Source organism: Limanda limanda, chromosome 10 (assembly GCF_963576545.1).
Source record: "Limanda limanda chromosome 10, fLimLim1.1, whole genome shotgun sequence".
Taxonomy (NCBI): Eukaryota; Metazoa; Chordata; class Actinopteri; order Pleuronectiformes; family Pleuronectidae; genus Limanda; species Limanda limanda.
In genome coordinates this window covers 7,271,752-8,401,848 of record NC_083645.1, presented here as the reverse complement: position 1 = coordinate 8,401,848, position 1,130,097 = coordinate 7,271,752, and the positions used below count along the sequence as shown (strand labels likewise).

The 1,130,097-nt window shown below is 41.5% G+C and overlaps 58 protein-coding genes, 2 long non-coding RNA genes, 1 other non-coding gene and 2 pseudogenes across 75 annotated transcripts; 33 read left to right on the top strand and 30 right to left on the bottom strand.

Annotated features, from left to right (window-relative positions):
* The first annotated feature begins 6 nt into the window (after positions 1–6).
* On the top strand, positions 7–4,230 carry LOC133011876 (charged multivesicular body protein 1b-like). The gene is made up of 6 exons (XM_061079797.1): positions 7–104; positions 1,342–1,410; positions 1,497–1,604; positions 1,723–1,766; positions 2,080–2,152; positions 3,504–4,230. Exons 1-6 carry the CDS (start codon positions 45–47, stop codon positions 3,549–3,551), a joined length of 402 nt encoding a protein of 133 aa, XP_060935780.1. The 5' UTR covers positions 7–44; the 3' UTR covers positions 3,552–4,230.
* Positions 4,231–13,501: 9,271 nt separating this feature from the next.
* tbx22 (T-box transcription factor 22) lies at positions 13,502–19,360 on the bottom strand. The gene is made up of 8 exons (XM_061080215.1): positions 19,246–19,360; positions 18,567–18,789; positions 17,190–17,291; positions 16,942–17,116; positions 15,206–15,370; positions 14,451–14,515; positions 14,136–14,221; positions 13,502–14,049 (listed from the first exon to the last, which is right to left on the bottom strand). Exons 1-8 carry the CDS (start codon positions 19,358–19,360, stop codon positions 13,502–13,504), a joined length of 1,479 nt encoding a protein of 492 aa, XP_060936198.1.
* Positions 19,361–22,622: 3,262 nt separating this feature from the next.
* Positions 22,623–25,767, bottom strand: LOC133012260 (cysteinyl leukotriene receptor 1-like; annotated as a pseudogene).
* Positions 25,768–33,836: 8,069 nt separating this feature from the next.
* LOC133012259 (cysteinyl leukotriene receptor 1-like) lies at positions 33,837–37,164 on the bottom strand. The gene is given in 2 exon segments (XM_061080236.1): positions 33,837–34,849; positions 37,161–37,164. Coding segments are annotated over 2 exon segments (1,017 nt in total).
* A 20,691-nt stretch (positions 37,165–57,855) lies between these two features.
* LOC133011559 (integral membrane protein 2A-like) lies at positions 57,856–65,099 on the top strand. Its single transcript, XM_061079312.1, has 6 exons — positions 57,856–58,054; positions 58,415–58,552; positions 60,874–61,059; positions 61,918–62,028; positions 63,504–63,648; positions 64,782–65,099. The coding sequence occupies exons 1-6, from the start codon at positions 57,983–57,985 to the stop codon at positions 64,874–64,876; spliced, it is 747 nt and encodes a 248-aa protein (XP_060935295.1). The 5' UTR covers positions 57,856–57,982; the 3' UTR covers positions 64,877–65,099.
* A 1,237-nt stretch (positions 65,100–66,336) lies between these two features.
* On the bottom strand, positions 66,337–71,259 carry gpr174 (G protein-coupled receptor 174). Its single transcript, XM_061079887.1, has 3 exons — positions 71,192–71,259; positions 68,684–69,139; positions 66,337–67,301 (listed from the first exon to the last, which is right to left on the bottom strand). The coding sequence occupies exons 2-3, from the start codon at positions 68,885–68,887 to the stop codon at positions 66,468–66,470; spliced, it is 1,038 nt and encodes a 345-aa protein (XP_060935870.1). The 5' UTR covers positions 68,888–69,139; positions 71,192–71,259; the 3' UTR covers positions 66,337–66,467.
* An 893-nt stretch (positions 71,260–72,152) lies between these two features.
* On the bottom strand, positions 72,153–76,272 carry p2ry10 (P2Y receptor family member 10). Of its 2 annotated transcripts, XM_061079884.1 has the most exons (4): positions 76,149–76,272; positions 74,265–74,468; positions 74,011–74,191; positions 72,153–73,390 (listed from the first exon to the last, which is right to left on the bottom strand). In XM_061079884.1, exons 2-4 carry the CDS (start codon positions 74,447–74,449, stop codon positions 72,461–72,463), a joined length of 1,296 nt encoding a protein of 431 aa, XP_060935867.1. In that variant the 5' UTR covers positions 74,450–74,468; positions 76,149–76,272; the 3' UTR covers positions 72,153–72,460. The 2 variants fall into 2 exon arrangements, with proteins under 2 accessions (XP_060935867.1, XP_060935869.1); XM_061079886.1 differs by lacking the exon at positions 76,149–76,272 and having other exon boundaries at positions 74,265–74,505.
* Positions 76,273–80,059: 3,787 nt separating this feature from the next.
* lpar4 (lysophosphatidic acid receptor 4) lies at positions 80,060–81,752 on the bottom strand. Its single transcript, XM_061080001.1, has 2 exons — positions 81,100–81,752; positions 80,060–80,996 (listed from the first exon to the last, which is right to left on the bottom strand). The coding sequence occupies exons 1-2, from the start codon at positions 81,673–81,675 to the stop codon at positions 80,508–80,510; spliced, it is 1,065 nt and encodes a 354-aa protein (XP_060935984.1). The 5' UTR covers positions 81,676–81,752; the 3' UTR covers positions 80,060–80,507.
* Positions 81,753–132,714: 50,962 nt separating this feature from the next.
* Positions 132,715–149,225, top strand: LOC133012258 (cysteinyl leukotriene receptor 1-like). Its single transcript, XM_061080235.1, has 2 exons — positions 132,715–133,721; positions 149,108–149,225. The coding sequence occupies exons 1-2, from the start codon at positions 132,739–132,741 to the stop codon at positions 149,223–149,225; spliced, it is 1,101 nt and encodes a 366-aa protein (XP_060936218.1). The 5' UTR covers positions 132,715–132,738.
* Positions 149,226–158,256: 9,031 nt separating this feature from the next.
* On the top strand, positions 158,257–171,241 carry LOC133011797 (endothelin receptor type B-like). 2 transcript variants are annotated; one of them, XM_061079699.1, is made up of 8 exons: positions 158,257–158,421; positions 163,142–163,708; positions 165,183–165,295; positions 165,391–165,595; positions 167,729–167,878; positions 167,993–168,126; positions 168,225–168,333; positions 168,767–171,241. In XM_061079699.1, exons 2-8 carry the CDS (start codon positions 163,322–163,324, stop codon positions 168,905–168,907), a joined length of 1,239 nt encoding a protein of 412 aa, XP_060935682.1. In that variant the 5' UTR covers positions 158,257–158,421; positions 163,142–163,321; the 3' UTR covers positions 168,908–171,241. The 2 variants fall into 2 exon arrangements, with proteins under 2 accessions (XP_060935682.1, XP_060935683.1); XM_061079700.1 differs by having other exon boundaries at positions 158,257–158,425.
* Positions 171,242–179,426: 8,185 nt separating this feature from the next.
* Positions 179,427–184,805, bottom strand: polr1d (RNA polymerase I and III subunit D). The gene is made up of 5 exons (XM_061079716.1): positions 184,723–184,805; positions 184,051–184,148; positions 183,584–183,660; positions 181,371–181,453; positions 179,427–179,802 (listed from the first exon to the last, which is right to left on the bottom strand). The coding sequence occupies exons 1-5, from the start codon at positions 184,759–184,761 to the stop codon at positions 179,755–179,757; spliced, it is 345 nt and encodes a 114-aa protein (XP_060935699.1). The 5' UTR covers positions 184,762–184,805; the 3' UTR covers positions 179,427–179,754.
* A 711-nt stretch (positions 184,806–185,516) lies between these two features.
* On the top strand, positions 185,517–189,721 carry sybl1 (synaptobrevin-like 1). Its single transcript, XM_061079340.1, has 8 exons — positions 185,517–185,658; positions 185,968–186,145; positions 186,775–186,832; positions 187,234–187,371; positions 187,519–187,609; positions 187,956–188,023; positions 188,106–188,198; positions 188,701–189,721. Exons 2-8 carry the CDS (start codon positions 186,000–186,002, stop codon positions 188,764–188,766), a joined length of 660 nt encoding a protein of 219 aa, XP_060935323.1. The 5' UTR covers positions 185,517–185,658; positions 185,968–185,999; the 3' UTR covers positions 188,767–189,721.
* A 2,834-nt stretch (positions 189,722–192,555) lies between these two features.
* mtus1a (microtubule associated tumor suppressor 1a) lies at positions 192,556–217,850 on the top strand. The gene is made up of 15 exons (XM_061079553.1): positions 192,556–192,886; positions 194,867–196,991; positions 197,150–197,336; positions 198,545–198,766; positions 200,142–200,234; positions 200,750–200,869; positions 205,823–206,040; positions 211,140–211,206; positions 213,653–213,867; positions 214,614–214,719; positions 214,908–214,981; positions 215,070–215,165; positions 215,820–215,936; positions 216,039–216,136; positions 216,605–217,850. The coding sequence occupies exons 2-15, from the start codon at positions 194,952–194,954 to the stop codon at positions 216,837–216,839; spliced, it is 3,888 nt and encodes a 1,295-aa protein (XP_060935536.1). The 5' UTR covers positions 192,556–192,886; positions 194,867–194,951; the 3' UTR covers positions 216,840–217,850.
* A 943-nt stretch (positions 217,851–218,793) lies between these two features.
* On the bottom strand, positions 218,794–223,590 carry pdgfrl (platelet-derived growth factor receptor-like). The gene is made up of 6 exons (XM_061079985.1): positions 223,409–223,590; positions 222,455–222,728; positions 222,219–222,370; positions 220,581–220,874; positions 219,893–220,029; positions 218,794–219,141 (listed from the first exon to the last, which is right to left on the bottom strand). Exons 1-6 carry the CDS (start codon positions 223,461–223,463, stop codon positions 218,953–218,955), a joined length of 1,101 nt encoding a protein of 366 aa, XP_060935968.1. The 5' UTR covers positions 223,464–223,590; the 3' UTR covers positions 218,794–218,952.
* Positions 223,591–225,552: 1,962 nt separating this feature from the next.
* On the bottom strand, positions 225,553–236,756 carry slc7a2 (solute carrier family 7 member 2). The gene is made up of 12 exons (XM_061080309.1): positions 236,500–236,756; positions 234,909–235,289; positions 234,673–234,828; positions 233,640–233,805; positions 233,304–233,440; positions 232,996–233,218; positions 230,959–231,095; positions 229,244–229,346; positions 227,958–228,157; positions 227,665–227,831; positions 227,453–227,561; positions 225,553–226,966 (listed from the first exon to the last, which is right to left on the bottom strand). The coding sequence occupies exons 2-12, from the start codon at positions 235,276–235,278 to the stop codon at positions 226,776–226,778; spliced, it is 1,959 nt and encodes a 652-aa protein (XP_060936292.1). The 5' UTR covers positions 235,279–235,289; positions 236,500–236,756; the 3' UTR covers positions 225,553–226,775.
* Positions 236,757–247,454: 10,698 nt separating this feature from the next.
* Positions 247,455–259,749, top strand: mtmr7a (myotubularin related protein 7a). The gene is made up of 14 exons (XM_061079314.1): positions 247,455–247,655; positions 247,956–248,078; positions 248,968–249,130; positions 249,431–249,588; positions 250,432–250,560; positions 251,940–252,074; positions 252,312–252,444; positions 254,031–254,140; positions 256,188–256,313; positions 256,687–256,736; positions 256,806–257,006; positions 257,208–257,342; positions 257,532–257,658; positions 257,774–259,749. Exons 1-14 carry the CDS (start codon positions 247,632–247,634, stop codon positions 258,113–258,115), a joined length of 1,956 nt encoding a protein of 651 aa, XP_060935297.1. The 5' UTR covers positions 247,455–247,631; the 3' UTR covers positions 258,116–259,749.
* Positions 259,750–260,908: 1,159 nt separating this feature from the next.
* Positions 260,909–266,993, top strand: cnot7 (CCR4-NOT transcription complex, subunit 7). 3 transcript variants are annotated; one of them, XM_061079478.1, is made up of 7 exons: positions 260,909–261,053; positions 262,339–262,462; positions 263,204–263,397; positions 263,677–263,838; positions 264,530–264,674; positions 264,794–264,904; positions 265,519–266,993. In XM_061079478.1, the coding sequence occupies exons 2-7, from the start codon at positions 262,346–262,348 to the stop codon at positions 265,648–265,650; spliced, it is 861 nt and encodes a 286-aa protein (XP_060935461.1). In that variant the 5' UTR covers positions 260,909–261,053; positions 262,339–262,345; the 3' UTR covers positions 265,651–266,993. The 3 variants fall into 3 exon arrangements, with proteins under 3 accessions (XP_060935461.1, XP_060935460.1, XP_060935462.1); XM_061079477.1 differs by lacking the exon at positions 260,909–261,053 and adding an exon at positions 262,035–262,196; XM_061079479.1 differs by lacking the exon at positions 260,909–261,053 and having other exon boundaries at positions 262,207–262,462.
* Positions 266,994–267,033: 40 nt separating this feature from the next.
* Positions 267,034–280,407, bottom strand: zdhhc2 (zinc finger DHHC-type palmitoyltransferase 2). The gene is made up of 13 exons (XM_061079741.1): positions 280,150–280,407; positions 276,427–276,453; positions 276,035–276,129; positions 274,782–274,902; positions 274,585–274,654; positions 274,466–274,498; positions 272,987–273,107; positions 272,519–272,651; positions 271,058–271,184; positions 269,609–269,701; positions 269,212–269,327; positions 269,038–269,112; positions 267,034–268,311 (listed from the first exon to the last, which is right to left on the bottom strand). Exons 1-12 carry the CDS (start codon positions 280,274–280,276, stop codon positions 269,072–269,074), a joined length of 1,104 nt encoding a protein of 367 aa, XP_060935724.1. The 5' UTR covers positions 280,277–280,407; the 3' UTR covers positions 267,034–268,311; positions 269,038–269,071.
* A 3,699-nt stretch (positions 280,408–284,106) lies between these two features.
* micu3b (mitochondrial calcium uptake family, member 3b) lies at positions 284,107–302,067 on the bottom strand. Its single transcript, XM_061079774.1, has 13 exons — positions 302,051–302,067; positions 299,810–299,957; positions 297,381–297,412; positions 297,061–297,139; positions 294,326–294,373; positions 294,159–294,241; positions 293,998–294,069; positions 290,227–290,312; positions 289,879–290,050; positions 288,378–288,486; positions 286,865–287,022; positions 286,206–286,274; positions 284,107–284,584 (listed from the first exon to the last, which is right to left on the bottom strand). Exons 2-12 carry the CDS (start codon positions 299,919–299,921, stop codon positions 286,206–286,208), a joined length of 1,020 nt encoding a protein of 339 aa, XP_060935757.1. The 5' UTR covers positions 299,922–299,957; positions 302,051–302,067; the 3' UTR covers positions 284,107–284,584.
* Positions 302,068–303,315: 1,248 nt separating this feature from the next.
* On the top strand, positions 303,316–304,387 carry fgf20b (fibroblast growth factor 20b). The gene is made up of 3 exons (XM_061080234.1): positions 303,316–303,616; positions 303,890–303,993; positions 304,142–304,387. Exons 1-3 carry the CDS (start codon positions 303,316–303,318, stop codon positions 304,385–304,387), a joined length of 651 nt encoding a protein of 216 aa, XP_060936217.1.
* Positions 304,388–327,497: 23,110 nt separating this feature from the next.
* her11 (hairy-related 11) lies at positions 327,498–329,403 on the bottom strand. The gene is made up of 4 exons (XM_061078979.1): positions 329,350–329,403; positions 328,434–328,529; positions 328,228–328,321; positions 327,498–328,111 (listed from the first exon to the last, which is right to left on the bottom strand). The coding sequence occupies exons 1-4, from the start codon at positions 329,401–329,403 to the stop codon at positions 327,498–327,500; spliced, it is 858 nt and encodes a 285-aa protein (XP_060934962.1).
* A 2,392-nt stretch (positions 329,404–331,795) lies between these two features.
* her5 (hairy-related 5) lies at positions 331,796–332,586 on the top strand. The gene is made up of 3 exons (XM_061080233.1): positions 331,796–331,846; positions 331,933–332,028; positions 332,134–332,586. The coding sequence occupies exons 1-3, from the start codon at positions 331,796–331,798 to the stop codon at positions 332,584–332,586; spliced, it is 600 nt and encodes a 199-aa protein (XP_060936216.1).
* Positions 332,587–337,098: 4,512 nt separating this feature from the next.
* On the bottom strand, positions 337,099–340,251 carry pfdn6 (prefoldin subunit 6). Its single transcript, XM_061079703.1, has 4 exons — positions 340,087–340,251; positions 339,803–339,873; positions 339,154–339,278; positions 337,099–337,365 (listed from the first exon to the last, which is right to left on the bottom strand). The coding sequence occupies exons 1-4, from the start codon at positions 340,148–340,150 to the stop codon at positions 337,245–337,247; spliced, it is 381 nt and encodes a 126-aa protein (XP_060935686.1). The 5' UTR covers positions 340,151–340,251; the 3' UTR covers positions 337,099–337,244.
* A 253-nt stretch (positions 340,252–340,504) lies between these two features.
* Positions 340,505–343,241, top strand: mmgt1 (membrane magnesium transporter 1). The gene is made up of 4 exons (XM_061079522.1): positions 340,505–340,604; positions 340,903–340,955; positions 341,059–341,162; positions 342,391–343,241. The coding sequence occupies exons 1-4, from the start codon at positions 340,526–340,528 to the stop codon at positions 342,545–342,547; spliced, it is 393 nt and encodes a 130-aa protein (XP_060935505.1). The 5' UTR covers positions 340,505–340,525; the 3' UTR covers positions 342,548–343,241.
* Positions 343,242–344,123: 882 nt separating this feature from the next.
* On the bottom strand, positions 344,124–360,100 carry ints6l (integrator complex subunit 6 like). The gene is made up of 18 exons (XM_061080243.1): positions 359,847–360,100; positions 359,650–359,727; positions 356,362–356,511; positions 355,280–355,369; positions 354,901–355,084; positions 354,654–354,776; positions 353,595–353,758; positions 352,795–352,947; positions 352,530–352,662; positions 351,389–351,483; positions 351,168–351,278; positions 350,138–350,353; positions 349,890–350,016; positions 349,521–349,663; positions 348,729–348,960; positions 348,124–348,639; positions 347,213–347,306; positions 344,124–346,903 (listed from the first exon to the last, which is right to left on the bottom strand). Exons 1-18 carry the CDS (start codon positions 359,955–359,957, stop codon positions 346,801–346,803), a joined length of 2,823 nt encoding a protein of 940 aa, XP_060936226.1. The 5' UTR covers positions 359,958–360,100; the 3' UTR covers positions 344,124–346,800.
* Positions 360,101–361,823: 1,723 nt separating this feature from the next.
* Positions 361,824–367,540, top strand: mospd1 (motile sperm domain containing 1). The gene is made up of 6 exons (XM_061079517.1): positions 361,824–361,915; positions 363,334–363,634; positions 363,748–363,823; positions 364,040–364,272; positions 366,087–366,248; positions 366,839–367,540. Exons 2-6 carry the CDS (start codon positions 363,481–363,483, stop codon positions 366,868–366,870), a joined length of 657 nt encoding a protein of 218 aa, XP_060935500.1. The 5' UTR covers positions 361,824–361,915; positions 363,334–363,480; the 3' UTR covers positions 366,871–367,540.
* A 547-nt stretch (positions 367,541–368,087) lies between these two features.
* Positions 368,088–374,613, bottom strand: pabir2 (PABIR family member 2). Of its 2 annotated transcripts, none has more exons than XM_061079930.1 (10): positions 373,588–374,613; positions 373,375–373,453; positions 373,222–373,275; positions 372,421–372,464; positions 372,239–372,293; positions 371,790–371,891; positions 371,309–371,394; positions 370,883–370,947; positions 370,613–370,712; positions 368,088–369,838 (listed from the first exon to the last, which is right to left on the bottom strand). In XM_061079930.1, the coding sequence occupies exons 1-10, from the start codon at positions 373,692–373,694 to the stop codon at positions 369,700–369,702; spliced, it is 831 nt and encodes a 276-aa protein (XP_060935913.1). In that variant the 5' UTR covers positions 373,695–374,613; the 3' UTR covers positions 368,088–369,699. The 2 variants fall into 2 exon arrangements, with proteins under 2 accessions (XP_060935913.1, XP_060935914.1); XM_061079931.1 differs by having other exon boundaries at positions 374,069–374,613.
* On the bottom strand, positions 371,981–372,136 carry LOC133012473 (small nucleolar RNA U109). Its single transcript, XR_009680930.1, has one exon. It is a non-coding gene; the product is annotated as a small nucleolar RNA U109 (small nucleolar RNA).
* A 1,630-nt stretch (positions 374,614–376,243) lies between the features above and the next one.
* hprt1 (hypoxanthine phosphoribosyltransferase 1) lies at positions 376,244–383,044 on the bottom strand. Its single transcript, XM_061079262.1, has 9 exons — positions 382,869–383,044; positions 380,179–380,285; positions 378,052–378,235; positions 377,479–377,544; positions 377,067–377,084; positions 376,906–376,988; positions 376,717–376,763; positions 376,522–376,598; positions 376,244–376,353 (listed from the first exon to the last, which is right to left on the bottom strand). Exons 1-9 carry the CDS (start codon positions 382,893–382,895, stop codon positions 376,306–376,308), a joined length of 657 nt encoding a protein of 218 aa, XP_060935245.1. The 5' UTR covers positions 382,896–383,044; the 3' UTR covers positions 376,244–376,305.
* Positions 383,045–386,788: 3,744 nt separating this feature from the next.
* phf6 (PHD finger protein 6) lies at positions 386,789–399,972 on the bottom strand. 5 transcript variants are annotated; one of them, XM_061079258.1, is made up of 11 exons: positions 399,776–399,972; positions 394,757–394,919; positions 393,188–393,289; positions 391,795–391,928; positions 391,645–391,691; positions 390,929–391,092; positions 390,690–390,833; positions 389,660–389,764; positions 389,447–389,580; positions 387,722–387,851; positions 386,789–387,617 (listed from the first exon to the last, which is right to left on the bottom strand). In XM_061079258.1, exons 2-10 carry the CDS (start codon positions 394,886–394,888, stop codon positions 387,722–387,724), a joined length of 1,092 nt encoding a protein of 363 aa, XP_060935241.1. In that variant the 5' UTR covers positions 394,889–394,919; positions 399,776–399,972; the 3' UTR covers positions 386,789–387,617. The 5 variants fall into 5 exon arrangements, with proteins under 5 accessions (XP_060935241.1, XP_060935242.1, XP_060935243.1 ...); XM_061079259.1 differs by lacking the exon at positions 399,776–399,972 and adding an exon at positions 398,191–398,296; XM_061079260.1 differs by lacking the exon at positions 399,776–399,972 and adding an exon at positions 398,196–398,296 and having other exon boundaries at positions 386,789–387,639.
* A 1,105-nt stretch (positions 399,973–401,077) lies between these two features.
* On the top strand, positions 401,078–408,259 carry cab39l1 (calcium binding protein 39, like 1). The gene is made up of 9 exons (XM_061079552.1): positions 401,078–401,391; positions 401,947–402,094; positions 402,195–402,359; positions 402,522–402,640; positions 403,516–403,684; positions 403,767–403,826; positions 403,911–403,976; positions 404,083–404,226; positions 404,598–408,259. The coding sequence occupies exons 2-9, from the start codon at positions 401,978–401,980 to the stop codon at positions 404,787–404,789; spliced, it is 1,032 nt and encodes a 343-aa protein (XP_060935535.1). The 5' UTR covers positions 401,078–401,391; positions 401,947–401,977; the 3' UTR covers positions 404,790–408,259.
* An 8,751-nt stretch (positions 408,260–417,010) lies between these two features.
* On the top strand, positions 417,011–533,550 carry gpc3 (glypican 3). Its single transcript, XM_061079871.1, has 8 exons — positions 417,011–417,167; positions 426,747–426,908; positions 486,188–486,873; positions 496,829–496,983; positions 497,969–498,094; positions 503,467–503,578; positions 519,285–519,471; positions 533,074–533,550. Exons 1-8 carry the CDS (start codon positions 417,011–417,013, stop codon positions 533,235–533,237), a joined length of 1,749 nt encoding a protein of 582 aa, XP_060935854.1. The 3' UTR covers positions 533,238–533,550.
* LOC133011904 (uncharacterized) lies at positions 480,406–481,077 on the bottom strand. The gene is made up of 3 exons (XR_009680779.1): positions 480,973–481,077; positions 480,760–480,853; positions 480,406–480,668 (listed from the first exon to the last, which is right to left on the bottom strand). It is a non-coding gene; the product is annotated as an uncharacterized LOC133011904 (long non-coding RNA).
* Positions 533,551–541,415: 7,865 nt separating the features above from the next.
* gpc4 (glypican 4) lies at positions 541,416–574,179 on the top strand. The gene is made up of 9 exons (XM_061080297.1): positions 541,416–542,217; positions 562,460–562,618; positions 568,296–568,693; positions 568,956–569,121; positions 570,149–570,279; positions 570,377–570,523; positions 570,618–570,742; positions 570,841–571,013; positions 571,103–574,179. The coding sequence occupies exons 1-9, from the start codon at positions 542,064–542,066 to the stop codon at positions 571,324–571,326; spliced, it is 1,677 nt and encodes a 558-aa protein (XP_060936280.1). The 5' UTR covers positions 541,416–542,063; the 3' UTR covers positions 571,327–574,179.
* A 1,465-nt stretch (positions 574,180–575,644) lies between these two features.
* LOC133012252 (DELTA-stichotoxin-Hmg2b-like) lies at positions 575,645–576,518 on the top strand. Its single transcript, XM_061080230.1, is given in 2 exon segments — positions 575,645–575,733; positions 576,092–576,518. Coding segments are annotated over 2 exon segments (516 nt in total).
* A 5,939-nt stretch (positions 576,519–582,457) lies between these two features.
* On the top strand, positions 582,458–583,129 carry LOC133011855 (uncharacterized). The gene is made up of 3 exons (XR_009680776.1): positions 582,458–582,575; positions 582,695–582,788; positions 582,880–583,129. It is a non-coding gene; the product is annotated as an uncharacterized LOC133011855 (long non-coding RNA).
* Positions 583,130–588,035: 4,906 nt separating this feature from the next.
* LOC133012119 (high-affinity choline transporter 1-like) lies at positions 588,036–593,848 on the top strand (annotated as a pseudogene).
* A 4,229-nt stretch (positions 593,849–598,077) lies between these two features.
* brd8b (bromodomain containing 8b) lies at positions 598,078–614,102 on the top strand. Its single transcript, XM_061080093.1, has 18 exons — positions 598,078–598,124; positions 598,989–599,085; positions 601,001–601,070; positions 601,214–601,263; positions 601,387–601,509; positions 601,591–601,671; positions 602,875–602,939; positions 603,517–603,683; positions 604,149–604,340; positions 604,678–604,771; positions 605,091–605,230; positions 605,429–605,867; positions 606,323–606,360; positions 606,445–606,638; positions 607,040–607,132; positions 608,031–608,099; positions 608,493–608,778; positions 612,493–614,102. Exons 1-18 carry the CDS (start codon positions 598,106–598,108, stop codon positions 612,550–612,552), a joined length of 2,277 nt encoding a protein of 758 aa, XP_060936076.1. The 5' UTR covers positions 598,078–598,105; the 3' UTR covers positions 612,553–614,102.
* Positions 614,103–614,191: 89 nt separating this feature from the next.
* Positions 614,192–616,117, bottom strand: si:ch211-39i2.2 (DNA damage-inducible transcript 4-like protein-like). The gene is made up of 2 exons (XM_061079560.1): positions 615,814–616,117; positions 614,192–614,970 (listed from the first exon to the last, which is right to left on the bottom strand). The coding sequence occupies exons 1-2, from the start codon at positions 616,007–616,009 to the stop codon at positions 614,525–614,527; spliced, it is 642 nt and encodes a 213-aa protein (XP_060935543.1). The 5' UTR covers positions 616,010–616,117; the 3' UTR covers positions 614,192–614,524.
* A 6,309-nt stretch (positions 616,118–622,426) lies between these two features.
* Positions 622,427–630,067, bottom strand: sting1 (stimulator of interferon response cGAMP interactor 1). Of its 2 annotated transcripts, XM_061079910.1 has the most exons (7): positions 629,991–630,067; positions 628,866–629,092; positions 628,270–628,462; positions 625,825–625,933; positions 624,668–624,912; positions 623,145–623,331; positions 622,427–622,816 (listed from the first exon to the last, which is right to left on the bottom strand). In XM_061079910.1, exons 2-7 carry the CDS (start codon positions 629,090–629,092, stop codon positions 622,536–622,538), a joined length of 1,242 nt encoding a protein of 413 aa, XP_060935893.1. In that variant the 5' UTR covers positions 629,991–630,067; the 3' UTR covers positions 622,427–622,535. The 2 variants fall into 2 exon arrangements, with proteins under 2 accessions (XP_060935893.1, XP_060935892.1); XM_061079909.1 differs by lacking the exon at positions 629,991–630,067 and having other exon boundaries at positions 628,866–629,110.
* A 5,262-nt stretch (positions 630,068–635,329) lies between these two features.
* On the bottom strand, positions 635,330–652,596 carry LOC133011936 (protein phosphatase 3 catalytic subunit alpha-like). 2 transcript variants are annotated; one of them, XM_061079876.1, is made up of 14 exons: positions 652,401–652,593; positions 649,484–649,608; positions 648,251–648,362; positions 644,870–645,015; positions 643,464–643,603; positions 642,163–642,240; positions 640,902–640,996; positions 640,659–640,784; positions 639,877–639,954; positions 639,656–639,740; positions 639,181–639,278; positions 637,723–637,754; positions 635,769–635,787; positions 635,330–635,508 (listed from the first exon to the last, which is right to left on the bottom strand). In XM_061079876.1, exons 1-14 carry the CDS (start codon positions 652,567–652,569, stop codon positions 635,330–635,332), a joined length of 1,482 nt encoding a protein of 493 aa, XP_060935859.1. In that variant the 5' UTR covers positions 652,570–652,593. The 2 variants fall into 2 exon arrangements, with proteins under 2 accessions (XP_060935859.1, XP_060935858.1); XM_061079875.1 differs by lacking the exon at positions 635,769–635,787 and having other exon boundaries at positions 637,707–637,754; positions 652,401–652,596.
* Positions 652,597–675,698: 23,102 nt separating this feature from the next.
* Positions 675,699–687,363, top strand: ube2d2 (ubiquitin-conjugating enzyme E2D 2 (UBC4/5 homolog, yeast)). The gene is made up of 7 exons (XM_061079301.1): positions 675,699–675,961; positions 677,646–677,709; positions 682,827–682,858; positions 683,594–683,671; positions 683,816–683,921; positions 684,310–684,403; positions 686,042–687,363. Exons 1-7 carry the CDS (start codon positions 675,938–675,940, stop codon positions 686,085–686,087), a joined length of 444 nt encoding a protein of 147 aa, XP_060935284.1. The 5' UTR covers positions 675,699–675,937; the 3' UTR covers positions 686,088–687,363.
* A 1,541-nt stretch (positions 687,364–688,904) lies between these two features.
* Positions 688,905–691,923, top strand: zgc:110843 (uncharacterized protein LOC541492 homolog). The gene is made up of 3 exons (XM_061079416.1): positions 688,905–689,083; positions 690,249–690,451; positions 690,974–691,923. Exons 1-3 carry the CDS (start codon positions 689,002–689,004, stop codon positions 691,061–691,063), a joined length of 375 nt encoding a protein of 124 aa, XP_060935399.1. The 5' UTR covers positions 688,905–689,001; the 3' UTR covers positions 691,064–691,923.
* Positions 691,924–694,379: 2,456 nt separating this feature from the next.
* LOC133011658 (CXXC-type zinc finger protein 5-like) lies at positions 694,380–697,016 on the top strand. The gene is made up of 2 exons (XM_061079471.1): positions 694,380–694,552; positions 695,403–697,016. Exon 2 carries the CDS (start codon positions 695,591–695,593, stop codon positions 696,482–696,484), a length of 894 nt encoding a protein of 297 aa, XP_060935454.1. The 5' UTR covers positions 694,380–694,552; positions 695,403–695,590; the 3' UTR covers positions 696,485–697,016.
* A 7,822-nt stretch (positions 697,017–704,838) lies between these two features.
* Positions 704,839–712,792, bottom strand: zgc:92242 (uncharacterized protein LOC436899 homolog). The gene is made up of 6 exons (XM_061079431.1): positions 712,639–712,792; positions 710,259–710,712; positions 707,136–707,253; positions 706,595–706,706; positions 706,265–706,496; positions 704,839–705,638 (listed from the first exon to the last, which is right to left on the bottom strand). The coding sequence occupies exons 2-6, from the start codon at positions 710,443–710,445 to the stop codon at positions 705,472–705,474; spliced, it is 816 nt and encodes a 271-aa protein (XP_060935414.1). The 5' UTR covers positions 710,446–710,712; positions 712,639–712,792; the 3' UTR covers positions 704,839–705,471.
* A 10,911-nt stretch (positions 712,793–723,703) lies between these two features.
* On the top strand, positions 723,704–762,780 carry psd2 (pleckstrin and Sec7 domain containing 2). Of its 2 annotated transcripts, XM_061079002.1 has the most exons (15): positions 723,704–723,954; positions 732,147–732,699; positions 733,534–734,286; positions 750,352–750,549; positions 750,939–751,019; positions 752,435–752,547; positions 753,269–753,327; positions 755,558–755,647; positions 755,758–755,801; positions 755,925–756,115; positions 756,244–756,314; positions 756,756–756,913; positions 757,796–757,940; positions 758,299–758,442; positions 759,731–762,780. In XM_061079002.1, the coding sequence occupies exons 2-15, from the start codon at positions 732,233–732,235 to the stop codon at positions 759,959–759,961; spliced, it is 2,745 nt and encodes a 914-aa protein (XP_060934985.1). In that variant the 5' UTR covers positions 723,704–723,954; positions 732,147–732,232; the 3' UTR covers positions 759,962–762,780. The 2 variants fall into 2 exon arrangements, with proteins under 2 accessions (XP_060934985.1, XP_060934986.1); XM_061079003.1 differs by lacking the exons at positions 755,558–755,647; positions 755,758–755,801; positions 755,925–756,115; ... (3 more) ...; positions 758,299–758,442; positions 759,731–762,780 and adding an exon at positions 753,570–753,799.
* A 2,921-nt stretch (positions 762,781–765,701) lies between these two features.
* Positions 765,702–772,215, bottom strand: purab (purine-rich element binding protein Ab). Its single transcript, XM_061079612.1, has one exon. The coding sequence runs from the start codon at positions 772,177–772,179 to the stop codon at positions 771,334–771,336; it is 846 nt and encodes a 281-aa protein (XP_060935595.1). The 5' UTR covers positions 772,180–772,215; the 3' UTR covers positions 765,702–771,333.
* A 4,564-nt stretch (positions 772,216–776,779) lies between these two features.
* On the top strand, positions 776,780–826,136 carry nrg2b (neuregulin 2b). The gene is made up of 12 exons (XM_061079610.1): positions 776,780–777,191; positions 800,637–800,799; positions 803,209–803,327; positions 804,522–804,645; positions 812,107–812,165; positions 814,993–815,016; positions 817,816–817,918; positions 819,259–819,388; positions 820,445–820,572; positions 822,276–822,491; positions 823,741–823,924; positions 825,657–826,136. The coding sequence occupies exons 1-12, from the start codon at positions 776,780–776,782 to the stop codon at positions 826,134–826,136; spliced, it is 2,142 nt and encodes a 713-aa protein (XP_060935593.1).
* A 5,000-nt stretch (positions 826,137–831,136) lies between these two features.
* On the top strand, positions 831,137–832,495 carry LOC133012251 (N-acetyllactosaminide beta-1,3-N-acetylglucosaminyltransferase 2-like). The gene has a single exon (XM_061080229.1). The coding sequence runs from the start codon at positions 831,137–831,139 to the stop codon at positions 832,493–832,495; it is 1,359 nt and encodes a 452-aa protein (XP_060936212.1).
* Positions 832,496–834,221: 1,726 nt separating this feature from the next.
* On the bottom strand, positions 834,222–846,297 carry ctsf (cathepsin F). Its single transcript, XM_061080095.1, is given in 21 exon segments — positions 834,222–835,958; positions 836,074–836,182; positions 836,685–836,793; positions 836,886–837,024; positions 837,251–837,286; positions 838,300–838,386; positions 838,388–838,435; positions 839,128–839,150; positions 839,499–839,557; positions 839,688–839,778; positions 840,237–840,301; positions 840,531–840,650; positions 841,236–841,316; positions 841,444–841,540; positions 841,645–841,793; positions 841,938–842,051; positions 843,465–843,537; positions 843,684–843,745; positions 844,486–844,567; positions 845,278–845,388; positions 846,013–846,297. Coding segments are annotated over 21 exon segments (2,112 nt in total). The 5' UTR covers positions 846,262–846,297; the 3' UTR covers positions 834,222–835,750.
* A 2,036-nt stretch (positions 846,298–848,333) lies between these two features.
* Positions 848,334–855,708, top strand: aup1 (AUP1 lipid droplet regulating VLDL assembly factor). The gene is made up of 12 exons (XM_061079300.1): positions 848,334–848,631; positions 849,608–849,745; positions 850,244–850,394; positions 851,014–851,201; positions 851,981–852,053; positions 852,531–852,604; positions 852,824–852,890; positions 853,044–853,146; positions 853,249–853,386; positions 853,490–853,629; positions 853,844–853,932; positions 855,341–855,708. Exons 1-12 carry the CDS (start codon positions 848,591–848,593, stop codon positions 855,384–855,386), a joined length of 1,248 nt encoding a protein of 415 aa, XP_060935283.1. The 5' UTR covers positions 848,334–848,590; the 3' UTR covers positions 855,387–855,708.
* A 1,983-nt stretch (positions 855,709–857,691) lies between these two features.
* fnta (farnesyltransferase, CAAX box, alpha) lies at positions 857,692–861,679 on the top strand. The gene is made up of 9 exons (XM_061079539.1): positions 857,692–857,850; positions 858,277–858,362; positions 858,837–858,951; positions 859,261–859,365; positions 859,521–859,647; positions 859,881–860,029; positions 860,248–860,310; positions 860,544–860,736; positions 860,929–861,679. The coding sequence occupies exons 1-9, from the start codon at positions 857,723–857,725 to the stop codon at positions 861,094–861,096; spliced, it is 1,134 nt and encodes a 377-aa protein (XP_060935522.1). The 5' UTR covers positions 857,692–857,722; the 3' UTR covers positions 861,097–861,679.
* A 6,242-nt stretch (positions 861,680–867,921) lies between these two features.
* LOC133011312 (transmembrane protein 271-like) lies at positions 867,922–868,716 on the top strand. Its single transcript, XM_061079015.1, has one exon. The coding sequence runs from the start codon at positions 867,922–867,924 to the stop codon at positions 868,714–868,716; it is 795 nt and encodes a 264-aa protein (XP_060934998.1).
* Positions 868,717–877,969: 9,253 nt separating this feature from the next.
* On the bottom strand, positions 877,970–942,923 carry pigg (phosphatidylinositol glycan anchor biosynthesis class G (EMM blood group)). The gene is made up of 13 exons (XM_061080041.1): positions 942,516–942,923; positions 940,774–940,979; positions 934,232–934,441; positions 933,244–933,432; positions 926,806–926,944; positions 922,860–923,072; positions 915,383–915,600; positions 914,514–914,798; positions 906,571–906,977; positions 903,942–904,133; positions 893,431–893,740; positions 887,987–888,150; positions 877,970–882,854 (listed from the first exon to the last, which is right to left on the bottom strand). Exons 1-13 carry the CDS (start codon positions 942,667–942,669, stop codon positions 882,632–882,634), a joined length of 2,910 nt encoding a protein of 969 aa, XP_060936024.1. The 5' UTR covers positions 942,670–942,923; the 3' UTR covers positions 877,970–882,631.
* A 2,997-nt stretch (positions 942,924–945,920) lies between these two features.
* guf1 (GTP binding elongation factor GUF1) lies at positions 945,921–954,673 on the bottom strand. Its single transcript, XM_061079739.1, has 17 exons — positions 954,319–954,673; positions 953,929–954,040; positions 953,196–953,344; positions 952,354–952,434; positions 952,190–952,267; positions 952,007–952,090; positions 951,855–951,919; positions 951,551–951,754; positions 950,671–950,810; positions 950,282–950,405; positions 949,905–950,037; positions 949,007–949,150; positions 948,330–948,463; positions 947,792–947,893; positions 946,816–946,935; positions 946,258–946,294; positions 945,921–946,164 (listed from the first exon to the last, which is right to left on the bottom strand). Exons 1-17 carry the CDS (start codon positions 954,490–954,492, stop codon positions 946,030–946,032), a joined length of 2,016 nt encoding a protein of 671 aa, XP_060935722.1. The 5' UTR covers positions 954,493–954,673; the 3' UTR covers positions 945,921–946,029.
* A 5,053-nt stretch (positions 954,674–959,726) lies between these two features.
* On the bottom strand, positions 959,727–990,765 carry LOC133011712 (gamma-aminobutyric acid receptor subunit alpha-2). The gene is made up of 9 exons (XM_061079549.1): positions 990,695–990,765; positions 987,510–987,625; positions 981,242–981,309; positions 978,135–978,355; positions 976,353–976,435; positions 975,362–975,505; positions 963,014–963,166; positions 961,820–962,022; positions 959,727–960,035 (listed from the first exon to the last, which is right to left on the bottom strand). The coding sequence occupies exons 1-9, from the start codon at positions 990,763–990,765 to the stop codon at positions 959,727–959,729; spliced, it is 1,368 nt and encodes a 455-aa protein (XP_060935532.1).
* A 17,079-nt stretch (positions 990,766–1,007,844) lies between these two features.
* gabra4 (gamma-aminobutyric acid type A receptor subunit alpha4) lies at positions 1,007,845–1,024,265 on the bottom strand. The gene is made up of 9 exons (XM_061079540.1): positions 1,024,174–1,024,265; positions 1,023,922–1,024,040; positions 1,022,659–1,022,726; positions 1,021,916–1,022,136; positions 1,021,209–1,021,291; positions 1,017,838–1,017,981; positions 1,016,801–1,016,953; positions 1,010,919–1,011,175; positions 1,007,845–1,008,381 (listed from the first exon to the last, which is right to left on the bottom strand). Exons 1-9 carry the CDS (start codon positions 1,024,263–1,024,265, stop codon positions 1,007,845–1,007,847), a joined length of 1,674 nt encoding a protein of 557 aa, XP_060935523.1.
* An 18,825-nt stretch (positions 1,024,266–1,043,090) lies between these two features.
* cfap100 (cilia and flagella associated protein 100) lies at positions 1,043,091–1,047,305 on the top strand. The gene is made up of 15 exons (XM_061078958.1): positions 1,043,091–1,043,107; positions 1,043,222–1,043,295; positions 1,043,392–1,043,492; positions 1,043,618–1,043,834; positions 1,043,957–1,044,021; positions 1,044,411–1,044,574; positions 1,044,691–1,044,771; positions 1,044,928–1,045,106; positions 1,045,344–1,045,428; positions 1,045,699–1,045,741; positions 1,045,840–1,045,994; positions 1,046,337–1,046,466; positions 1,046,635–1,046,837; positions 1,046,930–1,047,023; positions 1,047,186–1,047,305. Exons 1-15 carry the CDS (start codon positions 1,043,091–1,043,093, stop codon positions 1,047,303–1,047,305), a joined length of 1,728 nt encoding a protein of 575 aa, XP_060934941.1.
* Positions 1,047,306–1,048,827: 1,522 nt separating this feature from the next.
* ap1ar (adaptor related protein complex 1 associated regulatory protein) lies at positions 1,048,828–1,057,609 on the top strand. Of its 2 annotated transcripts, XM_061079249.1 has the most exons (10): positions 1,048,828–1,049,004; positions 1,051,054–1,051,102; positions 1,051,189–1,051,215; positions 1,051,655–1,051,686; positions 1,051,778–1,051,874; positions 1,052,057–1,052,155; positions 1,052,874–1,052,932; positions 1,053,525–1,053,598; positions 1,053,748–1,053,870; positions 1,054,827–1,057,609. In XM_061079249.1, the coding sequence occupies exons 1-10, from the start codon at positions 1,048,934–1,048,936 to the stop codon at positions 1,055,078–1,055,080; spliced, it is 885 nt and encodes a 294-aa protein (XP_060935232.1). In that variant the 5' UTR covers positions 1,048,828–1,048,933; the 3' UTR covers positions 1,055,081–1,057,609. The 2 variants fall into 2 exon arrangements, with proteins under 2 accessions (XP_060935232.1, XP_060935233.1); XM_061079250.1 differs by lacking the exon at positions 1,052,057–1,052,155.
* Positions 1,057,610–1,061,420: 3,811 nt separating this feature from the next.
* On the top strand, positions 1,061,421–1,072,196 carry smad5 (SMAD family member 5). 2 transcript variants are annotated; one of them, XM_061079712.1, is made up of 7 exons: positions 1,061,421–1,061,704; positions 1,065,161–1,066,090; positions 1,067,721–1,067,999; positions 1,069,105–1,069,212; positions 1,070,493–1,070,714; positions 1,071,373–1,071,629; positions 1,072,008–1,072,196. In XM_061079712.1, the coding sequence occupies exons 2-7, from the start codon at positions 1,065,688–1,065,690 to the stop codon at positions 1,072,149–1,072,151; spliced, it is 1,413 nt and encodes a 470-aa protein (XP_060935695.1). In that variant the 5' UTR covers positions 1,061,421–1,061,704; positions 1,065,161–1,065,687; the 3' UTR covers positions 1,072,152–1,072,196. The 2 variants fall into 2 exon arrangements, with proteins under 2 accessions (XP_060935695.1, XP_060935694.1); XM_061079711.1 differs by lacking the exon at positions 1,061,421–1,061,704 and adding an exon at positions 1,062,103–1,062,238.
* A 2,635-nt stretch (positions 1,072,197–1,074,831) lies between these two features.
* Positions 1,074,832–1,084,331, top strand: syvn1 (synovial apoptosis inhibitor 1, synoviolin). Its single transcript, XM_061078975.1, has 16 exons — positions 1,074,832–1,075,008; positions 1,076,386–1,076,537; positions 1,076,696–1,076,788; positions 1,076,915–1,077,067; positions 1,078,074–1,078,122; positions 1,078,495–1,078,598; positions 1,079,144–1,079,270; positions 1,079,385–1,079,484; positions 1,079,727–1,079,792; positions 1,080,292–1,080,408; positions 1,080,651–1,080,808; positions 1,081,311–1,081,457; positions 1,081,779–1,081,925; positions 1,082,820–1,083,003; positions 1,083,216–1,083,352; positions 1,083,435–1,084,331. The coding sequence occupies exons 2-16, from the start codon at positions 1,076,406–1,076,408 to the stop codon at positions 1,083,641–1,083,643; spliced, it is 1,923 nt and encodes a 640-aa protein (XP_060934958.1). The 5' UTR covers positions 1,074,832–1,075,008; positions 1,076,386–1,076,405; the 3' UTR covers positions 1,083,644–1,084,331.
* Positions 1,084,332–1,084,582: 251 nt separating this feature from the next.
* On the bottom strand, positions 1,084,583–1,090,269 carry gpr137 (G protein-coupled receptor 137). The gene is made up of 8 exons (XM_061078976.1): positions 1,090,204–1,090,269; positions 1,088,721–1,089,187; positions 1,088,528–1,088,577; positions 1,088,192–1,088,420; positions 1,087,256–1,087,405; positions 1,087,043–1,087,168; positions 1,086,840–1,086,958; positions 1,084,583–1,086,108 (listed from the first exon to the last, which is right to left on the bottom strand). Exons 2-8 carry the CDS (start codon positions 1,089,099–1,089,101, stop codon positions 1,086,012–1,086,014), a joined length of 1,152 nt encoding a protein of 383 aa, XP_060934959.1. The 5' UTR covers positions 1,089,102–1,089,187; positions 1,090,204–1,090,269; the 3' UTR covers positions 1,084,583–1,086,011.
* On the top strand, positions 1,090,100–1,100,661 carry pld7 (phospholipase D family, member 7). The gene is made up of 13 exons (XM_061080228.1): positions 1,090,100–1,090,173; positions 1,090,292–1,090,733; positions 1,091,207–1,091,299; positions 1,093,129–1,094,100; positions 1,094,774–1,094,958; positions 1,095,141–1,095,321; positions 1,095,415–1,095,529; positions 1,096,011–1,096,138; positions 1,096,841–1,097,044; positions 1,097,563–1,097,702; positions 1,098,151–1,098,316; positions 1,098,417–1,098,516; positions 1,099,061–1,100,661. The coding sequence occupies exons 1-13, from the start codon at positions 1,090,100–1,090,102 to the stop codon at positions 1,099,261–1,099,263; spliced, it is 3,003 nt and encodes a 1,000-aa protein (XP_060936211.1). The 3' UTR covers positions 1,099,264–1,100,661.
* Positions 1,100,662–1,130,097: the final 29,436 nt, after the last annotated feature.

The following is a 1,130,097-nucleotide window of genomic DNA, read 5'->3' as shown; positions in this document are numbered from 1 at the left end:
AGAACGCCATCCGTCAAAAGCATCAGTCCCTTAACTTCTTGAGGATGAGCGCCCGTGTGGATGCGGTGGCGTCCAGGGTCCAAACTGCTGTCACACTGAACCAGGTCAGGACTGATAGCCAATGAGTCACAGAGGCATTTTGGGGTGTAAACTAAATGGAAATCAAGGAAAACACACCAAACTTTCTCCCTCTCTATTTTTTCCAGATAATGATAACCCCACAATGTCTCATAACCCCACCATGTCTCATAATCCCACCATGTCTCATAATGTAAGGTTATTCCTAGCCTGGTTAACATTATAGCATTTTTATCATTTTGTTTTGAGGAATTCTCTATCTTGATGAGATTTTGATAAATTAGATGAATGGAAATGAGGATGAGACAGCTGGATTCAAAGCAGGGGCATTGCACTTCATTGTTGGTGTCCTACCATGTTATTTCAGCAAAACAACAGAGCCGGTAGTCATAAACTTTATCAACCCACCCACCTACTGCCTCCTTGGTGTGTATCTTAAGAGTAGCCCCCTGTATTTGCAGGTCAAACATGTAGGAAAGAAATGGCTTTAACTGATATGTGATACTACTGTCATAACTATGGGTATTTATATTTACCAGATAATGCCATTCAAATACCATGTACTTATCACAGTTACCTTTTGTAAGGTACATCTTAATTCAGAAGGTGTAGAGCTACACGATGTAACCACTTAACGGCAAAAAGTCCAAAGGAGATTTTCACTCTGAAAAAGCTCTTAAAAAAGAGACTGATCTGTAAACAAAACACCACCAATTACATTCAGTCATTAAATGTGCTTCAAGTGTTGTGCTATTAGCATCTCGCTCTCAGCAGAGTGTCAGCCTCTTGTAAAATGCTTTAATGCAAGTTCACTCTGAGACAGGGCTCCTTTCATAAAATAGAGATTAATAGTATATTTAGAAACTGAAGCACAGCATGAGATGGTATAGTGTAAAGAAACACTTCTTTGAACATCTGTATTTTGTTGAAATGCTGCTGCCTATCTTATAAAACGTGAATAATATAGCCCTTAAATATAATAAACTAAAATACATTTTTGATGTTTTGGATTTGCAAAGATTAATCCTCAACCAGGATCATCTTTGAAACGTTAGGGATGGTGTAAAGATGAGAGGTTGTCCTGAAAAAGTATCTGGTTAAAAAGCTAAAAGTGACACCTAGTGGAAGTATTAGGATACAGCACTTTAAGATAAGACTCGTCAACAACCATGCCACAGTTTGCCATCAAATACCCTGAGCCTGTTTTAAATCATTAAAAATCCACACAGAACACAGACTCTATTTCATGTGTTTTCTACACAGGTGTCTAAATCCATGTCTGGGGTGGTCAAGAGTATGGATGCTACACTGAAAAGCATGAACCTGGAGAAGGTAAAGTATGAACCCATACACAAGACCAAGTGAAATTTATATATGTTTTTTGAACCTTTGTTTTGTGCCTCTACCCTTTTCACCAGGTCTCTGCATTAATGGACAAGTTTGAAAAGCAATTTGAAACTCTTGATGTGCAGACAGCTCAGATGGAAGACACGATGGGCAACACCACGACTCTGACAACACCTCAGGTAACAAACCCTCTTTTGTCTTAACAATAGAACACTTCTGTGCTCCTGCTGCTGCGTATGAGGACACTCTTGTCCCAGAATTAATTCAAATATTTTTAAATCCCTGTTTGCTGCTTAGAATCAAGTGGATATGCTGTTGCATGAGATGGCTGATGAAGCAGGGTGAGTACGGCCCATATTTTTAGAACATAATAACAACGAGACAAGCAAAAGCATGAATGAAGCAGTAACATAAATGCAGTGAAATAAAAACATACTATACCTACTTATTAAATCTAGAAGGATACAACTTTTACAAGTCAGAATAAGCTGTTCTAAAAGCTTTATTTCAATTAATTTAATTGTAATGATAAATGCTACTGTTTCAAAGAAGCTGTGTTGTAAGGTCAGAGTGACTTAATGACTTCTGTGTTGTTGATTGTAGCCAAAGATAATTTATAGTAAAACTGCCCTTGTGTGTATCTCTTATTTTTAGTTTGGATCTTAACCTGGAGCTTCCATCAGGCCAGACTTCATCACTGACCTCAACTGTGGCCTCAACAGAGGAGGTGACACATCCACTCTTATCATTGTGAATTTCACTATCTGATGTGTTTTGTATCCCAGGACAGAATTTTCATGTTAAGTTTACTGTCTTTGGTCATATTGAATGGGACTCAGCTGGAACAAAGTTTACCCCTTTTACTTTAGCAGAATTTTGGCCTCAATTTTAGCCTAGTATCACAGATTGGGCTAGAGTTAGTGGTCAGTATTTTTATGGAACTTTTCTGGAAGCTGGTGAAAGGAGAACTCAGGCAGCAGCTGATGTCTTATGCAGTAGATTTTAGTGTAGACTTGATGCATCAAGGAGACCAGAAGGTGGAACAATATACAAACGCTGACAGAGTAACATGAGCAATTGTCACCCCCAGGTCTGAAGATGTCTTTGTCATGTTTTATAACAATTTATGTTTCTCATTCAGCGTGAGGGTATGATTATTTGGGTGCGATATGCAGGCCAATTTGAATAATTAAGGGGTGTTACAAATCATACCGTAGTTCTCATCGTTTCACATTAAGTAGTTTCACCAAGAGAAAGTGCCACTGAAAAACTCACCCACTCTACAAGTGAAAAGTGTTTAATAATTGTAGTTTTTAACAGGGGCTGTGGACAGTTTGAAACATATAGGAAACAATGTTTCCACAATGATCAAAACTAATAAATTACCACACGATTTTTTTCAATCACAGCTCAACACACGTCTCCACCATAGATATAAATATTCACCATAATCAACACTATAAGTGTTGCACCAAAATATCACAGGGTGCACAGCTTCTGCTGTAGCTTTTTTTAGCTTCATGCAGGACAACACCAGGACATAAAAACAATTCACATGTTACTTAGTGATCATACAGATGCGACAGTGGAGAAGTGGTGAATAAGACTAGGAGTGTTTGACTTGTTCCTAAAAGGTTTTTTTGGTAGTTCCTGTCGAGGGTTGAGGGTTTTGCACTTTGTTAAGCTTCATGAAGCAAATTGTATTCTGTGAAAATAGGCTATGAAAATAAAATTGATTGAAATAAAATAAGATTGATTGATAAAGATGGTTTGATACATTTTCCATCCTGACAACTCACCACTGGACTCCACTATTGCAGCCATCTCATCAAGGGTTAAGTACTCTCTCTAGTGGTGATTCAATGACATATTTTTTTCTGACCTGAGGAACTATTTAAACCAAGAAGGATTTTCCTATTTAATAACCACTAATATAAAAATAAGATAAATATTTTTTTAAACTGACTGATCGCATTAGGAAAATATCAACTCTTAAAAATGGTGGACTGCTTGTCTGTTGTTTTTTTGCTGTTTTCTGTTACTGATTCACCTGTGTTGTGTTTTTGTGTTGTCATCAGGACGAGCTCTCCCAGAGGCTGTCCAGGCTCCGAGACCAGGCGTCATAATGATGCAGAAAAGAGTTTGAGGAGTGAGAAGAGCAAGAGCAACGACAGAGAGACAGGGAGCAAAAAGTGGAAAAAGGACAAACGAAAAAGATGCTACATGCTTGCAGAGCTCTGTGCTCTAGTAAGGAATAATGAAGTTGCTTCATAGCAGGAGAGGATCGTTTTAAGAGAGATGTTATTCACAGTCCTGGTATTCATTACATCACTCTATGACAGCATTACTTTGCAGGTTCATATTTAAAATGTATTTATTAATATTTATTAACTCAGCAATATCACTATGCTATGTGTTAATTTGTTGTTGTTTTAATTGTGTATTGTTTAATAGCCAATTAGGCTATATATTTATGTATTTATTTATTTATGTATTTATTTATGTATGTATTTATGCATTTATTTATGTATTTATTTATTTACTGATGGAAAATTGCTAAGGGCATGTTTTGACTGCATGACTGAGGATCTTTCCTGGTGCAGCTCTGGGATTTGCTTCCAGTTTTGGTTGCAACTCATACTCTTTAAAAATAATATTTAATCCAAAAAGAGGTCTCATGATAATTATTTGCCTTGAAACAGTTGGAATATTTTAAATTTTCTTTACGCAGCCGTCACCACTGCAGTGGGTCAAAATGCACTTATATGCACAGACAGAATGTAATTAAAATAAGTTTCAACATGTTTTAGTTGTTGCTTGTTTTGTTATTTCATTGCTGTGAAGTTTGCGCCTCCACATGCCAACATGTCCCTCATTTTTCCATCTCACCCCTCCTCTTTCTCTTCTCCAACAGGGAACAGATGAGAGGTCAAAGGTGTCACCTGTAGAGGAAGCGGCCTTCTGCCACTCGCATGCCAGAGCCTCATTACACACACAGACACACACACGCGCAGTTTCACCATATATCCCACTGGGGCGGTGAGGCTCAGCTGGGAGCCATTACAGGTGCCGTCCAAGCACACACAAATATCTTTACAGGAACACACCCACAACCCTGTAGCTGATGGGAGTCCTCCCGAGTGGCACCCCACCACCTCTGACCCTTTTTGTGTCCATTCCAATCATCATCAGCACAGACTTAACTACATTCACAATCATCATCACTGGCCCTAAACTGACACAGTTCCTCTATTTTGCCTATTACCAGATACTTTGATGAGCGGGACGTCTGCAGTTTGTTTGAGCACACGCGCTTCGTTGGGAATTTCCCCGAAATACTCTGACCCCCACTGATCCTCCAGTTGTCAGTCAGTCCTGCCAGCAGTTAGATCACCTGAAATTAAAATTCCACGTCCCTCTGTTGAGTTAAGGTAAGTTTAGTTTTTAATCTTTATATAGCCCCAGCGGTTCCTGTCTTCTCTTTAAACATGATTAAAGCAGGGAGAGTCTGTCATGTCCTATTTTCTCTCTGCCGGGTGCATCCTAACACATGGTGCGGGGATGCTTCTTCCAGATGTGGTGGAGAATATTCCAGTACGTGAACCGCTCAGGGGGAAACCTGTGTTTGTGTGTGTCAGGTGTTGATACCTAGTGGCTCTCCCCTCCTGTGCCGTCGACACAACCTTGTCCTGATCGCGGGTCCTAGAGGAGTGTAAGTTGCTGAAAGGCAGGGATCCGGTGAGCTGGTGGTCCTCTCCCCGTGGTTGACCTGTCTGCTTCTGCAGAGTGGGGGGGAGAGCTGCTCAGAGCCACACACATGCTTGTTGGCTCAGTGGAAATGCTCTAATTGCAACGAAGGGGGCTGGTTGGATTTGTACATGAGTCACACACAGGATATGAAACAGGATGTCCAGCCAGGGATCAGCAGGAGAGAATACATGCAGCTAAATCCCAATATTTTATCTTGAGAATTAAATATCAGGAAACACTAATTTACGAGTGCCTAACCTCTCGGTAGGTTCATAATGATTTCTCAGAAGTTTCCCAGAAAGATTTATATAATATGGTTCTCATAAGAGAAAAAGCAGCGACGGGCACACGCATAGCTTTGAGTCATTCAGTCACTGCACAGCCTGACCTTTAAACAATATTGTCTGGAAACATGAGCACATAAAAATTAATAAATATGTTCGATAAACTTTCCACAGTGTACAAAAGTGAATTTATATTTTCTTACATTTAGTGTTGAAATGATAAATTGACACAATTTGTATGCAGTATTTGATTATTATTTTCAGTAAATGTTTAGCACAAAACTAGTATTGGGCACACTTTGAGCTCTATGGTGATATTAGATATAATGATTAATGGATTAATCAAAATAAGAATCTGCAGATGAATCCAATTTGAAAACAGATGTTAGTTGATACCACAGACTGTTTATAAAGGGTTGATCCCCTACCCGGTTTTGAAATAGCTATTTTGCAAATACTATCACATTTCATTTGAATACTAGCAAATTACGTTATGATTTTGTTGTTATAAATTGTATACATATTGTTTGTGGTATACCTCTTTAAGTTGTGTTGTAATTGAGATTGTATAGATTCGTCTTCAGCAGTGTTTTTTGTTGGAAGGCTACGTCCCTGTAAGGTGGCACATGCTCCTCTTTGCTCTCCTGAACTTCTTTTTCCCTCTCACTCTCCCGTTTGAGAGATTCAATTACTATGCGTGAAGGGTCAGGTCAAACACAGGAAGCCGAGCTGATTGGTTCTACTCAGATATCGATGGGCATGTGTGACCAATCGGTGCTGCCCAGGGCTTTCCTCAGTTTCCATCTGCTGCTGCTGCTGATGTGTGTGTGTATGTGTGTGTGCGTGTCTAATCGTTCCAGCCAAAGGTTTCCACTCACCTCTTGACCATTGCTTCCTGTCAGATGTGTTAACGCTGCTTTTAATCAGTTTTACTGCCTCATGGGCACACACACACACACACACACACACACACACACACACACACACACACACACACACACACACACACACACCACACACACACATGCCAATACAGCTGGCCCTATCCATCCCTGCCCTGCAGAGCACGCTTCGCTAAGATTCAGCCAATCCTCTGCTCACACCCTCACAACCTCTGTCATACCCACACACAAATACACACCTGATCCTACCACCCCTCTCCTCACCCTGTTAACCCCCTTCACTTGACCCACACCTCACCCCGTCACCCACCCTGATATCTCTTACAGCGAAACAACCCATGAACAAGGACATGAAGCCTTGTCTTTTACTCTTTATTGAGGCTGTCTGCCAGGCTACGTGTCTACACTGTATCACACTATACAGCCCTTTATCTTTATTGCATTATAGTTATTCACCTTACACAGGGAACTGTTGCCTCAGGCGATCGGATCACTCATTTAATGTGTGCTGCTAAAACTGTTTTGACACTTTTCTTCTTTTCCCTCTGTGTCTGAAGTGCGCCTTTTTAGCTTTAAGGAAGCAGCTCCACGAAAGAGAGTTGTTTTGACAACTATGGATTAGCGTGAAATTTGCTACAGATATTCATGTGCAAGTTTTCCTCAGGCTTTCATGTTCCCCAGGGCCACATTTACCCAATCCTCAAGTTTTTGACTAAAGTTGTATTTTGCGTTTAGTGTTAATTGGCAAATATTGATATGCAAACAGGCTCCACTAAAGATACTGAACATGTTAACATGGCATCGTTGTGTTTTCATGCTCAAGCCATAGATAGTTATTTAGCAAATTTTTGTTTGGATAATGGAACCTGCACGTTTTTGTATATTGTATTTGTTACTTAATAAGTATTTAATATAAAATGGATCTTGTTATCTCCTTAAACAAGCTTATGATTTCACCTGACTTTTGTTCGTTGGTTAACTTGTTAGCAGGATTACGCAAAACCTATTTTACAGATTTCCCCCAAACTATGGAGAAGGATGCAGGGGGTGCTGATGAAGGCTAAAGGGTGGATTCAATTCTCATATTTCATATTTTTATATGAAAAATTACTAATTTAGGTTATCAGATCTATTCCCCCTTTCTGGGTTAGGGTTAGATGTACATCTTCTGTATTTAAATAGAGCTTTTCTAGTCTTGATGATCACTCAAAGAGCTTCACAGTACAGTTTTGCCATTCACCCATTCACAAATACATTCATGTAGTTTATATATGTGAAACACTTTCTCCAACACACATCAATCATACACTGACAGCACAGCCACAGGGGAAATTTGGGGTTTAGTATCTTGCTCAAAGACGCTGAGGCAAACAGAATGGGTGAGACTGGTATCAACCTGCCAACCTCCTGGTTAGTGGAGGACCAACTCCATGTCCTGAGCCCCTGAGCCTGCCATAAGAACCGGACAATAATGTGTGTAGGTTTGTTAGGCCTTGAAAAAGGTATGTGTTATTCCGAGTGCAAAGTTTAAAGTTGTACACAGTAAAATAAAATGTATTTCAAATAACAACCAGTTACATCATATATAAACAAATATGTTTGTGTTTAACTACATGTTTATCTTCTGTAGTATAGGTTTAGCAGTAAATAAGCTGCAGCTATGTAGTTGGCAAGATGACTGTTTCCTCATAATGAGGGAAACAGGAAAAGAGGAGATCTATTAATAAGATTTATGGAATTACATTATTATTATACCATGGATGTAACAGATCTGGTTTGCGTGTGTGGGTGTGTGTGTGTATGTGTAAGAGAGAGAGAGAGAGAAAGAAAGAGAGCGAGAGAGAGTGTGTGTGATGCATATGGTAAAACACTCTGCAGGTCTGCTGTTAGTCACACTGCCGCGTCTCAAATTGAATTAGCGTTGACAGCGCACAGCGCCAGCCGCGTGTATGTGTGTGTGCACTGGGGGCACTCGCTGTTGGCAAGCTGTCTGTGCATGTGTGCAGGTGTGCGTTTGTGTGTGTTTGTGTGTGTGAAACAGAGGAGGAGAGAGGGCCTTCTCCCCTGAAATCAATTAAGCGAGTACAGTTCTGTAGTAGTGGGGGTGAGAGGGGCACATCCTGTAGAGGGCAGCCCAAGACAGACAGCACCATCTGGGGCAGCAGGCAGGTTGACCCGGGGCTGAGACATGAAAGAAGCAGGGCACGGATAAGAAGAGGAGAGAGTACAAGTCAGCTTTAAATCACTCCTGTCTCCCTAGCCCATTCCCTCACCCCATCCCCTCATTTGCCATCCGATACATCAGCCATGGAGCATCATTCTCCCTCAATCACTCTCCCTCTCTCCCCCCATCTCTCTTTATCTGTCCCAGGAGTGATAACCTGTCATACACAGGAAACAAAAAGAGGTAAGAACGATCTATCCCTTTGTCAGAGACAGGCGTATAGGGCCAAGGAGGAAAAGAATATCTCACATCTCTTGTTCCAAAAGGGTTGATTTATAGGTTTGTATTAAATAAAATCAGTGCCAGAGAGGGCCTCGCTGTAATGTAATTATTCTCTCTCCGTCTCTCTCTCTCTTTCTTACATGCACACAGACACACACACACATGCACCTGTAGAGCCCCCCCTTCAGTACATCAGATAGGGGAAGGAAATAGCTCTCTATCCCTCATTTTCTTGGGGGGAGGGATGACCCCGTGTGATGGACACCCAGGGTCAGAGTTTGTGTTGTGTTGGTCATAAGCTGAGTGTTGACAGCCCTCTCCCCACCACGCTGCAGTCGAACACACAGCTCCATTGATCACCAAACACTACAAGATAGATTGAGTAATTGAATTACATCAACCATGGACATGGTTAAACACTATCATCTGTGCAATGTTGACTTTTTTTGAAGTGATCCCGTTGTTTATTCAGTATCAACAGAGGCACATACATCACTACAATATTTTATAAGTATACTATTATGCCATTTGTAAAAGAAAGATTCAGATTTATTACCTCATAGCGGAAATGCGAATATTTAACAATACTAAATTGCAAATAAGATAATGTAATTACTACTACCAATACTTTAATTATACTATTTAATTTTCCTAATAACAGTGGTGGAGGAAGTATTTAGACCATTGATTAAAAATGGTGATAATAAGAAAGTTATACAACAATTGAAGAAATACTACACCAGAGATAAAAGTCCTGAACTCCCAATACAAGGTACTTGTCATATATTAAAATGTTAGGTAATTTTTAATTTTGAGGTAAAATTGTGTTTCTTCTTTTTAAAGAAAAAAAACCTTTAAAAACTCACTAGATTCGCTCAAAATACTGAACTGTGTTGTATGGTGTGTTTTTCTCCGGCCCCACAGAAAAGCTCATGTTCACATGACAGCAATGAAAAGTAAAAGTACGGATCATTCTAAAAGCCATTTTCTAAAATTATATAACATTATTTCAGTGATGGATTGACTTGTAAGCAATATTTCCATTGAATAGTTTGTAAGTGGATTTAATAAACATACTTAAGATTTGTTTGTTTAATTTAATATTTCATCATTATATGTTTTAAATCAGTCTCCTTAATTTGATTGTGAAATCTTAACCTAAAAATATATCTGTAGCTGGAGGGGAAATAATGGGGAAAAGTTCTATATCTACAATCTTTGATAAATGTAGAATAGAAGAAGCGTAGTGCTGAAAAACCTGGAGTGTTGCAGCACTTTCCATTTTACAGAAACATGCCTGTATTTAATGAACATACAACATTGCTGAGTGCGAGAGCTGTCTAGGTCATTAACACTTTCTCTGATGAATGACATGAGTGTGTGGCCCAGATGAAGCTCTTAGAGGAAACCCCAATACACACACACACACCAGGTGCCAGGCCATATGGTAAAGATATTTGTCGTACACTCATCTAACCCCTGCTCCTGTAAGACAGGGGTCTGTCAGGGAGCGCATGCCTGTGTAATGCCCCGTTGACCCCTGTCCACACACACGAGGACATGCAGCAAGGAGTATGAATACACACAAACACAGAAACATGCAAATACAGGAAGGCTCCTCCAAGGTCCTGTCAACACGCCTGTGATCTAATGCTCCTGATCACAACATGGCCATTGAGAGGAAAAGGCGAGGACCTTCACTTTTCATGAGGCAGTGTCCGGCTAGATAGGGCAGTAGTGGAGCGCTTAATAACTGTTAAACTGCCCTTGCTTTTCACATTACTCACTCAGTGTAATTCAATTTCAGCCACAGCTGGTTTCACTTTTAACTTTACAGCTGAGCTCAGACACGTCCCACAATCTGACCTGATAAATAACCAGCTTTTATTGAGTTTGCGGAGAAAACAGCGTCCAGTATAAACCCTCACAAGAGACGGAGCCGTACCCCGAGCAAGGCTGGAGGGCATGAGGCCGAACAGGAAAGGGTGTTTGTGTGTGTGCGCGTACAGGTTAGTAGTTGTGTATACATCCCAGTGCTACTGAGCAAGTGTTTGGCTGCTATTATTAAGAGATAACTGACTGTGTGTGTGTGTGGGTGCAGGTGCGGCGTGTATGTTAATCTAATGAAGGCTAGAGTATATTTACACGTTCCAACTCTCCGCTGAGCTTCTCTCCTGTTTCAGGATGCCATTTCACATGATTGGAAACAAATGACTTCGGGGTCCAATTTCTCTCCCTTTACTACCCGTCAATCACTCAGGAACGGCCCAGAAACTTTCCCTCCTTGTGTTATTACACAGTTGAATCCACACAGTTTCCATGTTGTTTCAGCCACCCTCTTCAAGAGGATTAGGTTGACCCCGCACCAAGCAACTCAACAAAACGAAGACACTAACAGGCTAATGATCGACAGGCTGATTACATGTTTACCCAGTGGTCGTTAAAAATGTGGGGGTCTAGAAAGTTCTAAAGCAAGAGTGAAGACACAGTCTGCTAGGACGAGAAAGACGAAAGGGAAAGGTGGAAATATACAAAAAAATACCTTATTTCTCGAGGTTTAAATAAGAAGAGTGATAACCACGTTCACAATGACAGCATCTCTAAAGCTCACTAAAAAACACCATGTCTTCAAAAACAAAAACCACAGTGAAACAATGACGGATGCTTCAGGTTCTCGTCATATTTCCAGCTGTCAGACAGTTGCATCTGTTTCCGTACGATAGGAGAATGTTATAATTTTTATGATAAATTTTCTGCAAGAATGTCAATTTGTGTTTTTCCACAAAATGCCAAAATGTTTCTTTCATTAAAAATAGGGTTTTAGATTGGAATTGTTACCAATCAGAGAATATTTGGCCTTCCTCAGGGTAAGTCAGCAAACAAATACCCCACAAAAAGAAAATCTTCATTTTGTTATTTACTACTGCAAAAAAGTATTTATACATATTCAAAGTGTGTGTGTGTGAGTGTGTGTGTGTGTGTGTGTGCGTGTGTGTGTGTGTGTGTGTGTGTGTCTGCATTACTACACTGAGAGTGGCAGGTGCAAAGTTCAGCTCTCCGGGTATTAAAGCAATTTGTCTAACTGGAAGATCAGGAATTAGCCGGGAGTTTCAAATGATTGTCCAACATTGGCAAACATGGAAATGACAGACAGTATCAAATAACCAGCACAGATTATGTCTGTCCGCAGACAAAGGCCGGGCTGTTGGACGGCGCACCTGACCGCTTGCTGAAACCCCGGACCATCCCCTGCCTGAGTTCCTCAATTAACTCCTTCCTGCTATTTCCACGTCCAGAGCGTATTAGTTCACTGCGACGCTCGGCCATGACAAGTAAATTGCTGTTTGGTTATGACCGTTTGTCGGGAAACAGGCCATTTCCCCCCGCTTTGCCTAAACCGCTGTTCCTAGCTCTGCTGAGGGAGAGAGTAAAGAGAGATGGAGGGAGGGATGGTGCTGGGGTTTGAGTCTGAGCTGAAGGCAGGAATTATCACATCAGCGGCTGAACGGGCGTGCCCCCTTTGCTAGGGACAAAAAAACACAGCATTATGTGGGCCCACAGTACTGAGGGGTTTTCATCCGGCACCGACTCCCTGTTCCTCATGCCACACTAGAATCTTCTGACAGCCGTTCACATGACTGCGAAAGTCAGCTCTTCACTCAGCAGTATTGATTTACTGTTGATCCTGGAACGAAGCTACAACAATGAGGACACGACTGCTTTTAGTCCATCTCAGACTGCAAGGAGCCTTGTCCCAGTCCTGTTAGAGACTGTGGCTAATAAAAGCCTCCACAGAATAACCATTTCACCTCCATGCGTCCCTGATTAGTCCTATTATTGGTAATAAAGTACAGGAATGGAAACTGGCTGCCTGAATCCTGGCAGCTGTTGTTCTTCCCCTAAAATCACAAAAAGACCTGATGAGCTCATGTTATTAGTCAGGGGTGGCCAAGTCTGACACTGGGATTCATCCGAGTTCGGAGCTCGAAAGAACTCAAAACACGCTTTTGTTCAGTTCCAGTGAATACCACTGGATTATTGCAACATAATGTCTTTCCCATCATAGGGGAGTATTCATCTTATCTTATTACAGAGCACTATCTGTCACTCAATAGCACTTCCGTGTATTTGTTTACTTTGCCATATACTATATATTCAGATCAGTAAAACAGAAAAACAAGTTTCCTCTTTCACCTTGTGTACACATATGGTATGTGAGAAAAGAACGTTTTAATTGCCGGTGTATGATCTGAACAAAAAATATGAAAAATATTTATTTTAATGGGCACTTATGGTCAGTTTAACAGTCATTCTCATTATATTACATACCTCAGGTAAGGTCCTATTACTGATGCTCTTTACGGCATATGAAGAGGTTAAGGCAGCAGAGGTTCTTCTGCTCCGTTAAGACACTCTGTTTTCTGTTGCAAATAAAAATCGACATCCTGCCTACATTTAGTCCACTTTTGGTGTTTTGGAGAAGAGCTGCTCACAATCTGCTTCAGGATCACTTTTCTGCTGTTGAATCCAACACTCTGTACAAATTAGTTTTTAAATGCAAAAACTCCCCCAGAGTTCTCTGTTGGTTGGTCCTTAGAGTCTTGCACAAAGAGACGGAGCCCTCTCCATTTTGTTGCAATAAGCTTTGGCTTCTCATTCTCGATGGGCCAGAGTCTGCAAGTGCGGTCCAGCTGTCAGAGGCAGTGGTTGGTGGTCGGGTGCCATGGAGACTGGCGCAGCAGACAGTCTGTGGTGTCCCCGGCGAGCTTGGCGTGCCGGGATATAGCTGCGAGTTGGGGGCTCAGGGGGAAGCTGTAGCGGTAAAGGCAGTAGGGGCCCGCAGTGTCAGAGAGATGCGGCAGGAGAGAAGGTCCCTGAGGGCTGAGGGGGCTGTGGAGGGGGATGAGGCAGGGGGAGCTCCCAGCAGATCCGTGAAGACTGTGGTCCCTGCAGTGGGGAAGTTTCTTTCCCTGCAGGGCCGAAAAGAGCGGGAGGTCTGCGAGCGGAGACGACAGGGGCAAGCCCCTCAGTCGGTCTGCTCCCAGGGAGGAGAAGGCTCGGCTGTGCAGTGGGGAGGTGCCGCCGGGCAAGGTGATGGAGGTCTTGCCATAGAGGGGGAGAGCAAGGGCGTGGAGAGCGGAGTCCTGGCAGGAGAGCGAAGAGATGGAGAACGGGTGAAGGGTCGGAGATGAGGGGTGAGGGAATAGGCTCTTCACACCGCTGGTCAGCGACCCTGAGCTTCCTGTAGAAGAATGAATCAGAAACATGAATCACAGATACAAACAAAAACAAAAAAACTGAGAATGTATAAGAGTAGCAGCACAGCACCTTGGAGCTGTATGGTAAAGGGTTTGAAGTCCAAGCTGAGAGGGCTTCTCCAGGGATATGACTCCAATAAGCCATCCAACACCCCTCTGTAAACACACACAAATACAGCATATACTGTAAAAACACTTGAAAATGTTATTCCAGGTTTTTAAATATTGGTTCTGAGAGGTGTGAAATCCTGCACGACGCACTTCAACTTCATTTGAAGGGTTTATGTGGCATCAGGTTTCAGTGGCTGAACCCTAAATCCCTCTTGGGACCTTTAGTGGAATTCTTTCTGCGCTAAAGTAAGTGTTAGGCTGAGGTTTTCTGTACCTGTTCCTTCCTGGATCTCTGAAGCCCTTGGCGAATGGGTTCCTGTCGATCTTCAGTTTTGTGATCTAGCCCGTGAGAGAAGGACAGACATGGAGTTATAAGAGTGGAGGTGTCAAACAGTGACATGTTAAGCTAACAATGAGCTAAGCTTTACTGCAGTGTAGAGGGTAGCAGAGCTCTCCCTCGGGGACTGCATCTCCCAGCAGCACCCAGCAGGGCCGTCAGCCACGTCAAACAGGGCTCTCGGAGAAGGGCGTTCGAGGGTTGTACAGTTTTATATGGTGCTTTAACAGGGTTTGGAATTCAGCGGTCGGCCCAGTCGCAGCTTGTTACTGAGTTTCTGTAATAATAAGTTCGCTGATCGTAAACTGGGCCCTGATGAAAAGAGCTGGCAGTCCCCGCGGATGGCTCTGTTACAGGAGGAATGGCGGCCAACACTGGGGTCAGCTCCCCTGCACGGGAACACACACGCCCTCACTGAACAACTGACCCCGCTGAAAATCAGGACCCTGCAATTTATGATCTGGCTGAGCCCACAGGGGAGTGGGCCTCCTCATCTTCACGATGTGGAAATTAAAACGTTTTTATGAGAGGTCAAAGGTCCCTGAGCTGTTGACTGGATCATCATGGTGACTACTAAGTCGATGATTGAGACCTAACATCTGCTTTTTGAATATATTCTTGCGAAATAAAGAATTAAGATTGTAAATTAGCTAAATCAAACACTCAGTATCAACTATTTTTATTTGCGTTACCTGTTGGTTCTGATAGGCCGTCACCGTGGTGAACTCAGTCTCCGGGAATGAGAAGCTGTGCACTCCTTCAGCAGGCAGCGACTGGATCTGAGACAAGTCCATCCGAGGGTCGTGCTGGATGATGTGCACCCGTGGCTTGTACTTATGCATCGACTGAAGAATAATCTGAATCGGGAGAGGAAAATGATATTGAATATGTTGTCTGTTGGGCCACTATTGTATCAACATCTGAAAGAAGAGATGCAGGGACTCCAGCTAACAGTTGTTTATATCATCAGTGAGTCTCAAGATTGTATTTTTCAATCAGTCATTTGATCTATAAAATGTGATTTCCTACAGGAAAACTCTGTGATGTCGTCAAATGGCTAAGCACGTACTAAGCACTTCACTGCATTAAACAAATAAAACTAAATCATTAGTTGAGATGCTGAACAAATTTGAATAATTGGCATTTTGCTTTAAAAATGTGATAATCATGTCTAACAATATTAATGTTTTGATCAACCAACAAAATGTTTGTTTGTCAATTTTGGAAAAAGGGTAAGTTTCAAATCATTTGAAAAGATATAAGGACAAACAATTTGGGGAAACGCCTGTTATTTCGTTTCTGTTGGTATTAAATCTGAAAATGATTAGGCCTAATGCAACATAGCATATTACAAATAGGACTACACAGTGTGATCTGTGAAAACTAAATAATATGCTGCTTAATAACATAACCTCAGCTATTTAGGGCAACTACAGCAAGAACTGAAATGTGCTATTAAACAATTAAATCAACAAAGGCCACCAAATGCCATTCACATAACATATTAATGAGAAACAACAATTTAATAGAAAATGACATGATTTGAGGTACACATTACTATACAGCATAAACTAAACAATCAGGTTTGCCTGCGGCGACCGATGAAAGCAAAAGAACATAATTAAAAATAAATAATATGTCAATGCGTATTTAAATAAATAAATACAAATAATGTAGTTCTGTAGTGTGTTATCATTATTCTTATTTGTTAAAATTAATAAATTTGTATAATTCATGTATTTATGTTAATTATAAACTGTAGCAATATGTGTCAGTTTCAAAAAGGTTTCAAAACTCTTATCTATAATTGTTTAAATCCAAAATGAGCCGACGAAGTCAGTTTCAATGATCTGAACTGACCACAACAACATGATGGATTATCAGGCTGTTTAGTGAAGCAGGTTTCAGCTCCACAGAACACACACTGTCTCTACATTCCTTCATCGTACACCAGAATAACGAATCCTCCACACACAGTATACGGTCTATATTCAGTGGTGGTTTTATAAACAGGAGGATCAAGTCAAAAGCCTCCCTCAGCCCCTCAGTCACCACATCTTTCACATCTGCCCATGAGTGAACTTTTACAGGAGGTTGTTGAGCAGAGAGGGATTTCAACTTCCTTTATCCCTGAAAGACATGGCAGACCTTCCTTCCTTAAGAATCATCCGATACAGTTTCACATCCGACAACAATCTGAGCAGGACTGTGTCAGACTCTGGTGCTCTACTATACCATTACGTGATTAATTATCTTCTTATGTGAACCCAATGCCACTCAGATCATCCGAAGTATACTTAACTTGTTGAATCAAAATTTCAAACAGTGTTTTTTAAACCATGTCTCACCTGTGGGCCTACTACAGCCCTTGTGTATTTTCTGCTGGACAGAAAGGAGTAAGCATCATGTGCTCAGATGTGTTACCTACATGTCCCTTATCGTCCATCTCATTGTTGGTGAGTTTGACCCGGTCGAAGCTGATGACCTGACGCATCCACGTCTCTCCTGCGCACGGAGAGTCCGGGTGCACGTAGAGCCGGGGAGAGATGCAGGAGTGGTCCGTGTTTCCAGCCACCATCCACTGCGAGCTGTGGTACACATACCTGCAGGGGAATATGCATTCATGTAAATGTACAGTTATATGCATACAGATATATGATAATTAAATATACACACCTGTAGCGTTTGGAGTCCACGGGCATGACGTCCATCGCGATGTAATACTGCTGGCACGGGTCCAGATTGCGCACTTTTACGCGCATTGAGGGAAACATCCTCCTAAAGGAATGAGAGGGAGAAGAGCTGGAGCTTAATTTAAATTTTGACGTGTTTCAATTAATTGTATTCTTTTCGTTTTAAAATTAGTAGAAGTGGGCTAAACACACCTTTCACATCACAAACCGAGTCAAAAACGGATGAAGTTAAAACCCGAGTGCAGAAACTTTGCTGCGCGCAGTGACCAAGTTCAAGAGAAAGTTCAGGGACATCGAGGCCATTAGGGCATCTTCGCTGCCGAGATTTATAGCGTGTGTTCGCGGTAATTGAATAAACGGAACCTAGATTTCAGCGAGTGGATATGTCCCAATAACTCTTTGCTCGAGAAAAAAACCACAGACGGGGACTCACATGGCTACCTATCAGACCACAAATGAATTCCTTCGAAACGGAAAGATAAAGCTAATGTAATCGAACTAGAATATCTCCCATGCATGTCACAAGTTTTCATTATGTCATTAATAGTCCGGGATGGGATGATATAGCTTCAATTTCTAATGGTCCCCGGTCACTGGAAAATAGAGTTTAATTAAATTTGACAAAATGTAATAACTTTACTTTTAACAAAGGACAGAAATTTGTCTCGGAACCCATCATGTGCTCTGTTCTTTCTGTAAGCCAGAGCGCACTTTTTTTTAAATGCCACACCCTCAAGACAAATAGGACACTAAACACATCTCAGGTCTCCACAGCCTGCATGTGTGTTTAATGTTCATGTGCTCAGTAAACCAAAAAGTTCAGCCGCTAGCTCACTGCGCTGTCTGCGCCTTCAGAGCCGCTTCACACAAGCACCTGTGTCCACATGTAGTAAATATCATATCACATCTCATGCCCACTCTGTCTACTGTTTCATATACGACACACACTAGAACACGTGTAATCATAACGCATGGCAAATAAATGACTTAAAGGTCACAGTGGTTTAAGCAGCGAGGCCCTCGAGTCTGGGGCCTGCTGTTTTATATTGACAAATAGTAGGTGAAGACATCATATGTAAAAAAATATTATTATTAAAAAATAGTATATATAATCTAATTAAAAAAATATAAGACAATGTCAGTGAAGTTTAAGACATTTTAGATAATTACTATAAGCCTGTATGAGTGGGCCAAGTAATTTTTTGGATACAAGGTTATTTCTACTCCCGCTCCCTGGATATGGGGTAAAGCTCTGAAGAAGAACAAGAAGAAGAAAAGGAAAGAAAACATAAAAGCTTAAGAGGTTTTCTTTAATCTGTGGACATCAGTTGAGTGTGAACCCAGTTTCTCTTGACCAGACCTTCCAGCTTTGGTGATGATCATCTCGGTGCCGATCTCGTAGAATCTCTTCCACAGCTCGGAGCCCTGCAGCTCGACCCGGACCTCTCTGTCCGCCGGGCAGCTGCTCTCCTTCGGCTTGTTCTCCGCTCTCTCCGGGTCAGCCTCCTCGGGCCCGGACCCGGCAGCCTGACTCTGCGGCTCACATGAGGTCTCCTCTGGCCCTCGCTTGAGCGTTGAACCTGCTTTCTTCGTCTGACTGACTGGACACCCATGCAGGCCTGAAGTGAAAGGATGTGGTTGAGTGAGATGAAGAGAAAATGAGAAGAAGTAATTCATGCATTTTGTTCTATAAAATCACTGATGATTTAATGCAGTTTATTTAACGTTTCTATCCTCATAAGTTGTAGATATTACCCAAATACTGTTTCTAAAAAGGGAAAAAATAAACGTTTCAGCAACTACATTTGTGAGCATTTACAAATCGTTCTATGATTTAATTATATAATTTTGTCTTTTACTTGGTAAATACAGAAGATTGGCTAATTCGAAAATTAATTGATTGCAAAATATAGGTCTGTGGTCATGCGTTTTATTGTTTCATCTTGTGCGTAAAATGGATGTAAACGCAGCAGGATGATCTCTAAAAATCCGGCACGAGTTTCCTTCTGTCTCACCGGTGAAGATGCTGGTGTCGTCGCCGGTGTCTGCAGCCGAACTTGACTCGTGTCCCTCCGACACTTTCCTCCTCTTGCAGGGCTTCCCCACCAGAGCCTCCACCGAGAACGCGTGAGCCCGGGAGCTCAGACCCTGCATCTTGGCGGAAGATCCCGTCGTTCTGCGAACCCTGTTATCCGTCTGAACTTTGATTTCGTCCCTCACTGAAAGCTCGGTGCCCCTGCAGCTCATTCAGAGCAGGACGGGACAGAGCAGGCAGCAGAAGCACCTAAGGGAGCCACTCTTCTCCGTGACGCTGCGTAATTGATCCGGTGCGTTCCCATGCGTTCTCCAAGACGCGCACCTTCATCCAAAATCCTTGATTACTGGCACGCCTCTTCCCTTCACCACAATATTTCCCTCTCTTCCCCTTTATCCGTTCCTGTGTCTCCCCTTTCCTCTCTGTTTGGTAGAAGGCTTGTTCCTCTGGTTCCCCTCTGCGCGTCACGGAGAGGGAGGGAAAAGCGCAGCATGCATTCCTCCACATGGGCCTGCGCTGCAAAAAAAGGAAAACTCCATCCTCCAAATTATCCATCTTTACCCCGACCTTAAAATCCGATCGTCTTGAAACAAATAAGAAAACTCACTACATGAGCTAGAATATACTCAGGCTGAAGTCATCAAGTTATTTTTCTTTAATCATGTCAGTGCCTAGACGCACCGCAAATGACTTATCAGTATCAACAGGTGACAGCGGATTAAACACAAGTGAATAGCGTTAATTTGAAAGAAAATAAAAAGTTAAATGATCGAATATATTATTCATTGAGATTTAATAAATATTCACTAAAAATATAATTGCGCTCGATCCCATGCAGTGGATTTTACGCGTGTAGGAGCATCTTTACGCACCGTGTGATGAGGTGACCTGCACAAAGGTTATCTTTATTTTAGGTTCGTTCCTCTTTGCAATATTATGCAACTCCAACCAATTCCTTGCCAAACGTGTGAAAGAAAATGAATGAATTCATATGAAATCAACGAACTGGCCGAATTTATGTATTTATAGCATGTTTTCTCTTAGGCCACTCTTTTGCAGAAACAATCTGCCTGATTGTTTCCCATGATGCTTCCCTCCATTTAGACAGCGCATAGATAAATACAATGAACATTTCAGAGCACCAGAGGGGGAATCGAGGCACAAATATTTAAGTCTGTTAATTCAGACCATCTGGAGAAAAGTAACATATCTCCACCAAACTCGCTGCGTTGCTGTTGAAGCTAACATTTCCTATATTAATTTGCAGGCTTTTCCTTAAAGCACACGCTTGTCTCTCGCTCCTCCGGCATAGAAGTGGGATCTTTTCTTTTTTCTTTCTCTCTTTCTTTTTTGCGGTGCCCACTGAGGGTGTGCGCCAGTCTGGATTTCATAAGTGCTGAGATCAGATGGAGTTTGGCGCACTTGAAGGGGGGAGCTGGGCAGTAATGACAGCTCGGGATTATTACATTACTGCTCGACATGAAATGGATCCGCTTTACACAAATACAAGTCATCGAAAGGCTCTATTTAAAATGTTTTTTAATCACATGATATAATTGCTGTGAGGAGAAAACAAATGAGGGCTGTGTTTACGGCACGGTTGGTTAGGTGGGTGATGGAAATCTCTGACAACAGCCTGGAAATTGAGAACTATGACCAACCGGAATCACATGTTCTCATGTCATCATAACCTGTTTCAGGTCCACGGCCTGGATTTGTGTTTATCCTTCTTTACTTGTCGTTTTCTTTCAATACTGTAGTAAAGTGCATCCTTTTAAAAGCGCGTCCTGGCGCAGTGGGAGGGAAACGCACCCGAAATAACGGCGCACTGTGCGTCTTCGTGCGCGCCACTCCATGGTGCTGTCTCCTGCTGAAATATAAGACAGAAGAAAGTGATAGAAATAGCCTGCGTATAGTTTCCTCTCCACACACGCTGGAGAGACTATTTTTCCACGTCGCCTTCAGCAGTGAGCTCATAAATCTTCGTCACGGGATTATGGGATGTCAGCCGAGTGATGATGGGCGCGCTCTGGCCTCGCCTTTGCACTGCTAAACACAACAGGAAGCTCAAAATGGTTGTTTTATCATTTTCAATCCGGTATCCCAAAAGAAATATGCGTTTGTTACATCCAAGAATGTTTGGCACACATGTTTCCTCTTATTACGCACAATACGCACGCTTGGCGGAAGCGAGACTCAAATCCAATTTAGCACGGGCCTCAGGTTTCCATTAAGCCGGAAGTTTAATGCCCAGCTGCAATTAGGGTTTCCGATCATTGGGCTCCTCCAGGCTCGTGCTTGCATGCTGCTGATTTGCCTATCCACGAGCTAATTAATAAGCAATTACAAATAATTGGTTTGTAATTGAAAGTTAGTGGTACAGGCCTTTAAATGCACATCACCATTAACATTAAACTGATCTAAGTCCAACACATTCAGAATCAGGATAAATGTAACTTCCTTCGGTTTAAAGGAAAATTCTGCTGTTTTTAAAACATGTTTTGTATGACTTAACTTGGTATTTACCTCTATTTGAATAAACATAATTACTGTTTACTGTTTATTCTCTGCATAATTTGTTTTTCACTGTATGACTTGATGACACTGTGGTGTGTGTGCGTGTGTGTGTGTAGCTGCTGCAAGCTGGTGCCCAAAGAGTAATCATGACCAGCCGTATAGATTCTTGGTTACTGTATGTGTGTGTGTGTGTGTGTGTGTGTGTGTGTGTGTGTGTTTATAAACAGGCCTGTCTGCCTGTAACTCAGTGCTGAGTGGATATGACGGGCCCACTGATGGTTTGTTTTATGTTGGATTCTGATGCTGGGCAGTTTGTGTGCGTGTCTCTGTGTGTGTGTGTTTGTGTGATGGTTATTCTGGGCATACAGGGCTGCCGGAGCGGATGCCCACTCACTGCCAAATGTCAAACTTCCACCACCCGTCCACTGTGACATATGTGAAGTGTTTGAATCAAGAACGCTGCACACACTTAGTGTGTTGTGGCACTAATGGGATGTGATTTCTCTATACTGCACTTGAATGAAGGCTCATCTGGAATGCACAGTTTACACTGAGACAGTGGTGTGGTAACTGTGTCTAAATTTGGATCCTGAAAACCTCATCTGTTGAAGGGATTTCAAGTAGCGTACGAGCTTTGTGTTATTTATTGATTTTGTTATTGACTGCTTCTACTGCAAACAGACAGTGGTGAAACATCCTGAGTGGATGTAGAAGAAAGTTATGTAAGAAGATTTGGGAGCAGAAAGAGAACAAAGAGAAGCGGTCGAAGCTTTTTACAACAACCAATTACAGAGTGACAAATTCCTTTGACCCTGATATGTCATCAGCTCCACAGTGTGTATGTGCGTGTGTGTGTGTATCCTGTCACATCTGCTCCTCATAACCTCCCGTCTCGTCCCTGTCCCGAGGCTGTGTGAGGTACACCACGCCTCTCAGACTTTCCAAACCACTGCAGGAATCCTCTGTGCAGGAACAATGTCCGTCCATGGCTTCTGCTTCTTTAACGCTTCTGGGATTCAGGGAGCAGCTTTGGGGAGAGTCAGTGAGACAATGATGATGATGATGATGACGATGACATCCCTCTCCACCTGTGGCTGTTAATCGACTGTGTCTGCCAACACTGTCACATCTTGACCTTTGATTTGCTGTTGAAATGCATCCAGATCCTCTCCTCCAATCAACTATCACTGAGAGAAATGTGAGCTTATAGGCTCATTTAGCTGCTGCCGTGATGTCTGGATACGAAAGAAGGAAATCTTTCCTGCCAAATGAAAAAAAGAGTTCAAGCTGAGCACTGTCTGCTACAACCAGTATCAAATCAGTGGCAAAGTATTTCACAGCAACTGTCATGGCTTCTGCAAATATGGCTAATCAACACGTATCTCTATTGATTAACTGAAATAAAAATCAAACCATGTAAGATTAAAACCTTAAAAAAAAATGCAAGGAGAGGTAGAGAAAATACAATGCAGGCAAAAGCAGTGTAGATTTTGGACTTTTCATGGACGTAGTTAACAGCGTCAAGAATAAAGAGTATCACCAGCTTTGTTCTCTCCTCTTTAAAGATCAACACTCTCGGATCCTGAGGTAGAATGTTTCGGTTTGGAGCATTATAAGTGAAAGGGAGCCTCAGCAAATGTTTTTCTCCTTCACTCCAGAGCAACTAAAAGGTGTGTGCCAATAGCCCTGAAGGGCCTCTCTGGTTCATCCATAACAAATAATACATATGCTGTGATCTTGACTATATTTCCAGGAAACATGATAATTTGGAGTAGAGTTAAGAGGGAATGAATATCTTATTTTGTCTGCCACACACTCGGTAACTTACTGCTGCAGTCGGCAGTACTTGCAATAGTCTCTCCAGGAAGTAGCTAATCTCAAAAAGTCATCAAATTGGGTTTTTTAAATAAAAAAAAAGGTATTCTGAAAAGTCAGTAAATGATTTGAAAATCATGCAACACTGTCTTTGTGAGAAAACCCCCAGATGACACAAAAAGAGCTGTTTTCCCCATAATTGTTTAATTTGAAAGCGCAACGGCGAAGCACTCCCCTCACCGCCCAATGATGAAACCTTAACTGACATCTGGCATTTTGTCGACCAATAAATTCAACTCTATCACGTTGTCAGTGGGTCATTCAATCGCAGGTTTTCAATGAAGTGTAAAAGACTAATAATAGACTATTTTCACAGGAAGTGTATAATCCAGATTTTTTTTGTACTCAACAAAGGACATAAACAACCCTGTATCCTTAAAGCTATGAGACTCTTCTGCTAAAAACAAACTCAGATTGTCATGGAAGTTTTCGGGAAGATGGTGAAAGGAGAACTCAGGCAGCAGCTGATATCTTATGCAAAACATTTTAATGTAGACTTGATGCATTAAGGAGACCAGAAGGTGAAACAATATACAAACGCTAACAGAGTAACATGAGCAATTGTCACCCCCAAGTCTGAGGATGTCTAACACAGCATCAAAGTATATCCTATTCTACTTGTGTCACCCATTTTAAAAGCGCATCCATGAAAGGCTAGAATTGCTGTCACTCTCTATGTTACATGTAGGTGTTCACATCCTATTGGATAGTTAGGCAACATACATAAAAAAAATTAAAGTCGGTGAGAGTTGAAGTTGGTGTCTCTCTGTCTGGATCAGCGTAGACACTACAATGTACTGTTGGTTAGCCCTTTATCTATAACCTGACCTTGGTTACTGCTTAGAGAGAGAAGGGAGTATCTGTGGAATTAGACAGTATTCTCCTGTTCAGATATAATGTGATATAAAATATACATAATATATAGTGGTATATACATTATTGTGTGAGGATGGTCAAAAATTATCTGTTTAATCTCTTTCTATCTTATGTTATCTTATGTTATCTTGTTCTTCTTGACTCTTTCCCCGACGACTAATGAGGCAACAGGTCATCCTGAACTCTTTCCTGTAACATATCCCGACATTGATGCCTGACGACTTCCTGTCTGTTGGGAATTAACTGACCTTCGGGTGGTTTCTCTCAGATTCTGGCGCTGTGACCGAGTAGCACCAGAGAAAAAGCGGCTGCGACAACCCTCTCCAGAGAAATAATACAGCAGTGGGTCGAAGCATGTGTTGGCAGCAGCCAGGCAGAGTGTCACCACGACAGACTTCTGCATTTTAATCTTCTCCTTGCAGTTGGGGTGAACCCGGGACAGGTAGACAGTGCGCAGCACGTGGTAAGGCATGTAGCTGATCGTGAATGTCAACAAGACGATGACAATCATTCGAATGGCTTTTGTGCCAGTGGCCCGCTGCTGTTGCTGAGCAGAAAGCGTGCGAGACAGTCGGGAGCGAGACACTAAGGTGTGGATAATGCCAGCATAGCAGAGCAGGATCACCAGTGATGGCAGGACAAAGCCTATCACCAGAGACAAATAGTTCAGGACTTTGAGTTTATTACCGATTACACCCGGCCGAGTATCGAAGCACTTGGTTGTATTTGTGGTAGTGTCTATATATTGACCTGACATGAGGAAGGGAGACGATAAAAGACAGATAAACACCCAGATGCCAGCACACACCAGGCGAGCACGGTTCACTGTCATCAGCTGCAGGTTCTTCACAGGATAGACAATGGCCAGGAAACGCGTGATCGACATGGCGACCATGAAGTAGATGCTGCAGTAGAGGTTTACATAGAGAGCATAGGAGCTGAAGGTACAGAGGAAAGTCCCCATGCTCCAGATGCCCCCTCTGACATAGTAGACAATTCGTAGTGGCAGCGTCATCACACACAGTAGATCAGCCACAACCAGGTTAATCATGTAGACGTGGAAGGGGGAATTCTGGCGGTTCGTCTTGATCAGCACCACCAGGGCTAAGCCGTTCCCAGTGAGGCTCAGCAAAGTGATGATGCTGTAGGATATGGAGTAAACCTGGTTGCGGAAGTCATCTATGGACGAGCAGTTGCTCTCCGTGCTGTTGAACAGATTTTGCTGCTCCATTTGTGGCTACACCTCCTCCTGCTGTGACAGAAATAAAAGAAATTATGCTGCAAAACACAGAAACTTGCAGAGTGTTGATATGTGGAAGGAAACTCATGTTGAGAAACACTTTAGATCTTATCTGGTTCCATGATAAAGATTCAGCTTTTCTAATGTTTTTTTCTACGCATTTAACAAGATGGATTCAGCTGGAGTTGCAACTGACAGTGACTGGGACTGATACAATTCTTTATTCAATCATCCAAATAAGAACATCACATGTCTGATTACAAAATAGATCCAGCTAAATTGGAATCGCCTGTACCTTATTGTGAACCTTTCTGTGTAACTGTGATGCCCTTTGTAGTATTGTGTAATGAAATTCATTCTTTCAATCATTCTCTTATGTATATTTTGTGGCACAAAATAAACACGCACCATCAAATAAAGTTCGTCCTCGCCAACCCGTCGATCCTGATCTACCGGTTGATCTCGCAGTCTTCACTGTCGATCCCCGAACTCTCTGAGCTCACTGTCTAGGGTTGCGTTGCAGATTAGCTGTGTGTCCGTTGTCTGTTGTTCACACAGCAGAGTTGTATTCAAAACAAGTCGGTTTATGTACTAAACTAAACAACAGGACACTTCGGTATGAAGACGCGCATCTTCCGGTCTGTCGATTAACAATCAAAGCTCTGTTAGACCAAATGAATGGATTCATAAAGTGAAACGCTGGAATGCTTTCACTTTGAATGTGTTGTAAATACGTTTGTGTCATAGACAATGTGGTGTTTCACGGAATAATAACAGAGAAAATGATCTTTTAACTGAGTTTTAACGTTTACCTGTTCAAATTATTACAAACATGCATTTTTTTAATGTTAAAACCACTTTCTGTATGCGTTTCAAAATAAAAGAACTCCAGCGTTTTTGTTGACAGAATCAATTTTTTTGTTTAAAAAGTGTTTTTAACTGTGAAATATTTGCAGGACCTTCATACTGTATAGTACTTGTATTTATTTGAGTACAAGGGACTACTTTCATACAAGGAAATTGTCATATTTATGGTCATAGTCAAGTCAAAGCCTATGTAAACACATTGTGCTGCAGTAGCAGCTCCTCCAACATACTGTTGAACTGAAGCTAAATATTGTGCACTGAACAGATGCTGCAAATATTAATTGATATTAATCTGATTATTGTGCATTGAATAGATAAAGTTATACTTATCTATTCTATTGTTTGTGTATATATTTAAGCTTGTACATTCAGCCTTTAACAGAAATTGCAAAAACTAATAAATGGGACCCTCCTTAGTGGGTTTTTTGGAAGATATCAGGGTGGTAGATCTCGGCTTACATTTGGAATTAAAAAGTGATTTTAGGCTTAAAAAGGTTGCTGACCGCTGATATAGCAATGAAAGTGTTTACACCGCTCAAACAGTGAATGGCTCCTGTAATGGAATATTTTCATACAAGGACAAGCAAAACAATTATAATTCTGGAGTTTAATTCCTACCCAGCTGCGGCTGGGGGCACTGCTATCATCACAGACAGATTTCAAGCAAATGCAATGAACAATGGAAACACACAACACTTATACAAGTTTGACCCCTCCTCTCACAGGAGAATAAAGTTTATCCAATCAGCTCTCTGAATGTCCTGACCGGGAAGGTCAGACAACTGGTCTCCCTCAATCTACAAATGATCTACCTTGAAGTTTTACAACACAATGGCATGTTGATTCTGCTCAGACTCAAGAGAGGCTCTTGCCTGTAAACCTGTTTTCCAAAGACCTCCGTCTCTGGTCTGTCACACCCCAGAGCCTCTGAAGCATCATCTCCTTCAGTGGCCCCTGTTGTGTGCTTAGCGACACCTCTAAGTTTATTAGCAACTCCCTTGACTTAAAGCCTTGAATCACAGAAATACATCTTTCAGTAACCTTCTTCTATATAAATGTAATTTGATTCGTTAAACATATCTAAATACAAAAATTCCCGTCACACTCCTCAAAACATTACAGTCACATTCTTTACTTTAACTTCTCTGTCTTCCCCTGAACAAAAGAAATTAAAGTGTTTCTTACCGATGAGGTCCTGTCTGCTGTCAGGTCAGTGGATCGTCTGTGCTGCCTCAGATCCAGTCTCCTCCTCCTGGTGGGAGGACACTGCAGCAGGTGGCTGCCTCTTCGCAACCATCAGCTGTTGTTTGGATGCTTATTCGGAGTAGGAACGCTCTTTCTATTTAGCACAACAACATCATCAGACATCACTGACAACAAGCCACACATTTATGGGAACAACTTTTAAGTTCTGCTTTTGTTACTGTCCTGCTCTCACTGATTCTTTTCCATTAATACATTTTCCTAAATGCATCCTATTCTCAATTTTTTAGGGACCAGAGACCTAATGGCTTGATTATCTCCTACTTTTATATTCTGTTGTATTTTCATTCCTGGTGTTCATATTTTCTTAAACATAAAATCAGATTATGTTTGATGAACTGGTGATACAAAACGTGTAATACAACTTGTAAAATACACCTAACTAAAACCAAGAGAAAGACAATGGCAACATCCCAAAATAGATCTCTATAAAGGTACATTTATTATTAAATAATCACAGCAGTTATCATAAAAAAGTGAGAGTGCTTTTGTCCATATATCCATATTAAGAGTAGAAAAAAATTGAAACCACACAAATGTTTTATAAAAAGTTAATGTAAAAAATGTCAGATGAAGGACAATAGGCTCTTTCTCTCTCTCACACACACACACACACACACCCGATACATAGTGTGATGAAATAAACTTGCATGACCCACCTTTCTGTTGAAAGACATCTGTCAGCAGTGTCTGTCCTCTGTTTGCTTTCTGTCTCTTTCCTTTATTTCTTTTCTTTTTTCACTCCCTCACTTTACATTGCTGTCCTGATTGAACACAACTTCTCGAGTAGTCAGCCAGGCACTTTGATTATGATAACAGAAGAAACGAGCAGCAAGGACTAAACCATTTGTTTGCAGGGGTAAGAAAGGTGACTTCAGGAAGCCTCCACTATATTTGGATACTCCACCCATTAATTTTCTATGCTGTTATTCTGGTAAAGTATTGTGCAGTAGAGATGCATGGTACTTTACAATCTTTATTAGTAACATCTTTATGAGCCCAACACGTGTATAATTTAAGTGTTAGTCCATTCTATTTAGCGACCATTGTTAATTACATGAAGGATCCTTTCTTGGCACTGATGCAAGTGTAAAAGGGATCTGCTGATCATTGTCATTTTAGAGGCAGTTCCAGATGTTTGCCCAGTGCAGGTTTCCCAGGTCTACGGATCTATTTGCCCCGGCCATTTACAGTTGATGAGAAAAATGGGAGTTGCCCAGTAAGTAGTGAAAAGTAAATATTGGACTGATAAGAATTCATATGAGAGTTGTTTTAGTCTCTTTTTCCACAGCAATACAGTTTTTTTCTGTTGCATAAACACTTAAATCAAAAGTACTACACAATTATCCAAACCTTACACTCAAGGAGCAAAACATTGTCCCAGATTTGCACCACTATAAGCATCTTCACACGTTTTGCAAAACAATATACACGGTATTTGCAAAAACACACTTGTATACATTAGACACAAAAGCATATCAAGATGTCACTCCCTTGCAATTCCAAAGCACTGACTGTCAAATGATGATGGTTTAACACGGCCATCAGGTGCGCAAACACATGATGCTTAATTGTAGACACAACAATCGGGTTTAAGCACTATACAAATGCAGCAGGTGAGTTCACCTGTCTTTAACCAAAATGTAAGGAGGAAGAAGAGGAAGAAGAGTGAGAGTGAGAGTGAGAGGGGGAATCCACGGAGGAGGAGAAGGAGGATGAGGAAGAGGAAGACCTGAAGCAGGAGGAGAATTTGCTCAAAGAAGAGGAGGACCAAAATTATCAAATGAAATTCGCGCAACACTAGTTGACCATGTCGTGAACCACGGATGGAGGTTGAGCGAGGCTGGACTAATAGTTCAAATCTAGTTCAAGTCATTGTAACCTATACTGGAAGCAGAATTTTCTGTTTGTCTGATATTTGCTGAGCTTACAGTGTTATGAACACTACTGTAGTAGCATGAAAACATTTGTTGTGATTCTCCATGTTGACTGATTTGGGTATATAGAGAGAAATACATTAGAATTTCCTCAGTCTGCAGCATTGGTCTTGTGTGGTGTTTGGTGAATTTATTGTATATTTGTACTTTCTCTGTGTACATCACTTACAGTACTCTTATCACTGAGAAGTAGAATTGCTAAAAGTGTTTTAGGTTAGCAACAGCAGTGTGTAACGGGGTCAAACTGAATTAAGTAATATGAAACTATTATACGAAAATACGGTTTTGATAAATGTTGGGAAAGGGTTTTTGTGGAACCAAAGGCCTCCTTTTCGGCCTACATATTAGTCAAAGCCTGAAAAAAAGCATGGTCCTTTTGTTCTGGAGAATCCTCCCGAACTCAGTCTCCCAGGGTGCAACAGGTTCCATTGTTCTGGAAAAAGCCAGAGCACAGGGAACCTACTCTCCCAGGATTCCTCAACTTCACACAGAGGTGTGAAAAGCCACAAGGGTCAACTCCTATTGGTCAGTCTAGCCCCATGAGCTGTGAGGTCACCGGGCCAATATAAGGGCACTTCTCCCTCTCTTCATTCTCTTTCCCACCAACCTACCAATGTGGCAGGTGGCCAGCCTTTTCTCCTGCTTTGCCTAGGAGAGATCCTGGCTGCTCCAGCTAAATCTTCTCTTCGCATCCAAATCCAACAAGAGCAGCGCAGAGGTGCAGCTTCCACAAGCTACTGAGCCTCACAGCTCGACAGAACCGTGAATGCAGAACCTTACCGGACGAACTAATAACTACACAGCAACCTCTTTTCCCTTTCCAAGGACTGGTAACAAATCTGGGCTTAATAATTATACAAGGTTAAGCAAGACTGTTTATTTGATTCTGTGTGACGTTTATAAGATTGATATGTGGTGATATTGTGGTTACAATTTGAATGAAAGTTAATGTTAGCTAGGCTCTTCACAGGCTTTCTTTCTCTGACTCTCTCATTCTCTGATTAACATTTACACAGACACACGCATATCTCTTCACCTAGTTATCTCCTCCCCCACTTCAGAAGAAAAGGGGGGGGGGGATGCTGTCTTTAGGGTGTCAGCGACCATTTTGAAAGCATGCTGAGGAAGGTGTGAACTTTGGCCAACCGCCATTTTGAGAGCACCCTGATTTACACACACTCACCTACACATCTTTGTTTAGTTAGTAATTTGTGTTTTTATTCTTTATTATGTTCATAATAAATGTTTTTCTTTCACAAATGTTCTTTCATTAATGTTGCATAATGCCGAGTTTACACCAGACGCGGAAGCAATGCCGAAGCGCTGCGCTAATCACTAGCGCGCCGGCGCTTGGTTGTTTACACCGGAAGCTGAAGCAATGGTGAAGCGCCGGGATGGGCTTATAATATCACCCGTTGACCCAGTAGTATAAAAGCGTCACTTGTTGCTCCAACATTAACTGCAACAACGTCCCAACATTTGTCCTTTTTAATGTTGTCTTTATACAACATGTGCCGAGGATCATACAGCTAACTGTACTTCTCCACTTCAATTATTAATTTAATGTTTTTCATCTTCAAGAACTTCTCCGCTGTTTGCTCCGTTCAATGTCGGGTGTCGAGGGTAAATTACTTATTTTCCACTCAAGCCTATGGGGAGAGTACGTAGACCCCCCCCCACCCCCTCTCTTTTTATCTTTATGACTGCTTGTGTGTCTGTATGGATGGGCAGAGGGGGACATTTAATAATGTGATCGGTAAAATTAAAACTCCAGGACAACAGAAGGGGAATACAAACTATGGGATGCATATTTTATCATTTAAATCATATAAATTATGTCATCAATATCGTTTAAAATCATTTTTCAGTGTGTATCCTGGCGCGATACACCCGCGTCAAGTGCAAAAAATAGACTCGATGCCGAAACGATCGCTGCACGCCGTGAGGTAGCCTTGGCGCAGCGCGGCGCTTAAGCCGCCGGTGGGACCCGCACAAAGGATTAACATGGGAGTGGATGGGAGCCAGCTGTTATTTAAGGCTTGGCGCTGCGCTAATGCGTCGCTTACGCGTAGCTTCAGCGTCCGGTGTTAACCCGGCGTAAGTGAATATTGCCAGCCTCTACACTGTCAAGAACGCCATAACCTTCACTGTTCATTATATAATCTTTAATAGTAAATATTGAGATTTCTAATTGAACTAGATCTAAATGAGACTGATCTTAATCAATAAATTTGTTTGTCTTTTCCCTTCCTTTGAAGGGTGGTGCCCCGAGGTAACTTTAACTAACTAAAGTTATGATTTAATATTAATATTTTAAATATTATTGCTTTATATTTTATTTTGATAACCACATTTATTGGATGCCGAAAGGTACACCATTTTATGGTATCACTTTTAACGCATTATTGGACAGCACCAGCTTTGTTCTCTACCCTTTGAAGATCAACACTCTCGGGTTCCTCAGGTAAAATGTTTCAGTTTGGAGCATAATAAGTGAAAGGGAGCCTCAGCAAATGTTTTTCTCCTTCACTCCAGAGCAACTAAAAGGTGTGTGCCAATAGCCCTGAAGGGCCTCTCTGGTTCATCCATTACAAAATCATGCAGGCACATTGCTGTCAGAATCTGTCATGCTTATAATATTTTATAAAAATGTTATGGCTTTAAAGGGTAACTACTGATTTTATACACGATGATCAGTGTAATTGTAATGGGAGAACAAGACCAGGTCTGTTTCTGTTGTCTCCCTTCAAGATGTAATAGTAACTGAAACACATCCTGTCAAGAAAATGAATTAACCAGCAGTCACTCCCAAAACATATCCAAGCTGCTGCTGCTCAGCAAGTCCTGACTAATAAACGCAGCAGCCTCTGTCAAACTCAATGCACACATATAAAGACAACATATGCTGTGACTATATTTCCAGGAAACATGATCATTTGGAATAGAGTTAACAGGGAATGAATATCTTATTTTGTCTGCCACACACTCTGTAACCTACTGCTGCATCTTATTGGTTTTTAATTTAAAAAATATGTTCTGAAAAGTCAGTAAATTATTTGAAAAACATGCAACACTGCATTTGTGAGAAAAACCCCAGATTACACAAAAAGAGTTGTTTTCCCTATAATTGTTCATTTTGAAAGAGCAACGGAGAAGCACTCCCCTCACCGTCCAATTATGAAACCTTAACTGACATGTCGCATTCTGTCAACCAATAAATTCACCTCTATCACGTTGTCAAGGGGTCATTCAGTCGTGGGTTTTCAAATGAAGTGTAAAAGACTAATAATAGACTGTTTTCACAGGAGGTGTATGCTAAAAACAAACTCATATTGTCATGGAAGTTTTCTGGAAGATGGTGAAAGGATAACTCAGGCAGCAGCTAATATCTTATGCAGAAAATTATAATGTAGACTTGATGCATCAAGAAGACAAGAAGGGGAAACAATATACAAACGCTAACAGAGTAACATGAGCATTCTAAAAGCGCATTCATGAAAGGCTTGAATTGCTGTCACCCTCTATGTTACAGGTGTTCGCATCTTATTGGATAGTTAGGCAACATACACAAAATAATTAAAGTCGGTGAGAGTTGAAGTTGGTGTCTCTCTGTCTGGATCAGCGTAGACACTACAATGTACTGGTGGTTGGCCCTTTATCTATAACCTGACCTTGGTTACTGCTTAGAGAGAGAAGGGAGTATCTGTGGAATTAGAAAGTATTCTCCTGTACAGATATAATGTGATATACATTTTACATAATATACAGTGGTATATACATTAATGTGTGAGGATGGTCAAAAATTACTCAACACAGTACCAGTCAAAAGTTTGGACACTCAGTAAAATCTGTTAAATGTCTTTCTATCTAATGTTATCCTACATCTGTTCCTCTTGTCTCTTTCCCTGACGACTAATGAGGCAACAGGTCATCCTGAACTCTTTCCTGTAACAAATCACGACATTGATGCCTGGCAACTTCCTGTCTGTTGGGAATTAACTGGCTTTCGGGTGGTTTCTCTCAGATTCTGGGGCTCTGACGAGTAGCACAGGAGAAAAAGCCGCTACGACAACCCTTTCCAGAGAAATAATACAGCAGTGGGTCGGAGCACGTGTTGGCAGCGGCCAGGCAGAGTGTCACCACGACAGACTTCTGCATTTCAATCCTCTCTTGGCAGTTGGAATGAACCCGGGACAGGTAGACGGTGCGCAGCACATGGTAAGGCATGTAGCTGATTGTGAATGTCAACAAGACGATGACAATCATTCGAATGGCTTTTGTGCCTGTGGCCCGCTGCTGTTGCTGAGCAGAAAGCGTGCAAGGCAGTCGGGATCGAGACACTAAGGTGTTGATAATGCCGGCATAGCAGAGCAGGATCACCATTAATGGCAGGACAAAGCCTATCACCAGAGACAAATAGTTCAGGACTTTGATTTTATCACCGAATTCAGCCAGTGGAGCATCGAAGCACTTGGTTGTATTTGTGGCTTTATCTATATATTGACCTGACATGAGGAAGGGAGACGATAAAAGACAGATAAACACCCAGATGCCAGCACACACCAGGCGAGCACGGTTCACTGTCATCAGCTGCATGTTCTTCACAGGATAGACAATGGCCAGGAATCGCGTGATCGACATGGCGACCATGAAGTAGATGCTGCAGTAGAGGTTTACATAAAGAGCATAGGAGCTGAAGGTACAGAGTAAATTCCCCATGCTCCAGATGCCCCCTCTGACATAGTAGACAATTCGTAGTGGTAGCGTCATCACACACAGCAGATCAGCCACAACCAGGTTAATCATATAGACGTGGAAGGGGGAATTCTGGCGGTTCGTCTTGATCAGCACCACCAGGGCTAAGCCGTTCCCAGTGAGGCTCAGCAAAGTGATGATGCTGTAGGATATGGAGTAAACCTGGTTGCGGAAGTCATCTATGGACGAGCAGTTGCTCTCCGTGCTGTTGATCAGATTTTGCTGCTCCATTTGTGGCTACACCTCCTCCTGCTGTGACAGAAATAAAATAAATGATGCTTCAAAACACAGAGACTTGCAGAGTGTTGATATGTGGCAGGAAACTGATGTTGAGAACACTTATCTTCAAAGTAATACAACGGTAATTTTTTGAACATTTTTATTGCTGTCATGATAACAAAATAGATCCAGCTACATTGGAATCTCCTGCACCTTATTGTGAACCTTTCTGTGTAACTGTGATGCCCTTTGTAATGAAGTATCGTGTAATACAATTCATTCTTTCAATCATTCTCTTATGTATATTTTGTGTGACAAAATAATCACATACCATCAAATAAGATCCGTCGTCGCCAACCTGTCGATCCCGATGAAACGTTGGAATGCTTTTACTTTGAAAATGTTGGAAATACGTCTGTGTCATAGACAATGTGGTGTTTTACAGAACAATAACAGAGAAAATGATCCTTTACCTGAGTTTTAACATTTACCTGTTGAAATTATGTCACAAACATGCATTTTCAAATGTTAAAACCACTTTCTGTATGCGTTTCAAAATAAAAGAACTCCAGCGTTTCTGTTGACAGAATCCATTTTTTTGTTTAAAAAGTGTTTTTAACTGTGAAATATTTTATAGGAGCTGAAGACGCACGCCCTCATACTGTATAGTACTTGTATGTTTTTGAGAACAAGGGACTACTTTCATACAAGGAAACTGCATATTTATGGTCATATTCAAGTCAAAGCCTATGTAAACACATTGTTCTGCAGCAGCAGCTCCTCTGCAGAACATACTGTTGAACTGAAGCTTAATATTATGCACTGAACAGATGCTGCATATATGAAATGATATTAATTTGAATATTGTGCATTGAATAGATAAAGTTGCAAAACCGCCTTTCTTTGTGTATATTTATGCTTGTACATTCAGCCTTTAACAGAAATTGTTATACTAATAAATCTGATCCTCCTAAGAGGCTTTTTTGGAAGATATCAGGGTGGTAGGTCTCAGCTTACATGTGGAATTAAAAAGTGATCTTGGGTTTGAAAAGGTTGCTGACCGCTGATATAGCAATGAAAGCGTTAACACCGCTCAAGCAGTAAATGGCTCCTCAAAACATTATAGTTACATGCTTTACTTTTACTTCTCTGTCTTCCCCTGAACAAGAAAAACAACAGTGTTTCTTACCGCTGAGGTCCTGTCTGCTGTCAGGTCAGTGGATCGTCTGTGCTGCCTCAGATCCAGTCTCCTCCGCCTCTCTGACTTCTCTGCCAGATGCTGTAGCAGTGGTGGGAGGACACTGCAGCAGGTGGCTGCCTCTTCACACCCCTCAGCTGTTGCTTGTATGCTTATTCGGAGTAGGAACGCTCTTTCTATTTACCATAACAACATCATCAGACATTACTGACAACAAAGCCACACAACTATGGGATCAACTTTTAAGTTCTGCTCTTGTTACTTTCCTTGAGATTCTTTTCCATTAATACATTTTCCTAAATGCATCCTAGTCCTCAAGTTTTTAGGCACCAACAGACTTACTGGCTTGATTTTCATAAACAAGTGAGAGTACTTTCTCCATATATCCACATTAGGTACACACACACACACACACAGACACACACACACACACACACACACACACACACACACACAGACACACAGACACACAGACACACACACACATACACACACAGAGACAGACACACACACACACACACACACACACACTTACACACACACACATCCGACACACCCAACACATCGGTCAGCCAGTGTGATGTAATAAACTTGCTTGACTCACCTTTCTATTGAAAGACATGTCAGCAGTGTCTGTCCTCTGTTTGCTTTCTTTCTCTTTCCTTCTTACTTTTCTTTTGTCCCTCCCTCACTTGACGTTGCTGTCCTGATTGAACACCACTTGTCGAGTAGTCAGCCAGGCAATTTGATTATGATTACAGAAGAAACGAGCAGCAAGGACTAAACCATTTGTTTGCAGGGGAGAGACAGGTGACTTCAGGAAGCCTCCACTATATTTGGATACAAATTTCAGTCAATCAATAGAGTTATTCAAACATTTAAATGAAGTACTGAATTAAACCAATACTATTAATTATTTACTTTACTCATTTGGGCTTTTTAAGCCTCCCCCCTCGATTAAATTTTCCCCTGAGGAGGACTCCACCCACTAATTTTCAATGCTGTTATTCTGGTTAGGTAATCTGCAGTAGAGATGCATGGTCCTTTACAATTTTTATTAGTAACATCTTTATGAGCCCAACACGTGTATTGTAGTGTTAGTCCATCGTATTTAGCGACCAATGTAAATTACATTACAGTTTTTTCCTATCGTTTTAGGCAATTTACCTAACCCATGTTCACATTCCCTAAACACTTCACACAGTGAGCATACCAGTAGACCATGTGAACCAAACTGTGGTTACTTGCCCCTATGCTAAGATACAAATGCTGGCAATGACGCCTTCTTCCAAATTTCATGGATACCTGCCCCAGTCAATGTTCACTACCGGCAAAACGCTGTGGAACTACAGCATATTTTACCAATGTTTAGATACTCTGTTCAAAACAGTGAACTTTCTGTTCAAAACCTAACTTATCAGTAATTTAGATCACTGTAGATGGAAAGATGCTGCATTTGGACAGACAAATGAAGTTACATGTTTGAATAAGAAAAAATATTTAGTTTATAGTTTATTTATTTTATTTTACAGTAATTTAGATTTTTTTTCCCCTGTGCACCATAGTTCTTGGTGAATTGGCATGGAATTACTTTTTTTACGTAAAAGCAACACTACATACAATGATCTGTACAAAACACAGAGGATAAGTTTTGCAATGCAAAACACCTGGTGGTCATTTCAGCTAATGACCTACTCAGCTAAAGACCTACTCAGGTGTTTTACATGTAATTTGTGCCTCGTTGAACAAGGGCCTTCTTTGGCATTTGCTTTGGACTTCTTTACGTAGTTGGTATAGGAAAATGGATGCAGCAAGAGCAAGAGCAAGAGGCAGAGGCAGAGGAAGAGGCAGAGGAAGAGGAAGAGGTAGAGGAAGAGGAAGAGGTGGAGGTGAAGGTGAAGGTGAAGGTGAAGGTGGAGGTGGAGGTGGAGGTGGAGGTGAAGGTGAAGGTGGAGTAGGAGGAAGAGGAAGAGGTAGAGGAAGAGGAAGAGGAAGAGGGCGAGGTAGAGGAAGAGGGAGAGGAGCAGCAGCAGCAAGGACAGTTGTATCTGATGAAATCAGAGCAACTGTCATCGACCATGTAATCAATCATGGTCTGTCCATGAGGGAAGCTGGTCTGAGGGTTCAGCCGAACTTGCCAAGATCAACGGTGGCATCAATCGTAAGGGTTTTCACACAAACTAACAGGTACTATACAGTATTTACAGCATTCTGACTGATGTGTTTGTAACAGTAGTAATGTGATGTGAGAAGTCTCCAAAACTCTCCTGACGTATCAGTGCATTTGTGTCTGACTCACTATTGTAGGACCCAACGGTTGCCCCACTCAGGTGGAAGGGGAAGAAAATTCACTTTGCCACAAGAAAATGCAATAGTGCAAATGGTTATTGCTAACAATAGTATAAGGCTAAGAGAAATTTGTGCAAACATCATCGCAGACATTGGTGTATTTGCCAACATTGAGAATGTTGGCACCACGACCATCGCCAGAGTGCTGAAAAAGCACCAAATTCGAATGAAGCAGCTTTACACTGTCCCCTTCGAGAGGAACTCTGAGCGGATAAAGGAACTCTGGTACCAATACGTCCAGGTAAGACTGAACACAGGACACACTGTCATGTTGATTGTGATTTTGCACAAAACTGTAAGCTATGCCATTTTTGTCTTATGGTATCTTGTGTATTCTCTAATTTCCTGAAGAGAGCCATGGAACTTGAAGCCTGTGAGAATGAACATGCGTTCATCTTTGTGGATGAGGCTGGCTTCAACCTGGCAAAAACACGTCGCCGTGGAAGGAACCTGATTGGGAAAAGGGCCACGATAGATGTTCCAGGCCAGAGGGGTGCGAACATCACCATGTGCGCAGCAATTTCGAACGATGGACTGCAGCTGCAGAAGGCCGGCATAGGCCCATACAACACCGAACGCCTAATTGCCTTCATAGATGAGCTTTACGAAAGGCTCACAGCAAGAGAGGTAGACAGGCAGAATCTACCAACGTATGTAATTGTATGGGACAATGTGGCCTTTCACCACTCCCGGCAAGTCACAGGGTGGTTTGCGGCGCATCCTAGGATGATGTCATTTTTCCTTCCGCCTTACTCTCCTTTCCTCAACCCCATCGAGGAATTCTTTTCGGCGTGGAGATGGAAGGTCTATGACCACCGCCCTCAGGACCAGATGTCCCTATTACAGGCAATGGCTGCTGGGTGTATGGACATAGCCCCAGAAGATATCCAGGCCTGGATAAGGCATTCCAAAAGATTTTATCCACGTTGTATGGCAAGAGAAACCATACGTTGCGACGTAGATGAAAATTTGTGGCCAAATGCGGAGGATAGGAGGGATTAGCCCAATTCTGCGCCACTGTTGGGCTACTGTAATATACAGTATGTGCAGGTTTTGTGCATTGCATTTTTTGTTAGAACACATTTTTTGACTTTGTAATGTATTTTCTGTTTTGTGTAACACTTGCACTGTGACAAAATCTCCAAAAAGTAAAGCACAGTGAAAAAAACTGTTGTGTTTGTGATTTGTTTCTGGATCATATATTACGTACTTACTGTATGTAATTTGCATTACAAAAACTGAAAATTGTTATTCTCAGTTTCTCATAAAACACTTACAGTATTTACTGTATTTACAATTACAGTACATTTACCACACTCAATTGTGACATCTTTTGTGGGAGGTAAACCGACATATGAACACTGTCAGCAGATACTTGGCTTGGATTGTCATACTGTAATATTACAAACTTTATTACTGTAGTCCAAAGAAGTGTTTGTCTGTGTTTTTTCTCTTTTTTTCAATGCAACACTACAGGAAATCTATGCCAAACTGGAGGACACAGCAACATTTTATATATGCAATTGGCAATGCTTCAAGATGTTAGTGTTTTTTAGGTCATAGTGTTCTGAGAGGAAACATGTGTTAAGTTATGGCAGCATTGTTTGTGGTGTGGTTGTTGTAGTGCATTTTGCACCAAAGGTTAACAGATATGCAGAGGTGTGTGTCTCTAAAGCCCACTGTGTTAAGTGATAGGGAAAAGTGACCATAGTATGGGTACATGACCGAAAACGATAGGAAAAAACTGTAAGGATCCTTTCTTGGCATTGATGCATTGTGATCTTAAAGGCAGTTCCAGATGGTTGCCCAGTGCAGGTTTCCCAAGTCGACGGATCTATTTACCGCGATCATTTACAGTTGATGAGAAAAATCGGAGTTGCCCAGTAAGTAGTGAACAGTAAATATTGGACTGATAAGAATTCATATGAGAGTTGTTTTAGTCTCTTTTTCCACAGCAATAATATTAATTATACCACTGGCCCATGAATATGTTTGGATAGCTTACAATTCTTTCCGATTGCATAAACACTCAAATCAAAAGTATTACACAATTATCAAAACCTAACACTCAAGGAGCAAAACATGGGCCCAGATCTGCACCACTATAAACACAATGTCAGCTTCACACTTTTTGCAAAACAATACATTCCTTGCAATTCCAAAGCACTGCCTGTCAAATTACCACCCCTATGGGCCAATTGGTTCAACACAGCCATCGGGTGTGCAAACACATTATTGCCTAATTGTAGACACACCACTCAGGTTTAAGCACTATACAAATACAGCAGGTGAGTTCACCTGATTTCAACCAAAATGGAAGGAGTCAGAAGAGGAAGACGAGTGAGGGTGAGAGGGGGAATCCACGGAGAAGGAGAAGGAGGAAGAGGAAGAGGCAGAGGCCGTGCCAGAGGTAGAGGCCGAGGTGGAGGTAGAGGAAGAAGAAGACCTGAATCAGGAGGAGAACGTTCTCAAAGAAGAAGAGAACCAAATTTATCAAAGTACAGTTTTTTCCGATTGCATAAACACTCAAATCAAAAGTATTACACAATTATCAAAATCTTACACTCAAGGAGCAAACATGGGCCCTGATCTGCACCACTATAAGCATAATGTCAGCTTCACACTTTTTGCAAAACAATACACACAGTGATCTGCAAAACACTAAACACACTTGTATACATTAGACACAGAAGTATGTCAAGATGTCACTTCCTTGCAATTCCTAAGCACTGACTGTCAAATGACCCCCCCTATGAGCCAAGTGGTTCAACACAGCCATCGGGTGTGCAAACACATGACTGCTTAATTGTAGACACACCAATCAGGTTTAATAAGGCTTCAACCTAAATGGAGCTCGTGCTCAAAAAAGAAGAAGAGTGAGGGTGGGAGGGGGAATCCACGGAGGAGGATAAGGCATTAGTATGTGGAGGTAAGTATTGTTCACTTTAGCACTGTGATGTTGCATACTGCACACGTAACCTTTATAATGTAAATGTACTGTATACCAGACCTATGCTGAACTACACAATCTTGTCTTTCACTGTATTTCAGAGAGTTTTACAGATGGATGCTGAGGAAATCCTGCATGAATTCATATCCATAGATGAGGCAGGGTTCAACCTGACAAAAGCAAGGAGACGCAGAAATATCATTGGCCACGGGGCTATTATCAATGTCCCAGGGCAACGTGGGGGTAACATCACCCTTTGTGCTGCCATTACACAGAATGGGGTCCTCCTCCGTCACGCCAGTATGGGCCCTTACAACACACCTCACATTCTTTCACTTTTGGACCGATTGCACAACATCGTCACAGCAGTAAACCACAGGCACTAGATGCAATACATTGTCATCTTGGACGATGTGTCATTCCACCGCTCTGCTCTGCTCCAGAACTGGTTTCAACACCATCCACAGTTAACATTACTATACCTTCCACCATACTCTCCGTTTCTAAACCCAATCAAAGAGTTTTTCTCGACATGGCGGTGGAGGGTTTACGATCTCCGGTACCCAGGTACCCCTCATTGAAACCTGTACTGGATACAGAATTTTCTGCTTGTCTGATATATGCTGAGCTTACAGTGTTATGCACACTCCTGTAGTACATGAAAACTGGGAGTCTGCAGCATTGGTCTTGTGTAGTGTTTGGTGAATTTATTGTCTATGTGCACTTTCTCTGTGTATTTCACTGTTGGGGGGTGAAGTCCTGAGATCTGACCTCCAGACAAAGAGCAATAAAAACTGCGGCCTGTAGGCCAAGCTGAAACCAGTTCAACCAGTTTTTACTCTTAATTCACACCTTCCTCAGACAACGTGGAGCATCTCGGGTGTCCTTCAAGAGAACCCCAACTGTGACCCTAAAACGCCCACTGAGGTTGAATCCCTGCCCACTAAGGTCGTAACCCTGACATCTCATTGGCTGAGAACCAACTGAAGCCCATGACCACTTCCTGAGGAGGCAGGAACTCCTCAGGTGGAACAAAACAGCTGAACTCACAGAAAACGTTGCCATTTTCCTATTACTGACGTTGCAACCAGACCGCCCCAGGCCTGACCAGAGGACCCAGTAGAGGCGATTACCACTTTTGTTTCAGTTTTTTTCCCTGCACTGATGACCTCTCCAGACCTCTCCAGGTCTATCCAGATGATTTAGTTGCTATAGGGAGCAACCACAGATGTTTGTTTCAATTCATTTTATTTTTCTTTCTTTTATCTCAGTCGAAGTTTTATTTTGATAGGACTTTTTGCTGTTTTTACTTGAAAGATCAACCAGGAAATTCGCTTGCGGGCGAGCTCAGACATTTTCCAAACGGACCTTTTATTCTTCCCACACGATCGACAGACAGCTTCCCCACAGCCGTTCCCTGCAGAAGCGCGACGTTCATTCCGCGGAGGAGTATGAGGAAATCCACTCCATTCCTGTAAAGCAGCACGATCTCCGCTGCCACAGAAGAAGACAAAGTTTCATTCCGTCCAGGGCAGCACGAGGAAATTCGCTCCCTTTCCGGTCTAGCGGCCGAGCTCCGGAGCCCCGCTTGAGAGACCACGTGATCCACTGGACCCCCGGCACATTCGCGCCAACGCGCACGCACACCGCAAGGGTTAACAGAAAGAGGCTTATATTGTCTGGGCAGAGACTAGTTTTAATACTTAGCGTATTGTCTTTATTTGAGTGTATTTGTTTGTGGGACCTCCATGTCTCCTATTTTTAGCCGTGACGAGCCGGCACTTCCGTTTCCGGGTTTACGGCTTTGTTACAGTGTATAACCGCCGCGACGAAGCGTCTCCGGCTGCACTGTGACCGTCTGACCAACTTTACAGAGACTTTACCGGTCAAACTTCAGCACACAACGCCGCTTGGGTGCTGAGTGGTAGAGTAATTGTAAAACTTGTCTCTGATGGTGTTTTTAAGAGCTTCTTTGATATTTCCTTGCATGCTCTCTCTCTCTCTCTCTCTCTCTCTCTCTCTCTCTCTCTCTCTCTCTCTCTCTCTCTCTTCTCCTAAACCTACCTATACACACGTCCGATCTTCATGTCACATAGATAAATCTATACTTAAAGAGGCTGAACTCATCTGGAAGCCATTCGGCCCCAAGGCCAAAGCAGAGACAAAGAATTCTCTTTGTCTGAAAATTCCTTTGTGTTAATTCATGTGGCGAACGCCATTTTGGGCTCCGGCCACATGGTGTCATTAACATAGGCTCCATTTTGAATAACGCGAGTTAGACCACCATTTTGAGAGTTTATTATTGCCACACCTCCTTTCTCTCTCTCTCTCTCTCCTCCCCTTTTGCCTCTTAATTCCAAAGCGGCTCCGCCATTTTGTTTGTAGTCACCACCATTTTGAGAGTTTTTCGGCCCTAATAATTCCTTGAATCATTATCGGCCGCCATCTTGGATGTGACCAGACCACGTCACCATGTGACTGCGTCATACGTCATTGCCACTCCCCTCTCTCTCTCTCTCTGTCACAAACACACACACACACAGAGACACATTGCCACAGACACAGACAGGCATACATAAACTATAGGTTTTACATGTGTGTTCTGAATTGTGATAAGTGCTGCTGCTGCTGCTGTTATCTTTGAAATATTGGAGTTTGTTAAAATGATGAATCATTAAATAAAGTTAACTTTATTTCCCCTTTTTAATAAATGCATTTGTAATTAAAGTATCTGTTGTCTCTGATTATTTGTGCATATGTGTGTGAATACAGCTGGATAATGATAGCCTGTGCTCGAACTTAAAACCCTTCATTGTTTATTATATAATCATTAATATTTACTATTGAGATTATTAATTTAACATTTATCAAATGAGACTGATATTTATAGATTGATTGTTGGTCCCTGTAACCAGGGTGGTGCCCCGCTACGATAAGTAATAATTACAGATTGTATCATTCTTAATTGATGATTTTATTTTTTTCATTAATTATTTAACCATTCTTAATGGATAACCTTATAATTTCTAATTAATTAATTTACTGGACTAAGTGATAGCCATATCATTTTTAATTATTTTTAATAAATAATTTTCATTATTTTAATAATCATATTTCATGATTATTAATAATTAGCCAACGTCAAGTCTACTCCTATTGCACAACACCCTAACCACTGAGAAGTTGAATTTCTAAAAGTGTTTTAGGTTAGCAACAGCAGTGTGTAACTGGTTCAAACTGAATTAAGTCATATGAAACGTGTGTTTCATATGGTTACAAAATATGGTTTTGATAAATTAGTGTATAGTTTTTACAAGAGTGTTTCATTTTGCAAAGGATATAAGGTGTTCTGCTGATTGGGTGTGTGGTTGTGCAAATTGTGTGTAGTGTTTTGAAACATCGGGCCCTGTTTTCAAAATCGTGCTTACAGTTTTTCTTGATTGCTTGAGCACGATTTTCAACAGTCTTGAAGTGTTCCCAGAGGGTCTGAGCACTTGTTGGCTGCTTTGTCTTCACTCTGCGGCTTAACTCATCCCAGACCATCTCATTTGGGTTCAGGTCGGGTGGTTGTGAAGGCCAGGTCATCTGATGCAGCCACCCATCACTCTGCGTCTTGGTCAAATAGCCCTTACTTAGCCTGGAGGTGTGTCTGGGGTCATTGTCCTGTTTAAATACAAATGCTGGTCCCACTAATCGCAAATCAGATGGGATGGCATGTCACTGCAGAATGCTGTGGTAGCCATGCTGTTTTAGTATGTCTTGAATTTTGAATAAATCAGTATCAGGAGCAAAGCACCCCTACACCATCACACCTCCTCCTCCATGGTTCACGGTGGGAACCACACATGTAGAGACCATCCGCTCAGCTTTTCTGCTTCTTACAAAGACACGGCGGTTGGTAACTAAAAATCTAAAATTTGGACTCATCAGACCAAAGTACAGCTTTCCACTGGTTTAATGTCCATTCCTTGTGTTTCTTGGCCCAAGCAGGTCTCTTCTTCCTGTTGTTCTTCCTCAGTTGTGGCTTCTTAGCAGGAATTCGACCGTGAAGGCCTGATTCACGCAGTGTCCCCTGGACAGCTGATGTTGAGATGTGTCTGCAACTTGAACTCTGCAAAGCATTTATGTTGCATCTAATCTGAGGTGCTGGTAATTTGTGGTTTCTGAGGCTGGTAACTCTAATGAACTTATCCTCGGCAGCAGAGGTAACTCTTGGTCTTCCTGTCCTGGGGCGATCCTCATGAGAGCCAGTTTCATCATAGCGTTTGTTGGTTTTCGGGACTGAACTTGAGAATACATTCAAAGTTCTTGAAAATTTAAGGCTGTGTCGTTTCTCTCTACTTAGTTGAGTGGCTCTTGCCATAATATGGATTAGAACTGTAGTCGAATAGGCCTATTCACTGTATAGAACTCTGCACCAACCCTGCCTCTGCACAACCCATCTGATGGTCTCAAACACATTAAGAAGGCAAGAAATTCCACAAATAAACTCTTGACAAGGCAAACCTGTTAATTTGAAACCATATAATAACAATATAAAACATATTCTGGTTTGTTTTACTACTTTTTTGTTTACCACATAATTGCATATGTGTTCCATCATTGTTTTGATGTCTTCAATATTTAAATCTGTAATGTAGAAAGAAAGAAAAATAAAGAAAAAACATTGGATGAGAAGGTTTGTCCAAACTTTTGACTGGTACTGTATGCCTCACAAGGATTTTATAATGACTCATAGTTTTATTTCTTCACAGGAGACCTCTGGCAGCCGTGGTCAGGGGCTGAGGAAGGAGTCATGAGTTGTTTCCATATTCAACAACCTTTACCGAATATTTATTATTGTTACCATGACGACAAAGATCTAGTACTCCTTATATACTGGCATGTTCCTTAATCTATAAGGTTGATTAGGATGGAGGGTTTAATGGAGGTAACTTTTTAAGCGTTTAACCAAGACTTGTTTACCCCAAATGCATGCAATGATCGCTTACCCATGCACGCAATTATTTGATTATAAAAATGTGTATTCAAATTTTATTGTGTGACTGGATGATTAAATAAAATAAAATACAATATCTTTTATATACTACCGAGATTTATCAGTCAAATATATATTTTCTTTTCATATTTTGGGACAAAATTTCATTTAAAAACACAATTAAGGCAACATTACAGTTCAACAAATATTTAAAATTTAAGACAGGATTTCAGTAGTGCTTTTATTTTATTTAGTCTGTAAATACCCCAACTTTATGGAAGTGGATTTGATGGAGCACCGCTTTAAAATGGGTGTTAATGAAGTGCCATGAGTGATCTTTTTCAGGTCATATTCAGCACTCAAATTTTTGGAATAATTGCAGCCAATTTACGAATTGATTGACTTTACATCAACAAAGCCAATGCTGTTTTGTACTTCCCCTCTATCCATCACCTTCCTGTCCCTCTATGCATAATCTCTGCACTCTGGGACTCGGGCCTGGCAGCGTTTGGAAAGCCTGGGCATGAGGCCTGGTGCTGCTGCCTTTCCTGTGCCCACAGTGTAGGAAGATTTAATGGCTCATGTGCCACGGCATCCAGCCTTCACTGGCTCCCTCTGCCTGGTCGGGCGGGTAACGAGGGATCGGAGGCAAGAGGAAAACAGAGGAGAGGAGAGACTTTTCTGCCAAGACGCACCCTCCTCCTCTCACCACAAGTGTGTTGTGAATTATCTTCTCCCTGCACCCCACAGCCTCTTTTTTCATTTTCTCCCCTTTTCTTATCCCTTGCTACTCACCCTCTTCCTATTAAACACATATAGATCTTCATCTGTCTACAGCACTTTCATGAGGCCTGCTGCAAATCTGGCTCCATGGCACATTTATCTCACTTGTTTGGATAGCTAATTCTTTTTGATGAAAATTGCCTTTTCTCTCTTCGCCTGTCTCTCTCTCTCTCTCTCTCTCTCTCTCTCTCTCTCTCTCTCCTCTCTCTCTCTCTCTTTCTCTCTCTCTCTCTCTCTCTCTCTCTCTCTCTCTCTCTCTCTCTCTCTCTCTCTCTCTCTCTCTCCGCCAGTAACTGTGTGGTTAATGGTTGCGGTGAAAAGAAACAAAAACAGCCGTAATTGATAATGAGAGTCAGACTCTGCACGTGAGGATCCCGGCCGAGCATCTCTGCTCTCCTCCTCGTCCCGTCAGCTCCTCGGAGTGACGGCCCAGATGGGCGGCTTTGCCAAGCGGCACTTTGATTGTACAGGCCACTGGGATCCATAGGGGCTTTGGGGAGTTAGGGTTTGGGAATACAGATCTATGGGAATGAGAATTGTTCTTCCCAGAAGGATGTCAAGGGGGTGGAAATGTAATCCGCAGGGTGTTAGGGTGTAATTTCCTAATACCATAATGTGTAACAAGGACATAATGTTTGGATAAAATAATGCATACAAGCGAACGATGCCAGTGCTCCAACATAAACACAATGTCAGATTGTTAGCCGACTTCAGTGAGAGTTTGAAATGTGTTGAGGGCGTCTTCTGGTGTTGTTAACACGCATGGTGAAGTGAGGTAGTAATTATTCAGGAGGAAGCTGTCGTTCTGTGAGGGCATGTGGTGGGAGGCTGTTGACGAACCCCACGGTCACACACGTCTTTGTCTGTTTCTGTCCCACTGAGGGCAATCAGTCTGAACACCAATATTTTTTATCAAAGCCTTGCCACATTGCAGGGGAATTATTTTTAGATTGCCCTGATAAATGAGGGGTTTCATATATCTGGATGTGGTCGGGGGGAGGAAGAGTGAAATTTTATGAGAAAATAGAGAAGGAGATGGGGGAGGAAAAGAAAAAAACCTGGCAGTGCCACAAAAGCTTTTAAAACAACACGTGAAAAATCAGCAGTTCTTTAACAGTTAGCTTGTCATTTTTATTTGCCTCTTTAGATGGTGGCAGCGGTTGTCTTTCAGGCCGTGCCAGCTGGGATCGGCTGCTGGCTGGAAGGCTCAGGCCTGGCCCCCGTTAGCACTCTTATTATCATCACCACACACTGTAATTCACATGTCAATCACAGCTCGGAGCAGTGCAGGGCCGAGGAGAGCTGGGCTGGTTAGAAGGGGCCGCGACTCGGGTGATGGGCCGGGCGGGGCGGGGGCTGCACACTGAATACTTCCAGCAGGCCCTGGTCAGACCTTTCATTCCCCCCGTCTCGGCAGAGCGGTCCTGGATCGGGGAGCCATTGGCTCGGGGGTGCTGGCGTGAGCTGAAGCAGGAGGCTGTGCCGGACTGGCTGCAGTAAGAATAGGGTTGACCTCTGAGGAGGGTTAAACTGTCAGAGTTTGGCTGGTGGGACCTGGCTCGATCTGTCTCTAGCTGCGGTGGAACCAAGTGAAGAATGAGAATAGTGGGAATCATTTTAATCCATCTTTTTGAGCCAATAGTTGTTTAGACTGAAGGACAGTGGCTCACACTGAATGAGCATTGTTTGGGCCCTGAATTAAAACACTGTGTATGCACTTTGGATGTGAACTGTTAATGAAGAGATGTCCCTTTATTCCGGTTTTGTCTCCATGGAAACTCCACTGGAATAGAGCAGGTTACACCAGAAAACTCAGTCACTAGGTCACAGTGGTTACTTTTTCATATCTATTGTTTCAGCCTCTGTAAACTCAATGTCAACCCAACAATGTTTAATTGCTGCATGGATGGAATTTGTGGCGGAAAGATATCATCTGAGCTGGAGTCGATCTCCGGACCCGATACTCACGACGACCACACAGTCATTTCACCCAGGAATGAGTCCTGATTGTACCCGTTCCCACTGAAGACAAAAGCCAGATGTTAGTGGGGGGGTTTTCAGCTTTGAATGCTGATATATGACTGGATTGGTGGCGTGTAAAAAATATCAAAAATATTTGAAAACGATCTACAAATTGAGACACTGGATAACATGCTTGAAGATTTCAAGGTTACATTTGATGATCCCTTAAAATGGCTGATATTTCTCATCAAATTCCACAAATGATTCCCAGGGAAATAAGTGAAATGAAAGAAATTGCCTCTCTCACAATGTTTAATAAAATGATGAAAAATTTAAAGAGATCCGCTCCAAAACTGAATGAGTTCTATCTTGACTCGTGTACTGTCGTGCCTCTAGTTTCATTGGAATTGTTCAGTAGTTTAAGTGTAATCCTGCTCACAAACAAACAAACGGACAGGGGTGAAAACACAACCACCCTGGCAGAAGTAAAAATATGCTCTCACAAAAGATTGGAAGTCAAGTTTAATGTAATCGTATTTGTAAGAAAAAAAGTGCAACAGACGAAATAATTTTGTTTAAATAGTGCATCACAGTTTGGTAAATTTGTGGTTTGAAACTAGCTACTAACAGTTACCTAATAAGAACTCGTTTGATGGATATAGTCAGAGAAACATGCAGCTTGTGAAAACCAACCTACAGCATGTCCCTTTGCTATTCCTTCAAATTCCATCACCAGTGATCAACAGTGACACAGCACCTGTGGACATGAAAATCCACAAACATGTTAGCAGTTTGTGCCACTGACCGAAACAAATCTTCAGAGGAGAATTCGTTTAACATCTATTTAATCAGATCTGGATTGTCCTCATGTGTAAAGAAAAGCATTTTCTCTCTCCTGACTTTACTCCCACCCCATGAGACTTTCTGCAGCCAAGCAGAGACACTATAATTTAAACGCTGCCGAAACGGGAACTCAAGACAACATGCTATTTCAATCAAAAGCCCAGTTCTTGCCCCATCATCCTGCCTGCCAAAGCATGGTGTAACTCACACACACATAAACACACACATGCAGAAAGCGCGCCTGCCAACGTGTGGTTTGCATTCACGGGGCCTTAATGCCTTGTGGTTATTGCTCTATCAGGGCCATGAGAAATGATTTATTAGTGGCTCCCGCCTGTATTTATAGATAATGAGTCTCCGTCAGTGTTAATAAAGAGATCCATTCTCAGCGTGGAAACACAGCACCTCTTTAAAGTATTACGGTCGCTGCTAAACAATAGCTCTACCTCCAAAGATAGCTGTGTAGTGTGTGTGTGTGTTCAGCTCTGCGTACGAGTGTGTTCATGTATGTTGCGGGAGGGGAGTCAAAATAGCGCCAGGGGAAACATACATCTCGCCTTCTCACCACAGACTCATTCATTAAACATACACATTTGTATTCACACAAAAGAACAATCCCATGGTTTTTGTATCCAGACTTTTCAGTCTTCTCCGCAGGCTCCATTTTTACAGACGCTGGGGTTGGCGTGAACCTTTCCTCATTTGCTGCGCCTCAGATGTTGGAGAGATCAAAACAGCGTGAATAAGTGTTTCCCTTGTAGGCCTTTTTTTTATCACTTGTATCTGTCTACATGTCAGTATCCTGTGTGTGTGTGTGTGTGTGTGTGTGTGTGTGTGTGTGTGTGTGTGTGTGTGTGTGTGTGTGTGTGTGTGTGTGGTGATGATGGGGATGGAAGAAAGACAGGCAGACATATGAGCACTCTGGCAGTAAAGTGTGTTTGTGTGACATCATTCTGTCTCCCTCTGGTTCCAATCAGCCCATCCTCCTCTTTTAATGACACCTGATAGATTAATGACTGATAAAGCGTGTGTGTGTGTCTGTGTGTGTGTGTGTGTCTGTCTGCATGTGCATGTGTTTGGTAGGGGCCCACAGAGAGCCCGCAATCAGACAGCTCTCAAATTAGCGCTCCATAACTACATCCTGACCAGGGCTTTAGACTTCTGAAGCGCAGGAAAGGCCTTCCAGACAATCACACACACACACACACACAGGCTATCACTTTCATCCTCCGTATATCACATCACATTCATCTTCTTTCTAGCATGGTGAACTTTGACATGTTAAGAAACACGGGTGGTGTTGGGGATGTCATCAATTTAAGCAGCTTACTCTTATATCCTCCAACCCCTCCCATCCACACACACACACACACACACACACAAACACACACACACACACACACACACACACACACACACACACACACACAGCAAGAGAGAGTGAGAGAAAGAGAATTACGATACCTTAACACAATGATGCTGTTAGTTATCATGGGTCATATGAAATCAAGCCTTACAAAAGACTACACATTCACAGTGGCCATACACTTCAAATCCATTTTCTACAGCTTTCTCTTCGACTGACTACAGATCTCTGTTGAGTTTATTCTCAAGTTGTAGCAGCAGTAGTAATATGAATGTTAAAATACATCTAATTCAACAAAGAAACACAACAGAAAAAGCATGAAAATAAGCCCTACACAAAGATTTAAATGAACATAAAGCAGAAAGAGAGAAAATAAGAAAAAATTGCAATAAAAAAAAAAGAAAGGAACATAAGAAACAACAATTAATATGAAATATAAAAGGAAATGAAAACATGAACAATTTAATGGAATCAATGATTGGAAAATAATAATAACAATATTGAAATAACACAAGATTTAACAAAAAACTTCAAAATATATAATCTTTTCATTCAGGATGAACTTATTAAGATTTGATAAAGTGTCTTTGAAATATCATATGTAAAGTATTTTTGTGTATTTCTTTAAGAATAGTAATCAGCATCCAATACTCAATACAGTACAATACAGTACAGTATTTGAAAGAAGGATTTTCTGACGACAGCCTTTTCCTCTGACCTCTGCAGAAAACTAACACCTCATCATGGCCATTTTAGAGTCCAGGGACGAGTGCAGCCATAAGAGCTTCAGTCTGTCAGTCCTGTGCTGCACCCACTGTACATCCAATACACTGTATATGATTTATAAAGCCTTGAAACAACCTCTGTGTCATGAAAAATACAGACCAGTCCATCATCCTCCAGTGGAAAGGTGCTCATTGTGTGTGTGTGTGTGTGTGTGTGTGTGTGTGTGTGTGTGTGTGTGTGTGTGTGTGCGCGTGTGTGTGTGTTTCTGCTCCTCCTGTGAACCTGACAGAGGTAACGTCAGTGAATCTGGAAGTGATTCGACCAGGCTATGATGCTATTGGCTACAATTCAGAAGAGGGTGTGTGTGTGTGTGTGTAAAGTCAACATGGCTGCAGTGCTGTGAAGCAGTCTCATGATGATGAGGTAATTTCCCTAGAGTTTAACCCTCAGGAACATAACAGACATCCGTCCATTTCCATCCCTCCGTCCTTCCCTGTACCCTTTCATCCTTTTTTCCTCCTATCTGATTCTTACCCTTTTTTCTTTCTACCTGTGCCAGTTGCTTACCTTGAGTCGTCCTTCATCACATACATGTGTGACCCACCTATCTCTTCCTCCCAGTCGTACCTTCTGTCCTCTCTTTCACTCCTGTGCTCCAAAAATCCTTTCATTCCACAGACTCAGTCTTTTCATCACCTCTTGCATCAGACAGAGAGATGTAATGGACAGATAGGCAGCAACGTTAGGTCATAAGCTCAGATAAAAACAAAAAAATTCCATATAAATACAGTCATACAAAAGGTATCGTTTAGTGTGTTACATCACATATTATTTTAGACTCTGCAAACAATTCAGTGGGTGCCACTGAGGGTGCTCAATTTCACTTTCTGTGTGTGACACATGAGAGAAGACATTTCAGAAAAATTGTTTTAATCAAGATTATCTTGTTATTGTAGTTTGTTCACAGATAGAATTTTATATTTGTATGTTTTAATTATTACTTTCGTACATCATTTAAGTCAAAACAAACTCTATATTGCTTATATCTCTAAAGAATTGATTATAAGTTGGCAATAATAAATAATAAAATAAAATAGTAAATATTTACATCATAGATTATAAAGATAGACGACGCCTCTCTATTTCCTCAGACTGTCCAGAAATTAAGTGATAATATCCAGTGGTGTATAAAGTACTTGAAAGCCATACTTGAGTAAAAGTACAGATATCTTACTTGAAAGTGACTCCAGTTAAAGTAAAAGTCACCTGTCAGAAAATGACTTGAGTAAAAGTAAAAGAGTCGCTCATATTAAATGTACTTAAGTATCAAAAGTAAAAGTACAAGTACCAAAATTAAAAATGCTAAGTGCTTTTCATAGTAGGCCTATGCAGACACAAAACAACCCAAAATTGTTCAGTTCAGGATTTATTTCAACTGACTGAAAAATTATAACAACACTTTATATTTAATGTATAATTTTACAAATTTTGAACCCGAGATGCTGAGGTTAAAAAAGTATTGGACAAGTGCATCTGAACTTATAGAGACAACAAAGAATCAATACAACAGAATAAACAAGTGCCTCTTGATTCTACCTAAGAACACTCATAGACCTGCCACTAATAGACCAAATGAACCTTTTGTGTCTATTAGCTGTATTTTGTAACTGCCTGGATGTTTACCTGCCTGTATACCTGCCCGCCAGCTTGTCCACGCATCTACATGTAAGCCTATTTATTTATCATTAGACTATCTTCACTGAATGGGCCTGCGTTTGTGTTTGCATTTGTTTCCAGCAGGGTGACAATACACCTATAGGGTATCTTGCCTGTAGGGACGACAAAGTGAAGACACGACCCTGCTTGAAGTTGTACACATTAGCCAGTTTGTACAATTGTACAAATTTGCGTTTGCTTAAATAATTGGTTGTGTTGTTTGTTTTTCCATCTCGACTTGTTTTAAATCTGTTTGTTTTGTTTACGTGGACGTGTAAGACTACCTAGACACGACCAACCAATGATAGTCTATTTGCCAACAGTTTTTGTTTAAACCAACTACTTCCAATATTTTCTCTAAGAAAAGTTAACCACTTGCTGCTTCGAGCTATGTATTTATGTGCAGATGTTGACACAAAGCAGGAAAGGGAAAACGAATGTGAATCGAAAAAGGAATACCTTCAAAAAATTATGTAAAGTCACCTAATAAAAGCCCTCAAAAAGCCAATTCATTTGCCTGAATAATAATCCTTACAATTTCAATAGGGCCTCACGTCTGTCAGTGCCTGTGAGTGCTCGGGCCCTAATAATAAAGACTGAACCGAGCTCCTGCAGGAGCGAGAGAGCGAGAGAGAGGTGCGCCGTGTGTAAAGGTGCACGTTGTGCCAACCTCCGCTGCTCAAGTAAGAGAATGTAAGAAGTAGAAAGTACAGATATTTGTGCTCAAATGTAGCGAGTAAAAGTTAAAAGTTGTCAGGAAAATAAATACTCAAGTAAAGTACAGATATGTGAAAAATCTACTTAAGTACAGTAACAAAGTATTTCTACTTTGTTACTTCCGACTACTGATAATATCTAAACGTTGCCATCTTGCACATTCGGCGCCAGAGTCTGCCCAGTATAAAGTGATTGGTGGGATGGAGCTCTAGTGTTAGGTCCTTAGTGACAGATTCGCTCGACCAGTCTGTCGGAGTACAAATAGCTCCACAGATGAGATTTGGTATGTACAGTGAGATGAGACTCTATGGTACGATCACATAGACTGTATATAACAATGACAAATATGTCTACACTTCCTCCCATTATCCCAAATTATCCCAAATATGAAATGTGGCACCTTTGGAGCCAGTCTGTGCAGTAATGATTGGGGGATGGAGCCTCGGAAGCAAGGTCCTGTCGATACACATGCTCAACCAATCGTGAGTCAGTCTCCGTTGTCAATCATGATGTTTCTCCCTATTTCTATAGCTTGGTTTTTAGCTGCAGCACAGGTCAAAAACACAGCCTCCTCCATGTAAATGGGTGGGACTTGGACCAAAGTAAATAGTCAGCACGTTGAATGATATTTTCTCAAAGATGGTTTCTGTCATTGCAGGTAGCTCTTATCACAATGGAAACAGGCTGTAATGTCATGATGATTGATGGCTGAGACTGACTTGCGATTCTAGCTTTTTTTCTGGACATGGGGAGGAAGTGGCGACGCAAAGTTCCTCTTTATTTACAGTCTATGGTTGCAACACACACAGGCTGGCTAGAAACTATCCAATTGGTAATGAAGACTTTCAGAAGGGCTTTTCTGCCCAAACTGGTGCAACTTCATCCTGTCCTTATTCTAACAGTACCCCACCACCCATCACTCCCTCCAACCTCCCCAGTCCCACCAGAGCTCAGCAAGAAATTATCACATTTCCCTGAGGGGAGCCAAGCCGAGAGGATGAGGAGCACAAGACAGGCAGACAGGCAGACAGGCAGACAGGCAGACAGGCAGTGCTATGGGAGACCGAAGGTAGCTTTAGAAGCTGATACTCGCAGGAAAGACTCATTTGTCACCCTTGTCTCAAAGCCATATGTGACTGCCAAGAGTGTGTGTGTGGGGCCGGGCGCGGATCCTGAGAGTGTGATGCACACTGATGTGGAAGGAGGCTTTGAAGCAGCATCACTCCTCTCCGCCACATGTCGACCCCCATGATCCGCTCTTTTGTTTCTCCATCTCCCGTTCTCCCGTTCTCTTTTTCACTCATTCTTTGACCACTAAGTGTTCTCCCACTCGAGGCACATGGTGATTATGGTGGGTCCACAAGACATGTCAGTGACGTTATGAGGCACTGAGCAGTGTCTAAATTTATGGTTCAGCGCAGCTCTGTGGCCAGCTATTACCATAGCAGTTCTGGGTTCTGTGTGTGTGTGTGTGTACTCTATGTATGGCTTTGGAGAAGCAAAAGGGACAAAGTCATTTGTCACTTGCGGCTTCACATGTCTGGTATTGAAATCGATGACAATTCTGTGAGGGGTGTGTGTGTGTGTGTCTTCATAGTTGTTGGCCAGCAAGTGGGTGATGTCATGCATCAGAGCTTCTTTTTCTCACACTTTACTAAGCCAACTGTGCCCCTGCAGACTTTCACAGTTTGCTGACATTGCGGGCCAGGAGTGTGTGTTTGTGTATTCATGTGCATGTGTGTAAGCCTATGTATTTTTAATGGCTTTTATTGGAACGTTTGCTGCAGACCACAGGGAAACATTGGCATCCAGAATCCTCATTGTACACGCCTGCCATCCACCATTATGACGCCTGCTACCTCTGCGTGCCTGTGCACAATAACACGGGTGTCCATTTGTGTGTGTTTTGCTGCATTCAGTCTTGAGAGGCACAGAAACTCGACCTCACAGGCGTGTTAGAAAGTTTGAGATGTAAACTGGATGGACGGCGAGTTTAATCCGCCGTTAATCAGCTCCTCGGAAAACTCACCCAAGCATCAGACACTGCAGATTGCTCTGCCTCTCCCTGTAACTCCCTCTCAGTGTTTTTTCCCAGTCATCATTTGACTCCCCCCCTGAATCACCCCATTTCACCCCCACCTGCCTCCACATTTCTTTCCCCAAACATCCCAAGTTTCCCTCAGACTGCGCCCCCCCCCCCCCTTCTCCTGTTGTGTGTGATGCTGAGAAGCCCTCAGGATTAAAATTTAAGTCTTTTGTTTATCATCTCAGCTATTACTGGTGATTCTGGTTCTCCCTTTCTCTTGCAGAATGTGTGTTTGTGTGTGTGTGTGTGTGTGTGTGTGTGTGTGTGTCTGTGTGTCTGTGTGTGTGTGTGTATGTGTGTGTCCACGCGTGCATGTGTGGGCAAGCTCTCAGATCAAACGCAGCGTAAGACGAGCCCATAAACAAGCCTTCAGGACCACTTAGGATTTTCAGGGAGAGCCAGTGTTTGGGGGGGCTGGTGGATGGGGAGTGAGCTGCAGAAATCAGCTGCTCTGTTTATGTACCTTTCAGTGGTGATTACCGGTCCAATCTGTCTGTTTAACAGAGGAAATATCATAGCCTGGCAGAGTTTGTGTGTGTGTGTTTGTCTGAGACTGCAGATGCAATATGGTACAGTTGCAGTGCAGAGGGCTGGAGGGATGCCCATGGAGTTGCGCGGAATTAGAGAGCCGGTGCTGCACTAAGTGTTTATTTACACTTATGTACAAGCCTGAGTCGGGAGAGTGAAAGCAGAGGAAGCAGAGGACCACCACAGACCAGAGAGAGAGAGAGAGGGAGAGGGAGAGAGATGGATGGAGGGAGGGAGGATATGTGTCAGACGGGCTGTATTGCCTTGGCATCGTCTTGTGTTTCCACACGGTGCTGTGTGTTTGTGTGTGTGTGTGTGTGTGTGTGTGTGTGTGTGTGTGTGCGTGCGTGCGTGCGTGCGTGCGTGCGTGCGTGCGTGCGTGTGTGTGTCAGTGTGAGTGGGCAGACACACTGGCAGTCTGTAGGAGGGAATGTATTTACAGAGTCTAGTGGAATATTCACTCAGATGAATTGACTACTATATATATAAACATACTCCAAGTATTTTCATGACACTACAGTTGAGTCAGTGCATGAGTGAATTTTTTCTCACGAGCTGTTCAGAATAGAACAGTGCAATAGGAAGTGTTTTCATCATGTGGGTAGTTGCCACCTGCCGCCACTAGATGCCGCCAAACAGACAGGACTCATCCCTGAGGAGATTGTTGGGGGAAAAGAGAATAAATTATTTTAACGTCCATAGTTAAAGCAACAGCGATAATCACATCAAATCAAATCAAATCATATCAAATTAAATTACTCAAACAAAAGCAGCACAGTATCTCTTGTGTAGTTTGAGTTCAAAGCACACTGTGCAGCTTCCGTCCTGGGCGACATCTTTAATCCCTCTGCGTGCACCGGAAGCGCTGGATAAAGCCGAGGCTGCAAAGTGCGTCACATCGCGGATCAGCCGAGAAGCACCGACATCACACCGCTGCACACTCCGCTTCTCCACCACCAGAAACCCACGTCCTCCAGCTCCAGCTCCAGCATGGTGAAGATCGCCTTCAACTCGGCCCTGGCGCAGAAGGCGCTGGGCAAAGAGGCGCCGGCCGCAGAGAAGGTGAGTTACCGGGCTTTCAGAGTCTGCAGCCCCGGTGTGTTAGCCAGGCCTGGCCCGGCCCGCACTGAGCACCTAGCTGCGACTTTACTCATGCATGTTCTCACAGGCTCTGTTTGTGGGATCATGCATGTTGCACATATGATATTTACATCGTCGCAGGGGTTTTGTTTTTCCTCTAAATGTTACACATGACGCAGCACCGCCCATCTCCTGCACAGCTGTTCTGCAGAGGCCCCAAATCAACTGGATTATTGTTGCTGAGGATCATATTCACTCTGAATAATAATTAGTGCATGCAATATTATATTCTGTCTGTGTTTATGTTTGTGTGTGTTTATGTGTGTGTCTGTGTGTGTGCAGGACCCTGAGCTGGCCTCTGCTCCTGTGGGCATCGAGGGCTCCACAGGTCGCTGTCTGCTCACCCTGCTGGGCATCGCCTTCATCCTCAGCGGGCTCATCGTGGGGGGGGCTTGCCTCTATCGATACTTTACTCCAAAGGTATGTATGTGTGTGTGTGTGTGTGTGTGTCTGTGTGCTCTTGTACAGCTATCTTTGTGAGGACCAGTTTGAGTGTACAACGGAGTGAGGACATTTTGGGAAAGTGAGGTCCTCACTTTGTGACCCCCCCTTTTAATAGACTGTTTGGGGGTAAGACTAGGTTTAAGGGTTAGATTTTGGTTATGTGTTTGTGTTGTGTGGTGTTGTGTTGTGTTATGGTTAGGTGGGTTTGTGTGTATTGTGGTTAGGTTAAGGGTAAGTATAAATTGGTTGTGTTTGAGTTTTTGGTTAGGCTGTCCATAATGAATGGGGTAATGGTTGATGGAAGTAAATGCAAATTCCTAGTTAGGATAGATGGGCAAAAATGTGTGTTTGTGCAAATGTTTTAATCTTATTGTTTCTAGTTGTATCATTTAAGTCATTAATAGGGGTTTCTTTGATATTTGATTGTTAAAGATGCCTCAGGAAAACGTTTAATAACTAGTTTTTGTTTTTATCTGTCCCAAATGAACTTTGGCAAACTGCCGCACCTCATTTGCTACAGTGAACGCATGTGATGCAAAATACTGATTACACAATCCAAAATGTTATATTGAAATTGCATAATGTTTTGCCTGTTTTAATCTGCACTTAAGCAAGGACTAGGAAATAAAAGAATACAATTATTATCACAATATTATTTATTATCAATAGCTATATAACAAAAGATCAGTCAATATGATTTGTCTTAAATTTAATTTCAGTGTCCGTTGAATTTGGGAGAAATGTTGTCAGTAGTTTGAAGAACAAAATCTACATTTTATTTTAACACATAGCTATACAAAGTAAAACCAAAGAAACTGATAATCTTGCTGTGGTCTCTTTTTTTCAAGAGCTATATATCCATACATTGCTTTGACACGGGGCAAACACAATGAGGAGGTATAATAACACCGAATAATTTTTAAGATCTACCTCAAATTAGTTGTTGTTTATCACGTCTGTAGAGGAAGAAGAATTCAACAACACATTCTTCATTCTGCAGCAAAAAGTCTTTACACTTAGAAATAGAGACATTTATCGATAATGACCGGTATGAAAATCTTCATCTTGTAAAAAGATCTTTGGCCATGACGTTCAGCCTTAAGTTCAGCCAGCATCACAATACATTGAGATGGACAATCACAGGACATACTTGACAGATTTTTGCATTTAAGTAAATAGAAAAGTTATTAAGCTACATGAAGTGTCTGGGGTTTTGCACCTCTCTCTCTCTCTATCGTCCTAATTATACACTGTTACTGTGTAATAAAGAGAAAATGCCAAAACCATTATCTTTAAAAGATTGTTGGTGCTTTGACTAGAGACAAGGGCAGGAGGAGTGTGGGGGGAGTGTTATTTGGGTTTGTGCAGAATTTTTGTGGCTGCTTGTGACTGCTGATGAGACACTGAGGCCTTGGTGGGAAACCAGAGTGCTGACTTTCGCCTGCTTCCGTCCTCATGAGAAAGTGCAGACTTCACCTATTTGAATTCTGCTGTGTTGTCAGTGGGGAGGGTTTTTCTCTGGGGATTTTCCTCTTATGCAAATGAAGCAAGTTCTAAACAGCTCATTAAACTATTCATTCAGTGTATAAATACCTTTTAGTTCCAATGGAATTCAACTTGTAGGTGTAGGAGATTAATCTTCTTTATTTATTCTGATATTTAACATTTAACAAGCTTCTTCCTTTTGTCTTCCTAAATTCTTAATCTTGTTGTTAAATTAAAGCAACAGTTTCCCAAAAGCAGCTGCTTGCCCTCATGTCAACTATAAAATTGTAAGAAGACATAGATTTTTAGTTATAAAATAATATTTACATGCATTCTTACAAAAATATACACAAAACACATAATTATAAATTAAAGAATATATTAAAGAACTTTGCAAAAAAATTCAGTATTGAGTCTATTATCCAACCTCTAGTCTGATAATAAGTCTGATAATCTGGTTCTCAGCTCTAAGCTTTATGAGACCAAGTCAAAAGAACTGTTGACTCCTGCCCTAACTCCACTTAACAGGCCCAAACCAAATTTAGCATGTGCTCTGGCGCCCCCTGGCAGCCAAAAGTTGCTACAGTATGTTATGTTTTTGAAGTTAGGCTGCTGTTGTTTGTTAAACTTGAGACACTGGCCCTACAAACAGGTAGACACTGCAGAGAACCCACTGGCTGTGTAAATCTGTGTGTGTGTGACGCTACATTGAGGAAAGTGCGACCATTAAAAGACATACATTTATAAAATGGATAACTAAATAACACTTTGATGGTGATTAGGCTTTGATTGGTTAATTTTTTCTCTGTTAGAGGTTATATCATGGCGCCATGCAGTTCAATGACATTTCCGGTGGAGCTAGAGGAGAGAACCAGCCGTACTACCTGCCCCGGGTCGAGGAGGAGGTGGAAATCTCTGACAACATGGCCGTCATCAGCGTCCCCCCTCCCCGCTTCAGATCTGGAGACCCTGCATACATCCTCCACGACTTCAACAGGGTGAGGACTAGGGACGGGAATCGGCAGGGACCTCCCGATACGATACTATCACGATACTTAGGTGGCGATACGATATGTATTGCGAATTTCTGTGGGTATTGCGATTCTGTAAGTATTGCGATTCGATATTACGATTTCCTGAGATTTCTTTTGGTTATTTTTTTTTTTAAATACTGGACCATGGAAAAATGTTGAATCATACCTTCAAATACAACACAGTCAAATTCAATCAGCTTTACCAGTTTTATTTCAAATATTAACATTAACTTAATGACTGCCGGGCAGCCAATAGAGAAAATAAATAAGATGTGCCCTATTATTGTATAACCCCTGTCAACTGCACACAAACTGACAGATTAAGAAATGTATGCCACTTAGGCTACTTTTAAACAATAAATAAAAGGTAAATTAAATAGAATGAATAACAGTTTACTTAAAATATAAACTTTGAAATAAACAAAGTAGGCTTTTGTTGTTTGCATGTAGGCAATGCTAGTGCTTGGGTATGTTTAGATTCTTGTGCAAAAACAAGAGCTGGTCAACATGCTCTGGGGTGATGTTGCTCCCCCCATATATCCCCCCGGTATAAACCAATAAATATGTTTTTAAAAAATAAAAAAAATAAAAAAAATTATTATTATTATTTTTTTTTTATTAAAAAATCGATTTGGGTGGCAGCATGGCGATTTTAAATCGTCATTCACAAGAATCGCGATTTGTACCAGAATCGATTTTTTTTCCCCCATCCCTAGTGAGGACGAGGATAAGACCCACAATGACAACCCCACACACAGTATTTCAGATGATTCAAACAGCTTGGTGAGATGGTTTAAATTCCCTCTGTGTGTGTGTGAGTAGAAGCTGACAGCCTATCTGGACCTGACTCTGCGGACCTGCTTTGTGATCCCTCTGAACACCTCGGTGGTGCTGCCCCCTCAGGATCTCATTGACCTCTTCTCACAGCTGATGGTGAGTACTAGTGATCACCTTGTGAACTGAGGACGCAGCTGCCAACGTAATGTTATAATAAAAACAACTTTATTCATATAGCACCTTTCAAAACAGCCAATAACACCAGATAGCGAAACACATTCAAGGAAAAGCCATTCAGTAAAATTACACTATGAGAGAGGTTATATAAGATCCATAGCTAACTTGGTTGATAGTAGAGCAACTGTAGTCAAATAGTTCTCTCAGTGAAACTTATGCATAGGCTCCAATATTAAGGACTAAATATGATCTGGGGATATCCAGGGATTTGCATAACTTCAACACGTCTGCAATTCCAGGACACACATCTTCGCCTATTCCAGGCATTCAGTTACTCATTGTGAATCAGACTAGTAATCACAACCAGTTATTGAGTCAGGCAAGTTTTTTATCCCCCTCTTTTCATTGTCTTTGGATATCTGACGTGAAAAACAGAAAAAGGCATCGAATGCACTTTTTTTGCATACGCCAAGTTTCCTTTGTTAGATCAAAGAGTAAAGCTGTGTCCCAACTTCAAACTACACGTTAATATACACTTATGATATTAAGCTATACACCACCACCCACAGATTGTATATTAAAATGTCCTAGGATAATGTGTGCACACAAAAATCAACTGTATTATTCATATGTCCCCAAACCATATGTAATTTTATCATGTTTCTATTGTGAACACACAACATACCTAAGACATGCTTTGATGTAGTGTGGCATTTACGTGCAAAGGAAACCAGCTCTGTGAGAGGCTTTATTTAAGCAAGAGAGCTTAAATTGCTAATATGCACTAAACACAGTGTAGCTGACGCAGATGTCATGTGTTTTTCATGCAAAGTATTAGGATGTGATCCACATTTTGATAATTAAATTAGTTATGTTACTAAAATTGTGGCAATCCATCCAATAGTTTTCATGATGTATTACTAAAACCAAAAACACTGGCATCCTTAGATCAGTGCTGATAGAAGAGCTATAAATGGTCAAATCTGTATCATAAATGGCTCTTTCCTGGTGTCAAAGTACTTTCCTCACATTAATAAGTTGTATTGAATTTAAATTTTACCAGTGAAAACAAAGTGCTGTGTAATCCCAGTTAAAGGTTTTTCCACATGCACTATCAGGTTCATATAGAAACAATCTTCAGCTTTAGATAGATGGAAAGTTGTCAGCAAGTTTTAAAGCAGTCATTTCAAATATGGTGTGACTTTTCACTGAGATTTCCACCATGTCATGTTTCAGAGCAGTTGGCTACTGGTGGGTGGTTGTGCAACTGGTGACTTTCATTATTTGATGTGTTTGAAAATGTAGAAGCTTGAGGATGATTCATTTATTACACAGAGTCCCTGCCACTGGTGGTTTTCACACTCTCTCCCGCTGCTGTTCTTCTTCCTTCTTCTATAAAAGTAGTTTAAAAAATGTTTTGTAATTCCTCCATGTTCCGTTTCTTTATGTCCCAGTCCGGCTCTTACCGCAGCTACCTGGTGCACGAGGACCTGGTGGTGACGGAGCGTATTGAGGACATCAAACCTCTGGGCTTCTACATCCGCCGGCTGTGTGACGGAAAGGAGACGTACAGGATGCAGCGTCGCTCCACCCTGCCAGGTACAGTGTAGTGCAAAGCCAGAACTGACAGACCCTGTCATCTTTGTTAACATCTGTTCTCATTAGAAAATAATCAGCATGTACTGCATATTTTTATATAGTTCTAAAGAGCATTTAACATTTTTTAGATATTTGAGGAAACAGGCTGACAGCCTCTGGGGAGCATTTGGAATGGCAGCAGTTGATTGACTGTGTGCCAACTTTGAAAACATCAAAATAAAATCCATTGTTTACAGAGCTGCAAACTGCCTGTGTCGTCTAGAGAGAGATCCATGAAAATAGATGACATGACTGGTCCCCTAAGTGAAGTCTAAGTGTACTGCGTGGGCTGGCTGCAGTATAGGTCACAAACCCTCCCTCCACCATGTTTGCGGATGGGATATAGGCCAAACTAAAAAGTACATGTTCAAAAAAATAGTTTCAGACATTTTAGATTGTTTTTATCACATAAGTTCGTTCATGTGTTAATTTCTCAGTTAGTTTGGTTTTAATTATTTATTTGATGCTATTAAAACTGGTGTGAAGCATCATTTATTGACAACTAAGACAACTGAATCATGACTTCAAATGTACAAGATGGCAGAGTTTAGGCCAGGTTATTTGACCCTCATTTCTTTGAAGTGGGAGTAAGTTGTGTCGTCCATCTTTGTATACAGACCCTTTTTTCGTCAAATTAACAAAGTGGACAACACTTATATTGGATGTGCAGTTATTGCAGAAACAGAAATTAAACTTTAATTAGTAATTTTCGGTAATAGCAGTTCTAATCAAAGTCAAAAACAAACATCAAGGCCAGGTAGCTGTTGTGGTTCTTAATAAAAATCATGAATTTCAGTCCATGTGATTTAAAGGGGCGTAATGATGCATTGGTCTGGAACAATATATTGATTAAATTAGCAACGATATAATTTATCAGAAAAAGTGAAATATTTCTAGGAGCACCATTACAGGGTTGTGCACACTTCTTTGACTTGACAAACCGATTTGGTGATATCGACAGAGAATCAGTATCGTTTCATGTTGTGATGAAACTGCAGATTTACACCCTTTGTGATTAATGTGTTAAAAACACATCAAACACACAGCGACTTGACTATTCGTCCCTAATATTTGTGTGTCTCTGCATTTGTCAGGTGGAGGTATCCAGAAGCGCTCTGCAGACGACTGCTTCACCATCCACCACTTTGAGAACAAGTTTGTGACGGAGACCCGGATCTGCAAGGTCTGATGGGAAAGCCTGAGCGTATACGTCGGAGAGAGAAAGCGAGAAAGAGAGTGATAGAGAAAGCCAGAGGGACAGAGAGAGAGAGAGATGATGGGAGTGGAAACAGGAGGGTACAACTTTGAGAAGTAGAAAGTTACTTTTGTATAAAAGATTAACTCCAATTTTTGCTTCCCCTGCTTTAACCACAGTGATAAGTGAATTTAAGTTAAAGCGTTAGAGCCTAACCCCCCCCCCCCCCCCCCCCAGCTTATCCTGCTCTTCCTCTGCTATTCTCCCCTGAACCTACATAGGTCATAATCCTTTTACTCAAGTGTTAACTAGTCTTGTACTGATAACCTGCGTCAGCCTGCTAACTAAGAATATAACTAAGTTTCATTTATGTTTTTATGTTTTTTGTTCTGTTGCCGTAGCTTTCTGCAGACTAATCTTATCGTTGTTACTGACGTGTTACAACATCTCGTCGCCTCCGGACGAGGGTCATTCTGCTAAATTATCTAGATATTAGGGGAAGCCATCCGTCTCAGCCGTGTCTGTGTGTCAGCCCACTCCTGTGGTTTGTAGAAATATACTACGTGTTTTAGTGTGATACAGCACAAGTCGCCCTGCGGAGGTACACTACAGTTCAGCACATGTCTTTGTCATTGTTTTGTTATGGATGGTACCAGAGGTGCACAAGCCCCGAGCTCTCAGTCTGCACTTTGTAGATATTTCTGAGAGTAACCTGCGGCTCCCAGAAGCCTCGGCTGTCCCTGGTGTGTCGTGATTTCATGTAACCCTGACGGTAAACAGTTAAACACCCTATATGACCAGTGTATGTGATTGTGTATAAACCTCATTTGTGACAGTAAACTTGAAGGACGGTTGATGAAAGTATAAGCTAATGGGAAATTTGACTCTAGTTTGAAATTTTTTATTTATAAGTTCTTATGGTCCAATATCATGGGATTGTCTTTACTGAGACAGTGAGAAATAGATTCTTGTAGGTTGAGCATCTCTTTTTTAACAATACTATATATTTAAAAATGTCACTGCAGTAACAATTATCTGCACAAATATGTTGGTTTGATGATGAAAGTCATAAAGAAAAAGCTTTGTATGAAGAATGAAAAAGTGGCTTTTTGACAAATAAAGTCTGTTTCCCACAAAATGTCTGCACAGAGAGACAATCAGACAGGAAATGTGCTCGTAAAACTGTTTATGTCTCCGCTTTTTAACTGAACACTAGAAGAATAGATAAAAAACCAATGTTGTGTACAGCTACTGAACTGAACTTCACTTTGTTGTTGAATAAAGTTGCATTTCTTTACCTACTGAACATTTTTGCAGTTTGCTTTTTTATAATAGCTCCAATGAAAGCAGTCAAATATTTATCATCCCATGCAAACTAGCACTGATGAAAATTGAAATTAGAAAGAGCAGACACATTTTATTGAAAAATAAATAGAAATACAAATTCACATTTTAAAGTTATTTCTCCCATAGTTTCTCTTACTGGTATGCCTTTAAGTTATATTTCCATAGTTTGCCGGAGTGCACAGGATTAATGTCAATGTTTTATGGTTGAGTTTTATTGATCTTTCGGTATGACTGCAGTCTAGTTGTCCTCTGTCTTCTCTCGTCCTGTGATGCAGGACAGATGCCTGCTGACAGTCCTGTCCTCCGGAATCTCTGGTTTGCTCAGTCGCCTCCTGAATTCATATGTGGTGAAATAGTACATGATCGGGTCCAGGCTGCAGTTCAGACTGGCCAGACAGAGCGTGATGGGGTGCAACAGCAGAATCTGGTTCCTGAGGGCACAGTTGCTGAGAGCGTTGGCTTTGGCCAAGAAATCCAGGGGCATGGTGACATGGTAAGGAGCGAAGCACACCAAGAAGACTGCAGCACAGCTCAGCACCATCCTCAACGCCCTCCGCTTCTCCCCTCGGTCAGGAGTGGCCCCATCTCTCAACTCTCGAAGGCTGCCCGCAGTCAGACAGGCGCAGGCTAACACCAGGATGAGGGGGATGATGAAGCCCACCATCTCTGCTAAGATCAGGAGACTCAAGGCTACTGGAGCACTGACGGGCCTCAGGGGCAGCTCTGAGAAACACACCGGAGTGGCGATGGAAGCAGCTGTAGTGAGGAGCTGATCACTTGAGTTGATGGACTGTGCAGCAACAGGGTTCCTCAGCAGAGGGAACGGCAGACAGCCCAGACAGACGAACAGCCAGCCAAAGCCACAGATACACATGTCCCCCTTCCGCCTGGATGAGCTGTACCTCAACGGATGCATGATGAGCTGGCAGCGACGCACGCTGACCCACACTAGGAAGTAGATTGAGGCGTACATGTTGACGTACTTGAGATAGAAGCAGATCATACAGAGGAAATTTCCAAAGGGCCAGGTGTTGTTCAAGTAGTAGTAAATCCGCAGAGGCAGAGAGAGCACCTGAGGAGAAAAGACAGTGCAAAGTTGTTGTAGAGGAAGAAAATGATTTTACTCTATAACCCCATCTGAGGTGGACTAACACCCGCACCTGTCCTACCTGACTGGGTTAGGTTAAGGCGAGGAGAGTGATGATTGGTCAAGGTTTAGGAAGAGGACAGAGAAACCTATGTCAGAGGCAGGTAAGGTCCCAAGTATTGCAGATCTCTAACTTCAAGAGTGGGACATTTCTAGGCATTTTGCCTCAATGATAAGCGCCTAGAGGGTTGGTTCATTCTGATTGGTCGGGACATTTCTAGGTATTTTGGTACTATGACAAGTGCCTAGAAGTGTCCCAAGTATTGCACTTCCGTAACCACTAGTGTGGGACATTTCTAGGCATTTTGCTTTAATGTAAAGTACCTCCAAGTGTCCCACGTATTGTACTTCCCTAAAACCAAGAGTGGGACATTTCTAGGCATTTTGTCTCAATGATAAGTGCCTAGAAGTGTCCGGCTCATTCTGATTGGTCGGGAAATTTCAAGGCATTTTTGCCATATTGTTAAGTGCCTACAAGTGTCCCATGTATTGTTCATCCCTAACTACCAGTGTGGGACAGTTCAAGGAATTTTGCTATAATGATAAGTTCCTACAAGTGTCCCAAGTATTGCAGATGCCTAACCACAAGAGTGGGGCATTTCTAGACATTTTGCCTCAATGATAAGTGCCTAGAAGTGTCCGGCTAATTCTGATTGGTCGGGACATTTCTAAGCATTTTGCTACTATGATAAGTGGCGTTGCTTTGCCCAACACAGGTGGGAAAAAACCTCAAAGACAAATTACTTAATGAATATAAATAACCAACAGTTTTCATAATCAATTAATTAATTAAAGTATTTATTCACATTGTTTAAAGTAATTTTATTGAGTGACTAATATTAGCTTAAAATGAACAAGATTTTAAATAAACCACCACCCCCATGTCAGCTGAACCCTCCTGCGGCTCATAAAGTTTGTTCTTTTCTCTTTGCTGTGACGTGTTGTTTTCTCGGCCTTGTCTCGCCTTCCACAGATAACTGCCATTTTAATTGAATGGAATTTTGAACAGTGGAAATTTCAAGCCGGAGGCACTTTAATATCTTTTTAACCCATGAAGCTTTTGCAATATTTTCAGTCAGCTGCTTCATTGGTTGATCGTTGTCGTGTGTTACCACAAGGTTTGAGGAATCTCTAATTACATAATAATGATTCTTTACCTGAATTACATGTCCATGAGTTATTTAAGTTCTGAGTGGATGACAAGTAGAAATGTGCCCAAACGTATACACATGTCACAAGTACTGTTTTTATTATGTTATTTAAGCTCATTGAATCAAATAAAAAGGAAAATATAATTTGCTCTTTACCTGCAGCAGGTCGGCCACAGCCAGATTCATCATGAACACCACAGCCTTTTTGGTTTCTCTGATGTAGACACCGAACACCCAGAGCGCCAGCATGTTACCCAGCAGGCCAGGTGCTAGGATCACGCTGTACACCACTGCATACATGGAGTGCTGGTACCTGCGCATATATTCAGTGGTGTTACAGCTTTGATCAATAAAGTCCATCTTAAGCCGAGGGCTGTTTTCTGTTGAGCTGCGTTGTGAACCCGCAGGGAGCTTGTTTCAGGAAAGCTGCTTGTAGTCTTGTGATGGGTTGGTTTGAATATCCATGCTGTCCACAGTGACGGGTAGGAGTCGCCACTATTTTCCTGTTGTCTGCAGCGTCCCAGAGAAATTGTATTTTTTTACCAAAGCTGAAATTGATTGTATGTCGTGCACTGATCAGCTGGTGGTCCAGCTCACTCAGACAATGGCATCCTGGTAGAGGAGAGCAAAGTCAAAGACCAGTCAAGAGAAGAGTTAAATAAAGGACATTTCCAGCAAAACAACAGTGTCAAAAAGCCACAAAGCAGAAGAGAACCGTCAGTCGGTGTCAGACTGAATGTTGACACCAGGACTGCGTCTGTTGCTGTGTCTTTGCCTCCAACAGTCCAAAAACAAGATGACACACATGTAATTTAGTGCTGAAGTTGAGGTCTACGATGCCTGTCCTATTTGACCACCTGCATGTTGGGATATGCAAAACAGCATATTGCACGCAATCAGCTACTAATGAAGAACCTTTTCAACACGACACATAATAACACTCTGAACAACACTCACTGACGCACAAACAAACGCAAGCACACATGCAAACCCACTCACATTTGGCAGTTATGTCCTTTGATGGCTGCACCACACGCGTACACGATGCAAATTATTGCTGTGGTATTGAGAGTAAATATGGAGACCCGCAGAGAAGTGGATGTCACAGTTTCGCCCGAGCAGTTCAGCATGAAACTAAATATAAAATTTGCAAAGTTTGCAAATCAGAATTAGAATATGGGTAACTTTGTAAGTTCCCTCTGTCTATTCAGTATCTAACCTGACTGTGTTAACTAATCATGGAGCAAAGTGAGTTGTTTTGTTTTCATTGTTTTGCTCTTTCATTCACACACTGGATTTCCTCAGATGAGACTTATTTGTATTTTACTTTCACTTTTTAAGGGGAGATTTCTTGAGTGGATGCTCCAAGATGAGGTGTCGTTCATGTGAATTTCCCCCTTTGGAAACTTATTCTGATACCACGTGAATGCAGTCACAATATAAAATAGTTAAAGTTACCTGATTGTGGTATACACAGTGTTTGCATGGTATGACTTGGAATAGATGTGTGATAAGGCAAAAGAAGTATAAACTTTTGTAAAGGTCAACTGTTCTTAAGTACAGAAGCATAAATATTCTTTCTACCAGTGTTTTCCAGATCAACAAGCAGAGGAAATTTGGATAAGTAAAGAGAGGATGTCGTTGAATGAAGAAATATCTCATAACTCCTCCACATCACTCTTAGCCTCATTCACCTTTGACCTTGGTGTGCTCTCTGGCGTGATTCTTCTCTCATACGCTCACTTTAGCACGTACTTTGTTTTTCTGTTGATCTCAAGGGACTAGTTTGCTCTTTGGGGCTTGTGGATGGACAGTGGGTCAGAGGTTCGTGAAGCGTTATGAAATGTGTATTTCAATGAGAGTCCCTGCTCTGCCTTAGGATCCAGCAGTGAAAGTCCTAAGTGTAAGATCTACTCGATGGAAAAATATTATTTTATCGGCTGTGACTCATCTCTCTGTGGGCTGTTGGTGCCTTGCAGCGTTTCCATCAGACACTACATCTGGCCTCATGTATCAGCTCTACATGTGCTGCTTCAACACCCACAACCTGCCCATGATGATCCTCCATCACAGATACAACATACTGTAACTTTATATTAACACACAGAGAGCATGACAGACAGACACACACACTCCCTCTTTCTACCTCTTTCTCACATGTGCATAATCTCTTTCTCGCTCTTTCTCTCTCTGTCACACACACACACAGACATACACTCTTTCTTTCTCTCTCTCTCTCTCTCTCTCTCTCTGTCTTTCTCATGTACACACATATACTCACACATTCACCCCTCTCTCTCTCTCTCACAGACACACACTCACACATACACTCTTTCTCGCTCCCTCTCTCTCTGTCGCAGACACACACATACACAGACACACACTCTCTCACACACACACATACACACACACACACACACACACACACACTCACTCACTCACACACACACTCTTTCTCTCTCTCTCTCACTCTTTCTCTCACACACACACAGACACACGCGCACACACACTCAACATTACAGACATTCCACACGTTGGAGAAACACATGAGATCCCCCATGAGGCATGACTCCACGCTGAAAGCATCCAGCCTCTCACACTCTAGCTCGCACTCACTCTCCTTTTCTGGTTCCAACAGAATTCATAAGATGGACAGAATCTCACCTCCGTCTTCCAACTTGAAGCCACATCTCGTCAGAAAGCAGCACGGTGAAGCATCAGGCAACACACGCCCTCCATCCCCTCCCTCTCCCCCCCTCTAACACATCATCTGTCGTTCTTCCTTAATCACAGCTTCTTCTGTCTGTTTCTCAAATGATATGATCTCCTAAGTATATACCACACTTGGTTTCTCTCAACGTCTCTATCTACCGCTCTCTCTATCTCTCTATCTCTCTATCTCTCTATCTCTCTCTCTCTCTCTCTCTCTCTCTCTCTCTATGTGACTCTGCTGAACTGGGGGTTTTAGCACACACAGGGCTTCCTGTGAGTATAGGGGTGTGGTTTACCAGAATGTTTGGTACTAGAACTTCTGCTATTATGCTCATCACCACTTGTTTTTTTGTGTGGACCACTTCTGATCTGCTCTTGTAATGTTCCTGTAATGATAAATCTAAATAAAAAGAAACGTTTCTTAGCTTTTTCTTCTTCTTTGTGCTTGGTTTCTTTCTTCCACATATTTCACAAAATTATATTTCCAGTGATTAAACACCAGACACAATTGTATGCAGTGCTGGAGTATGACGGCAAAAAGCTAGTGGGCACATTGTGGTGGGTGAATCAGACACCTGGCGCTTCTTTCCTACATGGGCTGCGTGGAGGTGGGGGTCGCCTCAAAGTTGGCTCACACTTGGTTCAGCAAACGCAACAGGAGGTGGGTGGACGGTGGCGGAGCTTTCAGTTTGAAAGCCGACCTCAGATCCTGGCAGTTACTGGTTTTTCAAAGCTGCGCAAAACTGCTGCCAACTGCCTTCATCACTTTGCATCACAAAAAGAAGAACAGCAGAAATGAGCTGGCACCTGGTTTCATTTGCTACCAGCCAGAGGAAACCTCATTCTCAGATACAATAACACATAACAGCACCGGATAAGAGAGAAAGCACAAATAGCGTTTTATTCAGCATCATTCACATGCATTCAAATACAGCTTTGACAGTTACAATCTAGCTTATCTAAAGTTGTTTTTAGCTGAGACTGGGGTTTGGGGGCAGGATATATGATGCAAGACAAACACAAGTTCCTACCTGGGGCAGCAGACATTAGATTCACTCTCATGAAACATAGACATACATTATTTCAGTTCAAAGTCTTTGATCCAAAGGACATGGAGGTCAATGCTCTTTAGCGTGAAATCATCTTGTGATGTCAAGTTTAACACAATGCATCATGGAGATGTTTGTGTTTCTCATGTTTAGCTCTTTCCTTTCTATTAATCTACTCCTTTTCTGAGCAGTAACTCTCCATGCTCAACACCCTTTGAGGTGCTGCGCGCTGTCTCGGGGAGTTAATCGGTGAGGAGAGCAACGAGGAGGAGAAGGAGGAGGTGCGTCGGGTGAGGTGCGACCTGAACTCGGCTGTCAGAAAATAATAGAGCAGCGGGTTGAGGCAGCAGCTCAGGCTCGCTATGCACAGAGACACCGGGTGGAACTGACCCACAGCCTGTCTGGTGCCGCAGTGGGTCACCAGGTCCTGTGACACCATCAGGTAGAGCAGGAAGTTAATGTGGTAGGGGGCGAAGCAAAACAGAAAAAGGGCCGAGCAGCCCAGCACCATCCGCAGGGCGCGTTGCTTCTCACCGTTGGTCAGCCTGTCGTGGACTTTATCAGTTGGACCGTTGGAGGTGACTGACTGAAGTCGGCTGCGTGCTGAGGAGTTCAGACTGGTTGAGCTTTGCTCATCTCGGGTCTGTCTTTGGTTGAGGGACTGGACAATGCGGATGGAGCTGTAAGTGATGCAGGTCAAAGGAATGAGGAAACCAAACAGCTCAGCTAGAGCTATCATGGTTATGGCCAGAGAAGGACGCAGACGGCGCATGGGCAAGTCTTTAAAACAACCTACTGAACTGGAATTAGAGACTGGCACTAGTCCACTGGGGCTTACACTCCAATATGGTTCCTGTGTGGTGTAACCTGAGGGATGTTGGGTAGAAGTGGCATCCAAAAAATCAGACATGTTATAGATTGTCTGTGTACTGACGCTGTCATTGGTGACACTACTACTGCTCCGCATCAGAATGAAAGGCGAGCAGGCCAGGCTGACCACAACCCACATGATGACGCTGATCAACAGGTCGTAGCGCCGTCTCCACTGACGAGCAGTGAATGGGTTGAGCAGGAAGACGCAACGCTGCACGCTGATGCACACCTGGGAACAAAGAGAACAATGACATGAAATCATCTGCCACTTTTTATAGACAGTACAACTGTTCACTGACAAGTGAGGAAAATGGAGTGAGATAATATCTCATTATTATGACTTAGTATCTCATTATTATGGGATACTATCTCATTATTATGACTAAGTATCTCATTATTATAGAATACTATCTCATTATTATGCCTTAGTATCTCATAATTATGACTTAGCATCTCATTATTATGACTTAAATGTGCAATCAATTTAGCACGCAAGAAACAACAGTCAGCGGTTTTGACAATGCAAACATGAGAGGCTGCTGGCTTGACCACAGTCTCACAACAATGGCTCCCCTGCTCTGCTAGGGTTAAAGTAATAGTCAGTATTAGCAGTCAGGTTCTAATAATAATGAGACACTAAGTCATAATTAGATACTATCAGTGTTTTAGCCCATGCAACAACTTCTTCAATCGTAGTAAAAAAAAGAAAAAACATAACATGCCTCCATATTGCTAGTGTAGTGTCATTGGCAAGCCCCAACATTCATATTCCACTAAATATGAGTGGACTGTGGGCTTGATAGTCGGCTAGTCTTCGACAAGTCTCGGAAACCACTACTGTCTGCTTACCAGAAACACTATGGCAGCGTACATGTTGAGGTATTTGAGGTAGAAGCAGAACAGGCAGAGGCCTCGTCCAAAAGGCCAGCTGTGTGTGAAGTAATAATAGATCCTGAAGGGCAGAGAGAGGATGTGGGCCAGGTCAGCTAGTGCCAGGTTGATCATGAATATCACTGCCTTGGTCTTCTTACTGCAGAGCAACACAAAGAGGAGTTAGTCATGTCCAGAAAATGTGTATCATTATATGAGTCTGCTATGTGCACCTTATGTGTCTGCAGAGGACCCAGAGAGCAATGGTGTTGAGCAGCAGGCCCGGGATGAAGAGCAGCAGGTAGAAGTAGGTGTACATCGTCTCCATGCGCTGTTCCCAGAGTTTCGTGGTGGTGTTGCATGATGAGGAAGAGTTGACCAGGGACTCCTCCAACGACCCGGACGTTTTCAGAGACATTCTCTCGCTCACACAGATTCTAGAAGAATAATTCAACAAAATTGACCTGCAGCCAATTCTTCTTATTTACACTCCTGTAACACTGCAATTATAAATAATGGTTGGCAGTATTGATAATATATCATAGTTTATGAAAAACACTGATCATTACTGAGGCACCGTTTTGAATGTGTCACATGGTTTAACTTGTGGCTTTACAATCAAATTAAGCCTTTTTCTGATGATCTATACATTAGCTATATGTCATTACTCATAAAAGCCTTTGATTCCCACGTCCTGAGCTGGTGTTTCCTCCAGAATTTCACTTCTTTCACTTTTAACACGCTCTTTCATTCATGAGGGAAAGAGGATCTAAACCTAAATCTATGTAAACATTTATGTCTCCACATCAGATGGATTTTATGAAGTGAGGAATTATCAAACTTTTTTAAATATAAAGCTTGGTCATAATGAACTACAGACAATACAAGTCAAGCTGGAGTACAGTGGCACAGAGTCGGTCTGACCTTTGAGACTAAAGGTATATCTACATAAGTGCTGTGTATTAAGGTACAGATTTGCTGTGCATATACTTCTGTTTTATACAACTTTAACTTCTACCCCAAAACATAAACAAAAATTAATGTTATACTTTATATTATTTCACATTGATTTATATTTATTATCTAAACGTGAAACACGTATGATTACCTTTTAAAATATGAGATTTTTTGGCTCCTCTTCAGCAACAAAATTAAAACGCTAATATAGTATATATTATATATGTTTAAATTACATATATACACTCACAGGGGACATTATGAGCACTTGTACTACTGCTTGTGGTGGTTTAAGTATATCCTGCTATTGATTATACACTTTTACATGATAATTATTTTCAATGCAGGGATTTTAGTAAAGGCAAATTATATCGGAGGATATATTTCATGAAGTATTTGCGAACTAGTTAATAAGAAACTCGTCATAAGTTTGTCTAAGATAAGAACCTTATTACTGGCCCAAGAAAACATTCGAGTGTCCCTGATTAAGTATGTTGATAGATGTGATAGAAAGTGTAGAGAATCAAAGAAGTCTTTGACTGTCTGAAGATTGCAACAGGAAACGAGATAGGAGAAAGAAATATGATTTACTCTTCTTCCTTCTACCATTAAGACAACACCACACCCTTCCTCCCTTGCCCTAGAGAGGGAACAGAGAAACACTCAATGTGTTTTGCGGCTTTTACTGTAGTTTTGACTCTTTAGCTATTGGCTGCTGAGGCAGCCTGCTCCACTCAGCCAATTGACTCTGTATTGTTATCTGTACAGTGAAGAAGTTGTGCAAGACTTTGTTCCAGTAAAATTGGCAACTTGCACTTTCTTAACGCTATTATGTAAGAAGCTTTCTTCAGTGTGATCTGTTTTCATATAATGGTTTTGCCTGCAAGACCCCTACAGAGACAAGCTATACAAAAACTTACTTTACATTTTAATCCTACTTTGACTTTAATAATATCTATAATAGGAAACTCTAATATATCTATATATATATATATAGATATATTGAGATATATAGATAAATATATGAGTTAAAGAGGATTTAATACATCTCCTGTCTTCCACAACATGTGAAGCATGACTTTGATCACAAATCATCAGACACAGCTCAGCAGTGACTGCTTACACACATTATCTCTCTAAACAAAAGACTGTGGTATTACCTTGTATTCTTGTCTCTGAGTGATCATGGATGGAAGGAAGAGGTCAGTCCCACCAGGTCAGCGACCACCAGTGACCACATGCTTCACGCTCTTCTGCAAACGACACACTGACGACAACACTCTACTCCTCCAGCTGCGTGCACGGATGTAAAAGGGGGTCAGCTGCAGATCTTGCTGGCGCACTTTGCAGCCTGAAGAAAAACCTGTCAGCGTCTGCATGTGAGCAAGTGGTGCAGTTTGTCTGTGATGTGGCATCAGGAGGGTGGTGGCCGGTTGGAGCTGTTCTCGACTGTCTCTCGGTTTCTTGTGTATGACAGGAAGAGGAAGTTCTGTCCTCTCCCATGTGAGTGTATTTTGCCGTTTGTGACATCATCAAGGCGCTGGCAGAGCTACTTAAAGTACTTATAACACAGATAGGTAGATATTTCCCTCGCTTACGTCTGAAATTTTGAAGAGGTCAGAAGCTGGTGACCTGCTCAGAAGGTACAGCCCAGTCTGAGGCCACCATGCAGTTTGTTTACATCTACCCTGCTGCACTGTATGGTCGTGCAAATGGCTCAATTTGAATACTGCAATGTTTGGGGTTATGACAAAATGAACAGTGTCCATTTGCTTCCCCAATCAGATGAAACACTTCCTTTTTTAAGAATGATGTTTATCAACAAGTTTGTATCGTAAGGTCGGTTTGTGTTTGGATATTTAAGTGTTGCGCTTTAAACTTAATTTAACTAGATTTGAGTAGCGACTGATCTTGAGAGGAGGTTATTCACACTTTTGCAGTTAAGTCATGGTTTCAGTTGTGTTTTCCATCCTGTTATACTTAGTGTACATAGGTTCACCACCAGGAGGGGAAAAAAGGCGAGGTGACGGGTTCCAGGGCTCCATGAGCCACCTATATTTGTGAGACTCTCTCACTTCCTGTGCTGCTACCGCTTGGTTTCACTTCAATACAGGTCAACATGAAACTAAGTCAGACAGAGAGACATGTCAGTGGCCTTCAGTTTGGTGTTTGTTCCAGCTTATGGCCACTAGAGGTCAGAACAGCCCAACTCTCACAGCCCCCGTATCCAGCTGTTTTCCTTCTGCACTCAGAGGAGCACATTGCTCTAAATGAGAGGTTTGTTAGGAATTTCAAACTTTTAACTATAGGTTGTGTCTGAAAGAACTCTTAATAATAAAGCTAGAGGTAGTTTTAGCTAGATATAATGCACATACAAATTAATTTAATAACCGTTGCTGCTGTTTAGTGCCAATAATGTATCTTTTAATTGTCCTCATAATTAACTTCTTGGATATTAAAGCATATTTTCATTAGCTGTATGCAACATCAGACAGAATTCAAGGAGCTGTCCTTTCTGGGGCAAAGTCAGTATGACATTGTTTAGTTTCGAGGATGCGAATGTTTACACATTCACAGTCAAGATTGTTTTGATGGAGCAGACACACACAATAATAGGTTCTCAAACCATAATGACACAGACTCTTTTCATAAAGGCGGAAGGGGAGGTAGGAGCAGTGGGTCAATAACATTACCTTATACAAATCATTATTTTCAACCTTTCGCTTAACATATTTAATATTTGGAATTTGCTAATAATGTTTGTACGTCACAAGGATGGCCAGTCTAACAGCTGTCCTGATAGGAGAGTCGAAGAGAGTTTTGTTATGGTTAAGTTGGTGCAGCCAAGATGGCTGGACCAAGACACTTTCTACTCAAGGCTGAATTACGAGACAACATCAGACTGTCAGAGTAGATAGAGTTGCCCTAGCAACCGGTAGAGTAGCGTAGGTGTATGACGGAGAGCTGCTCGCTGTCACTTCCTGGATTCGGTGACAAGAGGCGTGGGACTGCGGCTGGACCAATAAGGGAGATCCAAAGTGATTTGCGGTGACTCCCCTCCAAATATTCATAACCAATCACATCAAATCTACTGTTATAACTATACCAAACCCCTTCTGTTCGGGGCCATTTTCATCTTCCTACTGCTAACTTAATTAGCATAGGCTGTGATAATTGTCCATAGCTATGAATAACTTTTCAGTGTATCTTTAAATAAAACATTTGATTGAACCAAAATCTTGGATCGGCTTCTCTCATTATATAGGATAAAAAAACACGCCTTAACAGGTTTGATAGTTTAAATGTTAAAGTGTCTTCTGCTGCAACATTCTGTGACACATTCTTGACACAAACTACTCAATGGTTAAGGCAAACCATTCACTATGTCCTCCCTACAACTCCTCTTGTTTCCTGCTCTACTTCTAGCCTTGACCCCAGTGGCATCCATCTAGTGTTGTCTCTGTGTCTGTTGCTGGATGCACGTGGCCACATCACTCACACGACCAGATACATACCACAGGAGGTAAAGGCACCTTATGCATTCCCAAGTATGGCCATGAATCTCCAGCTCTATGAAATAATGGATAAACAACTTGTACACTTTGTATAATGGCCTAGACAGAAGTCAATTCATTCACCAGCAGGAGCTTTAGTGTGTATATAGAAACATAAAGACCAGTCCATATTGAAGCAGCTGTAACTGTAAACACCAGCTTAGTTTTATCATGTGCCCTATTAAGGAAAGTATTGCTAGAAGTTTTTTTTCCTACTTTCTCATTAATTAAGCTATTTTAAATGAAACCTTTCCAGACTGTCAAGTTCGAAAACAACATCTAGCTCCCTCTAGCTCCTCATCAGACTGCATACAAAGATTCATATCATAACTCCTGCATTTTCCATGTTATTGGATGGGACATGGACAAAACTAACAATTTGAAGTATACATCAAATCAATGATTTAAAAGTTATTATTTTTTTGTTAATTTCACGTTGAAATCTGATTTTAATTAGTTCTGTGATGCGATAAAAGCAGAGTGGAATATTATGATTGACAGTCGAGATCGTCTCGTGATTGGGTGAGCATGTGTATAGACAGGACCTCACTACTCCTGCTTCATCCCAAGTTCACTATTGCACAGACTGACCAAGAACCAACACAATGGCAGATTTTGTGTCTGAGATATTTTAGCTTGATTTCTTGATAATGGGAAGTAGTGGTGACGTATTGTCCATCTTAATAAACAGTGTAAGTATTTGTACCAGAGATTCTCATCTCACAACTGTCTACAATCCAAACCTCATCCATGGAGCTGTTTGTAGTCTGACAGTGGGTGAGATGTGGATGGTACAAAGCAAGCAAATAAGCTAAAATAGCCCCCCCTCGCTCTCAACTTTCAGAACTGTCAAGACAGACCAAGAGAGATTTGTCGTGAATACATGGTCAACTGGTGATTTAGTTCAGGTCCCGCATGATAAAGGTTGATTTATTGATTGTTAATTTGGAAAAAGGGTTTTACCGAACGACCAACAGATTCCTTTACACAATCCCAAACCGGTGGTTCTGCTGACTCATTATTATTCTGTGCTTCATGCAGCATAGCACTGTGATTGGGGACTTAGGTCAACACTGTTGTACTTTACAGTGTAACTATGTGTAAGCGACTTTGAGCAGATCTGCAGTCTACGGCCAGATTAAGACAGAGAGAGCTCATTCAGAGGCAAACAATGGACCATTGCTTTAGACATAATAAGCATTTAGGCTGTGACACAGCACACAGGCCATGGTGGTCCTCCACCAGATCAGAGCTGCCCTCTCCTCCGAGGACAAGCCCACATCGGCTTCTTCTTGGTGAAAATCAAGAGCCGGGATAGAACAACTCCTCGTTTGGTTCAAACAGTCACGCTGACAAAGGCCAGTTTGACTGGACCAACAGACACAGAAATAATAAATGTTGCCAGAGAAGCATTTCAAAAAAGACATTTAATGGCCTCAAACTTCAACATGACTCACCAAACTAGAAGTGTAATAACATTAATGTCTAACATCATATAATACACAGTGAAAGCTTGAGCTTTATAACAATAAGACCTACGGGCTCAGTGTGTTACAAAAGTATTTATCAGTGTATTTCAACAATGAGGACGGAATTTTCCATCTTATCCAGTGCATTTGTGAGTGTTTGTGCATGTTAAGCCTGAGTGGTGATGTATGGGAGTCTCTTTTAGAGGCTCTGCATGTCTCTGCACTTTCAAAATAGTCGTGATTTGTGTGGTTCTCTGGTCCCTGTGGCTTTCTCTCATAATAAACACAGATACATTCCTCTGTTCTCCTGTGGCGGATTAATCCCTAAAGCCCAGGCCATACCTCAGGACTTACCTCAGGACTTAACTAATCTGTTGAGCTATGTGTTTGTCACTTCCAGGACCAAACAGCTGATTGTTTATTTTTCCCCCAAATCAGGGCTCATGTCATTGAAAACCCACCATGTCCTTCTTTCTCTTCCATCTTCCCTGCTGAATCAGAACTGACTTTCAGACACATTTGCCTCTTTTCCATTGCTGGCTACAGTGTGTGTGTCTTTAGGGAGAGTGTTTGTTGTGTCCTGGGTCTCTGCATCACTGCGGGGGATGCTCTCAGGTCGAGAGCCTGACCCTTTTCCTCCCTGGGTCAAGCTTTTCTGGAAGCTCTCTGAGGTGAAGTAGTACACCACGGGGTCCAGGCAGCAGTTGAGGCTGGCCAGGCACAGCGTGATCGGGTAAAGAGTTCGAGCAAATCGCTCAATGGCGCAGTTAGCCAGGGCCTGGGTCCGCACCAGGGCATAAAGGAAGAGGATAGAGTTGTAAGGCACGAAGCATATGATGAAGATGCCCAGATGCACCACAATCATCCGTAAGACACGCCTCTTGCTGTCGCAGCCGTGACCAACAGTTGCAGGGCGACGCAGAGTCCTCAGTACCAGTGAGGAACATACCAAGTTGGCCAGCAGGGGGATGAGGAAGCCCACGATCTGGGACAGTAATGAAAAGAAACTTTACTATGTATCTAAATTACATGTTTACATAGTGTGCATGTAAAACTGTGTGACTTTGAGCCTGTTGCGGCTCACTCACCTCAATAAAGATGGTGATTTTGGACAGGTAGGTCCTCCAGGTGCTCTGAGAGAAGCCCTCAAAGCATTTGGTGGATTGGTTTTTGCTGTTGATGGTGGAGAAGAAGGTCACTGATATTCCTCCACCCAGGATTGTCAGCCACACGGCAGCACACACCAGCGCTGCATTCCTGCGTGTGCGTATAGAGCGTGAGCGGAAAGGGTAGACTATTGCCAGGAAGCGGTCTACACTGATGCAGGTGAGGAAGAGCATGCTGCCGTAGATGTTGGTGATGAAGGCCGTTCCCGAAATTTTACAAAGTCCATCTCCGAACAGCCAGTTGCGTCTAACATTGTAGAAGACCTTGAACGGCAGCGTGAAAACAAACACTAAATCAGATAAAGCTAAGTTAGTCATAAACATTGTGGTCTCATTGCTCATCTTCATCCGGAAGCAGAATACAAAGAGGGCAGCACAGTTGGTGATCAGGCCCAACACAAAGACCACGCTATAGACCACAGAGTACAAGTTGTACTTAAAGGAGTCGTCAATCCTGCAGTTCTCCATTCCGGTCTCATTGAGCCCCAGGCTAGCCATGGCGACGGCTTAAATAGGGAGGGAAGCTCCGCGGAACAAGGGAACTCCAAAGCCGGCGGGAGATGGGTCAAGTTGGGGCGGATGTCTGGGGATCGGAGGCGTCAGCGGGGGATCCACCAGTCAAGGCCCCTCTGAGCCATCTTGGACATTCAGACACTCAAATGGAGACAGAGACAGTCAGGATGTAGGGCTGCAAGGCTGCAAGGCTGCTCAATCCTCCTGTGGAGAGAAGAGGAAAAAACATACGGTCACTTCCTCACAATAAAAGTTACAGACACAGACACAAACAACTCCAGTTCTCCATAGGATGAAGCACCAGGTACACACCTTAAACATCACCCCATTCAACAAAGGATAATATTTTAAATTTCATTTTAAGAATATAGACAGTATGCATTACGTGACACCATTGTAAAAAAAATGTTTTGTATATCTGAAATGTACACTTTGGGGGAAATACTGTACCATTTAATAACAAATTGTGGAGGATATTTTCTACAAATAACGGAGGTTGTATTTGTTACAAGATAGAAACGCATATAGAAATAATTTTACAGGTAAATTATTGATTTAGCTTTTTCTTAATGTATTTTTCAACATTTATTATGAAACTGGAATAATCACATTTTCACAAGTTGCAGCACCATCAGCCTGATGACAACACAGCACTATCACTGCTTCTGGTTATGTTGGCCAATGAGCGTTTGTTTGCACTGCTGTTTGTTTGTCAGTCTGTGTCTCTCAGCAGACTCAAACCCTACTGAACGATGTCCATCAAATTCTGTGGCGGGGTGGGGCAAGACCAAAGGAAAAGCCCATTAAAAATTTGGAGCCAGGGTTTGTTTAATGACTTTCTTTCACACGGCAGGATAGGGAGTTAGCTTTGGTGGAGGTATGGAATCCCCAAGCACCTTCTAGTGTGTGATGGTCCAGTCTTCGCTCTGTGTTTCATTTAACCTTGCAGTATTCACACTTTGTTTTTTTCCAACTCAACTCTTGTTTTTCTGCATCCCGCCTGTTCTCTGACCTCTACTCTCAGTCCTGCCAGGATCATCTACTGCTCTCTGTAATCTGCCACGCTCAGCCTGCTCCTCAGCCACTCTCTCCCTCCGAAAACCACTCTGACCTGGACCCTTTGTCACCTGTCTTCTGTAAACATCCGGTACTTACTCTGTTTTGTACTGCATATTTTCATACTGTTCATAAAAGCTCCTTGTTTTACTTCCTCCATGGGGAATTTAACCCACTTACTTGTTTGACTGTGGATGCAAATTATCCACCTAAACTGTCAATATCTTGTGTTATGCAACAGAGAAAAACCGAAGTGAGGTGGTCGGCCTTTGGCATCACGTGTAATAAAATACAGTGTCTGTGGATGGGAGTGACTATCTGTCTTTCACTAAAAACAAAGGCAATGCTGTGAGTGTGAGCGGTCCATCAGCGCTGTCCTGTGCCAGCTGCAGTGTGACATCTTTACTGCTTTTTCACACGCCTACCCCAAAAAGCTGCCTAACAATGCCCCCACTGTACCCGCCTGCACCCAACGCACACTTACATATGCACAAGTCTCCCCAAGTGGATACACAAGCAGGCAAACACTTACATATGCCAGACACACACACACACATGCACAAACACACACTGTAGGGTTCTATGTACTGTGGCTCAGGCCCAGGACCCCCGACAGTGGCTGGAGTCATATTCTGCTGATGCGGTTTCTGCAGGGAGTCAAGCCCATACAACATTGAATTTGGCTGATATATGGTTTGTATTTGAAAAAAGAAAGAAACGCCTCTACTGCAGACGTGTTGCACAGACATATTTAAACATGCTGTGGATTACTAGAAGTCCTGCCGAGGGATTTCAGTCCTGCGAGCATGTGTGTGTGTGTGTGTATGTGCTTCATGTACAAGTCATGGACAGCTGCACAGTCACTGGGTTTCCCCCTGCAGCCTGCGGCGGCGGCGGCAGTGACAGAAACAGGCCTCTGGGACCCGCTGATCTGAGCGGATCGGGTTCAGGCTCAGCTCACATCCAGCTGTTCCTTTCTCTCACATGCTGGGAGAAAGAGGACAGGGGAAGGGTCGAAGGTGGAGGACGAGCAGTCAGCCAGTACAGCTTATAGGGATAGTAATATTTTAACAAGTAAGATCTTAGTTTCTTGTCTCTAAGGTACATCACACACAAAGTCCTCCCAATGTGAGGAATATGAAATGTATGATAAGTTGAACAGCTGAACAATTAACCAATAAATCAAATGATGGAAAAATAATCTGTTCGATTTTTGAGAATTGATTAGGTAATTTGTATTTCATGGTGTCAGCTTTAAAAACTTTAATATTTGCTTGTTATATGTGTTGTCTGATATGATGGTGTTTTGTATTTTAATGCACTTAAGGATTGTTGGTCAAACATAAAAAAAACAAACAGATGTCACTTTGAGATCTGATAAATCATAATATTATTTTTCCCTTTAAACCAAATGATGAATAAAACTATAAAACTATATCAATACCCAAGAAAGTTTTTCGTTCTTGAGCTTTGATTTTTGAAGGATTCATATCATATCTATTGATAAGAACAATGAAACAATGGTCATTAAACAAACCCTGGCTCTATTGAAAATAAAATGTCGGTGTTGATGGAACTTTTGGTGCCACACCATAATTTCTTGCATTGCAGTGAAGGGTGTTTTTATTGTTTTATGATCACAACCGCATTAGTTATAGTCCTTGTGAGATACATTAAATCTACAATACCACTCAAAATGTTAAATTCTCATGATAAAAACAAATGTCCCCTTGTTGTCTTGGCGTACATGTTGTGATTATGCTGTGATTCACTCAGCACACTATGAAAAGATCTTCTAATGTGTGCAGTAAGCTGCAATAGTCTATACTAGAGGCTGTTTGTGTTGTTGGACACAGAAAATAAGTTTGTAGATGCTGACTTTAAAGATTATAAACGTACATGTTATAGTGACCTCTAAATCATCCTTAACATCTAAAAGAAACGTTTTTTTATGCAGACCCAGAACACTGACACCTACACTATGTGCACAGGACAATTAAAAAACACAATCATGTTCATTTGATGTTTACCTAGTTATCCCCATTAAATTCGTCATCATCTCTGAAGCAACAAATCTGGTTCATTTAGAAACATTAAACACTAACAGTGAGTGGGGACAAATTGACCCCAAGGATAAAGGGGTTGACTGTGTGTCAGCTGTAACAGGTGACATCTGGTTTCACACGATGACATGTTGTGGAGTCTGAAGCTGTGGGTACAAAGCAGCATGTTTTCTTTCCCCTCGTGCGGCATGAGGCAACTCAAAAGTTACACACCGTGTTTTCGTCAGAGCAACACAATATAAAAATGTACATAGACAAACTTACACGAGTGGATGGTGACAGCTCAGCTCCTCCTGGATCCTGATGTTTGTCAGTCTCACAGCAGCGGTGGTCCCAGGACTCGGTGTCCTTCAAGCCGAACTTCTCATCTCTCCGCATCCAGGAGCCAACGGGGCAGTTTGAAGCTGGAGCTGCAGCGCGTCCTGCTGCGGGGCTGCGAGTCTCTTCCTTCCATTAATCCGCCAAACGCGCAGGGACCGCACCGCACCGCCTGCTCGCTCCCACACTCAGGAGCGTGCGTGTGAAATGTGCAGAGAGCTGGACAGGAAACAAGACAATAGCAGCCCAACTGGTGCGAGGGGAAGGAGGGGATGTGAGCCGAGGGCTGTGGTGAAGGAGGAACAGAGGAGGTGGAGGTGGAGGGGACTCACACTATATTCACTGAGATATAAGATACATCTCTGCTGTCACTGAATCCACTTTAAACTAATACAACAACTTATAATATAAACATCATTAGTCATAATTAATAGCTATAATTATGAGTAAAATATTTACATACTATATACCTTTTCCATTCATATTTCAGATACATTCAGAGACATTTTAGTCAGGCCATGTGTAAGGGACTGTATGAAAATGATTGGTTGGTGGTGTTCAGGGTGTTACATTTTACACTTAATTCAATAAACAAGACCCTCCCTATTTATATTTTCCTCGAAGGCCCTCCTTAAATTTGAGAAAAAGTACAACCTCTCCCCCGGATTTCTTTAATCGAGTATTGTTTCAGAGCAGGATAAAGACTGTGTGCAAAGATCAACACATCCAACTACTATTCAGAAATTAAGCCATAGGTTACCAGGATACGAAAGCTGCCATATTGCGCTTTTGAAGCTTGAGTCTGCACAGTAGTGATCGGTTAATGGTGGTACCCAGGTCCCTTCAATACTCTTGCTCAACCAATCACAAGTCAGCCTCAGCTGTCAATCATGACATTTCACATGTTTTTTTCAAATTTATCAAAACTTTGCACTTAAGCATACAGCAGTCTGATAAGAACTATTCCCCAAATTACAACCATCTTTGAGAGATATGTATTGGACGAATATGTTGACTTTTTATATTGGTCTATGTCCCATCCACCAACGAGGAGACTGGATTTATGACCTTCCTGTAGCCAGCTACCAGATGATAATCAACACCCTTTGGCTTTTCTCAAGGCCTCAGAGGATTTTTTCAAATTTTGTTCAAAGGTTCACTTGGACTGAATCGATTGTGAAGGTCAAAGGTCAAGGTTGCGGTGACCTCCCAAAACAAGTCTTTGGCCTAGTGAGAATTGCGGTGATGGCTTGAGGGAATTCCCTGAACTTCTGCACAACATCACCCTCAGAGATGAATTAGATTTGGTCAAAGGTCTAAGGTCAAGGTCATTCCAACTTCACAAAACATTGGTTGTTTTTTTGACACAACTCAATAATGAATGCTCTGGTTAATAACTATTTCCAGACATGTTCAGATATAATGATATTGACTTTTCATGTCTAAAGGATCAACATTTAACCAAAAACACAATAACTCCGGAACAGATGAGGAGATTTTTGATCATTTGTTCTGCAACTTGACTGGTTGACAAAGACAAACCACAACGAGGATGTAAGAGCTGCTAGGTGAACAGCTGGTACGGCTCCTGAACATGTGAAACAGGCACCTGCTTCCTACAGACATGAACTCTGTAATACTAAGATTCTATAGCTACCTGCTACTGATCTGTATGAGATCAGACTTGTGTCTTTTTCCATCAAATTACATCTTAGACATCAATTACATGATGCCTAAGTTGTGTGACACGGGGAGATGGAGATGTTTCTGTCGAATTGTGCACAATGCATATTTGTTTCTTTGTTCTTTTCTTTTCTCTTCCAGGCTTCAAGACTGTATAGACATCAAATAGCTGAAAAATGGAAGAGAGGGGAAAGGTAGAGCCAAGAAAGCCGAGACACTGTTCTAAAACGGCATCTTATGACACTTGATATTGTTTACAGATAACCTCAAGTGGGTCTAAAAACATACTCATGAACAAAAAAACTTACAGATCCTCAGAGACTATAAAGCCTGCATCTGATCAATTTAATCTGACATGAAGTGCTTATGTGTATCAAATAATAACTGAGCTTCCAACAGTGAGTAATTGACATACCACTGTGACTGGCCTCAGACCAACAGTTATCAGACTTTAAAATAAACCCAGCCGTGCAAAAAATAACCTCATATAAACAGAAGCTATAATTATAGTTCAAACTGGGACGTCATCTTCAGAGTCTGTGCCACAGACTCTTACAGCAGCCACACTGGGATTTTAACTGTGATGCTTGATACTTCAGAATAACATGGAGCTATTTCAGCTGATGAAAGTCCTGTCACACTATTGTTACCATACAACCTTCATGTCTGAGGCTACCAAGAGAGTTATTTTTAGCAGGGTGACAGGGCGGTGTGGGCCAGGTTTCCATTGTGTTCAGGCTGGCATTGGACTCATGGGTTTGCGTGTATGTATGTATGCATGTGAGTGTGTGTGTGTGTGTGTGTGCGTGTGAGCGACAGTGAGAGAGGCACTTGAAAGAAGGGAAGTGGTCTTTAGGGGTAGCGTCTGGCAGGCTGATCACTCGACAATAGCAGCAGGGTGGACAGGACATCCTGCCTACTCCACATGCCCAACTCAGGCACACACTGACACACACACAAACACACACACACACATTCAACATGCACACACTGCCAGATGTCTTTGACCACTTTATTGTTGGTGATGAAGAGCAATGAAATGTGTCACGCTCTGTGGTGAAAATATGTTTCCCTAATGGCGTTTTATACCATGATTCAAATGTTTTTGTTCATCTAGTTAAAAAATATTTTGAGATTTCATGTTATATCCTAAAATGAGAAAGTATTTTCAAATCATACCCATAGATGGACGATATCAAGACTTGAAAGCGCCCTGATTGCTGTTCGCCCTCTGGTGGCTGAATACAGTATAGTTGTTAAACCCGTGCCTCCCTAATGATAGTGGATGGGACATGGACCAAATTAAAATGTCAAATTACATGTCATATGCATTTAATCGTATAGATTGTTTTCTGTCATTTTAGGTATTGATTGCCACATTGATGTGCCTCCAAGTGCTAATTTTCCTGGAAAATTGATAATCAAATGTGAAATGTTATGATGGACAGCTGAGTCTGACTCATGACTGTATCTTGATATCTGTGCAAAATGGTAGCGTTTAGATCCAGGACGTTTTGTTTTCATTTCTGGATATAGTGGAAGGAAGTGGAGATGCATGATCTTTTGTCATATTCTATATTCAATCCTTATGACATGTTGATCGTTTTCCGCATTTCAGTATTTTGAGTTACTTCTTTTGATCTGCAATCGATAGTTCACCAAGTTTTTAAGTCTAAAGAAACGAAAGAACAAATTTCCAATTTGAATATATTATATTATACATATATATTATATATGTATTGAAACCCCAATATCTTCAAATTAAAACAATGTTTACTTCTCCTAACATTTTAAAATATGACTGTACTTTACAACTATGATGATAAACTTGGGTCAGGGCTGAAGGTTTTTGTTTCTTGTACATGCTCACAACTGTTAGACAAAACCAAATGTTTGACTAGAATGACTAGATGCACGTTTAATTGCTGCAGAAATCCCCCTGCAGTCCTCACAGACACACAAACACACACACACACACACACACACACACACACACACACACACACACACACACACACACACACACACACACACACACACACACACACACACACACAAACACACTTGTCCCTCCTTATTCTCTGTTTGGTAACGGTAACTAAGCTGCACTGCCCCAGCCGAGGCTTTGTGAGTCACACCAACCAGAACAAAGACCCCATTACTGCCCCCCCCGCCCATCCTCCTCCTCCCTCTACCTCTCCCTCTGCCCCTCCACTACCCTGTCCTGCTCTCTCTTTAATACGATGATGAGTGTATTTCCTTTGCTTTCCTCCCTCTGCCTCTGTCCATCCTCTCATTCACTGGCTCCAGGAGGGTTTAGGGGCAGCCCCGTCGTGCCTTACATACCTCTGCCCTGACAACAGATCTGCACAAAAGCAGCGAGGCCAGTACAACACAGGCGTCTCAGGCTTTACAGGCTTTATACACTGATATTAACATGACAGCAGTGGGGTTCTCCTAAGTGTGTGTGTTTATGTCTGGAGCTTAGGACCTTAGTCCTTGCGAGCCAGCCTTCTGTTCTGACCTGCCTGAGACTGAGGCTGCAGAGGGAGCCTGCAGACACTCTGCAGCCTGAGACCGAGCAGCGACTGTTAACCCCAGCGCACTGATGGGTGCAGCATGAGCAGCCATGTATGAGCTCTGCAGACAGGCTGACCCTGGCCTACATGTGCACACAGGGCTGGCTGTTTGACTCCATGATATAATGGGCTGATGGGACTTAGGGCCTCAGGGCACTCACAGTAAAAAGTCAACTCAAAGTCAGACACAGTTTTGATCAGTTCAAGTCCTAACATGGTCTTCTTGGGGGAAAGATTGGCATAACCTAATTATATAATTGAATTTACTTCTATTCAAATTGAAAAAGCAGAGAGAGGCTTTGTGTTGCCACAGCTGTAGCCAAGAGTCACCCAAACATCAACAGCACACAAAGGGGAAATTCTTAATTATTTAGTTGAACTATTTTCAGATTTTGCCTTGATCTTTCCTAAGGCAAACTTTATGGGAAATAACAGCCTCATGAAATGAGATGTTGCTGATTTTTTTTCCATCAAGGGCATCTACATGCATCTTTGTTGAGGAAACTGGAAAGGAAATTCCTGATAGTCAGTTAAAATGTGCAAATGTATACATTCCCCATGCATGATGGCTCATTGCTACACACTCAAGGCTTAAATGGACACATTTAACCACCTCTGAGTTTTTGCTAGATTGAGAATCAAAATATGTGCTGTGAAAAAAAAAGGCCTTCATCAGAACACAATGTTTGTAAATGTAGAACATCAGGATGTTGTTGTTCTGTGGCCATCATCTGGAAACAAGAAGTACTACATGTCCCAGGCAAATTGTGTATCTCACCACTGAACTAATATTCTAAACCTCACCCAGTCTAATGGGGGCGCTGTTGAACCATGGATGGAGGCAGGAGGACTTACTGTATGTTAAGGGTGAGTAAAATATTGGGCTGTATCATTATGCCATTGGGATTCAACATATATGCAATAATATATGCAATAATAGTTAGTTAGTTTTATCTTGCATATTAGTCATATTTTGCTCATTATTGACTTTTTGTAACTAATTATCACGATTCACCTTTTCACATTAAGGGCACACTTGAACCTTGACTTCTTAAAGAGAACAATCAGGGAGAGTTGTTATTTTTTGTTGTAATATAGTCTGACCTCCCTCTCAGTGCTACCTACCACTGCCAAACAGAGAGCATCATGGGAAAGAAGTGGCCACCAGTTTTCCTCAGTGTTCTTCTGCACCCTGTTGTTTCTTGGTTTCTGGCCTTCATTGATTAGTTCCCAGTAACACACACACACACACACACACACACACACACACACACACAAACACACTCACACACACACACACACACACACACACACACACACACACACACACACAGACACAGAGACACACACTCATGAGCCTGGTGTAGAAGCTGAGTTCCAACTTCTTCCTCAAAGGGCAGACAATCTGTATAGTTCTGTGCTTCTCTCTGCTCAACATACAACAGCAAAGTACTTAATTTTTATTTTACTCTAACCTAAAACCATACACAGAGTACACATTAATGGAACATTAGAGATGCTTATCCTTTCTATCTGTTTCCGAGCATTGACATTTCTGCAGCAGTGGCTGTGGTGATGAATGTGGTTATACAAAGCATAGGCAATCAGGTTCTGTACATCTTTGGTCATCTTTATCTTTATCTTTCAAATTTTCTGTTTACAGCAGTTGTCTTATGAGAACCATGTTGCACTTGTGTTGTGCAGAAAATGTTGTTACCTGCGTGTGTCTGTGTGCATGCTTGCGGGTGTTTGTGTGTGTGTGTGTGTGTGTGTGTGTGTGTGTGTGTGTGTGTGTGTGTTAGGGCATGTGTGCGTGTGTGTGTGTGTGTGGTAGCTTACAGGGTGGATGCCAGACATTAAAAACAAATTAAGCCAGAGCAGTTTCCATTTAACAGAGAAAAATGAATCATCCCTCTTGTTGTATTAAACTCCACATCAGTTTTGCTGTAAAAATGACTCACTGCTAAACAAGTAAACAGGGACATTTTCTAGCAATTGGTGGACAACATGACATACAAACCAATAAAATTAGAGATTTTAAGGATCAACATAACATAAAATTCTACTTAAGATGTTCATGCGAACATTTCGTTCATTAGTGTTTTACTCTAACAGCCGGGGTTGTGTTCCACATCAAGCACTCGAGAGAAAAGTGTTTATGATCCGAAATGTGAGATCAGCTTCTAAAGCATCTCAAATGCAAACAGAGGAAACTTTGAGCAAATCAAAGCACATCTAGGCCCTCTGTATTTATTATACTACATGTTTGTTGTAGCTTTTTATTGTGTGCATGTTTTAGGTTATATATTATCATATTGGGGCTACATTTCATGGAATGGCCTCTTCATTAAAGGGATAGTTCACCAAAAAACTACAATTCAGTTATTGTCTGCTAACCACTTTGTCGATGGAGGGCTGGGTGAAGTGTCAGAGTCCACAAAACCCTTTTGGAGTTTCAGGGGTAAACAATGTTAGAGCATAATCCAATACAATAGAAGTAACTGGGGACCACTTCTTCAGACATAATGAAACAACAGAAAAAAACATAGCATGCCTCCATACTGCTCGTGGCGTGTCATCAAAGTTTTCGGAAGCCCCGACATTCAAATCCGATTGAAATGGCTTCATATACACCGTGCAAATTTACAATTTCTAGTCATATGATCATTTTCAGGTCACTGTTGAATGTACCTTTTGGATGTTGCTTTTACGACCAGATCAGCAGATATCAGCCTTTCTACTCATATCATATAAATATATTTTATTTTTATATAAACTTTATTTGTCCCTCATATTAAACATTTTGTAGCTGTATAAAAAAGACGATAGACAATCAGCTTCGGAATACAAGTTTCCCTGACAGCCGAAGTTAGGTAAAATGAAGCTATGAGCATATCCTGGGTATGATGAAGTCGTCTTGTAGTGCAGGCCGCTAACCTAATCTAACCTTACCTAACCCTAATCCTAGCCCCCGGACTGACATACAACAAACAGAAGTAAAAGTTTATGTTCAGGATAAGGATACACATGCATTGTTATTCCAGACACTTACATAGGCCTGGTGGTGAAATCTCAATCGAGGGATAAGTGTCATGTTCTCCTGAGTTTCTTCTCCTTTGAACCCCCGCCTAAGCTTCGTTGTGTTTTGTTTTTTTCCCCTTTAGTGTTCACGTTTGTTTTGTTAAAAGAACTTCTTTAACTAAATTATCTTTTCTTTTAAAACTCTGCATCTGGGTCCATCTCCTTCTGCAAACCTTAACAATGAGGATTTCAGGGCCCTACGGAAAAGAGGTTATTTTGACTGTGACCATGATACTCAATCACAAACTTGAACAATATTTTTCAGACCATAATAGAGAATCGGGGAATATCATGAGATATAATCAAAACCATCAAGTCATCTTAGCCTACAAAAAGAATAAGAAATTTAAAGATTTCTTAGTTAATGCCAAACTTATACACATTTATCACTCAAAAACAAATATTTTATCTGTTGTTTTCTGTAACTCAAAATGCATATGTAATAAATCAACAAAAATATTTTCAAACTTTAACAAAAATTCATAACCCTGTTTATCTCATATTTCCTGTTAAATGTGGAAAAAAATATTAGTGAGACCAAAAATTCTATATCAACAGGAATGATCCAGCCCAGATGATCATACCCCTGCACTAACCCTAGCTTTGACCTTTAACCCTAACCTTAACCACTCCCATGCCTGCCCTAACCCACATCCCTTGACCTCTAACCCCTACCCTGATATTTTTAAATAGGAGAACAAACAGCTCCCTCAGCTCATTCTTGCTCGAACAATCGTACAGGAATGGCCATCTCTGATCAGACCTGCAGCCAAGACATGTTTTGCTTTTCTTAAATGTGCCTACGGGCCTGAAGAGGACCCACAACGTTGCCCAGAGGCACACAATATAGTGACACTATAACTTTATTTTCACAATATTTTTATTAAATATATTTTCATTTAAAACATTTCATTTCAATTATCATTAAAGTTTATTTGAAATATATGGAAAAACAAATTCATCTTTTACTGTATCAATAAATAGAGAGAAAAATAATACAACCCCCCCCCCTCCCCGTACACTTTCGTTGGAGACAGGCTCAGTTCCCATAACCCTAATTTAACCTAATTTACCCTAATCTAACCCAATTTAACTTAATTTAACCTAGCCCTGACCCTGACCCTGACCCTGACCCTGACCCTGACCCTGACCCTGACCCTAACCCTAACCCTGACCCTAACCCTTACCTAACTTAACCTAAACCTAATCGAGCCTAACTTAACCTTCTTGTGTCACTGTTACGTCATTTTTAAGCATGTTGTGAAACATGTGAATAGTTACTTCACAACAACGAAAGTGCATTAACAAACACTGTCACTTTGTGCGACGTTATAGCAACCTGTAAACACAGGAGATGTTTTTAAACTTACAGATTCAATTGCCTCCTTGTAAAGAGGCAAAAAAAACAAAAACAGAGCGAGCCCTTCTCCCAGTGCATAAATATCTTTCCCATGATATCCACTAAACATTAATTTTTATAAATGAAATGTATTAAAGTAGGAAATACCAGACAGTTGTTTTTTGTTTTAATGAAAGGAGCTCTTTCTCCTGTGTGGTTTACTACAGAAGAACGCATAATGTAACCATAGATTGATCAGCCATAACGTCCTCCTCAGCATAGTGGAGAAAGCAGGCAGGGAGGTCGGAGGCACGAAACCCACATATGCACTTTGAGAGTCTTGTGGTGTTGAGGAGTAAATGTGAAGGTTGAAGAACTGTAAAAACTCACAGGGTAGTGTCATCATGAGTTCTAGCAGCACAAGTACCCAGACCAGGCCGCAGCTGAGTTGAGCCCAGTGAGAAGTCCTGAGGTTCCGAGTCTGCTGTGGCCAGTGTGACACTAGTGTGGCCTCCAGCCCCAGCAGGCCCAGCAGGAGCAGAGAGGCCAGGTGGTGCGCGTCCAGCAGCTGCTGACAGAGCACACTCACAGCCTCCCTCCACCAAACCAATTCCTTCGTCTTCATGAGGCCCGTCTCACCTTGCCAAATCCAACAGGCCAGCGTTGCTCCGAGCCACAGGGCCCACTGCAGCAGGACCAGCCCGTCGCAGAGCGCCAGCTGGCCCAGGAACACGTTGGAGGGCTTGGTGGAGATGTGAGGGGAGCGTAGCAGCAGCAGGGCCCGCAGGCTCAACATGCATCCCAACAGCAGATAAACGCCTACTCCATGTGGGAACAGCAGCACCGTCACCAGCTTCAGCAGCAAGAACCGTCGCAGCCATCCTCTGGAGGCTGACAGCCCTCCTTGTGTCACCGACCCCGGCCAGCACCGAGAGCTGATTTCCCAGAGTGACCTTAAAAGTTGGTGTGATCTGCCGATAGGTACAGTTGGACGTTATGAAGAAGTCACACTCACAACTTATTATGGCAGCTTGAACAGTCGCTACATCACTGTGCTCCACCAGTTCAAACACATAAATGTTCTTTCTCACAGCTTTCTCTTTTGTATGACTTAGCTGATGTGTTAACTAAGTAGGCAGAGGCCCAGGCAAGCAAACAAGCAGCCAATAAATTCTTTAGTTTTACATCTACCATTTAAAATGACCGAGGCTGAACCTTATCCGAAACTCTCTTGTTTGAATTCCACTGAAAAAACATCGGTGTGACATTAATCGAATTTTTTTTCCAAAGGACTACGGAGCAACATATAGCATGACATATAGCATACTATGACACTTCCGTTACTAAGGAGATTAGTATTTAGGGCCATCTCCATATCCAAAGATTAAAAGGTAATTAATCAAATGTGTATTTAAACAGACTATTTATTGTTTGTATGGGACTCACCTGTAAATTGGCAGGAAGTTGAGATTGAAAGTCATTGTCCCGTTCCGCCTAAATGTGTCCCAATGACTTTTGTCCCCCCATACTGGCGTCTTGTCCTGACCTTACTGTAAGTGAAACTGTGGGTAGAGTGTCCTCCACCTCCTCTTTATCAACACCAGTTGCTTCTATTCAACGGGCTCAGTCTACAAATGTCATCATGTCTCGCCTGGCGATGATCCAAACTGCATCTGACTCACACTGGTGGGTAATCTTTGCCCGAGGCAGATTTTCCCTGCATCACCAACAATCTGTGTAAAGCTGTGAGTTTTTCCATTGAGCACAGAGACAAAAAAGGCAATCTGTTTGGAAGAGCTGGTGCCAGGAAGCTTCCCAGATGCCGGGCATGCATTCATCTGAATGTATTCACAAATTCTTGACCCTTAAGTACCAAGGAACTACTCTCCAAGATCTATTCACAGTGACTAATATTGAATCACAGCAAATCCCTGTTGCTACATTGCTGCATGTACTCCCCGGAAGTATGCAAGTTGTTTTGTCACAACTTGTTGTCAGTTATTCCATCGTTTATGTCCCTGAATAACTACTCACACATCCTGACAATGTCTTGGATGTTGTTTTTGGGGAAGGCAGGCTGAGACACAACCGTATCCATAGAAACTAGGGAGTGATCATAATCATAACCGGTCTTTGTAATGGCTGGCATTGATGTGACTCTCCCTTAAACTGACTAATCTCTCGTCTCGCCCTAGCATAAGGATTTGTGTTATGGTTAATTTTATTAGTTCCAGCATGTCTCTGTTAAAATATATTTTGTATATATATATATATGCAATATATGTATATATGTGATAATATTTCATATAATGTATTAATACAGTGTGTCATTGCATTATACTGTGTATGAATCTCTTCCATTAATGCTTACTGGTATATACTTGTACTTAAACCTTGGTAAGGTGGAAGAAAATGCATCTTTCCCAAACTTTCATGTACACTGTACTGTATTTCAAATGTATTCATAAAACTGTAATCATTTATTATGTCCTCTACAATATGCAAATGTTAGGCTACTCCTTTTTCTTGTAGAACCAGTAAATGGTTAACTGTTACCTGATTCATATATTGAAATACAAATCACAGGATGAATTGTAACGTGTTTGTCACTTCTCTGATGCTTGACTGGAAAAACAGGTGGTATCACTAGTAGCTCCGTGCAACACGTATTATGCTTTTTAACAAGCCAGGTGTCTGTGTAAGTGTCACTCAACATGTGACTATGAGTGTGAGCAAGCTGGATAAAGTTTGAGCGTCAGGCACCAGACAAGCAGTGGGAAGGATGGAGCAGCCAGCAGGTGTTTTTCTAATTAAAATTAAAAAAAAAGTATCCAGACTGGACACAAACACGAGAGAAGGATCAGTTTCATCCTCTGGAGACACTGAGGGTAACCCCTTCACAGTTCAGTACAGTTTCAAAGCTTTTCTGAGTTTAATCAACTTGTAGAATGAATTGTTGCCTACATTTAACATTTGCGAAATGTTAAGTTCCTAAAGAGCATATTTCTGTTTTAAAAATGACTAATGTTCCTCTATATGATCACGTCAACACTTTTCTCAATTCCTTGCAATTCCTTGCATTTCCTGTACTTCCAGTGTTCCAGTGATAGATATTCAATGTTGAGAGTATGGAGCAAACCAAACATTGCCTGAACTGCTCTGGCATATAGTTGCTCGAGCCTTCAAGGGCCAGTGTCCCTCCAACACAGCAGACTTCCATTCCAGGCTTTGTATGCTGCTTTAACAGCTCAGTCATCCCACTGTTGCTTCACATAGCACAGCTCAGGTTAAACAAAGAAAAGCTTGCGCCAGTATGTGAACAGGTTCTCAAGAAGACCTTCAGTGAATTGAACGTGAGATCTCAAGAATGGCCTGATTAACTTTTTTGGGTCAAGGTCACTTTGACCTCATAAAACCCTTTTTTACTTAGTGAATTTTTTGTTTTATCAAAAGCATCCTTTTAAATTCAGACAAATGTTCACTTAGAGTCCAAGATAAACTGTTTGTGTTGATGAAATGTCAAACTGTAAAAACACTGTCGGTAGTCATTGTTCCGACACAGTGTCAGACTGGAATTGAACCCTTAACCATATCAATTTAGTTTGAGACTATATCAAAATGAATTGAGATTGAATGTGGAGATGAACGATGGACCCCTGACTGTTTAAAATCATAATATTTAACCAAAAACAATAATATTTATGATTCCCACACATGATGAAGGGAAGGTCAAGAACACCTGAAGCTTTTCCTGTTCCCATTGGTTCCTCATGCTGTTTACACCCTCAGCTAGCTCGGTCAGCTTGGTGCTGATCGAGGATAGCCTCAACTCGTCGCAGATAAATCTTTATTTTGCCACTTCATCAAAATATTTAAGCAAAAAATAATATTTATGATTCCCACACATGATGCAGGGAAGGTCGAGAACATCCCATAGCCTCGTAGTGAAGCACTGACTTTACAAATGGTGTAGCTGATTATTTTTAAAGAATACAATCTGACAAATAATCTTAGGTATGTTGGTTTGGTTTAACTGCGGTAGAAGAATGTTCCCCTGAAGTAAAGTAAAAGCTGTAGTGTATTTAAGCAATTCACAGAGAAAGAGTACCTGTGATGGACAGGTTAACTCAGTCTGTTTACTCTATAGTTCTATTCATAACTATGACTATGCCAGTAGACCATGCCACGGGGCTCTCCCACACACAGCCAGAGACGGTTCTGTTGCTTTTTAGCATGTTTTATTGGAATATCACACACACGTGAACAAACATAAATAAACTATCTTAAAGTGACTAGCTATATAGCTCAGTCCTTGCTGGTCACTTTGTGAGTCTGCCAGTGTCCCCTGAGATGATTGATCCTGCGGTGTAGGTGAAGATTCTCTCCCAGCTTCCTCCACAATGATTTAGTAACAATTGTACTTAAGCTGTGTATTTATACTTAATTCTCCTCCATTACACTCATCTGGCAACAATAGCTGCTAGCTCGTCTCTTATAGAGACTTTAAATAAAAAACAGCTTCATTTCTTTTATATGATATCTCCGTGGTTGCAGTAAGTAGTGACGCTCTACTGCTTTCCTCCATGTACCAGCAGCATGTTGGGTCCTGCTGTCAACAGAACACTGTCTTCTTAGTTCATGCAGCGCCCTCCTGGAAAAACATAAGACGAAAAGGACAATATTTCAATGAGGCAACCAAAAGAGAGTGTATAAGCGGGGGGGCGCTAGGACCCAGGCCCAATTTGGCAAATCAAGGGAGAGCATCTCAGCAGTTAAAAGGCCGATTTAGCACAGGAGTGTGTCAGCATTCATTCCTGCTCTGGTGATCACGCCTGTGCAATTGTCCTTGGTAAGCCAAATAAACTTTTGTTTTAATCAGAAAAGTGTGATTGTTGGGGTAATGTAGGGGTGCAAATGTCGTAATGGTCCAGAACAAGTTGCAGTGTAGGTATGAAACTGCATTTTACATTGGAACTGTGTGATGGAAATCTGGAAATACAAGATGCTGGAACACCAAATTTATTTAGAGGTATTTTAGGGGGCTTTCTGCAGAAAGGACCAACACAGAGTGTCAGAGGGATCTCAGAGTGAAGATGGAGAACAGTCAAATGCAAGGATCATATAAAGGAGACAAAGGGTGTTTGTCAGAGCCACGGTCAGACTGGTTCTGTAGGCACAGTTTGAGACAGGAATCAAGATACAGAAAACTGATTTGCATACGTTTCCATTAGATTCTGGGACAGTCAACAAGTAATAGAAAGGTCATACAGGTATATAGAAAGATAACACAGGTTTCAGGTCATAACAGTTTCAGGTCATATAAGTCTTAGACAGGTGTGCAAAAAGTCACTCTTCACCTACAAAATAGGTTTTGTTGTGCAATAGGAGTAGACTTGACGTTGGCTAATTAATAATAATCATGAAATATGATTATTAAAATAATAAAAATTATCTATCAAAAATAATTAAATTATTAATTGAAGATGATCAGTAATCAAATAACAATAAAACCACTAATGAGAAAATAGGAATTATCAATTAGAAAGTACAAGCTATCAATTAACAATGATAAGGTTATCAACCAAGAATAATGAAAATAATTAGTCCAACACAATAAAATTATCAATTTAAGAATAATACTATCTATATTAATAATTGAGAAAGGGGGGCACCACCCTGGTTTCCCAGGGGCCAACGATGTCAAGCTATAATTATCAGTCTCATAATGATAAATGTCAAATTAATAATGTCAATATTTTAATATTAACGATTACTTAATAAACAGTGAAGGCTTCTAAGTTCGAGCACAGGCGATCATAATCCAGCTGCAATCACATACATATGCACAAATAATCACAGACTACAGATACTTTAATTACAAAAGTATTTATTAAAAAGGGGAAATAAAGTTATAATGTTATTCAATGATTTATCATTTTAACAAGCTCCAATATTTCAAAGGTAAACACAGCAGCAGCACTTATCACAATTCAGAAAATACATGGACAACCTGCGGTCTACCTATGTATGTCTGTCTCTATGTGTGTGTGTGTCTGTGTCAAAGTGTCTCTCTGTGTGTGTGTGTCTATGTGTGTGTGTGTGAAATAAAGTTAGTGTTATTTAATGATTCATCATCTTAACAAACTCCCATATTTCAAAGATAACAACAGCAGCTTATCACAATTTAGAACACGCATGTAACCTCTGGTCCATCTATGTGTCTCTGTGTGTGTGTGTCTGTCTGTGTCTATCAATGTGTGTGTGTGTGTGTGTGTGTGTGTGTGCGAGAGAGAGAGAAAAAGAAGGGGGGTGGCGATGACGCGTAGTGACATCACATCTAAGATGGAGGCCGATCATGATTCGTGGAATCAAGGCCTAAAAACTCTCAAAATGGCGGATTGACTACAAAACAAGATGGCGGAGCCGTTATGAATTTAGAGCCAGGATGGGAGGAGAGAGAGAGCGGAGGCGTGGCAATAATAGACTCAAAATGGTGGGTTAACTTGCGTTATTCAAGATGGAGTCTATGTTAATGACACCATGTGGCCGGAGCGCACACTGGTGGTCCTCACATGAATTACACAAAGGAAATTTTAGACAAAGAGAATTCTTATCTCTGCTTGGCTTTGGGGCCGAATGGTTTCCAGATGTGTTCAGCCTCTCTAAGCATAGATTTAACTATGTGACATGACCTGTATTATAAATACAGATCGGAAGTGTGTATAGGTCGGTTTAGAAGGAGAGAGAGAGAGAGAGAGAAAACATGTAAGGAGAGTTCAAAGAAGCTCTTAAAAAAATACGCCTGAGATGAGTTAACAGGGATTCACCCCTCAGCCCTCAAGCGAGCGTTGTGGGCCGAGGTTCTGATCGGTGATATCACTGCAGACTCACACAGACGTTAACAGTGCGGGCGGAGGCGCTTCTCGCGGCCCTATTTACTTGCAACACAAAACATTGCGATCAAACCGGAAACCGGAAGTAGCGGCTCGGAGTAGTGGCCGGCTAAAACAATGGAACACGGAAGTTCCATCAACAAAATACACTCAAGTATTAAATCAACTCGCTACATATTAAAACTAACATCTTCCCAGACAACATAAGTCTCTTACTGTACAACCCTCGCGATGTGCCTGCGACTCGGCGCGAATGTGTCGGGGGCCAGTGAATCACGTGGTCTCTCTCACGAGCGGAGCTCCTGGCTCGGCCGCTGGACCGGAAAAGGAAGCGAATTATTCCTGCTGTCTTGACGGAATGAAACTTCGCCTTTCTTCTGTAACAGCGGAGAACGTGCTGGTCTACAGAAACGGAGTGGATTGCCTCTTACTCCTCAGCGGGATGAACGTCGCGCTTCTGCAGGGGACGGCTGGTTTGAGGCCGTTTGTAGATCGTTGGAAAAACAAAAGTAAAGTCCGTGGGGAAAATGAAACAGTTTGAGATCGTCCAGCGAGCAATTTCCTGTTTGATCTTTCCAAGTTAAAACAGGAAAGGTCCTTTCCAAAATAAAAACGTCGACTAAGATAAATGAATGAAATGAATTGAAACAAACATCTTATTGCCTCCTTAAGCAACGGGAACCTCTGGTCAGACCTGAGGAGGCCTAACTGGAACGTCAGTGCTGGAGTGAAAAAGAGCAGTTAAGAGAAAAGTAGTTCCCTCCTTAAGTTGCTGGAACCTCTGGACAGACCCAAAAGGGCCTGATGGGAACGTCAGCATCGGAGGAAAGAGAGAAAGAAGTTAGTTGCCTCCTTAAGTTGCTGGGTTAACTGGTGAGACCCCGGGGGGGGGTCCCGTTGTCACATCAGCATCGGAGTGAAGAGAGAGATTTCTGGGACCTCAGCACTCTTATACCACCTGAGGACTTCCTGCTTCCTCAGGAAGTGGTCATAGGGTTCAGTTGGCTCTCATCCAATGAGAATGTCAGGGTCCCGTCCTTAGTGGGCGGGGATTCGACCTCAGTGGGCGTTTCAGAGTCTCATTTAGGTTTTTGCAGAGCGGCCTGCAACATCTCCCCACCAGAGCCTGCTGGAGGGGGGGGCACAGTGGGGGTTCAGGACATGCTTCCCCCACCAAGGCGAGGCTCCAGGCTGTCTAGAGAAGGTGTGAATTAAGACTGAAACTGGTTGAACTGGTTTCAGCTGGGCCTTGTAGGCCTCAAGTATTTACAACCTATTGTTTGATGGTCACTCAGGACCTCACCCCCAACAATCCCCCTTTGGTCTGAAAAGTGGGTCGTGACCCGGTTTCCAGGGCACACTAGGGTCGAGAGTCCAGTGATAATCCATGTGAGGTAATCCTTGAGTGGAATTGAAGCATTGAAAGTTAGTTCATCATGAGGCAGAGATGCATAAATGTCTTTGAGGCATGGGTCTAAACAGAGAGAGGTAATTGTCTGGGCAGACAGAGGCTAAAACAACATATATTCTAAAACACGGCGCACATTTTCAATTTCACATAATGCTTATCGGCAGTTATTGTTAACATACTGATGAATTTCGGTGAAGAGTGAAATGAAAGAAAAGTGGAAAAAGGAACAGAAGAAAATGTTTGAGTAGGTGCTGGTGTTTTGAGGTAAACATGTGTGTTATTCTGTCAAACCAAAACATTTAGAACGGCGAGTCACGTTCTGTTGTTCTCTAATCTGTGAATATATGGTAAATCCTATTTCTAGGTTTGCAAATCTACAGATATTGAAATTTTTCTGCCAAGACTGAATTGCCAACTGTACCCGTGAGGGCTGCACAACCGTAGTGGTAACGACTTCAAAATCCTCAACGAGGTCTAAGGAGTTCACTACCTGAACATACGTTATACAATTTACTGACAGAGGGTCTAAAGCATGCAGCTATTGATGGAGTGAGTGGTTTGAGCGGTCTTTGTTTTAAAATTGGGATTTCTTCCCCCCCCTTTCAGATGTGGAGGTGAGAGGGGGTTTCTGGCAGCGCCTCGGTCCTTCCCAGTCATTGAAGTCATCTTTAGGAGTGGAGAAGGAGGGCAACTGCTTCTAGTTTCGCCAACGGGGTTCAGTGTCTGGTCTCTTAGGGGAGCCTGGAGGAACACGTGGCACAATGTCTCTCATTGCTTCATCCACACATCTCCGTATTAATTCCTCTGTGCCAGGATGCATCCCATGTGTTGGATTTCGGTCACCATCACTATACTCCTGGTATTGATGAGGTTTCCTTTGGTTACAGCCCCTACTTCTCTGTGGAGAGGGATTCAGGTGCTGAGGTCGAAACTGTTTGTGGGGCTGGTTGAAATCCTCACCCCCTTGGTTTTGAGGGGCACCCTGTTGGAAGGGTCGTTGTTTCTGGTTCTCTTTGCTGGGGTTCATCTGGGCGTGGGGAAAGTTGTCATCTTCCAGCGCCGGGTCCACATGTGTTTGGACTTGAACTGCCAGAACCACGGTGTCGTCTTCGTTGAACCCTCGGTTGTCTGGGTCGAAGCGATAAATGTCTTTTTCAAGGGGCTCTTGCCGCCGGTTGCGGATTTCCTCTCTTTGAGGGGGTGCTGAGTCATCAGTGTCTTTTGACTCGAATGTGCCACGGTACTCATCTTCGTGGCCACCATCTCTTGCACCGGGGGTGGAGGACCATCCAGGACGCGACCGTGAGTCGTGGTGCGCCTCTGCCTGAGTGGCAGACTGGGAATCTCCTTCAGCCCTCCAGGACGGATTCCTTCCGTCGTCGTGATGTGGATCAGCATGGCTCCGCGCAGGATGTGTTTGTTCTGGCTGGAGTGGATGCTGTGTGTCCGCTGGACAGGCATTTGATGTTGCCTCATAGCGGTCCCAGGTCACTTAGCGTCTAGGGGTTGAGTCCTGCTCCCCCTTTGGTGTTGAGTGGGTCGGAGCGGTTGACTGCTGGGTGTGTCTGGCCCGCCAGAGCAAAGCTTCCTCTGCATGAGGGTTGCGTAGCTGTGCTCGCAGCTTTTCTCCCAGTGTCTCTGTTCCGCTGGCTCCACAGGGAATGACGTCAGCTCCTGGCCCTGTCATCAGGGATCTCAGCTGGAGGGGGGGGCAGCTCTGTTTGACTGTGCCCCCCTTTCTGCTGACCTTTGACCTGCGCATGCTCCTGCACCGCCTGGTCCTGTTCTTTGCGGGTCTCGATGATATGCCGCAGGTGGGAGTTTTTCTCCTGCTCCGCTCGACATGCTGCTTTGCATGGCTCTGAGCGCCTTCGCATGTTCTTGGGTCTGCAGCTCGGCTCTCTGCTGGTAGAGGAGTGTCAGTTGACCCAGAGCATGGGGTATTTTCGGATGCGGGCCAGTGGGGTTGATGAGTGCATGGACAGTTCTTGATCTTACGATCGCAGGTACTTATTTCATACTCACTCAACTCACTCACCGCATCATTAGAAAAAAATTACTCAGACTGGCTACAGTCTCTAATAGGACCTCTGGTCCTGAGGGAGCACTTGCCCCACGGTGTTACATGCTACTCATCTTCTGAGTGCGAAAAGGCACCTGGTGGACTGCTCACGCTTGCTTAGAAAAAGTGGGTAAAACACTTAATTAAAAAAACTACACAACAAGATGCACAGGTGAGCTTCACCCTGTGTCTATAAAGTGTCAATGAAGGATAGCTCGGTGGCTCAATCCTTAAGACCTAGTTGTTCAACAACTAGTCTTCTCAAAACTAGTCTCTCAAATCTAGTTTGTCTCCTTAAGATCAAAAAGCATGCAGAAAATCTCCAATAAAAATTACCAACTACTGAAACGCAGTCAGCAACCAACCAAAGTTACACAAAAGTCTGCTTAGCAAAGGGAATTTAAGAATAAAGAAACTTCAAAGAGAAATTAGTTTCGAACCTATGTCTCTCTTCAAAAATTTAATCATAATTATTGTGCATTGAGATGACACAACCACTTATATGCTAGAAGCAACCAACCACGGATACACAAGGCACTAGTATACCTGCTTGGGACAGGTGCAAAGGGATTACAATAAAAATTTTCAAAGAGAAATAAATTCCTAGAATTATTTTTCTCTTTTCTTAAATTATTTACGATTCTTGTGCCTCGAGAACACAACCACCGATTGCAATCTGCAGCCAATTACGGATACACCAGGCACTGGTAAACCGGTTTGGTAAAAGTTCAAATGAATTAAAAATAAAACTTTGCAAAGAAGAATACATTTCCAAAATTATTTTCTTCTTCAACAACGAATCATGATCAATACCAAATGAGAGAAAGGAAAAGTTTTGAAAAAAATCAAATTTCTGGAAAAAAAGAATCTGGATTATTGTACACAGTATTATGATACAGCTGGAGTTAGATCGCCTCACAGGGGGCACCATTTATGTTGTGCAATAGGAGTAGACTTGACGTTGGCTAATTAATAATAATCATGAAATATGATTATTAAATAATAAAAATTATCTATCAAAAATAATTAAATTATTAATTGAAGATGATCAGTAATCAAATAACAATAAAACCACTAATGAGAAAATAGGAATTATCAATTAGAAAGTACAAGCTATCAATTAACAATGATAAGGTTATCAACCAAGAATAATGAAAATAATTAGTCCAACACAATAAAATTATCAATTTAAGAATAATACTATCTATATTAATAATTGAGAAAGGGGGCACCACCCTGGTTTCCCAGGGGCCAACGATGTCAAGCTATAATTATCAGTCTCATAATGATAAATGTCAAATTAATAATGTCAATATTTTAATATTAACGATTACTTAATAAACAGTGAAGGCTTCTAAGTTCGAGCACAGGCGATCATAATCCAGCTGCAATCACATACATATGCACAAATAATCACAGACTACAGATACTTTAATTACAAAAGTATTTATTAAAAAGGGGAAATAAAGTTATAATGTTATTCAATGATTTATCATTTTAACAAGCTCCAATATTTCAAAGGTAAACACAGCAGCAGCACTTATCACAATTCAGAAAATACATGGACAACCTGCGGTCTACCTATGTATGTCTGTCTCTATGTGTGTGTGTGTCTGTGTCAAAGTGTCTCTCTGTGTGTGTGTGTCTATGTGTGTGTGTGTGAAATAAAGTTAGTGTTATTTAATGATTCATCATCTTAACAAACTCCCATATTTCAAAGATAACAACAGCAGCTTATCACAATTTAGAACACGCATGTAACCTCTGGTCCATCTATGTGTCTCTGTGTGTGTGTGTCTGTCTGTGTCTATCAATGTGTGTGTGTGTGTGTGTGTGTGTGTGTGTGTGCGAGAGAGAGAGAAAAAGAAGGGGGGTGGCGATGACGCGTAGTGACATCACATCTAAGATGGAGGCCGATCATGATTCGTGGAATCAAGGCCTAAAAACTCTCAAAATGGCGGATTGACTACAAAACAAGATGGCGGAGCCGTTATGAATTTAGAGCCAGGATGGGAGGAGAGAGAGAGCGGAGGCGTGGCAATAATAGACTCAAAATGGTGGGTTAACTTGCGTTATTCAAGATGGAGTCTATGTTAATGACACCATGTGGCCGGAGCGCACACTGGTGGTCCTCACATGAATTACACAAAGGAAATTTTAGACAAAGAGAATTCTTATCTCTGCTTGGCTTTGGGGCCGAATGGTTTCCAGATGTGTTCAGCCTCTCTAAGCATAGATTTAACTATGTGACATGACCTGTATTATAAATACAGATCGGAAGTGTGTATAGGTCGGTTTAGAAGGAGAGAGAGAGAGAGAGAGAGAAAACATGTAAGGAGAGTTCAAAGAAGCTCTTAAAAAAATACGCCTGAGATGAGTTAACAGGGATTCACCCCTCAGCCCTCAAGCGAGCGTTGTGGGCCGAGGTTCTGATCGGTGATATCACTGCAGACTCACACAGACGTTAACAGTGCGGGCGGAGGCGCTTCTCGCGGCCCTATTTACTTGCAACACAAAACATTGCGATCAAACCGGAAACCGGAAGTAGCGGCTCGGAGTAGTGGCCGGCTAAAACAATGGAACACGGAAGTTCCATCAACAAAATACACTCAAGTATTAAATCAACTCGCTACATATTAAAACTAACATCTTCCCAGACAACATAAGTCTCTTACTGTACAACCCTCGCGATGTGCCTGCGACTCGGCGCGAATGTGTCGGGGGCCAGTGAATCACGTGGTCTCTCTCACGAGCGGAGCTCCTGGCTCGGCCGCTGGACCGGAAAAGGAAGCGAATTATTCCTGCTGTCTTGACGGAATGAAACTTCGCCTTTCTTCTGTAACAGCGGAGAACGTGCTGGTCTACAGAAACGGAGTGGATTGCCTCTTACTCCTCAGCGGGATGAACGTCGCGCTTCTGCAGGGGACGGCTGGTTTGAGGCCGTTTGTAGATCGTTGGAAAAACAAAAGTAAAGTCCGTGGGGAAAATGAAACAGTTTGAGATCGTCCAGCGAGCAATTTCCTGTTTGATCTTTCCAAGTTAAAACAGGAAAGGTCCTTTCCAAAATAAAAACGTCGACTAAGATAAATGAATGAAATGAATTGAAACAAACATCTTATTGCCTCCTTAAGCAACGGAAACCTCTGGTCAGACCTGAGGAGGCCTAACTGGAACGTCAGTGCTGGAGTGAAAAAGAGCAGTTAAGAGAAAAGTAGTTCCCTCCTTAAGTTGCTGGAACCTCTGGACAGACCCAAAAGGGCCTGATGGGAACGTCAGCATCGGAGGAAAGAGAGAAAGAAGTTAGTTGCCTCCTTAAGTTGCTGGGTTAACTGGTGAGACCCCGGGGGGGGGTCCCGTTGTCACATCAGCATCGGAGTGAAGAGAGAGATTTCTGGGACCTCAGCACTCTTATACCACCTGAGGACTTCCTGCTTCCTCAGGAAGTGGTCATAGGGTTCAGTTGGCTCTCATCCAATGAGAATGTCAGGGTCCCGTCCTTAGTGGGCGGGGATTCGACCTCAGTGGGCGTTTCAGAGTCTCATTTAGGTTTTTGCAGAGCGGCCTGCAACATCTCCCCACCAGAGCCTGCTGGAGGGGGGGGCACAGTGGGGGTTCAGGACATGCTTCCCCCACCAAGGCGAGGCTCCAGGCTGTCTAGAGAAGGTGTGAATTAAGACTGAAACTGGTTGAACTGGTTTCAGCTGGGCCTTGTAGGCCTCAAGTATTTACAACCTATTGTTTGATGGTCACTCAGGACCTCACCCCCAACAATCCCCCTTTGGTCTGAAAAGTGGGTCGTGACCCGGTTTCCAGGGCACACTAGGGTCGAGAGTCCAGTGATAATCCATGTGAGGTAATCCTTGAGTGGAATTGAAGCATTGAAAGTTAGTTCATCATGAGGCAGAGATGCATAAATGTCTTTGAGGCATGGGTCTAAACAGAGAGAGGTAATTGTCTGGGCAGACAGAGGCTAAAACAACATATATTCTAAAACACGGCGCACATTTTCAATTTCACATAATGCTTATCGGCAGTTATTGTTAACATACTGATGAATTTCGGTGAAGAGTGAAATGAAAGAAAAGTGGAAAAAGGAACAGAAGAAAATGTTTGAGTAGGTGCTGGTGTTTTGAGGTAAACATGTGTGTTATTCTGTCAAACCAAAACATTTAGAACGGCGAGTCACGTTCTGTTGTTCTCTAATCTGTGAATATATGGTAAATCCTATTTCTAGGTTTGCAAATCTACAGATATTGAAATTTTTCTGCCAAGACTGAATTGCCAACTGTACCCGTGAGGGCTGCACAACCGTAGTGGTAACGACTTCAAAATCCTCAACGAGGTCTAAGGAGTTCACTACCTGAACATACGTTATACAATTTACTGACAGAGGGTCTAAAGCATGCAGCTATTGATGGAGTGAGTGGTTTGAGCGGTCTTTGTTTTAAAATTGGGATTTCTTCCCCCCCCTTTCAGATGTGGAGGTGAGAGGGGGTTTCTGGCAGCGCCTCGGTCCTTCCCAGTCATTGAAGTCATCTTTAGGAGTGGAGAAGGAGGGCAACTGCTTCTAGTTTCGCCAACGGGGTTCAGTGTCTGGTCTCTTAGGGGAGCCTGGAGGAACACGTGGCACAATGTCTCTCATTGCTTCATCCACACATCTCCGTATTAATTCCTCTGTGCCAGGATGCATCCCATGTGTTGGATTTCGGTCACCATCACTATACTCCTGGTATTGATGAGGTTTCCTTTGGTTACAGCCCCTACTTCTCTGTGGAGAGGGATTCAGGTGCTGAGGTCGAAACTGTTTGTGGGGCTGGTTGAAATCCTCACCCCCTTGGTTTTGAGGGGCACCCTGTTGGAAGGGTCGTTGTTTCTGGTTCTCTTTGCTGGGGTTCATCTGGGCGTGGGGAAAGTTGTCATCTTCCAGCGCCGGGTCCACATGTGTTTGGACTTGAACTGCCAGAACCACGGTGTCGTCTTCGTTGAACCCTCGGTTGTCTGGGTCGAAGCGATAAATGTCTTTTTCAAGGGGCTCTTGCCGCCGGTTGCGGATTTCCTCTCTTTGAGGGGGTGCTGAGTCATCAGTGTCTTTTGACTCGAATGTGCCACGGTACTCATCTTCGTGGCCACCATCTCTTGCACCGGGGGTGGAGGACCATCCAGGACGCGACCGTGAGTCGTGGTGCGCCTCTGCCTGAGTGGCAGACTGGGAATCTCCTTCAGCCCTCCAGGACGGATTCCTTCCGTCGTCGTGATGTGGATCAGCATGGCTCCGCGCAGGATGTGTTTGTTCTGGCTGGAGTGGATGCTGTGTGTCCGCTGGACAGGCATTTGATGTTGCCTCATAGCGGTCCCAGGTCACTTAGCGTCTAGGGGTTGAGTCCTGCTCCCCCTTTGGTGTTGAGTGGGTCGGAGCGGTTGACTGCTGGGTGTGTCTGGCCCGCCAGAGCAAAGCTTCCTCTGCATGAGGGTTGCGTAGCTGTGCTCGCAGCTTTTCTCCCAGTGTCTCTGTTCCGCTGGCTCCACAGGGAATGACGTCAGCTCCTGGCCCTGTCATCAGGGATCTCAGCTGGAGGGGGGGGCAGCTCTGTTTGACTGTGCCCCCCTTTCTGCTGACCTTTGACCTGCGCATGCTCCTGCACCGCCTGGTCCTGTTCTTTGCGGGTCTCGATGATATGCCGCAGGTGGGAGTTTTTCTCCTGCTCCGCTCGACATGCTGCTTTGCATGGCTCTGAGCGCCTTCGCATGTTCTTGGGTCTGCAGCTCGGCTCTCTGCTGGTAGAGGAGTGTCAGTTGACCCAGAGCATGGGGTATTTTCGGATGCGGGCCAGTGGGGTTGATGAGTGCATGGACAGTTCTTGATCTTACGATCGCAGGTACTTATTTCATACTCACTCAACTCACTCACCGCATCATTAGAAAAAAATTACTCAGACTGGCTACAGTCTCTAATAGGACCTCTGGTCCTGAGGGAGCACTTGCCCCACGGTGTTACATGCTACTCATCTTCTGAGTGCGAAAAGGCACCTGGTGGACTGCTCACGCTTGCTTAGAAAAAGTGGGTAAAACACTTAATTAAAAAAACTACACAACAAGATGCACAGGTGAGCTTCACCCTGTGTCTATAAAGTGTCAATGAAGGATAGCTCGGTGGCTCAATCCTTAAGACCTAGTTGTTCAACAACTAGTCTTCTCAAAACTAGTCTCTCAAATCTAGTTTGTCTCCTTAAGATCAAAAAGCATGCAGAAAATCTCCAATAAAAATTACCAACTACTGAAACGCAGTCAGCAACCAACCAAAGTTACACAAAAGTCTGCTTAGCAAAGGGAATTTAAGAATAAAGAAACTTCAAAGAGAAATTAGTTTCGAACCTATGTCTCTCTTCAAAAATTTAATCATAATTATTGTGCATTGAGATGACACAACCACTTATATGCTAGAAGCAACCAACCACGGATACACAAGGCACTAGTATACCTGCTTGGGACAGGTGCAAAGGGATTACAATAAAAATTTTCAAAGAGAAATAAATTCCTAGAATTATTTTTCTCTTTTCTTAAATTATTTACGATTCTTGTGCCTCGAGAACACAACCACCGATTGCAATCTGCAGCCAATTACGGATACACCAGGCACTGGTAAACCGGTTTGGTAAAAGTTCAAATGAATTAAAAATAAAACTTTGCAAAGAAGAATACATTTCCAAAATTATTTTCTTCTTCAACAACGAATCATGATCAATACCAAATGAGAGAAAGGAAAAGTTTTGAAAAAAATCAAATTTCTGGAAAAAAAGAATCTGGATTATTGTACACAGTATTATGATACAGCTGGAGTTAGATCGCCTCACAGGGGGCACCATTTATGTTGTGCAATAGGAGTAGACTTGACGTTGGCTAATTAATAATAATCATGAAATATGATTATTAAATAATAAAAATTATCTATCAAAAATAATTAAATTATTAATTGAAGATGATCAGTAATCAAATAACAATAAAACCACTAATGAGAAAATAGGAATTATCAATTAGAAAGTACAAGCTATCAATTAACAATGATAAGGTTATCAACCAAGAATAATGAAAATAATTAGTCCAACACAATAAAATTATCAATTTAAGAATAATACTATCTATATTAATAATTGAGAAAGGGGGCACCACCCTGGTTTCCCAGGGGCCAACGATGTCAAGCTATAATTATCAGTCTCATAATGATAAATGTCAAATTAATAATGTCAATATTTTAATATTAACGATTACTTAATAAACAGTGAAGGCTTCTAAGTTCGAGCACAGGCGATCATAATCCAGCTGCAATCACATACATATGCACAAATAATCACAGACTACAGATACTTTAATTACAAAAGTATTTATTAAAAAGGGGAAATAAAGTTATAATGTTATTCAATGATTTATCATTTTAACAAGCTCCAATATTTCAAAGGTAAACACAGCAGCAGCACTTATCACAATTCAGAAAATACATGGACAACCTGCGGTCTACCTATGTATGTCTGTCTCTATGTGTGTGTGTGTCTGTGTCAAAGTGTCTCTCTGTGTGTGTGTGTCTATGTGTGTGTGTGTGAAATAAAGTTAGTGTTATTTAATGATTCATCATCTTAACAAACTCCCATATTTCAAAGATAACAACAGCAGCTTATCACAATTTAGAACACGCATGTAACCTCTGGTCCATCTATGTGTCTCTGTGTGTGTGTGTCTGTCTGTGTCTATCAATGTGTGTGTGTGTGTGTGTGTGTGTGCGAGAGAGAGAGAAAAAGAAGGGGGGTGGCGATGACGCGTAGTGACATCACATCTAAGATGGAGGCCGATCATGATTCGTGGAATCAAGGCCTAAAAACTCTCAAAATGGCGGATTGACTACAAAACAAGATGGCGGAGCCGTTATGAATTTAGAGCCAGGATGGGAGGAGAGAGAGAGCGGAGGCGTGGCAATAATAGACTCAAAATGGTGGGTTAACTTGCGTTATTCAAGATGGAGTCTATGTTAATGACACCATGTGGCCGGAGCGCACACTGGTGGTCCTCACATGAATTACACAAAGGAAATTTTAGACAAAGAGAATTCTTATCTCTGCTTGGCTTTGGGGCCGAATGGTTTCCAGATGTGTTCAGCCTCTCTAAGCATAGATTTAACTATGTGACATGACCTGTATTATAAATACAGATCGGAAGTGTGTATAGGTCGGTTTAGAAGGAGAGAGAGAGAGAGAGAGAGAAAACATGTAAGGAGAGTTCAAAGAAGCTCTTAAAAAAATACGCCTGAGATGAGTTAACAGGGATTCACCCCTCAGCCCTCAAGCGAGCGTTGTGGGCCGAGGTTCTGATCGGTGATATCACTGCAGACTCACACAGACGTTAACAGTGCGGGCGGAGGCGCTTCTCGCGGCCCTATTTACTTGCAACACAAAACATTGCGATCAAACCGGAAACCGGAAGTAGCGGCTCGGAGTAGTGGCCGGCTAAAACAATGGAACACGGAAGTTCCATCAACAAAATACACTCAAGTATTAAATCAACTCGCTACATATTAAAACTAACATCTGCCCAGACAACATAAGTCTCTTACTGTACAACCCTCGCGATGTGCCTGCGACTCGGCGCGAATGTGTCGGGGGCCAGTGAATCACGTGGTCTCTCTCACGAGCGGAGCTCCTGGCTCGGCCGCTGGACCGGAAAAGGAAGCGAATTATTCCTGCTGTCTTGACGGAATGAAACTTCGCCTTTCTTCTGTAACAGCGGAGAACGTGCTGGTCTACAGAAACGGAGTGGATTGCCTCTTACTCCTCAGCGGGATGAACGTCGCGCTTCTGCAGGGGACGGCTGGTTTGAGGCCGTTTGTAGATCGTTGGAAAAACAAAAGTAAAGTCCGTGGGGAAAATGAAACAGTTTGAGATCGTCCAGCGAGCAATTTCCTGTTTGATCTTTCCAAGTTAAAACAGGAAAGGTCCTTTCCAAAATAAAAACGTCGACTAAGATAAATGAATGAAATGAATTGAAACAAACATCTTATTGCCTCCTTAAGCAACGGGAACCTCTGGTCAGACCTGAGGAGGCCTAACTGGAACGTCAGTGCTGGAGTGAAAAAGAGCAGTTAAGAGAAAAGTAGTTCCCTCCTTAAGTTGCTGGAACCTCTGGACAGACCCAAAAGGGCCTGATGGGAACGTCAGCATCGGAGGAAAGAGAGAAAGAAGTTAGTTGCCTCCTTAAGTTGCTGGGTTAACTGGTGAGACCCCGGGGGGGGGGTCCCGTTGTCACATCAGCATCGGAGTGAAGAGAGAGATTTCTGGGACCTCAGCACTCTTATACCACCTGAGGACTTCCTGCTTCCTCAGGAAGTGGTCATAGGGTTCAGTTGGCTCTCATCCAATGAGAATGTCAGGGTCCCGTCCTTAGTGGGCGGGGATTCGACCTCAGTGGGCGTTTCAGAGTCTCATTTAGGTTTTTGCAGAGCGGCCTGCAACATCTCCCCACCAGAGCCTGCTGGAGGGGGGGGCACAGTGGGGGTTCAGGACATGCTTCCCCCACCAAGGCGAGGCTCCAGGCTGTCTAGAGAAGGTGTGAATTAAGACTGAAACTGGTTGAACTGGTTTCAGCTGGGCCTTGTAGGCCTCAAGTATTTACAACCTATTGTTTGATGGTCACTCAGGACCTCACCCCCAACAATCCCCCTTTGGTCTGAAAAGTGGGTCGTGACCCGGTTTCCAGGGCACACTAGGGTCGAGAGTCCAGTGATAATCCATGTGAGGTAATCCTTGAGTGGAATTGAAGCATTGAAAGTTAGTTCATCATGAGGCAGAGATGCATAAATGTCTTTGAGGCATGGGTCTAAACAGAGAGAGGTAATTGTCTGGGCAGACAGAGGCTAAAACAACATATATTCTAAAACACGGCGCACATTTTCAATTTCACATAATGCTTATCGGCAGTTATTGTTAACATACTGATGAATTTCGGTGAAGAGTGAAATGAAAGAAAAGTGGAAAAAGGAACAGAAGAAAATGTTTGAGTAGGTGCTGGTGTTTTGAGGTAAACATGTGTGTTATTCTGTCAAACCAAAACATTTAGAACGGCGAGTCACGTTCTGTTGTTCTCTAATCTGTGAATATATGGTAAATCCTATTTCTAGGTTTGCAAATCTACAGATATTGAAATTTTTCTGCCAAGACTGAATTGCCAACTGTACCCGTGAGGGCTGCACAACCGTAGTGGTAACGACTTCAAAATCCTCAACGAGGTCTAAGGAGTTCACTACCTGAACATACGTTATACAATTTACTGACAGAGGGTCTAAAGCATGCAGCTATTGATGGAGTGAGTGGTTTGAGCGGTCTTTGTTTTAAAATTGGGATTTCTTCCCCCCCCTTTCAGATGTGGAGGTGAGAGGGGGTTTCTGGCAGCGCCTCGGTCCTTCCCAGTCATTGAAGTCATCTTTAGGAGTGGAGAAGGAGGGCAACTGCTTCTAGTTTCGCCAACGGGGTTCAGTGTCTGGTCTCTTAGGGGAGCCTGGAGGAACACGTGGCACAATGTCTCTCATTGCTTCATCCACACATCTCCGTATTAATTCCTCTGTGCCAGGATGCATCCCATGTGTTGGATTTCGGTCACCATCACTATACTCCTGGTATTGATGAGGTTTCCTTTGGTTACAGCCCCTACTTCTCTGTGGAGAGGGATTCAGGTGCTGAGGTCGAAACTGTTTGTGGGGCTGGTTGAAATCCTCACCCCCTTGGTTTTGAGGGGCACCCTGTTGGAAGGGTCGTTGTTTCTGGTTCTCTTTGCTGGGGTTCATCTGGGCGTGGGGAAAGTTGTCATCTTCCAGCGCCGGGTCCACATGTGTTTGGACTTGAACTGCCAGAACCACGGTGTCGTCTTCGTTGAACCCTCGGTTGTCTGGGTCGAAGCGATAAATGTCTTTTTCAAGGGGCTCTTGCCGCCGGTTGCGGATTTCCTCTCTTTGAGGGGGTGCTGAGTCATCAGTGTCTTTTGACTCGAATGTGCCACGGTACTCATCTTCGTGGCCACCATCTCTTGCACCGGGGGTGGAGGACCATCCAGGACGCGACCGTGAGTCGTGGTGCGCCTCTGCCTGAGTGGCAGACTGGGAATCTCCTTCAGCCCTCCAGGACGGATTCCTTCCGTCGTCGTGATGTGGATCAGCATGGCTCCGCGCAGGATGTGTTTGTTCTGGCTGGAGTGGATGCTGTGTGTCCGCTGGACAGGCATTTGATGTTGCCTCATAGCGGTCCCAGGTCACTTAGCGTCTAGGGGTTGAGTCCTGCTCCCCCTTTGGTGTTGAGTGGGTCGGAGCGGTTGACTGCTGGGTGTGTCTGGCCCGCCAGAGCAAAGCTTCCTCTGCATGAGGGTTGCGTAGCTGTGCTCGCAGCTTTTCTCCCAGTGTCTCTGTTCCGCTGGCTCCACAGGGAATGACGTCAGCTCCTGGCCCTGTCATCAGGGATCTCAGCTGGAGGGGGGGGCAGCTCTGTTTGACTGTGCCCCCCTTTCTGCTGACCTTTGACCTGCGCATGCTCCTGCACCGCCTGGTCCTGTTCTTTGCGGGTCTCGATGATATGCCGCAGGTGGGAGTTTTTCTCCTGCTCCGCTCGACATGCTGCTTTGCATGGCTCTGAGCGCCTTCGCATGTTCTTGGGTCTGCAGCTCGGCTCTCTGCTGGTAGAGGAGTGTCAGTTGACCCAGAGCATGGGGTATTTTCGGATGCGGGCCAGTGGGGTTGATGAGTGCATGGACAGTTCTTGATCTTACGATCGCAGGTACTTATTTCATACTCACTCAACTCACTCACCGCATCATTAGAAAAAAATTACTCAGACTGGCTACAGTCTCTAATAGGACCTCTGGTCCTGAGGGAGCACTTGCCCCACGGTGTTACATGCTACTCATCTTCTGAGTGCGAAAAGGCACCTGGTGGACTGCTCACGCTTGCTTAGAAAAAGTGGGTAAAACACTTAATTAAAAAAACTACACAACAAGATGCACAGGTGAGCTTCACCCTGTGTCTATAAAGTGTCAATGAAGGATAGCTCGGTGGCTCAATCCTTAAGACCTAGTTGTTCAACAACTAGTCTTCTCAAAACTAGTCTCTCAAATCTAGTTTGTCTCCTTAAGATCAAAAAGCATGCAGAAAATCTCCAATAAAAATTACCAACTACTGAAACGCAGTCAGCAACCAACCAAAGTTACACAAAAGTCTGCTTAGCAAAGGGAATTTAAGAATAAAGAAACTTCAAAGAGAAATTAGTTTCGAACCTATGTCTCTCTTCAAAAATTTAATCATAATTATTGTGCATTGAGATGACACAACCACTTATATGCTAGAAGCAACCAACCACGGATACACAAGGCACTAGTATACCTGCTTGGGACAGGTGCAAAGGGATTACAATAAAAATTTTCAAAGAGAAATAAATTCCTAGAATTATTTTTCTCTTTTCTTAAATTATTTACGATTCTTGTGCCTCGAGAACACAACCACCGATTGCAATCTGCAGCCAATTACGGATACACCAGGCACTGGTAAACCGGTTTGGTAAAAGTTCAAATGAATTAAAAATAAAACTTTGCAAAGAAGAATACATTTCCAAAATTATTTTCTTCTTCAACAACGAATCATGATCAATACCAAATGAGAGAAAGGAAAAGTTTTGAAAAAAATCAAATTTCTGGAAAAAAAGAATCTGGATTATTGTACACAGTATTATGATACAGCTGGAGTTAGATCGCCTCACAGGGGGCACCATTTATGTTGTGCAATAGGAGTAGACTTGACGTTGGCTAATTAATAATAATCATGAAATATGATTATTAAATAATAAAAATTATCTATCAAAAATAATTAAATTATTAATTGAAGATGATCAGTAATCAAATAACAATAAAACCACTAATGAGAAAATAGGAATTATCAATTAGAAAGTACAAGCTATCAATTAACAATGATAAGGTTATCAACCAAGAATAATGAAAATAATTAGTCCAACACAATAAAATTATCAATTTAAGAATAATACTATCTATATTAATAATTGAGAAAGGGGGCACCACCCTGGTTTCCCAGGGGCCAACGATGTCAAGCTATAATTATCAGTCTCATAATGATAAATGTCAAATTAATAATGTCAATATTTTAATATTAACGATTACTTAATAAACAGTGAAGGCTTCTAAGTTCGAGCACAGGCGATCATAATCCAGCTGCAATCACATACATATGCACAAATAATCACAGACTACAGATACTTTAATTACAAAAGTATTTATTAAAAAGGGGAAATAAAGTTATAATGTTATTCAATGATTTATCATTTTAACAAGCTCCAATATTTCAAAGGTAAACACAGCAGCAGCACTTATCACAATTCAGAAAATACATGGACAACCTGCGGTCTACCTATGTATGTCTGTCTCTATGTGTGTGTGTGTCTGTGTCAAAGTGTCTCTCTGTGTGTGTGTGTCTATGTGTGTGTGTGTGAAATAAAGTTAGTGTTATTTAATGATTCATCATCTTAACAAACTCCCATATTTCAAAGATAACAACAGCAGCTTATCACAATTTAGAACACGCATGTAACCTCTGGTCCATCTATGTGTCTCTGTGTGTGTGTGTCTGTCTGTGTCTATCAATGTGTGTGTGTGTGTGTGTGTGTGTGCGAGAGAGAGAGAAAAAGAAGGGGGGTGGCGATGACGCGTAGTGACATCACATCTAAGATGGAGGCCGATCATGATTCGTGGAATCAAGGCCTAAAAACTCTCAAAATGGCGGATTGACTACAAAACAAGATGGCGGAGCCGTTATGAATTTAGAGCCAGGATGGGAGGAGAGAGAGAGCGGAGGCGTGGCAATAATAGACTCAAAATGGTGGGTTAACTTGCGTTATTCAAGATGGAGTCTATGTTAATGACACCATGTGGCCGGAGCGCACACTGGTGGTCCTCACATGAATTACACAAAGGAAATTTTAGACAAAGAGAATTCTTATCTCTGCTTGGCTTTGGGGCCGAATGGTTTCCAGATGTGTTCAGCCTCTCTAAGCATAGATTTAACTATGTGACATGACCTGTATTATAAATACAGATCGGAAGTGTGTATAGGTCGGTTTAGAAGGAGAGAGAGAGAGAGAGAGAGAAAACATGTAAGGAGAGTTCAAAGAAGCTCTTAAAAAAATACGCCTGAGATGAGTTAACAGGGATTCACCCCTCAGCCCTCAAGCGAGCGTTGTGGGCCGAGGTTCTGATCGGTGATATCACTGCAGACTCACACAGACGTTAACAGTGCGGGCGGAGGCGCTTCTCGCGGCCCTATTTACTTGCAACACAAAACATTGCGATCAAACCGGAAACCGGAAGTAGCGGCTCGGAGTAGTGGCCGGCTAAAACAATGGAACACGGAAGTTCCATCAACAAAATACACTCAAGTATTAAATCAACTCGCTACATATTAAAACTAACATCTGCCCAGACAACATAAGTCTCTTACTGTACAACCCTCGCGATGTGCCTGCGACTCGGCGCGAATGTGTCGGGGGCCAGTGAATCACGTGGTCTCTCTCACGAGCGGAGCTCCTGGCTCGGCCGCTGGACCGGAAAAGGAAGCGAATTATTCCTGCTGTCTTGACGGAATGAAACTTCGCCTTTCTTCTGTAACAGCGGAGAACGTGCTGGTCTACAGAAACGGAGTGGATTGCCTCTTACTCCTCAGCGGGATGAACGTCGCGCTTCTGCAGGGGACGGCTGGTTTGAGGCCGTTTGTAGATCGTTGGAAAAACAAAAGTAAAGTCCGTGGGGAAAATGAAACAGTTTGAGATCGTCCAGCGAGCAATTTCCTGTTTGATCTTTCCAAGTTAAAACAGGAAAGGTCCTTTCCAAAATAAAAACGTCGACTAAGATAAATGAATGAAATGAATTGAAACAAACATCTTATTGCCTCCTTAAGCAACGGGAACCTCTGGTCAGACCTGAGGAGGCCTAACTGGAACGTCAGTGCTGGAGTGAAAAAGAGCAGTTAAGAGAAAAGTAGTTCCCTCCTTAAGTTGCTGGAACCTCTGGACAGACCCAAAAGGGCCTGATGGGAACGTCAGCATCGGAGGAAAGAGAGAAAGAAGTTAGTTGCCTCCTTAAGTTGCTGGGTTAACTGGTGAGACCCCGGGGGGGGGGTCCCGTTGTCACATCAGCATCGGAGTGAAGAGAGAGATTTCTGGGACCTCAGCACTCTTATACCACCTGAGGACTTCCTGCTTCCTCAGGAAGTGGTCATAGGGTTCAGTTGGCTCTCATCCAATGAGAATGTCAGGGTCCCGTCCTTAGTGGGCGGGGATTCGACCTCAGTGGGCGTTTCAGAGTCTCATTTAGGTTTTTGCAGAGCGGCCTGCAACATCTCCCCACCAGGGCCTGCTGGAGGGGGGGCACAGTGGGGGTTCAGGACATGCTTCCCCCACCAAGGCCAGGCTCCAGGCTGTCTAGAGAAGGTGTGAATTAAGACTGAAACTGGTTGAACTGGTTTCAGCTGGGCCTTGTAGGCCTCAAGTATTTACAACCTATTGTTTGATGGTCACTCAGGACCTCACCCCCAACAGTTTCAACCACACTTTTACGTGTGTTTTTGTTGGTGTGGTGCATTCACCCTCTTAATGTGTGAGATGTGGTCCCCACGGTCTCGTTCTCTGTTCAAAGTTGGTGGTTCCTCCCTCTCCTCCATCCCTGCCTCGGTTCCATCAGCCTTGTAAAGTAGCTGTTTCTTCTGACATTTTTTTTTTGCCCAATGTCCACTCTCTCCACAGAGAAACAAAATGTCCAGATCATCATTCCACATGCAATCTCCCCTTCCTCCTTGAAATCCTCCTCTATTGCGTCCGCGATGTACCTCTGAACAATGTCAGTGAGGCTTTATGCAGATCAGTCTCTCTTTTGTGCTTCTTCTTGTCTCCATATCTTCTCCACATGAGCTGCATGTGCTTTTATTAGACTTAAGGCCGGCGTATGCTTCTGCAACGGCGTCTGCGGCTTTTCACGCAGTTGTGACGCAGGACTCGTTGTCATTCATGGTTTTCCAAGCGTTGCGCGTGTTGCCATGCAATTCCCCGCCAGAACACTGGCGAAGTAATGTTTTTTGTCGAAGTCGGGTCTTCTTCGTGTGTGGCACGAAGAAGAGCGGCTTATTTACATCGCCACGGCGGCTCCCCAGAGCCTTTTTCTGGCGGACAAATCCGCCGGTCAGTGACGGGTTATACTAGTGGACATAGTTTCGGATCTCTTCTGCCAAGTGCTCTTCTATTTGGTCCATATTCGTTCTTTTAAATCTTCCGTGGTTTCCGCCGGTATTATCGGGCATGAACCGGAAATGCGACTCCGGAAATTATGTAGTTAGCAGACCAATCACAGCCCTTGCGGGCGGGTGACGCTTGCGGGGCTTTGCCTTCTAGTTAGAAAAATTGGCCGACGCACGTAAGCACGTAAGAAGGGCTACGTAAGCAAGTAAGGGGCCCGGAAGGGCCCTTGCGCTTCCGGGGCCGTGAAAACGCAGAAGCACGCGCCAGCCTTAAGTCTTCACACGTCCCCCTTGATGCCTGTATGTTCCTACAGTTCCCACATTTCGACCCCTGCCTGGTAGTTAAGGGTTCACCATTCCGTAGCTGGAGATTTGAAGGAGCTAGCTAGCTTCCAAACTCTCTTGAGCTCAACACCGCTAACCCTAACCCTAACCCTCTCTTGAGCTCAACACCGCTAACCCTAACCCTCTCTTGAGCTCAACACTGCTAACCCAAACCCTAACCCTAATTTTCTGAAAAATCTAGAAATGTGGGAACATAGGTCTGTGGGAACATAGAGCCTAATTTTCCAAATTGTCAGTGAAAAAAAAATCCTTAGAAATGTGGGAACATAGGGCTGTGGGAACATAGGGCTGACCCCCTCCTGCCTGTGGAACATCCGCTTGCGGTGGAGCTTGGTGTTGTTCAGGTTGTCGTCTTGTCGGCGGGGAAGAGTCTAGGTCGGCAACCTGCATTTTGAGACACTAAGACACTGGCAAGGAGTTATCTGTTCCAGTCAGTGTTTGTTTTCTGTCCCTCTTGATGCAATTCTTCTAACCATATTCCGAATACCTTTCTATCTGCCTGAAATGTAAGTTTTACTTTTCTGGCCTGACTTACTTTTTCTTTCTTCTGCTTCAGTCTCAGCTGTTTTAGCTGCCTTATCCTGAAACTTCCCCCCGTTGGAAACCCACATTCTTTCATTCACACTTGTATCAGACTTAGTTCTGTGTCACCATGGTTCCTCCACATGAATTCATGTTAGGACTACTCAGATCAGTTCCATTATCCTAATCTTCAAATCATTTCCTTTACTTTTACTTATTTAAAAACGTTGTTTTTTTTAAAATAATTGGTTACCTTAAAGGCTGGAGCATGCTTCTGCGTTTTCACTGGCCCGGAAGCGCAAGAGCCCTTCCGGGCCCCTTACTCTGAGGAGCCGCCGTGGCGATGTAAATAAATTGCTCTTCTTTGTGCCACACACGGAGAAGAGCCGACTTCGACAAAAAACATTACTCCGCCTAGTGTTCTGGCGGGGAATTGCATGGCAACACGCGCAACGGTTGGAAAACCATGAATGAGAATGAATCCTGCGTTACAACTGCGTGCTTGCGGGCCCCTGACAACGCAGAAGCATGCTCCGGCCTTAAGTCTTCAATCAATCTCAAACACTATTGTCAGGAGCAATAGGAAACTTAGTAATATAAACATCCTCAAAATATGTTATACCCCCTATATAATATAATCAATGGTAATTTCCTCTTGTAATTACTTGGTTAGAAGTCATTTCTCAATTGATCTCTCTCTTTTTTTAATACCCTTTCAAATATCCTGCCTGACCAACATGAATCCTACTGCCTTCAAGAAATTCTCTACCTTGCACGCTTTTGGAGTATTGCTTCACACAATCCAAATACTACACAGTATTATATCATTTCTGTGGTTGTGGTCTTAACACACTCCTTAAGGTACCTTGTCAGTCTACGTTCCAGGTTTCTTCTAAACCTTGGTTAAAAATCTACGGGGCTTTCACCCATCGCAGGATCCAATCCCCTTAGACCAACTTCTTCGTAACACTATGTATGCTGGTATAAAATAGACATGAACTTTCAGATTCTCACCAGATAGATCGCAGCGCTGAGACGATGCAGGCTCGGGTCTCCCCTGCATCTCACCCATCCTTTTAGGGAGGTTAAGGTTGGAAACTACTTTCCCCTCAACCGTAGACACCGAGTCCAGATGCTCCCAGTCTTGCGATCCTACTTCTGACACCAAATTGTGATGGAAATCTGGAAAAACAAGAGGCTGGAAAACCCAATTTATCTACGTGTATTTTAATAGGGGCTTTCTGCAGGAAGGATCAACACAGAGTCACAGGGATCGCAGAGTGAAGATGGAGAACAGTCAAATGCAAGGATCATATATGGGAGAACTAAGGCTGTTTGTCAGGGCCAGTTCAAACTGGTTCTGTAGGCACAGTTTGAGACCGGAATCAAGATACAGAAAGCTGATTTGCATACGTTTTCCATTAGGTTCTTGGACAGTCAACAAGTAATAGAAAGTTCATACAGGTATATAGAAAGGTCCTACAGGTTTCAGGTCATAAAAGTCTTAGACAGGTATGCAAAAAGTTACTCTTCAACTACAAAATAGGTTTCAACCACACTTATTTTCCCACTACAGCTGTTCGGCGATTAGACTGAAAATAACATGTGCTGTTTATTTTACAGGCAAAGTGCTGGTTGCCGTTTGTTTTATGTTTATTTTATATTTCCTGTATTTTAAGCATAGTGTCCATGCCTTTTTGTCTCTTTTAGTGCTATAGCTGTTGTTGGCCCCCAGTCACAGGAGTGGCTGGTGCAGTGGAAGTTCACTTGTTGATTTGTGGTTTGCTGTGGCACTGGTGTGTTTTCAGTTGGGTAAAAGGGGTTTAATGTGTATAGTTTTTTTGTTACTCACGATAGCCTACTTCCAGTTCACTTTCCTGCTTACTGGTGTGCCACACCACTATAGCAACTTTTAAATAACTTTTGAATAAACCAGCTTTACCCACTGACTGTTTTCTTTATCATTGGAGTTCACCTGTACTGACATTTAAGACTAAACAGGATTCACAAGAGATTTAAACATGTTGTTGAAGTATTGTTGAGGTATTCACCCTCTACTGTTCGATCCCCAGTCTGCGGAAGTGTCCTTGGGAAAGATGTTGAACCCATCATAGAACAAGAAAGTGCTGATAATAGATGCACTTTCTGAATGTGTGTCTGAATGGGTGACTGTAAGACTGTACTGTAAAGAGCTTTGAGTGGTCATCAAGACTTGAAAAGTGCTATATAAATACAAAACCATTTACCATTTACTCTCAGTAGACTTCTGTGTTCTTGCCTCATGACAAAATATTATTTCAACAGCAGCAGCAGTAATATTTACAAGTTTTTTCATCTTGTCGTGGTCAAATAACTTGTAAATCAGCTAAAATCTCTCCTCTGTTCCTTTTAATGTCTAGAGTGTCAGATCAATACAGCCCTCTGACAGCAGCAAACCCCTAAACAGCAAATTGTAGCTTTCAGTTATGTCGGCATATGAGTATTTTTTAATGTGCCCCTTTTGAAATTTGAGCACCTGCCCCTCTTAAGTTCTCTCCACGGCCCTGATGGATAAACACTTCTCTTCCTGTGCCATCCATGCACACTGATCACACATTAGGGTCCATGCCATCCACTGTAGACCACAGGATAAAATGTTATGTAAATCAAATTAAAGTTGTACATTACATTTCAATAACTTACAATAAGTGCATTCAACCATGAGGGTACAAACCCAGAACAACAAGAGTCAAGAAAGTACAATTTTCTTCAAGAAAGCCAAACTACAAAGTGCTATAAGTAAGTGGCATTTAAGTGCTACCAATTTTTTGGTCTATATTTTATTATTTTTGTATTCAAGGTATAGTCGGAGGAGATGTGTTTTAAGTCTGATGTGGAAGATGTGTAGACTGCTGTTCTGATGTCATTGGGGAGCTTGTTCCACCATTTAGGAGCCAGGACAGCAAGCAGTCATCATGTATCTGCATGAACAGGAAGTTCCTACCCAAACAATATACAGCGTAGAATCTATACAGAGAAAAAAATTATATTTATTTACCAAAGTCTAGGGTTGAGTTTTTGGGTTTTTTTTCAGGGTTGTTTATAGAGAGTTGGGTAGAGTTTGTGTGAAGAGAGGACATGGAAATACACATTGCAGCAGTTTTACTTTAAACCACTGATATATCATCTTAGAGGTACGAATTTATTTTTCTGTCCAGTCATGATACACGTGTGTACCGAATTTCGTGAAGATCGGTTAAACCAGACGGAATTGCGTTATTTTAGGGGGCGCTGTTGAGCCATTCTGCCACGTCCCATTTCCAACTAATCCAGAATAGATACGTTTTCACCAGGCCTGACACACCCGCAAAGTTTGCTGAGTTTCGAGTATGTTCCAAAGCATAGACATTTTTTTAGGAGCTTGTTTCCAACACACTGAGCGCATCATGTGGTGACGCCGGCAAGCTAGTTCTGGCGGGTAACTCGAGCTGCGCTATGCCAATCATTTTACATACATCACGTGACATACCTCACACTCCACAACCATCTATAGTACACATCCACTTTATCAGGTGGTCTATTTAACCAGAGAGACATGTCCCATCAACCCCTCTTGCTCGCACTGCTTCTGCAGTATTCCCCCCTGTTGCATCAGCCCCTCCACCACCCCAGCATCCACCTGTAGTCTCCAACGGGGGGGTTACAAGTATTTGCTCATCACTCTAATCATTCCTGTGCAATCATATGGTGATTAAGTTGGAGCCTAGAAGCCAAACACTAAATCTGTTGTAATGCTGCAATAAATGTTCGAACGTGAGTTGTCTGACTGAACTAACACTGTGCAACTCAATTGTTTTCTCAAATACATTTTAAGGGAAATGTTGTGTTTGCCCAAAGAATGTTCACTGGAAACAAAATACGTTATGGTATAAACTACTCAAGTTAACTGGAAATACAAAAAGAAATGAAGCAACAATCAGAGCTATACAAAATAATAATTATAGGATATATGAATCATTCAAATGAGAAACTACAAAGTATGTAACATAATGCATGGCACTGATGGGAACACATTTAGGTCAGACAAAAAACTTGAACAAGCAACTTCAAATGCATTTTCCATTCTTGTGTGTGTGTGTGTGTGTGCGTCTGCGTGTGCGCGTGCGCGGGTGTGTGTGTGTGTGTGTAAAAACAAACTATATGAACAAGAATTTACAGATGAAGAGAAACATTTCCATGTGTGGCTCATGAATCTATCAATGTCTTTTAATGAAATACGTCCATCATATCTTATAATATATATACTACTGCAAAACTCACAAAGTAGTTTAAATATTGCATTGTGAGTCGCAACCTAACAATGACTGCTTAACTTCTACTGAATTAACTGAATATTTTTCACAACCTAAAAGCTCTCAACAAATGGCATGCACTTTAATGCACAGTCTCAGATAAACAGTAACGGGAAGCATTCTCGAGATGTAATCTCACGGGAGGAAACTTCTCACGTTTCCTTTTTGCAGTGTGGTATGGGTTTATCTGTGTGTGCATGTTTGTTTGCACGCACTCTCGTGTTTAGGTTTCATACACGCTGGATAACTGAGGGAGTTTATTTGCACAAGCTCTGATGCCATTCGCTTTGGTGAAAGGAAATTTTAATGATGAACTGAAACCTAAGTACAAACTAGATTTATATATCATATCTTTCCATGTACAGAGAAGTTGTGCCATGGTTGAACTGCAACTTTAATAATTTATTACATTTTGTAGAAATCAAACAACGAAGTGCTTTTCCACTACCCATAACATTAACTGTGTACATATGCAGTACATGAAATACAGGTTCCTCTGACTCAAAGTGCACTTGTTTTTAAATATTATGATATCACAACAGATAATCTGTACACATGCTCCCTCAATGTCAGCAACCAGTAAACCACAAGAGTTCTCAGTAAGCTGTTTGTTGTTTCAGGGCCGCACGTGCTATGGCCCATGCGTGACCTCTATGTTAAGAAACTCTACTGACTTGTACATTTCAGAGCCAACCTGACCTACATACACATCCTAGTCTGCAGTGTGTCGCCTGCTCTGTCAGAGCAACAAGAAACGAACATCTGAATTACAGTAGATTTCAGTGTAAGCAGGTGTTTGACTATAGCCCGGCTTTAATCTCAGCTCCATATATTGTGATAAATTTAAAGCAAATCACCAAAAACTAAAGTGTATGTTGCAGTCCAGGGAGGTAAACAGGTATGGAGTTTACAAACTTTCTAAGGAATACCAATTATGAATAAGCACAGTGATATGTGTGTGTTGGCTCTGGATGAAGACACATGACACCTCTCACTTCCAAGGAAGGACTTGTGTTTTGGGAATTCATAGAGGCAACTGGGCCCAGGTCATAAAATCCAGGGCCAGTAAACAAAAGTGAACATGTTTTCATTGCCAAACAACAACATAGGTGATGTGATCTGTGATGTGTAGACAAATCTTGGAATGTGCACATAGATATTTGGCAGACAAGGCTAAATGTTCTACTCCAAGAGCTGGATGAAAAGACAGGTGATCAGTTACAACCTTTTTCTAAACAGTCTACGGTTACAACTCAGGTGGGGCACGCATTTGACCTTTGTTTTACACCACAATTTGACTTCAGGTTCTCAACACAACCTCCATTTGTTTTGTACCATGTGAATGGAGGTTGTCATGAGGGGAGAATGACGGGTCTCTCCAGAAATTAACCTAAAATATCCCTGATGCGAAAACTGCCATCTTGCGAATCTGAGCAGTAACAGTCAATCATCTCAGCTGTCAATCATGACTATTCGCCTGTTTTTTGGAGAATTAAATAGCTGTTTAAAATATAACTCGCATAAACATTTGACCTGCACTTTGACTTTTTAGTTTGGTCCATGTTCAATTAACTTACATAGAGTAGGCAGGGTTGATCACCTATATTGGCTTCAATTTTGAGGAGCTGTCGTCCATCTTTATATACAGACTATGGTAATTACCCATATTTGAATTGCATAGAAATATTTGTTTTAGTTACTGATTAACTTGATGAACTATTTAGTTTAGTGATTAACTAGTTAGTAAATGGCTTTGTATTTATATAGCGCTTTTCTAGTCTTGATAACCACTCAAAGCGCTTTACAGTAGTTTTACATTCACCTATTCACACACACATTCATACAGTGCATCTAATTGCAGCACTTTGTTATTCTATTGGGGGCAAGTCAGGGTTCAGCATCTTGCCCAAGGACACTCCGGCATGCAGATGGGTCAGACTGGGGATCGACCGCCGACCTTCAGGTTGGAGGGCGACCACTCTACCCCTCAGCCACAGCCGCCCTTAGACCACCGTCACTATACAATCAGTAAATCATTATGTCAAACAGAGAAACTAAGATGCTTAAACTCTGCTCTGGGGATTTTGAGGTGGGATTACTCAAATACAAACAAAATTACTATCAGCATCTGTCAATGGACTATTATTGCAGCTTTCTGCCCCATTGTCCCTGCAATCATTTTTCTCTGCATTTGGTGCTCTACCGAGCTGATAGTGTAATAAGTGCACACACAGAGTCTGTGGTGTTGACACACACTGAGAGCAACTTGAAAGTTGCCTTTACCAGAGCTTCTTATCACTAAATCATTCACAGATGAATTATCCTGCCCTCCCACCACACAGGGCTTTCATCGGCTAAAATGACTTTGCCATTTCCACTGAAATAACCACGTCATTGACAAACTGTAAACCACATTCATTAGCAGCACATGGAGGAAATGATGAGGGATCCTCTTTTAGAAGCGACTGCATCTTTATGTCCCTTTGTTTTATTGTCTCATGCCATCTGATCTTACACCGCTCGTCCTTCACTTTTACTGAGTGGATCAGCTACTGTCCCGGCAACAAGCCCCTGGAGATCGTGTGTGTCATGACATTCCCTCCCCCCATAAAAAAATGGGGGGAGGTGTGAATAATTCTTATTCACACGTTGTCTCATTGAGTTTCAAGAAGTTAGCCACTGGTCCCTGACAACCATCCTCCCCTGTTTGAAACAAATCGGCTCCCGCATTGCAGGCATCCACTGCAAGCTGAAATGCCAGACAGAAATCTGGAGCTCTAATCACTGGAGGACTAGACAACATGGCTTTGACCTGAGCAAGTGAAGATGAAGCCTTCGTCACCATCGAGGTCATCTACAGCTTTGTCAACCCAAATGGCTTGGCTAGACCAAACCTGTCAATAAAGTTTGGGCACTGACTCTTCTTATGGCCAAAATTGTGAGAACATTGGCACTGGATCTCCATCCCTCCCCCCCCCCCCCCCCCCCGAGATAGGCATGATTGGAAACGAGGGTTCATCTCTACAACTAGAGGGCGACATGCCCCATGATCACCTGGCCTCCTCTATGTGTGGTCTTCCCCCTGCTTCTCTTCAAGGGGCCTTCTCCTCCCAATCAGTCCCCCAGATTGGCCGTGGGCCACCTTGTAGCAATCAGCCTATTCTGCTGGTCGCATCAAGTTTATTTAGATAGTCCTCCATCTCCCTTGGGACACTGATTTTAAACAGTTCCAGTAGAGGTAAGTCTCTCAGTTTAACTTTGTCAAAAGCACTATAGGAATTAACCCACCGATCGAATGCAACCTCCCGTTTTCGTCACAAATCTAAATAAGATATACCCTGCTGCCTTCTTAAGTCACGGAATGAACAGTCTGAGCAGTCTAGATCTCGACCTGTCTCAATCACTTGATGATAATGACACCCCTCCCTTTTTCCAAAACCTCCCTGCCATGTATGACTAGGTAACCGATCCCCATAGCCTGACAGCCATGCAAACAGCCAATCATGAGTCTGTGTGACTGTGTGTGACAGTACTAAAACTCAACAGGTTACTCAACAAGGACAATAAGAAAATGGTGGGTGGCTGTAAAAGTTTTGTTTTAATGTCAGGGACATTATTGGTATGTTTTTGTGAACTTAGTTATTGTCAAGTACCAGGGTTATGACCTCTAGATAATGGGATGCGAAAGATCTCCTATTCACTCTAATTTCAGCTCTGGGATGTGTATTTTATTTTACTTTACAATTTATCCTCACGATGTGGACAAGTGGAACACCAACGGCCTGCCAAAGTCCCTACACACTTACTGATGAAGACGGATATACAGATTCCTGCATCTACATCACTTCAAAATTATGTGAGAGCATCTAGGCCTTTATCTGTCCCGTGTTCCCCGTATTTTTGTCACAGCATCAGCATCTTCCATTGAAGGAAACATTGTTTGGAGGATTGGGTTTATTCAAATTTTCTTCTCAAACAATCCAAACATCTTCTTGGGCCAGTGGTATAGTTTAAATTATTGCTGTGGAAAAAGAGACTAAATCAACTCTCATATGAATTCTTATCAGTCCAATATTTACTGTTCACTACTTACTGGGCAACTCCCATTTTTCTCAGCAACTGTAAATCACCGGGGCAAATAGATCCGTAGACCTGGGAAACCTGCACTGGGCAAACATCTGGAACTGCCTCTAAAATCACAATGATCAGCAGATCTCTTTTACACTTGCATCAGTGCCAAGAAAGGATCCTTAATGTAATTTACACTGGTCGCTGTAAAGTACCATGCATCTCTACTGCAGAATACCTAACCAGAATAACAGCATCGAAAATTAGTGGGTAGAGTCCTTCTCATGGGAAAAATTGAACCGAGGGTGGAGGATTAAAAAGCCCAAATGAGTAAAATAAATAATTAATAGTATTGGTTTAATTCAGTACTTAATTAAAATGGCTAAATAAATCTTCTGATTGACTAAAATTTGAATCCAAATATAGTGGAGGCTTCCTGAAGTCATTTGTCTCACCCCTGCAAATAAATGGTTTAGTCCTTGCTGCTTGTTTCTTCTGTTATCATAATCAAATTGCCTGGCTGACTACTCAACAAGTGGTGTTCAATCAGGACAGCAACGTAAAGTGAGGGAGTGAAAAAAGAAAAGTAATAAAGGAAAGAGAAAGAAAGCAAACAGAGGACAGACACTGCTGACAGATGTCTTTCCACAGAAAGGTGAGTCAAGCAAGTTTATTACATCACATGTCTGTGTTTCAGATTCCTCCGATGTGTGTGTGTGTTTGTGTGTGTGTGTGTGTGTGTGTGTATGCCGGGTGTGTGTGCGTGTGTGAGAGAGAGAGAGAGCCTATTGTCCTTCATCTGACATTTTTTACATTAACTTTTTATAAAAGATTTGTGAGGTTTCATTTTTTTCTATTCTTAATGTGAATATATGGACAAAAGCACTCTCACTTGTTTATGATAACTGCTGTGATAATGTTAAATTTACCTTTATAGAGATCTATTTTGGGATGTTGCCATTGTCTTTCTTTTGGTTTATTTTAGGTGTATTTTACAAGTTGTATTACACGTTTTGTATCACCAGTTCATCAAACATAATCGGACTTTATGTTTAAGAAAAAATGAACACCAGGGATGAAAATACAACAGAATATCAAAGTGTGAGAAAATCAAGCCAGTGGGTCTGTGGTCCCTAAGGAATTGAGGACTAGGATGCATTTAAAATGTTTTAATGGAAAATAATCAGTGAGAGCAGGAAAGTTACAAGAGCAGAACTTAAAAGTTGTTCCCGTAGTTGTGTGGCTTGTTGTCAGTAATGTCTGATGATGTTGTTGTGCTAAATAGAAAGAGCGTTCCTACTCCGAATAAGCATCCAAGCAACAGCTGAGGGGTGTGAAGAGGCAGCCACCTGCTGCAGTGTCCTCCCACCACTGCTGCAGCATCTGGCAGAGAAGTCAGAGAGGCGGAGGAGACTCGATCTGAGGCAGCAGAGACGATCCACTGACCTGACAGCAGACAGCACCTCAGCGGTAAGAAACACTTTTGTTTCTCTTGTTCAGGGGAAGACAGAGAAGTTAAAGTAAAGAATGTAACTATAATGTTTTGAGGAGCCATTTACTGTTTGAGCAGTGTTAACGCTTTCGTCGCTATATCAGTGGTCATCAACCTTTTCAAGCCCAAGATCACTTTTTAATTCCAAATGTAATAGGCATTTTGCAATTTCTGTTGAAGGCTAAATGTACAAGCATAAATATACACAAAGAAAGGCAGTTGTGCAACTTGATCTATTTAATGCCCAATATTCAGATTAATATCATGTAATATGTGCAGCATCTGTTCAGTGCACAATATTTAGCTTCAGTTCAGCAGAGGAGCTGCTACTGCAGCACAATGTGTTTACATAGGCTTGGACTTGAATACGACCATAAATATGACAATTTCCTCGTATGAAAGTAGTCCCTTGTTCTCAAATAAATACAAGTACTATACAGTATGAAGGCATGCGTCTTCAGCTCTTGCAAATATTTCACAGTTAAAAACACTTTTTAAACAAAATAATGTATTCTGTCAATAGAAACTGGAGCTGGAGTTCTTTTATTTTGAAACGCATACAGAAAGTGTATTTTACATTTAAAAATGCATGTTTGTGACATAATTTCAACAGGTTAACATAAAAAATCAGGTAAAGGATCATTTTCTCTGTTAGTGTTCCGTGAAACACCACATTGTCTATGACACAGACGTATTTCCAACACTTTCAAAGTGAAAGCATTCCAGTGTTTCACTTTATGAATCCATTAAATTGGTCTAACGTGGCTTTGATTGTTATCGACAGACCGGAAGATGCGCGTCTTCATACCGAAGTGTCCTGGTGTTTAGTTTAGTACATAAACCGACTTGTTTTGAATACAACTCTGCTGTGTGAACAACAGACAACGGACACACAGCTAATCTGCAATGCAACCCTAGACAGTGAGCTCAGAGAGTTTGGTGATCGACAGTGAAGACTGCGAGATTGACCGGTAGATCAGGATCGACGGGTTGGCGACGATGAACTTTATTTGATGGTGTGTAATTATTTTGTCGCACAAAATATACATAGGAGAATGATTGAAAGAATGAATTGCATTACACGATACTTCATTACAAAGGGCATCACAGTTACACACAAAGGTTCACAATAAGGTGCAGGAGATTCCAATTTAGCTGGATCTATTTTGTTAGCATGACAGCAATAAAAATGCTCTAAAAATTACAGTTGCATTTTCAATTGAGGCTACAGACATGTGATGTTCTTATTGAGATGATTGAATAAATAATTGGATCAGTCCCAGTCACTGTCAGTTGCAACTCCAGCTGAATCCATCTTGTTAAATGCATGGAAAAAAACATTAGAAAAGCTAAATCTTTATCATGGAACCAGATAAGATCTAAAGTGTTTCTCAACATGAGTTTCCTTCCACATATCAACACTCTGCAAGTTCCTGTGTTTTGCAGCATAATTTCTTTTATTTCTGTCACAGCAGGAGGAGGTGTAGCCACAAATGGAGCTGCAAAACAGCACGGAGAGCAACTCCACCAACTGCTCGTCCATAGATGACTTCCGCAACCAGGTTTACTCCATATCCTACAGCATCATCACTTTGCTGAGCCTCACTGGGAACGGCTTAGCCCTGGTGGTGCTGATCAAGACGAACCGCCAGAATTCCCCCTTCCACGTCTACATGATTAACCTGGTTGTGGCTGATCTGCTGTGTGTGATGACGCTGCCACTGCGAATCATCTACTATGTCAGAGGGGGCATCTGGAGCATGGGGACTTTCCTCTGTACCTTCAGCTCCTATGCTCTCTATGTAAACCTCTACTGCAGTATCTACTTCATGGTCGCCATGTCGATCACGCGTTTCCTGGCAATTGTCTATCCTGTGAAGAACCTGCAGCTGATGACAGTGAACCGTGCTCGCCTGGTGTGTGCTGGCATCTGGGTGTTTATCTGTCTTTTATCGTCTCCCTTCCTCATGTCAGGTCAATATATAGACACTACCACAAATACAACCAAGTGCTTCGATACTCGGCCGGGTGAAATCGATGATAAACTCAAAGTCCTGAACTATTTGTCTCTGGTGATAGGCTTCGTCCTGCCATCACTGGTGATCCTGCTCTGCTATGCCGGCATTATCAACACCTTAGTGTCTCGCTCCCGACTGTCTCGCACCCTATCTGCTCAGCAACAGCAGCGGGCCATGGGCGCAAAAGCCATTCGAATGATTGTCATCGTCTTGTTGACATTCACGATCAGCTACATGCCTTACCACGTGCTGCGCACTGTCTACCTGTCCCGGGTTCACCCCAACTGCCAGGAGAGGATTGAAATGCAGAAGTCTGTCGTGGTGACACTCTGCCTGGCTGCTGCCAACACGTGCTTCGACCCACTGCTGTATTATTTCTCTGGAGAGGGTTGTCGCAGCAGCTTTTTCTCCTGTGCTACTCGGTCACAGCCAAAGAATCTGAGAGAAACCACCCGAAGGTCAATTAATTCCCAACAGACAGGAAGTCGTCAGGCATCAATGTCGGGATATGTTACAGGAAAGAGTTCAGGATGACCTGTTGCCTCATTAGTCGTCAGGGAAAGAGTCAAGAGGAACAGATGTAAGATAACGTAAGATAGAAAGAGATTTAACAGATTTTACTTCGTCGGCTTATGAACAAAGTATTTATACATTTTAGTAACAAGTCTCAGGAGATTGAGAATAATATTATAAAGAGGAGAGATTGTTAGATAATTATTATAATAACTATTATTATTAGGATACTTGCCAGTATTGTTATGTCACTATTGTTAAATGACAATTGAATTAAACAGTTTATCAATGTACGTAATGTATGGTGGATTATGTTCTTATATTTCTTTTTATTTGGATTGCCTTTGCATTGAATGGGTGGTTAGAACCTTTTCCCTACTTTTTCTTACATCATCTTTATTTTTATGAATTGTATATGTGGCACTGTAACATTGTACCTACCACAGCTGTATTTGTTATCATCAGTGTTTGTTATTGTGTTATTGTCACTGTTTTTCGCTGCCTTAACCATCTATTTAACCATCCATCCATACCACTCCTTTGAGGGGGCGCAGGGAGGGGGGGGTGCACACTGGACAGGTAAATTCAGAGACTCCACTTAACTTAACGCCAACCTCTCTGTCTTTTGACTGTGGGAGGAAGCTGGGGGACCTGGTGAAAACCCACGTAAACATGGGGTGAACATGCAAACTCCGCGCAGAAGTGTTTTTTGAAACATGGCCCTGCTTGCTGCAATGCAAACCATGCTGCCCTTGCCTTGGCAAGTTATTTGTAATTTCCCTTTATTTTATGAGGGTTAATATAATTCCTCATGGTTGTTATGTTTACTTTTAACTGAATGGTATTGTTTTGTTTTGTGCTGCTGATTCTTGTTCACTCTGTATTATTAATATTATATAACAAACCTTTTATGTAAAGTAATAGGCTGGGGGGAAGTGTTGGGTGCATGTACTCTACAGGAGTAGTTCAGAAAAAAATAGTTAATATGCTTTCTTTGCCAGATTTAGATATGTAATTGATACATATCACTCAGTAATATGAATATGAAGCGGCAGCCAGCATGTTGTTCATCTCGCCCTATTCTGTATATAAAGTCAGGCAAACTGTTTTCACTTATTGTTCCATGTTCAGCTAATTGACTGTTGACAGCTTCATATTCATGTGAGTGGTAACGATCTTCTCATCTGACTGTATGTAAACAAGTTCTTTAACTGCTGTGTTCCTCTGAACTGTTATTTATAATAACTGCCTTAATATGTAATGAAATATATGTTAGTTCCTCATAATATGTCTGTATATTAAAAGCTGCAACTTCATTCAATATTTTTTTATAAATGCTGACAATTATGTTTTATAGAGCAAAACAACAACAAAATTGAAGCCATTGAAATATCTTCTCTTCTGAATCTGAAAAGTAGAATAGTTACCAGAGTTTGAAGTAAAAGTTGGAGGGCTTCATGTAAATTATCTTTGCTGTATGTTTTCTTATCAGACGCATATATGGCTTTAAAATCCCTTATCAAGATCAATAAAGTCTGTAGGCAGAAAGGCTTCTTGGCTTAACAGCTTAATTCTTCACACATTCAAGTCATTTGATAATGCTGCCATCTCCTGGTACATTGGATTGTCACAACACCATTAGAATACATTGACAAGGGTAAAGGTCCATCCCCAAACAAATCTCAAAAAGCTTAACAAGTTCATGGTAATTGAATAACTTTTTCACTGACCAATTTATCAAGTATAGGGTACCAAAATACCAATTATTTATTTTATTATGCTACAGACAATCACAACAATGTACATGAGGTAGCTTTACATGTGAATACGATACCTTTATGATTAAATTGCAATGTGAGCAAAAAAAAACTAAAACTTTTTACAGTGAAGCTGCAGAGTGGAAAAACACATCATTAATATAATCACCTTTCAGAAATGGAAATAACATTCCATATCGTGTATTCAATTGCCACCCTCTATTTATTCGCCTTATCTACTGTATGTTGATTATTTGCCTATCATGTTGTTGACTTTTCATCTGGTGGTGTATAAAGTGATGAGGACAAAAATGCAAATAAACTTTTGGGCTTCATCGTGCTTTTATAATTTTTGTTTCCTATGTAGCCTATGTTATGACTGTAGTGCTGTGTTTTATGTGTTTTTAATCATGTTACTAAATGTATTCATAAATTTACTAATTCGTTCATTCATGGTAATCCAGTCAGTTCAGTCTGACTGTATGATGAGTTTTACACTTTGTCCTGTGCTGGTGTCACACCAGCACAGATAAATAATATCAGCTTCCTCAAATGATTCAACACTGATCATTTTCTCAATTTCTGCTCGCTTCTCAATTTCTCAAGGAGCTGCTTATTTTATTCCTCGAAGTTGCTGTGGACATTCACCAACTAACTGAGTTTATGCTGAATGTATAAGATATAGAATAGTTTTCAAAGATAACTGAAGCTATAAAACATTTACAGGAAAAGACGACAACTTGCCCTCGCCTTTCTGCATGTCACAACATTCAGACCCACAGTTAGCTTCCAGGTTAATTAGAAATACAAAATAACAGTGGGAAGAGAAGATTGCTGAGGTCAACCCTGCCAGTCGGAACATAGAAGACCACTGTATTACCACTTCATAAACAGATAATATCAAGCACATGATCGTCTCCCTCCTCAGTTTGCACAAGAACATCTTTGTTTGGAGCTGCAAAGTAGGGCTATCTTAGAGATGGGAATTTGTGGTCCCAGTGTTAGTGTACCTCACGGCGGACATACTCTCCATAAAGGAAGTAAGGAAAGTCCCTGCTGAATTCCCACTCGTTCGTTTCTAGAAAGGTTATAGACAACAGTGCTTCCCATTGCATCAAAGGAAAACCACTGATATTGAAATACTTTAATTCCACTGTGCGCCGCAATCTCACTTCCTTCTGAGATTTGGCCTTAGCATTGGTCGGTTTTTAGGAAACGTCAAGGATAGATCTTTTTTGCCTTCTGGGTGAACAGGCCAACCATGTGTTAATGCCATGTGAGTTAAGAAATAGCAGGAAACATCTCAGAAAGATTTGCTTTCATTGAAGCCATTCAGCCTTTCTATCATCTTTTATTTCTACACTGTGGCCTGTATAAGTTGACAGCTGACTTTTTTTGTCTTCTTTAATTTTTAATCTTGTAGTTAGTTAGCCCTCACCCAGACTGCTAGACACTCGACAGTCAACTGTTCCTTATTACCAACAATACTGCAACAACACGTTCTTGTAGATTCATGCTGCACAACATCAGGAGAATACTTCCCCTTCTCACTCAGAAGGCAGTGCAGGTTCTGGTCTAGGCTCTGGTCATCTCACGCTGAGACTACTGCAGCTCTCTCCTGGCAGGTCGACCTGCTAGTGCCATCCGACCTCTGCAGCTCATCCAGAATGAAGCAGCTCGACTGGTCTTCAACCTTCCTAAGTTCTGTCACACTACTCCACTCCTCCGCTCCCTTCATTGATTACCAGTGGCTGCCCGCATCCGTTTCAAAACATTGGTAATTTCGTACCGTTCTACAAACTGATCGGGTCCAGTCTACATCCAGGACATGGTCAAACCTTACACTGCAGCCCGTTCACTCCACTTTGCATCTGCCAATCGGCTTGTTTCTCCCTCACTGCGAGATAAACACTCATCAAAATCACGACTGTTTGCTGTCCTGGCTTCTAAATGGTGGAATGAGCTCCCCATTTACATCAGAACAGCAGAAAGTCTTCACATCTTCCGGCCGCAAACTAAAAACACATCTCTTCCGACTATTCCTTGAATAAATGTTTAGACTAACAATTAAGTAGCACTTAGATGGCACTTACTTATAGCACTTTGTAGTTTGTTTTTCTTCAAGAAATAGTACTTTCTTGATTATTTTTATTCTGGGTTTTTACCCTCATGGTTGAATGCACATATTGTAAGTCGCTTTGGATAAAAGCGTCAGCTTAATGAAATGTAATGTGATTTAATGTAATGTAATGTAATGTAGTATGAGTCAAGCCTGTAAAACCTTTGATCCTGCATTACCATCAGGGCCACTTTACAGTCTCTTTCATTTCATTGATTAACAACTTTGTTTTTCTGCTAGCTAGCTGAATTGACTTACATTACAATTACATACACTTAGTCTTGAAAGTATCTTGAAAAGCCGAAGAGGACATCATACAAGAGCATGCTATGTTCTATTAATATTAAAACATTGACACTGACATTCAACATGAAAAATGTCCTTTTATGTGACTAATTACTGTCCATAGGTTTCACTGATTCCAGCCATTTTGGCCATGTGGTGTCCCCACAAGGAGCTGCTGACATTTTATCACCTAATGAAGTAGATTAAGAGCAGAGAATACAAAATAATATTCACTTTCTTGCTCTCCTTTGGTCTCCACCAAGTCCTGAGGGGAAAATGCAGTGCTTTACCTTGAATGCAACACTCTGTTCACTAGGTAGCTGTTTACTTTATCATTGCTCTCTAATGCCGTGCAGGTATACTGTTGGTTTAAAGTTTTTCCATACTGAAAACAGTTGTGTACAACTGCTGGAGATGACACTTATGAGAGAGGTTAAACAATAATTATAAACTTACAGACCTTAAAACCCAAACTGCATTAATGGCACCCAGTAGAATGCACAATACCAAAGCAATGATCTGATAACCTAAATTATTTATAACATTTTAAGAAAGTAATCTAAAATTGTAAATGCCCAGACCCCCTCCCTCCACTGAATTTTGTTGAATTCAGGTTAGAATTTTTGCATAATGCTGCCGACAAATAAACCAACAAACTAAAAACAAACATAACCTTCGTGGATGTCATAACCTGTGAATTGTTTAAACAGGTTCTGATGAAAATCCTCTATCAGTTACCTCATTATAAACCACAACTATTACTACTACTTCTACATTACTACAATACACTATATATTACTATATTCATATTGATTATAGCAGCTTTAAACATGGAAACTATTCAAGTCTCCAGTCTTCATGATTTAATTGAGTTGCCACTTCTGTCCCAATTGGAAACAAGAGCTACAGGAGGAAATAGCTGATAATTGTCTCAGTTAATGAGCGGCCTACGGTCAAGGTCCACAACAAATCTGATATTTGGTGGAGCCTGACTCTGTCTGGTGTATGAAACCGTGAAGTGCAACATTAGATCTTGTGTCTGTTTCATTTAGTGTCCCTAGGTAAAAAACTATGAGAGATTAGTTGTGTCAGTAACATAACAGCCTGCATGCCTGTGCACATCATGTGACACAATTTTTGAATATGGCCATTCGACCCACTTCAAAGACCCCATGCAGATTGCATTTTCTTTACTTGCAGAGTTCCAAGAGGAAAGCTGAAGCTGGGGGGTTATGGTTGTTGTTGATGTCAGGTTGGATGAAAGTGAGGCAGGCGAACAGCGCACAGATGAGTTAATACCAGTCAGGAATCTGGAGAGCCACTGAAGTCAAGCGATGTCAAGCTGTTTGTCGGACATTTGTCTATCAGTCTTCCGTTCCACATTGAAAACAAACAATAACTCTCCCGAACTGCCTACTCTTTCAAATTATGTGCTACCTAACATGCCAACTCCCTGCTGCTTTAACCTTGAACTTGCTCAACCTGCAGTTGAGGGATCACTCCTATAGAGCCCTAACACAGAGCTTGTGAACTGTGCAACAGGGTCCACTACGGTGATTGCATATTCTCCTGAAAGTATTTTGTCCAACGGTGTATTTTTGTCTCCGCTGTGACGCACACACAGAGAAAGGCTCTTCAGTTTGACAAACTTTTGAAATGTTATCGCCACATCACTTCTCCAAATTATATAAAGCCTTCTGGCATTTGCAAAAAAAAAAGAAGGCTGCTTCTTACAGGACATTTAAACAAGAGTGCTTTGATTCTAAATCATTGAACTCTTGAAAACGAGGATTAGGTTTTGTTCTTATAATAAAAAACGATGCTGCTGTTTCCAATCCTTACAGATAGAAATGTGTTTATGTGTATGTTTATGTTCTGGTGGTTGAAGAAAGAAACTGCCATCAACATACATATGTTATAGCTCATTTTTTTTTCTCTGCACAGAAACAATTATATCTGTCCCATCCTTCGCTGCTGTTACTCAGATATGTTTCATAAAACAATGTGGTATTTCAAATTCATTTAAAGCAGTTAATGTGCTGCCTCCTGTGGTAACAATGCAGCTGTTCATAACGGCAGCCATAAAATTGTCATTCCTCTCCTCCAACATCTTGCCAGGGGCATTACGTAAAAGAGATTTTCTTATTTTTAAACAAAACGAACAAGACTTCTTTAGCGAGTTTGTGTAAAAATAGCAAAGAAAGCTGTAAAGAATGTCAGCAGCACCACCATATACTCAGTCTGAATCTCGTGCAGCGTGTCAGAACACAAAGACCTGAAACCTGCTCAAAGACCTGAGAGAGTCTCTGAGGTGCACATGTTGTTCCTTCAATATTTATCCACCCATGCAAAGTAGTGTGATCTAAATGAGTTTCATCTGAGTCCACAGCTGGGGTTTCTATCTTTCCATGATACTAGATGCACAGTAGGAGAGGAGATAAACACCAATATGGCTTGGGAATAACTATCCAAAAAGTGACAACAAGACACAACACTCAGACAACAAAGGAAGAAAAACTTGTAAATCAATGACTTGAAAAAAAGTGGATTTTGAGGTTTATTGAAGCAGTGAGCGGGGGAAATTGAAGCAAGGGAAGCACTCATACTGGTGATAAAACTGGGTCTGTTGATAGACGCGTTAATTTATTATTTTTCTGTGTCTCTTATAAATTCTTCATTGCCTTCAGAATAGACCCCTGAGCGAAGAGGTTTGGCTTTAAACACCGGAAAACACAATCCACCTTCCTCTTCCAACATTTTTTTGTGATGACTTGTCTTGTATCTTATGGAAATAGTAATTTTGAGTTAACAGCTGATTTATCATTTAATGGAAATGTAGTATCAATGCCAATTAAAAGTGGGAAAAACATCATTTTTTTTAAGTCTCATGTCTATGCACTGATTGTACAGTTTATTGGGCTTTTAGGAGGTTTATAGTTGATGGCGTTCACCTAACTTTCTCCAACCAAAGAAATATGTCATGTTCACTGGAACAGCTTACAAAATGAGCAGCCATCAAGACTCGAAAATATAAATGGAGAAGATTAATAACAGCTAAACCAAAAGCGTTGTTCTTTCACTACCAATCTCTGATAAAGAAAGGGAAGTATTTAGATTTAGTGTGGCTGATTAAATTGGAAGGTAATAACAACAGTATAGTCAACGGATTGTATGTATATAGCGTTTTTTCAGCGACCACTCAAAGCACATTATTATTATTATTACATGTCATTTGGCAGATGCTTTATCAAAATCTATGAGAGGCCACCTAAGCCCAAGGACACTTCGGAATGCAGATGGGGAAGACTGAGGATCAGACCACCGACCTTCGGGTTGGAGGACGATCACTCTACCCCTCAGCCACAGCTGCCCCAGTACACTACAGTTTTGCCATTAACCTATTTACACACGCATTCATACAGTGTATCTATAGCGCTTTTTCTATCACACACCATTTACAGATACAATAATATTCAATACACGGTCAGCACAGCCGTCAGGGACAATTTGGGGTTCTTGTCCAAGGTCACTTGGGCAGACTGGAATAGCTAGCGGCCACACCCACTCCAACTCCTGAGCCACATCAGCTGATGGTTAAAAGTAATATATTGCTCCGTAATTACACAAGAGCAGGTTATTATAACTATCTGTTTATTGTGTATTGCTGAAGAAGCAATGAAGCCCAAGTTAAGAAGAATAGTGGTTTGGAGATGAATGTTATTATTAACAAGCATCATAATCAATTTATTACGCATCAATAATAACGAATCCTCACAACCATACTACACTTAATTTATTCAAGTCTCTTGGATGGCTGAAAAAGGTTGAAACATTTGGGGGCCAGAATAATAAATTTTGGCTGTAAAGTGGTGTATCAGGATGAATTAAATGGCTCTTTACGAGCCTGTAAAAACTGGCTCAAAGGGGAGTAGTAATTCAGAAATATATAAGGTAGCACATAAGTGCTTTATAGGTGATCAGTGAAGTATTAAATCCATTATGTACAATGTTCCCTATAGATAGAGGTTAAAGAAGTTTAGAAATAGGGTCTGCCCTCCATGTTGACTTTTTACCGAAAACTATTTTGACTTCAGTTCCTGAAACACATGATTTCAACTACCCATAGAACACACAATTTTTATTCCAACTGGATGTGCTTTATTAAGTAACCCTCTGCGTACATATGCATTCATACATTCAGTCTATATTTGACTCTTATGTGAAAATCTGTCAGCTTTCATCGTCAAAGGTGCAAGTAGGAGCTCTTGAAATGTGCCCTGGCATGAGAGAGTTTAAGGACAGTAGCGTCTGAGTCCAAATGGCTGCTCCCCAAGTTAAGAAAGCAAAGCTCACATTCACATTGTCTAGGTTTAAGTATCGTTTTTCTTCTGGCTCCGATTTTCCACATCGCTCATAAATTCAAGGATGGCTCTAAAATAACAGATGTGTTGGCCTCGACTGTAACAACAGTGTAGGACTGTCAGTGAGTGTCTTGTGTCTCCTCACGTCTGTGTTAAATAGCAATGCTACATATATACACTTACCCCCAAAACCCTTGAAAACAAATATTCTGTTCTTTGAGATGCTAATGAAAAAAGTAGGAATTGAAATTAAAATGGCTATTGTCTCCAAAAGGTTCATTACTAGCTCCACAGAGGAAACCTTGAATTATACAGTACCATTCATTTACATTAAGAAAAAACAATAAAGTGTACAGCAAAGCTAACAAATCCATAATGTGTCGTCATCATACTTCCAGACACTGTGGCCTTCAATAGACAGTAGCCAATAAAATAATCATCCCGACTATGTTTACAGCTGTCAGGATTCATGACATCTGGAGTAATGCCCAGATATTTTCTGCTTGTTGAATCAAAACTCTTTCCTGAAGATAATTTGACCCAGAATCCTGGAAGAGTCCTTTAATCATCTGGTTGGAACCTCTATTTCACCCATAACACAATTTGAAATGTTTTTTCAGAGATGTACGTCCACCGAATGTAAAAGGAAACAACATCCCCAAAGCTCTGTTTATTTGTCCCCGCAAAACTCTTAAAAAGATTTCAATGATGGTAATCCTGCTTTCTCGAGGGACAGGGTGGAGTCTCACATGCTCCATAGGATTCTGATATAGTGTAAACACTGCAGGCTTGAAGCAGTGGGTCGTTACATGAGGCAATAGAAAGATCATGTAGTGCTGTGTGACTGGCTGGTGGGTGAGGGGTCACTGCGGCGAACTGCGGAATACTGAGAATACCAACAGGGGTTAATGTTGTTTACTTTCTTCTTCAAGAGGCGATTGTGTTCGCTTCCACCCATCACATGACACCAGGTCACAGTCTCCTCATCAGGGCCGTCTTCGACCCTCCACTTCCACTAACACACACTCACTCAGATGCACACAAAGGGACGCTTGTTATCCCGAGTGTACAGGAAGCCTGTCCTCCGCATTTGAGTTGACCGAAGGGAACAAAAAACATGATGCTGGCATGGTCCTGCATGTGGCCCACACTGAGTCGGAATCTTCATCAATACAGGCCATTGATGCAGCACTCAGTTCCTTTGATTAGATGACAACAGCAGCTCTTATTCTGCGGCCATTATTGGTGCAGTTAACACTGAAACACAGAACATGGTCACGCTCATTCAGGCGTTTTCACTTTCTTTTTATGCCTTAAATGCTGTGCTATTGGTGGTTAATTTGTTGTCAGTGAGGGTTGGAGCTTGATAGTTATTTTCAGCACACTCTCATGCACATCCTGAATGACATGGCACAAAGGAGGATGCTAAAGACATATTTTCTACGGTCCACTGATGCTGCAGTTCTCCATAACCCACCATATCAAATCCCACACCATATACGCATATGCATGAATTATAAAACCATCATATGTTGCCAATGCCCAACCTTGCGGAGAATTTAGGCTTGTGGCCACTTGCAACCTTGCAGTGTAAAATACCCCTGAAAGATGAACCTGTAAAACTATCAGTACAGACAATTCCTGCTATTTTAAATGTGTACTTTTTTAAGCCAAATGATGGAAAGAGAAGATAGTGTTTCATTGAACCTCTTTTAATAGCTCAAGACCTTATGATACATCAATTAACTTAACCTAAGGCTCAGCACTAATTCTGAATGTAACATTTGGCTGCAGAGAACACTGAAGAATAGAGTAATTAATAACACCAATACAAATAATACTTCACTATATCACTGCACTGACTCATTTCCCCAGTAAGTAAATTCAGGCTCAACACGAATAAACCATCCATGGTTTCAAGCCCCAAGCAAGTCTTATTATACATCCATGTAATCCACTAGCATAGCATTCAGTAACATCCACAGTTTTCTCATTCTCATGTACATCCACAACCTTCTCATTGGCCAGAAGCATGGTGGAAGTAACACTACTAAACATATACAATGGGCAGCTTTCACTCTGAAGTAACATAAGGAAAGACTGAGAAAAATTTTGGCAACAGATTCCTATATGACTAAAAAGGCGTAGTCATATTAGAAATCAAGGAAAGGATGCTAAGGCCATATTTCTCTTTGGTTCACCCAGCATAGATTTCAATGTTGTTACCTTGGCGATACACACCCATAAATTCGTGGCCCAGAGGGAATGGTGGGTTTGTCTGTTGGGTTCAAATATCAACAGTCGTCCTCCAGAATCACTCACTGCTGCTTTACAGGCTTTAATTGATGTTCGGTAACAAAATGTTATTTGAAAACATAAAAAAAAAGTTCTACATGACTTCAAAAATTCCTGTGTGGCAAAGGAACCTATAACTCAAATACTTTTTCTGGCTAAGATTATGGTGATGAAGTTACACGCTGATTTCAGGGACCACGAGTCAGTGGAGAGCAGGTTAAGATAATGTTAATGAGATATCCAGCTGGGTCGTTAAGCCAAACCAAAACCCCATCACAGCATCTTTAACCCTTTGATACACAAGCTATGCAAACCCCCTCTAAGGCACAACATGGGTCAAAAATGACCCGTATTGACTTTCAATGTTATTTCATGCACGGCTGAGTGTTTCTTTGCTATATTTTTGGAAATCTAATTATTTCATCATTTAATATTCAAAGTATTCATTAAATATCTTGTTTTTGATTACCACAAATCATTATTTTCATTTTATCTTTCATAATTTATGAACTAAAATAGTTTTTGTATTTTTAAATCAAGTTTACACACAAAAATGATTTTTATTAAAAAAGTAAATAAGGACAAATAAAAATAAGAGTGTGTAATGATCAAAAACAAGTTAATTGAGGAATTCCTGGAATTCTGAATGATGAAATACATTTATTGCAAAGATATTTACAATTCAAACTCCATCGGGTCACTTTTGACCCATGTTGTGTATCAAAGGGTTAATGAGATGCAAGGGCGTAAAATCTGACAGGATCAACTGGAGGGCAAAGAGTTTAGTGATTTCAAAAACAACGCTGTTCCTTTTCGTCTGACTCTGTCGAACTAAATCCCCACAGGTTGCTTTGAGACCATCATGTGAAACATTAACATGCAAAAACCGGCTTTCGGAGGAGACATTTCACATCTTTTCCTGAATTGTGCATATATAGATGTTCAGATTAGAGTCTCACAATAACTTTTTTATAGTCTACTTTATTGTTTAAACCAGATTGCTTTTCTTTATCAGACCTTTCTTTACTCCTTTTCTTGCCCTTGACATCCTTGTTGGTATAAGCTTAATCACTGCAAAATTTCTGTGCCGAAAATGCACGGGTATACTTATCTGACTAAAAAACAACCGGCAGTTTTGTGTCTCCAATTACGCTGTCTGCCAGCCAGTAATGGGACACATGGGGGCTTCGTTAGGAGAATGACTGTGAGTACCTCTGTTGCATAAATGACCCCTGATTTGCATGTGAACACGGAAGCACTGCAAACACACTGGTAGCCACAGCAGACAAGCCACTTGTGGGCTTAACATTCCTGACTAGTGGACACACACACACACACACACACACACACACACACACACACACACACACACACACACACACACACACACACACACACACACACACACACACACACACAAACACAAACTCTGGTGTGGTCAGACTAACCATCATTCAAGTGGAGAGCTAATGACTTCAACACATCTTGTCTTAGAGCATCTGCCAAAAATGGCCTTGAGCATCGCATCTGTCCAATGTGCGCTATTCGATAGCTTCCTGTGGAGCATCAGGGCAAAAACTATTTTACACACCCAGACACATACAAGGTGCTATTGTAGGTTAAATATAATATATTAAGGTTTTCCAGACTTGTCAGTTCAATAGTTATATAAGTTAATATGGAAAAAAAAGTTGAAATCAAGTGGAAAAACAAATTCAATCAGAGATCATAAACTCTTTAATATGCAAGAAAACAACACAGAAATCCATCGCTTCACAGATGCGGCAGCTTAACGTGCATTGTGCCTGCAGTTGATGACCTAATCAAATTAAACTTTCCAAACAGATTTACCAATAAAGAAGTACTTGTACTTTTAGCCCAGAATCACCATAATATAATAATAATAAGCACAGACTTGCTTGGGAACATGGGCACCGGCTTATCTTGATGGTTGAAACAGGCCTGGTCACATTCTTGTCTGACTTAGGACTTCTTCTTTCCTATTGGGTATACATGACCCAGGGCTTTTTTTGTGCTGATTCACTCAGAATCTCTACAGGGCCATCCCAGTTGGACTGTAGGCTTGGTTGAATGCTGGTAGCTGGTTGGATCACTGGGTGACTGTGCCTGATGGGTGTCTGACCGGCCCTTTCTCCCTGGGGTTTGATATGTTGTAGAGGTGGCAAAGCTAATTTATTCATGACGATTCACCACCGTTGGGAAATACCATCTTTTACCATCTTGAGGATTACAATCAAGGATTCCTCACCAAGGACTCGTCCCCCATTTAATGTGGCCAGGATCCATCCCAAACATTCTGATACATGGTCGAGGCTGAGAGATTCAACTAATCCATGCGATACAAGATAGTAGAACCCCAACACTTTGTCCACATGATCATCTAAGACTGGGGGGGAGGATGATTGGTTTCTGTTGTGGTCATTTTGCTACACCCTCCTGACCAGTGGACAGCGTTTGGGATTAATTTCTCGAGTCGTTAGGGTCATTAGCATTTTAGTATTTCCAAATAGGCTGCCTCAGTGGGGGTGATTGTCAGGGGTTCATCTGTGCTTTGACAGATTTGTGTTTTGCTTATGAAAAAAATGCATCTTTTCTATTTCCTAAACACATGAGACTCCCAGAACCTGCCAAATCAGACTTTGACAGAATAAGATGGATGAACAGCAATGCCCCTGCTGGCACATGCTGCCTCCCACTCAGCCTGTGAAAGTGGGGTATACAGTACGCAGCATATTCCAGGGACCTCATAATACAGGTTTCTGTGTGTAAGGTTTCGTACTAGAACTGGGACCAAATAGCACAACTCGCAGACAGAGTTCCGTTTTCAAAGAGAAGTGGTCTTTGTTACCAGGCAGGATTGGGTACAGCTGCAAAATCATCAGGCAAAGGTATTCGAAACGTGAGGTCAAAACAAGGTCAAAAATCAAGGCACACGTGGTCGGTAAAACATGAGACGAGACGAGACAAGACTTGGTGAGAACGCTGGAACAATGCATGCAATACGAGCCGAACTGGCACCAGACAAGGGGAAGCACAGAGACGTATATTCACATGGAAGACAGGGGCAATTGAACACTGGTGGAACACATGAAGACTAGTGCAGACAATCACAAGGGCGGGAAACAGGACAAATAGAGGAAGTCAAGATGGAAAACACACAAGGAGCATAAACTACAAAATAAAACAGGAAACAGAACACAGAGAGAAAATATACATTTAAACACAGAATACAGAAAGAAACACAGCGGGGAATCATGAAACACAGGAACACGTCCAATACAAACATAAACACAGGGATAGACATGAAACACAAGGAGGTAATAATCAAACTTTAAATAGTTCAGAGTCATAACCATGACACTGTGGTCCCTAAGACTGGCAGCAAATAGTGCAATCAAAAGCCTTGAGGATGTTTCATGTTTTTTTTCATCAGTACAGCTGTGTATCAGCAAGAAATCTTCAGTCTGGGGAATACAGCACACACTGATGCTTACAGTTCCTGAAGTATGGCTATAACATGGAGTCCCACAGTCTATTTCTAATCCCTCTGTCTCTCCCTCTTCCTCTGACTCTCTCAATCTGTCTCACTTTTTCAGTTCCTTCACTCCCACTCTGTCAGTGACTATAGAGTTCTTACTTTTAAGTGCTAAAAATGGCGAGATTAACAGTCAGATAAGGAAATCTTCGTGTGACGTTCATTCTCTGAAGGAATAAACCACATGTAGGAAGAGTAACCATAAAAAAAAAAGCAAATGTGGCTCATAAACACCATTTAAAGATTAGATTCTACATTCCTTCTAAAGATAAGTACATGTCCAGCAATGGCAGAACACATTATCTTACATGTATGTGGGACCAAATTTTTGGGTATTATAGAATGTAATATTTTCTGAAAAACATCACACTTCCAGGCCCTTGAATCTATATTCCTTTATCTACTACTGCTATCTTTGTGCATCAGCAGTTTCCTGCATGTGGCCTTAGCGGAGAGGAAGTATCCACCTATCCTGACGCTGACACTAGCTGTATTTTACTCCATATGGTTAGTAAACAGGGAAATCGGGAAAAAAAACCTTTGCCCTGACGCTAACATTGTGCTCCTTGCAAACGTTGCTCAGCCAATAATAAACCGGAATACGTGCAAGACGTCTTCCATCTGTTGATGTCAACTGGAAGTCACTGTTCCTGTTCCCAGGGTCAGGGTGGGAACTGTTGCATATTGAAGGGGGGTTGTGAAGGGAGAGTATGACTGGTGTCCAAAGAGGTTGTGGATTATGACAGACCTGCTTAAAAGGGCCCATATTGTGTAAAATAAATTTTCTGGGCTTTTACTATCCTTAATTACTGGAAAGGGGGTCAGTAGGGACCCTCAAAGTAGGAAAACAGTCACTTTGCGGACTTTGACACTCAGTCCATTCTAGGAAATATGTTATCGAAACATCTGGTTCATACTTCCTCCCCAGTATGAAGTCATTTCTCATTTCATCTCTCAGCCCAACCCAGCCGGTGCCAGTCAAGGCTGCGAACCCACCACCCCCGCTCCCTGTCACCTCCATCACCATTGACCCTCCACACCGCACCCGACACCAAGAATACATGTTGCTGAGCTAGCAGCTAGTTAGCTACCACGGGCCAACCACAACAAACAACATTAAGAATGTTACTGTTCGAGACCAGCGGTCACGCTTTATTTCTTCTGACGTGCCCTGTTGTTGTGCTCAATACGGAGTCAGATAGATGTTACTCATTACTCGGGACTGAAACTCAGTTGTGAAACTCCGTTGTGAAACTCCGTAGGCTACTGTAACTCGGGACAATACTCCATTGGCCAACAGTCCTGCTAAAACTTGAACAAACATGAGGACGGTGTAACTTACCGTTCAGAAACATCCTGTTGTAACCGACTGTAAATATGTGGCTGGTCTTCTATAGCTGTATCCAAACATTACAACTCATTAGTCCCATTCACAACATCAGATGCTTAACGGAACATGTGCAAAGATTAATTCAAATTGTCAATTACCCAAACAATATACAGCGTAAAATCTATACAGAGAAAAGTGGTATATTTATCGACCAAAATCTAGGAAAGAACCTGTTGGGCCTTTTTTCAGGGTTGTTTATCGAGAGTTGGTTAGATTTTGTGTGAGCCAGCTTCTGGTTTAGAAGTTGAGTCAGCCCTACTGACGTATGGCATCCTCAAAGAGAGGCTCGTCACTCGTCCTAATTCACATGTCAACCCAGCCACTGTGATGCTTCTCTTTTGGGTTTTCAAGAACCGCAGAGGGAACCATGAACTTCATAATTTGGAGGATTAAAAAAATTACTTTTTTAAATCAACAAACTCAAAAAGTTGTTTAAAAGATTATTACATATAAGTAATTTAACTATGAATGTAGTATATATGCAGTCTAAAATAGAGCTGTGGCTCAAAAGAAGTCGAAAGGGCAGTGGTTTAAAGGGACTCTTACCTTTGTTGCATTTTTACACTTTTTTTGGATAAGGTTAAATTGGTATTAATAAGGTAATGACACTCTAAAATGCAAGACAGACCCACCAGGAGTAAAAACAAACAATTATTTCACTCTCATAATATTTAGTGAAAACTTCAACCAATAAAATTCTTCGGACCGAAGGACCTTATTGGCCGACAGACCTGTCTGTTTGCTGCATGGACATGCAGGTTTTCCGTCTGCTTCTTGTGGCGCATTCGGGCCCGCGTCATCAAGGCATGTGAATGTATATGTATATAACTTACCGAATCCATTGCTTTGGTAAACAAAAACTCACGTGCGTGCGCGGAGGCAGTAATTGTAAGTCTGCTTGTAAATAAAGTTTCTTCAAAAAAACACCGCGGATGGGAACGAGGGGGTGGGGCATTGGAGGAAGGCGGGATGATTTGAATGTGCTGTAATTCTCAAATGCAACAAAGGTAAGAGTCCCTTTAATCCTGACTCCAGTATATGACTCAAATACCTCCATTATAAAACTGATGACTGGACTGTGTGTGATTGAAGAATGTGAAAGATATGCGCTATATGAATGTAGTCTGTAGAATTAATCACATTTTACAGTTTCAAAACATGAAAATCAGCTTGCTCTAAGATGTAAAGCAGGATGTGTGAGCCCTTGCTGAAGATTGGAAGGTGTTGCTTGGAGGTGTGTTTTTTGTCCTGCTGCCGTTGGACCTGAGTGGATTGGCTTCTTGTGCAGCTCTCCAATTGAGAGGACCATTCAGGTCTGACAAATGTCCAACGTTGGATTAGCTCTTCATTCTGGGCAGCTGTTATCTTGCCAGCCTGTCAGCCTCTTTGTTTGTGTACCATCAAGTTTGGAGATTGTTAAATTTTGTGTGATGTTGGTTATTAAACAGCACCAGTAGACACAACCTGGGGACTAGCACAGATAGTAGTAAGATGAACTGATTCCACAAACTCATCCAGAGACAATGAACTAGAAGGCCTGTTCCGTAATTCTATGTTTTTGATTATTTGTTTTGCATCTTTTAATTCGGAAATAGCTAGGTCTTGTTTGCATTGTCCTCTTCGGTTTTACAGTCCATCCTTTTCCCCTCTCTAAATGAATTCACCTGTTTTTAACAACCAATTTAATTTGGTTAATTTTAACCAACATCTGGTTTTTATGTTGCTTCCCTCACCTCTCATTGGCTGTGTCATAACACTAACCTAATCTATGAGGTAGATCCAACATTCAGGTTAATTTGAACCAACATTTGTACGTGCACATTTTGTTTTGTTAGATTTACCCATCATGTGGTTGGTCCAATGCTTACCCAGCAGTGTACTTTAAAACAACCCATATTGGTTTGCAATTCTTAGGGTGAATGCAAAGGTTTCCTCTGCAATACCCACCAGGTTTCCGCCTGCTGCCAAATACAACAGCAGTCTCTCAAACAGTAGATGGGAAGCAGGGGAAAGAATCAGCATGTTAATGGTGCTTTCATAGGTGGGTCAGTTTGTATTCATCTCATGGTCTAATCCTGTTGGTTGTCTGCCTTTATCCTCTAGAGCTCAACTTCAAATCCAACAACACAATGGTCAGTCCATTCATCTCTTCCTTTATCCATCTGCTCCAGAAGTTTAGGGCTGGACCCGATCCCAAAATGGTCGTTGCATGCTGCAGCAATGTTGCCTCAGGAAATCGCCTAATAATGTTACCCCCTACCACAACATAGAAAACCACAACATTGTGTAAGCTGTGCTCTGACAGAGAGAGCCTAACTAATGTTGAGTCAACAGTAGATGGTAATTGCATCTGCTTGGCCACACTTTGTGTAGTTTTCAGGAGTATAAGGGAAATGGGTTGACCCTAAAACATGGCCTCTTCATCTCCTGTCAGAAATCCTGATAGTGAGATAGGTAAGTATGCTAGTAAAGTTTATTTAATATTGCAACATTCATAGAGCAAATTTAAATTCTTTATTTACTGTTAGCTCTTTAGCTTTGAGCAACACCCCACACATCATTGAACAGATTTTGAAAATGGTTCCTTGTTCAAGCACATTGTGTTCTAATAAAAGCTTAGAAAATAAAAACGTTTAACAAACTGTCATATTTATTTTTTGAATTGTCAGGAGGTGAAAAAGACTACTTCCAGGGTGCTTAAGGGGCCAGTCAAATTTCAGCTGGGGCTATGGCCCCCCTGGGTCTGCCCATGTATCTGCCCCTGTTGTGACTCCAAAAAAACATGCACGTTATCAAATGATTAGGAATCCAACCCCTCGGAAAAAGATGCAGGTCCAGTCAATGCCATGCACTGGCATATCCAGACCTTGCACACATCTAGGAGCTCAAGATGGAGACAGAGCACAACTAGCCTGTGGACATACAAACATCTCACACATTTTTTACAAAGATTACACAAGAAAGATATCTGGTTTAATAAATCAGATCCTTGTTCAGCAGCCCTCTGGCTTCACAAAGAAAACCATTTCTAACCAGAAAGTGTCACCAGAGCCAACACTCAACACCAGAACATCTGATAATCCCACATGTACCAACCTGTATCTCTCTGGCTTTAATCCTTGAGAGCTCACTCATTGCCGGGCACCGTGCCCATCATATCATCTCCCTGTCACAGGGCTTTCCAATATTTCTTTGCGCCGAACCGTGCAAGGAGCCGGTGAGTGTATGTGCACAATAGTGCTGTTGAGCCGCAGATGACAGGATACCTTGTATGAATCACTCAAGCAGAGAGGAGAACTGACACAGGAGCGGAAAGGATCATGTACAGTGCATGTGTGGACTTGACATGTCAGCACACATGCACTGGAATTTAGATCGTCCGGAGGGAACGGACTGACGTAGGCTTTCTACAGCCTTCACCATCAGTGATACTTGATTGCCGGCATGCTTCTTTATAAGTCACTGCGCTCCAGTTGTTTATTTCTCATCCGTGACTTGATGTCATGCTGCTTTAACTTCCAGTGGCCTGATGTGGCAAAGCTCCAGTGGAGAATAAACTCCGCCAGAGAGCAGATAATGGAGATCCCAAAAACATCTATGTGATGTTTATTGTATTTATAAGCTACTACATGTGGGTTACAAAAAAATATTCCAATGTCTGGGACATTGAGCTTATGTCATATGGCATACAAAACAGTCTCTGCACAAATCATCTATTTTGTGTGAATACATAATAAAAAGTTGTCATGTTCCTCTTTTGTTTCGGGAAGACAAAAAACATATACTGTGTTTGTAATGTCCACAGCTCCATGCCCAACTGTTTCCCTATGTTATGTTGATTCCGCTTGTTTTTCCTTTGACCTGTGACCGTGTACTTCTGAATATGTGGAAATGCGTATGTCCTAAATGAGAGGTCTACCGAGTTTCTCCTGCCTGCCCCTAAGTAGCACTCCAAAGGAATACACGTGTTTCAGGATCAAAAAGCGGAGCCCTACACCTAGCTGTCACTGATGATTTGCTGTAAAGAAAAAGATTTGTGATCTCCACAGAGGAATTTAACTATTTTTGTTGTGCCTCTGCCTGTTAAGCCAATGTCTGACTGGAGAATCTTCTGTTGCATTGTTCATGTGTGCAATTCTGCGGACATTCTCTGTAGATAATATCTACAAAGCACTTATATGACTCCCTAACTTGTGGTAACCTGCAATTGCTAGTAATTAGCAGACACAGGGACGCAGGGGTGCTGGAGAGGATCAGCAATCCCTTATCTTGAAGATAATAACCGAAAGTGACAAAAAAAGTTTTTAGAATGTGCTCATTGACAAAGGGCAGATGCTGCTCCTCATCACTGCCAATGTAAACTGCAAGAGAGTAGACTGAACACTGAAAAAGTCTGCACAGAACCTTAGTGAGAAAGAACAAGAGAACATTGTATTCAAGGCCACGTGGGCAATCACTCTAAATCCTTGTCTGGAGGAAAGAGTAAAAATAATGCTACACTGCACCTCGCAGCAGAGTGCATTGGAGGAAATCCTTGGAAGAAGACACACTGATGTGAGAAGAGTTGGCAGAGGAAGAGGAAGATGGCTGTGACTGATGCACTTCTGCCAGGGAGAATAGCAACTGAGCCTGAAACAGGAAGTGCAGGACAGAGTGCAGTCGCCAACTGAAACTGTCCTTGGCCAGACTGTTTTCATGGTTGTTAAAGAAAATGTTGAGGATCCTTTTCATTCAAGAAGTCTGTTTCCTTGAGGTTACATGAGTTCATCCAGATTTACTGAGGCAGATATTTTAGAGTTCGAATATATAAGAGTTGAGTTTACATCTACAGAGCCTCCTGTATGACCGACTTTACACACAGATATCTACAGCTTTGAGAATCAGACTCATACAATCTAAAATAAACATAAAACACATGATGGATTCGGTCCAAAGGGACATCCGCAGCACAGAGCAAACAGACAGCTGCAAGGTTGCAACACTGGATATATGTGTGTGTGTGTGTGTTTGTGTATGTGTGTGTGTATGTGTGTATGTGTGTATGTGTGTGTGTGCGTGTGTGCATGTGTGTAGAAGCAGAGCAGGATGGGTGGTGACGGTTCGAGGAGTCAAAATGTGTCTCTTCATATTTTATTTCTGCTTTTGCTTCACTATGTGGAGCATTTGAAAGTAGATGACTCACTTGAATTCTTCCTTTACACATGCACACCACTGGAGAGGTTGAATGTGAGAACACTAATGTCCGAATCAGTCGCCCGGGACATTTTCCAAAACTTTTCCTGCCAGCCTCCTAGTAAAATTTCGGAAAAAATGTCAGAGTGAGCCAATATGAGAATGAGGAAGGACATTTTCTGGTAGAATTCACAGTGAGGGAGTGGGCGTGTTGATGACTTCCCTAACACACACACAAAACTAAAATAATACAGATATCTCCGAATAAAATAGAGGTGTCATACACAAAAAAGATACGAAAAGATGGTAATTTGGAAGGAGACAACAAGACTCGAGAGCTTTTGGTGATAAGGTCCGACACCGGCATCGATGTGCTGTAAACAAAAACACTGTCCGTTCCAGACATTTTCCTGTTGTTATGTTGTTAAGTCTCACCAGGACAATTCCCTACTGCTATAATCATATGTGAAAGGTAAATGTCCAGACCCATTTTTCTGGACACTGTCCGTTCATGTCTGAAAACGACTATCAGAAAGAAAGAAAGAAAGAACGTAAGACGTGAAGAATTCTTCTAGAAAAGTTTGAGGTCAATCATGTTTTTTAATGGTCATACCTGTTTGACCTGATTAATGTGTCTTTTCTCATTTGTTACAACCATCCTCCATATCAAGCTTTTCATATTCAGGCAATACATGCAATACCATCGCAGCTTCTTAATATCAGAATGCTATTTTAAACATTCATTTTGCAGATCCTGTTGTTGACAGGCTGTAGATCAACACATATGTTAGAAATTTTGCCAAAAGAAACGCTTTTCTCACACTTTTGAGTCCCTGAGGGAAACATTCACAGCTGGTGCTGCTCAGCTTCAGCACATTGATGGTAAAAGTTAAATTTAACCCATACGTGTCTGGCAAGAGTCTGACGACTAATTATTCCTTAAATTTATCCCATAAACCAAATCATCAGCCCGACTGTGGCCTTAAAATACTTCATGATCCCTGTGCTGAGATCTGTTGCCATGAACTCATATATTTATTTTTTCAAAGATTCAAACGAAGAAAAACACTCTTGTTTTGGGCATCGATGCCTCTCTGCCTTTTACAGTCAAGTTTCAAAGGTTTTCTTAAGCCTCTTAAAAGTTCAGTGATTTTGTTTCAACGCATGGCTGACTGTGTAATCCTTTGTTCAAGGAAAACATGAAAATGGGCAAAATTGTGAGCTGCACATGACAGCAGTCAAACAGAATACAGAGACAAAGACAAAACTGTGATTGGATTTGAGGTCAAGGTAGTCCCAATTTCTCTGAATTGTAACGAAAGCTCTTATGACTTCCAAAACAGCTCTGAATCACCCAGAGAGTCATTAAAGGTGCAGGACAACATCTCCACGCCCCAGGGGGCCATGTGTTGTGGACAAAGGCATCTTATGCTAGCCCTGCTTTGTTAATCAGAGTTTAACTCAGTACAGAGTCATGAAGTGGGATAATATCTGCAGGCTCTTGTTGCCAGGGTTGTGTTCTCGGGTGAGAAATAAATAACGTTTTTCCCATCATGTCCCTTCTTTATCAGACACAACTGTACGTATTGTAACGCAATGTGAGCGCCTTTCCTGTGAGGGAGGATGGAGAGTACTTACATGTCATGATGTTCCAAATCTGCCAAGGCCATGTAGACTCTCCCCCATCTCCCTCTCACAAAAACACACACACACACAAACTCACACACAGTCGCGCGCACACACACACAGCTGCACACACACACAGGTGCTGAGAAACATGTGATTGAGTTGTGAAGAGATAATGTGTATAACTATGTGTATAATGGAGATAATGTCTGATTAACTGCTTAATAATAGGGGACTGTGTTAATGAGGATAATGATGCACCAGTAAATAGCTGCCTCCAAAAATAGAGCAGCAGAGGATGGGTGTCATTAAACAACACTCCACAGAGAAGCCCCTTTGTTTGGTGTGTGTGTGTGTTTGTGTGTGTGTGTGTGTGTGTGTGTGTGTGTGTGTGTGTGTGTGTGTGTGTGTGTGTGTGTGTGTGTGTGTGTGTGTGTGTGTGTGTGTGTGTGTGTGTGTGTGTGTGTGTGTGTGTGTGTGTGTGTGTGTGTGTGTGTGTGTGTGTGTAAACCCGCTGGGTTAATGGCAGTAGTGACGGTGATGCTAAGAGAGTGGGGTTGTTTAAGAGATTGTTCCTGTTTTTGGCTTGTTTGGTGCCTTTGTTTGCACATGTGCATGAGTTTGTCACAAGCACTGCGTAATTAAATGTCTTGAGTTGTTTTTTACTCTGGCAGTACTACTGAGTGAAGTGGAAATGATTCAAAGAAACATATTGAAGGATTGTTGTTTTCTGTAGTACGTCTCTTGTGCAGTCATGTTCCTGCTATATACGGTGATTGTGATGGACTGTCTGACAGATGATGTGCAGGAAAATGAATAGACTCAGACGTAAGCAAAAAAGCTGTCTGCAAGCAGACAGATAATCCTCTTGTTCTCTGTTTGGTTTATTGGCAGGTGGCAACCAACATCACGGCACATTAATGGCATTATATTGATAACCTTAATTATATAGCCCCTTTTAAAGCAAAAATACAAATCACTCTGCGATAACATCAAATTTAACACTTGCAACAACGTTGAAGACGAGAAAAAGTCGATGAGGAAGAAATTGACATAGTATAGATATAGTAGATGGTGATAATGCACCTTGACTAACAAGGAAGTAAGGAACGCTGATGACTAAACCCAAAGAATGTGACATTAACATTCATATTGTAGGAGCATTGATCACATAGGAAAAACTGAAGCCTATACAGTTTATTCAGTTACAGAGAAACTACAGACTCCATGTGTAGGAGAAGCCCTCTATCATAATGAGTTACAGAAACCTGATACAAATGATTTACTGCTGCAGGTGATCCAGTCTTCACATTTAGTTCAGACATCATTTGTGTGCCAGTCATATTTACAGGCTTTTCAATAAAATCCTTTTCAACAGCAAAAACTCAAAAACTAAAATGAAACTCATCGACAATGTCAAACCTTCCAAACAAGGTGTTTATACAGATATAAAGGTTTGTGTGTGTGTGTGTGTGTGTGTATGTGTGTGTGTGTGTGTGTGTGTGTGTGTGTGTGTGTGTGTGTGTGTGTGTGTGTGTGTGCGTGCGTGCGTGCGTGTGCGTGCGCGTGTGGTTCTTGCTCTTTTGATCTTAAATCCTGCAGGGTTATGAACCCTGGAGGCTGAACCGTTCCCATGACAGCATCAGCATCCCATGTGTATAGGCCTACGTCATCAGCAGATAACGAAAGAAGTAATTAATCCAAAGGAGTTTGATAACAGGAAACTGGAGCATCGTCGCACAGAAAGTGAAAAAAAAGAAAAGACCAAAGTCCATGTATGCATTAGAGTCGCGTCTCGACAGCGGAGAGGGAAGGATGCTGGTGTCTGGGACCTGATTGGCTGGTTTAGCAGCTTCCCGGCTTGTGCCTATAAAACCCGTGCGCTGTCCTTTCCGTGCGTCAGAGCCCAGGCAGCCGGGAGCGGGGAGGACACACACACACACACACACACACACACACACACACAGTGGACCCACCGTGATCTTAAACAGCTGGAGATCAAAAATACACTCATCCAATTGGTGGAACTGAGCTGGAATATTGGATCGGAGAACTTTGGCAGTGACCACAGAACGGCCCCGCAGGTGGGTGAGTCCAGAAAACGGATGCAGTCAATGACCTTAACCTATTCACACACCTATCTATCTATCTATTTATCTATCTATCTATCTATCTATCTATCTATCTATCTATCTATCTATCTATCTATCTATCTATCTATCTATCTATCTATCTATCTATCTATCTATCTATCTATCTATCTATCTATCTATCTATCTATCTATCTATCTATCTATCTATCTATCTATCTATCTATCTATCTATCTATCTATCTATCTATCTATCTATCTATCTATCTATCTATCTATCTATCTATCTATCTATCTATCTATCTATCTATCTATCTATCTATCTATCTATCTATCTATCTATCTATCTATCTATCTATCTATCTATCTATCTATCTATCTATCTATCTATCTATCTATCTATCTATCTATCTATCTATCTATCTATCTATCTATCTTTATATCTTGGTTTTTATTTGAAGAAAACAGTGTGTTGTTTTTGAAAGGGTAAATGAAAAAGGGTTTATGGTTTTCATCTTTACGCATGGAGCGTAAAGTTCACGTTTTCAGTTGACTATGAATCCAGAAACTTTGCGTGTGAATTTGTGTTGCTTTTACTATGGAAAGTGATGTCTGGTTGCCCACTTGTTGAATGTTTTATAATCCAGTTAGGGGCCCTGGTGTTGAACTGGAGGGGCTCAGCTTCTCTCACACGCGTGACAGTATCGTTTCTACGCGGTTACGCAGAGAGAAAGTCAGCTTCATGCTCATCACAGCCTGTCAGTGTTGATAAATGTCCTGCAGTCCACCGGTCACAGTTTGCAGTCCGTCCATTTCACGCCCTGCAGTCGTTGCCGAGCCGCCCCCCCCGCTGCGCATCAGAGGGGCTCCGCAAAAACTTGGCTCACGGTGGCCATACGTCGCTGTCCCTGACAATAACAGAATCACTCAAAACTTGATTCACTCCACTGGCTTTCTTTATTCCCGCGTAGACAGGGATTTATTTAATCCGTTCACAGCAGAGACCACTCAATTCAAGGGAACTGCCAGAGGAGCTGTATTTCACTAAGAATACAAACATGTTAAAATGCAGTAATACAATCAAACTGTCACATCAGGGCATTGAGATGTAGTGGAGCCGAGACTAAACTGCTTTTTTTCATTTAGATTTGATTTCTAAAAAACAAAACATCATTGTTGTGGCATGGGTGTTTGCATTTTTACTGGCATGCAGCAGTCCCCCCTTGTGAGTATGACGTGATCCAGTTAATCCACAACATGGACAGAATGAGAGGAAAAACTGCCAGATCAAGCTAAAACCACGGAGCTGAGGCAAAAACAATCAGTCAATTTAGATCCATGGCGCATTTGCGTCACAGTACACGTACGATGGTCTTGTGATTATGTGCAAGTAAAAAAAATGATCCTGTAATTTTGGATGAGCGCTCTCTATCAGCATTTTCCAACTCTCCATCTTATCATTGTTTTGCAGCCAGTCATGAGAGTGACCTGCAGGCAAGACCTCCAGGACGCTCTTATGACTCCAACCCTTTCAGTCATTGTGCCTCAGCTCTCACTCTTTCCCCTCTTCTGACTTTTCCTTTCCTGTGCTTTCGTTTTCCTCCCATTGTTCCTCTAAATGCTACCGTAGATTAAGCTGCCATTCATCCCAATCGTGGCCTCTTTTGTTGTCAATTTGTCCCTGTATTCTTTTGCAATTTTTTTCTGAACACACTTGTCATATGTCCCTTTTCCCTCCCTTTCCTCCCACACTTACAGTACATGCACATCTTATGACCACCTCTAGTAACCCCTTCACTTTTACTCCACTGCTTGCCAACTTTCCTTCTTCTTCTTTTCTTAGATTCGGAGCCAGCGGAGCTCAAGGTCGGAGATGGTTGCTAAAGTAGAACCTATTAGATTAGGAGGATCAGTCCAATTAAACTTCAGCTTTCCAAATACATCAGAGAATCCTGCTCTAACACAGCCTAATGAGCAGCCCTGTTATACAACACAAAGAGATTAATCAGATGACTGAGGGGATGATGGCCAAATTTTTCAAAACTGATTTCTTGTGATATGTGTGTGAGTTCATCCATGTGATTTTGTGTCTTTGTGTGTGGACAGAATGAGCCTCTGTGAGCCGAACACAGTCATGAATGCCAGCTTTGTTTGACAGCCTGTGTGCAAAAGCATAAATATATGTGTATGTATGTTTTATAAGAACATTCTTATATGACTATAAAACAAGTTAAAGAAATGTGTTCCTTTCCCCAAACCATGGTGTCAAGAGGTTTGCACATCTGCTCAGAGATGGGGTTGTGGGGTTGTGTGCGCATATTAAAGATGGTGTGATGACATTTTGGGAATGTGAGGACATTTTGGTCAGTTTGCACAACTTCAAAGTTTAAATTCTGTTTGAGGGCTAGAGCTTGGATTTAAGGTTCAGGTTAGGATTAGTTTCAGGCTTGGGTTAGGCTAGGGGTTAGAGCAAGTCATTTAGTTGCAATGGTTGAGCTTAGGGTTGGGGAATGCAATATGTCAACAAGTGTCCTCACAAAGACAGAAGAACAATGTGTGTGAGTGTGTGTGTGTGTGTGTGTGTGTGTGTGTGTGTGTGTGTGTGTGTGTGTTTGTGTTTTTGTGTGTGCGTGTGCGTGTGTGGGTGGGTGTGAGTGTTTGTATGTGTGTGCGTTTTCTTTGTCTCACACAAACCTAGCTTAGCTCTGAGCCTCTCGAGAATCATGGGTGCCCCCCAGAAAGCCTCCAGGCGTCATTCGGATAAATGGGCTGATTGACGATGGCAACAATATCTGTAGACACATGCTTCGGGAGCACAGTCACACATACAGACACTGACACACAAACACACACCCACACACACACACACACACACACACACACACATACACACACACACACAAACACACACACACACACACACAATGGACACAGAAGAGCTGTTCTTAAACACAGTTGTCACTCATCTATTGCTCTCCTCTCTCCTCTCTCCCTCTCTTTCTGCTCATTTCTCTCCCTCTCTTTTGCTTCACTGTTACACAGAACACGCTCTCAATATTGCAATTGTTATTTTATAGAAACACCTGAGAACATCTGACTCAAAATTATTTTAACACCTGTTGATTCAGGACCATGCTCACTCATGTATTGGGATCAAGTGTAATCTATTTGAATCACCTCTGTGGTGCAGACAATGAAACGGTGCGCCTGCTTTGATCATTTACATGTTAGCTCTCCACGTGTAGAATCATGCTGAGTAGTTTAACAACTTCAGCTCCGTCAGAAACATAATGACTGGAATAGATTAAGAGGCAACAACCTTTTGTTAGTTCTTTTAGTAAATGACTGATTGAATGAATCACATGTATTAGCAGCATACTCATCAGGTTAGTGGTTGGGGGACCAGACATCAGAGATATGTGGTTAAGGTTAGGCAACAAAAGCACTTTGGTTAGGATGAAGGAAAATTGGTTAAATGTAGATAAACTACAATCTTGCTCTAAACTTAGGGGTTAGGGTTATTACAAGTAGACTTTGTACTATAAGATCAGCAATGTTGGCAGAAAACCCATGTAATGTCTGTGATTGTTGATTCGTTCAGTATCAACATATTTGCAACTTGCCAAATATGAATACATTATGGTTAAAGTTACATTATGTTGTCTAGAAAATATATCTTTGCTGTTACAGTTTAGCTGCACGTGCCCTGGGGTTTAGATGCTTTTATTCTTAGATGAGACAGAACAACCTGGCTTGAAAGCAATAGTCTGCCCTGTGGAGGTTGGCTGCAGGGGTTTCATTGCAACATCAACCATCGGGTTGCTCAGAGATCTTGGGAATCTACGCACAAGCCCCACACCAGACCATAAAAAAATATCAAAGACTGTAAAACGATGCAGCCAATGGCTCTGGATCAGGAGGAAAGATCCCAACTGGGCCCCAAGGTGCTAGAGACATGCACCCTGGTCCGATCAAGCTTCAGTGGGCCTTAGAAGAGGGTGTCTTGTGATTAAAAGGCTGAAACACATTATGACGCTAAGGTACACAACTGAAGACATGTCCCTCACATCCACTGTTAGTCACTAACATTCAATGACATCAACTGGTGGTAGGCATTAACTAGGGCGGTAGTACATACAAGGGATATTCTCAATCTTGTCCTGTGTTCTAAAATTGGAAAGTGTTTAGTTCCAAAAGGATTGTGAGTTGAGGTTGTGATGTGTGATCTCCTGAGCTGGCCACATGGCTTCCATAGTACTGCTAAACAAGTCAGTAGCCATTTTTACCTCTGGTCTCTGCATACCCTCAGGTTTGGCCTGTTCAGTTGATTACGAGGCCAAAACACTTGGTGCACATTTGATGTTATGCTGGTTGCCGCTAACACCTTTGAGTGGAAGACCTTCAAACAAACAAACAGGGGATAGTCCCCATCTTGTCCTGTTCTAAAAAAAGAGTTAAAAAAGCTAACATTAATCTGATATTTGATATATTTTGTGTCAGTCTCTCCCCGTTTGTCAGTGACCCTGACAGCACCGATAAAAAAAAAAAAATAAAATAAAACTAAGAGTCATGGTTGCAGCTTTGTTCCACTGTTGTTTTAACCTAAATTCTAACTATTTTTTCTTTATAATCAATGGCAATCAGTCCAATACATTGTGAGATAAAAGTGCAACTGTTTGTGTGTAACGTGATGGTTTGTCTGCTTCCTCTGCAGGATAAAAAAACGCGGACTTGGTCACACGTTGTCAAGCCTGGAGCAAGATCCAGTGTCCGGATGGGATTGAGCACGTGAATATGTGTGTGTGTGAGTGCCTTTAAGTGTGTCATTTTCCGGTTGCCACGTGCCTTTGAGCAAGCGAAGATCTTGCTGTGTGAGTGTGAGGCTCCTCTGAAGATGAGGGCCCTCGCTCTGCTGTGTCTCCTGATGGTGGCGGTGGTCGGGGCCTCCAGGTTCGCCCGCGACTCCCAAGGCGGCCCTGAGGCTTCAGAAACCTCCAAGAGCAACACGTCTGTCCCGCTGCCTCCACCACAGCCAGGCCGACCGCGGGGCTCCTTCCCCCCCATGTGCATAAAGCCCACAGAGATCAAACACGCCTTCAAGTATGTGAACACCATTGTGTCGTGCCTGATCTTTGTGGTGGGGATGATCGGCAACTCAGCGCTGCTCAGGATCATATATAAGAACAAGTGTATGAGGAACGGACCAAACGTCCTGATTGGAAGCCTGGCACTGGGGGACCTGCTTTATATTATCATCGCCATCCCCATCAATGTGTTTAAGGTAGGTATGTGATTTCCTGTGCACAAATCAAGTTAACACTGATATGAACAGAAAACAGCTGTATGACGACATTCCTTTACCCCACATTGTGGATTGTACTCTTGATTCTCAGAATTCAGCCTGCAGACGTTAAAGACCTGCTGCTTATTGGAGCCAGTCCGTTTGATTGACAGCTTCGTGTTGTCATTTAAATATTTTTACCAGCCCTGGGCTCTGATTTAGTGTCAAAATATGCACGTAGCATAAACACAATTTTCACAGTGAGCCAACCAAGGACACGGAAAGATTGAATCTGCTCAATGTACCCTGCAGCTTCATATTTTGGGAGGATAAGGTTGCACCTTGTTTCACTTCCACTTGAGACCAGTATATCGTGACTTGAGACCTCCAGGCTCGTCAAAACACACAATAATGACAAACTCAAAAAACTCACAGTAGTCAAAATGCTTGAAAAAAGATTGAACTAGTCTGTGCATTGTTTCCTCTATTTGTATGTGATGATCTGTCTGAAGTCTTTTTGTCCTGCATCTACATTTGATAGCTACATCAACTCATCAGATTGAATACATGTCTCTGTTTGTTGAGTATAATATGATTGATCAGCTTTTGCTGATTAATATACAAATCTAAATTTACGCAATTAAAAAAAAAAAGAAGTAAAAAAAGAGGTTTAAATTATTTCAATTTCCCATATAATGGTCTGTAACTAGTTTAGTATTTCATCCAAAGCTATTCCTTCTGCACTGCACTATCAGAGTTATGGCTGAGTCATTTGCAATGCATTTCTTGGCATAAATTCTGGTTAGCTGTGGTCTATTCATGAGTTTATTGCTGCAATTTGTCTCAACTTTCCGCCAGTGTCATGTGGTTTCGTTTATTTACGTTGCACAATTCTGGTTGTGGCCGTTAAACAGATTGGGTTGATTAGTAAGATTACATAAATCTCATTCTTGCTTTTATTTGTTTGTTTTTATGTTTAAACCAAGCAATACCAGTGGATTGAACACTTTTTATTGGATTAAAACACAAAAATATTAAATATTTGAAATATAATAGTTTCTTGTACTTGGAATTTCTGACATTTTTGTCAACAGCCCAAACTGTTAAGTTCACGATTAAGAGAGTACATTTTCTATATCTAAAGCTGACTATAAAAAAAAAAAGGAAATAAGACAGTATAGACAAAAGTGTAGATTTTATATGAAGCCTTTCAAAAATTTGAATGTGTAACCTTTGTTGTTGAACACATTATCCAAATTTGAACTGACTCCATCCTCCTGGGAAGAAGGACGTTTACGGCAAGGAAGAACACATTCTTGTTGGTTTTGGCTTTAGTTGCTGCAACAATAATGGAGGACATGATGAACAGATTATCCTTCAATGATCCTCTAAGGGGATATAGGTGACACTTCTCAGATTTCTCTCACCACGAATGTCTTCCCTCTCTGTCTCCCTCAATTATCTCTCTCTGCAGCTGATAGCGGAGGACTGGCCATTTGGTGTTTACGTCTGTAAACTGGTGCCGTTCATACAGAAAGCGTCTGTGGGAATCACTGTCCTCAGCCTGTGCGCCCTCAGCATTGACCGGTATAGACCTCTGCCCTATACACAAAACACATAAATACTATTGTTGAATGCAGCTAATGCTTGTGTTTGTGTTTGTATGCTGTGTGTGCGAGCAGCTACCATGCAGTGACATCCTGGAGCAGGGTGAAGGGGATGGGGATCCCTCTGTGGAAAGCCGTGCAGGTGACTCTGATCTGGCTGGTGGCCGTGGCGCTGGCCGTCCCCGAGGCGCTGGCGTTCGACATGTTGGAGATACCATACAGAGGCAGTAAGCTGCGAGTCTGCCTCCTGCACCCGGAACAAACCAATAGCTTCATGAAGGTATAGGACACTTTTTTACCGACCTAAATAGTGTGACTGTTTCCATCCACCTGTCACCACAGTAGTGTCACAACCATACAAGATGCAGCATAAAACTTGGGGTGAAACTTGAAGATGGGTGTGGTCCGACAATGATTACTGAATATAGTAATATCTATTGAGTACTAATTTAATAATAATGGTATGTCTACTGAGTACTCATTTAATAATGTAATACCTTTTAGTGAGTACTCATAAAATATTAACTACTAAGGACCCAGTAATGATGCAGTAGGATCCACTTATTTGGTTGCACTGTTATGAGTAATTTCACAGAAATTAATTGATTTAGAAGGAAGTGAGAAAACTGGATGTGAATTGACATTTTTAAGATAAAAAATATCTTGATTTGATGAATTTAAAGGCTATTTGATTAAAAAAAGTTGATTAAAAAAATTAATCTGGAACACAATTACACTTTCAGGATAGTGGTGGTTGAATTGCCAAATTGATTTGATAAACTTGTCATAGTTTTGAGTGAAACCATTGCTCTGACAATCAGCTGGGCTGTGTCTCTTTGTACTGTGAATCATTCATCAGCCACCGGACCTGAAGGATTCACACCGGTCACAGCGAGCAATGTCTGTTACTTCCTCCTCCGCTGACAGCCAAAATCTCAGCTAGTCTAGCCTTCAACTCAGCTAGCATAGCCTTGGAGTGGAGGACAGAGGGCTCCAGTAGTTGGAGGAGGAGGAAGGCAAAGCGGAAAGTGACGGACAGCAGGATGAGCTGAGCAGGGAATGAGGGAGTGGAGCTGGCAGTGCGAGGCCGGGGCTGGAAGGAAGCTTAGCGCTCTCTGCCTCTTACAGTGTATAGTGGACAAAGACAAGATGTAAAGGGTTGATCTACTGCTTGACTTGTAAGTAGATGGATTGCAGGTGTGATGGCCGATTGCCAGTTGAGCGGCCGGGAGGGAGTGAGGAGCATCACGTGGACAGACACACACTGTACACACACTACACACACACACACACACACACACACAGCAAGACATGAGACTCAAGGGAAGCGGAAGAAGCACAAGGGAGGGCCCCGGGTCACAGCTGTGACCAAGACAGCCCACTGATTAGGATCTCTCCACTAACTAAAAAAAGGGTTATGTTGGTCACGCCTGCACCTGATGATGTGACAACCAAATACACATGGGAACAGCTCGGTTTGCTTCAAAGCGAAGCGCCAGAGGGCCAGCCAAATAATTGGTGTATTTCTTTAATCAGGATTTCCTTCTTTCCTCTTGAGCTCAACTAACACCTACAGTAATTAGTCAGTCTAATGAATGCAATGCAGTACATGTACGCTGCATGCAATTGATCTGAACAAACTGTTTGTGCTCATGAGGCGGGGCAGTGAGAAACTGTAAAGATGTGTCAAACGGGAAGAAACTTCCTTTACTTTATTTAAACAAGAAAGGTTAAGAGGAACTGCGGCACGCAGTCGAAATACAGCCTCCTTTCAGTGAATTGAAAAAAAGAGCAAGTCTTTAGTAAAAAACAGACAGCATTTATTTATCTATTTGAAATAGAGCAAACATTTCATTATGAACTTTGAAGAAAATATTTCTGTATTATTAAACGCTTTTTGTCCTCTAGTTTGCGCAAAAATATTGTATTTATGCAACTGGATAGAACTGAGGGACAAATAGGAAAGAAAGCATGTTCTTTCAGTGTAAAAAAAAAAATGAAAGACCAGTAACCAATAATTGAATACAAGCAAGATTTATGTAATAATTTGTTAATAAAAACAAACACATATTGATATTATGGATAAAATAAAGTCCCAGTAGGATGAAACTGATAATTTATACAATTTCTCTGTTTTTGACTTTTTTAGACTCTGTCCTGCACTTTGTACAACACTTACAAAACAGTGATCAGAGGGTTTATGGATAGAAAACATACATAGCTATTTTGTCCGCCCTCTCTGTACAGTGCACGTGTTGACAGGATGATTTATATGCATACGTTGCAAAGAAACCTCAGTAATAGTAATGTAATGCAAAACACATTCGGTACAGTGGAGACTTGAGGCCACATTAAATCTACATGTTTTCTTTACCAATGGACATTTAATGATGCGATCTTTGTTTTTCTCCAGTTCTACCAGGATGTGAAAGATTGGTGGCTGTTTGGCTTCTACTTCTGCTTCCCCCTGGCCTGCACAGGGATCTTCTACACCCTTATGTCCTGTGAGATGCTTGGTCGTAAAAAAGGCATGCGCATCGCACTCAATGACCACATGAAACAGGTATGTAAACAAAAATAGTCTGGCGAGCACGTTGTGAATCATGCAGCCGTGATCTATGGGACCTGAAGGCCCTCCGCGGCTTCAATATTTGTCTTTCTCTCTCTCTGTGAGTAGCGGAGGGAAGTGGCGAAGACGGTCTTCTGCCTGGTTTTGATTTTTGCTCTCTGCTGGCTGCCCCTTCATCTCAGCCGTATTTTGAAGAAAACAATCTACGACCAAAATGACCCCAACCGCTGTGAACTGCTCAGGTGACACAAATACACTGCGGACTTCATGAGAACCCATTGTTCTTTCCTCTGTGATTTCCTCTGATCTTTACTGTAAACTTTGCACTTTTCCCTGCCAGCTTCCTGTTAGTGATGGATTACATCGGCATCAACATGGCTTCCCTAAACTCCTGCATTAACCCGATTGCCCTCTACTTTGTCAGCCAGAAGTTTAAAAACTGCTTCCAGGTATGAAACAACTGATATAATCACCTCCACCAAGGAGGTTATGCTTTCACCCCTGTCTCTTTTGTCTGTTGGTTGGTTTGTCACATGGATCCAAGATATTTTTTTTCACTTTTCTTACATTTCACCGATTTCCCAGGAAACAATTAATGTATCAAATGAGTAAAAAAAATACTCTGTGAACTGAGTGTGTGCAATTTGGTGCAGATCCCCCCAAAAATCTGGATCTAGCAGAATTAAATGTGGTTTCATCTCCAGCGACGGAGATTACGATTTCATGATCCGTATTGTTTTGTTGGAGTTTAAGGCTGGATTGAATTTAAAAGGGCTGTTGGGTCTTGGCGGAGGCCTGCGCTCCACTCAGTGCCTTTTTAGTTATAAAATCCAGTCGACAAAAACACGTGAGTAACTGCATGTCTGTCTTCTCCTGTTGTAGTCTTGCCTGTGCTGCTGGTGCTACAGAATGTCTCCCCTGGACGAGCGAGGTTCGGGAGGACGCTGGAAGGGCTCCGGCCCCGGGAACGGTCTGGACCGCTCCAGCTCCCGCTCCAGTCAGAAATACACAAGCTCTTCATAAACACACACACATGCTCACACACAGGCAAACACACCTACACACACACACACATCACTGTACCTCTTCTCTCGAACCCGTGTTCCCATCAACTTCCATCACAGAGAAACAGCATTGCTGCCAACAGATTGACGAGGAGGGAAGATTGGAATGAGGTTCTACAGGATGCACATCAGACTGAAAGACTCTGAGGTAGAAGCATTGACCCAAGGACTGCTCCTGTTCAGGCTGCTGCACTATACTGCAGAAACTAGGATGAAACCAGGGCGGCATAGATCTATTCATACTCCAACACTGAGGCTTGTGCAGAGGGTTAAAAGTCTCTAAGTGGACCGTCACAGTAATTACAGTTATAAAGAATGTTAATTCAAGCCACATGTAAATGTATGTACATTATTTACCTGTAGACTGCACACGTAAAGTCATATCTATAGCCGTAGTGCTTCATGTATGATTAATAGCCGAAGAGTACTAACTGTTGAAGCTTTAATACCTCACGGGGAAAGATAGAGGGAAACTGTGACCCGAGAATCAGTAGCCAATTATCTGAAAATCATGTGCGTATTCTCACTGCGCCATGCCCATGTGCCTTGGTGACATCATACTCAAGCAAAATGGGCCCCACTGTGTATCCTTGGGAGTCAAACAGCAGAAATCCTTCATCTGGAAATCATCGCAGTGTGAGTCATCTGGAGGAAAGCTGTTGTCCTTGAACGCTGACAAACACCAGATGATTCCCATCGTGTCACAAAGAAGAGGTCAATATTAGTTCTATTGTTAATGCAGTACTCATGCTGTCGTAAGTGGTTTCCACTATGTATAAAGTCTTAACTTGTCTCTTTACAATGTAGCTTCTATTTTTCTAAGGAAATATCACAAAACAGGTGGAGCTCGTTTCATCAGTCCAACATGAAGTGTTCATTTACTATTTTCCAAATATCTGACCACTGTCAGTGAGTGGTCAGATTTCATGAGCTTTCATGGGGCCGGAAATATACTTCTAAGAGCTGCTATAGGAACACAATTCTTATATTGTACACGTTTTTAAAGCTTAAGGTAGGGAAAAAAAACATTTTTGTACAGCTGGATGTTTTTAAAAAGTGAATGTTTTTATCAGAGATTACATTATGGTCATAGCATTTATTTAGAAATATGTAGTTCTTTCCTTTCAGTGTAGGGTCCAATGAATTTAGGTATAATTCAGGGACAAATTGAATGTGAGCGATTGACATAATCTGTGAACGAGAGAGTTTCTCATAAAGAGATGTGAAGTATGTGGGGTCCAACACAGGAGGACTTTGGGACGCCTGAGATTGCTGAGCAACTCAGTCATCGCTTACCCGTGACAAATCTTGTGATACCAGCATCAAGAAAATACTTTTTACATAAGTTAGGGCTCTTTAAAAAGAAAAAAACTGCAGTTTGTGCCTTATTGTAAATCAGCAGTCCACCAGAGTATTATTATTCAGTAAAACCCACGTGGTACAAATTATTAAAAGGTGAACTTTAAACCTAAATGAATCACAGTTTTTCACATTGGTAGAAGTGACTAGGGCTGGACGATATGGCAGAATTTATATCAAGAAAAAAATATGCATATCAGCCAGAATCTGCTATTTTACAAAAATGTCATATTATTATTTCTTTTGAGATTAAAGAAGTAAAGGTTGTGGCTTGACAAACAGAGAATGAAAAACATTTTACAAATCTGAGGTTGATATTTCGTTTTCTCAACACAATATATAAAAACACATTGAGCCTTTGTTATATTGCTTTTGATGAAAATCATTTTGCGTTAATTATTGATATTGATTTTTTGCCCAACCCTATATAAGTGACAGCCTAAAGCCCTTCTGATTATATGCACATGATGAATCCCTTAAATCTGGTGCTGAGATTGAGCTTGTTTTTTTTAATTTTGCATATTTAGTTTATTTTTACCAAACTAGTGGGTGAATGTATCCTCTTTTAAAACCAAAGTTATGCTTAACAACCAGATAATGTGTCTTATTTTTATGTTGTTTTGAATATAGACAGTATTTTTGTGTGTAATATATGAATGTTCAAACATAATATTCCTTTTGCTACTGTAATAAGGGTTTGCAGCAGTGCTCAGATCAGCTGATACAGTAGCAGTACATTAACTAATTGTGTGTAATTATCGTGTGGAAGGTCTGAGCAGTTTTGTGAGCATCCTTACTGAGGGACCTCCAAGAAACATTTAACACGTAATTTGATGATGAAACGTGAATATTGGCCCTGGTGTTTTGGATTACATTTATACTGTAGCCCAATTGTTTCATGAGAGTATGCAGTAATAAAAACTATTTTATAGCATATATGTTGTTGAGAGTTATTTATTGAACACACAGAGGAGTGAATGGATTTGTGTTGATCTTTGGTCTCTGGTGATGTCACGTCTGGTCTGGACATTACATGACATGTTACAAAATGTATCTGTGGGTGCATAGTGTTCGGAAAAATTTTCGTTCTCACTGACTTTTCGTGTAAATACTTTATTGCCCTTTGAATACCGATCTGTTGTTTTATCAGTAGTGTCACTGTACTTCATTTGCAAACGCTCAAGACTCTGAGTATAGTGATCCCGGTGAGAAACAAGTGCACTCTTGACTCTTAACAGGAGTGAACATAAACAGTCATCTCTGTTATTAACAGCCTGTCAAAGGTCCTGTCATGCACGATTTCTTTTTTCCTTCCTTTTTCCTTTTCATGAGAAGTTACATTTGGTTTAAATCAGATTTCAAAGAAACATCATCGAGAGAAAACATGTCAGATGTGTTCAGGCCAGATACAAATTATGGATGGGGATCAAAGTTGTATATCGGGCCCCTGATCCACTTCCAGCGCCGCCTCCCACCCATCCTTATCTCAAATACCGACACGGTCACAGGTTTTATTTATTAATTAATACCATGCGGGGGCTCCACTACAAATGCTTTAATAGCCAAGTACCTGACAAATAAGTAACTCCTCATCCTCCACCCCCACATCTCTCTCTTCTTTTTCTACAGCTCTCCCTCCCCGACCCTCTCCTGCTGCACATCACTGATCGGACTGTTCAGCTTTCCCATGTGTGTTTACACAAGTATCTAGCTCTGTTTTATTTATTCTTCCGGTCCATACGGTCTTCATGCCTCAGTGCAAATTCTTTTGAGGCAGCAAATTATCCAGTGGCAATCAAAGAATCAAGATAAAAACTGTCCACTTTCACGATTAAGTCAGTTTTTACCAGCAACTTTGCCAACAATCCCTCTTCTGTGTTGGGAAAAGCATAACAACCCTCTTTTCCTGCACATGACCATGTATTGATTCAGACTGTGAACGTAGAGAAGAGGAAGAAGGGTCTGCTATCAGTGTGTGTGAGAGAGAGAATGCGAGATAGAGAGAGCTAGAGGCAAGAAAGGGCTGGAGGAATGATTCCGCTGTACTCTGCTCTACAATGAAATGAGAACATTTCTCCCAAATTCAACAGATGCAGCTTTAAGACAAATCTGGGTTTGTTTATATACATTTTTTATGTCATCATGTCTTGTTAGTGATATGAGTCAGCTCATACACTTTAGCATAACCTTCGCATGGGCTCGGTCACCCTACCACCAGAATAAAGATCTTATTTAGCAGTTATCTTGGTTATCTCTGTCCATCTGCTTCTTGGAACTGAGCTTTGGAGCCTCATGTCTGGCTGTCTGAAGTAATACCAGGAAACACCTCATAGAAAGTTGTTAACATGTCGCCTTGCTGTCGGTGTGGGTCAAAGGCTGGACATGACTCGGGGCCCAAGGCCCAGGTCGGCCCGGGGGGCCCTTTCCAAAGGTGCAAAGGTCTGTGGTTGACCCAACACTGGGATTACGTTAGACAATTTATGGACAGAATTATATCACAGCGCTGACAGTAAAGTTCACATATGTGTAGAAAGCACATCTAACTTAAGTTGTCACCCTGTTGTTCTGTGGAAACACTTGACTGGTCAAATGTGCCAACCACACATGTGCCATGAACTGACTGTCAAAATGTCACCAACTGGTTAAAGTTGAGCAGAGTTGCAATAAAAAATAGATGTAAATAAAACATCAGTCATGATGATGGTGAGGCTAGGATGCAGTGTTTGTTTTTTTTCCCTCATAATGATTTTTTTTTTCATTTCAGAGTCAAAAAGGTACGAACTTTTAAAAAATGGCTTTAAACTAGCAAACACGCGTGGTAAAGTTAATAAGTTAAGAATATTTTCTGGCTTCAGCCGAAGCTGCTGTGACAGCTGAAGCAGCAGGAGGGGGTCAGGGAGGGAGAACTGTAGATAATGAAGACAGAGACGAAGAAGAGGAGGAGGAGGAGGACAGCAGCCAACATGTTGCTGGGAGAGAGCCAGAGAGTCTGACAGAAAACAGAGATACAGAGCTGTATAGAGGGTTCCCTTAGTTATTTGTCACAATGACAGTGTCATATTTGCAGTGGAGCACCTTGCAAAAGTTGTTTTAATTATTTAAATGTCTGTGATGGTATAAGACTGAAGTGTGTGTGAATGAAAGGCATGACTTGGAATACTTTGCCCTCTGTTGATTCCTACTGGATGACCTGATTTCCGTTCATGTCACAAATTAGATGTTTGATTGAGTTCTGCTGTCTCCTGGAAAGTGAAGCCGTTTCTTGGAACAAGGATGGGAATGTTATTTATTAGCGGTTATTTTATTTCTCCATTTTACCCCAGAGTCATTTATAAAGGTTGGATTCTGAGGTTCAGTGTTCATGTTATACAGAAAACTAATAAGGGATAGTGCAGACAACAACTTTGTTGTGGTTTTTCTCATAACAGCTCACAAACTGCGCATAACGGACTGCAGGCATAGCTGAAGATCATTCGAATGGAAAATTATTAAATTAAATGAAATTATCGAAGCTGGTATTTGAAAAAAGAGAGAAAAAAGGAAAGTTCTTTTATGTAATTCAGGTCAGAAGAATTCCCATTCAGACTGGTAAACACTCTGAAGTGTCACCGACACCCCTTCCCTGAGGTACTAACTTCTGAGCGCCATGACACAGAGACATTTTGAACAAAACCACATCTAGCGCGTCGCAACCCATTTCGTTACAGCAGTGATCCAGTTTCCCGCTGCTGCCGTAATGCTTGATTTTCTGAACACATAATGATTTGAGTGTTCCTGCCATGTTTGATGTGTTTCTAGACTTTTGAAGAGTTCTAGGAATCTCTGTCCTGCTGCCAGCCTCTTCCAATTTCATGTGTCTTGGCAAAAGTTGATAAAAAACATTTTAAACACTTAAACTGGCTGTTTAAGTCTTGTCTTCATTGCTGATACCAGGATACCTGTTACATGTCGGTGACTTGAATGAAAACAACACACTCTTTGTCTTACAAGTAAAATTTGATTCTTAAAAATGTTGATCTTTATTCACTTCAGTAAACTCAGAGGTTTTGCTGCTCTCGTCACACTCTTTCTGATATTAGATGATCTAATATCACCAGAAGTGACAGTGGATGTACTTGGTGGACTCTTCCAAATCAAGTTTCATCTATTGAAATCTCTGAGTTTTCACTTAGGTTGAGACGTTTTCCTATTTACATTTATAACTAAAACCAGTACATTTTTCAATATTTAAGTAACATTTTGACATTTTAGGAAACTGCTTCACAATTTATTTTTTTTTCCTCTCCTACAAAGAGTTACGTTCTTGTATCTAATCAATGATAAATGTACAGTTTACTTTCTTTACAAACTAAGCTAAACTCTTTTGGTTACAAAGAAACCTTAAATCTCTTTACAATATAATTTAACAGTAACACAATGTCTTGATTGAACAGGACGATGAGCTGACTTTCACCGTGCACTCTCTAAAATGATCATAAGTAGATAAGCTTTCCTTCTCTTTAGATTAACTTACAATCACAGTTTAACAACTGGGTCCTCCCTTTTCACTTTCTCCACAAGCACCAACAAAGATGTATTGTGTTTGAAATAAAAAATGTTATTTGTCTGACACACCGGATATAGAGCAGGAAAGCAGAGTGGCACAGGGGAAACGTGCTCGGCCCATATCCCAGATGTAGATGGATCAAAACCATCCGCTCTGAAAGGAGAACAAGGAATTAGTGCCAACTTAATATTACATGCCTGAGTAGATATTACCTCCCATAGTGCCAACGGTTTGTCAGAGGAGATTTGTGGCGTATTTTCCTTCACACTGGTCCGTCCCCAAGACGCAGCGCTGCATGAATATGAGACTGACAGAGGGATATGATTAACCACCTCATTATGTACACTTCTCTCCCTTCATTTCCCCTCTCTGTCTTCTTGGCTCTGTGAGTCCCACGCACCACATTCCTCTGCTAATGGGGACATTCTAGCTTCCACTTCTTTCGTCATTCGTAACCCATGGTTTCAAAGGACAGATGAAAGCAATTTGGTGTTTGAGAAACTCCACACTTTAGGTTTGGACATCCCTCAAACAGAGCTACATGAGTCGTACAATAATAAGGCAAGTAGAAAATTATAGGCTATTGATCTAATTGAGAAAAGAGCTCCACAGAAAAGAACTGGATCGGCTACACACAGAATTTAGACAAAATAAATAATTCACACATTTCTTGACAATGAATCAAGGAATGTGAATGGAAATTGACAGGTGAAAGAGCAAATTAAAGGAAATTTACTCAGGTGACATGTTTAATAAAAAAACAATTAGGGACAGGGATAAATATCTTACTTGAAAGCAAAGAACACATTTTATAAAAGCAAGGATCCTACAACAAACAAGATATGTAACAATCAGTTATAACTGTACAAAAACAATCTGATGCATACCTATGCCAAGGCCCAACAGTCCCTTTAAATTCAATCCAGCCTTATCTAAACCAACAAAACAATGCAGGAGATGAAACCGTAATCTCCGTTGCAGGAAATTAAACCACATCGAAATCCCCTCGATCAAAAATTTTATTTGGACCCACATCAAATAGCTCAAACTCATCGACATCAGCCCACTGAATACGCCTGATTGTTTTCATCAACATCCATGAATAAGTTCCTGTGACACTGGTAAAAATGTCACAATGAAGGTCCTATCTCGCAATACAGAAGAGAGTGGAAAAGAAAATCCCCAAATCCACCCCTTTGTCCGCATCCGACCCAAAATGTAATTATTACACCAAGTTATGTTGAAATCCGTTCAATAGTTTTTACTTAATCATGCTGACAAACTAACCAACGAACAAAACAAGCTTTCATTTTTGGGAATCTAGGGCTGAAGAAATTAAAAACCAGACCACATGGTTTTTCCACATGGAGAACTGAAAAATTGAGTTGACAGATCTACTGAGCCACATAATGATGCTCTAGGATAAAAATAAACTCAAATGTGGAGGTTATTGGCATCAATTACTGAACTAAGATTATAAGATCCACATTCTGGCAAAAACATTTGAAATACTCCTCCCACGGACAATAAGTCTTGATCTGAAAGATACAAGATAACCTTTGCTGAGCATGGGTTGTATCACTGAGCCCAAATATAGAAATAAATGGAGCCACATCAAACTGATTTGGAACAAAACAGGAGTGTTAGATATATCCATTACTGCAGCAAAGTTTATCGAAGCTTTTAATGAGGACATCATTCAGAATAATGTTGCTGGTATAAAAATTCTCTTTCTAGACAGATGACACTTTAAAGAAATAGGATGTATAGGAATGAACATCCCAATAGATTTGAGACATTTATAAGAAATTAAGGATAATTCATCTTATATTAAGTTTACATTATGACATTGAGTCATTCAATTCATAATTTGTTAAGAGTATTCCGTTAGTTCCAGACTCTTCCAGTTGAAATAACTGGAAACAAATAATTAAAATATGGGATAATTTGCTATGTGGTACAAGGAAAGATCAAGTTTTCGCCCAGTTGAGGATAATGTTTTGTTAATGTCCAATTCTGATCAAGTGAGAAGGAAATTAAAGAGAACATGTCCAGGGCAGCTTCAACTCAGGCAAAGTTAAATGATCAAATCTAATGTAAACAAGTCACAACAGGATCAACTAATGGTTAAATGCCCTCACTGTGTTTAATAAATAAGTTGCTCTCATAACCTTGACTTTGGATGTGAGAGAGATGGGATAATCACAGCCTCTCCCCACACTATGTATTTTAAACAAGAAACACTGAGCAATTTCCAGATGTTGAAAAGCTTAACATTCTTTTAAGTTTTCCAAACAGTTCTATGTTTAGAGTCAAAAGGTGAAACAACATATTGAAAAGTTTTATTCGAGCTTGTATGACAGATTTATATATTTCATATTATTCCAGGACTATATGTGGGAATTCAGGAGTTTAAAATAACACCTACATAAAATCAAAATGGGAAAGGAGACAGTTGCATTCCAGAGGAAGTAGTAACAAAATATTGTGAATTGCAGCAGTTTATAAGGCTCCAGCTCATGGAGAGCACTAAACTTGAGTATATTTTACTTCACATGCTCACTATGTGGCTCTCAGGAAACCAAAGGCCACCACCTGTTTTGGTCCAAATCCACTTTAATGGAAAACAGGAAGGTGAAAGTGATATGTGTTATCTTTATCAATGTTTGTTTTAAGATCTGTGATGAGGGGTTTTCCACCGAGACCGTAGTCATGAAGTGAACATTTGGGGGGGGGGGGGACCCAACTCTCACATCTCATTATTAATACACAAGATGAATTTTCAGGTATTTTGTTATTTAAGTCATCTTTTCTCCTCCCCTCCACTCTTTTTCTCTTCTCCTCCTCCCCTCCTCTTCTCCTCTCTTCTCCCCTCCCTCATGCACGGACAAATCCACAAGCAACAACCTGTCAACAGCGATAGTTAAATGTACACAGTGTTTGTCTTTGTTTTGGATTGTTGCAAAAGACAAACATTTTGTATAAAGCAAGCATTTTTATCCACGCCCATGTTGATAAGAGTTTTAAAAACTTAAAGATAAAAAAATTGCGATTAAATATTTGAATCGATTGACAAATTGACAAATGTACTACCTTTCAAAAGTTTGGGGTCACCCAGACAACTTTGTGTTTTCCATGAAAACTCACTCTTTTATTTATCAAATGAGTTGCAAAATGAATAGAAAATATAGTCTCGACAAGGTTAGAAATAATGATTGAAATATTAATTTTGGTCTTCAAACTTTGCTTTTGTCAAAGAATGCTCCATTTGCAGCAATTTCAGCATTGCAGACCTTTAGCATTCTAGCTGTTCATTTGTTGAGGTAATCTGTAGAAATTTCACCCCATGCTTCCTGAAGCACCTCCCACAAGTTGGATTGGCTTGATGGGCACTTCTTGGGTACCATACGGTCCAGCTGCTCCCACAACAGCTCAATGGGGTTGAGATCTGGTGACTGCGCTGGCCACTCCATTACAGACAGCAGACCAGCTGCCTGCTTCTTCCCTAAATAGTTCTTGCATATTCTGGAGGTGTGCTTTGGGTCATTGTCCTGTTGTAGGAGGAAATTGGCTCCAATCAAGCGCTGTTTACAGGGTATGGCATGGCGCTGCATAAAGGAGTGATAGCATTCCTTATTTAAAATCCCTTTAACCTAGTACAAATCTCCCACTTTACCAGCACCAAAGCAGCCCCAGACCATCACATTACCTCCACCATGCTTGACAGATGGTGTCAGGCAGTCTTCCAGCTTCTTTTCAGCTATACTGCGTCTCACAAATGTTCTTCTGTGTGATCCAAACACCTCAAACTTTGATTCGTCTGTCCATGACACTTTTTTCCAATCTTCCTCTGTCCAATGTCTGTGTTCTTTTGCCTTGACTCATTTTCACTGTTCTCAAAAAACATCAGAATATCACCGGCACCCTTTCTCTTTGACATGACACTCACTTAAATCCTTGATAAAAACAACAATAATAATATTTTAACTTATTGGTTGGTTGGTACTTACTTACTTTCGACTCATCCCAGCTATACTGACCTGATCAGAAGTCTCAACGCTGGGGCTCATCCTGCTGCTGGAAGAACTGTGACTAGCATATTGTTTTGGTCTTCAATACATTTTGCCTTAAGATTGAAACAGAATTGGGTACGATAACCATTACAGAGATTTCTTTTAATCAGGATTAACATTTTATTTGAGCTTCTACATTCAACATCTAAATATGAACATAAATATATTAGGAATATTGGGTTTAGCTGGTGGAAAAACCATGTTATAATGGAGAAGGCTTATGGCAGAAACCTAATTTTTAAGGACCCTTTATTTGGCCCTTGCACAACCAATCATTTTATCTGGACTGAATGAAATGATTGGCTAGCGTTCCTGTTCAGGAGGGGGTGAGACGCATTGGCCATATATTTTCCAGGATTACAAACCCTAGCTTTGTATGAGAAACCACCCCCTGGATGAGTGTGGGAAGAAATCTTACTAAATATGATTGGGTTAACTGCTGAAATTCAACCCTAAATTATAAAAAAATTGTTTTAAGAAAATAAATATTATAGCATGGGTCAAATGGCTGAGTAATTTTATTGGTGTCGTAAAATTGTTCCATGAAATCCCACAAAGATTTTGCTGACTCAGTTTAATGTTTCTGTCACTAATAATTACAACAACTCATGTAAGATAAACACAAGAACACAAATTTATTATACATCAAAATCATTCGAGGTAATTAAAAAAGAATACTGTACAACTATTTGAATGAGTTCAATAGGTGGAAGAACGTGTCATACCATCCTGTAGCTGGTAAACAAAACATAAAAGGGGAAATATCAAAGTAAGTCATTTTTTTTTACAGTTCGGTAGAGCTCCACAGTCGCACATACGTGATCCTCTTCATTCCATGGGTGGCTCCTCCCTCTCTTTGAACTCATTAACTCTCCCCTGGAACAAAATAAAAGAACATGTCGTAAGAGTTGGAGCTGAAACAACACGGAGGATGTTACATAACCTCTTACAATCTCCTTTCACAAAGGGACCAGTTTATAAAAGCAGCCATATGAGCCAGGGTTTCTTACTGTATCCCACATGAAAATAATATTATTCCATATGTGAAAATTAAAGTTCACATCTTGCTCGTCTTCCACTGCAGGGAGGTCAGAGCCCGGGTCATATTCTGTATGGGGAGCCCTGTGATGGGCACAGAAAATGAGCCTTCAGCTGCTGACTAAAGTATTCCATATACTGTGAAACATCAATGGTCATCCAGTCAACGCACTGTATGATCTGTAAAGGGGTCAAAGCTGAGCAGCTGCAGCTTCTTAAATGAAAATTATACATCAAACTGATACATATATATATAATAATTGGTACTTAAGTTTTTCTTTTTGAACTGAAACTGGCCGACAAATCATTATAAATGCAGTACATGTGTGAACCGACCCAAATGCGTCCTTGGTGCATACTGAGGTCTGATCACTCAGACTGGAATGTATGCGACCATATTCTTTCGCTGTGTGAACACAAATGTGTCCTGGGCCTACTCAGCTGACATCCTCTTATCTCTACAAACAGATTCTACATGTGAATTTCCAGAATCTGTAAGCAAGGAATAACGTTTTCATGCTGTGAGTCGTCTGGTTTCTGATTCTAGCTGATTAGGTTTGAGCAGGCTTTGGTCACTCACAGCAGTTCACGTGGAGAGCAAAAGAGACAGAACACATGGACCGAAATGCATCGGCTATCTTTTTATTTTTATCATTCATATGCAGATAGCTGTTGATAGAGATGAGCCAAAATGTCATCTGGACCTAAAAAGCCTACAAAACATTTTGCCATTTGTGGGAAACTTCCAACTGGTGTGATAAAAGAAGCTTGGAAGCCCCAAAATATTGGCTTTTGCCTCCAGAGGCAAATTCATTGTCAAATGATAGCTGATGGGTTCCAAGATTGAAGTCCTCTGACCCACTACAGTTTTACAATAACTCAAAAGTATATTTACTAGGGCTGTCAAAATGAATGCGTTAACGCGGGATGATTCATTTGTGGAATTAACGCGTTAATGCATATGCGCAGAATTCCCACTGTGTGACTCATAGAGGTATGCATCTTCACTAGCCTCATGATTTGTGTTTTAAAAACTGTTACTGTTATTACAAGTGTGCTGTATTTACAAAATGCAGTTTTAAATTCAAAAGACAGACTACAACAGTCAGTCTAGACAGTGGTCAGTGCTCTCCACATTGATTTGACTTTCAATCAGTTTAGACTCGTGTGCTGCACCTTTAGGCTTTGCTGTATCAGGATGGCACAGGTGGCATATGTGATTAGTGGCATATTGAGCGGGGAACTGAGATCCGATCACAAGTTGTCATAGGAGACACATTCGGGATGAATTTCAATGGTGTAGCCTGACAAACTAAGAGCTGAACACTTGTGATTGGATCTCTCAGGATGGATGTTAATAGCAGGTCTGAACAGGGTCATTGTTCCACATGGACACACAAGCTTACCTGGAAGGTGTTGAGAACATGCTGACAAACGTCATTGAGCTCATTCAGACCTCTCCGCAGAGGCTCTGTGGCTGCAGTGCCCCCTGAAACACACAGCAGATTCCTCATAATAACACCACCACCATTAATTAAAGTACAAAATTAAGCAAGACATATTTTATCATCACTATGTCAACTAGTTATTTTATTTATTTGCAAAAATGAATGAAATGAATGAAGTTTAACGACTTCCAAGCGTGTGCCTGTTTTCACTGCGGTCATGGTGGGGAACGATAATTAGCAATCAGTGGAGCACAAACCTTCCCGAAGGCCAATTCTACACGTCTGTGTATAAAAGGAAAAAGGAAGAACAAGATAATCATCTGCACCAAATTGTACAAACTCACAAATCTCAACATCATAAATGTCTGATTATTTTAACATCAAGATCCATAAATTACTTTCTAGCAGTGTGGAGCAATTCTGTGTGCCATGAATCACATTTTGAGAGGATGTCCCAAAGCGCTGCAGGGAAAAGGTCCACACAGGCGGAGGAACAACTAGGTCCTCATAGATGATGCCTAATGGGCGGACCTGCAGAGGATCAAGGCCAACAAACACCAGGATCACAACTCAAAGCCGTCAGGAAACCATCTGACTTGGAGATGAAGGTGGATTTGAGGAGGAGACTTGCGATTCTCGAACACGTGGCAGTAAACTTATGTTGACCACACATGGTTCTTCTATACAGGTCCACAAAACCATCATACTAGTTGTCAAAGTGCCATAGGACTATCCACCTATTGAAGAAAGCCAAACAGACCCTTGTCGAAGGAGTAAATTCTACAATACTCCCCATTGAAACTGTTACACCTTTCCAACAACATCATTTGTGATATTTAAGTGTTGGAACACCAACAACTGAAGAAAGGCGAGATAGTCATGGAAGCTGAGATCAGCTCAAGAAGCCTTAGGAAACAAGAGACCACAGTTGGAATCCTTCTGCAAGTGAAGGTCAATTAAAGCTGCTTTCAGACATGCACCCAAGTTCTGACATTTTTCTGAAATTTTCCAGTGGGTGACTGTATGTGAGAATGCAAATATCTGATTCAGTTGCTCCAGATAGTTTCAGGAGCTCTTCCTGCCAGTCGCCCTAGTTGCATGTCAAAGCAAGGTCATGTGAGAAAACAGAAGGAGAATTTCTGGAAAAGTCACAGTTAGCAAATTGGTGAGTTTATGACATTTCTAACATGCAACAGACACAAAACTGGAGAAATAAAAATATGTCAGGATGAAAAAGAGGAGCCATAAATGTAGAAGACGCCAAAATGTATACATCATGTCCTGACTGCTGCATGCTCTACCCAGGCACCAACCCTCACAAAAAGGTCGAGACATTTTCCTGTTGTTGTGTCTGACCCAAACAATAACTTGACACCAGAAAATGTCCAGACATTTTCCAGATTTCATGTCTGAAAACAGCTTATGTCATGGAAGCCATGCAGGCGGAGGGGCGAAATGCTTGTGACCTTCTGGACATACGGAAAGGTCTCCAACAGAGTGAATGCTCTGCACAGCTACCAACATGGGACAGCCTCAAGCGGAGGACATGAAACAACATCCCTTACACCCAGCCCGGGCCCCACTGCCTGCGTGAGCGGCTCTTGACGCCTGTCTGCTGCATGCAGCGGTGGTCTGTTGTCCACAGCGTGAGGTTTCTGGTGTGATGAACAGACTCAGGTAATAGCACAACTTCCTTGGTGGAAGTAATTACAGCTGAAAATGTCAACGCACATTAGGAGCTTGGGTTTTTCCTTGTGCCTTAAAGGTAATTGTGTCTTGCTGTGATGAAACAGTTAGGAATGATCCTCCAGGCATGCTGGAACTTAGTTCAACAACAACAAACAAGTTGTCTTCTCCGTCCTGCAGACTCCTTTCATGTGATGCGGCTGCTGCTTTCTGTTGGCACTTTGTTGTTTTCTAACAAAGCAAGTGGTTATAGTCCTCAGTGGACGAGAGCAACAGGGTACATGTGCATGCGTGTCCCAAACAGGCCTTTTTCTGTGCCGCTCATTGAATAAAGTGAATGCACCAGACTCTAATTAACAAGTTTAAGTGTTTGCAAGACGGTCCAGAAATAATAATTCTCAAGCTGTCGGACACACACAAATTGCACGCATGAACAAGCCTGGTTTGTTGGATGAAGTGACGGCAGTGGGAATGGCTTCTCTCACCTCGGGTCTGAATCCGAAAGTTGATCTTGCTCTCAGAGGGGTGGGTGATGGTGTAGCCGCAAAAGTCCACATCCACACTAATGAAAAACAGGAAGGTGAAAGTGAGATTTGTTATCATTATCGATGTTTGGCTTAAAATGGGTGGAGGCATCATTTTTCCAGCATCAATTAATCTCAGGTGACCTCTCACTGACAGAACAAACACAGAGAGAGAGCGAGAGAGCGAGCGTGGAGGAATCACAAACACACTTATGAGTCCGTTTTTGATGTGATTATCTTGAAAGGTCGGAATCAGTTTCAAGGAGGGGAAACATTCCAGCAAATGGAAAAATCAGTCACAGTCTTTGGGCTTCAAATGTGATACATGCGACATAGGGAGGTGGTGCAAATGTTTTTGATGGAGAAAAAGAGATCGAATGTGATGACTGTGACAAGAAAAGCAACGGTTTGTTAAAACACTGACTAACCTTTTCATGATCATGTATCTTAGGGAGTTGCCGAGTGTATGGTCTTCCTCGTGCAGCACAAACGTCACACAGCCCTCATCAGCCCCATCAGCTTGGACCTAGAAACACAAAATAATATTGATTAAAACATCACACATCCAACTCTGAACAGGTGAAAACACAAACACACACCATCCTTAGGAATTAGGAGAATTAGTCACACTGAGAGGAAACTATTAGGCAATGACAATAAATTAAACACGTATCTGACAGATTCACAGTGACAAGAGTCAGTTTAGCAGATTGACTAAATGCTGACAAACAGAGGCAAGGCTTGAGCAGGACTGCCCCCTAGTGGTCAAACACGGAGTCTGCTATAGACTGAGAAGAAAGCAGATGTTTGGTAGATAGACTGATTCACTTAACAGATCAATTATAGCTCTACATAACACCACTCATCAGACGTGTTCATAGATCAGCTTGTATTTTGGATAAGAGGTTTCTTTTTGTTTAAACTTTAGTTCAGGCGGAATCCAAGTCTTCTCATGGTGTAGCTCCCCACGTGACGATTATGAACGTGGTCAATACGCTGCTTTAGCCTTACATTTTTTACAGACCGTGTTAAACAACAACAATACAATGTTAGCTGTAAACATTATTCGCATTAATACATAAAGGATTTTCGCGTGTTACCATCTCCAGCACCGGTTTCTTTTCGCCTTCTGCAGCCATGCTTTCACATCCCCACTCAGCCCGTCAACACTAAGCAGGCGAGTATTCACCCAGATCGCTGCCTGATAGGCAAGAGGAGGAGCAACGTGAGTTTGTACCTTTGCCAACAAAGGGTTTCTGTTCGTTAATATTGTTCTAAACGTGTTAGAGTTATGTCAGTAAACAAAAAATATTTATTAGAACATTAGCATGAGATGCACAGTAGTCATTGATAGAAGTCAATAGTTTTTAGATTTTAGATATGTGGAAAACCTGATGAAAGTCTATTCTGCGTCAGTTTTGTGTAAGAAAAAAAGTTAATCTCGATGAGGGTTTTGGCTGACTTGACAACAATTGCTTGTCTATTTATTGATCTGAGTGTAAAAGATGAAGATGATCCTGGCGTAAGCAACATTGACAGGTAGAGCAGCTATTTGATGCAAACATACAACAAACTATCCAACATATATTTTTATATAAAATAAAACATTTATTATACTAATTTCTTCCCCAGAGATGTGAATTGTGAAGTAATGTATAAACGCCTATTTATCAACTGTAAACTCAACAGTAGAGTGATGTTCGCCTGTCAGACAAAAGCCAGGGCTGAAGTACCTTCGTGTCGCCATACACGAACGTCAGTATGAAAACATGTGACGTCAACACTACCTAACAGGAAGTAGAATAACTTGTATTTCTGGAGGTGAAGCGAGCATAATAGAGTGAGACGGGTAAGGGAGGTGGTACGAACTACATTACCCAGCAGCAGAGTGATTAGCTTCCGGTGTGGACGTCTGAGCGATATTGCCAAGCAGAAGTCACTCGGAAGGCATTAGCTAGCTCGCTAGCAGCTGAACCGTCTTTAGATGTCGGAATTCGCGCTAAATGAGCGGCTTTGAACAGCGTTGACCCATCGAGGTATCGAATTTATTATTACACGTCACTACTAACTGCGTTAGCTTCCTGTACACCAACGTCACGTGTTGCTGTGTTAAACACTAATCTACCGTATTTATTTACATTGCTCAACAACATCATTAGCTAGCTAGCTATTTTTCCTGCCACCGTTAATCTATCTTTCGTTTTCGTTTCTCGTGACTGTTTGCTGGCTAAGGGACCATGTAGACAATATTGATTTTGTGGATACTAGTCACTGAGTTTTTCATAAATGTCTGTGTTTATCTGCTCCTTCCTGCTGGCTAACATTTAACATCTAACTCCTATCAGTGAGTATTGGAGCTGAAATCCCAGCTGTTGCCATGGCAATCCTGTTTGCTGTGGTGGCTCGTGGAACCACCATCCTGGCCAAGAATGCATGGTGTGGTGGGAACTTCCTGGAGGTGACTGAGCAGATCTTAGCCAAAATCCCCTCCGAGAATAACAAGCTGACTTACAGCCACGGCAGGTAAGACGAGTACACACAAGTCCATACGCACACATTACACAACAGTCATGTGACGAAGGACAATGCTGGTCTGATCCCATATGTGTACAGTTGCATAAAGTGCAGCACGTATACAGTCACATATTTACGAAACCCATTTTAAATTCAGATGACTGGAGAAGGTGATGAGTGGTTGGTTATACAGTGAACATAAACACATCGCTGATAACCTAACCAATCTGTCCATGGAACAGTAATGTCCAAAAGTTGCAAATATTTTCTACGTGGACTGTGGTATAATAACACAAGTGATGAGCCAAATCACTAAAAAAGAAATCACAGAAAGGTCAAAGAAGTTCAGCCATGGCATGTGATGCCACTTTACTGTTAACATAGTGAAGTGGCATCACATGCCTAAAGGATACAGTTCAGTGTGTCCTTATTCAAATAACTTGGCAGCATATAGAGTACAATACCCGTGCCATTTAGATTTGCAGCCTCTTTACTGCTGTTTACTCCTGGTTTATGATCCCGGAGACATTTTATAGTGCATATAAATTATGGTGCCTGTAAAACAGATTAAAATTCAACTGTTTGCTTTCAATCGAATATATGTCATGTTGACTTTTTTTTCCTTTTTCCTTTCGTAGCTATCTCTTTCATTACATCTGCCATGACAGAATCATATACCTGTGTATCACTGATGATGTAAGTATACAATTGGAAAAAAGGCCATTTGTAAATGATCAAGGTCCCTTGAAATGACAGAAATGGGCAGGATTTAATCAAGAAATTCTATTTATAATTTAGATGTGAATATATGCTCTAGCCACTTTGAGAAATAACAAGTATACAACTTTACAGCAATAAAATCAGTGTCACTGCTGTCAGGACCTGCAGATTATATGACAAGAGGCCAAATAGTTATTTTATTTCATCCTGAATAGGCTAATCTTATTTTTCTTGTATTCAAATATTTGGCCTTAAACAAAAGTTACTTCAGCAGTCCACTCAGATACATTGTCGACAAAAGTCAATGTTTATTTCACTAGATCGTTAGATAAGTGTGTGTTCCTGAAGTATTTATATTTCTTTCTTTTTTGTCAAAGGACTTTGAGAGATCACGTGCATTCAGCTTCCTCAGTGAAGTCAAGAAGCGTTTCCAGACCACATACGGGTCTCGGGCACAAACAGCGCTGCCGTACGCCATGAACAGCGAGTTCTCCTCAGCGATGGCAGCTCAGATGGTGAGTATGACGAGAGTCAGCATATGAAGCTCTGTGACTTCTGCTCTTCTGTAGTCTATAATTAATATAATACGTATACATTTTCATTAAGTACACTTTTCATTTTCTTATCTTCCTCAACTTCTCTCCGTTTTTATTTCTCTGTAGAAACACCACTCAGACCCACGCGGATCAGATCGTCTCACTGAGAGTCAGTTGCAAGTGGATGACCTGAAAGGCATTATGGTCCGCAACATAGGTCAGCACGGGTGTCTTCATACACAGATGCCAAATTTGAATTGAGTTATAAGATGATATCAGAATTACTTGTCTAATGTGATTATTTAACTGAATCAGAAAAAGGTTGTTATTTAGACTGAAACTCCACTGGATGCACGTGATGTGGAAGATTCATTGACCTCTTCATCATGGCCATCATGCTCAAAGCTAATGTTATGGTTATAATAAAAAAAAATATTACAATATTTTAATACACATTGTAGGACCACTGTCATTGTGGTGTCCACACCACACCTTGACACAAATTTAACTACGCTGGACCTTTTGTGCATCCCAAATGAAGCTGACTCTCTGTCTCTTTACAGACTTGGTAGCCCAGAGAGGAGAGAGGCTGGAGTTGCTGATTGACAAGACAGAAAATCTGGTTGATTCAGTGAGTTTAGATTCCACGGTTTAGTCCTATTTGATACATTTCATTTGGCACTAATGTTATTTTTCTCTCCGTCCTCTTTCAGTCGGTCACATTTAAGACGACGAGTCGCAACCTTGCACGAGCCATGTGTATGAAGAACCTCAAGCTGACTCTGCTCATTGTGCTGGTGAGCCTGGTGAGTACAAACAGTAATGATAATTGGTAAGAAGGTAATTTGCTAGAAGGCAGTGTAATTGTTTATCTAAGGGGGGTGGTTTATTGATTAAGCGCCTTCGTGTTGAGAAAATGCACAAAAGTGGAAACAGTGCTTATTTTTTTCATTACCTTAAAAAGTAAAACCAGATTAGCTGCTACTGTTTTCATTTTCAGATATGATGAACATAAGGCTCCTGTAAAACCCCTGGAATTTACTTCAGATAATTGTTTGACTGAAAACTCAGCATGAATTGTTCTCTCCTAAAGGCGAGTTCACAATACACGACTTTCAGAGACCTTTGAAGAGCGCACACAGTGATTAGCCACTGCCAATCGAGCACCGAGCAGTGGCTTTTGTCTGGGTTTTTCAAAATTTGACGATTAGCGACTGCCAATCTGGCAACTTGCAGTGTCAACAAGGCACTATGTGATCAATCAGACAGTTGTGCAGGAAGTGAACTTTGTCCTTGTGCTCTTTTCAGGTTGTCCTTTACGTTATTGTCTCTGCTGCCTGTGGAGGCCTCCGCTGGCAGACGTGTGTCAAATGAGAGGAGAGTAGGGACAAAAAAAAGAGGGAGATAGAGGAGAAAAAAAGGACGAGGAGGGGAAAGCGCCGGTTCAACTCTGCCTGCTAATGGACACAAAAGGAAACACAGCTTTCCTTGCTTTACCCCTTAAGCGTCATCATCCCTGGGAGACACATGCTGCTGCTCCTCCTCCTGCATCTTTCCTTCCCCCCCTTTGATAGTGTGCACATTGACTCACCTGCTGGAGAGGGAGTCCCACCTCTTACCCACACGCCTGGACAGCAGCCATGTGGCCTCAAACTGATGTGGAACAATAATCTTGTCTTATTCTAGTCTGGTATGCTCATCCTGTCTTATGCACTTAGTGGCCTCATGTATCAGTCTGTGATACTGTCCTGCACCGATCTATGTCCTTTAATCCATTGAGACTAATGCCAGAATCACAACAAACAACAAAGATAGCAGAGATTACTTGGTTATTTTTCTTCGTTTAATTTGATGACAATGAGAGATGTGGGAAGTGAAAGTAGCAAGTTACATTACTGTGTCTGGTCATATAACTGAAAACTATTTTTTGTTTGATTCACAAAACTGATGCAGTATACAGAGATCCTGATTAACATGTTTTAAGTACCAAGCACAGTATCTTCTAAATGGCTGTACAAAACCAGATATGATCATACAAATAAACATTGTACATTTGATTCACATTACTGATTCTAAGACCTGAGGGTTCAGTCAAGACCGAGTTACTGAGAAAGTTGGTTCCTTTTTCCCACCCATGGATTTGAGGCTTGATTTGCCTTTTTACGTTTTACTAGGATTCTCAGTGTGCCCATATGTTCTTTCTGTTAACACAATGCACTTTTTACATTGTACATAGATTTGCTTCCTGGCATCATATGGTTTATATAATCATGTAATTATTTAATTATTGTAAATTCAGATTTGAAATAATAAACTCTGATGATATCAACTTGTCGATCTGTACAGATAGAAGGCTAAATGTATGGCTTTTATTTCCACTTGAGCTAACAATCTTTTGTTATATATACATCCGCCAAGGAGGTTGTGTTTACATCTGCATTTGTTTTTGTTAATCATTGACACACTTTTCCATTATGTTACAAACTGACTCTTCAAAATCAATGTTGTAAATACCCTTATCTTTCTGTTCTCAGTTACACGCAGCATCTATTGCACATCTGTCTGTCCTGAGAGAGGGATCGCTCACATGTGGCTCTCTCCTGTTTTCTACGTTTTTCTTCACCTGTTACATTTTTTGGTAGTTTCTTCTTACTCTTGATGAGGGTTAAGAACAAAGCATGTAACACATTGTCAAGCCCTATGAGACAAATTGTGATCTGTGCATATGGGCTATACAAATATAATTTGATTGATTGATTGTTAGTGCCAGATCAGGGGATGCATTCAGGGAAAACAAGTTTGCATACGTTTTTCAAACTTTTAACGTCGCAATATAACTTTTTTTTAATTTGTAATTGTGTTTTTTTTTTTTACATTTTCGTTGATTCCCCCAAATATGAATCCATGGTTCTTGATGAAAACAGTTTAGGGGACTGATCTCTGAGTGGGTGCAACCATGTGCAGATCCACATCCAGTGATTTAAGATGTGGTGTTACCAGAGGCCTATTTGGTCTGGGCGGAGGTTTACTCTCACTCCAGTAGTGACTGAACCCGATGTGTGTGTGTACAGTGGGATCAGTGCGCTGTTTGATTGACAGCTGACCGCTGGGCTGAGGGTGCTGTGGGAGAAAAGGTGACACAGGTGAAGGTGTTTGCTCATCACCCCCCGAGCAGCGGCGCGCTCCCGCCAGTGCTGCGCGCTCCCGTCACAGGTAAACTTGATGGAGTTTTAATGGAGAACTGTGCTGAGTCACTAAAGTGTGTCTGGAAGCGACGTCCGGCGGTAAGACCATGTACACGTTCACCCCCCCACACCAGTTTCCTGTTTACTTGACGTCACAAATGAACCCCAACATAAGCTAATTGCTACATTTTGTCAACGGCTATTTGCTGTCCTCCATCTTTGTTGCTCGACCGTTGAAAGTCACACAGGTATGTTGGGAATGTTTGTGTTACCACTGTGTATGAAGCCATATTTAGGAATAACTGGGAGCTAACACAGGGAGGTTTTAACATAACACTAGCAAATCTATTGTGCTGTAAAGTTGTTGTGTGGTCTGCTTGCGTCTAAAACCATTTATGGGCTCATCTATGGAGGAGTATTTTCATAGCTATTTGTAGCTGTACACTACGTTTACTCCAGATCTAAGTATAGAGCAAACTGGACTGGAGGAGGCCTCACTGGGATTATCTATCACACTCCTGGACGTGTCAGTTGTTTACCAAGTGTCTGCATCACTGTTCCATGATCACACATGTGACCAGCTTGTTTTCCACTTGCCTTCAACATTTCTTCCTGGCCAGAGCGGACTGTGGCATATTCAGACATTGGAAAGACAGTTCTGTGTCCTTCTTGTAACCAGGCTCGTTGTGGTGGGTTTGCCCCCCCCCCCCCCCCCCCCATGCCTTACAGAGGACAGCCTTGTCCCTGTGGTATGCTGGCTGGAATCCCCAAGTTTGACCCGCTGCAGTGTGGGGCATCTTCATCATGGGCGGTCTTTTGATGGCCGCCCTCGATTACACATAACTGCTCACTGTGTGATACTGACACGTCCGGTCATCCATGCAAAGGCAAAGAGAGGCCATTCAAGTTTGTCTGCACACTGCCCGGGGGTCTTCACAAATGGTTCAGTTGCATTGTTCTGTTGGAGTCACTCTCGAGTTTTAAGTGTATAATTCAGTTTGAAGGTTGTAGCTGGAATCGGAATTTCCTAAAGGTAAACAGACGTAGTTTGTGAGACCCCATTAAGAACATTTTGAAAAGAACATTTTTTTGTTTGACAAGGCAGAATTGTTATGACTCCCTTTTCCACATAGTCAGGCGTTCTGCTTCTTGGACTGGAGAGATGAGAAGCAGATTTTTTAATATTTGCAGAAATAGGACATCACTTCTACGTTCTTATTTACAAATCTGTGCCTATTTGATAACTAGATGCTCTCAATAACAGATTGTACTTGGATTCAATTCTTGGAAGTGTGAGGAGACGGTGTGCACACTCTTTACTTTGATTTACACCATGTCTCCAGTCAAGATTAGACTGTAGTTGCCAGGGTCAGGGGCCTTGTATAGATTAAGCAGAAATAGCGCGGGTCTTAGGGGTCTTAGACTGTAGTAACACCACTACTGTTATGCCAGGATCACGTGTCAAGCTGGTCGTGTACAACATGAGGCTGTGTCACTAGAAAGTGACGTGTTCAGTGGAGAATTTCAGAGACCAGCTATACTGACATCGGAGTGTGTAATACGATCTTGGAATATGTGCTTTTCAATGCAAGCTGTGGTTGTTTACTACAATGTAAAACAGTCAGTGAAACTCTGTAGGCCTCTCGTTATTTTGTTCCCCATTTCACTTATCCCTTGCTTAAAAGCCACCTGATCCATTCCTTCATAAAAGAGGGACTTTGGCTGCTTAGCAACAGTGAATGCCAACTCAGCCTGGCAGCCTGTAGCCACTCCCCCTGCACTGGGCTCTGCATGGATAAAGTAACATGTTGCTTTCCTCCTCGCTCATTCTATAAACGTGGGAGGGGAACTCTATACTGATTCGGACCGTGACGTGCCTGCAGTGTGCAGGGAAGTCAGTGCTGGTGTGGACTTCGTACTTGAGATAGTGCTGATCAACTGCTGCAGTAGGCTTGCTTGACATGTTGCCTCAGGGAAGGCAGGAAGAAACACGCCGACCCAGAGGGCACCCTCATTCAGGCTGCGATGTTACTAATGCACGGCTGACTCTGAACACGAGGAGGACGGAGCAGCGAGATGGGGGCTGTTGGTGTCCTGAAGCCGACTCGCATACCACTACCTACTCAGTTGGCTGGATTTAGCGCTTTGGAAGGAGCCTAGTAATGAGATTGTCTCTGAGAGAGAAAATGAGCCGGTTGAACCTGCAAAAACTGAGTAATCTGAGTTGATACAGCAGACAACACTGCTGACTGCCAAGGCATTTCTACCTTCCTCACTGCCATCAATTAATGAAGAGGACAAGAGCAGAGGTAGTAAGTTACCTCATACTTATAGTCCTTTGTTTTTGTGTGTGAAACTTAAATGTTATAGACCTATATTGTGTTTTATTTTCCCTCCTGTTTGTCTCTGTATTTGTTGGCTCAGTGCCTTGTAGCTTCATATCTCCAGAAACATTGACATGGTTTTTTTCTAGGTGCAGATCTTTACATAATACAGCACATCCAGTCACGATTGAACCAGTGGCATCGCTGCTCTGCGTCAGTGTTTTACGGGTGATGAATGACTCTGCAGTGGTCTGGGAGTGACTGTTCTTTGCAAGGTTCAGTGTGCACCACAGTTTGACAAGGCTGTGTACACAGGGCTGATTTTACAGATTGTAATTTACGGTACGTTTTTTTTTTTTTTTTACATCACCCTAATATTCATTCAGATTTGGGCTGTTGGCCATGTTGATAAAAGAAGAGCTGCTTTGAGCTTAGCCACAGTAGTTGGAGTAAGGCAGGTTGATATATTAATGATATATTTAAGCGGGTTGATAAATAAACAGCTGCTAGCGCTTGTTGTATATTTATATATACAAAAATTGTCATTTCGAGCCAGATGTCATATAGAATAAACAAGCAGTCAGAGGATATTCTAGCTCAGGATTCCTTTGGTTGAAGTTTTTATAGGCACAGCTCCAACCATTGTTGAACATATTTATAATCAACATTTTGACGTCTGCATGCTTGGAAGTGGTGCCAAAAATGGACCACACATAACTGAGTTTCGAATGAATGAATATTGTTCATAAAAAAAAATCCTTCTACTACAGATTAAGTTTCAGTTGATGCTTGTGCTGAAGGTGTCATTTGTAGGTTCTGTTGAAAATTCTGATTGTGGTAAATTTGCTAGTAGAAGTAAGACTGTAAAGGTGGCCAGAAAGAGTCAATGACATAATTGTTTTGTGCATCTAAGGCTAGCTTCAGCTAGCTCTTGTATTGCCAGGTCTGTAGTGACCGTTGTATTTTCCTCTTTAACTATTCAGTCATAGTTTAGGTATAGCCTTGTTTGCCCCTCTATAAATAGCTGAAGAATTGTTTGATTTTTACTACCAGGTAGGGCTGGTCAATAAAACAATAGCAGTATTTTATTGCAACATAATTTCCATCAATGTAACAAAGGTTCTGTTGTGCAAGCACAGTTAGGAGATTTAACACAATCAACACATTTGAGTTGTGTTGTGGAACTTGGTATGTGTCCTGGGAAAGTCATAGCCTCTAATCCTGTTCAATGTCCATCCCTCTATCAGTATGCTCTCTGTCTCATTCATAATGTTTCTCCCATCACTCAAGATGTACAATGTTATTTCATTCAGTATAATGGTGATTACAACTAGGGCAGATGGAGCTGTGAAAATGTATGTGGCCTTTTTGCCATTGAATTTTGTTTAGATTATTTATTATTCAACATAAGAGTCCCTCAAATGTCAATGCTTTTTTCTCTTGTGGATTAGAATGTCTGTGTCTGCATAGTGGAACATTTTCAGGCTTTTTGTGACTTGATACCTTACACTCTGGTGGTTCGTATCACAATAGAGCTTTTGTTGTCGTTGGGGCTGGAAAGCTTATCAGTCCAGTCAGCTTAAGTTAACACAACAGTACACAACAAAGCAGCTAAGACTGCCATTTACTTCTCATGTGTAGCACAAGTTGTCTCTTTTCAAAGTAGAAACATGACAGCTGGTCTATCATTATATTTGAGCTTTAATGGAACCATCATTTAGTAGAGGCAGCAGTGACAATAGTGCAATGGTTATATTGTCTACTCATTCTTGGCTGCACTGTTGCGAACACTTCATAGTAAAGAAAAAAAGGAAGCATTCAGGGACTTGGGTAATACAGACTTAACAAAATATCTTGCAGCATATAGCTTGGAGATACTTTTATAGACTTGCACTTTTAAATGAATTAAATAAGATATTTACAAATGGTGTTTACATTTTTTTAACCCTTTTTTCCTCTTCACAGATGTTCATGCCTGATCTTCAAATTCAAGGGCTAATTACTGCTCCCTGAATGTGAGGTTATTTAGAACTTAAGTTGTAGCTCTCAAATGTCTAATAAGACATTCACCATGTCCACTGACCAAGTGGAGAACACAGTTCATGTGCCCCACAGAGGCATGCAGCTAGGCCTGTCCCCTAAGAGTCATTACAGTAACTCATCCATGTCCCCGTCACCTGACTCCGAAAGTAGTATTTCCATCATGAGTGACAGAGAAGCCGGCAGCTCCCCTGACATCAACATGCTAGAGTGCTGCCTGAGTGACGGATCCTTTGTGGATAACCTCGACAACAACACATTACAACAGGATGGTTTCTGTGATGTCAGCACAAACCTGAATCAAACGTTTATTGCCACACCTGTTAATGACAGCATGAATTTCTGGAATACAAACTCGAGTGTGATGAGCAGCCAAGAGACTGAGTTGGAGTTCCACACTTTTAGTGTGAACACAGAAGATGACATGAACACTGAAATGACGTCTCCAGACTCTGCTGCGAGGGAAAGCCACCTGAGTTCATGTGAAATCTCTCGTAGAGGCTCCACTGAGAATGATTGGCACTCTCTGAGTTCTTGCGAAATGGTGATGAGGAGCAACAGTTTTGTTCTGGAGGACCAATCACTCCTAGTGGTCTCATCCCTGGATGGGTCATCAATCTCTCCAGCTGCTGGCCATGCAGCATTTCCCACTGAATCTAACCTACTGTCAACCACTCTGCCAGACGTGTGTGAAAAATCTATAGAAGTAGTCATGGGGGAAAACGCTGGCCATCCGTGTCTTGGCGTGACTTTCACTGAGGCGGACAACTTGGAACTACCCTCTGAGGAAAATGATATAGCAACATGCAACGCTCTTGTAGCTCTGCCAAGTGAGGATGAAGGACGTCTTTGCATGACCTTTGTCTGTGAACCATCCTCTGCAGATAGTGGAAAAGAGGTTCATTTTAATAGTGATGAAGCAGAGCTGTTGGCCCATTTCCCTGGAGCAATTACACCAGAACATGGGAAGACCTTTGTGTCCACTATGTCAGCTGTGCAAGAAAATGACAAGGATATAAAAATGTCTACTCCAGTACAAAACATCGAGGACAAGACTCCCAGGCTCCCCTCTTTTTCAGAGTCTCCCTGCACTGAAAATGCAATCAGTCCAGGACTCCACCCTGTGAAGCAGCCGACAGTCTTTGTGACTCAGAAACAACGATTGGTTGCAGGACTGTTGCCTTCAGCCAGCAAAGTCAATAAACTGTTAATTAAGAAGTTTCCAAAGTCAGATTTTGGTTTCATCAAATCTAAAATTGTGACAAGAGCTGTACATCAGATGGTAGTGCCAGGACCTGCTTCACAACATAAACCATCACAGGTCAATGTGACCAATAAACGGACTGAATCACATACAGTAGCAAATGTCCGGATTAGTCCTGCCAAGATAAGGAGCAGCACTGCAGTGGTCTCTACCACCACGAAAACGGTGAGTGATACTCAGAAACGAGTAAATACAGGAGCTGCCAGTTTGGGTGTGAAAACGGTACAGTCATGTGGACATAATGCTGTAGATGGCCAGGACAAGAGTAGAGCGTCCCCACTTGACCACCCCACAGCTGGCAACAAACATGCTTCAGTAATCCAAAGCAGTAATGGCAGCTCTGAAACAGAACAGGCGACATCATGCCAAGGAGCATATGCCTCAACAAAGCATACTGGCAACGAGACCTTCTGCTTCTCACCCTTAGAAAAATCCCCTGATCAAAGTGAGGAAACTGTCCCCAAACCAGCTCCAAAAAAGGCTATGTCAAACAAAATTCTGGTCAGGTCGGGCTCAGCTTTAGGTCAGGGCAAGCCTCTTTTCCAAAAGACACGGCCTCGGTGCTCATCGGAGAGTTCATCGTCATCTACTAGGCCGCCCAAAGAGAAGAGAACAATTTTAAGGGTTTCTACCAGCTTTATCATTACTAAAGCTGATAAGCATCTGGGCCAGACCAAACCAGGGAACCTGACCTGCTCCTCCCAGAAAAAACGGGAAGTACAAGCTGAGGCCGTGAAGAGAGCTGCTGAAAACGCCACTAGATCGCTTAAGAAGATCAGCCTGGTGGTAAGTGTGGATGTACAATGAAAATGTTTACAAATACAGCTTTTTTTCTTTTTAGACACAGTACATCACAATTTGGTTTGAGTTAATAGGGATCTGTTTCTTGTGATATGAGCCTTCAAAGCAACAGAGCTGAGTGACCAAGTTTACTGTCTTTGCAGGCCGAGTCCAGTACATCAACATCAGCTGGAGTCTCATGGGATGAGAGTAAGGGCAGATTGCAAGTGCGACCATCTCCTAGACAAACGGGAGCAGCACCACCAGCCATCAGTCCCAGAGCAGCCACTCTGTCAACCAGGCAGAGGCATGCAGCCCTGACACCCCAGTCCAGGCAGAATGGCTTTGCAGGTGAGAATCAGCATTGCTGGACAGATTTGAATACACAGTGTGCAGAATAATATTCACACCTATGATGGATGTTCTTCCTTTGTCTCAAAGAGGGAAAATTTGACCTTAAAATGTCTCTAAAGAAACAATGACAGTAGGTCACAGTCTCATGGGTTCTGTGACCTGCCATTGACTCAGCAGGAAGCTAATGATTTCCTAACACTCTTGTGTAAACGGAGCAAATTGCGTAAGAAGTCTATCTAACCCTGTGTATAATGGAAACATACAAAGCATAGTAAAGGAGCAGTCATAGATGATTGTTACTGGAGGGCCGTCTATGATTAAAGGGAACACGAGGTACATGTTACAGCAGAAATACAGTGATGTCATTAGATAAGGCTTTACGTAATATTTTGATATACTTACTATCTTGTGTCCAGAATTTCAGAAATAATGAAAATGGCCTATTCAAAAATTACTTTATTTTTATAGCTGTGTTCCACCAAGCGAAGCTGTGAACTTGAGTTATTCAGGCTGTAGTAAAGTTGTCTCCCCATCAGGGGGTGACATTGAGCAGTGTTTCTCATAGCCCTCCTGATGAGCTCAGCATACATGTTCAGCAATGTTCCACAGGAACAGCGTTGGATACAGATGTCACCTCCGGTCTCTTGTTCTGAATTTGGGGAAAAACAGCCAACTCCCTCTACCCTACTGCTCTTCACAGTAAGAGGAGTCCTGGGAAAGGAGGGGGACTCTTCCTCTGATCGGAGGCAATCTGCACGAGTGGAAAAGGCAGGGGAAGGAAAGGGAGGTTATGAGCTCAGCAATAGTGATTAAGTCAGAGCACAGCATTTGAAAGAAGCACACTGAGCACAGCAAAAAGTTGTAATCTGCTCTGGCGACAGAGACAATCCGCTGGGATAACTTATTTTTGCTTAAATCGCGACTTTTTGGTTTGGTTGATCAAATTTGACATGTTTGATGTGAGTAGGATAGGTAAGTTTGATGAAAAGTCCTTCAGCTTTTAAACATAATTGCTATTACTTACAATTTCTGATATTGGATAAATGTCTCTAAAAGGGGGGTTTCATAGATTATAATTTTTATTATTATTGTTAAATGACCCATGCAAATCACTTTTACTACTTTATTAGGCTTGAAGTAATTTGAAGATTGTGAGGGAAGTGTGTGCTTGTACTTGATGATATATGTGTTCCATTGAATCCCAGGTAATCAGAGAGGAGACCCATCCCTTGGAACTGCCTCAGCACCAAGTTTTAAGTCCAAGCTAAATGGATCCCAACCTCCTCAGACTCCCACTCGTCTCTTTCATATGGGCCCTCCAACTACTTCTGCTTGTAGACTACCACGCAAGACACCAGGGCAATCCAGGAGTATCACTGAGGCCAATAACCGTGGTGATCTAGGCGAAGGTGCTGGCAGCACAAAGGGTGAGCGTAACAAGGATTTTGATTTAAAAAAAATGCAATGCTCTGTCCCAACAAGCTGCAACATAAAGATATAAAATGAGTTTGATGCAGACTGTTGTCAGTGGTTAGGCCACAGTTTTCATTGTGGTTTATATGGACACCTATGGACACATCTTTTCATGGAGGGGAGGGGCTGGTGTTGGACATGGCGACCCAGTTCAGAGCTGTCAATCTGCCCTGAGGCAAATCTTACTCCAATTTAATGCCTCCACATCTGCCAAGACGCAGCTTGGCATCTTTAAACATTTATCAAATTTCTTCAGTAAACGAGAACTTTTGAGATGTATCAAGAAAAATCTGAAGGAATAAGTTGAACTCCAAGACGCGCATGACACTGAGCTTTGAATGTTTCAAACTTTGTGATGTCAATTAATTTCCTGACCTATAAAAAGAAATGGCACTGTTTGACAGAGGACATATTTCTACCCACTCCCTTCAATAACTTGCAGGCTTGTGATTGGCTAAGAAGAACCTGTTTTCCAAACTGGGGGTTGTGTGGTTGTCAAGACAACGGGTTCTATTCCACTCTAGTTCACACACAGCATTGCCTGGAGGAGAGAGAGCAGACACACTACAACTGATGTTGTTTGAGGCGATAAAGGAGCAGTTTTCTTATTTTCTCTTACACATTGACCAGCAATGGCTGGTTACACTGGACTCCGAAGCTGCACTTGGACTGAATTTCCCACTCGTGTTTTTAACAACTCCTCTTTGATGGCATATGGCAGTGCAGCATCCAGCTGTGATCTTACCCTCATGACATGTCTGCTCATTGGATCCTATCGCTTTTGTATCATCCCTTTGTTAGCTGTATTTAATGGAAAAGATAGAAAGCTTTGGAGAAGTAAGTGAGACTGAAAGATAACTAGGGTTTCTGTGGTGATGCGTTGGATTTAATGAGCTTCTGGATGTCCTCATCCATTTTTTTCAAAATACACAAAAATTTGTTTGACATACTAGATGCTCATTTAGTTAGTGTTTTTAAATTTGATACTTCATTTGCAGCATCTTATTATGGTAAATTTTAAGGCAGCTTTATTTTTTTGAATTCATTATATTTTTCCTTAATGTCTATTTTTACTCACTTAATTACAAAAGCAAGGAATATTTATTCCTGACCCGTTGCTCTAATAGTATTGCTTGTTTAACAAATAATCAGTTAACATATTTTTTTAAGTAGACTTTTTTTTACAAATGACTTGTGTTGACTGACTGAGGTCAGTGGTGATAGCGGAAGTATTGAATGCAGAGTAGATGAGTTTAGGTGACAAATTTAAATACTTTTACAGTTTAATGTGCACTACTTAACCAGCTCTTCTCTACTTGACTCATACAGTTCCTGGAGGAGCTGCACATAAACAAACTCCATTCAAATCTGTGGTGCTGAGAGCAAGACTCTTCTCAACACCTGGAAAAAACCCTGGACTAAGTGAGATCCTAGCTCTACATGCACACACACGTCCACATTTTTTATAAATTCAGACTTGGTATTACCCTCATCATAAACAAAACTTGCTGGAATTCATTGAGCATAGATCTTTATCATATTCAAATGTCCTTTTTCAATTCCATTTGTAGAGTAACTGAGTAAGACCACATAGATTTTTGCGTCTTGTATCAATTCCTCGCACCATGATAAGGAAAAGGCTCTGTTTAGTCTCCTTTGGTTTGAAAGAGATTAAACCCTCCCAAAACCCTCTTCAAAAAAGAACTATTGTTATGTCTAGATTATAGTGGTAAACTCATTTAATTTAGCCTGTTTGATGTTGATTTCATTAAATTACTTCTATCTTTGTTGGCCCTTGTTTACTCAAACCTCTGTGAATTAGGTTCTGTCCTAAAAGCTCAGTTCAGCATTTTTGGTCATTTGACAGCGATCCTGCTACATTATAGGTCAGGTTAACACTGGCTTCTTTTCTCACCCGGAACTTCTGCTTGTAACAGCTTTGACCACAGCATGCAAACCTGCTGCTTCCACCAGCAAAGCAGCTTCAGCCCACACAGTCAGTCCTCTGAAAAGGACGGCTTCCGCAAGACATGTTCGTCTACCTTCAGGTGGAGCTGGTAAGAGTTTTCTCTTTGTTTTTTCCCCCATCACAGTTCTAATATATCTAATATATATTTGACTGGATTGCATGCCTTGGCTTAACAGGTGAGGAGTTCACAAATATTGTTTATGTAACTGTCTGTAATAGTAGTATAGAACAACAACAATTTAAAATGGTTATTCAACCGTGATTGTTAAAAGAAAATCCCCATTAAACAATCATCTAGTTTTCTTAATAGACCATATACATTGTGCCAGAAAATGTTAATATCCAAGGAGCACTGTCCTCTTCCTTATCATCTTTGACTGTTTTACTCTAACATATTTTTTAGAAAACTTAAAAATAAATAAATAAAAAATAAAGATAACACTTTAAACTTGTTGAAAATGTTTCAATGTATTTTCCACAGAAAATCCAAATAAAGTATTAATGTTATACTGTTGAGTATTGTACATAACTTATGGTGATCTAGTAAATCAGATGGGGTTTCACTAATTTAGAAAAGAACATCAATTTCTGGTTTCCTTGCTGTTTATTGTGCCCTCTCATTTTTTCATTTATTTGTAAACATAACCCCTCTAAAGGTACAGTATGTCATACAGGCATTTATCTGTTTGCAATGTTATCTTAACCTTAGTAACTCCCTTCTCCACACACACAAGGCTTTATTTATATTTTAGGCCCTTTAAATGTCTTTTTGTCTCTTACAGTGTCTTAAAACTCTGTTTGACTGAAATCAAATGAAAAATAGGCCGCGTTATATAACGCATAATTAACCTGAACATTGTTTTGCGCTCGAGGCTCACAGTCATAGATGAGGACACATTTTTTGAGAGAGCTGTGCAAGCTAAGCTGTTTAAAGCATCAGACAAAACCTTGCCTTGAGCACACCGTCCTCTCTTGCCATGGCACTGCTGGTGACACAGGGAGAGTAAGCGGGAGTAAGCGATGGGGGTGACATTAAATTCTCACTGGCTGCAGTGAATCTGTTAGCTCCTCCCATGCCCTTCTCTCACATCCCATCCCCCTCTGCTCCATTCCTAGCATCTTGTCTCTGCTACAGCACCGCCATCATCTAGCCTGGAGATGCTGTTTTGCTCTGCTGTGAGATTAATGTGTTTTGTGAATAGCTGAAGCCTTGATTTACCAAGAGGATTAAGGGATTTCTCTTTTTTTTTATTCCCCCTGCACCTATCATATCTATCGGGCTGATCCACAAACTGCTTGTCAGCCTTTCAACCTCTGTGTATTCCAGCCATCACAGCTTGGAATTTAAATTTGATTTGGAAGACTTGCCATGCCTTCACTTTTTTCAAGGACTTCTCAATGGGATTACTCTTAGTGCATTTTAGTGCATTTTATTGATTGATCTATTTTCTGCCTTTACTCGTCCGTGCTCCTGCCATGATGCATTCACTGAGGCGCACCATTGCAAGTGGTTCATAGTAGCATCAAGCTCCAGCGTTTGGGCACCGATAGCTGTGATCATTAGATTATTATTAGCTAAATTTGTGACTGTCTTTGTTGAGAGATGTTATGGTCTCCGAAGCTCTCCCTGTCAAACATGCACGTGCGTCTGACAGTGAAGGGTTTACTCCGAAACATTCATCTGCTGTCAGGATGCAAGAAGAACACTGTGGTTTTCCAAGCAGGTCTGTTTCTTAATTCTAATTATTCATTTTTGTGATTTTTGCTCAATATGATTTTCATGCCAATCAATTGTTGCTTCTTCTAATCTAGAACTGCGCTGTTAGCCGTTTCTGAAATCTATTTTGAGTGTTGCTATTTACTAGTTAGGAAAGCAGGAGGTTCATCTTTCATTTACCTACCTTGGTCACTATCACGTGTGACCCTAGCCAAAAGTATTTAAGGAAACAAATCCTCAATTCAAAAACAACTTTATTTAAACAAACATTGAGTTTCACCCGATTACACATTTTCACATTTGAGGCTGGTTTGCTTTATATTCGTGGCCACCTGTTTTTTTCTACCTCAAAATGGATGTTGTCCAGCTCTCTTGCTTACTGGAACACCAAGTACTCCTGTTTCACCCTGAGAACAGGAGTACCAAGGTTATTTTGGTTATTGGCATCTAGATTGAAACATGGGAACCATGTTGTGATTGTTAAACAGTATTGGTCTTGTGGCTCCCTAAATTATTTAAAGGATTTATCTCCATTTTTGAATGGTTATGACCAATTTAATTTTTTTGTTTTAAATTTAACATATGAACCAGAACAATCTCTTGCTTGTTTAAGATAACATTATGTAACATATTATTTATGTAATTTCAAAAAATATTCAAAACAGAGACTCCCAGTAAGATTTCCTTGTATTTCTGCCCCATACATCGGTTAAAATAAGACAAGCATCCAGTTAATACTACACTGTTGTTGTGTCAACCAAGCTCTGTAACAAATGAATGATTGTGTGAGGTCTCATCACCCATCATGCTTTGTGCTATGATGTGACATCTCCTTACAGCAGCAGAGCTCTGTGCTGTGCATGGTGTCACTTAATCACTCTGTATTTCATATCAAGTACCTTAGTTGAACTAGTGCAAAATGATTCTTCAGGCCTGAGAGGAAGAATGAAATAAACATCTGTCATGTAATCTGTTCACGTACTGCTGCAGGGCCAAGTTGCCAAGGAACAGCAGTCAAATCTAGAGATGGCCTGTTTGCTTAACGGAAGTCGGTTTCATTTAGAGGTGTAGAGCTCCGTGTTTAGGAGAAAGCAACCATATTACAGTTCAAAGTACGAGCCAATAATTTCAAACCATACTGTTTGTTTACTTAATTGTGAATATGTGTTTTCTGACTAGATTAGAATGAACAGGGCAGTCCTCAGAGAAAATTATTGAATTAAACAAATACAGGATCCTCAACGTCTTAGGTTTTCTCAGTGGTCAAGAAGGCAGAAACCTTTATTGACTATTTTGAATTATTAAAATAAGAGAGAGCATACATTTTTAAATCAGGCAGACATCTGTTCCTCTATATATAGCCTTCTATATGGACTTTAAAAGTGATATCAGCTTTTCTGTAAGTTTAAATGTAAGAAAACATTATGGTTAATGAAAAATCTAATTCCATTACATATTGTCACAGTTTGATATGCTGTTTTCTCGCAACTGCTTAATCTGACCATCATATGAAGTTTCACCATCACATGTGCAAATGTGACATTTTCACACCATGATGTGAACCCTCTGTCACTCTGAGGAGCTTGAGTTGGTCTGTGTGCAGGCATGTGTTTGGTACATTTTAGCTGTGATACTGCGAGAATACACTGGGGGGCCTCCTAATTTAGAGAAACCATCAAGGTCTGGTTCCCCTCCTTACTGCACTGTCATTAAAATGATGGGAACAAATATGAGGCTCTGTATCAGATAAAGAGCTTCTATCTTAACATATCATCAATATGTATATAATGTAGTAATTACAATGTTTGATCAAAGCATAATCATACAAAAATGACATTAAATGGCCCATTAGCCTCAATTTTATGTTAATTTTAGATCTGAGGCTACAGTCAGGAAATTGAGATAGTGATCTGTTTTAGTTTTTTTTGGTCTCAAGTCCATTTTTTCGTTTTATAATATACAAAAGTAATTCTATGTCCAATTTTGTGCTAATCCAAAGCTTGAGACTGCATAATATGATTTAAATGTTTCACGAATTTAAGATTTAAAATTCTAAACTTTTGAGAACTTTTCATTCAAAAGTACAGTAATTGTGTTCCTTGATTTGTCAGTTGTACTATCAATACATTTACAATGCAGTATTCATATTTTTGATTGCTTTTAAGGCGGTGCCTTTCTTACTGAACAGTTTACTTTGTCAAACAGATGGCACCAGATGAAACCTGTGTGGAGTTGAAGTTGACTTCCAGACATGGCGCTGTATAAACTCAAGATAGTTTAGCGAACAGGCAGCATGTAATTATTGAGAAGAGATGCTTTGTTATCCTGTTGTCTCGTAGAAAGTGCTAGTTTTACTACTAGACTCCAGATTTAGCTTTTTAATATGTTTCCCCTTACTGCTTCAGTTCATTTTGTCAGCCTTACCAGCCATGAGTGTTGATATATCCTCTTCAGTATTGTGTTGCCTCGCTCAGGACAGTGTGCAGGGAGCAGTTCTGGCAGGAGCTCCAAGATCAACTGTATAATACACAGGAGAGAAAATTCCTCTTCTTAGAAACAATACTCTTATTTTGAAAGGCATCTGAGTAGCTGAAGCATTGCTTAGCTCAGAGAGTTGTGTAGATCTCATAGTGACATACTGGTGTTATTCTGGGATGTTATGAGTGCCTCAGTTGATACCCTGCTCATTGCATCTAAATTTAACTAGATGATGTTTCAGGTTTGGCAGTTCATAAAATAAACTATTATAAACACCATGGGAATGTGTATGGAATGTGTGTACTTTTTATAGTAATAATTTTGACTTGCTGTAACAGCTGTCAGGTAAAGCACCAAACAGAGCTGAGTATCCCCACAGGCTGCTGCTGGTACTGTTTATTCAGGTCATTAAAGCTGGTAGTACTAATACTGTATTTATCAGGCTATCCTCACTGCTGTAACAGAACAATCACTAAACCTCATAGTCAAGCTTTTATCTCAGACAAAACTACAGCAGCATTGCTTTGCTCAAACACCTGTCCCCTCTACTCTGTATCTGCAGAACATTAGATTAAATTAGGATATGAAAAGCTAATTACTTCTTGAGGATCCATTTTTATGTCTTTGCTGCTGGAAGAGCAGCACTTGGAATCATCAGACTGACTGTTTGGACACAACAGCTTTGGAGCTGCAGTGTCCTGGTCTTTGACACCGGTTCAGCATCTGTGACACTGACATAATTGTATGGTTTGGGTGGTTCTGCGGTTGGACCAGCTGCACTGGTTATGTAGGGTGTTATGATGATGATCAACGTAATTACAGCAATCAACACATGTCCTTTCACAGTGGACAAGAGCAAACCCAAGGCCACCTCCCGCCAGCAACCCCCTCTGCAAAAACTATACCAACCGAGCCGGAGTCATGGGCCTCCGGATCTTGTGCCACTGAGTGTTGCCAAAGGTGAAAGAAAAGACCAGAGCACCCAGCAGCTCGGAGGACATCTCGCCGCCAGTAACTGCAGATTTGAGGCACTCACCATCGTCCTCCAACAAACTTTGACTGAGGTAAGAACATTTAACTGAAAAAATAATACTGCTAATAGATGCACTGTGTTTGTGTGTCTGAATGTTTGAATGGAAAACTGTTATGTAAAGTGCTTTGAGTGGTCATCAAGACTAGAAAAGCTCTATATAAATACAAACCATTTACTTGAATCATTTTTTTTAAACTTTTTTTGTCACATTTAACTGGCATCTTTTTATCTTTATTGATTTATTAAATAAAGATGATTTACCATACACTTTAACATTGCATGGGATCACATGCATAACATATTTCCCCCCATTATGCAGAACATTCAGGTTCTTCATTTTAAAGGAAACTACAACAGTGTAAGAAAATATTTAGTCTTTGCGTTCAGATACACATTACAAACAGCCATACACTGAAGGTTATTCTTGATCTCAAAGTCTGAATTTATCTTTGAATAACTTCTATGGATTATGTTGCAACATCAAATCCTGTGTGTTGATACAAGATAAACTAAATTACATTTCTATTCCCAGCAGTAGCATTGAGAGTGATAGTAAGGGTATACGTAGAGGCTACACAAAAATACATAATTAAACAAAACAGCTCTGTCGTAGCCTTCCACAGAAGTAATCAAGGAGAAATTTGCCTTCAAGAGTCTTTTAATTCTCTGATTTTGAGCACTTCAGTAAAAATGTGTAATGCATCATACAAAGATGTTTAAGGATCTTGTTAAGTCTTTAGTTTTGTCTAATTTCTACATTTATTTCACTTTTCATGATTATATACTATATTCAGATGGCCAATCCTTGCCGGGACAGTTTTTTCGATATGGTTATTTAAGATTTATGTTTGTTAGTGATTCTTTTGTTTTTTACAGCAGTGCCATGTGACTGGCTTCCAGGAACTATATGCCCCGAGGGATTATTTTTCCCACAGTAAATTACAAACAGGCTTATCCCATCAGCTATCCTCCACCTTACTCCACTGTTGTCAAAGCCAAATTATGATGGTTGTGCATGACCATTAAGTATCTGTGCATCAGCAGCCCTACTGTCTAAATATAAATGAATTATACAATTGGATTATGTTTACTTAATGTACTTATTAAACATTATATCTACAGTTTCATGTGAAGCTAGAGGGGAAAAAAATCTGAATCTCTGTTGCCCTGATTGAGTAAATCAAATGTGAAAAGCTATGTCAGTCCTTCCAGTAACCTTGGATATATTTTTTACACAATATGTGTTGTAAGTGGAACACGTGGCATGTGGCTCAATCAGTGTGTTCCAAGGTTCATTTAAAAAATTAGTGCACATGAGCTCCCTGCAGATTAGAACTATCTCAGCTGTGATACACAAAGTCACTCGTGCAATATTTCCTTTGGCCTAGATTGCAGCATCTCCCTTGGCTCTCAGCTTGCTCTGAGTTTGACACCAGACACATCTCTTGTGGAAATCTCCAGTTGCGTGAGAGTTCATATCAGTCCAATTTTAGTCTCAGTCTCTGTTGTCTGTATAATTTCTACTGCCATTTGCACTGCCCAAAAAAAGTGCTGTTCTCTGTTTATGTACTCAAGTGTGTAACTTATGTTGACATGTGCTCATCAGGTTTTCAGGAGCCAATTTAGGCACATTTTGCATGTTCTAACCAGTAGGAACTTGTTGTTTTTTGTTGTATTTTAGACGAGTATGGAGGGAATTGATAAATGGTTATGTACAGTCCTTCAAAACAATGCTGGACGAAAGAAGGTTTAAATGAAACAGATGCTGGCCCATGTGATGTGGTGGCTAGTGTTTGAGTTGCAGTGTGTGATCTCCAGTCCCTGATGTTTGACTGGCCTCCCTTTTTTGGCTTGCAGGGTTGTGAAACTGATTACATCAGCTAAAATTAAAAACACTGCATGTTTGTTCCTCTCTGACGACCTCCCTGACACACCTTTAAATACAGCATGTTTTACGTCGCTACACCTTCACTTGGAAACAATTATTCTATTGGACATAATTGGGCACACTTAATATTGGCTTCATTCAATCTCAGTAGATAATTTCAGAACGCAAAATGTCTAAATTTGTGTATCCGGTGTATTTTTGGTTAAGGGTTTGTATGTAGAGCACAGTGGTATCAGTGTCTGATAAGTGGCCACTTGTCAGGCCAAGAATAGGAAACAAGATGTGACCATCCCAGTATGAGAACGTCCCAGCTGTTGACCTGATATGGTTACGAACAGCAGTCAAACACATAGCCAGGACTACACTGAGTGTAGACAGAGACACTGGGCCTGGTTGGTTCTCTTAAACAGATAATGCTGTGAAACAAGTTGCACTAAGTATAGGAATGTAAGCACATTCTAAATGACCAGAAAAATGATTCACTCTCTACTGGCTTTCTAATATTCACAAGATCTCCAGGAAACTGGAACCGGATCTGATGCAATTGGTCTGACATGAAGTGCTCTTCTACAAGCAACATGATATTGTCGTTATTTAAACTAGGGATATGTTTAGACTTATCACCATTAAAGTGATTATTGATGCAGCCACAATGCACAGACAGGTGCTCATTTAAAACAAATACCTTCTGAATGATCAGTTTACCTGTGGATTGGGAGCAGTTGCCTTTCAGTAAGGTCCCTTGTAGAAATAAAACATGATCCCAGCCTTGATACACTATACTATACAGTTTAGCTTCAGTGAAAAAGATCATCAAAAAATAATCATAAATGTATCTGTGGATAATTGATGCCTATTTTTTTTAAATCTGGAATATTAGTTTGATATTGGTCGAAGAGTGTCACCTCATATTCCCCTGTTGTAGTGTCATAGTCTTACTGACACAGAAGCTGGGAATGTGATCTGTCACAGTATTGTATATTGTAATGGAGAGGTTACGTCATGCAGCCTTATGGTCTGACTGTACAGTGATGGTGCAGAGGGTATGGGGGTAATTTAATGTAGGAATGGATGAGGGGTGGGGGTTGCTGGTAATGAAACCTCTCCATGTATCCCCTGGGAAGGTCACTGCACAACATAAGTCCCACTCCACGAGCCTGATGTTTGACCGGTCTGTGCAATTTATCTGTTTGCTCCACTCGTATCCGCTGTCTTAAAGTGACATCACCTCGCTGGAGAGGAGGCTGTTCTTATGCGCACTGTAGCCTGCTCCTTTTGTTTTTTTAGGTGTATTACGGTAATGCACTCTGCAGTCACTACAGTCAGGGAAGCGGCTTTTTCAGTCCTGCCTTAGATGTTGTCAGAGCAGCCTAGAAGGAGGTGTGTGTATGTGTGGAGGTGAGGTGGTGTGTCCACCTGGACCACTGTCTGTCCTGGAGTACTGGGTCTCCATAGCTGGAGGGGGAGACTCCTGCACCCAAGCCTCAGTCTGAGGCTGGATCATGGGCTGTTCTGGCAGCAGAGCGTGCCTTAGTGCTCCCTGCGCTGCAGAGAGGGTAACTGGCTTCTACAGTGTTCTATTCTGCAGTGAGGTATATAGGTGCAGACCTTGTTAACATTAGGACAGCGTGGAATTTATTTTGTTAACTGATCAGCGAAGGGATGTTTGGCTATTTTTTTGTTCACAGGTTTATAATTAAGTAATGCAGGCTGTTTGATTCACTCTGTAGTGTACGGGGTTGTTGATGTGAATCAGCAGAGTAACAGGGAGGTAGTAGACTAAAAGTAAACAGTTTTTGGATGATCTATGCGTCAGTCTGAAGTCTATCAGGAGCACTGCAGCTGCAGTCTCCTCTTTATGGCTAAAGTGAGACAGTAAAGAGGTAAGGCTGACAGAAGGCATGTGGTTTGACTACAAACATGAGTTGAATAATAAGTTTTCTTTAAATCCCCCTACCCTTATCCTTGCTGATGGTTTTTCTTTGTTAGCTGCTGCTCTGCCTTAGATTATTTGCATGTGGCAGTTAAACACAGTATCCTAGTCAGAAAACTGGATTCATTTGTTAGGGTGTTGCCCTGACAGAAACTTCCCTTCTAATAGTTAATTAAATTTTAAAATTCATAATGCTGCAGCTGTACTGAATGTGACCACCTAAGGTGTGTTATGTTAAAACTAAGTTAAATCGTCAGCGTCTTGAGGATCTATAGATATGTGACAAGAAAAAACCTGGCTCGAGATTTACAGAACCACTTAGGCCCACATCTTTCACTCTGTGTAATGAACGACTTAAGTGTCTTTGCTCAGATCCATGTAATTTTCCCATCCTGCACCTTCATTGTTTAATGCACTCACACCCATCAGAGCAGCAGTGGGCGTGCAGGTGAGATCTTGAGGTGTGGTCAGTGCACTTTTTCTGCATTTAAATTTTGCGGCTGTGGCAGGTGATTTGCATGTTTGATCAACAAAACTCAACTCACTTTTTTTTAAGGATGCAATATGAAAATAGTTAATGTCTACAGCGGGTGCACTATGTACACACACTTATGTTAAGCACACGGATGCTCTACTTGAGTACAGATTTCCAAGTGTTCTCTCTTACTCCCTGGCAAATATGCGCTTACGATAGTAATCCACGAGGTGCAAGGTCACCGAGCTTTTTAAGGAAATGGAAAATTGGCCAAAACACACCCATCATAATTTTAGAGACTAAGGACAAACATTTTGAACATTTTATTGTGTTTTGGACTTATATTCAGCTGTTAAACTAGCGACAGTGGATTTAGACACAGCCCAATTAAAATAGAGCCCTTTTTATGTTGGGTTTTGGTTTCATCTCATTCACCACATAAGTAAAATTATTTAAAGAATAAAGGTTCTAAGGATATTTTATTATTATGTGCTGGTACTTGAGGCGGTTCTTGTTTAGAATGGATTTGAGGATTAGATGTTTTAAGTGGTCCGTGGGAAGGTTATTGGGGTCCTGTAGTTATATAGATAGTTTTATGAGGTTGTAGTATCAATAAGTAGCTTTCAGAGATCTCCAGATGATTAACAACATAAACGATTTTGCAGTGATGTGTTGGACAGTGTTCCTCACCCCCATCAACAAACTGTTCATCCCTCCAGTAGAGCTCAGTGTTCTGAAGGCTCCTGATGGAATGTTACTTTACCAACACCCTTTGGTTTCTTTTCATTCAATTCTTCCCCATCTGTATATGACTGTTTACATTTTTCTCTGCAGCGTGATGAAGCCACGAAGCAGTGCAGGGAGCTGGCGCAGGAGCTAGTCAACCTTCGAGGAGATCTAGGTAAGTAAGGTCACCTTGATCTCACACAAGCTGTGTTGTGCAGTGGTTATCAACGAAGTATAAATTCCTGCTACAGGGTTTGATTTAACTACATCTTTCGTGTTTTTGTCTATTTGCATTACTCAGTTTACATGACTAATTAAAGAAACATGTTGGATTAAGTTGCTAGAGACACTTAGTGAAATGCAGTTTTATTTGTTTTTCCAACTCAGCTGTTTGGTTTGTCACTGGTATGTGGTTGTTTACTTGGTGCACTTTAGTGGTGGCTGTGAGCTGATGCAGTTATTGATCTGAGTCATTGGTGCTTAAGGCATTATTCCACCCTAAATTTAATCAAAATTCCTCTGCACTGACAGTCATGCTCTTCAATTAGTTAGATGAGGAAATATAATCTTTATTTCATACAAATACTATAGTCATCAGTATTAAATAAAACGGTGCACTGCTTGACAGTGGTTTGTGCTGTTAGTGCTTTGCTTGTTTGATTTAGCTGGAGTCTCATTTCTGTTTTAGGTGAGGACTTACTCGTGTTTGCTTTTACCCACCTTATAGATTTTCTTGGGTCCTCCTCAACTTGTTACTTAATTTGTCCTCTACTGAAAATCGGATATCTATTTGACAAGGTGTGTGTGTCTGTGTGTGTTTTAATCGCTGCTGCGCGGTTTCAGCCTGTTCCCCAGGGAGTGGCAGACTGACCTCTGACCCCACACAGGAGGGGCTCCCATGGTGGAATTTCCCCCCACCTTAGGCTTTGTGATGGCCGGTAGACAGCAACACATGTTTTATGTCTTAGTGCTGTCACACAGAAGAGCACATGCAGACTAATGAAAACTCACACACGCACTCACACAGCAACTTTCATCTGTGTTACTTGAGTGCAGTAGTGTTGAGACTCCTCCCCTCCCTCACAGCCTCGGGACTTCCACATGACTGCTCTTATTTGCTGAGCTCTGTTATGTCGGAGCTTTAACACATTCTTCACCTCCGTAAGGCTGTAAGACTATACTGCCCTTAGATAGACGTTTTGGTATAATGTGTAGTAAAAGATGTATTGAAGTCCTGACGCATTCTCATAAGTCTTTTAGTTTATTTACCTTCACAGACTGCTTCCCTGCCTGCTCCCGGATTCATCTTACTACTCACACAGCAAATATGGTCGAGGCTTTGGCCACAGCCTGAAGTCTGATTCAACAACGCTCCTTCTGTCATTATTCCTCAAATGTAAAATTACAACTAAACAGGGTCGACCTGTTTTATTATCTGTGATGTTTCCAAAATTCCATCATCCTGCTGCCTGTGGGTTAAACCATATATTAACTGGATGTGGATTTAAACTAGAAAGTGGATTTAGACTAGGAAGGCTTATATGACCAGATCTCTGTTACACATGGTTGTGGAATGCCATGCTCCGTTTGAGCTGTACATGCCAACGCATGATAGATAGTCTCCACATTAGCTTGGCCTCTGTCCCTGGATCTACTGCAGTTATTCCAGTCTGGGTATATAGTGGATCTTAATGCTTATGCAATTATTCACTCACACTGTGGCCCCACATTTAACTATGCAGAAGCAGAGACTTATTACACATTATTACAATGTGAAACTATTTGTGTGTGAAAGTTTCTCAGCATTGTAGATAAATGTATTTCTCATTACATGGGGAGAAGTACCTTTATTTTGCCATGATAAGTTGTGAGGGCACTGAATGTGTAAATCTACCTACCCTACCATGTAGCCTAGCAGAGCATCCTCTGGATTCAGTATTTTGCACCTGCTATTGAAGTTATACGCAGTTCTTAATAGTTGTGGTTTATTGTTAAACCTCATATTTGAGACCAAATGAAGGAAAGTCACCTGCTCAACATGACAGTATTTTTTCTTGCGGCACAAATCAGACTGTGAGGCAACACAGTTGCCAGCTGCCTGGCATCAAGTGTTTGTTCGCAGCCACTTAAACTAGTGACATGTTATGGAGTTGGTCACAGAGCAGATATAAGCTCATGGTGATGGAAACAGTTGTGAAATGGTGAGAGCATTGTCCAGGACTAAAAACACAAAAGCTACCTTTTGCACAAACTTAAAAATGGAAAATTACCAGCTGTAGAAAGAAGATAAAGAGAGTATGATTTTAAGAAATATGTTACATATAACACCATAATTGTCACGATCTCTATACTTATCTATAAATAACTGTATTGTACTTATAGTTTAGTTCAAGAGGCACCTCGCTTTAGGTTTTTCATTCCTTTTGCAGATTATTTGTGTTTCACGTTTATCAATGACGACTTACAGCCACACAGAGGCTCTTCAGTTGACATTTAAGATTTTTTAACACAAGCAACGCCTAATACCTCTTTTCCTCAGATTTTTGTTTGTATATAATATTACAGTGTAGATGTGGTAATTATGTGACTAAGATCAAATGCTATCTCTTTTTTTTCTTCAGTTTGCTCCGTCCATTCCTCTGAGTGTTTGGAGAGGGAGAAGGAGGCGTTGCGTGTTTCTTTGGAGGATGCTGTGCAGAAACTGCAGGAGCAGCACCAGAGAGATGTGGATGAGCTGGAGCAGAAGCTGCAGGCCTTCTACCAGGCTGAGTGGGACAAGGTCCACATCACCTACCAGGAGGAGGCTGACAAGTGCAAGGCTCTCATGCAACAACAGGTTTGTTAACACTTTACAATAGGATTTTCTATGCGTCAATTATTTATGTTGCATTATTTTCTCTTGCCTCTGAGTCTATATCAATTGAATCAAATTAATATAAGAGGCAGATGAAATTGTGAGACCTGAACGTACACATCTCGTACACAAGGCTCCACAGCTGCTCTGTTATGTTGCAGTCCTCTGGATTGTCCACTCGAAATACCACTCCACCACGCCTCCTTTTGCCAGATACCAGTCTCCATAATGGGAGTTATATACATGGAATGTAATGTACTTAAACCAGACCAAAACTGTAAATACTTCACAAGGAATTCATAATCCATCCAGCAGTCATGTGAAAGGACTTGGGGGGATTTAGGTATGTATATATATGCATGTGTAAATGCTGTATATATGGATATGTGTTTCTGTGACTGGATCGGGGTTTGTTTCTTTGTGTAATGTGTATGTATACATATCTGTACTCCAGCTAGTTGTACTGTTGTATAGGGTCAACAAAACACATGTTATTGTCTAATTCTAATGTGTTCTTTTCTGTTAACTCAGAAAGGCCCCATTATGGATGGGCATTGGAGATAGACTGTTGCTTCAATTGATGTGATGCATTGCATTCAATTTGCAGTGCAGTTGTCTATGTATTCAATTTCTACAGACTTTCTGTGCTCTAGGACAAAATGCCAGGTACTTCCTAATGATCAGCAGTGGAGTGGGTCAAAGTAACAATGTATCATGTTTTTTTAAAGATGGGCAAGCTTAAGGCCAATCATGAAGCCATGAAGTTGGAAGTACAGAGCAGCCACGCAGAACAGCTGCAGTGTGTTAAACAGCAGTATGAAATATCACTGGAAGGTGAGTGGACAGGCCTGAAGTTTTCACACTATATCCTCTTATTTATTAGAAACTGACTCCAGCTGTGATTCACTTTGGATCTACTGCCTCACTTTTGCATCATACATTAAATTGTATTAAACTTTGACCTTTGTTGTACAGACGTTTCTGAAATGTTTCAAATGTACCAATACCTGTAAACTTTTCAGAACACAGGGAAGCTCACACTCAGGAGCTGCAGTCTTTGGACAAAACGTTGAAAGATGCAGAATCTTCTCTGTCTGTAAGTTCATTTTTTGAATGCCACAAGGAAAAATTAGGATTTGTCACAACTCGTACATAATAATCAGTGACTTTGTGTTCCTCCACAGGGACAGATTCAAGAGCTGACCATGGAGAACAATAACCTTATAGAGAAGCTAACAGCAGTGGAGAAGAAGAGGAGGGAGCTGGCTGAACGGAGTCTGGTACTCTTATCTCTGTGCTTATTTTAGCAGACGTCCACTTTAGAAGAATCGCATGACTCTGAGGTTGATTATCCCTGGGGTGGGAAAGCCATGACGCCAGTGATCCTCAAACAGATAGTTATCATCAGAAGCAAAAATCAATCTTCTCAGTTTTCTTGAAAGACTTCATTCTTCAGTAGTTTTCTGTTAAATCAGTCAACCATTAACCTTTCTTTATCACGTAGAACAATGTGAGCTGCAGCAGGTTCAGATCTGCTGCATCACTCTGCTGCCTCATCTCACTGTCCACACTGCGTTTAAATTTTCCCAGAGTGCTGTTGTACAGCCAGGCTGCGACTCCTCATCACTGCTGAGTGGCCTGTCTCACATACTCAGCATTCAGGCCTAAAACGAACAGCGCTTGCAACAGATCAATGTTACATACTGAAGTTGTGTAAACGAATGGGCGTCAAACATCATTTACATATTTGTAATATGAGTCATTATCCACAGTTTTAATGTCCCTTTGAGCCCTGAGCATTACATATTTTGTGAGTGATGCATGGCACCATTTGATGTGAGGTTCTGGATTTATGACCACATTCCATTTATGCTGCTTGCTGTATTAATGGGCTCATTTTTAACGTCATAATATTGAACATCTTGACTCTACAGAAGGACTCCCACACCCTGTATCTGGAGCAGGAGCTGGAGAGCCTGAAAGTGGTGCTGGATATCAAAAACAAACAGCTCCACCAGCAGGAGAAGAAGCTGATGGAAATTGACAAACTGGTGAGAAGTGATGATTTATGGGCATCAAGACAAGCACTGCCACTGATATTAATAACAAAAATGTTTGGATCAATCAATCATTCTCTTTCTTTTTTCTTTCAGACGGAGAAAAATGTGAAGTTGGATGAGAACCTGAAAAAGGTCCAGCAGGAGAATGAGGACTTCAGAGCTCGCATGGAAAGACACGCTGCGTTGTCAAGGTAACCGTTCACCAGATGAGCTCATCTGAAGTGATGGAATCTACTTTTTTCCGACTCCTTATGCATTAATAATCTTTTGAATGACGGCATTCAATTAAGAGCTCTGCCAAATACCACCATTCCTTTCCCAAAACTATTCATTAGTGATACACTGGGTTTCACTGGGTGACATGTTGCTTCATTATGGTGCACTTTAGCTTTGTTTGACTTTTGACTAATGTTCAAGTCCTACATACTCTGTCCTGCTGCTGTAAATACTCACTATAGAACCAAATAACTGGTGTGTGTCGCACCTTTCATACCTGTTTTGGATTCAGACTAAACTCAAAAGTCTGACGGTACAAACACAGTAGTCAGAAAGCGGCAGTCTGACCCCAAATCAATCAAATCATTCCCAATATACTGTTGAGCACTTTGTTCTGTCTCCAGATCATTTCTGAAGTTGAGTGTTGTGTTGATGCTTCACAGACAACTGTCCACGGAGCAGACGGTGCTGCACCAGTCTCTGCAGAAAGAGTCCAAGGTGAACAAACGTTTGTCCATGGAGAACGAGGAGCTGATGTGGAAGCTCCACAATGGAGACCTGAGCAGCCCCCGCAAGGTGTCCCCCACCTCCACCTCACCCTCCCCCTCCCACTCCTTCAGCCTCCAATCCCCTCGCAGCTCAGACTTCTTCTCCAGCCCCCCTGTCTCACCCAGATAATGATGGCCCCCTGCCTCCAGGAAGCAGACCATTACTTGTGAGTTATCCCTCTCAAATATGGAGCTGTTTGTATCCTGTCCGTTTAGCAACACAACAGCCTGACCCTAGCTCCTACTGGATGGATGACCTCTGACACTTTCTGTACAGAGACGCTTGAGACATTTATTATTTAAGAAGATGTTGCACAGAAGCACTTATAAGCAAAGGCGTCCCTGCTCTTTGCCTTTCACTTCTGAAACTATGGATGAGGGAAAAGGAAATCTCAGGACTTCAATGTAATCAAACACTATTATTGTTAACTTTCCTTTCATTTCCTGAAGCTCACATACAGAACATGCTGTAAAAATGTATATGCTTGTGCGGATACTGCCCTGTGGTGTGAGAGGGGGCTTCTGTGTCTGTGGAGACCATGGCCATGTCTGAATAGAGGACACTGCCCCTCTTCAGAGAAAATGTTTCTAGCCTAAATACATATGCAGTTGCTTCTGTTAGATTCCTGCACCATTTCTCACAGCTTAGTGCTTAAGGGCAAGAGATAACCTGTCATATTACTGTCATCCCTCTGTTGCTCACTCAGTACACCAGTGCTGCACATGCCCCTATCTAAACAGAGGAAGGATCACACTCACATGCAGGCTGTTCTGCCCACAGTGTTCATTATCTTATTTTGAAAGGTCAGGATTTGTCTATATTGACAGTTTAAATATCATCTCTGGCTTTAAACATCTTTTTTCATGTATGTTTATTTTTTGATTGTTTGACTAAGGGACCAATTCAAGTCTTTGTGCATGTGTTTGAGTCGTGTCAATCACCCGTCACTGAACCTTCCTCCTAACGCAGCTTTAAGTCCAGGGTCTTTGCAAATAGTTGAGCAGAATAAGCCTTGTACATGTCAGATACACTGCAAATTGGAAATGTCTCAAAAAGAGTATTTTGTGTGGAATTGATATTATTGGTGTGTTGAACCAGTTTTGAAATATGCAAATAATAAAGTCTTGTATTAAACTAAGAAAAAAAGAAAAAACCTACTTTTATCTGCATACGTTGTTAATTTATTCAGATTAAAGGGACTCTTACCTTTGTTGCATTTGAGAATTACAGCACATTCAAATCATCCCGCCTTCCTCCAATGCCCCACCCCCTCGTTCCCATCCGCGGTGTTTTTTTGAAGAAACTTTATTTACAAGCAGACTTACAATCTACTGCCTCCGCGCACGCACGTGAGTTTTTGTTTACCAAAGCTATGGATTCGGTAAGTTACATACATTTACATTCACATGCCTTGATGACGCGGGCCCGAATGCGCCACAAGAAGCAGACGGAAAACCTGCATGTCCATGCAGGAAACAGACAGGTCTGTCGGCCAATAAGGTCCTTCGGTCCGAAGAATTTTATTGGTTGAAGTTTTCACTAAATATTATGAGAGTGAAATAATTGTTTGTTTTTACTCCTGGTGGGTCTGTCTTGCATTTTAGAGTGTCATTACCTTATTAATACCAATTTAACCTTATCCAAAAAAAGTGTAAAAATGCAACAAAGGTAAGAGTCCCTTTAAGCTCTGGAGGTTTGTCTTGAAGAGTTGCATCACAGGAATTTCCTGAGGCTGAAATGCCTAAACTCAACAGGTTTTTACCTTAGTTGAGTTGATGAGTCAAATGTTTCACTAAACCATACAACATTCACATCTAAAGTATATTTTTCTAAATCATAACAACCAGCAACGATTCAGTGCAGCAAGTGTTGCATTGGACCACAGTGAGTTCTGGGCCTGCCCATTACATTCCACATATGGAGCGCATTAGGACGTCAGCCTGGTGCACTGCTCAGCTCTAAACCAGAGTCTGAAGAGATTTGTTTTTCGTGGACGTCCCTCCACTTGTTGCACTGCTGCTTTGAAACTTCAAATTAAGCTTTAACTTGATGCTTTTAAAAGTTAAAATTAACTCAAGTCAAGTACAAAGCAAATCTTTATTATTACCATGTGCAGTCTAAACATACATCCATTCTTAAGAACATGGCGATTTCATGTGGTCTCACTGTTTGGTTTGTTCCAATTAAATCTGAACAACATGAGGAAAACACTTCACCATCAAACGTGATACTCGGCGTCAGACTATTTGGAGATGATGTTGACGGTCACGATCGTCTCACCCTGCCGGTTTTTGGTTTTACAGACGTAGTTTCCAAAGTCGATGGTCTCCATGTCCTCCACGGTCATGACACTTTGGGAGACCCGTGTGGTGTGACCCATTCCCCGGTTAACCAGCCGCCAGGAGGTGAGGATGTGAACGGGACGCAGGTCCTACACAATACAACAAACACAGCTGCTGTTAAATCTGCCATCGAAAGTCAGAGCAGAGAAATAAATCCTCAATCATAATAACTGGAATAACAGTTCATCAATAACTCAACAAACTAACTTTAAAGGTCTGACTGGTTATTCATCAGAATGATCATCACTGTCACAACTTATATTACAACTTACAGCTAATCACCTTTTGTTACGTAAATGATATGAGACAAACTATGTCAATCACATACAGTCGACCTCTCAGGAGTTACACATTCAGTGGTTATAATTATCTAGTTGCATTGTTATATAAATACTTCATTCGGCTGTGGCTCAGACGGGGTCGTCCACTAACAAGACGGTTGGCAGTTTGATCCCCGTCTCCCCCGTTCCACATGAAGAATTGTCCTTGGGCTAAACACTGAACCCTAAATTGCCCTTGACAGTGTGTGAGTGTTGAATGATAAAGAGACGCTGCCAACTGTCTTTAACTTATGATATCAACTTAAAAATATGCTGGATCTGCAATATCTCATTTAATTTGAAGACACTTCCATCCAGTAAATATGTTCATGGAATAGAAACAACAAAATCCTTCAAATCTGAAATGATTTGAAGAGGTACGTTCTTTGTTTTTGTTGCTATTTCATATCTTAATTTGTGAAATCTTTCCAGTTAGCAGTATATATAATCTCTTATCAGTGGTTGATAGTTGGTTGTCTTGGATTTCTACCATCTGACTTAGAGGTACTGTTGGTCTTACCTGACCAGGATATGACCACACGAAGCTCACGTCCACCTCGGGCTCCCCCAGCACTGTGCACGTCACGTTCATGTTGTCGCCTCCTCTCACAGACTCTGGAGATGACTGTAGGCTCACAAACGGTGGACCACTGGGAACTGTCGGCACACGCAAACAGCAAAGGAATTTCTTATCGTGTCTCGTTTACACAGAGTAGTGTATCTATCCACAGTCTGTCGGAGGTTATCATGATATCAGCTGGTGAAGGCAACATGTAAAAGTTGATTTCATATTCAGATGTCAAACTGGATGCTGATGAAGTCAAAAGTGTTTGACTGAGTCCTCATGGCAGTTACATTTACCCTAAAACTATTTCAATTTCCTCCTTCCACTTTGTCAAACCCAGACTGTTTCCATTTCAGCTGGCATGCGTCCACATAAAGTGAGCGGAGCAGTGAGGGGCGACGAGGCCTCTGACAGCTCTGAAGTAAAACCTTTTTCCTGGAAGCTGACGAAGCAGTGCGAGAACCTGACTCATGACTTTGTGAAAACGCCTCTCACAGTGGTTCCTGGTACTCTTGGTAAAGTGACAAGTTATATGGTTGTGTTTGCCAGTCAAAGGTTCAGGTAAGCTGTTGGGGCAGCAATACACTGTGTGTTACTGTATTTATGAGCAAATTGAAGTGTTGTGTGATTGCCGTGCTCCTACCCTCCACGTAGAGGAGCTGGTACTTGGTGGAGATCTGAGGGGTCCCCTTGGCCACAGCCTTGCAGTAGAAAACTCCCCGGAGCTCCAGATTGGGCTTCTGCAAGACAAAGCCCCTGGTGGGGTCGTAGGTCACCAGGGTCTCGTTGGCTGGGATCTCCTCCGGTGGGACTTCTCTGTGCAAGGTCACCTTGGCCTGTGGGTCGGTCACACGGCAGGGCACCACAGCAGGGACGTCCGGGCGCAGGTACACAATCTCAAAGTGGATGGCGGAAGGGACGAAGAGGTTCTCTTTGTCTTGTCGGACCAAACAAGATGCCAAACAGTTACCGGCACATCAATGCAAATAAGCTGCACATGTATTTCTTCCATTGTTATTATGTGAAGCTGCAGCTTAATAAAACTGGGTGGTAAAGCAGCAGCAGGAAAACATCTGCTGATCACTGACACTCCAACAGACTGAGAGCGATGAAGACTGAAATACAGACAAGTTATGGTAGAAGTTACTTTCATTCATTAGCTTCACAACTTCAGGCCTTGTCAACCAGAGTTGTCTGAGATGGAAATCCTTGAAATCTTGGTGACACTTAACTCAGATTTGAACTGATAAGGCTCTTGAAGTATTTATATTTATAGCACAGTCGTTCCAGTGAATTTACTGTGTTTGCATTGTGAGATATTTAACATCTTCAGCAGCTGTGTATTGATACAAGCCAAGACATTAAACCTCAGTCGACTAACTCATTGAAAAACATAGCTCAGCTTTTCAGTGGAATATATTTTGGGTTTCAAACAGAAACAGATGTTCTATAGCAGGGCTGATCAACCATGCTTCCTGGAGATCCACATTCACATATTTTCACTGCAGCACCGTAAGACTCAAATGAACAATAAGTATTCAAAAATTCTTCTTTAAGAAATGCTTTCTCTGTTTATTGTTAACCCAATAGTGATTGGGCTTCATGGGAGTAAGTGAGCTGAATTTGGATTTACTCCCATAACCTCGCACTGGAGTGTCATGCGATGGCAGGTCTTAACCATCATGGGTCAGCATTGACTATCAAACACACTACACCCAGCAGTCATGTCAACTACATTAACAGTAAACATTAAAACTTAAAACTATTCTCAAAAGATAAACAAAATACCAAGTCTGGATATAAACACAATATTCCTAAACAACTAAAACTACTATTTAACTCAGAGCAACCAGCTGATTTTGCTATCTAGTTGCCCCTGTGCACATCTAGCAGACCGAGAGGCGAATGATTATTTATTTAGAGTCATGTTGAATCCACCTGATTAATTTTAGTCCAATATTCAGTCTCCTTTTTGCTCTGTTTTTGGTCTCTAGCTGCTCCACAGAGAAATATCGGACTTCCTGGCAGCGACATGTGCTATTGTTTTCACCAGCTTCTCTCTGAGTGTGTCTGTGTGCAGGTTGGTGTGCGGCGGGTTGCGTACACACGGTTTATCTGAGCTTTCTTGTGTGTGTTATTGCTGGACATTACAGGCTGTACACTTCAAAACAATGAGCTTTGAAGCTGAAAGGCTCCACAGAGTAGAGCCACTGTTTACTTGTGCAGCTTTAAGACTCCATCTCTCATTGACTTATTGTGACCTGTACATGTATTGAGTCACCTGTGAAGTAGATGTATGAGACGTAGGAGCGGTCGTGGTCCTTCTCGCACTCTGTCCCATCACACATGATCACCCAGCAGCTGTAGGCCCCAGTGTCAGCAGCAGAGGGGGACGTCAGGATCAGCTGACTGTACTTGTCGCTCTGCTTGATGCTGGAGACAGGGAACAACAACATAAGACCCTTGCATTCACGTCAGCTTATGGCTTGATGTTGAGCTGATGTCTTGGTGCAGCACCTGAGGCGTGAGTCGTTGAAGGTGTCCAGGTAGGCCGGGTAGGACCATCCAATGTTGCTGCCTTTGCAGCGCAGCTCCATGTTCCTCCCAGGAGTCAGAGTCGCGGTTTGACCCAAGCGAAGGAAGCGGCCTTTATCCAAGACCTGGGTCAGCAGGGACTGACCTTTGGGCCCTCCATCCTTAACTTTTGTGGGTCGCGACTTCACCCGTTTCCCTCCCGGCCTGATGCGGTTGTCCCCCGCCTCTTTTCTTTTCTTGGCTTGTTGGCATTCACCTGGATACACCGAGGCAAAGGAGAAGAGTATAAAAATTAGATAAAAAACGATGTGTCATTAGCATGTCTCATTCCTGGCAGACTGGAAGTCGGTGCTCAGTAAACTCCTCTGCTTCCCCGTGTTTCCTCCAGCTGTGACAACAGGAAGTGTGAAATCATTGTTACTGGCACAAAATGTCCAGAACAACCTTTGTTTCAGATTGTTTTTATCAGTGGGCACAGGACACATAAACCAATGGGAGAAACTCCGCACTGTGGACTTTCAGGGTTTGTTGTTTTATTCCTGAGTGCAGCATTACTGAGCACTCGGAGAGAAGGTCAGCAGCCAAGGCCACTTAATTAGAAATGCCTGTGGTTTGCCTCAGATCCAGTGAGTATGAGTAGTTCTGCAGAAACACTCTGCAATAACTTCATGCAAACCTTCAGGAAACTGTACATGCATTGTGGAAAATTCCACAGAGCAGATGTGTGGTATTTCATCTGCCTGGAGACAAAGAGAACAACTGAAAAAGTCTTTATCTCTGCTATTTTTAGGGAATGCACCTCCCACTCTACAACCTCTCACAGGATTTACACACGACAGATTACCTAATCGCCCCTCCACCTCCAGATTACACTCTCATGATGAAATCAACAGATTCACTCCGAAATCTACGAGGCAGACATGGAGACCTACTCACCGCTGTGGAGCTCCAGCCAAAGCAGGGCCAGACAGAGAAGGACCCAGGACTTCATGGTGAGCTGCTGGGATGGTCAGTGGCAGTGACAGCTCTACAGGGGCCGTAGGGATGAGGGGAGGCTTGCTTGGTGAAGTGAGAAAGGAGGTCAGGCTCCAGATGCCCTGGTCAGATTTCCAGCTCCATCCTCCTCCTCGCACGATGAGAGGAAAAGGGAAAATAACTTTTAAGAGAACCTTCTGTTTTCTCTCTCCCCTCAGACCCAGAGTGGAGGTTTTGACACATACTCGGGAGCCCTCTGCTGGTTCTGTGTGTGAACTGTGCTGCCTTTTAAAAAGGTAAATCCACACAGACTGAAGCGGCTGCCCTGGGGGGATTCATGCCTTCACATGTGTTGCTCACCAGCCCAGGCAATGATGTCACTGCAGGTGTTCAGATACTCTTTACGAGGAACATGCTGTGACATAACTCAAGTAACTATCATCAGGAATGCTGAACAAGAATTTCAGAATTAGCAGTATACTGTTTCAGAGGCGGGCGGTGCAGTGTTGCTTGGCACTGTCACTTCACAGTGAGGAGGTTCCTGGTCTGAATCCTGGTTCTACTGGGGGGGTTTCTGAGTGTTTTTCAGTTTACATGTTCTCCCCATGTCTGTGTGTGTTGTTCATAGTCGTGAATGTGAGTGTGAATGGTTGTTTTTCTCTGTATGTTGGCCCTGTGATACACAGGCGATGTGTCCAGGGTGTACACCGCCTCTCAGTAATCTTAGCTGGGACTGACTCCAACGGTCAAAGGATAAGCGCTTTAGATTATGGATGGATGATGGATGGATGAATAACAAAGATGCCAGAAACACGATGTCAATCGAACAGCTGCATGTTCTCAGGAAGTATTTGCTCTCTATCTGACAATGAGATTAAGCCACTGGCTCATGGCACCCATGTGCAAAATGTAGTTCTTTGGGCTGGGCAATATTACTCAAAATAATCAAGGTACTAATCTTCAATATTTATAATTATCACAATAAACGCAGACAACCGTACTAGGGATATTCACCATATTGTCCTATATTCTGTAATGATTTTATGAAGTTTACCAACTGATTTTTTCTCCCGATTAAAGGTTGTGGTTTTGAACTCTTCATTATTGGAAGAGAATGACGAACACTGGATGGATGGATGATCCAGAGAATCTGTAACCACTTGTAGGAAAAATGTGTGATACTGTGGAGGATGATACATGACTTAAGTATAAATAAATAAATGTATAAATAAATATAGAAATATATAGAAATAAATAAATTATTAAATGCATAGACAAAGGAAGGAAGGAAATAAATACTGAAATACCGAAATAAATAAATATATATAAAAATAAATACAGAAAGGCAGTCCTATCTCCTGCTGATTGGTCACAGCCCGGGTTGCCTGTGTGTGTGTGTGTGTGTGTGTGTGTGTGTGTGTGTGTGTGTGTGTGTGTGTGTGTGTGTGTGTGTGTGTGTGTGTGTGTGTGTGTGTGTGTGTGTATGCTCAGTTGACCAATCCTACTCGAGACTGAGGTTGGGACCTCCTCATTTACATATGGACACAGAAATAAATAAATAAATGTGGGAATATATTTAAGAAATGTATTTAGACATTTCTGTATTTATTTCTGTATATTTATTTATTTCCTTATTTATGCATTTATTTATACATTTATGTATACTTAAGTCATGTATCTTCCTCCATATGATACATGACACAAACCCCAAATGACTATTTTGGTGAAGAAGTGGGCTGCTGGATTCATATATGTCAGGACACCAATGACAATATTCAACTCCTGCAAAGAAGTGATATAAAATGACTGATGGGAAAATAAAAGTGCCAGGTTTTCTAAAATTCCCTTTTTTCCACAATTGGTCATAAACGTATTAATCCACCCCTCCTATTTGAAAGAACGCATGATGTGTTAAAAAATCTGGAGTTATGAGCAAAAATGTAAAAAAAAAAAAAGGATTGGCCATATGTTGCTTCTATGGGGGTGTTTTTTGAAAATATATTTATTGTATTTGTCTGTGCAGTTGGTACCGATGATACTACTTCTATGTACTTTATGCTTTTACTTCACTGTTAATGTGGAGACTCAGTCTGGTAGAACACACATCTCTGTCCTGCTCTTTATTTATTAAGATTAAGAGGAACTAATGCCATCTCTGAATCTTCCAGAACATGAGTCAAAACCCAGACTCCAGCCGTCGAAGTGAGACACTAACACAAAGAGGAGAAACCTGTGGAAAAAATGCCTATTTCATTTAAAATATGCTGCAGAAGAAACCTTAACTTACTTAATACTTTCACTTGTTATTCATTTGCTTGTTGTTAGTTCAAATTATATAAAATAATATCATGAAACAAAGAGTCTGCGTCCATGTGAAAATAACACAAAATTATCAGACAGAAGAAAACACAATGTCGTGATCTGACAGAGTGAAGAAAAATAAACTACTAATACTTAATGAGTAAAGTTCTGTCTGGACAAGAATCTTCATATTGGGATTTTAACAGTTCACACATATACCACATCTTAGTAAGAGTAAAAATAAAACCTGTGCAGAATAAAATCCACCACACCAGCTACAAAGATCTCAATAACTACAGTAAATGTTGCTATGATGTGTTACAAAGTACATTATCTACACAGGCCAGAACTTACCACCAGCTTTTGGCCAAACGTTCAGGTCAGACACGTATAATCACGACATGTTAAGTGCCTACAAAACTATTGTACATTGGTCTAAATGCCTCAATGTTCTATGATCTTTTTTATACAGATATCACAATTTCACATTTATGCATATGCAACATCAAGGCACACACAAGTTCTAACATTCTATAAATAACATTGGCCCTGTTTCTGCCTTAAACAAGTGCTTTAACCAACATTACGTACAATACAAATATATAAGTGATGTATCAAAATCTAACAATATTCTGGACCTTTGAGAGGATCGCACAGATTTCACAGAGTAAAACCTGACAGGAAAGAAACAAACAGTGTGTCATGCATTAAAAACTGGAGTCCGTTAAGAAACAGAGAGGTGTCACTGCAGTCTTCAGTGCTAAAGGAAATGAACGTCCCTCTCTGGTGTAAGTTCTGTGCTGCCTCCATGCTGTCCGTGAAAGAGGATGTGGCGTACAGGATGGGGTCTCATCATGGTGACCGTCACCCTGATGCAGAATACTGACGCTGCCTTTCTGGCGGGCTGAATGTGCACGTGACTGAAGCACGCATGAGTAAGCAGCATGTACATGTGCATGAAGGCAGAGCTGCTGTGTGCTTTTATGCATCTGTTGCCTCGCAGAGTCTGTGACCGAGCTGGTAAACTTTAACACTGGCTCGTCTTCTCTGGGGAGAGGAAACGCTCCTGGTCTTTCCCTGCCGCACCCACACCATCCTGCTTCTCCCTGCTGCTCTTGCTCTTTTCCTGGGTTGTGTTGGCGCTGCTGAGAGAGAGCTGGAGCAGGCGCTGGCGCTCCACACTGTGCCACATGCCATAGCCGAAGTAGATCAGGAAGCCTGAGGAGGGGAAACGGAAAATACATGAGGTGGTAAAATCACAAGGTATTGATAGAATAGCTGTTGTCTGGAAATAGGTGCTAGCTGAGGTGAGATTCAGCCAGTCATTACCCCCACTCTTACCACCATCACTCTGTATTAGACTGATTTTAAAATTTTGCACAAAAAACATTCAATATCATCCTTCACCTATATATCGTCTATTGCATTTGCACAAATGTATATTCCAGTATTTAACTGTTCGGTTGATTGTGAATTGTTTTAAAATATGTAATTAAATTGTATCACTTCCTAGGAGGTTATGTTTTTATCTGCGTCCATCCAATGTCTGGATTGATTGAGTTCAAAAGTTCAAATATAAAAATGACAGGAAACCTCAGAAGACAACAAAACTACAGGAAGTCTATTCATCCATTAAAATGAGCACATGTCCCAAAATATTGCCGACGGCTAAAATGGCTGTTCATAACTTTAAACGACACTCACCCACAGCCATCCACACAGAGAAACGTATCCACGTATCTCCACTCAGCTGAACCATGAGGTAAATGTTGACAAAGATGCTCAGAATGGGCAGATAAGGCAGAAGAGGAACCTGTGATGATGACAAGTACAAAATAGAAAACAATGTGATCGATCAACCTTGTTCCACTATGCAGGACTAGGAGTGAAAACTAGTAGACATGGCTTCTACACACCATGAAGGAAACCTTCTTGCTCGTCTGCGGCTGCCTGCAGACCATGACGACGCAGCCGCTGAAGATGAGGAGACACACACACAGCAAGGCCAGGATCCACACCTCCGCACGAAGGATGCAGCCGATGTGGTACGTGGTGAGATAGCTGACCACGCACACAACCGTCACTGTGGTTGAAGAAGACACGACGACACAGAGAATCAAATGTTAAACAGGCTACGTCTTTTCAATACATCTGCAAAATGTTTTGAGCCAGAACTTGAAGATGAGGCTGTTAAAGGCGGGCTGCCGACCGAGCACACAGATGGTCATGTTGACCACACTGGAGGAGTGTTCAGAGGGGGCGGCAGGGGGGTGCAGGACAGTCTGCAGGGTGGAGCTGCCACTCTTCAACATGTGGAGGTGGGACTCGGACTCTGTCAGGTCGGACTCTTCGGACGAGAGGTAATCCCTCTCAGCTGTACGCCCCTCCAGAGATCCGTCCGGCTGGTACCTGGACGACAAAGGTTAAAGGTCATAAATTGCTAATTTTCAAATTCAGCATAGCAGATGACTCGTGAGTGAAGATTGTCTCGTCTGTAGTTATGCAAGGAAACTATAGAAACATGGACAACATCACTGCTCTTCAAAAGTGAGGTCAAATCATTCTTGGTGGCCCCCTGGTGGCTATCAGCAGTATAGATCAGAAACCCAACCTCCTCCATTTTTATAGGTAAGACATTGACCAAACTAAAAAGTCAAAGTAAACCTCAAATCAATTTATTCTCATGTGTCCAAGTGCAAATGTTTCCAGTAATTTTTTCTTTGTGACTTAATGCCATAAAAACAGGTTGACACGTTGTGATGTGATTGGTCGAGCACGTGTATCTGCAGGACCTTGATACTGTGGCATCGCACTACAATCACTGCTCTGCAGACTCTGGTCCCAAATGACATTAAAAGCCGGATGGCAGTAACTGTATTAGGGATATTTTAGCTGTACTTTTGTGCAGAGGGAGGAAGTAGAATCCGTCTTTATATAATTTATATATCTGAAGTCTATGGTGTAAATCGATTAAATACCTTAATACATCATTTTTGTGTATGTTTGCCATCATGCGCCTCCAGGAAGGCCTGAGTTTGGAAATCAGAAATCTCAGCCATAACATTCTGACCTCAAACTTAGAATGGAACTCAGCGTAGCCTGAAACGCTTCACTGCTTTTTCTTTCTTTTTTATAGCTTCGGGTCTTTTTTTTAACTTCACAAAACAAGTGAGGCCTGTGAATCTGGTTCAAACCAGAAAAAGGAACACGGCGACAGTGTCTGCTGTGGCTGTGGTGATGAATCAGCCTGGTGTTACCAACAGAGGTGCACAGCAAGTACAGAGGTAGGCAAGTACACAGACCAAAGTAAACACCTTCATTCAGTCAAGCAGCCACTTCACATTCGTACAATGGAAGCATTCACAGCTCTTACATCACCGGTAACTGGGCATCATACCTGTGGGCTCAGAAAAAAGCTCAGGAAAGCTATTTCACAATACTCTACAAATAAGTTTTCTTTCCTAATTTGTCGTGATTTTCTATAAATGTACCCACCTGAGGATCAGTACACAAACAGCGACCAGCGAGTAGGCCAGCAGGGTTCCAATGGACATCATGTCAACCAGGGCTTTGAGGTCAAACAGGAAAGCCATGATGGCTGCAGCCAGCAAAAGAAATAAACACAAAATGAAAATCAAACAGATGAAACTAGATTTTAAATACTAGAAGCAGAATTTGACATACATAAACAAAAGTGCAACAATAATATTCTTGCCATTACAAAAATGCAACATCCAACAAATGTCCATCAACACAAACAGATGCAAATTAAATTTCATGCAGACATATTTTCACAAGAGACAGTGACGAGCTGACAGCTGCAATCGTCTCCATACCGTGTGTGTTTTGATGGGAGACACTGTGGCCTCTCATGTATAACAACACGTGACTCCAGTATGGAGCTGATCTCAGCAGTGCAGCTCAAACACAGAGCAGCTGCATCTCACAACATTATAATCAAATATCAAGGGGAAGTCTCTCTGCACAGTGCTGCCAGGTGTTCAGTACATGCCCTGCGGTGGTGTCCAACCATCACAGGGTTCACATCTACCAGTCACTTCCCCGGGTCATTCACCCTGCAGGTGTATACACCCCCAGCACCTCAGTGCAGTCGGCAGGATGTTTCTATGTACTAAACGCCTGGGTCCCACTGAGCAGGAAGGCTCGTTCTTCACACTGTATGAGCACACCACAGTCACCACAGACCACAGTGTTTGAATCTCTCTCTCTGTGTGTCTATGTGTGTGTGTCTTATGTCTTATCTAGGTCAAATTGCGTTAAATGTTCACATTGGATTTTTTTATATTTCTTTAAAGTGATAATAATTAACGAGAGGGGAAATTGGTCCTTTGATCCAAATAGCGGGGCCAGAAACATACAGTAATGAGGTAGTGGATGTTGCATTAGGGATTAGGATACACTCTGCAAGTACTTTTACTTTTCATACTTTATGTTATGTTTATAAGAAAGTACTTAGTTACTCTACTCAAGTAGAAAAGTGAATGTGGTACTTTTACTTGAGTATATTTTTGTCTCTTTGCACTTTTACTTTAGTAAAATGTTTCAGTACTTCCTCCAACACTGTTTGAGTATTCTGAAAGTACAGTTAGATCCATAGCAGCTCTGTGAAGCTGTGCTTAGTGGATCTTATAGGTACATGCTACAGTATAATATACACAATGACAATGCTAACATAGTGATATGCAGCAGGAATAATGTTCACCATGTTAGCCAGCTTAGCATGAGAGGTAAGATTTTGTCATAAAGTTATTTTGACAAATTCTGGATGAAGGTTCAAAGGTTAACCAAAATGATTACAGTTAATCAAGAGGTGCCGATAGTCAGCAGTATCTCAGTGTGAGCCTATGATGGACCAACTGAATAACTGACTTTGCATTCCTAACGTTGCTGCTGCTAGCATGGCTACTCCACTACACAGCACATGCTTCCAGGAGCTAAGTCTCTCTTATTTATTATTTAGTCAGGTGGATTAAAGTATTTGGTGCGAGATAATTCTTGAAATAAGAAATAAGAAAACACAACATCCTCAATAATGACTGTAATGTTTTTGTCACATGCTTTTGAAATCATCATCACTTAACATGCAGCCACCACCACCTGACGACGATTGCACAAATATAAATTAAAAAACCCAAGCAAGGCCACACCACAACCCCAATTAGAGGCGAGTCCTGGTCACGAGAGCTTACCCGCAGTGGTACCTGCCGCCATGGTGGCAGCCACAGGTGACTGGCGCTTACTCACTTTGGACATAAATTTGAACAGAATACCGTCTCGTGCCATGGCAAAGAGAATGCGCGGCAGAGGGAACATGGAGCCCAACAGGCTAGGGAGAAGAGGGTTCATGGTTAAGATGAGGGCATTCTGGGGAGAAAAACATGGCACCTGCACAACTGTGAAAGAGCAACACGTCTACGGCAGGAAAACCTCCCATGAAATGAATAATTCAAAGCAGAACATTAATCAAGTAGTTACATTTTAAGATGACTTTAGTTTTTAGAAATTTAGAAACCAACAGATTCCTCTGCGACTTTCACAGTTGATTGGTGGAGAAAGATTAGCATCTCACTTGGACGCTCCCCGGCTCTCACCTGCTACTACACCGGAGGTCATAGTGGCAATAAGTGGGGTCTTCGTCTTAGGATTGATTCGGGCTAAGGCTTTGAAAAGCACCCCATCCTCTGCCATAGCATAGATTACACGAGGCATAGGGAAAATGGAGCCCAGCAGGCTGCGTGAAACAGCAGAGACATGCAAGACCAACACATTAGTCAAGAGCGCCAAACACAGACACACAAAACACTGACGCACAAAAACACCACACATCAACAATCACATCTTTAAAGCTTCAGAGCATGATTCAAATCAATGAATGTCTTTCTTTCCTGTTGGCAATTGTCCTCTTGAATCATAATTGTTACCGTCCAGTTATATACATCAACTTAAATAGATTCAACACTTAATTGGGGGAAACTAAAACATCACTGACGTCTTTCATCGTCTGTTACTCTTGTTTGAAAGTAAAGTTCCAGTAAATTTGAAAGGACTCTTTGGAAACTGTTTTTTTTTGCGAAATATTAATTAAAACTGCTGGAGGGCGGCCAACTGCAGCGACGACTAACGCAAGATTTAACCGATTCGATTTAATTGGCTGGAGTGAAATTGGATAATGTGCACCAGTGTCTATCATGGGACGAAGTGAGTGACTGACATCCACCAGGGTCTGTTGACAGAAAACTTATTGGGAACTAAAACCCTCAGGAAAGAAAGACAGAACTAAGATGCACCAACATTTAGAGATAAACTTGCCCACATTATCACATCATTATTAGAGATGTTCAGATACATTCCCTTGCAGATAACGATTCCAATACCTGGACTTTGTGTATCAGCCGATACCAAGTACAGATCCAAAACCAGTGCATTTAAATACAACTTATATAACCTATTTTAACAGCTGTATGCTACTAACCCTGTCTGGAGTTGATGATGGCTTTCATTGTTGTATGGCATATTACTAGTCTTGAAATTGGCAACACTAGTGCTTCCCCTCAATATAAAAGTCTTGCATATGATATACGTCAGTGTTTTACTTGTGGGACTTTCCAGGGTGAAATATTGCCATATAACTGACATTTTAGCTAGCTCTGGCTAATGCTACACTACTGGTAGCACTTTTCTTCACCGCTCTAAAAACAGTACTTGCCAGCGGCAGTACAGCACAACAGTTTTTTTGGAGTGGCGAATACAAAGTAATTTGTGTGAAAAGTAAATTTTAGTTTTAATCTGGGTGAAACTACTGAACTTTAAAGACTTCGTGTCAGATCGGTATGTAGATTTATGTACATGCCGATGCCTGACCCTGTATTTTTGCCAGTATCAGAGGGCATTTCTGATGCTGGTATCGGAACATCTCTATAATGTATGATACCTGAATTATATAAAATACATTGCAAAGACATGAAGGTATCTCAAGGGAGAATTAAGCACTGCACCCACTACGCCCCACTTAGCAACAGGAATCAATCCAATACCAAGACAATGACATAGATACATGGTCACTATTTAGACCAGATCTCATCACCATTATCACCATCTACAGTCTGCACAGATTAAAGTAATACATTCTGCTGACTCAGTGAGACTAACATTCAAATGATTTAATCTGACGTGAATAATGATAATTTGCTTTTAACTCACTTGACAAAAACATAACTGACGGTTACCTGGTAGAAAGGGCACAGAGTGAACCCGCAGCCACCACATATTTGGCGGGACCCCACCCCACATATTCAAAGGCCATGGGCAGAGGACTCTTCTCGTCCAGCAGGTAGTAGGGCATCATGAGGGTGAGCGCAGCCGACACGCCAAAGTACGCCAGGAAACACACGGTCAGGGACACCACGATGCCGATGGGAATGGCCTTCTGTGGGTTCCTAACTTCCTCACCTGTCCCACACAGTCACACAAAAGGATTCACATTCAGCCTATAAGGAATGCAGTCAAACTAAATTACAGTATATGTAAGGCTCACCTGTTGTCGCAATGCAGTCAAATCCCACAAAAGCATAGAAGCAAGTGGCTGCTCCAGCCAAAGTCCCACTGAAGCCGTACGGCATAAATCCTCCAACTCCATAATCACTGCTCACGTTGGCCGTGACTGACAAGTTCCTGAAACACGTCAACTGCTATTTCATAACAATACTGAATATATTTAAGTTAAAAGCTTCCTCTTTCTTCTGTATAGAAGCATTACACTGAATTTTAAACATTTTGAAAACTTTCATTTTATCAACTATAAAAAATATTGATATTTTTTGGGCTATTCATCAATTCAACAGGTCATATCGTTGGCAGATGATTATATTACCTTCTAAATATGGTGACATTTATAAGGGATTCTTCAGATATTTCCCAGTTGTATATGTCTCCTTTGACAAAGCCGGAGATGATGACGAACAGAAGTACGAGCACGTTGACTGAGGTGAAAACTTTATTGACCCAGGCTGATTCCTTCACCCCGAATGACAGAAGCCCTGAAGAAACACAGAGACAAGAACCATGACAACACAGCAGCTGCAACCATCGACTTTTTAACTGAGTGTATTATCATCCTAACATTTGCTATTCATTCACATTTATCAATCCATCCTTCCATCCATCCACTATCTACACAATTCATGGCAATAAAATAACATTACATGCAACGTCATAGGTTAAGCTTGTTTGTAAATCATTGGAAATTTGCACAGCTACAAGCAAAACTGATGGAACTGAGTGTAATAAATACTTTATGAAATTGTTTAAAAGGATTAACGTCCTAGTGAATTTGTTGCAGTGTCTTCCAAACACCAGTGGGTTGTTCCCAGGTCACACTATCACTGGCCTGCCATTGCATTGGCAGGCCAAGTGATAAAACACACCATTAACTAAAAAAAAAAATCCAAAAAGTATAATGAAACCGTTCTGAATAGTTTGAATCCCTGCGCTGTCATGAATCTGACCACGAGTAATAAATACTTTGTACTCTAATTTATTAACAGCTACTGATGATCCAAAACCCTCAGCTGCTACACTGGAGCATGTCCGCAGTCTGAGGTTGTAAAGAAACTGGCGGTTCACCGCTGTGACTGTGGAAAAGAAGGCGCTGCTGAAGATAGAAGAAGGATCAGGTTTTTTTTTTAAAAGAGCGTGTGCTCCGAGTGGACTCACAAAGCCCCAGGCCTCCAGAATGCGTGTGCCTTCTCCTAAAACCACCTACTCAACCAGTTCTTTGTTGGATTATGCCAGATTTGGCTCATGGAAGTTGGTTGTTTTAAACAAGATGTGACAATGCTAATTTTCTCTCTTTGTCTTCAGCCTCACTGGACTGTTTTTTATAATTTTATATTTTGCTGCCTTACCAGAGAGCAACAGTATCAAGCAGACGGCAAAAAAGTCGGGGTACTGAGCCAGACCGGGCGAGTTCATGCTGAAGTAGGTTTTACAAAATATCTCTATGTGTCCTCCGATCATCTCATCGAACGTGCCACTCCACGCTCTGGCCACCGAGGAGGTACCTGTGAGGAGAAGAAAGACCAGCCAGCATGAAAACACAGTATTGTCTCAGAGTTACATCGGTATCATTTCAGTAACTCACCAATCACATAGGAGAGAATTAGATTCCAACCAGTGATGAAGGCCCAGATCTCTCCGACAGTCACGTAACTGTATAGGTAAGCAGAGCCTGTTTTGGGGACGCGGGCCCCAAACTCAGCGTAACACAAGCCGGCCATGACGGAGGCTAGGGCGGCAATTAGAAAAGAGATGACAATGCTGGGGCCGGAGTTTCCTTTAGCCACCTCGCCGGCCAGCACGTAGACACCGGCGCCCAGGGTGCTGCCCACTCCCAATGCAATGAGGTCTGCGGTTCCCAGGCAGCGGCAGAGCTTGGAGTCTTCCAGGTTGTTCAGGTCGACCACTTTCCTGCGCACCAGGGAGCGGCCGAATGACAGAACTTGCTCGAGCATGTTGATGCCTTCTAAAGGGTGAGAGGGAGAGAAGAACAGACTGGAAATACTTGTGCAGCTCACCTTCTAATAACAGTTATATAATCTATAGTCTGAAACCTGTCCTACTACACATGCTGTTTCATGTCCCCTTCCACAAATGATTCTGTAATTTAATTGGATTAATGAAAATGTGTAGTTGCAAAGTCGTAACTGGAAGAATTGTGAAATCAGAGGTGTTTGAGCTGTGCTTCACTTGGCTTCACCTGCTTTGTGCAGCTTGTCAGAAAATATTTTTTTCAAATGTCAGTTACATAATGAGTGAAGAGACAAACAAAGGTGAGGTTTGGGCTGTTGAGAGGAATGTTAACCCTACAAACTAAGAGATGCATTTAGGAACGCTGCCAAGCACCACTGTGTGGAACAGTTCATACAGTGAGTACCCCATTAAAATCTATTGTTTGGGCTTATGGCGCAGATCTAAGTACTCAAAGGGCTGCATTCATTAAAGCACCATGAATGCAATAAAGACATTCCAGCAGCTCTTTTTACTAATTACATTAAAAAGATAAACTGCAAAGTCTCCTTTGTCTCCATTGTCTTGCATCTTGAAATGTCTCTTTTCATTCACAGGATTAGTGGTGTGGCTGCCTAAAATATTTGCATGAGTACAATATCATTAAGGATTGAAATATGCCTGCTCTCCAGTGAATAGTTTCTAACTGCTTTTGAAGTTAAGGCTCCATCTTTGAACCTAAACTTGGATTTTCTTGACCGTAAAATGTACACTGACGACCGTCCAAAAGAGCCCTGATCTCCATATAAGTGTGAATTATTAGACCAAGAGAGATGACAGCTCATTACCATGACAATGTGGGCTGTAGTACAGCGTCCCCAGGAATAAGGTGGATTCAAAATAATGGACATAACGGAGAGCCGAATAAGATGTTGTCAGTTTTTGAAAAATAACAAAACTCATTGAAGTAATTTAGTTTGTCGGATTTGCTGTGAAAATGCATTCCAGGCTTTTCATGTGCTTGTTCGAACTGCATATTTCACACTGTACAGTGACAGCAGCATGAAACACATATCTAACACTGAACATACCACGTTTTTATCCTGCAGACTGCAGATTCATATTCAACCAAAAGCTACCACAAACTGTTACATTTCTAAATTCATATACAATCGCTGTGGTAAACATGAATGACTTAATGTTTTACATGAGAGACATACACCTACCTGTTGATGACTGAGTGTGGATATGACTGAAACCAGACGGATGTCAGATGAGCTTTACTTCCCGCTTGCTCCTGCAGGAAGCTCTTCAGCTGATCAGATGCTCATGAAGCACAGGTAAAAGTCAAATTACATCAAATGATCCCATGAACTGCAGCCTTCTCAACCAGTCTGCTCCACACTAATTGACTATGCTGGCATGCACAGCAGTGTGCAGAGCAGTATGTTTACTCCTCCCCTCGATGTCCCCACCAGTGTTTCTTCATAGGATCAGCCCTCGCATTGCCCCTACACTCAGTCTCCACTCTCCCAGTAAGGGGAGTGACGTCGCCTGAGGGGGGACGTAAAGGGGGAAAAGGAGGGGACCCCAGGGAAATGTGTGTGCGGGCGTGTTTCACCTCTTTGGTTATGGTTTATGGAGGAATATTACTGTGTGGAGGCAACAGTGCACCATAAGCTCTCACTATGGGATCACAGAGCAGTGCAGAGAGAGACTTCTAATGTACACTCAGGTCAAATACATCCCAGCTGCCCAGATGCTTACTGACTACTGATAAATGGTTAGGCAACTGACAATGACAAACATTGAGGCAGATCACTGTTTACCCAGTGCGGTCCACAGGAGTGCTGCTAAAAGCATGGGTGCTGATTGGTCAATGGAGGGTGGACGGGCTATGGTGCTGTGGGGGGGTTAAGTCCCCTTAATGGAAGACAGGTATTGCTCAATGTCCCCTGAGCTATTGGACCCATGGACATTGCAAAATCAATAACACAGCTCCCTACCAAAAGCCCGGACTCTCCATAGCAACTTCAGTTACAGGCTAGAGTGCCTCTAGTAGAAGAAATAGTAAAAATCTTTCTGCCAAACACTGCCTGCGAATTACAACTCTGGCTGAGTTTGCAGCAGCGAGTGTTTCTGCCAAGACCAGCTCAAACCAGCTTAAGACCTCAGTGGGAAGGTGGCAGCTGGCCCCGAGAAACGCCGTCCAATCCACAGACCGGAGAAGACACAGCATGGCAACAGCCAGTTCCCTCTGTTTGTCCATCCAGCCGACCGGCCACATATCATGGCCGATCGCCCACCAAATCTTGGCTGCAGTGACTGATTATCTGACCTGAATGCTGATGCTTTCCTTGATGGTGGGCTGACTCAAGGCACTAACGCTGACACACTTCCTACATTTAATACAAATACAGCCAAAGGTTTACACCGAGACAAGATGGCTCCCATCAAATGACTCAAAATTAAAAAATATCACATTTGAACTAGTCCCTCTTGTAAGAAGCGGCAAGACACCAAAGCTGGTGAATCAATTAATCCACTTGTAACACAAATATAGTTTGAGATATTCATTGCAAAAAAAAATATTTGCATTCCATATATGACAAGTTCTCTGAACAAAATTCAATATATAACACTTTTACATTTAATAATGCTTTTATATCCTGTACGACAAAAATACTTACTTTTGGAAGGAGCATTAAGTGTCTTATCATGCAGGTTGTCACTGTAACCATGGAAAGGTGGACAGAAGTCACTGGCTCACTGTATTTTATTGTTGACCTGCGCTAATTGTGTGAAGCCAATTGAATGCGTTTGCCCTCCAATGGTTGAGTGACCTTTCTCCAAAAACGTGGATATGGTCAACAGATTGAGTGGTGTTTGCCTTGCGGACAGCGGGGTTGCACGCTCCAGTTAACACTGGTGTCACCAGGAAATGTTAGAGTGAACAATTACAGATAAGTCAAGACAGCAGGAGTGACCTCTGGGTTAAAAACAGACGTTGTTGGGACAGGAGGATACTTAGACCTCAGGTAACTGGATGAGCGATATACTACAAGATGAGCCACAGATAACCTGGAATAATGAACAACAATAACATCCAATCCCTTCTGTGGATATTATTTAAGAAGAAACTACAGGATGAATTAAGACAGTGGTTTCTGGCCATTTAAAAGGGAAACAAATTGAGATTTTGAGCTTGAAGTCATAATGTTACGCAAATCTTTTCATAGTTATAGGCTACCTGTCATTTGACTAGGAGAATATCAGTAGATCAGTCGGCCACCTGTGAGAAAATGAGAATTGTGGAGCATCTTGTTGAGTTTTACTTTGGTATAGGTTTTACAAACAAGGACATATTGAGTCTCTTGTCACATCAGCACCACATTATCAAATGTATCAGGAGTTTGAAACGAATGTGCAAGAAACTGTGTATATTCTGAAGAAAGACTCTTTTATGGAGGAGGAAATGTATGGTAATCATCGACTGTAAGGTTGTCCTTGTTTATATCTGGGTTCTAACTCTAACTTCATCTTCTTCAGTGTTACTAAACATAAAAAGTACAAAGACAGACCAGTTTAAAAGTAGTAATTTTATTTTGTGCTCAGAAGACCTGGATGAGCCCTGGTTTAGCTCTTGAATTTAAAGTCATGGCACAAAGCCTCTTCATATTACATTTGTGCCTGAAGCCTGAAGACATTACCTGCTCTTAGATTGACTTAATACTCTTTTTATTAGTTAGGGGGATGAAGCATTATCTATGGACGTATTGATCGTAATTAGGAAAGTTCCCTCTCCCTGCTCCTCTAGAAGTGATTTCCTGTCAGGTCCTTGTACGTTTTTGTGTGGTGGGTCTGAAAAATTCAAATCTAAAATCATGACCTTTCATTGTTTAGGAAACAAGGGGTCAAACATTTGAATGTGGGTGAATGGCTTAGTTCATGATATACATTGTGTATATATCTGGCAACCAAAACAGATTCCTTTATAAATGATCTGAGATGTCCAAGAATCATTTGGCCTGTGGGCTATTTGTGGCCTCGGGCTGACCTCTAAAGTCTCTGGGGATATAATGGCTCTTTCAAAAGTGAATTCCACACTGAGGAAGATAAAACATGGGTTACAATAAAACTTGCTGAACTGGCTGCACAGGAAATTTCACTGGTTTAAAAGTCTAAACAAATACTTGTATTCAATCCCTCCTTCTACCCTGTCACGTTCATTTCAGATATGAGGCAATTGCTCGTACGACACATGTACCAGTGATAAAACAGATACAGTATGAGCCATAAACCTATATCATTTAATTCATCATAATCTCCTATGATCTGGTTTCTCATCTAAGCAGGGGAAAGGTATTTGATCCAAGTGACCAGAGCTGTTGTTTATAATAAATCGTGAATACAGAACAGTAAGGCACCAGTAAGTCAATCACTTCTGCTAAGTTGAATTATTCACTGTTATTGTTTTTTTTTATATGAGTGTTGGGACATGGTTTTTGTGCAAAAAGGCAGGCCTCTCTTTCAGGCCTGTATTGGAAGTCAAAACCTGAGAGCACATGGCCTTTGTCTTGAGAAAGCCACAAGCCGCATGGGCTGGAGAATACTCAATCTCCCAGAGTGCAATGTGTTCTCTTTGTCCTGAGAAGGTCAAATAACTCCGTCTCCCAGGAGGCAACATGTCCCCTTTGTTTCAGCATCTTCGCACATAGGTGCGAATTTCTACCAGGATCAGCTGCCAATTGGTCAAATCTGGCCACATGACCTGGAGGCCACTGGGCCTATATAATAGCAGGCCTCCCCCAAAGTCTTCCTCTTTCTCCAATCCCTCGGAGGGCCGAAGGCTGCTCCAGCAGCGCTCTTCTCCACCGACCACCACTGAGGACAGCAGGCCGCTGGCCTTTCCTCCTGCATCGGCGAGTGGAGGAACCGGATTCCTCCAGCTCAAATCTTCTCTTTACAACAACTGGAGGTCAAAGTTCGAGCTTCCAGCTCATCTTCTCAAGAAAACCTCGACGCATCTCAAGCTTCTTCTAAACTCCTTGCAGCGACTCGGTGTCCTGCAGGTAAGAACTACAGATTCAATAAGCAACTGAACTGCACAGCTCAACAGAACCGCGGAAGCAGAGACCACACGAACCAGAGACTTCAAAAGCCAGAACTGCTACCCGAACTGCACAGCAACTTTCTCCCTGTCCTTGGACTGGTAACATTATCTGGGCTTAATAATTTTACTAGGCTAAGCAAGACTGTTTATTTGATTCTGTGTGGTGTTTATAAGTTTGATATATGTGGTGATATTGTGTTACAAGTTAAATCAAGGTTAATGTGAGTTGGGCTCTACAAAGACCCTTCCATTTTCTGATTAGCATTCTCACAGACCCCGCATATCTCTTCACCTACTTAGCTACGTCCCCCGACCAGAAGGAGGGGGGGGGGGGGCCTGCTATCTTAGAGATCTTAAAAGACCACAGGAAGGTGTGACTCTCTTTGTTAGCCACCAGAGAGACCCTCACACACACACACACACACACATCTTTGTTAGTTAGCACATATTGTTAGTGACTTGTGTTTCAATACTTTATTATGTTTATAAGAAATGTTTTCTTTTAACCTTGTCCTGTCATTAATGTTGCATAACTGAAGTTTGCCAACCTCTACACTGTCAAGAACTCTATAAACCTTAATTGTTCACTATATAATCTTTAATAGTAAATATTGAGATTTCTAAGTGAACTAGATCTAAATGAGACTGATCTTAATCAATAAATTGGCTATCTTTTCCCTTCTATGAAGGGTGGTGCCCCGCGAGAACTTAGTCAAACTAAAGTTATGATTTAATATTAATATGTTAAATATTAATGTTTTATTTTCTATTTTTGATAACCAAATTTATTGAACGCCTAAAGGCACACTAGCTTATGGTATCACTCCTAACCATTATTGCACAACATGAGGTTCAACCAAATACTATGAAGATGTCAGAGGAACTCAAACTAAAACATAGATATACACACATAAAATGTGTGTGCATCTAATTCAAAATCATGTGGATTAATTTGTTGTCTGCACAGGGGAGCCTTTTTAAAATAGCTCCACACTCTGATGATCAGTGACATATGCTCAGTGCCAGAAAATTCAGACTTAAATAACATTTGAAACTCTCTGCTGACCAACTGAACATCTGGGGCTGGTTGTCTAAATCATACCAGGGGCACGTTCAATCTAAAAACAGTGTGAATTGGTTTTGTTATGGTTTATATGGTTTTCAGATTTAATAACATGTTGTTTCCCTGAAATTGTGTAAAAGTACTATATAGTAAACCCTATCAGTGTTTCCCACAGAATTAATTCCATCTATGACGGTAACAGGGTATATGTACCAGTGTTTCCCCTAGGTTTACAGCTTTTGGGGGGGGGGGGGGGGGGGGGGGGGGCGGGACAAACACGGACACAAAAACTTAAAGGAATCATGATGTTAATGTGTTTCATTAAAATGATTTTGAACTGTACATTGGATTTCGGCGCTGACTATTCTGTGATGCTCAGACGTCATGTGTTTGTCCCTTCTGTAGGACTGGCAGGGAGACTATAAATGGCCGGGTCTGGTTTCCTCTCACAACTGCCTGTTTATGCTGTCTACGTATGCGACATAACATTCTTAAAAACAGTGGTGTATAAAGTACTTGAAAGCCATACTTGAGTAAAAGTACAGATATCTTACTTGAAAGTGACTCCGGTTAAAGTAAAAGTCACCCGTCAGAAAATGACTTGAGTTAAAGTCTTAGAGTTGCTCATATTAAATGTACTTAAGTATCAAAAGTATCTGGTGTTGAAATGTACTTAAGTATCAAAAGTAAAAGTACAAGTACCAAATTTTATTTCAACTGACTAAAAAATTATAACAACACTATATATATAATGTATAATTTTACATATTTTGAACCCGAGATGCTGAGGTTAAAATAGTATTGGACAAGTGCATTTGAACTTCTAGCGACAACAAAGAATCAACACAACAGAATAAACAAGTGCCTCTTGATTCTACCTAAGAACACTAATAGACCAAATGAACCTTTTGTGTCTATTAGCTGTATTTTGCATTTGAACTGCCTGGATATTTACCTGCCTGTATATCTGCCCACCAGCTTGTCCTTTCATCTACATGTAAGCCTGTTTATTTTATCATTAGACTATCTTCACTGAATGGGCCTGGGGTTGTGTTTGCATTTGTTTCCAGCAGGGTGACAATACACCTGTAGGGTATCTTGCCTGTAGGGACGACAAAGTGAAGACACAACCCTGCTCTAAGTTGTACACATCAGCCAATTTGTACAATACATATATAGGACTCAACAGCTTCTAAGTTGTGTTGAGTCGGCACAAAGGGCGTCTAAGGATTGGAATTGGCAATATATAGATATATAATATCTTTGCAAAAATTATATTGGCATTATAGTGAGTGGAAAACTGGACCTGATTACCCAGGGTTCCATTTGGGAGGTCCATTAAAAAAATGAATTGTGTGCGTGAATATGCAGTAGTAGTCCATGACACAGTGTTTGTTTTTGGTTGTGTTGGCTGAAAGTTGTTTTTGCCTTTGCTTATATAATTGGTTGTGTTGTTTGTTTTTCCATTTCGACTTGTTTTAAATCTGTTTGTTTTGTTTACGTGGACGTGTAAGACTAAGTAGACACGGCCAACTAATGATAGTCCATTTGCCAACAGTTTTTGTTTAAACCAACTACTTCCAATATTTTCTTTAAGAAAAGTTAACCACTTGCTGCTTGGAGCTATGTATTTATGTTCAGATGTTGACACGAAGCAGGAAAGGGAAAACGAATGTGAATCGAAAAAGGAATACTTTCAAAAAATTATGTAAAGTCACCTAATAAAAGCCCTCAAAAAGCTGTTTTTGCTGCAATTCTTTTGCCTGAATAATAATCCTTACAATTTCAATAGGGCCACATGTCTGTCAGTGCCTGGGCCCTAATAATAAAGACTGAACCGAGCTCCTGCAGGAGCGAGAGAGCGAGAGAGAGGTGCGCCGTGCGTAAAGCTGCACGTTCCGCCAACCTACGCTGCTCAAGTAACGAGCCAGTTTTGAGAATGTAAGAGGTAGAAAGTACAGATATTTGTGCTCAAATGTAGCGAGTAAAAGTTAAAAGTCGTCAGGAAAATAAATACTCAAGTAAAGTACAGATATGTGAAAAATCTACTTAAGTACAGTAACAAAGTATTTCTACTTTGTTACTTCCCACCACTGCCTAAAACCAAAAAGAAAACTGAAATAATCCCCTATTCATCTCTATGAACTGTAATTTATCTATCTATCTATCTGGCTATCTATTTATTAATGCATGCATGTATATATGTATGTATGTAATGTATGTATTTACTGACTTCCATAAGTAACCTGGATTGCCGGAATCCGGAAACATTTTTGGATCCGGTACTTATGTTTATTTCGTCTACACGAAGCCCTTTCAGGAAAACACGGAAACACTGGAGCGGAGTGGTTGAAATCGCTGTAAAGACGTCATGGAGCATGCGCTTAAAGTGAAAGAAGACTAAAGTCGACATCCTACTAGCAATCTCCGCATAACGACTTCTCTACCACCTGAAATCACTGTTACCACAGCAATCAAACAGGACTAGTTAGAATAGAGCACTTCGCCATAACCCTAGTTTGTGTTAAGTTACCGTTTTGAAACTTCCGTCTATAATAAAAATCTTTTCACGTCAGATTTGCCGGTTTTGAACAATGGTCCGATGAAAATAGATTAAACAGTGATAGAAGGAAGTGACGAAGCGGGGTTAATAATGGTTCAGGCTGAGGTTGCGAGGCGAGGTGCGTTCATGGTTAAATACAACAAGCGCAGAAAGCAGAATCGCGGGCTGACCGGCGGATTTCCCGTGTGAACAGCCAGGCGCCTGCGCGCTGGAAAATTGCGCGGCGCTTCGGCGTCCGGTGTAATACTTAAGTTACCAAGATCAGTCTTGTACAACCAGGGGGAGTATTTTACCTCTGACAGCCAAGCTGGGTCAGAACCTGTCATCTGGTGGTGACTGACTTTTAACTGCTTCTCAGGTGGTTCATGCGACATGTTTTCAGATGGATGCTCTCTGTCCGCTGGTGGGAGGTTGCTCACCTGTGTGTGCACGCACGTGTCTGTGTGTGCGCGCATCTGGATGGAACTCCGCCGTGCGCGATACAGAGAGCAGAGGAGAACTCTAACCGCGCGACCATGTCGAGACAGAGATGCAAGCTATAGACCTGTCTTATAGGAAATGTAACCTTAAAAATTATTTATGTAGAGATCTGGCGCTATATCAAAAAATAAAGAATAAAATAAATAATTAACTTGACCTTGCAGGGGGGGCGGGAGGTGCCGTTGGGGGGGCGCAGCGCCCCCCTAATAGAATGGTAGGGGAAACACTGTGTACAAATGCATGAAGGTCACTGTCACGCACAACAGATTGAGAGTGACAGGTACACAGGCTGAAGAGTGAAAGACAAGTTCTTATGTGAGAGAATAACCTGCTCTGCTTGCCACAATTGAAGCTGTGACGTCTGACTGCATGGATGTCACACAAGTTACTATGGACTCACTGGCCAATCAAGGGGCCACTGCACAGAGCAGGCCACAACAGTTAGGCCTGCAGGGCTACACAAATACTCATAGAACTTGAGTTATACAGTGACCACTATTCGTATTTTGTGCATGCTCCATTCAATCAGATAAGCTAAATCCAGCATTGCCAATGTTGATCATGCAATGACCTGTAGCCTGTTGCATTGACACTTATCCTCAGTCTTTAAATATTTGCGTCACAACGTCATATGAGGTTGCAGTCAATAAATAAGACAAGATCTGCTGATGTCAAAGCACATTAGAGGGCACAGCACACACAAATAGGTCAGTGTGTTATAGACTTTGAAGTACTCTTCCTCTAGTCTGATGGATGTGACACATTTGTTACCCAATCTTTAACCCTGCGGGGCCAGGTGTTCAACGCACAACCATTTCCAATTTGTCAGGGGGGGACACGCCCCCTTCCTCTGTAAAGGTGTTTCCTACCAACAGTGAATTGATTTCTGAAAAGATAATGACAAGGATTGCGTCGTAACAATGTGAAAATATCTTGATACAACACAAAAATATATTGAGTGATAAAAGAATCACTCTTACTATAAAATAATAAAAATCACACATTAGAAGATACTCATCTGTTTTTTTCATAATGACAGACTCTTTGATGGTCACAGTCCATTAACCTTTTAACCATTTAAACCAGGGGTGTCAAACATACGGCCCGCGGGCCGGATACGGCCCGCCAGGGAGTCCAGCTCGGCCCGCCGGATGCAAGGTTTGCTCGAAATTTAAAAAAAATATAAAAAAAATAATAATTTTTTTTTTTTTTTTTTTTTTAATTTTAAATAATAAAAAAAGTCAAAACCGCCAACCAAGTTGTAAATAACGTATGATGAAGCCTGTCTTGCTCTTGGGTTCACAGTGAATGAAGGGGGGGATGAGGAGAGACTAGTGTATATTTTAGGTCTGAAAACTCTGGCAGCTGACAGTATGAGACCCAACAAATTAAGAAGACACTTAGAAACATTACACCCCAGTCACATGCATGTGTTATTTTTGGTTGAACTTCATCATCGTTGTAACAAAGTGATTCTAATTTAATTTATTGTTTCTCTATTTTTGAAAAAGTACAGATTGATGGAGGAATGTAGTGATAAATAGCACCAAAAGTTCTTCAATAAGGTTGAATTTAAGCAAAGTTGAAACAGCTTAACAGAAAAATAAGGCCTGTTTTAATATATCTGTTTCCTACCATTATTGTTGTGGAAATCATTGTTAATGATTATTGCGAGAAATAATTTAAATTGGTGATCAGACATTCTCTTCACATATATTATTATTATTATTAAAATGTGATCTTTGCAACTTTGTTATTCAGGAAGTTTGTATCAAACAAGTAGCCCTTAGTACTACTCAGTACCTTCGAAGTAGTTCTCAGTTTCAAATAGGTTGGTGACCCCTGCCATAGACCATCGGTTCCCAAACTGGAGTACGGGGTACGCAAAGTGGTTCAGGGGGTACGCAGTGGTGTGCACGGAGCCCCAGCGGGCTGGAATCCCACCTCAGCCGGCGGGCACCGGCCCTCACCTTTCACTTTCAATGCGTGTAATAGACTCCTAGGTCCGTGTTCCAAGAAGGGTAAGACGCGACGTAATCCAGGGCAGAGGGGCGTGGTGGCGGCGGTGAAAAAAACGGGGGGGGGGGGGTACGAGGCTATTATGCTATGATTTTACTGGTCTGGCCCACTTGAGATCAAAGTGGGCAGTATGTGGCCCCATAACAAAAATGAGTTTGACACCCCTGATTTTAACCATACACTGTTTATAAAAATAGATGACACGACAGCTCCCAAAAGAGAAGCAAAATCATAAAGTCATAAACATCCTCCATGTAAGTGGATTGGGTATGGGCCAAATTAAAAAGTCAAAGCTCAGGTCAAAATATTTTTTCTTTAATTATGCAATGTTTTTATTTGTAAGCACTATGAGCTTTCTTAATACTTTTTTTATTGTCACTGGTCTGCTACTGTTTACTCTTCTATGATTTTAGTTGCAGCTGCTAGGGAAACCAAGGGAAAACAACTTAAAGAAAATCTTTGTTAGACTGCATTCTGTTTTATTGATGTGGTGCTTTTACTTTTATCGTGTTGACTTTTTAATCTTTGCTGTAAAGCCCTTCTTATTCAATGCTTGTATGAAATGTGTATTATTATTATTAGGACTCAGCTTGTACCCCAGGTATGAATCTTGTCTTAATTTGATTACTGAAATAAAAAACAAAGTCTGTACACTTCATCTATTTATTTTTCTAACAGTAAAAACCAGTAAAGTAATTCTCTTCACCAAGTAGCTCCATTTACACTAGCTTGATTAACATCACAATAATCCACTTCCTTACTGGATAATGTGCTGTGACGCTTTTTTCTCTGAAACGAGGGAAGTTAACATCTTGGATCTACTCACATTTGGGGGAACATTAGATAGTAAACACATGTGGTCAGCATCCTGAGATGACCTTTAGCATTTAGCTCAGGCGTGGCAACCGGGCGGGCTTTAGGACCCTGCGGTGCGCGGTGAAGACAGGTCAGCCAGGAGCACTGTTATGGTGGTTTTTACCTTTTTATTTACGGTCTGTGTATTTCCACCTGAGCTGCTGCAGGGACCAGATGAACCTGTGAGCCCGGGGCCACCACACACTGACACCCCGCTGTTCACATGCTGCACCGCCGCTAGCTGCGGCTCCTCTCTCCGCTGCTGATGGAGCACATCCGACTACCGAAGGTAAAGCCGCGGAGCTGCAGTGATTAGACACCATGTTCCCGCTGAGCCTCAGTCACACAACACCATCCTCCATGTGGGCCCACGGCTCATTCCGTTTGAATGTGCATCATTAATACAATACAAACAGTATAATGGGGGACTGGTGTGTCGGGCCACGTAGGCAGCAGGCTCCTCCTGCCGCTATCAGCTACATGTCACTGTGTGTGTCTGTGTGCGTGTGTCCGTGTGTATCAGTGCATCTGTTTCACAAACATATGAATCATGTACTGAGCATGTTTGATGCCGTGCCTCCTCCTCCAGGTGGAGAATGTCAAGCTGCTGGACAGACTGTCTCCCAGGAGGAGCAGGGCGGGGACCCTCTACCTGACAGCCACACACTCCATCTTTGTGGAGAACGAGGCTGGAGTGCGCAATGAAACATGGGTAAGCGTCGGCTTAGGACACTGCAAATACCATCTGTGCAGCTAAGCATCACGATAACCACGTAAAGCTACATATAGGTATTAAGATAACATACACAGTACACTCTGCCTAGACCTGTCCCTTTGTGAAAACACTCTTAAATTCACAGCATCCAGATTTCTATTTGGATCTACACCTAATTTCTCACACTCATAAATACCAGCTTCCTTAACATGACTGGTTGTTTTCATCAAGCTCCATGAATAATTATCTTCAAAATCAACAAAGAATTTTAAAAAAATGCCAAATCTGCTTTGTTAATGAAATTTTAAAAATACCAGATCAGCCTACTGATCAGGATCCACAACTAAATTGAATGGGTTCCTCCCTGACCTTTACCACATCCATGCACAGTTCCATGGAAATCAGTCCTGAAGTGTAATCCTGCTGATTATCAGACAAAGAAACAAACCAATGACAACATATCCTCCTTGGTTGGAGTTATAAATCCTTCAGTCCCATACATGTAATTTCTGGCATTTTGCCGGCAACAGCCAGTGCCTAGAGGTATTCTATTTTTGGGTTGTCCATCAGTCCGTATGAACGTCCCTCAGTCCAACTTTCCCATTCTCAAGAGCACAATATCACTGAGTCATGTCTTTAATTGCTTTTAATGGAGGACAAAAAGTTGTGTTTTTCATTGTATGATCAGCACTGCATTGTCATTCAGGACAAAGCTGTTCTACAGTCAAACTATTCATTGGAGGGTTGTTGAAACACAAGTCACGCTTACGAGTGAGCGCTGTCCAGCATAATCCTAACAGTCAAACAAACAAACACAGATGAAAACATCACCTCCTTGGCAAGAGGTATCCAAGTATTTTCTTGTCTTTGTTTGATCTCACTCCAGGTGCTTCACAGTTTGGTGTGCAGTGTGGAGAAACACGCCGCCACAGCCTCAGGAACTGCTCTGATCATCCACTGTAAGAACTTCCAGGTTCTTCATATTGTCATCCCTCGAGAGCGGGAGTGTCAGGATGTTCACCTGTCGCTGCAGCGTCTCTCCCAGCCAGGTGAGCTGTGCTATGACACCAGCAGAGGACTGATTCTGTGATGCTCTTACATTAGAGACCAGTCAATAATGCAGAGGATCATTATTATTGTTGCTTATTTACAGCTACACCTGTGCTGGATTAAATATCCTGCCTCTCAATTAATCTCTTTAATTATTTTCTGTGTCAACCTCAAAATTCAACCCTGTTCAGCCTCTACTTTTCCTTTCTCTCTGTTTTGCAACACTTCATTCTTTCTGATTACAAATTGGAGCTTTTGCTCATCTGACTTAAACTGAGAGCCTGTGTTGTGTGTTGCAGTGAGTTACGCTGAGCTGTATTGCTTCTCCTACAAGCCCAACGTTGACGAGAAGGAGAGGCGGCAGGAATGGGACTTCTTGGACCTCAAGTCTGATTACAGCAGAATGGGACTTCCAAACTCCCTGTGGAAGCTCTCCCCCATCAATCGACACTACAAGGTCACTGAGCTGACATCGATGACCAGTTGCAGCTTTTCAACCAAATATGGACTTCTCTATCATACTGAGACTATCTCTCCACACAAATACATATTCCATATGTTCGGGGAATGACCCCCACCTGACAGATTTCATGGATAATTATTTAAGACACACCCGTAGAACTGGCACGCACCAGTATATAAATCCCAGGTGTGCGTGATTGCTCAGATTTTCCGATCTCCACTGAGCTTTTCAGACGTGGGTTCAGAAGAGATTGGAGATGCAATTAAGAGATCTATTCACAAGACAGACAAGCATTTAAATCTGCTGCCTGGTGCAAGTGAGAGCTGGCCTTCGGCTCCTCTCAGGGTTGCTGTCACCTCTCGTGTGTGGGTTAGTTGACAGGAAAAAGGTGAAAAGTACTGTGAAGCCATGGCAGTCATCCAGCACACAGAGGGCATATTGCCTGGCGGTGTGGGCGGCGGGTTTGGCGGCCTAGCTTGACTTGCCCTTCAGCCCTGTGGTTGTGGGTCTTGGCGTCTTGCAAAGCCAGCGACGCTCCAGGTAGAGCCTTGCGCCGGAGCATAAAACGGCTGCAGACAGTGTCTGACCCTCCTGCAATCTCAGGGCTGTGTTAACAGTGTACGTTTGTAAATAGTTTCTTTGTAGCACTGGCTCATCGGGTACATGATTAGAGCACTGGTAATATGATTGGGATTCTGAGACTGCTCTCCTTCTTCGCATATGAAATATCTACAGTATCTTGGTGGAGAGATAGTCTTGATATAATAGAAAACAACAGTTACAATGTAACCTACAGATCTCGGTTGCTTACTGTTTTGTAATGTCATGTTTTTAAAGGTGAGTGACACTTACCCTGCTGACCTCTTTGTTCCTGAGTCTGCCTCACCTCCGATCATCGTAGGGAGCTCCAAGTTCAGAAGCAGAGGCAGATTTCCCACTCTGTCGTACTACTCCAAAGAAAATCACGTAAGTTGACTGTTTACATTTTCTCTATGCTTCCCACGATAACTAATACTATGATTAACACAGGAGTGGTATGAACTGAAGCTCATGTATTTGGTTTAACAATATCATGGGTAGCACTGTCATTTCACAGGAAGAAGGTAACTGGTACAGCCGGGGTCTTTACGTGTGGAGTTTGCATGCTCTACCTGTGGGTGGGTGTAAGCCTTCTCTGGGTACTCCATCTCAGTATCTCAGTATCACTCTTCCCTTTAAAGAAGCTAAACTTTGTTTCACAAAAGTTCCAAGACAGAAAGTGAGATTTTAAAGTCATTAAGTCCCAAAGTAAACATGAAGCCACTGCTGTTGAGTCACTGATACTGCCCGCAGATGTTTTCTTGCCATTTATAACTGTTAGTCCTTAAATATTTATATCCCCTCATTCCATTTTCCAACTACACATCCGATATAGACAGTAATTCTGAAATGGTAAATGGTCTGCATTCATATAGGGCTTTTAACCACAGGTTATATTCATCCACTCACGTACATATTCATAGAGCACTCATCAATCACACAAACTCAATACTGATGGTCCATCACAGGCAATAAGGGGTTCAGTATCTTGTCCCACCTGAGCCCAAATCTGATATTGTACTGATGGTACAGAAGGATCACCAAGACTCTGGATGTGGCTTCTAATCTCTAGTCACAAGGGCAGTTTATCCACCAATATGTGACAAGATATACTTGTTGTCTGACGCACAACATACGGTTTTAATAAATTTGTTCCCCATGAGCAGACTACTTGTTCTGTAGCTGTTTGTCTAGTGGGTCAAGAGGTCGCTGCTAATATTGTCACATCGCATCAGAGGCAATAATATCAGGGGCAAAGTGGGACAAATGTCCAGTCAGCGATTACGTCAGAATATGCATCATTGCAACCCTCCACAACTCGGCTACAATGATTCATATTTGTGTATTTTTATAAATGCTAAGCCTGAACATTCATCATTTGTCCTATTAATCCCTGAATGGACAGTTGGGAGAGCTTTATGTGTGGAAGGTCAGATTCCCAGGGTTGATGATCCTGGGTGTGGATGTCAGCTCTTACAGAGGGACTCCACTCGAGTTCATGAGCCAGAAGGGGGAGTCACGCAGCAACCTTTGGCTTTCTCCCTTGTGACTCCTAAATGTAGATACGAGAAGCTGTGTGGTTGATTCATTTAAATCAAACATTCGGGGAAAGATAATGTGCTGTGAATTTCTATTCGTTCTGATTCTCACATAATGAATTTCCTTAAATTTTTTGCTCTAAATGTCGTGCAAAGTAATAACTTCACTTAAAAATCGACTGCTGGGCGTGTAAACATTCCTGCATGAAACCTCTTGCCTCCTCCCAGGCTGCCATCTGCCGCAGCAGCCAGCCTCTGTCAGGTTTCAGCGCTCGGTGCCTAGAGGACGAACAGATGCTGGAGGCCATCTTGAGGTCTAATCCCCGCAGCGACTTCATGTATGTGGTGGACACCAGGCCTAAGGTGAGCCCCTTGTGCCCTGCGAAAATACAAGTCATACAGTAAGATTATGTGTGTTCAGGTGAGCTTTATTTTCCAAACTGTGTTCAGCCAGCTGGTCCTGCACACAGCAAAAGTATTTGAAAACATCCTGGTTGTGTAATAACTGAACCATGGTCAAAATTATATAATGGAAATTTGTGTGGAACCATAACTTTGTATTATTTTACACTTTAAACTGCCAATCTTGTGTTTTTCTAGCTGAATGCGATTGCAAACCGAGCTGCAGGAAAAGGCTACGAAAATGAAGACAACTACTCCAACATTAAATTCCAGTTCATCGGCATCGAGAACATCCACGTTATGAGAAACAGCCAACAAAAGATGCTAGAAGGTAATTATCATGTTGTCACGCTGAGTTTAGATTGATGTCCTGTGGAAACCGTTTGGAGACAGATGTGACAGATGTGACAGATGTGCATGTTATCACTGAGTCAGATATGTCCTCATATCACACATCTCACATCGCAGTGCCTGTTTAAATTTGCTGCTTCTTCCAGTACTAGAGCAAGGCAGGACCCCATGCAACCCCTGTGGCTTTCATATGCACTCATGCAGACTGGACTGTGCTGCAATCAGACCTCAAATGAGCCCACAGGAGAATTTCTGGGTATTATGCCGGGGTGCTCCAAGGAAGACTTTGAATCCATCTGGAATTTATTTTAGAGCTATTTTGGCTTCCCAGAGTGGACAATCCGAGACCTTATCCCCCAAAGAGAGAAAGAGGGCGTGAGAATGATGTGATTTGAAGTCTGAAAAGTTATAGCTGTTCTTAGTTGTGATAACTCTTTGCCCCCTGGTAGCACAAGGGAAGTCTTAAAAGGCAGGAGACACAGCGCCTGCCCTTTGGAGCATGTCGGACTCTCTCTACCCCATCACACACTTCAATAAGATTTAGAAGACCCCCGCCTGGCAGCATTAGCTCAAACATTTCTCCTGAGTGGGAGTAAACTCTTTTCAAAACCGGAGGCTGAATGAACCTGTTCACGTGGCCGCCCTCCTGCCAGTGGCCTCACTGTGCTTTTACAGGTCAGCAAACTGATGCATTGTCAGCGAAAACCACTTTGTCACCTCTGTGAGCGCCTTAATGAGTGAGGACAGAGTCTGAATTCTGAGTGTTAATGTGATAAATTGTCCTCAGCAAATACAATTCCAGCCGCGCAGAAATGGTTTCATGTCATTCTGCCTCTCCGTGAACTGGCAAATATTTATGTTGAACCCTGAAGATGGAAAAATAAATGTAGGCTCTGCTTTCTACAAGATAAGCAAACATAATTCAGGGAGCCTTATGGTACAGGAATGGATTTGTATTTAATTATCTTTCCTGACTTGTGTTATTGTGTTTGAGTATGGCTTTATGTTGCATTAGTATTTTTAAATGCACAATAACAAGACTAGGACTGCAGCACAGTGCAAAATATATTTGATGTGTACTTTTTTAGTTTGGTCCATGTACCATCCACAGTACAGTGTTTTCTATGGCTCAGACTGAACTGGCTAATCTAAGCAGGCACATGTTTTGCTTATCATGATACACCATCTTTTTCGGGGCATGTCATTATGTTCTGGTGGTCCCTTAATTCATTTTGATTAATGTTATAGGGACCATGAATGTCTCTTGAAAATTCCATTGCAAAATGAATCCTAAAAGAAGTGGACAGATATTTCAGTCTGGATCAAATGCGTGACTAAATTAATTATTACTGACAGGGGTCCAAATTATCCATCACATGAGAATCTGAGGGGAAGTTCGATTTTTGAAAAAACCGTGTGACCCATATTTTCCACACAGATTCCCCCATGAATTCACTGTCATGGATGTTGTCTTTATAATGAAAGTGAACGTGTAGTTTAATAAAGTCCAGAGATCAGGTATGCTCCATGTTTCCTGCCAGTGAGACAGCTGTGTTGTGCTTACAGTGTGTGAGCTGCGTTCCCCCTCCATGTCCAACTTCCTGGAGGGCCTGGAAGGCTCAGGCTGGCTGAAGCACATCAAAGCTGTTTTGGATGCAGGCATCTTCATCGCCAAGGTCAGTCTGGAGGTTAATCCCTGCTGTCTGCTTCACCACTGCACTCAATATTAGCTTAGGTGTGTGTGGGTCTGGGAGTGAGTGTGTATTGTATCCTTCACGAGTTGTGCCGAGACAACTTTTATTGAAGTCTACTCAAACAAGAGCACAATTCCCCTGCTGCCAAAAATGACTGTAGCATTGAATTGTTATACAACTACTTACTCTCAGGCTCCACCAGTCAATTACATTAGATAGTAAGTGGTTGAGGTCAGGGAATGGCTTTGGTCGGGGTCAATCAGTTCAACTGAATCTATCGTCCAACAGAAAAGGTTCTGGTGCCTGGGTCACCATCTCAAACACTCCAATTCACCAGAGGGATTTTTATTACCTGAAATACTATCAGCCTAGTTTCCCAAACTTCAGCAGCAGAGACTCCAGACTTTTCTCTGACAACGTTCTGTTAGATCCATTTTCATTATCGAGTCATACACATGATGAGTCTACAGCTTGTTGTAGCATTAATAACCAGTACTGGAGAAATTATACCATCTCAGGTATGACATTTAAGAGTATCATATGTTGAATAATTGAAAGTTGCCATCCAGATTTGCTTGCTAGCACTCTTATAGCATTTAAACTTTTCCTCTACAGAAATTTAAGACACGTCCATATATCATCGGTAGAACTCATCCCGTCCATGTTTTGACAGACAACATGAACAGCCAATGATAATGAGCATTGTGTTTGTTTGATTCGCTTCAGAGTTCATGAGACACATGTTTAAACCTGCTACACAACACGATATGTGACACGCACAGTCAGCACACCAGGGTTAAAGTGAGCAGAGCGATCTGGAGTCAGGATCCGACATCATCGATTGATAACTGTTTTAGAATATAGGACTTGATGGTGGGTATTCCATGTGATTATCAGTTCTTGTGTGAAGATGGACAGAGACGAGCACTTGCGCACACACACACACACACACACACACTAACACACACACACACACAGATGAGACAGATGTTCCTCCCACAGGCTATTACTCAACACAGTGTTTTAAGTTTTGTTGCAGAAGAAGCGACGTCTAGTTTATTCAGGAACATCAATATGAGTCATCATTAGGTTTTTATAGAGATCAGTTCTAAGTGCAATTGAGTAGAAAGCAGAGGAGCAGAGTCACTGGTTGACCAGCGGAGGAATGAGCCTCAGTGCAGTGGCACTGATTTAAGATAAGATACAATTTAACAGCAGCACAGGCACATAAGAATGAGGATATATATGAGAATAACAAGAGAATAAAGAAATAAACAAAGGCAATAGAAAAAAAGAAATAAAAAAATACAGAGTATGTACATTATATACACCTTTTCACTAAATTGTACGATCAAGTAAAAATCGGTTTTGTGCTTAAAAAAAATGTTTGTCCATAAGAACATTGTACACAAACACAAATGTGGTTATTTGTAAGACTTGTAAGACTGGTCTGTGGTGCTTAGTGTGGACAAAAACTCAACAGATTACTGTAAACGTTTTAGAACTTCAGGGTTGGGGGGTCAAAGCCTGAGGAAGCAAAACTATTGATAATGACTTTATTGATTTCATATTCACTGCAAATTAATAAATTAGATTTTCTCTGGGTATATTATCTTACAAAAGGATAACCGGCAGGAAACTAAAATTATTTTCAATGTTGAAATATTTCTAATATAATATTTCAGCTACATGATTTGAAAGATAAACCTTTTTTGAATCGTCAGCTGAGTGTTAACGTCTTTACTGACATTAAATCACACCAGACACAAAAGATCGAGTATGGTTTTCACAGACGGTTGCCATGGTCTACTCCTATGTCAGCCAATGGTAAATCCCCATCAAGCAAATATTGGTATTCTGATTACAATTCACATCCGTGTCTGACGTAGATGAAATATGATAACGGTATATGTGTTAACAAGTTTTTGCTTTCTAACCATTGTTTATCTTCACCACCCTGACTTTCTTTTTGCACTGACTGTGTGTGTGTTTGTTTGTGTGCGTGCGCATGTGTGTGTGTGTGTCACAGGCTATAGCAGAGGAGGGTGTCAGTGTCTTGGTTCACTGCTCAGACGGTTGGGACCGGACAGCCCAGGTGTGTTCAGTGGCCTGTGTGCTGCTGGATCCCTACTACAGGACCCTCCGAGGACTCATGGTACGTACTGCATCTTTCCCTTTGCTAGACTGTGACTGTCACATAACCCTGTGATACACACTGCATCATATAAATATATCATAGTTGGTAGTCGTCCTCACTGGGCCTGCAAGGCTTGTTTCTTTGATCAGCTGGATTTGTGAAGGATAAGATGGAATCCAAAAAGAGCCACTCTGGAAAATATGTAATGCAGTGTCTTGCTTTTTGGGAATTGCCCCTGAAGTCAGAATAAAATGAAACCACACAGAGGGTGAAAAGGTCCAGCCACTCTGCAGGGATTGACTGTGCACAATGTCTGATCCTTTAATCATGACTAACTGGAATTAAAGATGTTCAAAAACTGTCATCTTCCCTCTGTTTTCTTTGCACTTAGGTCCTCATCGAGAGAGACTGGGTCTCATTTGGACACAAGTTCACCCACAGGTGGGATTCTAAACAAAATGCGATCTGTGGATGCTTTGTTTTGATCTAACTGTATCCAACTCAATCCAGATGCAACCACCTGGTCGGAGACCCTAAGGAGGTGTCTCCCGTCATCGACCAGTTCCTGGAGTGTGTGTGGCAGCTGATGGAGCAGTTCCCCTGTGCCTTCGAGTTCAACGAGAGGTTCCTCATCACCATTCACAGCCACATCTACTCCTGCCAGTTCGGCAACTTTATCGGCAACAACCAGCGGGAGAGGATCGATCGGGGGTGAGATTTTAACCTGCTGCTGCTGCCATCAGTTTCTTTTCCTTTTCACAGCTCAGACATCTGGTCTGAGGGAAGAGTGACGACTGAGGACATGGGAAAGCCAGTTGTATTTTATGTCACTGGGTTTGCACAAGTTAAGACAACTGGAAACAAAACTAAATTAACTGATTATTCTGTGTTAATCTGCCACTTGTCTCACAGAGTGCGTGAGAGGACTCACTCTTTGTGGAGTTTTCTGTGGATGAGCCGTGCCGACTACATCAACCCTCTGTACAGGCCGGACCACAGCCAGACTCAGGGGCTCCTCCGGCCCTCTACTGCCCCCTATTGCTTTAAGTAGGTTGTCACTAACAGCAACTAAAACACAGCTTAGTTTGAAATCTTGTGTACTCATGTTTGAAATACAATTCTCAGTTAAATACTTGCCCTCTGATTGTAAGAAAAATACTCACAGTCTGAAAGTGAAGCTTCTGTAGGTGTTCTTCTGTAGGGGCTTAATCTCATATGTAAACTTGCTTTGTATAGATTTTGGAGAGGCCTGTACAATCATTTTGACCAAGGGATGCATCCACGTCAGTCTGTAGAGGATTACCTTCGGGCCATCACAGAGGAGACGCAGCAGCTGGAGGAGCAGCTGACCTCACACAAACAGGTAGGACCAGCGCTGAAGCTTCTTACTGCTTGTCCCTTCGCATGAGGAAAAGAAACTGCTCCAGTGGTTTTCCTGCTTATAGAAAATGACTGTTTATGTTCTATGCTCTCAATAGAAAATTGCTGAACTGGAGCATGAGCAGGTGGGGAGAGTCATCCAGAAGACACCCCCTTGTGATAAGAGCCCCACAGCGTGGGGCCTCCTCAATGATCTCACCATGGCCAACACCCCTCAGGACTACACTGGGGACTTCATCACCAGCAGCCCTGGTCAGCTGAAAACACCAGACAGCAGCCTGATCCTCCTGCCGCAGGACCTGAACAAAACATCTGAAGCCAACCTCTCAAACGGCAGTGACCAGGAGTCTGGGATCGCTGACCTGAGCTGTCGCTCACCTCTCAGTGAGGACAGCACCAGGGATCCAGACTCAGATGAGGCTACCTACTCTGCTGCCTGAGCAAATGTAGCGTGTGGTTGGAGGGCGCAGATCAAACTCCACATGAACATTCACCAAGTCACCTGGGTATTGGCTAACATCAGTGAAAAGTCTTGCACTGGGTTACACAGCTGACTTGCACTTTGGTTTGCATGTTGTGCGGTGGACTCTCCCTTTTGCCACTTAAATACATAATAGTTAAAGTTGTCTGCTGTAGCTGAAACCTTTCATTCTTATGCCAGGGAAAGAAATTCTGAAAGTAATATCAAAGTTGAATATTGTTCAGTGTCATGTATGTTGTTTGACAGCAGACTTTACCCATCAACATAGATGGTTAAAAAAGAGGTGATGATGATGTCATCTAAAAAAGAGTTTCCTTAAGTTAAAAGCAAACTAAGAATAATCCTGAACATTTGTCTCTATGTGTAACATGATTGGTGTAGAAGTATGACTGCTTTTTATTGTGGATTTCCATAAACGTCATTTCATAATTTTTGCTTTACAATGTAAACACTGTAAACGTTAAACACTGCTTCAGTAGTAGATGACAGCAGCCTTATTTCCAACTAGGAAAGCATTGTTAGCTATAAAAAGATTCCAAGCAAAGAATTCAATATCAATTTTATAAAGCAATAAAAGTCAGTTAGCACAGCTCCCATTAGAACAAAATGCTAATAAATTATTAAATGGAAACATGATAAAACTGACGAAACACTGACAATAATGTAATAAGCAAGCTGTGGGGAGAAAAACAGCAAACTCAAGGATATAACGTGAGAACAGCATATAAGCTGCTGTCACATTGTTCGAAAAGATTGATCTCCTAAGTTCTTCTATGTAGTGTTTTGATCATTTTGTCCGACCCCTGTTCTAAATGCTGATGCACATTTTGGTCACTGCTGCTCATAGACAGTCTGGGTTCAGGATTTCCATCTGACCTGAAAGACAAGCTGTGATGCTTTTCGACACAAAGTTAGATTTATACGCGAGTGTCGCCATGTTTCAGTCCCACAGTTCATGTTATAAACGAACTCCGCACACCACAGTGACCTCAGCTGGTGTTTGTAGTCATTACACTATAATAACCACTGGTTAGTTGTAGCTGAACACAGTGACCAATCTAAAAACAGTTGTCCACAATATTTCAACAGGTCTGTTGTTATCAAACCAAATGTTTTACCAAAGGGAATCAACTGTCTGCAGGTATAAAGTGGAGTCAAGGATAGAACTACTGAACAGATGAGAGCGTGTGAACATTAATATTCTGCCATTTAGTGACGCAGATTAGTGACTGTTTTTTTGAATGTGTGTGCCATTTGTAGAATTAGGTGTATAATTAGGATTATATCTAGTGTAGTACACGTTTCTGTAGGTGCACTCCAATACTGCAAACAAACAAAGTACAGGTTATCCGGCGAGGCATGTTAAGAATATTTTTGTACTTTTGACCTATTTTTTTGACTACTGTAATCTTTCTTTGATGCATGTTGTTTTTTTTATTTGTACAAGAGTTTGACCTTGTAGAAAAGAAAGAGCTTTATATTATTGTGTGTTTGTTCGGATGGAGAAAGAGCCAAATTTGTCAAAATGACCGAAATGCAAAGTTGTATCAGTTGTTTCAATGTTCTTGTGGTAATAAATAAATAAATATAATACTATCAGTCAAATAATTGTATTTACTCATTGTGACCATTATTCAAATTATAAAAACACATTTTCTTATACACCTGTCTTGATATCCAGCCATGCAGATCATGTTGGTTTTATTTGAAGTTTCTAGATTATCTATTGATTACTGAAAAGTTTTTGTTTGTTTTCCGTTGTTTTCAATTCTGCTTTTCCTCTGACCAGCTTTAAAGTCAAACAGGTAAACATGTCTGACATGTTTGATAATAATGAAAATGTTCTATTTACAACAGAAGTCTGGCTGCTCTACACTGCCCTCCTCTTTTCCTTTGTTCTGCTCACATGTGTATTACTGCAGCTTGGTCTTTCTTTATCTGTACAACTAAAATGAAGTCAGTGTATTGTTGTAATTGTCATAATTAGGACTAAAACAGCTTCTCTGGTGTTATCAGTCAGGTGTAGTCAGTAGCAACAGAAGCTGTCCCTCACTACAGGTTCAATCTCTGCTGTTGATGAACATCTGCCCAGCTGTTCTGACCTCTAGCCTTCAATTAGGTAATTAAGGGGAACATTTTAAATTAAGAGAAACTTGAAACTGCTGATCTACTGAATAATTTGAGTTTGGTTACATAAACCAAAATCAACAAGACTGAGCAATATAAAACCATAGGAATATGCAGTGTATATAATACAATACACACAAGAAGAAAAAGAAGAAATTAAGTGAAAGATAAGGGATAAACACACAAGTGGTTAATCTGTAATTAAACTGCATATGTTCTCATAGAAAGATTGTGCTTTTTAAAGTTAGAACCCGTTCAGATAACTTTTGCATGGTCAAATATGCTAGAAAAATGTAGGTGTTTTTAAGACATTTGTTTCGATTTGATTAAATTATTATTTTCCCAAACCCTGTCTTTATGCTCTCAATTTAAATACCCAATTGTATGTATTCATTTGATAAAGTTTAAAATGCTTTATGGAAGCATTCCAAATTGTATGAGTTCAATTTCAGTAAATGAAAAAGTGGATTTAATATTGGAATCATATAAATAAACATATTAACATCGAAATGATTTTCAAGTGAACGTCCCTCATCCTTGCTGATACACTCACGTGGAAGCGCACACACCCGCGCATCACGTCGGTCCTCTACGTGCTGACGCAGGGTTGTAGGCTCGGCTATGATGGCAGCCGGGGGTTGACATCGATACAATACTCCACATAAACTATTTAAAAGTTAGCGGAACAGCCCCGACACAGTAACGTAGCACAAAGTACGAGTCTCCAGATAGCACACGCTTTACACACACAGCCGCCGGGCGGGGGAACGGTAAGTGATCCAGGCTGCTGGAGCTCTGCTGGAGCGAAGTGGAGCCCACTGCACACACACACACACACACACACACACACATAATACCTGTGTGTATATATGTGTATGTGTGAGTGACAGTGTGTGTGGGTGCTGCTAGTCGTGTCTTTCACGTGTTGCACACACTCTTCTCCATGTGTCGAGCCGCCGGTCCGCTGGAGAAGTGCTGCTGAGGGTGAAGCCAGCCGCCGACCTGAGAGCCTCACTGCCCGGCTCAGGTTCAGCAGCGCTCAGCCTGTAGCATGCTAGCTGCTAACTGCTAACAGCTGGAGGGGAAGGGGCCTGTCTGTCGGTCTCTCTGTTTGTCTGCTTCTCTCTCTCTCTCTGTCTGTCTCTCTGTTTGTCTGCTTCTCTCTCTGTCTTTCTGTCTGTCTGCTTCTCTCTCTCTGTCTCTGTCTGTCTATCTGTCTGTCTGCTTCTCTCTCTGTCTTTCTGTCTGTCTGCTTCTCTCTCTCTGTCTCTGTCTGTCTATCTGTCTGTCTGCTTCTCTCCCTCTGTCTTTCTGTCTGTCTGCTTAACTCTATCTCTGTGTGTCTCTCTCTGTCTTTCTGTCTGTCTGCTTCTCTCTTTTTGTCTGCTTATCTCTCTCTGTCTTTCTGTCTCTGCTTCTCTTCCTCTGTCTTTCTGTCTGTCTGCGTCTCTCTGTTTGTCTGCTCATCTCTTTCTGTCTGTCTGCTTCTGTCTCTCTGTCTGTCTCTGCTTCTCTCTGTTTGACTGGTTATCTCTTTCTGTCTGTCTGCTTCTCTCTGTTTGTCTGCTTATCTCTCTCTGTCTTTCTGTTTGTCTGCTTCTGTCTCTCTATCTGTCTGCTTATCGCTCTCTCTGTGTGTGTCTCTCTCTGTCTTTCTGTCTGTCTGTCTCTCTCTCTGTGTGCCTGTATGCCTCTGTCTGTCTCTCCCCTTTGATGTCTCTCTCTCTCTCTCTCTCTCTCTCTCTCTCTCTCTCTCTCTCTCTCTCCCTTTCTCTCTGTCTGTCTCTCTGCTAATGTGAATAGTTCCTTTAGCACTATATAAAAGTGTCACAGCAGTAAGGATATAGGCTCAGAGACTCATTTGTCCTCTTCACTACCCTCAGCATGTTGTTTCCTGCAGTTCTTATTATAAGGTTATGTATATATTGTTGACCAGTTGCTGTGTATCTGGAGATCATGTGTTCAATGGCTGCCACATTTGGTCAATTCAGGTCAACACGTACAGGGATCAGTCTATAAACTGACCGTCTATCTTTTTCTCTTTGCATGGTGAAGTGGCACTATGCCCGCAGCTACTGTGGATCACAGCCAAAGAATATGTGAGGTTTGGGCCAACAACCTGGAGGAGGAGCTAAAGAGGATCAGACATGTCATCCGACAATACAACTACATCGCTATGGTGAGAGAACCCGTAGACACAACGCTGTTTGATACATTTTCGTCCATTGTCGATGGACCTATTCAATATATCGTTCTCACGGATTTTGTAGTGGCATAGCACCGAGAGTTGTCTCCTTCAATATCACTGCGCAGAGAAGAAATGTGATATGATGCACTGATCATGTTTACAGATTATGATGCAGTAACAGGTGCAGGGTGAAGTATATCAATTGATATACTTTGTACCAAATATGGCTACTAGCTAATTTACATTATAGGTCTCCTGCTCAGTGACATGAGAACAGAGACAATCAAACACAGAGCAATCCTTATCCACTCTACTGCACACTGGCCAAACAGCCAACAAACCTATCAATCCACGGTTACGACATATATTATGAGGAGCTAGTATTGGCTGATATCGGTATCAGGATTTTTTTTTTACCAGAGTCCAGGAGTTCATGTTTTCCCCCCTGTCATTTGTTTGTTGGTTTGTTTGTTTGTAAGCAACTACGGGATAAATTAAATAACAAAAGGCTCAGTTGAAGGATGAAGTATGGTTTATGGAAGATGCCATTAAATGTTGGTGCAGGAATTTGATTTCATTTTAAAAGAATCAGGCATGTCTAGGGGACTGATTTCTTTGAGTGTGTGCAATTTGCTCAGCTTGATTGACTCTAAGGGGACTGCTGGACCTCGGTTGTAGCTCCAGTGCTGTTCTATTTTACTCCGCTGTGCATAATAAACTGTCTTTTTGCAGGACACAGAGTTTCCCGGTGTAGTAGCCAGACCAATCGGAGAGTTCCGGAGCAACGCTGACTATCAGTACCAGCTACTGCGCTGCAATGTGGATTTGCTCAAGATAATCCAGCTGGGCCTCACGTTTACGAACGAAGAAGGGGAATATCCTCCAGGGACATCAACGTGGCAGTTCAATTTTAAGTTTAACCTCACGTAAGATGAGTTTCCTGTCGCGGCCACTTCTGATGTTGCGGTCAAACATATCCAGAATTTAAACTTTTGATTTTGTCAAAATTAGCTTCAAGTGCAATATTCTGCCTCTGTAGAGTCAAGTAGGAAACTAGAATTTGCTAGAGTACAGAAGTATTTCAGCTTTTTTTACACTAACAAAACACAAGCCAGCATTTTAAGCTTTCACCTGCCTTTCCATTTTTATCTTGTGTGGTTTATAATATGAAGAGTAACTGTGTGATGCGTGTTGTGTCTCCTCAGAGAGGACATGTATGCACAGGACTCCATCGAGCTCCTGACCACTTCAGGGATTCAGTTCAAGAAGCACGAGGATGAAGGCATCGAGACGCTCTACTTTGCAGAGCTGCTGATGACGTCGGGGGTGGTGCTCTGTGATGGGGTCAGGTGGCTGTCTTTTCACAGGTATTCTGCTTTGGCAATGAATTTGTTTTTGTATCTAGACTGCAACATGTGAACTCTAGAAGCTGCACTGTCAGCAGCCGCACAAAAGAAGAGGTTTTTTTTTCGCTTTGTCGTAATAAGAGCTAAGATGTTACGCAGAAATGTGATTGTTTTGCCACAATTAAGAGAATAACATAAGATGAATTTACTGTTAAAATTGCTGTTCAATTACCAGTATTACAATCTGCTGCTTAACATCTTCATTTCGCACTCAGTTTCCCACTGTGTCCCCATGGCAAATTGAGGCTAAAGATAACCAGGCTCTGGATATTAAACAAAGCTTAGGTTTCAAACATCACTGTCATCTTGTTCAGGTATTTAGAACAAACTTTACCAAACAGGCTCTAATGTCATTGTTGTTTATCTTCTTGGTTTTCTTCTTGAAACTGTATTTATTTAATTTGTCCTAATTGTGAATTCAGTGTTGATCTTTTTGGAAAATCCCTCTGTTGTGGATTAACTCTCTTTAAGCCACTGTTGATACTAGTTGTAGTAAAAGTGATATCTGATCTTTGCATAGTTATTTGGCCTTCCATGTGTCTAAATCTGTCCTTTATTATCTTTGTTAGACGGAAAAACCTCTTGAATCCCTCTGCTGTGTGTGCTTGTAACAAGTTGTTAAATTGTGTGCATGTGGTGTTGTGTGTTGCAGCGGCTATGACTTTGGCTACCTGATCAAGTTTCTTTCCAACGCGAACCTGCCGGAGGAGGAGGTGGACTTTTTCGAGATTCTTCGCTTGTACTTCCCAGTCATTTATGATGTGAAGTACCTCATGAAGAGCTGTAAAAACCTGAAGGTACTTTGATAGAAATTACAGTAGTTTTATTAATACAAAGCTCGAGTGTGGCCCTCAGCTTTTCCTTTGACTTCAAATGTACATCTTGTGAGTAAGTGGCTGTGTTTTTTCGTTTTCAGGGGGGACTTCAGGAAGTAGCTGAACAGCTGGAGCTGGAGAGGATCGGACCACAGCATCAGGCCGGCTCCGACTCGTTACTGACAGGCATGGCCTTCTTCAAGATGAGGGAGGTGGGTACATGAACTCCTTTACATTAATATGACGACATTGTGGTCTCATGTCAGAACTGGAATGGCACTCAGTAGAGTATAGACCTCTGATGAGGCTCCAACAGTCCCCTAAACATGTCTGATTTGTTCTCACTGTGTTAAAGAATGTGAATGTGTTCTTTCCTGAAAGTTTCTTGGTAATCCAACAAGAAGTTTTTGAGTAATCTTCTGACTACTAGGCAGAAAAAGATATGACAAACAAAAACATATCCTCTTTGGCAGCGGTAAGAAGCTCCCTGGTCACTCTCTCTGTCTAATCTCGAAATTTTATAGAATTGTAGATTGTAGTTATGTTATTTTTCCACTTTTTATACACTGAAACTTTACACACTCGTCGGAGTCAAGAGTTTGGTCTGATTGTGTAATGGTTAAAATGTTATAATCTACAGCGCAAACAGGTGGTAGCCCACGATAGTGTGAGCGCACAGTAGTGTGAGCATGTGGCAAATAACGCTGCACGCACCAAGTAAGAGATCTCTTTGTAATTCTTATTATTTGTAAATACTGTGATTCATTTATTAGTATCATATGTTTCTGTTCTCAGTATCACGTTCTTCTAACATTGTTTTCTACAGATGTTCTTTGAGGATCATATTGACGATGCAAAGTACTGTGGTCACTTGTACGGGCTTGGCTCAGGCTCCGCCTACGTCCAGAACGGAACAGGAAATGCTTACGAAGAGGAGGCTAACAAGCAGCAGTCGTGACATCACTCTGAATATGATAGAAATGGAAGATCACAAAACATATATACATCTTTTAGTGAGCTGTTTCTCATAGGTTCTGCTCATCTTAGATTATGATGGTCAAAAGCCAAAAGTCACAGCTGCCCACACCACGTGCTGCTGTGCGTGTGTGTGTGAGTTTTGGTTTAGTCACATCTGATATGCTTGAAGAGATGGGATTTTAGTTTTCCTGAAATGTTCTGTAGAAATATTTTGCACTTTAAAAGCTCTAACCTGATTTTATATGGAAAGCTGAAAATGTTTCCGATGTCTCTCTCCTCTTTGTTGCCTTGTCTGTGTTCCCGTTTTACATAATGAACATGTGAATCTTTACCATCATAACAATGGTTCTCACCATGCTCAGCCTTAATAGTAGCTGCACTCTTATCTTTTAAAAGTTTTAATTTATTGCGCTAGTTTTCTGACACTGAACACAACACGTCACTGCGCTTCTTCTCTGTTGATGAGAAAGGGAGTTCTTCTCTGTGAGTGTGTTTACGTGCACATGAGTAGTTATTATGATCTTTTTCATTTGTTGATAATATTGATGACAAGCTCTTATCCTACTGGGAGACGTCTCAAGCTGGTGTATTGTGCTGAAACAAGTTTCCTCTGTTGTTGCTGTTTTTCAGTTGTTTTCACGAAAATGCTCAGAATAGTTCTATATTAATATATGTAACAAGATGCATACGGTGGGTTTTGATTGAGGGGAATGTTGAGGTTTTTTATTTGTGCATGTAAACACCCTCATTGACACAAGCACATATGAACATGGAGGAAATTGCTTCTCGACCAGATCTATAAAAATGATGAAAAGGCATTAAAAGAAAAACAGCCAACATGCTGAGGCTTCTCTGAACTACTCTGCTGAGAGTAAGATTTCATTTTTAATTAAGGTTAAGGATTTGTAGAGTTTTAGTGTTGTAATAAATGAAGTAAAACTATAACTTTTACTCATTGGGAGGAAAACTAACATTTGTTTTTAACGTTTCTCTCCAGTGCGGTTCATTTCACTTGTAGTTCTGGCCTTTGAATTTTGTTCTTGTTGCTTTCCAGATTCATGCTTCTTAGACCCGTCGCATGTACTAAAACGTTTGAATAAATGCTGTGTTGTTTAATAGTATCCTGAACTTCCATATAGGTGTGTTGAAGTTGTAGGTTCACGACTTATTAACCCGCCTCAGCGTCGAAACAACTGGGACACTTATCTTTCTCTCTGCAGCACATCTCACACTGCAAAGGAGTAAAAAGAAGAATATGCAATATAACGGGATTGTTTTCGGATTATTTTGTAAATAAAGGCTTGAAACTTTTCTACCATAAAAGTGCTCTCGACCGTTACATGACTCCCTGAAGAAATGAGAATGGAGAAGAGCTTGTTTTATTCTTGATAAGGCATCACAACTTTACAGTACTTCGCCTCACACATCCATGTTGTCTCGAGTCAGACAGACAGAATAGAAAAATATAAACAATCACCATGAAGCTTTTTTTTAAACAAGCATACATTCTTTAAACTAATGTTCAGTTGTTTTTTTTGTTTCCAGCCGGGGAAAGACAGAATCGTCAAAAGGTGAAAATACTGTACAAAGGGGCTGGAACTGGTTTCTCTTGTTTTTTTTTCTGGAGAACATCCACAATGTTGTGTGTAACAAAAACACTCATCACTATCTGCTTTTTGATCGTGCTCTGGAAAAGGAAAAGTGGTGGACCAACTTAAAAAATGACTGCAATTGGTAACACACAAACTGATTATGCTTATTCAAATTAAAATGTGTGATTGTGTGTGTATAACTTAAAGCGGAACAAACTTGATTCCTTTCTGTGTTACCTATTGAAGTATTTTTTTAAAGATGGTAAAGTATTTTCTCATTTCCGTGTAAACAGATCCGCAGCACCATCACATCGAGGTTCGCTGGCAGCTTTTTCGTCCGGCAGGTTGACGTGTACCAAGTGTCCGCCACGGGGGGGCAGGGTGGAGGTTTAATGTGACGGCAACATCCTCACTCATGCTTTAATCATTCAAAAGAGCCCTTAATCAAACGTGTTCTTACTAAAGACTTTACTTCTTGTTTTTGTTTTCAAGCAAAACGGGGAAAGCATCTCGTACAGTTCACTACAACAAATAGTGTTTGCGTTGACATCTTGAGATGAGAGCATGCAGCATTTCCACAACACAATATGTCGGGTGGTAAAAAACGTAAAAACAAAACTGAAGGAATGTTTTTACATCATATCAACACCATCACTACTGTATAATTAATGTGCAAATGTTTGGCAAACTTATAAAAGCATTTACTAATGTGCTAAGCTATTCAATTAACATAAAACTGTAACATACAAAAGCTACAAGTATTCAAAGTGCAAAACATCTCTTCCTTTAACGCTGCTCTGTGCTTATTCATACAGAAACAAAAGCAAATGGGATTGTTGGAATGCAGTTTTCATTTGGATCCACCCAAATGCGTCCAGATAGCAGCAGATAAATTCAGTAACTGGGACACTGATGATTATACGTGTTGGTTTTTCCCGTTTAAACCTCTCAGAAGAAGGGGGTGCAATATGGAAAACACCAATTGCCGGCGATGTCACCAGCACGTCCTGTTCTGATAGGCACAAACACAGAAGGGGTCCAGCAGAGACCTGTGGGACGAAACACAAAGATATTCATTTTACATCTTCATATGTGAAGAATTCCTCTTAAATCCAGACTGAAATCTTTTTTTTTTATCACAAATGGCTTTATCTAAACTATTTTACAGAACGGTCCTACCATCATTGTGTTTTATTCTGTTTTTATTTATTTATCATTTTACACATTTCCTTCAATTTTATCTGTGTCCTTCAACTTATTTGAGATGTTTTATGAAGAATTCATCCTTTTTATTTCTTGTGCCTCTTTTAATCTCTTAACCTAACCCATCCCATCCATACCAAACCTCTGCATATCTGGTTACCTGCCTGTTTGCACTGCTTTATACTTGTATCTAGAAAATGTACACTAACTTATACTGTTTACACATATTTGTATACAGTATACACTTTGGTTTTAAACTTGCATTCTCTTGTGTATATAGTTTTATAGAAATCTGTTTGACTTTTTATCTGAAGCTCTGTTTAATTTGTTTTATTTAAATTTAATTAATGCGCTCTTTGCACTTTTTGCACACATTTTATTGTGCATTTTATTGCACTGTTTACCCTGTGTTGACAAAAAAAATGAAACTTTATTCTACTCTTTTTAAACTGTTTTAATCTGATTGAGTTTTTCTTTTAAAATATGCCTGTTTTATTTTTGAATTGATGTCCTTTGACATCTGTGTTCTTTTTAGTGTCCCCGTATGAAATGTGTTTCATAAATCAAACTGCCTTGTCTTGAATTGAAGGTTCCCACTCTAGCTGGTTATGCCTCGTGTTCGATGGTCATCCCTTGGTTGCTGGCACCTAAACAGACACATAAGTGGAATGAAATTATTTAATCTAAGTTTTAAAACATCTTATTGTTTGTATGTATTCAAGCAGCTGAAGAAAAAGACACCCGACCTTTCCTTTCTTTCTCCGCTGCACTGTCACTGTCTGTCCAGGAGGGGGTGCTGGCGAGCAGTCTACTCTGGCTGTCCCTCAGCGGTTTGGAGGGGAACTGGCGGCCTTCTGCTGCACTGGAAACACACAAGCACCCATAAGCAGAGATGGCGCCAGGAATTCTGGGTCCCCAGATAACCTCCTCCATCTTGGAATACATGCTCTTAAACCCTGTAATCCTGTGATCTGTAGGATTGATTTAGAACTGAAGGCCATAACTGCTGCATCATTAAGCTGACAGGTTCATAAACTACCAGGGGCTGCCTCTAAGTAACATGTGCACACACCGTTGTCTTCCCACACAGAACTTGATTTGACTTTGAAATGTATGAGTGAATGTGTGTGTTTTTGTACTCACCCCTTGTTGGCAGGGCTGGAGCCTGTGGGTGAGGAAGGCTGCTCAGGGTCCGTGTTCACCAGGCAGGACGGGAACGAGCAGCCGTCTCCTAGACTGAAAAAACAACACAAAGAAAAGGAGGAGGTTTAGTTTGGTATTTAAACAATGAGTGAATAACTCCTCAGTTTAAATGAGATTATATAGATCAGTAGAATCGTATGAGTCATTTTTACCTTAATTGTTACTTGTGAGTGTGTGTTTGTTGGTTTTGTTTCCAGGTTTAAGAGAAAACTAGTGGGTAGATTACCATTAAACTTGGTAAAAGGATATTTATATATATATTTGTCATGGAAGAACCCATAGAAATTCGGTGTGCGGATCCAGATCAGGGGACAGATCTTGGATATTTTTTTCACTTTAGATTAGATTAGATTATATTACACTTTATTGTCAGATTCTCTTCTGAAATGTTTTTGTGCATCCTGAGATGTCCATTTCCTCACATCAAGACTAACAAATAATTACAGAACAAAAATTTTTCTACAAACATAAACAAGCAGGTGCGATTGCATCCAACATTTAAAAACAAGTGGCTACAGTGCAATTCCTTCAACATTCAGTGCTTCGACCACACCGGAACACTAAGTCCTACTTAGAGCTCTGATTTACCAGTTTGAAAGACTGAAGAAAAAAAGAGTCTTTCAGTTCAGTTGAGCCTCTGAATCTTCTGTTAGATGGAAGAAGCACTTTCTTTAACGTAGATTGAGATGTCTTTGATTTCCCAAAGAACAACTCATGGATCTTGATGAAACAAATCAGGCATATTTAAGGGAATAATATTCTGTGTGCATTTGGGGCAGATCCAAATATCTGGTTATTGTGAATTTAAATGTGGTTTCATGAAGAGAATGTTGGGTCTGTGAACTCTCTAGTTAAATATGTAACCAAATAACTGCACCTGAACCTTTCTAGCTCTAACTGCACATTAATAGATGAGTTTATGTCTTTGTCAGAGCAGATGGGAGAGAAATGAAAGAACACGTCTGACATAATTTTTATACTTATTTCAATCAGATTTGATCCTGCAGCGTTTCACACTGTCAGCGCTGCCAATCTAAGAGACCATATAATTCAAATCTCAGCATCTCCACAGGTTACAAGTTGGATTTCATGCTTACTGATCTAAAATTAGTCTCAGCCACACTGCAGTCGTGGCTCCCTCAGCAGAGCCTCCAGTCACTGACCTGACTGTCCTTCAGTCTAGACTCAATATTACAAGTCTCTGGGCTTAGACATTTTAAAATAACCTGCAGGAAGAAGTTATGAATAATTTCTGGATAAACAAACTTGCTTTATTAGGTTTCTTTTTATTATGTTGTCCACCTTGAATCTTACTCTGCCTCTTATAATTTATTTATTTGACTGTTTTCACTCAGTTTTCTTTTGAGTATATTTGGCAGATGACTTCACCTGGAGAAGATGGGAATAGGCCAGTACTTAGCTTCATCACCAAAGACCTGGCGGAAGTTCTTACTGCAGCCCAGACTGAAACCGTTCTTGTCTATGCCGTGACGAAACACCGGTGCCCGTACAGCTTCTGAGGAGACACACATGGAGAGGAAGAGTCAAGATAATAATATAATATAACAATTCCTTTTTTAAATAGCACCTTCAAAACATGATTTACAAGGGCTATATATATATATATATATATATATATATATAAATATTTATAAAACATAGCAATTTATACTCGTACTCATTTTAACTATACATGTCTATATACTTATATATAACAATCTATATACGTATGTATGTATATATATATATATGGATACATCTATTTCTATATCTCCTCATACCAATATAATTCTCTTATACATCCTCATGCAATATTCCTGTGCCATTGCGCATTAGGTAAATTTTACCTCCAACAATATGTCCATAGTGAAAGGTATATAACATGTTGATATTCTTAGTATTTTCTAGTAGTTTTTTTTTCTTTTTATTATATTTTCTATTTTTGTCCACCTCATTCCGACTAGCTGCTGCTGTAACAAGTGAATTTCCCCAGTGTGGAATTAATAATATTCTATCGTTCCAAATCTTATGGCATTGTATCAAAATGAAACTGTCCTATTCTATCCTATCCTATGGTATCGTATCTTGACAGACTAAGCAGACACAGGATACTCTGGGGTTATAGCAAAAATACCTTCAGAATAATAAAAACAATGAATAAATAAAAGCAATAAAAAAGACAGCATGTTAAGACACGTAAGAGCAATAATAAATAATAATAAAAAGAGTAACAGCAATTAAAAATAAAAAGGGACAACATCACATAAGGCGCGGCCTGTAAACATGGCTTTTAAGACCCAATTTAAAAGAATCCACTGAATCTGAGAGCCTTATTGTTTCTAGAGCTTTCACCGCCGCTCGTTCAGACCACTGAGCAACACATGAATGTGAGTGAATGAAGCAGCACTGAATGAAAGTGCCATTGTGGTACAAGTGCAGCACGTCTCAGACCTGTTCCTCCAGGTGTGACTTCTCTCCCTGCCAGTGTCCGTTACTAAGCTGCTTAGTGCTCTGAGCCTCGTGTCTTTGCATTACACTGTAACAGACTCCTGCATGTGGATAATCCACAACACACGCAGACAAAGTGCAACAGTGTTCACACATAATGAGAAACTGCTCCATCTGATAAGGGCCCACAGAGGCTCGTCAAATCACTGCACTGATGAGGACGGTGGCTGATGTTGGGAAAAAAATGCAGTGACACATTCTTCATCATTAGTGGGATATTTAGTAAACAGTGAGCAGACTGGAAGAAGATACTCAGGAAAACAGAGAGAGCTGCTTTCCAAAGGCATGCTGCAGATACTGATGGAACACACTACACACACGGGTCTGAGGTACGCCACCTACCGAGTGTGGATCTGTTCTTGCACACGAGCCAGCAGTGGTAGATGAGAAGAGAGGCCAGGCTGACCGAGAACATGGAGGCCGAGAAGAAGAGGAAGAGGATGTGGAACTTGGCCTGAGTGTCTGGGAGCCCGTTCTGAGGGGGAAACATCACATCAACACTGATACGCAAACACACAGTTGACACTAAAATGAACTGTGGGGGTGAAAACTGGGCTCTGAGCCGGATCTGACACATTTCTACTCAGCTAGTCTACCTGCGGCTTTTTAAATCACTTCTACTTTAGCGGCACTAACTACTTGTCTGGTTCATACCAGGTACTCTCTCAGACGGAAATGTGCTCTACCTCCAGCCTTGTGAAAGAAAAATCAAACACCACATACAGCATGAAACACAGAATACATGATATGTCCTAACCACATTAACATTTCATTAGAGATCTGTGCCGACACAGCATAAGTTATATTTACCATCCAAAATTTAATGAAGTATTGAAGATCTGTAGCAGTAATAAAAAGGCAGTAGAGCAGCGAGTACGCCAAGAACAGCATGAAGTACTTGTAGTTGGAGAATCCCACACAGTTGTTCACCCTGAAGGAAAGAAGGAGACGAATAATGGGGAAGAGTTGGGAGCTGAGAAATCAGAAAATCAAATGAATATTAAATATAAAAATCATAATGAAGTATAATACTTAAACCAAGTAATTTCCCCTAGTCAGTACATTTTGTCTTTATGTTATTACACTGGCATTCTATACCTCCGCCAAGGTTCAACAGTTACACATGGAACCACATCTAAACTTAGATCCAGATTTGTATTTGGATCTGCACCAACCCTAATTTATATGAGTCTCCTAAACATGTCTGATTTTTCTTATTCTGTAAGACATTTCAGAAAATGTTGAAAATGTCATATTCTAAAATGTAGAAAAATACAAAAAGTGAAAAAAAGAAATCCTGATGATGTGTCCGAGTCATATCACATCCTTTTACAAGGTTTTGAGGTAATCTCTTCAGCAGTTTTTATGTAATCCTGCTAACTAACAAACAAAATGAAAACATAATCTCCTTGTTGAAGGTAAAAATAGAAAAAGTATCCACCCATTTGAATCTATTCCCCCTTTCAGGAAATTTCCACTTTGGGAGAACAACTAAGTGTTTTGTGACCTGCACCGATCCTACTGAAGTTCTGTACATCTGCATTTGATGGAAACTTGGTTTGTTGTGGGTTATGGGCCAAGGAAAAACGATTTGATAATGAGGACAGATCCAGGAATTAATTTTTTACTTTTGTAAACATTGCCAGATTTTATATTTATGAATAATGCAGAGATCATTATGAAAAAAAATCAGATACACTGTATGTGAAATGTTAATGTCTACGAACCTCTGACATTGTATACAGTTTAGAGACATTTCTGAATAAACCATGAATATGCAATATGGTGATAAAGTGGCCGACCAGCAAATCAAGTATGTGCTCTCTGAAAGGACCTCTAGTATATTAAAAATAAATCCTGGAACCTATTGTTTTATAAATCTGTAGAAAATCTGTGTGACAGCTGATTCTCATATTCAGTCATCTTTTTCTTCCTGGTTCCTCCTGGGTTTGAAAACCAGACGTGGTGCAACAACAACATGACAACGAATGCAGACAAACAGAATGAATGTTCAGCAAGAAGAACTGGAATCAGATTTGTTTTGTCTCCCTCTGCTGCCAAAATCTGTCAACTGGCAGGATGAGATGTTCAGTTCTATCCAGTCAACAAGCTGTTTGTCTATTCCATGTGTACAAGCACTGTTAGATTGAATGTGACTGGACAGTGTGAAAACAACACATCTGAATTCTGAGGTGTCTCAAATAAAAAAGTATATATAGGACAACACAGCATGTGAGTACAGCGGCACAGTGTCATGAGTTTTAATCATGTGAGTGTCACTATACGCACCAAGGGCAGTGGTGGTCCATCTTCAGGATGCATCTGTAACACAGCAGGGTCAGACGTCAGTCAGAATGCAATACATCGTGTTGTGTTTTCTCTAAAGGTGCATGAGCAGAGAGCCGTACTTATCACACACTGAACAATGGTGACATCGATCAGGCTTCAGCAGCTGGCAGCGGTCGCAGAAACGGATTGCTGGAGGAGACACAGCACGGTCAGTCACACAGCAGCAGCAGCCTCTCCTGACACCTGACCCCGGACTAACAAGCTGACGGGGGGGAACTGAGCTGCTGTTCTGCATCTGCACTGCACTGTACTGTACCTCCAGAGTTGGTGCGGGTGTAGATGGGCAGATCCTTGGCTATCCTCCTCAGGATCTCCTGCTGGGACTCTCCACGATCTTCACGCTCCAGCAGCTCCTTGTCAGAGAAGGACAGGTGGAACTATGTAGGGCAGAACAGAGAGAGAGAGAGAGATGGAAGACAATAAACACCTGTGATTTATCAATAGCTCGACTGCTGAGCAGCGACATTTGTTTCTAATGATTTATTTCAAACAGTCAAACATGGATAGATGGATGGATGGATGGTTGGACAGCCGAATGGATGGATGGACAAATAGACAGATGGATGGATGGATGGATAGATGGGTGGGGCATATGAACGGATGGATGAATGCATGGATCGACGAGAGACAGATGCATGGAATGGATGAATGGAGGGGTGGGAAGATGGGCAGATGGAAGGAGGGAAGGATGAATGGACAGAAAGATTGATGGATAGACATTTCGATGGACGGATGGATGGATGGATGGATGGATGGATGGATGGATGGATGGATGGATGGATGGATGGATGGATGGATGGCTGGATAGATGGAAGGATGGCTGGATGGACAGATGGACAGATGGACAGATGATTGGACGGACAGACGGATGGATGGATGGATGAAAGGATGGATGGATCGATGGCTGGGCATATGGACGGATGGATGGAAGGATGGACAGACGGACGGATGGAAGGATGGACGGACAGACAGACATTTGGATGGATGAATGGCTGGAACAAAGCTAAAAAAATCCTAAAGAATAAACATTTAGGCTCTTTGTGCACCAGCAGATAAATGGAGCAAAGCTACAAGAGCTGCTATTACTTTCAGCCACTTTAGGCCATTTAGGATCACACACTGGAAACAAATAACTGATAACAAGCAGAACAGCGCCCATGACATTTGTCTCATATTAAAATCCCAAAACCTCAAGTCATCCCCTGATCACATCTCAGAAACAGTATAAGCTTTCAGTGTGAGGTGTGTATGCATATGTGCTTTGTCTCAATGGGAAGCAAAAGGAAACAGTGGCTTTTCTTCGGAGATGCATGTGTGTGTTCAGCCTGCTGAGCTGAAGTGCTGTGGTCAGGATCAGAACCATTAGAGTGCAGCTCCGAGCACTTCCACCGGAAAGTATTATTAGTCTAAATGCAGCGTTCAATCACTCTGCGAGGCTGCACTGCTCTGTAGCCTGCCTCATCACCCCAGACAACCGTTAACACTGCGTCACCGAGCAGACACACTTACCTCCTTCAGCGGGTTCATGGGCCTGGTGAAGATGGTTTGCCAGTACGCCCACACAAACATGATGAAGATGGCATGGTACACCAGCAAGAACACCACTGAAGCCAGAAAGATGAGACATAAATAAGTTGTTTGCATTTAACCATTTATTTACAGATTGCAGGTTCATCTAATGTACTTAAGAAAATGTATAATATAAGTGTGAGATAGGATGCCTGCCCTCTGTATACACAGTGGAGAAAAGCCCTTCATCAAACATAGAACTTCAGAATTGAAAGTTAAACCTGACGACCCACTTCCTCTTGCTCCTGCAGGTCCAGTGGCTCAGTGCTTGACAGATGTAGAACAGCTGGAGACACTAAAGTCAAAGTTAAACAGCATCACAGAACACTTACCCTTTTTCCCTGTGTCTTCAATAGATTCTGTAAAGATAAAAAAGACACAGTCATGAATGTGCTGAACTACAGTAGGTGAAACACTGTGAAGGCCAGTGGGGAAAAACGAAAGTTTTTCTTTTAAACCCTTGACACGGGCAGCGCCTCCTTGTGGTGATGTATGTGTGCTGCATGACAGTTAGTCGGAATTCAAATCAACTAGGTAGAAAAATGCTGACACTGCAGACCCTGACCATTCCACACCATTCACAAAATCAATACACGTGATCCCCGTCAAACAGCTCCACACAATTTTCCTCTCATAAATATTTATATATATATACATTTTCTCTCTCTCTGTCAAAGGTCAGTCTGAGGGTCAAAAACTGTTTTTCGGGTTAGAATTAGGTTTAGGTCAGGGTTAAATATTTAGTTGTGTTAATTAAGGTTAGGGTAAAGGGCAAGGAAATACTTCACGCCAATGATTGTCCTGACTTAGATAGAAGTTCAAGGTTATGTGTTTGTGTGTGTGGGAGACAGAGGGAGACAGAGAGAGAGAGACAGAAAGAGAGAGAGACACCCGAAGATCTGGACTCAGCACATGCACACACTCACAAACTCAAACACACAGACACACACACAGAAACACACACAGAAACACACACACACACACACACACACACACACACACACACACACACACACACACACACACACACACACACACACACACTGTCATATGTCTCTTTTGAGGACATTCATTTGACCGCTGACCCAAAAATCTGATTTTTAACAAGTAAGGACACAGATCTTTTCCCTGATTGGATGAGTTGTCCCCGAAATAACTGGACTGTAGTCCAAAATGTGTCCTCAAAGGTAGCATATGATGGATTCGCACAGACACATGCACACACACGCACACACACAGCAGGAACTGTGGAAAGGTGAGCCAAGGAGCTGAATCAAGGCATACAGCCAAAAATCGTGTGCTGCACATTGCCAACATAAAAACCCCAGAGTCCGTCACTAAAGTTTAAGAGTGTGTGCGTATGCGTGCATGTATGAGTGTGTGTGCGTGTGTGTGCATGCACGTGTGTGTGTGCATGTGTGTGTGTGTTTGAGATTAAATGCATCTGCAAGGATGTATAATGTGTCTATGAAAACGTGTCAAAAAAGATAAATGCCTCGAAAACACACTGACTCCAAGACAGGGAACACCTGATCTCATATTTTTAACAACGTCAGTCGAATGAGGAAAAACATTCGGTGCTTAAAAGAAAGTGGGTCAACCACAGATGGCTTGGGGTGAATTATGTAAGCCAGACAATGGGATTAACTGAGCTGCTGAACGAGAGGTATCAGCTGACGATACTTTCACACAACTGTCTCTGTGTCTGTCTGTGAAACACATGCTGGTCCGGAGCTGCTGTTTTCATCCTCCTTCCCATGTGACTCCAGAACATCACAATTTAGTTTTTGTTCTGCAGGAAGCAAAACATGACGGGCAAAAAAAAATCCCCTAATCAAACACTGCTGTTGTTTTTGTCGCCTTGCAGAAATCAAAGATGTCTTGATGTCTCATGGGCGCCGGCAGACAAAGAGGTGACTCCGGGGTCGGATGCTCTCCTGACCTCTCTGCTGAACAGGAGTGGGTTTGGATTTTTGAATGGGAGTCAAGACAGAGGCACATTTGTACCATGAGGAGAAATGTATAAATTAAAGCCGCCATGGTTCACTGCAACAACAAACTCCACATTATTGATACTCACATGGTTTATTCAGAGAAATACATTTTCATATATGAAATAATACTGTTTTAAATCCAAACAGCCGACAGCAATTCAGTTGTGAGAATTATTATTATCTCCCTGAACAAGGACCTGTTCAAAATCCCCACCACTTATTGCATGGTGTGAATATATTTTACAGTGTTTTATCGATTTGTGGTTTTTTTTGCCTCTTTGTGTCTGTTTCTCTTTTCTGGATGGACATTTTTTCACTCTTGATGTTTGTTTTTTGTCTCTATTGGCTTTTCTACATTTTTCTTAACATTATTATTTCTTATTTTTTTACTTCTCTTCATAATAATGTTTCATATTTAAGTGGTTTTGTTAGTCTGTGGTCATTTTTTAAACCTTTTTGTTGTTTGTGGTCACTTATTTATCTCTTTGTGGTTATTTTGTGTCTCTTTCAGGTTATTCTTTATCCTTTGTTGTTTTCTATCTATGTGTGGTTGTTTTTTTGTCTCTGTGTGGTTGTTTTTTGTCGTCATGTTGTTTTTTTTTGTCACACAGAGGTTCCAGTCAAGATACTCTGAGTGCCAAGTAAGTCGGCTGGGTTCCATCCATGATGTATACTGCCCTCTGATGGGCGGGGCATGGAAGGGGATCAAGCAGATCGTATGCCATCCACCTGACCCCATCTGACCTCCCCCCTGCTGGTGCACCCATGCAGTAACATGGCACTATGACCCCTGCAGCATCCGGACCTCTGGCTTATCCGATTTAAAGACAAACGTGAAGGTGTATACAATGCTTCCCCATAAGGTTGGGCTATAGTTGAATAAGAGAACACGTAGTCTGAAAACGGAAGCCTCACTTCCTGTTTTATCTCTGTTAGGTCTCATTAAAACCGTCTCTCTTTCATCCACCTTTTTGACGGAGGAGATCTTCTTTCCCAGATAACTGACGAGCTTGAGCAGGGGAGTATAGGCTGCTGAGACTCCTCTGAGACATCCTAGAAACCATTACTCACTATCCAGGTCAACTGTGTTCACCGTTCACCGGGGGGGGGGTTCACCGTCTGCAAACACACCGTCCAGCGTACAGAGCAGCCAGAGCTGGAGTGTGAAGGAGGGGAGGCAGGGCCTGACTGAAAATCCATTACAGTCAGATTTCTTGCCAAAAGATAATGCTGGTCTTGTTGTGGTGGTGGATATAAATTAAGATAATGAAGCCGGGCGACTACATGAGCCTGAGGCTAATACAGTAAGTCCTGCAGATAGTGCTGATGGGATGGTAGTGGTGGAGGCAGATAATGACTGAGACACTGTGGTCTGATCTAATCCCATTCTGCACAGCTTGTCATACTGTGCCATAAGAATATGATCAGACCTCCTTCACAATAAAAGCAGACCGTCAAATCGAATTCTGACATGATTTGAAAATAAAAAATATGCTCAACAAAATACACACTTCCCCATAACAATACACTCACAACTGTTATTGTCATGTGATCGACACTGGGGACAGACTGTATAAACAACAAGCCAGACGATAAAAAAAACAAAAAACAATCAGAATCACAAACTGCAAAAACAGAAACATCCCCCACCCCTATGGCAAACACACACACACACACACACACACACAAACATACACTGACCAATCACTCACACACACACACACGCACCAGTTAGAGCCCCTACTACACACACTCACACACACACACACACACACACACCAGTTAGAGCCCCTACACACACACATACACACACACACACACACACACAACCACACACACACACACACACAACCACACACACACACACACACACACACAACCACACACACACACACAACCACACACACACAACCACACACACGCACACACACACACACGCACGCACACACACACACACACACACACACACACACACACACACACACCAGTTTGAGCCCCTACTACACACACATGCACACACGCATCCTGCTCATACTAGAACCCAGACAGCTGGTCTCTTACCTATGCACAGCTGCAGCACATACGCGTAGTAGGACCAGCCCACTATGAGGGCGATGAAGAGCACTGGGATCCAGTACAGAACTCTCTGACAGCCCCGCTTGATACTACGCGAGCCCGACGGAGCCATGGTCTAGGAGCGGACCATTCCTCGTGCGCATCCGCGTGTTCCTCCTCTCCCTGCCCTCGCTCAGTGTGTGTGAGTGTGTGTGTGAGTGTGTGTGTGTGAGTGTGTGTGTCTTCCTGTGGACTGTCACTGCATCGTAGCTCCGGCTCTGATCAGTATAATCGGCAGCTCAGACGCAACATCCCACCACCACCAGCACTTCCTCCCTCCCTCCTCCCTCCCTCCGTTGCTGCTGCTGCTGCGCCGCTCCCCTCTGATCGTCCTGCTCAGCCGCTGGCACAGACTACAACCAAACATCAGTCAGCTCTCTCACAGACATACACACACACTTACGCACACACGTGTACGAACACACGCACGCGCACACACACAGGAGTCATGCAGCACCCCCCCACCACAGGTTGCCATGACGTCCGGGGGATGCTGCAAGCCTGGCACATTATTCAGGCGCCAGCAGATGGGTTCAATGAGTTCACACTCACCGGTGTTCAAACAGCAGGCTCTGTTCACGCTCAAAACACACACACACACACACACACACACACACACACACACACACACACACACACACACACACACACGCACGCACACACACACACACACACACACACACACACACACACACACACACACACACACACACACACACACAGGTTTGCGCACATCCTTTCTTTGCAATGACTTGTTTGTTGTTGACAGCCTTAACATAACATTATCCCTAACCTTGACTGTGACTTATTCATGCCTAACCCTAACCCAAGTTTAATTCTAAGCCTAACCCCTAAAGCCAGACTTAAACCCCAAACAGCCCCAAATTGTAGACCGGACAAAATGTCCTCAATCTGAAAAGTATGTGCTCAACATGGTCTTCGTGAAGATCTAAGTACAAGTAGCCACACTGCAGATACACACACCTGTGTTGTATGTTAGAGGAGCTCTGATTGCAGTTATAGCTCTGCCACAAGTTTCCGTGTTTCTTACACTCTGTCCTCTTTACTTGTATCAATGTGATGTGACTGATTTGATCAGATTATTCGCATGTATATAATGTGGTTCCAGCAGGTGTCAGGGTTGGTGCTGACAGCATATGGCAGTGTGGGTGGAGGCCTGCAGGATCCACCTGCTTCTGCAACGTTCACACCCAACTGCACCTGCAGGAGCATTCTGCCGTCCTGCGGTACATCCTGCAGCCCTCCTGCAGGGCTGCAATCTGTAGCCGTTAGTTGCTACCATCACATTTAACTGAATCATTTCTGACATTCTCAGTTTGAATTTGAAAAAACATTAAGATGGGATTTAACACCTGTTGTCTGTTGTTGCGCGTGTGGGTGTCATTCTGCAGCAATCTGACACCGTGCATCACAATGTGTCCACGTCCGTCTTTAGAGAGAGGACAAATGGGAGTCGCTTCAATGAACTGCTGAGAATAGGTGCAACTATAGTGACTTAAACCAACAACTGACCCCTGACATGACAATGACAGTTCTTATTAGAAAATAAATAGATGTCATCGACAACTTAATGACTAAAAACAGAATTTTATACAAAACACATAGAGGTTAATGACACAATGTACTTTTTCTGTCCGGCATAATTTTTTTTCATTTAATAAGAGTTACACCTAAAAATATGCTATATATGCAGTTTACACCTCTCTCACTTTTCACGTTATTTATTGTAATTGTCCTGCAATTTTTAGTGTGACTGTCAGGTCTGAATCTAAATCTATTCAAATTAATTTTCTGCACCACTAGCATGGTTTTAAAATGATCTGTAATCCTGTAGAAAATGCAAAACAGATGTATCTTATCAACATTATATAAAAACAAACTTTGTGTGCTGATGTGTGGGCGGAACGCTGCAGCAAACTGGATACACAGATCACAGTATGTAAATCTCAGATTTACAGAAAGGACAAATGGAAGACGCCTTAATGTTGTTTTAAAACTACTGAGCAACTATGTGCAACTACTGTCGGTGACCAAACCAGACAATATAATACAACTGACCTCAAAAATGAAAACCATCAGTGTTGATTAGAGACTAAATATATGTTTTTTATTACATATTAAACTACTTACACACAGGTTTAGCATGTCACTTATAAAAAAAGAGCCTTTAGTGAGTTTTTTAGTTCTGATTTGATACACGTTCCAAAGATCATTCAAATTTACACCAGTGTCTTTACAGAAAAATACAATTCAACCTGTTTTATAATTTCCATGATGACTCCAATGGACTCCAATAGTCACAGTTAAAATGAATATGTGGTTATAGCTATTTACTAGGCGGGATGGATCTAATAAAAGACAATCCTAAGTAGCATTGTGGGAGTTGTAAGATCCAGTTTTTTTGAATTTTCACCTACATCAGCAACAAAAACAGCTCTGCTACATCAGTTTTTACTGGAGTATCTATTTCAGATGGTACACTGTTGTCTTAAATCACATGAATTGCTCAAATCAATAAAAGGGGGATCCTGTGTTTATCAAAACAGCTATGAGTGGATATGTTGAGCCAACAGAAACGAGCATTGATTTTTCCTGCCACTTAGCTAAAAAAGCTCAGATACTTGCATAACTGAGGTTTTTATGCACAAAAAAAAGACTAAACAATTCTTAAATACTAAACCACACAATGTCTTGAAGTGATTATCTGTTAAGGACTTATTGCCACAAGTAAAAGGCGTATTCACAAATAGATCTCCGAGTGGCCCGGTGCCAACTTTGGCCTAGAATGAAAAGATGGTAATAAAACTTTTCTTTCTATTCCAGGCCTCTGTTCCAGACTTCGTGAAGAAGCCTCTGTAGGTGCAGGATCAGAGTATACGACTGCGAATGATTACCCCACTGAATAAACCATTCCAAGATAAAAAAGTCCCTGATTAGAGTCTCGAACACCCACACGGCCCCAGGTTCCTGGTGATTAATACTGTTAATGATTCGCCTTCTGGTTAAGGATGAAACAGCTAATTTTATTCTACAGTGGTCATGCCATCAGTCTGCAGTGGTTAAAAGGAAAGAAAGAGAGGTTTGTCTGGTGAGAGCCACTCAGCTTATCAGCTGACTGGTGTGAAAGCAGCAACTGAACAAGCAGTTTTCAGCATGTGTGTCATAGCAAGAGCAGAAAATAACACGGAAGCCAAATATTTCATCTTATATTTTATTGGGCCATGTCATCATAAATGCTTCTGCGCTGTAACATCAGCCATTAAGGCCTAATCTAAAAGAATGACCTATGGAGCGAAGTTTCCAAAACTCTTCTAGAGGTAGACTAACTAATCAGAACATTCCACATTTGAACAGCAGAAATACAAATACATTGGTCTTGTTAATATTAGAGCCTGTAACATGTTGATATCTTCATTCTATTTCAGTACATGATTCCACCCAAAGCAAACACGGCAGCAGGAACAACACTCATGAAGAATTCCTCAGTAACACACAGTACAAGTGTAGAGAAGATCAAGTGTAAACTCTTCCTCAACGAGCTTAAAGGGAAAGTCAAGTTAGTCCACTGCTCATTAAAACCAGCACTAATTTAAGCTGAGTGTCCCGAGAGCGGAAACGAACATATGGCTTTGATATCTTTTTTTGCATATTCATAAAGAGGTCATCCCTGCCAGTGGCATAAAAATAGCTCTAGTGTTTACTAGCCAAGAAATGATTAACGCTGTTAGCTGCCTGTAGTTAAAGAGTGGAAAACACCACAGACCGGGTGCGTGCTTTCAGGCCTGCTGGCTCTGAGGGATTCCTGCAAGATGTTTAGCTGCAGCGCTTAGGGAGAGGGGGGGGGGGGGGGCGAGGAGGAGGAAGTTGGGAAGGAGGAGGAGGATGAAGGGGGGAGGGAGGTGCTGCTGTCCTACGATGATCTTAGCAGGGGGCTGCAGAGCCAACAAACAACGCACACTGGAAAAGCAGCAATAAGATAAGGTTTTAGATAAATATGTAAAATCTGTGCTAGAAATCTTACAACCAATAAATATATTTACATGTAGATAATTCAATAAATAGTTCTGAACAGGCAAACAGTGGTTAGGCATCCGTAATTAGTGCAATTTAGAGTCCTGCAGCACACCAGTTCTATGGATGTTCTCATTATGGGTCACTTTTGTTTGTTTAAGCACTTGCAAGAGCTTCACATTAGCTCGACCACTTCCTGTTTGTGCAACATCCTGTTTATTTGAAAATTTCTAACTCAAAGCATTAAGACGCTGTAGCATGCATGAACCCTTTTGCCTGATGAGAGATGAGGGAGGAGGCGGAGGTTCATTCCGTTTGTAAGACATGCTACTGATGAAGGGATCTTCACCTGGTGACAGAACAGAGAGAACAAGTGAATTCAAGTGGGTTAGAAAGTAAACAAACATAGTGTTGTTGTGAAGGCAGACTGGGATGCATCATTTTGATCTCATCTACACTGAAGCTGCAGGCAGTTTTCTTTTACACTGCAGAAGTTAGATAGAGAGGAAGTAGAGTGCGAAAAACTCCCTGCACTTCTTAATCCTAACGATCAGTGAGTTCAGCAGCAGTTCTGCAGAAGTGCGAAGAAACAGAATCAATCCGTCAAACCAGTATCATCTGTGTGAAGAAGTTAGCACGCTGGTTACATCATGGTGGAAATGCAAAAGCTGCATCATGACAGAAGGAAAAGTTTTAGCCATTGGGAATATCAGTGCCTTCCTCAAACATAAAGTATCAGAAAATTTGAAAAAAGCTCTTTACAGTGTAGAAGGAAAAATTATCCAATAAAAAACTTCAGCAAACCAGAACAGCTCAGAGGATGTAGAGGTCAGAGGTCGTGAACACTATAACAGGGGAGCATTGATACAGACTCTTAGCAGAAGCCTGTATAATCTCTAAAACTACAACTTTTAGGTCATGCTCTGGTGCAGATTAAAGACATTACATATGTGTTAATTGCTATGCTTAGAGGAGCTGTTTCTTCTGAACAGAGAAAAACTAGACTCTGGTATCGATACCAGCATCAGAAATGACATAGATACTGTTGAAAATGCTCCATCAGGCATCAGCAAACTAATCTATGTACCAATCTGAACTATAACCATGTCTATAAAGTATATTAGTCCTCGCCAGATAAAATTGTTCTTTTCCCAGAAATGACTTCTTCTCCTCTGCTGCAAAACAGCAGTTACGCTTTACTGTCATTACTGGTACTTGGCTAAAATGTCAGCAATTTAGCAATTGTTCGTGATGGTAGTGCACTTGAGCAGATATTTAAATTAAGTAATTGTTGTGTTTCACTAGCCCTATTCATTCACGCTCTTTTTCAGTTACGGTTGTCTAACTAGATAATAATAAAAGTTCTATAGGAGTCACTCTCTGTATCTGTATGTTTTTTTAAAGGTTTTAACCTGAGCCAGGTCACACAACAATGAGAGCAACCATCACTTCAAAAAGGATAAGTAGCAAACAGCTCTTAAATTTGTGTATCAATATATATATATTTATATATATATATATATATATATATGCATTGAAGCTACTTTATTTATTTTCTTACAATATTCCCGGACTAGACATTTTTAAATTGCATCCCAATTCAGATCCAGTCCTTTCCCAAGTGTTACAAAGGCAAATTATTGAGCCCTGTGCAGAGAGGTGCATTTCCTTTAAAACATTTATACAGCTTTAGACTGCACTGCTCACTGCCCATGTATGCAGACTTAAGCTGGTATCTGGTGGCAGTTGATCAGGCGTTAATATTACAGTGTAACTTAACGCTCCGGGCCGAGGAGAGCGTGGGCCTCAAATCACATGTGAAAAGACTGACTGTATACTGCAGTGTGTGTGGCTGGAAACTGTGTTAGAGAATTAATGCTGCGTGTTTACACCTCACACTGACATCATTCATACATTTTTATTATTGTCTCATTAATACGATAAGGCTGACAGTGACAGAAGACTTTTACCTATTTGCCTGCAAGCTCCTTCTTCATGCAGGACTTGAAAGAGATGAACTTCTCCTCCACTCTGACACCCTGTGCGTGTGTGTGTGAGACATAGAGAAAGAAGGAGAAAGATGATTAGACCATTTTCCTGATGTACCACTAGGTGGCAGTGTGATTTCACAAACATCACTAATCCCAGCCATTGAGGTGAGATGTGTTTCAGTAATAAAAAGTGGCAGCAGTGTAATTTAGACATGATGGCATGGAGGTGTTTAAGTGTACCATTACCTAAAGGGAAAAAAAGACATAAGTAGTGCCTACTTAAAGTTGTAATTAAACAGGAAACATGGTGTTTGTGTTGGTAATAGTTGCTTAAGCGGACCTAATTGTGTTAAAGCACCCTGTTTTGAAAGTAAACATGCATTTCCGAGCTCAGCAAAGACCCACATTTGCCTGTTTGTCCTTCTTCAGATTAAATGTGACGTGACTCTGCAGCCATGAGACCATCTCTGAGCCCTTTTTGGCAACTCTACACAGATTACACATTGAGAAATAGCCGACAGAAAGAATGAGAACACGTCTGAGGCTGACGGGGGAGGAGGAGAGAAGGTCGAGCAGGTACTTCTCTCCTGCTCTCCTTCATTAAACTGTATAGATCAACGGTATTCACGCTGTCTCACCCCTTTGCCACGATGCAGCCGGTTCTTCATGGCGCCGATGAACTCCTTGTGGCTCAGTTTGTCGTCGTGATCCTCGTCGAAAATCTTGAAGACGGTGTTGACCAGGTGGCGGGTCAGCTTGATGCCCGTGGCCACGTAGACAGCTCGAGTAAACTCCTCTGCAATATGACATTAAAAGACACACTATATAAGAAGACTTTTTTAATCTCTCTGCTTGCGGGCACAAAGTGAGCTTTACTCAGTTCGTGGATATCTTTGAGATGAAGTAGGAGGCCACTTTGAAACTCTGAGATTCTGAGCTGTGTCTCTTGAACCTACAGAAGTAAAGACAAAGGCAAAGCCCACTCAAGATGAATGCTCGTAAAAAAGACTGAGAGACGGACTGAGCTGCTGGATCAAAACAGAATTAAATCATAAAACTGTGGCTTCACCTGCTTTTTACAGGACGAGGACTCACAGACACCAAATGTTGTGCCTGAGTGACGGCAGCTTCTGAGATGTAAAACAACTTAAACGAATGAAGTGGCTCCTCATTGATCGGTGGAGGTCAGAGAGGTCAGTTCACTTGGAAGGACTCTGAGGCTGTGAAAAGAAGTGCGTCATGTCCTCTGCGGCTCTGAAGGAGCTTTTCAAAGCTCGACAAATGTCCCTGATGATTTAATCAGATTATTTTACACTCAACAAATAAATGATGAAAATAGACGCAGCATCACACCACTGAGGAGTCAGCGCCCCTGTGGACAAAGCCAAGTCTATAAAAGAAATGGTTTCCATTTGGTGTGGAAGAATATGACTGTTACAGCCCTGACCTCGACCCCAATCCGACACCTACAGGAGGGACTGGAACAAAGACTGAACTCCAGGTTTTATTGTCCAACATCAGTGGGTGCTCAAGGCTGAATGAGATCAAATCCTTTAAACCAGGGTTCAACATAAAAAAAAGGGTTTAAAAAAAAAAAGATGCTGTTTCTAGAGGATGTTCCACAAACACAAGTGGGTGTAATATTCAGGTGTCCACATACCTTTGGCCATGTAATCATAACATGTTTTAACCAATAATTACTCAAACTAAGAGCACAACCATCCCCTTTAATTCAATAAGCTGCAACAAATTACACACCCTCTGTCACCTAACTGTGTCCGATCTTTTCATCAAGATCCATTAATTTTTTCCAAGGAAAACTATAGAAAAAGAGAAAAAATAAGCCTTATCTGGCAATGTTTAAGAAAGAACCTTTGTCCAGAGCTATGGTCAATTTGAATGTGCTCATTCTTGGCCCATGTCCAGTCCTTCTACCAAGGGTCATGTAAATATGTCCAGTAGTTTTCGTGTTATCATGCTGACCCTCCAACAATTCAACGGAAAAAATTACAAACAAGGGGGGAAAACATAACCTCCTCAGTGGACGTAAAACGCCTGTACCAAAGAGTGGGTCTCAATAGAAGGAGAAAAATAGTCAAACACTCAAACCACCCAATGACTCAAATGTGTTTTTGCACCGTTCGTCTTTACCTTGACCAATGGAGCGGTTGGCGTAGTTGTACATCTGCATTGCGATTTTAAAATCCTCCAGGTTGTTTAAGAACTGGAAGAAGGACCTGAACTCGTCAAAGGTGATTCCCTGCAGAGAGATAACAACATGAAAACTACGTCTTTATTGATGAAACATTAACCTTGTGAAATGTAAAGTGCCTCGTAAAGCAAAGGGTCGGAACATGTGTCAACACTCCGGCTCAGGATGGTTCTCCGATTCACACCATACATAATAATATGCTTGCTTTCATCCTGCGGGAGGGGGGGGGGGGAATCCTTTATGTGTGTGTGTAGCCATCAGATAGATAACACACCCAAACACTTAAAAGTATACACTGCTGGATTTTCCCTGCGCAGTATGGACACGCCGGGGCTGTCAGCAGCGGGGGATTTTTGTTTGTTTTGCACAAACAAAAACAAAAAAGTGATGAATCCCCAAACATCTCAGGCCTGGCTGATGACTCCAACACGGAGCCCATTGATGTCCACTCAACCGTCCCACAGCTACCAGTTCCTCCTCCCGCCGGGCCCCCCCCCGAACAGGCGGCACACACAGCCGAACAAACGGAGTAATGACTAATCTGTGACGCTTTGCTGTTTGGACAAGGTGAGGGCCATAAAATATCTCTCAGCCTAATGATGAGACCCACTTGATTATCAATGGAGATCTAGCAACAGGCTACTCGAGGAGGATGAGGAGGTGCTGGCGTCTTTTCACACGGGTCAGCGTGACGAGAGGAAGAACACATTACAGCTCGAAATGAGGATGCTTCACTCAACAGCTTATTCACACAGTGGTAAAGAAAAGAAACGGAGCAGTAAAATACTAATCGCTACTATAGTATATATATATTTAAGTGTGTGTGTATGTATATATATATATATATAATTCTGTTTCTAGGTTTTACACCCATCTGTAGCAATATTAAGATTTATTTTTCTGTGGTTTTCTTAGTCTCATGTTTGCTTAAAAAAAAAAAATAGTTCAGAATTTAATGGAAGTGTCTTGCAATCACTTGATTAAAAAGATATCTGCTCTGTTTTTCCAAATTAATGAAATTATTCAGGGAAAAAATTCAGCTTGTTTTTTCTGGATGGACAAAGTAGCCTTAATCAAAATATAATTTAGAGCGCTAAAGCAAGCATGTTAAGCCTGTGTAGTTAGATTCCTTTTATTTTGGTTTGGGTTCGAGACCTTGGAAGTTATTTGTGTCTTTTTATTTTGTTGGCTTTGTGCAGGCACCTCAGGACTTTGGGACTGTTCAGACAGAAAGAAGAAGGAATTTAAGTCAATCATCCCCTAAAATCACAAGGTGTGAGATTAACTTTGGACAGAGCCAGGCAAACTATTCTTCACACTTTATGTGTCATGAGGGGAGTGTGGGGAACCAAGAGGGTGTTTTGTGGCTTCAGTTTTGTGATGTTTTCTTGGATTACATCTAGAATCACACAAAGGGAATCTGACGGAAAAGCAGCGCACCATTTCATCCGGCAGGCTGTGTCGCACGTTCTCCAGGTACCCGCTGACGTCGGCCACGTTGGTGTAGCGTAGGAGGATCCGGGCGAAGTCTTCCTCGCTGATAGTGGGCATGCCTTTGGAGTAGGAGAGGAACTCGATCTCAAGCACCTCTGTCTGCAGGTTGTCCATGAACCTGGAGGAGCGAGACGGGCGGCAGCTGCTGAACTCACACGCACAAAGGAACACTAACAAGACTACTGAGGGTTTAGCTGTTGGGAGGTTTTACATGGTGTAAAAATGATATAGGAGAAAGAGAGTAGAATGTTCTCAGGGACATCATAATCAAAAACAAAAGGTTTCTCAACTCACTTGTAGAAATCTTCAAATTTCAATTCAGCTTTGCCTTTTTTCCCAAAGAAATGCACCAGCAGCGTAGTCTCTGTCTTTTCATCCACCTGCTCAGAAGGACCAAACATTAGCTGCCTCATCAGCCCTCATAGCTTTAAATATCCACCTGTATTTAGACTTGTAAAATAGCAACAACAATTCAAAATAATACAATGCACTATGCATTTTGTCTACATTTACACAAAATCTCATCTCAGTTCCAGCAGCCACTGTTGATACACTGTTGTGTAAGCTAAACATTAACAAAGACATTTATTTCAACCGGCTGAAACTTGAAGTAAAGATGTTAGTTAATAGCCAGATTGAGCTTTTCAATAATTACTCCGAGTTAATGGTTAATTTTCAAACAGTGGGCCAGCATTTCTCTCATTTCTTCACAGTACAAACATGCAGCAGATTTATTACACATGCTTCCCCCTGTGTTGCAGATGGTGTTTTACATTAGAGAAGCTCTGTGAGCTCTCCTGATAACAAGAAGACAGATGCACCAATCATGAGCATGTTCCACTGTGGTTACTAACAGTAAAGAGAGACACATGGTACAGAAGGAGATGCTGTGTAGTATTACTGTACAAGTGTAATAGTCAAAGGTGAAGAGGCATCTTAGAAGCCGCTTCACTACCTCGGTGAGATCAGAAAATAGGACTTGACTTGTGCCACGTCTGAGAACATCCCACATGCCCCGGGCCTCCGCATGCTGACTCTCTTTTCTAAGAACCTGTGGCAGCAGTTGAAGCACAACTATTAGAAGACAATTTACATCTTGTTAACAGGATAAGGGGAGAATGAAAATGGATGGAAGGTAGAGTCAGGTCAAGGAGACGGAGACACATGGCAGAGGACAGACAGACAGGTGAGCATGCAATCCACTGAGACAACAATCTGACATCCATCTTTTCTGCTCAGAAAACAGAGCAGAAACCGAGCGGGGCTGACACCAGTGTCTGTGAGGCCCATCAGCCCTGACATGAGCCGGCTCTGCAGCCATGCATGCAGCCTCTTGGCAGGACGACGAGCCAACACAGCTGACACATGTCCAAAGCATGCAGGTCGTCGCAAGATCTGAGGCGTGATTCCTGCCAGGTTCACAATGCATCTGAACCAACCAGTAGGGAAATGTTGTGAAAAAGATGCAGATATTAATTCGCAATTGGAATTTTCCTTTAGTCTTTTGTCCGCGTCACATTATTATCTGGAACAATGAAGCCACTCGGTGCTCTTTTCTCCCTGAGGTCACGCTCCTGCTCTGGGATTAACCAATCATCATTATTATTATTATTATTATTATTACAGTTTACACTGCTCACTTCATTCTTTCAGCCGCCGTGGGTGTAATATACCTACAGCTACACTCAAACACAACTGTCAACAACACTTTGCTTGTAATTGCTTGCTTGGTGTCGACGCTGCTGCGATAAAAAGATCACAGACCATCTGTCATCAGAGAAACACTAGGATTTCTCACTCCCAGGTAAAAACCAACCCAATGTTTATATCACTTATTGAGTCTCGCTGCCTCAAGTGTCGACACCCCCTCAGTGAAAAGGGTCGACACGTGTTCTCATGTCCTGCTTTGCTTGGTTTCACAATATTTATTTATCTATTCAGTTTTCTTTTTATTTCATCTCTCGAGCCCCAAGGGGAAACGTGAGAATGCTGATAAAACAGCTTTTCCTCTGAGCCTCGTAGCTTTTCACCAGAGAGGGGGAGATTTACGACATGATCCCACAGCTAATTACAGAACAACTCTTTAATGCACCACGCTCGGTGCCGTGAAAGGATCCGACACACTTGCAGGCAGAAGACAGTGGGGGAAAGCCCAACCGCAGCACTGAAGACCTGCCTGTTATGTGTTACTGAAAAAAAAACTGACTTTTGAACTTGTTGCTGGCGAGGTACCTACAGTACGGTGGGAGGAATCAAAACAAAAGAGACACACCTTAAGGTACAGCGTTCAAACAGCGCACTGAAAAGGTGGCTCTCTCCCTGTGTTAGCTGTAGGCAGCTCTCTGTGTGTGCTGAGTGCTCTTTCCACCGCCAAGTCTCCTCTCTGACGGGCACCTTCATGGTCAAACCCATCTCAAAAGGAAACCCGAGCCCAAATACCGCTCCTCAAGAAACTGTAAAAATAAAACATGGGGGTCCTGGCGAAAACGTTGTCAGTCTTCAGGTGAGTGGAATCTCTCTCCCAGCGCTGACAAAAGACGAGTACATAAATCATCTGCGCTGCGGCCCCTCCACACACAATTTGTCAGATAATGCTGAAGTAGTGATGCATTTCAATTTCACTGAATGGGAATGAGGCTGTGTGGCATTAATGGAGACAAACACGGGAGATGTCAGCCCCTGAGATGTGTTTTTTTTCACCATGCAGAAACGTTCTCAGGTTAGAGAGACCTCATGCCAAAAACACATGCAATAAGCAGAACAGTTCATTTTCCTCCAGGGAAAAGGAACAATACGCACAGTGTGCGGCTGGGCTTTGCGTTGACCGTAAAGCTGCAGGAGCTGAAATGCAAAAAAAAGAGGGAAGGTGTATGCATGACAGAAGATCCATTCATAAATCACAACGTATTGTAGAAGAGGAACATGGATCCAGATGAGTTTGTAAATTAAAGTCGTCAAGTTTAAACCAGGATTAATCCTCCTTGCCTTAAGCTTTCATGAATGCACCCAGTCTTCATCCTCAACTCGTCTTCTTGCAAGGAATCATTATACTTCCAAATCTAGAGTACCCATTCTAATGATCTTTTTGATGGTTATACGGGCGTCAGATTAATTCAAGACCGTCCAGAGATGCTAACATTTTGTTCCTGCAGAGTAAGCTCCTCCATGTTGTGTTTGTGTGATAAGACCTCAAAGAGTCGCTCTTATCGCTCCATTCAGCTCTGCCTGTTTTCATCCACCTGCACGCGGCACAAGACGGCCCTGCAGAGATGAAAGCCTCAGACATGTTTTACCCTGTATGACCACATTCACCCTACGCCTGTCTTCTTTCTAGGAAACCGCAAGTGTTGCAAAAACCTACCACGTAGTCGTCTGCTTCAAATTCAACATTCAGGGTGGATGTCTGCATTTGAGCAACTAAACAACATCCTCACCTTATTAACTTGATATAAAAAAAGGTCTTATTTCAAGCAGACATAGAACAACATGGGCATTCAAGTCATGTTTCTGACCCTATTCCCTCTGCTTTGGTCTCTACCAGCTCCAGACACAAATATCTGCAGCTTTATCTATGAATTGCTCCACTGGGTTGAGCAGGTATCTGTCTATGAATGCAGATTAAATGAAAAACAGATATCTGATGCTTTTGGTCAATGTGTTCCTCTTCAGCTCTCCACATGTGGGCAACCAAAGCCTGCTCAAACGTGACTGGACAAACTAGAAATGGAAAACCAGAGGCCTTCCGGTCCCAAAATCTTGTCCCTCGTTTACAGATTCTGAAAAGTCACGTGCAGAATCTGTTTATAGAGATTTTCCTAAATCTCTTTAATCCCTAAATCCCTAAATATGTTTGACTTTCTGCCCCTGCAAGTTGCTAACTTTGTCTCTGTTGAGTTGAATTGAGCCTTTGATATTAATTTGTCAGAGACTTTTATGCTGTGACAGTTGCTGCTGCTAGAAACAACGTTGATGAGAAACCTTAAAGAGTGGAAAACCAGAACAGAGCTGAAAGATGCAACATTACACACATTAATTTGGTCCATCGTAAAGTTCTGAAACTCATACCTTCTGGTCCAACCTTTGCACGTCTTCACTCACTTCCTTTCTGTCCTTCTTCTTGCGGAAGATTTCTTCAAGCTGGAGTGAGGCCGACACGTTATTACGCAGCTGGTAACAAGTAATCAAATACATTTCAATATAACTGGTTATCAAGAAATGGTTCATACCACCAAGAACTCCATTTTGTCCACCATCTCATTCCCATCTGCATCGAACATGTTGAAAGCAATCCTGAAGCCTGCATGGGGCTCTGAGATCACACACAAATCAATTTCCAATTCACCTTTATAATCTGTTTATAATATCTCAAAAGTGAGTTAAAATATTTACTTACTTGTTAAAATGCAGAGCAGGAAAAGGTACTCTGTGTAACTGATGACACCTGAACAAAAGAAAGAGAAACAAAAACCAAGATGTTCCCTTTTTCACACAAGACGGCATCAAATAGCATTAAGGACAAGCCGGCTACAGATGTTCAAAGTCATGCGGCCGAGGTGAATAAGCCGTCCACAGAAACAGTGCATGCCTGCAGACAAGAGTAATCTCCTCGCTCTCACTGATAACATCTTAAAAGGTGCCTTCTCCTTCATGCTTGGTGTTCCTCTCACACAAACACAGGCTTTACAACTGAGCTGACCTATCTGGACACAAACCCAAACAAATTTCAAGCCCACGGCCTCTGATCGTGTTTGGGTAACAAGGTGTAATACATTCTCAAGGGATCTGTCACTGATTGAGAATGGCCGATTCAGGTTCTGTGTCCCGTCCTCCAGCTCCCTTTGTTGTGGGACACGGAGAGGGGAAGAGTAAGTGTCGGGAGACATCTCAGCCGACTCGGGAGGTTTCTCCCCTCTGCCCCTGAAAGCATTCCCAAGCTTTTGTTTGCTCGGGGAAGATAGAGAATCCAGCTCAGATAGTTCTGGGTGACTGCTCCAGGTGTTATGGGAAAATAATTCAGGTAGAGGCTTCGCTGCAGGGAGATATTTTCAGAAAGAGGAGCATTTAAGTGACAAAAAGAAAACTGGCGACAGAAGAGGGTTTTTTTTAACTCTGTTTTACAATTCCTCTAGAGGCGGGAAGTGTCTAGCTAATAGGATGATGTAAAAACCACTGGAACACATGTACAAACTGAGGTGTGAAAAAGAGAATTAGTGCTGCGTGCCATTAGACAAAGTTCATCGAGAAAATTCCCCCTGACAAAGTGCATCCATCTTCTCTGGCTGTTTGGCAGGTACGGCCTTATAATGACAACAGATCTCTGGCTTCAAAGCCTCTAAAGCTTAAATGGGTTGAGGAGGGTGAAAAAAACTTTTAAGATTCCAACCATGTCTCACCAATACCACACACCTTCACTCCTGGAGGGACACCCCCCTCCCCCCCCTCCTCCTCCTCCTCCTCCCTGCAGCTCAGCCTCTGAGCTCGAGTAGATGTTGTTAGACAATACAAAGAATTCCACAGAAACACTTCATACAGAGTGGCAGTCCCACAGATGTAATCCAATGCCATTCTTGGGCTTCATAATGTCCGCGGTGATCAGGGGGGTGGCCGGTGGGACATGTCTCAACATAGCTGGGTTCAAACAGCTCCCTCGCTCTCTAAAGCGACGCTTTGTTCGCAGATCAATCCCGTCCTTTTTCCCCTGACAAAGCCGCAAAGTTTAACAGCAGGATTAAAAGCCCCAAATCCCAGCGTTGGCACTTAGCTAAAGCAACAGAGGAGAGAGAGAGAGAGACAGAGCAGAGCAGTGAGATCTGATGCTCCGCTGGCTGGTCTGACACACCGAGCCGGAGTGTGCAGGCCCAGGTGGGGAAATAAAAAGAGACCTATTCGCTCACAACGGGGACTTCATTTTCATTAGTTTGAACGGAGGTTTGCAGTCGAGGAATCAAGTTCAGTCAGATTCTCTGTTGAAACCCAATCATCAAGACTCCTCATGTGCAGAGCTCACATATAGAGCCATCACAGATGTTTACTTGTTGTTTCTGTATGCTAATCTACTGGTATTTTTAAATTACCTTGGGGGAAGTTTTAAATTAAGCCAATTTTCTGCCTCTCTTGGGACTGCATATTATTAGCTATCATATATTTTTTAAATGCACAAAAATGATCTCAGAAATTATACAGAGACAGGTTGAGCTGAGATCTCTGAATTGTTAATTTTGTCAGATCAAACCTAAAAATACTGAGTGAGCTGTCAATCACAGCAAATACGAGACACAAACAGCTCCTGGATAATTTAATGATGATGAAATGTATCATTGTCCTTGAAAACAATAAAAGTTACCCAAGCTATAAATACATTTCTCAGAAAAAATTCACCCTCTGAAAGGTTTTCTGAAAGTTTGTATTGTGCATGGTTCAATGCACATACGTAAAAAATTGGGGAAAAGAAGCAACTATACAACTGAACGTTTCTTTTCTTATCAAACAAATGGAGATTTGTTTTGCAGAATCCTGTTAAAACTTCACTCAAGTCTTTTCAGTGCCATTTGTAGCCTTTTCTTAAGGCTTGATTTTATGGCCCCATAACTTTTGATACATTTTTACTTTCTTTACCAAATGTTTTGCTTCTTTTACTAATTATTGGTAAAATAGAGAAGGTAAGTAGCAACCTATCAATTAATTATTTCCAATTAATTTCAGTCATCAGCCATTTAACAATTCATATGACATTTGTCTATAAAAAAGATTCATGATTTTTCTTCTTACTTTTTAATTTTACCTTCAATTAGTACAAAACCATAAACTGTTCTTTACAGGAAACTTCATTTTGTTACTTGATTTTTTTATTAAAATATAAGGGAGGAACATCCTGTATATTATAAAAGGACTAGGCCTTCCCGCAAAGGTTACCTGAGAATAAATCTACAACAGGCTGATGGAGAGATAAGATAGTATTTACAGCACACCCTCTCTGCTCTGCATCACACCAGGCTGACGTGCACAACAGGGCATACTGAGCAACACATGCAAGACCTAAATGTGACAGCCTTAAAAAATTTAAAGGGCAATTACGTATATTGCAGGGATTTATGTAAACATCTCTAGTACATCAAGCAGGTTCCTTACCTCCTTCACGAAGATTCCTAAACAAATTGGATGATCCTTTCCAAACAGCCGGAGTGTCAGCCAACATCTTGTCTAAATCCTGAGTGAGAAAAGGAAAATCCCTGATCACTCATTCATTTCTAAGTCCTGGGTTTCCACAACATAACACAGTGTTTGCTAACATTACAGCACAGAGGCAAAACACAGAATCTTCCCCAAGAGTATTTTATTAAAATGTAGTGTTTATTTAACTGGAGTAGCCTTTTTATTATAATAATCTTATATTAATAGGAGTTGTAAACTGTAAAAAAAAACAAAAAAAAAACTAAAGAACAACTCACCTTTTTAGTAAGTGACCTCCAAGCTCTTCTACCTAAAGAAAAGACAATTAACAGTTAGAAGCTGATGTCGTTGTGGGTTTTTTTTATTTCCGTACTTGTATATATGTCGTGAAACAGAACTGGAAAACAAAAGTGAAAACCGGAGTTTACGTGGACAGCAAAATAAGTTGCATATCTTGCTGGAAACATTCCGATGGTCAATAAAGCAGCAGATAAGACGGATGCATTGTAAAAAACACCTGGCTGGGTAATCACATGGATAACGGTGACCATAACAGTCCACTGACACATTTTAAAACCTGCGTATAAAGCTGGGATCATGATTTATATTTGATGGCTCGCTCTCCACCAAAATAAGGAAGGAGGGGTATGTAATGTCTCAAATATTAATCATTTACATGACAGCACTTTAAGTTCTGACTTAATCCTTTCACTGCATCGGACTGTGCTCCTTCTGTTGAGTCTGGCATTAAAACCATCTCTGATGCATAACGTTCATGTCCAAGGTCATCCTAAATATCCACAGGAATGGCAAAACTCTCTTTTACAGCCACAATATAACCATAAAACACCATGATTACCATTTTGCAACACATTAGCCTTCATCAACAAGAGGATAATAACTGAAGAAGTGCTCCTCCACTAGTGCTGCTTGTTTTCCTTTTTCTCAATGTATGTTCAACACAACAATCACAACAAATCATAATCAATCGCTCTCATCACAGCGTCTCATCATTACGTTCATGAAATCCATGCTCAGTTGTTTGGTCTTTCTGGGTCCCTGTGAGTTTTAGTTGCCACATAAATGAGCCATAAAGTGGGGTTGCTGGTAAAGATGTCTATCTTTATGCAGGTTATTATGACTGAGGCACTTCAAGCTGCAACTTATTGTCTGATGACACTTCCCAGGCCCTCAGCAACGAGACATGTTCCAGGAAACAACAGTGAAAGGCCTCTAAAACAAATCTGGAGTAATAGGAGGATGAAGGAGCGGGGGGTTTATCCCATGACTTGATGGAAGTGTAATTAAGCAAATGGCCGCCGACAAATAAAGCTGATTCCTCTGCAGAGCCGCAAAGATTACGCAGGCGGAATTACATCTGCAGTGCAGCACCTAGTTACAGTACAAGCAGAATAAAGAAAAGTGCATCTTATAATGTGAGTGTGAGTGGTTGTTTTTCTCTATATATCAGCCTTGTGATACAAGCTGTCCAGGGTGTACCCCTCTTCGTGTCTGATGTCAACTCCCCCCAACCTACAACTCGTATAGGATCAGCATGGACAGGAATCTGTTGCTACTACAAAATAATGAGTGGATAAATATATTTATCTTTTCTTTTTCTTCATTTTTTAAGCAATTATAAATGTAATCTTTGTTGGTTGGTTTGGAACTTTGGAGATATTTCAAGACATCACACTGAAAACTCTATTCTGTTATTTATCATGTAATGTTAGTCTGAAGTAATTTAGTCATATTATGCATTTTCTACAATACTGTCACTTTTTGTTATTTGATGGTGCAGAGTGAAGTTACAAAACTTTGTGTTCATCCTACCTGGTTTAACTGCAGTGAACATTTTTCCGGTTAATGTTTTTTCACAACACAAAACTTGATTTGCTATTTACTGCATATGTGGCTTAAATATAAATTTTTAATGATTTACTTAACTTATTTTTTCATACATTGGGCAACAGCTATTTCAGGGGTCTGTTATGCAACCGCCACAATCTACAGACAGAACTTTACAACTTCCCCAAATAAAAGCTCTGTAATGAAGCTTGATATATAGCATTTCAGCTACAAAACAAACCTTAGGCTTTTACTTTGTAGATAATTTGGTAAAAAGTAAGTTGTCCTATTAATGTTGTTGTCATGAAAGAGATCAGCACCCGTGACTCACGTGAATATCTGTGTCAGCCTGAGATAATATATGGAATGAAAACAACCAGATTTTCAAAACGATCAGGGGGTAATGTTTACCTGTGGTTACTGTAGTTTATCAGAGGACATAGGAGAAGGCAGTGGAGTCGTTCTGCAAACTAAAGGCACACTGCCCTGCCCCCACTGCCTGGTCGACGGTTTATTCAAATTTTATTAAAAGTGAACGCATTGCATGTCCAAATCGAACCAAATTCAACACTGCCCTTCCCTGTGCCATTAAGAACACATAGCGTGAAGCCATTAAGAGAAATGGTTTGTGACATATACACTCCCTATACAGACAGTTTGGAGTTGAGGTGGATAAATTATTTAAACAAAGAATTCATTATCAGCTTAACAAATGACTTACTATGAATTGACCTGTGTGACCTGATATAGCGGCTGTTAATAGGTTTTAAATAATATAAGGAATTTTCGATGTCTCAGTCCTCAGTTAAAGAACCTGTTGTGTGTGTTTAATGTTTTTGAGTATCAGGAGCACACTCACCTTTAGGTTCATTCAGAGTGACAGATTCAATGAAGTTGAGTGGAGTCATGTATAGCTGGCCGTCGTACTCCACTGAGCTGAACTGACGAAATCTGTTTTCAGAGGACGACATGTACACGTCTCCATCATCCAGACCGAAGCTCTTGGCCTGTGAACACACAGACAGACACACACACATACTGTCCTGAAATATTGCAAATCATATCAACAGTGATAATACTGTCTGAAAGATGCTTTTCATGAAATCCACGGAAGCTTTTCTTGTCACGAAAAGCCGCCGCGCTCACATGGGACAACAAAGAGGCCCATGCTTTAATTCAGTAATGGGGCGCATGTTATGTCAGACTTATTTTTCATCCCCGTTCACCAGATAACGTCCCTACAACGGTTCAGATAAGGAGGCTGGATTGGTGAGGACAGAGTGGATCTCTCCGTCAGGTGGCGTGGTGCCAGGTCCACTGGGCACCGAGCAAACACCCAGGGAATGTGTGCCCCCCTCTGCTTAACCATTAAACCCCCTCTAACCACCCCCACCTCTCATCAAATGTCAGTCCCTCCGCCAAGCCCCAGTGTCCAGTTTCCTGCGTCCCTGAATTCCTGCTGCCTGTGGACACCAGTCGAGTTTACCCTCCTCCTCCTCCTCCTACCTGCAGATATCGCACCAGGAATCTCCTGTAGCTACAGAGGCGGACAAGCCAGGTCTTATTTACATGTTTGTTTATTGTGATCTGTGAAAGTCATGTCAGCGTTGTCAACACATGTCACACGAAGTGCTGTTGTACTGGCTAATAGAGCCAAATACACATTGCACAGGGAAGACAGAATAAGTAAAAGAAATCTCCCTGTTTCCTTGAAATGTTGTCATCACTTGGATGAATCTGTCAGCTAATGAGAAAGTGCAGATCACAAGTTCCTAAACTCCAGAGATGTATTTTCCAACATTGTGTTTTGTCATAATGTTGCTGAATCTTCTCTGTATTGTGAAGTTTGACAACACAGATTAACCAATTAACTCAAACACACCCATCTCATTATAAACTTGTGGCTGGATTTGTGAAACCTTTTACCTCATCCCACCTTGTGAGCAGTAGATTAAAGCTAGGGTAGGTAATCCAGGAAAAGTTAGCGATAGCCGGCTACACTCTGAAAATATACACACCAATTCATTCCAGCCCCTCCCATCGGCCCTTTCACTGCTGGCTATTTTATCTCCTTTAGCAGCGTATGCCTCCCCGACTGAGGACTCCAGTCATGAGCAGTGGGAGCACAGGCAGGCAGGGTCAGTTAGTGACAGGCAGCTACACCAGCCTGTCCTTTCATTAGGACCAAATGAAATTACTTTACTTTCTCTTTTGATGACGTGACGAGGATTTTAGCAAATTAAGGAACAATTTAGCAAATCGACTTAAATCTGAGACCTGTGTACCTGCTTTAGCCTCCTTTGTGTGAGGATTTGCTGCTTCACTTTTTAATATGATTAAAAATGAAATTGGAATGAAGTGTAATGTGCTCACTACTTTCTAATGAAGTGAACAGTGACAAACTACTACAATTTTGGAAATAAATGATTAATGGATTATAAAAATAATCCTTAGTTTTAGTTATACAAAATAATTAATCTCAGCGGACATTTATCTGTTTTGCCCACAGCTGTAGCTGCATGAAGCTGCCAAAAAGAATGACAACTTTAGAAATAACATCATGTACTGTGACCTCGCAAATGACCATGTTGCTAATCTTAATTAATCAATAATGAATTGCTCTCTTGATGTAGTGGCGACACAAATTCACACTAAAAGCTTCCCACAGCTCCAGGTCATACACTATAACATAAATACTCTATACTATATATATTATCTCTTAATTTCACAAGTATTATGTAATTCTGAAGCTGAAGCAGGCGAAAGACAACAAATGGTAGCCATCAATAGGTCACGTGATAGGAGATGCCTTGGGTCGTTTTGCCATTTCAGCACCAAAGGTCGTGGATAGCTCCTGATGGTGACCTCATCGTTATTATTAATAATATGCATATGTAAATTACTGTTATCGTTGTAGGTCTACATGCGTAGAGACGTGAGAGAGGGAAATGACCGGAAATGCAGATTCTCTCTGGTCATCCGCGTTGTGTTCGTACACGGAAACCGAAACTCACATTGAGGTTTATGCAGTTTTTTCACGATTGCTGACTAAACGGTGTTTTCACCAAAGCTCCACTGCTGGATACTTTGCTCCATGTACCTTGTCGGTGGCGGAAACTGACGGCAGCAGAAGATGCGAGAGTCGAGCCTCGACGCGGCTCCTCAGTCCGGAGCGTCCACCGAGCACCGGGCCCCGGGAGAAATAAACATAATGATAATAAGAACCAGCAGCTCCGGTGACGCACGCTCCGGCCGCGATCACCTTGAGCGCCTTGGCCGCAGGAGAGGAGCCGGTGGTGAATGAAGGGATCAGCCTGCGCAGGGCAGCCATGTCTGTTTACACACACACACACACCGACACACACACACACACACACACAAGCATACACGCACAGGGCAGAGAGCTCGCGAGAAACGCCGTGGGTATAGCTCTGCTCTTCCAAGACTCTCCAGGATTAAAGGGCGACACATTCATGAGAGCGCATGAAGGAAATATTGGATTATTTTTGTATGTAGTTATTATAAAATCAGGTCTCATCACTGTTTTGTATTTAAGGTGTCACACATTTACTATGAGAAGGTTCAAAATTTAAAGTCAGAGCTCAGGGGTGGATAACCCCCATGCATCCCCACCATCGGCTCTCTCTCTCTCTCTCTCTCTCTCTCTCTCTCTCTCTCTCTCTCCTTCCGTGTCTCCCCTCCTGGTTTATGTCTTATAGGAGAGAAGGGGTGAGATAGAGAAAGAGAGAGGGGTGGGGGGTGAGAGAGAGAGAGAGAGAGAGAGAGAGAGAGAGAGAGAGAGAGAGAGAGAGAGAGAGAGAGAGAGAGAGAGAGAGAGAGAGAGAGAGAGAGAGAGGGGAAAAAAAATCCCTGTCAGGGCACGTCTGAACTGGGACTGCCCCGCCCATTACTCGTCCTGTGGTTCTGCACCTGCCTCACCCCCCCCTGCCACTTTGAGCACCAAACCTCCCCGGAGCCGCTTCACCTGCACTGCAGTGTTTCTCCAGCCCGCTCCGCTCCATCCGCCTCTGCTGCTGGGGGCCGAGGCATCAGCGACCACCGCTGCACAGGTAACGCAACATGAGGAGCAGCCGCACCTCCAGCTGATGAAGAAGACGCAGCGGTAAGAGAAGGAGGAAGAACAGGGGGAGAAATCGGTGCAAGATCCCGGTGTTTCACGCTGGATAGCAGGAGGAGAGGAGAACCCGTGCGTCCACGCGTCCTTGCACCACGGGGTCGTGCGCTCAGTAACGAGGAGGTGCTCGGGAACATGCTCTCTAAGTGACAGTGGGAAGCAGGTAGCCTACTGAGCCAGCGCTCCCTCCGGACCTCCTCACTGAACTTTACCCGCTGAGCTCTGACGCGATGGGTGCTGCCGCCGCTTCTGCTCCTGCTCTGGGGGAAGTTGGAGGCGTCTTGCACGGCATCGACGGTGTCGCACACGTTGGGTCCCATTTCTTCCTGAGCCCCCTGGGGGACAGTCCCACGCTGCTGCTGGGGGACCACCTGGTACCCGGGGACAGGCTCTCCCGGAGCACCGCAGCGGATTTAACGCACCTCAAAGGGATCCTGAGGAGGAGACAGCTGTACTGCAGGACGGGCTTTCACCTGGAAATGCTTCCGGATGGCACAGTGCAGGGGACGAGGAAGGACCACAGTCGTTTTGGTAAAGATCAATATTTTATTATGGCAATATAAATAAATTAAATAAAGTAATGTAAAGTAAGCAGCAGCTATAATAAAACAAATGATGTAGTTATAGAAATAATCATCGGAAAGGAAAGAGTAAATAACACTTTTATATTAACAATGGCTATAATGCTTATAATGTTTATTGTAATGTATTAATTTTGCTTTAATCTGCTGATGCAGGATGAGTGATCATTTTCTTTCATCTTCCACAAAGTGTGTACAGAACAACTGTGTTATTCTTCCCCAGGTATTTTGGAATTCATAAGTCTTGCTGTTGGGTTGATAAGCATTAGAGGGGTGGATAGCGGACTCTATCTCGGCATGAACAACAAAGGAGAGCTGTATGGTTCTGTAAGTATCATCTTTGATTATTCACATCACATTTCTGTCCTTGGGATGACACCAGGCCTCTCCCTCGTGGAGGATTTGATTTCTCAGGAAGATGTCTCTGAAGAAACGATGATGACATGTGTCGTGTGTTGTTTTCCTTTGTTTTCAGGATAAGCTCTCGGCCGAATGTGTCTTCAGGGAGCAGTTTGAGGAGAACTGGTACAACACATACTCCTCCAACCTCTACAAGCACGGAGACAAAGGGACGCGTTATTTTGTGGCATTGAACAAAGATGGGACACCAAGGGATGGGACTAAATCCAGGCGACACCAGAAATTTACCCACTTCCTGCCCAGGCCTGTGGACCCTGACCGAGTACCGGAGCTGTACAGAGACATCCTGGGCCACAGCTGAGACCTGCAGGGGAGGCCTGGTGCAGATCAGGAATAGCTGCTGAAAACCCTCGCAGGCAGGGAGCAGAGAGAAGAGAGAGAGGGACGCAGGAGGGGACGATGCCGGGGCAAGCTGGTGGACAGCAGCCTGGCCGGCAGGGGATAAAGGTACCGGGGGCCTCTTGTAGGAATGCACGGGCCATCTCTCAGCAGCCAGGACGACAGGTTAGAATGTCTGCACGCTTGGCATGAGGGGGGTCATTTGTTTCGGAGGCCGGACGACCCTCACAAGTACCTGCGCGGAATAGGAAACGGAGCTGGATGGTCAGTGAGCATCTCCTCTGTCGTGTGTCGGACAGAGACGTCGGTCAGTCCATGTGGCGTCTGTGGGAATCTGCAGGATCACAACCTGGTACTTTTCATTTGGGTGCTGCGTCAGAGAGCCACATTTTGTTCAGAAGGACTTTGAAGGAATTCTGTTTTGTTTTTCTTACCTGTGTCTAGACCTGTTTAAACAGAGCAAAGTGTAACAATTTATTTATTCCTTTTTAGATACATATATTTATGTTATATATTTATTTATTTGAGAATATATTTTTACAGTATGCGATATAGAGAAACCACTAGAAATTGTATCGATTATATAAAGACTGAGACACTGTACCATTAAGTCTTTTATTTTGAAAAAAAACTCATCCAGTGATATACTGTAATATGACCAAAAATATGAAACATAGCAAAATATGGAATACACCCCCAATTTTGAAATGTATTTTATCACAATAAGATAACTGTGAATCAAATTTTAAGGAAATTCTTTGTCTTGTCGACAGTGATTACAACCAAACTACTGTTACTTGTGTTTTAAGCAGAATCTGAAGTTGACGTACTGACAATTCAAACAATAAATTGCTCAAAATGTGACTAAAAAGCCTTTTTGTCAGCCTGTATGATTAGAGGGGACTTTGTTATAGGCTCCTTTTAACAACTTTTGACTTTTAACAGCGCAATATTTGAAAAGATGTTTACTTTACCCGTAGCCTTCGTCTCTTAGAGTTTAAACGTATAAACCTGCTTATGAGATCAATGTTGTCTTTCTTTATGGACATCATTATGCCAAGGGACGAGTCGTAGACCCGATGCACGCATAAAACTTCAAAGCGTCCCCTCCTGAATGCTGCGAGGCTGCACAGTGACACGATCAGGACCAAATAAAACCTGACCTTCTGCTCAGCCCCTGCAGCTTTAGCAGCTGTATAAAACTGGAGGTCAGAGCGATAAGGATTAAGTAACCTCTGCTGACAGTTTGAGGATTGCAGACTTGTTGAAATGTCTTATTAAACAGTGGAATGCAAAGGTGGCCGAGGCATCTTTAAATCTACAAGTGCAGTGCCTGTTCTAAACCTGCCGGTGTGGAATGGGCTGTTTGTTTGGACTGTGTTAATGCCTCAGAGCAACTTCAGAATTATTCTTTGCCACTAGTGAGTCGTCCTCAAAGTGTTCTACAATATACTGTCATTTGCAGAGTGAAGTTAGAAAACTTTGCGTTCATCCTACCTGGTTTATCTGCAATGAAGAAATTTATAGTCGATGTTTTTAATAAGATGAAACTGAATTTTCTGTATTACTGTTCACGTGTATGGTTTTTATATAACTTTCAATGATATACTGAACTGCTGTTATTCCAATCTATTGATCCAAGTTCACTTATTTTCAAAATAAAAGCTCTCAGGTCGATATAAAGCATTACGGCAACAAAACGACCATTGTGCTTTTACTTTGCAGACCAATTGCTATAGAGGAAGTGATTGCTCTCATGACGGAGGTCGCCAGCCTCGACACTCGTGAATGCCTGTGTCAGTTATATATGATGGAATAAAAAAAAAATTAAATGATCTGGCAGTGATTTTGACCGGTTTGACCCAGTTGCCAACCACTGCTGTAGTTTTTAGAAGAAGAAATGTTCATCTCTGTGCGGCCCCCACTCAGTGTTACAGAGCACTGTTTGCCTGTTCATTACATTTTTATTAATATAGAACGTATTGCGTGTTAGAATCTCACCGAACTTTACAATGCACCTTTTCGGGCTGGTAAGACTGCACATATCAAGTGTGAAGGCGATAAGGTGAAGAGTTCACATACAGACAGACGTTTGTGGAATTCATAGGTAGATGAGTCTTATTCTGTTATGTCCAGACATTTCCAGGCTTTTGTCAGATTGTTCAATAGAAAGGTTGTTTTAATGTCGGAGCCACAAAGCCGCTGAATTTGAAATGTATTTTCCAAAAGCCACTATCTCATGTGTCTGTGCACAGTTTCCTCCACGGTTGGGAGCAGATCTGTGTTGAAGCATGAAGGCTGCAGCCTGTGATCTTGGCTGGTGTGTGTGATGGTGAGCCAGTTGGTGGCTGTCTCGATACGGGGAGTAGCCCCTGCTGCCAACTCTCTCTCCGTCTGCAGCACGATACGTCTGGACTTTCCCACCTGCACACCTTGAAAATCAACTCGCTTCTGTCGTCGATTAATGACAGCATTATAACCCGCGCTCACATGGACATCCCCTGTCCACTAGGTAAACACACGCAAGCCTATTACCACATGAAAAAGGTTCTGATGTTTGTTTGTTTTTAAAAGATACCTTCACTGCTCGTCTTTCTTTAGCTTCTCGGGAAAGTTAACAAGCATGAAAGTGACGGCCGTGGTGTGCTTCATTCCTGTCTCTTCCCATCTCTCCCGGGTAAAGAATGTGTTGCCATAATAGTTTTAAGGTTTTTTTTTTTTTTTGTTTTTTTTTGCAATACTTCTTAAAAGACTAAAGTTTCATCCCCATTGCCTTTGTGGACATGAAAAGCCGACACTGTGCGGATCTAAGAGCGTAACCTCCTCCGCTCCCCCCTTGACATTTTCAAGGTCATGTCTCTAAGCACACTGGAAATCCTGGCCTGTGATACCTGATGCCCAGGAGTGTTCTTTGGCACTTGTTTAACCCAAGTTTTTTTGTCCGCCGGGCCCTCAGACACACGCTTTTGTTCCAGCTACCCGGTGTCCTCCAGATGGTCTGCGGCCCCTTGCTGAAAACACTTAAACCCCTCATCCGAACCCACTCTGGAGGGCCGTCTGACACGTTTAATGGACACTCCCTGACTTTCACCACCTCCTCAGCAGCAGCAGCAACCATGAAGGGCTCTCGAGGAAACCCAATCAAGTGTGTGTGTGTGTCTGTGTGTGTGTGTGTGTGTGTGTTTGTGTGTGGCATGGGTCCACTGGCAGGTGTGGAAGTCACTGATCTTCCATGTCTATCCTCACAGTCCAGTCAGACAGCGCAGGTGTTCCCTCAGCTCACACACTCTGATCTCGGTCCTGCTGTTTGTCAGCTGGGGATGTAACTTAGCAGCAGGAGGAGGACGAGGAGGAGGAGGAGGGTGGAAATGCAGCCGGCTTTGTTGTCTGCCCCCAATTATCAGAGAGCATAATTTCTATATTTAGAAGGCTGCATCGCAGAAGACGAGGGAGGTGCCGAAGAGCTCACCTGTTGCTCTAAAGCTGTGGCCACTTCTAAGAGTGTGTTTGCGCAGGGATGGTGCCTGCAGCTTTGTGTCATTTGAATCCTGCAACTATTGATTTCAGGCTCTTTGTTGTTTGTATATTCCTTAGTAAATTGCCGTGCGCACAAATTATGAGCTGCATGTGTGTTTACGGGGATTACGGCAGAAGTGTAAGTATAGCGTTATCCACTTGATACTTTTGGGCTTCATCTGAGTCCAGAGAGAGAGAGAGAGAGGGAGAGAGAGAGGACGAATCTGCAGCCAGTGATCTCAAATATCATCCTTTCATCTATTCTTCCACTCATCCAGCCATCCATCATCCATGTTTTGTGGCTAAATAGTCTTTCACACCTGATGCATTGTACTGGTTTGAGTTCAATCATTTTTAGTGTCATAGCTAAGAGGATTTTGTGGTGCGCTCTCCACAAGCAGCAATTAGACCAGCATACCTGATTTACTGACACTCCACATCACAGGCTGTCAGCTCCAGTGGAAAATATGCTCCTCTGTTTGCATCTCCATGGAGACCTTAGCAGGAAACAACCGTGTTTAGGTGTTGTGGTGAAAAGCAACGGAGGAGAAGAAGAAGTGGAGGCACTGTCACCCCTGCAGAGTTTAGTCTCTCGGTTCGAACAAGGCCCGCACAGTGAGGCCTGCTGTTGTGCGTCTTCAGTGACTGACGGTGTTCTGCTTTATAAAAGGGATCTGAACACACAGTGGAGAAGAATTTGCACTGGTACAGCAAACACAAAAACATCTGTAGCATCTGTAACACAGTCGAGCAGGTCGACGAGAGGTGAGAAGTGATATGGAGACATTTATATAATATGCATGACGTTCTATATATTTTTATCTAACAGGGTTTTGAAGAGATCTGAACACACTGAAAAGTTTCTGGATAATGAAATGACAAAAAAACTGTATTTACACTATTTTGTAAAATCAAAGATACATAAAAAGCACAAAAATATAGAACTGTGAGGTATTTTACTTGAGTATCTACTTCTGTGTTACTTTTTACTTTCACTCCATTATGCAGAGTATATATATACTTTACTCTTTCATCCACTTTTTTAACAGATTTTCTTACAAACATTCATATAACTTACATAAATTAAACTTATATTTATATATAGATTACATTTAAAGTAAATATGTCAATATCAAAAAAATATTAGGATAGTACATAAAGTTGTATAAATTTGCTCTGTTTCAACAAGCCAAACTTATTTGTTTTAGGTAAAATGCTTATTAGCCTCCTTCCCAGAGAGTTCGATCTCTTCCAGCCTCTAGTTTCAACCTTAACCAGCCCCTCACATCTGCTGACCAAACCAGTGTGTGAGCGGCCGTGTCACCCCATCCTCTGGCCCACGGCTCCACATTACAGAGTCACAAATTAGGTCTTGACATTTGGGCGCCATAATTGCCCCCTGAAAAGCATGAGGCATCAATTATGCTCTCAGCGCCATGACAAGTTATCCCTACAGGACATAATCGCCCTGCTGGACTGCCCGGCTGGACGGCCCCGCCACTGCACACACATGCACACAAACACACACACACACACAAACATTCATACACACATAGACAAGCATAGAATCAAGCCAAGACAGGCCACAGAATTTGCCAACATGGTCTCTCTGTAAATAGTTGTCAGTGGTCAGTATAAAATCAAGTCCTGGTGTTGAAATCTAAGCTGTGTGACAACAATGTGTGAGTGGAGGCCAAGCTGTGGAGGAGTGGCAGAGGGTCTCAGGGTGCCGCTGCACTAATAACACCATAGGTCCCTTTGATTTCCCGACTCTGGTGCCGCCTGGCAGTTTCTGCTCCCACAGGGCGTGGAGATCTTTGGGGTCAGAAAAAAGGTCAATTGGTTCATTTCCATAGCTCCCACTTTAAACATTCTTGTAGGCTTTGGGAGCAATTCAATCAGCAGCGAAAACACTGGTTAGCGGCGTGGAATTACCCGCCGTCGTTAACGATGCAGCATATACTCATAAACAAGATGGATGTATCCCACAGAGACATGCACCTTAAACTGTGTGAAGCTCTGCATGCTGAGAAATGAGTTGGAGGTCTTTCAATGCTGAAACATATAAGAGATATTTAGAATATAACATAACACTTGAATAAAAAGCTTTGAATATTATAGATGCATAATTCATGAGTGGCAAAGTCCTGCAATAACCTCTCTGGCATATCGTTTCATAAACTGACTTTATAAAGACAGAGTAAGAAAATAATGATCTAAAACAGATGGAATTCGGAAAATACATTTTACCATGCATATTATCCACTGATAGTTAAATAGTTAATATTCAAAATATGTAAAAAGGAATGTAATAAAACCATATAAGCAGAATAAATAAGTTGAATTTATGAAAACTTTAAAAAACAGAATGTCTCTTTCAATAGAGGGTATACCTCTGTCGAGGCCCAACAGCCTCCTTAAATTCAAACTGCACCAAATTTCACACAAAATATCCTTAAGATCCATGAATTATTCTCAGAGAAATTGGTGAAATGTTTTAATTTACCAAAGGTAAATAACAAAGAAAGTTAATAAAAATCAAACTGGATCTGCACCAACATTTAATTGAATCTCCCCTGACCCACACCACATTTTTCCATAAAGTTTCACAGTTATATGTTCAGTAGTTTTTGTGAAATCTTGCATACAAACAAACAAACAGCGTTGAAATAATAGACTCCTTTATGGAAGTAACTATGTTAAAACTATAACTGACAAAACAAGAAGGTATCTCACATTATTTATAAGTTGCATAGTTGTAAGCACAAGGACAACACAGATTGAGACTATACATGGTTTGAATCCTTCACCTATTTGTTTTTCCTACAAAACCCTATCAAGTGAATTATTAAAACAATGGCTCCCACAAATGTGGAGCGATCCAACTTTAAAACTAAACCTTAACAACCCAAACGATGCAGATTCATGACAACCAGTCACATTAAAAGGTTAATAAATGAATGCATACTTTATATTAGACTAGATATCAAAGATTCCCTAAGTTGAGGAGGACTTGTGAAAATTTGATACAGTAGAAACAGGCCTTGCTCTCTTCATCCACAGCTTTGTGTGACGCCTGGTTAAAGAGCATGACAGAGAAAGACTGTACTCTTTCTGCCTACAGGTGAAAGTGGAAATGTGCTTTGTTGCCCCTCAGTCAGGCGGAAAATTGCAAACCCATTTGTCATTGTGTGCCAAGATGCAGAGGTCAGTCAATAGATTCCTTCATGACAAGCTTACGGAATCGAATGTTTTTCCACGGCCTCACCCTTTCACACCTGCACCTCCAGGTAAAATAACAAAACAAGGGGAGAAGGAGAGAAAAGAGGGCTTAGAGCGAGCGACTTAAAGACAGGGGGGAGAAAAACGATACGTGAGAAGAATGTACCGTGAAACCCTTGCATGTCTATTGGCCATTTCAGCTCATTTGAACCCAATATACATTTAAACTCACAGTGGCAGATGAAATGCCAGGTTTTGGCCAACGTCCAAACACGGAGAATACCTCTAATTATTGCTGCCCGCGACCACAGAACATTCTTAACGGCTCAGAGCGATGTTGTTTGTTATCTCCTTGGCCTAAACTGCAACTGCTTGACTTGTAGTAACAACAGAGAAACTTAAAAAAACTTTTCCACTAAGATTACCAAAGACAGATACCAAATAATTCTGAAAGCAGCAGCAACTTTTGAGTGGGTCTCTGTGTAGGTCATTGGAGAACAGTATTAAAGACAAATAGTCCTAACTGTCCTGCTATTTGAGAGTGCGGTGATATCACTTTCTAAGCATACATAGTGTTGTGGTCAATATGTTGAAAACTGGAAAATTGGTCGAGCTATTCAGATCAAATAATAAAAATTATTTAAAAAGAAAAATTAGGCTAACTTTTGGTAGCATAGGCGCCCCACAAACATGGTCTGCGTCTACATCTTCACACTCTCTCTTCCCATTTTTTACTCTTACTGTCCCATCAATAAAGGCGGAAGGCCTAAAGATTAAAAGCCTTATATTCTTTAAAAGAAATTAATATAGCTTTAGCCAAAAACTGGTAACTGTTGAATTTCCCCTCATTCTACACATCCTTATTGAATCACTTTAAAGACTCACAACTTGGATGGATTACTGAAGCTGTGTGATGCAGCAAGTCAATTCTGCTGCCAGCTTGTCTCTGTGGCCACCTGCAGTAGTGCAGCAAGGAGCAGACCAAAGGTGTTCAGACCTTAGACTGTCAATAAAGATGGACAACACAACAGCACCACAAAAGTGAAGCCAAAAACCTCACGAACACCCCCTGGTGGCTGGCTGCTGTTTAGGTCTTACATCCCACCTCCTCCATGTTAGCAGATGGGACATGGAACAAAACTAACAAGTCAAAGTACTGGCTTCAAAAGTAAAGGATTGCGGTGTTCGTATCCAAGATACTTTGGCTTCATGTCTGGATAGTGGGAGCCAGTGGATCATCGTCTATCTTTATAAACAGTCTATGTTACAAGCAAAGTGTGATTTGGCCTCACATTTTTTACAAAAATGTAACCACCGAACCATGTGTTGTTAAAAGCCAATATATCGACCAACTGGACATTAGCTTTAAATTAGCAGATTCATATGAAACCTCAGGACTGTTCATCAAGTCACATATTTTCATTGACGTTTGCGTCAAGCTCGTTTGCCCAAAGTAGACTTTGCAATCGGTCTGAACACAGTTCAATTATTGGACAAATTAAAATGTTGACCCGATGACCGGGCTGAAATAAAAAGGATCCGTAGAGTCATTACAGTTAATTCTGAATAACACATACAACAGGTCATCAGAGTAACACGGACATCCCCAGAACCAAAGCCCCCATAGATCCCCATTAGGAACATTAGTCTGTAAATTGTTTGACTGGACACATCCAACTGCAAATAAGGTCAAAAGTTATTGTATTATGTATTCTTGTATGTATTCATGTGTGACGTTTCCGGAACACTATCTGAGCAGAGGACAAAGAGAAATGGCCACAAAACAAAGCAAAGAGAGTTTTGGGGGGTTGCACATGGGTGAGCAACTTTCCGTGGCTGGTTGGCTGTTCTTGCATCATATTAATGAATCTCAAGCAGCAAAATAATTATTTGTCTTATGGGGAGGGATGTTGTGTTTAATTCTTGTTTTAATTTTGTAATAAAAATGTCAGTGACATGCACATACAAACAGAGTTTTAAAATACTTTCTAACTTCTGAATTCAGTTTTTCATGTGCAATTGGAAGCCTCTGTTATTAATTATATTAAAGTTGGTATAGTCTAAGTGTGATATTCCTTTTGCACAGTGCACAGATGAGTTTGTGTCAAATAATCCTTAAATTAAAAATGCAAAAACAATTTTCCATTTAAGTGAGACTAGTAACTGTGAACAGGAAATCTCCTAAGACAGCAACACAGTTAGAGTTTAAACAAGGCTTTGCCCGATAGTACATTAATCTGTAGCTCTTACATGGTTAAATTGTATAAATCACAGGGCTAAACAGAAACAAGTCCCGGCGAGTTCCAAGGCACAAGTGATCCAAGAGCACCGCATGAGCTCCAGTTGTTTTGGAGAACAGAAGGGAACCTGAGCCAACACACAAAACCACTTCAGAGGAATCAATGTGAATCAATAGACCTGTAATCTGTTGAACTCTAAACGCAACATTCAATCCATAATTACATCATTTATACATATACTGTGGATGGGTCTATCATATAAAATGATGGATGAAAGTGACCTCAGACAGTTTATAAAGCTATTGTGATGATTGTGACCTCTGATCACATTAAATCTGACATGTATAAAGGGTAAAAAGATGGTATTGACTTTTCAGTGTGAGCTCACTGCTGCCGCTGTGATCTCTGGGAGCGCTAGCGCTGTGAAATGTTGTGGGGAACTTCAAACACACGTAGCAGCGGAGCTCAGATCCTCCTCCACAGTAATAACTTTGAGTGCTTCTGGAAGGAGGAAATCCCCTGGCCAGGAAAGACACATCACTCCACTACAGAGGCAACGAGCCGGGTGGTTTCACACAGGCAAGCCACAGCTTTCACCGAGAAATAACATCACATAAGACGACTGGAGGGTTCAAAATCAGTGTTCCAGTAATGGAGTGTGTGTTAATGTGTTAACACAAACATCCAAACAATAAAATATCACTCGAAGGGTGTACAGTTTTTTTTATTCCTGCCATGTTAAGGTGTTTATAAGAGAGCATGCAGGCCATTAAGTCATGAAAGTTAAGTGTAAGAGGTTGTAAGAGTGTTTAAGAGAAGCTTTACAATCTGCAGAAACCTTCTCACGGACCCATATAATCACATCTCATCCCAGGTGCTGCTGGTGACTGCTGATTTCTCCAGCTTATCACATACACAGAGGTGAATCAGTTTAGCCAGGAGCAAGCCTTTATTTTGCTAAAGCCGGCATTTCCTCCTTTATCAAAGGCACCAGGAAAAAAACCTGAGCATGAGGAGCAGCGCAGGTGATAAGCTGAGACTTATGAGCATTTAACACAAAGACGATTCACCCTTCAAAGGAAAATGCAATAATATTATATTGTTAATGCAGTTATATCAAATAGTTACTCTAGATTTCATAGATCACAATAATAAAGCTATCACATGCATTTAGTCCAAGATAAAAAAAATTAAGAAGCAGCCCAAACAGCCCAAACAGGAGTCTTCAACCATGCTAGCTGCTCTGGGACAGTGAAATTTTACACATTGCTTCCTGCTACATGCTAATGTCAGCATGCTAACATGGTTACGTCATACACTGTAATTAAACACAGACGATGTGTCTCCACTTCCTCCCATCGCACAAAAATTAAGCTAAAATATCACGGATAAAGGTGCTGCCATCTTGTGTTTTTGACTTAATTTTGGAGCCGGAGTCTTTGCTGTATTGACCGCGATAACGAGATCCCATCAATACACACGCTCAACCAATCGTGAGCCGGTCTCAGCTGTCATCATGAAATTTAACCCTGTTTGTATAGCATCAAATAACAAATTAAACCCAAACTTGATAAAAAATCTGTGTCATAAGAAATTCCTACTGTGAAAGACGAAAACAGGATTTGTAACCTATACTGCAGCCAACCACAAGGGGGCGATCAAGATTATGTAGCTTCACTCTTGGGGAGGTGTCATGTCCTCCATCTTTATATGCAGTCTAAAGCTGTTTCTAGAGTAAAATTGCTTTTGCACAACAGCAACAAATCCTCTGCATTATTCAGGCAAGTGGTGGAGCAGACGGGTGCAGCAGAAAGAGGCAGGAAGTAACGTACTAATCCTGATGCGTAGATCACACAATTTTCTTCACAGCACACAGACACCAGTGTTGGCTCTTATCACCACAAACTCTCGTGACATATTTGTCGCTGTTGTAGCTTTATCACCCCCCCTACATTTTTAGCGATCAATTTAATAGCCATTGAGAGAAATAATAATATTATGTCAGAAATTAACTTTTTGTCTTTCTCTCAATAGTCTTTTTAGAAACTTTCATTACAGATTGCCACTTGTTGGACACTGGGAGGGGGTTGATGATGCTTTGTCCTCCTCCTCTTCCTCCCGCTCATGCATACCTCTCCACGTCCCACTAACTAATCAGGCTGCAGATCTGGCCAATAATAGAGTGGCTGAACACACAGGAAATATCATATTCAGGCTTTCTAGAGTTTCACCTGTGCTTTCCAAGTTCATTTCCCATGCTTTGACCGAGAGGATATCAGCACTGTCTGCTTCAGTAGGCAGAAATTAGACTTCAAAGCCCTGAGAGCCAACAGAATAGTTTGGGGAGTTGGTCAGATGTTCCAGTGTTTGAGTGCTGAGCCATTTATTTCTTCGCCATGGTGTTTACTGTGCTCGCTCACATTATTCTGTCTGCTTGGCTCTTGTCCTACACTAACCCAGGTGTGTTTTTACTGGGTTCAAATTTATCAGTGAGGAGATCAGGAGACCTGCTGCCAACAAGGCAGTTCAACCGCTCCATGTTATGAAACCAGAAACATTTGCAGGAGAAAAGAAAGACTATACCCAGTTTGATTAAGAAAAGAGGTAAAAAGTATCCGCATAGTGATAAAATTGGAGTCAGGAGTAAAATGATGATCAAATATTGACTCTAAGCTTCAGTCCTGCATGGTTTGATGTGACAAATACCCTGAGGCTACTTTGTTTTGTTTTTTTTAACTCAGATATGCCTGGCGCACACACTAGTCTGGGGTTCCGAGGCTCTGTGGCGTAGAGGTTTGGAAATGCTGCTGACCCGGTTTTAGTTTGAAAATCTGCTGCGTAGTCTGGACGGGCAGAAACTGGCAGAAACTGAGATGTTTGGAAACAATGATACTGGCTGATTTGTTCTTTTCAGTGACAATGTAGCCTTCGGCTCCAATCACATGACCCCCTCCCAGAAGCAATCATCTGGCTTTGGCCTCAGCTACCAGTGTAGAACTCAATTTGGACAGCCAATTACAAGCTTTGCTGCACCTGTTGTCTCAGCTGTTGTGCAGTTAAATTCTGCATTGAACGATGATACACTTGCATTCATGTGTAGGACACAAGTTATTATTTGAGAAATCTGTGACAATTCCTGTTTCCTGTTGACACCAGCATGCCCATGCCCAGTGTGCGCGTGAGTGGTCACATGATATATATTTTTAGGTGTGTTGGTGTGGACGGCCATTAATTATTAATAATTACGGAGCCAAACCGCTTGTGTGGACAGAGATTGTTTTAGAATGAAAATGTTGTATTCAAATGAAAACACAGTAGTATGGATGTTGCTTGAAGTTGCCTTTAAGAGAAAGGACTCAGGGCGAGCTGTAGCCCCTTCTCACAGAGAGTTGACACCCACCTGCTCGGGAAGATCAAAGTGCTTCTCTGAGAACATTAGGAAAATACAGGGGACTCATCCCAAGCGCTCAAAGTGCCACAGAGATGCTTAGCCACACATTCCCCCTGTCAGAGACAAACAAAGACAGTTTTCTTGCAGTAGAAAGGCTTGCTGTATCCCCAACATGCCTCACCTGTGGTGACCAATCACAACAGACGTTACAATCCCGAGCCCTGGAGGAAGATAGGTGAGGGTTTATGTTGTCATAGGTGGATGCTTTACTGTCGGTGTGTAATACATTGTGCAGTTAATGTTTATTTTCACAGGGACAACCTCGTTCCTTTGGTCTGACCCAGAAAGATGAGATGTGTAATCATAACAGCATTGATAGGAGCATGTTTATATGTCTGCAGACATTACACATTCATCCACAGCTTCTGCTGTGTCAACAAGCAAGCTGTCAGGCTGTGAACTGGAAACACTAGTTGTAAACAACACATGCAAATATTAAACCAAACAGTGCTACATTCTAAAGTTGTAACTTTATATATATATATATATATATATATATATATATATATATATATGTGTGTGTGTGTGTGTGTGTGTGTGTACAGTGTAGAAATAGTCAATTAGAAGTAAATGTCTTTCTATCCTATTCATGCAAAGTTTCAGAAGCACTAGGATCAAACATTGAATAGCATAGACCTCCACCAAGGCCTAATAGTCCAACACAGGACTGTCTATGAAATAAAAATACTTCACGATTTTCATATTCCTGTTTTATTCCGGGGTTCAAAGAAAAGATAACACATTTTCCAAATACTGTCTCGAAATGAATCTAAGATTTACAAGAGCTGCTGATATTGCATTGTTATAAAAAAAATAAGATGAAACAGGCCCCTCAGTCTGACCGGGACCTCAACGCTGCTTCAGACACATAAAGTAAGACTTTGAAGAAATGCTGTTTTAAGGGTGGAGAGTGTAAATCTACTATTCTGGCATCGCTGCTCCAGTCTTCACTGCCTCGCTCACAAATCACAGCCGGCATGGCACTGGAACTTAGGGCCTCCTGGAACCCGCTGCAATCTGACAGAGCATCAGATCGAAAAGTTGGGACACACACAAACACACACACACACACACACAGACACACACACACATGTTTTTTATGGATATGAAAGCAGATGAGCCAAGCAGGCAGATAACTACGGGAGTAGACGTCTGCAAACATCATTCTTCCTCATTGAAACCACCATGTTTCTATTTTACCTCTGAAACATGCAGAACTATTGTCAGAACACCCTGTTGTGATGCTGAAAAGAGGAGAAGAAATAAGCTGATGACAGGGCACTTTCATCTTACTTATCGTGGTGCTCTATCAGGCTGATCAAGATGGGCCAGACAAAGTACCACCAGGTCCCGTAGCTCCAAGCTGAATTTGATCTGTTTCATCATATCTTGCCGTCTTTACTCCTGTGGGGAGGTGAGGTTGGTGGTCTGTGCATCTAGACCACAGGGGGGAAAGAAAAAGGAGCCTGAATGACAGATAAGTCTCGTCTTATTCAAGAGGGGGGCATCTGTGTTTTATGAAGAACATACAAATATGGAGCTGGATGAAAAGAGGGTAGAGAAAATCTCTGATAAACAACACACACGCCGTCTCACGCAACACTTGTCAGGAGGTGATAGTGTGCTCATCCCTTTAATGCAGCCACGGCTTTGAGATGGCGCACAGATCCAACAAAGATGTAAGAGGAAACACCCAGAGACAGTTGAACAGCAACACACCACTTCGGAAATTACACATTATAAGACATAAACTATCATTATATTTTATTATATCTTAGAAGTCCACCTCTGTGAATCTCTCACTGTGACGTGGAATAAACTGATGTGGTTCTTTCTTGTCCGAAAGTGCTGATTCCTGCACTGCACCCTGCGTCATCTCCTGTCTTGGCCCACACAGCCCTTCAGCATGCACCGTCATGATGTTTCAGACGTCACTAGATATGCATCACAGACAGTAAGGGAGACATTAATATCAGCGAATGTGCAGGCCTTCCTTGTGTTGAAGAGAAAGTTTGCAAAGCCTTGTCGGTGTAAAATAAATCTAAAATCCATGTGAGTTGGTGTGAATTGTCTGCGGCACAAATCAAAATAATATAAAAACCAAAGCAGCCCAGTCTAAGGCTTTGGTGCTTTGAGTCCCACTGTCATCGTGATCACAAACACAAGCAATCATAATGTCAACCACGGTCACCAGTTTTAGCATCTTAGCATGAAAGCATTGGCTCATTTGGTTGATCACAAAGTGCAACTGAAGCAAATTTTTTTTGTCACAAACCAACGTACAGAAAATTTCAAATCTAGTCCAGATTTATGAGATGACCGGATGGAGGTGTCAGCAAAGAGATAGCAGAACATCCTGAGGGGAATAGGAACAACACAAGTCTGCTCGGGAACCCACTGACCAACATCACCACCCCTGGTGTTCACATGAGCAGCTCTGCACAATGGGTCAAGTGGATTTGGCCTCGGAAACTCAAAATTTGACATAACAAGTACTGACTTTTTTGGTGACCAGTCTTCCATTCACTGCTTTACCTGGAAGAACGGTGTATTATTTATATAACTTTATTATAATAATTTTCTATAATTTGTATAATATCACCAGACAAATATTGTATTTTGCTAAATCTTTTTTATAGCTTGAGCTTTGAGCTCCAGCTACAAGATTAGTTACAAAAACAGTTTGTCCTGCAATACAAGCAGTGTAGCTATGGGTGGGGCTGTTTTGGAGGATTAATGCAACACAATGGAACTTTAACTGAGCAACAGCGCCCTCTGCAGCCACTCATTATTTTGGGCTCTGTTCAGAGCCAAATTGGTTTTTCATGAAGTAAAAAAAACAAAGATTATCAACCTAGTAAAATGAATAAGCAGGATCAAGTGCTAGTTCTCTGTTGCTCTTCCCTGCTCAGAGTGACATCATCACACCCCTCACAGCGCTCCTAATGGTGACTACCAGCACAGAAGGGTGCAGGTACTGGCAATGCAGGTATGTCATTTCCTGTTATAGCTCCTGTTCACAGCTTGTTCCTGCACAGAGCTGCAGCGGGAAACCCCAGATCCCCAACACACAGCACAACGCTCATCTGCAACAGGCCTGCCAGGTGTCAGCTCATGACACTGCAATAAAAAAATGAAATATTTTCCACTCTGGTAATGCTTCAGAGATAGATCCAAAAATAACATGTGCGCTGACTTGATTTGTTTGTTCATCCGGGAACATCAGTTTCTGTTTTTTCCCCGGGTGGTAAATTTGGAATCTATGCAGTGAAGAATAGTACCTGTCGTCTTTTATCACAAGTCTTTAATTAAATATATTGCAACTACGGTAAATGAGGACAAAGTCAAGCACAATCACACAGGAGACTAATTTTAGACCTGTTCAGACGCTGCAGTGGTGGAATTCTTACGTGGTGGAGATAAGGACAGACTGCTCTATTTGTCAGTGCGTGGGGCCCCTCAAGGGCCCCAGAGAATCTGATGTCCACTCTGACATTTTCTCAGCAGTATGAGGTTACATATGAGGAAGACGCTCGTCCTCATCATCAAGCCTCCACTGCGAAACAAAACGGCCTCTCACTCCTGTGTCTGGTGACATCAGGACAAAATGTCAAAAGTTCCCAAACTTCTCCTGGTGAGACATCGTTTTCTCAAATGAGAATGGACAGGAATGGACCATTTTTAGATGACCTATATCTATCAGTAGCTATTTTTATCTGCAGCTTCTGTTTGGTGCGATGACCTGCGACCTGTCGGGATCCGGCTGAATTTTAGAAAAGGGCAAAGAGCACAGTGTGTAGTGAGGTACATCCCAGGGATTACAAGCGTTGCAGGGTGAGAGTCAGTAACCTGTGGTGGCTGCAGGCTAGCCAGGGTCACAGCCCACCCATGGGGGGAGGGACGATAAGGTCAGAACAGGCTGAGGAGGATGCAGTTCCCAGACACAAAGTAGACAGATCAAGAGCTCAAACACAAAGTAAGAAAACACACGCAGGAGGAGCAGGATTCTCGAAACCTTTCAGTAAAATAAAATGAAAGTTGGCTTCATCAGAGCAAAGGTTTAAAAGAAGTAGCAACTTGATGAAACCATGAGAGAACCTATTTCTACACATTTGAATCCAAAGATATCTTGTAGCAGCGCAGAAAAGATTAGAAATTGAAAAACGTGAGCAAAGCGAAGGAAAAATATTCACAATACGCTCTTGAATACCTGATTGCAGCGACCTCCCTGAGGAAGAAAGAGGTCACAGGATCTCTGAAAAGGCGGCCATTGTTCGTCATTTCCTACGAGATGACTTAGTAAAATTGAGAGGAAGAAAGGCACACTGCCGGACCAACGTGATAGCAGCCCCTGAAAGTGGAGAGCACTGATGCATGAGAGGAAAGCGCCTTATGTCAAATATAATTGTCCTTCCCTGAAAAACAAGCTTGCAATGTCTGATTCGATTCCCTCCTGTTTGGCTCAGGTTACTTCCTGTCTGCTTTAAGGACGATGGTCACGGCAACGAAGCTCCTGGGAAGATATTTTGTGGGATTTTCTGATTTCTTTGTCCACAGAGGGGCTGAATTTAATGACCTCTCATGCCCCATTATGTGTGTCGTTTAAAGTCCATGGAGGAATTATTACTCTAAACTAAATATCTGCTGTAAAAAAACGTATATACAACATTTCAATTTGGTGCACCACAATGCACTTTAAAACAAATAACTCCATTGGAACTCAGTAGAGCTCAAACCTCTGTCAAGACCCAAAAGTCCCCTTAAATCAAATCAAGCTGTACTAAATTGAATACACTCATATCAGTCCCCTAAACATGTCATCATTTTTCATCAAGATCAATGAATTATTATAAATATGTGAAAATGTTGGTGTCTTGCAATGTTTAAGAAAGTGAAAAGAAACTCCTGGATCCAAGCCCGGATCTAGATCCACACACAGATTTAACGGGTTCTCTCCCGATCTGTACGACATTCTCCCTCCAAGTTTCATTGAAATCTGTTTTGTGTAATCTTGCTTACAACAAACAAACAAACAAACAAACAAACAAACAAACAGACGACAGGGATGACAACATTCCCTCCTTGGGGAAGATAATAACAAACCTTCATCCTCGTGACCTGCAATAAATGTTCATGAAGATGTGAGGCCTTGAGTCTAAAATTAGATTAAAAACAAATCGTTTCTATATTTAATTTCAAGCTCCATGATTGAGATTCAAGCTGTTGAGATGGAGGAGGCGAGCGCTCGTCCTGCTCCAGGTCGGCTGCCCTGCTCTGTTTGCAGACGTCTGCAGTGGCCCTTTGGTTTCTGTCCTGCCCGTTGCCTGGAAGCTTGTCCAGCTGTCCCATCATTCTGTCAGCGCTGCTGTCTCCCTCAGCCCCAGATTAAAAACGCCAAAGAGGCCGCCAGGAAAAGTGGCTCGCCCTCGTCTCTCAGGACTTATGTCAAAAATGTTTCAGTCCTCAGGTAATTTGCTACAGTCTGGGATCCTTTCCCTGTTTACTTCAAAGCAGCTACCAAAGAGAGGGAGCGAGATAGAGAGAAATGAAAGAGAGGAAAAAAATGATATTTAGTTGTGGGTAGTGACAGATCTACATTCTTTGGTATTGCCATGCCATGAGAATGAGGAGTGCTGCTCCGGGGATGCTGACTGAGTCTGCAGCAGTCCTTCAATCGGACTGATAGAAAGCACTGAATCCATGGATTGTCTTTCTAAACAGAGCTTAGTCAAACAAATTGACTCAACTCCAGAAGAATGTGTGGTCACTCCAACACAAACACGCAGGTTAGAGACACTTTGAGTGCAAAGTTTAGAGAATCACTCGAGTAGATTACAGCCATTTGCTTTTGTAAAGACAAACACTGAACGTGGACAAGTTTCTTCGATCTCGCTCTGGGTAGTTCATCTGGCAAAAAGGATAAATTATCTAAATTATCTAAATCAGTTTGGAATGATCTTGTGAAGTTTCTCTTTGTTAAGATGTCGGTAAATTCTGTCCTCTGTGCAAAATAATCCACGCTGTTGAATCAATAAGACCTGAGGAGGGACGAAGAGAGCGAGGAAATGTCAAATAATTTGTTTTCCAATTTGAAAACCTTACAAGGAAGAAAAATATGTAATATTTATGTTCACTTATTACATAATACATTTTCTGTCTTGTTTTCCTTATGTAAAATGTCTTTATTATAATACAATAATAACAATAATGCTAATAATTATCCAGGAACATGTTGAAAACCAACCCCTTGCCATGTTAAAGAAAGTGAAAAAAAGAATGTATCCGCCCACTAATAAATGGATCTGCACCAAAACGTAACCCCCCCCCCCACACACACACACACACACACACACACACAAATGTTCATTGAGATCTGGTGAGAAGTTTTTGAATAATCCTGCAAACTAACAAACAAACAGTTGCAGATGAAAACACCCTCCTTAGCCAAAATAGCATTAGATTTATCATACTGACACTTTTATCTGAATCAAATATCGATAATAAAACTAAATCTGTAACTGTAGTAATGGCAATTTAGGTATTGATGAAACAAGTATATTAAAAGTTAGGGGGGAGTCAAATAACTTTTTGGTATATTTGCTCACATTGTGTCCACTATGCCCTTCAGTACTTTAAATTAATAAAAATGTACCTTAAAAGTTCTTATTTTTAAGTAAATACAACACAGATAAGACAGATTAGTGGCACCGGCCCTGGAAAGTTAAGCAGTAGCTCTTTAAGGTCTGGAACAAGCCATGATGATCACTTGTCCTGTTGAACATACCAGCACAGTACAATACGTCCTCTCGCTGTTTGGCGTGTGTACTTAAAAACCGTACAAGTGTGCACATGTGCGATGAAAAACGCTTGACACCAGTGTTTGGATATTTGAAATGCACCAGCACGAAAGAATTCGCAGGGCCTCGGCAGGCCACGTCAAAGCCGTGACATCTCTGCAGAACAACATCCCGGGGTTTTCAAGCTCACATCAGGAATGCATGGGCGCATTCATGGCAAACAAAAACAGTGATTAAAGAGGGTAACAGGATCAGCTCTAATCAGCGTGTCCTGAGAAAATGCCAAGGAGTTTTCAGCCATTGTCAGGTCATTCCAGAGGGGGTGATCTCTCTCCCTATTAATTATGTGGCGTGCCGCAGCAGCAGTCCTCTGCAGCCTGAGCGACCTTCTCTGCTTTCATACGTCTGTGCCGAGCGATCAAGACATGCAGAGACAGTGAGGGGCATCAAGCTCCCCCCCCCATTTGTCTGCCCTATCATTTCTCTGACAGAGAATAATGGCTGCCTAATAACTAATGAGAGAGAGAGAGAGGGAGCTTCTTCAGTGCAAAGAGGGGGGGGGGGGAATAATCATTATCCAAAGACGTGTTCTATCATGTGATGAGTTCTGTTTTGTCAGGCCCAAAGCTTTGGTGCCTCTGTGCTGGAGATGTTCAGAACTCGTAATAGAGATGTGATCAAGAGATAAATATGAGCTCAAGACTCAGAAGATTGATGATGGTGAATCTTGAGCTTATCGTTGGTGCAACAGCTCGATGACATCCTCTGTTTAGCCCCCCCACCATCTATTCTACTCACAGTGAGAGGTCAGTGAGGGATGGAGATCACCACACCAGTCTACACTGTGTCAATGCTGCCCTCTGCTGGTCACCTAGGTGAAAATATCTCAACAACCATGAACTACTTTCACATTTGATGATTCTCACATCATTTTTTATCTTCTGCAAATAAAGTCCTGTAGGCAAGTTTATCACTGACTTGTATCCAATGAATTCCATTGTAAAACAGTTATGTTTATTGTTAACGTCTCACTACAACTGACACACACACAGACAAAGGGCCCTAATTAATACTCACTTGGAGAATGCCTCCCATATTTATGTTTTTAATTAAGCCATGTCATTATTTATGTATTTATTTATTTGTATGCAGTTTTGTATGGTTTGCAATTTGTTCAATTTATATATTTTTTAGAGATATGTGTATTCTGCAGCCTTTTAAAAAATAATTTTGTAGATTGGTAGGCTAACTATAACACTTTATGAAAATACATTTATTGATTTTCACCATAGCTCAGTGATGCACTCTGCAGCGATCTTGTTTAGATATAGCAACGCCTTGCTATATCTAAACAAATAAAAAATGTCATGAAGATAGGATTTGGATCAAATGCAAAAGTGTGACCAGGTCATTCTGATTTTTGTTTGAGCTGAATGAGAAAAGACTGTGGCTCAGGGACCCCTGGGCAATCCGATGGTTGAGATCTGACACCTTGTGGACATCTTGTTCAATTTTGTTTTTATTTTTAAAGTCTTTTGCTCACTTTAAAGGCCTTAAATGACCTTGAACACAAATACCTTTTAAACGTATTGATCTGCCGACAGAGCCCTGCTGGTCACTCCCAGCTCTCACCTTGTAACAAATGGGGCCTGGGCCTAAAGAGTAAGAGTTCCCACATTATGGAATTCACTCCCTGTTGAATTTAGAAGGACAAATTATCGAGCTTTTTTTTAAATCCCTTCTTAAATCATTTTATGAAACCTTTTACAAATGATTGACATTGGCTCTCATTAACCCTGACTAATCCTATTTATCTATTTAAACAATCCAATCAAGTTTTCAGATCCATTTTCTCTTCTTTGTAATATTGTTTAGAAAAGTGCCATATATATAAAATGTATAATTATATTACTGTCTGGGGTTTGAGGTTTGACACGTGCAGAGCTAACACAAAAGAAATCTCTGGTTGTAAAGAATAATGTGTTAACAAGCAAAAGATGGAATGCTGCTTGAACTAAAAGTCAAAATGCTGTGGGGCTCATTCTCCACAGTCGGGATGTCAATGGTTTATTAAGGTTTTTTGTTTTCTCGTCCTGAATAATCTGCAGCAGCTCTGTGGAAACATGAATCAGTGGCAGGAGCTCCCAGTTTGACAGCTGTTTGAGGAATTGGTGAGAATTTTCTCTCATTTACCAACTTCAATATTTACAACAGGAACGATGTGGGGGTTGTTTGAGAAACTTAATTAACTATATTATTTATTAATGACCCATTGGTCAGAAGGTGAAGTCAAACAAACACCATGCTGACATTAATACGTGACCCAACTTCTGCACATGCCACATATTTTTCATCTGAAATAAAAAATATTAATTTATCAAGAGATACCCAAAATGTTAGTAGAACAATATAATATGTTCTCACTTGACCTGAGCAACTAACCTTTGTCATAAGCCAGTTATGTTTTCAGTGATTTTAGGCGACTGCTTTTATAAAGATTTAAAGTTGCTCTAGAACCTAGAAAGCACTTATCAGCAGCACATTTTGACAATGAAGAAAATGTGTGCCGTTAAAGACTGCCATTATCTGTGGTTCATTCTGGATTGACTTTTGTATTATATTACCCACAATGCAACTCGACTGCTGATTTGGGTATGAAAATCTGGCATGTTGTCCCAGGAGCAGGATATGGAGCCTCGAGCAGAGGAGGAGGGGGGGCAGTTCATCGACCTGGAACAGCTTTACAAAACCTTTTCCCACATATGCAGCAGAAGTCTCTAACACCTGTAAACAGACTCTGATGTGTAAATTAGCTGGAGTTTCCCATCAGTGCCTGAGCTCTACATAACACATTACTGGCCGGCTTCTCCACACTAGACCCAAAGATGAAAAGTGTATCTCCAAACCATCAGGGGATTAAAGACATTATTCATTTTCATGTTTTTATTTTTAAATGTCTTTTAATCGAATGTCCATATATTATACTAGTTATAAAATTGCCATCAGACCCAGAGCAATGGGATGTGAATGAGCAGAGCCACAGAGTTATTGATTTTATCTGGTGTTTTTCAGCTAGGAAACCTCAACCTAAATAAATTAGAATTGTCTTTTCTCTTGTCTGAGGTTTCTACATTTTGCCCGCAGTTATAAGGTTTTTTTTGTCTATGAAACCAACTGTGATTTGTTAACATGGGCTATGCAAATTAAACTGGATTTATTGATTGATCGATCTTCTATGTATTTTGGAGCTGTCCAACCATTTGGTCGCACTGAGGTAGCACGGATAATTCAGAACATCTTTGCTGATGGAAGTGACTGCTCTTCTAGATTTACTTTGGCAACATTGCAGCTCATTTATTGGTACAAAACAAATGTTTGTTTTATTGTCAGCCAGCTACAAGACGTAATGGTCACAGTCTGAGCCTCCAGCAAGGACTGACTGGATAGGTATCTGAACTGATACCTGGAGAGAATGACTTTTTCATTATATCTACGGGTTGACAAATTTAATATTGGTGAAAATGGATTGTTTCCGACCTTGTTGAATACTGATCTGTGTGCCTCAAACAGAACTTGTCACAATCATAAATGTCAAAGTGGTGAGGGCGTGATCATTAAACCTGCAATGTGTTCATATATTTGCATATATATGTGAAATAGATACAGAAGATACATGCAGAGACTTTGTAAGATTCAAATACAAGTTTTATTCACGAGAGAAATATAAAATATATAACATTTTGATAATATATACACTGTACATTGCAGAAGAGTAGTTCATCTTCTCATCCACACATTCAAGTTTAGCTCTGCTGTTCTCAGATTGTCAGTCTCTGCACCTCCTTCTCAAAACCAGGGTCTCCACACGGACGAAGAGGAGTTCGGTGTTGACCCCTCCCTCGGCACAAGGTGTGGAGAGGGTCTCGGGGCCCAGGGTGGTGGGAAGTGGGTGCCAGCAGGGCTGGTGTGAGGGGCCGTGGGCGAGAAACTGAAGAAGGAGGTGTTGGTAGATGGAGGTGACAGGCTAGGGGGGAAGGAGAAGTGAGAGGAGAACGACGGGAACGGAGGAGAGGTGGCATATGTGGAGAAAGAAGGAGAGAACCAGGGGGAAGAGGGGGGGGAGAGGTAGTCGTGGGATGGCGTAGAGCAAGAGTGGGGCTGAAACGGAGAGAGGGACGGAAGCAGCGTCCTGGAAGACTCGTCCGCAGACCCGGCTTCCTGTTGCAGTTCAGACGTATTCTGGTTGAAGTCTGGTCTCTGCTGCTTCTCTGTGTGATGCTTCAGCCCCTCGATCAGGCTGGTTCTCTGGGCCGGGGTCACTCTGCTCATGTAGCTGCTCAGATGGGACATGCACTGCTGGAAACCTGCACCCTGGATGCTGAAAGGTGGAGGAAGACTGGACTCTGAGTGATGAAGGCTCAACACAGGAGCACGAGTCTTCGTCTGACCATTAGGAGAATCTGCAACAAGTGACAAGACACGAAGGCAAGAGGGAAAACAGGGGTGTAAGATTACAACACGGATTTACATATCGAGTACATTTCATGGGGCTGATGAATCATTACATTTGACTAACCATTGCTCCTTTTCTTTCCATCTGTCCACTTCTGAAGATATTCTACTACCAGGTCCAGAATCTCTGCTTTCTCTATTTTAGGATTCTGTAGTCGCTGTGAGCGATAACACACAAACATGGGGAAAAAAATTAGTTTTCATCATAGAAATGAAAGTTTTTTATGAAAATACATACAGCATCTTTTATGATCTCTTGACTTGACTCACTGGATCCGATGTGCGGTTCAACAGCAAACTCCTCAGCTCAGCGAGACTTTGGTTTATTCGATCTCTTCTCTTCTTTTCAACAACTGGCTTCAGGATCTAGAAAGAGATTATGAGATAGTTAAGTTAAGGTCACGCATCAAGTCATGAAAATAATGTGCAATGATGATGCATTTATCCACAACAGTTACACTCAAAAGACTGCAGAGCCCTTATGAAAATCCTGCTGATGGCATGTGATATAGCAAGTTGTAAGTGTGTGAAACCCAAAGCTTCCTCGACTGAGGACTGGATAAACATGCATCAAGTTTAAACGATGGAGTTGTCGAAAAATTCCCCCTCAGTTCACCAAGATGAATTTAAAACTGGTCAAGGTGGATTCATTTAAAAAATACATAAAATTAGATTTTACATGACTGAAACAAAACTTGAATTCTACAATTCCTTCCTTTTGTGGTGTTTTGTTTTGTGTTGAGAAATGTACACCTATGAAATATGCAACTTTTTTTGCTGTGATGTATGATTAGAAATCAAGCTTGTCTTTGGTAATACCTCTAAAGCAAAATGAAAAAAAACAACAAAGTTTTGAGTTCTTGGATTGTAAAAAATAATTGTGTTGATTGTAATTGCTGTTAAAGTGATACAACGCAATAATAAAGAGGCTTCTTTTTTTTTGTATTGTCAAAGAAATACGATAAAATCCACAGTTTGGATTTTCCTCCACTGATTCCTCCTGATGACTTAAAGGCAAAGAGAAAGATAAACAGCATGATGCAGCCAGGAAGGGATTTTCCTCACCCTGTATGGTAACCTCTCCCAGAGTGTTACTCCATCATTTGTTCTCATAAATAAATGGGTTAACTTCTAGGTACAGTTAGCAAGTGTCCCTAGATTAATGAAAGATTGAATAGATTCTTACCCTTTTTCTGCTTCTGCCATCCTCCACACTGGGGTTCTGCAGTTTTCTGGTCATGTTGCTGTGTTTGGTCCAAATGTCCAGACTGAGAACTGCAGCTGCTCATAAAGCCTCCAGCTCCCTGTGGGTGGGTTCAACTGGGCGAGGTGCAGCCTCTGATTGGCTGACAGGTGTCAGTGACGGCACTTGAACAGAGAGTGGTTGTATCGCGTCTATGGGGCTGGACAAGATCGAAACTAATAATCGAACGTGCTGGCTAATGATGAGAAGTTAAGATAAAATCAGTCAAAGTCAGATGATCATTTTTCTGACAGAAGATCAAAACAGTTTTTTTTTTATTTGTCATGTCTGAATGGTTTTACAATATATATATCAAAAATAAAATATTTTTAAACGGTATCATTTGGCAGCTGAATACATGTTTATTAACGTTGTCATTCTGTATGACATTCGTAATAAACTGCTCTGGGAAAAGCTATATATAATTTAGCTATGTGTTATATTTAAAATGACTATTTTTTCATCTTTTCTTTAAATTACTGACTAATTAACTTTAATCCCAAATTTCCAACAGACACTGTAATAAAATATCTGACACACACGGAGCTGTACATTACAAATAAAAGGTTTTTAGTAGCACACTTAGATTAGATGGCAAACATTGTGTAACATCAGCCACGTTCTCGATTCACACTCCTCTGCTCCACTAATTGTATTAGTAGATGTGACACTTTGTCTCTAAGGCATCAGAGAAGTGAGACCATGGGAACCTCGGGGATTTCTGTTCGTGGGAACAGAATCGAAGTGAGAGAGTGAGCAGCTCCGAGTTTTTATGAAGTGTGAGACATCAGCACTTTGCACTAAGGGATGAAAAAGACCAAATGAGAGCGCGTTACGAGACTGATGGTGCGAATAAAGAAGTGCCACTATTACGCGCTCACATTCCTGCATCTATTTATATATTTGGAGCTCTGCATGTGGATTAAGAAAACTGAATTAATCTAAATGATAGACCATTATGAACGTGGCAGTCAAGGGATGTGTGGGAACAGTGGGCAAAAGGGAGCACATCAGGTCACATGGTGATGATGGAGTGTGAGGGTGATAATTACACATGAGTGTTAAGTGTGCGAAGCTTCATACCTGACCCGACATTCGGATTCACACACTCTCTTATGTGAGTGTGTGGCTGATTCACTCGAGGAGCCAAATACTACGTTTAAAACTTATTAATTTCCTTCACAGGCTCAAGAGAAGGACGTATGGGACTTATTTATGGGGCGGGTCCACGTGTCTTAAATCCACATATACAGAGAGAGAGAGAATGAACATCCAATTGCTAAATCTGTGAGAGAGAGTATTTTTTATGTGTGGCTATAGACTTTATCATATAAGTATCATAATATATACAAAATGTACACTATGTTAAACTCGATATAGTTAGTTGAGCCTCCATATAGTTCTCCATTGTCATGGTTACCAGGAGCGACCCCTGAGCCTCCACTGATCGCCCTGTCTTTGATTTTAAACGGAAGTATCATTGCCTCTGAAAAGCCTCTTAATCTCTCCGTGATCCGATCATCCCTGTGTTATCTCCACACTTTAGCCAATTATGGGGATCAGTGGTCAGCAGAAATCCAGTGCCAAAGAAGCTGCCCCCCCAAAAAAGCCTAAATCCTATTCTCACCCTAAACCCCCCTCATCTTTAAAATGAGCATCGGGTTGTTCATGCGTCAAGGCCTCACACCAACCACACCCTGTGTAGATAAACACAACGGCTTCACACACACACGAGCGCAAAGGTGTGAAGCAGGGCAATTTGGCTGATGGGTGTGTAAGTGTGTGTGGGACTGGGGGGTGGCAGGGGGGTTGATAAACAGAAGCGGCTTTACTTATATCTATCTGCATCATCTTTCAGTTAAAAAGTGTCTGCGGGCTTATTTTATTGTAACAAATATATTTGGTGATGCTTACGCGTGCGTAAAACTGTTGAAACTTGTGGGGAAAATCTGCTGATGTAAAATAGAATTGATGCAAAAAAGAAAGAAAGAGTTTCCCTCTTGTTCTGAATAAAGTAGGACATTGGGAAACTGTTTCTTTAATTGGGCTTCATGAGTGAGTGAAGGTAAATAATCACACGACAGATCGAATTACTTGATAAAAACACAACTTTGAGTAAAACAACTAAAGTTTAAACATTTGAGCGAACTGACAAACAGATGGAGTAACCACAGAAACCTGTGGGTGGGGAGGGGGGGGGGGGGGTCACACGGCACACTCCCCTCGTTTTCTGGTGATGTAATATCAGTTCTATTCAATGTCACGGCTGCTGAATGAGAGGGGGCGTGTCAGGGGCGCGACTGTGAGCAAAGAAATCAACAAATTCCAACGAGGACCCAAATGTGCGCTCATTTCATTTTGGATCCACTCTACCGACACCGCTCTGAGCATGAAGGCTTTATCTTCACCTGAGTCTCCCAGGCCGAGGACCATGAGAAGGGTAAGCTACTGAACTCCGGCTGTTAAAGAGAATATCTCATTTTGAAAAAAGAACTTATCAGTCTAATGTCGTGCGTTTCCCTCCAGGTGCCCAAACCTCTGATGGAGAAGCGCAGACGTGAGCGAATCAACCACAGTCTGGAGACTTTAAGACTTCTGATGCTGGAGGGCACACAAAACGAGGTACGTCTGTGCGTCATGGTTCTGTTACGGTCTTCGTGATTCCTTTGGTTCTGAATGTGTTCATTAATGTAATGGCTAATTTGTACTGTGTTTTTCTTGTCTTAGAAACTGAAGAATCCAAAGGTGGAGAAGGCAGAGATTCTGGAGAGCGTGGTCGACTTTTTGAGGACAGAGAAGGATGAGGACAGAGTCATGTCCAAGAAGCAGGCCTGCAGTGCCCGCCAGCACAACTACCGTGACGGCATGAGGTCCTGCCTGCTCCGGGTCAGCCACTTCATCGCCACCAAGAGCCAGGAGGTAGAGGAAGCCGGCGGAGATGCAAGTCAGGTTTCTCTTGCTCTCCCCGAGGAGCAGACTCACGCTTCCCCATCTGAACACATCCACAAGACACTGGTACCCGCTGGTGACTCGTCTTCTCTGGCTCCCCTTGTGGCCCGCCATCACAGCAAGCACGGAAACTCTCATCCGTACCGCACCGGCCTCCACAGGACGTCGCTTTCCTCCAACGCAGCGTGCACAAACAACACTGATAACGTGTGGAGGCCCTGGCCTCAGTAGCAGACCCTTGGGACACAGATTTTATTTGAGAATACTAACCTGACTGTATATGACAACAAACATATCTATTTTATTGTACAGCCGTGAACCCCTGTACAGTTTAGACATTTTCTATGACACCATGAGATGATTTTTTTCCCACAGATGTGGGGCGTTTTTATTTTGGCATCCTCGTGTTCAAATATTGTTCTTTTTTATATTTGATCTGTACATGTGATATTTTTTTCCAGACGGGGATGTCTGCAGACTGGTGTTATTTTAACATCAGGAGAAAATATATTTTTTGTGGCGCTTTTACGCGTGCGTAAAATGTTGTAAACCGTGCGTAAAATCTGCTTTTACTTTTGCAGCTCGATGAGGGGCGCTGATTTTTTCCCTATTTGCCCTGTGGGCATATACGGTTGTTGAAACTGTTCTTTTGAAGCTGAACCTGTAACTTACCTATCTACAATAAAAGTACAGTTTCCTGATCATTCACAGTTTACTGAGTGGCCTATTTGCTGTGTGAAATGCTTGTACTTCAGTCGACTATCCGGCTGCTGTTGAAGAAGAAAAGGTTGCAGTTAACACATACTTTATCCAGGCTGGACACAACAGTTATGACACATCTTGTCTATTGGAATGTTGATGGTTTTCAAAGCAGTGTTTCATTCACACTGCTCGGGCTCCAGACTGCTTCTGGTCTGAAAGTGTCCAATCTACAAAACCCCAGACGGGGAAACAATGCGAGAACATACCTTCACTCATTGGAGTGGGTTTAATATGCCTGTACACCATCCGAACTTTATCAACAACTCAAATTATCCTGGAACATTTGTTAATGAGCCCACATTAGCTTTTCTGTGATGAAAGATTATGAGTGAGGCTGCAACCAATAGATTCAGTGTACATGTTCACTTCTTTAGCCCTTTCCGCATCCTGATCTTATCTTGCCTTTCAAAAACAACACGACATGGTAGAATAGGATATACTCATGTTGAATATTCAGATTAAACACATGAGAACATTTATTGGTCATTTCAGTCCATTTAAAATAATTGTGTCAACAATAACTTCATACATCAAGCTGAAGTGGTTCAATGTGGCCCAGATTTCTTATGTTTTTCAAACTTTTCAGCGACAAACAGTTTTGTTGTTCAGAATCTTTGACTATGGGTTTTGTTCGTTGGATTGTGTCCTGATGTTGCAGATGCGCAAACGGTGTGTCCACTGTCGTTTGAATAATGCACTAAAAGCTACAGGCCCACGCATATCAACATATGAATGCACGCTGGATGGTTTCCTAACTGTTCCCCATCCTGGGTAAGGTGCGTGCTAACTGCCCAGTAAAGACCCCTCCCTGAGCGCATGGAAATGAAGAGTCCACCTCCAAGTACAGACTGCAATCTTTGACTCGTGGTGACCTGGTGGTTCTTGTGTTTTTTTTAGATTTCCTGGAGAAGATGCATGGGAATTATAATTAGGGCCCGAGCACCGAATGGTGAGAGGCCCTGTTGAAATTGTAAGGATTATTCACTGATGAGGTCTGTGCGTTAAAACTGGAGGATGTACGTGGATATTTTCTTGTTATTAAATTATCATCTATTTTCCTTTTTAAAATAAAAGTATAGTTCATCCCATTATCATCTAAAGATGCCCAATGTTCAATCTGTGTAACTTTGCTGTCCTTGTGCCTGGTCCAGTATTGCAGTGCGCATGCACACATTCCCTCGCTGCCTGTTTGGAAACCTCTGGTATGAAAGGAGGTGTTAGTCCCGCTGCGCTGATCTGTGGACAGGATGCTCCTTTGTGCACCTCAAAGCTTCAGCTGGTGAAACGCTCACATCACTGAAGTAAATCAATTAAAGCTGGAATCAGATTAGAGTTTCATTTGAGGAGCATCTGTCTGAATGAGGTTTAAACAAGGCCTGGTGTATTGTCTGAGTAAAATGGATCAGATTAGTCCGGCTCGGATGTGGGCTATCAGCTGTATTATGAGATGTTTTATGATATGGTTTCCAGTTTGTTGACTTTGGACAAGAAGTGACTGAAGAATGACCTCAACAGAAACCACTGAACGTGTTGTTTTTTACCACATCAGCGCGAACACAATAAACGCAAAGTGATAAATCCCCGTTTGGCCTCATCCGCGAACCCTTTGACGCCTTCAATTCCCACGAGCCAGAACGCTTGAATATCTATATACAGATTTACATGTAGAGCACATGTTGTCATGGTATAAAGGCACCTGTACATCTTCTGGATTTATATAAAATATGTCTGGAATAAATCCGATATTAGTTCATATCAGACAGCTTAATGTTTCACAGCTTGAATAAAATACCCCTAAAATGAACTATAGAATTAATCACAGTTCTACAGACTCCCACAGAATCTACCGATTAATATATATTCTAATCCAGGATTGAGAGAATGTGTGGCTCTATATTTTCACCCGCGGCCACGTGTCTGCAGGTTTACAGCCGCAGTTTGGACATTATGAAAACACAGCACCTCAGTGTGTCAATGGGTCTGCTGGCACCCACGCGTCGGAGGGGACGAGCTCGTGCACGGACACCGCTCTGTGATCTGTCTTGTTGTTGTTGTTGCAGGTTTTGTTGTTATTTGTTTTGCCCACACGCGTTAAAACATGTGTGTGTCCCCTGCAGCCCTGAATAAAATCATCAAAAACAGGATTTGGTTCAAACAACTAAAAGTAACTTTCAATAAAATATGGGTAGTGCGTTATTCTGGACATTTCAATAAAATGTCGGTATGTTTAGTGATTTCAAAAAACATGTAAGGTTCAGAGGTCACGTTAATGAACAAAGGCCTATATTTAAGTTGAATTAGTCAAAATATATGCTTATGATGATAAGCATTTACATATTTTAAAGTCATTTTTCCAACATCTGCCACTTTAAAACCAACAATATTCTGCGTTATCCTATAACTATTGTGATAGTGTAAAGTTTACACCTTCTGATTGGTCCATTCAGCCCCATTTGAGTCAGAATGAGGAAGCGATGTGAAGCTGCTGAACAGTAAAGACTTATCCATCTCCAAGCTTCAACCCCACAGTGAACGCTCATGTTCCACACATGGTTGCCTATTAACTCAGGCAGCAGCTGATTTATTCAGAATATTTTAATGTAGACTTGATGCATCAAGGAGACCAGAAGGGGGAACAATATAAAAACGCTAACAGAGTAACATGAGCAAGTCTAAATATGTCTCCCAAAGCATCTCAGTATATCTCTCTCACCCTGCATCACCCATTCTAACAGCACATATATGAAATATTAGAACTGCTGTCACTCTCTATGGTACATGTAGGTGTTTGCATCCTATTAGATAGTTAAGTCTAAAGTATGTAATCCTAAATTACATTATGTCCTTGCATCTTGCCACTGGTGAAATACATAAAAGAGTTAAAGTCGGTGAGAGTTGAAGTTGGTGTCTCCCTGTCTGGTACATCTGAGTTAGATATGAAAGTCCCTCAACGTAGACACCACAATGTAATGTCGATAACCAGACTATGGGTCCTGTTTAGCGAGAGAAGGGAGTATCTGTGGATTTTAGACAGGCATTCTTCTCCCGTATAGATATAATGTAATATTCAATATACATTAATATATAGTGGCATATACAGTAATGTGTGAGGATGGTAAAAAATTCCTCAACACACACTGTGTGCTTTGTTTGTACACACATTATCTTCTAGACTGACGGCTACTGTGGAAATATTAGGCCACAAATTATGGCAAATTCTTTAGGATCACTTGGTAAAAGGTGAAGGGGCATTAACTTACAGTGAAGGCAGTAACAGGTTTACATTTTAAGATATTACGTTGGTATGTAGAGAGCCTTGAGCTAATGTATATTATGCTATGACACTATATAAAAAAATTAGATTGATATCTGTGTATTATATAATCTACAGCACCCTAAAGAGTCAATCATCAAAGAGTTGTGACTGTGTAAGCTACTTCCAACCATAAATGTAAATTCACACAAGAGCTCCCAAGTGTTTTTTTTAATCTGTGGTTTCTGTTGAGGTTATTTTCACAGTTAAATCTGTAGAAGACTTTGGTTTTGGTTATTCATGTTGCCTTAATCCTCTGCTGGTGGTCAACAGCAGGGAAATTCATTAATTAGGGGGAACAATGCTCCACCGCTGTGTCTTTATTCACGGCTGAGCTGAGGGGAGGGTCAGTGACTGGACAACAGCTGCTCTGGTGGCCACAGGCCTGCCTCTGTAATTACAGCAAATGCTAAACAGGCAACTCAGACACACAAACACACATAAATGCAAAGACCTTTTCGTGTAATCTAACATTATCAGTTCAACAGAGACACTGCTCAGAAAATTTTAACTTGAGAAAACTATATGACCTTCAATGAAAAACATGTTTATTAGCAAACAAGAGAATAGTCACAGTAAAAGACAGGATACAAGCAGAATTGACTCAACCTCATGTAGTAGTTTTACATTGCATGACTGAATGAATGGGGGGGGGGGGGGGGGGGGCATGGCTGTCATGGGCGTGGCTCTGCGCAAAGAAATTAACAAATTCTAAGGAGAATGCAACGTGCGACCATTTCATTTGGGATCAACTGTGCCGACACGACACACTGTACAGTGTGTGTGTGTGTGGGCGTGCAGCTTCTCCACTCGATCAGGCTTTGCCCACAGCGAGGCCTTGAGCTTTCTGATAGTCCTGCTGTAAACTGGACAGGACTTCTCGGTGCTGGTCAGATTTCTTCTCCATGTCTTTCAGGAGCGCCTCGTACCTTACACTGTGACAGGAAGAAAAAACACAGAGGGAAAGAGAACAACATAAATATTACAATACTAAAGAAACAGCAGAAAAAACCCTTGAGATCAGTTGTATAAACTGAATGCACTCACATGAAACATGCTGCTCACAGCTCTGTAAGTTATTTCCTGTTTGACAAACAGCTATGCTAAGCATACCATATGAACTTAGGTAATGAAGATCCTGCTCACACTACAAAACTATCCATTGAATAAGAGGAAGCCTTTCAGAACAAACAGTCACAAATGCTCAACTGAGAAACCTTCTCACACGTCTAAACATACATCTCTGACACCGCGGGGGGGATATACGATACTTTCTACTTTATTTTTCTTTGAATATGAAGAGAGAAACGTTCAAGGGGATGAGGGGTGTTTCTAAAACCACCATGGTGTCATCTGACAGAGGATATATGTAAATTATATAAGATATTAAGACTGAACTTAGGGCTGGGCGATATGGAAAAAATCTTCTGACCATTATTGTTTTATATCAGTCTATATCGAATCAGTGCCACTGCATTGAGGGTCATTACTCAGCAGGTAAACAAGTGACACTGCTCCTCCGATGTTTTTTAATCATCACATAGAACTGATCTTAAAAAAAACTAATGAATTCATATTTATGTTTCTGGATAAATGGGGCGTCGCTTCTTCTGCAACAAAGAAGTTAAAACACCACTTTGTGTCATAATCTGAGGGGAGAGCTTCTGTCTGCAGGAGTGTGTTTGTTGTGTGTGTGTGTGTGTGTGTGTGTGTGTGTGTGTGTGTCTGCTCATCTCTGTCCTGCTTCATATACCAACTGAAAATCACATTCATTTAGTTATTAATCAATGATGTTGGATTATGACTCCGGATTGTTCCGTTCACTTAAACCCTGATGTCCTGTCTGTGCGAGTCACGTTGTGTCTTGTGTTGTGTAGCAGGTTTAAACATGTGTCTCATAAACTCAAGAGCTAATAAAACAAACACAAAGTAAACATCAGTCCTGTACGTGTCCTAATAACTTCGGATCAATGATGTTAATTGTTAAAAGTGTAACAATAAACACAACCAGTGAGCACAGGTCAGAGGGGGAGTGGGGAAGAGTCAGAAACCGACAGAGACTCTGACTAAGGGCGACCCGACCTTTAATGTGCGTCTGTTCTAATCCTGAAGCATCAGTGGTTTAAAGTATTCAGCAGTGGAAATCCGCTACGTGTAATACATGAATCAATTATGTTCAGTCACTGCATCGATGCAGTCATCAACCTCTGTGCAAGAGCCTAAACATGAACACGTGTGCTGCTACACTCTGTGCCGTGTGCATCAACCTAACCTGACGCTGTACCTACATTCCAAACACACAATTGGTTCATCGCTATGGGGTTCGAGGTATCTGTCAAGACGTGGATGGATGAGTTCTATCAACCAGGTCTTAAATATCTATCGAGGAAACGTTATATTGCTGTAATTATCGATACCGTTTTCTCGCTCAGTCCTAACTGAACTACATGTCACCAAATTTGTGTTTTCTTTCTCCTGTAATTTCTCTGTCCTCATTCTGCAGTTATCTCTCTGCATGCTCCAGCTCTGACACTACTAAGTCATGATCTCTACAGGACTGACAGATATAAAAATAATGGAAAGATCTATGTACTACTACTCTTCTGATTATTCTGAAATACTGTTGTCATGTTTACACATAAGGCTAATGAGAGAAGTGAGAACCAATGTGTATATCTGTGCTCTATAGCACTACAGGCATGAACCAAACTTGAGTGACTCACATTTCTCCTCTGATATACTCCAGCCTTTTTGCAACTGTGGCTTTGGCCTCGTCCTGATCTTGTACCACTAATACAGGACCAATAAGTTTATAAACGGTGTTTGTGCTGTTCAGCAGATCCAGCTCCTGGAAAGAGAGAGAGATGACAGCTTAAATAATGATCACTACCTTGATGCAACACATGAAGGACCTTGAATCTGTTTCAAATGCAGATAAGAGAAGTAAATACGCAGCGTTCTTATACTGGTCAGCTGAAGAAATGGCTTATTGATCATCAGAAATGTGCACATTAGATTAACTACTGACTGTAGCTGCCTGGCTGCAGTTTGCCTTTGTTGTTTTTCACCTGCTGTGCTTTGCGTCACATGCTGTGCTGTTACTTATCGTCATACATTACCCCTGTCTGAATGTGTTGCTTGTATGTGACGCTATTACAAGTCCTTTTATCTTAGTTTCAGGTTGCCATTTAAAAAAACTGTCCAGGGAACAGATGAAAACTAGCCTGTTACGCTAACTCTGTCTCATTGACAGTCATGACAGTAGCTGTTGATGAATGAGCATCGTCCCTGTCACACAAACAAATAAATGACAACGACCACCAACGTGAACTCCATTCATGAAACATAACACATTAGAAGGACACGAGTTACCTCTTTGACAAAGTTGTTCTCTGTTAGCTGCGCCTCGAGCTTCTGTCGGGCTGCCACGCTCTTGCTAACATCTGAATGACACACAGACATTAGCCGGTGAGCGTAGTAATTCACCACATGTGTTTTAACAATACACTTTAGATATTACTGAGCCTAATTAGTAGTTTAAATGCGTATGAAATGTTTAAGTAGCGTATTTCATGAGGGGGTATCTGTCCTAATATGGCCAGTTAGCTTGTTAGCTACTACAACATGGCTCGACGTGTGTAAGGAAAACGACCCACCTTTCTGCATCTGGGTATATATTTCTATTTCCGCTTTTATCTTCTTTTGAATGGCGTCTGCCATGTTTGTGTTTGTTTAAATAAACACCGGGTGAACTATGTATGTAAGAATGAGTGGATGGCTCAATGTGGTATGACACGAAGGAGCAGCGGTAGCTAACAGGAAGAGGCAGTAGCTAGAGCGGAAGTCAAGTTGTGTCTTCAAAGTAAGAGCCCTTACTAATTACAAAAGCATTCATAACATATAAACTCGCACAGGTTCACTGCATATAAAACAAAAAGAACATTAAAAGTGTTGTTGATATTTAATCTGATCTACACGTGTTCTTGTCTCCTTTCTTTCCCAGTTTGTGAATTTATTTTGACAGCGTCACTGTTGCGGCTCTTTACGACACTGCTTTACGTCAGTGCGCTCAGCTCCTAGTCGCCCTGGTTCAAGATGGCCTCGTCTTTTTGGAAAGGTGTCGTCGGTGTCGGACTTTTTGCCTTAGCCCACGCAGCCTTCTCAGCGGCACAGCGTGAGTATCAGGGCGGGGGATGGAGGGCAGGTCTGCGGGTGTGTGTTGGCTCCAGGCCGGCGGGCTCGGTGGTTCCCCGGCTTGGTGATAAGACATCAGGACGGGCCTCTCGGGCTAGCTCGCTAGCTAGATGCTAACGCTGCACATCTCAGCCCAGAATCAGACAAAGATACATTTACATCTGTTGTTCGTAATAAACCACCACAGTCAGTGACACGTGACGGTTTGTGTGAACTGTGCAATCCTCCGTTTGAAAGATGACTTGTTTCAAATCAATCCATCTTTTTTCTGTCAACAGATCGGTCATACATGCGACTCACAGAGAAGGAAAACGAGACACTACCAATTGATGTGAGTGACTTTCATTCTCCCAATAGGACATGTCTACCTCCAGTGTACAACCCACCCCACAGTTGTCCCCTTTGTTCAATAATGTCCCTCTGTCCTCTTACAGATTGTACTACAGACCCTGTTATCGTTTGTGATGACCTGCTATGGGATTGTCCACATCGCTGGAGAGTTCAGGGAAATGGATGCCTCCTCAGAGCTGAAAAACAAGTAGGTCCTTCTGCCCCGGAGCAGCTCACTCCCCCGGTGTTCTGCAGGTGTTGTTGTCCTGTGCCACAGATGACACGTGTGCGTCACCACCTGCACAGCTTTTATAGCATCGTTACTTTGAATCAGGTCCCACAGAGACACACACATGTCCCTCAGCAGCGGCAGTGTTACACTTTGGTCTGTGCTGTGAAGGGCCTTTGTAGTTCATTAGTGTAAAAGATTGTGTTTTTGTTATTGTTCGATCAGATATTTATAGTTTAGCTTCATTGATTAATCACTGTCTATGGAAAAACAGGGGAAATAGCGTTGACAGTTTCTGAGGCCATAACAGATGGCAGTCTCATCAGTGAATAGTAAATGCTCTGTATTTATATAGGTCTTTTTCTAGCCTGTATGGCCACGCAGAATGCTTTACAGTGCAGTTTTGCCATTCTCACACACACACACACACAGTGCATATATGTGCAGCACTGTCTATCATACATCAGTAACACCCATGGATGCAAATGCTTGATCACTTTGGCACCTGAAGGAGAGAAACTCAATTAGCTGCCTTTATATGACAAAGGAAATACAGCTTATGATTATATTATATTTTAGAAGTTGAATCAAATACCTTTTCAGTAGGCCGTGTATCTATGGTTTTCATTAACGAAAAATCCCAGTTAATGGCAATAAAAGGAAACAAAAATTCTGTATGCAGTGTTTCTACAGGGTCTTAAAAAGTATACGTTTAAATAATCAGAACTTAAGGCATTGATAGCCTTTAAAGAGAATTTTTTGCATGATGCATAGTTTGTGACGCTTGGTCTTTCTCTACAGATATGAGCTCACCGTAAGAAAATCTCCAATCACAAATTCTGGTGCTTCAATAATGCTTCATATTTGGTCATACTTGACGTTGGTTTTACATGTCATTCATTACGGTCTTAAATAGTCTTAGATTCATCTTGTTAAAACCTGCAAGAACTCTGTTATGGTTAATCCTAAATGGCTTTAAAATCCCAGGCCTGAACCATTTTCTATCTGTCAAACCCATTAACTGTGTGTTCAGACTTTTTCAAATAGGTTCCATGTCAAATCCTTAAGATGCAAATGTATGCAAATGAGACCTTTTATTTGTTTATAATATCTGCTGAAGTCAGTGTCCAACATGTGCATGACCCTAGTTCATCAAAATCTGTGCAGCACCAGCTCTTTCATGACCAAGATCTGTTTCTTCCTCCAGAACTTTTGATACACTGAGGAACCATCCATCCTTTTACCTTTTCAATCACCGGGGCCGGGTGCTTTTCCGCTCGCCGGAAGAGGAGCCCTCCTCTGCATGCAACCAGCAAGCAATTCCCAACCCCATACGACTACGCAAGCTGGAGCATTTGCACTGAGACTGGCCTTTTTTTCCTGCCTGTAACATCATCTACGTCAGATAAGATTTGTTTTTCGTTAGACAGAGGGAGGGCAAAGTGAGAGTTCATCTTCCCTCTACTTTTATATAGTAACTAATATGCTGTCCAAACTGTCATCAGTCCATAGAAGTGGTCACTTCCTTATTCAACACTGACTGTGCCAACCCTTCAGTTCTTCAAGCAGATTTTGTTTGTATATACAGTATGTAAATGCTTTGGAGTCTTAAGATACCGAGACATCTCCCCCCTCCTGTTCCTTCTGAACTGAAGTGGGATATTGCTGTACTTTGTATATCCTTTGTGTGAGGGGCATAAAAGCACTTGTTGGGTTCCTGTTTATTTTCAACCACACAAGTCTTGTGCTGGGCAGATTTTTCTTTTTTTGTTAACTGAAATGTGTTGTATGAACTGAGGACCCTTTATTTCCCTGATGATTTCCTTGAAGCGTAAAGGCTCATCTGTACATCCTGTATGCAATAAAGAGGTTTGATTAATGCCACAGGAAATCAAGACAACATCAGATGACTGTTCTAATGATACTGTGAACAATAAGGCAAAGTAGAAAGAAAGTCATGGTACATTCATTTGGGTGAAGTTTATTTTTCCTTCATTTTACATTTTGTTAAGATTGAACAGATTGTTTTTAATTTAATAAAAAGGCGTACTGATTTTACCTGGGGTGTCAGAATCTATTTTGTAGATTTGCCTCTGCTCATATTCAGAGGCTGTGAAGTTGCTTTTCTCCAAAGTAAGTAAATCTCTCATGAGATCATAATGTTATGAAATGACTGCGTGCAGAGGAGGGCTATGAGGGTGACCTTGCAGCTGGTTTTGTTGCATCAGTTAAAAATTCGACCTCATTCAAAGATGTGCAGTTGTTCAAGTTGGCCTGTAGGTGTCAGCAGAGTGAAAGTTACCAAGGAAACCTCTCAAACTGAAATATAAATTTTCAGCTGAATGGTTTCTCTGATGGAACATATTTGTGGTTAGTGCCAGTTAATATTAATGTTATTTCCGATGGTTTTATTGAACTTTGAGGAAATTAGTTGTGTGTTTCCAGTAAATCACGGGGTCAAATGATCAACAAGACAGGCAGCAGGAAAACGTCTTTGTTTTCTCATGTGAATTTGTTTTCACTTCAGGCCTATGGGGTACGTCACATATGACGTACCACTACAGGTGTCAAACATTAACAAACACACTCACACTGCAGCTGATAAGAGGCTGAGTCGTGTTCATCATTTTTCAACGCCCTGAGAATCTGGTTCAGATTCAGGGATCACATCTGTAAACTTAAAGGGCACTCGAAGAGCAGATACTTCCCCTACGGCTGATTGGCCACTGGGCCACCATATTGTGGATACACTCACTTCAGACTCTGGATCTGCAGCAGCTGTTCAGAGATAGTGGCAAAGAAAATATAACCTCAGAGACGGAGAGAATAAAACCTGTGGATGTGTTTTTAGAAATACACACAAATTCACACACTGACAGTAAAAACCATTCTACTTATGGTTTATTTTTTTGTTTTCTTAAAAAAATGGAGCATGTTCATAAAACTTTACACTTTTGTATATGCATTTAACAGTTTACAAAATTGGCTTTTAAACATTTCCTTTCAAAATAGTTCATATACTCTGAAATAAACAAATTCACAAAAATAATCTATATTCCTTATGAACATTAAAAAGTACTGTACAACTGTGGTAAAAATGAGGAGAACCAAGGAGGAGTGCTGACTGGTTTGTGTGAAAAGCAGTAGAGTGCAGATAACCAGCTGCTCAACAACAGATGATCGTCCACTGGGCACACATGCACAGATTCCTCTGACTAAAGTTGTAAATCTGGGAATCAATGGAGTGTTTGTTGTGTTGTGCTCAGCTGTGTGTGTGTGGTGAGGGTACCACCTCTAAATGGATACCAACAGCTGCATTCACTGAACCAATGTTGTGTTGCTGTAATGGCAGGTAGGACAACACAAATGCTCAATCAGTAAATCAGTCTTGTGTTTGGTCCGTTCTCAGTACAACTCACTAATGTGTAAAAACAAACAAACTGATACTTCTAGACTCTAGACTATTGTATGACGAATGTTTTCAGGAGCGAGTCAGTACAACTGACTTTTAGTAACATATTGGACCCAGTTTGGACTAAATTTAGAGACTAAATGACCTTGAGAGAGAAATGTTTGAAGCCTCTGAGGAGAGAAATGTGTCTACCATTCAACATTTAGCTTTATCATTTATAGAAGTAACTCTCTTTAGTAAGGAGGCCCCAAAGTCCTAACAGGTGATACTTTTTATCTTGTGTTTCGTGTGCGTACATTACAATAACAAATGAAAAATATCTCATGGGAACAAGTTAATCTATGTGCAGCCAATATTTTCAGCTAATGATAATCGGGTCTCTGTACATTCCAAGGTGAAAATAAAATTTGATTAGCTGAATTCTAACCACCACGGTGAAACCACTATATCGACCATCGGAAGTCGATACAGATCCATATGAATTTGTAGTAAATTATCTTATGCAAATAAGTTAGTAACTAAGTAAGCACAAGATTCTGCAAATAAGATAAAAAATATCACCTGCTACATACTTTAGTATGGAATGTGTATTTTTGTATAATCTTATTCTGTTAAAAGTTTCCAGAACAAATACGGTTTGGTTTGTCATCACTTCCGGCTGCTGCACCCAAAAACACAAAACCTGGACAATTTGAACTCAAAGTTACTTTTTTAGGGCTCTATTAAAAACATTTTTATTGACAGCTGCTTTTTGACTCACTAGGATCAACTAACCCTCCTCGTCTGTCTGATGCTGTGTCCAAGGTATACTTTCGTATTGTTGTTCTACGGCTGCTGCTGTTTGTGCCTTGCCTGTTTGTGTTGCAGCTTGTGCATGCTACTCTTGTTGTGTTGTAGTATGTAATTCAAGTAATGCTTGTTGTCACAGGTTATGCTGTTTTGTTGTATATTGGTGATGAGTGCGCCGAAACGTTTTTGAAGGTGTGTGCTTCTGTCGTTAAGCGTTTTGCCCTTTGCCAGGCTGCCATGGTGAATAAGAATTAGTTTTTAATGACTTGCCTGGTTTAATAAAGATCACTGACTAGATTGACCAAAAATACACATTTCCATCGGGGTATTTTATCGTTGAAATCCTCCTCCACTGAAATTCATGTTTTAAAACTTGTTAAAAGGTCCTTCTTGTGCCTTTTATGTAAAAAGAAGAATTTCAGTAACAGTATTTCCTCAACACTGCAGTAAACAAATGCCAATCGGAAGAAACCAGGGGATTGTAAAGTAACAAACCTAATGACACAAATCCTGTCAAAATGTGGGTGGGGCTTTGTATCTGGAAAAGGCTTCTTAACTGCAGGTGGCGCTGTGAGGGTGGGGAGACATGGACTAGGGGCACCATGGGGGGCACGGCCATATTACTGTTACATTTTAGCCATTTCAAGGCCATGATGGGAAATTTTGAGTTTATCAATCGAAGTTTCAGTAAAGTGATGATATACTTCAGTATATATTGCTAATGCAACTTAAAATCACATCATCATTCTTTGATCCATATTGTCCACCCTTCATGTTAATGCATGTCAAGATCATTAAATGATTATTCTCCCAGTGAAGATGTTCAGTACCAGTATCAACATCAGATATTAACACTAAAAACATGAGAGGGACCCAATCAGATCAGATTCCTCCTGTCGTTCATACAGCTACATGCTATCACTTACTCGCAGTCTTACAAACACTTTTCAGACCAGCTGAAGAAAGGTGTTTTCAAAAATAAAATAACAATAACAGAAATAATCTGTCCTGTCCACGCTCTGTGGGCTTACTGTGTCTGTCTAACGGAGTGTATGTGTGTATGTCTGTGTGTGTGTGTGTGTATCTGAACAATGTGCTGATACAGACAAACGGCGTATGGATGTTTAAGGCATCTGTCAATATAAAGAGGATTATATTTAAAGTCTCTTTAGTCATCCTCAGTGGATCTGTGCTGGAGGCCTCTTCTCCAGCTAAACCCCTGACCTTCCGCCTTTAACAGGATGTGATGTCACAGCACAGGGACAGTAGGAGCGTCGGCTGTCAGTGCATTTGTCCTTTTTACGCCTCCAGCTTCTCAGTCTTTTTGAGGCAAGTCAATGAGGACGTCTCTTCGATGGTGATATTCAACCGTGAACAAAACATACTTCAGTGACAAAACCAGAGATGGCTTCATCACTATCTGCCATTGTCGTTGGAAAGCAGCAAGGACGATGCATGCTTCTCCTCCAACTCAGCAAGGATCAACTCCAGCTGCTGGATCAGAACCCGCTTCTTGAACCTGGTGAACAAAGTGAGAAGAAGCACTGAAATACACATGGAAACAGTATTTATACTGCAAATGACTATAAACTGTAATTATACTGCAAGTTTAAGTCAAGTAAGTTAGAAACCCTCTAGAAACAAGCCAGGAAAGACTCTTTAAGGTTAAGTTGCTTTGAAATGCAATGAAAATATTTAGACACAGGTTTTAATGACACATTGTTGAACATTTGTGTTGTGTGTCAGAGACGGGACTGCTGTCATGCTTTTAAACAGAACAAAAACTCTTCCACTTAATCCTATGATTAAAAAAGCGAGTCACTCTTACCTGATGGCCTCTTTGATGGCGTGTTGGATGAAGTACCTCTGAACATTAAAAGGGCCTTTCACCTGCTGCAGGAGTGACTCTATTGCATCGTAGTCTGGGAAAAAGTACAGAGAAAGACAAAGATGAAGAAACTGTTCAAAAGCTCCAAACATGGCATCTGCGTATTTCTATATATATATTAAAAAAAGAAAAATGTGGGGCAATTATTCCTACCATGCATTGATCTAACCCTAATGACAAAGAAATGTATTTGAGGCTTGATATTTAACAGTTTAAGTATTAACATACTAACTAAAACTATAAACAAATGAAATCACAAATACAACCAAGTTGTATGACGACACCTTTGCAAAATAAATAAAACCTTAAGCTCATTAACTAATAATCTTATTCTATATTTGACTCAAAACACTTCTGGAGAAGTGGGTATAATCAGCCCGTCCAGCAAAGGATTTCAACAGTGTTATAAACAGTGACATGTAAGACTACTTTTGCCTATTAAGCTCGACTAGAAATGGGAAAATTGTAACTTAATTACAGTAATGTAGGGAAAGTGGGAATGTATTGCACACCAGCATAACGCTGAACTACCATCACTACTTGTTAGTGGTGATGGTGCTATTTTTTACCAGGAAGACAAACACAGATATGACCCGCCCTACTCAGCCTCTGATTGGCTTACTCTGATATTCTTATCCTAACTTACCAATCAGAGGCAGAGTAAGGCGGGCAAGGCTTTTGCTGCCCTAGGAAAACATTGACTTTCTTTCAGTACACAAATGAATGATGCGCACAACAGGCGATTAAGAACTGGGTATACGCTTCGCTGACTGAAAAATAAGTGGGTATACACTGCATGCATACCTGCGTATACCCTGCCCTACACTACTGGCTCTACTGCTCTTACTCACTTCGTCCAGGCTTGCGGACTTCCTTTATGACTCGCGTTCGCAGTTCTGCTTGGCTTCCGTCTAGTGGTGCTATGAAAATGGTCTCCAGCATTGCCGGTTCATCGTCAGAGTCGTCGAGCTCGCTCTGCGGACTCAGTTCTTCACAGTTATGTTTATCCTCCAGGGGCTGCTCATCTAGACTATCCTCCACTAGTCTCTCCTCCACTGGTCTATCCTCCACTGGTCTATCCTCCACTGGTCTATTCTCCACTGGTCTCTCCTCCACTAGTCTATCCTCCACTAGTCTATCCTCCACTAGTCCATCCTCCACTAGTCTATCCTCCACTAGTCTCTCCTCCGCCAAGTCGATGTCCTCTTCCTGATCAGCTGCTACCACCCTGGACTTCTCCTCAAGGATCAGTGCAGATGAGTTTTCTACTACAGGGTCCAAATCAGCGGACCAGATCTCCCCCGACTCTGGCCCAAGGCCTCCATCGCCATTACTCTCAGGGACCACCAAGTTGTTGCCATCCACTCCTGCAGAGGTGAAAAATAATTGTTAGTCTCTCAGTGACTTTCAAGCAGTACTGTACAATCACTTCCAATTTGTGTATAAATAGTCATACCTTTGTGCTGTGGGATGGGTTTGATGAGATTCTGCTGCTCTTGAACCGCCACCGGAGTCTTTCCCACCAGCACATGGTTGGTGTTTGCTGGTGGAGTCTGCGGCCGCCGCAGCAACGGGGACATACTTCGCCTTCTCTTCACAGTACCACTTGAGTTGGAATCATTGGAATTTCCTCTTTTCTTACTTTGAGGGCCTGCGACAAACTCATCTGCCTCATCGATCATCATGCCCTGAGATACAGGTTTCAGAGAACAGAACAATTAAAGATAAAAGATACTAAATATTGTATGAAAAAAAGGCCAATGGAGGTGTGGGTGAAGTGTCTGAGTCCACATAACACTTTAGGAGTCTCAGTGTTGCAGCCAAAGTGACCTCTGCAGACGTAACAACAGAAAAAAACGTAACACGCTTCCATACTGTTCGTGGGCAGGATGCGTGTTGGCATACGTTATCTAATTCGAATGTCAGGGCTTGCGGACACAGGAGCAGTATGGAGGCATGTTGTGGGTTTTTTCTGTATTTTTTTTACGTCTGAGGAAGGGCTCACATTTACTTCAATTTTATTGGATTTGTCTGCAACAATGTTTACCCCTGAGAGTCTGTGTTTTGTGGACTCTAACACTTCACCTACCCTTCCAACGGCATAGTGGTGAGTGGAAAATCAGGTCAGGCGGAGAAAGTGTCTCATTCGGACATTTGCGTTCACTCAAGCACCTCCTCCTGAGAAAATACGGAGGAACTGCGGAGTTCAGTGCACGTCTGAAAGCAGCTCATGTCGACATATCTTTACCTTCTTATCCTGTTTGAAAGGATTCCCAAATGTGTGCAGACGTTTCGGTTGGTCGGGGTCAATCTCTCTCAGAGGAGATGGCATCATTTTTAGGTACTCCTGATAGTTTCCCATCTGAGCCACTGGAATACTGTGCAGATAGTCTGACAACCACAAGGAGTTTTATTAGCATTAATATAATTCTAAACGAAATACACAGGATTTCCAATAGAACTTTTGCGTTGGTGTTTGGGGTATGTGGTGGTTTGGGTCGTCAATATCACTAAAAATAGATGTTGTTGCAGACAGTGATGTGTATGTATTAAATGTTCTTATGTTACTCTTGCAAATACCAGAGATATGACTATTCAAAGAAGCAACCTCACATACCTTCGTCTTGCCCTCGGATCAGTTTCTGTGAAGTCCGCAGCAAATTGGAGCGCATTCGGGTGACCTGGTCTAGAAGGTTCCTTCTGGGGATGTCGAAGGCATTTCGATAAGCCTGAGGTTTTAAATCCTGTGAACACATTAGTAAATCTAGTCAGAGAGAACCCACCAAACTGTGCACTTCCCCTGTTTTTCCTGTAACTTAAAGTGTGTCCCACTCTTCAGAAATGTCCTCGCTGTCCTAAATCTACCTTGTTGGGCAGAGCGATCTGGAAGCCAGCAAACTCTTTGAAGTTGATGTCCGCGAGTCGAAGAGGCCCCTCCCCAGTGATTCCCTGCAGCAGCTGCTTGAAGTCTCGTCGGTGGGCTAGAGATAGAGAGCTGGAGTGGTTCTTCACCTTGATGCCAGTTTCCTGAGGAGCTTTCTTCCCCACGGACACGATTAAACGGTCGGACTCAATCTTTGCCTTTAGATCAATAAAAGAACAACAACACTTTTACTGTCTTTCCAGATGATAAAATTCACACTAAAATGAAATTTTGGTTAACGATACTGTTCGTATCACAGACACATTTAAGGATTATGGAGTCTTTTGTCCCAAATATTAATGGTAAACCTCAAGAGAGTTTATTCCTTTATACATTGTCTAATTTAGAAAATACTCCATTATGTTTACATCAATATTTGAAGCACAAACATCATAGACTGAAACCCCTCTCCTCATATCAGAAAAACGGGATACTTCTAATTAAGACAATTCGTGCTGTACCTGTTCTAAGAGATACCGGCTGATGTAAGTGGAAGATTTAGTTTTTCTGAGCATCCATCACTGCTCTAATTATATTTAGAGCAAAAACATGTAGCATACGTAGTTATGTTTCAGTCTAAATTTAAAGGCTCAGTCTGTGGTTTTTAAAACATTTAAATTGCAGCCATATTTACACTATACTAGATATTGATTTAAATTTGTTTATATATTTACTATATATAATTTGACTTTCTTCTGTGCTTATAAATTTTACTGAATGAATGAAACCTTTACGGCATCAGAATAATAAATAACAAATTCCATAGGTTGTGGTATTGAGGTAGACTTTATACTACAACCTGTCAATCAATTTGAACTGAGAATTTCCTTCCAGAGTGAAGATGATCTTCAGTTGAAGGCCACTTTGACAATTGATGAAAACAGATGCTGTATATCCAAGCATGGGCTTTTTTCTCCACTACTATATCTGTCACACTGATGTTAATGAAGGCTGTGAGTGAGAAGTCGTTACCTGCTGACTGAGCTTCTTCAGATAAGAGATGACACTGTAACTCAGGCCGCAGTCCATCGTGTCTGCTATCAGATTAGGTGCACCCATCATCCTCAATGCCTTTTTTAAGGGCTGTTGGATAATTGTGGGGAAACAGTTTTGGGATATAAGTTCATGAGCAAAAACATAATAAATCAATGGATTAAACAATTATCAAAGTAAGTGGCATAACATCAGCTTACCATGAGGTAGTATGGAGGCATCGTCTTCAGGTAAATCTCTAAGGCCTGACGCCACTTGAGGTTTGGTTTTAGTTTGTGCACTTTAAACAAATCATCTGAAAGGAGAAAAAGAAAAGAGGGATGTCTGAGAAAAAAAAAGTTTTTGCTGTTCTGGATCAGTGACCAGTAGGTCGTCCACCTGCTGCTGTACACACAATATTTAAGTGGGGAGTCTAAAACAAGCATTAAAACACAAACTACCTTTTTATCCATCTTAAAACCACATCATCTATTTGTTATAAAATTTTACATTTCATTTAGCTGACGCTTTTATCCAAAGCGACTTACAATAAGTGCATTCAACCATGAGGGTACGAATCCAGAACAACAAGAATCAAGAAAGTACAATTTTCTTCAAGAAAGCCAAAGTTATAGTCCGACTAAATGTGTTTTTAGTGTGGGGTGGAAGATGTGTAGACTTTCTGCTGTTCTGATGTCAATGGGGAGCTCATTCCACCATTTGGAGCGAGGACTGCAAACAGTCGTGATTTTGTTGAGTGTTTAGCTCACAGTGAGGGAGCAAGAGGCTGATTGGCAGATGCAGAGCGGATGCGAGCAGCCGCTGGTAACCAGTGAAGGGAGCGGAGGAGTGGAGTAGTGTGATAGGAACTTAGGAAGGTTGAAGACCAGTCGAGCTGCTGCATTCTGGATGAGCTGCAGAGGTCGGATGGCACTAGCAGGTCAACCTGTCAGGAGAGAGCTGCAGTAGTCTCAGCGTGAGATGACGAGAGCCTGGACCAGAACCTGCGCTGCCTTCTGAGTGAGAAGGGGAAGTATTCTCCTGATGTTGTGCAGCATGAATCTACAGGAACGTGTTGTTACAGTCATGTTGGCAGTAAGGGAGAGTTGACTGTCGAGTGTCACAACCAGGTTCCTAGCAGTCTGGGTGGGGGCTAACACGGAGTTGTCAAATGTTATTAAAGATTAAAAGTTTAATTTGCTCTGTTTAAACCTTGTTATTTGTGATTATGTTTAAAACTAAAGATGTACGCAGAAGTGCTCCAGGAAAAAAGTCCTTTCTACATTCATTTTCAGCTCTGACTCGATGACCCAGAATGTTTGAGGCCAATTTAACGACACAGTTAACTGTCACACATCTTACCGAGAAGTGGGAGAAGGACTGGGAAGTTGTAAGGCATGACGAACAGGTTGACACAGGTCAGAGTGGTGCTGGCTTTAAGGTAGCCAAACGGTTGTCCCAGGTCATTCGGCTTCCCACTGCTGTTCACAAACACCTGAGAACAACAAGATTGTAAATGTTTCTAGTTACTGCGTCTTTGGTAATTCGTTGGTTTTCAGAATAGTCCACAGGAGTGAGAAAAGAAGCAACCCATCAGAGTTGATTGGTTTGTGAATATGTACAGTACCTGCCAGCACATGTGTGGAGATTTCCGTTCCAGGATGTACTGGGTGAGTGGAGAGGGCTCCAGTTCATACTTGTCAAACGGAAGTTTGTCAATCACCATGGGCTCACAGTCCACACAAGAGAAACGCACCATGGGGTGAGCAGAGCGAGGAGGCTGAGAACAGGAGATGGAGACAGATGAAATTGTTATTATCTGTGATTTGGAGCCATGTGACATCTTCGCAACATCAACACAACACTGAAGATTTAAAGACAGTGGAAATCACAGAGCAAGTTGGAGACTGGATGATATTGGCTATGAGTCAAAGTTACTGACTCTGAAAAACACTACTGCCAATAAAAGAGAGAAAAACAGGAAGATAAGAGTGAAAGTAAAAGAGCAGGTTTGTGGGTAAATGTGCGTATGCTGGGAGGTGTACATCTAGAGAGACACAGACGATATGAATTGGGGCTGCATGATATTAGGAAAACATGCAATAACGTTGAATGATGCGATGAAGATATGACTTGCGATAAATAAACAAATGCTTGAGTATATAGTGTTTTAGTCTTTCTGCTTTGGGTCCACTAATCGACCCCATACAGTGAGTAGCATATGCAGGAAGTCTGCTAGGAGTGATAATTTGGGGCTTTTCATACATGTCTGGACCGTAAAAAAGTCATGTTTTACAGTTTGCATGTTGCTATCGCGATGACGGTAAATTTGATTAAATATTGTGCAGCCCTAATATGAATAGCACGTGATAAACAGTGTTTTGTCAAAGGTGCCACTGGGATATTTCTGAGTGTGTCTCAACTCACAAGCGTGGGAGAATTCTGGTCCGGCCAGAAGGACTCTGGTATGGGCCAATGCCCGACTGGCACGCCTGTCTTTGGGTTCGGCCGCACGTATATGAGTTTGTGGCAACTGTGCCACAGCTGATGACTGAAGGACGACACAGGACGACTTGAATCCACAGAGATTTCTGTAAAACAAAGGATTGTATGACATTAGACAGAAGCATTTCTCAGTCAAATGCAAACAATTACAAAAATGGGAATCTGAGAGTTTTTCAGAGTACCACTACTTCACCAATTATAAGATTAAGTATTATTTAAACTACACAAATTTCAATGTTTACTTCAACCACTAAGAAAATAAGTAAGGACGATTTCACAACTAATTGGTTTGTTCTAATGCCAGTTTGGTTCATAAGCAGTGTGAAAACACTTTTTAGGACTGTTCAGACTTTCGGACCAATCACAGGAAGTTGAGTCAGCATTAAACAATAGCGGAAGAAAGAGAAGCGGCTTATAAGGATTGCTTGCACCGACAATACAATGTTTGCATGATTTAATTACAATTCATTTGGCGCATTTTAACTTGTGTTGAGTACTGCGTCTGAAGCTGGCGATCCTGGTGTTAATCCCATAATGATATTACAGTGGCAGAGTAACAAAAAAATGGTCCATTCATTTTCTCCATTCAAACCAAACGAATATTGCCCGCCGACCATGCAGCTCACCAACGTCTGACCCTCGTCCGACTACAAACCAATCAATGTCAAGTATAGGTAGATACAGCTCACGTAGCTAACTGGATCAAATTAAAAAATGTAACAAAGAAATTAACCTTGGTAGATCATGATCATGGTTTGAACTTTTAGGTGTGAGAAAATCAAGTTACCTCAGAACTTTCACCTGTTTTACTGCTCAGTGTCTTTGCTCTAACTATCTGCGATGAAATAATATGCTTAGTAAAATGTCCTGCACTTCTTTTAGAATCCACTCGATTCATGTTTTGACTGTCCCTCTGAGCCATTTAAAATGTTGTGTATACCAAGCTGTTAAGACAAGACAAGGCAGTGTATGAAAACTCACCTTCCCCAATGGGATCTGGCCCTGTCTTCTCAAAATTAATAACAACTCCACTTTGGACCTTTTGAACCAGAGACTCCAGACACTGGTTCAACATCCTCTGTGTCCGTACACAGTATGATCGCCCTGAAAAGAAAAAACACACAATGATCACATAATATTGTAGAAGTATTTATTGAGTGCTGCCAAAAAAAGTTTAGACACACACAACGAATGACTCCACATGCCAAAGTAAAAGAAAATGCCGAACCTCCAGTAACTTCACACATCTGGGTGATTGAGGACTCGTCTGTTGGGACGCTACCGAGCTGCTCGTTCTCTGGTGTTGCTGCTCCCGGCAGCCTCAGCACCAACGCAAACAGACGCTGGTCCCACCGAAAGGGCTCTTTGGTCAGTTCACTGCCAGCCAGAGGAGAGTTCAGAGGCAGGTGCAGCTGTGACATGCCGGGTTAAAGTGAGACACATAAGAGAGGACATTAGTAAGTGACAACCAATTCCACTGTTATACAACTTTGCACTTAAAATTAAAAAACTGAAAATGATTACATAAACATTTTATAAAACATCTGACAGTATCGGTGGGTGCAGTGCATAGTGGTGCGGCCACATTATTATGTTCTTAATCTCACCTCATCTGGCACCCCAGAGCTGTGCGTAAGCTTGTTCCCATCGGTGATAGTGATGATCACAGATGGCTCGAGGAAGAAAGGGTTTCGTCCCTGAGAGTGAAATGATAACATTCAGCAATTAAATCCCAGCTCAGCCAAACGGTGACCCCATTTATTCCAACAAGCCTGACTTCATTTCCTCATTTTCCAGACCAAATTCACTCTTGTGAGCTGTGTTTTAAAAAACAGTGATGGTAATATACACTGTAGGTATACTGTTTAAACAGAGGTTTGACTTAAACACAGTATTTGGTTTGGTATTAGCATCACACCCCTGATAAGCCCCTTGTATGAACTGTGTTGAAACTCGTTTTCTTTGCTTTGTGTCAGGATGCATCTGAGACTGTGTCCTTGTGTTACACGTTACAGACGGAGGCTTCTACCACTGTGAGCTGTAGGGGTCAGACTTGATCAATACAAATACACAAACATTGACATAGTAGATTTATGAAGTCCTGATTCAAACTAGTTTATTCATATCTGCATTCAAGTCAAGCTTTGGAGAAAAGACAGTGTGAGGAGCGGATGACAGTGATGACTGAGGACAGATGGAGTGGATTAAACTTCAATAAGATTCAGTAGTCTTAGTCTCCAGGTAAAGTAATCATTAAAAACTTCCCAAGAATTCACATATGCTGTTGCCAGACATACGCTTTTATACAGATTTTCACAAAACCTATTTAACATTGCGAGATAGGACATTTTCACCAATTTGCCAGGGAATAATAATAGAAACTTGCTGAGAAAACATCTGATATATTTAGATATCTATGAGTGTGTGTAATTTGGTGCAGCTTGATTCAAATTTAAGGGGACTGTTGGGGCTTGGCAGAGTTATGCATTCTACTAAATGTCATTCTAGTTTAATAAAACCAAGCAAATGTGTTTTTATGTAATAATTGACCTGCAACTAAGCAAAAATGGAAATTACAAAGTATTAAAGCATTGAAGAAGGAGGAATAGTTCTACTATTCACTTGTAGCAACACATGAATCTGCTGCCAAATACATGTATATGCGTTATAGGATTTTGGTGTCAAATACCTGTCCATAGTTGTCGATGCCAGAGACGAGGCGGTTGAGGTTAAGCAGGTCAAAGGCTGTGCGTAGAGCGTGACCTAGTGTGGTCAGCCCTGACGCCTGCAGGTTCTTCAGCTCGCACATGAAGGTCGCATGATTCTCCTTCCAGCCTGCCTGAAATACAAACATCAACAGTGGGCTAAATTCACTGCACAGCAGGAAACCTGACAATGCAGCAGAGTGAACAGCCACACACAGAAATAGATCCAAACCCAGATACCCAGACTTTGTTAGTACAAACAGAACAAGTTCTGTTCAGGGACCATCACAAACCCTTCCATGTTGAGCATTTGACTGTCACCTTTGTCAAGTTTAAAACTTTTAATGACAAATTAGTGACCGCAAAATGAGATCAGGTCATGTGAAGCTCTGGAAATAGATGATAATATTGTGGAGTTCAGACCCACATTTGAGCTGGATGGTGCCGCTTAAAAATGGTTAGGGTTAGAGTCTACTTTCATAAATGACGAGCATCCCAAAATACACTCCCTACTGCTGCCCTGTCCTCTGTGACGGAGATCCACTCCCACAGGGCAGGATGTGGCCGTGTGACTGCTCTTGGACTTTTCTCCAGGGAGGTCAAGAACCTTATTGCTGCAGCTTCATGCTTAATCTAAGGATGACCTGCAAGCTTACCACTTCCTTTAATGGGAGAGGACAGAGGAAGCTAAGGACGTACACAGAGAGAGGTGGAGAAAAAGTGTTGAAGTGTCTCAACATGTATGCTCTGAATCAAAAAAGTGGGTTGATTTTTGGATTATCATGAGATATCATTGAATAACATTAATTTGGGTAGAATTTCCAGAAAAGGGCAGAGCATTACGTGAATGACGTCAGATAAATGCTGGGCACTCATACAAGCAGCCTCACTGGGTTGCTGAAGCAACAATTAAAGTGGAAGCACACATTCACAGTGGCAGAAGCAAAGAAACCAAACAAACAGACTCTTCTGTAGGCAATCAGAAATGTAAGGCTTGGCTTGCACTCAATAATTCAGACCACAGAATATTTCTATTTTCTTCCTGCCCAACCTCCTCACTCTCCCTCTACATGAACAATTTATTTTCTCTGTAACTGTGCAATCAGAGAATCGCCATTCAGCATAACCTTGTCCTTTCATCATAATCCTCGGTACACACACCAGGCAGAAGACAACAAAGCAGAAGGCACTGAAGATAAAGATAAGAAGATATGTTGATGATGGACTCTACAACAAGGGAGAAGCAATTGCAGATGAAACCTGGATGATTTTATGTGAGGGAGGAGAACTAGATCTTGGATTATTTGGCTGAGATGACAATTTAATGCATTTTTCGAAAATCTGGATTTGTGTATACTGCAATGACTTGAGTAGAAACATTTTAGGTATCATTAATGACAGCAACAATGCAATTTGTTGTCATTCCAGCCCTATAATCACGTAAATCAAAATAACGTTGTAATGTTTCAAGTGCTGAGGCTGTGAGCTGAGAATGATCCTTTTTCCCTTTTCAATATGGAGGTCAATAAAGAGCCAGATATAGCCTGTGTTATTTTAAGGCTTGCGCAGCTTTAAGCATTAGCACTGAGCAAGACTGTACATTAGTTAATAGATGAAATACAAAACATTATTTCCATTCTTCACAGTTGTAGATATATTGAAATAAACTGTTATTGTCTGTAGAATGGAGTGTGGCCATGCACTAAATACACTGCAGTGAAAGTACAATGACATATGATGGTTGCTCAAAGTTATATTTGAGTAAGGACAAGTGGTTAGTCTTAGAAATTAGCTCAGTTTATGAATCAAACTGGGACATATATTAAATTAATATTAGAAAAAGGCATTTCATTATAGGTTAATTTACATAATACTCATACTGTTTAAGATATTGAGCATAATTATTTATTCAGTGTAAAAATGTAAGAAGCCCTAGAAGTGAGAAACACTAATAATATACAATTTAAAAGTATAATTAACTACATAAATCATAGTGATGGATTTAAAATGAAAAAATATTTTACTTGCACAAATTCATACTTTGCCAGCTCTCATTCTCAAATCACTTAAGCTGCACATTTAATTGTTTAATTCTCTTTCCATTTCATGTTTGTTGCTTGTCCGATAAAATAACAGTGCATTCCTACTGCAAAGGCATATAATGAACAGTGTATAAAATAATACAACATTATTATTATATAGTAATGTCACAAATTACTGTGATATTTTACTGCAATATTGTTAGCAACGTAATGAAAACTGAACCTTTAAAAGTATTGTAAAACCAAGAGCTTATAAACTAGTAATTACGTTTTACTTGCACAACATTTTGCTACATATGCCTCTGTATCGATATTCTAACCCTCACTATAGCAACTCCAAGATTGCATTATTATTTTCTTTCCTTAGCATTATCTATTCGGGTCATGATGCATGCAAACAAATATAAAACAAACTATTGTGTGGGCCTCCAGGCATTACTGGCGTGGGACAAAGTAAGTAGCAGAGCATATTGTGTTGACAGAAGTGCTGGAGTGTTATTTGTAGACAGTGTTAGCCAAGAGATTTGTAATACACCAGTCACTGATGCAGATCAGGGAGTTCAGGTGCTGCGAGTTGTTATAAATGTGTTTTTATTGGGCAGCAGGAGCTCAGAGGAGATGTAAGCCAGGTCATAAAACATGTCATCAGATGAGTGGTGAAGATGGCTCTGCTGACATGAGACCACGTCACAGATCCGGATGGGTGTGCGTGACAACTAGGGTTTGTTTGCTGAGGCCACGATGCTCATGATAAATAACGATCTCTTTAATACAGATCAATTTCTTCTACCGAGCTCGCATAAAGATTAAAGATAAAAAAAATAAAAGAATAAAAACGTCACGGTGGAGGGGGTTTATCAACTTTCAGACCAGAGTGGCCAATGGTAATGCGCTGATGAGGCAAGGGGCGGGGTTAAACACGATTGGCAGGCTCTTTGGCCAATCGTAACGCGGTACGGTGAAAAAAAAGGGCGCAACGTCATAGGCAATAACACATCTCCCCGCCTCCATCTCAACGCCCGAGACTTTTCTCAACACAAAAGCAAAATGTCGGCTGGATGTGGCAGTGCATCTCCGGGGCTGCGGGTTTCTGGACCAGACACAAAAAGACGTTTTCCGCCTCACGGGGGGAAGCCGCCCAGCACTGACTCCATCCGCGACGGACAATAAAATCAAAAACACCTTGGTCTTGTCAAATGTAAAAAAAAATGGTTATCAGCTGCTAATTACCTTCACTCCGTATGGTGGATCATCGAATGTAACTAGCATGTACCTGTCGCCTCTACTAGCCGGGTCTCGGGCACGCAGCTGTCAGAAAAAAGGAAAAACCAAAAACAACATGTATTAATTTCGCTCGACCTTGCCCCAGGAACCCGAAGCTCACCGAGAAGCTGCACATTTTGCTGAGAGGTGAAATCCTTCTTTACCTTCATAAAGACCTCAACCGCGCCTTTAGCAACGTCCAGATACGTCGTGCCCAAATAAGTGCGCTGATTCATAGAGGCGGACGTGTCTAACAGGAAGAGTAAGATAGGCATTTTAAATGGCGAGCCGCGGTGCTACTATGCTTTTCTAAAAGGACTGGTGTCCACACACAGGAGCTCTCAAGCAGCTCACACATGTGTGTGTATTGGTTCGGATAAGCGCCCCCCCCCTCCAGCAGAGGGCCGCTGCCTGTGGCCTCTCTCTGTCCGCCCCGCGACAGCTCTGAGCCGCCTCGCTCTGTTCAGCTCCGGCTTCGGACCCACGGGAACGCCCCCGCCAGCTCAGCCGCGGCGCCATTGGCTGAGCCCCCTTTTCCACAGACCACGCCCCTTCCCCATATATTAATATATAACGAGGACGCCATGGCTGGTGTGCAGAGTGCCTCCTTCTTCATACTCCAGTGTGTATGTTAAAGTGTGTATAATACGATCGTTACCACTAAGTGACCTGCCTGGTTTAAAGTGAGACAACTGGGATCTGGAGCTGTTCAGATCATATTCAATGTTCCTGCCACATCCACAACCTCCATCACCACACACACACGTTTGCATAGTTTTCCTTATTGGGACTTTGCATTGACTTCAATTGCTTGTGTACGCCCCAACAAAAACCTCCTCCCTAACCTTACCTATGACCAGTCCGTGCACAACCAGAGCCAGAACCTGACCACACTTCACATGGTTCCATTGACTGTAACCTGGAGCTCAGAAAAGAGGTTTTGTCTCATCAGGACCAGGCTTTGTTTAGTCCCCATGAGGTCCACTGGTCCTTACAAGGTCAGGGTTCCTGCTGAGAAAAGTCCCCAGAGAGGGCACACACACTCACACTCTCTTGTTTCTCTATAGTTCTGAGGACACTCATTGGCATAACACATTCCCTAGCCCCCTACCCTAACCTAAACCTAATTCTAGCATAAACCTAATTCTAACCCTAACCCTATTATAACCCTATCCTAAACCTAATTCGTACCTAAACTGTATATAACCTAAACCTATGTCTAACCCTAACCTTAACCTTATTCTAACCTCAACCTAATTCTTACCTTAACCTTTGGCTCATTCTGACCTAAACCTAATTCTAGCCAGACCTTAACCTTAAGTCTCAAGTCTTAACCCTCAAACAAACACACACACAAGCACATCACCTCTGATTCTCTCCCTTGTCACTCTTTTGCTGCGTTCATGATCCCTCACAAGCTCCACCCATCCAACTGGCTTAATAAGTATTTAAGTTGAACATGTTGTAAGTACATCAATAGGTCATAATGTGTGTACCTAGGACGTTGGCAGCAGGGTTAGGTCGTAGACTAGAGAGAGAAAATGCACAATTCGTTTAGACACAATGGACATATATGAAGTCACTTTCACCACAGCCCTCATCATCATGTTCCACGTTCTCTCCGACACCCCATGAAGGCAACATCGCTGGTACATGAAAGGAGATTACATCAAAAGAGTTTTTTTTTTAAATACATAAATACACTCCATAGATTTAAAGGTCAGTGGAAAGTCATGGTAGCTGAACCCAGACACAATGTAATAAGATGTAGGTGTCTGATTACAGTTACTTTGGCAGCATACTGCAAACTGTATACAATTGCATTTGTGGTTTTCATTTGCTTCCCTTAAAAACAGGTTGGATAAATTATTTTAGAAATTTTTTAAATTTGTATTTTATTTTTTACAATTAATAAAGTACCGCGGATGCAGAGGGAATCTTTTATTCGTTAATAATGATCAATGATACAAATGCAGTGGTATCATGTGGGCATTTATATTCCGTATCACAACGTGATTAACGAGCCTTTAAACGACATCCATTGAGTCTCTTATGTACGAGTTAGTTACTTCTTCCGCTTTGTTGACGTCTCACGCGTCCTGTGCCTTCCCAGCATCCACCGCGAGCTCTGCAGCATATTATTGACAAAGAGAAGAGGCTGGAGGGAACAACAACAGGGCGCGATCACACGCTCACACACCGCGGAGACTCGGACCTGTGTGCTGACAACAAGGTAAAACCCTCCGCTGGCTGCTTGTCTTCATGTAGGACGTGTCTCGGTTGTGTCCTGTGTCATGACACCGAGCACAGACAGCGTTAAGTGGCGATCGGCTATCACCTGGGCTCGGGCTAGCAGGCTAATGCTAGCTAACGTCACCAGCCCTGGTTAGCATTTCACTGTAACGATGTGTTAACAGGGTCCGTGAGCATTATGTTTTCTTTCTATTTCCATTTCTAATAAACACTGGAGCGTGAAGACCTTATATCTGGCGTCTGTTTACGCTGTCAGTCACGATTACGCTGCACTTTGAAGGCAGGCTACAGTACGGGCTTTAAATACATTCTTTAAATACATTCTTTAAATACAGTCGTTAAATGTGAATATGACGAACCACAAAATATGACTCCTCGGGAGGGTTGAGCGAGTTCAGCAGAGCTTAGTGGACTTGGACGTGACTGTATCGGGATGTTCACGTGTACGTGGAAAACAAACGTGTTGATCGCCTCTTGTGTTGCGACACCACGAGCCCCTGGTTCCTCGAGGGGCACCGTAACCATGTAAACACGGAGACACGTGACCGGACACGCCGAGCTCCTGTTTGTCTGAGCCTCACTTGATTAAGATTCATGTTTTTCATGTTGAAAAAGTGATGAGGAAAAAGCAAAACATGTGTTTATCTGTAATTAAAACAGATTTTCCCTGTTATACTATAGTGAGATAAAGAATGTTAGCACTAGCATATGAGTGTGCACTGGTGCCTTTGAGAGTATTGATGAATTAGCTTGTGTAAACTGTGCTAAAATAGCCGGGTGCCACTGCTTCATGTCAGCTGAAGCAGTGGCACCTCATAACAGGTTGGCATTGTAACTTTGGGCCAAGCTGATATATTGTTTTTCTTTTCTTTTTTTCTCACCAGTGTTATTTCCTGCCTAAAACATCCACAATTTATTTAGTTGTAGATCAAACCTTGTTAGTGGATCGTACAGTTTAAGCTTTAGTGCATAAGTCACAGCAGAATATTGATGTGCAAAAAAACTACACACAGCAGATGAATGCATGGAATAACACAGCACTCGTTGGAACATATACCTCCTTGAAGGCCCAAGACTCCTTAAATTCACACAAGCTGCACCAATTGTCCCATACTCATATATATCCATTCCGTGAGTGCCGGATTATTTTAGTTTTTTAGAAAAATGCCATATCTTGCAATGTTAAAGAAAGTGACCAAATCACCTGGACCTGCCGCTTTATCCAGATCTGCATCAATATTTAATGGAGTCTTCTCTGACCTCAACAAAGTTTTGTGAAAATCTTGTTTTTTCTTACAAACTATGAAATGTAGTAGAACAAAAACAACAAGTGTCACAGATTGTGAATATGTGTCATTGTGTAACTGTACTTCATTATCCTACTTTGTTACTTCACAGTGTCTTGTCATGGCGCTAAGAAGCTGAGGGCGGGAAGTGCCGTTTCCACCGAAAGGGAGTTTTCACAGCTTGATAGTGGGTAGAGAAGGGTGGGGGGCCCAGCAGGCAGACCGTGGACGGGGAAGGGGAAGAGCTCAGCTGGAGCCAATGCAGCAGCAGCATCGACAGCCTGAGCTGGTGGAAGGAAACCTTCCCGTGTTCGTGTTCCCCACTGAGCTCATCTTCTACGCAGATGACCAGACGTCCCACAAGCAGGTGCTCACCCTCTACAATCCCTATGAGTTCGCCCTCAAGTTTAAAGGTAAGTGGGCAGAGGGAAACACAATTCACCTCATGCTTCTGTGTACACTGTATCACATTTGGGAATTCTCTCTGAATGGATTGGTAACTTGTGCACTTGTTGATTTTTGTCAGTGCTCTGCACAGCGCCAAACAAGTACACTGTGGTGGATGCCACCGGTGCCGTCAAGCCACAATGTTGCGTTGACATGTGAGTTTGTTTTTTGTGTGTAGGACATTTATTTTTCATGCAGTGGTACGCCACCAAACATATTTGAGGTTGTTATTCATGCCCATGTCTTTGTTGTTCATTGATTTAAAAAAACTATTAGTAGGGTGCAAGGCAGTGTTAGATTTATATCTCCTGTCAGTTTGGGTTGTTTATACAGCTGACCTTCCCACCTTGTTAAATAATGTGTCCACACAGAGTCATCAGACACAGAGATGTGCGGGCCTGCCATTATGGGGTGTACGACAAGTTCCGACTGCAGGTGTCGGAGCAGAGTCAGAGGAAAGCTCTGGGTCGCAAAGAGGTGTCAGCGACGCTCCGCCCCTCTGCCTCACAGGAGCCGCCCAGCCCCCGGCCCCTAGATGATGAACGCAGAATCAAAGAGCAGTTTGCAGAAAGCGAGTTTTTTGAACAGACTTCATTTCAGACAGGTGAGTAGAGCTGCCTGTTGCATGGTTCTGTCCCTAGATGGCGCCAAATGCTTATAAAAGATGTGCAATAATGGACATGAAAATACCCCTATTAATATCTACCTACTAACTTACCTATGATTTTTTTTTAAACGTGATCATTCTAACCTTCACAGACGCACTCTGACAGTGTTAGTATTATCATGCACAGGTTGTAATAATCTTCTGATTCACATTTGTCACCAGACAAGTAGGTGAATATGAAGTGTCTTTTTTTCCTCCTACACCATGTTTACCTGTTTCCTGTTTATATTCTCGCTCACATACTGGTATAACAAATAGGTGAAGGATGGGGTATGGGCTAAGGGAGAACCTATACATTTCTGGAGTGGAAGGTGGGGGGTGCATTCAGATTTTTTCCCCCCATTTCCTTTAGCATGGCGAAATGGGGAATTAGCTTTTAGGGAGATTTAGCTCTTTGATTGGACAAAGCCCCAGTGCTGAAAAATATGGTTTATCTTCATTATGAGTCAATGCTGTAACTGCATTTACCAGTTTGCCAATCCTATCACTCTTCACTGCTTTGTGTTGTTAATCCGAGTACATATTGTAGTTATACTGTTAGTCAACAGTTTTAGTTTCATAAACCCTGTCTGATCTTATTCTGTAGCTACAACATTCTTTTAGGTCAAGCTCCCTCTCTTTGACGAGAATGAAAATAAGTTTGGCTTTTCTTTGCCACAAAATCTGTTTAAGGCACATAAGTCTGGTGAATAGTTTATATATCTCCTATATCAAGCAGCAATGACATGATCCCACTAACAAGCCCTGTTTGTGAATCAAAACTCTGATCATACACTGTGTCCTCTTTCTCTCCGCCTCCTCCAATGTTGTCTAAACACTATTAAAAGCACATCAGTGAGCCGCACCTTTGCACTGGGAATCCTCCTCATGCATTACCATGAGCGTGGACTCTAGTTTATTTTGAGTCAATCCCACACACTGAGCCGCTGTTGGAAATACTCAGCAGACTATAGAAACAAATGTGTGCTAGAAGATACTTTCCATTTACAAATACACTATTTATTCCTGTTTGAGTAATGTTTGCTAAAGTTCAAAGTACAGTTATTAGAATGTAGTGACATCTAGTCTGCATGTTGCAGCCATAGGTTGCAGCTGAATATCCCTCACCTAACCTTCCCCTTCCTAAAATGGAAGAGAACCTGTGGAAACCCTCAGTTCGCATAAAAACTCAAAAGATGTTAAGTTTGAACAGTTTGGGCGACATTTAAAAAACATGGCAGCCTTCATAGAGCAGACCCGCTATATATTATTTAAATATAAAGGGCCCATTCTAGTGTAAAGAAAACAATTCGTACAAATTAGATGAAACACAATAGTGAAAACATCACCAGGATTATTTTTTGTCTTTTATTTCTGCCGATAGATCCCTATCACCTAAATCTTACCAACTGAACTTTTTAAGTAGCCCATTTTTAAGTTATATGAATAGTTTATAATTTATTTCAGATTTTTATTGTATTTTTCATTTTTTTTATCCAATTATTTCCCTATTAATGTTTTAATTTAGTGGCCTATGTGAAGCGAGTTGCAGTGTTTTTTAAAATAGCTCTATAAATAAACATCAAACAGTGAGCTACAGGCCAAGAGCCACAGACCAGCGGGGGATCTCTGAAAGTAAGACACAGTTACATGTTGTTGGTTTGGGGCTTTTTATATGATTTATTTTTACACCCTTAGAATAATTCTGTGAACTTTTGTAAATGATGAATCTGATCGCAGTGTATCCCTGTGTGTGTGTGTGTGCTTGGTAGAGAGCCGTCCTGTTGCCGGAGGACCCAGTCTGCTGACGGTGCTGCTGGGTCTGGTGTGTATGGCCGCCCTGATGCTCCCGACGCTGGGGGAGCAAGACTCTACTGTGCCTCTCTACCTCCACTTAAGTGTTAACAAGAAACTTGTAGCTGCTTATGTTCTCGGTAAGTGAGAGGACTCACTTCGGTGGATAATATTATTAATAACAACTTAATTTATTGAGCACGTATAAAATGCTGCACAACAAAAAAACTAATAGAATTCAGAAGGAAGTACATAAATAATATTGGAAACCCCAAGTTAATTTAGGAATATACAAGCAATTTTTTTTTTTTATGAGACTTCAAAGAAAACGTCTTAGTCAGCCTTATTTCCTAACACAATTCATTCCAAAGCCCTGATGGAAAAAGTTCTGTAACCCCTAGTTTCCTGACTAGAACCAGGAAGTGACACAGACCCTTGCCTGAAAATTACAAGCTGTGCAAAGGTAGATGAGGAATGAAAAGGTCAGAGATATAACTTGGGGTCAGGCCAAGAAGAGCCTTAGAAGTAATCAGTGACATTTTAAAATCAATCCTATTACAAACAGGGAGTCAATGTTAAAACGATAAGGCCCTTAGTTCTAGCTAATAGCCTAGCTGCTCGCTAGGACAGAATGAGGTTGCATTTAAATTGGATCTACGCTGATATTTTTGTATATTTTGTTAATATGAAATGACATTGTGTATCTGTGTTGTCTCCTTTCATATTATAGGTCTTCTTACAATGGTCATCCTACGCACATGAAGCGCTGGGAGCGGAGGACGAGGAGGAGGGACGAAAATGATCCAAAAGACTAAAGAAAACATTCTCACACCAGAGGCTCCACTACGCTTCAGTGTGTAGAGCTGACAGCAGGGGACGGGGGTCTATTATTATTTTAAATCGCCTCGTCCCCTCATACATACATTTTTTTTAGCATTCTTGTTTTTAAATCCTCACATGTATTGTGTTAATGCATACATTTACACAACACTGAACTGATGCAAACAGGAGAAACCTCCGGAGTGTTGGTGTGAGAGGAGCCGTCCCTGAACAGGGTCTGTGAAGAAACATGACGCCACTCGCCCAGAGTTGTCCTGTGGCCTCATATTGCCTGTGTCTGTATTTCTGTGGTCAATATTAGTTTGAAGGAATCCACATGCGAACATGATACCATGTATATAAAGCCATTCAAGTTTTGTCATGTTACTCACATGTAACCATCATTACATTCAATGTTTTGAAGCATTTTCAGTGTAGACGTCATGCATCTTGCAAGCGTTGATACCATTTTTGAGTGAGTTCTTTTTTTTCCTGCAGTATGATACTTATACATGTCAACAAAAGAAAATATTTTTTCTTTTGTTTGCCGTATTATGTCAATGCTACATCAAATGTTTAATAAAGTCTCCATACATCTGTCTGGTATAATGTTCATAGATCAAATCAGGGTTTTTCTTTGACATTTTTAAAGGGTTGATCAGGAGTACACAGATTGACAATTACATCTCGTCAGCTTTGTAATGTGAGGTAGGAAAAACAATCCCTAATCCCTGTGTAATCAGGTTTGACATCGGAGAAGAGTCATTGTTTACAGAGCAGTAGATACGATTAAGACTGAGATCTTACTGTGGCCACAAGTGCATGGTTGATATTTCATATCAGTAAATGTGTGTAGTTGTGCCTAAATCTTTGTGAGAGCCATTTTGGGCATAGACCTTACAGAATGACCATATTTTGACCAGTCCTCACCTTTTCAAACAGTGGTTAAGGTCACAGTAAGGGACTAGGGAATGATATACCAACGAATGTCCTGACTAAGATACAAGTACAAGAATGCTTTGGGTCAGGTAACACAAATGTGGGTGCCTAATGTTAGTGGGTGTAATGTTCTCTGAAGCCATGGAGATAAGGTGGTCTGTTCATACTCTACTGGTCATAAAGAAATAAGGTTGATATACATAAAAACACTTTCACAAATGTCATAAAGAAATAATTTATTTTGTCCTTATGTTCACTACAATTGCGATCACAAAATACACAAGCGTAGGCGAGATGTTGGCCAGCTTGAAAGAATACAGCCTTTCCATTACAAACGCAGTGTCGAATAGGAATATCTGCTAGATTTGTGCCCTCAATGCTTCTACAGATGACAAAAAGGTTTATCTCAAATACCTTGTTGGCAGCACAGCAAGCCAACTGCTTCTCCCCTGAAACATTTTTTCAATTGTAAAAATAAAAAAATAAACATTCAGTAGAAGGACTGCAACCAAAACTTTTCCTTAAATTGAAAAGGGCACACTTCCATAAAATGATTTACAATCACTTCCTTTTGTACATACTCCTGGAAGGCGATGGGGTTGAGCCGTGTAAGTTACACAAGAGATATGAATGACAGGAAGTACAGGTTGAACCTCAACATGCAGCATTTCTTGGGCTCTTCAACAGAAAGCTAATATTTCAGTGTCATGTCTTCCCTTTGTAAGACTTACACACAGGCTGGAAACACAACAGGATTGAGGGTCCTGTGCAACAAAAAAAGCTTTTAATAAATGTAACAACACAGCAGAAACAGCAGTCTCTTCACTCACTATGGTGCCATTTTGATTTTACTGCCAATTAATTCAGGCAGCCAGCTGATTTGGTGTAAATGACAATACAAATGGGTCATTTTTTTTTTTACTGAGATAGAAACCTATCACCATCCAATTCATATAAACCGTTTTCTCCATAAATAAAACATTTTTTAGAAAAAAAAGAACATCATGTCCATCCTGAAAAGAACACAGGATACAGAGGAACTGTTAGTGTTGACAGATCATGTCCTTCCATCCACTGAGCGGTTAATGTTGCAGTAACGAACAGTGACGGGCACAAACAAGTCCAACTGAGAATTTCACCAGTTCACAGCCGGTCTCATAAAAATATTTTGAATCTGCCGAACCCCAGAAGTAGTTTACGTTCTTTTAACAAAGAAAACCTTCGCTGTTTGTGTGCCCACATTCACCCAACAGCCAAATTTAAAACTATGTACGACATCTGACGAGGTTAATATGTACATAATTACAAACAAAGCAGGAAAAAACAATAAGTTAAATCTTTTCTTACAAAATATGCAGACGGTGTACATACAAAGGCCTGAAGACAAGTTTTCCAGCACAAAAAATATGGAGAAATGTACACATCCGAATAGTCTCTTTTCTTTTTGTCCAGTGCTCAATGTCTCTTTCCAGTGAGGGGAACTGGTGGGACAGTTTTACAGGATAGCCACTTAAAAAAAAAAAAAAACACAATATCACTATGAAGCCAAGCACCATCCAAGATCCTCAACTAGCAGCTGATGCTCTGTGACTTCAGTCATCCCCAGTTTCACTCTTCAATCTCTGTAAACACCAAACCTCGTCCATGGCTTTCATTTCCTTAATTCAAAACCTATCTAGACCCTCCACAGAGCAGCCATGAAAAACAGTCGCCCAGAAGCCAACGCAGGGGACATTATACTAAATCTAGCCGATGGAGAGGTGGAGGGTCTGAAAAGGAAACTGGTTCCCCCCCCTATGCCAGTCCTTTTTAGTGTCTTTTTTCCAACCCTTCTCATTTTGGGGACAAATCCTGGAGGGAAGCGAAGGGCGAGTTGCTGGATGAGGAGGGCGACACCCCCTCCATTTTGCCTGGGGAGTCGATGGAGGAGCCGACGCTGCTGAGACTGGCATCCAGTAAATCTGGAGAGTGACTGAAAAGAAAGAAGTCTTGTTTGGAAATTTACCGGGATACTTCCTTTTCCAATTTATGTAATGCTTTAAAAACAATGCTGACATAATGAACTCTCCAGAACGAGTTACTACATTTAAATGATCATTTTCCATAAACACAAAATGAGCTTTAACAGTAGACCTACCCATATTTCATATTATATGCCCACACATGACCAAAACAAGCATGTTGACTGTTTGCAATGTACTCAAAAGGTCATATTCACAACTGGGTAAAAAATACAAAGACATTTTGAACAGTAGTAAGTATGCACTGTTTAAAATGGCAGGTGTGCAATAAGCGAAAACGCTAATGAGTTGCATTATGTCTTAAAACCCAGTGGAGAGTAGTTATTCCCACAAATTGAAATCTTTAATTCAAAGTTATTGACACGAAAATCCCACAAATTCATTTTAACCATAACTCCTTAAGTTACGGTGGTGTCCTACATGTTTTTGTTTACAGAACATAGATACTGACATCGGCCTTTGTGAAAAAGCTGTCAAATCATGCCATCTTTCCAAGTTCTATGATCCTGAGATATTTGTATTCCTTCAGTCTTGCGTAAGAAATGTCACCAACTCACTCACTGTGAATTTTCTACAATATTCTTACAGTTGCTCACTGACATTTTCCAGACATGTTACATGGGTGTTGGCAGGAAAACGTCCAGAGCAACTGATTTGGACATGTTTGTCCTATACAGCCCCTCCAGAAAACATCAGTGCAAGTCTGAAAGCAACTCGAGTCTTACCAAGAACTCAGATCTGACAGGTTGGACATGTCGGAGGACAGCATGGTGGTGGTGCCCTGGAAGAGCCTCTTGGGTTGACTCTCCGTCTCCATCTCACCTCCTGAGTCAAAAGAGCCGTACATTTAGAAATGTATGTGCACACACTGTGGTGAGTCTGAAAGCCACATAATCTGATTCAATATAAAGCATAGATCTTATCAGATGACGGTCAGTGAGCTATTTCAGTCTCTAAACCTGTCTGTCTCTCTAGAAGCATGTCAGGCATCTCACCTTTGCGTTTTATTGGCCCCAGTATGCTGGCTCTGATGCAGTTGATGGGACTTTGACTGCGTCGGCTGAGGAAGACACAAAGTTTCTTGTTGTCAAACCAGTATATTTTTTTTTATAGAGACAATCAGTGGCAATCAGTTAAGTTACACAGGGCCCAAGAAGGGAATCTGTCATCTTCAGATGTATCATACGGATAGATTTATAGTTAAGACATGTGTAGAAAATTATTGAAATAAATTATTAAGTGCACAGACAATGTATAATTTTCTGCTAAGAATCCAATTTAAATGCCACAGGAGGAAAAATTGCAGTTGTACTGGATCCAGCTGGTTTCAGTACTGGCTCACAGAAAACAAATACAAAATTAGAAAAGAGTCTTAAACTATAGTGATTATGAAGTTGTTAACTCAAAAACTTGGTCCTCACCTGAAGCGCCGTGTCGGGCTGGGTACTGGGCTGGGTGTTAGGCCATTGCTGCTTACAAGGATTTGTAATGAAGGAGAGAAACACTGCTGCTCGGAGGGAAGGGAAACAGAAGACAAAAGGTTCTGTGACATCAATAAACATTTCCCTAAAAAAATTAGGCAAAACATATATAGCATGCCAAGTATTTCTTAAGTAAACTGATGTAACTTAAAATTAAAAAAAGGTCATTTTAGTATTGAGGCAGCAGCAAACCGTAAGAAATCATTTTACTTGAATCCAACAGGAATAAGGTTCCTGTGTTTTTTGGAGTTTCCAATAATTTGCTTCCTGCAGGCTACCAGGCACAGACTTCCATTTATTAGCCTGATTGCATCGTGTTCTGACAATCAGGTTACCACAGACTGTGAAAGTACTTTTACTTTTTCTTTCACTGAATAATTAGGTTAGGGTGTGCATGTAAACATACTGAGGTCAGATGTACCTTTTTTCCGATCCCTCTGGTTGGGGATGGGGCCGGCGACACAGGGACAAAGTCGATGCGCTTGGGAGACGATGATACCGACTTCTCCAAATCATTGTCACTCTGAAAACACAATAGGACTGCATACGTTTATCTTTTCTCAATTTAAGTGAATATATAACGTTATAGAGTTAGGTTGTAAAAAACATTTAGAATGTGGGAGTATTATACTACCACTCAGTCTGACCTTGAGGACTGGTGGCCCTGTTAACTCCCGTACGTTTGAAGTGTTTATCTAGCATGTTTTTGAAAGTCCACTCTTACGGTAAATAGAGTGGCTGACCATGGCCTGAGGCCAAAACATGCAGTGGGAAGATACAGAAGAGGCGGTTTACAAGGATCCGCAGCAAAAGAACATATAAACAACACTAATGGAGGTTGGACAACCTGTAAAGAAGAGTTGTTTTTACCAGACTAAGGCTTTCTTCCCAGGACTGGCTCATCTGCATGGCACTCTGAGTTTCCCTGCATGCACAAAAACATAAAACAAGGAATTTGATAAGGACTAAGCAATTTAACTACAACTGAATAGCATTTTTAAAAAGAAAAAATCTATCCATCCACCAACTGCACAGATAAATAAAGAACTTACCGCTCGTGAGCAAATTCTCTGTTCATCACATCTACACCCTCCTCCTGCAAGAGCACACAAGAGGGTTATGGGCTACAAGTATGACTATCATTTTAACTCTGAATACTGAACAACATCCTTTAAACAGTTCAGATGTTCCGATACCAACATCGGCAAAATGCCTTTGGAACTGCTTGGCCGGGCATTGTCAAGTGTGCACATCTATGCACTGATCTGATACTATGTCTTTAAAATAATAGTTTTTCCCTTATTAAAAGTGAATACCGGTAGTGTAACATTAACCACAGCTTATTAAAATGTCTGCAAACCAACCCCTAAAATAATCGTTCATTAATCGAGGTAAAAGTCTGAAATAATCGTGATATTGATTTTAGGTCACATCGACCGCCCCTAAAAGGAGCAATACTATTTATAAATTTTGGCTGCACCTTAACAGCTACTTAAAGGGTTTACTTTACAGGGTTAGTAGCATATAGCTGCTAATATACAGGGAATATGGCATCGGAATATTTCTACTATGAACAGTGATCACTCTCAAGTCTCAAGTCACTGCGATCAAACTAATTCGGACTCAAAAGGTCAATCATAAATCAAACTTTTGCACTACAGGTATGGAGAAGACGGGAAGATGACACAACCTGGACCAGTTTCTCTGTTGGAGCCTGATACTACCGGTTGATCAACCCTGCAAGACCAGGCCCTGTGAATCCCAGTCACTCCCTGTGGCTTGAGAAGGAGAAGGAGGCCTCACATGCTCCATCTCAAAATGAAACACACCCTAGAAACAGTGTATTTTCTTACTTGTTTGATCTGATGAAGTCTGGTGCTTGGGACACGGATAGGGGATGAAGGGACCTGTAGAGAAGGACGTGAGCAGGAGAGACCATTCAATAGTGGATCATTCATACGTTCATTGATTGTGTTACCATGCATTTTAATCTTAGTAATATATACCATGTTGGGCCCGTTTACAACTGTAGTGCTGTTTCTCCTGCAGCGTAGGACCTCTCTCTGGAACACTTGGGAGTTATCACTGCAAGGACACATGTACACACCAACATGATGTCATCAATCTATTACTTTTGAGGACAGAGTGATGCATTTGCTGCAGTGTGAATGAAAAGGATACTGCAGTAAATTATAAACAGCTATGTGATCATGGAAAACCTTAAGCCATTGATCATGGGTGCACTGTTGGATCTCCTCAAGTGTCCATCGGTCTGAACTAACGACGATGGGATTTCCAGATCCAGCTCCATCTTCTCCTGGGCCATGCCTCCCGAGTTGTTCCCTTTGCTAGCTAACGATGCCCGTCAACAAGTCATCAAAATGCTCAACCAGCTCGGCCACGTCACATTGTTGCTCTGCAAACTTCGCTAACTTTACAGTTGAAGAGGAAACCTCAGGAATCAGGCGACGGAGCGGCCGTGAGATCAGCTAGCTAACGCGGTGTGGAGCCGATAAGCCACAGCAAGGCCCCGTCGTCTGTGTGGAGGAGGTTAACACTGGCTGTTAACCGCCATAACGTCACCGCTACACCTCATCACACAACGGTTGCATGGTCAGTCCCCACTACCAACATTTTCTGCAATGTTAGGATCAGTCATGAACTTTCCTGATGGATGGTTAGCATGCCATAGCTACATACCGCACAATGCCCTGTAGCAGCTAGCTACCGACCCGGGAGAGCGCTGGAGCGAGGCGGCAGAGGCAGGCGACTCAGACCCCGCTCAACTGCTCCAGCATGCTAGCAAGCTCACTGAGCTAACGATAGCCACACTAGCTCCTCCGTTTCCCTAAAAACAAAATGAATGTTCGCCACAAGACTAACGTATTGAGTTAAGCGGCGCTGCTGCTGCTGCTACACTTGTCCCCATAAGTACGAGTCTACCCTGTGGCTAACACAGCCGAGCAAGCTAACTTTAAGCTAGTCGACGTTACAGCCAACCGCCCAGCAACATAGCCTGCTGAGCTAACTAGCTAAATTAGCCTTAACGCCAATGGCCACAATGCCATGTCCAGAGAGGCCGGGTCAGCATATCAAGCGCTCCTGTCGCATCAGCCCGGTAACAACCACGACTAGCAGACTTTTAAAAACAAGTCTGTTCCCAGTAGTATAATCTCTATAATGTGTTATTTTCGTTTCTGCAGGGCGCCACCAGGGATGAGCTGGATCCCAGAGTAGCTAACTATGCTAGCAGTAAACTTCACGCCCCTTTTAACGTGAGCAAACCTGTCCAATCAAACCGCTCATCTACCGGCGTGCTCGTGCGGGATGTGGCGGCCTGCAGCCTCTGGTTCCTGGGTCGGCTCCTCTCATTCACCGTGCACGTAATGTATGAACGGTGAAATCTCTCCTTACTCCTGATCCGAGAAACCTTGCTGGAAAAGTCAGGTTTGAATTAATTTACCTTGTTCATTGACATCTGTCCTGTGCAGAGTGGATGAGGACGATGGGTTGATGGCTACTCAGACATGAGCAGCCAAACACCTCACTGTCCGTGATGTAATTCTGACTGCTTACATCACAGTAGTCTTCAATGTGATGTTTTCAAGAACATCTATTCAACTGTCACAAAGAAGTGTGTGATTATTAGTTAGAATAAGAGAAATGGAGGCTTTGATCAACATTTGACAGTTAAAGGCAGAGTTTCATTAACTATTTAACTTATAAAAGCATATAATTTAAACTAAAGAAATTGCAATTCCTTATTCAAGTTTTAATTTGCAAAATCCTCCAAACTCTGTCAATATAAAATAATCAAGGAAATGTATCAAACAATTTGAAAATAAGCTCATATGAGGACCCATAAATGCTCAGCATGAGAACAATTTGTCCTCAGTTATTTGTCATTTTCCTTGAGCATTAGGTAATGCAGATACAATCGACAACATGTACTCTGTGTGCCTAATCACACACTGCACACTTGCAGCATTCCCACTGTTTCCCAGATATAATTTCAAGGTTCAAAGTAGTTGGTGTTTAGTTGTATAAAAAGCTTTTATAGTAAAATCCACAAGTCGCAGGCAGGAGTGGTGAGAAGTGTCAACATTTAATGGCTGGTAAAGCAAACTTCAGTCAACATGGCATCACAGAGAATATGATAGGGTTGGATTGAAAAAAGTTTAATTCCATGATAGGTACATGTAGATTAATTATTTAATGAGTCAGTGATTTTTGACTGGCCCTTTATAAATCTCAAAAATAAAAAAAATAATTTCCAGCATAAAAGGGATTTGTGTTTTACCTTACATACAATTACTGATACATTGGATGCATTGGGGTCAATTTAGACTCTTAAATAAGATGATGTCATCCTCAGCATGCCAATGTGTTTTAATACAGACAGAGGCCAACATCTGTGTTACTTTTCTACACTGAATCTTAAGAAAATGTTCTCAAACAACAGTTACATAGATATAGGATTTTGTCCCAAAATATACAAACAGATGTTAAGAGAATGAAACATTGTCTTCTCGAGTGCCAGTATCGATTGCCCACTGGTAGAAACATAATTAAAACAAAAAGCAATACATTATAAAATAGAATAAAGGTGGTCAAATCTTGGAAATGTTACGGTACTTCAACAATTGTGATACTGTACTTAAAATTAGCAGCATTGCTTTGAATAAATTAATCAATCGCTTAGAAAAATAATCAGTGTGGGGACAAAGCTGGGCTTCATCTTGTTTGATGCGTTTGCGGTTCTTTCAAAGGCAATCGCTCTACGGATGAATTCAGTGTGTGGTGGCTGAAAACAGCAAATGCAGTGAGTCCTCGGGGACCGAGTACTTTTGCTGACACAAATGTGAAGTAATAACATATAAAATGGACTGCAAAAAGAAAATATATAACCATACATTTAATTTGTTTTGAAGTGCTCTTCATGCCTTGTACTTCTCCTTCCCTGTTTCACTAATGACGCAGATATGCTGAAACAGAAAAAAATTAATTTAGTACCGCAGCATATTATTGATTTACATTAAACGTTAGAGTCTCTTAGCCTGGTCATAATTATTATATATGTAAAAAGACATCTATTAGCATGAATTGTGAGAGACTTGAGTAATTATGTTTCTTTGTGTATCTCAAATACTTACATTTAGATCCCTGAAGTACTCGTTGTAGTCTAGCGCGTATCCCACCACAAATTTGTCAGGGACCTCGAATCCAACAACTACAAAGAAAACAGGTGAATGCATCACTTTCTCATCTCCTTTATGGTAAACACAATGTAGAATATAGTCAAAAAAAACAACAGTGAGATTAATAGAAAACATTGGTCTTGAACTCACAGTCTGGTCGGTAGCCAACACTTCTTGGAGTTCTCTTCACCAACAAACTAAGACAGAATCCAGGTTGATTAGCAATCTTATGAACATTCTTTATAGCTGCATGAAACACTGATAAGCAACATGATTCCTTTTGTCCCATAAGATACAGTAGTTCGAATTTTAAAGGAAGTTATGAGCAGATGAAGTTACCTTGCTACTTTAACCATTTTGGGTTTGTACTGCTTGAGGAGCTCCAACAACGTCTTCATCGTCTTCCCGGTGTCGATAATGTCCTTGAAACCCAGAGAGGAGCATTTTAGTGGAGCTGGAATTTAAAGTTTTCAACTTCAATATAATGAAACAGCGCTTACCTCCACGATCAGGACATTCTGTGTAAAGAGGAAAGAAAAAAAAACATTATTTCAGAGAGGAGCAGTACACTGGGCACATGACACCTTCATGTAAGATTGAACTTTTGTCTGTTTTCAAAGAGGAATGTTAGAAGTGAAACAGCCAATAGTGTCACTGGCAGCTGACAAACAAAACACATCTGTTTGGCTTTGCTTCAGTGTAGCACCGTCATTATCATCAATTATCACCATCAACATGTCTATAGTCCAATAAAACTTGTTTTTAAAATTATTAATCAAGTGTCTTTCAGCAGTATTAGTCAGGATGGAAAATGAGTAAAGTCTCCTTCCTTTTTAGTTTATACAATTTTAAGCCAATATTATGTGTCAACAGAGTTGTATCTGTCATTATAATGCGTCTAATAGGTCTTACCTTGCCCGTCAGTGTAGACAAGTCATCTCCACCAATAACTTTGATTTCACCGGTCGACTGGTCGTTCTGTAGAGACAAGAATAATGTGAGGACAACAATAAAGTGCTACCGACTTCACATTGAGACTTGTACATATGCATGTGCATCAAAGACCAAACTACACAAAAAAGGGGCTATGTCTGTTGCATATTGCATAATTCTGTTATATATATATTTCAGTCCTTAGAAAACATGAACAAAGCAGATGTTCTTAAATAAATAGAGAAACTAGTATTTGCTTTAGTCAGTTTTTTTTTCGGGCTGTCAGTCCTATAATCGCTTTTTCTGTGGACATTATTGTATCTGAATTACTATTTTAATACATTGACATGTCATTTGAGATGTCAAAATGTTTAATTTAAAGTCTTTTTAAGGAGAAATGTTCCTACTCCACTTAAAGATGTCTGAAGTTTTCTGGTGTACTACAATTCTCTTCAATTTTACCCCCAGGTGTGCATAAACTACAGGTTTTGAACTTATTTTTAAGAAAAGTGAAATTGTTGTTACAATAAAAGATTAATATTGTTGGATTACACAGTAGCTCTTGAGGCGAATGAAGTCCACTGTCATTGGGATGGAGCGGTCACTGTTCCTGTTCAGGGCCTTGATGTAGTCCAGCAGGTCTGCAAAGAACTTGTAGCCCCCTTTGAGCACACAGAGGGCCACAATGTGATGGCCCCCCATTTCTTTCATGATCTCTCTGGCCAGTCTCTCTGTCCTGTGGTCACGTGGGAGGGCGAGGAAAACAGACAGAGAGATAGTAAGAGACAGAGGGAAAGAGAGAGAGAGAGAGAGAGATGGGGGCGGGGATGATAGTCAGCTCAGTTTTCTGCTTCTGTCAGCAGCAGTTTCCATTTCCTCACCATTTGTGTCGCAGACATAGCTGTTATCACTAAACACTCCAAAGAACAATGACCATAGAGATCCGGTGAACAGAAATTATCACAGAAAAAAAATGATGAGTTCCTGTTTAAGGCTTTTTTTAAACTACAGAGAAAAATCACTTATTGACATCTAATAACAATTTAAATAGAGTCTGACCTTTCTTATGATTATGTAAACGAAACACACTTGTAGCAATTGTATCAGTGTTCAGCCTATCTTTATTCAAGAGCGCGGTCTTTCATTTTGAGAACTGAGACTTTTTTTGTCATGACTAGGGTTGCAAAATTCCGAAAATATTCAAAGTTGGAAACTTTCCATGGGAATTAACGGGAATATACAGGAATTAACGGGAATAAGGAATATACGGAAATAAACGAGAATATACGGGAATTAACGGGAATAAACTGGAAATGTTGTGGGTAATTTATACTGCATTTACCTTGTCATATACAGACATAAATATAAACATTTTGTTTTGTCATAGGCTGATTTGAGCCCTGAGGAAACTTTTGGCACTTAACTATATGCTTCTGCATCTTTGTGTCATTCTCATCATAGGTCTTTGCTCAGTATTTGCAAATGTACACAGCCTTTCCTTCTACATTGGATGGGATGAAATGTCTCCACACATGAGATAGTGCACGTGGCATTGTTCTGTAGAATAAGATGAGAAAAAAGTTTGTAAAAAAACACTAATGCAATGCCAGAGATATGAATAGTTAGCCAAACAATTGGAATTGTCTGTAAACATATTTTACAATTGATGGATAAATGAATGGAAATAGTCTAGATGAACAGATCAACAATCCTCAATCAGCATGCTAATATATTTTCCCCAGTAATATCATCGAAACTTACCTGACTAGTCCTGCACACTACAGCAGGCCCTGCTGTAGTGTGCAGGATGCTGGGAGTTATCTGTGCATGTGATGGAAGAATGCACAGTGGAGGGTTGAAACTCAACGTACAGCGTGTGCTGCATTCCATACATCTTTTAAATAGAGTTTTGAATGATATTTTTATTGCTCAGCGTTTAATTTGCGTATTTTTAAATTTTTTTTCAAAATTCCCCAAATTCCCGATCTAAACTTCCCATGGAAAGTTTCTGGAAAGTTTCCGGAAATTTACTGGAAAGTTTCGGCCCCTTTCCAACCCTAGTCATGACCTTCAGATAAAGTCTGAAGAATTGAGTCTGGCCTTTACCCGCAGTTTGCTTTTCATACATGCACAGTGCAGCAGGACATTCTCTGCATAGACGCATTCACAACAGATGCAAATCCTCCGCATTACTCAGGGGAGAGGTGGAGCAGCCGGGTGCAGCAGACACAGACAGAAGTTACGTATCATTTCAGCTGCGGAGATCATGTGATTTTCTTCACAACACAGACTCCCGGCGGCTCTTATTGCCAGTGTCTTCTACATGTATGACACTGTTTTTTGTCTCCGGCATTTGTTTTCTTTTTGTTTTTTCATTTTGGTGGCTGTCATTTTTTGTCCTCAATACACCTGGTATTCTATTGGTAGGGAAATAACAAACCATTAGGAAATCTGAATGTGAAATCAATAAGTCCTCCTCTCCAACTGAAAGACCACAATCTTGAATAAAGGTAGGTGGGGAAGTAACATACACTTCAGTAACCCATCTGTCACTGAACATATGGCTGGGAGTTAATCAACAGAACCAATCCTTCAAACTACCTACGTTTTATTTGATCCTGAGAATTAATCACATGTCTAAAAGCTCCGCTACAAGCTGCTAAAAATGCTACACCCCACCTGTCCAAGATGAGTCCATGTGGGATGTAGACCCTCTCCAGGTCAGAGGCATAGTGCTTTGGTATGCAGAAAAGGTCCAGGTCATAACCCTGCTCGTCATCACTGATCTGAAATAAAACATGACACAAAGGGGTTAAAGAAAATCTCTGGGAGTATTACCTAACATGGGACAAGGAGCAGTCATCTGATACAGGGTAGTACGAGGGGGCAGTGGGTGGAGTCGGTAGTGATATATGTTCAATTCCCACCATATGGTTCACAGTTAGAGGACAGTATGTGATTTTGCAGAACAAATATCCAGGATCTCCGCCCAGATCTACACTGAGGCAGTAGATACAAACCAATGATTCTTAGAGAGGAATCTTTCCATTATACTCGGTCATGATTAAAATCTCCCTTCACCACAACAGATAATCTCCTTCTAATTACATGTCTTTCCAGTAATTTCACACCTTGCATAATTCTGTAAATATTTTTATTATATTATTCTGTGCTTTTCTTGTAAAAATCGAATTTTCCGCTCCGATATGAACTGCATGCCTCATGAACCCAGTCAGCATAACTGGTATCATGTGACATCGGGAAGCTGGTGCAGAGCTGGACATGCTGTGGGAATAAATAATGTGACTGACCACAGACAAATTCCCAAGTCACCAAAGTCTTGTTGCTTTGCTTAACTCGGAGTTGCTAAGTGTCCATCCTGTCATTACATGAGGGTAAAGCAGAAGAGAGCATTTCGCCTTATGTCTGCTCAAAGGGAAAAAACAGGTCCATCTGTTCGGGCTACATCCATTCAGTTACAAATAATAGAAATTGATACCAACCAGATGTCCCTGTGTAGGTCGTTAGTCATATGATTGTTGCCTGTTATTTAAGGTTTGAACCAAAAACATGATAAAGAACACAATGAACTGGTGGAGATCAATGATTTTGCTGACAAAGTCCATGTTTGGTGACAATGCTCTGCTCAGCTAATCTCATTTCCAATGTGATACAGGATGTTTCACTGTCTTTCAATACTGTTTTTTGCTAAAGGTGTATTTCATCATCATCAACAGTCAGTCTGAAGTTCAGACTTAATGACGATAAAACATTGTTTTCAAGTTCTGGAAATGTCCTAAAAAATAGAGCATAGATTATTCATTAATAGAGGCCATCACTGGTTAGTGATTCTATGTCTTATCTATAATACATGGTATAGAATGCACACATGACCTTATGCTCTCACTCAAAACTGAGCTGACCAGCTGACACACGTACTGAACATGTATGTATTTCTGTTCTTGAAGTGTAGGAATTCATGTTCAGTTTGGGACCACTAAGTAAAAGAAGAGTCTTCTGAGCAACGTATGTCAGTGACGTGGCTTAGCAGAATCCAATCAACATACCAATATGTTACACATTAAGTTAATTATGAGAGACAGAGCACAGCTACAGTAAATTTCTGTTATCCCCTGGCAATCATGATAAAATCCAATTATCATGTCCTCTGAAAAACTCCTAATTTAGAGAAAATTAGGGTCAAAATGTTTACAAATGTGCAATAAATGAGCTACACCTAAAAATAAGATCTGACACTGTGTGAAACAGTTTTCGTTTCACACATTTTACACTGACTGTGAGTTGTGCATGTGAAGATCGCTTGATAAACATGAATCAGTTTACATTTGCCTGTGGAGTTGTGACTGTGAGACTCTTTTCAAGGTCTCCAACTATCCACAAACACATGCTGCGTTTAGATACCCAGAGAAAACAAGGACATCTAGGCCTTTGGCGAAGTCATGTGTAATTTCAAAGTGGACAAGAGGTTTTTTTAAAAAGATAACTTATCTCACCCCTCATTTTAAAACACAAGCATTTACAAACTATAGACTTATACAGTAGTCTATAACTGGATTAAACAAACTGCTTCTCAGTGGAGGACTTTTCAGTTCTGCAGGGGAAGTATGCAGCAAAGGCAAAATAACCGGATGTGGCCTAATTCTATCGTTAACCACCGTGGTGTTAAAAACTGTTGACGATCAGATAAGAAATGGAGGTTACAAATGTGAGACCATGAACCTCGCCTTGAAGAAAGCTCAGAAACAGATACTCCACATTTACACTAAATTCCTGTGAGATGGTGTCCAGTTTATCCCACAGACACACAATCACCGAGCAAACATAACTCCTGGGTTAACTCCTTTTGACTACTGTGTAATATTTGTTCAGTTGCAGTCACAGAGGTGAACTGCCCCCCCCACACACTCTGAAACCCTGTTATTTCCATGGTTATAAATCAACATAGAGCTGAGCACTGTAAAGGAGACAGACTGCTATAGCGCCCCCTGGTTAGCAGCTCGTTCGTTGTCTTCCTGTATAATAACGTGTTAGTAATGTGTGTATCAACGTGTAACTATGCTCACATATAGCACATGTGTCCGTGACAGGCGTCTTCTGCGTCACGGGCACGGAACGTGGAGGGCGCGTGTCCGTGACGGTCTCCACAGCCCCCCCACGCCACATGTGGAAAACGCACATTTATTTTCCGCCCAGGCGACACACGCACGCCACTGATTCATTACCGACAGATAACATTGGAAGCTGTACTTTGTGTATCACGCGTGGCTTCTCTGTAAATGGCGCGTTGTTCTGAGTAACCTCGACCACCTCCTGCTCTCAGTGTTCCGGGTGCTGCGGAGGAGACTCACCACCACGCAGGAGCCGGGGGTCGCCATGTCCGGGTCCTGTCGGTCAGCGGCTCGCGGTCAGATGAGGAAGACTACGATGTTTCCCACGATGTCCCCGTTGTGACAGCAGCACACACACACTCACACACACATGGAGGTGCAGAGTCGTCACAAAGGCTTTTTTCTGTCTTGTTCCGGAATGTGTGGGTGTAGGTTGTGACGTAGGAGAGCGGCGGGCAAATCACAGGTGAAGGGGCCGGGTTAGCCCCGCCCCTCCGCGCCTCGAGGCGCTGCCTGTGAGTGTCACCCACAGACTGTCAATAAAAAGATGAAGGTAAAGAATATAGAAAAAATAAAGTTCACAATCGTTCATGACAATTCGGGTACCAACCCCCTAGCAGACCAATGTGTATCATAAAACGAAAAGTGTTTGCCCAGGTGTCATGTTTCCATTTCTGACTTAAGTCATTATAAACCAGCCTCTATCTCTAATATTCAGCGAAGAAACTTTTAAAATATGAAGAATTCTAAACAGAGTTTGGTGTGTTTTTAACAGCTGTTCTAGTTCTGGAAGCCGGGGATTGTGGGAAATATCGGCTGTTGAGTTGTGTTTCAGATCGGTGAGTGGGACTATAATGTCAGAGCTTCATTCAAGAGATTCATCGTTTGTTTTTCAAAAAGATGCAGCTCAATATAACCAATTCGCCTGTGTGGCTGCAGGTGGCGCTTTTGCTCACTAAAAGTTACATAGTGTTGCTTTAAAGTGTAGAAAATGTCATCATCCTGACCTTGGATTTAGACAACAGGAAGAAGAAACTCTGAGAGTAAACCTGACCTCTGGGTTAACTAACTCTAAGCTGTCAAACTCTGAGGATTTAGTTAAAAACAAGTGATAACAACTCGTTTACGCAACTCTGACATAGATAAACCCCGAGGGGAGATAGTGAGGAGACAAAAAGCTCTCATCAGTAGAATGCAGATAACATGTAGACATGGCCAATGGCAGGAAAAAGACCTGAGCCTCCTTCTTTTCCCACGTTGGGTTTGAAATATTAACGATTATGAGCATATACATCAATGAGTCAATGCATGAATATTGTAAAAAAATAATATTCAAATGTGACCTTCATTGTAGCCAATAACAAAAACGGAGGCTGAAGAGATGGCCCTTATAACATCTTCACCTAATTTTTAACTTTTGATGATACAATTGTCTGCATCAAAATTTTTTGAGAACCCCCTTAAATTTTATAAACCGCTATTTTCAGGAGACTGCAACGACACCATGGTTGGAAACCCCCCTTAACAAGCAACTAGGCTGCTAGCTTTCTTAAGAGTCATAATTTTAGACGTTTGGGCGAAGATTTCAGTCTGGTTCAACTTTGGGCCCCTCAAATCCCTCTTTCCTGGGGCCTCCAAAGTCCCTTGAAACACCCCTTCCTATGTGGACTTGAAGAGAGCAAACTAAAAATCCCATTCAGTGACTTGTGTGTTAAACTGTATTCAGAATCAGACCAGCAGGAAATAAAGAAGAGACAAAAGGATAATGTCTTGACACTGGGGAGATGATGAGTCAATCAGAAATTATGGTAGCATAGTATGTGTCTGACTGAGAGGACACACCTAGTCAGATACCTCCTCAAATGAGAAGGTTCAACTGAGGAGAAGGAGAAACCCTGCCCACCAGCAGTTTCGCTGTGGCCATAATAACTGACTCAGAGCGACGCAGAACTGTCAATTTGAAACCAAAGAAGGGAGAGGCAGCTCAACCTACTCTATCATTCTCTTGATATAATTATTAAACAATAACAAGTACAAAGCGGCAAATCTTCACATTTGAAAAGCTGTAGATCCCTGAAATCTTTTTCTTTTTGACATGAAAATGACGTAAACTCAAATGTTTTGAAAAGAAATCCTGATTTGTAAAGTAACTAGATGATGTTTAGTTATTTTTTACAGTAACTACTTCAAAATAGTTGGATAGTTAAGCTCATCAGAATGTTATAAGAAGGTTGGGTGTTTTGGGGTGGTGTGTGGCTATGGCTTTGCCCATCAGCCATTGTAAATTGTCACTAAAGGAAAACACCATGCTACAACATGGTCAATACAAACAGAGACGACTTTTTTTTAATGACTCCAGTCCAGACATGTCCTGAGGAGATGTCTTCTTAACGATGTTGACATTTTGAGACAAATCAAATTAAACAACCTTGGAAGTATTTGAAACGTTTCCTCTCAGCTGTGATCCCAAAGGTCCCCGTCATCATTGTTGTTTACATTATTTACTCCTTCATCTGACTAAAGAGCAGCTCCAGTGTCTGTGACTACAGGATAAGGTGGATTTGTGTGTGTACTGTGTTCAAAGTGGAGGCACCATGATTAAAATCCAATGCTGTTGATGTTCACTATCGACCCACAATATGATGCATTAAAGAAATTGAGAATATATTTTTCAGCTGTTAAATATGAAAACAACTTGCAGATGGTGGAGAAACATTAAGATGAAAAAAGATTTTGTAAAAACCCCAGACAGTATTAAATAATTTAAAATACATTCTGCTTTATCTTTGTCAAGTTAAATTGACAGTGGCACTCTAAAGCTGGTGATTGATCAGTGCATATTGCATCACCTCCTCTCAGCACAAAACCGAGTACTTTGATCACAACATGAATATGATTAAAGGCACAAAATAGGAAAGGCACATAATTATCCAATGAAAGCTGAATTCCTTTTAGATGCTTCATATTTAGGGACCTGGTAACATCAACTCACTGTCACATGACTAACTGAGACATTTAAAAGGAACTGAGTCATGGTTAAGGTTGTTTCTAAGAACTACAGGTTTTTCTGCTCAGAAAAGTCAGCATTTCCGCTGTGAAATAGTTGAATTAGCACAACTGGAACGCTGAGATGTGCAAAACTGGAAGAACATTACATTGACTTTGCTATAATAGCCTTTTGTGTATTAGGGGGGGTTTTCATTATAATATGATTAAATAGTTTTTTGAATAAGTTAATTAAAAACATTAGAATTAGATCTAAAGTTTTACCAATGAAAGCTCTGTTCCCTATTTATAATGCCCGCACCTCGTCTACCAAAGGCTTTAACATAAATATTAGCATAGTCATGATTTGACTTTTAGTTTGCTGCACTGAGTCTTTCCACTCCCAGATCTCTCAGATCCTTTGACCAGCTGCTTCTGGTCCAAGTTGAGGGGTAAAGTATATAATTTTTTAGGCTCATGAGTATGCTCATGTTGTTTTTATTAACTTTTTCCATCGGTTAGTTGACAGGATCAGGCAAGGACATCTCAAGTGATTTTAATGAAATTCTGTGGGGATGGGACATGACCAAAGAAGGGACCCTTTTAATTTTTGATGCAGATTGGGGCGTGGATCACTTTCTTTAACATCGATAGATGGATGCTTTTCAAAAATTTTCATCAGAGAATAATTGATGGATCTTTGGATAAAAAGAATAAGGCGTGTGTGTGGGTGTGATATTTATAATAGGGTGCCATTAGGCGAAGCTCATAATAAAAATCTGGAAGAAGTGAATTTAAATGTCTTGTTTCATTAGGGGACTGTTGGGCCAGGGCAGAGGTATGAAATCCACTGACTAAATGTTTTCTACTTTTCTTTGTCTTTATTGTACAGTATTGAACTTGTGTGAATGAATGGTTTATATATATAAAATACAAAATTAAATGTACACCAAGTAAAATAACTTCAGAGTAAATATTCCAAATGGCTGCATAAGAGGCTTTTACTATAAATGGAGAGTAGAGCTGAGGTAGTCTTGCATGACTGCACGCTCTCACTTCATGAACTTATAACCCGTGACTCTCCTCCCTCTTCAAACCTCGACCTGCCAGAGGACAGCTTTCTGCTTGGTGTACCCTATGGACACTTTCAAATGAAATGAGAGACTCACTCAGTAAATGTGTAAAATAAAAATATTTTCTATTTCCAATCATTCATGGATACATTTGTAGAGATACAAGTCAACAGTACATCAAACAAAGTCAAGCCAACTCTTCTAAGGAGCTCTACTTTGCCTTTTTACAGCTAAATAAAAAAATGCCACCTTTAACAGTGGGTAAATCCGAGTGCATGCTGGCAAAACTTGTAATAGTGACTGTCTGAAATCCAGATATCCAATATGACTCATGATGATAATAATACAGTAGCAAAATATTACATATCAAGAAAGAAAGGCTAACATGAAGAGTATTCTTAAGACATGATTACAGAAACAAGGTAATCAAACGGCACAACTTCATAGTGAGACTAGTAACAAACAGACTCCTCTTAAAAGTGAGTCCTTCAGAAGCTAAGGAATAGGAAGAATGTGTTCACTCTCAGTAAGTGTGGGTCATGTAATCTGTGGGGACCTGGGCACTGAGTGACAATCAAAACCGCAGCTTTTATTCACTGCAATTGTTCACGTGTTTGAGACTGAGTCCATCATACTCTCGCTAAAGTTTAGCCATGGCGTTTCATGATCCACCAGCAGCCCCCCCGTGTTCTGCTCAGTACCACCGGTCTGTGAAAAGCTCGTCCAGACAACTCAAAACAGGATTTCACAAAGAACACGTCTGTTGCACGCTGTGGGCATCGAGTCCGTTTACTGGAAGAAATTGTGTGAAGGACTCGTGGGAGCTGAAGACCACGACTTTTTGAGCAGGCTAAGATTCAGTATAAAAAATATCTCTCCCTCGCTTGGGAGTTCTGCAGTTTTCTCCAAACATCACATCCATCAGAACTACCTGTAAAAAAACACGACAAAAACTTTACAATTTTTTTTTTTTTCATCCTCATATCTCACAAAAGGACAATTCAAGAATCTTAACAACAGTTTTTGTGTAACAACCTAATTGCCGTTCACTTGCGTGGCCGGTGTTCCTCCATGGTCGATAGCTGCCCTCTCTCTGCTGCGATTCTCTCGCTCCTCATCTTCCTCATCCCTCTCCTCATTCCCACTGTGGTTCTTACAGTACAGTCTAAAACACAAAGACACACACACAAACAAAACACAGCAATACAAAGATGTTAGTTGTAGTTTCTGATGCGTTTCTGTGAAGCGGTGCAGAATTGGTATTAAAGGTAATCTATGAAGTTTTTACACAATGTTTTAATAGCTGTTTTGAGACATGTCCTCTGGAGGACCTCCAGAGAGAATTAGATCTGGACTTCCTCCAGAGGTTTATTTCACACATGAACAACGCATTGGGAGATTTTCCGCTCAGACGCAGCAACAGATCTGCCGCAGGATTCAGGCCAGGGGGGGCAGTAGGAAGAGACAGGACGTGATGTATTCATTCTGCTGCGGAGATCACATGTTTTTGTTTATTTATATTGACACAGGCATAAGCTCTCATCACCACCACCAACCTTGACATCTCTGTCTGTGTCTTTTTTTCATCCTGATATATTTGGTTTCTTTTATTTATTTTTTGGGGGTCTGCGTGTAAGGAACTTCATCAACCCCCCCACTCGCTCACGGTGAACCCTGCGGGGGACACATGAGCTACTCTTGACTTTCTCCAGACTTTACACTAGGGGGCCAGGCGGGAAACGTCTCTGGAAACCTTGGAGGGTCTCACTCAGACAGTTGTGTTTGTACATTCAGCCCCTGTAGAGAAATATCTCTGGGGCTCAGTGCATGTCTGTAAGAAGCTAATGAGTGGTGTTTATTATTAGCATCTCACCACAACAGGAATTGACTGTATTGTTTACAGATGGGGATTTAGTTTCACTGACAGTCAGCTGCTTGCCATAAGCATTTTAGGAACTGGTCTGTGTCTGCCATCTACAGGTTAACATGTACAGCATACAATGTAGAAGATGGTTTCAGTAGTTTCAGGGAGGATTTACTGTGTTGCTGCTGCACAAAGTTCTTTCTGAAGTATATGTATATTTTGGCATTTTGCCTTTATTTTGATAAACGTAGTCAAGGAGAGACAGGAAACTGGGTGAGAGTGTAGGGAAGGGACGCTTTAAACTTTAAAGGGTCTGGGCGTCCAGGAGTCTAACCAGGGACCTGCTGCTTAAGGAACAAGTGTCCTTACAATGCAGCTATAGGGTCACCCCGTTTTAAGAGTCTTTTTGATGGTGAAGGATTCTCTTTGTTCTGATTGGGTTGTTTTTCAAGAGTTAAGATGCTATGAGTTTTGTAATATTGTTGCATCTTTCCAGACTAATTTGTTAAAATCTATTGGATTAAATCTAAATGTAAAGCAGGTTTGCATTAGTTTGAAAAAAAATAATAAATACATATTCTTAGTCTAAATTAAAACAAGTTTTAATCAACTAAAACTAGACTGATAGGTTTTTCTTTGACAATGACAAGACTACTGATTTCCAAAGTCTAAAACGGTTGTATCTAAATAACACTTCATAAAAATAACCAAGACTTGAAATAGCTGACAAAATGAACACTACTTGATGATCACATGTAAAACTAAATATCAAGCAACTGTATGGCAGCAGTTACTGGATATATAAAGATAAAAGTCTGAATGTAAAAATAGTTTATACCGTAAATTAATGTTTTTATAGTGAAGTGAAAGTGTCTGTCTGTAGAGGCTGAGCTCACTTGTAGATGCCGCGGGCCATGTTCTCGATGTACTTGGCTTTGTCCTGCAGGCCGCAGTGATAGTGGTAGGTCTTCACACATGCTTTGATCTCACAGCCAATGGTGGCTCCCAGCTGAGTGCACAGAGTACATTTCTGGAAAAAAACAAGCCAACCAATTGATTTAAATGACAAAACTACATTTCAAAGCATATTTCAAAATAAATTCTCCTACCATTCTTTTCCCTCGCTTGATTTCCTGGATGACTGTTTTTACTTCAAAGTTTCCAAACTCAGCACGCGATGTTGTTGTCAGCTGGACTGTCCCCGATGAAAAGAGCTGCCAGGGATCGGAGATTAGAGTAAAGTTGATATATGTGCAAATTTATGGACAGTGGGTAGGGTTGCAAAGGGGCGGAAAGTTTCCGGTAAATTTCCATGGGAAGTTAAGCTCGGGAATTTTGAAAAAAAAACAAAACTACGCAAATTAAACGCTGAGCAATTAAAACATTATTCAAAACTCTATTTTAAAGATGGATGGAATGCAGAACACGCTGCACGTTGAATTTCAACCCCCCACTGTGCATTCTTCCATCACATGCACAGATAATTCCCAGCATCCTGCACACTACAGCACTATTGAGGCCTGCTGTAGTGTGCAGGACTAGTCAGGTAAGTTTCCATGATATTACTGGGGAAAATATATTAGCATGCTGATTGAGGATTGTTCATCTGTTCATCTAGCCTATTTTCATTAATTTATCCAACAATTGTAAAATATTTTTACAGAAGATTCAAATAGTTTGGCTAACTATGTATATATCTGGCATTGCATTAGTGTTTTTTTACACACTTCTTTCTCATCTTATTCTACAGAACAATGCCAAGTTCACTATCTCATGTGTGGAGACATTTCACCCCATCCAATGTAGAAGGAAAGGCTGTGTACATTTGCAAATACTGTGCAAAGACCTATGTTAAGAATGACACAACGATGCAGAAGCGTATAGTCAAGTGCCCAAAGTTTCCTCAGGGCTCAAATCAGCCTATGACAAACATTATGTTTATATTTATGTCTGTATATGACAAGGTAAATACAGTTAGTATAAATTACCCACAACATTTCCAGTTTATTCCCGTTAATTCCTGTATATTCCTGTATATTCCCGTTAATTCCCATGGAAAGTTTCCAACTTTGAATATTCCCGGAATTTTGCAACCCTAACAGTGGGTGACACAAACAACTCTTACACACTTCATCTTACCATGCACTTGTAGTGTGCAGCCACTTTCTTGGAGTTATCGGTGTGAAGCATGCCCCTCGTTGCGTTCTCTTCCTCACCAGCGTGACAGAAGCCACAGCGCTGACCGCCATCTCCCTGGCTGGTCCGGAGAGGTGACCTGTCCCGCTACAACAGACAGAACAAAACTCAGTACAATACAGCCAATACATTATCCAGGTGAATTTCCGAGACTGCTTCGAAGAACGAGCGTGCTGCCTTACATGGGAGGAGCTCTCCTCGTCTGCAGCCTGTGAGGAGGTGGAGCGGGTGTCTTCTGATTGGCCACGAGAGCCGGCCCTGGATCTCACCTTCTCAAACCTTCCTCTGCCTCTGCTCTGTGGAGGTGACGAGTCCGACTCATTGGCCACACCTCCCTCTTCATCTGCTGAAACACCAACAACCAAGTTTAACCAAACTAAACTCTATCAAAGTAAAGTTGATGTGTTATTCACGACAACTTTAGTGACATCAGTGTTAATCTTTGCTAATATGCACAAATTTGAAAATTCCCATTTTTTCATTCAAATTTTATACATTTGGTTGCATTTGTGTTCTCTTCATTTTATAATTGCTTATAGTCAGACTAAAATATCAAGCCTAGAATAAAACATTTTTGTCATAAAGGTATTTTATCGTAGCAATTTGATAATTTTCCTCCAAAAATCATCAAACAAATCAGTTTTGCCGCCTCAAAATTCATATTAGTCTGGTTTAACTTATCTCTGTAAGAGCGTATATTGTGGTATTGTTATTATTTATTAATGCAACACAAATCACAGTAAGATTTAAAAAAGACAATAGAAATAACTTATGGTAAATAACATTGGAAACTTATTCATTGGATATAAGCGTTAATAATGTGTGTAATATGTCTTGTAACTGAAAAGGAAAATAGATCCAATAATAACAGCATAACACATGATTGAGTGGACTCTACCTTCAATGTCGTCCAGAGAATCATCTCGGTGTTTGCGACAGTAAACACTACCAACACACAGATGCAAAGAAATGAGGATAAAATGAACAGATAAGAAATATCTTTCTTCCCGTCATGATTGATTGAGCGTCCAATCACAGATTGACTTACATGTAAGTCCCTTGTGAGGGATTCTCATTGATTTGAGCTTTGTCCTTCAGGGCACAGTAATAGTGATACGTCCTCCGACAGGTCTTCACGTCGCAGCCGATAGTCGCACCCGGCCGGTGACAAGAAGAACACGTCTGAGGGGGAAAGGAGAAAAAGAAGAAGCTGAGCACATGCTGTTTCCAAACATTAAGTTTCACTTGAAGAGCGTCCTCGGTCAGTTCATAACGTGACATTTTGACATGTGGATCAGAATAGTAATTCAAACAGACACAATTGTCTGGAAAGTCCATATACCAATATCATGAAGCCAACACATTTATTGAGGCAAAACAAATGAAATGCAGCAGTGAAATGGCAGGGAGGCATAGAAGTTTAGATAATAGTAGAAAAAAAGCAGCAAAAATCTTCAAATGAATCAGAATGAAAACATGTATGCAGTATTAATCATTATTCATTGTGTTTAATTGGTTTTATAATAAAATCCTGCGTGTGATGAAAGGAAGAAAGAAAACAACAACTATATACAAGCACATGACTTTACGTAAACGCATAACCTTGGCAGAGGCTGGTGAAACCACTTTGAAATGTAATGTACAATTTGTAAAACTGATATGACATGAAATGATGCTACTTAGACTAAACTGCATGTTAGCATAGAGTCCTAATTCAATATATTTTCAATATGAGGAATGAATCACAAAGTGCTGACTTTATGCATTAATCTAGATGTTATATCCTGAAATATTAACAAAAGCTGATATTATTTTCCCCACAGAAGCAGCAGTGTTGTCGTCTCACATCAAGAAGGCTCTGGGTTCAAACCTAACGACCAGCCAGGGACTCAAAGACGTGCAGGTTAATCGGAGACTCTCAATTACCAGTAGGTGTGAATGTGAAAGTGAATGGTTGTTTGTCTTTAATATGAGTCCTGTGATACGATGGTGACCTCTCCAGAGTGTAATCCTTTACGTCAGCTGGGACTGGTTCCTGCTCCACACTAACCCTCAAAAGGATAAGCAGTATAAATAAGGGATGGACTGATTCTCTACTTGAACATTATGCTCATTATAGCATCAATCTCTCTCTCCTCTGTAGGAAACTCCTATAAACATGCACACATACACACCAGGACTGCAAAGAAAAGACTGATCACACCCCGACCCACTGTGAAAACTTATCATTGAAGACATAGGTCCAAACTCTAGGGGCATCAGTAAGCAGTGTGTAAAATCACGCGTGCATCCTAATCACAAACATCCACATAAATATGCTCATTTTCATTTGAATGGGTCGTTTAAAATGTTTGGCTTTCACATTACAGAAGCTCTGTGGCCTTAGACAATTCAGTTCTCCTTGACTCAGTAATGCTTCATTAAGAGGAGCAGGCACTTACCAGTTTGTTCCCCCTCTTGATCTCCTTCTTCACATCCTCAACGGAGAAGGCGCCGATGTTTTCACTGTCTGAGTGAGACGTGACCAGAGCAGAGGAGAACAGCTACACAGGGAGAAATATGAAAACTATTATTCAATGGGCTTTTTCTAAACACTTCCCCTTGAATAAATATTGTCTAATTAATTCTGCTTATGGGTGGATGACATGACGCATGATTTTTCTGTAACTAAGTGTGAATGTCTATTTAGATGCATTTAACCACTTAAACAACACATGGATGTGATGCATAGTATGGTATTTTGTTTTAAACGTATGCTTTTATATGAAATATCTGTTATGTTTTGATTATATTTTAAGCTGAATACGCAAAATGTCCTGCGGTGTGACCGTAACATAGCTGAAGCATTAAACTTACATATTAACAAAATAAACCAGAAATATCTGGAGCAGGTAATAACTGCCTTGGCATTATATTGTATAATATGACTTTATTAATATTAGGTTTTAATATGCACAAAACTAGTATATTAGTATTTACAGCAAAATAACTTTCGTAAGACAAATAATGTCCTGTGGCGTGACATGGAAAATCAGATTTTTGAAACGGCAGTTACATGTTCAACTATAGGGGCCCTTAGTTTATTCCACTACCAGGAAGCCCCCCAGATGTTGGAATGTACTGTGTATGTTGAAAGGTGACTGTTAACCTCTGATTAATTTCATAAATTTCACTCTTTCAATCAGAAAATGAATGTGTGATTTTTCGAATGTCCTGTAGTGTGACGGCTGTAGTTAAAAATTTGTTTAAAAAAAAAGTGTAAACAAAAATTTCAATTTTTTTTTTTTTTAAACTTAATTAAACATATTAAGGTTAAACTGTGTTATTCTTCAGTTAGCATAATAGCTAAGGTCAGTCTTGTATAGCAATGACTCACAAGGAGGAAAATGTCCTACGGTGTGACGGCCGGTCACACCGCAATGAAATTATACAAAAAATCCGAGGAACACTAGCAGTTTAAAAAAATTCAGCATTTGAACATTATAATTTCATAAAACGGCAATCCTCATTAGAACTTTATTAAAAAAATACTGCTTCACCCTTATTTGTCAACTACCCATATAATATATTTTATATTTCTAATATTTTCCTTTGCCACTTATGATGCATTAGTTTTACCGATCATGCCGTCGGAGCTGATTTCACTCGAACACACTTACAATCTTACATTTCATACTTTTAACAGTTTTATTGAAAGAGGGTATCAGAGGGTGTGCAGCACTGTTTTCTTAACTTAGCATCAACCAGGGGACTATTTCAAGATTATTTATGATATATACATATTTATTCTGAACGGATACATTATATTTATTTTTTGGGGCTTTGTACATGTTAGGATTTTTATCATCTTCCTCTTATAAGCAGCTGACACAACACAAAATTCAAGATCCACACTTTCTTTTCGACATAACTGTTCACAATTCTGCATATGTGACAGGTAGTGTTGTATACATGACTTTAGCCTGAAGAATCTCAGGTGAAGGGGTTGAGAACTACGGTTCTTTCCTCACCATGCACTTATGGTGGGCTGCCACCTTCTGGCTGTCAGACAGCAGCAACTGGCCACACTCCTTGTCTCTGTTGGTTCTGCAGAAGGCACACTTAAGCAGCCGTGCTGCAGCTACTTTCTTCTGTCCCGACATGGCCAGAGGCTTTTTTTGTTTGCCCAAGAATCTAATGAAAAAAACAAAAAAAACATAAATGATGAGGATAACTTTGAACCATTTCAACACATTTATTTTGATCTCATTTTTAACGACTTCAAATAAAAGATCTAAGACTTTCTAATAACATAAATGGGTTATTTCTCTCAAATGTCCCAACAATGCTTCAGATGATCTGTATGTGTGCCCGCAAATTAAAACCTCTAGTAGAAGTTGTGTCTGTGAGGTTTCTGATTTGCAGTGTGATTATCTCACATGTTGTTTTTGTTAAGTGTTGATGTAATATATATAATACTCTGCACCCTGCCTGTTTCATTGTGTTCTAACTCCAGAGTATCTGGTGGCTCGTGGTGAAAAATAATATCTACAGAATATGTATGTTGCTGATCAATACCAGAATTTGGGGAGAATTGATGAAGTTTTAGGAAGGTAGTCGAGGATGTTGTTGATGTGTTATGGATTAAGAGACATTATCAACCCACCAAAGGCCAGCAATAAGCTACGTCCACCAGTCATACCACAACTAAATCAGATTAAACAGACAAAGAGAGGGAGATCAACAGAAGCTGGACGACCAGATCTGATGCAAGCGCACACACACACACTCCTTATAATTACAGACAAACCCCTCATAAACATGTGATGTCGTCATTTTATCAGGGCTCGAGCACCAACAATGTGAACACCCTATTGCTTTTCCAGTCAAATTAATCACATTTTTTATGGCTTGAAAATGTCCATATTCTGTGAATTCGAAATGGGTGTAGCAAAATGGCTCAACTGCGCCCCCTAACGGAGCAATTCCGTCTGGTTTAGCCGATCTTCAGGAAATTGGTACACATATATATCATGACCGGATGGGGAAAAAAGTCTTCTGCACCAATTTGATAAACGTAACAGGAAGTCGTCCATTTATTTATTTATTTTTTTTTAAAACTCTTTATTTATAGATAGTTTTCATCTTTTAGTACAGGGAAAAACAAAAGACAAATACAAAACATTGAACAATTACCAAAATTCAAGGTCCAGGGGTGGTCAATAAATCCAAAAGACAAAGTATCAAACCCAGTACGTGCATACAGTCTCACTCATTGGCCAAGTAGGCTTGCCATTTCTGCCATCGTTTTTCACCTAAGTCTTTTTGGAGTCTGACTGAATAAGTCATTTGCTCTACCACATGTAGTTGTTTTACAATATTAACAAAAGAGTCTGTAGTGGGAGCGTTTTTCTGGAGCCAACATTTTGTGATGGCCTTTTTACTTGCAGCCAGCAAGACCCTAAGTAGGTATATATCAGCTTTACTCAACCCATCTGGCATATTCCCAAGATAGAGAGTTGTGAACAATACATTCATATTAAAGCATAGGACCTTTGAAACAATTTTTGCCACTTCTCTCCAGAAAGACTGGATGGAGAAGTCGTCCATTTTGATGATATCTACACAGAAATCATAATTTAAAATCAGTGTTTTTTGAACGTCTTTCACTTTGTTGTACTCCTCCTCGTCCATTGACCAAAACAATGTCAGACTTTGTCAGAAGGGTCTCAAGACATTGATGATGAAGTCTAATCAAAACTGTGAGTTTTTATCGAACACTGTGTTAGTGGCATGGCATCAAATTTCAATTTGTCGCTGTGCCACGCGAAATTGCTGTAAATTCCATGTACTTAAGTCGGCCATTTTGAATTAAGTGGCCATTTTTTTTACCGTTTAAACATATTTTGACAACTCCTCCTAGAGCTTTCATCAGATCATCTTTAAATTCAGTGAGTGTTATCTCAACTCTATGGAGATACAAATTTATTAAAATGTTTACTCTACTGTAAAAGAGGGATTTATTATAACTCTCTGTGCATTGTCCTATCAGCACCACCTACTGTCAAAAGGAGGTAACCCTTGTTTTACAATTTCAATTCGATGCCTGATTAGAAGTGTGATCTAGTGGCGCTTGACGGACGGACGTTTTTGCCCGGTCCCTGTTCACCCCCCCTCCTCCACGACCTCATCAGGTCCTCAGGTCGCAGGTGCTGCTCGCAGCCCCAGTCTTTGTTTGTGTTTTACTGCTTTTATTCTTTTTAGTAGTATTTACTACTTTTACGTTATCATACCACTTCTCTACGGAAAATCTATTATTGAGCTGTAAATTGGAAGTTAAAACTGTATTGCCTGATTTGAGCAGCAGTGAACACACACAGGAACTATACTTTTAAATAATTTTTTTTTAAATATATATGTTGTTTTTAACAAACACTATGTTCACTCTCTTCCCATATTCTGCCACTTGTGTTTGCCCCCAATTCTATAAAAAATATATACTTTTCAGATTTAATTTTAGACTATGTTGCCTGTTGTGATCAGCATCTACATTTTATTTTTGAACGATTTGCTTCAGATGTGCAATAATTCACATGTTCCTTCAAAATCCAACACGACTGGTTGTAAACCATCGTTGTGTTGTGTGTTGTTTGGGAGAGCTGTCATCAGAGATGCTGTGTGGTTGCGTTCTCCATCATGTGCTGCATTTACATGAAACACGAGGATTAATAGGATTTGGTCAGCCTCAAAGGAAAGTGTGTTTTCTTTTATAAACCACAATAGCAGTGTGTGTGTGTGTGTGTGTGCTGCTGCTGCAACGCCTTGATATAAAACCATTATTCCAGCCATGATCGCAGGGCCAGGCTTTTCCCTGCGGCGGCTCCAGACAGACACACACGCACACACACACACACGATGCTCTCTCCGCATGTAAATAACAACAACCAGGCTTGATACACACACTGATCGCCCCTGAAACACCTCTCATGTCACATCCCTGCATTGCTCGTCCACGCTGGCCTCCATCTGTGACGAGGACGAGCCCGTGTAAAACAAAAGTGGCTGAAATTTAAGGTGGAAACTTTTGAATTAAAGGGTGTGTGTGTGTGTATGTGTGTGTTTGAATCTTCCTCCAACATGAAGTGTCTCTAAGTGAAAACATTTGTCACTATGACCGCCCTGAAACCTCTCCACGGGCCCTTCCATGCAGCTCTCTGAGAGGAAGAAGTCTCTCTGAGGTGTTGTATTCTGGACTGGAAGTGGAGGAACTGGGAATATTTCCCTTTAACTGGGGGGAAATCGGACGCGGGTGTTTTCGAGTGGTTTCGAAGTAAAGAGCGCCATACGTGATGTGCGGCTGCGAGCGGAGAGCAGCCCGGGCTCGTACGACACCAACACGGCCTGGGAGCACAACAGGCCACGCTACACAACAACCACCGCACAGCCGCGGACACAAACAACACACCTCACCTGCTGCGGGGCTATGGACCGGCTGAGACCGTGGAGAAGAGGGGAAAGTGTCCCGGGCGGCCGCAGAGCTTCTCTCCGTCCTTCACTAGTGATCGTGGTGATTTTCACGCTAGCATCAAGCTAGCTGCAGCGTCACAGACCGCAGCCACTTCCGGGTGAGGCTTTCAGAATAAGAGGCGTGCAGGCGGTGCGCATGTTGAGGTGTTTTAAGTGTGAAGGGAAAGGCACAGGAGGTCTGTCGTGTGTGCAGGAAACGAAAGCGAATTACCTGATAAATATCACATGGACACGGCTTTAATTTTGAAGTCTCGTTTTCCCTGAAACAGAGATGACTTCAGGCCTGACCAGATGTGACTGTATGAATGAGTAAACCTGCTTTGCAATAAAACCCGATTCTGATTTGGATGCAATATCTATTTTTTCAAATTCACATACAAAACACAAAGGGCCCAGGGGTAAAAAAACTAATTGTGAAAGTTCGCCCATTAACAGGATGATCTGAGCACAGACTTGCCATGTGACAGTGTAAAACTGTACAGTGGTCTACTGCTGGGAGATCATGCTGGGAAAAGTTCATAATGTTACCTTTCAAAAGAGACCAAGACCATGCATGTACTCCAAATGGTTCAAGAACAGCTTTCAATTTACTTTGGGTGTTCCTCAGGCAGGCGTTTTAGGTGAATTTCAGCCTTCACCCCTCGCCTCTTAACAGGTTAGAAAAATCAGCAAAAGCAGTTGAAACTGTAACTGAAAGTTCAGAGAAATGATGAGAGATTTCAACCTACTGTGCCTGATGCATGATGGTAGAATGCTGTAGGCATCTTATGGGTATAAAAAGGAATACAAACATTTGTGCGTGAGAGACAAACTTGAGATCTCACATCACAAGTAGACAGGAAAGAGGGACACTTGATATTGTAGCACAATGAGAGGATTTGTTGATAACATAGAGTGTATGGTTAATAATGCCCATCATCATGATGAAATATCTGTCTTTAAATTGGAAACTGGAAATAATAACGTAATTGTTATCATGATAACTATCAATATTGAATGGTGTGAAAATGTTTGTCTTGATATTTTTATCTTGATGACATTTTTGGCCATATCACCGAGCACTGAGCAAACCTCTGGGATTATGGTTGAACCTATTTTTAAGAAGAGTGTTTTTACACACCTGTGCAAACACAAGTACACACCTGTTGAAGAAGTTTATATATAACCAAGAGCAGGGCTGGACTGGGAGAACAAAACGGCCCGGGCATTTTTTGGCTCAGACCGGCCCACATAATTAGCCGAGCACATCTGCCATTAAATTGACGTAACTTATCTTCGTCTTAAAGTAGCTCATATTAAAAGTACTTAAGTATCAAAAGTATCTGGTGTTGAAATGTACTTAAGTATCAAAAGTACAAGAACTAAAATTAAAAATGCAAAGTGCTTTTTATAGTAGGTCTATACAGACACAAAACAACCCAAAATGTTTCTCCTCAAGATTTATCTCAACTGACTGAAAAATTACAACAACAATATGAATATAATGTATATAATGTATAATTTTACCAATAATGCGCGCTCACATGTCTGCCTCCACTCGCTCATCATTGTCGAGTCCTCCTCGCTCGTCTCCCGGCGCACCTGCTGCTGCTGGGCTGGTGAACCCGGCACCACATAGGTCCGTCTTCAGCTTTGTTTCCCGATGCTTCTCAGCGCCACCCGGGCGTTTTTTTACTCTTATTATCCATTAAGTTAAGTTTCTGTCTCAGCAGCAGCCCGTTCCGCGACTCCCCCAGCCAATGCCATGAGGTCCCGCCCCACCCGCCCCCGGTTTGTGTTGTGATTGACAGCACTGTCAGGGCTCTCTGAGCCTGTCAGCCCATGATTGATTGACAATGACAAACAATAGACCAATAATATGTGTCGATGCTGGCAACACACTGCTAGCCCTCTGTAGCCAATTGGAGGGAATTTAGAGAGGAAGAAGAGAAAAAAAAAAAAAACAACAACATAGCGGACCAGACCGGCCCACATTGGGTCAACGGCCCACCGGGATTATGCCCGGTATGCCAGATGGCCAGTCCACCCCTGACCAAGAGTATTGACGTTGAGAGGCGGTGGACTAGTGGCAGAAAACTTGGACTACTGGCAGAGAAGGGGTCTCTGGTTCAATGCTGGTTCGACTCCACGGTTCGTCTCCTCGGAGTTTCGGCGGAAACTTGCCTGGATGGTGTAACGGACCTGGACCTGTCCAAAGTTAAAAAAAAAAGACTCTTCTCCCTACCCTGTCTAGTGCCCCTGAGCAAGGCACCTTACTCCCCCAACATCTGCTCCCCGGGCGCCGTACCTGGCAGCCCACTGCTCTGCTCTGCAGTGTGTCCTGCACCAGATGGGTGAAATGCAGAGGACTAATTTCCCCAATGCATGAGTGTGTGATTAATAAAGTGTATCTTCTTCTTCGTCTCTGAAGCTTTTGAAAAAGTTGATTAATTGCATACACCAACATATCTGATGCATATTACTACTAAAACAGTTTTAAACAGCATACGTTGTATACAAGATGAAAATACGTCATTTCGAGCCTAGAACATTTTTGAACTCAACTTCTTTGCCTTTATCTTTACGCGATAACTCGGGTGCACTTGCTTTGTGTTACAAGGCAGTCCGGTAGACGGAGCTTCTTGTGAAGTCCTCAGTCTATCCACCCGTACGAAAAGTATCCGAGCACTGAACCACGCGCATCTACAGCTAAGGCGTCACCGCATATATAATGATCTGGGGCTGTAGTGATTGGCTGAGATGAGTGTCAGTCCTTGTGTTGGGCGAATACGCCCCGCCCACTGTCCCGGAGCCGAGCTGCGGGTGGAGAGAGAGAGAGGCTCCACCACAGGAGAACCTATGAGGACGTCAGCCCGGAGACCCGCTCCTCACCGACACCAGGCAGCCAGCAAGTTAGGTGACAGTCGGTCACGAGTGGAGAGATTTTTCATGAAACATCTCAGCGATGAAGGTCGTCGGTTCGAGCCACTTGTAGCCTCGGCCAGCTCGGGTTAGACAGCCGCTGCTCCAGAGACCGAGCCGGACGCTCACAGCGACGCTGCGGCGGGGAAAAGAAAGTGGAGACAACTTGCTAGCCTGCTAGCTAACCTTTAGCCACCGCGGAGGAGCCTCCTCCAGCCCGGAAAGCACAGTTCACTCGGTGAGTCCGTGACAGCCGGAGCTCGGTGTCCCAGCGGTGTGTGTGTCTGTGTGTGTTCTCCACGGGGCTCTGTGACGACAGAGTGCTGTGAGTTTGCCGGTTTTGTCGCTACAGCTAACTAGGTCACAAGCTAGCTGAAGTTTGAACATCGCTGCGGGGTTGACATTTTCTTCCTGCCCCTGACATCATGGTTCCACTGAGAAAGTCAGCGTTTTGACTCCACCGGGCTCGTGTTCACTTCGAGAAACTAACCGAACTAAACCCGAGTTAACTAACAGCGGTAGAGCTACTCCAGCGCTTCGCCCTCCATGGTGACTAGTTTAAAGTTAGCTAAGTCAGCTAGCTGTGTGCGCTGTTGGGCTCTGAACTGTTATTGTGTGTTTTTACCTCGGGAGTGTCGAGTTACAGTCACACAGTGGAGCTAACCCCACTCTCGCTTTCTCCAGGTGAGACATTTCAGCCATTTCCTGATGCAGAGAGGTACAGGAAGTGGAGCTGCATGTACTTGCACAGGATAGTTTGCCTGACGTGTGTTGTGTTTTTACTTCCACACAGATTGTTGGGCTTGGTTCACTTCTCTTCAGCCATGCCGTTCCCCTTCGGTAAGTCTCAGAAGAGTCCGGCAGAGAACGTGAGGAGTTTGAAGGAGAATGTGGCGTACTTGGAGAAACTGGACCCTGGAGACAGCAAAAAGTGTGAGAAGGTCAGCAATGATTATTTCTCCTCTCACTGTTTGACATCTGGCTCTTATTCTCAGCACTATCTCGTGATCGCAGTCTTTAACCATTTCCCCACGGTTCCAGGTTGCAGATGAGGTGTCTAAAAGCCTGGCCTCGCTGAAGGAGGTGCTCTGTGGAACAGGTGACAAGGAGCCTCACACCGAAGCTGTGGCTCAGCTGGCACAGGAGCTGTACAACACCGACCTCCTCATCACCCTCATTGCCAACCTGCATAGGATCGACTTTGAGGTGCTTGTCTCTGCTGTGACTTTTTGTGTAACGGAAAAAGAAGAAGTATTGATTTACTCTGTGCAGACACCAAATTGCCAGTAGGAGCGATAATGTCTCTGCATCTCATCATTAGCCAGTCAGCCATTCATCTGACTGACTCAGTGTTTCTGTTTCTCACAGAGGAAGAAGGATGTGGTTAATTTGTTCAGCAATATTGTCAGACGTCAGATTGGCACTCGCACACCCACGGTGGAGTACATCTCTACACACCCACAGATCCTCTTCATGCTTCTGAAAGGGTAAGTTTGTCTTTTCAGTCTACAGGAACTTGGTGAAGTCAGATGCTTTCAAAATAGATTTGAGTGCTGCTTTGTTTGTGAACTTGCATGCATTAAATGTAATTCTACCCTTAAATAACTGGTAAATATCACAGGCAAATCCCTCAAATTATTATTTTGTTGTGTTTTAAGTTTCCATTTGAGTGTTTTGTGCTAAGATAACTTAAGCATGCCTCGTGATTTTCTACATTACCCAGTATGTGTTTCAACAACTCCCAAAGGAACAAGCATGAACTTGTTGCATTCACATGTGGGTTACACATTTAGATGAAGAGAGTGATAGCTGGGTGCTGGTTATACAGCTTCTAAAAAGAAAAGAAAAAAACAGAGGTGTCGTGCGTACTCAAAGAGCAACCTTGTTTAACGTTTACACTCCATTATGATCCGAGTGTCTGGTGTCGCTGGATCAAGTGCTCTCTTTGCAAATTTCCACCTCTGTCATGGATTTCCTCGTCAGTGTTTTTACACCTTTTACAAAGAAACTTCTCATTTATGAAGAGGAACATTCAGCTGGATTTCTTAACTTCATCTTCAAAGTCTCACATTTGATGTTCATGTGTTGGATGACTCTTCCACTAATGTCCCATGTAGCTGCGAGGAGAATTGTCAATGTTAAGTCAGCTCTTTTCAGCCATATCAAAAATACATTGTGGAAAATAAGGCCTAAAAATAAATGTTGTCATAGTGCTAAAAACTTAGCAGTTTTTTGTGTTAAGAGTGGATTTTCCTACAAATGAGGCTGGTTAGTAGTGGTTTTCATTTGTGTTACATAGACAGTGTGTGGTGTATAACTAGCTTATTAGTTGACCTGGAGCTGACATGTGTTAACGACACAGATACGAGAGTGCAGAGGTGGCTCTGAATTGTGGAATGATGCTGAGGGAGTGCCTGCGTCACGAGCCGTTGGCCCGGACGGTTCTCCTCTCCGAAGACTTCTACTGCTTCTTCCATTACGTCGACCTCTCCACCTTTGACATTGCCTCAGACGCTTTCGCCTCATTCAAGGTACACTAGCATACTTTCTGTCTAGAAAGTTTTTAACAGTTCTTATTTGATATCTAAGTCTCCTATTTTTTTTCTCTCTCAGGATCTCCTCACTAGACACAAGATTATGTGCGCAGATTTTCTGGAGAACCAATACGACAGGGTGAGCTTTCTCCTGTGGATTTTTGATCTCTAACTGAAAGCAAGCTCATGATGTGCTCTAACGTACTTTAAAATTATCCTTCAGGTATTTACAGAGTACGAGAAGCTCCTGCATTCCGAAAACTATGTCACCAAGCGACAGTCTTTGAAGGTGAAAGCTCCAGCGCTCTTGTCAAATCACAATTACTGATGGGCTCTAATTTGAGCGGCAGATTCAACTGTTACTGACACGTTTTTAATGATGCACTTTTTTGCAGCTCCTCGGGGAACTTCTCCTGGATCGACACAACTTCACTGTCATGACAAAGTACATCAGTCGGGCAGAGAACTTGAAGCTGATGATGAACTTGTTAAGAGACAACAGCCGAAACATCCAGTTTGAAGCTTTCCATGTCTTCAAGGTGTGAAAATAGAACACACACATTGTCAATTCATTGTTTAAACATTCAAGTTGAACAGTCACATAGAATTTTCAATTAAAGTGTGATAGTTAAATTCATACAATATTGAAAGTTTATAGAGAAATCTGGACTGATGAAGCTGTTTTATTTTAAGATTAAACTTCTCAGATTGTCAGGTGAATTTGTATCTTCACCTGCTTAAATATGTAGCTTATAATATGACCGAGTTCTTTTCATAGGGGTTAGAGTCAAGCCAGGTTCCTTTTACTATCAACCCCCCTCTGTCAAATAAAGGCAAAACAGTCATCAACGTATTTTGAACAGAGAAACTATTCAGATTGTTAGTTTACCTCAACTCTCTTCTTTCGAAGGTATTCGTTGCAAACCCCAACAAGACTCAGCCCGTGCTGGACATACTGCTGAAGAACCAGACCAAACTGGTGGAGTTCCTGAGCCACTTCCAGACGGACAGATCCGAAGACGAGCAGTTCTGCGGCGAGAAGAACTATCTGATTAAGCAGATCCGGGACCTGAAGAGGCCCGCGGCGCCGGAGGAAGCATAAAAAGCTGTGTTGACGACGGCTCGGTCAGGTGGTAGATTGTAGAGGTAGTGGCTGGAGCCGCAGAGAGGCTGAGTGAGAGACATGCTTCATTAAGATTTAATATTAACTACAAAATATAGGAAAAAACAAGTACAGATTACTTCCTTCACTTTCTGTTTTTTTAGTGTGGACATGGAGATGATTTCCATCCAGATACCTGAGTGGGCCAAGAACTGTTATTTAAACCATAGTGTTTTCTCTTTCATCATATTGCATATAATCTGTTTTAGTATCCTTGGACCTTAAACTGTTGCCCTTCCACATACACTGTTGCTGGCAGAGACTTTAGAATGACAGAAACGTCACCCCATGCACAACCAACATCTGCTCCGAGGTTCTCTTTAGTCTTTTCATCTTCAGAAACTATATTTTAGAGATTGAGGTAAATATATTATTTTTCTAATGTGTCTTCATGGTTAACAGTTTCAAACATAGAGTGACTCTCTTCTCTCTGGACATTGCTTAGCCTCACTAATCCCAGCGGTTTGATTTGTTGCCTTATTGTGAAGCTGTTGTGTTGCACAGGGACCTAAATTATCCTTCACATGTGGATCATATTGGCCAGGTCTTCACACAGTGATTTTTTTCGGGGGGGGTTGAGAATTGTGTATTTCTTTGGCCTTTGGTCGCATGTGTAAGGTTGCAAAAGTTTGAAATTATCCAGCTGTGCTGTACTTGCCAATGCGTTAGTTGGAACAGGAAGAGAAAATCAAAACCACCAAGGAATCAATTTATTGTGCTGCGTTTTTTTTTTTTAAAGCTGTGTTCACTGAGGCTTGCATGACTGAAATAGAAGCACAGCATCAGATAATGCTGCAGGGTAGTAGCCATCCATTCAGCGCTAACATGTACAGCCAGGATATACAAATTGATCTCACTCAGAGCACTCCATTTCATCCTCACATGCTGAGCACAGATAGCAATAACTCATTTGAAATAATGATGTAAGAAATAATTCATTCCTGTCTTTTGAATCTACTTTCCATTACGGTATAAGCACTGCTTAAAACAAGAAATAATATCGCAGTTTACACAGAGGCGCTGCATATTGGATGCATCATACGTATGTTACATTGAAAATCTATTATGTTCATATCGGAGCATGATACTTAAAATAAGTCGACCTGTGAGACTATGTACTAACATTGGTTGGAGTTTATTTTTCTTGATTAATTTAACAGATTTTCTTTGACAAGAGTGGACTGTAGGAAATGGTTTCATTTAAAAAAACATATTTGGTTAAATTAAAAGTCTCATATCTCCCCAGTTATTCAGTGTAACTCCATCTCTCCAACCATTATCTACACTACTGATCTCAGCTGTCATTGAGCGAGAGGCGGGATACACCCTGGACAGATCACCATTGTATACTAACCATTCGCCTCTCTTTTCCCCCGGTGCGTCATGTTGACATCACAAAGACACTGACAGCTGAGGGGTATTCAGCCGGGAGTCTCGTTTCCATCAATGCTGTTTGAAGCCGGAGCTGATAAAAACCTGTGTCTACTGCGGAGTCATTTCACCCAGGAGTGAATGCTGATTATATCTATTCTCATTGCAGGAAACAGCCTGATGTTAGTGGCGTTTGTGGGTTTTTAGACCAGTGGAAAGGGGGCTGTAGAGGGAAACAACCATTCAGGCCCACATTCACAGCTACAGGCAATTTAGAGTCTTGAATTAATCTAATCCCCAATCTACATGTCTTTGGACTGTGGGAGGAGCCGGAGAAAACCCACACAGGCGCAGGAATAACCCACACAGTCCACTCAAACACTCCAGCCGGCCATCAGGTTCAAAGCTTCTTGCTGTGACCGCTCTAAACACTGCACCAGCGTGTCGCCCCCACTTTAACACCAAAGAGCACAAAAAGAAAAGAGGGTGGCAGATGCTGAAACACACACAGAATTTTAATTATCATGTCCTTTTCTGATATGATTGTAATGACACATTGGCACAGAAAACACTGTAACATAACTGTGATGCATCGGAGAGCACTTTCCTGTCAGAAGTTACCACATTGTCGAAAATAACCACATGCACTGTTAAAACATGAATGAGTTTGTTTTTGGATGATGAGCACTGAGGTCCTCACCAGATCAGTTCTACTTTTTAAAAAGACTCCTTGAGATAGTTGCCTTACTTCTGCTGTTGTTACTAAAGTGGCATATTAGGGATTTGGAGACGTATTGTCTGTGCACAGGTTTTCTAGTACATACCTCATGGGATTTGAGTTTGCAAATGCTGTGTTCTCTGTTCTTTCCTTCCTAGATGGGATATTTTATTTGACATTTAAAAAAACAACACAACAGTGGGTTGTATGCATGCCTAAACTTGATATATATATACATATGTGTGTGTTAAAACTTGAACAGGGACTGCAACCTGGTTTTCACAATGGAAAACTAGATTTTTAAAAGTACTTAAATATTTCATTGGTTGGTGCCACACAAGACGTTAATTCATAATGAATTGCAGTGTGGTACCTTGTAATGAATGTTGCCTTATTTAAAGACATGTAATGGGTCGTAATGATCATGTAAAATTCCAGAACTCTTTAATTTGCTTTTGTCTTTTTCAACCCAAAGTCGACAAACAAAACTACATTTCAAGTCCCGCTTTATGACCAGTTATTCCTCAGATCCACAGACACTTTTAAAGTGATCCTGTGGATGGAATTACATTTTTCATTGAAATTAGTAAGGCTGCACTCAAAAAAAAGCTGTGATTAAGTTGCTTATTAAAAACTGCACCAGAACGTCAGATCATTTTCAAATTTCAGAAAATAAGTAGAGAAGTGTGATATGATTGTGGTACATTATTCATAAATACAAAGACTGAAGTCCTGCTCACTGTGCACGGTCATGTCACCGGTTAATGAAAGAAAGTTTGAAAGTGTGTTTGAGTTTCTAATAATATCGTGATTTGAGGCTTTGCTCTGTAATAAAATCAACATTATCAGGCTTATGTTTTAATAAATTTTCAACATTAATACTAATGGGTGTAGATATTCAGTCAAACTTCCTTGAAATGTGAGTTCAGACGTGCCGTGCACTTTGTGAAGGACGTGCTATACACAGACATCCCACCAGAGGGAGCAGTTGGCGACAATTGGCACATTGCATTAATTGTACAAGCAAAGTATTTCATGTGTTCTTTAACCCTACCTCTAATTATGAGTATATATAAATCACTGACAATATTATATAGACATCAACACAAATCCCTTAAGATCAATATTATGTATTTGATGATTTGAAATTTCTCTGTTTAAAATATTTGTTGTGCTTTATTTTATCCTATTGCCTTATTTTCCCCCCTTGTCTTTTTCCACACTCTGGATATATTCTCTTTATTTACCATGGGAGTGAATTATGTGTACATAACTTTATAAAGGGTAAAATTGTGAAAGCAATAAACTTTGTGGCAATTGATTTTTGTGTTGCTTCGCTAGTTTGGTACAAACGGAGGGACTTGGAGTCAGGTGCAGCCACACAGTTGTTTTCTATTTACTATGTAGGTGTGGACAGACGGAGCTTCACTCAACGTTCCCTGAATCCTGTTCGTCTATTTGCACGATTGACCAAGACAACTGACAGCTTAATTATTCCCTTTGTGCGTGGAGTTGTGGGACCTCGTGTCTTTCCCAGCATCAAAGGTAAAACCAGTCGGGACAGATTAAGCATGACACACAGCATTCTGAGCTACAAACAAGCTGCTGCTGCATCACCCAGTTATGTGCGAACATCATAGCTCCACCTAATTTTCAATCAAATCAGAGAACTTATTAGAGGGACAATAACACTATCAATATCGCAATATATTTTTCATCGATTGCAATATACCAAAGGTCAAATATATATCAATATAATGCTTGTGCATTGTGTAAGCACAGTGAGGTGTTATTACACGTAATTGATCGACCTGAGGCTTGTCAAAAGTTGGTCATTCTCTGCTCATAAAGAGGAGTTTAAAACCACAACCTTCAATAAGGAGCAAAAATCTGTATTTACATTTCTACTACAAACATATTGTGACATTTATTATGATAAATATCTATCGAGAGAAATGAAATTTCTACAACAGTCTTTTGGTCATTGTCCAGGTCTCGGTCTTATCAGCAACAAGAGGTGAGAACACATCTGTGGTAAGTTTATCTGTACAAACATTTATATACAAGGAATATCTGTCTACGTTCAAGTAAACTTGAATCATCATTAAACATTTTTGAATCACCACTTTGGTGAGTCAGTCTCAATACACCTTTAGCTGAGACATCCAGATAAAGTCCATACAAAAGTTGAGCTGTTGAGAAATAACTATTTCATGGCTGTTTATCTGACCTTCAGCAGGATAAAGAAAAAACTACTGGACACATTTTATACAAATGCAATGTGGGCCAAGGAAAAACTCATAACATTTAGTGATGTCTTAGTTCTGTGTTCTGTGTTGCCACAGATCCAAAATATCTATTGGCCATATTGACACTGTTTGAGACTTTTACAAATATTAAAATATGACAAAACACACACAAACCCCTGAAAAACCTGAATGACACAAAAGATAAATAAATAAGTAAACAAATAGATAATGAATAATACAAAGGATAAGATAAGATAATGGACAAGGAAACAAAAGAAATAAGAAAAAAGTGGAGATTTAAGAGAGTTGGAAAAATAGAATTGCCATTTTAAACTTAGTTCTTACTGAATGTTTCCTTTTCTCCAGCTTTAGAGAGGACGTGACATCCCTGAGCCACTGGGTGTTGGAAGGAGCTGTAGTAGACTTCTAGTGAAGAAGAAGAATGTGGTGTTTATAGCATTAACTAACGTGAAAGGTAGAATTTCTAACTGCTCGTGGTAAACTTAGATAGGATGTTTTCTTTTACATATTCACCACATTTGCCCAGGGAATTATTCATGGTTCTTGATTTAAAAAAAAAGATAAGGCACATTAAGGGAACTGATCAGTGTATGAAATTGTATTTCTGAAAAATTTCAGCACAATTGGTGATCCTTTTCTGTCTATTCAATCTCTGTCTCTGATTAAGCCCCCCCCCTTCTTCTTCTTTTAAACCAATTTATTAAAAAAGATCATAACTCTATGTATTCGCTCAATTGTATGTCATGGTTTTGTTTCAAGGTGCCATTTTGATTTATTTGTGCCTTTTGTATTTGAACATTTCTTAACATCTCCTAATCAGAAAGTATGTCCAGGTTCATGATTATTATTGTCTATCTTTTTTTCCCCATACCTGTTGAGAAATTGGCCTTTGATATGATGATGATATGGTCTATTTTATCTGTGGTTCTTCTCAATACTGAATTGTTGAATATATGCCATATTTCTCAATGATCAAATTTAAACATAATTTCTTTCTTTTAGATAGTGTGTGGAGTTGATTTTAAAGAGTTGAATTTAAGGGGCCTTTTGACGGAGCATGTGATCTCTGTGTGTATCTGCTAGATGACAGGAGAGGAAAGAAACAAAGATCTTGTTCAGTTTCACTAAATAATTTCCAACACTGTCTGAAGTCTCCTCCTCCGCCTGCAGCTTTTGATGAAGTGTACCAGCACTCCAGTGTCACTGTGGCCGAGTCCTCACAAACCTTCAAGGGTAATTCAGAGGATTTTCTCTTTTTCTCTGTTTTGTGTGTTAAGTGAACAGAAGCTCATACTTGACCTCTGTGGAAGATGTTTAGTTGTATCAAAAGGAGTTCTAAACATTTAGTTGGACAAAATAAGGAATTTGAAACATCCCCTTTAGTCTCTGTCAAATTCTCTCATCCGTTCTTCACTACCCCCTCTGACATTCTTCAATGAAAGATAGACAATAAGAATAATCGTTAGCTGCAGCTCCACTGTGACCTATAGTTTCTCTACGAAAGGTTGAAAATCCAATACACATTCTAGAACTGCTCTTCAGGCAGTTACACAATGCAGCAGCGGTGTATTGGGTCAATATTGCCTGTTGCTGTGCTATTTATAGTGTAAACAACGACTGAGAGGAACTTTTCTTGTAGAAGTTGCATCGTAGCTTTGCCTCCAGTACATGCATCTGATCTAAGTCAATGTCTGTTTGCCTCTTTGAAGTTGAATTTATTTGTTGATATTTGTAGCAGAGAGTGTGAAGCAGTCATGTCCGTCCAGCTCAAAACACTGGGACACATTCCATCCTACCAGGAGGTCTCCTCCAGCATGAGGCCTGCTCAATAGGCTGGCAGGCCAATGTCTCTGTGGAGCGCAATTACGACTGATGAAAATGTACAATCTGTCTGTGTGTATAAAATGGAAATGTTATCTGTTCCATAAACATATGTTTGTTTGTGTGTGTGTTGTGTTTGAGGGCAAATACTTGCTTATTAGGGTTAGCGTAAGAGACTATAGGGAATGCATTATGCCAAAGAGGGTCCTCACTAAGATATAATACACACCCATCCACACCATCGTGTTCCTGTGACTTCAGAGAATATAACATTATCTTACATTGATAGCTAACCGTAACCATAGTTACTACTTACCTAACACTGACCCTTAAACTAACTTTATCTTCAACAAATTAAATATAACCATGACCGAATCCTAAACCTAATTTATATCTAATTCTAACTTTAACCTAAACAAATCTTAATCTAAATTTAACCTAATCCTAAACCTAATTTAAACTTAAACCAATCTTAAACCTGTTTTAAATCTCATCCTAATCTTAACCTAATCTGAAAACTAACATTAGCCCAATACAATCCCCTAGCCCCAACCAATCTAAACCTAATTTAAACCTAACAATAACCTAATCCTAACCTTAATTTAAATCTAAACCTAACACAAACTAAAACCTAATCCTAACCTTAATTTAAATCTAAACCTAACACAAACTAAAACCTAATCCTACAATTAATTTAAATCTAAACCTAAACCTAACCTTCACCATAAATAAAATGTTAACTTAACCTAAACTTAAACATAACCTCAACACAGACCCTTACCTGAACATGATTGTAACCATAAAAACAACTCTCAACCAGCCCTAGAGAGTTGTGAGGACTGGCCCCAAACTCCTCCGCTTCATAACATGCAGTCACTGGGTATGGTCTGGTTCCAAGTACACACACACACACACACACACACTGGTCATAATGCACAGTGATCTTCCACTGACTAACCCATGTGTGTTTAGATGGGCTGTAAGTGTAACAGAGTACCAGGCCACAACGAACCCTGCTCTTTTTCTTCTATCAGCAGCTTCTCACCACACATCAACCATGGCCTGTACTGGCTGAGATGAATCCATCAGGATGGGCAGCCACAATTTCTCTTCCCTTAAAACTGCAGCCAATCAGAGCAGCGGCAGCCGCAGAGAAAAGGCAGCATGGGAAACTGGGTTAAAGTTCACTGAGGAAAAGAAGGCAAGTAAGGCAACGCTGCAGCCCGTTCCCACAGAGCCGCTGGTGAGGGCCGCCAGCAACAAACCCTCTGCGTCTCTCTGCTCTGCGGCCAGGATCTGCGCACAAAGTCCAGTGTTGCAACAACAACGTTGCGGATTATTTGTGTGCACATGAGGCTGGGGTGGGGGTGGGGGGGGGGACGTGCTCCTGCAGACAGAGCACAGCAGAAGGCTATGTGGGGGCAGGGTTTACAGGGGTTACAGGTCACAAGCCTCCTGGGTTTCTTTTGGCCAGCAGCACGGCGCTGAATGGAGATGGGTTCAATACAAAACAACTTCCCCCCACTCGGCCCGTGTTAATGTCGGGAGTTTGCAGAAGTTATTTTCCTTTTTATTCCAGGGAGGATGCAGTGCTGCTCCGGCGGGGAAATGGTTTCAAATGTGGTGGTGCCAGAGTGCGGAGGGGATGCCATGTTTGTGAGAGGATTTGAGGACTATATCCGCAAAGATGAGTGCGTCGCTTGTGCGCGCCTCTCCCCACCCCCACAAAGAGAAAAAACAACACACAAAAAAGAAAGGATGCTCTCACAATTACATGCATGACAAAACTTTTTGTGCAAAGAGGAGGGCTGCAGAGGAGGCAACATCTGCGGAGAGAGGTACGCTGCAATACTGGGACCTTTCTGCACACACACACATACAAACACACACTCACCCCCACACACACACACACTCACTCACACACACACATATATATATGTATATGTTATAGTAGATGAAGCCTCAGTCACTTGGATGAACCTCAACACTCCAAAGGTAGGCTGCAGCTTTTCCTGCTGATTCTACTACATATGGGTTTGATGTTTTTTGTGCGTAAAAATAAGGATTGAAAACGTTTTCATGAGCTAAAAATGTTTCTTTTTATACTTTTGATGTGCCTTTGATCTGCTGCTTTGTTTAAGGAAATATGAAGCATGTGTTCAAGTCACCTTGTGCTAAATCTGGGCTGATATAACGCTTTTTTTAGTTAGTTTTATTGTATGTGAAGTTGTTGTCGTTAGTCAGACTTATCGCAGCTTTTATTTTGGTGGTTCCAGTGGTTAGATTAGTTGTGTTAACGCTGCAGAGCTGAGGTCTTTGTTGTGTGTGTGTGTTGGCACATAAACTTCATCCATGTGTTTTCCATAATGCGTAAAAGTCACCCAGCTTCATCCAACCTCCGCTCAGCAGCCACAGTGTTTGTGCTCGTTACGTAACCGAATAAAAGCGGATGTGATCGTCATTGAGACGCATTTTTTAATTGACGCGCTCTTCATCACATTATATGACGCACGTTGGCGCCACTTTGTTACACGAGCCACACACCACGCGTTCAGAGCCGCCTCACACATCCTGGTTGAACCTCGCTCAGTCTCCACACTGCAGATACAAGCCCGCGAGTAAGATCATGGTGGATGAGGAGAAATAATAATGATTAGTGAGTTTTGATTCAGATGATTTGAAATGAAATGATTCTGATCCCGAAAATGGAGTCTCGTGGTTTTCCTCCCCCTCCGTATGTGTTTGCAGTGTCTCCACACACTGGGATTTACTGCTCTCACACACACGATGAGGGTTTTTAATAGAACTTCTTTACACTACAGAGAGTTAATAGTCAGTAATAACACATTTATTCAGTAATAACACATTTCGAAGGAATTGAACATTTTCAAACTTTCAATGATTCAAAAAGTAACAGTTAAAGTACTTGTACTCAAGTAGGCTATATCTTTAAGTACTTCTTAACGTAACAAATTCCATTTTCAGTTCTTGTACAGCCTGATTCTACTTTCAGAAGAAAAGTAGCTTTTACTCAAATATATTCATTTAATTTTACATTAAATACCTTTGTGGTAATAATATGTTTTAAGGTGATGTTGTGTTCAAGATTAACTAGACAGTATGTATATTAGCTCCAGCTACAACATGTTCCAATGTTGATACTTCACTAATGATAAAGTAATTTAGTTTAAGTTTAAATACATACTTCTGATAGTGGTTCTGTACTTTTACAAGTGTTTGTGGTCAGTATTTTTTTACAAAGTTTTATTAATACCTGTTTAAAATATCTTTGCATTACCTCTTTATTTATTTCCACATGTTTGATGGAAGGATTTTTGTTATATCTGATCATTACAAAGGAAACAATCACCAACTTTAGCCAAACTCATTTTACTTCCTGTTATTTTTTTTATTTGATCAACATCTGTGAATGTAGGTTTTGTTTAGGTTTATCTTACATCAGTGTTTTTTATGACTTTTCATCTCAGCATAAAAACACCTTCATACTGCTGCAATTTGGATTTTATCATTGTATTCATTCGTCACTAACATTTGATCTTGTTGTTTTTTCAGATGATCCCGACCTGCAGCATCAGCCCCCCCCCCCCCCCCACTCTCATGGTCCTCCAGCTAAGGTGCATCTAGTGTAGTTAGTGAAGTACTTCAATATCTACTGCGCTAGTTGCTCCTTCTGGCTGGAGGGCCTGTCGTTCACGCTCCGTGATGTGTCTCACTACACTTTTCCCTGCAGAGTAGTCGTGATGAAACACCTCACGTCTTTCTTTAAAGAGCCTGAATATATTTCAGCTCTCTAAAAGTGTTCCTATTAGCCGGAGTCTGCATGTCACAGCTTTTATTTCAAGGGATAATTTGAAGATATCTTCACTGACAAATATCAGACAGCTAGAATACAGAGCATATATGTATGTTATTATGGGTTAATTTCAGTATTTATTCATTGGTTAGTCTCAGAAAAATCAGTAAAATAGTGAAAGATGTCCATCCCAAGTTGCAAGAGCTCCGGGTCACATTGTTTTCTGATTATTCTCTCTATGTGTATATGAAATTTTCAATAAACAGAAAACGTCAGTATAAAAAGATTAAACCAGCACATACACTGTAATTAGGCTTGAAACAGCAGAAAGAAAATCGATTTTCCTTTATACTTAGTAACAATGAAGACTAATTTTCTCATTCTGTATTTGATGACTTAAAGCGCTACACATTCATTTTTTGATTCTCCAAAATCAAAGCATATAACAATTATAAAACAACCTGAAACTAATCTATCATAGTTTTCCAGTCTGATTTCTCTGCCTAGTTGAGACATCAATAGCACTGATGGAATAATTCCTTGTCCACATTAGAATATGTCGTGTTGCATAAACAGGAAGTTGAACAAACTGCTGTCAACTGGTTTGCCTACATCTCTGAGCGTGTTTGTGCTCAGGTCTTTTCCCTCACATGTCCCCTGTGATTCACAGCTTCTCCAGCCTCTTTGAGCTGAACGCCTTGTCGACCTGGCAGTTCAAAAGTGCTCACAGTGCAGGTAGTGTACACTTATCTACTGCAGTTTGTGCACTTCAGGTACTGCCGGCCACCTCCTCCACGCCTCACACTGATATCACAGCACGTGAACAGACTTGGAGGTTTACAGCAAGTTTTGTTGGTTTGCCCTCAGCTTCTGTCAGCCTCTGCTGTGCAAATCCATGCAAAGCTCTCTGTTCCTCTCTCACACACACACACACACAGACACAGCCAGAAAGAAGAGATGCTCCGCTTTCTGTCTTCTGTTGCGAGCTTTGATGAACTCTTGAAAGTCTGAAAAATCTCATTCCCAGCAGGCACCAGAGAGCAGCTGCTGTGTAGTCAGTTTTGACTCAACAGGCAAATCAAAACGTTACGTCTCTTTTGACACTGCTGTTGTGTCTCGCTGTTTTCGGGTGGATGACTCCGCAATTTCAATCCTTGACAAGATGAATGGAAATTGCACAGTATCCATCTGCAATCCGCCAGATGTTGTGAACAGCTACGCAATTATTAGATAGTGGTATTTGAGATATTTGGAGGAAATAAAAATAAGAGATGTGCTGTTCTTTTGCCTCTGTGAACCTTTGTGCCAGTCTGCAGAGAGGATGGGTTTCTCAGGTCCTCTGTGCTGGCTGACATGGAGACTGGACACTAGATGGCAACATTTCAACTTTAATGGAAGTGGAAGTAAAGTCGCTGTCCATTTGAGATAAAAAAAAACAACATATTAGTGTAAAATAGATTGCCACCAGATAAATGTAACAGAGTGACATTTATGTATTTATTATAAATATAATGAGTGTGAATCACTTTTTCTTTGGTCTGTACACCTCTGTGAATGTGCCACATGTTTTCTGTTCACTTTCTAATGCGCCTGAATAATAAAAGCTCATCTCCAGCTCATTTACTGTGTGTGTGTCACTTTTTATTGTAATGCATGTGCACCTCCATGGTCACATGTAACCACTGTGCCCTAATTGCATCCTACACCACACAGGGCCATCCATCTAACACGACAGCAGCTCTATCCTTACATCACCACTCCTGCAGCCTCACAGTGTATCATCAGCTCACATCACTATCATCACACCAGAGCGCACATCCCTTCGTGCGCGCAGGTTCTCGCCGTGGCGCGCGTTTCTCTTCTCCTGGTGAGCGCGCACACACAAGGCTGTGGGCTCGTTCGTGCGCGCAGCTACAGCCGAGAGGGGTGATGCACATGAGGAGGGACTCTTAAGTTGTTGTAGTCGGGGTATCGCTTCAGGAAGAGGAGCAGCTCTCCAGGTGGACGCACAGGAGGAGGAACCGAACACCCAGCGGAAGGATGCTGAGCCGAACGGATCCAGGAGCTGCAGCCTCACCTCGTCAGCGCAGCACCGCGGCTCCGTCCTCCTGTAACTTTTAACGCGCTGAAGTTGATTCCAGGGTCTGTGTCTCTGCTCGCCTCTGCCATGGCTGCTCCGTCGGCCCGTGGCGCGCTCTTTCTGTGCGCCTTCCTCCAGCTCTTCCCCCTGCCCGGCGGACAGGTGCAAAACTGCCAGGAGGTGCGCAGCGTGTTCCAGTCCCTGCACCCGGGCTCCAAGTGGGTCCCCGAAACCCCAGTGTCAGGTAATCTATCTTTAAAACTTCCACCTTCTATCCATCTCCATGCTTTACGCACAGGACGCCTGGCAACCGCATCCTCTTCCCTGTGATTTCCTCACCTCTGCAATTCCATCTCTGAATCTAATCCCTCAAATCAAACTCCAGTGTTCCAGCTCCAGGGACATCACCATTGCAACACTTCTCGATTTTTTTTTCCCTCTCTCGTAAGGCTGCTGACCTCTCCATGTTTCAGTGCTGAGAGTCAACCCACACACACTCTCCATCCCTCTGGCTGAACATTTAACTGACCTGCTCTGAAAAATCCATTGGTTACAATGAGTGTTTTCCAAAAATGTCAGGTTGAATTATTAAAAAAACAGCTCACAGAGTCTTTCTATTGTTCCATGCATGGAGCCTCAAGTGACCCAGCTTTGATTGGGTCACCTCAGGTATCTGTTATGTGGGGTTGAATTCACACACACACACACACACACAAAAATCATTTTTTCTTTATGAGTTGATTTATAGTTGTGTTACAGGCTGGTCTCCTGGCAGCTTCTCCTCAGCCACACTGTCACAGAGTATAGATTAACGGTGTGATATGAATTGTGTCCGCCCCTGATAACAGTTTCTGTCAAAGATGCAATTATCGCAGCAGGATAATTATTGTTCCCTGGAGCTCAAATGTCACTGACTGCGTTTGAGATGAGGAGGAGACGTGTCCAAGTGAATTAAGATGAAATAATTATAATAAAACGCTTATTGAGATACAGAGGAGTGGTGCAGGTCTGTTTTGCAGGACGCAGGATGTTGGTGAACTGCTGGAGCCTGTTGCATGCTTTCTTTTCCAGTCTGTGATGGGAGACCCCTCTCATGTGGCTGAATCACAGCCTGCTCTAAATGTTAATTGGGTGTTTTAGTGTCATGTCAGCACCAGGGGAAGTGCTCCAGGTGAACTGTTTTCTCTCCATTCTCTGTGCAGACAACATGCCAGGGATGACAACTAAACACAACATGCTTCAAATCCCACCCCTGGGAAGATGTGCGATGCGCTTTGAAGCATGTTTTGGTCACGCTCCCAACGCCACATATTCATCTACCATCTGTGGGAGCAGGCAGCTCCAACCTCTGAGCCCCACGTTCCTCCATGCATCCATCTTTAGTCACACACCCTCCAACCAAAGGCCATCAAGCTTTTTATCTGCCACACAGCCGGGGGGGGGGGGGGGGGGGGGGAGTCGTCTTAACAGGAGAGAGATATATAACCTACCCCAGTCCTGTGCTCCTTCATTGAGGAGTCAGGCCGGACACTACACACACACACACACACACACACACACACACACACACACACACACACACACACGCACACGCACGCACGCACACACACACACACACACACACACACACACACATACACACACACACTCTGCAAATCAATTCACCAGTGTGCCAGAGGACATTCATCTTGGCGAGTTAAGGGATAGTTTGGTCAACACACGCCCATGATGCCACTGGATGCTGAGTTGCAGAATATTATTGGGTCTTATTATAGGAACTCGTTGTACATTAAGTTCATCGTGATGAAGCACTGGATTCTTACATCTACAGTCAATACAGGATGTCTGGATTACTCTGCAACACATCATCTAATGTTAATGTTGTGTTTGGGCTCCTTCAGGCCGCCAGTAACACCTTAAATAGCATAATTTAAGATTTATCAGTTTGATTCATGATGTTAATTCCTATTTTATTAAAATAATGCACAGACAACCACAGTTGTAATTGGGTTAACCCAAAGTTTTTTTTTTGGTGTTCTGTATTTGTGATGAGTGCTGACCAGAGTAGAGCATTTAAATTTAAAACAGCTTTGTCCTTAAGGAGTCAAGGCGTCACAACTCTTGGGATCTAACTGACCTTAAAAATAACTGTTTGTCAAAAAGAACATACCTGTGTTTGTGCAGAAAAGCTAAAACATGAATTGTAAATGTTGTTAAATTAAAACTATGCTTAATGGAGGTTTCTGTATTTGTCACCTTCGTCAAACCCACACTCTCCATTTCTGTAAAAGCAGAGTTTTTATTTTTCTTAAATATATTTCCACAATTTGTTTCAATAAGATCAGAAGAATAGAGAACAGACAATCAAAGAAAATAGTTCACATTTTCACTTAGCCTACGGTTGATGTTATAACACAATGAAACCACAAAACTAAGAAAGCAAAGTCAATACCCATAATGGATTCATGTTAGAGGCCAATTTACACACAGGCTATGTTTATGTATATTTATTAGGAATTGATATTTGTCCCATTGAATCTCAAATGAAAACATGTTCGTCATCAGATATGATTCATCAAGGATTATAATTGTACCTGGAACACGCAAAGGACACAGGCTCTCAATGATCAAAAGCCCATTTGAACATTGAAGTTATAAAGATCGTTTCCTAACCACCAGCCTTTTCAGTAGAATATTCTCCCTTTGTGTTTCTGCCCTTTTTCTGCAGCTCAACTAGCAAACACTCTCCTGGAAAACACAAAGAGGCAGTTTCTCTTAAAAAAGGCTGTATAAATTTAGAAAACTTCTAAAGCCTCATTTTAGCTTTAGATCAACTTTCAAATAGACTTTTTTTTGCACAGAACAAGGACTTTTTCCTTCTCCCAGCTTTAACACTGGAAGGGCATCACAGAGGAGGGATCTTTAAACGGCCAGTTTGAACAGGTGGAACGATTATTGTGAGACCGACTTCAAAAAGGATGAATCTATCCTTTAAACCTCTGAGAGAGAAAAACACACTCCCTTCATTTGCGCGCTATTAGCACTTGGAGTAAAATAATACAGAAATGAAACAAATTAAACCGAACCCTCATGGTCCCGGAGAGATCTCAGGACCTCCCTTTATGAACCACTGCAGTAAAACAGGAATGGGATGCGTTTCAGGACTCGGAGCCAAAACAAAGCACAGTGAGTAGAGAGAGCATTTAACAGCAAAGTAAGGTTTGGATTTGCACGAGGAAAATGTCCTGCAGTGAGGGGCTGCTGTGTGGCCTTGGCTGCCTCAAGAAGTAATTTATAAAGTAAATTTGTGAAGTCTCATCACTATGGCACCAACATTCCTGTTTCACTAATGTGTAAATCCAGAGAATGATGAAAATCTATAATTCCTTTGAGGGAATCATGGGATTAAGTGTCCCCTCATGTACAAAACCATTATGGATAATTTTCAGAGGTAAAATTAGAAGGAAACCTCTAAAAACTAAGTAAAGACTAGAGCAACGTTTGACAAAAATAACATTTATGTCGCACAACTATCAAGTTTCTGTTTTCCTCTTCTCTGTGTGTCATCGGAATTCTCTCGTGGCCCAGCATGGGGGTCCCAACCCCCACTGGCATAATGCAATATTGATTCATTTTCAGCGTGTGCGCAACAACGAACGTTACATCATCCACAAATAATCATATTTACTGCTTTCACTCCGCCTATAACACATGATAATGTATTCAGTTTTTGTGGGTTATTTTTCAGTGTCAGTCTACATATCCACATACGAGGGGAAAAAGTAGATACTGCAAAGAAGATGTTTCATTATTTTCAAACGCTCACAGCTATTTCTAAATAAATGATTTTACATTTCTTTTCCACTTCAAAACTCTGCTGACTTAAAAACGATGGCACATATCAAACTCTTTGGACACGATCCCATTATTCTATAGCTTTTTTAAATATCCAGTGAGGACACTGTCTAGTCCATCATGATCTTTTACAGTATTTAAACAGTGTATAATTTTTTCCCCAACGGAATATCCATAATGAGACAGAGTTACGGGCCAATGCTTGTACTGTAGGTAGGATTTCCATAACTCCATATTTCTAACTGGAGTTGACTTTCTTTCACAAAGCATGAAATATGCAGTCACTCTTATATTTGGTACATTTTTGTGTGTGTGTTATTTCTTTTTTTGGGCAGGCCTCATCCATAATATATCCTTGTCATTAATTAATGCAGAATAAGTTGGAGGTTTTCAGTCTCAGTCTCGTCCTCTGTAATTATTCTGAACTTTGTGCTCGCACAGAATTTGGCATGTAAATGCGGAACAGAGGGATTGTCGCGCATGTAACACGAGTTCTTCATCCGGGCATACGGCAAATGAAAGATTGATGAAATTAAATTTAGAGGATGGCTAGCTGTGATTTGACTGGGGAAGTATCACTTACACTGTGTGTGTGTTTGTGTGTGTAGCCTGTATTGATATGGAGTATTGTGTGGGGGAGGTAGCTGATTCAGGGAGATGTCCTCAGGACGGCAGGACAGACTTCTAATAATGCTGCATGTGGTGCCAGGGGGCAAACACACACACACACACACTCACACACACTCACACACAAGCTCAAGTTTTTCTTTGCTCTCCTGCAGCATGATTCAAAAGAAGCAAGAGCAGAGAAACAACATCAGAGCGGAGATATGAGAAATCAAAACCCAACACAGCTGTAGGAGGTGTAGCACCACTCATGTCTTTGTAGTGGTTAGTGTGCTGCTGCTGCCGTGGGTGGTGGTAGTGTCTGAAGGTGAAACGGGGGCTGTGGTGTCAGTTCACACCAGCGAGTCGTCATGTAGCAGAGCCGAGGACGGGCAGAGCCGAGCACTTACCCCGGGACATGAGTGTGAGAGCGTCTTAATCAGAGTCAGCAGTGGTTAGAGAGCGGAGGATGCGGTGGAGCTCTGACAGGAGCAGCTGACCTGACTCGTGAGAGGAGCATCTGATTCCCTCTAAATAGAAAAGCATACGGTGAAAGCTGCCACTTCATTTTCAACAGAAAATACTCCACAGTTCTCCTACAGCTTCTTTCAGATATGCACTGAACTCCAAAATTATCCCTGCTGCATCTGAGAACATAAATGTCTGAGTTAGAGGTTCCAGAGTTTTTACGGACAGCCCCAAACTCCAGATAATGTCCGAGTGAGCCTACATGAGAGCACAGGAGATTCTCTGGAGGATTCAAAGTGAGCAAGTGGGCATGTTGATGGAGTTTCTGAGGCCACATCCACACTACGTTTTCAATTGAAAACAGCATTTTCAAACTAAAACGATCTCTGTCCACACAAGCATTTTTGCTTCATCTCAGTTTTATTCCCGGTCCATACTAACAAGCTTATAACGTGACCACTCAGGTACACTGTGCATGCACGTGCTGGTGTGAACAAGAAGGCATTCCATCCTGCTGGACACAGGAAATGTTGCAGATTGCTCTAATAACAGCTTGTCTCTGAAACATGTAAACAGTCGTATCATTGTAAAATGCAAAATCTAACTGCTGCGGTTAGCAAAGACAACAGGTTCAGTGCTGAATTAAATCTCCATGTTGCTTTCTACACTGTTACCTGAGGCTAAGGCGTTTTTTGGGGGGTTCTGGAAGGCCGGGGGTCATGTGATAGGAGCCTGACGAATCAGCTAAGACTTTGTTGTGACCAAAAGATCCCAATCAGGAAGCGGTTGTGAACGTCTACGTCATTGTTTCCAAACGTCTCTGTTTCCGCCCATCCAGAAAAAAATGCACCCCTGGAGTTTTCAAAATAAAGCAAGGCCAGCCGCCGTTTCCAGACTTCTCAGGTTTAGCGGCTCTAAAATTTCGGAGTAGTGTGGATGCTGGTCGTTTCCCTAGCAGAAAACCAAGTAGTGTGGATATAGCGAAACTGGTGTTGGACACAAATCTGAATAAAACATAGCAAAAAGATCAAGTCAAGTTATAAAAATAATGACATTTGAGATCTTTTCGTGATAATGAGTGAAGATGGTGTTGATGTGCTGTAGATATAAACATGTGAGCTCAGCAGTGGAATTCATACGTCTCGTCCTGCCTCCTGTATGCTGCTCCTCCCCCTCACCTGAATGTGCTTGATAATATCCTGTTGCTATAAATGTGTCTGACCCAGAGAATCTCCTGCTGCTTTCTTCATACGAGGAAAGCAGACGTCTGACCCTCAGTCCTGACCCCATCGCCCGGACATTTTCCGGGCGTCATGTCTGAAAGCGGCTTGTGAGTCTGTTTTCCACTGTGAGCTGTGTAGTTTGATATTTCTACGAAGGATGCTAAAAGTAAGTGTTCAGGTGATGTGGAGTTCTCTGCAGTAATTAGCTGCAGGGTCAGGTCACCCAGGCTTGTTCTTCATCATGAAAAACACTGAACGACAAAGACCTGTTGTGTAAATGACACCAGACACAACCAATAGGTGGATCAGTTTGACCTGTGGCAACAGCTCTTTTTGTCTAATTAAACGCTGAGTTGTGTTGTGTTTATTCAGCTTTTCCTTTTCTGAAAAAATCCATCACCCCCTCTTTAATGAAGGGCTCCTGTGTTTAGTGAAAAAAAAGACTCTTTCACATTCATGCTTCCAGGTTTCAAATTATTGCTTCATCAAACGATTTAAAATAGAGCAGCGCGCAAAGCACTAAAAATACTTAAAACAATTGTAATCCCCAGTAGCTAATGGTAATATTATTCCTTGGGTGGGTTGTAAATTGCACTATCGTCATTTCATTTATTGTCTCTACAAAGTGACACAGTATTCTTTTGCCCCGGAGAGGAAGCCATGCATTCCCACATGCTTCCACTTGACACTGGTAGCTGATGTATAATTTATGCTCATAATGAAGAGCTTTTAACATATTCTATATCTTAATACAACTTGTTTTTCTCCCCCTCCATGGTCTCCAAAATTAAACTTTCATGGATATATCTTTCTAATTGGTGCGGGGAAACTTGGAGATACATACTGTGTTGGTGGCTGCCCCCCCCCCCCCGGCGTGGCGTCCCTGAGCTTGTTAAAGATGTAAGGAGTGGGACTCCACTTGTCGTGCGTGTGTGTGCACAGGACTGTGTGAGCCCCCTGCTCGGGATCTCGCCCCTATGGCATTTGAACTGAAACTTTCTATCTGGAAAGAAGCGGCCGAAAGGATTGTCAGATAAGGCGGCGACAAAGTGAAGGGCGATCAATGTGCTCTCTTAAAAAGCCGCTCAAAGACCTTGACACACGTGGCAAACAGCGGCCGTGCTGCATGTTGAATTGTCCGGCTCACCACTTCAGTATTGACTGAAAACACGTATAATAATTTCAATGTGTCACCTTGAGCACAAGCTTGTGTGCTTGGGAAATTTACATGTAAATTGCTCTGAGCTCTCACCTTGTCTTTCTTCATTTGGTTGGAGGGAATTGGCCATCAGGACCCAATCGACTAATTAACCGATAACACACTGAGAGAACGCTGCTCTCTGCAGAGCCTGATGGCTGTTTAGGCTCAAGGGAGGTGAAGGGAAACAAACTCGGAGCAAAACTGTGCACAGATGACAAGGAATATAAAAAAGTAAGGGGAGGAGAAAGAGAACTGAGCCAAAAGCACACAAAAAAGAGAAGCAAGAAGCTTATTCCCAAGGGATCTGTCAGTCAGGAAGAAGGCTTTATTTAGACGGTGTGATTTTATTATTTGTGAAGCTCAGCGGGGAATCGTTTCCACAGCTGAATCCTTCACTTATTCTCCACCGCGCTGGAACTTCTGTAATGAAACGCATTTATCATCTGCAAAACGACAAAAGTGCAGATGAAACTGTCTGTTTCTGCTGACTATAATTGCTAAATCCCTGCCTCGTCTCACCTATGGCGCTATTGACAGCCTAATAATTTTTGCCCCTGCAGTCTGAAATTAACTTGATCTTATCTGTCAGGAGTCTTTTGTCGGTATTGATTTAAGATATTAAGCCTGTCAGTTTGCATACAATAGGTGCGGTTTGACAGTTTTATTGCCTGTCTCACTCATTAGACTGTGCACCTTAAACCCTGATGGGAGTCAGGAGTGAGTTTTCGACTCCCCAGTACTTAATTATCAAGGCTGTCGCTCCGTAGCATCTCCTGCTACTTTAGCTTCCCTCCACGCTGCCTGTTGTCATTGTTCCAGCCCGAGCTCTGTTTCTGAAAATCCATTGTTTGAAGATCTCAAAGAGACAAAGCCTCAAACCAACGGAGATTTTCATTTCAAGATAAAACCCTCCACAAAAGCCTTTCTTCTGTCTTTTGACACGCTTGTGAAAAAAAGTTTTCTAATATAAATGTACACACATAAATACATACAATGAAAGTGTGCATACATACAATTCGGGCCCTCCCTGCAAATTAATCTCTCGGCTTCTGCATCCTACGCACCCCGAGCAGCTGAAGCTGGCAGACTCCCCTGACATTTGTTTACCTCGCCATCAATCAGGCCCTTGTCACCGATGCCTCTCAGGCAGCGGATCCTGCAGACAACTCCTCGACACACACACGTTACAACTGCAGCCTCCACTGAAGCTTTCAACAGACTCATGGGAGAGAGAGACTGAGAGGGGGAATCAAAGAGGAGGGGGGGTTTTCACCGGAGCTCCTCTTTGTATTTAAACATCAGGTGTTTGTGGCCTATTTGTGTCTGTGCATCACTTTTAAGCAGCGATGTGGGAATAAAGTGGAAATTTGTAGCGTGTGTATAGGAAGTTCTGTCTCCACTGGACATTTCTTTTTCTCCAGAGGAAATTCTGTTGTAGAAATGTGTGTTAACTCTTTTGTAAAGGCATCGTTGCTCGAAAACCCACGTTAGTTTTAACTACGGTATAATCTGCTTTTCAAACTTTGTAGACCAGAGGTCATTCATCCTGCAGTGTAGCTGTGACAATGTGATAGTAGAGGCTTGTTCAGGTATTAAAAACAAGAAAAAGCTCTTCATAAAAGATGTCCTTCAGTCCGTCACCACTCAGAATTGCAGTTCATTCATCGTCGCCGCTGCACCAGCTGAGGTTTCCGTCTCTATCCTTGATCAGACTGAATTCTAAGCGCACAGACTTCCTCTCCCTGCTCACCGGCATTGCTTTCAAATTAAATTAATTTCTCCAGGGCGTTTGTTTTTCGATCCAGTTTGTGCGCAGCCACGTCGCCCCAATGAAACATCCTTGTCACCCTAAGCTTTTCTGGCGCTGGCGTACAACTGCACCTTTCAAAAGAGCTCTGGGAATCCAATTATTTCTCATCTGTGTAAACAACCCTTAGTGTCTGGGGCCAGGTGCAGAAATGTTGTTTCATGCCTTCAATCTCACTTGTTGCTTTGATTTTTTTCTTCATGGCGTATAGTGAATGCAAGAACCTGGGTTTGTTTGTCTGCACGCTGCACCGCTCCCAGCTCCCGTCTCTGTGGCTACAAAAATACTCCTTTTGATCCTCGGTGTGAAAAACGCAGCCTTGAGTGGTGGTGGAACCGTCTGTTGACCAAACTGATCTCTGAGGAGAGCATCACGGCCTTGGCGTTTTGCTCAAATGTATCATCAAAATGACTCTTTTTTTTTTTCAAGCAGAAATGTATTTTTGACTTGAAGCCTGCTAAATAACACAGCTGCTACATTATATTCAGATTCTCATTAAGGATAGAAGATAGTGATCCTGCATGCAGAGGATGCTGCTGCATCTCATTGTGTGTGTGTGAGAAGGAAGAAAGTTTCTTCTCTGTTTTTGAAAAAGTGAAACAACAGCAGCTCTCCAGCTCCTTCATCACAGCTCCTGTCCTCTCTGTGTTGATTTCCTGCCAGGTTCGGATCTGCAGGTTTGCCAAACAAAAGGCCCGACCTGCTGTTCCAAGAAGATGGAGGAGCGGTATCAGGTAGCCGCACGCAGCAACATGGAGTCTGGTCTGCAGGTGGTCAGCGCTCAACTCAAACGCCTCATCATCCAGAATGCTGCCATTTTCCAAGGTAAGCAGTGAGGACAGTTTGTCCAAACCTGTCGCAACTAAAAAAAAGAGCGTTCTGACTGGCACACTGAAGAAAACAGCATCATAATTACAATTTGAAACTGATAATTGATGCCCTCAAATCAATACAGTCTGTTTCCACTTTCTTGGCTTCGCATTCCTGTGAACGTCAGCAGCTCACTCCTCCAGGCAGTGAGTCACATGTAAAAAAGAGCAGAAACATAATGCACGCAGACAGGGATGAGACATTCAGCTGCTGTTCCACTAAATGCTAGAACGGCAGAGACGTGTGGTTTAAGTGACTTTAGATGTAACTTGGTTGTTGGTGCCAGACATGTTGCTCCAGAAAAGTGACAGCCCCCTGAGATATTGGCGCGCTGCAGTCGGTGATGACTGTTGTTCACCGAGTGTGAAACGCAGCCAGTCAGCGGTGGTTGGTGGAAGCCGCTCACAGATGGGAGGTCAGAGGAGGCTCACTAGCTGGACTGGTTCAATCTGGCAGACATATTTGAAATAACAGCTCAGTGATGTGGGGGGGAAAAAGTGCAAATTGTAAAACCTGCGCAGGCGGTGGTTCAACTGCTGTCAGCTGAGAACAAGAAGATGGCGGTACAGGAGGCAGGTGATTGCAGCGAGTGAATGATTGATCAGGGAAGTGACACTTGAAGGTGGTGGAAGGGGAAAGTAAGACCTTACAGGGAGCTATGTGTCTAATCAGCGAATTTTTGCTTGAGAGAACAAGCTGTTCTGGAGGTAAAATGAAATCACACCTTGTGGCTACCAAGGTGTTCAAACTGTGTCAGCAAAATCAGTGTGGTACAATAGTCATTTGCATATAATTAGTAATATTACTATTTCTCAAGTGTTAGAGAATCTTCAATTTAGCAACAACAGCAGATCATTAATATAGACTAAGACTAACCCTGGCTAAATGAGTAGTTTGACACTCAAACGTTCATAGCTAGCAGCGCGCACATACCATAGAGCACCACAGAGCTGGCTAGTTAATTCCAATTTGTCAAGTTGACCTAAGCTAAGCTAACTAGCTTAACGTGTGGACATGAAAATGTTTCTAGTATCACAGAGAATTAGGGTTGCAAAATTCCGTGAATATTCAAAGTTGGAAACTTTCCATGGGAATTAACGGGAATAAACGCGAATATACGGGAATTAACAGGAATTAACAGGAATAAACTGGAAATGTTGTGGGTAATTTATACTAACTGTATTTACCTTGTCATTTACAGACATAAATATAAATAACGTGTGGACATGAAAGTGTTCCTTGTATCACAGAGAATACAGAGTCATAGAATCACAAATAAAGTCAACGTCAGTGTCATTGACTTTTTCTACTCGTCTTTACTTCTGCCACCATGACTCTGTTTTTGATGTTAATAATTTCTCGCCTACTGGACAACATAATGTTGAAAAGTTTAGGCGCTGGTTACAAGTTAACTCCCTGACCACACATGGGTACATAACTTTTCTTTCGCAGTGCCGCCATTTTAGCAACAGTTGTTGTGAAATATCCCTCTCACAGTTAATGTTGAGCTTTTGCTATCACCCCACGCAGAGGCCTTTCCAGAACCATGCAGCCGCTCTGTTGGCTGTCTCGGGGTTTCCACTTGAAGCGAGATGTGTGGACTTGCTGGGCCAACTTTTCTTGAGAAGGCACACTCATGGGTGGTGAAACGCAGCACCGTCCTGACATGCTAATTAAAACTTGAGGTTTAATGGGGACCATGGGGTTTGACTTGGTTGTTTCACACTAACTATGTTAGAGACGGCCTCTGTGGTTAGCCTGCACTTTCCTAGAAGGGCTTCGATACTAATTGCGTTAGCATAGGACTTGAGAGAACTCCCCAAACAGCCCCCGGACTGAAACCCTTTTAACATCCTGGTCTTATCTGTTTCAATCTACTTCATTTTCATCCTCTCACTCGCTTCTCCTCTGTTCCTCTCCATCTCTATCTCTCTCAGACCCTGTCATCCTCTCTCTCCATGGCTGTTTCGCTCAGTCTACTTGACTTTTCTTTCTCCTTCTGTCTTCCTCCCTCCGTCTGTCTCTTCCTCTGGTGTTCATGCTACTATTGGGAATTGAGTGCATGCCTTGTTTGCAATCTTCTCTGCTGCTCTCTTTCTCTCTTCTTCAGCACTCACTTCTTCCAGAGATCAAAGGGCTTCCCCTTTCCAGTCGTCTATCTCCCATCTCTGAGTGCTCCCTCTATCCCTGCTTCTCCTCTCCTTCCAGCTCCACCTGCCCTGCTCTACTTTCCCAAGCCTCAGACTACACCAGAGGTTTTCACCCTTTTGAAGTCAACTTCTCCAAACAATAGAAAATGCAATCGCTGTTTCAATCTTTGTCTTTTAAGCAGTGAGATGACAGGCAGCTTTAACATCAGGCTTTCCTCAAGATCAATACCAGGAAATAGGTAAGACATTAGGAATTTCTAATGATGCATAGCTCTTGTGCAAAAAGACTCATATGCCATTTGACAGTCTAATGAGCCTTAGCTGATCTCTTTATAGGATACTAGGGAAATACTTCGTAATGGATAACCGGCAGCATCCACTTCCATGTGTGACAGACTCTTGGATTTCATTTTGATTCACATTAGTGAGACGATAACACCATCCTCCCCCGCGTGCTGCGATCGTGCCTCGTGCTCAGTGGCCTGATGTTGTCAATTTACTCGAAAATGGGAATCTGCAAACCTGTGCAGGATGCTCATCCCTTAAATCAATTTCTTTTTAAATGAGAATCTGATCTTGCGCATGCTGAGAATTTAATTTTGTTAATAAATTATGGAGTCCAATATTTCTGAAGAGTGTATTAGTATGTGAAGCTGCACATATCTGGATATATGATTTGTATTGCAGCAGTGGCATAGAGATGGCATAGATTACTCAAAGTGGCCCTGAACTCATTTAGATGTTGCAATTATCATTACTTACTACATTTTCAAGAAGTAATTATGTTACTTTACTTATTAGTCATCAGCTACAATAACTGCATTACTCATTATATTACTTTCCATTGCTCACTTTGTTTAATAGGTTCTCCATAACTACTTTGAGAATGTCCTTCCATGGATAAACATCCCCACAGCAGCTTGTTACCATTACATTCCATTCTTAAGTAACATTTTTGAAGTTTGTCCCATATAGAGACTAATATCTGGAGATCCCGGCATAAGTGCTGAGATACCTCAGAGCTGTCTTTTTTCATCTATCAACTAATTATATGGAAATGCATCGGATTGTTGTAGAATCCCTTATAATGAAGTATTCCTTAATTGTTATTATTAGATAATCAGTTCCAGTTGGTGAAATAATGTAAAATTATATAAATAACTGAAAAAAGTTGGAAATTAATTAAAAAGTTTATAACTCATGTTTGTAATCTTTCATCAATCCCCTAGGAATCATCTATTCTACTGATTTCTTTTGCTGCCTGGCTTTACATTTTCCAGAGATGGAAGTGGGACATTTTCAATCACCTTCAAGTTATAGGGAGGAGGTCTTATATCGTGGGGTTCACATCCATGATCTAACACTCAAACCTCAAACCTAAACGAGTGTCTAAACATGAACAAATTAAATAAGGCTGTAGTTTCTGTATTGCATTGCAAGATCAGATGCTGGAGGAAAACCTATGAAATGCATTGTCATTGAACCAAGTATTTATAGTGTTACTAACAGTCCCTCATCATATTAATGAAAACTTCTATTTGTGTGGTGCGTTTAACAATTTAAAAAAACATTTCAAAAGCAAATACAAGTTAATTTATTAAGTAAATTAATAGAAATATAAAATACACATTAAATAGAGTAATCTTTCAAAATGTTTAGATTGCTGTTGCAAATTTTTAGTATTAGTAATTATCAGTAGTAGTACTATTTTCATAGATGACTAAATCCTTATTAAATGCACTTGAGTCCCCAACTGTTTTCCTCAAGTGTCTGTCTTGTACAGTATTTATAGAAAGATGCCACAGAGATAGTAGGTAAATCAGTGTGTGTACACTATGTATGAAGGTTGTAGTAAACTCACTCAGTTCCACTTTGGGCTGCAACACTTTTCTGATTCCAAATCAGAGTCCTAACACGGTGACTCAGCTGACTACGGCATAGATTTGTGTTTGTGGTGTGATTTTACTTCTAGTCCCAATGTCATCCCCTCTCTCTCACCCATCCTCTCCGTCTCTATCCCCTGTACAACCGCCAGACGATGCAGAAACTCATCCAAAACCATCTTCTGGCATTTTTTGATGATTGGCAGCTCTAATTGTTGTTATTTCCCCATCGATGTGACCTTCAGAGCCGTGTTGCTGTAGTGATGCTCAGGCTCAGCCTGCAGATTAGGAATAAGATTATCCTCCTCTGTTAAAGAGACAAGCTTTTATTTTACTTTTTTTATTTTAATGACTTGTTTGGGTTATTATTGTGTAGGAGCTAAAAGCCCCTGTGCCCAAGAGGGATCTAGCCACTTTTTGTTGCGCAGCGCTTGTGTAAAATGACACATCTGAAAATGAGCCTCTCCCGACTGCAGTGCCGCTGGAGAGAACAAGACCGTGCTGCTGTCTGCTCACTTTCATCACAGCTCGGTGCTCCTCTGCAGCCCGAGGAGCAGGCTTCACCCAGAGGGGAGTCACACTCAAGTCCAAAGAGCAAACCCAATTAATAAACATGAGAGGACGGGATTGGCCCCGATTGCTTATACAGTCAAATATGTGGCGGCTAGGGGCGGCTGCGGCTGGAGCGTGTGTGCAGATATCAGAGAGTTTGTGTGATATCGGTTGAAAAAAGTGGGACAGCCAGCCTGGTGCTCCTGGATTGATTCAGTGAGTCCATGGGAGGCTGGCACAGTGGGGTGTTGGAAAACAGGTCTGACTTGGACTAGTTTCAGGCAGCATGAGGGCGAGCTGTACGTGGCTTCACTCGCTGCTGTGAGTTAGGGGAGCTTTCTTCACTTTACTCTGAGCTCACAGGGGCCACGCTCTGTAAATGATCTGTAGTTTGGAAGCAACTTGAAAGGACGCTCATATATTTTTGTATCAAACGTAAAGATGCCGGGCAACCTGCGGTCTGCACTGCTCGACAAACTTCTGCGGGAACAAACACTCAATTTTACCACAATTTTTAAAAGTTCACTGCATGAAAGTGTGAATAAATCTTCTATTGTGTCCTTGAGTTCCTCGTACCTCATTCCTACTGAGCTGAAATTAACATCTCATTAGCAGTCTCAAAAAATTCGATCGACTCCCCCCCTTCTTCTCCTGGATGGGTTTTAATTACTCTAAGTGTATAAGGAATTAGAAAGGCACACCCCCAGTGGCCCCTGCTGGAGTCGGTTGGTGACCTTGAGAGGCGTTCGCCCTCATTTGTCTCCGATAGTGCTGAGTGGACGTTTGCCGTGGCAGTAACCCAAACGAGATGTGGCAGGAGGTGGATGATGCAGAAACCTGGCCGGCCCTAGCTGCCTCTCCACCCAGCAGCCAATAATCAAAATCAGACCTCGCTGCCCTCAGCATCCAGCGCCCGTCTCCCGCTCGTTAGCCAGCCGCTCGATCCTAAGTGCTCCGGGCGTCTGGCCTGAGCAAACCTTTCCTCTGTTCTTCCCATCATCTGCTTTCCAATAATCATTCCCTGCCTCCATCTCTCCGTGGAGTCGTTTTTTTTGTCTTCTGGAGAAGTTTTCCCTGAGTAATTCAATAACAGGGAGAACTGGTGGTATGTGTGCCTGCTGCGAGATGTCTGAAGATGTTTACTTGCTGCCCCAGGCTAATCTAATAACTTAATGATGGGGAAAGGCAGTTTTCCTATGTCCAATGGGCTCCTTCGAGCGTCGTTTACCAGACTCGATGGGGGCATACCAGCCATTACCACATCTTCTTCTTTCAACTCGTAATTTGGTTTTAGCATAATTGCTGCATTTTATCATTATGCATCACTTATATGTTTTGCTTATAATGAGATTTTTTGCGATTATTTTTGTTAGAGCTGCTGTATAGATTCATACTCCATAAAGCTGTGCAATTCTGTGGAGTGCTATCTTGTCTGTTTGAGTTCTGTGATTTCTCTTGAAGGAAAAAAAAAGTCGGTATCTGTCTGCAGTGAACAGCCTGTGAGAACATTTTTGTGTTTGTGAGCCTGAGGAAGAAACATCCGCTGCTGAGAGACAAAAGCACAAAACATCCCAGGTACAGCGAATGCACCACCGCTGCCATCCGTCTTATTATTTCCTCTCATTATCCAGTCTGTTGTTTGTGAAGACAGTCTCATAAAAAACAATCGCTCACCAGAGGCAAATACAAAATAGATGTTTGGGGGCACTTTGCAATTAAATGAAGATGGCTTGCATGGGAATCTAATGTGTTTTTTCCCTCGTGTGTCACGTTTTCCTCATGTGAGTCAGGCAGATAATGTGAACGTGATGTGTTGTAAAATCTACAGGTAAAAAATTATATCTTTGTACCCTCACCGATTTAGCTGCAGCTGTGAAGGTGGCGTTCGGACTCTCTGCCAACAAATGACTGTGGTGAATGAGAGTAGAGCTGGTTTGAATGGCAACGTGGTTTGAAAGGTCTTCAAGGCTGCAGCTGGAGTCTTCTTGTATCTAAAATTGATTTGATCCCTGCAGTTATTTGAATGTTAGTTTGAATTGATGTCACAATTCTCACATGATGGATTTATTTAGTTAAGAATGAGTTGATATTTTCATCCACGTTTTGGCTTCTCTTCGAGGGTTGTTAATGCAGGGTTTTCGATCAATATCAAAAGCTTTCATCTCCCGGGAGAACAATTGCACAAAATAGTGAATTTCAAAACAATTCCTCTGAAAGAAGAAAATTGCTTTTACAAACTGTGTAGTGTAGGTGATTGTTTCTGTGGGGAAGCTACACCCTTCTGCCTCGTCCTCACTCAGGGATTCTAGGCCTTGATCTCTGTGTCATCTTACAAGATGTCCAGTGGGAGGCGATCAGACAGGATGAAGCAGCACTTTCAACTCATTCGAATTAACACGTACTGTATTCTAATGAATTTGAACACAACAAGGTAAAATACTTTATAAATATTGTTTTTACATTCATTTGTTGTGTCTTCCTTTGTTACTGAAATGCAGTGGCATTTATCAAGGTTAATTTCTAACAAAAAAAAAATACTCTCACCACATTTGACCAAAGCTGTGTTGGTCTTTGAGGCAGCAGCCTGTTGACCACTGCCACCAGGAGTAATTGAGCAGTGCTGAACCAACCACTCTGCAGCTCCCTTAAAAAATCAGACTACTATTAAAATGACAGAATTTAAAGACAAATCATCCACCAAGCCTCATCTGAAGCTGCAGGTCACTGATAAAATAATGAACTATACTCATAAACCCTCTTTTTATGCATCATGTGCTGTACAAAAAAGGTTTTCATATGGGCGTATATCAGACAACATATTAGCTCATATGACTTTGATAAGTCTATATCAGTCTGGAAAACTTGGCTCTATGTCATATATATATATATATCAAATTACTATCAGAAATCCCTCAAACAACTTCAATTACATTGTTCTCTAGGACATTATTCAATAACTCATCTACATGTCATTGGAGCCTCACATGTGTTCTTATCCTAATGTTAATACACAAAAATGTATTACAAACACACAAGGCCGGGTTATATAGCTGCCCTGGGATCAGCCCATTTGCCCTCAGCTGCCCCTCAGGAGGAACATAAAGGTGAGGCAACGCCATGATGGAGCACGTAGCATTCAAATATTAATGAAGAAGCTAATGACTAATGATATAAAACCGGTGGGAATTTGACTAATACCAATAAACAATGCCTAGCTTCTCATGTTTCTATCACGTCATGCGGTATGGCCTTATATTATGTTATTATGAACAATGGATAGCTAGTGAGCTCACTGGCTAGTAAGCATCTTTCTAAGGAGCATAACATCGAGGAGGAAATCAGTAGGTCAAAAATCATGATGGAATTGTCAAGCAAACATTCCCCACGTAATTATTTTAACTTTTTCCATCAATCATTTTAAATAACATGTTGAATAAGTGTTTTTCTGACCGAGGCTTACCCCCAAAAGTTTCAGTTCAGACAGCATGAGAGAGCCTGGTGATCAAGTAAAATATCTAGTTATTGTGAATTATGGGATGGTAATTATTTTAAAAGAATCCTATGATATTTTCTATATTGTAATACTTATTTCTATAAACAAAAAATTCCTGGCCTTCACCTGAAATCTTTGAGTCAAGTCACTGTCAGAATCCCGTCCATGAAAACTGGGCTGGCTGCCCTGAAGTGTTCAGGTTTCTTTGTGCATTTCTAACAATGAGAGATGAATGTTGATGAGTCAGTCAGACACTTTGGTCTGAAGTGATTTGAAGTGAATGGAAAATGCTTTTTCTGATTGTATTTAAGACGAGGCACAACCACAAGGCCCCCGACCGGAGAGTGAGGGAGAGCATGCTAAGCATCAGAAGAGACGTTATACATGTCAGACATGAGAGGGGTAAGTGTAGAGTGGGTTTTTATATTAAAGAAACGAAAAATAAACTCTGTATTCTTAAAGGTGCATCGTAGAGCTTAGGCAGACTTATACTAGAGGGTGGAAAAAAAACACATAAGCTGCTTTCAGACATGCACTGAAGTCTGGGTTGTATTTAAAAACACAAATTTCCCAACCAGTTACACCCACTATTTTCCAGAACTTTTCCTGCCAGCCCCCTTGTAAAATCTCTGTGAAATCTAAGTGAGCACAGGTGGGGAAACAGCAGTAAAGTTCCCTGCCTGTGGGCATGTGATGACATTTATTAGGTGTGATGTCACAAAATTTATATCTCAGGATAAAAAAGAGCTGCCATTCATGAAGAAGATGGAAACCTGGAAGGACAACGAGATTTGAGAGCTTTTGGTAATAAGGGCTGAAGCCGGTTTCGATTTGCTGGTTCAAAACACCAAATTTCCCCCGTAGCATTCATAAGTCATGTCCTACCTCCTGCATGCTCCACCCGGGCGCCACCCCTCGCCTGAATGTTCCACACAAAAGTAAGAAACAATACTTTACTTTGCCCTTTTTTATGGCTATAGCAAAATCCCCTCACATGTCAGTGCACGTCCTTGGTCAGGGGTTAACTCACATATGTAAACCCTTTATAAGCGAGTCATCCCAGCCTCACTAACCAGAAGGTTGCCGAATGGCTACACATGAAATCACCCCATCCTGGGAATCATTTCACTTCTTATCCGTCCAAACGAACCTTTGTTTTCATTTTTCACATGCCTTCAGTTCCCATTGTTTGGCTTTCCAAACTGTCTGCCTTATCTCGGCAGGCTTTGTGTAGGTTGCCAGGCACTCCTGTCTCCACGGGACGCCTCCTCATCCTATTCCCAACAGGGCTGGCATCCTGTTTAAAGTGCTCCTGTTGTCTCGCGTGCTTTACAGTACACCTTTTTTGATTTGACCACACTCACATCCCCCCTCCAGAAAAAAAAACCCGCGACGGCTGCCTCTCTGCTGATAATATGTCAGCCAGTCAGCGCCCCATGGGGTGGATATTTGCATATTATTTCAGCTGTGGCTCTAGAAATCTTCAATAGCGGGATTATCACCACAGAAGAAAAAAAGAGCCGACACTTTCAGACTTGTACTTTGGGCTGTTCATCTTCTGCATTTCCACCATTATATTTGAACAAAGGCTGATTTTACCAGTGAGATTTAGAGTTGGTGTTTTATGTTGATTCTGGGAGGACCTGTGGAGAGGACGACTGTGGAGCTTTGCCTTTGAGCTTGTTTGAGAAATGACGATAAAAAGAACATTTTAAAAGAGAAAATTTCTGTTAAAACGTTAAATCTTTTTTATTTCTCTATTGCTTGTTTTATCTTTTGTCCTTGAACAGTAATGAAGTGTCTTAGTTGACAAAGGAAACCTTTTTTCCGAAGTTTTTACTCTAAATGCACTCTTTCTTCTCTGGCTTGAAGGCAGGAGTTTGTGCTTTACTCTGCTCAGGCCAGAGACAACGCTAAGCTCTGACAGATCTGCCTCATTAGATTCATTATTCCCTTTCAGTCTTTGCAGGGAGACCCGCATTTTGTTATAGCATCGATGTCACTGAATCATCTTCAGGGACAACACATGATTCTTTTGTTCATCTTTACAATTCCTACTCCACCTACCATGTTGCATTCTTTACGACGTGACATGAGTTGTCACGGGCGGTTTCTCGGGACGAGTGTGGCTTCTCCGTGTTTGAGCCCCATTTTAATGATGTGCCCTGTTGCACGCCTCTCGAGCTGAATTTCATCATAGGGGAAAAACAAACAGTGTGGAGTGAGGATCAAAGTGTCATTTGAAATGCTATCATCAAACAGAGCTGAAGGGACTGACAGCTCCTCCCAGCTCCAGCTGAGAGAAGGAGCCTTTGTTTCTTTCAGCGTGTGATGACTGGTGCATCGGGCAGGGCGGAGAGGAGAGGAGACGAGAGGAGAGGAGAGGAGAGGAGAGGAGGAAGGAAAAGGCCTAGAATGAAGAGTGAAAGCAGCATTTTGACATGACCACATCTCATCCTGAGCTAATGAGCTCCTTTAAATGAATCACCCGGCATCTTCATACATCACGTGAGACTTTTTCCTCCAACTTTATGGATGATAACAAATACCCTTTTCAGAAATGCCCACAGTTCTATTTAATCAAAGTCGACTCTCTGAGCTTAATCAATGCAAATGCAAAATCACATTTGAGAAGCCACAATTATTAAGAAGACGTGTTTGAGAAAGTACAATTTGTCTTCATATTAACCCAAATGGTGCCTATTCTTAGATGTCACTTTGTTAATATTTATCCTCTCTGCAGGGTCATGGGCACAGTCAGTATAAATCTAGAGCCTGAACGATTCTTTACCGCTGATGTGTTTCGCCTGCAAAATGTCCCTTTTTACTTCCCTTTATTAGGCCTGCGATCACCCCCTCAGTGTGAAGCTATTTGAGTTCAGCTCTGTGGGGGCAGCCCCAGCAAGACCTGAAGCTGTTTGCATGTCAATCTCTGTCTTTGTGCGTGGCGTTTGGCAGGCGGTGGCATGGGACACCTGCTCCTATAAATGTTCAAGGTCTCGTTGTTTATGAAAGGCATCTTCCGCTTTGGCGCTCTGCAGTCGGTTCACTCGCAGGTCTAAGTTGTTTGAACATTATTCAGATCGCAGTTCTGTAATATCTGCACAGAGTTTCCCCGGAATAGAAAGATTATAAGACTGTCACGGAGCCAAGGAGCGACCCATTTATTTCTCATCATCCTCTAAGTTTTCATAGTTCTTCCCTCACCTTGCGACCCCAGCGGCTCGCCCTCGTCCTCCTGCTCTTTACATGCACTTAAAGTTCAAAGAGATGCATTTTTCATTATGGCCTATGAAATATTGAAATGCTTACGCAACATGTGCTCAGCCACGCAGACATAACAACCGTGTCAGGGCAGGGTGGAGCAGGGCAGAAGGGCTGATCTCACATCTGTGGGTTCTCATGGCTTATTTAGAACAATTTAAATAAGTAATAACAATTAACCAAATTTAACTTATTTTAGGGAGTCTGTCCTCATCTGAAATATAACTCTCACCAACCATGTGTTCAAACACCTAAGATGACCTGTGTGTACCCACTGACAAGTGACCTCTCCATAGCTGCTTTCAGACCCGCACTGAACTCCGCAGATCCTCTGTATTTTCTCCAGAGGAGGTGCATGTCAGAGTAAAACCCTCAGCAGTTTCTACGGACTTTATCCGCCTTGCCTCCTAGGATAAATACTGTAGAAATTCAGGAAAAGTCAATGTGTGAACACAGCAGGGGATCCCACGCTGGATTGAAAAAGAGTAGAAGACACCAACAAAGATGTCAGGCGAGTTTGTGGCGATAAGAGCTGATGACAGTGTCAGGGTGGTGTAAACATGATCATGTGATCTAAGCAGTGTAGTTAATACATCACTTCCTGCCTCAGCCTGCTGTACCTGGTTGCTTCACCTCTCGCCTGAGAAATGGATTTGTTGCTGCTGTGAACGCGTCTGTGCAGAGCACCTCCCTCTTGGTTGTGTATGTGTGGAAGGCAGATTCTGGTAAACTCTGTAGCCAATTTCTGCATTTTACCCGAAGGTCATGTCTGAAAATGGCTCATGACAATATTCTTTAAAGGTTGAAGTAGTGTGATGCTTTTATATCAAATTAATAGTTTCCGCATCCACCAGTCCATTGGGATCCAATATGGTCCTTGTGACATTTATGTTGTCATCCCCCAGTGTTCGTTAGGATACGCATGGACCCCTCTGCGAGTCATCGTGGAGCAGCCAAAACTTTGTGACTGCGCTGACTGTATGATGCGACTGAGCGTGTTCCAGATCCAATACATTCACTTACTGGAATAGAATGAGATGAGAGATCTGGTACGCATTCCATTAATTTTAGTATGAATGGAACTGTTTGCTTGTATGTGCGACTGGAACGATTATGCAACTCATGGAATGCAGCCAGTATGGTCAATCCTTAAGATTCTCAAACCAACACTTGTTTCTGTTGACCATGATTTCTTTACTTGTACTTAGTAGACTCAGGCTATGTTCACAATGATACATTTTCATTTAATGCAGCATTTTAAAATGCAAAGGACCTCTGTCCAGATGACCGTTATAGCTCTGTGCATGTCACATGACCATTCAAGTACACTGGTCATGCATGTGCCGGTGTGAACAAGAAGCATATTGTCTCTGCGGTTGGTTGCCAGTAAGTCTCATTGTTTCCAAAAGTCTACATTTGTAAGAGCCCATTCAGAAAATATTTTAAGACAAGGACCTCCATGATAATGAGTGGGTTACTGAAGTCATTATAATTCATCCTCGCACAACTAAATTAGTTATGAGCCACCGTTTCCAAAAAGCTTTAGCCCAATTGTGGTTTAGATTTCACACAAAAGTGGTTTAAACTGGCATACGGGAAGGTCATGAAAAGTGTTGGTGAATAACAATAATAGCTGCATTGCTGTTGTTAATGTTTTGAATGGTTCATTTACTCCCTGTGGTTTTGCTGGTTGTAGCTTTCTTGAATAACAAAAATGACCTGCAGTAAGTGAGCCGCTGCAAGTCAGTCTGCTGAGCGCTGGAGAAACAGTTCTGGCTGAACGCTGGAGAAACACGCCAATGTCATGATAGATGACATCGCTTACCGATGTGTCCCAGCCCCTGCTGATTTACAGTGCTGTTCGCTTCCTTATTTTAAAAAAAGAAAAAAGAATGTATATACTCTATATATATATATATATATATATATACATATTTTTTCTTTTTTTAACATTTTAAAGTACATACACAACACACAGCTTTGACAAGTATTTGCCGTATTAAATTATTGCACAGTTCGGGTCACAGAAAATGTAGGAATATAAACCTTTTACCTAAAACCTTTTGTTGTTGGATTAGGGTCCTTAAAGTGAAGCAAATATGGAAGTGCCTGCGATGTCTATTCTCTAGAGCAGAGGTCTTCAACAAGGGGTCCGTGACCCCTAGGGGGTCCGCGGATGTACTGCAGGAGGGTCGCAAAATGTTTGGTTGATAAGACAATTTTTTATTTTTTTTAATTTAAATTTTTGTTTCGACAAATTTAAATGTATTTAAATACACATTAACATGAATCCAACATATTGTAGTGAACGGATAAATGGAGGCAGACAACGTTATCTTTCATTCAGCGACACCCAATAAAAACATGAATATATAAACCTGTGTATTATTTGAATAGCTCCTCCAAGTATTGTTACTTCTGGTTTCGAACAACCAAGTTGCACTGGACAAAATGCTAAACTCGCGGCTTTGGAATGGCAGTTTGTTGCAATTTTGTTTCTCCACAAATAAAACGATACAAGAAGTATCATATTTTCATACCCTCTTCTTGAAACAAAACCGCTGTCACCATTCAGGCAGCAGCCAAGACTGCAGTTGTCTTTATTGAAGCGAATGACCCTAGGAATTATTGATGAAGTAGGATACCATGTCCGCCCAGCAGGAGTGTGTGAAGAGGTTACTGTTGGCCTAGGGTTAGGCAGAGACTGAGTGTCTTAACGAAGCAAAGAGAGAAAAGGTGGTGGAGAGAGCTGCTGCAGCACGCTCCTCTGCCTGCCTGGCGTGACTGATGTGAGGAGAAATGTTTGGGTGGAGAAGAGTCTGCTTCATGTCCCAGTGGAGTCGCATCAGGGGAGCCCCTCTCCCCCACCACCTCCCTTTATATTCCTATATCACCAGCCGCACTGGCTGGACGAGAGGCTAAGTGGTGTGAAGCAGGGAGCTCTCCGACAAGCTCCATTACTCCTCCACAGCCAATCCCCCTGGTCCGCCTGTCAGTGGAGAGGTGATGGGGCGGACGTTGGGGGTAGCGGTGGGTCGATCAAAGGAGTTAGAAATGAGTAAAGTCTCATTCATTTACCAGTTTCCCAGCTACAGCTATATATATTCTTTAATAACTTCATAATGATGGCTGTAAAAGCAGCTAATTCTGCCTTGTTAGCTTGACTGTTTTAGCCGACATTATAGATTGGGGTTTTCTGTTATCTCCTCCTCAGAGAGGCAGTGAGACAGAGGAGTGGCAGGAATATGTGAAGTAAAAACAGAAAGAAAGAACTCTGTCATGGCTAACTCAGACCTTGTTAGTATCGATCTGTTCAGATTGAGCACCCGTTCATTTATAATTCATCTCTGTCTGATGTGCCCAGATGAAGGCTGGAGAGGGAGGGAATAAACTGTGTTTTAGTATGTTTTCATTAGCCGTCTGAAACGTTTTTTTCTTGTGATGCCACAGATAATGATCCACGTGGGGGTTGTGTTTCGGGTTATGTGCAGGGGGCGTCTCTGTGGCTTGGTGTCCAGGGCCTGATCCCTACAGCTTTATCAGCTTTGACAGGGGCTGCGGGCGGCCCCTTTGGCCACCGTCCCGTTACAAGAGGCCGGGGTATCTGCTCCCGAATGCAGTGCTGCGGTCCACTTCAGGGAATGTCAGTTTGAACAAGGCGTGTGGAGGGGATCACTCCTCATTAATATTTGAGGAGCCCTTGTCACTGCAGCTGTTTACTTAACAGAACACGCTTGGGGGCTCCCCTAAAGAGTGCACCGCCGAGGAGCTGACAGCGTCACTCTGTCACTCACTCCTCTTGTCCTCCACCCACCCTCTCCCCTGTCTCTCGTAGGCGCTGTACTGTTACCTGTCTCCTTTCCCCAAGCTCCATCTCTCCCCTCATCCATCATGATCCCATCATGCTGCTTCCTACCTGTCAACCTCTGTCGTGACTGTCATTATTTTTCATTTGTGCAGCCATGTTGTACGAGGTAAGAGCATACGCTGGCTCAGTGAACGATTTCATTGTTTTCTTCACCCCCTGCCGCAGTCTGGTTTTAAATTCGTAAACATATCTGTATCTTTGATCTGCTCAGTCAGAATCTCACTAATGTGCCAAAGCACTGGTTGCCTGTCACCTCAGAGCAGTACAAGTGGATTAATGTATGTTAGGGACAAACTGTGGCCCCCTCCTCCAACACTGCTATGATGATAACAAGCACTCACCCATGTAGGCCGTGCCACTCCCGGCCTCATCCGTCGCCTTTGTATATCACTGCTCTGAACTCAGACAGAGTTCAGGAGTTCATGCAGCTTTAATAACTTAGTGCAGTTCCCTTCATTCCTCTCTTTCTTGTTTCTGCTTTTATTCTGTATGACACACTTCACACTGTGTGAAGGAACAGACATTTAGGAAATATTTATATTTGCTTCGAGCCTAGAATTAAACTGGAAAATTAAAGCTACATTATGCAACTTCCCCCTTAAAACAGCAGCTTCACCATTAGTTTGATGTTTCGAGGGTTCACTGAGTCTTCACCCCGAACGTCTGATTTTGCTCTAGTAAAAATTATACAGTGTTGCTTTAAGGACACTGTCATCCACATGAATATTTAGCAGTGGCGAACACTTGGCTCCCGTTTGCCTCCATTCTCTGCGAGCAAGGGGGGGTTAAACATTCACATTGGGTGGCGATGCAACTCTGTATCGTGGCTTTGTGTTGAGTTCAACTGACATGAACTTTGACCGGCGATGTCAAACCCTCAACAATAGCAATTTTTTTGTGGTTGACCTCACCACAAGACATCTCTTCCTCCTTCTCCTCACCAACATCTTCCTCTCTTCTTCACTGTGCATTTCTCGCAACCCAAAATACGGTCGTCCAACCACAGCCTCAAATGGACAACAGACAGATTGGATTTCCTTGTGCATCACATCCTCCACTGCCCACATTCACCAACCGATGATATGTTATTCGCTTCCACAGTCCATCATCATTCGCCTGCATTTGCATATGTGTGACCGTGTCCTAATACCAGCCTGGGTCTGTCGGACAGTAACAACATCAAGTAAAGAAATCCATTAAAAACTCACTTATCGCCAATTACATCACGCTGATTTAATCCATATTAAACAGTTTTTAAGGCTATTTATGTATTGACTTAAAGCTTAATTTTTGCATATGAAGGGTATCAGTCCTACCATCTGACCTAAGAAACCAACAAAGCGTGTTTCTCATAATGTCGAACAATTCCTTCGAGCATTAGTTTGCCTTCCAGGATGCCTCACTGCTGAAACACAGAGACAATAAATAGACCAGAACAAGATGGGATTTAAATTGGCCTCTTTATACTTTGAGGTCAAGCTTTCTTTTTTGTCTCCGTCTCCCTTTTTTTTATTCTTCCTCTGTACTTTACGTCTATCCGGCAGCTTCCTGTTCCCCTAAGTTGAGCAGGATTTGTCACAGGTGTTACCAGGAAGCCCTCGTTCTGTCCTGCTTTGAACCCTCCTTCATTTCACCGCTTTCTATATTAGGAGCAGGATTGAGGCCGGCAAACAAATCGCCTGATCTCAATGATAATGATCGAGTACATTTCAGGCCGGGAGGAAGGGTCTGTTTGTGTGCGCCTGTGTGTGTGAAATGCCCCATTAATTGAAAGCACTAGAGTTTCAGCTTCCCTCAGCCGATGCAGAATTCCTCTCATCTTGAGCTTTGTCTTGTGCAGCCTCATTTGCACACCTCACACCACGCTGTTAACCCTGTTGTGTTTTTGTTTGATGCCAGGCTGTGTTTTCTCTAAGTGGGCTTATTTGTCGAGCAAAACTGCACAGTCAAATGCACCGGGGAAAGTTTAGAGGCTGGTCACGTGTCTGTGTGTGTGCAGATACTGTCGGTCATGTACAGGTTCGCTTGGTTTTCAGATCGTTTTCTATTCATCTTCTTCACCAGGACATTTTGTCATGAACATGTTGCCACTTGACACATTCGTTTTTAGTGTTAAAGAATCTGGTTTAACATTAGTTCTTTATATACATCATGTACATAAGAGTGACATGACAAAATGTTAAAGGGAAAATGTGTTCTCTTACAGCACATGTTTAGAAATGTGGGCTTTGAAAGATTTTCCTTGTGCTTTTGAAGTACTCTTAAAAGCAGTGCACTGAATATGAGTATGAAAGTGAAATGAAGGACATTTTGATTTCTTTACATGGGGTCATTCTCCATTATGTTAAAGGTAGAGGGAGGACAGCTAACTTTTCTGATTAACAAACTTACATTTTTTTTTTTTACGACAAAATCCTCTTCATGCAAGGTGTGCCTTTACATAAGAGATTCAAATGCATTGTAGGGTGAGATGTGGTGTTCCTGTGGATGAACAAGTAACAAGCAACCTTGGTATAATGACAATGGCAGCTTTCATTTTTGAAGAGCACACACACACACACACACACACACACACACACACACACAGAGGTTTCTACAGCAACTTAGTCTGACATTTGTGTGAGTTCTGCTGGTTCTGACAATGTTTATGCTGGAAAAGGTCCTAAAGAGGTCGCAAATACGGGTACACACACATACACACACACACACACTCACACACAAACACACACACACACACACACAGACACGCACACACTGTGAACTGTCCAGACCCTGATAAACCCCCAGGAGAGGTGTTGAGTTTAACCACGACTTCTCAGAGTAAGCTGTAGACAAGGCCCAGGGGAGCAGCAGGGACTAGATCTCCTTACAACATCCCAGTATGAGTGCTGATGTCCTCATGAGATTAAGAGGCTAAATAATTAGAAGAGCGCCTGTGCGAGTTATTCACAGACTCAGGAGAAAACACGGTTGGTAGCCTGGCTGCAGAGGGGAAAGAAAAGCAGGCTGGTTATAAAATGACAGCTAGAAAAGGGGGATGGAATGATGTATGTCAGGGCCAGCCCTGGCAATGTTGGCGCCCTAGGCGGGATTTCAGAATGGCGACCCCCCCAACATACACACGCAAATTGTCATGCATCCCCAATAACTTTTGAACTGTATACAGATGCACACACAGGCAGACAAAATTCTAAGCTATAAAAAATTATAAAAATATAAAAAGTCTGAAATCAGCTGTACTGACAGCATATCATGTCATGTCGACAAAAATAAACATTAATGATGTCTGCAATCGGGGTGATTCTACCTCTATATTGTTCTTTCTTCTCCTCCCCTACTTTGCTGCGCATTCTGAATCGTGCACCTGATAATTTAATCCTTTTTTGACTCTTTTTTTTGACTTTTTTGACCCCCCCCCCCCCCCCCCCACACACACACACAAGAGAGTATGTGCTTGTGTGTTTCTGTCTGTTTGGACACAACTGACAAATGTGTGGATAAAGCAGTGTTTGGCAAGTTACTGAAAATTAGTAATTAGTTACAGTTACTAGTCACTTCTTTTAAAAGTAATTGAATTATCCCACCAGTTACTGTATATCAAAAGTAATTAGTTACTAGGGAAAGTTACTTTTAAGTTACTTTTATTTGTCAACAAACCAGGTGAATCCAGCATGTCTGTTTAAGAAGAAGATCAGCTGCTGGAGATCGCAAATGACGGCGGCCTTAAAAGTATGTTTGAGAAAACAACTCTACCGGTGTCCTGGATTAAAGTCACGGCAGAATACCCTGAGATTGCCACAACAGCACTAACAACTCTGTTGCCATTTCCGACATCATATCTGTAGTGACATCGATGGAATTATTTTTAATTCACGAATTAATGTTTATTTTAAATAACAAAACAACCTCTCCAAAGCGCACAGAAGCGCATCGTGTGGGTAATGGAGCTTTGGTATCCGTTCGTCTCTGTGTATCTGGTAACTTACCACGCAATAATTCATTTGAGGCCGCATATTAACAATTCGTTAATTAAGTTAAATAAATAAAAAATATACCGATGTCACCAGTGGCCGTACCAGAGGGACTCCGTGGTGAGGCTCCGTAGCCGAACCTTAACGGCCGGTCCGTGAAAATATAGTCTGTAACTGGCTGCTACACCTGCCACTTTCTGCATACTGTTTATTCTGCTATTTTGGGTTCGGTTTATTTTGTTGTTACGTTCAGCTAGGTCTTGGGGTATTTTCAGTTTTGTTATTGTTATTGTCTTTACACGTAGCGACTCCCCTCGCATTAATACCTGCAGCAAAGGAGCGGACAGTTTTCTTCGACACACCAGATCCCTCGTTCCGTTCCGCCCCACTGCAATAAAATACCGGCCGTACAGCCCGGCGCGGCAAAGGAGCGGAAACCAGACCGGACGCCAGCTGTGCGGCACTTCTCGGACCTAAGAACCATCCAAACCACGATAACTTAACACCCCTCGCAAAGCGGAACGAGGTAAGGAAGCTGGTCCCATTTACTTTGCTGCGGGTAGAGCGGAAGGGAGTCGCTATGTCATGTTAACAGTCAGATGTGTCTCACGTGGCGATTTGTTTGTTCGTTGTATTTTAAACGTTAGTGTTTGGTTTTAATGATTAAAAGCTTTTGTAACTTGTAACTGTTATTACAGTTTTACGGTGCTACTACGGCAAGCCAGATGCAAGAATAAAGAACCGTGTACATCAGTTGAAGAGACTCAGCGTTTGTGTGGAGAAGCGGGGGGCCGTTACATAGTCTGACGTCCAACCTTGTCTTCTTGTCTGCAAGTGTTCATTTTTCACAAAAGAGAGTAACGCGAGTAACGAACTCATTTAAATTTCAGTAATTGTAACTGCGTTACTTGATTTAAAAAAATACTTCGTTACATGCTCGTTACCGCTAAAAGTAGTGGAATTACAGTAACGCGTTACACTCCCAACACTGGGATTAAGTACATAATTGAAGATGGGGACATTTTTATCATGTGGCGGCAATAAACAGGGAAATGAAACTCCAGGAGAACAGCGGAGAAATCAAAGTATGGGATGTATATTTAATCATGTATATAATATATCACTTATATCGTATGAAATATATCAATTTTCAGTGTGTTTTCCCGCAGCTTCCCGGCACGACGCTGCCGGTGCGAACAGCCCAAATATTTAACATGGGCGCGGAAAGGAAGCGGACAGCTTTCGTGGCGCTTCGCTGCGCTTCTATCTCCGGTGCGTCCCCGGGTTTAGAAGATGATGTTGTGATGTGAATGTATTGGTTTATATTGCATGTGTCACGTCATGATAAATCAGTCCCTTGTGCCGCCCTCTCGGCATTTTGCGCCCTGGGCAACCGCCTACTTCGCCTATGCCAGGAGCCGCCCCTGATGTATGTGAAAGGTATCACTTGTGCTAGGAACCCACGGAGAATTAACAACCAAATTTTATAGTTCCCTCAGCTCTACAGAGCTCTCTAGCTTCTTTTTATAGATCACTGCAAATATCCTCTTCTTTCTCTGATCAGCCTTGGTTTTAAGCAGCAGCTAGGAGTTTATATCACAGCTCTCAAATACCCAATAAACCCATAACAGTAGTAACTATCAAGTAGTCAAATATCTAGCAACTAATAACCTTAATATCTCAAGGGTATTTTAGAAAGGAGATAATCTACATAGTAATATTGTACTGGGCAGGTTGACAGAGGCCAAATGATGCTAATGTTGCTCTTAGTTGCCGGATGTGTTAATAGTCAATCCTTAGCTAAAAGGTTCACTATAACGACACTATAAAAAATAAGTATTCGATAGAATTCTTTTTGAAGATGCCACGACCTCTCTCTGGATTTATAACGTCACTAAACATTTACCTGAGGAGCTCTTTTGTTTCAAGTCTTCAATAGAGCATGACTTATGATGTTTATGTGAATTATGGTCACGTGTAGATTAAGATAGACGATAAAGCACCATATGCATTAGGGTGTGGACACCTTGTGATTGACAGCGAGTACATCTAATGGGTGCAAATATGGCTCCTCCAAATATGGTTACCTCGTTTCAAAAAATCAAGATGGCGATGGATGCCTAACTTGAGGTTTGGAAAGAGCAGCGCTGAAATGGCAGCTCACAAACTGGTGGGTTTTTAGATTGTTCTGCTACCCCAAGTGGTAATTGATCAATTAATCACTGCAGCTTTTAATTGAAAGACAAAAGTCATTCAATTAAATAAAGAAATAGTCATTGTTAACAACATCCACAAGTGGCCATTTTGAAGTTATTTAATCTAATGATATATTGAATTTGATCAATATTGTAGTAATTATATTTTGTTTATTTAACTTATATTTATTTGTAGAGGGAAGTTTCCTTCATGAACAAATGTTTCACTAGAAAATGAAATATCAGCAAAAGTCCTAAACAGATCTAAATAACAAATATAAAATTAACAGAAATTATCAAGGTGCTTAATAATTTGACACATTTACAGGTACATGAGAAGAAACTGTAGATACAGAGAGGTACACTGTGTATTTCTGTTGCTGTTTTGCTGTAGGTGAGAACAAATCACAGTTGAATGTCAACACATTGTTGGATTTCATCACCTTGTGTTCTTGGCTGCTGAAAACAAGAATATTGTGCGGCTGATTGCGGATATTGGTCCTGGCCAGCTATTCTTTGTATTTCTTTGGTTCATCCTGGCAGAAAGCTTCTCTGTTCTTTGAAAAATAATAGGCAGCCTTGGGAATGTACTGAAATGAAAGGACAAGACAAGGCGTGTCAGAAAATTACTTTTCCCTCCAAATTATTACTTTTTTCCACATCTCTAAAGCAATGTCTCCTATTGACCGTTTCCCTTTGGGTCTTTTTCTTTTCTTTTTGAGTCTCTTTGTGTCGGACCTAAAATAATAAAAGGAAAAAATAACGAATACGAATTGAATAAAATCTGAACGAAATACGTTTCCTTTTATAGAAAGCACAATCAATAGCTGTTGCTGTCATTTGCGCGGCAGGAGAGACTTTGACTGTCAATGTCATTTGAAAGTCTGCACAGTTTGAATGGCAGCAGGGACACAGCTGCTTTGAGGCTCTCAGTGTGACACTGAAGGGAGGAACAGAGAAATTAAATCTAGGACCCAGAGCTGCAGTCTGACTGACGACCGCTGTCACTTCGTCTGTGTGACTCTCTTTTAACCAGCGCTGCACTTTCACTGCTTTGCCCCCCACAGGAAGTTAAATTGGAGTCAAATAAATATGTTTTCTTATCCACGAGAAGATTTTTTGGGGGGTATTTTGGGTAATCGATGAGTATTTGAATGCTTGTAGTGCATGTCTGTGTGTGCACAGCCCCCATGTGTCCTGCGCTCGTGGTTGTGGGTCTAATCATCGGGCGTCAGACGGAGCTAGAGGCCAACAGGTGTGTAGAGGAGGCTGCTCTGGATCAAAGCCAGTGAAAATAATTACACAACCCATCTCTCCCCTCTCCGAGATAAGAATAACTGCCTGCCGCCTCGTACTCAGACACGCTCTAACCACATATCCCCAGCCCTTTAACTTGGAGGGAAAAGGAGGACAATCATTTTTACATTTATGCTCTGTGGTGCAATGACGGTGAGCAGAGAGACGCTCACACACACGTGTCTGGGTGCACACAGCGCTGAGGAGTGATCACGGGCAGACAGATGCAGAGTAATGCCACTCAGTTGAATATTTTATCTGTTCATCATTAACACGCAGCCAGGAAGCCAAGAGCCGACATTAAAGGACAGACGCACGCTCCACCAGTGCTCTGGCATTTCCATGGCCTCATTTCAAAGCGCCTCTTTGAAGTCTTTTAACTAACTACAGTGGTGGCTACGTTTATCTAAAACTACTATCTGACAATAAAACTGATCAGTTCGTCAAAAAAAGAAAGAAAAGGAGTTTGATTATATTAAACTCCACTGGACTCTCCCCGACTGTGCCGTGACCAACCTTGACTCAGTCTAATTTTTTTTTTTTGTTGGAGAGAGATATGCATTTTAGAAGATTTCCAACTGGGAGAAGAAAATAGTACGTCAAAGTTATGGCAAACATAAATAAGCCCGTTTTCCACTGGACTTCTGTCTGCAATGGGAATAAATAAAATTGGCATTCACTCCCAGGTCAAATGACAAATGCCGTAGACGTAGGTTTTTAATGCTCTGGCTCTAATCGGCAGTTATGGAAACATTACACCACGGTTTCTTCTGTATTTTGGCAGTCTATACATTGATGCTGCACTTTTTATGATGCATACTTAACTGGTGTGTAAATTACCATAAACGTTTGTTGACTTTTGTATTTTTACATCTTGGAAACAATGTGCAACACAGTTTTTTGTCCTTGTATCGTGCAAGATGGAACACTGGCAGGCCCCTGAGTTAAAAGAGCTTCTCAGTTTCTGTCATTTTTTTTTATGACAAACATGACTTGGTAAGCAGAAAAGCAAACTTTTTTCTCTGTAGCTAAGAATCACTCAAATTTTTAGACGGTTATCTGCCTTTAAAAAGAGGTTTAATATGTGGCACGGTGATACAGTGGTTAGTAGTAGTAGCCGCTGGGATTTGCTCCAGCTCCCCCCCTAGCCCATAGAAAAGGATAATATCTATAATGGATGGACAATTATCGAAACACAACACAACACTATTATATTTTTCAATGCTGAGGTTGATAAACTGAGGCAAATTAAGCTCAGATTCCTTGTTTTAAACAAAGTTGTACTGAAGAAGAACATTCTTGCAACCATTTAAGATCATGTGACAGAGAAAGACAGCGGAGGAATAAATCTGAGCTAAATCTCCTGTTTATCCCAAACAAGTGTGTTTCTGTAGCTGTGAATGCCAGTTACCCAGCTCTTTATGTGCCACAGTGTTTTACTGACAAGAGCAGGATTACAAAAAAGGCTTTTAAATTGGGATGTAACACAGCTTCAGGTTATCACTTCAGCACAATGGTGCTGGAGTGATATTTCGTATGCCTGCCCCACAGTATTACTTCAAACCCTGCAGTTACACACAGGGATACAGGGCTTCTGTCAAGATGCACACTGAACGGGATGAATATGTAAATGAAGTCATGCCTGACTTTATATTACGATACTGCGTCTCTGACTTTGACTGCTGTCCTTGCACAACTGAAATCTCTAGCCAGTTACGTGATGATAAATTTACATTTGAATCTCTATTCACAAAAAATGTTAGTGACATTAATGAGGAGTGTGTGTGTGTGTGCGTGTGTGTGTGTGTGTGTGTGTGTGTGTGTGTGTGTGTGTGTGTATATACTGTATAGATAGGACCTTGATAATTGATGCACTGTAGACATCCCTCCTGAATTCTATTTGAGAGTGTGAGCCTCACCTGTGACAGGAGTTGCAGTATTCAGTGGCTGCAGTCAGAGATACTCGGCATAATTCATATAGGCAAAATAATATATTTCCTTTCAATTCACCTGTTTTTTTTATTTTTCTTGGACAGTGCTCATTAACTGACAGACATAATTCTGTAAATGAGCCAGAATTAGCTGTATAACCTGAAATAAAACAAAATGACCTATTTATATAATTACAAATTTCTATGGATAATTCATGTGCATTATACATATCATCCAAATGACTGTACAACCCACCCATGATTAAAACACAGCACTGATAAGAACAATCAAATAACGCACTACTGAGATACATTATAAAGGTTTGATACAGAAGATTTATACGTTTCTTGAACATTTATTATGTTTACAAGGTTAATCTTGCCAACCCAGGTGTTGGTGCTTCATTTCAGGTTAGAGTGGATTGATATAAATATATTCAGTAGTTTTATAACAAACTAAAAAAGCACTCAGAGAAAATGGTGAAAACGTGAAAATCTCGCAATGTAAACGAAAGTAAAAAATAAAAACTCCCCTTGATCCATATCCCCACCAAAACGTAGATCTTCCCTGAACCGTATCGTATCCTTCACCAAGTTTTGTGGTAATGCGTGAAGTAGTTCTCGCGTAATCCTGATGACTGTGGAACAGACAAACGCAGATGAAAACATAATCTCCTTGTTTAATTATTTGTAAACTGCTTGCACCTTGGCTGGTCCATCATCCTCATTAAAAGCTGTATATAAAAGGAATAGGCACAGAATATGTGAGGATCTGCTCATGCAGCGAGCTACCTTTATTTTTGTTCCCTGGTTTCTAATAGTGCATCTTATTTTCACCCTTTCTCCTCTCGCGGAGCAGTCAGATTTCGAGGCTGCGCTGCTGGCAGGCTCGTGGCACCATGTCAGATTAATCAAACCCGATTAGCGTGGATTTAGCATAACATGGAGAGCGCAGAGAGGTCCTGGAAAGCAGCCTGGGTTTTACTGGGACTCATTGTGTCATGGGAGCCCCTTTTTGCCTGTGGAGCCCACATACTCAATAGGTGGGCTCAGGGAATAAAATATAGTTAGGACCTGAAGCAATAACAGCAGGATTCTTCAGATAGTTGGGAGTTAAAAGAAATTAAGAATAAATTGCTTAATCCATCTTTCATAGATCTGGAGTTAAATTCAGGTATGAGGGTCAGTGGGGTCTTTCCTGATTTGTTTAACAGCCGCAGCCTATTGGCGCTGTTTGCATACAATGCACAACTTTCTGCAAACTCTGCAAGAAAATGGATCTCTGTGGAGTGTGAACCGTAGCCTTTCCTCTAAAGCCACTGCACTGTACGTGTTTTATGTATAAAATTAATAATTAATTGGTATCTGTTTATTCATAAAGCGGCTCCTCTCACGTTTGTATTTAAGTGTCTTATTTACTGCACCGCTTCATGTTGTTGTTCCAGCTTCCCTGAGGTAACACTGACAGAGGCAGATTTTACATTTTGTGCTCCACATACCTGGAACAAATTGGAACATAAGCTGAAGACTAATGCTGTAAGTGCAGTAGGACAATTCAGGATTCTGCTGAAAACCTGGTTAATTAGAATCGCACTGAACAGAGTGCTTGCCTCCGCCAAGGACAAACAGTCCTGCACATCTGTGACACTGTTTGAACAGAGAGATAAAAGGGAAAAGGATGGAACTCAACAATGTAAATTTGTCTCGTGTAAAACATCAAGATCTATGCGTTATCTCTGGATCTTTAACCAGATCCAAAATGTATATGATTCTTCCATGGCCTATGTCCCATCCATCCACCAAGTTGAGTGCAAATGAGTTAATTTCTTTTTTTAATAAAAAATTACCTTTTTGTTTAGTTCTGCTGAAAAATATAACAAATCAACAGACACATGCGGAAACATAACCTTCTTGGGTGGGATAACTAACTTTAAAGTTTTAATTTATTCGTTTTTTTAAATTAGTTTGTTTGTATTTCATTCAGGATATACAAAAGAATATTAGAAAGACACTCAGTAGAGTGTCAAGTCCCATCATCACGTTTAAATTCACTACAACTGGTGATTTGATCACAACTGGATATTTTGATCACGGTCATTAATTATTCTTTGGGAAATCAGTGCAAATGTAAAAAAATTCTCCAAACTAAAGAAAGAGATAAAAAAGAAATCCTGGATCCACCCTCTGATCCGGATCTGGACCAAAATGTATTGGATTCTTTCCTGACCTTACCCATACCACAACTATACAAAGAAATAAATAAAACCTAACCTCCCTGTTGGTGGGATGAAAGGTTGATAGAACCGAAGCGTATGCAGGCTTATACTGGGACAGTGCAGCTCTCACCTCACAGCTCTGACTTCACAGACTGGCAGGGCCAAGTCACAGCGAGAGCAGGCATCACTGGAGGCTCCAGCTCAGCAGCCTGAACTGACCATGAGCTACAATTCCTCCCTGGGGTGTGACTGCCAGGCTCAGGGCAAACTGTGTGACAGACAAACAGCCGTCAGTGGCAGTCCACAGCGGACCTGAGCAATGCCCCCAGTAGGTGTGTGTGTGGGTGTGTGTGTGTGTATATGCATATAGTCCATTTCTGTCTGAGCTACTTAATGCAGGCAGAAATATGACGGGACCCCCCAGTGAGACCTGAACTCAGTCCTAGAGGCTGTCAAGCGCCTACTCCCCAGTCTCTGTGCTGTGGGATCATATGATTAGAGCTGGAGGGAGTTCCATAATGTCCCTCTTGATGGAATGAAACATGAAGAAGCACTGATTCAAACTAAGTGTTTCATATGTTCAAGGTTGCAGAGTAGATTAGTATTAAGTGTGCTGTTATTGAGGTTGTTTTCTTGCAAGTTGTTAGTGTGCAATGATAAGATGAGTAAGAGGATCAGAGCTTTTACTGGAAAACGTCCTCCAGATTCCAACCTATGCTTCTTATAGCAAGCCAAGAACCTGTGAAACGCATGGACCTGCAGTAAAGTCCAACGTAAATTCTTCTAGTAGTGAAAACATATTTCAAAAATAGAGAACATTACGGCGTTATAGTAACAAGAAATATGTATCTCAGTAAAGTGCATACTTAGCTCTTTAGTCCTGCCTGAGGCCACCAAAACAAAGCATACCATGAAATCAAAGCTTCTGTATCTCAAGATTTTATTTGGATCCTCACCAAACTGCAAACACTCATAGAATTCACTAAACAGGATTTTTTTCATCAAGGTCCATCATTTATTCTCTGGTATATCAGTGATAATGGAAAAAGGTTCCTGAGAGTGGTGTTAAAGAAAGTAATGAAAAATTCTAGTATCTGCCCCTTTGTCTGGATCCACATCATCATTCACTTCTTTCTTGTCCCTTAGCCCAACCTTCGAATAACTTTTGTGGAAATCTATGAAGATGTTTTTACATATTTGCACATGAATGACCATCTGACTGACAATTTTTTAAGGAGTATTAACAAATAACGACTAAACCGATTTCCACCGAACCTGGTAGAGGCATGGGGCCAGAGCCTTGAGAAGAACCCATACAATTTTGGTAAGGCTGGAGTTTAAAGGGTGGATCCAGGAATATTTGTTACACTTTCTTGAAGAGATTTTTAATACAAATAATGAATTGAGGGTATCAGACCTTGGAAGAGATATGTGCTCTACTGAGTGCCATTCCAGTTTATTTAAGTTAAAGGATCAATACATGCTAGACAAATCTGTGTCAATATTTATGATTTGAATATCTGTTTATGTTGGTGGAATTTTTTCATTACGAAAATGTAACCTGAAAAAAAAACAACCTTTTAACATTTGCCATTTAAGATTTGTAGAAACATTTTCCTCTGAAATAACAAGAAAGACTTGAGTAAAATTATAATACCTCGAAAATCCTACATATATTTAGGTAAAACAAGCTGGAACACGTGGGCTGTATATTCACACTGAATGGAGATGCAACAATAATCTATGTAAAGTGCAGCTTATTTACATGTATATGAAAACTCTGCTACTTTCACCTGGTTGGATTTATAGTTGTTAACATTGAAGCACCTTCAATCATCCGCAGCAGACTTCAGTTTGAGAAAGTGGCCTGAAGCGTTCACACTGATCCTGCTCATTGGGGATTAAAGACTCTGTAGTACAGCCACTGGCCACTGCTGCTTTTATCTTAAAATATACTTTTCAAATAGCAACCAGTTCTTAAATAAGAAGAGTTAACATCACAAAACTTTAAGACTAGACATGGTGTTGCACATGTAGGTCTATGTGTTGCTTGATGAGATGCTGGACTAACTCATGTCATATATAATAAAAATAGCAGAAGTAACCGTGTGAAGGACTAAACAAGTTGATGGTCACAGCTCAGCAATGATCACATGCATGTTAATTGATGCAGATAATTTCTATTAAATTAGAGAGAATAAAGGTAAAACATAAGGTTACTCAAGCTGTCCCACAATTTTGATGAGATTATAATTCTGTTCCTTTCAATCTCCAGTTGAAGGCAACAAGAAGAGCAGGACTGCACTTGACTGTGTGTGCATGTCATTGTCCAGCAGCTGATACTGTATGTTTACTGCACAATTTCTTCAGTGTGTCACTCATTTCCTGCACTGGGAGTTTTTTTCACCCGTGTCTTGTTGGTCTAAAAACCTCACCTGAGATGAACCCATTACATTTTTGTGCAGATGCAGATTAAGGGGTGGATTCAGGATTTTTATTTTTTAGTTTTTTTGACAGAATAAATCATTCAGGTTATCAGACCTCTACCTTTTTCTCTTTTATATGTCTCCTATAAGAACTAGATGATCCTGTGTACAATGTTTTGGCGTTGGCGGAAACATGCGCTCTACTGAGTGACACTCACAGCTGGTGTTGAGAGTGATGAGTCAGGGGAGATAAGCAAGGATCTTCCATCTTCTCACAGCATCACATCCTGTCTGTCAAAACAGTGTCCTGTGGCACAGAAGACCATGACTTTGGAAAGAACATGTGGATAATTTTTGATATTACTAAAAGGAGATTAGGAGTTTTTATATGGTCAGGTATGGGTCAGGTAAGAACCCCATACATATTGGTACTGATCCAAAAATCTGGCATGTTGTGTGGACAATTTTGTACAGATCCAAATAAAAATCAAGATCCAGTGAGCTCATAAATGTGGTTTCATAAGGGAACTGTTGGGCCCTGGTGGTGGTATGAACTCTGCTGTTATCAGTAACTACATTGAATGAATAAGGTGATACACCTTATATATCATATAATCATCAGTATATGATTTTATAGCATTAGACAGTGAAAGTGTAAACTGCGCAAACCATCAATGAAAAGGGCGTTACACCTCCACCTCCCCCTGCCCATGATAGATGTAGTATTTTGTTGTCTCTCTCTTTGTCTCAATGACTCTCTCTCTGACTCTCTGACTCTCTCTCTGACTCTCTGACTCTCTCTCTGACTCTCCCTCTCTCTCTCTCTGTGTATGCTGCCATTCCCTTTGATGATTCCTCACAACGTTTCTTTAATGTTTGGTTGATCATACTGATTATTGCCTGTTTGTGCTTTCATTGGATTTACCATGTGGGACTGCAACTATCTAATGCCTTTTTACTACAGAACGTTACTCAACTTCAGTGTCCCTGGTGGGAAAGAAATAAATCAGATAATGAACAAAGACTTTAACAAAATAGTTTGAGCTTTTCATCATGTTCTCTCAGTGTCTGTAGGTTTTCTCCAAGTCTTTGGTCAAAGGAAATGCAGCTCAAGCTAGTTGGAGACTAAATTGCTCTTAAGTGTTAATGTGAGTGTGAATGATTGTTTGTCCTTTTCCCCTGTGTCAGCTTGGATCGGCTCCAGTCTCCCCTCGACCCTCAAAGTTTAATCAATATGAATAGATGGAGGTTTTGCCGCACAGACAACTTACAGGGTCACGCTGTTGTTGAGGAGGCGAGTGTCGACCATGATTAACCCAAATATGTTTGCGTCTACCGTCAGTGTAAATGTGTTTGGCTCCAAGCGGCCCCCACAGTGATGATGGTGACTGTTCAGCACAACACATATATCAGTCGCCTAATTTGTCTCCATAGCTGTTTTCATGCAGTGACCTGCGGATATTTTCGTGGCATTATCCTAAGGGGCTGCATATAACAATGTAGTCAGTTGCTCAGGACGTCCTTCTGCCTCCTCTGATAAACCTTACTATACTTTATACTAGTGCTACTATGCTACACTTCATGTTTTATTGCAATACCTACCATGCAAGCTAGAAATGTCTACTCCTTTTTAACACAAGAGATACTTATGATAACAGTTACTTCAACTGGCATCATTTTCATTTTATCAAATCACTTTGGAATTTTCATTGGGCTTCAGCTGCTTTCAGACCTGCATTGAAGTCCAGACATTTTCCTGGAATTATCTGGAGGGGCTGTATGCGACAACGCAAATGTCAAAGTCAGTTGCTCTGCACATTTGCTAGAACTTTTCCTGCCATCCCCCGGAGTTAAATGTCTGGGAAATGTCAGAGTGAGTCCATGTGATAATACAGCAGGAAAATGTCTGGATAATTCACTAGAAGAATACAAATATATCAGGATGAAAGAGAGGTGTCACACATATAGAAGACATTGACGAAGATGTCAACAGCAGTAGTCGGTGTGGATGTGCTGTAAACATCATGTCAGGCCTCCTGCCGTGCCACCCCTCACCTGAATGTTCCTGTTTTTATTAACACATCTGACCAGTTTTGAAAGGCAAAGTCAAAGGTGAACTCGCTAGCTTTTTATGAATTCGTTCTTACAGTACACGGTGTCTTGTTTCTGATGTATCAGAATGATTCCATTCTCTGTCTGATGTTTGATTGTTGACCCATTTAAAACCGCCATCACACTGTAAACACTGTGCTGCCGTCAGTCTGCCAGTGACACACACCACAGTACCTGTCATGGGTGTTGATGGATCACATGTATCTCCTCAGCAGCAACACATGTAGTGTAGGAGTTATTTGTTTATATTGTTTATAGGCAGCAGACATGGAATTAATTATGACGAGAGAGTATTAAAGCTGCATTGTTGCAAACTAATTTCACTGTATTTCTTGTATGTGACACAGTTTGCATTTAGAACCTCAGGGATATTCACCATGTCTTCTCTCTTCTCTCGTGTTGTTTTTGTGGAATGTGTTAATGATCAGTGTTAAGACAAATCTCAGCTGACTAATTCCTCTTTCGCTGTGTTTGTGTTTACCCTGTTTGTCTATTTGTTTGGATGATTGAACACAAGCATGATGTTTCTTCTGCAGTGTCACATTTCATTTTCTTTAATTCCTCTGTCTGCGTTGTGCTTCTTTGTCGGCCTCCCTTTCATTTGTGCGATCCGTTCTGTTCCTGCAGAGCAATGGAGCACTAAAACAGAACGCACAAATATTTCTCTCATAATGTTAGTCTCTTACAATCATTCTTTGTGGAGTACAACAGCTTGCCTTCATTTTCTAAACTCTAAACTATTTTCTAATGATCAGTTTCTGTTAGTGAATCCAGATGATACTGTGGGTGTATATCAGCCTCAGCAGCTCCGCGTCAATACTTGCGCCCTCATGAAGATTAAACAGATGTTTGATAAACATCAACACACTGTTTGGACAGAATGTGTTCATTTTCTCATTTACATTCATTTGTATCTTCTTTTAGCAATTACAATCCTTTGTAATGTCTTTGTTTCTTTCTATCAATCACGTTTAGACTGTTTTCTCAGGTAATAATTCATGGATCTCGTTGAAAAAGTCTTGACATTTAGGGGACTGATATTTATGAATGTGCACAACTTGGTCCAGCTTGATTGAATGTGTTGGGCCTCAGTGGAGGTGTGTGTATCTAAGTGTCATTCCAGTTCGATTTGGAAATAGCTGTTTGACGTTAAACAGAAAATCTTGAACACAAAGTGGGTTTACTGGAAATGATACTGATGCTAATCGCTTTAAATTTCCATATGAATGATCCAAGAAAGAACCCATTATATTTGTAAACGTTGCGAGACAGAAGATATTTTTTGACCTGCAAGAATTCATAGATCTTGATTTTAAAAAAGGGGAGTATTTACGAAACTGATGAGTGTGTGCAGTATGGGGGGGTCTGGACTGACTGTTGGGTCTTGGCCAAGGTAAGCCCTCTACTGAGTGCTATTATTTTCAGTTCAGTACATCTGTGCTGATATAAGTGTTTTTTTTCTGGAAAATTTATAAATTCCAAACAATAAATACAATATACAATCTTACTTGTTGTATTATAAACTAAGAAATTTGCCGTCAGTGATAACGTCTACTAATAAACTAAACTACTAAAAACGGAGAGACACATTTAAACAGTAATATCACCATTCAAAAGTATTTAAAGGTTGATGATGAAAAATGCACAGAATCGTGAGATAACACTGTGTTTCAAATTAACCTTGAATTAACCCACACACTCATGATTAAAATGTCACACAAATTATTGCAATAAAACAGTACCTTTATTTAGTTGCTGCTCTGAACTGCTCTGAAACCACATCTCATTATCTTCTTATGCAGAATAAGTTTCCCACTTCAGGCTGCCCGTATGGATAAAATGTCCTTAAAATACAAGATAATAAAAGATTATCGTAAAATGACTGATGCTGCTTTTACTGAAGCCTTTTTTATAACTGACTGAGTTTACTTCTGTTGTGAGAGTCTGTATGTGTATTTGTGTGTATGTACACTCCTGATCAAAATCTTAAGACCAGTTAAAAAATTGCATGAATTTGCATTTTGCACTGTTGAATCTTAGGAAGGTTCTAAGTAGAGTTTCAAAATGCAAAAAGAAGAAATGGGAACAAGAACCCAAAAGTTGTGAGCAGGCAATTTATTGAAAACAACAATTTAACTGAAGTAGGCTGTTCATCAGCTGATCAAAAGTTTAAGACCACAGCTCAACAAAACCCAAAAACCTCCTAAAACAGAAATTAAAGTGTCAAAAACGGACTCAGTAATGAGTAGCTCCACCATTATTGTTGATCACTTCAAAAATTCGTTTTGGCATGCTTGATGCAAGTGTTTTCAAAAGGCTAGTGCGAATGTTGCGCCAAGAAGTGAAGATGGCTTCACGAAGGGCATCCACTGTCTGGAACTGAAGTCCATTTTTGTAAACTTCCCTTGCCATCCATCCCCAAATGTTCTCAATTGGATTAAGATCAGGGGAACACGCAGGATGGTCCAAAAGAGTGATGTTATTCTCCTGGAAAAAAAGTCTTGGTCAGACGGGCATTGTGAATTGGAGCGTTGTCCTGCTGAAAAACCCAGTCGTTACCACACAGACGAGGGCCCTCAGTCATGAGGGATGCCCGCTGCAACATCTCCACATAGCCAGCTGCTGTTTGACGCCCCTGCACAACCTGGAGCTCCATTGTTCCATTGAAGGAAAAAGCTGCCCAGATCATGATGGCGCCCCCTCCACTGTGCCGCGTAGAATACATCTCAGGTGGCATCTCCTTGTCATGCCAGTAACGTTGGAAGCCATCAGGACCATCAAGGTTACATTTTTTCTCGTCAGAGAATAAAACTTTTTTCCACCTTTGAATGGCCCATGTTTGGTGCTCCCTTGCAAAGTATAAACGGGCAATTTTGTGGCGTTGAAGGAGACATGGCCTTTGAAGATGTTTCTTGTTTTTGAAGCCCTTCCTTCGCAGATGCCGTCTGATGGTTGTTGGGCTGCAGTCAGCACCAGTAATGGCCTTAATTTGGGACGAGGATCGTCCCGTGTCTTGACGGAGAGCCATTCGGATCCTCCGGCTCAGCGCTGGTGAATTTTTTTTGGGTCTACCACTTGATTTTTTTGTTCCATAACCCTGAGGATCTTTTAAGAAATGCAAAATGACTGTCTTACTGCGTCCAACCTCAGCAGCGATGGCACGTTGTGAGAGGCCTTGTTTATGCAGTTCAACAATCCTACCACGTTCAAAGACGGTGAGCTTTTTTGCCTTTGCCATCAAGAGATCTTCACAGTGTGATTACTTGACAGGAAATGACATGGAATCCAAGTTTTTGCACAGATTTTGGCTTTTAAAGGCTGTGGTCTTAAACTTTTGATCAGCTGATGTACAGCCTATTTGAGTTAAATTGTTGTTTTCAATAAATTGCCTGCTCACAACTTTTGGTCTCTTGTTCCCATTTCTTCTTTTTGCATTTTGAAGCTCTACTTAGAACCTTCCTAAGATCCAACAGTGCAAAATGCAAATTCATGCAATTTTTTAACTGGTCTTAAGATTTTGATCAGGAGCGTATATGCCTGTATATGTTTGTTTATGTATCTTTATGTGTTCTTAATACACAAGTGTCATTATTTACACATCTTGTACTTTTAATGTTGCATGTTATAGTTTTCCCTTGGAAAGCACTTAGGGCTTTATTTTCTTTAAAAGAGCTAAATTAATATTTAATTATTATTATAAAATATGACTGAAAGCTACAGGTCAATGGAATTACGGATCTTAAACTGAGATTATGTATCAAAGGACAACGCTTAAGACAAAGGAACAAAAACTTGTCTCACTCTCTACGTCTTTATCATCCTAACAAATTAACCCTGAACATCTAAGAGATTTTAAACTCATATAAAATGCATTAATCAATTTTTCTCATTTATTTATTTTCATGCAAGTCACTCAAGGTGTAATCAGTTCTTTGTCAGAGCTGCTTCTCATATTTCTATATCTATATATCTGTATAATTGACCCCTTTTAACTTGCACTCTCATATTTCATTTACTTCCTTTCACACCTTTGCTTCTGATTTCTTGTCCTCTGCTTCCTCAAGCTCTGCCACTCCACCTTTCACCACCATCCACTTCAAGATACATCCTTCTTTCTCTCTCTCTTCTCTTTTCATCTCTCTCTCTCTCTCTCTCTCTCTCTCTCTCTCTCTCTCTCTCTCTCTCTCTCTCTCTCTCTCTCTCTCTCTCTCTATCTATCCTTTCAGCCTCTTAATGTCAAAGACATTAAAGAGCTTTCCTGGAATGATAAATGTTTTATTAGGCATCACTCGCGCTTCTTTTTTTTTGAAGGGTAAATACAAAGAGGAAGTGAAGGGAAAGTTCGTATCTCTGTCTCCCTCTTGACTTAATTTCCATATCTGTCAGTCTGCTCTCCCCTCCGCTGTGACCTCTCCTCTCCCCTCATCCCTCCTCGCCTCTCCTCTTTCATCCAGTCGCTCCATTTTGCTCCCTCATCTCACTGTACTGGAAACCAGCATGCTACACTCATGCCTCATAAAAGTCTGGTAATGTCGGATGAAAAAGAGAAAAAGTCCCATGATGGAGAAAACCATGGAGAAAACCTAATTTCAGTCTCTCCACAGCTACAATACTTTGCAGCACGTCAACACTTGTCCTCAATAGGTGGACAAGTATCTTTGATCAAATCACAAGCAGCTCAAAAAACATGTAAGAGTGAGTGGGGGTAGGCAATGGTGCTGGTAGGACTTAAAGAAAGGATCTAACTTCTCTGCTGCACTGTTGCTAAATCTTACATTTAGCCTCTAGGCTCGTAGATGATTGTATTTCCTTTTCTGTAATAGCTGTCTGTCCTCTGGGACTGCGTGTGTGCTCCATCTCCGGCACCCCACGGCTGTGCTGCTGATTGCTCCTCTTTTCTGAAAAAATGGGTCATGTTATGTGTGCTACGGCATGATACCTGCTTCTACGCGTATTCAGGACAGAAGACCACAGTTGCTCGATGAAACGAAACCTGCTCCCGACTGATGCAGCGTTTGAAGACGACACAAGGAAAACAGAATGTTTTTGCCTCCCGTAGAATGAAATATCAAGACGACAGCTGGATGCAATAGCAATGCAATTCTTTACAGATATTCCTGGTACTCAGACTATACCCTGGCTTATGGGCGGTTGTGGCTCAGGAGGTAGAGTGGGTTAGCCACTAATCCGTTGGTGGTTCGATCCCTGACTCCTCCTTCTAGTCAATATTCCATAGTGTCTTTAAATAACTGAACCCAAAAAGCCCATGAGTGGCCTTTAAGGCTAGAAATATATATATGAATACAATCCATTAACCATTTACTTTTCCTCCAGTACTATCATGATGTTCATGACGTTTGAGTGAAATGTCTCAACAACAATTTTCCATTAAATGTGCATTCAAGTCCTCCTCATAAAGTATTGCACAACTTTGTTAAGTCCCTTAATTCATCAAGCACAATCATCGGGTCGGAAAACTGGTAACAATCCTATTCGCAGCACGTTGTAATTAGCAAATGTTTGCATGAACTAGTAGGGCAAACATGATAAGCCTTACACCTTATGTTAGCATGTTAGCATTGCCATTGTAATTATGTTAGCATCAGGGACTGTATATAAAGATGGATGACATGACATCCCCCAAAAAGTGGAACAAAAGCGTCTCAATAACCACCTGGTGGCTGTCTGCAGTACTGGTTATAGATTTCACCTTATCCATGTTAGTGGATCTGACATAGACCCAACTAAAAAGTCAAAGTACACACCAAGTAAATTATCAATGAGAAAAATATTTTGTTTTGTTACTTTAGGTGGTTCTTATCACACTGATGTATGTTCAAGTGCTAATTTTTCCTGTATGTTTCTGAAGGTTTAGCTAAATACAATATTTCCTTGTTTGTGTTGTTTGTTGTTAATTTGAATGAAAGTTGATGTGTTTCCAACTTCACTTGTGCCATAGTTGCTCTGGCCTCATCCATTAAGACTTGCACACAAAAACCCAGGAGACCTCACACTGAGAGTAGCTCTGCGGCATCAAAGCCATTTTATCCATTTCCCCTCAGCTATCATATGAGGATATACGGACATTTGATTGGTATGCTGGCTGGGCCAGGACCAGTGATGCATGGAGCTGTAGCCGCTGGTTAGACGTCACAGACGAGAGGAAGCGAGCCAGACGCATGTGCACTTCGCCCGGCGTCTCACTTTAATCCTTCATCCTCCAAAACATTAAACACGTCAAAGTGGGTAATGGATTGGCCCAATTAACATGAGCTTTGATGGAGAACCCACCTTTTAATATTTCCAACACCTACATGACTGACATTAACATTGTAGCTGTGTGGGAGACTCTTATCAAGGTGAACTTAATTTGGAAGCTGAGTCCTCCCAGTCATCAACACACAATTAGAGTTTAGTGATTACTCAGAGTCATAATGCAGACAATTAATTTATCCACACAAAGGAGCGGAAATAATGATTCACATTTGTTGCCAGCCCTGCACGCCATCCCCAATGATGTTGAATTTGTTTGTGTGTGTGTGTGTTTGTGTGTGTGAGCGGCTGTTATAAGCTGCTTTGGGTTATGCACTGAAAACAAAAACAAACAACAGCTACTTCCATTAGATGACCTTTGGACCTTTTACACTGTTTTCCCCTGTTCCTCCAAAGGTTTTTTGTGGACTCAAACACTTTACCCAACCCTCCATCCGCATAGTAGTGTGTAGATTTTCATTTTTCAGTGAACTATCCCTTTTATCCATCGCGTCTTGTCTCTGAGTGATGCACATCGGCTGCTCCACCTCTCGCATTAATAATTTGGAGGATTTGATGCTGTTGTGATCGAAACCTCCTTCTCTGTTGTGCATGCGTGAAAGGCAAACTGCGGGTAAACTCTGTAGCCGATCCTCCGGATTTTAGCCGCAGGTCATGTCTGAAAACGACTATATGTGTGTTTGACCCTGGAGTTCAAGGACAGTCTTGTGTGTGCTGCCTCTGGCTGCTCCTGTCTGTACCCAAGTGGTGTTTATTTAAGGAGCTCATCTACCCCGACCCACACACACACACACACACTCACTCACACTCCAACTCCAGCCTAACCTTGTGCTCTGAAACACATCACCCCAATTTCTACATCGGTACAAAACTGTCTGGAGTTTATATCCTCTCTTTCCAATAATGTACTCCAGTGTGTGGACACACACACACACACACACACACACACACACACACACACACACACACACACACACACACACACACACACACACACACACACACACACACACACACACACACACACACACACACACACACACACACACACACACACACACACACACACACACACACACACACACACACACACACACACACACACACACACACACACACAGTGACCTGAAGCTCACAGTGTGTCCTGCCACCCTGGATTAATTACTCTCTTTCCTGCCTGTGATCCCAGAGAGCGTCTGAGCTGTGTTAGCCGGCCTCTACCTCTCGCTAGTAGGCAAAGAGATGGCAGCACTCACCCATTCATCACCGTGACTTTGGGAAGGCAGACACAAGGGATGGGGTGCGTTGTTGGCGAGTCAGTGGAAGAGAGAGGGAGAGAGGGTAGAAGTGAAGGTGAAATAAAGGTGATGGAAAAGGGGAGCGGAAAAAAGTCAGGCCCCCTCTGATGGAGGCCCTCATTAAAAATTAAAAAGTGTTGCCGTTTTGCCGGTTCCAGGGGTGTAGGTTGTAATGTATGGATTGCTGAGGTAACTCTTAAGGAATGAGGAAGAGGAGCAGCAGGGCTGTGAGAGTACAGGTTAAGGAATAGTGGAGAAAAACTCAGAATGAGATACATCTTTATACCTGGAGAAAAATAACCTAACGCAGCACAGAGCTGGGACCCATTGCCCCCCTCAAAAAATTTGTCATGTTCATTTTTTATTCTGCTGGAGATGTCTTTTTCACAGTAGATGGATGAAGGCCCGGGTGGGAGGGACGAGAGCAGGTAGGAAGAGGAGGGCAGCGCCGAAGGTTAGAGCAGCTCTAATTAATGGGAGACAAAAAGGAAAGGAAAGACAGATAGAGGAGAGAAAGACAATGTGTGTGTGTGTGTGTGTGTGTGTGTTTGTGTGTGTGCGAGTGTGTGTTGGTTGGCCTTTGATCAAACAGTAACTTGTCAGGCTGTTTGTGAGTGTGTGCCCTATTTGTGCCTCTGTGTGTCTCATTTGTGTTCTGGTGACTGAGGTGCATACCGTTCAAAACTGGCATCAACCTTAACAGCTGTGTGTGTGTGTGCGTGTGGGAGTGCGTGTGTGCGTGTGTGTGTGTGTGTGTGTGAGTGTGTGTGTGTGTGTGTGTGTGTGTGTGTGTGTGTGTGTGTGTGTGTGTGTGTGTGTGTGTGTGATGAGGGCAAACAAGGGAGTCCTGTTCTGCTTGAGGGATGAGGGAGATGCAAGAGAGGAGGCACTGAAGAAGAGAAGGAGAAAAGGGGTGAGGATGTGGAGGAAGAGGAGGAGGTGAGGTGTGTCTCATTCATTCAGGCAGCGTAGGCGTTTGTCTTTCATCTCCTCTCTCACAAACAACAAAGAGGCTCTGAGAGTTTTTTTCTTCTTCTTCCATCATGTACAATAGCCTTTCCTAACTCTCACCTATTTATAGTAGCACAGGTTGAGGAGTGCGGTACACTTTGCAGCATCATTTAATTAGGCCTGTGTTTAGCAATAAACTGAGCTCGGTAAACCCGGCTCACAAACCCAACTATATGAGCAAACAAGAGGCTCAGCTGAGCTCAGGTGCTCTGACAGGTGAAGAAGAAGAAGTTTGTTTTTCTAGCTTTCGAAAAGGCAGTGTATGGAGAAGGTAATGATTGTTGTTGTTTTTTCTTGCAAACCTCCTGTAATTAATAGAAAAGAAGAACAGAGACAGAAAACAAGACAAATCCAGTGATGCTTGCTGATGCTTATTTGCATAATGCTTTGTAATAATCATATCGACAGTTCGCATGGCAGTGATAGCAGCAGTGAAAACTCAGCCCAGCTTCCTGACGGTTTTAATGCTGTTATCATAACTCACATTTATTTTATTTGATCTTATGTTTTTTATCATTTACATTGTACAGAAGTGTATTGCATTTACTTGAGAAAAAAATCTGCTCTCTTTTTCCTAAATAGCTTAATTATCTTGTTAATTCAGAAAAACAGGGCTGTCTTTTATGAATTAACAGGATAATTCGCCCTCCAAATGAATCCAACTCTGCTTTTCTGAATTAGCGAGATAATTAAGTTGTTAATTCAGAAAAAAGGGGCAAATAATTAATAATCATTTTATTAACATTTTTAATTTTTGAAGTATACTACTATACAGTATATCGATTCTTCTATTGTACATACATCAATTTCTTTTTACTGTCATGCTTTTTGTGTTTTTTTAAAGGAACAGTTTGACATTTTAGCGCTAAGCGTTGGATGAAAGCATCAGCACCACGTGTATCGGTGTGTTTGATAGTTGGCTGCAGTCAGAGTCCCAAATGAATAACCCTAGGTTGGATTTCTACACAGTATGAGTGAACCACAAGCTTGATCGAACTAGCAGCACATCTGCTCTGTCACACATGCATGAGACGTGAGATGGACGCATGAAAAATGCAACTGAAATGCTTCCTGTATAGAGACACAACAAACATGTTTTTCTAATTTGCTGAATCAATGGCCCTCATAATCATAATAATAACTAGGGCTACGTTATAGCACTGACGGGCCCGAGCACCCGCACGTTGAAGCCTCTTTCAGTCGGTGGAGAGAGAGCGTTCGATGACCAAGTGCACGTCTCTGCGTTGCATGTGTTTTGCTCACTGAGGCAAGGATAAACGCTTCACTTCCTGCGTCCGTCACGCGATGTCGATCCTTGCCTGCTAATTGCTCATTACAGTCCACGCTATCAAATAGCACATCACAATGGGAAGATTTTATGTAAATCGAATGATAGTTGTAAAACAAAGCTTACTTCCTGTTGCCAGTAGATGGCGCCATCACTATTATTACGTACAGACTAATATATCTGTTCAAGTAGGGGCTCTGATGTAGCGTGAGCAATTTTGTGTCAATTCGACAATGTTACCACAACTTAATTTTCACACTGATCAGTAGGTGGCCGATGACCCTGAACTAATATTAATATATGGATGTGTTCAGGTCAGGATTGTGATCATAGGTCAGTTGTTTGGAGCCGGTTGGATAATGCAGAGTGGATTAACAAAGTACTTCCTGTTTCAGGGCAAATCAGTACTTGGCGCTATGACACTGAGGAAATATTGATACATAGGGCTGTTCAGGCTTGGACTCTAATCATGTGACAGAAGTTTGGTGGTGATAGGACAATGCACAGTGGAGTTACGACAACATGGTGTCCTCTGGCGAAGGTCGATCCTTCACCTTACATCAATGTTTACACGGTTTGAGGAAATGTCACAATTCTGACCATGATCCAATGACTTGACTGAGCTCGTTTGAGCTGTATGTTGTAAAGCAGCCAGGAGCAGTTCATCAAAGTATAAAACATGTCACTTCCTGTAGCCACCAGGGGGCTCTGTGATTTCAAGTCATAATTTCTCATAACTTTTTGAGCATGTCTAGACCCTGAAAAAGTCCTTCAAAGGGAAATAATAATAAGAAAAATCCTTACAATTTCAATAGGGCCTCTCCCCGTTCGGTGCTCAGACCCAAATAATATACTTATTTATATAGCACATTCAAAAAAAAGACCTTTGCAATTAAACAGATGATGCAACCAATAAAACCAAAACAAGAAATGTGACAAGATTAAATACTAGTATAGATACTTTCAACCATACCAATTGTTAAGAATACACCGAGCAAAAGTTTCTCATTAGAAGAGATTCAAAAGGAGATTCTGAGTTTGCCTGCTTGATTTCCCTTAGCAGTTCCACAGCTAAGGGGCCCGAGGTAAAACCCCAGTCCCCTTCAGTCTCAAGTCTCATGATTTTGTCAAAGTTAGTTTAGCCCTGCCAGAGGATCTCAGGCAGCAATCAGGTTCATAGCAGATTGCAGGTTTAGGCAGGAGCCCGACCGTTCAAGACTTAAAATAGAAGCAGCAAAATCCTAAAATCAATTCAAAAACTCTCTGGTAACCAGAGAAGGGCTGCAAGGATTGGTCTTATCTGGTCACTTCTCTTTGTACGTATAAAAAGCCTGGCAGCAGTGTTGTGATGTTTGCATGCATCACTTGGTGATACTGAAGTAAAATGCATTGCAGTAATTTAGTCTGGATGAGATAAAATCATGTATAAATAATGATTTGTTGCTTTATTGACAAACAGCAGTTTATCCATATGTGCTGTACGTCCGAGCAGAGCCTCCACGGGTTGCCAGGCATTGTCATGGAGATGTAAAGACTCTGGGAAGACACTGTCCCTGCCTTTCATCGAGAATTAAATACACCACAGGCCTCGCCTGAAATCACATCCGTAGGTTTTACATTTCTGTTTGACATAGAAGAAAACAAGATGCATCATGTTAATTAGTCAGCCTGACAGCTAGGTTACATCAACAAAGAACACAAAAAAAGGTATTTAGCATCAATTCTGTTCAGTCACTGGGTGGAGTCGAGTGTATATGTGCACATGTCTTGTATTTAAGTGTTATCCTGGTTTTTATTCAGAATATGGTGGATAAACCTGGTTATTCAGCCTTATTAAGGTGATCATCACATTAACTGATGGTCTGGGTCTCCTGATTCCTCAACATTGGAGAGTGACTGGTTGAGTTTGTTCAGTGTTCATAATACTGCTGAACCATGGCCTCTCCATCAGATCAGCCGTGATGGAAAGCAACAGAGACAATATATATCTCGATCTACATTTCAACATCAGACTTTTTCTTGCAGTGTATTCATCATAATTTCATCATTTTCAACCATCAATGATTTCGTAGCAGTAAAATCGTTCAGAAGACAGGATGAAGTGGATGAAGTGTTTACATGCCACGGCATCCTCATGGCGTATTCTGAAGAACTCCAGCTAGCACGTTTCCCTGGGCAGGGATAATGGGTTATCCAGGTGTCTGAAACCAGGATAAGCTGTTTACATGCATAACACTGCTTTTGTCTTCTAATCCGTATCCGCTCTGCTGCCCTTAGTCGTACTGTACGTTTCCCCTGATGTCTTTCCAAATGAATCCCTTCATCACCATGCTGAATTCAAACAGGAGATTATGCAACGCATCGTAATGGCAATTTTTGGGAGATCCAGTGTTGTGGTAAATTCCAAAAGTAAAACACATTTAAAGGTCCTGTAAAAGGCTTTAACCAGATTGTTTTATGTTTGCTTTTGGAATGTTATTTTCGCAGCACAGTGGTTTAAAGCCGAATGCATTTTTCAGTTGTCAGAATACATCACATGCTGTGTTGTTTCTCTGGCTGAATGTAGTGCCAATCACGCTTGTGTGATTTCAAAACCAAGAAATGCTTTTACTTCCATTATCAATCTAAATTTGCTGCTTTATTATAATTTGCTCACCACTGGGCCATCATGCCTGGATGGGGAAATATTTGCCTCCAGATTAAAGGGGTTTATGGGCACAAAGTGATTATTCTCTGTCTTGCTGTTTGAGCTCAGAATTCCTCCTCATCATCTTTGGCTGAGAGATTGTTTCTCTTTTTTATTTCACAAACGGATATAATCCCCAAATCTCAGGACATCTGTTACACTTGTAGTCTGAGTCACCAGGGGCGTTGTGAAACTCTTTTGCTGGGTTTAGAGCCATATCCATATTTTAGTGTGGCGTAGTAGCAGTCCTGGAAAATGAATACTGTGTCCCTTCATGTCCAACAACATGCCACTAGACACTAGAGCCAAGTTTGGGAGGATAACAGAGGGAGAGATAGTCTGCATGGGCTTCATTGAGCCAGTCAGTGACTCTGATTAATTAATCCCACTGGTCACATTATGACCATATGACTCTTCCTAAATGAATATAAACTTGAATTAATGGCAGGGTTGTACATTTTACATGATAACACACATTTCCTGCTACTCCAGCAGATGATTACAATCAATCTGTTTATTAGAAACATGTTATACTTAAGTCATAGCTATCACATAATTTGTGGAGATTCTCACACATGCAATTATAACATGAAAATGAAAGATGATTGGATGATGACTGTGTCACAATTCAAAGATACACTGGACTGCCAATTGAAGAATGGGTTTTGCTAGTGTCATGTCCAGAACTCAGCTACACAAAAAAAACACATGTAAAGTGTTAAGGTTTGTTTAAGAGACTCAAAAGTGTGGAGACAATAAAACTCTCTTAACCCATACACCACCCTTCTACCAAGTTTGACTAGTTTTTCTATAATTCAGCAATCAGACTATCAAACAAACAGCGATGATAATAACCTTCTTGGCAAAAAGAAGTCAAACGTGCTGTACAAATAATTCCATGTGCAGGGAAGTGCAGACTGAGGACAGAAAACCAAGAGAAATAGCCTATTGTGATTTAATTGCATTGAAAAATATTAGTAAGAGTAAGTATTTGTTATTTTAAGTTGTGTTCACTTCATATCTACTTGTTAATTTCACTTACAACTTTTGTATTTACTTGATTTTGGACGAACCATTGGTGTTGCAGAAAGTAGTGTACTTATTGAACAAACACAGAGCAGCATGGGAACATATAAAACATGTTTTTAAATTAGCTATAGTGTGAAGTTGTGTCTCAATTCAGGGGTTGCATCCTCCAGAGGACACAGTCTACCCGGCCCAAGAAGACCCCCTCCTTCGTGAGCCGCGTAGACCCTGAAGGCCAAATCGAAATGAGAAGGACTGGTCTACACAGGATTTTTGGTGATCTGTGTCACCAGCTGGTCCCGGCCTTATTGTTGTTGCCTAGCAACTGAGCTGAAATTGGACACGATGAGAAAGTTTCGATTGCCCTCGGTTTTTGTAGTAGTGATAGTAAAGTTGAGTTGAGCGAGGTACTCAAGCATTGGATGGCGTCATTACTTTAGTGAAAAAAGGTTGGTCGCTGAAGCACAATGAATCATGTGATCGATTGGGCCAGAAAGATCCACTTGTTGCAGCCTTCGTCTCTGTGATAAAAGGAAACCTTCCAAATGGGAGAGTCTAGCCTCTGAAGATAAAACCCCTGGATTGAGACACAGCTTTAGTGTTAAATAAGTATTTTTCAGACATGACCTGCGGGTAAAATCTGTACAATTGGCTACGGAGTTTACGCACAGTCAGCCTTTCACACATCCAGCGAGAGGTTCGGGTGCCAGGTGCAGCAGACAGAGGCAGGAAGTGACCTAATCATTCCACTGCAGCGATCACTTGATTTTCTTTACAGCACACTGACACCAATGTCGGATCTTCACCAAAAACTTTTTTGACATCTACGTCCCTAAGGACTTTATACTAGGAGGCCAGGCGGAGAAAGTCAGCAGAAATGGCTGAGCCTCTCATTCGGACATTTGCATTCACACCTGCTGGAGAAAATACGGAGCAACTACAGAGTTCAGTGCATGGGTGAAAGCAGCTATAGACATTTTTAGTAGAAGGTAAGCACAGGCGTCACTAACTAGTTTATGTTCTGTGGTGTTTCTACAGAGAATGTATTACTGTGAGAAACCTGCATCTGTTTATATGCAGGTTTATACATAGGTGACAAAGACTGGCCTGAGAGGAGCAGAGAAAGATGGTCATCTTGGTGAATGGATATCTTTCAACACCTTCAGTACTTCATCATTTATTGTTGCTTATTGACTAACATCCTTTTATCTTAGGTTACACAGATTTTTGAGATATTACGTTTTTGAAGACACTCATCGCACAAAGCAAAAATAGCCTGTCTGGTAGTCTGGATTAAGCGTCTGCCCTAATATGTTCCATCTGATATTACATTTTTAGAGCAGTTTGATTCAGCATGTACCTGAATTTGAAACTATGAGTCTGTAAATGCTAGTGAAACAAGACAGAAGCGAGCTGACGGGTTGTGCAGGTGAACTGCCAAAATATGTCTTGCAATGAGGATGATTTAACTCCATCATGATCGCATGTGTATGGTTTTCTTGAAGAGGAGTATGTGACGAATTATTATAGAAATTTTAAATGAACCTTGTAAAATGCTGCCTCTACTCATTCCCCGTTTCCGTCTCTTCCGAGCATTCTCTGTGGTTGTCAGTGTAACGAGGGAGGCTTCCAGTTAACAGCAGTGCACTGATGCATTCTCTGTCATCTTCTGAAAAGCTGGCTTTGGGAACTTGTTCTTTGCACTTCACTGTTCGACTTGTTGTCATTTCGAAGCATTTTTTTTTGTTTTCTGAGACAGCCGATCCTTTTCCTTTACAAACTCCAAAGCTCTCTCCCTGCATTGTATCTTTGCTCTGATAACTTCCCCAGTTTTTGGTGACTGTCTCATAGTCAGTCTGTCAAAAAAAAAATCAGCATAAATCGAGTCCCGCCACCTCCCTTTTTCATAGCCTGTGGGTATTTCAGTTATTTCCTGCTGATCTTTTTCCTCCTCAGCTGCCTGACCTCCTCGCCCTTCCCACCATGCATTTCACTCAAGATACCTCCCTGCTCAGCAACACCTATTCCAACAACTTGCAAGCTGCAGTTTGCAGACTTGTGCGGAACAGCAGGGTACAACATTTTTTCCCTTCTTGTATTTAAAGACCTGTTGAGGTTACTTTCTGCCATCCGCAAAAATCCCAGCTTGATCCTTTCTTCTTCCACTACTTTTTGTAAAACTGCTGCTGGTGAAAATTTCCACATCGATGCCTGTCAGCACATTATTTCTCCCCGAGGCCATCCTGTGTTTAACTTTATACTATGGTTGAAATCTTCCTGTAGAAAACGGTTGGTAATGTTGAATCCTTTGCTTCAAGTCAATGATCTCTGCTCCATCGAGCTCAACACAACACACACTGTTCAGTGTTTTAAGTTGCATTTGTCACAAGGAGGAGATACAGTAAACACTGAGGCCCTTACTCTGCACTTTGCAGCTCTGTAATGAAACTGTCATTGATGTCCTTCAACCCTCAGGGGCTCAGGCAGTCAATTACAAACACAATAACACACACACCCACCCACACACACACACACACACACTCACGGCCCATTTGATTTCATGGAAGGAGGAGAATAAGTCATCTTCATGGCAGTTCTGCACTGTAAGAAAGTAAACACAGTATGTAGCAGTATACTACCGTTCATTTCGCACACTGTATATCATTACATATGATGAATGTGCCATTAGAGCCAATATAACCAACGATTAATTATTAACACAGCAAGACACATGCCACATGGATGGGTTTTTCTGAACGGGCTTTTCAGACAGAGGGCCGAGGGATCAAGGGGCCCTAAGGCCAGGGGCCAATGAAATTGCTACAAGACATGAATTGACCACAGAGACGCAAAATGACCACAAATAGGAACAAATTGAACCACAGGCAGGTGCAAAATATACTACTAATAATAAAATAATACCCCTGTGAAGTTTTAATTGATGAAGATTCACACAATAAAAAAAACACTACATGTGTCAATCATAAAACAAAGGTTCCCTGATTATATCATTTTTTTAATGAGTGGTAAAAGACACTAATTATGTTCCCACTGTTTGGAGGCTCAAACAGCAAAGGCCTCATCAAATCACGTCACTAGCCTTGATCTGAGAATATCCAGTATAATAACACTGACAAAATAACAATGGAGACACAAAATGACCGTAAATAGAGGTAAAATAATTACAAAGAAACTCAAAAGGATCAAAAGGAAACCACAAAGTGTGAAAGAACATCATGAGTGTCTTGGTCTTTTGAAGGAGGTTGTGGTCTTTGAATTATTTATTCATTTCAGCTTGTATTAAGTCAAATTTCTTGTCATCTCCTTTGTTCATTGGTGTGTAACTTAATGAGAGTGAGGTAACTTGTGTTTTAACATTAGCCTTTAATATGAGGTCACAAAGACTTAAATCTCTGTGTGAAGCCGCAGAGCGCCAGACACAAAAACCACGACTTTTAATCCTCTCAAACTTCTTTGTCTTCTCTGCAGCTTCGTAGTCACAATTAAGGCAGAATCCGTCCACAGCCATCCCTCCTGCGCCTCACTCCATCTCTCTCTCTCCATCTTCACACTCCTTGTGTCTCTCGCTCTCTCTATCCCACACTGTGCACCCATCTGCTTCAAGAATTACAAAAACAGTCTGTATCCCCTCGCTGCTTTTCTTTTGTAAGTTTGCTCCGGTTCAGTCCATCGCTCTTTTATCTCTTTCATGTCTCCTAAGCACGACTACAAAAAGGATAGAGTCTCATTTTTCACCATTTTAGCACTTCATGACAAGGTGATGCAAATATTCCCTCTGTAATTTTTGTTTGTGCCTAAAAGGGAGCGGTATAGAATTAAGCCGATGCATGGGCGTGATGGTTCGTTAGCATGAAAGATAGACGGGGGGTGAATAAGTGGAGAGTGTATTCATCTTCAACCACAGGATCTACTTAGATTAATGCATAGTGGATTAATAGAGCTGGGATGCTTGATTTGGAGAGGAGCACTCAAGCTGTGTTCGCCATGACCCCTCTCATCTCTGCTTCACTCTGGACGGCTTCTCCTCAACATCCCCGAATCACAACTCTGGAGAGCAACAAGAGCGGTGTGTCTGTGTGTGTGTGTGTGTTTACCCTTCCTCTATGTTTCGGTCTGTGTGCGGGTAAGTGATCCATTATTGGAATAGCCTTTCACTCAAGTATCACTTGGATTGCTAGGATTCCTCGGAGTCGGAAGATGTATCTACTTTATGTGGATTTTCTTTTTTTGTGCACGCCAGGCGAGCGTTTGATTGGAGTGTCGGCTCTCTCTCACCCGTGGCCGAGTTTTGGCGAGAGTTTTGTGCGATGTGTCTCACAGTTCTGGCATTGCATGACTCCAGCTGCCTTTGAATGCAGCTTCAAAGCCTGCCTCGCTGAATGTTTCTCTCCACACGTTCTGGCGCTATCCTCCAAACCCCCTGCCTCTTCCTCCTCCTACTCCTACTCCTCCTCCTCGTCCTCCTCCCCTCCAGCTCTCCGTGTTTTTCCAGTTCACTTTTGCCCTTGTGTCCTTTCCACCTCGCTGTGTCCTCTCTTCTGCTGTACACCGTGTCCTCTGACAGCGCCTGCTTGCCGGGCCGAGATAGAGTACAGCTCAACTTTGAACTCTGCCAGGACCGCAGCACCAGAGATCGATGGAGTCAATGGTGAAGGACAGAAATATGGAGGCAGAGGAAGCAGCATGGCATATTCTGTATCAGCTGGGAACGGCAGTATTGGTCTGAGCCAGAGCTGCCGGTCTTTTATTAGGATATGAGCAGATGGGAAGTCATTTGGTTGTGGCTTATTGTTCTTGGGCTTATTTTATGATCACTGTATATGAGGTCCTGTTTTTACAACGTATGGATATTCATATGTTGATGATTTTTTGTGATGATGAGTCTTTTTTACACAAACCAATTTGTAGTCAAATTCAGGCCAAGCAAACCACTTGTGTCAAGTGTTTCCAGCTGGTAGCTGAAGTATTGCCAAACTTCTCTAATCAACACTCATTGTCAGCAGGGATGAACTACACTCACTGAAAATACCATAAGTTTCATATTTGTGGTTTAGCTTTTATACAGTTATTCTTCAGAACTTAAAGGATAATTCTCTTTTTTCGTACAACTTTATTGACGTAATCAGGAAGTGAAGAGGATTTCAACCAGAATACGCTTCAACAATTCAGAAACAACTTACTAATCCTACCACAAAGTCGTATTTTTATAGTTTGGGCCATAATTGTTGTAGTTAAAAATTACATTGGGATTGTAGAATACCATGTGTTCATATTTCTTCCTCTGTTGGACTTAGATGACAGGTTTACTGATCTCTAATGCTTAATTTGGTGAATCCAGTGCTGTCATAACAGTTGAAATTATGCCACATACTCAAAAAACAAGACACAAAGTGAAATGATCCTGTAAGAAATTAAAAAAATGTATGAGAAAGTATAAATGGATAAGATCGACAGATTCTCTGTGTGACATAGTGAAAAACCCTTTTTACATAATTTGTTTATGATAGTGCACTTCAGGTAATAAGTGCGTCAGATGATTTTTTTTTTCCTTCTGTTGCTTAGCTGTTGGGGAAACATGTTCCAAAATGTCATGGGGAGGAAGATAAATGAATGGAAAGTTTCAACTGCTAGTGTGTGTGTGTGTGTAGTCCTTACACCTGACTCACACCTTGCCCTCCTGCTAAGGTCTGCCAAATGTTCGCCCACACTATCACCACCTGGCCACTGCTGTGCACTGTGTGATTGTATAGTGTTCATCTGTGTGTATGTGTGTGTGTGTGTGTGTCTGTGTGTGTGTGTGTGTGTGTGTGTGTGTGTGTGTGTGTGTGTGTGTGTGTGTGTGTGTGTGTGTGTGTGTGTGTGTGTGTGTGTGTGTGTGTGTGTGTGTGTGTGTGTGTTGACTCGGTGCTCTCTAACAGATGGAGTAACCTAATACATGTCTCATTCTGCCCCGCTGTCCATTGGCCCTCATGGTCCGCTGGTGATGCTAAGTGGGCCTTACCAGCATCCTGCCTGCTTTGTTCCTGGAAACAACCATCCCCGCCCTGCCCAATTTCCTGCCACCGCCGCCGCCATCCCACATGCCCCCGGCACTCGCACTCAGACACACGGCAGTCCCGCAAGAGCCGCTCGTCAGGTGGAGCGGATCTCAGGTTACCTGGGACAGGTTTGCTTTGACGGGGGCTGACTGAATTGTGTCTGGAAAAACAACATATTGTTTATAGTCAATGAACAGATGCTGCTTTTGTTGTAGACAGGCTCATGAGATTATAACTGAATGTGTGTGTGTGTGTGTGTGTGTGTGTGTGTGTTTGTGTGTGTAAATCAACTTTTACATACAAGCTATTCCAAAGTTTCCCAAGCTAAAAATAGTTTTTTATTAATTTGTGTGAGACTTTGAGTATACAAGGTTTCTGCCTGACTCACAGTGTGCTGACTCATGTCTTTCTGAACGTCTCTCCTGCCGGTCCTCTCTCGGTGTCCTGGACAGGTTCTGTTTTGTCACCGGGACCAGGTGGCAGCAGCTCCTCCATCCGTCTCCGTGGCGGCTAGAGGTGACACTCCATCAGCCAAATGGATGAGTCTCATTGGCTGCTTAATTTATTGATGTTTTCCTCTCCTGGGGATAATGGGTGCACAGGCTGCTGATTGATGAGTGTGTGTGTGTGTGTCTGCCTTTGCAGCGTGTCAGCCACAGTCAGCGGTCAGTCCGTCGGTCCTGTGTGTTGTGAGCAACAGAACTGACTTATGTTACGGCCGGCCTCATGAACATCAAATATGTTCATTTGACGGGCCTGTCATAGATTATATGAAAAGCCGGTTTGATGTGAGAGCTGGAGTCACTCAGAGCTGAAAGATGTCAGAAATAAGTGACCTCACTGTGACAGAGATTTATTAGATTTATTTTACTCTTTAGATAACCTGAAATCTGCTGCTCCTGATCAGGGTGTAATTGGTGTCTCTGATTAATGACATGATACACAGAGAAAGAAGATATGATGATAGATGTAGTACTGCCGAGTCGCTGTGTGCTCTGTGTACTCGCTGAAGACTGGATTTCCTTTAACAATGGGGTAACTCACTCTAAGCAACGACTGTTACACCCCTCCCTTCAATGCTTAATCTCAAAGAGTTGGAATCGGCGACCACAAACATTTCCTCTGTATTCACTCAAACTACATGTCTAACGAACAGAATCTGTGAGATAGTGTTGTTAACATTTCCGGTGGCTAACAGAAGTTGATACCCTCTGAAACACTGGTGGTGTACGTTATCTTCGATTGTAGAAGGCAGAGGAATTATTTTATTATTTTGTTTGAGATGTTACTTGTGATGCTTCCACTTGTTTTAAATGTACTAAACATCGCGCAGAGAAAGAGGATCAGCATATCACTAGCATGCACTGTTCATGACCTTTCAGAGACATTCGTCTTGTGCACTTAATGAAAACCCTTGTTGCTGATTGGCTGCAACAGTGTTGTGCTGTTCTGTTCGTCCAGTTTTCTATGTTTCCAAAATACAGAGCCAGGTTTAAACCTGATTATTTTCTGTGCACACACAGAACTTGCATCTAGTAAGGAGATATTAGCAGAATTTAACAAAAGGTGTATTCAACTAATATGGTTTACCCCACCTTTAATGGATCTGATATCTGTATTTGTATGCCCAAGGAAGTGGAGAGGCCTAGAATCCTTGGGGGTAAACATTATCTGGCTGGAGTTTATGTGGACAGAGGTAAAAGAGGAGCAGAGAGGCAGAGACATTTCCTTTTAAGCCATGTCTGTGAAAAGCCCAGAGTCTCAGAGGAGGACCAGTTTTCCTGCAGCCAGCCTTCTGCCTCCATCTGTGAAACCGACACAAAATATATGCTACTGCTAATTTTAAGCGTGACCCAATATGTTTCTGAGGGCTCCGGCTCTGGTAATGTCACTAGACGAAAAGCAGTATTATTGTCACAGTGAACCTCTACGGACAGGCCTAATCCCCTGCTGTAACCAACTGTTTCCATGATGTTACCTCGGCGTTCGCCAGTGAAGACAAGGTGGGTCTATCGGCGTTTGCGGACCTTAAGGGGGATTTGGAGAACAAAGGAGAGAGCCGCGGGGGGGCTCGCTGAGCCTCGCGGACCGATCGCGACGTGTGATCTAATTAGCATATGAATCGGAGTCCAGCCGCTGGCTAGAACCTCTCTCTACTCACCATTGGAGGAAACCACAGACCCTTGAAACTAATGTCACTCGTGATTGGCTGGTAGAAGTGTTGCTATTGGTCACCTTATGGGTCATTGCAGTGCACACGTGGGGTCACAGCATTCCGCACGTGGGGTAAGCCCCTCCCACACAATATTTATAATAAAAATGTATATATTAATATTTATTATTATTTATAAGTAAGCCTTTACCAAAAGCACTGCAGTTAATTAAAACTAAACATTCATGTGATGCTTGATGCTATAGGTGAACATATTGTACAGGGAACAAATGTGAACAAGGTATATGTGGAGTGTAAGCTTTATTTACATACAGCAAAAATATTGTACAAAAACTCAGATGAGGCTTGAAATGTTTCTCTGCAGCCTCTGGGTCATGACTTCTTTGTGGGACTCTGTCTGAATCTTCTCCAGTGTGTAGACGTCTGTGGTGTGTAGCTGTGAGATCCAGTGTAGCTTCCAGTCTTATATGAAGTGTGGGACACAGGTCGGTGTGCTCCTGGCTGTGGAAGGATGGATCCATGTCATCTGTCCCGCTTCAATCAGCTGTAAACACATTCAGTAAAATTAGCACAGTTCAATGACAACATACACCTTTACATGTAACTGGAAAATTATTTAATGAATATAACCTTACCCTCTTTCTTCTCCGACAACTCCTCAATGCTGATGTAAGGTCTGGTCGGATCATACTGGCTCATAGTGTGTCTTTGTACGTCATGGACAGGCAGCTGGAAAACAACACATGTAACATGACTTTATTATTAATAAACGGAAATAGCCGCGCTGCATCACCGTTGGAAGATCCACAGCAAAAAAACACCAAAACAATTCATAAACATATACTTACATTCAATGGCTTAATTTTCTGCACTTTAAATCCGGACTTTCAGCGTCTCAGCCTAACGCCTCTTAGTTTGTGTGTGTGTGTGTGTGTGTGTGTGGGGGGGGGGGGGGGGGGGGGGGGGGGGCTGAGGCTGTGAAAACATACAGAAAAAAGTCACGTTGATGAAAAAACTTAACGAGAACAAACTGTTACATCTAAGCAATTCATACATATTTACACATGCACTAGATCTGCTCCAGCACTCGATGCTGTATTCGTATTTTAGCAACTTTCTCGCTATCCCAAAGAGTGGCGGACATGCTTTCAGATGTACCAGTTAGCTTAGTGGTTAGCATGGCGTCTCTAGCTCACCGTAACTCAGGGACTGTGCATCCGTCTTCTCCGCCTCGACTCGTCCACACCGGGCCCGCGGCTCTGCCTCCACACGCACTCATCTTCTCCTCCAGGGAACAGCGTCGTGTCGACTTCAGCAAGTTATTTACCCCGAAAACAGAGTCACTCGTACGGGACAAGCTAAACACGACCCGCTTCCTGTCTGCGGGACACTCGACGCTGCTGCACGGCGTTTACGAGGCTCTGATTGGACGAGTCCATCAGCTGATGACGCGAGCGGGTGACGTGAGCAGCGGTTACTTCACATGGGATAAGTATTTGACTGAGGCCAGGTTTATTTTTTGTGGTGTTTAGTACATTTACACACATGATTCACGCTGTTCTGTGTTCGTAACCTTATAGTTGAATGCACTTATTGTAAGTCGCTTTGGATAAAAGTGTTGACTGTTTTAATGGAATACTGAGAAAGTTTAATAACAACAATTAGACAATTGAAGTTCAAATTATGAAGGAATTTAAGCTCTATATTGTGTCTCCTTTATATTTAAAATAATAATCAAACTGAGTGGAGATGTATGTTGTATCCAAACAGCCGGCTGCTGTGTTTTGTCACTGTGCAGTCCATGGGGGATTAAATATTACACTGAAAAAATAAATCATTAAATCAATGAATGTTTCATAGCAATTTTGAAAGTAGTGGTGAAAATGTACCATTTATAATTCATGGAACAGCTTAGTTTGCCATTGACATGTGAATTTGATGCCAGTATTTTGGGAGGACAGATATTTTTATGGAAAGCCAGTAGAAGTTTGGAGCTTACAGGACACAGATGATCATACCCAGCATCATTTATTTGCTGGTAGAGGTGTGGTTTACACTTCCTCTGTGCATTTAACCAGCACAATTGAAAAAGTGACTGTAATCATGCCACTCTGTACAGTTGTTGAGATTTAGGATTGTTTTGGATGACAATAAAAATTTGAAATAAAGTGCATTGTTTCATTTCTTTTGACTGCATTGACCTTTGTTCGTGGTATACAATATAATTCATTATAGCACACTTACTTACTTAAGAACAATTTAAAATTTCAGGTTTAATATTTATTTTAAGCCTGGTTTACTCAGCCAGATAGTTTGTTGGTGCCTCTTACACATTGGTGTTATCTGCTCTCAGGGAAACTGATTTGCATTTGTGAAGCTCAGAGCATTGTCATTTGCATGTGAAAGCGTCCTCTAGGAGTTGGAGCAGGGGGGGTCAAATCTCAACAGCTCACAGGCTTGACAACTGCAGGAACCCTGAGCGTTTCCTTTGCTGCCTGCAGATACGTGTGAAAGTCGTTAACCGAAGGATGTGCCAACACTTCTCTGCGACACAGATTGACACAAACGCTTCTTTTCATGCAGTGTGTGTGCTCTTGACCTCCTGCAGCTGGATCCAGAATGTCCCAGGTCCCTGACACACAGCCCCCTCTCCCCCTCCATTAGCGGATACCTGATCCCACGCAGGCTTTTCACTGATGAAAGAGAGCGGGCGGCGTGCGCAGGAAATGGGCTCACAATGGTTCTTACCATGACCCCCAGAGCCATTGAATTGCATTTATGAAGAGCCCTCTAGTCTTTCGCTTTACCATTACAAAGTGGCTCATCTCTTTGTGGTGTAAGAGATACTACAGGTAGCAGCTGAATTACAGGGATTGACGTAAGAGGCTTTCGTATCACCAAGCAAACCCAGGCAGGATGGCTTCAGGGTGCATTTTCTGATTAATCAATCAATAGCCAAATATAAGTGCTCCTTGCTCATATCCTACCAGAGATAGAAGACTTTGTATCTGCGAGTGTGTTTTTCTGCTCGTCTGTGTGAGGGCGTGTCTTTCCCTCCTCCCGCGCCGTCTCCTTGTCTCGGCTGGCAATCTGCACATCTGCCTGCTCATTGATCACAGAGGGAAGTGCCTCAGAGGCGCAGCAGGGCGGTGGTAGCCTGAAGATCTAAACAGATGTGTGCTGGTCCCAAGCATCCTCTCGTACTCACCCAAACACCCATAAATGTTTTTCTTAACCTTTAGTCATCCGACAACTGTTTTGCCTAACACACATGCTGTCTTCCACCCTGTTTCACATGCACAATGGTGGAGCACTCTCCTCCACTGAGGAAGAAGTGGGATAAACAGTTTGCTTAACACAGCACTTAATGAATTCTGCTGAACGTTAACCACTGAGTCTCATGTGGGAACTGCAGATAAGATTCCCTCGATTCAGTGAATTTTAAAAAAAATCTTCTTTTATGATCATCTTGGAGTAACACATTGTTTTGGCTCGAAAAAAAATCAAATTCAGACCCACACTGACTCAACCCACAGTGCCTTTTCAAATGAGGCTTGGACAACAAGGTAAAATAACTTATTTTAGAGAAGATTGAGAATTTATGCTTATTCAATTTCATCTGGGAATTGCCCAAACTATTGCAATAGACACTCGACTTTGGCACTATCATTTATACTGAAGTAACTGTGCATATGTTTCATTGCTCTGCGTCTTTTAGAAGGATTATGCAGATGGGAGAACCCATTAACTTTTGGAGTGGATTTGATTAAAGGCATGGATCCAGGACTTATTATTTATTTTTAAAAACATTTTTATCAATTTCTCAAGAAATAATGCGGATATCTTTATGAAAAGAATCAGGCATATTTAGAAGACCGACGGCTAAGATTGTGGGGGGAATTTGGTGCAGCCTGATTGAATTTTATAGGACAATTGGGCCTTGGGGATGTGAAAAAGAATCCTTGTCGGAGTCATACCTCAAATAGGTCAAAGATTGACCCACATTGACAGTGTGACTTACACTTCCTAAGGACATTATTATCTAGGATGTCTATCTTGAATAGATGTCCATAAATCTGCTGAGTAAGCATAGAGAAACAAAACGTCACAGAGTTTGCCCAAAGATTCATCTTATTCTTTAAGGTTTTCTCAATATCAAAGTTATCCACTGATAGTTTTCCACTGGTTCATTAATAACATGATCTGGTAATAGCTAATGTGGCAAATGAAACAGAAACTAGAAAACAGGGCTGTTTGTGTGATTGTGAGTCATCTCAGATATCAAGCATGACGTTTCCCCCCATTTTTATATTATAAAATAAGAAATGAAAACCAAACTTACTGTGAAAGTTAGAACACTTGAACAAACATCAGGGAAATTAGTATATTATATAGAAAATGACAGAAACCATCTTTTGAATACATTTATTTAAATTTAGCTATTTATTTTGTCCATAACCCTAAAAATATTTGTCATTATGAGTCCCATTTTGAGTGGAGCATAGTCACACTTTTCAACATCAAATATTAGATCTTAGATTTTTGGAACATTCATTTGCGTAGTCAGTCAGACGAACAAAAGTAGAACGTGAGTAAACCCGCATCCTGTGTGAGAACTGTCCTGTGCTGAATATGGCGTGGTGCTGCTTGGACATACAACAAATTGGGGCTAAGTTTGCTATGTGTTGTAATGTAATGGCCATTCAATTTAATACAAAAATTGGGAATGAGTCATGCTCAGAACCCACAACTCTGACTGACTTTTGTTACTGCTCCAGCAAAACCCTTGAGTCCACTGAACATATTTTTCTTTTGAATTAAACTCTGATTTAAGTTATGAAAGAAGATTGTGTTCATTCTTCTTTCAGAGGTCACAGAGCCACATAGTATGGAGGAGTGGTGTTTCATTTCCTTTGCTAATGTTGTCATCATCTCATATAGACGTCCATATCCTTATAACTAGTCACAGAAACACATTATATGTCCCACACAAAAGAGGCAGAGCCGTCACTTTGTTCCTAAGAGTTGTCCAAGGACCCAGAGCCCTGTGAAGGCTGAGCCTCATTTGACCTCAGAGAAAAGGAAGAAATTAAACTATCCGAGCGTTGGAAAAAAATCAGCGTGGACAGAGTGCTGCTGTAGCACAAAAACCAATCACTTCCACTAATGTCCCCTAAACCAGTGCTTCCAGTCCCCCTCAGCCCTCACAGAACAGCTGTGGCTGTATCTCTCAACAAAGTGATGTAGAGGACTGGATTTAAATGGGATTCCAACAAATTCGCTGTTCTCCTGTCCAATGCTTCATTTCACTGAGTCTCTCTCTGATGCTCCCCCGCTACGTTCAGTAATGGAGCTTTAAATCCCCTCTGTTGTGAGGTCCTCACTTATTTTGCAAGCGGGTCGATGATAGCACTCTGTCGCTTCTTGTGCCACCTTCATGATAAGACTTCACTTTGTGCAGAGAGACGCCATCCTAATATTTTACCTCCTCACGTTGCCCATGGACCCCTCCTCCCTCCTGCATGCCGTTTGTGTTCTTTTTGTTCCCTGAAGGCATCACCCATTAACTGACTAATGCCATTAGCCTCTGCCATTAACTGACTCATGTATTGATTAATTGACTAATATTTACTCAGGTTGGTAAAAGACTATTTAAGATACTCTGAGCACCTCGCTTTTTCCTCTTTATATTTTAAATAATCTTCTATTATTGGAATGTTATGTATGTTTGGGTTTTTAATTTCTGTACGTGTTTGAACGTTCCCATTAGAGAAAACAACAGATCGAGAAAAACTGGGTAAAAGGGGAAGAGGGGAGGCTGTGTGTGGGAGGTTGTTCTGTGACTGTGATCATTAAGGATGGGGTGGGTGTTATGGAGGAAATGCATCTATTTGACTGTTTCATGTTTTGGAGCTAAATTGCTGCCTATTTTCTGACAGCTTGTCACAGTTTGTGTGCTACCCTGAGTTGTATCGTCACCCACATACACAACAGCTTTCAAAAGGTGGCCTGCATTTCACCTCATCTGACTCCTCATCTCTTATTCTGTCTCCCTCTTTTCAGAGGCCTTTGACCTGGTGCTGCGTCATGGACGCAACTCCACCCTGGCCATGCTGAAGTTGGAGTTCCCAGGGCTCGGAGGTGGGGCCCAGAGCTCGGTCGGGCAGCTCTTCCTCGACATGGCACTCTACATCCTTGGCTCAGATTCCACAGTGGACCACATGGTGGCGGTGCTCTATGGCCGCCTCTTCCCCCTTGCATACCGCCGCCTGCTGGGAGGCAGTGTGTCCGCTGCGTCTGAGGAATGTATAAGAGGAGCCTGGAAGGACTCAGCAGCATTTGGCCCTTATCCCAAATTGATGATGACCCGTCTTTCCCGTTCCCTCCTGGCTACACGGGTGTTCCTGCAGGCACTGAACTTGGGCATTGAGGTTGTCAACACGACGGACCACCTGCGGCCCAGCCGGGACTGTAGCAAGGCCCTGCTGAGGCTGTGGTACTGCCCGCACTGCCAGGGCATGCTGGGGCCACCAGCCTGCAGAGGTTTCTGTCAGGCAGTGATGCAGAGCTGCCTGGGTGGAGCGGCCGAGGTGCAACCTCATTGGAGGACCTACGTAGAGGGACTGGGGAAGCTGGCTGGTTCCATGAGGGGAGAGCAGGACATGGAAGCTGTTGTTCTTCGACTGCCGTCAATGATCAAACTGGCTCTCAAGCACGCCGTGAACGCACGCAGCCGCCTCACTGCCCTGGTGAGGCCACTACACTAATACACAACCACACACAGGTCTGCGTAGCTACCCTTGTAAGGACTTTGTACTGAATTCCATTCATTGTGGAGAGCCAAACCAGAACCATATCGCCAGCCTTAAACATGACAGAGTCATACCTAAACCTAACCTTAGTTACACTTATATGGCACTTCTATGTAGCACTTGTAGTTTGGCTTTTTTTAAGCAAATTGTACTTAATTGATTCCCGTTGTGCTGTGTTTGTACCCTCATGGTTGAAGGCACTTATTGTAACTCGCTTGGATCAAAGCATCATCGAAATCAAATGTAACCTTAACCTGTCTGGAACGTTTGGTTTGATCTCCTGTCTCGTTAAAGCCCACCCCCTTTCGATAAAGTTGAGTCTGTTCTGATTGGCCTGCTGGTCCAGTTGGTTGTGATTGGTCAACAGTTTCCATCTCATGTAGGAAATGTCGGCCTCTGCTCCTGCTATATCTGGCTTTGCTAGCCTCATTGTGACTGTGGCAACTCTCAACCCGTTTGTTTTCGGTCTCTCAAAATAGCAAACAGGGGAAGCAGTAAAATACATCACTTACAGAACATCCAGTTAGTCACCTCTGTTTATCATAACAAGAGCAGGAGGAGCTTCAGGTGTGGACTCGTCCTCATCACCTGCTGCCGAATCTTTATATCAGGCTAGTCTGGACCAGGTCTGGCCCAAGCTCCTTTATCCTCTTTTTTTTCTGCACCAGCCACCACTGGTGTTTTCAGAACCTTTATATAAACAAACTAGAAGGGTGCTATCAGGGCTGGACTGGGAGAACAAAACGGCCCGGGCATTTTTTGGCTCAGACCGGCCCACATAATTAGCCGAGCACATCTGCCATTAAATTGACGTAACTTATCTTCGTCTTAAAGTAGCTCATATTAAAAGTACTTAAGTATCAAAAGTATCTGGTGTTGAAATGTACTTAAGTATCAAAAGTACAAGAACTAAAATTAAAAATGCAAAGTGCTTTTTATAGTAGGTCTATACAGACACAAAACAACCCAAAATGTTTCTCCTCAAGATTTATCTCAACTGACTGAAAAATTACAACAACAATATGAATATAATGTATATAATGTATAATTTTACCAATTTTGAACCCTAGATGCTGAGGTTCAAATAGTAATGGACCAGTGCATCTGAACTTCTAATTAACTATAAACAAGTGCCTCTTGTGTCTGCCCAAGAACATTAATAAACCACAGTATAACCACTATACTATAGGCACACAAAATAAGACACTATCTCTTATCCTATTCTAGAGGAAGTAAAAGTCGTAACAAGATTTCTGAAGGTGAACCTGCGGAGGGATAGACCAACCTCTCGCGTGGGTAGAGCCGCTGCGCGCTCACATGTCTGCCTCCACTCGCTCATCATTGTCGAGTCCTCCTCGCTCGTCTCCCGGCGCACCTGCTGCTGCTGGGCTGGTGAACCCGGCACCACATAGGTCCGTCAGTTTGGCACATTTAGCAGCCTCCACCTCCAGAGACTTCAGCTTTTTTTCCCGATGCTTCTCAGCGCCACCCGGGCGTTTTTTTACTCTTATTATCCATTAAGTTAAGTTTCTGTCTCAGCAGCAGCCCGTCCCGCGACTCCCCCAGCCAATGCCATGAGGTCCCGCCCCACCCGCCCCCGGTTTGTGTTGTGATTGACAGCACTGTCAGGGCTCTCTGAGCCTGTCAGCCCATGATTGATTGACAATGACAAACAATAGACCAATAATATGTGTCGATGCTGGCAACACACTGCTAGCCCTCTGTAGCCAATTGGCCGGCCCAATTGGAGGGAATTTAGAGAGGAAGAAGAGAAAAAAAAAAAAAACAACAACATAGCGGACCAGACCGGCCCACATTGGGTCAACGGCCCACCGGGATTATGCCCGGTATGCCAGATGGCCAGTCCACCCCTGGGTGCTATGCTGTATACTATCTCGCCATGTCTGAGATGTCAGAGACACCAAGTAGTGTTTACCATAAATTATCTAGACTGTGGTTGCCCGCCATATTCTAATTTGATCCACCACAGTTTCATAGCTGTGTGTGTAGCATTATTTGCTGTGTGCATACCTTATTATATACAGTCTATGGTGCTTACTCGCATGCTCGCACTGTTAAGCCTTTACTGTTCACGCAGACAGTCAGAATTCACAGTTTCAGCTTCAGTTGTGCACATACCGAGAACTTGTTGTTCACACTTTAGTCTGTGTGTCTCTCACTCGGAATCTGTTGTGTGTGAGTAATCTTTGTGCGCATGTACGTGCATGTGCAACCCTGCTATCACCATTGATTAAATTAATTCTGTGGAAAACACTGCTGAGAAACGGGAACAACATTTTTGGATCTGCCCATTTAATTGGATCTGCACCAAAACTGTTATCGTCTCTTTCCTGACAAGTAACACATCCTTCCACAAGTTCTGTGCTAATCTGCCCGATAGTATTTGTGTAACCCTACTAACAGACAGACAAACTAAAAGAAAACATAACCTCCTTGGCAGAGGTAAAAACTTGCAAAAAACTAAAAAGGTCTTTCATAGGTCTCCTCTCAAAATGCAGGGGGTCTGTGTTATAGTTTGTACGTTTGCAGAGATACTGCTGAGACCTTTATTGAGTACGAGAGGATAACTTTGTTTTGCAGGATTAAGTGACCCATGGTGACATTTTTTCACTTCAACAAAGAAAACATCACTTTATGATAAGAAACAAACACACGAGCAGCTTCAACTGACCCACAACATTGTACAAGATTGCACCTTGAAAACTGAAGAGGAGGAGATGAAGGAGGCAGAAGAAAGGAAGGGATGAAGCCTGTGTTTTCTCGGGCATCCTCCCAGTACGTCTCTCGCCTCTCACTCCTCAGCAGCGGTGACCCGTTATGTCTGGTTTCAACTGCAATAAAACACTGGAGTTTGTTCTGTAGCCCACATGTGAAGTCAGATAGAAATGCTCATGAAATATGAAGGCCTTTCTCTGCCAGAGCTACAGAGCTGGATGTGCTTGCGCTCCTTTATATCTGCTGAACTTTTCACTCTTACACCCCAAATTCCCACAGTGACCAAGTTTCCACTCAGAACCCATCATTTATTAACGCACAGGTTGACCTCACTTATTCTGCAGTGTGAGGCCGTGTCTACATCCATGAATCGCTGACTTAGGGGAAATTGCTCTCTCCTTCTCTCTCTCTCTCCTTCTCTCTCTCTGTCTCTATCTCTCTCTTTCTCTCTGTGTCTCGGTGAGATCCTTATCCAAAATTAAATACAGCCTGTGTGGGTTTATTTAAGACTGCAGTTCCCGTCACCACAGATGACTTTACACTGTGTTTATGGCTCTGTGTCTGGTTCTAGTATGGGATTAAAGCTGCAATGGCACAGTATTGTTTAGCGCTGCCACAAGGTCATGTGTGTGTGTGTCTGTGTGTGTGAGCGTTTGAATGTAATCTTGTGGAGACACTCTCTGCTCTGTGGTGTCATTGGACGGACAGATGCATTATTTCCCTGAAGGCTAATGTCATCTCACTGAGGAGTCATGGAAGATCAACTTCAATAAGACAACACCTGATTACTACAGCTCAAATAAACTGAACTTCTGCATTTGGCTGAATGAAGTTCAGGATTAATGGGACATATTTCTGTGTTTTGGGGTTTTTCATTAAAACAATTTATCACCACTATTTGTAGCCTGTAAAGTGAACACTTTATCACCCAGCCTGCCTGTGTGTGGTTGTGTGTTAAACATGCATTTTTAAAGATACATCTGCATCCTATAGGACTATACACATGACAAAAACTTATATAGATAAAAAATAAATAAATCAGCATGACATCAGAAGTGAAGACAACCAGGTTGAGTTTGTTACTCAGAAAACAGTCAGCCCGTCAGAAGAGATGCTCAGATACCACCACAAAACACTCTCTGCTTGCTAGAGATCTGGAGAGAAATGTGAGTGAGTAAAATTATTATCAACAAAATTATAGGAGATGTAAAGTTATGTCACGATCTCCTTTAATACCACAAATATATCAAATATATCCTCCTATGGATATCAAAACATGAAATGAAACACTGAGGGAAAGTGTAAAATATTAGACCTTTGAGATTTGAGAATTAAATCATATGAATGTTTCAAGTGTAATTTACATGCATGTTCAGTAGAGCCATGCCATCCGTGACTCTCTTACATGAAATGTGTAACAGTGTCCTGGGTTAGACCAAAAGGGGATATTAATTTATCTCGATGTCTCCCTCGGCCTCGTCTGTAGACGTGACGGTTGAAACGGAGAGCAAAATGAAATGCATTGTCCGATACACGTCACTCACTTATATACCAAGTCATATCTCCCGCTTTCAGGCTCAGTCTCTCAGGATGGATAAAGAGTTTTCCAAATTGTGGTTTCGGTTTGGATTTCATTCCGATCTTTTTCCTGTATTTGAAGTGCAGCTCTATTTCAGCTTTTAGATGAAAGATTTCTGACTTGAAGCTTCATCTTGTAGAAGTTGAGATCAGGATTAACCCTCCGACCTCTAGGTTCCAGACCGAGTCATCTATAGGTCGAGTGGTTAGAGTTCGGACAGGGGATCTTTTTTTATGCTAACATGCACACACACAGAAACAACAGTCAAAAGTTATGAGAACAAAGAGAGATTTGGTAATAACACTGCATATATTCAACGGAAGGACCTTTTTTATTGTACAAATGTAAAAACAGCAGCACGCCACATGTAGCACTGAAGACACTGATGGTGGTTACATTTGTGGGGGATTAATTGAAACATCCTTTTCATGGATGGGACACATACCAGTTCCCTTCTGGATTATTCAACCTCAGACTGACAGCTCACAGCATGATGTTTGTCTGAGTTGATTTAACAACAAGGTATCGATACAAATTAAGCAAAAATATCTGCAGGATGAGGGTTATCATTCACCCCAAACCTCATTGGTGAATTGATGATGACAACTTTAGTCAACTGCCAACTTTAAATATAGGTAAGCATCCGTTTAAAGTATCATACATATGATTTATGGGCTAACAATGTGTCAAATTGCTGCTGTGGTTCTTCAAACCCTGACTTCAGCATGTGTGCACTTGGCTGTGAGGAGCAAACTACTCTTTGTACAGCAGCATCATGGCTCCACAGAGCAGTATATCTTGTCTTGTGGTTTGCAGTGAGTGTAATAGTCGTGTCTGTGGTCGTGTCCCTCACTTAACCTCCCCCCCAGTGAGAGTGCAGACCCCTGTTACCGTGGGTGACAGACGGATCCACTCTATCTCAGTGGAAGACTCCTCGAGGTGTGAGCGGGACGTCTGTTCTCTCCTCTGCAGACATGAAACATTGTAACTGTGCCGCTGAGATGACCACTCATTGTCCGCCAGCCCGCTTCCTATAGCATGTTAGCATTAATTTCCTCCATCCAACTCCAGCGTGAGTCAACGGCTGTTCAGAGAGAGAGACGAGGAGGGCGGCCAAGAGCCCCGCAGCTCCAATCTATTCCCCTGTCAACTTCCCGCCCCACTCCCGGAGTTTGATGTCATCCACCTCCGTCTCCACTTCTCAGGCTCAACATCCTTTCGCTCTCTCTCATCCCTCCCCATTTATTTCTTATTCTCTCGTTCTTATACATGCTGCTGTGAGAGAAGATGCATGATTTATGAAGCTCTATTTTTACCAGTTTCTGAGGAGAAAGAGAGAGGGAGAAGCGGCGACAAAAGAGACGGCAAAGAAAGGGAAAGGAAGAAGAATGGAGAGTGTGAGGGGCGAGCCCAAGGTGAAGGAGGACAGGAGAGTGTGGAGCGGACATCCATCACCCTGCGACCCCCTCAGCTGTAAATGAGGATGAGAAGAAGGTTGAGACGGAGATATGATGGATCTGACCAAGATTAGATGAGATGGACCGCAGAGTGCAGGAGTTCTGAGTTGTTACACCCTCAACACAGTTTGACTCTTATTTATAAGTATAATATAACATCCAGTATCTCTCTGCGTGCCTGTAATACTTTCTGTCAATAATACACCTTTCATCAGCTCTCTTTTGTGGTGTCTTCTGCTTTTGTGCACAACAATAGCTCAAAGAAATCCAACCAGAACTGTTGCTTTACAGAGCTCTAATTAAATCTCCGCAGTATTTTGTTAATCCACTTAAACATGTAAATTACTGAGGACACAATGATCAGAGTCCGTTCTGAAGATTTAAAATCCACTTGAGCTATCAAACGTGCAACAGATCATGTTTCTAAGTGCTCTAACCTTGCATCTAAGTTATTATTTATCAAGTCATGTGTTCAATTTGAATTATGCAAGATAAACTGGGGTGTTAAAATGTCCTTAAGAGTCGATCCTTAGTTGGTTTGAATTGTAGACAGTATATAAAGATGGACGACCCTTCTTCACAACCAAGACATTTTGGCTTCATAATTATGGGGAGGGTTCATGGCGTCCATCTGTACATACAGTCTTTGGTTTGAACGTATAAATTACAATTATGTTTGGATGCGTAATTAAAGAACTGACATAATGATAAAAAATAAGAATTGCCTTTATTACGTCGGTAGAAACCGAAAAAAAGACTTTGATAAGTCATTTACACACAAAAATGATTTAAATAAACCTTGAACAAAACAAGGAAACATCAGATATAATCACTTTGCCCAAGATTGTTGAGTCTTATTTCCTCAGTTGTGATCATCGGTTCCGTGTCACGGAATTGATAAGTTGGTCACAAATCTAATTTAGCAAACAATCATTTGCACTTAACAGACACTTCTCAGTGTTCTGCTAATGCAGTGACTCACAGTCACATTAATCCTACGTTTTCTATCTCGCTCAGTAGGAAACATCGTGCTCCTAATTCAGATCGCCCCTGTCTCATCTGCCTCAGACATGTGTCTAAGAGACGTCATGCTATAATAACATTTCACAGCTCTGTATGCTTCAGGAATACCAGAACAGTGAGTGAGACGTGTGAAATCCATTCCTCTTACAAGCATTTCCTCAAATGGGATGAAACAAACGACTAACGTCTCATTTTAAATTAGACTCTTCATCTGAACATCATCAAATCTAGTGAGAAAAACATTCCCTGCTCAGTATTTATCCCCCCTGATGTTTTTAATTCTGGGCCTTCTAGGTTTTATCTCGTAGGACCGTTTTTGTCGTCCAACTTTGTGCTTAAAAAAAACGGACTACTTACTGTTATCACAAGATCTTGAGATCTGTTGTTGTATTTCATTAATGTGAAGCAGAGATTTCTGAGCCGTTGGATTTAGTAAATAGGCGAATGGAGCTGAACTGATTAGTGAGATTTAAAGATTATTCTGAAAGAATCACCGCAGGGTGTTCACCTTCATGTGTGAATACACGTAAATACATGTTTCATGTTTAAAATAGCTCCAATCAGTGTTTTTCTACGCTCCATATTCACAGTGTACAGTCACACATATATCATTGAACCTTAGGGTTTAATGTTTGAAGGGATGAATAATTAAAATGATAAATTTAAGGTTATGTATAAACAGCAGTGACTGATGCGGAAATGCAATAGATAAACAGCTGAATCATCACGTAAAATCTTTAGCTACAATATGGATTACTAGTTGAAATAATAAGCCCAAAATAACATTAATAACACATTAGACTGAAGGATATTGTTTCACCAAATTCTGGTTTAAATACAGATAACTGTCAACTGAAATAATGCCCTGACAATGTTTCACCAGAAACCAATTTCAATGCTGGGGACGACAATGCATTGAGTAGTGGAAGCAGCAGAAGGAGAAAAAGGAAAAGGAGAAGGAAGAGGAGGAGCAGAGCTGAGCGCTGACTCAGTTGCTCCCCTGAGCCTCTCGACTCCCCTGGAACATTACTCACCTAATACTCCCCAATATGTTGTTCTAGCTGCGCAGGGCCGCCTGCCACCTTTGCCACAGTATCTTCTCTCCTGAAACTGTTTGCTTATTAATAACTCATTGTGATCAAGATGAATGTGTAAGCCGATTATACGTTTAAAGCGACGGGATCCGCGCAGAATTGCCGTGGATTTGTTTGGAATTTATCTTTTCCACTGTGTTTGCACAAGCACGGCACCGCACAGAGCCTTAAGATGCAGGTGTGCAAGTGAACAGACACGTGGGCCTGTGTGTCTGTACAAGTGTGTATGTCGTGTTACTGGCCGTCAGCAGCCCTACTCTCTCTCTCTCTCTCTCTCTCTCTCTCTCTCTCTCTCTCTCTCTCTCTCTCCCTCTCTCTCTCTCTCACAGGGAGGCAGGCTGCTCGGTGCAGATAAAAGTGTGCAGATACTTTCGGAGCTCTCACGCTGAGCCAGGCTTTATCTGCACTCTCTCCTGTTGGTTGTGTTAGTCCAGCCCTGGGTGATATTAATACCCAACGAATAAGCCCTTTCCCTGAAGAATCCAGAAACAATCGTCAGGTGGAGGGGATGGAGGTGGTGGTGGTGGAGAGTCAGTCTCTCCCTTGTGCCACAACTCCCCTACGGCTTCCTGGGAATGCACAAACAAAAAAAAGCTCCAATCACATTAATCATCGCCTGTGGGAGCACCGGCACACGCTCCAGGCGCCGGAGAACGAGTGAATTTCACAAGGGGAAGATGAAGAGCGAGAAAATGTGGTGGCGGAGACAATGGGCCGAAGTGTGTGTGTGTGTGTGTGTGTGTGTGTTTCCCTCAAGTACACAGGAGGGGAGTATTAGTGAAGATGGCTGGTCAGGGATGTTGGGTATTAGTGAATGTCTTGTGCTGGAGAACTTAGCCATCTGTGATTATCCGGATGTTTTGTTTTTGTGTGTGTGTGTGTGTGTGTGTGTGTCTGTGTGTTTGTGTGATTGTGTGTTTGTGTGTGAGAGAGAGAGAGAGAGAGAGAAACAGTCTGTGTGTGTGTGTGTGTGTGTGTGTGTGTCTGTGTGTGTGTGTGTGTGTGTGTGAGGACTGAGTTGTGTGTGCTGTTGCTATTACTGTATCCTTGGATGACAATGCTGTATTGATTAACCCTGATGATTCTGTTTTACAACTAATCAGCATTTCTGTGTGTCAGCATGCACGCACTAAACAGGATTGTGTGTGTGTGTGTAAGTGTGTTGGCAACGACTTTATTATGTAGGAGTGCCTGTTCATTTTCTGTTTATGCTGTAAATTCTGGCTGTCGGTGTATATGTGTGTGTGTGTGCTTGTGTGTGGGTTTGCTTGTGTGCACGTGGCCTTGGTTACCACCAGATGAAGATGTCCACTACCGCTCTATCAGGTCCCATCTGTATTCAGCGGTGTCGGTGCCAGCCTATTCACTTAAACTGGAGCTGGGCACAATTAACAGTTAACATTACATGGCAGAATTAAACCCCGGCCAGTATCCCGGAGGGAAATTAAACCACCGGCAAATCGTTAAACCACAAGCTAAACATTAACATCCATTTGCATTTTTATTGCACCTGAAAAGAACGTGCCAGGCCCATTATCTCTGAGATACAGAGAGGGACGTTTTATTTATTATTGTTATGTCGTCCCGCGTGGAGACACCATGCCATTTGTATGGGGGGGGGGGGCAAAACGAGAGGCGTCATTTTCACGCTCGCGATTTTTGGAGTGTTATGATTACAAATTTCGAACAAGGCAGCAACGGCTGGCAGAGGATACAATGACTTGTTTGTTATGCAAATCCCCCGCCTCCTTTCATCCCTCCCAAAAATAAACAAACACAAACAGATGACAATTTGCAGCAGGGCTCAGCTGAGTCGGGGGGGGGGGGCAGTTTGGCTGTTGACAGGTTCTCTCTGTGTGCAGTGTCATTGCTATTACGAGTACATATAAACAGGCTTAGGGCTGTGAACTGGGAGCCGTGGAACATAAGTGGGGTGAAGAGGTTTGGGGAAGTGCATTCACTCACTCTGTGCTGGTTTCTCATTGGCTCCTCTCCTCTCGCAGGTGAACGGGATGTGTGCTCCTCCTCCTCAGCGGGCCGCTCGTTCAGTCCGGGCCCCCCCTTCTCCTCCTCCTCAGCCCCCTGCAGCCTCTGCAGCCCGCAGTGTGCAGACCTCACCCTCAGGCGACTCGGATGAGACGTTGGCTGGCCTCCGCAGGTGAGGAGATCCGGGACTGTAATCCAGACTTTAGCTAGATGCATTATACTACGTTTTCATTTAAAAACTGCATTGGAAACTAAAACAGTCTGTGTCCACACAAGCGTTTCGCTCAGTATCAGTTGTAATGCCTGTCCATACTAACACGACTTGAAACACATATCCCCTGACCACTCATGTAGACACTGTGCATGGCTGGTCTCCTACATATGTATACAGTTGTATTGTTGTAAAATGTAGAATCAACCACGCTGCTTTCTACACTGGTAGCAGAATTAGCAAAGGCTACATTGTGACAGAAAAGACCCAATCAGGAAGCGGTTGTGTCTCAACCTCATTGTTTCCAATCATCTCCGTTTCTGCTCGTCCAGAGTAAAACGAACACCATAGTTCTCAAACTAAAACGGGGTTGGCACTGCTTCAACTTTCTCTGTTGTAGTGGCCTTAAAACTCCAAACCCGTAGCAGAGTTGATGCATTTTCAAACAAAGACATAATAGTGAGGAATCAGCCTTTCACCCTTCCAGCTGATGAAGCAGCGCTCACACTTCAGACTGCAACACTTGTTATATTGGCCCTGACACTGAGGGCAGGTTTCCTATTGTTTCTCGACTCTGGTGTTTAACCACTCTTATGCAGTAACAGGCTTAAATGGATAGAGTAATAATGCCCAGCGGGGCCGCTGGACTTGGCAGCAAAATAGCCGGATTAATGTCAATTAGAAATAAAAACACTGTGTATTTTATCCCTTCTACTCCCCTTCTTAGGGGGGATCTCATCAACTGGCTTTCACTGCCTTCACAGTGAATTTTACTGTCACGTTCTATCTCTACCTCTTCATCTCTGTCTGTCATTCTTTTCTTTCTTCTTTCTTTTTGTGCAGGACAGCTCGTCCCTGCTGACGAATATGAGTCATATTCAGTTCTATTGTCTGTCTCTCTCCCTCTCGCTTTCTGTTGAACTTTTCACGTCTTTCTCTGCTGCAGGGAGTTCATATCCAACCTGAGGGGCTTCAGCTCCTTCTACAGTGGTCTTGGGGAGGCATTGTGCAGCCGAGAGCCTGCACCAGCGAACCACTCCCTCTGCTGGAACGGGCAGGAGATGACAGACAGGTACATCAGTGTTTCCTTCCCACACTGCAGTCCCTAGACAGCAGACAGATCCAGCCTCTAGCACACCCTGCAGACCGCAGGCAGTTTGTGCTCAGGTTCATTGGCTTTATTAATGATCGCTTATACAAATAGTCTGCTCTGATTCCTTAATTCCCAGGACTCCAGCCGCACATCTAGGAGAGTGTAGGTGAGTTGAAGGGTAAGTTTGCCCAGAGCTGATGAGCTTCACACACGGGGCTCCCCTTCTCCCGCTGAGTGTGAGTGTGAATCTTGACTCTGGCTCTATGGGATGTTATTAATGTCAGGCGGGCTGTCACCTTATTCTCGCTTAGTTAATTGCAGTTTCAATCACGCTCCCCTAACATCTCCCGCGCACCCTGTAGAACCCTATTAGGTTTAGGCAATATTTCACTTACCCCCCTGTCCTTTGGCTGTGCAAATCATAACTTCTTACGTTTGCGCCCATGCCGTCAGTCGGCCCCAATTTCAATTTGGCTTAGATAGTCACAGATATCCACTTTCTCTTTTTGCCTTTTAAATTGTGTGTGGAATTTAATCAGTGCACAGGCGCAATTTTCAGACGAGATGTGCTGCAGGTTAATGTTTTACCTCTTACAGAGGACGTTGAACATATTCTCTTTTCTCAAATTGCTGAAAAGAGTCGGTAGCAGAGTTAGAAGTGGAGCCTCGACCTGAGTAGGAGACACCAGGTTGGAGAGGGGGCAGAGCTGTCCTGAGGGAATGATTACAAGCTGGACCGAACTGTGATAGGAAGGTGCAGGAAGGCAGAGGAAATGATGGAGAGATTACAATGTCCCGAGGCAAGCAATTCTCCATGTCATCTGTTAGGGCATATGCCTGCAAATTCACTCGGGGTACATTTTCACTCCAAGATTTGCTCTGGGTCATCCTCCATTATCCTCCCAGACGGGACCTTGTCCAGAGCCAGATGGGGGCCCTGGTTCTCATCTTGTCAGATGCAGATACATTTAGATTCGTCCCAAAGGCGTTTGGCACTAAATGTCTCAGATACTGGAGGAGCAATCTCTGGAGCTAAATGTGGAACTTTTTTATCAGGCGTAATTACCATCACACCTGTAGCCAAGATCAGAAGAGCAACACCTTTCCAAAAGAGGAAGAAAATCAAAGTGTGTTTCATTGATAACAGTGATGAGAGATGGGACAGCTCAAAATATTACATTTCCACTCCTCGTTTAGATTTAATGACAGTGTCAACCGTGTTTATATGTGTGTGTGTGTGTGTGTTTGTGTGTGATAGCTGATAAAAGATATGGTGCTGTGTCAACTGGGAACATTTTAAATTACACAATGTACAAACATTTGAGTTGACGATGTCAGGAACAGGGGAGGTTGTTATTTGTTTTCTAGCTGAAAGTAAGATGGTTTTTTGAAAAATACAGGATGGTCTTATCTTTCTCTTGACTTATGTTTTCTTTTATTTCACCCCATCCTTTGAGTTATATTAATAGTTACATCAATAGAACATTACCTTTAAAAAAATGCTTCACATTGACCAACATCACTGTTAATGTGTAATTAACAGTCAAAAAATGTTGATCACCACCTGGTGGCTGGCTGCAGTATAGGTCATAAATCCCCCCTCCTCCATGTTAGTGGAAACTCAGAATTTAAAGTCCATGTCAACAATTTTTTTTCTCAAAGATAATTTTTCCAGTAAGTTTGATTTTAATTAGTTATTGAATGATATATCAACTGGGTGAAATGTTATAATGGACAGCAGAGGCTGACTCCTGATTGGTCAAGCACTTTTATCGACAGGACCTCACTTTCCTGATCGCTGCTGCGCAGACTCTGGCTCCACATTAGCATGATGGCAGCGTTTGTATCCAGGTTATTTAGGCTTAATTTCTCGATAGTGGGAGGAAGTGCAGACATGTCGTCCATCTTTACATACAGTCTGTGAATGAGCCATTTAAAGATAAATATTAAATATACATTAATAAAGGACGTGTTACACTAGAAAATAAATGATTGGTTTTTCTTTTGAGTTTTCCTCTCAAGTGTGAAATTAAAAATGTTCATACCTAATCTGAGCAGCCTCAAAGATGGAGTGAAAATCATCATAGACTAGGGAAGATGATGATTACAGATAGTTGTGACAAAATTGAAAAAACAGATCTAGTGAGAGAAGTTCAAACCTGGTGTACTTTCTCACAAGTCCATGGTTGGGCTTTAATGTCACACTACTTTTTAGAAGTCACGTATATGGTCAGAAGCATATCTACCTAATCCTATGTCAGAAATTGAATATGGAAAGTATTATTTTATTCCCACCCATCCCTACCCTGTATCCCTGATTGGCTTACATTGTTATTCTACCCTAACCCTAACCCAATCCGAGGCAGGGTAGAGGGCAGGCTTTCTTTTACTTAGGGTGTAGAAGAAAATAACACAAACCATCTGTCAAGCAGCTCTGCTTGAGAATACTGGCGCCTTAAGAGTTTACAGCCACACTAACTGCCTTAGTAGGAAGTATGCCGACATGCTGATGTAAAGCAGGTGTATTGTTTTCCTGTCAACTATCTGACTTCATCATGTTGAAAAGCAAATTGATATTTAGCACTAAACACAAAGGACAACTGAGGTTTGTTATTGCAATTTGATCTTAAATATTGATCCAAAGCATTCGACTAATTATAATTTTGTCTTTGTTGTTGCTTTAGAGGAAACTTCCAGGGATCACCAACATGATAACTGCTTATCCACAGGGGAACATGAATGTCTCCACCACATTTGATGATAATCTATCTGCTGGTGGATGAGAAATTTAACTAAAACACACAAATGTCAAGCTCACAAAAGCACTAGAGGAAAGGTCAAGGACCACCCAAGTAAACAGGAGACATCTTCTAGAGACTAATGGTATTTAAATACAAAATGTCATGCCAGTTCGTCCAACAGATGTTCAGATATTTCATCCAAGACAAAAGTGGTGGAATGGCAGATTAACAAAACCATCCAGGAGGAGACTTTCACTTGTCTAAATTGGTGTTTTACATTAGAGATCCTATTAAATATTTAGATTTTCTATATAGGGGAAACAATGAAATTATTTTTGTTACATTAAGCCTCTCTGCCATTGATCAACAAACCCCAAAAACACCCACTAACATCTGATTTTTGTCTGTAATGGGAATGGGTACAATCCAATCCAATCGGCAGTGATGGGAACATGACAACTGGGTGAACATGCAGATTTCTTCTTTCTTTGCATTCCAAACTCCTGTATATACCTTAGGTGTGAAATATTATTTTGAAAGTGAGTGGGTGTTTGATTGTTGCAGCTTTTTTCAAACTCGACAAAAAACCTACTTTGATTGTTGACAAACATAGAGTTCAGCTATAAGCCACACCAATCATTTTCAGACAGTCCCTTCCAGCTATTGTCACAATGTCATCTGAATTTGATTCACTTTTTGCTCAACATGACATGACACACCGGAGCAGCCTGACTGTGAACACGCCACAGACCTCACCATCTGAACCCGTCTGTGCTTGGGACTGGAGGTGTGATCCATCAGGTGGTGTGAAAAGCATCACACTCCATAATGTATCCTCACAACACCTGGACTCCTGCCTCTCCTCTCCCTTGTTTATTCTCTCATGCAGACTGGACCTAATGGAATGGTAATTGGTGTTAGATTAGATTAGGTTATCACGGGGGGTAACCGATCAAATCACCAAACAACAGGCAGGAAACGATCGGATAACAAACCGAGAGCTGACAACTGAGACTATCAGCGGTGAAAATGGGTTTAGTGGTGATACATGTTAAATTATGTCTCGGTAAAAAATTATCCGGCATCTATAATGTGAAACACTAACCTGTTATCCCCGCTCAACATCTCTCTCCCCTAATCCTCTTTCCTCCACCCATATTTCCTCTATTCCTGTCTTTAATGGATCGCACATCTCTTTCCATTATTAATGTGATAATTAGCTGAGGAGAAGGGGTGAGATCATGGCTAATAAGAAGAATAAATAACTGGGGAAATGTAATTTGAGTTTAATAAAAAGTCTGGGGAGACTTTGGGGAGAGCAGAAGACTGATGAATGGTGAAGGCAGGTGAAAGAAGTGTGAGTGTGTGTGTGTGTGTGTGTGTGTGTGTGTGTGTGTGTGTGTGCTCTTCTGTCATAGTGATATGAGTATGACCTCATGCTCTGCACACACACACACTTTTTTCAAGGCCGTTTTTTTTTTGTCTTATTCAATTTATTTCCGAAAATACTTTTTTCTCCAACACCGACCCATTTATCCTTTGTTTTTCCAACATGTGCAGGAATATAGACGTTCACTTCTCGATCTCTGACCTCAGTTACACTCACATCTCTGTGGTGCCTGAGGAAAATGTCTCGTCAATCCTCTTCCAAACAAACCTACCCCATGCGTGCCAAAGCAGCTACTGTCGTCCTCAGAGCAGAACAGCATGCTGGGAAGGGGTTAACTCCTGGCACTGACACAAGGGAAGCAACACCTGCGGGAGAGTCTCCACACAAAAGACAACAAACAGAGAGAAACCGGCCTCTCAGACTCTCCAGCTCCTCCTCTTGATAACATGCACATGTGTCGACAGAGCTGCGTTTCCTCACAGAGACGTGTGAGCACCTGCCTGTAGGCTGCTCCTTCCTAAATATACCCCCGGTGCTAAAGCAGGAGAAAAAGTACATGTCTGCTAATGTCCTCTTATTAAACCAGATATGATTAAAAAGCCACTAATTGCCCAGATTCATGTGCATGGAATTAATCAGCAGCCAGACTTTGCATAATAGTTCAACTCCTTTGAGGATGTTGTCGTCTCCTGGTAAAGATTTTAATTATTAAATATTTTGTGACATATCTGCTTCCGAGTTGGATTTTATTTATTAATTTACAATTCCTGAACAATAAAGGTCCGTACGCGCTGAAACCAACTGCCTGATGGTTTTGATGAAGGTGTACTCTTAAACATTTTGACCATAGTCCAATAAATACATTCTTTCTTCAGAGAATATCCACTCCCATAACTTTAATTAAATTTTTCACACTATCTTTAGGCATCAGCTGGTAAAAAAATGTCTTTAACTGAAGACGTAATGTCTCCAGTGAGAGAGAAGTCAGTCCTCTTGTCAGGGTTGTATTACAAATGAACTTTCCAGCCACGAACCTGAGAAATAGAAGTGCTGTCATTCATCTTATCAACACTAGATGGTGATAAATGCTTTGTTTGGAGTGATGGAGCAGTGGTCAGTTCATCGTGTCCTGCGCTCATAACAAAGTTCAGCCAGTGAAAGAAAAAGTTTGAGCAGCAAAAGAACTGACTCCCTTTTTTTGTCTCAATCTCTCCTGTCAGGTTTCCCGGGCCCAGCCTGAAGCGAGTGCACCCAGGCGCTGAGTCCAAGAGCAACAAGCCCCCCGAGCCAATCATCAGCCAGATCATAGACAAACTCAAACACATCAACCAGGTGAGCAGAGTGAGAGAGTGTCTCAGGGTGTGTGCGTGCTTGTGAATAAATTATTTTGCTCCTCTGACTTCTTTTGTTCAACTGTGTCTTTACTTTGAAATAACAAAACTTTTTAATAACTCTATAAAAACTTTTTTTTTTAGATTAAAGATACCAATTCTGTAATTAATTTGTTAATGATTTTATATGAACGTCTCTGTGTAACCAATTGAAGTTCTTTTTTTTAAGTTGGTATAAAAATGTATCTTTTTTCATCGATGTCTGTGGTAAGTCTATATCTGTGCCCTGTCCTCTGTGGGTTTGTAAAAGTGTAAGTCTGTGGATTTGTAAGTTTGTATTGGATCAGTCTGTAAGTTGCACTTCTTATTTCACAATTGGACTTTAGATTTGGAAGTTGCTGCAGGTCTGACTTTGCGGCTCCTGTGGGTGTGTTAGCGGGCCGGGTGGGTGCTGACATCTTCACTTGTCAGCACATGAGGGCAAGTGAGGAGGTGAAATCCAGCTTCTTTGTGCCATAACGCACCTTCCTCTCTCATATTTGAGAGAAATTCCACTGGGAACCATCAGATCAAGGTGATGTCAAAACCTTGCTCATCTTAAACACAACAAAATAGTGTAGACAGGAAAGCTCTGATGGAATATTTGTGGGTCTCATCTGCACTGCTCCAAAAAGCACAAACAGCAAAACAGAAAGCCCCTCTTATCTCTTGAGTTGTGACACGAGGAGTTGTTGTGGTCGGGAGTGATGTCGTCCATCCACAGTAGCCCCCTCGACCCCCCCACCTGTCGTCAAGGCCAAAGACCCCCTCTATTTTTGTAGTGCTGCCATCACTATGGAAACCACCTTTTTGGAGTGGGCTGAGATGCTCACACAGAGGCTCAAAGTCAGCCTGGGTAGGTAGATGTATCAGCCCACAGATCTGTTTGTAGTTCCTGGTTGCTGGTGGTTGCACTTGTAGCTGTCAACACGTCAGATTGCTGTAGACCACCTATAACCCCCCCACCCCACACACACACACACACACACACACAGATAGTGTCTTCTAGCGGGGAAGTGTGTTTTGCGTGTGTTGGTCTTTGTGCGGGAGCTTCTGAGTACTGCAGGCCTGTCTCCGTGGATTACAAACCTCCTCTGCTGTTTAAACAACCTGGAAGATCTAAAGAGCAGCCGCGGACCCTCTTCCACTCCCCGGCTCTGACAGCCTGAGACCCTCGAGAAAAAACATGAACGCCTTGTGGGTTGAGACACTGCAATTTCCCCATTACTTTGGCTGTATTACCTCATGCTCGCTATGGTCGCACGCTAAGTGAGAACAGCAGGATTGTTAGGTGTTTCCTTAACCACCCCCTCACATTCTTCAAATGGCAGACTGTATGTGTGTGTAGTTACAACCCTAACCCCTAGCCCTTAATTTAAAAAAAATGAATAAACGAAACACTTAACCTAACCTTAATGCAACAAGCTTTTGAAAACGTCCTGCTCTGACAGGCACAAACATTTGTTCTCATATGATTAGAAGCAGAGCGGACGCAGCGCACACTGTTCGCCATCACGATCCTGATCGGCTCCTGATGAGAATTTGCTAGAAGAAGCAGTTTGGTGAGAGGCCCGAGCTCACTGTGTTTCAGACAAATCACACAATCCCTTGGAATCATGGCAACAGTCAATTCAGATGCTCCCAGAAACCTGATACTCATTTCTCACTGGCTCTAGCGTTGCACTGATGACGTGGCGCATACATGTGGACATTTATGGCTCTTTAATTCTGTTTACCTTAACGCCTGATATTTATGCAGGTTGACTATTCTCAGGGGAGCTTTTAATCCCATATCTGATGACCATACAGCGGAGTGAAGCACATTCCTGCTTGACCTCCAACTTCCCTTCAGATCTCGACTTCAATGGGCTGGATTAACATCTGACAAAAGACTGGCTGCGCTTGATTACATATTTCATGTGCAATAAAACTGTGTATGACTCATAGACGTACCTCGTTTTTTTATTTTTGCAGGCAGATGACACTAATATTTTCACCACAAATCATCACTATCGTTGGATACACAAAATAACAGGAACGCCTTTCAACATGATGCAACATAATACAATAATCCTGCAATGAAATTCACCCTTTGTAAAGTTTCAAATATTCCTTTTTTCTAGCCAGAGTGTGAGGCCTTCATTTTCAGTGTGTGTGTGTGTGCGTGTATCATTTCTTGTTATGTTTAAGCCCCTGTATAGTCTATTTCTGAAGTTTGCAAACATGTTTGGAGCAAATTTAATGTTCATGAAGGAGAATATGTCCTCGATCAATTAATATTGTATTTATTGTCCGCCATTTTATTTAAGTGTACACGATATCTGACAAACGATTCCTTGTTTTATATGGCGTTTTATTTTGCACTTTACAGTTTAACTATTATACTTTCACACACAGTCTGCCCTAGACACAATTTTGGGTTCATTATCATGCCCAAGGGCACTTCAACACACAGTCTGGAGGAGCAGGGAATCGATTCAACTACCTTCTGGTTAGTGGATGACCCGCTCTTCCTCTGGAACTCAAATGTATCTAAAATCCAAATGTGTCAATTGTTCCACCATTTACTGCCTTCAAAAATGAAGTGTCTGTGACATGTACACTACTTTCTGCAATGCAATGTCCGATTTTTAGATGCAACACTCAACAGCTGTCAGTGTAGACACAAACTGCTGATGATAAGTGTCTGAAAATCTGAATTTACTGCTCTCTGTGTAAACTACAGCGTCTGTTATATAGTGGGAATGGGCACAGGAAGAGTCTACCGCTACGCTAGCAGCTCTGTATTGCTGTGCTTAGGTAGTGTTTATTTTTAAACGCAAGCTTTGTTTGCCAGAGTGTGGAGAGCAAAAGGGGAGGAACACATTGACTGAAATGCATCAGCTATCAGCTTTTTAATCTATCTGCATTCATACGTAGATATCAGTTGATGGAGATAAGCCAAAATTCCGTCTCTACTTACAAAAGGTATTACTGTTTGGGTTTTGTTTGAAGAAACGCACGACTTGTGCGATAAAATAAAGTTTGACTGTGCTGGACTGTAAACAGTGTCTGGTGAATTTGGCCCAGATATGTACTGTCTGGGTTGTTGCCCCCAGAGGTTAATTCATGAGAAGAGATTGACCTCATGGTGGCACTAAAGAAAAGGAACCATTGATTTTTGTGCCATTTCATCCAGTAGATTCAAAGAAATCACAGGATAAGTCAAACTTTTGACCTGCTGCTGGTGCCAGATACAAACAGGGAATCATCAGTAATGTGGTTTCATCCTCACGGGACCGTTTGTGTCTGCACATAATTTCATGACAATCCGTCCAATAGTTGTTGAGATACTTCAAAGCTGATTTTACCGTCGTCAACAAAGCATGGAATCTGCCAGTGAACAGAAGGCTAATGTCACATATCACCAAAGTCACAGAACTGAGCTGAATAATGCTGCTAAACGTTTATAGACTGTACACAGCATTTCATGGTCCTCGCTTCTCTGAGCCTGCGTGTTATAAACAGCCTCTAAAGGCACTGGAGAAAGTGATGTTGTTTAGTTAAAAGCAGTTTTACAAGGGCTCCGCCTCCCCGCCAGTTGAAAGACCACCGGCTCTGGATGATGTTGCAAGAGCTCAAAGCAAATGGACCAATTAACCATCTCATACGAGAAAATAGGCCACGGCTCAGAGATAATTACTTTCATCTGCCTTGTTTGTATGCATAGTGTATGCGGATGGTCCAACAATGCGATAGTAATGTTCCTGGAAGTCAACCAGCATGGTGCCATGCTGATTATTTCAGTCCCTGGCTGTCGCCTGTGTGCCTGCAGCATGTCAGACAGCATGTTTAGAGCTGATGAAGGTATAGGGTGTTGTCGTCTACATACATTCAGATCTGCTCACGTACTGCTTTTTACGAGTCCTATTAGGCTCTTTTATCCTGCACACATTTTCCATCTGAATGAACATTGTTTCCCTCTTGCGAACTGACCCACTTTCCAACCACAAGTCCGTCCCAGCCCACGGCATACGTGAGACTATGTCATAAAATATAGGGGCTACGCTCTCCAGCAGTGAGGGGGAAACATGGGACCCCACCAAAGAATCCACTTCCTTCCAAATTTAATCCCCCTGATGTTTCACTTCTCCACTGTTTAAGTGCTATGTGACGATTCAGCTATGCAGCGGAAATGTGTCATTTCTCACGTTGTCAGTTCTGATCAGAGTATCAGCAGATACAGAGACAGTCTGGCAGGGAGAGCGTTCGCCTTTGTGCCTCTGTGTTGCGGCTAAGCTAAACACCAAAAGGAAAAAAATATATATCCTCGAACCGGTGGCCTCAGCTCATAAAACAGCGCTTTCTCACGCCTAAAGCGGCTGATGTCATGACTCTGCCGTGGCCAAGTTTAAAGTGAGTCGTGCACTATAAGTGGATGAAGAGAAATGACTTTCTCCTATGGTTATTTCTTCTTGACTTGGAATCTTTAAACAGTGTACGACTGTGAGGAGCCACGGGCATTTTTAAACGTGCGTGCTTACACTGCAGGGTAACAGGTTCCTGTGTGAGGTCCTGTATATGCAGAATGATTAAAGTGTGCCCCTCCGCACCCCCGCCTTGTGGCGGAGCTGGTGATGTTCTAAGGAGGCCAATCTGATGAGTCTCATGAGTAAATATGACTCTGTAATGCTGTCATTTTAGCTGTTTTCCAACATAACCCCCCAGGAAAGTTACTCAATGGGGTCCGGACTTTTTCCGGAGTTTGCCTTTCACAAATGAGGAACGCAGCATGAGGTTCTGTGGTCAGATGCGTTCACAACAGGAAGATCCCTTGGGGGTTCAGGCGAGTGGTGGTGCATACAGACGCAGCAGGAAGTTATGTAAACATTCTGCTGGCATCTTTTTGTTTACAGCATCAGCACCGGCGTCTGCCCTTATCAACAATAACTCTCTTTACATCTTCATCGGTATTTTCTATGTGTACACTTTTTCATCCTGAGATATTTGCGCTCATTTCATTTTTTTTCATTTTTACCCCCGTCGTTTGTTAGAAGTGTCATAAACACGCCATCCCACTTGTGATGAATCCCACTCGAACATTTGAGTTCTCACATACAGCTTCTCAGGAGAATGTCTGGAAATTATCTGGAGTTCGGTGCAGGTCTCAAAGCAGCTAATGGGAGAACTGGCCGTGCGACTTCCCGCATGGAGAGACTAATCTGGAGTTCGCTCTTAAATTAGAGGCTATAATTCCGATGATGTGTTCTTGCTCTGGAGAGAGATGAGTTTGTTTTTTTCTGAACATCTGCTAAACTTCCCAGAGTATTGGGTTTCTCCTCTGAACAGCTAATCTCACAGGAGATGGTTGAGCTAGTGGCAAAATAGACCAATTATGTGATTGGTCTTTGATTACAGAGCGTTTCCCACTCATTTGTCGGATGAGTTTGCCGTTTGCAGGGTCAGACCTCCTGGGATTGTTCTGACGACTTCTCTTCTTGGCTGTGTGACATGACTTTCTTGATGATTATTTTCTTTTTGGCAAAACACAAGTATTTCATCTTAGACAATCACATTTGCTTTGTCATGTAAAGAATAATAAACATCTTCATTACGAACACCAAAGCTTTTATATTATAGAATCTTTTTTAAATGGTCTATCTTTCACCTCCATCACTCTCTATCTCTCCCTCTTCACTTCTTTTCTCTCCATCCGTCCAGCTGTGCTGAGTTGTGTGTGACAGACTCCAGTTCTGTCGCTCTTCCCGCCTCCCCCCTTTCTCTTCCACCCCTTTCCCTAAACCTCCCCCCTGGATCCCCCCCCCACTCCCTCTCCCCCCAGCTTCCCAGCCTAATTGAAGCCAGAACCTGGGAAAATCCTGCAGGTACAGGACAAGAAATCCAAGGTGGAAAATAAACCAGATCCCAAGCGGTGCAAATTCCATCACGCAGTCTCACTTCCTGCGAGCCACCAGAGTCTGGGCAGCGTGCACTCGACACCTCGTGCAGACTCTCACAGAACACACTTGCTAATGTATAACTCTCACACACACTCACACTTAGGCACGGACAGTTTTTCACTGTGCCCGCTTGCAGCAGTTAATCTTGTGCACACATAGTTAGGAACCCAGCTACAGCAGATACATTTCCTGCTCATATGCAGCTGGGACACACACATTTGAGTGGCTGTGAAATAAAGCAACACTTCAAATATCCTCTTTGAAATTCACGAGTAGGTGCAATGCAATGTATTTATTATAATCGCAGCAAAGATAAAGATGGAAGCTGCGTCCCGACCAGGCCAGCATGAGTCGGCTCTCTCCTACAGGGTGTGCTTACAATCAAACTAATAGACACCATGGGTGTGAGACTGGACCTGCTGTTTTGTAAACTTACACTTGCTAACCTAGCCACTATGCTCACTCCAGTCAAAGAGGCTGACTTCTGTTTGATGTTATTTACTGAGGGGTTATTTAATAGACCCCCTCAGGGCCTTCGTCCTCTCGCCCTCCTCTTTTCTTTTTTTTTTTCTTTAATGTGTGCGGTGTTACAACTGCTCTGGAAGTGAAAGAGGAAAAGGGGGCTGTTATGGCGCTATATGTTTGAGCGGGGGGGGGGATAAGCCATGAGGGTTCTTTAAATGAAGTGTGACACCTGGTGTAAACCTCTGAGGAGCTGCAGGGCGTTTTGGTGCAGGCAGAGGCCGTCTGTCCTCTGCAGCAGCACCGCACACGCATGTTATCCTTTCATTTTCTGGAGACTTCTGGCTGCATGGTAAGTTTAGGATTCGGGGAGTTATGCTTCCTTGACTTTAGGAATCCAACTACGTGATACAGACCCCCCGCCCCTCATCTCCAGACACACACACACACACACACACACACACATTCTCACACACCCCAGTCCCACCCTGACTTTCTCTCCCGCTGGCTGGGAGGTCAGACGGACCATGTGAGGGTCTTTTTTCCTCCCAATTAGTCTGCCTGCTAATGAGGCCCAACCATCTCTTTCCTCCACTGCCACCCATTCCTTCGTACCTCACTACCTCCACCTCTCCCTGCCTCCTCCTCCTCCCCATCCCCTCACCTTCAACCCTGAGGTCAGGGTCGGGGTACCTCTCTTTAGCCCCACCAGCCCTTCACTCCCACACCTCCACCACCCCACTTGGGTGTAATTATCACACAGCCTGCATATGAAAACCTTTCTGTACAAGCCAACCTGCTCAGGATGTCCAGCACCCACTTCACTCACTGTTTTCACCTGTGAGTTTTTTTTTTTTTTTTTCTCTCTGTCTATAATGAAGATGCCCGCTCTTTTCCTTCCGGTTGATTACTGTTGGTGAGCAGAGACACAAACAGCTGAGTCTTCCTGCTGAAGTCTCTGCGCTGATCCGCACATCCTGGGTTTGTCGTCACTGGGCAAAGTCACGTGTTGCTGTGTAATAGAATCCCCCCCCTTCCAAAAAAAGAGGTGAGGGGTCACACTTCCTGTTTCCTGTCTCTGCTAGGTCATCAGAGGGTCTCCTCGTGAGGGTCAGAGATCTCCTCTGTTCCTCCTCAGCCGTTTGTTTGGCACATCAGCGCTCTGGTGGGATGGGGGTGTTTATGTGTGTGATTTTTTTTTGGGGGGGGTGCAGAGCAGCGTTTGGTCTCTGTTCGTCCTGTCAAAGTGACTTTATCATCTGCTCACATCTCACCCTACATCCCTTTGCAGTATGTTGTAGTTCGTTTCCTCTTTTTTTTTTTTTTTTTAAGGCTCCATCTTTGCCCCAAGTTTTCTATTCTCTAGCACTCTGTTAACTACAGGATATACTAGCTGGCAGTTGAACAGCTGGCTTTAGCCATATTTCATTATCTGCCCACCCAAATGAGCCTCCATGGCCTCCTGCCAATAGTGAAGGAGGTACACAAACATTTGATTTGAAGGGATAGTTCACCGAAATATGAAAATTCACTCATTATCTACTCACCACTAAGCCGATGAAGGGGTGGGTGTGGTGTTTGTGTCCACAAAACACTTTTGGTGTTTCAGTGCAGGTCTCAAAGCAGCTAATGGGAGAACTGGTGTAAACCAGTGTTGCCGCCTAATCCAATCAAATTGAAGTAACCGGGTTATCATTTACAAAATGTTTTTAGCCTAAATGTCCTCTGATATCCTCTGGAGCCGCGTTCACGTTTGCACATGCATACACCACACACACCACACACACCAGCTCTCGCCCAAGGGTATGTGCGGGTTGCTACATTTAGGCTAAAAACATGTTGTAAATAACACCCCTTAGAGTCAAATTTGAATGTCCGGTCTTACAGACACTTGGATGAAACCACAGGAGCAGTATGTTTTTCTTGTCTGAAGAAGTGGTTCCTAATGTTACCTGTCTGCTGGTTGGATCAGCTGACCAATTCCCCTCTCATTATTTATGACCTGAAAAAATATAGAACAAATTGAATGGGGTAGAAAGTACATATATTAAGTGGAACAAAAGTTAAACCTACCTGAAAAATAAATCTACTTTAGTAAAGTACAGATACTTGAAGTAACAAAGTAAATGTATTTGTTATATCCCGCCCGTGGCTCCCACTAGGTGTGATCATGGGATATGCACAGATAGTCTGCTGATTTCAAAACAGAGATTTTCTTAGCAACACATGACTCTGGGAACAACGGCGATATCGTTTAAAGCAGACAGGCAGCAGACAAAAAGAGATTGTCTGTGGGATGTAATCAGATTTAGTGACCAGCGGCCTGTTCAGGAATGGGACGTTTTTAAACTATTAAACCCCATGCAGACAATCAGGCACATTCACAGACATAAGTCAAGATTTTCATTTGGTTAGCCTCAAAAAAAGATTGGAGATTGTTGTCATACCAGATATATTTAATACTAGAGGGGGAGTTAACCCTGTGCCTTCATGCGCCGCCCAGATCTGAATTGAGAATGTCTGACTAAACAAGAGAGAAATGTTTTGTTCTTCCAGGAGATGAACTGGCTGCAGTTTATTTAATCTGCTATCTTATATGTATGCAGTAGAGTTTTCATTTGCCTTAAAAGATTATCTACCAGAGGAACGATGTCCCTGCCAACAACCTCCATCCAAGTTCAGTCCAAACTACAGAAATCTGGAAATAGCCTTATGGGCTTAGTCGGGAAGATGGAGTGGACACACGCCCAGTTTAATGCATGACTGGAGAGCTACTTTTTTCCTCTGTGTGTTCTGTTCCAACTGGAAATAACATCAGGAAATTAATCTTGTCTGCATTAACTGTCTGAGGCTGGGCTCCTGTTGCGTGACATACTCGACCGCGAACAGATACAGGAAGACTACAGGATCCGGAAAAAGGAGAAGAATGAGAAAGCGTGGCTCTTTACATTTCATATTCAATAAGAGTTGAGTAATGAGTCAGGGAAAGCGGGTGGGACTGTTGGGCAAGCTGTGTCGTCCGAAACGCTGCTCGGTCTGTCAACGTGCTGAGGTGCTTTCCATGACTCACACTGTGGAAAGTGCATCCTGTCATTCCTCTGCCTGTCTCTCCCATGGAGTCCCTCATTCATTCCCACCCTCTTGCTTCTTCTCTTGGCCCGCTCGTCTAAACAGCTCGACTGCAGACTCGACACAGGCGCAGCAGCTCAGAGTGCATGTGGGGATTAGGTGCAGAGAAAAAACATTTCCTTCATTTATTAAGAAAAATAGTCGGGGCTGAACAGTCGTAAGTTTGATCTTTCTAAGGCTGTGACCTGTAAAATCAGCCTCGACTTAGCTTTCAAAATAGGCTATCGGTCTTACAGGGCAGGTTTAGTTTCACTGGAACTCTGAGATTAATTAGAGACAGTGTAAAATGCAGCAAGTCATTTTTAAATATATTTTCTGAACGAACATTAGTTTTCTAGATAAATGAAACTATAAAAGTAATTTGTGGTAATTTTGAATTTCTCATTTGATAACCTGTTTCAACATCACTATAAAAAACTAAAGGGTAAGTTTGATTATTTTCAGAGTTTTAGTCATCACTTCTACAGTTAAGTTGAGTGCTGAGATTTGGGAACTCAGAAACATTTTTGAAAGACGTAAGATGGGGGAGGTAGCTTGTAACTATAGACATTCACACCATAGTCTCTAAACAAAGATTCATTACAGGTCCCCAAAAGTGAAGCCAAAGCATTTTGACTACCCCCTGGTGGCTGGCTGCAGTATTGGTCATAAATCACACCTCCTCCATGTTTATGAATGGGAAATGGACCAAACCAAAAAGTCAAACACGTTTGTCTCAAAGCTGGTGTCTGTTATTATAGGTAGTTTTTATCACACTGATGTTTGTTCAAATGCTCCTTTTACCAGTAAGTTTAGTTTGAATTACCACCGCCAAGAAGGTTATGTTTACATTTGTCAACATTATTGTTTGTTAGTTGGCAGGATTACACAAAATCTATTGGACAGATTTGGGTTCAGGAAAGAACCCATTTAATATTTTTTACATTTTCATTGATTCCTCAGAGATTCATTTACATTTTATTTTAAAAAATGAGCCGTGTTTAGTGAACTTAAGTTTATGAGTGTGTTATTTGGTTTTTATTTGGTTCAAAAACAGGAATTCAAATGTGTTTTCGTAAGGGGGCTGTTGGGCCTTGGGGGAGGTATGCGCTCCACTGAGTGCTTTTCTAGTTAGTTATTTGACGCTATAAAAACTTGCTGAAACATCATGATTGACAGCTGAGAAGGAAGAGAGGAAGTGGAGACACATCGTCTGTCTCTATGTAGTCTGTGGCAACATTAGCAAGCATTTGGAGTCATGTCTCTTGCCACCTGATGAATTTAAGTCCAATATCCACTCTCCTTTTATTTGTTTGTCTCCATCAGCTCTAAAGGGAGTTATCTGGCTCTTAAGCTCCTAAACGCTATGTTCTCCAGTTAGTCGTTAACTTTATGTGGTGCTCGGACGTGTGCAGGTAGCTTACTTGTTCTTCTCGCTTTCGTTTTTGAATACAGCTGCCTGATTTGGCTGAATAAGGGATACATGAGAACAGTGACAGGGAACCAAGAATTGAGGTTTAGAAAACCAAAACAATGAGTTGAAAGCAGCTAAAAAGGTCAATGGAGCTAAGAGTAGTAATTCTTTGATCATTCATCACAACTATAAGCTGCTTACAGACATTTTCCTGAAATTCTCCAGAGGCTGTTATGTGAGAACGCAAATATCTGGGCCAGTTACCCATTTTTCCTGAATTTTACCTGCTAGCCCAGAAGCTAAATATCCGAGTGAGAGGATTTGAGAATACAGCGGGAAAATGTTTAAAAAAAATCACAGCAAATGAGTGGGAGTTTTTGAAGACATTTCTAACATGCAACAGAAGAAAACTGGAAAAGAAAAATGCAAACATCCCAGTAAGAAATTGTAAAAGACAAAGATGTCTACTTGGAAAGACATCAAGATTCAAGAGCTTTTAGTGATAAGAGCCAACACTGGTGTTGATGTGCTGTAAACAAAAACATGTGACTTTGTATGTTATGTCCCGCCTCCTGCATGGCTCCTCCCCTTGCCTTAAAGTTCTGGACATTTTCCTGTTGATGCAGTCAACGCTTGAATCCCTAAAAATTAGGTCAGTGGCTGTCATCGCTGCGCTAAATTGAAAACAGTATGCTGATGGCGGTGTGCATTTTCAAGCATTCAGCTCACAGCAATTACAGAAAGGATCAACGTTAGACAGCGAAGCAGCGCCTTTGTTATGACCAAGGGCTAAGCAGAAGTCTGTTTGGGAATTCAAGCTTCAAGTTCTTCTAGATTAGATTTGTAGACAAGATGTGTTGAGGCATTGATAGAAACATTCAGTGCAGCAGATTCCGTCTGGGCCGAGTCATGAGCAGCTTGTGCAGACAAGTCCTGTGCGTGGAGAGGAGGACATAACACAGGCCCTGATCCCAATCACACACACCGACCAGATCTCCTCTCTTTCCATTGGCTTTCTGTCTCCATTACTCACCCTCTCCCTGTTTTACTCACGAGGGCACTTCAACATTCACTCCTAAATTATTACGTTATTATATTACATTTTCCAGCTCATTTACAGATAGTTCTCTCTCTGCCTGTGATTCATGTTTTGTGTGACGTAGGATCTGAGGACTCCCAGCTGATGGGCAGGTTGTTTTCTGTCGCTGCAGGTCAACCAGTGGCTGGTCTCTGGGGCTCGGTAGCAGCTGTCATGTCCAACAGTGACCCTGTGTGGAGTTCATGTCACGTGTGGGAGGCAGTGACAGACTTGCGGTTTCTGTGTCTCTGTCTGGGCTGGCCTGCACTGAGCAATCTGCCACATGTTTGGGCTTTGTGTGCAGCGCTTGAGCCCGTGTTTCCTCTGTGTGACTTGTGCTTTTGTGTTGAGGGGAGGTGAAGCCTGTGGGCTGCGGGATGCCTGTAGCTGCACTGATTACATGTTCTCTGTGTCCAGCTGTCGGACCAAGCCATCTCCCGATGTGACTCTCAAAACAGTGAAGAGAGAAAAAGAGAGGAATAGTGCGACTGCCAGATTTCTTCTCCTAATGGAAAACATACTGAGCATTTCTTCGGAAAAATGTTCTATTTTATTTGTTTCCTCGCTGCTTCCTTTTGCTTTTGGTTTTGAGATTCCAGCCTAGAGCCACTTGAGGTTTCCCCCCTCTTGTGGTACATATCGAGTCTCTTGCCGGATCACGCTGTGGCTCAGCCGTGCCAAAAGTGCAGCGTCACTTTCGACACAAGCATACGTCCCACCCCTCCCTTCTACCGCAGCTGTGGCAGAGGCAGCCAGCCAGCGGGCAGAAAGAACACAGTGCCCCACCACAGAGGCATGGGCATGGCCCCGCCACCCCCCATATTTAAACATATTTTTCATCTGCTGTTCATCTGATACTATTTATAACTGGTATGTTCCTGATCCTATGATCCAAGTGTGTCTGAAACTGAAGTTTGACTCCAAATAGTAAATCTCACTTTAGATAGACTGTAGCCTTGCTCGCCAGTCGGTCCAATACACAGGACTCCGAGTGAAAGATGTTTCCTGTATCGCTTGTACATCAAAGCCAGCCGCTTTACGTGGGTTTTCCAAACATGGGTAAATAAGCTAAAAAAGGCATTTGACTCCTTCCCCATTGCCAGTAGAGGAGTTTGCCTTTCTGTTTTTTCCCCTGGTGCATCATGTTTGACGTCACAAATGCAGTGAATAATAATAAGCTGCACTCTCACCTTTACATAGGCCAAATAAGCGTGGGATACAGGATAAAACCAAATGGCATGTTGATCCCCTGTTGTTTTCTCTATTGCCACTGTCAGCTCAAAGTTTTCACTCACCGTGTGAAATATCATCTACCTGAGAGATTGGCACAAAAAGTTGGTACGCACAGAAAGGATTGGCTCAGTGCACTGCTGCGCCTGTGAGTGAGGACAGAGTGGATCAGAGGACAGCCTGTCTGTTTACGTGCTGGGGAGCTGGTGTGTATGTTAGCAGGAGGTGATTTACACCCAGTCCCAGCTCTAAAAGGGATATGACAGTCACTGTTTCCCCTCGCTCCGCGTACCTTTTTTTAGGTTTTGTTCTACCCTGAACCACATCTTCCTCTCCTTGCTTTACAAGTGTTTGTTTGCGTTTTAATTGCTCCGCGAGGCGCCTCACCCCTCCCAAAGTGCGACCGGGTTGCCAGGATACCAGACCGTGAGGAGGAATTTCAGCACCTCAGTAAATCTCTGAAGGACTCTGGCAAATGCCGACAAACACGGCTCTGTCTTTAATAAAATGGTTCAGTACATTAAAGTCCCATTCGTCACAGGGGCGAGTTTGTTTCTGGTAGATAAAGCGGTGTTTAATGTGACACCTGAGGGCTCTGCTCGGTCAACAGGTGGCGCTTTGCCATGCCGCCACAAATGGAGGTGAAATGTTCCTCTGGTTCAGCCGTGCTGTCTGTGAGTCACTGGTCCATCCCTCTATCTAAGTGACCAGGGGTTTTGAAATGTTGTGGTCATCGTCCGTGTATGGCCGCAATGTGCCGAAATGAATGGAGGGTTGTTCGGCAGCCATTCCGGGAACAGGCTTATGTGTGTTCCCTCTCTAAACTCTAGAGTTTATGTCCCTTGTAAAACCCAGATTGACTGAGTTTGTATATGCAGGCGGAGGGAAGAGGGATATTTATCCTCTGACTGACGTAATTCTGTGATTAGCTCTGGGGTTTTATACCTCCGCTCTCTGTCTCACACACACAGATCCCGGGCAGATGTCGCAGCTGACCTGAGACATCGCCCATATGAACTCAATTTTCTCCCATAGACAATAACAAGCAAAAACAACGACAAAAAAATGCATGCTGACGTATACAGATAGGAAGGAAATCAATAAAAAAAAAAGAAGGCGGAGGCAGAGCGGTGAAATGAAAGGAGGCTCACAGGGCAGGCGGCTGGAATTTAGCACATCTGTTAGCTTGGCAGGGCTCTCAATCATGTGTGATGCTGCGGAGGCTGAAGGATGGTCAGAGAGCAGTCGTGACGGCTTGTCTGCAAACCTTCTCACATGTTTTCACCCGTGGTCTTGTATAGACAGGATCGCTCTGTTTCATCAATGTTGCTCTCCAACTACACAAGGAAAAAGTTACTGTGAACAAAGTTTTTTCAGTGTGTCAAGTTTCACTCACTTTTATTGATTTAACGTATGTAAAGTTTGCTTTTTCCCATCCTTTTATTTTTGGTTCAGAGGAACTATAAGACTTTTTTTGAAATTACATTACAGCTCTTCAACATTTATTTTATTATTTATGACTTGATTAGTTCACCACAGCTCTCCATAAACACTGGTGGTATGTGTTGCACAACAGATTATGAGCTCCTATAAATCACTTGGGGAAATATTGGGAAAAAGAACAACTGCTTTTTTTACAGCCCAGAGGCCAAACTATAAGATTCTGCTGCAAATTAGGTTATATTCTGTTGAAAATTCAACACTTCTGCTTGTTTTATATGTTTGTCGGCTTCTGTGTGTTGTTGTCTTTTGTTTTTAAGACTTGACTTGTCTGTTCCCTGATTGTGTTTCATTTGTAACTTTTTCATGCTGCATCTTCTAATCAATAACATGATTTGAATGAGATTTTCAAAGTAAAAGCACAACGAGTCAGAATATTACAAACATTAACATCTCTCTTTTTTTTACATCATTACCTTTCATTATCTTTCTCGTTTTAGATCTTGGGGCTTTAGTGTCCACTGGGGCAGGGTGTGTTATGTGATATTATTGTATCCTTGTTGCCCTGACTTAACCACTCAGGACAATGATGTTTGCCAAAAACAACACAATCATACCAGTCTGCTTGCCCCACTGTTTCTTTTTTCTACCAGTAAATTACATGAATCCACAGCCGCAGCCCTTTGAATGAATCACGTTTGGGCAAAAATAACAAAACTGGCACCGACAACCAAAACGGTTTTCCTGCCTGGTGATTATAATTAGAGTTTGTCAAAAACCAGCACTGTTAGATCTCGCTGCGTTTTTGTCTGGAATTTCCCTCATCCTGTTATAATCACACAGTGCACAGTCAGTTCAAGAGGCAACCCTCACTTATTTTCACAGCTTCGTTAAACCATTAATGCAAACGGGCACATTCCGGCCACAGAATGATTCACTGAGCGACTAAAAGGATTTTAATGTCATTACCTTTAACTACTTCCTGTTTGTCCCACAGCTGCTGCGGCTTGTGACGGTATCTGAGAAACGCTGGCGAGCCCGGTCCCGTGGCGGCGGGGGGGACGGGTGGAGTGACGATGGGGACGAGGGATTCCAGAGCGGCGACTGTGACGATGAAGACGAGTGCACTGGAGTGTCCGGGCTGGGGCCGCCACCGAGACGCAAGCGGTTGCGCATCTTTGCAGGTTGGAAGCTCGAATTGAAACTCTATCGCAAAATCAACTTTAACTGCAGAGTGTGTGGTTTCGAATGAGCTGCTGCATAGGTTGATAACGTCAAATTACTTTAAATAGCGTTTATGAGATGGGCTAAGAATAAAAATGTTGGGCACAAGCTATTAAGTTGTTTACATTTAAGCCTGCAAACCAAATTGGAGCTATTTCTTTTCAAAGTGGTGAGTGCATGAATAGATTTGGCTTCTTCCGCAGTGAGTCAGAGCCATCACAGTCCAAACACAGGCCGTGGGCACAGCAGAGAGGTGTTGACATGACTACTGTACATGTTGACACCACCCTGACACTGTGCCGCAGGAGAAGTGAGACTTCCTCAGGTAGCCGCCTCACCTCGACCTTTCGACCTCCGCGCTGTCAATCCCATGAGAAATGTCAGATGTGCTACCTGAAAGCCAAACATAGAACAAATGGAGCTACAAACTGTTGGGAGAAAAGAAACCAAACAGAAAAAAAGGGAGAAAACAGACAGGGAGCAGGAACAAGGGGGTTTGATCGCTCCATACGCAGACACAAAGCCGACGCAGCTGAGCAAACAGAGCGCTGGGAGTAGTCCTCCTCTCCGGGGTGTTGTGGCAGAGATTTGGGTGAGTCAGGCAGGGAGCGGGAGCAGGAACCTGGGGACAACACAGGAAACCTGCAGGGCCATCACTTCCAGCAGGCCGGGCCGTGAGAGTGAGACCCTGCTGTCCTTACATCGCTGCTACTATACACTGAGTCATTATACAGTCTCCTCAGGTTTACAAGCTGCTGAAGGTCGACACTGTGGAAAGTTAAAGTTCCCTTTATAGACTGGCTTCAATCTCTTTCTCATAACCCAGAAAATGTCTTATATTTTTCGGGGAATTAGCACATTACCTTACATATGTGCTCTAAGGCTACAGCTAGTCTACTACATTTTCATTTGAAAACACATCAACTCAAATACGTATGGCGTCCACACTACTCTGGAAATTTAGAGCTGCTAAAACTGAGAAGTTTGAAAACACTGCTGCTCTAGTTTAGACGTAGATGTGGGAAACAACCCACATCACAACAAACAACCGGCATTAGCCGCGGCTACCAGTGTAGAACGCAACATGAATAATCAATTACAAGTGTTTTTGACTCTGTTGTCTTTGCGAACAGCTGTTATACAGATAAATTCTGGATTTTACTTTGATTCAACTGTTAACATGTGTAGGGGACAAGCTATTATTTTAGCAACCTGCAACAATTCCCATGTCCTTTTGACACTGGCGTGGACATGCTCAGTGCACATGAGCGGCCACATTACATGTGTTTTCAGTCATGTTAGTATGGACACAAAGCAAATACGCTCGTGTGGACAGAGATCGTCCATGTTTTCATTTGAAAAGACACTGTCTCCTCCGCTGCTGAAGGGTGACACTGTGGGAATTTAAAGTTCCCTTTATAGTCTGACCTTAATGTCGACGTCAGTACCATGAGTATGTCTATTCTTTTCCTGTGAATTAGCACATTCAGTGTGTGTGTGCTCATCATGTGACTGTGGTGCTGCATCTGCAGGCACATATAGGCCTGTTTGAGCCTGTTTGTACACAAGCCAGTAATGTTTGCAGACCTTGTGGAGTCCCTGCTCATTGGCTGATGAACAGATAGCCACTGATAGCCTGTGATGACCCAGAGAAATGCTGACCCAGCACGTCCGCTCAGCCCACTTTGGTCAAACAGGGGACTGGAGTTCAAAGGTCGACCTGCAGAGTATGAGGCCTAATGGGCTGCCTGTCTGTGCTCTGCTGCTCCGAGATGGACGAGGCAGATCTGTTTTCACAAAGCCTGGAGCAGACACACACACACACACACACACAGGCACACACAGATGAGAGGAGTTGGGGAAAGGTGACAGGAGCTACAACAACAACAAGGTGCAGACAGGACAGAGGCAGACCTGCCTACCCCCCCCTGACAGTCCAGCTGTCAACCTGCTGACCACACAGAGGATGTTCCCAAACATGCATCATGATTGATCTGCCCTCGCTCTTTCTCTCCACAGATTCCATAACCTCATGATCACTAACGCCACTCACCGACAACACATACAGACACACACAGACACATACGGACACACACAGACACACACACACATGTTGCACATTCACGAGAGAATTCCAGGCCAGGAGAGCTATTCCAGGACAGTGGGACCCCCCCCTCACACACCACCCCCAACTCTGAAAAGCCAGGCTCAAAGCCAGGCATCAAACTAGTTACAGCTCAAACATCAGATACAATCTGTGCTCTGACCTCGGCTGATGTGTCAGTTCTAATTTTCCTCATAATTTGAGTGGTGGGAGATCTGTTGTATTCCAGTGTGTTCCAGGCTCACAGCTCATCTGGTAGATCACCATCACAGCAATCAATGACAACATCACACTTTGTAAGATAGTAGTGATGGTCAGATAATCAAATGATTTGTCTTGGGTCACTTGTTGCACCATATGCACATTGTTAGACAAGGCTATGTAACTGACAGTCATGGAATAACAACTGACAGTCATGGAATAACATAAGATAGTAAAGGGTGACATGTAGGCTGTCCTGAACTCTTAATGAGAGTAACACAAGCAGTATAAAGTTATAAAGTATGTTTGTCTTTGTGTAGTTTTCGTGTATGCTGTAATCTGTGATGCTGTTTTTTTCATTTTCAAAATAAGCAGGGTTCACACAGGTTTTTTAAATGTGGGTATTGAGATTGATTCCTTTACCATTGCCAGTGAAGGAGTTTGCCTTTCTGTTTTTTTCGCCGGTGAGTCATATGCGACATCTTGAACGTATATGGAAACTGAGGCGTTCTCTCACTTGGCTTTCTTGCCAGTGCTGTTGCACGTTGTTCCAAAGAATTCTGACACAAACGTTCTGGCCTTTTACCCATCAACGCCCTAACGTCGCCCAAAAAGGTGCAGAGTCAGCATTTAAACTGACAAAATAAAGAAGAAATTTGTGCGTCCAGCCGAGTGTCATCTTTCTATCGCTGATGTTCAGAGCAGGAGCCGATAAAAACCAGTGTCAACTTGATCCAGGAGTGAATAGACAAAAGCCAGATGTTAGTGGGTGTAACTGGATTTTTTAACCAGTGGAAAAGAGTATTTTCACACTAGATGAGGGCTCACCTGTGTGTTCCGATGCTCTCATATACACCTGGCCTCAGACTGTACAGCCTCTGTGTCAGGCTCAAAGCTCCTGCCACCGTCTCCTCACAAACCTGCTCACAGATTCCTCTCAAAGCCTCTCTTCATTCACTCGTCCTTGCTTCATTTTTTTTTCTTCTGCTGCTCTTGCTTCAAATGTGTACTGCAGTGTTTTCAGACTGCAGCCTCACAAAAACAGTGAGTAATTCACCGTACAGTCTTGCAACGCTGCTCCCCTTGTGAAACATGAAAACCTGGCGTCGAGGTGAATCATTTGTTTCCAACAGATTCTCGGCTCTTGTGGGAAATTAACGGCGTCGTGGTGAGACATCAGCATCAGCATTAAAACCAGTTAAAACCGGTTGAAATGTTGCATTTGATCAGTGTATTACATCGCTTCACTAGTCTTAGAGTTAACATTAGGGTTCCTTCTTGTAAGAAAATGATTGACGTAAAGAAAAGGTGGAATCAACCACAGATGTGTCAATTTTTATAACAGGAGCCGACCTCTTAATTCTAATCCACTTATAGAAACGGCAATTTAGGATTTTTTAACATCCAACTGCTCGACTTAGTGACATGTTAAATGGGTTTTTGATGCAGTTTGGAAACATTCAAGGGTCTGAAAGCCAACACTTGGTGGGATCGGCCCAGAGCTCTGCCTTGTGTGTTTCCTCGCTGAGCTGGACGGGCCTTTGCTGTGCGCTGTACCTCGCCGCTCTCAGCAGGAGCCGTGTGAATAGACCTGTTGTTATGCTCCCGTGCTCAGACGTTTGGTCACTGCAAGCACTCTGGAGGAAAGCTGTTCTTTCTTTCTTTTTTTTCCAAGCTTGTGAACGTTTTATTATCGCCAGGGGTTAGCAAAATACAAAGTCGAAATATTCCTGTAATGTGAAACACGCAGCTTACGGTGAGACGCTGGGCCGGGCTCACCTTTCAGTTCTGCTACAGATTTTGCCGCTGGAACAAAGGGGCGAGTAAAGGAAAGAAGAAGGTGATGAAAGAATGCGGGGAAAGAACAGAACGAGACAAAAACACCTTTGATAACTCTAAAGGTTGATACACTGTGAAACCTAAACATCCTTCGCTCTGTATGAGGGAGGAATTAACAGCGAAAAGCGCTTCCAATACGTCTACCCGGTATGTTAATTAACTGCAGATGTGACCCCCGACCCTCAGCACATGATAGGTGAGTCACACGGCGCCGGTCCTCCACATTAGTGTTTACCACATGTCTTCATCATAGTAGCCATAATCCAGACACTGTTGACACTAGCTCAGGCATCTCTGGGTAGGTCCGCCATGTATTTCTGTTGCCTCCTTATTTCAGTTTCAGAGGAGCTGACGATATGAGCTACTGCTCTCATGAATGTGTGCCCAGTTGGAGTGGTCCACATGTGGCTGCCAGGTCGAGGGCCTGCGTGCCACAGGTTGGCGTGAGAGGGAGGGAGACGTGCTCAGGCGTTGCAGATGTGCGCAGGTGTTTGGATGGCGGAGGAATCTGGGTGCCCACATGTCCTCTGTGGTCTACGAGAGCGAGCAGATGATACCAAGGTGCAAAAATAAGCAGGCTTCGGTATCCCTGTTTGACACAGCAGGAAATCTCCACTTATTTATTTATACAGCACTTCTCAAAACTAATTGCTTCACAAGTAAAAAAAATATATACAAAATGACATAAATACAAATAAAAGTATTAAAAAGGATCAATTATCAAATCTCCATTATAAAATAATCAATTAAAGAATAAAAACACTGAAAGAAGCATAAGCATGACCTGCCAATAAAATAAAAAAATTCGGTCAAATCAAGACATGCGGTGCTGTACATTTCACCGCATAAATAATAATAAACACGTATTAAAAAGAAAAGAACACTGAGCTCATTTAAAAAACCAACAGATTGTATCTCGTCATCAGAAGAGCATAGTTGAGTCTTTAGACTAAAGATGGATGACATGACAGCTCCCCTGAAGTGAAGCCAAAATGTCTCATTCACCACCCAGTAGCTGGCTGCCCAACACACACTATGTTAACAGCTAGGACTGACACCAAATAAAACTTTTTCTCAAATATGGCTTCTGTCATTTTATGGTTGCTCTTAACACACGTTTGTTCAAGTGTTCAACCTTCTGATAACTTTGGTTTTAATTAGTTATTTGGTCATGTAAAAACGGGGTTAAATATCATGATTGACAGCTGAGACTGACTGATTGTGATTGTTTGAGCGAGTGTGTCAACAGGTCCTTGCTACTGCGGTGCCATTCTCTGATCGCTACTGTGTAAACTCTAGCTATAGATGCACAAGATTGCAGTTGATATATCCAGGATATTTTAGCTTCATGTCTGGTTAGTTGGAGGAAGTAGAGATATGTGTTGTTCATCTTTATATACAGTCTATGGTTGAGTCACATGTTTGGACTCAAGTCCAACAGCAGTCAAAGTTGTATTAAAGTAACATTGTGTGAATGTATAGAGTATGAATTATACCTGTGTAACACCAGTGTGTTGTCATTTTGAGCATGTTACATTGCTAATGTTAGCATTTAGCTTAAAGTGCCACTGTGTTACAGGCTCACTGATAAATCATTCGATACGTATACAAGAGGACATTTTGTTGTGCAGTTTATGGTGGGATCACAGACAGAATATAAAGATGGACATTACGGCTCCCCAAAACTGAATCCAAAGTATCTCAATCACCCCCTGGTGGCTAGCTGCAGTATAGGTCGTAAACCATGCCTCCTCCATGTGATTGAATAGGACATTGACAAAACTAAAACCTCAAAGAAGACGTCTAATACATTTTTCACAAGGATGTTTCTGTCATTTTAGGTAGTTCTTATTAGACTGGTGTAAGTTCAAGTGTTCATTTTTAATGAATAGCCTTATCAATTAGTTATTTGACGTGACGATTTATAAAAAACTGAGTGAAACATCATGATTGACGGCTGAGACTGACTTGATGTGATTGTTAAAGCGTGTGTATCGACAGGACCTCGTTACCATGGCTCCCTCCCCTGATCACTACAGTTCAAATTATCTCATCAACACAAGATGGCCGCTTTCATGTGAGACTTTTTGGGATAGTCAAAGGAAATAGAAATGTGTTGTCCATCTTGAAATACAGTGTATGGGTGTGATCTGCAGCCTCACGGAAAATCACTCCTAGGAAGTTTATATAAAAAATACCTGCCGTTCTCATCCTCTGCCTGAAAAGCTAATCTTAGCTAGCCAACTATAATCTGTTTACGTTTCAGATGATTAATGGTTAACTTGAAGTAATGACTGCTGAGGAGGTGTTGAGAGGTTGGATGGTTGTTGGTGGTGGAAAGGCTGATAATGTGTAACACACTGGAAATGTTCTGACCCAATGTTCCCTGCCCCTGTCCCTCCTCAAGCTTATAAACAACCTCCATAAATGCAGCCAATCCTCCAAGTTCCCCACCTCCACCACGCCCCTCACAAAAATAATGAAGCCTGCCACCATCTGTGTAAACAGGCTTGGTTAGTATGAGCTGCAGTCTCTCACTCTTGTTCTTACTGGAGTAAGCCACAGGGCCCCGTGTGTCGCCAGCTTTAGGGCTGAATGTGGTGGCAGTGGAGGGGAAGATGGGAAAGGAAAGGGAAAAGAGGGAGGAGAGGAACAGGGGGATGAAATTACCCTCTTATTGGACCCTTGTTGGTCTTCCGCCATGGAGCTTTCTCAAATCAGTCCGGGGATAAAACCCTTAAGATTAGCCAGAAGGCAGGAAGAAGAGCCCTGGTTTTAATTTCTGTGGATACAAGCGCACAGTGCCGACTGGGTTCTCATCATGTACATGAGAGGGGGCCCAGCAGTGTTTGATTCATTTTGTAGCCCGTGCATTTTTCTGTGTTTGTGTGTGCCTCACGGAAAAAAAGCGTTTGTTTGCCCAAGAGCTTTATTTACATTCACAGGCACTTTTTGGACGCTCTAAATTGATTCCAGGCCCGTTCCTGGGTCGTGTCCATCAGCTCAGCCACAGTCCACAAACACTCTGCACACAGCAGGGCCATTCTCGAGGCCTGCTGCTCTGCTGCTCGCCGCCGCAGTGACACACTGCAGCCATTTTGTGGGAATGTCTTAAAAGCCTGGTTGAGGGTTTGGGGTGATTTGCATTTTACATGTTAACCCTCTACTTTCACCTGCACCCTCCTACATTCTCGCTCTATCCAGTGTTTTCTCACTGCCGCATGCTCTGGCTCTGTCTTTCCAGCCCATTCTTGAAAGTAACTCAACAATGCAGCAAACATTGCGGAGTCCTGCTGTCGATAGACTCCGAGCTGCTGGAGGAAACCACAGGCTAACCACTAAAAAGGGCTGAGATAGACTCAACAGGAGCTCGCCGTATGTACAGTCAGTCCGGCCAAATTGTCACTCTTGGCTGTATTTCCACTCTGCCTCTCTGTGACAGGAATGTAGGGAAAATTCAGCTTGTTTGTTGGCAGAGATTTTCGCACAACAAACTCGAGTCTCAATCCGCCAGCTACATTTCCTTCACTGGACTGACTGCTGGACCCAGGAGGAGAGTGTAAACAGATCTGTGTGTGATGTCAGCTTTCCTCATTATTAGAAGATAAAGATAGCATCCGAAGAATGTGTTCCTTAGTGGCTGCCTGCATGGCCAGGACCAGGATGTCCCCCAGGCCAAACATTGACCTGCCGGTCATCGGCTCGGCTCCGTGCGCGGTCACTCCTGCCTCTCTCTCTCTCTCTCTCTCTCACCCTGATAAGAAGCACCATTGTGCAATCTTTGAAGAAACACCCTCAACTGGCGCTCCCTGCCAACCTCTGACCCTCCGTCAGCACCGACCTCCTAGCTGCCGAGGTTCACAGGCCTCCTCTGTACGCGGCCGAGCTCCCCACCCTGAACGAGCCCCTTGCCCTCAGCACAGAATCAACTCTTTGTATGTTTGATTTGTTATGGTTTTTTACCTCTCTCACACTTTCCACCCTCACAGCGTCAGCACTGCAAGGAATTCTCGCTTCAAATTTATGCCTCTGTTTCATGCTTTTATTTCTCGTCATGCTCCTTCGATTCCTACTTTCTACGTACTTATTTCTTTGACTGTAAATGGGGACTATTGATATATTACAGGAAGGAACGTATCGAGAGGCCAGTGGGTTCAACTTGCTAGTCAACCCTTCACTGACACCACATCCCCTCACTGATCAACTTAATTAATAGGCGTTGACTTTCGCTTGTCCCACAAAGCAACAATTTAGAAAGTGTCTGGGAGGGTTTTTTCCTTTCCCTTCTGACAGCTGTGTATATTCCTCTTATCAGAGCTAAGCAGCACATTCACAACTCAGTTTAAAGTGTTTTGTTTTTCAGATTTAGACTCACTCAGCCATCAGTTTCTATCCTTCTTTTTTTGCTTAATTTAGTCTCCTAACCCCATTCTTTTCAGTTCTGAACCTTTCCCACTCCATTATCTCTGTTTGTGTCCTCCGTCCTCTGTGGCGTCACACGTCCCTGTCTTACACTCTTGCCCTCTTTGTGGGAGGGTCCCTCAGCCTAGAATAACAGTGAGTGCTGTGGAGGTTGGGAGGCCAGTGCTGCTCAGAGAGCGATTCTGTTGCTAAGGCCAGGGGAAGGGCCTCCTCCAGGCGTCCCGTTTGTGTTGGCCTGACATTCCCAGCCTCTCCGAGCGCCCCTGTGGTCAGCCTGTGGGTGTGGAGGCAGACGGTCACATTCCCTCCAGCCCATGGACAGAAGCATCCCGCACCGCTCCCTTCCCAGCTCTCAGTCAGCAACATCCCGGGTCAAACAGCCTTGGAAGAGTTACAAAATATGACCAACAAGCCAATAGTTACAATCCAGCTCCTTATCTGTTGCCTTCTACAAGATAAGACCCAATCAGTCATGCTCCTATCATGTTTTCACAGAACCATTGTCTCTGAAGCTGCAATGGGCAGCTCCCAACAGAGGATCGCACACACACACACACACACACACACACACACACACACACACACACACACTCGCGTGCACACTCCAGTCCCTCGACTTCAAAATTTGCTGAGTTTAATATGCAAGTGAATAGTTTGCTCTGCAGAGATGAAACGAGTGATAAAATATTTGCTTTGCTTCGGAAACCATAATATCTTTTAAGCTGTTGAATCTTAAAAACCTAGATCAAATTTGACCAGCTTAGGTGTGTGATGTGCACACATCGTCTGCCAGTGTAGCGGCAATCTAAACCATCTCACACCATTTCATAAGGAGCACCTGTGTTTGGAGACTTAACATTCCACATACTTATCTGACCAAAAAAAGGCCTTTGTGCATAGCACACATGTACTGAATAAACTGTACTGGACCATGAAGATATACACACTCACCAGAAGGGTCATAATAATGTCTCGACTGGCTACTAATGTGCATCATATCCATAAACCAATTCTGATTTATTTATGCCTCTTAATGAAAAATCTAAACTTAAATTCGGATTCAGCTGCATTTAAGAAATGTGTCTCCTGTAAATACAACACAGCACAAGTGAACCATTTCCTGTGAGTTTCTGTGTCATGTAATCATCACCTGCACTTGTGTCCTAGAAAATGTGTCTTTCCTCTTCAATTGCAATTTTTTTCGACATAGTTGGCTTGTTGTGACAACTGTGAGCTGGAGACGACAAGCCTCAGGCCCAGAACGCTGCTGAAAATACAAAACTCCAGACTGTCTCCCCCGCTCTTTCCCTGTTTTCCTCTCCGCAGACAGACATGCCACACAGACACACATGTACAAACACAGTATATACATGCATGCAAACACACACACACACACACTTCAGCCCCTTCGACCTGTAATCTGGGATTAAAACAAACGTCCGCTCCCCCTTAAACTATTTAAGTATTTATTCCTCTGTTCTCCTGAGGACAGGGCTCTAAACAGAACATAAAGTTAAGGCCTGAATGTGTCGTTGACTTGCATGTGACCGCCCAGCCTGCTCATTCTTAGCGCAGAGACTTCAGTGTAACCAATCAATGGCTGGACTGTTGACCTCTCCCCTCCGGTCGTAACTCGAGCTCATACGGCCACGACAAAGCTAGCAGGGGTACGTTAGCGAGGTGGTGTCCTTTGAGGAGTGATAGCCTTAAAAATGGATGAGCTGGAGGAGGGCTCGGCTCCACTGAAAGCCTCAAGGGCCCACATTGGGGACATTAATCACAGCCCGGGATGTGGCTCTATTTTTAGCCAGACGTTATCCGTCTATTTGGCTAATTTTCCCTTCCTGTGCACTGTCCTGGTTCCTCCCCAAATGGCCATAAATGGAAAAAGACAAAGACTGCTGAATCTGGATTACGCCTGTCTGTGTTTCCTCTCTTTCACTCTCACTCTGTCTGTACTTTGCCACACACACACACACACACACACACACACAGGCACAGGTGTTCATCACTAATTATACCAGGATATTATTAGTCCCTGCAGCCCTGGGTAGGAGTGTAGGGGATCTAAGTTTGCACAGTGTTCAGTCCCCAATGGATTGTTTTTAAAGCCTGCAGAACAGGGCCCCTCTGTGGTGCTGCTCATGTCCAAGTGTTTAAACTAGCAAGAAAGACCCTTTTTTTCCGCCCCCTGGTTCGAGGGATTTTTTTTCACCAAGACCTTTTTTTTTCCACTCACATTATTGCCGTTGTAAAGCACACCAACACAATGCTCTCCCACTTTGTCTCTCGCTTTCTTACAAACAGGGACAGGGCGCGCACACACCCCACTCAATCATCCGGCACACAAACACACAAATGCAGACGCGCATGCCCCCCCCCGCCCTCCCTCTTATCCGCAGTGTATATAAAAGCTGTATCGAATTGCACCTTGAGCTTAATTGGCACGGCGGTACAGTGTGCCGCTGTCGACAGTGACAAATCGTTCTTTCAGAGCCCTGAAGAATGTCTGCCCACTGCCATGTCAGAGGACACAGGAGGAGAAAAAAGTTAATTGTCCCCTGGCCGCCATTCAAACGGTGTTGTAACCGCATAGAAATTCGTAGGAGATGGGGTTTGGAGCTTTTGGGGGTTTATTTGTTTGTCTCCTTCCGCCGTTTGAGATGGTTCCTGGCAGCTGTGGGCACCAGGGACCTGGAAGGAAGGGCCCCCATTCCCTGTGTTTCTACTCACGGAGAAGAGGCTGGAGGTTTAGCCGGACTCCTCTACGCTCCCTGTGGTCACACAGTGGCTCAAATCAGCCACTTCATCCCACTGGATCACTCCCACTGGGGAGGACAGTAGACACATCAGATGGCTAATTCAATTTGGAGCTATCTGTTATTTTAGGAGCTCTGATGTGACATGTGTGCATACGTGCGTGTGTGTGTGTGTGTGAGAAAGTAATTGTTTATACACACAGCCCCCTGACTATGTGAGGGAGGGGTATGTTAGAAATGCACCAGCGTTTGGGTTTGTGTGTGTGTGTGTGTCTGGAGAGGTGTTCTGCATCTGGCATGACGGGGGACAGCTCGGCTCACAGTTGGCGTTCCAACCCATAGAGTCGCTTTATTACTGATATCCTCCTTCCTTCTCTCATAACTCAGCCTTCTTATTTCAGTCTCCCTCACAACTCTGTCAGACAAAGTAGCACAGAATATGTAACACACACACACACATGCACACACTGGGAGGAAGAGCTCTGCTCAGCGTCAGCCGGAGAACAGCTGTGGATACAGAGCAGCAGTAAGTAACAGCAGAGCAGCAGGTGACCATGAAGTCACTGCAGCGTACAGAACAGATGGAGAAGAAGGGAGGAAATACGGGAGCGAGTGAGGAGTTATGAAGAATTCACATGGAAAAACTGAAGAGCGAGAGAGCTGTTTACTTTTTTAAACTTTCGTCTAAATAAAGTATTCAACAAAACCTCTGCCTCCTCTCCAAAAAAACACACTGACACCTGGGAGTTCCCCCGTCTAACCACAGTCTGCTGTTAAATGAAAATCCCAATTGCAGCAAATGAGTTAAGTGCCTTGCTTGAGGGCACATTTACAGTAGTTGTGTAGGGAGAGGTGAAAGTAAAGGATGACAGGCTGCTCACAGTGGACGGGGGTCACTGGTCTACACACTGGTGTAATTGTCTCCCATAACTAACTATTTTCTTTCTAAGTCCCAGAGAGGCTCACTGCAGACACACAACGACGTGCATGATTAACGACACGGTGAAAACATAGTGTGATCACAGGAATAAAAAATGGCTGCATGTGGGAGGGAGTGCATTAAGCTGACAGCACTGCCGCAGGACTTCTCTGCATCCTGACGTCTAGTCACTGGTGATGATAATATTCACTCTACAGAGTCACAGACGTTAAAACATGGTATCAGATCCAATCGTACATATTTTGTACTCAGAGAAGTAGAGGTTTAGTTTTATTTTCTACACATACACAACCTCTGTTATCTGTGTGTCTAGGTTGTTGCTCGCAGTCTTTCTGCTTAGCTAAACTAACTCTTGCTCCATCATTAATGCACAGACACAAGAGCAACGTTTCTCAGTAAGAATTCAATAATTCCTTTGGATACAGAAATATTAAACCAAATCGGATCCTCTCGTGCATTCATGTGGTGTTGGAATAATCTGTAAAATTCACATGAATGCCACCTGAGGTCAGCCCAATAACTCCCAGAAATGATGTTACACAAGATGCAGAGTTTCTGATGTCATCACTATTAAACCAGTTAATATAATTTTACAATCAATTCAAAATAGTAAGTATTCATGTCAAACACATGAACCCACCAAAGTCGGAATAATGACTTCTCAAGTCTTTAGATGAAAGATAGAATATATATATATAAATATATATCATGATCCTGTTCATATTCGCATCTCCCAGCAAAAATGGCAAATCTGATTTTACGTGTGATGTGTAAAATGCAGCCAGTGATCCATACAATCCAAAAATAAATAGGCTTCATTTAAAATCAAGAAAGAAAACATTTCCCACATTTTTTTTTTACATAAAAGTTTTATATATGTATATATATTTATATACGATGACATACATTTTGAGACATGATCTCATACAGTCAGTTTGTGTTTTTTTTTCTTTATTTTTTGTTTTCAGCATCAAACCACTGAAGTACACATTTCAGCACTCACTTCCAGTCAAATATATGTCTGTGGGATTTAACATGTGTCTACAGCAATAACATGCGACATCTGGTAATATGTGGAGGTTGGATTTCTCGTTCTCCCAATGTAACATTGTTTGAACAGCTGTGAGAGACATCATGCAGAAGGAGGACAGACATACCACACGTGTTTTTAAGATTTTGTCACCGTGTTTCTTCTAATTGTCTCCTTCCTCTCCTCCTGTTTCTCTCGTGTTTTTCATTCTTTTGCCTCCTCTCACTATCTCATCTCTCTGCCTCCGTCTGTGTGTCTCGCCCACAGATCTCGCTGATAACCTGGCAATGGAAGACTTCACCTTCCAGGAGCAGCTGCTGACCCCACGGCTCGCCACAGGCGTCTCCTCACCCACGGCTCCGCTCAGGAGGAGCTACCTGGTCCTGACGCTCCCTGTGACGCTCGCTCTGCTCCTGCTATGTCTCCACTGACCTGTGCACTCACACTCTCCCATCACCTCTTTACCTTAGGATTCAATACAAAACTCTGTGGAACATGGAAAACTGTGGCTCATCGAAAGGAAGCATTAACTACAGAAATTGGTACATTCCTTTTAACGCGTCTCAGAAAGAACTTGTTGTGTTTTATTAAAATCACTCAACAAACGTATAAAAGCACACCAGATAACCCCTTGGCATTGTGTAAATAAGAAACCCATCTTCTGGTCCACTCCCACTATACCCTCTTATTCACTGGTCAAAAAACCCACTAACACCCACTTACTTCTGGCTTTTGTCTGCAATGTGAATGGATATAATCAGCATTCTATCCTGGGTATCCCGCAGTAGATGCAGGTTTTTATCAGCTCCGGCTCCGGCAGTGATGGAAATGTGACACCAGGGTGAACATATACTTGCTTACTCTGGTGTAAAAAGAGGTATGTGGTAGTGACTATATTTGTGCCCTCTCGCCTCACCTCCTCTTTGCCCTCATACTGACATTTATAGTTACAATGTGGCAAAGACCCCCCATCATTAGTCAACTCTGACATGGGGCCCGTAAGGGAAGCACTTCTTGGGAAAACAGACACTCAACTGTACTGGTTTCGCAGCCTGCAACAAGTTATTGCCCAGCAGGAGCACGTTGGAGGAAGAGCTTCTGCTACTTTCCTCTGTGGCAGTGAGTACTCTCCTGCAGGCAACAGAGCTGGTGGCTCATTTGACGTGATCTCCACATCCCAGAGAGCCAAGGTGAAAGCTTCAGTTAAAGACGCACTGTCACCTTCAAATGCTCTTTTGAATCTCCTTCCTCTCACTCTCATTCCTTGTGTCCCTGTGATATCGATATTATTTCAGACTGATCCCAGCAATGCAGGAGTATTTTTTTCACTGCTGCTGTTAATGTTTGCTTTATTTCGTAACGCTGATGATGATTTTTTTTTAACAGTAACAGCCCTAAATGAGACTTAAAAACCTATTAAAGACTCAAGGGCTATCCACTGAGCGCCCGTCTACAAATCAGCCTGATAACTGTACAGATGTATGTTTCTCTGTGTTGGTGCCATGTTTACAAAAATATGTTGATTTATAATATTGACATTTTTCATTGTCATTTGGTTGGTGAACTAGATTGTTGGCCAGTCTAAAAAGCATTTCTAGCTCATTCCTTAGCACTGTTGGTGAAGAAAGGAGTGATGTGAAATGTAAATATGTAAAAACCTGTGTAAATTGCATTCTACTAATGTTACCTTTCTATGGAATTATTTGTTCTTCGATGTTTTTTTTTCCTATTGTTTGTTGATTTGAGTTTGTTGTGAAAAGTGGATTCCAGCTCTCTGGTTGCTAAGACGTGTGATGGATGTGGGGAGAGACGCTAATTAAAAGCCGGAGCTGTATGTGCTGCCGCCACCCAGCTGACTTCACAGCTGTACTGTACGTGTTGACTGTACTCACTCCAGACTATTTGACTTATGTCAGAGGAGAAGCACAGGTGTTAACTCATGACAGCAACAATGGCTCGGCTCCACATGGGTGTGCCAGTGAATCATGTCAAGGGTCCAGCAGGCAGAGCACCAGGGTCCTGACATCAGACATAGCTGCCAGGAACAGAACCAGTAAAGGAGGGAGACATTTTTTTTTTCCTCTTTTCAGTTGAATGTTGATGGGGAAAGTACAATGTAAAATAAACTAAACATGATTTACTGTTTGTGCTGTCGTGTCTCTGTATATGATATTTATTGTGTATTATATATTATTGATCATGTGTTTGTTGTAATGAGATGGACTCCAGATAATTGCAGAAAATTGGGTCCAGGTATTTGAAGCAGTTTTCCTTTCACACATGAAGAACGCAGCAGGAGACTGCCAGGGTCACATGCTTTCACGGCAACAGGATAATGTGCGGAACATTCAGGCCAGGGGTGGCACCATGTCGAATATACAGTAGGCCGGACACGTATGAAATCCTGTGTTTGTCTTTACAACGTCGGCCCTCATCACCCTTATCCTTGTCTTCTACGTGTAGGACAGCTCTTTTTCATTCTGACATATTTGTCACATGTTAGAAATGTCATGAACACGCCTACTTGTTTGCTGTGAATTTTCCTGCTGCATTCTCACATGAGTTGACTGATATTGGTCGGACATTTTACCAGGGGGATGGCAGGAAAAATTTACGAAAAATGTCCAGAACAACTGACTGTGACATTTGTACTCTCACATACAGCCCCTCCGGAAGATTTCTGGATAATATCCGGATTCAGTGCATGTTTTAAAACAGCTTGTGCCCTGTGAAACGCTGGCGACCTGCCTCAGGTGCAACTAGCTCCCCAAGGAACCTTTAGAGGGAGAAGCTGATCCTATTTTATGTATTCAGTATTTTCTGATGAGATGGAGCCTTGGTTTATTAGTCAACTGCATTTATCATAGTCATAAAAAATATGGTTTCAAACATGTTTTTGATATGCAAATATACAGCATATTGACAAGAAATATCCAAGCTGTAACCCCTCTCACATCACATTAAAGTCCCCGAAAACTTGTTTTCAACTTTCAAGTCTGTAATATTCCAACTCGGTTACTATATAAGCAGCAATCCTGGCTAAAATTTGGGAGGAAAAACAGAAAAACAAAGTCGATCTGCTTCATCATGTCTGTGTGGCTGTGTTTGATCAGATTTGATTGACAGTTAGCAAATAACCCAATAACTTTCACAGACTTTCATTCTAATGTTGTAGAATCCGGTGGAAAGGGTAGAAACTGGTGAACACACGTGGGTAACCTTCAAAAATGATTTCTAATGCCCAAAAATATGTTTTTGCAGGAATTTCCAGAACCAGCATGGGATACATTATGTAAATATTAAAAAGTTATTTTATTAATAATTCTTTTTTTTAAATAGTAGTTTTTTCTTCTAACTTTTAAACCAGTTAACAATTTATTATCCTGAAGTAGTCTCCAGGATTTTTTTGTGTGGATGATGCAAAATCTCTCAGCCCTCAATGTATCATCAATCTTATCTGAGAATGCAGCTGGTTCACAGCAGCGGGGCAGTCACTTGTGGCGAGATGATTATGCAAAGCGACTGTCTTTGTGTAATTTTGCATCACATCAACAACAAGAAGGAGCTGACTGATGAAGTATTTTGTACTGTGATGGAACAGTACCTTGTAAACTGACGGTATCTACACAAGGCTTGTGTAAATAGAGTCTGGGTGAGTTACAACATCAGTGATCCTGTGGCCCATGTATGTAGATAACCTTTTGGTTCATGGGATTTATATTGACAGACCAGTTTGGGTCTGTATTTCCTTTAGAAATTAATGGGCCGGTTAGTGCAGAATGGCCAAACTGGACCGGTGCAGGCCTCAGATCTGAGGCATCACCAGCAAAGGTCCCGGTTTGTTTTTGTCACTTCCTCAGAATCAAATACCAGGTGCTTTAAACAACAGAAAGGATTGAAATGCAGCACCTTTTATGAACAAGGCATAACGTCTGCCTTTTCTCCAAATGATAAACTACTTTACTCTGCAATGCTTTTTCTTCTGCTTTCTTCTCTTACACATGATCCACAGTTACAGTAATTGGAAAAGACCAGGTCTTGTCCCACTTCCTGCTCAAGTTTTGTTCCACTATGGTTTCTCTTCTTAGTTTGTTGTCTGATCCTTTTGTCAGTTTCTCTTGTTGCATTTGTTCCTCTCTGTGGTTTCCTGTACAGTTTCAATGATACAGGTGGCATTAGTTAATCTAATACCACCATTTGGACCAGGAGAAAACAGCTACTTACTAATGTTAACAGCTATCATTTAAATTGAAATGATGAAGTGCTGAATTCCTACTCAACTACGATCGTTAAATCTTTAAAATAGTCAAAATCAGTTCTGTCTATGTGTTTCTTCAAAGCTTTTCCCTATAAGCTGCTTCAATAACATCTCGGAGGTATGTGAGATCTTCACCGCCAGAGTCAGTGGCTTCAGACATGTTTTTGGGAACCTTCCGTGCCAGCCTGTGTAAAATGTCTAAGTGAGACCATGTGAGAATGCTGCGGGAAAATGTCCAGAGAATTCACAGCAGGTGAGTCGTCTTGTTGATAAGATGCTGATGAACGAGAGTCGAGATCTCTTGGTGAAGCGAGCTGCAGTCAGAAGTCAGTCCTGTTATCAGGTTAGCTCATTTCTTGATACTACCACGAGGTAAGAATAGAAATCGTCTTACTTTACATGAGTTAGTTCCAGTCATTTTAGATAGTGTTGGCCTTGATGGCTTCTTCTATAATTGAGTATAACAACTGGCCGATCAGGGTTTAGAGGGTGGGATTACCTTGCTCCATCCATGAAAAATACAAATATGATGGATATGGTTATTCCCACACATTCCATGCCAACTGCAGGTTATGTTGACAGGTTGATACATTGAGCCTCCTCCCAACAAGAAATCAGCTCATGAACACAGGGTCAGGCTGAATGAGTGATGAGGAACAAAACTGCATTTCAGTGTAATTTTCAGGCAGATTTTAAATCAGGATATGAATAATGGAAAAGATACACTGTTACATTGGTGCTTTTAAGGTCAACTTCAAACAAGTTCTCTGAGGCTGTCCAAAGTCCTTCTGGGAAATGTAGCCAGGTATTACCAGAGGGAGGAGTGAGGACCAGCAGAAAGTTGCATAAAACACAAATGACAGATCACTAAGTACTTTCTGGAACACCTTGAACGTCACATATTCAGATATCCAAGGTGGAGTCGTACTTACAGAGCGAGGAAACATAACCAAGTGAAAAAATAAGGTTCTCCGCAGAGGTTATGAATAGGACATGTATATGTTGCAAGTATATATGTTACTTTAATGTCTGATCCACTTCAAAGCCCTTTGTGAATCTTCTGATTTATGAGTCTCTGGACTCTGCTCGTAGTTCTCAGAGCAAAGCAGCATCTGAGTTATGTGTGTTTTTTCTCTGCATCTGTTTTCTTCACTCCCGGCTGATAATGGACCACATTATTTTTCCTCACACTGAAGCCCATTAGTTTGACCCCTAGTGTCACCTATTACCCAGGTAAGAGACCATCATCCACCCCCACAATGGAACTCGCTTCATTAGTCCTAATTGTTTGTGTTGCATCTCCATTTTTAAAGCCTGTCTAGTCTACTTTCCTTACAAGGCCAATCACTCACAGCTCCTCACACAAACACGCCCGTCCCTGCAAATACACTTAAAAAATGTTTCCGCCGTCCTGCCTCTCTGCTGTAACTTCTCACACCCACGCACCCTCTGCTCTCCAGATCCAGTTAAAAAATGCCATTGTTATCCAGCTGTGCTTTTCTCTCCCGAACTGGATTTGCTGCCTTTAAGATGGAAAAGAGAGGCTGATTATCAGGAGATGAGCAAACGCTGGCTGCAAGAGAGAGCAGTGGCAAGCCCAGGGTGGTGGAGGTGGTGGCGGTGGTGGTGGGGGTTATACTCTGAATGCTAATGCGAGGCTGGAGAAAGGGCAAACAGGCCCATTCAAATGCAGAGTTCATGTGTTTTCTTAGGGTAATATTGGGGCAATGTTGAAACAGCACGCATTATGAGAGTGAAAGGTCAATTTGATGTTAGTCAGCAGGAACAGGGGGAAAAGCTGACTATCAGGAATTGTTGCATTTTCTGCCTGAGTGATTGACCCTCCCTATGAATATGTATTTCAGCACTATTTCATGGTCACACAGAGATGTTTGGGGCTTGGCTACCCTCGTGAGCCTGAGGGGTCATCAAGGCACGCATAGAAATTAAAATAACAATTTAATTCAGGTGCTTTTGAACGTGCACCCGAGCCCATTATTATTATTTTTTTTAACCAAGCTGGATGCTGAGATTCCTGTGCCTAAGAGAGAGAAAAACAGAGACATGTCACGTCGTTCAAAGCTCATTCATGTCTAATTACCATGGCACTGGACCATTTTCTTACCTTTTGTTTGTCCCATTGAGAGCAGCGCCGGGCCCACGCTCTCCCAGGCACACACAGCCCCCGGCATCCTCCTCCTGCTCCTCGGCAAAACCCCTCGGCCTCCCCCTGCAGCCGCCGCAGTCACACAGAATGAATGGAGCCGCCTGAGGAATGTGGACACAAAAGGAGGAATGTCATTTTGCTGAGTGCTGCACCCCCCCACCAACCCTGATGGAGGTCCATACACACACATACACACACACACACACACACACACACACACACACGCATACAGAAGCACCCCACAAGTCCAGGCATGTTTAAACACAGGGGGTAGAAAGTCTTACTACGACTTTTTTTCTGTAAATTAGAGGATTTGTATATAAGACAGGAGTCGTATTGTTGCATTTTATAAAACTCTATGCATCCATTTTGGACTCTCTATCAGAACATGTGTTTATTGAGTACGTGTGATAGATGGAGACAACATGGACATGATGTGATCATTATGCTTATTCGAAAACATTTACTTTGCTCGTCTTCTTTAAACTCAGTCTTTAATCACCATCGGTTTCGACTGCTTGTCTTGTCAGTGTAATCTGAATTTAATTTGTTTTTTCCCCAGTGAAACTAGATGCAGCGAGGGGCCAAAGGACAGAGGCAGGGAGCAGCAGGACAGCACATAAAACAAACTTGTGTCTGAGAATAGAAAAAGTAAAACAGGAACAAAATATATCATAAAACATGACTTTGATAGATTTTTGCAAGAGGACCAATGACACACTTAAGTTAGGTCTCAGGGTTTATTTCTTAGGCGATCGCTGAAGCTACGATGTTTTCAATAAAAGTTTTGGCCGATTTGTGTTTATTATTTCAACTGTAACTGCCACAGCAGCAGGATACTCAGTGTGTTTCCCCATCTAATAGCCTTAAATGCATTGTGACTGTTTTATACCTTTCCCATTCATTTCTGTCATCTCTATCAACGTACAGCTGCTGCGACACGCTTCCATTCCTCTGTTTACTGTAGTTTACAACACTGAGCGCTCTATGTGACAGGCAGCTGCATATTAAAAACACCACCACTGCCCCGTTGCTAACAGGACACATGCAGCCTAACCCGTGTTTGTGTAAGGAGCAGGCCTGTCATTTGGACTCCATGGTTACTGTAACACTAGCCACGTTTTAATCTCAGCCTTTTAAACAAACCAAGGTCCACTGGATTATAGCGGCTGGACAGAAATAACAAATTTTGATTAAGACAGAAAATGTGTCACATGCTTTGTTCTCATGTACATGGCTGTTTTGTTAGAATTTGTTTCGATTTTTTTTTTTTTATAAATAAAGATGTAACAAAAAGATCCTCACTACTATCACTATAACAACCTGTCAAGGCAAATGCTGGCTCACACTCAGTCGGGTTCTGTAACTTTACAGAAAATTCTTCATTTATTTAATTTACTCTAAGTTACTTTTAGTTTTTATATTTACTTGATGTTAACTTTAATAATCAGAGTAAGACATTTAATTTGCATAATACTTTTAATAATGTTCAGAAACTTTACATATGATTAAAAATGGTTTAAGATTGAAATAATATATTCTTTTTGTGCTTTTCACAATGATTAAAGACACTTTACATAGGATTAAGAAAACAGAGAGCAGATCAAATTGAAAAAAATATAAATATAAAATACACATCATTATCACACACTGACAGAAATAATGGCCTGATAATGAAACATTAAAAGCAGTAGCAGCAGCTAAGAAACCTGCATATTTATTCATTATTAGCTCATTATTATTGTTGTTGCTGTTGTTTAATCAATCCTTATTCATTATTTGTATTGTATTATCACGTGGTGCTTTGGTGTCAGACAAATCAAATGGAATCGAATCATCTGGATACGATTCACTAACAATGCATGAGGTGATTTCCCAGCACACTTAATCACCACTGATGACTTCTCTCGTTTTATGTCAGGACAGTGAAAGCATGATGAGGGATGTCTGTTCACTTCAAAGACTTTTTTATCTGCACATCGGCAGATAAGGAGCTCTGTTAAAACACAGGTCAACCCGGGGTCTGCAATAAAAAGAGATTTGTGATTTTCACCACTTTGGTTTTTTTTCTTCGCGTCATGCGAGCCAATAATAGCAGAGCCCTCGTGTTGTGCCACAGCACAGCTCCACCCTCGAGCTCCAGTCCTGATTTTTCAAGCCTGGTACTTACCGCTGAAGTCTAGACACCATCACCGAGAGAGAGAGAGGGAGAGAGAGGGGGGGGAGAGATCCTGGGTTTTAAAGTCCCTGCTCCACGCTCCACCCCTGGTGTTTCTCACTTCCACCTCTTTGTCCCCCGGAACTCGCACTCGTCCCTGCCCGCATCTGGATCTCTGAGCACGAACAGCGGCACAGTCCCGACTCCTCACGCACAGATACCCGTCGCTCACCAGGGAAAGAAAAGAAAAGAAGACAACTTTTTCCGGCGTCTCCTCTGCTGCTGCTCCCCCTGGTTTTACCGTCGAGGCTGGGAAGCGCTGCTGGAAAGTTAGAGAGAGAAAAAAGTTTTTTACAGGTTTCTCAAAGTGTTGCTCTGTCGTGTTTTTGTCCTCTTGAGTCCGGGACTCGACTCGCACCTTGAGCCTCCAGAGGGACGAGGTGTGCTCGGCGTGTTCCCCGGTGTTCGGAGCCCGGTGTTCGGAGCGGTGGCCTCCTCGGAGCCGCTGTGAAGGAGGTGTCGCTGGAGCTGAAGGAAGCAGCGTCTCCATGAGGAGACTCAGCGTGGGAGTCGCTCCAACTCGGTCCTAGCTTCTACCTGAGCGGCCATCGTTTGCCTCTTCTCGCTCTCCCCGGGCCTCTCCTGGTTTTCTGTCGCTTCGTCGCCGCCTCGCCATGAAGACGCTGCTGTGTGTGCTGGGCAGCCTGCTCGTCTTCTTCTCTGCTCCTGGGACCGCGGAGCAAAAGTTGAAGAACTGCAATGAAGTCCGTGACGCGTACAGCTCCATGGGCTTCAACGTCAACGACGTCCCCAACAAAGAAGTCGACGGTGAGTCTTTTTCAAACACATTCTGCTTTTTTGTCAAAATTGTATACCTGGAACCCAGTCGGTCCGGAGCGGAGGGTTCCCAAAGTGCGGCCGGAGGACGACCCTCGGCCCCGGGGAGGTCTCCCGGTGGTCCGACGGCTCCTGGGAACTTTTTTTAAGCTAGCAGAGTTAGCATGGAGAGAAACCGGGTTCAATTGGTGAAGTATGTCCTCAAGACCTAATGTTGGCTCCTAAAGGTACAACCGAGGAAGTCATTGTTAGTTATAACTAACTTTCAAAAAGTTTTCCACAAGTTCTTCGAGACAAAATGTTGTAAGTCATTGAAACTTCAAAGTGAATCGGTCATTTGTTGCTAGCAGAGATTTTGTCAGTATAGTGAAATGGTTAATGTTACAGACCTGGTGCTTTTGTGTGTGTTACATGGCAACTACAGGGAAAGTGTTGGGAATGAAGCAGTGACACATGGTTGGGGTAAATTCTTCAGAACAGTGGTTCAGTTATTAATCTAAATGGGAACAGAAAGCAAGTCCCCTTAATGTATATTATTAAATGTTGTGGCAATGACATGTTTTTTAAGGTTGGTTTAGGACATGGTATGTATAAGGTTTAGACAAGCAGTAAGGTAAGGTAATTCTCCAGGAAAGCAATGCGAGTCAATGTGTGTGTGTGTGTGTGGCAGCCATTCACTGCTCCAGTGAGTAAATATAGTCCTCATCTAGGAAATACTTGCAGGTAATTCATAACAATAAAGAGCTATAATCAACACACCAGCCCGGCTCCCCCACTGAAAGAAGCCAGGCCTGTGTTTATTTCCAGGCTTCCTCACTACAGGCTCCTATGGCTGTGAGGTGCGGGCAGCCGGCAGTGATTTAGTAAACATTGCTGTGCATTGTGAACACGGCTTATGACTTTTTCCTTCTCCCTGGAGTTGTGATTTTTCTCTTTTTTCTGCGGCTTTAACATTTTCTTTGAGGGCACACGTTGTACTTGTCCTTCTGTCTGCAGGACAGGGTGGAAGGCCTCCAAACAAGGCTGCTCCGTCATAAATAAGCACAGCTTTGTTAGCAGGCAGACGAGAGGTGAGAAGGCAAATTAATTGGGCTAATCATGAGTTAAACCCAAGTAATGGAAACTCATGTAGAGGGGCTTTTACAGTGAAGGCTCGAGGGGGGGGAAAGGGAAGGGGGTTGGGGTTTGAAATTCCACTGTGTCCTGCATACTTTAAATCCCTCCCTTCTCTGATTTCATTTTTATTTTTTATGGTGGTTAAAATGAATATGCACACATATATTCATCCACCTAAAATCAGTCCAGTTTCCTGCTGTGGCTTTAGAAGGACGTTTTTGTAGATGTAGGTCACCTGGGTACGGCTACTGTCATGTTAGGGTCTTGTTTTCCCCTTTTTTAAGTCACTATGGATTTAATAATTCGCTTAATCTGGCATTTTGCCACACAAAACCATTTCCCCTTTTTGTATATTTTTTCTCTCAGGAGTGCTCACTGTGTTATTTCTTCTGACAAGGGTGACCAGTTTGTATATGTCCTCTTTATTGTACTGATGTCCTTCTTGAGTTTACGCTGCATAGTCTGAGGATGTTCAGATTTTCCGTTGAAGCCACGGCAGCTCATTAGAATTTGATTTGGACCAAACTGTCACAGAGGCAGTGAAATAATTCCCCCCCCCCCGCATTTCACCCAACTCTATAGGTCCCTTTTGGTTTTCCGCCTGTATGTCTTTGTGATGCTAAACGTCATTGAGAGTACCCCAACATGTCTGCATTGGTCGGATCTAATTGTCTTGGCTTCTCTGGATTTTGAAAGAAGGAATGAATGAAGGCAGTTTTATTGTGCAGGTTTGTGTTGTATACACACGTGCCTTTTTCTTACAATAGATTCCTGGTGTATGTCTGGGCCCTGGGCAGGACCGACCTCAGTGAGTAACCCTTTGTCATTGAGAGAGACTGAGATAATTGATCCATAGAAAGCAACAGGGTCTACTGTCATTAAGGAGTGTTGGGGGGGCTCCGAAAAGCAGACACCAAAGCTCTGCACTCTCGAAATGTTTCATGTCGCTGTGGAGAAATTGCTCCAGATGTGCAGCCTGATTGAACTTCCGTCATGTTTGTCAGAGTTTCACTGCTGCTCTTTGTAACAGGTCAAACTAACATTAATTCTTTCCCAACCATAACACAGTCGAAACTAGTTTTGAGGTTGAGCAAGGATTAAACCATTACTTACTTGGAAATGTATAACAAAATTGTACAGTTGATAATCAAGCAAATGTGTATAACATCTGCAGGAGTATAAATAACATAACATATGCAATGAAATAATTAAGTTCCACAGATACATCTAGAGGGTGCAGTCACAGTATGTACCACTTTTATGTTAACCTTAACTGTTGAGGATGATGTAGAAGAGGAGACCTACTTAAAAATTATACAGTATCTTTGCCAGTCGTCTTGGAAGTATTTTTTGAAATATTTACCTCCTTTTGATACATGCATCATAAATCTGATCGGTGGAATATGAGTCTTATTAGAGACCAGGGAATCAAAACTCGCCTCTTACAACATTCAACATCATGTTATCGTTGGCAGCCCAGAGATAAGAATGTTTGTTACCACTCAAATTTCCGACAGGCTCAGCCGAAACCAGACTCGAGATTCAATAAAGATGTTTTAATGCAGTAAAACTGAAATGGAAACCCTGATTGCCGTAGCATAGGCAGAATTAAGGGATACAGAGGAACAGCAGGCTCAGTTGGTGAATTCCTCCTTGATCCCATGGTATCAATCTTTTACCACCACATGGACGCAGTTCAAGACTTTTTTTCCCCCTAGTTTCTTGTTTAGGGCTTGTGGTTGAATACCTCATATAAATGGGAAATAAATCACACTCGCACTTTTATCGATGACAGATAAATATTGTAAGCAATCATAAAGAATGTAAATGGTGGTTTTACTCTCTGTAGAAATCTGCTGATAGTAGGTATGTTATATTTGATCATTGTTATGGGGGTATCTGTGAAGTACTGCTGCATAGCTGCAACATGGATCAGCTCTTTGAGCTCACTCTTAAAGCAGAGCAGCTAACTCTGACCAGATTGGTATGTCAAAGGCTACTCGTTGTTGGGCTGGATGTTGTGCTTCCCATTTTGTAGCTCATCAAGCAAAATCTGTTTTGGTTTACTCTGACAGTTGGGCTTGATGTCATGCGTCAGGTATGGGACAATGGTTGAGATCAAAGTGAAGAGGGTCGTTTTTCCTCCCTTCAGCTTAAGGAACGTCCCTTTCCTCATAATCAGTTCAGTGCATTATGACTGAAACTCAAAGCGTGCATGACCTCAGCACATTGGCCTCTCGCTGAGCCCGAGACATTCTGCAGTCTCACATTGTGAGGGCTCCTTCCCCCTTGGCTGCTGGCTGCATGCTCTGCATCATTACGGTTTGGGGAAATAACAGGTTGTGTTATTGCAGTGACATTCAGCAGATAAGATAAGAGTGGGGAACGGGGGCATGCAAAGTCTGTGTGAGCTTTTAAAGCTCAAAGTCCAATATTTGAGTGGCTCTGCTCTGTAAGACTGGCCTTGTATTTTAACGCCTGTAATAATTAACCAATAAACTACCAACCAGGCGTCTTACTTGCCTCTCAAGGTCAATCCCATAAAATATAGATGGCTCTCTATGTTTCATGTCAAGAACAATCCAAGTCTTATCATTAGGGTAAGCAAGCCTTATCTCGAGTGCTGCACTTTGCAATGAAGAAAATTGTGCCTAGTGGTTGTACTAATTGTGTTTGTGTCTACTTTCATCATTGTTCACTCCACCAACTGAGTGAAATGTTAAGTTAATGAAACTGTATTCTCCCATGAGATATACAATTGAATCAAATCAAGTTGAAACACACTTAACCTTCCAGGCCCAACACTGTGTTTTCCAAGAGAAACAATAAAGCTTTGAATGTGTGTAAAGATTTTTAGCATTGTAACTTTATTTTCTTATTGAATGGTCCTTAAAAGAAGAACAACACCTTTTAGCCAAACTTGTTTTTTTGTCAGGCACAGCAGGATCAAACTGATTCAGGTGTGTCATTCGAGAAACCGTTTAGGCCCTCCCACAGATGTGCAGGGTGCTGTATACTAGGGCTGCAACTAACGACTATTCTGATAGTCGATTAGTCACCGATTATTGAAACGATTAATCGACTAATCGGATTATGAATGACACAAATTCTCAATTGCTCTTATTTAGCAAACAGCTTTTAAATTTAGCTTGAGGTTGTTCGAGGCATGTGATGACTGAAAATAAAGGCAATAAATATTGATACTTCATTAAAAAAAATATATATAAGGGTACTGTTGACACAAAAGCAAAGACAAATCAAGTTTTTGTCCATTTAAAAACAAGGACAGGCAAAGTGCTAATAAAACAAATAAATTCAAAATCAAGTATTCATTTTTCCTGTTAACAAAAATGACAGGAAAAGTAACAGCAATAAAAACATCAACAAACGAAACTAGTCTTCTTCTGACTAAATAATTGTGATTAAAACAAGACGTTTGTCAGGCAATAGGATAACATAACGCTTTTAAACTCGTTAATAAAAAGTTTAAACCATATTTTTGTAATGGATGTTAGAATCCTGTGCGCAGATATATACGTGTATATATAACATCTGACAGAGGCGAGTCCACATCGTCTCCGTTACGATGTCACACGTGCCTCCTCCTCTTCACATGCGCGTGTCCTGCTTCCATGGAGAGCAGGTCCGCTGAACAGATACTGCAGGTAGATTTTCTCGGGCCATGTTAAGAGTGAAGTTCTCCCGAACTTTTTACTTCCTGGTGCGCGACTGCGCGCGGCAGCGGACGCCGACATCGGTCCATGTTTCGTCGCTATTGCACATGCGCGACTTTCAGAGATAGGAAGGAAGCGAGATGGCTCACTCCTCAGGTACTTCCATCAGCACCTCCGGTAAAACGCCGTTTAGTTCCGCTGCGCGGCACGAGAAACACGCGCTATGACGTCACCAACGAATCATCGACGGGTAAATTCGTCGGCGACTATTTTGGTAATCGATTTTTGTCGACGACGTCGACTAATCGTTGCACCCCTACTGTATACTCATGAAAGTCTGACTCATGGTAGTACAGTGTAAATAAAGAATTACTCATAGTATGGCTTTGGATTAGTAGTAGCAAAATTCACAAGTCTAATTTCAGTGGTTTAAATCTCTATTCCTTTTGGGGAAAAAGCTAAGTAAGATGTCAATGTTGTTGAACACTGCTGCTGAGTTGCTTTCAGTTTTAACAGAAAGTTCTTGGCACAACATTTTTTTCCAAGAGGAATTCTTTTTCGAACATGAATATCAGTGATTAATTGGAAGAGAAAATTGATAAAATGTGTGGGTTGAGATTAAATATCCCTTATTAAAGCCAAAGCATTTTCTGACAACATTCCTGAGAGATGGGATAGACTTCTGCAGCTTGTTGGCTTGAAACTCTACCAAGTAATTATTTTAACTCTCCTTAATATGCATTTTGAAAAACAGGCGTTATAGTTAAAATATTAAAAATATAATCATCTCAGCTTTCATGGCTGACTTCAGTTTTTGTTTTGTCTGCAGGTTGCACGAGGATGACTGGGCAGAGCTCCTTAAGTAGTCAATAATGCTAGAGTTGTATTTATGAATCATCATAGATTTGACGTACTTATCTGTTGATTTGCTAATCAATAAATATGTTGTATGTGGTTGGAGTTTCTCCTCTGGTTTTCTCCTTGGAGATCAGGTGAAAGCAGTGATACAGGGAAGGCTCCAGTTGCTCCCTGCTCCGTATTTGTGACATGTCCCCTGTAACTCATGGCGAGCCTTCAGGATAAGTGAGTTTAGGTATCATGAGGTTGAGGTCTTGTGAACCGTGGGGTAGCCTTGCTGCAACATTCAGTGTCTAGATGGGGCCATGGGAGGGAGGCTGGCTACACGTGCCTGCCAGCGCTGCTGTACCCGCCACTCTTATCAGCTTCCTGTGATCACAGCACGGCAGCTCTGCGATCAGCGGCTCTCACTGCGTCCCATTCTGCTCTGCCAGCAACAGTTATCATTGAGTTATCATTTGTCCAAAACAAATCTGCTTATCACAGTGAACACAAAAATTGGCTGCACTTAAACTACCTGCTTTAGTTCCATGGATCTTGTTTGGTGGACGGAATGATTTCGCCATGTTGGACCTGATTTTGCTGCTAGGGTAGCCACCTTCTTCAACAACTCTGGAATGTTAAGTTTCCCTCTTTCACTCGCTTAGTATGCTCTGGGTGTAGCATCAATTCAATGGCTGTGTGTGTGTGAGTGTGTGTGGACTGAGCGTTTGTATTTCCATCTCTCTGCATCCTTTGCTTTGACCCCCCCAAATGGCCAAGTGAGCGACAGATCAGTAGGGGGTGGTTTGCTGTGTGTGGGAACAATTGAGCAACCCCTTTTCGGCCGGCCTACCTCCCCCCTCCTCACCGCATTCCACACCGGACCACCAAGACCTGCACACAGGGAACCCCAGAGCTGGGAACACATGGCAACAAAGAGGGCAGGAGGGACTAACTGAGGCATACAGAGAATGAGAGGGGGGATTTGAGTGACAGGAAAGAGTTTTGTACGGTGGCGTGTCAGACTGAATATCCAGGAGAAGTGGTGGACCAGGCAGGAGCCAGAGAGCCACTGTGTGCGTGTGACACAGGCTTAGGGAATCTGGGGAGGTAACTGGAGGCAAGCATGCATGCACTATGACTCATCTTCACTCCAACATACAGGCTTATACGTACAGCATACTCCTCTTAAGCTGCTTTCAGACATGTACTGGACTCCACAGATCCTACGTATTTTCTCCAGAGGAGGTGCATGTGTGAATGCAAATGTCAAAAGTGAGACACTCTTTGGTTTTTACAGACTTTGTCTGGCTGGCCTGCTAGTATGAAATCTGTAGAAATCTAGGCAAATTCGATGTGCTAACGTATCCCCTGCTGCATTCACAGCAATCAGGTCGAGGGGTTCAGGACGCAAACAAAAGGGAAACAAATATCTCCAGGTGAAAAAGTGGTGACACACTCGCAAAAGACCTTAACGAAGATGTCAATGGACTTTGTGGTGATGAGAGCTGACGAAGGATATTGGGGTGCTGTAAACAAAATCCTATGATTTACGCAGCAATAGTTAATACGTCACTTCCTGCCTCAGCCTGCTGCACCGGGCTGCTCCACCTCTCGCCTGAATAATGCATAGGATTTGTTGCTGTTGTGAACCCGTTTGTGCAGAGAACCTCCCGCTGTCTTCTGCATGTGTGAAATGATTCTTGGTAAACTACGTAGCATATTCTCCGCATTTTACCTGAAGGTCATGTCTGAAAAGGGCTTTAGTAACTTACAGCACACGTCTCTGTCTAACGCAAAGGTTTTAACTAAAGGACTCAACAGTTCATTTTTGGCAGAGTGGCCACAGTTAAACGTTGACTCTTTTGTTGGTCTCTGTCTGATGCAAACTTTCAAAATTCAGCTCTGGCTTTGTGGTTTTCCCTACTTAGAGTTGAGGGAAGTAACCCCCCCGAAACTCCTTGTTAACACGTCCTGTTAGCATGCTGTTCAAGCCCCCCCCACCCCCTTCCCCCTTATCCCGACTAACATCAGTTAATTTTCTTCCCCCACCGCTCGCTCTTTAGCATCTCCTCTGGGAGGTTTTGTTTCATTTCCTGGCCTTTCCTTTCTTCCTCAACTCTGGGTTGTTTCCACTTTTCCACCATCAACAGTGGTTTAGTGCTATTTTCCTGCTCTGCTGCATTCAGCCTACTTACCTCCCTCTCAGCTCATCTCAGCTTTTTATCTTTGCCGTTTTCTCTGTGAAGAAAGGCTTTTGGATGATGCATGGGCCAACTAGAATGCATCTCTTGTTAACACACATCTCTCTAAAGCTTTGATATCTAATTGCTTGGAAGCTCCAATAACCCTTTTATCCCTTGATACTACGTACAGAATAGTATCCGAGTGCAGCATATTTTTGTATAAACATGCACAGTGCTTTGTGAGGTGACATAGCTTATTAATACAGTAAATGCACTTAAAACACTTAAGGACCTCTCTAATTGTCTTGGCACTTATTCGAATTTGTTTAACTACCTCTGCCTTCATTGTACGACTCCTCTGGCTTCTGAAGTCTGTTTGTGCAGCTCACTCTTGGTGTTGTAATATTTTTTGTCGCTCTGATATCTGAGCTGCTGTGCGTCTCCTTTGTGTTGATCACCTCGGAACTGGTGTCACTCAGCCAGCTGTGAGGAGTGTGGCGCACGGCTGTGTGCTCTGATCCCAAACTGCAGGGGTGGAGTGTACCCCTCCACCACCCCCCCCCACCCTCCTCCTACTCGCCACCGCTCCACTCACTCACTGACTGAAGCCATCGCAGTGCGAATCTGCCAGTGGTGCGGTTATGATGTAGGTGTAACTCAACCAAAGTTAATTGATTTCCTATGAAGCCACAGTAGGGTTGATGTCTGTGTTGATAGTCATGATCACCATTAGGATTTGTGTGACTCTCCAGAGAGAGGCCAGTGTGGTTACGGAATGAAGCCAGGGACTTGCCTGGGTGTTTGGGCTGAAACCCTAGTGCTGGGTGCAGGCCAGGCGGGCGGTAATCCCTGTTAATTACTCCCAAGGCCTACATCAAGACTCCCACTGACGAGGCAGTCACTCACACTTAGCTCACTTTTCCAAACTGCAGTTAGCATAATAGGTTTCCTAATATTTACCTAATCCCTCTGTGTGCTGCTCATGCTTTGATTTAGTTTCAAATAATTTATATTCTTTGAGATCAAAACCTCAGGTTTTGCTCTTCGAAAGTCCTTTCTTCTTTCAAACAGAAACTAACTAGATGGCTCTTTGACTCCTTCACGTAGCTCTGTGAATTTGACTGACGCTTTGATGCAATGTGTTAAAAGCAGGTCATCAAAACTAAAAATTTAAACATGAAGATAACAATGGCAGACGTCTTAATGGCTAGGGGCTGGTAAGTAATTGTAGAAAAAAAAAAGGCACAGATGTAGGATCAATACTTTGTTAAATGATGGCTCCAAAGCTGTAAATGATTTGGCCTGTGTGTTCTGAGGGTGGGTTCCACTGGCAGAAAATTAGGAAAACAGCTTTGATTCATCGACAGATTCAGTATATCATCAGGGAGGGACTAAGCCATCCATGGCTGAGGCCCATTGTACCGTTAGGGTTAGACTTTCTAGTCCCTTTGACGGTCAGCGATGAGGGGCTCTCTTCCCACCGCCACGCTGGTGTCTAGTTTCGTAAAGCCCAACAGGTATATCAGAATCTTTGTTGCCCTTTTGTAGCTGTGAGCTTCCAGAAACCTGATCTTGTACCTGACCTCATTCTGCCTGGGGGGGCTTCGCCGGCCCCGTCCTGCCGCAACATCTGGTGGACTTCAGCTGCTTTTGGATGTCTGTTATAAACATTGTTAAAGAGCTCCCTGTCCTTAAGAGGGGTTTGCTGGCTCTTACTGGAAACGTCAAAATGTATTGTTTGCTTGTCAAGTCTTTTAAAAGCTCTCAGATGTTTCAACAAAGTAGAATTTTTTGGATTCTTCTATTGTGGAGTCAGAGGGAGGAGCGTCATGATTTGTTGTGTGAAACTTACTCATGCAAATGCTCATAACAAAGCATCAAATTATCCTTAGATAGTCTAGTCTTTATGGCTGTCTCTGGGCTTCAAAGCATTAGTGATTTAATATCTGCAAATATTTGACATTTGTTGCAGCATTTCATCAGTTACAAGATGGCTAAGCTGTTAACATTTGCCAAACTCGTCGATTTGTTATGTGCCTTTTTCCATTTCCATATCTGGAATTTTTCAAGGCCCACCTTCACTGAATTGGAAGTTACTTTAGTATATTACTACTGATTGACTTTTTCAACATCTTGTTAAGGCCAATTTATGCTTGTACGTATTTTTTAAAACGGATAGATAAGACCGCCCTATCCGTCGTGGCACGCCCTCTGCGAGCGCCTCGGAGAGCTTTTCGTACACCTCTGATTTTGCTAACTGTCCGTCTTCATGTCGGAGAGCCCACGGACAGCTCTTGGCTGTGATTGGTCTGCGAACGACATCATTTCCCTACGACGTCATTTCCCTACGACGTCATTTCCCTACGTAGCATCCCTGTAGCATCAAACCCAAACACAACTACGATTCTATGATTAATGTGACGTGTGTGTTAAGCCAGCGGAGTTGTCCGGCTGACGGTGGCTCGTTAGAGCACTGACGGCATGTGTGCACGGTCACATACGGTTATAACGAGCTTTCAAAACGGCGCTAGCAGGCTAGGCTAGCGGGCTAGCCACCATGCTAACTGCCGTGGTAACAGTGCAAGAACCCGCCGTCACGACTTTAATTCCACTTCTATCATGACGCTGTTTCTATAATACCGCCAGGTTAGAAGCAAACACTGGGTAGTAGTTAGTGCCGGGAGTCCCTGCTGACTGTGTGTGGAAGCTGTGGGGGGAGCTAGCTCCGTCTAGCTACAAGCTGTGGAATCAGCAACACAGTTCGGAAACAAGACCGGGGAACCGCTGCGCTAAGAAACGATAACATCAGCATTTTGACCCGCTTGATGTCACTTTATTTAGTTCTGTTAGTTGCCATGGTTCAGTGTGTGGGAGACAGAGATAAACAGACACACGTGGACTTCTTCTTCCCAAAATTGGGGTAGGCTTCTCTGAGCTCGTCTTCCGTTGCGCCACCTATGGGTTTGGTGGTGAATTTTTTTCGGCGTACAGTGGTCGGACAAGTAAAAATCAAAAAGACTCTTTGCCCACCGTGGAGCCCTCTCCGAGAAACGGATACGTAGAAGCATATAAGAGCCTTTAGTGTTGTATCACATGGTCAAATGCAATGCTGCTTTCTGTATGTGCTAGTAAGACTAGATCGGCCACGCACAAAACTAGAATAGCTAACAATGATACATAATGAGTAAGGTTGGATTAGTGTTTCCTATTTCATGCATTATTTGGGTATTTGTTGTAATGCATATCTGATAACAACAAAAATAATTAACAGACGCACCATTGGAGTAATCATTTTGTATGCACAATACCATAGCAACAGTCAAAGCTTTGGAGCATCGGGGTCGACCCTACTAGTGGGTGGCTCTCGAGCAGTGCGTATAGAACATCTTAGGACCTTATTGCTAAACAGTAGTCCATTTCTCTGACAGCACAGCACTGTTTGTGCAGTGTCCCATGGTAAAGCACTTGGCCTTAAGTAAAGAGTGTTTTTCATTTTCTCCTTTAAAGTCTGTTTTCATTTGTGTGCCATGAGTCAGTGGAAAGATGGAGGGCTAGTGTAGAGGGACAAGCCAGGAAGGTCTTTTGTGCGTCTCTTTTTTTTTTTTTTTACCCCTCTCTTCCCTTCCCTTGTGATAAACACGCTGTGCTGTAACTTGTCCTCGCGTTTTGTCTGAAAAACCTCTGCCTGTCTCTGCAAATCTTAAACATAACACAATCTCGCTCTCTTTCACTCAGATTTTCTTTGCTCTCACACACACACACACACACATGCACACACACCCACACAGACCTGGCTATAGCTTCAAGGTGGAATCTGTAGTAAAAGCAGTAGATCAAACACTGCAACACTGCGGCTCATCAAAAGGCACAACCCGAGAGAAAGATGTGGAAAGGGTGAAAGATTAGCGGAGTTGTTAATGTGAATCACTGCCTCTGACTAGCTCTGATGGATGGAGCAGTGGTTAAGTAGAGATTCCCAGAAGACCAGTGGTAGGAAGGAAAGTTTCTTGATTTACTTGTGTTGTTTTTTCTTTTCATGCTCAAATCTGTTGTCCATGCAGTACTTGTCTAAGGCACACAACAACAGTCACGCCAGTCACCAGTGGTTGCTTTATTTAGCAATTGGAAATCAAACAAGTTGTAGAAAATTTGTGTTTGAAACGCAATGAAAAAGCTAGGGACACACCTCCAGGTGTTGGGAGTTTGACCTTTTTGTTTTGTATGATCTAATATCTTCATAGCTACGCTTGTGTATTATTTGAGCCCTGGCAGTTTCCCTGCTCCTTTTGGGCCAAATGTTTACCTTTTAAGTTAGAAAACTGTTGTATTGTGTAAAGATTGTTTATGACAGTATAAACAATTAACACTGATTAATTTGATAAGGTAAATGAGCCTCAGCTAACATATTTTGAACTCTATGTTTCTACAGTCTCTAGAATAGTCAAAGTGTTCATTCTTTAGGTGTTTAGGTCTAGCTTTTAGTAAGTTTTAATCGCTAACACCTAATTTCCACTGTGCTATCAAGAGACTTAATGTAAATGCTTTAATTCCACTTACACTAGTCTATAATCAGAAAATACCTTTACCATACGTTGCTCTTAATGCAGATGTCACAGAGTCAAACTCTTTCCTTCAGGCTTTGTCATCATAAAAGAGTTAATATAAACTGTGCTGCAGGTGAACTTTGAGAACAGCAGAAGTGGGTTTGAATTGGGTGTCTTAACTTATTTGGGAAGTGCAGGAGCGAGTTGAAGCCCTGACAAAGCAGTGACCTGGGAAGTGGTGAAGGCAGGGAGCTTTTGTGTTGGGAGACAAAGCCGGAGATGCAGGGCTGGGACAAGAGAGGGAAACAGACAGAGCGAGAGGCCAGGGCAATGTTGTGGAATCTCCCCAGGGGCTTCTGGGTAAATGTTCATGGATGACAGCGTTTTGGAATGTTCACAAATGGAGAGTTTTAATTGGCCAGAGGCCCCGACTGGTTTAGTAATCAGAAATGGACTCTGGTGGCAGGCAGAGTGCTCAGATTTATGGATCCCAGGGTGTTTGGAGTTTGTCAGACTAAGTGCCTATGAGAAAGTTATTGACATGTTGGAGAAAATGTATATGAGTTAGCACAAATACACATTTTAATGTGACTATCTTTCAATCTGAATAAGAGATCGGCTTTGCAGATCTTTCCGAAAGTGAATTTCTTCGGTGCAAAAAAGCAGTAAATGAGACATCGACGCTGTAATACGTTCTGCTCTGCTTGTACCGTACAGCAGTACACATGCATATTCTTTCTCATCATAGTCATGTCATGCGTCAAGAAAAGTTTGGCGGTGAGGTGTTTTGACAGCTGTGTTGTGGAACAGATTTTGATCCCTGATTCATACGAGGAAACAGACATTATCCAAAGCTTTGTGACTGGCTGCATAGCTGAAAATAATCACCCCAGAGAATGCTATGCTAAACCAAAACTTCCTGCCTCATAAATGGATGGTGAATATTGTTCTAAATTGACTAAATCTGTCAAGCAGTGTAAGTGTTTCCCAGGCTCACTGCTACTGGGAGGCTTCCTCCCACTTATATATGGATTACACTTGATGCTGAATCATGGTTCGATTCAGCCTCCGTGTCATGACTAGTCATGTGAGGGATGGCTGCTTTCTAATCAGCTGACAACATGCGTTTTGAGGCAAAGTCAAATGCATGCTAGTGTCACGTCGTTACTGATTTAGGTTAGACCCGGCTTAATTATAAACAGTACAACAAAGTACATCAAGTATCTAACTACATGTTTCAAAGTAGTGCATGTATGAACTAAAAGTTGAAAAATAGTGCATGCAGCTATGATGATGTCACTATTTTTGTGAACACTATGAATTGATTCATTAGATGTAGTATATCTGTGTATGGTTTCTATACAATTTAGTTGATTTAATGCTACTCAGTTTCTCCTTCCCGACTTTACTGCTTTGCTTAATGTGGCCTATCTAATAATTGACCAAGCTCACATGTACTCTTTTGAACACATGCTCTGATTTGCAAAAGCGCTTTGGATGGAAACAGCAGAGAAAAGATATATGGCTCCTAATCCCTAACCAGCAATTTGCAATAATAGAAAACATACAATATGACTCCCAATAGCAGCACAAAAAAAGACGGAGACAGATAATTAGAAGGGAACATTCGTTACCATGGCTTTTTTAACAGTAAATATCCTTCTTGACACATGAACATAAAACCCCTGTGAACATTATTCAGATCAACTTGAGCTATACTGTGTGTTCCTTAACTTTTCAGTTCATTTAGGCTTGAAGACGCTGAGCAGCAGTGAAGTGAAACATTTAGCATTAGTGTAATGGAGAAGTTTTGGCATCACTACCCAGATTTTTATTAAAACACTTCAGTCATATTCGGATGTCCCCTGCCAGCACATGTCAGTCCCTTGGACTTTCCTTATGGAACCGAGAGCTCAAAAGCATTATTGGTTTGGCCAAAACTGCTATAAACTTGTCATTACTCTATTTTTGTAAGAGGCTGAAGTGTAGAAACGAAGAAGGTGGAAGTAGCGCACTGCCCTGATTATCTCCATATGAACAGCTTAGCCTCTAATAATGGTTTCTGCTTACAACATAATCTTGTTGAATGTTCTCCCATTTTGCGGTGACTCATCCATAGCTAAAAGTACAGCCATGTACACAGGATCTTAGTGTGTCAGATAAATGTAATGTATGTAAGGGTCATGATATTTATGTTGGCTTGTAACATTTCAATTTAAATAGTTCTCTCTGTTTTTGAACATGACAGTGGTTATGCTCCTTTTAACATGGTTTGGAAATCTGAGAACGTTAACTACTACACAAAGATTTTGAGAGCTCAGTTTTCATTGAGAAACCCTGCTCAATGTTCTATAACATTTAATCATCTTTTTTGACTTGCCGGAACATTATTATGTGTGGTCTAATTTTCGAATCCTTAAGTAGAACTGTTGCTATGCACTGACAGAAGCAAAGTAATGGTTATGTTGTCTGGGATGTCACTGGTCCAAGTCCCTAGAGATGAACTTGGAAAATCTGGATAGGAAAAGTGAACAAGACTCACTTTCCCCCTCCTAAATTAATACTGGCTTAATGCCCTTGAGCAAGCGTCTGTGGTTGTGCTGAGCAGCAGCTTGATGTGAATGTGTGGAGGTTTGTAACCTTCCCTCCCCCTAAAACTGCTCTTCCAAGGTTGTAAATAAGACAGAGCTCTTACTCAGCTCACCCAGTTAAAGGATTTGTTGTTACATAGAAAGAAATATCAAATTGTACCCGGGCACTTCTCCTAGCTGTACACTGAAACTGTAAGATGCAGTATATAACAGGACACTGGTGGGATTTATACCACTAGACTGTCATTTGGGAGAGTTCCCTGCTAAACCCTGTACAATTATGCAGCCATGACAACATTTCATCCACCGTCTTGAATACATGTGTGGGTCTAATTTCAAAATGAAACATCGCACATTTGAACAAAATGATGCCTATTCAAAGTTATTACTGAAAGCTGATAAAAAGCAAATCATCTTGTAGACTGTTGATTTAAAATTAGTGATTTATTACTTTATTTGTTGAGGACTAAACTATCAGAATCGTTTAAAATGCTTACTTACTGGCTAAGAAAGTAATTGGAAATGCTTTTTTCCCAAATATGTACAACTGGGATTTTTTTGTTCATTAGTAAAACCAGATACGGACATCTCTGCACTCTCTGGTTCTCGCTGATGAATGAAAGGGAGACAAAAAAGAAAGTAGTGATTTGACAACATGCTCCAACAAGAATGAATTTAAGAAGGGAATAATTTACGAAACAGAATTGCTATGATTTTGAAAGTGAAATATGCAGCTGTTGGTCTTTTTTATCTCTCCTTTCAGTTGTGGCCTCGCCTCATCCATTTTTTCCCCATTTGCTTCTTTAAAACAGTCCACAAAAAATTAAAACGCCTATCACAAACAACATGCTTGTTTGAACAACTTCACACCTTTAAAACGAAACGCCATGGACTCTTGAAGACCACAAGTTCAGCTCATGTGATTGTGCCTGACAGGATGTAGAGCAGAACAGAAAGGTTACCCAACAAATGGCACCGATCCTTACACCCCCCAGGATAATTACACCCAAGACAGAGGTGAGGAGGAGGAGAATGTTATGTCTGCAGGGCTTGCAAATTTACAACATTCTGTAAGAAATGCTCAGTAGACTGGCAGCGCTTTCCTTTACATGTTACAACAGGGTGCATAATACTGTATGCCAATTAATAGTCAACCTTTGTCCTGTAGTGTTGTTTCTCATACTTCACTCTACTGACAACGTTTGGAGCTGAGTTTTACATGTTGGACTAAGATTAATCAGACCAACCTCTGATATTTTCACACGTTTTTCAAGTTTGGAAATAAAATTGCCCCGGTATCCGCTGTCTCACATTACCTAGATTCCACTGGGATTGGATTAGTATGTACATAAACTATGAGCTGCATACAGTTTATCATGTAATTATTTACAAATGTCGAGTGCTGTGTGTGTGAAAGCTCTGAGGTAAGGTTTAGTTGCAGACCACCAGGCTCCAATTAGTGACAGACGTCAGTGAATGGTTCATGACATGCCGTACCCCATGGCGTCCTTCATGGCTCTCTTAGCAGTTTAAGTGAGGTCCTGGATTCAGAAATAATCCTTGAGGGACCTTTATGACTCAAGATTGGAGAAGATTACTGTTTTCTATTTAGATTTTTGCAAGTGCCTGTGACTTCCCAGGCTGTTAATTGCCTGTACATAGGTGTAAGGGGGCTTTTTTTGTATGTGTATTGGTGGTGTTATTATTGGGGTCTGTGGGAGGGGTATGTTACTGTGTGTGGTGGATGTGCTGGCTGGCGGACAGGGAAGGGGGTCAGAGGACAGGACCTCTCTCAGAGGAGTGGCTGTTAACCCCTGACCTCGCTGGTTAAGCCTGCAGGGTGGTGGCAGTGGAGGCGGAGGTGGGGGGCACCTTGAGGTCTGTCTGGTTCAGGGGCACATGATGGCAGGCAGAGGGGGCGGTGAGGTGTCTAATCTGGTTTTTGTCTGTTAGGCATTTTCACCTCCCCCACCATCCTTCCTCTGAGTTTGAGAGGCAGGACAATGTCAAAGGGAAGTGACTTATTTTATGAGCCATTTAAAGGGGATGGTGGTCTCCCCACAAAGGAAAGCCAGAGAAGTGGTGAAGAGCTGATGAATACCATGACACACAGTCACATGCTTGTTTACAAGATGCTCTCTTGTTTTGTCCACCATAAATGGCAGTTTTCCTTGTCTGAGTGACACTTCATTAACGTGCCCTCTCTGTGTCTTATTACATTTTTAAAGTACTTGGGAAGCTTTGAGATTGAGAGGCCCCTGAAAGGAACTCCATGAGACAAGTGAGAGCCAGCTCGCCATCCATATAAAGACTATTCATTCCAGTCATGGTCGAGAAATGATGCGTCAACTAACATCGCTTATTGTGACACAGTGAGGCTGAAAAACGTCACGGACAGTCCGTGTTGAGTTTATTTTATAGGACCTAACTGTTCTCATTAAGCGTTCACTCTGTTCTACTCCAACAGTGCTATTTTTTCTCTCCCAGCGGTTTGAGAAATTGGCTGCCACAATGTTTTCACAAAGTATGCATTAGCTCAGAATCTTCAGTTTTCAGAGACTTAATCCTTTGTGCTAACAACGTGACATTTGTGCAGACATTCCTGTGAAATATTGACCATCTCACTTTTATTTGTGTACTTTGGTAACTAGGGATATTTTCAACGGGGATATGGCTCTTTTAATTGTACGCCTGTGCTGTAGGCGAGCAGGGGGCCCTGCTGGAGGAGAGACTGGATGGCTTTTTTACCCAAAAGTCAATCTGTGTGTGCGTGCATGCTCCTTGTACCTCCAATCATGCTGGTACAAAGAGCCATGTGTTGAGCAGTGATGTGATGTGTGAATATGTTTAAGTAGGGGCTGCCAACTGTGCCTGGGTGAGCGGGTGTGTGGGTGCGTGCATATGTGGAGAGCAGGGGATCGGATGGAGGGGGAGAGATGAGTTTGGGGAGAGGACTGTGAGAGAAGGAGTGACTTGAGGCTTATTTGGACTTGATCCCAGACAGAGGGGTCCGGTTTATGGCGCCAGGGTGCATCCCTCCCTCTGGTGCCCTGTTTAGATGATTTTGATGCTATGAGTCACTTCTGATTCTACAATTTAATATTTTTTAACATTTTTAGCTACTATTTCAAACACGCAGGGAAGTTCTCTGAAGTTTTTGTGCTATTATTGGCTTCAATGTTTGGTGTGGTGAAGTAAAAGTGAGATTGTTTGTGTGTGGGTTGCGGTGTTACAAAGTGAACAGTCCTAGCACATAAAGCTCTTAAAACTAAAGGAAACTTCATATAGAAATATGCTTTTATATCTTCATCTATTTAGGTGTTTAGTAGTCGTTCTGTCCTTCAAATAGAAGTCAATGGACGGTGTCTGATACATGCACAAATAGAATGAAAACAACCTCAAGATGTCACAAAATAACAAATTGACATGTCTGAGTTGTTACGGCAATACAGAAAACATAGCAGCCAGCAGCGAAGATGATAAAAAAAAGTTCACAATCTACGGACAAGCCAACCAAAGGAAGTATTCCAACATGAACTGATATTACAACAACGCTCAACCCAAGAAGAAGTTGTTGTCCATGCCAACCCCAGGATATAAAATATATCTACGGATATATTTATTTTAAAAACCTGGCAATTATTCCTTAGATGTCCCAATGCAATTCTTATGACAAAGAAATGTTATTTAGACTTGATATATTTATGAAGAACGAAATATTTCGAACATAAGTTTATAAAAACATATATTTAAATGCTCATCTTTTCTGTATGTTGAACTCTGTAAAACAAAGTGCATGCCAGCAGACATAAACTTCCATGATAATGTCTCTGAAAGGCTCATATTGACTGATATTATCAGCCAACTGATTTATCTGTCAGGCTCTAGTTTGCAGTTTTGAGTTTCCTGTAGCTTTCAATAATACACTTGTCCTTTCAAGGTTTATATAAACGAACATGTATTTCACTACACATTCCTTGTGCACAAATGGGGTCGAATCATTTCTTCTGCTTAAATTGGTCTCGACATGTTAAATGTGTCTTTCAATAAATGCAGGAAAATGTTATAGGTAATTTTAAAGCTTCAGTCCATATAAGACACACAAGACCTTAATGTTGCAGTAACTTGCAGGCACTCAGGTCTCGAGTCAGTGAGCACGAGCTGGTGGGGAAAACCAAACAGGCCGTTGGTGCCTGGATGCAGTGAAAGGATCACTGTGTTCCCCCAAATTCCAGCAGCCATGTTTAAAACAAAACATTATTGCAGCTGCAACTTCGCATTCGTCTACCCCTGACCCTCATTTTGATTGGATGTTCAACTCATTTCCAACAACTTTAACATTTGCTGTTTTATCAAAGACAGTATTTGAGTTTGGAATAATCATTTCAGTCAGAGGACGTCAAAATTCAGTTTTTTACAGCTGGCATTTTCAGAACATTGTTTAACTGCAATGATGCTTCAAAACGTTAAACTTCACATTTCTCCACGGAGGGCTACGTAAGCCTGGAGTGTGACACTTTTTAAGACAAATAGCTAGCGTTAAAACGAGCGTCACCAATTTAAAAATTCATCACTTGACAGTCAGAGTGGTCACATGGAAATTGCCCCATTCACTTTACAACAATCAGCAGACCAGTGCTCTCTTGTGTGTTCTCCATCGTTACACCTTTTAGACTTTTTTTCCCTCAAATTTATGGTGTTTGAAATACCACCCTGTGTGGCTGCAAAGCCAGAATGACCCTAAAAAACTCTGCTTCAGGTTTAACCGCGCCATTGCACACAGCTGAAGTCAACCGTCTTACCTGCACACAGTGAAGAGCTAATTCCTTTTTTTTTAAAGTTTGTGTTTGAGAAGGCAGTAAGCACTCAGAGAAAGATACAGTGTTAAACTATCAATCAGGACAGTATAGTGCCAGGATAAAGTGGCCAGCTAAAGACTGCTATGAGCTAAGTGTTGCAATTACTCTACTGAAATGCAATTAAAGGGGTTTTCACTGCCAAGGTGCGTTTGATTTAGTGAGGATGTCACGTTGTTTCTTAACAGACGGTTTTATTCTATAGAAATGCAGAATATTCTGTTAATGACTAATGTGAATGTGTTTCAGTGTCTACGTTAATTGTCCAATTGGCTCAGTTTATTGATAATCTACACATTATGTTTTATGAAATGAAGCTTCTTCTGAGCAGATTCTCATGTACTGTATTTCTCTGTAATGTGACTCGTGATGACAGATTCCTGTAGCAGATGTTGTTTAACAGCGTGTTCTCCTTGTCTCTTCCAGGAGCCCCCCTGAGAGTGTGTCATCAGGACTTCTCCTGCTGCACGGCGGATATGGAGGAGAAGCTGCTGCAGGAGAGCCACTTAGAAGTGAAAGCTCCCGTCTCCAGGCTGAGCACCAACCTACAATCCACCTTCAAACAGAAACACGACCACTTTGACAGTAAGCAAACAACCCTACACCAAGAATCACACACACACATGCACACCATGCGCTTTTCAGACTTCACTGTGCCGGTGTCCCTGAGCGTCCCCATTGGAGCACTTGTGTTGCATGAATTTTGACGGACGCTCCCACCTGCCAATGCACTGCCCGAAGTGGAGACAGTCAGTCTGTGTCTGTTGGCCCTTCCACCTGTCTCTCAGCGTCTCAGCTCCCTGCCTCATCGTCCCCCTCACAGCCTTGTCCCCAGCAGCTCGCCTCACTCCTCTCCAGAGAGACGTGTGCCCTTCCAGACGGACCACACACATCCTCAGATTTAGTCTTCTCTGTACTTCCTGTTCCTCTGTGTGTGAGCACATGTGTGTATGCCTGTAAATATTGGGATCGGGTTACTCTTGTTGAGGGTGGGAGCGCATGGGAACGTAACACTGCTGAGTCACCAAGGAAGTAGGGTGGCTTTGAAAATCCTCAACCACACAACCGTGCTACCTCGGCAGCTCCGCTAAAACGAAGCTTAATAATACATGTAGAGCTTGAGACGTTTTTAATGCTGCATATTCACAAATAAGTTGGGGAATCTTTGAGTTTCTAAATACAGTGGAGTTATGCTTTTTTAATGGTAATTAATGTGCAGGGTTTTATGTTTATGTACAGTACACATGCATGCACATGTGTGCATATGCAGGTCAGGGGCCTTCACATCTTATGTGTCTGTGAAAGGCAGCGAGGGATCGTCAGTAACAGGAAGCGTGTGTATTACAGCCAGATGTGAACAGGAATGTGACGTGTCGGAATGCAGTCGCTGCTCGAGCCGTCCGCCCTTCTTTTTTTCCTCTCTTACTGCCCTTAGTCCCCATCCCATGCCCTCTCTCCCCAAAAAACCCCTCTCTTTGCCCCTCAAACTCTTCTTTCCCGTACCATCTCTTTCTCTTATGTCTCACTGTTGATCATGTTTCACAGCGTGCGTGTCTAACAAATGTTGTTGTTTTTCTGCTCAGCTTTGTCCTCCAGCCTCTTTATAAATCTTTGCAGATTTCTCGCTCTGACTCAGCCGCTGCTCTCTTCCACATTGATTAAGGGCTACAGCTGGCAATTTTCACAATTGTTAAATTGATTGCATTATCCTTTTAATTAATTATTTGGTCTATAAGGCGATGGCAAGATGCTTATGAATTTATCTAACTTAGACCCTAGGCTGATGTCAAATTCCAAAACAGTCCTGAGCCCAAATATGTTAAAAAGTAAGAAACCAGAATTAGGCACATTTTAGAATTAGAAAATAATAAATGAAAAAAAATGTTGGATTATTGAAATCTTTTCCTGATTCTCTTTCGATCAATGAATCAATAAGTGATCGTTATTTCTACTAAAAAGTCCCTGTCTTTGTTACTTTAAAGTCAATGTATACATCATAGTGTAATTCTATATATATAGAAGGTTTTTACAATAGTCTTTGAATTAAGCTTTGAAATTGATATTATTGTCCTGAGAACATAGCAGTACTTGAAATTGAGAAATAATAATTTTCTTATCAAATAAAGATCTATTTTATTCTCGCTGCATTGTATTGGTCTGTTGAAGCGGGTGTTGAAGTATTTATCTGCACACTTTGTGATAGATGTATAAGATGTGATGGATGGGACTAAAACTGATTTATTGGTCTTAGATTTGAGGTCATGATACCGGAGCCAAAACAATTTCCACTGACATTTTACATAACTTAAAAATCGTTCAAACTCAACTGTAGCTTCACAGTCATATCCCACCACCAAACAAGGATGTTTAAATACTGTGAGGTATTTTCTTCCCTCTTACTTTATCTAAAATATTTTAATAACACAGTGATAACTGCAAGTCATACAGAAATTAGCAGAGCTCAAACAAGTGTAACAACTTATCCAAGAGGGGGCAGACCTCTAGCTTACAGTGAAACTTCTTCCCTGTGTTTCATTAACCTTCCTCCCCTCTGCGCCTCCCCCCTCATCACTGTAGGCTGCTTGCTGCTGTCTCTGAACTGTTAGATGTAGGATCTCTTTACAAAGGCCTGCTGTGCTTTTTTCCACCTTGGCCATTAGACCTTCTCTCTCACTGGATACGATGACAGGCTCGGGTTGCCGTCCCATTATTTCCTGTTGTCACACAGAGACACCCAGGAGCAGGCACATCCCGTCAGTGAAACCGGCGCAGGAAGTGCTTATCATTGTATTGACTCTTACTGAAAAAGACGGCCACGTCAGTGATGTGAGCTGACTGCTCCTTAGCAGAGTGCATAGGTGCAAAAAAAAAAGTACATGAAGTTGGATGCAACAACATGCACTCGCACACCAACAAACTCAGGAAGTGGTGTGTGTGATTAGGCAGGCTCTCATGCGCCTGGAGCTAGGAGTCATGGCCAATTAAGACCAGAGCCAGAAATAGTTCTCCCCTCTCTGCGTCTCTTCACTGTGTGTTTGTCCTGGCCTCAGCCTGTCTGTCCTGTTGCATTGACCCTGTCCAGCAGAGCAGGCCTATGTCTGGGATTTAAGCACATGGATTAAGGCCCCTTTACTACACACAAACACACACACACACACACACACACACACACACACACAATATAAGACACATCATCCGAAGCAGTGAACTCCAACAGCAGGAGGGACAGGATCCCATCCCATAAGAAAAGTGAGAAGCGCAGGGACTAATTGTCACAAATAGGATGCAATTACTGCCTGGGCTGGGATTGGGAGGAGCAGAGTTTATATGGACACGGGTGGGGGGGCATGGGGAAAAGGGGGAAGCTCCTTGGAGGGGGAGGAAGTGGGAGGGAAGAGTGGGAGGAGATCAGTCAGCTCCTCTATCCCTGTGATGGATTGGGCCTAACATTGCTTATAATTTAAGGCTCTTCTCTCTGCAACATGTGGAACCGGTGACAGGATGAGGGAAGGGAGGAAGGAAAAGACAGATCCTCACAGAGACAGGAGTCATCGCTGTTTTACATTTCACTTCAGCCTACACTCTCCAATTGTAACCTCTCACCCAGATTCTCATAGACCATTGGCTGAGCGACAAAAGCATTTTTTTAATGGAAAAATCCTGAGGGAGTGTTCAGCTCCTCGGCCTGTTGGCAGACGGCTGCGTGTCATAAACTGTTTTTAATGACAATGCAAGATGCCTATGTAATGCTGCTCATACTTCAGAGCCTCCGCTAAGGGCCAGATAGCCTCCAAATGCCCCCCCCCTCCCTTACACACACCGTGCACAGACCGCTCTTTCTAACCAGTGGGTTTGTCCAAACTCATTACAGGTCTTATCTGTTTAGCATATAGGCATTACCACTCTTAATAAAGTGTAAAGGACACAGAGAAGTTTAGGACTGTCCTGCTTCTTGCCTCCTCCTCTTCAACTCCTCTGTCTCCTTTCACTGACTTTAAACTTGTGGCTACTATGACATTCCAGGGGGTGGGGGGGGCCCTTTTGTTTTAATCTCTGTCAATGGAGCGTGGAACTTGGTGCCCTCTCCCCTGGCTTTGTGTGTGTGTGTGTGTGTGGGTGCATGTGCATTAGAAGGAAGGTGGGGGCAATGATGGTGGGGAGGTAAATGGAGGGGCTGCAGTGTTTCCGGTATCCTTGGCAACACAGTGGGAATTTGGAGTTAAAAAAGCCCTCAACTTAACCCGCCCCAAGTCGCCCTCACCCCTCCCCTACCTAATTTTTTTCGTTTTAGTGTGTCAGTCTGAAGTGGAAGTGACAGCGCTTCTCGGGGACTGTGTGCATGTGTTGTGTGTGTGTGTGTGTGTGTGTGTGTGTGTGTGTGTGCGTGCGTGCGTGCATGCGTGCTGGTGGCAGTGAGCGTTTAGTGACTCCCCTTGTGAGAGCATGGGAACTTTACATTTCAAAGGCAAGCAGAGGACACTGAGAGAAACTTGCAGCGGGACAGAAGTTTTGTGGGGGGGGGTGGAGAGCGGATTAAAAAAAGAGAGATGAGTGAAAGGGACTGAGTGTATGCTTGCATGCACGCGGCACAGAAGATGAAGCATTTTTTAGTGAGAGTCTGAGGAATTCTCATTTTGTCCAGATTAAGAAAGTTATGGGTTAGGAAGGAGGGGGGGGTGTCTGTGGAAGAGGGGGGGCCTGGATTATTGGGGCTGGGAGAAAGTGGTGAGGGAGGGGGGGTGATGGACATTCCTTAGGATGAAGTAGGTCATTGTTCCCTGTCTCTCGTGAAGAGAGCTCTCTGAAGGAACTGATGAAGTGAAAGCAGCAGCGGAGGGAGGGAGATACAGGACTGGTTTGGGGGGGGGGGTAACAGGTCCAAATACGGGAGAGGAGGAGGAGGAGGGGGGGGCGTCGCATTATTCAGTAATCCTATTGAAAATGCCTCTGAAGGACAGTCCAAGAGAAGCTGGGAGAAAGGAGAGGGAATGGAATGTGACAACAGAAAAATGCCATTGATGGTGGTCAGCTTGAAGCTGCTTGATACGGAGAGACGTCTCCACTGAATGGTCCACAGAGAGCAGGAGCAGACTGACAGAGATGCTCCGGCTCCACCTTTCACCCCACCCGCTTCACTCGCTCCTCTCATCTCCCCGTTGTCAACCGACCCCCTTCACATGGCACATTCCTGCGCCTTTCAGCCAAGATTTTATGCTTGAGCCGTTTCTGTTGAGATGCTCAGAATGTCAGGACGTGGGTACAGGTGAAGCAGAGCAGAGCGTCTGATTTCAAACAGTGGGAGCAGCTCAGAGCCAGAGAGCAAAGGTGGTTTGTTTGTTTGTTTGTTTATTTTGACAGGGACAGTGCATATTAATAGACATTTCTGTAAATATGCCAGATTTAGCCAGAAGGTTAGTTTCCATCTGCAGTCCTTGGCCAGATGTAACAATAGGCTCCCTAAAAAGCAAATAAGCAATGGAGGTGATGGAGAGCTGTACATATCAAGATCTATAGATGTACTTCAATACAGTCATTCGGTCAGAAGTTTTACAGCTGCAACATATTGTTTATTTACTATATCTACACTGTAGAGATGTTTTTCTCAGCCTGATACCAATTCCAATACCTGGACTTTGTATCAGCCAGTATGGACTACTAATCAGATACCAGTACATTAAAACAGCTTGTACTTATATTCTAACAGGTGATTAGTAACTCTGGATGGAAATGGTTCTTCAGACTTTTCACATCGCCGTTTTACTTATTGGACTTTCCTGGCTTAAATATTTGCTAACTACTGACAGTGCAGCTAACTCTGGTTAATGCTGCACTACCAGAAATTCTTCAGTGCTCAAAAGGCAGTACTTACCAGGGGCAGTAGAGCACAACTGCTGTTATGGAGTCTCAAAGAAGTCATCTCCAGGAAAAGAAAATTGCAGTTTTATCCAAATGAACCAAATATAATGTACAGACGTGGTATCGAATTAGTACATAGATTAGCTTAGTTATTTTCGGTAGTATCGGAGGCATCTCTACTACACTGTGGTGATAATGGAATCTCAATGTGGTTATACGTTGTTTTTACAGAAGTTGTGTTTGAATGTTTTCATGCATTTAATATCAAATGGAAGAGTTCTTTGGTTCATAGCATCATAAACTGAATCCCTATCTCAAATGTTAACCACCATTTGATCTGTATCTTTTCAACCTCAACATTTATTCATCACATTAACTTCCACCTCTTTCTCTTCTTTTTCTCCAGAGTTTTTCCGTGAGCTTCTGAAAAATGCCGAGCTCTCACTGGACAACATGTTTGTGCGAACCTACGGGATGATGTACATGCAGAACGCGGAGCTGTTCAAGAACTTTTTCGAGTCCCTGACTCGGTACTATGTGTCTGGCAGCGCTGCTGTCAACCTGGACTCCATGCTGTCGGACTTCTGGGCCGACCTCCTGGAGCGGATGTTCCGACTAGTCAACGTACAGTACGAATTCAGCGACGCCTACATGGAGTGCGTCAGCCGGCACACAGAGCAGCTGCAGCCGTTCGGCGACGTGCCCCGTAAGCTCCGCATCCAGCTAACCCGGGCCTTCATCGCCGCACGCACCTTTGTTCGCGGCCTGGCTCTTATGCCAGAGGTGATCAATAAAGTTTCAATGGTAAGCGAGAGTTGCTTGCGAAGCTTTTATCTTTCCCAAAAAAGGATATAGCAGTCAGTCAACCTCTGGACACGGAAAAGCTCACTCTATCCCTCCCTCCTGTTTCTGCCTTCATATCTGATTCTCCTGATTTGTGGAGTGGGATTACAAAAAGAATGTTCTTACTTTCATAGCCTAAGTATGTGTCTGTGTTGCTGTTGGATGAGTGTTTTTGCTGTGGTACAGTGATAGCTGAATGCTCACTGCCCCCTGCCTCTTCCAGGTCAGTAACTCTCCCAGCTGTACGCGAGCGGCCATGAAGATGATGTACTGTCCCTACTGCTCGGGCCAAGTGGCACTGAAACCCTGCCAGAATTACTGTCTGAATGTCATGCGTGGGTGTTTGGCCAACCAGGCCGACTTGGACACAGAATGGAACAACTTCCTCGGTAAGCAACAGTCATGTGAACAAGGACACTTTCTGCAGTTGTTATCAAGCAAACCTGACCGTAAATGCACCCTGCTCTAACCATAATGACTTAAAGTGTTTGATTTGGCAACAAGACTTATTCAAACATCTCCCTGCTTACAAATTCTTTCACATGTCACCGCAGTGCTCATATTTCAAGTTTTATCTAATCTAAACAAGTTTTATCTAAACATTTTTGCCTCTTTACGCCTACGGGCATGAAACCATGATGACATAACAGGATTGGTGACTTGATGGAACTGGGGTAATTACATGTAAGGAATATTTTTACCGATCGTGTTCCCCGGCTTTATGGCACTTCAGTTGGCCAAGAACATGTTTAACAAAGGAACACAGTGTATTGTAAAAAGAAATCGTGTACAAACACATCCCTCGTTCTTTAGTATCTTGTTGAGAATAAAGGGAGCGAGGGAGCGGCTGTACATGCTGTACATGTTGTGGCCCTCAGGATGACTACAGCGCCTATGTTGTGTAAACACAGGCCCAGATCAGTTTCCTTCTAATGAGGGTGGCACACATATCACTCTTTTGTATAAATTATATTTGCTCTACATAACTAGCTTCGACATCACCATCACATGTGTTCGTCCCTGGCTGAGGACACTGCTGCAAGAATCAAGTCTCTGTGTAACTTTATCAGTACCTTGCTCGCTGGTGTGTGCTTCCCCCTAGTGGCCTTTTGAAGCATCCACCTGAAAATAAGTGGAAATAGATATGACGACTTTAATGATCCCACTCTTGGGTAATAGATGCGTAGATGGGAAAACATGTGAAAGTATAAAATATAATAAGTTAGGCAATAAAGCAGAATTATTTTGATTGGATTTAAATAAAAATATAGAGAATATACGCCTTTTCACTACAGACAGATATGTTATTTGTAGAGAGAAATATACTTGAGTAAAGTAATTTTATGAAATATCTTTGCAGTGAATAATTTTTTCGTGTTTTATTTTAATGAAATTCTCAAATTGTCTGCTCTTCAGATGGTATGCTGAGTCTGGCTGAGAGGCTGGAAGGTCCCTTTAACTTTGAGTCCGTCATGGATCCCATCGACGTGAAGATCTCCGAGGCCATCATGAACATGCAAGAAAACAGCATGCAAGTTTCGCAGAAGGTCAGTATATTTTTACACAATAATTAAAAGAAAAAAAATAAGTATGAAAGGATTCAGTTCCACTTACATAACTTTATTCTTGTTCACCTCCCGATAGGTTTTCCAGGGTTGTGGGCAGCCCAAACCGAGCATGGCCTTCCGTTCCAAGCGTTCTCTCAAAGAAACCGGCTTTACCGGCCGCTTCCGCCCATACAGCCCGGACGCACGGCCCACCACCGCTGCGGGAACCAGTTTGGATCGATTGGTAAGGTCTTAGAAATTCCAGAGCACACTCGGACTACGATTGCTTTGTTTTGAGTTGTTGTGTCTGACCCGTTCTTTGTGTCTTTGCTACTTAGACAACTGATGTGAAGAAGAAGCTGAAACATGCAAAAAAGTTCTGGTCCACATTGCCAGACACTGTGTGTGTAGGTGAGAGGATCGCACCTGGTGATGAGTGCTGGAACGGAACTGCAAAAAGCAGGTAAGATAAAAAACACACCAAGTCCATGGAATTCAAATTTTGCTGTATTGTTGTTACGTCTGACATTGTTGACTAATGTTAACTCTCACTCGACACAGGTACGACTCAGTTGTCATTGGCAACGGGCTGGCCAATCAGGTATCAAACCCTGATGTGGATGTAGACATAACAAAGCCAAACATTATGATTCGCAGTCAGATTGCAGCTTTCAAAGAAATGACGAGTAGGCTCAAAGCTGCGCACAGCGGCAACGACATCTCTACGGAAAGCGGTGAGGACTATAGTTTTGAAGGATTTTAATCTATGATATAAAATCCTAGTTGCACACGTGTGACCCCCTGTGTCTTTTATGTTCCCCAGATGACGAGAGCAGTGGAGGGGAGGAGAGCGGCAGCGGCTGTGACTCTCCATCCTGCGACACAGACCGGGACATGTACTTCTCCACTCCACCGAACCCTGTCAAACCCCGGGTTGATCAAGTGGTGGTGGCCAGAGCTCCCTCGACTGGGGCCGCCACACCCGGAAGCATGGCGCTGGCGCTCTGCGGGCTGGCCCTAGCCCTGCTCGCCCCCCACCTGAGATAAGACTGGCTGGGCAGGGAGAGGACGAGAACGACCAGGAATGACGGAACGAAGGGGGAAACTGTCAGAGAGACTTTAAAAGACTGCCTTCAGGACCTTGGACTGTCCGCCATTGGGGAGGGAGACTCTTCTTAATATTATAATAACTTCACTTTTAATTATTTGTTTGTATGTTTTTAAGGACATCAGTGTACAGCAATATGATTTTCGTCCCAAAAATCCACTTTATTCCCCCTTTCCCAGATAAACCTTAACTCCTTATGGCTCTTAGGGAGCTTCACTATGGTTCTGCTTGCTGCCTTACAAACATGATATAATTGCCTTTATTCAGGCAATTTCATAATTAATTAGTGTGCCTTCTTCAGCGATTGCCACCTGATAACTCAATAGGAACGAGTGAGTGAGTGCCTGTGGTGGGACATGTCTTCATAATTCTGAGGACTGTCTTTCTTTCCATAATTCAAAGGTCAACACATCATGTGGTTGTGGGTGTTAACATCCCACAACGATGACTTTTCACATTGCCAATGTGCACACTGTGAACATTTCTGTGCATTTTATACATTTACACACATAAACCAGTCAAAAGCTCTGATGCTGCCTGATGATCTCCACTCAGGAACAGTTTGAGCTTCAGTTGAGTTTGAGCTGCAGAACGCTCATAAATCCAGAGTGAGACGTTACAGCACAGGTGGGAATGTTTCACCAGGAGATGGACTCAGTCTTTAGAAGAGCTTTCGGGCGTCTGTGAGCCCAATCATGCAGGTTATATGTCTGCTATGAGCGTTATCACGACTTCACTTTGAATTTCCACATGAATTTGTTAGTTTCCTCAGCTTCAACACTTAAATACTAAGTTCATACCTCATGCATGCTCTCGATGTCAATGCAACCGAGTGAGTTGAAAGTGTCTGAAAGAGTTGAGACGAGCGGCTGGCGGCCTGCTGAAAGGTAACCGCCGTGGAAGAAGGACTCCCCCGACATTACCCCTAAAGAAGGCAAAGCTGACAAGTCCTGAAAGCCCTTTTTGGTACTGTAAGCCCAGTTCAGCCCAGAAGATCTGACTCTCAGCAGTCTTACTGTTGGAGAAGAGAGGGTGGCGACATGTATGTTCAGAGCATTTCACATTAAACTAGAGAAGCGGAACAAAAGACAGTGCTTTGATCAAATGAGAATCGAGAAAAGATTATTTTAATACAGGGTTTAATGTTGAAGAGGTGTTGTAATTTTTAGATATTTTTGGTATGAAGATATATATTAGGTACTACAGTGGATTTTACTGCTAGTTTTAGGTGGTGGAAGAGGTCAGTGTGCACATGGGGGCACTTTTGGTCAGTGAGCACAGTGTGTTGGGGCTTCATTTTATCTTTTTTTTTCTGCCCTCATCACCTCCGCCCCACAAAACACACGTGTACCTCTTAAATGGCCTCTGTCACTATAAATGGACTCATCCTGAACCGGTTGATCTACCTATCCTCATGTTCTCATCATTTCGACTCGAGGTGGAATGTTGAAGTATTGCTACCAAAATGAATACAACATATGGTGCCTGATCTTCGTTTGGTTTAATTAACCTCGGTACATCATTAGCAACTCGGTAAAGTCTGAAAAAAAAGAATGTAGATGTTTTATCTTCTCGTCTCAGATACCCTGAAGGGTGTTTGAGTTCATCGTTACCGGCAGAAGAGCACAACATCAGATTTTTCTGTGTGGTTTGATCTGATGAGTGCGTCTGTTAGTTGCATTAACTGGTCATTTCATCTCTAAAGATGCTGCCTCATGTAGCTTCTGTACAGTAATTTATGCATGTCTTTGAATGTCATTTCCAACTCTTTTATAACTGACGTAGATTATTCACACTACAGTATTCAGGAGGTTTCTGATATGCAACATTCAGGGGACAAATATTAATCTTTCAAAGTATTTGATTTGATCTTATATTGGGGGGTTTAAATATGCATTTTTACCTAAATTGAACAATGGATTTGCATGTTTGATATTTGTCTGCAGTTGTGAAACAAACAGGCTGCCGTTTGACAGATGACTGACAGAAGGTTAATACTGGACACATCCTATTCGCCTATTATTTGGCTTTGAGATCAAACTGAATTGTCTCCAAACAGCGATCAACAAGGAAAGCAACATAAAGAATATGATTTTGGAGGATTTTGTTAAACATCTATGCAACCTGTATAAATTACTGAAGCCTTGAATTAGAATTATGAAGCTGGGCTTCAGCACCTCCGTTTGACATCACTTCTGCATGTCACTGCCTCAATTCCCCAGATATTTTTTTGTTTTTGTTTATGTTCCACCAACATTTCTACAAGAGCTTGTGCATGTGTTTGTGTCATGTGACGCAGCGCAGCGTGTGAGGAAACCCAACTTTCTGAGAGGGCTAGGAAATGTCTTTGGGTGATGATGGTAAATGTCTGTGCTTGCGGGCCAGGGCAGCAACATTTCCCAGCTGGCAGGAGTCGGTCCAGCTGCTGGATGATGTTCTCGCCATCCACAGAGCAACTTCAGTCTTGTGACTTTAAAGTTGAGTGGGACAGGTGTCGAAACCCGTCCCTCTGCCTTTGGCCCACAAGAACAGAGAGGACTCGCTCTCTGAGGAGCGAGTGAGGGACTTGACTGAAGAGATAAAAGAGAAAAAAGAGATGTAAATAAAGAGCAGCCGTTTTTAGATGTCTCTAAAAGAGGCCATAACATTACACCAGATTTTTACTTGTCAGAGTATCTCCTAAATGCTATGAAAAAAAACAAGATGAGATAGATGTTAAATTGTAAGAGGAAAAAATGTATATTAAACAACATTTCTTAGTCTTGTTGAAATAAAGACTGCCAATATTTAAACTGGTGTGAATGTCGTCATTTTCCTCAACACTTGTAAATACGATGGTCCAGTATCTGTTGTCAGTGTCTTCGTTCTGTGTCAATTCAAAGAGGGCAAAAGGCCCATAAGCTTTAGTTTCATCACAGAAATTTAAATTAATTTGTTTTTTTTGTATATTTTATTCTGCACAGATAAATACATGAACCGGCAAAATTATATTATACAGTGCAGAGGGAGGCAGAATACCCAATGGAATTATTTTGAAGCCTATATCTAAACATTGTTTAACTTCACAAAATTAGAAAATATTAAGTTTACATGCTGAAAATGATATGACTAACTAGGAGAGTCAGCAAATTAACAGTAACTTATATAGCCCAATTAAAAACAATTATACCATATATTTTCAAATGGTGTAAAGCAGTGGTCACCAACCTTTTCTAGCCCAGGATCACTTTTTAATTCCAAACGTAAGCCGATGATAGGAGGGTCATATTTATTATTTTTTTGCAATTTCTGTTCAAGTCTGAATATACAAGAAATAAATATACACAAAGAGAGGCAGTTGTGCAACTTTTTCTATTCAATGTACAATATTCAAATGAATATCAATTAATATTTACAATGCACAATATGTAGCTTCTCAGTTCCATATCATGTTCTGCAGAAGAGCTGCTACTGCAGCACAATGTTTTTACATATAAGCTTTAATTTGAATATTGCCACAAATATGATTATTGCCTTGTATAAAAGTAGTCCCTTGTACTCAAATAAATACCAATACTACACAGTATGAATTTTATTTTGAAAAGGCATGCAGAAAGTGTTTCAACCATTTGTTAGTGACATAAATTCATCAGATAAACATTAAAACTCAGGGGCTTTGATTATTATCGACACACCGAAAGATTTGCATCTTGATACCATAGAGTCTGGACATTAAGTTTACTACATAAACCAGCTTGTTGTTGAGAGAAATGCAGGAGGTAAACCTGCAGCTCCACCGCCAGTAGCGGGAAAAAAAGACAACCGACACTCAGCTGATCTGCGGCGCGACGACAGCCAGTGAGTCCAGAGAGTTGGGGGATTGACAGTGAAGACTGGGGGATCGACCTGTCTGGACACACTTCTCTTCGGCACTACGCATGCAGGTAGAAAACACTTGTCTCGGTCCCTCTGTCCCAGCTACACCTTCAGTGCAAAATATGATGTTACTATATTATGATAATAGTTATACTAATCATGAGCCCGAAGTCAGAGCCCAATCTTAAAAGTGTGTTAAGTTAAACACATATTTATACTATATATTTATACTAGTTGACCCAGTTAACGTTTTTGAAGCTTCTTGGATCCAGCGGTTCCAAACCTTGCCCTGCAGACACGTCTGTCCCTCAACAAAATGGAATAGGGGATCTTTTTCCTTTAGTTAACCCAGTTAACTAGTTTTAGATACACAAGTCTGTTCACGCAATCTTCACATACAAAATGCAAAATTTCCATTACACCCTTCAATCCTCAAGTGATGTCTTAGAGATTAAAAACGACTCTAGCCGCTACACTCTGGCCAACCCAAGGTGATGTGTTGCTCATTTTCTGACTTACATTTTTAAACCTGACTTAAACAGGTCTCTGATTTGTGGTATTTGGTAAGAAACATCACCAAACTTCTTTAATCTGGACTTTTATTTAGTGAGCAGCGACATTACATGATGGCCAAAAAAGTTATCATTTTGGGGTTTTGCGTGTTTACCTGCTTGTTCAAACTGCATCATGTTGGGACACCCTGTGACTGTTAAAGTGTTGACTGCTTGTGGGTGAACTCACGTGTTTTTAAAAAAACGAAAGCATCTCTTGTGAACATAAAACTGATGCTTTGATTTGATAAAAATAATTATATCGGTACTGTCTGACACGTTGTGTTTCTGTGTTGAGGGTGTTCATTGTGAGAGGCTGCTGTGAGATCCCTCTGACCCCATTGGTGGGTCCCTCCTCCAATGGCAACGCAATGTTCAACAAGACCACCGGCTGTGCAACTGGGGCCGTCGGCGTCTTCACCTACGACCTATTCAATGCCGATCTGAAGGACTACAGCCACTTCATGGCTGTCATGTACTCTGTGCCCTATGACCAGAACGTCTTCTCCTCCTGGTTTGCTGTGGGCATCTTTGGAAGAGAAATTCATTACGACCACAATCTGTTTGAAATTATGTATTATGGTTTTGAAAACAACTTTGTAAGAGCAGAAGCTGACGGCTCTGACATTTTTTAAGAGCATGATAGGGCTATTGTCAGTGCCTCCATGTCTAACTCAGGTCAAGCAGTCCTGAGGGTGGTAATCAGTGATACTGGCAGATACTGAGTTAAAAAAATTCTGACTGTTATAATATAAACTATACTGTAAACCGACAGTGAGTTTAATAAAATATTCCCAGAACCTCAATCAACTGTAGTGTTCATTAATCAAAACACTTCAAGATGAGTGTACACTGAATCCTAGTTATTGGATGTGTGATTTTGAAAAGCTGATCCATCAGATCCTGTTCTCTTTTGCTCAGAATAATAGCAAATTAAAAAAATTTGTTGTGAATGTTATAGAAGACTCCACAGTGTTGTCCTACAAAATCAACCACACTTTTCAGGACCCACAGTGGAGATGATTGTAACTGATCCCCCTGCCCCCTGTCAGACTGTCACGTTGTAATTATAATTCAAGTATAAAGATATCGTGAGTACTTCAGGCTCTCATGCAAAGTGTGGGAACTATGAGTGTTGAGTTTTCTAAAAGCAGTCGAATCTGTTTTCAGATGTTCACAAAATCAACTTTTATCAGTGTCTTTGTCATCACATTATTTGTTCTCTCTTTTTTTCCACAAAGACAAATCTTTTCTACTCAAGCACAAACCTGAATTTCTCCTGGTGCTTTACTTTACAGGTTCACAAAGATCCAATAAAAGCTACTAACTTGTTTCTGTGATCATCCCTTTACAAGCTTAAAATCTTTTCGACCATAATTTGAGGCCATCATTACTGGACAGCTACTTGAACAGATCTATTAGTCCAGAGGTCTTCAACAGGGGGTCCGCGACCCCTAGGGGGTCCACGGAGGTACTGCAGGGGGGGTCGCGAAATCTTTGGTTGATAAGACAATTTTTTAGATTTTTAATTATTTTTTTTTATTCACGAATTTAAATGTCTTTCAAAACACATTAACATGCATCCAACATATTGTGAGGCTGATATGACCCTCTGCCTGACAACCTCCATCCATCCAAGATTAGATAAATTGTGTGCTACCCATCAGGGTCCGACATCTCACTAATGTGGGAGTATGTGTGCCATCCACAGATGAGGATTCACTGTCTCTTCTTCATGTATGTTTAAAATAAAAACATGAATCTGTGAATTACTTTATTAGCTCAGTGTTGTATGCAAGATGTACAGTGGGTACGGAAAGTATTCAGACCCCTATAAATATTTCACTCTTTGTTTCATTGCAGCAATTTGCAAAACTCAAAAGAGTTCATTTTATTTCTCATTAATGTACACTCAGCACCCCATCTTGACAGAAAAAAAAAAAATATATATATCACATGGTCATAAGTATTCAGACCTTTTGCTGGGACACTCATATTTAACTCACATGCTGTCCATTTCTTCTGATCCTCCTTGAGATGGTTCTACTCCTTCATTGAAGTCCAGCTGTGTTTAATTAAACTGATTGGACTTGATTAGGAAAGGCACACACCTGTCTATATGAGACCTTACAGCTCACAGTGCACGTCAGAGCAAATGAGAATCATGAGGTCGAAGGAACTGCTCAGGGAGCTCAGTGACAGAATTGTGACAAGGCACAGATCTGGCCATGGTAACAAAAGAATTTCTGCAGCACTCAAGGTTCCTAAGAGCACAGTGGCCTCCATAATCCTTAAATGGAAGAAGTTTGGGACGACCAGAACTCTTCCTAGACCTGGCCGTCCAGCCAAACTGAGCAATCGTGGGTGAAGAGCCTTGGTTAGAGAGGTAAAGAAGAACCCAAAGATCACTGTGGCTGAGCTCCAGAGATGCAGTTTATACATGGCACAATTTTATACAATATATATAGTAGGGGGTCCCTGCTCCATCTCTCCACCTGTTTGGGGGTCCTTGGCCTGAAAAACGTTGAATACCCCTGTATTAGTCTGTAGGTAATAATAGGGATGGCCCCACCTACTGGCAACAGGAAGTAAGCTATGTTTTACAACCATCATTCGATTTAAATAAAATGTTCACCTTGTGATGTGCAAATGATAGCGTGGACCGTATAAGCAATTAGCAGGCAAGGATCGACATCGCGTGATGGACGCAGGAAGTGAAGCGTTTATCCTTGCCGCAGTGCGCAACACACATGCAAAGCGGAGCCGTGCGCTGGGTCATCGATCGCTCTCTCCACTAACCGTAACAGGCTTCAAAGTGCCTGTGCTCGGGCCTGTTAGTGCTACAGCGTAGCCCTAGTTAAAGTTTGTTTTCTCACCCACTGTATAAGAACTCCACCTTTCAAACTCACAGGATTTTAATTCCAATATATTTACTCACTTTATCTCCAGATATGTTTGCCATACTTACCCTGTGTGCCAAAATGGACCTGTGTTGTGTTTGCAGTGGTTTGTGGAGGTTAGGACTGTCTGGCGTGCACGTTGCAGAGAATGGGCGTGGCTACAAGGCGACCTGTTACACAGTCCTGAACATGAGGCAAGAGGGCTCAGTGAGCTGGTGCCATCTATGTCCACCTGTCTTATTACCCCTGTGTTTGGCTGCAGAAGTCTCCATGAGAATGAAGAATGAAAACTTCCTGGTCTGTGTTAGAATTCAAACAGCAGAATTTCAGAGTCTCTTTCTCACTGTCTTCTACCACTATGTGTTTGATTATTGTGTTGTCCTTTGAATTCTTGGCTACCTGTTTTATTTTGTAACTTTGTTTCTGTATCTCTCACTTTAATTTCTGTCTTTGTACTGTTTCCCATTGTGGTTTGTCTCCATCTTTTCCTCATGTGTTTCAACTGTGGTCTATTATCTCTGCCTCCTCTGTGTGTAGAGTCTTTGTGTTTCTCTTTGTCAGGTTGACTTTCACGTTTCGGTTTATTAGTCGTCCTGGTCCTGTGTTTGAGCCAGTTATTATGTATGTATATATAATATATACACTACGTGCTGTATATCTTGTTTGTCTGTATTTGGATCCAGGTCAGCAACTTTCTAAGTACAACTAAAGAAAGGTGGTCATTTAATGAGCTTCTGACTTCTTGCTTTTCCCTCCCTTATGCTACATGTTGATATGAATCTTATTCTGGGTCAGAGAGGACATCACATAATGTAGCTGTAATCAAATGGAAGAGCTCGTTTCAGAATTTGAAGCCAGTATAGTCAATATTTTTTGTCCCGTCTTTTCTAAATAAACAAGCTGCAATGATTCAGTGATCATTTAATCAACTTTATTAAAAGATTATGGTGAAGTGGTTCAAATGAAAGTGTGTCAATACAAAAGATTTTAAGTGCCCTGTAACATCGCAGATTAAAATGCTAGCAATATGAAGTAATTTCCGACCAATACGATATCTGATTTTTTATCTAATCATCACACTTAACATCATAATAGACACACAAGGTGAGATCACAATCTTTGTAGTTCAGCAGATAAAAATGTGCTCAGTGAACTGGTGCCATCTAGATATTCAGGGACTCTAACACTCTGAGCTAATCATTGGCTCTGAGGCCTCAGTCTGAGGACATGTGTTATCCAGTGTCTCTTTCTCATTGTCTTCTGTGGCCCCAGGTACCAGTGTCAGCTCCCGTGCTGATTGCTGGACTTTCACCTTGAACACGTCACACTTCTCAGGTAACAGGCCTTTGTTGAAGAGCACAGACGTCAGATAGGAGAACAACACGGTGGCAGCAATGGCAGACAGCATGGAGATGGTCTTAACTGGAGTGTGCTGAACATAAACTCCATCCTCAAGAACACATCCTGGGAAGTGGAGGACAACTGTCAGCCCGAGTGATGGGAGTCCACTGAGAACTCTGAGCACCAATCCCACCACACAGCCCATAACAGCTCCGTAACCATTGGAGATATTGACGAAGAGGACACAGACAAGCTGAGGGAAGATTATGATGTAGGCCACTTCAGCACCAAGAATCAAGAAGAGTAAGACACTGTTTTCCTGGCTGGTTAGTGCTGTACCAACCAAACCCACGACCATCACAGCAACTCGGATCACCCACAGAATCTCTCTGTCTGATGCCTGGAGAAAAAGTAGAGAGGAGGATGTGAAGAGGTTTGAGATACTAACTATTATCTTATAATTCAATGTTCTCACCTGTGGCCTCAGGACGTTCTTGTATATGTTGGAGGTGAAGACAGAAGCAGCAGAAATCAAAGCAGAATCAGCCGATGACATCACAGCAGCAGCAACACATCCAGTTCCGATTAGGGAGATGAAGGACGGGGTGAGGTGCTGTAATATGATGGGCAGGACTTGAGCCGCTTCCCCACGTTCATATGGAGATGGAGAACCATAAGACGTCAGGTTCCAATCTGAGGAGCAGCGAAAAGAAAATTCATACAAAAATAAAACATTACAGTGGACACTGTATAAAGTCATCAAGGATAAAGTAATCAACCGTCCAAATCGTCAACAGAATCACTCGTATTCAAAGGCTGGTTAAATAACTTGGTTATAGTGATCAAGTAGTCTGCTTACAGTGATCATTTGGGGTGTTCACTGCATGAAAAGAAGCGTTTGTGTCAATCTGTGTCGCAGAGAAGTGTTGGCACATCCTTCGGTTAACGACTTTCACACGTATCTGCAGGCAGCAAAGGAAACGCTCAGGGTTCCTGCAGTTGTCAAGCCTGTGAGCTGTTGAGATTTGACCCCCCCTGCTCCAACTCCTAGAGGACGCTTTCACATGCAAATGACAATGCTCTGAGCTTCACAAATGCAAATCAGTTTCCCTGAGAGCAGATAACACCAATATGTAAGAGGCACCAACAAACTATCTGGCTGAGTAAACCAGGCTTAAAATAAATATTAAACCTGAAATTTTAAATTGTTCTTAAGTAAGTAAGTGTGCTATAATGAATTATATTGTATACCACGAACAAAGGTCAATGCAGTCAAAAGAAATGAAACAATGCACTTTATTTCAAATTTTTATTGTCATCCAATCCTAAATCTCAACAACTGTACAGAGTGGCATGATTACAGTCACTTTTTCAATTGTGCTGGTTAAATGCACAGAGGAAGTGTAAACCACACCTCTTCCAGCAAATAAATGATGCTGGGTATGATGCTGTGTCCTGTAAGCTCCAAACTTCTACTGGCTTTCCATAAAAATATCTGTCCTCCCAAAATACTGGCATCAAATTCACATGTCAATGGCAAACTAAGCTGTTCCATGAATTATAGATGGTACCTTTTCACCACTACTTTCAAAATTGCTATGAAACATTCATTGATTTAATGATTTATTTTTTCAGTGTAATATTTAATCCCCCATGGACTGCACAGTGACAAAACACAGCAGCCGGCTGTTTGGATACAACATACATCTCCACTCAGTTTGATTATTATTTTAAATATAAAGGAGACACAATATAGAGCTTAAATTCCTTCATAATTTGAACTTCAATTGTCTAATTGTTGTTATTAAACTTTCTCAGTATTCCATTAAAACAGTCAACACTTTTATCCAAAGCGACTTACGATAAGTGCATTCAACTATAAGGTTACGAACACAGAACAGCGTGAATCATGTGTGTAAATGTACTAAACACCGCTGCTCAAGTCACCCGCTCGCGTCATCAGCTGATGGACTCGTCCAATCAGAGCCTCGTAAACGCCGTGCAGCAGCGTCGAGTGTCCCGCAGACAGGAAGCGGGTCGTGTTTAGCTTGTCCCGTACGAGTGACTCTGTCTTCGGGGTAAATAACTTGCTGAAGTCAACACGACGCTTTTCCCTGGAGGAGAAGATGAGTGCGTGTGGAGGCAGAGCCGCGGGCCCGGTGTGGACGAGTCGAGGCGGAGAAGACGGAAGCACAGTCCCTGAGTTACGGTGAGCTAGAGACGCCATGCTAACCACTAAGCTAACCCTACATCTGAAAGCATGTCCGCCACTCTTTGGGATAGCGAGAAAGTTGCTAAAATACGAATACAGCATCGAGTGCTGGAGCAGATCTAGTGCATGTGTAAATATGTATGAATTACTTAGATGTAACAGTTTGTTCTCGTTAAGTTTTTTCATCAACGTGACTTTTTTCTGTATGTTTTCACAGCCTCAGCCCCCCCCCCCCTCCACACACACACACACACACACACAAACAAAGAGGCGTTAGGCTGAGACGCTGAAAGTCCGGATTTAAAGTGCAGAAAATTAAGCCATTGAATGTAAGTAACTGTTTTTGAAATGTTTTGGTGTTTATTTGCTGTGGATCTTCCAACGGTGATGCAGCGCGGCTATTTCCGTTTATTAATAATAAAGTCATGTTACATGTGTTGTTTTCCAGCTGCCTGTCCATGACGTACAAAGACACACTATGAGCCAGTATGATCCGACCAGACCTTACATCAGCATTGAGGAGTTGTCGGAGAAGAAAGAGGGTAAGGTTATATTCATTAAATAATTTTCCAGTTACATGTAAAGGTGTATGTTGTAATTGAACTGTGCTAATTTTACTGAATGTGTTTACAGCTGATTGAAGCGGGACAGATGACATGGATCCATCCTTCCACAGCCAGGAGTGCACCGACCTGTGTCCCACACTTCATATAAGACTGGAAGCTACACTGATCTCACAGCTACACACCACAGACGTCTACACACTGGAGAAGAGTCCCACAAAGAAGTCATGACCCAGAGGCTGCAGAGAAACATTTCAAGCCTCATCTGAGTTTTTGTACAATATTTTTGCTGTATGTAAATAAAGCTTTCACTCCACATATACCTTGTTCACATTTGTTCCCTGTACAATATGTTCACCTATAACATCAAGCATCACATGAATGTTTAGTTTTAATTAACTGCAGTGCTTTTGGTAAAGGCTTACTTATAAATAATAATAAATATTAATATATACATTTTTATTATAAATATTGTGTGGGAGGGGCTTACCCCACGTGCGGAATGCTGTGACCCCACGTGTGCGCTGCAATGACCCATAAGGTGACCAATAGCAACACTTCTACCAACCAATCACGAGTGACATTAGTTTCAAGGGTCTGTGGTTTCCTCCAATGGTGAGTAGAGAGAGGTTCTAGCCAGCGGCTGGACTCCGATTCATATGCTAATTAGATCACACGTCGCGATCGGTCCGCGAGGCTCAGCGAGCCCCCCCGCGGCTCTCTCCTTTGTTCTCCAAATCCCCCTTAAGGTCCGCAAACGCCGATAGACCCACCTTGTCTTCACTGGCGAACGCCGAGGTAACATCATGGAAACAGTTGGTTACAGCAGGGGATTAGGCCTGTCCGTAGAGGTTCACTGTGACAATAATACTGCTTTTCGTCTAGTGGTTGGTACAGGGTATTTGTGAACTACAGTTCGGCCCACATGTGTAGTTAAAAGCCTTGAGCACATGTTCTTTGTTCTGGAGACAAGTTCACCAAGTCAATATAAGCCCAGTTCTCCCTTCCTATTTTCTCTTTCTACGCAACCCTCTGAGAGAAGAAGTGTGGCTGTGCAGCTCACTTGCTCTTTTCAACTCATCCTTTCGACTCAACTCTCCGAGGGGAGGTCACCTCTCTTTCTGCTCAACTTCAATGGAGGAGAGGTGCAGCTCTCCACTCAGCGAGCGAGTGAATCTTCCCCCCAATCCAAGCTCTACCAACCTTCAAGCAGGCCTGACTGGAGCAGACTGCTAAAACCTTCCAAAATACAGCGACGCGGGGGCCTACCTAAGAACCAGCTCAAGAACTGCATCGCACAGCAGAACCACAAAAACAGGAGCCACAAACCAGCAAGACGACTTCACTGGACTTCTAACAGCACATCAACCTTTTTTCCCTTTTCATGGACAGGTAACACAACTGGGCTTAATAATTATACCAGGCTGAGCAAATACTTTTCATTCGATTCCGTGTGATGTTTATACGTTTCATTTGTGTTGCTGTGATATTTTGGTTATAAGTTATTTGAAAGTTAATGTTAGTTATGTTATGCTCTTCAGCCTTTCTTTGCATGCAACTATTTCTCTCGAAATAAAAGTTAATTTCTCATATTTAGGGTTATTATTATGGTGCTATAATATTATCATTATATCAGTGGTATAAAATGGTTTCAAAATGATGACAATAATATAATATTTTATTTAGGGCTGGGCAACGATTAAAAGTTTTAATCGCGATTAATCGCATGATTTCCCTGATTAATCACGATTAATTGCATTTGTATACGCAAAATCCAATAATGAATTAAAAAGTAGTGTGTAGCGCAATTTTATTTTCAATGTTCTGCCATATGAACGAAAGTGCCATAACATTTGTTGTGCAAACACTTTTAACATCAGCATTTAATACAGTAGCAGTTAAATAAAATATTCAGTTTAAATCTCAACTTAACAATGTTATCAAAGCAAATACAAAATTAAAGCTCAATGCCACTGCCAGGGCATTAATGTTATCCTCTTCGTTATGAAAAATGTATACTCCTCCCTGCGTCTAACGTAGTCTGCCGAAGCCTCACTCCGCTCGCTGTTTCGTTGAGTGATTTGCTGATATCAACTGTGTGTTTTGCATTTAGGTGATATTTTAGACTGGAAGTACTCCGGTGATAAGAAAATTCACCTTGGCAGTGGCTACAAATTACTTTTGTTCTGTCGACTCCGCCGTCTGGAAGAACTTTAAAATGAAAATGGCCATGTAAAAGCTCCGTAGCCTTATCCATGGTTGTTTATCCGCCAATTATTTTCTTTTTTCCGGTTCCGCAGCAGTCAGCAACAGACTTTCACAAAATAAAAGCCTGACTTTCACAATAAAACAATAAATAATCAAACCTGAGTTAATGCGAGATAAAATAATTAATCGAGTTAACTCGATTAAAACGAGTTAACTTGCCCAGCCCTAATTTTATTATAATTTCTGGGACAATTTATCACCAACAATATTTCTTATCCTGACAGACCTACCTTAGTATTTTCCATAATGCACCAACTTAGAGGCATCCTTGTTCAGTTTACAGCTTTAGTTCTCTCAGAATTTCTGTCATATCACAAACAAATTGGTATTGAACAATGAAATAACCTGAAATGAATCGAGACCTTGTGAATCATAGTTGAATCAATTTGGGAAATCAGGGGCGATACTCAACCCTAGTTGCCAATAGTAAACTAATTGTATGTGACAGTGGAAGCCGATGAGTGTTCTTCTTCTTAGGGCCCGAGCACCGAACAGTAGGAGACAGTGGGAGGCCCAATTGAAATTTAAGGATTTCTTTTTTCTCAGGCAGAAGAATTGGCTTCTTGAGGGCTTTAACATGCCCAAATTCTTACCAAACTTTGCAGAAAATTAGACAGTGGTAAAAATTTACATATTCTGGAGTAATTTTCAATGGGCGTGGCAAAATGGCTCAACAGCGCCCCCTTGAACGCGTTCACACAGACCGATCTTCACAAAATCATAGCCCAGGTGTATCATGACCAGACAAACAAAAAAGTCTCAATTGGCATTATGAAAAACGTAACAGGAAGCCCGCCATTTTGCATTTAGTGGCCATTTTGGCGTTATTCCAAATTTTTACTTTGAGGTACTTGTACCAGGGCTTACATCAGAACAACTTCATATTGAGATGAGTGTCATCACAACAAAATGGAGATATAAACTGCCTCAAATTTAAATTTTTCGTCACGCCGTGTGACCGTGGCATCAAAGTTTGATTACACGGCATCAAAACACGTGGTTCTGTATCTCAGACATATTTCGTCCAATCGAGTCCATACTAGAAATGTATGACAAGAGTCCCGGCCTGATGACATCTACACAGAAATCATGACTTAAATTCACAGCGCCCCCTGGTGGTAACAGGAAATGTCTTTTTTTATATCATCTCAACAAGATGGAGATATGAACTACCTCAGTATATATGATTTCGTTATACGGTGTGACCGTGGGGTGGCGTAGAATCTTGATGTTCGCCAAAAAAGAGGGATTAATTATAACTCCTCTGTGCATTGTTCTTTCAGCCACAAACCTTATTCACACATTCACAGTCCTGCCCTGGGGTCTCATTTATAAAAGAGTACGTAGGATTCATACCAAACGTGTACGTACGTACAAAAGCCGGAAATGGCGTACGCAAAAGATAATTGCGATTTATAAAACCGTGCTCACGTACACCTGAACGCAATGTATGCTTTATATATCACAGTCCACCTGGAAACGTTCGTACGTGGATCTGCCTCCAAATCCGCCCTCAACACCCCCACTTTCAACCATAAATGATCAAGGCAAAGCACTGCGTGAATATTAAATGATGCTGCTGACCAATGGGTTTCCACTGTGAGTCCTGACCGGGTCACGGCATCAAGCGATGTGAAGAGGAAGTGACACTTTCTGACACTGAAATCGAGGTGTTTGTTAGTGAAGTGGAAGTGAAGAGCTACTTTATGGGACAGCAGTGATGTCTCTAATAAAGAAAACACACTGATACTCTGCCGCTGCTGCTGTGGATAACACAATATGTGAGATCAGACATCACTGAACCCTCGCTTCCTCCTCGTCCTTCCATTCACGTGCACACATCGAGCAGAACCCCGTACCGGTGTCACGACAGTATTTATTTATTTAGAGCATCGGACCAATTCCCTAACACCAGTGGATCCTCACCTCCCCTGGGATATTATCTGGAAGGTTTCTTAATTTCTTGTAAGTGATCTCCAGTGCATTCTGTGCGCTGGGTGCTCTGTGCGCCTGATGGCTCAGTCCCGCTCACTGCAATGATCTGATGATACACGCACAGTGTTAGAAGATATTATTAAAACCTATTAATGACTCGGCTCCGAAACTCAGCTGTAAAATCGTATCTGAACCTAATTTTCTTTAAGTTGTTTTATATTTTTTAAATCAAAAGGCTCGTGTCGAGCAGATACGTCGCGCGAGCAAAACTAAGCTGCTGGTTTCAATGTAAATGATGAATTGGATCAATAATCTGCTGCAGTTCACCACCTCACGTCTCCAAAACGTTCGTATGCATGGGTCAGAGTTTGCGTGGAAATTCCTCAAATTGTCCCGTCAAGTTTGTTTTTATAAATCCCAACGTTGGCGTGAATAGTGGCGTGCGCACGTTTCAGGCCCCGTTTTGTGCGTACACAACGGTTATAAATGATACCCCTGATCTTGAACAGATCTATTAGTCTGTAGGTAATAATAGTGATGGCGCCACCTACTGGCAACAGGAAGTAAGCTTTGTTTTACCGCCTGTTAGGATGACCACGCTCACGGCTGGACCGTACCGCAAAAGAAGAACCAAGGCAGGATAGTTGTGTGTCAAGACAAGTTTATTGTGTCTCTCAGGCACCTGGCACAGGTCCTCCACCTCATGCAGCAACACAACCCCAGTCTGACAACAAAATGGACCCTTATATAGGGGCCTAATTAAGTAGGGAGAAACCATTCCCCATGCCGCGAGGCTCTCCCCTTGACAACAACCCCCTGTTTATCACTATCCCCATCATTCTACTACATACCCACAAACACACACATCCACTTACCAACACCCCCTCATCCCCAATTCCAACACCCCACAACAATCACATACACCAATCCTCCCACACCCACACTAATCACCACTTGGATGGCCCCGGAACTATAAATATGGTGCTTGTTTGCTGGGGAGGCCTTTTACCCGAACACCCTGGAGACAAGAGAACTGGTGAGTAACATTACACACACAAACACACACTATTGCACCTTAGCTCATGTCCCTCTCTTTGCAGGTGCATGTGGCCACCACAGAACCCACCAACACAGACCCACAAAGGACAACAAATGTAACACCAATCAATAACGGTTACCTGTTTTTAAGTGTGCAAATATACCAATACAGTGCACTGTTTACCAACGCCTGTGTAATTATTAAAGTGTATGGTGCAATATTCCCCCACCCCATCTCCAGCTCCAGGGAACGAAGTTCTCTTCGTTACACCGCCACAGTCTGAATCTATGAATATCTTTCCAACTTTACTGCTTTTCTTCACATCATAGCAAGTTGAAATGCACTGGGGTCCGACAGATATCACATGTGCGCGCAAGTAAAGGAAAGTATAACAGAACTAACACCAAGTAATTACAGAACGAGAAGCAGTGAATCAGGCTCAATGTTTAAGATGTTCAAGACGCTTGAGAATGCAAACATGGAATCTTTACATGTGTCCCCCTTGTGAGCTCACCTTTCCAGATCTGCTGCTTTTCCAGTTACACTCGTTATGGAAATGAGTTGAAAACACACGGGTGTGAAAGACAGTCAACATTCTTCGTCATGGCAGTGAACATCCCAGGAGTGATTTTGATGGTGCTCTTCTACCTGTTGGTCCTTGGGACCGGCATCTGGGCTTCTTTCAAGTCCAAGAGGGAACAGAAGAAAAGTGGAGCCGATGAGATGGAGATGACGTTACTGGGAAACCGGAGCATCAACTGGGTGGTCGGGATCTTCACCATGACAGGTGAGGACAGCTCAGCTGAAGACTACAGGATGGAAACTGCCTGTTGCAGGCATAGAGGCAGGAAAATCTGGCAATTTATAAAAGCATTACTTTTACAAGAAAACATCATGAATTGTTGTTTAATATGAATAATAAACAGCCAAATCAGATTTGACTAACAACAGTCCAGGGGTAGGCAACCTTTGCTATCAAAAGAGAAATTTTGCTCCCTCTTCCCCAAATTTGAATCCGTCTGGAGCCGCAAAACATATTTGATAACACAGGTTATAAATATATATATAGTTATACAATATATATAAAAAACTTTAGTTTGTTGCATTTATTAAATTACAGAACGACAATAAAAAACTTGACATTTAACTGCTAGTTTTACCTGTTGAAAAAAAGGAAAACACCTAACTCTTATGAAGAGGAGAAAAATTCCATGTGTAGGCCTTCTTTGAAATAATGAAACACAGAACTATGCTTTTTTTGCTCATCTCCAGCGCGGTGATTTTCAACAGATGCTGTGTGCTTGCATTGGATATGTCTTTAAACATTACATTTTTTTATTGTTTGACAATTCCTCGCCACATCAAGCATACAGGTAAACCTGCATCGTTGGCAGTGAAGGCAAATGAATCTGTCCACGCAGAATTAAACTCTATTTTCCTCCCAGACTTTTCTTTTTAAGGATTCATCCCTGGTTAGTTTACCGAGACCGGGGGACACAGAAACTGAAGCTCGGTACAAACCAACTGTAGCTTCTGCTCTGATCAAGAAGCTGCTGCGCTGACCTCTGAGCAGCTGTGACCAGAGAAACTCTGTGTTTTCACTTTGTCCACTGATAAGAAGCAGTCAGTGACTGACCGGCTGCTTCACGTGAACGAGCTCTGATCTCACTGTTTGTGTCTCTGAGGGGGGGGCGGAGCCCCGGGGCCTGTGTGTGCTATCTGGGAGTACGCACACACATTCGCCTGCTCCTGGTATTTTATGACAGCCTGATACGATGATGATTTAAAAAATGAACGTGAATGTGACCTTCACTCGCATTCATCATATAAAAACTGATTCGTTAAGTTCACCGTTCGCGAAAAATATGCGCAACATGCACAACACTGTACAGGGAGCCACTGCAGCGGGCTGAAGAGCCACAAGCTTCTCCAGAGCTGCTGGTTGCCGACCCTTTTACTGGTCCTGTTGATCAATAATACCGAATTATGATCTAACCTTTAGTCTTTGTCCAAATATCTGCTGTGTGTTGATCCATCCTGCAGCTACATGGGTTGGAGGAGGCTTCATTGTTGGCATAGCTGAGATGGTGTACACTCCGTCAATGGGACTAATCTGGGCAGCCACGATGTTAACTGCATACAGCTTATCTTTTATTCTATGTAAGTTGAAGTTGGAAATTTTACTTCATCAATTCACCTTAAGTAGAATCAATATTTTTGTGATTTCTTGATATTATCATTAGTTTCTGTTTTTCCCTTCATTAAATCAAGGTGGCCTGGTGTTTGCTAAACCACTAAGAGAAATGAAGTGTCTCACAATGATGGACCCTTTCCACATCAAGTACGGACAAGTTCTGACAGCTGGACTGAGCCTGGCCTCAATTGTTATGGATACACTATGGTTAGCATTAATAATGATTTGTTTAGGTAAGTAAGAATAAACAGGAGCACTTTAACCTCTCCTCATATATGGTTGTTTTTAAATGTCAGATTAAAATAAATGTATTTGAAGGAATATGAGTCAGTGCTACTTGTACAGGTTGTATATAAGTAGAATTCCACTGATACAAGGTGTTTAACAGGAGGCACCACGAGTGTGGTCCTGGATTTGCCCTACACTCTGTGTATCTGGATCTCTGCTGCAGTTGTCATCATCTACACCGTGCTGGGAGGTCTCTACTCTGTGGCCTACACTGATATTATTCAGCTTGTTGTTATATTCATTAGCTTGGTGAGTTGCTGTTCTTTAAGGTTTTATAAAGTGCTGGAGTCCTTGCTCATTACTTACATTTGTATTTGTCTCTGCAGTGGCTGTGTCTTCCCTTTGTCTTGATGAACCCTAACTGCTTGGACATCAGCAAGACACTGATGAACAACACCTTACACGCTCCCTGGTGCACCACGACTGGAGAAGACCGGGATCATAATGGATGAATTCTTGATGTTTGTAAGATGGAGCAAAACTATGGCTGATGTCAAATGTACTTAACTAGCGTTGAGAGAAATCCTCAAGATAAAGACACATGACTCATATTTTAATTCTGTTTCATTTTCAAGTCACTGGGAAGTCTGGGATATCAGTGTTTTCACCAGAGGACGTTGGCAGCTTCTTCATTAGCAACAGCTAAGCTCTCGTGCTTAGTCGCTTCTTTCGTCATACTTGTGTTTGGAATACCTCCAATACTGCTTGGGGCAGCTGCTGCATCTACAGGTACTGACAACTTCTACATACTAATGTAAACTGTGAAATCTAACATCCACTTATCTGTAGTATTTAATGTTACTGAAAGAAACAACACATGTTAAATCACAGTAAACCAAGGAGCAACATATTTGCATAACTTAGTGAGCAGGTATAGAGCAAGGTGACCTTTTGTTGATTTGTGTACTAACAGTGGGTTTTGAAACCAAGGTTGAACCATTACCACATAAAACAAAGTGCTGAGTCACAATCCTTAGTGCAGGAGAGTCAACTTTAAAAAAAGAACTATTTTACGGTCCAAACATAAAAAGACCCCTGTTGTGCAATTGATACATTAAACGTGACACAATTAAATGCTGTGCCTTTCGGCATTCAATCAATTTGGTTATCTGAAAAAATATTGAATATTAATATAAGATTAACATAACTTGGGACACCATCCTTCAAAGGAAGAGAAAATATTTATTGATAAAGTCTCGTGAAAGTACTAACTATAAATTTGGAACCTTGATAAACAATCAAATGAATAACTATAGCCAAAATTACCATATAGATAGTTTAGTTGAAGGATATAGATTTCTTGACAGTGTAGAGGTTGGCAAAATTCACACTTATGCAACATTAATGTAGACAACTATTGTGAAAGAAAAAAACATTGATTATGAAGATAATAAAGTATAAAAACACAAATCACTAAAGGTGTACTTACTATATAAATATGTGTCCGTGTGTGTGTGTGTCTTTGTGAGTGAGTGTGCTTTCAAAGTGGCGGCTGGCCACTTTGAAAACCGGAGCCCTGGTTTGTTTACGCAAATAGCGGGAGTCAGAGAGATGTGTGCTGAGATATGCGTGTGTGTTTGTGTGTTGGCGCCAGGCTAGAGAAAGTAGCTAGTTGCATGCAAAGAAAGACTGTGAACAGCATAACATAACTAACACTAATTTTCAAATAACTTAAAACCAAAATATCACAGCAACGCAAATGAAACTTATAAACATCACACGGGAGCGAATGAAAAGTATTTGCTCAGCCTGGTATAATTATTAAGCCCAGTTGTGTTACCTGTCAATGAAAAGGGGAAAAAAGGTTGATGTGCTGTTAGAAGTCCAGTGAAGTCGTCTTGCTGGTTTGTGGCTCCTGTTTTTGTGGTTCTGCTGTGCGATGCAGTTCTTGAGCTGGTTCTTGGGTAGGCCCCCGCGTCGCTGTCTTTTGGAAGGTTTTAGCAGTCTGCTCCAGTCAGGCCTGCTTGAAGGTCGGTAGAGCTTGGATTGGGGGGAAGATTCACTCGCTCGCTGAGTGGAGAGCTGCACCTCTCCTCCATTGAAGTTGAGCAGAAAGAGAGGTGACCTCCCCTCGGAGAGTTGAGTCGAAAGGATGAGTTGAAAAGGGCAAGTGAGCTGCACAGCCACACTTCTTCTCTCAGTGGGTTGCGTAGAAAGAGAAAATAGGAAGGGAGAACTGGGCTTATATTGACTTGGTGACCTTGTCTCCAGAACAAAGAACATGTGCTCAAGGCTTTTAACTACACATGTGGGCCGAACTGTAGTTCACAAATACCCTGTACCAACACCCCAAATGATCACTGTAAGCAGACTAATTGATCACTATAACCAATCTATTTAACCAGCCTTTGAATACGAGTGATTCTGTTGACGATTTGGACGGTTGATTACTTTATCCTTGATGACTTTATACAGTGTCCACTAATGTTTTATTTTTGTATGAATTTTCTTTGGTCTGCTCCTCAGATTGGAACCTGACGTCTTATGGTTCTCCATCTCCATATGAACGTGGGGAAGCGGCTCAAGTCCTGCCCATCCTATTACAGCACCTCACCCCGTCCTTCATCTCCCTAATCGGAACTGGATGTGTTGCTGCTGCTGTGATGTCATCGGCTGATTCTGCTTTGATTTCTGCTGCTTCTGTCTTCACCTCCAACATATACAAGAACATCCTGAGGCCACAGGTGAGAACATTGAATTATAAGATAATAGTTAGTATCTCAAACCTCTTCACATCCTCCTCTCTACTTTTTCTCCAGGCATCAGACAGAGAGATTCTGTGGGTGATCCGAGTTGCTGTGATGGTCGTAGGTTTGGTTGGTACAGCACTAACCAGCCAGGAAAACAGTGTCTTACTCTTCTGGTTTATTGGTGCTGAAGTGGCCTACATCATAATCTTCCCTCAACTGGTCTGTGTCCTCTTCGTCAATATCTCCAATGGTTACGGAGCTGTTATGGGCTATCTAGATGGCTCCAGTTCACTGAGCACATTTGTCCACAGTTCAACAAGATTGACTTTCTTTCATAAAAATAAGTTCTTATTGCAACTTTGGTCCTTTATTGGGTTCTTTGTTTAAACTTGGCCAAATGACAACGAGATCTACTGAACTACAAAGATTGTGATCTCACCTTGTTTGTCTATTATGATGTAAAGTGTGATGGTGAGATAAAAAATCCGTTATCGTATTGGTCGGAAATTACTCCTTCACATTGCTGGCATTTTACTCTGTGATGTTACAGGGCACTAAAAATCTTTTGTATTTACACACTCTCATTTGAACCACTTCACCATAATCTTTTTATAAAGTTGATTAAATGATCACTGAATCATTGCAGCTTGTTTATTTAGAGAAGACGGGACAAAAAATCTTGACTATACTGGCTTCAAATTCTGAAATGAGCTCTTCCATTTGATTACAGCTACATTATGTGATGTCCTCTCTGACCCAGAATAAGATTCATATCAACATGTAGCATAAGGGAGGGAAAAGCAAGAAGTCAGAAGCTCATTAAATGACCACCTTTCTGTAGTTGTACTTAGAAAGTTGCTGACCTGGATCCAAATACAGACAAACAAGATATACAGCAAGTAGTAGATATATATATATACATACATTAAAACTGGTTCACACGTAGATGGCAAAATAACTCAACCTGACCAGGGGGCGCTGTGATTTTAAGTCATGATTTCTGTTTCTGGTGGAAACAGGAAATGTCCTTTTTTTTAATGTCATCTCAACAAGATGGAAATATGAACTACCTCGGTATATATGTTTTTATCAAACGGTGTGACCGTGACGTGGCATCTTGATGATTCACCAAAAAAGAGGGATTTATGAGAACTCCTCTGTGCATTGTTCTTTCAGCCTCAAATCTAATTCACACATTCACATTCACACATTCACAGTCCTGCCGTTAATGCAGAGCAGACAATTCAACTGATAAGCACGAGCTCGTCTTTATAACAAACAATTGGGACTGAGGGGAACGTGTTGGATTTCGACTAATTAATGATTAACAACAATTAGGACTGAAATGACTGGAGACAGAGAAAAGAGAGATAACATTGGAGGATACGATCGATCTGAATCAAAGGGCACTTCTGTAGTTACAAGTCTAGATAAGTGCATGCCAGGCTATAATGCAGGGTACGCAGCTACATCAGCGTTTATTCAACAGAAAAATATAAACTGGCTTTTAGCCATTTAGACTCTGTAGTCTTGTTCAGCATCTTCATGCAATTTAAAGACACACACACACACACAGAAAGAAGATATTTTATAACCTTGTATAAGACAATGAGATACAATACACACCCTTAAGTTAGTGTGTTTTTATCATAGGCATACATGAAGTACAAAAGGTAAATGGACCAAGGATAGAACCATTGGGCATGCTTGATCATTTAAATCTTTAAATTTTCAGCACCTAAATTCAAAATATCTACTTTGGGGAAAATAAGATCAGCTTTAAAGCTCCAGTGTATCAGATTTAGGAGGATGCAATAGCAGCAAGATTCATGATTGTGTTTCTGCTACCTTAGAATGAGCCGTTCAAGTCTCTACATCAGAAGGGGTTCCTCCTCCACAGACTCCTCCATGTTGCACCACCGTGTTTCTACAGTAGCCAAGAATGGATAAACCAAACACTGGCACGAGAGAGGGCCTTACACTTTATCTGTTACCTGAAGGGCACCGTATACTCACCTGCACAATGTAGAGATAATATTAGGGTTTCATTTTACAGCTGTAGACTCTGTGGATAAAGGGTGCTTCACTCATTTTATCTGTTCTGTTATAATAACAACATTATAATAAGAAGAATGATTGCAGGGGCAGAAAGCTGCAATAACAGTTTTCACCCCTTTAACAGATGCTAAAAGTGCATATTTGTTATCTGATTAATTCCACTTTAAGATCCCTGAAGCAGCAGCATGAAGCCACAGTACTTTAATTTATCTCCACACAGAGTTTATGCATCTAACTTCCTTTGTATGACATACTGACTTACTGATTGTATATTAGTGATATCCTCCTCCGGAGCTGCGTTCCCACATGGATCTCAGAGGACATTTACGCTAAAAACATGGTCTAAATAACACTGTTTCCAGTCGAATTTCAATTCCAAGGCTTACGGTTATTTGGATGATGCCACAGGAGCAGTGCTTTTATTCTGTTCTTTTTTTACGTTTGAAGAAGTGGTCCCCATTTAACTGAATTGGATTGGATTTGGCTCCAAAAGTGTTTTGTCGACTCTCCCCCCCCCCATCTGATGGCATAGTGGTGGCTAGATAATGTATGAAGCTCATTTCTGGGTGATCTATCGCTTTAATCGTTAACTTCATAGTTAATCAAGTTAATCAGTACTTTGAAAAAAATTAACACTGCAGAAGCAATTTGATATATAGGTAATTACCATATAATGTATATAAAGATAGACCACAATGCAGCTCCCAAAAGTGAAGCCAAAGCGTTTCAATCGCCACCTGGTGGCTTCCTGCTGTAGAGGTCATAAATCCTGCCTCCTCCATGTTAGTTAAAGTACATGGACCAAACTAAAAAGTCATTGTACACATATTATAATGTTTCTCTCAAAGATGGTTTCCGTGATAGTATGTAGTTCTTTTCACACTGATGTTTGTTCAAGTGCTCATTTTTCCAGTAAGTGTGAGTCGCAATTGGTCGATCGTGTTTATTGCAAGGGTCTTGCTACTGCGGCCCCATCCGCAGCCGCATACTTAAGCTTCATTTCTGGACAGTCTTAGGAAGTGGACATGTGTTGTTCATTTTTATAAACAGTCTGTGGTAATAACAGGTGCAATGAAGTATTAAAAATCTCAGCATCTACAGGTGGTAGACGACAGATGCACAGGCAACAAGTGCCAAGAGCGAATCAGTGTTTATGGATGTTACAGTGCTGGTGCTCATAAGATTTCATGTAAATAAATTTCATTTTAATACTGAAGTGTTGTTCTCCTCCTACTAACTTGTTTTATCAGATATGCAACGATACATATCTGCCAACGGACGGCTACTAAGGGTTTTAAGGTCATCTCCTCTTCTTGTGATTAGGAAGAGCAGCTCTGGATCTCATCTGTTGTCCCTTCACAGTTTTTAAAATGTCAACCTAAAATGAAGATAAAATGACTTGTTATAGTCAACACATACCTGCGATATATACACACTAATATTCCGACAGGTACAACGCATCACAATAAGTGACAGCACAACATATGTGACAAAGCAAAGCAGGTAAAAACCAACAAAGACAAACTGCAGGCAGGCAGCAAAAGTCAGGAGTTGGTCCAATGTGCACATGTCTGATGATCAATGAGCCATTTCTTAAGCTGACCAGTATAAAAACGTTTAGTATTATTTACTTCTCTTATCTGCATTGGCAACAGATTCCATTCTTTAGATGCTGTCACAGAGAATGCTGACTGACAAAAGCACATGACCTGGTAACCACTGGTAACCTGAGTGCCTGATCTTTGCACAACAAATGTCTTCAGTGGGCGCGGAGCACTGTTGTGTAATATCTTATTAACTAGACAAAGGTTTCTATATTTAACCAGGTTCTCCCAACTTTAAAGTCTGTGTATTTATAACTCGACAGCAGTGAAAATTGTTACATTTCTGATCTAAAACTTTAAGAGTTTTTTTATATAAGTTTCAAGTGGCTTCATTGTAGGATTTTTTAGCTTGTGCCCAGCTTGTCAAACTATACATAAAATGCGGAATAATCATTGCATTCATTTGTATCTTTGCGGTTTCAAAGCTGAGTGATTGTCTAACAAATCTAAAATTCCTAAACTAAATCTTACTCTTTGACATATTCTTTTTAGATGAGATCTATAGGAGAGATTGAAATCAATCCAGACACCCAGATACTTATACTGAGACACAACTATCAGTATATGTGATATCATTATATCTGATATCTGATATTATTACAGCTGATATCATCATATCTGATATCTGATATAATGTCAGCTGATATCATTACATCGTGGTCGTTTTGAAAAGAACGTATAGTTTTGGTCACATTTTGATTCTAACATGATCTTGGGTTCATGTTTTGTTTACTGTAAATATTTTGGTGAAACTAATAAAATAGATGACACATTTTTGTCCTAAGAAACCCAACTGCATTCATGATATGAACTTTTTCTATTTGTATAAAATCGTTATTAGAAGTGCTGTGATTGTCAGTGTGGCTCCCTTGATCCGTGAAGCATTAGATCAACACACTATAAAAAATAGATTCGAGCTTTAGACAAAAGCTGAATAAACAACCGGCAGTCAGGCTGACTCAGAGCAGTGAAAAGTTTCTTCAGTAAAGTGAAGAAAGTCGTTTGTGTATACCTGTTATTTTTGAATGGGGGGGGGGGGTCCCTTCTCTGAAGATTTAGATGAGGAATCAGTAAACATGTTACCAGTTGTAGTCCGTGTTTATTCTCCATATAATTAAAGAAAGAAGCAGGTGCCATGACAACACGAAGACCGACAGGCGCGTGTGTAGCAGTCAAACCTGTCCGGCGGAAGCGGTGCTCACGGCCTAGTCACAAAAGAAATGGCGAGCGGTATCGGCAGTGAGTAATATTTTCTAACTCCTCCTTGATCCTACTTGTGATTTACAACAAAGACTCCAAACCAGCAGCACGCAGCTTAGCTCCATTAGTTAATTTGACTAGAGTTGTGTCGTTCTTTGTTAAAACGCTGCACAGTGTAGCTGTGTGTGTCTCATCAATAGGTCCCCCGTAACCAACTGTGCTAAGCTAATGCTGCTATTAAAACAGTAGCTAGCTGCATGCTATTGTATGTGAAGTAGAGGTCTCTAAATGTGTGTATTTGTTGTTTCTGTTGTGTTCACATGTCAGCACATGTACACAAAGAGTGTAACTAAATAAACACGTCTTCATCACACATGATACACGCTAGTAGCGGCACTGCAGCTAACGGCAGCTAGCTAACCTGGTTAAATAAACAAAACATATACCTGAGTTAAAATTGTTGCTGGGCTTGTTTTATGTTGTATGTTGTGTAGTGACGCATCACATGCCGTGCAGTTTATTGTATGGATGTGGACAGTAGCACACACACACACACACACACACACACACACACACACACACACACACACACACACACACACACACACACACACACACACACACACACACACACACACACACACACACACACACACACACACAACAAAACACACGACCAGCCTGAGAAAATACGAATAAAACAAAAAATCTGAAGGGAAGATGAACGCCCCAGCTCTTAGAGAAGGGAACTGTATCTGAGTGTTCTTATGTATAGTTGGTCGTGGATGTTCTGAGTTTATTTATGTATCAACACATTTTGTATTCATTTCTTAAGTCTTGGGGATTTCAGGGCTCCCTGGACACGTTATAACGTGTATTTGTGTTGTTGTGTTTCCTCCACAGAGCACAAGATGCTGACCGTGGGGCCAACGGAGCCCTGGTCAGTCCGGGAGAAACTGTGCCTGGCCTCCTCGGTTATGAGAAGCGGCGACCAAAACTGGTAAAGAGAAAAATCTGCTGATAAATGCAGCGTATTCAACCAAATCTAGGCCGATGTCTGTCTGTGGTATTGTAAACATTAATGTGATGGATAAGTTGCAGGAATGGGAGCAATAAGAAGGAGGTCTGTTTAGTTGGACTCATAGTTAATATAACGGGTCATACACCATCTACCCTAATGTTCGTTGTATGGCTGTTTTCCTCCTTTTCATTATGAGCAGTTGAACAGATGGATGAATTGTGCTGTCAGGAAAATATTATACTCAACATACAAATAAACTTTAGCCCTTTTGTAATTATACTGAGTCCATGGATATCCAGTATTGTGTGCTGATGTTTAATTTTATTCCCACTACAGTTGGATGTGCAACAGAAGGAGGAAAAAAAGTTCTGACACAAACAAATCGATAAATGAGACTATGGTCTTTGACCTGAAAGTTGTCTCCATTATGCTTCCACTATAATGATCTCCATTAACAAACGAAAGCATCAGAACCACAACAAAACACTTGGATTCACTAGACGTGAGAGAGACAGACTGAACGGTTTTCTCTTAAAAAATGAGCTGCAGGCAAATATTAGTTCACGTCAGTTTTAGAAAACCTCCACTTTCCATTGAGCAGGAGTGGCACAGACATTCTTTAAACAGTGGGAATTTGAATATTTTTGCTGAAGAATGTGTGGAACTTTTGAGTCACAATCTTACTGTCGGACGAATCTCTGGCCAACCTGTCTGTTACTTTCTTTTTCATACCACTCTGATAATAATACACAGCACCACCCCCTAGTTACTCATTGACAAAGGTTGCATCACCTGTAGGAATAGTGTAAAGCACAGGCCAACCTGCTGTGGGTTTACTAATTTCATAATCCCCTATGGCTTATATTTTTTAATTTGAGTTTACTGCAAGTGATTTGCTTTAAAGGGACTCTTACCTTTGTTGCATTTGAGAATTACAGCACATTCAAATCATCCCGCCTTCCTCCAATGCCCCACCCCCTCGTTCCCATCCGCGGTGTTTTTTTGAAGAAACTTTATTTACAAGCAGACTTACAACCTACTGCCTCCGCGCACGCACGTGAGTTTTTGTTTACCAAAGCAATGGATTCGGATTCAGAAGCACCTGTAAGTTATATACATTTACATTCACATATATATTTTTCTTGATGACGCGGGCCCGAATGCGCCACAAGAAGCAGACGGAAAACCTGCATGTCCATGCAGCAAACAGACAGGTCTGTCGGCCAATAAGGTCCTTCGGTCCGAAGAATTTTATTGGTTGAAGTTTTCACTAAATATTATGAGAGTGAAATAATTGTTTGTTTTTACTCCTGGTGGGTCTGTCTTGCATTTTAGAGTGTCATTACCTTATTAATACCAATTTAACCTTATCCAAAAAAAGTGTAAAAATGCAACAAAGGTAAGAGTCCCTTTAATTTCAGTAAAAACGGACCAGTAGTGTACACGGTATGGCTATGTCCATGCAAAAGTACTGCTGTCTCAGTATGTGGTGTTAAAACAGGTCATCTCTGGTCTCTCCACTAGAGGTCAGACATGGGCAAGCAATAGTGACTGAACAACAGTGACAGGTGGATCTTGGACAATGATGGCATAGAACTTTGACAGTCTATAAGTCATTTATAAGAGATGATAAATACCAACCGTATAACTATGAAAACAACCATCCGAACCATAACAAACAGAAATGAATCACTGTTGCAGTATTCTGTGTTTTCTTTGAACTGTTTTCAGTGCTGCAGATCAATTTAATCTGTTTCACATCCCCCTGGAGTTCTTTCATATGTCCTTTCAGTGATTTATTCCCAATATGTAATGGTTTATTCCTTATACTAATGAATGTCTTCAGTCACCAGATGCATTTATTTTCTGATTGTCTTATCTCTTTGTCTTCCAGGGTGTCTGTAAGTAGAGCCATCAAACCTTTCTCAGAGCTGGGTCGTCCGCCTGACTGGTTCTCACAGAAGGTGAGAGAATGTTGAAAACCTGTGCAACATTTTTCTCCATTTGCTTCTCTCACTATCTACTTCTTTAACTTTGTGTTCTGGAAGGACAGGCTGCAGCCTTCGTCAGCATTTGCCTCAAGATAACACCTTTTCTTTTTTCTCAGCACTGTGCCTCACAATACTCCGAGCTGCTTGAAGCCACAGAAGCACCAAAGTTAGTACTACTATGCACACTTACACAGACCTATGAGAAGAATCATGATCATTTTACCCTTTTCACCATAAATACAATATTGTGAAAGTTATCCTAAAGCCTGTGCATCTGTCTTTGCTCCAGGCGTAAGCGTGGCGAGAAGGGCGAGGTGGTCGAGACGATAGAAGACGTCATCGTTCGTAGGTTGACGGCCGAGAGGATAGAGGAGCTGAAAAAGCTACTACGAGAAACACAGGACCAGTACAGGTACGTACACACCTGAAAGAAAAACATTTGACGATTGTGAGATGTGACTTTTAACCCTCCCTGTGATTTCTGTCCTGACAGGAAGTTGAAGAAGGAGGTGGATATGATACAGACAGGTCATATGGACTCTCAGCTGAAGGAGCTGTGGGCAGACATCACACTGTAAGACTCTTCTCAGTTTTTCTGTCTGATGTTGATTGTTTTGATGCATTTATTACTGTTGATGCGTGACCCATGTTTTATAAAAATACCAACACATACCCGTCGGTTATACAATCTACAGTTTGAGATATGAGAGGGCTTTTGGAATCGGTTGGTCTTTTCCAATTCTTTGGTCCAGAAACCAAAACATTTTATCTAATGAATGGAATGCAGCAAAATTGGGTGCAAATGTTCTTGGTTCCCAGAGGATCAATCCTTTGAACTTTGTTTTCATGTAGCAACTTATCTGAGTGCCCCTTAATCCAGCAAATTGGTTTATCAATCGTGTTTCATCTAATTTCCACATTTATCTAGAGGTAAATTCACAGTTTCTGTGTCTGTCACTATGCTGAGGTCCGATATGGTCCTCATGACATAAATTTGGTCATCCGCCCATGTCTGCTAGCGTAGCCACTGACTCTAATGCGGACGTCCACTGCTGAACCACATTTTATTATAAAAGTAACCGTGGGCATGAATGTGTGACCAGAACAAATACACAACTGGGTCAGGACACAGAACTCAAAGGAATGGTCAACTCAGTACAGATTGTAGCTTTGTAGACGGTATCCCGCATGGCTCTGGGATTCAGGTGTGCTGCTTTCACATCAGGCAGATTTTATCCCCTCTGCAGTTGCTTTCAATTACATTACAATTCCATTTTTCAAACACCCCAGTATATCGTCCAACTCCTACTCCTGTTTAATGTCCAATCAGCTTCTTGGGTCATAGGAAAAAAATTGGCTGTTCCATTAAGCTGCCATAAAACCAGAGGTCACAGTGTCTTTCGAACTGTTTGACTTAGGGGGAGGAAATACTCTCCACTTAACACTCAATCACACCTAATCCTTCTGAAGCAGCTGAAAATGTTTTTATTATGACAATCTTTAGTTTAGGGTCAGGGTCGCCTGTCTGAGTTGCTGCTTCATTTAATGAATTGCCTATTTATCGGAATTTCCTTGTCTGTGCTCAGAACCTTTTGTACTTGTTTTTGTCTCCATCCTCATATGTTTGTTGTTGCGATTTTAACCGTAACCATATTCGTTGTTATCGTAATTTTTTAACAGGGTCTCCTACTCAAATTTCCTCCACAGTATTTCCCCATAGTTCTGCTACATCTGCTCAAACTATGTGTGATCTGAGTGTTTGTTTTTGCAACTCCAGAAAGAAGAAGCAGGATGAGGACGAAGCCGAACAGAAGAGAAAAGCAACAGAAACAGCGTATCAAGGTAGGTTCAGTCGGCACATTGTGACGACCTTCATGTTGAAATATGCTATTATATCTCTTCTTCTGGAAATTCAATATCTCGGATGATGACGACTTTATGATACGTGATTGCATTGTGTTATGACTACAATGTCCAATGTTGACTGGCAATGTTAGAGATTCTAAAGATGCATCAGAATATAATACATTTCACTGTAGTCATGTCATTCATTTGCCAAATGCATCAGTTTTCCAAGGTGTTGGAGCGTTATCTGCTTCTTTGTCAAGATAAGTGTTTGCTGCGATAAATAGTACGTTAAAACAGCGTCCACTGAAATATAAAGAACCACAAACAACAAAGAAGTTCTAGCAGAGCTTTTACACATTTATATACCAGCAAATGTTTTCTTTGTCTTGATGCATCTGCAACCACTAGAATGATAGTTTGCTCGGACCTCTCCTTGGAGTTATTTTTTCTTGTTAGGACAAGAGGTTGTTTTTCTTATGGCTACTGCATGATGCCATGCTCGTGATTTCTCTGCTGCAGTTTCCTCACGTCATGGATTAATTTCTCTCTCTCACTTCTCTCTTTGTCACAGCTCGACAGGCAGTAAAAAACACACCTAAACGTTTGCCCAGTGTAACTGTTCGTTCTCCTCTGGGGGCCAGCCCACCAACACTGGATTCTCAGGCCGAGTCCTCAGTCTCGACACCTCCCATGGATACAGGAGGTGGTGCCTCCGATGACACCACTACCCACTCAGTTGTAAGAACTTACTCGTTGATAAGATGCCACGAGAATACGGCACATACTGAGGGAAATTGTGCTACATAAGGTTTTCGATGAAGTTTTTTCTTTACAAACCTTTCCCAAGATTTATGACTTGAAACAGATTCCTCAACATATTATTACATTTTACAGAATTTTATTCAGGATTCATTGAGATGGATTTGGCTGTACACTGTCACAGGGACTGTAATTCATTGCCATCTCTGGTTAAACCTGACTCCTTTTGTTTAACCAGTCTAACCATCTATTTAGTATGTCGACTTTGAATTCATCAGTGACTCCACTGACGTGCCTCTCTGTACCTCCAGCTTCTTTATTGTGTCGTTATGAGTCAGTGGAAAAATCTAATTTCACATGATGGCGTTTTTGGCAAAGCTGGATGGAAACATTAATGAAGGTGACCGTTCCAACCACTCACTGATTCTCTGCTGCCTCTGCCAGGTTCAGGGGGTCGGGGTTTTTCTACCAGTGACGGACACTCCCGGCCCTGGGCCCAAAGATGGAGGCCTGGCTGCTCTAGTAGATGATTCGCCGCAGAAGAGGCTCCTGACCCAGAAGTCCACCCCGCCACCTTCTCCTCTTCTGTCAGAACTGCTGAAAAAGGGCAACCTCATCTCAGCTAGCCCCCGCCTGGTGAGTGGCACCTTAAAGCTTCAGTCGGTAGGTTTCTGAAAATAGAGGAGTGAGAGAAAGAGAATTTAAACAAGTACTTCATCAACCATATCAAAATAGTTCTATGAAATGCTCATAATGATAAGACCTTTTTTAAAATGTCACCTTAAAAGAAGACAAGGTATATCCCTAAATGCATTAATTCTTGTTTGCATTTCCGTTGTATTCACTGCTAGCTGATCTCATTGCACTATCCAATATCAAGTCAGCTTACTCCAAAGTATTTTTCACTGTACTGGCTTAAAATATTGCTTTTGGGGTTTTTCTCTCCTTTTTATTCTGTATTTGTTGACGTCAGGTTGCAGAAGGAGACTTGACTGGAGGCCTCACTAATGGATTACAGACTGCCACTGCAGCCAGTGCCTTACCCCCTGGTCATGTGATCATCACTGGTAAATATAAGTTAATCTAACAGAAGCTGTGTCCTAATTCAGGGGCTGTGTAATCTACAAGGCTGTGGCAGGGATTTCTAAACATGCAATATGTCCCAAGTCTGTAGACTATATCTGTATTGTAATGTAATATTATCAATAGACATACAAATACGTTAGATAAAAGAAACAAACATTACCAGGCATTAAAGAAACATAAACTGCGATCACAATGCCACCAGATCAATTTCCATTATATTACTAACAATATTTATATTGCAGTGATGTTTTTTATTGTGTGCTCATATTCTTCTTTACTCTGCTGTGTGTGTGTTTGCAGAGGGAGAAGCCGAAGCTGCAGTGAAGGTAGAGCTTTGTGAGGAGGGGTTAGTGGAGGAGGACCTTGTAGCTGTGTCTTATATGGGAGACGAACTGGACCTGGAGACAGTAGGAGACATCATCGCCATCATAGAGGAGAAGGTACAGGAGGTGTCATTCTGTTAACATGTCTAAGTCATTTAATCTCACTTGAATTCTCCAAACAATAAGTGATTAAAACATTATATAACATAGACAACTGTTACTCGAATAAATAAAGGTATTATGTGCTACTTTTGTCTCATAATTTAATTTTTTCTAAATCTTTCTCCCTCCCTGTCGTCCTGTCCTCCTTCCCAGGTCGATGACTCTGTGGAAGTTTTAGATGCAGCAGCGGTGGAAGCGGCGCTCTCTCTGTGCGAAGAGGCCGTTTCAGAGGGACACACCCTCCCTGGCCCCTGGGAGACCCAGGAGATGAAGGCTTCGGATCCTACGCCCACTGTCCAGGAATCCAACCCCATACAGGAGCCTCAGGATGTGACCACAGTGTCGGCCCCGACACCTGCAAGCACAGAGACCCACGCCCAACCGGAAACCAAAAGGGAAGAGCAGCTGAAGGGAAACTGTGAGGGACCAGAGGTGACAGGAAGTGATGTCACTTCTTCTGTCACGTCTGATGACGGCGCCACAGGAAGTGAGGTTACGGAGGAAGCAGCGACAGGGAAGGAGGTCACTGAAGCTACAGTAAAGAGTGAAGTAGAGGATTGGAGCCAGCCTGAGCCCAACCCACCTTGCCTAGGTGGGTGGTGTACCAACACACACTATGCCGTTTATTAAGTCTCATAGTATGCACACGTAAAAACGCCTGCGTATATAATACAAGTGGACATGACAGTGTCTGTGAATGTTAAACCATACTCCCGACGGAGCATCTTTGCTCTGTGTGCACAACTGCGGTTCCATGAAATTGAGTTGAACCCACTCCCCTTCAAATATCTGTCGCAATTGTAAAATTTGTGGATCATACATACCAACCACAGTCGTGCATGCGGAGGAGAAATGCTCCCTTGCGAGTCTGCCTTTCCTCTTCGGGATAATGATCTGTTTCCTCAGATCATGGTTTTGCTGTCGCAGATACTTTTCTGTGCAATCGTTCCGTATGTGCACGTGTGGTTTCTACTTGAACAAATCTTGAGACCAAATAAACACCACAACACCCACACTTCTAATTCTGTTGTAATTCCTGTTCCACAGATTCTGAGGACAGCTCTGTGTCTGGGAAAGAGTCCAAGGTAACTCACTTAGCTGCAGACTTGCACACATGAACACCCTTCCTAAATTTCCGTCATTTCACGTGTGTATTTTTGTTCTTCCAGGAGGTAAAGGAGGAGGAGGCAGGCAGTGAGGTTGACCCTGAAGAAGGGATGGAGCTGAAGGAGGAGTGTGGGGATGGCCCCTATCTGTCAGAGGTGGAGCGGGCAGCGAGCGAGAGTGAAGACGGCTACGACCCACCCTCTCAACGCTACACGGCAGATTCAATGGCCAGCAGCCCAGCCTCCTCTTCCCAATTGTAAGTGCCATACACTGCTTCTGGAATGGTTTAAAAATTGTGTCAGCATAACTAAGTCTAACTTTATAGTGGTAGTGACAGTGTGCATCAATCCAGGGCAACGGCCGGAGATAACCTCCTTCCCTTACTGCAGCAAAACATTTTAGGTGCTCTGCTGCAATAAAACTAGATAAAGCTCAGCTGACATTGTCATGCATATTGATGTCCTGACCTCTGAATCAGATTAACACTCCTTTTCCTTGAGCTAAGCATTCTGTGACTGCTGACATCAAAATTGTAACACTGTGCTTTTGTCTCGCTGCCACTTGGGCTTTCTCTTCTGCTTTCATTTCCATTCACTGTGGATCCTCTCTTCGTTTCCCAATAACTTCCTCTCCTGTTCTCCATTGTCTCTGCATCAGATCTACATGTGGCGAGGACCAGGAGGCAGTCCAGGCACAAAAGATCTGGAAGAAAGCCATTATGCTGGTGTGGAGAGCTGCAGCCAATCACAGGTGGAGCTTCTTGGCCTCTCCCATGCGAAATAATCCATCAGACTTTATTACTCACAGTCAGGTTCATTTAAAAAGTGTTGTTTTGGCTTCTTAAGTTTTTAATGTCATTACAAAAGCATAGTGTACAGAGCTTGTGTTTGTTATAAAAGAATATTATTATATATAAACCATATCTATTCGTGAAAATACATCATACCACCAGTGCCATGTAGCCAGCTCTTTGAAAATACTGAGCTTTTCCCAGGCACAACGCCAATACAGCTAATACATATGAAAAAAACACGTAAAAAGTGAATCATATTTTTTTATCAAATCAGTTATAAATTATGTGATTTTATCTTCCAACATGATGGTGTTTAAACTATCTATTATATTTTAATGTGACATTTGGCTGAATATAATGTTCCTGTGAAGAATTGGATGTAGAGAGAATCAGTCTTGAAAACTGACCTTGTGTATATTCTGTCTTAATGCAGTGTAGAATGTGAATATCCACTAAAAGTGATGGGGCCATGAGTATTGTTTCTGAGAAGTTAGAAGAAGTTTAAGATAAAATATATACTAAACCATACCATAGATTTATTAAGCGCAGAAATGTGAGAAACACTTATTGGACAACATCTTTTACTAAATTTTCAGATAAAACTACACTACTATGTTTAAGTTTTAAAAGGCATCACTGTTGCTACATTAATGCTTGAGATATATTATTATTTTGGATGTAAATTGTAATGTTTCTCGACAGTAGTTTTCACCTTTTTTTTCAAACAAACCTGTTCACAGCAAAACAGATGATTCACCTCTTTGGATAAATAAATGCATACAGGCTCCTGAAAGAAGATCTGATGGCAGCTGTATTTAAAGGGTTTTAACATGTCTTATGTCCTGTGTCTCTCAGGTACGCCAGTGTCTTTCTGCAGCCTGTGTCAGATGACATCGCCCCCGGTTACCACAGCATCGTACACAGGTCTGACCACACACACATAAAACGCTGAATTGGAAATAACACTCAAAGGCTATTATCCTGGTTCAAATTAATGTGTATGCTTTCTTACTCATGTCCTAGAAAATAGTGTATCATGTTTTTTGTTGCACGAATCAGCGTGACAGGGCAGAGAATCTCTTGTTTGGTACTGTATATATTTTATTCTATTTTTTTCTATATTGTTTTTATATTGGTGTTTTATGTTCAGTGCACCAATGACACCAAGGCAATTTCCTGTATGTGCAAACATACTTGGCAAATAAAAGAATTCTGATTCTGATTCTGAGCAAAACTCCCTGTTTCTGCAATTCCATTAAACTGCAGAATATATCAAACCAAATAATAATACAAACCACTCCCTCCGTCCTGTTCCAGACCCATGGACCTGTCGGCCATAAAGAAGAACATCGAGTCCGGCGTGATCCGCACGACAGCCGAGTTCCAGCGAGACATCATGCTCATGTTTCAGAACGCTGTCATGTACAACTCGTCGGACCACGATGTGTACCACATGGCACTGGAGATGCAGCGTGATGTCCTGGAGCACGTTCAGCAGTTCCTGGCCACCCAGCTCATCATGCAGACCTCGGAGAGCGCCATCTCCGCCAAGAGCCTCCGCGGCAGAGAGGGAAACCGTAAGCCAGGAGAGCCAGCTGAGAAGGTGGGTTGGGTGTGAAAAGTAGGATTCACTTCAGAGTCTTTTAAAGTTTCGGACAAGTCTCATTTTGATGAACACTGAATTTACATGGGTCAAGTTCCGAAACACAGCTGTGTTTGTTTGAGGTCCCTCATGTTTATAGCCTGACTCCCTTTACTTGTTCATAGGCCCGAGTAATAAATTCATACACGTAATGATTTAAAAACTTGAGTAGACAACCAGCTTCAGAGTGTCAACAGAAACTATTCAAAACAGGTTTATAGTAAACTCCACTTCTCCACTATCCAAATGTCTGTAATGATTTTGGAAGCCTTGTATTGACTTGCTCTCTGCTCCTACTTTTCTATATCTTTGATCAACCCTGATCGAACAGAGTGCCGAATCTTAGGCCTCCACCTGGCAGCTGCTTTTATAGAGCAACAAACTCAGTTTGATACAGATCAGGTTTTTTAAACGAGCGGATCATTTTCTTCAGACTCGCATGTGACTTGGAAAAGTCCAGTTTAGGAACCATATCACCTGTTGACATACCAGATACAATTAACAACTGATAATGGGCTGATGCTGTGTTTCTTAACTGTTATTCGATGGACTAATATATGTGTGTCATTCCTCAAATAACAAGTACATTTGTAATAATGTTTTCAGATCTGGATTGAACAGATAATTAACATCCTTGCACTCTGGCATTTTGGTTTAATTTAGAATTTCAAATGCCAGAATCATCTTAAGTCGTGTTCAGACATGAACTCTGAAAAAAGCCCATACAAGTAGGTCCGGACCTTTTCCAGAGTTTGCACGAAGACTTTTCACAAATGAAGAACTCAGTAGGAGATTGTCAGAGACGGATGACTTCATAAGTATTGTAGAGCGTGCAAAAGGCAGGTGTGATGTACAAAATCCAACCAAGTCTCTTGCTGTTCCCACAACTTCCCGGAGAATTTCTGAGTTGGTCCCCGTTGCCAAAAACTCTTGAATCTTGTCAAGTCGACATCTTTATTTGCATCTTTCATGTGTATGACATCTCTTCTTTATCCTTAGATATTTGTATTCTATCAGTTTTATGTTAGAAGCATCATCAACACAACCACACGCTTGCTGTAAATTTCCAGTTATTTTCTTGCTTTATTCACATGAGCTCAATGTGACATTTCCAAACATTTTTCTAGGGAGCTGGCTGGAAAATTTCCAGAGCAACTGACTCAGACTGTTTTTTTCACAAACAGCCCCTCCGGAAAATGTCAGGAAAATGTGTGGAGTTCAGTGCTTGTCTGAAATAGGCTTATTTGTGTTGCCGTCAGTGCTTCACACTCAATGTAAAGTGTGGTTATGTAAACACAACACAACACAACACAATATATGCTATACAGAATACACAATGGTGCTGACAATGCATATAAAATCATGGTGTTTCAAGTGACAACATGATTTCTCACGATTACTTCTTTATTTTATATTTCAGGCTCTCCACTGAAAATGTTTATTGTCATATTGATTATGAATATATATTTTGAATCATTACACTATCATTCACTCACAATGTTCAACAGGCAGACATTTGCACACTGTTGAATACATGGAAGATCTGATCCACACTTGCCTCCGCCTGCTGTGTTGTGCTTCAGAGAAATGATTCCTGGTCTTGACTCGCTCGCTGGTTCATGTCCTGCATGCTGGCTGCTCCTCTCCTCACTAACTTCTGTCTGTTCCTTACTCAGCTGTTTGTCTGCCGCTGTCCAGCTGCCTTCTGTCTGCTATCCATTCCATTACTGCATGAATGTGTGAGTTGTGAGTGTGTGTCTAGCGGGGTCTGTTCGACTCATGGCGGATTTTATGGAAGTATTGTGTTGTTTTAAAGAGGTCACCTCAGGATAGGGAATATCTAGGAATGTGCTTAATCTTCATGGAATGTCTTGACTGTTAAATGTTAAAATATATATTGCAGCTCAAACAAATGACTGAGACTCTGGTACGTTGTTGGTGAGCTGTGTTGAAGACATGTTGGTGTGCATGTGTGCCTGTCTTCTTGTCTCTGTCATTGATCTCACTATTAACGATCTTCATATCTGACTCTGAGTGTGGGTGGATATCTGTCTGTCTTTCTGTGTGTGTCTTTGTCTCCCCCCCCCCCCCCCCCCCCCCCCCGGGCGTGCTCCCGTGTTTGACGCAGACTTGTATGAAACTTGCTTCACACGCACGTGTGTCTTTTCTCTCTTTCTCACTCCAATGTTTGTCCACCTACAGGACAGTGTCCCAATGGCCTCTCCTGCTTTCCTTCTCTCTCTCTTTGTAAGTATTCAGGTCCTCCCTCAGATTTCACCAGAACCAGGAAACGCCCCGCACATGCTTGTCTCAGTACCAGCACGTAGACACACACACACACACACACACACACACACACACACACACACACACACACACACACTCTACGCATTAATCTGTACCTCTCATCTCCTTTCTTTTTCTAGGTTCAATTTTGTTTTAGTTGAATTAAAGGAAGTTCAAGTTGTGAGGATTAAAATAATTATAAGAGCCCCTTTATTGGTTATATTCAATAACATAGCTCAAAATTTTCCAAGTGATCAGTTAATAAACAGTCATAATGACACTTTAAAAAAGTATTTAATTACAAGACTTAAAATTGCTGAAGCTGTAAATATATTATTATTAGATATTCCTAAAAATATCTCTTTATATAATTATATATTTTTTTATTATGTTTTATATTACTGATATTTTATTTAGTTAAAGGTGGAAATAAAAGCATACAAAATATGATTTATTTATAAATGAATTGAGAATCTCTTTGCATTTGATCAGATTCAAATGTTCAGATTCCCTTGTCAACTTCAGTCCTGAAGCAGTTGTTTTACTTTGCAAATATGTATTGGTGCATTCAAATAGCTGACATCACCTTTTTCTAATTAAGCCCCACCCATTTCAGGCCAGTGAGAAGAGAACAACACAAATATCTCAGTGTTAACTGTGGGGCCCTAACAATAGATTATAATGGCTTTTAGAAGAGATCAGAATTTTTGCTATCTTTTTTTAAAATAGATTGCTCAAAAGGAAACAGTAGACTTCCTGAAAATGTCAGACTTCGGACTGATCCACTGACGTGTCTTTGTATTTCCTGTTTTTGGAAAACTTTATTCTTCCACAGTCAACAGACGAGGAAAAATTCTCAGACAATATCACTGTATGTGTGTTGTGGATAAGAACTTAAGAACTCCTTTACCTCTCACTATTTCTCTTTCTTACAGTGTCTCACACACACACAAACACACACATCACACTTCACTGACTGTGTCACCCTCATAAACATCAACACACACACACACACAGGCTCCTTCCATCACCCGAGCTTCAGTCGACCTTCGGTTTTTGACCCATGCCGGTTTCCTGAGTTTTTCTGTTCTCGTGCGGTCGTCCATGTCTCTGCATGTTCTAATTTCTTTTCTCCTTCTTTTTTACTTTTAAATGTTTTTCTTTCTCATCATAATTTTTTAAGTTCTTCATTTGGAGAGGAAGCCCTCTGAAGTGGACTGTGCTGTGTTTTTGTGCGGAGCTCCATCACGTGAGGAGGCCCACCTCAGGGCCTCCCTTCACACTGTCCAACCGACCACCACCCTGCCCACTCCCATGTTAATCCTTTCTCCTATTCTCTCTCCCTTTTCTTTATTTTTCCCTGTTCTCCTAATTCGTCTCCCGCTGCAGGACGGAGGCACCAGGGGTCGGCGCAGTGCCATGGAGGCGGACCTCAAAATGAAAAAATAGCCTGACATTTCAGAGGAGGTGCTATGAGTGACAAACAGCCACTTTTGGAATCAGAGAAGATGGAGCTGAATACTTATTGGTCTCTTCGGTTGTTTTGTGAAGAGGACTGCAGACTCTGTGCCTGGTTCCTAGTCATCCGTGCTTTGGTGTAGACGAGGGTATATGTGTCAGTGTGTGTCAGCCAGTGGACCTGACAGAGCTGCATAGACCTTCCTCTCTTCTGGTTCATATGATTAGTTTGTGTGCAGCACTATAGGATTTCACTCCGGGACAAAACTAACCAGCGCACCACTTTACCCAAGTATCATTTCACCAGCCAAGGTAGTTGGTCATCATTTCCTCCAGCTGAGAGGGAACAGCAGAGGACCGAGAGGAAAGAGACAAAGAACATTTTCACCAGCAGATGTGTTTGGGATCAAATGATAAAGGACGGGTGAGTTCTACTCACCAGATTGTATCATGTTAAGTCGTGGACGCATCAATACTAGTCAGTGACTGATCATTGATCTTGCACCAAACTGTGCACTAGCCATCAGGGCCGAAAACCACGCCCAGGACGGTCACACAACAAATAATGTACAAGTTCAAAATGATGGGAACAAGGATCATCTCTCAGTCTGATCACTTCAGTGAGAACCACTGATCACATCTTTATGGATGGATTTTCAGGGTTTTTGTCATTAATGGAGCAAAGGTGGTTAAATTAAGGAAATCAGATCATGTCACTAAACTGGTTATTTATATGGACTTTGTTAGTACCTTACTTTATTGCCTTAAAGGAACATGTTTTAGCATATTAACTGCAAAATTCATATACTTTACATTTCTGCTGATATTTTTCCAAAGAGCAGGTTCCATAAAATACCATATTTAATTAAATTCAACCTCATAATCTGCAGGCAGAAATGAAACATGCCTGAGTTATGTCATCACTCTCAAACCGTTGTCTTGTGTTAGTGAGAATTCATTTCATCATGTATTTAATCTCCCTGCTTGTGCAGCCAGGTAAACTCAGGCATCTTAAGTTTTGAACAAATCTGAGGTACTCTTATTATCCGTTATCCCTCCTCACTGTGCTGCATGAAGCATAAAGATATAGAAGCTGTTTTATTGCTGTTGATGAAATTTGTATGGTTAGTGTTGATACGGTTTGATCGCTAAGACCTAAGTTCACAGATTTAAAGTGTCACGGAAATTACTGAGTTTTCAAATGACTTCCTGTAGATGAACAGAGACCATTAGCTGCTTAGTTAACATGTGCAAAGTGAAATGATCGATAGTCATGTAAAACCTATGTTGTGTTGCGTTAAAAAGGGCTAAAACACAGAATGTGAAGATTTGTTGCCGAATTAGTATTGATGCGTCACTTAGGATGTAGCCAGTGTGCTATGTAAATAGCATAAGAATCGTTTGTGTAATGAGTGTTAGCTGAGAGTACAAAAACAGGTTTGTACAAGTGACGGATCATGTAGACTTTGTTTTGGTAGCTGGTACATGTATCACGTGTTCTGTTGTACATTTGTTAAATAAAGATTTGATCTAAGCTTAAATTAGGTCGTGTTTTTTTCCTCTCTCCTGCCATCATTGGTTTGATGTGTCAGTGGAAATGAGCTGATTGACACCCATTAAAACAAAGGTCTATGAAATACTGTCACATTTATTTAAATATTACTTAAATAACAAGTACAACACATTTCAGGAGTGAGACCTGCCCATTCCTGAGGAAAATGTCCATGTTTACAATGGATGTAGCAACATTCAACAATGTGCAAAAATACTACAGTCACGCTGTCTATGGAGTAGAAAAACAAATTAGACATTCATGTCAAAATAAATCAGCTTAAGACTAGAAATACAACACAGCAGCATGTTACAGAGCCGACCGGGCCAGACTGTGCATGAAGCCCGACATTTGAAACATGAAAAACAAGGTTAACAGTGAAACGGGGGTTTACTGTCTCGACTTCGACCCCTAGCTGAAATCATGGATGACAGGACTGGCAGAGGAGTAGAGCTTCCTCTTCACCAGCCGGTACTCTGCTCTCAGCTTCAACACTTTGTTGGTATCAAAGATGTTCTTCAGCGGCGGCCAACCGTCGTCTTTATCTGCCTTGAAGATCACAGACAGTTCAAAGGTGGGGATGACGCTCGGGTCTGGGAAGATGCTCCCCACGGATTTGAGGCCATCTTTGAACTCCACGTAGATGGCGATGGAGGCGCCACGGAGCCCACAGGGCTCATCGGCCGAGGAGCGCACCACGTCCTGGCCGATCCTCGTGGTCATCTGGCGAGGCAGCAGCAGCACCTGGCAGTGGAGGCTGGACGACTTGGCCTCGGTCAGACAGCGCTCGATCTGCCGGGTCACATCCTGCTGCAGCAGCTGCTCCTCATGCTCCATGACAGTGTCCAAACTGCAAACTGTGGAAAGATAACCAGTGTTGTAAGAACAAGTGGCATTTATTCACAAAAACACATTTTTAAACATGCTTAAAGAAACATGCAACTTTGTTACTTTAAAACAATATTCCTACTCCTCACCCTGATCGTCTGTTCTTGCTCTATTTAATGTCGGTGAGGAGTATGAAAATTACTTGATGTTTCTTAAATATTCAGCGAGGAAACTTGAAAACAGCAGCAGCTCTTCTGGAAGCAGAGGATCATGGGTAATAAAGGTTCTGTTGTGTTTCAGTTCAGTGAGCGACTTCACAGTCAGCACATTGACAAGCCTCTTTTTCCCCAGGACAGAAACAGCCTAAAAGAATGAATGACCACATGTGGCTGCAGGGGGCGCTGTTGCTCAGTAAAAGTTCCTCAGTGTTGCTTTAATATAGGTGGCGACATCGAAGTTTATTAGTGAAAACCTTAAATCGGACCAACACCTCTTCAGATGGTCGGACTCGGACCTTTGTGCTGTTCTACTTTCATCTTAACTTTGACCATGGTCACGGGAGTGAAACCCAGGAAGTGCTGTTTGAATCTGCAGTGAGAGCAGTGAACAGTGTGTCATCAGCTGATCCAAGACCCGATTCACTTGCATCAGACTCATCCCGGTCAGGTGGATTAGGGAATTAAAGTGTCCTTCCGCCAAATAGTATCGGACCATCTCCAATAAAGGTTATTTAACTTCAGTTAGCGGATTGATATTTAACTGTTATTAGGTTATGGGGGTCAATTGGAGCTGACCTCCACGACTGTCCTCAAATGACCTATTTAATATAACTTCACAGTTAAACGTGATAGTTAACTTTAAAAACTACTTACAGCGTGAGTTGTTGTCCCTCTCGTCCCAGCTGTCGACGCTGCCCCGCCGGGCGGAGCTGCTCGGGGTCCCGCTCGGGGTCCCGCCCGGGGATGTGAGCTGGGACCAGTACTTTCCGATCATGTCCGTCACGCTGTGCTCCGGCTCCGTCAGGACGGACGCTCCGTGTCCAAAGAGCAGGGCCGCGACAAACACCATCCTGGCTCGGGTTCGAGGTGACTGATCTCCGGTTTCTCCTCCGATCGTCCGCGGTGTGTTCTCTCCATGTATCAGGTCTGAGTGGGTGAGCCGGTGCGGAGGGAGCGGGGCTTTTAACCCGGAGGAGCCGCGGGTTGCATCAGCTGAGCGGGGGGGCGGGGCCGGCCGCGTCCATCCAGAAGGTTCCTGCGGGGCATCACGCAACATGTCCGGGCATCACACAGGTGAGGAGGCCGAGGACACACCAACTACCAGGGAAATCACTAATACACTGACAGAAATGTGTGAACCACATTAACTTTTCTACGTGAGCACTTTTAAATATACTTGAGTATTACTAAAAGTAAGTACGTTCTTAAAAGTAAAAGCACCATTTAATAAGGAATTACTTTTAAATATACTTGAGTATTACAAGTAAGAGTACCACATAAACTTTATTCTTTACTAAAAGTAAGTGCGTTCTTAAAAGTAAAAGCAGTTAAAGTAAGGAATTACTTTTAAATATACTTGAGTATAACAAGTAAGAGTACCACATAAACTTCATACTTTACTAAAAGTAAGTACGTTCTTAAAAGTAAAAGCACCAGTTAAAATAAGGAATTACTTTTAAAAAAATATACTTGAGTATTACAAGTAAGAGTACCACATAAACTTTATACTTTACTAAAAGTAAGCACGTTCTTAAAAGTAAAAGCACCAATTAAAGTAAGGAATTACTTTTAAATATACTTGAGTATTACAAGTAAGAGTACCACATAAACTTGATGCTTTTCTAAAAGTAAGTACATTCTTAAAAGTAAAAGCCCCAGCTAAAGTAAGGCATTCATTTTAAATATCCTTAAAGTATTAAAGTAAAAGCACCCCATTCGATTTTACGTGAGTTAAAGTAAGGCATTACTTTTTCATATGCTTAAGGTATTAAAAGTATATTTATCAAATATATTTAAATTTTATCGAGTAAATCTAGCATCCAAGACACACACTCTGTTGTCACTTTATTAAGCACACTCAGCTAAAACTAATGCAGTTTAAATACAGTAGCTGAATCAATAAGTCAATTAATTGATTAGTCCATATTTTAAATTTGTGTCATCTTTTATGTGAAATAATTAAATCATGAACCTATTGATTGGATTGATTGACAGTTACAGACATGGGTTTTATAGGTACTTAATTTCCCATGGACAGATCGTGAACAATTTAACATGCAGTTGCTAACAGATGTTTTATTATTTACAGTGAACACTGAATGACCTCCAATGGTTATTTTGAAGTATTTTATGTTTAAATTTATCCGCCCGTCTGGAGGCATTTAGAGGAGTCTCTTTAAATCTTAGGTCCAGACAGAGAGACAGTCAGAGTTGCCCCACCTTTTATTTGTCAAAAGCACTAAAGGCTCCAGGATGGAGGAGTTCCTTATTATCTCTTCAAAGACACAACACAAACTGACAACCAACAAAAGCTGGTTGGAATCATTAAAAAACCTTCAGGGAATCTCCTCGCAAACAATTGAAATTGATGATTTCATGTCTAAATGTAACAGATTCTTAGGCCACCGACAAGTCAGTTGTTTTCTTTATGGTCCAGTTTTTCTTAATAACATGTATTAGAGTAACAAAGCAATAACATGTCAATAATAAGGCATAATTAGGTCATCTCAGTATTTCTGGCATTAAGGAAAAATCCAGACTGGGGAAACACTGAGGTTGTCCGCATTCTTTTACACTAGATTACATTACATATAGCTGATGCTTTTATCCAAAGCGACTTACAATAGCAGTTGGCGAGAACTTGACCATTTATGACCAATCTGCCATAAATGTTGGCAACTATCATAATAGTTCAGACATTGATCAGTCACAATACCCTTGCTTTTTTTTCACATAGATAAATAGTTTTATTATGAAATGTTCTGTATGGTCACTATAACAGTAAATAGAAGAAAACTTTTGTGAAAAATACTAGTTCCTTCAAAGTTTCTCTTCTGGTTAGAAGAAACACTTTAATTCATCTTTTTGACACTTCCCAGTAAATCCAATTTACTTCTAGTTTTCCCTGAGGCTGTGTGTGTGTGTGTGTGTGTGTGTGTGTGTGTGTGTGTGTGTGTGTGTGTGTGTGTGTGTGTGTGTGTGTGTGTGTGTGTGTGTGTGTGTGTGTGTGTGTGTGTGTGTGTGTGTGTGTGTGTGTGTGTGTGTGTGTGTGTGTGTGTGTGTGTCAGGTCTAGACATGGTAGCATGAGCCCTACCTTACTCACAGGTGAGTAAGATTTTCTGACACTCTTGATTTAGACTCGCGGACAAACACACGTACACACCTGGTGGAGCAACGGAGGCGTATCCACTAAACTCAGGATTGTATCATGCGTAATCTTTACAATAATAGCTTGAATTTATATAGCGCCCAAGGACGCTACTCCCACCACTATGAAACTCATTCACCTAAAAGAGGCTCACAATGGGTTGACAGACATACAGACGTCATTAAAACACACCTTGGTTCCTTATCTTATTACAGTAAGAGAAACGTCAAACTAGGATCAAGGAAATGTAAACCATCCCACTGTTTGTTGCTGCTTTTCATTGACTGATCAGTTTCAAAATAAGTGTTAAGATTTGATTTCATTCCTAGCCTTTGAGACCTTTGTGGTCTGTTTACATTATTTAATCTGCTTTCCAATAAGTCACTATTTATGTATCTTTGTCACATTTTTATTTTATTTTATTATAAAGGAGGAGTTCTATCACACTGATAGTGTGCTACATATTTCCTCCTGTTTAATACTAAGAGACGTACATTTGTTTGACCCACAACAGACACACACACACACACACACACACACACACACACACACACACACACACACACACACACACACACACACACACACACACACACACACACACACACACACACACACACACACATATATATTTACACGTGTCATCATGCCAGTACGTGTATGCATGTATGTATATATATATGCTCAAAAACATGAAGGGAACACTTAATCATCCCAGTATAACAGCGAGTCAGTTAAACTTCAGGGATCAATCTGTCCATTTAGGAAGAACAAGTGTTTGTGTTTGGTGCAAGGGTAGTCCAGCTCCTCCAGGATGCCACATCCATACCTGCGGTCCCAAGAAGCTTTGCTGTGTCTCCCGGCAAAGTCTCAAGAGCACAGAGGAGACACCAGGAGGCCAGCCGCTACACAAGGAGAGCTGGAAAAGGCCGTAGAACCCAGGAGCAGGACCGGTTTCTGCTAATTTGTGCAAGGTTGAACAGGAGGAGCACTGGCAGAGCCCTACAACATGACCTCCATCGGGCTACTGGTGTGCATTTTACAAGTACCACTACAGATTGTCAAGGAGTTCACTGATGATCCAGGTTTGGGAGGAGATACCCCAGGACACCATCCGCCGACTCATCAGGAACATGTCCAGACATTGTCTGAAATGCATTATAGCCCCCCAGAGGCTACACACTACTGAGTCACATTATGAGTTGCCTTAATGAAATTCACACAAGTTGGATCAGCCTGTGATTAAAATATTTTACTTAGATTTCCGGTGTGGTTTTGAATCCAGCCCTCAATGCGTTGATGATTTTGGTTTCCATTGACTGTTGTTTTGTCATTTTGTTCTCAACAAATAATACAAATTACATCATTAAAGATCCTCAACTTGAATAATTTGTTCGTCTAGATCTAATGTGTGATTTAAGTGTAATATATCCTACTTGCATGACATGAGCAGACAGACTGAATAGATTCACCACTGACATCTGACTCACCTTCCTGGGAAATGTCCCTGCTTCTGTTACATCACAGCTGCCAACCAATCACGTTATGATCTGATGCTGTCATTACTAGGACCTGACACCAAAGGAGGAAGTGCCTCTCTCTAGACCTGCAGGGGAACTACAGGATTATGTTACGGCATATCCTTACGACATTACCAAAAGGAATTTTGTGTGTGTGTGTGTGCTCATTTTTATTCCCTCTTTAGCATAAACGCTAACACTTTGAGGACCAGTAGACCTCATAGGGACCAAAGCCTGGTCCTTATGAGGCAAAACGTCAAGCTCCCGATTAAGGTTAGGGGTAGGATATACATTGTGGTTAGGTGAGGGTAAGAGTTTAGTAGGAATCTCGTTTAAAGTTAGGGATACTGTTTTGTTAGGCTGTCCACAATGAATGTAGGCAATCAAAGCAAAGTAAAATAAAAGGATAGGATTGCAAACCTGTGTGTCTTTTTCTGTGTGCACAATGTAACCATTTAATTAATTTTCAGTTCCAAATGAACACCTAATCTGATGCATCAAAATGATCTTGAACAGTCTCCTGTATCTGATTCGAAAAAAACTCACGTCTGCAGCCGAGAGTGTTGTTTTTTCAAAATCGTTAATGAAGACAAACTAGTAGGGTGAAGGTAGAGCGGATATTTACACCACAGTTAACACCCTATCTCGCCATGTCATAGAAAGTGAAATAACATTCCTGGTTCCATCTGTTTATCAGGAACGACTCCACAGGTGAGTCCATGACTCATGTCCCACCCCTCCACCATGTGTTAATATCAGTTCAGTAGTTTTTGCGTAATCCTGCTAACAGTCAGAAAAACAGCAATAAAAACCAAACCTCATTTGTGGGAGTAAATAAGGTCAAAACACAAACTCTTATCAGTGTGCTGTGGAACACAAGTTATTGACACACTAGCTGCAAGTTCTTTCACCATGAAGATACATTCCCTAGACAGATGATCTTTGAAAAAGCTTGCGACCCTCTAGCACCACAAATGTTTGATTACCGTGTTTGACGGATAGATGGTGTAGAATCTGTGTTCCAATAAATTGTTCTTCCACTGGTGAATTATCAGGTTCAACCAGGAGGTGGTGCTCATGCTGTGTGTTTTGTGTCTCAATGTACAAATAACCTTTGTTAAACAAAAACGCCACTAAATGACTCAATATATGCTCGAGACGAGAATTTATTTCCCTTTACACTAATATTTAGGGTGAAATAAATTCTAATCAATGGCATTATAAAATGTCAAAATGATTTGTCACAACTAATTAAATTAAGTTTCTGGTGGTGAAATGACAAATTGTAATTTGGATCAAAAAGCACCCCAGTTGATGTCATCGCAAGTTTAGAAAAATGGGGTCTACAGAACAGTTCTGCTGTGTTTTCTACATACTGTGAAGACTGTTGGTGAGTGGGTTGCTTTTGCTGATGAATCCTTTTCATAAATTGTCTGGGATAAGTTTAATGCAGCATTTCAGTCCATTCAATGCAATGAACCATTTCCACATCAATTCTGCCAGAAACACAAACAAAAACTCCACAGCTACCCACTACAGAGCAAGTCAGTCCCTTTGTAATGGTCTCAGTGTGCAGTATTCAAAAATATGTCTTGCTAATGCAGTGTGGTTTGGATCACATCCTTCTGTCCTCCTCCCCTGTCGAGAAAACATGCGAGCTGTTAACACATCTGATGCAACTTCACCGTCCTGTTTCAGCTGCAGCGCTGTTGGTCATGATGTGTGTGTGTGTGTGTCTGTGTGTGTGTGTGTACATGTGATACGCAGATAAACCAGGCTGGATAAACAGGCCTGGTGTCAGGTGTCTCCTGACTGCTTCCTTTGTTTACACTCTTTAAACACATATGTACATAGTTTTCTCCCCCCCGTCAACCCTCACACAATATGTGCTAATCTGAAACTTGCTAAACTGTCCTCAGTGTTTGTCCTGTTTTTTCTTTGTTCAGGTCTACTTGTGACTTGACTTCACCATTTTGCCTTCAAAATGATAGGGTCCTTATACTTAACAATTATAAAATCAACATGTCATGCCTATACAGTCTATGCTTTAATCACAATTTGAATGTATTAACTTGGTCATTGTTCAAAATCAGCTGCTGGGATTTGTTTGAAACATTACCACGGTTACATTTTAGAAATGAGGCTAAGACTATTCAGTCTGGTAACCTCAGCGGCAGTACAGGACCTCATAAAGCCTTTGTGCTACTCCAGATGATTAATTGAACTATATGTATTGACTGGATGTTGGCAGAAGATCATGTCCTGGTGTCTTCAGGGGGAAGGACAATGACAAACTCTTCTAAACAACTTTGTCAAGTTGCAACCCTGACGTCGCACTAAAGCATAGTGCACTCCCTCTTCAGACTGTCCCATACTTAAAGATGGATGACAGGACTGCTCCCAACTTGTTGTGATAGTTTCCGCGTCTGCTATCAAGGACAGTAATATATTGTACACATATTAATCTAGAGTGACATGTCTGGTCACTGGTCAGGCTGCAACTTTCTCTAAGAACTGTGAACAAATTATTCATTACAGATTAAACACCACCCGTTTTCTGAGAATTGTCTTTTATTTATTTCATATTTTCAGATTAGATTTCAGATGTGCTTCAAACTGATGTAAGAAGAAAATTGTATGTTATAATTGGAGTATGATAATGTGTGCGACCATGCGTGCATACATGCGTGTGTGTCTGAGCATGTGTTTATGTTGGTCCACGATAATTTTCGCTGGTTTCAACAGGCACCTTCAGGGGTTGAGGCTTCTCCAGGCTGAACATGATGGTGGGCTCCCTGCTCAGTGGCTCTGGGCGCTGCCACCTGACGTTTACGTGCAATTCACTTGGCTGGACGCTTGAAGTGTTCGCTAACGGGTTCATCATGTCCGGTTTGGGAGGAGGCGTGACGCAGAACTCCTCTTTCTCCTGCTGCTGCAGGTGTGTGAGGATGGCCTTAGACAGGAAGTGAGGGTCGTCCTTACGCTCATCTAGAGGAAGAGGAAAACATAGTCTGAGGTTTGTTTGAACACACTGCCTCTAATAAATTACACTGTTTTGAGTTCACCATGTTTTCAATGTGTGTCTGTTAAAATAGTTGTTGCTTGAAGTTGGCTTTCTCACTACAATCACAAAGATAAACAGTCTTGACCTTCATTCTTTATTTTAGTCATACACCATAAAATGTGAATTCCTGATTGTCTTTGTGGGGAGTCACTAGATAATCTAAAAACTGAAATGCCCTGAAAAGCAGTCTGTCTCACACTGTGTGGCAAGAGACACAAACATATACAGACACACACTTAGCGACCCGCTCACCATTGAGCAGGATGAGTGTGTAGCGGTTTCGACACTCCAGCGACTGCTCCAGGATGTTCTGCAGGGTCCTGAAGAAGATCAGCACCTGCTGCCTGCGCTCAGGCTCCCCAAAACCAGCATTGCTGTCCTGGGACATTTTGTAGAGTGTCAGCAAAGGTGTGGCATACTCCACTACACACTCACGGGCCTGTTGACACAAACACGCAAACACAAATCTAAATACACACATTAAACAACAACACAGAGGTGGATACATTCCCTAGACAGATGATCTTTGAATAGCTTGTGACACTCTCAAACCAGAAATGTTTGATCACCGTGTTTGACGGATAGATGGTGTAGTAACTGTATTACAATAAATTGTTCTTCCACTGGTGAATTATCAGGTTCAACCAGGAGGAGGTGCTCATGCTGTGTATGGTAGGGAAAGATGCAGGTGAAGGCATTGTACTGGACTAAATATTAGATTTTTGTGTTTCAATGTACAAATCACCTTTGTCAAACAAAAACGTCACTAAATGGCTCCATATATGCTCAAGACGAGAATGTATTTCCTTTTACAGGAATATTGAAAGTGAAATGAATTCTAATCAACGGCATTATAACATTCAAAATTATTGTCACAACTAATTAAATTATGTTTCTTAAAGGTGGTGAAATGTCGAAAGGTTGCTGCTGGTAGTAATCGACTACAGCTCTATCATTGATTAATTCTGCGTTCTATTTAAAGAGGTTTCAGATTCTCAAGAAACAATACGTTTCTTTACTGATAATTTTCTTTACTGATTACTCATTACTTTATTCATTAATATACTTGGTGTAAGACGGTATTATAAGTCTCATTTTAACATTTCAGTAATAGATTAAAATCAGATCAGGGGAATTTGGAGGCCAGGTCAACACCTTAAAATTGTCATCACCAAAATGTGTGATTTTTCTTCACATTTCAAAAGTCCCACATTTCCTATCTTCTTATTTTCTGTAAAATACAGCCACACATCTGTTCTGGTAATCACTTTGAAATAACTGGAGGCTATTTTTGGTCTGACATGAAACACGGGATGTTTTCATGCAGCCCCAACCTTCCTTTCCCTTCACTGGAATACAAAGCCAGTTCTGAGCCCAGTCACTGATAGATTTGTTTCATCAAAAACATTGAATATAGAACACATTGAAGTACTTTCTTAAAATACTGAAAAACAATATACAGAAACAGTCCCTTGAGTCTGTCACTTTCCTGTGACTCTCTCTCTCTCTCTCTCTGTCGCATTCAAGATGAGAAGTCTTTACAAATCTGATCAGAGGAGAAAATATCAGCTCACTGAGTCTCTCAGCCCACACTGGCAAAAGGAGGACCGACACGGAGTGGAATTATAGCGCAAGAAGTTCAGCACTGAAGCTGCAGCTTCTCTGGGAGGTATATTTATCTGCCTGTATTCTGATACAGATGAACTTCTTTTCAATTTATTGTGTAGACATGTAACAGTCTAATTTTATAAATAAATGATGATGCAGTTATTTACCTTCCCGTCCTCGCCCACCACTCTGTAGACGCTGTGCTTGTAGACCCGGCCCCGGACCCCTGCCCTGTCAATCTCGCTGTTTGGGAGGTTGTCGTGAAAACTAATGTTGTCGTCCTCATCTTCTAACTTGTGCGAGATGTTGGCGTTGAGAGGAATGAGGATCAGGAGCTTCTTGGAGCCGCGACCCCAAGAGGAACCATTCCATTGATGGCTGGAATGAAATGATGCAATGGAATTCTCCAAACCTGGAAGGACACACACGTCTGTTCATTCACCTTCATTTATGTCTCTTTAGGATCACTACACAGTGCAAGGTGCAATACTATGACCTAATATTAGGGTCATGACAAAGAAAACAATATTTTAAGCTTTTGAAAATAAGTTAGTAATATCATGAGAATAATGCCATAATTTTACATGAATAAAGTCATAATTTTTAGGCTACTTGTCATTTTATTGGAGGAATATCAGAAAATCTGGACGTTGGCTATGTTAAAATGAGGAATAGTAAATTATTCTTTAGTAAAAGTTTTCACAGAAAATGAAATACTTCATCTTTTGAAAAATCTGTCTACTCTAAAGAAAGAAGCACACAGACTTGGAGGAAATGTTAGTGGTCGGCTGGGAGGTTATCCTTTGTGTGAATTTGTAGTTTCTCTAGAAGCAAAAGATTGGTTCAAGATTTTTGTGATATTCCAGTGAGCACTGGTTCTCCTTTTTGCTACAAAATGTTACAAATGTTATTTATAGTTTTATTCTGAGGAATCCTGCTCTCTCTCTCTGAGCTTTGAGAATCCGAAAACACAGAATCACAACTTGTGTTGTTTCATAAACTTTCCTCACAGTACTATGACCTTATTCTCAGATTATATTTATTCCCTTTCGGGGCTATAATACCCTAGTGCAATGCTATAGCCCTCTAAATATCTTGAGTGTCACCAAAGATGAATGTCTGAGGTTTGAAGTTACCTAAAGAACAGGCATATATCTACTTACACTGTTAAAATGGTTAAATGGTATGGTATTGTGTTAATCCAAACATTCGGGTATTCTAATTATAGGTGATTTATTTCAGAGACCAGGAGGATAATCCAAATGCCCATTGTGTGTGTGTGTGTGTGTGTGTGTTTGTGTGTGTGTGTTGTGGCGTTACTGACGTGGCAGCACCAATTGCAAGTAGCCCAGGTAGAAGGACCAGGCCAGGCCGTGGGCCACGTTCATTTGCCTCCCCTCGCAGATGTCTGACACCTCCACCTCCGACGGACCCTGCACACCGACCACATACAGTAAACAGCTGGAAGCACATCACAACACACTGCTCGGGAGCTGCCTGACACCTTTTGGCAAGCGAAAGGGGCATTCCTGCACTCGAACTGCCCTTTTTCCATTCAGGACAAAAAATTCTGTGCAAAAACAGGACACAGAGAGACAGAGCTGAACCTAATCTATAACGCTGTAAATTTCTGTTAAGAGTCTGAGAGAAGCTTTGTGCAAAATGGTTCAATTCTTTGAGGACAGAATTAGTGCTATCGTCATTCTCGCTGATGAAGATGAATATTGAGTCTATTTTTACTCCATCAATTACAATCAACTGATCCTTCAGGAAGTGTTCTTACATAAAGACTCTACTGTCTGAAGTGTAGTCCTCAAAGTACAGTTAACTCTCAGATTATATCTGGAATAAAATTATCTGAACTTTCCTGGGTTGTGAAGACAGATTCCTTTTTCAATCGTCCAGGAAGGGAGACTCATTGATACAGGTCTAACTAGTCAGGACCCTTTTTTTGGTTTAAGATGTAGAATTTAATATTAATGGTTTTACTGAAAGTAAGTGTAGACCATAGACTGTATGAAAAGATAGATGACAGGACAGCTTCTCCTAAACTGAAGCCAAATTGTCCTGACCGCCCCCTGGTGGCTTACGGTAGTACAAGTCAGAAACCATAAGGGACATGGACTGCACTAAAAAGTACACATCAAATGTATGTCCAAGTGCTCATTATTATGGTTTTAATTTGTCATTTGATGGTATAAAAATGGGATGAAATGTCACAACGGAGGAAGTGGAGACATATTGTCCATCATTAATCTTTTTTGTAGGACATTTTCACTAATTTCGCAGGGAATAATTCATAGATCTAGATGAAAGAAGTAAGGTATATTAAGGAGGCATATATCTATCAGTGTCCACAGTGTGCACAATTTGATGCTGTTGGACTGAATCTATTGGACTGTTGGGACTTAAGGCCGGCGCATGCTTCTGCGTTTTCACGGGAACGGAGACGCAAGAGCCCTTCCGGGCCCCTCACGGCCCTTCCTACGTCCTTACGTGCGTCGGCCAATTTTTCTAACTAGACGGCAAAGCCCCGCAAGCGTCACCCGGCCGCGAGGGCTGTGATTGGTCTGCTGACTACATCATTACCGGAGTCGCATTTCCGGTTCATGCCCGGAAACCACGGAAGATTTAGAAGAACGAATATGGACCAGATAGAAGAGCACTTGGCAGAAGAGATCCGACACTATGTCCACTAGTATAACCCGTCACTAACCGGCGGATTTTTCCGCCAGAAAACCTCTGCGGAGCCGCCGTGGCGATGTAAATTAATCGCTCTTCTTCGTGCAACACACGAAGAAAAGCCGACTTCGACAAAAAACATTACTGCGCCTAGTGTTCTGGCGGGGAATTGCATGGCAACACGCGCAACGGTTGGAGAACCATGAATGACAACGAGTCCTGCGTTACAGCTGCGTGCCTGCGGGCCCCTGACAACGCAGAAGCATGCGCCGGCCTTTACGTTACGAGGGAGGTTGCCTGGGATGATGTAACACAATCTCTAATGATCCTGTAGTCTTGCCTGTACGCTCACAGTTATATCGAAACTCTTTTGTCTTTGAAGTAGAGGTGGACAAAAGGGAGAGCAGCTTTGCATCCGAGCCGGGTGAGGGTAATGCCATTCAGGGTTAACTGCCAAGCAAAGCAGTGGAACCAGCCAATCCAGAGCCACATTCTATGGAATGTCTGGTGAAATGTCTCCATGGACGTCATGTAAGATGTTATACTAACACCAGTGTTTAATCACTGTCTGGGTGTGACAGTACTGAACATTCGCCCTCTCAAAACTGTCTTTGATTAGCTTTTCTTAACCACATCAGAAACAGTTTTGTGGGGCAGTGACTAGTAGTGAAACAGAAACTGAAAGACACTGACTCATTGTTATAACGATTACTGTATTCTCTGGAAAATAGACGGAGAGCTGTAACCCAACCTGTCAACCAGGCCTTTTCTTACCAGAGATAATGGCAGTTACTGTGCATTGAGTGATGTCTGCTGTTGTACCACTTTTTTTTTCCTTGTGTAATGGTTGTTGTAGTCTATCTTTTTCAAATCGCTTATAAATTAAATTCCCTAAAGCACATTGTGGGATGTTACAGCTTTCAGTATTTAAATGTGTACTAATGTCAGCCTGAAAGGACACTTAATCTGTCATGCAATGATTAAAATATAGTTTTTTTTTGTCTTTTTAGTTAAGTGGAAGGGACCAAGACCCCAGAAAATACAAAACCAGTGGTGTTTGTGTTTGTGTGTCAGGTCTTGATCTCACCAGGACGCCCAGGCTTTTAAGCAGAGCGTAAAGAGCTGAGGCCAGAAGGAGGACTTTCCAGCACTGGCCTTGGTTGGACAGAGGTTGTCCATCCAGGTAGAGCACAAGACCTGCCAGACCAGCGGTCAGCAAAGTCTTTCCCTCCAAGCCACAGGCAGGAAGCACATGGCTCAGCAGCCCTCTACCTTGATACCTGGTAAGAAAAAAAAAACATATAAACTGAAGGAATGAGGGCTGTTTGTGTGTGTGTGTGCGTGTCCTACACTTATGCTTACATGTAACCACATTGATAGAAATGTTTCGGCAGGAAACGGTTTGTATTTAAAACTGCTCCACTCTGTCCAGAGTGGAAAGAGTTAACCAGACAGTAAAGTTGCATCACTAGAGCTAGGAATCAGGTTTTAATTGTCACTGGATTTGAGAAACACGCCAGATATATTACGCAAGATCACTGAGCCATGGTTTAAGTAAAAAGATCAATTAAAATGGCTTTCAACAATGCTAAAATAAAGGTACTGTTTAGAGATATATCAAAAGAAAACACAAGCATTGAATACTTGAATCTGTCTTTTCTTTTACTCCAACTGATCTCTCACCTTGTGTTTGAATGGTACAGCATCTCCTCTGCCAGCAGACAGAGCCCGTGCAGCAGACGGCCAAGGGTCAGGCTGAGTATTACCATAGCAACCCAGCCAAATAACCTTTCAGGAGACAGAAACATGATGCATCCCACTGTTATGGCAGCCAGCACCGCTGCACACAGCTTAGGCAAAGTCCCACGAGGCTTCGGGATGAGAGCGTCTTGATCTCGGTGGCATTGCATCTGTGGGGGAAGAGACATCTGGTGTCAGGAGTCCTATTATATAAAAAAACAGCTGTAACACTTAGTATGCAGAGCTAGCTGACCAAGAAAACCTATACGAAGCTGGTTGGATGAAGTCTGATGTGGAAGTCAAGTGAGACTTCATCAACGCTTATACCGACTGAGAAAATTTGGGTGGCGACCAACACTTCCTGTCTGTAAGTTCCACCTTCTAGATTTAACGTTGAACATTTAGATTTAACATTTGACATAAGGTTGAATTTTAATATTTACTTTTAACATTGACGTCATCTTCAATATTTTTTACAAGATATGTAAATATGACAAACTTCGCAGATATTGTTATAAATCTGGTAAAAAGGTGACTTTAAAAAATACACACCACTTTTTAACATGTTTTAGAGCTAAATTTGGTGACAAGTTGCTGTTATCTTCAGCATTTGATTTACAATCGGCGCCCCCTACCTTCTGTCTAATTCAGAAAGTCCAATTATAAAAGTACAAACCATCCACAAACAGCCATGAAAGACTGAATTGCCTCATTGCTTTCTACTCTTGTGTCCGCTGCAAGTTAGTCTTTAGTTGTGCCACTGTTTGATGAATGACTGCTTTGGCCAACCTCTGTCAAAAATAATAATGCGTCTTAATATGTTCTGAGTCACCAGTCTCAAGAATAACAGGGTCTAGTGGTGACAGATCAGTACAACTTATATTTTTAATCTCAGTTTTTGTCAGCTCACACTCACACGGAGAAAGGTCTGTGGTTTGGGTTGCCTCTTCTTGTCCTTCGTTTTAAGTCATGCAAAAAGTCTAAACATAACTTGGACTGCTTTGTCTAAATCTATGAAAGGGGAATTATAAAATGAAACTAGAGAAAGAAATGTATGAAAGGACTCACCTTGGTTAGTTCTCTGGATCCCGATTAGAGAGACTCTTTCTCTTGTTCTTCTGCCTCTCCTCTCCTCCTCTCCTCTACCCGACCTTTTATCATAGTCCAACACTTTCACTTTTAATTACCGGTAAATCAGCCCACTGCAGGCACTCACTCCATTTGATCACGTGTGCACTGGTTCACATTTCCCTCGGCTCTGTACACCGATCAGCCACAGCAGTAACCATGCTCTCTATGTTGTGGTTAATCTGTGTGTGTATACAGTTTACCTCCTCGTTTCAACAACACCAGTTGTGCTTCTTTGTTTTCAGATTCTCAGAGCATAGAGAGAGAAAGCGCAAATATTTCTCACGGTAAAACTATTAATAACGTTTCGTAACACTTCGTCGCAGATTTTTTTTACTTTTACTTCCAGTTAAAGCTGTTGCCAAGTATTTCACAACTGAACAGGTGTTGGTGCCCATTTCTTTGCGTCATCTGTACATAAAAGTGTAAAAACAACATCCTGTTTGAGGTGTGTCTCTACAAGTCTTTGGACCTCTGTGAGGGGTTTCTAAGGGAGCTGAAGGCGTCTCTCAGTTCAGTATGTGGAGGAAGATTCCACTGACCAGTGTCTAAGGTAGTGGAAATCCCCTGACTAGGTGTTTCACTGCTATGACCTTGATAAACAGGATGGAACCCTTATTTGGTGATGTTTTTCTTCCAACTGGTACCACGGACAGACGGACACAGCAGATAAGACAGAGGAGGATCTCATGTCTTTCATGTCTTTTTTTCATATCATATCTTATGAAACGCCTCTTTGTACTGGCTTTTGTGAACGTGCAGCCAGTTTTTCCATTTAGAGCAACCGTGCTTGTTGTCTAAACTCTGCAGAGATTATTATCATAAAGACTCAAAAGCAACTCCAGTCTGAGAATTTCATTATTTCAAATCTCACGATGAATTTCCATCACAGTATTTTACCAAGACAAAGTTTTCAATGTGTTAATCTGCCAAAGGAGGATCCAAATTTAGTTAAAGGTCCAAGTGTGTAAGATTGAGGTGAAAGGGATCTTTTGACAGAAATTGAATATAAAGTAATTCTTGTGATGTTTTCACGAAGCTGTTTCATATAAATTATACAAATTGTTGTTTTATTTACCCTAGAATGGGCTCTCTGTGTTCAAATACTTGATATTTACATGATATTTACATGATATTTACATGTAGTAGCTCAAACTGGACAAGCTAAACAGCCTTTGAATTTTATGAAACTGAAGGTTACCAGAGGTTCTCTTTCATGTTTGGAAGGGGAGGGTGAGGTGAGGGGTGTTCAGCTGCAACATGAATCTTCACCACTTTATGTCACTAAATTCTACACACTGCAACTGTAAGTGGTGAATTTGTCTGATTTATTTTCAGGTAATCTTTAAGTTTGCCATGATATCTAGTTTGTTTCTTATCACTTTCTCTCTCGGGTCAAGCATTGTAATGGAGGTTAGCCATGATTGTTATGGACAAGGGCCTGGGGTCCTCAAACAACCTAAGGTAATTGTCTCAGGGGGGATTTATGGCTGGACCCCCATCAACCCACAATGTACATGGAAGCTTTTACACCCCAGCACCCACAGACCAACCAGTACTATACAATAAAGGATTAGGCTGCTTAACTTAATGATATAAATAAATAGGCAGCACTTTTGATAATTGAGCACATAAAATCACCCTATTTAACTGCTTGCATACAGTTTACACATGTGGTGAGAAGGGGTTGCAGTTATACATTGCTGTTAAGCATGAGACTGCAGAGCCATGTGGACACCATTCAGTCCATGGTGCACACGGGGAGATCACAGAAACTGAAATGAACATTTAAGAAGCCAGGAATTATTAAACGAAAATCTAATGACTGCCTCGCACCACACTCAAACCTTACAATAAGTTATGATTTTTTGTTATGTCAGCAGTGGACATAAAATAGCACAAAAAAGGATACCTGGAATGCAGTTACACCTTCAGGGAAAGCTGTATCTATTGAAAGTCCCTTATATTGGTTTGATCTCAGATTTGAATTCAAACACAGAAGAAAGAGAGGGAATGGAAAAGAGAAGGATGGTGAGCAGGGAGCTCTGCATAAACAGACCTGAGAGCAGTGAGCACCACAGCATCTCCTTAACCATCTCTCCTCTCAGAACAGAAAAGATTCAGTTTTCAGAATTATTAGGCCACACTTGGAGGGAACATCTTAACTCAAAGCTGTAGCCGTAAAACTGTGTATGTAAACACCAGTGTGTAAAACCTAAAGATGGGGGACCATTTTTGTGAATGAACATTCTCCTCTTCAACATGTTCATGTGTTTAACAAATGTAATATCCACTGAAACTTGTCTCTCTTTTTTAAAGATAAAAATTATCAAATATTATTCAAATTTAAATTGTTTTATAACTGTAGAATAAAAGAAGTAAATAACACAATTACTGATTATTCACAAGCATTTTAGTTGTCAAGTGTAGGTAAGAGTGCTCTTCAGTGTGCATAGATTCTGTTGCTACAAATCCCAGATGAGACAACATTGGTGAATGTCAGAATCTATGTAAAAACTGTGTAAGTGGCCCAATGAGTGTTAATGTGTCTTGAGCATACGTGTTCACTGCCTGATGTTTTCATTTATAGCATATGGTTCATGTTCTTCTGTGAACAGGTCTTGCTGGTTTGACTGGTTTTGATGGATAGTTTCTCTTTGGCATCAGTGTGTGTATGTGTGTGTGTGTGTGTGTATGTATGTGTGTGTGTGTGTGTAGGTTTACTCATGTTGTGTCTGTGTTACTTTATGGGGACTTGCCTCCCTTATGGGGACAAAAAGCAAGTCCCCATAATCTAAATCATTACATTTTATGGTGAAGACATTAAGATTAGGTTAGGTTAAGGGTTAGGTAAATATATAATCATAGTTAGAGTAAGCCTGGTCAGTATTTAGGAAATAAAGACACGGTATCCATTTCAAAGGTTCATGCATATTTTATTCAAGAGTAAAAAAGTGGATCGTCCCATGGGGCATGCTTACAGTGTTAGTGACTGGGGGAGTCAAACCGAAAGGGAGTAGAGATAGAGATAGAGATAGAGAGAGAGAGAGATAGAGAGAGAGAGAGAGAGAGAGAGAGAGAGATAGAGAGAGAGAGAGAGAGAGAGGGAGAGAGGGAGAGAGAGAGAGAGAGAGAGAGAGAGAGAGAGAGAGAGAGAGAGAGAGAGAGTAAGAACCGTGGCACAATTTCTATGGCACAGGGTCTCCCAGGGGGGATTCACCTCTCCAAAAGAAGCACAAGATCAACCAAGGATCAAAGATCAACCAACCAAGGAGCAACGCAACATGAAGAGCAACCAGCAGAGAGAAAGAGAGAGAGAGCTTAAATATTAAGAATAATGTCCATAATAAATAGAATCATAATAATCATAGAATCATAAATATCTTCAAATAACAAGAGGAATCATCAAAAGTCATGATCAGAGAGAGTACACTTTTTTCCTTTAAATTGTGACGGCAACACACCGGCTCTTCTGTTAAAATGTGTCTTGCTGCTTTTTGCTTTGAACAGCTCAAATTTTAACCATGCAATCATGCTTTGGCTGCCTGAATGCCTGTGCCTCTGTATATAGTATGGTCATTCATCAATGCTAGTTTAATATTTGTTTATCATTATTCATATTTATCATTTAAAAACAACTCCTGTACATCGACAAAGAAGAGAGGAGAGAACGTGGACGTGACACTTTGAATAGAAGCGTTCTGTCATTCTGTACAGCGTCGAAAGAAACTGGAAACACAGATTGTGAAAAAAAAAAGAAAAAGAAAAAAATACAATAACACAAAATGAATACAAAAAATAAATTAACATTATGTACAAATAAATAATTTATTATTCCTCAGTTCATTTATATCAACCAGAAAACCAAAAAAAAAATTCCTACCATAGTGAAACACAGAGCACAAATATAATATTCACATTATTATCAAAGAACTTAACTCTGCATGCATGCACTGATGCGTTAATATAAATGCTTTACAAAGACCTTTTCTTCTGACTTCTTCTGTTGTCTTGGCTGCTACCTTCACCACAAGAGTCAGTTTCCTGTGTGAAATATCATTTCCTGCTATTAAGGCTGGAGATTCCCAGCCAACGCTGCTGTTTAGAAGCAGACAGAAAGGAGGATGTAGAAAGATAATGGATAGAGAACGACTTCACATTTCAACTCCCCCCCTGACTCCCTCAGAGACAGAAAGCATCTTAACTCCACTATACTGCATCGTGCATTCTGTGATCATATGCATCAGATGTGCAATAGAGCCTCTCTATGTATCCTATTTACACATGACAGGTAGGGAGGAACACCTCAGATCTGATCCAGCCCCGGTGTCAGGCCTTTCCACCAGAGTAAACTGGCCTGGGATCAGAGTTGTGGGGGGTGGATGGTTTGGGAAGGGGGGGATCCTCCACTTCACTTCAGCTGGAGGACGGGTGCAGTGCTACAAAAGCAAAATGGGAATCTCCTCCTGAGAAGAAAAGGTCAACTAGGGCTCAGATTAGACGGCAGCTGAGATTATCTCACGCCGCCAGATAGACCTCCACACCACACCACACTGCATGTCCCGACTGTTTTCACCCGCTGCCTGCTTTAGGACCAGATCTGCCCGTGTTTGCAAAACCAGGACGCATTTTCAAATGCCTCACAGACAGTTACATGTTGGAGCATGTACACGCAGGCAAGAGCAATTACAACCTGATAAAAATCAGCCCATAGACGGTTTGGTTCCATTTCCTGTTTCGCAATGCAAACAGGAAAAATAACCAGGCAAATCTTTAACGCCCCAACCTCGATTGCCACTAACAACCCCCCCACCCCCACGTGCAAACACTTGACCCCGCCAGACATAACACACGCCACAGCCAGGTCATGCCTACACTGGTGATCCCAAACATAAGAGGTGAAGTGCAGCTCCTCCTGTTTTGCACGGGGACTGTTTTTCGTGGTACTTTTCCTTGTTGTTGTGCAGTGACATGGGAGTGGTACTTCTCTAAATAGGGCTGATCAGTACGGTGAAGAGACTCAGCCTTTGGTGGTAACGTCCAGGTACACTCATGCCTTTACATACAGCTGAGGGCAATGGGAAGGGGGGCAGTAATCATGTGTGTCTGTTTGCATATGTGTGTGATGTCGTGTGATCCTATTGAGTGAATGAAATACTGTGTCTGTGTGTGACGCCTTTTTTTTCTGGTGTATATATGCCTATGTACAGGTATCTTATAAATATGGTACCAAATCAGTGTTGTAACTGCAGGTTTGGGCATGTGGGAGTGTATGTCCATCACTCTATATTGCTGTTGCTGTCCGTCCCATTGGGCTCTCCCATGTTCATGCGGCCCATTGACAGGCCCACGCTGTTGACGCCGTCGCGCCGCGGTGGCATCCTCTCGTTGATCCGGTCCAGACCTTTGGCCTCCTCGAAACTGCTGATCCGATGCTGCGGGGAGAAGCCTCTGATGGCTGCAGAGACAGACACGAACACACACACACACACACACAGAAACACACACACAGACACACACACAAGCATACGTACGTGCACACAGAGAGTTAATATCTTAAAATACATTCAGTCAAACCTTGTGTATCTAAACCCCCTGGAGGACATATTCAGAGCACGATCAAATGTGAATATACAAACATTCACAAAACATCTATTCTCCTCTAATTCACCTTTTAAATGCTTTTGTTTGCGTGCACCAGAAAGAACACTCTTTGACCATTTTGATCCTGATAGTGCTCCCTCAAGCTGAAGGCCATTTGGGGATTTGGATAGACAAATTTCTCGAGCATATGCAAATCTTCAGGGCTCCTACACCAGTACACACACACACACACTCACACACAAATATATATATATACACATCAGCCAGTGTTCATATGTTGTCTGAATGCTGAGCTAGGATTACTTTGAGCTCACAGTGGGCATCAGTCAGTGCGACTTGGCCATTGATCCTAGATCATAGGTCTGAGATTTCTGGTTTGAGCCACTAGGAGACACAGTATGGAACAAAGCTGCATGGGAGCAGTTGTTCATAAGTCCTGAAAACACCTTTCACTTCTGTGAGGACTGTTTGACAGTCAGCCGTCTGTTAGAGACAATTTAGGGTAAACTCCCAGTTTCCCTAAAATTTTGTGAGCTACAGACAAAAGTTCAAAGGAAGGACAAAAGTCGGGTGTCAGGTTTGAATTTTTTCGCTCAGGTTGCATTTCCTCATTTTACATTTAAACTATAATTGACGCTTTGAAATCAGCTGAGCTGCGGTCCCAGATCCGGAGGTGTGTCCTGTCATTTTATCTTTTCACACATGCAGCACACTCACAAATACAGTGTACTACTGTGTTACACAGCAGACAGCCAACACCCACCTACAAGTCATATAACATCACAGAAATACAAAACACGAGTGATTCCCATAAATTATTTGCTCAAACAAATTATGGGCTGTAGCTCATGTAGGCCAAGGACAGCAATAAGGGTACAAACACAAACTACTACTATTATCTAAGCGTGCAGAGTTATCACATCACCTATGTACACATAATATTTATTTATTTAATGAAATAGAACACAAACACCATGACAACAATCTGTTCAGTAGCACAGAAGAACTTGGCAGAACTGTCCTGGTGACGCTCAGTGATTCAATAAAATTTGCAAAATGTGTTTTATCTTCATATGTGTTATTGTATTCTCTCTTTTTCTTTACACTGAGGTTTTAAATTTTGAGATTAAGTCTTTCAAGGTTGACTAAGTCATAGTTCGCAAATAAGAACAAATAGTTGCAGGAGCACTTTAACATCTGAGGCTCAGTTTGGAGGGATTCATGTGAAGGTTAATTTACTTTGCCTTCCACAGAGATTTCTACCATAATCCTCAGTCTTCTTCAGCAAATGTCTCAGGTCTCATCACATGATCTAGGTCACATCACCTTCCCACTGTACTCACCAGACCGAAGTTCTGTGCTAAGGTCACATGATCATTTACTGGAGGAGGTCACAGAATATGGCCGAAAGCTCCTTGAAAAGCTGAACTGAACCTTGAATTAAGACTATTTTGACCCGAATAAAGTTTGAAGATTTGGGTTGCAAAAATGAAGACAAATATATATTCCATCAACACTTTGCTTTTATTTTTTATAGCTTCCCGAGTGACTGGTGTTCTGCCGTCTGTTGTAGAGCTACAGATTGATTGCATGTTCATTTTCTACAGAACTACAGTAACTATGAAATACAGAGATAACACACTGCAGACTACAAGAGGTCTTAGTGACCCTGCCCACCCTCACAACACCCACTCCCTCCCACAGTCCCGCTCTTCTCGTATGTGTAAGAAAAAGTTGTGTGATGTGTGTGTATGTGTGTTGACAGAGCAGGTGTAGCGGTATTCCTGTTTAAGCAAGTGAAGGAAAGAGAAAAATGTGTGAATGTTTGTGTTGTTTAATGTGGCTGCTTGAGCGTGGAGCAGTTTTAGGCTTTGTTGTGAGTGGCTGATGCGGTTAGAAGAGCTGAGTGCATTGTGGGTAAAGAAATTCTATGACCTTATGAGCATGGGTTGCTGAGAGCGCAGCCATGCTAATCACACGCACACCCACACACATGTGCACACATGTGTGTGCACACAACACACACACAGAGTGAAATGAGTGGGATTTTACCTTCAGCGTCCTTAACTGTCTCGATGGCTTCTATGGCCTCAATGGTAGCTGAAGGATGGGCAAAGATAAAAGAAGAGACAGGAAGAGAGAGAGAAGATGACAGTCCAAGAGGGAAGATGAAGTGCAAAGAAGGAGGAGAAGAAAGAGGCGGAGGCTGAAACATGCTTCTGTGCAATTATGTGTAAATGTATTGGCTTCAAGACACAAAGAAGTGGTTATGGCTATCCTAGCCCAGGAGGGGCCTCAAACATCTCAGATAGATGTCCAACGGTTGGGTTGGTCCATCACCAAAGAAGTGGGTGATTTGTGGGGGAGTGAGGTGGGAATCCATCCCCATAAAGCAAAAAATCCTCCTCCAGGAGGTCAGAGCAGAGGCACACAGTAAATTTCAGACAGAATGGCAGTGGAAAAACATGATAAGGGACGGGATGATTGTCAAGGAGGTAAAACTTGAACATTGTAAACTTCAACGTCTCAGGTTTGTATCCCTCTCTCCTCTCACTCCTCACGTTTTAATGGACTTTTTCCATATGATGGTTTAACATAGCCTGTCTTCATGCGGAGTCGGGCTTACTATGTTCACAAGGAGAGTTTATATGAACGCCTCCCTCTTCTGGTTATCTCCACCTTTTCCTGTGAGCTGACGTTTTCAGAAATGATTCAGGGCATGGTCGTACATTTTTCAATGGATTGTGAAGTATAGACCATTTCCCTCTGTCTCTATGTATTTGTACTGATTGTTACCTGAAGGCTAGCTTGCTAAATTGTTAGCTGAGAGTACTGTTAATATGATCCATTTTTCTGTTGCCTAGCAGCGCTGTTCTCATAACTCTACCACTTAAAGTCCTGGTGCACTGTGTATGTAACCTTGCACAGCGTGACCAGGAGCTTATGAGTTCCATTTGAAGGCAGCAATACGTCCCACTTTGACAAATCATGGTTTTGTGCAGTTGTGTTGGCAGACGAGTGCAAGCATGGACGCTCAGCGTTCACAAATTCACAGACTCAAAAGAATGTTTCAGGCTTTAGTCAGGTGAGGAACTCAGGGCACTGAGGTCATGATAGGTTCAGAGTTAGCAGTAGCTGCTGTTAGCTCACAAACACACACACACACACACACACAAACACACACACACACACACCTCTCACACACACTTTAGCTGTATGTCCCCTCCTGCCTGTCTCTGCAATACTGTCACTTAATATAAAGGTTATTATCTCTCTCACTCACACACATGACCAGCAGGCTGTTAGTATCCTCAGCGCCGGTGAGGTGAGGTGAAGAGGGTGACTGAGTCAGTGAGGCAGAATGATGAGGAGAAAAACAGCAGTCGAGTGGGAGATAAGGAAAGAGGGCAGGAAGGAAGATGGTCTGCTTGTGTATCTTTTAAATCTACTTTGGAAGGTGGGCTCTGGGTTAGGATGCGGAGTGTGTCTGTGTGTGTGTGTGTGTGCAGGTGTGTGAAACACTCACCACTCTGAAGGGTCTGTTTGCCCCCAGACAGCACTCCGCTGGGCAGCATGCCTGTAGGGGTCAGTCCCTTCAGGGTCAACACGTTCTCACTCTCCTCCCTGAGAGACAGACAGAGAGAATGTGTGTTTATGTGTGTATGTGTGTGTGTGTGTGTGTGTGTGTGTGTGTGTGTGTGTGTGTGTGTGTGTGTGTGTGTGTGTGTGTGTGTGTGTGAGTGTGTGTGTGTGTGTGTGTGTGTGTGAGTGTGTGTGTGTGTGTGTGAGTGTGTGCATGTGGTAAAAGAGAGAGGGTATGGGAGTTACAGAGAATCACACACTTCCTGACGCAGTACATCTGCAAGCAGTTTAACATCCTCGTGGTTTCAAAGCCACAAACTCACAATCAGATAACTTCTGATTCATTTCTACAGAAATGAAACGAAATACTACATGTGTTGGCAGTAAGCACACACACACACAACCAGGACTCAACCCACCGTAGAACAGAGAACATTTTGGCCATCTTCCCAATGGCTCGGATCTTGTTTTTGATCACCTCTTTCCTTGCTGCTGCTGCACTGGCTGAAAGACCAACAAACACTCATTCAGATATTCATTAACAAAATGAATGTTACAAAAAAACCTAGTTAAGGACATATTAAATGAAAAACGAAATTAATCCTATATGGCTGTAATGTTAGTGCTGTGTGTTTGTTACCATCGTAGATTTCCTCTCCGTCGTTCACAAGTTCGTCATCAGAGCAGATACTCAGGACATTTACCAGCATCTCAGTCACTGCAGGACCAAGAGAGACACACACATTCTCAGGGACATGGTGACACCCTGGTGGTTTAAACACCCAGCTGGAGACTCTTGTTGCCTCCATCTCTCCCTCTCTCCTCATTTCCTATCATCTATCTACTGCTGCTGTAGTGAAGGAGAAAATCACAGTGAACTCTCATTACCCACATGTCTCTAATCCAGTAAATAGGGGTTGTTTACCTTTTAGAGCTGATGTCACTGCTATTTTTAGAGAATATTATTAAGTGGTGCTTCAAACAGAAATATTTTACCTAACAGAAAAAGGATGAGGACAGCAACAACTATTGGACACATATTTCATAGAATACTCTGAGGCACTGTGTCCTTACATCACTCAGTATAAAAATACAAGTAGCCAGTACCAGTCTGGCAAAAATCTATTGAAAAATTGTTAAGACAATCAGTGTCAGTACTTTCAGTGTACTGTGTGGAAGAGTCTAGACAAAGTAGTGTGTGTGTGTGTGTGTGTGTGTGTGTGTGTGTGTGTGTGCAAGTGTTCGGTTAGTGTGTGTGTGTGTGTTCGGTTAGTGTGTGTGTGTGTGTGTGTGTGTGTGTGTGTGTGTGTGTGTGTGTGTGTGTGTGTGTGTGTGTGTGTGTGTGTGTGTGTGTGTGTGTGTGTGTGTGTGTGTGTGTGTGTGTGTGTGTGTGTGTGTGTGTTCGGTAAGTGTGTGTGGTACCCTTCTCTCCCACGAAAGGCAACGACCATGTGAAGACGTCCATGAAGTTGGGAAGCCAGTAGGGATGAGGAGAACAGTTGAACTGACGAATGTTCATCACATTGTTCTCATACTTCAGCACCGCCGCTAGACACACACACACACACATACAGATATGAGCCTTTTCCCTAAACACTAACACACACATAACACATGTGATACTAAGAAGAAGGGGACAATTGTGTAAATGAGTTACTTTCAGACCTTTGTTGTTGTAGACATCCAGGTAGTTTGGAGCAGAGAAGATGGTGATGAGGGAGGGAAAACCTGTAGTCTGACTCTTCCTGTACATACGGTACCTGAGGAGCAAGCAAGATAAACAAACCGCCCACGTTACAGCCGTTCAAATAAAACACGACTCTGTGGATGAAAACCAGAGGATTTGCTTCAGAGCCCTTTAAACCAGACAGGGACCGTTTGAAGACTAGACAGCCACATGTTTAAAAAGCAAACAAGTGATAACAGAACAGACTCCCTGGCATGGCTGAGAAAATCTGTGAGTGCAAAATGACAGGGTAAAGTAGAGCTGCTGAAATCTCTGTTTAAAAGAAGGAGTGAGAACCAGAAGTTAACACTTTGAGTTTTAGAATGGCTCTCAGTATAGCACATACCTCCGGGTAAGGCCCCAAAGTCCCACCAAATCTAATCAAGCTGTACCAAATTTCTAACCATGATTAATATTAGTCTCCTAAAGATGCCAGATTTTTTTATCAAGATGCATGAGTTATTACCAGGGAAATCAGTAAAAATATATTTTCGTATTGTTAAAGAAATAGACAAAAATCCCTGGATGATCATTTAAAAGCATAAAAGCTTCCTCTACCAGTTGCCTCCCTTTAAGGGTGGACTAATTACAAAATTCATGACTAATCTGGTATTCCAGGTACAAGTGCAGCAGCTTATTCTACTAAAAATATCCTTTCTATTGACCTGTCCTTTTTCCAAGTGCACCTAGACTAGATGGACGATTACCCAGACTACCCGGCTGCATGACCAAAATACTGTTAATGGGTTCAGCAAACAGCACAACTCAGAATAGCTCTGTCTTAATTGCAGCATTATAGTTCGAGGATTTTCACTGAGATAACAGATGCTGGTAATGCATTTGGATTTGTTTAGGGTCAGAAATTGTGTTTTGCCCCCACTTCTTTTTTTTTTATTGAGACTAGTAATGCAAGCCTCACATGGCCCTGTTGCCTTAATGTGCTGTTTTCAAGAAGTAAGTTATTCAACCTGGATTTTGTAATGGATGCTCTCAGTGAGACAAACTCTAACAATAATAATAACACAGTTTAATGGTGACAGTGGGTAAATTGTGCAACCTCTTTTTCCCCTAATGTGCCAATTCCTGCACAAAGAGAAATAACAGGCCGGCACATGAAGTGTCAAGGCAAGCAATTAAATTAAATGGTGCTCCCTTTTTAAGCCGAGAGAAGGACTGAGCTGTGACAGTCAGTCAGCTTACCCAGCATCCTGTGCTTCATGTGCTCGGATGATTGACAGCAGGTTGTTGGTCTGTAGGAACTCACACACTGCTGGGTAACTGGAGACAGAGAAAGAGAGAGAGAGAGAGAGAGAGAGAGAGAGAGAGAGAGAGAGAGAGAGAGAGAGAGACTTAGAGCGAGCGGAACAATCTGAAAAATGGCCACGGAAAAACATCCAGGAGAAGAAATATCCAAAAATATCCAGTAAAGACAACATTACATACAAAACGTGCCATTTGCTATTCATTAAGACAGTTGTAAACCATAAGACAGATGAAAGTGTTTTAAGTCTTGCAGTGGGAGATGAGTAGGCCAAGTCATGTCTAAGAGGGGCCAGCAGGGGGCATTAGTGAGCGCAGGCAGGCCTCAGTTCTTTGGGGGTAGATTGATGCCTTGTCCGCTTAACATAGAAAATCACAGTGTTCTCCTCAGACAACATGTCATAACACCAACTTCTACACTCGAGGACGAGACCAAAGCAGTTCAACTTCAGCTTCGCCTCTTTTAAATTCCTTTATTTTGATTTTTTGAATTACAGCTTTCATCGTCCATCCTTCCACCACCACCACCACAAAACTCCTCCCATGTTGCTCTCCCTCTTTCTCTCACTGTATCTTAATATCACTTCATATCTGGCAGGAGTAGCCAGTCGTCATAGCAACAGAACCGCGCAGTCTCCCTGGGGATTGTGGGATATCGTTTCATGCTGAAACGGAACTGTGAGTATGTGTTCGTGAATGTGCTGTTTGTGTGTGTGTGTGTGTGTGTGTGTGTGTGTGTGAATTGGCCAAGATTTTTTGTCTCTTGTTCAAATCCTAACCATTATTGTTGTATCTTGGATGTGGTGTAACCAGGCTGGACGGGTCTCTAATCTCATAACCGACATCCCAAACCAACTACCATAATTCCACCTAAAACTTATTAGATTCCTGGTTTATAAATGAAAGCCACATCTCACTGAACACCAGGCACTCGCTTACGAGACACCCACATCATTAAATCATATTGAATGAGCCCCACACAACACATTTGAGAGAGCCTACCTCACTTCTGGCTGCATGCTGTAGCCGGTACTTTGAAAGAATATTGTTCCTAATATGTAATTTTTTATATGAATATTGCATTCTTTCTGGGTTGTTTGGACACACTCATAACACTGGGCTTCATAAGTGCAGGGATCTGTTATGTCAAGGCGACCAGACTAAATTCAGTCAATTCACTAATTTTTTCTATTTATCTATATTTTGTCCGAGTCATCCTGAGGAGTAGTTTTGTCCTGTACCTGTAGAAATAGGAGCAGCCTCTGACTGTGTTGTGGCCAAAATACTCCTGGGTCTTCTCGTTGCCAAAGTCTTCCAGGGGGTCGGCCCACAACAGGTCGCACATGGGCCCAAACGCTGGGGGCTCCTTGAACCGGTCCAACTAGGACACAGGAGGCACACAGACAAACACACACAAAGAGACACACAAAATGTAAGCTTACAAGGACACAGTTGTTCATATAAAGACCAGCACACACAGTCATTTACATTTAGGACCAAATAATATATATATCACACAAAATGTTCAAATCAACCACACACGTTAGGTATAAACAAATATGGTATAAATCGGAGGTGAAAAAAAGCAAACACATAGTGCACACAAATGCACACAAACACATACTGTCAGAGCACAGCATCTCCATGGCAACCCTCACCACACAGGGGGGAGAAGATGTCACACCAGCAGATTCACCATGGAAACACTGCCATTAGATGAGGAAGTGTGTGTTCTCATGTCTCTGTGTGCATGTGTGAGCCTTTGTATTCTGTATTAAGTGAATACAAACAGACTGTGTGAGCGTCTTTTTCACTGCTGCATCTTCTGGTAGCTTATCAAGCATCTGCCTAGCCAGTGCAGGCTGTGGGTAGAGTTAGCTTAGGAAAATAGCTATTTTTTCTTTTAAAAGTAAGGAATGATTAATTAAGTGAATCTAGTTTTAGCTTTAGTGAAGGCTAGCTATGGTTAGCTCACAGCTAGTAAAGATGGACCACATGACAAAAGTGAAGCCAAGTCTTCATTGCCCCCTGGTGTCTGGCTGCAGTATAGCTCACTAACCCCACCTTGATAGGACATGGCATCCATTTGTCTCGAGGCAGTTCTGATCACAATGGTGTAACTTCTAGTGAGCATGTGTCTGATATATTTAGTTTTATGTTAAATTGGTAAGTTATTAGATTCTTTAATTTATAAATATATCAACAACGTGGAACTGGACGAGCACATGTATCAGCAGGTTATCAATATCATTGCAGCACACCACAATGGCTGCTATGCAGGCTCTGGCTCCAAATGACGTGCAAGATGTTTTAGCTTCATTTTATAAAACAGGAGAAAGTTGAGATGCATCATTGCTCATTATATATATGATTTTACTACTAGCTAAAGCAAGATAGTTATCTCATGCTGTGTGAGTGCAGTCTGACCACAGCTTCTAGATAAACAAACCAGAGTGTAAATATTGCTGCAAATTTTTTTTAACTCTTTTATGTACTTACTCTAAATTTCAAAAGCAGTTTTCTCAGAAATCCTACTCTATACAATATATGGCACAACATTTCCAAGGCAGATGTCAAAACCCAAATCTTGCTTAAGTACGGTAGCACTGTTCCTTCAAACTTTGTATATGTGTATGTCTTCTTGTACCTTTTTGATGTCGTCCAGCGTGTGGATCTCTGGTGAAAGCCCCCCATGCACACAGAGGAACTGCTGGTTCATCAGGGCTGCCAGGGGTAGGCAATCAAACGCGTCCATGCAGGAATCATACACCTGGTCCGAGTACTTGATCCTACCTGGAGGTGGATGGAGCCGTGGAGAGATACATTCAGACGTGAGACAAAAGAAGCGCCTGAGTGTGCTTTGACATGCATTGAACAGTAACTATCCCCACAAATGTATAGTCGGCCCCTGTCACTCGGGGTGTGACTGTTTCATATCACACACACAAACACACTATGCAACAAGAAATGCAGAGAACAAACAGATATGAAGCCTTTACATGGATGGATCTGAAGAACTGAGTCATCTTAAGGCCTCAGACTGACTTGTTTGGTTCCTCTCAAAACATACTTTAGTTCACTTGAGCATAAAGGCGCTAACATGTAGGATTTCCAAATAACACGTTATTAATTTATGCTTCCATCTCTTCTCCAGGACTTGACATGTTTTTATCCTCTCGAATGATTTAGAAATGCCAATTCCCAGAAGGCACGTTACTATAAAAACCTGCTCCATATGAGAACACATAGCATATTATTACAGGCAACATATTGATGCAAAAACTCCCGTTCTGATGCCAGTGAACAAAATCTGACCCAAATATACACATAAAGCAGAGTAACTGTTAGGCAGAATCTTTGCTCCAGGAAAAACTCCTTTGATTTGGCAGGGATGTCGATAAAGACATCCAACACACAGTCTCTTTAAGGACATTTCACACATCAGCGTAACAATACATCTGACACAAAACAATATCAAAGAATTAAAATAGCTGAAAGGAGATAGGAGGATGGAGAGAGAAGAAGAAGAAGAGGGAGAGAGAAGGGTGGATTTTGGATGACAGCGAGCAGGGAGGAATGGAAAGGGAGAATGATAATTCTATAAAGAGAGATTGATGGGAGGAGACAGGAGAAGGAGGAGAGGTTAAGAGTGGTGAGAGGGAGAGAGTGAGGAGAGGGGACGACGAGGAGAGGGGAGAGAAGAGAGGAGAGAGAGATGGGAGAGAGGAGGGGGAGTGCGAGGACACGGGAACGACATGTACAAATCAAAGCCAGTGTTGTAGAGCGTTTCAGTGTTTGTTTGTGTGTGTGTGTGTGTGTGTGTGTGACAGCGAGGACTGTGTTTGTCAACCTCTCCATCTGCCTCGTGTAGAGCAAGAACTCATTATTGCTAGTCCACCAGTTGTCAGCCCCTTACTCTTGCACACACATGCAGTCACAGTACATGCACTTGCACACACACACACACACATACACACAGCAGATGGTTATTTAGGGCGACCACTATTCGCCATGAGCACCAGGGGAAATTAGCTTCCTCGTCCCTTGGCCAATCGGACACAGAGGAGTAAGTCCCTGAGCCAATCATTACGGGCCAAATTAATTTGCTGCTAATCACCCACTCTCGCACAGGACAGCGAAACTCACTGGCAGAGGAGAGATTCATAGAGAGAGACAGAGAGAGAGAGAGAGAGAGAGAGAGAGAGAGAGAGAGAGAGAGAGAGAGAGAGAGAGAGAGAGAGAGAGAGAGAGAGAGAGAGAGAGAGAGAGAGAGAGAGAGAGTGAGAGAGAGAGAGAGAGAGTGAGAGAGGGATGAAGACGAAGACGGCAAGGAGGAGAAATAAGATGAGAGAGTGGAAAAGAGGAGGGAGGATGCAACCTGCTAGTGAAAGAGGAGGATGAAGAGGATCTTTGAGAGGGAGGAAGACAAGAGGAAAAGCCCCAGAAAGTATTCAAGTTCAGCTGAGACAGTCAGTCGATGTATTGATCAGTTGATTGACAGAAGATTAATTGACTCTTTGCTAAACCTCTCTCCTGAGCAGCAAATTATCCAATCAGAGTGGAACTAAGCACAGCAGAGCTGTCAGGGTTTGAGTCCCACCTTGTTAAAGCAGTGTGTATAATGAGAGTGACACTCAACATCTAAAGAGTTTCGAGGGAGGTAAAGAAGTTTTCGTTTTTGCAAAACCAAGGATACAAGAGCAGATGTGTAAGGAGCTAGTTAAAGTGGAGTTAATTGCTGTAAACATTAGCATATTCAACTAACTAGCTTACTTCCTTCAACATAACAATAAAATCCAGTGAGGCCCAGCATTACTTTCAATGCATGGGCAAGGAGCCTTTATCAGCCAATTATAATTTGTAGTGCTACAGGCTACATTGAGAACAGACCCAATTATGATAGCTCATTCGGTGTATAGTATAGAGGCTAGTGCTAGATCAGAGTTTAGATTAAGGTCAGCAGGTTCATCCTGCTTGTTGGGTGTGTGGAGGTTTAGATGTCAGTAACAGAAGCCAAACTTGCCATTTAAAAAAAATATAACGGATAAAGCATTAATCTAACCTCTATCTTGTTTGTCCTTTTTACAAGCAAAGCTGTATGTCAGAAATGATATCCAACCATCCATCCCATATCTATAACACTCCACCTACGAGTGTCGGGGCTGAGCTGCAGCCAATCCCAGCTGACATTGGGCGACACCAGGACAGGTCACCAGCGTATCATACGGCCAACATACAGAGACCATTCACACCTACGGTCAATTTAGAGTCTTGGACTAAATTGATCCCAACCTACATGTCTTTGGACTGTGGGAGGAAGCTGGAGTACCTGGAGGAACAACTCCAGACAGAAAGAAAAAGCACCTCCCACCCTTTTTGTGGTGAGGTGACAGTGTTACTGCATCACTGTGTGGTCTTAGAAATAACATTATTTCTAGAGCAGCACTCATTTATTCCTAGACATTTTATATAATGCTTATAATACTAAGAGCTCAACATGACAAACGGAAAACAAGCCTGTTTCTACTCATCTGCTTAACGGTCATCAAAAAGGACACCAAGGTTTTGCCTGTTACTAAACATGTAGTATAAGCTTCAGTGTTTCAGAGTTCTTGTTTTAAGTCAAGTGGGAACATGAAAATACTCCACAGGTCTCTTTTCTTTTGGCAATTCATGGCATGGTAGCTAGCTGACTAATATATATAGGTAGAGAAAAACCTGGATTTGTCTGATTATCAAGGTTCAATTGTTTCAAAAATGACTTTAAATAAAAGTCAAACTGATGCTTAATGTTATGTCAACTTATTTTTGGGCAATTATGATGGACATTCATTTTTATTTGAATAAAGTCTTTAAAATCAGCAGATTAATAAAAATAAAAATAATAATTTGTTGCAGCCTTAACTTTAACAGAGAGTTGTGATTTGATTTGAGATGATTATGAAGTAGGAAAGCAGAGGGAAGAACAACAGAACGGTTGAAGTGATGAAGCAACATAGAACATCAGGTGGAAACAAGAGTAACTCACATTCTTGTTTGAAGGTGAAATATTCGGTCAGATGTCTACATTCATGGTTTCCCCGTAGAAGAAAGAGCGTCTTTGGGTAGAGGATTTTCAGTGACCACAGGTATAACACACACTGAGGGTTCAACCAGGGGAGAGAAAATGAAGCTGGTTAGAGAGAGAACAGCTCGATGGAAATCACATTTAATTTAACAAAGAGGAGCAACATTTGAATTTTGAGAACTTTAAAAAAAAAGGAAATTTAACAAAGTAAAAAACAGTCTTGTTTTTATAAGTATTTTTTACTGATTGTGTATTTTAGATCAAGTTATGAATTCTTTGAATCAACAGTATTTGTCACATTCAAAGCCTTTTATTATGCTGACAATTCTTCTTAAAACATCTAGAGTCTGATACTTTTCCCCAAATGTCAAACTATTCCTTAAAACCCACATTGCAGAGAAAACAACTTTTGCTTTACTACATTATTCCTCGTTAGTAATTGTATGAGACAGAGTTTGGGTCATTTCACTTTCAGTTCTCCCAAATTAAATTCAAACTGCAGATCCAACGTGCAACACAGAGAATCACAATGGAGCCAGTTTCTAGGAATTCCTTGACTGTCCAAATTAATTGAGCTGAAAGCAAATTGATCCGTACTCCAGTCTAAAGATAGACAGAAACAGCCTTTGGACAAGAATCATCCCAAATCAGACTGTGATGATCAAGTTAGCACGGAAAAAATAGACTTGAAAAACACCTGTAGCTCCGACCAGTTTTTTAATTATTAACCTACTAATAACTCATGGAGTGTTGTCTCACTTTTACACAGTATCCCCATTGTGTCCTTAGAGTGTGTCGACAACAGACCTTGAATCCTTCTTTGTCTGATGTGTCCTATAGGAAAACACTGGCTACTAAATCTGAATAGTTCCTGAAAGCTGATCTTTATATTGAGACTCCCTGACCATAAATTTTCGATTACATCACCTCAGTCTACGTGCACCTTGTCAGACACACATTGTGTCAATGCCAAACTGAAGTCCCCTTTGCACATTTATAATACATTAAATACTGCACAGTAGTGTTACTGTATACCACATAGTGACATCAACCTCACCGCTGGAAAAGGCCTAATGGATTTGAGGGCAATAGTGCACTATCATTCAGTTGTAATCTCACTGTATATGTAATACAGTGAATACACACACAGCAAAATGGAGACGTGCTGCAGTGAGGTGTGTACAGTGTCCTCACCTCAATACTGAAGTAGCCCCTGTCCACATAGTCCCCCAGGAAGAGGTAGCGTGTGTTGGCAGGAGAACCTCCCACTTCGAACAACTTCATCAGGTCAAAGAACTGGCCATGGATGTCTCCACACACTGAGGACACAGCACACACATCATGAATACTCAGAGCCTCCACACAACTCAGCTAACAAATGTGGGACCGTCTCTGCCTCGGTGGCTCCATATGGCCTGATTTGCATCTGCAGAGGTATATGTGTCCTGTGTACTGAGCTAGAAACCCCACTCATCTGTCTGATGAAAAACGCACAGAAAACACATGATAAAAAGGGTCTAGTGAGATCATGTGAAGGCCTTTGTTTTGAAATGCACCAAGCGTCTAAAAAAGGCTTCTAAAAATTAGCCTCTATATCAAAATTCTCTGCCAAATCACCTTTAATGCTTTTATTGCTGTGTGAGTATTTAGACCTGAAACAATCAGTAGAATAATTGTTGGTAAGTTCATCAATAGAAAATGATTGGGTGGCAAACTAGTAATTTGATCAATTTCCCAAGCAAATAAAATAATATTTTTGGTGTAAATCATAGACTTTATATAAAGATGAACAACATGGCAGATCCCCAAAAGTGAAGCCAAAGCGCCTTGGTCGTCACGTAGTGGCAGGCTGAAATATAGGTCCTAAATCCTGCCTAACGTGGAGGGAACCTGGTTCAAACTAAAAACTCAAAGTACACGTCAAAAACATTGATATTTTGGCTTCATGTGAGTCACATTGTTCATCTTTATGTCTATGAAACATTTTGCAGACACAGCAAGTAATCAAGAAATCAAGAAAATAACCAGCAAATCAATTAATATTGCAGATAAACAGTTTTAGCCCTAATGCTTAGTTTGAAGCACCTGTAGTTTTACAAAGCATCCTTTTCTGCAAACTCTCTGGATAGAGCCTCATAAGGTCGGATTTTGTTCATTCTTTTCTGATTCTCTTGTCTGTGTTTCCCACAATTTCCTCAAGTGACATCCGGGAGAATTGGATCTAATTCAGAAAAGGCTTCACATGCTGAACACTTTATATTCTGAAAGACTTCAGGACTGGGTCCATCTGTATGACGTGCCAGCAGACATCTTCCCATCCACCTCCCTCCCCATCTGTCTGGCCTCTCCTTTCAATTGCAGTTGATGTCATAGTTGCCCCTCTGCAGACATTATGCGATGGTCATTTCACATCTGTCTGGCGTTTCTCCATCTGCTTGCCATGTTAATCTCTGTTTTTGTGTCGACTCCTCAGCATTCGCTTTAATTTGAACTGGGAATTGGGAATGCAAAAAATGGCATGAGCGAAACTGAACTGTGCCCGTTGGCTTTCTCAGACCTGTCTCAGTATTCTTCCAGATGCCTCTGTGTGACACCAGAAAAGACTGTCAGCTCAGATTTAACCCTTTCACCTGCCTGTCTGTTCTATAGAGAGGCCGATCTTAGAGCATTTCTAGAGAGACTGCATCAAAGTGCTGTTTTCTGAATATCTTCTCAACATTACTTTTGCTTGACTACATGGATCTGCACATCTTTCTGTAGTTTTATCGGTGAAATCTTTTTTAAATTCAAAGTTAGACGAAGTGTTTGTGGGTCAGAATCCGTACAAGTGGAGAAACGTGGAAACCGGATCGATAGGTTGCTCCTTGGGAACGAGCGGGTTTGAGAACAGCTGTACTGAGCTGCCTATGATCGACTGTCTCTCCATCTGCCTGTCTGTCTGTTTCCGTCCCCGGGGATCTGTACCTGTGAAAGCTGAGTGTTGTTCCCACAGTGCGTGGGCCGGACAGCCCACTCAAAATTGTCTCACCACTCACACTTGCACAAACGCACACATGTACAAGCCGAGACACACAAGTACATAAACTAGGTGGTGTCAGAAGGTTGAGATTGCCTGAGTCCGCCTGCCTGCTGGTCTGTCTACTCTGACATCATCTACCAATCTTGTTTTCCATTTTGTTTCTCAATCTCCTCATCCTCTCCACATCCCCCCCGGTTCATACCATTTCCTTGGCAAGGGAATACATGCAGATATTACCAAAGCCAGCACCTGCTGCTGTGAGGTACATGAGGGCCTACTGGTTTTTCTCAGTGATGTGCCACCAAATAACATTTCACATTAAAAGTGAGGGATATTAATGAATCAGCCAATGTGTCTGAAATCTGATTATTTCATAATTGCTAATATTCTGCCTTTCGTTCTGCAGCTCAATTCTCTGTGTCTCTGTGTGACTGTTTCTATCCGTGTCCTCGCTGTTATATAAACAACATTGTTTTTTCATGCAAGACGCCCTAGACTGTGCTTTGTAAACATTTTTTAAAGGAACAGTTCAACTTGTGGAATATAACCTTATTCACCTTTTTGATAAAAGTTTCATGAGATTAAGATTAATACAAGAAACAGGTTTACAGTTTAAAATAAAGATTAGAAACAGGTGGAAACATCTCAGCACAAGTACAGCTCACCAAGGCTACATCCATACGACTATATATTCTTTGTTTGAAAACTATTAACCTTGTGTTATGCTCTGGAATAGTTCTTGTCCAGAAGTAGAGACTGCAGAACGTTACCACTCAATAAATAAATAGTTTGGCACACAGCTTAAAATTGGTTGAACAAATGACATATTAAAGTTCAATTGGTGAGCCAGCTGTTTCCCAGTTTCCAGTCTTTATGCTAAGCTAAGCTGTTTACATTAACTGTTGTATTTACTGTGCAGACATGAACCAGTGTCATAAATGTTCTCATCTAACTAACCAATGAAAAAAAAAAACATATTTCCCTGAATGTCAAACCATGTCATTTGCTGATAGCAGGATTAGCTACTGTTATTGCCGTGTAATTCTTCACTATATTACAGATTTATTTGACTGTTTCATCACTGTACCATACCCGTGACTGGCGCCTCGATGTCCAACATAGTGCGCTCCTGGCGCAGAATGGCGGCACCCTCATCGATGATGCGCAGGGCCACAGCCTCCTCCAGTCGGCCCTCCTTGGTGAGATGAGCTTTGAGCAGGTCCACCCGCGGCCGGCCCTCGGCATCGAACACCTCCTTCATGGAGAGCTGGTGGGCCAGGGGGAAGGGGACCGCTGGAGATGGATGTTGGGAGGGATGGCCAGGTGGGCGAGGAGAGAGAAATGAGAAGGTGCAAATAGGAATGGAGGCAGAGGATGGAGCCAGTGATTGAGAGAGGGAGATGAATTATAGCAGGTATATGAGATTTAGAAGGAGGAGGAGTGTTTAAATCAGTGGATGTATGGGTGGAGGTGAAGTGGATTACAGAGGGAGTGAGAGATGTTGATGCAGGGAAAAGAGAGAAGAACATTTATTAAAATGCAGAAAATGATTTATTGGCATTTCCTGTATACTTTGACAAGCTTGTCCACAAACATCAGCGGCCTTCAATCTTCACCATTATCCTGATCACACCTCTGCTGCAGGTTTTGACCGTGTCTGTGTGTCTATGTGTTTATGTGTGTGTCTGTGTGTGTGTGATGGAAGCCGAGGCGTGTTGTATTGAAGCAGGGGCTGCCAGAGTTATCAGGGCTGCCTGCCTCTGTTCTGCAGTAATGTCTTTCTTACATAATGAAGGCCCCCAGGGCGCTGCTGGAGAAGGGGGTTGACTGACGACGGGGGTGATACAGCAAGAGCGCACAGCTGCACGTGAGGAGTCACATACACGCACACACACACACACACTTACACATACACACATACGAAAAACACTCTCGACAAAATGCAGCCACGCACAAGTGTTGTTAACAAACAGGAACAAACTCAGTGACGAGAAACAAAAGGCAGAGGCACAGGGGCGCATGCGTACATTATGTATGGCACAATGGAACTAACATGCATGAACGCACGTGTGTGAGCCTATAGTGGCGCACACTCACATGCACACACACACACACATAGAAGCTCATAAAAGGTATTGTTATGCAGGATCCACAGAGCCTGTTGGAGCCCCACTAGTGCTAACACAGATAATGGCCTAGATCACACACTAAAAACTAGGCCTGGCTCTTCCACTCTCTCTCTCTCCCTCTCCACACACACACACACTTTCACTCTCTCACTTTTGTCTCCGATTTGCACTTGCTCCTCTTGCCCCTGCTCTTTTTTTTTCTCTCTTTCTCTTGCTACATCTCTCTCTCTCTCTCTCTTCCCGTTGTGGGGACAGGCTGCAGTCTTTGCTTTCACACTGAGGACCATCATTACACTTTAATGTGATGCTCACATTTAGGAGTAAAAGCATTTCAACAACATCCACATGGAAGCAGACAGCATTGCTTTATGTAATCACCACTGAAACATCAGCAACGTTTAGCCAGAGCTATTGGGTGGGTGGGGGTGTTGAATAACCAATAATTTACAGTCAGTTTACAGTGTCATTAGGAAATCATTTAAATACGTCTGTTGATAAATCGTATCTACATACCGCACCCCTTTTTCACAGCATTACACTGAACCCAACCCTCTGAGATGTCCCGGCACACTACAAGCTGCCAAGCTGAAGGAGGTCGGTGTTCCATCTATTTAGAACAGTGGATTCTACACATTAAACCCAGTCTGGCTCTACGGGTTTGGTCTGATGTTATATATGGAAGGTTTTACGTACCCGAGGCGTAACCTCCTACTTCACTGTACTGTGATGTGCTTATGTGCTGTACTGTATTACTGTACTGGACCACACTGCACTGTACTTCAAACTAATGATCCTGGAGCTTGTCATGTTAAGAATTTGCGTGTCTATATGTACTGTATTTCTGTTTTGAGGTAAAATTTTGTTTTATAATATTTATAATCTGTGTGTGTGTGTGTGTGTGTGTGTGTGTGTGTGTGTGTGTGTGTGTGTGAAAAATGGAGAGAGGGGTGAGAGGGAAGGAGTGCGAAACTCGTAAATTGTGAGAGCAGTGTGAAAGTAGGGCAGGTATGAGAGAGTGGAGAACAGCAGAGACTGAGCTTGGGGAAAGGTACTAAAGTTGGTAAAACTGTACTCGGCAGTTGGGGAATAGATAGAGGAGAGGTTCAGAACCAACTCAGTCGTCTCTGGGATTTTGACAAACTCCAGAGGTTCGAGTATGATTGGAAGGCTAAAGACTGAGAGGAAAGCTTTCTGGGGCTTAGAGTTGTAAATTATGAAGAAACCTTGTCTGAGGTTAATATTTATTCTGACATTTACTTGTAAAAAATGTTGGTGAAGCTTTTTCTCCACATATCCAGTTTAACTTGTAAAACAGTACTGGATTAATCTGTAACGGGTCTGGACTGTTTAACATAACAGACATCAATTGCCATGAGGGCCTGTTTTATCTCACTTCATTACACACATCTCTGCAAAAACGCTTTTATCATGTGATGTCTATTTCTTTTATGATATTCATTTTTATTCAAATTATAATTTTCACGAGTTTCATAAGGTTTGTTTTAAAGCACTCTGTTACTTGTATTGAAAAAGTGCTATACAAATATAGTTATTACTAATAAAGTTATTCTAATAACAGAAAATGTAGCATGTATGTTAAGATGGAAGACATGACAGCTCTTCGAAAGTGAAGCCAAAGTGTTTTGATCACTACATGTTGGTTGGATGCAGTAAAGGTCATAAATCCTGCCTGTGACGTGCAGTGGCTTTCAAACTTTCTCTGCCCAAGGCACACAATTCAACAAATGCAAGGCACACCTGTATTCTTATTAGGGCTGGGCAAGTTAATTAGTTAGTTACGAGTTAACTCATCACTTATTTAACTCAACTAATTATTTTATCTCGCATTAACGTTTGATTATTTATTGTTTTATTGTGAAAGTCAGGCTTTTATTTTGTGAAAGTCTGTTGCTGACTGCTGCGGAACCGGAAAAAAGAAAATAATTGGCGGATAAACAACCATGGATAAGGCTATGGAGCTTTTACATGGCCATTCTCATTTTAAAGTCCTTCCAGACGGCAGAGTCGACAGAACCAAAGTTGAGCCACTGCCAAGGTGAATTTTCTTATCACCGGAGTACTTCCAGTCTCAAATATCACCTAAATGCAAAACACACAGTTGATATCAGCAAATCATTCAACGAAACAGCAAGTGGAGCGAGGCTTCGGCAGACTACGTTAGATGCAGGGAGGAGTATACATTTTTCATAACGAAGAGGATAACATTAATGCCCTGGCAGTGGCATTGAGCTTTAACTTTGTATTTGCTTTGATAACATTGTTAAGTTGAGATTTACACTGAATATTTTATTTAACTGCTACTGTATTAAATGCTGATGTTAAAAGTGTTTTCACAACAAATGTTATGGCACTTTCGTTCATATGGCAGAACATTGAAAATAAAATTGCGCTATACACTACTTTTTAATTCATTATTGGATTTTGCGTATACAAATGCGATTAATCGTGATTAATCAGGGAAATCATGCGATTAATCGCGATTAAAACTTTTAATCGTTGCCCAGCCCTAATTCTTATTCATGCAAAACCACTGTTATCCATTTTTTACCATGTTTTTCTCTTTTTTAAATTTGCTCTCCCTCTCACTGGCTGTCAATCAAGGTCTTTGATCTGTCACACATTAATAATTCCCACCATCTGACAACCGCGCCAACGGCAAAAAATAAGTTAAAAATAACTGATATGATAAATTAATTACTTTTTACATTGGTTGCACCGGTGCGCCTACCTTTTTCATTTAGGTGCACCCATAATACACCTATTCTACCTTTTCTTGACATTCTCATATGCATTGGTTATTTCTTTACTGGGGCTGGGTTCAATGCTATTTGATTTGTTTGAATATCGTACAAGTTAAAGATATTTCAGTGTAGAATCATTTTGCCTGAATATGAAAGAAATTCTCTGAGAAGGAAAGCTGTAAACCAGGGATGCCAGGGTGAAATTGGACAGGGGGCCAGATTTTTTCAAGCAAGACCTCAGGGGGCCGGATTACACTTTCGGACTGAAAAGGCCAAACACTGACTCAACACATGGATAGGTAGGTTATTTGAAATTATTCATGAAGGCCTACACATCAATAAGAAATTGCATCGGCACCAAAATAGCCTCACAATGAGGCCTAAAATTACATAGCCTAAAGCAGGAGACAGTTACCCTCTAAAAACGTTACATTTTCCTATCCATGCAAGTAGCCTACATTTATAAATTAGAAATGCAACAAAATAGACTAGGTGCCAACAAAACACATTTCCTATAAATAACACAAGTGTAAACTGTTAATTACTTTTATTATATTTATTGAAGGCTTGCACATGAAAACAAGTCAATGCAAAATAACGAGTCACAGAAAGAAAGCGCCAGGATAAAGTAGTCCAACATTAGACCATGTGATTGAATATCCAGTAGGAATTAGTAAAACAAAACGGTTCTTGAAAAAATAGGCAAATATGAGCTATCTAAAAACTAAATTGGCTCCATAACAGATGAGGCACATTAACTTTGCCAGTCATCACCAGTCACCAACCCATATTTCCACACACCCATGTGCCTTTATGGCACTAGCCTGGCTATCAGTCAACCCCAGCCCCTTTTATTCCCTCCCCCCCATATCACACTGGAAATGATAAAATATATCATACTCTCTGTATATTCTTTGTATACATAAGTCTATATACACATATTTATACATGTGTACATGTTATAATTACTATTATGATATCACTATTACTATTATTATTATATATACTGTTGCTGCCATTATTACTATATACTGCTTTTATATTGGTATAATTACTATCATATATAAATATATATTATGTTATATTATATACTATATATACTGTACTATTCTTATATACTGTCTAACAATAACATTACCATCTGTTTTTTATTCTTTCTACCTCAATATTTTTTATTTTATTCTATTGTATTGTATTTTTGTATTTTATTGTATTCAAATGTACCGTGTGCAACTTAATTTCCCTTCGGAAAGTAATCTATCTATCTATCTATCTATCTATCTATCTATCTATCTATCTATCTATCTATCTATCTATCTATCTATCTATCTATCTATCTATCTATCTATCTATCTATCTATCTATCTATCTATCTATCTATCTATCTATCTATCTATCTATCTATCTATCTATCTATCTATCAACACTCGTCTTCTCCCTCCACTTCCTCATTCACCCCTGACACGCCAACGAACCAGCCAATGAGAGCCTGTCATCCCACACAGCCATTGGTCAAGAACTGTCACATGTCCGACCCCGACCTATTCACAGACACTCAGGACATCTCAGTACTTATTCAACACGGTGTACTTAGCGGAACATTCATAACAACCACATATCAAGCAGTCAAACAGAACAGAACTCAACTATCAGTTCGTTACAATATGTATTAAAATAAAACGAACCTTCGTGTGTATCTCGACATTTGGAGAATACGGCTTGCTGTTTCTGTAGCGATGATGCTAGCTCGTTTAGCTTTTGAGTCCGGAGTTGCCCTGTGTACTCGCCGTATTTCTCGGCGTGGGTCTCGTAGTGTCGTTTGATGTTGTACTCCTTTAGTACAGCCACTTGTTGACGACAGATAAGACACACGGGTTTGCCTCCTACTTCCCAAAAGAAATAATTTTCTCTCCATCTATCCTGAAAGATGCGAGCTTCAGTGTCGACCTTTCTCTTCTTTGACAACATCTCGATCAGCACTACCGGCGCTGCTGCAGCTGAGGCGGGCAGCAGCAACAGACCAACTAACGGAGTCCACCGAAAATTTTAATTTTTTTTTTTTTTTTAATTCCATCAAAATTAAATTAAAATTTATATTCTCCCCTTATCACCCTCGGGCCGGATGTGATGTACAGTCGGGCCGGGTCCGGCCCGCGGGCCGTAACCCTGGCATCACTGCTGTAAACTATACAAGGAAACCTCTAACTTTGTGCATTCTCAAAAATGTTAAGTTCGGTCCTTCACAATAATCAATGTGTGTGGGTTTGTGTGTGTTTCTGCTCGTCACATTTTCAATGTGTTTAAATAATGTATTTAAGTACTTAAATACTCAAAAACTCTCCAGCAAATGAAACAAACACAAAGTAAACATCACTACAGTTCAGGTCCTAATGTCTAGTCAATGTCAACTTTATTTATGTAGCACATTTTAAACAACTTGGTTGACCAAAGTGCTTCACAAATTAAAAGGTACAACAAGAAAAACAGCAACACGCACTGCATCCAAATGGTAAAAATAAATAAAGCTCTCAACTCGAGAGAAAGGCCAAAGAAAAGAGATGTGTTTTTAACAGTGATTTGAAGTGTGCTATAGAGACGGTAGATCTAAGGTGGAGCTGTAAGCCTGATTAGTGTTGGTGTTTATAATTAAAGTATAAAGTGAGTGCAGGTCAAAAGCAGCATCGAGGAAGAACACTGAGACAGAGACTCTGACATCGTACAAGCCAACAGCTGCTTCTGCTCTGATCCTTATCATTTTACAGTGTTGGTGGAAAACCTTCATTCAAACTTTTTGTTTCTACTGTTCGATATACATTGTTCCGTTCACCTCCTCTTCTCCCTCTTCTCTGGCTCATGTGTGTCAGTGGGAGTAAGTGTGGGAGGGGCCAGCCCAGGGCCCCATTTAGGTAGTTCCGCACTGATGCTGTTGAATGTTAATTTTTTAGGTAAATTTAATTTAATTTAGTTATTTGATGCTTTAAAAACAGGGTGAAACGTCACAGCACCTAGTACAAAGTACAGCTGAGGCTGATGGGAAGCATGAGCTCTGCAGGTTCTTTTTATTTTTATGAAAGCAATGGATACATTTCAATATTATCATGTTGACATGGGATGTCAGGGGATCATCAAAGATGTTTGGATTCCTTCTCTGAGCACTGGGAGCATCTGCAGCAAAAACTTGTCAAGAGAAACCAGAAATGTCAAAGTTGTGGAGGTGTCTTAGGAGACAGGGACTGATCAACAGTAGTTACGTACTAGTCTGAATCAATGTGGCGAATGCACTGACAGAACGATCTTTCTACGCCTACACCTGCTAGTGTTGCTAAACAGACACACACAGCACTGTTCTCGTATAAATATAGGGGAGGTTTTAGTTTAAAAAGCTCAGTTCAGTCAATTTAAAATATAAATAGTAACCGCAGATCACTTCTATCTGCAGAGGTTTCACTTTATTATCAACAATTGGGGTTTTTTTTATCACAAGGGCATCTATAGTTAAAGTTCAAACACACTTATAAAGAGGGACTACAGAGATGAAAATTACATTTTTCAAATGATGTTTTGGGTTCCCGACAAAGGATGCAGGGTTTCCCCCAGTGCTGTATAGGCCTGGCGGGCCGCCAGGCTCCCCCCCCCCCCCCCCCCCCCGCCAGGCTAAGCGTCGATTTTTTTTTTTATTTAAAAAAAATAAATAAATCCGTCACTCGCGCACATCAACAACACTTCACTTCCTCATTGAGCCCCGATCCCCAAGCAACCATCCTATTGGTCCAAACAGTCACATGTCCCACCCAGACCCATTCACTGACCGTCGGACATCAGAACGCTCCTTCAACACAGTGTTTTACTGAACATAAGTCAAAACCAAACATAAACATAAACCTAGTCCGTTACACGATTAGGCTGCAGCTATTTGGTTTTATTTATTTAAAAATAGGGTACTTCTTATTTCATACATTTTCCACAAATATGAGGAGGACTCAAATAGCCCTACAAAGTTCTGTGTTTAATTTATTTCAAAGTAGGCCGACACTTGCCTGTGTGTCAAATATTAAAGTGAAAAACTGTAGGTTTAAACTAGCAACTCCAACGTGATAAAAATAAATAAAAAAGAGGGCTTATAAGTTAAGTCAGCAGTGCAACTCAAAAAGATATCAAAGTATCTATTTAACCCCTTTTCAAAATAAAAAAGTTAGGTGTGCATATTAAACAAAGTGCAACATGTTTAGAGTATAAGAAACAATCGTGTCCAGCTCAAAATCCAACTCAACCCCCCCCCCCCCGGGGGTCTTCTAGCAGCCCTACCACCAGGCTTAGCAAGTTTTCTGGGGGAAACCCTGGGATGATTATGTATAATTAGGCGACAATAAGAACAAACTGTACAAATTAAGTGCTTGAGCTAGTGCGGAACAAATTGCACCCACTGACGATTCGATTCATTTGAGCAGTTTGAAGTGGAGGTGGAACCAGCCAACTGAGAGTCTCACTGTGTGAGACCAGAGGTCTGCCACAAGTCTGGGTCGTTTGTTGCTGCACAAGAAATGACGCAAGATATGCAGCAAGAAAACGAGCAGCAAGAAAACAAGCAGCAGAGCTTCACTGTTTTCTCTGGTGAGAAAGTCACATCATTCACCAGGGCCTGGAACATTTCAGGATTAGGTTACAAATCGCGATTCTTGTGAATGACAATTTTAAATCGATATGCTGCCTCGAAAATCGATTTTTTTTTTTTTTAAATTTTCATCGGCTACATGCAAACAACAATAGCCTACTTTTTGTTTATTTCAAAGTTTATATTTTAAGTAAACTTTTATTCATTCTATTTAATTTACCTTTTATTTATTGTTTAAAAGTAGCCTAAGTGGCATACATTTCTTAATCTGTCAGTTTGTGTGCAGTTGATAGGGGCTATACAATAATAGGGCACATTTTTATTTATTTTCTCTATTGGCTGCCCGGCAGTCATTAAGTTAATGTTAATATTTGAAATAAAACTGGTAAAGCTCTAAGTGAATTTGACTGTGTTGTATTTGAAGGAATGATTCAACATTTTTCCATGGTCCAGCATTTAAAAAAAAAAAAAATAACCAAAAGAAATCCCAGGAAATCGTAATATCGAATCGCAATACTTACAGAATCGCAATACCCACAGAAATCGCAATACATACCGTATCGCCACCTGAGTATCGTGATAGTATCGTATCGGGAGGTCCCTGCCGATTCCCGTCATTATTCAGGATCAGCTTTGAAAGGTAGTGTTACAAACATGAAAAAAAACGGGGGGGGGGGGGGGTACGTAGCTGGAGATTGAATGTCTGAAGGGGTACGGGACTGTTAAAAGTTTGTGAACCGCTGCTCTAGGGGTGTGAACGTGTGAATCTCCTGGACAAGCCTTTGACATTAAGATCTCGCACTGTTTTACAGTGCCAAGTTTCTGCCAATAATGTTTAGCATCACAGAACATTTCTACTCCTGCACAGAATCAGACATGCAGGTGATGAGGTCCAGTCAGGAAGCTGTGAGCGGACAATGCTGGCACACACATGAGCTTATGTTGTGACTGTATCATTTAGCATAGTTGAAGCATCTGATGCTACATGACGCTCAGTGGACGTTCAGTCAGAAAGACCGTCATCTCTAGGCTCTGTCATCTCATTCTCTCTAGTCATGCATCACAACATGACACGTTGACCTTGAACCAATCGCTTGTAAGCTCACCTCCAAACCTGCCTCAGTACAACTCTGGATACCTGGTCATGTCTCTTCAAACCATTCAATCAGAGGCCTTCATGTCTTCTATCATCACATGCGTAGCACACCCAGGAGTAGACCAGAAACGTAAAGGTAGCTATAGGCTAATGCACCATGAAAGCCTTTGTCAACTGATGGAGAGAGTTAAGGCCGGCGCATGCTTATGCGTTTTCACTGGCCCGGAAGCGTAAGAGCCCTTCCGGGCCCCTTAAGTAATTATGTATCCCTTCTTACGTGCTTACGTGCGTCGCCCAATTTTTCTAAGTAGACGGCAAAGCTCCGCAAGTGTCACTTAGCCGGCAAGGCTGTGATTGGTCTGCTAACTACATAATTTCCAGAGTCGCATTTCCGGTTCACGCCCGATAATACCAGCGGAAACCACGGAAGATTTAGAAGAACGAATATGGACCAAATAAAAAGGAACTGGGCAGAAGAGATCCGAAACTATGACCACTAGTATAACCCGTCACTGACCGGCGGATTCGTCCGCCAGAAAAAAGGCTCTGAGGAGCCACCGTGTAAAATAAACGTCTCTTCTTCGTGCCACACACGAAGAAGAGCTGACTTCGACAAAAAACATTACTCCGCCTGTGTTCTGGCGGGGAATTGCATGGCAACACGCGCAACGCTTGGAAAACCATGAACGACAACGTGTCCTGCGTCACAACTGCGTGAAAAGCCGCAGACGCCGTTGCAGAAGCATGCGCCGGCCTTTACTTTATAAGTAGCAACAGAGAACGCAGTTTATTAACAAACCCAGCCACGTATTTTATACCAATAATCATGTATAAAATACCTGATTATTTACAGTTTTCTATATATTATTATTCATGTTTACATATACAGGCGATAGAGAAAAGCCACCAATCATCAGTTTAAAAAAGTAGCACTGTACCATGGAGATCACCAACTTTTGACGCCCATTGAAATAAAGGGTTAACTTGTCATCAGCACAGTTAACTTACAACTAATAACCAGTTAACTTGTCATTAGCACAACTCAACAGCTAATATCGAACAACTATGATCAATATATGAACTCTGATGTTAATGCAGATTGCCTAATCTGAGCAATGTGAAAATCAAAAGTAAAATAGTGTCAAAGTGATTCTGCATCATTACTACATGTCAGCAGTGGAGGGAGCTTTGACCTATGATGAACTCACATCATAAATGCCACACTTCTTGAGTAAAGTCACGATGATGATGAACTCAGTGAAAAGAAACGTACTCATCCACGACTGTCATTTTCACTGAGTCAACCAATCACAGGATGCACGGCTGGCAGCGTGTGAGGTGAGATGGACTGAGCAGTGAGAGATGAGCGAAAAGGTGAAACACATTTTTAGCCTCTGCCTAATGTACTTTGTCCTGTTTTTGTCTTCTGGCCCACTCCACACAGTCCAACTCCCCCGCTTGGAATTTATTAAGCACCAAAGCTGCCAGCTCAGCCAAAAATCTCCACATCACAGAGTGGCGAGGGGGAAGCCAGCCCGAGAGAAAATCTATGACATAGCTTTTAACCAAATCTCCTTTATTTGTTTGGGTTGGCCTAATAGCCCAACTGGAGCAGAATCTGATCAGAATCACGTTGTTATTGTGTGAGCCCTTCCTAATGGCTAAAGTTAATTATGGGGGAATATTTCATCCGTTTTTTAATAACACTGGGACACCATTCACAATCAGAGGGGCTGCTGCGGGATGGAGGAAGTGACTGTGAGCGAGAACAGACATACTGCAGAAGGTAGAAGTCTCTCATGATCCCTGTGTCCTCATTTGTGTCTGTCCTTGGAATCTAGCTAAATATGACTTAATAGGTATAAAACAACACAACCCTGTGTTTCTCCATCAACGGAGTAGGAATTAATCTTCAGAGGCTGAACAGTGAATATGCCAGAAGTTAAATTACAACAATTCATTTGGTCACAGACGCATCATAAGCAGCCTGTATGCGCTGTATTGGCATTGAATGAATTCATGACAGTGCAGTACAGTGTCGGCCCCGACTGTAGCCGGCTGGTAACATCGACCAGCAGTGATGGCATTCCTGTATGTGTGTGTTTGTATGTTAGATGTGTTGCCCTCCGCAGGACCTCATTTAAAGTGATTACACAGACATCTCCTGAGATCAGTCCGTCCTGCTGCCTGCCTCAGCAGGAACACATGAAGGAGGGAGGAAAGAGTGGGATCAGCATGAGAAAGAGAGAGAGAGAGCACAAAAATTGGGGTGAATGAAAGACATCTTATTGTGTGTGTGTGTGTGTGTGTGTGTGTCTGTGTCTGTGTGTTAATCTACCATCTTTGACCCAGATCAGCTAACACAGATACATGGGTCTTTGAAGGTGGTGGAGGGGGGACAACTAAAGAGGCGTTTGAAGTCATTCAATTAATGCACACTACACACATGAAGGACCATCTGTGTTCACACACACACACGCATGCACGCACACACACACACACACACACACATGAACAGAGACAAGGGCCCATCCCCTAACAGCCTGTCCTCATTAGACAATCTCTCTCTCTCTCTCTCTCTCTCTCTCTCTCTCTCTCTCTCTCTCTCTCTCTCTCTCTCTCTCTGGATTACCTTTCATATAAATAGCTGTTGCCCTGCCACCCTCCCCATAGGGTGCACACAGGCCAGTCAGGGTGGGACCCCTGACTCCCAAGAATAACATCCGAGTCCAACCACACACACACACACACACACACACACACACACACACACGGCTCACAAAGGGCTCTGAGGGAACCAAGGGGGAACGGGACAGTATGTTACACTAAAAGGAAATATGCCCAATGTGCCTCGAGCCTTGCCAGAGGTGTGTGTGTGTGTGTGTGTGTGTGTGTGTGTGTGTGTGTGTGTGTGTGCTACATTCATGCATGTGTGCAAGTTGGGTATGGCGCCACTCAGCTTTTTTATGAACTCTCTTCACACTTTCACCGATATGTTCAAAAGGCCAGAACTTACAAAAGACGTATATCCTCTTTACACTATGGAATATATATTTTATGCTATATTTCTATTAGAGGATGTTATAACATGACAGCCCAACTGTATTCTCAGGCACCTTAACGCGCAGGCAACCTACCTAAGACATTCAACAGTAAAATTGTCTCTCTGTCACTCTGCCCGGCATCATGCAGGCATACATGTTGTGTGCTAAGTAATCATATGAAAGACAACGTCCCAAAACCTTGGATAACAATTATCCCTTGCAATTTGACCTGGTTGTACACTATATGCATTGTTACAGTCAAGACTAAGTTATAATATAACTACCAATATATTGAGTTTCAACTTTGAATAGATAAACCAGTGTAATCAGATGCAACAAATGCTATCCTAATAAATCGTATAATCTTCCTCTGTATTAACATGGTGTCAGAAAGGTTTCGATTCACCTTTACGGATCTTTTCAGAGATCTTTCTCACGCTGGTCAGTTTGAATTGTCACAGCAAGAAAAGAATGGGTGTTACTAATTGCAATGATGATGCTTCTATGGCATTAAGGTGAACTGGTCGTCCATGACAATGAGCCAGCAGCACATAATGAGGGCCCTGACACCTGAATGAAACACATAGATGCAGCACAGACATCATAAATGTTATTAGTCACACTTCAAAATATGAGAAATGGCTATTGGACAGTATTATGTTATGAGATAGTCTTTAGTCTCATTTATGCTGCCTTTATTTTCAAAGAGAGATAAGTCTCTTTCATTCAAGTAACCGTCACAACCAACATACTTTCATGTGTCATTTATGTTGGCATGGTTGTTAAGCAATACATCCACTAGAGGGCAGTGAACTTGGCGAGGGTGAAGGAGGTTACGATAATCTACCTCTTGTAAAGTAACATCACACAGACGGCTGTAGTTTCTAAACAACTCACAAAGTCTTCAAAAAGTTCCACCATTGTTGAAATTTCTTCTTCTTGTCTTCTGAACTACGCGCAACACTGCCTCCCCATGATTTCTTGTGGTACTGCTCCGTTTTGCCTGTTTCGTCAGTCTCAGTTAAATTTCAGAAGACGTGCACAACTATGGATGGAAATAATGCAGAGTACAAATACAAGGCTCAGCTGTCTCTACCTTTATATCTAACATTTGACATAAATGAGCCTTTAATACATTATGTCCACCCACATACACATTACCTGTTCACCTGCTGAAAGCTGACTTAGCTGATAAACTTATATTTTTAAATATTACAATCTTGAATCCATGTTTCTGCTGGTCTCCCCATGGTTTCCCACCATCTGATTATCTGTCTCATCAAATAAACAGTGTGACCACCAACTAATATTCTCATGATCTGCTCTTCAGATTTATGTCCGCTGTCCATATGTTCAATGATCTAAAAAAAATAAAATTGTTTGTCTGAGGTATTTATTTTACAATTAAAATAAAAATAAAATGTGGAAAAACAAGCTAGTCCTCAAATTTAAGAAGCTATAACCATATAATGCATGGTTAGTCGTCTGGTTACACTAGTCCTATATGCCAACAGACCATTTTATACACTTGACATTTTGACATGTGTCATAGACGGAAATGTGCAAGTGTAACTAATAACATTAACAATGGTATCTTTTCATGTCAGTGACCCAGCGTGCACATGACCCTGACACAAGCTATTATATGGAAAGCAACCATCAGTAATGCTGCTAATTATAACTGTGCGTATCATGTGATAGAATGAGTGCCATGAGTTAAATCTATATATATTTTATTTTAATTTAGCCAAGAAAGTCCCATTGAGATTAAGAATCTCTTTTTAAAGGGAGACGTGGACAAAATAGGCAGCAGCTCAGGTAAAAACACTTGTAACACACAACCAGATAAGTTTAAAACAGCACCATCTTATAGAATCTGCCTCCAGTTCTTTTATCGTGGTTTAAAAGGTGTTGAGTGAGATTAATTCGCTGAGCTTTAAGTCCTTCTGTAATAAATTCTGCGTTGTAGGTGCAGACTAAGCAAAAGCCCTTTTCCCAATTTATGTGTGGACATTTGGAAAAGTGAGTAAAAGAAGTTCTGTGAACGCAGAGAGTAGTGTTTAATAAATGTTTGCGTATTAACAGGTAATGACGGAGCAGGCCCAGAAGCTCCTTACATATAACAGCCTACTGGTGGCCAGAGCAGGGCATCCTACCCGAGAGTAAAACTCAGGAGGTGATGCCTAATGACTCAAGGGTTAGTCCATTTTAGTCCAGTATCACATGTTGCCAACTGGAATCATCTCTTTAGGTGGGAACCAAAGTCAACATTTTTACACATTTTTAACAACTTTAAACTCTCATTGATTTTTAGTTGTGTGCTTTGGCCATGTCTAGTGTTTGTATCTATATCTGGACCCTGTTTCTGACCCCCAGGTTCAGGATTCTAGGAAACTGACAGCATGATTAGACCCAGCAGATACACCAACCTCCATGTGCATTGTACATCCATATCTGTATGTGTTGCTGTCACTTGAGTCCAAGTTTCCGTGCTGTACCCTCAATGGTACAAGGAGATGGAGAGTATTGTGTCTCTCTCTTTTTTGTGTTACTGATGGTAAAATAGGATCTATAATGTTGTAGAAACATGAGGTTGTAGCATGAAGTGGAAGTAAGAGAATTTACTTTGTGTTCCTGCAAACTGTGACATGTTCTGTTCTGTTCAAGTCTGTACATTCAAAGGTAATGCTTGGTAACTAACCTTTATAACTAAACCTTTAGGTAAGCTTCACAAAGCTTGCACACACACACACATGGTCTCGCATGATAAGTGAATCAAACAAGGGTGTGAGAAGTCCATTGGTCAAGTAACAGAGGACTGTCTTGCTGCTCAGCTTTTTGAAACACTATGTCCCTTACGCGTTTTTCTTTTTTCTCTCTGTCTCTCTCCGTTTCTCTCCCTGTTTCCTCTCTCTCTCTCTCTCTCTCTCTCTCTCTCTCTCTCTCTCTCTCTCTCTCTCTCTCTCTTCTCCCTCTGTGCCTCTCACTCCCTCTCGCTCCAGCTACTTCACCTCCTCCGTGGCCTTGTCACAATCTCTCCTTCCCTCTCTCCCTCACCTCGCCCCCACACTCTCTGCCCTACTGTCCGTTTGTCTCGCTACGCTTTGTCCTTTTTGGCTCCATCTCTGTGCCCTGCTCTCCGTGTGTGTGTGTGTGGGGACATCCACATCATCCCACTCCCGTAGACAGCTAAATCTTTACCGTGCTCTGATGCATGTGTCTGAGAGAAGGTGCATTTGTTATCGATGTGTGAGTGTGCATGTGTGACGGATGATGCATGAAAATATGGGCCACTTAGTTTGTCCCAGTGTTGAGGCAGCGGCCCAGCTGCTACACAACACACGCACACGGAGATAACGATGTAAAAATACACACTCATAAAGAGGCGATACTCATTTGGAGGTTTTAGGCAGATTAGGGACGGATGTGGCAGAGTGGTGTTCGGTCAGTACTCAGCTGGTTGCAGGGGACCCAGATTTGCCAGCACCGCCCCTGCACAGCTGCATCCATGTACAGGCCAGTTACACGCATACACACACACACAGCCATATACTGTAGGCATATGCAAATGCAGTCCTGAAATCTTACGTGCAAAAACTGCAAAAAGCCCCCCCACCCCAAGCCCCCGAGCTCACGCGCCCCCCATTCCCTTTCCCAAGCACCGAGACGAGGCACGCACGCACGCGTGGAATACCGGGGCATGCCCGAGCGGCGCGTCCAGCTGTCAGCTCCGCTTCTTCCGGCAGAGAGACCTTGTGAGTGTATTGCCGCGGAGCCAGTGGGAGAGAGGGAGCCAGTGGGAGAGAGGGAGCCAGTGGGAGAGAGGGAGCCAGTGGGAGAGAGGGAGCCAGTGGGAGAGAGGGAGCCAGTGGGAGAGAGGGAGCCAGCCAGGCGGCCGTGCGTGTGACCGGGCGGCCGTGCACAGCCCCACCGTGACCCGACGAGCACGACGAGCTGTGGATCACAACCCGGGAGCAGACCCTCCTCGCCTCGCCTTCCCCCATCCATACTGCCGCCCACGCGTAAAAGCAGAAACAGACACTCGCATAAACACATTAAATATTTCCATAATTCAATAACACTGTGAAAGGCGGCAGGCAGCATCCTCCTCTTCAGGCAGAGAGGCTCGGGTACCCGGTCCAGCATCTCCATCAACTCCATTTTGTTCTCTCGTTGTGACACCCGGGGAAACCAGTGGGAAGAGGGGGAAGCCAGGGAGACCTGAGCCGCGGAGGAGCGGAGGAGCGGGAGAGGAGGAGCAGTCACCCGGTGACATGCAGGCCTCGCGGAGGATACGACCACTTCACATGACTCGCAGACCCACCGTGCACACACCGGCGGCTTCTCAGCGTGACACCAGCCAACATGGGCAGAGTCACCCAGCGAGGCCCGGGGAACTCAACCCGGACTCTCGGGTGCGATGGTGCGCACTCGGCCTGATGGCAAAGTTACACCTGCCGTTCACACCAAGCGAGTCCCGGACTCCTGGCTGCGATTTGGGCTCAAAATCAAACTAGATCGCAGATGTAGGCACCGTATGGAAGTTTAGTCTGCACGTCCATCACCGAGGCACCGCTACTACGCACAGACACACACACACACACACACACACACACACACACACACACACACACTGCATGCGATGCAAAGACACAGAGCGGAAGAATCCTTGAGAACCTCCGAGTCCATGTCCCCCCCCAGCACCTCACCCGTCATACCTCCCCTCTCTCCCCCGGCTCACATGCACCATCCTCCCGCGACACCTCATCCAGAGCAGAGCCACAACCACCGAGGAGCGCAGGTTACGCGTAACATGTATTTACCTTTGTGTCTGCCTTTCGCTGTCATCGTCACACTGCTTGATGTTTCATTGGAACAAGATGCTCATCTCCCTCTCTCTCTCCCTCTCTCTCTCTCCCTCCCCTGCTCTCTCTCTCTCTCTCCCTCCCCTGCTTTTTGCCCCCCTCTCTCTACCACTCTCTCGGCTGGGTCTCTGTCGGGTATTATTCAGTAACACGAAACCACCGCTAGGAGTGGATCGCGTAAATGGAGCTCATGCAGCAGAGGGGTGTCGCACCATAGCTTTGGCTATACATAGAGGGGGAGACCCCCCCCCCCCCCTTTAGAAAATGGGGTAATGCCTCGGTGAGGGGGTGAATTCAAATAGAATAACGAGGGAAGACCCTGGTTATGGCGCACCGTGCTGGGTATGCCTCCCCCCACCCACCCCCCCTTCCCTCCATCACCCAACTCCTTCCCCCTCACAGGTTCATGGGCAAGTGCATGTTGACATCTTTTATTACAAGGTGCTGTGATTATAATAAATCACAGGGATGGGCTCAGAACCAAAAGAGAGAGCCGGCGGTGCAGCGACAGGGAGGAGGACAGAGATGAAGGATGAGCAGAATCACTGGAGGAGGAAGCTCTCTCTGGCCGGGCAGCAGGTTCCGGTTGTTTTGGGGGGGGGGCAATGCCTACGTTTGATCCCCCGGTCAGCGGGACGTGCGCTGCAGTCGGACATCCTGGAGTCTGGATCTCTCTCTCTCTCTCTCTCTCTCTCTCTCTCTCTCTCTCTCTCTCTCTCTCTCTCTCTCTCTCGCTCTCTCTCTCGCTCTCTCTTCTGTCAAAGCCAGAGTCCGTGATGTGGAGGATGCTGTGCACGGTGGCCGGTGCCTCTCTCTCCCTGCAGCAGTGGCTTCACCCGGTGGAGTCTCCGTGCGCTCTCGGACGTGGGGAAGCCTGCTGCTGCGCCTGTGGTGACTTGGGAGGATTGGTGGATACCTAGCTGCTGCTGTTGCGGCATGCTTCGATCCCCAATTTTTGTGTGTGTCTTCTTCTTTATTTTTGAGAGGGGACGGGTGGCGATGTTGAAATAAGAAGTGGGGAGAAAGGATGGAGGGGGGTGAGATGGCGAAGAGACGCCGTGGAGAGACGAGACAGACGCGCACACATATACACACACACACACATAGTGCTACATTCACTCATAAACACACTCCCACACAGATAGTGCTCCATTCACTCATAAACACACACACACACACACACATATAGTGCTACATTCACTCAAAAAAAACGCACACAGAGAGACATACATACATACACACACATTTATACACAGTACACACACACACACACAAAGCAACATTCACACATAAACACATACAGGCCTACATATGCACATATATGTGTGTGCATGTACTGTATGTGTGTACACCCACCCATACTGCCATCCTGTGGAGGCATTGATTACACGGCTTTCCCTCCTTAACAACACTGTGCAGTGTTTGTGCGTGCACGTGTGTGCGTGCACGTGTGTGTAACTGTACAGTATAGGCTATTTGACAGATGATCACGTGGTCCCATAGGATGGTGTCTTCTTTCTGAAATACAATCTGGAATAAACCAATGGCTGAAGGTGATTTGAAATGACTACAGTGTCTCTTGGGTGTGTTGAATATAATATTGACTGATTGACAGAATGTGCATTTTATACATAAACAAATGTTATTGAGTTTATCAATGAATCCAAATGTATGTGTCGCACATTTCATACAAAGTGAATTTTAGAACAAGCACATGGGAATCATACTAAAACAAACAATTAATGTAAATATTAGGTAAGATCAAATAATTCACCCCCAGCACAGCCATCCACACACTTATACATGTGTCCAACACGCCCACTTTCTTAAACCCAAACACAAAAAGGACAGATGAAGAGATGAAGGCACAGACAGCTCAGGCCTGTACAGGAAGATCTAAAACAACACATTTATGGTCCATCTTATATAATCAGGCAATTTTTTTTCTCAGATTTACTTTTTAACATGGGCACAGACAAGAAACCAGTGACTGATCACCGTTCTAGATGGTTTGTCATCAACGAGCAGGTCAGAGAGAGCTGTAAGAGTAGTTTATTAAGTGATTTTTAGTGAGCAGTATTTTGAAATGTGTCTATATTTTATCAGAAAACAATGAAGTGATCTAAGTGGGAATAACATGTTCAGTTTTTTCTTACCTCAGTGAGCAGCGATTAATATGAGGCAGAGTCGTCCCATAGTGTTTAAGGGTAAGACAAATAGGAGATTACATTCTAGCCTCAAGGAGAATAATGATTGAACCAGTTTTTCAGCATCTGCCTGAGACAACATGGATTGAAATTGTATTTATTTTTAGGTCACAAAAGCTGAGTTATCCTAGTGATGAGGTTTGTCAAATTGCTTTCGTAATAAAAGATAACTGGACTGGAGACAGAGATCTGGAAGAAACTGATATTTTCTCTCTTATACTACAGTACAGACAACAGGGTCCTTTGTTTCACAAAAGGATGTTAACAAGACAGCGTCCACCAAGACCACTGTGAGGTATTATTTCTCATTAGGACTACAGAAGAAAACTAAATTGTTGATACATACCTACTGGGACAAGAAATGTGAACATTGGCCAGAAGGTGGCCCTAAAGAAGAGGAAACTATGGTCTCTGAGCAGAGGCCAGTTGCACATCTCTGACTCACAATCACACTGTCAGACTCAGTGACATCAGTCTAAAGCACAAATTATACCTTCTGTATCTGGATAGTTCCAATGCAGATTGTATCACCTGTCTTTGTCTCTTATCTGGTCCTTTAGCTCTTCTTGCTCTTCTAGCTCTTCTTGTCTGGCTCTGAACTTCTGATCTGATCTTGGCCGTGGAAGATTCCTGACATTTGCAGCTACTAATGAACCTGAGCCGACAGTATCCTGTGAAAGGTAAAACCAACGTACACATATACAAGACTCTAACATGTTTATGGTAGCATATGCCATTTTTGTCTTTTTGGACCATTTAAAGAGTTCAGCGGACGCTATGAAGAATTTGTTTAATATCCAACTAAATGGAGGCTACTGAAGTGCACATAATTGAAATCGCCATTTATATTTAATTATGTTTCACACCATAATTAATATTGATCTAGGTTATTTTTGATCAAAAGTACGGGAGTAATTAATAGCATGACTGTAGATGTGTCTAAGTGTGGGTCCTGCCATTATGAACAGTGATACACCTGCATGGAGAAGAGCCACCAACAGTGACATTACTAAGACATTTCCTCCAGGTCTCAGTCATTAGAAACAGAAGGTTGTAGCTACATGAATTATAACTCGTATCTAAACAGTTGCTACAAATTAAGAAATGTATTAACTTAATTGGATTCTTATATTTATAGGAAGAAGCAAGAAGCTTCTACCTCTAACAGAGGAAAACTGATAAATTGTTTGAGTATGTCATGGCATCTACAGACTTTTGAATGGCACACATGCTGTGGAAATATTCTATTTAAAGTACACCAACAGCTTAATTTAATATCTTATATCTCTACTACTGGTAATAATACCACCATCGATGATATTTAATCTCTAAATACTGAATATCAACTTGTGTAGGAAAAGGCCGACATTGAGTGCTGGAGTAAAAGTGACTCTTGATTGAGGATTCTAATGAAGATGGACAAGACCACACTTTATTTAATCAGTAACCAATCATCACGCTCCTGCTGTTAATGTAAAATGTTTACAGCCTTTTTGTTTCATCTGACATTGGTGTAGGAACTGGACCGTCCTTGTATATTTTTTTTATAAACTTAAGTGTGTCCTCAATACATTCATTATTAAATTGTAACAGTAAATCAATAATGAATGTTCTAGACTGTTACATGTTTAGCTGCAGGGGTTAATATGAACATAAATATATTTGGAGAATTAATTAAAACATATATATGACGTTTATTTAACAGAGGTGCAAGGAAATTATCTCACATGTTTTTCATATGGAATAAACATTCAGATCTGTAAATAATGGGAAGTGTTGTTTTAGGAGAATGCGCAAAGACGGCATATTGAGCAACGTTTTTGCTTCTCCATAACTGTAATTTCAAAAAAGAGAGAAAGTAAAAAAAGAAATTTCCTAAATTCTTAATGTTGCAACTGCTGGAGATGTACTGAAGTTATAGTTCCCCTGATAATCATACATTATATTTGCACTCTCACTTGAAACAGTTTGCTGGGAATTGATTCTAAAAATAAAACCTGAAACTGAGAAAACTGAATTTCTTTGTACCCCATGTTCATATCATCCAATCAAAATCATCTTATATTAACATATTAAAATTTCAAATTAAGATGCACTGTGATGTCAACTATTAGTTACTATAGGTCTGACATCAACATGGATTCTGGCGATCGCAGTGTTTGCAGTCGTATCACTCCGCGCTGGACTCCATCTATATGACAGCCCCCCCTCATTGTGTTATTATATCCATAGATACAGTGAAACCCCCCAAACCCTCTCAGTGTCTGCGAGCATGTGAGCGACGCTGTGTCAGTGAACCATTTTAACACAGGAGGTCACTTCGTGCACAATAAGCGCAGGGAGACATTTTGGCTCCGTCCGGGCCATGTGCACGCAGGCGCACCGCCTCGTGCACGGAGCCACAGTGATGCCAGTTGCAGCAGCAGCAGCTCGACGTCGGCAGCGCGCACTGGTGAGCCCCGTGCGTGCGCATGGAGGAGGGGGCTCTGTCGGCGGCGCAGTGACAGATGCGGTCCAACAATAAGACTTCCGGTTTCAGCGGCAGGCTTTCAGAATAAAAGGTTGTCCTTTCATTTAATTGTCGCCAGACACACTAAATCAATTGCAAATGATTAATTGGTCTAAGTGTAATAATACAAATGTAGACGTTATTTAGACAAAGGAATCATCACCCACATTTCCTAATGCAAGTGCCAAACATTCAATTATCTACTTGTCTGATGATTAAATTTGTTTTATATCATTGCAGACTTATTATATTCATAATTTGTATTTTTTTTCCTTACACAATTAGCAATTTCAACATTTCTCATCGGTTTCACAGAGTAATGTGTTGGGTATTTTTTTTTACTGTTTCTCACATTACATAGATAAAAAAATGATCTACAGAACAGTGATCATACAGAACCAACCATTTGAAGATTTATCATTAGGTTCACAAAACATTCTGATGGGTATTTACCACACTGTTTTTTACATTACATAGATCAAAAAAATGTATCTACAGAACAATGAAGAATAACAACCAATGATAAGAGCAATAGTTACTTGGAGTCATGCCTCTTTCTTGTGCAAGACTGCACATTTTGTAAGCCTGAGAGGCATTTATCCCAAGATAAGATAATCCTTTATTAGTCACACACACTGGGGAAATTTGCAGTATTACAGCAGCAAGAGTCAAAAAGACATCAGAAAGTAATAAGTGACTTAAGTGTAAGGAATATGAAAGAATATATAGAGATATTTGGAAACTGAATATCATTAAACTAATGTATACATTGAAAAGACAGAAAGAAACGCAGTGTGAGAATATGTTCAGTAAATAGATTGCACGTGAACCAAGGTTATTTAACAGACAGATGAATATAGCACAGTGAATATTGCAATGTTGCGACCTAAGGCGTTAGAGTACAGTCCATAATGGTGGTGTATGTAGTTTTTAACTTGAAGCAGAGCTGGTTGTACATTATCACTGCTGCAGGAAGGAACGACCTGTGATACCTCTCCCTCAGACACTTAGGGTGAGTCATTTCAAAGTAGCCGATGAGGCAATCCTCTGTGGTTGTTAATGCACACGAAGCCCTGACATTGTTCTAATGCTTTTCACTTTGCAGGGTGCTTTTACTCTGAAGAGGTGGGCTCGGTCCCGGAGTGCTGTGCTGGTTTCCGCTGGCATAACACAGGCCGCAGTGATTTGGTAGCCGCTGCAGTCGGAGGAAGGACCGCGGTTCTCCCCCCTCTATCTTTCTGGTTCGCTTCGAGTTTCTCTCGGTGGTCCCGTCACGCAGCGATCAGCTCACCCAGCGCCGCGCAGCCTGTTCTATGATAGCCCAGTTGTAGTATTACCGACGGACAGTGATCGCCATCGCCATTTTAATCGCACGTTTTCCCCTGACAGAACCGCTAGCACAACAATGGCTCTGAAAAGAATTCACAAGGTAAGGAAGTGAACGGCGTGGCCCGGGGTTTCGCAGTTTGGTCGCGGGGGGGTTTAGCTCCACCGGGGACCGTCGGACTTGTTTCTGACGGCTGTAACGTGTCGTGAACGACGTCAAAAGAAGGTCCAACCCGGCCGGGCTAGGTCTGAACCGCCAGCTAACGGTCTGTGAAGAGCCAGTGACGACAGCCCGAGCAGCACTGCGCCGCTTGCCTGTGCTCACCGCTGCGGATGGGCCAAGTCCACCGCCCGCTCGCCAGCACCAGGCACGGAAGCGGGTCGTGGTTCCGTGACGTCGGTTCAACGTTCGACAGTTAATCCAACAGTTTCATGTTTAATGTTTCAACGACCGATGCTAGTCGGTGATATGTCAGCGGCGTGTGTTAGCTCTGTCTGACCAACATTATCTGCCCCGTCGGCTGCTGGCTAGCTCGGGCTAGCTAGCCCGAGATGTTCCCCTTATCGAGCCAGCTCCAATAATGTTAAATATTTACAGTCAAACGACGGTAGTTTCCATTTGTTCACGTTTCCTGTTCACGACTCTTCCCTATGATGTCACTCACACACTCAGTCCGTGTAGCTAACATTATTTATGTTCGTAGCTTTAGCTCGCCGGACTCGCTCCTTGATTTGACAGATAAGTTACCCAGCTAGCATGCACGCTAGCGTTAGCTTGATTTAAGAGGACACTTTTACTTTGACGTAACAATTCGCCATCTCTTTCTTCTCTGTCTAGTTAACCTGTTTTGATGGTTTTCTATCAAGCTGTGGATTGAAGTGGGATTGTAACAGCCCCGGGTTACGGCTGGATGTAACCTAAGCTAGCGTGTTTTTTCCATTATATCGCATCCGTTTGAATCAAAACGTGTGTGTTTCTAGTATTCAGCTTAGTGTAGGTGTGTTATTGTACGTATTGGACATTATTAAGGTTTGCAGTCGATTAAAGAGCAAAACTAAAGGGATCGATGGTGATAATGTTAGCATTGTGCTGCTCTGGTGAAAACGGGCCCCACGCGTTGCTCGCCTTTTCATGTCATGTAGCTGACAGCAGGCGAGCAGCTGCTCCTTAGTACAACTTAACGTGTGTTGGTGGGATCGGGTGAGTTTGTGCCCGGTGTCGTCCCTCCACTAGGGTTAGCACATGTCACAGCGAGGCAGATCATCCACCGCAGCTTGACATCCTGTGCTTTTGTCGATCTCGATCAGGAGCTAGCATTCACAGCTAACGCATACGGCTAACGAGGGTCTACCTGGCTACACACAACTAGCTTACATTCTGTTGAACGGTTTAGAATAATACTTCTGCTGTCATATCGTTACACCTGTGAGTCTGTCACATGCACTGCCAATCTACCAGGATAACTGCTATTGCGTAATAACAATCCTTTCTGAAATCAGTAGTTTGGTTGTACCAGAGGGGAAATTGAGAGCTGTTACTATGGCACCTGCCATAATGAGGCATGTTAACTGGTATTTATTGGTAGGAATTAGTAACTGATTATTACAAATCTTCTTGAAGGGAGTTGTTTTTGTCATATGCAGTGTTTGAGGTCATGTCGAGCTAACGAAATAGTGTTTTTTCTTTTATTTGATTATTTTTTAATGTAATATAATAATAATACTATTCAAATTACTGTACCATACTGCAGGTCCCTATGAACTGACTTATGATTTGTTTGTCACAGGAGTTGAATGACTTGGCACGGGATCCACCAGCCCAGTGTTCTGCAGGACCAGTAGGAGATGACAGTAAGTGAACATTAACACCTTCATTGTCCTGGTAGCTGTGTCGAACTGGGGCTCAAAATGAACGCTCTTGTTTATTAACTGAGGAATGGATAAACCAGTTAACACCTAGGAATAAATGGTCCTCTTTAAAATGCTCACAAGTGATGGCAAAGTCAGTGTTTTTTCTAATTTATGTCAGACTTTTTAGATCACTTCAGCTGTAAGCTAGGTATGAATTGTCTCCAGCTTTTATCACATGTTTAATTTCATGGTTATTAAATTTGTCCACAAAATCTTATCACAACTTGTAACTCAAATACAAACAATGTTTTCAAGCTGAGGACTATTTTGTTAAGGGGAAATACAAACATCAGTGAAGGTGCTGATTTTTGATGTCTTGTACAGTGTATTAGACTAGATTAGAAGTCCTGTTTTTTCTGTCAGGCAGATCGAAGAAATACCTGGACTTGTTCATAGGAAATACTGCTGGTCAATAATAGTCATTATAAAACAATAATATTCCCAACATTATAACTACTTCCCAATTCCACTTCCGCTTTAAGTTCATACGGCAAAGGGGGAATTTTTCATTTGGAGAGTATTTTATTCCTTTTTAATGTAGTAAATCACCACTGGGAGTACACAGCATTAGATACATTACACACATACTATAAATATTCCCCTGGAAACTAATTTCATTTGCAATTTGGCAGTAAAAACAAGATAATGATGGGAAGCAGGTTTTTCTGACTGAATAGAAAACTGGTAACATCAGTGCCACCCAAACAGGGACCCTATTAAATAACCAAAGATGTCCTTCAATAATTGTCCATTTATTTTGTCAGACAATCCCCTGAAAGAAACCATCAGTTTAAAAAACACAGAATCAATCTCCCTCCACAATAGGGTTTAAAATTGAAATTGGTAGCTCCTGTGTACAATATTCTGTGGAATCTCAGTGGCCAAATATATCCTAAATATAAAAACAGCAAATTATTCTTAATTACAATCTTTAGTATTTCAGCAGACAACCTGCTAGCTTTGTGCAGGCTGTGAAGTGTGTTGTCCGCCTATGTCTGAAGCTACCAGCAGTCTAAAGTAGATCACTCTAACATCTCAGCCACTTGTACCACTGCTTTGAGCATTTCTGTTCTTCACTCACTTCTCTGCAGCTTTTAAAGGTCATTGTTTATCACATAAACAAAACACAGCGAAGAGTAAAATCAGACACTGAAGAAATCTTAAGTGTCAAGGTTGGACATTTTCTTGTCAGACCAGACCTCTGTAGTAAGGTTTAGAGAAATTATGGTGATACATTTGTCATAGCAGAGGGTGTAATTGTTTTTTTAGGCTTCCAGTAGTGTGCAGGCTAATCCTGGGTTTGAGCTTCATCACCATGACAAGCGAAAATTGACATTAGTTTAAACGTTGTGTTTGCATGTTTCTGTTGACTGAATCCATTCATTTGTTTTTAAAAGGTTTTTATCGTGAAATATTTGCAGGAGTGGAAGATTCGCGCCTTCATGCTGTATAGTACTGATATTTATTTGAGTACATAGGACTACTTTTAAACAATGAAATACTGTAGTTTTACCAGAACTCAGAAAGGTTGAAGTTATATAAATAATTTACGTAAAGAACTTCAGGTGATGGGCAGTAGTCCCTCCCTCCCCCTCTCTCGCTCTGTCTCCCTCACACACACACTCAGTCACAAATTTGACCTAAAGACAATGTAAAAACATAGCTCCTGCAGTAGCAGCGTTACTGCTGAACCACAGCCGGTGTGACCAACTGACAACTGCAACACACAGCCGTTCCACGGCACAGCTGGTCTGCAGCAGGTGTGCCAGGGGCTTCATTCAACGATACTTATAAAATTAGCTATCGTCACGTTTTTGAAGGCTGGGTATCGCGATGCGTTTCTATTACTGGTATACCATGCAACACTAATAAGCATAGTATAGTAGTTTTGGTTATGTTGTATGTATGTACGATGTATAATATCTTAAATTGTAATGTGTTGTCCGGAACTAATCATAGCAATCTTGTAATTTGTAATATATTCAACAGTAAATAATTTACTTTTCATAGCAACATAGCAGGATGAAACTTTCATTCTCATGATGCATGGTCTTGTTTAGTGTTAAACATAATGTTATCACATTATTGTTTGTGGTGAGATTGTTAGACTGTGTCATACATGTGGAATTAGTCAGGTGATTGACAATTTGCTAATACAGTGGCAGGGCTTTTCTCCTTAAAAACATGCTGCTGTGGACTACTAATTATTACTACTGGTTGTTATTAAAATTGAGATACAACAAACAGCTTTTCAGAACATTGAATATTGTTAAAACGATTTGTAGCTCACTGACCCTTGTTGCCAACCCTAGCTTGTTCCACCAACCAACTGCAAACAATATGAAGCCCGCAAATTCAGTTGGAACGACCATTATTCTAATGCATGGCACATGCATTATAAATTATACAAATATAAAAAATAGTCAGTCATACACAGTGGTTTAATCATAAGTTTATGCTGATAGTCTCTAAAGGTTGACATAAGCCTCATGTACAGAGGAACAATGATGCTGCAGCTTGTAATAAGGGAGGGGTGTGGTGACGCTCATCATGAGTGTAACACCTGGTTTTCACAGGGGACCAACACCACATCATTATCTCACATTTGAGATTGGTGACTTGCACACAGGAGCGTAGTTAGTATAGCATGTAAATGGATCTTCTTACGTTGAACTAACAGAGAAAATTCACTGGGTATTTGTGTACAAATTGGCATTGAGTCTTTTTCAGAAACATATTTTGTTTATCTGTTCAGCAAAATATTTTTTTAATAATCTGCTACTATACCCATTAATAAATAAGGTGTATTGCTGATATATTTCTGTTTTTCTTCCTAAAAATTGTTTCATCCTATGCAAGAAACCACAAATAACATTGGCCAAATATGGCAGTGAATCAGTGGTGCTTAAGAAGTACTGGGTAACTGAGTCTGGTGTATGCTTAATAGACAAAATAGTGGTGGTAATAATTCACAACAGTATTTCTATTATTTATTTTCACTATCAATGTTTTATTATTCCAGAGGAACTTTTTTGGTCACATTAGAACAATAAATGTGCATATATTTCAATGGGCTTCAAATATGCTTCCATTACATGGAGGGGATATACTTCTTTTTTAATTTCAATATTGACAGCAAATGCTTAACCTTATGTTTTAGAATTCAGGTTTAAATTGGTTTCATGAAGTGCATCTTTCCAGCAATTACATCATTCATGTGTACAGATATCTATGATTTTTAATTTTTTTATTTATCGATTATTAATCAAAAGCTACTTTTGACCCTTTCCTTTAGTTTATTTGAAAAGCAACTTCATCTTCTACAATGATGTTTTTATATGCATTACAGACATCTGCAACTTAATTATGACGATTATTCCAGATTCAGATTTAATCCTCACTATTCATAATTCAAGTTCATATCTACTACACCAATCTCTGAAGTTAAAACGTAACTTAATCATAAATTAGGGCAAATAATGATATCTTGTTTGGAATTTAAGATAATGATATAATATAATAATTCCACTGAATTATCGACATCCATAATGAGAAATCACAAACGCATCAATAACAAATGTAGTTTGAATCTATTACAGATGTTGAAAAGATTTGAATTGTTAAAACAGCATTAATGATTATTTGGACAAGTCAAAATGATGCAATATATATTTCTTATACAAAAAGTCTTACTAGTTGCAGTAAAAGTCAAAATGACGTTCTGTCTGACGGTGTATGTGTCACTCACACAGTCTCTGTAGACCGGGACATTTTCTCTGCGGTATGAACCTTAAATACTCAGTAAACCGAGAGAAGAGGAAGAAGAAGAAGCAGATCTACTACAAGCGTTCTCTTCAGGTTCATACAACAATGATCTTGTGCTGCTGTTCCATGTGGAGTCACCTTTACACAGTTTGCAGCTAACGGTCTCTCAGCCATTTTTGAAACGTTGACTCCAAAGAGGAGACGGTGTCGTCACGTGAGCTCAACAGAGCACAGGATTGGCTGGTTTACTGCCCCCATCTCAGGAGACGCTGCCACAGTGTGTGCTTTGCATTATAATAGGCCCAACTACAAAATTGGTTGCCAACTATTTTTATAATCGATTAAATCAATAACCTTTTGCAGCCCTTTCACATGTACTTGATCTAAAGTGACCTTTTGACTCTAGAACATCAGTATGGGAAAAATGAGTAGCAGCACATCCCTCTTCACCGCATTTCCTGCCATCAAACAACTAGTTAACCACTCGTCTATAAGCTGCGAGAAAAGTGTTTTTTAACCTGTGATTACCAAGATCGTCTTTTTAACATTACAGATGTCATCAGACCTCATCAGGATGCTTAAATTTGGACATGTTCGAATGTTTATTACACCTATTTAGGGCTGCCACTAACGACTATTTTTCTATCGACTAATCGGACGACTATTTTATCGATTAGTCGATTAATCTAAACGACTAATTTTCCTCCAAAAAAATCAAATTGACCATTCATTTCAGTTAATTTTATTTTGACAACAACAAACTGTATGTCATCGTATAATGCAGCACAAAACAAAATGTAAAGAGAGGCTCAAATATTAAAGTGCAAAACTGTAGGTTTAAACTAGCAACTCCAACGTGATAAAAATAAATAAAAAAGAGGGCTTATAAGTTAAGTCAGCAGTGAAACTCAAAAAGATATTAAAGTTTCTATTTAACCCCTTATCAAAATAAAAAAGTTACGTCTGCATATTAAACAAAGTGCAACATTTTTAAAGTATAAGAAACAATGGTGTCCAGCTCAAACTCAAACGTCAGTTAGACATGTGTGTTGTAATGTAACAATGTCAGCGTGTCCACATGTTCGGGACTCAGTCTAGCGCGTCTAGTCCTTTTGCTGATCATTAAAATGTGTTTTTATTGTAATTATACGATGCTCCCAGGAATATTTGGCATGAGATGCAGATAGGAGCTCGTTACTCCTGCACACTTCATGTGAAATATGTATTTTTACACCTCACAGACACATTTATCCTCTTACTGCTAACCAACTTCTCTGTTTCTGTTGTTGCAGTGTTTCACTGGCAAGCCACAATAATGGGACCTGTAAGTATTCACTTTCTCACATCCTCATCACACTCTAGTTTTTTGGGAATAAACAAACAGAATCCGTTTTCAGACTCTGGGGAATGTCCAGACTTTCTCTGGAGCTTTCACCTTTCACACATGAACAATACATCAGGAGGTCTCCGCTCAGATGCCGACAACAACAGAGAAATCTCTGGAGGGTTCATGCGAGGGAAGGTGCAGTAGCCGGACGTAACCTATGGATTCTGCTGCTTAGATCACGTGATTTGGTTATAGCACATTCACACCAGCTCCTACCACCAAAAGCTCTGTTTGTGGCTGTCTTCTAAATGTGTGTGGCTCAGCTTTTTTCCCTCATGTGTCTTAAAAACGTCACGAACACACCCACTCACTTGCAGTGAATCCCTCCGAGGATCTCCTGCTGTGTTCTCACGTGGGGAGTTTTTACTACAGGGCTGGTTGTCGAAACTCTGGAGAAAGTCCGGAGCCTCTGACGCAGACATTTGTGTTCTCACATACAGTCCAGAGATTGTTTTCTCTCTGAAAGACCCGACCTTGCTCTTCAAACAGTGCTTAACCCATGTACGATGTTATGGATCTTAAGTAGACTGAACAAACTGCTTACTTCATCAATTTAGTCAGGGAAGAAGTCATGTTAACCGCAGCCCCTGTGTATAATGTTCAGTTCAATTTTGTCTTAAATGTGATTTGGTCCCGAATGAGATTGATTGGGTTTCTTTCTCCCTGCATTAGAATGACAGTCCTTACCAGAGCGGGGTTTTCTTCTTGACCATACACTTCCCCACAGACTACCCCTTCAAACCGCCAAAGGTAAGCATGAACAGGCTAAGCACAGTCTTGCATTACACATTGAGATGTGCTTCATGTCAACTATAAACATGCCACAGCTTTATATCAGTTTCCTGCCCCTCTTTCTCACCCCCGCTCTGCCTGTGTATATATTTTTTGTTTCAGGTTGCGTTTACCACAAGAATCTATCACCCAAATATCAACAGCAACGGCAGCATCTGCCTTGACATCCTGCGATCACAGTGGTCTCCGGCTCTCACCATCTCCAAAGGTAGGTTGTTCCTGACTGGACATCAGACATGAACCGCTGCTCGTATGGTTCCTGGTAAATGGCTGATGTTACAGCATTTTGTTAAAAGTCTGGTGAAGGGGAAGCATGTTGGTTCCGCTGCAATTTCCTACAATTAAAACATTTCTGCAATTCTCTCACAGATGTCCTTGTACTGCACCATGTAACTGTTCATGTTCTTACCACAGTCCTTTTTTATTTTTTTTTATTTTTCATGGGACATTAATTCCATGTATAATAGTCATGACATACTCGACATAACTTAAATTTTTGGCTCATTTGAGGAAAAATGGTAGAAATTCTGAAAGTATCTGTTTCCTTTTGTGAATGCTGATTGGTTGAATCCTAACCTTCGCCCATTCCATTCCAGTCCTCCTGTCCATCTGCTCTCTGCTGTGCGACCCAAACCCGGACGACCCCTTAGTACCCGAGATCGCCCGCATCTACAAGACGGACAGAGAAAAGTAAGTGCTTTGCTTCATGTTTTGTGCATCAGGACGGTGTAGTGTGATTTGTTCCTATGCTTAGTGCTGTCTTGTCAGCATTAAACATGTGTTTATTTTTATTTCAGCAGTCTCGAAAAACAATGATATTTTGCCTCCTTGGATCTGGAGCTGCATGAAAACGTGTTTATGTCCGAACTAGGTGCTGATGACACAATAACTGCTGCTATGATGCAGACAGTGCAGAAATCACAAGGAATTTAACAAGCTTTTGGTCATGTCTGCAGAAAAGTTATGACTGATATTTGATGATTACTTATGCTTTACAATTAAATGTATAACAAATACATTTGTGGAAGTACAACAAAAGATCCTGGACTTAACTGAACAGGAAGAAAAGCTTAAATTGTGCAAACTGGCTTTGAAAATGCCAATCTCTGTTCGCTCTCCATCTGACCTTCACAATTGTAGTTTCCCTCTCATGTCTGTGCTCTGACTATAACATGGTTAAATATACACATCATCTTAGATAAGTAGAGAGACACTACAGGGACTATGAGTAAGTTTCTCTTACATTGGAGCAGTTGGCTGCTGTTTCCTTGCTGATCTGTGCAGTGTATGTTCTGTCTACCTTAGTGACACTGTCCAGTCAGTGATTTCCTGTCATTACTGTTTTGACATACACATAGAACATGATAATGTAACTTTCCGTCTGGAAAACCCTGTTTGATGTTGTTTTTACATGCGTCATAATCTCAGGGTTGGATTGGGCAACTAGACTGGTTTCTTTCGCAATATATTTTCACTTTCTCTTTCTCTCTCTCCGTGCGTTCTGCCTCGACCAGTCGAGCTGTTACATGCACTCCTGTTACTTTCACTTGCAAAAAATAAATAACGTCACATCACAGCCCTAGTTATAGACATTAAGTTGGTTTCTGTCACTTAATATCCCCCATTACAATGTGCATCATGTCCCAACCAGATCAACGGACATAACCAGGATTGTGGGAATGGCTCTTTGTTCTTTTGTTCCTGTCATTTATGTGCTAAATGAGCGCTGTTCTTCCTATCACTGATTGGCCAGCAGTAGGGATTTCTGTTAGCTGCTGCACAGGAAGATTAAATCGACTGACCTGTTGCTGCTAAATGGCAGAGCTGTGTTCTCTTGTAAAGAAGCAGCCAGCTGGTCACTATGCTGCTGCTGTCAGGTCAGCCACTAAACTTATGATGTACACATGGTGACAAATAGAGGTGACAGTGCACCCGTGAACTCTGCTAGTCCCTGGCTGGAATGTTGTGCCTTTATTCTGGCTCAACAGGTACAAACATGGAGTATGGTCATTGTTGTTCAGCCTTTAAAGCGGTGGAGGTAGTCACAGAGCAGAATTGACCTCTGTGTAAAGAGTCGGCATGGAGGGACATGATGTATTTCACACCATGTCAATACAGCAGCTTGTTTGGGTCAGTGTAAACAGGCAAAAGCAACAAAATGAGGGACGTTTTAACAGCAGGGTAACAGGATCGCTGAATAAACCAGGCTTGTGTTTCAAATTCCCCACAGATTTTTTTGTTTATTATTCATTAAATCCTAATGTGTCCAAATGTGTCAACTAACAGTTCACTCCTTGTGTCTTTCTCTTTCTCTCTGCTTGTCCACAGATACAACAAAATAGCTCGGGAATGGACACAAAAGTATGCAATGTAGTGTTGGAGTAGAATCACGGCCAACCACCTCTACGACATAAAGTTAGGGGAGCTACAGACGTAAAGAGAAAACAAACAAAAAAACCATACAAACAAAATGAGAAGTTTAAAACAAGATCTTGTTGGTTTCCATTGGAGTGCTTTCTTTGAGCCACGCCCCCCCCCCCCTTCACCAGAGTACCTGTAAAACTCCCTCTGCCCCGACCCCCCGCCCCTCTCTCTCTCTTTCCCTCTCTATTGTTCCCTCTCTCTCTGTTTGACTCTCCCCCTCCCCCTCCCGCCTCTCAGCTCACCTTTCTATCCTCCAGTGTACATATTGTCAACTTGCATTGGTAACACCTGTCTCTCTCTGCTCCTTTTTTTTTTCTTTTTTTTACCTCCTCCCTCCCCTTGTGACCTCTGCCTCCCATCTCCTGACTTCCGTTATATTTGATCATGATGCAGGTTGGGCTCTTGTGCCAGCAGCCAACAACCCTCCCCCACCTAACTTCCCCTTATACATACACACCTGCATCCTCACCCATCTCCCCCCAGATGAAATCACTAAATGCATTCCTTTGAGCATCTGTAAAAACTTTGAGGGGACCTTATCCTTTATTTCCCTTTATTGTTTTGTTTGTTTTTAGGGGAAGAGGTACAATAATATGGAGGGATTTTTACACTCTGCATCCTTTCTTGTTTTGTTGTCCTTGTAATTTCCATCTGTCGAGGTGACAATTCAAGAAAGCAGTTTTCGCATGTGAGTTGAAGGGCACTCTGTATTTTATACAATAAAAATCCTTAAACCATGCCGGGCTGTGTAAAACGGCCTCTTCTGGTCTTCTGTTGGATTCTATGAAAAGACTTGAATTTATCCCTAACCCACACCTTCTGCCCCTCCCCCCAGCCTCAAACCACCTCACCCAAATTGACCCCTTTGTACACATACACACACACACAACTATAACCCCATGTCACCCCCCCACCACGTTTTCTTTATTCACAAAGTGGAGGTCCTGGACCAGGTATTTAAGCAATTTATTTTTCTTAGTTTAACCTGTGTTTTTATTCCCAACCCCCATAACTCTTTAGGTTGCATTTTTTTGGTTTTGTTTATCTTTATTTTATTTTATTTTTTTGCTATTGTTAAATTAGAAGCTAACATCTTAAATGGCTATGGGACTGGCTTGTGCTCTGGGTGCGAGGAGAACCCACTCTTCTTGCACAAAACCTCTGTATATTGAATTACCTGAGAGGCTCGTTGAGCTTTGTGTGTTGATTAAACTGTGTAATAAAAACCCATGACTCCTGTGTTGACTCATTCTAAGGCCCTTTTTAAAATACATGTAGGTAAAGAGGGGACATGTGAAGCCAGGTCACATTCATGACCCACCTCTACAGACATTTAGCAGAATGAGTAGCGGAAAGACGTCATCACCACATGAGATCACTGTTATTTTACAGATTAAATCACCTCTAATAAAACTATTGGTGCATATTGGGGAATATCTGATTACTAAGTTAAACAAACGAAAATTGAATGGAATTTAAGATGTTAATATATAGAGATTATAGCTCCACATGTTTGCAGTCAGCTGCGATGGCTTATAATTTAAGTGTGAAAATAAATTTGCATAATGAGAAAAAGTTTTTACTTAGCTGAATACCTGCATTATTACATTTCTGCTATAAACCTTTAACTTCTGTCATTGCACCTGTTCAGTGACTGATTTGCTGGTAGAATTTGTATCGCCCTCTAGTGGTGCTTTAATGTCAAATAATGTGAAATGTGCACACGCAGATTCTTTGTCCATGCTTCAGAATTTTTCTGTTGAAATTTTTTATTAAATTTATGTATCAACGCTATGGTTCATTATCTCATGGATCTGGTACAAAATCCTTTGTTAGAAAGGCATGGGACTCATCAAAGCTCACAGACATTAATATGATTCTCTGCCAGTGGAATCTTTTGTCTCCACTTGTCAAGTATCAGCATACAAGTTGTCTTTTAAAGGGATAATTCACTTATTATAAAGCTGTAACGTGTGGCAGTTGGACAAAGTTATTGTATCTTACAACCCTGGTCAGTAGCTGCTAAGTGACAAAGGTTAATCTGCTGAGAATGTAGTGTAAATGAAGGCTCTGGAAAAATGGCAGTAAAGTGGAGCTTGATATTACATTCTGTATGGATGAAAGTTCCCATTCCCATTTCTGAACGTGAAAAGAAAAAAGAATCCTGAATCAAAACTATGAAATAATAAGTTGTGCGTATGAGTTAGTAAGTCATTATTTTGAAACATCAAGTCAGTATTATGAGATACTAAGTTAGTGTTAAGAAGTACTAAGTCATTATTTTAAAATACTAAGTCACTATTTGAAATATAAAGTCGTTTTGAGATACTAATGGATATTTTTGGAATAGTATATAATTTCAAAATGATGTAATTTCGAGATTATTTAATTATTTTTTTTAGATTTAAAGTTGTCGTGTTTAGATACTCAGCCTATTTATATAAAATAATGTCTGCAAATAATGTTTTCAGATAGTAAGGCATGGATTTGAGATACTATCATTTTAGACATACTAAATCATTGGGAGAAACTAAGACATTATATTGCGTAGAGCTCCTTATTTGACAGGAGGTCCTCACAGAGGTCCTCTTTCAACCCGCTGCATGAATTATATCAAGGTGAAGAAAGTTGAGCTTTTTCGCAGTTCCGTCTTCTAACAGCACAGAAACGAACCCGGAAGTCCATCGCAGGTTCTGGTGAATCCTCTTGGCGTCGCAGAACCTCCTCGGCCTCTCATTGGCTGCCGCCGCAGACGCTGCGCGGTGACGTAGGCGGGCTAACCTGAAGCCGAGTTCACATAAGACGACACCAGTTGACCTTGTGCTGGATCCCAGTCTGTGATCACAGCGTCGTCCCGGGAAAACATGAGCAGCCTCCCCGCCATGCCGCAGCTCGCCGTGCCCATGCTGCCCGCCCTGCCCAGCTCGGGTCTCAGGCTGTCCAAAGGTAAAGTAGCTCAGCTAGTTGGTAGCATGCTAGCCTGAAATGACCGCTTCACGTAAACTCAACATATGTGTGAGCTTAACCCTGCGCCAGACAGACTCAGTCACACAGCAGGCTGCTAGGGAGAGCGCTCTGTGGGAGAGGACCGGACATGTTCAGAATACAGGGAAGACATTTTATTTAGCACCTGTTCCTTGGCTGCTCATCAGCCTTGAAGTCAGGTTGTGTTTCCATCTCCAGACGCTCACTCGCACGGTTCCTGGCCCCTCAGCCCTACCCCCCCCCCCAACCACCCTGAGGACTGTGTGTGTGTGTCACGCCGCTCTGATGGAGCAGCTGACCCTGATCGCCCGCAGGCTCCATGTTCTTCTCGTCCTGCGCCTCTGCGTCATGTGATGCTCAGTAGCTTTGGATTATCCTCCTCACTGCTTCGCTCAAACCCGCAATTTCACAGCGCCTGGCGAGAATGGAAAGTTTCCTCTGTAGCCAAACAGGCAGGCCCCTGTTCGTGAGGAGTCCTTCTACCTCATTATCATCCCTGCCTGATGCAGAACTACAGGAAGTGTGGTTTATGTTGGGTCCAGGGTCTGGAAGCTCGCTCTTTACAAGACACAATTGTTAGACATCACACAGAAATGATCATTTAGCTGAAGTACGTTCAACCACGAGGTTACAAACCCACAACAGCAACAATCATTTCAGTACTTTAGCTTAAAAAGAGCCAAACTACACAACTACTACAAGTGGTCCATCAGAAGTCTTTAAACATTCAGACAATGGGATTCTTCACTCATCACCAACCATCGATCAGAAGCTGAGCAGTACTGAAAATATGATTTCCAGGCTTTTCGCATTTAAAACCCTCGACCAGCAGAAACGTGCAAAAGCAACTGTTTAACAATTCAATCATTTCGTAGCTCATCAGTTGGCCTCACTGTTATAATCCAGTGCAGTCTAATAAAACAGGCCTGTTTTAAATCTTGTTTTTTCTTTTATGGCTCAGTTGTTAGTGACAGGTGTCATCGAGGTTTTTGTTCAACTCGGGTCCTTTATTGAGTCGTTTTGTTGGCGTTCACCAGTAATCACCAGATTTAATGTCTTAACTAAGTGATGTTTTTTTTGTACGTTTCTGTATTTCTATGCTGACCATGACTTCCTGTCTCTGCAGAGCATTTTTTGGTGGCCGTGCCAGTCGCAGTGGTCGCAGCTGTCGGAGGCTTCCTGGTCAGCCACTACCTGAGTGGGCGGAGCTGTAAAAAGGTCCAGGTGAACACGTGCATCAGCAAGGACAGTCCCAAAGTGGTCCACAGCTTCGACATGGAGGACATCGGCAGCAAGGCTGTGTACTGCCGCTGCTGGAAGTCAAAGAAGGTCAGGCCTCGGCAGCTTGTTTGTGTTTTTGAACATTCTTAGCAAACAAATCAGCTTGTTAGTGGTCAGAAGTCGTGCTACTGTTCGTGGTGTCAGACCTTCACATGTCACAGTCAGTGATAACCCAGCATGTACAGCTGAACTTGAAGTCCTCAGGAAGAAGAGAACCCCTTTGCATAAACAGGATTTGCAGTTTGCCCCTTGGACAGAATGAATCAAGAACTAGGAAAGTTGACTTTGTAAAGAACAAGGCTTTGATTATTTCTAACCACTGGAGATCAGGGCAGTTGAGTGGATCCACTTCCTTATTTCATTTGATCGTGAAGATAAAACTTCTCAGTTACATTAACTGTACGTGGGGAACGGAGCCAACCCTTTTAAAAGCATCTTCATGTTGTGGAAACACTTTACCACCGAACTAACATGAGAGATTAAATCCTGTGTCTCATATCGTGAAGTATAAACGACCAAAAGTTGATAAGATATAGTTTTTATTTAAACGTGTTGTGTGTTTTCTTGCAGTTCCCTTTCTGCGACGGAGCCCACACCAAACACAACGAGGAGACCGGGGACAACGTGGGGCCCCTCATCATCAAAAAGAAGGATACTTAAGTCAACCAATCACAGAACTCCATCTTGCCTCGACTTCTCCCTCGCCCACCCCCTCTCAGTTTGTCCACTTGTTTACGATAATCTTTAACGCTGTCACACAGATAAATGCTAATAAACTGTGACACTCAAAACAAAGGATTACAAATAAAATGTTTTGATATCTGTTATTCCACCTGTTCCTGCTTTGGATGACATTGAAAACCAAAGGTCATTTGAGGAGAGATAAGGAAGGGACTTTGACAATCAACAGTCAAACAGGAAGTTGTCTTGCCTGCGCAGATGTATTTAGAAGGATTGAATTTGCGTCAAAATTCTCACCACACTATAGAAGTGAAATCTTTTTCGTGTGGGCATCATCTCCTCCCGTTTGGTTTCACCTGTATCCCCCCCCCCCAATCCTCTCCTAGATGTGGAGCAGGTGGTTGAATCATAATGAGCTGGCAGCGCGTAGCCTCAGTCCGACCAGTGTTTGATTGGAATCCGTCACAGGCCTTATAATCTACAGCCCAGAGTCTGAACACGCAGAACTAATGTGAATGTTACTTGATTTTTTTTTTTGATTTGCACAAATACAGGAAACCAATAAGTTTCTGTTTGCTCTGCTCTTGTCAGAGGAAGCAGAAGTTTAGTTTGTATGAAGTGATCATGTTTAGTCTTGGGAGCTGTTGAAACACTATCGACTATAAGCGCTTACTGTCTGCTTTCTGGGGGAGCTGTTGTATTTAATCTGTAAAGTGTAAACCTCTGCTTATAAAGGATATATTTTGCTTTTTCATGAGATTAATTTTCTACTGGCTGCGGTGTGTCTGACTTGATGACTTGTCCTTTATTTTGTGAATAAAACTTGTTGAGCGATGTGATTTGTGTACCTCCATGCTGATTCATTTATTTGTAGGAGTCGTTTGGAGCCAAACTTTTATTGTTTAGTTTGTTTCTTTAACCACAGGATGGAATGTGCTGAGTTGATCCACCTCACCTCCCAGCAGAGAGGCAGGGCCAAGTGTGTGTGGATTAACAGAGGGGGATAAGAAGTAAACAGGGCTGTGTGGTGACTGCAGTGTGTGTGTGTGAGTGATTGAGGCCTGCTGGGGGTGAGGAGGGGGGTGAGGAGGCTGCCGTGCTGCAGTGTCCACCTCCTCCAGCACCAAGTGGCCATTTTAAGACGCGGCAGTGCGCTTGGTGGCCGCTAGGTAGCGCTGTGCTCGCGCCGCTCCGCTCCGGGCCAGACAGCGGAGTGGTGCGCGTGCACGCGGCGGTGGGCCCCCTGCTCCCACAGTGTCACGCTCGCGCACGCACGGACACGCACGAGGTATCTGGCCTCGTGCCAGATGCAGGACTCTCACAAGAGGTGGACTGGACTCCGCGTGAGGAGCCACCTCGGCGGGGCGCGCGCTGCTTCCGCTGCGTGGACCGGGCTCACCACGCACGTGCTTCAGATCACATCCTGCGTGCAGGAGAAGCACAAACACACAACACAACATGCTACACTCCTCTGGTAACACGCTGGACATCTATCTGCAGTTTGTACGTGTTTTTACCTGTTAAAAGGTTTTTAGTAGTTTGTCCTGACTCTTGCTGAGGGTTAAGGACAGAGGATGTCACACCTTGTAAAAGCCCTATGAGACGATTTGTGAATATGGGCTTTACAAATAAAATTTGATTGATTGATAATAATTACCAGTTAAATGACCCTATTCTATTTGATTGGTTAATCATTTTTTAAAGTGACTTAATATCATGGACTGCGTGTGACAGTGACGGCCACATATTCACTTAATAACTAAATACAAGTGTTATGTACAGATGCATGCTGGGAGAAACACGCTTCCGGTGTGGATTTAACTGGTCAATCATTCAGTGTTTACAAAACAAATAAAGTCATGTTTATCTTAACAGTTTACCTACTATTGTGTTTGTTCTACTTTTTGTGGCTGTAGGATTCTATGACAAAGCTGACAAATAAATAAAGCATCGTCCCTTTTAATACAGTCTAAACCCTGTTATCACCAATTTGCTACTATATATCAGGCAGACAAGCTTATATATTTGAATCCAGGTAATTATATTTAACAGATAAAAGTAAGCAGGTCTAACAATATGAGCTCTACACAGGCTGGAGGCGATTTCGTTAACACACGAGTCAAGTACACAGGAGTCGATGCAGGACAGAGGAGACTGACAAAGACCTAAACATCTGTTCAGTGATATAACTTTATGTATAACAGTATAATAAGTGTATAAACTGATTAGTCTTCATCTTGGAGGTAAACAATTGATTATTAATTGATATTATGATTACTTCATATTTGAATATATTATTATTTATCATGAGCCCTTTGACATGTTGATAAACATGTAAAATATCAGATTATTTATCATAGCAATAATTCCCACCTTACGCCCATGTTCACTAACAGTGTGTGTGTACTGGTGTGTACTAGTGTAGTGTGTAACGACACTGTGATGGTTCAGTGTTGTGTGTGAGCTGGTGTGTATTAGTTTAGTGTGTAACGGCAGTTTGATTGTTCAGTGTTGTTTGTGTGCTGGTGTGTATTAGTTTAGGGTGTAACGACACTGTGATGGTTCAGTGTTGTGTTTGCTGATGTGTATTAATGTAGTGTGTGCTGAAGTGTATTAGTGTAGTGTGTTAAAATGCTCCAGTGTTGTGTGTGTAATGACCTTGTGATGGTCCAGTGTTGTGTGTGTGCTGGTGTGTATTAATGTAGTGTGTAATGACACTGTTATGGTTGAGCGTTGTGTCTGCTGACATGTATTAGTGTTGTGTGTAATAACACTGTGATGGTCCAGTGTTGCTTGTTTGCTGATGTTTATTAATGTAGTGTGTAATGATGGTCCAGTGTTATGTGTGTGCTGGTGTGTATTAAAGTACTGGTAACAACACTGTGATGGTCCAGTGTTGTGTGTGCTGACATGTAATAGGGTTGTGTGTAATGACACTGTGATGGTCCAGTGTTGTGTGTGTGCTGGTGTGTATTAATGTAGTGTTTAATGATGGTCCAGTACTGTTTGTGTACTGGTGTGCTGATATGTATTAGTGTTGTGTGTAATGACACTGTGATGGTCCAGTACATTGTGTGTGCTGGTGTGTAATGATGGTCCGGTGCTGTGTGTGTGTGCTGACGTGTATTAGTGACACTGTGATGGTTCAGTGTTGTGTGACAGCAGCCTCTCTCTCTCTCTCTCTCTCTCTCTCTCTCTCTCTCTCTCTCTCTCTCTCTCTCTCTCTCTCTCTCTCTCTCTCTCTCTCTCTGTGCTGGGGTCGCTCTGACCACGGTCTCGGCTGCAGAGTCCACTTCGCATTTTGAGCGACGCCCCCAAATTCCGTGCAGAGTGTTTGCAGACCCTCCGGGACGGAGAGGTGGAGGAGGAATCGGCAGCTCCGCCGTCCATATACACCACAAATCAGCACGCCATTAGTTCATGACTTCATCCCATCTGTGACCGGGGGGTTCGGACCGTGTTTACAAGGTAAGCCCGAGACGGTTCTCCCGCACTTCCGGTGGGTTTTCGCCGTGTTTTTCGCGGTGTCGCCTTTTCTCCTGCGCGCAGCTCCGTGTCGCAGCGGCCACTCGGACGCTGGTCAGCTCCGTGGCGTCGGGCGAGCCTCGTCCTCTTAGGTAACCTGAACCTCGGCACAAACCATCGATCGCTGTTCCCACCGTCGATCCATCGATAGCCTCACACACACACATGTCCCCTGGCAACAGCCGTGTCCCGCGGGGAATCGGCGGAACAGTCTTTCCTCCAAACGTGGACACGGAACCCGGGCTGCTCGCTCCTCTGATCCTCGGCCACCGCATCGTTGCGCACCTCGCTCCTCGTCGTCGATACCAGACAAAAGACAGCCTGTTTTTTCTCGCTCATCGGTGCAGAGTCGCTCTGTGGAGCCGGAGCTTCGCCTGGCACACATAACAGCAGTCGTCAAAATGTATTTGAAAAGCGCGCTCCACATTTGACCTGCGCATATGCGCATATCTTTGCATATTGTTGTCGCTCTGTTATTGATTGCATTGATATACCGTGAAATTCTTAAAGGGATAGTCTACTGCCTCCTGTATGCGGAAATCAGATGCAGGGCATGCACTGTGGGACAGATGCCTCAGTTTCTCTCTGTTTAAGCTCTTTTATTTACACATTATTTACATATATGTTGTTTTTGTTTTTTCAGCTCAGATTCTCTGCTCTGTCTCTGTGTGTTGTGGCTGTGGTTTAGAAACATATTCCCACTCTTATCTCCTAGGTTTCCTCTCTTTCTGTATTTGTCTTTCCAACATTTCTATTCTTAACCCTCCTCTCCTCATCCCCTGTTCGCTTCCAGCTCTCCAGGACTCCGAGGCTGCTGCAGAGAATGGGAATAGGGAGACAGGCCAAGGCTTGCCATTTTGGCTGAAGTAACAGCGAGGACGGTTGTCAATCCCGCATCGGCGTCAATCCCCTTCTCCCTCACCTCTTCTCCCACACACACACACACAGAAGGACAAACACCCCCCCCACACAGCCACTGCTATGTCCGCCGCCGTAGACATCGCCGGCCCTTCCTCCTCAGATCAAGCCCACAGCAGCGCTAAAATCCCCAACGCGCCACTGAGACCCAGCCTGAAGCGCTCCAACCACCCCTACAGCCTCTCCCATTACATCTCCACCCCTTCCCAGGCCATGGACGTCAAAGGCCTGATCCAGCCCTCCCCAGCCCAGCAGCGGGCCGCCCAGCCTGCACACACCAAGCCCCGCCGCACCCCCTCCTGGCCCGACATGTGGGAGTCACCCAGCGGGCTCCACCTGGCCCATGCCGCTGAGCTGCTGATGCGCGCCGGGCTCCTGGCTCTGACACCCGCCACCACGGAGCAGGCCAACCTGGGCGCACAGAGCAGCCAGCCAGTGAAAAGGGAGGCTATAGAGGCAAGGGGGGGAAAGGGAGATGGGGAAGGAAGTGGGTCCGGGCCCGAGGAGGAGGAAGAGGACTCCTCTGGATGTGGCACCGACTTCCAGCCCTTCCTGGGTGCCTGGTTCCCCTTCAGCCCGGCTCTGTTTCCCCTGGCAGGCTTCCAGATGGGGGGAGGCCACTGGAGAAGTGCCGCCATGGGAACCGAGGGCATCGAGGGGCTGGTGGCCGAGGGCTACTCTCCGGGCTCCCTGGGCGCCGGGAGCGCCAGCAGGAGGAAGAGGAAGAGGTGCGGAGAGTGCGTACCGTGCCGGCGTCAGACGAACTGCGACCAGTGCAGCAGCTGCCGCAATCGCAAGAGGGGACACCAGATCTGTAAATACAGGAAGTGTGAGGAGCTGAAGAGGAAGCCGGGAGGCCCTGGGTTTGAGAGCAGAGTGTCTGGGTTTGACCTCAGGGGGTCCGACTTTACTTTGGGTCTCTCACAGGAGAGAAGCAACGCAGCCTTGGATGGATAGTAACGCTTGTGGTGGCAGCATTTGTCAGAGGATCCTGGTTGGATGATTGTTGAGGAGCTGCGTTTGAATAAGAACACATGGGACACAACGTCAACACACTCGGACTGTGAGGTCTCAGAGATCTCTGCATCTTGTGTTTAGTGAGGAGCTGCAGCTCGGTTAAAGAATGTCCAAACTCGTTCCCATCCTTCCTTTTGACAATCAGTGAAATGGAGAGGCGAGAAAGAAGGATACCAATGTGTGTCAATATTTAGATGATGACAAAAATGCTGTAAATAGCCTGTAAATATCTGGAAAACATTATGTCTTTTTTACATCCCTTTCCAGTTTGGATGTGTTGTGTTTCGACATTTAAAAAAAAAAAAAAAGGAGCCAAATGTTTTGTTTCTAATGGGGAGTTTTGATTCTGTTGTTCTGACGTCACTGCATCAGCAAGAAATGAATGAGTTCAGCTTAGGCTAAATTATTTCATGTGCAGCTTGTACTGTATAGCTCTGTTTGCCCTTTTGAAATAAAAGAAATTGGCCATGTGCACTTGTCTACAGGCTGGGTTTATTCTATGTGTGTGTGTGTGTTTGTATTTAATTGGGTGTGTGTGTGTCTGTTTGCAGCCATGTTTGTGCGTGCGTGTGTGCGTGAGGTGTGGATTATGAGTCACCTAATGGTGTGGCTGAGAACCTTATCACAACCCCACAGACACACAAACACGTACACGCTGCCTTGGCAAGTCCGGCCTATGCACTGGAACACACCTAACCTGACATGCACACATAATCACAAACACTCTCTCCTGTAGTCACACACTGACACAATTTCCCTTTTTATTCACAAGTATAGATCGTGTACACACACATTATAAGCCTAATACACAGCCAGCTGGACTGAGGCTACAGGGTGGGTTTTTGCTTGTTGCCGTAACGATGGCTGATGTGATAAGACCTTCTTCCTCGGCGCCACACTCCAGGGGACCGCAGGGAAGACGTAACCATAGCAACGGCCGGCCCGAGGTGTCACGCTATAATTGGGCCACGGCTGCACTTCCTGTGCGCCTTCAGTCAGGGGGATCGCAGAGGGACTGCTCTGTGTGTGTGTGTGTGCGTGTGAGTGTGCATCTGTGGGGGTGGGGGGGGGGGGGTTGTGCGTGTGTGCGTCCGTGTTTGTCAGGCAGGGAGAGAGAGAGGCAGAGAGAAAGCACAGCACGCCAGCCAACACAGGACCCTGCCAACTCATGGAGAAAAGCAGTGAGCTCCAACATCATGCTATTACAAAGCTCCCACTGAATGAGAAACACACAGTCTTTTAGTTAAAGTCCACAGTCTAGTGTTTCTTCATCTCCTAGACAAAGGGGGAATTTCAAATTCTTGGATCTGCAGCTTTTTTTTTCTCCGCCCCCCTTCTCTCTCTCTTCTGTGCCTTTCTAGTGATTTGGAGCTTAATCCCCCCTCCCTGTTCTCGTCACGCATGCACACACACGCACACGCACACACTCACACTCACACTCACACTCACACACACACACACACTCTCACACACACACACACACACACACACACACACACACACACACACACACACACACACACACACACACACACACACACACACACACACACACCGGAAATCTGTGTCACCCGCTGCCCAGCAGGTCCAGTGACTCCCTGAACGCCTGCAGTCTGGCTCCACTGGCCTGCAAGATGGCAGGAGAGAAAGGGAGGAGGAGGAGGAGGAGGAGGGGAGAGGGATTGAACGAAGGACAGAGAAGAGGAGGAGGGGGGAGGGTTGAGAGGGAGTTTGGGGAGTGGGGGAGTGGGGGAGGAGGAGGTGGTGGAAAGCGGATCCTGGGGTGGCGGTGGTGGTGGGGGTGAACTGTGGTGAAGGGCAGAGAAGGAAAAAGGGAGGAAAGAGGTGGAGGGGGGGGTGTAAGGGGTGTAAGAGAGAGTGGGTGAAACTGGGGGAGATGAAACGCAGGCCACAGGGGGAGAGAAAAGAGAAAGAGGGAGAGAGGTGCAGGGAGGAGGCCTGGGAGATGGACAGCAGGGGATGAAGATAACGTGGGCCAAACAAAGAGAGGAAGAGAGATGAGTGGGAGATCCAGCGAGCGGAGAGATGGAGGCCGACTGAAATGCAGCAAGACAGAGACGCGAGGACACCGGGGTTAATGACGGGTGCATTGTCCGGCTAGCCGGTGTGCGTCCGTCCCAGACCCCCGTGGACCCTACATATGTTCCAGCACCAGCGGCCCTGCCCACTCGGGAGAAAAACTCCTCTCTCACAAACACACACTGCAGTGGAACAACCTGCCAGCCCAAGGCAACCTGCACTGGAGCTGGGCGGACCCTCACTCAGGAGCCAGAGCTTTGAAATTTTGGCCACTGCGTCTGCTCGGAGACACTGTGTCTCATTGTGGATTTTTTTTCTCTTCCTCCACTGGCAGTAACCCCAGCGTTAGAAAACGTCTAACAGCTTCGCCGAACCAGCATCTCTCTGAGATCACAGCTCGTTACGTCTCTGTTATCCATTTGCGTTCACTTTTATAGACTTGGAAAACACGCAACACTACTCCCTAACAGGAACACAATGGTTTCCTACATCCTTGAAAAGCCCAAGCTCATCTGCCCTGAGGTATTTTGGTGACACTGGGGTCAAAGGGGACTCTTGACCTTTGACCCTTAAAGCTGTTAAAGGTGGATTCAAATAGACAAACTTCTAAAAACAGCTTCATTCACTTCTGGTTCGGTCTCATATTACCAATGAACAGTACCAAGCCCATTAAATGTCATTAAGATGTAACTAATTACCATGTAACTAAGAGTCTGGATAATTAAATGACTTGAATTGCTATCGGCCGAACCGAAGAACGGCCATTAAATGAAGTAGAAAACAAATTAGCTCTGAAAACAGTCTCAGTTTCGATCCTCAGGCGGGTTCACATGGTGTTCGTTTTCACTGGTAATGTGTACCGAAAATTCTGTTAATCTTTAGCTCACTGCTGATCTCCAAAATGGCACAGTGGTTCCAGGAGGTTAGGCAAAGCCAGTTGATAACTGTCTGCCTGCGGTGATATTTCATCATGGCTTCTCTTCACAGCACCTCGTCATGTGCTCAAGATCGCTGTCATATACATTATAATAACCTGACTTCTTTTACACAGATACTATTATTGATATCCAGCAAGAGAATTAGCTGACAATGAGCTAAATATTTTCTGATTCTATAAATTCCCTTTCAAGTACAGTTACTGATTTCTAAATACTCTAATTGGGATCTGTCCAACATTAACAAATAAATAATCACAAGACGACCGCCATGTTGGTGGCACTTTGAGGCTGTGCTATTGCTAATGTTAGAGCTAAATGCTAGCATAAGTTTGCTGACATGCTCATTGTGACAATGCTATTAAGGTGATACTAAGCAGGAATAATTGTGAGCTTGGTTAACATGTGTGTCAGTTCAGAGGCTGCATTTGAAGCCTGACTGCATCACACCGGACTGTCCCATTTCGAAGGGTCTTTCAAATGCGGCTGACAAATGTATCCTCTTATCCCTAGAAAAAAAGGCTACATCGGTTGGATCCTTCCTGACCCAACCTATCCCAGGTTTCACTGCGCTTTGGTGACAAACTGTTTTTCAAAGGAAGTCTATTGCTTACATACTCAAATGTACCTGTATCAGGCTTAAACTCAGCCCACCAGCTAAAGGTAAACATGTTAAAAAAGGGTTCAGGTTAAGGGGCAATAAACCTTTCTCATCATGTCCAACTGCAGCTCTGTTGCTAGGCAAACGCACGAAGGGCAGGATGAGCTGGTGAAGCTGATCAAGGAAATCCTCTGTAGAGCAAATCATCTGATTTCAGTTCTTCCTTTGCAGTCTACCCAGCCCACGAAGACTGACCCATTCATGGGCCGTGAAGATTGTGTTCTCTGAAGGATGCAGCCCCTGTAATGAGACAAAGCTATAGTGTGTGTAATCTTCTGAGTAAAAAAGGGAAACCAACAGTTTTACTCACCAAAGTAAGTCCTGTATACTAGCCATGAGTCATCAGCTTTAGAAACCAGTTGTATGTCTAGTCTCTGGAGGTCGGTTAAGTGAGGACTTGACCATGATGATGTCATCAAAACCATGTTTTCCTTTTTTAGGGACTGGGCTTTAAAGGATGTGGGTGTTTCCCAGGCGAGCCTGACAAAAAAAGGCTTTTAGTTGCATTCTGGGAAATGTAGTGTATTTGTAGCTTGACCCACTACTAGGGACTATTGGTCACAATATTTAAGCCTTTCCTCTGAGCTGACCCACAATTCTTTAGAGTGCCATACCTAGATCCATTTAAGTTTAGGTCGGGTCATGATGGTTAAAATCATAACAAGGTAGCTCATGTTTTTGCGTTCAAAGAAAAAGGCTATATGGTGAGATTTTTTTTTTTTGTACAGATAAGACATAAAAAGTATATTAGACCTTGTTATGTTAAAAAATCTGTGAGGGGTTATTATATGTTTTATTAACTTTACAGTTTACACTATTATAATTTTGAAATGTTCAGAGGTTGAACAAAATTCTTGTTTTACACATTTTGTGGCCAGGTAGAAAAATCTAAATATGAATTTAATTTGACTTAAAACTGCTCAAAGCAGAAAAGGAAGTCTTACTCATGAATTCAACACTGAGGTTATAAATTAGAAAAGCATTGCCCTTTAGTGCAGAATCTAATAATACCACTACTGAGGTGTTATTATACAGTGTAGAGCCATTAACAGACTGTTTGATCTCCTGACTCAATATAAGTCTTCACAAGGACTTTATTCAGAAAATTGGCTAACATGGCGTTACAAAGGAAAATGGTCTTACAGAGTTTTAGAAGAAGTTTGCTATCATACAGTCTCTCAGTCAACACATGACGGAAAATAATCCAGAGCCCCGGCTGACCCCAAACACCTTTACTAGATAGAAACATTACAAGTAAATGACTTGCACTTTAATACTGGACAAAGATGAAGAGACTCCTACAATGCTTTGCCGAGAAACCCAACACTGTCCTACTATATATAGCGGGGGCTTTTCACACTGTGTGCATGACTGCTCGTGTCAAGTCACATGATGCAAGATATATGGGTGGACAGACACAAACGCACGCACACACTTCCACTGGTACACAGAAGCGCACACACAGAGGCCGAGGGTGTGGAGGTGGTGAGGGAATGCGGAGGGGTTTATTGAGTTGACTGTGACGTGTTGCTTCCCGTGACTTAACTCCCATTTTCTCTGTCTCCCCATGCGTCTCGCCCTCTGTCTCAAGTCTAAACCACATGCTAATCAGCTTTCTGTGCTCTGCGTTTGATCTCTGACGGCCTGTTTTCTGATGGGTCCCGCTGAATAGATAATCATTGTGTAAGTGATCACTATCAACAACCTCTCTGTGCTCACCCCTGTCAGCGACCCCACCTACCCCGATTGAATGAAGGCTACGAACAGACGCAACTTTGTTACATGCAATAAAAAAAACTAAAAGTTAACAAAGATAAAGCCAGTCTTTCAGTTTCATTAACTTGTTCCTTTTCACACCAGCAGTGGACACTAAACCCATTAAGTAAATATTAAACACTAATACAAACGAAAGGGGAAACACAAAAAGTCAACGTGTCAGCAGGAGAAGGGTTTAAACAAGGAATTAGTGAACAAATAAGGGAACATGTGACCAAATAGTTAGGTAATAACTACAGCGCAAGTATTAAAGATGAAGTGCTGCCATGGTAAGGCATGTTCTCATAGTTAGTCCATCTAATGTAAGCTGCAGAAGAATATTTTTCAGAGGCACATTATTAATTGTTTTAGATATGTACTGCAGCTCATCACTGAGAGGAAACAATGGCCACAGGGTTAAAGTGCTGACTCAAAGAGGGTATGAGTGTGTTCAAATCAAAATCGGCAGACCATAATAGAAACTGGTGCTCCTTTTTACACACAGTCACTCCAGGTTTATGAATCTGCAGGTCAGTAATCCTAAATGAGCCAGAAAAGTTCATCTCTCTTGATGAGCCAAGTCGGTCTCCTGACCCCAGTCAGCTGACCTCAGCCAAAATGATCATGTGTTTCATTAGCTGTGGACCAGCCTGAAGGCAAAAAGTCACCAAACAAGTGAGACAAGGAGATGCTAACAGTGCTCTGTTGGTTTCTGAGAGTCACAAGCCTCAGAAAAGTTATTGATTATAGACAATTTGCTATGAAATATTAAATATGGAGTTTGACAAAAATGTTCAAGACAAGGTCCACTTGTTTTAGGTTTTAAGTTGTGTTAACATGACTTAAGTATGAACTTTTGGTCATGTGACAGTAGTAAAAAATGAGTAATGAAGGTTGTGATAAGATTTTATTTGTGTATCTATAAGATGAATCTACATTGTACATTAAATATAATAGCTTTATTAAAATGAAGTGTACTTCATAAATGTCTCCAAACTCGCAGCCCTGGGAGGCTATCATTTGTATTATTAGTATTTAGTGCATTGAGATGCATGCTAGTTTAAATATGCTAACACGCTAATGTTGTTGTAGAGCAAGTACAAACAAAGCAGGTAAATCTTTTTAAAAAAATCTCTTTTGGTGATGAGGTTACCTGGAAGATTTCCCACAATGCTCTTGTGGTTTTTGGATGTTTGGCTGTCAAAAAACAACGAATCCCAACAGCTTTCTAAATGTTGATTGGAATATATCATACTTTATCAATGTATCCACACTAGCAGCCCTGTGAGGCTATAGCCTGCTTTGTATTTAGTGCAGTGAGCTAAATGCTAATGTAAACATGCTAATGTTGATGTATGGCCAGTATAATTGATTGACACACAGAGCACCTTTGTTTTGGGTGTTGGCTTGCTAACAATTGGAAAACAGCATGACAATAGATTTAAGTGTAGCTCGGGCTGATGGGAATTGTTTTGCAGGTGTTTTGTCATAATTTGAAGATCTGGACAAGATGAAAACAAATGATCCTCTGTGGAATTTTTATAACAATCCATGTCATAGTTTACATATATTTAAGTCAAGTGCCTGATGGGCTAACATTGAGCTAATGCTATCATGGCTACTTTCCTGTGGAGGACCTTTTCTATTAAGGCTACTAGTCACTAGACTTGTGGTCTCAAAATGTAGTTTCTCTTTCTTCTTTAAACTCATATTCTACAGGGGAGGAAACAGTGTATTTGTCCAAAAACTGCAGTGTAGGTTAATTTTGTGATTGTGATCATAGTTGTGGCTCTGACACCATTATTTCCTGTTCACCGGTTCACACAAAGAAGAAAACAAATCAAAGGAAAGCAGTGGTGTAGAAGAAACTCAAACATTTTACTTAAGTAAAAGTACAAATAAATGTTCTTAAATAAAGTAAAAGCGCCACATTAAGCTTTCTTCTTTTTGAGTCAAAGTAAGTAAGGGATTTAAAGTATTAAAAGCAAAAGTACTTGCCAAATGTATCCTATTTCCTCATGCAATGGTCTGCTTCATCATTTGGTCGGAGTCTCGGCCTCCTCTGAATCCATTTCAGTTGTTTCTTCCTCACCAGTGATGCTGTTCCTGCAGGAGGCGGGGCCTAATCGCACCTACCAGCTTTTATTTGAATCAGTGGACCAATTCCGCTCTCATTATTGAGTACTTTTGAACGAATTGAAGAAAAAATCAGGAACAAGCATGCATTGTAAAATTGTAGGTAGAGATATTTGCAGATATGTGTAGTGGAGTACAGTAATAAAGTAAATGTACTTTGTTAAATCCCACCACTGATCACGACGATGGATCCTGATAGTGGTGGCTGCAGACTGTGGACTATGATTATAACAAGACTGCTTGATATACAATATGTGTACTCAGATACTCGACCATTATGGACAATAATCTATCAATTACTTGACCTTCCATTATGCTACGAACTGTTTATTCAAACCAATGCTTAAAATACTCTTATTTTTCTGATGTCCTCTGTTACACGTGGCACCTTTTGTACTTCTCTACGTCCTGGGAGAGCAATCCCTCACATGTGGGTCTCTGAGGTTTCTACGTTCTTTTTCCCCTGTAAAAGTTTGTTTTACTCTTGTTGAGGGTTAAGGGCTAATGATTTCACACAGTGTTACAGACCTATGAGACTAATTGTGATTTGTGAATATGGGCTATACAAATAAAATTTGATTGATTGATAGAAAGCAGATTCTTAATTGGGAAAGGTTCAAGTTGGTACATAAGAACAGTCAATTGATAATTTAGCACGTTTCGATTTCTTGAGCAATGCACTAAAAAGCACAACTGTTCCTGATTTACTATCTGGTCAAAGGTGAACGTGTTCTGAGAGATAAAGGCAGATACAGTCAAGTCATCACTTACAAAGAATTCAGACCTTTTATTTTATTATATTTACAAACCCCTGCACCGACGTGAATGTACATAATGGATAAAGATGTTGCCAACATGTTAAAAGTCGGTGGTTTTCAAACAAGTGACAAGTCCCACAGACTCCAATACAATCAAATCAATCAAAGAGTACAGAATAAAATAATACGATTTTATCAAGTTGCTTCCCAGTAACCTCTTATGATATTTAAATGATAAATCTTCAGTAACACTCATTCAAGAAGTGAGCCATGGTGTGTTTCTTCACCTGTAGTCAGAAGTCCGTGTGCGTGTACCTCTGGACGTCTCACACTGCCCATCAATAACAAAAGCTATGTGAGCGTATTTGAACTCAGCAACATCAAAGCTGCTTCATTTTATCATTCAGAAAGCTTTCAAGTCATTCTCTCACTCCACCCCCAGACATTTCTCTGTCTGTCGGTCGGTCCTTGTGTTATAACAAAGTGTGCCTCAGTTCACTGTTCAGGTTCAAGTGAGGCCCTCATGAATGTGGCCGCAGCTTGGTCCAGCAGCGTGTGGCGGCCATTATCACCGGGCACGTCACAGCTCTGCCATCATGGGGTCAAGTGTTTTCCTGCAGGAGGGACGATACACCTGGAGACCTAATGGATCAGCGGTGTGCTTCTCATCTGTAGGTGAGCAGGTTTGCAAGGTATAGGAGGTTTGCTGTAGGCGGGTGTTGTGCTGTGGCGATCATCTGTGAAGGCCTTCCTGAGCTGCGCTACGCGACCTCTGTTGTCGGACTGTGTCTCTTCATGACGCCCAATTCCTGAGAAGAAAAGAAGAGAAGGACGGGACGTTTTTAGTGATGATAACCAGACTCCTTTTTAAGCTTGCATTATTTACATTAATTAATTAGAGATTAGAGTTTTAAATCTTACAAAGTTTATCTCTCCAAATTTCTGATAAATGGTTTCTAACAAAGCAGGTAGAACGATGAATGAATGATTGAGATTTAACAAAAAGCATTGGTGCATATTGGACACATAAAAGGGATTATTGTGTATGAAAAATACATGTTATACTATTGGTATGTATACTATTTAGTAACTTTTATTTAAATGTTTCAATTTCTTATTCGGGATATAGTAAATGTTTGTAATGTATCATTATCCCAGTTTTTAAGATATATCTACGAATATTCTATGCATGTGTCCTTGTACTTCTGCAATGACACTATCACACGCTCTTACCTTATCTTAACCCTTCTTTTGAAAAATATTTTGTTTCTATTACAGGACTAGTAATAGTAATGGTGTGTGATAGTGTTTCTACTTTTATATGTTCTGCATGGATTAGAATCAGTGAATAATTAACATGGACTTTTACATTTTAACACAAAAACACACACGTCAGGGTTCTCTCCACCTCTCCTCCCCTGTCTTGTTTTCTCACCTCTGTCTTGCGGGTCGGCTCTCTCTGTGTCTGACAGCCCGGCTTTGAGCGGCGGCTGGTTGCCATGGTGACTCACATAGGGCCTGTAGAGAGGATAGCAGTCGCTGGGATTGTCTGAGCCGCTGCCTGATTCACTGTCGCTGTCCTCTGCAGGGTCCTTCAGGTCGTCATCTGCGCTGCAGGATTCCACCTCCTCCTCAGACGAGTGCTCAGTCGGTGAAGCTGGGTAATCCTGCATGTAAGAGGGGACATACTTTGACAGTAAGACGCTGGTACGCTGGTCATTTTACCTTCCAAACTTCAAAGCAGCACACAAATACATTAACTCACGCTAACATCTGCGAGGGGCAGCTGGATTTCTTCCTTAAAGCCGAGCTCTCGGGCCTCTCTTCCTGACAGCAAGTTCACTGTCTGGATGCCATTCATATTCTCGTTGTAGAGTCTGGAAGGCAAAGAGTTCCATTTTTAGTCCCGCACACGGCTGTCCCAACATATGAATCAATCCCCCAGTTCCTCATTTGGGAAATAACTTCTGTAATCAAATTGGGACGAGGAGACGGGAGCTGACTGAAACTCTTAAGTTCACTGTTTATCTTATCACAGTCAATCACTGTTGATGTCAGTCCATCACTTTGTTAAAAATTAAAATGTCCTTGTATCTCATTTTAGAAATATAGCAAGCATGGAGTGGAGGGGATTTGTTGGTGATCCAAGTCTACTGAAAAAATATGATCATATATGATCATATAATGGCTCAGTTGATGTTAAATAAATAAAATTAAAATTAATAAATCCAAATTATTAGTTATACTCCCTTAACCTATTTGAGTCAGTAAATAAACGAGACATCTCCTTAGCCTGTGGTTTCTACCTGTTGTTCCTGAGGCTCTGGAGCAGTTTGGAGGACCTGAACTCGTCCACTTCTCCAATTACAATGACGCTCACATCTCCGTCCCGTCCGAGCAGCCATTGCACATGTTTACTGGAAGCTGGAGAGAAAAAAAAGGAAAGGAAAGACACACAATGGGTGAGGCTCGCAGGTGATACGGTGTACTTTCATCACGGAGGTCCTGTTTACACCCGCATTAACATACGTGATCTGATCACAAGTGGAGAACAGCTCCAGGTGTTAACTGACAGTTAACACCTGGAGCAGGAATTAGAGAGCGTGTGTCCACATGTGTCTCCAGTGACCATGTCTGATCAGGTTTCCCTTTCCCTAAATAAACACATACAGCACTTCTGTGTTTGAAATATACGTCCTGTGTGAGTTCACGCCTGTAGTCACACAAGTAGATTCCTCCACGTATGATCAGATCACCCGCGAGACATGTAAATGTCAGTTATGAACTGGGCCAGCGTGGCAGAGGCTGGCAAATACATTGTTGTTCTGGCTTTTGTCCAGAAGGTGGTGCTGTCCTATAAGTAAAGAGCTTGGGAACCCTCACACAAGGGCAGTGGACTTTGTCCTCTATCCCTGTTTTTATAGATCTATACTTCTTTTTCCATCCTAAATAAACTGTGTGACACAATCGAACATTATTCATGGCAGATATACAGATAAAGCCTGTCAAAGGTGAAAGGTGACAAACAAATGCAGTCACCAGCTTCCAGGCAGTGAGCAGCCACCTTTGTTAGCTTCACAGAAACACCCTGTGATGCTTGAATTGGAAACAGCCCGCATGTTGTTGTGACAATATTTAGCTTTCATATATTGACTTAACTCAGGAAACACACATTTAATTATTGTGTAATCTATTATTTTCACGTTCATATTCATCAATTATATATATATCCAATATCCTTTGAGGTTTCAGAGGGATCTGGAGCCAATCAAAGCTGAGATGTCAATTTAGAGTCTGTGATTAATCTAATCTGACTGTCTTTGTACTGTGGGAGGAAGCTGGAGGACTCACACAGACATAATCCTAACAATTGCACCACAATGCTGCCTGTTTTCAAATGTATGATCAATCAGTTGAAGCAATAATTCCAGCAACGTATCTCTATGGTTAGCTAACCTTCATGACGTCTGACACACAAATAAAAACCCGAACACACATTGTTCCATGACATCTCAATTCCAGATGTGTGACGCCAGGTGTTTTCCATGACAGATACACCACCTGATAAGGATGAAACACCTTCCGTGACATCACTGATAAGGCGTTTGGCGCTAAGTTTTTACAATTCCAATCTTTTGAGATCAGTGATGCCGCTGCAGCTTTTTTTTCTTGGCCCCATGTAGTTCAGTGTAGATTTACCCTTTGAAAGACACAATAGGCCTAATGAGACGTAATCACCTCCTCGCTGGGACCCGAGGCAGCTGGGTTTCCATTCATATGTCTCAGAACGACACACAACATTGTGTGTTAGTCTGATGTCACCTGACCAAAGAACAATTCTGACATACGCCATGTATACAGCACACCTTTTGTGTTGCCTCAGTGAACTTTAACTGTGATAACAAGCCACTCAGTCTATTTCCATCTCAGAAGGTGTCTTTATTTATTCCCACCCCACCCACACATTACCCACATACTGCAAATCTCTATTCCCACGCATTGGCTTGTGTAGTCGTGTGTGAGATTGTCTGTCTGCTCATGTAATGACTGCCTCTCCTGACAGCAGCACAAAGAATGTAAAGAAGCCAAACTGGACTGTATGTTGTGCAACGTGAACACACACTCGGCCGCCGCTCAGGTGACATAGCAGAGATTGGGTAAACAAAGACGGTAACTTAATATGTGGTTTAAAGCGGGCGGCGCCTGAACAATGATTCGATGGGCTGTGATCGAAGCTGTCTATCACACACACACACACGATTACTCAAACACAATCACAAAGTATTACACAAACACACACACTGTCATTGTGCGGGGGAGCCAGTGGAGTTGATAGGGGCTTGTGAGTCAGGTAAACACTGTTAATGGAGCGAGGCTGGATGAAATGACTGAGAGCAGAGGGAGACGTGGGTTAGTGACACTGGACCATAAATGTTTGGCTGTGATCTAAACACATTAATGAGATTGGTAACCCGAGAGGGTGTTAACCACACAGCTGGTGTGTCTATGTTTCATGACTCATGTGCACTCAGATTTCTGGAAGACATTAATTGCTTGTAAGAAGGCTTGCCACTGACAGACTTTATGAAATGAGGACACTTAAGTTAAGTGATTCTTTATAGTTACAGAGAAAAGAACAGGACGGTAGCCCAGATTTTTACAAATGCTGAGGACGTAAGTCAAAAATCCCTCTGGTGCTAACACCACAGAAATGTCTCAGAAACTCTGATTTAAATTTTATAACCCATTATATTCTGTATGATCCTTCTGCAAATGGTAAATGAAGTGTATTTATTTAGAGTTTTGCCAGTGTCATTGACTACTTGATAATTTATTTTGATAACATTCATACAGCACTTCTATATGCATCGCATTTTCTATCACACATTATTCACACACGGCCGTCCAGGGTTATTTCAGGGTTAGTGTCTTGCCCAAGCACAATTTAAAATGTAGAATGTTTGGAGATCGAATCAACCAGCATTCATTAAATCTCAAATAATTATCTACTTGAGAGTTAAAAATGATTAGGGCTGTGGTTGTAATGAAATGCAACACTGTTTTTTATATATATGTGGTCAAAGTTGCGTAGGCTATGTTTTTTTTCCTTTTATGGATGTGTACATATATGTGTTTGTACATATGTGTTTGTGTACATTTTTTCTCACACATTTTTGGCCTTTTACAAGGTTTTCAATTGGTTTGAATTGGGTTAAAACTGGTGTTGTTCAGTAATAAGTGAGGTTTAAGTGAAAAGCTTTAACCTTGTTCTAAAGTTATGTCAGTGTGCCGGTCAAACATTTTTTCCCCTGAAACTGTTTGCCAGTCAGTGTTTTCATGGTTTGCTTTCCTGGAAATCTTAATCATACTCTGGTGTAAATGATTGAGAGGTCATACCAGTATAACCAGTTCAAAAAAAGCCACTCTACCTTTCTTTGGCCTGCTGTTGTTGCCTCCTCTTTCACTCTCCTCCCTCTCCTCCTTCTCCACCTGCGCTCTCCAGCGGCGCACCTGCTCCTCTCTCATCTTCAGGAACAGGATCCTCTTCTGCTCCTCGTTGAGGGCCTCCAGCACCTCCGGCTCCACCCACATGTCCTCCAGGATTTTAGCCAGCATCTTGCCTCTGTCTCCTCTCAGCTGCCAATACACAGCCGTCTGTCCCTCTGTCCAGTGGGTTGTGTTTCAGCAGGGGGATGCAATCGCTCCTCTCCTTCCCCTCCTTCCTGGAGTCAGGTTCACCCTTTTCTTTGAGGGATGTGGGATCAGGTGCGGTCTAACTGCTGGAGGTCACTGTTAGGGCCTTTTGTTAAGTGGCCTTTCTCTGTGCTGCAGGAGTGTGTTGGGCGCTCTGGAGGTGAAGGTGCAGCACGTCTGGTGTTGGTACTGTGAGAGAAAGAGAGAGAGAGAGAGAGTGAGAGATTATATCTACTGTTTTGTTTTGTTCACCTCCATTCATTCACAACACAACACAACAGGCCCTAAGCAAATAAGACAAAAATACAATACAAACAGTCATGTGTGTTTGTCTGTAAGCATGCAGTGTTTACTCTGCATACAGTAGGCAGTGGGAATGCTGATGTGCTTTCAAACACTGAAAGACAAACAGGTAGGTTCAGTTTGTCAACACACACAGGGTGGGGTGTTAATGACTACATGCTATCTGGGTGCAACAGACAGGCACAGAGCTACAGAGGGCTGTAGTTCAGCGCTTCTCAGACAGACAGACACACACACACACACACACACACACACACAAACCTATTAACATGCACTATGACTCCTTATCAACACATGTGACACTGATAGCCATAGACAGCCTGCACTGTCACAGTTTTAACTCAGCCAGGAAGTCCTGCAGTTCAAAGAAAATGTAAGATTAAAGCAGTCGCCGCCTTGCACACACTCAGCGAAGATTTGAAACAGTGAGCGTCTGAGTGAGAGCCAATAGGGTTCGAGTCTGTGATAATGGTTCACCAATCCCCGCCCGCGAAGTTGCTGTAATATTCCAGTAAATCAGCAGACGGTGCCAGGAGGTGATTTATCAATAATGACTTTTCTGTTCATATTTAAGGTGTGACCATGTGTATCACAGATGAACCAGATAATTATATTAAGCAGCTGATGTTGGACTGAATGAAAATGTATTAATAATATTAAATATAATGTGCATAGTGTCTTTTTTGTGAGTTTCTCTTTTAAAGTGTAAACTAGACATTATGGGGATGTCTGTTCATTTCTTAGTGATGATTATAAGAATGACCCCACTCTCATGTCTGTCGAGTGAATGTGAAGCCAGAAGCCAGCTATACCTTTAAATACATATCACAATTAAGGATACTTATAATGAATTATGAGCTCAAATATCTATGTAACTGTAACAAAATAAAAAATCGCAGCCACGAGGTTCTGACTTCCCGGTTTCTAACTTTCCTCTGGTGATAAAACTAAACAAAGACTGAGCTTGCTCTAGGTGACATCTTTTAATTTTTAAGTGCACACACAGCATGTTGTTAGTCGGATAACAAGCATGTAATCATTCATGGACTGGGCAGCACATCTTCAGGCCTCAAGAAATGTTTTTTATCATTCATGTTCTCGTCCATAGTGTTTCTATTGTCATCAGATGGAGCAGGAAGTGTTTACTCATTATGCAGGAGCTGTAGGAGTCTGTGATTGAGAGCAATACAAACAGACCAGAGATGACAGGGAGATCTGCGAGTGAACGACCAACTCCGAGACAAATTGTTCAAAGTTTCCGTACAATGGGAGTCTTCCCCCTGAATCACAGCTCCTGTTATCAGCTGTACACATGTGAACTTGGGCTCAGCAGCACAAAGGAAACAATTGAAATCAAGACGTGAACACAGCACAGGCATCACAGACAATAACAACCCGCACAGGAACTGCAGAAAATCCACATCACACAAGGGCAAAAATTAACATATAGCAGATAAACATACATCTCTCTCTCACTGACACACACACACACAGGCACAAATATAAAGGCAAAGTATCCAGCTCTGGCTCTGTGCCAACATGCAAATAAGTCTGGGATTTGTCTCTGCCTCCGCTCACATGCAGAGAAGAGAGAGAAAGGGAGCGAGAGCAGGGAGAAGGTATGTGCATGGCATACTGAGAGAAAAGTTTCAAAAGTCTCTCAGTCTGAGGAAACACTGGTCATTTCACAGCGGCGAGCAGAGAGAGAGAGGGATAAATGAACGTAGACAAGCCCTGTAGAATGGTAATTCATGCAAAGGACAAAAAGAAAGAGAGAAAGGAAAGAGGGAGAGGAGGGAAGAGTGGACTTACTCAGTGGGTGCCAGCCTGTAGCATCTCCCTGCACTGCTCTGGAGTTTCAGCTCTTGTGAAGAAGTGTGTGACGTGAGAGTGTGTCTTTGTGTGTGTGTGTGTGTGTGGGGTCAGGTCAGTCGTCAGCAGCGGTGGTATGCAGCCTCTGCTCTGCTCTGTTGCATTTGTACTGAATGGGAGTGGGACGGACTGACATCACTGCCCTGATTTTTTTCTCTCCACCTTCCTCCTTCCTCCTCCCTCTCTCATTCTCTTCATTTCTTCTACTTACACTCCTATAACACAACAAAGAAGGGAAATAACACACACTCTCAAACACGTATGAACACAGTCTATCATCTACCAAAAAATATTTATAGCTTAATCTTTAACATTTGTGTGTGTGTGTGTGTGCATGTGTGTGTGTGTGTGTGTGTGTGTGTGTGTGTGTGTGTGTGTGTGTGTGTGTGTGTGTGTGTGTGTGTGTCCTCAGGTAAAGCTTAATTTCCCAGCTCTTGGTTAAAGTTATGGGTAACATATGAATTGTGGTTACGTTAAGGTTAGCAGTAAGCATGATTAATGGTTAAAGTTTGGGATACGATTTGACCTCAATCCTACAAGCCTCCCTCAGGCATGAGTGAAACAATAAATAGGATCAACATGTCCCTGTCAGGGGTCGGGGAACCAGGGCATGAGAAGTGGACTGTACTGGAATAAGACATTTATAGACTAGGGTGGAAAACAAGGAAATTATCAAACTACCCCAGTGAGAGAGGATATATGCAGCGGGTGTGGGACCTATGGATACTTACCCAACATATGAGCTAACAAATTAACACCTACTCACTCTCAGGTTTCTGTCTGCAGACACAAGCTGCTATCAGCTCCTTTGTCACATGTAGCCACAGTCAAGGACACATGGAGCAACACCTCCCCTGACAGGCTGTGCAACTTTTCCACATGCAGCAACATGGGAAATGGGAGCGATTTCAGTCGTTTTAATTTGATCTCACTGACAGTCTCTGCTTGGCTTTGTTTACCCCCCCCTCCTCCATTCCTTATCTTCCTCTAGGAAGTCCTGCTGGCTTTGCATGAAACCATTAATCACAGCACCACAGGGGAGATGGAATGTGGATATTTATTTATGGGTACTTTTCCGTCAACAGGTTGTTGACCCGCTTATCGTCCCAGCAGTCATTGTTGTGCGTTTGCTGCGCCTCTTGGAGTCGGATGAGATAAATCCAGTTGGATGGGTTAGTGCCAGTAATGTGCATCTGAGTAATTATGATTAATTATATCACATGTGTCTCAAACACGTTCAACCATGACTCACCTGTTTTCCTGACTTCACTGACCCATGAGAGCTGTGTGGGTGTGTCCTGCAGGGAGTGTTTACGGTAAATTAAATCTGGCATTATTCACTGCTCTTCCTTCTCTTATGCTTATTGTTAATTCTAGTTGTATTAAGTTAATAACTTCCGTATAAAAACAAGTAAAGTACCAAGAGACACTGTGGACCTTGTGACGATCAGACACCACTAACAGGATAATGATGAATCACAAGACATAATTCAAAAGCACATGTAAGAAAGAGATTCAGGCTTTCTATTACAGGTCTGTAAATAATGAGTAATTTTTGATGCTTTTTAGAAATAACCTGAATGTCACACCCATTAGCTGATTCATTTTGCTTGAGAGAAAATAGCATTTAATATCTGAAGGTGTATTTTGAATCATTCATTATTGAAAACATTGTCTGTTAAAAATACATCGCTTCCTTTAAATGGAATCATGCTAACAGCGTGTAAGAGAAGAGTCCATGTGAACGCCACCCTTATATATTGTGAGTGCCTTTTTTCCTGAAGTTTTCAGGAACGATGGAGGCCATGGAAGTTCATTTCAGTCAATATACAATAATTTTAGTGGTACAGAGTTTTTATTCAAATTGTACAATAAATGATGCCCAAATGCATGGCTGCAAAGAGGGATTTAAAAAAGGTTCAATCAGTTAAAGGTTAGTATCAGTTTCATCACTTTCAGTTGAATTTACCCTCAACTTTCACTTACGCAAAATGAAACCACAGCCGTCATCAGATGTGTTTTCCCCCAAAACCAGTGTTACAGTGATACCAGACACTGGTGTGTTTGTCTCTCTGTTTGTCACTGGTATCAGGGCTGAAAGCTCAAGGTCTGCACACAAACACACACTAATACACACTATACAACTAAGATGAATGATCATTTCAATCAGCCTTAAGGTAAAGGTTTACTTCTTACCTCAATTTTGAACCTATAGTTATGTCCACGTCACTAGACCTGACTCTTTATCTATAACCACAGGTTAAACCCTCCCCTTGTCTGGCAATAACCTAGATCTACATTAAGATAAGTCAATGTGACAACATTAATTTTAGTTTTCACCTACTCTTTTCCTTATCGGTATATTTACCTGTTGATATCTGATCTTAGAAGAAGATAAAATAAAGATTCAAACCTAGGTAAACACACACTCCTCCCTCTTAACCTCTGGGGTCAAAACAAGGCATTGATCTGTGAATAGGTAGCTCAGCTATCTGAGTATTTCTATTGTATTTTATTAAGTAGGCACATGGTGAATGTTGTCAGAGATTCTAATCTCTTCCCGTCAGACTGAAACAACACCTTCTAAATGTCCCAGGTGCTTTTAACAGAAATGATTCATTAGAGGAAAGTGTTTTCCTGTTATTGAACACATCATTAATCCTCTTCACGTTCTTACCTTTTAATTTGTTTTGAAGGACACACCTTGGGAAAGTCCCGGCTGCTGTCAACACGTTATGGCGTCATCCGCATCATCGTGGAGAGAATGTGCTCACATTCAAATGGTAATTATGCTTGAGTGGCGCCCTCTGGTGGAGAAAGGTAAACAGTAACTCAGAAACAAAAGGGTCTCGACTGATTTCATTAAAAAAGTGATTAGACATTGGTCTTGTGGCATCATGACTTGTAATTTAATTTAATTTAAAGAACAGCTTTTGACATTTTTATTCGTTTATCTTTTTACCCCTTTTATATTAATTACAATGTTAAAAACATGTAATAAAGATAAAATACATAAAATAAATAGATTTAAAATAGAATATAGGTGTACACATATGTAGACATCTGTATGTAAATTACAGTGTAATAATGTATAATATTTACCTAATTCACGTGTGCTAGTCATTAAATCTTGCTGCATGTGAAATCTAAAGGTTAAACTTCATGTTGTTTCTGGGTCAATAAAAGACAACACATGTAGGTTGAAAGATGATTTAAAGGAATTTCTGGAATGTTCATTTGAGTTATGTGACCTATTAAATGCTTCCTACATTTTATTCATGCAAGCCATTAAGGCCTTTAAATTCAGACACCCAGAGGCCCCACATATCACTGTGGTACTTTGAGCACATAATACAAATTGATATAAACTGAAATGGTAAGGGTCTGAAGGTTGCTCTGTGATTGTTATCCTGTGTTGAGTTGTTTTTGCAGGGACTCTGTGGCCACCTTTAATACATACAAACTCTATTAATTGAATTTAATAGATCAAAATGTATTATCAAGGATCTGTCTGACTATCTTTCTAAAATACTTCATCTTGCACTTTCCACCTTTTGCTCTGCTATGTTTTATAAAGCCTCTCTCTATTTCTGTATTGGTTTAAGTGCATATTTTGTTAATATTATGGTTCCATGCTGCATATTCATATATTATATAAATAAACACTTTATTTTATTTCAATTTTCCCCTTGGGGCACACAGTTTGGTGTTGGTGTGTGAGCGGGTTTCACTTTGAGTTCATTGATCCCCATTAGCCACTGTGTTGTAACAGCGGCTACTCTTCCTGGTGTCCTGGGCTCTGGATTCTGCAGTATGTTGCCCAAGCCCTGCTCAAATGTCAACACATGCCATGACCTTTGACCTCTAATAATTGAACATGCAGGACAGAAAGAGAGAGGAGACACCATGAAGGCTCTGCTCAGACTAAATCTGCATAATCTATCTTATGTCTTATTCCAGTACCAACATTTTTTTATTTTACATCTTCATCTGTATATAAAGACAAATAATTGCAATATGTCTCAAATAACATCAGCAGCCCAGCCGAGGATGACAGTTTCTTCCCTCAACATTATATTTCCCATCATCATTTTCTTGCCCTGATTCAGCAACGCGGGCAGGCAATTTGTATTCTCCCACATGTTCTTTCCTTGACCGCCCCCATGTTTAATGCATGGAGCCCACCACCATGGAGCCTGCTCTGGGAAGAGGATGTACATTAGCATGGCTTCACATAAGAGATGAATCCAGTTAAGCAGACCACAAAGAAGAATGTCTGTAAAGTCCCCAAACTAATTTACCTAGTACAAACTGTGGGTGACTGGTGTACCATGACAGCATTTGCATAGTTTTCATATTGAGTTTAAAAGAGTTTATAGTTGACTCAACATCACATGTTGTCATGTTCACTTTCCATTGAGCTCTGTTTTTGTCTGTATCACATCCTGGGGGAAATAGATTGGCTCTTACGCTCCTAAATACTCATCAACAGCTGCAGTAGCTGCTCATGTTTTTGTTTTTGGTTGTGAGCAGTGAATCTATTAGTCCTTTTTCTCAGAAAAAAGTGGTCTGCTTTGCCCAAAGTTTGATTGTTAGCATTGATAGCTGTGCCCACCACGATCAGGATGTTCACCCGTGTAAAGTTTAGTTCAACATATACTATATGATAGATGTAGATCTTTTGGCAGACTTTCAGGCTTACAACATTGTGTATATGACGTTGTTTCAAGTCAATTTGAATATCAGGGCTTACAGACACTTGGATTACACCACACATGTGTCAGGGAAAGAAAACCAATTTTAAGCAAATTTGAGTGAAAAAGACATTTTCAAAGTGTTATGTTTGCTTGGATTGTATGATAACTTGCATAGTGTATAGCTTGGATACCACATAAGGCAGATATGATAATTTAGCCCATTGTACAGGAACTCTCAACTGCCGCGTGATTAAAGGGAAAGTCAGTCTTCCTTATTCTTATGTTACTTCCATATTTACAACTTGGCATAGAAAGGCCGAGTGTCTGTGGCACACATGGCATTTTCTGGCACCATGTTGGCTTAGATGCTACTGTTTTCCTTGTTTGTCTGTCCTTATCTCTCACACTCTCACACACAAATGTTAACACATATAAACACAGCTTTAGTTTCTCCATATATACATATATATATAGATTATATACGTGTCTGCACATATTAGTTTCTCATTTCTCTCAAGAAATTCCATGCAATGTGGTAGCAATCAATTATTCATCTGCAGTTTAATTTGAGGATAGACACACACTAACGCGTGCACACACACAGTATCTTTCTGTTTGCTCATTTTTTCAGCTCAGTGTTGAGGACAAGTGGTCACAGGTGAAAGTGACTGATGCTCACATGAAAACCCTCCCCCACTCCATTCTGTTTGCCTGTGTCACATGAAGAGATGTGTGTCATTGTAAACTGCTTTTTCATGCCTGTGGATACAATGACCCAGATGAGCGCAACACACACACAGACACACACACACACACACACACACACACACACACACACACACACACACACACACACACACACACACACACACACACACACACACACACACACACACACACACTCCTCTTCAGCAGTACTGAATGCTGATGAGGTCGTCAGGGGGATCACAGGAGTCTAGCACAAAGCTGTGCAGCTAAATAATGATGTCCACATGAAGGCAGGAGTGATGATTCTTTTTCCCCTCTTGCTTTTTCATGAAGCTGAAACCAGGGAACGATTCGTGTTGTGGATCAAGGTTGTTGTGTTACTGATGAGGCCCCAGTGCTAAAACGTGTCTTGCTGCACTCAGTTTCCTAGAAGTACCAAACAAATGAACTGAACACTCATTTGTTTTTCATGGTGAAAACATTTATCTCCTCTGAACAACCCTGACTTAAAGCTAGGAGGATACGAGCTTAGGGCCAAACCAAGATTCATGTCTTTGTTACATTGTTTACATGTGATCTATGAAGCACTTGTAAATCAATAGTATATCCATGGAGAAAACGAATGTACGTTCATTTGGTTGTAACTATAATAGCTGTGGCTGAGGGGTAGAGTGGTCGTCCTCCAACCTGAAGGTCGGCGGTTCGATTCCCAGTCTGACCCATCTGCATGCCGAAGTGTCCTTGGGCAAGATGCTGAACCCTCAATAGCCCCCCATAGAATAACAAAGTGCTGCAAGTAGATGCACTGTACGAATGTGTGTGTGAATGTGAAACTGTACTGTAAAGCACTTTGAGTGGTCTTCATCAGACTAGAAAAGCGCTATATAAATACAAATCCATTTACCATTATGGAATTGCTTTGGGGCGTCATTCTAACAGTTTACCGTCAGAAATGAGGACTTCTGCTTCTGTTACACTGTCTATTGTTTAATGCAGTCTCAACTTCCTGTAATTGGGGGAACTATCATAGAAAATGTCACACTGCAAATGATAACCATGGGTCAGTTTGATCTAGATCAGCTCTTTTGATCTGACTCATTTTTGGTCGGTTGGTTCAAACCATGGTCAAAGGCTACTTTCACACCTGGTATTTTGGTTCAGACTAAACTGTAAAGTCAGAGAAGTTCAAACAAAACAGGGTATAGATGTGAAAGTGCCCTTATGTAGAAGCATGGGGAAACAGCTAACCAAGCTCTATGCCCAAATTATTATATTATTAAATATAATGTATCTTGTTTACATTATGTATAAATAAATAGAAATGTAAAAATGACAGAACATCACGACTGACAGCTGACCCTCATCACGCATCCAACTCTCAGAGAGAAGGGAGTGGATGTTTCTGATCACTTGACAAACGTTTTCCTATCAGCTCTGTTTCGCTCTCTACCAACTCATGAAGGAAATATGTGATTCTTTAGCTGCTATATGCGCCGCTGAGTTCACCAGCTATTGCTAACTGTTTCTAGAGCATGCAGCTGAAAATGGATTTACAGCATCTAAACATTGGATTGTATTATGTTTTAGTTGACCTACAGACCACATCATTTTCTCTCATCCATCCAGATACCTCTACAATATGCTAAATATTGCACTTACTTCACAAAATATTATTGATTAAAGAATATTAAAGAATATAAGTTTGCTGTTTACTTTCTTGAAACATTGCACCAGTAAACGTCTCTTAGTATCCCTGCAAAACAGTATTTCAAAAAAAATAATTTATTCAGTTTTATTGCATAAGCCGTTTAATAAGCCAGCACTTCTTGAACATTGTCATGGGAGGTTCGGTTTGTGATTAGTGACACAACTTGTAAAGATCCTGTAGAAACCCTGATTTATGTTCATCTTTAGACACACACACACACACACACACACACACACACACACACACACACACACACACACGCACACACACACATACACGTCAGATATGTGCGCATGCTTTTACACTCTAAAGTACATTCTGCTGTGATGTCCTCAGATCAAACATCCACAAGATGTATACACGTATTTTGTGGTTTGTGTTTGTGTTAAAAATATGGGCCTGCAATGCATCCCATGTGTAAATGTGTGTGTGTGTGTGTGTGTGTGTGTGTGTGTGTGAGTGTGTGTGTGGGTGTGTTCCCCAGCTGTCTCACAGAGCTCCCTGTTGTTTGCCCTGCCGTAGCAGATCCTCTGTAAACTATGTGGATCGATGCTCATTTGGAGGATTTCTCTATTTAATTCCATCTCAGTCAGCAGCAGTGCATCTTCTTGTGTGTGTGTGTGTGTGTGTGTGTGATTGTGGATGCACACTCGGGTCGAAGAATGTGTCCTTGTGTGTGTGCATTTGTGTCCTTTTTCTTCATATTGAGTTGCATGTGTGAGCATGAGCAGGGGAATGCTGTAGGTGGTGTTGGTGTGTGTGTTTGTGTGGCGGAAAACATGTATGTGTGCACTTCTGTCGCCTACACACACACACACACACACACACACACACACCTAGAAAGTCTGAGACTGAAGACTCACACCATCAGTTCGTCTCGCACCTCCCCCTCACTTTGATTAGGCTCACAATGTTATTAATAGAGCACCAACATCAGCATATTGATTTATCTACCCCACTACTTGCTTTCATTTCATTTTATGCCAACACGCACACACACACACACACACACACACACACGCTCCTTATGCCATTACACTTTACACTTGAATGCCCATCGAACACACACACAAACAAAGGTAAATGCACACATGATGAAACCCGTACGTATACGTTTTCTGACACAACAGCCCTGCACATTAATACACTTATGGTCACCATCACAGGAGACCACCCCCCCCCCCCAACCAACCAAAACGCAAGCTGTTAGCTTTTCTCCTCATCAGCGGGGGCCCCCCCCTCCCTTTGTCACATCAGGGATTTCCAGTGTTCCCAACACGTTGCCGCCATCTCGGCCGTGCAGATGTCACTTAGCTGCAGACACACCTCTTCATTTCTCTATCCATCCATCGCTCCCCTTCTCATGGGACATGGAGGGAGGGACAGGAGAGGGAGCAGTGAGTGCACGTGTGTGTGCGTGTGTGTGTGTGTGTGTGTGTGTGTGTGTGTGTGTGTGTGTGTGTGTGTGTGTGTGTGTGTGTATGTGTGTGTGTGTGTGTGTGTGTGTGTGTGTGTGTGTGTTTGTGGTGGCTGCAGAGGGGGGAAGGGAGCCGGCCAACTTAATGAATTAGTAATTAGGATTGACTTTGCGTCTGCAGTGGGTTTCCCCAAAAACTATTTGCCCCACACTCTCCCTCTCTCTCTCTCTCTCTCCGGTCATATGTGCATCCTCTGAACTCTCTTTGTCATCTTCAGCCCCCTCTCCTTCCCCCCCTCCCCTCTCCATCTCTCTCCTTGCGTAACCCCCCCCCTCCACCTGTCTCGCTGCCTCTAACCTTCTCCTCCCCTTGTCTTCAAAGACACCCACCGACCTGCGGCCCCTTTTGTTCTATCCACATCATCACCCATGCTTTACCCGTCCCTCTCTCCTTCTTTATTCCCCTTCTTCTCTCCTCGTCTCTTCTCAGCCACTCCATTCTTCTCGTCTTCCTTCTTCTCCCTCTAATGTGGTATTGATCAGTGGATCTGAGGCAGAGGTTCCATGCAGACGTTACACTGGAGCTTGGAAAGCTTGGAACTTTAAAGGGCTGTGTGGAAGTTCCCTGAAGAAACTGTTGTAATATCTTGGCAGTAGACAGTGCAGAGCCATATGTGATTAGTTGAAATAGGCTCTTGGCTTATTTTTACTTTATTGGTTTTACTGGTAGAAGATGAGCACTGGTGAAAGAGCTGGTTGAAAGTGAGTGAAAAGTGAGTGGTGGACATGACTGGAAGAAATGCCCTTTGAGCTTTATCAAGGGCAGAGAACAATTTAAGTCAAAGTATAGGCCGGCAGATAACATGAACTGTCTGTCTGTCGGTAGCCTGGAGCCAAGATTTCAACATTTTGTGTTATCTCAGTTTCGAACAGAACACATGTCATCATCACAAGCTCAGTGCAGACGTCTTTTCAACCTCACAATCTCTTTCCGTCTCTCTTTGACTGCCAATCAACTCCTCAGCTTGACAGAGAGGCAACACAAACACATCTCTCCACCGTCTTCTCTCAAAGATGTTCAACATTTTGTTATTTTGCTGATGTGCTTTGTTACCTTCGTCCATCCTAGGACCAAGATGCATTTTTGTTGTGTAGGTTTTCCTCACTACAGTCGAGGGTGAAGGACAGAGGATGCTGCATTTTGTTCTAATAAAGTTTGATTGAATGATTGATAATCGGCATACAAAGGCATGTTGACAAAGGCAACCATGATGCACAGTTTTCCTGGAATGACAGATAACACTGCATTTATTCCTCCTTGTTCTCCAGCCCAAATAACTGCTTGTGTTCCTTACAGTGGTTCATTACTTCTGTTTTGGATAGGCTGTAATTACAGTCCTGCAACAAAGGAGAGGAAAAAAGAGGAACTGAGAAATGTCAGCAGTACTGAGACTCAGACTCCTCTGTGGTAAGAATATGGTCAGAGGCAATCTTCAACAATTAAACCCTTAAAAACATACGATTTCTTACAGTTACATTGCAGAAATAGTTTTAAATTTTGACCAGCACTAACTGCCTATAGAGCAACTCTATTAAAAGATAACAGCAACCAGCAGGTCAAAGGTCAAGGTAGTGTGCTGTGACAATGGCATGTGGAATGAAATAGAATTTAAGCCCCATCATAATTTACTGGTACCAAGTCAAGCTGAGCTCTCTGTTATTTGTTGCAGATTATAAACATGAAGCAAACACTTTAATTTATGCAGAGTACGTTTCTGGCTTCAGTGGATTGAGCTTTTTTATATGGAACACAGTTAACTCCAGGTCAAAAGAAGCCGGGTATTGACAGTTTCATGCATCATGTTTTCCCTCATACATCAAATTCCTCTTTACCCAAACTAAAGCGTGACCAATAATGCTCAGTGCTCCCGGATATGACAGCTGCAGGACTTTAGACCTTGGACGGCACTATCTGGCCGTCTGTAAATCATTTTCCCCAAACTCCAGCCCCCCCCCCCCACACACACACACAAAAAAAACAAGACAAGTTCCAAATCTGATGAAGAAATAAAATCCATGCCTGTGAGGACATATATTGGGACCCTCTCCAGGTGGTTTGTGTGAACCCTCTGATCTCAAGTAAACACCAGGTCCTATGTGATGGAGTTAAAGTTGAAGCGGTGACTTGAACTCACTCCAGGTCTGGGACAGTTATATGAGGAGAGAGTGACGGGTGTCAACACAGCTGCTGCTGCTCGGTGTTCTCTGCAGGCTACAGTGCATCCACACACACACACACACACACACACACACACACACACACACACACACACACACACACACACACACACACACACACACACACACACACACACACACACACACACACACACACACACACACCGTGGAGGAGAGGAGAGGAGGAGGAGGAGGAGGAGGAGGAGGAGGAGGAGGAGGAAGAGGAGGAGGATTCCATTCATCGCTACATCAGCTCTCCGCCGCCTGGACCTCCTGCGTGCCCCTGCCAGCCTGCGAGAGACTGTGCAGGCTACACCACGCGCACGCCGGTGTGTGGATGTCCAGCGGAGAGAGAGAGAGAGAGAGACAAAAAGTCCCCTCCGTCAGTGCTGGACCCCCGGTGTGGATGTGGAGCCCCGGCGGGGGGAGAGAGATAGAGAGAGAGAGAGGACCGCGGCTGTGAAACTCTTCATCCTCAGCAGTGACCGGTGAGTGGAGACACGATGCGTCCATTTGATAAAAGCACACACACGGTTACAGTGTTGACGTTTTCAGTGAGGATCATGGATGGCGGTGTTGACGGTAAAGAGCAGTTTAACGGGAGATACCGACGGAGCGATATCCGCTATGTTTAGTTTATTATCGTGGAGAGGGAGAGGGTTTATCATGGAGGCTGCGTTGAACGTCCTGCTGGTCTTTTTTTTAATCTGACTCCAAAAAATGCTCAGTCTCACACACACACACACAGACACAGACACACAGACAAACACACATGCGCACACGCACACACACACGCACACACACACACCCACACACAGGCGCAGGACAGCAGTGTCTGTGGAGTTCACGCAGGCTGAGAGATACGCACCGTGCGGGCCGTGGGATATTGCGGTGGTGTGTGTGTGTGTGTGTGTGTGTGTGTGTGTGTGTTTGTGTGTTTTCTCCTCTTCCGAGAGAAAGAGCGGTTAGTTCCTGTCCGCTTTCAGGGAGGACAAGCCGATTCTTGAAACGCGACCAAGGTCTATTTTGGAGGAAAAGAAAGACGCCGGCCTCAATTGAGCTTGAGCCGTGTCTCCCAGCCATCCTGTTGTCATGGTTACCGGCTCGAGGAGGCTGGGAGAACATGGCTGTCTCGCGCTCGCCCCCCGCCCCCCCCCCATCCCACTTCTCCCTCTCTCTCTCTCTCTCACACACACACACACACGGAGAGAGACAGACAATGAGCCCTGTCTATCTCCTGTTTGTTTATGTCTTTCCAAGTGTACTGGGAGACTCTTTGGAAAAAGGAGCAGGCACATTGACCTTTTTAAAAGCAAAGTGATTATTAAACACAACCCTTAAAGAGCATTATGGTTTCTATAAACCCAGTGTGGATGACTATACACAATCTGACCCCCTCACATGTGATAACACAATAGAGGCATGGTGATTTGCTTTTGGGCCGAGACCTACTGTATCTTTGCTTCTCCAGGATGTGGGAGGCTTCTTTAAAACAGGTGTTTGATAGCAGCTTATTTTTCATCCTCAAAGCAAAGTCGTTATTATCTTAATTATAGACATTTACACGTCTAGTAGGTACAGTGGAGCACATTCCTCCCCGATACAACGGAGGGCTCTCCCAGGCTCAGAGTGCAGCTCCGGCTCCGGTGGAATCAAGTTGAAGTCGGTGTCAGACAGAGTCAGACACAGCAGCAGCAGCAGCACACTCCAGAACAAACTGTCTATCGCTTCCTCTCGCCTCTCGTCTTTCTCCATTTCATCCCTCTTAGTTATATAAAAACATAATTTTGTACGTTGAAAGGAAGCATTGTGCACCTTCAACTCATTTTGAGAAATGTATTATTTGGATTACATATCAAATGAATCAATACTTTTTAATATATACAGTATATTCATGTTGAAGTTTGAATATGGAAAAAAGGGCAGTTTTGAAAACCATTCAGATGCCAGACAGGGTATGTTGTGTTTTAGCTGTGTGTAATTATAATACATTTGTTCGACAAAATGGAAGTGCCATAACAAGATGAATCTCCACATTATCCCGTGAGCCTGTATTTAGATGTGGACATTCAGGGTGATAAAATGAGAGCGGCCGCTTGACCTTGATGACACAGAAGTGACACATTGGGGTGATTTGGGGGAGCTGGCCGAGCTGTTCCGCTCCAGTAGGCCGACGTGGCTGGTTGGGGGCTCTGTGTTACTGCTGGTGTGACTCGAAGGCAGAGCAGGTTGAGTGAGGGAAGCACCCTGGACCTCTTCCAAGTCCATATTTTCCTGCACTTCCTGTCGCAGGCTAACAAGCAGGAAATGATTCTTCTTCCTCTTCTCCGTCTGCATCTCTGTTTGTAGCACAACAGCATTTTTGAAAGGTGACAATGTATCTGCACCACGTGTGTGTATGTGTGTGTGTCTGTGTGTGTGTGTGGGCGGGGCTATAGTGCCTGTGTCGCATCCAGCCTGTATATTGTGAACAGGGTCAGTAGGCCATTCATAGTGTGAGATTGCGGCGTCTCTCAGATACAAGAGGAGGGCTGAGGAGTATGCTGAGCTGATTATCATCCATCAGAGTCAAGCTGAGAGCTTCATTAATTCATTTTGATTACAAATTAGCGCTTGATGAAAACTGTTTAGAGGGTTGTCCTGCTGGTGTCTGTGGTTAAGGCAGTGGCGGATCATAGCATTTTCTAAATCTGGGACCATAAAGGGGCCAACATTTAAACAGAGGGGACAATCATATGGCCAACATCCATGCAGAATTCCTGATTCATTAAGGTGCACATTTAAATCATACCTTGTTTACTGTTAGCTCTATAGCTAACTATAGCTAGATTTAAAGATCCTTTGCGAAGTGTGAAACCTTTTTATTGAGTGTCATGTTCGCCAATCTTTCTCTGCTGCAGTTTTTCTAATTAGTAATAATATTTGAGATAATCAACTTGCTGTCAATGTACACAGTGAAGCACCACTTGTGGTAACTGTGAGTGATGCCTTTCAATAAGAAACCGTCATGGTGGCACACGGCACAAACAAAAGAAAACTCATTCAGTTTAAAATGAGTGCAGGCATCATTACAAACATAATGAGTTCAGAAAAGTTAAAAGTGGTCAATAGACTGGCAGTTCCACCACTTACACAAAAAACGGTGCAGTGTTTACCATAACAGACGAGTGTTTTCAAAAAGATTTATACAAAAACAGATAGATAGATAGATAGATAGATAGATAGATAGATAGATAGATAGATAGATAGATAGATATATAGATAGATAGATAGATAGATAGATAGATAGATAGATAGATAGATAGATAGATAGATAGATAGATAGATAGATAGATAGATAGATAGATAGATAGATAGATAGATAGATAGATAGATAGATAGATAGATAGATAGATAGATAGATAGATAGATAGATAGATAGATAGATAGATAGATAGATAGATAGATAGATAGATAGATAGATAGATAGATAGATAGATAGATAGATAGATAGATAGATAGATAGATAGATAGATAGATAGATATTACGTATTAAGTAGATTAAGGGTTTAAAGATCAGAACATGAATTTCTATAATATTATGTTAAGGCCATAATTTCATTATTTCATAGGTTGGTAGTGCAAGTCCTTCCATTTTGATTCAGAAAAGCCACAACCAGATTTTCTATGCTATTGTGTAGCTCGGTCATTTGCTAAACTCTCTGGGAATCCCTGGTAATCCTCTCCTCCACTGCACCATCTTACATTCAGTCACTGCCAATAACATCTGGCCATGGTGCAACTCCACTGGAACAGGAAAGGTGCCAAGTTCCACAAAAGTGTCAAGTTGTTATATTTTACAGGGTTAAGTTACGGCGTTTGAAATACATGAGTCTGCACAGTTGTGTCTTGTTGAGCCGTGTTAGCAAGGTCCTACCAATACACCGATTGACCCCATTTGTTTTGCATTTATGAACCTTTAAAACCAAACATGCAGGATAAATGTACACTTGGATATACATCAGTGTGATAAAGTTATAATATGTGCGGTTATCAAAACATTTTATCTTAGAGCATAAGACAGAAAAGGATTTACTATAGAAATTGTGTCATCATTATTTGCCCAGTAAGTAGCACAAACTCCTCTCATACTGTATATTGTTCTTATAGCCTTTGTTGTCCCTGTGCAGGAGAGAGAGAGAGAGAAAAACCCCATCATAAATCACCTCCACTGTAAATGGAACAGCAACCAAAAACAACCTATATAGAGAGTATTGGCTGATATATAAAAAAATCATTAACAGCATCAGCTCCCAAAATCCTGTATGGGTCAGACTCTATATACGGTATCATATTAATCAGTTAGATTTGCTACTTCTGCTGTGTCAGGTACTTGGAGTTTGTGAAGCCACACTCAAACTATGCTGACATGAACATCTTAACAATCTTGGCTCCTCCAAGCTCTCATCCAAATGAATCCACATTATTGGCTGCATTTTGGAAAACTTGTGACGTGCTTGTTCCTAACCTGTCTGTTTGGAATGGGCTTGTTGCTTGACCTGTGATTGTTCTGGCTGCAGCTTTCTTTCTGAATCTGTACAAGTGACCTGTAGTAGTAGAGCCGCAGCAAGTAAAGACTCAATTCTCAAAACCCTGAAGCTGCACAAAAGAGCTCTTCAGCTGTTTATTCAAAGTTAGATGATGCAATTTATGTTGTTGAGCTGGAGCCCCCATGCTACAGAACACTGGTCACCTGATTATTCAGGTTTTACTAATATTTAACGTATTGGTTGTCCAAATCACACCAAATTCAACACTGACCCTTAAATCTATCTTTTATGGATTTGTCAACTTTCGGAAAGTGTGGTACTAAATAGCTAAGAACCATCAGTCGGACATAGCAAAGTTAAGTTTGGTTGCTTTTAACTGGTGAAAACAACTGGAACTTGAGAAGCAGGCTCTCTATTCCAGTAAGCGTGCTTGCTCTGAATAAGTATTCTCTCTAATTTCTGAAGCTCTTAGTCTGATTACCTCAGTTGTCTTTCTCTGGTATCCCTGCTGCTGATAGAGAGCGGTCATGCTTATCGCTGGAGACTCCCAGTGGACTGCGGCTCTGTGTCTCGGAGAATCAATAAATTACACCATAATGTGTGTCTGTGTGCGTTTTTTGCAGTGTGTGTTTGTGTGTGTGTTTCTGTGTGTGAGACAGGCAGAATGATAGAGAGAGATATACAAAGCACATGAAGACAGAGAATAGCTATTTAATGGCGAGTTTGCCTTTTATCTAGCATCTTCCTCACTGGATTGCTGGTTCATATGCCTGGTTGGGCCATGATTTCAGATGTGTGTGTGTGTGTGTGTGTGTGTGTGTGTGTGTGTGTGTGTGTGTGTGTGTGTGTGTGTGTGTGTGTGTGTGTGTGTGTGTGTGAGTTTGTGTGTGTGTGTGTGTGCAAATGTGTGTGTGTGCCAATGTGTATGGGTGTGTTGTTCACATGATTGGCAGATGGTCCGATCGCAATCAAAGGAAATTGATAAGGCTTAAGAACCCCAGTCTTCTGCTGACAAAAGTAGAATGCAATAAGTCTGTCCTGTTCACCATTGTATATACAGCGACAAAAAGACTCAAACACACACACACACACACACACAAACACACACACAAAAACACACACACACTAACGCTATCACTATCATTGGCAGGGTTTTCTCCTCATCCGTCCACGTGGGGTGTCTGAGAACATCTGCTCCCTCTCTCCTCGGCAGTCGGACTCGCAGCGCAGCCTCCTCTGTTTTCCTTTTTCTGCTGGCTAAGATCCATTTACCTCAATTACTGCAAAATGAGAGGCTTAGACAGAGAAAAGAGAGAGTGGAGTTGCACTGTGAGAAAAACAGAGGAGGAAGAGAGTGGGGGAAATAACAGGACACTGGAGATACAGAGAGGGAGGGAGAGAGGCAGAGAATTCCCACTTTTCGTGCCTCGTTTCATAACTGTTCCCTGTTTCCAGTTATGGAGATGTGTCACCGTTTTGTTTGTGTGTGTGTGTGTGTGCTTGTCTGCATGTTAATATGTGCAAATGTCTCTTTGTGTAACGGCATAAATGGATGCAAATGGTACGTGTTTGCATATGCTGAGTAGATGTGCACGAGCGTGACCTGCCAAAGACTCAGGTGGATATATGTTGCAAATATTCTCTACCTCACTTCAGGATTATTTGAGCGGAATCACAGAATGATCCATGCAAATGACTTGCAGCTACCAGTTTCTGAATTGCACTTTTCCTTGTATGTCAATATGCAGTTAAATAGGTTATATTATCATGTGTGATAAATGCTGAACTGTGCAGTATGATGATGTTTATGCAAATGGAATAAACTGAAACAAATTGTCTAGTCCCGAAAAAGATAACAGCAATTATTCCCATGCTCCTTTTTATTGTAAAAGTAAAAATTAAACAAGACTGAATGAGCCAATCACAGATGTATTGAAGGATCAGTCAAAGTAACCTTTGAGATTTTCAACAGCATTCAGAGTGAGAGGGAGTTTGATACTTAACCCGATCTCAGTGTGTGAAGAACAATCTCTTTACTTATTCAGACAAGGTATGTGCTGGCTTGGTCTTGAGTTTGTTATTGTTGGCTTGAACGGTATCTTTCCCACAGGTGAACTCAAACAGTACAGCAACATCAAGTCCTAAAAAAAGCAAAGGTTAACTGTCATTTGGTGACACGTTTGAAATTAAGAGGAAGTTTATCTGTCTTTTTGGTTCTGCATAATTTGCATCTTTCCTTTTAGTATCTGTGATAAAACATTTAGTGGGTCTGTGGCGTCCTCGTTGCTCAGCAGAAATTCTAAGTCTCTTGCAACACCATAGATTGGCTCACATCCTAACCTGCAACAAAACAAAGATAAAATGCTTAAGATTTTCCCTGAGAAACTGCTGAACTTTGTTTAATGTGAATTGTTAAAGCAAGGTCCTTTCCGTCCTCTACATACTGTCAGAAATTATCTGAATTCCTGTAAATATTTAACTGCAGTTATGCTGCAGGTCCCCTGCTGCGCATGATTCAGCAGAGTAGGTATTAGAGTCTCACAGGACTTTGCTTTGATCAGGCAGGCAGGGCTGTGTGCTGGCTGCACTCGGCAACAGAAATAGAACCCCTTCAACTCAGAGATCTGCTTTATAAAATATTTGTCCGTAATTTTGCTCAATTTACTTTATTTTAATTTATGCCATACCAAAATTAACTGTAACAATGCGGACTCATGCTGTATATGCCTGGATTTTCATAATCAAAGATGAGACTATAAATTAATTATTTTGTTGTGTCTTGTTGTGCTTATTGTGCTTATTGAGCTGCTGTTAGCAAGGTTAAGATAAACACTTTCTCAGTCAATTTGAATATTTTCTATTCTATGTGCCATCATTTATCGCGATTATTTCTCTATAATGAGGATACATACCCACTTCCTCTTATAATAAGGAGTTTGATTTAAACCATTACATTATCAATAAATCTGTCTTTTAATTATAATAAGAAAAGCTGTGAGACTGCCAATCACAATTTCTTAAGGCTCAAGAAAAATTCTTTAGAATTGCTATCTGTTTAGGATGTAGGACAAGATGTTGAATATCCATTGTACCATTGAAGGCCTTCTGCACAATTGAGCTTACCAAACACCATTAGAAGGTGTTAGTGGCCACCAGCAGATGTTAGGGACATAACTTTAGTTGTGCACCTTAGCGTCATCAAGTGTTTTGGGCTTGTAATCAATGATGCTTGAGGGTACACTGAGGCTAAAGGTACATCTGAATGGGAATAAATCCATCATTCGTAAAAAGCTGAAACCAATCAATATTTGTTTTGCTTGAGAACCATTATTCCATCATTTATCGAAATTGTTGGCAAATTTTCCTGTCAATGACTACACCTAAAATCATTTCGCACATACAGACTGAATCTATTCCACTTTGTATCTTGTCTTATTTTCCAGAGAAAAGAATATTATATCAAACGCCAGCATTAATTCGCATAACTAGCTCTGCAGAACAGTAATTGAGAGCTTCTCATTAGCATTTGTCCTTGACCCCCAGTGAGGATAGAAGACGATAGAAGAAGACCTGCTGCACAGGCTTTCTTGTCCAACAGTGAAAGTGAAAATCACAGTACACCATGAGGACACGTTCAAATCTCACGTTACGATGTTGTATTTACCCAAAGCACAACCAGAGCAGAGCTGGAAACATAGTTAGTTATTCAGCTGTGAAATCTTCATGCAGACAGATAGTGGATGAGCTGGCAGGATCATTCTGACAGGAATCTGTGGGGCTTTATTAAACCAGTCTCTCTCGATGGCTGCCTGCATGTGTGTGTCTCTGCTCCTTTCTGCTTTATCTACCTTTTCCTGCCCTCCTTTCAGAGGTGTTTGGGATCATCTGGTGCAGAGGACAAAGTGTTCCAGCCATGTGCATCTCTCTGTGTGTAACACACACATGCACACATAGAAACACACTGCATTGCACACACAGCTGTTTGTTCAAGGTGACCTCTGTGACTGGTAATTAAGACAAGAAATTATCAAAAGGCTAATTCAGTATCTGCTATAGGTAATGTTCTCAACTGTAACACCTCCTCCTGAGTTTAACTTGGTGCTTTGTCTTTATTTCATGCTCATTTTCTTCTCTCCTTTTTTACCCTGCAGAGAGTCCTCTCCAGGAGCTCATCTTAAAATCTGGCCCTCATCTCGGGCCTGAGTGGACGGGTGCTCCCCCCTCAGTAAAGAGCACCATGACCCAGGAGGGGCAGGCTCTGCCCTCTCCCACCCCAGCAGAGAACCCAGCAGAGGCCAGCACAACCTCCACCACCGACTCACCCACAGAGACCCCCAACCTGACAGAGCAGGACAAGCCGGGGGCCGAGGAGGGGAAACAACAAGAGGAGATCAGAGAAGGGGATGAGGAGGCACAGGGTGAGACACATGGGGAAGGAGAGGGGAGAGCAGAAGCAGAGGAGGGGGAGTTTAAAGAGGGGAGGTTAGATAGCAGTGGAGGTGAAGATCAGCAGACAGATGGAGGGGTGGAGGGAGAGAGGGAAGGCACAAGAGTGGATGGATGTATAAATTCAGAGGGAATCTCAACAGGGGAAGAGGCAGCAGCACATGAGGTGGAGGAGATGAAAGAGGAAGAGGAGGGGAAAGAAAATGAAGAGATGCAACCGTCGACAGAGGAGGCAACACACCCTCAACATGCTGGGCGGTCAGTTCACTAAATCTTCTTTACCGTTGCACTCTCTCCACATATATTCTGTACTGCTGTCAGGGCATGGACATCTTGAGACTATATCTCTTTGTGACTTTAAAATTATGAAACTGTCTTACCCCTTAGTTAATTACAAATGAGCTGTTAAATAAACGATTCATTAGCTTTTATCTTGAAAAAGTGAAAGATAAACCTACATATCCACACATGGTTTTCTTACAGATTACATTATAGAGTAAACGGAGTCTTCTGTGGTTGGGAAGACTGTGTTTATGTTTTCCACTGATGTCTCAATACATTGCCACTTTTACTAACTGAATATTTTCAATGGAATTTTATTTCCTGAGTGTGGTTTTGTAGTAGATCATTACTGTAATAAATAAATGGGGAAAAAAGCCTCAACTGCGGAGAAAACAAACAGAGCAAAAATGCCTAATTTTTAAAAGCTGGAAGATACAGTCACCAATTTTCTAACCGCTTTAAAATAGCATTGTGTGTGTGTGTTTGTGTGTGTGTTTGAGTGTGCGAGAATAATTGTGCGGAGAGAGGGGAGTTGAATATTGCAACTGTGGCAGAAAACATGTCTGTAGACTTGTGGTTTGCTGAATTACATGAAGTAGCAAAGCATAGCATGAAATAGCATAAGAACATAGTATAACATAACAAAGAATACTTTTACATAACAAAGCATAAGATAGCATAAAATAATGTATATCAATGACAATGAATATCTTCTTTATGTGAAAACCAATCTCAATAAAGACACTGCCATATGTTTAAGTCATAAGCTAAATATAATTTCCCACGCTTCTCTGCCTCTTGTTGATACAGACTTGCAAACGGCATAGGTGGGAATGAAGACGAGGATGACGCTGGTGAGGAGGAAGGAGGAGATGAAGCAGGGACTCATACCAACTTGGATGTTTTGAGCTCTAACTTTGAGATGAATGTAGAACAAGCTGGTACAGAAGTGGAGGAAGAGGAGGAAGAGGTTCAGACAGAAGGAGATGGAAGAGAAACCCAGGACAGTTTCAGCTCGGCATTCGAGCAGATTGTTGAGCAGGTCGATGTTCAGGAGCAAGAAGAGGAGGAAGAGGACAGGGAGTTGGAGGAGGAGAGGGAGAAAGGTACGGTGGACAACAAAGATGGCTTCAGCTCCACATTTGAGCGCATCGTGGAGTCCGCACTGCTGAGGGGGGGAACCTGCTACAGCAGCCTGGACTCTCTGGACGTGCTGTCACTCACCGACGAGACAGACAGCTGTGTCAGCTTCGAGGCGCCACTGACGCCGCTCATCCAACAGAGGGCGCTGTTACAGGGCCCTGAACCTCTGGAGCTGGAGCTGGAAACCGTTCAGGAGCAAGAAGGGGCTGAGGCTGGACCAGATGCCCCAGGTGCTGGAGAGACCACTGTCCGTGGAGGTGGAGCTGTGGCAGCAGGAGGAAGCCCACTGAGGACCACCATAACAGGGAGCAGATCAGAGTTTGTGCTGAGTCAGCCTGGACGCTGGGCTATCCCCAATGGATACCATGCAGACTCCCAGGGAGGCATGGAGGGTTCTGGAGCCATGATTAACTCTCTCAGGTAAGGAGGAAGCCAACTTTTAGTATGTTGAGTTATTTTATGTTTTTACAGCGGACAGCGTCCTTAAGCTGAAGGTGAGTTTTTAAATCAATTAGACAATCCTAGTGAAAATTAGTGCAATTTACATACTTTCTTACAAACTGTTACTCCTCCTTTCCAGGTTTGATTCAGTGGAATGTAGAGGCGATGTTATCAATGTGTCACAGTGTCTTATTTGATGTCAGCTCAAGTAGTCACCAAAGTAAGAGAATGGTCAAATCCTTGGTCAAATAGGAACCGAGGGGATCAAAACGACGTGGATTGCACTTACTTGTGGTGTGATACAAATAAAAGGAGTTTGGGTTTGCCTTATGTAAGTCAATGCTTATGAATGGAATCTAAGTTATATGGTTATATGAGGTTTGGGCAATATATTGAAATCAATCATTGTACTGTTATTGAACCCTGGGATTCTTTTAACACTCAAATTAGAAATACAGATTGCTCATTCAAAACTCTAAATCAGTTCCGGTATGTCTTTCGAAGCAGTTAATGTAGACAAGCTGTCATGATAACGTTTCCCCCAGAGCAAAATCTTGATGTCAGAAGCACAGCCACTGGGATATTAATTAATTTTCCTGTGTTGTTCACCTCACAGCATCACCACTGTGCTTCAAGCTTCATGTGGGAAACACATCTGAACTGGACTTTTATGAGAGTTGACTACATATCTCTCCTTTTAATCATGAACGAAGGTTAATGTAAATTTAACTACCCCATCACTAATGGCAGATTTCAGCATGTGTCCTGCTGCATGGGAAGTCCTATAAGATGATGTGCCCTTGGCTTAACCAGCAGGTGGTGTGAGCCCAGCTGTGAGCCCTGAGAGAGGGGGCAGGGTGGTTAGCTGTGGGGGTGTTAAGGAGGAGGTCTGGCTGTTCAAAATGAAGTAGTTTGTCCATATGTGCAAACTCAGAGGTCAGAGTAATGTATACCATTCTACAGGCAAGGTTAAAAAAAAAATCTCAGCTCATGTTACTCAGGAGCAGTAGCAAGGAGAAACAGTTTAAGTGCACGGAAGGATAAGTCTGTGAACTTCAGCATTAACATTAACACTGCACTCCCAGAACAGACTTCAACAGTAGCAACCAGACAGGAGAGTGTTTTACATTTCAATTTGAAGTCAGTTGCATTGATGATGGAACAGCGTTGAGCCTGATAAAACCCTCGTGCAGCAGCAGGTTCATGAAGCAGACCTGCACATTGTCACTGGGGTATTTGCTTTATTCAAGGATTTTGCTCAAAGCAAACTCGCACAATTGTGAGCAATAAGCCCAGTGCTGCTAAATGACACAAGGTTTATACTTGAACATAGTCCTCCTGTGACTGGAAACAGAATGTGTTGGACTAGTGTGGTGGTTTCATGAGGGAACTAACGTTTATAATGTATACAATCGTATGGAAATAAGATGCATCGCACCCGTCAGCGTAATGAATCATCTAAGCAAGAGTGTCGTTCACTTTGTCTCTGATAGCCAGCTGATATTTATAACGGTGAGGTTTTTACGACACTGTGATATCTAATCCACTCTATCCATCTTTGCTTACACCCTGAGGAATTGTGGGAATACAACAACAACAGCTGACAGTCCTTTTTTTATACATTTAATTATCTTAATTGCACTAAAGAGGGTTGAAGAAGACAGCGCAGAGCCACCACAGATGAAATTGGTAGCGGGGGGCCATATGGGAAAAGCCATGGAGTTTGAAATACAGCCGTGTGAGATCCCTGTGCCTTGTTCCCCAGCACTGCCCCCCCCCCCCCCCTGCACAGTTTCTACAGCTACAAAACGACTGGAATGTCAAATAGATGCACAGACCTCCGACATGATCTGCTCAGATAAATAAGATCCCTGGTGCTTCCACAACTCAGTTGGAGCTATGAGGTGACTCCAGGGTTTTTGGACGTCGGCTCCCCTTCTCTTCCCTCTCTCTTTTTCTCTCCACCCCCCACCCCAGGCTACAGATGTTGTCCCTTAAGCACGGTCTTGCTTCCTGACCGCCAGTGCCAAGCTGAATGAGCTATTGTTTATGTCATGACATCATCGTCTTCAGCTTTCCTCCGCCCAGCAGGGTCTTAGAGTCAATGTGTGTGTGTGTAAGTGAGCGATTATTACTCTATACTAGCCAGCTTGCCAGTCATTTGAGCACTTAAGTCTAGAGTGGATACATCTGCTAGTCCGTCTTAAAGGGACAGCTGTACTTTCTAAAGTATCCAATTTATCCATTTAGGTTTTTACGACATTGAAAAGGGAAAAGTAACAAGCATTAGTGCAAATCACAGTGTACTTAAAAAAAAAAAATGTTTTCATGCTTATCAAGCTTCAATTCAACCTCTTTTTATTAGAATGAGAACAACACTGCACCATAGCTTATTACTTCTTTTACGGATTTTGTAAGAGCTCAGGCTTCCAACGTAAATGAAGTATTATGCATGTAGCTTCAGCTAACAGGGAATAGACAGGTTGTAAATTCTATTTCATAAATCACACCTTAACAGCTGTTGGGGTTGACGCCTATAAGGTGAACAGGTGTATCAAAGCTAAAATAATTACTTATAAAAGATATAAAAGCTGCCTGCTGTGCTGTTTTTCAGCTAAATGTCTACCATCATCCATTTGAGTGTGTACATGCCTTTCCTTGTGTTCCATCTCTCTTTCTCTCCTTCCCTCTCGGTCTCTCCATCTCTTTGTTGGCTCCATCTCACCTCCTGCCTCTATTCATTTCTCCTCTTTATCTGTCTTATCTCACTCCATCTCATCTCCCGTCGTCCCCCTCACCTTCCCCCTCCTTTTCGTCTTTGCATCACCTCCTTCATTCCATTTCCCCCGCTCCCCCGTCCCGCTGCTGCCACTGTTTCTTATCTCTCACTCCTCTACCTCTCTCTCTCGCCTGCGGGTAACCGCAGAAATGGCACTGTTAGACATTTTGGCACCTCGGCATCATGGACAACTAGTTATTTGTACTGCAGGGCAGAGCAGCTGCAGGGCGATGGATTCCAAATGGCAAGTCAGTCCGTTAGTGAGCTTGGCCGACATTTAGTTTGTTTATGGATCACTCAATCAATTTGTTTGTTTGTCTGTCATTTAAATGAATGTTCATATTTTTTATTCTCAATTCGTCACCTGTGTTTTTCTGCCACTGCTTCACTCATGTGGTTTTTTTGGATAACATTTCCCATTGAAGTTTTGGGTTGGAATTTTACCATTTTTCACCACCCAACTTTTACCAATTTCAGCCTAGCAATTAACGTAGCTAATAACCTATGAACACAAAGTGTAGCTGATGCTAATGGGACCATCATTCGCTTTTGAGGTACTAGTGCGGTGCCCGATAAAAGCATGTCTATTAGGTTTGGGCTGTTTGCCTGACCTGTGGTAAAGCTGGCTGCCGCTTTCTTTCTGAAACCCTAAAACTGACCTGTAGTAATTAAGCTGCGGCAAGTAAACACTGGCTGCTCAACTCAGTATCCGGAACCCGAAAGTGGAGAATGTGTTGCCTTCACCATTGTGGGGAACACGCTGATGAAACCCAGCCGTGGATACTTCCTATTTGTTCAAAGTTTAATATTGAATGAATAACGTGTACGTGTACCAGATTCAACACTGCACTTCCATGGTCCCTTTCCTTTACATTTTAGAAAGATTTGGACACAAACTGAACTATAGGATAAGGTCAAATTTAGACCTGGTGACAGCACTGGATGAAAACCGACTTGTTACAATTCTTCCTGACTTGTGTTCAAATCCATGTGCAATAATTATTTTAGTCTGAGACAAACTAGGGGACCTTCACTGTTGTCCTTACAGCCAAATGGCGTTTGAAGCCTTCCTTTGATCCAATGCTGGATATTCAGTTCAGATAAATAAGAGTCTTTGAACAAAGATAGTGTGTTCGCAGCTCTGACGTTGACCACATGATAACAGTGTAACTTTTGACAAAAATGACACCAGAGTCAAGACAGAGAGTAGTGTGTCTTCTCAGGAAAGCACTGTCATATGGAACGCTGCTGTTGGATCAGTACATATGTCTGAAAACACTGCAAATGCTCTGTTAGTGACTCCTCAATCAGTTTGTGAACGTCTTAACATGAATAAAACTGAAACAGTTCCATGTCATACATCACTTGTAATTATTACTTCCACTGAGGAGGTTATGTTTTCCCCCCTGTCAGTCTGTATGTTGGTTGGTTTGTTGGTAAGCAAGATTAAATAAAAAGTAGAGCTGTCAAACGATTAAAATATTTAATCGCGATTAATCGCATTTTGTCATAGTTAACTCGCGATTAATCGCAATTAATCGCAAATTTGTATCTATTCTGAATGTTCCTTCATTTATTATTTTTCCATAATTTTACTTTCGTTTTAATGCTCTTATCAACATGGAAAAGTGGATTGGCTTGTTTTATGCAAATGTTTTATATTATTGAAAAACAACATTGCCAAACAGGGCGGTACAAAATAAAATTATAAAGTGCACATTTCAGGTAAACAAGGACTCAGCCTATAGTGCAGTTAAACCATGGCTTAATATTTTCTTTTTTTCAAGTTTGCTGTGAACATAGCAGTCAGTCCTCTTATTTCAGAAACAATGAACCATAACAGTTAGGTTACCAATAAAAGGTAAGCCTACTACTTCTTTGCTTTAAGCTAGCTACTCAAACAGACAAGCAACAAATAACAAACAAACAAAATACACAGGCAGGTGTCGGCCTACTTTGAAATAAATGAAACACAGAACTTTGTAGGGCTATTTGAGTCCTCCCCTTATTTGTGGAAAATGTATGAAATAAGAAGTACCCTATTTTTAAATAAATAAAAACATATAGCTGCAGCCTAATAGTGTAACGGACTGGGTTTATGTTTATGTTTGGTTTTGACGTATGCTCAGTAAAACAATGTTGAAGGAGCGCTCTGATGTCTGACGGTCATGAAGGGGTCTGGGTGGGACATGTGACTGTTTGGACCAATAGGATGGGGGGATCGGGGATCAATGAGGAAGTGAAGTGTTGATGTCTGCGAGAGACGGAGTAACAGCGAGAGGTGCACATGTTCGTGTAGAGGAAAATACCAGTTACTAAACCACGAAGAAGTTCCGTGTCCTGTGGGATGCTACAATAGCTTTAAAATATATATTTTAGGTGGCGAAATATTAAAACAAAAAGCGAGAGCAGGTCAGACTGGAGGCGAACACAGATACTGAAGCTGCAGCTGCAGCTCTGCTTTAACTCGAGTTAAAAAAATTGACGGCGTTAAAATGGGTTTGCGTTAACGCCGTTAATAACGCGTTAAACTGACAGCCCTAATAAAAAGTAATGGACTGATTACCGTGAAACTTAATGCAGTATAGGTCAGGGAAGAATTCACAAAATATTGGTGCAGATCTGGATCGGGGCTGATCTAAGTTTTTAAAATTTTCGTCTTGTTTACATTGCGAGAAAGGCGTTTGGCTACATTTCCTTGATTTCTCAGGAATTATTCATGGCTTTTGGTGAAAGACGTCATGTTCAGGGGACTGATATTAATGAATCTGGATCTTGTAAATTGAAATAAGGTTCTGTAATGGGAATGTTGGGCCTTGGCGGAGGTATGCACTCTCTGAGTGCCCCCTCTAGTCAAGGTGATGTTTCTTTAGAGATTTTTTTGTTAAATAAAAAAAAGAGTCAACTCTTGGAAACAAAAAAAAAACACTACTGGTTTTCATCAAATCTAAATATTCAAACTGATTCAGATGGCTTTCAGACTTTGCATTAATGTGTTCTTACATCCCGAGTGCAAGCGCACTCTCCAAAAATCCAGGCTTCAACTTTCATAACAGACAGAGCTTTGATGATGCCCTGGGTGGAGAGAGGAAACCTAATCTTACCTCAGCCAACCTCCCCCTGTAGATGCAGATGCTGTCTGCTGATTATTCTGACATCTCTGGATAAAGGATGTAAAGTAGGCGGCTGGCCAAGGGGATAAAAAGAAAAAGAAAATACTGGCAAGTATTGCAGATGCTGCACACATCTAACACATTGGAAGAAGAGGTGAAGGTTTTATTTTCAAACAGCAGGAATCTTATTCAGCAAACTGGCTTTTTAGTTCCGACGTGTTTCAGTCAGGACATAGTTTATCAGCCTGTCACTCAGTCAGGTAGTATCTCTGTAAGCTTAGCTAGTCAGTCAGTTCCTTCAGATGAGTTATTTCCCGGTTTTCTGTGGAAGCATCACTGACGTTTAAGCTAAACCTTAATCCACAGAAGCTGCTAAAACTGCCATGAAAACACACTGTCTGTCCATCATACTATCTGTCTGTCTGTCTTACTTGCAGCCTACGACAACACATAGCCAGCCAGATCTAGCCAGTTGAATGCATGTGATAATGGAAAGTGCAGTGTAGCATCCAGAAACACAAACTAGCACACACAGAGAAATGCTCAACAACAAGGACATTGACACTGAAACCTCTTCATACATCAAAGCGCAAACTAATAAAAGTCATGGCATGGGAAGGATATCATACAGTATCCAAATATTGAATCATACATGTCTTCTTATTGATGTGCATGTGTGCAGTATAGCTGGCCGCACATTTGCATGTATGCAAGTGTCCATATGTGTATTTGTGTAGAAAACGTGCTATGAGTAATTGCACGGTCCTCCCTGTAGCTTGTGAGCCCGCCAGATCTAAGCCCGGGCCGAGCAGATAAAAGCCAAACGCAGTTGTTTCCATATCAGAGAAGCAGCTCTGCCGCGTGCACTAATCTCTTTCATATACACTGTCGAGTGCAGAAACGCAATCACACACAGAGGAAAAAGGGACACATGGACCAGCATTATGCATGCGTAAACAAAACTGTGCATAACACTCTGGATGTTTCTCTTTTTCTGTATCTCTCTATCTCTTGCACAGACCACAGACACACACACAGAGACACACACACACAGAGACACACACACACACACACACACACACACACACACACACACACACACACAGACACACACACAAACACATCTTTCAGGATGTCACTGTGGGAATAAAACCCTTTGCGTGGCTCTGTAACGGTGCTGAAACATCCTGCAGATTATCCTCTCCTGGCTCTCACTCCGGCAGTGATATGACTCACACAAACACACACGCACACACAAACACACACACACACACACACACACACACACACACACACACACACACACACACACACACACACACACACACACACAAACACACACACACAATCACAAGCAGTAATACATACACATAATTTTTCCCCCTAACCACAGACAGACAATCACCAACTGAATAATTTCAGCACTGACAGATTTATCCCTGTGTATTTATAGCTCGACTCAATGTTTCATGACACATCCCACTGTCCTAATATTCCAATGACTGTTTTGGCTGAATTTGGCTCCTCAGACCACAGGGTTCACTTGTCTGAGTCGTCTGTCAGCACTTCCTGTATGCGTTCAATGGAAGTTTAGTCAGACTCTGTAAAACATTTGCGTCTGATTTCATTTTGAATGCTTTCTGGTTTAGCTGTATGAATCTGTAGCAGATTTTAGTCAGATCAAGATTGTTGTTGTTGTTGTGTTCAGTGTTTCAGTCCCACACCTGAACACAATTTGCCTCACTCGGCTGAAAGGGTCACCATTGTCTATTGTCTGCCACTTTGTGGGTGTTCTGGGTTCCTTGTGTGGGTGCGTGTGTGCAATAAGAAGACAGAGAGAAAGAAAGAGACAGAAAACAAAACATACTGGAATATTTAAGATTAGTGGTATCTGGCTATATTAAAAAAAAGCTTTGACAAGCCTTAAATCTGCAGTATAATCTGTAACTTATCTTAAATTAATTGATTTTAAACATCAGTAGTGGTATTGACTGTAATATTACAACTACATATAACAATAATAATGACATTTTACGTTAGTAGGTTTTACCACTGAATATGTTCTTAGGAAGTCAAATGTTCTGAGGAAAGAAGATTTTATGAATGGTGGCACCTTGAAAATAATGAAACGGACACACTGATGGCAGAGTTTACCAACACAAGAGGTGCATGATAAGCTAGATCACAAAGCAATAATGACACTATATCTGTCTGTTATGGAGGTATAGAAACAGGATTGTTGCTGTAGTGAGTTTGTCTTGCGTGACTTGTGTTGTATTGACTTTATTAGTTCCTGCAGATGACACATCTGGATGACCACTTCAACTACTTTCTGACTCTAGATCTGGCAACATGAAAGCCTGGCTGGCTGACAGGGAAGCACAAAACAAGGACTCCTTTTAACAGGATGCAAAAAAAAACATCTGTCTTGAGTGTCCTCTTGTGGGTAACTGCAGAGGCTGAATCAGTTTTTCCCTTGTGTTGGCTGCTATGAGAAGATCACATCTGTGCAAGTACAGGGTTTTAAATTCTGCTGTCCACTGTGTACAAATGATACAGGTTATCCATGAGTCATGGGGGTAAAAACACTGATGTGTTACCAGCGTTCAGGAGAGAATTCTGGTCTCATTTCATCACTGAAGATCTGTGTTGTTACCTTCAAGGAAATGTAGTCATTGTTGTCTGCTCCTAATCATCTGCAGACTTTTAATCAGGCTGCAGTGAAAGCCTCATTGAGGTCTGAAAACCCCAATGAAACCTTTGCCTCAGTTTTCATCCACCACCTACTAAATGTTGTACTTTTGACCCTCCGGCTACATGCACTCTTTTTCAGTTGGAGCATAGTTTTAACTTTTCATTAAAAATAGGTAGTTTGGTCTTTTACAGCGCAAGGTAGCTTCACCCGATCTATATCACAGACTGTGTATAAAGATGGACGACATGTCTCCACTTCCTCCCACATTCCAGAAATCAAACCAAATATCCCGGATACGAACGCACTTGGTACCAGAGTATACACGATTCATGCACTCGACCAATCTGTCAGTCTCAGCTGTCTATCAGGACATTTCACCCTGTTTCCATTGCATCAAATAACTAAATAAAACCAATCAAACAAACAAATAAAAGAAATCATCTTGGAGAAAAAATATTTAATGTGAACCGCTAAAGACCCGTTTCCACTGGTCAAAAAACCCTCTAACACCAATAACATCTGGCTTTTGTTTGCAATGGGAATGCATACAAATGGGTCTGTGTCAAATGACTCTGGAGTAGACACAGGTTTTTATCAGCTCAGGCTTCGATCGACAGCGATGAAACGTGAATGCTCTTATTTATTTTTAAACATTAAGTGTGTTGATGCTGCACCTTGTGTACCAGTACCAGCTCCCGGTGTGTTCATGCCATAAAACAAGACTCACCAGGAACAAAAACAGAAAGATGAACCTTGATGGCCGTTTTTTTATCGAGTTAACCCACGTTCACCAGTGTTTGGCTGTAGAACAGGAATAATGTGGGGGAGGTGGGATTTATGACCTGTACTGCAGCCAGCCACCAGGGGGCGGTTAAAAGGCTTTGGCTTCACTTTTAGGGAGCACTCATGTCGTCCACCGTTATATATGGTCTACGGTCTACATCTTTCAAGATTCATGATTCAAGATTCAAGATTCAAAATTCAAGATTCAAGATGCAAGAGTTTATTATCAAATGCACAACAATAACATTAAGCAGTCCCTTGCAATGGAATGCTTGAGTCACAGGCTCTCTTCTAGCAATGCTCAAGTAATTACAACCGAAACAAATTTGAATACTTTGTGAGGCATGTTGAATGAATACATTTCAATGATGGACAGAAATAGCCTCATGCAGTGACGGCTGGAGAAAGCAGCCTGTGGAGGGAACGTCAGGAAACGTCCCGTTGATATTGACCTGGTCTGCCGGCTCGCAGCCCCTCACTTTAACCCAGAGGAAGTGCTGTTGGCTGGGATACACAGGGCCATTGTGAAGCCACCACTACGAACTAATTCATCAGGAGAAAAGTCGCTCCGCCCCTGACATCCTCTCCTGCGAGGAGCGCTCACCCAGCCAACAAAACTTCAAGGAAAAGAACTGCACGCTCCTGCCTGGTGACGCGGCGCTGGATTAACGCAACACTCCCGATCGATCATCACCATCATCGTTTATTGGCTGCAATTACACGATGATTTGATTTCCGCTCTGTGGACGTCAGACCGGGCCTGAGGTGAAGTAACAGACCGGAGCTGGAGGATGAGGCGCTGGGTCCGTAGCGAGGATTCGACCGCTGATCCAAGATCCTGAGAGACGATCATGTGGAAAGAGGAATATGACGTTCACTTCGACTTTCTGCTGAATCTCCTGTGAGTGTTACACGTCCTCACACCGGAGGTGGTTGGAGGTTTCGCGTCCAATGGGTGGGAACATTAATGAAATGCTGCGTGGCTAAAAGGAAATAGTGAGGCAGCTGTAACTTTACTCTGAGGAAAATCTATACGGTACTTCTACAATATTTCTGTAGAGACTTTAACCTTTTGAAAAAAAATAACAAATAGTTTTTTTAAAAGTACATCGTTTTATTTTACGTGTCATTTGATGTTTCCATAAGAAAGAAAGAAATAAATAAAGTTCTTGTCAATCACTGCCGAGGATTCAAAGAAAATGTAAACTTTACCGTAAATGTATCATACATTTCAGAATAAGAAAGAAAGAACTGTCACTATACTTTGGTACAGTGCAATTGTAAGAGATAGATTTATTTTTAAAATATAGAAAAATATAAGCATCTAATAAAAATATCCTACACAGAGTAGTAGCAGCAAGACATTCCATCCTGGATTTCATCATATCTTTATCTGTACTTATTGGATTGGATTGCATGGAATTGATGGTTTATGGGATTCATAAGCACTACATGTATTACAGTGATACAGAGGTTAGGGGTGCAACTAGCAATTATTTAGAGTATCACTTATTCTAGAAAATAAAGACTAGTACCCATCACAAGCTCTTAAAGCTCAAGGCGATGTCTTAAAACTGTTTATGTCCAACCAACAGTTCAAATGACAAATATAACATTATATTATTTATTAGGTTTTATTAAATCCTCTGTGTAGTTTACTTTTATATGGGTTTTTTTAATTCACCAAAGAGAAGCACTCCTAATGTTGTATTCGGTGCTTACAATGACTATATTCTGAAAACCCAAACATATTCAGTTTATAAGGACGTAAAAAAGATAAATATATCTTTGATTTTGAGAATATGTATGTATAATTGTATATATACAAAATAGTGTCTTATTCATTTACTGCTGAAGAACATATATAGTAGGCAGTTATTGTTTAAGCTCTAATATCGATTTGTAGCAATTCTCAAACTAGAAATTTCCTCATTACTCACAAACTACTACTTCTTATAAGGATCTTGAATATTTTGAACTCCAACTAGCAGTTTTGAAGACAGTATGTCTATAAAGTACAGTTTGGCCTTGCCTGATGTACCATCACTGTCAACAGCTGAATGTAAATCAGAGTCTATGTATATGTCTTATTGACATTTAACAGTCCAGTGTTGCAAAAGTGTTTTTGTGTTGATTGTATATACAGGCCGCAGCAGATAACACCACTTAAAAACTGACAAACATGAAGTTCCTCCACTGAATGTTTGTGTGTTTTGAAAGTATGTCGACTGTACTCTGTTGGCAGCGGATCAGTGTTTACAAAAATGAAAGAAACATCTGTGATCCCACAGAGTTTCATAATCCAGGTAATCCCGTAATTGTTGATTACGCTTGCAGCCAATGCCACTGAGACCCTCCCCTTCACACACACACACACACACACAAACACACACAAACACCTCGCATGCAAGACACACCTGTTAGGCGTGGTTGGTGAACAGATAAAAAGATTAACACGTGACTCACTGGCATGCACAATCATGCTGCCAATCTCTGACACACTGGCACACACACAGACAGTGGTCACAGTGGCGGCGGCAGAATGTGGCCTGGGGATATAGAATTGCGCCTTTGGATGGACAAATAGATTTACTGTGTGTCACTTGGCCGCCAAGTATTTTGCCACAAAAAGCTCTCTCTAGATAACTGACACTTCGTATTGTGTCTCTCTCACTAGAATTTTGTGTTTGTGTTTCATAGTGTGTTTATGTTTGTGTGTATATTCTGTTTCTGCCAGACGGGCGGGGGAGCGTCGGGGGAGCCCAGCATCGTTTTAGCCTCGTGACTGATATGAGATCTGAATGATTTATGAGGCCTCTCCGAAGTCTAGTGAATTAATACAGGCAGACAAGTGAAAGCAATTTCACTGCAGACACACAGCCAGATATTGTTTTGACGGTTCACCACTCACTCATTTTATTTATGCATGTATATGGCAGGCATTTGTGTGACATGTACAGGCCATATTCCTGTCCATCAATTTTCCCATTCTTATCTGGGTCTCGAGGGGGATCGTGAGTCTTTTACCCAGATTATGTGGGATACACAGTCCATTGAGCATGTTATGGCACTGTCCAGGGTTCTCCTCTCTGTGAGACGTGTCCAGAAGACCTCTGGTGGGAACTGTACAGGAAGCATCTTAATCAGATCCCTAGACCACCTCAGCTGGCCCTTTCTCCCGTCCAAAAAGCAGTTTACTCCTTCCGGATATACAGTACAAGCCCCCCACCCTGTCCCTGAGGATGAGCCCTGGTCCGCTGCAAATCAACCAGCTTTCCCTTGACTCTTAACTTCAGTCTGGTTGTCCTTCTTGGCAGCAGCGCTCAGCCACAATAAGGTGGAGGAGTTTGCGTGGCCCACCTCATCACAGTTGAGGGCTTTATGTGTCCATCTGACCCTGGGACCTGGGTTGTTGGTGGCAGAAGAACATTATGGGGTGTCCCAGGGCAAATTGCTCCAAGGTCAGGGGCCAGATGAAGAGTAATTCTGAGAAGCTAATGAATCAGCCAAGACAGGGAAGTGTAACCTTGCCTAGAGCAAGGGAAGCTAAGGATGTTGTGCACAGCCAGCCATTCAGCATGTGAAGGCAGGGACCTGACTCCTGACCACAAAAAACTGACTGTGACTTTTGTGCGTTGTGTTTATTTGCAGCTTTTTGTTTTGTCATACCGGTTTGTGAATAACAGCATCGGAGGACTCGTCTGTCATTCTTTGTAATTGTAACACAGGGCACCTTGGCTTCCGCTGTATCCACGGTAACCAGCAAACTCCTTGCAACAGAAGCGTGTAATGTATTGAATTTGCGAGGGTAATGCAATTGGGCTGATTAAATTATGCAAGAAACATCTGAATCATCTGGTGGGATTGCTGACAGAGACACACAGATGCACACACAGATAAGACACATGGGGAAATGGCTTTTAGACTGATGGAAGTGAATTAGTATGTGCTTTCTACAGAAATATAACAACAAAATTGGCACTTTTTGGGGGATATTTGCTGAGTTCATCTTAATTCAGTTTTTTGTTTTTACCCTGTTTGTTAACATGATATTTCTTTAGCAACTGATTGGCATGAATGTGTAAATACAATTCAAAGATTTCTTTTTTTAATCATAAATACAATATATGACCAATTAAGGCAAAAAAAACGTTGCTCGCTTCACAGAAAGTGAAGTGACAGAAATACCAGAACATTTAACCTTGTAATCAAAAACAAACCCTCTGCAATAAGGATTTAAGGTCTAAATAAAAATGCTAATTGACTTCCTACTGAAGTAAACAATGTGATGCAGAGCAGCGGACGCAGCTCACACGTCTTCATCGAACCTCCTTACTAAGTCATAAATAAATAAGTAGGGAACTAATTAATACTGTGCATCGATCTTCTCTGTTCTGTTGATGGCACTTAAACAGTTATGGGGGAGTGTGAGCTCTCGTTCTGATCAGACAGTTCATCGGACTGTGTCCTTTAGTGCCACACTGCACTAAAGGACAGAGGAGGTTTTCACCCCTGTCCATTTGTATTTGCCCAAAACTACTGTAAAGGGAACTTGGTGGAAGAATGTGGTGCTGCTTGATTGAATTTAAGGGGACTGTTGGGTCTTGGCGGAGGTATGATCTCTTATTCTAGTTTCTCTATGTTAAAAGGGCCATTTAACTAGTTGTAACAGGAAGATTAGTACTACTCAGCCAGAGAAATCAAGTTGTATCGTATAAGGCCGCCTGTGGGTCTGATTTATGTGTTTTGAGAAAATTACCCTGCTCATGTTGTTACTGGTCAGGGTTTGGCTCAGTTGGGGCGTTATATTTCAAATACATCACACTGTGTGACTGCAGGATTTGAACCATGTGAGCATTTTCTAATCAAGGTGGATCTAATAAAATATGGTTGCATTATGGGAAATGTAGGATCTATAGTTTTTGAGGCTTGACCCATACTAGAGATTGAAGTCACAGCCATAGATACACTATGCATTTCCACTTCCTGTTACTATTCAGAGAAGAAACCAAAATATTCCAGATTTGAACCCTGCCATCTCGTGCATTCAGAGCCAGAGTCTTTGCAGTAGTTAGTGGAGGATGTAGGGAGGTTGTGCCGATACAAACACTTGACCAGCCAGTCGGTTTATATGGCCTCTCAATAACTAATTAAGGCTGTCACGTTGTGTATCTTTATATACAGTCGATGGTCAGAGCATGTAGGCCACTGCTGATTCAATAGTTTGTTATCTACTTCCTTTTAGTCTCACACCTTAATGAAGATCCTAATTCTAAAAATAGTTTTTCTAAAAAAAACATTTGTTTGTTAATTAGTCAGCAGAATAACACAAAATCTACTGCATGGATTACCATGACACGTGGTGGAAGGATGTAGTATGGCTCCGGGCAGAACTCATGAAATATTTGTTGTGGATCTGGACCAGGATGGGATCTAGGAATTTGTTTCACTTGTTTCACTTTCTTTTACATTGAAATATCCTTTCTTTTACATTGAAATATCCTTCAATTTAAAAGAAAGTGAAACAAATTAGTGTTAAGGAGACTGTTATTTATTGGTGTATGTAATGTGATGCAGATCCAAATAACAATCTGGACCCTGTGAATTTAAATGTGGTTTCTAAGAGGAATGTTGGGCCTTGGCTGAGGTATGAGCTCTACTGACTGTGATTTTAGTTTCTATTCAGGTAAGAGAGCAAGTGAAAAAAATATTTTCTGTTAATGTTAGAAAGTGCTTTAAAATAACATTTATGGCAGCTGATGGAAATCTAGTGAATCAGGAAATTACCTGGACAGAGGCTGTTTACATTATCATCACTAGTTGTTTTTAATCCAGTGTATTTAACAACTTTTAATGCATTAACTTTGAGACATTTGCTGTGTATATTGAGAACAGTTGCAGTGTCAAAGTTAGACATTATATCTTAAAGTACAAAGTGTTCGAGAACATCTGTCAATTCATGCAGACTGTGCAAGTCATTACTGGATGCTCACTCTCATGTCCTCAACTGTCTGGAGGCTTTCTCTTTTCTTTAACCTTAACTAATCCTGCTGGTATGAAAGAATTGTTCAGTCTTTCATAGAAACGCCCTGCTGCTTGCTCACACAGATACACCCATTGCCATCCACTTATAGTTAATGAGCATGAAACAAACAATTTACTTGTTCTGTAAAAGGTTGGGTGATGTGCTTGAGGGAGGTGTATAGGGGTTGTTGAAGCCAGACAGAGAGAGAGAGAGAGAGCGTTACTTGGGACCTTAAAAATGAAAAGCTTATGCCTCAACTTCTTAGTGACATTTGCCTGAAATAAGGGGATGGAAGAGAAGAAAGGAGCGATTAGTTTTTATATCACAGTACTTAAATTCAGATCATGTTGGAGGTTAATAGTGTGAGATTGCGGCAGGTGAAATCTGCGTCAGCATTATAATAATCAGTTCCACTGCATTAAAGCAGGACATTAAGTGACAGTGAAAGTGGGTCAGTGTCAAAAAAAGTGATTTAAAGCTCATTCTACTTTTGTTTGTGTGTATGTGAACATATGTTTATATAATTGAGTTCCACTCTCAGCAGTTCAGTTTCCTCTTCTTAATTCAGACATGTGCTCTATTCATTAACCTGGGCACTTTGCTTATTTGTGTGTGTTTGTCTGTTTGTCTGTATGTCCCCCTCCTCTAGTGATGCCAGCCTCACAGACGTCCTGTCTGACTCGGAGGAGTGTAATTTGGGCAGTCTGGACCATTTGGAGCGCGGCAGCACCGACACTCTGGCCAATGGCTGCCGAGCCGACTATGAGGCGGCCAAGAGGCTCGCCAAGCGCCTCTATCACCTCGAGGGCTTCAAACGCTGTGACGTGGCCAGACACCTGGGCAAGAAGTGAGCATGCACTAACACACACAAACACAGAAACACAAGAGCACATTGTCTGCTAATAGACTGAGAATTCACCACAATCTGGAGAACATGTTTAATTTTTACGTAGCTGTTCAATATATATGAGACGCAAAGACTCACACGAAAAGGGATGTAAAGATCCAATGTAAAATTAGACATACACATCATCAGAATATGCTTAATCTGTAAAGCGGTGTAAAAAAACATTTATATAACACTATCAGTCACTGCCACGTTGATGTGCTGATTCATTCTCTCTCTCTCTCTCTCTCTCTCTCTCTCTTTCTCTCTCTCTCTCTCTCTCTCTCTCTTTCTCCCTTTCTCCCTTTCTCTCTTTCTCTCTTTCTCTATTTCTCTCTCTCCCTTTGCAGTAATGACTTCAGCCAACTGGTGGCTTCAGAGTACCTGAGTTTCTTTGATCTCTCTGGCCTGACTCTGGATCGAGCCCTGAGGTAAATCCATACACTGTAAATAAAAAAGGGTAAAACACAGTCAGCACATGGTAGGGATGAGTGTGACGTAAACGTCCATACAGACGCGTGTGAGTCCCTCTTCACGAGGCATTAGCTGTGTGCTAATCCAGCGGCTGTGTCGGGAACAGTTAGCCGACTGACAGCTGCGGAGTGAATCACTGCCTTGTACCTGACGTTTTGCTGTTTCAAGGTTCCTGCCCTCAGTGCCAGGGTGTCAACATGTGTACACATCAGACAGCAAACTGTTCAAAAAATAACACGAAACATACTCAAAGTCCTGCATTTGTTACTGTGTTGTTTGAATTTCCACCAACGTTTGTTTGATACTAGACGTGACAGTGTGGTTGGTATTGCTTTCAACAACTTGTGTGTGTGTGTACTGTGTACGACATTTTGCCATTTATCACAATGAATGGTTAGTTGTGAGGTTTCTCAAGAAATGAGGCGCAGAACAGAAAAGTGTGGGTGGGAGGTAAACATCGTGAGTGGGTCAGCACAAACTAACCTAACACAATTCAAAGCTCTTGTAAATCCTATTCATCCTATCCTGTTCACTGAGAAAGTAACATAGAGCCAGAGAGTCCATTTTATTTACTGTTTTGTTTATGTGTGGTTAATTTTTGTAATTTATTCAGGATATTTTTAATATTTTTAATTCTCATTCAAATGCTAGACTGAATATTCTTTATTGTTATTAAGTTTATTGTTCTTCCAAAGGATGAACTTGCATGATTATGCTATAATATTATTATATCAGTGGTAGAAAATGGTTTAAAAATGACAACAACATTTACCAATAACATTTATGGCAACAGATAATATTGTCCAACAAAATGTTGTTATAGTGACAGGTCTACTGTAAAACCTTTTTAATAATGCACATTAAAGCAAGTTAAAGCTTTTATTGCACAGTTTACAACTTTAGTTCTCTGAGAATTTTGTTTAATCATTACATTTATTTGTTCAAATTAATTTTAAAAATGCGGGTGGGAGTGTTGGCGTCATTTAAGATGTATTGTTGATGAATCTGTTCGTTGTTCAGTCTAGTAATAAAAATACTAACTTGTCCAAGAGGATGTGTTCACGTCTTTTCATCCAACCAAACATTCAAATGCCCAAAATATATTATTTGCATGGAATGACATGTGTAACAGAAGATATGGTGATTTATAAAATAAAGTGCAAAGGGATTTCAACATCAAACAAATTATTCAATCACCTTATAGCAGTAAACTACAGCAGCTGTTGCTATTTTTCTCTGAGTACAATATTTCTTAATGTCAATAACGAAGCTGTTAGATCAATTCTCAACAGATCTCATTTACATTGATTAAGTCATGTATGAGATGCATTACTTGGAAACATTTGACCTTGTGTTGTTGTTTATGTGACAGAAACTTCTTAAAGGCCTTTCCACTGATGGGAGAGACCCAGGAGAGAGAGAGGGTCCTAGTCCACTTCTCCAAACGCTTCTGCCTCTGCAACCCACACACATCCTCCTCAGAAGGTCAGAGCAGTGGAGTAATAGCATAAAAATACATTCGAATTATTATAAACTGTTATGTAATGTGTGTTAACATTTACTTAGCTTTGACATTTGCTCCTGGAGGCCTTAGGTAGTTGTAATAATAAATATTGAAGACTGAAAAGCCTCATAACAGATTTTATAAACGTAATGAGTCTGAATATTCTAATGTAATTTGACCAACAAGATAAATGTGCAGGTTGCACCAGTTACTTTACTTTTTTGAAGTTTGCAACTCATATGATCAGGATATTTATAAAACCATTTAACTTTTATTTTTGCTTATGCATTTACTTTAGCACCTGGTGGTCAAACGACACCAAAGTAGTAGCTCATTCATTGACACAATGTTTGTGACAATTTGTTGCAATTTGTTGCACACAATTTTGAAGTATTTCCCAAAACTTTGCTCCTTTAATGCTCAAGTTCTGATTATTACCACCTTTATTTTATTGTTAACCCCTTTAGAAAGTGCTTATTTTTTATTATTGCCTTATATTGAATGAAGCATGTGTGACTTAAACATGTGAATGTATTTAAAGGAAAACACTGAGGTTCAATGCAGCTATGCAGATGTGATTTGTCTCTGCATTCATCATGAAGAAATGCGTGACATAGCATTTAAGTGTTTGTGTGTTTGTGTGTGCGTGTGTGCGTGTGTGCAGTATGACATTTAACAGACCTTGACCATTTCCCTCTGCAGATGGAGCCCACACATTAACCTGTGCTCTCATGCTGCTTAACACTGACCTACATGGACATGTACGTACTGAACTTCCTTATCTTTTTAATTCAGCAGGTCAACTTGTTTTCTAATCTGCAAATAAAACAACACATTAAGACAGTTCGTTGTAAGAGTCAGCATTACTCCATTCACAACTTCATTCCACTCATCCATGTTCTTTCCCTCTCTCTCTGTCTACCCTTTCCTCTGTCACTCTCTATCCATCTCCCTTCTGCGGCCTACTTTCTGACCTGTTTGTGTCTCTCCTCTCCTCAAATAGTCTCATCTGCTCAGTTTTAAACTGGAGCACTGTGGTCTGGGCAACACAACCCTCCACAGTATCATTGGTCCTGCTCTCTGGCTTTTCCTCGACCCTCCTGCTCTGTAGTACTTCTAGAGAATGTCCCTCCTCTAACTAATATCCTGTCTCTCTTTTCAATTTCCCTTCCCTCCTTTTCAAACCCTTCCCCCTGCTAACCAAATCTGGTCCCTGGTCTCTGTCTGCCCCTGCAGGTGGTAAGTATACCTATAGTCCTAACATCTGTGTCTCCTCCTGTCAGTAACATCACCATTTAAGTCAAACCTTTAAATGAAGAATACCCTTACATTCATTTTTAATCATTGCTATTCAGTGACAAAGAAGCATTTGGGTATATAAATATTTTTAATGTTCAGTTGCTGAGTTTGCCGATGTAAAAATGAATTGCAGTATTGGTACCTACATTACAAATTATTATTATAATTATACTACTACTACTAATAATAAAAAACATTCATTTCATGATATAGGGTTTTGGGGGTTTCACAGATTACTCAAGTAGTCGATTATCAAACCACTAGTCGACGAAGTGCTTCATTGTAGACTAGTTGTTCATCTGTGGGTTTAGCAAGGTGCAGTAATGAAGCAGCCAACAACAAATCTGCTGTAGGGGGCGCAAGCATGACAAGTCATAGTTGTCATGCTTGACCTTATCACTGAAGTGTGTGTGCTAAAGCAGCAGACATTTTGATAGAGCAGGAGCCACAATGAAACATGGTTGTACGACCAGATTCACATGCCCTGCTAAAATCCACAGTTTGGAAATATAACATAAAACCCTCAGCTGCAATATATGTATAAATCTTTACCCACTTACAGCTAACACTAGCTACAGCAGAGAAAGCGATGAGAATCCTCAATAGAGTGGACCAACATATCCCTCTCTAACACGCCTCCTACGATTTATTGATCAGCTGCTTATTTAAGGAATGGTTTACAGACACTAATGCAGTAGTCAAGAATCTCCTATGGGTTATAGAAATCCTCATTTTGTAACATAAGTAATTGGTATATTAAGAGTACATTGTCCTGCAGCGTTTACATAAATGAATTTAACTGAGTAGTTCATCCAGATAAAATAAAGCTGTTACATGTTTGTGGTTATAAACTGAAATATTTTGGGTGTGTAATTTTCCTAGGAAAGAGCTGTAACTTGGCCTCATCAGAATAAAATGTGAATAATAAGGCCACAAACCAAATCAATGTTTTTCTATGAGGGGTGAATCAAATCAGTTTCAGTTCCACATCTGTTGTTTGTTAAGGTTAAAGAGCTGCTTCATGCAGAAAGACGCAGTAATACATCCCCTCTAATGATATATTATTATTAGATGCATCATAATTAGAGGCTAAAACACAAAGAAAGGTGTGGAAATCTGATACTCACAAAGCTCAAACTGAGGCCCAACCTCACCCACCACCACTACTATTAGACCTCCTGCAGCATATGAGCGCCATTCAGTGGATGGTTGCAAAACTGCATCCAGGTCACTGCAGATATAAGGGCTGAAATCATCAGGTGCTGGAATTTGTCAACGTCTGTGAATATTGTGCCAAGCAAAAACATTTTCAATTTTGCTGCATGTGCACTCAAAAAGTTCAAGGCAAAAATTGAATTTAATCTTTTCGTTGAAGTGTCCTAAGCCTCCACAAACCAGGAGTTTGGGGGTTCAATCTCAGTCTAATTCACATGCCAAAGTGTCCTTGGGCAAGATACTAAGCCCCAAATTGCCCCTGGTGGCTCTGCATGCAGTGTGTGAGTGTTGTATGATAGAGAAAGTGCTGTACCTGGATGCACTGTGTGAATGTGGGTGATAATGGATGAATGGCAAAACTGCACTGAAAATTGCTTTGATTGGTCATCAAGACTAGAAAGCGTTCAATAAATACATACCATTTACCACAAGTGATTGTTTTGAATGTTTGTTTCTGTTGGTTTCTCCTTACCTCAGAACATTGGGAAGAAGATGTCCTGCCAACAGTTTATCGGTAACCTAGACGGCCTCAACAACGGCAAAGACTTTCCCAAAGACTTATTAAAGGTACAGATCTCTTCCTGAGAGAACACGGCTAAAGCAAAATCAGTCACCTTCACCCTTTGTTTGTCTCTACATATTCAAATTAACAATGAATTATGGCTTTGTCTACACAGGTTTTATACAACTCAATCAAGAATGAGAAGCTTGAGTGGGCAGTGTGAGTATATAGCATTTTGTTTATCAACAGGAAAAGTCTTTAGCCTTTGCGAGTTTTCAGCAGTAAGTACCTTTGCATATGTGCTACTTAGGTTTATCTGAATGAGTGTTTGTGAATCTGCAGCGAGAAGGAAGAGCTGAGGAAGAGCCTGTCGGAGCTGGTGGAGGAGCAATGCGAGGGCGGGTGTAAACGTGTTACCAGGGTAACAGACGGCAATAACCCTTTCATTGCAATCCCTATTTTCGTGAACGCCGTCACCTACAAACACGGAGTGCTGACCCGCAAGAGCCACGCTGACATGGATGGCAAACGCAGTGAGTTCATCTGTAAACACACACACACACACACACAAGGTTGACTTTTGTTACCAACTTCTCAATAAAGGTAATACAAAAGATAGTTAACAGAAGAGTTTTTTTTATCACCTTGTCCTCTCCCGCAGCCCCGAGGGGACGCCGCGGTTGGAAGAAGTTCTATGCGGTTCTGAAAGGGATGATCTTGTATCTCCAGAAGGTACGTCCTCAGCTCCGTTACCATAGAAACACACTCCTCCACCGCTGTCACTGCGGTGGTGGAGGCTTCTAGCTGCTCTGCTGTGTGTGTGTGTGTGTGTGTGTGTGTGTGTGTGCTACAGAGAGTGTTAAGAGAGGAAATGAGGCATGGCTGCTGTAGTGTGTGTTTGTCTCCCCCTGCTGGTAGGAAGTCTTCACTGTCCACATGTTCTCGAGAAACTTTCAACCAGAAATAAATTAAGCAGCCTAACACTGTCTTCACTATATTTTACTATGTATTTGTGTTTAAAGCAGTGTTTTCTCTAATATATACTCTTCAAATACACAACAAGTGAAAACTACTCTTCTTAAGGTCTCAGGCCTGTTTATGCTGTCATGTGCAGCCATGATGTTATGAATGAAACATAACACCATTGACCCACAATTTCTCTTGTCCTGTTAGGATGAGTACAAACCAGACGCTGACATTTCAGAGGTGGACCTGAAGAACGCAGTGAGAATCCATCACTCGTTAGCCACTCGTGCCACTGACTACAGCAAGAAAGCCAACGTACTGAAGCTAAAAACGTCAGACTGGAGAGTGTATCTGCTGCAGGCCCCGTGAGTAGCTCAATCCATCACTTAACAAACTATTTAAATTGAATAGTGGAATTAATCTTGTGTAAATTGGATACATTTGTCTTTCTGGTGATAAAAATGTCTGCTTTGATACATAGATCATATCTAAAAAGGGCTTTGTGTGACATTTCGACATAGACTAACTTGCAAGTTCCAATTTTAGGAATAAAACCCAGAAAAGTGTTTTTTAATGATACAGTTTAGATTTTGAATTTAGGCACACAATAAGAAATGTTCCATCCAAATGAAAATATTAACAGTATTTTATAATAAAAAAATCTGCAAAAGAAATTGCAGTAAATTTGTGTTTCATTATAGCAAATATCAGTTTGTATAGATAAACAGAAAGTGATGCAAATTCTCCATTTGGCAATAATAATTGCAGAAGAACAGGGTGATCTCAAAGTGACAATCATAGGGAAAATCAAATGGTATTTTTCGTCTCTTCAGTGGATGTTTTAATGTCACAATCAATCTGTTTCCTTTACGCATTGTTACCTTTTCCTTACAGGGAAATACCAAGATTGGTGATGTTTTGGTATTTCTAGTGTGTTTCACTGTATATTTTTATGCTCAAATTGAAAAGGTGTATAAAAACAGATGGAAACCCACCTAATGTCAACATGGTGATTGAAAGAGATGACCTAGAGATAATATGATAAAGTATAAACTACTCACTGTGAATTGGACATTGCAACATTGGAACATTGCTTTACCTGCCTTCATCTATTTTAATCCTCCAGATGTTTTGCTGAAAATGTACAACTAAAAAGAAAGCAGAGTTTCATTCTCTAATCTCACTTCCTCACTCATCATTTATCACCCTCTCATGCTCCTCTCTCTCTCCCCCCTGTCTCCATCCAGGAGTGAGGAGGAGATGATGTCCTGGATCTTCCGGATAAACCTGGTGGCGGCGCTCTTCTCAGCCCCAGCGTTCCCTGCTGCAATCGGCTCCATGAAGAAATTCTGTCGACCAATCCTGCCTTCTCAATCCACCAGACTCAACCAGGTACACACACACATACCCACACCCACACACACACACACACACACACACACACACACACACACACACACACACAGAAGCAGTTGTCATACTCTGTTGGTTTATACACCACTGCTCTCTAGATATAAATTATACTGTTGTCAATACTACAATCAATAACCACAGGTGATATATTTTATAGATTATATATATTATTTATTATTCATTGTACATTTCTCTGGTATACCGCTGCAGCATGCATAATACTTACAAAAAACTGCACAGAGTTGGACAATTTCAAGTTCTATTTGTGTCTGCATACATACGTTTTGGGGCTTCCTGTTTTTATTTTTTCCTCTGTGCGTCTGTTGGATTGGTGCAGGACGAGCAGCTGCTGAGTCACGAGAACAAGATGAAGCAGATGAGCCTGGAGCTGGAGGAACACCGGAAAAACACGCCCTCAGTTGACCCCAAAAGCCGGGAGTGGGAGGAGCACAGGCTCAAAGAGCACTACCTGACGTATGAGGTACAGGCTCTTTTCATTGTTTTTATTTTCTATCCAGAAAGCAGCCAAGAGACTCAGAACCAGGACAGATGCACATTGTCTGAGGTTTTCTCCACATATGTGCTATTGTGTTCATATTAGAGCTGTCAGTTAAACGCGTTATTGACGGCGTTAATGCAAACCCATTTTAACGGCGTCAATTTTTTTAACGCGAGATTAAGGCACAGCTGCAGCTGCAGCTTCAGTATCTGTGTTCGCCTCCAGTCTGACCTGCTCTTGCTTTTTGTTTTAATATTTCGCAAACTAAAATATATATTTTTAAGCTATTGTAGCGTCCCCGCTTACACAGGACACGGAACTTCTTTGTGGTTTAGTAACTTTTATTATCCTCTACACGAACATGTGCACTTCTCGCTCTTACTCCGTCCCTCGCACACATCAACAACACTTCACTTCCTCATTGACCCCCGATCCCCAAACAACCCCATCCTATTGGTCCAAACAGTCACATGTCCCACCCCGACCCCTTCACTGACCCTCAGGATATCAGAGTGCTCCTTCAACACAGTGTTTTACTGAACTATGTCAAAACCAAACATAAACATAAACCCAGTCCGTTACACTATTAGGCTGCAGCTATATGGTTTTATTTATTTCAAAATAGGGTACTTCTTCGCTTGTCTGAAAGCAAAGAAGTAGTACGCTTACCTTTTATTGGTTACCTAACTGTTACGGTTCATTGTTTCTGAAATAAGAGGCCTGACTGCTATATTCACAGCAAACTTGAAAAAAATAAAATATTAAGCCATGGTTTAACTGCACTATAAGCTGAGTCCTTGTTTACCTGAAATGTGCACTTTCTAATTTTATTTCATACCGCCCTGTTTGGCAATGTTGTTTTTCAATAAAATAAAACATTTGCATAAAGCAAGCCAATCCACTTTTCCATGTTGATAAGAGCATTAAAACGAAAGTAAAATTATGTAAAAAAAATTTAGAATAGATAAAAATTTGCAATTAATGATTAGTGAGTTAACTATGGCATAAATGCGATTAATCGCGATTAAATATTTTAATGGTTTGACAGCACTAATTCATATGTTTATTGAGTTGTTTTTTTTACTACTATTATAGCAATTTAAGTGTTTGTAGGTGCCAGTCTTGATATTTGTGCCTCAGCTACACAAATATTGAGCAAAACCCAAAAAGAGTCACTGGTCTCCTTGTTTTGACGTTTGATTCATTTTCTTTTGGTCTTTCCATATTAAAACACACATTTCTCATGCTCCATCTCTCCCTCTCTGAGCAGAAGACTCGGTATGAGACGTACATCGGCCTCCTGCAGGCCAAGCTTCGTGCTGAGACGGACGACCTTGAGAAGATCGAGGCGAGCGTGATGGGGGGCCTGATCATGGAGGGGGGCCTGGCCGGCCGCGAGTGCCACCTCCGCAAGACGCAGTCCTCCCCGTCCATCAGCCAGGCTCACAGCGGAATGAACGGAAGAACCGCTGAATGCACTACCCCAGGACCGAGGAGCTGAGGGGAAGGAGGAGCAGGATACGCCATGGCCCACAAACCCAACGTCCCTCTAAGCCAAACAACAGTAGTTTAATAACTCCTCACTGGGTTCTTTGTTAGTGTTCATCCCTTTTACTTACAGTAAGAGAGAGTGGGCAGGGACAGGAGAAACATGTCACTGCCCCTCCCAGAATTGATCAACCCCCGGTGATAGGTGTCTGTCTTTGAGCAATAGATGAAGAGGATGAAGACCCCACCCCCCCGATCCCCAACGAGTGACCCTGTCAAACCTCACTTCTTTGAACTTTTGTTATTGCACATGAAATCGATCATAACTGTGATCTCAAAACCTTCATCAGTATTATTTTAAAAACTCTGAGCGATGCAGCTGTCTCTTGTTGACACTTTTTTTTGTTTTCGTTATTAGCAAAAGTTTGAGTATTTTATTACGTATTAGTTTAAGGCCAGAAAGAGAACAAAGAAAGAGACGGACTGCTTTCTGTCCTGTCCTTTATCAGACAGAGACAGTCATGGACAAGGTGGACATGGTACTAATGTAGCATTTTGGCCTTTTTCCCACCCATGTAAACACACCCCAGCCCCTCACAGGCGTATGTATGGACCTACAAGTGTGTGAAGACACAACATATCTGTTCCTGGAGTTACGAAAAACTCTCAAGAGAACTTCTCAGAAGGATCGAGTCTCTGCCATGTATAGCATATTTATTTATTTATTTAATTATCCTTTATTCAGCCCAGGGAGAGTTAACATAGAGTGGACACTCCACTGTCACAGTCATACAGTTACATACAGTAAATCCCTATACATAACGGAGCTGCCACGTGGATCCATGGTTTTAACTGAGCTGCTTCACCAGAGAAAGTGGAGGTTGAGTGCCTTACCCAAGGGCACCTCGGCACTAGCTGTCACACACTCGTCAGAAAGAACACAAGTCTGCTTACGTGAATTTTGAGCTGCCGCTGCCCCTAGATACTGACACGTATCCAATGATTCTCCTCTGAAAAGTCTAAAAATGATGTGAATGAATGAAAGCACTGTGTCATTTATCCCACAAATGTCTCTTCTTGTCTCAGCTTATACATAACAACATAATGCTGTGTGTGCGGTTTCTAAAGATTGACGTGAAGTGCAGATCAGGAACCTGTGGGTGAGAGGTATACAGTGTGAGTGGGTCATCTTCTGTGTGTGTGGGCATCTGCTTGCTTTTTACAGTAGATGAGATGTTGTAGCTGTAGGCGACAGGAAGAAGTAAATATAGCAGGGTCATGTCTGAATGAACAATATATTGAGCATGTTCGGTCAGAAAGTGTCCACTGGTCTTATTCTGCTGAACTGAAAACCCGGCCTGGATCTTTCAAAAGCATCTTCAGCACAAAGGCAGCCGTCATTTGAGCCTTGCATGCACCCAGCTGTACAGGAGTGCATTTGTTTGCATGTACCTTCACTGCACTTGACTCAGAGTAGAACATCAAGTCAGAAGTTCCAGACCTCCGTAACAGTCATGTTATCCTCCCTATTATAAAATTGTGTACCGGCATTCAAAGCTGTTATTGTAAAGTATTACAACTACCTAGTGTTGCTTCAAACAGAAAACGACAACTTCTTTATTTACAACACGTGACATGGACCTATTATAGCTTGTTTGCTTTTGTATTGGACATTTCCTGGTACTGGTGGTTTTTCCTCCTGCTGCCATCATTCCCTGCAGATGAAGATGTTTTTGAGAAAACGGGCCCCGGACTGGCTGATTGGAGAGTGTAGCAGCAGGACTGCTTGGGCTTAGCGTACTAAAGTCAAGAAACCTGTCAGCATTCTGGAAAGCAGAGAGGAAGAGTAGCAAAACAGCTCCACATGGGTGACGAAGAGGAGGAGGAGAGACATGTTTTTTAAGAAGAAGAGACTGGTTAGGCTTTCTTAGTAGGACCGCATCTGGCAGCCGAGAATAGGCAAAACAGACGTCCAGCTCATTTTTCCAAGGAGAGGAACACATGGAAGGGAACGTGTTAAATGTTCAGAGGAGCTGGGGATGGGGTGGGAGGGATGGCTACGGCTGTTTGTGAGCACCTTAATTGATCCTTACCCCCTCCACCACACACACACACACGCACACACACACACACACACACACACACACGCACACACACACACACACAGACACACACACAAACACATACACATACATGCACATACCTCTTTCTACATAATTTGTTTATGACACAACTGTAGACCTTTGAGCTTAGTCCCCCCCCTCGCTCAGCCTCAGCGTGGCACAGAAGCAATTACCAGGGCTGTGGATCCACAGTGAGAATAATCACACAGTATCTGGACGCCGTGCTTCTGCTGCTTCGAATATCATATTATTAGTGACCAATGGGGTCTGAGATCCCTTTGAGACTTGGCTGGAAACCTTGGAATCACAACTGGAATCCTTGAACTGGATCCTTGTACAGACCAAAATGCTGAAGCAGAGCTGAGTTTTGAGAGAGGAAGTATCGTTTTTATAAAGCTGTATCGATAGAATAAAACTGCTTTCTTACAGGGAGACTTCCCCTAATAGTCACTTTGCCTGTTGTGCTAACCATTGTTTCCCAATGTTCTAGGATAGGCCTGTGCCGTAATATAGGATTGTGACAAAAACAGTTATTGATTGTTATGTTTATTTAAAAAAAATGACAACTACGGCACTTTGATGTCAACAATGGATCTTTCTGTTGGTTTTGTTTGTATATCTGAACTGTTTTTGACAGGATGCTCATACTATGTAAAGAACATATTTACTGAATATTTAGTCTGTGCTTCATAAAGTAAGCTTTTATACAGATGATGGTGGTTGTGATTTATTAAGACTCAGGGGAAAAGCTTTGCTAAACTGGGTGTTATTGAAATCTCGGATATTGTGTGGATAATAAGATTTTTTGAACTTTTTCTTATTCCTAATATAGCACAGTAGACATTTAGTACAATGGACAATTGCACTATTAAATTGCCTGCAGTCAGGAGCTCATTGCCACAGACACAATAAGCTGAATTTGTAAGAGCCTACATCACCTTTACAGTATGTAACACAGTGAGGAGCTCAGCTGCAACCCAAATCAGAGACCAAGCATCAAACACTAACCTGTTTTCTTTGAATGCATCGAATCTATACTTATTCTTATCTAAAGTTATTTTTTCAACTGCCTTGACTCTGAAATTACAGATCTTGAGTTATTCATAAACCAACATACTGTAGCTTTTATGTTGTTGCTTATTTAACAACATATTATTAGCCTAGACATCTCTGGATTGGCAGCATACCATGATGTCCTGTTCAACTGTTGGTATATAAGTATAGCAAAGACCATGCATCCATTCTGTTTTCAGAAAAAAAAAATCCACATATCCAAAAATATAAAACGTAATCAATGTTTTCCCTACAAATAAGGATGAAACTTGAAAATTCAATCATTATTTACTAACCACTATAGTGCAGATAGGGCTGTGGTTGAAATGTTTAGGTCCACAAAACACTTTTGCAGTTTTAAGGGTAAAAAGGATTGCATAAAAATCCAATAGTTAATGAGTGAATTTTCTTTTTTGTGTGAACTATCCCTTTAAGTGTCCACCCTGACATTACTCACCAAGGACGACGTCTCATTGTAACTTATGGTAGAGGAGGTTCAGTCATAAACATTCTTTGTATTGGAACTACTTCTTATTATCCAGAACATATTCAGTAATTTGTCCAGGGAACACACCGAGTAAAAATCTGCATCACACTGTGCAACTGGCCCTTTAAGAGAGTGTTGCATCATGGGTTGTATGTACCTGTAATGTTGCTAGGCTAACCAATACCTGCTAGGCTAACCAATACCTGCTAGGCCCAAGTGTTTTAGCACAAACTTAGTGTTCAGCTCAGTGTAAATATATAACCTACAAAAGAGTTTAGCTCGCTTTTGTCAGGACTCCTTCTGTAATGGAGAACCTTTAAATGACTACAAACCATCTTTAGTCTTCAATGAAGCCACTTCAAAGAAGTTTTAAAACAAACACAGTGCGGCTAAATGAAGTGATAGAAGATGATGAGAGATGCTAAGAGTCAAGGAAAATGTGTATTTTCTCCTAAAACTGAAAATGAAGAGATATCACACACAGGTGAGATTTATTTACTTCCTATTTTTACTTGGTGTAACTTTTACCAAAGAAAGGTCTCCACGGTGATTCCCTCCGACAAATTGTATAAATTTGGTCAGGGCCACTTTGAATACTTTTCATTAACCCACCAAAATGAAGCAATGAAGCTAGTTGGCTAGCTAGCTAGTTTTAGAGAATTAGCAACATGGCCACATACACATTTTTTAATGCAACATGCCTCATGACCAGTGTGCAATATTCAGTGTCATAGAGTTGGTAGGTTGCAGGTCATAACCAACTAACCCCCCTCACCCTCCATTTCCTAGCAAAGGAAAATCTACGGTGGCCTGCAGGTAACATAAAACCATGAAAGGCCCCCTTCAGAGCCAGTGTTTGGCTTTCATTCTGGGTGTGTGGTGTAGCATGGCAGATTCTGTGAAACCCCTTTAATGAAGACATGAAGGTCTAATTCCAAGGGAATCAAAACACAATGATTCAGAGTTTCAATCTAATATGAATGAAAACACAATTCTAAATGTTATAATTGATTTCTGACCAAAGATCCTCCCAAATTCTTCATATTGGACCTTTCATTTCATAATTTTTGTGCAGCTTCCTCTGTGATTAAAACTGAACGAGAGAAAAATGTTTTTCTCTTACCCCAGCTACCTTTTAATTGGGTCCAGACACTAGAGGAAATAGACAAGCCCAAAATGTACTTAAATGTAATCTAATATTTGGTTCTCTTTAGGTTTTAATTACATGTGTTAGTTACAGCACAAGAGACTATAAATGCCCACACATTTCAAAACAAGGAAGGACTATACTTGACAAATGAAACAGATAGGTATCCTTAGAAAATGTTAACCTATAGAGTAGCTTCCATGCTTATATATTCTTTCTACTCTGCTCTTGTGAGTGCATCAACTGAGGTTCTATTGAAATTGACACGGTATGTGTCAGACTTCTTCAACCTTCTATTTTAACAAAATTTCTGCAACTTATCTCGACCAAAAAGTCTTAGCCCAATTGGTTCCTCAGACTCAAAGTGTTTCTGACATCACAGCAACAACACCTGCTTCTAATAACACGAATGTGTGGTGTCACTATTTTATTGCTTTTGATACCTTTTTGATACATTGAACCTGTTGCCTCCGGCAGAATTAAGAAATCCTCACCTGGCTGATGATAGTTAATAATAACTCTCCATAGTATATTCTTTCCTACTGTGGCAACAATATGGCAGGTTTTTTTTTCAGGGAAAATTCCGATCTTTGTATCAATCGTCTGTGGTTACCCTCCTGTTATATCTGCACATACACAGCTGACTGTGAATCACGTCTTGTAAAGCTTGAAATGATTGTGGCCACTTAGCAGTCATGAAAAATCTAGCAAAATCTAGTTCCAGTCACATGAATACTGTATATATTGCCTTAATACATAATAATCACTATACTTGTTCTGTGTATCAGGACAGCTTCAATTTACATTAAGTAGAAATGGCTGTTGTGACAGTATTTAAGACATTTTAATGTTTTACCTTTTGAGCCCAGCCCTGCTATCTGTGTGCCTGTATGCCTGTACAGTGTTGAGACAGTTGTGCAGAGACGGGCACATGTGGAATGACTTTATTGCGCGATTAGTCATTTATTCAGACAAGTCTCCCCAACATTAAAACAAAGAGCAATGTACAAAACAGCACACCTTTTTTGCCATCAACAGAAAATTTAATAAGGTAGCGAGAGTACATAACAGAAAGTAATGAAGTGTGAGGACGCGAGTTATGAAGACGTTGAGATGTATAGGATGAGCTTGATGTCAAAGCCAAAGTAAGCACCATCATCATCATGTAGTCAGGAAAGGCCATATTTCAGTAAGAAATATTCTAGAAGGGGTGAGGAGAGGTTAAACATGATATAGGAGGGTTGTTATCACAGTTTTCAGACATTTTTACCAACTAAAAAAAGAACAATATTGGTGTAGCACTACTTTATCATGCAATTTACTTAAGTAAACCTTCTGACACACAGACAAAATATACTTCAATAAGTAGAACTCAATACATCTCTGTCCAGCAATAGTCACAAAGCCTGTAATTTACTCTTTGAATGTGAGATCCCTATCAAAAATAATATGCAGATTTTTATTTTCTTAATATATCTAAAGTGCAAGTATTCATTTTATTCAATGCTTTCTGTAAGTATAAAATACAAAGGAACAAAAACAGCAATATGTTTTTTCCTGTTTACATGTTATATTTTTCTGAAAGGAGGAGCATCATATATAACAAACCATATATATATTTATATATATACACACACACGCACACACACACACACGCCACAGATAAAATATTTTGAAAGATACAACATATTATCTCATATGGGGATGGTAAAGGGATTTAGACCAAACTGTGACATGGGATATGTTCATTGTGCATTGACCCCACCCCTTGAAATCCAGGATCCATTTCCCAACATCTTCAAATCATCAGAAAGAAAGTCTTTATAACTATACACAACAGTAGCCTATACAGTCTGCAAACATGATGGACCCTTCTACTTGGTGCGTGTGCAAACACAAGACATGCTGAATTAGCTTCTCTGTCAGTGGTTTGTGATGAGTCATATAGTGCTTAGCTTTTACCAGAGGCTGCGATTGGCTGCGTGATTAACGAGAGACTCTGAATGGCCAATGAAAGACTACAACACTAAAACCAGAAACAGAGAAGATTTGGTTGTCTGGGACCCCTTAATGGAAGTTTTGTCTGTTTTCAGTCAGTACTTGTACAGTTTGGTAGAGGCAGGTGGTCACCACCCACATTTGATTTTTGTGGAAGTTTGCTGTTATAAGTTGTGAACATGTGGCTGTTTGAATGCAGTTATAAACATGGATAACCTCCCTCTTAAAGAAAGGAGGAACAAGCAGACGAAGCACCTGCAGCTGGGAGCCACCATAGCAACCTGACTCTGAGTACATGCAACAAGTGGCTACTGTTGCTATTGCACTGAATTATGTCTGCCATTTAATTTGCTATCTGTTTCCATTTATTGAAACATGCAAGGAATGGTCTGGTCACTTTGAGCAGCAAAAGGAACCTCTTTAAATAAACTTGACAAAATGAACACTGCAGCAAAAACAGACAAAAGGCAGGGCAACACCATGATTAAGGACTGTTACAATGGCAACCAATGTATAATAAATGACAACTTTCTTGTCAATGCTTACAGCTTCAGTGCATCATCACCCCTATACGCCGAACCTAGCCAGAGCCACTGAGGACAGGACACAGCTGGACTCCTGACGCTTCACATGGGAAACAAGATGGAAAAACATCTGCCTACCATTTTGCATTTGAGTCCCAGAAATGGATGACGATGTGAGAACAACATGGCTGCAAGGTCACTGCAGGTTTTGCTGTGACACCGGGTGAGCTCTCCTAAACTCAGAAATCAGATTTGATCACATTGTTTTCGGCAGAATCACGAGTGCCCTCCTCCACCCAAAATGGATGAGTCATGTTTCATAACAGAATCATTCTACACTTAAACACGACTGATCCAGTAGCACCTGGCGACTAGTCTATAACCATACAACACAGCTTTTACTCTTTTTTTTAAAAGTGTGTGTGTCACAGAGTGAGGTATTCACAAAGTGAACTCTATGAGCAGGCTGAGGCTCTCCTTTTATTTGGCCATTAGGGTGAGAGAAAGAGACAGGAAGTGTTATAATTCTGGTCGTCATATAGCATGACCCTCCTAAAGGCTGAAATGGATTTGAGCTAAAGGTAGAATGCTCACAACAGTTTCCACACTCGTGCTGAACTCAAGACGAACTCAGAATGACCTCAGATGTGCTTGGCCAGGCACATAGTCATAGGTGGCTTGTATGTGAGTTAAATGGAAATGGGCTTTATAACATTCACAGGGTAAAGTGAGGAAATATAATCTTCTGTGCTAGAGGAGAAAGAGATTTCCTGTTCCTCTCCAGAACTGAGAACAGTCCTAACTGGGTCTGACTGTTGGCTGGGTCAGTAGGTCATGGTAGAATGCTGCTGTAAGCCCTTACAGTGCAGTGCCAGGCTTCATCAGGCCTTTCACCAACACTCAGAGACAAACCTGGGCCAAAACAAGTCTTGCGAAGAACAGATGGGATTTTCTGGAACATTTTTCTTCGCTCTAATGCCACAGGCATGACCAGTCAAGCACAGATCAAGCACAGATCAAACACAAAACATTTTAGGGAGGGATTCAGTAAGATATCTCTTACTTTCTTTGACCAGGTGTGCTCTGAGTATAACTGCTTCAGTCTAGCCTCATATATCCAACATGTCGGAGAGAATCAGGCTACAACATAAATAGCTTTTTTCCAGCTGAGGCGTCTAAAGCTGTAGTCCATGCAGTCTGTGTTTCCCCTCCATGTCAGCTAGGTGGCACGCAACTCTAACAGGGTGTGTGACTTGGTTCAGTCGTATAAGCCATTGTAGGCCAACCTGCTTTAAATAAAGCTGATCGGTGGAATAACCACTTAAAACATGTTGACTGTTAACTAGCACTTCAATGTAAGCCTAGAGGTCGATCAGGTCAAAAGAGGGAATGGACTGCATTGCATGTCTGAATGTAACATACAGTTTTGCTGCATGGACAATGAAACGGGGCCTTTTCTGTTACCCAGTGAATCCTGCCGATCAGACCTGAGATCACAGTCTGCCCGCATCAGAGAGGGACTGTAATCTTAGTTTTGAAAACAGCAACAGACTCCTCTGTCCTTTGGGTCTGCTGCAGCTAATCACTAGCTCAAGTGAATTCAAAGACAAGTCAAAGTCGAACTGAAGTTCTCCTGTCCTCCGATCGGCAGTCTCAGGTAAAAGAGGGGTCGCACTCAGGCTCCAAACTCACAGTTTCCTTGCTTTTAATGAGAGGAGGCCTTGTGCAGTTCTAGACACCATTCAAAATACTTGAGAGGCCTCTAAAAGACTCAGAGAGCAACAAGAGGCCTCAACAGGGGAAGGAGGGAGACAGTTTTCTCTGGAGTGACTGTAGGGGGACGTAAAACACCCAAGCTAGTCTATGCGCACTTAGAGACAGACAAGGCAGCCTACTGGTTTACAGAACGTGACAGGAAAGATACCTCACTACTAGTCTGACTCTTATTTCACTTTGAGCAGGTGCTTGAGAAGAAAGACTTCACATTTCGGAAATATAATGAAGATGCATCAACCTCATTGTCATGCTTTCAAATATCTACTGATCACATAGCCTATACATTTTTTTCGTCTTTTAATAGTCTATACACATGATACAATGCCACGATTGGCACGTTCGCAATATTGCACACTAAGATGAAATGTCCTACACTAGTCAGTGGATTCCTCTCTGCCTGGGAGGGAAAAACCCGACACGTTTTGGACAACACAACGTGGAGAAAAGAACTTTGACGAAAAAAACGAGTATAAGAATAACAGTAATGCGAGAGTGACATATTCTGAGCGGTGATACCCCTAAGGAGAGATCAAGGGGCTGTAGCACCATAAAGAGATAGATACTGCCTGGGCCCTACACTGCTAGGCCTCTACATCCACTGGACTGCACTCAGACTGACTGTATGCGGCCGGCTGGCCTGCCTGGCTCTCTGACAGCATCCATCTCAGCTCTGACAAATTACCTCATCCAGCCGCTCCTGATTTAGTTTTTTTGTTCTTGCTGTTTTTTTGTTAACATCATGGTGCATATGCTGTGCAAATCCACCCGTAACATCTCCAGCTGAATCTCCACGCTGACAACCAGTGCTGCCATAGGCGGTAACATCCAAGGCTGCTTCCTGTTCTAGTGAGACCTATCACGGCTCAGTGAGAGGCCACCGAGCCAGGTGTGCTGCTAGGGATTCTGGGCTGCAGGGTGCCAGAACACAGTGAGGCCTCCACCCTTTTCCAAAGTGTACCTACACCAGCACCTCATCTCTCTGCAGGGCCTGCTCCAGCTTGGCGCTTTGTTTCCACCCCCAACCACTGTTGGCCTCCAAGCTCCCAGCAGCCTTCACCTTACTTTTGGTGTTGCCACCCATGCACCATGCACTGCAGGGGTGTAAATCCTGCAGCGATGGTGAGAATATATTTCTGCCTACATAACAGCACTCATAAATGAAGACGTACAGCAGTCGAGGTCACAGACCATCCACGTGAGAACACGTAGACGAGTGGAGTGTATAAGGCACGGGTCGTAATGATGTCAGAGAGGATGCATTGCCTCACCACACGCTACGCTTACGCGTCTCTTTTTTTTTTGTTTCCGCGACTTGCGATCCCACAAGTGGACCTTACCCTTTTGCATCCCCCAACCCCCAGAGGAAAAACAACGAAGTAAGAAAGAAACAACTAAACCCACAGAAAACGTGGGTATCTTAATAAGGATTTTTTTTTTTACAGCTGATTCACAAAATCATAATTAGTACATCTAAGTTAGCACTTTTTTTTCTTTAAGATTACATGGACATGGTGCAAGAGGGTTGATATTCAATATAGTAGCTCAGAGATAAGTGTATCCCATTTGTTTTCGGCGTGTAAAATAGGCTATTTGATTTCGAGTCCCAACCTTTCCATAATGGCATGATAGAAATGCTTTAATTAGCCTACTACGGTTTAGGTCAAATTAAAGACTACAGCCTACTTCCCCAAACGTCTTATCAAAATATGAGTCTACACGCATGCTGACAGGTGTTTACAGGCCTGTACTGCCTTCTGCAATTCATACACTTTTGAGAGCGCTTTCATATTTATTCTGCGTACCGTTATAATAAACTATACATCTGATATCTGATTTTGGTTTCATAAAGTCCATAATATATTCTCTTTGTGCTGATGTCAAATAGTCGTTCTACTGTCATTACAATAATAGACCTCTGGTTTCATTTTTTGATTAAATTTTAGCATATTACCAGCTTGAAAACATTGAAACATTTTTTTTTTCGAAATAGCTTTGATGTGTGCAAAATCTGTCGTTGATAGAGATATAAACACTCTGTCCATTGTCATTTAAATCAAGTAGGAAACAGTTCATATCTTACAGTTCAATCCTTGATAGCAGCGGCTTACTGTTACATGGGTGGTAAGTGGGGTGTCATCCAGTTAAATGAGAGAGGAGACAGCAGAGGTGCTGCCATGTCTGTGGAGGTTGTGTGTGTGGGGTGATTCCCTTGGAAATTATCTTTCTATTTTACAGTTAAAAGTCAGTCGTCTCATCTCTGCTCTCCCAAAATCCACGTCAGTCGTCGTCGCCTTCGTCTCCAGCGTGCGGGCCCTCTGGCAGCAGTTCGGAGGCCCGCTTCTCTCTACTCCTCTCCTGGATCTTCCTCATCTCATCCGCGTATTTAGTGAAGGTGTTGCCGAATTTGGACCACACTTTGCTCGGAACGGTGATGGAGTTCCGGTACGTGGGCTTCACCTCGCTGACCCGCATGAAGACTCCGTACTTATTGGAGCCTACGTCGAAGAAGAAGCGCTTGTTGTCGACCGTGAGCGAGGTGCCCTCCGGCAGCTCCGCCGGCTCCTCGTCCACGCCATAGTCGTCGATTAGTTTGGCCAAAGCGTCGCGGAACTCGATGAGACCCTGAGCCGGCAAAGCGATGGTCTGGCCTTGCGCGCTTCCCAATCCGGGTCCCCGATTAACGGTCTGTCGGATCCTCAGGAACCGCCCCCTCTGGTTCTCTTTCAGATCCATGTAATATTTCCGATTCTCGCGGACCAGGAATTCGCTCTTGAGCGCCCGCCGGGGCTCATCCTGCACAATGTCCGGGTTGGACGGGCCCAGCTGAGCGTAATGTTCGATAAAGTCCCCGAGGTAGTCGCGGAACTCCACGGCAACCGACATGGAGAGAGTGAGGCGGCTCTTGTTTCCCCCAGCCCCGACCTCGGCTATCTTTAGGAAGCGGCCTTTCACATTCTGCTTCACGTCAAGGTAGAAGCGCTTGTTCTGGATGTCGACGCGCTTGGAGGCGAGCTCCTCGGTGTCGTGCTGCAGACGGGACATGGCGCCCGTCGCGCCCGGGGGCAGCGAGCCGGGGCCTGCGGTGGGCCCACCGTGGTCACTGCCACTGTCTCTGTCCGCCATGATGCTGCCTCCCTGCTTTACCTTCCACCGTCTCCCTCTGCCTGCTGCAACCTCGACTGCCCGTCAAAGCACTCCGCCGCTCTATCGCGAGAGGAGAGGAGGATCAAAAAAATGAAAGTATCTGTAGTTGGTGTTACTGTGCAGGCTGCGTTCAACACAGCCGCGATGTTTCTGCAACGTTTTGCAGAGCTCTCACTCGAGCCTTTGCTACAGCGGTATATTGCAAGTGATAGTTAACCCCCACCCATGTGAGGGTGAAACACTGCAGTACTAACACCAACAGTCAACACAGACAGACAGACAGACAGACAGAGAGACAGACAGAAAGATAGAGATAGATAGATAGATGGCTTTATAGATGGATGGATAGATAGCTGGCAAGATAGATATATACATATATATATATATATATACACATAAAGATCACACCTGTCTGCACACTGTCTAAAGCCATTTAAAGACAAAAAAAAGCCTGAAGCAGTGGTTGTTGGTTTGAGTATTTCAGCACCATGGACAGTTGTTTGGGGGGTTTCAGCACCACGGACAGCGAACCTGGACAGTCCCCGTGGAAGGAGACGGGGAGCTGAGTGAGAACAAGCTTCCTGAATGAACAGTGGATGAGACACTGTGAAGTATCATGAATCATTATCCTGTGATCAGACTCGATTGTGTGTCACTGTTCTTCAGTGGATAGATATTGATGGTCTTGAAAATGTGAATTAGTAGAAAGTAGCAAAAAGCCAACTATCGAATTCAAAGAATGGCAAATTGTGAGGATAAAGAGAAACTTATAAATTACATAGAAACTTACTCATACAAAATAATGATATATCTGACTGCACAACGTGGGTGAAGGTCTTTTAGATAGAAGATGGTCGAATTTAGAGTATAGATTCAAGTATAAAACTGTTTTTTATTTTTTTTAGATTTAAGTATATGTGCTTAATTCTGATGTGTGGTTAGTGTGTAGCCTTAGTCATTTAAAAATTAAACAAATATGTTAAAAACAATTGTCATAAAAAAGCTAAACTTTTGATGATTCATCTTCATCAAATCAGATGACTTGCAGCTTTTATATATAGTTAACATGTAAGTATATATATAAATATATATATTATACATTTTGTGGGTTTGGAAGTTTGAAAACCTCCATTTTTTTTTTAATCGAAATGATGACATTACATTTACATTATTACATGTCATTTGGCGGACGCTTTTATCCAAAGCGACTTACAATTAGTACATTTGACATCTATGAAGGGGCAATTGCCTAGGGACACTTAGGCATGCAGATGGGGAAGACTGAGGATTGAACCACCAAACTTCTGGTTGTAGAACAAACACTCTACCCCTCAGCCCAGATGAGTTGATTAACGTAGAAAATAATAAGTAGATAACTTGATAAAAATAATGTTTTTATTCTGGCCTGTTTGTTTTCCATCATTTGTTTGTTTCATTAAATCATTTTTAAAGTTAGTATTTGAGCTGAATTGGGCTGTTAAAGGTCATTTCAGGTTGGAGAAATAGCAGCAGCAGCGTTCATGTGTCTGGAGGGGAGGGGCAGGCCTCTAGTAGAAGAATGATGTGGCAGACTTGATAGATGTCGATGGGATAACTGCTTAGTGAGATTAGAGGGCTGCTGAATGCTACCCATATAACTAGGCAGAATCTTGGAAAGGAGCACAGCAATATATGCTTCAATTTAAAAATTATTTATGTCTAGTTTGTAAAATGTAATTTATTTAAAACTCAGAAGCATATACACAATTTTTACATCAATTAAAGCATTTAGCCATGAAGCCTTAAGTTTGATCTGACTGAAAAGAAGGGCAAGAGAATGTGTGTTAATCTTGTATTGAAATTTGCCCACGTATTTATTTTTGTTTTTTGGAATGAACCAACTCATCTACATTCTGGTTTGAACAGATACGTCTCTTTTTCAGAACCATGGACATCTGCCACAAAAATATATGGGATTTCAATTATGTCAATGAGCATTGCTGGTGATGGGAAAGATGGGGCTTAGGGAGTGCAATTAATAGATTAGTGTACTAAGACACAAAACCGTATGTCGACAAATGATAAATGTAAAAGCAGCTGCTGTGACCTTGACAGTAGAGTATGTTGGACCTCGGTAGTGCCATGTGACCTGATCAACACCCGACTTTAATGGTCAAATATCAAAAACAGTCATTCTGATAATTCCTACAGGTTCTACCCGGTGAATCATAGAGGTATTTTGCGGCACCTCTCCCCTGGTCTGTTTTTTTACTTACCTTCACTTTGTTAACAAATCATTTGCTCTCAAGGCTAATTTGGAAATTCCTAAATTGTGTGGAAGGTACCTGAATGGGGGTCTCTAATCAACGCATGAGTAGTTGAAAGAATGAAGGAGCGTTGGATCGGTGAATGGGTGGACAGAGAAAGGAGGTGGGGGTGGTTCACCGGATGGATCAGAGATTCTGAAGGACTGTGTTTGCCTCAAGAAATGCTGTGGTCATCCCAGAACTGGAGAAACAACGTTAGCAAATAGGGAACTATCATTATCTAATGCAAATCATGTATGTTTGATAGTATTTAGCACCAGGGGCAAAACACAGGACTGAAACTAACACTTCTAAGTCAAAGAGGTTGACTCTATGGATTAGAATAACATCTGACTCTGAAGAATGATAAATGCAGTGAGGTGACAGACCTTCATTGCAGCAATTTGGTTTTGACCCTCAGTCCACATGAGGCATCATGTGATGGGCCTACTGGGACAGAGCACTAAACCTGTCAAGGCTTTCAGCACCATGGACAGAGACTAGTGTATGATGAGAGGGCTGATGGTGGAGCGGGTGGATGAGGCCAGGGTGTGGGTGCACAGGGTCCTCTGTGATGAAATGGCCTCTTATACATTTTCTTTATCATCCCCGCCATCTATGGAGAAAAGACCTGTCCATGTGTCCCCTATATGACATTATATTTCATCCCTTTCTCAGGATGGACAATGAAAGGCTTTCGACCTCTAGCGAAGGGCGCACAGCTCCTGACAGGGAGGGAAAGGCGAAGCTTATGAATGGTTTGATTGATGGACAGAGAGATGGAGGCAGAGACTGGTTTGGTGATGGTGGGAGGAGGGGATACTTGTGCTCACCATGAAAAACCCTCAGCATTTCTTGCAAAGCTCTCTTTTCATTGTTGGAGATATATTTAAAAAAAGTGGGTTTATTAACTATAGCAGTGAGGGATTGGCTAAATGTTGGAGTAGAATGTGTTTCCACCATTACACCTGCTGATTAGGGTAACTGATGCTTCCACGTGTTGCCTGAGAGCCGTTCAACTGAACAGTATCCCCAGGCAACATTAGTGAACTGCAATAAGTCGCATAGCAGTGTGCAAAGTGTCTGGCTCGGGGTGTGCTCTTGCAGGGAGTGGATATATGTCTGGAGTCTGAAACTGCCTGCTCGCCTCGCCATGCTGAGGAATCCATTGAGAGAATTTCGCAGCGTTAGTCATCGCAACAACTATCCGCAGTGTGTGTAGTAGTCGCCTATAGCCTCTCTTGCACCTCTCGCATTGGAGATCCACAGTGGGCGCCTGTGCAGGGCTAGGCTACAGACGCACTCTCTGCTTCTGCGTGTCTGTGCACTGCGTGCGTGATCCCTCCCGCACCCGCCCGCAGAGGTTTCAACTCAGTCGGCCGGCATGCTCACACGCCGGTTGGGTCGGTGGTGGTGTGCAGGTGGGTGCCCGGGTCGTTAGGGTGTTTGCGCAGGACGTGGCGAGCCGACGCCATTGACCGGGCAGGTGATGTTTGCTCACGTAAGTCGCTCGCGTTTGACGAGGGGCGCAGGGGACGCGGCTGGTGGGTGCGCGCTACTGTTGCATCGCCTCGCCGGATAACCGCTGCTATCTCATCCTGCTCGTCTGCTCCGCCCCGGGGTTCTCTTCTCTTCTTCTCTCTCTCTTTTTTTTTTTTTTTTTTTACATTTTGCATACAGACTAGCGGATTTGCAGGAGAAGGAATCTTTTGACCAACACAAAAAAGTGGATAAACGACCCGACCTTGCGTGTGCGTGGAGTGCGTATCGTTTCTTGTGACTTCCCTGTACGCGCAAGCGGCTTTTTTCCCTTCCTGAGAGGCAATGCGCCCACCCATGCGATGCTAGCCTATTAGCTGGAGAGAGAGAGAGAGAGAGAGAGAGAGAGAGAGAGAGAGAGGGGGGGAGAGATAGAGGGAGAGAGGGAGGGAGAGAGAGAGAGAGAGACAGAGGTTTGAGCCTTGGATTCGAGAGGAGGCTAATTTACGAGTCTTGTTTTGCCTTTCAGGAAAAGGGGAGATACGAGGGGGAGGGTGGCTGGTGAAGGAGAATGCAGCAATCACATTTTTAAGCATGCAGAAGCGGGCCGTTTCCGGTTCCTAGGCTGGTGTGTCCCCCCCATCCGAGGCCAGCAGCCGTATGGGGAAAGCAGCGGCAGACACAGATGGCATGGACACTTCCACAAGGTCTGCCGCTCTGCCCTGCCTGCTCTGCCGGAGCCCGTTCGCCGCCGCCTCTCTCTTCCAGCTCGCTCCGCCGCCCAGCAGCACTGCAGCACAGCACAGGCTGACGGCATGAGGCTTGATCCAGTGCATTTCTCCATGCTGGTCATCGGGGTCTCCTTCGCCTGCTACGCCCCGAGTCTCAACTCCCTCCAGGACCAGGCGTACCGATCCACCGTGGTCATCGAGGGCGAGGTGCGCTCCTCCCCGGAGAACGTCTCCTCCCGGGAGCCCTACAGTGTGAATGTCAAAGTGCTGGACGTGTGGCCCGTCAACAGCGGCGGCCTCGAGAGGGAGCAGCTCGTGACCGTCGGGGACTTCGGCTCCGAGGCCCCGTGCACCACGGTGGAGAAGGACCACAGATATATCTTTTTCATGGACCCGACCGCCGAGCCCTTGGTATTCAAGGCATCGTACGCCCCTGTGGACGCCAGCGAGCCGGAGCCGAAGAAGGATGTGGACCGAGTGTTGTGCGAGGACTGCGGTAAGTTGAAGGCTTCTCCGTGATACCTGCCATACCCTCACACCGCACTGTGAGGGCCACTGGAGCTGCCATGGTGGTGTAGGGAGACAGCCGCTGCTCTCTGGCTGCGCGTGCACGTGTGGAGTCTATACAGTGTGGCAGCGTGCATACACATATGCATGCGCGCGAGCGATTGACACCTCCTCCATAACCCGGTCACCCATAATGAAATGAGAAGCGTGGCAGAATATGTGTGTGTGCGTGTCGTGTGAATGGGAGTGTGTGAGGAGGAGGAGAGGCAGCGGAATATGTCAAATCTCAGTTAAAGCGGAGGTTAAGCTACAGCAGGTTCCCCCTGGTGACCTGACAAGCTTCCGGCACCGGTGAAACTCCACTGTAGCCTGGATTCCATCAAGATCTGCCTCATCACATCATTACACAGAGGGAGCCTGCATGTGGAGATGTAAGGTGGAACACAGGCGAAGCTCCAGGCAGCTGTTCCCGTGTGTGTGTGTGCCTGTGTGTCAGAGAGAAAGGGAGAGGGTTATTCCATAATGTGACAGTCAGTATTAGATGTCAGATGTGCTGTTGCTTTATATCAGATTTTTTTTACTGAACCTTGACAGCACCAGTGTTGACTGCAATGACAGTCTGTGGGTGGTGGTAACAGTTCGAATCCCCCGACTTGTTGCCAATTTCCATCATGGATCTCTGGAACTTTTGTTCTTGCCTACAATTGAAACTCCTGTATCGCCTCAATATTACACAATTCTCTGAGATGAGAGTATACAGCAGCTGGACAGGTCAAAATACCGTCTATATGTATTCCCTTCTTTCCGGACAGAGAAAAAGACCTGACCTGACCTCTTTTCTTTCCAAACGTCTTTCAGAATCACAGTCAACTCCTCAAATGAACCATGCGCTTGGACTCTGTGATTCATGCACATTGTTCATTATTTAATCAGCTTATTGCAAAGCTTCGCAGATCTTTTACCTTACTCTCAAAATGACAACGCTGACTTTTTGGCCACTAATATCCACATCCTCTCCACCTGTATTCTCAGCATTTAAAGTGTGTCCCTGCTTTCAAGACAATGTAACTACATTTGTAGCATCTACTACGGCGTTGAAGCGCCTGGGTGAAGAAATACAGGAAATACAAGTTTCCTCTGCTGCACAAACGAGAGAATAATGAGATTTTAACTGTGTCAATGCATTTCTCATGTATAAACTAATACAATAGCCTCCCAGTCAAACAACAGGAGTTTATCCTGTATGTAAAAAAAATGTGAGGAGAAAAACCCTTTGAAACTATGTGATAATAAAAGCCCAAAGCTCATATTTCATTTTTTAACATTTCAAATCAACATAATATCCACCTGAGCGTCGACAGTGTCAAGAAAGCATCAAATCCTTTGAAGATACAACTCCGATGTCTTAACAAAGGGCTCATCCAGCATTTGAGCTACCCATGTGATCTATTTATACCTCTGTGACATGCTAAAATGATCAAGTCATTTATTTATGACAGTGCTGTCGCAATCAGGCTACAGTTTAAAACACATTTACCAGGCAGGGATATGAGTTCAGCAGAGGAGATACCCACAATCTGAACGGATTTATTCCACATTCACATCTCTCACACACAGAGATGCAGGGAGAAACACAACCTAATTAGACACATCAGAATCCGGCTTAACATGTGATTAGGCAACCAGAGGCCTCTGAAATGCCCACAGCATCATGATAACACCATTGTCTCCTCCTTTAATCCAATGTCTAATCTAATCTAATGTCCAGATATAGTCAGAATGTTAAAGTAACACTTCTGCGCAATGAATACTTTTCTTCATGTAGTTCTGCTATGCTGAAATTGAGTAGGTTTAGTAGGTTTTAGTAACAAAAGCAAACCAAAAAAAAGCATTTTAGCTCTCTTCAGCTTCATGTATTAACTTGTATGTTTAGAACATGTCAGACACATACATGTTCAGTAAAGTCATTTAAAACAACCAACCCCCTGTAACTGTTTATGACCCAAGACTCCTGCTGAGCTGTCACTTACTCTCTTTCTCTTCTCATTGGCTGGATACAGTCTGAGTGAATGAGCAATGACCTAGTAGGAACCCTGGCCAGTGAAGAGTTTCATTTCAGGCAACAGTAACTGCAGCACACAGATTGGCTGGCAAGGGGTGTGTCAGCAGACACACACCCTGAGCCGAGCCAATTGAAAACCAAATTTAACACAGGCAGCCAATCACATCCAAGCTGGTGGAAAACCCACCCCTGTACACACCCCTACTAATGGTTGTCAACTATATCATGTTCTAGCTGTCTCTTTGGCTTCAGTAACATCTGATTTATTTCTTCAATATCATAAAAAGCTGTGTTTGGGTTGTGTCCAGTATACATACTATAAGCTGAGAGTAGCTTAGAGTTTTTCTTTGAATAATGTCCCCCTTTTTTAAGACTGTCAACAGCTAAATGTCATTTAAATGTTGCTTAAAGTTGTAGTGCTGTCAAATGAATGGGGAAATAAGAGATGCTGATGTTAAACTTTCTTCATGCACAACCCAGCAGAGCTTTACAAACTCATCTGGCTTTATTTCTCAGTTTGCTTTCTACTTACTGGTATATATGTATCCCAACAATTTGAACTTGTAATTTAAAGTAGGAAGTAGTAGCCCTAAAGAGATTATTTTATCAATCAATTCAATTTTATTTGTATTGCCCATACTCACAACGGGGGTAACATAGAAACCTCAGCAAGAGCCAGATGTGAGGGATCCCTCTCCCAGGACAGAAGTGCAATAGATGCGGCGTGTAGCACACATATGATTACAATATTTACGGCATCGATGACAAGAAACACCGTTTAGCATAATATAAAGGTGTGTCAATGTTTAATTACTTATACATAGGAAATGTCTCATAGAAATGAAGGGTGCAGCTGACAACTGAAATGGAGGTTGCACCACCACGACGCACAATCCACCATCGCGATCCATCACCATTGTCCACGATCATGAACCATGATCACGATTCACAATTAATCATCACGATCCACTATCACAATGTTTTTTTCAAGATCCAACGTCAGGATCGTCAGGATCTATGGTCCACGATCACTATCTACGACGCACCATTATTATTACCACTTTCTTTGTTTATTCTGGTAAAAAATGAGTACAGCTTAAACTTACGCTACCATTAGCTAGTCAGTTTTACTAGATTTGTTAAGTGTTCATTTGAATTGGTACAAACAACTAAAGAGAAGCTGCTATAGTTGTGCAACTAGCTCCTGTCTGACCTGGTTAATTTTTGATGAAGACCTTTTCTCGATATTTCTGGGCCGAATGAAATCAGTATTGTTCACAGTGACACAGACAATTAAGCTACGTATTTTTGCAGTTTGAGACAACAAATTATTAGTTCACTTTTGTGAGGTTTAATAAAGACTTGTTCCTAGTAAATATTGATATTTACAGTAAGCTACAGTTGTTCTAAGTTTGAAAAACAGACCTGCTGCTGTGAGTGAAATTATGAGACGGTAAATCTTTTTCGCACTATAAAAGATAGCAGAGCTAGTTTCCATCTTCCAAAAGCAAAGCCAATGTTGATTAAATGGTGAGAGTGGCCAGGTTCCCTCTTACTGTTTATGTTATTGAGTCGGCCGTAGCTGCTCCAATATCTCCATCCCCCAACCCACGCCTCCGACCACAACACAAGACTCAGCTCTTGTGGGGCATATTTAATGGCAGCTGATGCATCTCATCAGATGTGATTTAAGTAAAGCAATGAAGTAGTTATGTTTTAACCAGCATTCAAGCTGATAAGAGTTGAGTAGTATTTATCTACTGAGCTCAACTGGCTTTCACTGCATTCCCTCATTACTCCCTTCCCGTTTAACTCTGAGAGAATGTTAATACTACATCATTCTCATATGAACCAAAATGTTTAACTGTCTATGTCACAAACCTATTTCTGACACTTCCCGTGCCTGTTTCAAAGTAAAAGCACTCCAGCGTTTCTCTTTTTAAATCCATTTATCCATTCATTTATTCTGACCGGGCTTTGTTATCACAAGAACGAAAGATGCACGTCTTCATACCGTATAGTCCTGGTGTTTAGCTAGTACATAATTCAACTTGTATTGGAGGAAATGCAGCAGGTAGACCAGCAGCTCCGCAGCCAGTTACGTGTGAACCACAGACAAACCGACACACACCGCAGCCTGTGAGACCAGAGAGTTTGGGGATCAATAGTGAAGACTTGAGGTCGACGGGATGGCGACCACTGCTCTAGTTTAAACCAGTGCATGCATGCCGAGTGTTCAGCGGACAAATTAAATGAGTTTCAGGCGTTTTAGTATCAACATGGATAAAATGCTGGAGCCAAAACGCTCTGTGGAAAAATATTATTTCAGTAAAAAAAAAGCTGTTTTCAAACAAAAACGTAATAATACGGAAGTAGTCAAATTGTGTTGACTGCTCAAACATATTTAAAAGATATGACTTGTTCTTCTTCTTCTTCTTTTTCTTCTTCTTCTTCTTCTTCTCTGTTAAAAAGTAACAAAATCTTACATCCCAGAATAACATCAGTCTTCTCTGATCATTGCTGGCGTGCCTTTTGAGATACATTTGACAGTTTCTTCCTAAAATAACTTTATCTGATGCCCAAACATGCTCCTGTCACTGATGCTGTGTGTCGTGCGGCATACTTCCGCTCTCATGCTCTCTTTCTCCCTCGCTCTCTCTCTGTCCAGCTGTAGGTGACTGTAGCTGAAACATGTAGTTCAACTAATGCCCGGCCGCCTGTCAGTCAGCCAGCCAAACAGAGAATGAGAGAAACACAGACATAGAGAGAAAGAGGGAGTGATCGATCTTTAGCCTTGAGATAAGGAATAGATGCTGCCCTAACGCATACTGTAAAAACTTCCAGTAATAGCCGGGGCCTTTTTTCTTTTCATTGAGTTCTAGGATAGTTTTATTGTATCTAGAAAGCCTATATATGGATTTACTGCTATTCGGCAATATACTCTTGTCCTACCTCCCTCTAATTTAAAATGATCTTCCTTTTTGTGCAGGTTTCTGTAGCAGCATTACAAAAATAGCTCAACATATTAGGATTCTTTCCCCCCAAGTGAGTTTTGGACGATCAGCATCAATCCTGTATCAGACTGGAACTGGCTGCAGGCTAACAATGTAAGGTGGTTCGCCTTACTCAGCATGAAGACTGAAAGCAATGGGGAGTTCCTAGCTCAAAGTCAAGAGTTCAAAAACTAACCGTCTAACCGCTCTAAAGCTCAGGGATTGTTAGACTGTATTTCCTTTGTGCAACCCTTATATTCTGTCAACAGTTTGTTTATTATATTTATTCTGTTTTGGTATGGGCTCTTTGCTTGGCCTGTGGTTATGCTGGTTGCAGCTTTCTTTCTGAAACTGTAAAGTGACCTGCAGTAATTGAGCCTGAAGCTTCACCGCCACTGCTGCACAAAGAGATGTTCACCTGCTCTTTCAAAATGCGGTGAAGCTCGACTCAGAATGCAGAACCCCGAACTGCAGAATCGGTTGTCGTTGCCATGAATATGCGGTTATCGTCCCTTACATTGATGAGTGCGAGCACCAAATTTGACACATCACTTTCCTGGGCTACCAACAAGTGTGAAGTCGAAAAGATGAATAGTTCTAAAGATATGATTTTCAGAGAAAGACGGACAGATTTCTGGAATTATGAGCCGTCAGTGTGTAACAAAAAAATAGGTTGTTTTATTTGTTAGCTTTGTGGGATGGCATGCTTTTTCACTTCGTCCAGCTTTGTGTAGACCGTTTGACGTTTAAATGCCAACCTAGGCTAACCATGTCTTGTCAGCACTGGTTTTCAAATAAGACGGGTATCAATCTTGTCTCACTTTCTGAAAGACAGTGAAGGAGCATACTTTTATGGAACTGCATCTTTGAAATTACCATTTTAGGTCATTGCTGTCTATGACATTGATCTCAGAATGCTTGTTTGTTGCTAAAAGAGAATAGATGCACCTAAATATGAGATTGCCTGCAAAATCTGTTAAGTACTCTTTGTATGCGGAGTGTAATTATGGGTCGTGCACATGCATGTGAGACTATGTCGACTGACTAACATAAGACCTTGCTAGAATGTGATGTGTGCAACATCAGCAGTATAACTTCTCAGAGCGTGCACTGCTGTCTCTCAGCTCAGGCTTACGTTGGTGTGTACAGCAGCTGGAGGGCAGAACCACTGTGGCATTGATCTCCAAATCCCAGAATTAGGAGATTTTCTTTGCTCTGGGGCAACACATCAAAACCACAGGAAACATATCCTCGGCCACACCCTTGAATAAGTCGTTAAGCCATCCTGGTGAAGTCACTCTTGCCGTTTTTTTTTCTGTGGTGTCACCACATTCAGGTCTGTAGTGAACAGTTTTCAGGGAAGGTTGTAGAGAAGTAACAGAATCTGGGCTGCAGATTTCCTAGCTTCCTCTCTGCGTTAGGGCTGAGCAATGTCAATTTATAGCTCCTACAAGGAAATTTCAATGATATAACTTGAATCAGGGACTGCATCTGTTCACATCCTCCTCTCAGACCACTGTCTCTTGCAGCTCCAAATGCAGACTCATAATCCAGGGCTCAGGTACCAAATTGATACAAGGGCGGTTCAAAGATCAAAATACTCAACCTATTCATATAAAAATAAAATTTCACTGTAGTTACTGCTGATCTTGCTCATCTCATCTCAAGAGAATTTGCGAGTTTCGCGAGAACTTGCGATAAGGATATTAAGGCTAAAATCATGGTGCAAATGACGTTGTTTGGCTGCAACGCTGTCTACCCCTGAGACTCCAAAAGTGTTTTGTGGACTCAAACGCTTCACCTGCATCATTAAAAATAATCTTCATTGTGTAATTGCAGCACTGTCTGTACTAGCTTTCTTACTGGAAAGGTTCGGTGGCGCTAGTCTGTGCGTGGAAGCCCAACGTGACTTTAGCCCAATGTTAATTATTTATTTTTTAAACAATTTGTGTTTACAGAGCCAGAGAGTCCATTTTCTTATTGTATATATCATATAAATATATATATATATTTATATGATATAAATATCATATAACCAACGACCCAAAAATCTAAGATTTCCCAACAAAATTTGTTTTCATGACAGGCCTACTTACTTTCAATAAAGCATCTTTAGGTTGCTGAACATGTCTTTCATACCCAAGCAAAATTTGTATTTTACTATGAAATATCGATATTGAATCGAATCGGAAGCTGATATCTAATCATGACCTTGCCCATTGGCGTCAAATCGATTTGGGAAATCAGTGGCGATACCCGGCACTAGATGGACAGTATAAGTATGAAACGTTGTTCCCTGTTGTCATTCTGCATGCAGAGCATTTGTAGGCTTCACATGTGACAGTCTAGTAGTATTCTTATTAGTGTTCTTCTATGTTGTTGTTGCTGGTAGTTGTTTTATTTAACTAGATTAATAGCTAGAACGCGCAGCTACCTACAGTATTTAGCATTTGACAGATTGCTAACGTTTATCACTGCTCACTCAGTATAAAGTTAACATACCTGCTCAGATAGTGCTTGGCGTAAAGTTGTCATACACTGTTAATAGACATTTAATAAACTACTATGTCAATTCTTAAACATTACCACAATAATTATTATTATTAAATACCATGGCTTAGATGAATTTCCTACTGTGATGCATTCTTTAAAACTAAAATGCTCAACACTAAGTGCACTGTGTGAAAGGGTGCCCACCCCACATTTCTAATTGCCCCCCCAGTCTGAGCAGTGTAGACCCAGGCCTGATGGTGAGTAGATAATGAGTGAGTTTTTGTTATTTTTGGGTGTACTATGCCTTCAAACCAGAGCAGAGGTGAGACTAAGACTTATGAACATACTCTATGTTGACATGTGCATCCAGGGAGTGTGTGTGTGTGTGTGTGTGTGTGTGTGTGTGTGTGTGTGTGTGTGTGTGTGTGTGTGTGTGTGTGTGTGTGTGTGTGTGTGTGTGTGTGTGTGTGTGTGTGTGTGTGTGTGTGTGTGTGTGTGTGTGTGTGTGTGTGTGTGTGTTGCAAAAGGTATCTCACTTGTCCGTCTCATCCTTTTCCCCTCTTTGTGGCGTTATCTGTGTCTATTTTCGTGTGTCTCTCTCGTGTTCCTGCCTCCTTTTGTCTCTCTCACTGTCCTTGTCTCCTCAAAGCATTATACCTCTGTACACACACACAAACACACACACACACACACACACACAGCCCTGCCAGTTAGCTGTTGCTGTTGCTGCTGTGCTGCAGATGCCCCAGTGTGCTGTCATTAGCAGGGAGATCTGGAGCTTCTATAAATTATGCACACTGAATAACAGAAGGCTGAGGATTTCTCTCCTCTGCTGCCTGCATATATATATATATATATATATATATATTTATATATGGATGTGTGTGTGCGTGTTGGTGTGTGTGTGATTGTTCGTTTATGTTCTCCCAACATTATACTGATCAACTTTGCTTGTTGACGCGTGTGTATGTCTACTTTACTGCACTCTGTGCTTCAGCTTACTCACGACTGCGTGACTCTCGTACATGTCCTTCAGTTATGTAGCGTGTGTGAGAGAGAGTGTATATGTGTGAGTCCTCGCTTGTTAATAATGTATCAGCACTCATCTTTTCCAGCAGTCAGCTTTAGTAGAAAAGTCAGACACATGCTTCTTAAAGGGACAAGGCTGGTGCCACATGGCTCATTTTGTGAATGAGAGAGGTCTTTGTGTAACCCTGCTTGAACACACATGCACGCACACACACACACACTCACACATGCAGATATATAGCACACACCACCCACACACTCATGCGGCTGCTGCTGCTGCACACACCTTCCTCACTGCATCAGCAAAGTGCCTGCTTCAGACAAGATGGATTTGACTGCTGCTCTTTCTGTTCGCAGTTAAGATTTTTATTTCCACAGGATTAGTTTAGACATCAAATTCAGAATGAAATAATTAGAAATGTTTATGCCAGCAACTTGTCAGTTGTTAGGCCAGATAAAATATCAGAAAAACGACTGTTTTGATTAATCTGAGGCATCGGACTCTTTTCTTGGAAAGCTGTTTTCATCTTTGGCATTCCTCTCCATAAGTATCCCTGCTGTGCCAGAATGTAGGGGTTTGGCATGCAGTCAGTGACCGCCTGATATTCATGAAGTTGTAAAAGGACATTTTCAACTGTCACTCTGTGTGCACTCTTGCCTTCTGGTTGCTTTTGATCAAGGCATTGAACTCATGAAATCTGTTTCACATGAATGTTGATCAGTAAAACACTATGGCTGTTTAATGTCCATCTAAACACGAGACATAGTTTGACTGAAACAGAGAAAAATGCTCTGCAGATATATTTTGGGCAAGTAATGGGTTAAAACATGCCTTTGGTTCTATAAAGCAGGCTATCTTTGGCTCACAAAGGTGGGCTATCTTTATCTCGCTTTTGTTGTGGAGATCTTTGATGGTGACAAGTAGAGTATCTTCATCTGTCTTCCAGATGTCCTCTTCTGCCTTCCTGGATGTTATCTTGGAACTATTATAGTTGTGCGGCTGATAGTTTTTTATTTATGAGACAGTATGTTCATGCTGGCATCTTTTAATGCCTCAGTGTGTGCACATCTTGAACCACACAGAAGTAGTTTGTAATGTATTTGTCTTTATGAGGTGGATTTTTCTGAAGGAGCCTTGTGCTCATTAATTGGGAAGATGTGGATAATACTTTGCCCAATTCTAACCTGTTCATTGATATTTAAGCATTCCCTGTCAAAATTCATCAAGATATAAAAGTTTTTTTATTAGTCTTGTTCTCAATTACGTTAAAAGTCCAACAACTCCTCAGACTGATGTTGTCAAATTTCTATTTGGGTAAACTATTTTAGATTTGGTGCTGCATAGGACCAGAAGCTCTAGAACTATTGCATATTATAAACTATTTCTAATTTACATGTAGTTAGTCAAAAATAATGTGGTTTTGTAGTAAAAGTACATGACATGCTCCTTTTTAGCCTTTAGACTAAAAATAAACTATTCTTCCAATCCCACCTGACTTTGGGCAAGAGGCAGGGTACAGGGTTCATCAGCGTATCACAGGGCCAACATACAGAGACAAAAAAACATTCATACTTTCCATTTAGAGTTTACGATTAACCTAAATCCAATCAGCATGTCTTTGACTTGTGGGAGAGAGCCGAAGTGCCGACACAGAAAAAACAACTGTCAATACCACCTGATCACCCTGCTGCCAGTCTATATATTTATATAAAAAAAAGACCAGAGTCAAGATTACATTTTATCCTACTCTCAGTACTTTCCATTTTCTTCATCAAGTATGTGACACTCCATAAGGTTCCTCTTGAATATATGGGCCTTCTAACACAGCTTACAAATGTATGATTTGTTTTTTTACAAGGCTCAGAATTACTCAGGACGATGGATGTGAGATCTACTAAAATGGGTCAGTCAAATTAAACACATCAGTTAGCCTAATGCTGGAGCTCATTACTGGGTTATTAATAGATTTTAGACAACAATGTCACACAGGTATAAACAATATCAATATCTATTTTAAATACACAGGCAATATTTAAATAAATAATGCTTGTGTAATTATTTTCATGGGATTCGTGGATGAAATGTATGTCATATATCACTGTATTGCCCATTAATTATGTACATTTTCAGAATTTATTTTATGTAAACCATTTTGGCAGGTTATGTTCATATAGCTCTCAGGATTTTTTAAAAGATTTACCCATGTAATTCATATACGGATAGTTAATTCAGTCATTATCTATTCACTACTATGCGATGGAAGTAACTTGTGACTGATTCTTCAACCAAAAACAGACAAATACAAATATAATTTCCTCCATACTGCTCCTGTCATTTAAGTGTCTGTAAGCCCTGACATTCAAATTTGGCGTAATTTACACATTTTTAGCTTAAATGTCATCTGATATCCTCCTCTGGAGCCACGTTAACCTGTGCGGTAGACTCGCTTCTTCCTGTAGTGGTCATTTAGGCTAAAAACATGGTGTAAATGAGGCCGTTTCGTTTGGGTCCCCCAGTTACTTCACTTGCTTTGGATTTGGCTGCAATGCTGTTTACCCCTGAAACTCCAAAAGTGTTTCGTGGACTCAAGTACTTCCCACCCACCTTTCCATCGGCACAGTGATGAGCAGATAATGAGTTAATTTTCATTTTTCGGTGAACTATCCCTTTACGCTGAGAACATGCTTAGAGAACTCATTACAGAGGGTAACGTAGCTCAAGGTGCATGTGACGATTTATTCTGCTGTATTCAGGGTCGTAGTCCTTCCTCACAGTGGCCCAGGACGTCAATACCTTTATTAACCTCATTCACTAAGGTCTACTGTCTGTCTTCATTAGTGTCAAACATTTATCTGCCATGTGTCTCCTGGAAACCAGCGCACACTGTACATTTCAGCTTGGAGTACAGATTTGTACTTCCTCTGTTTGACTCCATGGCTCATCAGTATTTATATTATCTGTAATCATGATCATGTTGTAAAATAAGCCTGAGTTGTCCGAGATAGACTGTGCTGGACTTAAATAGGAGGGATGAGAGAGAGCGCCATTATCTATTCTCTTGTTCCACCATATCATTCCCACTTCCATAAATTATTACTGAAAGCTGATCATTTTAATTAATTTTACAGTAGCGAACAACTGTAGCACCCCCAATTTCCTCTGAACAGGGTCTGGAGGAAGTCATAAGTCAAATAACTCAGTTCGTTTGTTCTTGAACTGTATTACAAACCAGTCCTAAGCAAGATTTGAAAATTCGACATCTTATCAGCCTTAAGAAAATATATGGTCTTTTAGTAAGAAAAAGAAAACAACATACACAGTTTATAACAGTTAGACACAATCAGCAGCAATAAATGAGCACTCTATCCATTAAAACTTGGGATCTCTCATAATATATCTTTTTATTTGTTTGATTTATTGGCACAGAGCATCACAGGCTGAACAGAGGGAGCCAGTAATCAGTTTACTGACGTTACATTACAGGATTTATGTGAAATCTTCAAATATCAAAACTGGACATCCTGTCAGTGCTATTTGGTGCAGTTTTAATCCTCAATAAACCTTTTTCAGTGCATTTCGTTGATTTGAGCGGATAAGAGTAGGCCAGTGGGACTTCAATGCACAGTAGTGCCAGTCAAAAAAAGGCCAAGAGGCTAGTGAGACTTCATTTTTCAGGAGACATTTCTGCTCCAATGAACAAGAATGCAAACTAGAAATGAGTCGAACGCAAACATACGTACTGTATGACTGTACTAAGAGCATTTACCTTGAGATGAGCCCATTACCGCCCACAGGTAGTTCCTCTCTTTGCACAGTAAGTATGTACATGTAGTGAAATTAAACAAGCCACACATGATTATTTGTGCAAAGCTGGCACAAAGTTTATTAAGGAAACTTAAGAAATTGAAAGTGACTTGATAGTTGAAGGGTGGATAAGCACTGATTTTGACTGTAATTTAGGGACATTTTTGCAGCCACAGGATTTTTTTGTCATCTTTCTTTTGACAAATTTGTACTAAAGGCACAAAATTCTCAAAAATCTCACATATTAAATAAAAAAGACAGAAGCTTGTGCCATTAACTTAAAGCTAACGTGCGTTGTACTTGTAAAGGAGTACATCAAAGCAAGCCCAGGTGGCAGTGTTTGCTTTGTGAAAGTAAAGGAATTGCTAGTCAAGACAATTAGCTATAGGCTCATTCAGATTTGACTTTTATTGGCTGGTATATATTTTGTAGAAAAGCTAGTAGTCATGAAAAAGGTTTAGTACGATTTCATAAAAAAAAAATACAGACATAATATATTTTTCGAAGTTGTGAGGAATGTTGCAAACCCTCATTTCCAAATGGAGAGGGTATTAGGGTCCAGGGGTGTACAAAGTTACTTCGGCCCCGAGATGTGACGCCTCACATAAACATTTTTGGTTCAACTTAAAATTATTTTTGTAGCTCTGGCCATTTGCTATGTCAGTTGTAACAACACAGTCTAGCACAGTTATTGCTGAGATCTCAGAATGAAGAAACATAGAAGCATCTCCTGGAATAGCATGCCTAACGGCAGGTAGACATTTGTCTGGCGTTTAGGAGTAGCAGGTACACATGACCTTTGTGGTCATTGTTACAATAGTAAACCCACAGTTTAGCTTGTGTAATGAACACTTCAGGACCCCTGTGATCGTGGCTACATAATTAAGCACACCACAAGCGTCCAGTCAGACATACGCACATGTTTCAGTGGCAAACCTTCACTGTAATCAGCTGCTGGCACAGTGGACCTCCAGGGTCTGTCCTGCTTGGTTTGGTTTTGGAAAGGATCCTGGCTGTAGCATTTATAACCAATGATGTTATTTCTGTTCAAGTCCTCAGCAAAGGTTGTACACAAATAGTTTTCATGAGTACAAACAACTGTGGAAAACATTTTCACAGTGTCCCAAGACAAATGGTGTGACCTTGTTGATGTTCTTTAACTGGTAGAAGGCCACCTCAGTTCAGTGTTTGGGTTCCAATCAGGTTCCTTTTGACCTTTTATGTGACAAGTATAACTTTTTGTTTACATAAAATAACTTAGATTGTGTCCTATGATCTGTCATTTATTGCCATCGTCTACCTGATATGAGGAATTTAGGCTGTTAACTGGGCTCTGATCATCAGATGAAGCGAAAATGTGTTGTAATGGAGTTGCATGTCATCTGCGTAACAACCGAAACTCATCCGATATTTTCAAATTAACTTAATGGAACCTAATGGCAGCATGTACAGTGAGAAAGAAAATGGACTAAACCCTGCTGTTCACCTCACAAATCAATCTCACCATAATTTATTTGTCTCAAGGCTGCTGTAGGGCTTTTTCTCCCAACAGCATGTTGTGGCCTATCAAAGGGGCATTGGGGCATCCCTCTTCTACAGAATATTTAGCTCCACAAAGAGGACAGATGTGATCAATGCCTCAATCCTCTTATCAGGGGAATTTTGTCTAATTTACAAGCCTGCAGTTAATGGTGTATGTGCGTGGTGAGGGGTGAGGTTGATGGGTGAGGTGAGAAATGGTGCGGTGAAGGGTGGAAGATAAGAGATTGTGGCGGGACAGTTGAGAGAGCAGGATGTTTGGAAGTAGAAACGGAGGCAGATGTGAGACAGCTAGGGAGAGAGACAGGGAGAGATGAGAGAAAATGGATGGATTGGAAGGAGGCGAGACTTGCAAGATAGAAAGGGGGGAACAGGAAGAAAGAGAGGAAAAAAACAAAAAGATAAATGGAGGACAGGTGGGGAGCAGAATGACTTGCACATGACTCCCAGCCCTGAGAAAGAAAAACACGAAGAAGAGAGAAAGGAGAGACAGAGAGAATAGCTTTTCCCCACTACTCTGCCCGCGAGCCCTTCATTAACTATTCATTACCAACTCTGCACATCCTATCTATCTATCTATCTATCTATCTATCTATCTATCTATCTATCTATCTATCTATCTATCTATCTATCTATCTATCTATCTATCTATCTATCTATCTATCTATCTATCTATCTATCTATCTATCTATCTATCTATCTATCTATCTATCTATCTATCTATCTATCTATCTATCTATCTATCTATCTATCTGTCTATCTGTCTATCTGTCTATCTGTCTATCTGTCTATATGTCTGTCTGTCTGTCTGTCTGTCTGTCTGTCTGTCTGTCTGTCTGTCTGTCTGTCTGTCTGTCTGTCTGTCTGTCTGTCTGTCTGTCTGTCTGTCTGTCTGTCTGTCTGTCTGTCTGTCTGTCTGTCTGTCTGTCTGTCTGTCTGCCTACCTACCTACCTACCTACCTTTCTATCTATCTATCTATCTATCTATCTATCTATCTATCTATCTATCTATCTATCTATCTATCTATCTATCTATCTATCTATCTATCTATCTATCTATCTATCTATCTATCTATCTGTCTATCTGTCTATCTGTCTATCTGTCTATCTGTCTATCTGTCTATATGACTGTCTGTCTGTCTGTCTGTCTGTCTGTCCGTCCGTCCGTCCGTCCGTCCGTCCGTCCGTCCGTCCGTCCGTCCGTCCGTCCGTCCGTCCGTCCGTCCGTCCGTCCGTCCGTCCGTCCGTCCGTCCGTCTGTCTGTCTGTCTGTCTGTCTGTCTGTCTGTCTGTCTGTCTGTCTGTCTGTCTGTCCGACTGTCTGTCTGTCTGTCTGCCTGCCTACCTACCTACCTACCTACCTACCTACCTACCTACCTACCTACCTACCTACCTACCTACCGACCTACCTACCTTTCTATCTATCTATCTATCTATCTATCTATCTATCTATCTATCTATCTATCTATCTATCTATCTATCTATCTATCTATCTGTCTGTCTGTCTGTCTGTCTGTCTGTCTGTCTGTCTGTCTGTCTGTCTGTCTGTCTGTCTGTCTGTCTGTCTGTCTGTCTGTCTGTCTGTCTGTCTGTCTGTCTGTCTGTCTGTCTGTCTGTCTGTCTGTCTGTCTGTCTGTCTGTCTGTCTGTCTGTCTGTCTGTCTGTCTGTCTGTCTGTCTGTCTGTCTGTCTGTCTGTCTGTCTGTCTGTCTGTCTGTCTGTCTGTCTATCTGTCTGTCTAACTACCTTCCTACCTACCTACCTACCTACCTACCTACCTACCTACCTACCTACCTACCTACCTACCTACCTACCTACCTATCTATCTATCTATTGAGCTATCTATCTATTTATTGCTTACACACATTAATGTTTCTCACATGGTCAGTTTCTCACTGAATCATTCTCTCTCTGACTTTTTCTCACCCACTCCCTTCCCTCTGTATCTTACAAAAGTCTTGACTGTACATTTGTGAGTGGAAGACAGTCGCTCTGTGTGTGTGTGTGTGTGTGTGTGTGTGTGCCAATACAACAATGCACAACGCCAGCAATGAGAGACTAGGTCAAGTCAGTATGTGTGTGTATTTTGTGACTTTGTGCATGTGTGCATGTGTGTTTGCATGCAACTACAATACAAATGAAAGTGGAGAAAGGGGGGATTTATTGAGAATCACTCTTTAAACCACATGCATACACATCTAGTCACATTGGTAGAGAATACATTTCTTCTTTAAATGTATGACACACACACACACACACATACACACAGAGGGTTGCCCTGGGCTTGGTATTGCTGCTGTGCCGAGGTTAGCTGGTGATACTGCATGAAGGCCTGTTGTGGTTGCTATCATTCAACAACTAGTATTCATCTCTCTCGCTTTCTTTTCCATTTTCACCTTTTCTCTTTCTCTTTCTTTCTTTCTTTCTTTCATACATTCGCACACACACTCTTTCTCTCTCCTACTCTTTCTCTATGTTATTCCCCCCTTTTCTTTCTGCCTTACATCCTCTCTCTCTCTATCTCCTGCTCCCTCCCTGGTTTCCATGGTGACAGCTGTGCGCTGCAGAAATCACACTGATCGGAGAATAAGATAGAAGGAGCTTCTCTCTTTTATACATGAACACACACGCAGGCAAGCTCTCTCTCTCTCTTTCTCTCTCTTGCTCTCTCTCGCACACGGACACACACATACACATGCAACATACATATTACAAACAGTGTATGTACACTCCTCCATTATGACATATATACACACATGAACCAGTTTCCTCTCACATGTCTTTGTACATTTTATGAATATACTGTGCTCCTTTGCTCACTGTCTCACAAGTCTGTCAACTGATGCGGTCAAACACACAAACTCACACACACACACACACACTGGCCAGGCCATGTGTGCAGGCATGTTGCCGGCCATGCCTTTCAGAGTGCCACCTGTCTGTGAACACACCTAAATGGTTTGGCTGCCATATCAACCTCAGTTATTGGATCATGCTTAGCAAGAAATTAGATCAGTTTTGTTCATGAATGCTTTTCTGGACAGAGAGAGAGAGGGAGTAGAGAGGGAGGGAGGGAGGCAAGAGGAGAGAGGGGAGGGAGCATCAGCTGACCTTGAAAGAAGACCTCTTGATGGACAGCTGATGGGAGCGCTGGTCACATGTGATTGGCCAGTGGAACAGGCTGGTCACAGGCTATTGGCCAGACACTGCTGTCCATTTGTGGCTCCCCTCCCGCCCCCCAACCCCACCCACCTATCTGTGCTCTCACTGAGGAATTCTCCCATCACTCAGTGATACAGAAGGCTTGGATCAGCAACTTACACTGCATGCATGCACGTTGACACGCACACACAAACAAACACACACATATCAATCAGTGCACAAAATGCACGTGTGCACATTTGTGCGTCCTACATGTTCTCATGCACTTCCTCAGTGCTATGGAAAATCTGTGCGTGTGATTGTGTATGTGTAAATTGCAGCTGCAGAATTAGACTTGTTATGGTTGGTATGGCTGTGCTGTGTGGGATGTGTGAATCTACTCTAATTGTGTTTGTGCACATGTATTTCAGAAGCTCTCTCTCACACACTCTCTCTTCTTGTGCACAACTGTTGTGCAGGCTTCGTTTTTAAATGTTTGCAGTCAAAAGATTTACCAAAAACTAAAGCTCAACCTCAAACACAACATTTCCAGATTTTAATTTATTTAACTTTTATTACAATATTTTTTTCCGTGCCTGTTGGCAAGCAGTCTTGCCTTTCACGGCGCCCACAGGATTTATGAGCTGACTTGGATGTTCTCCAGTACTAATTGGTTTACAGGTAAAAACTCTAAAAGTAAAAAGAGTATTCCTTTTTGGATGCTACAACTCGGCGAAGGCTGACATTAGATAGTAATACTTTTTGTTGCCAAACTTACTGGTCCTCTTTGAGTAATATGGACTCAAGTTTGACAGTCTTTTAAAAGATTGTGCTGATACTATTTGTTATTGAAGAGAAAAGACAATTAATTCCTTTTCCATTGCAAGTAGAGGAGCTTGCCTTTTGTTTTTTTAGTTCAATGTATCAAAACATTTCATCAGAAAAGGCAATTTGGTAATGAATCCAGATAGAATTAAGGTCTAAGCAATGAAGCAGGGTGGAGATATGACGTATTTAAAACATAATTTGTAATTTTGTCCCACATCCTTATGTCCCCGATAGGTGCTAATGTATTTCCGGCATAGAGAGAGGGGGTTTAAGACCTAAGAACCCCTTACTGTAAATTCCTCCTCCTCAGCATTTGTGATTTGGTTTTGGAACATCAAGCAGCAACAGGGGAGAAAGCACAGAGTTTGTTGTTTATATGTTTTCCAGCTTGAGCAATGAAAGATTCAATCATAAGAATCTACCTGTTATTTATGGATCATCACATCTAAAATAAGATCTTTGAAGACCAGTATTGCTCAGTCGTCTTTGAATTATATTTGGAATAGAGTAGAAGCTGGTTAAAGATGAATCAAGTGTGATTAAAATACAGTAACCATAAAATAAACAATTTAATCGTATCAATTATTACAAAGGACAAACTCAGAAGGACGTTTGAATTCCCGAAGTGACCTGAAGCATTCTATCATATGCTCAAAATGAGTTCAAATCGAAGTGGGAATTTCAAGTGATTCAATCAATCCGACACTGTCACACCCATGAAATGTGGATGTCACATCTATGAAGGGTAATTTCCTTCTGGTTTTCAGCTAACGTTACCATGCTGATAAAAAAACCACAGAGCAGAGTGTCCCCAAGAGGGATGAGCTCATCGCTGACCAGGTTCACCACTCACAGCCGCTTCATCCTGACGTTCACCACTCATTTCAACACTCACCTGCACAAAGCCTGACACACTGTCTCACTTAAGACTCACTAGGAGACAAATCTCATCTGGATGGTTGTCAAGTCTCTTCATCTCTTCGGCTTCACACTTAAATATGTTTTGTTGAAGGAATAAAAACTAAGTTTTGGCCAAATCCAATACAATTTAAGTAACTGGTGACCACGACTTAAAACGTAAAAAAACTGAAGGAAAACAGAAAATGCCTCCAAACTGCTTCTGTGGTGTCGTCCACATTCAACATTCAAATTTGAGTCGAATCTATGTCATTTATACTGTTTTTAGCTTAAATGTACACTACCTGAACTGAATGCAGCCCCAGAGGAGGATATCAGAAGACATTTAAGATTAGGGACTCTTGGATGACAACAGGCATTTCCTGTTTTTTTTCTGTAGTTTTTTTAAGTTTGAAGACGTGGTCACTAATTACTTCAATTGTATTGGATTTGGCTGCAACACTGTTCCCTCCTGAGGCTCTAAAAGTGTTTTGTGGACTCAAACTCTCAGCCCTCAATCGGCTTAGTGGTAAGTTGATAATGAGTGAATCTTCATTTTTCAGGGATCTATCCCTTTAAGGGTGTAAGGGTTAGCAGCGTGTGTTGACAGGCGGTCAGAACGTACCCACCAGATGGTTTTGATTATTTTAGGTCACCATATCGGATTGACACAGACATTCAGGGATGTTGTGGATGCTGATCTCCGTCATGGCAACAATGATCTTAGAATCAATCTTTAATCTTTAGCAATTTGTCCACAAAGCACAGCATTCATTTTCTTGCTGCATTGCATAATATCTGGCTGAATTTTAGAGTATATATTTGAAAAGTTTTGAACCTGGGTCTGAATATTGTGTCGATTGCTGCAAGGAATAATTCTGAAGTAGCTCCAGATCATCACCACAGGCCAAGCAAACTAGCAAACTACTTTTAGTTGAGAACATGACTTCTAGGATGTTTGAATTTGCTTAATTTCAAGATCTACACGACACTATATCATGTCATGGTTGAGTTCAACAGTGAAAAAAGTCATGTTCTAATTCTTCTCTTTCACTAGACCACGTTGAACCCAGATATAAACTATATCATGGGGAAACAAGCAAAGAAGATATGGAACCCTGCTGTCTTTATCTTCACTCCCTTTATTTCCATGTAAAATGCAACTTATGGGAATTGTCTAAAGAAACTGGGAAATGTTGGAAATGAGCTGAATCCTTACTGCTTCAGAATATAAATGAGCGTTTCAACACTTAATCACTTAATGTGCTGATAATCACACACTGATGACAACTGAGGACCGCAGGGAGGATTTTATTTAATTGAAAGAATAGTCCAACATGTTGAAAACACAATCTGTTGTCTTTACGTTTACATTTTGTGTGTATGAACAAATTAGAGAAAAGTTGTTACCTTTAGTGAGATTCAGATGTGTCAATATAGGTGAATTTCTGAACTATTGACAGACGACAACAGTTTTTTTTTGCTTCTAGTCCTTATGGTGTTGCTAACAGAAGCTTGTCGTAGGCTGTGTACTTAAAGCACAGAAGGACTGAGTCTCTGGAAGCAAGCTAGCAAAGAAAAATCTCGCACTAAACCTTTAAAGTTGACATAATCCTCGGCAGTGCAGAACTTCTGCATGTGTGACTGAGCTGACCACTTGAGGTAGTGTGGAGAGATTGATTAATAGATTGACAGAAGGATTGGCTGTTATTTACACTGGATGTATGGACCAATTGGCCGTTCTCTCCTTCTCCCTCCGTGTGCCTTAACCTCCTACTCATGTGCGTGTGTCTTGCCAAGATTTCGAAAGATATTCCAATCTGTGGAGACCTAAATTTCATTTTAACACCTCACTCCCTTTCTCCCACACATATTTTAAATGAACTCCCTGCTTTCTGAGAATTCACAGGCTCACATGCTGTTATTTTTTGTTTCTGCTCTGCCACAGTGAAATGATACAAATAAGTTAACAACTGGAGTGTGTAAAGAGTGACTCTCTAGCTGTTTCACCAAGGATATCTGAAGTGTTATATGGGGTTTGGCAAAGGCAGTATCTTTCCAAGACTTTTTTGTACAAACTTCCTTCTGTGTTATTTGTGTCCTCTTGCTATAGTTTCTTTTTTGGTTTGGTAGCATTTCTGGTTAATTTACTGTTGATTGTTTCTTATGTAATAACTGACAGTGAAGCACTTTGTAACTTGTGAAACATGGTATACAAACAAAAATTATTAATCTCCAAGATATTTTGTCATTGTAAGTATAAATGTCAAATCCGTGCTGCTAGAATTGGGCTAAAGTCGCCTTTTCTACAATGAAAACTCATCTCTTTTCCACATATGGTACATTGTTATTAGATTACAGTTCCCATGATTTCCTAATTTTCTCCTGCAGAATATCTAAAGCAAGAAGCAGGATTAGAACAACGAGCAGGCTGCTCAATGTCCCGTGGAAAACCCTTTGGCCTGACTAGTTTAAAGAGAGTAAAGTGCTGAGTTCTTCTATATTAGGGGCGTAAAGGATTGTGTAACTCATGTCAAAAACAACAGAACCAAAACATGAATTGCGGCCGTACTGCTCCTGTGGTGTCATCCAAGTGTCTGCAAGCCCCGCCATTCAAATTTGACTCGAAACAAGGTTATTTACAGCATGATTTTTGCCTAACTGACCTCTCTCATCCTGCCCCATATTGAACAAAGCCACACATCATTGAATATGTTTCAAAAAATGGTTCCTTGTTCAAGCACATTGTGTTTATCAAAACATTCTGAATAGATTCATATTTATTGACAGTATTAATAGTAAGTGACTTGTTTACGTCATGCCCCCTCTTGATCTGCCCCTGGTGCAGCTTTAAAGTCTGGAAGTACATATTTGGATGTACACCAGGAAGTGAACTATAATTCCCTTCCTCACTTAGTCCGAGGGATCTGGAGCCACATTCAAGAAAATACCAAAATAATCTGCAAATGATTCAAAAAATATTTGACGACAGTGACACTCCAGTGTTATTCATTACTAGCCAGAGGCCATGGAGAGAGAGATAGAGCTTCTGGTGATGTTTAGATGATTTAGTTTGGTGTGACGTGGAATTATACATCAACAGTTTGTGTCGAGTCTGTGACAAGACTAAATCTTACAAAACATGAGAAATGGATTTAAGGATGTGCTTCTTGTTCTGCTGTGAGTCTGAAAATCATACCTAAATCCGACTTACATAACTGCAAGCTGTTTGGAGGGGGCTTCATAGAGGTTGTACTTTCTCACTCCACTGTTTGTATTTTAATGTCTTCACCGCAGACTTACACTTGTGTAATTTTCTGACTATACTACCTTGTCTGTGTGACCTAGCTCCAAGTCTACTTGTTGTTGTTGAAGATGCTATTTTACTTAATAGTGACTGATATATCCAACCTATGAAAATCATTTTAAATCAGCGTTAGCGTGTGGTGGTCACTCCGACCAGCCATTTACGCTTTTTTTTTACATAACTACATTTATCATGTCAAAAAATGATGTCAAATTCGAGCAAGAGCTGTTACTTTGACATACAGTTACATGTACAGCTACACTCATCTCATTTACCGGTTTTCTACATTTCTGTTGCTTTTTTTTAGTCCCGATAGTCCCCTACATTTCAAAGCTGTACTAGGTTTCACACACTTATCAGATCCATAAATGTGCCAGCTTTTTTCAAGATCAAGATCAATGAATTATTCCCTGAGAGATCAGTGAATATGTTGTAAACGCACCACAATGTTAAAGACAGAAAAAATCCTGATCCGGATCTGCACTAAAATTTAACAAGTTCTTCAGTGACCCATACCACAGTTTCATGGAATTCCATTCTGTTGGTTCTGTGTGATCCTGCTTACAAACAAACCAACAACGTGGCTTACTGGAGTATGATGTCGAATTGCCATGTCCCCTGCTCATTTGTACCATGCTAGATAGATGTCTTGTATGTTTTGCACAGTATGAGAGGAAGACAAGGATGAATTTGGAGTTTAGAGTTTTTCATGGGACTGGCATTCACCGTTAGCTAGTATGTTGTGTATAACCTGCAGGAGTTATGAGACACACACAGGGATACTGACCTACAGTGTCTTATATAAATGCATGAAGGAGTAGATGGAAGATGCAGCAGTGCTGTAAGGAGCTGTGGGCCTATACAACTGTAGACCCGCAGTTGATCAGGCGTGTCCTATCACTACAACACTGTGTGAGAGTGTGTGTGTGTGTCTGTGTGTGTGTGTGTAAATGGTGCTAGATGGTGCTGACTTGTCTCTTTGCTTTAGCTTCTCTGTTGCCTACACTTGTGTCAGTGATGCAGTGTGTTGTACTTGAGACACACACTTTCAGAGAGAGAGAGAGAGAGAGAGACTCTGTGGACTCTGTCTGGTGCATCGGGTTTTGACCACCACATCTGAACCCTCACAAACAGATTTCCATCAGCCACACATATAAATGCATACATAAACACAGACATTCACAGAAAGTTAAATGGATAGATCAACTTAATGTCCTTAGTTCATTTCTATAATGCACTCTTTGATTTCCTTTCTCTGCTTTGTTCCCCTTCCGCTTTCTATCTGTCTCTCGTCCTCAATCTGTGTCTCTGCCTCTCTTTCCCTATCTCTATCTCTCTCCAGCCTCTGCTCCTAAGCTGCGGCTGATGCGAAGCCAATCTCTGATGGAAGGGGACAAGCTGTACTTGAAGTGCGAGGCGTCGGGGAATCCCAGCCCTTCCTTCCGCTGGTACAAAGATGGACACGAGCTTCAAAAAGGCAGAGACCTCAAAATAAAGACCAACAAGTGAGTCTATCGAATTGAATATACCTCTGATTATTCAGCCTCCACAATTTCATGGAGCAAAAATTTTAAATGTTAAAATCCAGAAAAAGAACTGCTTCTTCAAACCAAATAAAATGCTTGTTGCAGTGGTTCCTGGTATTGAGCTCTGTTTTAGTGACACAGGGCATCTTCATATTCTGTACTCAAACTGTGACCACTGCTAGAAAACATAACTTCTACCTCCTGTTTGCTCAACTTCAAGAACTACAATGAGAATACAAATTACCAACCTGTAACCAGAGACACAACTCCACATTAGTGTGTCTCATGTGTCTGCTGGATGAGAAACTTTCAACCTTATAACGTGACAGTTTACAACTGCAACTCTATTTGTCAGTAGATGAGTATGATAGCTGGTCATTATGACGGGTTTGATAAAACACTGATTTGAAAAGTTATTCATTGTTAAATTTCCATTACAATATTGATTGAGTGTATTTTGAGAACTACATTACAAGTCACCAAGGCTGATTGACCTCCTTTTCACCATTTTGCATAAAACTGCATTATGCTTAGTTAGATTTTCTTTATAAATTTACAAAATTAAAATAAACGTCCTATCTCAGAATGTATCAGAAAGCAACAAATCCAATCCTCTGCAGAAAACAGGTTGTTCCTTGGCCTATACCCCACCGTTACCGCGAGTTTCAAGAAAATTGGTTCAGTATTTTTAGCTTAAGACAGACAAATAGCAAAGAAAGCATAATATCCTTGGTAGTAGTAATAAAGCTCAGATTTTTTAATACAGGTTATGTAAATACAACACCTACACACGTCAAATGTACATTAATAAAGACATTTTTGCTGTGACCACTCCTTTTTGTTGTGGCCGTGAAGCGATACCTTCCTGAAACAGCCACACTGTAAGAGATAAGGGCTAAAATCCTAAGTCCTCCTTCGGCGAAGAAAATACATTGTAAAGTTCAGTCAGAGCTAATATTAGCCAGTCTGAGTAAAGCCCAGTCAAGTGGGTATTTTACGAAGATCTTTTTAGCATGAAATTCGTTTCATTTCCCTGGACACTGTTCCTTTAATGAGCCAGGGAGGAGGGACGCATCCTTGCAGTTACACAAGGTTTGTTGCCATGACTATATAACAATAACCCCACATGGCTACCAGGACATAGATATTTAGACATCTGGTCGAAGGCCTTAGTAATCCTCCATTACGGATGCGTGCAGACAGCTGCATAAACCACAGTCATACCTGCCAATTTGTTGGCCGCTTGGACCATCTGCAACAAATTGTTGGGTACACAGATGTCCACACAGAGCCTAACATGCACCCTCTAATGATGAAATTTGCATCACACGGAGCTTAGCCCTCATGGAACCTCGTGGATCAGATAAATATAACACTGGCTTAACCCAGACCAGTGTAGCATCATATCAGCTTTAGTGGAACTCGACGACACATTGTTATACATGGGCTGCTTCCACATATTACAGCAGAACTCTGCCTTCTTCAGTGTGCAGTTGTAAGTTCTGTACATGAAGAGTAAGCTTTAATGTGAACATTGAAATCTATAGTTGGGATTAGAGGAAGACACGGTGCAATACCTGCAATAGAAGTTCACCCTTTAACTGTTTGAAATTTACCAACTAAACACATTTTATTTTATTTGTCGAAAATCCTCTTCACTTACCGATACCCATCAAGTGTTCTGAAAAAATTGCTAGTGTCTGTGGCCCTCGCAGTACTGTAGTAAACACGACCGATCATTTCATTGGGACTGGTGAACCTGTCTGTCACTAACCGACCTGCCTTTACTCACCATGCCCGTGCTCTCAGTGCACATGACTGGAGAGACATACACCACTGAAGCAGAGACGATGTTAGTGATGGCGAAGCCAGAAGTTGTCAAGCGAGTCACAAAAAGTCAGCTTCTAGCAGTTATCAGTCGGTGTGTGTTCATGTGTTTTGGGGGCGTAGATTTGATGAGCGGACCGATAGGAGGGGGTGGAATGCAAAGTTTCAAATATGTAATAGTTAACCTTAGCTTTATTCTATTGAAATGCTTTTTACAATATATCACTGTGTACTGAAGAGCTATACATTGGAAAAGCACATGTTCAAACCTTTAATATTTAGTTGTGGATTTCATTTTTGTCTGTCTGAACTTAATATGTGTCGAGCATATAAGCTTTTGAGGCCAATTACAACTATTTGTGTACTATGATAAATTATTCTTGCCTGTCTGGGCTAGAAATACAAATGTAATTTCTTGTCCAGTCATAGATGACTCTGCTGCTTTTTTAAGCAACAATATCTGACAGTATCTTTTTATCTGCTCTATATCACCCTCTCTCTCTGGCTCTCTTCTGTCTCCTCTGTCTCCTCTTCTCTCTCTGTATCTCAATTTCACTGAAGAAAAAACTCAAAGGTGCAGATCAGTCGTGTCCGTGTGGAAGACTCTGGAAACTACACCTGTGTGGCTGAAAACACTCTAGGACAAGAAAACACCACAAGTTTAATCACCGTGCAGATCTGTGAGAACATCTATCTATCTGTCTATATGTCTGTCTATCTGTCTGTTGCTCTGTCGGTCAGTCTGTCGGTTTCTCTTTGCCGACATAAATTGTCTGATCACCTTATATAGATGTTGAAAATAGAGAAAATGTTAAACATTTAGATGACTTCTATCATGATGCACAAACTTCCTTGTTTTAATAGTATAAGCATGTTATCGTAAACATGTTTACAGAGAGTTTCTGTCGCTCTGTTACATCACTATTTCATCTTTCCTCAAAGAACTGAACAACTATGGAGCCTTGTTATGCCTCTGCACTGGTGACAAATCTGACCGGACTCAATATGTTCTTGGGTTAATTTGGACTAAAGGATGAACTGATTAAAATTTGGTGGTCAAAGGTCAGGTCCCTGTGACCTCACTGTGGCCATAGTATGACAACATACACTATATTGTTTTATCAAATCTATCTCTGTTTCATATATTAAATGAACATGGACATACATGGATATAAACTGCAACTTGACTGTTTGGTAGAGGTATTCTAGTTAAGACTTTAAGGGATAAGTTAGAATAGAGTTAAATATTCATGTTTAAAGTGAAAGCTATTTGAAATCAAATATGCAGGAACCTAATCATGCAACTTAACTTGTCAAATGTGATTGTGTTATGTGGTTTGTGTCTCTGTAAAGTCTTTTTTAAATTTTGTACAAGTCATGGAAATTTTTCCTGGGAGAACCAAGACAAAATAAAGCAGTGGTGGCAGTTGTAAAACAGGAAAGGTGGGGAAACAAAATAGTTTATTATAGTTTTTTATATTATTTTTAAGTATATTTAAAGTTTTGTGTTTGAATGGGAAAAGACAGTAGTGTGTTCAGAGCATAGACTGTATGAATAGATGGACATCGTGTCTCGTCCAATCATGAGTCATTCTCAGCAGTCAATCATGATGTTTCACCCCATTTTAATGGCATCCAATAATTAGCTAAAAACGTATCAAAAAATGAGAACACAGGTTCAAGGTGAACATTGATTTATTTGTCACACTCACCAATTTGCAATTCACTAAAGAGTTTGGAAATTTCTGAAGCATGTAGTGCCAGAATATCTAGTTATTTAGTTGCTATTATATTTTAATGACTTATTATTTTAACAAAGAGGTGACACTATCTTTTTCTGTGTCCTGTTTTCTTTCTGTCTGTCCTCCTCTTAGTGGCGACCACGACCCCGTCTCCGGGTGTGAGTCACGCGAGACGCTGTAACGACTCGGAGAGGACCTACTGCGTCAACGGAGGAGACTGTTACTTCATACATGGTATAAACCAGCTGTCATGCAAGTAAGTCAGTTGTTTAGTCAGCCCCCGTCCCCACAGTCATCACTGTGTAGTCGCTCCCCCTGTCACTCCTCCCTCCCTCTCTCCCTCTCTGTCTCAGACACTGTGTCGCTTGTCACTGCACTACCTTGTCTTCTGTTCTGTAGTTTTACTCAACCCATACACCCTGATCAGCAACAACAGTAAAACAGGTAACTGGTTTTCACTTGGACACTGTGCATGACATATCAGGGCTTTTGGTCTTAAGTTGTTACCAGCTGTCCAGAAAAAAAGAGATTTTTGCATAGAGCAAATATTGATTCAAACATTATGTCGGCATGCATATGAATTATGTTGATTCCTGCTCCTAGAATCTTCTCACAATGCCTGAGAAAAGGCTTTCGGTATAAGAGAGAGCCGTCAAAAAAAGGGTCTATTCAGAAGCACAACACTGGCATGAGAAGTTAAAGAGGACGTCCTAATGACGTAGAATATAAGCTGCTGTCTCTGTTGTCCGTCACTCTGTTGGCGTGTGAACACAAATCACTTTGCATACTGAGGGCACTCAGTAAAGCAAAGTGAACTGAGGACACCTGGACTCTGCTGAGTTCTCATAATTCAAATTATTCAAGTATGAGCCAGGATGTAAAGTTAAGTCTGTATTATCCTCAGCACTATTAGCCACAGTTATCAGCTGGGCTCATCACTTAGTAACTATAATCTCAGTAAAGTTAATAGTCTGATAGTATTGACTGATATATTATTACTTTTTACATGAGTAAGTACCTACGAACTCCCCAAGGGTAAATTCGTCTTACCTTACTTTTTTATTCACTGACAATATTTTTTGCGTTATCTCGCAATAGTTAACTGTTCCCATCAATTTATTAAAGGTGCACAAGTGTGTGGTCATCTGTATCTGATCTGTTGTCCTGAACAGTAACTGGTTCCTAATGACAGCATACAGCAGATCACTGAACCACGTTGTTCTGGAGAGACCTCTTGATCTGTCCAGCTAACTTAACCATGCCTATGGAGTGGCAGTAGAATATTAGCATATTTTATACCCAGAACACAGTTAAACTAAGTAAAGTGATCCATACTGCAGGGGTTTAGTGAAGATGAGCCACATGTTGAAGTGCAAATACCAGACAGGCCAGGCTGGGTTCACAGTGTTGTGAGTTGACTGGGCAAATTATATTACAGTGCACATGACAAGTTGGATTATGGATTTCTTTTGATTTCATTTACTACAATAATAGAAGGGATAAAACAGTCTGTAACGTTTGCATGGCAGTGACAAAATTTTTTGTTTTTTTGTAGTTTGAGTTGTTGAATTACAGAAGAAGACCTTCGAAGACTTGACCGTTGTTTGCTGCACAGCAATGTTAATCTAAGAAGAAACCAAATCCTTGTCATCCAGACAGTGTCCATGTTTTTCATGTTCTTCAACTTTGAATTCTTTTTTTGCCATCTGACTGTCAAGTTTTGGTTGTCAGGATCTCACACAGACACAGGCAGCCTATGTGTCATTTGTTTACTGTAAACACATTTAGCAGGTGCTCGGCCTTCCTATAGGGATAGTGTGATTAAGACAAACACAGCTTAGGCCTGACAAACATTAGTCTTTTTCCCTCATTTTCTCATTTTCACTGACTGACAGGGATGGTCCAGCATGGTTAATTGGATCTTAGAAATATTATGGGAGTGATGCTATAACAATTTCTTCATCATCACAGACCATGGTTACAATGTTCACTGGAAATGCTAACCATCTAGTTCTTCCTCTTGTTTTTATTTAAAAACTATAATCATAGAATGTTTCACTTCCTGCAAAACAAGGACTGAACTAGACAATAGATGAAAAATATTACTTTGGAAAATAGGAAAATGCAGGCAATGCAATTGGTCACAAAAACAATAAAATAAGGTTTGTCATGATGTCATAATTAATAGCTGGCTTTGTAGAAATAAGCTTATAGCCTCTAATGTTAGTATACAGTATTTGAGGTTGGAAATTGTATCTCATTACCAGTTATCTGATAACATTGTTTTCCCTTGGTGCACATGAAGTGGTACAGTATGGCTTTGAGCTCAATGCAGTGTTTTAACTGTATTTACTGAAGCTTTAATTAAACCAGAGCGGTGAAGATGTCTTCTCCACTTTGTGAAATGGAGATTTTCTAAACTATGGGTTTTAATCTTTCAGTTTAAACTTGTCATACACACTGGGTCATTTTGTAGATGTGTAACAAACACTTCCTCTGACAGTGTGCATAGCAGATGGTGCGTATAGTTATGCATGATCAAGAGCTTTGTTCTTATGTTTTCCTTACAATTGGATGTATTTTCTAGAAGTCCATGCGTAGATCTGCACTCTTTGTTTTATTATTTCCATTCCTCTCTCTATATATCTTTTCTCTCTCCCATCTCTCTCTCTCTCTCCATCCCTTGCTTTCCCCTCCACTCTCTCACCTCCTTTCTCTCTATCTCTCATCTGATGTACCTTCCGGTCACTGCTGAAGGATAAATCAGGATCTTTTTTTTCATGGTGCTGACAAGCAGAAAAACTTTGTTCGAGAGGGTGCATACAGACATTATGAGCTGCGTATATAGGGGTACAAAGTGTTCAGGATTGTACAACCTTCTGTGCATCATTGTTCGACACATGAACCTTAAAGAAGATACAGCAAGCTTGCTAGGTCGCAGCCGTCCAGCCAGCTGTTTCCAGAGAGTTACTGTTGCTCCTTCGTCATCCTTTGTTGGCCTGTCTGTTGGTGCCGGTGGATAACAGGATGTAAATAAGACGGCTGTCTGTAGACTGTCTGCACTGCTTGTTAACTTCAGAGTTTTGTAGACCTCCACTCTTACACACAGAGACGCTCACAAATCTGCACGACAGCTGCAAATCAGTGCACTGAACGGCACCGGCAGGCGGGAATAATTGTTAATATCCCTGAAATTTGAGATGGTATTTGTAAGCTCTTTTTGTGCCGACCATGGAAACGTATAATCTCCTCTTCCCCTGAAGGGAAGAGTAGCTGTACTTCAAAATGGAGTCTGTAGGTTAAAGTGGAGGACAGCACCTATACAGAAAGGCACCCTGGCTAAAACTGTGTGTGGAGGTTGAAGTGGAGATCAGCGCATACAAACATTCCCCCTGGCGAGTGTGTTGCCTTATTTAATGTGTCTTGCTTTTCGCAATGTTCCACCGAACCTGTGTTATAGTTTCATTACATTACACTTCATTTAGCTGACGCTTTTATCCAAAGCGACTTACAATAAGTGCATTCAACCATGAGGGTACAAACCCAGAGCAGCAAGAATCCAGAAAGTACCATTTTCTTCAAGAAAGCCAAACTACAAAGTGCTACATGTAAGTGCAACTAAACTTATATTTACTTATTTATTTATAATATAGACACCAGAGATGACGGTGGTTTGTAGACCATCATCTTCTTAACCAAGGTGTTGTCGGAAGAGAGTCTTTAGTCTGCGGTTGAAGATGTGTAGACTTTCTGCTGTCCTGATGTCATTGCGGAGCTCATTCCACCCTAAATGGCCCCTCATAAATGCTGAGTGTACTAAAAATGTAAGTCGCTTTGGACAAAACCGTCAGCTAAATGACATGTAATGTAATTTTGAGCCAGGACAAGCAAAGAGTCCTGATTTTATTGAGTGTTTGGCTTGCAGTGAGGGATCCTCAAGCCGATTGGCAGATGCAGAATGGAGTAGACGGTCTGGGGTTTAAGGTTTGACAATGTCCTGGATGTAGACTGGACCCGATCCGTTCACACCACGGAACGCAAGGACTAGTGTCTTGAAACGGATGCGGGCAGCAGCTGGTAACCATTGAAGGGAGCGGAGGAGTGTGAGAGAACTTAGGAAGGTTGAAGACCAGTCGAGCTGCTGCATTCTGGATGAGTTGCAGAGGTCGGATGGCACTAGCAGGTCGACCTGTCAGGAGGGAGTTGCAGTAGTCTCAGCGTGAGATGACCAGAGCCTGGACCAGAACCTGCGCTGCCTTCTGAGTGAGAAGGGGAAGTATTCTCCTCAGTTCCCAGGGAAGATCTGCAGATGGCTCCTCTGTTGAATCTGAACTTTGCTGATATACTCCAGTCTGGCAGCAAGCAGAAAACATTAGCCCCTGTATTCCCAGCTGTAGGTTGAAAATGCCAAATTTCTCCTCATGGATCAATAAAGTTAATTTAATCTAATCTCATTTACAAAATGCCATGAGTTCAGGGTAGGGCCGGTGCCTGAACATAATGTCCATTGCTGTCTGTGTCTTTCCTCTTAAATTTGATGAGTCTTTGTATAATGAATATAACAATATGAATCACAGGCTTTGCTTTCATTCAGACGGCTGGCTTTTTTCTCCATATCTTTGTCTGCAAATATTTAGGCCTGAGAGAACATACAGTTTAAACCAGGAAAGCATGGACTGATAAAGAAAGGGTGGACAGATGATTGGAAACAAGAACGACAGAGGTAGAGAGAGAGAAGAGGCAAAAGAAAGAAAAAGGAATGCTAGAATAAAGGGCTGCTGCTGCTCACAGTTTCTCTCTCTCTCTCTCTCTCTCTCTCTCTGTCTGTCTGTCTCTCTCTCTCTCTCTCTCTCTATCTCTCTTCTCTATTTATAACTCTATGGGAAATTGCTGAGTGGGCTCTTCTGAGGGTTTTTGCTGTAATTGATTCAAAATGCAAGTTGTCTCTTTAGTGGTGAGAAAGAGAGGAGAAGGATACTCAGTCAGTTATGTGGACATTGTACGCATGAGGGTAAGATGGAGGTCTTTGCCTTTTAAACTGGGTAAAATGTTCAGATCCTCAATCACAGTAATAAATGGAGTTTGGTTATTACGACTGGGAGGGTAAAATTGCCAGAGAGCCTCTGTTATCCTAAAATGACTGTAATGGGGCCACACCCATAATATCATAACCCTGTTGCTCATCAATTGTTGTGATTCATCCAAGGTATAATGTGCAGTGCTGTTGGATCTTCAACACGCCTATTATTCATCTGACTGCAGTTAAAGCTGATCTGCCATCAGTTAGAGCAGGTAAAAGAATAAATGAGTTGTGTCGCTGGGTACAAGCCATGACACTCATTAAAACACACAATTCAAGAGAGAATTTGAAGCACTCTCTACACAAAAGAGTTTTTGTTTCCGTGAGCACATCATTTGGAATGAGTTCATGACATGTTTCATTTAAAGAGCTGATAAGAATCAAGAGGATGGCAGTGTCAGGTTTTAAAGTTAACAAAACCATATTATATGTGCATATAGTATATAAACATAGATGTGTATCAATTGCTGCAGTGCCTTGAGGGGTCCTACTTGTTACATTAAGTGTTGTGAGTTTGATAAGCTGGTGTTTGTGGCTCCCACAGGACTGTTCTTCAGCCGGGGTGAGACACACACCGCTGAAGCAGAGACGATAGGCACAAGCAGTTGTTAGTCGGTGCGTGTTCCTGTGTTTTGGGGATGTAGCTTTGACGAGAGGTCTGATGTGATGGGGTGGAATGTATCAGTTGCAATTCTTCGAAGTGTAGCGAGCTCTTCCAGGATTAACAACCCTAACCCTTTAAGTGTTTACCAGTTCATCAGAAGTGATTTTTTTGGCAGGTGCTTAGTTTATAGGGTTCATTTAATGTTTTTATTATAGATAAAAGTTTTGGATGTGTCAAAAGGTTTTCACACCAAGCGTCACTCAGAGCAAGGATGATATTTTCATTGGAGAAGTTAGCAGCACTTGCCACACTGCAGGTGCCTGACTTTAAAGTTAACGCTTTGATTCTGCTGGAAATTTTCTCCCCAAACTTCATCCTCATACACACAACTCCCTCTTCAAGCTGCATTCAAAAACCTTCTGACTACTTATGTGTTGAAGTAGCAACTAGCTGTAACTCCTCACTATATCATCTTGATAAGCACAGCATAAAATATCCACAAGGCCCATCACTCAGTATCTATTGTTTACATATTCCTTATGGCATCCATATTTTGTATGTTAATAAGATAATAAATTTAGCGCATTATTCACGTCAATTATTTTAAAGCTGCTTTAAAGTTTCTCTAATCAATATTTTTATATTAGCAGTTGATCAAATGTGTAATATGAGACGGGACAATCCCACAGAGCCATAGCACCTGACTCTGCAGTTTCCCTCGGCGCCACAGAACATTACAGTTTCTTTAAGCTCATTGATTCATGGCCCAAAATGTCATTGTTATGATTGACCCTCAGAGCTCTCATCAGCCTTATTTTGAAAAGAGAGCAGACAGCTGTTTTCAGTGAAAACATTTGCACAAATCCATTTTCACTCCCTGTCCAGCACCAAACAGTGGCTGCATTTTTTTCTATAGACCATAACAGAGCTAAAAAGAGTGAATATTCGACATCTGTCAGGTTCCCTAAAACATCACTTTATATTTAGATCAAAGTTGTTCTGTGTCTGCTGGATGGGCAAAGAAGCTGTTTGCTAAGAAATTAGCCAAGTTAGCCTCAACAAAAGCTTGCTTTGCTCCTCCCACTTGTCTCAAAGTCACTGCAGGTCTGAATAGAAAAAGGATTGAAAAGCTGAAACAACAGAAAAACACAAATCTTATCGGATATTGTTGGATCATTTTAGGCTAACCTGTAAACCACTTTGTCAGACTCATGACAACATACATTTGTTAAAGAGCATGGAATTTATATATAAAAAAACTGTTTTATCCTTTTACTTTTCCTGACAGCTCACAACATACACTTTACATACAGGTGACATGATGTGGAAAAAAAACATGAATGGACTCTCATAAACCTTATAAATATTTAATCTACTGTTTTTACAGTCTTTTCAGAACAAGTATCAAAATAATGGATTTCCATTGTTTATATTCATCTTCTGTCTATTTTGATGTTTTCTTTTACTTTTTTTTAAATGTGGTCATGTTTTTGATTGGAAGATGAGAAAAGGATGCACTGAATGAGATTTTAAAATCTACTAATCTACTATGAAGTAATTTTGTGTGTGCGTGTGTGTTTGTTTGTGTGTGTGTGTGTGTGTGTGAGTGTAAGGGGTTAGAGGTTAACAACTGTATGTTTAACCCCTCCTAATCCCTGCACCATCCCTTGACCTTCATGACTGTGATGATGTCTCAACTGTAACAGTGATGTCATATTGATGGCAGTGATATGTCACGGTATGCTGGTCATCTATCTCTCTCTCTCTCTCGCTCTCTCTCTGTCTCTCTCTCTCTCTCTCTCTCTCTCTCTCTCTCTCTCTCTCTCTCTCTCTCTTACTCTCTCTCTCTCTCTGTAGTTGGTGGATTTGGTGTTTTCTAACCCCTCATCTCTCTGCTCTCTTATGCCCCCTCCCCTTCTGTCTGTCTGTGTGGACTCCTCTCTTCCTCTCGTTTTTATCCTCTCTCTCTGCCTTCTGTATCTTTTACACCCCCCCTCTTTCCCCCCCTCTGTGTCTTGTTTTCCCTCCATCAGGTGTCCCAATGACTATACGGGGGACCGCTGTCAAAACTCCGTCATGGCCGATTTCTACAGTATGTCCATTTGCTCTTGTCTGTCTCCTTCCCACTGAAGTACGGCATGCTGCATTGGAGGGGTTGGCTGGAGAGGGCAGTGTGTGTGCTTGTATGTGTGTGTGAGTTTGCATGCCTCTGTGTCCACCCCTTCCTCTACCTGTCTCCCCTGGTTCCTCTGTGCTGCTCCTCTGGTAACCAGAGCAACCAGTTCTAGGTATTTTATGATATAGACACATATTTTGTATGGTACCTCATCTGCTTTAAATCTCATGAGCTGCTAAAAAAGCATTGACAACTCAACGATAAGTACCAAATTTGTATGTAATGTATAATCTTACTGTTAAAACTCTATATATTTCGGATGTAAATTGCGAACAAAATACTTTTCACTAAGCTTGAACCAGACAACTGCACAAACGGAAACGGAGGAGACAGAGAATTAACAGAATAAACAATATAGGAGGTTAAAGTTATTTGCTCTTATTGCATCACTTTTGGTTGTAGATGGTCCATCGGTGCTGCAGTAAAAGAACAACTAAGGCAAAATTCTGTGGATAGAAAGGATTAATACAAGGTTGTAAGTCCTTAATGTGTGCTGTGCTCCTCTTAAATAATAAGAAAAAAAAAACCTTTAATTTATTTTAAGTTTTAGATCAGGAGCAGGACTGACAAGTGAAGGCTTGGAGGTCTGTGTGACATCGTTTTGAACAGCTGCCATCACTAAGACACATTCTGTCAAAAATTCAAATAAATTGGCAATTGAATGAAAATAAGATTTAGAGCTTCACTCGGATTTGCATTCGAGGGCCAGATGTGGTATTGATCGGCTTTCGTGATGTCATATCAGTGAAGTATGTGCTTGACTAAGAGATCAGGATAAAAACCCACAGAGGTGAATGTGATAACCTGTGGTTTTCACACTGAGCATCCATGGATCATCTGAGGACGTCTCATTGTGGCATGAAGCTAAATGCTGCTTGAAATATTTTAAGGGTGACGTCAAAGATGTTCAAAGACTATGTGTTGTGTTTTGTTTCTCATCACTGGGTTATTGAATTAAAGGAGAAGTTCAACATTTTTTTAAATTAATTATTAGATGCTTTACTTGGCATAGAGATTGGAAACAGTAAGAAACAGTCTTGCTGTGTCCAAAGGCTCCAAATCCACTTACCAGCACTTCTAAAGATCACAACGTAACATTATCTGACTCGTCTTTTTAACTGTGCAAAAGCATTCAGGTAAAAACTACAAATTCTGGTTTTATTACGGGTGATGGGTGAAATCTTGGATTCTTGTCGTCACTGTCAGGTTGCCAGGCAAAGAGTGGTGCTAGTAGGTGGATTTTATACATTCCTTTATTCATTATTTTGCTATTTGTTGTTACAGACTCAGGTTAGCTGTTTCCACCTCTTTACATCAAGCTAAACTAACCATCTATTAGCTTCAGCCTCAAATTCAGCTTTCCAATATGAGAGTGGCATGGATCATCTTCTCGTCTAACACATGTACAAAATTCCCAAAATGTCAGACTATTCCTTTAAATCATAGTTATACGACTAGAGCGTATTTAATAACTATTCTTTGATAACATGGGTAGTGGCACATGGTCCAGAATTTAGCACAGCACAGAAGGGTCAGTGATTGTTTGAGGTTTTTATATGGAAAAGGAAATTGAGTTTACTGCCCATGTGATCACAGGAAGTTAAATCAGCAAGCAGAAAATGACCCTGTAACGACCTGTAATGTTTTCACGTGTTCAACACAATTGCTTAATGTTGTCTTGTTTTTCTGTTTGTCTATTGTTGAAGTCTCCACTGAATAATGTCAAATTGAAACATGTTTTATATCATTAGATGTCATGCTTTGTGTAATATCTTGTTTATTTTGGACCCCCCACCCCCCCACCATCAAGCTTTGTCTACATGCTGAACTCTGTCTGTGTGGCGTGCTTTTATTTTGCCTTGTGATGCTCTATCAGTTAGCTGAAGGAACACCTCCTGTCGTTCTAAATCTATGTTGATTGGTCACTGCCTGCTTCTTTAGTGGTTGCGAACATAACACACTGTGGAAACGTAGAGCTGGTTAAGGTGGACAGGAGATTTTCTGACTCGTCCTCTCCTTACGGCCAGTAATGCATGCAAAGCCATGGCAAGTGGGAATGCTGAGATGATTTCCCTGTAAATCATGTGAAAGGTTACAATAGCTGTATGCAGCAGTAGTGGGAAAAAGTGCTTTACAAGAGGAATGCTGCAATCAATACAAAGGCACACAATTGCCATTAGTCAAACGAGTTACAGCACTCACCCCCATGTGCCAGCCCCTTTGACCGTACTGTGTTTTTTATGTTGGAGAGTAACTCACTGCTTTTTTATCTTTTGTTTTCTTGTTGTTTTTTTTCTTTTGTCTCGTTTCCTTTTGTTTTGTATTTCTGTCCAATGTTGTTTACTCCAGAAATGAGGTCTAGTAAATATAGCAGTAAGTGATGTGGCTTCTTGTCTTGCTTTCTTTGTCCGTCTGTCTCTGTCTCTGCATGCGTTTCCTGGTTGCTCGCTTCTCTTTCCTTCTGCTTTTTGGTTCATTTTCTCCCTTTCGCTTTTGATTTTGGTTTGATTTATTTTGATTTTGATTCCTCTCATTTATGGGGGTCACAGAGCTGCGGCTGTCTGAATTGTCTGTCTGTTACTGGACAGTACACATGTCCATCACTCTAACTGACGGCACTAATTAACTTATATCCTGGTTCAGCGTATGCAGGACATGAAGTAATATACTGCTCCAAAGTGGACATTACACCTGACCCTATCTGTCTCTTTCCTTTTACCACGACAACTTTCTGCGCTGGCAGAGCTTCTCAGAATTGAATTTATGGGTATGCAATATTATTATTCATTTTGCTGTGCTTAAAGGGTTTGCCAAGATCCTCTCACAGTCACACATTATTGTGCCATCTTCTTCCTAAAACCAACAACTAGGTCTCTCTCAACCTGTCCCTCTTTTTCTCCTACCCACTAACCTGGTTTCAAGACATGTAACCTCCCCTGTCTGCATGCACTCTTCTTCTCGTCATAGACACATTTAAAAAAAATTCACATTGAAGAAAGAGACCAATTACCTGGGAGGAATGCATTAATGAAACAAAGTCCAGAGGTGAATTAAAGCAATGAAATGAGCCTTGATACGAATCAAAGTTGTGTTTATTTGCACACAGAATCAGAGCACGTTACATTCTTTGTCCAGAAATCAGAGAACGTTTCACAGCATTGATAAATACCCGTATCTGGCTTGTCCTCTGAGCTTTGGCAACGTGCAGATTGGCTTCAGCAGCCTGTCGAATAAAAACATGCAAGCTGCGAGTATTTTTGCAAAGCGTTGCCAAAAGCCGGCAAAAGGCCTGACCACATAGTCTGTCCTTATTATTCTGTCCATGATTGACTCCGTGTCAAAGTCAAGAGCTCGCCTGTCCTAAATCACGATTTGCTGTTGGCTCCACTGTGCCAGTGAGCTCGCCTTCCCATTTCCCTTTGCCTTCTCTGTATCACTATCCTGTGACACGCACACAATGCCGGGCCAAGGCTCTCGTAGGCTTGTCAATCCCTACAGAGGCCCTTTATTTAGAGCCCCCTGCCCACCCTCACGCTTCCTCGCCCTCTTTATCCCCCCTTTCAGTGGCGTGTCCAGAGCTTTGTCAGGGAGGGGAGAGAGGGAAAGGTGAGGAAATGATAGAGGTAAAGAGGACAGTGTTGGATTTACCTGCTCCTGCTTCAAACTCATTCAGGTATTACAAAACATTTTCCCTATTTTAGTTAATCAATTTTCTTCCATAGAACCACAGTGGAATAAATATATAGGTCTCACCTATCCACTACCACTGTGATAAGTAGGCAGCTTCAGCTTTTTACTGCAAAATGAGAAGACACATTGGAACTGAACATATTTGTGTTTGTGAAGGTCCATGACTTTTAAAAGAATTAGTTCACTGCAGGGACTTTAATTTAACCATAACTAACAATCCAAGGACCTCTGTAATCCCCTTTTAGTCGATAAGGACACAAAGTCAGACCAGTCTTTGGTCCATGAGGACTGATTCCTCCCCAGGCCTTCCTCCTGGGCACGCCCCCGCTCCTCTCCCTTCCTCTCCCTCTCTCCCCCTCCTTCCTAAACACTTTGCTTTTCCTCCTTTTATTCTCCCCTCTTCCCCTTGTGTTCTGTTCTGTTTGTTGCTTCCTCTGTCATTGTGTCGTTGCGCTTCCCATTCTGACACAGTGTTACGCCACAGCAGGCCCCAAAATTTGAATTAACCTAGGAACTCCCAAGATGGTGGAGAATTCAAACAGCGTCACCACAATCCTATGAGAACAAGTTAGAACTTAATTAGTTCAATGCAGCAAAGTGTCGAATCACGTGGTCCAAAACAGTTTGGGCACAAAGTCCAGGACATAAAAGAGCTGTAAAAATGCATGTGCACATGCCAATGATATTAGATACTTCATTATTTTATCCTATCATATTTTATGGTTAGGGTTTATACTTTATAGGTCAGTTCAATAACTTTATAAAGAACAAAATGAATTGTCTTTGATGATAGCTAATTTCTAATATGACCATGTAGGCTACCACCAATCTCAGAAATTAGTTTTCATAATAAATCTACTATTATCAATATTGTTAATATTGATACACCATTAATAGTATTAGTAATTTTGATATTAATGTTGAACTCTGGAACAGGAAACGGCTAAATTTTTGTAAGTAAAACTAATCAGATTGAAGTTAAAATACATTAAAACCAAAACATTAAATTTAAATCGGGATGAGGTTTAGGTTACTAAAATATTGTTCAAAAAGTAAATTAACACCCCATCAAAATCCACTTTTTGCTGATTAACAGTAGTTCATCTTCTCTTTGGGGTGTGGTCCCAGGTTCAGCAGAGAGGTTAGTTGAGGTCAGAGCTTCAAACTTTCTACCAGAGTTTTGTTGCTATTTTATTATGAACAAACTATTCATGAAATATGAAAACTCCACTCAGAGTCAAATGTAGAAACCTCACAGAGTTGCTCTGGACGGACAGAGGAGCAATAGATGTTTGCAAGTGACAAAGGACATCAACAAAATAACACTATATCAAACATTCATGAGAAAAGACAGCATCTAACCTGATCGGAGAGGATCAATGAATACCAAACATTTGTCTCACCAGCCTCTGTGGCGTTAACACTTTGAACAAACAAACAATTATTATTATTTTTTATCATCTGGGTGATTTGTCTTTTTTCCTCATCCATATTGGCATGATGAATTCTGAACCCAGCCAGTTCCATCTGTAGCTTCACATCCCCATGGCCATTGTAAATAAGTGATATAGGGAAAGCAGGAAGTCTTTGTCAGGTTTACATCTCTGCTTTTCATCATAATATATGAGTTTGTAGAATTGCTCCTGTGTTATAGTAGCACTGTATGACTGTAGTCTAGTTAAATGTGAAAGACATCAGACATGATAGAGCAGGAGTAGCAGTCGAGCACAGGGGATAGGATGGATAGTGAGATACCTGTTCTGTCATTACCATCAAGAGAGAGGCGCTCATTCTGTGTGTGTCTGTGTGTGTGTGTTTATGTGTGTGTGTGCGTGCATGTGAACATGTGTGTATGTGCGTGTGTTTCCATCCACAGAGGCGGAGGAGCTCTACCAGAGACGGGTCCTGACGATCACCGGCATCTGTGTGGCGTTGCTGGTGGTTGGCATCGTTTGTGTGGTGGCCTACTGCAAAACCAAGTATGTGACCTTGAAGAGATGAAAAATGTCTTCCATTTCATAAAAGGCTCAACATTTTCAGATTGACCTCATGTAAGAAAATGTTGCGATGAGCTGCTTCTTCTCATGCTATAGAACAGTGAGGGAAGACGTAATCAGATTCCTTTCTTGAGCAAAGATACAATTACAACTATATGAATATATGAAAGACAAAATGTACTTATCCAAAGTAAAAGACCTTGTTCTGTAGAAAATGTCCCCTCTGAGGGATATAGCATATACTTTGCTATTAGTTTCACAAGTAGCCTTTTACTCTTGTAGCTGGTTGAAAAACCATTTGTTCAACCACTCTAAATGCAGTTGGGTAGGTTCGTCCAGTCAGTGGCTCCCAATTGAGGGATCAGACCTCTCTATGGTGTCACATGATAAATGAGTGGTCGTGATATGATTAATGGAGTAAGAAAGAAGAAAAAACTAATTTTTGATACACAATTTTATATCATTATCATTACTGTAAATTATATATTTATTTGACAAAAAATATGATTATTTTGTACCACTTGAGAAGCTTAGAACGTTTAAAAATAATTGTTGAGAAGTATAAAAGTAACAGAATTTTTCAAGTAGAAATGACAACACTCAACTAAAGCAGAAGTACGACAAAAATACTTGGGTAAATATACTTAGATACTTTGCATCACTGCTGTAGAAAGAAACAATCAGCTTATAATTATTTGTTTGTATGTTGTATGGTTGGTTTATAATGATGCCTGCATCCCAAAAAATGATAATCTTAAACTGCCACATAACCAACCACCCTTTGCAATCCAACCCATCCAAGTCTCATTGATAGGTTGTATTGGATATTATAAGAAAACACCCAGCACCTAGTGCATGGCGACCGAACTGTCCCTTTGAATTATCTCAAACCACACCAGATGTCACAAACTCATAAATATTAGTCCCCTAAACATTTTTTTCATCAAGATCCATGAATTATTCTCTGAGAAAAACAGGAAAATGTAAAAAAAATAGTCATAGCTCTCACAGTGCAAAAGAAAGTGATAGAAAATAACTATCAAGCTTCGTGGAAATCAGTCCAGTCGTTTTTGTGGAATCCTGCTTACAAACAAACAAATGCAGATAAAAACATAACCTCCTCTGTGGAGGTAATTAATATGTTTGGCTGGATTGTTATGATTCTTCATCCAAAGAAATCTAATACAAATCACTAAAACTCTTAAACTGCCACATAGCCAATTAATTAATGTGATTCACTTGACTCAAGCAGTCACTGTCTGTAGATTAGCACTTTACCCAGATGACTTATTGTTCCTTCGTCATCATCATCACTGATCAAGGAAGCAGAGGAAGAAGATGCAAAGTCACCTGCACCAGAACCAGAACCAGTGTGTGGAGCAACCCAACCGGATGGTGCCCAACGGGCCCAACCACCCGGGGCCCGGTCCGGAGGAGATCCCCATGATTGATGTGAGTCCAGTGGACAGTAGATACACTGATGTGAAGGTCAGGTTTAACTGAGAGGAAAGTAGGACAGGTCAATGCAGGCAGACGTGATGAGGCAGAGCTGGTCCTGAGGCAGAGATATATAAGTAACCTCTGGTTTTTTTTTTTAAACGTATCAAGATTAATTTACTAGACTGAATGTAAAAAAGAGGAACAGTTAGCAAGCTCATGGCAACGGGGCTACTTTCCTTTTTTCACCCTTTTTTTCAATTAGAGATCCTGGGTAAGTATAAAGTTGGTGCAGTTGTATCAAAGGCATTTTTGGTGTCTGAGATTTTGATTTAGCTTCTGGCGGCCAGTAACAATATAAATACATAATAAAACAATAGCAATTAATTGACAGTGATCTATTAGCTCTATCAAAGTGAGTCTGATCAAAGTGCTGCTAAAATAGAGCCAGATATATCCGTCCTTTCAATTAAATATAACTCTCTATAAATAGGGTTCTGATGTCAAAATGTTCAGATTGACCTCAGATATTTATTAATACTAAAGCAGGGACAGAAGAAGAAGAAGAAGACAACGGCGATGACAGTAAAACTGGAGGTGAATTTCATCTGAGCAGGAAGCTCACAGAGCCTCAGCTGCTTCATGTCTCTTTAGGATTGGGATACTGATGGACTTTATTCAGCTTTGTCACTTTGATGTAACTCCACCAAGAAGCTTCTATTAGCCTTCAGAGCAGTTTTGCCTCCCAAAGAGTTGTCGTGTAAATAAAACTCTGATCCACTGACAACAGGAGGAAACATGGTGGCACGATGCTGACAGATGTTACAGAGAGTCCTGATAACACCCCCCGTCCTGTTGGAGACTCAATAAGAGTCAGCACGATGGCAACAGTGAAAACACAGTGAAGAGAGAAGGGATGAAGAGTTTCAACTGACATGTACAAAAAAATCCTCTCGTAGTTAGATGTCACTTTATACGTCAGAATATTTGATTCATTTTATTGTTTGTTATTTTAAAAATGAGAGCATGATATAAGAATATAAATGTTTCCTTATTTGTGTTGATTTACAGTACATCTCCAAGAGCATCCCCACGACAGAGTGTGTGATCAGCCATGGAGCTGAGGGTGCGGGCAACTACGCAGGCAGCCGAATGTCCACCCGCTCCCACCACTCTACCACTGCCTCTCATGCTTCCAGGTAGACCTAACACACACACACACTGACACATGAGAATTAGCATATACATATCATGAAGTCATGAGAAATCCTGAAATCCTTATCTTTCTTTATATGAGATATGACAAGGTCAGAGAAATGTTATCTTGTACTGTTGAGGCCGGAGAAATTCCGAGATGGCTTTACCTGGACATTTAAAATGAAAACTGTATGTGTTGGCAGATGTTATCAGGATTTTGTGATATGAGTGAACAAATACATAAGTAGACGTTTTTAAAACCTACTATCGGATTATGCCATGTGACTTGTTGTCAACCTAGCTGATTTGATAATTGTCAAAGAGTAGCACACAATTCTAGTGTTGAGATGATATGAACTGGGTCAAAGGGCGACAAAGGCTGAACAGAGACTTGCAGAATATCACCACAGTGACAGTCACTTCAGGACAGGCAGAATTTAAAGAATGTGGTACACAACTTCACCACTAGAGAGCAGAACAGTAACCCTACAAAGTCTATAGAAATCTGAGCTCTAACTGTAGCCATAACCAATGGGCAACACCCAATGCTGTGACACAGTCTGTTCAAGGAGGAACATCTTGCATCCACTTCTCTGTATAAAAGGTACGTACCTGGAGTGAAGGGGCAGTGTTGATTGGCCTGTATGCCAGTAGGGGAGGAGTCACAGAGCCAAATCAATGTCTGTGGAAAAGGGGGAGCAAGAAATGGCAGAAAAAGAACACTGAAGCCATTTTCAGACATTATAATGTCTGGACCATTTTCAGTTTTTGTTTTCTTTCACAAATAAAACAACGCAGCAGGAGATTGTCTGAGGTCAGATGTGTTGACAACCACAGGAAAATGTACAGAATATTCTGGCAAAGGTGGTAACTGGGTAGAGCAAGCAGGAGGCCGGCCATGACGTATACATTCTGTTGTGGAAGGCTCAGTGTTTTTGTTTACTGCACATCCACCCCAGCATCGGCCCTTATCACCAAAAGCTCTCAAATCATTGTCTTTTTAAGTTGACATCTTTGTGGCTGTCTTCTACATGTTTGGCTCATCTTTTTCATCCTGATTTACTTCAGTTTTGCATCCGTTGCTTGTGAGAAACGTCCTCAACACATCTACTAGCACACTGAGAATTTTCCAGGGCATTTTCTTCCTGTATTCTTACATGGACACTGACATTTCTAATAGGGGGCTGACAAATGTATGTGGACATTTCAGAGTTCAGAAAATGTTTTAAATGAGCTTGTGTTATACTATCTAGATTCTCACACAGGGGCAGTAACATAGCAGCTTATTTGGTTTATTGTTAAAGAATAACATAACAAGGCATAACAACACCCACTCACAGTCAGGAACAGGAGTTTCTCTGGCCAAACACTCACTCAGCTTTAATACAGATTCACCTTACAAAGACCAACATGGTGAACTTAATCTACGGTTTGTTAGATCGACACCTGGGGAAATATCTGTAAGTTCTGAATGCTCAGTTCCTGGCTTGTTTTGTCAAAAAAGTACGGAGTCAGATTGTGTAGAGCTGGGATCAGTAGTACCAGCAATTCTGCCCCACTATTTGTTTTGTTGTTTTCATCAAGATTATCAGTCATTTATTTCATAATGCCACATAAACATTTAATGGGTTTATTCTTGCCCAGTGTTTATTCCTACTCACTACCCTCCTGCCTCTTTTGTAAACATTTAAACTTGTTCTGCAAGACACGAGGAGCAGACGTGGAGCATGGAGCGAACAGAGAGCATGAACTCAGACTGCCAGTCAGGTGGGCTGTCCAGCTCTGTGGGAACCAGTAAGTGCAGCAGCCCGGCGTGCATGGCGAGGAGGGCCTCCCACTGGGGCTGCACGGACTCGTCCAGACCGGGAATGCAGTACGGGGATTCTTATGACTCTCTAAGAGACTCACCTCACAGCGACAGGTAGGAGAGTTGGTGTGTGTGTGTGTGTGTGTGTGTGTGTGTGTGTATGTGTGTGTGTGTGTGTGTTTCAGTATGACACACTCACACAAACACTCACCAAATGCTGATGGTGAATGTGTGAGGGTTCTTGTGCTTGCTCATGGTTCTATAACACTTTTTGCCACACTCCTGTGCTCTCTGCTGACCCCAAGTGGTTGTTTGTTATACATGTTTCAATTTGTGAGGAATTTAGGATACCGTTCATTGTAAAGTGACTTAATACATCTCTGCTTCCCTTTTGTCAAATAGAACCCTGATGATTTTTTGTAATTTTTTGTATTTTATCTCTAAAAGAATAGATCCCCTCTCTGTTGTTACATTTCTATGACTCTGTGAAGTTCAGTCTGACTTCACTCAATTTAGTCATTTCCTACAGGTCCCTGAATGCCTCCTGACTCTTGACAGGAAATCGGCTCTGCATTTAACTCATAGCATGTTTAGCATGTTACCTTTCTACACTACAATAAAACAGATACTTAATATTAGCCATTTATTTAGCAACTGAGTATTCTGCACATCATTTTAATATAAATATAAATCCTCAAGGATGAGAGTAAAAGCATGATACGTTAGGAGGAAGTATTTAAGACCATTTTATTTTGTAAGTTTTGATATATTTTAAAGCAACTAATATGTAATATAAAGTGTAAATTATTTTTCTGCTGAATCTACTCCCTGAGTCACCCACAGCAGAAGTCTCCGGTAGCTGTGAGGGCTCGTGTACCACAATGTCTTTGATATTTGTGACTGGCTGAGTGTTTGGCGATGGGTCAACACTTTCACTTCATTGTAAAAAAGTGAAAATACAAAACTGTCCACAAGCGTGTGGTGGCCATTCGACCAACTGGAGACAAGTCAGTGCAAATCCCACATTCGCCCTCTACCTTTTTTTTTGATTTCGCATCCCACAGATTTATCTCAAGACCTTTTATGGAAGGTCACTGGTAATCAAACCACTTTAGTGCCAAATGAGCTCTTGACACTCACCAACTTTGTCGTGCTTTTTGTATGTTAAGAAGCAGCACAGACCAACACAACACTTAAACAGTAAATTGAATGACTGTTCTTCAAACAGCTTGTTGAGCACAAAGTGTATTTTGTCAAACACAGAACTATTTGCTATAAACGGGGTGGACTGTGCGTTAGCTGCAGGAATAACTTTGCTGTAACTCAGACACTGTAATAATCTCTTGCTGTCTTCTCCATCCAGGTACGTGTCGGCGCTGACCACGCCAGCACGTCTGTCTCCAGTGGAGTTCCACTACCCCCCGTTGCCGCCCCAGGTGCCCACCTTCCAGATCACCTCGCCCAACACAAGCCACGCCCTCTCCCTGCCCCCTGCTGCTGCTGCCTACCACAGAGAGAACGACCAGCCGCTGCTACGAAGCCCTGATGTACGTTGCCACATATACAATCATACATAGCGTTGACTGTGATGCTGACAACATGCTATCAGTTAGAGAGGCCTGATAATGTTGAGTCAGAAATGTATTGTGAACAAATGAAATGAAAATACATTTTCTGACTTCCCGAACATATCTGTGACACTAAAGGCCGGCGCATGCGGCTTTTCACGCAGCTGTGTCGTGGGACACGTTTTAATTTATAGTTCCCCAAGGGTTTAGCTTGATGCAAAGCAATTCACCGCCAGAACACTAGGCGGAGTAAGGTTTTTTGTCAAAGTCGGCTCTTCTTCGTGTGTGGCACGAAGAAGAGCCGTTTATTTACATCGCCACGGCGGCTCCACATAGCCTTTTTCTGGCGGACAAATCCGCCGGTCAGTGACGGGTTATACTAGTGGTCATAGTTTAGGATCTCTTCTGCCAAGTGCTCTTCTATTTGGTCCATAATCGTTCTTCTAATTCTTCCGTGGTTTCCACCGGTATTATGGGGCATGAAACCGGAAATGCGACTCCTGAAAGGATGTAGTTAGCAGACCAATCACAGCCTTGCGGGCTTCATGAGGCTTGCGGAGCTTTGCCGTCTAGTTAGAAAAATTGGGCGACGCAAGTAAGCACGTAAGAAGGGATACGTAAGTAGGTAAGGGGCCCGGAAGGGCTCTTACGCTTCCGGGCCCGTGAAAACGCAGAAGCATGCGCCGGCCTTTAGGCCCAAGTCTATTCATTCCTACGTAAGTGAAATGGGCTGCGATTATATACCTCTTTTTTTCCCAGGATAAACATACATTTCCCAAAACAACTGACCACTGTAGGTTTTATTTAATGTTTCTCAGACATGTGTAAATAATGCTTTTGTTGAGGACTATTGTCCACTACGTTTTAATCCACATTTGGGGCTTTAAGGCCGGCGCATGGTTCTGCAACTGCGGCTGCGGCTTTTCACGCAGTTGTGTTGATGGACTTTGATTTATGATTCTCCAAGGAGCAACGCGTCTTGCAAAGCAATTCACTGCCAGAACACTAGGTGGAGTAATGTTTTTTGTCGAAGACGACCTTAGAGACGCCTTCTTTGTGTGGCAGTCTTCGTCTACTGTTTATTTACATCGCCACTGCTGCTCCTCATAGCCTTTTTCTGGGGGACATATTTGTCCCTGATCTTCCTCGACAGCTTCGTACACTCGTTGACCTGCAAACCGACGTTAGCCGAGATCTTCTTCCAGGAATTGCAGGCCATCTGTGCGTCCTTTTATTCCGTCAATGACGGGTTATACAAGTGGTCATACTTTCGGACGTCTTCTGCCAAGTGCTCTTCTATTTGGTCCATATTCATGCTTCTAATTCTTCTTTGGTTTCTGTCGGTATTATGGGGCATGAAACCGGAAATGTGACTCCGTAAGGGATGTAGTTTGCAGACCAATCACAGCCTTGCGGGCTTCGTGAGGCTTGCGTAGCTTTGTCGTATAGTTACAAAAATTGGGTGACGCACGCAAGAAGGGGTACGCAAGGGCTCTTGAGCTTGCATGTCCTTGCGTGTCACTGAAAACGCAGAACCATGCACCGGCCTTTAGTGAGTATTTACAGAAGCAGGATATTGTATATGAGAGGTACAAGCTGCTGTATATAAGCCAGTCCCTCTGAGCAAACATACAAGTTCAACACACATACTGTTTAGTTTTGAGGCGTTGTAGTATTTAACAAACTGTCCATCCTTTGTTTCTTGTTTCAGGATGGAAGTTTATACAGGCAGCCTCGGCGTCCGCGGCGACCCTACCTGACTGAGAGCACAGGAAGTCTCCCGTCCAGCCCCTACCGTCTCCCTGACGACGAGGCCTACGAGACCACGCAGGAGTACGCCTCATCCAGGGAACCCATTCGCAGCCGGCGACGCCCGCGACGCAACCGCCTCAACGGACACATGTCCCAGCGCTCAGCCGGCCAAAGGGACTACAGCTCACAGAGCTACAGCGAGTCAGAAGAGGAAGAGGAGGAGGAGGAGGAGGAAGAGGACGCTCAAGGGGAGAGCACACCTTTCCTTAGTATGCAGAACATGAACGTGGACCCTCCCTTATCGGCCCCGGGTTACCGTCCGTCGACTGGTGCGGACACACGGACTCACCGCGGGCTGAGTCGGCCGGGGCCGCGCAGCAACGGGCAGAGCCGCGGCCCCCAGTCGCAGCGCTTCAAGGCTGACCACATGCCCCTTTAAGACTTGAGACCCCCCCCCGACACCCACTCATACACCCCTGCCACCCCTCACCCACGCCCCCTTCCTCTTACACACAACCAGTGGACTAGAGACCCACCGCACCTAGGAGAAATATTTTTATTTTGTATAACAGACAGATATTCTAAACAAATGAAATATTTATTTTCATTTCAGCGAAAATTGTCTACTAGCTAACAGCAAAGACTTTTTTTATATCGGGGGGGGGGTATTTATATGTAAAGTTTTTTGATTTACAGCATTATGAAAGATGAAAAAATAAGATAATTACGTGCCAATTTTTTCACAAGTTAGATAAATAGAATAATATTGTGGTGCCTTTTGCTGTATGCTGAAGTCGGAGGTCCCATTGAGTTTTTGTAGCCTTTCTTATAAAGACTCCTCGTTTTGATATAGAGACCAACCCTCTTCCTTCCTTTTGCTTTGGTTTTTTCTCTGATTTGGGATCTTCCTCTTTTTGAACTGTGATCTGATTATGTCATCATGCAATATTGATTCCTCCTGTGTAAAAGGTGTCTGTTTACATGAGTATGATCCATGCGACGCGCTCGTTTCACAGGGACATCTAGTCACTGACACAACCGGATGTGTAGGGTTAGTTTTCTCGGATGAATTTTGGGTGAATCTCGATCATCGGTCATTTATGTCCTCGTTCGCTGCCTGTCTGTCATTTGTTGTACTGTGACAACAAGGGTGTTAGAGAGTTGGGAAAGTGACTCCAGATTCCTCTGTAGGTGTTCAGGGTGCTGTCATGACACTGGTATTGTTTGCCGTGGGTGTGTGTTTGGGTGTGTATGTGTGCAACTCATGAAGGCCCATTTTGTTCGCACCACTGTTCACCTTGGAGGGTGCGGTCTCTCGTTTGACCGACACGCTCCTCCTACCAATCCTCACGCTGCCAGAAGCTCCATTGCACTGTAAGAACCTCCCTCATTGGTCGGGGAGCTGCCGATCCAAAACCGAACCCCCAACCAGTCCAGTTGTAATCCAGCCTGACTCTGGCCTCCCGTGGACTGCCCAGCCCGCCCGTTTCCTATGCCAGCAGCTTAGAGCCGCACTGTGTCTCAGGACTTCCCCCATCACATCACAGCCAAAAGACTCAAAACCAGAGAGAGCTCGTCATCTCAGTTGCAGTTCAGTCCGCCGGCCAGATCCACGTCCCCCCACTCTCACTCCCGTCCGTCCGTTTGTCAGGTTTGTTGCATTCACTCGTGGCCACGGTTTAAGGGAGCATGGTGAAAAACTCTTGGAATCAGAAGGGAGAGTCAGTTGCTTTCTTTAGAACTTATTTTTTACTTCAAACGGTTGTGTGCATGTGTGTAAGTGGGCATGTGTGTGTAGCTGCGTGTGGGTCACCATGATGATGATGATGATCAAAAGCCTGGGAGACCACATCTGTTCGCTCTGATGTGGGGGGGGGGGGGGGGGGGCATAGCTAGGAATTCTGGGACCCGCGAAGAGGAGGATGTCGGTCTGGGTTCCCCCTCTTTTTCTTTTTTTATTTAAATGATATAATCCTACTGGAAACTTTACGGGCCTCCTCAATGTGTGGGCCCCTAGAATTGCCACCACCTTTCACCCCCCCCACTAGCGATGCCACTGCTCTGATGGGGTGGGGGATCGCTTGCAGGTCGCTGCGTGCAGGTTCAAACCACTACAGGACCAGTTTCCGAGTTTGTTCTACTTTTTCTTTAGCTCACAGCCAAATGGTGTTATATGATAATACTGATTACTGCATCCTTGATTTGCATTCCTATACCTTTATTGATTGAACTTCTTTTTGCTTGGTCATATTGACTGAATGATCTGTTTCATGTCCTGTCCCTGTCTGCCCCCCCTTCCAACTGACATCACCCCAGACCCCTCACCTCCATGTCTTTCTCACCCCTGTATCGACCAATCAGAAGCAACTAGTGGATGGATTTAGGCCCCATCTCCACACGAGTACACTGAGCAGCACATGAGCAGTAGGCTGATCACGTGAGAAACTCTTCCACCTCAAATACACATCAGGTTTAGAGACCCTGTCAAGCTCGCTGAGGAAAAGAATACTGTGTCAGATACAATATGTGTCCCTATTAGAGGTGTTTTTTTAAATTTGTTTTCTGTTTTCACACAGAAGATGCATGGATCACAGATATAGAGAGAATCTTAAAAATGACAAAGAGCCCCGAAGATTCAGGGGAATCATACTAGAACTATATTTTAAAAAATGATTTGGGTTCCTGGGCTCAAAGGTCTGGCTAGTTTTGTCTTACTATCACTGTAATAATCAATCTGGGATTTGCAATGTGGAAATACTGCAAGTGAGGGTAGTGTGCTTCTAGAGCTAGTTGAAATGTTAACACCCCCCACCCTAGTTCTCACCCTGCACTTCCCTCCCTTACCCTTTACATAGACGCATACATTTTGCACATGCTGACATACATAACTATACACATAAAGAAGCACACATGACATGTACACACACACACACACACACACACACAATCACAATCCTTCCATGTGTTTGTGTTTGGCAAGCAGTTTGCCTTCGTCTTTTTTACCTACTGACTCCCTCACTCCTACACCTCCTTCCCACCCTGTCCTCCCCCCTCTCCTCCCCTCTCCTCTCAACCCCCCATCCCCCTGCATGTCCTAGTGGTACTGGTAGTTGGGTGCATGGAAAAAGCAGCAAGCAAATCGTTTTTCCACTCGGTGAAAAAATAAAAAATAAAAATGTGTCTTCATTTTAACATTCAGCAATAAATCCCCCTTTCTCTTCGTGTCCTATCATTCTTGGAATATGCTAGAAGATTTTTTGCAAGTTTTATCAAAAACGTACAACTTGTAAAAGAAGAAAAATCCAAAACCACCCCTTCATATGGAAAATAAAACTTTATTCCTACAGTTTTGAAACAGTCCTGTCCTCTTTGTTTAGAAAAATCTGTATTGTATTGTATTGACATAAAGAGGTGAAACCGAAAAAACCGACAGAAACACAAAATTGCAGATGTGGAAATTGGGACTCCTCTGTTTGTTACTTATCAACATCAAATTAAATATATTTTTTCACAAGCAACAATTTTAGGGCACAACAATCTGTACAAGGTGTGATATCCTCTGTCCTTCACTTACCCTTGTATTGCTCAACATCTATTTTACATGCAAGATTACTTACAATATTTTATACTACTCCTTAAATAATTTGCTGACATTTTTTTGTTCTATTATATATGGTATCAAAAGTCATTGTAATGGATAATTGTTTAGATTTTTAAAGGTGTGACTGGTCCCATTTTTTAAGTGAACACAAACCTGGAGGAGTCGAGGACATGCACATATTTACTGAACATGTCTGTCCACACTTGTTCTCTCACTACACTCAAGTTCACTCCTCTTCAGATTGCCTTTAATGACTTTTGACTAACTATTATTATGTTTTTTTCAGCTTTTCTGCCTTTATGTGTTTGAGTTGACTGGAAATGACATACATCAAAGGTCCTGGGCCAGACTCGAGCAGGTAAGTTGTAGCCACCAGGATGTCTTCATTCCTCTTCAGCCCATCAATATTCAAAGTAAAAACTTGTAAATCCTGTTTGTTCTCTTTCTGTCAGTAGGTGTAACCCGTGTGCACACATGCTCCGGTCAGTGTACTTAATGTAACGTTCAGTTCAGTGAAACTTGACTGCAGCTGTCACAGGGGTTAAGGCTGAAGAAGAGAAAACTTCTTGACTCATCATCTTACTGATTGTCTGGATTCTATCTTTGGTTTCTGTGAGATGATAGTGGGATTGGATCACTTGCATGGACCTTAAGCTTTGGTTAACAGAGCAGATGATTGTTCAGTGAATGAAGGAGGCTTCACTTAAAACAGGTAGGCAAAACTAACTGAGGAATCTTTATATTTATGCCTCAGCACTTTAAAAGAGGATGAGCCCATCTAATAAAATAATGTAGATTCTTTACACTTATTTGGTTTCTTATCTGCTGATATAACTGTTATTTGAATAATTCACTCTTTTATTCCATCAGTTCAAATATAGTTAAGTCAAATGAAATAAACCATATTGTTCCCATGGTGCAAATATTTCTTTGGACAAAGTGCTACAGCAGCTGCAGAACATTACACTGTGTAACACAACAACAAAAAGTATTATGCAAGGACATAGCATGTAACATCCAGAATAAGAAGGTACCTGCCTAAAAAGATAATACACAGATGAAAAACGACTTGTAAAGTTCATCCTTGACCTGAGGAAGAGTAGTTGGTAAACCAGTTTTAACACTGGTTGCATTAATTGACTGTTCTTTGAGGTATAAAAGTTGTAATGAAGTTGTAGAAGTTGTATGAAGTTAACTCAGCTGCTGACAGAGAACATGTGATAAAATTGAGAATTCAAAAAAGCTGCTAAATGGACCTTTGACTAGATCACTTTTCAAAAGGTCACCTGTCACCACACACATTTATGCAAAACACATGTCAAAACATAAAATGGTGTGATAGAAACCTGTAACACCACATCCAGATGACATGAAATGGGGACCATATCTATTATTTACATACATTGCATATACATTTTAACACAATAATAGAAGTCAGTGTATTTTCTGTATTAACATTATAAATAACAGTTTATTCATATTTAATTTCATATAAATAATATTGAGCAAAAAAAATATTAAACACATTTGTAAATCTGTAGTCTTATGTCTCACTTTAAGACGAATAAACAGATGTAAATATTGATTTATATTCTTCAAAGCGTAGTAAAAAGGAAAAAGACTGTTAAATGTAATCTTCTGCTTCAGCGATACTTTGTACAGATAAGTTGGAAAACTTGGCCAAACAATATTAGCAGAATGTTAAGTATAAATAGAAATATTAGCAAATATGCTCTCTTGACTGCCAATTATTCTGACACACAAATTATTTTAATGTATTTTGACTCTTTTTACAAGTTTGGTCTACACTCACATACTCATTGTGTATTTTCAGAGGAATGGCACAGTTTCACTGTCGATGGTATAACTTGGTGATCTGCCTGTGCAGCCCGTGCATCTGCCTGCTCCTGTTCTTCATCTACGCCTGTGTCATGCTGAGTATCAAAATGACAAACACCAGTGTCTATGTGAGCCAACTAGGACCTCACTTTGTGGCCTCCGGAACTTTCAGGAACGTCAGCTTTGCCCCGATGCCTAGAACTTTCTGGGAGCAACCCTCGCAAGTCAAAGCCCTCTGGAACCATCTGCAGCTGGTCAGCGAGCGCAGATACAACCCCATCCTGCGTCCCAACATCAGCAAGTTGAGGTTCGACAGTGAGTCCCTGCTGTGGGAAGGTTACTCTGAATATACAGATTTGGAGAATGGGACATCAAACTTTGACGCGCAACCACAGCGCATGAAAGACTTTGTGAGCCACATGCAACAGAGGGATTTCCCGATCCTGATACAGCCAGATGGAATATGTGGCGCTGGGGCTAAAAACGAGAAGAAGCGCCCTCTTCTTCTCATGGCCATCAAGTCGTCAGAGTTCAACTTCAGGAACCGACATGCCATTCGACAGACGTGGGGCAGGGCGGGGTGGGTGGCAGGACACAGCAGGAACAGAAGCAGAGGAGAAGAAACTGGGGGGTATGTCCGCAGGGTCTTCCTGCTCGGGAGAGAAAGCCCCGAGGTATTGGGTGTAGATGTATCGGAGTTACTGCAGTCAGAGAGTAAACTGTATGGAGACATTCTGCAGTGGGACTTCAAGGACACATTTTTCAACCTCACCCTGAAGGACGTGCTCTTCTGGAAATGGTTCTCACATGTCTGCGGCCCCATTCACTTCGTCTTCAAGGGAGACGACGACGTCTTCGTCAACACCATGAATCTGATAACCTATCTGCAGGACCAGCTCCAGAAACCACAATCACACAAGACGTTGAAAGAGTTCATGGTCGGACAAGTCGTCAGCATGGCAGTGCCCATCCGAGAAAGCAACTCCAAGTACTTCATCCCTGACAGCTTCTACACGGGCTTGTATCCTTCGTACACAAGCGGGGGAGGGGTGGTGTACTCAGGCCTGCTGACCAGACGCCTACACCTGATGGCCAAAAGGGTTCACCTGTTCCCCATCGACGACGTTTACGTGGGTATGTGTATGGCCCGGCTCAACACCTCCCCGATCAACCACCCTGCCTTCTTAACGATTGGCTTGCACGAAGACGAAAAGGAGCCTTGTTTCTATCACAGGATCTTATTGGTCCACAAGAGAAGCCCCATAGAGATTGTGAACTTGTGGGCGTACATGAAAAAGACACAGACAGAGTGTAGGGACGTGCCCTTGAAGGAAATAGGCCAAGGACAAGGAACCTAAACTCTGTTTTACAAAGAGCTCTTACCACAATTTGAACATCTTTGCTTAACCCTCTTCACCTTTTTTAGGGGCATAAGGCATCAAACATCTGCCTCCGTCTGGGCCTCTCCCATGTCAGACACTTCTCTTTCAGCTCGGCCGTCACAGTTTGTTCCCATGTCGTTTTTGGCCGACCTTGTTGGACTTTTTCAGATGGTGTCCATCTTGGGGCGATCTTTGTAATGCGGTTCTGGTCCATTTGAACGTTTTAAAGTTAGAAAAAGTGACACCGCAACTAATGATGTCTGTATTTTAGGTCATGAGCTAGATGGTGTAAGTCATGTCTTTGAAAGGGTCTTAATATGCTAAATATGATTTGAAGACACATAATTCAAACCAAATCCTTCCAATCTGCAAAAGGAAACTGTTCATATAATGTGCATTCACATAAATAATAGTAAAGTGGTTGTTTAACTTTAAACCCCCACCACCGTCACAGACGCATCACACACACTCATTAGACGTTCCACCAGTTTTCAGCAGAAAGCTATTGGCATGGGGTTTCTCCTGTACAGCCAATCATAGACCTTGAGGTGTTCTCACAAAATTGTCAAATATGTATTTACGTAACCGGCCATTCTTTGGGGGCCCATACAATTGCTTGCTTTGCTCTCCTTGTTTCAACTTTCCTGATACGGACATAGAGGATAAAATAACTTGTAACATATTGAGCACTTGTACTGTATCATTGTGTCATTGTTGTATTGTAAAATAGCCAGTAAAAATAATTTTCTCATCATTTTCTTTCCTGCTTAATGATCCACAATAACAATGTGACTTCATTCATTATTCATATCCAAAGGCAGAGTGATCTAGATATATCACCCTATTAACAACAGGTCAGTGTTTTGGGGAATAATTAGATGCTGAGTGCTTTATTCATGTGTATATCCTCACTCACTCTCAATTGTATTGTACCTACATACTCATGGATAATAGTCCCCTCAATATATGTATTATTTGTTTCATCTGGATCCAACAACTTTTAAGAAAATAGAAGAAAAAAACCCTCCTGGATCCACACCAACATTTAAGGGTTCTTCACTGACCCATGTCACATCTTACCAGCAAGTTTCATAATAATCTGTCCTGTAGTTGCTGTGTAATCCTGCTAACTGACTAACAGACAAAGAAACAAACAAAAGAAACCATTGAAAACAGATGCTCCTTGGCGGATGTAATAAACTAAAAAGGGGTCATGTTGTCTTCCTGTGTGTTTGTCTTGCCCCGCAGCTCAGTCAGCTTCTCATTTGTGTCGTTTCTCTCTGACAGCTGACAACAGGCCTTTTCACAAACCATTCGTAAGACAAATTTTGTATCCAAAACTATTTCACATTTGAAGATAATGAAGAAACCTAAAGATGGGAAGCTTAATGAGATCCGGATTTGGGACCGTTGTTTTAAATCATGCTTATAATGTCTCCTGTCAAACCTCGGGGGTCGGAAGCTGTGAACGACTGGTTGATCTGGTTCCACAGGCTGTAAAGGTATTTGCCCAATGGCTTCATGCCAAATATTGTGGGCTAATATTTTGAGAATTGATACACAGTCTGCTGCCCTCCGACAGACTGGTTACCTGTCCGGTTGCCTCTTCCCCATTGTCAGCTGGGATTCGCTGGAGCCCCCCCAGACCTTCAGAGGATGAGTAGCATAGCTGAACGATGGATGGATGGACGGATACATGGTGCACATGGAGAATATGTTTATTTCCATATATATTCTTGCATTACTTCTGCACAATTCTTTCCAAAGGGTGATTGTTCTTTTCAATTAAATAAACAGGAAGACATTAAATGCTGACATTTTTAATTGGGAGACTCTGTAGTAGTAATGGTACACTTGTAAACAGAACCCTGCAGAGGACTGGGAATACAGGAAATGTGTGGAATTCTCACCACACTCGGTGGAAAACCTAAAAAGCTGTTAAAGGCAAGTTTTTAGTGTGAGGATTGTTTCTTTGGAAAATTAATTTAAAGTGAATCCCAGTCAAGATTGAACTTTCTCTGTGGACTCTAAACACAAAGTACATGAATTATTGTGTGTTAGAAAGGGATGCAACTCTTTAGGGTGTATCTTAATTGGCAAAGGCTTTCAGCCAGGCTTTAGGAAATCTGGTGTGATGATAAGGTCTACGTAAAGATCAGGTTGAGGTGGATGAACAGCTCTCACAAGTGTAAAAACTAGGATTAAAATAAATGAACAAAGACATAAACAAGATTTGAACTCGTCTCCTGGATGGATGTTCTCTGTGTGTGTGACTAATTCATCTACCACAACCTACTTCATGCAGACTGTCTAAAGCCTTCCTGGCAGAAAACCTTTTCCAAATCAAATAAATGTAAAGTAAAAGAAGCACATGACAGTGATGTTGCCTAATTCAATAACACAGTTTATGTACCTTGGTTTGAGAGTGCACAGAGAATCACCAAGAGGAAAACATGAATGCCTCCAGTGATGGTTCCTATTGTCTGTCCGTGGGAATGTGAGAGGGAATGTTGTCTGTCTGGGTTTGCTCTGTGTTGACAGTCAACCTCTCCTGGGAGTCCCCCACCTCTCCCCTAATGTCAGGTGGGATTGGCCACCGCCCCCACTGCAACCCTTAATAAACTGGTGAATGAGCAGCCTGGTGTAGTGGTGAACTTCAACCTTTAACATGCCCCTCTGGGCAGGGTAAGCTTCAAGACTCATCAATCAAGTCAACAAGTACATCAAACGTAATAGGAATGTAAATACATTTTTGAACAATTAATCTTTTTTAAATGTGAAATTTCGGAGTTTCTATTCATTATGTCCTACAGAGGACGCTGATCAGATACAACCGTTTATATTAGCAACGCCCTGAAAATGTTTTACATCACCTGGATATAAAATGTACAAACAATCCAGCAAATCCTCCACTGGAGGTCAGTAAACAAACGACAGATGACTGTAGAAAGTTATCCTACAGAATTTCCATCTTTTATAATTTACTGATTGATTAACGTTATTATTGCTTTTAACTTACAAGCACGACTTGTTTTGTCCGTCCTCTGTAAGTTCATGTTCCCTCTGTGAGCCCAGTGTCTCTGTCAACCAGGAGCAGAGGCAGCTGCAGCCTGAGGAGCCCTGCGTCAGGCAGTGATCACAGCAGCTCAGTGACACTGTCACAGGAGTTCCACAGCTCTCACTCTGTACCGGTCCTCAGTTCTCCTGCTGTGAACCCGTTTCTGTCCTTCCCTATTTGACCTCCTTCTCCTCCTCCTCTTCCTCACTGTCCTCCTCCTCGCTCTCGATGTACTGGTAGTTACAGCGGTTGGTGTTCACAAACAGGTCGCTCTCGTCGTCTTCAGAGTTGCTAGACTCCTCTTCCTCGTCTTTTCCTACAGTCTCCTTCTCCTTGTCTGTCTCGTCCTGGGCTGAGGACTCCTCCATAAAACCCTCTGGCCTGGAGAAGAATGTATAGAACATCACAACACACACACACACTCAGTAACACCTGACAAAATGATGCTGGCTGCGTGATGTGACCCGGCGTGTTCTTTCAGTGTGTTGTCACTCACCAGAGCTTCTGTTTCTTTAAATCCCGAATGTGATCTTTGTAGAGAATGAAGTTGATCTCTGCCTTCACCTTCTCTCCTTCGTCAATAGGATCCACAATCACATAGTCACCTTGAGGATCAGAGAGCACACACACAGCTCATAACAGTACAACAGTGCAGAGTTCCAAACTCTAGACTCAAACAGTTAGAAATATCACTTATTAACACTTCCCCGGGGTGTAAGACTGATAACGCTTTCACTGGTGTTATCAATCGTATCAGTCATATTTTAACAGCATTATTAGTCTTATTGGTTTTCTACAAGGGGCAACTAGCTGTCCTCGCCTATTGGTTTGTGAGCTGCCGCTTACGGAGCTTTAATTTTTGAAATCTTCGAACTTGAGTTTTTATGACGACTCCAACCAGCCTGAAAACTGTTATTTCCGTTATTCGCCCCAATCCACATCCTGCCGTGATAATAGACACACATTGAATCCTCTGTCGATTCTCTTTCTTACTCTTGCGATTAAGCCTAACCCGAGCAGCAGTGTTTTCGATTCCTGAGCTGGATGACAGCGTACGATTTGATCTGTAGTATTTATACAATCGATTCCTCCTGCTCCATCACTTACCTCTCTTGATCCAGAGGTTCTTGCGGAACTTGGTGGGCATGCTCACCAGGAAGATCTCGCCCTGAGCCGTGACAGCTTCGTGGAGGTTGTTCCCGCGGCTGCTAGTGATCTACAGGAGGAAGAGGAGGATGGAGACATGGTTGATATACGTCGCTCAGCTGTTCACTCAGGTGACGTGAACACGTTCAGCACACAGCTCACTTTCACTATCTGCTGACTCTCTGTGGGCGTCACGAAGTCCCCGTACACCTCCTTCACCACGTGTTTGCGTTTGGTGGCTTGCGACATGATTCCACAGGCTGAGCTGCAGAGGAGGTGTGAGGTGGTACGACAGTAGCTGCTGATGACAAACAACCCATACACACAACACATTAAAAAACTAAACACACATTAGTCAGTTATCATTATATCAACTTTCATAAAGCGTCAGTGGTTGTTTCGGTTGTGGCTGAACGAATGGCAGCACATCTCCTACTTTCCACAGGTAGCTACAGACTCTTCTGCCCTGTTTATGATGACCATGAACATTAGCACAGTTAGCTGAGCAAGCTAACAACCATCTCCACACACGTGTCAGCCACGGCAGCGGGTTGTATAGATACCTTGAGAGAGAGAAGAGACGCTGTGGAGTTTCCTCAGAGCTCAAAACGTGTTTGAATAGACGGACAGAGGAATAATTACACTGTTAAATGTCTCAGAGAAGCGGAACCACATGTGTCCGTGTTTTCCAACAGGAAGTGTTCTCTTCCGGTGTGCACTTATAATCTCCTGCCAAAATAAAAGCCGCTGTCTGTTTTCGTTGTATCTGTAGGATAAACAAGGCTTCATATTACACTTTACAATATGGATGCTATTTTACTTGCTGTTAATTTATACTATTTGTCCGGGTGATTTACTCAGAGCTGGTTATTTCTTTCTTATATCGTGATTGTCAACACGGGTCTATTCTTTCCGTGGCAGTGGCTTTGCATTGTGGGAAATAGAGTTTTGTTTAGTCTCAACGTGAGCAACATTCAAGAACACCAGTGTTCAGGGAAGCTCTTGTTCTCACATACATCACAAGGTGCAATGGGTAAAGCAAAAGGTCTTTACTGATGGCAATGTTATAGTTAGCATTGTGTGTGCAGTAATGCAATGCATGCACATATACAATTACTCCACGTATTTCGTGATAATGCCATAAATTTCGTACCTGTGGGCCTACTCAAAACTTGCAGCTCGGTTGGGAATGGCGTGATCTGTCTAAGACTTTCGCCAAACGGTTCACTCGTAGATTGCGAAGAACAGCGGGAATTTGTTTAATGGGAGCCAATATCATAGGAAAGAGTGGCATTGATCTTAGATCAAAGGAGAACCTTTGATCTCTCTCTCTCTCAGCCTACACCTGTTTAATGAAATAATTAATCTATCTTAATTTTTCATTATGGTTTATCAGTAAATACATACGTAACAAAATCGAATTGTACATTTGTTCTGTTAGTATCTTTCCATTCTACAGTCGCCTAGAATCAACAAGATGGCAGATTTGAATCCAATCTCATTCAGGGTGTTTCTGTGTGGAGTTTGCATGTTCTCCTTGTGTCCGCAAGGGTTTTCTCCTGGTGCTTCCTCCCACAGCCCAAAGACATGCACATTAGGTTAATAGGACACTCTAAATTCCCCATACATGTGAATATGAGTGTAAATGGTTGTTTGTCTCTGTGTTGGTTGTCAAGTTATACCGCCCCAATGTTAGCTTGGATTGCCTCCAGCTTCCCTGCCACCTATAGATAATGCATATTCCTGTTTATTTTAGGAAAAGAACACCATACACAAACATTAGGATTCAACAATGTTTTTTATTCAACCTTCACTAATTTCTCATCATTGTCTTACAGCATTTATTACAGTTGCACTGCAGTAATGTAGTAATGTGCAAATCATTCCATCGTAAAAACCACTTCAGCACAAATACTGCTAACAAAACAAAACAGACAAGACAGACTACTAGCAACAACTATTGCACACACCTCATCAAACATGGGCCCACTAACTGTGAGGAGAGATGGGTTAAAAACCAACACTGCTTAAAACACAGCAGTCGCAATGACTGAATTAACGGAATTAAACGTTCACAAAATGTACTTGAATTAAAATTATCATAGCATATCTGAGAAAAGCTAGCTTTATTAGAGCTGGTATAGTTTTTGTAACTTGGAACCAGGAGTTAGATGTGGAGGAGGAACACTGGTCTGATTTAACGGAAATGGAGCTTCAGCAGGAACTTAATGTGTCTGACTCTGGAACTCTTCATGCACTCTGGATCAAATGTGTGTGTGTGACCAGTGGAGAGGTGCAACCAGCTGTGTGTGCGTGTTTGTATGAACACCATTGTAATATGTAGTTAGTGCTTTAATTGACCACAGCCGACGAGCACATCTTGTTGATTCCACACAGATTGGACCCCCTGTATAGGTTGTAGTAACCCTGTCAGAGAGAGAGAGAGAGAGAGTCATTAAAAGTGACAAAGTAAATCTAGTTTTGATCTTTAATCTTTATATTTGTTCCGTGTATTGAAATCCTCCCATGAATTAAATATGATACAAAACATAAGTTATTTTTGCGGAGTGCAACCCAGAAGTTTGTCTCTGGCCTCATTACATGACGTTAAAACTTTGTTAGTCTCAGAAACACTGAATATTTCAATATGCTGCTCAGCTGTGTTACTGAATTCTACTGAACTACAAAGCTTTTATAGATGAAACAATTAATTCAGAAGTAAATTGGAGGATTTTGTTTGTAATAAATGCCGTCGTTAGTCCCCTGTTGTCTTACCTGCTCTCCATAATCCTCCCCCCAGCTGTTTTTGATGGCCCAGAATGGGATACCTTTACCTGAAAAATAAGAAACATCCATACAATATACTTTACTGCATCTGAACATTTTATCCATGAAAACAAACATGTTTGTCACCTGATCATCTTGACAAAAGTCTGTGTAATTGAAGAAAGGATAAAAACTTACGCTCTCCATATCCCACCATCAGCACAGCGTGGTCAATCATCCATGGGTTGCAGAAGATCTTCATGGGGTGAGAAACACCCTTCTTGTAGAACTACAGGATACAATTAGAGTGAATTAAATGTGTTTATATGCTGATAACCAGAAGCCCTACATGTAGAAGATGCTGACAAAGCTGTCAGATTGGAGAAAATATGAGACTTAAGGGCCTTTGACGATAACGACCGACAACAGTATTGATGTGCTTTGTAAAAAGATGCGATATCCTCAGTTGAATTTATATCATGACCTGCCTCGACCTTGGCCCCCAGCCTGCTCTACCCAGGCTCCACCCCTCGCCGGTTCAGGACATTTTCCTGTTGTTGTGAACATGTCCAACCCGGACAATGTCCTGCTTTATTCTTCATTTGTGAGAGGCAAGCTCTTGAAAATGTTTTTGACCCAATTTACCAGACTTTTAATGGATTTCATCCAATGGCTTATGTGTTAAATGTTGGAGTCAGTCAATGCTGTGCTTGTGTGATGGTGTATTAGTGAAGAAAAGCTGCTTACCTGCATTGCAAAGGCATTCAGAGCCACAGAGACTGGTCCATTTTCAGCAAGCCAAGCTGCAATCTCTGAGTAAAAACAAAAATCAAGATCAGTCTATTAAACAGCCCTTTGTCTCGAACTTTCAAACCCAAGAACACATGGCTGAATTTTGTAATTACAATTATATACCTGCAAATTAACAATGATCAGTCACCACTTCTTATTAAAAAACATGTGTATTTCAGAAGACATCTCTGAAGATGTATTTATCAGTGCTTTGTCACCACTTTTCATTGATTTATTGGGCCCACTCACCCTTCTCGTCTTTGGACAGCTCCACAGAGCTGTTGATGTATACAGCTACTTTATTTGTAGCGAAGTCACAGTTCTGCTTCTTCCCAGTGTAGGAGTAGTCGGACTCTGTCTCCAGGCCACCTTCACCACACACCAGGGAGCAGGAAAGAAATGGTTAAAATTCACAAACACAGCGGAAGTTTCAACACAAAGGTCCTATTTCCTAAACATGACAAACAGATTTTAATGATGCAGGGTTCATAATTAATTGACTCTTTAACAGGTGATGTCTACATACTACAAACTTTACAACAGCTTTTTGACCATGACCTCTCTTTGTTTTATGCCAGGTCCTTCACATGAACTTCAAATTTGGACAAAAACATGACTATGCTCTGCCTCTATAATAATTTCCGAAATGAAAGAAATCCCACTATAAGGTTCACTGTAAGCTGTGGGTTATTGTCAAGGCTTTGTGTAAAAGTTAATATTGTAAAGGGTTGTTATATGCACCCCAGGGTCAAAGTACAATCAACATATGTGAAGAAAAATTAAGATTATTTCCAAGAACTGTTGTTATTTTAATCAATTCCCAGGTACACATTCCAGGAGTGTTGGAACCATGCACATGCAACTCTGTGAATTCTCTCTCTTTTGCAGTTTGCTCAGAGTAAAAATGAGATGCAATTTTCCTTGGAATGAAAAATGGAAGACTGAGGGTCTCACCCAGCTTCTCGATGGCTTCATAAGCGTTTGATGGCAGCCCTCCTTTGCACGCCTGGTCCAAACCGTCACAGTCAACCAGCTCTGCAAGAGGTCAAATCAATACAACAATCAAATTGTGGCTTTTATCTGAAACTGTAAACAAAGACTTCTTCATCTGCAGGATTACGTTACTGAATAATTTTATTATTTTATGCGTCTTCTTCTTTACCTTGTTCAGACAGTGACACCAGAGTTCCATTTTTCAGGAACCACTGGCCCTCAATGTTGCCAGTGACAGAAAAGGCCCAGCAGGATCCACACATGCCCTGAAATAAACACACACACCTCAATATAAAGTCAGCGGGGGGTGTGATTCATTCATTAGCAGCATGTTATTCAGAGCCCTGTAATTAAGCCTGTATTTTGGTACCTGATTCTTCACAGGACTGACGGCTCCATGATCCCGCCAATCCCAGCTGGCAGGGGCGGGACCTTTGGCAGGAGGGGCTGGTTTCATTGATCGATGGAGGTTCGTCTGGCTCAGGAGCGGGTTAAGGTATGTAGAGCGAAACTCTTCCTCTGGAAAAAAAAAGACAAAGGGAGAGCAAATAAACGCCTGTTTCTAGAAAAGCTGACGACGCAAACACCTAGTAAGCAGAAGGGACATGTCCTCATCGGAAACTATGTGGAAACAAAAGCACTTGAACAAACAGACACACTCACCGGTCAAGTCGCTGAACTTGGTGACTCCGTATTCTGCTGAGCCCTGATCCAGAGACTGGAGCTTCTCAGCAGTCTTGAGGTTCTCATGGAAGATGCTCAGACGACGGTCTACGTCTTTGGGTTCAAAACACACACATTTGAAAAAACTCAGACTGTCACATGATTATTATTATTATTATTATAGCTGGCGCTCTTGCAGTGAAATTCAATTAGACAGAAGGCAGATGATCAGTGTTATGAATTCTAAATATAAGCCAACACATTTTCTGTGCGTGTCTTTTTAACTTTGGAAAGTGTCTTTATTTTCTCCATGATAATAAATATATTTTAATCCAATATATTTATAAGTTAAGATGTGTAGAGCAGTGATTCTCAACTGGTGGGTCACGGACCCGTTTTTGCCTGGGCAAAGAAAGATGTTTAGAAAAAACCATGTGCTTTTATTTTGAGGGGGATTTTTTTATGCAGAGTGTTGTCTGATCCTATTCACACTCTTTAACAGTATTTCTTAAGGATCAGTTTTGTTGGTTGTCATGCATTCAGTGAGTGAGTATTTTCAGCTAAAGCTACATAATTTGGGTCTGTTTGAAACGACTTCTCAGTAGTTGGACTTTTTTATTTCAAGTTTGTGCATGAAAGCACTGTTGAGTCATTTAAAAAAGGCTGACGTTACTGAATTGTTATGTATGTTGTATTACCTTGTGTCCTTAAGATGCACTTTTTGTTTTTTAATTAAAATGCAGCTAATTGAGTGTAAAAGGGAATATTTCCGTCTCTACCATAGCCACCTGCTGGTCGTTTTGGTTTATCATGATTTTTTTTATGTTGGCATACTGTGATATTCTGTACTCTCAGGTTCAAACTGCACCATCTTTTTATTAAATAAATTTGAGAAGTTCAAAATGTTCCTCGATTTGGGTCCGGCTTGTCATTAAGGGACGATGGTGGGTCCCGAAGCCAGACCAGTTGAGAACCACTGGTGTAGTGTGTAGTTACTGAAGCATAAACGTTTTTTTGTTTACATCCATTTATCTTATTGTTTTGTGTTTCTGATGCTTTATTGATATTCATGACAGAAAACAACAGGCAGCGAGTGAGTCTTCAAGTTATGTAGAAATGAAGACGACACACTATACACCTGCTATGTTTGGTATGTACCTAGTCACTTGTTAGTTATCTTGTGAAGTACCTTCACAAGTGGACAGCACTATGTTCGGGTGTGAATGCAATGAAATGCATCCTCAATGTGTCTCAGACCACATTCAGAGGGGATCTGGGACACATGGACACAGCCTTGGTCTTTTCACTGTGTGATTGCAAAAGTGTCCCGGCCACATATGAAGGAGCTTTTGACCTTTGATCCGCTACAGTTTCACAATGAATCAGACTTATTTTCATGCTTGTGACATACGTTGATTATTTTGTGGCCACAGCTACTATATGAACACGCACCAACACATAATGATTTCTATTTTATATAAAGGGACAACATCTTTCTTCATAGTAGCCAATGTGTCGGCCACTTACCTTCCTGGCTGCTGTAGACCTTATTGTACTTCAACATGAACTCTTTGAACTGTCCCAGCAGCTCCACAGACTCCTGTCAAATAAAGAGCAGAACAAACAGAATAGATGACGAAAACCTCAATCTCATGTTCATGTTGATTATAGCAGTTCACAACAAGAAGCAGATAACAAGAGTGAACACAATTTTGTTTTTGTTTTCGATAATGACTCAATTTTTACCTCCATAGGTGGTTTGACGGATAGATCCTCCACCTCGTTGGTCTCTTTCTCTTGGTATTGAACTGATAAGAGAAACATTTGGACATGATCAGTTACTGAACCACAATCAGCCATGCAAATCGTATTGAGAAAGTTGAACTTCAACAAAGAGGACCCTAAAATAAATAACGTTGTTAAATGTAGCCTTTTTTCATTTGCAGGAAAATTAAATTATACTTTTACAGGTGGACTCATCCTCAAACTTCACCCTTTTACCTCATTTATCTCTCCTGTATAAACTTATTGACCAGGTTATTAAACAGCAGCATCACATAATACCCCAGGAATTAGGGCCAAAGCCTGCTTCCTTTTTCAACAACATGATTTAAAAATGCTGAACCATCTGATAGTAGTTGACCAATCAGAGACACTACAACACCTGAGGATTGCAAGTTATCTAGTAAGTCTCCTTTTCTTAAAATGTAGTTGATGTCATACAGACTTGTGTCCTCTACTCTACAGTAGAATATAACATTGTTTCACAATCTCATAGCTTGTGGTAAGTCTAGCTCGGATGGTCACAATATAATGTCTGATAATCTAAGACTCTATTCCAACAATTAATGGGATTTCTATTTCCATAACCACCCTTTTGAGTTTTATTACAAAGGAAGTAAAGCATCATGGGGTAACAAGGAAACACCATTAACACTTTATCAACAGTGAGTGCTGCTAACCTACTTAACATCTGTACAGAAAAGTGCTGAATCTCCCATACTGAATGTGTTCAGTGTGATTGGCTGAGTCAATGCTGCTGACTCACCTTTAGGCTGGCACTTCTGTTTGAGCAGAGTCGAAGTGCCCTGCCAGGGAATGTCCCACACCTCAAACATGCACAGCTCCGTCTGAAATTAAAAAAACCATACACAGTGGACAGAGATATTCAGATTATAAACATTATTACACTGTATACAGCATATATTTACATTGTTAGAATTTGATTGAATAGGTGGATTGACACACTGCAGACCAAGCCAACAACATCTAACGAACAAAAGAGTTAGTTACAGCCTTTGTTTGTAATGACATTTGTTTCATTATACAGATACAATGTGCTCTTTCTTTTGGGAATAGGATTTAACTATGTAGTGTGGGAGAAGACAAACGAAAAAAATGGGAATAATGTATGTCGGCCAAGTGTGTGCATTTATGAGGAAGTTTGACATGAGCAGGCTCGGGGTTACTCCGAGTCAAACTCAAGTCACAAACATCAGGTGATTGTTTACGTAACTGCTGAACAACCACAACAACACTGCTGCAATAAGAAATCATTGCAAAACTAGAGGAACACAAGCACATCTCCATATTGGCAAATTACAAACTGAAAGCAACACACAAACATTTTTGTACTTCTATCTTCGTTAGGACACTCATTGACATTATGTAGTCATTAGCCCCTTACCCTTACCTTTAAAAAACATATATATATTTCCCAGCACTTTGTCTTCAGTGGTTTTTATATACGCATATTTTGTCATGTCAGATAGTCTTAATTGCTTCAAATAACACATCCTAAATATACTTTTCTTATCACACACCACACCACACACCATACCTTGAGTTTCGGTGCCTGAGGGTAGAAGTCACATGTCCGGAGCATGGTGGATTTCTTGCACTGAGTATTACTCACTTCCACTGTTATTGTGTAGCGGATTCCCTTAACCAGCTGCAAAACAGACACACACACACACACAGACAATGTTTTTGTTTATTTATGTTTTTTAAATTGTCCCCATATTGTTCAGAAATAACTGTCACACTCTTGTGTACTGGTGTTCACAGTATAGCTGTATAATTGAATTGCATTTGGTCAGAAGCTTTCAGGAAATCTATGTTTCAGTGTGAGGATGCATTTTTGCTGCATCATCGATGGCAGTGCACTGCATCACTCAATCCAGTTTAGTAGTGTGACTTCCGGTAAGAAGAAATATAAGTATTGAGAGGAATACTTGCTTTTACTTGTCTTTGGAATTTAACAATTGAGGCGTCTAAATAACAATAATGCTCACTGTGAAGTGAAAATATAAATGGTTTATATTTGCGTTGTATTCAGAAGAAACGTTTAGACCGCTGTGCAATTATTTTGAAGATGACATCTTATTTCCGGTCTGTGTTTACTTCGTTAAGCCGGTCCATAACGTCGATGTTGTTTTCCAAATAATGTAACCTACTCTTACATCATAAGTCGACATATGGTCAGTATTCATCCGCCACACTATGGCACCTTTAAACACTGTATATTGTGAATAAAAGAATATGAAGATTAAAATCCTCCATCTGTATTTGTAACCTGTTTGCTCGCGGAGACGAAGCGGCTGATCCTGCGGAGGTGCATGGCGTTCGAGCCCCGGTTGTAGTGATCCTCGGCGAACTGCAGAGCCTTCTTCAGCCCCGGGTCGGACCCATCCAGCCGGATGGGAGAACCGGGAGGCCCGATGAGAGGCCGGTCCAGGTCCTCGCCGAGCCCGAGCACCAAGCCCAGCACGGCGGCCAAAGCCAGACAAAAGATCAGCGGACGGGAGCGGAATCCAGCCTCCATGTTGGAACAGTGCTACAGTGTTGGAAGAGATTGTTGCCAAACACAGCTGATGAATCTATGGGAGGAGGAGTCCGCTTTCATAATGAGAGAGGCGTGTCCAAAACACACACACACACACACGCACGCACACACGCACACACACGCCACGCACGCTCAAACACACCAATGTTGTTTATAAACCCGTAATAACCCTTCAAAGATACACACCATCAGTGTCAATTGGATGAAAAGCCGGTATGACCTGTAACACCAGTGAATGTGTATCATGTTAACAGATTTTATAAATACATAGTAAATAATACTTCCTGCGTCTGTCACATGGCGCTGGACTAATCACGCGCTATGGTCCATCAAGTGTAGACCACACGGAGAAAATCGAATGGAAATCGAATTATATGGTAAAACGAGGCTTACCTCCTTTTGGCAGAAGGTGGCGCTATCACCATGACTACATACAAAGGAATCTATGACCACTGACACTGACATTAAATTTGACATCTGACAACATGGGAATTCTTTGCTTATGGAATCCTTTGAAGCGTTCTCTTATGTAAAGCCTTTGTGGAGCTAAATAGTGAGTCACAAACTGTAATGTGGCCCTTGGATACACAATGTGGGTCAAAAGTGACCCGGCTCCGTTTCTATTGTGAACGGCCAAAATGGCAACATAATCTATGGCCATCTTCGTGTTGTGTTAATCAAAGTGGTGCCAGGTTGTTTTTTTTTGTCATCCGGTCATGATACATGTTTGTACCAAAGTGAAGATAGTTTAAACCAGACGGAATTGCTGCGTTCTGTTGAGCCATTTTGACAGAACCCTCTCCAATTACTCCAGAATACCTACATTTTCACCAGGCTCGAGGCGCCCGCGAAGTTAGGTGAGTTTTCGACGTTGTTCAAGTCGTCAAAAATGCGATTAATTTTCCAGAATATTCAAACGAAAAGCAAAATGGCCATAATAACTGTCCGGATGGCCATGTTGAAGAACTGCCTTCAGAGATTTCTATAATAATGTCATATATAACCCCTAACCCTAAAAAGGTAATTACTTACTTAAACAAAACAAATATGTAACATTACGAGTATAATATGAAAAATATACGTAATATATGTATATCAATATTTTTAAATCGTAGTATTACAAGATTACAATTTTAAGTCAATTAAAAAGTCATAATAAAAAAATGCTCAAAAATAAGTAAGATTAGGAGACTAAACCCACAATTGTGAATACTATTACTCGTCATAATATTACAAGAGAAAAGGTTATAATATTTTAGGGGAAAGAAAAAAAAGGTAATTCTTCTTAATCAAACCTCATTGTTGGCTGTTTATTAAAACCGCTTTGAAAGTTTCACATACACACATACAGTTTCACATGTATCCAATGATAATTTCACAGTTGACAAAATATTCTCTCATCCACAAAAGAGACGATTTCTTCAATTGTGTGTCTCTTTCCTCTGATTAGACAATGTTATGATCAGTCTTTTCAAAGCCCTTCGATCTGTGGTGCTGATGAACCAAAAGATAAAGTTCTTCATTTTTGAAACTTATTCAAAAATATAACTTGACAGGATCTATATTTGTCATTCTGATTCATCCTGTAAAATGAAATGTAGCCTACCATTATTACATTATTCTTGTAATTATTTTTAAAATCTCTGATATGTTTCCGCCTTATGTGACACTAACACTTATCTGGCCCACTGATAAAACTATCTGATACAAATGTATTGATTATGACAGACATACTAGTTCAAAAAGAGCGCAGAGGAGTAATCAGGTATTTTTGTTAACACAATCTAATTACTTTAAGAAAATCTCTTAAATATGAGTATTATAGTATGAGTATTAAAATAAATAATTTTGGTCATCTACTGAAAAAGCACAGCGATATAAAATCTACTTTTCTCATTAGTAAAACCACTATCGTGAAAACTTCTCTAATTAATTGACGTGCGAGAATCAAATCGAACCACTAGATAGCGACAAAATATCCTAACCTTTCCTGTTGGGGGGGGGTATTTTTTTAGTGCTTTTATTCTCGATGATTTCTTCCGGAAGTGTTGTTGCTGCTGGCAGAGAAGAGGCGCTAGCGCTGTTAGCACTGCGGCTAAATATATCTGTAGACAATTGCTAAGCTAACATTGTAAACTCACTAGTGACGCTGCCCTGAAACGTTTTCATCAGTGGAACAGTGGCACTAGCTGTTAGCTTAGCCACCGGATGATTTAAAGTCCTGTTGTAAACGTTATGATTCATTTATTTCCAGGCGTCAGGTTGAACACTTAGCATTAGCCTCTGAGCAGAGGTCTGACTGGCAGACATGGAGACTCGGGGGATCGAGGACATGTTTGACTTTCGACGGTAAGTCAGCTAACGCCTCCACGCTAGGTGCTACACACACAACCTCTGGCTAATGTTAATAAAATACAGTTGTATCAGTGACATGTATCGTCAGCTAGCTAACTTCTGTAGACTCATGCAACGGAAGTCAAATCTTTTTGAAAACACAAAGCTAGCTAGCTGATCTAGCTATGTGCTAGACACGTTTACATAAGCATTTCAGGGTAACTCTCAAAGTGCAGCGTTGTGTAACAGTAATATCAATGCTCAGAAGGGGCTGCCATTAGCAACAGCGTGCTTTGACCATCCAGCGAGTTTAGCCTTGGATAGTTGCTCGATACATATTGTAAAATAACAACATTGTCTCCTGAAAACTGAGAGTGAAGTTTACTGAAAGGACGAACTTCTTTGTACTGGTTATAGCCTGAATTACTCTGCTGTGGTCTCAGATTTCAAATGTAAAGGATTTATATTCCACCTTCACATTAAGGGCCCACAAACGGGCTGTATGTGCTGTGGTAGTGATCATCATGTCGGATTGGAGTATAGTTGGTCCTCACACGTATGTTCCAGAACCTAATGCTCAGCCAACCCTGTAGAAACACGTGTAGTAAGGACTGTGGGAAAATGGCAGACTGAAAGTCACACTAATGCTCAGTCTTCATTAACTGCTCTAAAGTTGCAAAAATATCCAAATTCAAGTATAAATCTGGAATGTAGTGGTCTAACAGCAGGTGTTGAACAAAGAGCAAAGTACACAATGTCCAGCTGTTTTTTTTATTATTGTTCTTTCATCCGCCGTGTTCATTGCATTGTATTGTACTTCTTCTTTTTATAAGTATACATGGATGTGTTTGATTTTCCTGCATAAATACATTTATTTCACCTCTGCAATTTGTCCGTGTGATCTGTGTGGCCTGTCGTGGTCTGAGCTCAACAAATCTTGTGTTTCGTCCATTTGATTTAAAAACGTTTTTTAAATTCTTTACTCTAACAGGTTCCCTAAAGATGCAGTGGTTATCCTGCTGTTGCTGATTTACTTTCCAGTTGGAATTTGTTTGATGTTCATACGCATTTTTATTGGCGTCCACGTGTTCTTGGTCAGCTGTGCACTTCCAGAAAGTTTTCTTAGAAGGCAAGTATTTAAAAGCATAATTTTTTTTTACAAACATTTGTTTTATATTAACATGTTACTTTTCTACAAACACATTTTACTCTCAGTAGTAACAATAATAGTTGCTGAAGCAGTACCAGTAGTAGTAGTAGTTGTTGTATACATTTCATCTATATCAATCAAGACTGCATTAAATGTGCATGTAGTAGTAAATAAGAAAAATAATATTAGGTAATGCTAAGCTAGGCTTTATGCATACTGTATTATACCCCATTAAGAAGGTGTATCAGTATGCCCTCATCTCACAGCTTTCATCAGTGCATTAAATTCAATTTAGTGCACTTCAGGACACATTATAGTTTACCGAGTTCACACTGTAGATTATTACCATTAACCATTTATTATATGTGGAGATAAATGTCAACTCTAATGATGCCTGGCTCTCTGGACACAGTAGTGACTTCCATGTAGTTAACAATTTGATCCTGTTTACATTCACTTTTCTTTGTTTGCCTTTAGATTTATTGTGAGAGTGATGTCTTCGGTGCTGGGCATGCACGTGAGACAGAAGAACCTTCGCTCCAGAGACAAAAACAGCAAGCTGTACATTTGCAATCATGTGACAGACTTCGACCTCAACATAATCAACCTCCTGACCCCCTGTAATACTGTGAGTGTTTGACTTGAATTCTGTTTAAGATATTTCTCTTCCATAAGAATGCAGCATGTTTCCTGCACCAGTAAGCCCCTGCAAACACACACAAACTTCGTGTTTGCTATGACCTCATTGTGGACGTGCACCCACCCCTGACAACACATATGGTTAAAACTGCACAGCTGTTAATGTTGCCGTATTGATAGTCAATGATCAATGATCCCTTTAACATTACTGGCCTAACTTTTGTAGTTTTCCTCGTGCTTTTTGTCAAAAGCTGTTGCACTTGCAAAGCCTTTTTGATCACCTACATGTTTGTATTACTTTTCAATCTCTGCCAATGATCCCTAGTGAAACTGCATGGACAAAAGCACATCATGTTCTGTAGGAAAATATTGTTTCTGTAGATGACAGATGTTTCAACACAAATAAACAGTGTGTGCTGTGGTGCATGAGAGCATGACGAAGTCCTACCCGCTCATTGCGGAGGACAGTTTACTGTCCCCCAGTGACATGATGTTTTGTCTGTTAACTTTTCTTTTTTTTGTTGTGCAACATATTGTGGTACTCTGCTTATTTAGATATTGTGGGTGGAGTGGTTGGTGAACTTGCACTGTCTTCTTCTGCTTTTTAGCCACAGCTAGAGGGCTCCACCGGCTTCATGTGTTGGGCCAGAGGCTTCATGGAAATCCATTCACTATCTGGCCAAGGGGCGATAGGTGAGACTCTTCAGAGATACTGTTCCACTGAAGGCACCGATCCTTTGCTCCTGTTCCCTGAGGAGGACACCACAAACGGCCGTGCTGGCCTCCTCAAGTTCAGGTAAGCCCTTCTGTAACCATTTGGTATACACCAGTATTTTGCACATGGAGACTCACAACTTTGGTCGTGGTGGCTGTTTCTCTTTACAAATTTCCCTCCTGAGTTCTTTGGAGATGTGTATTTGGCTCCAAGATTGCTTAATTTCTATGGGTTTTTTGAGTAACTCAGAACCATGTGTACTGTCAATCAGACAAACTGCACCACTTCATAGGAGGATTAAGTATATTGTTACCATTTCCATTTTTATCAGTTTTTAATGACACAGTGATGGTGACTGTGTTGACCAGAAACTGCGTTGTGATTTGTAAGAAACGAACCACCAGGTTGAGGACTGTTTATCTCTGTGATGTATTTAACTGATTTAAAATGGGTAAATAAAAGAAAAATATTGAGAGGTTTCTCAAAAATCTAGGGGTGGTCATCTTGGAAAAGTTAGCAAGAGCAGGATTCACTACAAAATGCGATAGAACCATCCCGTCCCCTCCAAACAGCCGGTGCCTCAAACTTTTGTGACTAGCCTCCTGCTATCACCTCTGCATCAGCTGTTTAGTTACACTGACCGATCATTTCATTGGATCTGAATGAAATGATTGGTTGTATTTATTACAGTTCTGCGAGGGCAGAGACACTGGCTATGCTCTCTCTTTTTTAGACAACATTAATGATGGCTATCGGGGCGTGAAGAGGATTTCAACAAATAAGAGAGAGGGTTTCAGCAACAACTAAAATGTTCAAATGTACTAAAACCACTAACAAACATGTTTTTTTGTTCCTCTCAGTTCTTGGCCTTTCTCACTGACTGATTCCGTTCAACCTGTGGCCTTAAGGGTGACAAGACCATTGATTGCTTTGGTAATTTCATTTCATTAAACTTGACTTTTAAGATAAAGTAGATGTTTATTCCCATATTACTGATATTATGTTTTGTTAATGGCATCAACTGCTTGAGTTGTAAGTGTGTAGGTATCAATATACAGAGGAAGTCAGAAACTCTTTAAGGGAGAACAATGACATTTTATGTTCCATTTCTAAGCTTTGGAAATATCATTGCCAAATGAGTGAAATTCCTGTAAATAGCAGCAAACTCATTATTGTGGTTAGTTTAAATCTAATCCAGCAGTCTCACTACCAGGAGTAAATCTGTCTTGTGCTGCTGGTGCACAAGTGCCTGAAGTTGAGTGAGAACATTTAAACATTGTTGTAAGATATAGCACCACAGTTATTATTGTCTCCATCATTTCCCTTGCTGACTTTGTGTTCATAATTAGTTTTTGTGCTCGTCACTTAATAAAAAGTGTATTGACTTTTTTGTCTTCTGTCCGTCCTCAGAGCACACCTGAGTCCAGCTGGCTGACCGAGCTCTTGTGGACTTTCTTTGCTCCATGTACCGTGTATCATGTAAGGTACTAAATAATTTGTATCAACTTTTCTACCAGCACTTGCTTTTGAAATATAATTATGCTCAGCAAATATATTATCCACTCCCATTAGTTTGTTTTTCTTGGAGACTGATGTAAAACACATTCAGAGTATCTTGATGATTTGGCAGAAATTCTGCTCTGCCACGATGTCATCAGAATGACCTCTATCAGAGCCGTATTTTTTTTTTGTTTTCATCCTAGTTGGCTCCCATCAGTTTCCAGACAAGATGGCGAGTCCACACAGGAGTTGGCCAACAAAGTCCAGGAGGTAAAATCAATGTTTTCCAGTTCAGTGAGATTTGTAACAGTCAAACAAGTATGTAGAAAATTGCAGTAGTAATACAGTGTTTCTGTATCTCTGACCCCAGTTCATGTGCCTAAATCACTATGTAATATCTCTCTTTTAAAATCTCGTTTTCAGCTTCTAGCAGGTGAACTTGGCCTGGTCTCCACCAAGATCACTAAAGCTGATAAAGCTGAGCACATCAAAAGGAAACGACACACGGTACCACAAACATCTACAAGTAAGTCAATCACATAAACTCATAATCCATCCAATTCTCTGCATGTAAAGTTTGAGCTGATTGTTTTCAGAGGGATGTTAGTTATTCCTCTTCTAACCCTAGGTGTCAGACCTAGCTCTATTGGGCTCGGTTTCATGATGCAGAGTTTGGGCACTGACGATCGTCGGATTGCTAAGATGGCCCAACAAGTGAAGGATGTGCTGCCTCATGTTCCACTTAATGTCATCGCAAGGGATTTAGGTATGACACACATTTACCTTTAACTGTCCCTTTGGAATGTCACTCTGCTCTGTTCAGTCTTTACTTTGACATGCACTTACATTTGTCTCTTGATTACTTACAGCGAAAACCAATTGTGTGGACACCACCATAACAAATCTGCTGGAGAACAGGGAGGAAACTCCAATGGAAGCAACCGGGACATCTACATTTGAGACCTCAAATGTTTACTCCGGCTCCCCTGGTTCTGAACCCACCATGAAGGTCTGACTTTTTGATTCAGAATGCCGTATCTCTGAGATTTTAAATTTCTATTTAACATTAAGGATCAAATTTCCTCTGAGCATATGAAGTTGATATTCCCTAGATAATTGTATAAATATGTGAGCAGATTTCATTTGACAATATTTTTTTTTGCACAGATTCAAACTGATTTGTGCAGATCTGTCTTTCAATAAATATTTTTTGTGATCTACAGCCTGCTGCCAAAGCTTTTGAGAAAACACCAGTTGACAGACATTTGTCTCTCCAGGATAGAAAAGAAGCGCTGTATAATTTTGCAAGAAGGTGAGTTTTTTTCCTTGCCATGAGCAGTGTCCCCTTCATAAGGATATGATTTTATCATTTGTTAGAGGAGCTGCCATACATGGTGAAATTAAATATTCGTCTACTCTCTTAACCTTTGATTTAATCGAATATTTCTGGACTCATTGAAAATGCTCTGCAATGTCTGTTGCGCTCATGTTAATAAGACACCTCAGAGAACAGCCAGAGGTGCTTCATTATGCACAGCATCTTGCACTTGTGCAGGACTGAACAGTTATGCAATATTCATATGGCTGGAGACTTACTTTGAATTCATTCCTCGGGTTGTGTCTGTCAGTCAGTACTGCTTTTACACAGTGTTAAAGCTAAAGGTCTTATGTCAAAATATACATGTCTCTGCTAATTTAGACCCTGCGGATTTGTTCTGAAATCCACACAGTCTGACAGAGTAGTGAGGGAGCAAGTCTTTGAGAGTAAAGTAGAGTGACCAACTCGAGATCTCTAAACTGTCTCATCTCTTCTTTGTGTTACATGAACCATAGTGCTCAACATAACAGGATCTTGCCTATTTATTGTGGCATCGAATGTTTTTTTCTTCTTTTTTTATTGTTATAACCAAACTCTGCAGTTTGCCTCTATGAAACCGTCTAATGACTGCCCTTATTATGTTTTAGCCAGCAACTTGGTTCACTCTCATTAGTGTTATTTTTAGACTCGGCAAGCAAGTGTTTCCAGTAAACATCTTTAGTCACTGTACATAACCACACAGGCCATGTGACCAGCTATCTGCTGAACCCAGTGGAGCAATTACAGTGCTGGTCAAAATTATAAGCACCCCTTGATTTAAAGTACTAAATTTAAAATATCTTCAGATGCAAATGTACCAATTTTTTATTTCCAGAATATTTGTATAAAATCCCTCTTTCCCCTTTGTCACTAAACAAAGGGGAAAGAGGGAAAAATTTGTTGAGCAGTGAAATAATCCAATCCTTTTAATGTACCAGATCTTTTTATGGAGTTCCAGGGGAGTAGAAACGACTAGAGAGAAAGAATATTGAACTTACATGCGTCAGGTTGCCTGAATAATGGCTGCAGAACAAACATTTTTTTTAAACAATATTATTTCTAGTTTGTAATGTTATAAAGATAAAAACACAACTTTTAAATCTTTTTTGGAAAAACTATTATACTTGAAAAGGTTGTAAGGTATTTCCAATGTGGAAGATTTTTTTTTTTCAATCAAGGCACCAGCAACACCACATGTTTTGCAAACTCATTGAGTCCTGTTAAAATCCACTGGTAGCATGTTGGGTATTAAGTATTTCACCACCCACATTTATCCCAGACTTGTGTTAAATTCCTTTACAGATTAACTCTTATGAAGTGAAGTAAACACTGACTGATGGGTTTTCCTGTTTTTCTCTCCCAGACGCTACCTTGAGAAACAAGGATTGAATCAAGAAGACAGTCAGTGAACACTTCGGGTCAAGCCATCATTGAAAACTTGTCAGAAGAAGCATATACTACCTGCACAGCTGTGTAATTCAAATGAGGATTTTATATTCTGTCAACAGGTTCTGTTACAAAACAGTTGTTGTCATTTCCAAACGATGGAGACGAGTATTCAGAACATGTTTCAGTTGATGCAATGGTTATTATGCATGTCTTTAATTCTTCATTCTGGCTGATACATAATTTTGATAACAATTTGTATTATGATCCACTGACTGTGAATCATCTATTTATTTTTATAATGTTCAGAGTCATTGATGAAAATAAAGTTCAGCTTGACCTCTCCTTCAGAAAGTTATTTCAAACATCAGATGTTTTATGTCACCTTTGCTATTTGGGGTTTTGAATTAGATTCTGACATTTAAAGGTTAACCGGTTCTAACGGACAGTTTGAAACAGGCCCGCAATGTTTTACATTTGTGAATGATTGGTATTTCAGCAGTTTGACTGCTACGTTTTGGAATTTTTCATCTAAATCCTGCCATAAGATGGAGCCAGAAAAAGCATCTCTACTGGAGATCAGTGGTCACACAGCACTAGATGTCCTCGCCAGCTGTTGGAGAGATTAATACATGAACTTGAATAGGTTGATGGTGATTCAGAAACTGAGCACATTTATAGTGTGAAAAATGCAAAGGTTACACATGTGCAACATTAATGTAACTCCTGGAGCTAGTTTAATGTCAGGTGGGTCATTTCCTACTAAGAAAGGTCATAAATATGTTAATGTACTGCTAAAAAAGATAGTGAATTGCTTATCACCATTACAGGCCTACATCCAGCATAATTATATTGCTGCTAGCACAATGTGTCTCTGATCTAAGTCAAACTTGTTTCTATCTCTCAGATTCTTGGCAGCTTGGTATTAAGAAACATTTATGAAATTAAAACCTGGATGGCTGCACAGAATATTAAACATGAACATCTTCCCTTGATTTTTTAACACACTGGGAACATGACTGTTCTACTATTATAAGACTTAAAATCTAAATAATACATGAATCAATATCAACAAGAAAGAGCAACAGTTGCACAACCAAGAGAGATGACCGCAGCCTTAACCGCATTGTGAAGAAGGGTCGCTTCCAGAATTTGGGGGAGCTGCAAAGACAGTGGACTGAAGCTGGAGTCCAGGTATCAAAAGCCACTGTTCACAGACGTGTCCGGGAAATGGGCTACAATAGCCGTATTCCCATGGTCAAGCCACTTCTGAACTCAAGACAACGGAAGAAGCGTCTGACTTGGGCTATGGAAAAGAAGCACTGGGCAGTTGCAGAGTGGTCCAAAGTCCTCTTTTCAGACGAAAGCAAGTGTTATATTTCATTTGGAAGTCAAGGCGCCAGAGTCTGGAGAAAGGCTGGAGAGGAGCAAAATCCAAGTTGCTTGAAATCCAGTGTGAAGTTCCCACAGTCAGTGATGGTTTGGGGAGCCATGTCAGCTGCTGGTGTTGGTCCACTGTGTTTCATCAAGTCCAGAGTAAATGCAGCTGTGTACCAAGAGATTTTAGAGCACTACATGCTTCCGTCTGCTGAAAAGCTCTATGGAGATGAGGATTTCATTTTCCAGCATGATCTGGCACCTGCCCACAGTGCCAAAACCACCAGTAACTGGTGTACTGACCATGGCATTACTGTCCTCGATTGGCCTGCCAATTCCCCTGACCTGAACCCCATAGAGAATTTGTGGGGTATTATGAAGAAGAAGCTGAAAGACACCAGACCCAACAATGCAAATGAGCTAAAGGCCGCTGTTGAAGCATCCTGGGCATCCATAAACCCTAAGCAATGCCACAGGCTGATTGCCTCCATGCCCCGCCGCATTGATGCAGTAATCCGTGCAAAAGGATTCCCAACCAAGTACTGAGTGCATTAATGGACATTTTCAAATGTTTGATTTTGTTTTGCTGTTATAAATCTTTTTTTTACTTGGTCTGAGGAAATATTCTAATTTTTTGAGATAGGATTTTTGAGTTTTCTTAAGCTGTAAGCCATAATCAGCAATATTAAAAGAATAAAAGGCTTTCAATATTTCAGTTGATTTGTAATGAATCCAGAATGCATGACATTTTTGTTTTTTTAATTGCATTACAGAAAATAAAGAACTTCATCACAATATTCTAATTTTCTGAGACAGTCCTGTATATACTGTAATAGACATTTACTAAACCCAGGTGGCCGATATACTAACCGTTGAGAACTTAATATTTCCCACAGTACGTGAAGGCAGCGTCCTGCCTCGCCGGTAGTTACGTCGTCTTCCTGTCAGACGGAGCAGGCGCGGCTAGGCTAGCAGGTTAGCAATGTCAGGTGTAGAAGAAAGTTCCCGTGAGTCGGTGGAGGTGAAGGAAAACCACGAGTTGGATGATGACGTCGAGGACCAGCTCGGGGGCGACTACGCTGTGGACCCAACTCGATATATATTTTACAGGTACTGTCTGCCTGGCCTCTCCCCGACGTGTTTGGGTGGTTAGCCTGCTAGCTCTACCGGCTAACTAATTCTGCAGGAGCTTAAGTTTGTAATGACTCGGTGATGTTTGATCACTGGAGGTTTAATGCTGTTGTCACTTTGCTTAATATTTGCTGTAGTGACGTTATCACCCGGGTCACCGGCACCAGAGACGCGTGATAATTGAATCAGTGCTGAGCTAATTGAATGGAGGAGCTCAGTCTGCTCCGAGTAGCTGCTTTTAACAGACCAACCAATGTGAACATAAAATGCACCCACACCAACTACATTAGGCATCATGAATTCCCGTTGATTATATTTCATTTGTAAAACGAGTTAGTTATCAGTCATCAGGAGGTGTTGTCGCTCAGCAGCCAGGAAACCCACCCCCGTGTTTGTGTGCTGCAGGGACCGAAAGGAGTGGGCAGACCTGGAGCCAGTTCCCCAGGATGATGGACCCAATCCTGTGGTGAAGATCGCCTACTCTGACAAGTGTAAGATTGTTGGGATTGCTAGAAAGAGATGGGATTAAGGAAGAGTAGAGGGTCACATGAGACTTAAAGCTGACTGCTCCTGATCTCTCTCTTCTCTCCCCTCTCTCCCCCACCCAGTCTGATGGAGCCAGCTTTGTTAAAAAGGAGTTCTCTCTCTCTCTTTGTAGTCATCAGTGCTGCTCCTTGTGGGAACTGTTGGGATTCACCGTCATTTTTTCTCTAAGTTCTTGACCTTACTATGTAAAGTGTCTAAACATATCTCGCTACAAAACAAGTTTTATCACCTTCTGATCAAACAACCAAAATTAGCTTTCAGTTGTGTTTCCTTTAAACTCTACATCCGAAATCATTTAAAAAACGGGATTCTAGAAATAGTGCCGGCCTTTGACATTTCCAAACAGATGATCTGCAGTTCTTTGAGTCTGTTAGTAACTCGGACTTGTTTAATTCACATTCATACATTTCTTCACACAGTCTCAGATGTTTATGACTATTTCCGTGCGCTCCTGAAGAACGATGAGAGAAGTGAGCGGGCCTTCGCCTTGACAGCAGAAGCCATCGAGCTAAATGCTGCTAATTACACAGTGTGGTGAGCATGCTGCATGTTTGCAATATGGAAAACCAATGTTTACTATTTGGTTGTGTTTAATTATCATAACATGATGGGGAGGAATGAAAGATTTTTTTAGTTTTTTTCTATGTAATAACTTTCTAAGTGGTGTTTGAACACTATTTTGTCTTTAGGTCGCCTGATATGTAATACGTAGGGCTGTAAGTTAAATCCAAAAATACCTCTAGTCACATAAATCACCTTATAAATAGCAGTAGCAAAATCTGTTTGTTATATCTGAATATGATGGCATTGGTTGTGAAACTGAAATATTTTGGGGTTGTGCAGGCACTACCGGCGAGTATTACTTCAAGCCCTTTCCAAGGATCTGGAGGATGAGATGAGGTACATCACTGCCATCATCGACGAGCAACCCAAAAACTATCAAGTCTGGTGAGCGCAGGCAAATTCCCATCAGGTCACATGTCTTCTGTATCTGTCCCGACAACACAGAAGAGACCGGGAGGCAGGAAGTGTTTCTAAGATCACTCATTTAAATGAAAAGATAACATACAAATAAAGGTTGATTTTCCTCACCTGTCCTCCAGGCATCACAGACGTATGGTGGTGGAGTGGTTAAAGGACCCTTCAGAGGAACTGGAGTTTATTGCAGACATCCTCAGCCAAGATGCAAAGAACTACCACGCTTGGCAGCACAGGCAGTGGGTCATCCAGGTAGGTGTTGGAGCCTTTAGCAGAGTTTGGCCATTAAATAGTGAAAATGGATCCAGTTTTCCACCCACAATGAGCCACTCTGCCAGATTGAATCCTGTGGCTGTTTGTTGGTGCGTTGTTTGAGGCCTTCTCTAATCAGTATTTGTCTCAATCATTGCACGGCCACTAAGAAAAGCTCTACGTGATTCCATTAACAAGTGTGTTGCCAACGCTGGCTTTTGTTTAATTTACAGGAGTACAAACTCTGGGATAATGAGCTGGAGTTTGTGGAGACTCTTTTGGAAGAAGACGTGAGGAATAACTCCGCATGGAACCAGAGGCATTTTGTAATTTCTCAAACCACAGGTTTCTCCGATCCGACCATAGTGGAGAGAGAGATTAAGTGAGTCCTCAGTATAAATATTAAGATACAGATAATGTGCACTTTTTTATGTTAGATAAAAACAAATTTTTATTTGAAGGATTTAATTCATTACGTGAAAATATATTTTGTACATGTTGAGAAGACGATGCACTTGTTATTGGCTTAATTTCTTCAGCGATGAGCATCACTAAATTTGTCTATATTTTCTTTGTTTCTTTCTTTTTTCTTGACATAAGGTATTGCCTGAAGCAGATCAGGAAGGCTCCCCACAATGAAAGCGCATGGAACTATTTGAAAGGGTAAAATGTAACAAATAATGTTTTCCTACAGTCATCCCACAAAATATACGAATGGCGAACATGTTAATTGTTATCTGACATGAATATACTTTTCTAATTGTTTGAGAAGAATCACTGACATTTGAATGTGCCTTCCTTATTTAGAATACAGGGGGAAAACTGAGTGGAGACTCGGTTATTAAATATAGGAAAGCTCACTGACACTATATCCTCAATTTGTTTTTATCCTCAAGGATGCTGCAAGACAGAGGTCTGTCATCTCAGCCAGGTCTGCTGGAGAGAGTGCTGGAGCTGAAGGACACGCACTGTTCTTCTTACCTTCTAGCCTTTCTGTTTGATTGCTATGAGGATGTCTTGGAGAGCAGCAACCAAAAGGAAAATGTGGAGGAAGAACAACGAAAGGGAACTTTAAGAAAAGCTCTAGAGGTAGGTCCCTAGTATAACTTAGCAAACACAGTCCTATGTCCGAGCCACACTGGGTGCATGTGCAACGTCGGCGCTGCTTATGTCTCCATTGTGATCTGGGTGTCAGACTTTGTTACAGCTTCAAATTGAATCCTAAAAATTTTTTATTAACATTGTTTTCTCTCTCTTTGTTTGTTCCCCACTCCTTGGAAGATCTGTAAACTTCTAGCGCAGGAGAAGGACACCATTCGTAAAGAGTACTGGAATTTTTTGGGAAGTTCTTTAAAGAGCAAATTTGGAAGCAGTGATAGCTCCGAGGAGAGTTTGACAGACAACTCCGAACCATCAGTCCCAGCATCTGTGCAGCAAGAAACCAGCTAGACCAGGGGACTCGCACCATTTCCACTCCTGTGCTGCTTCGTCAGGGCTGTTGGCCCGAACCAGTCCACGCAGTTTGATGTTAATGTCAATGAATGTGAGGTCATCTAGGAAAAGACTGAGACTGAAAGTGAAATGTACAGGTCAACTAATACAGGAAAGTCTTGCACTAACGGAAATCTCTTTGAAAATGTTTTTTTCACACTGAACAGCAGTAAGAAGTGGTAATGTTATTACACATCAGGCAGTTTTCATACATCCTGGAACATTTTTTGGAATGTCGTCAGATTTAGTCATAGAATTATTATTTTGCTTGGTTATAAAACAGCGAGTGGTTTGTGAGACTAATTTAGCAGTGTTAATAAAGCAGATGAGAGATGACATGCGGTGGCTTGTTGCTGCTCTGATCGATGACTCATAATATGTAATAATTTAGTCTTTTTTTAAAATCTGTAGCAGGTTAAATCAAATCAAATATACTTTGCTTAAAAAAGAAAAAACAGTACACAAGGATATTTCATGTAAGACCATGAATAATAATGCAGAATAAAAGCGTTTAGTTCCTTAGTTGAACTAAACAAGCCACTTTCTCTCTGATGTGCAGTTTGTTTTGTTTGGTCCTCTGAGCTAAGCTGCCCCCCCATCCCCAATTCATACAGCACCTGTATTGACACACAGCCTCATGTCCTGGACTCCCTTGGAGCTTGGAAATGGATTTACTCCACTAGATGCAGCTGTTTCTACTTGTGCAGACACTACAACACAATCCATACCCTCCGGTTTCTAAATGCCAGCAGTTTGCAATTACTGCTTCTCTGGACGCTTGGAGAGCAGTGGTTCTTTTCTCTGCTTTGCCTCGTTAGTGTGGAGGACACTAATCAGGAACGTTCACGTCATAAGAAATGACATGACTCAGCACAAGGGACAAATACAAACTGTGACTGCAAGAAGACAGATCACGTGATTCATTCGCTCTAATATACCAGTCGAGGACAAAACATTTCTCGCTGTGTTCTCAAATCAAAAAGCTGAAGGAGCTGAAATAACAAATAGGCCACATGACACATTAGCCAGACTGCTGGGTGAATATGAATATAAGCTGCACTGTTTCTGCTACTTAAGCAAAACAGACCAGGTGCCTGCTGCATCACTTCAAGTGCTGTTTGGAGGACAGTGCTCCTCAGTGGATAAACCCAAAACAAAGAAAGAAACAAAAGGGTTGCAGACAGTGTTCAATTAAAATACTAATTAAATAAACCACAGAGGAGTCACAGGCTTTGGATGTTATTAAATATCGGTGATGAAGATTCAGTTCTGTCTGTAAGTCGTGTCCAGGGCAGCTTTTTAACATGCATGCCCACCCAGTGTATCTGTGCAGAGGCCTGGATGAGATCCAGCCCGGTTTTGAGACATCTGTTTCTTATAATTGGTGGAGAAGGCAGCTCATCCTGTGTGGGATCCTCCAGCCTCTGCTTTTATCAGATAGAGTCGATCAACTACGTGTTCCTTTTTAAACTTGGAAGACATTAGTGCATTAGTTTGCTCCAGATGTTTTGATGGTAGCTGATGGAAAATAACACCCAGAATAAAATCTTATAGACATAAATTAAATAGGAAATTACTTAAACCAAAGGTTGCTCCAGATTGAAGGTACATACAAACACTAAAATAAACACAAAACCTGGCTTAGTGCATGTGTGGCTTAGGGATTGGGCAAATAATATCATATACTGTTCTTAATATCAAGAAATCCCATAATAAAAAATCAAAACTAACAATCAACTTATCCTATGTAGCCAAAGTCTGCATAGCCCTTGATCTCCATTGTTGTCCAGAACACTTCAGTGTGTCATTACACTGACTGACAAGTTCCTTCATTACCAATGAATGGGAGAGCTGTGGTGTATTTTGAGTCAAACCCACACACACACAAAACTGCTCCCTCAAATAAAACTTGTATTAATCCGTGGTGGAAAATAGTGTGTGACAAACGCATTGTATACCCATGCTCAATTTAGGATTACTCAGACCTCTATGGTGAAAAGAATTAATTAAGACTTTTTCCAACATGACACTATACACTCAGTTGACTTCTTTCAGGTACACATCGTAAATGAATGCACGCAAATCCAAAGGTCTGGCAATAAATCCTCCCTACATGATGGTTTTATAGATATTTTCATAAAATGTGGAGTTTGATGAAAAAACCTTTCATATTGGGTGGACTGATATCATTGCTGTGGATCCAAATAAAAAATTGAATCTAGCGGATGTGGTAACATAGGGTGGTAGGATTTGTTCAGATGCTTTATGGTAGAAAATAGGGCTACATACCTGTAACTAGCCCCAATGTGTAGCTGAGATCATGTGGATTCATTCGGGAAACAACAGCTTCTTTGTATCGTCAGTATCTTTAGAACTATGCCCTAACAAACATATCGGATTTGCTGTAGGTCTTGACTGAGGAATGTGCTCCAATGAGGTGCACTCATGTTTTAGAAGTGCTGAGTCAACTCTTAGACCGTTTAGGAGGCTGCAGTTTGTGCTGCCGTTCAAATGTGTTGGATCGAAGAGGTGTGTCTGTTGTTTAGCCTAATCTCATTGATTTGACTGGCACTGAGAGTTATATCTTCATGTAGGCAATATTTATCACCAGACTGTTGCATTAGCATTCATTTTAGCTGGGTGTGCCCAATAAACTGACAAATGAGAACAACTTATTGAGGCTGAGAGGTAGAAACAAAGCACAGGATTTGCAGCCGAACAATCAGCGGTGGTGACGTAGGTGGAGAGATTGAACTGTAAACATTTCTCAAGTTTCTGATTCTGCTGTCCTCAGACCAGTTAACGCCTGACAGATGATATATTACCAAAATCTTTAAAAAAATAAGTTGAACAGACAGAATCTACTCCCAATAAAACTGTTGTCAGTCTATGATAAGAAGCTATTTCATAGCTGGAGTAAGTGTGAGCAGCTTTCACTCTTCCACGGCTCTTTGTGCCCTTTTACTGTTCTTTGATAAAAAGTCACTTCAAGGAATCCAATTAAAAATATTTATTGCTGGGCAATGAAGTCTGCTATTACACCAGGAAGAGCAGATGAAAGTGGCCAGGGACAGGGTTTAAAGTTACATTGACTTTTGATGTAGACTGTGACTTTCATAATACTTAAAAATTGGTAATATTGAGCTTGGCATGCATGAGAACTGTTTCTGGTATTTCAGCTTCCACATGCTTTGGTAGATTCACCTGCAAACATTAGTCAATAAAGTGTGTTGTCTGTTTCTTGTTAATGTTAGTATGCAACCTACAGTGGGTTTCCTCTTTTCTTCACAGTAAACACTTAACCACCTAAAAGCAGAGAGGAGCTGCAGGGTTATGAGATGATTTTCTGTAGGTTACCCACTACAAGCCACACCTGATGCATTACGCAGTCATTGGATCCATTGTTGATATAAAAATATTGATTAGTGTAGCTTTAAATAGTTCTCTAATACTCTTTCACCATCTTGTGTCTTTGTTAATTTTCCTTTCAGTCCTGCCCATCCGACAGGCCCTGTCTCGGGTCTGATCCTTGCCAGACTCATCTCCAGCCTCGGTATTGATTCCATATGGTTCTGAGTCAATTCCTCTTCAGGATAAAGTTCCAGGCAACAACAGTGCTAACTGCTTTAGGTTCATTAATATTTATAAGCCAACACAGGATTTTTGATCTGTCAACTACTGCTGTAACTGCTGCTGTAAAACTGGATCTGAGATGCTGGAGCGGTCCTTCCACAGTGCAAACACACACACACACACACACACACACACACACACACACACACACACACACACACACACACACACACACACACACACACACACACACACACACACACACACACACACACACACACACACACACCGCTCACGCACACGTGCCGGAGAATTTTTTTTTTCCCACTATGTGAGAAATCTATGTTAATAAATTAGTTAATTAATTAATTCATAATAATTTTATACTACTGGGAATCACCTCGGCAATGGTCTGAAACACATTTTTAAATAATGCTGCATCAGTCCGTAGCCTCCCTCTTCTTGCTGCCTTGTATTTGATGGGAACTAGTTTCCTTCGGTTGCAGCATCTTCCAGGTTTGTGACCATGACAGGGAAATTGTCTGTGTCAGGGAGGGGAGCAGGACTCTAATCAAAGACTTACGCTGTTAACTTTTGCAACGTCTAATTTGCCGGACAATTGAATTCAATAGCTTTCATTTGAACTGACGTATGTGCTGTGTACCTGTGCTTGCTTCTATTGTGCATAAACTAAAGCCTTTTTCGGAGCTGGCCTGGTCCAAATGTTTTTAATTAATGTTACATTCTCAAAAGGCCTCATGACGCCAACATTGTAGAAGAACAAATGTGGAAGCTGGTTTGAATGTGCTGATCAACAAAGCGTGGTCGTTATACAGAGGTGCAACAGAGGTGCAACAGAAAGGTGGAGCTGTGGTTTTTCCTGCTGATGCTTGGTCTGTTTGGGTCAAAGGATGTGAAGTGATGGGTCCAGTCATTTTTGCTGCTGATGGTGTTGACATCCACTGTGCTGTCACTGCCAGCCAGCAGAACTGCTGATCAATCCACCAATCAGCATCATCAACCCGTCATTCACAGCACTTTCTCTTATCTGTAAACCTACGCAAAGTAATACGGACCTAATTAGCCTCACACACTAAAACACACACACACACACACACACACACACACACACACACACACACACACACACACACACACACACACACACACACACACTAAAACCACACACACACACTAAAACACACACACACACACACACACAAACACACACACACACACACACACACACACACACTTACTGGCAGCTGTACTGGTACAGTCAATGAGGTGGCTCATTGTGATGAATGGACGGACGAGGGCTTTTTCTCTGGTGTTTTTCTCTCACCAGCACTCATCAGATATTTGGTCCATTAAGTCTTGTAAACTTGTGCATGTCCTCTGAACATTTTCACATCCTGAGTAAATGAATTGGAAACAAATCCCACCCAAGAACCTCCAACAATTTGCCAGCAGGTCGCTTCACGGGATAGTTTTACATATCCTTGAACTTTTTTTTCAGGTGGTTGCATCCTGAGTGTGGAAACTAATTTCTCCATTTATCTAACGTTGTCAGTTATCGCTGGTCCCAGGACACATCCTTTTTTTCTAATGACATATTAATATTGTTGACAATATCAGTTGGCCCACAGTGGCAGCATCTACCGAAGGAACTGGCAGATATTCATGGTTCCCAGTGGATGAACTGTAATAACCTTGGTGATTTTTTGATTTTTTTTTCACTTTCCACCAGCAGGCCAAATTTGTCACATGTACGGAAAAACTGACATCTCCAAAGTCACCAACATCACCAACTAACTGTCAGAAGATTTTGTGCAGATATAATAATTATGATTCCTAAAGGATGAACCTTAATAACATTAGCGATCCCCTGACTTTCCCTCTAATGATAAATGTGGTTTACATTTATCATTTTGAATGAAATGAGTTGACAACTAATCAAGCATTTTCCTCTATAGCCATAAACATTTTCTAAACTGATCTGTTGAAGACATTAAGAGTGAGTCTTGAAAATTTGTTTTAGGACCAAACATATGTAATTTATTTAACTCACAGTTGTTTCCTCCCCCTGATTCTCACATTAACTTAGTTTGGGCATTGATTATAAAAAAGAAAGACCACGCTTATGTCCCCACCAACACAACAGGTCATTTAATCTGGGCAGAATAAAAGCAAGAAGTACAGTTTCCCCTACACCAACTACACCTGTTGGAATTTTTTTCAAGAAGATGTTTGCTGAGAGAAAGATGTTGAGGAGTCCAGTCAGCTTCCATCAGACTGGATGTTTCAGCACCACGGACAGCTCAGCCTCTGTCCAGCCTCAGCAGTTCCTCTATTATTCATGATTTTGTTCACAGTTTCCAGAAAGATCCCCCAATAAACCACAACCCTCATGAGAAAATCATGAGAGGATGACGTATCCATCACAGTATTTATGCAGCCTGTGTATAATGAATGCAATTTAATCGTATCATGCCATTGTGCTGCGGAAATTATGATTCCATCTAAACTCAATTCATCCAGCTTTTTTATTTGCAGGAATAACCTTCAGTTTATCACCAGCCTCTGCTGCCAAACTGATTTACTACTCAGCCTGAGGGCTTTACAGGAGTGTGAAGAGATGAATGTTCCTGAAAAACAGTGATTTTCTGGCTGCGGGTTGTTTTGTGGATCACCCACTATAAAAGTGGAGCCTATAAACCCACCACATCTGAAGTGATGCTGCAGTGATGTGAGGGCCTGTGGGTCAGTGACCATTGGTCCACATGGACCCTGAAGCAGCTCGGGCTGGAGCAGCCGCCTCCTCCTCATGCCTCTCACACGCCACACAGCACCGAGCCGGGCGGACTGCAGCGAGCTCACTCAGGAGGAGCAGGGAGAAACTTTTGGTCAGAAAGCTGATGGACGGTTCTGGGTGATGTGGAGTTCAAAGTGATGGTTGTGTAGCCTATGGATTATCGATAAGTGCACCAAACAGGAGCGCGGTCTTGCCATTAATTATTTATAAATCTATTCCTGTAAAGCGGCGGGGATGCGAGAGAGACGCCACAGCGGCGAGGATCGGCCGCGCTGAACCGGAGTCCCCGGCAGACCATGTCCCGGTGTGAGAGCGCTTCCAGGGGGGACGAGGGCGAGGACGAGGGAGGATGAAGACGGGGGGAGAGGGATCGCGAGTGGCAGAGGTGGAATATAATGAAGTTGAGTGGGAAAGGACTGTGCACCGTCCTCTCCAGCACCCTCCTCTTCGTGTGCGCCCTGAGCGAAGTTGTCGTTGGATTAAGATGCGTCTCGCTGGGATCTACGGTCAAAGCGCATTTCCACCTCGGCGCCGCGGCCGGGGCTTTCTACTCCGGGATACTTGTGGGCATCGGACAGGGGCTGCTGTGCTCCGCGCTGCTGTGCTGCATGGAGAAGCCCGGCTGCAGGAACCTCTTTCTCCTCGGGGTGGTGGTCTTCCTGCTGGGGGTGCTCACCGCCTTCTCCGGCGCGGTGGTGGACGGGGACGCGGCTTCCCTGGTGGAGAGGAAGTATTCCCACTACTGCCTCCACCCCGCGGTGGTGGTGAACCCCGCCTGCGAACAGCTGAGGACCTACCAGCGGAGCCTGGTCATCTCCACGGTGCTCAGCACGCTGGAGTGTCTGCTGGGGCTCATCCACCTGGTGATCATCAAGCGGTACAAGACGGCGCAGTTCTCCCGGAGCAGAGCGTCCCAGCGGCAGAGCGCGGCGGGCATCCTGTTCGCCGAGGACCGGGACTGCTCCTCGGCGGACTTCCAGCCGGTGTCCTACATCAACCTGGGGGTTTTTAACGTGCTGGACGAGACGGGCGCGGAGGTGCAGTGCGGCGGGCACCCGTCCATCGAGCTGCCGGGCTACGCGAGCACGGACCCGGAGCTCAACCACTGCTTCCCGTTCTCCTACCCGCTCCCCAGCGAACTTCCGCCCGCGTACGAGGACATTTTCCCCGCTGAGGCATGCAACACATAGCCGCTCCGGAGCAGCAGCGCTTTTCCTCTGCTGTGACAATCGGTGACTTTCTGCTTCATCAGTCCCCCTCCTCCTCATCTGCTGCTCTTACAGCCCCCCCACCACTGAAACACAAACTAAACAAACTGAGGAGAAACAGTAAGTGACACACAGGAGGACAGCAGCAGCAGTGGATTGGATCTGATATGTTCTCAGGCTTCATGTGCCTGGAAGCTTCTAATGTCCATCACCTGATGTAGAGGAGTAAGTGACCCAGGCCCAGACAGGGCAGCCAGATCAAGGCCCATAAGACGCAACAGCTTGCAAAGTATTATAACAAAAGCAGAGTTTGTGTTTTGAATGTTTTGCTGTTGACATTTCTACTTGCGAATAAAAAGTGCATTTAATCCTCATCGTGAAGCTGATGCCACTTTAGCTCTTGTTGATTTAGTCTGAAGTTAATTTCCAAGGCTTCAGACAACGGGTCCCTATCGCTGAGTGTGGCTGGTGCCAGTCAGTGAGTGATTTACTAATCCATGAGTCAGCATCATCAGAGTGATGATCGGTACCATCAGTGTAATTATCGTGCCATAATACTGAGGAGAAGACTGAAAAGTGCTCTGCATCTCAAACAGTGTGTGGCGCCCACTGAAAGGAAACTCACCTGATTTATTCATTTGTCCAGAAAGTTGGGACAATCAGAACCGTCCTAAACACATTTCCCATGGTGTAAATTGACGGCACCTCTCATTAAAACAGTCCTTTGCCTGGAACTCCTCACCCTCAGTGTGAAATGCAGGCTTGCTGTGATAACTGCGTGGTCCTCAAACCCAGAGAAAACCCAGATGAGTCACTATGAGATCATCACTGTAGAAAACTCTTGTCAGACGTGTAAACTGAACATGATGAAGAGAACGTGTTGGATCAGACCATAGATAACACTGGAAAACTGGAATCATTCATATAGATAATAAGCATATTGGGGTTATAGGAGGAAGCAGGGGAACAATCTGAACCTGAACGCACCGTAACTCATTTGCTTTATTAATTTGCGGGACTCGTGACCAGAATGTCCTGATATGACACCGGCTATATGACTCACTGTGTATGTAATCATACAGAATCAAACTGTACAGAGCTGCTCCCCACGTTGTTCAACGCGATGTGACTCAAAACCAATCATGAGCTGCACCACTCACCGATCCGTCCGCTCTCAGTACGGATCATCAGGACCTATTCAGCCTCACTCTTACTCATTTGAATAGAATAGATACAACCATAGGTGCCTGTCATCGTCCTGCGCCCACCTTTACAACAACATTGTTCTCTGCAAAATGTCATCGAAACGGTCACTTCCCTCCTTCAAACTAAAGTTTTCAATAAACACTCAAATGTCTCTCCAGGGGAATTTTGACTAATAAACTTGACGAAGTACTTCACATGGCTCAGTGTAATAATCCTCCTCTCATCCCTTTCAACCCATGTGATGATGCTGTCCACGCTCTTCTACGTAGAGCCAAGTGCAGGATCACACCTTTAAAAACAGCCTTCCTCCTGCTTAGGTTTCCTGCCTGTAATATATTTATATATATATATGCTAATGGTGCTAATGGTGGAGGGCTGTGTGAAAGTCATCTGCTGAGGCTGTGCACCGGCTGTGTCCGTCCACAGAAAACCAGCTGGAGTGTTCAAAGAGAACATTTCCAGTGGTAAAATAGGTTATGTAAATTTAGATTCACCTTAAAAGAAGGAAGCTGGGGAGGTTGTCTTCCTCCTAACTGCTCAAAATACAGTTAAATGTCAGGTTTTGTTAGGACCAGCGTTCACGGAGCTGGTGCAATGATGCAACACTGATTCTATTCGATATTTCTGTTATGCACGGAGCTTGTTTCCTCTGAGAAATGCTCTGACATTCAATAGATGAAGTCACAATAGGAGGGTGAAAAAGTGGAGGTAAATAGTTATCAGCTGGTTTTGCTTGACTGCTTCGGAGTGAGATCTTATGTGACTGAACATGATATTTCTGACACAAAAATGTAGATAATGAAACAAACTGCAGCGTGATGGAGCTATGAGGCCTTTTATCAAATCACTGGAACGTCAGGACTGACTTTGTTTGCATTGGGAGTCGTTAGACTGGAGCAATTTTCCATTTTCCAAATCATTGCCTGGTTGAGCTGAGCACAGAAGTTTTATATATTTTCAGAATGTTCAAGGTCTCTTTACATATTGAATATTTCAAAACAGTGAAATACCCAGTAGATTTTGCAACTGTAAAGAAAACTCTGTATTAGATTGTACAATTAGATTGTTGCTTATAGACACAATCATGCAGTTTCACAATTTGGGGGATAATTACCACGATATTATTATTCAATTGACAACATAGAGAAATTACTGAGCAGATTTTCCTCCAGTTTTAGTTTGAAAGCTTTGATTTATTGAAGATTGGGCGTTGTTCATGCTTCTATTACAATCACTTTAAAATCAGCTGACTACATCAGCACGAATTATTTATCACTGTTGTCATTTCCATCCCCCCAGCCCGAGTCATTGAACTCATTGAACTGAAACAACAATACAGTTTTCTTAGACGTTGCCTCAGACCTGAGCGCCAAGTTACACCGGTTGAGAATAGTCAAATATTTTTGCAATCACATAAATCAGTATGATTAAGTCAGACAGAGTGGGCTACATCACTTTACAAAAACATGCTGTGATTAATATAGTTTTGAATTATGAGAAGCAATTTATGATATGAAAAACAAGTAGGCTATATGTATTGCACTTAAGTAAACAGCAGTACTTTGCATTCCAAAATTTTATTTTCTCGTCCGGATGGAGATATTTTGTAAAACTAAAGTCATTTGCAAAGTCAAGATCTTTTCTTAAAAATTCAGGGAAAAGTAGTGAAGACAAGGCCTATAGTAACACGTTACCAAGAAGTAACATGTAATAAACATATACACATAATGCAAAAAAAACAAATAACTTATATATACTTTACATAAACACAATATTTGAGCCTATTAAATATGATCATTACTATAGAATAAAACTATAAAACTTTTAAAATTAGCTTCCCCTCGGCCAACCACAACAGTACAGTGACACTAAAACCAATCAATATAAAACAGTAAATAGTAACACGGGGTTGACATATTCATTTGTAATACTTCTAGGCTTGATACTGTTATGTCACAATGTCGGCAAATTCTGATTAGTACATTTTGCTTGGTCACTTTGCTGCTGTTTAATGCTTATGATATTTTTAAAATGTAGTATTACTTATTTAAAGCTCATTAAAAAGTCTGAACACATCTTCCACGGCTGGGATTGTTAGTAAGCTAGCTAGATAAACATTTGACTATTCAATGGTTCTATTAAAAAGTGACAGTTGAAGTTAATGTTATAGCTATTTGTACAAAACATGAACTATAATGGGTAGAACTTCCTATCCATAAAGGTAGCCATCTGCTTATTTGGATGAAGCTGACTAGGCAACAACTAAAACTGTAACTCTGTTGTCTGTGATGTTTTTCTCAGCACTTCTACAGAAAGTGATGATACAAATAATCACACTGAGACTAAACAGATCATCAGAAATAACCTTCTCTCTTTCATTGTATTGTCTTAGACTTTGGCACATAGCTGCTATTAGAGGTTATTTGTGTGTGGATAATAACAAACACTGATTTCTGTTCTTGGAGTAATGATCGTTACTCCACTAAATAACAAATACAAATGCACTTTTTCAAGTCAAAACAACAAAATGAGAAAATAGAAGAGCACTCAGTAGAGCACATAACTCATGGAAATCCATTTAAATCCACCAGATCAGGATTTATATGTGGATCTGCACCAAATTACACACACTTAGAAATATCAGCTACCTAAACATCCCTGCTTTTTTTTTCATGTACGCAGTGTAACTGTGTTTAAATATCATCTCCATCAGAAGTAATTATAGAATGACAAAGTTCATTCACTCTTGCAAACTTTGTGAAAGTCCTCACCGTGGGAGCAGTTTTTAATCCGCTGTCCGTCATGACAAATGCATCTCTGCGGTGTGTTCATTAACAAAATGTCACCTGCCTGTTAACTGGAAACTAAGTGTGTGTCCCCTGAGCCTGGAGGCTGTTTTTACACGCTCCCAGTGAGAGCCTGGTGCAGCCGCTGCGCTCTACTGGTGCTCAGCTGGACGTTATTTGACCCAGTGACCCTCTGTTCAAACACATGATGATTTCAACTCGTGTCATGATTAATGTCAGGTATTATCAATCTCTTTACGAATCCCTAATTCAACGTGAAAGCTGCGTTTAAGAAGCCATCAACAGTGTGTGTCTGTAAGTGATTACCTCCATTAATGAATTAGCTCTGACTTTGAAGTAGCTCACGGTGTATTTTCTGCCACATGACACATCCTGCTGCTTCCGAGGTGTAATGATGAGTAATTGCACATTTAAAAAAAAAACAAGACCTGTGAGGTTGTGATGTAGGGCACTCCATTATCTGAAGATCTGTGTTCAGTGCGGTCAAGAGCTTTTCCCTTTTTTTCCCCTCTTACCTGGTGGCAGATCCTTTGTTGGATCGCAGTGCTGCATTAGTGCAATGACAGCCTCCAGCTCTGGTCACACAAAGTACAAAAAAGCGCTGACTTGCATCTCAGAGTTCCTCTCCCAGTCAGACGAATAATAAGAGAGGGTTTCTGCACAAGTGATTACACTGCAGATATTTGGATGAGTGATGCACGTGGACAGGAGCCGCCACGGGCCCCCGAGGCAAGGGAGTGAGATCAAACACTGCCGTTGGATCCGACTTTGAGACTTGGTTTGACGATCAGCTCATTAACGTGCAAACTAACCTTTTGAACCCTGTTGTGCCGCTTTGTGCAGCTGCTGACTCACAGAATGCACATTGTACTGCTGAGAGACACACAGGCTAACCCACACATATTACATTACATTATTATTTTCCATCTGCATACTTGTCCGAAAAAAAGAAAAAAAAATCAATACACCCTAAAAGCCTTTCATTAGACACACATCCATTTGTCTGTGTGCGGCTGCCAGGGGAAAGTTGTGCCTGGAAAAACTCCAGTGGCTTTTAAAAGCCAACACTGGGTTTTTCCCCTGACCAAATGTGGTTCATTACCTACTGTATGTGTGAGCGTCCAAACCATTAGCCTGTGCCAATTTCTCAAAATCTTGTTCACTTTGATATAATGTCTTTGAAGAATTTGAAACTTTCTGTTTAGATCCTTCATCACTAATGAATGCAATATAAACACAAGACATGTTACAGAAAATCGCCCACTTAGACACAAGCTGCAGTCCTGTTAACTGTGGGTTCACTTTATTTGCAGGTAATGAGAAACCTTTTTCTTTAGATTCAGCTTATAAGATGTCATTTAAATTAATTTAAAGTCATTTATATTCCTAGAGCCTTTTTTGTCAGAGTCCGTACACAGAGCTGGGTTGTGTACAGCTCAGAGAATTATCTTCTCCACCTCCTCCCACTATCCGAGTCGTAGCGATCTGGAGATGGAGCTGAGAGTCAGTCTCTGTGAAAGTAAACTACGACCCATCCACTAACATGGAGGAGCTGGTAAAGTGTGATGTTATATCCATATCAGGGTCCAAACTTTCAGGCTGCCAGCAAACAACAATGGAAGAACCTGTGAATTCATTAAACATCACATCTTTTTTTAGTGAGGCAACAATGAGGGTAAGAAGTGGCCTAAATTCATTCTATTCAAATCAAACTGTTCTTGCTGGCAGTAACTTTCCTTTCCTTTCCACCGGGGAACGTTGGCTTGATCAACAAAAACACTCACTTCTTAGAAGTTTCCCAAGAATTGTAACTTCCCTGATCAACTGCAGCCATTTCTTCTTCTCTTTCTCCCTGCAAGGAAAAACTGTGGAATGACAATTGAAGCTTTTTTTCGAAGCAGATCGATTCAGACAGCGGGTGATGCAGCACTGCAGCATCCTGACAACACCAGAGCTTCTGTTTAGATATCACATGTCAAACTTATACTGCAGCCAGCCGCCAGGCCTTTTGGGGTAGCAGTCACTTTGTCCATCTTTGTCAAGCTGCATCCTATGACTGCTTTGAATATGGGGTTATGAGATTTTTACTTTTGTTATTAACTGATCAATTATTTCAGCTTGAATTGATCAGAAAATCGTGACGTTCATCACAAGTTCCTGAAGCTCAAGGTGTTGTCTTCTTTTGTTTTGTCCGCAGTACAAAACCCCAAGGTGGACAGATTGTAATGTGTCACATTGGACAGGGTAATGTTCGGCATCTAAAACAATCTAGTTAGTTATCAATTCATCTTCTGTTGATCGACTAATCGTTTGACCTGCTAATGGTTTCCTTGTCATCGCTTTAACAACTAAGCTTCCTCCGTCACCGATCTGCAGCTGGATTTGTGGATTGAAGTAACTTCATCTCACAAGGAAGCCTGCGGAATTAATACTTAATGAGTGCTTTTCCTCACTGTTGCTTTTCCATTATCTTCTTATACTCAGATATAAACCAAACTCTCTATCCCAGATGTCTTTTGTTCCTTTTATCTGCCACCTAATGAGCTCCATTTGCCAGAAAAGCATCTTACAACTAACTCCTGGATACTTTGTTCATCATACTGCAAATTATATTGTTCATTTGATTTCTTAGCACCACATTTCTCACCTACAGCTTCTCCAGCAGTGCCACTGCTATATTATTCTGAATATGGAGTGATTATATAATTCCAAGAAAGTCTTCTCAGCACATCCTGACATTTAAAGTGCAGGAGAAATACTCAAACGTTTTTCTAGGTCAGAATCACGACTTGGACACAGTCAAATCTGCTCACGTCTGATCTGATGCAATTACCAATGAAAGGATCTCGATGGTGATGGTCGAATCTTCTTCATGGAGGGTTAACAAGCAGTTTCTCCGCCATCCTATAAGTCAAGCCAGTAGTAATTTTATGCAAACAGCAAGTGTTTCCCTCCAGGCGTCTTAACAAGAGTAGAATTTTAGTGAGCGGATTCCTCTCTGTAGCTTGGAAGAGAGAGAAGTGTGGCAGGGATGCAGCGGAGGGAGAAGGGGAACCCTGGCAGCGTCTGCAGCCAGAGAGCGAGGTGTGCGTCAATCACTAGCTCCTGCAGTGGATGGATGTTTTCAGAGGGAGCCAGCTCTAAATTTGCAATAACCTCTTTGGCTCGCCGCCATCTGCCACTTAGCAGACAGCTCCTGGAGCATTAAAAGAGTGCAGCGCTGGAGCCGAGTTAAGGTCGCGTTCACAGGGAAAGCTCCAACTCAGAGGCACAACTTCAATTTAGCTCTCCAGCTGCTCGGCTTCTGTAATTAGTTCTGTATTTTCTGTTGGAACGGCCAGGCGCGGTTAGTCCTGACTTCACATGAGAGAGATGAGCAGCGACACACAAATCACAGAGCGTCAGATATGTATTCCAGCAGCATATTGTACAAGCTGAGGAGGCGCAGAACGCTAACTGATTTATGACAACATGATTTATGCCCTTTCACACACACGTAAACACACAATAACGTGATTCAGAGACATCACACTGCAAAGGAAGGAAGTTAAATGTCACACACTTTGTTTTACGTCGCACACAAATATATTCTGTCCCTTTTATCCATTTTCAATAGTGACCTGGAATTATTCTAATCATTTAGTCTCACTTAAACCTGCTTGAAGGGATTTTTCTGGCCACTTGAGGACATGACGAACAAGCAGCATTGTTATTTTAAACGGATGTGACAAACCTGTCAGCCAACAGCTTACACTGCCAGCAGATACACAGCAACATTATCATTCATCTGGAGTCGTGATTCTGGACTCCTGGCGGATGTTAGTCCAATATTTGCTCTCCTCTAAGCTCAGTTCTGATTTCTACCAACTCTGGAGGGAATATCTGGCTCTTTGGCTGCTAAATGTTTACCAGCTAGTTGATGTCTGTTGTTTAGAGCCGAACCCATAGTACACAATGTTTTTTTAAACAGAAAATAGCTGCCTGCTGAAGCTGGACATGAGGCTGATGAGCAGAGAGACTGAACTGAAACAAACTGTTCTGGGCCATGAAACCAAAACAAAGACTTTACTCTGTCGAGCTGCAGATTCAGGTGATTATTCTCTGGAGGTTCATAACGGTGAGTGACTCATTTAACAATACACAGAGTCATGGAATCCACTTATAAAAGCAGAATATTGATATAGCCACTTCAACGTTTTTGGCTTTAAACAAACATTGAATTCAGGTTTTTGTCTGCAATGTTTCTGATTTCAAGGCAATAATAGATCTTCAGCGCATCATCACGTTGGAGGATTTTAAGAGAGACTCCCACTCAGAAGTGAGCACAGCATGAAACGTGTCGTTCCTCTAATGATGGCATTGAAGTCCAGCTCCTGAAGCCATAAAATAATTATTTGGTGGGTGGATATCAGATAGAAGGCTGATTACTAAATTATCATCCTCCTACCACAACACTGTACGTGGAGATATGCAAGGTGCACTTGCACAGATGGTTTCTTGTCCAGATTTATTAAAGTAAGTAAGAAAGTTTGGAAGGAGAAACTCCAGTGAAAGTGTCTCATATGTGGTCCATCCTCTAGAGAAGGTTGAGCCTGCAGATACATGGTCTCAACCAGCCTGCACGCAGCTGAAAGACAATTTAAAGGATCGATGTATAGATTTTAAACATTAAGGTTGCAGTCAACACTTATTTTCTATGGCATTGAAAATAGATACCGGCTACACACAGCACAGTTGATGCTCGCTGCTGTAAAGTTGTGCTTGGAGCAGCAAGAGCGACCACATACTGAAATAAGTTTTAAAAACACACCTGATGGAAGTTTATAAAAATGGAGGCTCAGACGCTGACAGGAAGACCAACCTGCAGATGAGATGCTATGGATCCATGTTATCAGTCTGCACTGCAGCTGGTTGGATATTTGTTCATGTGTTGGCTCCTCTGTACACAGGAAGACGTTTCTGGTTGTGTGTTTAGGGGCAACTTTCACATGGCTTTGCTAACTCCCAGTCAACACTACTTTGTATAGACACCACTTTGTGTGTTTCAAGGTGTGACAAGGTGTTTATTTTTGTTACGAGGTGCAGGTGCAGGTGCGACATCTAGTGGCAGTTAATATCATATATGACCTTTAATGGTCCTGTAGTTTCTTACAGCCAAATAAAAGTTACACAATCAAAATTATACAATAGAGTAAATCATTTATTTCATCATTAGAAACAAATATTGCAAAAGTGACTAAAAAAATCATTTTGGTATTTGTCTCTCACATCTTTCACATATTTTCATTTAACAGGTGTTGCAGAGCTTCGTAACGAAATCTAAGGAACCGAAAGAAAACCCATCTCAGTGAAAAACAGAAAATCTGAAAAAAAAGGTTCAGCACATATGGCAAAAAGAATCACAGAAAGAGACGCAATACAAACACATTGTATAGTTCATATAACCTACATACAAAACGAAAACGGATGTGATCAGGTAAATCCAAACATTGTAGCAATCAACAGAAACAGAAAATAGAACAGTTGGTTTCCTTGCTGCAAAAATAATGAAATCAAGATAGTTAAACTCCTACAGGTTGTTATAAAGGTTTGGTTTGACAAGAAGCAGGGTTGGGTAAGGTTTGATAGAAGTGACACAGAATCTAATGCAACGAAAGTGATCTGAGGATGATTGTCTCATATGAAGAAAGGATGTTAAAAGAGAGAGTAATTAGACATCAGTCCTCTCGTCCTGTGATGTACAACTGTATTAGTAACACATGCGAGGAAACTTTCAACCATGTGGACACTACAATTATTCCGGTCCATTTCATGGGCTGTTGGCTATTTGGATACAGAGGAATGATTCCACACAAAAAGAGCAGTCCCATCAGATTTGTGAGAAGCGGTTCTGAGGCTTGGTCTTGCACCGATGACGACGAGTTTAACAGAGGATGCAGAGGAGGTTTTGGAAAAAGAACAGACCCAAATTTAAACACCCTAACAGTTTTAGGGTCAATAAAACTCTCCACTGGCTCAATCTATAGCCATTTCATGAGGTTCCATATTTAAAAATATCTTTTGAGTCTTTCATGAAGTGAAGCTTTTACATTTCTGGTTTTGAAATGAATGAAAAAAAAAATTCTCCTACAAAATTGAAAATCAACAACTAATGATAGACCCTAAAACAGATAACCACTCTGATAATATTACATATCATTACTGTTATAAACTATATAATGATATTGTTCTGCCCTTGACTATTTCCTGACAGGGCACATCTACTTCCTGAAGCCTCTTCTGGTTTCCTGGAAAATGTAAAACTACTCCTTTCTACTTCGACACTGTTGTAGGACAGGCAAAGTGATATGAAGCATACTGATCACTGAGGAAACAATCCTCATGAGTGATGTAGATTAATATCTGTTTCATCAACTTCTCCATCAGCCTTTGTTTGAAGCCTGTGTGCTGTGACAGTGTGCAACATAACATGATGTTGAGCCTGAAAACCTGAAAGCTAAACGTGTCCTGCTTCTGAAACCAGTAACCACGCTGTGATCCATATGCCGTGAATGTCTGTCAGTCTATTCAAATGTAAATCCTCTTGTTTGTCTAACTTTTCAATGTTGTTCAGGACATTTAAATTCCATTCTCTCTGGGTGTAGCCAGCGTTGCGGCTCCCTGTTCCTGTCAAGGTGACTCACGGCAACAACTTCGATGGCAGTACAATAAAGAGTCCGACTCGTCTCGAAGCACAAACGCTATTCAATAACACACCAAACACCAGCACTGCTGTGTCTTCCACCTTTCCTCAGTTTTGCCATCTGCATCTCCCACGCCCATGGCAACTTGAGGGAACGTCCTTGATCTTAGCCTTGGGGGAGTTTCTGTTTCAAGGCAGTCAGCTCATCAAGGTGAGTGACACGTTTTTGGGGTGGGAACTTACAATTCACTTCACTGCCTGGAGGTGAAAAATTGCTCACTGTGGCTTTAACACTATATCTTTAAACCTGTTTTCTGGACAAATCTCAGAGCCAAGGTCTGCCAGGTTATAATGAGAAAGAAGTCGTCACAGCTGTTCAGTGACATCACAGACACAGGCAACCTGACAACATGACGGTTTCAGTGGAAGTCTTAGCTCTGTGGTCCTGCCTGTGGGAGATGGCCACACCATGACACAAAACCAAAAAGATGATGATACAGAAACCGAGGGTCAATGACATTCAAAAGTTTGATCAGTCCAACATTTCACGTCCCAGCAGTCCGTAATAATACAGTGAGCTCCAGAAGTACTTGGACAGCAGCACACTGTTTGCTGTTCTGGCTCCATAGTCTTATTACTTTGGACGATCGCCAACTTTCCAACTTTACTTTGGTAGAATTCTCAGTGATATTGAAGGAACCGATTGAGTAGAAGTTGGAGAAGTGCATGACGCAATGCAGTGCCAGACTCTGGAAGTTATATGACTTGCACAATGAAAATTGTAATGTATATACAAGAGGATTCAGCCGGATAAGGGGAGCAAATTAAAAAAAGGAAATTGTGTGCCTTTAGCAAAACCTTGAGGTCATCCAGCTAGAATAATTTTAGCTGTTCTTTTGTTTTCAAACTCTATCTCCTCCACAACAATGTGGGAACTCAATAAATACAAAAACAGAAGGAAAGTGCACTTCACTTTTCCACATCTTCTTGAAGCTGTGGTGCAGATGAATGATGGCTGTTGATATCAGCGAGCTCATTGTTTGTAAATTTAAACTACCTCAGTAGATTGAGTAGAAAATGTTATGAGGAGAAAAATATAAATTGAATATATTTATGGCAAAGAACTGACACCACCATCTTAACTGGGTATTCATTCCAATTTCATTAAGTGCGTCCTACATGCTGTGTTACACGGATTCTGTGCCTGACATCACCACAGCTAAATCCTCATTGAGCTACACTGAAATAAAACGGGCTGCGTGTCAGGAAAAGTATGTCAGGTCTTCTTAATGGGCCTCGACTTTATTATTACTATCATGTGTAGAAATGTTTGCCAAAAAATAATATTGCTACCGACTGAAATTTTAATTAGAACTGTTCAACATGTGCTGCAGTTTATAATAGTACAAATATGATATTTCCTTTTCACCTGGTACCTTTGAGGTTTAAGAATCTGGAAATTTCAAGAGAACTGATGACTATATTGGAGACAGATAATTTAGTTACTGGAAATTGTGTTTTGTATAAATTTAGGTTAGCATGAGATACATTTCAGTTAACAGATTCTAGATGTGAATATGCAGAATCTGGGAGTAAGGATTTTTGGGTTGGAATCCTTCTGGTTTTTGTTTCTAGTTTGACCGGTTATGTTTGAGCGGGACTTGATTGCTCCCAGGTAAACAGTCCACGACGAGAGCAAAGGAGGCGGAGCACATCGACCGAAATGCATCAGCTATCTGCTTTTTAATTTATCTGCATTCATAAGCAGATAGCTGTTGATAGAGATAAGCCTAGATGTCGACTTGAAGACACCTTTAAAAAGTATCACAGTGTTTTGTGTGATAACAGAAACTGGTCGGACGGTAAACAGTATCAGAGAACTGAAGGCTTGGCCCAGAAGGCCGATGTCTACACTCTACACCAGAAGCTGTTGGCCACAGAAGCCAATTCGTTGTCAGACAATAGCCGATGAGCTCTGAGATTGGCATGAGATTAACAATATTGGTAATTTGAAGCCTTTTCTTTATCGTCCAGCCATTTTCTAAGACTATGAACAAGAAGTCTGAGTTGTAACTACTCATCTGATGTGAAAATATCTCAGACAACAGCCTTTACATAATCCTTTAACTGTGTGGGCAGGTACAGTCTGTGTTTGACCAACATCCCCCTCACTCTACTGACAACATAGTTCTCTATGATCAGTCAATAGGCCAAAAGTCCACAGCACACACGTGCTCACGTTTATGAAAATCAATGGTGTGAACATTAACAACGGCTGTAATGTCATAGACGTGACAGTAAAACTATGACCCTGAAACTAAAGTAGCTAAATGGAATTCAGCCATCATTAATTTAGTTATCGGACGGCTGTGGCTCAGGGGGTAGAGCAGGTCGTCCACTCACCGGAGGGTCGGTGGATTGAACTCCGGCTCTTCTAGTCCACATTTCATTTTGTCCTTGGGCAAGATACCAAACCCCAGACATTGCTTCTGACGGCTGGGCTGACAGTGTATGAATAAGTGTAAGATATGATGCATGTAGGAGCTCTGTTTGAGTGTGTGCATGAATGGGTGAATGTGAACTGTACAAGGGCTTAGAGAGGTCCATAAGACAGGAGTAGTGTTGTATAAATAATCCATTTACCATGTTATAAATACTTCTCCTTTCCCTGTTTGATGATCTATACAACAATTGTTCAGCAGAATTCAGCTCTGTAAACATCATGTTCACACTCTGTTCAACATAAACACACAAGCTTCTGCACTGATGTTGAACCCATGGAGTCGAAACATTAAACTCTGCATCACTCCTACTCACTGTACACCAGTCCCTGAGGTCACACCCTTTATGTATAAAAAAAGTGATGCTACTTCAAAAAGTTTATTTACACCATTCCCCTTTTATTCAATCAAAAACATTTTTCTCCTTGGAAAGTATTAAATATTAAATAAACTGCTCAAAAGTGCATTGTAAGAGCATTCTCAAAGTATTTTTAGCAAAGCAGACGTAGAGAGTCCGGCTGATGGACTGTTTCAGAGGCATCTGCTCACATACTGTGAACAGACGAGTACACTACAGAGTGAGGATAAGCATGCTCCAGTGTGCATCAGTCTTTATTAGCTGTTCTTACACACATAATCAAGAGACTTGATCTGACCCTTCGACTCCAGAGATTCCCTTAGTGGAAGATCAGCCTTTCTGCCTATGACGTACCGGAGCTGTGGCTCTGCTCCATGGTGTTGAAGAAGAGACAGATCCCTGCAGTCAGCAGCAGGTGCATGGACTCGTACAGTAATTTGGGCGAAAAGACACTCCATATGAAGAGATGGTAGCGCAGGACAGTCACCAGCACAATGTAGGCTGCAGCAGGCACAGACCTCAGCAGCGCCAAGCAGTAGCAGCCGTGACCGACTGAAACCGGGCTCCTGCAGAGAAGAAGAAGATGCATCAGTGAGGAGGAAGGACCAGCAGGCACAACTCTGTGTGTTGTGAATAATAAGAACACTTCCTGTAGAGCAACACAGAAAAGTTTCTAGGTGAGCAAAGGTCACCCTGAGTCAATTTATTGTTTCTAAATGATCCGTGAGGATGTTGAGTCACTAAAGGTGCCAATTGTTTCTGATGATGCCACATTTTTCACATTTAGAATATTTTACGTGTACCCAGGAGAAGAGTCTGATCCAATTACCCTTCACACAATATTATGGATTGCTGGCACATACTGAAGAAGTAAATAACTTTAAACCTGCATGATAGGTGGATGGATGCAGAGAGGAAATTAGGAGATTTAAAATCAAACACACAAACAATTTTGTTCATTCAAACAGGCAGAGTCCCAGCTGAGGGGGAGGAACTTCAGGACAAGAGAAGACACACTGATAAGGTAGGAGACGTGGGAGACAGTCCAGATTGGAGGCGGAAATTAAACCAAAGGCCCAGGAAAGAAAATTAGACTATATTATTATAATAAATGACAAAACCTTAAGATCTTCATCTGTGTGACAAGAGTAAGAAAAGAAAATTTTTGTTTGTAATCCAATGCAAAATAACTTGTAATCACATTAGTCCATTATGTTATATACCAAAGGTTATTCTCTTTCAAAAATCTTTTCTACACCATTCCACTTTTATTCAGCTCCAAACATTTTGTCCTTGGAAAGTATGGACTATTAAATATACTGCTGTAGTAAAGTACATTCTCTAAGTATGCAAAACAGAAGTACACAGTCCAAATGAACTGTTTCTGAGGTACTCCTCACAAAACATCTGTCAAACTTTATTTACAGATAACTGGTACAACTCTGTCCAACAACAACGCTGTTGTCATACATGAATAAAGTTAGAACAGGTCAAAGATGAACCTTCCCAAAAGACAAGATTGATATTAACTATAACTTTTATGTCTAAAAAACAGGTATTTATTAGTGATATCATGATTAAATAGCGATTAGTCTGGTTTAATTTGTAAATCTGTGAATTTACAAGTTAAGCTCTCCAGCTAATGGCTACTTCCACAGTGCTGCTGTTTTTAACACAGCTTAAGTTTATTTCTGTGTTCGACCTCAAAGAGCTGCTGAAACATTCATGTGCAACCTCTCAGGTGGGTTAAACAGTCTGTAAAATCCTGCCAGACTTCATCCTCCTCTCGGTGGAGGAGATGAGCCTCATCTTTGACTTGTGTGTCTAATTTGCAGTTACAAATTATAAATGAATGATGTGACAAAGAGGCTTAGCACTACTTTAGCTTGATGTCATTTACAGCGAGTGTGTGGTTGGAAAAGTTAAATTTGTAAAACAAAACGACCAAGATGTAGAAAGTAGACAGAAGGTGAAAGGAGGTGAAAGGATGAGAAATAAGCTGTGGTCTGGTTGTTCTAAGCGTTAGACAGTGCAAAATGAAGGATAAACGATGCATCTACTGACTGTCCTCCTCCAATATCTCATATGTCAGTAAACCAACACCTCACTGTAGAAAGCAGCACTAAAGATCAACAGCCTGTCACCATCTCCACTTGTGCTTTTTCACCTCTCAACAAGAACCAATTCAGTGTCTTGGAAATCAAGAAAATGTGGAAATAGTTTGACCTTTATATGATTTCTGCTGCTTGTATTTGAGCCTGTGTATGTGACTTAAATGAAAATAGTAAAAATAGTAAAGTAGAGATGAGTCTCCTCTGATTAGCCAGCCTTGAAGATGATTATGTGGAACAATAACACGATGAAAACATTGACTTCAAACCCTAGGACGGCTTTAAGTGGACTTTGACGGTGTCAAGGGAAACCCGTGGAATAGCTATCGATCAAAGCCCATTTCCAGCATTTGCCTTGTGGCCGAGCTGCTGACGGTGCAGAGTGAATCTCAAATGAGCGACTGTATCTCTGTGTCTCTGGATGAGACTTTTTTTAGTCTCATATGTCCATATTGCAAGTGGGGCTTCTGTGAGAAGCACCTCACTGTGATTTATGCTAGCAATGCAAGATGGTCCTGTGGTGCAGAATATAACGTTCACAAGCTGGATTGAATGTGTAATGTATGAAGGGTATCGTAGGTTAAATGATATCAAACTCTGGGGCAGAATGAACAACATGCTGGTGATTGGGTTACGGAGGGTAAAACCACCGTGAGTGTAGCGAGGCAGCGCAGGCACCAGCATCCCCCCCCCCCCAGTAGCAGCTGCTTGTGGGCGGATCAATCGTGCTGTCACTCTAAATGCGATTTACCACCTGCTTACATTGTTGTTTTTGGACCTCAGGTTCACATTGTGCTGCGTCTGAGTTCAGTTTTTTAGTAGAGGGGCATGGATTTATATGCATGAAATACACAGCAGATCGGTGGTGTTATTTAGTGCACGGTTACTGGGAAGTCATTCTCCTTTGCCACTGTGGCTTTACTCTGAATTTGTGAAACATTTACTCTTAAAGGTGGGGTAAGTGATTTTAATCCAGTACACTTTTTGTTAAATTCTGCTAATATCTCCTCATGGTCTGTTTTTTGTGTGTTCTATGTGTGGGCTGGAAAGAATTTGGTTTAAACACACAGCCCTGTCTCTGTATTTGGGAAACAAAACCTGCTTTCAGTCATACACTGAATCTCCTGACTTTCTCCATAGGGACCACATGTGAGTACACAAATGTCAGAGTAAGAGTCAAGTTTCTTCTTTGTCAAAAACTCTGGATAATTTCCAAATGTCTATATGAGAAGATAGTGGAGACACACACATAGAAGACACAGACGAATATGTGAGATCGCCAGTGTCGATGTGCTTTGAACCAAAAACCTTTGATCTTCGCAGTGGAATTAATACTTTACTTCCTGCCTCTGCCTGGTGCACCACCCCTCACCTGAACGCTCCAGAGGTATCTGTGCTGTTGTGAATGCATCTGAGTGCAGAACCTCCTGCTGCGTTGTTCATGTGTGAAAGGAAAACTCTGGGAAAAGCCCTAAAGAAAACGGCTAAAGAAAAATGGACAATCCAACAGCACAACACTGTTCCAGCCAATCAGCAACAAAGATATTCATGCTCGTGCAGAGGGCAGTAGGGGTCATGAACAGTATATGCTACCTGTATGCTAATCCTCTTTCTTAACGTGATTAATAAGTAAACGTGTAGAAACGTCATCTGTTACATCCTGAACGAGAGAATGTCGTCATTCCTCTGCTTCTACTATTGAAGGATGGTATACTTGTTTGTGGGGACTAATTCCAACTTGATGAGATCAGTGGTTCACCTTGGCAATGACTGAGAATGAATGAATGGAGTGGAGATTCTGAAGGAGCAGTGAAGGGACAGGTGTAGCTGTTTTGGTCTTGAGTTCAAATATCGGTGATAGTCAAGAAATCGCTGACCCCACCTTAAAAGAGTCATACAGATGTAGTATAATGCTATAGGAAAGATGATCAAGGCCATTATAATCAACATGGAGAATAAAGTTTAATACTTCTATACTAAAGTGGAATTTTTAGGGGGTATTGTCAGAGAAAACTTTATGGACATCAATCCAGGTTACTGTGTCTTTGTCACCAACATCATTGAGAAGTTTCTCTTTTAAAGTCCTCATCACATTTCGCTGCAACTCATCAGAGGGGAGCCACTTGGACAAAAATGTTGGATGTATTAATGGATCAACTTTGTCATCCCCAGGCTCTGCCTCTGGCAATGCAAACCTTTTAAGATGAGTAGAGCTTTTTAATCAGAGACTGTCTGGGCAACTAAAAAGTCAAACACATTATATTCAAATGTGGGATCGGAAATTATTAAGAATCTAAATCATGCATTGAAAAATACACCCTCTGCAACTAATTTCTCTGGGGCCTTTGTGCTAAGGAATTGTAGGGACTTTAAATCACGAGGCTGCAGATAGATGTTATAGTTATATCCCTGAATTTCTGTCACTGGCATTTTAACAACGGCGGCAGGTAAAACAAAAATACTTTTATACAAATACCAAACTTTATCTACATTAAAGGAGGATTCTGGTTTAGGTTCTGTCTATAGGGCAGTTGGTGGCAAGACACAGAGCTCATCTCGGGGCACTGAGGGGGGGGGGCTTCACTTATTGGCTGCATTCACACAAACACACAGCAGCCCAGCGACTGGCCTCTCTCCAGTTGAGGTGTTATGCAGGTTAAGCTGTTTACATGCATCTTTGATACCCTGCAAGCCAAATCACCCTGCTGCCATGAGTGAACCAATTAACAGAATATATATCTGCACCTGCACTGTCTCCGCAGAGAGAATTCAGAATGAAAAAGTATATATATTTTTTTAAATATGAAAGAAACACTCCGGATTCCCTTAGCAGTGATGATGCTGTGGATGAGATGCCACGGATGGTTTAAAGTACAATAAAAGTATTTCTAACCATAATGTTCCGAATGGGTTTTTATTCATCCACTTTAAATCCATCCGCTTGTTGTATTATTACTTCTGCCAGTGAGGTTATGTTTCATTTCTGTCTGTTTGTCGTTTATCAGGATAACGATCTCAGCTAAAACTACTCAAATCATTTTAATGAAACTTAGTAAAAAGAGTAGAACCCATTTCCTTTTGGAGCAGATTTTTTAAACATTGTGAGAATTCTGAAAGAGACAAGATCTAGAAATGTATTTGTAAAAGGGTGGAAAGGTAAACTTGCAGCAATGAGAGCCTTATGACTATATTACATCAGGGGTTTTACAGTCTTTAATAGCAACAGCCTATAATTGTACCACAGAGTCTTTTAACATGTGACAGCTGCTTTAAAATCCAACTTATTATTACAATAATGCTTTCCTAAAATTGAACTGTGAGTGTTATGGTTGCCTTAAAAAAGAAGGAAAGTTAAACTTCTACAGTTTAAGGTGAGAGAAGCCTTTTCATGACTTTGAGTTATTTCAACAGTTTTTTCATTAGTTACTTTAACTTTCTCAAAAAACATTTTTTCTTTACTTGCAGCTTTTACCTCACTCCTTTTAGCTATTTAAACAACAACAACAAAAGACACCAGTTTCTAATTGTACTCTTTCTGGAAAGTGCAGACGTGCCAGCAGGGTACAAACTGCGTCAGGGTGACTTACCGGCCTCTCGCTGAGCTGAGGTAGCAGACCAGGTGACATGCCCAGAGCACGGGCCCCGCATAAGTGTTGAGGGCCGTTAAGAAGATGGCAGGTGCCTCCACGTAACTTTCCAGTCCGATGAATCCGACTGAAATGTCGACGGTGCCAATGTTGTTGGAATTGCCCTGCAGAAGCACAAGAAAGTTTTATTTAGCATGGCCAGGGGCGCGTGGATAACTCACCCTGTGTTCCGACAAAAGAGTACACAAAGATCTGTGGGTGAAGCTTTGTAAGCATTTCTGAGCTCTGACGCCTGCTCCTTTGCCTCATCATCATTACTTTGAGCTTCTGGCAGTTTCCCAGCAGCCCGGTTGTTTGTGTTTCCCAGACCAGAGCAGTGCCCACAGCTTTCTATCTGCAGCTGAACTCACAGAGTCACTCAGGTCAGGTTTGTGTGCATACTTTTATTCACCATATGTTGGTTTTCTTAATACCAAGCATATTTATGACTCATTCAACTAACAAAAAAGTTAAATATGCCTGAAGTTCACTCAAGATATTAAACTGTACCAACCCTTTCTCATTTTCTGCTTTTCTTTAGTCTTGGGAAAGTGTTTTCAGTGCAGTACATCACGATTTAGAGCCACAATATAAAGTGTATATGGTGCTATAAGTGTAGGATATATTCACACAAAGAAAACAATGAAATATTTCATAAAAAGTTTTACATAGTTGTTTTATCACAAACTTAACCTGGGAGTGATACTATTTATTGCTCAGCAGCAACTTATTCATAATGTGTGACGCAATAAGTGTGTACATGTATTTACTTTGTTGTTTGGTTGTAGACTTTTCGTTTTCGTTGTAATTTGTGTGAAACAAGGCCTGTCTTAGGATGCAAGCCATGAATTATCTAACTTGTATATATGTTTCAGTTTTTTTGATAAGTACAGATCCATTGTCTAAGCAATATTCCTTTATCTGTGATTTATGATAAAACCATTGTATATATTTGAGTCTAGTCCTGAAGTTCAGAGAATTCTCAGTCAAAGTCATTTGTGTTCGAACTCGAGCTGCTCAGGAGCCTAATCTGATTTCTGAGTGGCACATTCTGATCTTGTCCGATAAAGCTCAAATTGGCTCATTAGCATTTCACTTTGTAAGTGTTTTACTTGACAAATTCAATTTCTTTCTGCATAACAAGTGATAATTACCTTTAAAATTCCTTCTGATTTCTAGGCTGTTGCATTTAAGTTCCGCCCTATGCATGAACACACACGAGGGGAAAAAAAGTGTCTCTGGGAATCAGCACAGATCAACGATGCCTTTCTTGTTACATTTGAATGCGACGATGATCCACTAGCAGCAATGGAACATGTGATCATTTAATTCCCTTCTGTGCACAGGCCGCCTGTGATCCCACAGGACGAGAGGATTAACAGCTGGCTCCATCTTAAACAAACACCCAGTGAATACCAGTGAGCAGGTTGATTGCTACATATGCATGTTTTCTACTTGCTGAAGTCATCGTGGACAAATACATCACTCGTGATAAAGCAAGAGAGCATAAGATGTTTTATGTATGAATTTCCAGACAAAATTGATCGTCATAACAACGGTAAGAGAGCAAGGATGGTCGATGAGAGCTCTTTGCTGAAGTGCACACCACGCGGAGAAGAAGCATGGATATGAGATGACTCCAGACACACCTCTGTTTGAGAAAGTCTGAGTACTGACCGTCTGTACATTGTGTGAGAATGATAACTTTAAACCTTTTATATACAGTGTTTCCTATTGATCATCTTCTAGATCATAACAAATCTCTAACTTGGTGCTCTAAGTGCATTAAATTGCTGCATGCAGTACTATTTGCAGCGTGCAAGCTCCAACTATTGTTCATACAGTTTTTAATGTCCACACTGACAGACAGACCTCAGTTTCAGATGCAGTTTTGCACGTACCTGGAAGTGACAGATATTGCAGTCCTCTCTCACACACAAGAACTTGTTCATCACTTCTCTTTCTTTCTCTGTCACTCTGTAGTATGTGCCAGCGACATTCATGCACTCCTGCTACCTCCATACATTGAATTCATGCTTTGCGAATGGCTATATGTGCAAAACAGAAATAACTGTAGAACTGATGAGAACAGATGATCAAATGAGAGATCCCCTTTTCATTTCTCAGCTCTAAAACAGTCCATGATTCATAGATTTTACAGGAGGTTGTTTAGTTGAATTCATACACATCAGGTGACGCATAAGCGCTTTTGCACAAACTGTATCATTTCTGAAGAATAAACACCTTCTTGCTGCTTCAGAGACCATCTGGTTTTGGAATGGAGATTAATCCTCAGGAATTCCACTGCAGCAAAGTCGGACATGTCCATCACTCCAACATGACGCATCTACAAACGAGCAGCTAAATCCTCTCCTGTCTGATAGTCAGTCCCTCATGTGATATGATTGGAGCGTTTGGCCTCCAAAACCCCCCCCAAAACTTTGAATCCAACCGCTTTCTGCAGATATTAATGAGACTCTGCTGTCTGCTTTCAGTCAAATCAGCAATACTGTCCACATTGGATCATTCTGTTCATTCAATAATGCACAAACCCTCATCTCATGCTATTGTCTCCAGTCATCTGGATTACTGCAACTCATTATTCACAGGGGTCCCCCAGTAATCAATGTACCACCACCAACTTATTAAAAACCCAGCAGCTATGGGATTCTAACAAGAAGTCAAAAGTATGAGCACATGATGCCCCTTCTCGCCTCATTTCACTGGTTACCCATGGTTTTTAGAATTGATTTTTGAAGTTTGTTCTTTGTTTTTAAATCACTGAATGGCCTTGTGCTGTCCAACAAAGCAAAACTCATCCTCCCTTTCACCTGGGCTGCACTCAGACCTGGTATTAACATCTGGCTTGATGACAAGTTGTCAGCACTCAGATCAGGTCTGAACGCACTCAACGCAAGTGCTTCCTGGACCTGCTTCAGTTTCAAATTGAACCAAAAGTATTTTCACTCTTCTCGGTTACAATATCAACACTGACCAACACATAATGATTGACATTTTCCTTGAATTGATCAAGTCCTCCTTCACATTAGCTACACTCAGCCCCTCCCGATTCCTCTCTCTCTCTCTCTAAAGCCAACAAACACACACACACACACACACACACACACACACACACACACACACACACACACACACACACACACACACACACACACACACACACACACACACACACACACACACACACACACACACACACACACACACACACACACACAAACAGTGACATCGGACATATCTGTAAACTCAACATAAATTAATCAGGATTATTTGCATTCAGGATGGATGTTAATGTGTGTGAACACACATACTTAGCATTGTCTGCTTGTGATCAGACTTCTCAGGATAGATTGTCAATACCAGGTCTGACCACAGCCTTAGATCTGCTAAGTGGCTGTGACTCTCGTTACCCGGGACAAGCCTTGTTACAGAGGGCGGCAGAGCTTTTACTGTAAGGGCTCCACAACGCTGGAATAACCTGCCTATGTCCATCAGACAAGCTACCTCAGTGTCCTCTTTTAAAGTGCTTTTCAAAGTGGATTTTTATAAATGGACTTTGATTGAGATGCTTTATTCATTGTCTCATGTGATAATTTGTTACAGTAATAGTTTTCAGTTTTTATGACTGTGAAGCACTTTGTACACCTGTTTTTTGAGAGGTGCTCTACAGTATAACAAACACTATTTTTATTATTATTGTCATAATTGTTATGCTAACCTCTTGAATCATGATTGATTTGCAGCCCAGAAGTATGGGATCTGCTGTAACAGCAGTTTTTGTTTCAGAGCAGTAAATCTAAATCACATACAGGGTGACGCAGCTTTACAGATCCATTATGGTTAAAGCTTCGTTGAGAACGTTATTACTCGAAGGTCTGTGATTACATGCCTGGGCAGTTAGACTGAAAATTGTCTGGTGGCAGTCGATTCCCGAGCTCATCACAGTATTAATGACCCAAAGGTGATGAGGGTTGTTAAAATGTTACGGATGTGGAAGTTCAGTGTTGACAACCGTACACAGCTGCTAACCAAACATCTGCCTAGGGTAGAGGTTAAATCCAATGGCCTGTGAGGAGCAGTCATAGCCCATAACCCCATAACACATCCACAGGACACAACTAGTCCAGCTGCTGTGTAATTTAATTTAAACACAAACACTTCCCCTGCCCAAAACAGTTCCTATTACACTTTCCTTTATCAGTGGTGATAGTTTTACTAAATGCTGCTTCACTCCGTGTGCCAGCTTTAAATGAGACGTCTCTTACAATCACACAACAGAAACTTACTCAGGGTGTGTTATTCTCAGAACTTACTTTTGAAGATGTGAGCGTCAGCAAGTTTCGTTCTATCACCCACATCTTCCCACCTCTGACATTTTTGGTTTCGGCATCATGCAGTTTTGTAAACTGTTGCTATTGTTTTTCTAGTAACAAGACGTGTGTTATTTTGCTGGGGCAGTTCTACTGCTTTAACTGAGCTAAATTTGTAGAGAGAAAGTTAAGTAATATAACAGGATTAATAAATATTTTATCTTACTGTCAAAGTGCAAAACCATTGATAACTAAAGCACCCAGAATTCTGTTTTAAAGGAACCAACATATGCCTTTACAAAAGCAGCTGTTGTTCAGCCAGAGATATGACATAATCAAAATCCTAATGGGTCTCAAGCTACTTTTAAGATGTTGACAGAAACTCAACACAAAGCCTTGTACGTTGACATATGGAAGCTGTAAAATTACAGTCTACACATTTGCCCAATGAGCAGCTCAGCTCAAGTTGTCAGGGTTACAGGCCTTTCTCAAGTAAACCACAAAAAAGTGACAGATTTGCTGAATATTCAGCTGCTAAAAGCTTTACGACATTGCTTTAACAGAGTTAGATGGTGAATTATTCTAACTGGAGACTTAAACACTACTATGTAGAATCTCATAGACTGTGAGATGGAAGACATGACAGCTCCCCAAAAGTGAAACCAAAATGTGTTGATAGCCCCCTGGTGGCTGACTGCAGTACAGGTTGTTATCCCCTGTCATCCATGTTAGTGTATGGGACAGGGACCAGGTTTTTGTAATTTTAGGTAGTTCTTACCACATTGATGTTTGTTCAAGTGTTTCATTTTTCTGGTCAGATTGGCTTGAATTAGTTTTGATGCAAAAAAGGGTGAAACGTCATGATTGACAGCTGAGACTGACTCAGGATTAGTGGCACCTCACTGCTGTGGCTATATCCTCCTATTGCTACTGCACAGACTCTGGCTCCAAATGCACAAGAGGGCAAAGTTAGTATCTGGGGTACTCTAGCTTCATTTTTAGATGCACTACATATTGCCTCACACCATAGCTATTAAAATGTGCACCACTACTAACATGATTATTTTTGTTTACCTGAAAGTAAAAGAAGGCCTGTCCAAACCAGTAGTGCATGATGGTGGTCTGGGCTGCGTCGTAGTGGAGCTTCTTCCAGATAAACTGAGCCATGAGCGTTTGGATCAACAGGCAGCAGCACAGCACGGGCATGTTGTGGGGACGGAACAGCAGCGTGACCAGCAAAACCAAACCGCTGTAAATCTCCCACAATCCCCTGCTCTTCAGTTTGGCATCTGCTGTGATGATTTGGGAGCGCAGCAGGTCCTTGGTGCCCGTGAAGAGGATGCCCAAAACGAAGACATAAACAAAGCGGGCCTCCACTGTTCCCCTAAAAGAGAAAGATTCCAGACTTTGTCACTTTCACATTTGCAGTAAGCCGTTATTGATTCCACCCCCCCCCCACACACACAAAACTCCTCGTTCAATACTCAATGTGGTACGTGACTCTGGGATGTGGATTCTGGCATCTCTCTGCACTTGTTCATATATTTAGCAATGAAACATCCAGAGCTTGATTTTGGGACATTCGGAAAATGATCTAATGCAGGCTTTACGTGGTAATAAAAGAAAACTCATGCTTCTTAATAAAGAAAAGCTGTAAAACAAAAGACAAGAGCAAAATCAAATCAAAGAATTTAACAGAACCAGAATAAGCGTCCTTATTATCTTCGTGACAGCGGCAGTAACAGCAGGAAATTACAGAGGGAAATCGCAGAAGGGGTATTAAGCTTAAAACAGTAGTTCTTATTTAGCTGACATTGTTATATGTTTCAAGCATTAACATAAACTTACGAAAATCTTTGGGACATTTTCATATATAAAAACAACATACAGCCTCACATTATACCAGTGGTTTCTTCATATATCATCCAAATCCCTCTGTTATAACAACATTTTAAAGTTCACTACTTTAATTAATTCCATATCCCCATCTCTTGTTAGACAGGATTCTATATATTTCTATAACGCATAACCTTTCTTTCATTCAGTATGCAGTGTGTCAATGTAACATTAATAATTAAAGGTGAAAGACAGAATGAATTGCCTGAGGTAGACCGACTTTCTCACACCAGTCACTCTGTCTGTTGTGATTGTTTCTGCATCATTATCATACAGGAACACTGTTTTAACATATTTCAGTACGTTGTAAGGTTGTGTGACATTCGATCTAAACTCTATTTCTTGAATGGAGCACAAATTGTGAAAAGTTAGGGATAATAATGGATAACATCAGCAAATCCAGATTACTGACATCTCTTTAAAGGTTACATTGGAATTTTACAGTAGATTCCCAACAATACTTAATGTTTCACAGGTGTATTTATGGTCTGTTGATATTTTATAAGAATATAAACTGACTAATAAAATATAGTCACAGTTACAAGGCTATTATTGCTGCAAGCTTCAATCTTCTCCTTGAAGTCACAGAAAACCTTTGTCACCATATTGAATATACATGTATTGAGATCTGATACTTTCGGATCATTATCCAGATCCGCACTAAATGTCACATGTTCATAGATATATGCACTCTACACATGCCTGATTTTGAACATGAAGAAAAATCACCAAGTCTAACAATGTTAATGAAAGTGAAAAAACTATTATTGATCTGTGACCCATGAATCTCTGAGAAATCAACAACTATGTTGAAAAATGCAATCTCACAATGTGAAAGAAAGTGAAAATAAAAAATCTTGAATCAGGCTCCTGATCGACATCAACATTGAATGGTGTCTTCCTTGGGTGATGCTCCACCCCTTCACGAAAATGTATGAAATCCATCCAGTAGATTTTGCGTAATGCTGCTAACTCACAAACTCAGACAAAAACATAACTTGATGAAGTTATTGATGGATGGATGAATGGAAAGAACGTGTTTCTTGATCTATTTCTGAATATTTCTGAATATACAGAATATTTCTGGCTGAAAATGTACATGGATGGCAAAAAAGGGAAGGTGATCATAGTACAGCATGGAGTAAGTGAACTAATCCATTCAAATACGGGAAGGTTTTAATGTTATTCTACACTCACTGATATAAATGAGGTGGACAAGAGGTGATGCAATCCAAGAGTCCTCTATAATGTATCCCCTGTGGTGCATGACAGTGAATCTGGGGCTAACGTCTAAAGCTCCTACAAGGTTAAAAAAGTTTCACCAAGGTTCTTCTCCATCTAAAAGGCTTACTACACAAAAATCCTTTTCCAACTATACATCATTTATATGCTCCAAAAATGTAAGCTTTAGGGAAAGTGCTTTCGATTATGAAGGCAATTACATTTTAGTCTAATTTCCATTACAGGCATTCAGCATATGCTCTTATCCACAGACACTTAAATGAAAACATTTCTTCCCCTCAAATCTGCCCTTTAATTAATTTACATGTATTAACATTTGTCCAAAGAGGGAGAAATTAAAGGGTAAATTAGCCATTATAAAACACAATCAGACAACAAATGGGTAGTAAGAGCTGTGGCAATGATAGATTGTTATATAATAGTCTATAATGGATTGGGGGGGAAATAAAGAGCATTAAGAGCTAATGAAGTTTAGGGAGTCATTGAATTTTCAGGGAGTCACAGCCTCAGGGAAACTGAGAGTTCTCTTTTAAACTTCATTCATTTTTCAAGAAACTATTAATAACTATATATCTATACAAACAAGAGAAATACAACATTAGTTAAATAGAGATTTTTTAACATTTCAAATAAAACTGGAATAAAAACTAACAAAGATAATCATCAATAACAAACCCTCCATACAGTAAAGATTTTTAATAAACAGATTTGCCACAAAAAACATTGATCTAAATAAGATTTTCTCTTTCTTCCTCATACAGGGTTTCTGCAAGTTATGACTAAGACTTTTTAAGACCATAATGAATGAAATTTAAAAAGTCAAGTCCAACAGATATGCAGGAATAATCAAGTTCTGCAATCACTTACACTTACACCATAATTAAAGATATAATGAAGTAGCCCAGTGGAGAGTAGCCCTCAAAGCACCACGATATCTCACATGCTACAAGCGGACACGGTACTACAGGCGAGACGAGTGAACTGAGATTCATTCTGACTTATTCATAGATTTTTTAAGAGCATGTTAATATATGTATACATATGATCTAACTCAGACTTGTCCAATTGCTGTTTATCAAGTGTTTTCTCTCTGCTCATAAAGAAGAGTTTAAAGCCAAAACCTTCACTCAGACGAAAAACATTTCTTTAAACTTAAAAGAAATAATAATGTGACATTTATTGTGATAATAATTGATATCGACTAATATGGAATATTATATCTTTATATAACCCTTGGCCATAATACCCAGCCCTGTGTTCCTTTAAAGTAGCTTCTGGTATTTATGGTACATTTTCTACCAAACATAAAGCCACAAAGAAATATTACTGTTTTCATGCATGAGTCTACAGCCATTCAGAAGCTATTTATACATTCAGAGGATCGAAGTCCAGACATTATGATGATGATGCTTCACCTCAAAACCATATCACAGTGTAAAAGGATCCCTCTCGTGCAGCAGGAAGCAGTCAAAGCTGCACGAGCGCCACAGGATAATAGCGGACCCTGAAGGAGTTGAGCAAGTATTGGATATGTATTATTTATCAGTGTGTTTTATGGAAACCTGTTCCAACAGGGGGAAGGAGCAGAATAATATGCTCCATACAGCACTATTCTATATTATTCACAACTCCCCTAACAATATGGCAGGGATTGTATTCATCATTATTTTATGCAAAGGCAAAGCGGAGAATCCTAGCCTGGATTTGATTCTATGAGAGGACAGTGATGGATTTCCAGCTGCCGGGCTCACTAAACTGGTTTGCATGGTGGAGAAATGGAGAGAATTACAAACTAATCTTTCCGTCCCGACAAGTTTGTGTTTAACAGCCAGCACTGTGTCATGCATTTTATGTTTTATGTTATTTTTACAACTATGCCTTACACGAAGGAAGCTGAGTGAGGAGAAAAAAGAAACATATGAGATTTACATGGCTTCCCTTGTGAAACTTGTGTATTTGACCCTGAAAGACAGGAGGATAAATCCACATCAGCTGGAAACAACAAACACTTTCTAGACACTGAAACAAATGTCTGATGGTGGGAGGCATTTCTTGCTTTGAAATTGCAAAAGTAGATATCACGAGCGCGACTTCTTGTCTAAACAATAAGGGCTATTTTTTGTTTATGTCATGTCCCCATCTGCAGCACTCCCAAAAGTGGTTGCTGCAATATTAAGCCTCCTGATTATAGTACATCACATTTTCTCTACAGTTCAACTTGTAAATGAGACAGCTTTGCAGCAGATTCCTCAAAATTTCCACTCATAAGTTAAATTATATGAAATCTCTGATTATCATCCATCTCTCCAGACGAGCAGCAACTACAAAGGCACTATACAAACAGCACTTCTGCCAACCCTTATGTCCCTGCTCTATCATCCCTTCAGTCCACTGGAAGTTCGAAGGCTTGTGATGGACATTAACAATTAAGTCATGGTTTTCCACAAGAAAGATGTAAGCAAGCAAACAGACAGAAAAACAATGGCAAATGCTGGGTTAATAATGCTGCATTTTTTATTTGTTGGCAGTATGCAAAGTGTTTTGAAGCTCCAGTCTAGAGGGAGTTTTTGTTCCTGCCAGCTTTCAGCACAGGGAATTTTTAAGTCATTGAACGTCAAATCCTATAAAAATAATCCTCAGATATATATTAGTGTCATATGGTAAAAGGATTTTGTAAGAGTTCTTTAATTGTCGTATGGCAGGCTGTCGTTCAGACCAGAAGGCAAGGGCCGAGGTCACAGTAAGCTCAGAACAATTAACAAAATAATATTAATAATGCTGTGATAATGTTTTTTAACCAGAGTATATTAAGCCTTAAGAGTAATGCTAAGGTTTTTTGGCATAATGTGTTGAGATCTCTTGGATTTGAGAACTAAACTAAGCTCTGAAAAGAGTCAAGTTTTCAGTTCTGTTTCACAGTGTCACGATCAGATTAATAAGACAAGGCCAGTCATTAAACGTTCATTAAAGCAGATACAGTAACACTGTAGCCCAAATGGATTCATTAATCAAAGATTATTTAGTGAGGTGAGTCTACATAGAAAATGGTGAGTGCTAAAAGTGTGTCCAAAACACATTCCCTTTGGTGTCCCTTTTATAATACGGGACACGCATCATCAGTGAGAATACCATTTTTTTTTTTACCCCTTGTTCCTTTTATATGATTGATCTAAGAAACCAATCCTGACAACTTGTAAGTGGGGCTCAGTAGCTGGGTGGGGAGACTGGGAGGCATAGGCAGAGCGATATTAACAAATGCATAGATCCCAGTCATTAAATGAGGAGGGAAGGTGTAGAGTTCGATTTGAGCATTTTAAATCCATTAGGGGAATATGTTTTACGACGAATGTTTTGTGCGAATGAGAGCCTCCGGAGTTTCTCCTGGCCGTAGTGTAAAGTCTGCAGGAACTCCAGCGGAGTTCAAGGTGAGCTCACAGCAGAAAGTCCCTGCAGGATTCACAGAGGGTTGGGGTGGTGGGGTGCGGATGGCGGTATTGATGACGTTTCTAACATGAAAATTGAAAAAAATTCCCACACGTAGAGACAGATGAAGATGTGAAGAGACTTTATGGCGTTCAGGGAGGAGACCGTTGTCAATGTGCTGTTAACAAAACCTGTGATCTCTGCAGCTGAAATAATAAGTTACATCCTGCCTCTGCCTGCTGCACCAACCCTCACCTGAATCCTTCAGAGGATTCGCTGCTGTTGTGAACGCGTCTGAGCAGAGAATCTCCTGCTGCATTGAGCATGTGTGAAAGGAAAACTGAGGAGAAGCTCCCAATTGTTCAGAGTTCCTCCGCAGGTGATGTCTGAAAACTGCTTAAGGGAGATATCCTCCACTTTACATGATAGAGGGAGTATGGCTAGTCAAATCAATCTTACTTGCTGCACTGTGTCATGTTGACAGAAGTAACACTGGACAGAAAATAGTAGCTTGTCATGCTGTGGTACAGAGACACAGCCTGTTACCTTGGAAACAAGCGCTTGTGTTCCAGAAAGTGAATAAGAAAAGGTAAGACGATGGCCAATCCCCTCGACATGTTTGGTATAACCCTTCATCAATCACCTGCATCAGGCTAACACTTGGAGTAAATCAACCAAAGCAAGTAATTCACTGCCAGACGAGAGCTGACAACGATGAGGGTCTGCCCACTGCGCCTGAGACCTGGACTTTTGTGGGATTAAACTGAGTACGTCGAAGTGGCCACTACTGAGGTGCCACTGGGAATAAGTGGCAGACTTTGGAGCAATGGTAACAGACTAAACATCTAATTACAAAACAAACCACTGGATCGATATATCTGCCTTACTGGCAGCCTTATGTTTGATTAAAAAGAAAAGCACAACAGCAGTGGGATTGAGACCAAAGCAGTTTTATAAACAATGGACTGAAGTCAGAGGAGGATAAGACTTTGTTAATTGTTACCACTGATATAGTGTGGACGACATAGGAAATACTTGAAACAACATTATAAAATTAGTCACCCCTCGCCTCGGTTAATAAAAGAGAAAACTGAATTATGTGTGTGTTACTCTCTGGCTGTGTGTGTGTGTGTGTGTGGCGGGGGTTCACAGGTGTTTTGGGACAAGTCTGAATACATTTCCATTTTTAAACAGGATCGGTATGCATGAATATTTTTAAATTGGGAACCTGCACAACAGCCCCTTCATAGATAAAGCAGTGCATGATAAAATGGGTCATGTTTTGTGCAGGAGTGGAACACATACATACATACAAACACACACACACACACACATACACAAAAGAAAACAAAAACATAAATACTTCCTTTCTGGCTTTATGTTTGGTAGAAGTTGTGCCATGAAGACAGACGGCTGAGAGAGACTGCGACAAACTGTGGCTCTGATGTAGACAGACTCCGACAGGTTGGGCCCTCAGCTGGCTGCTTTGATGTTCAGCTACTTCCTATTGGAGCTCCTCTTCAGAGAATTTAATTTGCTTAATCTTTTATGTTACCTTGATTTATGTTTGTTTTGTGCTGTTAGTACGCCGGTATTATTGATGATTTCTCAATATCCTGTGAAATAAAACTGATTCAAAGTGCATGTCTTTCCTGTCAGTTGACAGCGAGTCTATTTTTAGGTTCTTTTCTGATGCCATGAGGAAGGGTGTGTGTGCGGGAGAGACAGAAACACAGAAAGAGAGAGAGAGACAAACTGTATCCACAGTGACATCAATCCAACTATCTCTTTGAACCGTTTAAAGTGAGAAGCGTCGGCGGCTCTCAAACCATTAGCCATTTTGAAAGATGCAACAGCACAATTAGATCTTTGGCACAAAGGGAAGGAAAGGAGGGGACTGAGGAGTGATAAAAACACAGAAAAAGTAACACAGGAAGAGCCGACTTTGAAAAGGGTCATTATACAAAGTCATTCCTCTCTATATTCATGTTATGGTAAAAATGAAAAGAACAGCAGTGAGAAAGTGAAAAGGTGCCGCTTTTTGGGGGGATTTTTAACTTCAGAAAAAAAGAGAAACTGCTTTGATATTGTATCTGAAATGATCAGAAATCCAACTGAGCTCTTTAAAAATACCAAATCAAGGGATGAAAAAATAAAAAATCTGACCCACGGGAAATACACCACATTATTTGATTCCAACAACTCAGCAGTTGCAAACCACAAACCCACAATCAAAGCATTATTTTAGTGGAAGGCACAAATATATATGTTCTTCTTACCCAGCAAACAAAATTCAGCTTCCAACACGGACTCTGTGTTACTGTCTTAAAGCTAGGGTTGGTGATCGAGAAAAAGTTAGCAAGAGCAGGCTACACTTTGAAAAATATGAAACTAATATATCCCACCCCTTCTCCTCGTCAAAGCTACGCCCACATGAACACACACTGCCTGACAACAGCTGGAAGCCGACTTTTCGGGGACTAGCTCACTAACTTCTTGCTGTCGGCTCTGCTTCAGCGGTTTATGTCTCAGTGAGATGCTCAGTACACGCACGGGCAGGGTGCACACAGGCAGGCAGGTCTGTAAGTGACAGACAGGTACACCAGCCAATCATAATCCAGTCCTAATGAAATGATTGTTCCCGTTTGATACAGTCCTGCAAGGGCCTGTTTTTACCAGACAACTTTATTTATTTATGGCTATCGGGATGTGAAGAGAATTTTAACAATTAGATAAAAAAAACGTACTAACCTTACCTTTAAGGTCCAAAACTAAAGTTGGTCTTAGCTCTACAGAATAAAAAGCAGTGTGGACTAAATCTCAAATACATCTCGGAGGCGGACCACCTTAATGATCAACTTGTTTAAGTCTGAAGAAAAATCTGAAGGACTGGGTCAGCCGTCAACCTTGTCAATCACATAGCTCATCATAAGGAGCCATGGTCCCTGTGTGGCTTCAGTTCAGGTGTCTTCGTATGAGTAAGGGTGAGAGGTTGAGCTTTTAATTAGGTCAGCGAGTAGGAGAGGCTGCCAAGGAGAACAGGAAAGGTTAGGGAAGGCCAGGTACTGGTGGTAGATGAAGGGAAGTCGGGGAAACAAGAGAGGAGAACTCTGTGCAGCCGTGCACACTCATTATTTTCTGACGGGGGTTAGTAGCAGATAACTCTGAGCCAACCTACAGCCTGCAGAGTGAAAAATTACCACAGTTAGGGGCTCAAACACTGTTGATTCCCATTCTTTGAACTATGGTAACTACTGCTATTACATATAAATTGTTCTGAGGGATCTCTCTCACACACACACACACACACACACACACACACACACACACACACACACACACACACACACACACACACACACACACACACACACACACACACACACACACACACACACACACACACACACACACACACACACACACACACACACACACACACACACACACACACACAGTGTAAAAAGGAATAAATCCCAGAGAGGGCAAATCTATTTTAAGACGCAAATCAAGGACACTCAAGTCTCCAAAAACTGGACACGAGAGGGTTACGGATTAGATCAAATGAGTAGATGAGGAGATTCTTACCCACAAGAAAAAACTTTGAAGGTTTCAGTACATTTGCAGATTCAAGAAATCCAAACTCTTCTACAAAATGTTAATTTTAAGAAAATAAAATAAAAAGTGTTTTTAGCTTAATGCTAAGACCAGATTGCTTACATGCTGATGTTATATTGTGAGTGCAATATTTGTCCTGTTCATCCATCTATCTACTATGTATGGGTCACCAGGGGGCTGAGACAATCCTAACTCACATTGGGCGAGAGGTGGAGAGCAACTTATGAGAAATTTAGAGCTTCCAATGAACTCAAGCTGCATGTTGTTTTGGGGGGAGGAAGTCGGAGAACCCACACAGACACGGAGATAACATGCAAACTACACACTAAGGTCCCTACTGGCTGTCATGTTCAACCCAGAACCTTGGTGCTGTCAGGCGACAGTGCTAAACACTGTTCCACCGTGCCGAGTTTTGTTTGTGTGTAGATGCCTTTTAGAATGCTACCCAACATTAAATATTTGGTCTAGGTATTTGTTCATATAACCAAGGATGAATACAATTTTTGATCTGATGATGGCTCCAGTTACAGTCCAGCACTAACAGGCGTTTGTTTGTGTCCCAGAGTCAGCACGCCAGGTAGGGTATCCCAGACATTCATCTTCCTAGCTACGCTTTCTAGCTCTTCATGGGGGATCCCGAGATGTTCCCAGGCAAGATGGCGTATGTAACCCTTCCTGTGATTTCTCACATCTCAGTTGCACAAACCTCCAACTGAAGGTGCCCATGAGGCATCCTGACTAGATGCCCAAACCAACTAAACTGTCCCCTTGCTACATAAAGGAGCAGCGGGACTACTACTACTTCCCCCCCGGATGTCTGATTTGAGGGGTGGAATGTAGATGTACTGGTGAATCAAAAGCTTTGCTTTCTAACAGGCATTGAGATTTCCAATTTCACTTCCCAGCATGTACTATATATTGCACATATGGAGTGTCTATATACTTACAGACCCTCCACTTAGTGACCTTTTCATTGCTCAGCATTGGTGAACAATGCCTAGTTTTGCAGTTTCCTCATGAAAGGCAAAAAAACTTTCTTTTCAAGACAAATGAAAAGCAAATCCTTAAAACTATTATTCCAATTCTCTTCATGGTGATATATTACCCTTTCAATTTCTCTGCTCAGTCTGTGCTCACATAAAGCAGCTTACCTCTCTGTGATGTGAAAAATGTAAGATATATGTAAAGCAAGAAAGAAAAAAAGGGTACATCAGTTCATCATCACAGTTAAAACGATGTGGGTCTGAGTGTTTGTCCCAGTTGTCACCAGCAGCGCTGTAGTCTGCACGCTCAACTGGATCACAGCACAACCTGGCAGTTTAAATTAGCCCACTAACAGGGGAGAGCAATATGCCAACTGTTACAGTGAATGAAAACATGGCCCTGGGGTTTCACAAAAAACTTACTTGGATGGGGTACGGCCAGAATGTTGCCAGGGAAACAAGACGTTGCCGACAGCTGCCCGGTAGCTGTAGACGCCCAGAAGTCCGAGAGCGAGGGCGACCTTGGAGACCCATGAGCACCGTCTTTGAACCAGGAGGTAGATAAGAACCAAACAGAAAGCCGCCAGCAGGGAGATAACCACCTTGTGTTCAGAGCTACAACATAATGACAGACAGAGACAGAAAGTCATGAGGTAAAGAAAAGACCACGCAGTCTCATATAAAACGGCAGTTGGAAATCTCAAACTCAAGTTAATCCATATCTACCATGTCTGTGTAACATCTTCCTACACATTCATTTCTTTTAGCCAAAAATTATAGGATGTGTGAAAATGATTTAAGTGATAAAAAAATAATAATTCGAAATAAAAACACAAAAACAAAGACTAAACCTTGAAGAAGATTTCCCTGAGTAGGAGCAAACTTTTTGATGAGATAAAACACTGTCAATCATATCACCCAGCAGTAGTTTAAAGTTTAAAGCATCAGGGATCTTAAATTGTTCCCTGGATTTGAGTCTATTCAGTGTGAAACTACACCGCACTGAGCACAGACAGGAAATTAGCCCTCAAAGGACATATCAAAGTTGAATAGACGCTGTGTATTTAGCCGTTAGCTGGATCACTCGGCAGCTGAAGTTGGGTACTTTGAGACAAGATGAGGTGTTACGCCGCCTAGATCTCATTATCTAAGCCACAGGTAGTTGAGGGAGGGTTGAGGGGCAAGAACCAGACAGGGAAAAGGTCAGAATTCACATCTCTACTCCAAAATGGAATGCATGTTAAAGAAGCAAACCATAACCCCTTGCACTTGTGCTGGTGACAAAACATACCCAGTCTTAGTTTAACAGAAATCATAGTTATTCTACAGTCGGAGCAGAAGACAATGTTCCCTTCTAACTCTTGTTTTTTCAGAATGGTAAGTGGAGGGTCCTGTCAGATTGTCAGAGAACATTTCATCGGTTCACAGCTGGCTTAATAATAATAAAAATATGGGACCATTTGTGATCAAACTCACTTCCCCGTTCTGCATGCAAATAAACATTCATTTAATTTGTGTTCATTAAGATCAAATGATGTTGCTTTTCTACCCAGTCTGAGTTAACAGATGTGTCTAGGCACAATGTAGTGTGGTTGTGTGTGTGTCATGACATTAACAAATGTACGAAGCAAAAAGATACGTTTAAACTGTAGCAGGTCAGAGGGCATCAGCTGAAATGGTTCTTCATATTAGCCCAGGATACTGTACATTTGATTTCAAACAACGAAAAGAATGTGGCTGCCTGCTTCCGAGATCATCTCCAAATGATTGGATCTAAGGATGCACTAGGGTGCACTCAGACCAGAACTTAGCTCTGACCACTTGTGATTGGATCAGTCAGGACGGATGATAACAACAAGTCTGAACAGGGCCAGAGGAAGTGCTGGTTAACACCCTATTGTTTCCCTTTAGTGTGTGTGAGGACCAAATAATTCAGAGACTTATTTAGTTAACATGAGTAATTTCCCGATGTATTTCACTCAACCAGCCTCGCCTGAACTTGTTCTATTGATCTCTCACACTTAAATGTAGGCGGAGAGACAAATGGGAATTGAGCAACTTGTCGCTGCACTGCATTCTCATCTACTGAGGAAGGCTACTGTCTTAGGGAACAAATTGGTGTCTCTGACTTTTAATTATGAATCTATCCCTGCATGACTGAGGAAAACTACTTCCAACAGTGAAACATTCACATTAACTTAACTGCACTGAAAACATCACCTCTACAACACAATATTGTTTGGCTGAACAAACAACATAATAAAGATTTTTTTTGTAGAACCTTTTGTAGAGATGTTCAGATGCACATTTTAACTTAAATATAATTACTTTACGAGTAAAATGTATTTTGTGTTATCTAAAAGGAACTTCAGAGAAACTAAAGACAGAGTCACACCACTCTTCATGCTATATAAACAGAGGTGTGTCTTCTCTCTAATGAACATCTTAGGAATCATAATGCTCTCAAGGAAATTCTGATAAGTTCACAAGCCAGTGTATCACGCTGGACAAGACTTGATGCATCCATCCATCCATTATCTACTCCGATAATTCTTAGTTAAATAGGCTCTAACCAATATATGTGTAATAACAACAGATGACTATGTATGAGTCTAAACACGGATAATTATTAAACGGCCCTGCAGTACCACTCAGCGATTTTTAGTGTCTTTCAGCTAATTGTTTTGGTTTTACAATAACAGGCTGGAGGCGTGTGATTGGCCCAGGGGCGATGAGGCAGGCACTGGCAACACAGTCATGAAAAGTGACATATGAAGATATCAACAGGAGGAAATACACTAGGAGAAAAAAATCTTTAGCTGAATATATATATATATATATATAAATAACTATAATAAAATAGTAATGGACACATGAAAAAGCTGCTATATGAAAATATATTATTGATACTTTTTTCTTCTCAAAATATTGTCTGTATTTAGGATTAGTTGATTGAAATTAACTGGTTTTATTGAATATACTTGGAACTTTTTATTGTATGTTTCTCTAATTCAGATTTGTGTAGTAATGTTAGAGGATTGGTAAAGCCAACCTGTTAAGCCAATGTCCAACATCAGGAAGATGAGCCCATTGTACCCCGGTCTGGTTGAGCGAGCGCAGCAGCCGGCAGCAGAGCAGAGTGAAGGGCGGCGTGGCTAATGCTAACCACTTCTCGGAGTACATCTCTGCCTTAGGGGGAGTAGAGGGGTGACCGTCTTTGGAGGGCAGGATAAGCTCTTCTTCCTCATCTCGCGAGCCACTCTGCTCTCTGAAGTACTTGCGGCACACATCCTGGAAGATGGCGAGGCAGAGGGTGCTGAGGAGAAAGTACCAGGTTTGGTGCTCCTCCTCTACGAAGCTGCTGGCCGCCAAGCTGAGAGTGTGTCCAACGGTGCCCGCCAGCAGCAACACATCCAGCTCCGAGAGTGACCACTCACTGCCGCTGCTCCTCAGTGGAGACTATAAAGAAAGAATAAAAGTGCGTGAAAAACCGGTTACATGCTACCCAACATTTGTAAATTTCATTCTGAAGAAGATGTCACATTTTTGCTCGGATCTGTTTGTTTCTTCGCTGGGATTTCCATGGGATTTTGCAAAGAGGTCTTGATTAAGTTATTTGCATCAACACATCTATTTACCTTAAGACTTTGTGTAGTATGTGGTGTAAGAAATGCAACTACCACTCCCACAGGCGTAATATCTACTGGCAATCAGAATGTTATTGTTCAACTCAGTGGGATAATTGGTTGGATCAAACTACTGCTTGGGAGATTCATACCAATCTATTTCCAATCCTGAAATAAAACTAATCTAAGAACTGAATGACCCATGTACTTCATAACAAAACAGTCCAATCTGCAGACACTGATACGTGCTCTCTTATCGCATGCACATCATTTAACACTCAAAGATTTCAAACAGATATAAAGATACAAATAGACACCATCAAGACTGCTGTTTATGATGTATAGAGTTCCTGGTTAAATAAAGGTTTACTCATGTATAGTTCCAGATCAAATTGTTAAGATCAGTATTTGTCCAATCACTTATGCAAAAAGTATCTGCTCAAAGCACATTAGCATTAAAAGCAAGTTGAAATGAAGTTCAGCCAACCTCTTATTTCGGCAGCAAGATTTTATCCCGACAAACAGCTTCCAAATACACTGTTCACCTTGAAGACGAGGAGAGAGCTGAGCCTGTACATGTACGACCTTCAGGCCACTGTACTCATTTCACTGGGGGACTGGACTGTTTCATACAGTTCTAGTTTTTCCTGTTACAAAACTACAGGCGAATGGGATTCAGCTGCAACATGCACCACTACATGTCACAACATTTTAAAGACTAAACCTTCAATACAACATGCTGTGACTTTTGCTCCTGTTTGTGAGATGGAAAGCAAGTGCCAGACTTTTGTTTAACTCCTGCTACAGTGCTAAGATGAACTTTCTGGACAATGTTTGATACCCATTGTATAAACACTGAGACATTGAATTATGTAAAGCTGGAAATGCTGAAAAATAGAGGTGTATATTAGGAATGAATCAAGTCTTTGGTGCAATAGAGCCTGTTCCTTCTGAGCCATCGTTGGATATCTGACAACAGAGTTGATTTCCTATATACCTCTAACTTCATGTCATGGCCCTGTGGGAGCTGCAATGTGCTTTTTCTCAGCTCCCTGATAGTCTCTTTCTCTCCTCCAGTGGTTGTCAAATTGTGAAAATTCAAAAGCAAAAGGTCTCATGTTTCCTTTAGTCTTTCCAAACTTATTGTATTCATTGCACTGTTTCGATATATAGGTATGTGGTACTGAATACAAGATATGTTCCTTAATTTTTGAGGAAGCATTTGCATTTACAATCTGCGGGTACACAACCAATACAATTTATGCACGCTGCTGTTAAGGCAGAGTTTTTCTTTACTTTAAGCAAAATATCTCGCCTTGTAAAAAATAAAAAAATAAATAGAACTCCTGGATACGCTTTAAATTCTAACAGGATTTTACTTGGGTCACACTCGCTATAAAAATCTTAAGATATTTAGTCCATTATTTTTTGTGTGTAATCCTACTAAGTAACAAACAGACAAATTTAAATGAAGACAAAACCTCCTTAGTGGAGGTAAAATATTGCTGAATTAAGAGGACGCCCATCCAAACAGGATATCAAAAACACACTTTCATCCAGAGCAGATTAAACTAGTCTCCATTTGAGAGGTAACTACAACTTAAAATACTTTGGTCAAAAGTCAGCCACTCAAGTTCAAACAAAGAAATACAAACATATCAGTCAGTCAGAGAATAATTTTTATAGAAATACCACTACTGGTCTTTTGTGTCATCAGCCTGAGAAACTGTCCAGAACATGACAAAAAATGACACACTGTTGTTCTAATTCTTCAGCTGTTTCCTCGAAAAACAATCAATGAATCAAAAAACAAGATATTAACCTGTGATCAGTAAATTTGGATTAGCTATTTGCCAGAATTCTTTATGCTACACTAAGATACACAACTGTATGATGACTTATATATAAACATCATATAAAAAATATTTTTATTATAGAATTATTATTCATCCACCTCTTCAAAAGAAAATGAATAATCATATTTTGCAAATTCATTCTATTTTTGCCTTAAATATGTCTGACATATGTCTCTATGTCTGGTATTAACGGAGATATGGCCCCAAACATCCTGTAGTGTTTTTTTTATTTTTATTTATATATATTTAAGGCAAAAATAAAATGAATTTAAGTATACAGTAGTTATTTTCTCTTAGTCAAAAAAAACGAGAACTTATTAAACTATTTTATTATTCTCAAAGTTAAATGTGCTCCTAACACGTCATATAGGCATTTACTAAGGAGGCTTTAACTTTTTAATATTGCACGAATTTCACTCTTGTCATTTCAGTTTTCGCCAATTTCCTCTTTTCAAATATTCCCCCACTTGTAACCATAGAAACTACCTATTTAAATAAAGTACACTCACTTCTTGTTAAAATTCATTCAGCTGGAATCCTAATCACATTTTTGTGGTTAAATGTGCTTAATCTTCCAGTTTCTTGACCTCATTCCGTCGTGCAGAGAAACTAATCAAGATACCTCTAATAAAAGTTTTGGATGCCGCCCATAATGCAGTCATTTGTCAAGCCAAACCAGGCGAAGCTCCACACTGATTGAGGTGATTACATAATCTAACAACACTGCACACGGCTGTTGATAATTTTGCATTGTTTCCTTCTTTCATTGACAAACTTTCTCCTGCGATATTTTCTTTTTTTCTCTTTAATGGCAACTCCAACTTTATTTCAAGGCAGTAAAGTAAATTGAAAGGCAGCTGGAAACTGTCCAAGAAGATGTCTGATTGGCACAAGCACATTTATTCTCCTCCTGTAATAAAGATCTTTTAAACCTTTTTCTCTTAAATTCATTACCGACAGTAACACGATGAAACAGCTTCATTCCTTAATCTCCATAACAAAATGGGTTTTGTCAGTCCCGAGGTCGAGGACATTAATTGTATTTCCTCTTCACACAGGTTATTGCAGAGATAAAGATTTGGGCCCTGACTGTAAACTTTTAATCACTGTTTCTGGAACAAGATATAAAACACGTCATGGTACAAAAGAGGAAATCTGTACACTAATATAATGCCAGATGGGAGAGAAAAAAACAATTTATTGCTTTTACATTAATAAATAAGTTGATTTAAACATCAGCTAAGGGTCAATATAAGACGCTGAAAGACCAAATAAAATATATCTTTAACAGGATTCAGACCAAAATTTATTTATTTTTCATGGGGTCAGTGAGTAAAGCTTAAAATCAAGAACATTTTCAGCATAAAAAGATTGTTAGATGTAGTTTAAAACTTATTTTAAGAAGTTGGTCTGTTTTGACTTCACTTAAAAACACAAAACGTTGAGTTACTGCAACTTGTATATCCATGGAGTATCGTTCAAAAGGTATGGGAGTTAGCAAGGAATCTCATCAACTTACTTTGTGTGTAGGAATATGTCTTTGTTTTATTCACAACGGTACTTAGTGGATGAGCACACATTATAAGATTTCATTTTGACATGAAACTCAAATTGAAACTGAAGCCTGTCATAAGCTAATTCAGTGACTGTAGAGTTTGTAGACTTTAAGGTTTTATAATTGACAGATTACATCTTATTATGCATTAATATATAGTGTTAGGAGCCTATATAATCTGCTTCATTTAAATTGTCTGCCAAATTCTTCTGAACATTCTCTTTTTTTCATATTGATTTAATAAATAAACTTTCTTAACGTAAGTCGGTAAATATAAACAGGGACTCCAGGGCCACATTACTAATCGATTAATCATAGGTTATTCATCAAGCCCTACATTCACACGATTTACATTTTCTCTGGTTCCAGCTTATGTGATTTACTGCATTTTTTGATAGCTTTAACATTGTGTATAATTTATCTAATGTTGAAATATTGCTGAAAGAACATCACAAATGCAGCTTTAGTAAATTATGCTCCAAAGTTGTGGAGCAGCTAGATATCAGAGAAGCACGTTCAGTAAACATCTTTAAAATAAAACTTAAAACATTTCTCTTCTCTTCAGTCTTTAACTAGATCTTGCACTTGCCCACACTTTTTAACTCTTTGTTATTTTCTTTTCTTTTAAATGTTTTTATGTTACTGCTCTCTTATATGAATAACATTTTAACATGTTTAATTGTTTTAATCTATATTATGTGTAAAGCACATTGAGCTGCATTTCTTGTATGAAAGGTGTTATACATATAAAGTTTATTATCATTATTACGCCTCACATAGCCTTAGTGACTGTGCCCTGTAAGAATTATGTTTTGTGTTGAGAGGTGCCACCTTGGCACTGGCACTGGGATAAGATGTGACTGGAGACTCCACTCTCACAAAGATAATAACAATCCTGACATGACTTATAGTAAACTGTTGTTATCTGCTCCCTCCCATAGTGGATAATACTGAGATGCAACTTTTGTACTTCAAGCTTCTTGGTGAGGATGTCAGCAAGAGCTGAAGTAAATAATATTATATATATATATATATATATATATATATATATATATATATATATATATATATATATATATATATATATGAACTTATATATACAAGAACAACTGAGACTCGTTAATACAAGTGTTTCCCTCATTCTTCTCAAATCTGAGGTTCTGCTTTGAGGATTTGTAACTTCAATATAGTTGGGATAATTATTAAATTATTATTCGTGTGATATTTGATGAATAATTGATTAGTTAATCAAAAGAAAAAGTGAAATGTCAAATAAATATGAAATCAATCATTAGTAATGGCCATAACTACCAGAAAAGGATTAGTTCCCTTTTATTTCGTGGTCCTAGATTTCGTGTTCTAGAGACGTCAGAAAATTCTTCAGATACTGCTGAAAATACTGGTTGGGCATTGGCAAGTGAGCAAATCTATGTACTGATCCGATAACATGTCATTAAATATATTAGTTTCCTCAAGATAAAACTGCAATTTTCTGTATTGGTAAACCACTTCTCCTTCATTGCTCCAAAACAGTAGCTGCGAATAAGTTATTTGCTGATAATGTAGCTTTAGATAGACCCAACTATAATATCAGCAATTTAGAAATATTTCAGCCTGGAATGTCCCACAAGTAAAAGTGACGTGGACTGTATGCAATACTTCAGTTTCAAATGGTGTAACTACCTAAATGTCTTCAATTAAAAAATGTGGCAGCATTTAACAGCTATTTAAAGGAAGTAACTGTTTATTCTTAGATGTATTTATTCATTTATTTGTGTTATTTTTCAGTTACGTTAAACTAGATAATAAAATAAGTTCTCTGTCATTCTCTGTGTATTGTACAATGTATTTGTTTACCAAAGGGTTTAACCTGAGCCACGGCCATACAACAATGATAGCAATCATCACTTCCACACAGGGCGAGTAGCAGGCAGCTTTTTTCTAAGTAGCTTTTTTATGCACTGGCATCCGATTGGTACTTGACATTGACCGATATGCAAAGTCCAGGTATTGCAATTGGTGGTGGGAAGGAACATTTTTTACCTGAACATATCGTCACTTCAGAAAAAATAGGTATCGTTAAAATCTTTCCAAATAGATGCATTAATTTTGTTCACAACAACTTTCTATTACATTCCCAGTGAAAGTATGGTAATTTCTTAAGAATGTGACTCTCAGTGAGGAGACATATTTCTCTTTATGTGTCCAAAAGCTCTCTGAGGTATGTGCACATTGACATTTATGTGGCATTAAACTCAAACACAAAATAATCCGGAGTTCTTTCCACTGAGTCACAGAAACATCCATAGCACTGTACCCACCACATGCTCCAGTGTATAGATATGGACGTTTATTTCTTTGCCCAAATTAATGGTCCGTGGAATTCCTCAGACTTTTTTTCGCCGTGTCAGCACTTTCTTGAAGTTTGCGGAAGAGAAATGAGATGTAACCTTTAAATTACTGTGAGCAAAGAGATGCAGCAGCAAAGGCAACTCATCTTTTAGGCCAATTCAAACAAACACTAAAGGCTGAGAGCGTCCACCTTCTGAAGCGCTTTTCCTGCTACATCTGATTGATTGCTAAAATTTAAAAGAGTAATCTATATATATCTGGCATTTACTTTTGTTTGTGGAGGTCCTTTTCAATATACTACTTTGTACATCAACTTTGGAGGTTTATGGTGCCATGGTAGAGTAATGACTGTTCCCCTTGACATTTTTAATGCTTAATATATGATTTTATTTGAGCAGTGCAGGTTCAGCACACGTTATCTTATACAGTTGATTATGGTAGAAATCTGGCATCAAGTACTATGTGGTCTACCTTTGTAGAAGTGATGGCGAAAGTGGAAACATCACTACAAAGTTGTGGAAATTTTCCATAAAGTTTTTATTTTTCCACTGCTAAAAGTAATTTTTATTGCAGAGTTAGGCCAAATGTTACCATTGTTTTCAATTTGGTTTTATTGACGAAGATCAAACTGCTTGCCAAATAGTTTCAAGTGATATAAAGAGAATCCCACTGCTGTACTGACTTCCATAAAACTTCCATAATTAACTCGGGCAGGGCAATAAACTATTTCAATAATTATTGCAGTATAATTTCATCAATAGCGATATAAATAAAGCTCAATATATATTGATATAATGCTTTTATATTGTATGTAAGCACAGTGAGGAGATATAACATTATTCATTTTTTTTATGGATTTGGAAAACAATGGGAGCCTGTGACCTCTGGGACGTTGAACTGGCAGTGTAGCAGCTCACATTGTGATGTTCCTCAGCAGTAAAGTTCAGGAGTTTGAACAAAACTCTTACTTTCTCTTTTTACAGATCCGTAGGCTTATATTAATATGCTCAACATATTCAGGGTAACTTATGGCATTAAACCTAATGTTTATTCTATTTTCCATTACAAACACAAGGTGTGCATACCAATATACACTGTTAGATTAACTTGAATGCTGTTCTAAAATCAACTAAAAGGCACTCACTGAAAAGATTGTCATTGATCCAAGAAAATCTACAACGTTTTATTAGGTATTTTTTCCACGGTAAAGGAACAATCAAGTGATATAAAGCTGAATTAGTGAAGACTTTGCTAAATCACAAAGTAGGTGTAAATAACACAGGTAAGTCCCACGAGCCTGGAAAAAGTTAGTGGATTTTCTCTTAAATAAATTCTGAGGGTCCCAAAGGTAAAGTTTCTTTACCTTAAGGAAGTGAAAATGTATTTTGCATGAGCAAAAAAGAATCTTCTAAACAGCAGCAGTCAGCTTTGAATCCAAAGACAGTTTCAATAACATAAGACTTTTTTGCGCAATTTTCCCTTTAAGCCTCTTTGTTATAAAACAATCAAAAAGGTTCAGACTTTAAATGCAGCTGTGCACAGGTAAAAGATCTGTCACAGTCTCTACCTTTGTGTATGAGTGGTATATTTAGACGCACAAACTCACCTTCCCGTGAATCTTCGTCCCCTGGGGGAGTCGGCGTGTTACCATGGAGATCAGAATACAAAACATCGCAGAGGAGAAGGCAACAGCAACGAACACAAGACCCCAGGAGAGGCTGCAGAAGTAGCAGGAGCTCTCGGCAGATGTGCACACCAAGACGTGAACTGAGGAGAGCAGCAGGCACAAGAGGTAGAAAGGCAGGGAGAGCAGGGATGAAAGGACGGGGATGTCCACTGCTGCTGCACCGCTGAGGGCTTCAGGCATTGCCAGCAGTAAAACCAACAGGAGCTTGAAGGCCAGGAGTGGGGGAGAGAATGGAGAGAAGAAGAAGGGAAGTTTTTAATAACTTGGATCAAGCTTTTCTTTAACTGACACTACATTAAAGAACCACACAGCAGTTGTATTCAATTTATCTTGGAGATCAAGTTAGAATAGGTCAACATTTGAATAAATTGCCTTAAGGCTGACTTGATGCATCATGTTCAAGAGGCCAAAAACTTGTTTTGTGAGCTTGAACTTTAACCAACAAAATCTCATTATTTGATCGGTGTATCTAAGTGAACATTTGTCACAAATTTGAAATGATTCTCTGGAGGCGTTCTTAAAGTAACATTTTCACAACATCCTGTGAACTTTGACTTTAGACCACAGATGTAATGAAATTCTGTATGGGTGTTTGTTATGTATCACATTCTCAAGAACAGACCACAGCAACAAGTTGAATCCATTATTCCAAAGCATCTTCATCTCGATCTAAATTCTCTAATCGCAAAAACCTTTGTAATTGTAGGCGTGGCTCCATTTGTTTTCTCAGACACATCAGTTACAAATCATTTAAGTGTGGAGGATGAATTATTTTCTTCTGTACTCACCTGGAATACAAAGACCATGCCTGCAATCATGGAGTACATGTCGTACTTGCCCAGCTGCTTGCCGAGAGCCGAGCTCATGGAGGCCAGGGCGTCCAGATACTGCTTTAGGACCTTTTTCCCCATATTGGTCAGCACCTCAGAGGTGTTTCCCTCTAGGTAGAGCTTCATCCAACTCCCATGAGCCTTTTCGGCCACACGGAACTGCTCAAAGCCAGCCTCTGGATATGACACAAGTTAGCAAAGGAGGGGTTGGGTTAAAGCAAATGGAGCGTTTAAATTGTGCGTCTTTAGAAGTGACGTTAATGAGACATTATTGTTTGTTGTCAATTACGCAAATGGTGTTAATGTCGTATACCTCCTGCTGCAGCTATTGCATTCAGATATATTTGTCAAAACGAGGAGGACATCTGCAAAATCTTTTTAATAACCTCTATTGAGTTTCCTCGTGCAGATCACCTTCATTTTTCAGTCTTTATTTATCACCAATTTTCCTGATGCATCAAGACAATTAACCTTATTAATGGGCGCAAGCAATCTGAGCTTTACAGTTCTTTAACATCACTTCTGCTTGCAGACTTCCTCTTAAATGCATATTTTCAGTATTACAGAGGAGTACGCAGTCTTGTCAGTAACCAGCATTATTTTCTTCTATATATCAACTATCTAAAACCATATTGTTACATTATAATAATACTTGTTTATTACGATTGGATGCTGAGGATGCTTATATAGATTAGTGGTGGGGGGGAAAATCGATTCTGTTAAGTATCGCGATATTTTGCGCACGCAATTATATCAATACAGTAGCACAAAGTATTGCAATATTTAAAAAAAAAAATGTTTAATATTTTTTTTTTTACAATATTTGCAATATTTAATTATATACGTAACAGCCCCTGGCTGGCAAAGCATGACGACGAGAGTTTCAGAGTTTAAAAGATACCTGAGCATTCCAGGCACTAGTGTGTCTGCTGAAAGGGTGTTCTCCACTGCAGGAGGTATAGTAACGGCCCAGAGGAGCACTTTAACATCTGAGCATGTTGACCAACTCCTTTTTCTGAACAAAAATGCCAATATTCCCAAATGAATTTAACATTTTGGTTCATGACCTTGCAGAAAACTGGACAGGACTCTAGCAGTACACTTTTTTATTTATTTTTCAAAATTTGATTGAAGCTCTAAGTTACTCTTATTTATATGATTATTCTCAGGTTTATGTTACTCTATTATGCCTGCTTTATGTTACTGTATTGTATTTCAATAATTTTAAGTTATGTGCTGGGAGCTCAGCGTTCATGTGAGAGGTCTCCTTATTCAGAAAATAATTACAAAGGTCCTGTGTCCTGAATGTTCAAGGACAACGTTTTTGCACTACCCTTTCTTAGTTTTTGCACTTCAGTTAATGTGTAGAAGACAATGCTGTTCACAGAATTAAATGTGACATTTGAAGTGAGTTTAGCAGTCTTTTTTTTTTTCATTTTTTGTAATGCATTTGAATAATATGGGGGACATGAATCGCAATATATCGCAGAATCGAATCGCAATACTTGCTGTATCGCAATATGTTAAAAAATCGCAATAATATTGAATCGTGGCCCAAATATCGCAATACTGTAGAATAGTCCGATTTTTGCCAATTCCCACCCCTAATATAGATACAAAGAAAACCATGGAAAACTGAAGAAAAGTTATAGGAGTGCTTTGTCACACATCAGAAAAAGCCTCCAGGCAACAGTCTACTCTGCTGTATTTCATTATTAAGAGAATGCAGGTAAATGTATACTTATGAATGAGAGATCAGTAATGTTACTCACCTCTTCATCAATCATACTGGTGTATGCTGGATGTTTTAAAAGGCAAATTCATGAAACTTCATTATTCTTATTTTTTCTTTCCAGTGTCTTGTTTCTTTAAAGGTTCGGTTTGTAATATTTAGGTGAAATGGATCTATTGGCAGAAACTGAATATAAAATAACTCTAGTGATGTTTTCCCTAGCGTGTTTTCCAAAATGTTGTTTTTTCTTTACTCTAGAATAGGCCTTTATATTGAAATACTTTATATCTACATCAGGAGCGGGTCCCCTCTAAGGAGGCTGCCATATTTTTTACATTAGTCCAAACTAGATTGGTTATTATGACAACTGAAGGTTACCACAGGTTTTTTTGGAAGGGGAGGGTAAGGTGAGGGGTATCCAGCTGCAACATGCAACTTCCCCACTAGATTTCATTAAATTCTACACACTGAACCTTTAGATTGAAAAAAATATGTTTGTGTTAAAAACCATTGTGTAGTAAAGAAAGTGAGGTGTAATTGGACAATCTATGACGGATTCACATGTGTCGACAAAGCAGATGAGATTATGCCCATTTTCATTTGACTTCGGTGCTTTAGGAGCTTGTTCAAGGACGAAGCCCTGTGGAGGTTTGATTTGTGATATACTTCAGTTAAACACACACACACTCACGTAACTAAAAACAACATTTTGGAGTACAGCACGTATCTCAGCAGCATAGGCATAGAGGTGATAAATAGTGACTGTGGCTTTGCCAGACAGAGAGGCTGGTAGAAATATTAGAACCTTAAGCCACAGGCATGAATCATGCAATATCGATGTCCCTGGCCATGTTTCATCTGTCTCAAAGTACAGCGACTGGTTAATGGCTCTCCAAGACACCTGAGGTTAGAGTCACAAAACAAAATACAATATGAAGATTGAAACATGGCAGACAGGCAGAGATTAGGGCAGAGACATATAGATGAAGAACAAGGTTGTTTAAACCTCTCATCACCTGAGTTAACCTTTAAAAACCTTCCCTTTATGTTAGGAGGGTTATTCTAACTTAGGTACAAAGATAAATGGTTTTAAAACCTAAAGTAGAAGTAGAACTATGGCAGCTTTTGGCGGCTTTGGCTTATAGTAGAGCTGGGTGATAAATTAATTTTCCTCGATATAAATATAAGACATTGGCGATACAACATCGATAGAACTCATTCAAGTTTTGACAGACAACACGAACAGCCAATGAAAATGAGAATAGCATTGTGCCAAACCAATCATGTGGCTGGAATAAAGTTACAGCTACGCCAGGTTAGGTTGAGGCACAGAGCGGAAGAGTAGCAGCAGCACACATGCTAATGTTTGGGCTACTGCAGCCGTGCACACCAGTACGTCAGACGAGAGCGACAGCACATTATAAACATCCGTTATTATTAAACATTTGCCTGTGTCCTGCTGTCACTGCCACCGCACAGAACCAGAAGACAGTGGATGAAGATGTGCAGCGGTTACTGGTGGGATTGGTTTGTCATGGTGGAGTTCAGTCACAGAATGATCATCAGAAACCAGGATAAGATGTACACATGGACAGGTATCCTGGTTTCTTACACCAACTAGTAAAATCGGGTTCCTCAAATCCGCGATAAGGGCCAGTCCAGGATACTGAAATGTGTATATGATGTTTAAAAGATTAAATACAATAATGGGATTGTTCAAAAACGTTTTGGTAGTAGTAGTTTTGTCCTTGATGGAACATACTTGGATACTGAAAAGAGGAACATTTCACCTCAGACAGCAGACAAATATCTTTTGAGAAACTTCTTTCACACCCAGTTAAAACATGACCACAACAGGTGTCCAAATGACATGCTGCTTAAAATACCGTCCCAGGCGAATTTCCCAGAAGTGACAACTATTACATTCTGCTGCATAACAGCTTCATGATTACCCAAGTGGACAGATAAAAAAAAAATCAACACATCCAAATGTAGGTCTGCTGAAATAATTTCCATTTCATCTCATCACTATGGAAACCAGGGACCAAAATAGTGAGGGAAATGTGCTGCCAGAGTTTTTTTATATTAAAGAAGTAGTTTGTTTCAAATCAAGTTCTGACAATGCATTATAAGCTGTTTACCTCAAAAAGGTTTGTGTCAGTGTTTTCTTTCAGACAGCTCTCTGTTAACTGAATCTACAAATGCGTTTGGGCCCAAAGACGGAACAAGACTAAGCAAAACCTTTGATCATTTGGAAACCATGAATGCAGAAGACTGGAATGAAAATCCATCCAGTAGTTATTAATATATTTCACAATGTGGATACAAATTTGTAGACACTGCTGACAGTGTTTTCCTTCATCAATGAGACCATTTATCCTTTCATTTACATCCTGGTATTCACTCAAGAGGATCTTTATTCCTGACCCCATTTGAAAAACATGTACAAGTTCATCTGAAATGTCATTAAGTTAATTTAACTTGTTACATAGCCAGGCTTATGGTTTAAATCAGTCCTGTAGTGCTTGACAAGGATTCTTACATTTGTTTGTAATTCTTTTGTTTCTCTGGTCATCCCATTTGTCCTAGTTCAGATGGTTGTGGTTGTGTGAGTTATCTTAGCACCACCAGTTATTTCTTTTGTCATAATTTCAAGCTGAAAACTATTCTATGTTCATGAAAAAACCAAAGCAATAGCAAAAAGTTAACTTTTGGTTTAAACGGCTCAAACAAAAGAAACGGCTGTTGAAGATCATGAAATCTCAAATTAAATACCACATGTCCAATTAGTTTCCAAAAAAGCGACAAATCAAAGAGCCTTCACTATGCCTCCGTGCCTCTGTCTCATTTACAATAACAAGATAAATTTCTTCCGACCCATCAAACATTAGCAATGGTTATTGTTGCCATTGGTGTATCACATGTTTGCCAAAGTGGAGGACAGCAGTGGAGGACAGCAGCGGAGAGCAGACGGAGAGGGAGGAAAATAGGAGACGTGGGGGAGAGTCAGCAAGATGGATAACTCTGACAAACAGTGTGACCCCCAGATATAAGTAGGGAGCAAAACGTGCGAGGATATAAGCATACATTTGCACAAAGAGTGGGCAGCATGAATGTGCCAGAGCAAATCGTAGAATGTTTGCAAGGCTCCTGTGTGGAGTTTTCACAGATGTAAGGTTATTTATTCATGAACTTGAAAAAAATCCGTAGATGAATTTGCCGTCACTCACATCCTGACATGACAGGAGCTGGCGTGCTTAGAGAGCAGGTCAGTGTTTATTCCCTTCTTCTCGTTGGTGCATTTGAGATTCATGTGCACCAACCAGACCGTACAAATGTACTGAAGCTGGAACATCTGCAGGATTATCTGACTACAAAATGAATACTTTCAATCTGTTAACTTACATTAGAAACCATAAGCCGAAATACAATGCATTTCAATGGATTTATTTTCATCTGTGTCATGTTGAGATCTAACACTCCCTGTTTCTGTAAAGGACCCCAGTGTTGATGACGTTTGGTGTGATGAATGTTTTGAATTTGTGAGATGATTCTACCCTAGTTTTTAATCAGACTGCTTCAGGTTAAACTCTGTGAGAAGCTGCTTTGATGCAGGCGACAACATGCTGTGAATAATGAGGAGATGGACTTTTATTTAGAGCAAACCATCTCTGAGTCAACTCAAGGCTGTGCCATCTGTGTTTTTTTTTCCAGTGACAACACTTACATGCACGAAAATGTGAGTGAAAAACAAAATGACACGCAAATCTCAATAAGATTACAATCCTCTTAGTGTTAGTTATGCATATGTTACGTCAATACCTCATGTGGAGTATTAGGATTACACTGGCTGTAACAGACATCTTTCAGACACCTAAATGTTATACCTTCAGATCAAAAAGTGGCTGATGCTGTGCTACTAAAAGGTATACAGCTCACATTACACTTGAAAGTGGGGGGCCAGTGTCAGACCATCAGCCCTCTGTCGAGGCGCATGCAATGTAATGCTAGTCGGCTAGTTTTATGAAGAATGCCGCTGTACTTGTATATTTTTTCTGTCTTTATTCAATCAAAAAGTCAACCAAATTATATTTGTTAAGCCTATATCCACAAATCACGATTTGTTAGCTCAGTAGCAAAGTAAGGAATGTCTTAGATTTTTCTCTCTTCTGTTCTGTTGTGTTGTTAGGACGTGTGTGATGCTTTTAAAAAGGCAGTAATTTAGATATCCTTGCTGATGTTAGAGCTAGCCTTGGTTAACAAGGCTATCGTTATCTTAGCCACTGTGGCCAGTCTGACTAAACCATAGCTGAAAATTAAGGCTTAACAATCAATTCATACATATATTATGCTTGGTGCTCAACAAGTTTGAGCTGACATGAAGCAACATAAGCATTCATTTGGAGTCCGTTATCTGGTTATAAATGTCAAAAATGTACTTTTAGCTCCGTTTTGGTCTCCACCAACTCCCTAAGGACATTTCTCTCCATTTAGCTGCTGAATCCTCCACTATGCCCACAAGCTGCTAATTAACTTTGTTTGTTTAAGTGGTGGTGGCAATGTTTATTATTTAGTTTGCGGGACAAAAAACAACAACCGATGAACTCAATCAATTTATAGAGCAGAAAGGAACAGAAGAGTCAGGTCAGAATTCTATGTGGGTATGAAGCCTCTCACATTACAGCCTACCTAGCCCATTGTTAATAGAATAAAAAGGCTGAACAGTGCATTCAGCGTGGTTGAAGAGAATGAGTAAAGCAGGGGCCTGTGCTATGAAGCAGAAACTGGTTATTGTGGTAATACAGAGTAAATTCAGGGATTACCGTCCTCAGAAGCTAATTTACTTTTTACCGGTGTAAATCACTATGGTAACTATTACTGAATGGCTAACCTGCTCTGGAGCAGGTTAAATTGGTGATAAGAGATCAACCAGTGTAAAACCAGCACCCACTGACAAATCAATTCCTGTGTAACATGACATCACCGTTCTTAGAGGATCCCGTGGAGCTGGGGGTGGATTGTTTGAGTCTCTGAGGAGAACAAGGGTCTTTGGAGACGGTAAAATCCTTTTGACTACTCCCACGAGTATCTTCCTTATAAAATATATAGATCCTCATCAGAGGGAATGACCTACCTCTGACAACTGCTGGAGTCGTACATAACCAGCCTGACACGTAAGAGCAATGCACTCACAGTACCACAGACTGTCGGCACCACTCTACGTTTCTTTGCTTGGTGGAGTTACTGTATATTGATGTACTAGGTGTGTTAGCAGCGGGATAACCAGGCATAGTTTTATTCTTTTATCCTTTCCTTTAAGTAGCTTTATTCCATGAAGGTAAATATCTATTTTGAAAAGGTATAAGATAGTTTACAGCTTTACCTTGTGATGCCCCTGTTCAGTTCAGCAGGTTTTGGAAATGTCAATTTTATTTATATAGCACAAACAACTTTGTTGATCAAAGTGCTTCACAAAGTAAGTTTTGTTAGTGAAGAAAAGATTCACATCTCGTAGCCCCGAGATGTTATTTATCTTGTTCCCACGCGCTATGTCGTTGATGTGTGCATGAAAACAAATACAGACACTGATACTATTAGCAGTCTGGAAACAGAAGAGGATAATGATGAGACTCCCTGTAAGCAAAGTTCCTCGTTAGCTGGGCTTTTAACTACTGAAAGTGGACACAGGAATTTGCAACCCACCTTTCTCATAGTTGGCCGTGCTGTCTTTAAGCAGGCAGCTGAGCTGGTGGCCATTGAGATGCAGAAAGCGCAGCTGGTCTCTGAGTGAGGTTTCTTCGAGGACACCTGGGATGACGCGGCCCACGCTGTTTTGAGATATTGGCAGGCCGAGTCCCAGGGCCAGGGTCGGGGTCAGGTCAACCTGCTCAACCACTCCGGGCTTCTCCATTCCCACTGACAGGACGACAACAACACACAAGGAAAGCAGTAAGTTCACCTGCAATACATGATGTTTTTTTAATGATACATGGATTAACTGCATTTTAATATATATACTTGGAGGTTTATTTGTTCAGACAACAACACAGCAGAAACCAGGGTCACTGAAAGTACACAGTATCAGGTTCCTCATCTATTTCCAAACTACATTGAAAGTGAAAATGCACCACTTTCTGTGTGCTTGAGGATTTTTCCCATGAAAAAACCTGCAGTTCTGAACACAGAAAATGGAAAAGCTTTCAAAAATGAACCAAATGTTGAATCTCAATTGTGTAACTATCCACCAATCAATCAATCAGTAATAGCTGCAAAAACAGCAATTTATTTATAAGAACAAAAGTCACCTTTTATTTATTCAAACCTTAAACCAATTCACAGACAAAAAGTATTTACATGATGAACACGAGGAAATGGCTCAATTTTCATTGAGTGTCCTGTGGAGGATTTCTGCGTCCACTCAATAAGAGCTTGTCTAAAAGCATTTCACAGAACTCATCAAGATAAATCAGGAAAAGGAGCCCCTCTGTTATTTGGAAGTCAGTGTATTTTTATGTAGATTATATTTTAGTTGGACACCACTCTAGTAACAGCAGCTGCAGAATCTCATTGCTGCTGCTATCGTTTTCCCCTCAGGACAGTCAAACTGCGGTCACAGAAAATGGAGAGGGAGTGTGGAGGAACGTCAACCGCCTTAATCCACAAATTACTTCTTTTATGTGTTAAGACAGAGTGTATTAGTGGCATCCAATTTGTTGATCAGGGTAATATCTAGAACGCCTGAATCTGAATGCACCAGCAATAAGCCTCATAATTACTTGAAAAGATTTGTAACAAGACAAGGACTTTGCTGTATACAGCTCACAGTTTTCAAGATAATGCCATTAATCTACCAAGTGGATCAGGCTTGTTTATGTGTGTGCAGTGACTGTCTATTGTTTAAGTTATGGTTTTAGTTGCAACAATTGGAAAACGGGTTTTTGTCAAACACATTATTTTTCATGATGTTGTCATTTGATCCCAACAAAGAAGTCAAGAAGAACTAATCTGCTTAGGACCACATATCTGTATTGTTACTTCCAATCAGTGTGTACTGTACTACTTGGGTATGATCATGGGAAGGTTACACAACAGAGCGACTCACATTCTGGCAGAACAGATGTATCATAACTCCCTGAAAGGTTACACACACTGAATGCTGATTGACAAATGAGAAAACTGCAGCTGAGCACAATGCCACATGCATTACAGCTCACTAATATTATCTCTACAATACCACAGTTACAGCCATGTTTAAAGTCCTAATACCTCAAATATACGGAGTAACACATTTTCTCAGCCTAAATATGCCTCTGTATGAATGCTGTCACAATAACAACCTTAGCAGCTATGTGAACATTTTTTATGAAGAAAGAAATGTGTGTATGGGCACTGTATCTCTCTTGCATCAGGAGGCTGACATTTTGTCTATCAATATATTTAAACATTGTTGCATCAGTTACTGAGTTTGTTGCACTACTGTTGCTGAGGGTTCCTGGAATTCATCACCCTACCCATTCTCTATTATTGTTCTTAAATGATTTTGACTGTAATACAGGAAAACACAAGCTCAGTGAAAGAGGTACACAGAGACTATGTGGCTTCTTGTGGCTGCGCTGTTTCATAAAAAGTGGCATAGATTCAAAAGATCAGCTCCGGTACAGAGCCGGTAATGAACTCTGATCCTATGCAGACGTTCTTGATTTCTTAAAAATAAAATGTTCTACTGATGAGGCCACTGATTGATACATTAAATATATCACATCCCCATGTCATCACACAGTATAGCAGTTGTCAGACATGAGGTGCAGGTAATGAGCCACTGGCGCCCATGACCCACAACCTGTCCCTCCTTGGATCACTTTGTGTAGATACTGACCAATGCACACTGGGGAGATGCTCTGACTCAGTTGTCTAGCCACCACATTCTGGCCCTTGTCAAATTCACTCTGATCCTTACACTTTTCTTGCTTCCAACACATCAGCTTCAGGAACTGACTGTTCACTTGCCTCTGAATGTAGCCCACCTCTTGGCAGGTGTCATTGTAACAAGATAATGTTTTTTACTTCACCTGTCAGTGGTTTTAACATTGTGGCTGCTGTATTTCATTTGAAGGGAACACAGAGTTTGGCATTTACTTTGTAACCTCTTCGGTAGAATTTGATAGAAAATAAATCTAAGGTAGACAAAGTCATTCAAGCTGTTGGCACCACAGGAGGCGCAGAGTGCCAGCAAAAGCCTGAATTCTGTAGCAACAACTCAACTGCAAAATATTAATTAACATGAATGATCTATAAATAACAGATCTATGGAGGAAAAGATCTCTAAAATAGACTTAGCTGAGAAAGAAGCAATTATCAAGATCACACTTTCCGACTCATCCACATTCATCACTGCTCCCGAGCTTCTGTTTGATCTCATTTGAGGTGACACTGTTCCTCAGAGTCAAATTTATGCAAAGTTATGTATCAGCATAATTTACTTACAGATTCTATTTACATGTTTAGTTCACTTGATTCATAAAAAAAATGTATTCTTTCATGAATAACCACAGAATGGTTTATTAATTTGTAGGATAGATCCAGCATTTTAGATAGAATTCATTCAATCTATGGCAGTAGCAGTGGTGCGCGTGCACATGCACAAACGTCGCTCTCACATGCGACAGGTGCACAGACCTGTGTGTAACGCAAAGTTTACACCGGACGCTGAAGCGACCCCCCCCCCCCTCTCTTTTTATCTGTATGACTGCTTGTGTGGCTGTAGTGGGGGCAGAGGGGGACATTATGTGATCGGTAAAATTGGTAAAATTAAAACTCCAGGACAACAGAAGGTGAATACAAACTATGGGATGCATATTTGATCATTTATATCATATAAAATATGTCATCAATATCGTTTAAAATAATTTTTCATTGTGTTTCCTGGCGCGATACGCTCCCGTCAAGCGCAAAAAATAGACTCGACGCCGAAACGATCGAGTACTGTGTAGCACGCCACCTGCAGGTAAGTGCAAAACTGAAACTCAAAGTAAGAGGTCTAAATGCCTGCGCGAATGGTAACAACTTTATAGTTGATAGCACAAATGAGCATGCTGCAAATAGCGCTATACACAGCTATACAATGCAGTAAGGGATTAAAACAAGGGGTTGGAAACATCTTGAATGAAATTAAATCTAATTGTATTTGTTTTGCCTATATTCACATATCAATATTTGCCTCATTGGGCTTAACAATCTGTACAAGGTGTGACATCATCTGTGCTGAACCCTTGACTAAGGTAAGGAAAATATACCCCCAAAAAGACAGTGTATTGAGAGGTGTATAAATGTTCAAAGCATTCATGCATTTATGAGAGGTGTCAACATTTTTGGTTCATTTTGAAACTATGGCAGGACAAATTAGAATATGATGGGCCGCCCAGGCTAGATAATTAATGCAAAAAACCGGTGGACCACTAGAAATAGTCTCTTTGAGATTATCAAAATTTTAAAAACTTAATCTTAATAACTATTTTATTCATATGTTAGTAAGTGGACAGGTAGCAACTGTAAAGTCATGTGTAATATGTTGACTGCAGCCAAACAGAATCTCTTTGATTCCAAGAAAAATCTCCTGTCTGCTTCTTTGGCCAAACAATAAACACAGTACCTTTTCTTTTGAAGGCCGGACTTATGAGCACCAGGGGTGTGTTGATTTCTGGCTCTGAAGACCCTCCGTGGCTGCCGGTCTCCGACATGCCGTGGTCCCCACACAGCACCAGCAGGTAGGGCAGAGATCCCTCTGCTTCCTGAGTGAACAAACACCAAGGTTAATGGCCTGCCACTGGATGTGCTGATATGAGAGGACAAATGTTCAGGTTTTAAGACGTTGGCAACAGCTGCTTACTGTGGCTGCAACAAAAATAAAAACAAAATACATCCAGTTTAGAGGAGCAGAGCGAGAGCACAACATGATGGTATGTAAAAAGCAGCAAATTGAAAGGCATTAAATTATTACTTTTCAAAGGGAAGTATTGGCAAATGCTTACTGGCACAGTTGCAGTCTCCGGAATGAAAAAAAAAAACACAGTACAGAAAGCAAACAAACAGAGGATGGCTGATTTGTTGAGAATGACAGACTTTGATCAAGCTTGGTATCTCCCCTAAGTGATTCCCTTTCAACAAGATTTGTGGAACACTCCCATTGACTGTGAATCTGACGGGGATGCCCAATGACTCACAGGCAGGGGCTGATTTTAAAAACATGACTACAGACACATGTTATGAAAACAAAAGCCAAACCCTGGGAAATGTTACAAAACTGCCAGTAGACTTCTCAGGTCCAGTGTTGTATCTCAAATAAAGACAATAGACTTTGCGTATATTTAAGATTGAACTGTATCCCATCAAGCTGAGAATAATAATCTAACTGGAAGAGAGATAAGAAAAAAACTAGGATTTCTGAATGAGTGAGACAAATTTTGCTTTTGGGTTTGAGACAAATCTGACAAAATGTAAATTTCACTTAGGATGACTTTGTCCACACAGACTCACAGCAAAGGCCAGTGTCAGCATGAATGTTTTGTTTGTTGCTGTTGCTGGAGTGTACATATTTGCATATTCTTTTGATTCAGATAAAGCGTGACATAAAAACCTGATGAATGCTTTCAGCTAACACTGCAGGTTAGAAACATTGTGCTCAGCTGACCCATCTTCTATGTGTTACTAACTCGGCACACATGAAGCAAAAGACAAGACTCTGTCCTAGATTTTACCACTTGAATGTGCGGACCTGGACACAAAGGACTCAAAACACCTCAAGATCCATACAAAACTTCACTGAGCGCCACACTGAGCCAGCCTCTTTTCTGTTGAGGACAAGTCAGAGTGAACTCCTGTTCCTCAGGATGAAAGCACCATGCAGAACTCTGGGGGGAATGTTTTCGCACTTCATAAGAAACCATTTTTTCTAACCCAATACACAAGTTGTCACGCTGAATCAGGTGGTAGCTCATGATCACTTAGCTGAAAGCTCATGATTATTTAGCTGAAAGTAAGAGGTTGAAAGCTATTGGTTTGATAATTGGAAATGACACATATTAATGTATAAACATACATATTCACCTCTGCTAAGACCCCAGACCAAATTTCACACACTCATAGACATCAGTTCCCTAAATACGTCAATGTTTTTCCATCAATATCCAAAAATGATTGCCTCTGAAAAAGGGGAAAAAGTCAACCCCTGATCCAGATCTGCACCAAGTTTGACAGCTCCTTCCATACCTCCATCGAAAAATGTTGGTGGTGAACAGGAGTGAACATAAAACCTCCTTGGCAGAGGTAATTAACAACTGTTGGCTATAAGTAATAAATAATCAGCAAAAAGAGTTGGCTCGAATTATTGGAAAAAACATTTGAAGTAAACAGCTAAAAGTAAAAGGATTAATTTTTTTATGACTTTATTTAATTTGTGTGTCGTGCACAGACTGCCATACTCTCATGGGTTTTCAAAACAGCAAGAGATACAGTTGCTGTGTTCCATCACAAAATAAAGTATTGTTTACAGCTCAAGCCTTTGGATTGCCAAGCTTGGCAAATGAAAGCAGCTACAAAAAGTTCCCTTCCTGAAGCATAAGAAAGTTTTTCATTATCGAGCCAGCAGAAATTAATAGAAATAAAGGACATTTTACTAACAAGTTCACTCCTTATGTCCAATAGAACAAGACATGAATCTCATTCTCAATTTCACTGAGCACACACAACAAAGTCGGTCCTCCTCTGGACAAGCATTAAACCTGCCTGTCTCGAATGGAGCTGTGCACATAACGATCTTTGTCTTTTATGTAAATTGTACTTCACATAAGGTTCGACTGTAGCTCTCCTTCATGAGACAATATGTTCAACAAACAGATCATTTTTTCTTTGTGCATGAGAAACATTTTGCTCATAATCTCCTGAATATCATAAAGCAACCTAGTCTGAAAAATAAATGACATATTAGGGCTAGGCAATAAAACAATATGAATTAATTAGTTCAGTCTAATTTACCAACTAGGGTTCAATATTTATGCATCATTCATTCAATGCTTATGCATTGTGCAAACACAGTGAGGAGGTATAACATGTAATTGATCAACCTCATATTTGAAACAGGTTTATCTGTTTATCAAATATTTGTCATTCTCTGCCCATTAAGAGTTTGAAACCACAACTTTCTCATAATTTGACTTTCATCATGATAATTATCAATATTGACAGATATGAACATTTTCTAAGATAATATTTGGTTGTATGCATCCCTATGACATGTCATTCAAATGGAACAAGGACTTTAACTCACTGGCCCAAGAATGGCCAAGTAAAGTGTCCCAGTTCAATACCTATTTTATAAATCTTAGATCAGACGTCCTCACAAGGTTATACCATAGCCAAAGCATTTGTCTGATGTGTAGATGGTCCTGTCGCATATCTGTTCTAACAGCCAAAACTGAAATAGATTTACTGACTCCCGAAACAGATTTAATTGGTGTTTAAGCGGGTCAAACATCCCAGTTCTGGCATTAAAAGTGGTAGAAGGTTGGTACTAAAACCTAAATTAACCTAAACATTAACAATTCAATTGTCTGAAAACATTATTGTAACTAGAAGGGCACTCGGACGACACGTACCCATGCCAAGGTTGATTGGCCACTTCATCACTATATTGCATATACATGTATTGAGATCATAGATGCAGATCATTATCCAGATCCACAACAAGAGCCCATTCAGACCTGCATGGTATTAACATCCGTCTACCTGACTGATCCAATCACGAGAGGTCACCACTAACTTCAGGTCTGAATAAACCCAAATGTGTTTCCGATCTTTTCCTGAGATCTGATCCCTCAGACCATATCTGGAGGTGATCTGGGATATATGAGTCAGCTGATGTCCTCTGACCCACTAGAGTTTAGAGAGAGTTTCTACAATTCTCATTGTCCATACCTTGATTTGCTTGAGGCTGACGCCACAACATCAAGACAGACCACCACATAAAGGCTGATGTTTTTTTTCTTAAATGGATAAAAATCGTTCTTCATAGCTGTGCGTGAATAGTCCACTTGTGATCTTAACTCTCAGGACGGATGTTAAAACCATGCAGGTTTGAACAGGACCAAATGTCACCTGTATTCAATGCATGCTAGACTTGTTTTTATAAAGATCTATGCATTGTTTCTTGAGAAGTTTACAAAAATATAGAAAAACACCCATCTCACAATGTAACAGAAAGTAAACAACATTATAATTCCTGGATTCACCCCCTTAATCGAATCTGCTCCAAAAGTGAATGGGTTCCTCCTGGGTCCATATCCCAACCATTAATAAAGTTCCCCAAAAATTGGTTCAGAAGTTTTTGTGCAATCCTGCTAACAGACAAACAGCAATGACAATATAACCTCAACAACACTTCCATATAAACAATGCATTATAATTGATTAAAGAGAACAAGTTTGAAACCTAGATGGGTCCAATTTACAGGTATTTCTGACACCTCATCTGATGAGTGTGTGAGGATACATCAGGGAAACAAAGACAAGGAACCGCTGCGGTGAATTTTAAACTGTATGGACAAAATCCAGGTTTCTGTCAGAGCAGAAAAAGAAAAGAAAGAATGGAAAAAGAAAAACAGTCTTAACATTTGCACTAGTGAATCCCCATTTCATTTATCTCCCTTGTGAAATACGTGGCACAGATTACACACTTACTCTACAGGTTGGGTTTAGGATGTTTTGCACTTCAAACAGCTCGAGCAACAGCCCGACCTTAAAATTTGAAAAATCCAAAGAGAAAATTGGGGCCATGTCCTCTCCATTAACAGAGGTCTGACAGGGATCTTTATAACCAGGAGATTCTACTTTCCAATCATGTTTTAATGGAGAGTGGGCAGGCGGAGCATTTCTCTGCCCCAAATAGCTCTCAGAAATATGCTACTCACATCACATTACAAAGAAAACTTTGAGGGCTGCCATTTCAATGCTACCGCATTTTTCTCCTCTGATGAAGGGACCACTATATTTTTCATACCTGAGGATGTAGCTGCGGACAACAGCCACCTAACACGTGCAGTCAAATACCCTGAAAGGAGATTACACCACAGCATTCGCTAATGTGCCTGAAAAAAGACTTTCAAACACATTTCATTGAAAGTGCTCACTGGGAGCATGATGTGGCTGCCGTAACCCACAACATGCAGATATCGCCACGAAACGGAATCGACGACTTTGAGGGACATGATCAAATGTTGCGTAATTTCTGTAAACACCCTCAAATGTATCGCTTGCAAAAATAGGAAAACTTAACAAGGATATGTGCAATTATCTTATGTTCTCTCATAAAACCACAGCCACATAAAACCACGAGAAAGGAAGGGCGACTGTACGCTTGTTTGAAGATGACATGAAAATCTAAATACACGCTATACACACCTGAATGACAGTGAGACAACACCTATTAACAACACATGTGGCGCGAAAACCTAATGCACGCACAGCTGTCAGACCACACAGAAAAAACAAGGCCATGAAACCTGCAATGATCCAAGACAAAAAGAAAGATACAGTAAGTGAAAAAGCTTAACAGCTTATTAAATCTGTGTGGCTGCTGAAAGAGATAATACATAACTGCTGGAAACACAAATCACCCCTGTAATTAAAAGACCATCTAAAACAAGGCCGATAACAAAAGAAATCTGATGGAATCACATTTAATTATTAACTATAGATCATAACTATATTAGCATACTCAAAGACAACCTTCGAAACTCTTAAGATGATAAGGATACTATTGGAACATTGTAAATGGAATGTGAGAGACACAGATGTCGACGAGCCAGAATTGAACGGAGCAGCAGCTGAGATGCAGAGAGCAAATTAGTCCAATTAACTTGATTTGAAAAGCAGAAGCAAAGCCAGTCTTCAAATGGAGTGAGTATATAACTAATAGGTTAAAGCTCTAATCCTCACGATTTCCATTGCATCAAATGACATTTTTTAGCAACTGCAATTCAGTGCATTTACATTCTGGAATTACCACTCTTTGTACATATATAGTTTTCATGGCAACATTCCACGATTACTTCACATTAAAGATTTGCAGGAGCCAACAACTGCTTATGACTGTACATGAAATTTATGTATTTCACTCCTATTGATTTTGTATCATTGAGCACAAGTGAGCTAATTTTTAAAACATCTGCCAGTTGTATTTTATTGGATTATTCAAATATAGTGAGTGGATTTACAGCTGCATTGCACATATTCTCACCACTTGGGACACAACCCTAACCTAAGCTCTATATTGCATGTCTATTTTACATATTGTGGCCGCATGAAGTCAAAACAATTGTCTAACAATGTCAGAAAATGGCTTGAATGCACTGACCCTTTCTGAAATGATGATGTCCTCATCAGATTGCTTGTTTTGTTTGACCACTGCTCCAGAGAGATTTACTAATATATTCAGTTTATGATTCATGAGATCAAGAATAACAGCTAACGATCATTACCGAGGACCCGGGATGGGACTCGGGTTCGTTGGCTTAAGATGTGAAATAACTGAAAAATGGTTATTGAGGTATGAAAATGTTTGTCCAACATATTTAGCTGCTTTCTGAATAAATGACTAATTGTGTTGACTTCATTAGTACAGATAAGTTTTCATAACACCTGGTTGGTTATCAGTCACGACTCACGAGGATGAATGCAAAATGTACTAAGCACTTACACCTCCATGCACATGCTCACAGTACGTGAATGGTCACGTGAAATGTGTTTTCAGGCGTTTTAGTCTGGACTGGGATTATTATTCATATGGAGCTAAAACAGACAAAGATCATATTAGATTTGGAAAACTGTTTTAAATTGAAAACATATTAGCCTCACTCTCCTTTTCACCATTATTCATAAAAAATTATTTTTTCTTGCAGCTCTAATGTAATTCACACACTATGTGGTAAATCTTTGTAAAATCTTTTACTCTATATGTATGTAAATAAATTCTGAAACAACAGAACATGCTGAGGATTTTAAAGTGAAGCATCAGTGTAAACTGAGAATGGCGTTACCTTGGAAATGAGTGCACCGTGAATCTTCTTCAGGATGTCATCCATCTCCAGCAGTTTGGGCTGGATGAGTGAACTGTGGGGTCCACTGATGTGACCGATGTGGTCCAGGCCCAAGTAGTGGAGGATCAAAATGTCCCAGTCATCTCTCTTCAGGGTGCTGTCCAGATGACGGGTCACGTTGTTGTCAACCTGAATGGAAACAACATACGTTTACTGATTTCAACTCGTAATCTGTTGAGGTTGTAAAATCCCAAAAATGCTTCTCACATGGAGCTGCGATGATTGAGCCACTTGAATATTTTGTGGCAGATAAACCTACATCCTTCATTTCAGGTAAACGGCCTAAAAATCAGCACCACCAATATGTTAGTGTAAACAAGACCGCATACAGTCCCGCAGTACCTTTGTAGCTCCACTAGAGAACTAATTGATGAACAGTTTTTTGTCTGATATGTTTATTAGTTCCCAGGTTTAACAACTGTCTTCAAAAACTTGAATGCCGGCAACTTGGCCTCATAGCAACTGAATCTTTTCCAGACATACATTCTCAGCATATCACACGGAAAAGATACATAAAAACAATTATTATTTAGATGTCACATAAAGTTTTTGTTGTATGTTCAGGGTTATGGTTTGGTTTAACATGCAAAAATATGCAGCCTATGAAAAATGGAGTACCCTGCGCATTAATTACATTGTGGCATTATGTAATCAAAGTCATTTGCACAAAGGAAAATGACTCATTTTGTTTCATGAACAGCCCCCGTAAATCTGAATTCTATAGCAAATAATACAATTAGTAGATTATTTTACGAGTCATTCTATGTCAAGCAAAGTTGTCATATTCACAACATGAGGCACATGAAACTGCAAAGCTCATGCTGCCAAATTATAAAGAATATATTTATATATATATATATTGATATAAACATAAAAAGCTATCACTCATATCCTTCATGAAGCTAAACCCCGGCTGACTGGCACATACCTCAGTGTAGTCGGACACAAAGAAGGAGGTGGTGCCGTCGTACTCCATGAAGTGTTTGGGGAAGAGGCGGACCCAGGTGTCATCTCCGTAGAAAATGATCCTCTTCCCTGCTTCTTTGGCCTGCCAAATGAGGTTGTCTTCCACCAGGGCAGGAGAATTTAGGTTCATTACCACATCAATGAAGCCTGGGATACTGCCAGTGGTGAGAGCCTGAGGAGGGAAGTGTTTTTGTTAGTGTCCTGTGAACAATGAATGTCTATAAATGGCGTAATACAACCTTAAAGTTGCATCATATTAAGCCGGCTACTTTAGATTTGATTTGAATCTACAAAACAAATCAAATTCATTAATATCCATTTTGTCTGTTTGGTAACTACAAGGAATTAACTTCAGACACCTGACTTATTCCCACATCCCCAAACCAATCTTGCAGCCACAGATGGAAACTGAAGCTGAATCAGGAGGACAGATGATATACATGAAGTATAATTTCTACTCATTTCATCATGGAATCTGCAATAAAACAACACTGGCCTCGATTTGACTGACAAGGAAAACACAGCCTGTTTTGGAAGTCAGGAGAGAGTGTGGTGGATCGTCGAGGGGGGAGTAGAAAGGCCTTGTCTTCATGCACCGAAGGAGACGTGAGATTGCAGATGCTGGCAGCAAACACGGTTATTTAAACCCCCCTGCGAGCTGCCTGGTGCACAGCCTGAGATTGTCCAGGATGAAATCGGAGCTCAAATCTGAATTGACCAGCCGTTGTTGTGCGAGGGCCCCGGTGTTAGAGGAACCTCCCGAGGGAGCTGGGCAGGCAAATTCAGAATCATCTTTCAAATCTCTTTTTAAACCGCTACATTACCCAGTTTATCACTGATGTATTTGTCCTTATATATCCCTGTTTGTCACTTCACACGGGGGGATTTTGTGCATCTATCAGCTTTTATATATCAGTGATGTTTTTTTGCTTGCGAAACACTTTGTAGCAGTTTGTGCGTGGTTGTGTGAGCTGCACTTTAGCTGTTCTGTAGCAACTCTGTGTCTACTTCACAGACACCAGAGACAAATAGCAATAAACTAAGACTGTCACACCCCCACAGTGAAGGGTAGGAAGGCTTTAAGAACTGACAAGACATAAAGCTTCCTTTATTTTCTATTACACTTTCGGTATCTATCCCTAGGACCATGTTGTTTTTATTAATGTGTTGAGTCTTGATTTTTATCATTAACAATATGACTAAAGTCCTATATATATTCAGTGGTTATGCATTGTGTAAGCACAGTCAGGAGGTTTATAATACATTTGAAGGATTAATAAAATGTTTTGCTATCAATGGTCATTCTCTGCTCATAGAGTTTAAAACCACAACCTTCACTTAAGAGCCCAAAACAGTCTTTAAACTTAAAAAAAAAAAAAAGTTACATTCATACCACAATTATTATTGACAAATTTAAAAAAATTCCTGTCTCCCATTCTCCAGCTGGAAACTTAAGATGAAACTATTTTGTGATCCTGGTTTCTGAGCTCCATTATTTACCTCTTTCTTCCTTACAGTTGTTTTGCTCCTGCCAGTGCAGATGCTCGTTTCAGGCAGACAGATATGTCTTCTCTTTCTGTCTCTACAGTCTCACTGAGGCACCCAGTCTATTAACAGAGCTCGTCTGACTAATAAAATCACACTTTGACTTTAAATAATTAACACAATGACATGTGATTCTATTGTAATAATTATCTTAAGACATGTAAATTGACAGTTTAAAAAGGTTAAATCTTTAAAAATTTTGAATGGAGCATCTGTCTAAACGAGTCAGTAACTCATCAACCTAATTACTGGCCTGCAGTGTTTGTCTAAGTTTGCGATGTGCCACTGCTTAAATGTCATATACAATATCAGTTGGTTATACACAGGGTGTCTGGCACAGTGCTGGAAACTTGAAAAGTTGCCAACACACAGACGGAAGGAGCAGTGACTTCAAGTCTCTGAGTCTGGCGAGAGTCCAGTTTCCTTTTCAGCGAATACTTCTGAGCAACTGCTGAAAAGACGACTTTCTAACATTTACATGAAAATGCCCTCAATCTTCTCTGGCCTTATTACCACATAATACCTATGGAGGTAATATATTGGGCAAATTATGCGGCTGATCAACTGTGTCCATACTACCCGAGCAGATACGAGCCTTTCAGACACCTAAAGTGCATTGCTGCTGCTGCTGTTATGATTCACTGAATTCATTGTCCAAATCCAGCACCTTGGTAATGTCCACTGACTGCTGCGCCATTCTGAGAGAGCGGCTCAACTGGCCTCATGTGAATACAGGACCATGGAGAAAAAGTAACTTCCTCTCTCTTCCCGTCACGGTTAGAGAGGCCAACGAAATTGGAATCATTAAATTTAGTGACATTTCGTCGGGTGGCGTTCCCGAAGTTAAAACTTGTTTGCTGCCGAGCCCTTAATAAAAAGAAGTAGAGAAAAGTAGAGACAAAGAACTGGACAATAAAATCTAACTGGGTGTCTGAATAAGACTCAGCTGTGTGTATGTGTGCATTGAGATTGTAACTTCATTAGACTCAGTGGAGGGAGTGTGGGGGGGTCTAATGTGTGTAAAGGCTATGCCACTGAGAGATTATGATTTAGGATACTTAGCTGAGCCACACCAGTTAATTGGGTGCAATGCAGTGATAGTAGGCACTAGGCAACAAATGGCAGCTGATCTATATTGCCCCCTACTGGTGCATTTCCACACCTCAAAGATGTGATTGATACATTTAATCTCAGCACCGATGTTAATAAAGCTCTATGGATAACATGCATTTTGAATACAGTTGCAGTTAGACTGAGCCCGAGATTCCCGGACAGAATAATGTGTTGCCTCAGAGCGTTGATCGTGTGCTTGTTTCTGTGACACATCAGCTGCAGTGTGACAGCGAGCCAAAAACTTGGCAGCAATGTCTTGTGGGATTTCATTACGCTAGGTTGTGTTGATCTCATTTATATCAGCCTCTCGACTAAATAAGTCTCACCTCTATTTCAAGAATCAATTAAAAATGTGTTAGCATTTTATTTTTTTAGAGGTTTGTTAATAAATACTGGCGGATAATAAAGCAGTGCAGTTACTCTATTAAGGTTTTGTCTACTGAATACACTAACCATCCCCATAGAATATGATGAACTGTCCATCCTGCAGAGTTTATAGATAAAGCTCTCAGCAGATCTGCAAATCAAACTCACCCTGTTGAGAAAGTGACATTTTCAATTTCTCTACCTTGTACATTTACTTTACTGAATATATCTAGTGGGGCATAAACCCTCCATGCTTGTCCTTCTAAATCTAAAATATTTTATTGGGAATTTCCTCTCACAGATTTCCCTCTACATGCCCTTCTCTCTTCCTTTCAATGCATCTTTCGACAAGGTTGTTTTTCCGAGCTGCCGTCAAGCTTGTTCTCTCCATCATCACTTCATCCTTCTTTAAACCCTTGGATTATGGGGGAACATCTGTCTCCCTGCATGTCCACCTCAATCCAGGTCAGCTGTCGTCCAGCCCCCCCTCCTCCAGGCCCGGCACTGAGCTTCTCCATTTTTAAACAACCAGCATCAAATCTTCTTTAACTCAAGAGTTAATTCTCTTCAAGAAAGTGCTCCTACATCCATTTACAGCAAGGTGAACTAATTTCTTCTGTAAATCAATGTACTGACATATCTTCTCCCTCTCAATGTGTGAAAACCCTAAATTACAATCTATAATTACAGCAATTATAGCCATTTTTATGTGACCCATTTATATATAAAAGTGATAATAGGAGTAACATTAACTTGGATTTAGACTGTGCCTGTTAAGGTATCCAAGGCTGATTTACATAGTTAGAAAACAGAAAGCTGAAAAAAATGAAAACTAGCGATCAAAAGCCTTTGTTAACTGCCCATTCAAATTGGAGATTTGATGATTTTTATTTCTCATATACAATAATAAACTAAACTGGACGTTGGTCGTATAGAACAAACTACTGAAGGCAATGCAAACACTGTAGGCTCTGGGAAAGTATAATGTCTATTAGTCAGCTTTTCTCTTTGAATTGTTTCAGCCAAGAGCTGAAACATTTAGTTCAATATTGAATCAACCAAATATAACTCTTAGTTCCTACTGACTGGATGTTGATCAGATGGTTTCAGTGTAACTGGAGTTTTGTGGACTGTCTGGTTTTAGCTGTTTTCTTACAGCTCAAGGTTGTGTGGAAAAGTCACAGATTCTGCAAAAATACCCAACATTCACTAGGTTTTATACATTGTGATCATTTGATGCTTTTCTTTGTGTCATGGGAGAGTAAACTAATCAACTTGAAGTTGAGGGTAGATACTGATTGGACCATGTCAAAAATATGTGATTTTAATAATTTACTATCAATTTGAAAGTATTTTAATACAGGGTTTTGTGATCTTGTGATTTTAACAGGAACTTGTCAGTGTTGACATTGTCTAGGCTAAATCATTAACTCACGTGTTCAATAAATAAAAACATTATATAAATTCTATTAATAATAACTGCTGATGATTGTAAGCTGCTCCCACACATTGTTCCACACTAAGTAGGATCAGTCTTCAGAGAGGATTTCTGCTGCTCTTCCTCCACAGTTGCTCCTCCTCCTCTTCATCGCTCACTCTCTCTGACACTGTGGACCAACACGTGATCTTTGCCACACTCGCTGACCTGAGCACTGCTGAGTGTGCACTCTCATAGCTCCCAGTCTACCTGTCTGACCACATTGTGTATCTTCAGCAGGGTTCTCTGGGGCCGCCTTTTGGCTCCAATCTTCCTCCATCTATACAACAGCTTGACACATCCCCGCTCCTCCCACCACTGCTAAATCGTGAATGCTGCCTTTTATTCTGCCCTCTGACACTGAGACCAAATATTCTGCTTAACCTGACAGCTTCAGTTAGATTCCTTCCCCCCAGCTCAGCACTGCCCAGAGCCCATATGGACTCGACTGAGCTGCTCTTTTTTTTCTGGAGAATAACTCCCTATCCTCTGCAAAATCTCTCCAACACCACTGAAACAACACCCTGACTCTTTCCCAGTCTGCCCACAGTCATTGTGTGTTTCAGCACCACCAACTGTCATGCAAGCCGCACATGACATGACCGTAATTCCCTCCTGCTCCCAAAATATTCTCATCAGCATGACACATCATCCAAATGTGGCAACGCAGCGTGTTTTCACCCATTTCAAATTCTGCCAAGGAACCTCACATGTAGGCTAAAAACACCCATTTCAGAATGTTCCTAGCATTTCACATAAATATTTTGAATGTGGATTTGTATATATATATATATATGTAAATAATATTTAAGGGTATTATATATAATAATTATCTCTTACTATATAATTACAATAGGCTCCAATTCCCCCTAAGGCAAAGCAGTTATAGATAATAAATAGATGGGTGGATCTCCAGCCTCCAAAGTAAACTTTAAATTGATTAAACAAATTTCAAAATGAAATGAATATTAGGATGGACTGCAGAGCGGTTCTATTAGACTGCATCTGCTTTAGCTTTAGGAACTTAATGTGACTATAATAATATATATATATATTTTAAAAACGTTTTTATACTAAGTGAGAACTTTATTGGGAACGCCCCAAACCATACCAGCAGTTTCCATGCTGTCAAAAAAGCTTCAGCTCTTTATGAAATTCATTCTACGGATTGTTGGAAACTTTGAGATACAGTTCCATGTCAAAATGAGTGCATCACATTTTATCTAAAGCTTTATCAGCCAAACATTCAAGCTGCTCCTGCTCTACTACCTCCTAAAGGTGTCCTCCTCGACCCATATTCACTTTACTTAATGTTAAAAAAGTAGTTTGAGACCAGACTTTTGTCACCTGGAGCATTATCCTGCTGAAAGTAGCCATTTCAAATGGTAAACTGATGCCATAAAGGGATGAACCTGGTCAGCACCATCAGCCCAGATTGTTGACACAGACAGGTTTACTCCACAGACTCATGATGTTGACGCTGTCATCTGTGGCCTCAGCAGAAATCCAGATTCATCAGACCAGGCTACATTTTGCAGCCTCACATTCTTATTGACTGACAGGAGAGGAACTGCTAGTGTAGAAAATCCGCCTCAATGTTGGACGTGTTGTTCATCCAGATGTGCTTTTCTGCTCAGCACAATTGTAAGGTGGCTATCCCAGTTGCCATAGTCTGTCAGATCCAAACACTCTAAAGACGGTTGTGTGTGAAATCCCTAGAGATCCATTGTTTTATAAACACCTAAAATCTGTATGATTTTCATAAAATGCTCTGCTTCAGAATGATTTCCTGATTTAATAACTGCTTGAATAAGTAAGTGCACACGGGTTCTTAATAAAGCCCACTTACCACAAGGTCACCAGTTCAATCCAAACTGTTCTCTGAAAATGTCTTTGCAGTTTTTTCCATAGCCATCAAAACAAAATTAGTAATAGTGCCATCTGGAGAATAACTTGAACTCTGAACCTGCACTTCATGAGGCACCTAAGAGAAAGTGTCTCACCTTGATCCTGGGCATGGTGACTGTGGGGGGTTTCGCCTTGGCCACAAAACTGTGAGATGAGCTCCTCTCCACCACATGTCTGGTGTAGGGCATGTACATGCGACCATTGGGTCCGAACACAAAGTCCTCCCGCAGGGCATCCACCAGCATTATCACCACCCGCTTAAACAGCGGCTGGGGCAGGCGAGAGGAGTTAGGAGAGCTTCCTGTAATTCAAAGGGAAATCTTAGTTTTAACAGATATTCAGGCTCACACTCGCACATACACTGCTCAAAAAAATTAAGGGAACACTTAAATCACACATCAGATCTTAATGAACAAATTTTTCAAGTTGAGAATCTTTACTGATGTACAGTGGATAATTTGTTGAGAACGTTGAAATGACAGACTGATCCAACTTGCATGAATTTCATCAAGGCAACTCATAATGTGACTCAGTAGTGTGTATGGCCTCTGTTGGCCTGTCTGCACTCCTGACAATGTCTGGACATGCTCCTGATGAGTCGGAGGATGATGTCCTGGGGAATCTCCTACCAGTCCTGGACCAGGGCATCAGTGAACTCCTGGACAGTCTGTGGTGGTACTTGGATAAACCGATAGATTACATCCCTCAGGTGCTCAATTGGATTTGGGTCAGGGGAACGTGAGGGCCAGTCAAAGGCATCAGTGCCTTCATCATCCAGGAACTGTGGCAACACTCAGGCGTTGTCTTGTACCGGGAGGCACCCAGGATCCACTGCACCAGCATAAGGTCTGACATCGCTCAGAGGGTTTCATCACAGTACCTAACAGGAGTCAGGGAACCGTTGGCTATGACATGGAGGTCTGTGTGACCCTCGAAGGATATGCCTCTCCAGACAATCATTGACTCACCACCAAACTGGTCAAGCTGGATGATGTTACCGGCAGCATAACGTTCAACACAGCGTCAGCAGACTCTTTCTCGCCGGTCACATGTGCTCATTGTGAACCTACTCTCATCTGTGACAGGGGCACCAGTGGCGGACCTGTCAATTCTGCTGATCTCCGGGGAAGGTCAATCAAGCTGCATGGTGCTGGGCTGTGAGCACATGTCCCACTAGAGGACGTCTGGCCCTCATGCTGCCCTCATGGAGTCTGTTTGTGACCGTTTGGTCAGAAACATGCGAACCAGTAGCCTGCTGGAGGTCGTTTTGTACAACTCCGCCAGTGCTCCTCCTGTTCATTCTCGCAGAAAGGAGCAGAAACCGGTCCTGCTGCTGGGTTCTATGGCCTTGTCCAGCTCTCCTTGTGTAACGGCTGGTCTCCTTGTGTCTCCTCTGTGCTCTTGAGACTTTGCTGGGATGCTCAGAATAGCTTCTTGTGACCGCGGGTATTGATGTGCTATCCTGGAGGAGCTGGACTAGCTGTTTAACCTGATTGGGATGCAGGTACTGACTACTGCTACCAGTAGTGACACCAGCAGAACACAAGACTAGAGAAGAATCAGTCAGGAAGGATAAGGACAGAGAGCAGCTGTCTGTGGCCACCACATGTAAAACCATTCCCTGTTTGGGGCTTGCCTTGCTTTTGCCTCCATTACACCTGCTGTCACATTTACACCAAAGCATCTGAAAGTGATTCACAAACACGTGGTCTTCCTAAATGGACAGATTGATCTCTGAAGTTTAACTGACTCGGTGATATTACAGTGATGATTAAGTGTTCCCTTCATGTTTTTGAGCAGTGGACATGATCTGTGTACAAACCGAGCTCCCACTCACCGGACAGCGGCTCCGCGGGCAGATCTGACAGCTTGTTCTTGGAGGACAGAGACGACTTGACGGGCACCGGGAAGAATCCCCGCAGGAAGAGAGCGATGCCGATCACCTCGAAGATCAAGATGAACGAGGCGAAAACAGACGAGCGGACTTTCATGTTGCTGGCTGCTGGAGTCTCTCATGAAACGAGTAAGTTGGTGAGAGTGATTTCACATGCGAGCTAGCACCAGTTCATCAACAAACAGGGAAAGATAGGAAGCCATGCGTTCACATTTCAAACGGAGGCTACGTCAAGCTGCAAGTTACAAAGCTATACGTGCTGGTGTTTAGTTATATGTCTTTGTGTTCGATATTTGCAGCCGTAATTACAATAAAATACACTGATACCAGCTAGCGCTGTCACCATTCAAAGCTGCTTCCGCATTGAGAAGACGGAACTACGGAAACAACAAAGAACCAAACAAGACCAAAACGCGACCCAACCCCCTAAATGTTTACCTCTAGTTTAAGCATGGATGATGTGATGTGAGCAGAGAAAAGAATAAACATTGTGAAATTCAGTATTTAAAAATGTAAATGAATTAGACATAGTTATGATCTAATAAGTGGCAAGACGATAAAAACAAATTCTAGTTGTAATTTCTGTGTGTTCTTACATACCTCTATTTTATTATATTGTATTTTTGAACACAGGCTGTTGTTATATCCATATTTGGGGAACAATAAAGGATTATCTCTTCTTATCTTATCTAGCCTGCATTTAGTACTAATATGGTCAATAAGAGCCAGTTGTATGTAAACAGAATATAATGGACAGAGAAGAAGCTTTCACAAATGGATGAAAAATATTATGATTATAATCTACCAGACGATTAACAGTTTCTCATAATTTTTTTTTAAACCTGACATATTTATCGGAATAATTCAATTTTATAATAACGTTATTACACACACACACACACACACACACACACACACACACACACACACACACACACACACACACACACACACACACACACATATATCAATTATGGCTATTAAGTTACATTAAATTACTATAACTTCAAAAGTTAACAAATCATTCCATTTGCCCAGGATGGACCAATGGTATTCTATCCTGTCTACTCTTTTTATTTTTTAGGCTTTAGCCCTCAAGACTTGTATCCTGCTGTTCAACATTTTTAAGAAAAATTCATATGGTGATATGGTTCCTCAGTCATTTTAATTTGTGCCATTGTTCCACATCATTTATTGCATACTTTTTGCCTTCTTTTAATTATTTGGAATTGTAGATACAGAGGGGAGCAGACTGGGGATTTGTGATTATAATGTGTGGGATGCATCTTCACAACAGAACAAACCAGGATGCCCCACTGATTCCTTCCTTTATATTACTGTACAGAGAGAGTTAGTGTACTTCAAAGCAGAGCTGAAACACAAGTACATTTATTTCTTTAAATCATGATCAGATGACCAGAAACGGAGATTCTGCTCAGATTTGCTGCAGGGTGTGATCACACTTGCGGACATGATAAATAAGTACAGTACGTAACAGTGTAACTGCATCGGATATCTGAACAAAGTCCTGCCTCACCCTAATGATTCATCAGAGTATAGTAAGAGCCTGTTAACAGCCTCTGTGTTGACATCAGTCTGGATAATGTCTTGCCTCCCACTCATATGTCCTCTGTTTACCTGCAACAGTTGGAGGTCTCATTGTTTTCCTCCCACAACCTAAGCTCTGAGTCCTGCTGGTCTGTCAGTAGTTCACCATCATCATTTGTACCCACGTTTTCTAACAGGCTGTATCTTTATATAGATTCTCATATCTTTTCATGAAACTGCCATTATGGATAAACAATAAAAAAGGGGGATTTTTACACTGCAAATGCTGTATATACCCCAGTTGGCAATGGCATGCTAACTTGTTATGCTATAATAGTATCAATAATTTTATTATAGTTCTGATGTCAGTGATCCCATCTATACATTTATTTTAATACATAGATCTGCTTTGATTTGCAAGGTTCAAAAGGCAACACATGGGGACAATGAGATATTTTCAATGTGCAACTCCAACAGCTGGGTAGAAGATACATTAGCAGGCTGCAATCGTGAGTTTTGTCAAATTTAATCCTAACATTTTTTAGGCTTGAGGTTGATGAGGTCTAATTGGAAACTAGCTGAGGGAGGCCTTCACTTCCTCTCAGCTCTGTTGGATGTTTGAGCTGCTGCTGCCATCTACTGGTAAAATCACGAATGCAGCTCATGCACAAACAGATAGTCAATTTTATCTTCTCGTTAGTATTTTCAAATGTCAGGGTCAGCGACGGTTAAAGAGCTTCTGGGGATTAAAGGATAGACTCACTAGCTTTCACATCTGTCTTAAAACAATATTCACATGCCCTCACGTATGCTGAAAGTGTTATTGGTGACCGTAATCCTTCGTCCTGTCCATACAATGCATATGGTTGGGGGTTAAATCAGAAGTCATTGTTTTGTGTGAAAATAATTTGTTAGGTTCATATGAGGCTATGCATTCATGATGTTTGCTAATTCAACATCATTATCAATAGGGCACATTTTTTCGAATAAATACATGTTTGAATGACTTTTAGATTTCTAGACTGATGCCCAGGCAAAATAAGCGATATTCTGTCAAAAAATAATGTAAACATTAATGGATAATTAGTACTAAATAACTACTTCAGTTTCCCATTTACAAGAGTGGTTTTCCTGGCCATGGAGGTACTGCATTGTATAGTAGACTACCTGATAAGTTTGGCTCTGACTCTTGAACTACTGTACTTCATAGTGTTCTCCTCTCTTTATGGTGTTCTGCTTACATTGACCGCTACAAGGCAATACTGGACATCTTCCCCATAACTTCATACTTTGGATAGCTGGTTATTAAACACTATGCACTGACCTGTTGTATATATATTTACAATACGAACACCTCTCACCCTCCATTGAACCTCCTTGAGAATGGATTTAAGATTTTAATTGTCTCTAGGTGCAGCATATTCTGTCTTTGTTGTTCCATTTGCTTCTGGACTTGTTTTCTGCCTGTGATCTGCCCAATCAAAGAATTTATAAAATGTGTAAGTGCAGCTGTGTCATTAGATTGAGACTTCATACTTTTCTAAACATAAGTTAGAATAATTGTTATTTTGAAAAAACACTGAGTTAAGAAACAGCTGTTTCAGTAGATGATTGAAATAAATAGCCACCATGAACAGAAGTGTTAAAAAAAACTATTAAGGCTAAATGCAGGAATGAGTTTTGAAGCTTTTAAAATACTGAATTAAATCAATATGAAATCCTTTCGTTTATAATGTATCTTACATTATATATCAGGTAGAGATGTAATGATGGTGTATACAGTGGAAGCAGCACAACTACTTTTACGCACCAATGACCATTTTATTAAACAAAAATCTAGCTCTGCTTTTTAAAGACTTGTTCAATATAATAATAAAATTACATGTCAATATTCGAATGGTATCACAGTCTATTTGTCTTTTCTCTTCAGAACATTAATGAAGGCCTCTTTGGGAACGTCCACATTTCCAATACGCCTCATCTTCTTCTTGCCCTCTGCTTGTCTCTTCAGCAGCTTCATCTTGCGTGTTATGTCACCTCCATACTAGAGAGATGGAAACAAAATATTATTATTCAGAGTTTGTATTTATCTGTAGATTAAAAAAACAGTTTAGAATTAAGAAAAAAATTTACTTACACATTTGGCAAGCACATTTTTCCTGTATGCCTTTATTCTAAAAGAAACAAATAATGTCATTTGATATTCTTAGGGCAAGTTAATTTAATTGACACATTTCCTATAAAAAGAGAATTCAAAGTGCTTCATAAACATGTATTGGTTGTATGAATATTTAACCTCATACCACTCTAACAAAGCTCATTACCTCTGCCAAGGAGTCTGTGTCTGTTTATAAGTCGGATTACACAAAAACAACAGAATGGCTTCCAATGAAACTTGGTGGAAGGATGTGATACAGGTCAAGGTAGAAACCATTACATTTTGGTGCGGATTAGGAGGAGGACCAAGTATTTTTTACTTCGCTTTCTTTAACTTTGCAAGATAGAGCATTTTTCAACAGTTTCATATTCATTAAAAATCTATGGACATCAATTAAACAATTCAGGCACATTTAGGGGACCGATATCTGCGTCCGAGTTTGTGAAATGTGGTGCAGGTAGATAGAATTAAAGGGGACTGTTGGGCCTTGGCGGAGGTATGGGCTCTAGTGAGCGACGTTTCAGATGTTGTACTTACGTCTCTCTTGCTATGACCTTACTTCCAATAGCTGCCTGTATAGCTATCTCAAACATCTGTCTCGGTATGGAGTCTTTGAGCCGCTCACACATGGCTTTCCCTGAATTGTGGGCACGGTCTCTATAATGAAAAACACAAAGATCAGCCTTCAAAATGTAAGGGACTCACACAGCAAATTAAAATATAGTAGCATATGAATGGGGTTGAAATAGTAGGGAGGGGCTTATCCCAGCATCTCAATCAGAAAAGTCTGGGTAAGTTTAAAAAAACCTGGAAGTATCAATCTTCCAAGTTCACCAAACAGATGGAGTTGGCCTTTGTGCTTGACAGCACATCCGTTGCCTCACTTTGGTTCAGTCACGTACGATAAATTTCAGTCACTCCATAACGTGCCCCCTGTAAAAGATATTCTGCTCTGTGATTGGTCCATCACCCCTTAAGGAATGAGAGGCTGAAGCCAAGCTCGGCTGGTCACCATAGTTAACTGCATAAATGGTCTGAGAGCAGCCAACTCTGGTGAAGCGTGGCGCCCCTCAATTACCCAGGCCTGCATTGGCTCCTGTGCTGGCTTTGGTAGTAAGTACAATAAATACAGATCTGCTGTGCATCATCACTTTTGCCAGTGAAGTTTAGTCTATTGTCCTTGTCACAAATGGACTGAAGTCCTTGTCTGGAGAGTAAAGTCACTGTAACAGATAATGTTAACACGGGCCACCAAGATGCAGTATTTTAATGTAAGTCCCGGGTGTTGAATACATTTCATGCTCCATAGGCTCGGAACAATTACTCTGCTAATACAGGACCATATAACCTTGTAATTATGTAAACTCATAAAAATCCACAATTTTTTTCTTTTGACAGTGGTGATAATGAAGCTGTGGCTGGGACTGTAACAAGATGCTTTCAAGCAGCATCAGTTTAAAAAAGGGGATGATTTTCATTACAGCATCTGAATTTAGCTTATGTTGTAACTGACCTGTTCACAATCGTGGTGAGTTCTTCGACCGGACGTCCATTCAGCAGAATGTCCAACCTTATCAGATCAGCAGTCTGGTAGCCTGCGCTTTCATAATCAAAGCTACAGTGTGGAAGATCAAATCAAATTCATGGTCAGCTGAATGCATGGAAAACTTTCACAGAAATCGAAGAGCGTGATCTAAATACGAGGCCCACACACAAGAGAAGGAAAACTATGGGATTAGAGGAGGAGAGGACTTGGCTTTGTCCTTTTTTTATATTAGAAGTATTTCCCTAACATTTACAATTATCCAGTTATACAAACTGAATACAAGTTTAAAATCGATGCTATTTTTGCCCTTATGACTTACTATTGGAATTCTACCAACTCTTATCCCGAAAAACTCATAATACATAACTTATATAATTAATAAAGTAATGTTTATGTAAGTAATAGTACAAGTACTACTTTTGTCTATGCAAAACAACCCTGACAGTCCATACTAAATGTGTCTGTTGATGACAGTAGGCATTCACATAGTGTTTGTTGAGTTTACCTTGCATATCCAGATGACATAGATTTGAGCTGATCATAGAAATCCACAACAATTTCATTTAAGGGGAAGAGATACTTCATCATGACGCGCTGGTCGTCTATGTACATCATGTTCTTCTGGATAGCTCTGCGGTTCTTTAACAACACAGACAATATAAGGTAGTTATTGCCTTCACTAGTCTTAAATTATGTATATTAACAGTCTCAACAATCGAATAAAACTCAATTCAAATGTTAGGAGGCTGCTTGTAAACACTAATGTTAGGGGGAAAGACCTGAACAAGTGGCATCATTAAAATAAAATGAAGGCACACTTTTGACAAAAGAACAGTTTTAATGGCTTCTCTGTTTCTAAGTCCAGCAGTTTTTTTTCTTTTCTCCTCCAGACCGATTTGGAAAGTGTAAAAACCATGACTGCACTGATATCTCCTGTCACAGTCCATTTACTGTACAGCACGCCTGAGAATCAGGCCAACTTGTCTGTGAGAGTTTAGAGGCACTAACCCACTCTGTCTTGTAAAAAAAAAACCTATATTTTAAATATGACTTTGAAAAGGCAGATACATGTGTACATCATGAACAAATGAAGGCTAAACCCCATATGGTGCAGAAAGATCTAATTCGAATTAAATACTTCAGACTAATTGGTTTAATTAGCATTTTCCCTTCTCCCCTTACCAAGCAGAGAGACATGATCTTGCCAGTGTACGTGTCTGGAGCGAGAATGGTCCCGATCACCATGGGCTCCAGATACTCCGACACAACCGATCTCTCTGGGAAATGAGCGGGATTCACGACGGTTATCTCCTCACTGCCATGTTCCTGTAAGAAGAGGTGACACAACTTAAATGTACAGTGTAAGATTTAGGTGAAAGGGATCTATTGGTAGGATGATCTATTGGTAAAATAATCCCAATGATGTTTTCACTAGTGTGTGATAATCTAAATTGGCTGAATTGTTGTTTTCTTTATCCTAGAATGAGCCCTTTATATTTAAATTCTTTATATTAACATCGGGGGCGGGTCCTCTCTACGGAGGCAGCCTTGTTTGTACAGTAGCCCAATCTGGACAAACGAAACACCTTTTGAGTTTTTATGACAACTGAAGGCTACCACAGGTTATGTCATGTCTCTTTCATTTTATGTTACCCCCTGCTGCTCTTGTTTAGTTGATTAATTTATTTAAAACTATTCATTTGCTTTAAAATACGTTTCATGTTCTCCATTTATTTCAATGGCTTCTGCTATTTCTCTTGCTTTACTTGCCTTTAATGTAAATGTTACTATTTCTTATTAAATTTTTCTTGGAAAGTATTCCAGAGTAAAAAATAAAGATTGAATTATATTTCTTACAGTTTGCAATTCATTGAGTACATTTGTGTCAAAACTTCCTAAAATAATCATCAAAAATGTCAATCTAAAACAGTCTTCATCCCATCAAACATCTCCCATGTGATATAACACAGGAAAGCCAGCAATTCCAGGAAGCCTCCATATATCACCAGTTTCTAACTTACAGTGGGAGCCAGACCTCGTAAAGAGCAGAAAATATATAGGAGCAGCAAATGGCTCTTACCTTAATGAGTTTGGCTGAGGAAAGGATGGCCTTGTAGGGAACAGTGGGCGCTGTGACTATAACGGAGGCATTGTATTCCTGCTCCAGCCTCTGATTGAACACCTCCATATGAAGAAGACCCAGGAAGCCAAGTCTGCAGGGAGAGAGAGGGAGGGGGGGTCCACAGGATCACTTAACTTTTATAATTGATACTTCTTTTTAATTACAAAGAGCCTCTTTGAGAAGAATCCAAGATTTTGGGAGAGGGTATTTGTGGTTGCACTGCTCAAATGTTTTAAAATCCACGTCTTTGTTCTCTTCTGCTGGTACAGTATATGCAGCAGAATCCTCACTCCTCCAAAAAGCCATTTTTTATTATTCTTTCATAACATCCACACCTCCAGCCTGCTCCCAGGGCCAGACTGCTGTCTCTCTGCACTGTGACACTGGAGTCATTCAGGGTTAGCCTCTCAATGGCGCTGCGGAGGCCTGGATATTCTGACTGGTCCATTGGATACATGCCTGGGGGACAGAGAAAAGTGCTCATCAGCATAAAAGACTCTTTTCTTTTGGAGAGCACTGGCTGCACTTTACTGTACTCGCTGGTGAGGCACAACAAGCACTGAAGGGAGTTTGTGTTTGACTTCACATCTATTGACACTACAATATTCAAGGCTCGTGTTTCAATAGTAACGATGATCTTGATGCTGTTAGTTTTTTAAACATGGTTTTATAATTTTTCTCAAATTTTCCAGAGAGAGAAGCAGGAAGCAGCTGCAGTTCTTACCAGCAAACACCATAGCTTTAGCAGGTTTAAAGCCTGGGAGAGGCTCGACAGGCTGGTCCTGAAGGTAGAGTGTGTCTCCAATCTGAGCCTCCTTCACATCCTTCATCCCTGCTATTATGTAGCCCACTTGACCTGCAAATCTACACAACAACAACACCAACAACACAATGTTAGCAAGCATCTCAGGAGACAGTTGACACAACTTTCCACAGGACTCCAGTGTTTATCTACAATGTGAATCAGAGCGTCCACGTTTAGTGGACTTGCTCATTATGGCTGCATTGACAATGGCAGAATCTAATTTAAAGCTGTTGTATTAGATTGCAAATGATATTTTATATATGCATTGCAATAGATACAATTTAGACAAAATCACAGTCAAAACTCCCCTCTATTTTAAATCATTAGGATTTAAGAACTTTAATTATTATTAGGATCTTTGCACAATAAAATGTGTGACAACATAAAAACTAAATCTCAATTACCTCTGGATTATTGTTTACAGTATGTTTTGTTCTTAATGCCCTTCATTTGGTATATGAACAATAATATGAACAGATGCCAAACTGATTATTAAATCAGGGGACTACACAAACTAAAACAAAAGTAAAGCACTGTGGAAAACACCAGAGATTTAAAAAAAACTTTAAAATGTTCAGGTTGTTATCATATTATCTATATTGTATAATAATTAAACAGTACTTACAACGCAGGAAGCAGTAGATGTTTGACATATTTGTTTCAAATATAAATGACTGATTATTCTTGATCAATTCATTTATTAATCGACCAAATTCTCAATCATCAGCGTTATTCCAACATCAGCTCCTTTGGATAAGCACAAAGTGGGAGATAAGTGATGAAAACAGAGGCCACGTACAGTTTCTGTGTTGGGTGCTCATCTGGTCGAAGGAGCCCCAGCTCGTTGACCTCGTAGGTTTTGCCAAGATAAGTTGACACGATCTTGTCGCCCTTTCTGACCTTACCACCGAACACAGCGATGTTGGCCACCACACCTCTGTAGTGGTCGAAATTGGAGTCAAACACTAAGGCCTTGAATGGGCTGTCAATGCTTGCCACGGGCCTGAGAACAAACATTGAAAGAACAAATAAGCTTCAGTTTTCGTTTTCTTTTAGTCAATCGTGTTTTCATGTGAGAAGTGATAACTCCCGAGTTTCCTTACTGTGGAATCCTCTCCACAACAGCTTGTAGAACCATTTCAACATTTGTTCCGAGTTTAGCGGAGATCTGAATAAAAGATGACATCTTAAATTAAGAAACATCTCTCAAAAAAAGCTTCTGTGGAAATTGAATTTTCTTTGTGGTCCATCTCACCCGAATGCACTCCTCACGTGGGATATCAAAGACCTTTTCAATCTGTGCCTCCACTCTCTCTGGATCTGCATTTTTCAAATCAATCTGAGACAGAAAATGTGATGAGCAGAATTATCCAACACACAGAATTCAAGTGGCAAAGTAACATGTGATTAAACCAAACCCCCCTCGGACTGTAGGTACCTTGTTGATGACGGGGATGATTGTCAGCTGAGCTTCAAATGCGAGGTAGAAGTTAGCCATCGTCTGTGCTTGAATCCCCTTCACATGACAACACAACTTTAATGACTGTAGCACACACAGTGAGTACAACCACAATAATGAATTAAAAACATCTGGCTCTGTACCTGATTGGCATCGACGATTAACAGAACACCTTGACACGCGGATATCGATCGAGACACTTCATAACTGAAGTCCACATGACCCTGGAGAGAGAGTAAACAAAGGGTCAACAAGAGAGATATAGGTGAGCAACATGTAAACAAATCCATCTGACGGAAGAATGGCGTGAAATATGAATACGCCAATTTTCTGACTGTTATCTGTTTTCTTTGCAGAGGACAGTTAAGATAGATGAAAATAATGGACATGAGTTGAAATCATGCAACAAGCACTAATTTCATATTATAACTAAATCAAATAAATCCTATTCTTCTGCATAATGTGTTTGTTTAAGTCTCAATTCAATAATCTGATATTTTATCTTTAAATTAAATTAAATTAAATTAAATTAAATTAAAAATCTGATTCATGGAACAGAGGTAAATATTGGTTCTCATCCATCCATTATGTATATCCCTTATCCTGTAATGGTCAGAGGGAGCCAATCCCAGCGGACACCGTCCAAAAAGTGGAGTACACCCAGAACAGGTTGTACAGGTCCAGGTTATACAGAGACAAACAACCTATACCCTCATATTCACAACAATAAGATTTAATTAACCTCACCCCAGTCTGCAAGTCTTGGGACTATGCGAGGAACCCAGAGAACCCCACACAGACACGAGGAGAACACGCAAACTCCACAGAAAGACCCCGGTCGAAACCAGGATTCAAATCAAGAACCTTCATGCAGTGATGCTACAGTGGTAACCACTGTTTCTTTTGTTAAGTCAATAAATCTAACTAGCTCACTGCCATGACAACCCCCTCTCTTCACCAACATCCCACCCAGCTGAGGACCTACCGGTGTGTCGATGAGGTTCAGGAGGAACTGCTGCCCCTGGTAGCTGTAAATCAATGAGGCCGTCTGGGCCTTCACTGTGATCCCCCTCTCTCGCTCCACCTGAAGCTTGTCCAGCACCTGTTTGTTCTTGTCAGTCTTCACGATGGCTCCTGTTTGTCAGGGACATTGGTGACACCTCAGTACAGTTATAATCTACTTCAGAGCGACTGAGGAAAGTTTCATATCACTTAATAAGTACTATGCGTTTCCCCTGCTAAACACCCAAATGCCTAAAATGAATATATAGTATATCTCTGCAGCTGCAGGGTCTGCATGAATAATCTTGGTATGTATATGTAACACGTGAGATTTCTGCAGAGGAGTAAGCCTCAGTATGGATGTTACTAGGAGTACAAGAAGATGGAACACAACCTAAATGAAAAATGTGATGTCCGTCTTTTAAAAAAAACATTTTAAAGTGAATATTCTTTATGAAATCATGCACTTGTAGCCTAAAACCTTTAGTAATAAGAAAGCACAACATCTGAACATTATCTCTGACACATTTGAATGTAAATAAAGTAAAGCAGGGCAAAGGGAGTTTGTAGTAGAGATGAGGGGTAATCTCCAAATGACAGTTATTTTACTTTAATGTCACTAAAGGTATTTATAGTGTCAATGAAACTGCTGTAAAACCTCTCTGAATATGATGATATAGAATTAAATGGTATGTCTGTGTGGTGAGCAGACATACCAGTCATCTCGAGCAGTCTGTCAGCCAAGGTGCTTTTTCCATGATCAATGTGGGCGATGATGCAGAAGTTCCTGATTCTGTCCACAGGGAACTTGGACAGGTCAATGTCCTCCTGAGGAACCAAAGGAAAGAAGTCAACAACAGCAGCTAAACTGTAACAGTAACCCACCTTAAAGTAGAATATGTATATATTGTTATAGTTAAATTATAATAATGAACAAGCAACTATATGCATGGGACAAGTAATGAACTAGAACTGAGTAATTCAATAAAGTAGTTGACCACATGACCAACTGTTTTATCCTTTATCTGTATGTGAATAAGAAACAAAACACACACGCCCAACAGTGTGTGTCAGTGATGTCAACACAGCTGACTGCCTGCTGTCACCTTGTGTGTCTGTGTGCTGCTCGTCCTGCAGCCGCTGAGGGACACGGGACGTGTCTTCATCCGGAGGTGTCTCCACACTGTGAAGCTCACACCGATCCCCGGCAGCTTCCTCCTGTACAGACCGAAGTGAGGAGCACCTCTCCTCCACGCAGGAGACAACACGGACAGCAACATGTCTCCGTTCAGCAGGACACTCACAGCAGGATGCGCGAATGCTAGCAGGCGTTAGCTAATAGTGCTAACCGGTGTGTGTATCCTGCTGTTGTCATGGCAGCGGACCATTGGTGAACAATGAAAACAGAGTGAAAACAAGGTACTTTACATGTAGTAACCCCGATGCATGAGCTTCCAGGGAGCTGACATTTTGGGTGACGCACCCGCAAATACTTGTGGGAAATGTTGTTCTTCTTCGCCCAGACCAAAGATGATGGAAAGAGTCAAGAGGAAACGCTGTAATAAATTCCGTTAATTTATCATTTGTATCGGCGAGTCTAGCTTACAAAGCGTATATATCTAAATGTAGCACGGTTTATGTCTAATGTATAACAGATTTGTAACGACACCGCTAATGAAGGTTCTGCTCTATTCCTGTACCGTGCATTAATAAATCCATGTGATTATACCATCCGTGTTTACCTACTGTTTCCTGTGAACATGGCGGCTGTTAATAGGGTCAAAACAACTAGACAGGGCAACATGCAATCTCTCCTGACAGCGTGTTAGCATGTTTATTCAGTTCAGAGCCAGGGATCGCACTATAATGGTCTAAATTACAGAGTAATTACAATACAGACATTATCGTTTGAAAGCGTCGATAGGGGATGATTATCTTGTCGTTTTTCTTTGACAAGCGTGAACAGCCGGAAGTCCCGCCTACTCCATCTCTCAGCCGGAGGATAAAAATGGATTTCAGTTGTTATGACAACGAAGCTGCCTCTTGCACAAGAATAGATTCCTGCTTCTCTTCTTTGTGTAACCAGGGACAACAAGCCTCCATTAGACCAAGTCCATGCCTGTCATGTAATCTTATTTTCTTTCTCTCTTTTTTGTTTACAGATTCATGCTTTTGGTTCAAGGAGCTCAGCATCTGTTTTTCTCACAGAGGATATAACTCTGTGTTTTAAAAACCTTCAATGATCGTTTGACAACACGCCAAGCTGATTCAGAGACGTTTCCAGTTTCTCAGTTCCTCTCCTCTTCCTACACAGGTCTTTGCCACATTTCCCAGGATCAGGCTGATAAATTAAAGATGGCAGCTACAACTCCACCTTTCCGAACAAGTCCTCTAACCTAAATATCCACATAGGTCGTTTGTTCACACTGCTACTATCCTCTGATATGACTCATATGAATAGTTAATGAATTAGCACCCCTACAGTGGCAGGAGATCTACAATGAATAAATAAAGAAGAAACATTTTTGTCACTGTGGTAAATGTCTGTTTGGGTTTAGGCACAAAAAGAATTCCACCTCCTCCCAGTGTGGTCTTTATCGCACCATGACAACACCACCGGACACATCACGCTTAATGGTGAAATTTACGTTTTTCCTTTTTGGGGAGGACAGTCTTCCTCTTCCTTGGTTTTTCGCTCTCATTTAGTCTTTGACATTTTTACTTGAGAGCAGGAAAAACCCAAGTTGATTAGGCCTGGATCACAGTAATGCAGCCATGGTTAATGTTATCAAAGACAATTGTGCTTTTCCTGCTATGACCACTAACAGTTCATGCAACCTTACAGGGAGCGGGGTCGGCTGTGGGCTGAGGATGTCGTGTCACGGTCTACGCTCAGAGAGAATCCGACCTCACACTGTGGTCGGTGCAGAGCTCAAGTGAAAGATCAGGCTGCAAATGAAAACTTCAGCGAGCTTTACATTACAGCTCAGTGCCACAGGGCGTTTTGTGGGTCTTACCAACACACTTGTAATGATAGTCTCTGGCAGCATTAGAGCATCGGCTGACAGCCTCCTCTCCTGCTGAGGAAGGGCTGCCTCACTCATGGGCTCATGGTCTGACTGGGCTGTAAATTGTGAGGATATCTAGAAACATGCAGGTCTTGCAGACAGTGCAAATAGAATGACCCTTAGTAGATTGCAGACCTTCACCGAGGCCCTACAGCCACCTTAAATCCAATCAAGCTGCACCAGCTTGTACACACTCTTAGCTACTTAGTTCCGTAAATATGAAGGAATTCTTTCACCAAGATCCATGTTGAATTGTCCCTGGGAAATCTGGGACAATTACCTACCTCCTTGGCAGAGGCAGTAACGACTATTTGTGCAACTAATATGTTAAATAGGCCCACTGTGTGAAAAATACACTATTTATACAATTCAACATGTTTATCTCTTCATCTACCTATCACATAGTGTAAAAAACTGAAAATGTTTTCCAACTCTTTAGAGTAAAATACAGTATTTGCATGGCTTCCTTGGCTCTTTTCTTAACCTGTGATTAAGAAAAGAGCCAACTTGACCGATATCACAGGATTTTAGCTATAACTAGTATTCTAATATTAGCATACTGATAAGCAACACAAACAATAACAAAAACAAAGAAATGCCAGTGACACCCTCTTCTCCACAAGAGTTAATTCATATATTAACTGTAAATTGTTCCTCTCAGTACATATCCTTGTCACAATTCTTTAAAATCTTTAAGAAAACCATATCATTTGTTTGTGATAAACACCCACAGACACTGACACCGGCTAGATATAAAGAATTGAAATGATATGTGTTTTATTAGAAACTGTGCACTGAATCAAGCATCCACCTCGTGAACAATCATTTAATCTGGAATGTTTCATATTCTATCAGGATGTTGGAATAAAAACTGAGCTACAAATAATTCTATCCGACAACATAATTGGTAAAAAATAAATAAAACTCTGGGATTTCATCTTCATGCAAAGTTTGACTCAAATATAAAATTAAGCTAAACTGAGCTGAAATATTGATGTGAAGCAGAAATCATATCACTTTATGTAAAAACATTCTGTATTTGGCTACTGATATGGGGCAGAATATGATTTGTCTCATCAACATACAGTGAACATGGCAGAGATTGTGAAAGAGCAATAACTGTTTTACTTGATCTAACATTATTAGATGGATATTCAAACACAACCAAAAAAACCTGTCCCTAACCTCAACTAAGAGCTTCGATGATTTTTTGTGTCTCATGCTCCAAAAAGTACAATCATTGAGTGTCCCTGTTATTTTGTTGCTGATGAAGAATGTTTATGGATTTTGAGTTAGTCCAGTTTAGTGTAAACAGCATTTAATCTGTGATCTTTGATAATATCAAGGTGAAAATTGCCTTCATCCTTTTACTTGGGCCACTTCCTCAAAGTATTAGCAGAGTAATGTGATGATTAAAAATATTTCTAAATGTGATTCACAGAAGTTGACACGGGCACAAAGCAGGTTTATGTTTACAATCCTATGCTTTTCAAATCCGCGACTATTTCAAAAGTTTGTGGTGGGATGGTGAAATGTGCTGGGAATAAACACTGGATAGGGATGATGAGCATAAACATGTAACGGCAGACGTGTCACACCGCTCGACTTAACACCATCAAATCCACACTGTACTCCAGAGTTATTCCCACTGTGGGAAAGCCAATAAAAATCTGTGATTTACACATTTGAAATGAGTTTTCACACGATGCTTGTAAAATACTGACTGTGTACATATAAACCTCATATAAAATTATTTGGACTTGAACTTTGCAAAATTAAATAAGTCAAATAAGAATGTACAGATAAATACAAATATATACATAATAATAAATAATGTTTTTTAATAATATTTGTTAGTGTGCTTGTGAAGTAGCAAAGTCTTCTTTTTATTGCCATGTAAACAGCACCTCTACTGTTCATATTGATCACTTTCAAAGCCAATTGATAAACGTGTTAGGGTGAGAGGGGAAATCCATGATGACCAATTTACAAAAGATAATCCCAAAACTCCACCACTCTCATCAACTTAAATTCAAGCTGGTTTCATTTAATTCACATAAAAACTGGCAAACAAATGGCAGACAGAAAAAGTTAGCATCGAAGGTAATGAAAGTCAAATATCTAAGAGATAAAGTGCCAGATATCATCGTCGGTAGTTGATGGAGACCAAAACTGAGCTTAAAGGTGACTGATTGCTGAACTTGCCTTCATGATCTGGCAAAAAATAAAACCTCAATGGAATAATAATGTTTTTCATGTGTCTATAAGATGCATGAATAGTAATTTTGTCGCTGACATTAGCAAACAATCTAAGATAACACTTCATCAGTGTTGCCCCTTAGTGGTTGAAACATTTGATTTTTTTAAATTTTAGAATTGTTCTTGACTGTTAGAGTTCTGACACGTTACATATAAAGTTCCTTGACTTCCATTCTAAATTTTACTCAAATATTTATAATTGTATCTAATTATTAGTGTTACATTATAAATTTAAGTTAATCAAGACTGTGCTTCCTCAATATTAGGTCTTGGATGTGTTTTTCTAACAATACTTAGAAGTACACATGTGTAAACATGTGTACTTCAATATGTCACAAACAAAGCATGAATACATCAATAATTTATCATTTATCTTGAACTTGGCTTTAGTTTAGCTTTGAACACCCCAACAAACAACCGTGCATCTTTTAGAACCTTCTGCTGTCTGTTCTTCTCAACATGATATTTTCTAATAACTATTTCAGGTACTTATTCTCCTATGATCCCAAATGATATCACTGTTGTGATGCTGGCAGCACTACACTGTATCACAAGCACACTACTCTTTTCTTTTTTTACAGCCATTTGGCTGTGATTTTCAATAATTCTGGAGGTCAGTGTGTGATTCCAGTCCCATACCTGTAGTCATAATAAAACAACTTTTACACCGTAACAATATTATACAAGTGTGTTTTTGCATCGGCTTGGACAGAAAAAGCCATTCTTAGATGGCACAGACAGAAAGAAACATGATATAAGCAGTCCTTTCACTCAAAAGAAAAAAAAGATATACTGTGATATCAAGAGAGTGGCCATTACCAGAAAACTCAACACATGTAGAAGTAATCTTAAATAAAATGTATGTGTTAATGTTTATGTAACTACTCTTTTTTATCTGTATGTACAGTGGCCACATACTGTAACTGGAAACATACTTCAAGGAAATATGCACTCTAACCAAAGAAATCACACGATATGTCACCATGAAACCATAAATATAAATTTACATACACATTTACAAAAGCCAGGCTTCTCAAAAGTGCGGCAGACGGTGTAGAAAACAGGCGGAGATAGAGGATCACACTGTAATCCAGGACTTCACTCTGCAAAGGTATGTGTACACAGTTTCTGGAGGTATTTGGTTCGTCTCTTAATCCCCAGAAACAGAACCTGTCAGAAGTTGGTCTTTAAGTGGAGGGGACCATGTCTTTAATAACAGGTTCTCTGCTTAAGTAGGTGGCCCAGTAGACAATATTGAAGCCGGTAAAGAGAACCGGAAACAAAACCCTTGACATCCGGTCAATTTTGCTGACGCTGTTGAATGACTTCTTGGCTTCTGGCATTTTGCCGTCTGCTCTGGGCTTGTTGAGATCCATAGCTCCACCTTTGGCGATGGTTGGAAGTGTGCCTGAGTCCTTGGTAATGTTAGGTGCGTAATTGGCCACCGCTACAGCGTAGGCATTATTCTTCTTGAGGACAGACGCTCTCTCCTTTTTCTGTTGAAACAGGACAAGGATTAGGGGAATTGAAAAAATCCAACTCACTTGTCACGAACTAGCTATGAATTTAGAATACATGTAAATGAAAAGGTGCTGTGGCAATGGGCAGGTCCTGGTAATGGATGAGGCAGATATTGCAGGGTCTAAATGAAGGACAGCAAAGTTGAACATGTCAACCTCTTGTTAAGTACGCTCCGTAACTTTTTTATTAAATTTTTCAAGGTTATCATAAGCTTGCAGCATACAGTAGTGATGCCCATACACGCACAATAATTAGGAGGTGGAAATATACAGTGGGTCAAATAGGATGTAGTAACTTTTGAAGAATACACTCTACTAGTGTGTTCAGGACAAATGTACTCCAGCTACGGTTATGCTTGATTGATTGGTCATTGCATGAACATTTAATCGTTCTCTTCAGAAAGCTGCAGAATGCTCTATGACATAACTCTGTCCGCTGACCTACCATCCACATGAATGAAGGGATGAAAAATGACGTTAGTGCATCTATTTCATGAATTGAGTTATTGACCAGAGCTGATCGTTTTTTTCTACAATTTTTTTCCAGTTATATAACTAGGTCTTAAACTAGACAACAACTGTGCATGAACATTATCGACATTGACATTCATGATCCTCTTCTGTATGAGCCTATATTAGTATCATTATATAATACAAACTAAAGTCAATCTAGTACATGAAATAGCTTGTCACACATCATAACACCTGAAGATCTTTAAAACAAGGTCTTTGTTTTGTTTCTCTATCTAAACCTGTTTTCGTGTTTTAAAAATGAAAGGTTATGACTCATTTTAATCAAATTGAAAAATGTAAAAGGATGGCCAATTCCTCTGATTTATGGTACTTTCCCCTGATGAATATAATACTACCTTAATAACTCTGCTGTCTGACTCAATGGATGTTCACTGTGGGTGTAAGCCTGTCATTCAGTACTTATTTCAGGGGAGATTCTCCTCCCCTTTTGCTTCCTGGCTGCTCCTCACCACAGGAAACATGAACAACCTCTGAGCTTAAAATATACATGCTGAAAATAGCATGTTTTGGTGGAGCTCTGTCAATTGTTGTTTTTGCTGTGATTTTTTTGGGGGGTACTAAACATTTTAAAGACTGTGCTCGCCTACTCAGTGAAAACTATATTTCAAGAGTTTCGTCCCGGAGCGAATCCAAGGGTGGATCCAGGGGCAGGGCTAGGGGGGCACTGGCCCCTTCTGAAATCTAATAGGCTCTTGCAAACCAGACCAATTTGTTCAGAATGATTATTGTCAGTATTTTGAAACTATGTATTTCCTGTCTATTAAAAGTTCTGTCTGCCAGCTGCATTATCACCGCCGTATACACTGGGGGTCACTCCCATGTAGCAGTTTGGGCAATAAGTGCTTTGCCGCGGGCCACATCACAGTAAAATGAGCAGAGTTCATTGATGGCACTTTAAGGTCTGAAACAATGTTCCTCAGAAATGCTCGAGCACTAATTACTGGTCTTGTTCTTTCATGCTTGCAGTCTACTGTATTGAGATCACACGTCACACATTAACCCATGTTCTTAAGCAGTGTCGGACAGATTGGAGCTGAACACTTCTGTGTGTGGTGGCGGTGGTGGGGGGGGTTACATCAGCCATTATCACGGCTCCCCTCTGCATCCAGCAAATGTTTCTAAACCTCCGTTCTTAAGTGTGCAAGTATTGCCTTCTTCAGTATGATACTAATGAATTCTCTTTGAAAATGGAGCCTGTCAGAAAGACATGTTTTTCTCCTCATTACCTTGTCAGTCACAACACTCTTTCCATCCCAGGCCCAGCCGCGCTTTGTGAAGTAATTGACTGTGGCAAACTCAATCAAGGCGGAGAAGACAAAGGCGTAGCACACGGCAATGAACCAGTCCATGGCGGTGGCGTAAGCGACCTTGGGGAGGGAGTTCCTCGCACTTATGCTCAGTGTTGTCATTGTGAGGACAGTGGTTACACCTGGAAATACAACATGAAAACAGCATTTCATTTGAGCACTACATGAAAACATAATTTTGTTCAATACAGATACAGTGTATACAACCAAATGAAATTAATGTCGATGCACTCAATCCCTTTCACCTATTCTACTTACTGGTTCCACTCTTTTCCTCTCAAAGAATTGGCTGTACTTATTTACTCTTTAATGGCCTTCTGTCCTGTCAATGGAAGGTTATCGCCTTCCCTGACCTTCAGTGATACTCTAGCTGTTTGGTACATTTGATAGTGATGTGTTGTTCACGAACGACAACAAAAATTTGCCTTGTGTTAGAGGGATTTCTGACCAGTGGAAAAGGGACTTTATTGTGACTTCTCCCCCCTCATTCTTTTCATTGATAAAGCATTACATTGCATTTTATTCTGATGCTTATCTCATCCTTTGATGTCATTACCAATATGATTATTTCACACATAAACCTAGTAACCCCTTTCCCCTTAAAAAAAAACAATGAGCTGTCTCTTGCAAAGGAACAGAGACATCAAATCTGACTCCCTTCAAAAAGCTGAAATTCCCATCATTAACATTTGGGTTTGTTGTGTCCATTTTTTTATGTTTGTGCCTTTGAGCTAACCAGTCTGAGGTCATTGTTATGAGTTCATTTTGGTTGTGAGCTCTGTGACCAGAGCTCACAACCAAGTCCAACAGCAGCTTGTCCAAATGGTTGGAAAAAACACCTGAAATGTCTCTTCTTATTCTTTATCCTCTTTTTTCCTGCCCACTGTTTGTCATCAAATTCCAACCATTTGCCATACTCAACCCCCCCGCTGACAAAGGCTGGGATGAATTCCATGTGCAATCGTGCATGTTGAGATCACACATTCATAAGACACTGGGCTTAAATTACATTAGTGCCATTGGGAATCAGGGTCTTTCAATAAAATACAGGTTCATTGCCCAAAAATGAATAAATAAAGGAAAAGAAAAGAAGATACAGTCATTGATACTTACCAAACACAGTCCTGGCCGGTACTGATTCTCTATTCAACCAGAAAGACACTTGGGAGAGAATGACGGTCATGATACATGGGAGGTAAGTCTGGATGACAAAGTATCCAATCTTCCTCTTCAGATGGAAATGAGCTGTCATCACGGTGTATTCACCTGTGGACACAAGAGAGAACGTCGGCTTAAAGCACCACCACTGCTTCTGCCAGTTTTCTAATCAACTAATGCAGTTAATGGATTGTACTGATTTATACAGTAATATATGCATCTGACCCTGATAATATACACCATGTGTGTCTCAGAGGATTTTAAAGGGATAGTTCGAATGAGAATTCACTCATTATCAAGTCACCACTATGCTGATGGAGGAGTGAGGGAAGTGTTCCACAAAACACTTCAGCAGTCTCAGGGGTAAACAGAATTGCAGCCAAGGTGACACCTTCTTCAGACAAAATAAATAAAAATAAATAAAAACATTACATGCCTCCAGACTGCTTGTGTGGTGTCATCCAAGCTACCGCAAGCCCAGACATCCAAATTTGAGCTAATTTACCTCAGGTTTAAGCCTAAAAGTCCACTACCAGAAGTAGCGAAGCTAGCCCTTTTGACGAGAGTGTGCGCGGCCTTCTGGTTTGCCCGTGAAAATGTGAACACGCCTCCGAGGAGGATATCAGAGGAATTTTAGGCTAAAATACGGTTTAAATGAAGCCGATTAGAGTCGAATTTGAATGTCGGGCTTGCAGACACTTGGAGAAAACCAAACGAGCAGTTTTGAGGCATTTTATGTTTTTTTCTGTACCTTTTTTATGTCTGAAGAAAAGGTCACCAGTTACTTCAGTTGTATTGGATTTGTCTGCAACACTAGCAGTAAATTAACAGTGTATTGTAGTGGATTAAAAGTCTATGCATGAGTAAGTAACACATAAAATATTTTCTACAGTCCATTAAGAGACTTGGGTAAAATCCTGGTGGAGCTCCACTTAAAGAAACAAAAACGTAATTATTAGGTATATAGATATATAACCGCTTGCTTAGTCAAACCCCTCATATATATTTTAACTGCTCCATTGCTGAGTAACATTTTATTTCAAGAGCAGTGATGATGAGCATCTTGGTCTAGTTTGATAAAGTCAATGAGCTGTTGCAAATCTCGTTTAAATTGTATTGCTTTAACGTTGGCCTAAGCTCCACTGTTATGTTAATTAAAGGAAATATTGTTGTTATCACAACAAATGAGAAAGTAATCCTTCCAGTCTTTGCCATACTAAAACATTGCAAGCTAATGGTTAATTAATGAAAGCAGTCTTCTTCTTGATTTCTTGTTTCATTATGAACATCCCATAACCCATATTTCATCTATCAAACCCATCGAAGAAGTTTTCTCCCTGAGAGTCGATTTACTGCGCACACAATCACATGACTTAAGCGGTTTTCAGACATGACCTGTGGGTAAAATCCTGAGAATTTACTATGGAGTTTACCCAGAATCTGCCTTTCACACATGCACAACGCAGCAGGAGGTTCTCTGCTCAGATGCGTTCACAACAGCAACAAATCCTCTGCATTTTAAGTTGAGAGGTGGAGCAGCCAGGTGTGGCAGGCAGAGACAGGAAGTGACGTATTAACTCTGCTGTGGAGATCACATGATTATCTTGACAACACACTCTTATCTCCGTCGGGGTCTTCTACGTGTGTCTCAGTGTTTTTCACCGGGAGACGTTTGTTTTTTCTTTGTTGTTTTTTTATAATTGCATGTATCCTGTGTTAGGAGCGTCATCAACCCCCACTCGCTGCGGGGATCCTCTTCTGTCTTCTCACATCCACTTCTCCTGGATTTATACAGACTTTATACTGGGAGGCGAGGTGGAAAAAGTCTGTAGAAACTGTGGAGCATCTCACTGGGACATTTGCATTCACACCTGCACCTCCTCCAGAGAAACTACGGAGGGACTGCGGAGTTCAGTTCATGTCTGAAAGCAGCTTTATCTCTCCATGTTATTCAATCAGTGAAACATTTTGACAAGACGATCTTAAGGAACGCAGGTTTAATAAACCAGAGCAGTCTTAGACAGTGATTAGGCTGCACACTTCCACATATTTGATGTAATAATCCATTCATACATGAAACAGTAGGTAGTATGATTTCCTACCCGCCGACCAGCCTAATAGCTGACAAGGCCGTGAAACAGTGCCAATGCTGCAGTAGCAGGCAGGCCAAATGGAAGATATTTCAAAGGGAAGCCAAGATTAGACATGAGAAGAAAAAGATGTGTTACCCATGGCAACAGAACAGAGAAACATAGCTCATTTGCTGCGATTCCGAAATGAAGGCCTTGATACACACTGCCACTTGGCAAGAGGAAAGTCCTTTTCAGCAGTGGGAAGAGGGGGGGTGTCAATTCCAAGGATTAATCCCAAAAGAATTTTTATTTCCCCCCCCCCCCCCCCTTTTTTTAAGCTGTGTAGTTGTATTGCCTGCATTTATTGCAGTTACATGAGGACTAATACTCTCTCTGCCACCACACACTCCCAGACACTGGAATATAGAGGAACTGAGTGCACCCTCAGCACCCAATGGAGCTCTATATCTTCTGTAATTTAATTTGCATGCCAGCCCTGATGCCTGTGTTGTGGATGGGGGAGGAGGAAGCCAGGAATCCAGTGGATGTACCGGCATTTTCTCCAGAGGAGCTTGTGATCGCTTCACTGTGAGGGAAGACAGTAATTATAGCATGAAGATGGTAATCGCGTCATGTTTTCTCCAGATGTAGGAAACAAGGTTCACTGCTAACACAACAGGAAAACCTCTCAGGACATATGGTTTGATTTAAACCGTCCGGCAGAGGGACACAAACTCACACCAGACAACAAGCTTTGGAAATGGAGACTTCAGGCTTTTTATATAATTTACCTGCTGTATTGAGGCAAACTAAGTAAATTAATTAGTGTGGGTGAGGGTTTACTTACAAATTCAATCATTGTTTGAAAGAATACATTAAAGGGCTTCAGTAATGTTATGAATGCATTTTGGCCAAAATGCTATAATTATGCTTACACATTGATCCCTGCTATCATCATCGTCATCCTGTAAGAACTATATTTAAAAACTCTTCTTCCATCAGATTTTCATCAACCAAGTAAAAGGACTAAAATTAGAATGGTTACAATCGGTGCAGTGGCGGATAACATATCCTAAATCGAGGGGTGGATCCAGGGCCCCAGTTAAAATCATTTTTAAATAAAATATTAACTTCCATAGCATAGTTATAATAAATTTGACAGATTGTTCTTATTTATAAAGCTTTCACAATCTGCTTGAACAATGAACATTTTTGAAAAAAAAAAAAAAACAAGCTAAAGAGCTAACAGTACATAAAGAATGACTTGAATATGCACTTTAGAAATTGTGCATGGATGTTGGTCATATAATTGGCTCCTCTGTGTAAACTGTGACTTTATGGCCCCTGATTTAGAAGAATGTTTGATCCTCCACTCGTAGTGCATAATAGGGGTTAAGCTACAAAGCTAGTCCTCAAGCCATTTAGGTCATTACTCCCGACCCTCTCATGTGACCAAGAAGTTTTTGAATTAACATCCCTACAGCAGCAGGGGATATGCAACAGAACGATTAAATAACTAACCCTAGGCATTCTGCCTAGTTTCCTTTTATCTGCTTACATGTTGGCTCAGTCAGACATAACAGAGACTCTTTAAAAGGAGTCCACTTAATGTCCGGTTCAGCTGCTTCAGACATTTGTGTTTACGCATACAGATCCTCGGGGTAATGTCTAGAAAAGCTGATGGTTGCAGTGCATGTCTAAAACACCTTTTGTCTGCCACACAGTGCACAGTCTGGGTAACAAGCTCCTGCTCTGCACGTTACGTAAAGTAGCAAAGGTTTGTCCAAAAACTTGCCATATTCGTTGCCAGGTGCTTTCTTGAAAATACTAAAGAAGTCACAGAACAGAAACTGTACATGTTTGTACATTCTGAAATAAAATCCACTTCACTCACATTCAGGGATGTAGCTGAAAAATCTCGTCTCCCAGCCATGCCGCCATTTCTTTGTTGAAATCATGTTATTTTTTATATTTTCGAAAACTGATTCTAGAGAAAAACCTATAGAGTTATTTTGTAATCAAAACCGTTGAGCTAAAACTATCTTCAAATACACTCTTCAAAAACTATATGTCTATAGTCTATATGTTACACAGACAGTGCAAAATCGATATCAATTCAAACATCAGTAGACCCATGCTTGTGATTCACGTAATCTTTTTACAAATAATTGGCTGAACTAAATGGTACATTCATTCAACTCCTCATAAAACCATTTTTAAAGCAGCTATAATCAATACTTCATACCAACAATCGATCACTACCTGTATACTTGTATACTAAGGAGTTGCTTGCAAAAACAGTAACACCACTAACATCTGGGCTTGGGCGGAATGGGAATGGATACAATCAGCATCATTCTGGGGTCAAATGACTTTGCAATAGACACAGTGAACGCCATGATTTCCTCTTCTTCTTCAAGAAGCTGCATTTGGGCAATGATATGACGTGCAATGGACTTCCAAGCCATGGGTTGTAAATAAGCATGAGCATTAGTTTAGTTATTGTTTTAAACATCTTTGAAACAACGTGCAACAACGATTCTCTCTAAGAATCCTGAAAAATGCAACGCTGGGAAAAACAGCAAGGTGAGAGCGCCTCTGCACCTTTGTGAAATCATACATTACTCACCCGGGTAGGACAAATCTACATAAAGCATCTAGCATCTCTCAGCTGTTTTGACTCACTCTCACCAGCTGGTGCACAAAGCTGTTTATATTGAAAAAATACAGTACACTATTTTCTCAGGAACAAAAGAAAAATATCAGCAAAAAACTGGTAAAAGTGTTGGAACGTTTATCCAAATAGGAGTTGATGCAAAACAAAAACAGAGCTGAAAAGAGAAATATATTCACCAGGTGGCCAGAGACATGACTTCAAATGAATGCTAATGTTATTGTCTATCTGCTGGATGTGTAAATAGGAAGTACTTGTTGCTCACATCTTCACCATATCGACTTAAAAGATGTTAATACAGTATGCGCTGTATTGAAGTTATGGCAGGTTTTAAAAACACACAGACAATTTATCTAAAGTCTTCAGTACATCAGTACATCGGTGATAAAAGCAAATAACAATAATTCTGCCGCTGGGACATCATCTATTATACATGTGTATGAAGCAAAACATTTGTTCATTTGTGTTCAGTCATGGATTCTTCTGTGCGATGCGTGCAGTTACACAAAAGTACAAAAAAGTAACATGTCGAACATGACTGTGTGACAAATAAATGTATGGCTGAATAGTGGGATTTTATGTAGCAGTGTTTTGATGCGTTCGTAGGCTTATGCAAGATGTCCGTCCCTGTGAAGCCTGAGAGCACGTTCTTTCGTGCCGAATGACCTAGTTTGCAAGTACGCTACACCAAACACTGACACACTAGTAATGAATGATTAATTTAAAGTCAGCCAATCAGATAATGTGGAGTGACTAGTTAAACAAGAGGAGCAGTCACTGGCAGACATGCAGCCTTCCACTGAAGCATCATACAGCACTTAACCTAGATATGGGCATTTAGTGCATGAAAGGATATTCTTACTCAATGAAATTGAAGCAGGGATTCCCTTGATAGTGAAATGCAGTCACTGGGGAAATACTGTATACTGGTAATTGACACCTAAAGGGTGGCGTGCTGGAGCTCAGGGACTCAGCACTTACATCTGTTTTCTGGCACATGCACTTTTTTCAGAATGCCTTTCAAAAATATTTTCAAAAACTTTGCATTACATGCGTTCATTTTTTTTCTAGTTGATTGGTAAAATTACGACAACCTATTTCAATGAGGACAAAAATCTCATTATGCAACAGTAATGTCACGTCAAGTTATAACATCTAGAAACGAGGTCTATATTTTGTGTTTTTGTGAGGTTTTTGCCCAACATATCCTGAAATACTAATCTTCAGCATAAAAATAAAAAGTTCCAGGAATGAAAACTGGAGCAGTTTTAGAAAAGGAGGACTCACTGTGCATACTGGTGAACATAAAGAAAAACTGCAACTTCACAGAAGTGCTTTGCTTTGCAAACCACCTACTGGACAGTTATGTGGTGATGAAACAAAATATATTTCACCAGGAACTCATCAAATTTAATGTTTTAAACCATCACATTCAAATCCAACTTGGATCTGATTTTACCCCCTTAAACAAAATCTTGCTAAGTTGTTTCTGAACAACTTTTATCTTGGTTGTTAAAATCCTCTTCATGTCCTGATAGCCATCATAAACAAACAATCATTGTTTGAAAAACAGAAATAAACACTAATGACGGGAGACACACACTGCTGAATCAGATACGATAGTCAATAGTCAGAAGTTAGCAAGTGGGTCACAGAAAAGTTGTCTTCTTGTAGTCAGTCAGAACGCAAGAGCTGATTGGAGGGGGTGTTTGGGTTGCATATTTTCAAAGTTTAGCTTGCTCTTACAATCATTTCCAGGATTACCAACCCTATCTTTAAAGCATTTTTCAAAGCAAGATGCATGTTGCTACAAACTGGTTTTCAACCTGCACTAACACAAACTAAAGAAATCACATTTTTGAAACTAAAAGCATGATATAAACTTGAAAAATATTTATCTCTGCCAAGAAGGTTATGTTTTGATCAGTTTTTATTTGTTTTGACTAATAATTAGCAGAATTACACAAAACCACTGGATGGATTATCACAAAACTTGACCTTCAATTTTGGTGTCCAGGATTTCTTTTTTCACTGTTTTTAATATTGTAAGATTTGCATTTTACATAATTTTCCTTGATTTCTCAGTTAATAATTCATGTTTAGTGGAGCGTTATACTTTTGAGTGTGGTATGTGCTCGACTGGGTGCCATTTTTATTCAGTAATGTCATGAATAGTTTTGGGCCAAAATGCTATAATAATAGCATGCTTACACATCAATCCCTGCTATCATCATCGTCATCCTGTCAGAACTATTTTTAAAAACCCTTCTTCCATCAGATTTTCATCAACCAAGTAGTAGGACTAAAATTAGATCAGTGCCGTTTCTCACTGACCCAGAGGATTGTAAATGCTTTCAGATCTACTGCAACATCTTTTTTTTACTTGACTCGAACAACAAACTATGGCATTTTGGCTGTGTGGCTGTGTGAAATACTGTCTGCAGCAAATATTTTACCTTAATATGTATTACTTCATAGGTGGTTAACCAGACACTTTTAACCTGGATATTATTTCTTATTATTATCTTGTTAATATTCCTACTGACAGGTTTTAAAATTGACCAAGACCTAGCCCCTTGCTACAACCACACACAGGCAATATCAATAGGACTCACTTTATGTTTCCCTATGTGCTAAATACCCGGAAATTTGCAATCATTATCTCTATTAGTACCAGAGCAGATAATCCTAAAATAAGATAAGATAAGCCTAGAAGAAAAGATTAATTCATTTGTTTTCTTTCTCTTGTTTCTTTGTAACTAAGGATGTTGGGGAGAGTTGTGGGGGGATTTGTTGTGTTGTTAAATACCAATCGAAAATACAATAAAAGAAGAAGCATCTTTAAATAGATATCAGCCCTTAAAAGTAGTCATTATATTAGGAGATGACCGCTGGGACTTTCTTCTCCAAACTTCTCAGACTGTTTCATTTGAATAACTGTCAGAAGAGTTTCACAAATAAAGGTAGAGATTTGAGCAACACAGCACTAATTCTACTTTCCTATAGCTTTAATCATGGTGTGACCTCTCACATTTAGTTTGTGACCCCTTGAGGATTCTGTAAAGCAATTCTGAAGCCCCTTGTTAAAGGCCCCATATTTTACACCTTCCTGGGATTTAATATGAGGTATGCTACCCCTAAGATAATATAAATCAGATATATTAAAGTCGAAAAAAACTGCTGCAGTGTGCATTTCCATGTCCTCTCTTCTGCCTCTCTCTGGAGCTGCAGACAGAACATCCTGTTTTTCCCCTGCCTCTTGAGCCCCTCATCTGATTGAATGACTGCATGATGGGTGACACGCGACCAGGCCTATCACCAGTCTCATTCTGGCGCATTGATGATCTATCTGGTAGCCACAGATGAAAGTTACGTTGTTATGTTTCGATAGCGCTACAGAAGACCAGCCACATATTTACAGTCGGTAACAACAGGGTGTTTCTGAACATTAAGTTACACCGTCCTCATGTTTTTCAAGTTTTAGCAGGACAGTCGGCAAATGAGGGAGTAACGTCCCGAGATACAGTATTGAGTTACAGAATTTCACAATGGATTTTCAATAAGGAGTAACGCAGACTTTACTCCGTAGTGAGCACACCAACACGGCACGTCAGAAGAAATAAAGTGTAACCGCTGGTCTCGAACAGTAACGTTCTCAGGACGAATGTGCACGGACACATTCTCTTCCTTGCATCTCTCCACGATGCAGTGTTTCTTCAATGTTGTTGGTTGTGGTTAGCTTTGGTAGCTAACAGGCTGCTAGCTCAGCAACATGTCTGCTTGGTGTCCCGTTCGGTGTGGAGGGAAGGAGGGGTGGTGGAGGTGACGGGGGGCAGGGTTCAGAGGCTGGACTGGTCCCGACTGGGTGGGGCTGAGAGACGAGTGCAAATCCATATGACTCATACGGGGGAGGAAGTAGGAGACGAGACGTTTCGATAACAAATTTCTTAGAATGGACTGAGTGAACAAGTCCGGAGTGACTGTTTTCATACTTGGAGGATCCCTCCTGACCCCTTTCAAGCCATTACAGATAGTAAAAGCCCAGAAAATGTATTTGACACAATATGGGCCCTTTAAGCCTTTTTTGACTTTTGTTTTGAAAGTGCAATTTAAGTACTTTATGATTAGTTTATGCTTATGTTACTATGGCGACATGCAGTGTTACCTTGGCAACGTGCACTGTGTATTTTTAGGTTCTTTGGGGCTTCAGTTAGACCTTATTATCATCATATGTACTAAACATCTTTGTCTTTAGTCTCGTATTAACCAGGTATAGCAGCATTGTCTCTGTCTTCTGTATTTGTTATCCAACCTTATCCACAGCCATCAAATCTCACTGCACTGATCCGGCGGCCAATTCAAAGAGCAGATTGTTGGTTCACTCAGCGCTGACGTGTGCCTGCTGCTGTTACTGCTGCTCCACTCCACCCATCCTCCACCTGCCTCAGTTCTGCTCCGTTTCTATGCACCCTGGAGGGCATTTATTTCTCACTTAATAACCACTGGGGGGGTTACTTTCAATGGTACCTGCATGTTATTCATCCCTCTGCTACATATTTCATTCTGCTGCCCTGTGTTGCCACAGCAGGGAGCTTGTTCTGAGAGGAGAACCACATTTGCTATGTGACACAGTAGCAACCGATAGAATTACACTAAAAATGAACAGTAAACAACACCAGGTGAATGACAGAAAAGCTTCCCCGGAGCAGATCTCACATGTTAGACATCTGTCTTATTTCAAGTGTTGTAGCTGACAGGACCTTTTCAACTGTTCCACATTTGTTTTCCAATTGTCATTATCTTCAAGTTTTCCTCTTCTCCAAATACTCAGAAAACCAGAAGGTAACAGCACATCATTCTGCTGTCTGCTCTCATTCTCTATCCAGTGGCTGTCTGTTGATTTATGCACTGATTACAAAGTCTTATTTCTGACTAAGAACATATTACATGGCCTTCATCATTGATTTGATTACTGCCTTGATATAATCTCCTGTCACTGGGTGTCAGATTCCTTGTCACTCCCAGCATGTGGAAGAAAACAGCTGCCAACTGTCTCTCGTCTCTGTGTAAAAAAGCCTGCTGGTCTCAAAGTGTCTCAGTATTTAAATTCACACTCAGGTTCCATCTATTTACAACAAAGTGGGACCTGTTTTTGATCTACACTGTCTACTTCCTGGCGAGTAATGGTGTTGTTCTCATTATTACACACAGAAACACTTAGGCTCATATATACACACTCGAAATCTGGCCCCATTTCTTGGCATCCATGTTAGTGTGTTTGCATGGAATGTGTTGCTTCTATTTTTAGGCCTAATTATCTCTTTCTTTTATATTACAACCTATTTTTCCTTTGTATGTGTCTTATGTATTCACTTTGTGGCCAATATGCTTGTTAAAAGTGTTTTATAAATAAGTGTGTGACTTGACAGCTGATTGCCTTGGATAGAGCAGGAGGAACAGATAGTGTGCTAAGCCCCAGTCCCCTTAGTTACTGTTGATATACGCCTGTCGAGCTTTCTGTCATCATGGCACACGTGAGGTTCAGCACAAAAGTGACAGATTTATCCTTTCTTAGCACGGTCTTAGTAGTTCTTCAAACGACAGACCCTCAATTCCATACGTAAATAGACAAAAGCAGGCCTTTGGTTTTTAGCGGGTGACCCCGACACCTGACCCATCATTTCACCAGTTTCGTGGAAATCTGTTCAGTTGTCTTAGTGTAATCCTGCTTACAAACATACAAACCAATCAAGATACAAACGGACAGGAGTGAAAACATAACCTCCTTGGCAGAGGAAACAAAGAGTAGGACAGAGCCGCTAAAGTCACTCTTAACTTGGACACATTATCTTGGAACATCTAGGAATTCCACTTATTAAGTATCTAAACTTGCTTGAAAATTTTCCAGATGTCACAAAGACACCTGGAATAATAAACCACTCTTATAAAGAATTTGTCTCCAGAAAGAATTATAGGTTGCTGAATAAGCTGCATCTTCCATATGAGGTGGAAAGAAAATACTGTTTAATCTGTTTCTTGTACTTTTGCTCAGGTTTTTATGGAAAAGGCTTAAATATATATCGCTCTTACTAGTAGTAGAAACCAACGCCTGAAACACCCGCTGAGCTATGATTTGATAATAGCCAATCAAGCCCGCAAACAGTTCAAATACATTCTAAAGAAAAGCACCATTCAAAGACTTTTTGAAGTTCATTTTCCACGTATGTTTTAGAACCTTTTCACTCCCACCTTTAGCTTCCCAGTCCATGTTTAGACATAACCAAAGTTAATTATCCTGTCCACTAATGAGCTTGTCACTGTTGGATTCACTTGCTAATGTGAAATGCCCCATTTTCCCTGCACACACAGCCATTCCCTTCCTGGGCTCAGCACATAGATTTTCTTTGTCATTTCTTGCATCGCTGCACTTTTGTGAGACATTCCTGTGTCTTTGGGCACCAGCAGAAGACACTTAAATCACAGAGGAACACAGACGCCTTTCTTTTCTCCTGGAGATCCTCTGCTTGTGTCTCCGCCACAACACACAGATGTGCTCCCTTATGTTTAGTTATGCATCAGCATCTGTCGTCTGTCTTTATTGACATCCAGTTAAAACCCATCCGGAGAAACAGCACTGCATCTGAACACAGCAGCAGCTCACCTGTCACGTCGCTTTTGGGTCTGCAGGCCATGCTAAATGCAGATTAACAAAATACAGAACAAAGTCGAGGATTTGAGATGCATGAATCCCGAATCCCCGTTTTGTTGAATCTCTGTCATGCATTGGAAGCAAGAACAAACGTTTCTCTGCATTGTTTCCAGCCAAATGAGAAACACAAAGACAAAACTTAGCAAGCGTTTCACGGTAAGCTACAGCCGCCTCCTGAAACATGTGGGAGTTGAAAAAGTTCAACATCCACCAAAAGAGGCACAAATATTTCAGATCCTTATTCATCAAAATAAAACATACAATTTTCCCATTACTGGTGTTCACAGGTCATGTTGCAACAGGTTGTATAAAGTCAGTTTCATGCATATAAAGACATGAACTCATATGATCAACGCAGTGGGATATTCTCCGGTCAGAGGCGTTTACAAAAACACACCTTCCACATGTATATCATCTGTTTTTCATCCTGAGATATTTGTTTTATTATTGTTTTTTTCATTTTGGTGTATGTCATATGATAGAAACGTCGCTTGTGTGCCCACTCGCTCAAGGTAAATCCGCTGCAGGATCTCCTGCTGTATTTTTAACATGAGCTCATCCTGATGTTATCCAGACATTTTAGAAGGGGGCTGGCAGGAGAATCTGAGGAGAAAGTTTGCAGCATCTGCCTCTGACATTTTCATTCTCACAAACAGCACCTTTGGATTATTTCGAATGAAAATCTGGAGGTCAATGAAAATCAGAAACCAGTTTAAAAAACACACAAATACCCACTTGTGCTCTTTGTTTAGCAACTACCATATCTATAAACCCCAACTATTTTGGTCATACTTTTGAAATTCATATAAAAATCCAGGCTTTTCCTTCCTCCTTAACAGAAAGCTTACCTGTACTTGACTTGATCGTTTCTTGTCCGACAGTTTGCCCGAGCAGGTCGTATTGGTTTAGACGCGAGCTCTCTCCTTCCACCACCACAGAGTCCGAGGCATTGAGCGTCCAAGCGTACGTCACTTCTGAGATTGTGTAGGCATCTTGAAAAAAAGAGAGAAGAGGATAAACCCATAGGGGATAAATCTGTGGCAGATGATGATTTTTGGAAAAATAATTTCACTGAGCCAAATTAAAAGCCACTGCTACATTGTGTATGTTACTGGGTTTCTAGAGAAAAAGAAAAAAAACACTCAGTGGCTGAAGATGTTCAACGTCAACAGGCAATCGATGCATTGTGACATTTGCCCTTTTCAATCAGTCAGAGCAAACACTGAACATCAAATTCCAAAGGTTGTAACGGAAACAACTGATAATTTGAAATAATACAATATATTCAGTTATTGACATATGCTGCCAATCATGTCATGTTTTATGTTTGCAATATGGCTTTAGAGATGAATGTAGATACTGTAGGTCACCACATAAATAGATTAAAATTAATTATATTGAATGAATGTGATAAATCAAGGCATTTCAGACATGACCCACCATATACTGAGGCTCTAATTATAATTTACTCCTTGTTTTAAAATCAATATCTTAAAAGCAGCTTAAAGCAAAGAATTATTCATCCAAATGTAAAGAAGCCATAGCAATGGAACTGTGATTAACGCCGATTTCAATTTTTCCCATGTTTCCCGGTGACATTTCTACTCAGTCTTTAATCTCTCAGTCATTCTGAAAATGTAGCTGTTTAATTGCTGATGCGTGTTTTGTTAAAACTTTTCGGGCCACTGCCAGAAAACAGAGCCATGCATTCCAGCTTCACTTGGTTCCTAGGCTGCTGCTCTCATGCCAACCCGGTGAGGAGAAAAAGGAAAGAAAAAATAGAAAATAGCATTTTACTTAAAAGTTCCCTCAGGCACTACCATCATCAGAGTTACTCACAGCTGCCAAATTTTAGTGGACAGGAATGAAAGTCCATGGGGAAATCCTCCAGATGCATTGGGCACTCTGCATGCACAGTTAACCTGCATCCAATTCACAGAAAATAAGGAGACTTTGCAAATGCATGAAAAGTAAACAGCACAGATTAGGCACGGGCTCAAAAAAAAAAGGAAAAAGAAAACTCACAAGCCCCATGCACTATTCAAGACGCTCCCCATCTGTAATGCCTTGAGACGAAAATATTTCATCTCAACTGTAATCAGCAGAGCAAAGTAAATAAGGTACTGAGGAGTCCAACGTGAATCTGTGTGACTGTGGTGTGAGACTGCAGGTTAGCTACGTGATAAGAATCTGCATTGTATGTACTGTTAAGACCACATGCGAAAACACACAAGTTAGAATACATGAGAACACACCACAATGCATCAGAATAAACAGGATACCCTGTGTTCACTGGATATATTTCTCTAAGGCGCTCATAAAAAATAGAACGTTCTTAAATAACCGTAACCCAATGACCCTACTGGGAAACAGGGTTATTAGGTTTATTGTCAGCTGAGAAGACTGATACGACTCTCATGTCTATAAAATAGCTGTGTCCCAATTCAATTCAGGGGCTGCTTCCTTTGGAGGTTTTGGTCTACATGGCCCTCGAAGGAGGCGACCTTCATGGGCTGTGTAGGCCGCAAAGGCCGAATCAAAATGAGACAGTGTGGTCTATGGAGGATTTCCGTGATTTGCGTCACCAGTTTCTCCCGTCTCCTCCCTGTTGTCACCTAGCAACAGAGCTGCAGTTAGAAAATGACGAGAAAGCATTAATGCCCCTTGGTTTTTTAGCATGTGTACCATTAGCTGTTTAGTTGCGTTTTTTTCTCATCGCTTGTTGCCGCCATTATCTCTTCAAAAGGGGGTAGTCAAGGAAGTGCTATAAATCCTGGGATAGGGCGAGCCTGAAAAGAATAAACATATTGGAGCCTATATTGCTCATGGTAATGAGGACGCATTCGTCGCCGTCAAATTGAAGGAGCCTTCAAAATGGGACAGCCTGCCTAGTCGTGCTGCGGGGACGCAATCGGTCTTCAAATGCAAAAACCAAAGGAGGTCAGCCCTGAATTGGGACACAGCTAATGTGTAGCTACAGCCAGAAGCTGGCTAGCTTAGCTTAGCACAACGACAGGAAACTGGAGGAAACACTTAGCAAAAGTTCCCCAGCACCAGCTAATTCGTTTAGTCCATGCAAAAAACTTAATATTTAATGGCATTGTTGCAAATCCTGCTTCAAAATTTATTTTTACAGAATGGCTTTTACTGTTTTCGCTATTACTAACGTTTCTTTTATCCTTATCTTTTGAAATTACTTTTACATTATGTTGTGTTATTTTATATTTTATATTTTGTATTATATCAATTGCTGTCTTTGATTTGAAATGAAAATTTTCTAGTTTAGCTGCTATGAAAGGTGCTATTTAGATAAAGTTAATATTATGAATACAGGTATTATAATGTGGTTTGTGAATTGGATTGAATGAAGTGAGCTTTTAGGTGTGCTCATCTTCTCCTCTTTTTAAACTTTAACTGATATTTTGTTCATCCAGCACTCGTCGAAAATGTTTCACTAGGTGTCCATGATTTTTCCCATTTCAAAATGCTATTGCGTTGGCTGTCGAATCATATTTAGCGTACAGACGTGAGGGTAGTGTCAATCAATTAAAATTAATGTTTTTCTCAAAATGTCTTTCCCACAAAAAAATACAACTTAGGAGATGCCTTTGCGTGAATTACCTCATGGTGTACAGCAGTGTTCCATCATCTTTGATCCTCAACAGTTTATTAGGCATGGTCATGTTATGAGCCACAGACTTCTTCCCATTATGGAAGAAGGTGTCTGGAGTCCAGATCTTACTCGCCATCAGGTTGTTGAGAGGCAAAATATTCATCGGCCCGTTGAATTTCAACCTCTCATCCTTCCAGCTTTGCCGGAAAAAAACATCTATGGTGTACTCCTATGGGGAGAGGAGATCAATGTGTTAAACTCTAGATCTTAAACGTTTTTGCTTCTATTACTTATAAAACAGCTTTCACATGTTTGAATGATTCTATTCCTTCTCGAAAATGGAAAGGAAAACAACTCTCTCCAGCACTGTGCTTCATGGGAGTCTACAAGCAGCAGCTCTTCACGACTGACTTCACCTGCTCCTTTAAAACCAGGGCTCTGCACGACTTTCTCTATTTGTCAAAGCTCCATCAAGGTGAGACCTGCCCTCTCTGTGTTCCATGCAGCCCTCTGAGCCGCTGTTTTCCTAAGCTGGCTCCGAGGCCAAGACAACCCCCTGACCTACAATCCTGTGTTGTTAAAAAGAAACCACCCGAGAAAGGATTTAGGGCAGAAAGCACTGCAGTGTGACATGTGTGTATGTGAGAGAGTGTGTGTGTATTTGTGTGTGATCTAAAATATGAGTGAGAGGGAGAGATACATTCTCCAGAGTTTTTTTTTCCTTTTCCTGACAGTTGAAAAGCCCAACATTTTGATCTTGAGAAGTTGAAACAGTCCACTGAAACCAAGACTATAGCCGCTCTGACGCTAACAAACCATCTTACACTAACTGCTTTATCACAATTTGGGTCTTGTTTCTTAGTTTTCTCCGTCTTTACTTTTACTCCACTACATATTTAAGCAAATATCTGTACTTTCTACTCTACTATGAAGCAATGAACGGTCAGTAATACTCCCTCATTGTTCAATTAACCAGAAGCTTAAATAAGCTTAAAAAGTTGAAGCTGGAAGTGGGTCTGTAAACCATGATTCTAGCAAATGTTAGTAGTTTATTTTGATTTATCCCACACACACCGTCCTGCTGCCAGAAATACTCATACTTTAGTGCCCAGCTGTTTTAGGAAATCACGTTCAAAGACAGAGCGAAAGAAAGAACAAAAGAGAGCGCAAAAGAAAGACAGAACGAGAGAAAGAAAGAAAAAACTTGGACAAAGAATAAATGGGCAAAGGAGTAATGTTTATTAACTCTGAGATATATTATGAAATGGACTAATACATTTCAATTTAACATTATATTTTTGTATTTTTATATTCAAGACTAGTTTATATGCGCATGACAATTGTGTGTTTCTTGTTCGAAGTGTAATGGTGTAACAATTAGGTTCTCTTGTGTGTGTTGTTCTATTTGGGTTAATGTGTGATATATGATTTGTGCAATGTTTTTTAATTAGTATTTTCTTATTTGCTATATGTGATCATTTGTGATCATTTGACTTCCATACATGATGACTGATGATGATTAGAATGATTTTATATAAATTTAGGTTTATATGGTTGTTACTCATATGGGTTCACCAAGGGCACAACACGAGCTAGAACTGGTTTGCTGATTGTTACCTGTTTCTGATTCTCACAACATCTGATGTCTTTTTTACTGAGATCTTCACTTGGTGAATTTTGTTTAACCAAAATCATTGCGTGGTCACTACACACACCGCACCTTGCGTGTGCTTCTTTCTAAAACCGCAACCAATGGGTAAAAGCTTTTTGGCCGATTGGTTTAAATATACCTACAGCCTCTTTGTTTGGCTAATGCTTGTAAAGCTAAATCCAATATGTTGTCTTCCTTTTCTTCCTCTTCTCTAATTATTTTTTCCTTAATTTTCCAGCTCTGGCTGTCAGTGGTCCTCTTATAAATCTCATAAATCCTATTATGCGTCCACCTCAGCAATCACTTGAATTGCTCTACAGTGTCGGAATAAATCAATCAGGTCACAGGAGAATATTTCATTCTGTTGCTCATTTTTATGAGACATCTGTCTGGGCAAGAGCAGAACCTCAAATAAATCATAGATATTTTGCCTTGTGTACTATTCTGCTAAAACATATGTTAATTTTACTGATGAATAGATATATATATATATATATATATATATATATACGTTCACTGAGATTACATCCCACTGATCTCACGATTTAGACATATTTCTATGAGCTCCAATGACTGTGGCTAACTCAGTAATGATCTCTTGTAGGAGATGATGTTTTCCTCTCAGCTGTTTGTCCGTCCATCCATCTGTTTGTTTGTTTTTAAGATATTTAAAGACATCTGAGATGTTTTCAGAGTCAATCTTAGTCAAAATGTGTCAATCAAATGTGGGCAGTGACCTAAATGTGCTATTTGCATGAGATATTTTTTGTATTCTGATTTAAAACGATTTACTAGTCCATCTCTGAGATCTGTTCCACATCTATGTCCAATCGCGGTCCTTCTAGTTTACATATCTGTCAGAGGCCACCGCATCATAACTGTTAAATCAATAGATCAATCACTTGGAAAATGGGTCTTGTGGAGGTGACGTGGATAATATGATGCGAAGGTGGCTGCATGTTGCAGAATGATAAACAGGAAGGCCCAGGATAAACAAAGGAGGGACTTGAATAACAAGAGGACTTTCAATAATTTATAAGATGAAAATTGTCAGATGAATAGACATCGTGCTGTAGTGGGGAATACTGGTCCCACTTCAGCATTGTGTGTGTGTGTGTGTGTGTGTGTGTGTGTGTGTTTGTGTGTGTGTGTGTGTGTGTGTGTGTGTGTGTGTGTGTGTGTGTGTGTGTGTGTGTGTGTGTGTGTGTGTGTCTGTGTGTGTGTGTGTGTGTGTGTGTGTCTGTGTGTGTGTGTGTGTGTGTGTGTGTGACCTGATAGAAAGAAAGAGAGATAATGACATTAAAAAAGTGTGTGTGTGTGTGTGTGGGGGGGGGCATCTGTGATGAAACTGAAAATAAAGCTTAACAAGTGTCTTTTCTTCCATTGGCTGAGTTGTATTCCTCTGAATGTTTACACAACACAGATATGGGTGAATAATTTAACACAATGAATGGATGCTCTCACCATGTCTGTGTCTGAAACTGGTCCAAAGCTGGTGACATAGATGTTTGTCTTCACCTCAGTCACCCTGTCTGGATAAGAGACAACAATTAGAAACATGTTAGTCAAAATGCGGCTCAAACAATAAAAAACAGAAAACTCTATGCTGTGAGCTTTATTTTTTTTATTTGGAAGAGAGAACAGTTAAGGTGTTTTAATAGGGGAACAAATCAGCCTAAAAACAATGGTATACTCTTGATTTGGACACCTGCCTGCCTACAGTAAATTTTTTCAAGCATTCCATAAAAATGACGATTTCAAGAACTTGCTGGAAATATGTGGAAAGGCTCAGGGAAGAACTCATTCGCTTTTAGAGCAGTTACTGATCAGAGGGCAGATCCAGGAGTTTGTTTTTACTTTCTTTCTCATTGAAAGGGTGTTTTTTTTAATTTTATATTCTATTGATTTCTCAAAGAGTTATGTGCGAATCTTGATTAAAAAATTCGGACTTATGCAGGCTGTTGGTATCGATGTATCGATTTAAATGTGGTTTCATGGTGGCATGGGCTTTTTTAAAAAGACGTAACAATGTTTATATCAAGACCAGTCAACACAATGTTTTTTTAAAGTAGTGTTAAGCATATTTAAAGATGCAATGTTTTCATTCGGTTACATACGTTTAAAGGTTCAGTGTGTTATATTAAGGGGAAAGGGATCTATTGGCAGAAATTGAATATGCTGTGTACAAACTCAGTTTACCTGTATATCACTGTGTAAACCAGTTCATGAGCAGACCTTGTACGACTAACTTAAGTGAGCCACAGTGACATGTGAGCTTGGATTTTAAGGGTATAAAATTTGTCCTAAATGCTCATAGCAATGTGACGGATAGGAGGAGCAAAACCTCATATGCTTCCTGGTCAAGTGATAATGTTCATCAGAGCTGCTGCTGCATCAGGTCCATTTGCTTTCTCTACACTCCGTCTCTTTCAATAATTACTGAAGCTCGATCTCTCATGCTCGGTCAATTCAGAAAGCTTTCACGTTTTGCTCTACATTCTGTACTACAGTGTCAAACAGTGTCTTACATATGATCTAAAGAGATCATTACTCCCAAATAAAGTGCTCTCATGCATGGCGAGGCGTTCGGCCATCCACGTCCCTCTAGTAAGAGATATTCCAGAAAGGCTTTCTTATTCATAAGGTAATGTAAATCAAGAGGAAGTGACAGCTTGCTGGGGGATTGGTGCAATTCATTTAGCATGATATATGGCGGGGTGCCTTTATTTATGCTAACCAGGCCTTTGTATGGGATGCAATGATCAGGCTTTCACATTAGTTTGACTTATTTAAAGAGAGAGCTTCTTCATGCAGCCACACATACAACAGCAACCTATTAAACTCATGGTTAACCTGTTCTTCTTCAAGAAAGACATGGTGCCCTTTACCATGGTAGGCATAATGTACCTTTCAACACTGAATTTCTCAATTCACTATATAGTCCATTGTACAGGACATTGTGTTGTGCCGTCCGAATGTTTGGAGATTTCACAATGCAGTCTACAATGAGCGGTCAGTAGCCTCGAGCTAAATACCATCATGCATTATGAAGAGAGAGAATTATATATGCAGACAGGAAAAATAAGTTATTTTGGTGTCTGACGTACTACAATGAATAGTCATCAGACATTTCCTCCTCCACAAAAGTCCATGTGGTTCTTTCTTTGGAGTCAAGTTTTTTGCACACTCTTTTGAAAGTCCTGATACTTATGATAATGTGGTGCTGATGTGCGTTATTTGTGAGACTTAACAAGACGCTCCAAATTCCTCACTTTAACACAGGATGGAGAATGATATGAGGTATGTATTGTGTGGAATTCTCTGGAACAGCCTTAAAAGAAATTCTCCTCCCCTGCCTCTGCCTTGTTTCTGCAAATTGGTTTGCATGCTTGTTGTCATTTGAAATATGAAATGCCCGACAAAGGTTAACTGACCAATACACAGCTATTCAATCAATTTGACAGATGATTATTTTTGTTATTTCACACACAATAAATCCTAAACCTGTATCAGAACACTCCACATAAAAAAAAACCAATAAATAAAATTAATCCACAACCACATGACAGCTACAGTCCTGTTTGCATTGCATGAATGGAGCAAATCTACAAGCCAAACGAACCACATTTGTGTAAATGATGCATCCTAGCAGTAGCAAACCTGGGAAAGCACAACCCTCTGGAAAAATACACGTTTACTGTTTAAAAACATCCGTAGTGCATTTGGCGCCGGGGGACATTTGGAAACTTATTTATAGGATCAAGGCCAATACTTAAAGTTCATTTGTTCAGCAAGAACAGTCACAAACATGTGCTCCTCGTGTTATCTGAATCATTTGGTACAGATGGGACCGCTGGAGCACATTTAATTGGTCAGACGTAACCTGCCTGTTTTAGGGGACTGTGCATCCCGCTGTGCGCCCATCCAAATGTCAGCTTCTCTGCTGCCAGTTTGGACAGAGACAAAGAGAATCAGCAGAAACCCCCCCGATGGAGTAGTGGATGAGTCAGGGAGGGGAAGCGACATCACCTCAGAGACATGGAATCTTTATCAGCCGAGCCTGATCTGGCTGCCTTGATCAAACTATCATATGTCTAATGACAGCATCTGTGGAACTTATTGTACCTACTGATGATTACACCAACACAAAGGTGATTAAAGAAAGTTTATCACAGTCTTGTTTTTAATTATCTTTAACACCTGCTGTCTTGTACCCTTAGTGAAGGGTTGTGTTTAATATTGATATGTGGTATGTGGATATGCGGCTCAACAGCGTTTTTCTGGAGGTGAAGATCCTTCTCGTTTGCTGAATAGAGATTTTGAAAATCAGCCAAAATATTTAACAATGTTCTAAAAGTAGGGGGTCTCTGTTATGCTGAAGTCACATGGGCACTGAGATCATCACTTACAGAATCAACAGAATCAAACCAGACAACATTACAGTGTCACCCACGCATTTCAAACAATATCTATTTATACAAAATAGTCTCTTTCACCAGGACTCAGAAAATCTGTCAGACCAAAGAATGTAAGAAGCTTTCTTGTGTTTGTGAGTTTGTATTTTGCTGTTGTCACTTTCAGTTGGAGCTGTGACCATGTTGATCGACAAAGACGATTTCCGATGCCAAAGACAAATTGAAAGATGTGATTTCCAATAAAAAGCAGATGGTTTGGACAGTTTTATAGCTGACCTGAAGTCGTAGATACGGTAGATGGCAATTTTTGGGGGTAAAAACCATTAGTAGCAGCAACTGTGAATATGAACAGAAGTGAGCTGCCTCACGGTCACATTAATGATGATGTGGGAGCAACTGTGCTTTCTGCATTCACTCAGCAGCCTGGCTTGATTTCAGTGAAAGCGACAGACACCAATGTGTTAATTTTAAAAGAGCTCGGTATGACCTCAGACACCCAAACACATGACTTTTGGAAAGAAATGCAGGATTCAAGCAGTTAGGATTACAATCAAATCCATGGTAGTTACATTACAGGCTCTATAAATGCCGTTTCTGCTTCTGAAAGAAATAGGTCTATTTATCCATCAAATAGCTGTGTGGTTATATTGTATTACGCTATAAATAAATTCAAGAGAAATCTGCAGCCTAAACCCAAACAGTTATTCATTCATTGTTGAAACGATTACAGTTGTTTTTTTTTCTCTCCCCTGAAACCCTCTAGTAGCCCCAAGGGGACATGTGGGTTCATCTTGAAAACCTCTGCCCTACTTTCATCTTTTCCATCTCCATCATTTGATTTTCAGTGGCTGTAAAACTCACATCTCTTGTTTAATACAATACAGCGTTCGACAATAACAACATTCAGCCGTGACAATAGATATTTCCTTTCAACTGTATGTACAGTCTAATAATAATCCAATAAGAGACTATTGATTGTGCCGTCTTTAAGCACTGATTCACTTTCATTTGAACTGAATCAGTGTCTTTTGGTGCTATTGTTTAGGGGGATTTTTGTTGTCTAGTTACTATGTATTAACTGCATTATATTACACACGTGTCCATGTTTTTTTGTCCACACCCTGATTAGTAATGAATCTTCAAACTTTTTGATTTTAGAGAGTAAAATAAAGATGGTTGACACAGAGTGCACATACAATACATATCCTGCTGTACTTCATTGGGATTCAGCCTCCTTTTTTATGCCATGTTACTTGAACCATGAAAACTACCCCTGAATATGTATATAGTATGTATGAGTGAACACACGTGCAGCTGTGATGATGCTCTTTTCTTAGCCATTATAAATGTGTTATAAACCCAAGTCCACGGAAGCGTTAACATGTTTTTCCCACAGATGAGACATACAGATGTAATGTGTCTACAATTTGGAAAATTCCATCTGATGTCATTTCACTTTCCCATCTCTGACTGAATTCTGCTCTGTATGGCGTCAGCCCCGTGTACATTAATGGGTACAGTGCATTACTTCCACTACCCAGTGAGTGATTGTCTAGCTCCCACTGGGGCCCAGTCTGATAAAAATATATGTGCTCTCGGTACTTTAAGACACTTTGGAGAAAACTGCTGATTTATGTTTGAATGTTTTATTTAAATGTTTTATTTCAGACGTCTGATCTCCCTTATGTCTTCAGATCTGTCTTTGAAGAATGGTTAGGTCATGTCATTTTTTTCACTTTAAAAAATCAATATAAGTTTGTTGAACCAACCTTATTCAACAATTCAAGGGCCTAACCCAAAACACCAATAAACATACTATCTGTTTATATTTTCTAGAGACACATCAGGTAAACAGTTGATGAAAAAAGGTTCTGAAGATATCTGCTGATGCTTTACTCTAGTAATAGGCTCTAGATTGGAGCTTTTCCTCCACAGGAAATGAGCTAGCAGCACCATTACTGTTGGTCCAGTTGTACAGACTGAGCATTGCCAAGCTAAAGGAGGTCTGTTCCCCATATGGCAGCTCCTGGGCTGGGCTGATGGCCCCAGGAATTTGAATTTCAAATGGAACCACATCCTAAGGGAGGGGCTCAGCTTTGGAATGATGGGCCAGCTGGAAATGAGATGCCAAACATGGCTGATGATGGCAGAGGTGAGGATGGAGCGAGTGGCGCCAGAAGAGGCCACATAAGAAGACACGAATCTCCACAACTAACGAAAGGCTGTCCTGTGACGAGAGTTGGGATCGAGATCTATCACAGCCTATTATGCTTATGCAGCTTATAATGTATGAAAGGGGTCAGAAGCTCTGAAATTCACCTTTTACTGGCTGTTGATAATAAAACTTATAAATATAATAATCTACATTATGTAAATATAGTAGAATATATGTACTTCATACAACAACAAAAATGTCATATACAAACCATTCCAAAATGTGAATTCACAGACACTGCAGTTGGACATAAATCACAACATACAACTTCCATAAAGCTATTATACCCTTTGAATGAATACTCATTATATATTATTTCATTATAAGAATAACACACAAAGGCTGTTTTGATACATTTTGTTCAAAGTAGGAGATGTAATGCTCTGAGACGTAAAGCTGCAGATATATTGGAATATGTTTCCACCAATTAAGTGACTTTGAGAATTATCACTAAATCAACACTTACAATTGTGCCAGTGATGACAAAAACGCAAAAGGATCTGTGCACCAGAAAATTCCACTTCTCCAGGAGTTAATCCCAATATTGTAATTTCAGAGTCTGGTTCTATCTCCTAATTACAGATATTATAAACATGTGATAATAATATCTGGCAGACCAGAATATTATTAAAAATATTATGAATCTTTCTTACAGCTTAACTAGCTTTACAACCATCGAGCACAACTAGACATCACTAAAACATACTCTGTCAAATTTTCTGACGTTGCACGTAAACATAGTTTTTTTTAGATATCAGACAAATTCCGTGGACATTTTCTGCAAAAAGTCTTGTAAGAATATAAAACCTATGTGCAGGGTTAAATGTGGCCACTTTGGTTGCTGTTACTTTCCAGGAAGTGGAGTCAGGGTTATATGACCTAAATGTTTTGTGCACAGAGTGTGTTTGTCAGTTTTTTCTCGAGGGGATTGCTGCCAAAGGTTATCGAGACAACAAAAGCTGATGTTAAATGAAATGCTCTCACTCCAAATGAGCCTTTCAGAGACTGGATGTTTCATAACCAAAAATTAGACTGTATGAATTGAACAGATTTTGAATAATAATACTTCTGCACATCCAGTTATAGCACATCAGTTCCTTACCCCCAAGACCAGGCCGTAGACGGTTGTCGTATCCGTCCAGCAGGCTGTCCAGGATGCGTGTGAACAGGGTGATGTTGGTTTTGAAGGCATTTGATGCGGTGTCGGCATTCACTGATCTAGTCAACACACAGACACACGACAGCATGACCAGCTGAGGCCAACTTCCACAAACAAACCTATGATTACATTTGAAATGTCTTTGGATGCATAGCTGTTCCCCTCAGAGGCTTTTGATTTATGGAGAGAAAAGAGGTTATCATCTGACAGAGGCTCCATACATGCCCACACAGACACACACATACATGCACATTGTTACACACGGATGACCCAGTTCAAGGCAGAACATTTGTGTGCCATCTGATCTCAGAGCCAAAACACAACAGAATATGCTAATTTAATCAGTGCTCGAGATTCATGGTAAATAAATTCAGATAAAGTACTACATTAAAGATAAACATTATCAAAGACGAAATCACCTCCGTCAACAGCCCTGCTGTAACAGCCTCAGGTTATGGGCATATTTTACTTGAAGCAGGAAAAGAGAATATTACATATTAATCATTTTACAAATCAGAGTATTCTCTGTTTGGACCACATTTCTCTAATTACCGTTACTGAATGTATTGGGTTAATGGAGCCGGACTTACTGATGCTGCTAGGCTAAGAATATTTTATCTCATATTTTCAACTGTGCTTTCTTGAAAAGCAATCAATCACACTCATCAGTATGAGTTGAAGATATTGTATATATATATATACACATATGTTCAGGCTTTTTTATGATCATCCATAAACCTATAGATAAACAGTTCAGGTAGTTATTATGTTAACATTAGACTGCTAACGTTAGCTAAGGACGTAGCAAGCAGCTGACTAACACGTTAGTCAGATTTCCTAACTAATGTAGTTAAGCACATATGTTAAATATACTGATGAATTACTATATATATTATATATTTTACTTTAGTGTCTCCTCTGTGTTTAAGTTATAAATATCAACCATTTCTAAAAGCAGTCGTTCCCACTTGGAAAGACAAAACCAACCAGGGGCAAAATAGCTGCAAAGCCTGAACTGCTGACTTTTACATTTGAAAAGAAAATCTAAGTTGTATCATATGCAGTTACATATGCTGTTTGTATGATTGTATCTTCGCACTCCAGCCTTAAATTACTGCAGGAAAAAATCCCAGGGGGAGGCTTTGCTGTTTTTCTCCCATTCTTCAGATGCATTGCTAAACTTCAAAAAGGTCCATCTCCACAGCAAAGATTTACATCTTCAGTAGCCTATACTTTGTTCCAGATTAAAATATGTAATAATAAATATCCCACAGCTCTGAGGCTTTGCGTTGTTTTGAGGAACAAGGTTTTGTTTGGTGGGGCTGAGCAGTGACTGGGCCAGTGAGCCCAGTCCACGTGCAGCACGTATTCATGCACACCCTGAATGATGGGCACACACAGAGAGGCACGGTGGAGAAAATGACAGCAGTGATAAAAACTTAAGGGATTTTTTGACCATCCACTGGCCCATTAATGCAGTGGGATTTGGTTGGCCTGTCTGATGATGACAGGCGAGTGTGCTGTCTATGTGTATGAGAGAGAGAGAGAGAGAGAGAGAGAGAGAGAGAGAGAGAGATAGAGAGAGAGAGAGAGAGAGAGAGAGAGAGACAGAGAGAGAGAGAGAGAGAGAGAGAGAGAGAGAGAGAGAGAGAGAGAGAGAGAGAATCAAGAAGAGGCTGAGCGAACATGGCACTATAGGAAATACAATTTTACTAATTTGAAAGTTAAAAATGAGCTAAACCTATCTTGTCATTTTCACTTGTGCTTTTCTTACTGTGACATACTGTGAAAAGACCTATAGTACTACAGACAGTAGAATTGCCATCTGGCAGTCCCTCAGAAATTCTCTGTAGGCCTTGTGTACTTCACTTGATCATTAGGCCTCAAAGTGATTAAATGACCTCATTTAAATTATCCCCAATGATTCTTACATTGGTCGTCTTTGTTTGTATCCGTGCCAAAGAGGTTATTGGTCAGATTCAAGGATGATGAATAAATAAGGGAAGAAAAGAAGAAGAAGAAACTCATTAAAAGAAGAAACGTGTAACATTTTTGTTGCAGATCTGGATCATGGGGTGGATCCAGGAATTTGAACAATTGAACATTGTGAGATAAGTTTTAAGGGAATAATTCATGGCTCTTGATGAAAAAACAGGGCATGTTTAGATGACTGAAATATAAATGTGTGCATGCATTTGGTGCAGATCCATGAAAAAAATCCAGATCTAGTGATTTAAATGTGGTTTCCTAAGGGGACTGTTGGAGTAATGCACTCTCCTGTGTGCCATTCACAAAAGCTTCCAGACGTCCCACTTAAGAGCAAATATTGCTCTAATTTTAGCTTCTCTTCATTCCTTCCCATAAATTTTAGAATTTATTTCAAGATTTTGTTATTGACTTTTAAAGCCCATTCTGGACTGGACTGGACAGGTACATTTCAGATATTTTGACACTATATCTGCCTGGTGGTAACCTGAGGTCCTCAGCAAAGGCCCCACTCACCATTCCACAGTCCAGACTGAGGACCAAAGGTGAGTGGGCCTCCCGTGTCAGGGCTGCTAAACAACCTCCCTGAGGAGATTCACCTGGCAGACTCCTTGTCCATTTTTAAACCTCTCTTGAAGACACATTTGTGTGGGTGTGCTTTCTCCTATTTTGGGTCTTACTGTCTATTTTAATAATTTTACAGTTTTTTGTTTTATTTTCAGGGTACTCTTTTCTCATCTGTAACATATTTTGTATGTATGTATTTTTTTGCTCGTAATTGTTTGCCTTCAATTTTTATTTTTTTTAATTGTACCTTGTAAATTGTTAATACAGTTAATTATTATTAGCTATTATTATTCTTATTTTTACCGTTGATCCAGTGTGAGGAGTTCATTCTGATGAATTCAAAAGACACATGATGTGATAACGTGACATTTCATGTGAAAACCATTAGTGAATACCTTGCCTTAGTTTAAAAAAAAGAAACAAACAGAATTCTAATGATGCTTTTTACAAAATTATTGGTAGTTGTGTTGTCCAGGAAAAGCCCGCATTTCTTATAAATATTATCAGTATGACCTGGGGTCTCCCCCCGTGAGACAGAGAGTGTGATGCTCGGCCTGTGAGGCCCCCAGACTCACCTGGTCGTCCACACAGCAGTGAGCACCAGCAGGCTGAAGACCAGTAGAGACGCGCTGCCTCTGCTCCACATGGCTGCTCACACACCTACACACAACAGGACAGCCGAGCATCAGTGAAACCGGCTTCAGATGTGAACTGTGCGATCCGTGGAACCGTCACTTAAATCTGGGGGATTCCCTTTAGCGCACATGAGGAGCGGGTGAGAAGAACCAGCAGCAGCAGCAGCAGCAGCAGCGGTGACAGCCACTGACAGTAATTAGTATTCACTGACACGTCCCACGCCTCCACTCGCTCAACATTAATATTGGATCAAGTCAGTGCATCCGTTTCAAGCCGCGATTTACACGATAAAATGCAGAAAATAGCCAATAATATCAGACACTAAGAACGTGCAGGGGCTGCTCTCCCACGCTCCCCCTGCATCCCCTCACATCATAAATAAGACTATACAGGGTTTCATCCTTTGTGTCTGTGGCCTTGGGGGAGAGCGGACTCACCTCAGGTGCACAAAGTACCTGCTGCAGCTGGGGTCGTCGAAGATGCAGGAAAGTTAAGGAGAATTCGGCGCTCGCTCCCGGTGTGTAAGAGAGAGTGAACGAGCGCAGGTCTGTCATGAGAACAAAGCTGCTGATAAATCATAGTCCCAGCCAGCAGCAGGAATGCAACCGGAATGCATTGGCTTTCATTGTGTCCTCAAATTTCATATGAAGAATATATAACAAAAAAATGGAATGAAATATCAACTAAAAGATAAAAAATAAAATAAAAAAAAACAAAAAAAAAACAAGCAGTATGTTGGGAGAGGATCCTGGCTTCAGATTGCCCTGCTCGGCATCCTCCTCAGCTTAGTGTAGAAGCTCGATGTGAATCGTGATAAGCAAGGAGCACATCTCAGTCTCCCTCATCTCCACACAAAAACTACAAAGGCTGAGGAGGAGGAGAGACACTGGGTCCTAGAGGTAGTTTGGTTTCCACTGAGCCTCCTCTTCCTCCTCCTTCTCCCCCAGCTCAGATCTTGGAATGCGATGATGCTCATGGAGGTTGTGTCCAGTCTCGGTCAATAACACAGTGGCACGTTGATTATGCAAAAACAGACACAACTCTGTCATTGAATTGTACTGATGGAAATGGCAAGTTTGGAAATGGAGCATATTGAGTTTGCTACATTTGGGTGTCTTTTACACCCCCTGGGATTTTTCCTGCATGTCAACCTATCCCCAAATTTTAGATGCATGATTTATGAGAAATAGTTTGCTCCAAGAAATGTTCTCTAAAATGAATATAGAAAAAAACATATGGACACTGTCCAAAACAACTGACATGAGCCACAAAAAGATCTCCCATAGTCAAAAGTATACAACATGCATGCTACATTAAGGTTTCAGATAAGTATAGCAGTGAGTTGTGGTTTGCGGAACTTGAGGTAAAACTGCTTAATGATCTGTATTTATGTATTGTCTTTACAGCGGGGGTCCTCTAGCCTTTGCGCTTCATGGACCCTTTTACTAGGCCACATAGACCACAGACCCCCATTTGACCAAAGTTTAGTTCAGCTTAGATTTTTTATTTCAGGACCAAAATAGTCATGGACTCTCTCAGTCTGTTACCTGAATTAAATTATATTAAAATATGGGCCCCTTCAAGGACCCCTGAGAACCCCTGCCCCTGCACATGTGAAACTGGCCTTGCTCCATAGTGACATTGTGTTGCAGCAGTGGATGCAATGCATGTGGACGAGTGCTTCTTTTTTTATGTTATATACTGCTTCCTTTTTGTGGCTAGTAGCCTGGAAACCAAATCAGCATGTTTATTCACTCTCGCAAGTGTGAATATGTGTTGCGATGCATGCAAGCTAATAGGCTTCACCCTGATGATGCAGTGTTACAGAGTATTTTTCCCACCAAAAATGATTTACTTTGATACCAATCCCTTCTTTACCTCAGCAGATTGAAAGCAGTTTTATGAATCCACCACTTTTCAACACAGTGACATGTTGTGAGTGATGTACTTCGATATATGTATTGAGACTCACCAGAACCTTGATTTATTTGCCTTGTATTAATTTTTGGACCTTTATATTTTCTGTGATGGAAAATCCTTAAAGAATTAAATAATAATAGAAGGAGCTCCTCAAAACAGTCTTAGATGTAAAACTGACTGATTGATTCATATTTTTGAAGTTTAACTGTTTAGCTGCTGTAAACGAAATGTAAGGAAAAGTCTGGATATCAACTTGATGGGCAGAATCACAAAATCAACATGCGGGTTCAACCATCAACTGGATTAAAGAAAAGGTGTTTGTCTTTGTTGCATGTGTGTGTTTGTGTGAGAGGGGGAGACAGAGAGAACAAATGGCCCTCTTGATACTTTGTTGTTGCTAGGACTACAGTTTGAAATGTGGCAGAATTAGTCAGCCTATTGTAGATTTAGCGTTGACCGCTGTGCAGGATCATCTCGCCAAATCACCTTTAAACCAGAAACTCACTAAAAAAATAAATTATATAAAAATCAAACTGTTTCCATGACATTGTTCTTGAATTGCGCCACATGCTCAACATGGACTTCTTTGGGAGCTGTTCTTTCAGCACCACATCTTTACTGGATAAATGAATGTAGCTTCATCCAACATCAAACTACAGATCCCCAGTCACTCTGTCCTCTGAACTATTTTTTCACATGTAATATGACAAGCTAGTGTACATGCTACTGGCAGCACATACATGTGAGATTAACTTAATTAAGTATTTTTGTTTAGTCTTTATATTAATCCCTAAATTTCACCATGTATTCATTTAATGACAAAGGTCAGTCTCTGGTGTTTTGTTTACATTAATTCCTGAATGTAATATACATTTTTGTAGGGAAAGTGTCATGTGACTGTACTTTGTGTCATTTGCTTCATGTGAGTCAGAAGATGGAGTTGACCTTTTGACTTAGATGACGAACCATGTCATTTCCTTTGGTAATTTGTTAGAATTCCTTGTAGCTTAATCACTGAAAAATAATATAGAAGTAAGTGCAGGTTAAGTTAAAGGGATAGTTCACCCAGTGAGCTTCAGGGGTAAACAGTGTTGCAGCCAAATCCAATACAATTAAAGTAAATGGTGATCACAAATGTAAAATAACAAAAGAAAAAACAACATTTGTGTGCGTTCATGAGCACACATCGCACACAAGCTTTCGCCCAAGGGTATGCACGGTAGCATTGCTAGTTCCAGTAGCATCGCTGCATTACTGCAGTTACTGCTGAGTACTTCTGATGTCGTCACATGCCCCTTGGGGGGGAGCATAGAGGCGCGAGCTTGTGTGGTGTGTGTGAGCGCGTGAACGTGAAGGCTGTAAAAACTTGGTGTAAATGACACCGTTTTGAGTCGTTGGATGACATCACAGGGGCAATATGGAGGCATTTCATTTTTTTATGTTGTAAGGAGGAGTCACCAGTTACTTCAATTGTATTGGATTTGGCTGCAACTCTGTTTACCCCTAACCCCTGACATATAAAAATGTTTTATATGAATAACAGAAGACTGATGTTTTGATAAGCAACACAGATAAATAAAAGTCTATGCATCTGGTAACTGTGGCAGATACAGTGACAGGTTGAAGAGAGAGGATGAAAGAGCACACCACACACAGAGAAAGAGAGAGAGAGAGAGAGAAAGAGAGAGAGAGAGAGAGAGAGAGAGAGAGAGAGAGAGAGAAAGAGAGAGAGAGAGAGAGAGAGAGAGAGAGAGAGAGAGAGAGAGAGAGAGAGAGAGAGAGAGAGAGAGAGAGAGAGAGAGATAATTCTGTCTCCATGACTTCAGAGGCTTTTATTCATTTCCTGGAGACTTCCTCTAACCTTAACCCAAACCACTGACCCAGCCATCTCCAATTAACTATAGTCTTTAGTCTGAACCCCCACCTCCATCCCCCACGCTCTCCAACACACACACACACACACACACACACACACACACACACACACACACACACACACACACACACACACACACACACACACACACACACACACACACACACACACACACACACACACACACACACCCCAGGGGTCGGACCATTATCAAGCAGTCACTGCCTTCCTCTGCTATGCTTCTGATTAGAGGGTTGTCCCATTAATCTCAGCTCTAATCCATAGCTGTGACAGGTGATCGATGACGCAGGTCATCTCAATATGGTGAGCCTCGGGCTCATCATCAGGTCAAGCAAAGAAGGCAGGTAGGACACACACGCTAGCGAAAGGCAACAGCATCAAGGACAAAAGGGAAAAAAGAACAAATCTCTCATTTTGTAAAACTGTGTTGTCATGGTTTTGCATGTGTTTCTTTTTTTCCTCTGAACTCAGATTGTACTCGTGCTGCTAGCCTCTGGGTTACATAGTCTTACAGCACATTGTTTATTGCAAGATGTTGCATCATAGTTCCGCCAGGCCTGCGCCTGTCCCGGTTGGACACTTTGAGTGACAATGCATATTGATCAGGTCCATGCAGAGGACGGTGAGCAAATAATTTCAGGGTGAAAGGTGGCTGTGAATATTTTATTACAAAAAATCATTATTTCACCTCTACATGGTCAGCATGGTTTCAAGGAAAGCAGTGAAATATGATGTGACAAAGGGAGATATCAGTCCCAGATTAATTTAATAGATACTTTTACAACACACATTTTTCCTGATAACACACATTAATACAAATAGTGCCATCCAAATATGCAGTGTAATTCATTTTAAGTATGATTAATGGGAGGCTGATTACTCCCATCTGTCCTTTTGCTGGTAACCTAGACATGTCCATTAACCCTTTCTTTTTTTACAGCCGCTATTTTCCAACAGCAAATTACCTGTAAACAGTGAGAATACCAAGGGAGCAATTCAAATGCAGATTCAGACAGGCAGCGGCTGAGTGATGTGCACTCAGTAAGTGGGGGAGCAGCTCAATCAAAAAAGCTGGAGAAGGAGAAGCGAGCTGCTGCATCGATACAATCCAAAATGAATCGGTGCATCTAAATAGAGTCAATACCTCATAAGGGCTGTCTGTGTATTTGTTGCAGAACAGAATAAACTGCTTAATAGCCATGTGGGGTGATATGACTCACATGCACGCACACGCATTACGTCCTCTGCTTGAGAGACACGGTAATGTTCCAGACATCACTCATCCACATAGACGTACATAAACGTTTCCATCACCAGGTTTGACTTTCTGTATGAAGTTAAAGCTACACACACACACACACAATATATATCATATTATATAGTGGCACCAGGTGGTCTGCGACTGTGCTGAGATTTTGGGGGGGATATACCTGAGCCAGTCTTACAACGTGCTGTTGTCAGTTGTGTGTCAGCACGAGTTGATTCCCCAGGCAGAGCTGGAAATGCTCAAACCATTCTCAGGCCTGTTACCTCGGCAACAAGTCATGCATGGCAGAAGAAAGATGTTGTGAGAGAAAAAAGATGAGGAGCCCATCGAGGGGCTCTGACACTCTTAAAGAGATAGGTCACCCTCAGAAACTGTTTGTCAAACCCACAATCCCAGCAGCTGACACATCATTACGCTGGAACGACTAAATGGGATGCAGCCGTCGCTAATGTTATTAGTTACACCTGCAGTTGACAAAATGCCAAGATGTCCGCTCGGGGGAAAGGCATGTAAATCAATATGTAAGAGGTGACAAATGGATATGTTTATGTTCATGCCGGACAGTTGAGAAAAATGCAGAGCTGGAGGAAAATATCATACTCAGCCAGAGACAAAAATAGAACATGGTATTAACTGTTCAAAATCTATGATACATTAAGGAATCTTTAAGAATAATGATGATGTGTCGGCTTATGGAGAAGCTACAGAGAAAGTGTGTTTTCATTTCAGTACAAAGACACACACATATAAAGTAGTATTTTGTTAAAGAAAATGAAATACAAATAAATATAATATAATATAGTTAAGTAAATAAAGACGTAATTATAATATTATATATATATATATATATAAATCAATGCCTTTATTTTAGAAGTCATTTGTCTGCAGAACTTATTCTGATTTCAGTTATGAAACCAGCAGAATTTAGACACATGAATTTAGACACATGATATGTGACATAAGAATTTAAATAGGATGCTTAAATGTCCCACATATATTCCTGCTGATGTTTACAGATGGTTTCAAGGACCAGGGTGTGTTTCAGTGCAGAACACCTCAGCCCTGAGCCCAGAGCACCACAGATGGAGACAAATAAAAGTTCATGCAGAGTTCACGTTATCGGCTGCCAGATGATCTCAATTTTACAAAACACTACAGACAAATCTCTGCATCCTGTTTTCTGTGTCTTATATAATGCAATAGATGAAACACAAGTAGCTTATTAAAATTAAAAGGTCACTCTCGTGACCTTGTCAATGCTTTTTATTTAGCAGGAGTTTTCTGCACTCGCCGTGGCTAATTTCCCTCAGGTTACCAAGGAAACTAAAGCCAGCGTTTTGGCAGTCATATTGCATCTGCCATCTTCAGCTGCAGAGTGTCTACAATAATTCCTTTTTTATCCACGGCTAAATTTAACTGCTGAGCCCGTGTGTACAAACAGCAGCGAGCTAAACCGTGGGCTCTCACACCTGGTTTCCATAGCACGCTGTCACATGCTGAAAACATCTCTGTCTCACAGAGCAGCAGAGAAACTCAGCAGAGGACATTTTTAGATCTCTATGTGGGGGCTTTATTTTGTGTCACTTAAATGCTACAAAGCTGATAAAGAAGTATATGTGTGTATGTTATATACCTCCTATACGGCTTGTATAAAAACATGAGAGGCCACTACATCTCTCATTTGTTAAACATGGTTATGCACAACAAAATATTGACATCCTGTAGGTAGAAATCCTGCAGTTTACAAATTGTCATTTATTGTTCATTTTAGGCAAAAAAGTGTTGTATGGTACAATGATTCCAGTGATTACTCCTATCTCAGTTTCTTCCTCTGATTTTAAATAGAAGTGTATGAAAGTGGCGTCAAATTTTTATTTAATCAAACAGTATGAACAGCCCATAGTTAAAATTTAAGTTAAATGTATCTTATTTAGCTTATTCCAGTATATTTAGATATGCTCTACAGATTTTAATTTGACTATAGGCAGATTGATATAAAGAATTTAGTATTTTTCTATTTGAAACTAACTAATGACCTTTTCTCTCTTCATTTAACAAAAAAATCGAACCATTCATTGCATTGGATAAAGACGATTTGCCCAAATAAATATAATCTAAGTAGTGTTTTTGTTTCCTGTGTAGAGCTACAGATGTTTAACCTTCAGTGTTTAAACAGCATTTAGATCATGTCTATGATGAGGGGTATTGACAGTAGCAGGCAGGCATAGACAGCTTTAAAGTTTATTGGTACATTACAGTAGTGTCTGTTGCTGCTTTCGTTCAAACAGCCACTAGATGGTGCAGAATTAGACACGTTTTAATTTTCTCTGCTCATTTATAAGTCAGTTATCAGTGTTAATGTTCTGTTTTTTTGTGAAAAAGTGGAAAAGATGATTACCCTGTAAAAGAACAGTGATGAAACATATGACCTGAGGTGGTGTTGAAGTCCTGTAAATGTTTGTGTTTTTCACTTTTACAACTTTTTACATTGATTTCTGTGAGGATTGATTTTCTACTTCTATCATTTTAGATGTTTTTGTTATTTGCTTGTGTTTTCTTGTTTTAGTTTAGCATCTTGAACGTCTAAATTTGTGCTTGTGGTTCTTTTGTCATTTTAATGAACGCAAGCTCTCTGGTTTGAGATAAAAGTATTTGTCAAAACTCATGGAAAATGTGTCTTTACTCTAGTAATTATGTATAATATAAAATAAAGGTTTTATAATTATACTGGGGTCAGTATATTTTACTTATTTATTCATTACTTCACATAAACAACATAATCCCTCTCAACTGCAACACAGATTTTCAGTTGTTCTGTATTCAACAGTATAAAAGTAAATCAATGAGACAGTATAGTTTCCTCGGCTTTAGTTTCTACCTGAGCAGGAAGAGACACCAGCTGCATGTGCATCTCATTATGTTTGTCAGCTCCTATAAACTCATTTCACTTTGTTTTGTTGCTGTCTCATACTGTGGAGACAGTATTGTATGACTCACATTTAATATTAACACAAATTCAAAAAGCTGAAAGTACAAGTTGAAATGTTCAGTTTGATATTGTCATACCCAGAAAGTCTAAAGCTGTAACTAAGTAAAACTGCATATAGACTGGCATTTGATCTGCACAAACTGTTATATTAAGGTGCAGGTGTTTTCTCATTTTGGAATGGGACACGCTCATCTCTGCTGTAAACAGGTCACTTCAAGGTCCAGTATCTAAGATTTAGTGGGGATCAGTTGACATAAAGTGAATAAAATATCCATAATTATGTTGTCATTATTTGATAATCACATAATAAGATACAGTTGCTGCCTTCACAATAAATGAAGTCATTGAATCCTATGTTGATATAAAGCAATGATCAGTTTTTCTGTAATGACCTGTATCAAAGAGTGGAGGGGTATGATGGAACTCTCTGTTGAGTCCATGATAAGTGTTATACTGTTCGCTCCTTGACGCTGATACTACCACTCGTCAAAAGAAACATAAAAGTTATTTTTATTTTTCACTTTTTATTGGCAGGAAACCAACGGTGGTCACCAGCTTTGCATGTGATGAGCTGTGACAGGAACCTGGCAGGCTGCGGGACCAGCTGCTGTTTTCTGAGCATGAACAGAGGGAAGGAAAGGGGTGAGGGAGAGGAGGGAGGACAGGCTTTTATAGCTTCATCTTTGTCTTCTGCTCTGGTTATACACTGTTGCGCTGACATTTTTTAGATCGGATTTGAGTTATGTCCTTTATCCAAACACATATATACGTATGCAATGTTGTTTTGAGATCAGTGTTGATTCTCTTGGATGCTGAGCAAGAGGTTGTTGACCATGTCTACGTACAAGAAAGAAGTATTTCAGATTCCATTATACCTTATATGCTCTTGAGGTGGTGTCTTTCATGCTAACCATACATTTACAGTATGTCAGGTCAACATCTGCACTTGTTCTCCCCAATTTTAGCTAAGAGCAGCGAGCAGCTTAACTGAAGCTTGTCAATGTAGTCATATCATAGCACTGGCACAGCTACAGTTAGTATGGCTAGTTTTCCTGTGAGAGATGGAGATTTATGTAGTGGACGTGTTTAATGGTGATTTGATATGACGCTGTCTCTCGTGTCAACTGTACAGATGCCCTAACCAATCGATTTATTTAAACAAGAATGGCACTCAGTAGAGCAAAAACCTCCAAATACTCATTATCAAAATCTCACTGTCTCACAGTGTTGAATAAAGGGAAAAAACATTCCTGGATCCTACCTCTGATCTGGATCCAAAATGTAATAGTTTCTTTGATGACCAACATCCTTCCACCAAGTTTCATTGAAATCTGTTCAGTAGTTTTTGTGAATCCTGATTACAAGCAAACAAGCAAACAAACAAGCAAATGCAGGGGTGAAAACATAACCTCCTTGGTGGAGGTAACAATACGTCTAATTACTATGTGTCATGTGAAATGGGCTGTTTGATGTAACAATAAACAACACTTTTCTTAACAATGATACACAGTGCTGAAGGAAGATGCTAATTATCATCCAACACTCAGTCTTTCCTACACTGAAGGGTTTGAGTCCACAGAACCCTTTTGGAGTCTCAGGGTAAACAGTGTTGCAGCCAAATCCATTACAATTGAAGAAACTGGGAAATGATTCTTCAAACTTTAAAAAAAAAAAAAAATTTAAAAATCAAAAACTGCCTCCATTCTGCTCCTGTAGTGTCATCCAAGTGTCCAGAGGCCTCGACATGCAGATTCGACTGGAAATGGCGTTATTTACACCATGTTTCATTGCTCCTTCAGAAGCTCCATCCCCCCATATTTATGCAAAATCTTCAAAAGTTGGAATTAACCACAAACATTGGCCTTACTGTAACACCCTCTGTATTCCCACAAACTACACATTCAACGACCAGAATCAGCAGCGACAGTGAGTGTAAGTCTGCCCTCCAGGTCAGTCAGACACTCATGTACTGTTACTCCTTCACCAAACAGCTTCCCCATGTCCACACGGGTCTTCAACATGTCGTTATCTTCTCTGGGTTTGCTGAAGTCTGTGATGCTCCAGCACTGAGCACGTTGAGCGCTTCCATGATTGTGGGTATAGCATCCTGTGAAATTGTGTTGTTAGCTTTTCCAGTGGCGGACAGTAGTTGTTCTGAGACAGTGGTGGTGTTTCGTTGATAGTAGAAGGAAGAGGAATGAACACATTATCTTGTTTGAGATGCAACAAGTGATGTTTTACTAAAAATCCCTCAGAGAAAGAGGATTGGCGTAATGTTAGCACATACTGTTTATGACCGTGCAGAGATCTTCATCCTGTGCACGAGCGTTAATATCCTTGTTGCTGATTGGCCAGGACTGTGATTTAAAACCAGATTTCTTCTCAGCACACACATAGACCATACAGCTAGTGAGGAGATATTAGCAGAGTTTGACAAAAAGTATAATGAATTAATATCACCTACTCCATTTTTAATACACTCTCCTTGTTGCCAGTTTACGCATATTTCATAAGATACAACAACAAACAGGCTTTTGCTTAACAGGTTTAATTGTGTTTCTTCAAAACATTGCAATAGATAAGGACTAATAAATTAAACATCAGTTAAAAAAAATATCTTTATCAGCATATTGACTGTAACAACTTGAGCGGATGACAAGGAGTTCAAATTGGAATAATCTACAGTTACAACCATAGTTTGTTGTCAGCTTTGAGACAAATACAACCTGGCATCAACATTTTAGTACACAATTTTTTAGTCATTTTCCATCGGCCAATGTTGCAGAAAATAATCTGCAAACCAGAGCATTCAAAGATCTGCACCTTTATCAAAATATTAGTTCCACTCCAGGGTCTGTTAGTGTTTGACTATGTGTTGAATTATTTGTCTCTTAAGTTCTTAGTGGAGAAGCATTTTATTGAGTCTTCGATGCAGTATTAGTTTATGTAAGGAAGCCATTGAAGGTTGTGTACATATGTTCTATGCGGTTGTTTACAGTTATTGCTGTCTGTGTGTGGCTTATCTAATTGTCTAAATATTGCTTTAAGTGGTGATCCTACTGATGAGTATTATCATCAAGAGTATAATCAGGATCATGACTCCACAGATCATTGTTCCACATCACTGAAACCCACCAGTGCAAAGATGCACAAGCAGATAAGACGAGGGTTTTATGGCTCTTCACATTCTTTGCGTAAATGATCTGACACACACACACAAAAAAAGAAATCAATGACATGCTTTCCTTCCTCAATTCTTCATAATGACTGTCGTCTACCTTGGTATATATTGAAGGTAGGCTATATTGCAAACTGCATTATCCTATCAGCCACCAGGAGCGTGCACTTACTGTAGATGGTTTTTGCCCTGTAGCGTTCCAAAAACTGGGTTATGTGAGGTTGTGTTACAGATTCAACCATTAAGATTCACCGGCTGCTGTGAGGTTGTGTTACACATTCAACCATTAAGATGCACGGGCTGCACCAGGGAGGGAGCCCACAGGACTGGTAGAAGAGATAATGTCGTCACATGGGACAAATACAGCATTAGACAAAAAGTGAGAAAATAGTGGAAATAATCTGTCATTGCACAGTTCAGAAATTAAAAGGATGATCTCATCCACCTTTCAATTCAGGCAATAAATCAAATGTGAACCAACCAGTTTGTTGATGATGTACTGAACCATGTGATGGCATTTAGCTCCCTCTAGTGGTCTATCATCAAGATGTCCTTGCTTTCTGTACAGTGTGTACGAGATAAATCAAACATGCAAATAATTCAGTTTTGAAATGATTCATCCTCACCACAGTGTATCATCCATGTTTTAGAGTAATCACAATTGCTAACTTAGTAAGAGCAAGTTAAATGTTATTTCAAACAATTGTAGAGAAACATACCTACTCTCTTGGTTGTGTCTGACAATAGACTGTCATCAAAAAAGTTGTTCACAAAGGCCTGAAAGAACTACCATTCAAAATGAAAAACTGTAAAACTGGTAGAGTTTGATTTATATTGTTTGTAGAGAATCAAATTCATATTTCCAAGGGTTTTTAGAAAACTACTGTATTTACAGAAGGCAAAGGGTATAATTTAAAGCATTAATAGAGTAATGGATTCCAGGATATTTAAAATGCTATTTTACCATGGAACATAAACATAAAAATGTTTAAGTCACTGAGTTATGAGTGTGAGGAATTTCTGTTTATTTTCTCAAAAATAAGGCGAGTCAGATTACCTTTACATTCAGTACCTTTTTATATCCTGACACCAAAATTAAAATAATATTCATATAATAAAGGCAGTAAGAGAGAATTATTTTAAATCAAAACAAGCTTTTGAACAACTAATAAAAAACCTGAAATGCTCTTTCAAAGGACTGAATTGAAATTTCAACCACATATTTGTCAATATATATAAATTTATTTCGAAAATGTTGCTTGATTTTCATTTCACTGGTATAGTTTTGTTGTTTTTTAATGAGATCAACAATATGCAAAAGTGTCCTGTGTCAGTCATCTACATTAAAGTCTCTGTATCCTGCACACTACAGTTCTGCTAGTCACAAGCAGGATTATTATACGAGTAGCACTTGTACTCTTTGATTGGTGTTAAAGTGAAAAGCACATCCTCTCACAGCATTGTGTTCAGAATAATGGGAAGAGTTGAGCCACTAGAGGGAGTACTGCGCTGTGGTTTTCTTCACCACTGCTCCAACATACACTGAAAGTCCCATTTTACACCATCTGCACCGTCTAGTTTGTGAAACAGCTTCTGAACCGTTTCGACAGCTGAGATGATGATGATTAATTGAGAGCTTGATCTCAGGAATCTGTTGAACTTTCCACAAACCTGCCCTGTGTCAGCTGTCAGAACTGCAGCAGGCATGCGCAGGGTCTTTAACTATCTGTCTGCCTGTCAACCAGAACAGCATGTTGGTGAGGAAAAAATAAAAAAAAGTAAGAAACAGAGAAGCCCACAACCTGCTGTTGGCAGCTCCATCCATCATGCACACATTTAGAGCAGCATAAACACTGAACATCAATCTGTTGTTGATGGAGTCCTCATTAGTACATGGATGTTCTGTGTTTCTATGATGAGATGTATTTTGTACACTGTTGTGAGAGCCAGAGACAAGGGGGTAGAGTGAGGGACCAACAGGGAGGTAACTGCAAAATCAATTTCACACATGCCTGCGTTTAGGAGAGGGGCGAGTGGCGGCAGACATCTTGATCTGTCCATCAGTACCAGTGCTTCTCACCACAGTGGCAGCATCATAACTCCTGTTAGACCAAACAACGACAGTGGCCAACAACCATGTCTCCATGGATGATACGGCTATTAGAGCGGGAAACTGGGCGCCTACTACATCACGAGTCTCCACACCCACTTTAGTCATACGACATCTTAGTCAGGTGTACAGTGGAGCTGAGCTCATCCACAGACCTCAACCTGTAGCTCCTACAAACGCTCTCCAGTGAATAATAGAGAACAAAATGAGGCCAAAAGGAAATGCATGCTATTCGTTGAGCATTATTTTTGTAATTCCTGTATCAACATTATAATCCCAGATATTTCAAGATCCTGATAAATGAGGAAATACTATAGACGGTTAAAAGGATCCGCAAATTATGCTAAAATATATTGGATATGAACCCTCCATCTTGAACATTTGGAGCCAGAGTCAAACATGAGACAAGAGGAAGAAATTTCAACAAGGAGATGAGACTTAAAGAGGTATTGGCTCCGACGAGCAACTAGACACCTGCTGTAGTATCATGTTTCAACTCAATCGAACAATACAAATGTTAAAAAAAACAAAGGGTCTTTAAAACTAGCTGGTGAAGCTTTCAGTTAATCCTTGGAAGTCTACCTGGCTCCTTAATTGAAACGCACCTGAAGAGTTTTGTGTTTTCAGAAACTCTCAACTCTGTGCTGCCCTCATGTGAATCTATTGTATGCCAACGTAAAGGACGTGTGTTCAGAGATGATTACATTGTTTGAAACAGACATATCTCTTTCATATGTAAGGGAAGCATAAATGAGCCTTAAAGGGTTAGTTCACAGAAAAATGCAAATTCCCTCATTGTCTACTCAGACCTACTAAGTTAGAGTAGAATCCAATACAATTGAGTCTACCTTGACCTTTTCCTCAGACATAATTGCCTCCATACTACTCGTGTGGTGTCCGCATGCCCCGATATTTGTATTCAACTAGAAAAAAATTAATTAACACCTGTTTTTGGCTTAAATGTCTTCTGATATCTTTCACGTATGCACGGGCACACTTGAACATCGCACACTCTGGCCCAAAAGCACAAGCGGGATACTCATTCGTGTGCCTTCATTCGCTAGTTTAGCTACTTCCGGTAGTGGACTTTTAGGCTTAAAACTTGGTGTAAATTAACTTGTTTCTAGAAGAATATGAATGTCAGTGCTTGCCAACACTTGGATGACACCACACGGGCAGTATGGAGGAATGTTATCTTTTTTTCTGTTGTTTTATTACGTTTGAAGAAGGGATCACTTTGACTGAAACACTGTCTACCCCTGAGGCTCCAAAGGTGTTTTGTGGACTCAAACACTTCACCATTGGCAAAGTGGTGAGTAGATAATGTGTCTATTTAAATTTTTCTTTAACATGGAGGAGTTCAGATTTATGACCAATACTGCAGCCAGCTACCAGGGGGGATTGAAACCCTTTGACTTGACTTTTAGGTAGCTGTCATGTCATCCATCTTCAAACTTTATGTGTGGTAAATACAGATAAACTTTGAAATGGTTCTGACGCTCAAGTACCCTCATCTATAGATTCCTGAAGCAACCACTACAGAAGATTTACCAAAACTGTCACTGTGCCATTCATGTATTTATAGCCAGTTAACATTGAAAGTGTCACTATGATCAGAGGAAGCACTCAATGTCAATAAATCCCCCACATCACCTCCATCAGTTACAAAACAAAGCAGTAAGAGGAGACACCAGAGAGGACAATTTAGTGACGACATGTTGTGTCCTATCTGGGTAATGACAACCGTCATATATTCAGAGATTGGATTATCAGGGGTGGGGAGTATTTTTATAATTTCCAATATGGTCAGGTTTTCTGAACTAGTTTTATATGAGAACTAAAACCGAATTGAATTAACTTAGTGGAAAAAACAGAAATGAGACGGACGAATGTAATGCCACATGTTTTGTTGCTACGGAGACTAAACCAGATGAGGAGGATTTTATAGGATTTTATAGCAAGGTACATATGGTTACTTTCGAGCCGTGAATTGGATGAGACGATTTCATGTCTTTGGACAATATAAAACTAAGCTTAGCTTAGCATACAGAATGGAAAAGGTGCATTAGTTGTGACCCAATTTCTAGTCCACACCATGTCGGTGCTTACGGACACTTGACTTTTTTACGTTTTGAAGAATCGGTCACCAGTTACCTCAACTGTATTGGATTTGGCTGCAATGCTGTTTACCCCTGAAAGGGCTGTGTGGACTCAAACACTTCACCAACCCCTCCATCAGCATAGTGGTGAGAAGGTAATGAGTGAATTTTAATTTGTGGGTGAACAATCCGGTCAATCTATTCCTTTATTTCAACTTGAGCTGAATAACAGCAGCTTAATGAATGAAATCAGCAGGCTCCTCTACTTAAGACTCCTAACATGATGATGCTCTTTCATATGCTCAACCTTCAAAATGTGTCTGTTGTGATCAAGCCGCAGTGCAGCTTTGATAATGACTCTGCATCATAGACCTTATGGAGGAATAGATAAGAATTTGAACATGAAATTAAATGCTGTTGAATAATGTACGATTTGTTTAAACTGACTGAATATAGAAACAACTAAAGCAGATTCTTTCTGACATCTGATGGATTCATTTTAAGAAGGTGGATCACAGAAGATGTCTCCTGCAGAACTTCAGTAGAACATGTCAGCCAGTCTTTCATTTTACAAACCAGAATGTCCCTAAACAAACATTCACCTCACAGTTTATCTGCTGACTGATGGTTTTAATCTCTGTTCCTTCTGTTTGTTCAGCCGATGGCTGTATTTAACCACTCACACAATCTCTGTCTACTATTTGGCTTTTCCATTATGGCAGGAAAGAAGCTTAAATCCTACTGTTACATGAATTAATAACTTGTCTTTACTACTTTCTGCCAGACCAATCCTAAAAAACTCATCTTCAGTATTTCCAGATAAGTTAATCCATTTTATATAGAAATATGCTTTGCAAGTTGGTACTGTACAAGAGAGGTTTTTCATGGCTGATCGGGTCCAAAGCTCCCCTCAGCCTAGACAACTTTAATTCTGACAAACACTTGTCTGTTTCATTTGACTTTGACCGTCATCTGGCCACGATTCAGGAATTATGAGACTTCTAGTCTAAACAGAGAGTCCCTGGAAACCTTGAGTCCCTGTGTACTCTTTTTATCTAAAAAGAAAATGTAGCAGCATCTAGCCTGCTGGCAAAAAGCAACAAGTTAAAATAGTGACACTGTAGCACACAGCAATCATTAAATATAAATCCATTTATACTAATAAATGTGTATATTTACACAGCGCTGTTGCAGTTCACTTCAGGAGAGTGGCACACACACATCTTGCCAGGTGCAGGGTACAAAAATAGGAAAATGAAAAAAATCCATCCGATGCTTTATCTTGACTGCAGGCCAAGGGATCATGAGGCAGTTGAGTCCGATGAAAACCTTTGCAGTCACACGTGGCATGGTGTAATATAAAGAGGACAGTAGCATATTCCGGTGTGCAGGTGCTCTCAGTTGTGTGGAGTCAGATATTTCTAAATTGGTTTGCTTGCTCCCATGCTCGAGGACCTTCAGAAGAAAAATATAAATGTATTCAGAGTTCGTTCTCTAGGATATGGAAGAGTCTGGCGAGCACATTTCCTCTATCTGTTTGGCGAGAACAACAGTCTCCTCTAGTATAATCCTTATACGCTTTCCATTTGGTAAAAGAAACAACCTTCACTCTTGTTTCCAGAGCAAAGTCTAACCACCTTTATGCACCACTGTGTCCTTTGATAAGTAAACCACCCAGTAGACCATGTTAAATGCCCCAAATGACACCGGGAACAGGATCCGTGCGTACTTGTCAATTTTGCTGGTTCCACCCATACCAGCGGTGGTGGGCTGGGAGCACGGTGTCTGCTTCGGCTCCATCTTGTTCCCCATCATCTGGATGCGCTCCAGCTTGGGGACCAGCAGATGCTGCAGTGACGTGGAGCTGGCGTTCTGTTTGCACGGGGTCCCCGCCATCACGTCTGGCGTGGAAGCAGCAGCCTGCGGCGTACTCTTCACCAGCTGGGCCGAGGAGGACGCCACGCTGAGCAGGCTCTCAGACTTGGGGCTGGAGCGGGAGAGGGTGGAGGAGCTGCCGTTGGCGCCACTGGCTAAAGGTCGCTGAGGTCTGGCTCTTCCCACTCCCGAAATGCTGGTGGTGGACTGGGCTCTCTGGTGACTGCATGCCTCTAGGTGGGCAATGTAAAGCATCCGCTTTCTCAGGTTGCCGTTGGTGTCAGGGTTCAACTGCGACAAAGAAAGCAAGAAATAATATATATGAGGAGAAACAAACCCTCAAACACACACAAAAATGCTGCCATTTTGATAACAACAGAAACTGTGATCACAAGTCCAGCTAACAATCGTACAACCTACAGCAGAAACCCAACACTGCTTCATTTCCTCAGCTAAGGGATAGCATATTATTACATACATAACATATAGTGGTTGAAAGAAGTTCATGATAGAAGTTGCTCTTCAGTAAAGTACTTTAATACTTTAAATCACTTCCTTGGAAAACAATTAATAACATGAGCATGGTGATCCCAAAAATGTCTGTGTCAGCTAAAAAGTGTTGTTGGGTGCCTGTGGTGTTGGGGACTTGCGAAATGTACTGACATACATTTAATGCTGAAACATAATTATCGGCCGCTATCAGTGTCAGTTTCAAAAATCCAGTTTTAGTTACATTTTTATTTAATGGTGGTGGAATTAACATTGCTTAACATTGCTTCAGTGGGAAATTCATAATGAAGTGTAAGAGACTTTTCTATCTTTTTAAAGTAAAAGAAAATCAAGGATGCCAAAGTGTAAAACAAATCAATTAAACCCTGATACATTTTTAATTGTAGGTTTAAGCACGTCATGCTTCAATGGTGAAGTCATAAAAAAACTTCTGTTGATTTTGAAAAATGTGAGTCTCAACTCTTTAAATTTAAGCGAAAACAACGTGGGAGTTGTTCTCACCATGATGTTCACATTCCTGCTGGAAGCACACAGGAGGCGTACTCAGGCAAGGTAATGTGTTCTGACCAGTGGGTCAGGCAACAGAAACCCCGTCAGATTGATCTGATTACAGTTCCAGAGCGTGTGCAATACAGATGTCACTTACCGGGGATTTCCCTCATTTCACACAAGCTTAAGACAGAAAGTAAGTAGCGTTGCATCCAGGCGGTAATGCAGTGTAGCGTCAAAGGAGCTTATCCTTTGAGAGTTGATGTTTTCAAGCAATGACAGTGTGATGCTGGTAGTAAGGCATTTGCAGGAATAATCCACCCCCCTGAAACTGAAAGGATCCAGTGTTATTGTGTCCCATGTGCAGCAGGGGAAGTGTGTGTGTGTGTGTGCGTGTGTGTGTTTGTGTGTATATACATGTTTGTGTGCATGTGTGCGTGTGTCTGTGTGTGTATGCACGTGCGGGTGTGTGTATGCGTGTGTGCGTGTGTCTGTGTGTGTGTGTTTTTGTGTGTGTGCGTGTGTGTGTGAGTTAGTGTGCATGAGGATTGCGTGGTTTCCTTCTCATCATGGAGGAATTTACAGGCTGAGGAGCAGGAACCATCAGCGCACCACGGCCCTCATAGCCAACAGGACCTGCTCTCGAGGAAAAGAGTATATTCATTTTTTCCCCCAGCGCCAGAGCCTTTCTGAAACCTATACAGATGTACCCGAGCTGTGTTGCCGTGGCAACCTACTAATCCACTGAAGTGCTGTTGTCACTATACTGCATCCAGGCATGATTACGCCACACTGGGATTTGGACTGGAGGGAGCAACTTAAAGTTGTTAGTGTTAAACTGACATATGCATTGCTGGGCTTTGTCAGCCTCAATAATCAGTTAACAGTATAGACCTAGTGTTTGAGTTTATCCTTTTAGAAGAACTGAATATAGATGACACATACATGTCTCTCTTCACATCAGTCCTGTTTGTTTATTACAGTGTTTATACACCACCATATAATCAGTCCAACAGTGACACCAACTGTGTAACATCATTTCTCAATACTAGCTCTAAAATAGCTTCATGGCATAGTCATAAACTCCGATTGACTCTATGATTCAGCTTCCATGGTTACCATGGTCATTTTTGTGAACTGGTGATACAAAAATAGAAGATTATTTCTATTTATTCAAGTAGAATTTCAAAAGAGAAGTTTTGCAGCAAACACCATGGCTGAGAAACACACCTTGTGATTGGCCTCAAACATCTTTGAAGCTGTTTTTAGATCTTGTTTGGGTTAACATTATTTCTGTTGTCTCTACAACATAGTCAATAAATTAGCTACTACATTTACAAAAGATACATTTGTCCAGGCTGGTTTGGGGTAACTGGTAGGTAATATTTGACGGTGACAGTCTCAGTTGCAACACAATAAATAAATTAAACTAATTAGTGGAAAAGCTGAGAAAACCCCCAATGATCATATTAAAGTGTCACCACTGGTTTATCAGAACCGACCAACGTTTTTTTTGTGTGGAGTCAGATGAGCCACTTTGTCAGTCAAGTTACAAACAGTATATTGAGGATATCTCAGGAAAGGTTTGAGGAAAGAACAGACACAATTAAGCTCTATTGGTATTTGCACGTCTAGACTTAATAATCTCAGCTTTTATAAGCAGTAGCACAGCTGACGATCCTCAGGCAGCCCCACTCCTGGCTATAAAGATGTAGGCTGAAGGCCAGATACAGTAAGCACATAATAAGGGACATGCTGTGTAAGTGCTCCTTGAAGTAAAGTGCTATCAGGTTATTTGCCACAGCCACTTTGAGGGAAACAAAAATCACCTGCAGCACTTCCTCGGTGTCCTTGACCTTCACAGGCGTGGTTTGCGGAACCGGGGGACATTTGGCCGGCTTCTTTTTGGCCCGCTCAATCTGCGTTTGGGTGAAGTAGTTCACAGCAGCAAACTCAATTAGGGCAGAGAAGACGAAGGCAAAGCAGACAGCGATGAACCAGTCCATGGCAGTGGCGTAGGAGACCTTGGGAAGGGAGTGGCGAGCGCTGATGCTGAGTGTCGTCATGGTCAGGACAGTGGTGATGCCTTTAATTACAAAGACAAAAAGATCAGCCATATCAACCTGTTCCTACGAAGTGTTTCTTATACAGCCCTATGCTGGAAGTCCAGAAATTCTAATTTCATTTTATCGAATTGTAATATTTCTCATTGAGTTATTTAGAAATAAGTAATTTTTGAAAAAGAGGCAGCTAAAAATAAAATCTGAATCACATTTTCTTCATGTCATTGCTAAATAATTGTGTTGCTGATCATTTCCACATTGTTTAATAACCCGTGGACTTTACTTTGTTCTCATCAGCATATTTCATTAACTGAATGCAGAGGGATAATGATGAGCCAAATGTATTCAAATGTACAAATTGAAATGGCAGATGAAGAACTCATTGTATTTCCGCCTGCATTAACTGATTGTTTTTTTTTTTCAGTGTTTTGTATATTTTTATTGACACATAAGCTGACATAGAGCAACATTAGTATTCATTTTGAGTTGTGTTCCTGGCTACCTAGGGACTGTATCATCCATAATACTACATTGTCATTTGAAACTTAAGTTTTAGCTTTCAAACTACATCAGTCTATGTCCACACGAGCGTTTTGGCTCCATATCAGTTTAAATCCCTGTTCATAATAACACACCTGCATGTTTGTATAAGTATCATTAGAATTGAGAAATTAATAGTACAACTACTGTTAACAAAGACAACAGGGTCAACAACGCTGGTAATTGATTATGCATGTTGCCTTCTACACTGGTAGCTGAGGCTAATGCCAGTTGTTTACTTCCGTAAGGGGGTGTGTGTTAGTAACATGACGATTCAGCTAAGGACTTTGTCGTGACCAAAAAGAGTCCAATCAGCGAGCGGTGTCTATGCCATTGTCTGTGCATAGTTTCCAAATACCTCAGTTTCCACCAGACTAAAACAAAGCTTATTTTCAAACTAAAACGGGGCGAGCGGCGTTTCCAAACTTCTCTGTGTTAGCGACTCAAGTTGTAGTAGTAGTAGTGTGGTTCCCAGGTATATCCAAAGCAGAGTTGATGTGTTACTAAATGAAAACGTAATAGTATGGATGAACCCTAAGTCCAATACTTTTTAGTTTTTGTGCTTTGTTTTGGTCTCCTCCTACTCATTGTTAGAGACAAGGTTGATAACAGCAACTAAAGTGAATCAAAAACAATAATAACTTGCAATATTTAAAACAATGACAATGACATGAAATGCAACTCAGTGAATTCATCACTAGGAGCAGCATCTTCTTCATCATCCATGGTTAATGGTTAGTGCTGTTTTAAATAAGCCCAAAGGTGCACGAACTGACTGAAAAGGGGCATCTGGAGGATAAAGCTAAGGCTAACCAGGCTAACAAGTGTATAGAGCGCTAGGTTTCATGATAGCACTGCTACCCCTCTGATTTTTTCCTGCCTCTTTCACTGGGATTCAGGCCAATATACTGCTTTACCCAATCAGGTTTAATTCACTCAATAGGATTATTTTGGTGCAAAGAAAAGAGTCTATTCAATAAAGAATGTAGTGAAATGAGTGGACGGTCTATCTTTGGATTGAATGCAATGTTCTGCATTCACTTGTAAGAGGACTACCATGACTAGAACCACAAAAATAAAACAAGACACAGATGTGACCAGCACACAAGGTCATATTGTGACCAATAACAAAAGGTTAAGTATAAGCCACTATCTCTTCATTCGTCCTTGCTGTTATCAACCAATAGCAATTATGTAATTTGGAGAAAATCCCCTTTCCGTTGGAGATCTGGAACAACCTATGCTGCAGAGTCCTTGCCCAAAATAAATTCATCCCCTGTGCCCGGACGTGACCGCCATATAATTACCTGTCAATCAAAACCAGTTGGATGACATTGATAGGTGAACTGTGGCTGGAGGCCACAGACTGAAGAAATCAACCTCTAATACGAAGCTGTTCTCCACATAAGCAGAAACTTGCATGGTTGATAAGTGTAATGGAACTCTACATATTCCAATGCTTTTATAAATGTCTTTTCCTCTTCTCTTCAAGCTTCAGACAAGAACTGTATTTAGATTTGACCTCTGTCTGTTAAGTTCAGAGCTGCATCCAGGAGGCGGGAGTTTGAGCTTAGCTTATAAGCTAAATGTGTGTTCACATTCACAGTTTTTTTTTAAGATTTTGAAATCTATCAATACATTTTTTTGCATAGTTTAAGATTTGAGAAAATACAAATATTCAGTCTTTTCAAGTTTTAGACAAGAAGATGTATACAAATCGTTTCTCTACATAAAGTACAGATGCTTAGCTGAGATTAGTTTAGCAAATAAAATGAAAATGTTAAGGACAGATTTTTTATTTATTTAGATAGCTATCTAGCTAAATGTTGTTAATGCAATATCTCTGTTTGAAGCATCTCTATACCAAACAAATCTTCCATAAGCCCTGCAGGTTCATTACAGCTTTTAAAAAACTAGAATTGACAAGTGACACTTTTATGTATATGGAGAAATCAAGTGGGATCTGTAGATGATTCAGTGCTACCAAAGTAACTGTTGTGTATTTTTGTTAAACTCTCGGATTTGTGGAATACGGAAATGAAATAGCAGTAAATCGCTTCATCCTTTTTTTTTTTTATGTAACAGAAATCCTGAATAAGATATTACATAAGCTGGCAGAGCAGAGGCAAGTCCAGACGTAACGTCATGACTTCAGCTCTTGTTGATGCTTTTTTCTCAGAAAAAAAAGTCCCTTTGACACGGTTTGACATCAATGTGCTCAGTACATTTTTGCTAAATTAGGAACCCTACATGATGTAACTATCCCCTGAAGCAGGAACTGTCATTTATAGATACACTAATGTTTGTGTGTATGTGTGTGTGAATTTCACAACTATCAACTATTCCATAAGCTCATGCATCTCCATCATGGGTGACTAAAGAAGACATTACACTTTGCTCTACATCTGCACTGTCATTCAATGCAAACGCTGCAGTGAACTACAATCACAACACATGTCAGACTTATTCAAACCAATAACTTGATGATTTGAATTCCTCCTAAAAACGCCCCTCCACCTGAAGCCAAGAGGTCCCAACTGGAATCCTTCCTCCTGTTTGTCCTCCTGATAAACTTTAAACATGACAGTGCGGCAGAATCTCCGAGACGAGAAGTCAAAACAGTAAGTGCAGAAAAGAAATTGACAAATCCAAACATGGCTCGCCTTCCTCCCTTCCCACCCCCAACGCCACCCAGCACACACACACACACACAAACACACACACACACACACACACACACAGACACACACACACACACACACTGCAGGAGAGCAGCGTTCATCCTCCACTTCTTCATTGCACTGCACTGCAGAGGCTCAAACTTTTTGAACCCACACACCTGGTCACACAGGGGTTTTCTGCACCCACTCTATACACAAACTGTGCAGTCAACAGAAAAGATACACACCGTGTCAAACGCACGCTGAAAGGAAACAGGTGACATTGCGGAAGGAAAACCATTAGGGAGATTGGTGGTTTCGTCACGATTAGTGATTCAGTACGTTGCCACAGTTTGAATAAATGCCAACAAAACGCCAATCATATTAAATTAGATTGTTCCCAACATAGACGAACCCAAAAACCCTAATACCAGCTTATAATTGATCTATGAAGCTTTAGTGTCTATTCACAAACAGATAACATAAAATACATAAAACCCGCCAACACTATTAGATAAAGAAATTATGTTTATATTCTTATTGAACAACAAAGGTGTCCGTGGCATCACATACAGTCGACATGTCTGTTCTGGGAATCATTCATCACCTCTAACACTGTTTTGTTTTTCTTTCTGTCTCATTGCTCTTGATGACGTTAAATTGCCTCCCGAAAACCAAGGCTCCACAAAACCGTTTATTAGAACTGCTCCCAAGATCAAGTCTCAGCATCATTATCTGTGAATGACTCTCCATCAACAAAAGTGGAAAAACTTGGTCAACAAACTGCTGAAAGGAGACATCCCTAAATAATCATACAACAAAGCAGAGCAACACTGGGTAAAGTTTGTTTTTTCTTATTTTCTTCATATAAAGACACAAATCAATTTGAGGACAGAGAGCCGGTAGAACCAGAGGAGAGATAAAGTAGGTCACAGGCGTATGTGCATCTGTAGAAAAGATGTATAATACAGCATCTGTCGGAACATGATGTTAAAATTAAAAATGTGTTTGTTGATTTTAAATGTAAAGAGTTAATGTAATGATGTTTAAAAACAATGGAACAGCTGTAACTCCCTTTAATGGTAATATATTATATGAATAGCATTTCTAATAGAATTCAGTAACTGGGAAAAATGAATACCAACATTATGTGCAGTGTTACTCTTATGATCATTACTACTTACTGCCACTGTAGTTTAGTGTTAGTTTAATGTCAGATGTTACTTTTTTTATTAAAATGTTTATAGTTTTTTCAGCATTATATTTTAGCTTTAGCTTTTTTAAATACCCTACACTTTATATTTTCATCTAAAGTTTCTTGACTTAATAGTCTATTGTTTTATTAGACTCTACTCTATTGTAAATTATGTTTCTGTAATCTTGGAGTAAGGTGGCACAATCATTTTTTGCAGGATTAATAAAGCCTTTATTATCTTGTCTTATTAGATTGCATCGCTAATTATGCAGCTGAAATATTGTAATGACCCGGGACGGTCTATCACTGAGCTCACAGACACCAAAGTGCTATTAACTCATCATCAAACTCCTGCGAACAGCTAACAGGCCGAGCCATGTGTCAAAGTAATGGAGCGTTGCTGTAATTAGTAACTATCCCCTACACTACTCATAATGGAAAAAAGTAATCAGTGTGGCATTACTGTAATGGGTATTATTTACTGCCCAACAATGCTGCTAACTAGATTTGGTATTTCAATTAAACAACTGCTAATAATAATAAGGAAGAAACAATACTTGTATCCAAGGCCTCTGTTTTAAATGAATAACGATAACAGACATTTCAAAGGACAATCTTGCTGTTTCACTTTATACCAGAGCAACCTCACCGCTGAGCCTCCTTATAATTACTACTATTTATTATTATTCACTTAGCCAATGTTCGTTTTTTAATCTGCTTAGTATTTAAGCATCATATCAAGTCAGTTGTGAATACAGCACCTTAACATTTATTTATTATTCTTTCCATCTAAAATTAACGATCTGTAAATACCTAACATGTTTCTCCAGGTTTCTTTTTTTATAACAACCTCATTATTCTCTGTCTGGACATCTTTCCCCATCTTACCCTGCATTTATATCTAAAAGCTTTATTTATTAGATTTAAACAAATTTCAGAGGTATACTTATAAAATCTGGAGAAGATTTGATATAATCCACCATTTCAAACTGTTTTCGTAGACCCACATTACTTGCTTCAGGCATATTTTGAATTGGGGATGCTCGAGAAGATTTTTCCACATTTCACACCAGTTCTTAAACTAATAAAAGTGAATTTGCATTTCATGATTTCTTTTTTTTAACATAATCAGGGCACACTGTAGCATTGTCTTGTTGTGCAGCGTGGACACAGCGCTCAGTTCTGTTTGCATGGAGGCATCACATAAGTAAACAGAGAGGAGGAGTGCGGCTGTGCAGGATCACGATACGTACCGAAGACTGTGCGTGCCGGGACTGATTCTTTATTTATCCAGAAGGACACTTGGGAGAGGATCACTGTCATTATGCAGGGGATATACGTCTGAATCATGAAGTAGCCCATTTTACGTTTCAAGTGGAAGTAGACCGTCATCACCACGTATTCACCTGGAGGATGAGGAGAAATTAATTAGTTTGATTAGTAACAAAGAGTGGAAAGTTGCAGTCTGACAGATTTCAGTGAACACATCTTCAGACAGACGTCACTTTTCAATTTATTTCTTCGTTTTTTCATACATTTTAGAAACCCCCCCATCCATTTTCACCCAAAATGGACAGATGACACCTGTTCCCACTCTCTGCTGCCAAAACCTTTTTTCGTATCCTCCAGTATTTATGTGAACTAGAAGGCTGTCTGGAATACCTCCACATGTGACGTTAACAGCGTTTGATGTCACAAGGCTGTCTGCACTCTCATGTCTGCAAGAGTCAAAGCTCCAAACCCCTCCAGTATCTACCTCCTGAGTTGATTTTGTACAACTTGTGCAGAACCTGTTCCAAACCTGCCAGTTCAGGCTGTTTGCTTGACCTGTGGTTGTGCTTGTTGCAGCTTTCTCTCTGAAACTGTAAAAGTGACCGGCAATAATCGAGCCACATCAAGTAAAGACCGGCTGTGGGGCCACAGAACCCTGAAGCTCTGCTGCACCAGTGCTGCACAAAGAGATGTTCACCTGTTTATTCAGAGTCTGGTGAAGCTTATCTCATATCAAAGCTCACCTAATTTAAAAATGCTCTTCCTTGGGCCCCTTAACAATACATGTGAAACTTGTGAAGCCAACTACCACATACAACAGACAGACAAAGATTTCCAGAATTAGGAGATTGATACTTTTCCCTGTTGCCCAGTCAGCTATCACAATGTAGAGTTGGTAAATACCAGATTTGACAGGATTTCATATTTTGTGTTAGTGGGACATAAACAACTAATCTCATCATTTCTGCAGCCATTTCAGCTTATAACTCAAAATGGTGACAGGACGAGCAAGTCTCACCGGTGATGGATTTGATGGTTTCACTGGAGACCGTCTGTCCGATGAGATCATACTGAACGAGGCTGGAGGACTCGGGGGGCACCTCCACTGAATGCTGAGGCCCTTTGGTCCAAGTATAGATCATCTCCGTTTTGGGATAGGCATCTGTGGGCAGACAGCAAAGACACACCAGTGTGAGTCATTTACAGTCATAACGTGAACCTGCGTATGTTGTTGCATAAGTGTGTGCACGCATGTACTGTATGGTGTTGTCAGTCAGTCCATTCACATACGTTTATACGCTTTATAAGGATTCATGGAAAACTCATTCTGCCTCTTACCACTGTTCTCCTTTCAAGTCTTTTAGTTCACATGTTGTTACCTCCATCAGGGAGGTATCGTCTGTAACTATCGTCAGTTATTTAGCAGGACTACGCAAAAACTATGCAATCTATTTACATGACATTTTTTGGAGGGGTGGGGTGTGACCCAAAGAAGAACCCATTACATTTTGGTGTGGATCCATATCAAGAAGGGAATCCAGGATTTTTTATCATTGTGAGACAGGTAATTTTTCCACTTTTCACTGAATCTCAGAATAATTCATGGATCTTGATTAAAAATCAGGAATATTTAGAGGACTGATATTCATGAGTGTGTGTAGTTTGGTTAAGATCTAAATAAAAATCAGGTTCTGGTAAATTTGCTCTGGTTTCATGAAGGGACTTGACGGTATGAACTCTACCGGGTGAAATTCTAATTAAAATTGTGATGTCAATGGTTGTATCACTGAAACGTTTAACTTTCTGTGCTTTATTGAAATGAAATATGGGTCAGATCCTGAAACAATTTAATATAGGCACTAACTAACTCTAACAATGCTGTTATCTTTTTAGAAAGACTCATGTCGAGTGAACTTGAAAAAGGCCCCCCAAGGATTATCTTATCTTGTCTTAGCTTATGAATTCATATGCAAAAATGGAACAAGCAGCTACAATCACAATTCAAATTTAACAATGGGTCACATGACTACTTGTATCTAAAAAGTGTGACTCAGGTGTAACAAACTGTTGGGAAGTTATCACACGACAGCTCCTCCTCTTCAAGGAGCGTTCTATTATCTTTTGGCTCAATGTTTTGGTTTCACAACAACTTCACTGTTACAATTTAGTCTCAACACTTGGAGTTATTTCCAGAATCAGTTAATAGACCATGACAGGATCATCAGTAAAAACAACTGCATGCTCCTGCAGTAACTGGGGTTAATGGGAGCAGTGAAAACGTTAAAGTTACACACTGCAAAACCGAAACAATGAGTTAAAAGACACAGAAACCCTCCACAGAGCCAAAGTGGAACAGCAGAGTCAGGAAATATTTTTTTGTGGGGTTTCCACAATGAGTGACACTTATTAAAAGATAGATATCGTTCAGCTCTTTAAGGCAGTTTGACCCATCACCTCCATTCAAACGCAGGGAAACTCTGCAGTAATGAATTTACTATTGTGCAAAGAAAATATGATTACAGGCCAGGTTTCTCCAGACTCTACTGTAGTTGACTGCCAAGGAGGATTTATATCTTATATTTAAAAAAAAGACAACTTCCAATCCACTCTTTCTATTCCCATTCTTGTTTAGCTCCAAATCGATGCAACATTACGGAGCTAAAGTTCATTGTGGAATTTTCCAACTCATGCATTATGTCGATGGGATAGTTATGGTACACTTTATATTCTGGGGTTATTTTTGATTTAATTATATATTTGAGAAGGAATAATTGCACAGCCTTTTTGTGCATATGCTAAATTAATTATACTTTTAAGTACATCATTGTGCCATTGTCATTTAGAATGAATAAGTGTTTCATTTATATATTTGCATGTGTAGCCATTACGTAACTGAATTAGTTGATTCCTACCTGCCATTGTTTTATGTATAAGGTGTTACATGGTGGAGTAGCCTCATTCTAGAGAAGCTTGAGAGGCCTGTGTGAGTTATGTACTGTTTTGCTGGTGTGTTTGTGTTCATTAAATGGAGACAGGAGTATATTAAAACCCTTTGTTTTAAAGAGAAGTTGAAGCCCGAAGCCCAGAAGGAGTGGAGCATGCTACCGACCCAGAAAAGAGAGTTATAGTACTTTGCTGTTCTGGTTGGCCTGACCAGTCTGTGGGCCCACAACAAAATGCAAGTTGTCTTAGCCTACCACTCCCTATGGGACTCCACTTGGCTGGATACCAACTGTGCTGCCAAAATGAAATGACTGTGGTGTGTCATGGAGTGGAAAGCAATGCCTGTGCTGTCTAGAGTCCAGATGGAGAAACAGAGAAGGAGCAAAGGGAGAGAGAGAGAGCAAAAGAGAAGAAGAAGAAGAGTGATGGAGTTGGGAAAACTGAAGGCAGGGCAGACTGAGAGAAAATTAGCAGGCACACACATGTGCATGGACACACACAGACATACACACAAACACCAGCTATGGAAAATAGCTGCATAGGTCTGTGCTATCCTGAGGCAGAGGAAGGGATTCTGACCTTTCCTTCGCTTCAGGCCACATCAGATCCATGTTCGCTTCCTCCTGACTGGAGGCTAAAGCTGCAGCAGAGCAGGATGGTGAAAGGAGGAGTGTGAGGAGGGGGAGAAGGATGACAATAACTGAGAGATGTGAATTTGTCCTCTGCAATGTCACTAACGGAAGATTGGGCGGGTGTGAAGGCAAACTCGTTGTCTTTTCCCTTCCTCTCCCCTGCAGATGTAATCTGTAAATCGCTGCTCGACTCTGATAAGACAGAGCTACATTATTTGAGAAACTCCTTTATTTGAGATAAGTCATTTCTGCTGACCAGTAGGTCCTCTCTAAACACTGGTGCTGAGTGAGGGCTTCATTGTTCATAATGAAGAATGAAATACTTCATTATTTAGTATTAGAATTCCGTTGATTTGTTTTTGACGAAGTGCTCAGTTCTTTAGCTGATCCTGTTTTACAGAATCCAGTTCAGCTCCAAGCAGAGGACAGCCATGTGACTGAGCTTTAATAGTTACATTTTTACTTTTATAATGTCAAGACAAATATTTGATTTGTGAGAGACTCAAGGCTGTTTGTTTGTTTACGTCTATTTAGCAGTAATTCAAAGGAAACACTGACTGTAGCGTCTTTGAAAAGTACACACAAACACAAACACACACACACACACACACACACACACACACACACAACCCCTACTCTACCTAAACCAAAGCTTAAAACATGTCTTCATCTAAAAATTTAATGATTTACATTATGATTACTTGCTTTCTGTCCCCATTAGAAAGACAAGTCCCCAAAATGTAAATAATAAAATTAATAATACCCGGACCACACACACACACACACACACACACACACACACACAGAAACTTACAACTTCCAAACTTGAGCGGGCATGCGTGTCCATCCATGGGGAAGTCCACCAGCTTCATGGGACACTGGGCATTGATCGTCAACCTGTTTCAGAAACAACATCATGAGACAGGTATTTACCGTCCAATCAACACTGTTTCATATGGGTTTCACTTCATACCACTTCTGATGAAAATGAAACTTGTGATGACATTTCATAGAGAACTAAACAGTTAGTATGCACTTCGTCAAACTAATATCTGATATAAATGTATATCGTAGTGTGTGACAGTAAAAGGTTAGCGTTTTTTCTTTTTCCAGACCATTTTCACTAAATATGGCAAAGGAACAGTTAATTGATTGCTTTAGTTGGATTCAAGGTTGAGTTTGACTTCCTCTGCACTGCACTGCCTCCACACTGTTTACACAGCCAGCCTGGCTTGGATTTCATAGGAAATCTGCCTGGCTGCTTTAAATCAAACACTGTCTGTATTTCTCCTCTCATATTCTTTTAATGAGCACAAACACTTAAATGTAGAACACAAGTTTGTTAAGAGTCCGTTTTTCCATCAGGAATTAGCATATTGTGTTCAAAGAGAAGAAAATAGACACATATCTTCTGGCCCAAATTATGTGATCATGGTCAGGCTAGGATTCGGGCTTTGAATATCACCTATCAATTGATTGAGTAATGTGAATAAGGTGGTGGAGTTAGGTGTTTTTTAGTACCTCATGGTGTAGAGGATGGTGCCATTCTTCATGATGCGGAAGAGCTTGTTGGGAGCCGTCATGTTGTGAGCAACTGACCTCTTGCCGTTCCTAAAAAACGTGTCTGGTGTCCAAACCTCGTTCACCATCAGGTTGTTGAGCCTTAGAATCTCAATCGGGCCCTCATACCTTAACCTCCGGTCGACCCACGTCTGACGGAAGAACACGTCCATTGTGTACTCCTAAACAAGGGGGATCGACCAAACCAAGAAAAAGTATTTAAGGTAGGTAGGTTGGTGTAGTGATACTGGTTTATGAGTACTGGCATTCATCTTGAAGAAGGTCTACTTAGAAAAAGAAATGCTTTTCCACCGGAATAGATAATGGAAAGTATTAACTTCCCCAGCAACGTCATGAAAGTCCCCATGAATAAAGTTCGGCTGATCTCTATCTTCTCCAATAAACACATTTAGGTGCATGTAACTATAATGACAACTTTAAACATGAAAATAGGACAAGGTGGTAGTTTGATGATAAGTTACCAGCCACCAACAGATATGAGAGATCACCAGCAGATGATAGAAACATATCATCAGCTGTAGTTCAGCTTTTTAATCACAAGACACCCTCTGCTACGACACCACAGGCTTATCAGACCTGGATGTTTGTCCCTAAGAACTTTGGCCCAGTTGGGGTCTTTCCTCCTGATACCAACACATACATGGACCTATGTTTAATAACATTAAGAGTGTGACTATACTTACCATTTCAACATCTGACACTGGCCCAAAACTTGTCACATAAATATCTGTCTTGACTTCAGTCACAGGACCTAGTGAATAAAAAAGTAAAAATGACAACAAGTGCCGCATTTAATAGCTGTTTCCTGTTTTAAAGCCTTTCGTGCCACAGTCCAGTCATAGGAAGAAACCATTTTTATTCACACTTGACAATAAACAGTTTATGGGCCTACAACCCATCAGGGTCAAACTCAAAAGACATGCAATAGCTTATCTCATCCACAGACGTATAAAGTGCCTCTGCAAAATGGAAGTGGAATAAATGCTTAAAAGATGTAAATACATAATCCTGTTTGATTTTCTTTTTTCCTCCCTCTCATTTAATGAATGTCGAGGCAGACATGCAGGGATAAGCAGGGCTACAGTGAGTGAGCCTGGATGTATGTGCGCATTCCTGTTAACAGGCTGCTTTGCCCAGTCAAAGCAGCGGCTGTTAGAATAATGCTGCTGTTGCTGCTTAACGTGTCATGGCTGCAGACATGATGTAAGAAAGCCAAATCCGCACTTTTAGCACTTGAACTGTGCATTAAGCGTTTGTCCCGCAACATAACATATACTGTAAACATGGTTATATAACTGCATTCATTTAAAACGTGCGAGCTTAGAGGCCCCCCCTCTCTCCAGAAGGCAAAAACTGCCAGGCTTACAGCCTGCAGGATCAAGACTGAACCATGGTTTAACGTCGGCTTTAACTTGACCACAAAGCAAAATGTGTCATGGTGCATGATGCAAGTCACTCACACACAGAGAGGTGAAGATACACCATGAACATCTTATTTTACTGTTACTGTAACTCAATTTGATTCATAAAGTGCCAAATCAAAACATTATCTCAAGGTACTTCACATAGAAACAATATTATAGAGAAAACCACATTTTCAAACACGTTGGTAACTTGCATAAACCTCTAGCAGAACCAGACTCAATGTGCATCGATCGGTTGGTGTGAATAGAGAGAGAAATGAAGCATTCGGGAGAGAAGGGGGGGGTGGGCTTTTTACAATTTATTATTATTATTACCGTCAATAGTTAAAGGGAGATTGTGTTGATCACAACTGGAGGTCTAAAGAGAGTAAAGTCGTTTTAACTTCACAGCACTAAGGTGGAAATTAAGTTGTGTTCTTCAACGTACATTCAACGTTAAATGGCATAAAATAGTTCCTTATTAAGTTCTGCTTGTTTTCAATGTTTTTATTTTTTTATTTTTATACTTTTAGTTTTTCATACCTCCAAACCCAGGTCGAAGCCTGTTGTCGTATCCGTCCAGAAGTCGGTCTAAAATGCGCGTAAAATTCTCCGGATATATCCTTTCATCCTTCTTGGTCTGACCAGAGCCTTTCTTTACACTAAATGAAAAAAAAAAGAAAAACTATTCAGGATACCAGAACAAGAAAAAGGAAAAGGAGAAAAGCAAATGAATCCTTCCGAGCAGGAGGTTTCAGCACCACGGACAGAGACACTGCGCACGGGGGCACTCACCAAGTCGCCAAACAGAAAAAGTAGAAGAGGGTCCAAATAAAAGCGGGACGCGTCGCTGCTGTCACCATCTCCTTCTTCTGGGCAGACACCATGTTTGCATGCCATACTTCAAGCCTCTTCACATCTCACCGCGCCGGCTGCCTGCATGTGTCCCGGGGAGAAGAGGGAGTCAGGCGGCGAAACCACCGAGGGCAGAGCGGCGCACAGCGGAGGGAAGTTGGGAGGCTCGCTCCTGCTCCCGCAGTCCCTCCGCCGGACGCACGACGCACGCACAATCACACCAACACACTCATGCACGCGCGCACACATTCACCTTCCCCCAGCCCCGGTCACCTCTCGTCCAGATCCGAGCTGCGGCTGGTGGTGGTGGAGGTGGTGGAGGTGGTGGAGGTGGTGTTGCAGGTGGTGGAGGTGTTATCCAGAGAAAGAAACATTTCTCCCTCCGTCCTCTTCACTCCAACTCTATCTGTTTGCTTCTGTCTGTTTCTCTTCCTCCCTCTACTGCTTCTCTCTCTCTCTCTCTCTCTCTCTCTCTCTCTCTCTCTCTCTCTCTCTCTCTCTCTCTCTCTCTCTCTCCCTCTCACACACACCTGCTGTGGTCAGGACACAGATTAGACGTGCGCTGCTTCTACAATGACTTCATCAGATTCACATCTCTGACTTCACCCTCTGTCCCGACTGGTGGAGGAGGATGCAGAATGTATATGTTCATCTCATCATTTGGTGTCGCCTGACAGCATGACCTCCCCTGCTTTTTCAAAGTCTTACATCAGTCCGCACTTTTTTCTATTCTGTTTTCTTTTCAAAACTTATTGTCAGGTCTCAAAAAGCATCCTAGAAATGTAGAGGCCCTCCTGTCCGTGCCCTTTGACCCCAGCATCAATGAATCCATCTATGCTTTGTGACAATGCTGTACTCAGCTTATAGTCCTACATGCTGAACTAGTTTCAGCTGGGATGCATTGGTGAGCGCCTGTATTAAGATTCAAATGGGTCAGTCTTGTCGCAATACGCAATCACACACACACACACACACACACACACACACACACACACACACACACACACTCATATACAAAGACACACAGGTACTGGAGAGGAACTGGGACAAGCCACATGCTGCTTCACAGATTTCTCTGCACCTGGGACAAGCACAAGACCTTCACTTTGTGTGTGTGTGTGCGTGTCAGTGTGTGTGTGTGTGTGTGTGTGCGTGTGCTTGCCTTTGACAATGTGCGTGGCTCTGAAGGTGAAGTGCGGGTAGGATAAACAAGATGTCTGGGTTCCACCACACTGGCTTTCCTGATTAGTTTTGAAGTACACACACTGACACACACACACACACACACACACACACACACACACACACACACACACACACACACACACACTGAAGCCACTTAGTGAGAAGGAAAGGTGAGGAAACATTATGTAGATACGTTACATGCGAGCTGAAGTCATGTAGTCTTATAACGCAGCTCCCAATCCCCTGCACAGCCGCCCACCCCAGTCCTCCCACAATACACTAGAGCAAGGCGGCTCTGAGGGGGATGAGTAATACGCGTGCTCTTTGTGGGGGCCGGCTTTTGTCCAAGTGATTTTTTTTAACTCATTTATTTTCAGTTTTTTATACATTTGATTACAATTTGCTCTTTTAATGGAAACACTTTAGGCATACTGTACAAAATGATTCAACAGCAGCAACGTGGCTTCAAATGTCAGAAGTACAGTTGAAAAAGTCATGTCAGCCTCATTATGCCACGTCGACCTTTCCCTGTGAGTCTGCCCCATGTTTAAATTACAGTACGTGACGTGTTATGGTGTTAACATGTGTGGCCTCAAGACACTGTGAACGGATTCACTAAAGAATTGTTAGAGCTCTCTAATTTCATTCATTTGATTGTGCTCCTCTGTGGCTTCAGTGTGTGTGTGTTTGTCCTGAGGTTCCTTGAAACAGGTTATTCTTGCCTTGTAAGCTGTATGCCCTGCAGCAGAAATAACTGCTATGATAACCTAGTTTTTTTATCAGTGCCAATGGATGTGTGTGTGTGTGTGTGTGTGTGTGTGTGTGTGTGTGTGTGTGTGTGTGTGTGAGTGTGCATTGAAGGAAGAAGCTAGTAGAGGTGAAGAACAGCTCTGTGATGGCTGGCGTGTGTGGTGTAAAGGGTTGAGGGGCGTGACAGGATAGGGTCATCACATTACCTCCTGTAGGATCCACGTGGGGCCTGATGAGAGTCTTTCAGAGAGACCCAGCCTGGACACAGACACACACACACACACACACACACACACACACACACACACACACACACACACACACACACACACACACACACACACACACACACACACACTACATCCACTGCAACGGAGCTTGTTAGTTGGAGCTCGGCACACATGAAAGACTGCTGTCCTTACTGTGTAGCAGTCACAACCAGATCTCATTAACTTTGCAGATAGTGGTTTTTCAACAAGCAGTCAAATAGGCCTCATTATCAGGCTTTTGTTCAACAGTAAACAGGAGTGGAAAGTAACATTCACTCAAGTAAAAAACTAAAACTAGACGAAACTAAACTACGACATTTGTATCTCATAAATGCAATAACTCAAAGTTTTGCATGTAAAATGTATAAGAACATAATCTGTTTTGCTGGTTTTAGTCAAGACAGCATTGCCTACAATAGCTACGGAATAAGATAACAATTGAGAGAAACAAAGACACTGCCTGAGAATGAGAAACTAGAAATAAATGTTTGTAATTTTTGACTTTACACATCGGTTTAAATTAAGTTGAAGTGTCAAGATTCCAGCTTGACCTGAATCTTGGAGTCTCTGGAGTTTCTTTGTGACATGCAGACGCTAAATTGACCATTGGTGTGAATGTGAGAGAGAATGGTTGTCTCTGTATGTCGGCCCTGTGATAAACTGGAGACCTTTCCAGAATGTACCCCACCTCTCGCCCCACCCTGACGAAAAAAGGAACGAAGGAATAGATAATGGATGGATACATTTTTGTTACTATCTCTCATATGAACAATAATACTACAGTTTGTGCAACCGATAGGATGATCTGCTTAAACCCATTTTGCACTTGCACTTTACACTTTTTGTATCGTAACAACTTATTGTCTAATTGTATTCAATGTGTTTCATTGAGAAATGTGTGTCTGTACTCTTTTTGGTCACTATCTATCACTGAAGGAGTTAAGACAATGGTTAATGAGCCTATGACCCACGGGTAAAAGTACTGTAATATTTATATATTTGCTCATAATAATGGAATAATGGAACAAGATGGAGCAGCCACAGTGAGCTATTAGATGAAGAGCTTCAGGCAACTGGCTGCACCTCCATCTTTTCAATTAGGTAACCGGCTCTTTTCACTCTGCCCTTATGTGTGAAGACTGAAACTGTGTTCAGTGTGAAACCAAATCCTGCTGGTTTTCAGAAATAGTATTGGATGCCCCCAGAACTTAGTTAAGTTAAGGCTTTTAGAGGTTTAGATCTTTCAGCCAGTTAAATGTATGTTTTGCTGGAACAGAAAAGTCGAAGTACTAGGTCACATTTCCTACACCTTTTGTATCAAAATAAAACCCTACGGTCACTGATTCACAGGTCACTGTCATTTCTTTCCACTACGTGTTTTTTTTTTTTTGTTAAAACCACATTGCTCAAATCTACAGCCCACACTGTTTGCATACAAATGTGCCTACATGAGCTGCCAGTGTTAGTTTGCCTTCCTGATAAAGCTTGAATGACATAAATCAGGGAGTCCCTCTCAAAAAAGCTATCACTTTCAAAACATCCTCCTGTGTTTTTTATTTATTTTCCTCCACAGAGTGACACCACGCTGTTTCTATGTTGCGTTACAGAGCAAATAGAGTGATAACGGCCAGGTAGGGAGAGAGCAGCGCTTTTGTGCTGTGGGTTACAATTGATGAGGCTCATTCTGGCAGCGCAGGAAGCTAATGAGTCAGAACCATGAGTCAAGCTGTCGGGAAATCACACCGTCCCAAAAAAAAAAGCTCAACGTGACATCTTCTCCCCACACCAAACAAATGCAGAGTGAGAGCCACACAGACTGGCTGAAAATGAGACACCACCCAGAAGAGCTTATGTCACTGCTTCACTTCAGCAGTAATTAATTTCATCAACATACATTTCAGCTTAACCGTGCACAAATTACAGTTTGAAAGTGAGTGTCAGCACATAGAGCTCCGCCATGACGTCTCTGGCTACGCAAAGACAACTGAATTATGAAGTTTTAAAAAAGAACAGTTGCACCAGAAAAAGAAAAAAAAATGATGACAAGATGCAAACGAAAGCGTGCAAGAAAAAGATGTTTCTCTTGATTTACTTCAGCAATTAACAGAGAGAGAAATCATGTTCTTTTCCCCTCACTTTGAGGGATTCAGGGACCAGAATAATGAACCTCTTCATACCACACTGGACCAATGGAACATGAAGTCGCTGTAATTTTATAACTCTTAACAAGATTTAAGATTTAAGATTTATTTATTTGTCCCAAACACATGCACAGGGAAATTTAACCTCTGCTTTTAACCCATCTGGTGCAGGACACACAGAGCAGTGGGCAGCCATGTACGGCGCCCGGGGAGCAGATGTTTGGGGGAGTAAGGTGCCTTGCTCAGGGGCACTAGACAGGGTAGGGAGAATCCTCTTGGATTTTTGGACAGATCAATCCTATTGTTGTTTCTGCGTGGAGTCGAACCAGAGACGAACCAGAGACCTTTTCTGCCCATAGTCCAAGTTTCTGCCACTAGTCCACCGCCAAAGTCTTTAAGATTAGCATCAGAGTTTCAGGTCAGATGTGTCGACAACATAATATTTCTACTTAGCTCTAGACCATAGCTCTAAACCAGTCATGTATTTCCAAAGCAAACTTTAGCTATGGTGCAAAGAATAAAGTACTGAACTGAACTGAAGGTTAAATTCGTTACACAACCGTTACACCTGGTAGCTGATACCACTGGGTGTAAATGTTTAGTAACAACTTATCTCTACACTGGTTTGTGTGGTGCAGCGTGTTTCAGTGTAGTGCTGCACTTACATCAGAACTAGGCTTTGCTATGATCTGCTGTAGCTTTTCGGTTTGTCCTCTTAACTTTCACGTTGCACTCTCTAGATGTAACTATTCATTGTGTTACATGTGTTTCATTGAGATATTTGTGTGTTTTCTTCGACATCTTATTGTTACTGACTTGTTTACATGGACACACCAATTTTTGGACTATTGACCTTATTCAGAATAAGATTTCGATCACAGTGTTTACATGAGTTGCTAATATAATATCCCGTTCATATTCTCGTTCATATGTTCCAAAGCATAGTCTGGTTAATCAACTAAATTGAACAAGTTTAATGTAAAGTGCTGTGAAAAATATAATTGGAAAACGTAATGCGATTAAGACATATACATTATTATCTACATTATGTAACTAAGGTTTAAATAAATTCAAAAGGTGTAATCCCATTATTGTCTGTGTTGATAATGACTATATTTACTTTTTATAATTCAGACCCTTGTGTTAATCGGTTTAATATGTAAACATAGTCAATATCAGTCTGACTGATGGTTTCAGACTAATGTGCAGGTTGAAGACATAGACACAGGAAGAAGTAAATGACAATAATATTTATTACAATGAACGGTGTTTATAAAAGTGAATGTGCATCAACGATGCTATCAGTAAATACCAAAGCAAAAAAACGAAAAACAGATGGGGGAAGATGGCGACAAAGGGGAGAGGGGGAATCAAGAGTCCAGTGAGAGAAAAGTTTGGGTCACGCTCATCAAGAGTGCATTTATCCACTGAGGCTGCTCTCATGCTGCACTCACCACTTGGAAAACCCAGTGTGATAAGGGCTGTGGTGAACACGAGCAGGGAGAACATCCTTCAGCTGGAAGACAGGGATGCTGTTTTCTAGTTGACCAGGACCTTTGACCTCCCTGTAGAGGCGGAGGTGGAGCCAAAAGTAATATCTTCCCTCAGGGTTCAAAAGGCATAAAACTCCCGCCTTCACTGACACACGAGGCGGTAAAAATAACATCGACTTCCACACATCAATGTTCAGAAGAAAAAATAATATTGACATAAATCCTCTCCTTCAGGGTTGTGGTTAGCACCTTGCAGCCCACATTGCTGCTGGCCAGTTCCTACATTTATCAAGACTTTGTGAAAACAAATGGAAAGATGTGACTGCAGCCTTGACACAGAAGCTATAAACAGTGCATGTGTAACCTATGTGTGGAAAGTCTTCCTCTGGAACTCATTCCAACTCAATACCGAGATCTTCCACTATCTGAAAGCCTCTCCACTTAGGATCTTGAGCCACTGTGGAGTAATTCACGAACACGATATCTCAAAAGAATCAATTAGATTCAGAAAAATAGTGGCCAAGTATCTTGGGTCTTATTAAGTGCTCTTTCTTCATCTCTATTGCCTTCCACAGTCATAAAAAAAATGAAGTCTCTCCATCCAAATGCAAAGGAAGCATCATTCTGAACCATTATCTACTTGGGAAGCTAAGTGATTGGGAGCCATCTATGCTCGGCTGTGTCCTCGTCCCCTCACATCTACTTCAGTGAGTCTGAACACCCATTACATGACAACACTTGAGTGCCCTGTGATGTACAGATGGCAGATTTCCTGCTCTCGGGACAAGTCCAGCTCTCTCACACTTGCGTGACGTTTCAGTTTTGAGATATGGAGCAAGTAAAAACCAAAGTTGGGCAATGAGTCCATTTCCATTTGAAGTGCAATGCAGCGATCACCTCCAGTGCTACAGGGAGAGTAGAAGTTTTTAATATTTAACTTTGCCAAGGGCGTTATGTTTTCACCAGTCTGGTGGTGCAGCAGCCAGCGGTAAGATGTAGAGTAGAAATTACATTGCAGAGATCCCTTGTTTTTGTTTACAGCACATGGACACCAGCGTCCGCCTATATCACCAAAAGCTCTCTGGACATCTTTTGGTATCTTCTACAAGATTGGCACTGATTTCTCATCCTGAGATATTTATATTCTTTTAGTTTTTTTCATTTTTGAGTCTTTTGTGTGTTACAAACATCATCAACACTCCCAATATCTTAATGAGTGAATCCCTGGGAGGATCTCCTGCTGTGTTCACACGTCGGCTCATTTGGATATTTAGTGTTTAACTGGGGGGCTGGCAGAACAATCACCGGATAGAGTCCAGAGCCTTTCACTCTGACATAAGCTTTTTCAAATAGAGCCTTTCCAGAAATTAGTTCAGTCACTATATTGACTCAAATCAATAAAGTGACCATAAAAGCCCAGAGGGTGTCCTCTTGATTACCCAAATACCCCGCCCATTTTGTATGATGTCCTGGCTTCTAAGTTTAGACACTTGCCCTAATTTAAAGAATTGTACAGTATCCTGAACAGTCAGATCAGCTCTATTACTGGATGAGTGAGAATAAACCCTGTGATGTAAAAAGGTTTGATGCTCTCTTCTATCTATGCTGAGTAACACTCACGATTGTTCTGAAGGAGACCCCAGAGAATTATTAAATAAACCGAACAGAAACCTGAAGACATTCAACACCAGCATAGAAACCGCTAGCATTTTGGCGATGTAATTGTAACACGACTCACACACACACATGACGCCCAACTAGGAGTGCTCAGCCTCGTGCGTAGGCTCTTTAAGGTCCGAGCAACAGCATCATGGGGTTCAGTATCCTGCCCAAGGGTACGTATAATAACAAAGGTACAAAAAAAATTGGAAAATTGCACCACCAACCCTCTAAACATTGGGTCAGCCACCATACCGTCTTACAGATATACAAAATGAAAAAGACAAAGAAAAAAAAAAGATTGAGTTCTGAGGTCTGAGGCTGAGCTGAAAACACCCACACAGAGAGATACAGAGACACACATACTTTTTCAGCAACCTTTAATATTTAAATATGTGTTTCTGAACAAACAAGCCCAGTCCTTCAGATTATTAATTAGAAAAAAAAGAAACACATGATTACTGAAGAACCTTGAGGTTACATGACTTACCACCTAAAACATGTTGGATTGAATGAAAGTCGAGTGGAAGCTCTGTTTAAATTTAAATGTGTGATATGCCAAATGAAGTTAATCTTAGCAACAACATAGACATGTGAATGTAATGTGTAGTCCACCATGTAAAAGAGCACAGTTCTTGTAGTGAGGCAGGCTTTAAAAACTGACACACACACACACACAGAAATGAGGTGTTCACACGTTTATAGATAATTACTGGTGATGATTGAATCCAACTGTAGGGGACGTGGCCGGTGGGAGATGGAAGATGAGGCGTAAATGTTGGTGGGAGAATGTTTGCCCTGCGGCAAATGGTGTGTGAGAATGTGTGTGTGTGTGTGTTTCAGTGCACATGTCCATACAAGTTTGTGTGACTAAATTAATGCAAAGGAAGCAGACATTGCTTCGAGTTTCAAACACCGAACAACAAAAGTAAAGAAACAATGGTGGCAGCAAGATGTGAGAAGGAAACTACGTGAATAATATTCAAAGATAATATAGTGAAATAAATAAACCTGATTTTTATTTTGTCATCACTTTAAAACAAAGGCAAGTTTTACACTGTTGTACATGTTTGCTGAAAACGAATCTAATCTATCTAATTACTGCTTTGAATCTCTAATGACTTTCAAATTACTGTGCGCCCCAAAATGAACAAATCCCATTTTTCTGGGATGGTGCACACAGTGTTTCCTGGTGGAAGACATGATGGAAACATGTTCCCAGTTTGCTCCTGCTCCGCTTCCTTGGTCTTCTCCACAGCAGCCCGTGGCCCCCCACCAGCAGCAGCAGATGTAGCCACAACAGTTGCTGAGCCGTTTTGCTGAGCCATGAGAAATGTGACAGAAACAGGGTGACACCAGATAACCTTGGTTATCATTGACACCCAACAGCCCACACACAAGGATAAGGTTGGCATGTCACTATGGCAACTGTGTCATCATTTTAATCTTCGCAGGAAACATGGGACGGAGCTAGGACACCAGTGTTGGGTTTCATGCCAGGCTTCGTTAGTTTGACAGTGACAATGACTTACTGTATGATTCAACATACAAGCAAATATTGCAAGTGAACGATACCAGAGAGAAGTGATATCGATAGTATCATTAAATCTTACAAAGATATTAGATCCTTACGTGATTTGTTGTTGTCCTTGCAGAAGGTCCCTTTGGAAGTACAGTCATCCCATACAGGATCCTGTGATTAGAGACACAAAGCAGACTGTCCCAGCGCCCTCCAGGCATTTAAGCAGCAGTAGCCTGGAGCAGATAATATTCAGCCGTTAGAGACCTCAGCAGGAGGGGAAGCAGGAGCACTCCCAACCCTGAGGATTAGGCTAATGAATTCAGTTTGCTGTGAAACGATCATTCCTCTAGTGTGCAAGTTAAAATTTGGAGCCAGCACCTGTTTCCTCTGATGTTTTCCTTCTTGAAGAGATGAACCACGTTCATTGCAGAAGTCGACATTGTTCTACGCACAACAGATTTCTCTTGCATGGAGAGGGATGAAGTGTCCACTGTTTGAAGAATAAATCTGTTACAAAGCCAAAGTTGTATTAGAAAATACATATGATATTTCTATTAATGCAAATAACCAAACATTCCAGCTCCACATTACAATCAAATTTAACAGAGATGAATGGTATTATGTCATCATCATGTTTCTCATTGTTTCCTAGTTTATCTAATCGGTTGTCAGAGACCTTTGAAGCTGTACTAATCAAAATGTTTCTATTTACATACACATTATTAATTTTATATTTACTGTGGATCAAATCACAAAAACTGTTTTTATTTATATGCTTGAATGAATGATCGTTGTTGTGTGCTTTTAAACCCATTCCATGTGCACACCCTGTTCCCTGCTTTCAAGACAAAGACACATTTCAATGCAGTGATTATGGTGAAAAGGAGTCCACCACTATTCCTGTCAGCCCAGCTGAGCATTTTTAGTTGTCTGTTTTGCTTGATGGCCTGTAGCTTTACTATTTTTATTTCCCTTAAATATTCAGCAGCAGTTTTCAGCAATAACCAAACGTACCTTACCTGCCAAGCAAACAGGCTAGTGAATATAAAATACTGAGTATTTAGCAGCTAAATAGTTTGATAATTCAGTGGGATTCTGTCCCAAAAAGGCAGAAAAATAGGTCTCATCATCAAGTCAATGCTAATGTTGCTAAATAAATCTGAATGTATAAATTGGCGTCTGTTTACTACCGCTTGGATAATATCTCAGTGTTCTGCCTGCGAGTTGCCATAACAATCAATCAGTGCTGATTAAAATAAAAATAAACTCTCATTGAAAGATTGTGTTGAGTCACTGAAGTAAATAAAACCACCACTAACCTGCAGGTGTTGTCAGTCAGTACTGAAGTTCTCTTATTGGACATCGCTATGTGTTCACTTTCCTCTTATAATTCACAAGTATTGAGACCTGATGAGGCACATACATCTTATAACAGGAATATTCTTAAGAGTTGGGAGCATAATCATGACACATTATCGGATTTCTCATAACATCAGTTTATTCAAGTTAAAACCTTCATTTTGACCATCTTCACTCCGGACTGCTTAAGTCCCGGTTATTAATATGGTGCACATGTCCCCAAGCAAAGTCACAGTTACAAGCATCATTTACAATAATACTACTTGCAGCTTGGTGACAAGACTGGGTTTTTAACAGTTTTTCATCCACTACACTCTTCAATTCAAAGCGTGTAATGTTGTATTGATTATATTGATTTGGGGAAGCGTTGCAGTGCTGGGATAAGTGCACATGCCTCACAGTAAAAATGAGATTTTGATCCATCAAAGCCTTTACTTTCCTGGCCTGATTGCTGGGAAGATCTTGCTTCATTTCACCTCTCTACTGAGGCAGGCACTGTATAAATAGGCAATCTGGAAATAGACCTTCACTCTCAGCGGAGCCTCTCCGGAGAGGGCCCGGACCAATGGCCAGATTTCCAACACTGAGATATAGGCCATGAACATTACAGACATCTGGATGTGTGATGTTTTGTGGAATCCCTCAACATTTTGAGAAGGAGATGTCAGAAACAGTCGTAAAGAATCTTTTAAATAAGCATTGCTGGATTTAACATTAGAGTCTTACACAGGAAACTGTTGTTCCTCCTGGAGCCAAAACATTTATTCATTTATTACCCATTTACTCGTCTATGCCTCATTTACTGTGTGGCACTACATCCACAGCAGTTATACACCTCACTGTGTGTAGGTCTACTTGCTTGTTGTTCTCCACCCCTGTTCTCAATAATGATGTCACAATTTTGCTGTACATGAACGGACATGTTTTCCCCAAAGACCTCTATGTTCCTTACAAGATGCTAATAAATGAGGATTTCACAGTATCCTCCCATTTCAGCACACAGTACACAGTACACCGTATACAGTACACCGTATACAGTACACGGTACACAGTATCTTATGATTGTTCAGTTTTTCATGGCTTTCACAAACAGCTTCTCGGAATAACAATAAAATGTTCCGTCGAACAATGGGTCTTAAAGTAATCTAAAGTATAATCTTTGATTTAAAGAAGTACTGATTCTGATACTGATACCTTTGGATATACCGTTTTACTTTTAATGGCACTTTTATTCATCTTTAGCCAAATGATGAAAGACCTTTAAAAAACCGCATGCATTCATTTGTATCTGTGAATAGAGCAGCAATGGTGTCATGCTGGCAGATAGGGAGTGAGGGAGTGATGGAGAAAAAAACAGAGAAATCTCAGAGGAGCAAAATGGCTGCCGAAAGGAATCTAACCCAAATCTCCTTCTTTTTTTCTCCCTTGAGTGGCACACCACTTCAAGGGAAACTGATTTGCATGCAATTGTCTTCTGATGAGATCCTAATCTATTTTTACACCACCGTGATGAGACTGTCTTTGTTATGAGTCTTCTTTTAAAACCGAGGTCTCACAACGAAGAGCAGCACCAGTCAATGTGGCTGTAGGGTGACGACCAACAGCGCCTGATGCAACCAAAGACAACTCTGAACTGTCCAGGCATTACAAACTGGAGGTTAAACACAATTTATCTGATTTGGATTAAAACGGTATAGATTTAAATGAGGTTACAGTTTGGAGGGGGACAATCCGATTGACAGGTTTCGTGGTTTGATTCCAATCGCCACATGTCAAATTGTCCTTGAGAAAGACGCTGAGCATTAATTACTTCCACAATGCAGTACCGTTGCTTTCCATCGGCAACTGAACGTAACCCAGGACACAACTGCTATTGAGTCAGTTGTTGGTAAATTAAGTTAAATGTCTAAACTTCTTTTTTCAATGCTGCGCTGTCAAACCCAATAACATTATCTTTTTAATCCCACAGGATAAAAAATTTAATTAGAGACAATTACAATTAAATATGTATATTTGTGGGCCAAGGTGAAAGAGCTCATTATCCTTCATCATTAGTGGTTTAGTCCAAGAGGTGGATCCCATAATTCTCAGCAGTCTCGGTGGCAATTAACTTTCCTGAGGTGCAAATAACATGCTAATGTCTGCAGTCAAAGTATTTTCTACTGTGATAAACTCAACAGAATACATGCATATACCTCAAGTATGGACCAAACAATATCACCAGATGCAAATCAGAACCCTAACCCTTGTACGTCTTTGTCATTAAGCCGGTTAAAGCTGATCTCTTTGTCTTTTGGCTCTCAGTTTGTCACCTGAGAATCCAAAAGCAGACAAGACCAGCCGTCTGTCTGCTAACGAGTTTTTAATTATATGAGGATTCATTCTGCTGGGATCAAAGCCAACATGGCAGGGATGCCCCCTCATTTGTGCCTATTTTCTCAAATTGAAATGTAAACAAGAAAGTATTAATTCTTTGTTGCTGAACAGACTGACATACTATTGATAAATAGACTGAAAGAAAATTGAAGGTATACTACTTGTATATCAGGTATCTTGAGCAGTATGTAAAAGAGTTAATCTGTGACTTTTCCTTGAGTAATATATCTCAGTAGTGATTTAACGTTAGGCAAGTTTATAAAGATGAACGAAGCTTCTGAAATTGAAAAGTGAAGCTAAAGCATCTCCATCGTCCCCTGTTGGATGGCTACAGTATAGGTCATGTTCCCTGCCTCCACCATGTTAGTTGATGGGACATGGACAAAAAATAAAATTAAAGGCCAAAAGTGTTTCCTCAAAGATGGTTCCTGGTCTTTTAGATAGTTCTTATTACGATGTTAGTTTTATATGTTATTTGATGCTATAAAATGGGGTGAAACATCATGATTGACAGCTGAGACTGACTTATGATTGGTTGAGTGTGTGTGTATCAACGAGAACTCAATACTGTGGTTCAATGTCTTGATCGCTACTGCATAGACTCTGGCTCTGTGCTTCCCTACTCCTATTCACATTTGTCTGACAGGAGGAGCTGTTCCTGCTTCCCTCTCTCCTCTTGTCTCTCGGCTGCAAGCGCAATGCATGATGGTATATATTTGTCGGTTGATGACCATAGGTTGTACACTACTTTTCACGATGCATTGTGAGAAACAATGAGTTCCTTGTGTTGGATGTAAACAAAATTGACTTTAACAAAGCAAGTTAGAAAACTTTATGTAAAAAAGACTTGTCATTACCAGGAAGTGTATTTCTCTTTTTGGTGAAAGCTAACACACACCCTGCTTATTCTCGATCTTCTGTCTGACACAGGCTCAGGGATGTTTTTGTTCCACTCTGTCTGTCACTTGTTGGGAAGGTGGTGCACAGTTGGTACTTCCTCGTTTTGTTTTGGGTTGTTTTTTGCTGAAAACAGCAGCTTGCAGAGCTGGAAATAAGGGTGATAAGAGTGGTGATACCAACCAGTAAATTAAACCAAAGTAATGAAACCAAAGTAATGAGCTAAAAGGGGAAAGGAAGTGACTCTGAGTTGCAGATTTAGGTGATGATTCTCTGTCTCTGTGAGAAACATTTTTGAAATTACACATTTTTGTTTAATTTATTTTGAAATTAAATAGACAATGTTGATAAACACAAGGAGTTAATAATGACCCACAATGGCCACAACTCAACATAGAGACCATAGGTAGTTAACAGAATGCACTCAGTTACTTTTCTGTTTCAGATTAAGTACTAAATATTTCCTGGTTCATCATTGGTATTGTTATGTGAAGTTTGTCTGTTCTCACTATGTCTGTGTGGGTTTCCTCCAGGTAATCTAGCTTCCTTCCACACACCAGCGAAATGCAGATTGGACTTAAGTTAATCAGGGACTAATGCCCTGTCCCAATACCTCTCCCACTGCAATACCCCTAAGTGCCCTTCGCTGGAAGTGTCCCCCTCCAAACAGTGTCACAAAAGGAAGGGCTAGAAAATCTTCCCTATTGGGACACCACTCGCTACGTCATCAGCAGCCAACCAACATTTTACAGTGAAGTAGATGTCAAGAAAGTTTGTGGTGATAAGAGCCGTCACTGGCGTCTGTGTGTTGTCAAGAAAATCATGTAATCTCTGCAGAGGAGTTACTCCATCATTTCCACCCTCTTCCTGCTGTGCAGAGACCCTCCCGCTGTGTTGTGTATGTGTGAAAGACAAACTCTGGGTAAACTCCGTAGCCAATTCTGGATTTTACCAGTAGGTCATGTCTGAAAACAGCTACAGAGAAATGGAAAAACACTACCGCTAGGGCCTGGTAGTGGCTCAGGGGTGAATCGGTACAGGCCCTTATCGTCTGTAGGTGTGAATGTGACGGTCCCTGATATCGGCTGGGATTGGCTCCAGCTTCCTCCGCAACCCAAGGTTAAGCAGCATGGATTGATGGATGTATGTATGGATGGATGGATAGATGGATGGATGGATGGATGGATAGATGGATGGATGGATGGATGGATGGATGGATGGATGGATGGATGGATGGATGGATGGATGGATGGATGGATGGATGGATGGATGGATGGATGGATGGATGGATGGATGGATGGATTGATGGATGGATGGATGGATGGATGGACGGATGGATGGATGGATGGAAGGACAGATGATGGATGGATGGATGGATGGAAGGACAGATGGTCGGATGGATGAATGGATGGATGGATGGATGGATATCTTGATATCTTTGTTGTCTCTCATCAACGTATTCAGAAGACACTGATCTCAAGAAGGACAGGTCCTTACATCAGGATGATGGAGCTCTTATTTACTGGCCCTGGCTTTGAGTTTATTTTTTTTGACAACAGCATCACCTGCTATAAATCTAGAGCAATTTAAAAGATGAAAACCACCTGAACCTTCCTTCTGTTTCACTGCATTGCCATCTAAATAGCGACAGTTACCACAGGGCTTGAAGAATAATAATGATACAGCCCATTTGCCAAGGCTTTATGTGCCATTAAAACATGTTCTTCAGTTATTGCTGTGAAGTGTTTGCTCAACTGAAGTCTTCTCTGCTCGCTCAGCTGCATCACCCACCAGTCACAAGATCAACAAGCAACAAGGTGGATTTATTTCAGGTGCTGTACAGGTCTGACTGGAGAAAAACTGTGGTTCTGGCAAGACTTCAACTTAATAACACTTCCAGGTTTTAGTGCACTGAACAAGTCTGTGTAAAAATGAATGTTGTTTACAAATATTTTTTATGAGAACAAGAAAATTCAAATGTTAATACTGTTAAGACTTCTTTGCAAGAAAAAAAACAAGTGGCTGGCTGTGCTGATAGACAGGGCTTTGGGATATTTGAATAATGTCTCAATTATTCTGTGCTTTTTTTTTGTCCAGCTGAAGATTCACTCTTTCCCAGTAAATAATTATTCAGTGTAAACGGGCATTAGACATGCTTCTGAGTGTCCTATATTTAGAAACATGTCTTTCAAAAGTCCCAATTCACGGCACCATAATTAATATAATGAAAGAGATTGTTAGAGGGAATGGGGAAGTATAACCACAACACTCAAATGAATCAATTAAGCATTTTCATTCAATTTTGAGGCTTTCGTGCCCCTCAATATGTAAGAGGTACATATGAATGACACACATGATTATTATTTAACGGAAAAGATGAAAGAAGGAAAAGTTAAAAGACAAAGACTTCTGCTTGGACTTTGTTTGACGTGTTTGAGAGCTGTCGTTCTGTGGTAATGGACCAAAGTTAGTGGCACCACAGTTCCCAGTCAAACAGGGAAGGTCCTGAGGCTGTTACATCATGCTGTCAGGGTTGTTATTTTGCGGATAATATCAAATGGAACAAATCTCCAAGTTTGCTGAAGAGGACATTAGAATACGGCTGAAAGATCAAGAAATCAGAAAATAGGTCAGTCGGTCAGTCGATAGATGGAGAGAAACTTTATTTATCCCAAAGGAAAATAAGGAAAGAAAATACTAAACCTAAGTGAGGAAAATATAACGTAAAAACAAAACCAAACATATTGTGCATAGGTTCTAACGTGGCCAGTAAAATCTCCCTTTCTAAATTCTTTCTGTATGTCATTTATCTGATATATCTGTCTCCTTATTTTAAATGTTTTCCATTAAAGCCAGCGGCTATAATTACATCTAAATAAAAGCTGTCATTCTCATTATGCATAGAGGGCTGAATGTTCACCTCTTATATAATATCAGATATCCTCCATCGTTGAGCTACATGAGCGGAGGAGGTGAAGGTAATCTGTAACGCTCAAACAACTCGTGCAACGCTGCAAGAAAACAGCTGCATCTTACAGGATCTTCATACTAAAGAAACCAGTGTTATCTCATCACTAGGCAGGGATTCTGTGTGCGGGGGAACTTTCTTGACAACTTGCCCTTAAAAACAGCAGGCAGACACATTGTTTTATTTAAATGTAAGATGGAATAAAATAAGTCATGGAAAGTTGGAGATACAAAACAAGGCGTTGTGCTGCTTCTTGCGTAAGTGTCCCTCGACTCCTGAAGATGAAGCTGTCCCTTGAAATCCTCACAAAAACACCGTTCCTCCTTCCTCACACAATGTGCCCTTTTCTTCTGTTTCGAGAGCCAACGCTCGCCCATGTCTTTGCTTTGCTTGCACCTGACAATCTGACACTGGGATTTCCTACAAGCAAGTGTAGTGTGTGGGCTGCTTTGTTGAGCTGAGATATGCAGGGTCATGTGCGGATGGGTGGGCGGGAATGTACAGTATTAGATTCTAAGTATATTCACTTGCACACAGGGAAGGAAAAGAGGTTCAGGCAAGTTGACAAGTCCTCACAGATGCACCGATCTATCAACAGTATCCATCATCCTGAACTCTGGAGTTGTCAACTTGTCAAACCCCAACACAGTGAGGAAACACTAGCTCAGTCTGGGACGGACTGCATGTGGTCTGTCTACGCCACCTACTGGTGGATGAATATGAATTGCCTACACAGTTAATTGTGCAAACTTGACTTTACATCGCGTTTCTAGTTTCATTGTTAGTTTTCATTGTTTCAAATGTTAGTTGGCTGACTTTCAGGCCACATTAATTCAATGAGCCTTCTGTTGCTTTTGTTCAGATTTTTTGATCACCAAAGATATTAATGAATGTGTCAAACGGCAAAAATGTGAAAAGTAATTTAAAGCATTGAAGAAAGAATTGACAGCGGTGTCACAGATTTAATAAGCAGCAGTTTCTGTTGTGTGAAATGCATGTGTGTTGTGTATTGTTCAGTTAAAAGCTTTGGTTTTTACAAGGGGGCCATGAAGGCACCTGTTACCATGACAACAGTACACATAATAAAAGAGTAGTCGTGCTGATGCGTTGAAACATCTATATCAGAGGGTGAGTTAATTTCTTTATAAGCATCAGTTTAAACATGAGTGTAACAATGTTTTATATGTGGACATGCAGAGTAGCTAGAGCCAGTGATTCTTCATCATGTTAAATACACACAGTGGGTCTGTCTGGTGGCAGCTTGTATGTAAGCAAAAAGATGTATATATACAAACATGTTTTTAAATGTGTATAAAAACAGGCCCTCAGGGCGTCTCTCCATGGAGAGGTAGAATATTAAACAGAATTATTACGTTAACTGTTATTACTTCACAGAATGATTAAAGTAATCTGATTCATTTAAAGTCCTTTACATTAATGATCCGGTCCTGCAGGTAGTTCTCGCGTTGCCCTAATTAGTCCTGATCCTTATAATCATAAATATGTGAAAACACTCAAATCTTTGGGAGTAAAGACATCAGTCCCAATCCCAAATGCACCATATTTGGATTTACCCCTTAAAAATTTGGCAAGGTCTTCTCGTCTAATATGAGAGTTTACAACACTGCTTTTGAATGAGATTTAGCAAAACTCTTTAGTATCACAATCAACACGTTTTGGATTTTTTGTTTGTTTTGTACTGCCTCATTTATCATTATCATAAAAGATCTATACATGTGAAGACAGACTTCAAGGGGATAACCAGTGATATTTTGGAGGGTGGGTAGGGGGATAGTGGGTTGGATGGGGTACCTCTCATAGGTGCAATAATTTGATTGATGCAGCTCCTCAATAGGCTATGTTTTGTTTTCAATATATGCTGAAGACAAATTCAGTGGGCAAAAAAGAAAAATGTCAGTTCATCTGCAGCAGATTGAAGTTGATGACAATGTGAATCGTTGCCTGTGGACATGTGTCTTAGGAAAGAACTAGAAAGTGGAAGCTGATGTAAAGAGCAGGAGTATACAAACCCGAGGAGCCTTCAGTCATTGGCCTGAGGGTGTTAACAGCCATGTGGTCCTGGTTCAAAAGTTCAGTTCAGAGCTAGTATCCTTTTTGCCTTATATGAAATGCATGATTTTTTGTCAATGAAGATGTACTTTGGTATTCATTCTGTAATCTGCAGCCAAATTAAAGAGTGAGCCAGTGCTGCAGCAGCTGCCAGAGGAAACCTCAGAGATGTCATCACCACAAGCCAGTAGGTTTCTGTAATAAGCATTTTCTTAACATGTAAGAAACAATACAACTGGTGCTGTTGATTGATTGATTGATCAGTGATTCATTTCTACTATCACTATCTCTACTTTTTAAACAGAGGGGCCAGAGGTTTCTCTATGTGATGTTGTTTCAGAAAGTGAAAGTGCTGCCAAACCACACAAACAAGGTACAGTGGACAAAGTGACAACTCTGGTAAACAAAAGGACAGATCTAAGGGAAACATGTTCTCGTTTGTTTCATTGTTTCCCTTCATTGTTTGTAGACATGAGGAGGAGGAGGGAGACACGGCCGAGCCCATTCAAAGTGCCAGATGATAACAGCATTTTTCTACTGAGTGCAAATGAAAAGGAGGAACAGAAAGAGGTTGGAGCTAGTGTGAATACAGAAACGAATTGTTTTACATGCAGCACATGACACAGGTGTTACCCAAGTGTAAAAATCGGTCTCCGCTGTGTTTAAGTAATGCTGCTGTTCTCCTCCATGCTCAGGAGATGCGTAAATTCCTGGCTCTGCCAATTGATAAGAAGACAACCCACGCTGTGCGAATGATGGCCAAGATTAAGAAAGAGCTGGTGGGTGACCTGGAGGAGGAGGAGGAGGAGGAGAGGGAGAAGATGAAGAATCTAAAACAAATAAAGGCTAAACCAAATGTCCCTAAGCAAACACCAGGCAGACATGAGCTGAAGATTGCCATGATGAAACGAGGTGAAAATCTGTCAAACTTTGTTAAGATGCTACACATAGTTTTTAAAATGGAATTCCACTGCCATTGCATAGATGACTTTCTGATTTAAATGTCCACTATTCTTTTTGTCCTCTGTCCCCAGAAAACATATCGAAAGACAGTAAACACGACTTGATCTTCATGGAACGACAGAAAGCAGTGTTGGAGGTAAATTGCTTTAGAAGTTGCAAATATTTTATCAAAGGTGAAGCCATGAACTGCTATCCTCTGGCTCTCAGTTTAATATGACAAGTGCTTTTTGTCAGCCAGCTAATCATTCTGAACCACACATGAGTGCACATGTGAAGAAAAACTGACCCCTCTCTGACCATAGGCAAAGCAAGCAATTGCCCCAAGCTAAGAGGGCCCCCTATGAATAATTACATTAGTCCAGAGCAAAGAACGATTTGTGAGAATCCAATGAAACTCTGTCAGCAGCCAGGTCCCTTTTGCCCAGGGGGCGCCATGGTCCCCTAAAACACTCTTGCTCCCCCTCCTGCGACTGCATCTCTGTTTGTGTTCCTCTCCAATTGTCTCCCTCATCGTTCCATATTCAGTTATCTCTGATGACCAAGAGGAATGAGATTTTGAAGATGGACAAGGCCACAGCGAAGGAGGAGAGGCAGCTGAAACAGCTTGAAAGGATCATTGAGAGAGACAACCTCAGCTTCGAAGAGTTCCTCCGGGAGAACGAGAAGAAGTCTGTGGAGGCCAGAACCTTGTGAGTATATCAACATATGGAATATCAGCAGAATTGCGGTTCTAGAAATTATGTTGAATGAGACTGGTGTTCAAAACGATCACACCGCAGATGGTTGTGCTTGTCTCTGTTGTCAGTTTTGAACGAGAGGCCAAGTCCAAACAGGAGAAGAACACAGAGATCAAGAAACTGACTGCTGAAGTGGGGACCATAAAAAGGTCGGGCTCTGATGATGTTGTGTAATTAACACGTGCATGTCAGTTAATCATGTTTGATGTGCATACAAGTAAATACTGAATAGGTTCACAGAGGTGACCTTGGTAGGACACAGTATCGTGTCATGTGTATCTAAATAAACTCTCTCCCCTTCACAGTGAACTCGCCAAGTTTGATGAAATCCTGGTGGACTACAAGAGGTACAAGGAGCTGCTGTTCAAACTGTCTCCTGCAGAGTGGCAGGAGGCCCAGAGAGAGAAGGCTGTGAAAACTAAAGTCCTGTCTGACGAAGACTCCCGGGACAAACAGGAGCTGGAGGAGTCTGCAACTAGGAACGGTGAGTACTTTACTCTGATGCAATTACAATTGTCTTGTATGTGCACGTAAAGCACTTTGAATTGCAGATGTGTCTGAAATATGGTTTATAAATAAACTTTCCTTACCAAGTAAATCAACATGAAATAGATCGCATTGTTTTTTTAAATTTCTTATTATCTAGCATTATTATTATTGCTTTGTTACAGTGAGTATGGATGATGCTAATAGTGTGATATGAATGATAATGTGTGCACAGGTTTGGAGGGCAACGTGTCAAGTTCAGGTAGAGAGCAGCCTTCTGTCAGAGAGACGAGGTTGTCCTCAGCCCACAGCGACTCACTGTGAGGAAACAACTACACACTTAACTCAGCACTGTCTCTCAGCACCTCCAGTATTTGTCTTGTAGATAATGATGGATAATCTCATAAGGCAAAATAAACTTTTCTTTACCTGTTAACATAAGTTAAAAGCCTTTGCGCTTGTATGTGGCATATCACCTTGTTGTAGCACGCGCCATTATTGTACAGTTTGTGGAACATGTATTTAGAATCCTGTTTACATGCTGCCGCAAAAGGTTCTCCTTACATCAACCCCTTTCTTTCTCATCACAGAATCCCAAATTCTGATCAGGATGGTGACGGCTCAGAGTTTGAGGTCAGATTTCTTTAAAACTATCCTTTGATCTTGAGTTTATATCATTGGTCCTCACAGTTATCCTGTCTTTGCCTCATTGTTATGTCTCCTCTCTGCAGGATGAGCCAGAGCTCTACTTCTCTGATCCCCAACAGCTCTTAGATCTGGTGACCGAGCTGACGGAGCAGAACTTGTCCCTGATCCAGAACTCGACAAGGGTGGAGAAGATGGTGGTGGTGCTCCGACAGTCCATGGACACAGCCAGGGACAAGATGTAAGCATCACTTATCTGTGGATGAATGTTTTTTTGTTTTGTTTACCTGTTGTCTTCCTGTAAAATCTACACTCTGACATTACTGTATGGACACAGGACCTGGTTGTATATTGTTATATGCATTTTTTTGTTTTAGATGTCAGTATGGATGTGTGTTTCAGCCAAACAATTAAATTAGAAAGTGGAAAATAAAAAATAAAAGCTATATAACTAATAAAAGTCCATATCATCACACTCCTCTTTGCTTGAAATTCCGCATCTCCTTTTAACCCTGTGCAGTTTGACTGTAAAATATAGTTGTATTAATTTCCTCGACTTGGTCCCCACCTTTCCTTTCTGTAGTGAAAAGGATGAAGAGCAGCTAACGCTACAGATAAGTGACATCAACCAGAGAATCAGCAAGGAGAAGGCGAGAGGCAACAGGCTCAAACAGAAAGTTCAGCTTCATGTCTCGTTGAACACTGAGGACCAAGTAAGCAAGAACAAAACATGTTTGACATTTGTTTTCCAATCACTTTTTGAACCTAAAAGCTGCATGTGGCAGCATTATCTCTGTGGTGAAGTCGTCACATGTTAGTTGGCACCAACAGACCGGACACAGCTTGTTATTTTTGACTGCCTGAGTTTGTTTCTCTGACAGGATGTGATGCTGGATGCTCTTGGCGAGAAGGTGGCGGAGGTGCACCGCAGCTGTGTGGACGACAGGATGACCAACCTCAGCACCTTGGAGAAGCTGGCCACTATTGAGAACCATCTGTCTTTACTGCTGCAGAGCCTGGAGAGCATCCCTGAAGAAAGCTTGGATATGATGAAGAAGATAAAGGACAGTGAGAGGAGGACCAGGTACTTTCTATTGTTTGGAAAAGAAGATTAATACAAATTAAGGCAGCAGCATGTTATTTACCAAACCCTTCTCCTCGTGCATTGTGGTGCAGGGAGCGTGAAGAAAAACTGATAGAGCAGAAAGAGAAGCAGAAAGAAAGGATGAGGAGGTATATGGAGCGATCCCTGGCTGACTCTAAGAAAATAGTAAGTAATTTGCTTAAAACGCTTGTTATACTACTGTATAAATGTTGTTTACCACAAGTAAACATTAATTTGAAGTTTATTTGAAAGTCTGAAACTGATTTTGACTTAAAAGTTTAAAAAAAATCATGAGTGATTCATAATTCCTAACCCATTTTCTTTCAGAGTGGGAGAAAGCTCATGCCTAGATGTTTGCCTGTTACCCAGAAAGTCAAAGTCAGCAACGTGGATAACAGCCACGCTGAGGATGAGCTCCATGCCTACCTCTTCACTGCTGAGGACTGAGGAGTCAAATGTTTCACCATGACAAAGACATAGAATGACTACATTGATAGAATCGGCATTATAGATAAGGTTAATATAGTAGAACTATGTAAAGTACAGCAAATTATACCTTGAGATTGCAGTGAATAACTCAGTGCCTGGTTGTAGTGGTGCAATCTCGTTGGAGTTATTTACTCAAGCTCTGTACTTAGGTAGAATTTTAAGGTACCTGAGTATGTATTTTGTTATGCTCCTTTTAATTCTACTGCACTACAATGCAAGCTTTTATAAATTGTACTCACCTATTGAGAGCTGTAGTTACCGTTCAGATATAAATTGGACAATAAAATGATCTTTGTGGAGAGACACCAGCCTCATTAACACATCATTGGTATTTGAACTGCCCAAATATTTGTTTAGTGCAGGTAAACTACTAAAGCTATAACCTATGACGGAGGTTTTAGAGAAACCAGTATTTCATGTGAAATCTCCCGATATTGAGCTGTTTAACATCCAATATAATTTCATTCTTTTGTAAAAACAAACAATGTTTGTAAATTGATTGATTATATTAAACTGAAAACAAAAGAACCAGACCCACTTAACCTTTTTAAAGATGTGATATGTGCCTCCAGTAAGACCAAACTAAATTTGCACAGAGTTGATAGAACAGATTGGATTTAGCAACCTCCTGTGACATCGTCAATTTCTTTTTGATTTGTTTTATTGACTGTTAGATTTTACCAGTGGTTTTGTCTGTGACCTGCTGTAATAAACCAGTGTCTCGTAACATCTCTCATGGTTTAATTTCAATAGATCATACAATATTTTCCCCCCAACAGAATTGTGTATCTACAGTAGATTCATTTCAATTTCAATGTTATTGATATTGCTCATTAAAAACAGCTTGGTTGAACAAAGGGCTTCACAAAGTAAAAGTTAAAACAAGATGACAGCAAGAAGCAACACATCAAAATACCAATAGTTAAAAAAATAATAAGATAAAAGAAAATAGAATTAATGAAATCAACCAGGTACAATAGTAAAATGCTGATTAACTGTTTTAATACTGTTAATTTTTATAATATATCACTTCATTATATATATATATCACTTACATTCATTATAATATATCACTAACAATGGCCAAATTTCTGCAAAATGTACTTTTATGTTTAATGCTTGAAGTAAAATTTTGATTATAACACTTTTATCCAGTCATCCATCCATCGATCCTAGCCGACATTGTGTCAGAAAAGTCTAATATTTTCTTTCTTCTTTTTTTGTTGTACTGGCATTTTTACTTTAATCAAGGATCTACCTGGTTCTATAACTGTTATAATTTCATATCAGAAATTTAAATGGCAGTTTTCTCCGTCTCGATACCATTATGAAGGTGGATTTAATTTACAGGTTTAAAGTTGCTGTTTTACCTAATCACAAACGTCACTAACACTGACACTACAGTAACATGACGCTAGGGGGCGGTGTTGCGTATTGCTGTCTGGCACGTCATCAGTCGGAGGGAAGGAGGATGCGGAAGTGTCTGAGCAGGAGGAGGAGGACAGGAGTTGCTGGACATGTATTTATCAGCCGTGGTGCTCCCGCAGCTGTCCGGCAGCTAGGTCCCGGGCTCACCCGACAATGCGATGGGTAACTGCTGGGCTTACTGTGCGGGTCTCTTCAGGAGGGAGGCCAGCAGGATCCAAAGAGGAGGCGGGTAGGTGGAACCTCACGGCTGTTGCTGCCCCAGCTAACTTCACTAGCATCCTCTGAACCCTGCTAATGTTAGCTACCAGTGGGTTAGCTCACAGCTGGTAGCACAGTGTGTGTCAGGGTGTTCAGACTTGTAGTCAGCTCCGTGTGGTGATGGGTTGTTACTGAGGCACGGAGAGCGGCCAGGCAGACAGACACAGGCCGGGCTGGGTGAGGTCTCTGCGGGGTTGGGTCAGCAGGACTCCAGACCCCACCCCTGTTGTCACCAGGGTGGACATGGAGTTGGTCAGGTCTAATTAATGGAGAGAAGCAGCAGTAAAGACACAGAGACAGAGCTGTTGATGGAGTCTATGAGAGCAGCTCCAGACTAATACCTGGAACCTGTCTTCCTGTCAGTTCTAATACTTACACTCACCTGATTGTTTGTAGCGTTACTTACAGGCAGACATGTCCCCCGATGTGTCATCAATAATTGATGTTTTTATCCTTTGCTTTGTTAGGATTAGAGCAGACTGGCTGTCCTTGTACAATTACTTCCATGTATTTCTATTATGATATATATAATGATATAATAAACTTTATTTCTTTAGTGCCTGTCAACCAGAGTTATAAGGTGCTTATCAAAATACAATATAAGTTAGCAAAGCATAGAAAAGCCAGATCGTACCCATGTGTGCAATAAACAGATAAAAGAATAACAATAAGACATCAGAGCATCAGTGCATTTTGAACCACTTCTTGAGCTGAGGCACTGATTCTGCTGAGCTGATGTTGAGGTCGGGTTTAAAAGCCTGATCCCTTTTCGTTTTAAACCTGGATTGTAGGACTTTTAACAACATTCAATTCTGTTATCTCAGGCGTCAGTGAGTGGGGGGGTAAAAGTGCTGAAATATAAAGTGGAGCCAGACCACGTACTGATTTAAGATTATCTTCAAGCAAAGAGATCAATATATTTGACTAAATTCTGTAGTGGACCTTATACTTGACAGATACAGCAGTTGTGGGGTTATTGATGTGAGCCTGGTGGTTTGGAAACCTCGTAACCTTTGCTTGCTCTTATTAGACCATACTTCAACAAAGTAAAATGACAGGAGTCTTGACTGGAGTAATAAAATGTAGGTTTTGCTCCATATCCAGTGAAGTCAAAAATATTATTGTTGTTGGTAATTTTAATATGAGGATTTGTATGTCAGCTATTATCGCCTATATAACAATTTCCGTTAAGCTGTCACAGGTAAGACACCAGCTGGGATGTAAACAGTTTTGTGTGTGGTTAAAGTGCAACATGCTTTAAGGGTTCAGCCAAACCAAAGCAACAGACATGTGTCATTTCAGAGAAATCACACACCTAATCAATAATTAATTTAGATGAGCCTGATGTGAGGTTCTGGTATTGTGCACAATGACATCACTTATTGAGCCGCACATCATCCATCCAGTGTTGATTAATGTATTTAAAGCACAGACCATGTTTATCATGAATGGTCCATAAGTCTATAGATAACATATCACTGTTTTCAGTAAATCACTGGGATTTGGGTTTGATGATGACAGCGTATGATTCCTTGTATTAAAATAGACTAGTTCACATCACATCTGGTAGTTCAGTTGCCCAGCTCAATATTTTGATGTCTAAAGCTGCCGTCAGACGTGTACTGAACTCCAGATAGTCTGACATTCTCCGGAGGGGCCTCTGGAGTTTCTCGTACCAGCATCCTAATAAAATCTTGGGATGGTGTCCGAATGATGCCGTCCGAGAATTCTCCTCCTCACCTTCAACATTGTTTCCTTTAATCCAACCTGCCTCACACTGGATGTTTCCTTCAACTGCAGCTGCCCAATTAACTTCCTCTCCCATTCCCTGTTCTTGTCATGAGCTTATCTCAATGTCAGAGGTCTAAAATGTCATCATCATGCAACTACTGCGTTTAAAATAGCAGCAATTGAGTTGATATTTTTCCTGTCATCTGACTTTATAGCTAAGTATCTGCCTGATATTATAAGCTTTCAATTTCCCATCAGTGTTCTTATGTTCTCTTAATCAATCCTACAGATCCAAATATTTCCGAAGCAGCACCACAGGGGAACATTATACAATAGAGGTACGTCTCATACACTTACTGCTGCTGTTTACTTTTACTTACACTCAGTGTGATGTTACGTCTCATTGTGACTTTCTATTTTGCAGTTTGAAAATCTGGTAGAAAGTGATGAGGTAAGTCTGATCATCTTTCTGATTATACTTATATTTAGGAGCTTTTGGTGCCTAAATCAGCTCACGGAAAATATTGTTCGTGACTTTTCTCTCAACTCTATTATTCAATCAGCTTGGGACCAAATTACATGGTATAAGACTGAGTAAGTGTTTTCGTGTAGTCTAATTAAACGCTGCATTAAGCCGGTACTCCCAGGACACTTTTTACTTTCAGACACCAATCAGACTTCCTCCGGAGATGGAAACCAATGTGCACCCAACACACACCCATCACTGTTATAATGGCAGTCTTCCGTTATTCCTTTCAAGGAGTAACTCGATTTCTGTCTGCACAGTCCCCAGACTAGTGGCACTCGAGTCAAACAGAGCCGCAGTGAAGCTGAGTTTTACACTGGCAGTCAGTGCTAAAAGCTCCCATGTTTTTTTTTTTGCATTGCAGGGGGAGGGAGAGAGTCCACAGCCCTGCCCGAGGTAAGACGTCTCTTGACCCCAAAAAATCCCCATGAGTAATCTCTGACAAAAAAACATATGTATTAGATCTATTTATTTGTTCTTTTATCAGGCCGATCAACGAAGATGAGATCAAGCACCTCAAAGAGCATCACTATGCTGCCATCTCAGACAGGCAGCTTCAGATCGACCAGAGGATCCAAGCAGAGGTAAGACAGTTCATAAAAGCATCTTTAGACAGATCTGTCTTTGTTAGATTAACAGCCCCCATTGTTTCGCTTTATGTTTGTAGACCAATTTTTGCTTACTTTTAATTTGCTGCATTGCTTTTTCTGTTTTGTAATTTTTCTGTTCTGTCTTGTTTGTTTTCATTTTGTTTATTTCTGCTCAGTTAGAGGCACAAGAGGAGAAGTTAAGGCTAGAAGAGGAGGCTAGAAATGCCGCCCAGCGTGAGACCGCCAGGTTGGCACGTGAGCGCAAAATGAAGGAGGTGAGCCGGCACTGAGCGCTCCCTTCTGCCAGTTTGACTAACTGCTTGGCTTTACAACTTCTCCTCTAACCTGATGACCAGCATTTCAAGCCATGCGCCCTCTGTGTCTTAGCGGACGCAATGATATTGTCTTTTGTTCAGTCAATGGTTTACACTCATTAACCTGTCTCTCTCAAATCAAGAGGTCCATCCTAGGTGCACTGGAACAAATAGTCAATTCAAGTCACTTCAAAGTAGCGAGGCTTAATACGTCACTTTTATTTAACAATAAAGGCAGTGAAATGAGTAAAAGAGTAAATTCCTTTTTAAAAATGCCATGATTATTATTATTATTTGCCTGTTTTTCTGTCCACAAAATCATATCAGGCATCAGGAGATGAACAAAATACACATTGGAATATATGACAGTATCATAATTCTTCTTTTTCATCTTCCTCCTCTTCCTGAAAATGGCTTCCTCTTATTAGTATTGTTGTTGTAAGATATCATGATATAATGAAAATGAAAACTGTTGTTCAAAAGATACTGCTATGAAGATGTCTCAATTGCTTTTCTTGCCACATTCCACTTTCTTTGTTGTTGCTTTGTTAAATATATTTACTCATGTGTTTTCCTGGTAGCACCATAACTGTTAAATGTCATTTCTTGGATTAATATAGTGCGTCTGTATTTGAATCATGAGAAGATATGACTTCTTTTCTGACGTTTTTATTGGCAGCTGTCTGCCCAGAGGACACGAGGGAAAGCAGGAGGCCCTGGCAGTGAAGCTCAAAGAAAGTGAGTCATTTAAGTTCATAAGACAGCGGAAGAGTTGTTTAGCTGAGGACAAGCCGCAGTCATGAACTTCTGCTTTGGTTATAGTTGACACAAAAAGAATATATTCACCTTAGTTGGTGCCAGATACAAAAATAAATGTGAGAGAATTTCATTTCCAGCATCTGCTAAATCACAACTTGCATATCTCAGCCCTTCAGATGTGTGATGTTGCAATTTGCCGAAAAGAATAGTTTCTTTATTGTGCTCTCAACAGAAACATTGATTTAATGATGTGAGAGCTTGGTGTGTGTGTAGGCTGCAGAGCAGATATTGCATCACTACAAGGTATCCAGTCTCAGTGTTCAGTGCTTAACTCCTTCTCATGCTTTTCAGTGGTAATGAAAGCAGGCTGTACAGCACAGCCGAGCACAGTATCAGCTTCCATCTCAGGTTTAAGTTAAAGTCTCAACAGGAAGGTTTATTTAGGTCCACTGAGTTATAGGAGTGATGATATCTGTGCGTTAATTTCTATCTGTCCAAAAATTGCGATTGCATTGAGTGATTCAACCTAAATCTGTGCTATCTCATGTTTCTTCATTACTGCCTGTTTCAGACAAAACTGTGGGGAGGAGTTTGATGTCTACCTCCAGAATGTAAGAGCCCAGTCGGATGCTTTCAGGAGCAACAGTGAGTGAAACTCTTTGCTTCAATTGCATTAACTAAAATAATATACAAAACATTTGTGCTGATATTATATTTATTGTTTGTCATTTGAGAACATCATGCATTTTACATGGTAACATGATCTCTGTTATAATAACTACTTATTTTTCCAGGACTTCCCTCGGACACCAATGTGGTGACTCCCAACACAGAGTGCAGCTGGGATTTCACCACCAAGACTCGCTCCACTAACGATGATGGGACCTCACTGGATCTAGAGTGGGAGGATGAGGAAGGTGAGACTTAAGTTTCGCTCATATTGGAAAGTTTACTCTGGTTAAGCTCTTAATTGTACTCTTAGTTGTGCCTTTTAAAGCCCCAGCTTGAAAGTTTAAAGAATTTAAATTGGTGAAATGGTTGATCCATCAATCATTTATGTCATATTCTGTTAAGGGCTTCAATCGCACTGAGAGACCAGAGTCAGAGTTTCCATTGATTCTTTTTCCCAGTGACACTGCAGCAAACAGGCGGAGGAAGGAGCTGATCAGGCCATTTGTTAACATAAAGTACAATGTGTATGTATTAATAAAATAAGCCACGGCGTGGAGACATTAGACCCTCAATATCTCCATCTTTAAGTTGTCTTTCAACACCAAATCCTCATTAACCTTGTTGGTCCTCTCTCATCTTATCATTTAATAAGACTCCATTTCTCTGTGATGTGACTGCTGCTCCACAGAGTCGACACTTTCATTTTATAACTGCAGTGTCAGAGTAACACACAGGCCGCACTGGATGCTGGTGCTACCACTGCCACACAAAAATTAACCAAACAAGTTTTATGTTTAGAAAATGTATTATCTTGATTTCTCAGAGAATAATTCATGGATATTGATGAAAAACAATCACATGTGTAGGAAACTGATATTTATTAGTGTGCACAATTAGGGGCAGATCCAAATAAATATCCAGATCCAGTGAATTTAAATTAGGGGACTGTTGGTCTTTTGCTGAGGTATGAACTCTACTGAGTGTCATTAATGTTATTTGTATTATTATTGGTTGTTCTAGGGTGGGGCACTGTCAGACTGTAAGGGTTTATTGATATTTATTCCCCTCCTGTTTTACCTGTGTCAGTCTATTCAGCTCTGTCAATCCTGTCAATCCAGTCAGTTGACCGCCTGCAGCACTTTTTGTCTTCAGTAACTTCTGCTGAGAGAACGAACGCCTGTGTCCTGTCTCCATGTTGTAGGAATCAATCGAGCACTTCCAGCCTGGGAGAGGTCTCGGACGGAGGAGGACATCCTGCGTGCAGCCCTGAGGCCCGGCGCCAAGCAGATGACCAGCGGCCCGACTTCAACCTCTGAGGACTCCAACGCACTGGAGTGGGAGAATGATTTTGTGAGTACTCAACCAGAGGACGGTGCGAACACTGAATTTGAAGGGTTTGTCAATCCCGTCCTAGACACTCCCTCTGAGGACGCCTCGGACAACCAGGACAGATAGTGTCCGTCACCAAAGGAGAAGACGTTTGCCCTCTTCGTGTCAAAGCCCACCAGCTTTTCGCCTCATGAACTGGAAATGTATAACCTCGCTCTTCACATTCTGTAACATGAGACTGATATTGCGGTAATATGTTGCAGATCTCTCCACTTCAGAACACTGTAGTGACATTTTGATCAACTACTCAGTTTTCAGTGCCTTCATTTGCTAAATTAGCCGACCATTTTATGCATTGTGACTGATGGATTACATCCATTATTGTCTGACACGTTTTTCAGTGAGTGCTGATTTTCAAGCCACTGGGGCTGCTGCAGAAGCTGTGTTCTCTTCTCACCGATAGACATGGAGACATGTCAAATGTTGTGGGGTGGGTGGTCCTGCAGAATCATTTATTAGGGTACTTTTAACATCTCACAGTGGGAATTTGTTCTCTGCATTTAACCTTTTCAAACTACTTAGCAGCGGCGCCTGGAGAGCAATTGCAGTTCAGAGGTCAGCACATTGCTCAGTGGTAATGTCAAAGGTATTCCTGCATGTATTTAGACATGAGAAGAAACCTGAGTAAGCAGAAACATCCAAACTTCAGACACAAAAAAATCCTCTCTCTTAACTTCCTCTTCCTTCTATTGGTTCATTGTGGTCCGCCAGGTATATTGATTTATTGCATGATGGCAAGAAAAGCAACTGGATTGAAGTTACTGATCAGAAACATGAAGTATTAGACTTAATTCATTTAATGACTCAGTTCAATACTACAGCCACAGTTTCCACATTTGAGCCTGGACCCATGATTGTCTCTTCTTCAGTTGCTTGTTTAATGTTCTTTTGAATCATTGGTCGCTTGCTGTGTGTCCTTGAATAAACCGTGCATTTTGGGAAATGATGTCAGCGCATGCACTCTGACAATAAGGCTGTGTTCATAGCACTGACATCATCCACAGTGAGTTTTTATACTGTTAGTCCAAATCTGCTACAGAATCATTTTTGACAAATAGATTCCATCAAATGAAAAACAGTGTAACTCTGTAACTGATGTATTTTCTGGGGTTTTAACAGATCAACCAAACGGTTACCTAAAGAGAAATGTATGTAACCAGGCACAAAAGCAAGTTCTGTATTTGATTTTAAGTGTCAGCCTCTCAACAGCCTCATGTCCAGGAAAATACATGTAAAGACAGGCAAGCATGAAAACACAGAGTCCGTCCTTTAACAATAATATGATCAGTAGTATTATGTTTCTAAATGTGCACATTTAAATATGTGAACATTTGACTACAATAGAGCTTTTATAAAATGGCATATTTAAGAACATGCAATGGCTTCTTGTTCATGGGCTCTTTGTAGAACATCTGGGTTTATAACTGGTCTTTTTCAAATCTGTATTTTCCTGTCATGTCCTTCATCTCATCAGTTTTTAATTGTGAAAACCAAATCCCCATAACAGCACTTGGAAATAAAAACATCATTGAGAAGCTACAATTACTAATATTTTTATAGCACAAATTTACCCTGATATTGTAAATGTATTAAGTATGTGTCATATATCACATACAGAAAGCAAACATGTTCAGCCGTTATTTGCTCTGACTTATAATAATTATAATAGATTTATTGGTATAGCACTTTTTCAATCCAAGTAACATAGAGCTTTACAACAAACGATATGAAATCCACAAAGTAAAAAATAATAAAGATACAGATAACAAAAGTCATAGACCTCATGCGATAAAAGCGTTTTCTATGTGATGAGAAGTTAAGGGGATAATAATGATGATAAGAATACACAACATAGAGGCAGGATACTGTAACAGGAGACAATCTTGACAAAAATCACTCTGTTTACAATTTTCAAAAACAACACTGCTCATTTCTGAGTGGTTCGTTTGTGGAATTTTTTCCCGAGACATTGTCTCAGATATCAATTATTTCTGATCTGATCTGGAATCCAAACCCTGTTCCTCTAAACTAACAACAACATTCCTAAATCCAAATGATGGAAGCAATATATTGTGTATATTGAGATCTAAGATTGAATGCAAGGACGTTATCAACCATGTGAACGACTGTGGACCTGAACTGTGTCGTGTTCTGGACTTAAAGTGATCCAGTGCTGCTCTGACTAGTGATCTGCTGTATACATTACTGAGCATTACATTTTTATAACCTGACATGTTGATTCATCACACTTAGTTGTTTGAGCACAAGACGATAGAGTTTCACATTGATTATTTAATTTGTTTGAATCAGTAGTTGACAGATTGCACTGTAATGTATCCAGGTTTGATTTGGTTTTAATAGACATTCACTGAAATGATGTGTGAAGAGGAAACTGCACTTCTGTAGACGAGAGACACAGGTTTATTCACTTCCTAATAAATGAGTGACATTTAACAATAGTATTGTTTTTTGAACACTTTACCATTTTCTGTTATGCTGTGATTATGTGATCAGATTCATCACTGTAATTTTCTGTAAATCAAAACTGTACATTCCTTTCACACTGAGCCTAAGAAAAATAAAATATTTCAAAAATGTCGTGGCCATCACATGAGTTCACTGTAATGATCTGGTGCATATGAGCTGCCAAGCACAGCTGGGAGGTGGTACATCACTGAACAGACTTCATAGTGCATAGTAATGTGGATTTAGTCACTTTAAAAATTATATATTTCACTCAGTCATAATGTTTGATTTTCTCTAATAAATATATGAAAAGTACAAGACTAGTACGACAAACTAATTCAGGAAATATGAGAAATGACGGTACTTAAGTGAATTCCAAGTCAGAATTGCATCTAAGTGTAAACTAAAAATGTACACTACAAATAAATAGTAAATTCAGTTAATCTAAGCTACTAAGAGCTTGAAAGTCTACAATATACACAATTTCCAATTATAAAAATGATCTTTATTGTCACTAACAACCGGTACAACATATTTGGTTCGTGTGTCATAAACAACCTGTATTTTTCGCGTCCACACACTTGTACTTTTGACTTACTGAGGAAACCCATTGGCATAATGCATTTTAAAGCCCTTAACCCTCAAACAGCCCATTGAAACAGTGAGGACCATCCAAAATGTTCTCACTCTGTAAGGTCTATACTCATAATGGTCCTCACGAAGATATAGTTACAGGTACGTGTGTTTGTGTTCCTTTGGTTGTGACTGTGATAACTCACCAGCCCTGTGGTTCAGAGGCCTGTGTTCCTTTAGAGGAGTTCATACTACTATATATACAAACAGACACTGACTGTAATGCTGTTAACCTGCACCAAGTCCGAAGTACAGTGAATAGCACAGTCTCCAAAACTCAAATCGACATGATTTTAAAATAATGTCAAATTAAGTGCAGCCGAGATATGTGAAATGTTTGCTGAATTTACCTGTTTCATCACCAGCTGATTAAATCAAGTGACAGGATGTGAAGTGATTAAATACCTCGTTGATGATGGCTTAACATTAAATATCACAAAGTAGAACACACACAAACCCACTTAAGTGTTTATTACCTAATGAAAGGGACTCGGTATAAATACTGATGGACTTCCTGATTAGTAAAATTAAAAACAGAAATGTGGTTTTGTCTATTATTGTACATTTGAATGTGTATTTAATCACATTCCACTGAGACATTTGGCAGCTCTAACACAAACTGTTGCTATAAACTGGTTTTGTTACATGAGGACAAAATATGTTTCCATAAAACAACAATTACCCATTTAGCCCTGGATGATCTCAGCAGAAGGGAGCTAGTCATAAAACAGAGACATGAACATGTTTTCTTTCAAGGTTGAAGCTGTACAGTTTTACTTTGTACCTTACGTCTGTAAATAAAAGTTGTCGTTGCATGTTTACATTGATATGTTTCTTTGTTATAGATTGTGGGAACAGTAGATTTTTGTACATATATATATATTTCACTACCTGGTGCCATGGCTGGGGTTTTTCTATAGCAAACATCGCCTAAGGAAACATGAAGACATACTGTAGGAGAGCAGTTTCCTGAAATGATCCACACCCGCTATATGTCACTGTTCATTGTGAATATTTAATTAGAGCAATGCAAACTCAACTCTGCACTGCGGCAACATCGTGGCATTGGAGTGGATACAACCTCTTGTGTTTCGTTATAAAAATAGCATCTAATCAATTCCCATGCTGGTTATTTTTAAACAAATCGTTACAGTCAACATCGAAAGGTTTTTCCCTAATGGAGGAAGAAATTGAAATAAAGAGGCCAATTATTTAAAAGAAAATGAGGCAGACTCTTTTTAAACAAGAAGCAGAAATGTAAACTTTTTTTTCTCCTCATGGCGAAAAGCAAATCCTGACCTAGTGTGAATATAACATTGTTGATTGACACCAACTTCTCCTCACCGGTAAATGACTCCTCCCTTATTATACTCCCCTTTGTCCTCATACCCTTTCTAGTAATACTTAATACTGTTGATTTGACACAGGCTGATCACAGTAGTTTTCATCTGTTTCTGATTAAAGCTTCACTAGACAATGCTCCTGAAGGTAGGCGAAATATGAACAGTTGTGAGAAGAAAAATCACAAGGAGGTTTTTAGTGTTGCAATAAACAGCAGTATGTGGACATGGGTTTATGGACATTTGGATTTCACAGACTACATTATATGACTTGGGAAGAAGGGGAGATCACTTCATCTATCTTTAAGCAACAGATTATGAACAGAAAACGTAACCTCCGCCAAAAGGATCATGTCTTCCTTTGCCTTTGTTTGTCTATTACTTAACAGGAAGATACCAAAACTACTCAGTGGATTTCCATGAAACTTGGTGGAAGGATGTGGCATGGATCAGGAAAAAAACTCTTAAATTTTGATTTGGACCCTGATAACGGGGTGGATCCAGGCATTTGTATCACTTTCTTTGGCATTGTGAGAAATTGCATTTTTCAAATTTGGTTCAAATTGACAGAAACGAAGAGGACTGTTGGGCCATGGTGGAAGTATGAATGCCTTCTTTCCCTTGTTTCTTAAGTTAAATTGAAAAAGTTACCTTAATAGCCCAGAGTGTGTCCACTTGATTGCCCAAATGTCCCCAAACCCTGTTTTGTCTGGTGTCCAAGATAGACACTTGCCCTAGTTTAATGGATAGTACAGTATCCTGAACAGTCAGAATAGCTCTATTACTGGATGAGTAAGAATACACCCTGTAATGTAGAAGGTTTTATACTCTCTTCTCTTAATGTCTGCCTTTAACTGTTTTTGTTTAAAGCTACAGCTAAAATGTAGTGACATCTAGGGGCCAAGTTGCATGTTGCACCTGATCACCCCTCACCCCACCCTCTTCTTCCAAACATCAAAGAGAACCTGTGGTAGCCTTCAGTTGTCATAAAAATTCAAATGGGTTTAGTTTGTCCAGTATGAGCTACTGTAAAAAAATGGCAGCCTCCTTAGAGTGGACCCCCTCCTAATGTAGATATAAATTATCTAAATTTAAAGGGCTCATTTAAGAGGAAAGAAAACAACAATTCATACAATTTAGATGAAACACACTAGTGATAACATCACCAGGATTAATTTATATTCATTTTCTGCCCATAGATCATTTCACCTAAATGTTACTGAACCTTTAACGTTGCAGATCCAAATCAAAATCTGGATTCCTGTAAATGTGGTTTTATAAAGGGGACTGGTGGGCCTTGGTTGAGGTATATGTGCTCTGCTGGTTGCAGTCCTGGTTACAAATTGAAAACCTACAGAGGGAGGAATGCTCTGAACCGCTGAACGCAGGGGCCAAGTTGCATGTTGCAGCTGAATCCCCCTCACCTCACCCTCTTCTTCCAAACATGAAAGAGAACCTGTGGCAGCCTGCAGTTGTCATACAAACTCAAATGTGTTTAGTTTGTCCAGTCTGGGCTACTGTAAAAAACATGGCAGCCTCCTGAGAGTGGACCCCCTCCTGATGTAGATTTAAATTATCTAAATATAAAGGGCTCATTTTAGAGGAAAGAAAACAGCAAAACATCACCAGGATTAATGTATATTAATTTTCTGCCCGTAGATAATTTCACCTAAATTACTGAACCTTTTATGGGTGCAGATCCAAATAAAAATCTGGATTCATGTAAATGTGGTTTTATAAAGGGACAGGTGGGCCTTGGTGGAGGTATTTGTGCTCTGCTGAGTGAGGGAGGAATGCTCTGAACCGCTGAACGTGTGATTTGTCTCTTGATCACAGCAGATCTGAGTGTGCATGACGCGGGAGAAGCAACCAGGAAGCAGGAGACTGTAGTTCTCTGAGTGGTGGCAGTCAATGAGGATGTGGTGATTCCTCCACAGCTGCTCACAACTGAACCGAGGTCGCCCACCAGCGGTGGAACGTGAACATCGTGTTTCACTGCGGACTCGGGACGACGGGACGGAGACTCGGGACCATTTCCCCCCGCAGAGCCGGGGTTCTCCTGTGGAAACAGACGTGGGGGGGGGACCTCGCCATTACTTCGACTAATGAAGAGTTCAACGAATTAAGAGCGCGGGAACAGTGGGAGTCTCGAGGACGTGACTACAAAGGACAACAATACACAAACCGCAGAGCTCCAGACTCACTGGAGCCAGCAACTTGTGAGACGTCCCAGAGCCGCAGCACGACCCCCGTAAGAATCCCGACTTCTCAGTCCGACACAACCCTCCACCAGCCCCGCAGAGCAGACATCGTGTTTGCTTGATGTGGGTTCTGCCTGGTTTTATTTCACTTGTTTTACCCCCGTGATCCTTTTGCTGCAACTGTCAGAGTTGGACAAAGTTTGTTCATTCGGGAACACTCTCGGATCAATGCGCAAGGAAAGTGAATGAATGAGAGGTTAGACATGGACTGTGTTGCTTTTTTAAACGTCATAAAACGGCGCTTACATTCCTACTTTTAAATTCGTATTTTACAGTAAAGGAGTCAAAACAGATCCCCCACAAAATGCAACGCTAGAGCGAGCACTAGTTTGTGTGTAGGGCGGAGTGATCTGCACTCTGCCTCTCCAGTCTACTAGTCTCCAGGAGCTGGAGGACATGGCACGGGGGAGACGGGGGGAAGAAGCCGAGGAAAACCAGAGGAAATCCCTCAAGAGAGTAGCAGCCGCCGCTTAGACGTGGACGGGAACACACCTAGCCTCGGGTCTTGTGTATTTGCTGGACAGGTATGTGATGTAATGGCTGTCGGGTGGAAACGAGCGGAGGTGAACTTGAGGGAAGCTACATCAGGAGTTGTTCGCTGCGCAGAGGCTCGCCGCTCTCCTTTCCCAGGGCTGGGCTAGCAGCTAGCATAGCTTAGCTTCAGTTGTGAGAAGTTCCCCAAAAAGTTTCTGGAATGGAGGAAGAGGAGGGCGGCTGAAGTGACCGCGGCCAGTCGCTCAGAGGTGGGAGAGTCTGGAGCAAGACGTGAGGGTTTAAAGAGGAAACCGTGTCTTTTAATGCTCGTCTCTGCTGGTGTCAGTTTTTAAAAAGCGTCTGACTGTAACTTCCAGCTAAGTTGTTCACGTTAGCTTAGGTAGTTAGCAAACCCTCGAGGTTGCTCACATTAGCATGTTGCTGTCAGCTAATGTCGCTCAAATGATGTTTGACATCGTAGCTTGGGTGTTTGTGCTGCAGCTAAATAATAGCATCACTTTACGCAGTTTTTAATGCGTGTGTAATGTGCGATGCGAGTCTCTCTCCTCCTTCCCTGGGTGGGGGGGGGGGGGTGCCTACTCCTTACCAGTTCGTTCTTCCATATTGTCTGTTCCCAGTTCTTCATACGTATGAAGTTGTTCAGACATATCACTCAATAAAGATAAGAGCTATTGTCCACTTTCTGGATGTTTGTGTCGGGTCCCATCAACACGAGGATGATGGCAGTGTTCACTAGTCCTGAGCGTCCAACCTGTGATGAAACATCTACTCTATGCGGGCCAGTGCGTATCAGCGATCTCTGGATGGATTTCATTGTTTACCACCTCTAGGTGTCTTCTTTTCCAGTTCGTAAGGAGTGGTTGGGCCTTTGGAAAGAGCTTTAGAGGACACATGATCTCTGGATTTGTTCTGTAGTTGAAATTACGACGTGACTCTTTAAATATTTGGAATCCATGGAAAGTACTACAAGTATCTTTTGTGGCTTGTAGTCTTTGAAAAATGGCAGGGCTGTTCAATAAGGGGCTTTTTCGGGACATCATTTCTCATTAAACATAGTGAGTCATGCTCCTTGTTTTAAATTTGTAAAACTCATATGATCAGGCTTTAAGTGGAAGCCACTGATAGTTGGAAGTCAGGTCGGAAAGCATCTCCAGTCATGTCTATGAGCTCTGGCCAGTCAATCATGGGTTTCTGTCTCCCCACCAACCCTTCTTTACAATGTGACTTTTGTATAAGTGTGGTCAAGGTTGATTTGGTTTTCAGCCTTTGATGAGGGAAAACACAAAGAACTATCAGTGTGAAGACTTGTCTGTAGAGAGGGATCCGCTTTATCTGGAAGATTAGTCATTCAGATTCAAATCAGCGTTTCCTTTAGTCGTCAGTTCAGGCGAGTTATATCTACCACGTGTTGTTTCAACAATATCTTCCTACGTGTTTCAGAACAGATCGGACCTGTCTTCAAGTTGAAATCTGTTACTCGACATTGCTCACCCAGCAGTGAACTGATGAATCACTGCTGATCCAGTCTACAAGAGGGCTAGTCACAGCGCGGTCTCTGACTGGGCAGGCTGTGTGGAAACAACGACTGGATCTGGTGAACATAAGAAAAGAGAAACTCAGAACACAGACGAGCTGATAACTCCTGTGTGTGCCTACATGTCCTAGTTTAGGTTTCTTCTTTCATGTGCACGTAGAACAATAAGCAGTGGAAGTGGGTGCAGTGCTGTTGGACAGCTGGGTTCTGGAAGGGAGGGATGGGATGAGGGAGGAAGCAGCTCTTTGTGGTCACATCCTTTTCGACAGGGGCCGGTTTCACAAGCCCCACAAACAGCTGCTGCTGGGGGCTACATGTGTTTGTCCGCTTGCTGCGGCTGCATGATATAGATGGAAGTGTCGTGTGTCACAGCATGATTGGTTTCACACATGTTGGGTAATTGTTTAAAATACACAGTAACAATTCAGGAGCATTTGGAAATAGAAAAAGAGGGGCAGTCATTGGAGAAATCCTGATGTAATGTAATTTTTTACAGTGTTGATTCTATAATTTATTGTTTTATGAGTCATGGTTGAGCAATGCAGAAGTGACTGGTGGTACTTTTAACAACAATCTATCTTATCATATATAAAACACTAGAGAACCAGAGTTTCTCCATTCATCTTTTTTTTTACAAATCTGATTTAATGTTTTATTTGAAATCAGATTAATAATATTTTCCTGTCTAAATACCAGGCATTACATTGCCTCCTTTACCACTTAACATGGCCATATCTACAAATAACTATTTAATTGATACAGCTATACCTTTATATTGTAATGAAACAGATTTCGGCTGGCATCATCATGTTTTTCTCATTCACCTTCTCTGCATGTGTTGTTTCAGTCTACATTAAACATAGTTGAAATGACTAATGTAACCTAAAAATGCAAATTTAGGAAATTGATGAATATCTTACTTTTACCATCCCATCTAGCTTGTGGGATTCAGACCAGTGTTATTTGATTTGTGTCTTAATCAGTATGTTTGCTTTTGACCTAAATGTTTGTTCCACATGTCGGCACTACAGCATTTCGTATTGGTTGATACATAATATTATCATTGTAAATATTGCCTGGCAGAGCAGCTTGCTAGCTTCACATGTCATTGTCATCTAGGTTATTTGGCACTAAGAGTTTTGTCTTTTCATATGTATTATCTGCAAGTTCTACAACACCTACCAGATCATTAAGTCATCTTAGTTTCAGTAAGACTGACGCTCTGTGACTGATAAAGAGGACAAAGAGCTTTTTGATCCGCCTGATGATTAAGAATAATGTCAGTCACATGCGGTGTCATGCTTTTTAAACTTTATTTGAATTGCAATTATTATTTTCAACTCTTAGGATTGCTTAGTTCCTGGTCTCTAAATGTTAAGCCTGACAAATCACATCCACATATTTGCTCTCTTTTCAGGTGGCTGACGGAGCAAAAACTCTGACTGTACGTTGGTTTGAGAATCAGCTTGGAGAGGACCTGGGAGTTGTTGTTGATGAGAACTGGTCAGTACCTTAATACTGAACCTGTGGACTTGTACCAGTGAGACCTGCTACAACGTGTCACTTTGACAGAGGTCCCGATCTCCGCTCCTGCAGCCTGCACCCCCTCCCTCCCTCCATCAGTGGTGGTGACCCAGCTCCGGACAGCTTGCTGCAGGGCCCTTCCTGAGCAGCAGCAGCTGCGTCCTGCTAGCTGACTCCCCTCCCTCCCCTGCTTCCTGTCCTTGGTCAGACAAGGCTAAAGCCTCCTCTCCCCTACCCCACCCATCATCTCTGTACCCTCTCACACACACTCAAGCGGTTTATTTTGTTGACTACATTCTCACACACCGGTTTAGGCTACCAACACTATTCGGAGATCAGCAGCAGGGGACTCATAGAGCCCTCGGTCCCTTTTGAATTGACCATCCTACAGAGTTCCTGCCTGTTACCCACACTACAGCCATGACCTCCATGTCCAGTCTTTTCTCCTTCACAAGCCCAGCAGTCAAACGGCTGCTTGGCTGGAAGCAGGGGGACGAGGAGGAGAAATGGGCAGAAAAGGCGGTGGATGCGCTGGTGAAGAAGCTGAAGAAAAAGAAAGGTGCCATGGAGGACCTGGAAAAAGCCCTGAGCTGCCCGGGACAGCCCAGCAAGTGTGTTACCATTCCAAGATCATTGGACGGCCGGCTACAGGTTTCCCACAGGAAAGGTCTTCCTCACGTCATCTACTGCCGAGTGTGGCGCTGGCCCGACCTCCAGTCCCACCACGAGCTCAAACCCCTGGAGGTGTGCGAGTACCCGTTTGGCTCCAAACAGAAGGAGGTCTGCATCAACCCATATCACTACAAGCGAGTGGAGAGCCCTGGTAAGTAGCGGTGCTGTCAGGGTCTATGTTATTTGTTATACTAGTGGATTAATGGTTGGCCCCCATAATCTAGTAGGTTAATAAGCCTATATTGGAAGTTATACTTAGATATGTACATTTAATGGCATAATTGTTTCACTGTGCTGAAAAACAGCATCACTGTTTTTAAACGACTGGATAGAGCACTGGAAAGATTAAACCAATGTGGAGCTTTGCACATCCCCTAGCTAGATCTCTGAGTAAACTGTGGAGCTGGTAAACAAATCCAGTGAGGTCAGGAGGCTGTCATCACACAGGCTTGTTCCACCCACCCCCTCCATTTCACAGAAAATCAATATCACTAGCTCTTTTGGAGTCTTATTAGATTATATGCCTCGGGCACTCCAGATGGGGTGTGGCATCAGAGTGGCTTACTAAATGCATAAACCACTCAGCCTAAACTCCAGCACTTTCTCATTACTACCCTCTCCGTCCTTCTCCCGGTCACTCGCACACTGCACCACATACATTTATGGATGACCCCGGGGGAAAACTCTCTGACATTATACTGGTTTGCAATTGCCAGCTCTGTATTGACTGGTTCAGGGATATGGATCACATGTTGGTCAGGAGAGACAGCGTGTCATCATTTGACCCAATGCTGGTAATTGTGGATGGGCAGCCTTGCAACTGTAACGCTACTAGACTCTTGCAAGACTACTGACTACTGTAGGTTGTATGTGTTTTTATTTTATAACTGTTAAAGTTCTTAGTTTTGTTCAGGTTATTGGTTTTAAGTAAGACCTGCTTTGATTGAATGATAGTAGATTTGGATCATAATTATGCTGTCCGTCTTATGTCACGAACATATCAGCCACAAGATCAGGTACTTCTTCAGCTTAAGATATATAGTGACATCTGCTGGCCCGACAGTGATTCAATTATTGTTAATATTTCAGCTGAAATGATCAATTAGAGCAACTTTCAATTTTTCCAAACTTTAGTAATTTATAAGGATTTTAAAAAACACACCAATATCAGCTTCCTCGTTATGAGAAAATGTTGTTTTATGTTGTCAGTTTCCCAACATCACCTCAGCCTACATGTAGATACAATCACCCTTTTCAAACCATCTCTTATGGCCACACATGACTGAGTTGCATATGCTGCATTAACTGAGTGGGACTTAAAGCTTCTACGTGTCCAGGTATCTAGATAGCGGCTACCGATAGTCTGCATGCGAGGTGTTCAGGAAAAATTGGTAAATTGTAGCATCCACCTGTGAAAAACCTCAAGGACTAGAAACCTTAGGCATCTGAAGATTTAATCTGAAGTGGTAGTTCATTGTGAAGTGCTTTTGTTTTTTCATCCGATTCATTAAACAAGAAACAATCTGCTGCCCCACTGATGAACATCAACATTCAGAGAGCATGTCCATGGAGGGTCTCTTTGTTTAGGCTGAATTTCCGTTATCAATAGAAAGGATACATAGACACCAGGTTTACTGGTTGTGTTGTGTAGGCATTGTCACCTTACATATAATGTCAAGATTGTTTCTAAGTTTTTAGAAATTTTATTTTCCGCACGATTGTTTTGATTTATTTGATTAACAAACCCACCTTCCCTCCTCTTTATTTATTCTATCATCCAGTGCTTCCTCCTGTCCTGGTACCACGGCACAGCGAGTTCAACCCACAGCATAGCTTGCTGGTACAGTTCCGGAACCTCACCCACAATGAGCCACACATGCCCCTGAATGCCACCTTTCCAGAGTCCTTCCAGCAGCCCCACAGTGGGGGCGGCAGCAGCGGTGGAGGAGGCTCTTTCCCCATCTCTCCAAACTCGCCCTTTCCTCCTTCTCCAGCCAGCAGTGGTACTTATCCAAATTCTCCTGCCAGCTCGGGGCCCTCCAGTCCATTCCAGCTCCCAGGTACAAGAAATACACTCATTTACCTGATTCTAGAAAAGATGCCAGACTATTGTTTTTCTGGCTTGTTACTGTTGTGTAGCCAATGTTGGTTTAAAGGGAGATTTTTATGTTTAAAGTGAAGTTGGTGACAAAATTCCTTCAGATTACTCACCTTTTCTATGTATCATTCAAAACAATGTCAGTCAATATGCTTTTTAGCGGCAATAAATTGAAGCATTAACTTAGTAAATGGTGCAGTTGAATATCAAATAATTCAGTCGTCTTCCTTACTTATTAGTGTAAACATAAACATGCTAAAGTTCATCACTAGGTTACTCTTATCAAAGCTCTAACCAGGCCAGGTTATTATATTTATTCAAATATAAAAAGCTACAGCTCTTAATGAGAACAAAAGAAATGCCAGCTAAGCAGTGTCCACCAGAGCCAACACTGTTGGCTGCTGGCAAGGCCCTAACTCAGTGGAGCAGGAAGCCTCTGTCCCACTGCTACTGACTGGAGACAGAACAGATATATTCACATGAAGCAGCATCATTCTTTCCTGTTCAATAGACGTGGTTTATCGGGAAAAATCATCCTTGTCTGTTCTTGTTATACTCAGTTGTTTAAGTGGATGTTGGTATCTGTGTGTGTGTGACTATTGCTCTAATCTGCTCCAGTCCAGATCTGCTGACGCATCTGGTGGCTTTAGGCAGTAATGCAGAATAGGTTTTTAATGACAATTTAGGATTCAGGCTTATTTGTGTTGAACAGCCCTGATCATCATTGTCCACATTTGTGAAAAAAAACTGTAGAAATATTTTCAATGCAGTCTAAGTGGAGCTTTTCTAATAAGATTTCCCCTGTGTATCGCATTGTGGACCTGAAAGCTCATATTGCCTCTCTGTTGGGAACGGGTTAGAATGTGGCTTAGTAAGCAAGGGATATGTGTAATCGGACACCATTTCCGGGGGTACAGATCCTGTGATGATTGTTGGAGTCTAGGGAGCTTCTGTGTGTGTGTGTTTGTTTGTATGTATGTGTGTGGGTTTGTATGTGTGTCTCACAGACCATTTGCCAGCAACAACAACTGGTCTCATCATCACTAACTGCTCTCTTCATGTCTCAGCTGACACCCCACCCCCAGCCTACATGCCCCCTGATGAGCAGCTGGGCCAGGAGAACCAGTCCATGGAAACAAGCAGCAGCGTGGTGCCGCTGAACATGCCCAGAGGAGGTAAGCAGTGCCCACATTTAGACTGAGAGTCATAAAGATGACAAAGAAAAGCTTAGCAGTCTCAACAGTGAAAGGATAACCTACCTGCCAGACAGTCATTTGTGAAGGCTTATAAAAATCCAAGGCGATGGACAGTATGTCAGGAATATTGAGGGATTTCTTAAAACTTTGCACAATTAAAAATGATAGGAATCTGAGGGTCAAAGATCATTGTGCCCTCACGAAATACCTCTCTGTCAATAAATCACATACTCAACTCAAGTATTCATTGTATTCCAAACAAATGTCCTAAATGAGGAATTGGTAGTGTTTTTTACCCAAAACGTCAGATGTCAACTTCACTGTGACATCCTACTGTTCTGCAAACAACAGTTCTTTATTCCATTAATACTAGTTCCCTCTTTATTTATGAACGGAGATAAAGATTATGACCCGATTGAGTCAAATTACTTTAAAACTATGTCTGATCTTATATATGTTTGCAGTTTCCCAGTCCTACCCAGTTATACTATAAAGGGTGTGCTCTTTATCTGCTCTGTCTATGACCTTATAAAAGAGAACTAAAAAGTCATTTGGGAATTTGAAGCACAGGAAAGCATGGCCAACAACATAGTCCTAATTTGGACTCATGTGTTTTTGGGAGAATCAAATCCAGGCCGTTGTTGGCTGCCACAATGATAATAGAATTGATATATAAAAGTCTAGGAAATGTACTGTTAATGTAAACCACCTGCTGTAATTTTCCACTATATGAAATAGTTTCCATAACAACGAGCGCAGTTAATGAGCAGTACATTAACTGCTCTCATCCAGTTTCACCTCGTTAGTAAATGAATCCAGTCCCAGTGGTTTTATAAGTGTATATAATATACCTGCATACTGAAGGATTTTATGTTACGTTTGGGAAGAATTTCAATCCTCATGGTCATGGGAAACGCACTGTATAACTGTATGTACGCTAGTTACAGCTTCCTAGTGAGAGCTTTATACGGAGTGGTGGAACTGCTTACTGTCCCAGCTGCAGAAGGATGGAGACTTCCTTTTAACCATGTTTGCTCTCACATGATTGCGGCCTTATGTATCCTGAGTTTGTTTCCATCCATGGTGTTGGCCCATTAGAGTGCACTCTGGAGGTATCCTGAAGTAGCAAACGCAGAGCACAGTCCACAGACTGTAACTTATTTATTAATATTTCTTGTCCGATGTATCTTAATCAAAGTGTCACTCCCTCTGGAAGAGAGTTTATGACTCACCCCTGTTTGTGACCTTTGTTTTCCCAGATGTGCAACCAGTAGAGTACGAGGAGCCGAGCCACTGGTGCTCTATTGTCTACTATGAGCTCAACAATCGTGTAGGTGAGGCTTATCATGCCTCCTCAACCAGTGTTCTCGTGGACGGCTTCACTGACCCTTCAAACAACAAGAACCGCTTCTGCCTCGGACTTCTATCCAACGTCAACCGCAACTCCACAATCGAAAACACCCGTCGACACATTGGCAAAGGTAAACCTGACGCTCACACACAGAAGTAGAGGCAGATTGGTTAGATACTTAGTTTTAGTTTGTAATCGGGCTGGGAGATCAAAATAATTATCGCGAAATAACCTTTCCTCAATACAATTTTAAGACATGGTCGATAGAACTAAGGATTAGGACAGACGCATTAAAGGTTGTCCTGTGTTAGAGTCCATGTAAGAGTCCGTTTCCTCCTCACTCACCCGCTGACCTGTGCTCACCTTACACTTTAACAATAAACACAACCTCTGATCAGACGTTATTAGGACACGTACAGGACTGACGTTTACTTTGTCAGTTTGTGAGACAAATATTTAAACCTGCTAAAAAACATTAGACGTAACATGACGCGCACAGTCAGCCCTGTCTATCCAGAAACATAAATATGAATTAATCAGTTTTTTTAAGATCAGTTATAAGTGTGGGTGATTGGAAAACATCATAGGAGCAAGGTCATTTGTTTACCTGCAGAGAAATTAACCTCAGTGCAGTGGCACAGATTTTTGATATATACCCTGATGTATATATCGATATCGACTGATGTGACAAAAATAATCCTTATAAGATTTTCTTCCATATCATCCAGCCCTAGTTTGATTATTAGTTTGAATGTCCTGAACATCATTTGTTTGTTTCTGTTTCCCAGGTGTGCACCTGTACTATGTGGGAGGGGAGGTTTATGCAGAGTGCCTCAGTGACACCAGCATTTTTGTCCAGAGCCGCAACTGTAATTATCACCATGGCTTCCACCCCACCACTGTCTGCAAGATCCCCAGTGGATGTAGCCTCAAGATTTTCAACAATCAGGAGTTTGCTCAGCTTCTGGCCCAGTCGGTCAACCACGGCTTTGAGGCCGTCTACGAGCTTACCAAGATGTGCACCATTAGGATGAGCTTTGTCAAGGTAAGAGCTCCAAGTAAAGGACAGACGGGGAATGTATAATTGGTCTCTGAGGCCATGTTCAGAGAATGACAGAGAATATCTACACAAATGGGTCTAGACTTTGCCGTTCAATCATGAACAACACTGCATGAAATTCTCCACACGTGTTTACAAAAGAACAGAAATCTCCGAAGCATTAAGTTGAGGTGTGGTACAACAGGCAGTCATCATTGTCTTCAACGTGTTGCACTTGACGTGTTAGAAACGTCACATCTGGAGAATGTCTTGAGATTATCTGGAGTTTGGTGCATGTCTGAAGGCAACTTTAGATATTTGGAGCTGGAGGCAAATTTCATCATTGTTGCTCACTGTTGTGTCATTCGTTCTGCCTCTTCTCAGGGCTGGGGAGCTGAGTACCACCGACAGGACGTCACCAGCACCCCCTGCTGGATCGAAGTGCACCTGCATGGGCCCCTCCAGTGGCTGGACAAGGTCCTAACACAAATGGGTTCGCCTCTCAACCCCATCTCCTCTGTGTCCTAATGATGGACTTGTGGAGCTTGGGAGCCCCTTTTTTTTACCTTCTACCCCCCCCCCCCCCCTCAGTGATTTATAATTTAAGGTGGTCTTAACGGCTGAACTGTTTACACTTACTTTGGGAAGGGATGATGAAATCTGGCTGAAAAGTCAACAGCCGCCAGAATCCAGTTGTTGAAACTGAGTAACATTACAAGCCGATACCTGGAGAAAGAGAGGAATAAGGAAATCCCAAGTAGCAGTAACGACATGGACACACTACTGCTTGACAATGTTACAACACCTGCAAGAATTGAGGGCTCTGTTGTCAAGCTTGAATCTGTCAAATGTTCATTTTTGCATCAAGTTTTGTTTTTCCTCAAATGATTTATTCTCTGTATGTGTAGTTTTAAGTGAAGCAGAACTGTTTCACTAGTCTGCCTTATGTCTGACTGATGAATTGGATTTTTACTGAACTCCTTTCTTACATTGTCGTCTCTGTGTCAGATATTTACGATTTATGATGTAGACACAATTATGTTTACCATTAGGCTCAGATATAACAAATGCTTTCTTTTTATAGTCTCTACTGTTAGAAATGAACACTGAGCTACTGCCTTTTAAGAAAGTTATGTATGCCAACCTGATAGTTTTTATTGTTGGGAGATCAATCACTGAACAAGTATAACATGCCATAAGCTAACAACAGTGTGAATGTTGCATCTTTGCAATATAAGTAGTCATTAATGATATAATCAGACCGTGGACGACATCATTATTACCGATTCTTGTTTGTACTCTCAAGTTCAAGTAAGAGTGACTGTATTTTCCATACTCACTATTAACAATATTGTGCACTCGTGGATTTTTTGGAGGCATATTCAATTTTGGCGTGGGTACCAAGGCATTATGTTGATAGATAATTGACTTCATTAGCTCAATGAAATAAACAGGTTATTTGGTAACAATGATTGTTTATTTTTCTGTCCCTCTGTCCTCATCAGAAACCTGAGCGTTGGATGTAAATGTGATGAATCAACATGGTTTTGCACAGTAACCATTACACTTTGCATCTGTGCAGATCGAAGCTTTGATTAACTGTGTTAATGAAAGACTGGGGATGGATTTTCAACACATCAGCATCACACTGAACACTGGTCTACTTTTGATTATTCTTGTTTGAATGGCTGCTAAGGATTTAATTGAACACAGATCATGGCTCTAGAATAATCTAAAGTCTCCATTGTTAACTCGAAAAAACATCACACTAAACAAATGCTATTTTTCTAACTGAAAATGTAAAATACATGTAGCTTACAGTATATTTGTTTGATGCATAGCTTTCATGACATTAATAAATCACAGTAATGTTCCATCAATTTGAGTAAAGTTATAACTCGTGTCATGTTAGGCAAGACAGTGGATTTGCTGCTAGTCAGGCATGAGACTTAAAAGTTGTAATGCTTCCCTGTGTTCAAATATAAAGATCCTGCTGTGTGGAGGACCGTTATAGTTACTTGAACCTAGGAGGTAATGTTTTTACCCCTGTCCATTAGTTGTTTGGTTAACATGTCTTTTTGTAAACAACATTACACAAGAACTTCTGGATGGACTACCATAAAACTTGGTGGAATAGTGCGGCATGAGTCAGTGAAGAACTCCATTCAATTTAGTTGCGGGTCTGGATCAGGGGACAGATTTAATACTTTTTTGTTGTCACGATATCATTCAATTTTCCAGACTTTCCTAGGCAATAATTCATGGATTTTTATGAAAATAATCAGTGTGGTTCAGGTGGCTGACATTTGTCAGTGTGTGGAATTTAGTGCAGGTTGAATGATTCTAACCATAATCCAACTATTGAGCCCAGGCCGAGGTATTTGCTCTCCTGAATGCCACTGACACTTTCTAGTTGAGATTACTTTCTAAGTAAAGTAAAAGTAAACTTTAATCTAACAGCTGTGTAACTAAGTATAAGATTAGTCTACAAGATGCCATTATTGAATGTATTCTTCGAGACATGTACCAAACAGACTTTTCATTAACTTTATTTTTCATTTTCACTTAAGTAAATATTTTTGATTATTTTATTTTTTAAATTATCAGACAAGTAAAAATGTATCTCTTTGAACCATTGAGCTTCATAATTAATGATTATTAATCTCTTAATTAATTAACCGTTTCAGGCTCAAATAATGAATTAATGGACTAAATCCAACTCTGGCCTCATTTCTATAATAAATTATGAAAGACTAGGCCTTTAAATGTTGAATAATATTTTTTTTAAATCACTTGTAGTTCAAGAGACGTTTATGTAAAGTTACGTTTAACTTTACATAATTTTGTCCACGTTAGTCAATAGCATTATGACATGTCCCAGTTTGTACCGGTATTACTGGGTGTGGGCGTTATTCCCACAGTACAGTGTCATGTCAGCACTGGAACCAACAAGACAACTTCCTATTGGTCCACGTTGTTATTTACCGTAAACCTCCTAAAAATAGTGAGCCCCTCAATTTATAGACACAATGCAACGGGTTACATTTACACACACTGCGCAACAAACACACATTAAACATAAATATTAAGTCCCGACTCAACACAAAGGACAACGGACCTGTGTGCCTTTCATCTAACGGGCAAACGCGTCACATTTCTCTTGCGCCATTTCCACCCCAGCAGCCGGATGTGAGGTGGCTCCCAATGAACAAGCCAAAGATAAACACGTAGCCAGACGAGCAGGGGCCACGGTACCTGAATATCACCGAGAGGCCGCGGAGCAACCGTGCAAATGGAGTAGCTGCTGAGAACACAGCGACAGCAGCAGCCCAGCGGAGCCGTCACACACACACACAGGAGCGAGTCGTCTGCAGACATCGAGTCGGTGAGTCCTGCTGGGAAGCTACCAGCTAGCATGCTAACGCTAGCTAACCCCAGCTAACTAACCTGATTACCTGTCTGTGGCAGTTAGGTGGTCTCCGGAGCACAGCGGGGTTGCCAGCACAAACACACAGCTACACACGAAGTTGTGTGTTTGGAGACGGGTGCGACAACCCTGCGTGTGCTGGCGTGAGTTTCTCTTTCTTTGAAAGCTGTCACACGGTTAGTTGCGTTTCTGAGACTTCATTTCACCCCAGCAGCTGTAATGCGAGCCAGCTCAGTTAGCTGATAACAGCTGCACCTTCTCCAGGATGGAGGTAAACCCAGTGTCTCTAACAAAGAGAAGACGTTAGTGTCAGTTGTTGCTTCAGCAGCCGATGCAGTGTGTCACACAGGAGGCAGCGATGCAGCAGCTGTAGCAGTGCGACTGTATAAGATGCTAACCTGCTCTGGTGAAATGCAGATTGTACACAAACAGGTTTAATCCTTGAAGTCGTGTTATCAAAATCTGCTCTCACAATACTCATGTCTAAAAGTGACTTGTGGCAGGTTTTGACACTTAGGGATCCAGTCTCTAGTTCACCTGACACTTTCTTGTGTGTGTGCAGACTAGATGATAATAATATCTATATAGCACTTCTCTACATAGTTATAGAGTGCCTCACAATCTAAACGCACATAAGTAAAAATACATTTAAATTAATAATAAAGCACAGTCGTATATATTTTTGTTAGCATGGCCACCCATAACATTAATAAGAAGTAGAATATCAGTAAAAGTGTGGAATGTTGTGTGATAAACGTTTGTTTTAAGCTTTGCCCAGAAGAATTTCTGTCTGTTCACCATGTGTAGTTAACACTTTAAAACGAGTCTTCATGTAAACCTGTGGAGGAAATCTTCACAGTCATGAAACAATGTTAAGCACCTTAAGGGATAGTTTACCCAAACATGTACAGTCATCATTATCTAATTACCACCATGCTGATGGAGGGGTGTGACCCACCGTCAGAGCTTCATGGCTAAACAGCTTTGCAGTCAAATCCAATACAATTTAAATTGCGTCCACTTCTTCAAACAGAAAACAAATACAGAAAATGCCTCCATTCTGCTCGTATGGTGTCATGCAAGTGTCTGTAAGCGCGGACATTCAAATTCAAGGCCAAATGGAATCTCCACAAGGTTTGCAAAACAAGTAGTTTTTAATGGTTGACCGACGGTTACGCTTTCACAGCTTTCTGACCATGAAGTTAACAGATAAAAAATGGAAACTGTTTTTCCCCCCACATGTCTCTATTTGCATGCTGCTCCTCTACGTTCGTCAGCTTTCACAAGCAACCTCCTGCTCCTCCTCCTCTCACTTCATGTGTTTCCCCTCCACAGGATCTGTAGCCGAGTCCAAAATGGTACGATCAGCCTTGGTGACTGCCACCAGTCTGGCACTGACTGGGGCTGTGGTGGCCCACGCTTACCTCCTCAAGCACCAGTTCTACCCGACTGTGGTCTACCTCACCAAGAGCAGCCCCAGCATGGCGGTAAGAGCAGAGCGAAAGTCCAATCTGGCTCTGGATTTAAATGATTTGGACATTTTACCACAAATAATATCTTTTAAACGTGACAATGTTTCCCCCAAAAGGCGTATCAGTGACATTGGGACCAATCAGAGTTTCCTGTGTTTTGTTTCTGGTTTCAGGTGTTGTACATTCAGGCCTTTGTGCTGGTGTTCCTGCTGGGAAAGTTCATGAGGAAGGTGTTTTTTGGTCAGCTAAGAGCTGCAGAAATGGAGGTAAAGTTCTGTTTTTATTTACTACTCACTTGACTCCTTGTAACACACATGTTTGGATTTAATGCACAATATGTGTTGTGAATGACTGCAATGAATGAATCAACGACTCTAAACTTCTTCCTCCAGCATCTCATCGAGCGCTCCTGGTACGCCGTCACTGAGACCTGTCTGGCCTTCACTGTGTTCAGGGACGACTTCTCCCCCCGCTTCGTCGCCCTCTTCACCCTCCTCCTCTTCCTCAAGTGCTTCCACTGGCTGGCCGAGGACCGGGTGGACTTTGTGAGTGATGACAGAGAAACAACTTCCTCGTCGCACACAGTACCCTGTACACTTCCTCCAGCGTGTCTGTATCCCGTACACTGTGTAAATGTGGGAACACAGGATGGGGCCGATGGTGTGTGGCTAAAGGCCGGCGCATGCTTCTGCGTTTTCACGGGAACGGAGACGCAAGAGCCCTTCCGGGCCCCTCACGGCCCTTCCTACGTCCTTACGTGCGTCGGCCAATTTTTCTAACTAGGCGGCAAAGCCCCGCAAGCGTCACCCGGCCGCGAGGGCTGTGATTGGTCTGCTGACTACATCATTTCCGGAGTCGCATTTCCGGTTCATGCCCGGAAACCACGGAAGATTTAGAAGAACGAATATGGACCAGATAGAAGAGCACTTGGCAGAAGAGATCCGACACTATGTCCACTAGTATAACCCGTCACTAACCGGCGGATTTTTCCGCCAGAAAAGAGCTCTGCGGAGCCGCCGTGGCGATGTAAATAAATCGCTCTTCTTCGTGCAACACACGAAGAAGAGCCAACTTCGACAAAAAACATTACTGCGCCTAGTGTTCTGGCGGGGAATTGCATGGCAACACTCGCAACGGTTTGAGAACCATGAATGACAACGAGTCCTGCGTTACAGCTGCGTGCCTGCGGGCCCCTGACGACGCAGAAGCATGCGCCGGCCTTAAGGCTGCACACCAGCGTTGAACAAACACTTTATGCTGCTGACTTTCAGTCACAGGTTGAGTGCAAACGGCCATAACTGTGCTGTGAGTTGGATGACTAATACAGTTTGAGCGAGCGAAACGTATGAGTGCCTGGTGAGGACATTTAAAGTGAAGGAAGCTTTATCACCTTTTGATAGACGGCAGTCATTCGCTGAATCAAACTGATACAGATCACGCGTTTCTTTGCTCCTGTATTAGCGAATCATCGATACAATTATTATACAGAATCTCAGATGTAACCTTTTAGGTATCGTTTGAATAATATATATGTTTTGTTTATTTTGCTAGATGGAACGAAGTCCAAACATCTCCTGTGTTTTTCACTTGAGAGTATTGTGTAAGTACTTTTTATCAGCCACGTCTGACATTATTCATCCGGCCCTTCTCTCTCTGCATTTCTTTCTTTTTAACTTTCACTTCCTTATCTCTTTCTCTTTCATTTCCATTGATGCACTTATAAGACAAGTTTTCAAGCTGAGTGAAACTGTATGCAAATCATTCTTTTTGCACATGAGGACAGGTGCATCAGAATAACAGACCATAACGGTTAGGGTTAATGGTAGCACTGATAGAATAGGCCATTTGTTTACATACAACTTTCTGTATTTGAATTTAGTGCAGCTGTTTATTTTGAGCAAATACTAAGGGAGTCAAAGGGAGGTTCTGCAGCCCCTCATCAGTGTTACTCAATGTTCTTTACTTTCTGCAGCTCTCATTGGACTGCTGGGTGTCCTGGACTTCCTGTTTGTCCACCATGCCTGTCAAAGCATCATTACCAGAGGAGCCTCAGTCCAGCTGGTGTTTGGATTTGAGGTTTGTTTAACTTGGTTTGAGTTGAATTGAATATCAGATATTAGCTGTAAAAAAAAAATGCAAATTCTAAATCATCCATTTCACAAGCTTAATCATTCACATATTTGTGATAGTTTCATTTTTACTAAGGGCTTTTACTTATCCTCAACATATTTTGTTCACATCTAGCGAGCAACAGATTTAAAACTGAAAAATAACAAAAGAATACAAATATCTCAGGGTGAAAAAAGCAGAGCCATACACTTAGTAGACACGGACAAAACTCCAGAGAAAGTCCGGACTACATTGTGCAGACATTCTTTGGAAATTGTGTCTGAAAATGATTCAGAAGTTTGAGTTCAAGGTGTCATCCAGAGAGATGGAAGGATTTTTTACAGGGGAACTGTGGCTCATACTTAAAATAATCTTTTGATTGTCACATTATTGTCTGAATTCTTTGAATCCTTTAGTTGTGTGTCTCTACATGGTTTCACTTGTTAAAAAGCATTCACAATGTTGTAAAATTCTAATAATAAATGAGTTTGTCCCTTCTCTTTTCTTGTCAGTATGCCATCCTGATGACTATGGTGCTTACGACCTTCATCAAGTACGTTCTGCACACAGCTGACCTACAGAGTGAGAATCCCTGGGACAATAAGGCCGTGTACATGCTCTATACCGAGCTCTTCACAGGTAAGTGTATTCTACCTCGCACTGTGATGCTGCGTTCCTTCAGACGACCACAACGTCTGTGTGAAGTAAAAGATGAAATCATGTCGGCTAATGATGTTTAATATTTAATTCCAGGTTTCATCAAAGTGCTCCTGTACATCGCCTTCATGACCATCATGATAAAGGTTCACACCTTCCCTCTGTTTGCCATTCGCCCCATGTATCTGGCCATGAGGTGAGCAGCTCTATGTAGCTCTATATCTGTGTTTGTGTCAGAAGGTGTAGTATGTTGTTACTTCCACTAGTGTAGTTTCTTCTATTATATGTGAGTCAGTTTGGTTTCTGATGTTAAAGGTCAATGTGTAGACACAGGCCTTAATGTTTGTTATTGAAAGATCAATTTAAATTTAAATGTAAATATCAAATTTGATTTTTAAGGCCTGTTTTAAGTTTTGTGTTGTTTTGTGTCCCTGCCAGGCAATTCAAGAAAGCGGTGACAGATGCTATAATGTCTCGGAGAGCCATTCGCAACATGAACACACTGTGAGTAATGTTGAGCTTTTCCTGAAAAATGATTATATCCCAATTCATATTTCTTATTTATTTACAATACAGTGGGGTCCAGATGTCTGAGAGGACTTTCCAAATCATGCTTTAAGACTTGGACCCCACTGCATTGTTTGTTTGGAAGAAACATGGTCAAGTGAGATTTTAATTCTCATTTAATGGTTAAAAACTCTGACCTATTTGCAAATGAATGTTCAATCTCTATGTAGTGTTAATGTTTTGAAGAGGATGCAGGAACATACACAAACTATTGTGCAGTAACTGTGGCATGCTCTGACTCTAGAAGTAGCAAACCTGGATAATTAGTGCGCTGTAGAGTGCATCAGTTTATTTGACACATTTTGTTTCGTTAGTTATTTTCTCTCTTTTTACTGAATTGTAAAATATTTAGCCAGTGATATTTGTAAACCCTGTCTCGGAAGTTGTCAGGATAGAACTGCGGCTCACTGATTCTGTCCTGTCTGCGTGTGTTCAGATACCCTGATGCTACTCCTGAAGATCTGCTGGCTTCCGACAATGTTTGTATCATCTGTCGAGAGGAAATGGTCACTGGAGCCAAGAAACTTCCTTGTAATCACATTTTCCACTCCAGGTAAGTCCCTTGTTAAACGGTGGGACTCAACAGGAAAGATACGAGGCTGTAGACACAAAACAGCCTTGATGTCAGAAGTTGTCAGTGTGTGATTATTTAAGCTACTGAATTTAAAACAAACTGAGTCAGTTGTGGGAATTAAACAAGACTTTAAATATTCATTTGCGTTAGATTGTAATTTTCTTCTTGTATTTTTTTTTTTTTTTTTATAATGTTGTGTTTTCCTCCTCACCTCTCCACAGCTGCTTGCGCTCCTGGTTCCAGCGCCAGCAGACCTGTCCCACCTGTCGAATGGACGTCCTCAGAGCTTCCAATAACAATCAGACTCCTGCCCCAGCCCAGGCCCCGCCTCCTGCCCCTGCAGCCCCTGCCAACGCGCCCGCAGTCCCGCCTCCAAATGGTGAGAGTCAAGACACCAAAAAAAAACACAACCCCCATGGTCCTAATGCTGGTTTTGATGCCAACCTATCACCAAATGATTAACAGGGCAGAAGATTATGTTTGGTTTCTGTAACTAGTCTTTAAAGCGTCAGAATCAGATTTATTGTTACATCCATAATATACAGTCAACACCCAAGGGAGCCAAATGCTTTTCTCCACAGTCACACTTTTAAAAAACAGAGAAACACATTTAAAAAACCGAGAAATACACTAAATCCTTTCGAAAACCAACTCATTTGAAACACTGATCAGGAGAAGCATCGCTATCTTCCTCCAATCTGTATGGTCACTACATGAGACGATAAAACCAACTCAGTTCTCCACCGGTCTTGGTTTAGTTAGTGAGTAGTCCTGGTATTATTATTATTAATATTATAATATCTGTGCAGACTGTTAATTATGAAGCGCCCAGTGGTAGATACACATTTCTAAGATTCTCTTTTGTTCTGTTTGCTCTCCAGTGGCTCCCGGCATGTTACCAGGCTTCCCACCTGGCATCTTCCCTTTCTGGGGTCCCTTCCCTGCAGGGCCGCCTCCTCCTGCTGCCGCGGCTGCAGCTGACGGCCCTGGTGCCGCTGATGCTGCCCACAGCAGCACCGAGGCATCTGGTGAGGAGGAGACATCATTCTATCTCATCAGTTGTGCCCATTAAATATCATCAAAATCATTGTGATTCCATATCAATTATAATAAGATGCCGTGGCAGCTCATTGTGTGTGTTTTGTGTCACTATAAATTCTAAGATTTAATGTTTATTGATCATCCTGTTCTGACTGAAGTGTTAATCAGTAGTAGGCAATGAACCAAAACTGTGTGACCCAGATGCATGTATTAATGCAGCAGGTTACATTTGCAAGACCACAAAACAAAAAAACTGTATTTGTCTTTTTGCATCCTGTCATCAAAGTGTGTTTGTGTGTTTGCATCAGGTACCAGTCAGCCTTCATCATCTACTGCTGACACCTCCGCAGCAGCAGCTGCTCCAGGATCAGCAATGCCAGGCTTTCCCTTCTCCTTCCCTCCTCCTCCCTTCCCCTCCGCACCGTGGCTGCCCATGCCACCACCTCCTCCCTTCGGTGAGAACAAACACTCATACGTAAGAGTGGATGACGCGCTGCAGTGTAGTCTGGCCCGGTCACTCTGTCATGTCCCTTCTCTACAAGAACATCAAATAAGAATGTTCAGTTTTAGCAGTTAGTGAATGAGTCATGATAATATTGTCAGCATTTGTTTAAGGAGGTCCTGAGTGTTACCATGGCAACATACTATCATTTTTACAATGTGGACATGTATGACACATTTGTGTTCACCGTTGTTAGGAGTATCAGTCAAGCAATCACAAGCAAGTTGTAAATCTGAGGTCACTTGAAGCGATTGTTGATACTCAGTTGCAGACTGAGTGGTTAATTGTGTTGGTACATTTTGTTCTGTAGAAAGGAGACAGAGGTTTCCTTAAGTCTGTGCTGGCCGTTCCTGTCCTTGTGCATGGTGGTGTGTACCTGCAATGATGTCATTTCCACTGGCGCGAGGCTTTGTTTTGGCTGGTTGCTGGTTTTTACATCCGGATATCAATGAAAAGCTTTTACAAGAAAAGAAAAAGCTCATACAATAATTTAATTTGTCCTAGATTAAAAAAAGCTTGATGGCCTTCTTGCTTTAGCACTCATGTGTGATTAGCTTTCTACAATGCTGAAATATGACTAGCATCAATACAGATGTTGTTTTTTTTTACATTAATTATGATCAATTTGAGCACTTTCCTACCTGGGAATGACTCATGAGTATACATGTACACTTAGTGATGCTGTGCTCCTCTTCTCAACTCTGTCACTCGCACGTGTTTGTGGGTTTTGGCCAAGCATCTGATTGCTGACTAACTTCTCAACTACAGATAACTACAGTGACCACTCTGCACCTACATCTGCAATATTCTCAACTCCAGTCAAGTACATTTTATTCCTCTCCTGTAGTGTCCTCCATGCCGCCACCTCCTCCGTCTCTGTCCCGGATGTCCGAGGAGGAGCTCCGGGAGCTGGAGGCTGAAGGCCGGCAAGGCCTCGAGGCCAGACTCCAGTGTCTCCAAAACATCCACACCCTGCTGGACGCTGCCATGCTCAACATCCACCACTACCTCAGCACCGTCGCCACCCTCACGTAACTACACCTCACTGATTCCTTCTGCTAAAACCTGCTAAATTGTAGGCTTTATATTGACTTACTTTATCTGTGAAGATTTAAGTTAGAAAGTGAAAACAAGTAGTCACAAGTTGATTCAATCTTAAGCAAATGCAATAAAAAATTCTCTAGAAAGTGTCATTTTCAGTTGAATGCTTCATAGTACTTTTTTCCTGCTGTTTCTCTCGCAGTCCACCTCGGGCTGAGGGCAGCACAGGAGAAGCCAGTGGGACAAACCTCTCTGCTTCAGCTGCTTCATCTGCTTCCTCTGCTGCAGCTGGCAGCAGCTCAGAGAGTCCGAGCCAGGAGACAGACTCAGGACCCAGCTGTGAGTAAACGGAGAGTGTGCAACTACGAAGGCAACAATAACAAACACTGAAAACCCTGATTTGATGTGTTTTCCTTTTCAGTGGATCCGGTGAATGGTGCTTCAGTCTCCTCTCAGGCCGCTGATTCCACCTCCGCTGCCTCGGAAACGGAAAGTAGAGAAAACATTGATGAAGAGTTGCTGGAGGATGAGGTGGAGGGCGGAGAACCTAACGCTGCCGAGCTGAGGCGCCGCCGTCTTCGCAAGTTGGAGTCGGCCTCGTCGTCCTCCTCACCCCCTCCAGACAACTGATCCCTGTGTTGACTCGGACAAATCGCTCTGGACAAACACGAACTGTGAGCCGATTGATCTTTGCTTCGGTTCTTCGCTGCCTCCGCGGCTCTCGCCTTCCACGGGCTCAGGTTTCTAACCGTGTCGAGATGGACTCAGGCTGCGGAGAGAGGCAGTGACCTTTTAGTAAAGATTCTGTAATGCTTACCTGGACTGTTTCTGTGTCCGAAAGCAATAGCGCAATTTTGTTCCCATGACCTCCCAGAATGACCTCTGCAATAACAACACTGCAGGTGTTTGTATGTGTAAAACGGTGGAAGATGAAATCTCAAGTCAGTCCCAGATATTTGGTCGACGTGACGAGGATGGTATTTGGATTTGTGTTTGCTAGTTTTACTGTCGGTGACGTATTTGCCTGCACTTTGATTTTTGTTTAATTCAGCTTTCTTTCGTATAACATTTGGACCCATTCACCACATCAACATGTTACAACGAACCAGGATCAGTGTCCGATCAAGTGGATATCAATCGAGGGATCTTAATCATCTACTTCTTTTTTTCTTTAACATACATCAGTCCTCAGTTTCCTGGTTTGTCCACACTGCAGACGCTGTAACATACTGATTCATTTGAATGTGTACATACTGTATAGAGTTTTAATAGGATGATCTGTACATAATGCAGAATAAACTGTTGGACTGAAACCACAGTGGCACAGCAGGCCCATTTGTTTGTAGGGTCACAAACTGACTATAGAAGTGTGAAGCTCAGAAACTGGGAGCTCTTTCTGCAGGCTGCATGTTGCAATGCTGAAATGTTTCTAGGGAATTAAAGATGGGTCTGTTCAATGTTACAAAAAAGCAGGAAGAATAAAACCAGACAAGAGACTTGATTAAGACACAGAGTTTAAGTGGTAGAAATTAATAAAACCCAAAATAAAAAAAGATTATTCCCAACAGCTTTCAGAAAGCAAAGAGGTTTTAATAGGAGATTTTAAAGAAGCAACAGACGTCACTTAACTTCAGATCCTAAACAAGTCCAACCTTCCAAACTGGATCCGACTTGTTTACCAAATGTATTATTTCTATATTCTCTACTTATTTAGCACAAAATTTCCGCGATCTGTCCTGCAAACGTGGATGAAATATTTTAAGATTATTTAATTTGAAACTAAACTAAAATAATGCCTTTAGAATAAAGCTTGACCAGGAATGCATTAAATAAATTGATTAGAAAAATCTGCACCTTAAGTCATACAACTGTTAACATAAAAGCAATGGTTTGTATTACTTGTCACAAAGCAAGTATAAGATCATGTATGTGTCCTTATCGGTGTGCTTATTAATGGAAAACTGGCAGATTGGGTCTATTAGGCTCACATAAGTGGCATTTGTTTCGTTAATGGACTAAATCATGTAATAACACAAACAGCTTTTCCTGTAAACATGTTCTGCTTCACAATAGAGTGACCAAGTTTACTTTTATTTGTTTGTTGGTCACATAGTAAAAGCCAATCATGTGGGGGTCAAAGCCGCTGGTCACTGACTCGCTGTGAGGAAGCATCGTTCTTGTGAACAAATAAAGGAGAATAACATTTAATTCTCAAATACAATTAAAAAGGTAGTGGTTACAAAATAAGTTAAACTTTCATTACAACACAATTATACAAGACAGGGATAAGAATCAAAATCGCTTTTCAAAATTTCAAATGAGAAAAACTCTTTACAAAAGTGAACAGCAAACATGAAGTTAATTTACAAGGGAAAGAAAAAGCTGCAGCACTGCTGACCTGATGTTGATATATTAAGAAAAACTATTTTGCTGTAAACATAAAATGCTAAGTGATTCTTGTTTTGTATCTGTTTCCAGTACACTTGAAACAGTGTAAGAGAAAAGCTACCTTCAATTAACCTTCAGAAAACTGCAGAGTCGTCTCATCAGTGTCTGTTGTGCTGCGAGCTTATAAACTACATTAAGTTACATGTAGCAATTTATTAAGGAATGCTAATGAAGCTAAATTTGACATTATAGGAATCTCCAGAGCAAATTTGGCTGGTCATTTTCAACACTGGAACAATTACTTCCCATTTCAAAAGAACAACTTGTGGCTAAACCTCAGCTCAACTTTCATAAAAACGCTCACTTGGAGCAATATTTGGCCTTTACCCTACGAGCTCATTCCCTTAGAACAAAAAGAGAGTGTTCATTTTTCTCCGTTCAAAAAACTACAAGGTGCATTTTCACTGGTGTAGATTTCCTGAGGTTTTCTGTGCAAAAACACTGCACACAGAGGGAGTTGCTGCTGGCTGGTATCTCTGTGTGTGTGTGTGTGTGTTTATTTTGTCCATGCGATGAACACCACCACCTGGATCGTGGTCAGGGGTCGGGATCAGTTCTGGGGGGTGGAGTAGAACGAGTGGTGCTGGTGGTTCAGGGCTGGAGCCTCGCTGGCAAACAGGAGAGGAGCGCTCTCTGCTCCGTACCAGCTGAAAGAGAAGAGAGGATGATGATGGATGTGTCCACTGTGCAGCGTGTGAGGCATCTGGTTCAGCCTTCTGCAGCCAATCAGAGGACTCCTGAGCCAATTTCTCTCTGGAGTCGGAAAGCATGAGACTAACCAAAGCCTGAACATTACGATGTCGATGGTGAAGCTGCCCTCTAATTTCAGCTTACTAAATCCAGTCAAAATTCAACGCTTTGGATTTTAGAAAGACTTGAGAATTGATCAGTCTAATAAAAGTTAAAAATGATCTGCAACAGTTTTGAAACGTTTGTTTAAAAGCAAAAAAGCCAACTAATAAGCAAAGTTTCTATTATAATAAAGTGAAGAGAAACTACGTGACAGATGTCAGATTCAGCTCTAAGGCCAAATAGTGCCCTTATGAAACCACATGGTAATTCACAAGAGCCCTGATTATTGTTTGCATCTGCACTAAATTGCAGACAATCATAAATATCAGTCCTCTAAACATGATTTTTTTTGAGAAGATCAAAGAATTATTCTTTCAGAAACTGGTTGAGTAGTTGTTTTTTTGCATAATGCTCAGTGGAGGTAAAAATAGATAAGCAGTTAATAATCACAACAGAGATGTCAGAAGTGGAAAACCTCTAAAAAAAAAAACCATATACTTAAATGATCCATCAAATATAAGCATGTTTTGTCCCTTGACTAACTGGTTAATCGACAGTTTGTCTTGCATGGTTTCAATAATCGTACCTAGACTGTGGATGTGCACTTCGTGCCCATGGAACTGGCGAATCGTCATCGCTGCCTTGAGGGTCATCAAAGAAATACGGACGAGGTAGGACCCTGTTGTTGATGACCCTGCTGCTGGTCTGGGACGATTCGAAAAAGAAAACAGGTTCAAATTACATCTGCTGCTTCAACACATCCTGAATTGTGTTTGATGCACTAACTACCTCCTGGGTGGGCTGGCGAACCCTGAAGATGAGGATGAGCAGGCTGGTTGGGAGCAGTTCCCACAGGAAGAGGATGGCACCAAACACCAGGTAGCCGCTGTCGCCCAGCTCACTGTGCAGATCCGCCTACAAGCACACACAGTTATCTACTGGTAATGACTGATAAAGATACCTTGAACATGACCCAGGCTGTTACTCTGGTCTGATGATTACCTGGTCAGAGACGTTGTACCAGTCAAAGTTGAATGACTCCACCTGGTAGTTCTGCGACAGGAGCAGGACTGTTAGGTTGTAGCAGGCTCGACTGGTGAACAACAAGATCACCGCTGCTCCCAGTGCTGCTGTGCGGCACACGGTGGTCCCCTGGTCAGACAGGAAACACACTGTTAACCTGGAGTAGCGTCAGAATTAATGGAGCGTGGAGGGGTACTCCAATGTTCAGGGAGTCTAAAGAAATGCATTAAGAGTGGTCAAAATAGATGCAGCAGATAAGAAAGGTTTAATCTTAATCTCTATTATAGGTTTTAAAAATGCTAGAGGCTACTATTCCCAAAATTCATCTCAACAAAGACCTTGTTGGCAGCAAAGTATTTCCAACTTTAAACTTCCCGATTTTAACAAGGTTAAGTTATAAATGTGTCTAAGCCTTAGCTGAGATAACCCTGATGACATAAACCATTTTCACACATGAACTCCTGAAAAAGTCCAGAAAATGTCGGTCCTGACACTTTATAGAATTTCCCACATGAAGAAAGCAGCAGAAAATTGTCTGACTCAGACGCGGTCACGACAACAGGAAACAGAAAGTATAAATCCTGCTTCTGAAGTCACATGTTTTTGCTTACAGCACATCGACTACAGCATTGGCTGTTATCAACAACAGCTCTCGAATGTCATATTACCAAGTTGACATCTTTGTCAGAGTTTTCAACATATGCTGATATTTTTGCATTGTTTGTTTTTTTCAGCTTTGATAAAACTATTCCAGAACCACAAAAGACACAATGCAACTGTTTTCACAGGATAAGAAAGATGACTCATGAAGGATAATATTACAATAATGACAATTATTAAATTTAGATGTTTACAAATAGGGGGGGGGTGGCTCTATAACTTTACAGCTGTGTTTCCTGAGTGCACGTTGCTCACCAGGTAGGGGCTGGTGGAGTGCGAGTGTTTGGTGAGGAGCAGCAGCAGAGCAGCCAGTAGCACCGCATCCAGGATGAAGAGCGAGTCGTTGAGTATGACTCGAACCAGAACCAGGTTCCAGGTCCACGCCCCCGAGCCGCCTCGGCCTCGGTACCCGAGAGCCGCACAGACCACGTTGACAGAGAGGAAGATAACGTTTAAAGTTCCGTACACGCACTTTGCCAGCAACCTGAGGAAGACGTGGGAGTGAAGCATGAGTTTGTAGCTATAAAGTGTTTTATATTCTCAGTCAAGATAATAAAGGGCAAAAGTATAGTGTGTTTATGTGTGACTTACAGTTTTCTGCCCCCTGTCGAGCTGCAACTCTCTCTCACTTTGAGCAGCACCTGCACAACAAGACAGTAATGAAAGTAAAAGCAAAAGGAATTACCCCACTCAGAGATTATATGAGTCATCAGGACATTCTTTCTTTCAATTTCTACCAGTGGATTAAAGGAAAATCCCTCTGCTCCCCTATGCACAGCCTTACCTGAGTAAAATACAGGTTGATAAGGCTGAGGGTGAAGAACTGCAGACAGACGGGGAAGCAGTAGAGCAGCCAGTAGGCCACGACGGGAAGGTGGTTGGCCTCCAGGGCATTGACGAAGTAAAAGGAGAACAAGGTGGTGCGGAGGGCGGCCCACAGCAGGCAGAGGAACAGGAAGACGCTCTGGTAGCTCCATCTCTTGTGTCTGTAGAGGTGGCGCAGCCATAGCTGCACGTACACCACCAGGAAGAGCGCGGCGTACAGAGTGGTGTAGAGGATGGTGAAGCCGAGCTGCACCGACGGGGCCACGGCCGGACGGAGGGGAACCGGGGGCAGCAGGGTGGAGGAGGAGGGGGGAGGGCTGACTGTGACTGGAGCTTCCATTGGGTGACTGTCAGAGGGAAGTGTCCGTCACCTCAGAAAAACTGCCTCACGTTCTCCTCTCATCGTGAAGGGCTTACATGGGACATCTGAAAATAACAAAACAATAATAAAGCTAGAGAATATAAATCTGTGGACTGCAAGACATGTTGCCAACGTTTGTACCGAGGTGTAAATCCCCTTCAAATCTCTGCATGAATGAGGCTATTGTTGCTTCGTGGCAGAATCAAATGTCCTTTATTTGTCAAATTATTCTCTGGCTCCAAACTCTGAACTTTAAAAAGGAGCTCTTTGTCTTTGGCATGGCTGGATACAAAAAAAAAAGTCATTGACAGCTGCATTAGTACTTCAGAGAACACGTAGTGTGAGGAACGTGTCTACCGTTAATGACACTGTAACTACAACTTCATCTAAAGACTTACACTGTTAGATGACACACACACACACACACACACACACACACACACACACACACACACACACACACACACACACACACACACTTGTCTTCAGGGGACATTACATTGACTTGTACTGATTCCCTGGAGACTGACTGTAACTTTAACCATAGTGACTACATGCCTAACTCTAACTCTAACCAGGACCTCAGGAAATTACCTCTTGTCTCACTAGGACTGAGCTTTGGTCCCCATGAGGACTACTGATCCTGAAGAGGACTACACACACATACATACACACGCACACAAACACACACAAACAAGCTTCATATAAACTAAACAATAGACAGCGTCAGCATCAGGAAACAACCCAACAGGCGCGTTGTGTTATGGAGGAACTGACTTTCATTTCGACAGTAAATGAAAACATTGTGATACAGAGTGAAGCCATTAGATAGTTAAAGTGTCCATGTCCGCAGGGTGTATGTGGCTGACCTTTGAACCCCAGTAATAAGCCGCAGGTCTATGCTCTTTGGAACATAAACAACCGACCATAGCTCCGTGGAATTGAGCTAACTAAGCGAACTGGGACCAACTGTCTCCATGCCTGTGGGGGTGACCTGTCCCCAGCTGTCCCCCTGGGGCTGCCCCCGGGGACACACACGGTGGAAGCCGCTGTCAGTGATCATTAGAGGACGGGGACTGACCTGATTCACAGCGGACACGAAGCTCCGGGTTGACGCAGACAAAAACAGCCGAAGCTAATCCGTGTCTCTTCCGGGTGTGTGGGGCGAGGGGGCGGGGCGTCCGTTTGGATTCTCCCCCGCCAATCAGCGACGGAAGGAAATCGCGGTTCCTTCAAGCTGTTGTTTACCAGCTCAGAGTCCCACACGGCGCCTGCACATCCTCCTCCGGGGCTCCGGTGGTTCACAGCACGGAGGTGTTCGGTAGCGACCGGCCGCCCGACGCCGGTTCCGTCCCCCGCAGCTCGCTGCTCCACCCCGGCCTCCTCCCCGCACACTACCGCTCTCGCTCGGCTCGGTTCCGGTCCAGTGGCGTCACGAACTTGTTGTTAAAGCTGTCCGACATGCCCATGGTGCTGCGCTCCCGGAGGTCCGTCCGGCCCGGCGGCGGAGCGGAGGAGCCCGGGGCGGAGGAGCCCGAGGTACCGGCGGACACCACACCGGCCGCATCACGGAGGAGGTCCACCCGCCTGCCCCGGAAAACTACGTACGAGGTGGGTCCTGTATTACTCACCCTTTCCTCTCCCTCCTCTTCCTCCTCTTCCTCCGCTGACTGCGCTGAACTTCGCTGTCGGCCACGTAGCGCTGGCTCTCTAACGGCAGCTGCAGCGACGGTAGCCGGCTAGCCGGAGAAGAAGCACTCCAGGACGGGTTACTCAGACACGAAGCCGTGTATTCACTACTTATACAACTTTAACTCGTTTAATGTGTGCTAGCTGGTTAGCCGAGTGAAACAAATAGACCCAGCCTCTGCGCATAGCTCCAACTTCTCACCTAGCGAGTGACCGCATCATGGTGAGTTGTCTCTTCACGCAGTTTCTTTGTCAAGGTGATTAACCGTTCAACTACATGGACGTTGTGTTTATTGTGCCAAGGGAATTGTTTCGACGTGGCTGCTTGTGTTACTGCTTTGTTACAACGCTGCCTGCTCCGTTATTCACCGTGCTAATGTCTGTGGTCCCGGCAGGAGTCCGATGACTCAGAGCCCGAGTCTGTCCTCAGCCAAGCGATGGACAGAGACCTCCGTCCCCCGGCCGAGGAGGAGGAAGATGTCCCAGAGGTGAGCTCTCATTCAGACACACACTCCTCTGCCTGGAATGTGGATCTTATTTTGGCAGTCAAATCGCAGCCTGCGTGTGATGCACATGGGTGCGGCCGGCATTTATTTATACAGTGCAGCAGTGAAGTGAGAGAAATAGAGTGTGTGTAGTGTTGTGTTGTGCGCAGCATGTCATCATCACCAGGAAATATTAGTTGGCTCTTACGGAAGTAAGTCTGCCTTTTTTGTTATTGCTGTAAAAAAAAAGTAAAGCTTTATACAGTAAGATAATGAAAATGATTTCAATGCCAAAATAAATGTTATTTCTGTGTTTATATAATGGCCAATATTTGCTTTAATCATTATCATAGTGCTGGGTAATAAAACAATATCAATGCATATCATTACAATTTCCATCAATGTGCAATAAAAGTCCAGTATATATCTATATAATATACATGTATTGTGTAAGCTCAGGGAAAATCTATAAGATAATTGAACTGCCTCAAATTTGTAAACGTTTTGCTGTTTATCAAGTGTTGGTCATTCTCTCCTCATAAAGTAGAATTTAAAACCACAACCTTAACTCACATTTGTCACGATAATTTTCGATATTGACCGATAGGAACATTTTAATCTTCATATATTTTTTGGCCATATCAACCAGCCCTATTATCATATCATGTAAAATAGTTTTTATCTAGTAATCCCCATCTCTGTGGCTTGACTCAATCCTGTCTCTGAGCTCTGCAGCTCCTTTAACCTTATGGTTCGGGTTTTGCTCTAATATGCCTTGTCAGCAGTGAGACATAATATGAAGAGGTTTGAAGATAATTACAATAACTTGTAGAACATAAAATGCCCTAATATGTTTCAGGTAAATGTCGGGATGTAGTAAATATCACAGAAACCAGATACATTTGAGGTGCCACTTTTAAGATTTTATTTTTTTTCTTAATGGAAAAAAGCATATAAGATCAAAAAGTTAAAATATATATAATAATAGTTATAAAATATAAAAGTTCTAGTATGTGTTTTTTCAGATATCTTTAAAAATAAAAGAAAACTGTACAATACAAACAAATTCTAAAATAATATACACAATAAACATAATATATATACAGAGTGGACAGAATATATATAGTGTAACAGGATTGTGAAGACATTGAATTTCACAAATAGAAAATGGGTATTTCTTATAATGTATTCATTTTCCAATTTTGATTTCTCTCACCCCCCCCCCTTTATTTAGGGCCCAGGCACTGGCCCTGTTGAAATTTAAATTATTTGTCTTATTATTATCCACATTTGACGTATTCTGGAGTAATTTGAAATGTGGATGAGCACCCCCCCCCCCCATCATCAGTGTCAGTCATCATAGGTCTCTTTGATGTCTTAGATGTTGCAAAGGTGAAAGGTTATAAACGATCTATAGAGACACACGTGTGTTGGCAACAGGAAGTAACCCCTTGTTTTACAACTTAAATTAGATTTGCAGACATTTTTCACCGTGTGGTTTGCACTTCCCCCTGGTCCCCAACCACTCTCTCAGGTCAGAGTTCACAAGTGCTCCGGCCTACACAGTACTGCTCGCAGTCCTAGTTGGTGTATGCATCTTCTCCTTTACATTTTTTCATGAATTAATTTTTCCACATGTTGCATATTTGTAATACTTCCGGTATTACATGTGCGAAGATGGTCTTGTTGTAAATTAGTCTTGTCTTGTAATCCCAAAACAAGATCGTTGCAGTGGAATGACACAGAAATTAGAACATATACATCATATTTATGCTGAAAGAGGTCCTATGAAAGGTTTTGTTCTTTCTCTAATGAGGTTCTGTCTTCCCCAGGGTCTCAAAGGTTGCAGTGTTGTGCTGAACCGTCTTCAGGAGGACGAAAAGGCTGATAAGAACGATTTTGAGGAGAAAGAAGACATGAAGAACAAAGATGGAAAACCTGTCTCTCGAATTCCTACCTACCATAAACGACCTCCTGGGGCCTCGGAGCTGCCTGTTCTTAAAAAGGACACCACTGTCCATGCAGCTCAGCCTCATGAGAAAGCTGGAAGTGAAAGGACAGAGGCTTCAAAGGCCAAACCCCTGGATGAAAGAGAAACGTCACTCCCCCTGCCATCATTCCGAGTCCCCAAATTTGGCCTTGAAGGCCACTCTCCATACCTCAGTGCTGCACAAGTTGCTGCGACAGCTCACAAATCCGCAATTACTACACCCAAGAGCTGGAGTTTGCCTGGGTCCATTCAGAGCCCTCTCTCGATTGCAAGCCCCAGGCCTGCCATCAGACCAGAGCAAGGGTCAGAGCAGCATTTACCAGAGGACAAGAGCAAAACCTCAGTAGTAGAATTTCACATCCCACCAGATGTCCCTGTAAGTCGGCTTTTACACCAGGGCTCCCTCTGCCCAAAGTCCAAAGATGACCCAGCAAAGGAATGTGATGTTGAGGTTAAAGAGGGGATTACAGTCACTGCCTCTGAAGACACCACAACATCTGAGATTGCTCTCACAGCTGAGGTCGGCCAAGCGGATTATATAATGGATGAAGAGCCTCCCTGGGAAAAGGAGCCCAAGAACACACCTGAGTCCAAGGCCAGTGGATCCTCATCAGATACCAAAAAAGAGGAGGATTTGAAACATAAAAAGTCTAAGCTCGACAGTTTAGAGCAAGCGAAGGAACATCCTGAACCACAGGTAGTTCAGTCTGAGAATTCAAAACTTGAAAATAAAATGGCCGAGAAGGATGGATCCACCTCTCCTGTAGCAGCAGAGACGCTTAAAGCTAAAGACTCATCAACCAAGTCAACAAAGGTGAGTTATGTTGCTGCACTTGAATATATTCTACTGATATCAGTCATGCTGTAGTTTCAACAGACTGCAGCATAATTTAGGTTTAAGAATCCAATAGGATGCGAACACCATAGAGCGACAGCAATTCAAGCCTTTCGTGGATGTTCTGTTGTAATGGGGGATGCAGGGTGAGAGAGGTATACTGGGATGCTGTTTGAGACATCTTCAGACTTGTAGGGGAAAATTGCTCATGTAACTCTGTTGGCGTCGGTATATTGTTCCACCTTCTGGTCTCCTTGATGCATCAAGTCTACATCAGCATTCTGCATAAGACATCAGCTGCTGCCTGAGTTCTGCTTTCACCAGCTTCCAGAAAACCTTCATCAGTAATGCAGTAGTCGTGAATGCCCTTCTAGGGAGCTGATAGGGCAAAGTGTTTTTAATGTCCACTTCAACTGAAATAGACATTTGTGTTCACACATACATCTCATCCAGGTCATGTCTAGAAAAGCTCAGGGTCACAGTGCATGTGTGAAAGATTCAGTCACATGTAGTGGCATTTCACCACGCCCTGCAGTAATAGCTGTGGTATGTAACACAATCCCAAGCTGCTTCCCAGTCTCTTGTTAACACCGAGATTGCAACTTCACAGATTATATTTTGTAAGTATATTTTTTTTTCCGTCATCCTACAGAGCTCTAGAGGGTTCCGTTACCTCATCATCTTCCTGCCCCCCCTCCTGCTGCTCCTGGGAGGGTTCGGTCCACACATTTGGCACCACGGGATTCCCACGTCTATGGCCCATCTTACGGATCAGGTGAACCTGCACTGGTCCGAGGGCCTTGGATTGTTCCCCAAGCCGTGCAGCACTGATTGTCGGTAAGAAATATCAACAAAATGTCAATCTTTCTGTCCTATTTTAGCCGTTGATGATTATGTGATATTCACATTATCCGAACTCTTGAGAAACCTACTCTGAAAACCTTGAGAGTTGGAAATGCTTCCTGGATTGATAGTGATGTACAAATATTGTAACTTAAATCTCCCTCTCCCTTGTTCAGAGTGCATCTGGTGGAGAGCGTCCCTGATGGTCTGTACCTGCCGTCCCCCACGTCCAGACGGAGCATCGCAGACAGCTGGATGCACCTGCTGCACAGGTCCAGCAGCTCGGTCCACATCGCTGCTTCCTACATCACACTGCTCGGCAACGACTCAGAGTTCGCCGGCTCTTCTGACTCTCAGGTCGGCACAGCGGCAGGTCACAGTCTCATCTCCTGACCTAGACCTGTATATCGAGTGACTGTCCTGACCTATTTTAATGTGCATGTTTGGCAGGGACGGAGGGTGTTTGAGCACTTGAAACATCTTCAATCTAAAGGTGTAAAACTCAAGATTGCTGTCAACGGCCCCCAGGCATCAACCCGAGACACATCAGAGCTGACTGCAGCAGGTACTACTTCATTTGAGAAAGAGCCCTGTTCACACCTGGTGTTAACATCTGTCTTAGGGGATCCAAACACATATGGACAGGTCACTCACTAACACACATCTTTATTTGGTCTTTGCAAACAGAATAGAAGAATGTTTATTTGCATATAAAGCAAATGAAACCTGATCCTTGGTGGTAACAGGAGACACATTCTAATTCCAGGTGTGAACTGAGAAACTACAAACTGTCCACATTGGATCATTCAAGACAGATGTAAATGTCAAGTATGAACAGGCCAATATGTAGCACATTCCTGGTAACTGAGACTGATCACATTTTAACCTCGTCAAATTTATGATTCAACCGTAGTTGGTGCATTTTCTCTTTAAGTCGAATTCAGTATTAAAATGACTACTTAATAATATTGGTATTTAAACCAAGCAAAAAAACTGGGAATTTTGTGTGTGGCATGTTTGAAATTCTTTGAATTGAACCATTGTAGGTGCAGAAGTCAGGGAAGTGGACCTCAAAGCTGTAACTGGAGGCATCGTCCACACCAAGCTGTGGGTCGTGGATCAGAAGCACTTCTACCTGGGCAGTGCCAACATGGACTGGCGCTCTCTCAGTGAGGTAAGAACAGAAAACTATGGTGTTAGTCTGTCGTCCTACAGCCTTCTGCATTAGGGAGACTTGAGTCACCGTCTTCTTACAGATCCTGTTACTGTCCAGTAGATTCATAGAGCTGATGTCCCAAAGTAGGTAATAGCAACAGCCATTTTGATTTGGAGTGTCTAAAGCAACAAACCTCTAAACAGCTGACACTAAGTGTTTCCACAGTGAGACAGCAGATTTCAGTTCGGCCTCAGCCTGATGCTGCACTACTCTGTAATAGACTTTGAAGGAGGGAGGCACAATTTATAATGTAATTAAATGTTGGACTTTGCAGTACTCAATTGTTACTGACATGCACATTGGAAGTAATTTATATTATAACTGTTGTTAATTGTATCTTAAATTAGCTATTACTATTGTTAGTATTAAGTAGAAGTGAAAGACAATTTGTGTCAGGTTCAAATCCTCAAATGCATTCAAAGAGTTTTGTTTCAAATGATGGATAAATTAATGTGATGCATTTTCCTGATCTTCTCAAAGAATCAGAATCAATAGAACATAACTGCACTGCTTGTAGATCAGCATGATTCAGCAAATTCCTCCCAATGACTGCGTAAATATTCTCCCTGGATCGGACCTCAGATGATCCCCTCACACAAACACAGGACTAATTGTGACTGATGCGGGATGAACCCATTTGTTGTTGTTTGTTGAACCAAGGTGAAGGAGGTGGGTCTGTTAGTGGAGGACTGCAGCTGCCTGGCCCAGGATGCGCTCCGAATCTTTGGCGTGTACTGGAGCATTGGTGCTGGGCAGAGTGGATCCCTGCCCCGGTACTGGCCGAAGCACCTGTCGGCCCTGTCCAGCTCCCAGAATCCTCTGCATCTGAAGTTCAATGGAGTACCTGCTGAAGTCTACCTGTCAGTAAGTTAACACAAAGAGGTGATAAGCTTCCTTGAAAGGATTACTTTTACTTCTTTATCCAACTGGTTTATGTTTTTGACCATTACAGGTCTGATACTGAAATGTTTAGACTGACGGTATTTTTCATGACAATCTCTGAATTTGTTCCATTTGTATTATATTTGAAATATATTCTTGTCTGATTATAAGATATTATAAAGCAGTGCTTAGCTCATTTTACGTCATATGAGCCCTAATTTAAGTTCAGGTATAATGGCTTATTGTTTCAAAGTTTAATCCTTATTCCAAACTACTGGAATTTGTAGGTAATCAGTCCTCATGTACATCAAGACAGTCTGAATACATCCTTATGTGACCTCTCAGGTGTTTCTACGTTTCATTGTGGTATTTTAACATTTTCCCTTTTTAAGCAAAGTCATCAGAGGGTAATTACACCACCACGGAAGGGCTGTAAAAGATTCCTGTTCCCCCGCCTCTTTTCTCCCATGATCCTCACTGCTCATTCTGTGTTCCTACAGAGTGGCCCTCCACAAATCTCAGCCACTGGCCGCTCTGACGACCTCGCCACCATCTTGTCTGTCATCGGTGACGCCCAGAAGTTTGTTTACATCTCCGTCATGGACTACCTTCCTCTGTCTCAGTTCACAGAGCCAATCAGGTACACTCAGAGCCACCAGTATTTAAGACGGCAATGTGGAAATCCCGATAAATCACCATCAGACATAGATTTTACAGGGAAAACCATGCAGCTGAGTATGAACTTACTGAGATACACGCTACTGAGTCAGTGTAAGACATAGTCTGGTAGAGGTACATTTATCAAGATGTGACAGCACTGGACCCTGATTGGCTGACTAAGCAGCTATCCTTATTAGAATGTAGCATACCTGCTGAATTGAACCTTTTGAATAAAAATGTGATAAACTTGACTAACCAGATGAGTTTAGTGGTGTCCAAAGTTCGTCCGTGACTTGGAGAACCTGCCCTCATGCACCACAGACATACTTTACATTTATTTACATACATTTACATATATAGACAGTCTCTCTTCTGCAAAGCTTCCCCTGCTGAATGGTTGAAGATGTGCTCTGGTCTCTTCCGCTCAGGTACTGGCCCGCCATCGACATCGCCCTGCGTGCTGCAGCCTGCACCAGAGGGGTCCAGGTCAGACTGATGGTCAGCTGCTGGGAACACTCGCCCGCCTCCATGTTCACCTTCCTGCAGTCCCTGCTGGTGCTCAACAAACCACCACTGAAATGTGCCATTGACATAGTACGTCTGGAGATTTGAATTTCTTAGATGGCTAAAACGTATTGAACTCAGCAGAATGATGCTGAATCCTGAACTTTTCTTTATTGTTGTGACTTTGCAGAAAATCTTCACAGTGCCTTCAACAGCAGAGCAGAAGACGATCCCCTTCGCTCGAGTCAATCACGCCAAGTTCATGGTCACAGACCGAGTCGTCTATATAGGTAGGTTATTAGCTCTGCACTCACCTTTAATACATTATTATCCACTGATTTCACATCTGAAGTACGCAGAGGGGTAACAATATCCCTCTTATCAAGACACTTTAGTCTGAAACTGAGACTTTCAAACGTAGTTTTTTGTAAAGATTGAGACGAATCTGCTGATGTTGCAGAAATACTACAACTTTCTTTTTTCAGTGCAGATCAGCTTTTATTCTCGTCATATTATTTATAAATTTGATTTAAAAACAGGCTGAAATATTAAAAGTAAATAAAAATATACAATGTTATTATTCAATTCTACACACAGTTTTTCAAAAATAGATAGTTATAATAATAAACTTCATACAAAGCTTTTCTCAATGAAGTTACAAAGTACTTATATCATCATCTAAGGTGAACAAGGGAATCAGTTAACAAAACAGAGGAGAATAAAATGAAAATAAAACACAATGTATTCAAATCAATATAAAGCTTTCAGACATTTGTTGTCAGTGACTTCACGCTCCTGAGAGAGTCCCACAGTGATGAGTGTTTGTGTCCACAGGGACGTCCAACTGGTCAGAGAACTACTTCACTCAAACTGCTGGTGTGGGTCTGGTTGTGAACCAGACGGGCTCAGTGGTTGGGAAGGCACAGCAGACGCTGCAGAGCCAAGCAGAAGAGCTCTACCTCAGAGACTGGAGTTCTCCGTACGCCAGCACGCTCTCTGTTGACAGCGTGGACGTCTGCCCTCATGGCGGACACTGACGGTTTGCTGTTCAATAAGTATATTGCATTCTAGATGAGCGTCTCGCTTGCTCCTGTCGGTCACTTGAACTTTATTTTACTTGTGCAGAGATCAGCTGGCTGTACTGTGTGAACAAACACGGTTCATTTTATTGCCGTTTCCTGACTTGCTTGCCTTTTTCTGTATATATTTGCAATTTTATATTTAGTTTCAGAACATGTTATTTTTTTATTCTCTGTAAGCTTGACAATTTTTTTATCTGAGCTGTGGCACAGGGGAACTGGCCCTGTACAATTTATTTCTATGCCTGGAGCATTTTGTGTGTTTTCCTTTTAAAATGTTGGTGCCCAGCTTTAACGCTCTCATGCAGGGAATTAAGCATATCCAGAGGTGAATACAACATGGCCCTGTTTAATCTGCTGAAGCCATTTGTTCCATAACGTTAGTCCAACAGTATAAGCATATTGTAAAAAGTGGCAATCTTTTATTTCAGACTAATAGCTGGCTCACAAACAAATTCTAATTTGAACGTTAACCCCTGCAGACAGAAAAGGACTTGTACTTTGTTTGTTATTGAAGTGATGTGGATTTGAAAGAATCATTAATTTAGCTGGAATCTGTTTTATTGTATTGATAATTGCTGTGCTGCTTCTTTTGTTCACGTCATTGCAATTAAACAGAGGGACATTTCATCGGTCCCTGACAAACACAAGTTTGCTTGAAGTTTATCATTAGAAATCCAACCTGCTCCTCAGCAAGTGATCTTTGAAAGCTTATTGATGCACTATGAAATGAATGGGACTCTTGATGAAGTCCAACATTCTCCTTGACAAACCACATTCTAAAAGATCCGTAAGTTATTCTCAAAGAAATCAAGGAAAATGTTGAAGAAAGAGAAAAATAATTCCTGGCTCTGTACCTGAATTGAATCAGTTTGTTTCTGACCCGTAGCACAGCCTTTCATACCACATCTTTTCGCCAAGTTTTTGTGTAATTCGGTTTAAAAACAAAGAAACAACAAAGGGACGGTAGTGAAAACATGACATCCTCTGCAAAGGTTATAAAATCTGCCCAACTGGAGATCTTTGACAGCTTCATGATGGAAGACAAAATGAAAGAGATTTATTGAATGGACAGTCATGATTTGTATAAGGGATTGCTTGAACAAAATTGTATTAACCTCTCCTGGTATCTAGCTGTTACATTTTTTTTTCATTGTGAACCTCAGATACTGGTCTGACTCCACTTAAAGACAGTGGTGAATGATATGCTATTTTTATTTTGAAATGCTGTATGCAGATAAGGCTCCCAATGACAAAGCTAGCATGCTACGTATGTTTAGCAAACATAATGCTCGTTTAATCTGTTAGCATGCTAACATTTGGTAGCTGGCAATTTGAAAAACTGATTGTTTTCCAGTAAAGGGATCAGTTTCATCATTAAACATTCTTCAAATTAAATGTCCTCATTCTCATTCATTGAAAAATACATGATCTAATACACAAATGTTTCTTTCAAATTGTGAATGGACTGTTTATATCGTGCTTTTCTCTTTTTATTGACCACTCAGTGTTTAACAATGCATGTCACATCCACCCAGAACTCTTTCAATCTCACATCACACATTGCTGGAACAGCCGTCAGGATTCAGTGTCTTGCCAAAGGACACTTGGGCACACAGACCACTCCACATTTATGTAAGTTGCACCCTGGTTAAATTCTGACCCCAAACTGTGATGTCATGAATTGAGGCTCCTCCAAATAAAACATGTGAGCACAGAGACCCCCACCCCCTTGTTAGGATATCTCAAGTTGGACCAAAGTTGTGGACTGTCCAACAGACTGTCATCATTAATATGGGTGCATCTACTTCTTATTTCTTGATTTTAACTATAGTCAAAGCTTATAGCTGAAACGTGCTTCAACAAAACTCTAGTTTATGTTAATTGCTTCAAATGTTTACTGAAGAGTGCATCTTCAAGTACAAAATGAAAAGGTATGACTAAGTACTTAAAGCAAACTACACAAGCATAATACATAATAATATATTAAGTTATATAACAAGCACAAGATCCAAAAACTGAAAAGATAAATCCCCAAAATGGACGAAGCACTGCTGTCCAAATAAACTTCTGACTCAATTATTTTAAGTTTCTGTTTTTATTTGTCACATTTGAGAATAACTTGATACAAATTTATTCGAATTACCACTTCACAAAAAACATATCTTACAAACAAATAAAAAAATCCATATTATAAATTCAATTTGAAGGATTGTATTTGATGTGCAACAATTTATTCATTCACTTTTCTCGATCGATTCTGAGAACACTTCAGTGACATCAGGTCTACTCGTTCCTCACACTGGGTTTGTGTCACTGCTCTGTGTTTTGTGACTAAGAGACCAAAAGAGTCGAGGGGAGTTAAAGACAAACATAGAGAAACACGTGTCTACTAAGTGTGATCAGGATCTACATCATTAAACAAAAGATTTGAAAACACTGCTCATTGATGAAGTACAGAGGATCCAAAGTTCGATGAGGAACGACAACTGTGGAGGATCTTGATTGACATTGTTGGTAAAATCTTTCAGAGAATCCTGAGTCATAGTCCCAATGCAACATGAACGGCTAGGTACTCTTCTTCATGTATTACTGTATCACAAATGAAACCTGATAACTGGTGGTAACAGGAGACACATTCTAATTCCAGGTGTGAACTGACAAACTACAAACTGTCCATATTGGATCAGTCAAGACAGATGTAAATGTAAAATATGAACAGGCCAATATGTAGCACATTCCTGGTAACTGAGACTCCATTGATCACATTTTAACATCTTCATTTTTATGATTCAACCTTAGTTGGTGCATTTCTCTTTAAATATAATTCAGTATTAAAATGTCTACTTAATAATATTGGTATTGAAACCAAGCAATAAAAGCTGTGGGTCGTGGATCAGAAGCACTTCTACCTGGGCAGTGCCAACATGGACTGGCGCTCTCTCAGTGAGGTAAGAACAGAAAACTATGGTGTTAGTCTGTCGTCCTACAACCTTCTGCATTAGGGAGACTTGAGTCACTGTCTTCTTACAGATCCTGTTACTGTCCACTAGATTCATAGAGCTGATGTCCCAAAGTAGGTAATAGCAACAGCCATTTTTATTTGGAGTGTCTAAAGCAACAAACCTCTAAACAGCTGACACTAAGTGTTTCCACAATGAGACAGCAGAGTTCAGTTCGGCCTCAGCCTGATGCTGCACTACTATGTAATAGACTTTGAAGGAGGGAGGCACAATTTATAATGTAATTAAAAGGTGGACTTTGCAGTACTCGATTGTTACTGACATGCACATTGGAAGTAATTTATATTATAACTGTTGTTAATTGTATCTTAAATAAGCTTACTATTGTTAGTATTAAGTAGAAGTGAAAGACAATTTGTGTCAGGTTCAAATCCTCAAATGCATTCAAAGAGTTTTGTTTCAAATGATGGATAAATTAATGTGATGCATTTTCCTGATCTTCTCAAAGAATCAGAATCAATAGTAATAATAACTGCACTGCTTGTAGATCAGCATGATTCAGCAAATTCCTCCCAATGACTGCGTAAATATTCTCCCTGGATCGGACCTCAGATGATCCCCTCACACAAACACAGGACTAATTGTGACTGATGCAGGATGAACCCATTTGTTGTTGTTTGTTGAACCAAGGTGAAGGAGGTGGGTCTGTTAGCGGAGGATTGTAGCTGCCTGGCTCCATTACAGAATACAGGCCCAAAAATGTAATCTGTAACGTATTCCGTTACATTAACTAATCTGAGTAACGTATTCTGAATACTTGGATTACTTCCACATTGAATTGCATTTTATAAGTGTAGGAATATGGCCACTACTAAACAGGCCTATTCTGGTGTGTTCTTCTGTTCCAACTGGCTGAATGTGTTAGGCCCAAGTCTCCCTGAAAGTGCAATTTTATTGTATTATAATTTGCTGTAGAGGAACAAAGACTATAGGAGTATGTTAACACAAAAGATGTTTTACTTGGTTGAAAAAAAAAAGAATTGACCAATTTTCCCATTTCAGTTTCTTTATTTTCTAAGCTGTGAAAAATGACACACTAACAGCTGTCCATCAAAACAAAACAAAAGCTCAAACTGAATGTGATGATGGCAAAAAATATAATTTTTTAAAACTATGCCATCAAATATCATTTTGCCCACATGAAACAATGTTAAACTCAAAAACCAACAGTACTTCCTGGTAATGTAACAACAAAGGCTAGCAGCAAAAAACCTATCCAAAATGTAAAAGTTGTACAAAACATAGGGTGACAAAAGGTGTTAAAGTAAAAAAAAAAGATAACAATTGGTTTTACAAGAATAATGAGGCTGTCAATGTACATGCATTGCCTGTGAGACCAGTATGTTTTGACCCACCTACTCTACATGTCAACACACCCCAGTAAAGTGTGATTGTATCGCAGCAGGAGAGCCTGCTCAATGCTCAATCAATTTCAATCACAAAGAAATGGTTAAAGCCACATTCCTATCAGTAAGGGTTTAATGTGATATCATCAATGGCATTATACTTAATGGAAGGTGTAGTGGCCATTTGACCTCGCGCCACGTTTCAATAGGCCACTTAATGTCAGCCTGCAGAGTAAAACTCAAGTTTGACTCGTGTCCAACAGATATACTTCTGGCCTTGTTGTGAAAACCCAATGTCAACACACTTCAACAGGGAGGCATGGAAAAACTTGAAAGGGCTTATTTGCATGGTTCCATAAAACGACTTTAAAAACACCTTATCTCGGCCAATTACCGACTTGGTGATTCGTAAAGTCCAAGTATCCATTACTTGTCCACCGTCACTCTCCCCTTTGCAGGTCGCACAATCATATATCACGGTATCACGGTAAAAAACTTGTTTTGATACCCCCCCACGCAGACTTTACACACCAGACGAAATCAATGACCAATATATTACTACGCATGTGCACTAACCTATGGCGGCCCTGAGAGCTCAACTCACAGCAACTTAACAAAACACATGCAAGTTGTCAAAACACAAGCAAAGTAAGAAAACATCTTCATCAATTTCACAACACAATACATTACAGAAACGGGCAGCAAATAGAAGAAACGACAACAGAAGTGTTTCCTGGGGCCACCTAAAAGTGACAGACACGACCGGATGTTGTTGCCGCACCTGTTGAAGTTTCTTAAGCCGGTGTTCATCAAATATTGGAAACCTAACTAAACTGTAAGTTGTTTAGGTTTATTTTCATAAATAATCACTTTATTACAGCAGATGTATACTGTAAACCGAGCGTTGACATTTTGCTTATTATCAGACTGCCAATTCAAAAATATGAAATACAACGGAATACATACAATTCATTGTGAAAAATGCTATCTGGCTTTAACATTTTTATTACTTTCAGAACTGTCATCAAGTAACGTTTAAGGACAAAAATAAATTCTAAATTGTTTAATTAATGGTTAAAACAAGAAGTAGGCAAATTAAGATAGTTTGACAGCATGAATATTTTAAAATGTATACAGAACAGCAGAAGACAATGTCAGTTAAAATGTTTTGTCCTTTTGTGGCATATTATTGGACACCACAGTTGTAATACATTAAAATATCCTAGGCAACAGGTGTTTCTTTTGTTCAGGTCATTGCAGTTAAACAGAGGGACCGCCAGAATGTGGGTGCAGCAGGGACATTTCATTGGTCCCTGACCAACACAGGTTTGCTGGAAGTTTATCAGTAGAAATCCAACCTGCTCCTCAGCAAGTGATATTTGAAAGCATCTTGATGCACTATGAAATGAATGGGACTCTTGATGAAGCCCAACATTCTCCTTGAGAAACCACATTCAATTTTGTACGTTTTCCTTTTAAAATGTTGGCCTCTCAAAGTCCAACCCTAACGTCCTTGTCGTGAGAGGTGGAGGCAGGTAATGCTGAACAATACAAAGTACTTCTATCATCATCTAAGATGAGCAAGAGCAAGACAATCAATTAACAAAACAGGGGAGAATAAAATGAAAATAAAACACAATGTATTCAAATAATATAAAGCTTTCAGACATTTGTTGTCAGCAGTGATGCCTGTAACACGTTACTCTAATCTGACCACTTTTTTCAGTAACGAGTAATCTAACGCATTACTATTTCCAAACCAGTAATCAGATTAAAATGACTTGTCCAAGTCACGGTGCGTTACTATTTTGTCATTAATAGTAAAATATATATTTGATTTCTTCTTGCGTCTCTGGGAGTGAAGTCATGTAGCCTATGCGACAATTAAGTCACGTTTTCATGAGGGTCACGTCACGTGTATATACATAGACCCACCACGCAGCGACACAAACAACAATGGAGGGGAGAGAGAGAGAGATGCGCATTTCCGAGTTGGAAATACAATCACTATTTTGAGTATTTGTCAGCTAAAGATGGAAATATCAAGGTTCGTTGTACACTCTGTGCTGGTGGCGACAAAACACGTCAAATTTGAAGAAACATTTGGAGCCGCAGCACTGCACAGTCAAACTTACAGATCAATCCCAAAAGTTGGTAATAAGCAGAGAGCAGGAGGTCCCCCGCCACCCAAACAACAAAAGCTGGACTTCGGTGCAAAACCAGTAAGTGGGGGAGAGTTGAAGAAGTTGGTCGGGCAGTATGTTGTAGAGGAAATGTTGTTATGTTGAGGCGGCGGGGGTGTTGTCGGCAGCTGCCTAATAACTAATAAAGTTAGTTGTAATCCAACTAAGTTACTTTTAAAATCAAGTCATCTGTAAAGGAACTAGGTTACTTTTAAAAGGAGTAATCAGTAATCAGATTACTTTTTCAAAGTAACTGTGGCAACACTGGTTGTCAGTGACTTCACCCTCCTGTGACAGTCCCACAGTGATCAGTGTTTGTGTCTAGGGCTGAACGATTAATTGCATTTGAGATAAAATGGGATTTTCTTAACCACAACATGCGCGATTACAACGTGCGAAAGAGAGTAGGGCACTGGGCTGCATCAACATTTCATGCTGCCCTTTAACCGGTTACAATGGCCCCAGGCTCAACGGAACATTAAGAAACTGACACAACTGAGACTTTAGTCACGAAGAGGAACAGCACGTCGGTGCCGTGCTACCGTTGCTTCTTCACGGGGTAACACTACAAACTTGTTCCAGCACTTAAAAAAATACCATAAAACCATGTATGACAGTTGTATGGCCAAAATGTCGTGCACCAGTGCGCCAGACAAGCCAAATACCTCAAGACAGGGATCACCGACCAAAATGTTTGATCGATATGCATGCTCCCTCATCCCAACCTGGCAGGATATTGACGTGTTGGAGTCAATTCACAAGGCACTGCATCCTTTACTGAAATTTACCGATGCTCTCTCTGGAGAGGAATATGTGAGCATCTCCTACCTCAAGCAAGTTCTCCACCTTTTTGCCACATCAGTCCTGGCTGAAGATGCTGAGGACACTGACCTGACTAAATCAATAAAAACCAAAGTCCTAGCATACCTCAATAACAAATATGGAGACCCAAACATCCAGAAGCTTTTGGATGTTGCCTGTTTCCTGGACCCTAGGTTCAAAACAGAGTTCATCAGTACTGACAACATCCCTGCCATCAAGACCCGACTGAAGACAGAGATGGACGACTTAGCAAAACGTACATTTCATCGGGTAAATGATAATTATGTATTTCACAAAAACACAATTTTTCTGTAAAATCTAACGGCTGTTTTTTTCATCTAATAGAAGAAGACCGAACAATTATAGTTTAACACCCCTCACCGAGCGGAACGAGGTAAGGAAACTGGTTCTGTTTACTTTGCTGCAGGTAGCGCGGAATGGGATACGCTATGTCACGTTAACTCATCAGACTTGTCTCACGTGGTGATTCGTTTGTTTATTGTATATTAACGGTTGTGTTTGGTTTTATGGATTAAATATGGTGTACTTAATGTCATTCTAGTTTTACGGTGTATTTACGGCGCCACGATGAAGTGAACAATAAAGAGCCGTGTGACATCAGTACAGAAACTAAAGATGCTCTGAAAGCAACTGAGAACAAGATTGCCCTCACAACTGATGCTTGGACCAGTGTAGCAATAGAGGCATATCTTGGCATCATATGTCACTTTATAAGTGATGACTGGGAGCTCACTAGCTTCTGCCTCACAACCATGCCACTTGAAGAGACACACTGGAGCCAACATTGCTACATGGATTGAGCAGGCTGTGGAAAGATTTGAGATCCCTACAAGCAGAATTGTGGCAGTTGTTCATGACTGGCTCAAATGTTGTGCTCGCTGCAAACATCTTGTAAGAAGAACATGGGTGGGTGTCTGTCCGCTGCGCAGGCCATACTTTGCAGTTAGTAATAAATCATGCGCTGAAAAACCCTCAGGTCAGCAAAGCACTTTGAAGCCCAGGTGTAACCTGAGGCTATATTAGTTCTATAATATTAATGATGTTATACCTAAAGTGTATAGATGCTAATTAAATAACTGTTGATAAGGCAATAGGATATGGTTGGGCAATCATTGATCTACAAAGTTCAGTTATAAGTTAAAATAGTAAACAGGTAGAGTGTAGTCAATCTAACATGCTAGTTAGGTGAAATGGTCAGCAGTTGGTGTGAATGTCCATCACTCACAAATAGTGACTCCCTATTGGATGGGAGGCGGGATCTAAAACGAAACACGGGAGATGAACTCGATACAGAGAGAAAAGAGAAAAAAGAGACAGACTGAGTTGAACACACTTAAGAGTGAAATTAAGACGACTACTACATCAATAGTTAGAAGGTTAAGCCACTTTTAGTTTGAGTGTACCTAAGGCTTTATTGTTTTCATTCAGACAACGAGGTGTTTTCCTACACCTGACATCCATTGCACTTCTGTCCGTCCTGGGAGAGGGATCCCTCACATGTGGCTCTCTCTGAGGTTTCTACATATTTTCACCCTGTTAACAGGTTTTTTTTTCGTAGTTTTTCCTTACTCTTGCTGAGGGTTTAGGACAGAGGATGTCACCCCATGTTAAAGCCCTATGAGACGAATTGTGATTTGTGAATATGGGCTATACAAATAGAATTTGATTGATTTGATTGAAATTTGAAAGAGCACAGTATTTTAGGTTCTCTTCTGGAGCTAGCTAGTTTGCTTAGCATTGTGAACTTATAGCTCGTGCTAACTAGCCGACGTGATGTGCGCCAAAGAACGTGCTGCTCAAATAGCGCCCGAGTAACCCGGACGCTCGTGGTTCCTTTGAGGCAGCCTACGAGGGAGCCACGCCACTGACTAGCGCGGCTAGCTACCGGGAACGTGAGCAGCTCCATCCAGCTAAGTGGGACGAGCAGTTGGCGAGGGACGAGTGCAGGCTAGCTACGAGAGGTTGCTAAGCGACGGACTGACGGCAACATCAACGGTGAGTAGCCCTTGTGGGGCGCAGAAGAACACAGTAACAGGCCTGCAACAGGGGGTTGAACTGATAGTTGTATTTGTTATTTTCCATGCCGGCTTTTGTATTTTCTTTTATACCTGTGTGCATAACCCTGTTGTAAGAGGTGACTGTAAATTCATGTGAGCACATTGCCTAAAGGTTATGTTATTCTAGGAAGAGTGTTTTGACAGTTACTAGTGTGTGTGGCTTATTATTAGCTCCTGTAATGGTAATTTAGTTGTAAATGTGAGGTGCTGTTTTATGCCGTTCATTGATTAGGGAGGTTGCTATTTTCCTTATTGTCCAAGTGCCCATATCTGCTATATAGGGCCTAATTATAGTTTAAATAGTCTAAACAGAACTAAATCTTATTTGTGGTAGTGAATCCTTATTATTTAAAATACATGACTGTTTTGGTTAACTACATTCTTTGTAAATAATTGACCAAGTGTTATGGACTCCACTCACTTCCATTACCAGACGTTATTCAGGTGATATAAAGTGAACTCAGATAAAAGCCGAGTCTTAACAGGGAATTGACTAAAGGGCTACAACTTGGAGCTGCAAGGTGTCTCGTTGAGCACTTTAAAAAAAGTGAACTGGCTGCAAGCAAGCTGAAAATGAAGCAGAAAAAAATGGGGACTTCTGAACACAAACTTGTACAAGATGTCAGTATCAGGTGCAACAGCAGCACTTATATGATTAGTCGCCTACTGGAACAGAGGTGGCCATTTACTGCAACCCTTTCTGACCCAGTAGTAACACAGAGAGGGAAACAATACCTAGACCTCAAAAGCGATCAGTGGACCCTAAAAAAATAGGAAAGTTGACACCGAGGGCCGCCGTTTTCAAGAGAGATGGGAATTACAGTACTTTTTCACAGAAACTCGAGGCAATTGTATTTGTCTCATTTGTGAAGAGAAGGTTGCTTTGTTTAAGTATTTCAACCTAAAAAGACACTACCAGACTAAACATGCTGGAAAATAAGACAAGCTAACAGGGAGTGACCGCGCTGAAAAGGTGAAACACCTGCAAGCTGCTCTAGCATCACAACAGAGATTCTTCACGCGGGCCCATTGTATTGTATTAACTCACCAGCAGGCTCTCAAATGTGATCATGTTATGAAACCAGTTGTAAAGGCAATCAATTATATTCGCGCTAAAGCTCTACACCACCCACAGTTTCAGCAGTTCTTGCTTGACATCCATGGAGTGGAATATGGAGAGGAAATATATCATAACGATGTCAGGGGGCTAAGTCGGGGGTCGGCAATGCAGAGATTTTTCTCTCAGAGAAGAAATTTGAATTTTTTTTTGGTTGAAAAGGGGCAGCCGATGGAAGAATTGTCGGATCCTGTATGGCTGGCTGATTTGGCTTTTTTGGTTGACATTACGAAGCATCTGACACATCAAGGCCTTCGGAACAAAACTGCAACTTTTCCAAAGACACTTGTCCAAAACAGAGCCCTGCACTGCCCACTTCACAGCGTTGAAAGAAGTTATTGACAGTTTCCCACAGGACAACATCGGTGTGCAAATGAAGAGTTATACAACAGCTATCCCATTTGACTTATTACTTGTTTAAACTAAACATGTAATAATTCAAATTATTAAAGTATACATATATCTTATATGGCTTTTCTGTATGCTGAGTTTTAGTAGCCTATATATTGATTTAAGATAAATACCTTGTGCATGTGTGTATTTATTGCACCTATCTGTTCTGTTTAATGTTATTTTCATATGAAAACCCATGGTTATTATTATTCATAAGTATTAGGGATGGGCATAATTAATCGACAATCGATTAATTGATCATTAAGAATTTCGTTGATGAAAAAATTATTTCATCAACGAAATTCGGTAATTACACATTTGACCGTGGGGGGCAGTGTTTGAAAAAAACGCCAAAGAGCTACTCAGTTACCTGCGAGTTACCGTGTATCTCCATTTCCAAAGTAAACATGAAGAAGTCACGGCGAAGTGTAGCTTGGGACCATTTTGAGCTAAAAAATTACTATGTTCACTGCAAACACTGCGAAGCTGTGTTTAAGTTCAATTCGGCCACGACCCAAATGATGTACCACTTGAAGAACACACATCCGACCCTGGTTGATGGCGGCGCATCGTGCTCTGGGTCCTACTCTCAACCTAGCATCAACTCGGTGTTAGCACGGAGGAGCTGCGATGCACAACGAGCAGAGAAAATTACTCAACAGATCTGCAAGTTTATCGAGATGGATATGCTACCCTTCAGTATTGTTGAGGGCGAAGGTTTTCGACGACTGATGAAAGTATTGGAACCGGCATATCACATTCTGTCACGACGTACCATCACCAGACTGGTAGAAACGCACTACGAAGAACGGAAGCAGGAGCTGTTGAAAGAATTGAGCACAGCTGACAGAGTTGCTCTAACAACCGACTGCTGGACCGCTTTAACAGCCGAGAGCTACATCACCATCACCTGCCACCACATCAGTGATGACTGGCAAATTAACTCAGCGGTCCTGCTCACAGACAGCCTGCCAGGCTGCCATACAGCTGACCACCTCGCTGAGAAAATGAATGGAGCTGTGGAGCAATGGGGACTTAAAGACCGAGTTATTGAATGGGGCCAATATTGTTGCTGCCAACAATCCCAGTAGAGTGAACTGAATTTCCGTCGCCTGCTTTACACACACACACTCCAGTTGGCCATAAATGACGGATTTGCACTGTATTTATATCGGGTAATATCAGCGGCTAGTAAACTTGTTGGCCACTTTAATCACAGCACTGCAGCAACCAATGCATTACAAAAGAAACAGGAACAAATGGGCCTCGCCACTCACCGGCTGATCCAGTCGTGTAAAACACGGTGGAACTCCGTGTGCGAGATGTTTGATCGGCTGGTGGAGCAGCGGTGGGCTGTTGCTGCTGTGCTGTCGGACCGAACCGTGACCAAGCTTCAAGATGCCAGGATCCTGGAGTTGAAGGATGAGTACTGGCAGATGATGGAGGACACACAGCCTGTGCTGTCAGCACTTAAATGTGCCACCACGGTTATGTCTGCAGAGAAAGACGTACATCGAACATTTATCCCGTCTCCTTCGGCCTCGTCAATATCCACCTCATGCACAGTGAGGAAGACGGGCCCAAACTCATCGAATTCAAAGCTAAAGTGCGGTCCTCCCTCATCAAGCGAATGAATGTAAGCTAAGCATTTTATCTTGGTTTAAATGATTTCCATAATAAATAGCCAATTCGGTCTGCATTTGCAGGTACGGAAATACATGTGAGATGCCAATCTTATTGATTTCCCCCATCATTTACAGGTTCAGTCTGATGAGTTTGTGTCATCCGCAGCCATGATCTCATCAATGGTGGACCCTCGTCACAAGCACCTTTGCTTTCTTACACCAGCACAGAAAATGGCTGGTAAAGTGAAACTTGTTGAACTGGGAGAGGCAGTGTAGATCGGTAGGGCGGCTATCCCAGAGGCTGGGGGAGACGAGGAGCCTGCGTTGTCTGACACGGACGAGGGGAGCACAAACACCGGAGCCGCGGCCTCCCAGTCCCAGGTCTCTGCTATGACACAACTCCTTGGGGAGCACTTTACCACTCAATGTGATTCTGGCATCGAAGCAAAAGTAGAGAACTTTCTGAGGGAAGCTCCCCCACCCCTGGATTGCACCCCTACAGACTGGTGGAGAGTGAATGGAATAAGATTCCCCAGGCTAGCCAAGTTAGCACGGAGCTACCGGTGTATCACGGCGACGTCAGTCCCCTCAGAGCAAGTTTTTTCGGCGGCTGGACTGACGGTCACCAGGCTGCGTTTGCGTCTGTCCCCAGAGCATGTTAACATGCTCGTCTTTCTCAACAAAAATCAGTAGGCTGGTGCTGAAGTTGTATAAGAGTTACTAGTTATTTTTATGAAGCTTTCTCGACTCGGTGCCTTGTTGGACAGTTTTGAGTTACATTTGGCAAAACCTGTCGGACCTAGGTATTATATATTTGTGGTTAAGTTATTGTTTAACATTGTTTTTTATATTATTATTATGCTCTACAAATTTTACTTTATTATGACGATTTTGATACGGCTAATCCGTTGGGTTCTAAGAAGGGGATCCACAAACTTGGTTGTGTTTATTTTACTTTAAAAAACCTTCCACCCTAGGTGAACTCTGTGCTAATGAACATACATCTTGCAGCTCTTTTCTACACCCAAGATTTGAAAACATACGGTTTTGAAGAAATATTAAAGCCTCTAATTGATGATTTGAAAATTTTAGAAACTGAAGGAATCCAACTTCCTTTTATTGATGAACCAGTGTTTGGCTCTGTAATTCAAGTCACAGGAGATAATTTGCTTTAAATAGTTTGTTTTTGGCTTTGCTTTGTTGAATCTTTCAGTGCAACATACTTTTGTAGGTTCTGTCTGACAAATAAGGAAGAAATTCAGTCTGTTTTTTCTGAGGATAATCCAAGACTTACTCTGCGCTCCAGAGAGCTTCATATTGAACATTGTAATGCACTAAGTGAAGATCCTGCTCTACATACTGTTTATGGTGTTAAAAAACCTTGTGTGCTTGATTCATTACAGTATTTTCAGTGTAATGATAATTTTGCGGTTGATATTATGCATGATTTGTTGGAGGGTGTCGTATAGTATGAGCTTAAGCTGTTTTTTCAGTACCTGCTTAAAAATGGTTACATCTGTATCAACACGTTGTCAGATAGGATACAGAGTTTTAATTATTGACACATGGAACGTAAAATCACAAATCTATTTTCTGCACCATGCGTGTAGTTTTTTTTTGATAGATTGATCAGAATTCTGAACCCTTGGTGGTTCAGTGGCGAGCCAGGCGATTGACAGTGGACGGAGATCAGGATCCACTCCGAAGACCAAAGACACAGATACACTTGATACAGATAAGAACGTTCACCATAAAACCTACCCGGGTAGTAGAACGAACACAGGGTTGAAACCCCCATCTTCTGATATAGAAGAAAGGACACTTTTCTTTGAACTTTATTTTATTATTTTATTGAAAGAGCTCTATTTTTGTTTTTGTTCCTAATTCCATGCACTGTTAAATGATAATTGTTTGTGACGCAATAAATGATCACTGTTCAATTTCCAGTGAGAGTCTGACTTTCTGAACCTAGAGGAATGTGAGTTGCTTTCTAACATTAAGGTTTAAAGGCGCTACATATGTATATATGCTGGGCACTAGGGCTGCAACTAACGACTATTCTGATAGTCAATTTTGGCTCCAGTTTTAAAAATTCATGGCGGCTGCAGCAGAGTCCGACTTGGTTCCGAAAGAGGGTCAGTGGAAAAGTTTCCAAAAGACCCAAGTTTTCGAAAGTATGGGAGTACTTCAACTTATCACCAAACAATAAGAGACCCCTGTCAATGGTAGAAGATGAGGGTTTCGTGCTATGGTTAAAACATCCCAACCAAGCTACGTTCTCCCTAAAAGAACATGCTTCACCAACATGATGGAGAAGAAATATGAGGACGAATTACAGAAAGTCAAACTTGCCCTCTCCTCATCCAGTTCCATGGTCAGTTAACAGATGCATGGACAAGTATTTCCACTAATGTTGGACGGTGTGTCAGTACTAGAAAGGGACCGCGGTACCCTTACGTTAAAAACGATACGATTTAGCATATTTTTAGTATCGGTACTTCATTAAAATAGCAAGGGGGGCCTCGTCGTAGTTTAATCTCCATTTAATCAGGCACGGACATCACCCGTTTATCATTCACACAAACACACAACTACACACTATCCCTGATATAGGCCTACGTGTTCACACTCACTGAAAATACACCGTTTGAGTCAGACAAGGCAAGGCGCATGCAACAGACAGAAATGATGGATTTACGGCTCTTTGAAGGGAGTCGGAGCTTATGGCTCTGTTCCTTTCCAGGAGCCCTTTAGTTACAATGTAAAGATGATAAGTAGCCACGAATGGCTACTCATGTGGCTATTTAAGATAAGATGTTAAATGAACGACTCAAATAAATCTGTTCCCCTCGTTCATAAAGAGCTGTTCAAAACAAAAATCGGGTCGTTCGTGTACGTCACATCACGAGCAGGATGCAGAAATGCAGCGGACATCTCGCCGCCTGCTCCATGTTGGACGTTAAACACGTTACAATTCATAAGACTCGGTTTGTTTGTTTGTTTGTTTTTTGCTTCAGTGCTGTTTGTTGCATCACTTTCCTACAGAGACCACATTGGGTCCATCTCAGTCTCAAAAATGAATGCCTTGCACCTGATGAAGTTTAACAGCCACATTTCTCCACTTATTCTACAAGGTGCAGTCTAAAGATGTGGCAATGTTGCTCAAGGTGAAGTACCAGAATACCAAGAAATACAGTCAGGGTTCACCTTTTTGGATTTCATCGCTCAAGGTGAGTAGCCATTTCAAAGTTGCCCTCACAACAAATAAACACAAGGATTTATGTATTTAGGATGGCTATTTTGGTTTTCAAAAAAAGCTTTTTGTATTGTACACACTGGTGTTGGTAATGACCAAAAGTTAAAAAGTAGAGCTATCCAACATTTATATTCACAAATGCAAATCACTTACTGCACCTTAAGATCAGCATCATGTAACTTTTTTTTTTTTTTTTTTAAATCGGTTTTCATGATTATCTTCCTACAGTCAAATACAAGTTTGGGCTTCCTAATGCTACTGAACTTGATGCTTTTGATGAAACCAACACAGTAGTTGAGGAAGACATCTTTTCTGAACTGATATAGGCCAGTCTGGATATATGCCTGACAGTGCATGACAGAATTCCTGATGCTGGTAGGTACATTTCTGTTATCCATAAATCGCCAAAAAAAATAGATATTGGTTAAGTCACCATCAGTGAAAAGTATCTTAGTTTTGATATTCATTAGAACATAATCATCATTTAGAATTGGCCAAATCAATAGGGTATGAAAAAAAACTTCTGGCATAAGTCTATGATTATACTATTTTATTTCATGACAATAGCTGTGTTTAATAGGGTTAAGTGTAATCCTTTATAATCTAACTGTATTCTTTACTCCATCTTATATTTGAAAAAGTGTGTGTAGGTATTTTTTGTAACCTGATTCTGGTCACATGAAATCTATTAACTACCCAGCTCAGACACTGGAGGAAGACATCATTCTTGAGATACAGATTGATCCTGGTCCAAATCCAACAACACAAGATGACATTTCAGAGGAAGGTATGTCTCATTTTAAAATCAGTTGTAATCAATGTTTAGGGTTTTTCTGCTTCACAAATATCAGTTGAGATCTCACGTGTCTGACAAAGTAGATTATCAAAAAATTATATTTAAAAGAAGGATCTGTATCTAACTGCAAAAACGGTTTGAAAATGTGGGATCAGGTTTGATTTTTAACCAGTGTCTGGGCAACTACCAAATACTACATTTTCCGGCATGTCAGTTATGTTTTATTTCTTTAAGACTTCTCTCCTTTAGATCATTCAACATCATACTCCCTCACGGATACCAACATATCACTTTCTTCAAGTGACAATGACCCCTCTAGTCGAATAGAAAATGGGATTCCTATATACAGTAAAATTTCAGAGTCAACCTTTTTTAACCTAGATGGAGTATTTACAACTATATGCAGAGTAAATCCACTCTGAGAGTAGAGTTAAAAGTCAGTGTAAAATTCTGCAGACATGCAGTGAAAAATTTAACTCTACAGAGTGATGATTACGCGCCAGTCTACGTGACGTCTTGAACGCCCTGCTGGAGTCAGTCTGAAGAGGTGAGGCGGTCAGGTAAGTAACGTTAACATTCCCGTGTTCGCAACATTGTTTAAGGATTGTTTTTCAACTAAACACAGTTTTATAATTTCATAGATGTTGATTGAGGACGTGTTGTGAACATATAGCCCTCTATTAGATGACACGGTCGAGTATGCAACAGCCTACTGCTAACTCACAGTTAATAAGTTCGACATGTGCTCATAAGATGCACCTTCAGTATGTAGCTAACAAGTCACTGTTTATTTGCATGCTAATCGCTAATTAGCTTGAAGCATACTACCACGCAGAGCGGCAACTGCCCCGCATTGCCCTAATTTCCGACGATAAATGTCAGTTTGCCAAAGTGCTGCCTAATATGACAAAGCGCACGCGGTAGTGTAGCTTGCTCCCGCGGACAAATAAAGTTATAAAGTGGTGCTTATGTACAGCGTTTGGCCCAGGGCCTCTTTATAATTTGTATTTGTGAATTTTTTTTTTTATTGTTATTATTTTATTTTGTTAACTCTACCTGTGGAAGTGATGTTGCTTTTTACAGCAAACCTATGTTGATTTCTGCAGGGTGAATAAAGACCTCAAAAACTGAGTCCTGAGTCCGTCTACATCAGTTACACTGGATGAATCACCGCGTTTTGAAACACTCTGCTGATGAAGACACAATCCGTGAGAAGATGAAAGCTACCTTAATTTATCGTCAGTCAATGATCAACAATGAGAAGAGAGCAGGGGATGTGTTCTCAGTCTTCCCAAGATTTCTAGACACACCTGGACTGGTAAGACATCTCCAGTTGTTCAAAATGAGAAAGCGGCAAAATTAAGTTTCCCCAGAAACAGTCCACAAATGTGGGCATCACACATGCAGTGTGTCTCATCACTCCTTTCTTTGCACTGTATTTTTGCATTACAGATAGAACAAGATTTCAGACTGCTGTTTGAAGCCAACAAATTCTTGGAAAAGTGGGCCACTAATCTGAAAACAAAAGTGATAAGAGAAAGCCATGGACCGGTACCGACCACAGAGCTCTTGGATTTAACGCGCAATGCTGAGTCAACTGCTGAAATTGAGAATGGTATGACTGGGACTGGTTTTAATTGCTATTTTTTTGTAATTATGCCAATTAAATGTACATGTGGCATAAATATTTCAGACTTGAGATTATCTGAAATTAGGTAAAAAAAATGCCCACATTATCAGAATCAGTATCTGCAATCACTACTACTTTATATTTGATGTGTGTGCATGCAGGAACACTACTATGATCCTCAGGCCAATACTGTCTATCTTGCATGGAGACTCAAGACAGTACACCCAACACCCATGATGGCTTCCGTGAGTGTTCCAGGCCTGATTTCCAATTCAGTCCGACAACCCAACGAGAATCTCTGTTTATGTTAACTGGTGATCAGCTCCTTGGTGAGGAGTGCAGGGAGGCTCTCTCCATAATGAGACACTCAACGGACAAATCTGTGGTTAAAAAGAAGATGAGTCACCTTAAGATAAGATTAAGATAAGATTAAGATACAGACAGAAGCTGGTTCATGACCAGGATGCAACAGCTTTAGTGCTGGATGTCTTCCCTCGCTTTCTTGATACAGCCGGACTGGTAGGAATATGTAAAGATTATTATTTTTATTGTAAGTTATTTGAAAACTGACTCCTTCTAATGCAAAGTGCATTTTAGTAAGCTGTATATGGACATTGTGCCTCTGTTTAAAGATTGAACAGGATTTTTCCATGATGTTCGGAGACCATGTATCTGGAAGGTTTCTTGCGAGGTGGTCTTCACATTTCAAGCACAGAGTCATCACAGAATGCCAGAGTCTTTCCTCAAGTCCTTATGTTGACGAGCTGCTGGCTGCTTCTGATCTTGAGGTTGAGAATGACTACGGTAAATATGAAGTTTTTCTGTACCCAACATACAATCTGTTGCCCATTTCAATAAATCATAATATGCAACAGTCATCCAAAGCTAAATTTGTGGTCCTGAAATAAATTAATTGATCTCTATTGTCATTTAAATAATGACGAATATGAAGTTGAGTTTTGTTATTCAACAAAAACAATCATTTTAGTGAAATGGTAAATGGTATCTGTAGTAAGCAATAAATAATGTTTTAACAATGCTTTTGTTGTCTGTCAAATATTTGTCTTCAAGGCTGGAATAGTGATATGTCTGCTCTCCTGTTGCATCTCCTGCCCCCTACATCAAAAGGCCAGAAAAAAAACTCCCAAGATGAGCTCAGCACAGGCACCCAATCATGTTGTCAGATTCATTAAGGTACCATCAGCTTTTTTGTACTACCGTGTAAGAAGTGTGAGGTGCAGATTGGACTGTAAGAATAATTCTTGCTGTGTATCTAGTATGTTATGCTAAGTATGCATAATGTGTCATTCAAACTACAGGAAGGAGCCAGCCTCACTACATTCCTGGATAAAGTTGATGCAAGGCAGCCTTTCCTCCTTTGCATCGGAGAGCAAAAAAAGAAAATCGCAAGGTTCTTCATTGTTGTGGACCAGAAAGCTAACCCATGCAACGCTCAGACATCGGTGGCTGCTTTTGATGTGCTGTTCAAGACTCACTATGTCTTTAGCCTCTCCTATGATGAAGCACTTTCTGCATTCTACACTTTCATCCAAACAACACTATACAACATCGATCTTGGAACAACAAAGGAAACCCCACGAGTAGGGCTGCCGCGATTCGTCGACGTAATCGATTACGTCGACGCTGAAAATGCGTCGACGCGTATAAAATGCATCGACGCATTTTTTTTTTTTAAACCGCTGGGCACATGCCGCGGCTGGGGGAGCAGTCGCCCCGGCGCCCTCCCCTCCGCCGGAGGCTCGGTGGCTCAAGTTGTTTTGTTTTTTTTGGGGGGGGGTGTCCTCGTCCACGGCGTCGCTGGTGCTTCCTTTCTCTTGGACCGCGGGGTGGTGTCCGTCCGGAGGTGCGGAAGGCCTTGGACGCGTGTCGGGTCCTTCTCGCGTCACCTCAGCTACGGTGCCCGCTGGGGGAAGCCTCCGTTCGCGGGGGGGGGGGGGGGGGGGGGGGGGGGAGGGGGGGCGGCACTAGACTGAGTCCAGAACATGTGGACATGGTGACATTCTTACATTACAACACACTTGTCTAACTGACGTTTGAGTCGGATTTTGAGCTGGACACCATTGTTTCTTATACTTTAAACATGTTGCACTTTGTTTAATATGCAGACCTAACTTTTTTATTTTGATAAGGGGTTAAATAGAAACTTTGATATATTTTTGAGTTGCACTGCTGACTTAACTTATAAGTTAACTAACCTCTTTTTTATCACGTTGGAGTTGCTAGTTTAAACCTACACTTTTGCACTTTAATATTTTAGCCTTTGTTTATATTTTGTTTTGTGCTGCATTATACAATGACATACAGTTTGTTGTTGTCAAAATAAAATTACTGAAATAAATGGTCGATTTAATTTTTTTGGAGGAAAATTAGTCGTTTAGATTAATCGACTAATCGATAAAATAGTCGTCCGATTAATCGATAGAAAAATAGTCGTTAGTGGCAGCCCTACCCACGAGTCAAGTACCTATTACCAGCTAAAAACTTGTGGAGAGCAAGGATGTCCTTCATCTTTTTGTACATACAATGGCTTCAGAAAGCACCTAAAGACTGTTCATAAGAACCATGATGAACTGGTCGATACTAACCAGGAAGTGGCCACACAAAGACATTTTGAGTTTGAATCTTAAAGTGAACAGCCAACAACTTCTGCTGCATCCATGTTACAGGTTCCCCCTGTAATTACCAAGGGGCAAGATCCTGAGACGAGCCGTGAAGCTTACCCGGAAGTCTAAAAAAGCTGCAGTTCCATGGGAAGCCGCTAGCCTGGCTGCAGAAGATAGACAGTCCCATTGACTCCCATGTTAAATAGCCCGATTTTAGAGCAGAATTAAACCTGTTTACAGCATGGTTCAAAATTTGGTTTTAGTCTCAATCGCGAGGTTCTTCCTTCAAGACAACTCTGAGGGGGGTGAATTTAATTCTAACTCCCTCGTTTAAGAGATATAGAGGTTTAAAATTACGCATAATTAGGGGCGCGGTCTATTGATTGACACCTGGGCACAGGCTATGATGCGGGCACAGCTTATCACTAGCCGCTCGCTAGCTCCCCGCTTGCCACCTGCTCTGTCCACTCATCGGTTCATGTTCGGCGGAGTCCCGTCACTGCACTCGACACAAACCATGTCTTGCTGTGCAGTTCATTGTACTAACCGACTGTCTAACAACTCTGTTGTCAAGTTCTTCCGGTGAGTGAAAATCGATTTTTATTAAAGTTATATATTAGAACCGTAGCAATGATTAGCAGGTAGTGCTGCTCACGTAGGTCGCACACGATGCATGGCTTGTTAGCTTATGTTGAGTTTAAGCTAATGATGTTTAAGCTTGTGTTCGCCGCATGGACTGTAGGTTCGCCGTTGAGCAGCACAGCCCGATGCGGTCCTGATGCTGCATTATGGAGCGTGAATGGTAGTTACAGTAAATCAGTGCGCACTCTAGACATAGTGGAGAAGTGTTTTAATGTAGAATTGGGAATTATTAGTTACAGCAGTCATTGTTAGTGCGTCACATACAACTACTACGCACATATGAAAGCGTGGTCACAGGAATAGAAGCTTAAATTATGCTATTTTATCTCTTTAGCATGAGTTTTTTATCGAGACTAACCCTATTTGTTAATGTTAATGCTATACATCTGGGTAGATGATACTACTAATAATAATAATAATAATAATTATATATATTTGTTTCACTTGATGATTTGTCATTATGTGTGGTTTCAGTGAATACTAAGTTTGTGTTCCATAATTGTCCACTTTCAAACTCTACTAAAATTATCTCACATGTGTGTTAGAAACGTGAATATGGCATGAAATAGTAACTATATGAATATGAAATAACTTCAAATATAAGTGTAACAAATAGAGGCAATGCAACAGATGGATTATGTGAACTGGGATATCTAAAAAGACTGAAGTTATTGACATTTTATCGTTTGCAAACACATAAGTATGAAGATGTTAACCTGACAGATATGTTTTTTTGACATATTTTTTGTTTGTGTAGTTTTCCTCTAGGTGATCCTGATAGGCTAGACCTGTGGGTGATCAACATGAAGAGACAGAGCTTGATTCCGAAGAAGCATTCGCGTCTCTGCAGTCAACATTTTGAGACACCCCACTGGAGCCTTGACACTAGGGTACACAGACATGTTTTAATAACTTCTGAGAAAACCAGCAACTTGATTGTTACATAGCAACTAAAATTTAGCATGAACTGTGTACTGTACATTTCTACTCTATTTGCAATGCATTTTAAACCACATTGGCATACAGTTTTTTTTTATCTACAGAACTTGAACACACAAGCCTTTTGTATCATTAACACTCAATCTTTTAGGGAAGGGCATGCCTGAAGAACACCGCTGTGCCTACCATTTTCTCAACCTCCAAGGACAAAGAGGGAGAGGTATGTATAATGGAGGTAAGTGACATTCCAGTTGGAAAAATCACTGAGGAGTTTGCAGATGTAGACAAAGGCAGTAGTGGCAAAATTCTTACTGATGATCAGGACGATGTTGTTATGATGACAGACAGTTCGCTGACAGTTAATGTATGTGACTCTGTTGTTGTGGGTACCAGCATTCAGGCAGAAAATTCTCCTGAAAAATGTACAGACTCAGCTTTAGATCACTCTCGTACAGTTTCAACACAGCGTCCTGGCTGCTTTACGAGTGCTCACAGCTACACCATTTCTCAGTCTCCAAGAGCCCTTAAACGGAAAGCTTATGCTGCAGAGGATAAGCTGTGTGCAGCTCGCAAGAAGCTGAAGACGAACTTGCAGATGACTAGGAGACTGAAGGCAAGAGTTTCTTCCTTGAAACATATTATAGAGGTTCTTCAAAACATACTCCTAATTTCAAGTGAGTGTGCCTCTCTTCTTAATGGCCTTGATGATGTTCCCAGAGAGATCTTTCAGAGACTGCAAAAAAGGAAAAAATCTGTCTTTTCAGAATCCTTGAAGCAATTTGCAACAACGCTGCACTTCTACTCTCCAAAGGCTTATGACTATGTCCGAGAGAAGTTTCACTTGGCTCTGCCTCATCCTCAGACCATCCGAAATTGGTACAGTAGCATCTCTGCAGAACCCGGATTTACTGCTGCTTCGTTCATAGCTTTAAAAGAACATGTTGCTGAGCAAAAGAAGAACGGAAAAGGCACAGTTTGTGCATTAATGATGGATGAAATGTATATCCATAAGCAAACAGAGTTTGCTGCAGACAACATTTATGGCTACGTTGACATCGGTGCTGGTGAAATGGAAAATGTTGTGGCAACACAAGCATTGGTTCTTATGGTTGTTGCAATCAATGAGTCCTGGAAGATTCCCATTGCTTACTTCCTTATCAACAGCATGACAGGAGCAGAGAGAGCAAACCTCATCCGAGAGAGCCTTTTTAGGCTCCATGAAATAGGAGTTAGGGTTGTATCCTTAATAGTTGATGGTCCCTCTCAAAACTTCACAATGATCAGAGAGCTTGATGCCAACCTAGACATCATTGACATGAGATCTTACTTTATCCATCCTCAGGATCACACACAAAAAATCTTTGTGCTCTTGGATCCATGTCACATGCTCAAACTTCTTCGAAATGTTTTGTCGACAGTTGAGGTTCTGGTTAGAGAAGATGGCCAGCAGATAAAGTGGCAGTACATTGAGGAGCTCAACAAACTTCAGGACAAGGAAGGCTTGCGTCTCGGCAACAAATTAAAAATTGCGCACATTCAGTGGCGCAATCAAAAAATGAAAGTCCATCTTGCAGCCCAGCTCTTCAGTCGCAGTGTGGCTGATGCCCTTGACTATTGTGAGCAGGGTCTTAAATATTCACAGTTCAGTGGATGTGCTGCCACCGCTCAGTTTCTGCGCACAATAGATGCAGCCTTTGATGTCCTTAACAGCCGTAACCCACTTGCAATAGGACAGAAAGCACCCATCAAACCAGCAACTAAACACCTTGCCAAAGCCATTCTTGATGAAACCGAGTCACTTCTCCGAGGGCTTAAAGTTAAAGACAAATGCAACAGACTTGTCTACTTGTCTTCAACTCAGAAAAAGACACCCATCTATGGGTTCATCGCTTGTTGCAGAAGTGTCATGGGCATCTATGAAGACCTGGTAGAGCAGCCAGCTGCCCCATGCAGATACATTCTGACTTACAAATTCAGTCAGGACCACTTGGAGCTGTTGTTCTCTGCTATCAGATCACGTGGAGGTTACAACAACAACCCCAATTTAAGACAGTTCCGCGGGGCATTTAAACACCTCCTTGTGAGGCACCAGGTGAAAAGGGGCACAGGTAACTGTCTCCTTCTTGACAATACCACCATTCTTGACTCAACACCTGCAGCTGTTAATATTGCACGCAGGGTTGATGTGGAGCCTGTGGAAGTCCTTGTGCCTGAGAATGATGTGTTCTCTCACCTTCCAGATGTTGACAATCTGTCTGAGTACAAGGAGGCAGCCATTGCTTACATCACAGGCTTCATCGTGAAAAAGATGAAACAGAGGGTCACATGTATGCCTTGCTCAGAAGCACTCACCTCAGAGGATTCAGTGCATCGATTTGTGACTTTGAACAGAGGGGGCTTACAGAAACATTGCTTCCAGTGGCTTCTGAAAAACAATGAGGGCAAGGCTCCACGTGGAAAGGGAACAACAGCTTCTATTGTTACCCAGGTTCTTTCTGATTGTTCTGAAAAGAATCTCTTCCCACAGCTGCACAGCCACATGTTTGACATGTGTGTTGAAGCTAATCATGTCCATGTTCTGGTGAAAATGGCTTCTGCGTGGTATTGCAAAATTAGATTGAACCACATAGCAAGACGACAGATGGAGAAAATGAAAGAAGGCAAGGTAGTCCGCACGAAACTCACAAAGTTGATCCATTTTTATGGAGAATAAGTTGTTTGGTCATTTCTGGTGGTTGCATCTTGATGAGTGCGGTAGAATATACAGGGATATTCTCTATCTTGTCCTGTGTCATGTTCTAATCCGGGACACCTTACAACTTTGTTGCCTCTGACAGTAGGTGTTTAGTTTAAAAAGGCACAGAGGTAATGATGTCTGATCTACTGAGTGGGCTATATGACTTTCATAGTACTGTCATACAAGCCAGTAGCCAGTCAGATTTACCTTGAGCCTCAGTGTAGCCTCAGGTTCGGCTTGTAACGCTATTGCGATTAAAAGCCTGGAACACCTGATTACACAAAGGAAGCTATGTCACGAACATTGACCGGAGTCTGCATAAACGGGACCAAAAGTGATATTGATGTGGTAACTGTCATAAAATACATATGCAAGCTCCCTGTTCATTTTTATGTACATAGTTTAAAGGATTGTTTTTATAAGTCATGGAACAGTTCACTGTATATTAAAAATTCACCAAAAAAATACATATATAATCCCAAGCACTTTAAAGAAAATGTATTCTGAAGTTTCATGCAAACAGTTAAGTTTGCTACTTGCACAGTTCAAATCCATGGTTCTGTGGATAATGTTTTACATATATTGTGGTTATTGAAGTGCGTTATAGTAAAACAGTAAGTTAGTATTGTATTTCAAGTTTTGGGGAAGTTCTAAATATTCTGAGTTGTAGCCAGAGCTTCTGTGTCATTTAAATTATTCTCTGTTGTTTAATGTTGTCACCATCACCTGCCTTTTCTTTTCCCTTTGTATATGTGTTCTCCAATGTTGTGTCTTTGTATTTTATGTTTTTTTTCTGTCTTTATGTCACTTTTTTTTTTTGTAACAGTGATTTTTAGTTTGTTGTGTGTGTTATATGTTCCCTCTCATGGCCTGCACCTTGTCGTGGTGCTTTCCCCTAGACCAGGGGCATAACATGATTTGGGGGCTCGTCCGTTCTTTTGTGTCGATCGTCGTCGTGAATCGGGTGAGTTTGATTGTTCTTTCTGTCCTCATCTCTGCTTGTTTGTTTGGCAGTTTTTTCTTTTGTGTGGGTTGGCAATTATGGAGTTTAAATTGGAAGAGTTTACTTCAAGTCTGTCGATTGAGGCATTAAAAAAATGTAAGAAAGCTGATTTAATTTTGATTGCAGAGTTTTTTGAGGTGGATGTGCCAGGCAAATTTAAAAAGGAGTTAAAGGAGCCCCTACTGGATAAACTGACAGAAAGGGGCTTGTTGGAGGAGCCAGCTCCTGTAGTGGGAGCTGAGCAGGGTGTACTGGCTGGCACTCCTGCCCCACTCCATGTCCTCCCCATACAGACTGGTAAGTCTGCAGAGGAATTGTCATTGACTCTGCGCTTAAAGGAGTTGGAGGTGGAGGCCAGGCATCTTCGGTTGAGGGCTCTTGAGATGGAGCGAGGGGCTGCGGCCCGTCCCTCAACCACACAGTCACCCTCCCAGACGCCCCAGGAAAGTTTTGATGTGAGCAGGCACATCGCATTAGCTCCACCATTTAGAGAGTCTGAAGTGGACTCGTATTTCAATGCATTAGAACGCATCGCTGCTATGTTGAAGTGGCCGAAAAATGTGTGGTCTCTTCTGTTACATTGTAAGCTCAAGAGGTGTGCACGTCGCTGTCAATTGAGGACGGCTTAAATTATGAGGTAATGAAAGCCACCGTGCTGCGTGCATATCAGTTAGTGCCAGAGACTTATAGGCAAAAATTCAGAAAATGTGAAAAAACTGCCATCCAAACATATGGGGAATTTGCGAGGGAAAAAGGTGCTCTGTTTGACAAATGGTGCCACGCCTGCAAAGTTGAAACCGTTGAGGGCCTGCGTGAGCTCTTGGTATTGGAAGAGTTTAAAAATCGGCTTCTCGATAAGATTGTGATCTATCTAAATGAGCAAAAAGCTATAACCTTGACTGATGCCGCCGTGCTGGCAGATGAATTTGCCTTAACGCACATAAGTGTTTTTTCTTCCCCAGTCCGTCGGGAACCGGCCTCTATTGACCGAAGAGTAAGATCCCCTAATGATTGATTGATAGATAGATAGATAGATAGATAGATAGATAGATAGATAGATAGATAGATAGATAGATAGATAGATAGATAGATAGATAGATAGATAGATAGATAGATAGATAGATAGATAGATAGATAGATAGATAGATAGATAGATAGATAGATAGATAGATAGATAGATAGATAGATAGATAGATAGATAGATAGATAGATAGATAGATAGATAGATAGATAGATAGATAGATAGATAGATAGATAGATAGATAGATAGATAGATAGATAGATAGATAGATAGATAGATAGATAGATAGATAGATAGATAGATAGATAGATAGATAGATAGATAGATAGATAGATAGATAGATAGATAGATAGATAGATAGATAGATAGATAGATAGATAGATAGATAGATAGATAGATAGATAGATAGATAGATAGATAGATAGATAGATAGATAGATAGATAGATAGATAGATAGATAGATAGATAGATAGATAGATAGATAGATAGATAGATAGATAGATAGATAGATAGATAGATAGATAGATAGATAGATAGATAGATAGATAGATAGATAGATAGATAGATAGATAGATAGATAGATAGATAGATAGATAGATAGATAGATAGATAGATAGATAGATAGATAGATAGATAGATAGATAGATAGATAGATAGATAGATAGATAGATAGATAGATAGATAGATAGATAGATAGATAGATAGATAGATAGATAGATAGATAGATAGATAGATAGATAGATAGATAGATAGATAGATAGATAGATAGATAGATAGATAGATAGATAGATAACTTTATTCATCCCCGAAGGGAAATTAAGTTGTCATAGCAGCCGGTATAATTGAATACAATAAAATACAATACAATACAATAAAATTAAAAATAAAAGGTAGAAAGAATAAAAAAACAGAAGCACAAGATAAAAATACAATAAAATAGGTAGATAAGGTGCATTGGCAAGATGATGGTAAAAGTACTGATGATATGATGGTAATGGTATTGTTAGACAGTATATAAGAATAGTACAGTATATATAGTATATAATATAACATAATATATATTTATATATGATAGTAATTATACCAATATAAAAGCAGTATATGGTAATAATGGCAGCAACAGTATATATAATAATAATAGTAAGGGTGATATAATAATAGTAATTATAACATGTACACATAAATAAATATGTGTATATAGACTTATGTAAACAAGAATATACAGAGAGTATGATATGATATATAGTAGAAGTATGAATATGAATATAAGTATTTGACTATACAATAGGTAATATAATATACTATGAGTCTAAGAATATGTATACAGAGTGTGCAAAAGACAATATTATTGTATAAAATGATATATAATATCAATATGGTTTATATGCACACATATCACATATGATGTGAAGTAAGTGTATATGGAGCGGTTGTACAGGTACACAGTGCAAGGAGACAGGTTTAGTGCAGTTCTGTGATGGTGGCTCTGACAGAGGTAGAGGAGTTGTACAGTCTTATTCCGGTTGGGAGGAACGATTTCCTGTATCGTTCCTTAGAGCAGCGGGGTTGAATGAGTCTGTGGCTGAAGCTGCTCCTTAGCTTGTCCAGTGTTTTGTGGAGGGGGTGAGAGGGATTGTCCATGATTGCCAGCAGTTTTGCCAGCATCCTGTCCTCCACCACCTCCTCCAGGGTGACCAGCTTAGAGCCAACCACAGACTCTGCTTTCCTGATGAGTTTTTTCAGTCTGTTGGCGTCCTTTGCCTTGATGCCCGCACCCCAGGACACCACAGCAAAGAAGATGGTGCTCGCCACAACAGACTGATAGAACATCTGCAGCATCTTGTTGCAGACGTGGAAGGACCTGAGCCTCCTCAGGAAGTAAAGCCGGCTCAGGCCCTTCTTGTAGACGGCCTGTGTGTTGGTGGACCAGTCCAGTTTATTGTCCAGAGTGACACCCAGGTACTTGTATGCCGACACCACCTCCACATCCGTCCCACCGATGCAGACAGGAGAGGGCAGGGGCTTGTTCCTCCTGAAGTCCACCACCATCTCCCTCGTCTTCGCCACGTTGAGCTGCATGCAGTTCTCCCCACACCACTTCACAAAGCGGTCAACCAGGTCCCTGTACTCAGCCTCCCCCCCGCCCTCAACACACCCCACAATGGCCGTGTCATCAGAGAACTTCTGTAGATGACACGACTCAGTGCAGTGCTGAAAGTCAGCAGTGTATGTGGTGAAGAGGAAGGGGGACAGTACAGTTCCCTGGGGGGCCCCGATGTTACTGATCAGACGACCAGACACACAGTTCTGAAATCTCACAAACTGCGGTCTGTCCGTCAGATAGTCATCGACCCAAGTGATGAGGGGAGCACTCACCTGCGTGCCCTCCAGTTTGGCCTTCAGCAGTCTGGGCTGGATGGTGTTGAAGGCGCTGGAGAAGTCGAAGAACATGATCCGGACTGAGGTGTTGGGTCTGTCCAGGGAGGATAAGCCTTCTGCAGCAGGTAGATGATTGCATCATCAACCCCAACATGGGGCTGATATGCAAACTGCAGGGGGTCTTGTGATGGGAACACCAGCGGCCTGAGGTGTGCCAGGACCAGTCTCTCCATGACCTTCATGATGTGAGAGGTCAGTGCCACCGGCCTGTAGTCCTCCAGTGCAGCAGGACGTCCTTTTTTGGGCACTGGGACCAGGCAGGATGTTTTCCAGAGCACTGGCACTCTCTGAAGTTGTAGGCTCAGGTTGAAGAGGTGCTGGAGAACTCCACAGAGCTGGGTGGAACATCCCTTCAGCACACGAGGGCTGATGCGGTCAGGTCCTGCAGCTTTCCTCTGTTTGAGCCTCTCCAGCTCTCTCCTCACCTGGCTGGCTGTGAAGTGGAGTCCAGACTCGGGGGTGGGGGGCTGTGGGTGATGTGAGGATGTCCTGGGGGTGGGAGGTGTGGGAAGGTCTGTGGTGAAGGCCAGCGGGGGGATGGGGGAGGTGGTGACGGGGGTGGTGGGGGGTAGGGGGTGATGGGGGGAGGTGGGGGGTTGTTGTTCGGAGAAGCAGAGGAGGCAGTGAAGGGTCCGCTGGGGGGGGGGGGGGTTGGAGTTGAACCTGTTGAAGAATGTGTTCAGCTCGTTCGCACGTCCCTCATCCCCCGCTGCTCCCCCACCTCTCCTCTGGAAGCCGGTGATCTCCTTCATCCCACTCCAGACGTCCCTGGTGTTATTGTCTTCCAGTTTGTGCTCCAGTTTTCTCCTGAAGTTGTCCTTGCTCTCCCTGATGCTGCGTTTGAGCTCCCTTTGTACTCGCTTGAGCTCTGCACTGTCCCGTGATCTAAAGGCCCTCTTCTTCTGGTTCAGAAGGGCCTTCAGGTCGCTGGTTACCCACGGCTTGTTATTTGGGTAACAGCGAACCTCTTTAGTGGGAATGGTGTTGTCAATGCAGAACCCAATGTACTCAGAGACACAGTCAGTCATGCCATCAATGTCCTCACCATGTGGCTCATACAGAGCAGCCCAGTCTGTGGCCTCCAGGGCTCCACGCAGTGTTTCCATGGCCTCAGGAGA

Coding starts and splice junctions, on each gene's coding strand:
- LOC133011658 (XM_061079471.1), top strand. CDS start 695,591: ATGTCCGCCGCCGTAGACATCGCCGGCCCTTCCTCCTCAGATCAAGCC.
- her11 (XM_061078979.1), bottom strand. CDS start 329,403: ATGACCAGAAAACTGCAGAACCCCAGTGTGGAGGATGGCAGAAGCAGA. Junction 328,530..329,349: donor ATGGCAGAAGCAGAAAAAGG/GTAAGAATCTAT, acceptor ATCTCTTTCTAG/ATCCTGAAGCCAGTTGTTGA. Junction 328,112..328,227: donor TGGAAAGAAAAGGAGCAATG/GTTAGTCAAATG, acceptor CACTTGTTGCAG/ATTCTCCTAATGGTCAGACG.
- zgc:110843 (XM_061079416.1), top strand. CDS start 689,002: ATGAGCAGCCTCCCCGCCATGCCGCAGCTCGCCGTGCCCATGCTGCCC. Junction 689,084..690,248: donor GGGTCTCAGGCTGTCCAAAG/GTAAAGTAGCTC, acceptor CTGTCTCTGCAG/AGCATTTTTTGGTGGCCGTG. Junction 690,452..690,973: donor GCTGCTGGAAGTCAAAGAAG/GTCAGGCCTCGG, acceptor GTTTTCTTGCAG/TTCCCTTTCTGCGACGGAGC.
- syvn1 (XM_061078975.1), top strand. CDS start 1,076,406: ATGGTACGATCAGCCTTGGTGACTGCCACCAGTCTGGCACTGACTGGG. Junction 1,077,068..1,078,073: donor CCGAGGACCGGGTGGACTTT/GTGAGTGATGAC, acceptor TTATTTTGCTAG/ATGGAACGAAGTCCAAACAT. Junction 1,079,485..1,079,726: donor CCCATGTATCTGGCCATGAG/GTGAGCAGCTCT, acceptor TGTCCCTGCCAG/GCAATTCAAGAAAGCGGTGA.
- LOC133011312 (XM_061079015.1), top strand. CDS start 867,922: ATGAAGTTGAGTGGGAAAGGACTGTGCACCGTCCTCTCCAGCACCCTC.
- hprt1 (XM_061079262.1), bottom strand. CDS start 382,895: ATGGCGACCCCCGGCTCCTGCGTGGTG. Junction 376,599..376,716: donor TGTTGGCTACCGACCAGACT/GTGAGTTCAAGA, acceptor TTTTCTTTGTAG/TTGTTGGATTCGAGGTCCCT. Junction 376,354..376,521: donor AGTACTTCAGGGATCTAAAT/GTAAGTATTTGA, acceptor TTTCTGTTTCAG/CATATCTGCGTCATTAGTGA.
- nrg2b (XM_061079610.1), top strand. CDS start 776,780: ATGAGGCTTGATCCAGTGCATTTCTCCATGCTGGTCATCGGGGTCTCC. Junction 803,328..804,521: donor TTTAATCACCGTGCAGATCT/GTGAGAACATCT, acceptor TCCTCCTCTTAG/TGGCGACCACGACCCCGTCT. Junction 817,919..819,258: donor GTGGCCTACTGCAAAACCAA/GTATGTGACCTT, acceptor TCACTGATCAAG/GAAGCAGAGGAAGAAGATGC.
- gpc4 (XM_061080297.1), top strand. CDS start 542,064: ATGAAGACGCTGCTGTGTGTGCTGGGCAGCCTGCTCGTCTTCTTCTCT. Junction 569,122..570,148: donor AGAATGGAACAACTTCCTCG/GTAAGCAACAGT, acceptor TCTGCTCTTCAG/ATGGTATGCTGAGTCTGGCT. Junction 570,524..570,617: donor GAACCAGTTTGGATCGATTG/GTAAGGTCTTAG, acceptor TTTGCTACTTAG/ACAACTGATGTGAAGAAGAA.
- fnta (XM_061079539.1), top strand. CDS start 857,723: ATGTCAGGTGTAGAAGAAAGTTCCCGTGAGTCGGTGGAGGTGAAGGAA. Junction 860,030..860,247: donor ATAGTGGAGAGAGAGATTAA/GTGAGTCCTCAG, acceptor TCTTGACATAAG/GTATTGCCTGAAGCAGATCA. Junction 860,737..860,928: donor CTTTAAGAAAAGCTCTAGAG/GTAGGTCCCTAG, acceptor ACTCCTTGGAAG/ATCTGTAAACTTCTAGCGCA.
- si:ch211-39i2.2 (XM_061079560.1), bottom strand. CDS start 616,009: ATGGTGTTTGTCGCGGCCCTGCTCTTTGGACACGGAGCGTCCGTCCTG. Junction 614,971..615,813: donor GAGGGACAACAACTCACGCT/GTAAGTAGTTTT, acceptor ATCTTTCCACAG/TTTGCAGTTTGGACACTGTC.
- lpar4 (XM_061080001.1), bottom strand. CDS start 81,675: ATGGCTAGCCTGGGGCTCAATGAGACCGGAATGGAGAACTGCAGGATT. Junction 80,997..81,099: donor AAATCACCATCTTTATTGAG/GTGAGTGAGCCG, acceptor TTACTGTCCCAG/ATCGTGGGCTTCCTCATCCC.
- ap1ar (XM_061079249.1), top strand. CDS start 1,048,934: ATGGGTAACTGCTGGGCTTACTGTGCGGGTCTCTTCAGGAGGGAGGCC. Junction 1,051,103..1,051,188: donor GGGAACATTATACAATAGAG/GTACGTCTCATA, acceptor TCTATTTTGCAG/TTTGAAAATCTGGTAGAAAG. Junction 1,052,156..1,052,873: donor GTGAGCGCAAAATGAAGGAG/GTGAGCCGGCAC, acceptor TTTTATTGGCAG/CTGTCTGCCCAGAGGACACG.
- mmgt1 (XM_061079522.1), top strand. CDS start 340,526: ATGGCCTCGTCTTTTTGGAAAGGTGTCGTCGGTGTCGGACTTTTTGCC. Junction 340,956..341,058: donor ACGAGACACTACCAATTGAT/GTGAGTGACTTT, acceptor GTCCTCTTACAG/ATTGTACTACAGACCCTGTT. Junction 341,163..342,390: donor TCCTCAGAGCTGAAAAACAA/GTAGGTCCTTCT, acceptor TTCTTCCTCCAG/AACTTTTGATACACTGAGGA.
- brd8b (XM_061080093.1), top strand. Junction 605,231..605,428: donor TCGCCATCATAGAGGAGAAG/GTACAGGAGGTG, acceptor CCTCCTTCCCAG/GTCGATGACTCTGTGGAAGT. Junction 608,779..612,492: donor CAGGAGAGCCAGCTGAGAAG/GTGGGTTGGGTG, acceptor CTCCCGCTGCAG/GACGGAGGCACCAGGGGTCG.
- ints6l (XM_061080243.1), bottom strand. CDS start 359,957: ATGCCTATCTTACTCTTCCTGTTAGACACGTCCGCCTCTATGAATCAG. Junction 355,085..355,279: donor GCTCTGGGGTGCCAGATGAG/GTGAGATTAAGA, acceptor GGCATGTCACAG/CTGCACCTGCCTCTGAACTC. Junction 352,663..352,794: donor CTCCACACATGTGCTGGCAG/GTACTGTACATA, acceptor TGTTGTTCTCAG/GTGTTTGTGAACAGCAGTGG.
- cfap100 (XM_061078958.1), top strand. Junction 1,043,835..1,043,956: donor GATTGCCATGATGAAACGAG/GTGAAAATCTGT, acceptor CTCTGTCCCCAG/AAAACATATCGAAAGACAGT. Junction 1,045,107..1,045,343: donor GGAGTCTGCAACTAGGAACG/GTGAGTACTTTA, acceptor ATGTGTGCACAG/GTTTGGAGGGCAACGTGTCA.
- aup1 (XM_061079300.1), top strand. CDS start 848,591: ATGGAGACTCGGGGGATCGAGGACATGTTTGACTTTCGACG. Junction 848,632..849,607: donor GACATGTTTGACTTTCGACG/GTAAGTCAGCTA, acceptor TTACTCTAACAG/GTTCCCTAAAGATGCAGTGG. Junction 852,605..852,823: donor TGTACCGTGTATCATGTAAG/GTACTAAATAAT, acceptor TTTTCATCCTAG/TTGGCTCCCATCAGTTTCCA.
- sybl1 (XM_061079340.1), top strand. CDS start 186,000: ATGGCAATCCTGTTTGCTGTGGTGGCTCGTGGAACCACCATCCTGGCC. Junction 186,833..187,233: donor ACCTGTGTATCACTGATGAT/GTAAGTATACAA, acceptor TTTTTGTCAAAG/GACTTTGAGAGATCACGTGC. Junction 187,610..187,955: donor CATTATGGTCCGCAACATAG/GTCAGCACGGGT, acceptor GTCTCTTTACAG/ACTTGGTAGCCCAGAGAGGA.
- gabra4 (XM_061079540.1), bottom strand. CDS start 1,024,265: ATGGTGTCTGCCCAGAAGAAGGAGATGGTGACAGCAGCGACGCGTCCC. Junction 1,017,982..1,021,208: donor CCCGCTCAAGTTTGGAAGTT/GTAAGTTTCTGT, acceptor GTCTGCCCACAG/ATGCCTATCCCAAAACGGAG. Junction 1,011,176..1,016,800: donor CCCGGCACGCACAGTCTTCG/GTACGTATCGTG, acceptor TTGTAATTAAAG/GCATCACCACTGTCCTGACC.
- mtus1a (XM_061079553.1), top strand. CDS start 194,952: ATGTCTAATAAGACATTCACCATGTCCACTGACCAAGTGGAGAACACA. Junction 197,337..198,544: donor CAGGCAGAATGGCTTTGCAG/GTGAGAATCAGC, acceptor ATTGAATCCCAG/GTAATCAGAGAGGAGACCCA. Junction 206,041..211,139: donor TCCAACAAACTTTGACTGAG/GTAAGAACATTT, acceptor TTTTCTCTGCAG/CGTGATGAAGCCACGAAGCA.
- gpr137 (XM_061078976.1), bottom strand. CDS start 1,089,101: ATGGAAGCTCCAGTCACAGTCAGCCCTCCCCCCTCCTCCTCCACCCTG. Junction 1,086,959..1,087,042: donor TTCGCCAGCCCACCCAGGAG/GTAGTTAGTGCA, acceptor GAATCGTCCCAG/ACCAGCAGCAGGGTCATCAA. Junction 1,086,109..1,086,839: donor AGTGCACATCCACAGTCTAG/GTACGATTATTG, acceptor CTTCTCTTTCAG/CTGGTACGGAGCAGAGAGCG.
- pabir2 (XM_061079930.1), bottom strand. CDS start 373,694: ATGGCCCAGGAGAAGATGGAGCTGGATCTGGAAATCCCATCGTCGTTA. Junction 373,276..373,374: donor TTGTAAACGGGCCCAACATG/GTATATATTACT, acceptor CCTTCTCTACAG/GTCCCTTCATCCCCTATCCG. Junction 372,294..372,420: donor AGAGAATTTGCTCACGAGCG/GTAAGTTCTTTA, acceptor TTGTGCATGCAG/GGAAACTCAGAGTGCCATGC.
- her5 (XM_061080233.1), top strand. CDS start 331,796: ATGAAGGCTTTATCTTCACCTGAGTCTCCCAGGCCGAGGACCATGAGA. Junction 331,847..331,932: donor GGCCGAGGACCATGAGAAGG/GTAAGCTACTGA, acceptor GTTTCCCTCCAG/GTGCCCAAACCTCTGATGGA. Junction 332,029..332,133: donor TGGAGGGCACACAAAACGAG/GTACGTCTGTGC, acceptor TTCTTGTCTTAG/AAACTGAAGAATCCAAAGGT.
- LOC133011559 (XM_061079312.1), top strand. CDS start 57,983: ATGGTGAAGATCGCCTTCAACTCGGCCCTGGCGCAGAAGGCGCTGGGC. Junction 58,553..60,873: donor ATCGATACTTTACTCCAAAG/GTATGTATGTGT, acceptor TTTCTCTGTTAG/AGGTTATATCATGGCGCCAT. Junction 61,060..61,917: donor TCCTCCACGACTTCAACAGG/GTGAGGACTAGG, acceptor GTGTGTGAGTAG/AAGCTGACAGCCTATCTGGA.
- smad5 (XM_061079712.1), top strand. CDS start 1,065,688: ATGACCTCCATGTCCAGTCTTTTCTCCTTCACAAGCCCAGCAGTCAAA. Junction 1,069,213..1,070,492: donor GCTGAACATGCCCAGAGGAG/GTAAGCAGTGCC, acceptor TTGTTTTCCCAG/ATGTGCAACCAGTAGAGTAC. Junction 1,071,630..1,072,007: donor TTAGGATGAGCTTTGTCAAG/GTAAGAGCTCCA, acceptor GCCTCTTCTCAG/GGCTGGGGAGCTGAGTACCA.
- LOC133012258 (XM_061080235.1), top strand. CDS start 132,739: ATGGAGCTGCAAAACAGCACGGAGAGCAACTCCACCAACTGCTCGTCC. Junction 133,722..149,107: donor CTGAGAGAAACCACCCGAAG/GTCAATTAATTC, acceptor TTCATCTCTCAG/CCCAACCCAGCCGGTGCCAG.
- LOC133011797 (XM_061079699.1), top strand. CDS start 163,322: ATGAGGGCCCTCGCTCTGCTGTGTCTCCTGATGGTGGCGGTGGTCGGG. Junction 165,296..165,390: donor TGCGCCCTCAGCATTGACCG/GTATAGACCTCT, acceptor GTGTGCGAGCAG/CTACCATGCAGTGACATCCT. Junction 167,879..167,992: donor TCAATGACCACATGAAACAG/GTATGTAAACAA, acceptor CTCTGTGAGTAG/CGGAGGGAAGTGGCGAAGAC.
- ube2d2 (XM_061079301.1), top strand. CDS start 675,938: ATGGCTCTGAAAAGAATTCACAAG. Junction 677,710..682,826: donor AGGACCAGTAGGAGATGACA/GTAAGTGAACAT, acceptor CTGTTGTTGCAG/TGTTTCACTGGCAAGCCACA. Junction 683,922..684,309: donor GGCTCTCACCATCTCCAAAG/GTAGGTTGTTCC, acceptor ATTCCATTCCAG/TCCTCCTGTCCATCTGCTCT.
- pdgfrl (XM_061079985.1), bottom strand. CDS start 223,463: ATGAAGTCCTGGGTCCTTCTCTGTCTGGCCCTGCTTTGGCTGGAGCTC. Junction 222,729..223,408: donor TTGGCTGGAGCTCCACAGCG/GTGAGTAGGTCT, acceptor CGGTGTATCCAG/GTGAATGCCAACAAGCCAAG. Junction 222,371..222,454: donor TTCAACGACTCACGCCTCAG/GTGCTGCACCAA, acceptor CCCTGTCTCCAG/CATCAAGCAGAGCGACAAGT.
- polr1d (XM_061079716.1), bottom strand. CDS start 184,761: ATGGCTGCAGAAGGCGAAAAGAAACCGGTGCTGGAGATG. Junction 184,149..184,722: donor AGAAACCGGTGCTGGAGATG/GTAACACGCGAA, acceptor TTGTGTTTCTAG/GTCCAAGCTGATGGGGCTGA. Junction 183,661..184,050: donor AGATACATGATCATGAAAAG/GTTAGTCAGTGT, acceptor GTTTTTCATTAG/TGTGGATGTGGACTTTTGCG.
- purab (XM_061079612.1), bottom strand. CDS start 772,179: ATGGCGGACAGAGACAGTGGCAGTGACCACGGTGGGCCCACCGCAGGC.
- cab39l1 (XM_061079552.1), top strand. CDS start 401,978: ATGCCGTTCCCCTTCGGTAAGTCTCAGAAGAGTCCGGCAGAGAACGTG. Junction 402,095..402,194: donor ACAGCAAAAAGTGTGAGAAG/GTCAGCAATGAT, acceptor CCACGGTTCCAG/GTTGCAGATGAGGTGTCTAA. Junction 404,227..404,597: donor AAGCTTTCCATGTCTTCAAG/GTGTGAAAATAG, acceptor CTTCTTTCGAAG/GTATTCGTTGCAAACCCCAA.
- micu3b (XM_061079774.1), bottom strand. CDS start 299,921: ATGTCGTCCTCTGAAAACAGATTTCGTCAGTTCAGCTCAGTGGAGTAC. Junction 294,070..294,158: donor ACAAAATGGAGTTCTTGGTG/GTATGAACCATT, acceptor GCCTCACTCCAG/CTTGAAGAAATCTTCCGCAA. Junction 290,313..293,997: donor TGCAAAGGTTGGACCAGAAG/GTATGAGTTTCA, acceptor CCTTCTGAGCAG/GTGGATGAAAAGACAGAGAC.
- fgf20b (XM_061080234.1), top strand. CDS start 303,316: ATGGGTGCTGCCGCCGCTTCTGCTCCTGCTCTGGGGGAAGTTGGAGGC. Junction 303,617..303,889: donor GAAGGACCACAGTCGTTTTG/GTAAAGATCAAT, acceptor ATTCTTCCCCAG/GTATTTTGGAATTCATAAGT. Junction 303,994..304,141: donor AAGGAGAGCTGTATGGTTCT/GTAAGTATCATC, acceptor CTTTGTTTTCAG/GATAAGCTCTCGGCCGAATG.
- LOC133011936 (XM_061079876.1), bottom strand. CDS start 652,569: ATGAAGGAGGTGTTCGATGCCGAGGGCCGGCCGCGGGTGGACCTGCTC. Junction 640,997..642,162: donor CATGAAGCACAGGATGCTGG/GTAAGCTGACTG, acceptor CTTGCTCCTCAG/GTACCGTATGTACAGGAAGA. Junction 639,955..640,658: donor GCCTTTCGTGGGAGAGAAGG/GTACCACACACA, acceptor TTGGTCCTGCAG/TGACTGAGATGCTGGTAAAT.
- LOC133012251 (XM_061080229.1), top strand. CDS start 831,137: ATGGCACAGTTTCACTGTCGATGGTATAACTTGGTGATCTGCCTGTGC.
- pld7 (XM_061080228.1), top strand. CDS start 1,090,100: ATGCCTGTGGGGGTGACCTGTCCCCAGCTGTCCCCCTGGGGCTGCCCC. Junction 1,095,322..1,095,414: donor CCGGCTCTTCTGACTCTCAG/GTCGGCACAGCG, acceptor CATGTTTGGCAG/GGACGGAGGGTGTTTGAGCA. Junction 1,098,317..1,098,416: donor TGAAATGTGCCATTGACATA/GTACGTCTGGAG, acceptor GTGACTTTGCAG/AAAATCTTCACAGTGCCTTC.
- gpc3 (XM_061079871.1), top strand. CDS start 417,011: ATGGCTGCTCCGTCGGCCCGTGGCGCGCTCTTTCTGTGCGCCTTCCTC. Junction 426,909..486,187: donor GAATGCTGCCATTTTCCAAG/GTAAGCAGTGAG, acceptor CCCTCTTTTCAG/AGGCCTTTGACCTGGTGCTG. Junction 519,472..533,073: donor GCGGTTGCGCATCTTTGCAG/GTTGGAAGCTCG, acceptor TCTCGCCCACAG/ATCTCGCTGATAACCTGGCA.
- cnot7 (XM_061079477.1), top strand. CDS start 262,168: ATGTTGTTTCCTGCAGTTCTTATTATAAG. Junction 262,197..262,338: donor CCTGCAGTTCTTATTATAAG/GTTATGTATATA, acceptor TGCATGGTGAAG/TGGCACTATGCCCGCAGCTA. Junction 262,463..263,203: donor AATACAACTACATCGCTATG/GTGAGAGAACCC, acceptor GTCTTTTTGCAG/GACACAGAGTTTCCCGGTGT.
- p2ry10 (XM_061079884.1), bottom strand. CDS start 74,449: ATGTCTCTGAAAACGTCCGGGTCGTTGGAGGAGTCCCTGGTCAACTCT. Junction 74,192..74,264: donor GTCCTCTGCAGACACATAAG/GTGCACATAGCA, acceptor GTTGCTCTGCAG/TAAGAAGACCAAGGCAGTGA. Junction 73,391..74,010: donor ACGCTGCCATAGTGTTTCTG/GTAAGCAGACAG, acceptor CTTTGTTCCCAG/GTGTGCATCAGCGTGCAGCG.
- zgc:92242 (XM_061079431.1), bottom strand. CDS start 710,445: ATGCTGGCTAAAATCCTGGAGGACATGTGGGTGGAGCCGGAGGTGCTG. Junction 707,254..710,258: donor CAACAGCAGGCCAAAGAAAG/GTAGAGTGGCTT, acceptor TTTTCTCTCCAG/CTTCCAGTAAACATGTGCAA. Junction 706,707..707,135: donor CAGAGCCTCAGGAACAACAG/GTAGAAACCACA, acceptor TTTGCCTTCCAG/ACTCTACAACGAGAATATGA.
- LOC133011876 (XM_061079797.1), top strand. CDS start 45: ATGAGCGCCCGTGTGGATGCGGTGGCGTCCAGGGTCCAAACTGCTGTC. Junction 1,411..1,496: donor AAAGCATGAACCTGGAGAAG/GTAAAGTATGAA, acceptor CCTTTTCACCAG/GTCTCTGCATTAATGGACAA. Junction 2,153..3,503: donor CTGTGGCCTCAACAGAGGAG/GTGACACATCCA, acceptor TGTTGTCATCAG/GACGAGCTCTCCCAGAGGCT.
- guf1 (XM_061079739.1), bottom strand. CDS start 954,492: ATGTTGCTGTCCGTGTTGTCTCCTGCGTGGAGGAGAGGTGCTCCTCAC. Junction 954,041..954,318: donor GCAGCACACAGACACACAAG/GTGACAGCAGGC, acceptor TTGGTTCCTCAG/GAGGACATTGACCTGTCCAA. Junction 950,038..950,281: donor GCCCTGGGAGCAGGCTGGAG/GTGTGGATGTTA, acceptor CTCTCCCTGCAG/ACTTGGCTTCCTGGGTCTTC.
- mtmr7a (XM_061079314.1), top strand. CDS start 247,632: ATGGAGCACATCCGACTACCGAAG. Junction 252,075..252,311: donor TGGTGGACACCAGGCCTAAG/GTGAGCCCCTTG, acceptor GTGTTTTTCTAG/CTGAATGCGATTGCAAACCG. Junction 257,343..257,531: donor ACTGCCCCCTATTGCTTTAA/GTAGGTTGTCAC, acceptor TGCTTTGTATAG/ATTTTGGAGAGGCCTGTACA.
- pigg (XM_061080041.1), bottom strand. CDS start 942,669: ATGAAAGTCCGCTCGTCTGTTTTCGCCTCGTTCATCTTGATCTTCGAG. Junction 934,442..940,773: donor TCACCATGCCCAGGATCAAG/GTGAGACACTTT, acceptor TTCCCTCCTCAG/GCTCTCACCACTGGCAGTAT. Junction 882,855..887,986: donor CTCAGCTCAGCGAGAGGCCG/GTAAGTCACCCT, acceptor TCTTCTCTGCAG/GAGCCCGGTTTCAGTCGGTC.
- pfdn6 (XM_061079703.1), bottom strand. CDS start 340,150: ATGGCAGACGCCATTCAAAAGAAGATAAAAGCGGAAATAGAAATATAT. Junction 339,874..340,086: donor ATATACCCAGATGCAGAAAG/GTGGGTCGTTTT, acceptor TGTGTCATTCAG/ATGTTAGCAAGAGCGTGGCA. Junction 339,279..339,802: donor AGAACAACTTTGTCAAAGAG/GTAACTCGTGTC, acceptor CTCTCTTTCCAG/GAGCTGGATCTGCTGAACAG.
- phf6 (XM_061079258.1), bottom strand. CDS start 394,888: ATGTCGGGACAGAAGAAAGTAGCTGCAGCACGGCTGCTTAAGTGTGCC. Junction 390,834..390,928: donor ACGAGGAGAGCTCCTCCCAT/GTAAGGCAGCAC, acceptor TGTCTGTTGTAG/CGGGACAGGTCACCTCTCCG. Junction 387,852..389,446: donor ATGGCCCGCGGCATCTACAA/GTGAGCTCAGCC, acceptor TTTGTGTTTTAG/ACTGTACTGTAAGAACCACA.
- zdhhc2 (XM_061079741.1), bottom strand. CDS start 280,276: ATGGCTCCGTCGGGCTCGCGTAGTATCAAGCGGGGCTGTCAGAGAGTT. Junction 274,499..274,584: donor CATTGTTCAGTGTGTGATAA/GTACGGCTCTCT, acceptor GCTGTGTTACAG/ATGCATCCTGAAGATGGACC. Junction 273,108..274,465: donor ATGGACCACCACTGCCCTTG/GTGCGTATAGTG, acceptor TCTTTCCTTCAG/GGTGAACAACTGTGTGGGAT.
- slc7a2 (XM_061080309.1), bottom strand. CDS start 235,278: ATGCTCGAGCAAGTTCTGTCATTCGGCCGCTCCCTGGTGCGCAGGAAA. Junction 233,806..234,672: donor CTTGATACTGTTGCTCTCTG/GTAAGGCAGCAA, acceptor GTGTTTCTTCAG/GGCTTCTGTCATTCGGGGTG. Junction 229,347..230,958: donor GGCGGCAGGTACCACTGCGG/GTAAGCTCTCGT, acceptor TGCTGGCTGCAG/CCATCATGGCTTTCCTGTTT.
- tbx22 (XM_061080215.1), bottom strand. CDS start 19,360: ATGCAGGGTCTGAGCTCCCGGGCTCACGCGTTCTCGGTGGAGGCTCTG. Junction 17,117..17,189: donor GTGGACTCCAAACGCTACAG/GTGTGTATATTT, acceptor ATTCCCCTGCAG/GTATGTGTACCACAGCTCGC. Junction 15,371..16,941: donor AGATGGACGATAAGGGACAT/GTAGGTAACACA, acceptor CTCCCGATTCAG/ATTATTCTTCAGTCGATGCA.
- gpr174 (XM_061079887.1), bottom strand. CDS start 68,887: ATGGACTTTATTGATCAAAGCTGTAACACCACTGAATATATGCGCAGG. Junction 67,302..68,683: donor CTGTGGCCGACCTGCTGCAG/GTAAAGAGCAAA, acceptor TTTTCTCCTCAG/GTGCTCTCTCTGCCTCTGCG.
- sting1 (XM_061079909.1), bottom strand. CDS start 629,110: ATGTCTCTTCCCCCACAGATGCAATGCCACCGAGATCAAGACGCTCTC. Junction 625,934..628,269: donor TTAAAAGCCTGGGCGTCCTG/GTGAGATCAAGA, acceptor GTCGGTGTGCAG/GGTCCGTCGGAGGTGGAGGT. Junction 624,913..625,824: donor CTTGCAATTGGTGCTGCCAC/GTCAGTAACGCC, acceptor GTGTCCTTCCAG/GTTTGGAGAATTCCATTGCA.
- mospd1 (XM_061079517.1), top strand. CDS start 363,481: ATGCAGCAGCAGCATCGACAGCCTGAGCTGGTGGAAGGAAACCTTCCC. Junction 363,635..363,747: donor GTTCGCCCTCAAGTTTAAAG/GTAAGTGGGCAG, acceptor GATTTTTGTCAG/TGCTCTGCACAGCGCCAAAC. Junction 363,824..364,039: donor CCACAATGTTGCGTTGACAT/GTGAGTTTGTTT, acceptor GTGTCCACACAG/AGTCATCAGACACAGAGATG.
- psd2 (XM_061079002.1), top strand. CDS start 732,233: ATGACCCAGGAGGGGCAGGCTCTGCCCTCTCCCACCCCAGCAGAGAAC. Junction 755,802..755,924: donor GAGAAGCTTGAGTGGGCAGT/GTGAGTATATAG, acceptor GTGAATCTGCAG/CGAGAAGGAAGAGCTGAGGA. Junction 756,116..756,243: donor TGACATGGATGGCAAACGCA/GTGAGTTCATCT, acceptor CCTCTCCCGCAG/CCCCGAGGGGACGCCGCGGT.
- LOC133011712 (XM_061079549.1), bottom strand. CDS start 990,765: ATGTGGAGCAGAGGCAGCGCGTCTCTACTGGTCTTCAGCCTGCTGGTG. Junction 981,310..987,509: donor TCTACGGCCTGGTCTTGGGG/GTAAGGAACTGA, acceptor TCTCTTATCCAG/ACAGGGTGACTGAGGTGAAG. Junction 975,506..976,352: donor TCCACTAAAATTTGGCAGCT/GTGAGTAACTCT, acceptor CTTTTTTTCAAG/ATGCCTACACAATCTCAGAA.